The sequence below is a fragment of the Bombus huntii genome, chromosome 15 (genome assembly GCF_024542735.1).
Source record: "Bombus huntii isolate Logan2020A chromosome 15, iyBomHunt1.1, whole genome shotgun sequence".
Taxonomy (NCBI): Eukaryota; Metazoa; Arthropoda; class Insecta; order Hymenoptera; family Apidae; genus Bombus; species Bombus huntii.
In genome coordinates, this window is record NC_066252.1 from 10,224,493 (window position 1) to 11,360,000 (window position 1,135,508).

General features: G+C 38.0%; 63 protein-coding genes, 8 long non-coding RNA genes and 1 other non-coding gene across 173 annotated transcripts in view; 41 read left to right on the top strand and 31 right to left on the bottom strand.

The window, feature by feature from the left end:
* The window catches only part of LOC126873964 (protein tincar), a 37,159-nt gene extending 29,878 nt beyond the window's left edge, over nucleotides 1–7,281 (bottom strand). For all 3 annotated transcript variants that reach the window (XM_050635424.1, XM_050635422.1, XM_050635423.1), the window contains exon 1: nucleotides 6,587–7,281. The gene's annotated coding sequence lies outside the window, so the exon portion shown is untranslated. The remainder of the gene's footprint in view (nucleotides 1–6,586) is intronic.
* Nucleotides 7,282–13,530: 6,249 nt separating this feature from the next.
* On the bottom strand, nucleotides 13,531–17,268 carry LOC126874003 (nuclear envelope integral membrane protein 1). Its single transcript, XM_050635525.1, has 8 exons — nucleotides 17,120–17,268; nucleotides 16,643–16,752; nucleotides 16,337–16,559; nucleotides 16,101–16,267; nucleotides 15,800–16,015; nucleotides 15,592–15,716; nucleotides 13,972–14,133; nucleotides 13,531–13,858 (listed from the first exon to the last, which is right to left on the bottom strand). Exons 1-8 carry the CDS (start codon nucleotides 17,211–17,213, stop codon nucleotides 13,735–13,737), a joined length of 1,221 nt encoding a protein of 406 aa, XP_050491482.1. The 5' UTR covers nucleotides 17,214–17,268; the 3' UTR covers nucleotides 13,531–13,734.
* Nucleotides 17,158–19,901, top strand: LOC126874002 (tubulin epsilon chain-like). Of its 4 annotated transcripts, XM_050635522.1 has the most exons (9): nucleotides 17,319–17,534; nucleotides 17,647–17,879; nucleotides 17,973–18,088; nucleotides 18,164–18,352; nucleotides 18,496–18,747; nucleotides 18,818–18,964; nucleotides 19,031–19,180; nucleotides 19,268–19,442; nucleotides 19,665–19,901. In XM_050635522.1, exons 1-9 carry the CDS (start codon nucleotides 17,510–17,512, stop codon nucleotides 19,809–19,811), a joined length of 1,434 nt encoding a protein of 477 aa, XP_050491479.1. In that variant the 5' UTR covers nucleotides 17,319–17,509; the 3' UTR covers nucleotides 19,812–19,901. The 4 variants fall into 4 exon arrangements, with proteins under 4 accessions (XP_050491480.1, XP_050491479.1, XP_050491478.1 ...); XM_050635523.1 differs by lacking the exon at nucleotides 17,319–17,534 and adding an exon at nucleotides 17,158–17,304 and having other exon boundaries at nucleotides 17,973–18,352; XM_050635521.1 differs by having other exon boundaries at nucleotides 17,320–17,534; nucleotides 17,973–18,352.
* LOC126874008 (charged multivesicular body protein 5) lies at nucleotides 19,804–21,214 on the bottom strand. The gene is made up of 4 exons (XM_050635529.1): nucleotides 21,003–21,214; nucleotides 20,587–20,904; nucleotides 20,268–20,495; nucleotides 19,804–20,180 (listed from the first exon to the last, which is right to left on the bottom strand). The coding sequence occupies exons 1-4, from the start codon at nucleotides 21,069–21,071 to the stop codon at nucleotides 20,130–20,132; spliced, it is 666 nt and encodes a 221-aa protein (XP_050491486.1). The 5' UTR covers nucleotides 21,072–21,214; the 3' UTR covers nucleotides 19,804–20,129.
* An 834-nt stretch (nucleotides 21,215–22,048) lies between these two features.
* Nucleotides 22,049–86,488, top strand: LOC126873999 (cytoplasmic polyadenylation element-binding protein 2-like). 2 transcript variants are annotated; one of them, XM_050635513.1, is made up of 9 exons: nucleotides 22,049–23,322; nucleotides 23,864–25,041; nucleotides 33,708–33,816; nucleotides 61,475–61,525; nucleotides 72,340–72,642; nucleotides 72,765–72,877; nucleotides 73,125–73,517; nucleotides 73,596–73,706; nucleotides 73,964–86,488. In XM_050635513.1, the coding sequence occupies exons 1-9, from the start codon at nucleotides 23,199–23,201 to the stop codon at nucleotides 74,078–74,080; spliced, it is 2,499 nt and encodes an 832-aa protein (XP_050491470.1). In that variant the 5' UTR covers nucleotides 22,049–23,198; the 3' UTR covers nucleotides 74,081–86,488. The 2 variants fall into 2 exon arrangements, with proteins under 2 accessions (XP_050491470.1, XP_050491471.1); XM_050635514.1 differs by having other exon boundaries at nucleotides 22,085–22,602.
* Nucleotides 39,012–43,591, bottom strand: LOC126874012 (uncharacterized). The gene is made up of 2 exons (XR_007692608.1): nucleotides 43,443–43,591; nucleotides 39,012–42,632 (listed from the first exon to the last, which is right to left on the bottom strand). It is a non-coding gene; the product is annotated as an uncharacterized LOC126874012 (long non-coding RNA).
* LOC126874001 (apoptosis-inducing factor 3-like) lies at nucleotides 82,934–98,211 on the bottom strand. 8 transcript variants are annotated; one of them, XM_050635518.1, is made up of 9 exons: nucleotides 97,646–98,211; nucleotides 97,189–97,328; nucleotides 97,012–97,124; nucleotides 95,658–95,950; nucleotides 95,252–95,588; nucleotides 94,822–95,169; nucleotides 94,526–94,731; nucleotides 94,235–94,451; nucleotides 93,635–94,152 (listed from the first exon to the last, which is right to left on the bottom strand). In XM_050635518.1, exons 3-9 carry the CDS (start codon nucleotides 97,082–97,084, stop codon nucleotides 93,893–93,895), a joined length of 1,734 nt encoding a protein of 577 aa, XP_050491475.1. In that variant the 5' UTR covers nucleotides 97,085–97,124; nucleotides 97,189–97,328; nucleotides 97,646–98,211; the 3' UTR covers nucleotides 93,635–93,892. The 8 variants fall into 8 exon arrangements, 4 of the variants coding, with proteins under 4 accessions (XP_050491477.1, XP_050491475.1, XP_050491476.1 ...); XM_050635519.1 differs by having other exon boundaries at nucleotides 97,642–98,211; XR_007692605.1 differs by lacking the exons at nucleotides 93,635–94,152; nucleotides 94,235–94,451; nucleotides 97,012–97,124; nucleotides 97,189–97,328; nucleotides 97,646–98,211 and adding exons at nucleotides 82,934–83,665; nucleotides 83,918–86,909; nucleotides 96,221–96,950.
* On the top strand, nucleotides 92,929–93,762 carry LOC126874009 (ribosomal protein 63, mitochondrial). The gene is made up of 2 exons (XM_050635530.1): nucleotides 92,929–93,095; nucleotides 93,382–93,762. Exons 1-2 carry the CDS (start codon nucleotides 93,037–93,039, stop codon nucleotides 93,644–93,646), a joined length of 324 nt encoding a protein of 107 aa, XP_050491487.1. The 5' UTR covers nucleotides 92,929–93,036; the 3' UTR covers nucleotides 93,647–93,762.
* Nucleotides 98,212–98,468: 257 nt separating the features above from the next.
* On the top strand, nucleotides 98,469–99,853 carry LOC126874007 (ER membrane protein complex subunit 10). The gene is made up of 4 exons (XM_050635528.1): nucleotides 98,469–98,853; nucleotides 98,925–99,188; nucleotides 99,275–99,541; nucleotides 99,621–99,853. Exons 1-4 carry the CDS (start codon nucleotides 98,794–98,796, stop codon nucleotides 99,714–99,716), a joined length of 687 nt encoding a protein of 228 aa, XP_050491485.1. The 5' UTR covers nucleotides 98,469–98,793; the 3' UTR covers nucleotides 99,717–99,853.
* A 120-nt stretch (nucleotides 99,854–99,973) lies between these two features.
* LOC126874000 (Bardet-Biedl syndrome 2 protein homolog) lies at nucleotides 99,974–104,471 on the top strand. Its single transcript, XM_050635515.1, has 11 exons — nucleotides 99,974–100,351; nucleotides 100,439–100,558; nucleotides 100,795–100,983; nucleotides 101,048–101,230; nucleotides 101,328–101,550; nucleotides 101,634–101,845; nucleotides 102,079–102,249; nucleotides 102,558–102,662; nucleotides 102,787–103,099; nucleotides 103,330–103,584; nucleotides 103,660–104,471. The coding sequence occupies exons 1-11, from the start codon at nucleotides 99,989–99,991 to the stop codon at nucleotides 103,752–103,754; spliced, it is 2,229 nt and encodes a 742-aa protein (XP_050491472.1). The 5' UTR covers nucleotides 99,974–99,988; the 3' UTR covers nucleotides 103,755–104,471.
* Nucleotides 104,359–110,471, bottom strand: LOC126874004 (ras-related and estrogen-regulated growth inhibitor). The gene is made up of 5 exons (XM_050635526.1): nucleotides 109,323–110,471; nucleotides 108,959–109,229; nucleotides 108,400–108,622; nucleotides 107,719–107,905; nucleotides 104,359–105,342 (listed from the first exon to the last, which is right to left on the bottom strand). Exons 2-5 carry the CDS (start codon nucleotides 109,095–109,097, stop codon nucleotides 105,160–105,162), a joined length of 732 nt encoding a protein of 243 aa, XP_050491483.1. The 5' UTR covers nucleotides 109,098–109,229; nucleotides 109,323–110,471; the 3' UTR covers nucleotides 104,359–105,159.
* Nucleotides 110,472–133,119: 22,648 nt separating this feature from the next.
* LOC126874005 (insulin-like growth factor I, juvenile form) lies at nucleotides 133,120–143,794 on the top strand. Its single transcript, XM_050635527.1, has 3 exons — nucleotides 133,120–134,091; nucleotides 139,212–139,485; nucleotides 140,443–143,794. Exons 1-3 carry the CDS (start codon nucleotides 133,751–133,753, stop codon nucleotides 140,536–140,538), a joined length of 711 nt encoding a protein of 236 aa, XP_050491484.1. The 5' UTR covers nucleotides 133,120–133,750; the 3' UTR covers nucleotides 140,539–143,794.
* LOC126874011 (uncharacterized) lies at nucleotides 141,486–148,418 on the bottom strand. The gene is made up of 2 exons (XR_007692607.1): nucleotides 147,455–148,418; nucleotides 141,486–147,412 (listed from the first exon to the last, which is right to left on the bottom strand). It is a non-coding gene; the product is annotated as an uncharacterized LOC126874011 (long non-coding RNA).
* Nucleotides 148,419–148,774: 356 nt separating this feature from the next.
* Nucleotides 148,775–150,088, top strand: LOC126873892 (uncharacterized). Its single transcript, XM_050635226.1, has 2 exons — nucleotides 148,775–148,939; nucleotides 149,086–150,088. Exons 1-2 carry the CDS (start codon nucleotides 148,775–148,777, stop codon nucleotides 149,416–149,418), a joined length of 498 nt encoding a protein of 165 aa, XP_050491183.1. The 3' UTR covers nucleotides 149,419–150,088.
* Nucleotides 150,089–152,805: 2,717 nt separating this feature from the next.
* LOC126874095 (coatomer subunit beta) lies at nucleotides 152,806–157,290 on the top strand. Its single transcript, XM_050635728.1, has 10 exons — nucleotides 152,806–152,970; nucleotides 153,140–153,554; nucleotides 153,630–153,963; nucleotides 154,041–154,329; nucleotides 154,405–154,745; nucleotides 154,834–155,098; nucleotides 155,235–155,602; nucleotides 155,699–156,143; nucleotides 156,217–156,452; nucleotides 156,654–157,290. The coding sequence occupies exons 2-10, from the start codon at nucleotides 153,187–153,189 to the stop codon at nucleotides 156,882–156,884; spliced, it is 2,877 nt and encodes a 958-aa protein (XP_050491685.1). The 5' UTR covers nucleotides 152,806–152,970; nucleotides 153,140–153,186; the 3' UTR covers nucleotides 156,885–157,290.
* Nucleotides 157,291–157,427: 137 nt separating this feature from the next.
* LOC126874093 (transient-receptor-potential-like protein) lies at nucleotides 157,428–166,305 on the bottom strand. Of its 2 annotated transcripts, none has more exons than XM_050635726.1 (18): nucleotides 166,089–166,305; nucleotides 165,590–165,781; nucleotides 165,288–165,510; nucleotides 164,962–165,159; nucleotides 164,202–164,391; nucleotides 163,710–163,898; nucleotides 162,684–162,874; nucleotides 162,434–162,612; nucleotides 161,670–161,954; nucleotides 161,151–161,341; nucleotides 160,964–161,046; nucleotides 160,687–160,808; nucleotides 160,434–160,621; nucleotides 159,881–160,071; nucleotides 159,336–159,535; nucleotides 158,972–159,253; nucleotides 158,181–158,319; nucleotides 157,428–157,741 (listed from the first exon to the last, which is right to left on the bottom strand). In XM_050635726.1, the coding sequence occupies exons 2-18, from the start codon at nucleotides 165,767–165,769 to the stop codon at nucleotides 157,470–157,472; spliced, it is 3,303 nt and encodes a 1,100-aa protein (XP_050491683.1). In that variant the 5' UTR covers nucleotides 165,770–165,781; nucleotides 166,089–166,305; the 3' UTR covers nucleotides 157,428–157,469. The 2 variants fall into 2 exon arrangements, with proteins under 2 accessions (XP_050491683.1, XP_050491682.1); XM_050635725.1 differs by having other exon boundaries at nucleotides 165,590–165,804.
* LOC126874092 (uncharacterized) lies at nucleotides 158,249–186,399 on the top strand. 3 transcript variants are annotated; one of them, XM_050635724.1, is made up of 8 exons: nucleotides 158,249–158,388; nucleotides 173,398–173,631; nucleotides 173,862–174,005; nucleotides 174,211–174,394; nucleotides 181,222–181,561; nucleotides 182,012–184,194; nucleotides 184,936–185,169; nucleotides 185,595–186,399. In XM_050635724.1, the coding sequence occupies exons 2-8, from the start codon at nucleotides 173,414–173,416 to the stop codon at nucleotides 185,934–185,936; spliced, it is 3,645 nt and encodes a 1,214-aa protein (XP_050491681.1). In that variant the 5' UTR covers nucleotides 158,249–158,388; nucleotides 173,398–173,413; the 3' UTR covers nucleotides 185,937–186,399. The 3 variants fall into 3 exon arrangements, with proteins under 3 accessions (XP_050491681.1, XP_050491679.1, XP_050491678.1); XM_050635722.1 differs by lacking the exon at nucleotides 158,249–158,388 and adding an exon at nucleotides 166,560–171,654; XM_050635721.1 differs by lacking the exon at nucleotides 158,249–158,388 and having other exon boundaries at nucleotides 171,674–173,631.
* An 11,641-nt stretch (nucleotides 186,400–198,040) lies between these two features.
* LOC126874134 (allatostatins) lies at nucleotides 198,041–217,123 on the top strand. Its single transcript, XM_050635841.1, has 3 exons — nucleotides 198,041–198,234; nucleotides 216,143–216,433; nucleotides 216,646–217,123. Exons 2-3 carry the CDS (start codon nucleotides 216,173–216,175, stop codon nucleotides 216,973–216,975), a joined length of 591 nt encoding a protein of 196 aa, XP_050491798.1. The 5' UTR covers nucleotides 198,041–198,234; nucleotides 216,143–216,172; the 3' UTR covers nucleotides 216,976–217,123.
* A 1,704-nt stretch (nucleotides 217,124–218,827) lies between these two features.
* LOC126874118 (protein amnionless-like) lies at nucleotides 218,828–228,255 on the top strand. Of its 2 annotated transcripts, XM_050635787.1 has the most exons (7): nucleotides 218,828–219,513; nucleotides 219,619–219,916; nucleotides 221,562–221,866; nucleotides 222,330–222,453; nucleotides 222,547–222,781; nucleotides 224,756–224,909; nucleotides 227,655–228,255. In XM_050635787.1, exons 2-7 carry the CDS (start codon nucleotides 219,638–219,640, stop codon nucleotides 227,998–228,000), a joined length of 1,443 nt encoding a protein of 480 aa, XP_050491744.1. In that variant the 5' UTR covers nucleotides 218,828–219,513; nucleotides 219,619–219,637; the 3' UTR covers nucleotides 228,001–228,255. The 2 variants fall into 2 exon arrangements, with proteins under 2 accessions (XP_050491744.1, XP_050491743.1); XM_050635786.1 differs by having other exon boundaries at nucleotides 218,828–219,916.
* A 6,965-nt stretch (nucleotides 228,256–235,220) lies between these two features.
* Nucleotides 235,221–277,237, bottom strand: LOC126874122 (cyclic AMP-responsive element-binding protein 3-like protein 2). 3 transcript variants are annotated; one of them, XM_050635801.1, is made up of 7 exons: nucleotides 276,828–277,237; nucleotides 271,280–271,505; nucleotides 242,633–242,969; nucleotides 239,921–240,240; nucleotides 238,778–239,053; nucleotides 237,690–237,833; nucleotides 235,221–236,534 (listed from the first exon to the last, which is right to left on the bottom strand). In XM_050635801.1, the coding sequence occupies exons 2-7, from the start codon at nucleotides 271,343–271,345 to the stop codon at nucleotides 236,349–236,351; spliced, it is 1,329 nt and encodes a 442-aa protein (XP_050491758.1). In that variant the 5' UTR covers nucleotides 271,346–271,505; nucleotides 276,828–277,237; the 3' UTR covers nucleotides 235,221–236,348. The 3 variants fall into 3 exon arrangements, with proteins under 3 accessions (XP_050491758.1, XP_050491759.1, XP_050491760.1); XM_050635802.1 differs by lacking the exon at nucleotides 276,828–277,237 and adding an exon at nucleotides 274,718–274,879; XM_050635803.1 differs by lacking the exons at nucleotides 271,280–271,505; nucleotides 276,828–277,237 and adding an exon at nucleotides 245,784–246,857.
* A 140-nt stretch (nucleotides 277,238–277,377) lies between these two features.
* Nucleotides 277,378–416,634, top strand: LOC126874103 (neutral ceramidase). Of its 7 annotated transcripts, XM_050635748.1 has the most exons (17): nucleotides 318,500–318,777; nucleotides 319,187–319,341; nucleotides 351,812–351,899; nucleotides 381,674–381,851; nucleotides 382,259–382,402; nucleotides 383,043–383,219; nucleotides 383,503–383,630; nucleotides 383,727–383,925; nucleotides 385,176–385,382; nucleotides 410,204–410,326; nucleotides 411,098–411,292; nucleotides 411,848–412,078; nucleotides 412,553–412,648; nucleotides 412,768–412,938; nucleotides 413,779–413,894; nucleotides 415,470–415,638; nucleotides 416,328–416,634. In XM_050635748.1, the coding sequence occupies exons 4-17, from the start codon at nucleotides 381,705–381,707 to the stop codon at nucleotides 416,373–416,375; spliced, it is 2,151 nt and encodes a 716-aa protein (XP_050491705.1). In that variant the 5' UTR covers nucleotides 318,500–318,777; nucleotides 319,187–319,341; nucleotides 351,812–351,899; nucleotides 381,674–381,704; the 3' UTR covers nucleotides 416,376–416,634. The 7 variants fall into 7 exon arrangements, with proteins under 7 accessions (XP_050491704.1, XP_050491706.1, XP_050491705.1 ...); XM_050635747.1 differs by lacking the exons at nucleotides 318,500–318,777; nucleotides 319,187–319,341 and adding an exon at nucleotides 277,378–277,647; XM_050635749.1 differs by lacking the exons at nucleotides 318,500–318,777; nucleotides 319,187–319,341; nucleotides 351,812–351,899 and adding an exon at nucleotides 277,378–277,647.
* LOC126874116 (uncharacterized) lies at nucleotides 278,292–283,061 on the bottom strand. The gene is made up of 5 exons (XM_050635780.1): nucleotides 282,558–283,061; nucleotides 281,112–281,186; nucleotides 280,726–281,029; nucleotides 280,199–280,644; nucleotides 278,292–280,086 (listed from the first exon to the last, which is right to left on the bottom strand). Exons 1-5 carry the CDS (start codon nucleotides 282,702–282,704, stop codon nucleotides 279,538–279,540), a joined length of 1,521 nt encoding a protein of 506 aa, XP_050491737.1. The 5' UTR covers nucleotides 282,705–283,061; the 3' UTR covers nucleotides 278,292–279,537.
* Nucleotides 283,204–285,607, top strand: LOC126874139 (uncharacterized). The gene is made up of 3 exons (XM_050635847.1): nucleotides 283,204–284,594; nucleotides 284,653–284,689; nucleotides 284,786–285,607. The coding sequence occupies exons 1-3, from the start codon at nucleotides 284,553–284,555 to the stop codon at nucleotides 285,115–285,117; spliced, it is 411 nt and encodes a 136-aa protein (XP_050491804.1). The 5' UTR covers nucleotides 283,204–284,552; the 3' UTR covers nucleotides 285,118–285,607.
* On the bottom strand, nucleotides 285,703–336,088 carry LOC126874089 (sushi, von Willebrand factor type A, EGF and pentraxin domain-containing protein 1). 2 transcript variants are annotated; one of them, XM_050635707.1, is made up of 37 exons: nucleotides 335,736–336,088; nucleotides 315,198–315,273; nucleotides 311,170–311,203; nucleotides 307,964–308,045; nucleotides 307,232–307,398; nucleotides 305,673–305,813; nucleotides 304,969–305,198; nucleotides 304,447–304,800; nucleotides 303,974–304,348; nucleotides 303,698–303,866; nucleotides 303,115–303,477; nucleotides 302,552–302,734; nucleotides 302,305–302,481; nucleotides 301,985–302,187; nucleotides 301,115–301,738; nucleotides 300,655–300,778; nucleotides 299,052–300,374; nucleotides 298,294–298,746; nucleotides 297,995–298,212; nucleotides 297,643–297,895; nucleotides 296,522–297,363; nucleotides 295,403–296,286; nucleotides 295,025–295,272; nucleotides 294,806–294,937; nucleotides 294,574–294,739; nucleotides 294,203–294,454; nucleotides 293,555–294,096; nucleotides 293,244–293,456; nucleotides 293,001–293,156; nucleotides 292,665–292,788; nucleotides 292,332–292,394; nucleotides 290,997–291,187; nucleotides 289,698–290,335; nucleotides 288,969–289,318; nucleotides 288,293–288,495; nucleotides 288,097–288,210; nucleotides 285,703–286,650 (listed from the first exon to the last, which is right to left on the bottom strand). In XM_050635707.1, the coding sequence occupies exons 2-37, from the start codon at nucleotides 315,267–315,269 to the stop codon at nucleotides 286,619–286,621; spliced, it is 10,695 nt and encodes a 3,564-aa protein (XP_050491664.1). In that variant the 5' UTR covers nucleotides 315,270–315,273; nucleotides 335,736–336,088; the 3' UTR covers nucleotides 285,703–286,618. The 2 variants fall into 2 exon arrangements, with proteins under 2 accessions (XP_050491664.1, XP_050491666.1); XM_050635709.1 differs by lacking the exon at nucleotides 292,332–292,394.
* On the bottom strand, nucleotides 352,040–365,753 carry LOC126873893 (serine protease nudel-like). Its single transcript, XM_050635227.1, has 25 exons — nucleotides 365,657–365,753; nucleotides 364,101–364,803; nucleotides 363,531–363,814; nucleotides 362,672–363,310; nucleotides 362,188–362,394; nucleotides 361,200–361,363; nucleotides 360,929–361,056; nucleotides 360,142–360,375; nucleotides 359,845–360,039; nucleotides 359,035–359,333; nucleotides 358,632–358,776; nucleotides 358,072–358,202; nucleotides 357,619–357,873; nucleotides 357,263–357,449; nucleotides 356,991–357,160; nucleotides 356,760–356,873; nucleotides 356,427–356,613; nucleotides 355,560–355,889; nucleotides 354,832–355,020; nucleotides 354,601–354,762; nucleotides 354,306–354,451; nucleotides 353,963–354,139; nucleotides 353,385–353,622; nucleotides 353,009–353,125; nucleotides 352,040–352,799 (listed from the first exon to the last, which is right to left on the bottom strand). Exons 1-25 carry the CDS (start codon nucleotides 365,751–365,753, stop codon nucleotides 352,478–352,480), a joined length of 5,820 nt encoding a protein of 1,939 aa, XP_050491184.1. The 3' UTR covers nucleotides 352,040–352,477.
* On the bottom strand, nucleotides 386,524–394,946 carry LOC126874136 (cuticle protein 19-like). Its single transcript, XM_050635843.1, has 3 exons — nucleotides 394,845–394,946; nucleotides 390,737–391,009; nucleotides 386,524–389,172 (listed from the first exon to the last, which is right to left on the bottom strand). Exons 1-3 carry the CDS (start codon nucleotides 394,851–394,853, stop codon nucleotides 388,885–388,887), a joined length of 570 nt encoding a protein of 189 aa, XP_050491800.1. The 5' UTR covers nucleotides 394,854–394,946; the 3' UTR covers nucleotides 386,524–388,884.
* A 6,368-nt stretch (nucleotides 416,635–423,002) lies between the features above and the next one.
* On the bottom strand, nucleotides 423,003–534,789 carry LOC126874099 (zinc finger protein 724-like). Of its 6 annotated transcripts, none has more exons than XR_007692663.1 (7): nucleotides 533,829–534,789; nucleotides 533,575–533,747; nucleotides 533,358–533,507; nucleotides 533,168–533,296; nucleotides 531,764–533,092; nucleotides 531,352–531,685; nucleotides 423,003–423,012 (listed from the first exon to the last, which is right to left on the bottom strand). XR_007692663.1 is itself a non-coding variant. In XM_050635737.1 (7 exons), exons 2-7 carry the CDS (start codon nucleotides 534,349–534,351, stop codon nucleotides 531,491–531,493), a joined length of 2,499 nt encoding a protein of 832 aa, XP_050491694.1. In that variant the 5' UTR covers nucleotides 534,352–534,453; nucleotides 534,610–534,789; the 3' UTR covers nucleotides 531,286–531,490. The 6 variants fall into 6 exon arrangements, 5 of the variants coding, with proteins under 5 accessions (XP_050491694.1, XP_050491695.1, XP_050491698.1 ...); XM_050635737.1 differs by lacking the exon at nucleotides 423,003–423,012 and having other exon boundaries at nucleotides 531,286–531,685; nucleotides 533,829–534,453; nucleotides 534,610–534,789; XM_050635738.1 differs by lacking the exon at nucleotides 423,003–423,012 and having other exon boundaries at nucleotides 531,286–531,685; nucleotides 533,829–534,453; nucleotides 534,550–534,789.
* LOC126874115 (pyrokinin-1 receptor-like) lies at nucleotides 424,778–448,945 on the top strand. Its single transcript, XM_050635779.1, has 3 exons — nucleotides 424,778–428,121; nucleotides 444,528–444,754; nucleotides 445,706–448,945. The coding sequence occupies exons 1-3, from the start codon at nucleotides 427,320–427,322 to the stop codon at nucleotides 446,258–446,260; spliced, it is 1,584 nt and encodes a 527-aa protein (XP_050491736.1). The 5' UTR covers nucleotides 424,778–427,319; the 3' UTR covers nucleotides 446,261–448,945.
* Nucleotides 450,427–451,256, top strand: LOC126874137 (UPF0488 protein CG14286). The gene is made up of 2 exons (XM_050635844.1): nucleotides 450,427–450,587; nucleotides 450,724–451,256. The coding sequence occupies exons 1-2, from the start codon at nucleotides 450,567–450,569 to the stop codon at nucleotides 451,234–451,236; spliced, it is 534 nt and encodes a 177-aa protein (XP_050491801.1). The 5' UTR covers nucleotides 450,427–450,566; the 3' UTR covers nucleotides 451,237–451,256.
* Trnar-acg (transfer RNA arginine (anticodon ACG)) lies at nucleotides 451,517–451,589 on the top strand. The gene has a single exon. It is a non-coding gene; the product is annotated as a tRNA-Arg (tRNA).
* Nucleotides 451,926–508,032, bottom strand: LOC126874096 (ribosomal protein S6 kinase alpha-5-like). Of its 4 annotated transcripts, XM_050635730.1 has the most exons (8): nucleotides 507,538–507,637; nucleotides 503,738–504,077; nucleotides 494,584–495,249; nucleotides 463,818–463,892; nucleotides 462,136–462,354; nucleotides 460,064–460,179; nucleotides 459,230–459,430; nucleotides 451,926–458,437 (listed from the first exon to the last, which is right to left on the bottom strand). In XM_050635730.1, the coding sequence occupies exons 3-8, from the start codon at nucleotides 494,825–494,827 to the stop codon at nucleotides 456,479–456,481; spliced, it is 2,814 nt and encodes a 937-aa protein (XP_050491687.1). In that variant the 5' UTR covers nucleotides 494,828–495,249; nucleotides 503,738–504,077; nucleotides 507,538–507,637; the 3' UTR covers nucleotides 451,926–456,478. The 4 variants fall into 4 exon arrangements, with proteins under 4 accessions (XP_050491687.1, XP_050491686.1, XP_050491688.1 ...); XM_050635729.1 differs by lacking the exon at nucleotides 503,738–504,077 and having other exon boundaries at nucleotides 507,538–508,032; XM_050635731.1 differs by lacking the exons at nucleotides 494,584–495,249; nucleotides 503,738–504,077 and having other exon boundaries at nucleotides 507,538–508,030.
* Nucleotides 509,052–511,744, top strand: LOC126874132 (iodotyrosine deiodinase). Its single transcript, XM_050635830.1, has 4 exons — nucleotides 509,052–510,480; nucleotides 510,660–510,872; nucleotides 510,929–511,245; nucleotides 511,329–511,744. Exons 1-4 carry the CDS (start codon nucleotides 510,306–510,308, stop codon nucleotides 511,512–511,514), a joined length of 891 nt encoding a protein of 296 aa, XP_050491787.1. The 5' UTR covers nucleotides 509,052–510,305; the 3' UTR covers nucleotides 511,515–511,744.
* On the bottom strand, nucleotides 511,927–525,977 carry LOC126874113 (zinc finger protein DPF3). Of its 2 annotated transcripts, none has more exons than XM_050635776.1 (9): nucleotides 525,748–525,977; nucleotides 525,554–525,663; nucleotides 524,984–525,220; nucleotides 524,692–524,897; nucleotides 524,206–524,275; nucleotides 522,365–522,520; nucleotides 519,772–520,251; nucleotides 514,108–514,220; nucleotides 511,927–513,298 (listed from the first exon to the last, which is right to left on the bottom strand). In XM_050635776.1, the coding sequence occupies exons 1-9, from the start codon at nucleotides 525,825–525,827 to the stop codon at nucleotides 513,167–513,169; spliced, it is 1,584 nt and encodes a 527-aa protein (XP_050491733.1). In that variant the 5' UTR covers nucleotides 525,828–525,977; the 3' UTR covers nucleotides 511,927–513,166. The 2 variants fall into 2 exon arrangements, with proteins under 2 accessions (XP_050491733.1, XP_050491734.1); XM_050635777.1 differs by lacking the exon at nucleotides 525,748–525,977 and adding an exon at nucleotides 525,310–525,458.
* LOC126874105 (threonine--tRNA ligase 1, cytoplasmic) lies at nucleotides 528,069–531,158 on the bottom strand. Of its 2 annotated transcripts, none has more exons than XM_050635754.1 (5): nucleotides 530,996–531,158; nucleotides 530,508–530,588; nucleotides 528,817–530,372; nucleotides 528,438–528,727; nucleotides 528,069–528,349 (listed from the first exon to the last, which is right to left on the bottom strand). In XM_050635754.1, the coding sequence occupies exons 1-5, from the start codon at nucleotides 531,059–531,061 to the stop codon at nucleotides 528,201–528,203; spliced, it is 2,142 nt and encodes a 713-aa protein (XP_050491711.1). In that variant the 5' UTR covers nucleotides 531,062–531,158; the 3' UTR covers nucleotides 528,069–528,200. The 2 variants fall into 2 exon arrangements, with proteins under 2 accessions (XP_050491711.1, XP_050491710.1); XM_050635753.1 differs by having other exon boundaries at nucleotides 530,870–531,076.
* Nucleotides 534,790–534,836: 47 nt separating the features above from the next.
* On the top strand, nucleotides 534,837–537,472 carry LOC126874120 (uncharacterized). Of its 2 annotated transcripts, none has more exons than XM_050635796.1 (6): nucleotides 534,837–534,997; nucleotides 535,185–535,399; nucleotides 535,479–535,652; nucleotides 535,731–536,151; nucleotides 536,239–536,666; nucleotides 537,083–537,472. In XM_050635796.1, exons 2-6 carry the CDS (start codon nucleotides 535,199–535,201, stop codon nucleotides 537,278–537,280), a joined length of 1,422 nt encoding a protein of 473 aa, XP_050491753.1. In that variant the 5' UTR covers nucleotides 534,837–534,997; nucleotides 535,185–535,198; the 3' UTR covers nucleotides 537,281–537,472. The 2 variants fall into 2 exon arrangements, with proteins under 2 accessions (XP_050491753.1, XP_050491754.1); XM_050635797.1 differs by having other exon boundaries at nucleotides 534,838–534,997; nucleotides 536,254–536,666.
* On the bottom strand, nucleotides 537,319–539,250 carry LOC126874128 (uncharacterized). Of its 2 annotated transcripts, none has more exons than XM_050635825.1 (5): nucleotides 538,951–539,250; nucleotides 538,497–538,687; nucleotides 538,208–538,390; nucleotides 537,644–538,138; nucleotides 537,319–537,575 (listed from the first exon to the last, which is right to left on the bottom strand). In XM_050635825.1, exons 1-5 carry the CDS (start codon nucleotides 539,053–539,055, stop codon nucleotides 537,470–537,472), a joined length of 1,080 nt encoding a protein of 359 aa, XP_050491782.1. In that variant the 5' UTR covers nucleotides 539,056–539,250; the 3' UTR covers nucleotides 537,319–537,469. The 2 variants fall into 2 exon arrangements, with proteins under 2 accessions (XP_050491782.1, XP_050491783.1); XM_050635826.1 differs by having other exon boundaries at nucleotides 538,935–539,243.
* A 398-nt stretch (nucleotides 539,251–539,648) lies between these two features.
* Nucleotides 539,649–548,130, top strand: LOC126874094 (uncharacterized). The gene is made up of 9 exons (XM_050635727.1): nucleotides 539,649–540,284; nucleotides 540,887–541,227; nucleotides 541,303–541,572; nucleotides 541,821–541,972; nucleotides 544,169–544,266; nucleotides 544,434–544,794; nucleotides 544,872–545,083; nucleotides 545,396–545,731; nucleotides 545,821–548,130. The coding sequence occupies exons 2-9, from the start codon at nucleotides 540,904–540,906 to the stop codon at nucleotides 547,236–547,238; spliced, it is 3,171 nt and encodes a 1,056-aa protein (XP_050491684.1). The 5' UTR covers nucleotides 539,649–540,284; nucleotides 540,887–540,903; the 3' UTR covers nucleotides 547,239–548,130.
* Nucleotides 548,131–548,255: 125 nt separating this feature from the next.
* LOC126874108 (large subunit GTPase 1 homolog) lies at nucleotides 548,256–550,979 on the top strand. The gene is made up of 4 exons (XM_050635761.1): nucleotides 548,256–548,568; nucleotides 548,682–550,059; nucleotides 550,141–550,462; nucleotides 550,612–550,979. Exons 1-4 carry the CDS (start codon nucleotides 548,467–548,469, stop codon nucleotides 550,745–550,747), a joined length of 1,938 nt encoding a protein of 645 aa, XP_050491718.1. The 5' UTR covers nucleotides 548,256–548,466; the 3' UTR covers nucleotides 550,748–550,979.
* LOC126874135 (RNA polymerase II subunit A C-terminal domain phosphatase SSU72) lies at nucleotides 550,468–552,540 on the bottom strand. Its single transcript, XM_050635842.1, has 4 exons — nucleotides 552,175–552,540; nucleotides 551,949–552,092; nucleotides 551,502–551,760; nucleotides 550,468–551,410 (listed from the first exon to the last, which is right to left on the bottom strand). The coding sequence occupies exons 1-4, from the start codon at nucleotides 552,255–552,257 to the stop codon at nucleotides 551,309–551,311; spliced, it is 588 nt and encodes a 195-aa protein (XP_050491799.1). The 5' UTR covers nucleotides 552,258–552,540; the 3' UTR covers nucleotides 550,468–551,308.
* A 79-nt stretch (nucleotides 552,541–552,619) lies between these two features.
* Nucleotides 552,620–621,451, top strand: LOC126874110 (uncharacterized). Of its 4 annotated transcripts, none has more exons than XM_050635767.1 (4): nucleotides 552,620–552,762; nucleotides 553,409–553,581; nucleotides 615,974–617,506; nucleotides 618,554–621,451. In XM_050635767.1, exons 3-4 carry the CDS (start codon nucleotides 616,059–616,061, stop codon nucleotides 618,885–618,887), a joined length of 1,782 nt encoding a protein of 593 aa, XP_050491724.1. In that variant the 5' UTR covers nucleotides 552,620–552,762; nucleotides 553,409–553,581; nucleotides 615,974–616,058; the 3' UTR covers nucleotides 618,888–621,451. The 4 variants fall into 4 exon arrangements, with proteins under 4 accessions (XP_050491724.1, XP_050491723.1, XP_050491725.1 ...); XM_050635766.1 differs by lacking the exon at nucleotides 552,620–552,762 and adding an exon at nucleotides 552,773–553,038; XM_050635768.1 differs by lacking the exons at nucleotides 552,620–552,762; nucleotides 553,409–553,581 and adding an exon at nucleotides 552,773–553,038.
* A 603-nt stretch (nucleotides 621,452–622,054) lies between these two features.
* On the top strand, nucleotides 622,055–641,852 carry LOC126874109 (uncharacterized). 2 transcript variants are annotated; one of them, XM_050635762.1, is made up of 11 exons: nucleotides 622,055–626,702; nucleotides 628,074–628,193; nucleotides 628,281–628,407; nucleotides 637,216–637,342; nucleotides 637,771–637,872; nucleotides 638,106–638,228; nucleotides 638,484–638,623; nucleotides 638,702–638,860; nucleotides 639,312–639,557; nucleotides 640,037–640,312; nucleotides 641,492–641,852. In XM_050635762.1, the coding sequence occupies exons 1-11, from the start codon at nucleotides 626,505–626,507 to the stop codon at nucleotides 641,809–641,811; spliced, it is 1,938 nt and encodes a 645-aa protein (XP_050491719.1). In that variant the 5' UTR covers nucleotides 622,055–626,504; the 3' UTR covers nucleotides 641,812–641,852. The 2 variants fall into 2 exon arrangements, with proteins under 2 accessions (XP_050491719.1, XP_050491721.1); XM_050635764.1 differs by lacking the exon at nucleotides 640,037–640,312.
* On the bottom strand, nucleotides 628,630–694,382 carry LOC126874133 (uncharacterized). Of its 9 annotated transcripts, none has more exons than XM_050635834.1 (15): nucleotides 694,189–694,382; nucleotides 688,575–688,778; nucleotides 687,315–687,581; nucleotides 686,546–686,851; nucleotides 684,874–685,175; nucleotides 677,153–677,413; nucleotides 676,826–676,935; nucleotides 643,255–643,586; nucleotides 636,420–636,597; nucleotides 633,731–636,341; nucleotides 632,377–632,564; nucleotides 631,758–631,937; nucleotides 631,037–631,181; nucleotides 630,851–630,952; nucleotides 628,630–630,303 (listed from the first exon to the last, which is right to left on the bottom strand). In XM_050635834.1, exons 11-15 carry the CDS (start codon nucleotides 632,487–632,489, stop codon nucleotides 630,046–630,048), a joined length of 798 nt encoding a protein of 265 aa, XP_050491791.1. In that variant the 5' UTR covers nucleotides 632,490–632,564; nucleotides 633,731–636,341; nucleotides 636,420–636,597; nucleotides 643,255–643,586; nucleotides 676,826–676,935; nucleotides 677,153–677,413; nucleotides 684,874–685,175; nucleotides 686,546–686,851; nucleotides 687,315–687,581; nucleotides 688,575–688,778; nucleotides 694,189–694,382; the 3' UTR covers nucleotides 628,630–630,045. The 9 variants fall into 9 exon arrangements, with proteins under 9 accessions (XP_050491791.1, XP_050491792.1, XP_050491793.1 ...); XM_050635835.1 differs by having other exon boundaries at nucleotides 687,310–687,581; XM_050635836.1 differs by lacking the exon at nucleotides 687,315–687,581 and having other exon boundaries at nucleotides 688,694–688,778.
* LOC126873895 (TWiK family of potassium channels protein 18-like) lies at nucleotides 646,919–659,283 on the top strand. The gene is made up of 7 exons (XM_050635228.1): nucleotides 646,919–647,227; nucleotides 647,687–647,957; nucleotides 656,827–656,983; nucleotides 657,220–657,298; nucleotides 657,477–657,643; nucleotides 658,356–658,540; nucleotides 659,186–659,283. The coding sequence occupies exons 1-7, from the start codon at nucleotides 646,919–646,921 to the stop codon at nucleotides 659,281–659,283; spliced, it is 1,266 nt and encodes a 421-aa protein (XP_050491185.1).
* LOC126874112 (potassium channel subfamily K member 18-like) lies at nucleotides 666,048–698,432 on the top strand. Of its 4 annotated transcripts, none has more exons than XM_050635774.1 (6): nucleotides 666,048–667,458; nucleotides 688,303–688,530; nucleotides 694,389–694,809; nucleotides 695,112–695,469; nucleotides 695,871–696,262; nucleotides 696,844–698,265. In XM_050635774.1, exons 3-6 carry the CDS (start codon nucleotides 694,552–694,554, stop codon nucleotides 697,447–697,449), a joined length of 1,614 nt encoding a protein of 537 aa, XP_050491731.1. In that variant the 5' UTR covers nucleotides 666,048–667,458; nucleotides 688,303–688,530; nucleotides 694,389–694,551; the 3' UTR covers nucleotides 697,450–698,265. The 4 variants fall into 4 exon arrangements, with proteins under 4 accessions (XP_050491731.1, XP_050491730.1, XP_050491728.1 ...); XM_050635773.1 differs by having other exon boundaries at nucleotides 688,303–688,521; XM_050635775.1 differs by lacking the exon at nucleotides 688,303–688,530 and having other exon boundaries at nucleotides 666,079–667,458; nucleotides 696,844–697,291; nucleotides 698,129–698,432.
* LOC126873896 (uncharacterized) lies at nucleotides 698,242–699,102 on the top strand (the record flags this gene model as incomplete). The annotated part of the gene is made up of 1 exon (XM_050635229.1): nucleotides 698,242–699,102. A coding segment is annotated over one exon (534 nt), but the record flags the coding sequence as incomplete, so codon positions are not given.
* Nucleotides 698,713–702,163, bottom strand: LOC126874140 (uncharacterized). Its single transcript, XM_050635848.1, has 2 exons — nucleotides 701,207–702,163; nucleotides 698,713–700,749 (listed from the first exon to the last, which is right to left on the bottom strand). The coding sequence occupies exons 1-2, from the start codon at nucleotides 701,433–701,435 to the stop codon at nucleotides 700,613–700,615; spliced, it is 366 nt and encodes a 121-aa protein (XP_050491805.1). The 5' UTR covers nucleotides 701,436–702,163; the 3' UTR covers nucleotides 698,713–700,612.
* Nucleotides 702,164–702,364: 201 nt separating this feature from the next.
* On the top strand, nucleotides 702,365–703,996 carry LOC126874138 (probable 39S ribosomal protein L23, mitochondrial). 2 transcript variants are annotated; one of them, XM_050635846.1, is made up of 4 exons: nucleotides 702,365–702,739; nucleotides 702,867–703,146; nucleotides 703,219–703,364; nucleotides 703,791–703,996. In XM_050635846.1, exons 1-4 carry the CDS (start codon nucleotides 702,726–702,728, stop codon nucleotides 703,792–703,794), a joined length of 444 nt encoding a protein of 147 aa, XP_050491803.1. In that variant the 5' UTR covers nucleotides 702,365–702,725; the 3' UTR covers nucleotides 703,795–703,996. The 2 variants fall into 2 exon arrangements, with proteins under 2 accessions (XP_050491803.1, XP_050491802.1); XM_050635845.1 differs by having other exon boundaries at nucleotides 702,367–702,739; nucleotides 703,219–703,380.
* A 1,257-nt stretch (nucleotides 703,997–705,253) lies between these two features.
* Nucleotides 705,254–710,668, top strand: LOC126873897 (polyglutamylase complex subunit TTLL1-like). The gene is made up of 11 exons (XM_050635230.1): nucleotides 705,254–705,307; nucleotides 705,495–705,525; nucleotides 705,675–705,738; nucleotides 706,740–706,871; nucleotides 707,007–707,072; nucleotides 707,608–707,786; nucleotides 707,917–708,103; nucleotides 708,280–708,481; nucleotides 708,686–708,916; nucleotides 709,018–709,127; nucleotides 710,116–710,668. The coding sequence occupies exons 1-11, from the start codon at nucleotides 705,254–705,256 to the stop codon at nucleotides 710,249–710,251; spliced, it is 1,392 nt and encodes a 463-aa protein (XP_050491187.1). The 3' UTR covers nucleotides 710,252–710,668.
* Nucleotides 710,268–721,560, top strand: LOC126874141 (atrial natriuretic peptide receptor 1). The gene is made up of 19 exons (XM_050635849.1): nucleotides 710,268–710,876; nucleotides 711,785–711,953; nucleotides 714,219–714,384; nucleotides 714,695–714,769; nucleotides 715,151–715,430; nucleotides 715,510–715,619; nucleotides 716,163–716,351; nucleotides 716,625–716,845; nucleotides 717,079–717,318; nucleotides 717,491–717,611; nucleotides 717,669–717,877; nucleotides 717,971–718,121; nucleotides 718,319–718,478; nucleotides 718,547–718,707; nucleotides 719,087–719,253; nucleotides 719,347–719,493; nucleotides 719,624–719,816; nucleotides 720,127–720,400; nucleotides 720,599–721,560. Exons 1-19 carry the CDS (start codon nucleotides 710,777–710,779, stop codon nucleotides 720,892–720,894), a joined length of 3,429 nt encoding a protein of 1,142 aa, XP_050491806.1. The 5' UTR covers nucleotides 710,268–710,776; the 3' UTR covers nucleotides 720,895–721,560.
* A 714-nt stretch (nucleotides 721,561–722,274) lies between these two features.
* LOC126874130 (nucleolar protein 14 homolog) lies at nucleotides 722,275–725,253 on the top strand. The gene is made up of 5 exons (XM_050635828.1): nucleotides 722,275–722,529; nucleotides 722,658–723,048; nucleotides 723,122–723,251; nucleotides 723,335–723,499; nucleotides 723,594–725,253. The coding sequence occupies exons 2-5, from the start codon at nucleotides 722,786–722,788 to the stop codon at nucleotides 724,089–724,091; spliced, it is 1,056 nt and encodes a 351-aa protein (XP_050491785.1). The 5' UTR covers nucleotides 722,275–722,529; nucleotides 722,658–722,785; the 3' UTR covers nucleotides 724,092–725,253.
* LOC126874111 (uncharacterized) lies at nucleotides 724,148–727,089 on the bottom strand. Of its 2 annotated transcripts, XM_050635769.1 has the most exons (3): nucleotides 726,835–727,089; nucleotides 726,511–726,762; nucleotides 724,148–726,441 (listed from the first exon to the last, which is right to left on the bottom strand). In XM_050635769.1, the coding sequence occupies exons 1-3, from the start codon at nucleotides 727,087–727,089 to the stop codon at nucleotides 725,317–725,319; spliced, it is 1,632 nt and encodes a 543-aa protein (XP_050491726.1). In that variant the 3' UTR covers nucleotides 724,148–725,316. The 2 variants fall into 2 exon arrangements, with proteins under 2 accessions (XP_050491726.1, XP_050491727.1); XM_050635770.1 differs by lacking the exon at nucleotides 726,511–726,762.
* An 886-nt stretch (nucleotides 727,090–727,975) lies between these two features.
* On the top strand, nucleotides 727,976–729,548 carry LOC126874129 (uncharacterized). The gene is made up of 3 exons (XM_050635827.1): nucleotides 727,976–728,124; nucleotides 728,277–728,494; nucleotides 728,566–729,548. Exons 2-3 carry the CDS (start codon nucleotides 728,279–728,281, stop codon nucleotides 729,427–729,429), a joined length of 1,080 nt encoding a protein of 359 aa, XP_050491784.1. The 5' UTR covers nucleotides 727,976–728,124; nucleotides 728,277–728,278; the 3' UTR covers nucleotides 729,430–729,548.
* Nucleotide 729,549: 1 nt separating this feature from the next.
* On the bottom strand, nucleotides 729,550–757,291 carry LOC126874124 (transcriptional activator protein Pur-beta). 5 transcript variants are annotated; one of them, XM_050635806.1, is made up of 9 exons: nucleotides 755,334–756,647; nucleotides 755,114–755,159; nucleotides 754,220–754,270; nucleotides 744,679–744,797; nucleotides 743,946–744,048; nucleotides 741,660–741,790; nucleotides 741,160–741,387; nucleotides 740,144–740,323; nucleotides 729,550–730,946 (listed from the first exon to the last, which is right to left on the bottom strand). In XM_050635806.1, exons 1-9 carry the CDS (start codon nucleotides 755,427–755,429, stop codon nucleotides 730,635–730,637), a joined length of 1,266 nt encoding a protein of 421 aa, XP_050491763.1. In that variant the 5' UTR covers nucleotides 755,430–756,647; the 3' UTR covers nucleotides 729,550–730,634. The 5 variants fall into 5 exon arrangements, with proteins under 5 accessions (XP_050491763.1, XP_050491764.1, XP_050491766.1 ...); XM_050635807.1 differs by having other exon boundaries at nucleotides 741,672–741,790; nucleotides 755,334–756,626; XM_050635809.1 differs by lacking the exons at nucleotides 755,114–755,159; nucleotides 755,334–756,647 and adding an exon at nucleotides 756,697–757,291.
* Nucleotides 757,292–757,810: 519 nt separating this feature from the next.
* Nucleotides 757,811–810,794, bottom strand: LOC126874090 (serine-rich adhesin for platelets-like). 11 transcript variants are annotated; one of them, XM_050635718.1, is made up of 8 exons: nucleotides 781,979–782,483; nucleotides 773,924–774,168; nucleotides 770,543–770,623; nucleotides 769,013–769,369; nucleotides 767,953–768,254; nucleotides 767,085–767,490; nucleotides 763,357–763,484; nucleotides 757,811–762,759 (listed from the first exon to the last, which is right to left on the bottom strand). In XM_050635718.1, exons 4-8 carry the CDS (start codon nucleotides 769,128–769,130, stop codon nucleotides 760,204–760,206), a joined length of 3,510 nt encoding a protein of 1,169 aa, XP_050491675.1. In that variant the 5' UTR covers nucleotides 769,131–769,369; nucleotides 770,543–770,623; nucleotides 773,924–774,168; nucleotides 781,979–782,483; the 3' UTR covers nucleotides 757,811–760,203. The 11 variants fall into 11 exon arrangements, with proteins under 11 accessions (XP_050491675.1, XP_050491669.1, XP_050491667.1 ...); XM_050635712.1 differs by lacking the exons at nucleotides 770,543–770,623; nucleotides 781,979–782,483 and adding an exon at nucleotides 810,476–810,794; XM_050635710.1 differs by lacking the exon at nucleotides 770,543–770,623 and having other exon boundaries at nucleotides 781,979–782,484.
* Nucleotides 810,795–810,960: 166 nt separating this feature from the next.
* On the top strand, nucleotides 810,961–813,430 carry LOC126874114 (aladin-like). Its single transcript, XM_050635778.1, has 6 exons — nucleotides 810,961–811,204; nucleotides 811,381–811,770; nucleotides 811,842–811,959; nucleotides 812,031–812,500; nucleotides 812,581–812,911; nucleotides 812,978–813,430. Exons 2-6 carry the CDS (start codon nucleotides 811,412–811,414, stop codon nucleotides 813,284–813,286), a joined length of 1,587 nt encoding a protein of 528 aa, XP_050491735.1. The 5' UTR covers nucleotides 810,961–811,204; nucleotides 811,381–811,411; the 3' UTR covers nucleotides 813,287–813,430.
* Nucleotides 813,431–814,745: 1,315 nt separating this feature from the next.
* Nucleotides 814,746–823,669, top strand: LOC126874106 (Krueppel homolog 1-like). 6 transcript variants are annotated; one of them, XM_050635757.1, is made up of 7 exons: nucleotides 814,746–814,972; nucleotides 815,439–815,884; nucleotides 818,023–818,904; nucleotides 819,445–819,782; nucleotides 820,186–820,347; nucleotides 821,554–821,989; nucleotides 823,366–823,669. In XM_050635757.1, the coding sequence occupies exons 3-7, from the start codon at nucleotides 818,034–818,036 to the stop codon at nucleotides 823,473–823,475; spliced, it is 1,917 nt and encodes a 638-aa protein (XP_050491714.1). In that variant the 5' UTR covers nucleotides 814,746–814,972; nucleotides 815,439–815,884; nucleotides 818,023–818,033; the 3' UTR covers nucleotides 823,476–823,669. The 6 variants fall into 6 exon arrangements, with proteins under 6 accessions (XP_050491714.1, XP_050491716.1, XP_050491717.1 ...); XM_050635759.1 differs by lacking the exon at nucleotides 815,439–815,884 and having other exon boundaries at nucleotides 818,017–818,904; XM_050635760.1 differs by lacking the exon at nucleotides 815,439–815,884.
* A 190-nt stretch (nucleotides 823,670–823,859) lies between these two features.
* On the bottom strand, nucleotides 823,860–830,539 carry LOC126873898 (uncharacterized). The gene is made up of 8 exons (XM_050635232.1): nucleotides 830,323–830,539; nucleotides 830,125–830,259; nucleotides 829,443–829,905; nucleotides 828,281–828,404; nucleotides 826,284–826,442; nucleotides 825,903–826,100; nucleotides 824,906–825,061; nucleotides 823,860–824,805 (listed from the first exon to the last, which is right to left on the bottom strand). Exons 1-8 carry the CDS (start codon nucleotides 830,423–830,425, stop codon nucleotides 824,713–824,715), a joined length of 1,431 nt encoding a protein of 476 aa, XP_050491189.1. The 5' UTR covers nucleotides 830,426–830,539; the 3' UTR covers nucleotides 823,860–824,712.
* Nucleotides 830,540–830,581: 42 nt separating this feature from the next.
* Nucleotides 830,582–842,769, top strand: LOC126874098 (osmotic avoidance abnormal protein 3-like). Of its 3 annotated transcripts, none has more exons than XM_050635734.1 (7): nucleotides 830,582–830,737; nucleotides 833,262–833,333; nucleotides 836,954–837,732; nucleotides 838,293–838,988; nucleotides 839,391–839,890; nucleotides 840,323–840,822; nucleotides 842,621–842,769. In XM_050635734.1, the coding sequence occupies exons 2-6, from the start codon at nucleotides 833,262–833,264 to the stop codon at nucleotides 840,745–840,747; spliced, it is 2,472 nt and encodes an 823-aa protein (XP_050491691.1). In that variant the 5' UTR covers nucleotides 830,582–830,737; the 3' UTR covers nucleotides 840,748–840,822; nucleotides 842,621–842,769. The 3 variants fall into 3 exon arrangements, with proteins under 3 accessions (XP_050491691.1, XP_050491690.1, XP_050491692.1); XM_050635733.1 differs by having other exon boundaries at nucleotides 830,589–830,737; nucleotides 833,262–833,468; XM_050635735.1 differs by lacking the exon at nucleotides 842,621–842,769 and having other exon boundaries at nucleotides 830,589–830,737; nucleotides 833,262–833,468; nucleotides 840,453–840,650.
* LOC126874145 (uncharacterized) lies at nucleotides 835,199–837,076 on the bottom strand. The gene is made up of 2 exons (XR_007692671.1): nucleotides 836,928–837,076; nucleotides 835,199–836,807 (listed from the first exon to the last, which is right to left on the bottom strand). It is a non-coding gene; the product is annotated as an uncharacterized LOC126874145 (long non-coding RNA).
* LOC126874144 (uncharacterized) lies at nucleotides 837,493–856,442 on the bottom strand. 2 transcript variants are annotated; one of them, XR_007692670.1, is made up of 3 exons: nucleotides 855,505–856,442; nucleotides 839,514–839,674; nucleotides 837,493–837,637 (listed from the first exon to the last, which is right to left on the bottom strand). It is a non-coding gene; the product is annotated as an uncharacterized LOC126874144 (long non-coding RNA). The 2 variants fall into 2 exon arrangements; XR_007692669.1 differs by lacking the exon at nucleotides 855,505–856,442 and adding an exon at nucleotides 847,343–850,400.
* On the top strand, nucleotides 850,906–854,474 carry LOC126874101 (ATP-binding cassette sub-family D member). 2 transcript variants are annotated; one of them, XM_050635743.1, is made up of 9 exons: nucleotides 850,906–851,849; nucleotides 851,944–852,182; nucleotides 852,299–852,676; nucleotides 852,749–852,843; nucleotides 852,923–852,995; nucleotides 853,065–853,106; nucleotides 853,193–853,290; nucleotides 853,380–854,057; nucleotides 854,160–854,474. In XM_050635743.1, the coding sequence occupies exons 1-9, from the start codon at nucleotides 851,290–851,292 to the stop codon at nucleotides 854,205–854,207; spliced, it is 2,211 nt and encodes a 736-aa protein (XP_050491700.1). In that variant the 5' UTR covers nucleotides 850,906–851,289; the 3' UTR covers nucleotides 854,208–854,474. The 2 variants fall into 2 exon arrangements, with proteins under 2 accessions (XP_050491700.1, XP_050491699.1); XM_050635742.1 differs by having other exon boundaries at nucleotides 850,909–851,849; nucleotides 852,923–853,106.
* A 5,568-nt stretch (nucleotides 856,443–862,010) lies between the features above and the next one.
* On the top strand, nucleotides 862,011–872,324 carry LOC126874121 (protein glass-like). Of its 2 annotated transcripts, XM_050635798.1 has the most exons (7): nucleotides 862,035–862,990; nucleotides 863,920–864,105; nucleotides 864,951–865,281; nucleotides 867,570–867,842; nucleotides 869,387–869,722; nucleotides 870,760–870,927; nucleotides 871,219–872,324. In XM_050635798.1, the coding sequence occupies exons 2-7, from the start codon at nucleotides 864,042–864,044 to the stop codon at nucleotides 871,382–871,384; spliced, it is 1,338 nt and encodes a 445-aa protein (XP_050491755.1). In that variant the 5' UTR covers nucleotides 862,035–862,990; nucleotides 863,920–864,041; the 3' UTR covers nucleotides 871,385–872,324. The 2 variants fall into 2 exon arrangements, with proteins under 2 accessions (XP_050491756.1, XP_050491755.1); XM_050635799.1 differs by lacking the exon at nucleotides 871,219–872,324 and having other exon boundaries at nucleotides 862,011–862,990; nucleotides 869,387–869,774; nucleotides 870,760–870,921.
* LOC126874142 (uncharacterized) lies at nucleotides 871,626–896,085 on the bottom strand. Its single transcript, XR_007692668.1, has 2 exons — nucleotides 895,433–896,085; nucleotides 871,626–873,020 (listed from the first exon to the last, which is right to left on the bottom strand). It is a non-coding gene; the product is annotated as an uncharacterized LOC126874142 (long non-coding RNA).
* Nucleotides 873,757–897,855, bottom strand: LOC126874119 (C-terminal-binding protein). Of its 7 annotated transcripts, none has more exons than XM_050635793.1 (8): nucleotides 897,251–897,855; nucleotides 879,521–879,964; nucleotides 879,115–879,402; nucleotides 878,839–879,027; nucleotides 878,586–878,675; nucleotides 878,210–878,366; nucleotides 877,208–877,385; nucleotides 873,757–876,849 (listed from the first exon to the last, which is right to left on the bottom strand). In XM_050635793.1, exons 2-8 carry the CDS (start codon nucleotides 879,716–879,718, stop codon nucleotides 876,519–876,521), a joined length of 1,431 nt encoding a protein of 476 aa, XP_050491750.1. In that variant the 5' UTR covers nucleotides 879,719–879,964; nucleotides 897,251–897,855; the 3' UTR covers nucleotides 873,757–876,518. The 7 variants fall into 7 exon arrangements, with proteins under 7 accessions (XP_050491750.1, XP_050491745.1, XP_050491751.1 ...); XM_050635788.1 differs by having other exon boundaries at nucleotides 873,757–876,852; nucleotides 897,251–897,765; XM_050635794.1 differs by having other exon boundaries at nucleotides 873,757–876,852; nucleotides 878,225–878,366; nucleotides 897,251–897,752.
* LOC126874147 (uncharacterized) lies at nucleotides 881,303–881,987 on the top strand. The gene is made up of 2 exons (XR_007692673.1): nucleotides 881,303–881,581; nucleotides 881,663–881,987. It is a non-coding gene; the product is annotated as an uncharacterized LOC126874147 (long non-coding RNA).
* LOC126874148 (uncharacterized) lies at nucleotides 883,578–886,293 on the top strand. The gene is made up of 2 exons (XR_007692674.1): nucleotides 883,578–884,909; nucleotides 885,371–886,293. It is a non-coding gene; the product is annotated as an uncharacterized LOC126874148 (long non-coding RNA).
* Nucleotides 897,856–898,618: 763 nt separating the features above from the next.
* LOC126874127 (E3 ubiquitin-protein transferase MAEA) lies at nucleotides 898,619–900,729 on the top strand. Its single transcript, XM_050635824.1, has 5 exons — nucleotides 898,619–898,887; nucleotides 899,094–899,496; nucleotides 899,571–899,883; nucleotides 899,963–900,272; nucleotides 900,343–900,729. Exons 1-5 carry the CDS (start codon nucleotides 898,849–898,851, stop codon nucleotides 900,442–900,444), a joined length of 1,167 nt encoding a protein of 388 aa, XP_050491781.1. The 5' UTR covers nucleotides 898,619–898,848; the 3' UTR covers nucleotides 900,445–900,729.
* Nucleotides 900,730–901,329: 600 nt separating this feature from the next.
* On the bottom strand, nucleotides 901,330–910,737 carry LOC126874117 (NADPH-dependent diflavin oxidoreductase 1). 4 transcript variants are annotated; one of them, XM_050635785.1, is made up of 12 exons: nucleotides 910,595–910,737; nucleotides 908,954–910,417; nucleotides 908,787–908,866; nucleotides 906,027–906,147; nucleotides 905,853–905,934; nucleotides 905,624–905,763; nucleotides 905,292–905,437; nucleotides 905,009–905,094; nucleotides 904,776–904,922; nucleotides 904,391–904,699; nucleotides 904,107–904,309; nucleotides 901,330–904,014 (listed from the first exon to the last, which is right to left on the bottom strand). In XM_050635785.1, the coding sequence occupies exons 1-12, from the start codon at nucleotides 910,672–910,674 to the stop codon at nucleotides 903,879–903,881; spliced, it is 2,994 nt and encodes a 997-aa protein (XP_050491742.1). In that variant the 5' UTR covers nucleotides 910,675–910,737; the 3' UTR covers nucleotides 901,330–903,878. The 4 variants fall into 4 exon arrangements, with proteins under 4 accessions (XP_050491742.1, XP_050491739.1, XP_050491741.1 ...); XM_050635782.1 differs by lacking the exons at nucleotides 908,787–908,866; nucleotides 908,954–910,417; nucleotides 910,595–910,737 and adding exons at nucleotides 906,444–906,491; nucleotides 907,673–908,317; XM_050635784.1 differs by lacking the exons at nucleotides 908,787–908,866; nucleotides 908,954–910,417; nucleotides 910,595–910,737 and adding exons at nucleotides 906,444–906,491; nucleotides 907,433–907,454.
* A 702-nt stretch (nucleotides 910,738–911,439) lies between these two features.
* LOC126874102 (ubiquitin thioesterase trabid) lies at nucleotides 911,440–916,214 on the top strand. Of its 2 annotated transcripts, none has more exons than XM_050635745.1 (8): nucleotides 911,440–911,940; nucleotides 912,411–913,446; nucleotides 913,567–913,848; nucleotides 914,047–914,248; nucleotides 914,374–914,651; nucleotides 914,720–914,949; nucleotides 915,024–915,459; nucleotides 915,552–916,214. In XM_050635745.1, the coding sequence occupies exons 2-8, from the start codon at nucleotides 912,734–912,736 to the stop codon at nucleotides 915,628–915,630; spliced, it is 2,220 nt and encodes a 739-aa protein (XP_050491702.1). In that variant the 5' UTR covers nucleotides 911,440–911,940; nucleotides 912,411–912,733; the 3' UTR covers nucleotides 915,631–916,214. The 2 variants fall into 2 exon arrangements, with proteins under 2 accessions (XP_050491702.1, XP_050491701.1); XM_050635744.1 differs by having other exon boundaries at nucleotides 911,819–912,048.
* Nucleotides 916,215–927,391: 11,177 nt separating this feature from the next.
* Nucleotides 927,392–973,536, top strand: LOC126874123 (octopamine receptor beta-1R-like). Of its 2 annotated transcripts, XM_050635804.1 has the most exons (3): nucleotides 927,392–928,153; nucleotides 964,929–965,150; nucleotides 973,039–973,536. In XM_050635804.1, exons 1-3 carry the CDS (start codon nucleotides 927,399–927,401, stop codon nucleotides 973,343–973,345), a joined length of 1,284 nt encoding a protein of 427 aa, XP_050491761.1. In that variant the 5' UTR covers nucleotides 927,392–927,398; the 3' UTR covers nucleotides 973,346–973,536. The 2 variants fall into 2 exon arrangements, with proteins under 2 accessions (XP_050491761.1, XP_050491762.1); XM_050635805.1 differs by lacking the exon at nucleotides 964,929–965,150.
* A 19,390-nt stretch (nucleotides 973,537–992,926) lies between these two features.
* Nucleotides 992,927–1,101,006, top strand: LOC126874125 (octopamine receptor beta-3R-like). 12 transcript variants are annotated; one of them, XM_050635818.1, is made up of 6 exons: nucleotides 992,927–993,091; nucleotides 993,150–993,478; nucleotides 1,002,534–1,004,064; nucleotides 1,008,095–1,008,332; nucleotides 1,098,154–1,098,265; nucleotides 1,100,444–1,101,006. In XM_050635818.1, the coding sequence occupies exons 3-6, from the start codon at nucleotides 1,003,420–1,003,422 to the stop codon at nucleotides 1,100,652–1,100,654; spliced, it is 1,206 nt and encodes a 401-aa protein (XP_050491775.1). In that variant the 5' UTR covers nucleotides 992,927–993,091; nucleotides 993,150–993,478; nucleotides 1,002,534–1,003,419; the 3' UTR covers nucleotides 1,100,655–1,101,006. The 12 variants fall into 12 exon arrangements, with proteins under 12 accessions (XP_050491775.1, XP_050491774.1, XP_050491776.1 ...); XM_050635811.1 differs by lacking the exons at nucleotides 992,927–993,091; nucleotides 993,150–993,478; nucleotides 1,002,534–1,004,064; nucleotides 1,008,095–1,008,332 and adding exons at nucleotides 1,053,340–1,053,630; nucleotides 1,053,772–1,054,287; nucleotides 1,073,106–1,074,094; nucleotides 1,078,441–1,078,741; XM_050635816.1 differs by lacking the exons at nucleotides 992,927–993,091; nucleotides 993,150–993,478; nucleotides 1,002,534–1,004,064; nucleotides 1,008,095–1,008,332 and adding exons at nucleotides 1,053,340–1,053,630; nucleotides 1,053,772–1,053,885; nucleotides 1,073,106–1,074,094; nucleotides 1,078,441–1,078,741.
* A 6,160-nt stretch (nucleotides 1,101,007–1,107,166) lies between these two features.
* On the bottom strand, nucleotides 1,107,167–1,112,914 carry LOC126874146 (uncharacterized). Its single transcript, XR_007692672.1, has 2 exons — nucleotides 1,109,484–1,112,914; nucleotides 1,107,167–1,109,425 (listed from the first exon to the last, which is right to left on the bottom strand). It is a non-coding gene; the product is annotated as an uncharacterized LOC126874146 (long non-coding RNA).
* Between the last annotated feature and the right edge of the window lie 22,594 nt (nucleotides 1,112,915–1,135,508).

Here is a 1,135,508-nt window from a genome sequence, read left to right on the forward strand (position 1 = left end):
AATAATTTCAAGAGACATGCGAATTGCGAAGGAACAGATGTTCCGTCATTTGTCTTCAGCTTTGTTTCGATGTTTCCTTTCTTACGAGAGACTGCTCGAGTGTAATAAAAATCGCTCAACCCGTAGAAACATATACGATAATAAAATAAGGCAGATATCGTACATTTTGAAGAAAACCATCGATTGTGTTTATATCCACGAACGAAACGGAACAAAACAAAAGCCAAGTTTCCAGCGAAGTAATAACAAACGGACGATTAAAATAAGCGAAACCTTTCGATTTGTCAAGAAATAACTGCTGCATTATTTATTTATGCGCGCGAAAGAAACAGAAGACGAACGAAGTTTCGAACGAAATGCGATACGTACGTATAAAATAAATGGTCATGAAATATTCGAGCGATATAGAAATAGATTGGACTTCCATCCGCGATATAAATATAGCATATATGGATAAATGTCGATATACATATTGCACGTATATCCGGAACGTCGATTTGCCAGTGGCGTTTGCGTTCTCGTTCGAGAGCAGAACAAAAGAGCTGTCGTGCACGAGCACTTTGACGTTTGCTGGAACAGGGTAGCAACGTGTAAAGCAAAGAAGAATTACGAAAGCTTGGGACGAACGTGATATGATGAAACGTACAATGCCAGGTGGTAGCGAAAAATCGTAATCGAGTGTCTGATGGCCGCTTTGACGCAATAAAACGGCGATGAATCGGTAAACAAGTTTCGCGTAAGCCACCTTCTTCCACTTTAACTTCGTAACGAGTTATATACAGTTGCGTACAGTTATTGCGACACGTTGTATATAGCCTAGCCGAGAAATAAAATATCGTTACGAGTATTTAGCAATTACAATATGTATGAAACGCAGAAAAAGGACTAGGCAGCAAAAAAAAAACACGGTCGGTCGTTGCGACACGAATTATGTCCATAAAAATATGAATTTGCATAAATATGCAAAGTCATCGAAACTTAATAGTACGAGCGAAGACAGCGTGGCGTAAAATTAATGATAAAAAAGGAGTAGTCGAACAGTTAAAGGAGTAGTTAAAGCGAAGTTAAAACAGTTGTTCGAATCACGGCCACAACTGTACACAAGACTCAAGACTAAGACTAGTCTCGTGGTCGGATGCTTGCAGTTTTTATATGTCGCGTTTGTAGGTGTTGAAGGACAAGGGAAGGATCCTGATTGCCCTACGTAATGGAGAAAGCGTAATGTTGGGCCATGTGCAAAGGTCAAGTTGAAACCCAGCGGTCAGGTAGTATGGAATGGCGTGGATTTGGGTATGGTCGTTGTCACAACAAAGTCGATCTCCTAACGATACTACGATCTAATAAATCGTCTCTTAAATCCGTTTAATCGATTATGCCGTCGATCGTCGATTATAACAATTATTTGGGGAATTTTGGTTAGCTGTGGAAAGGGGAACGCGAGGCATTTTATATCGCGATACGTGGCATCGAACGTCGTTCTTCCTATGGCGACTGCAAAAAGGGGTAACAAAGCTCAGAAACGCGTAGAAGAAATCCGGATCGGAGAGGTAAAGCACAAAGAAGAGTGGAAAGGATCGCATACCTGTGGAACAGGTGTTCCATCGAAGACCGGCTTTTCGTTCTCTTTCCCTTCGCGCGTACACATCCACGCCTCCACCACTACAACCTTCGCCAACTACTATACTCGGTTCGAACGTTTGCCTACAAATACACACATACGTGTATAGAACATTCGTATAGAGATTTTCTCGAGGACCGTAGACGACGATGGTAGAACGTTACGACAATCACCTTTGTGCGCTGCTATTGTACCCAGCACTTGCAGCAATAGGCGTAACGATAAATCTGACACGATCGCCGAACAGAACTAAACGACCTCGATCGTTGTAACAATAATCGAAAGCGGTCGCGTGACGAATTCTTTGATCGAACTGTTGACCAATAGTATACGATAGGATACTACGATGGCTCACGGAAGTGTGTTAAGGATCGTCATAGACAACTTTTACGTTCGTACTCTACGCCTTGTACGAAACGTTATCGTATCGACGTTAGTCATGACGTTAGTCATGACGAGACTCGGTCGTCACGATTATATTGGCCAAATTCGAAAGCAATTCGAAAATTTATACGTATAAAATATATATTTGACGAAATATTAATATACACGGCACGAATAGTCGTAACTTTGAAAATGTTTCATACGACACACATAATATATTCGTAAAAGGTGTCTACAAATGATCGAATATTTTGATGAACCTGTGCGTACGGAACACGATATACGGAAGCACGATAGTCCCAGCGTGCAATTAGCGACGTGCGATCGGAAAGAAAGAGTTCGATTAGCGCGAACGTACGAGCGCACTTGGCTCGGTGCCCGCGAAAATTTACCGTGTTTTAATCGCGCTGCTTCCATTGTGTCCAGCTTGATTTTGTTTTCATGGCGGGGCGTTCTCTTCGATTCGGAGTAATTAATTGCCCGACCGATTGAAATAAAATTGATTTTCAGTTGAAACTTTCGAACGAACGAAAGATCTGGAATATTTGTTTCGAACAATTTGTTTGAAAGCATCGTTAAACGATAGTTTGAAACTTCAAAGTGGCGTATGGAGGCTGTTGCGACGTTCGGTGGTACGTGGCGATAATTCGATGAAACAGCGCTGGAACGAGCGCTCGCGTTTTTCTATAAAAGCCTATCCCGAAATTGCCACCGACACCGAGTCGTAGAGCGATAAATTTATCCGGGATGGTCTCCTTCCCGTGTGGACGAAACGACAAAAATAACCCCGTAGCCTGCTCTTTGCGCTCCAACGAATGCATAACTACGGAAGGATGCACTCGTTTCTCGAAGAACGCGTTTTGTTATCCGTTCGATCGTTTAACCACGAATCGATTTCCTTCCTTCTCCTTCAACTACTTATTACTCGTCGTCTCTACGAATGCCTCGAAATACTCGTGTTGCAGCGATTTAAAGCCGCGAGCAAATCTATCGGTAAAGAATTAATTATTTTCTTTCCGATACTCGATCGTCTTGGACATGCGGTAAAAGGCGTATAGTAATTCGTAAAAACTGGACCTGTAGGAAATCGATCGTCGAATAGTTATTCCTTCGTCAATTTTCTAACGACCTGGGCGTGCAGTAAAGAATTTATGGCAGTCTATGAAAGCTGCGGCGTTACGCGTTACTCGATATTACGCTCATAAATTACGAAGACAAGAAAAATATCGCTGTATGAGAGTAATCGTACTGCCCAGATCGTATAAGTGCCAGGATAGCCTGTTGCGTGCACAAAATATGTACGTCTCGGCGGTGCTCCTTCCAAAGAAAGTTTCATATTAAGCAAACCTCCGTATAATTATTTCAACCCTTTCGCAGTGCAACACAGGGGAGACTCGGGCAAGCCGTCAAATATAGCTCTATAAATTTCCCGTTTGTAACATCGTCCTACATAATGTATACCTGTTCGTGTTTAATATATACTTATTAGCTTTTCTTATACGAAGATGAAATATTTTTTAAATTGCATACATTTTTAATCAAATACACTTTGTATTTAAAAAGTGGGGGAAAAAGTTTCGACGAGATAAAGGGACGACTATCCTTCGAATCGTTCGTCTCGGATTCTTCGTCGAAGGGTTACCATGCCACGATACACGCTCCGCCGGAAGCATAGTCGTGAACGATTTTTAGATTGATCGGAAACCGGAAGCCGGTATACACATATACACACAAGGTTGCTTTGAAGCTCGAAACGTTTACAAAGCCCGTAACGCGATCACGTAGAACGAAGAAAAAGGATTTCGAGGTCGTTACATATACATACGAGTATATACGCTGAAAATTAGTTAGCACGAAAATTAGTCACGATACGGTCGTCCATTTGAAGCATTTCAAAATCCAATTTCGTTTCTCATCGCGTAGAGGCCAGTCGAGCTTAGCACCGACCGCGAAATAAATCGCTTTCGATAACTTTCTTCTACAAAAGATTCGTCCTTGCGCGCTCTTTCGAACGAGAATACGCTGAATAAAACTGTTCGCTATAATAAATGGTGATATTGTCCGCGAAGAAAAGTTTAACTCCGGCAGTGCAGACGGCATACGCGATGAAAGGTGCGTGAAAAAAGAACCGATGAAAAGGCTATTATATTCGATTTCGAGGGAGCCGATCGGTCCTTTTCCATCGCCGCTACGCTAGAACCTCGTAATGAGATTAATTATCAATAACGAGCCTCCTTCACCGAACGATCTATTATGCCGCGGAGTCGATATCGTTAAACTGCCTCGTCCGCGATATTAGTCGATGGTTTGACTCGCTGGCTTTCGTTGACATACTTACATGTATTATATATATTTAAGCAATCTTGCATCTTCGTGAACAGAAGTAAAACGATGGTACTAAACGCGTCAAATATTCGAACGAATATTATACTCATTCCGGGTATCTTTACACCTTTAAATATCCGAAAGTAATGGAATATTCGCGACGGAAAATTTTTACGAATACGTTACGCGCTTTCGACGGAAACTTTCGAAATCTCGCTGTCTCTGTGATATTGTTCCTCGTTACGTTCATCTCTCCAGCTGGATTTCTTAAAAAGGAGGCAAGAGAGTACTCCACTGTCATCGAGGCTAAAGCTCGATCATTTTGCAAGGCAAGAAAGCGGTAAAGTAGTCGGAGGTAAGAACAAGGCAGAACAGGGAATGTGAAAGACAGGGAGTAGCTTTTGATAAGTAACGACGTAACCTCTCGACGATCCTCTTCCGCGAGTTGCTTTAATATACACGACTTGTATAGCTGTATGCTCGGAGATAGGGAAAGAGTGGTAAACATTACCTCGAAGAGGGAAACCGGTATCGTTCTTTCTACCATCGTCTAACCCGCGTTCAACCTCGTAGACGACCTAATCCCTGATCTCGAACCAGAGTTTTACAAGAAGCGGAGTACGATCGGCGTAGCTTTTAAGAGGATCGATCTTAACTCGATCGTCTGATCGTTTGATCGCATCGTGCCGTGTCTGGGCCGCATTCCGAGCGGTTCTCCGAGAGAAACGTAGAAATACCGTTAAATGTAGACGATTTTCGGTAAATCGGCTACTGAGCGTACCGGCTAAACGACAACGCTTCCGTGAACCGGTAACGTCTGTATGTCGCACGTGGCACGTGCCAGCAACGATTATTACGCAACGTGGGAACGATGAATGAACCGAGAACTTTACGGTACGTTGACTTTCACGGGAACGACCGACGTCGATTATCAATCTTCGATGCGCGCTCGTTCCGTCGTTCATTAACGTCCAAAGTCGATCGAACGAACGTACCGTTCGATGGGAATAAATCGATCGTAAGATCGCGCGTGCGAAAGAGCAATCGAAACGACGCGTGCTGTCTTTTTCGTTGACGAGTGCAATTAGAAGAATTCACAGGCTAAACGAAAGAGAAGAAGAGAAGGAGAGAAAGGAGGATCAGAGAGGTATCAGGATCGGATACCACGGCAGACTCTTAGAAGATAAATCGATCGAAACTTCACTTCGTCCACGAAATACGCGAATTTATGAAAACAGAGTTTCTTTTCTGAGATATCACGCTATATTCGATTATATTCGAGAAACTCGACTATATCGATACGATATTTTAACGTCCTCGATACTTTGAAATTACAACGAGCGACATTTTGGAAATATCGGAGAGGACGTAAACACGCGTATTTAGCTCCAATACGAAAGAATGGGTCGCATGGTCCATTTACGTAACGTGGAATATTAGTAAACCAAGTACGGAACACGTAACTCCGACAGTAAGCCAGTTTACACGAGGAGAACTTACGACGTAACCTAATCCGATTCAAGCTGCAAGTACTGCGTGCAAAATGAAATCGTTGACGCGGAGGTAAGCATGAATTAATCATTGGGCGTACGCACGCTCGTAGGGACGGAAAGAATAAAAGTAGAGCGACGGAAAAGAAGTTGGAAACGTTCCATTAAATCTGTTAAACCCCCTTGACAGTGATAATCGTAGGTGAACGCGCGATAGTCACACTTGTATCGCATCGTTGGTATTGCAGAAACGAAACGAGCCTCGTTCCTGCACGCAACGTTCCTCCGCTCACCGCGTACGCTTGTTTCAGCGCAACCACCTTCTCTCCACCATCCTTCGATCCCGAATTCTCTCGTCTCTGCACCCCCTTTCAGCTACTCCCTTTTCCCCGGAACAATCTAATCTCCAGCTATCGATCTTAATTACACCCCGACTACTTCTCAACTACCGCTCAACAGTCACGTTTCTGGCATTTCGTTTCGTTAAGAAAAAAAAACTAACGAGGTTCGATCGGAACGTCCACCGATCTCGTCTGTTTTCACGCGAATCCACGTCGATTTTCGATACTCGATCTTCGAAAGATTCGATTTGACCCACATTTTCTATATATCGTTTTGTTCGATCGTAGACAAGACGAAACTGATAATTTTCACATATATCTGGTCGTTCCGATATCTCGTTGTTTCGTATATTGTATTTCGTGTTTCTACGTATAGTAAAGTATGCCGCAACGATCGATAAATGAAACACAATGAAACGCACACTGACCTTTCTGCTCCAATCCTGGTTCGACGTTGGCGACTTCCAGCGAGCGTAGATGCCTTTCGAAAAGTCAAATTCACCGGACACTGTAAACTACTGACACTCGCGGTTCTTCTGTCCGACCAATCTTTACATTCTTACCGGTGCTATTGGTCTACTCGTTCAAAATAGCCGCAATGCGTTCGGGTCCAAGTAAAAGCGAGTACCAAAAACGTATAGAACGAAAGACAGTGTCGCTAATATATAGCGTCACTCGAATTCTCACTCTTATGATCATCGCAGATGTTTCGTGAGCGAAACTTAGAATCCTACCAAACTCGACACGCGGTACGTCTTACGTCCAACCGAATGGACGAACGACGGAGAAATCTCGATTGATCGCTCAAAATTCGATACCAATGTCACTGCACGTGTGATTCGTCCGCACTGTGTCGATCGTCGATACTCCGGCTCGATTCACCTTCCAATCCCGGAAGTTTTCTCGATTCCCCGTAGTACGTACGTATTTCGGCGATTAAGATTCGAGAACGGCAAGAAGAACCGATCGGGTTCGAAGCACTCGCGTAACTAGGAAGCTATCGGTCCGAGTCTGGCAGTCGTGTGACTCGCAACGCGGTCGTAAGTGGAGAAACGAGCAAAGAATCGAGCGAAAAATCGAAAGGATCCGACGCGGTACACGTCCACGCTTGCTCTGACCAGCCCGGCGCATCGAATGTACCACGCATCTGCGCCGCGCACTTCCTCCCTTCATTGGCTCGTCGAGCTCTATCCTTCCCCCACTCCTTGCGCTACAGGGGTTCTCCTCACGCTCGACACCACCGCCGATTCTACTATTTTATCGACTTTCTTTTCCTTGCTCTTCTCCTTTTTTCCGGATAACAAGCGAATCTACCTGTAATCGAATTCCTTATAGAGTCCCTTTGTATTCTGTTCCCGATAGTTTTTAAGCTGTTTTCCATTTGTCATTGTTCGATATTCGTTTCAGCAAAATAGTTACATCGTTTCTAGTATCGACGTGGAAATCTTAATTACGCGTAATCGAAGTTACAGCGATTACGCCGTAGCTTACGCTCCGCGTTTTACACGCTCGAGCTGCTTGAACGCGGAATCGAAAAAAATAGGTGATATAACGATGCGATGCTTCCAATAGATTAATATATACTCTTTTCTTTTTTACAAAAAGTGAATGTATCGCATACCGATACACAAGCCACGCTTCTCGAACGAGTTATGAAATTAGCGACTCGTGAAAAGGCGCAACCACCCATACAGTCGAACTGGTCTATTCGCCAGAAGGAACTAGGCTTGTCATTGGTTAGGCTAAATTATCTTTGATGATCTTGTTTCGTGTCCAACTAGTTTTGCGTGTTTATGATAATTATGTTCGTTTGCCGAATCTAACGGTAGTTTTTTCCGTAAGACGCCCACGCCGATTAATCAACGGTGGCGGAGTTGCTTTTCTACTGTTATGTCATTACGAAGCCATTATGTCGTGTACGTTCGTTGGACAGTACCAGCTAGAACAATCGATGATATCGTATACATACACTCGCGAGTGAAACTGTACAAGTATCAGAATTGTTATATTTAACGATAGCAACGTGCTTACAATTAGTTTACTCGGTAAATTGAACCGTAATCTAAACTAGGAACGTGGGATCGTCAATTATTTGGAACGCTTGCTTCAGGGAATAGACGCAACTTTAAACGCCAAAGTCCCGCGAGTGTGCAATGCACGGACGAAACTGGAAAATGGTGTAATCCAGTCAACCAACTACTCGTCCGTGGAAAACATCGTTGAACTTTTTCAATTTTCGAGTTTCGATGTTGAAACAAATACGTGCATGCATATGTACGTTTGGTAACAAGTATGCGTGTACTACGTATGCACAGAAACGCGTTCCTTTTCTCTGTTTTCTCTATTTTTCCTTGGCGAATAGGTACTCCACAAACGTTCGTACATTCGCACAAACGAAAGAGCGTGTGTCTCGAACGATCATGTTCGACCGTTTTTTACGTTCGTCGTTGGTCCTGAAAACTCCAACGTTTTTTCAAACACCATATTTTTAGCGTGGATACGAGATGGGAGCCGGTATCCTTCTTCGCTCCTCTTTACTTTCCCTTCGCTCCTTTGCTTTCTATGAACCGGTCTTTACAGTTCTTATCGATGACGTTCATACCCGGAAATCGATCGAGATCGGTTATTCGAGAAAGAACGATAACAATGTTGCGAACGTGGCAATAATTCGTCGATCGAATCGAACAAGATGCAAGTAGATTAACGATATCTGGTTGACGATAGTTTAAACAATTCTATTCTTTCTATCGAACAATCAATCGTTCTTCCGTATTTGGAAAAGTCATTACATTCGATACGCGTACTTTGCCCCATTGTTGGATCATTTTCAGAAACGTTTATTCACCCCAGAGATATTCACCTGTAATAGCATTTGCTCTGGTTTACCCTGTCGATTCCATTTCCTCCTATCAACGAAGTCGATCCTTAACGTCCGGAACGAATTTTCATCGATAGAAATATTTCCGCCGCGAATTATCGATACCGTGTCACAGAGTCTTTTCATTTAACCTTCTGCTACGTTTTACATTTATGAATTCAACTTGTACGAATGTTTCGTCTACATCGAATAACTGCTTTCATGGTAAACGTTTAAACACGTCAATCGAGTAAATGACTAAATTGATACTTGCTACGGACATTGTTTGATTCGGAGTTGTAAAGGTCTTTTGAAAATCCCAGAATCCCGGTTGAACGACATTACGTCGAAGCAAAGAAAGTAATTGTGTGCTGATGAGGGTCGGAATCGTGAGTAACTCTTGGTTACGAGCCCGCAACGGGATTGCTAACATATTCATTCGTCTCACCTTTTGCTTTCACGCTGCTAAACCTGTCTTTCTCAATGTGCACTCTCTCTCTCTCTCTCTCTCTTTTCGTCCCCTTTTCTCTAGCGATATTGACCTTAGCGAGTAACAATCGCCGATAGCACCTATCGTTCCTATTTTATCGAACGTATCAAAAATCCTTACGTGAAAAGTCATGTGCCAAATTGTGTCACGCTTCATCCTTCTATTGTGATATCGTGGAAAAGCCACGGGAAAAATGCCGATGAACTACAGGTAGAAAATGTTGAAAGTGCTGACGGGCCGGCAAGGATGGAAAATCCCATTAGGCCATATGCCCGTGGCCTTTTGGGACAATGGGTAATTGAAAAGGTGTACGTAACCATCTTGGGCCACTAACAGCTGTAAAACACATACCGAATAATCGAATACCGAAAATCGTTGTATAAAAGGACGTTTTCGCGAAGAGTATAGTCGGTTACGAGTAAATTTCGAATTAGTCGTTACTCGTTAGTTCTCGAGTTGTTGCGAATTGTTAGCTGTGAGTTCTGAGTGGTGAGTTGTCACTCAGAAGTCGAGTAGTTGTACAAATTTAGTCGTTTTAGTTTTATCACATCGCTACATTAACACGTTGAATGCCACGCCAGTTTTGCAAGGTTTGCACCACGATGAATCTTTTATTACGCGATACGTACAACGTTGAAATATTACCACAAGAATTTATCTCACTAAGGTCACCTGTCAGCAATTTCGCTCGATTCACTTATTTTTCCCGATTATCAATTATTCTATATCGCTTCTTCGTGTTGCTAAATAACTGTTCTATATCGTTACGCGCTGACCTACCTACCATATTCTTATTCGGACCCGCAATAATCCTAAAGAACCCTCGGAAAGTTTAGCACTTTATACTTTACTGCCGGGACCCTTAATTGTTATCAAACATCTTTCGAATAGAAACCTTCCTTAGGGTTATTGTTTATTAAGGTAAAACACGGAGAAAACGGTTTTTTTCCATGTTCGACAGCCACTGCTGGGGGCTTATGCTGCGCATAATAGGTCTATATTTCGTGTATAAATAAAACTATTTTTATATGTTTTATACTGCATTAATTTCGTCACATCATTATAGTAACGATGGTAATATTAAAAAATGTATAACTATCGACATTTGTCCAAATTATGTATTTCTACTAAACTTGGTGCGCCGATCACCGGTGACCCCCATGGCATTCAACGTGTTAAGGAATAGCTCTGATTAAACAGTCATCGTTCTCTGTTTCGATCACTCTAAATAAATCACGTCCAATAAGATAAAGATCACTATACCATCGATGTTATTATATCCATTATCTTTCGAGTCCCGGATTCGGTACAAATCGACTCGCGAATCCAAGGAAATAGACAATACTTTTCGAGTTCTTCGTTCTTTAAACGCATCGTCGTCCAATATAGTTACAATGAACAAATTCAGGGAAATCGAATGCTTGGATTTAACGAATTCGACTCGCTGCAATATTCGTATTCTTCTTGAACGCTCTCTTCTAACAGTAAAAAAGACCGAAGACTAAAATATCAAGGGATATATTCGCGTGCGCGTCGAAGCGCGATCTCCACGGTTCAAGCTAAACCTCGCTGGAACTGGGGTATCCATATTTGCAGTGTAACCACAAAAAATCCAATACCCGCGAGTGAAATAATTTTACGGTTGTCGACGATTAAACCAGACGAGTTTCAAATAGATAAAAGTGCTACGGCTTCGTAACTCGTGATCCCCGAGCAATAAAAAAACATTGTACGTATTACGCGATATTTTTTCCATTATGTACCGTAAACACGCGTGTCGATTTATCAAAAAACGGAACATACAGACATTTTCAGTGCGGATCGTCTATAGCGAAAAGAAGAAAGGGTTAGAGAGGAAGAGAACAATCGCGAAGGAAGTAAGCGGAAGAATACGGAACAAGAAGAGGATGGTAAGGAAAAAGAAGCTACGGGAGAGACGCCGACTAGGCAGCTGATCGTGATTGCCAAAGTAGAGCCGATTTAAAGGGCAGCGAGCTACTTCTTGCGCGCTGGTAAACTAAAGGGCGACTGGCATCCAAAGAACTAGTTGGCAGATGGCATACGCTGGCTGGGATCTTAACCATAGTCCTTGCAGAGACTCTCGAAAGAAAACAAGCTCTTCTGTCTTACTAACTTCCTCTGCTCTCTTATAACACCGTCTTTCGAACCTTGCGCGAACACGATCGTTTCCCATTAAGCCGTGCTTACGTCCATCAATTTCACTGGAATCGGGTTTCAACGACTCTGCTACTTCCAATTGCTTTCGATCGTGATTCTTCTGTTCGATTCCTCGTTCAACGAGACGAAATACAAATCTATGAATTTCAAAAGGTCGAAGCTCAAGCGACTCGAACGATACCTATTTCGCTATATACATGCTGGGACGTCGTTGTCGCTTTCGACAATGTAACGATTCGAGATTTTTGACGAAGAATCGTGGACGAGATCGGATCCGCTCTCCTCGTGTCTCTCCGAAGAGCAGGTGCACCATGCATCACGGAGAACCAGTCTTTTTCTTATTGATCCTGCTTCTGCCCTTTGGACCGTTACCAATCCCACCTGCCGATCACGTGGCTTCCCCCGGACACTCGACCGACTACAATTTGCTTTTTGATATAGCACGTTCTATACGAAACGTCTTCTATGTCCTCCGAGCCGAGCATTCGTTCTTTACCACGAAATTTTTCCACGCAATCCAGAATCCTCTGTTCTAACAATCGCACCACGTATGAAGAGAAATTACGGTGGAAAGAAGGTTGGACCGTGCGAAAAGCAAAAGTTAATCGTGACCCTTGGCCGTTCCATGGCACTTTGTAATCCAATATGATCAACCGAGCAAACGCACCGAAGCCGCATACGTGCGCGTTCAGGTTTTTTGCAAGGTGCCCGATTGAAGACCACCTGTCGGTGTTGTTCATCGCTCGATGACAATTTGCCGTGGGTCGGAGAAAGCAACTCGTGTGCAAGTACAAGACCTACGAGAGTCTATTGTACGCCGTGAGAAGCAATTGAACGCGTACTCTCGATGAAGTGTCAAAAACCCAACGCTTATCTTCGCTTATGGCAATACGAGCAACAACGCCCTTGCAACGACAACTTTGCAACCCGTTTGTTCTCGATCGCTCTCGACTCTCGTTGATCGATTAATCAATTAATCCGTTGTTTTCGCTTGAACGTGAATATTGTATTTGCCATGTGAACGTTTTGATATATCAAATGCTATAAAAAATATGCCTGTACCAAGACTTGGATGTCGTTTCACAAAGACAAAGGCAAACGAAAGTTTCGCGTTATCGTACTCGGTAGGATTTTTTAAAGGAAGATAGCGGATCAGGAGAAACTAATGAGAAGCTGCAGAACGATGAAGCAATTCGAATCGTAAACACGTACAAACGAGTTGTCCCTGATTTATTACGATATCTACTTACATTGCTCGATCGAGCTGTTTGAAAAGGAAGCAATAACTCCGCTGTTGTGTACAATACGCGAATACCAGATTGAATAAAATGGCAAAATAATAGTAGCCCGAAGGGGAAGTAAAATTAACCGAGGATGCTTTTATGGCAATTTTACGCTTTTATCCGATGTATCGTTATGAAAAAGAAAAGAGAGAGAATAAAAATAAAAAGGAACAAGTGGAACAATTACTGCAAAAAGTTCCTTTATTTTAATAAAGCTCTCGCTGTTCCTCGTTCATCCCGCGATAGAACAGATTGCATGGTTTTTCCGAGTTTCACAGAATTTTGTTTGAAGAAAATGAGAGAGAAAGAAAAAGTATGCTTGTTGTTGTTCTCCTCTTTCTCTTCGTGCTTTTATAAATGAACCTCGTGAAATATAAAGTGACATTCGCAGAAATGTAACTGGAGCAAACAACATAACGATACATAGGGCAAATACATGCAAAGGACCGCAGTCACGCGAACCAGATAAGAATACGATCGCGATTAGGGTTGCAACGAGATTCGAAGGATCGTGGCGCGATTGAGTAAATCTGCTCGATAGAATCGCACAATGCACGTAACAAATATCATAATTAACAACTTTATTTCACAACCACGCAATCGATATAATAAAAAAATATGCAATCTCTAGTTATATAGTAAATTAGTAAGTACAATATTTCAGAGTAAAAAATTTTGTACTTGAAAAGTTTCCATAATGAACGGTGTACAAGGTTTTTGTACTCGTTGGTCGTTCTTTTACCGAAATAAATGACTCCTATGTACATTTTATAGCGTATCATCCTCATCATCCGTATATTCACATTCCTCTATAATTCTTGTGATCTCTGCGTCGTGTTCCCGAGACTCGCCTTCGGATAAATGTGATTCACCTTCCATAAACCTGGCAAACCTAGAAGCACGTGTGTTAAATTACGTTACATTCGCGAATATATTATCGCGACTGCATCACGATTAATCTTCGTAAACGCACACCAGCTTTTAACTAATACATAATATAATAACCTTATCGGATCTTTTAATATTAAAGTCGTTTTCCATGGATTACATTTAGGACTAACGCAATATTCTTTTAGCTCGTTCAACGCTTTGTTCGTTTCTCTTATTCCTTCTTCACGATACTGGTCTTCTGTCAATAACTTTCTTCTCTCAGGAAACATGTTCATCCTGATTTCGAACAGGTGTATACATGTAACATACGGTGTTGCTTTTCTAAACGATAATACTAATGCTGTCGTTATTATTACCATCGCTATCGCTACTACTATTCTTACTATTCTTGTTATGGTTACACACTACTGTCTATCGCTATTAGCAATTATCAAAGATCGCTATTCATATCAAACTCTAGCTTCGATAAGTATAATGAAAATGCATTCAAAATATTTATCGAATATTTATCAAACAATTAAAAGTGATAAAAATGGAATAGGTGAGATAGTCTAATTGACCTTTATTTTATGTGTCCTTTTAACCGAAATAACAAAATGCTACGAAGTAATATAGAACGATTTATTAACACAAATTAAAATATTAACAATAAGTAGAATATGAGCGGAATAGCAATTATAATTGATATCAACCCACAGTGGACAACCTGGGTCGTTCGTGGCTGAGGTGAAATTTCACTTTTGAATGTCTTCGACGGGAAGGGAGAATACATAAAAAAAAATAAGAAGTAAATGGGTCTTTAAAACCAACAAGAATTTGGTGCGAATCACTTTGTTCCGAAGCAGATCAATATTTTAGAAAGTAAATAATTCTTTCTTTTCTTGCTCTCCTACTACCATGGAAGCTTTCTTTTTTTTCGCCTTGTATGATTGCTGTAATACAAATGAAATTGTATATCAGAGTGTAAGTATTAGTGCTGCGTATAGCGACCGGCATCCAATGCTGACACAGACACATAATTATATTCAGAATTCACCGTAGTAGTAGTAGTAACAACAGTTTTTCACAAATATCTCGCAAACCAAGATCGACTGCCATTAATATATATAGGAAAAGGTGAGATTGCCCTCTATCAGTACATTTGCCGTAACATTTTGTAATAAATATACCGGCTTTTTTCTGCATTGTTGTTCCAAAACTCCTCCAAATTCAAGTTTTAAAGTATATTATACTTCTTAAACTCATCGCAAATGTACATATAGTTTTCTAAGAGATCACCACAAGAGGTTCAAAGTCATGCAATCACTTTTTTTTATATCTGTATATTGTACAAATATTTATTTTTTAATAAATTCCCATCTTTTTATAAACCTTTTTGCGAATTTCGATTTTTGCTAAGTAATCCTTTAAACGTTCGACTGAAAAAGCTATTATGTACTAAACTAGTGGTTTTGATAAACATCACAAAATTTTGTTCAGATTTTTTTGAAAGTCAAGAACAGTAAAACAGTAGAACAGTAAAGTTATGGACATAATGACCCAGATTGCCCATGAAAGCTGCAAAAAATATGCTTGTCCACGGGGAGTTAACAGACATTTTTAATTGTAACATTGAAAATATAGATATAAGGAACGAACGATTAGATAAAAAAGCAATATGAGTAACACTGAAAGCAAACACTGAAGCAAGCTTGCTAAAAAGCTTAATAACGCTGATATCATCGAATAACTTACCAGTAAGTTCTGCCTTTTTGAGTTAATACAGTAGGAGATTTATAAAGTAAGAGAATTAAGATACAAAAAAAGGCTGATGCTTCGCGTAAATAACTGCTATAATACATGGTAATCAATCCTATTATCTAAGTAAACGAAAAGAAGAACATTAAATGAGAACAAGCGAACTTTGAACCGTTAATTTTTTCAAACGCATTAGTCTACAAACCTGCAAGAACCACTGTATAAGTCTTTTCGTCCTAACATTCGTAATTGGACCAAACCGATAAGAAATGACGAAACTGATGACAGACGTGATTAAAATGTACCACGCCACCCATTCCCTATACTGCACGATGATTAGTTGGGTATTTTCCCATAACATTTGAAATAGATAAAAACTCATTGTCCAACCAGTGAGGACCGTGATATACATCATCTTACCCTTAAATTGTGTATAGACATTAATTTTTAAAAATGCGACGTAGCAAACTACACGTGTGAATAAAACTTGTACAAAAACTATTTACCTTTAGTAAAAATTTACTAATGAAGTACACTAAAATTATAATCGAGGTGGTGATTCCAAGCATTATACTGATCAAATAATAAAATAGAGTATTTTTACTGAGATTATAAGCGCCCAAAAATAATGCAGCGCCTGCCATCATCATTATTAATATGGAGCTATCGGTACCTGTTTATACAAGAATTTAAGCGCCTTTCATTTATACCACAAAATATTTCTTTGCTTTGACACACTCACGTGTTTCTATCATGATCACTGTATATTTGTGCAAATTGGAGGGATGCACATATATGCCAATACATACATCTTCGAAAGGATTAATTTTGAATTTTTTATTCTTCTGTATGCTAAATATATTAAAATTCCAGGACCTATGATTGTCATCGTGCATTTGCATTACTTCTTCAGGAGTTTTCCCATTGTAAAGATCATAGTTTTCTATATTTGTTCTTAAGTAGATCTATAACGTATAAAATACAACTAAATGTAACACCATAGAGATGTAGATACATGTTTTACATGAATTCCAAACTTATTTCTTACTGTTAAACTTCCCCACATATATCTCACATGTTTTGGTTTGGCACTATGACAGAAAGTTTGTAATCCAGGCTTGTTATTTTCAATAACATCTCCTGGCTTTAAAAAGTGTACTAGAAAGGTTAAATAAAGAAAATTAAACAAATAAAAGCCTAGGTATCTCTTTAGAATTTATTCTTATCGACAAAATATAAGCAAAATATGAGTAAAATAAAAGGCTTTCAAAATTAAATATTTTTTATAACGTAAAAAGCAGAACGCCAACAAATAACAATTGTTAACGTTTTCATGAGACGAATAAAACAAAATTGAATTGTTCAGTGAAAAACTGTTATAAATATACGGATGTTGCTATGACATAAAAACAGAACAAAATTAACTTTTCCCCTCAATTTTCATCCGTATCCTTTGTCATCAAAGTCAGTATATTTTATAATACACATTTTATAGGTTACGGTATTATAAGTTAATATGGCTTACTTGATTCCGTAGTTGATGGTGATTCTGTGTACACACAATGAAAAATAAGTAAAAAAATAACTGCACTTAACGGGTTTACTATTCCGTTGTCCATTTTATAATCGAGCAAAAAAATAACCAATATTTTAACCTTAATCTATAAGTACTATCTGGTTCTACAGGATGGAACAATACTGAATTTATCCGTAAGTGTTCGTTTGAAATTTCAAAATCGAAATAAGCGACTTTCGATAACACTGATTCGAATATCGATGCTATTCTTTCTAATCTAATCTTCACTTCGTCAAATTGAAAATCGCGCGAGTTTACCGTATAATTCGAAAATATCACAGTATGCCAAATACGAAGAGAATTTAACGTCCGAATTCAAGTACCTTGGACAGACTTTTAATGAGTCAATTCATTTCGGTACAAGGTATATATCGAGTGATATTACGTTTGTGATAAATTGTGAACGTCGTATAAATGGATTTCAAGAAATAGCATATATTGAAACTAAATACTATATTTATTTACATTGATTTCAGTTGGACAATGTGGAAATCAAATTGGTTCAGCGTTTTGGCCTTTGGCGTTACACGAGTACGGTATACAAACAACAAATACTGGGATGAATTTACTTAAAACGCAACGAAGACACATTAAAGATATGAGCGATTTGTCTGATGCGTTTGATAGTTTCTTTGTTATACCTGAGAATACACGCAATTTATGCTTTAAAAGTATAACCGACTTAAAACGAGCTAAAGTCAAAGCTAGGGTATAATATTTATGTTATGTTATTTCTACACAATTACAGAAAAGTCAGACGAATGGTTAAAAAGATTTACACCGTGGATTTCTTGGTATGTAGGCAATATTGATAGATATGGAGGATAGTGTCATAGGAGGGTTAAGGAGAGGACCTGTGCGTGACTTGTTTGATCAGACTTCCATTGTAACAAATTATCCAGGCTCTGCGAATAATTGGTATTTATCTTTTGCTTTCTTCGATTACCTTGGTATATTCTTGGACAAAACAAATATTACAGATATATTTTGTAGGGCTGTAGGTTATCATACCTATGGTACAGAGTATCATGATAAATTAGAAGATACTATCAGACGTATGGTAGAAGAATGTTCTAGGTTACATGGTTTTCTAATAATGCATTCTCTTGGAGGTGGTACTGGTTCTGGATTAGGAACAGCTGTTCTAAAGCTACTGGTCAATAATTATCCTACTGTAGATAGGTATAAAATATATAAATGTCTCTTTAAGATTATTTTGATTACAACGAAGAATAATATTTGACATCATCATTATCATTATGATTTTTATCATTACTAGCGTTATTTTATTAACTTTTTAGTAGTTGTTATTGTTATCATTACAGACTAGTATCTTGCGTATATCCAATTGTTATGCAAGATGTTGTTACAGCTCCATATAATGTATTGTTGTCAACTCGAGAGCTTATAGATTATGCGACTTGTGTATTTCCTATCGAAAACGAATCCCTTTTGGATATATGCAATGCACAATTGAAAATAAAAAGTAACACAGATCAGATAAACTATAATATCTCGTGTAAACCATTTCAAGATATGAACAGCATTGTTGCAAATATGCTTCTTCATTTAACAAGGTAATTGGAATAATTTCACAAATTTTTATTCATAACAAGTAAATCTTATGAAAATAGTCACGTTTTTCAGCGGATCTAGGTTCCCTGGCAATTTAAATATGGATATGAACGAAATGGCGACGAATCTTGTACCGTACCCAAAATTACATTATATATTTAGCAGCGTTAGTCCATTAGCATTATCAGCGCCGACGATGTGCAATATGCGAGAAACAAAGTACATATTAGCTTATGATATTATTGTATAAGATTATAAAAACGTAATCTATATATGTTCTTTAAGGCTAATAGATGAAATATTTACCAATGCATGGTCACGAAATAATCAATTGATTAAAATAGACCCGCTACGATCAGGTTCTATGATTTTAAGCGCTGCACATATCGCTAGAGGAAACTGCCCCGTAAACGATTTAAAACGAAACATCGAGAGGTAAATATCTCGTGTAATTTGTCGATAATGCACTTTTTTATATGCACTTGGAAATCATTGTATGCAATATTATATTTGAATTTCCAGATTTCGGAAAAAAGTTACGTTCACAGAGTGGAGCAACGAAGCTATGAAAGTAGGTTTGTGTTCTGTACCTCCAGCTGGGCACTCAACCTCTTTGTTGAGTCTTTTAAACTCTTCCTCGATGATATCGTTATTTAAAAACATAATAGGACAGTTTACTAGACTGTATAGAAGGAAGGTAACGTTAAAACGAGCACGCATACATATACAAGGTGGACCTTCGGTATCAGAAATGATTTTGAATTATAAATTGTTGAAATCTTAAAAAATTATAGCCAACCATATAACTTTTGTAAATAAAAGAAAATAATTAAGGCGGTCAAAGTTATCGGTTCACCCTGTATATACAAACACGAAACTTATAAAGTAAGCTTGTAGAGTCATACCGATTATGTTGCAGGCACATGTGTATCACTACACGCAAGTATGCGGTTTCGAAGAAACACATTTCATTGATAGTAAAGAGGTAATCTCAAACTTAATTATGCAGTACACAGAAGTGCAAAGCCAAACTCAGAAGAATATTTCTCGGTTACAGATCGTTTAAATTCTTAGATTAGACAATTTTATTTAACTTGATCTATACATTAACAACATGAACAGAAAGCAATAAAAATATATTAACATAGCATATCTATTAGCAACAACGAAATTACGTTCCGTTCATCGAAAATGTACAATTTGCGCGAGTTTATATCCATAGATTTAGAGAAATTCGGAATACTTAGTACGTTGTCTGTGTACTACATATGTACGTAGCAAAAGCTTCTGAAAGTCGAAAGTCGTTCAAGAACCAATCATCTTTGGATATACCCATATACATAATATTTACTTATATCGGTCGATGTTTTTACGAAACGACATCTTAACTAGCTGGTATCTGTGGCAAACCAAATTCGTCCACCAATACGCCATCCTGGAATGAGAAAATTCTCGTTTGATGCAATTTTTAAATAAAATGTTTCCTAATATTTCTCCGAACGATAGAATAGAGAGCACGAACCTTATTTCTGACTGAGCTGGCGCCGGGTTCTTTGTCAGGAGCGCTAGGTGCCTTGATCGCATCGTCTAAGAAACTGGTATCTTCGTCGATGGCTAAATCGTCTCCGAGAGCTTCTAATTCGGCGGCTAGTTCATCCTCGTCTATATCCGGCATGCCGTAACTGCGACCCAACGCTTCTTGGACTTCATCCGCTTGTTCCAACATATCGGACAAGTCGTCTTGGAGATCCTAAGACGTGCATTAACTTATCGTCGCAAGTTAGCGAAAAAAAAAAAAAAAGGAAAGAGATACAATAAACAGGAAGTTGTTCTGAAAATACCTCGATCTGATCTATATTGATATTTTTAAACTCTTTTTGCATTTGTTTAACTCCTTCTTTCATGGCAACTACAGTTGCCTGAGTATCTTTTAGTGTTTGGGTAGCATAATTTGCCTGTTCCATGTTAAAGGCCTGTTGACGCAAGTTGTCCACCTGTGTTTCATACATCTTACGCTGCTTCAGGATGCGTAATGCCTTAGCCTTAACCGCATTCTTCGCGGGTCCTTCTCTCATTTTAACCATTTGATCTTTGTATTTCTTCAATTCCGCGTCCAATTTTGCTATCTTCTTCTCCGCAGTATCCGCCCTGCTATCGACCTATTACAACCATAAACGTTAATTATGTGTTATAAACGTACAAATTGTGTAGATAGCAACGTAACCTCTTTAACGATGCAACGAAAACGAACACATACCCCGGCGATACAGTCGGTGAGACTCGGCGGTGGTTCTTTCGTTTTAGGTCGACCAAAAAGTCTGTTCATTTTGGCGAATAAAGTAAAGTAAAGGTAAGATACGATTATCTCTTCTTCCTTCTCTCCTCTCCTTTATTTCTCTTTCTGTTTCTCGATCGTTACTCGCCTTCAATCGAAACGTCAAGCTGACTGACTCAGCGCAGTCAGTTGCTCCATCTACTGTCACGTAGCACGTTTATCAATGTACTTTAGTTTTGAGCGGGATTTCGGTATTTCTGCTTTTAAGGTAAAATATAACAAAATTCAAACGAGTTATCGGTAAATTTTTATCCATCTATGCCGTCTCCCATCTGTCATCCAATTTTTGTGAACAGATATTATAATATAATACGTTGTCGATAGTTTGATAACAACATTATCGCCATTATCAGCGGTCTATTCCGATTGGCTGAATTCTAATCGACGAATAATAAGATCCCCGTTTCATCGATAAAGATTACAATTCGTTGGAAGAACGAAACGTTCTCGTTTTATTAGACGGAGTAAAAGAATTTCGAACGAGTCTTAGAACGCGCACTTACATCGTTCATGGTTAGACGCGCTTAACTTGAAATCAACGAACGAATGTTGCAAATGTACAGTGATATGATATGTTACAACAGTCGGGTTATTTATCTCTGTCGGTAAGTACACAGGCACGTTCCGCAACTGAAGGCGGAAAGGTAAGTTGAAGAGAAAGGTAACAGAGGAAGGGGAGGAACCAAGGCGCTCGCGTCGAGCAGGTATTTGAAAATTCAGGTGAATTCACGGGGGAGGCCGAGAAGCCTAGTGTATGGTGCGGTGGAAAGAAACGGAGGGTAGATGAAAAGGATCGGACGAACAACGACGAGGATGGTTTTCGTTGGCGACCTCGGTAGCGGTGGTGGAGTCGATGGCGACGGTAGAAACGATAGTGGAAGTGGTAGCGATGAAGGCGGTGGAAGCGGCGGCTGCGGCGGCGGCGGCGGCGGCGGCGGCGGCGGCAGCTCGAAGGCGAACGTGAACGCGCGTGCGTGAGCGACGTCGCCGCGCGACGCAGCAGCGACGTAGCGACGACGACGTCGACGAGGACGAGGACGAGGACGAAGCGGCGGCCGAAGATCGCCGAGCGGACGGCTACGCGGAGAGACTACGGCTGGCATGGTGTGGGCCGCAGCACGGCCACAGTGTTCCAAAAGTCGGCACCACGCACGAATCGTGTTACGCGCGACGCAGAGCCACCAAGCTGCGTCGTCGAATCGCGCTCGGCTGGCCTCCGATCGAGTGCTCCGTCGAGCGCAGCCAGGGAACGCGAGTAACCAACAGCTGGCTGCTGTCCGATTAGAGATCGATCGAATCGACGACGACGACGACGACGACGAGGGCCGGAAAACTCGAGGCTCTGTTTGCGTAGAATCGTCGGCTACGAAGACGACGACGACGTCTTATCGTTGTAGAAGATCGTGACACGTGAACGAACAGAAGCAGTGCCGTGGGCAAACGATAAACCGCGAGTGATCGTAGTACTCGAATTGCCAATGAGAAGCAGCGCTAGCTCGAACGAAGACAAGCCGAGACGACGGTAAGTTCGGGCCGTATCGTCGATAGGACGCGCGGAATCACGGTGAAGAAGACGAAAAGAAGAAAGGGTTGGCGAGAAGGAAACAAGTTGGTCCGATTCGGCGATAGTATTGGAGTCAAACGAGCGCGGAACCGTGGAACCGGGGAATCGTGGAACCGGGGAACCGTGGAACCGTGGAACCGGGGAATCGTGGAACCGGGGAACCGTGGAACTAGCGGAGATCTCCCTGGCGCGCGATACGCACAGTGGCCGTACGTCGTGAGTCGTGCGTCGCGAGTCGCTCGACGACTGGGTCGAGCGATCGGTAATCGGAAGAATAGTCGCGATTAACGAGGACGCGAGTGTGTCGAACAGCGATACGCGCGCTGCTTCTCGCGCGGTGAATTTCGACGCTGAACGAATCGAAACGATCGTCTATCCTTATTGCCGAGATTCTGTGTTTAGTGATAAAACGCGTATTCGCAGTGTGCCGCGTACACGATACGCAACGATCAACGACGACCACGACGACCACGACGATCACGACCACGATCCCGGCCTCGTTTCGCGTAGTACTACGGTGGAGTGTGTGTGCGTGCCTCTATGGGTGAGCGTGTATGTGTGAAACGCGGCTGAAGGAATCGACAAATAGTCGCACTGCAAGACGGAAGGTCGCGTTGCTTCGCGCGTATACTTGGGAGAATTCCAACTGGATAAATTCGTCGTACATTCGTGAAAAGGGTAAATTATGCAAGCCGGAAGCGGCTGAAAAATACCGGAAAAAGACGTTAGACACCAACGAACGAACAAACGTCGTATGGACGGTAGTTTCGCGCGAACGACGATGGTCATCTCATCGAGCGGGCGGTCGTTCGATAACTAGCAGAATGCTACGGAAGCAAAGTTGCTGGGAAATTACACGGGCGCGACGCGTCTTTGTCGTAGTTTAGCTCGGTTTCCACGTTATTTGGCGAACTGTCGTGTGCAAAAGAAAAAAAAAAAAAAAAAAGAAAAAGAGGGAAAGAGCAGGAAGGAAGGAATCGAGGAAAACGGCGAAAATAAGAGAAGCCAAATATCGGTGTAGTTCGCACAGCTTCCGGGCTTCGTGGGTGTTTTTACGCGTACGCCGTGGATCGATAGTTGTCTCGCGAGCTCTGGTCGACGGGTGGTCGACGACGTCCGTGCCGACAGCCAACGACTCGATTTATCTCGAATCACAGGGCGAATTTTCGAAAGCGAATCGGCAAACACAGATTCTAAAAGAATCCGTATTGTTCGACAGGGGGATCCAAAAGGAGTTGGTCGGCGAAAGGGACCTCGATACGATCGACAGGATACTCGTGGATCTTGGAACCCTGGCGATTTATGGGGGACTTTAGCGCGACCAGCCTCTTCTCCAATAGTTTGTCCAGCACGACGAAATCTTCGATCGGTAGCAATACCGCGAGTCCCGGTGTAACCGTAACGACATCAACGATGCAGGACGATCTGTTGATCGAGAAACAAGCCAGTGGCAAAGCAGCGCCGCTATCGCCCAGTACTGGCCTGGAGGCCGTCGCTGGACTAGAAAAGGCGAAAGACGCGGTCGAGGTCGAGAGTATCGCTATCACGCCGACGACGCCCTCCTCTACAGAGAAAGAGATCGCCTGTAGCACCAGCTCGGCGCTTCAGAGTTTCTCCGAAGCGGCCAGAGTGCCGAGCTTGTGGTCATCCGCTCCGGACGACACCGGTCTTCACGCGTTACCGGTCAACGGATCCATCGCAGCGTTTCAGAACTTTCCGACCGGTGGTCCGACCGGGTTGTTCGCTGGTACCGGTCCAACCGTTTCGGCTGGTACGCGTCGCGCTATCACAGCTAGTCACAATTTCCCGCAACAGCACGGTAACGCGACCGCTGCAACTACGAGACACGGACTTCAGGTCTCGTCCGCTCAACAACAGCAACAGCAGCAGCAACAACAGCAGCAGCAGCAGCAGCAACAACAGCAGCAACCGCCGCAACAACAACAGCAGCAGCAGCAACAGCAGCATCAACAACAACCTACAGCCACCTCGCATCCGGGAGTTTACCTACCTGGCAAAGGTTACGCGGCTTGGTCCGGTGGCCCGCAAGCGCCTCAACAATGGAGCGCTGGGCCGCAAGCTGCGGCGGTCGCGAGTCCCGGCCTTTCGCCCTGGAATCGCGGCAGATCGGTACCGAATCTTCCTCCCCTGCACTCGTCCCTGCACGCCGCTGCTGCGGTCGCGGCAGCTGCCGGGCTACAGGGCAGGAAACCGAGTCCTACGTTTCCCGGTCATCCGGGACCAGCGGCTCATCCCTCCTGCATCAGCCCCGTGAAATTTCGAAGAAGCACCTCGTATCCCGGAAAAGGCAACATGTATCCGCCTCAACCTGCGCCAACCTTCGAAGTTACCACCGCCGAGGACAGAGATTTGCTACAGCTGCCGCCGTTTCAGCAGGTTAGAATCTTTATCTTTTCCTTTGGCTTCTATTCTTTTACTTCGAATTACTCCGAATTATCCGACTTGGGATTAACCCGTAACACTCGACCTAAGAATACGCCGAACCAACGTCTCTGTCGGGATCGTCGAGCGTCTTAAGTTCGACGAAGGAGCGCGATCTTGTCGATTCCAGAGCGAATGGAGTTTTTATTCCGTTATCGATCGTTCACCACCTACGAGAAAGGTTACCGTAGCGGTATATGGTTCGCTCGAAAAAGTATATACCGGTAGCTTTGGCTTCCGCAGTTTCGTTGGTGCACGCATTCGATGCCAGGTTATGCAACCGCTTCGAGACATGCATTTAAATTTAGACGGTACAACGGCTGTTTGAACGGTTCGCTCTCTGTGAACGGTGCGACATGGTTTTTCTTAAACGGAACGTTTCGTTCCTCGAAATTCGAGAAACATTCCGAAACGTGGTTCGATCTACTTCGAAACCGACCTAAACCTCGTTTAAACCTATTCCGATTCTCGACTCTCGTCGATTTCGCCTATCAACGATCGAGAATTCGTTCTTTCTTCAGTTGTTCGATTCGTTTCGTCGTTCGTGCTGGCCCAACGTAGCTACGATGAAACGGCGAAATGTACGAAGGTGTGAGAGGTTAGAATGGCGCGTGATGCGCGAAAGCGCTCGTAAAATATCGGCTAACAACCAAACGCATCGTTGACGTAACTTTGAAATCGAATTTACGGTATTTAAAAAGAAACGGAGAGAAGAACTTTTCCGATGTACTTATTTTGTTATTGATGTCTGACCTAATTCCTTTCCTGCGTGGCAGCTCGAACAGCTCAAACAGTGTCTAGCAGAAGTTTAAGCTCAGCTATTTTAGCCACTTGTCAAAAATAGACCTGCATACTATCCGGGAGAAATGGCGGATTCTGTTATGCGAGCTATTACCCTTCGCGCATCTTCTTCGACGGTTATATTTAAATTATATGCATTATGATACTTATAAATTCTGTACTCGCGTTTTCTACATCACGTACGAACGAACGAAATGGAAAGAAAGAAACGAGAAGAACGGGCCATAGCCGAACGAAAAGCTGAAATATCGTAACGTAAGGATAGCGTGTAAGATTAATTTCGTTCGTCGTTAGGTCCGTCGTTTGGTATAGGAAGGTTCTCCTAATCTGTACCAGGCATCGTAATCCAATTACAACTTATACGAAACCTAGTTAAAATCGAGGTTCGCGGTATTGTTTCAAGTAGGTCGGAAAACGCTTTGGAATTGGTTCCTTTCTTCAAGAATATGTATAATTATCTGTATATTTGCATTCGTCACGATCGATTCGTTCATTCTTCGTGTTGGCGTATTTCGCGACATTGTTCTCGATAAGTACGCGTGACGTGCATTTGTTGTACGTAACACCGTACGTTCGTGCTGTCTGTTTTACGGCTCTGGATATCGACCGTATTCTACGTGGAAACTTCTGCTCGATCAGTTTTTAGCGATCGATCGTATCGGTATGCTGATATTTACCGAAAGGTAATAACGTCGTATTTTCATCAAAATATCATCCCTTTGCCGCGTTTATCAATTGGGCGCGTTCGAACCAACTATACCTACGCACGATGAAACGGATAGAAGACGAAATCGATGCTGAAACAAATGTCGTTCGTTAAAGGGCAAAACTAGATGCACACGCGATAATCCGATCGTCGGATATAGGAACGTACGTGGGACGTTCGGACGTCCACTTTCCTCCACTATGATCATCTCTCTTCTATCGTGACCAGCTAAGTAATTCGCTTTGTAATTCGTGAAACTAGATTACGAATTTTCCGACGACGAAATGTACCGCCGATAGTTCCACCACTATGCATACTATAGAATATAGAATATAGCATCATAGAATTTCTATTCTTCCATAATATTTTATCACAGATGTAACTTTTACTCGATAAAAGTCTGACTAACGCGTTAATATTCGTAAATGTAATTATCGTAATCCAGTAGCGCGTGTAGGTTACCGTAATTGAAACATATATTTCGTCATTAATTTTACCAGTTCTTATATAATACCTGTTCGCTAATTAAAATAACCCTAGCATAGGCTTCGTTTCGTTCTCGGATCGTTGATATTTTTTCTTCCCGAGTTCCAGATACACCACGTTTCCTCGTTCTTTCCTCGTCGCGTTAAACGCCGTAACGATGCCTCGTAATATTCAACGAGTCGAATTATTCCGTATACGATAGAATTTTAAGGCGAATTTAAGTGGAAGTTTAGAAGGTGATTGGAATAGCGCCGCTACCGTACTCCGTATCTACCAGTAAAATAGACGATAAGAAAAAAGCTGGCTGTGGGTAGTCGATCGAAAGGAGGTTGTACGCTAAACTGGCAATGTGGCAATATACGGCGATACGCGAACGAAGCGATTCGTCGAACGCAACGGAGTGAAAAAATACTCGGGCTCGAAGTCCGATAACTCGTCGGTCGTCATTCACCTTGGAAGCGAATCGGGGCACGTGCTCGTAGACCGGCTGGCCAGCCAGAGCCAGAGCAGCAAACCAATCGAAGACGAGCACCGATTACGCCTTGCGTCTCTCTATTTACGCGTGCGCCCGATTTACGCGTGCGTTTTCCCCTAAATTCTCCGCGGCTCTTTTGCTTAAAACCAGGCAGCGGATCTTGCGTTCGAGGGTCACGGGAAAACTAGGCCAAGTTCCGACCACGAGTTTGGCCAACGAGCCGATCGAAGCCAGCGTCGATTCGAAAAACGTTAAACGCGCGACAAGATAAAGTTTTTTATTGACTTTACCTTGACGCAGTGCCGTTACACAGCGGCGTCCGTGTACGTATATCGTTATATATATATATATATCGTTACGAAACACGTGTACTACTCTGACGAAACGAAAATGCAAGCAACGCCGGCCCTATCTACTTGATAATTCTTCCATAAGTACTTCCATGCTATCACGATTGTTTCGCAACCGTGTTATGCGCCAACGAAACCAAGAAATCGTGTATCAGCGTCTATTCGTGTTTTGGTATTTAACCGGTATCACGACGTAGTACGCGTATCAAAATGTAGGCGGAGACGCGTAACATCTGGTACGCCAAGTGCACGCCGATAGAACAGAGCAGGCGGGAAACTCGATAAAAGACGATTTCGGTTAATCGGTCGACGGGCTTGGGTTGATTGGGAATACGCAATCCCGTGGAATCGTCTGGTTTATAAAAATCCCGTCTATGGAATCGTACGCAGAAATGTCGATAGCTTCGATACACGCCACGTTCTAGCTAAAAGCGTTAATCGCGTCGCGTGGTGGCCGAGAGTTTTCGCCAATTCGTCCTTGAAACAAACGCTAAACCAAGAACGTTAAGGGTCGCCATATCGAAAGGCGCGATACCGATAGCCAGCGCAACGGGATGTAATCATCGCGAGTTAGGTTGGCATCCGCGAACCAAGACGCAACGACGATCTTTTTCGACTAATTCCGGTGACGCGGTAATATATCCGGACGTTAACCCAATTTAAGATCCCTCCTATTTGAATTCGGGACTGCGCCGGTGCGGAGTGACCCGACCCGGTATGAGGTTTATAGGTCAGTCCGGTTTCGCGCGATATAGATTTTTCGCGAGCCAGAGCTCGACGGTGTCCCGCCCGTTGCGACCTCCTCGGAATCCACGCGTGCACCATCGACCGACTCTCTTTGTCCACTCGCCGAATCCGAATCCACAGCCAAGTCCACTTCTTTCTTTCTTTCTGCTCGCGAGCGCGCACTTAGAGGACCGATACGATGAAAAATTATGAAGCTCGTATCGATCGGTTGCGTTACACAAGCTCGCAGCTTATGTAATAAAATACGGCAAACTGCAAGGCGCGCGACCCTGCGGCGCTGCCAGAGGGTGTGCGCGAAACTACCCGCTATCGAACGCAACGGCCGACGTTACGCCGTTACTCCTCCGTCGTTACCATCGAAAACACGGAACGCAGCTTTTTCGAATCGAAGCTTTCGCCTGTAAACCGTGTCCTCGACTCTCGACCGATCCGTAGAAACGACAACGTTATTTCGCTCGCCAAACTGACTAACGCGTCTCGTCAGCCAGCGTTCTACGTTCGTTGTTATCAAAAATTCACGGTGTTTTCGAGATAGAGAATAAATGTACATCTTAATTGCGAAAATAATGGAACGATACTCTTAAGAATAGAAACGATCGAAGATCGAATCCAAATTAGGAGTTTCTCTTCGTGCTATCTGTTTGCGACAAATACGTTTACGAAGATAAGCTCCGTATTTTGAAACGTTAATATTAATCGCGTATCTAGATATTGCGCAGAAAGTTAGCGAGTTCTCGGTTACCGAGAAGCTCGTATAAAGGTATCGGAATCGAACGATGGAGAGAAAGCGTGGTTAACCTTGCACACTTTATCGGCTAAAAACGCCATGTTCATATATATATTTATATATATATATATATATCTCGTCGATAAATGGTAATTTTGCAATTAAGCAGAAACTGGACGAGGGTGTAGATTGCCGAGGACGAGCAGACGCGCACTGAACAGAGCGAACATCGACGGCAGCGCTCTACCTTTTCCGCCCTTCTGTCGCCATCAATTTACCCTCACCATCGACTGCTTCCACCCCGTCCTTTCCCTCTTCTCTTCTCATCGCTTCTTCTTTTCTCTTCTTTACCTACCTCCACTTTTTGAATCGCCCATTTTTCTCTCTTTCTCTCTTGGAAGGCTGTGGTGTTCCTTGGCGTGTCTCGCTTCGTCTTACCGTGCCCTGCCGTGCCATGCCATGCGGTGGCGTAGCGCGCTCTGCCGCACCTCTGCTCAGCCCGTTTCCACCGACGGTGACCTAGTTCGCGACAGGCCGCTGGAATCGTTTCTTCCGCACATGCCTCGGGATCCAGGTTACACCGAGCTCGTGCCTCGCCGCCTCGCTCGCTCGCTCTGGTCTATTCGAATACGAAATTTCGATCGACAGCGTGGATTTTCAGCCAAAATTTGATCAATAGCATCGATCGCTCCAGTTCTAGCGACATCGGTTAATATTTTACGCGGAATCTTCGATTCTCAAACTTTTCCTTCGAAGCGTCGATTATCGAGATTTTACTTAAAAGCGTCGACGGCCAAATTCTGCGTAGTAGCAAGGATCCAGTTTCCTTCGCTTAACGACACAGTCTCCGAATTTCAACGTTGTTTCTGTCGATATCGGCGATATAGCAGGTGCTTGGACGCTCTGTATCGCGTTCTCATTCGTTGCGAGGATTCTCTCTCGGTTCAACACGGTCTGCGTTTCGTCTCCGACGTAACAAAGCGATAATTGTTTCTTACATGGGTGCACGCGGTCTAATGGATATCCCGAGGAAGACAGAAGCGAGGAAGGGGTTACGCGCTTTCGCGCGTCGTCCAGGTGGAATATAGTCGCGTCGCGCGCGTTCGAGAAAAAGAAGAGCGCGTTTTAGAGGATAGGAGGCGTCGGGGCGCGGCGAATTACGCGCGTCTGGTTCGTCGAGCGAAAGAAAAAGAGATTGCACGAGTACAAAACACGCGTAGAACAACGGCAGCGAGAACGGTCGCGTCTAGACCGGCGGGATGCACGGAAATGGCGGAGTCGAAGATGTATACGCGTTTGAATACGTGCACGCGCCTATACACTCGCTAACAATCCCTTTCACGCTTCTCTCCCTTTATAAAACCCACCCCCTTGCGTGATCTTTCTCTCTTCTCCCGAACGCTCCGAAATTCTCCACGCAAGAGCGTCGTCGTCGTCCTTGCCGTGCCTCTACGACGACTCTTTGTTCGTTGGCTCGCAGCATCCTTGTCTCGGAGGGAACGACGAGGCCAACTTGTACATCTTAGCAGCGATTTATATTTAAGTTACGCAGGAGATGATATCGTTCGGTCGTATTTATGGTAACGAGTAATTAAATTCGATAGGAAGGAGCTAGCGCGGCATAAGACGAAGGACGTGGCAGCATTTTGCGGGTCGTAATCATTGGAAGTAGGCCAACGTTGTCGCGAGTACACACCCTGCGATCGTATAGCGCAGAATCCTAGTTCGAATCTGCTCCGTCTGCGACAAACTGCTGCGCGGCCGTGGCGCATTCTCTTTGTTCTCTGGTTCAATCGTTAGAGCGAACTTTAAACACGAACAGATTAGAAAAATTAACGTTCCACGCTAGTCGCGAAACGATATTTGCTTTCGCTCTTCAATCGAAACGAATCGACTAACACTCCGTGTCGTTCCCTTTTTCGTTTCTTTCACGACACGCGACTCTCTCTCTCTCTCTCTCTCTCTCTCTCTCTCTCTCTTCCATTATATCGTATCTACGTTCTATTAACGTGCTAGAACTAGAACAATTCTCATAAAAATTTCATAGATTCACAGTGACGCGTTCTTATCGTAATCAGCAGGATCTACGTATTCTTAATAATCGTTATTTTTTCGGAAAATATGAAATCAGGTGTTCTATATTTCTCAAGATTTGCGTCTAGGCGATAAACTGACCGCGATATCGCGCGTTAAATAACATCTCTGTACTGGTCTCGCGAAACGTACGGAAGAAAACAAAAACATAACCTAAAAACACTAACCGATCGAAGCTAAAGTAGAGGGTAAAAAGGGAAGAAAAGGAATGTATAGGTAAATGGATAAGCAAAGTTAAGAGGAGAAGCAGAGGGGTAACAAGTGGAATAGGGGTGGTACAGTGACGGAGCCTGCACGGAGGTTGCTGTCGACGCCCTGCCGTCGCTTCCTGGTTTCCCTATATTGATTTTCCAGCGTGCCTTGCGTTAGACGGAAACGGAGCGACACGGCCAGAGGGAGAGGAAAGGTTGCTCTGCGCTTGTGCTTGCACACGGATGTGTGCGCGTGCACGGAAATCGGCTAGCAGGGTGCTCGTGCGCTCGTTCGTGATTCGCGCGTTTGGGCATGTGTGGGTGAGTGTGTGCGCGCGCACCTCAGTCACGTTTGCAGCAATGTGTGGGCGGCCTTAAAACCAAAGAAGGGGAACTAGGTTGGAACACGGCAGTGTTAGAGAGTCGGTGTTCACGTAGGAGGGTGGAGAAAATACACCTCAGAGTTCCAGGTAATACGAAGAAAACGCGAATGCGAAAAAAGTGGGGCTACCTTTGCACCTTTCGCCCTGCACCAACGAACAACGATACAGAGAGATACGTGCTATATGCACACAGCACGGTGTTCGGAAATGCGTGGACACTCGCCTATTTCTGTCAAGATGTACTTTAATTAGAATTTGACTTTTACGATCACCGTGTCTACGTTTAAGAGGATACTACGAACCGATCAAATCGATTTCTCAAAGTCGGCAAAGTCGGTTCTTTAAGCTTGTAAAATCGTTTCGTCACTCGACAAACACTTTGTCTTCGGATTCTTGGCATAACGTAACGGTGGATCGAGAGAATTAATTCGTACGCGCTGAGTTGTAACGTGTATTTGCCAGGACGAGTAAACAAAATCGGGTGAATTTACGTCGCAGCCCGATGTTCGATATTATTCGCGTGCTTTTTAGCTCGATTCTCCTTCTGCCTCGTCCATCGCTTCGCACTCCTCTCTCTTTCGCATATTTTAGGTTCTTTCTTTCCGTTCTTGAATACTTTCGCTAGCCGCGTATTACTCGCGATCGACCGATCGATCGATCGAACGAACGTTAAATACCGACGTTCGGAATAGACATTACCTTTGACTTTATAGCGATAGATGTGCGATGCGCGGTTGGTTAAAGTTTCGACTGAACGAATTCCCTATTTCGCGGAGCGGTTCGTGGAAACGAAATAAACAGCGCATTCTGCTATGAAACGAGTTCAGTAGTAAAGGACGACGCGTGGTCGGACGCTTCACGATCGATTCGCTTGCGAATGATTCTAGGACGCGTGTAATCGTTGCTTTTCCTCCGTTAATCGTTACGTCATTTTCTCAGGCGCGTCGTGCATTCACGGTCAACCAATACTCGCAATAATAAATCTCCTTCCAGACGTTTCCTCCTTTTCCGATAAATACGACTTGAACGTCGAAGCCTGTTTATTCGAATGCCGATCTTTGCCGTGACCAGCGGCCCTTTTCGACCGAAGCCTTAGGAAGGAAATCGCAGGAAGCCAGACGATACAAATCTGACGTATTCTCAATGACAAGCGGAATCTCCGAAACAAAGAATGTCCATTCTATCTAAAAGTAGGGACCTTGGACTACGGCAAGCTAAATCGTCCGTTTGCGCGTAACCTTCTCCGAGGAAACTAGACTCGAATCCATAACTTTGCTTCTTTTCTCATCTCCCTCGTCCTTCCTTTTCTTCTCGTCTTTGGTTACTCTATTCATCGGAGAGCGCGACATCGCTGCCGGGTAAGTTTTCCATCGAGGTACTCGTTCGTCCTCAAAAGCCCTTTCTCCGCGAGAGAGGCTCGTTTCGATGAAACGCGATAACGAGAGACGGTGAAAAATTAAAATTCGTTCGCTGTAGAAATTGCGAGTCGAGCGAACGCCTCGCAAGTCGAGTTCGCGAACGATCGGTTTCCCGTAGTTGGCGAAACGTTCGAAACGATTCGTCGGCCCCTTCTTACGACCTGTTACTAAATAAATGGATAAACCGCCCGATTTCCCGCCCGATGCAAGCTAAATAACGAACAAATTTCACTGTTTTTGCAGGATCGTATGACGACAAATGGCAATTCACCGTTGGACAGTATGAGAACGTTGGAGCATTACTTGAGCGACATCATGCGAGGTACAGCGGATACCTCTGAACACGTGAAAGGTAAGTCGATTTTCCAATGCTCGTAATAAAACGTAGATTCGATGTTTGCGAACTTCGCCGAATAGAAGACGCGATAATCCGCGAATACAAAGTTATCGTTCGAAGAGGTTGAAAAGTTCGTCGCAAGAATCTAACGAGAGGTTTTGTCTACGCGTACACGTACCAGATACGATCGTCTCGATGTCTCTTCGTAATTTGATCAAACTCCGTCTCAAAATCGACTACGCAAATTGACCAAATTTAGTGTTCGATGGATACAACGAAAATGTAACGGATACGGGAGAAGGAAAGAAAGTGGAGGAAATACGGGAAGATTTGGACGACGGTGCGTAACGAAACAAGTTGTCGAACGTGCATAATGCGATAAGATGGTCGATAGGCAAAGATGGTAGATCGGCGCGCGGAATGAGACAACTAGCTTTCCGAGCAACGAGAGACCAACGAAACAGCCGCCGAACCGACCACTTAACGCAGACCAACCCTTATCGGCACCCTCCACTCGACGCGACTCTACACACTTTACTCGCTCTATCCCGTACACTCTGTGCGATTCGACGCGACCGTATCTACACGTCCAGCTCGAGTTTCGCGAGCCAACATAGAGACCGAGCCGAAAGAAGTAGGAAGGAGACCGGCAAACGCTTTGCGTCTCGCGATGCTCTGCCTCTCGCTTCCCTTCTCGTTCGCGATCGCGCTTTCTTTCTCGCGCCTACTCACCCTGTCTGCGAGCTCCGACACAACCCTCAGACAAGCGGTCTCGCGCCTACAGTCAAGGGCAAGGGTGGTATCGCGAGGCCTCTTCTTCCTTAGTGGTGCGTCTACACACCGAAACCGTACGACGCCGCCAACATCGACCACCGGAAGGACCAAACGCCCGATGTCGTCGCCAACACCCGCGACGACACCGCGTTCGACATCCCACAGCCACGGAATTTGTTCGTACGTCTTAAAGTCGACTACTCTGGTCGTTCTAGCATGGAAACGCGCGCGACAAGAGGATCCTCGCCGAGAAGCTTCGTAGGATTTAGCAGCTTCTGGAGAAAGTGACTCTCTTCGTTGACTCGTGTCGCCTTGGTTCATCCAGGTCGATAAATTTGCCTTGCGACGATGCAGCGATTATTTATTCAGCACGAATTACGTCCTCCTTGTTCGATAATTTCGCAGCTAATAATATCGGCGAGTCGACGAGTCGCGAGTTACAGGTTATAGACTCGTGGAAACGACTCGTCGAGTTTTGCGAATGACGCGGGAAGCTTCGTGAAAGATGAAACGATACACGGCGTACGAACGTAGTAGCAGCAAGAACAGGCGTAGAGAAATATTTTGGCCAACCTACTTTGTTCCGATCGCGTAATTATCGGCTCCCTCGGAGACCATCGGAGACGTCCTGCCTTTCCTTTTTAACTCGCCGCAAACCCTTACATAGCCGTAATTAAAATCTCTTCACGATCGAAATACCATCGGAAATAACGATCGGCCGGGGACAAGCTCGCGGTAACGAAGAATAGATCGCGACGATAATTTCCGATAGAAATTTACGCTTCGACAGAGGGCGGAGAGAAAGAGGATGGCTGGAAGAACAGAGGAGTTATAAGGAGTAACCCTTTCGCAAAACGGCGTCTAGTCGAAGATACTCTTCGGTGAAAAACGAATAATAGGGTTGAGAGCTAGGATGGGATAGCAAATCGCCAGAGTGCGAACCCGTCTTTATTCTAGAACAAAAACCTCTCTTGAGGCATTGTAAGGCTCCGTTGAGTGGGCGTGCTTACTACGGCGCCATCTTTAAAAGTGTCAGCATGGCACTTTAAACCACACCAGTAGGTCAAGTCTCGGAAAATCCGAGTGCAACCTCGAGACGGCAACGATAGCCGGCTGTATACGCGTCGTAGCCATCTTTCGGACCAAACGAAACGCTCTTCGCGTCGTCCTTTGTTCTAACCGCGACGTGCGTGTTCCTCTTGCATCTAGCAAGATGCCGAGGAAACGCGGATGAATCACGGCTTAAACTCAAATATACGCGTATCAGCGATGGCAAATTATTCGAGCTTAAACTCGCGTGGTTCGGCTTTGCAGATTTCGTTACGAAAGCACGAAAGGAACGATCAAACGCGCGTTAGAAGCTACATCGAGAGAACGATCACGCTACTCGGACTCTAACGATCGCGTGTTCCGCGTCGATAAGATCCTTTCGAAAATAAGCGGATCGATTTTGCGTTATCGCTGCGTTTTTATACTGCATCGCGTCGCACCGTGGTTAAACACGAACAATGCTTAAGAATAATTTCCTTCCGCTCGGTATTTTTACGGACCAAGATTTCTATCCATTACGGATGAAAACTGTAACCCGTTTAAATCGGTTCGGCATCGTACGATGAAAACAATGTCCCGCGTGAGCGAACGTGTCCGATTGATAGGATCGCGTGCTCGCACTCGTCCAGATTATCTGACGGCGAGTAGCTAGCGGTTAACCAGCGGCCAACTTTCCGTCCTTGAACGACACGGGCTTTACGATTGCATTCTCTGACCTATATATCGCGCATACGTGTACCGTGTAATCGGTTAGTAACGCCGACGGGATTCATAGAGGGTGGTTTTACGCCGCGCTCCAGCCATCTAGGGTTTCATTGGATCGTGGCTTTCTACCCCTCGTTCCCTTTCTATCTTCCGCGCACCCCATCTCGCTGCTGCGAACAAACGCTACGCGTGTAATTGAAAAGGTGAATGGATAAAAAGGACACCGCGTAAATACGTAAATACTCGTGCGCTTCTACTCGAGATTCGATCTGCGAAGAAAACGAGAATTAATCTCGCGATGCAACGTTTCGTTCGTTTTTTCTTTTCTTTCTTTCTTTCTGCGTGTTTCTTTTTTTACTCTTTCCCTTTCATCCTCTTCTTTGTCAAAGACGATGCGTAATTTAGTAGCGAGTTTTTGCACACGAGGTGAACCAGTGGTGCGACGATATCGTCGAGACTTTACATATAGCAGCGACGCTGTGAGATTTGGCAGCTTCGTATTTTTGAATAGCAAGTTGACCCGGGATACAAATTTAATGACTCGAGACTCTAAATTATCTCGGAGTTACTAAACTGTTTCGTTCGTAGACCACTATGGATCCGTGTCACGAAGGATACGATCCTATCAAATCGCGAGATCGCGTCACAAGTGTGAAACAAGCCTTACGTAAAAAGCAGGCGGAATCGACGAAGAAACGAGGAGAATCGCAGAGCTTTTTCTTTACAGCTACTACGCTACGCGTTACAGCGTCGACACGAACGACGTTCTCGTATCGATCCTGCTGAATCGACTCGACTGTCTTTCCGCGATTCTCGACCTTAATCCGTCCAGAAAAACGAAAACCAATTTCTCGTCTCAGCTAGGTAATAGAATCGAGCTGCGTTCATGGCGAAGAACCAGCGACGATCCTTTTGTTGCGTCGCATCGGCCACGAAGCTTTCGTCCGTTATGAAATGGCGCCGTGTAGACGCGATATTGGCCGAGAATATGCGACGATGTCTCGAGGATGCGGCCGCAGCTATCGATCCAAGTCCAGGTAAAAAAAAAAAAGTTGCCAGGTGACCACGGCGAAGGTGAAACCTGCTCGTTCTAAATATTCCATTCGATCAAAGTTGTCCGATCGTTGGCGAGAATCGTTCGCATCTCGAGCAACGCGGGCAATTATGGTCGTGCCCGTTATCGGAGAAGTATTGCTGCCACGTGTTTATCAAAGTACCAAAAGTAGCAAACAATTTCCGAAATAGTATTCTCTCGTACGTCGCGGAGTACGATAAAGCGGTCGGGTGTGAATTAGAGATAATAATCTGAAAAATGAAGCTGACGTCCGATAAGACGGTAACGGTGCAAACAATAAGCGTATAAAGCGATAAGGTCCGACTGAAAATAGTATTCGGGTCGTGTGGAAGGAAAAATTATTTTACCAACGAACAAACCCGACGATCCTTTCTCCCTTTTCCGTCTGATACAGTTCCTACTATTCCTACAAGTTCCTGTCTCTCGGTATTCTCGTCGATAGTTTTGTATATTTAACTCGGAAAACGTGGCAAGTCCGAATACTATACCGCTGCACACGGTGTACTGTACACCCCTATATATATGCGGAGGGGCTCTAGAAGTTAAAACGAAGAAACGAAGGAGAATGTAATATATTACGAATAAGTTTCCGTTGTAAGAGAACCATACACGCTCGTCGATAAATAACGTATTCACACGGAGTCGTAAATCCCGTGAATGACTCGTGGAATTCTCGACTCATCTATACTTACCAATTTGTCAAGCAGTTTGCGTTGAATCCGTGGCGTTAATACCGACCGAGTATACGCTTGACGTGTTCTTTGAACGACGCTCAAGCTGGAAAAGACGCGTACCGCCATCTCTAGGCGGCTCGTAAAAGGAATCGTAAGCGGCTCGGCATCGCGCAAGCGTACGCTGCGTTTCAAAATTTATTTACAAAGCGAATCTTCGATAATACCGAAACGGTGCGACGATTTAATCGAAATTACGATGTTTTCGAGTTGTCGATCCGTCAACGTTGGACGAGTTTATTAATCGAGCGTATAGACGTACGCGACTCGCGTCGTGTTTGATCTTCGATCCTCGATCTTTCGATCTCGGGTCATCGATCAACGCGGCGCTGCGTCGGATCGATCGTGTGTACCGCGTAACGAGCACGCTCCGTGGACTAAGCAAAAAAAGGTTTCTTTAGAAACGTTATACTCGGAGCTGACAGTGCAAAATGGCACAAGGGCTTATTTAAATTCGATCGGAATTGGCTGGTTGCCTATTGACCAACTGCCACCATCAGCCGCATTGCAGTGACCTGCAATGTTGCTCTTCGTACGTCGTATTCGCGCGACGCAAAGGGACTTTCGGCCGTCGTTACGCGCGTGTACGCTGGCGCACGAAAACGTTCGAACGCTCGCCGTAGAAAATTAGAATTCGTCGAAATATTTGATCATTAGTCGCGTTTCGTTACAAAACTAGTAAAATTTCCAAATTTTTCGTATTTCAAACGCGCGATGTCTCTACGTTTCTACAATTGTGCGAATACTTTCGCGAGCCTCTGTACTCTCGATTACTCTTTCGATGTTTTCGTGCACGTTGCGTACTACGTACAAGCTTTTTTACCTTCTTATTTATAAAAGGACGCATTCTTTGGGTCTTTCGAGCGTGCTGCGTGTTACGTGGTGCGGCTTTATTTTATTTCCTTATTTATAAAAGATCGCATTCTTTGCATCGTTCGAGTAACTCTGTCCGCTTTGAAAGTCGATCTTTAGCTTCCACCGATTCGATCGTTCCTTTCTTGACCATGGTCAAATTATAAATAAACACGCCAGCATCCAGCAGCAGTGGCAGTAATAGTAAGAACGGTAGCAGTAGCGAGCAACCCTTTGTATCTTCGGTTCCGTGCCATTAGCGACGTATATTTAAGCCGCTGTACATACTGTCGACGAAACAAAGCTCCGCAAATATCCTGAGGGACAAAAGGCTTACGTCAAAGAATAAAAAGGGTAAAAGGGTGCAAGAACGAGAGTGGATGAAAGCGGTTGGCGGGCGAACGAACGAGCGACACGCGCGATCGCTGATGCTACTCGCTCGGGGACACCTAACAGACTCTTTTCTCGTCCTTGCACTTGTAACCTATCGAGCTTGCATTTTCCGTCTTACGTCGCTCTTTAATTCCTACGCAATTACGCGTCTATGGTATTTGACATTTTATTTCCCGATCACGTAATATCTACCATCCATCGATAGTTCTTATTTATCGAAGCGTGAATCGAAACCATCCTACTGACAGCAATTAAATATTTTTTGTCGTCTCTTGAAAATTATTCTCCGGAACGAACGTCATTATTCTCCGTCTATTCCCTCTCTCTCTCTCTCTCTCTCTATCGCGTTCGACCGCTGTCGGTCGAGCGACTCCAACTACCCCCGTGCTCCTTTCTCCATTCATAGACTCGACTGATCTCAAACGCACAGTTTTCGAAACAATTAAGCGAACAAATGCGTTCGTATTTGTAGCAACTCGCCGCTCGCAAATACTTCTCCGATGACTAGCGTCTTTCTATATTTATGCAATAGGTCGTACGGAAAAACGTAAGTCGTTCGTCGTAAGATACACGACAAGTCGACAGGGAGAACGATCGTCGGCTGTCAAAGTCAGCGACCAAAGTGGCCGCAGTTTCTACGTTTCTGTACGCTTATAATTCCGTATTGCTGTTTGGCGATGGAACTGGTCGCTCGAGCATCGTCCAATTATTTACAAAAGCGAAGAAATCCTTACGCAATCGTTTCGTGTATCGTGTAGGAAGAGTCGTGCGAGAAGTAACGAACGTATAGTAACAGATAGACGCTTAGATGGATGGATGGAGGGGAAACTAGGAGGAAGGGGGAGGGTGAAAAGGATCGACGAGCGAGGATAGAGGGGAACGAAAGAAGCCTTAACGAATAACGAAAGAATGGACATTATATAAATTCAAGGATACCGTGTACGATATCAGATATCATGTTCGTTACGATATTTCATTGAAGGCGTTATACGCGTGACGCAACCGCAATTCGTTGCAACGTGTGCGTCGTACGGAGCTCGTCTGTGGCGTTAGCTGTGATAAATCGAAAAATATAGAACGTTCAAGCGAAGGAATAGGAAACCACGAGAAACGAATCTCCTGCAAGCTGCTCGAATCGAACCACTGTTTATTAATTTTTTAATTTCGTTACATAAGCGCGCGATCGATGTTCGATTCTTGAGCGACAAACGACCTGTGCGAGATCGTTCGTGGCAACGTGACAGCAGCGATGGTAAATTCTAAGGGAAATTCGACAAACGTACTTTCGACTTATGGTATCGATCAATGTGGTTTGCGAGAGGCTCGAACGACTCTCGGGTAAATTCGTTCGAATCGTAACGCGACGAAAAAATTAACGAACCAGAGTTAGAGTATCGCGAGCACGCTCGAGCGACCGTACTTCTCCTCTAGCTATTAGTCCACCGGTGCCGGTTTTTCGGCGTTTCGCTTTATCCCATGGAACGTGATAGTTTTTATCCTCGACTCGTCTACGTTCCTCGTAACAATTTTTTCCTCGGCATCGACAGACTCCAAGCCAACGCGACAATTGGTTAATCGTAAGAAAAAGAGACGGAAAAGGCCTTTGAATTTTTTTAGCCGCCGTCAGGATTGGATAACGGTAACTTTCTATTTGGTACAACAAACGTTTTATCGCGTACAGAAAACCGAGTATCTCTTCGTCACTGCGTGACTCTGCAACACGAACGGCAATTTGTATTTTCCTTAAGGAATAATAGTTGCTTCGATACGCGTACCTTGAGAAAGAGCGATTGAAGCGTACTTCGAGATTAGCGGCAAAATCGCACGGTACGATTAACGCTGTTTGTCGCCTCGATCGTCGACCGAACATTGTTCCTTACGTAAGACGGCCAAAAATAAAACAGCTAGTTCTCGAAAGAGAGAGGCAAAGCACACCCGGTGGGTAATCAGTTCGATACATTTCAAATTCCGTTCAAATAGATCGTACGTCGATTTCTTGATTAAAGACCAAGGCGATAGCTTATTACAAATATATATCTATATATTAAATACGCGTATATTTATATTTAAATATTTATCACAAACATATACTTATACAGGGTGGTTGGTAAATGGCGGTACAAGCGGAAAGGGGGTGATTTTTTTTTTTTTTTTTTAATTTTTCCATCGACACAACGATCTGCAGTGAGATCCGTTATAACGAGACGCGATAAAGTGCAGGCGTACCGAGCGAAAATTCAACGTCGATTTTCTCGAAAACAAAGCCTCGAACGAAAAATTGTTATTCCATGTTTTCGACTTCTTTTTTCGCGTAGAATCGCCCCCTTTCCGCTTGTACCGCCAGTTACCAATCACCCTGTATATAAATTATAGTTTTATAAGCACATCGATTTCTTCGAATTTCTCCAAGTTGTAAGATTACGTTACCTTACGATCGATTGTTCGCTTTTGGATCTCTTTAGCATATACGCGTAATCGATGAAAAGAAGAAGGTCGGCTAATTACGCGGGAATTGGCTGAACGCACAGAGTCGTACGATCGAGTCGAGAGGTCGAGTCGAAGTGGAAAGGAGAAGCGGAAGAGACGACGAACCAGTGAAACGGAGCAAGCAATGATCCATCATCGCGTGTATCGCCGCAGCTGTTTTGGCAGTCAGCTGGTCCGGCCGATTCGTGTTCGCATCTTGTACTACGGACTACTTTCGTGTCAGCCATCCTTCGCGCCGAATCTACGATAAGGCTGCGTGCATACCAAATTTTCCCAGTCGTCCTCGCGACGATCCATCGTCTCTCCGTTCGGACGGATATTAAAGATTTATTCTCTTTTTTTTTTTTTTTTTATCGAAAATTGTCGAGATCGATGAACGAGGAAGGAGAAGACTACGGCGACATTGCGTTAAAAGTTGCCTCGTATCGGTAAAAGCCGCGAGAACTTGTCCACTCTACTTTCAGGCTAAACTTCTGTGTCTCTAATTACCGTTCTATCGATCCTTTCCATAGAATTTACAACGTGCTTTCCAGCGATAGTCGCGTTTTCTCGATATCCTTTCGCCGCTTCCGAGTAACCCGGGCCCTTCCGCGCGGTAATTTAGCGAGCAATAACGTTAGCGAATCGATAAGCGAGTCATTGCAGATCGCAGATTTCTCTTTTATAATTTCACGATTTTACGCGAAACAGGCTAATACGGGTCCCGTATAATACGTATCTGCCGCGTTATGGGAGGTCCCGCTTTGCATCCACGGGCTTGCCACCTGTCACAATAAACAAATACATAAATTAGGATCAAGAATATGACACGCGAGCCTTCTTTTTCTTCGATATCGCGTGTTGGTCGAAACACCGAAAGGCAGGCTTAATGGTAGGGAGATACGATGCGTCGAAATGCAAATGGGACCAGTTTTCCACAACTCGGCGGGATCTTGGATACCCATTATGCATGCAGCCTAAAATGCTCAGGCGGGATTGCGTGCACGTCAATGTCGAAGTCGGTGCTGGAATCGAAGCTTCCACGTTAACCGGAGCACGAGCCCCCATCAGCCAGATATGCAACGAGCAAGCTAGTAGCGTAATGGCCGAAAGGCCGAAAGGCCGAACGATGAGCACACGTCCACGTCTAAATTTAGATGCGCTCGTGCTGCTTACTTCCGCTTATTTTAGCTTAGGGGCCAACCGTTTCGGCCAAGGAACGTTCCATCCGTTGCTTTTCTCCTCGCCATTTCCTCTCAACGTCGATATCTCTCGACGATCGATATTTCCTACGTTCGAGATACAAAGTTGCGAACAGGAAGATCGCCAACGAATTACACGTTCGGCTTGCGGTAGCTTCTAGGTTCGTAAAACGAACCGAGAAACGTGGAAGCGCGTTGGCGTCACAAAGCTGGTCGATGAAAAGCGGATTTGCTCGTTTACGACGAGATACGTTTCGAAATTGTACGAGTGCAGTTTCTGCTTCGTGAAATTCCATCGCGCCGTTGCGCAGTTCGATCGAGTGGAGTACCGCGCAGGCGCGCGCGTGTTACCTCGTTTATGCATGCACTAATTTTCGCGATCAAGCTACGTACGCAAATTCCTTCGTCCCTCCTTTGGCCATTGTTTAGAGTTTTCATTAACGATGGTTCGATCGGTGACCGTTGCCGAGCTGTTGCCAGCTTATTGGTTACGAAATACGACGACATTGGAACGTCGCGCGATTCCAAGACGCGGAATAACGCGAACAACCGAATTGACTTTCTAATTTTTCATATGTCCCTGCATATGCACTTATTCGTTTTCTGCAATTATCCTTTAACGGCTGTGAAATAAGAGCGTTCGTGTACGAATGGAACGATTTGCCGTGTTATTCGTCGCTCCTCTTTCATTCGCTGCTTTCCGCCGTTGTTCGCCAAATCTCTTAATCGCTCGAATATTTGCCGAACAACGAACTCTTCGAATTGGATCGGCGATGATCGAGCACGAGGACCTATACCACGCGCGGCTCGTCTCGACGCTGAACGATTATGTAACGGCTATGCGTCACAAAATGCCGACACACTGTGTCTACGTATCGGCGTGGTACTGGTCGAACCGCGAGACGAGCACGAGCAACCGCGATCGTGTCGCAACGAGCGCGAGCGCTAATAATTCTGCCGTTTAACCTTGAACATCGATTAAAGTATCCTTCGTATCGGTACACCTCTCGCCGTCGGAACAGCGTTACATATAGATATTACCACATGTGCACGCTGTTTGCTATATGCCTTGAACCGTGCATAATCGCTTAGGATCGATGCAACAAATCGGAGATGTTTACTCGAACGTTTGCGATAGTTGGACGAGTGGCCGGCTTCTGCAGGCTGTATTACGCATTTGTAGGTAAATCGGCCGATGTATTTGCGTAACATTCGTCGAAAAATTATTTCCCATCGATTCCGCTCATGCACGAGACTAATCCAATCGTTCAAATACGTTTTAGGTATCGATCGAGTATTACGCCGAGTGGATACGCTTAAGTACGTCCGTACGTATTCAAGGAACGTTAGGTTACAGGCATGTTACGTAATTATTCACAATATCGTGCATCTACCAACAGAAAGAAATCGTAACGATGACGAAGCTTTATCTCGATGGAATCGCGATATGCGTTCGCCAGTCTCGAAACACTTTCGTAGACGCCTGTACGCATATATGCTTGCAAATGTTATCTTTTGGACGATTCGAAAGGAAGGGATGGATGGATCGCTTGGAATTCGGAATGCGCGAGGTAGTAGAAAAGGGACGTCAGTGGCGGACAAATTCCACTCGATTTCGAGACGAATTCGACGCGTAACCGAAGAAACCGACGAAGCGCCGAAACAACGTTCGCGTATTTCGCGATATCACGTGGATTCAGAAACGCTCGTATAAGCAGCGCACTCGTGAGCAAACAACCTTGAGCGTATTATCCAGTTCTTCCACGTCGTCGTCGTTGTCGTCGTTGTACAAGCTTGGACGAAATATTAGAACATTTTTATTATTCTCTGGTTGCCGATGCAGTCGTAATCTTCGGCGATAATGTACGCGCAATTTGTTCGTTGATTGCCAAACGACCGCAAGATCGCGGCTCGATCGGTCGATACGATATTCAGCTGCCATTCTTTCTTTCATTTGTATAATACGGTTAAGGTTACGCTCGACTGTCGCCGTATATATTATACTTAATTTCGAGATTCTTCGGATCGATTAGATCCGTTTCTTTCGACAAAGCGTTGACCGTACAGTTTCAATGGCTCAATGACTGCGAAAATTATTTCCACGCCGATATATTTGAACAGCGTACGAGAAGAGAACGCGACGAGTCCATTTTTCCGCTAATTTCTTCGTCTCGATAGGGCGCAGAAATACGTATTTCGAGGATCAATGACGCGCTTGAATTCGAACAGATGTCGAAATAAGGGGTGTAAACAGAGGATGAAACAAACGAATAAATAGAGAAACGATGCACGGCTAGATAAGAAGTTACGTATGTACATCGACGGCGATAGATGCACGCGCTATACTAATACGTTGATGCGATGTACACGCTTGTTTTTGAGTCATCGCGTCTCAATGCTGAAATATGAACGGAGGCAACGCGACTATCAAGGGGTCGTGCGCACTATATACGCACGTGTGCGTATAAGATTACCTATCTGTATATCAACACGCATACGTATACATACACGCGTACATACGCGCAACAACATATATCTGTTCCCATTTTTGCTTCCATTACATTCGTACAATATACGTCGTATAGCTTCCGCTTGTATTTTTACACGCACACGCGTGCCCCGTCCTCCGTCTTCCATTTTTATCTTTTATCAACTTCTCTACCCTCGATCGTTTTTCACACGAACTCTGTTCAAACCCCGTGGTAACCGCGAGTTCGAGATCGTATTTTGAGACGACCGAACCCGTTTTTTATTCCTAATGGCTGGATTTAGGTACAGGTGAGATAACAGATTCGGATTTATCGATAACTCGTTTTACGTTTACGATCGCGATGAAACATCGAACAAACCACAAAGCGTCAAATAGGACGACACGTAAGGTTTACATCGGGGTATTCGGGACTTTGTTTACGTCCCTGCGGTACGAGTCTCTCGCCTCTCGCTCTTCCATCCACTTGCTCATAGTACGTCATCGAGCCGTATCTCGCATACATCGTTCGAACTCGCTTTGACTCGCGCCGTTGGTTTGTCCCTGACGCACTCTCTCTCTCTCTCTCTCTCTCTCTCTCTCTCTTTCTCTCTCTCTTTCTCCGCGATCGCACGTGTACGTGCGCGAAACTGAACGTGTGCGCGTGGACGACTCCTGTATCTCCTTTGGTCGTATAGTAGCGTTTCGCTCGATGTGGCTCCGATGGAGTAGTGGTCGGGTAGCTTCGCCGCGGCGCCATCGATCCCTTTTGCGCGCGTGCTCCGACTCTGTCGCGCTCGTTCGCAGACGAACAGCGGACACGGACACCGGCGCGCGAGAACGCTACCACATACACGCGTCGACGTGTCGACACAGAACAGAGTGGAAGCGGTAGGTGCGCACACACCGCGCGCGTACATATATGTCCGCATGGACTTCGCCTCGTCTCGCCGCTCTTCGCCTCTCTTCGCCTCTCTTCGCCTCTCTTCGCCTCTCTTCGCCTGGTCTCGCTTCGTTTCGTCCCACCACGTTCGTTTCGCCGCGCCTCGCCGCACCGCACCTCCGCGCGCTACCAGCTTCCTCCCACGCCTGGGGGCCGGGGACCATCGCGGAGCGGCCATTCCTTCAGCGAACTTCAGACAGCGCGCATCATACGTCGTATTCACGCGCCGCGCAATCGCAGTCGGAAACGTAACACACAGCCGACCGTAACCGTAACCACGCCTTTTTCTAAAAACAAATAGCCGGTTGTGTCGCGTACGCTCGTTCGAAGCCGACGGAGCGAGTACCCGAGAAAGAAGCGGCAAAGTGCGAAGAGAAAGAACGACGATCTGTTTTCGAGAGATCACGGCCGAGGGACGTGTTGAATCGAAGCAAAGTGCGCGCGACAACTTTTCCGTTCGTTTAACTGCTATCGTATAAACGAACGACGTAGCAACTAATACTCTCGCCTCGTCGGCCGTGACATGTGCTTAACTCTGTGTTAATCCAGATACGCTGTTTAGAGCCATTCGTCTTTGGGATGCGATACGGCTAACATAGTAGCGACACTACGTGTACTACATACGTGTTTGATTTGGTTGCGTGTTCGGTGAAATAGGAGGAAGGATAGTGCGGAACAGCAGAAACATACACGGAGAAAGAGAAGGAATACAGAAAGAAAGGAGTGAGAAGGAAGAGGGTGGGTAGGGGAAGAAAGAAAGGAAAAATAGAAATAAGAATAAAAGTGCGCGGTGGGTAGCAGTGTGGAATCGAAGATCGCCCCAGTGTGTGCTAAGTGACTCGATAGTGGAGGAGGAAACTTTATCTAGGGTTCATCGACGAACGGTACCCCGGTACTCCGGTGCTCGGCCTGGCTGCTCGCGCCCGTTAGTGTGCCGTTCCTGTCCGTATGTGTGTTGTGCATAAACTCGAAACTTCCGATGCTCTGATCACGTCCTGTTGCGTGCAGTCGCTCCGTGTCACCCGCGTAGTGCCGAATCTATCGAAAATCAGGAGGAGTCGTTCGCCGAGGTGAGGTTCAAAGTGCGCGGCGACCATCGCGACCGGGCCGAGTGGACGGACCGGGGAACGAGTTTAACGACCAACGACAGCAGACGAAAACGGAGTCGAAAAGATTTTTGGTCTAACCTACGAATTGCCGTTAAAACATTCGCGTTAAAAGATTCAACGACTTGATTGAGCGACCGTAGTCGCACCCATAGGAATCCATATAGCGGAAGAAGATGTTTCGCGCGTTCGGCGCTGCGCCGGCTGAGACACCTTCAACCGCCGACATCTGGACTACCACGTTCCCCAATAAAGGTGCCTATATTACGTATTTGTCGAGTATACAACTTGTCGTAGGTTAGTCGCCGTGTTGAACGAACGATCGTTCGTACTCGCTCCATCCACGAGCGAGACTAGGCTCGTGCGTCGTGTCGTGCGTATGGCGTTCGAAGGTTCTCTCGAATTTCGCAAAGAGGCCGCGCGGGGTGATCACGGGTTCGGAGCACGGTGACGCAACCACACTCCGTGCAGCCTGCCCGTTTTCGGCTCGAGCCGAGAGTTCGTCGACGCGTGTCCCGCCACGTGATCGCACCTCGCACCCGCGTAGCCGCGCATCCTGCCTCTCGCTCTTCGTCGTCGCGAGCGTTACGTTTCTTTTTTTTTTTTCTTTTTTCACCGCTTTTTTTGTCTCGAGCTAGTCCCCTCAACGTTGCGTAGATCCTTTTCGGGCTACTCCCTTTCGAACAAGTTTCTTTTTAATCTCGTAACGAGTATCTATACGCGTGCTTTATTTTCTATAACTACGATAGGAGTATATAGGCAAGATAGGCAAGAGACGGTATATTACCAGAGGATATCAAACGATGGCGCGTTGGGAGTAAGGGAGGGGAAGTTGATAAACAACATCAAATATACAGACTGTATATACACATACACAGCTTTCAATGACGATTCATCGATGACTGTGCCCGTCGTAACATACAAATACTTCCCGAGCAAGGATGAAACAGCGCGTTCGAAAATTTCCATTCTGTTCTTTATTCTTTTTTCTTTCTCCTTGTTTATGTAATTTGACGTAGAACATGCGCTACTTTGCTCGTCCATCGATGCCCATGATAATCGATATTACGTTTTAATGGCAACTGCCGTGTTTTCAAGTACTTTCAAATCAGAATAACCGAAAGAGAAATCATTGCTATTTTCGAACGGCGTCGAGTCGAACAAGTCGATGATGGGTGATGACAATCGCGATACCAAACGCGCCAATGTGTAGGTATGTATTTACGCGTGCACGTGGCAAAGAGGGATGTCCGTGTCACGCACGCTTCTGGTATCGTAATGAATCGTTTCGTGTCGTATCGTGTCGAAACGTTTGAACGGTCTCCATTGTGGATTTTCGCGAAAGGACCGTCCTTTTAAAGTTTAAAAGATTCGTCCCTCAGGTACGTCAGGCACAGGTACGTGCCACGCACCTGTTTCACACTCGACCCCGCAGGAAACCACGTACGCACTCTATAATAGAAACGAATACTATTGCAGATTTTACGAGACATGTTAATCGATATTACGCTTACTTAATACGATCGTTCGTCTTTCATTTACGTCATCTCGTTTTTATTCAAATTGTGCGACTCGATGTTCGTGCTAACGCGCGTTAGAATTGTACCGTTATGCTCTATGTTCAAGATTTTGCTGGTGAATTGTTGCGCGTAAGACAGGTATTCGTGAAATCGTACAAGTACGATATCGATTCGTGGCGCGAGTCGCGATTTTTAGCTCACCCTTTATTTCGCTCGCCGATAGAGTGCCTTGACCTGGCCTGACCCGCGCAATTTCGCACTCTACCCCTCGGGAAAACCTCTCCCTGCTTGTACTTCGCGCTGGAATGCATTTTGATCCAGGTTGCTTACCCCTCCGCGCCTTCTTTCGCCCGTTTTCTTTGGTAACGCCTCACCGCGGATACATTTCGTTTCCTTTTCTCTCTACCATTTTCTATTCACGTCGTAATTATTCCAGCGTTCTACGCTATCGTCGCGCTATCGTTCAAACGTTCAGGTACAAGAAACGAAGGAAGATCGAGATCGAGATATCATCGTCGAAGAACCGTATCGTTTATCGTAAACGAGTAGATATACGGAGAGACCATAGAAAAATTCCACGTTCTTTGCGTCGAAAGATTACGTCGAAACGAACGAATGTAATCTTTCCTCGCGAGCTTTTTCCTTTGATGTTTTCTGTTTTCCAAGAAAGCGCAGCAAATCACGGAGATTTTGGAAAAAAGTTGGATCAGTTCGCGTTTCTCTGTATTATTCCGTGTGTACGCGTATCGCGATATTTGAAATGCTGAGAATTATTCTGGCGGATATTGTTCCACAGGTCAAAGCGAACGCGTTAGATTCCAAGCGTTCAAAGGTCTGGTAACAGTAGGGTAGTCGATTCGATGAGAAATATGCAGAACGAAGGGGATCGTACCGACTTTAACTGAAAGCTTTGCTGTTCTAGCTGTATATGTAATATCGGGCTATCGTAAATAGACGATCCCTTGCCCGTCGAATGTTAGACCCGATATCTGTACATTACCCACGAGCTATCGTTACACGAATGTTTGACGATTCATAGTTGGTTCTTTGGCGCTGAACAAAATGCCCCTTTCTCCTTTGCGCTGTTTCTCAATCACTTGTCCCTTGTCGCAACAGCCTCGACCGACTTTCGAAAACGAGACGGACATCGTGACCGTTCCTTGCAACGTTTTGGCTAGTTACGATCGGGTCGAATCCACTGTCGAACGTCGCGAACACGAATCTATGGAAAACGAGCCGTTGTTCGTTGACGAACTTGGTTTCGTCGATGGTTAACCGATCGATCAGAAATAAATCGTAGCAGACTGAATTTTTGCCAGATGGGATCTTTCGATTCACGCTCGTTCGCGTCTACCGATGAATCGAGTTACATCACCGAGATTTTTCCCCCTGTTTGTTCGCACGTGTGTCTTTCTCGACTCGAAGGTTACAATTTTAGAGATCCATCCGTTTCCAGAAACTTACATAGCAGGTATACTTACCTCTGACGTTGCTGTATCGCCGACTGTATTTCGCATTTCCGTTATCTCGTATTCCTTTGGTTCACTCGGCGATTACGACGTTACGTAAGTAACAATGAATAATTATATAACTCGTACGTTTTAGTGCACGTGTCGCGCATAGGCAAAAAGAATGGTAGCGTTCGAAGACTCGGACGTTTCGTCGATTACCTGTATTGCGATTATCGATGGTGTGACAATGATTTTACGTAATTTTACCAATAATAATAATAATAATAATAATAACAATATAACAAAACGATATTACAAGAATGATAGGATAATCGTCGCAAGAAAAATTAACTCGGATTTTTAGAATCTTCCGACGAACGCCTACGTCGTTTACGATTTTACGAAATACGCGTTCCTTTCGCGAGCTAACTATGGATCGTAATAAACCGTGCCATTAAACGAACTCTTGTTTCCGTCGCTACCAACGGCAGCGGCTTGTTCCGCAAGAAAGTTGGTCGTGTCATCGCGTTTCCATTGATGCGCGAACAAGCGAAATGTTTCGGTGAATTCGTGATCAGCTGGATGTATGCACCTTGCATTACCGTTGACCTCTTTTTGCGTAAACCGTAACTTGGAAATCTACGACCTACATCCCAACACACTCGTCTATACGCTTTGAAAAGAAATAAACGTTGTAGTTTGATACATAAAACGTATATATCTACGGTTTTGCGAGCAGGATATTCGATGTTATCGCGAAACACCGATAAGATATCGATTTCCTTCTTTAGCAATAACGCCGACGTTTCTGTTTCAACATCTTGATAATAAGGCCGCGCGATTCAGCGAACCGATCGTGTAATCAAAGCGTTTTACCCGACCAAGTTTTCCATAATTTCTCTGCCGTTTCGTTTCGTACAGCTTTCTTGCAATTCGTTACAATCGCATCGTACGAAACGCGCACGAAATACCTGTACGATATTTGCAACGGTAAATTACGTTTTGGATTGGCACGCACAGCGGCGTTCTTCTAACGCGATTCCCAACCTTTCTCCCCCGCGTTTTACGTGCGAGTTTTTGGAGCAAAACGAACAGATCTATGCCACACACACGCGGGCGCGCGCGCACACATATGCATCGACGAACGCTGACGTTACAGCAGCGTCATGTAAATATTAACCACGTATTAGCAGACAATATTTACTTATCAATTTACGCGATTCTTTGCTTATTTATTACCTCTGTATTTTCGCTTTTCGAGTATTTAAAACCTCTGACAAATACGAGTGGCAAACTCTAATCACCACGAATTATATAGCAGTCGAATTAACATATATGTGTGCATAACGTTGTTTGTCGTTAGAGGAGTAGATACAACGTTTCTTTCGGATCTTAACAATTCCCTTCCTCGCGCTATTTATTATCACCAAGGTAATTGTAATTCAGCGTAGCGAGGCCAATCGACGTTGAATCGTTTTATCGCGTAATTTCGCCGATTAACGTCAACCCGTGCGACCAATTGGATTTTATTTATGCGAGTAAAAGCGCGCTATTTTTCCACGAATTGTGATATATTTTTGCGTGCGCGAGTAGCATCGATCGGCCCGGCGAGAACGAAAAAATATGGAGAAGGAAGTACAAATATACGTGGAACGTGGAACAGAAGCGCGAAGCAAAGGTGAAGAGAATTCGTCTGGATGGAAATTTCCATGCGTCGAGTTGGGCGCTAGTCGACTGGTAGTTTCGCTGTCAGCGTCGATAGCGTCGACTCGTACGTTCTATGCGTTATCGAGCGATTTTTCCTCGATGGCATATTCACTCGGAGATAGAAAAAGAAAAAACGGAATCAGTTAAAAGGCAAGATAACGACAAGACCGAGAGAAAGAGGGGAAAAAGTTATCGGGGGTGAATCGTAAGCGAAGCAGGTACGGGCTACGCATGTCAACTGGAGGGCATTCAACTATCGATCGCATAGTTTCAGCCACCCTCCTGTAAGCCGGATCCGACCTTTTCTCCCGACCATCTCTCTCTCTCTCTTTCTCCTTTTCTCCCCTTCTCGCGTTGCTCACTTTTTCCTCTTTTCACGCTCTCCTGATACTCTGCTACTTTTTCCACGCAAGAAAATAGAAATTTGGAGAAACCTCTCGGCAGAACGTACCTCTCTCTCGACGATTCTCGTCTGTCGCGTTCCAGTTGACATTTGTACGAACTTGTCGGAAGTCAAATTGATCGGCACTTCGCTTTCAAAAAGTTGCCAATCTCGAGACCTGGCCGCCTAGGTTCCTACATTTAACAACATATTTATCTCGACGAATTTACTTATCGCGAATAGTCGCGAATTCCAAGATAGATTCGAAAGAGTGGAAACGTTCGTGGTGGCTGTTTCTCTTCGCGTTTCAATTTACCACTTCGATCCGCGTACCTTCCGCCAAACCATATATACGACTCGTACGAGAAATGCCAGCCTGGAACGTATGGTTGGCCGATCACAGGCGAACTCGCGTTTTCACGCGTAAAATTGAGAGTTGCCCGATCTTGCATAGAGCAGGCGATGGCACGCGTTACTTTCTGCGTAGAACAACCTGTCAAACAGCGTTGTTAATAAACTATGCGTAAACGAATCGCAGAGCGCCGGAAGTAGGAGAAAGCCGAGTCAAACGCACGGACACCCGGACGGAATCGCCGGCGGAGAGAGGGTCGTGGAAACCCTTATATGCGGGCCAGCTGATCGGCCGACTCGACGCACGTGCACGCGACGCGTACATGTCTGTATGCGTACTACGTCCTGGGGAGTAGCACGACCGGGGAACAGCGTATACGGCAGCCAAGTGCGTTTCGTTAACGACGCACGAGTAGTACCGGGCCATTTAAATTTAGCCTGGCTCCTCTCTTTCGCCCACCCCACCTCGTTCGAATCTTCCCCCGAGCCTCGTCCCCTCCGTTCGGTCCCCGGAATTACCCGCATCCCTCCGCTCTGCTACGGTTTTTCGACGGTTGCCGACCTATTACCGAATTACGATTGTTTCCTACCATTTTTTAACGCCTCCTCTCGCCGACCACGAACGTTCTTGGAATTGGAATTTTTAGACGCGCACGCTCTTGGTCGCGGATAGAAGATTCCAGCGTTGAGCGGGTAGATAGAGTCGCGTAGAGACGCGCTACTAGTCGAGCATGGTCTAGCAGTTCATCGGTTTGCTCGCGAGGACCGGAATAGAATCGTAACGGGGCGGATGCACGGGGCGCTTGCATTCCGTAGATAGCAAGTCTTTTTCTATTTCGAACGATGCCTAGCGTTTCTCAGGCGTTAACCGTTCGACGCGAACCAGATTTCGTCCAAATTTAGGATGCGAAACCGACTCGACGAAAAAAGAAAATCATCTGTCCACGTTTATACCGTTAATCGGATGTTTCTTCCATCTAAAAGCACGTCAAATCGATTTCTCTGGCGAGAGAAACCAAAGATGCTTCGGTAAATGTCTGACTCGTGCGGATTTTTTCGTCGCTGCTTTCTCATCCACTGCTTTTGCTTTCGCTGCACGACCGATTAACGAAACGGAGCTCGGTAGGCAGGAACCTGCCAAAAGTGGAAGGGATCGACCGTGGCCGGTTAACAAGGCGATAGGTAGCTTCTACGTGTATGCAACGCGTTCAAATATTTTCGTGAACCATCGTGCGTCATCGTCTTGCGACGAACGACGAGTTTCTCTTGGGGCGACTCGTATAACTCGCGTACCAACGAAATCGAGGAATTCGTGAAGAACGGAATTCGTTGGAAGCTGGCGAGCTCGGTCTCTGGAAGGCTCGTATAAAAACGGAGCAGCGTGTGACTCGAAAGAAGAAAGCAACATAAATTGGTAATATTTATAACTACGGAAGGAGTTGAAGAGCGACGAGGACAAAGCGAGAGAGAGAGAGAGAGAGAGAGAGATAACGAGGCTGTATATTTCTGCGGTATTTGAGATGCAGGGTCACAAAGATTATGTAAAGTGCACGGCGATTGTTGGGGCAAAACGCATCCAACGACGCGTATAATGTCGCGATAAACGTCTACGTAAATATCGAATTTACGTGGAATTCGCCTTTAATCTGAAATGCTCGACTGGATCGTTTCGCGTTCTACTTCTTCTGCGATTATTAATTGGTTATCTTTTCGTACTCTTCTCGCCCGTTTCGTCCTTCGTTTCGTTCGACGCTCGAAACCAGCTATTTGCGTCCGTCAATGGCGATGATAACGATATCGCGGTCGTGTAACGAAGAATCGCACGATTCCATTCGAATGGAAATTCGTGCGGAGAAAGAGAAAGAATTTTATACGAGATAGAATTTCACGCGCACGTGCGTTCGTTACATATGCGCAGATCCGATCGACGCTACTCGGGAGAACTAGGTAGTTGGGTGTTGCGTCCATCGTCTGGTACGTAATGGCGCGAGATATTCGAATTTCGTGTAATTCCATTGCACGTTCACCTTCTTCCGCGTCCATTTCGAAGTCGCTCGCATCGCGCAGAACGCGGATCATGCATTGTCCGCGTGTAACGGAGCTAAATAGGTTAATATGCACATCCGTATCGTGGCTCGCGTTATGTCACCGATGCCAGTCTAATTGAATAGGCCGTGGTCTAACCGGTGTCTCGAGATCGTTCTAAAACCATCGTCTTCGCTGTCGTGTCGCAGCTTCGAAATACGAATACGATTGTCGCGGCCAACGTACGCACGTACGTACGAGTACAGAGTGTACAGGTGCGAGAAAAACGAATAAAAATGTCGCGACTTTGCTCGCGTTTCGTCCACAGTGTGAAGCAACAGCGCGGGAGAGCGAGAGATCTCTTTTTTTAAATCGTTGGTACGATTCGAGGCCAGAGCAGCGTGCCACGAATAAAATCGTTATCTAACACTTTCACCAAGTAGACGTCGTGACAGGAACGATCGGAGATCGTGTTGCGAGACACGTCAAAGTAGAATTCCAACTCGAACCGATTCAATCCGACTCGACGATGCACCATTAACGTACGAACGCTTTTCATATCTCGCAGGAACTAGTATCGCGAGAAGCCGAGTAGGTGGGGATACAAGTAAATAACGTACGTAATGCGTGGTCGACCTTCGTCGAGCGTACCGCTGCGATCGAATCATCGAGCAACGCGTTCGCGATAGTAAAACGATCGTTGCTGCGTTACGATCGCGTTTGCCAGAGACGCAGCGTTCCGTTTCTACCAGGAAACCACGATAGCGACGATAACGCGTCGATTCGTCGATCGTATTCGTAGGAAGATCAACGAATCCATTGTTTTCGTCGTTGATCGGTAAATAGGATTTCGATCCTTTAGGCATTTCTAGATTTTCGTAAATCGTTCCTCGTAAACGGAAAGAGAGGATCAAGGTAAACGCAAGATCGGTGCACACACACACACAGAAGACGCATGTACATTGTCGTTCGTTTCATCGTTCGTTTGATCGTCCGTTGACGCGACAGCCGTACGAAAAACGTTAATTTTCCAAGGAATCTCGATTCACGAACGTTCCTGCCTGGATTTCGTCGAGGCGGAAGCAACGGTGGCGAACGTTCATTTTCGGATATCCTGGTTTTCGACGTACACGACGTATGTAACGCGAGAAGCGATCGAGCGCTCGCTTAAATTCGCCGGTCGAACCGACCGATAGTCGATTTCGATTCCATCCGAAAACCGACGTTCGTTTGCCCGTGGCTTGCGTAACGTAGCATCGATTTCATCGCGCGTTTCAGAAAGCCTCGAACAATCGATTCTTCGCATAGCGTCGTTCCGTGTCGCAATACGTTGCGTGTTATGGCTGCCACGAGCGCGCGAACGGGAAACGGACGTAGGAAGAGAGTAGTCGGTCGCCGAGTCGCCGTTACGCGGCGTAATTCTAATCTTTTCTCAAATACGACGTTGAAAAATGAAAACGCGCGCGAATAACGCGCTGACACAGATAAGCAATAATAACGAATAGAGAAATCGTCGTCTTTCGGACCTGTGACGCGATTCTTCGAATTCGACGACCGCAGAGAAACGGAAAGCGCAGTTTCCTACGATTTAACGCGGAACGAGTTTGAAAGCGTGTGAGTGACTTCCTTTAAAAAGAAAACTGTGACGCATTTCTTGGCTATATCTGTCGAAGCTGATAAGACGTTAGAATAAACGTTAATGTGCACCGGGCGGAAGGAATTCGACGCGATAACTTTTTCTCCAAGTCCTGCGCTGATTTATCGTTGGATCCGAGACGGAACCTGCGCATTCTTCGACTCGTTTTATCATCGATCGGTCGCTCGCTGCGATTATCGGAAACCTTTCGAGGATAAATCTCGACGGGAATATACGCTTTACGTAATTATCCGCGTTGGATAAACGTGTAAATACTCGACCATGTTTTATAGAAATATGACAGAAATAGATAGGCAAACGTCCAACGTTCGCGATCCTAGTTTCAACGAAACGGACGAGCCAAAGGAAACGCGAAAGGTCGATGCACGTTTAAACTTTTGCTTCCCTGACACGGTACGGATATACCGCTATTCGGTTCAAGTTGCAAGACAGCCGCTAGCTAGCCGCCAACGTTCTACTCTATAGTAGTACGTCGTAGTACAAAGTCGTCTTGAACGTTCCCGCCATTTTGAGCCGCTTGCAACTCGACGTTTTTCCTCTTCTCTCAGCGAGCAACCGTCGTTTTATAATGGCATTAACGATATAGGACCGAATTTATCGCAGCGTATCGCCAATTTTATCGCGTACGTATGTAAAAATTTAACGCGATATGAAGGAAAAAAATATTCGTCGTGGTTCGGTTTTTGCATGTTTTCCAGCATTCCTTAAGTATACGATCACCGTACGATCATCAAGGAACACCGTGTATAATCCGTGTACAAGCGAGCTTATTCGAAGGTCAAAGGTGTCGTTAAGTGCCAAGGTCATGATCAGAAAGGAACGTGGTCGAGATCCTGCGTTAGATACCCGACGTTAGGAAAAGTCAGGGAACAAGCTCCGACGTTTGTAAAATTTATCCGCGTTTCAAACGACTAACCGTACGTGTTTGTATCCCCGATCGGTAGAAATATATCCAACGCGATGTTTATTATTTAAGACGAGCGGAGAAATACGTTTGCGGGACGCCACGTTCTTTGAAAGCGAATACGCGGTTAGACTTTGAACATGCGAAACGAATAAACGACGCGATTCCTTCTTTTAATTTACTTATTTAGCACCGGAGCAAGTCGCTACCGCGTAAAAGGAACGGTATGCTGAAATTGATAAGACCGTGGATCAACGATTCGCTTAATAAAGCTTAATAAAGCGAATCGTTGCCATTAAAAAGAAATTCGATCGGCGAATTCGAACGCCAGAGGGAAGAAGCTCGGCTCGGCTCGAACCAGATGTACGTACTCGCGCTAGTTACTTGGTTCCGGTTAAGTTGGTAACTGGCAGAAATATCTGGTATGGAAAGCGAATCGTTGTACACCATCGTGCCACGGAGTCTCGTTTCGCGTTTGATTTCGCGCGGGTGACCAAACTCTGCTGGCGTTGCGCAGCGCGGCGTAGCGCGCCGCCCGGAACCGGTTTCTTCTACGAGCTAACGTCCGGTTGTCCGGTTGCATTAAACTACCGCGATTTTGAATCGGTCGCAAAAACGAAGAGAAAACCATCGGTCAGCGCAATACCGTGTGTCGTCGATTTTTGAAAATCGTAAAAACTTTGTCCGGTTACGCATATATGTATATATATTTGTCGCCTGACGCACACTTTAACTTGGGAAACTTGGAAGGGATGACGAAGATTTTCAGCCGGGGACCGCGAAGGAGAAAGCGTCGAGAAATTTGATCGGATCGACGTGTCGCAAGACCAAGTCGTTTGGCAAAAAATCAAGCCGTCGTGGTTTTGTGACGCGCCTTTTCGCGGGATGGAAAGGCGAGCCGTTCGCTCGAAACGCGACTATTGTGTTTTAGAACTGGTGTACGTAGGTCGGTAAGAAACTGAGAGATTCGCGGCGAGTGAAATTTTCTTTCTTCGCTTACGATACCTTCGATAAATTTCAGTTGGACTTTGCGTCGAACTTTTCTATATAAGTGCTTTTCTTTTCTATATAAGTTTTTACGCCGCATGAACCGCAGCTGTGCGGTTATCAGCGGCGACAATGTAGCCAGAGGGAAAGAGAGAGATGCGTCGCTTAGATTTTGCTAAATAACGATACGTCTTTCATAAAGGAGAAAACGCTCGAAACTTGATTTTTATCGCACAGGTTCTCGCTTAAGGTTCCTTTGATCCGTTATTTGATGCGAGAGTAATTGGAAAAGAAGACTCTACGGGCAGATGTTTTCGAATATTTTGCTTGTTACGCTCCGAAGGACGGCTGACTGGAGCAGGTTAATTTATGTAGCGTGCGATCGAAAGTTGGTTAATCCGCGAAGTAACTTCGATGGGGCTTGTCGAAAGACGCATACGTATACGTACGAGCCAGTCGGAAGCCGGAAACCTCGAGAATGGAAAAGCCGGTATCGAACGCTTTGTCTCTTAAGAGGCTCGAATTTCCTTACGCTTGTCGTTAGATTTCTTAAGGATTTTTGCGATACAACTACTTACGCGGTATTTGCGCGACTCGATCGTTGGGTTACGGAACGAACATCGGATACCGGAGGAAAGCGAAGAAAAGAGAAAGAGCTTTGCGCGAGAGCGGGACAGCGGTGTAGAAACGAGGAGATTATTGCCGCGGCGCCGACTGTGGCAACAGGGAAGTGTCGCTCGCGCAACGAGCGTCCCGAATATACTTGTAGTGGATATTTTCGATTCGAGCCGATTGCACAACTCTCTCGGCTCGACAAGCACGCGCGTGCTCCTCTGCGTACGGCGGTTGTTCGACGGCGTCCTGCATATACGTACAAGTGCGTACTTCGACTTGCTTCTGCGTCTTAATTAACGTTTCTGCCTTTTAGTCGGCCACTTTCGAATTACGATCGAGCCGACTAGGAGTCGCGACTCGTTTAATCAACCTCGAATCGGAAGATCCGGTAGGTGTGGAGTTGCCGCGTAAATACGCGAACGCCAATCACACCGAGCGACTTTACGATCCCTAAAGGAAACTAGATCTCGATCGGTAAGAACGGAAACTGTCGAAAGAAATTGCCCACACGTTGGTCGACTCGCGAACGTTCGGATCTTGTTCGGTTCGCGCGAGGTCGAAGGGAACGCTCGACCGCGCGCAATCTCGAAGCGACCGGCAAGAATTAGGCAATGCGGTCGATTTTTATCTTATTCGTCGTCCGAGTACGTCGCAGCGGCGCAAAGTCAAAGTCTGCGGTCGCTATTATTACCTTCTCGTCGAACAGCCCCGTGTTTTACCAGCGTAGCGCGTTTCAAGCTTCTTGTTCTTCTTCTTGTTGCTCGTTTGCTAGCGCGTTACAGCTGCGAAAGAATTATGTAACCAGCGTCCACTAGACGGAACGTCTTGACGTTCGATCGTCAGGAGGGCGGAACGAGAGTCGAGTAGACGATAGGTCGCAAAGCGGCTCTTTCTCGCGAGCTTCGCTCCCGGACTCGAGATCCATCTTCCCTCCCGACGCGTTTAAATCGATGGCGACACTCGCCAAGGAGATTGGAATTCGCGTGTTTGGTTTACGCGACCCCTTCCCTCGATTTCACGGCAGAGACGTAGCGAGTTTCGAATTATCGAAAGATCGATCGCCCGAAAGAACCTTCGATTTCGTTATCATCGATAATATTATCGATGACAAAGTTCGATTTCGTAATTAAAATTAGCTGGCCGTTGCACAATCTTGGTTATTATCATTTACGTTATATACGGTTGGTATAAAGTACGTGAAAGACGTCAACGCGGTAAAAAATAGTAGAAAGAAAAAGTAAGAAAGGACGCGTAAGAAGGACGTGAAAAATGAAGAGCGTCGTAGATGAGAAAGATAAATGAAACGCGTTTTACGAGATTTTGCGAGATTTTGCGAGATTTTGCGAGATTTTGCGAGACTTTGCGAACGCGAATCCTCTACGTAGCTATTAATAGCGCCACGTTAACGGTGCAACATCGATCTCTCGAGCCCTATCGAAGCGCGTAATACAACAGGACGTACGACTGCCGCGTAAAAGTAGTCGAATATAGCGAGACGTTAGCGGAGATTCCTTGGACGAAGACAAGAACAGCATCGACTCAGCGAACTACGCGCGTGTCGATGTTATCTGCCGGTCGAGGAGTCTGGAAAGCCGCAAAACCTCGCACAGAGGGCTTAACCGTAGATTCGAGTTGCCGGCGTTTTCTCGTTCGACTTATTTCGTTTGTGGTTAACGGTTAGCAGTGTCGCGTACTCGATAAGCCAGGCAACGCGGCGGACTTTTTCGAAACGGTGAAACCGCGTCTGATCCACGTGTCCGGCAACGGGCTTTCGTGTCGCTACTTACGACACTGTGCAACGCGATCTCCGAGAACCGCACGCGAGCGGTTCATTTTCTTTTTCTTTACCTTTATATCCTTGCGATACAATATCCCGGCTCGTAACTTCACGCGCGCGTCTAGCGTTACCGCGCGTGGATGCACGTCCAATACGCTCGCACGTCCAAGATATGGCCGATCGAGAGACGCTCGCAAAAGTAGTTTTCTAGAATCGAACGAATCGCTCGGTTTCTCCTGTTGGGGCAAGTTCTCGCCGTTTTCAGAAGCCAAATCGATCGACTCGGCTTTTTATCGATCTCGATCCATCGTTTTCGTATCTGTCGCACTTGCTTTCCTCCGTGTACGTGCCACTACGAATTGAGAAGATACTTTTCAATTTATGAAGTCGATCGATGTGGCTTCGCTTCGTTCGATCGAACCGACGAAAACCAACCGAAGATCGGCTTTTATCGTAGAATATCGATCGACACCACCAGCGATTTCATGGAAATGCAGGTTTAATCGAACCCACGGAACTTTTCTTTGTTTCAGGATACATAAGTTGCAATGCCAGCACGCTGCAATCGCTCGCGCAACTGCACGGTGAGTGAAAACTGCCAGTCCGTTCCTTTTTCTTTCCTCTTGTCTTCGTTCTTTTGTTCTGTTTCTCTTTTCGCCGTTTCTCGAACGTTTCGCTGATACTTGCGGCGTGCCGCGTCTCGCTACGCTACGCCACAGGAAGATTCCTCGAGAGAGAGAGAGACCAGAGCCCGTGGTACGCTCAATTAAAATTTACGCTTGCGCAACGCCTTTGCAACAGGCTTGTACACTTTTCTGACGGCAATCAAGGAAACGAAGCCCTCCTCCGCGACGCTCGTTTCCTCCTTCTTCGTTGCAATCGCTGGAAAAGGACTGGCTTCGAGCCTGTACTTTAGTCCGTTGGCCTCCTCTTCCACGGATATTCATAGTTTAACGTTCCGCTTCTTCTTCCCTTCGCTCCTTCATCTCCTTTGCCACCACCGTTGTCCTTTAATCGCCAATTTTCCTTCCTTTCGATATTCTTCGAAGGGAAAAACACGGAGCACTGGCTCCGTGCATTCGTCGTCGAAGCGTCCGACAAAAAAAAAAAAAAAATCGATTCTCAGCGATCTCTCGATCGAGAAGAGCGCAAAACGACCACGGGGAAAACTGGTATTTAAAGATAGGATTTCCTGCAAGTTCAGCCACACAGATTTCCTGTGTATTCCCATGGAACAGGTACGAGCGTACCGACGCATATAGAAAATCCTATCTTAACCAAGGAAGAGAGTCGTGCTCTGATTCGCGCGTCATCGAAAAGCGAAGAATTTTCTACTACGTAGCGTCGTATGGTTCTCGAGGGTTTACCAGCGGACAGGCACGAACTAAAATTACACGAACATGCACGGAATCGGCCGCGTGACAGACATGCACCGAGTCCTCCGCTGATGGGACGATTTTCTACGTGGAACTTCAAAGCGTGAAGCGCACGCGAAACGCACAAGCGAGAACCTATTTAGAGCATCGTGATGTACACGCGTGCCGATAAAAATCGATCGCCCGATCGCCCCATGAAAAAGCTAAAAAGAAACGCGCAAGAGAACTCTGCTCGACCGTTCCGCTGTTGTTATCACAGCAGCTAACGAACGTATTTTCGCCGATCTTTACGGAGGAAACCCGATAAATACGTACAAAGCAGGATCGCAAGGTGAAGGCAGCCGATTGTACGTTAAACGAATACGGCTACTGCACGAGCCATAGCTACCGAAACATTACGTAAAAGTAGATAGATCAATTATTCGGATAATCCAGAGCACGGAGTTTGCGCATGCCTGAACGGAATTAGAGTTTTGCTGGCGAAACGAACGAGGCTTTTCCCCGAACGAGGATCGCGATTTAAACGTAAAGCTTGCATCGCGCCAAGGTCACAGATATTTCATCCAGGCGTCTAATAAAGTCGACCAACCGCGAAAAAAACGATTTCAACGAGGTTCGATAGCTGCGTATTTTTTCTAGTCTCCTTGCTCGCATAATGAAACGGAACGAGTTGGTCGCTCGTTACTCGACGAGTCTACCGTACGAACCGGAAAAATTCATTTCCCGTGTACGCTCGACCTTTGTGTGCTACAACCTGTCCGATTTCTCGCTAGGAAACGTTCCGTTTCGCGGAGATACTCTGCCGAGATATTTCCTCTCGCCCCGCGACATTCCTCTCGCGTTTCTCTGTTTCTTTAATCGAGGTAAAAGAGGGCTACGCGAGATAAAAATCGTGATAAAAATTAGCGCGTCGATACTCGATATTTTCACCAGCGGAACGCTAGTCGACGCGATAAAACGCATCGAAGCCAAGGCGTAAGATTTTCCTTGTCCCACATTCCTAGCATCCTTGGCAAAGTTTCGCGTCGTTGACGTTCTTCGTTTGCAGGGTAAACCTGCTCTATACGGCTTCTCGCCGATAAACTAAGTACAAACTTTTCTTTCCTCTTTCATTTCTATACGGAACATAGCATTCGCAGAGCCCACGTATCCCCATTACCGTGCATAAATATCTCGACAGTTTCGAACGATGACAAATGGACAAAACTCGCTCCAAATACTGATTTTGACCATCTGATTTTCTCTAGTCTCCAGTCTTATCTCGGACGATCATACGTGATTAAGTCGATATCGATAATATCGCTTTATCGATAGTACCGCTTATGCACGCTAACGTACATACGTATACAGTGATACGTATGTAACGTACGCTTTCGATAAAAAAATCCGTGTCGTCGAAGGACGATATTCCTCGAATATTCGGCGAACGGATCTACGAATATCCGATGGTAATCAGATGCTCTAACAGGATTACACATGTTATTCGCCGGCATTAGTTGAATTATTCTCGCTAATGGCCAACCGAGGTTGCTCTTGAGATCGCGTATAGTCCGTTGAACGACGGAAAAAGCAATTTCTTGGTCGATTAAAAGCAACGATTATCACAAGGAAGTTTATCGCGGAGCGACGCAATTAGGGGTAATTACCGGGGAGTTGTATTCGCGTCGCGCGAATCACGCGACACCAATCACGCGAGCTACTTTTACCGGAGGAGAATAGGGACGCAACGTGTAACGCGATCATACGCCATTGCAAGAACGGGCGCACGTGCGCCGTCTTCTTCGTCCTACGATCGTTTCGGCGTGCTTCTCGTTCGAATCGGTGCGGAATGATTCGCGAGACCGTCCTTTTGCGATCGTAAACTCCATCGAACCGCGGACTCTGAAAGAGAATCGAAACAATCGTCTCCTTCGCTGCTGACGTTACACGCGGTAGCTACGTCTGCCGAGAAGTCGATAATTTTCTCGTAAAGGAGCGTCCTCCTCGGTGTACGCGAATAGTTTGTCTGTCTGCGTACTGTTACTGCGTACTGCCAACATATGGTTACATATTCGTAAAATACGGCTGTCCGAGGCGTTGCTGCAAATATTTCGAGCGCACGATAAGATATTTTTCAGGTATCGAAAACCGGCGTTTTGAGAAAAAACTGTGGTTTCGAAAACTCGCGGGTCCTTCTACGAGCGATGTCCACGCGACAATCGTAGTTATAACATACTTTCGTTTTTTACTAGATAGCTGTCCGCAGTTCGTCAAGGTTTTCACTATCCTTTGCAAGCGCGTCGCGAAGATGGATCGCTTTATTTTATAGAGTTTGAACCCTTCGATCGGAGTTTAAGCGTGTCGCGAAACACGGTGCAACAAGGAGACGGAGAAGAGAGAGAAGAACAGAGAGAGAGAGAGAGAGACCGGGGAGACCTGTTTTCAAGACCTGCCTTAACGCGTTGTAAGACGCGTCTCGTATCAAGAGCACTTTCGCGTTCGACGTTGAGAGACAACGGGTGATCAAGAACGAAAACAAGCTTTAAATATACATCGTTACGACGAAAAAAGGTTCGGAAATTCAGCTTTGGAAATTCGTAAAATTTTATCGTTCTGCCGTAACACCGGTTCCGCCATCCTGTACTGTTGCGAATCAACTGTACGACTCGAAGCATGGAACAAAATCGTTTTCAACGACGGTCGACAAACACGCGATAACTGCGTTTCCTGATCTCTTTTAGCTTTCTTCTTTGTTTGCGAGTCGAATTCTTCGCGTTGCCTCCTGGAAACGTGGCGAGACGTTCCGCAGCCTCGCTTGCACAAGACTTTGGAAAGGTCAAGAGTGCAGCAGGCGTTCCATGCGTTCCCTTTCTTTGTTGAATTATACACGGTACGATTCGCAATATCGCATCGCGCCGAGTTTCCAACGTTCGATTACGTCGCTTTTAAATCCGTATCGTCGTTAATGTCTTTGCTTTAACGCGCTTTTGAAGTATAGCTGATTAATTGAAAATTTCTCGCGCCGGTAAGCATCGTGCGTTTTACGACACGACGAATCGTCGTCTCTCGCGAAGCGATTATCCAGCGTAAAAATACGAAGAAGAAGGACGAGAGGCGTAAAACCAACGAGAGGAGAGAAACCAACATCGAAGTTCCAGATTTCTACGCTTTTGTCGTACTCGTCTATTTTACTTGCGGGACAGACCGACGATATGGAAAGAAGTTAACGCGAGATACGCGAAAAGGAGGAGAATCTTGCGATTTGTTGGCGTCGCGTGTTTCATAGAAGCAGCGATACGCGTCAAGGCTTCTCAAGCGCTACCGATAACCACGAGCTCGGGTTTGTCGACGAATTCTACACCGACGGACGTTACGTTTGTACTTTCGAGCGTCGAGAATATACTTTTATTCGATTGTTGGCCAATACGCACGGAAATACTCGCAACACGGAGAGAGCGAAGCCACTCGGACGAAATTTACGACGGATTGATTTCACCTTGCTACGCTCCATCTCAACTGAGAATCTATCATTTTTCCATTGTGCTATTATTACGCTGTTGTATCGTTGGTCGAATAATCGTCGCATCAGTGATGTTTTATATATATATATATATATATATATATATATATATATATATATATATATCTCTATGCCTTAACGTTTCCCCTAGGTGTACACGTAGCTAGACGAGGTTTCTATGTACCTCGAGCAATTTCACAGTCGGCGTGCTCACCCTCTAGCGCGTCTCTGTACTTCTCTCTTGGGATGGTTAGATCGCGGTCTATGGGGTTGACGAACGGCGACCAAGCGGTAGGAGGAAGAGGAGAAGTCGAAGGAGAGTGGGAGAGAGTGGCGGCGGAGGGCGAAGAAGCGGCGAGGGCAGAGTGGCGTACGAGGCAGAGAGACGACAAGCCGTCGAGGTCGACGGAACGAGAATGCAAGAGGGCTGTCGTAAAGTTACTGGCTCTTGAGACGCGCGCTCGTTAATTCGCAGGATTTTCTAAGTCGTTAATAAGCCCATAATTGCAAATTTTTATAAGTTGCGCTGGCAAATGGAAACCTCGAAAATGGTTATGAAGGCTGCGAGGGGGCAAGGGGCAAGGGACAGGAGAAGGGAAAGGAAAGGAAGGGTTAGCGACATAGGTAAAGGTGGTGGGGAGCAGACGAAAAAAAGGGTGGAAGAAAGGGAGACGCAGGGTAGGCTAGACAGCCGAGAGACCGCGAAAAGAGAAGTGCGAAAACGTGGCGCCCCTAGTAACGTTTTAATTGCTGCTTTCTCCCCGATTACCATTATCGCCGCGCATCGTGCGTCCGTTGCGTTACGCTCGCACGCGTTCCCATTTCCTCCAGCAGCTTCGATTCTTGTCCTTTCGCCAGACTAATCGATCGATCTCCTTCTTCCAGTAATTAATTCTCCATTTTCCTCCGATAAGATCTCATAGAATGTTCGCGTTCTATCGCTGCTTGTCTCACCGTTATCCGGAGGTCGCCGAAACGAAGGAGAATCGCCAAGAGTATATCGCGATACGAAAATTACGATATAGAGTTTTATAATCACGATACCTAGGAAATTCATCACGACGAAGAGTATCGGAGGATTTCTCGATGGATCTTTGCAGACAATACATAGCGAGTACGTATCTCTTGGCGACCCGTTTGAATCGACTTCGACCGCCGGAAGAATAAAATCCTTCCGAGCTTATCTAAAATTAAATCCATTGCCCAAATAAGAAGGGGGAGCGTATCTTTGCTAGGAATTCGACCGTAGCAGCGGCACTCCGTAGCAGGCTGGGAAGAACGCGATGAGAGAAGAATGGCCAGGCATCGTTCATGAAACAACATTCGTTATGTTCTCCCAACAATGAACGATTATTACGGTAATCCCTGCTCTTCTCGTCTATTCGACTTTTCCCCTTTCGCTCCACGAATCGAGTCAGATGCCTCGCGTGTCCGTGTCTTCGTTCTCCTACGATGCTGCCCGTTTTTGCCAATTTCACAGCGATCGTCGTTACGTCTCGATAGCTCTCCAAATAATTTCCATCGCCGAACAATTCAAATAGAAACACGGAACGACGTATGGGACGAGGATTCCAAGAAATTACGACAAAGGATATTCCCGGACGAGCCGGCTGACGTTCCGAAATTTATGAAGCTCGTATCGAAATGGAAAATCATGCTGGCAGAGGAGAGTCGTTTATCGCGCAAATGCGCTTAGAACACGTGCCGCCGTGCATTTGCATACGACTCGTAAAAAAATTCGTCACGTCGCGTGACCAACTGTCTATTTGTCAGCTCCCTCGTCGAAACGAGCAGGGTTTGGTTGCCCAATAAACGATTGCGCGTCTGTTCTTTTCCTCGCGCCTCCAAAAGTAGTTAGACCCGGAAAAGCTGGCCGAACGTACGTTGTAACGATACGAGACCGTCTCTAGCCACGCGATGTCTATCTGACAAAGCGTCGAGGTGGATTAAACGTGTCGTTGTATTTAATAATGCGACGAGTGCATGAATTTGTAATAGTCGGTGTATTAGAATTCGTACAAGTACAAGAGATAGCGTACGCCAGTTATAATCGTCACTCGCTCGATACTCTTACGCCGATCGCATATCATCGGATAACGATTCGACTGTCCACGTTCGTACATCTATATCGACGGACATTAGCATAAAAAAGTTTAAGTTCTTATGTAATTCTGGTTGAAGATTACAGATAACGGCAATAACAATCTGTCCCGCGTTCGTTTGCCTCTAGACCTTGTAAACGAAAACAACGTTGGTATTCAAAGGCAGAATAATATGGGTCTCTCAGATTCGAAATTTCCGTTGACGTTTTCTACGATCACGCGGCGCTACAGCGTTATTATAAACGCGGTCGTTGCCACGGTAGAGCCAATTGGAAACAATTCGTAGCCTGTTACCGAAACCCCTTTATCGAACGTTTATTTATACAGAATTTATAGGAAAATCCGATCTCTTTCGGTACTTGCGTTCGTCACGCATACTTGATTTATTCGCGGAAAGTATCGTGCAAACGCGCAAGCTTTATCAGCTGCGACGCATCATCGTGTCGTTGCGCTATTGGAGCGGTAGGTTAGCGCGATTCCTGCGTCTCCTCTGTACATGTTGCAGCTTACGTGCCAATGGGTGCGCGTCTCCGCGAGAAAAGTAAAGGAGAAAATGTAAAGGAGAAAAGGAAGAGGAAGAAAAAGAAGAGGAAGAGCAGGAAGGAAGGAAGGAAAAGAGAAACGCTGGCTTACGACGAGTCGACGCCGAAAGACCAGGAAAGCACGAAACAAGCATAAGGGGAACTGTTTACCGACGATGGGGTGCAGTAAAGAGGCGGTGGCTATAGAAGGTCGTTCACCTCGGCTAGCTTTCGCGCACACCCGTTTCTTTTTCACCGCGTTCTCGAATGCGGGTCGTTTCGTTAGCGACACGACCGCGAAACGCAAACAAAACGATTCGTCGACACGTCGTCGAACGTGTCCGTCGCAAGCTTGGTCACGGCGTGGAGATGTCGACGAGTTGCGCGACTTCGCCATCACTCTCCCGATTCTGAAATACGCACGCTGCGTTTGATATATTTGGCCAGGAATGTAGAACGAAGCTCGCACCTTGGTTACCTGCCAAAGCTAAGGTATCGGTGTAGCGTGTAAAGGCTGACGAATGGAAGGGAGAACGTAGGTGGAACGGGCACAGGGGGGCAGCGCTACCTGTAATATTGATCCATAGAACCTCCTAGCGTCGACGGCGTGCGTTAGAGGGATGTTCCCCATTACTGTTGCTGTACAACCGAACGAAAACATCGCCCCTTGTTTCAATTTTGCTACACGTGCTACGAGCCTCGACGTTTTCCACATCTTCTCCCCCCCCCCCCCCCCCCTCTCTAACGACCGTTCTTACGAACACGGAAAACTACGTTTCCATTATCTATTTTCTTAGCTAATTTTGAAAGCAAGAGCGGCTTCTCGCGCGTGCTTTCTAACCGACGTGTTATTTTTCCTACAGAAGACAAGTTCTCTTCTTTTTTGTTTAGACAATCGTTTAATTTCGCCATTTAATTTTCAGCCTGTCGCTTCATCGGTCGATCGATTACGGCGAGTGATCGGAATCGACGAATTACGATACATCGGAGTGAAGAAAGAATCGTTGACTCTTCGCTGTAATCGCGTACCTCGTTCTTTTACGTTGATGCGCGTGTTTCTACGCAGCACGTGGAATATTTAATAAGACACAGTGTGAGCAGCGAGTACGAGCGATCCGCTAAATATGGCAGTGTTATCGCGTTTAAACGAATCGTCACAAATTACTCGCATCGTCGAGAACGTTTTCGCCACGCTCGACCATTCTCTTTTATAGACATGGAACGTCTGTTTTCTAGGAAAGCTCTTACTCTGCGACTATCGACCAATCGAATAAATATAATTTCAGTCAATGGCCGCGTCTTGCCGTGTTTTCCGAAATAATGCGTGCCAGAGGGTGGAGCGCGAGGGTGAGAGCACGAGCACGAACACGAGCACGGCATAGGCGCAGTGCCTGGTAATAAGGCTGCGATTATCCGCACAGATTATTCTACGGCGAACCGGTCGCCATCGTTCGCCTCCCTCGATCTGGAACCCTCGCGACTCGTGTCTCGTGTTTCGTGTCTCGTGTCTCGTGTCTCGTATCTTGTGTCTATACTTCGTGCATATAGACGTATCGCGATCACACGCGTGGATCAATTTATTTCCCTTCTCCGTGGGCTACTTGAAACACCTTGCGCCGTTCTTCTCTCTCGCCATTCCCCTTTTTTTATAATACAATTTATTTGTCGAATAAAACGTCGATCTGCCGACGTTTCACCGACGCGTGAAACATTTTTTCACTGAATTTTCAAGATTGCGATGCGTCGTAAGTCACGTTTATCTTTGCGTCACGCGTTATATCTTCTTAAAAATCTGACACTTTATTTTGATAAGAATAAACTTCTTATAAAGCGTACGACGACTTTCTGGACTTGTACGTATCGTACAAGCGAGATTATGAGCTGGAGGAAGAAAGAGCGAAAGAGAGACGAAGAGACGACGAAAAGCGATAAAAAAGAAATAGGAGAAAAATGCGCGTGCAACGGAGAAGGAAACTCGGCCCTTTGCTTGGACAGAATCGATGCGTTTGCTCGCGGTTTAGCGATAAAAGCTGTTAAAAAAGATTAACCCTCGTGGCGTATACGTACGTAGGTACGTATCACTCGGAAGAAGAATAGAAGGGCAAGGGACGCGGTCCCCGGTGTTCCCCTAACTCGCGTGACATCGTTCTACGATTTGCAGGGCAGGCGAGCGTATCGCGCTCGTGTCCCGATCCCTCGAAAATGCGTCGAAAACGAAACGTTTTACCCTCCGCGATCAAACCTGCTGTCAGAGTCAACGGATGATCGACGAGGAATCGGATAAACCGGAGTTAGTAGAAAAAGGAGGACTCGCGACTTAAAATCTTCTAATCGATAGGTCGCGCCGCGTGCGCGTGTGCCGGTTACGCGATCTCGTGCTCGAAACGCGTCGATTAAATTTTACTTCCTGTTTTCGTTTCTACGAGTCGTTGAAAAATAATCGCGTACGTTTATTCGTTTTCTACGTTAGTCGCATTAAACTCGGCAATTTTAACCTAATTCCGGTAATTGGGGGATCAATCTCTCGAATATCGCTCGTCGTAATGCTGGTAGAACGTCCAAGATATTAAAAAATCATTCGTCTTATAATAATTACGCCATTGACTTCTACAAAATGTCTTTCGTCGATTCTCGTCTCTGAATTTAACCGGCTGTCTTTACTTTCGTTCCCGCCGTCTCGAACTTATCTCGTTCGATCGTAAAATCACATTGGAATCGGTAAATCCGCCGAAATATACTTAAATACACTCGCGTTCCCCTCCTTTGATCTTCGTGTCTATATGTACGATCTTGGATTCTTTAATCCGTTAATAAACAAATAAAATGGCAAGTTGCGCGTAGGATATACCGCTGTGAGCCAGGTTGATTAGGACAGGAGATCCTAAGAACCGGGTGCTGTTGGAGGCCCTTGCAGAGCTGGCTCGAGTAATCGATACTGCACCAAACCGGGAACGGGTAAAACCGAAGGGGTGGGCGAGGCAGCACGATGGACACCATGTGTCCTCTCTTATCCACCTACCGAGCAAAGAATCGTTGCGATTCTATCGGAAAGCCGATTCCTCGGACAAACGACGATCGACTTATTTTTCGAGCTATACGTCCGCCTGGAAGCGGATAGTTTGGCGTGAAACTATCGATCTTGCCGGCAAATGAAAAAGATAGATGAAGATCGAACAATAAGACTCGATTGTTCCGCTCGACTGCGCGTACGCTTTGTCCGTTTTCTGTTTTCTCTTTTCGCGACAGCAAGAAACAAGCGGTTACGTTTGCCCGACTATTTTGCATTCGTTATCGAAACGAGAATTCGCCGCTAGCAATGGCGACGTTCGTTAGAAGAGCGAGATTCCCGGTCAGAAGAAGATACAGTGAGTTTTTCTCGGATCGATCGGAAATTACGCGTGGCATCGGCCCCGATTTCTCCTAACCGTCTTGTTGCCATGTCTATGCGTAAGAATCGTCGCTATGCGATGACGCTCAATGATATCCAGGTTATGACGATCGCAAATACTCCTCGACCCTTTATATTTCACGCAGTCCAACGCGAATCCAAGAGCATCGATCTATTTTCGGAGCGAAAGCTCTACGGTTCGTATTCGCGTTTTCTCGAGATGAAAAGTTGGACGAAAGCGGCGAACGAAACGAACGTTGCAGGAAGCTTGGCTCGATCGCGCGATCGTGGTGGTCGATATCAAACGGAAAAGAGAAGAGACGCGACGTTTCAAACGAAATAGTTTTTCTCCTTTTAATTTCTAATTAGCGGGCTAATTTCTAATTAGTGGCTCGAAGATTATGTCGGTCAATACGATCGAACAGTTAAGATTCGACGTTCCTCGGCTTAAAAATAGTGGTCGAAAGAAACGAAAATAACGAGGGATAAACGTAGTGCGTCTATGGTTGCAGGCAAATCGCCGTTCTTTCCAAGTCTGGAGGATCAGAGCGGCACGCTGCTAGAAGATCCGAACGCGGCGAGTCAGCTCGATGGCGTCGGTGTTGGCGTCGGTGTCGGAGTCGGAGTTGGCGTTGGAGTTGGTGTCGGTGTCGGCGTCGGGGTTGGAGTCGGCGTCGGTAGCGGCATAACCGGCTCTCAGACCGCACCGCTTTCCTCCCCGAGTCGGAGCAGTCCTCACAGTCAAGGTAGCGAGACCGGAGAACGCTTCTCTAGGAAGGTGTTTGTCGGTGGTCTGCCACCGGACATCGACGAAGGTAAGCTTTTTGTTCCGTGATTCGCTTCTTCCATCCGTTCGTGTATATCCGTTGGCGAATCGTCGTACGGTTTAACGGGTCGACGAACGTTTTTCTAACTGCTCGTTGTCGTCCGGTTTCAGAGGAAATCAAAGCCAGTTTCCGTCGTTTCGGATCGTTGGTCGTCGACTGGCCCCACAAAGCGGAGAGCAAATCCTACTTTCCACCGAAGGGCTACGCTTTCTTGCTTTTCCAGGTAAGCGAGAAACTCTCGCTGTGTTATGCTCCGAGTAATAATAAACCGGCAGTTTGGCTACTACGAAAGATGGAATTCGATTTGCTTGTTTTACGTACGCGATACCACGAAGCAACAAAATAGTACAAAAGCAACAAAAGATCGACACGATCGTGTATCGATAGTCGAAAATCGCCGAGATGGTTAATTAGAATCTCGAGTAACGAATAAAGAGATATATTAACTGGAATGTTTTCGTTGACGATAGGACGAAGCGTCCGTGCAACAATTGATCGACGCGTGCATTCAAGACGAGGAGAAATTGTATCTATGCGTGAGCTCGCCAACGACCAAAGACAAGCCGGTGCAAATTCGACCGTGGCGACTGAGCGACGCGGATTTCGTGCTGGACGCTTCGATGCCGCTGGATCCACGAAAGACGGTGTTCGTCGGTGGTGTTCCACGGCCGTTGAAAGCCGTCGAGTTGGCGATGATCATGGATCGACTCTACGGAGGCGTGTGTTACGCCGGTATCGATACCGATCCCGAGCTCAAGTATCCGAAAGGAGCCGGCAGGGTCGCTTTCAGTAATCAACAAAGCTACATAGCTGCCATATCGGCGAGATTCGTTCAGTTACAACACGGCGACATAGACAAGAGAGTAAGTAGCCACTCCGAGCGGTATTTTCGGTCTAACCGATTCCATCGTTTACAACTATTACTCGTTTATTTTATTTAGGTCGAAGTCAAACCATACGTTCTGGACGATCAAATGTGCGACGAGTGTCAGGGACAACGTTGCGGTGGCAAATTTGCGCCGTTTTTCTGCGCAAACGTTACCTGCCTACAGGTAAATTCTTTCACTTCGTTATACGTTTTTCTTCTTTTTCCCTTTATTTTCCCTGCCGCGTATCGCGAGTCAACGACGACAACAACGACGACAACAACGACGACAACAACGACGACAGCGTCAACGACAGTGACGATGATAACGACGGCGAAAGCGAAAACTACGAACTGACGCGAGCAGCGAACTACGAAGCCCCTGACGAAAAAACTGAAAGCAACGGCGCGCGAAACGCGCATTCTCATTTGTTGTTGTTGCAGTACTATTGCGAGCACTGCTGGGCGACGATTCACTCGCGACCAGGTCGCGAGTTCCACAAGCCGTTGGTGAAGGAGGGTGCGGATCGACCTCGGGCCGTGCCGTACCGCTGGTGTTAACCCCAGCTGCGTTGTCCCTAATTATCTCGCAACCCTAGCTAATTAACTACCACTTCTACGTACCAACTTCTCCTCCCCCGCCCCCCCCCCTACGAGAACCTTCTACCGCCCGCCGCCACCCACCCTTCCATTCATTCAACCTCCCACGGCCCGTCCGACACTTCGTCTCACCCTTGCTCACATACCTACCTGCATCGAAACACAGCCCGAAAACCGTTATTATCGCTACTACCCACTGATCGTCGGTACTATGGCTATTCTACTACTATCGCTATTATCGCTATTGCTATTACCGCTCTATCGCAATCACCACCATTACTATTCCACTATGAGTTACCTTTGCTCTGCTATCCACCGCTACATGGACGTGTTTACCGGTTACACGGCGAACAAATCAGTCGCCATCACCACCGTCACGGCCATTACTACCACCACACATCCACTACCACCACCACCACCACCACCACCACCACTACCACCACCACTACCACCACCACCGCCGTCACCGCCGCCGCCGCCGCTGCCGCCGCCGCCGCCGCCATCATCGTCTTCTGCCAGCCGATGCGTCTCGACGTTACCTTTTCGCACCGACGACCACTTCGATCTTTCGTCTCCGAGTTTGTATGTGTGACACTCAGCGCACCAACGATTCACCACGAGGAAAAACGGTTTAGCAGCGGAGTAGGAAGACTCGTCGACGATTCGTCGGTGCGTCGGTAATACACGGAGTGCTGCGCGCTAGTTCCGCTTTATGACAAACGAACGAGTCGAGGCCAAGAAGGAACAACGGACCGTCGCCCTAAACGCCTTTCGTCCGACCGAGAGATGGAACATGCGTTAGTTACCGATATCGATATCGACGTATATATATATATACATACACACACATATATATATATATATATATATAAGTTACGAATGCGCGTAGGCGGCCATAATTAAAAGCTCTCTCGTACGGAGCACGCGTTGGACGCGTCCGACGAGAGGTTTCAATCGTTGTTCGCGCTCGCGGATCGTCTCTTCCCATTACCGACTGTCAAACGGGAAGATTCGTTCCAGGTGTTCCTCTTCCTCTCCTTGCCTGTTCGCTCGTTCCTTTTCTCGTAGCGCGTCGGCCGAAGACGGACGACGGATCTCCTCGTCGATCGATCGCGCGTCGGGCAGAGGCGCAGAAGCTACCACGAGGAACATCGTTCTCCGTTGTCCACCGATTGTCTATCCGTTTTTTGCGAGCCGGAATCCGGAAACTTTCGGAGGAAACCGGAATCTTTCGCGCGACGAACGTGCGCTTTCCTCCTTGTTCACTTTCTCCTTCTGCTCCTCCACCTCCTCCTCCTTCTTCTTCTTCTTCATCTTCTTCGTCTTCTACTTGCTCCACCTCCTCCTTTTGCGATCTCGCTTGTTCTTTCTCGTCGAACAGGCCAAGGCAATCAGGAAAGGAAATCGGAGAACGAGAGGAACGGAGCGCCGTACCGGGGCAATTGGTCCCTTTCTTTCGTCGAGCGTTCTGTGCCACCTCGAGAAATCGATCGAGGCAGAATCGAGCGTCGATCGAGGTAGCCAAACGGCAGTTTGCCCTCTCCTCGATGGAAGGATGCGACCGTCGCTTCGAACCTGACCCGAGAGGTGTACGAAAATATATAAGGAACGTACGAGTGTGAACGTGAATCGAAACGGTAAGAGGTGATAGCGAGTACCTGATTCGACGTGAAACCGCGAGGATTAAGATTGATGGAACGCGAGCACGAGAGAGCAAAAGATCGCGAGGGACGAAAGCGAGTAAAGGAAATGATTGGAAAGAATCGGAAGAGCGTGTATGCCTGTGTGAATGAACGACGAAGAGGAGATGCGGATGGAGAGATGAGACGGCAGAGCGACGGAAAGAGTTAAAAAATGGTCGATACTCGCGAGCTGGTAGATGAACGCGGAAGAGTGATATAAATATAAAGATGCAAACGTTTCAAAATGAGCCATTCGCGTTGGACGTTGAATAGGTAATGAAAAACCAACCACGCTTCGAATCGCTGTGTGTCAGATAATTATCTGTATCACACGGTCTTTAGCTTTTAAGAACTTATTAAATGTTACATAGGTGCGTTATATATATATATATATATGTATATATACGTTATATATCTGTATGTATATATAACATACATATATATACACATGCGTTTCCCGCGTGAAAAACGTGACGTTGCGCTCGTAGACAAAATATTTGAGTAAAATAAACGATTTTTTACTAATTAACTTATTTGAATGCAAGAAGTAAGTAGCAAAAAGTATCATGGGATAGAAAATAGTGGAATAACCGAAAGAAAGTGAGACGGAGGTGAGAAAATATGCCGAGAGTCAATGGAAGCAAGAACGAAAGTGTAAGAAAAAGAATAGAATGCGTGCGCGTTTGCCTGAGTGTGTGTGCGTGCGTGCGTGCGTGCGTGCGTGCGTGCGTGCGTGCGTGCGTGCGTGCGTGCGTGCGTGAAGGAGAGATTGCGAAAGAGACGAAACAAGAAGGAGGAGGAAGGATAAACAGGGGGCTTAGGAGATCGAAGTAGAGAAATGGAATTCGAAACGGACGTTGAAAAGACGATAGTCCAATTTACTTAACGCACGATCGCGCGTTGAGTTTGCTTAACCGTACCAGATCCTCAGCCAATACACGAAACCTTAACCGAGCGACCCTTCCAAAAATGTCTCAAACGACGGGAGGAAAGAAAACGATGGTACGAGGCTTGACCGTAACGATCGTACCGGGACAGTCGGTTACTCGTTTTCAAGAAAATAAAAGAGAGTACAAAAGGAACGGTCGCGTCGGCACTCGAAAGTCAAGGAAGGAAAAAGCACCGAGAGACCGAGAGAGCGAAGAAACGGGAGATTTCTCGCGATCGAAACCAGTCACGGGACTAATCTCGGCCGTGAATCCGGAAACGATCCTCGAACCTGGTGTTGGAACGTAAACGATTCTACGTACCTGGGCCTCCGCGTTTCTTCTTTTCGAACAACGAGCGGCGAACGTCTCTCCATTGGATCGGTGTATTTGGAGTAAGTCGATCTCGCGAATATACAGTAACGCTCCTTTGCAGGGCGGACACATACACACACACACACACACACACACACACACACACATGCACACACACACACATCCATAACACGTACGCGTTACAATTTTCTCGACGGGGAAGAGACGCAGCGATCGAGCTCCTAGCAAATTACTCTTCATACGTCCGATATATAGGAGATCCGAAGGAAACGCGTGCAAAGATTAACGTTGTTTTCGCGCGAATGAACGCTAAGTCGATAGGATAAAATACGAAGAAAACTGCACGGGTTTCTGCTGTGTAGATGACCGATCCTTCTTGTACCGATACGATCCGCGTTGAACGGCTGTCGCGATGCACGTTTTCTCGATCCTAACGAATTTCTTCGCTCGATGTATATAATCAAACGCAATGATGCAATCGACGTAGTTCAAATGAAATCTCATCTCGACGGAGACGCGTTATTATAAGTTTTATTCTTCGAAGGAGGAACAGAGGACTTTTCTCGGTGGTAATCGCCGGCGTGTCGCTTCCGACCGTGTCCAAGTTGCCACGCGTTAACTTTCGTCCGACATCCTGGCCCGCAGCTATCATCTTTCATTTTCTTCTCGATAAACGGATACGAAGCAGTCGGTAGTTGGAAAAATGTTCGCAGAGGAAACGAGAGTGGAAAGAGAGTCGACGCGAATTTCGGACAAGGATGCAACGGTGGAAACGACACGGATGGTTATCAGTATGCAACGTTATGTGTTCCGCTTAATAGATGGTCGTTTTATACGTAGCAGCACCGTCAGTTGAAACCATAAGCTCGTAGATTAACCTCGCACGACGAGTATCTTTAACGACACGTTTTCGCGTGTTACGCATTCGTAAAGAAAAAATATACACGACACACAGACACGTAGGCACATACATACGCGTACACGCATACCTACGATATCACAAATTTAGTCATCCGAGAACGAATCGATAAAAATTAATCGTGGATTAACCGATGCGTACTTTCGCGTACGTTTAGGAGGAATGAATAAACAAAAGTAATTTCCACATCTATATATACATATATATATTTACATATATATTTATTTTTTTGGTACTCTTTTTGTATATACGTGTCGCCATAGATTAGGTGACGTCTAGGATCCACACGAGGTACGAGATATCCGCGTGAGAGAACAAAGCGAAAAACAGAGGGGACGAGAAGAAGAGTGTACGAGAGAAAAGCGAGAAACAGAACGAAAAATCGATTGTCTGTACACACGTGTGTATGAATGCGTGATAGAAAGAAGAAAAGTGCATGAAAGAGAGATAGATAGAGAAAGAGAGAGAGAGAGAGAGAGAGAGAGAAAGAGAGTGGGAAAGGCTGAAGAAACGAGCCACGTTAACGACGATCATCTCCGTCCCTTCGTTCACACGAATTATTCACGATGCTCGCATACACGCAACTCAACTCAACGTCGAATCTTGTAAACCGATCGGCTATTACATTAACGTAGGAAAATATTCGTGGCGAGCATTCGTGTTTTACACGTTTATCGATCTCGTTTGGAAAAACGTTGGCGGACACAGAAGGTATTTCGACCGTGTCCTAGATCGGTCGACCGGCGAGAATAGTTGCGATGGAAGCGAATGGACGCGTTTATTTCGAGTAACGATTAACATCGTTCGTGCCACGCGGAGAACCTTGTCGAGGTCTGAAAAAACCGAGCGAGATTTTTGTGAACGAAGGGGCGCGGCGAGTGAACGGCGAGTAGGAAGGAAGGAGAGAAAATGGGGGGGAGGGGGGAGGGGAAAGGGTGAAACAAAAGGACAAAGGAAGGGAAGAGCATTAGTTAGCGTAATTTTGTCGACGCTCGGCACCGTTCTCGCGTGGACGAGGAGCGATGAAACGCGGCGACTCACGCGATTAAGAAGCAAGCGCTGCGATTCACGCGTCTCGGCAGCGTCGCTATCTCACGGATAAATTTATTAAAAACGCATATACCAAACGCAGCGTATAAGCGTGCATATATGACGCGGTGCGTCCAGATGGTTTTCCAATTGCTTCGATGATAAGAGAAACACGTTCGACTCGACGATTCGCTTGCCCCTCCGATTCCGACGCGTCTCCTCCGTTTGTTCCTTGACTTTCGGTCGCGGCGCGGTTCGAGAAAACACGCGTGCAATTCGTTTATTTTCGTCGATCGGTAACGATCGTAACGCTGCCTTTCGTTTATCACCGCGTACACCGTGCGTATCGTTTCCACGAAAGATCGCTCGGGGATGAAAGTTGGAAACGCGACATCGGCCGCGTGCGTCTCTGTACGCGTCGAGATTCGATCGGAAATCGATCGGAGAGATGGAAGAGAGGGCTGGCGAAGAATTTTCGAGGTCGAGAGACGATACCGTTAACGACGGCTTCGAAGGAATGGGAAAACCTTTGATCGCGTTGGCGCGGCTACGAAGCTACCGCGGCTCATATATATACTAGGTGAAAATTTGCATCCCGTAAACGAGCACGAAACGATACGCGTTCGAAAACGATTTCGCGCGCGACCCCGAGCTCGTACACACCGACACACGAAAACGAGACCAACTCTTAGACACACGATCTCGTTCGTGCACGGACACGTTCTCCCCACTAATCGATCGATATAATCGTAGTGAAACTTATCTAGGTACCAATTCACCTAAATCAATTGATAATTAAAACAAAGTATATATATATATATATTCATATACATATGATATATATATTAATATATATTATATAGAAAGTAGTATTGTTCCGATACTCGACAGCGAGCCGAGTATTTGGGCGAGAATCGAGATCGAGATTTTTCTAGACAAATTTTTCTAATCGTTGACGAATGCGCGGCGTTCCGTCGTTGAATCGAGCGGGACGTCTCCTTCTATCGATACACTCGCGTTATCATGCCCCGTAAAACAGAAATCTCGGCTCGTTTGCGCGTTTTCACGCCACGAACGACCGAAACGAACCCGGTATCCGTGCCAGAACTATCGCGCGATCTCGACTAAACGAATTTCTTCTTCGAGCGTTTTTTGCGTTCACCTGTGTTCTGACACGGATCGTACCGATTTCGCCGCTCGCGCGCACGCGCGCGGGCACACACACACACACAAACACACACACAAACACAAACACAGACAAAGGCATACATACACGCGAGAACGTACGTGCGCGTGTTTCGTACGCGAAACTCCAGTCGCTTTTCCTCGGATGAAAACGTTCCGGCAGAGTGTCGACGTCGGCGTAGGTTCGCGCGAAATACCAATTACTCGAGACAATGACCTTATCAGACATTTTAACGTTCGCTTATCGATCGTTCGCAAATCAATGTGCAATTTCGAAATTTCCGTGCCTAGGTAGGTGGGCAATATCGATGAAAGATTCGTTTTGTTTCGCGCTCGATCAACGAACCGCGAACGGTTGCTCTGTGCACACTCGATGCTTAGATCAATTAGAAAATTTTAGTTGACCGTTATCGGGGATATTGCCGATATACGAATTGAGCAGCGTTTAGGTAAAATTATTTCGCGAATGTTGTCGAGATTCCACGCGTAGCGGATAAGTGACATATCGCTTTCGAGCACGATCGACGGGACGGCATATTACGCGCGACTCGACGAATTTTTACATTTCTCTGCTAGTCGGCAAGTCGCGAAGAAAGAAAAGTCGACGAACCGCGAATCACGAAAATCAGATGGACTCGCTGCTTGACGTTTGATGTCGTACGAACATCGCGCGCGACTGCTGCGTTGAAAATAGGGGCTGAGGCCGCGAGGAAGTATGGATAAAGGGAATAACCGCGACTCTGTAGTCGCCTATAGCGAAACTTTATACGTACGAACGTGCACGCGTACACACGATGGAAACGCAAGTCTGCCGGCAATGGCACGCTAAGAATTTAAAGCAAAGAAGAGAAAAATAATAACGATGACGATTGATAATAATAATAATAATAATAATAAATAATAAATAATAATAATAATAATAATAATAATAACGATAATGATAAGCTACATTTCGCAGCAAAGTTATTGTTTGAGAAAATCGCCCTTAAGAAAAAAAAAGTAACAACTACAACAACTACAAGAGTAACAAACAATATGTTAGGTATGATTCTTCACCTCCTTTGTAATATGTGTGATAAAGCATAATATATAATATAATGACAATTATATATATATATACATACACATATATATGTATATACGCGTGTTTACATGTATATACATATTTGTGTGTATATATGTATATGTATATATGTGTGTGTGTGTACATGTAGGTACAGGATATAAAATACTAATATATAATTGATAATAACGATCGAAATATTTAATATATTCTGATGGACTTGAAAAAAGAAAAGATAATGGATGTAAACTTGAAATATAGATGTTGATTGCGCGACACGACAGTAGCGGGATGCAAGAGAAACGGATAGGAAAATCGTGGAGCGTGGAAACGCGTGGAAAAGCGGAGAAGCGGAAGTTTCGAATAACGAAAGATATCGCGATGCCGACCGAACGATGCTTGCATAAGCACAGGCGCGACGTAACGCGTACACTGTCGTTCGTGTAATGCGCACGAGTGACTCAAAAACGGTATGGGTTACGAAACAGCATGGGAAAAACGAAAAAAAGAAGGAGGGATGAACATTTTGGGGGAACGAGTAACAATGGTAGTCACTTACGATAGATTTGTATTTTTCAGTGTTGAAAAGTTTTTTATACCGCTGTTATATTCTTGTCTAAATATCTTAGTTCAGAGAAAATGCGAGAGACGATGGTCGCGTCTTAGCTTGCATGAAATTATATAGGTGCGTCCGAATACACCGAATACGTGCGTGTGTATGCGAGAGAGAACGAGAGAGTGAGAGAGAGAGAGAGAGAGAGAGAGAGAGAAAGGAGGGTTTAGCGAAGGAAAGGAATGAAAGAAACACGGAACGAGTGAAAATGGCTTCGATAGATGTAACGGAGAGAGGAGACGAGAGAGTGTGCGTGAGAAAGAAAAAGAGAGAAAGAGAAGCGAAAGTCGAACGAGCAATCGAAAAAGCACGAACATCGTGTACAACGTAAGCTCCAAAAGAGGAGGACACGATGTACTCGCCACGAATCGACCATCGAGATTTTATTTTCAACGCGATTTATCATGGTGCGTACAAAGTTGCACTCGATAAACGTCGAATAGAACCGGTGCAACGACGTTTCGTTGTCATCGTCGCGAACAAGCGCGGAACGATCTCTCTAGCTTGATTCGATCGTCTCAAAACGATTATTCGCGAGAGAAAAACCGACGATAAGAGAGAGAGAGAGAGAGAGAGAGAGAGAGAGAGATTGGGAAGGTAGAAGCGTCGTGGGTCTCGGTGATCCTTGGCGAGTGGTCGTTTGTCCAAGAAAGAAAAGGCGTTCACGCTTTCGAGACTCGCTCTGCGTAAACCCCGAGAACACGAGCGAACCGACGACGATTAATGGCGGAAAAGCGAGATTGTAGCGAGCGCGTGATACCAGGCACGAAACACGAAGCGCCAAACGCGATCGACCAAGTCGATCCTACCTCTAGTTAGCTCCTGATATGCTCGAGCAATCCTATTTCTATCTACCATTTTCCACGTACAATTTTATCGATCGATTTATATTTTTTTAAGCGTTACGATTTTTATCGCTCTCGTATTGTATAGATCGCGTTCGAACGACTAGCGTTCGTTTAGAGGCAATTTGCAAATCTTATTTTTCTCGTTTGATCTGTGTTCTTGCTGGACTTCCCGACCACCTTCCTGTTCATCGCGTTGTTCTTTCTACACGCGTCTTTTCTTTTCTTCTTTTTCTTTTTTTTTTCTTTTTTTTTTTTTTTTAACTCGAGCCATACCTCGCAGATAAAACGCGGACGATCGAAGGCGACGGACTGCGGAAAGTTCGCGCGCCCACGAAACGATTCCTTTCCTTCTTCGAATTTGCGAATGACCGATCAAGTACGTGGACGAAGGCGAACCTCCGTTAAACCGTTGCGCGGTCTTCTTTCGCTCCGCGCGAAAACGCATCATCTTTCGTACCTTCGTATTTTGTTCGTTTTCTCTTTTCCTTCTTTTCGAAGTCCTAGCGAAAGGCAAGCGATCGTTCAGTCGCCTTTCCTTTCATCGTTCTCCAAATTTCTCTATTTTTGTTACATACGATATACGTTCGCTACGAAACGCATTACTACTAGTTGATAATGTTTTTAACGCAATCAATATAGTCGCTGTTATTTTTGCAATTGTCATTATCGTCATTACTATTATTCGATTACTAATTATCATTACCTTTATTACTATTACTATCATTAGCACTATTACCATTATTATTATTACGATTATTATTATTACTGCTGCTAATGCCGCTACTACTACTACTATAATTATTATGATTACGAAGACGGTAATGATTATTATTATTATTACTACCATTACTATTACCATTACTGCTATTTCTATTGCTACGTCTATTACTACTACTACTATTACTACTACTACTACTGCTACTACTACTACTACTACTACTATTACTACTACTGCTGCTGCTGCTACTATTACTACTACTACTACTACTACTACTACTACTACTACTACTACTACACTACTACAACTACTACTACTACTACTACTACTACTACTACTACTACCACCACCACTTCTACTGCTACTGCTACTACTACTACTACTACTACTGCTACTACTACTACTACTACTACTACTACTACTACTACTACTACTACTACTACTACTACTACTACTACTACTACTATTACTACTACTACTGATACTACTTCTACCACTACCACTATTACTGCTACTATTACTACTACTACTACTACTACTACTACTACTACTACTAGTAGTAGTAGTAGTAATACTATTACTCTTACTATTACTATTACTACTACTACTTCTACTACCACTACTACTATTAGAGTGTCTACTGTAGATGTACGCATATATCTGCATGTACCAAAGAACAGTTGAACATATTTGTACATCTGATGTATACATGGACATGTGCACGTTAGGAAACGTACAGATCGGCACGCGTACAGAGAACAAAAGCCGGTAAGAGAGTACTTTCGATGCGAAAACCAGAGCGCAACGATAAATGAGAAACTCGAGTCTCGTTAAAGCTGGAATATCCTGTAAGCGTCAGATATAAATGCGATCCGTAGATCGTTTGGAAGTAACGTTCTTGGAATAATTGCTTGTAATATACGCAAGCATCGCGCATCGATCGAGATCTCTGTCCAAGCAAAAGTGGCCGAAACCGTTGGTCCGACGCCGATAAGGAATTACGTCTTTGCGCGTTGCCTTCGATACGTCAAATCGTATCGCGATCTCGGGTCAGCAACGCGATCGTCGATCGTCGAAGAATGTCCGCAACGCGTCGACTTGGACCGCTCGAAAGATCCTCCGAACGGACGATCATCGCTGCGATCCGTTCTTCGATCCTCGAGTTACGTTCTATGATCGATCTCGCACAGGTACGTTGTCAGCGTAGCTTCCCTTGGAAGGATGGGCAGCGTGTCTGACCCGAGGTCGAAGGATCGCATCGCGTCGACGGGCACCAGAGTGTTTGGCGTTGAAAAAGAGACGGCGTGATACAGCCTTCTTCGATAAGAAAGCCGAACATCGTATTCGTTGCCACTCTACAGTCACTCGCCTACAGAACGATTTCTGCTACCCTGTTCCTTGGCAGCCGGATCGTAGCGCGCCATCGATAGATTGTACGGGGCAAAATACGATCGCGTTCGCGGTACGCGTGAACCACGCAGCTACAAACAGTCTGGATGCGTTCAATGGAAATGCGGTACAGCGATAAGTTCAATGTATGTACGTGTATATGTTTAACGGAGACACTTAGAGCGTAAAACGTGATAAGGCTATAAGACAGTATAAGTTTGGAGCTGGGAGCCGTGCAATGTTGTTATCGGACGAATGAAAGCGGACGGGTATAACAGTAGTAAGAATGCGGAAAGAGAGAACGAGAGGGAGTGCGAGAGAAACGAGGAGAAAACAATGGACAAAATGGGAATTTGCCAGGAGCGAAAGTTATCGCGGAACCAGAGGAAAGAAGATATTTTTTTATTTTTTTAACGAGATCTTGGAGACGAGAAAGAGATAGAAAGTTTACACGCAAGAAAGAAATAGCAAAATGGAGGGACAAAGTGGCAGGCAGAAGAAAATCGAGTAACAGAGGGCTTGCGTGTGTGCGTGAGTGTGCTTTCGTGTTCTTTGTTCTGTGTGCGTGTTTATGTTCGTACGTGTGTTCGAATGGTCGAAAATGTATGGCGGAGCGTGCGAGCGAAAGAGAGAATGAGAGACGGAGCGCGGAAAATGGAAAATACAGAGCTAAGTGCATCCCAGAGGCGGGCACAGTGCATGCGTTTTTTACGTAGAAATAGAAAGTCTGACTGCTTTTAATTTGTGGAAATTTTTACGGGAAATAGTTAACGTCTCTTAGATATTAAAGAAAAGTTGTTCGAGTAAAAACAAGCTGAAAAAAAGTGAAAACGTTGAGAAAACCACAGAAAAAAAAAAAAAAGAAAGAAAGGACGAATGAAATTTACAATAGCGACGATGATGAAAAAGAAGATTGAATTTTTTAAATGTCGTTTCGCCTTTGTACGTATCTTTTTATGTACATTTACACGTCGACGTTTGTTTTTTATCGTAAAAATTTCACCATTTGTATTCGTAAGTTATCATATAGGAGACTCCTGTTACTAATACTACTGTTTACTTAAGATAGACCCTTATTTCCTAGCGTATAAAACGATGAAAACGCAAATTTCTATATAATTTTGTAATATAATCGATGCCGAGGATACGAATGAAATTAGAGGAAACTTACAAGTGCAACTTAAGTCTTAACTTGAAGTTACCAAACTGCGAGGTTTTCATACTCTCGAAAGATATAATTTTTTATTAAAGCAATTTTTTGCGGAGCTCGTTTTAATCGATCATCTTTATTTTTTTATATATACCAGTGGTAGTATTTTCTGCCCACCTCTGGGTAAAAACGGCGTACGAACGAATAACAAAAAAAAAAAAAAAAAAAATGTCACTCAACGTCTGTCGTGATGCAAGACGCGATTTTACCCCTTCTTACACTGCATTTCTATTTTTAATAATGTATGCTCTTTCATATTTCGCTGCATCGGAATACGACACGATAGCGTCGCAATAAATAAATCTTTGTCGCGTTTTGTAAATAAATCGTCGAGGGTCGCGTCTTGTATATCGACGGAGGTTTTCTTAGGAAAAATATCGAAGAAAAAGAGGAACAAAAAAAAAAAACGAAAAAGTAACCAAAAAAAAAAAAAAAAAAACGAAGAGAAAAATGATAAAAAAAAAAAGAGGAGGAGAAAAGGCGAAAGCAAGAATATTACTAGTCAATCCTCGATCCACGAAAGTTGCACGGAAATTACGAAACGAACGAGAAAACGTTTTTTATTTTCGATTCGTAAAAGGAAAAGACTTTCTTTGTATCTCGATCCCTGAATTTTTGATAAAAACCAATAGGTATTATTAACGCGATTTAAATATGTGTCCTACTGATTTAGAGACTATTTACACGATTCGAGAAATCCTTTTTGTACGTTATTTCTACGTTCACCTGTAATTTAACATTGTCCACGTTATTGTAGCGAATAGCGTATTGTATCGTTGTATGGTGATCTTTATTTTTAAACACATTTTTATTATCGTTGGTAACGTTAAGGGTACTTTAGCTCGTCTGTAACCGAGGAAAGTTTTCAAGTACTTTATTATTGTATTTGGATATAGCAACGTTGACTTGGTTTCCCTTATTTCATATTTTTCTGTTTTGTTAATGAATTTCTATTCGTACTACGGTTAAATGCAAATTATGCATACTTCAACGATATCGTTTCGTGTCTGTTTTTTTTCACATTTCACACACTTTTGCATTACGCTTGCCATACACATACGGTTAAATATACACACACACACACACAAACACACACGAATACAGACACTCTCACACAAAATACGCACATACACACGTAGCACATCCTTCTCCCTTGCTTCCTACAAACTCGTCGAACGATTCGAAGCCCGATACAACCGAAGGACCTCGATCGAGTGTACGACAGAAGGTACTCCCGTGGTTACATTCGGTGAAAGTTACGTTTATATATATATATATGTATGTGTATATATATATATATATACTCTGTCGTGTAATTTTTTTACACATATCTATATAAAGTAGTAAAGTTAGTGGCTCGGAACTGGCACGAATCAAATCCACGTTCGACTTTTACGCTACTTTTATTCTAACGAAACAATCTTTCAACGATAATAAACCGAGAGAGATCCGTAAAACACGATCGCAGGTACATCGAACACCGTGTGGTCCTTCGAGAAAAGACAAACGAGGTGGACTTGATTCACCATGCAAGTCGTACGTATACACAGGTTTCTTGTATGTTTCCATGAAAACGAAAGGAGCGAGCGGGATAGAGAGGAGGAGAGCGGAAACAATGAGAGAAAAAAAGGCATAGGAAAATAATAGTTTTATCGTTTGGTTTGTCATAGTATTAAAGTTAACGTTAATGGACGATCGATTCGATCGTGGCTCGAAAAGATCGATGTGTCCGACTGAACGAACGACGATCCAAGTGAACAGCGCCTGAGAGGAAATCGCGCTGTACGTTTTAGGATATTGTACACATTACGCTTAACGTAACTTTAAGTAAGTAACTACGCTTAAGTGAAACAAACCACTTATTACTAATTTGATGGTTGCGCTGGTTCGTCTCTCTATTTTCGCCTGTAGATTTATATAAAATAGTTACACACACTCTCTTCGTCGATAGGCAAAGCTCACGGATGAACGAAATGTATCTTCTTTGTCTTTCTATACGATACTTTCTTCCATCGAGAATCTCTTCGATAAAGACCATTCGCTCTATGCAATCACGGTCAACGATTTTTTACGCGAAAAAGTGGACGCAACGAACAATCGTCTTTTTTTATTTTTTTTTTGGAAAAATTGCCGGTCGCAGAACGTTGCACCTTCGTCGCTGGACTTGATTCGGTTCAGTTCCCCGAGACTCTGATAGATTTCGGAACGCTAGCGTTCAGGTAGAACTTCGCTTCGGAGATAATTATTTCGAGAAATCCGAGTGAAACCACACGAACGAAGCAACGATCGAAAGTTGTCGTTAGCGAGCTCGTCGCTCGACGAATTTTACCATTCGATGGAAATCCTCGGTGCAAACCGACCGCCGTGCAAACCGTTCTCGTTTCCCTTGATCGCATTCGTTCCGCGTATTCCACGTTTTCTCGGATTTTATTACGAACTAACCGATCGTTCGTTAAATATAGGTTCATCGACTTGCGTACGAGTCGACGTTTTTTTCGTAGAAATTTCGACGAAAGAGAAAGAGGCAGAACGCGTTCTCCGCGTTCGTATCCCGCCGACACCGTCTCCACAAGTTCGACTAGCATTTTTAAACGAAATTTAGTCTCTTTACCTTACTCGAATCGATTTATCGTGTAAGAACCATTCAACTACTTTTAAACGCCGCATTTGTGCGTTACGTTAGCATTTAAGTACGTCGAAGCAATACTACTATGTGTATGCGATATATTTCTTACGTCGAGACGTTTAGATCCGACTTTTTTCTCGTTATCGAAAGTGCACGAGATCGAAGTTATTCGAACGAAGAGCCAGCCAGGACTCTTGCCGCGAGACAAGGCAATTCGCGTCTTTTTCTTTTTCTTTCTCTTTGTGTTTTTTCGTTTTCTCGAACAAATCGAGGGTCGCGCGATTTTCTGCAAAATCATCGGAGACGGATATTCGGGCAGAGCGTCACTCGGCAAGATAGAGAACGAGAAGACGCGATATCCTAAAGCTTATCTCTCCTATTGCCGATCATGTGCAGATCTGTTTGTTTTTCCGCGGACACGTGATTACGCGTCGATCGATTCCGGTAAAAGTAAACTCTAGCGCAATTTCGCGTCGATCTACGCAAAGGATGTCTCGAATCGAAGCGAAGTTACAAAACTTTCTTTAACCCGATACAAGGTGGGGAGATTTCGCGAGGTGCTAAAAGACAAGATAGATCTCCGTTCTCTTTGTCGCAATTACGTTCGAATTCACGCTGTGATCAGTTCCGCGTACGATCGGATTCGAAAAATTTTCTTCGAATCGTTCGGCTCTCGTTCGAATGGCGGAAATTGGACGAGAGAGAGAGAGAGAGAGAGAGAGAGAGCGTGCGTGATATCGTGGGATCGCGATCCATCGATAGAAAGATCGCGAGAGATAATTGTAGCTTAGCCAATACAACGCACGTACACGATAGAATTTATTTTTTTGGTCACAGAGTACCGTTCTAGGTGCGTAAGTATATCGATATATGTTTAGTGCGAACGACGAATGAGGGATTCGTTGTCAGTGAGGCGAGCGAACGAAAGAAAGATGAGCGGCAAAGCCGAAAACGCGGCAAGAAAAAATCGGTTTCGAGACAGAGCGAGAGAGTGAAAGCCAGAGAGAAAGAGAGAGAGAGAGAGAGAGAGAGAGTGTGTGTGTGCGTGAAAGTGTGTAAGAAAGTTTTTTGAGCGAGCGTATAATCGCGAAGAATGGAAAAAGAAAGCTCGTGTGTCGGGGGTGCTCGGTCTGTACGTATATGCATGTATGCCTGTGTACGTGTACACGTGTGTACGTGTGAAGATGCGTGATGCGTGTATATGTGTTTGTGTGTGCGCTCGCATACGTTTAATCGCAATTGATCGCGCGACGAATCGTTGGACGCGAATAAACACGGGAACGAACGGCGAACACGCGCAACGATCGCGACGATCGCGGCCGGAAGAGGAGGAACGCGCGCGCGTCGTTGATCGGTAATAGCGACGGAGTGAGTTCGAGAGAATTGCGAATGTTTCGCGTCGATTCGAGTTAAGGCGAATTCCTTTACTCGTTAAACGATGGATGCATGGAACGACGGCCGATTCGATCGGCGAATCGGTAAAACGGCATTCTCGAATTCACCCGTGAATTTTCAATGTTACTGGCACTGGTTCGCCTTCGTTTCGCGCGATCCCCTTATTATCGTTAACTAAACTTTCTATATTTCGCGAACACGAATCAACCTTGTCGAGTACGCGGCTCTATGTTCTTTTAAAACTTTGTAGGCCAAGTTTTTAGCGATTTTTAAAGAAAGAAAAAGACGAAAAAAAAAGCGAAAAAAATATATATAAGAGAAAAGTGTTATCGCGCGAGACAACTCTTGAACCGAGATACGAGGGACCGCGTGGAACGAGAGGCAATCCTTCCTTTTCTCTTCCGATCGTATATACATGTATATTACGACCGAATCGAACGGTCGTCTAGAATCTAGAGAGTTTAGAGAGGATTTCGGCTGGCTCTCCGTAAGCTTCCTCCGTATTGTTTGGTTCAGAAGGATCGGGACTGTTTGTACTACGTCCACATCGCAAGGTACGGTGTGGTCACTACATATTGTGGCATTAGTAAAATTAAGATCACGTTTAGAGAATGAAGTGGATACACGTGTCGTGCCACGTAGCGAATATTCGATCTGTTGTACTCGTATTTTCATCGTTTGCTTCTTTTCCATCCGCGCCTCTCCTATTCCCTGCTATTCTCTATTCGTAGCGAAATCTTCCTCCTCTATACGATCCTGTCCCAACGAAAATTTCCATAGAATCGCGTAACATCCCATAGAACCGGTGAAATTAGTTCGATCGATCAAAGTTACAAATTTCCCTTCTCCTCTATTCCGATGTCGAAAATCACGATAGATTAATTTCGCGTTGATGCGGGCAAACGACGACGATAGGAGTACAGCAAAACTCACTTTGCGCTGATATACGTGTACATGTATGTAATGTGATCTTTTCGGGGAAGAAAACTTAATTAATACGTAAGAATGAAAAGTTGGAAAGATGAAAATTCGGGAAGTTATGCGAGGATCAAGCGTGTATGTACGCGTGCAACAACGTAACTAGTTTGCGAATAATGGATAATTAGCACGCGCCTAAATCATTCCACGAGGCGTTCCCCTCCTATGACTACGGAGGACGAGCGATCGACACTCGTTGGAACCGGCGGCGATTAACAAATGAAAGAAAGAAAGAAACGAAAAAAAATGGAAAAAAGTGGAAAGAAAGCGTTAAAAAAGCGACGACAAAAAAAATGGGAAACACACATACACATACACACGAATAAAAAAAAAAAAAGAAGAAAATGTAATATTAGTAGGGAACCGTAATTTTTCATGCTCGTTTCTCGATCACACTACTCTAATTACCCAGATGTAATTTGTACTGTGTAACTATTACTATTTTTATGAATTTTTGTACATTTTTCTAATTATTTTGTATGATAATCCTTAGCGGAAAGAGTGGCGAGTCTGGCACCCAGCATCCCCTAATAGAAATAAAAGTGTTCAAAACGGTGGAGACAGCGTAATCGATATGTTGGAGAGTGACGAAGAAGGGAAAGGGAGATTTCTAATACGACACGATTACGTTGCGCAATTGTACGTGTGCACGTGTGCGAAGACGTTCTTTCTTTTCTTTTTTTACGGGGTTGATTAAGGGTGTCGGAATAGAAAGGATTTCAAATTCGATTTATATAGGAAACAAGCGAAACCAACAGAGGGATTTAATGCGCGTAGATCGTTTCAAAGGAAAGCCACAGTTATTGAATAGCGTAGTCCACCATTTGTCCGTGTAGTTTATCTGCTCGCCTATCTATCTGTCTGCCTGTCTGTCCTTCTGTCTATATCTATGTCCGTCTATCTGTCTATTGTCTATTTATATCTATTTTTCCGTTTAATTTCACGCACCTTGCCATTAACGAATATCGAAAGTCAGGATATAGATATAAATTAGTCGCGAAGAACATTTATTATCGAGATATTTGAATACTGTACAATGCCGAGAGAGCGAGTGCAATTTACGAATGTAAACGTATAATTTAGGGAGAAATAGACAAGCGAGAGGAAATAAAGGGGAAGAGAGAGAAAGAAAGACAGGCAGACGACACTTACGAGAAAATAATGGTGATGAAAACCGAAAGCCTCGCGTATAAACGCGGAAACCGAATGTGTGAACCTCCTTCGTAATTTGACAACGTGTTTGTTATTAATTATAAGAATATCACCTTTTCTTTTTGTCTTAAATTTGAAATGCTATCAAATAGATCAATTCTTTCATGGAACCACGATTTCTTTAATTTCTCTCAACCCTTTCTTCCTAAACCGATCCTATCCATTAACGAAGATCGATACAAGCAGCTAAGTAAGCATTAATTTCTTACTTTATTTCTCAAACATTTTTATATTTACCTCAAAATATTATTATTTTATTTACTGTTATCATCATCATCATCGTCGTCGTTATTATTATTTTCATTTCTATTATCATTATCAGTATTATTGTTGTTGTTGTTGTTGTTATTATTATTATTATTATTATTATTATTATTATTATTATTATTATTATTATTATTATTATTATTATTATTATTATTATTATTATTGCGTTTGACTTTCACCTATTACAAGTTTTAATTGACAAGCGGGTTAGGAATATAAATAAAAAAGTAATAATATACTTGCCTTGGAATATTTACGATACGTCGGTAAGCGTAGAATATTCTGAAGTGATTCACGAAAGATTTATTGATTAAAGAATGATACATACGCTTTTTGTCGTTCTAAATTCGTATTTGAATACATATAATTCAAATCTTCGATGATTCAAAACTTCGACCGCGAATTGCGTAACATATCGAGATAGGTGTCGCTGAAGCCACTTACCACGAAAGTACATCATTAACGCAAAGTAAATAAAAATTAAGTGTTAAATATCGAAACAAAAGGGAATTGTATTCGATATGCGTATTACGAGTATACTTTTGTACAAGGTTCACAATATCCCATATAGATTTCGTGGGTATGTACAAATCACTCGTTTTGATAAAATTCTAAGGTTACCTTTTACTTATTCGATCACTATACATATTTTTTTTATTATGTCGTGACAATTCACTAATAAGTACAGCATAAAACACATAATGTAGTGTCTAATACGGTGCTGTTACCGCAAAGAAAATATCATTTAAACAAATTAATTTCTAACCTACCGTAGCACTAGGACCTAAGATTATATTTGTTGCAACTGCATTATCGTAAACACTATTATTAGCAAGAATTTCATTTAAATATTATATTTTGTACAGGAAACACGGTATACGTAAAAAACCAACATTGAGAGATATTTTTCAATTCAAACGGGATCTTGAAAGGGAAGAAGCGAATATGTTGATATTAAGGCATCCTTATCTTACTACGGAGCAATCAAATGGTCATATGAGTCATCTTAAGCAAGAGAAGATTGTAAATCTGATGACAAAATTCAGAGAAGATGTAAATGCGAAATTTAACAGAAAAGTCACTATCATGGATCGGTTAGGTCATTTGAAAGTATCCGAATCTTGGGATTAGTATTTATTTTCTAATTAGGTACAATTTGTTTGCTATTTTGTTAAAAGTAAAGAATTGTGTTAAATAAAAATATATGATGTATCTACAATATAATTGTACAAAAGCTAAACATAGTATTACGTTAGGCTCGGTTTTATTTAGAAGTTCTAAAAAAATAGATTATAGAAATACAAAATGCATTATAGAATTCAATATCAAGGTCCTGGTATGAGAATTTCATTTAAATAATTTTTATATGCTTTCGATTCATGGATCTACGATAGTTTCAGTTTTGAATCTAGTCTCTAAATCCTTCGGTTTATTTCTTATCCAAACAAATGGATCTTGATCAACCTCCGCTTCTGTTAGTATGTTTCCTTCGTGCAGGAAATTTGCAAAATCTGCTGCTACAGGATCTGCTCCGATGCTACTTACGGCGATAACTTTACCATCTTTAATGTAATATGCAAAAAATTCCAAGTTCTCTAGGGAACCATAAATTCTTACTTTCTCTGGTTTTCCGTATCCTGTGGAATTTTCAATAATTATCATGACGATATAACGTTTCATCTCTCTTTTACATGTATTATATGTAAAAGCATAACGTACCGACGTATCTATAACTCTTCCCGAATAGCGTTGTCCAGAAAAATGGTATGGCACTTACAGCGGTAGTTTTACCACATATATTTAATGCTGCTATTTTACCATGATAATGGGCCAACGAATAGTGGCCTATTGCAGCTGAAATGTCATCGGAACCAAATAGCGGTGCATACGCTATATCACCACCTGCATATATGTTTTCAACGCTTGTTTTCAAGTACTGAAATTATACATAGAATTTTATGTTTCCTAAATTCGATACTTCGATTCATTCACTGTTGAATAACAATCTACCTTATCCACTACGATACTGCCATCTTGTAACATTTTAATAGGAGTATCCTTTATCCAATCTGTATATAATTTAGATCCAATTCCAATGATCACTATATCAGCAGGAAGGGCTTCACCATTGGTAAGTACAACTGTACCTACAGCATTCTTATCATCATCTTTTGCAACAAACTGTGTGATATTACGTTCAAATATAAATTTAACACCTTGAAAAAACAATATTGATTAGTTTTTACCTAACTTGATACAAATCAGATACAGTATAGCACCTGGATATTATTGATATACTTTAGTACCTTGTTCTTCAAACTGGCGTTTGATTCTGTTACCAATTTCTGTACCAAAAACTGTTTGTAATGGAACTGTAGACCTTCCTATGATGGTGACAGATGCACATTTATTTATACAATAAGCAGCAGCTTCCATACCAATGAAACCTAATCCGAGTATTACAATATGTTTGTCTGATGATAATTTGGAGGATATAGCATGAGAGTCTGTGTAGTTTCTTAATACATAAATGTTAGATAAATTAATAGGTATATCAGGTTTTCTGGCCATACTTCCGGTACAAATAAATAGATAATTGTACGTTAATCTTTCGTTATTACTTAAATGAACAACATTGTCATTTGTATTTAATCCTGTAATGAATTTTATTATAAAATTTGATCATATTTTATGCCAAAAAAAGGATAGTTTGTATTGACTTTTTCATTTTTTTACCTGTAGCTTCTACACCCAGTTTGGTTTCAATTTTATGCTCTTTGTAAAACGAAAGTGGTCTCAAAACTGCTTTTTCAATGTCTATATCAAATGTTTTGGATACCTTTACCCTATCATATGGCACTGTGTTCTCCTTACAGACCATAATAATATTTCCTGTAAAGGCTTCCTGTCGCAAGCTTTCTGCACAAATTGCAGCTGCTGGACCACCTCCAACTATTACGACGGTAGTATTATTATTGGGATCTTGTTCACACATCTTCTTGACCCTTCTATTGAATTCTAAATCCTTACGCCTTGCTTTCACACGTACAAGACCACTATCATCCACGTTTACCTGTTTAATTAAAATTTAAATTTTATTTTATCAAGATTAAAAGTTAAACATATATGTTCACTAAATTACTTGGTAACATGGTAAAGAATCCAATCCTGGGTAATCTTCTATATCTCCTGTTTTGATGTTAAAACATGCACCATGCCATGGACACCTTATTCTTCCATCTCCTAGCGCTCCTGTATGAAGTAATGCTCCGTAATGCGTACATTTTGTACCAATAGCATGTAATTCCCCCTTTTGTTTAATCAACAAGACTTTTGCCCCACTTTCTCCAAGTGGCAATAGTTTCATTTCATTTTCTTTGATATCCGTTTTATTACACACCACATCTTCAACATAGTCATACTTCTCTGGTTTACCTAAGCAAATATGAATTATTCAAGTAAAAAATCTACTTATATCAATTTGTAACTGGAATAGATTTAATATTTTTCTTTTTTTATTTAATTTGGTAAAATATTTTGAAATATTGTAAATGTCAATATAACTGCATATTGATAAATTAATTTCATTAGATTTTTCATTAGATACGTTGGCGTGCAAATGGCAAGTCCTTAACTCACAACTGCAACAACATTTTGCTTTATTATGCGACCGCCTAATATCTTCGATTTCATTGTTACACTCACTACAAATGTGAATTTTCCTTTTCTGTAATTCTGACATTCTTCCGTTATTTATTTTCCCACTAACGTGAAATATTGAGTTAAACGATAGTTTCGTACATTGTTTCGCAATGAATAAGCGCATACTGTCAAGTCGTTCTGCTATTATTCACCGCAACTATTCGTCAATGTTACTTAAACATTTATAGATTAGTCATTAAATGAATTGTAACTTTAAAATGGACTTTTTGTCATAAAGAGAAGTATAGTGAAACTATTCGAAGGTTTCTTCAAGTACACGCACACATAAAACCATTGATGTTGCAAAACATGATATTGTAACACATGCAATGCATTCTGTCTTATTTTAATGTATTGCAACAAATTATCGTGTCTAGCTTTTTAAACATGTTAATACATACGGAAATATGATTAGATATGTTAGATGTATTATCTGATATCCGTAATCATTTATTATCGAACGTAAAAACCCATCATTAATTAGATTTATCGTATACGAGAGAAAAGTCGATATTCTGATAGCAACTACGTATATTTATTTAAATTATTTACATATATAAATCACGATTGTTAGAATTTCATATATAAATTGTTTAAATTAAATGTAGATAATAACAAAAAATTCTTTGTTAAAATATTCCAAGTTAAAATTTTCCTTGTTGCTATAAGGAAACTTTGTCTCTTGGTGTGCATCGAATAAATAAAAACACCAATATAAAATCCCACATATCATTGAATAATGTCATGTATAATTATGAATCTATAACTTAAGAAAAAAGATATGTAGTTTTCACCTGTCTTGGCGGATGTGCTTGACGTAGCATTAGAGCTCCGTGGAAGAAGTCCTTTACAATTATTTCCACCCATTTGTGCGTTCAAGTAATGCCACTCACGGACGGAATCTTAACTGCGTTATCGTGATATCTATAAATCATCTGACTACTTCGATTCCTACAATTACTCATACTTACATCGCTAAAGACAGTTTCAACTACGGCGATCGACCTTGCGCTCTACTACTGGTAAACTATTTTAGATAAACTTTCACTTATTCGTGGAACAATAGATTAGAAGTTATCAAGACACTACTTCGACGAAGTTATTTTAAAACCTGTTAAAAATTGTAGTACATTAAGACATTAGCGATAGTTCGTTCGCATAATATATTAAGTACTTAATTTAAAGAGAACTTTAGATTAAATATTATTGCTTTGATTATATTTTTAAAAAAATATTAAAAAAATATTAAAAACCAACTTTTATATTATCCGAAATATAAATATTTTATCATTAATATTATATAACAGTTTTTATTTATACAATATAGTTTAGTTTAGTATTTGTTTAATATATTTTCTGAATTCGTAAAATAAATTTAAATATTATAATATATAAGCTGTTAGTTTTAAGAGAAGAATACGAACATACTATCATTTTAACTTCATTCGACACATTATGACTAACGGCAACTTGTTGCAATGATTCAGAGAGCGTTCATTTTCGCTTTTAAAGGAAAGTTGAAATCGATTTTCGTATAAAGCGATGTTGCGCATATGCGATATGGCACGAACAAATGATATAATATAGATTAGCTTGCAACAGATGTGAAGGAGTCGGCAGCTAAAGGCGCTTTTCCGCGGAACGCCGATCGAATTTAAACGTTGATTATCAGAAACGTCACGCATGCGCAGAATAAGAACTTTCTTGTCTTCCATGTTGATTTTTCACAACTAGACACGACTTCATTTTTAGACGATATTCCCTAGGCGTTTGTATATGAATATCGAGAGCAGTTTATACGATCGTGGTTACAACTCAATTTTCGGGCGGTTTTTCCTAGGTTCCGAAATATTATATACGTGTCGAGATCATGACAGATCACAAGACTGGATTATGAGTACCGCTCATAATCTAGATGATGTGTTCGTACATGGTATTCACTATGATATGATTTTTATATTCTTTAAAATTTAGATGAACCTATCTCTTTTTAATGTATAAAAGTAATACAAACTCATGGTTTCATGGTCTTATAATTTTGTTCAAAGTATATTCTAAAAAGCAATACTGCCTGTAACATGTATTAAATCACTAATATAGTAAGTTAGAGAAAAATCACTATAGAATTATAATAGTAATACTGTACGCTATTCAGTATACATAATATGATTGGCGAGGAAAGTATAGTACCTTGTTGAAATATATAAACTTTATAAATATATACTAGAAACTAGCCAATAAAAATAGAAATAGCAGAAACAATTACGCTGTCATGTATAGCCTAATTTTAAAATCCAATGAGTTTTTAAAATAAATTTAGAGAAATAAAATCCGATAACAAATTCGAAACAATTTCAACAGAATATTCAGTAAAACTAATTACTAAATGCTAAGGTTATAAATATCTAAACCTATCAAACGGTAGTAGACTGACTGTCAAAGCACTTGCACCGTAGTGCAAAAATTCGCACATTCCATTAGTATTATTCGATAAATAAATTGTAAAATACATTAATGTTATAAAATGAGATTGATTTGATTTTCTTATACGTCGTAGAAAATAAATAATTTTAATAATGCAAACGATATATATCTTCATAAGTTTGTTAGTCAGCGTTTCATCGTTAGCTCGTGGGGTTAGTATATCTTCCAAATTTTTATAATGTTTGATATTTTATCGTGTTTTAAACAGCTACTAAAATTTTAGAGCGAACTCGATTATGACGGCTGGTTACAATTACGATTATGGCACGCATTTAACGACGAGCCAGAGCCCATTTTTATAGAACGAGGTAACGTCACAGTGTCAAGTGTTCGTAGCGGTGCTTCTGTTGTTGGACAAAATGGATTGTTACAATCTCATATAAACGAATTAAAAAACCTTGCTAAACATGATGGCAAATACAGACTTAAAGCAGTAGCTCGGACCTCTTCAGGAAATGAAATAACATTTCTAACTTCTGTACCTGCGGTAATCTTATTCCTTTGACTATGCTTTCACTTTATATATACATATATATCTATATATACGACTTATAATGTTTTCTCCACACGTAGTGTTATCTTCTCGGTTCTGATCTTGAAGATGTTATAACAATTTGGCTGGATAGCGCAGCCGAGCCAATAGTTGTGAGTGTATCGTCGCCTGGTCCTTGTAGTACAGAAAGTCCATTTACAAATATGTGGACAACCAACATTATTGTTAAGTATCCTGATGGTGGACCAGTTCCAGACACTGCTACATATATTCAAAAACTTGAACGTGAAAGAGAAGCAAGAGAAAGAGGAGATGCGAAAGATAACAGATCTTTCCTTGCAAGATATGTAGGTTTTTTGTTCTAAACAATGTTTGTATATTTAATTTTTTCAAATTCAGTTTATATATTATTGCTTTGAATTTCAGTGGATGTACATTGTCCCTGCATTAATTTTTGTTGTTCTATCATCCGCAACAAATCCAGAAGCTGGGGGTGCAGGAGGAAGTGCCCAAAGACAGTAACATAAAGTGTATTGGTGCCTCGAAGAGTGTTTGTGCGGGAACCGTTTATTTATAAACTTATAATGTACTTTCATAATTATAGTTATAAAAATTATGATTGTATCTTTTCCTGAATAAATTCTATGATTTAATTAAAATTTTTTGTTTATCTTTTGTTTTATCATTCCAACTAGTAACATGTAGAGCGAAAATTTTGTATAATGCAATATACATGCATTAGAGTGCTATAATACTTGTGAAAGTTAGCTGTTATAATCATATAATCTTCCTATATGTACAGTTTACTATATCAGGTAAAGTTCAGACAGGTAAGGCAGGGAAAGATCAATAATCTGCCACCCAATGAACAAGGCCACAAACTGTTACCATTATGCATTAGAATATGTGTAGCCACTCAAGCTGATCTTAAAATGGCAGCGTTTTCTCTAAATATTCAAAAACACGTGGAGCCTGGCCTTGTAACTTCCGGTAAATTCGATGGTTCTCATGCTTGCCTAGCGGCTGCAACTTATGGTGGAAATATTTTGGTACACAGCCCTCATAGGCAACCACAAATAACCGGCCAAGACCACGAACAATCCGACAGAAAAGTATCTTGGAGCGGAGAACTCGCGGAACTTCAGATAGGAACCGAGGTATAATTAATTAAATAATTATAAAGATACTAATAAAAACTAACTTTTACTACGAATTAATCAATATATATATATGTATATTATTAGATTACAGCATTATGCACTGGTCGACTTAGTGATGACGAGAGAGATATTCTTCTAATTGGAACTGCATCTCATATTTTGGCCTATCACATAGAAGACAACTCTGATGCTTTTTACAAAGAGGTACCGCAATTATTAGACTACAGATACTTATGCATTCACTTGAAATTTAAAGGCGCATAAAGTGTATATAATATGCAAAAATACATAAAATATACGAAGTATATTACTTGTTATAATATTTAATGGATGATCTGTACTTAGGTTTCTTAGGTTGCTTGGATATATGTAAATTTGCATAAAAATCCGAAGATCACTTATCATACTAAAACTCAAGTAAATTATATTGTTTTTATTAGATGTCTGATGGTGCAAGATGTATAATCGTTGGTAAATTAAGTTGGCTTCCAAATCAAGTTGCAATCGTTGGTGGCAATAGTTCGATAACAGTTTTAGACTCACAAGGCACAGAGATATTTTGGACAGTACTAGGAGGTATTGTAACTTCATTAGCTGTTTTTGACTTCGATGGGGATGACGAAAACGAGGTAAATTGTAATAGGAAATAAGTCTAATAAAAATCCTTCTCTAATAAATACAAACAATATTTAGTTAGTCATTGGGACCAGAGATTTCGAAATAAAGGCGTACAAGAAGGACAGTTTACTCTGGGAAGCTAAAGAAACAGCTTCAATTACCACTCTAACCGGCCTACCTAATAGAAGATTCGTTTATTCAGTAGGAAATGGGACTCTTGGTGTCTATGAAACGACTCAAAGACTATGGCGTGTCAAGGTCACTCTAAATTACAGAATACAAGTACCAAGAAAGAAATCAATATACGATGATTGAATGTAGGTCGTAGGAACGTTCGTTTTCATAAATTTTTCAGTCGAAGCATCGGGTGGTGGTCACGAGGAGCTTTGATTTGAACGGAGACGGTGCACCGGAAGTCATAACTGGTTGGAATAATGGAAAGGTAGACGCAAGGTCATCCAATAACGGCGAAGTAATTTTTAAAATTCAATTATCCGCCGGAATAGCTGGAATCGTGGAAGCTGATTACAGGAGAATCGGCAAATCTGATTTAGTCGTAGTGTCTTCTATTGGCGAAGGTAGGATAGAATGTGTATACCATATACGCATACAGTGATAGACTAAAAAGATTGACAGGAAGATTTTTCGAATTATATTTTAGTGCGCGGCTATGGTTCCGGTTCCGCGATGGATACTCCAGAACCTGGCGAGGCGATGCGCGATTTATTGGCGAAAAGGCAGATCCTCCAAATGGAGCTTAGGCAGAGGGCCGCGTCTGTTCCGAATATGTTCCATGGAACGAAATTGGCAGTGAGCTTGATGACCTGCAATGGTGCGGCTCGTGTGGCCCTCGCGTCTGGACCTGGACTTTTTGTAAGTCGATCGGTTCTTGCATGAAACTAATTTCTGTCTTTTTGAAGTGTTCTTTAACGCTTTCACGGTACAATAAAATAACGAAGAATTCGGAACGGTCGATGTAGAAAACAATTATTTCTTTATCTTTATAAAATTTCTCATATTTGTAGCATCAAACGTAAAAGATACATACATTCATCATTTTTAGACGAAATAAATTTTAATACTGTCGTACATTTACTCTGCCCAAGATGTATTGCGCGATAGTTTTCACCGAAGGAGTGTTCGAAGGCGAAACTCTCGTTGTCCATCCCAGCAGACCTAGAGGGGAGCTGGAAATAGAGCTTCGTCCTCCGAAGAATGCCCCTGTCGATATGCACGTTAAAGTATGCGTTGGTCCAGCTGCTGCAGATTTGTTACAGGTACCGTATAAAGCAAGGGGCATTTACAAAACATTTTACCGCATAGTATTCTAGTACAGCAGAATTTCATTTATCCGAACGAAATTTTAATGCCCGGTTAACTGAACTTTTGCTGGTTGAATTCATTTACCCAAACGTGAGCTCCTATTATGCGAACAAAAGATAGTTGATGAGATCCTATTATATTACACGTATAAACTGTTTATTGCCCGACAAATTCCGACGAACGAGGTTTTATTGGAAATTTTATTTCGATATATAAAACAAGTTTGTTCAATTTCTATCCTGACTTCTTTACTCCATTTAAGGTGTTCGAAATGGCACGCCAATTGCCGAGATTTTGCATGTACCAGATCATCGAACGGCCTGCGCAAATAGCGGAGGACTTCGCGAAAAATAGCGTCACAGCTGAGGTATTAGTTTTAATTTGTTGGAAATTCACATTTATTTTCATCTGCTTATTTTTCTAACTTTTCTACGCATCCTTCGAATAACTATCACCGCTGCTATACAGTATATCTATTTTTGGTTAATCAGTTTGCTGAGAGACCTCAAAGAATCGCTCTTTGGTTGAATCAGAGTCTCATCCTTCCGGAAGAGTTCGAAATTCAGGAAGACAAACCAAACAACGGAGGTATTGAAATGTGGCTTCGTGGCATGAGAGACAACAAGATTCATTGTTTCATGTCAGACGCAACGGGAAAAGTAACCGTTCAAACAGAAGATTCTACATTTGCTGGCGACATTATTCAGTCGTTAGCCTTGTACTTGGGCCTTAGAGAGCTTTCTTCCGAAGTTTCATTTCCGGCTGAAGAGAAGAAGATGTTGGACGCCTTGGAACACGTCAAAGGTGACTCAAAGTAATAATTAGATTGCGAATATATTGATACAAATTCGTATTTTCATAAATATAATTAAAAAGATGGAACATAGGCTTAGGTAATGGTTGTCCTCTTTTTGTGGATTTTCGCATCTTCAAGTTTCCCATAAATGCGTAGAAATCCGCAGTCCAACGATAAGAAAAGATATATTTTATGGTTTTCAGAGAATATCGGAGGATAATTTGTTTATTTGTTGCAGAGTTAAAGGAGATTGATACCAGACTGCAAGCAGAGGCAGCTAATGAAACAGTTTTACTGAAGAATATTATAATTCGCTTGGAGGATGCAAGAATTCTCGAGAATATCGATGAAATGAGAAAGAGGCTCGTACAGCTGAAAAATGTTAATGTCGATCTGATCAGGGAACATGAAATCAGAATGAAGAGTTATAGAGAACTCACGGCGAATTTAAAAGAATTAAATCTCGGAGTGCAACGTGCAGCTAGATTAAGAGGTGATATTTTTTATCTTACTTTTGCTTATTTTCCATTTGCTCAAAATAAAGTGTTATTAAAATTTGTATTACTAGTTGGGAAAAGTGCCTCAAACACAATAGCCCGTTGTAGAGCAGCGATCCAGGACGAGAATCCGAAGGCTCTCACGATGGCGATAAGACACGGATGAATTCAGGGGCGAATTTACCTTGACGCTAATGTCACTGTAAGCGTTGGGCGCCGGAACGCTATGAGGACCCCAAAAGAACTCTGCAGGGTTTTTACATCTTCTAGATTGCGTGAAAAACAATTGATCTCTTCAACAAACTGGCTTAAAATGGAAGTTTTCAGGACAGTTGTTTCGAGGACTGGTCATCGCATCGTGTCGTCTGTTAATTAACGAGAACCAAAGTGGAGGAACTTTAAAGCAAAGTTCTGAAGCTCGAAACTCGAAAAATAGCTCTGGTCGTGATCAAATTAGTTCGAGAAATTCGTGGGAGATAGGAAAGTCATAGGAGACGGAATCATAGGAGATAGATAGGAGACGTCTCATATTCCAGGAATTTTTCGAGGTTGCAATTTTCGAAAGTTCTAAAAAATCCCGAGAATTTGAGGTGATTTTTTAGTGTTTACATGCATTGCCTTGTTTATTTATTTTTTACGTTCGTTTATTCATATCCTCAATGATCATGAAATTTTTCTGAATTTTTGACATTTTACGTATTCTAACTGGCGAAAATTACAAGGAGAGTGAGAGGTGGACAAAGTTAAAGATGAAAGATACGACATTGGAATTTGCTTTAGAAAATCTATTTATTGATTGAATTTGAGAAATTATACAATAATCTTTACAATTAAATATACATTGTAGGATATGTATATGTTAATAAATATAACTTAATCGTAATTTGAATAATCTATAATTCATACTTATTTTTTCGAAATAATTATCGTGCAAATTTTATTTCATCGAATTTCTTAACATCAATATAATTTACAGTTAAATATATACTCGACAAATAACAGCAATAATTTAAATACATTAATATCACATGTAAGAGAAATATTTGAGGTACTACACAGAACTTATCGATCGTTTATTTACCGCTTAATCAGCAGATTTTTCTTTAAACTTTTTATTTCTATGAAACATATAACGATTCGAAACTCCATATTGGCCGATAGTGCATTTTTAATAAATTGCGTTAAACCCAAAGATAAAGCAGTCCAAAAATATCTCTCACTGACATATTTGTGGTTCTTTGGCTTTTGATCATGTTTCAATAGCGCATATTGCAGTTCACTCAGCACAGACTAGGACCACGAATATGTTATCTAATAATCTAAAAATATAGTTTAAAAGTTTAAAATCTAAAAATATATCGCAACGTGTGAAAAGATTCTAAAAATATTTCTCAAAGCGAAAAGATTCCCAAAATATTTCTAAAAATGAACAAAATACGCCTTTACAATACAATAAACGATCACGATACTACAAATTGACAACGAACAGTCGATATTTCTCAAAACTCGAAGGATTAGAACAGGAGCTTTATTAGAAAGCGCGTAGTTTTAAGCTGTAAGCTTGTGTTCGCTTAATGAAGGGTTCCTCGAACGGAGATGCTGAATCTTCGTTTGAGCGGAACTGGCGAGGGGCGTCGAAGAGCGTCCAAGGTGCCGTCAGTGGAGGCTCTCACCCTGAAGGAATTTGTTTGCTGGCCAGAATTTCCCGGCAATTCCGTCAACAGCTTGGAGATGTCGGTGAAAACGGCCATGACCTGTCGAATAAAAATAATCGAGTCAGTCCGCTGCTATCGTTACGTAACCTCGCGGGATTATCTGCTCAACCGCTATGACGATTATATTTGATATATATTTTTCTCTCATAAAGTACGTTTAAAACCAGTCTCATTATCGCTCATGCCACTTTTTCATTTGTGCTTGTGCGTAACAGTTGCGACACGTGTAGAACAAGTTATAGACCCCCTTCTTTTTACCTTTTCTTGCTCGTACATCCACCTGAAATTCTTTCAAAGAAGAACATATGGTATCGTCCATTGGATCGTAACATAATTTTGGTCTGTTTCTATATTTATTATACTAAGTGTCATAGCGTAAGGGAAGAATATTGTTGTATGGCGTTGAGATGACGCACTGTGGCAAAGCGGAAGAACCATGGAAACCATTCAGAGTGCCGAAAGGCCAGAATTAAATAAAATAAAATAAATAAATAAATAAAATATATTCGTTACAGAATAACGCGATAGTCTCGTTAGAGCGTTAACGAAATTTCGAGATGTTTCGTACAGCATACGTAATATATTTTAGACTCTAAACCGTCATGGTGATCGTTACACGACGTATTCGTGGTTCTTCGAGTCTCGATCGATTTTTAATAGCGCGTTGCGTTTCGTTCCGACGTTTCTCGAACGTTACGTTTCGCTTCTTCGGGGCTAAAACGATTTCAGGCGTGTTCCCAGCCTTGAAACGTATCAGAGTAAATTCGAAGCTCGGTCCTCGATACCACGACCGCGCCATATATCGTTTCCACCTAGTACACATAATTAATTGTGAAACAAATCTTTAATTACGATAGGCACGTTTACGATACCGATAACGCTGGAACGATCGTTTCGAGATGGCCGCCGTATCGCCCGCGTTCCGCCCGCTCCACGATACAGATTTTGTTTACCACTCTGCGATCACGCGTAAACGCCATGACCGGTTTCCCGGAGAAGTAAACAATCGTTTTAGAAAAATAACGAGGCTCGCGATTAGGCTCGACCGCGGGATCGATCGCGACAAAGCGATCGATTCGCCAACCGCTTGGTTCTCTCTTTCTCTTTCTCTCTGCGTTCTTTCGCCATTGAAATAGACGAGTAATAGCAGAACTTCAGCTGAGATTTCCGATCGACGGGGGCTTTCTTTCGCGATCGATGACGTGTAACGTTACGTCAACGATCTCAATGTCATATCGTCGCGTACGAGACTCCACGAATATTTAACTCGTCGAGATATCAAACGCTTGTCTGCCGAAGCTTTCGTGTCGGATGACGTGGTGTTGTGTCTGGCTGGCTCTCTACCAAATTTTAGAAAATGAAGCAAGTGCACGATCGTGACCCTCCATCGTTCGAGGAAGAAAAGGAATTTTTGAGGATGTTCCGAATGAATTCGTATAACAGATATGTATATCAGATTATATCGTAGATTTGGAATTTATCGAACCATTTGATCGAACGAAGATTACAGGAGAAAAACACGATAAGTACATATTTTCGTCGACTTCCTCGTCCACTAATTTCATTTTACGATTACAGGACAATTCGAATATGACATAATCGAACATGAAAGCAACACGTTGCTTCTTTTGTAATACTAGCCGATAAATTGAAGTTTATGAATTTATTTTCCAGGGTTAGTTAAATAGAATTTTAAAAATATATGCGAGCTTCTAATACGAGCGATGGTATATCGCTCGGAGGAAAGATCGTTACGAAACGAAGTGGCATTTGTGCAATGAATTTGTTATCTCGTAATTGTTTACCTTACGAATAGCATAGATAGTAATTTACAGGTCGGATGGCCTGTGTCTCAGTCCTTGCCATCTAAGGTTAAAGGTACGGCAAAAGAGTCAATGTCAGTGTTACGTCAAAAGCTCGTGGTTTTATCGTAATAGACGCAACGCCGCACCGCGCAATGCCCTGTCAACGACTACTGACTTTTCTAAACGTGCATTTACACAATTTTCAAATTTTTTTCCCCAACACGCGTTCAAATACGACAATTTTATTTTACATCGCTTTTCATTTATTTTTGCATCGTTGTTGTCGTATTATCGACTTGCAGAGTCGATATCGAGTAATGTTACACTTTGTAATTTGCATGGTTAAAGATTTAGCAGATACAAAGCAGTATTTTTGATAAAAATAATGTCGCTACAAGTTGGTTCGTAACATTTCTAACATGGAAAATGTCATCGACGTAGTACCATGTCTTTTTCGAGGTCAGGTTAAAGCGCATCGACGCAGCATTGGCAATGGATCTATTATTAATACGCATCTAATTATGGAAGGTAAAGGCCAAGACGAAGGGTGCTCGGTATACGAATAATTATTTTCATGGAAAGAAAATACAAATTTTGGTATTAACGTTACCTGTTCGACAGATTCTCTGACGGAAATTTCATGAAACGCGTGGGCCTCGATCTCTTCCGCCCTTTGACGCCCTTCTGCCGTAGAAACTACCCTTTCACCAGGAGTGTACGTTAAATCTGCTTTATTCGCTATCAGGATTACTATCGGTGGAACCTTTCTAGTTTTTCTCGCGTGCGATACTAGAAATCTGAAATAAATATCGGGTAAGAAATACTAATTGTAAATTTTTATCAGACAGAATTGTAGATATTTAAAGATATATTTATGACGCATAATGTAAACAGTGAGATGCGATTCTATGCGAATTTGTGGTAAAAACGCTTTTTTAATTCGGAACGGACGTTAATTGCGAATATTTAATAGAATATAATATCAAACGAATATTTATCGTAGAAGAAAGGTTGTAGAGAAATTTACCACGAGCATTATCTTTCAAAAATTCCGTAAGAATTTTGTAGAAAAGATATTTTTCGTGACGTATCCCGTGTAATGTAACGATCAACGATTTAAAAATAGCTAATTATGTTCATCAGTATATTCGCGCGTCACTTGACAAATTATATTCCCCTTCTTTGATTATTAATTCATTACGCTTCTTTATCAATAGAAACGTTACATAGACTAAACACTGTTATTCCAATCAGTGTTGTTCGAATCGGAGCGATTAATAAATTTTCTTACCGAAGACGAGATGTTTCGTCGAAGCTGACACGATCCGACACCGAGTAAACGAGAACGATAGCATCTGCCCACCGTAATTTCAGCTCGGACGGAGGTGGTAGATATCCTGGGGGATCAGTTATCTCCCACGCCGCATCCAGGAAACTGTCCACTTTGTAAACCCTCTCGATAGAACAATCGTACTCCCCTATATACCGTTTCGTCGCGAATCGCACTGCCAGGGCTATCGATCGTCGATATGTTAGTGTTTGCCAAAGATAGAATCATCGCGTAATATCGATCTCACGTGGAGGCCTCGAACGTTTGAAAATTTGGAAACTCGAGAAATCAGAAATGTAAAAATTCGGAAATTTAAAAATTCGGATGTCTGGCAATTCGAAAATTCGAAAAGTCGACAGTTCGATAATTTAGATTATTTGGAAATTCGAAGATGTTTAAAGATTTTGGAAAATAAAAGATTTGGGAATTTGAAAATCCGACAACTGGAATATTAAAGTCGACTGCCTGTGAAGTATCCTGAGATATTTGAAATATTATAATTCTTAAATTGGATTCTTACCGGTTTTACCAACGCCCTGATGTCCCAGTAGGATTACTTTGACAATTCTCGGATCCCTGCTAGTGAGGCCAAGATTCCAAGCTATCGGAGGGCTAATTCTCTTCCTCAACGACGTTGCTGGCGGACTGAATCTCTCCATGACTTAACTGTCACTGAATTCCCTCTGGGGTGTCTCATCGATTATGAAGCCTCTCTTTTTCCCGCTGATATTTAATAGACGTGTTTATGCACGCATTCTTCCTGCTACCTTTTCCTCCGATCGATCCGCAAACTGGTAAACGAACGATATTCGTTTTAATTTGATCGCAATTCCCTCTCTCTCTCTCTCTCTCTCTCTCTGTGTTTGATCTTGCTTTCTATTTACCTTCATCAGCTCTTCCGTTAACCGATTTCTCTCTCTTTCGTAATTGCCAATTATTTTTATATTACGTTCTGCATTCTACATTTTATTTTATTTTATTCCTTTTTCTCATATTATCTTACCGCTTCTTAAATCGCTATATCTGTGTAGATTCTTTGATTTATTTAATTGCCAATTATAATACACTGTCTTGTTTTTTACAGACGCTGATAAGCAATTTGTTTCGTAAAGGAACGAATCGCATTGATTTATCCGATGTCTGCTATTCCCAGAAGTTAGTTTCTAATTTATTACTTTTATTTTTGCTCGTAGCGAGTCCGGGACACGGACAACGTCCAAAATAGAAAGTTTATCAAATCTGGAATACCGAATTCGTTCGATAACCAATTATTTGGGTAATACGGTTATACAGGGATCGTACGATTCCGTGCGAGCACGCGGTTCGGACTCCGCTTCAAGATTATTATCCAATGCGTTGCTACGAATCTCGTATTGAGAAAGCTAAAACGTCAGTGTGCGCTTGAACGGAATACGCTTAAACGAACAAATTGTATTCCACGGTTTTCACTCGTTTTCGCACGTAGAATAATCTGCCGAGTATTGCCTGCTTCTACCTGGTCAGTAATTGGCTTCGTTCACACGTACTAAGTAAATTTTCAAATTGAATTTTATCGACGACGAAGCACCGCGTAAAAAACCTTTCATTTCACATCTTCCGTTTATTTTTTTCATGGAATCACTTTCTTGTCGATCGGGGGATCGTGATCACCGAGACAGCCTGTGTAACTCGCTAATTTACTTGTCCCTCTCACATCGATTTCCTCGTGCTCGATCATCGAAACTGTCACAAATCGATTCAGTGACATTAAATGGTCCAGGAAGTTTCGAGGGACGCACGTGAATTCCATTTTCAAACTTTCTCGGTCAGTGCGTTCACGTGGTGGCAGGATATCGGGGAATGCAAAGGTCGTTACATACTGGCTTAATCAAGATACGCGATATCAGTGTCGCTGGGTCAAACGTTCGAACAGCTGGTTTCGCAATTCGCGGCCCTCCTCCTGGATGGAATAAAACCGGACATCGCGGCGGCTGCACCCGCCTCAGCCGCACGATTCTCTACTACGACCTGGCTACTGGTCCAAGAGACCGGCACGCGTCCAACAGTTGTTATTACTTTTATGTAAGAGACGCGGGGCGGCTGGCCTTTTATCGCTCTCGTTGCGCCGTCCCGCGCCAATGTTAGAACAAGCGTACAGAATCAGTGAGTCACTGGCGTTTCGATTTCCCACCGTGGTTTCGTGCGGTAATTCCAATAGTTACCGTTTAAAACAGTCGAAACATTTACCATGCTAAAACAATTTCAGCATTTGCCATAGAAAACCGCGAAGGCACGTTCAGACTATCGATATTTATCGTCGATATTGACGAGAATGTCGAATATCTGGAAATATCGACAGTCTGAACACCGAGTCTTTGTCCTACTCGAGCAAGTAAATCGAAAATATACTTTACAATTTTTTCATATGACGCTTCGTTTCTGAGAAAATCGAGTTTGAAGATTTGTCGAGTATACCCAAACTCGGCTACGTATCGATTTGGTACGAATAAACGGTACGAACAGCGAGTAAACGATTCAGGGCCTCGTCTTCAAGAAAATAGAATTTGGTTAAGAACTGATCCAACGCACACGCACGATACGCTTTCAAATTTATTTTCCTCGGAAACAAGGCATCTTACGAAGAAATTGTATTCTACATTTTTGACTTATTTTCACGCGCAGTTTAAACTATCGTTGATCGTATTCAGTGCAGATTTAGCCAAGTTCAAGTATACTCGAGACAGTTTTAAACTCGATTTCCTCAGAAACGAAGCGTTACACGAAAAGAAATGTATTCTACGTGTTCGACTTAGTCTTTCGCGCAAAGTGATCCTCCACCCGGTTGTATCGCACGTTATCGGACACCCTGCATAAGACATGTTCAAATTTTATTAGAACTGCGACAAGATACGACTACCGCGATTATATCAGCTTCGAAGCTAATTCGACAGTGTACGAAGTTGCAACGTACTAGCTAGAAGTTTCAAGATACACGCTGGAAATGTACATTTAGTAGAAAATTAGTATGTAACACGAATAAATCGCGTTGAACGTACAATTAGAGCTATCTATCGTTAAATATCGAGGATTGTTAACCCCTTGCGGTCGGTGTATTATTCTGGTAGCACTATCAACTAGTCGAAGCAGACTGTAAATACTCGAACGAATAATTGCCGCCGTTGTAGAGACATTGGACGACAAAGGCTTAAATAGAATAGCCGATCGACTGGCTAAATATTTCGATGTACGTTAATGCATGAAACGTATGTTCGAGTTTCCTACTTTTAACCATCTTCGTTAATTACAAACTTCGCCATTCGAATCGCATCGAGCAAACACGGACTCGTGTAACATCCAAACACTGGACAATCTTTGGCACTGAACGTCCTCAGACATCGCACACTGTACATCTTGGAGCATTCACGCAGTAGATATCCCGCTAAACATCGTACAGCTTTAAACATTCAAAGTGTAAGCATCGAACAAACACTTTAACATACACACGACGCAATCAGCGTGATCATCCATTCAAGTTGTATCGAAGTTTAAATTTCATTGTCTATTAACTAAACACGATTGTTTGCTTCGGTTCCTCTCTGTTCGCGTACACCGTGGCTGAATAATATATCATACAATTACTCGGAACGCATAGCTCTCGTCGAGAACAAATAAACAACGTCAAAGGCAAATACAGATCTGTCACTGCGAATCGATTCGCCTGAACGACGTGAACGCGCCTGAATCTTCACTGGCGGCCCCGATGTCACTAGTCAGCGAAATGATTTAGGCGAGTTAGGCGGCCAGCAGTTTTCGGGCATCGTACGAAAATATACGTATCCGTAATCACGAATCCGGATTCCGATTTCCAGGAATCCCTGGTCGATTTCTTCTAAGCGTGTCCGTGTTTCCTGGTATACCCTGGCCGGCCATTGATAATCTAAATATAAACGCCACGAAGTCGGCCGTGTAGGAGGAAAGCGTGCCGCTCCCCGGCGTGACCTCATGCGCGAGTTACCACGGGGTTATCGTGCGTGTAACTCGTGTCCCTTATCGGTTATCGTTGCCACGGCGGCGCCATCACCGTCGAAAAAATGTGCCCGCCAGTTTCACCGGCTGATTCAAACACGGAGAACGCCGCTCCCTAGGGAATCGACCCTTCGAACGTGACCCGTGACCCTTCGTTCTTTCGTTTCCCCTTCGGAGATGTATTCTTATATCCGGGATAAGATAACGCGATATTTTGTACGATTGATCGATCCGAAGGGAAGTAAAGATTGGAGATTACAAAGAGGTCAGTCTTTCCTCACTGTTTTCGATTATGGCAGACGTTTTAGAATAGCCTACACGAGGCCAGAAGTTAACGATACTTGGAGGTTCTAGGGGGTTGAAGATTATGAAAAGGTTAAATTTTTTTTAACTGTTTTGAATCGTGAAAATTTGTTGACCAGATTTGTTAGCCCGTTCCCCGTTTAATCGGTTCACCAGGAGGAGACGAGCCAACTCGTTACTCAGATTGCCAATCCCGTGAGTATTTCTTTGTTTACCGATTCGCGTAGCTGTCGTTTTGCTTTATAAATAAATTATATTATATTCGTATTTAAGGGCTGCGAAGAAGTCTTTGGCTACCAGGCTGAAAGAGATTGCTGCACGAAACTGACAATCGACGATGAGATTGCGTTTACGAGTCGTAGAACAGGTGCCAATTTTTCTGCCAGATCGTGGCCAATATCGAGGGTGGGTACAGAAACTTTCTTCTACACTATCTTATGCCTGTTATAACGAAATATTTTGAGCTCTCATTAACTCCGCAATAAGACTCGATTACGATTATATCGTGAAAATGTACATAGAAGCTACGAGATAATATTTGGTGGCAGTGTATGTCACGGAGATCGTAAAAGTATTTAAAGAGTCGATTATTCGTAGTATCGACAGGCTAGGACGTTCAAAAATTCGTGCGCTGTAGAATTATTAGCTACTTTATACGTAATAGGTTAACAAAACGAAGGTGAAGATTAAAATCTGATCAAACGATGCGAGTAAATTGGTAATATCGGCTGATCGATAACGTAGAAAGCGTGGGAAAGGGCGCGAGAAATATCCGTGTATTTTGCAAAATTGTAATTTATTAATAAACTTTTGTAAAGGAAAAATCTCGATAATACATATTGTACAAAAAGATGGTAACGAAAAAAAAAAAAAAAAAATTGAAAGAAAAGAAGGAAAAGACAGATATCTGAAACTTATTTTTAGACAAAGTTACATTCCGGTAACATCGATTTCAATAGAAAACAAGTTATTTATTTTCCAGATAGACCGACTTTGATCGATATTTTTAGTAACTTTATGGTTTTCCTGCTTTAGTAGGATACTGTTATCTAGCCATACGGATGTATGTTCGGGGCCTAAAGGGATCCAATTATGCGCACATAATTTCTGGGGTCACTCGTATTTCGTGACCCCCGTTGTATTTCAGCCTGATGTTTGTTTCTTGTTTTTCACCAAACCCCATGGTGGTCTAAAAATATTGTAAACTGACCTTTGGGTGAATATCTCGAGTCATTGGCATCTACGTTTCCTCACTTGCAACCGAGCTACAAACCATAAATCAGATAACGTAGTCATTCACAAAAATGTTTTTGTGAATACAAGGACTCGATCGACAGATTAGTTGATCGCTCGATCGTATTACCCTGCTCCGATCGATGAATTATTAGTAGGACGACCGACGGATCGATAATTTCGTAAGAAACGTAATTTCTGGAACGATAGAGGACGCACGCGATTTCAGTTAATTATGCATCGCAGCGATTCTCTCATAAAAGAACCGGAAATAAACTTTATAGAGGCGTCGCGTCGCAACTGTTTTCAAAGCGGTCGTGAAGTCGGAATTTACAAGCTCGTAAATCAATGCTGTGACGAACAAGAGAGTGTTAGCAAAATAATGCCTCGTCACTGGGTGGTCCTATGATAGATACTGCTTCGTGGAAATATTAAACAGCCTTGGCGAAACACGATTCGGTAGAAACGCGGCGTGGAAGTAACGCGTACTCCGAAATAAAATTTCTCAAGAGGCATTATGGGTCGTTTATTTCGGAAATGGTGTTTCCCTTTGTTTCGAAATATCGAGGTGTTCGCGTTTCTGTCGATTGAAAAATCTTGTCGAGGTCTACGTAGTTTGTCCATTTCTCTATACGTTTAAGTAAGTGTAAATTCATTATGCGAATATACTTTTATCATTTACATTACGTTCACATAATATTTTTTGTTTAAATTAACTAGACCAATGTGTTTTTTCAGAGTCACGAATGGACCTGCGCCGCTCACGAAATAAACGATCTATTTATTTAAAAAATAGAGATAAGATACATAAAAGTTATAGTGGCTTATGAAAGTATTTGCAGACTTACGGATACTTTTTACGAACATATCATGTACGTTGTACGATATTATTTAACAATCCAACTTCTAATTTATGCTATCATTTACGAGATAACGGGGGAATGAAGATTTTTAATAGATCTTTACTAATCGTAGGTAAATCTTTCCTCTGCAAAGAAGTTCCGACAAAGCGATCACAAGATGATGGTCTGAAACAAAATTACCAACGCACGTATACCTCGTAAGTACATTCATGCCGCATGATTGCTTCTTGGCAGAGGCTTCTGCAGCGGAAAGGTTAATTTCTTGATATTAACTCAAGCAACCAGTTTAAAGTTCCGCGTGCGTCCCGCAGATTACTCAAATTTAACCCAATTAAGGTTCACCAACAGTTCACACATAAATCCAGTTATTTTAACGAAGCGTTTCCAACATTTCTATAACTCTGTCTAGTTATGATCAGACAAATTTACGTATACTTGACAAGTTATGTAACTCGAGTGTCTGGAAGACGAAACCTCCAACGTTACTTTATTATTTTTGATCTTCTTGCTCGAGCCATAGAATCTCTCTGGCTTCGATCACGTTACCACGTAACGTAAATTATTCATTCTCGTTCGTAATTACTTATTCGAGTCGCTTAAGCTTCGACATCCTAAAATTCAATCTTGCTTTGTACATTACGCGACATCGCTAGTCCTTGATATAATAACCAGAGAATGAGAAGATATCCTGTACTTCGGATCCAACGACGAAGAAATATAGAAAACGATAATATGGCTCGAATAACCCTGTGGTGGGTGATCTTAGAAAATAGGCAAGAGAAGTTTACTACTTATGTGTTGCATCTGCGAACAAACCCATTTTCACAGAAACGACGAACCATCGGTGTGATTCTAATTGCACGCGTTTCCCGAGATACTTTCCGTGACCTCGCACGAATTTCATCGGGCGATAGGGGAAGGATCGTCGATCAACGTGCATGCCGTGTACCGACAAATTTCTCTCGTGCGTCTCGTACGTAAAAAGGTCCATTACCCGTGCGAGAATAATTGCGACAATAAAGACTGCCGGTTTCAATTATAACGCAGCTGACCATTAACGGCCGGTTTCCAACGCTCGCGACCACACTCTCGCCTTCTTCGCCAACCTTTTTCTCGCCATCTCTCATTTCCAATTGATTGACCTCTGAACCGATGTGAATGTCCAAGATAGCGCGGCCCGTTCCGTTCCGTTCTCTATCTCTGTCTCTGTTTTCACCAGGGGAGAGAGCAAAGCTTGGATGTGTCATGCACCTTATTGAATATCTCTGGTGTTTGTCCGCGAGAACGGCCATTACGTATGAGCGCGTCTTTTATGTATATAATAATTGTTGCACTGGCTGCCGAGGGGTAAAGTTTCATGTTTAAATATAGAACAATAACAGAACGAGAAGCGGATGAGAACAGCGTAATATTCCGAATATTTAGTCGGCTGCCGCGGAAAAAGCTTCGATTGATAAGGAGGAAGAGCCGAGCGAGGCCGATGCTCGATTCTGACGGAACTGGCGGCGCTCGATGGAGATTTCATTGAAACGCGTTTCTTCTATTTTCCGCGAATGCTGGTTTCGGCTAAGTAAGAATAGGTCTCTTTTCCGAAATTATAACGTCCAGTTAGGCCTTCTTCAGGAATAACGCAAATCAGTGCCTAAGAGATTCTGCGAAAAGGATAAGCCGATGGTTTCAAGACCAGAAAATCAAGTTTGATAGAACTTTGTAGCGAACGAAAGTTTTGTTAAAACACTTTTTGTTTACTTTCGACGAATGCTGGTCTGCGTTAGGCTTAGGTGTGAAATTATTAGTAGCGGGGCTATAGAAAGCGCGAAGAGCTTAAGGATACAAAAATTTGAGTCGTATGGAACTTCATGGTAGCTGGAAATTCTATTACGAGTTTAAGTTCGCGTTAAGACACCCATTACGAAACGTTCCTTCTATTTTCGGTGGATATTGGCCCGTGAACCGTTTTGACCCTAGAAACGACTGTGCTCGCTTTTAATATACCAAATCGTGTAAATATAAATAGGTTCGTCGAGTAGCCGATTTTGTATGTATGGTATTTTGATGTCAATGCGATTTGCAAAGAGAGGTGCCGTGACTTTCATCGATGCATTTCACAGATTAGTTGGACAAAAAATTCGAGTGGAATTGCACAACGCGTGTAATTACACGCGAGAGGCGTATGTTCCGCGGAGCAACGTTCAGGGTGTGTTTTCTACGAACCGGTTACGACAATTGTGTAACCAATGTTTTCTCAGTCAAGCGCTGTTTAGGTTCAACTCGGCGTATTTAGCAGGCTCGGGGTCTCCGGCTCGTTAAGGATCGAGCATCGAAACGCGATTAAACGTAAACGCGTAAAAGCGCGACATCGTTGAAAAATATAAATTACAGGTGGCCGATTATTTTGTAATTCCATTAGCACTTTGGCGAGACACGTCTGTCATGATCATATAAGTATAATTTGAAACCAGTTTGAAGATGTATAGAAATTGCGAGATATTTATCGCAAAAATACATATATTTAATAAAAAGTTAGTATACAGCGTGAGTAGTTATTTTAAGTATATTATAAGTGCTAAATATGGTCTCACCGAATATCGAGGTTTAAATGGATAATCGATTACTTAAATATTTTTGCGATCTCCGCGAAATGTACATATACTTGTGCTAAATATCTTGTTATTTCTATATATGTGCCGATGATTACGAAAGTGGTCCAAGTCACGCATTTCTCATTTCGAGATATTTCAAGTCTCGCGTTTAACGCGTGAACGAAATTCTGTTTAACGACGTAACAACCAACTCGATTCTACAATTCCTAACCCCAACCTAACCTTAACCTTAACCTAACCCAAGCAACTTAATCTGACACTTCAATTTCTACTACTTTGCGAAGATGATTTCGGATGATTCAAATATAAATAGACACAGCGCAAAGTCGGCTTGCGTAAAATCGAAATGATGCGAATTGCTACTCGTGAATCGCCATTGATATTCGATCGCGTTCGTTCGAAATCGAGGGGAAGAATTAGTATTTTACTTTTTAAGATACCGATGTAAGACAAAGGAAAGAAAATTGAATTGTTTTTTATCTTTAATATCAGACGAAATAAATGTACGTTGTATGCTGGTATTTTTATGCAAGCTACATCGAAGTACTTTATTAGAAAAAAAATTCAATCGAGACGAAGAATTACGATCACACGGAGCAAATTCCTTGGTGATAAAAAAAATTATGGTCGCGCTCGTGAATGAAGTTCGTCACGACCGTGATCGTGATTCTGCGATCACTGTGATAAATCAATGTTAGCGACTTCGCGTGCCATCTTTATTTCATAATCACCGACACACGTATCTTCAAAGTGGTTTGGGCCAGATTTGTAGTTAGTTTGTCGTCAGTTCATAATCGTGATCAGACTGAGAAACGTTTATGCAGTCTCGTATCTTTACAAATTTAAAGGATGGTATTCATGTAAATTGCGTTACTTATTAAATATCACAACGAGTAGTATGCATATATTGCAACATATTTTAGATATTCGGCATATTTTCGCATATTATCTGCGACCTGTGTATTTCTTGTGTCTTCGGATTTCCCACAAGTGCGTGAAAATCCGACTTTCACCACAGTGCTAATGAAATCTGAAAATGTTTTATATTTCACACACGATGTGGACATAAAACTTTTCTATGACAAGTGTTGGAGCATTTTCGTGAACCAGTGTATGTGTCTATCGACATAGCGAGCAGATGCTATGCGACGCGAAAGTTTTCCGACCGGTATAACGATAAGGGTGTCGTCGACACCACTTCGTTCCATCGACACAGCCAGGTCGATCGTGGCGTCTGAACTTGGACCTCGACGGCGTAAATCAGCAAAACAACTATCGACAGATTGCATCCATAATTGTATTTTTATACTCGGGTGTTCACGCGCTGCTCCCCTAGACAATTTGTATCGGCTGCTCGTCGAGAAATTCCTTGATCGTACGTAGAATCGTTACCAAATAGAGAAACGGGACAGGACACGGTAAATGAAATCTTCTAAACAGATAACGAGCAATTATCGTCGCGTCTTCTGTAGCGATCGACGGAAACTCTGTCTTTGATCTTCATCTGCTCCTCACCTCCGCTATGGATGTTCCTTTTTCTGCTTTCGTCGGGGATCGATATAAAAGCGTTATCAGTGATCATTTTCGTAGATTTTTCTGAAGCCTTAGGATCCTGTTTTATAGCATGAATTTAGTAATATATTCGGTAAGATCGGTACTCGAATCGATAGAGAGACAAAGATGATTCAAAATATAAGAAACATTCATTTTTCTGCAAAGAGAATACCAGCGAGAACACAGAAAATAATAAGATCTTTCTTAACCGTTTTGCGTGGCTCACTTAGTTGCATCCTCAAAAGTAATGAAACGTGCAGATTCTGATTAGAAAAAACGAAAGCTTCGTTGGAAGCTAAGGGTAATGTTCCGATAAGTTTCATAGCCACTGTACGCTCTAAAACTGTATTCTCTTAATTCATTCACCACAGTCGACTCTGAAATGACCTAATCATACAGCTGACCGGGGGTTAAGAAACCAAAGACCTACGAAGACCCCACGTCTGAGGTGTCGCGACCGATTATTTCGGCGCAGCCTGAAAAAAAGATGGACAAGAACGAGTCAGGTCCTGGTGACAAAATTTGCTCGGTAGATTTGCGTGTCTGCCGCTTATTAACGATAATCACGATAACGTTGTGTGTCAATCGTGCAGAGGAGCAGCGTCAGTCGGCCGACGACGATAGCTTGGCCAGAGGTCAGGCCGCGTGCACTAATGCCTTGCAACACTGCGGGGGGGGCGATGTGCATGAGCAAGGTGCATGATCAGTCAACGACAATGAGGTAAGTACGGATGGTAACACAGATTAGGATGATCCTCGACGAACACTGGCGGAGACCTACTTCTTCCACGTGTCTCTTTCGCGGCTCTTTCTAGCAACGCACCCTCCCCCACCATCCTCTGCATAATGCACGCATCCGTCCAACGAGTCAATTCAGGAAGCTTAGATCGTTCAGCTGTAGATTAGTTGAACCGTGCATTTGAACCGCATATAAAGCATCGTTTGAATTACGGCATGTTACTTTTGCTAATTAGTAGACCGTGCATTTCCATCGATTTATATAGGAATTTCGAAAGTGTAAAATTGCTAAATTAAATGGGAAATAAGATAAATAGGATCTTAAAAATAATAGCATCGAATGTTAGAAAATAGCAAAATTCGACGCTAGTTTTCAATTGGTAGATGTAATTTTTTCTACACACGCATGGATCTCGAAATTAAGAAATGGAATTGTAAGAGTTTAATTCTACGATTATTCGAAGTTTAACCGTTCTTAATAATCAACTCGAGGACACGTTGAGCGGACGGATCGGTGCCAATAAATTATAGAGTCTAATTCGAAGGGTTAAGGAGCGAATGATTTATGATCGAAATGGAAACGAGAACCGGGCCACTTGTTCTTAAATTCATCGATTAAAGGCGCAGCGACAGCGGACAATTGCAATTTGGCCTGGTGTCAGCCAGAAAATTATTCCACCGCGTGCATTGAGACTAACGATCAGCTGAATTAGATAGAGTTACTGTGCAATAACAGTGCACTAGGTTAATACAACTCTAACTCAATGAAATATCACTCTGTCGGATGATTAGACCGAAAAGTGATAATACGATCGAATCACGCTTAAAAGGATATATTTCTTTTCGAAAATTTCTCAACGTAATATTTTATAGTTTTATGGAATAATTGGTAAATAGTTCTCTAAATTAGGAAAGGATCTTTCGAATTTTGAAACGTTTGGCGTTATGTTGTGTTTCGATTATATTAATCGTATGATTTAAAATATTTTCACAGAAAATATCTCGTATTTTTATCGAATAATTTGCGAATGATTCCTTGACTTGCGAAAGAATCTTTGAAATTTTTAGACATTTGAGAAACAGTTACGTTAAGGATGGATTGGAAGATTTTTAAAGAAGATATTCGATATCTTTGTCGAATAATTGTTCAAGTTGAGAAAGAATCTTGTAAATGTCGAGTCGGTTGGGAAACAATTATGCCAATTACTGTTCAGCCAGAGGCACAATCATGTTTCATCGTTTAACCAGGACCGAACGAGGCAATAGGTGAATTAGATCACTAAGCTGAATTATTTTCGCCACTCACTCTGCTCTCGGTTCGCTCGAGTTCCGTCCCATTCGATTAGTGTAAACCCTACTATTAACCTATTGAGTCTGGCCTATCGTAAATGCTGCGTGTTAGGTGCTCGCTCTGGTTCACCGTGACTGCCCTCCTAAATAAAGAAATAATATTATAGTAGTGTATGGTTGAACCGTGTCCTCGTTGCTCTTTTGACGAAATACATAAAAATACGATCTATTCGTTCCTTCGATCCCTTTCCTTTCGTTTCCTTGGAATTTTGCATTTTCATCCTTGCTCTATGTTTGACAGCGTAATTAGAGTAATTATCGTGATTCTTTAATGTCTTGAATTTCTTTAACTCTTCAAACTTTTACCACTAAAATTAAGAATATCTGGTTATTACATAGATTTCTGTAACTAAAGGAATTGTAATTAATTAAAAAGATTCATTCACGTTCAAAGAATTTGATCGTCCTTCGTTACATTTATCAACGAACGTCACAAAAATCTTGCTTTATAGACTTGCAAATTTTAACACTCTCTGAATTTCGGCTAGAGAATCATTTCTTCAATCTTTAACATTATACCCCATAATAAAGTTTGCTTTATAATTATCTAATTATATATAGACAGACTACAGATGGTCATACAAATCCATGTCTTTATAAACGTAACTAAACAAATTGAGTTTGATGTTCGCAAACGGAGATTTCTTTCGTTAAATGTTACAACGAACGCTATGCTCAGCATATTTTATATACACCTTTGCAGATTGTATACATCTTATCGTTTCTTTATATCTCTATTTACCAGATATTCGTGAGCACCTTCTATCTAATTAAATAAAACGTGTCCGAACTTCATGTTTAAACTTTTCAATATTCCAAATTTTCATCAACCTCCCTCGTATTTCAAAATACGTAAACAGGAAATGACAAGCCATTAAAATGTTTTCTTACACGTACCCATCTTGGTATTCCATTCTTGTTTTAAAAACAAAATTCCTCGATTTCCATCGTAAGCTAATTTACCGTATTCCGTGTATCGCGATTTACGTCAATGATGTGAGACACGTGTGAGCGAGGACGTGCTGACAGGTGGCTGACGACGGTTCGCAAGTTTTGTATTACGACCACGAGCATTATCATGGCGAGTATCATCGGCGAAGCATTTCCACTACAAACGTTCTTACTTACCGTGCGTTCGTTGTAGCCAACACAACCGATCTTCCGTATGATTTCTTCCAAGTTTACCCTACATGTTCAATTTAGATCGTCGGTTCGCGTTGCAGTGCGCGTTTATTGCACGCGTTACAACTTTATTACATCGGCGAGTACTTCTATGATAACGCTGTGCGCACAGGAGAATCGTCTATTCGAACTTTTGATTACGTGGAAATTAATTTCGTTAGGTTTTATCGGCATTTCGCCGCTTGGATTCTCGGTCGTTCTATCTTCGTTGGTTTGTAAACCGTACAAACCGAGTTTCAAGTTTAGGAAGTTTAATGCCATTTTGTGGATTGTAGGATTGTAGAAAGAACCAAACGTTAGTTGCTTTGTAAATAGAGTCTTCGTCGTATTATCATGAATTTGTATTCTTCGTGCCATACGAGACATACGTGGTTTGGTTAATTACATGGTTTTCTTTATTTGGAAAAGCGGAGCTGGAACAACTAAGAAGAAAGGACGGACTAGCAACGGAGCGATGAAAATAAATAGTGGCGATGATCGAGCTTGTTGATTTCGAAGCTTTTCAGAATTCGTAACTTCTTGTGGATCGAATAAGAATTGTTGTTCTGTTGCAAATACCACTTCCATAACTTTCGCAAATATCTATCTACAAAGATCCAACCGACGCGTATAATTTCGCGAGAAATTGCATACGTGTACGAAATGTCGCCGGTGACTGCAGAGGAACAACAGACGCTGTTGAAGATTCCGGTTTGACAAGAAAACTCACCAACCAACATGTTTACTTCCCCTTCGATGAAGTTCTTTTCTAGTTATACTTACTTTTTTTGCGTCTCGGCTTGTTCAGCCTTGATCCAGAGAATGTGAAAAATATCAGCGGGAAATGGGACGCAATACGATTGGAAGAATTGTAAACAAGTACAAGGTTCGTCGAACAATAATCCAGACCTGAGAAAATACCAAAATCAATACGAAATCGATAATTCTCCAAATTTATCAACTTCTGGAAATTCTACGACGATCGTCCTCGATTTATTTAAATCGTTCAGTCGAACACCATCTTTCTTCGCTGTTAAATATTGAAAACGATAATAGGTCCAGTTCTATGAATTTCACGAATTATAATATACTTTTTTCGACTTCTGCTTAAGCTTCGCTATGAATTTATCGAATAACCTAACGCTACATTTTCAAGACGAAAGGTCAATTTCATTAGATATTACGAAGGAAGACGGCTGACGGAAGAGGTAGAAGAGAAGCAAGACGCGTGCCGCGAGGTCTAAGGTCGGCTCGTGTACGACCTGGAACCGATATGACGATCGAGGAAATAACAATTGACTCGGTATTATCGTGCACAAACGTTAGCCACCGATCCCTCCATTCTGTTCCATCGACGTTTCCTTTGATCCTCGCAACTCTAACGAAGAAATATCATCCGTCGCCATACAAACTTCGCCGGTCTAGTTTCCGCGCAGCTCCGACTGCTTTCCACGCACTGCGACTACCAGAATACGGATTTTTACGCAAATTCGTACATTTGAGAGTGTAATTCAAGAAATAGAATCTCGATAGAAAATTATTTTATCTACCGTATGTTGCAGAAAGCACTGTATATCTTCTTCGTATATTTTCCATATTTCTTCATATCACGCGCATTCTGTGCAATTTGACACTTTCAAATTTCCTATGTTTGCATGAAGATCCGCAGTCTGACGATTGCTATTCGTCGAATGTATTTTCACGATTACAATTTTTCATTATACTTTGTACTTTTTCTTTTTTTTTTAATTGAATCAAGAAAGCACGACGATAAAACTTTATACGAGTATGTTATGCTGTATAGAGACATTTAAAAATTAATTAACACCGTAACGAGACTAATAGATGTCCCTTAGCGTGTTATAATCGTGTGTATAAATATAACAAAGCATAAGAAGAATTGTAGAAACTAAGACGAGAAGAAGGCAACGGTCAAGAAAAGAGATCGATCCTGATTCGAGCAATTTATGATTGTTGATTTCCATACAAATTTGAACAAAAGCTATTTGCAGAATACTTGCAATAACAACGTTATCGTTAATTAATGAAATCATAGATAATTTTAACGATTTTGCAAAACATGTGGGAGATGAAAACTAAGAATATTCCATATGCCAAGTGCAAAGTAAGTAGTATAAACCGGTTGCTGTTTTGATTGACCTTCACTGCTCTAAATCAAAGTTTATCAGAACTACAATATAAAGCATGGAAGTTCGATATGCGCAAAATATTTACATTAATAATCAATCAAGGAGCCCAGACAAGTCAGCAAATCGGAATATCACGATCTGTCAATCTTCCTCAATTTTTACATCTCGATTCTCATATTTCATCGTTATATAATTCTGACGTCTTCAAATCATAGCACAAAGGATTAATTAAATTACAATCGCTTCGATCGATCGAACGTTTCGAATAATAAAAAGCTCAAACTATATTCCAAGTCCGATTATTTTAATATCTTATTCGAGTCCTAGCTTAATCGAAGTCTCATTTCAGTCCCAATCGTCTTTGTCAGACGTAGTAGATCCAAACTTTCTACAATTTACACTAACCATATAAACCTAGAATTTACATACATATTAGAATGCATCTACGATATCTACAGCATAGAATTTACGATTCATTTGCAATTTAGAATTTATTTACAATATCTACGATCCATCACACACAGGATCCATCCACGATATGCACGATGCATAATTTTAGATCCATGAAAAATATCTACAATGTAGAATTTAGAATTTATTTATATATAAAGCGATTATAAAGCATGCTGAATTGCAATATACAGCTGTTCCGCTGTTTTAAGACACATTTTCCATTGGACTCGGAGTACTGAAGACGGGATGAAAACATAGTTCAAACGAAGCTATCAAACAGCGCACACCACATGCACGCGATTCATTCATAGACAATTATTGTAATAATTCATTGTATAATGCGGTCACGATATAGCGAGGTCGTAAATCGAACTATGGAATAACTTCTTTCTTCTGAGATTTTATATTCATTAGAAGTAGAAAACCTGCAGCTATTAATTTTTTATTTCAACCACTATTCTGATTTAAGATTCAAAATACAAGAACGAGGAAGAGGAATCGTTTATATAAATATAAACCTTTATTTATTTATATAATTTTATTTATAATATCGCATATACATGTACAAAATTGTAATATCCGAATCTAAATTAATCATTGGCTCTTTATTAGACCTACGTTAGACTGCAAATATTATAGTCCTTATCATAACTATAAACACGGGTTACATTGTGTATTTCTTACAAACAAGCATTGATTCCTAAACGATTAAAATCCATCGAAACAATTATCAACCTCTCTTTTTCATCCTCGCTCGTAAAATACCATAGCACTGTATTAAAAAAGGGGTCGTACATTACATGTTTTTTTTTTTTTAAATAAATATTGCTTTCCGAACGAACACGATTCGATAAAACGATTGGTACAGTTTTCCACTTTACGAGAAACAAACACCCTGTAATATCCCGAGTACACTGTGTATATTGATACCGTATTAATACTCTGTATATTATATATTTATTACTCTGCATATCGCATACATTGCATACATAGTTTTTCAACCAAACATCGGAAGGAAACAATATACGTAGAATGATCCGCACGTGTCGCGCCGGTATCAGTAGTATAACCCAACGCCTGGTCAGCCCGAAATTCCAAAGGCGTTTCGCGAATCTGTCTCGCGCGTAACAATTTGCACGTGTCAAAGAACTATCGCCGAGATACATAATACGTACTCGTTGGTGATCGATGCATACACAAACCGAACCTCGGCTCGTCCTCGTTCGAACGAATCTGAACGCGGAGGCGCGTGTAAGCTTTATCGCCCTTCCCCGCGAGCCACGCAGCCCCGATTTCAAAGTGCAGTCAACAGCATGTGCACGTGATTCTCAATCGAATCGGACCTAGATTCGGCACAGCTGCACGACCGCGTTTCCGCGACGCCGCCGGTCTAGCATTTCTTAGGGAAAAATCGAGCCAGTAGAAAACAGATAGCTTGAAATGATGGACAGCGAAACGATACCGCTGAAGAGCGGGCGAACTTAACCCCGTTGCCCATGGGTTCCACGGGGGGGCAGATCGAAGTCTAAACACGATTATGCAACGTTGTGTAGTCTGGTCGACAGTGTTATTATCGATTGGTAGATTGCTATTGTATTATATGTTTATGTATCTTTGACAAAATTCAGGATGTGAAAATCTATAGAGTGCACAGATGCTGCGGTATCTGTTGGCGTCGAAAATAAGTGCACAATTAATGAAATTAGATAAATAGACGATGTTTCTCCAAATACAGCTTGTTTACGCAAAAATGTAAATATTAATTTGAATTATTCGCTGCATGATCTACGTACTGTGGGACGTATAATAGATAAAACTGTAATATACAGGGTGCGGGAAAAATTGTATCGCACATTTTTTACTTATTTTCCCATATAGAATGACATCAAACAGATCGTTTGCTTGCATCCAGTCGATAATTAGGTACGTTCGAGTATACTTGATAAATTTTCAAACCCGAATTTGTCGGAAACCGAGCTTCGGAGGAAAATACCTTCTTATTTTTGCCTAAGGAATCATTTCGTTCCCGTTCCATAACTTTCGATCGTAGCTCGTATAACGCTAGTGTCGGTTCGATTAAACTTCATCGATAGCTCTACCACCTATCCGCTTATTTTTCTTCCCGATTGTATACAGAATTGTCCTAAAATGTGGGGGACAAACTTTTGGAAACGTGTAGTACTCGTCAAAATTAGCAGTAAAGTCTTAACAAACACGAGTCGAAAAACCGTTCGTGTTGGACGTACGAGACGTTTTCTACTTCAAGTAGAATTTACACGCAACGATTCGCGAAAGGTGACGTGAACGTGGTGGCCCGTGACATGGTCGTCTCGTTCACCCCATTTAAATCTCGCAGACTCTTATTTGTGGTGACATCTAAAAACTATAGTGCACGGTAATTCAGTTGCTTCGCAAACTCTATGAGAGAACTAATTCTCCATGAAAAAACATATCGAAGTGTGTGTTGAAATCAACCGGAGACATATCGAACATATGTTGTAGAGATAATGTCTTACTAACAAAAACATCTCGTAACGAGTAGTTTTTTGACCCATGTCCGTTAAGACATGTTTGCTTGTTTTGACGAGTACTACTTACACGATTCAGCTAGTTTGTCTCCAACACTATGCGCGTCTCCAAATATTTGCGGCGTTTTAGAACACGCTGAATGAAATTTTGAAAAATTGTCGCTATGTTCGAACGAAAAATTGTCTTATTTTTTACTCTACAGAAAATGTATTACTTTTATCGAACGAGATCGAAAGTTCGAAGAAAATTGAGAGCGAGGGTTTCCCAGAAAGTAAGGAGTTCCAGAGACAGACGATTCAGTCACTCTAGGACATTTTTAATCTCCACTTTAAACTAGTTTATCGAAATCTTTTGTTTAATAAATTAGTAAAAGTTGAGTAAAGTAACAAATTTTTCCTTTCTGGAGTGATAATGTACGTTATTGAAATATTAAAATGCAATTTCTACCAAAGAAACGAGGATGGAAGGTATGAAATGGAAAAAATTTATTTTTGGAATGGAAGCATTTATTCATAAAGTTTACAAGAAATCATTGGAAACACCAAAACCTGAGAACGTCTGCAACTTTCCGAAATCTCTACGGAATGGTTTTGATATTAACGATGTCTTCTACGTTTCCATTCCTGGCTCCTGCTGACTCCGCTGGAGGAGCGTTGAATAACTGTCACAGTTATTTTTAAAAAAACGATAACTGTAATAAGAGGTAGAATAAGTGGCTGTGTTACACTCTTTAGATTGAATTTTTACAAGTACGAGGATGTCGATGGATGTTTTCAAGAGTAAATGAAGTGAAAGATGGTTGATAATAAGAGTGACTCGAGTGGATATTTTCCTGGCAATTTTTACCAATGAAAAATCCGATATTCAACTAGAATAACAAGATACAAGGAAGATTCAATTAAAATATGCAAACATTTCTTAGAATTTCTGGAAAATTCATATTAATTAAAGAAATAACATATCGCTGTAAAAATGTTATCTCTTACACATGTATACAGGGTGTCTCAGCTAAATTAGATCGTCTAAATATTTGCCTTAATTACGATCGTATAAAAAATCTTTCCCGATAAAAGGAAGATTCAATTAAAATATGCAAACGTTTCTTAGAATTTCTAGAAAATCCGTATTAATTAAAGAAATAACACGTCGCTGCAAAAATGTTATTATCTTGTGTACATGTTTACGGTGAGTCTCATCTAAATGAGATCACCTAAATATCTGTCTTATTTACGATTGTATGAAAAATCTTCTCCGGGCAAATTTGTACTATTTCAAGGGATTTTTCAAGGGAAGCTTTTCTCTAGCTTTTCTCTATATAAAAATTCCTAAGTTTCGTTCCATGAAAAACATACAGATTTTAATTCAAAAAGAGTACGAATAAATAAAATGTACATTATTAATAAGATTCTGCTATTTTCGTGCTCTCAAAGTACTATTAAAAAAATTAACGCCAACGCAGCAAACGCAATAAAAATATCTACTTATCGGTGATAAAATAGACAGACAGACTGTTTTGAAAGAGCTAAAAAACTTCGCACGCACAATCGTCGTCAATCTACATTACCAAAGAAATTATCTGCTCCGGTTCTGAAGATTTCTTCATCAAAAAAATTCCATCGCTACTCAAGAGGTAACAACCCTTCTGATAACTCATAGAAATCTACAATCTCTCCTTTTTAAATCATTCTACGTTTACTTAATTTATAATTCTTGTCAAGTTTGATACGCTTCGACTTAAATCACAAAATATTTCTTAATCTTTTAAGGTTCCCAAGAATATTATCCTAGCGAGACATAATCTTTTATTTTTCAAAAAAGAAAGAAAGGAAGAAGGAATCATAAATCTTTTAAATTTATTCTTTTATCACGGTTAACGTCAAGATTGATCAAGTTCAAGCTTGGAAAGTAGAGAATAGAGAAACGTGACAATTTTGCAAGCATTATTTTTCGAAGATAGAGCATCGATCGGGTGAAATTATGAAACTTACGGAAAGTGGAGTGGATCGTTCTACCTTCTAAGTAGTTCAATTATTATTTTCACTGACATGCAATATTTTTCTATGTCTCGTTTACGATAGTTGGAGATTCTGCTTCTCCAGTTATTTTATATTACAGCCATAACGAAACTGTACAAAAACTTTCAAAATACCAAAAAAGTGGGGACTCTGATATTTCTAGCGTTAGTTACGATAATACAATATCATTAAAATTATCGTCGCACAGCCGTTCGAGTAAGTTACTTGACGATCGCGTATCAGTGCCGAGCGATAAGCGCTGACGATAAGAAGGAATGTCTTACGTCGACGAATCAGTTTACAATTATGCAAATCCTTACCTGTTTCCTCGTTAATACGATAGATCGGTACTCTATATGTCATGCGATACGTGTCTCACCTTCCTCGTCTCTTTAATCGCTTACGTAGGAATTTCAATAATCCTCTAACGCGATCACGAGCCAGAGGAAATCACTATCGTACGAGAAAATCATTATCGCTCGAATGCACGAGCTGTGCGAATGCACGTGATGACGGAGGCTTGACTATACCATTGATACACGTGGCGTACTCTAATCGCAATGGCGCCTGCAGAATCGCGATAATCAATGAACGTACAAAAATAACAACTCTCCAGTGCAACGTATACAATTTGTTTCCATAATCACACGCAGAAATTACACGTGGCAATTTTTTGCTGCGCTCGAACGATTCGCGCCAGCATGGAAGACACGTCATTGTTGTTGTACATGTTGATAGTTTCTTGTAAACTAAGATACGATACTGTGGCGCGTGGTTCTTCTTTACGATAGATTTCGAGATTTTCGTTGATTATTCAGGATTATTTGATAATTATTGGAAAACGATAAGATTAGATGGGAAAGCTTGTAACGTGAGTTTGGTTTATTCTACGCAAGATTAGGTGAATCGTATTACAAACGATGTTTCAAGCCGACTCTTGCATGATAATTTCTGTTACGCTACAGATATTTATTCATTTTGTTCATTTTCTGTCACTTTGTTTCACTGTACGACGATTTTGTTGATTCGTACGACGCTTTTTAGCTCGTTCGATTTCATTTTGAATTCGATGGTCTTTATCGTGTTTGAAGATCGTAAAGATTGTAAGAAAGCTTTAATTTTGTGTCGTCCGACGTATTTTTGTAATCGAACTCGAACAACACAACTTAATTATCGATAACACGTTATTCCTTTCGTAATCGACACGTATATCTTAATTGTGTTGAGAAGTTTCGTATTTTGATGTAGAAAAATTGTTAATCGTGGAAGGATACGAAGACCACACGAGAAAAACATCGGCCCAGTTTCATCGATTTTCGTGTCTTTCTCGCTTAATCACACAAAATGTAATATTCTAGCTATACGATAAAGGAAATTGTAGGATAATGTTGATAATATAGGAGTATTCAATGGTATCAAATGTAAGAAATGAGAAATGTAACTGTATGTCTACATGTAAGTTATTATTCCAGTAACTTCTGCGAAATGAGATTCTTCCGGAACGATTAAGAAAGCAGCTGAAAATATTGCAAGGTCGAAGCCATAGGAGCTGTAAAACTGATAGCCTGTACTATTCTGGCTATCCTGTCTGCAATACCAGTAATGCAACGAACATAGACGAAGTATCGATGTTGCGAAACCCGTTACACGAGTCTGTTTATAAATACAATATCATTTTTGCCGTTTGCATAACCAGTCGGCAAAGTGATCAGAAATAGACGAACATTAAAAAAAATCACAACTACAATCCATCAAACGATCAGTTTACTTCCTCAACGTTGCATTCGTCTTTCAGAGTTCCAAAAAAAAATTGAAAGACGAGCTTAAAATAAACGAAACAAACGTTCAACTTTTTACTTAAAGAAGAAAAAGTTTCCCGGACACGTTTCAATTACACTGTCGAGGTAAACCGATACGAATGCTGACGACCCGTAAGCCGATACCATCTACAATCACGTTCTCGTTATTTTAGATTGTAGGTCTTTACCAATCGACAAAAACCAAAAGAAAGAGAACAAAAATTGTGGAATTGCTGTATCGGCAGAGTATTACGTTGCAACGTAAGTAAACTTGCTTAAATAAAGGAAAATATTGAGTTTAACCGAACTTACTTATATTACAATGCGATATTATTGCGTATGACGAGAATCATATTCGAGGAAGGTTTGTGTAAACCATAAAAATCGGGATCGAAACAATTGCATATTTTGGTGAATGGAAAAATCTACGTAACAAAGATTAAGCGAAAGAAAGATACATACTGTTACCGTGTAAACAAAGTATTAGCTATCGCATAGCGAAGATTAAACTGGATAAAAGTAAATATTAGAAAAGAAAAATACACAAAACTGTTATACAAACAAAGTCTCCTCCATCGTATGAGACAAATTCAACCGCATTGAAATTCGAGTAGATCAGATAAACCGAAAAATAAGACTCTACCTTATTCTCATCCAACGAACAGAAAAACCTGTCCAATATTCGTATATTTCACCGGTATCGCCTAATCAAAGTTCAATGGAAGGAATCGCGTTCATAGTGGGACGTCACCTCCTAAATCTCGAGTGGAAACATCGGTCGTTATCTACCCGGCTGTTCGCACCCCCCATACGAGGTTTCTATGAATAGAAACGTCGAACAATCTCTCTGTAGCTGGACGATAATCGGAATTGGTACGATCGTCGGAAAGAAACGAGGGTAGGAGGTCGATCGAGCGTCCCCTGTTTCCCCTCGGCGTGTATCGCGAAAATACGCGGACGTATTTATCGAATTTATCGTACTCGAGACGAAATACAGCGCGATTAACCAAACCGCGACCACCGCCACCCCTTTGTCTTCCACTGACCAAGGAACAATCACATTCTTTCTAAATTATAACGCATACGAAGACCGCAGGAGAAGAACGCGATACGTTTCCTATTTTATCACGTTTCCTACCTTTTTCAGGCAAATAATTTTGAAATTCGGCACATCGTCGATCGATGCCATTATTTCACTTTGGATGCTAAAACGTACGAATTTACGTTTTTAATTTACGAGGATAAATACTATTTTCCTAAGATTTCGTTGTATTTCATGATCTTTGTCTGCGACAAATATTAGACTATCGATGTATGAACAGAATATGGAATACAATAGCGGAATATCGGAACACTAACGAAACTTCGTCGATTCATCGGCTATTTTTCAAAGACAGATCCTAACAGAGCATCTTCAACAAAGTATCTTCGTTTTGCCTCGTTTAATCGTAGAATGAAACTCGAAACTCAGTGCATCAACGAATATAAAATATCACGCTCCTTCCCTTAACCTTCGTATCTACTCACGCGTTACTTTATCCCTCCGTCTCCTGGCACAGATCTTACGTACACGTGTTCCAGGTATCTGATGAAAAATCGAGGTTGACCTCGAGGAACTAAAAACACTACAGACGTTCTATGACAGTTTCACGCGAATCAGTGATAAACTTGGTATTTTACGGTCGTACATTCAATTGGACGACGGACGTAAGAGATAACCAAGTTCACCTGGAGAATATGACTAGGCTAGCACGTTCGGTTCCTCTGTACCGGCCAAAGAAACGTGACAGAGATCGAACGATCTCGCTCCATCGACCCCTTCTCTCGATCTACTATGAAGCACACACGAGGACGCGTACCACCAGCAGTCCGACGTGACCTCCCCCTTCTCTATGATCGCGTTTGACGCTCCGCCACCTACTCCTCTGCTGATCTTTTCCCCTCCTTCGAGCTGCGCCTCCTTATTGTTCCACTCCTCTAATCCGTGAAATCTAGAACAAGAACCGCGTGGCGAGGCTAGCCGGTACCAGTGGCACCGAGGAACTCGGTACCAACGGAGGTCTCATCTTCGGGAACGAGAACCGCGCTCCCTCTCTTTCTCTTTTTCTCTCTCTTTCTCTCTTTTTCCTCTCTTTTCGTCGTCGTTTACGATACGACCACGTTGAGCACGTTCTCCGATAACGAGCCCCACGATCGGCAAAAGTGCGCGTATAAAACCGATCCTGGTCACCTGGAACACCTAGTCCACCGGTACACCGTGTCCGGAACACATCGTCTCCGTATCTCCGAAGATCCACGTTTCCAGTTTAGGATCTCCGAATCGAGCAACTCCTCGAACAATCGATCGGCCGAAGAGTATTTGTAAAAGTTTCGTACAGTTCGAAGAGTGGACGGATCAAAGGCACGTGTCGTGTTTACCAGTGAACGCGATACCTTTCGACCAGCTTTCGTGAATTAAGGGAACGACGATAATCCGTCATTGTGTCGTTCGACTGGTTACCAGTGGGAATTACACGTAGCTGTCTTTTCGAAGAAGCGAAAGTTGTACCATTCGCAATGCCACGAAGCGGTTGCCGCGCGAAAACCACCATGTTTGGAAGAAGCAGAGCGAGGACGATAGTCCTGGTCGGCCTGATGTTGCTCACGCTTCTCGACACGGTTAACAGCACTCCTTACAAGAGGTCCTTGCTCAGGCTATGCTCGAAAAGTCTCAGCGACGCTCTGTACCTCGCGTGCAAGGATCGAGGTTACAACGAGCCGTTTTCCTACAGCAGCGAGGATAGTCCTATGGATTCCGTGGGCCCGGGACTCGCGGAGGAGTGTTGCTACCATACGTGCACCTATACCCAGCTGCAACAATATTGCAAGCCGGAGAAGTCCAGTTCCGTGGACGCCGTGTGAGTGGATGTTAGTTTCTCCTGTTTTTCTTTTGGTATTTTTCTACACTGTAAGCTACGAAACTTTGTACACGCTATTTTCCTTGCTGCGCCGCTTCTGCACGACGGTTAGATAGTTATTTATCGGTTGATCGACTTTTCGACGAGTAAATTGATCCCTTCCCTCGAGTTTCTGGGTTTTAGCCGGACGAATTATTAAAAGTTTGATAGTTACCAGAGGTTTCGAAGATTTCATTTTTAGACATGGTTTTTGACAACCGTGCGTCTTTCTTTGGCGCGAACGTTTCTTCTCAGTTTAGTTTTCACGCATAAATCACTAGATTTCTCATACGCTTTATTCTTTATTCGTAATTTTGCATATTTTCATAATCTTCGATATCAGATTCTAGAAAACGAATCTTTTCGTAGAAAGTGATAGTACTTTTCAGTTACGATCTTTTGCTTTTTTCTTTGTTTGCGAAGCTTTTATCTATCTGCTGCGGCGCAGTTAATTTTCTCCTTCGACCAAATTAAAATTCAATTCAAGAGACATTCGCAAATCTTCTGGTGGTTTCATCGATGGATCGATGAAACGAAACCAGGGGATCAACGTTATTCTTGTTGTCGATTATGGTCGCTTACCTCAGACTTTGTTAACCTTTCCAATAACATTATAATTTCCAATAACACCTCGTCTTTGCCTTGAGGACCAATCTTCGCCAGACGTGTTTAAATATTCAACGCGACGATCAATTTCTTTCCTGTCTTGGCCGGAAATCATCGACTTCGCGGGATCTAGCCGATTTAACTGTTAAATTGACCCGTTCAACGTCTGAATATTCCATTATGCAAAGATTTTTGCAACAACTTCCAACCTTCGACTCGCCTTGGGTTTTTTCCAGTGATTTCGGCTGCAATTATCGGCCATGAGATTAATTTCCCAACGACCTCGTTAACATTCCAAGTTCGAAATAGCTTCTGCGACTCAATTTCTTCTTTTACTTCTGTTATTTATTCGTATATCGTGCTTCAGTTTTATTTCTCTTTCGATGCGCTCGTTTATCAATTTATTAATAACACAAGGAAGTTGTTTTTCGCAAAGATCGTCTTATACAACGAGATGAATTTAAGGGAAAGCAACGTTCAATATTTTTCGATGAAAAAATCGACTTTACGATTCCGAGTTTCTAATTCTAGTCGATGAATTACACGGGACGTAACTCGGATGTATATTTAAATCGATCTTTGATAAGCCAGATCAACGTTTCGACTTTATCTTCGAAACATTTAGCTCAGCTGTCGAAATCTCGATTCAGATATCGTCTATTCAGTTCATCGATCCACTCGTTACCAATATGAACAAATATAATATTTTATTCTTCACTGAAAGTTATTCCAAATCCTTATAAATTAGCAAAAATTTGAGACAAAAGTGTATTCACTTTCTAACGCAAGTGTGACAAATCAGAGCACCCGATCGATTTGCATTATTTAATTTTATTTCAAAGAACCATCCCGGACCAAGGAATTATCTCAAATAACTAGCAAATATTTTGAAAAATTCGTTTAAAAGATATCTGTTCGATTACCAATTGAATCTCGATAGATCAAAGCAGTATCCGAGGTAACTCTCTCTGCTTCTAAAAACACCAACGAACTATCATCGCGAATTATTATTGAAATTATACCCTTAAGAATTTATTTGACAAAAATCCATAAACCAAACGTATTAGAGGCACTCGAAGCAGCATCCATAGGTCCCAATTCGTATTCCTCGATCACGTCAAAGATTTTAATATATCTTGACGGAAATTTATGCAGAAAAATACGTATTCTGTCACTAGACCAAGATCGACAGATCAAAGCAGCGCCCATAGGCAGAATTCGTAGCTCGTAATCGGCATTCCATCAGTCATTGGCTCGAGTACGATGAGAATCGCGAAAAGCACCTATTTAACCGCCTGCCATCGGCGAGCTGTTCTTCCAATCAGCTACTTGTTATTCTTTCGTTCCTCACGATAGAAGGGAATTCATCTCGGTGGACTTTACCACGTCGATAGTAGGTGGCTTCGCGGAGCCGTGGTTATTAGCCGGTCCGGCCGGTTCAATTGTCGCAGAGAAACCGGGAGAGACGAGGACAGAAGGCTCGAGAGCGGCGATTATCAGCCGCTCCATGATAATCTCTGTCGCTTTTCCTAAAGTTCACGGTTGCGTGGAGTGGCCTCAGCCAGGAAGGTTAGTCCGAAGTACTAGGACGATCGAGCGCTATCTCTTTCGTCGCTCGATCTACAGTTTTTTTTTCGCGTCTATCTTGTTTCAACGATCGATAAAACAATCTTCTTCGCCTTTTTATTCTCATTCTTTTTCAATATCATCTCCCTCGCACTCTTCTCAGAAGATCTTACGCGCATGCGTGCAGCGTTCAAGCAGCTGGATTATCGATTTCGCGCCTATTGTTTATCGCAGATGTGACGAGGTACGCGCGAATCGAGTACTATTTCGAAACGTGAACCGCCGAGGACAATGAGTTGAAATGCAGCTATCGCTTCGATCGACCCGTTAATCGGGCGGCTGTTAAACCGTCATTTTTAGATTCTTAACAACTTGGATATAATATTCGTAGATCTTCTATCTTAGAACGCATCTCGTCGTTCTTGCTCGAAGCAAAGTCTATTGTAATTTATATTTGCAAGGTGAAATCCATTTAACTGATATTAATTTGTTATTCACTTTTAGCTCTGTTACGGTAGAAGTTCTGCTTGAGGAATTACTCGATGACAGGATTATTGATGGAAACGCAATGTTTTTATCGACATCGTTGCGTTGGTTTAGGTTCGTTTGTCAAAATTGCAACGAAGTTGCTCGCATCTTTGGTTATTCGGTAGAGTTCGATTTTTACGTTGAATTTTGTTTGACGGAATTTAGGACCGATTGGCGCTATTTCGATGGCTAAAATTTATTTCATACAGAGTGAACCGTAGTTTAGATAAAATTCTGTCTAATATATTTATTATGTAACTCTATAATTTGAAATTGTTTGCCGAGCAACTGGTTTATTTGTTAAATCTGTTAGAGCAATTACTCTTGGTTTTGACGCTCGTAAATCTACGGTTGAACTTCGCGGAGAAAGCTTCAGACAACGAGGCGATACTTTCCACCGTGATCGAGCAACGTTAGATACTTTACAGCAGCCCTAACATTCAATTTCTCATTACTAATTGATAACTATCGCAAACTGACGGACGCACTAACCAATTCTAGCGAATGTGCGATTTTTTACTTGTTATTTTATCGCGTTTATGCTTGTGACGTAACGCGCCATCGCATGATTATTATTATCTATCAGTTTAATACGAGAAAAATTATTTTATGTTGTATGAATCATATTTTAAGCGAATAAGGAAAAGGAACCGAAAAATATGCACGTAAGTTCCAGAAAATGAGAATGTTAAACCTACGAACGAAATAAATGAATTTGAAAGGTTCGGTATTTTATAAACGAAATGACGAAAATAAAACGTCTATCGCCGCACGAAGTACATCGATAATTGTTATATTTATCAGTTGTTAATAATTAAGTATCGATATGTGCCAATCTCAGTGTCTTTCATCACTGGTAACATATTTACTTACCAGCTTATATCAATAATTACACTAAAAGTTTATCTGAATATGTAAGACATTACGTTACATCACATTATAATTTTCAACTGTTTCATTTTTATATAATATCTATATCTTGCCGTAGTATCTTTTTAACGTAACTCGTTATCAGGCGTGGTTCTTAACCTCTTACATCCATTTCTATTTATTAGAAGATCGAAACGTTTATTTCTAGCTTTATAGGAAATATAAGCTTAATAATAATTATGCTATAATTTGTTTTCTCTGTTAGAACTCGAGTACCTATACATTTATGACTGCATTTAAAAGTAGAAAAATGATTATACGATATTCAAAAATACATGAAATATTACAAATAAACTACCGGTTGTGATATCTAGTCAGAGCCTAGTTCTTTAATTTATCCTTACAAGATCGTGAACCTTCCATAAGCGCTTGCAGTGTACTCATCGTTAATGCATTCATCGCGAGTACAAAGAATTTTCTTGATGTCGAATTTCTTTCTTTTTGTCGAATTTGATTTCGTGCGGTTTGCGAATAAGATTTAGTATCAAAACTCGATCGTACAATCGCTACGCCGGTGTAACCTACCTGTCTTTGAGAAAAGATTTTCTTACGTTTTATTTTCCATTGCATGGTCGACTTCATCAACGTCTTCTCAAACTTCTGACGAAGAACATTAATCGTAATTAAGAGTAACTTCGGTTGACTCCTCGTCGGACATGCACACATTGAAACACGATAATCTCTTCATGAATGATTTCTTCCACTCTAACGAGTATACTCTTTACAAGAAGTAATTACAGAATATAAAAATTCGAAACATCTCAGCGCATGAGAATAATCAGAGATTTCATGCAGCGAGTAATTTATGGTAGCTTAACAAACCTCTTTATTCATTAATCAATCATCTGTCAAATATCTCACTGACACTTTTCTATTTCCTCCTTTACAACTACGAGTATTTCGTACTTCATGTATGTCCGGCAGGTTCATTGCTCGAACGAATTAAGCGTATCGGAGAAACAAGGAAGTAAATGAATCTGCACTTTCTTGTTAATTAATCCTTCCAATATAAAGGATGGTTATAATCTTCCTTCGAATCTTGTTCTTCATAGTCGTAGATTTTATACTACATTATTTTATTACTATTTTCAAAAAAATGATCTTACGGTAGAGTTTTGTAGCTCAAGAATGTTACACGTATATAATGTTCTTTAATGTAAAACGATATAATGATATATTTTAATATCTGATTTACAATCTATGACTGATCCGGAATTTAAAAAGTAAAGAATATTACACGTAACATCGTTTAACGAATTAATAATAAAAATAAAATACTTTTTCTCAAATATATGGACATTTTTCTCGCATGCGCATCTTCGTCGCGATATTCATCGTGTTCTGCACTTATCGCGCTTTCGCTTCTAACTTTCAAGCTAAGATACGAAACAATTCAAGAAATAACGTTGCCGATTTTCATAATTCGCCACGTTTGTTTCTGTCTTTTACAGAAACAGCCCGGTCTGGATAGAAAAATACCCGTACCTGTCCACGAGGTCGGCAACCTCGTCGTCGTTGGAAGAGAGATCGAGGTCGGACATCGACTACGTCCACGGTACAATTAAATGTAAAATCCACGGGTCGAAGGGAGCACGAAGGAAGGGGGCTAACATGGACCGTGACGACGACGCCGGCGGCTGCGACAGGAAAAACCCGTTGAGGAGGCATCGCGCCGGCCATTGCGGCTGCAGGCATCGACGACAGAGGCGTCGTCGTCTTGGCAAGGTATCTACCACCGTCGCGAACTATCGTTTCCCTTCTTCCTTCGAACAGTTCTATCTGAATTTTTAAATTAATCTGTAGGAAATAAATATTTTCTCTGGATTAATACCGTTCAACGAATCAGCAGATTTACAATAAAATTTCCATAGTGTTACAGAATTATCGAATTACAACAGAAATTAAACGAGATCCAATAATAAGCAAACAAAGATGATAAGGGATTAGATCAGAGTCTCGCGCTGTGTTTGCATTTATTTCCCAGTCTGACGTTCTTATCTTCAACGTGCAATTTTTATCTTCTAAATTACTTTTCTCAATGATATTTTGCAAACGATACGACATCATTACGATATACCGTATAAATATCACGCGATAGTCTCTCGGGCAATTTTTTTTTCAAATCAATCTTACGTCCAATAAAAGAGAAAAAACACGGAAAGCCGAAATTAGATTTCTCATCATTTCCTAAAAATCTTCTCATTACCCAATACATTCTTAAAAAGCACAAATGTCGATAAAAAATTTACAACTTGATATAAATTTTTATCTTTGCGATGCTGTATCGCAGAATTTATTGAGCGATAGCTTAAAATGTTATCTAATTAATAATTGATAATCAGACAAATTCTCGAATTATAAAAAACTACGAATGTTTGAGATCTAGGATTGAATAACCGGTTCAAAGAAATTTCTACTTACATGACAGTTTGAAATATTATTCAATTAATAGATCGATAATCAAACAAATTGTCGATCATGAAAATAACGAATATCTGTGTTCTGAGATTAAATAATCGGACTGGCAGAGATGTTAGGCAAACAGTTTCGTACGTTATTTAGCTAATAATCGATAATCGAGGAAATCGCTAATCGTTCGAATTCCAGACGCCTGTATTTTAGAATCGAAGAACGAATTTAAAGGAATTCGTAACTAATAAGAGTTGTTATTTCTCGTTGCAGATGCTAGAGAAGACATCGGGCGTGAAATCGGGTGCGCCATTGAAAAAAGAGGTAGAAACGGAGACAAAAACAACGACCCGTGAGGCGCCATTTTGAAGCACCTCTTTCATCTTAGCATCGAACTCTCTGTGTTCTAACTTCTTTCCTCCTTCGTTCGTGCACCCGTCGAGACAGTCGAAGAGACCACGAACTCGAAACAATCGTAACAAACAAAGAGAGCTAAACGAGCAAAAGGAAGAAAAGCGCGAGAGGGAACAAAATATCTAAGGAAGATGAGGCCAATGGACAAGAAAGCGTGAGGAAGCTGATCCAAGAGGACAGAGGCGGACGAAAGAGAGCGTGCAGTCAGTAAGATGTCTAGTCCCATAAAATAGTGAGAAATTGGTCATTGTATTTTCTGGAGTTGCGAAGGAAAAGAGATCAGAGACGAGTAAGAGTAAGTCGTTCGATCGTCCTCCCTTCGAATCTACGGCGCGAATGGTCGACTTGGAAATTTACAATCTGATCTATTCTGCAATTTTTAACATATTAGTCGAGTAAAATTATCCAAATGGATAAAAAACAGGAAACAAAAAATATAAAAGATGGAGAAATGATAGAAAAGATGGAAATAAGATGGTCAATTTTCGTGGATTTCTCGTACATGGGCCATCGCATCGCTTGAAAAACGACGCTCGATGTCTCTGGAAGCACTGCTCGTGACGCGGAGTATCCACATTCACGAGTAATCGCGGCTGAATCCGAAAAAATGGAGAAGCTATACGTATGTAATAAATTGGGAAAACCGATCCGGGCCATCAGTCGCGCGCGATCTCCTAGAGAAAGACTTAAATCCAGTGTTGTAACACGTCTAACCTAACCCTATACAATAAGTGTATGTATATATATTTTTTTGCTCGATTTTTTCGTTTTATTTTATTTTATTATTATTATTATTATTTGTCTTCGTGTCTTTCTCGCTCTTTTTTTTTTAACGAGACGCATACACACACATACACAGAAATGTACATACGAGAGATAAGTTTAGTCGGACTCGTTCGCGATTCTTTCTTTATTTTTTTTTTTTTTTCTTTTATTTTGTTTCTCCGTTTCGTTGCTCTCGTTAAGTTGCCGGTCACTTTCAGCTCCCTTGTCGAACAATGATCTCACTAGTATTAGAGCTAAGGAATTCTACATTTAATAAATTAGTGCTGAACGAACTAGTCACTAAGGACGATGGTAAGAAATACCGAGCAACCGAGAGGCAGACGAAATATGCGAGGCGATCGGAATTTTCTCGGAGAACAAAGTCAGAATCGCGATTCCTTTTTGGATGATGAGGTTTAGGTGGAGAATTTCTCGCTTCGTCTTTATTTGAGTGTCATTTTGAATAGAAGGAAGTCAATCTGGCCTTTAATATCCCTATTGCGTTTAATCAATTTTACGTGATTTAATCGCATCCTTAAATTTTAATGCAGATGTTTCTTTTTTTTGGTTTTGTTGATCGAGATAAAGTTTTAAGATTTTGACGAATTTCCATTATTATCTGATACGATAGGAGGGTTAAACGAATCACAAGAATAATGGAATAAGTTTGGTAATAAAACAAATGAAATCTTACAATTTACGTATCCTATGATTATCCTATTCGATTCAATTCACTAACATCATTAACTAGTAAATTATTGCGAATAAGAAGATGCGATAGCGCGGTATCTTTCGCAAATCAAAGAATTCGCTTCTATAGAATGAAGCTTAGATTCTGCGTGACTCTGCGCCATTCGACAATTTCCAAAATCTTACAATTTAAATACCGTAACACGCAATTACCGCTTAACTTCACGAACAGTGGAACCAATTTTCCAATAAAATTGGTCAGATTGACTTCTGAATAGTTCGAATCGCTTAATACAATTATGTAAAAGAGCAAGAGGAAAGCTCTCTGAATTTTTCAGCCTGGACAGCGTTAATTCTTGTTCTGCATGAAAAGAAGAGAAACTGTTCCACAGCATTGGAATTATTTCGAGGCAAAATCGAACGATTTAAAAATTTGTTTAAACTGTCGAGTTTTACGAAATATCATTGCGCGAATATTGCGATCCGGCAAGAACAAACTCGACAAGATGAAAGAAGAAAGTGAAAGAGAAATGCAATTGTGTATTGCGAATTGAAAGACGAGTAAATAGGTATGTAGATATAAATAAACGGATATATATGCGATAGAAAATAGCCGTGTCGTTTAACAACGTTCAATTTTGCCTCCGTACTGTATAGTGAGATACTCGAGGCACGCTCGAACGGTGCATAATAATTCGAGGGTCGCGAACCACCAGATGTGTTTGACGTCATTCGCCACTAGTTTTCAGTTGTATTAGTTAATTTATTTAATTCGACTCTCGACTCTGAACGCTCGAGTGTGCCATTTCAAATTCTACTGTTTCAAGAGTATACCTAACGGGTAGCGTATACGGACTTAGCGAAGTATCGAAAGAAGTATAGCGAAACGTTTGAAAAATTCTATAGTTTTAATTATTTGTGTCTCTATTTTTTAATAAAAAATAGAAAAATGTGAATAATTATTATTATGGAATATATATATATTTTTAATATTAGGTGTGTAAATTAATTCGGTGTATCTAGATTTAATAACTTTTTATAGGTAATTATTTTAAATTTAAATATTTTCCTATCTTGTAAATCTCTTATAAATGTATAAATATCCTTTAAAGGAGCACCGTTCGTAACTTTGCCCGACAATCTTGAATATAGATTAGAAGATTAAAAATTAACATAGAAATTATTTTAACGATGAAATTAGTATTATATTCCTAAATAAAGCATTCAATAAACTTTCGTCAATATTTCGTCGATTTAATTTACACGCCTATGTATTAAAACGCATGAAATGCGAATAAGTTTTCTTAAATAATAAAAGTCCAGATGTAACATATAAAGCATTGATAAGTTTAGTGTAAAAATATTAGAAAATTCATTATACTTCTTCCACCAAGTATTCGTAAATATCATTTCACAAGCGCATTTATGTACATAGTTTCTCATTTTCTCGTCACTCATGTTCAACCACTGTAAATAAATCGTACATTCGCCACGGGTCCTGTATAACGAGAAACGATTTAAATATTTATATCAATCGAATAGTTACTTGTTCGCAATCTCATTCCTCCTTCCTGTTCTGTCACGTCTATCATAGAAGATTGCGATTCATACGAGACACGTGGCGAGTTCTTGCGTAACCGGCTTGCAGATAGCGATGGGATCGATTTTCGCGTGCTGTCAGAACATATTCATGGAGATTGTTGTCCAGTTCTATCTGCTAGAATTTGCATAAAAAATACACGAACGCTTAAACTGACACATTTTTGTTCGATTTTTTTTTACCCTTCGAGATTTTTCATTACTCATTATTTTACCCATTCATTTTACCTTTTCTCCTGCTCCAAAATATTTGACAATTATAATATTTACAATGAACAGAACGATGTATCTCATTCTTGCGATCTTTTAATCCGTACTCTTTCGAATCTTTAATCAAAATCCGAGGGTGCAAATCCAAAATTCAATTTGAAAACGTGGTTTCATGGTTGATAGTTTGATATCCTTCTCTTAAATATCTACAACTGGAAAAATTATTTCTAAGATTTGATGTTTCCCGGCTTTTGCATCGCACAAAGGGCGAAGAGGCTCCCTCGATGATAGATAATCCGATATAACTTTCAAGTAGGTGAAATTGGAAGGAAACGCGATACCTTTACCTGACGCTAGAACTATCAGAATGGTCAAAGTGAGAAATTTATAATTCTTCGTAGAAATTTTATACATTCCGACGATTTGAACGATTCTTTTGCAAAATATATGAATAAAAGCTTATCTTGTCCCTTGCATTATAATTTCATCGTATGCTATCCATTTTGATTTTTTTTTTTTTATTACAAATTTGTTGTACTTCATCTTTTATCAGTATTTCCAGTATAGAGTCATAATACGTTTGAAAATCTCGAAACCTATAACTTCTACGATGTTTGTTACGCAAAAATTGAAGAAAGTGGTTTTATAGTAGATAACGTTAATTAATAAATACCTTTAACGTAATATATTTGATAAAAAATAATTAGCTTTTATACAGCCTATCGCCTAATTTTGAAAAACCTAGTGGAAATTAATAGATTTCAAAGGGAACGTTCGCCAAGTGTCTTTTGTAGAAGAATTATTGTTTCTGAGAATGTATTTTGGCGCATCTTGTGGCAGATTGAACCATTAACAGGTCACGTTGATGCCAACGTGTCGAACACGCTAGTCGCGCACAAAGAGCGTGAACGAGCACAGCATCCTCGTTCTCTGGCCAGTAGAAAGATGTTCGAGAATTCGGTCTTTATTAGGCGATCTCGTGACAGATAACTCGCGGCACTCTGTGGTGCTTCTTTAAAATCAGAAATCGCTCTTGTTAGCACGCTTGTAGTTAAGAATTATTATCCACTTGTTACTCGAATCTGTAATATCTACTTTGGCCGAGAAATACGAATTCCTATAAAATAAGGAGAAAATCCTGGAATTCGTAGAATTTAATAGTCGTCAATCGTGTTCGTTCCCTAACGGAGATCAACGCTATAAAGACAAGATATTAGGCATTTAAAAAAATTGAATCTTCGTGAAATATTAATATCGCATAAACTTTTTATACAAGGGAATCGTGGTTTGGTTTGAAGTTATTGAAAATGTATCGATTGGATCAAAGAGCGACTTTGAGGAAAAGAGGAAACTTTCACATACAGATTCGCTCAAAAGTTACAAGACTATAGATATTTGTGTATTTATAGAAAATGTAAGCAAAGGATCGAAGATGCACCGAAAGAATTTTTCAATTAGTTCACGATAGAAATATCACGTTAGAAGTCGAAAATACCGAGAAAGTATTTTCATCGGTTCGATAATAAGAGAGCTTGGAAAGATTTGCAGAAACGTTAAAAATCCAATATTCTTCAAATTGCACAGCATAAGTTCCGAGAATATAGCATACTGTACACGCTCTCCTCTCTATAAAACCAGAATTTATAAAACCATAACCTTCAACAAGCAAAGGCGGTATTAATTATTACGACGTGTATAACGGCCGTTTCGAGGAGTACTGTACAGATCCAAAAATACGGTCTTTGAAAGCGCGCGAGACCACACGACACGCGTCGTTCTAGGCGCAGAAATAAACTTTACGACTACTCGCAAAATCTGTTTCTCCGCGACGTAGGGATATAAAAGAAAAAGAACAAAAGAAACGACGTCTTAGACGAATGACAGAAGTGAAAGAAACTTTTATTATCCGAAAGATTTACGTTTGCTGTATGTTCGTTTCGATCCCATCACTACCTGCACGATGCCCATTATTCCGGCAGCTATTAACCGCTGCACACGGTTCGCTTGTAAATTGGATGATAGTAGCAAACCCACTACGGGACATCGTTTCTCTCTCGCAATCCTCCGTGCGAGTGCACTTTCGGCCACAAGCACAGCGTGGAATGCAGTCGACAAAAAACGAAATAAACATTGTTCGATCTTGATCTTATTAGTCGATGAATATCATCGGTCTTTGAGTAAATAATAAATGTGAGCAACAATTCCCTCAATGATCGATAGAGGATTAGTAAGAATCATCAGGTACATCAGAATCTATCGCTCGATAGTTTTATTCTCGTTTGTCAATTCTCGTTAAATAGAAAGACGCGTATAATTTTAATTTCCAATTAAAAACTCCACTTCCCTTCTTTAAAGAATAAAAAAAGAGATGGTCCAAACCGCGACTGTAATTTTTATCGTTCCGTGTTAACAAGACGTTGTATTAGATCGCTAAGTTTTGTTCTGCTACAAACTGTTACGCTGTATGTTGTTAATTTTTTTCATGAAATTCATTCGTAACCGCGACCTGATCGAAGAGTGAATTTCTGACGTCTATCCTAAGAAAATTTTAAAAGTAACACAAACATTCTGTTCTTTGTGAAACGCCAGCACGATATCTGACGGAACGGAAGGGAAACAAAATGATTTCTGCGTGATACTTACGAATGAACGGTAAGATTGTTCCTGGCATCGGCGCTATTTACTTAAACGTCACCGCGTGTAGTTTAGACAAAGAGGTAGCCATTCAAGACATCTCAACTGAGCCAGAGAGCAGAGAAAACACCTCGGATCCTCTGATATCGAGTTTCGGGAAAGCTTTACATTGTATCCATCTTTTGATCTTTGCCCTCGATCCTCGTTGAAATGTCGCACTGCGAAACGTCAGAATGTGGCCTGCTAACATGCGAAAGTGGCCTCAGGACGTGCGAACCTGTTCCCCGAACGTTGCCCGCCAATGCGACCTCCGAACGCGCGTATCTAGTGTGCGAACATGATCTGTGAACATGGCCTACGAACCGGGTCCGCCGACGTGGCCTGCGAGCGTGCGAATGTGACTTGCGAACGTGCCAACGTGCATACCTAATCTGCGAACATGGCCTGCGAACATGGCCTGCGAACCTGATCCGCGAACGTGGTCTACCTGCGTGCGAGTACGACCTGCGAACGTTGCCAGTGAATTTTTATTTTTGTTCTCGATCGTCATTGGAATGTCGCGTTCTGCTAAGTATCTGCGAATGGAGTGCATACATGGCGAATCTCGAAACGCGCAAGATCGTTTAATTTTTCATCCAGAATCTCTTGCTTTCATAAAGAATTCGTCCTCGGATCATTTCATTGATTAATTCGAAAGTACAGATTTTTGGTCGCGAAATTGGCAAGTCAAATTTTGTATTAGCCTCGTACACACGCATTGTACATACATGGGCGATGATGTATTAATTTTGTTTAAATGTAATGATTATTTGTAAGTCGTAAGTGATGTTCTATTACTCGAATGGAGATAAGGAGAGTATGAATCAATGCTAGAGTGTCTCAACCCTTGAGATTAATGGGATATGTCTGAAGGCAATTTTCATAAGGAACGCTGAGAGCGATTATAATTTTGAAACTACGCATCGAGATACACCTGAGAGCGAAATTTGTCGTTCAATTTTATTATCCGTGTAAATGATTAGCGTGCAACTGCCCGAAAGAGCTTAGATTATCACTAAACTGTGGATTTGTGTGCAAATGAATATTTTTATGAACGTAGTTTTCAAAATGGAAAAAATAGAAAATTGAAAATCAGGACTTAACAAATGATTCTCACAAGTTCGATTATAAACTCCCAAATATTGCAGAGTAATTTTCTTTGCAAATTCACCAGTGTGTTTGCAAAGGTTAATTGCATTCTTTTTAAATGCAATTGAACGTTTATTCGATATTTATTTGTAAATATAGAGCGTGTATTTATTAAATGCAAATGAAACCTGCCTTTTAGCGAAAAGTGATAACTATTCGTATTTATATTTCGATGTCGTAATACCGTAATGCGTCTCGAGGTAAAATTATGTTATGTCTTAAAAAGTTTGAGTATTTTGCTTACTTCAGCAAGAGAATAAGTACGTAGGATGATCCGCATTGTTGCGATATTCCAGTTGCGTTCCACGATTTTACGACAAAATATTTCAAACAAGAGCTCAATTTATAATGTAAACGTGAAAGCGTTACGATGCAAATAAATGAAATATGTTTTCGAAATTTCAACTATGGTAATTCATTTTTCATTCGAAATTAATAAATTTTGTCTCAGAAGCTTCGTTATTGAACTATCAAAAACAGCCTAAACATTGTGGCGATCTACAAATAAATTACTGTAAATTGTATAAATAAATTTTTGCTTCTAGTTAATTAGTCGAGGAATCTAAAAGCTTCTAAAGTATTAACATCTGTGAATAATAAACGAAAATGAATAATACGATGGATAAATGAATAATAAACGATAATATAAAGAGAATGTATGTTGATAATAATTCAATAATAATATACGAATAATAAATACTGATAACAATAAATAATAATGGATGATAATAAATCAATAATGAACGCTCTTATCCGTAGGAACGCGTTACTTCAATTGCAATCATCCAAAACTCGAATGGCGTCATAATTAATACGTAATAATAATTCCATCTATACCCATTCTTGACCTCAATAACATTTTTAGTGACGATAAAATGATAAACCGAACACAAAATCCAACTATCCAATTAAAACAAACCCGATTGCAAAGTCGGTCTGGCGACACGTTCAAGCTGATAACTTTCTCGTTAAAAGTACGAAGGATCGTGGTTAATATATGGAGTAACCGAAAGACCGGCGAATCGACGATCTCGCGTTCTCGATCCGAGGAAACAGCTGTTTTGCTATTTGTTGGAATTTAGTCGAAACGGTATCATTGGTGGACATGTGTCAGATTCGAGTGGCGTTATTCACGACGATGTTGCTGGCAATAGTCGAGATCTCGATAGCCAACACGATAAGCCGACAGTCCTTACAGTGTAAAAACGTCGCCAGGGATGCGATTATGAATAGCTGCAAGGGAGAAAGGATAAAACGATCCATGGGGAATGTCCAGCTATTACTTCATTATCTACGTAATGGTAATGTTCCACGCGGTTGTTTATATTTATATCGGTAGGAATTTTTTAATTTTCTATCAACACAAATCTTTGAATATTCAATTTTAAATATCGAAAGTTGAATATTTAAAGCGAGTTGAAAATTATTTCTTTTCTCATGCAACAATGTATAGTGTATATATATTTTCTTCGTAATACTTCACCAGATCAGGAATGTAAAAGATTAATGAAGCGAAAATCGATTTCCTTTACAGAGAATGTCGAAGTTTCACGGCGTCCAGAAGATCTGCTCGGCTTCAGCTTAAGCTCCGACGAATTGGAAGAACTTCTGGACGAGGTCGGCTACAGAATGCCCAGAAGTTCGAAGGATCGGAGCAGGCAGATCTTCCAAAGCGTTGCCATGAAATGCTGCCCGAATCCGAAATTATGCTACGATAATCCAGGAATAATTCCTTGCATGGGATATTAACGACAACCTTGCAGTTCATTATTGAACTTTTTTAGAGTTTAGTAATGAATCGCGAGATTATCATTGATATGCCATGCGAGAAACTTTAGTAATTTTAATAATTTTAGTACGAAAGAAAGTTTAGTCATTTTTGAACAGAAAATCTGAATGACGACTGTTATACGATCGATCGTACTTAAATTTTCAGCTGTGCGTTGAGAATCTTTGAGAAAATAAAGTACTTGTTCGCTAAGATGTTGTGCTTTGTCTAAAGATTTTGCTCACTTTGTTCGAGTCAATATAAATTGTATTTAATTGGAATTTTATATTCGCATAACAGAGGAAGGTAGAATTTTGAAGAACGAATGGTTAACCGAGATAATTGCCGGCTTAATACAGTTTCTTATCATTACGTCATTAAAAAACGTAAGAAATTCAAACATATATGTATATAAGTAATCGTACACTTCTTGATCACGTATTACAGTGTTTAACTCTGTAGGAATTTGGACAAATTGATCGACCTTTATCGTCGATTTATCTTTTCACAAATTTCTCAATCTCGCTGTCAGCGTCGAACTTCTTAAAAGGTAAACCAATTTATTTCCACAAGTTTATTCATTGTGAGAAAATGGTGTAAATACGGCGAAACTGCATCTATCTGAAGGTAAACCGTAAAATCGTAGCCAATGGGAAGAATCGATTATTATTATAGAAACTATCATCTGAACTACTAGTCTTTCTATAGATGCAGTCAAATAAAATTGCAAGAAAAGCTGGACGAAAGTAACGTTTACGACATTCTCTCTCCTCTACATTTCAATTTACAGAGTTAATTGAAATTGCTTCAGGGGCATTAAATTATATGCATAGACCGTAAAACGACGAACGAAATACCAATTACCAGAGGAAACTGAATCGCTCGAAACGGGACAATAGCTCGTTCAACTATAGAAAATGATTCGGGCGATCGAAACAACAAAGGAGACGCCGACAGCGTGACGAACGCGAAGCTCTTTGTGGCAATAATGAGTGATATTCCCGACGATCGGGCTGAAACTCCGTGAAACTACGCCAATAAGAGATAAAAAAGGACGGTGCCGATTATGGCGGAGAGATGGTCAGAACGAGTTAAACGCGTGTCTGACCCCCTTCGTGCGTGCAACGCCCGGTGCAATAGAAGTTAATCGAAAAAAGTAGGTAAGACAGAGACGAGAAGCAATTGAGGATCGGCTCCGGCGTCACGTCGAGACGCTTGCAATTAGCCGGCGCGCGCGCGATCTAGCCGCTAATTTCGTCTGACGCCATAAAACCGCTTCATCGAGCTGGAATCTCGAAAAATTAACAGCGACCACCAATGGGAATTTCTCTAATCGTGTCTAACGAGATCGATTGCTTTTCGCTGGTTAATGGTTTATATTAGATTGTTCCAAAACATTCTTTCGTTTTATAAGCAAATAATAGATGATAGATTATCCATTTTTTGTTATTCACCTATTATTTCCTTATAAAACGAAAGAAACTTTTGAGACAACCTAATATCTACGCTGACTCGCAGAAATATTATGTAAATTGTCAACATTTGCCATAGAAAATTTGTATGGCTACATGTAAATGTATTATATAAGATATTTTATTGGTACCTGAAACGATGTGTAACATATGATACAGAATAACGTAACAATATAATATAAAATTATGTAATATTTAGAGTATTATGAAGTTTCATTAATGTAATGATTTCATTGAATATTGATGTTTATTGATGTAATGAATAATTGAAAAAAGTTTGCTTCATATTACACAATTTGCTGTTACGGATGTGTACTTTTAATCCGTATTGAAGATATTAGCCTGTTTCTATATAGATCATAATCCGATTACGATTGGAATTCGCCCGAGTATTTGTTTTTATTCTTCCGATAACGAAACCAGGTACTCTTATTACAATAAGGTTTGATTGATTTTTCTAAGCCTATTAGAAGCTTTTATACTTATAATTCTTCTTTCAATTTGATGCTTTTTTTTAATCTCTTCAACTTCACAAAAATAATATTCGCAGCAAAATGCGAAGAAAACATAAAACGAAACTGGTTTCACATATGTTAAATGGAAAATTTTTAAAGATATATGTCATCCTCAATAAAATTCTACATGGATGTTTATTATTCAAAGAGAAAAATACGCCTGTCAATCATAGAGATCTGATCACGTATACATATATGGTAATGTGTCATATGGTCATCTTGTTTATCAATGAAAAATGCTGTAATTATTCGAAACGCAACATAATTATTTTTTAATATCCTATATAAGTGATAACGCGATTATGCAATAGCCCCGAGCGATTCTATTTGCAACAAAATGACTCGAATACCATGAAGCAACATAATATCCATTTTTCTTACAAGAATTAGATCGCTAAATTTTTGTTTCATTTTTATTCTCTTTAATAGTGGAATTGTTCAAAGTATTTTTATCGCGTGTAATACTTCGTTGGTGAAGTTCGCGAACGGGTTATTCGCTTATTTGAACGCAGTTGCAATCTATTTAGTTCAGTTTGTTTTCTAGGTCAGTAGTGCTCCACTTGAGACAGTTCGCTAATCGAGATGGTTTATCTTTGAAGGAAATAAATTAATAATATTTAGTAACAATGTATCTCGTTCGATTAATAGGTTAAACGCTTTATTTAGTAAGTATACGCTTTACTTCTTATTTTTTTCTTCTGTACTTTCATTTCGGAATTATTTGTGGGAACAATTTTAATTGTACATTTTTTTTACGAATCTTTGCGTGAAGAGTAAACAAAAACAAGATGCAAGTGAATACCTGCTTATTAACAGAATTGTAATTTAATCAGGTGGTTCGATTAATTATGCAAGTTAAGAAATTTTCAAAAAACATTTAAATGTTTGTAATTTGTAATACATTTATTATTGGATACTTAAATTTATTATTAGATCTTTAGCAAAATTTCGACTCGTACGAATTTAAAACACACATTTTTAAATGTGCCTTGACAATATTAATAATTAAATTAACATACACTTTACTTTCATATCTATCATCTAAAACAATCGTCTCATTAAATTTAATTACAATTGAGAAAATGACGTGTTTAAATATTTTCTGTGATCAGTGACATTTAATAATTTTTTAAGAAGTACTAACAATTCAATATTACGTAAGTATAAACATTCTTTACCGTGTGATTTACATACAGATTTTATAGAAACATTTCTTCGTACATTTGTGTTAAAGCATGATCGTTCGTTGTTTTAAACTCGAAGTATTATAGAATTAAAGAAGAATGAATGACAGTAAATCTTATATTTGCACAAAAACAAGATATAAAGAATATTTTAGAAAAGAAATAAAATGACGAATTCAAAAATATGTGATCTACGTGGAAAGCGTAGACCGTGGCGCTATCTATTCCTAATTCGAATAGTCCCCTTGTGCAGGGGTTTGACACGTATGCTGTTTTCATTGTTTCGAGATTCGTATAAATGTCAGTTGACCAATTGAAAGATATTGTTGCTTTTTGTTACTGCACGATTTTCTTTTGATCAGGTATGTCAAGCTCAATAAACACAATCTATAGTATCGTCTTCAATATGGCAAAGTAGAGGTATAGTGGAGGGCAACCTAACCTCACTTTCAATGTATTTTCCGAATAATATATCACACGATCATTTTGATTATTCAGTCGCAAATTATACACAGATTTCTTAATTTGCAGGTCGTAGAAGAAAAAGTTTTCTGACATAGTGTAAAGTAACCGCAAAAATGAGTACTATTGTCGAACAACCTTGCTATACTTTGATAAACGTTCCAACCGATACCGAACCATTAAACGAACTGCAGTTAAAACAAGATCTGGAGAAAGGCGATGTTCAGACAAAGATCGATGCTCTTAAGAAAACCATTCACATGATTTTGAATGGTGAACGCTTGCCTGGACTTTTGATGACTATCATTAGATTTGTATTACCATTACAGGATCATACCATAAAGAAACTGCTTTTGATATTCTGGGAAATTGTACCCAAAACTTCTCCCGATGGAAAATTGCTTCAGGAGATGATTTTAGTTTGCGATGCTTATAGAAAGGATTTGCAGCATCCTAATGAGTTTGTTAGAGGATCGACTTTAAGGTATAAATATATCGATCGCTTTACTTTAGTTGTTGAAATGCTAGACTAATTTAAAAATATGCTTGTATATTTCAGATTCTTGTGCAAATTGAAGGAACCAGAACTTTTGGAGCCTCTGATGCCTGCGATAATTGCATGTTTAGAGCATAGACACTCTTACGTTAGACGTAATGCAGTCCTGGCTATTTTTACTATTTACAGAAACTTTGAATTTCTTATACCAGATGCTCCAGAATTAATAGCAAAATATTTAGAGGGAGAACAGGATATGTCTTGTAGGAGAAATGCATTTCTAATGTTGTTACATGCTGATCAGAGCAGAGCATTGTCTTATTTAGCAGCTTGTTTGGATCAAGTGCCCAGCTTTGGCGACATATTGCAGTTAGTTATTGTAGAATTAATTTACAAGGTGCATATATTTTAAACAAGCTCCTACTAGTAGTAAAAAATCGAATACCAAATATTAATAAACGTATATTTTTATAGGTTTGTCTTGCAAATCCGTCAGAGAGAGCTCGTTTTATCAGATGCATCTATAGTTTGTTGAATTCACCCAGTGCTGCTGTACGTTATGAAGCAGCTGGTACTTTGGTTACACTCTCCAGTGCTCCTACGGCGATCAAAGCTGCAGCTTCGTGCTACATCGAATTAGTTGTTAAAGAAAGTGATAATAATGTTAAATTGATTGTCTTGGATCGTTTGATTGCAATGAAGGATAGTCCTGTTTACGAGAGGGTCCTTCAAGATTTAGTGATGGATGTACTCAGGGTTCTAGGTAAATTTCTGAAGACGAATAAAACTAGTAACTCAAAATATAAAAAATTGATTAAGGCTTTAATTCATATTTTAGGTTCTCCAGCATTGGAAGTTAGAACAAAAACATTAGCTCTAGCGATGGATTTGGTAACAACCCGCACAGTCGAGGAAATGGTACAATTACTGAAGAAAGAAGTGCTTAGAACAGCTGGCGGAGAACACGAAGACGCTGGTCGATATCGACAATTACTCGTTAGAACACTACATGCTTGCTCTATCAAATTTTCGGACGTGGCGGCTACAGTAATTCCAGTATTAACAGATTTCTTGTCTGAGAATAACGAGGCCGCTGCTACTGATGTTCTTGTGTTTGTTCGCGAAGCTATTCAGCGATTTGAAAATCTCAGACCACTTATTGTAGAGAAACTGCTTGAGGTACGTATTAAAGAAGTAAAAATTAACAAATTTGTATTCGTTTTCATATCTCAACAAATCAATTTTTAATCTTGCGTTTTATGTATAGGTATTTCCACATATACGATCGGTAAGGGTACACAGAGCAGCGTTGTGGATTCTTGGTGAATATGCAACGTCGAAAGAAGACATAGAAGCTGTACTGAGTCGTATACGGGCTGCTTTAGGAGAATTACCATTATTGGAAGCAGAGAATAAACGTCAGTCTGGTGAGAAATCAACAGAAGATGGAAGCGCACAAGTTACACCAGCACAGTTGGTCACGTCAGATGGCACATATGCTAGTCAGAGTGCATTTAGTGCGGCGTCCTCACGTAATTATTTATTACCATTTACCTAACTACTTTAATATGTTGTTGTTTTTTTCACTAGAAAATGATTAAAATATTGATTTTCTTCAACAAAAAAGAAAATATAGCATTTATAACATTTATTTTTCTAATATTACAGGAAAGAAAGAAGAAAAACGCCCAGCATTAGTTCAATACATGATGGAAGGCGACTTCTTCATAGGCGCGTCTTTAGCTACAACCTTAGCTAAATTAGCGCTTCGTTATAAGAGTCTTGAAATAGATGTGCAAAAGAGCAATCGTATACAGGCTGAAGCGATGTTCGTGATGTCCAGCGTAATGCAGTTGGGTCGTTCGGGTCTCCCTGCTAAGGCAATAACGCACGATGATGCAGAACGTTTGTCCTTATGCTTGAGATCACTGGCTTCCCCGACGGCACTTGTGCAGAAAGTTTTCACAGAGGGATGTCGCGAAGCTCTTGGTAGAATGCTGACAGCGAAAGCCGAAGAAGATTCACAGAATCAAAAGGTTTTTTTTCAAATCTATCTAATATATTCTTCCTTAATTCTTATATAGTCTTGGTCTCAGTACTTGTGCAAATGGTACATTCTTTTGTTCACACAGGCAAAGGAGAAGCCAAGTAGCGTTGTTCAAGTAGACGACGCGATACAATTCTTACAGTTGAGCCGTGGTTCGGACTTGGCAGGTGGAGCTGGTGATGTATTCGAACAAAGTTTGAGTGCTGCTGTCGCTGGAAGACCCGGTGCTAGTGGAGATGCGCCAACTCCCAGTGCTTTGAGCAAGGTTACCCAATTAACTGGCTTCTCAGACCCTGTTTATGCAGAAGCTCTTGTTCATGTTAATCAATACGACATTGTACTCGATGTATTAATCGTTAATCAGACCGAAGATACTCTGCAGAATTGTACGTTAGAGCTTGCTACGATGGGTGACTTGAAACTCGTAGAGAGACCACAGCCTATTGTGCTTGCTCCTCGAGACTTTGCAAGCATTAAGGCAAATGTGAAAGTGGCATCCACAGAAAATGGAATAATATTTGGAAATATAGGTAATTAATAAAGATTCGTGCTGCTACTTTGTTTATCAAAGACATATAAGAACGCGAATTCATCGATTTTCAGTCTACGACGTGTCTGGCGCGGGATCTGATAGGAGCGTGGTGGTGTTGAATGACATACATATCGATATCATGGATTATATAGTGCCAGCAACGTGTACCGACTTGGAATTCAGACAAATGTGGGCAGAATTCGAATGGGAGAACAAGGTGTCTGTAAATACGACGTTATCAGACTTGAGGGAGTATCTCGCTCACTTACTAAAATCTACAAATATGCGCTGTCTCACTCCAGAAAAGGTACTGTACTTTAAATTTAATTTTTTTTTATAAATATGTATATATACATTTTTTTCGTGAAACTTTAATCAACTTTAAAAATAGTGAAAAAAATTGTAGCAAGATTCTTAAAAAAAGGAAACATTTGCATTGTCATTAACGGTGGCAAGCAAAACCTTAAATGTCAAATTTCTAAAAATAGGGGAACAAATATATTTTCAGGCCCTTTCTGGACAGTGTGGTTTCATGGCAGCGAACATGTACGCGAAATCGATATTCGGTGAGGATGCACTGGCGAATATGTCCATCGAGAAGCCACTGAATAAACCAGATGCCCCAGTGGTCGGTCATATCCGTATTAGAGCGAAAAGTCAAGGCATGGCGCTGTCGTTAGGCGACAAAATTAGCTCTACGCAGAAAGGTCCACAAAGCAAAGTGGTGCAAGCCGCTTAGAGAGTATAGTTACTTGACCTATGGTGTATCCTCAGTATTTAAGTTATTTCTAAGGTGAAAAAAACGCGTAGCCAATCGAGTTTATTCAAATGAAAGAACACGTAAAATGCTGTCAAAATGGCAGTAGCCATTTGCCTTCGTCAATTCCATGATTCAAAGTTTCTTCGAACGTCACGATGTTGAGATATATTTTATACGATTAGTGCATTAACTTATGCGTTGTTTTAGTTTTGTTTCCTCGTGTCCAGCGCCATTGAATCACAACACCGATTGTACCCGTGAGCGAAGAAATATATACATATACGATACTTCAGCTGTACAAGCTTGTATTTTATTCCGTTAAATTGACGTTTCTAATACATACACATATTTTTTAAGAAATAAAAAATGAATACTTTACACCGTCCTTTCGATGCTGATTTATTATCTCCTCTACGTATGTCGTAAAAATGTATAGTATACAATTTGTCTTTTTAAAATATTGGATTTAACAGTTTACTTTAAAGAATATAAAATGAAGTTCAGTTCATATGCCTAAATGAAATTTCATAAGCTATGTTTCTTTTATATTATTTATTCAGTGTTTCACAGCCAGCCACCTCTTCGAGGCGACCTATTATTCGATACTCGTGGTGATCGAGACGTTATGTCCACTAACTTTTCTTTATCCTCTGGCATGTTTAAATTCTTTTTCGGACTCAGCGTAGGTTTCAATCGTGACTTTATCGTTTTGCCATCCGTATGGGCAGATAACGTCGATTCTGTGTCAGTGTTAGGTTTCTTCATGGCCCTCACTGGTGAACCGTATGAAGACTGGGGATTGTTCATTGCGTGGATGGGGAGTGCCGATGATGTTTCTGTAAACACACGTATTATTAAAAGAAGAAGTTCATTTCTTCAAATGGAATCGTAACTACTAAATTAAAAAAAAATAGAGAAATTAATTTCACAAGTCGCAATAGAAGTAGCTTACAGAATTTTTATAAAATTTTCTACTCAAGTACGCACAAAGTTTAATGGAAAACAAACATGGAGACATAGAATAAAAATATATCCATTTTTTTATTTTCATTTACGAACATTATAGATATTTGACTGAATTTCTTTTTATACAGAGGATCAACGAAAATATTTATTTATATTGATTTATTATTATTATTTATTTGAATGAGAAAACAGTTCCCTTGTATTGAAAACATTTATAAGAGCTTTGTGAAAGCAAGTAGTATTGATTAATTCTGCTATGAATGTAGTAATAAAACAGCGCTCTTTAAATAAAAATAACAAAGTTCTTACCAGTCGATTGTTGGTAGGCCGTGGTCGAAGAGTTCGCGGACTTCCTTTTGACGACTCGCGGTGGCGTACGAAGCGATACTGGTGGTGCAATCTTAGCGGGCTTCTCATCGACATAGTCCATTGACATCACGGGCTTCGTCTATAAAGGAAAGCAACAACCCATTACGTGACTCCCCTTAGACGGGATCCAAACATACGCGCGTGCAAGGTACGAACAAATTACAATCTTTGAATTAAGAAACTTGTGTCTTATAATTAATTATATAGCATTTTATAAGTATTTAATTTTTTCATGATATATTAAGAAAAAATTAAGACTTATTAACAACAATCGAAGATTTTTAAAGAACTTCTTCCTTTGAATAATGAATTTGCTATTGGGAAACAATATTTTCCGGAATTTTCATAGGTTTTAGTTCGAGTTTCGATAAAAAGAATTACGGAGATCTTGAATTTGGAGAACTACTACGAATTTTCACAAAATCTTTTTTTTTTGGCTTTATATTCAAAGATTGAGGTTTAATATTTTGCAAGAAAATTTACTAAGTTAATTAAATTCCGTGAAATCCAAAATTTTCCATTGGAGGATTAACAGGATTTTGCTCAAAATCGTTTTTGATTTTGATACTCAAATATAAAGAATTATGCTTATGAAAGTTTAATTAACTATAATCGACAATTTAGATTATAAATAAATATAGAAACGGATAATAGATATATCGACATAAATAAATATGTAAGTATGTAAATTTTTATTTATCTAAAGTGTTAATACGCAAAGTGGTACTTACTTTAACAACAGCTTCATTATGGTTTGCCGTGAGAGTAAAAATCGGAGGTTCGGTCAATGTTTCATGCGGTTTCTCTTCAGTTTCGACTATATCCTGAAGAACATGAAGAATCGTCGAAGCTGTGCTTTCAGGTAGCTCTACAGGCGGCACAGGTGGCAGGGGGCTCTTATTGTTTAATCTCTGTGCTTCTTCCATGGCTGCTTTCAAATGCAATTGATTTTGAAGAGACGCTTTGCTGTTACTTTTACCAATTTGAGAGCTTTTTATCGCGCTGTCCACGACCTGCAATATTTCATTGATTGTCTCTTCGTTCACAACGAATCAAATGTTAATTTCATTACGTAAGTTCAAACACGATTTTCACCTGGCTCCAACGATGATTAGCAGATTTTAATACGGCTAATTTGGCAATCCTTTTCCATCTGGCGATGTTATCTTCGTCTTCATCCGGTTGCTGAAGAGAATCTACCTGTTCTTCGGACTCCGTACCCGAGACAGGAACTGCTACCTGGAAGTCCTTCATCAGCTGGCGTTCCCAGACCCTCATTTTTTTGCCTAGAATGGCTGATTGTTCACAGGAGTGACGAGAGTTAGTTAGTTGTAATAATTAATCGAAAAGTTGAACGAATCATTGAAGTTTTCAGTAAAGATTTTAATCGATCGTAGGAAAAGTACTTTACTTATTTCAATTCTTTTATTCTTATAAATATTCCATATTCATTCGTATTGTTTATAGATATATTCTTATTTTGTATCCTATATTTTTTATTTTTGTTCTAGAATTTCCTTATTTCCTCATTTGTCGTTTTTTTTTTGCCAATACTATATTTATTATTCAGCAATTTATCAAACATCAACATTTATCAACATTAAAATTTCTTTTCTCTTAAAATCCTTGAAATCGCTTACTTCTTTCTTTAGTATCAGCCCCAGCGATATCCATGCCGTTCCTCTGTAAGATATCCAGCAATTCGCATCTCCAAGATGACAAATCTGATTTTAATTCGTGAACATCGTCCTCGGTAACAGGATCCATTTCGTGTTCAGAATGCGAGTTCACTACGTATCGCCATATCAGAGCTCTCATCACGGCTGCGTACCTGATCAGAGCAAACAAGAACGTCGTAAAATTAGTAAAACGCCATGGTAGATATGGTAACTCTTAGCATACTAAGAACTCTTTCATCCAGGAGGATTATTAAAAGACTATAGTCTCATATTTAATATCTAACAAGGAACAATATCTTCTAGAACGTAGTATTTCGCTATTTTTCTAAATCTTGATAAATTATTCTCTTTCAATTTCGCCGAAAGCAAAACTTTATGTCGATTGTCAGAAACTGAAATATCAACTGAAATTGAACTATGAATTTTTCAAATAACCCACTGTATAGCTTGTAAGTCTTAGTATTATTATCAATTTGTATTATGCGATGAATTATTGTTAAAGCTCGATTATTACTTAGACTCGTGTGTCCGCTTGCGATCGCTCGTTTCTCTTTCGAATTTCTTCTTCTGCAGGCCGCACAGTCTGAAGAGTAATTTCGGTGGCGGAAAAATATTGAACGGAGGCGGAAGCGTGTCGCCATCCTCGAAGTAGCTCATCCATAGCTTCGTCCGCGCGAACTTCCACTCCTTGTCAGCGCGTTCCTGTTTACATGGGATTTTACGAATCGAAATTCTCTCGTTCTTTCATGTTATGAAAAGTGATTTACCTCGATGACAGCGTAGCTGTTGCTCATCATGGCGATGAGAAGATTCAGCAGAACGATCACGTTGATCACAGAATATGAACCAAACATCAACAGGCCCCAGAATCGAGTGTAAGTCTTGATTCCTCAAAACAGAAATCGACATAACGAAACCAAGAGCTTTTTTAATGCATATTAATCAAAATCGAGAAATATTATTTTACGAATTTATGATTTATTAAAAAAAGAAAACAATAAGATAGATTTATGGCATAAAAGTTGGATGATTCTCTCGGTTTACCTGCGAGTTCGAAGCTTTCTATGCCAATTCCTCCGAAACTAGCCCAGAATAAACTCTGGCACGACTCGAACAGATTGCTGAATCTATCGGAGAATATTATAAAAAGAATAATTGTTGGATTGAATTGAGAAATCGGAGAAAATAATTTTTAATAAATGATTGTTGATTACGATGCACGAATACTAGCCTTCTCCATCTTAAACAGGACTCGCTGGTAGGATCCCAAGATGGGTCCGCGATGTTATCGTAACATTTCCGTCTCTCCAATTCCGTGAAGTACCAAAGCAGTTGGTTTAGGCCACAAGCAAAGGCGAAAAGTACCAACGTGTAGATGAAGAAGAACTTTACGATGTCTATCACCATTCTACCTAAGGATATCTGGAAGAAAACGTATTTTCCAACGATGATACTGTAGATCAAGAACGATGGAGCTCTTTAAAAAAAATCAGAATTGGAAACAAAAAGAGAATTCTGTTGAGATTTTCGTTCGATCGTAGAAGTTTGTAATTTTGTAATTTTAGAAAATTTTCGGAATTTTTCCTTAACATTTTATTCATTTTACGTACCAATTCTTTTATTCATCTTTCTTTCAAATATTTCTGTTTCCTCTATCTATTTTATATATTTCCTTCTTGGCATTGTTTTTTCCAATTTTTAATCGATCTTTTTAATTAAAAAGGTTCACGATATCGGGAATAACAAGTACCTGAAGAGGCCCCAAATGAGGATTGATACTGAACAAATGAATCAGTTTCAAAGCGCTGAAGATGTTAGCGGCTGCGAACAAACCCTCCGCTATCAGCTGAGGATCGAAGTCGCTCCATGTTTCTCTCGGGACCAAAGCTGCCATAGGGTTCTGATTAATCTCCGCTCTTTGTTGAAGGTACGCGGCAGTTCTAAGAACCACAGTTGCGATGTAGAGAAAGTTTTTGGTGAAGTCGATGAAATTCCACATGTCTCGTAAATATGCCTTCAAGCCATCCACATAGGCCTTGAAATTTGTAGCGTATTAATTTGTTGTTATTCGATTCTACGACATAATGTGTTAAATCTACTATTCCAAAGTAAACTCGGTTTTATATATGTACATTAGTTTCATACGAGATCTTCGTATTCCTTTCTTTAGGATTTTCCAACTATTTCTACATCTCTTAACGAAGCTTAGCAGTATTTGACAATTCCTAACACGAACGAATTCTTTGCATTTTCGAGCTTATAATTCTATAGAATTCCACGGAATTAAAAACTAAGATGGTTAATGAAGTGTAGCTGTGGCATAATTTCCTCTGGACAGAGATTTTTCAAAGATTCCAAGATCATCTCCAATTTGTTAAACAACGTACATTCGATACATTTTATCATCGATAGAATGTATTATACATCTTTGATGCGGTATATATTTTTTTTATATGAACTCGAAGGCCTATAGTGTAGTGTAATAAACGAAATAGAGAAAAAAGTAGAAAGTACCTCTCTCATTTCTTGCCAAATAAATCCAAGAACATAGAGAACAACTACACCCTCTAGAAACGAAGGGGCTGCGCCCCTTTGTCTCGCTAGTTCCATCTCGATATCCCTTTTTGCCTTCTCGCTGCCGAATATCTTTACTATTTCCACTTCTGCGCGTTGCGACACCAGCATCAAAATAACTAAACAACGATTGTTCATCGTCTAACTTGATCGTTTCATTCCAACAATTATTAATATCGTCGAGACTTACATAGAAAGAACACGTACGAGGCAGCGTGAACGAGAAATTTGACGAATGGCTTTCGCATCATTTGACCAGTTTTCGAATTTGGCGCTAGTAAGTACATTATAGAGTAGAATGGAAACATGAGGGCAGTTTTTGCAAGAACGCCGCACTTTTGCCACGTGGTCATACGCCGAAAGCCAGGTAGACCGTCGTACCTTCGATCGACGAATAAGAAGAAGATAATTTAATTTAGAATTAATATTCTGCTCACACTCTTATGCAATTATTAAGATAATTTAATAGTTAACTACTCTCGTAAAAATATTTAATAGATAGTCTGTTGTGTTACTTAATAATTAGCTATTAATATTGTGAATTATTTTAGCGTACAGAATGTATATGATACGTAAAAATATGTAAAATACCCAAAATATAGTATATGCTGTAATATTTAGTGATCGAAATAAGTCTTTGGTTAGATTCTGCTTCTTTATGGGACCAATAATATAAATTTGTATAAACATCCACAGTCTATCCATTGTATACAGTTAGTTATTTTAACGAACCACTGACTATTCTACAATTTGTGCCATAAGGAAACGAAAAATCTGTTAAGTAACTGATTTTTAGGAAACTGAACTTTGCCTTAACTCTAAAGCTTAATTCAGTGACCTTCTCGAGGAACAAGTATCTTTATTATCTTTACTATTCCAAGATTCTTTTGCTCTAGTTGAAAAATTCTAATTAAAATAAAGCTGTAACGTTAAGAGAGATCTCCGAATATCCCTCTTAGTACGATCTCGTCATCTTAATGTCCTCTCCCTTCTCTGCTTCTTCTTTAATTTCCACCTCGCAAAATGATTTTTATGAATCGTGTTTTAATATCAGTAATCGGTTTTAATATCAGTAAAACGTAACAAGAAGGTCTAATAGTTACAGTGTAATTGAGTTCATTGTTAATATACGAAATAAAGTTTGCAAACAGCCAGTGGCAATTTCACGCGGATAATTCAGGAGCAGAAAATCGAGGGAACTTTGTAACGAACTCACCAGATCGCCGCCAACAGTTGCTGCACGTGGGAATGAGCGACGAAAGTTTTCTGCTTATATTGTATGGCCAATTCTAATCTAGCCAGCTGCTTCCTGGTGACCAAGTTCTCTTCATCCTCAGGATCATAGTTGAGGATCGTGTGCAATTCCGTGGTAGTTCGCACTTGTTGCAGCAGATCAACGGCGAATCTAATTGAAATGAAATCGACGAAAGCTTTTAAGGATATTTCCAGATCTCCAAGGTTTACATATTAGAAAGGACAATTTGTAATTTCAAGAGAAATAGCCATATTTTTTACATTTACTTTTTTATAACTGCAACATTTCTATATCGCGTTATTTTTTTAAATACAGCTTTACGTCTTTGAAAAATATACGATGCAACGTGTTTGCTAACGCGTTGTAGAAAATTAAAAATTTAAATTCATTCACGCGACAAAATGAAATATCGATGGACAAGGTAATAACTAAATGAAAGAGAATGAAATTTACCTCTCCACCTGTCGTCGAAGCTTCAGATATTCGCCCCTACTTTCCGGTTCGGCAATCGTCAGTTCGCGAAGTTCCCAGCTTAATTGAAAAGCTGTTAGCAATGGATCTGGCGAGCTGAGCGCTATTAAGCTCGGACTTGCCAATGCTTTGTACTCGGAAATCCTCGTGGACGAAAGTCTCAGTGGGTCGCCTGGCATAAAAACGAATGATAATGTCAGGGTAATATACCTGTTTTAAATCAGATTCGAGTTTCTAGATTTATATAACTTTGACATTTTTATAATAGCATTTCGAAAATTGTTAAGTAATCCTTTTACTTTCTTCTTCTTGAACCCTTAATTGCTACACTGCAATGGAAATACGTTCGTAGCAATGGAACTTAACTTGATCGAAGATTATCTATACGCTTGACGTCATGCGCTACTCGAGAACGAATTATGACAATGTTTATGACTGCTAAATTCGTTTAGAGAAACCTTTGGAAAAATTTATTCTTTTTCTCGTTCGGAGAAGTTGCACGAAAACATGAAAAATAAATCGCGTGACCAATGGAAAGAAATCGGCAATCAACAATTAGACGAAGAGTTTAATTGTAACAACTGTAGCGTTGTTTAACGATGGCTTATATTTCAACTTACGGTACTTTTATCGAAATCTTCTTTTCTTGATAGAAAAAAGACGTAGAAGTCTTTAAAGAAAGACGAACCTTTATTATTATTTATTTGGGAATTTATTTTATAGGATTGCTCGAGTGTTTTACCTGTGGTCGATCGCAGACAATCGGCACATCCACATTTAATGTCGTGTGGCATGGGCAAAGTGGCACCGCGATCCAGCAACAACTTCAAAATCTCGTAGTTGTTCCGCTGCGCGGCCAAAATCAGAGGCGTGATTTCTGGCGGATATCTCGCGGATGCTGGATCGATCTTCTGCCAACTGTGGATCACATCTTTCGTCGCTACAAATGCAGATCGCATGGATATTTTATAAGAAACGTCAGGTTCGATCGTTTGCTATTTTCTCAATTGTCCACGTGTTTCGCCGAATTAAAAGATTCGATAGCAGGATGGAACATCGATCACTCACAGTTTTCCTCGGTCAATAAATTAGCAGTCAGCAATTCTTCGTGCTCGAGCAGCAACTCTACAGCTTCCACAAATTCTTGATCGATCGCTCGGAGAAGAGCATCCTTCGTCTCCACGCCCATTACCACCAACAATTCAACCATTTCCAAATTCTCTGAATCAATGGACAATGACAAAGCGCCGCGTCCCAAACTATCCACGCAATTTATGTCCAGTGACTTCCCCTAAGATTTAAATACGTTGTACCCTTTTCACGAAATAGAAGTCGATTAAGAAAAAGCATCGATTGGAACAAAGACTCACGTTCACACTACCCTTATTGGCAAATTGAATGAATCTTTTGACGTTAACTAGATCGCCCCGTTCCACTGCTAATAGATATTTCTTTTCTTCGATGTTCAAAGGCCTTGGAAGATGAACTACGTAGCTTTCCATCTCGTTTGGGGGAGCTTCTACCTCTCTCTCTGTCCTCTCGAAGCCCATTTTCGACTACGGCTTTAAAGACAATTTTCGAGGTTCTATAAGACGAAGAAAATCTTTTATAACACGAGTCTTCAAGCGACAAATATCTTTTATATCTGCTATTGTTGTATTTTAATTAATAGGGGAATTAGATCTTTGGGAAAAGAAGAGATTTATGATATTCGACTTCTTTTACCCCCAATCGCAACACACGAATAATGCGAGCTATCTAAGAACCGAATTTCCACCGATTTTCCAATGCACACCAATCTCCACTAACACGTTTTCGTCGAACCAAAACTCTGGAAACAGCTACAACTCTATCCTTTAATTTATTCACCTCCAAACTTGCGACGATTCCACTTCAAATCCACGAACCTTCGCTCCTTGTTCTTTGTCAAAAAATCTCTCGATTAGGTTCTCCAATTTCTGCACCACACTGTCACAAAGTAGTACGAAATTTTCCACGAAATTTCTTCGTACGGAGAATCAACAACGCTCAACGATTGAAAGAATCATCGATGTATTCAAAAAGAGTCAGGTTCGTGAAGAAAGTTTTGTGAGCGAACGACACTGGCGACAGTCGATTTCGCTTATATAGGGGATGATGGAAATCGAATTACGAGTATTAACCGAGACCCTGTTTATTTGCCTAGTCGCTTAAGGCGGTGTACACACGCGGACTAATTTGCTTATCGATATCTCGTTAGCCACACGATGGCTTGTCAGAGGGTGCTCTCGAACAGTGTCATCTCTGACAGTTATGCTGTGTTTATGGACAGACTTTTGCATATAAAATAATAATAATTATAGTTACTAAATAATTAATAAGCAATAATTAACGAATAATTAGTAATACCGTATGCAATAATAACTGCAACAATTATTATTTTATATGAAAGATCCACAGAGAAAGGGGGAATGATAAGTTTTTACATTTCTCGATAAAAGAAAATTTATTTTTCCATATATTGGGTGTAACAGAACATGCGAGATCCGCTTCTTGAGCTAAAAACAATGAAAAATGTTCGTATAAACACGCTCTGGCTGTCTTTGTCTATGAGGTACAAAAATTTTGTAAATGGAACAACACCTATTGAAAATGTTGGGATACCAAGGTTCAGAATAGAACAAGCTTTGCAACACATTCGGCAAACACCAGGAACCATTCGGAGTGTAACTGGATCCATGACAGGACGTCTATAGGCTTGGGAATGGAAGGTGGTCGTTTTGAGCATCTTCTGCGAAAGTAATTAGGTAACATGAAATCAGAAGAGAAAATTCGCTACGTCTTATAAACGAAGACAGATAGGACATATGTTTTTAGATGTACAATCAGCTCTGGATGTGGACCCCACGTGTTTCATTACATTCTGTGTAATGTCGCAACTTCATATTTTCTCATAGATATCGTATCAAAGTAAAACGTTTTATTCTTTATTTTATTCTGCATCGTCTTCAATTTTTACTTAGAATTCTAAGTAATATATGATACATAAATCTGTAAGAAAATGTGATAAAGGAAAAAGGAACAGAGGAATCTTAGAAGACTTCATATAAAATGTTGGAAATTTATTAAAAAATTCTCGAGATAAATATGTAATGGATATATTTTTTTATTTCCATGCCTTGTGTGGCTTAGATATTAAGGGATGAAGTATAAAGCATCGTTAGAGTTATACGATCGGATTACTATCCAAAAAAAAATGTAATTCTTTAGACGCGTTTTAGCGTCCTCCGTCGTTATAGTCCTGCAACACGATCATCCTTGATATTCTTTTCACAGGATCTTTTTACGCGGATTGTTTGCTCGAATAGCCCCTAAAAGTTACGATACCCTTAACTCGCGAATCTTTCGAATCGATTTGTCCACCGCCGAGCATCTACTGCTCGATGAAACTTAGCACGCGATGAAAGAGAAATTGCAATATTTCAATGAAAGTATCTCTCGATGATGGACGAAATAAATAAATACGTCTCTGTACGTATAATATTTACTTCGTCCGCTTGACAAAAGCGATTTGAACGTCAGATTTTCTAGGAACTTCAAACGATCAAAATTCTCCTTCCTTCCCTTTCGTTCTCAAAGTCTTTAAGCTTTTCCCCTTTAGCGTACATAATGAATAAAGATGCATAAAATACTTAGAACGATGCACAAATCTCTTCTTAAGTTCAGTTTCTTCAATTGCACCCATAAAGATATACATTTGTGTGCAAATTCATAGTCTATCGATTAATTAATACGCGTCTTACGATATCCTCGCCAGACGTCATCCAAGTCTTCGCGACATCCTGGAAGAAAGTAGCTCAAAGCAGCGACGAAACACTCGAACGGCATTAAAGGCCGATTATCCGCGCAACCTGGCTAGTTACAAATTGCGAAATTCATTAAACTGCACTATTAAAGAGTTCCCTCTTATGGCTTAGCAGGTCGCCAGATATCAGAGGAACGAGGGATGAAAAAGAGCCAGCCAGCTCTTTTTAGCTCGGTTTGCGCTGCGGCTTCATCCACTTTTCCCCTCGTTCCAGTCGATGTTTGCTCGATGGCTAGCGTCCACGAGGGTGTTCAACGATCGTAGATCCAACGCAGATTATCCATCGGCTTCCGTTTATATGCTTCTTTCCACTTCGATCTCGTTGTTTCGAAGAACTTTCTATTGACTACCGAAGAGCTGTTCCGTTACGGATAGTTGAATATCAACGGGTATTTCGTCGAGGATATTCATTTTTGTTTCACGAGGTGATTTCTTGGGAATTTTCTACCGTAGTTGTCTTTTAGTTCTTGTCGTTACTTCGCGTTGCGGTATTAGTTTTCTCATGTTTCTCTCATTATTTTCTCATGTCTTTTCATGTTTTCAAAACTAATATTTACCGTTGTTTGACGAGGTAATTCTTTTAGAATATTTCAGTGGAATATTTTACAATTGTAGTTGTTATTTAAGGTGAAATTATTACACAGTTATTAGTCTTTTCGTTATTATCTCGTTTAGACTTTTGACTTGAAGTACTTCGAAATTATGTTATAACGTTCAAGATCTTGTTTTATTTTACGATTTTCTCGTAGTGTTCGGAATTTAATTTTCCATCGGGTTCTTTTTATTCTGAAAAAATAGAGAAGCGATAACAAAGATATTTCCGAACTGCGCGTCCTTTGACTATCTCCTTTAATTTTGTACGTAGTATACTTCGAGATTTCTGTCACATTTGACATTTGACGTCAGAGCTATCTAGCTTATCCGCGTTTTGTAGCTTTTCAGAATATTAGTTTCAACCCGAAATTTCGCCCTTAATATTAGTTATTATTAGTAGAATATTAGTTTCGCCCTTCAATCGTAATTTCAATTTCTTATCGTAATTTGTAGCGTTTTATTTACAGTGGCAGATTTGGCAATGAAACGTAACGTGTTAAGCAACTATTATTCTTAGGTTGTTAAATTTAAAAAGAAGCTTGCAACTGAAGTTGTAAAGTTATTCGAGGATTGTTGAACGCAAGGAAAATAAATGGACCAGCGGTGCTGACTCAAGAAAACTATGAAATGTCAACAGCTTGGGAACTCGTTTCTCAGGTGCAAAAATAACACGCTAGTACGAGAAGAGAAAGACTTAGAGCTTATGGCGTTCCGTGAAAACACTCTGGTAATACTTTAGACACGTGCTACGTTGCGTTAACTAAAAGAACGTCATTTCTTATTTACGTCAATTGACAATGATCGTACAAATCATAAGACATCGTTTTCTTCCACTCGTGAAAAGCTTTTTTTTTTATCATTTCGTAATTTAATTTTGTTTAATCATGTCAATAACACACTTTTCTTTTTAAACACCATGCTACATGACGTATAAATGATTACTGTATTGATTCATATCAATGGTGATATCGATAATTTTTATTCAAAAATATCGACAAACATTTTTAAGACAAAAACAGATATATGTGTAAAATGATAATACGAAAAAGTTTTATGGTTTGTTCGTGAAAAAATCCTAAAGAGATCTAAGAAGTCCTTGATCATTTTTTCTTAAACTCTTGTACCTCTTTTCAGATATTATTCATTCGTTCCTTCGTTTTCAGGATGGGTTCGAGCTTTCAAGTTCGAACTTTTCGCGTGACTTTGCGGAGGTTTTAGTTCCTTGCCCGCGTGTATTTATGTCTGTTCCATTTTCCTGAAACTCGAAGCGTGACTACTATACTTTGGCTGCTAACGAAATTCATAACTTCGTTACGTCGTGACCTATAACACGAGATATATAAAAACAAGAATACAATATAGTAAAATACGATATGCACGCGCAGATAAAAATAACAAAATTCAGAAACATTTAAATTCCAATACTCCAGCAAAGTATTAAACGACCCGTGTTGTCTTATCGATAGACTCCGGATATTTCTGCGTTTATGACAAAAAAGCACAGAGTATTCACTTTAATATTTGCTGCGTGACACAAATCTTTGTCATTGTCTAATTGTATCGTTTCGTTTGATCACGTGGCCACAATAATTTTTGTACAAAATTCGTAAAATAGAAATTATTATACAAAGCCGATATAAAAACGAGTTTGCATAAAAGTTCGCAATCTACGTATCGATCGTGTCAAAGAATAGAAAACGATAGGAAAGACAGTGTACGAAAAAATAAATAAACGCGTGGATCCTTTCGAATATCGCAAAGAAACTCTCCGATCTTCTTTCAACAACTATCTATAAGGGAAAGCGTTTGGGATTGTTAAAAGAATATCCATGTCGATGAACCTTCTGAATAGACACGGCGGATAAACGATTGCGTTTAACAAGCAATCGATGTCAAGCGATGGGAAATGTATCGTCGAGCGAATCGAGTGAAAGCATCTTTTTTCATCGTTCATTCGGAAACGAACTTTCTTCGTGTCGGAAAAACGCGATCATCGGACACAGAGCGGGAAGGAAAATAACGCGAGAGAGGAACTACGCCTCGAATAAATCTGTCGATCGAATCCAAGCGATCTTCAGTGTTTGCTTTCGTTCCCATCGTTAAATAACGAGACTTCTCTTGCGTCATTAATTTACATATTTGCTTTTAAAGTTTACGATTCTTCTTTATTTTTTATATATTTCTATACGCGATGGCAATACGTTGTGAGATATTACATTTTACAAGATTCATTCTAGTTTTGGTAATTGGTTCGATTCTGATTGGTAATTCGTTTGGCGATGAGAAGATCGAGAACGATCCTGTGAACTTCCGGCACGTGAAGGATCTCGAGGTAGCTGCTAGTGAACACGAAGGCAAGTAATAGTTTTCGAGAAGTCTGTTCGTAGTTGCTTCGATATTTGAATCGTTATTTTGTTTAGAAAATGGTAAATACGTTTATATACATACTTTTCGAAGTAGCTGGTTTAATTACTTCTTTAAGGTACGTTAAATCATCGTCTGAGAGAGATTCGCTGGTCAAAGTAAACGAATTTATTCACAATAGGCATTTATTAATTTGCAAAAGCAACTTTCTTAAAGTAAATGAAAGCAAATTGAATCTTAATCTCAAGATACGATTCAAAACTAATATTCCTCGATTTACAAAACTATTAAATTAATAATAAAAATTCGTGGCTAATGCTTCAAGCGTTCGAGAGATCAAAGGAATCATTCTTTGTAATTGTCACCTTTGTTTTATTCATTTCTCGATGCAAGAAACGGTAGACTTAATTAATACCGAAATAGAACGCCTTCAGTTACTCGGTAAACCTTAATAACTCCAATTAACACCATCCTTTCATGGAGTTCGAGAATTTCTTGAGAAATTTTCGGCAAAGGGTGAAAAGCTTTATTCGGTAATTAATTCAAACAGGTGGAGAAAGGCAAGAGGAAAAGGGCGGCGGCACCAAATACGAGGAAGATCATCATACCGTTGACGACGAGAAGGGTGACAAGGTACAGCACCATTGTTCGAACGAATTTCTCGTGCAAAATTGTTCAACAGTTTCTACGAAATGCACGTTCGTAAAAATTCTTACCAACGTGTTTCATTAAAAGAAGGATAAAAGAAAAAAGTAGAAAACACGATGTTTTAAGCGTGACGTTTTATTTTGGATTGTTTTTACGTTAAATAAATTGCAGATATTTATGCAAATTCATATCTTCATAGATGCAGATAAATAAAGTGTGTATTTTATTTTTTAAGTTTGATAATACGCGCTTTACTTTCGATATTTCATATATTTTTGCATTTGTACATTTTTTTCCAGATTTTTGCATATTTACACTTGTCAAAAACGCATAAATGTCCGCAGTGTAATAACGGGATGAGAATATTCCTTTTACATTTATCGAACGATTTCGTAGAAGCTTTCGCAGTTTTTATACAAATCGTTATTGATGAATTAATTTTATCGCTCGCTGAAAAAGCCAGAGGAAATAAATTAACACACGAACAATGCATTTAAAGTAGAAAATGATAAAAGAATGCTCGTTGAAATGGTTTAACGTTACGATAAAGGTCATAAAGATGCAGTAACAAGATCCATTATTTCTTCGATATCTTTTCTCAAGAATGATTATTAATACATAAAAAAAATACTTTATTGCGAATTATAAAAGAATACTCGTAAAATGCTTCGATACTACAGGGAAGACTTCCAATAACAACTCTCAATATCAATATCTTCGATAAACGATTGAATTTTATAATTCAATATCAATTATATTACAATATCAACTTCTCGTTAATTTACGCGTTAATGTTAATCAAAAAATCCATACACTTGCGAACAACAGTGTAAATACATTATTTTTCAATCTCCTTAAATTTCTCTCCAAATTTCTCAAATACGCCCAATATCATCGTAATTTCATCATAAACTCGGCAAACCGTAATATTTCGGCGCTAATTGATAATCTGGCTGCAATATCACAGCTGTAACAAATTTCCTTGGGAGCATGCAACACTCCTCTTCTCCTGCAGCCGTACTCGTCATCGTCGACGTCCAAGACTCTCTTCCCTTTTTATCGCCCGTAATATTAGTGTCCACCCGGTGTTCTTAAGGGATTATTTATTATACGGTCGTCGTTGCGCGAACGACATCTTTGCAGAGACCGAACGACGCTTCTTTCTTCACCGGGAAATTCTTCGTAACGACGAGACGGTATTTTCGCCCCTTTGTCCGGTACACGCACCCTTCGATATTGCTTCTCGCGCTCGTTTCATGGGCCGCTGACCACGAGACAATTAATTCGTCAACGGACTCGTTACTCGTCCAAAAAATTCTTTTCAATATGGCCATTCGGAGAAAATTCTTTGACTTCTTCCAAACCAGTCTCTTTTATGAATTATAACGTCGGTGTTTTCCGATTCTTTTCTGTGATATTTATAGCGGCGAGTAGACCGTGGATTTTTATGAAAATTCGTATCTTTTAAGAGTACGATCGACCGAGTAGACCCTTGGTAGAATACAGTTGTCTTATATTTTATAGGAAGTACTTTGGATATTTTGTATAGTTTTTCCATATTACGTGCATTCCATGCAATTTTGCGTTTTCAAATCTCCTATGAACGCATGGAAATCCGCAGTTTGTAGCAATTTCTGTAGCTGTATGGCATTTTGCCCGTATTTGTTGTACGATCGTATTTTTATAACGCGAATGCCTGTTTCATCGATCACGAATGCTTGAAAACAGGGTTACAAGGTCTTCCATGAGTTCGACAAGGGTGAGAAGGGCCACCATGACAACGAGGGCCACAAGCAAAAGTACGACGAGAAAAAGGGGAAAGAGGAAAAGGAACACGAGGAGATGGATCATTACGACGAGAGTCACCATGGCGAAGAAGGCGAGAAAACTGCGAAATTCGACGAGGAGGGCAAACACCAAAAAGGCTACAGCACCAAAGGAGAGCACAGTATTTCTAAGAAGGTTTTTATTTCAAAAATAACAAATTACGTACTTCAATCTCCGTTTAATTAATCCGACAAATTTTCGATGGAAATTCCTCTACGATTTTCCAGTAAACTTTTCAAGTAAGAAACTATACATAGGGTGGATAAAAGTTTCTGAAGTCGCTACGTGGATATCTTAAGAAACATGTAATTCTCTAAACACAAAGAGTTTTATTAAGAAATTATGATACGAGACGAGTGTTGTAGGACGAGTATGAGAAGAAGCACGATTTTTACGACGAGTATCACGAGGATGGGGAACACGAGAAACATGGAGGGTACCACCACGAACACGAAGGCAAGAAGGGTGGACACGAGAAGAAAGGACATACGGACTCTGCTCGTCGCGAGGTTTGTTAAAATGATAATTTCTTGTGCAACTTTTTACATGTAGAAATTAATTGGTTCCTTTCCTGAAAAATTTATCATTTATTTATTTGATTTGTTCGTGGATCAGTTTTAATTTGTCCAAATGGTAAGAAATTGTTACATGATTTCTAAACGTTCAAACGTTTCTAAACTTGTCAAATTTGATATTAATTGATATATCTATCAGCATCGGCATGGTAAAAAGAAGAATCACGAGGAGGGTCATCACCATCGTAAACAGAAGGGTCGCAAGCTCGCTGAAGGCCACGATAGTCATCATCAACACGATAAGAAATATGGAAAGAAGGGAGGACACGAATCAGGGAAGAAATGGTTCGCCAGCAGCGGTCATTAAATTCTCAAGAGATAAAGTATGTTTTCTAAATACGAATTTATGCTTCGAAAGATTAACTCTTCAGCTAGTCATGACAGCGAGTATCCGCGTTTTAAAACGACTCGAAGATTCGTTAAAAAATATTTAAATGATTAACGTATGACAATTTAGAAAACTCTTAATCCGTAGTATGGAATTTAGAGGAAACAGAATTGAAGATTATGGTACGTTATACATACATTATACATCCTTAGACGTAGAAATCATTATAGATAATTATTCGGTAAAATATTAAACGATCTTCAAACAAATTAGTGAAATTGAAAAATCAGTAGCGCAACAAAATATTCATCGTTAAAAATCGATCAAATTAAAGATCACAGCGTATAAAAGATACGCATAGAAATCATAATAAAGTCGCAATTTGTACGTATGAAATATTAAGTAGCTTTAGCCCTTAATCCGAACCGAAGTTTATCGATTCACTGTGCACTTTCGCCGTGATGAAATTTTCAAGGGAACCAACATGTCATCGTTCTCGGAACTCTAATGCAAATGCATAAGAACATTCGGAGGAAGTAGTCGAACGTAGAAACAGAATGCAGGCGCGTAAATAGCGAGGCAGGTGTGTGGAATCGTGTATATTCGTCGACTGTTCGAGGTGACAGCAGTAACGAGTGCAAGTTCTGTAGAAAGCAAGACTGTGCTGTTTATGAACGAGATCTTTATTCGAAAAATTACAAAACTTTATCGCCTATGCAAATGTCAGTTAATCTCTTTTTAGTAAAGTTCGTTAAATATATACGAACAGGCGTCAAGAAACTATCTTTATTAAAAAAATTCGGCTGTCAAAGCAAAGGTTGAATTTTGCCCACTGAATTTTACCGGATTTAATTAAATTCCATTGGATGTTTATAAAATTTCATTAAATTTTAGAAGAACAGTTAGAAAAATATACCAAAAACGTAGCTTCTTTATTGCTCTAGCTTATTACATAAATATTTACAAACTTGTAGCAAAAATGAACAATTCCTTTTTGAAGAAATCTATTTTCGTACTTACGACGAGAGTCTAAACATTTCAAATCAAATTATATATCGTTATACAGTAACAAACATAATATTATGGCTAAATTACGAAAATTAATGTAAATTGGTATTTTTATAAATGCAACTAGAAAAAGTAGAATCTATGCAAAGATATGTTTTACATACCGAGTATTATACCTTGGATATGTTATATATTTTCCCATATTTATGATATACGCTTTTAAATTTTCTACAAGTGCATAAAAATTATTATTATAATTGTTAAGTCATTTTTTATCGAACCTTGACTCCTTTGTCTGTCTTTGTTTACCGATACGTTTCTTTGGATATATTTAATACGTGATATATGACATTGAATATGAATATTTTGAATGATAATACATGGAACCTGCTACAGAAATCCGCATCACTTTTTGTACATGAAATTGTACGACAAGCAAGGGATGAGGAAGTAACTTTTGTAAATCCTTTATGAGCTTTAATGGGATACGCTTGAAACCAAATAATAATAATTCTGGATTATCCATGTTGATAGTATGGTGCAAAATATATCTCTCTGCGCACTCCAACGTTTTGCGATATTTCGATCGTCCAGTTGGATATTTATACATATTTAGCAGTTTTATCTCAAAGGATTCTTAGAGTTCGTTATTCCAACAAGAAGGCTATGTTGCTGTCACATTTCGAAAATTGAATTGTGAAATTAGAATTACCGAGATTATTGTCGAGGGGAATTCTCGTATAATATATTTGCAAGGAAATGAGATGCAAGGGGATTAAGGGGAATATTCTACTTTTCAATGTCATTATGTTCATTTTTGTAAATTAAATTTCATATTTCGTCGCCTGAAAACTGGCATTCTTTCCTCAGAGAATTATGAATCTACATCGCAAAGTTGCAAGGATCGTAAAAGAGTTTTTCGACCAAGATCGATCCAAGATCGATCAGTTATATATAGCGAAACATCTGGACGCGAGTAGAACAAGTCAGAAAGTCGCGTTGGCCGATCAAGCGAGAATTCGTTCTCTCCCGATCTCTCGCGACGATTATTCCGGCGTGAAAAGTGAAAATCTTGGCGTGAAATTGGCCACGGTCCGCTAAAGCGCTTCATTGTCGCGCTGTTGAATGAATACGACCGTAGTATCGACTCGAGATACCGCGATTGTTCTCGCGACAGGAAGCCAGACGCGTCCGCTTATCAAACTCTTCCGTGAGATACAACGTTGATTCACGAATTCAGCAGTTAATCAGTGTGCCCGAAAATGATTTTCTGGTTCATTTCAGGCAATCCTTATCGTATTTTTCTCATAAATTAATTTCTTCTAACGCCGTGAAAATTAACGATCCAGCTGTTTATTTGTCAAATTGGTAACAAAACGAAAAGTAGAAGAAAGTTGATGAAATTACACAAGATAAGCATCGATCAAGCGTTTAATCACTTTTGGCACGTGAATGTCTCGATAATATTAAGAAGCTGCAACAAAAATATGAGATATGAGCGATATGTCGGTAAATATTATTTTTCTTTTTTTTTTTTTTGTATATCACAATATATTAGCGTAATTATAATGGAATTAATCGTAACGAATTTGGACAGAATGGCGACGAAATTTAATAATACGATAAATACGAAATAAAAACATTGGTACTGTGTGGCCTTCACGTTCCGTAACTCTGTTAAAACTTGTTAATAAAGCACTTAAAGATTTTTTGTCGCATAAGAAAATTTCTACCTATAAAACAGCAATGTAATATTAGCCCGACAGACGGATGGACGTTTTTCGAAGTTGTAAAATCTCTGTTTATTTTAGAAATTGGTAAAAACGTTCAAACCTCTTGGATAATTTTTTCTAAGTATTTTGACAACTCTGTTTGCGCACTGCTTGAATATAACGAAGTAAAGTTGTCGTTAATTCACGCGAGTAAAGCGCCAGAGAAATAACGTGGAAATGCGAAGGGAAAAGGGTCGTTCAAAGTCAGACAGAGCGCGTGACCTGTTAAAATGACTTCCTCTGCCATTTTTCATCAATTTATTACTGAAACGTTATAGGAGCGCTATAAAAGTACTATTTATCATTTTCGATTCGCTCATTCACTTACAAAATTTCAGTGATAACACGCACTTTCTTCTTTTTCTTCAAAAAAATATCGTTCCAACCGATCCGATTATGATTGAAACTAAATTGCACTTTCTCTCCATTCTTTTTCATAGTTTTCTCTTCGTGTTGCGACGTTGTTTCTCAGCCACGGCCGAGCACGAAATAAAAACAGAAAAATGCCGCGATGCCGTTCCTTAAATACCACGCTGCAAGGACAAGAAGATGGTCGGATCGAATGGTAATTTCAAGACGGACTCGAAGCGATAGCGTTGAACGAGGCCAGTCGTTTTCCATGAATCGAATAAATTCCCCAAGATGAGCCGAAGATTGCCCCTCTGGACAGTTAACGAACACAGTTTTGCAAGCGTACGGGCGGCGCTCGTGGGAGGAACAACGTCAGAAGCTCCGACGCAGCCCTTCGTCGATCTTCGTCTTGCCACTAACGGGCGAATTAAACGTAACAAGTAATCCTGGAACCTTTTCTTTTTTCCTGTCTTTCTATTTTCGCTGCCCACGCGAAGCGTGTCTTCGCAACCCCGAAACACTTTCATCGGAGAATGAAAGCAGATGGAATGGGAAACGGCTGTTTCGCTACGAAACTTTAAAGCGTGACCGTGTCACGCACGAAAATGAAAGTCTAAAGTGCATTTCCAAGTGCGTCTGGATGGACGTCAAGGGCGGCTTTTCGAGAGGGTGTGGAATACGATGGAAGTTCTAGAGAGTTTGGTAAATAGAACATACTTGGAGATGTACATATGCCGAAGAGAAATATGTTGGACGTATTGGTGGGTGTAACTTCGTATAAAATGTTTGAGGTTCTCTTTTCTCTTCTTTTCCTATTCTACTTACTGCTTGCTCGTTCGATATTGTGCGATAAAAATGATATTATCGTGTAATTATTATTCTCGTCTTTTTTACGTCGTTATTAATTAACATGTAATTATTATGATATAAATATTTATTTCTGTAATATGGTAATATAACGAAGAACCAACTGCAATTGTTTCAACATTTCTTTACACGACATCTAGTAAACTGATTCTCTAACTGTTAAAAAAAAAAGTAGGGCCTGTTGATCGAATTTTAGAAAAGTTACTCTGTCTTGAAGAGTGTTGGCTTACGCGAACATTGCTGTACATATAGTTACATTGCGCATAACGTTTGTCAATTTGTCTAACTATTACACAGTAAATCGATAAAAATTTTGATTTTCGGTTTCGTAAGCAATTTTGCTTGCATATTGATTATTGACATGAAAATTTGACGTAATCGAAGCGAAGTATGATTTTAATTATAGGAACGAGCACACGCAGAAAGGTAATTCGTCGCGTAATTTGAATTAATAAATAATTTGTTTCGGATAATTGTTACGGACGATTGGAAGTGATAACTCGATTGAAATGAATCGCGTGATCGGTAATCGCATCGCTCAACTCGTCGACGACGGTTGTGCATAATTAATCTCGATACGTATACATTTACGCAGCGCAAATCATAACGATATCGTGTATATAATACGTTGGCAGAGTTTTAACGAAACCGTGCGGCACGACGAACATAAATTCGTCACAGGTGATTGCAAAGTAGCGATCGATTTACCGCAACAGCGATGGTTACTTCATTAATCGTTACAAAATTCCTAGCTTCTATTGAAAGACGAGGCTGCAAGATTTTTCTTTCGATCTGGAAGAAAGTTTCAGACAAATATTCGATGTAACTGTTTCACACACGTTATTAAGCGTTTGAATATAATATTTATATCGCGTATGTACGTGTAATTATAATGTAAAAAACTATGCTCCGTTTCTAAGTCATGAAAAACCAGAAGACCGTAAACAGTTTCTTTCTCTGTTTTAAGCTACACGTAACAGAAATGCCGTACGATAACTGTCCCATGTCTCTGGAACAAAACGTTGAACAAAAATCACGTGTAATAATCCTGCAACGAAATGTCGTGACAAGCGAAAAAAGTATTTCATCGGATTCTCGTACACAGTGCAATTAAACCACTTTCACGAACCGCCAGCTGCAAGCAACAAAACTAAAAATACGATTTTCCCTGTATTTTCACTGGCAAACGAGAACCAGGAGCATGTCACGTTACGATTATTCCGGTAATTAACAGTTGGCGAGGATTTTACTTGTTTTAATTGAGCAAAATCCAACTAGCGAACGACCAACTAAAAATAAAAAAAAAGAATAAAGGAAGTTTCCAAAAGAAAAATTATTACTGGGAATACGATGAACTTTAGATAAAAACGCTGAAAAAGGAAGAACGAGGGCAAAGATTTGTGCAATATCGTCGAATAAGAGATGGAAACTTTGAGATGTTTAGCACGATTCGGCCGAGCGACCATCTTGTGCAACTTTATAAACGGAGAAAGGAGGAAGCTGAAAGATTCGATCGACAAGGAGTCAGGTTTGCTGGCTCGATCGGGTAAATCGACACTTCTAATCGGTGTGAAATTGTCATATCATTCGCGAATGGTTTTCTGTGGTGAGAAATCACCCGATATAATTGCCTGGACCAGGTAGAATTGCAGCTCAGTTTACGTTCTGTGGCCAACGAGACATGGGAGCCCGCGTGTTATCGGCAGTCGTCCTGCTGCTTTTGCTGTTTTGCCTGGTAAAGTTCACCGATATTATAAATAATAGTTTAAAAACTCGAACTCTATTCCCAAAATAGTTAAATGATCAAAAATAGTCGACAATTTTTCTAGGCTGTTAAATATACGTATAGTTTGTGTTTTTAATTGGGGTGAATCTTAGAATCGATGGATAATTAACATTTTAAACGACACAAGTGAAATATAAATTGTACAAAACGGTTGTGTAGTATAAGTATTAGAAACAAAGAAAAATATTTTACGTCAATTTCAGTACGACGATTACTTATTTTGAAGGCTCCTAGGGGTTTTTCGTGGGTTTGAAGCATATACGTCAGTGTAGGTGAAATTGAGCGAGGAATGCGAATTCAATTTAAAATTGTTTGGAGAAGTTTTAAGCAATGAACGTTTTTCGAAACATCGTAGTATAAACTCGAGCGAATAAATGCATACGATTTATCTGTTAGAGCCTCGTTAAAGCTTTCGAAGGTATAATTTTAATTTATTTGAATGTATTTGAATTTTCACGTTTTTTACGTTTATCCATCTTACGAACTTTTCTGTATACTGTACATACGTATATTCTTTAGTATATCCTAATTATTATAACAGAGAACGAACGCATGATGCGTGGAAATGTACAGAAACTGACGAGTTGCAAGTTAGAACGCGTAATTTTAATTGGACCTTTTTTCCTTTATTCCTGCATGGGATTGCAACTCGTTATAGAAACTGAGCGACGCATAAATACGACTACGCGTAAACTAACAAATACACTTTATCTGTGCATTATAATAATTAATATTGCAACATTGCGATTGATAAAATTGATAAAATATAAATTCAGATAGCCACTCGTTCACGCTTTGTAGAAATTTTCGTTCGAAAAAGTTGTCAAACTTTCTAGATGAAAAAACGAGAAAAATATTCACTTTCTCGTGCTCGGTATTACATCCATATATTTTATTCGTTACGTAACAAGTAACTGTCTCGTAAGATTATACTAAAAAGTTTCACACAAAGAAGTAGCATCATGCTTCAACCGTAACCAGACACAATCGATTTTCTCGGTTGCAAATCCTTTCAATTACGAAATGTATCTTTCACAGGGCACAAGATCGTCGATACTAAATGCGAACATCACCAGAATAAGGAGAGTAATCCCTTTGAACCCAAGACAAACGGCACTTTTCGATCTTCATAATGCTACAAAAATCAACGACGAGATTTTATCGTTAGCAGAGAGCCAAAATGTGATTCCCGAGAAAAATAGCGTTAAAGGCAGGTTGGATGAACGAGTGGATCGATCGAGAATAGCGTTGGTAAACGCTGGTGATGTAAAAGGCTTGGAAAATTTAAAGCATGTTCTGTCTGTCGTTGAATACGAACCGCAGAAAATTAGTAAGATAGGGAAAAGGAAAATTGTGGACTCTTATAACATCAACCCTGGTAAGTAAACTGAAAAGTAAATTTAAACGAATTGTAGTACAAGATATTACTTTCGTATCCTTACTTTTTTAAAAGAGTTTTATGTTTGTAATCGGTAATAATTATATTTAAAAATTATGTATGCGTCTGCGCATGCAAATACACTTATCTAAGTAGAAATACATTTTCATTGAAACTTCAAATTCTCAATAAAAGGAATAACTTCGAACGAGGACGCCAGGGGAAAAATATATAACAAGTTTACTTTTATTTATTTTATATATTTTATATTGAAATTATAAATTTTACTTGAAAGAATAAATTTTTATTTATATCGAAAAATTCGCTTGTTGATTCATTCGACAAATTGGAAAAGTCAAAAGATAGAAAATTTTTCTTCCATTGAAAGATTCGTTCAACTTTCTTTAACCTTAAATGTCATTTCCGAAAAGCAAACTATTTATTTTTCAGATACCATAGTTGCCAGCCGCGAAAGCGCGAGTCCAGCAACTCCGGACGTTACGAACACATACTACGAAGTACCACGAACCGACCATCCCAAGAAACTCGTAACAATACCGCAATACTATTCCAGACCCGACCAAGGCAGCCAGAAACCGCTTAAGATCGATTCAAAATCAAAATCTCGAGACCCAGAGCACATATACCGAGTCACAGTCTCGAAAGCAATCAAAGGAAAGTATTCTAGAACTCGTTCCCCGCAAACTCTTCGATCAACTACACCAAAGGACGAAACGAACGTCGAAAATGTACCTAACCAAAAGATCGCTACTCCTTTGTACAACCCTCATACGTTGGCCGCTGCCCCACAGAAAAATTACTACACAGACTCCGTAATTACTACAACACCTTCCGGCAACGATTCTTATCCGGCAAAAGTTAGTAGACGGAAGAAAAGTCGCAAACGAGTGACGAGTAAACCTGCACAACAAGCAGAATCATCCAGCTTCACTGAAAATACCGAAAATTATCCTAAAGAATTCCTGAAGGCTCGAGAATCGGCAACGAACGAAAATAAGAATAAATCGAGGAGATTAAGTTTGCAAGCCAAGTTACCCAAGTATGATATTGCACCAAGACCATTTTCCATAAACAGATACTCTAAAGAAAGCCAGGAAGACAATTTGGAGAAAATAAATGGTAAAGGAATAGCCTCTGACGAGATCCGAAGCATCGACGATAGAAATATTCATCGAAATACTGCGAAGATAGATAGTGGCCACTCGAGTGGTTACAGAAATTCTTTGCCTGGATTAAATAAGAAATCGCACGAAAGGAAAGATAGTAAAAGCAGTTCGACGATCCGAGTGAACGTGAAAGATGGTTCTCTGTCTACTGATCTTCGAAAATCTTTGAAATCTGATGCCAATAGAGTCGGTGTTCCTTACGAGGATTCTCAGATCTCCGAAGAAAATGGTTCTTTCGAAGATAAAAGTTCTACCGATCATTCTGAATCCGGTAGGCATAGTCATAAGAATTCCCAAATCTTAGCGAGAAATGACTCGTTGGAAGACGAGGCCTCTGTCGATCATCGCGAATCTTCTAAATCTGATGCTTCCAAACAGAAACATAAAAATTCTGAAAGCAAATATTCCGACAGAGATGGTTCTTTCGAAGATGAAAGTTCTACCGATCATTCTAAATCTGATGCTGATAGACACGGTCCTTATAAGAATTCCCAAATCTTTGAGAGAGATGACTCGTTGGAAGACGAGGCCTCTGTTGACCATCACGAGTCTTCTAAATCTGATGCTTCCAGACGCACGCATAAAAATTCTGAAAGAAAATATTCCGACGGAACTGGTTCTTTCGAAGATGAAAGCTCTACCGAACGTCGACAATTTTCTAGACCCGATGCTGCCAGACTCGGACATTATAAAAGTCCTCGAAGAAAGTTCTCTGAAAAAGATGGTTCATCCGAAGATGGAAGTTCGACTAACGAACCGACAAATGGTAATAATCGATACACCAGTGGGTCGGAACTAGGTAAATCTTCCGAAGAGTCATCGGTAATCTCGTCGAAATCGAATTCTTATCAAAACATCAAAAGTCCAGCAGTTACTGTTTATTCGGTAAATCCCATAGTCTCCACTCTATCACCTTACACAGCATCCAATTTACATTCAAATAACTACGTTTACTATCCGGCATCGTTGCCCACTCTGGCACCGGTAAACCAACCTAAGCAAAATGACGCAAAGACGCAAGAAAACGATGAGAAGGATAGCAGAGAAGCTTCTGATGGTGTGGCGGAAGCTACGAATATTGCAAACGACGAAAGCGGGAATTTGAAAAAGGGCGGGAAATATGAAATACAGAGAAAGACAGACGAAGACGAGTATATTCGTGATAGTGAACGTGTATCTAAAGATGTAAAAGATGGTTGGACGAAGGACGATGGACTTACGAAGGACGAAGACAGTTATGGTCAATATGCGCAGAAGTATGACGACAGAGTGGAGGAAGATGTTGCAACCGACGGCTCGCATAATAACGAGAGTCATCAGAGTGCAAAAGAGGGTGCAGCGAGTGGCGACGCAGGTGGAAAGGGTGGTGAAGGGAAATTTGAGAAGGGTGGAGCCACGGAACGCAAGCAAGAGCATCGTGAGAGCGATGATGAAAAAGGGGAGAAGGTAGGACGTCAATGCGATTGGATGGGCTATTAATTGCTTTAACTCGTAATTAGTAATTAGCGTTTTACAGTCACTGGTAAATTTCGAAAGTTCACGTTGGATGGAGATTAGGAGGAAAAACGTGATTAGTCTTAAGTATATTTAATAAATTTTTTTTATATCAATGGCTGAATGTTTCTAACTATTTCGATTATAAAGAACAATTATACCTACGCTTTAGACGACATAAAATTACGAGTTATAAAAGTTCTGAATCGTCGAAATTAAAAAAAATTATTACACAGAATTTTCATAATTAACGATGCGCATAGTGTATCGTTCATACTATTGCATTTCCAACTAATTCGATTACGTGTAACAAAATTCTGCGAATTCCGTTATATCCTTTGTAATAAAAATTATTAATGCCTGCGAGTTCTCAGGAACGAGGATTGTTTAAAATTCCGAACAATATTTTCACACCTATCCGTACATTATCTCCTACCGTATCCGTATATTACGTTCTCATATTTTTTTTTTTTTTTTTGCTTTTTCTGTGACAATTTTACGATAAAATTTTCCCAACTTTTTCAGATTCTCGGTAATCAAATTCACAGCGACAAAAACCAATAGCGCTTCGTAGTTCTCAAAGATAGGAATATCGAAGAACTCCGAAAAAAAATTAATTAAACGGTTTCTACATCGTTAAAGCTATCACTGATACGGAAGTTAATCGTCGTGTGTCTAATTTGTTTTTCGTAGGGTTACAAAAGCTGGCACGAGGAGGAGAAAGCTGATAAGGGTCATCACGACAAGGAACGGCACAGCAATTATTTCGACGAGAAGGATGGCGAAAAGAAAGATCATAAAGAGGAGGGTGAATACCACCAGGAACACGATGAGGGCGAGAAAGGTGAAAAAAAGGCGGCATTCGACGAAAATGGGAAACATCAGAAGGGTTACAATACCAAGGGACAACACTTTGTGCACAAAAAGGTAAGTTTCATATGGGGTGAACTGATCTGTTTTGATTAAATTGAAGAAACTATTTTTTGCCTTTATTTACTTTTATCTAAATAGAATTAAAGGATCGATCAATAGTGAAAAAAGCAGAAACTACGTTTCTGCCTTTATTGTTTCTTGCCCAAATAGAATTTTCTAATTATTTGTCATAAATAATTTTAGGATTATGTTATATATTCTATTTTGATTTGAAGATTTTGCTAAATAAGGTTTGGCGATTTAGTGTTTAAATTGAAAAAATATTTTTACTAGCATTTTCTATTATCGATCGATCCTTTATTTATTTTATAGACAATTCCCAAATACACGTCGTTGGAATTCTTCAATTTCTGTTTTCACGTTACCTTATTTCCTTTCATTTTACAATTTCCTTTTTTATCTTACAATTTCTATTTCAGGATGAGTTCGAGAAACGCACCGAGTTCTTCGACGAGTTCCACGAGGACGGTGACACGGAAAACGACGGCGAACATTATCACGAGCACAAAATGTCCAAAGGCGGTCACTACAAAGAGGGTCGTCATAATAAAGACGACCACGAAGAAATGCATGGGAAGAAAGGCAAATACGAGAAAGGTGGTCATTACGATGATGACAAAGGTCATAAGGTTGAAGAGGGCAAGGATAGTCACTACGAACATGAAAATATGTATGGGAAGAAGCAAAATCATCATGATGGAAAAAAATGGACGTATAAGAAGGGCGATGGCGGAAATGGGGCTGATAAAAAGGGACACTGAGTCGATTTTCTTTAACAGCTCCAGATATTTTTGTTATTTCTTGTTGATAATTCGTTGTTTGTATAGAAATCAAATACACACATGCGTTTTTAAAAAATACTACAGGAGAATTTTAACGAAACGACACATCAAAAAGAAATGTTTTCATGTTGCAGATCTACGTTGTCTTTAGCCAGACTAGCTAAAATTTTGGTTATACAAAAAAAAAAAAATTCCTTGCGATTTTTTATAATTTTGAACTCTACACCCAAAGTTAAAACTTTCGTACAATTAATATATTTGTATGTATGATATAATATACGGTGTATATATACACTGCTCGCGAAAAAAATTGCGATACTCGTGCAATGTCGTACTTGATTCGACGAGCAACTAATAGCGTAACCATCTGGAAGACCCAAAAAGAACTGCAATGGCTCGATAACAACCTGTTACTGACAAAACGAGCCAAAAGATAATTTAGATAAATTATTATGAAACAATTATTAATTACGAGCTTAAAACATCCCTCTAAATTTCCAATTTAATCATTGCACCTATTCTACGACGTTTGTAAGTAGCATTAAGATTTAAATATTTTTACTAAATTGCATCGTACGAAGTATCCAATGTTCAACAAGTTATACCTCACCAAATTAAAGAAAAGAAGAAACGAAAGATTCCTCCGTTCTTCTAGTTGTAGAACAACATATAAAATGGTACTTACAAAAAGGTAAAAATATTTCTCGAGACAAATCAAGATTTAGAGTCAGATTTAGAATCAAACTAACACTTATCGTGAAGAAAATTGGAAATTTCGTACGTTGCAACCTAATACACGTGCAAATTGTTATACTCGTTGTTTTTATTACGCGATACTTATATGGAGATTGTTAAACTTATAATAAATCAATTAAGTCAAACTTGTAACGAAATACTCGAACGGTAGAACTTTGACATTTAGCTACTATGGCGAGACTACGAGCTCGAGGCTCAATTTCATTCACTTTAGCTGCACAGACGTGAAATTCATTTGCTCGGTTCGAGCCAGTTGCTCTTGTCACCGCCACTTCCTCTATGAGAAGAAATGCCTGGTGTCTATAAAAAAATGGCCGGTTGCGTGAAACTACACGAAGAAACGGTGTCATTCGAAACGTAGAGAGGAAAGAAACCCTGTTGGACGAAGCTTGTTGCACGGTTCTCTGAAATTGCTCGGCAAAGATGTTCCGTGGGAGGAAACGTTCCTTCTAACTGTAGATTCTCGACAGTCTGACAGGCCAGGAAACGTGGGAGTATTCCGTGCAAAGTTCCTCACTTCGCGGCAGGCTTCTAGAAGGAAATTTGGAAAGTTGAAATTTCGCTGCGTGATTTACGGGATGAATCGTTAGCAAGTGTTAAGTTCGTGTTGTGGCACGAACGATTATTATTATTTTCGAATCGTAAGGGAGAAATATCATAATTCGGAGAATATTATCAATTAACTAATACATCAATTAATAAGTGTTAATGAGTATTAAAATATATCAATACATACTGGATAAGTGTTGGCCTTTCGTGTCCAATTTGAACATAAGGAGCACCGTTATCATTAGTTTGAGAATATTTGTGGATTTTTGGGAAAATTCAAAAATTCCAAAATTCTATAGGATGCATATAATGTGAAAAAATAGGTACATAATGTACACAATACATAAAATATTCACAGTAAGATGAACTTCTTTAATTATGAAAGAAATAAGATTGCGTAAACACGTAAGCAGCCTGATCGTAATAGATCGATCGTTATGTTCAAAGATCATATTCCAAATGAGCTAAAGTTGGAAAATATAACACAAAATGTACAGTCACGAAGTAGCTTGAAGAAGTTGCACGAAATATTAAAGTAAAGCACTTTAGCGAAACATTGAAAAGAAGGGCAAGAAACTGCAAGAGATTATTAAAAATGGTCTATGATAAAAAAACTAGGCTCGTCGTAAATGGATATCAAGCAAGATAAGAGACACGTTGAAGTTAACAATAAAACGGCCGAAGGCAAGCGCTTCGTTATTTCAAAGAAACGAACAGAATATCTGTCGACTAAAATATTCTACGCGTAGAATGATAGATCGTGACGAAACTTTGGAGAAAAATTGGAAAAGTGCCTCGGTCGTGTCGATTAGCGATCGATCAAAGTTTCTCATGCGTTTTTTCAAATTCTTTTGAAACATTTTTATTATTAGATCGCGCTTGTTTTTGCAAATTGAAATGTGCAGAAACGTATAGAATACGTATAATATACAAGAATATATGAAATATTCGAAGTAAAGTATTATTCATAATGGTTGAAGCATACCAAGGATGTTCGTTTATGTTCTATTTCTTTAACGATGTACATACAAATTTAAATTCGCGTTTATGCTTACGGCTGTCCACTTATTACAAAAGTTTTCAATATTTCTTCTCGATAATTCAATTATTCGTAGTTTAAAAATATCCACATTTAATATTCATTTAACCATATATATATTCGATATATAGCTCCGTAAATCATAGATTATCTTCGAATCGGTGTTAAAAATTCGAAAGTACAAGAAAATAATTTCTTCCGCCACATCGAGCTACTTTACCATCTTTCTAAAGGACAAAACGAGTCGTCTTAAAATCCCCTCATCACCACTCTCCCTTGAATCCTGTCCTCTATCGACCCACCGGGTTATTAGTCGTCGCAGACCAAGATCGCGCGAACGATTCCAGCTGACATAGTCGCGGATGTCAGCGACAGGTGATTTACAATCTCTGATTCCGATATCGCGCTCCATCTTCGAATAAGATAAAAGGCTAGCAGGCTGTGCTCGAAAGTAACTCACGCCAACGCCAGGTCGTTGCTAATAGCGCGGATATTCGCTGGTCATTAAATAGGAGGTCTCACGCGACACGTCCGCGGATGAGCCTCGTGTGAAGAAACACCGGTTATTCCACGGTACCATCGAGCAATCGTCACGTATCGCAACGTGAACGATGCTTCGACGCGTGCCTTCCGATTAACAATAGGTAATAAAAATGATACCGTTATCGACCAATCTCTTTTGTATATTATGAGATAACTTGGATCGATGTCGCGCGATTTCTGGCCCGTTCTCACGGGGCGGGTTAACGCGAAAGCGAAATTAATACTGCGTGACGCACAATATTTTGAAGTTTGTTTCGTTAGGATGGCGAATGTATCGTTTCGGTATTTGATATAACAGAGGCTTAAACGATATGGTTATTTCACACGATTGTAGGAGAATCTGTAGAGTCACAGTGGTGGGTATCTTGCATTTTGGTATCGCGGTATTTTCCTAATTTGCTATTTAAGACGATCACAGAGAAATTTTTGATACTGTTATCGGATATTTTCTATTTTTCTATTTTTCTATCTCGTTGTTTCACCGTTATGCCATTTCGCTATTTCGTTATTTTCCCATTTTTCTATTGATCTGTTTCGTTAGTTTACTAGCTCGCTATTTTCCCATTTTCTTCTCTATCTACTTCGCTATCTTCATATATTGCCATTTCCCGACTTTTCTATTTTCGTATCTTTCTATTTTCCGAAAATTATAGACGATCGATAAAGATATCGGAGAATACAAGTTGTACGTCAAACGTGAATTAGAATTTTTTCAAACTGTACACCGGACGATCGTTGTATCTATTTAATAGATTTTATTTTGTCTGTATCTTCTCATCGCGCACAACTGTCAGTCGGTATTTGACTAGTTGAAATCCGTGACGCGGGCGAAAGTAAAAATTCCTATCGATCGATGTTTGTCCAATAGCCAGCGATAGGATTCAGAAGTATCTATGCATATTTGACTATGTTATCGTTAATAGCGTGAAAATTACAGCAGGGATTTCAATAAGGGAGTGGAAAATTAAAATATATCAGCAGTGTTTTACTTTTTTTATTTATATTTTCGTATCGCGCTATCGAACGCTGGGATTGAAGATTAAATATAGGGACACGAACAATCAAATTGTATCTTTCCCTCGTAGTTATTAATCATTTGTATTAAATCGACCAAAAGTTCTTGGATTTTTCATCGAATAAAAACTAATTCTTCGAAATTTATTATGCTTTCCTATATTTTATAGTTTCAAGAATTTTCCTGCGATCTACTTCTGAACCTTAAATACCACATTTTATAAACTACCCTAATCGAGTCAAAGAACAAAATCTTTAAAATTTTTATTCAGCGATCTTACATGTATTATCAATTTTTGAGAATTTCCTATCGTTCTTCGATTACAATCACGCTAATTTCTCCATAACCAGCCTCGCGATTCTAAATGTTCCATTAACAATAGCATTCCATAAACTGTTCTCCCAAAAACAAATGAGATTTCCTTCCCAGACGAAGAAACACAAATGAGAAGAGAAATAATCGAACGAAAGACATCTTTATTCGACGATTCTTCGTTTTTCCAACGAGTTTCTCAACCTTGCCTCCTAATGAGACGAATACATCGGCTCGTACGTTTTGTGCGCTCCTTTAATAGCTCGTACGCCTACTCGTCGGTCTGGCAAAAGTCCATTGACGTATTGTCATGTAAAAGACGTGTCCGCCGTCTCTCTTTCCGTTTTCTTCTTTCTTCGAATCGATTTACACTCAGGCTGAAAAGTTTGCAGCGTATTATGTGATCGATAATATCGCCAACTTTTGCTCTTCAATATTCTCCATATTAAATACCGAAGGGTTTAAGTGGAATATCAATGGGAATTTAGATATTTTACGATACTAAAGCCAACATAATGCACAAATTATGTGGTGAGGATATTGACAAGCGACGGGGATATTGATAATAGTATTGACTGTGAATGTTTGAAATTTAATATTTTAATCGGTATTTACATTGTGATTTGAGGTCTTCGAAATTTATGTCAATAGCGAGATACCGCAGGTTAATGGATGGAACACGATGCATATTCGTATCTAGTGTTTTTAAGAAAAATTCTATTTTTGCGAGCCATTGAAACCCGTTCTAGTTTATTTCAACGTAATTGAAATAAATAATTTCAACGCTCCGAGCAATATTTTTCATTTGCATATGTTTTGCAGCGATAGATTCACATGTACTTCAAATACAGTTGATGCACATAGCACAACACGCAGTGACGTTTCCAAGGCGAATTTGACGGTTTAATATATTGTCGACATCACCGATTGTTCGGTGCGGAACCCCTTTAAGATTTCAGAAGAAATAATTAACAGGTTGATCGTCGATGACGCTTCGTAGGCGTCACGGCTAGTTGCTCCCGAAGACGGATGAGGCCACGTTCGCGTCAAGCACAAGTAGTTTTCAAATGGCGTTGAGAGGTCGACGAGTTTTAAAAAGCAATATTTCAGTCACAATGGAAGTCATTTCGGGCCGGCAGTTAGCGTGTTAAATAAATAAATATTTTATTTAAAATATTGAAATATTTTTATCTCTCTCAAAAAAAAAAAAAAAAAAGAAAAAATAAGGATGAAAAGATATTTTTCGTCCAGAAAAGCACAAGGTTGCAGCAAACTTTTGAGCGAAAGTGTACATGGAAACGAAAACTTTATGGAAAGAAAAAAAAAAAAAAGAATATTTGGAAAATGCTGGACTGCCTCTCTGTTGTTGGCTGCAAGAGGGGATTTCCTAAATCCTGTGATGGCAGATCGATCGAATAAATTGAATAAATTGAACGTTCATATTGAATCGAGTGGAACAAATGGAATTGTTTATTTTTCATCGGATAGCCGCTTACACGTGTCGATGAAATTCGATTCATCGCGGTTGTGTGATGTCTCAATCAACGTCAGACATTTTATTCGACGAATTAAACGCTCGTTGTCACGCGACTATAACGTCCGTTACAGTGCTACGTTATACCGTAAAGTATAATTGCGATACAAAGGATTTCGTTGCGTCGGTGTTAATTAATGTTTTAACGCGTTGCCTAATTGCGATCGACTGTCCAACGTGACTAACGACCAGGTACAAAGTTTCAAAAAGTGTCGAAACAGATGGCTCATGTTCATTATGTCAATTTCGTGTACCCAGTTGCAGTTTTAGTCGTAAGCCTATTATTTCTTTCCTAGAACGTCTGGATTTTCTTTTCGAATATGACGAGTTGTAGAGGTGTTCGTTAAAAATAAAATAAGGCTGTTTCTTATTGTTACAGAAAAAGTTAATTAAAAGTTAATTGTATATACTATAACCAGAATTAAAGTGTTGGTTCATTGTCATTTAAAAAAAAAAAGAAAAAGTTACAAATTTGTTTGATCTTCCTCGTAGACGTCGCGCAAACCTAGTCGCATCTGGAAAATAAAAGTCGACCGATGTCAACTTTGAACTGACAAGCGAGTAACTGTAATGATCGCCCGTCTTATGCATAGCAATCTTACGGTGCATTAATGCATCGCAAGAAGTATATCCCACGCTGTGAAGAACTTTTTCCATAAGCTATCGCCTGCACGAACTATGATCTTCGAATAAAATCAGAAATTTTTCCAAGCGCCATCGTATTCAGAAGGTAAAAGAAAATGAGATGAAAATTGTTGTAATTTATGCACTTTATTTTTCCTGCAAATTTTCATTCATTGCGCTTGCAGCTTTCGTAACGTTTACGATTCTCTGACTTTTCCAATTATCGTTCATATTTCACAAATTTTGTTTTCTATGAGGTTGCATCTAACTCTGGTTTAAATGGTTGCATTCCAGTTGCGAAGAACGCTTAACGAAGTTCTCATCGTTAATTAGAATTATATTGTGGCTCAGGAAACGTTAGAATTCCTCCGAGTAAGATTGCAAACTATTAAGCCTTTACTTTTAATTAAGCCGATTACCAAAGGGGATTTTGTTGATCCATGCCATCCAAACTTTCGGAAATTTTTCGAAATATTTTCTAGTTTCTAGAAAACGTAACTTCCATGATTTTACTTTTAATAAGAGAAACAAATAAGCTGTAACTTCATAAATGTATACGTAATGTTTCTACTGTCATTTTTACTCAAAAGGAACTTTCTTCGTTGAATCCCAAAGAACTTGATTAGATCTAACTCGTTATTCAATCAAATAACTCTGTAAGAACGTTGGAAAGATAGCATAAAACGAATAATAAAATTACCGAATCGGATAATCTTTGTGATTGTCGTGCGGGCTAGAGAAAAGTTTGCCGTCAGCGGCGACCGAAGTTAAATACGCGAAACGTGGTGAAATGTTGCAGACAGTTCCGCCGGAAGCTCGCCGCTTTCGGACAAGTACATTAGCGCATAAAAATATTCGAACACTCGTGGAAACCTCTCGCGAATATGTTACTTGCGTTAGATGAAACATTAAAAAATTTCGTTAGTACCATCGTAGATACTCGACTGTCACGATTATACTGATAGAGTTCGAAACAAATCCCAAGATATATATATAATTACGGGATTATTTGGTGTAAATGAACATTTCGCAAAGATCTCACAAGTATTTAAACAGTCGAATTTCCATTATGTTGATGTGAACCACAATACTCAATGGGACCATTTGTAACATTTATCACACGATGAAGATGCACGCTGAAAATGTTAATTTTCAAATTCTCGCACGATGAAAATACTAATTTTCTGCCGAATATATGTTTGCGGTAAATATCTTCTAATCTATATGCATTTTTAAATTTCAGATTTTACCAACATAGATATAAAAGTCACGCGTCTCTTTGCAACGTTGATGTTTCAAAATATTTTATATAACGCGTACCATATATGCATAAAAGTTTCCTGTGGTAAATATTCAAATACCTTCGCGAGACACTGTGTGCTACGAGATTTCTCTGAGATCGTGAACTGACAGAAAAGTCGTAAATGCCTGGCCACGAGCCAACGTCGAAAGAAAAATCACGTGCATTTGCATGCTTTTTGAGACCAAAAAGGCGAGTTCGCGAACCCGCGCATCATGTAATTTATCCTTTTTTCTATCGGGTGTATTGCTGGTCGAAAATATTTTCATTTTGATGGATGAGTCGTTGAACGTTCGTAATATGAAAGAATTTTTTAATCGAGAAGTAACACCGATTTCAAACTCAATTCTCTCGAAAACAAAAATTAAATCGAACAAGTTCTATCCTACATTTTTTTACTTGTTTTTCAACGTAGAGTACCTTTCTGACCAATTGTAACACGCGTCCTGTGTTACACTGTATAAAAAAGAAAAAAGGAATATCATGGAAGAAAACTCGGCGAATTTTCGAATTGGATTTTTTGGCAAACGAAGCTTTGAATAGGAATTGTTTAATCCGTTATGGGGATAGTTTATTCTATTTTCATGTATCTTTTCATGTAGAATAAACTGTCCATTTGTGGCATATGTCCTATGTTACGTTCCGTAAAAAAGAGAAGAAAAATGTCATGGAAGAAAATTCGAAAATTTTCAGATTGGATTTTTCGAATGGGAATAGTTTATTTTACATTTTTCAACTTATTTCTGCGCGTAGAATAACTTCCTCGCCAAGCGCACCACACGTTTTGTAAAGGAGAAAAACGGAATTTCATAAAACGAAGTAAATGGATCTCCAGCTTCCGGTGAATATTATCACACGATAATGACGACACGTGCATCCGTTTCATCATTCAGGACTCTAGTGAAACTCACGTGGTTTTTGGCATTTTCTGTCAGCCTGATGTTTTGTTGCGAGCCTTTCACCGGATAACTGTTCCGCGAATACGACCTGTGTATCCGGCTACGCGACTCCTACGATATTAAGAAAATGATCCACGTTAAGTTTCCGGTTTCCTGAACAATATTTCAGATACGTGTATCAGGTATACGGAATTATATTGAAAGGATAAAGGTGAAATTCAATGTGAAATGAATCATTCGACGAACGAATTCTGGAAAGGATTGGGAAAAGGATGATCTGAATACTTGATAACTCGATTGCCAGATAGTTTAGTCCATTTACAAAGATTTACCATAAACAGTAGACAGGCGACGATTTGGATCAGTTCAAATTGTATTCTTACTTATAATTACACTTCTGTATTAAAATATATTTTCTACCTTACAATTTATCCACGAGTTTCTCTGTTTATACATCAAATAACCTCAATAATTTTTACACGTGCTTACTGTCCACCTTTCGGACATCCATTTTCACTGATTCAACTGTGTGTAGTTTCAAGCTATTTACATTTAACATTCATTTAATGCGATATTTCCAGACTCCGGTTGAGAACTGTAAATCAAGCGTACGCAAAATTTCGGATACCCTGACTAATCTAATCTCAGGCGATTATCCTATCCCTCTAGCAATTCCTGATTTCAAGTATGTATACTTCGTAACTGGATTCTTGACGCAACACTAAAACCGTCCCAATAAAGTGAGAAGCAAATATCCATTCCCCGTGGGCCGGTATCGTTTAGTCGAAACCATCCTACAATTGTGTTTTCACAACCAGCCAATTAAGCTGGACAAATCGCGGATCAAATAGCGCTACGTTTTTAGTTTGGCCGATACCTGAAATATGCGCGTTGACGTATGTCGATTTTCCATGAAAGGAACCCTGTCATCGTTCGTGTAATCCGACGAAAAAACCAATAAACTCGTCGTCGTTCTTTTGTCGACTCTCTTTTTTGCCGGCGTCGGCGTCAAAGGGAAGTGATCGACTCGGATATCCAATATTTGATGATTCCAAGAATTTGACGAAAATAAAAACATTTGGGTAAAATTAGTCATTTGTTCGCAACATCCTCCATATAGATAGTTTCTGTTTATTTACTAATTTTAATTTCATCTTATTCGTCTTAAGAATTCTAGCGATTCGAAGAAAACGAAGGGGTTTGGATAAAGACCTTTATTGTTATCGCTATGCTGATGTTAACATCTACGATCATTCGTTAAATGAAAATAGTTGCTGATGAAGAGGATCGTTGATTATTTGTTAATTTTAAGTCTTCACTGGAATATGAATATTCATCGATTTTAAGAATTCTAAATATTCGTGGAGGATAAAGGTATTTGAACAAAGATACTACAGCCAATTTATTCTGGTCTGGAATAAAGATAGTTTCTGTTAATTTATTAGTGTTAATGTTGAAACTTTATTCATTCTGGTATTAAGCAGGATATAAATGTTTCATAGTTTCAAGAATCGTAGAGATTCGCGAAAGACGAAGGTATTTAAACGAAGATAATTTTTCTTGAAATTTATCGTAGTCTTAAAAACGATGTATATGGAGATTTCGTACAATATGAATATGAATAATCTATATCTAATATAATAAATTTAGAATTATTTGTATGTATAGTATTGGATGAAATTATTTTAACATCGAAAAAAATGTCTGAACTTTCTATCTGCTTTCTTTTTCCTTTACATAAATCATAAATAAAACACATCGTTCCAAAATAACTTAAGCCATTAAGTACCAACGTTGCGTTAATGCAACATTTCATTTGCAATTTTTGTTTCCATCAATTTACGTTATAGAACTGTGTTTTTTAAAACATTGCAGTTATAAAAGAGAATTCTAAGATTCGGTTAATTCTTTTTTTTTCTTTTTCGTTACCATTCCTGTCATGTAGATGTATCTAGATATTACGATGATATTAACATGGACAATATTAAAACAAAATTTTATCTATGACAGCTTTCAAGAACTATGATATATAAAACAGTTCAATTTCAGTTTGGCTCAATCGAGCCAAATTTCCATCACGTAGGTCGAAAGCAGCTGAACTTACGTGAACCTCGCAAAGGTTGAGTGGACGAACCTGTTGCCTGTGCGAGCAACCAGAAAATAGGAAAACACTCGTTAAATAAAAAAGAGGCTATGCGTCTGATAGAGTGGGCGTCTGATGGAAGAACGAAAAGTTAAAAAAGGACGGATATCCTATATTTGAATTTCCTAACGTCATGGACGCTTGGAGGAAAATCAAAATTCCTTGGAACGCGAGATGCAAACGAGAATCTTCTTTCTTTCTTAGTTTTAGAAAATCTTGCACAAAAGTCCTCCATTCTGTCGCGAATGATTTTAGAAAATTGAAATTCCTTGCAATACAAGTTGCAAAGTCATCTCTTTTGCGCTAAATTAACTTTTCTTCGACGGTAACAAGCAATTCGAACTGGTCGTCGAATAATTATCAAACCATAAAATAGCATAAAAATGCACAGAACTGCAGCATTTCTTGAAACGCAATTTCAAATTCACAAGAAAAGGTCATTTCATTCTTAGAAAAGTAGAGAAATCGCAAAATACGACTATACGGAAGGGTAAATTCACAGATTAGGTTACGTTCACGTGCAAAACTTTGGCTTTTAACGATCCTAAGTTCACGAACTTCTCCATTTCAGCCGTCATGCGTACATGGTTGAAACATCAGCATTTAATATTCATTTAGAACATCATTAAAATCCTGCATAACCGTAATAAAGAAAGAACAAACAGAAAGATAAAATCGGATTATTCCGGCGTATTTTGCCACACTCTCTTACTTCGAAGATTCCAAAATGTATTTTATCAAAATGCCTATTCTTAATTCTCCCCTTGCATATAGATAGTTCTATTAAACTTCCATATAAAACAACAATTTCCAAAAGCGTGTTTAACCACAATGAAAAGAAGAAGAGATAAAATAAGTACGATAAATAAAAAACAAAATAAAAGAAACGAAATAGAAGCGAATTATTCACACGCGTTTTACCACGCCGAATATCGAACACAACTCACGACAACGAAAAATACTACGTTTCACCATAAATGAACCACCTCACAAAACTTTTTAAATTCGTTTGACCAGAGAAACCTATTCTCGACCCTTTCTCCGCTCAAATTTATTTATTCACTTGAAACGACATTTCCAAAGTTCTGCTTAACAGAGCAACAAAGAACAACGAGGCAATAAATTAAATATAAGGAATAAAATAGAATCGAGTTGTTCGCACGTATTTTATCAGACCGACTTCGAAGGCAGCTCGCGACGAAGAGAATTGAATGCCGATCGCGAGAAGCGCGCGTATGCGCACACGGTGTGTGCGAAAAAGACGACTATACCAGGATCAGGGTTGGACAGAGAGAGATGGAGATCGAGAAGAGCAGAGGGGTAGTCGACACGCGCGGCCCACGGCACACAGGCGGCTTACACGCGTATAAAGGGTGGCGTCGCGATGCCCTGATCGGCATATCTCGTGTAGACAGCAAACTCGCGGCGCTCGGCATCGTACACTCAACCTCGAACACCTTACCTACGATTGTGAACCACGTGAAACGGAAACGGAGCTACAGTTTCGACTCCCAAGGGAACATCCACCTCGATACATCGTCTACTTCGCTTCTATAGCAACAGGTGAGCTGATCGTTTCTTCGCGATATCGCGGCTACCGGTGTATTTTTCTTACTATTTTTCTATTTCGTTCGGTGGAAAGATTGTTTGGAGAATTCCTACGACGTATCAGCTGTGAATAGTTATAGCGGTTGAACTTTGTAAGAAAACATTGGTGTTGGGATTTCTTTTTGAAAATAACTCGTACGAGCTACGAACAGGAATATAAATATACAGGTTTGATTTTGTGACAGAAGATCGATAGGATTCTTTATGAATCGATATAATTAATAGGAATCGAAGTTTACGAGACAAGTTGGTGTTATTTCCTGAGAATTCATATAAGCTGTGCGTTAGTATATAATTGTAGGAGTTGAATTCTTCGAGAAAAAGGTGAGAAGATTGGAAAAGTTCATTCATATAAATATAGTGTTCGAATTTTATGGGAGAGAATTGGAGAGATTGGCGATGGATGGCTTTGGCTATGATGCGATGAGACAATTTTAAAAAATTAGAATTTCGTCCTATGGGTTTGGGTTGAAAATCTAAATACAAATGTGCATATAACACAATATGACAATTGAGAAATAGAAAGTATAGTTTCTATTAATAGTATTTCATTTCACCCGTAAGATGATTTTGAAGTTGTATATTAAATTTTGCTTCTTAACGCTTGATAATGACTATTTGAAGATTTATAGGGGGTGTAGTGAGGTGATTAGGTGGAAAACTGTGATAAGTGATACAATTTTCGTGTGAAGATCTCGATACAATGATATTTAAGGTAGCTCGATGCTTTCGATCTTGAAAAATAGAAATTGTCAATTCTGAAACGTTTAGAATTTTGTTTTTAGATTTAGGGATGATTTGACAAAAATTACGAACGGTTTTCTATTGATTTGGTTTGTATTTTAGTGTCGTATTTGAAATACATTTCAAACACAGAATGCAATTTTTAGATTTCTAGGATAGAATTTCGTTTCGTACATCCGAAGGAAAATGCGAGCCTTGTGAAAAATAATTACCGAGAAATAGAGATCAAGTACAGATCCAACGATGTCAATGTTAAGATAATATTTAACACGACGTGGAAAAAGTCCTTTGTGAAACGATTTAGACGAACGAAAAAGAAAAAACCACAAAAAGGAAGAATATTTCCCGCTACGAATAGAAATAACGCGAATGTAAAGAAATAGAAGGAAATTTGAATCTTCGTCCAGTTTCATCGATCAAACGTGACGTTCTATTTATCTTCGAATCTATAAGTTTGTTGCGCCAAAAATCGACGGATTCTCTCTTGAAAAAACTCGAGCGTAATTGGATTCCATGGGATGGATACTTCCATACCGTTCCACACAATTAGGATCCCCATGTAATAAAGCGAGCGCGATGTTATAAAAGGGATATTCCTTGCTTAACGCGACGTTGTTCCAGCCGAATACTAACGTTGAGATATTGGACCTGTCTAACGCAATTGCAATTGAAGCGTTCTTACAAAGTTTTTGAGACGTCCATTCAATTTGGTTAATGCAGACGTCTACTCCGCGAACGAAATCTCTTGAGAAATTTGACGATTCGTAATTTGCAAGACTACGGCGCAAAGCGGAAACTCTAATCGTTTTAAACGCAGTACAGCGCAAGAAGTGAAAGTCTCTCCCTTTTGATATTTGTAATTTCGTGTGGCATTCGCTAGAATTATCTTACTATGCCAATAGCGTGGCGAATTTATGGAAAATTTATAGAGAATTATTCAAGAACCATCAGATTTCCAATCTCTGGATAACTCGAGATATTTTATTCGAAAATTTTTGAAATTTACTACTGAAATTGTTGGTGATTTTATTTATTTACGATAGAGTAGAGCGAAGGCTTAAAGTGAAATATTGAAAATTGAAAAGCGGAATATTATAAAAATTGAAAGTCGAGATAATCGAAGTTTGAACGGATGATTTAGATTAGATTTAGTTGATTTAGATTAAATTTAGATTATGTGGTTTATCTTACTTCAATTTGCCTGTTCTACATTTTATACGATAAATGTCATTCGTGGTTTGTATCGCGAAGGACATAGATGGATACGGAAATTTAAAATACCTAGCTGTTAGTCACATCTGACTTCACAAATTAAGGGGTGAGACCGTAACATCAATCAGCCAGAGGCAGAAAAGGAGAGAAGAGGCGATTTTTTATTCATGAGACCAACAAAACGCTCACCTGTTGCTCGAAAGAGGAAACTATGTTTTAAGCACGTTCTTGAAATACTAATGAAAGCAGCGTTAGGCAGGAATTCGATAGATTGTTTATAACATTGAATTCAACTTTTCGATAATTCCTCAGTGTATTAAATTTTAATTTCTATAATGTTTACGATATTTCATTTCCCTCTTTGAACGTTCATACTTTCTTATTGAGCGAATTTTTCGTAAAATTAATTAAATTCAAATATCTAATCATCTCTTAATATATTAAGTTATAGTTCTCGATACAATTAGCGATTAAACTTTGATGGTCTCCTAAAGAAACGCGAACGAGCTTATAACACTGACATTAAAAATATTAAATTATATCGTATCGCTGTATTTTCGCTCTCTTAATCGTCACATATCTTGGAAGCAGCGTGTAGATAAAAGTCGAGTCAATTTTTACTATCCGCACCATTGGGGAAAAAGTCGTTGGAAGAAGAAAAGAAACACGAAGGAAAGTGGACAGAGAAATTAGAACTGTGGAAAAAGTTAGAAAAGATGAGGACGGAGTGCTGGAATGAGAAGCAGTGCCCGACTCGAAATGTCTCCGGTCATAGTAAACGTGACAGACAGTCCGGAAGAATTCTAAAAGTACAGTTGTAAAAAGAGACGACAGAAAAGTTTTGCGAGAACGTACCCATCGGTGACAAATCGCATGGTACAAAAGTAACGTTAGCAGTTTGCTCTTTTCGACGAAGAAATCAAAATGACAACTCGTTGTGCTTTTTATGAAAGAAACGAGTACACTCGGCGAAAACAATTAACCACTGTTTCAAAAAAAAGAAAAAAAAATTTATAAATTGTAATTTTAATCTTTCTTTTCTTTTCTCGTGAGATTGACGGCAACTGGTTCTTTTTCTCGTCGCTTGTAACTGAATCAATTATAGCTGTATGAAGTATAGCTGGTTTGATTTAACGTAGGATACTTCAAAAAAGATTATTCTTTTAATGGAAAACCGTATTATTCCGCGCGCCAAGATTCGTCAAATTACTAAATTACGATGGGGCGCGAAACTTCTGCGAAGGAATTTCTTATTAACACTGGCACTTGAAGAATTTCAATCTCCGTAGAATCCTTTCTTCAATTTACATGCGTATTCTAATAAGTATCGCATTTTCGGCCATCTAATAATTTCATTTTTGTTACTAGCTTCATAATCAGCGGATTACTTTTTATCGGACATGATCATTTTCTGGGACAGGAGTAATTAACGCGTTTTGTTTAAAATTCCACATATAGTAAAGCAATACTAAATTACGGAGAAATAATAAGTTTACATGATCATAAAGAGAATTTACCTACGAAGGCATTCAAATGAAATTTTGTTATTTTAATTGTGTCGCATTACATTCCATACAAATTATATATGTACCTTTTTCTTGTTGATTTCTTAATTTTGACATCGCTTGTTGTATAAGAAGTTAATTGTCAGATTCGGAGGTATAAGTCTCCTAAATTAGATGATAAATTTATGAACTTTCGTAAACAGTCAAGGATACATCTAATATTACGACAATCGATATTTTCTAAATGTTCAATGGATTGTAAAAACAGATATTTAATTATTTATGATGCGATAACTATTGCTTACGAAGTTATTAAGATTTATTAAAATCATTGTACACATTGTAACAGGTTTCGGAACTAGCTTATGAGATATGAACCAATTGGGGTGAAATGTCAAATGTTACTTTTCTATCTGAATAACAAAACACTTTTTTTTTCCTAAAAGATATTTCAATCGTCGCTTGAAAATGATCCCTCATTTATTATTTATCGCCAGGGCATTTTCCCGTGTTTGCGTGTTTGCCACGCGAAAACATTGTCTTCAAACATAGCAAACGTTTCTCTACCCCGTATAAAAACAGTTGACCGATCGTTGGGCAGATTGTTCGTCAACCCGAAAACGTTGGTGCTCGCGTTCGTAATTATTTCACTATTCTTTTGCATCACGCAGATAGAATTCGTTATTTCTAAACTATTTTTAGATGTATTACAAATATTTATACTTAAAAGAATATATGTATTTTTATTTTATTAATGGTTTATTAATGGAACACGACATCTCTTTGACCTGTCAGTCACGATAAAAGGTAAAAAGAGTTTCAAAATTTTTAATTATGCGAGGAATGATCGATTTGTTTGCGACGTGTCTACGAACAAAAATTTCTCATAGCCCACTTTGCGTTTGTATAACGGATGACTGACTTGGATAATAAATTTTCGCTATAGCGACAGGCTGTGGAGGCGTCAAGAACGATGCATAAGAAAATTGTATGATCCACGATGCACGAATGTTAACTAATGATCGATGTAGCCGCAAAAGACAAACGACGATACAACAAAAAAGTATCTCTTCTTTCGTGACACCCGTCAGTAACGTGTAACGACGTTAAATTCGAGCTTTGTGCCAATGTGAACAAGCATTGATGAGAGTTTGAATAAAAACGTAATAAGAAACAAGATCACCCTACTTTTTTCCAGCCAATGCCGAAGTAATTTGATTAATTGCTCAGGGAAAATAGCGAGTTTAAAAATGAGTTATTCGTTAATGAGAAGAGTCATGGACTACTGTTGATTATTCTAATGACATAAACAATCGCTTGATCTTGCTTCAATTAGTTGCGACAAATGTAAATAAAATTAACATTCGTTGTCCTGATGGATATGCTATAAAAATAAATATTTTCACGAGTGTAAGTAAAGAAATGGCATTTAAATATTTAGATTTGTTTTATCTTTTCAATAATGGAAACAATACTCATTTTTACGATTTTTTCATATTGTGTATAGATATTTTGTATATGTTCGCATATTTATTTGTATATTTAGTTACATAAACATGTAGTCTGCCAGTGGAGAATCACGTGCGTTAAGAACAGCAAGAGCACGTGTAGAATTTTGACAAAAAATACAGATTTTTTAAATCTTTTTTAAAAGAATAAATTAAAAAAAAAAGTAAAAAAGATACGAATGTCGTTGGGTGTACCTTTCGAAATCAGAGACGAAGAGCTTTTCTTTTAAAACATTATTTGGATAACGAGGATAACGTATATAACGTATTTTCACAAACGTATATAGATAAATAACAATCGTTTAGCTTTTATAATCACAGTACGTTTAAATACGAGATTTGTATCGTTCGAATAATTACTACTGAATATACACACCGTATATGGGATTATTCTCGTATACGAAAAAGGAAAACCATTTTATTTCGATGCAATTGAAATATAAATTACCATAGGAATCGGACAAAAGAGGCACATGCATTTTTTTGGAACCGTTATCGCACTTCTCGTTCTTCTCGTTTTTCATTCTCAATTACTGTATTCTCGTAGTTGTTACTATGAAATATATCTACTTATTTAATTGATTATTTATTCAAATTAATTAAATCATTTGCACAAATAAATTGATAAGTGACAATTGACCATCGGCATTCCTAAACTGCAATGATATATATAATTATTATTCTTGTACATGAGGTGTCAGAAATAATAAAATTGCTTTAAAATTTTTACGGAGAATTAGATAATTTCCCCGAAGCCATCGGATAGGTTTTTTAAATAAGTTCACAGCGTAATACTTATGGACCTACTAATACTAATACTAATAATATATGGAGGAAGAATTTCATGTTGAAAAGTTAAAGCTTGTGATTAAAAGAATTATCTAACGAATATTGTAGAATTGGAAACTACGATTTCGTTCGAATAACTATTCGAACCGTCGGAAAGTTTTACGGTGATATGTTTTTAACCGCGCTGGGTCATCGAAAGCTGTTAAATTGATTCGGAAATGTCACAAGAACGTGTCGCTTCTATTCGAACAATTTTACTGAAAACATACCACTCCTGTTACTAATTAGAAATATATATATATATATATGTCATTAAAAATCTACGAATAAATAAATAAAAAATAAATAACGATAAAAACATAGCGTAATACTACATAAGCAAAAATAGTAGATAATTCATTATTTAAAAAATAAAGGAAGATAGTCAAGAAAATTCTCTCACAGCCAGCGGCAACATTTTTATTATTCCTCCGTTATTTCCAGACACTTATGTTCCCATAAAAATGGTCCAATTAATATGCACAGGATCTTTCTTTAGTAAATATCCTCTGATAATAAATCGTTACTCCCATCAAACTTTTTAGCTCTAAGTCAATTCGATACGCCCGAAGGATGTACCTCTATTTAAAAAAATGAAACAAAATGAACGAATACATAAATTTCTAAGAATAGACTTCTAAACGTAAAATTTTTACACGAACTCTTTAGGTCTCAAAATACCATATAGATCTTGAAAATTTCACAAGATCGTTATTTAGAATGTCACTCAAACTTTCACCGTAATTCGTGTTTCAAACAGAATTTAAAACAAAAGGATCGGAAATTCATTAGCAGCGTTCAGCACGAGTATCGACTAACTCTTTGACTGAAGTAAGATTTTTTAATTATCTCGACGACAAGACTAAAACTTCGAGTTCCTCGTAATATCTTCTTTATTATTTACGGGCGTCACTGGTTCAATAAAATTGATATCGAAACTTTCGTTCCATGGATAGCAATCGCCTCTTCTTTCGAGGCCACGGAATAATCGAATGCTCCAATCGGACGCGAAGTTTTCGTGCTGTCCGAGTTGTTAAGATTCTAAGAGAATATTGGTCGAAACTTTGATCGCACGTGATAGAAGTATACAGTGAATGCCTTTTGACTCGCTACAAATTGTGTTACAGATCTAGAAAACGGATTTATTTCGTGATCCTGGCGCGAATCTTATACAAGTCCGTGCAAATTGTCACGATCGATCTGTTGTGGTGTGCGGAGAGTTTATGATACGATCGAAAAACGTTAGAGCGACGGAGAGTTTACCAGAGTCCAATTCTTTCCTTTTATTATTTTCTTCCAGATAATTTACAATTTTTTTGTGACAACATTCGATGAATTCGGGAATATTGGAACATTTAAGTAGTATAAGTCAACGATCTCAGCTAGTACAGGTCAACGTTAGTACGGGAACGCGTTTGTAGGTTGTGCAATTGTTTAAAAATGTCTTAAACCGTAAGAATATTTACTCGTTTGCTTTTTATTTTCTTCTATCAATAATTTAAATAGTTTTGGAGAATTTTCTACGAATCGTAATTTATTTAATATTTTTTATTGACTTCGTAAATTACTAGGATAGTATTAAGCAAGATAATACTTTTCTAAATGTAATTACGTGAACTGTCAACGATAAAGATATCTATACTCCAAATATTTATACTACAATTATGCATATTCGAAATATTTATATTCCAAGTATAGCATGCATCAATTATTTATAAATATTTATATACTATATCTATCTATCTATAGTATCAATTACGTATATTTTAACTATTTTGTTCCTATTAAATATGTTTACAAATTTCTAGAAATCAAACATTTTACAAGTGTCTAATTTGTATGTGCAGGATCGCTTTCATCAAAATAATACAATCACGAAGATAAGTTTTCTTTCATCGCGACAATACAACGCTTCAACAAATATCGACGACCGCACATAAACACTTATTACAAACGCTTATTATTATCATAAAATGATCGTAAACCAGAGAATAACAGAACATAAAATAGATCGTGTACAATATAAAATGATCGTATATCGGAAAAACACGTAAAATACTTTATGTCTATGCGTCGATCAATATCAATTGCTACTTGCTACTTCAATTTAGAATTTCTTTATCTCCTAATTTCTGTTATGACATCCTCGTAATACGATCGTTTTCTCGCGTTTCCATGAACATTGTGTCCCAAACGACGAGAAAACGAGAGCAGTGGGTGGAGTAGAAAGGAAAAGCACGGATCAGGCGAGGTTATTAAAACAGCGTTATTAGCGAATCTTTTGTAGCTTATAAGCAGCGTGCAGAGCACAGTTATTGCTTATCTCGCGCGTATGAAATCTGAAAGTGGGCTAATCAGCCTGCCACGACGAACCACTAGCTCACGACAACTTTTCAGTTTACTACCAGTCGTTTAATAACAATTCTCTGTTTGGTGCTGCGTGGCTTTCTGCTTTAATATGAGTCGCTCTTTGATAACCTATGTAAATTGCTCTGTTCTCGCGATCGCTTAAGTAGCAAGGATTGCTGTTCATTTCGCGATGAATAATTCGCAGATTTTGAGAATTTACTCGGTGATTTGTCAGTCTAGCCATCTTTCTACAGATTTTAGTTCAACGCTGTGAACTGATTTTATTACAAATAGAAATGATTAATCGCAACTCGAATCGATTTAGCGATATTTTGTCAATTTATGTATTTTTCAGGTGGCAGATTATAAAAATTCAATTGATTATTTTAGAATAAGCTATCGTTATATTTCTCGCGTTGATTTAATCGACGAAACAGAATTTTTACAATGATATGTAATAAATTTTTTTAATTATACCTCGTTCTACCGATTATTTCGGAAGAGATAATTCCTGGCTTCTGTTTGTATTTATTCAGCGATCTTTTAGTTCTTTAGAATAGATTAAGTAGAATTGGCTTCGTAACATTGGCTAACTTCCGTAACTCCGATCCTTGACCCATACTACTTAAACCTCGAGGTATTAGGATTGAGAAAGATTAAATAGAATTTGTTTCATGACATTGAGCAACTTCACTAGCGGCGATCGTTGACCTATATTACTTAAATCTTCCAATATTATCCAATATTATCCCCAACTTTTAAAATTTTGAATTCTCTATGTCTCAAAAAATTTAAATTTAAATGTGTTTAAATTTATCATATTCAAAATTGTACAAAAATTGTTCCTCAGTTTTCCTTTTTCTCTCGTCCAGTAAATCGTATTATCGCGTAGGATTACCAGCAATTTATTAATATTCATCGTTCTTATGGCTGATCTCTCTCTATAAATGTACGTTAAACGGAAAGCTTGACCCAATTCGATGACACGATTTATGACCACAAACACGGGTATCTAACAGTTTCGAATGCGAAACCACACTTTACCGTCTCGTCTTGTGTTCGAACTGTGCTACAACTTGGAAATTCTCTGCCATAATGTAGCGGTCCCTTGTATTGTATTTCAATCAGACGCATCAAGAAAGGAAACTAGCGAAAGGCGAAACTACTCGTAGTTTCCCCTTTTTGCAACTTTGACGAAACTTTCAATAGTAATTTCCTTTAAAATAGTATAATCTGGAACTTGGATGAAACTCTGGTTATTAGAAGCGTCCCTCTAATTATTATAATATTTACCTTGTACGTCTCCAAATATTAATACTTATAGAATCTTTGTACTATCTAAATAAAACATTAGAAAAATTATATCAACGATAGGATGTAACTGTTTCATACCATTGTCCTAAATTTTAGCATTTGTCAAAGTTTCACATGAAATTACGTTTTGTAAAAACTATATCGGTGATGATGATGTTATCACTGGAAGTTTTCCGCAATTGCCAACATTACAGAACGCAAAATTTAATGTAAGAAATTTGTTTCCCATTCTTTCAAATATTAATAATACCGTAAAATACAAATAAAAGATTAAAAATTGCTGTATCGAATACAACAATCTGTCTCTTCGACAACAACGATAAAGAACTTTAGATTCAGATACCAGGCATAAATTCGTATTTAGAAAATACAAGATTCTTTTTAGTCGATGCTTAATATCGAAATTTTCAATGTCAAATCGTCCCAATGATTGTTGGTTTTCGTCCAAAAACCATGAAATCGCCCCAAGTACGAAGAAGTTTGCCGAACCCTATTTATTTCTAGAAATGAATTAAAATGGTAATTCGTCTCTATAAATTTTAAACATTACAGTATCCCATCGCCGAGATAAAATTGGAAATCTGACATTTCGCCTCGAAGAAAGTAAAAGAACAAAAGTGCGGAAAGAAGCGATATTTGGTCCGTTAACAAGATCGCTATCACTTTCATCGACAACGTCGTCATTGATAATGATCCACCGTGCGTGAAATTCGCCTTTCGATGCAACGTGACATTACGATTTTTATGATTGCTCAGCTTCACGGTTTCATCGTCGTATCGTTCTTTTCCGTATTTCTACTTTCTCCACGTTACTTTCATGACGTGCTTCGCGTAAAATTTACTGACCGTGTCTCGATATCTACGTCAACTTGCTCCAGCTGTCCGTCTTTATTCTTTCTCGTTATCGTGCTGTACAGTGTGCTACATATACAGTGACTCGTGCAATTATGATCAAATAGTTGGAACAATCAAATTTACAAAGAGACACGATGATCGTCTGCCTTTTCTCTCTTCGATGCGCAAGTTGCATCGCATCGATTCCATCAAAATAACGTAGGTGACCTAACTATAGCATTTTTGTTTTTGCGTGCTTCAGCGAAGAATTTAGAAATTAAAAATTCAAACGATTCGACAAAGATACGAGAAACAAGAGATTCAAACAATTTACGAAGTGGAATTTCCAATCGAAAGTTCGAGGAATCGGAAATGTTGTTATAGAAAATTAAAGAAACGGAGATTGTTACGTTGTTTTGGAATTAGTTCGTGGAACTTAGTCGTCTCTGCTGTACCGGAAGCTAGTGCGATGTCGTAAAGGGCAGTGGAATATGGAAGACACGTTAACAAGGTTTAATTTCACGACATGGGGCGCGTTTCCTCTCTCTCGAGGGAGAAATATCGAGAAGCGAGGATAATCTCGTTTCCGGGACGAAGTAGCACGTATACGCATGTACCTGTTCACCAGTCTATCGATGAGATCGATGATAATCGCAACAATAACGCGTCTCAAGCTTTTCCTACTCGAGTTCTCGTATATTGTTCATGGACTAGCTACTCCTTCCGTTTATGTAGAAAGATCGTAAAAATTGCTTTTAAAGATTCAGTGGAACAAGAAAATTCTTAAAGGATCTAGCGATAGGTAAAAACGTTAATGGGATCAAGTAGGGTATATTAGAAAAATGTTGATAAAGGAATAAAAACGAAGATGCAGTTTTTATATTGTGATATAATTATATTATAGTGATTTCATCTAAACGAAATGAAATTATATTTCTCCGTAAATTAAACGATAGTTCCTAAATAATAATGACGTTATACGTATCTTCGAAACAGAAAAAGAACCACTACTCGACCATCAAAAAAGACCTACCCTATCACGTCTTGAATTCCCTCAGGAAAGTCCGTTCATTTGGTCAACGAGACCAATTTCATTAAATCGGATGAAGAGGGCGAAGGTAAGTGGGTGTCTATCAACAAGGGTCTATCGGAGGCAACTTAAAATTTCATTAACGAATCGTCGATGGGTTTGCAACGGAGCACGCGTTAATCGCATTTCCGGTTACCAAGTATATCATAGGGGGTGGCTTCCTGTCGCGAACTAAAAAGCGATCCTGCGTCCAGTCTTCCACTGTGCTTTTCCAAAGCATCCGGTTAAACTACGATTGGTGTAATACAGATGAGATCGCTAATGAATAAGCGACGAAGTAAAAAAGAGAACAAAGTAAAGTAAACGAAAGTAAATAAAACAATTATTAATCTCGTAAGTTCCATCTCCGTAATATCACGTTCGATATATTACGTAAAGCGCTTCTTTATCACGCGTTCTCCTGAAAACAGATTTTTCGTAACAGGGCAATGATCAGAGTTACGTTTCACTTACGTAAGGAAGTTGTATCCGAGAAAGAACTAAGTATGCAGAAATTTCTATAAAAAAGCACTATGCGTGAAATATAATAATTTTCTATGAAAAAGAACAGAAAAATATCGCGAAATTATTAAAAATTCGATTGAAATTAAGTTGTTATAACTGAACTGAATTAAAAGCTAGCAAAATAAAAGACAGGAAAATCGCAAGCATCGAACAGCTAACACCGTCGTTATCAGAAATAGTTCAAAGAAAGGTATTTTGGATTTAAACGAAACCTTATATTTAATTCCTTTGATTTTTATAGAGACCAAATATTTCTCATTTACTAAAAGTTCAAGTGAACAGTGAATCATAGGAATCTAACCAACCAACTAGAACACAACCACAAATTCGTAACAAAGTTCTGAAAAAGTATGTTAACTATATGGAAATGGTCAATGACCAATAATAGCAACATGTGGCGGAAACGATTAAAATTACAACTTGGCAGCGTGACGTCTCAAACCTCTGACACAGATGTCAATCAGAAACTCACGAATTTGCCAATGGTTTTCGAAACATAGTCGAATCACTGCCGTTTCAGCCCTGCCAACTGTCGTCCATCGGAAACTTTCCCAAGTGACGATTGAATTAAGCTCGTCGTCCAGTCAGACCAGTCAGACACATTCCGTATGACTCCTGCGCTATCGATCCAGCGATGCGTACTTGTTTGCATATGTCTGCATACGTTGATGATGGTCCATTTCATTCGACCAACACGTACGACCGGTATATAGTTGAACACTTACGTTGCACTGTCCGATATTTAATTGCCGGGGAAACGCGGAAATTGGTCCGGAAACGTCACACGATAGCACTCGAGAGAACTTTGGCAATTTGTTTTTGAAATTGACACGATTTCAACCGACGCGATTTTCTTACGTATCCAGTCGGTGTCTTTATTTCAGTATATTCATTTTTGATTTTTGTTCGTAATTCAAAGAAGCATCTATCGTATTTCGCGGCGATTGGAACGATGCTTGTACTTTTATTTCTAATTCCTTCAAGGAACATTTTGTCGTCGTTCTTTTTTTGATAAAAAGTTGGAATTTTTGTGATCGACTTTGGCACGATCTTGTTAAGCATATACGGTGTCTGTAAAAAGTACTTATACGCCATTGTATCTATTATAGTATTTACTTTATTATAGTACTAATTAATTAGCTGCAAGTATATCGAATTCCGTATCATTTAGCAGTACGTGAATGTACGTTGCTTTGTATAATGGAAAGCAGTTAGAAGTCTCTTTAGAAGAGAAATTACTATATTAACGATAAGTTACTACGTTATTAGGAGAGAAACCTGTCACGACGAATAACTATATTATAGCAAGAAGTCGTTTATTTTGTCATACATTATTAGAATAGTTCATTTCGGAATAAGAGATGCAGTAATGAAAAATAAATACCAGTTCGATTTTATGAAAGAAAAAATACGTTCAGAATTACGCACACGAGCGTTTAATGACACAGTCCAATATCTTTTTTCTTCTCTTTCAGATGTAATCGTACCTTTCGATAATTTAATAACGAGAGGAAACTTCTGAACTTTATTTTAAAATGTTTAAAGAAACTCTAATGCCACGGAGTATATAATTACCAAATTTTTTTTTAAGATTAAGACAGTGGCTGTAAAATTGCACTTCTATCACTTTGGAGATTACCACCTAACGACGTCGTAGCTCGTGAACTTAAAACTTGTGAGTAAGCGAGATTTACGAAAGCCTTTTAGGAGTTTCTTCACGGATTAAAGAAACGCCATAGTAGGAAGGGAAATAATTTTTCAACAAAGATCATCGGTACAGGTTTCCTCGGGAAGAAACTCCAAAGTATCCAGACACTCGCTTATTTTTGGCATTTTGTGTATTTCGAAATTACGAATAAATCAAACTGCATAATGCGAAGATTTATATTTTTGGATACGACTAGAGAATCGGTACTTAAATAGAGATTCGTTTTACCTATTAAAAGTAATTATTAAAAAAGTTAAAAACATTAAGAATTACGTAAAACAGAAATACTTATCGCTACACACAGTGTCCAAAGAGAATAGTCAGAACGTGAGAAATATTGTTCGCCTTTAAAGGAGCATTAATGGAAACGCAAATACCTGTCGTAACACAAAACATTGTTTACGGAAAGACTATTAAAAATAGGAAAAAATGAACACATAGCAGATCTCTCAAAGTACACGCAGCAAACACGTGGAACAGGCTGATTCAAAGCAGCTGGATAATCGATACGAAGCACGATACAAGACACGTGATCGATGTCCCCAAACGAATCAGATAAATCACATCTCGGCATACCCATCTTCCCGTTTCCTTTCACGCCCTCTTTTCAACGTTTTTGCCAGTCCAGTAACCCGAAATTCATCACACTCGTGTGGAAAAGCCATAGAAAAGAACTTTGATGAATCGAGACGGAATGATTATTCAAAGCAATTTGCAATTTTATGGGAACTTCCTATTCCTCTTCGTTTTTCTCGCTTCTCTTCCTCTTTACTCTCTCTCTCTCTCTTTTTTTTTTTACGTGCTAATGCATCTTCATTCAGCGAAGATCGAAAAGGCAGATTTACGCCGGCGAATTAACTCGGCGGGACGAAAGTCCGGCAAATTGATATTTCTCGTGCAATAAAAATACGAGCGTCGCTGTAATTAAAAACTAAATTCATTGGTTGAGAGAGAGTCGAGGCACCTGTTGCGATGCAGACAATTTTATAGGGTTTCTCGTTTATCAGAGTTTACTCTCGAATTTCTATGAAACTACATTGATTATACGTACCAAGTTTTCCAGAGAGTTGTATTTCTATTAATTTGTGGAAATTCTGTTCGCGAATATCGAAGTATCGAAGGATTCGGTCTTCGAATTTCTATTAAATCGAGGAAATCGTTGAAAAATTTCTTTGCCGAAATTGTTGGCAAAGTTTCCTTACGTAAATTACGAAGATCTTACCAATTAACTGTACTAATCAAAATAAATGTACCAAATCAAGCGTGTGAATGCTATTTAAATATTAATCGTAGTTATTAATACTTTATCAGGAAAAAACGAAAATCAACGAAAAATACTTTCTCTCTAAGTACTTATCCTGGGATTTTTCAAAAATAAAATTACCAATTTTATGATAGAATTCCAAGGCAGTGCACGACAATCTTAACAATATTGTAGAATATTGAATCGCGCCTCTTCAATACGAGAGATGCCACTATCGAGCTTAAGCGAATTGGAACTCAGTTAATCCGATAATCATTAGGAATTCGTGGTCGCATTTAGGATGAGCGATTACACGTGTTGTTGTACGATACTGAAACCGCGTATCATTGGTTATCTGTTCAATATTCGATACAGAAGTCCACTGGATATCGGTATTTCTTGGTCATACTTGATTACGACTAATGAAAATGATCAAACGTCAAGAATTTTCACAACAACGATGATTCTATTAAATAAATATAAATTTCTTGATCATCGTTCATCTTTATTTTGACGTTTCGTGGAATGAAAATAAAGAATATTTTATTCTTTTATTTATCATGAAGAATATAAGAATACAACTGCAAATATAATATCATGGTCCATTTCTTTTTCATCGTCATTATTGAAAAAAGCGAATATCTATAGCAAAGACTAAGTCGTTATTTCGACTAAAAACTTTTCTCTGAAACGCAACTGCAACACCGTTGATTCTCAAAATTTCGGATCACCAATTCTCCAATTTTATGGTCACGTAGCAAAATTTGAGAACCTTTCCTGTAAAGAATAGCTTTCTCCGTATTAAGAGAGACGTATCTTTAGTGAAATTTGTCGTTGTTTCGCGCAAAACAATTTTTCTCGAAGAAAGAAACACCATCCCGAAAGGGTTATTAACACCTCTGTACGTTAGAGCCAGCCGATTCGTGAGATTAGTTCTGAAAATATCGATTCGTACACCGAGAAGCAAGATTTCTCGCGAAGCTCGTGAAAATTTCAGTGGTACCTACCTAACATTTACCAGGACGTTTCATTTCTGTGAGATACCCGTGGAAATTAAATCGGCCTCGATTTAAAGTGGCAATTCCGAGTGAAACGAAAGGCCAACACCGGGAAACTAGGATACGCGTTCCCGGAGCTCATCTCGTTCAATTTACAGGATTTACAATCGTTCGTGGCTCTCGAAAGAATCGTTGGTAGCGTCGGATTTTTCGGCTGAATCGTGGATCGTAAACCTTGATCGTTTTACCATTTCTCGCGTGTTTATTGTAAAAAGAGAAAGAGAAAGAGAGGAAGACGAAACGGTCGACGTGAAAAACTGTTTTAGTATCTGCTAGCCTGTATCAATTACCCGGTTAAAATTTGATCAATCGTTAAAATATAATAGAAATTTATTGGAACTTCAATCGCGTCTCTGGTTCTTACAAGAACCAAGACAGTTCGGATTTTTTTAGTAGTAAAAATTTAAAAATGTTACTTTGTCAAATTTTAATACTACGAAAGGCACGATTCTTTGGAAATTAAGTAAGTTGAAAATACTTAAAAAATGTATTATTTTATAGATTTTACTTGACGCGGGATTCTGAAATATACGTAGAAGAATAGATCTTTGAAAATAAAGTATTTTTAAAGTACGTGATACGTGGAGTGGAATAAATATGGTGGAAGCGAAGAACGTAAAGAAATTCGCAAAGGAATATAAATGGAAATGGACTGACAGTGGTCAGAAACGCGAAACGAATATACTGGAAACTATTGTACTGTATAAATATTACGAACCAGTATAGCGCGAAAATATTTGAACTTTCTATTTCTTTAAAAAATACATCTTCTCGTGGAAAGTTAATATACCAATCTATGTAGAAAACAATTTATCCGAGGAATCTTTTTAAAAATTCCCGAATTTCTATAACCTACTGCTTCCGAGCAAAAAAACTTTGAAAGTTTAATTTAAAACAGATATAATAATTCTTCTGCTAGGTATAACAATACATTGGGAAATATATAATTGATTAAATAAATAATGACAACGACGATATCGAATATCTATGAGATCACTTAACTTTTCCGCGGTGAACTCGTTAACAGTTTCGGTTTTGCATTTTCGATGTAAATCCGCGTTGTGATTATGACGAAAAGATTTCGGATAAAATCGGGTCGGCAACGAAATTTCGGCAACTGGATTCGGACTACGAAGGTGGAAATTCTCAACAGATTAGATACACGGGAAAGCAATTTTCGAGGCAATGTGTCGTGTCACTTGCTATTCATGATTTGTGAATTTTGAAACCCAATTCGAAATTAGGAAACAGATTGCTTCCATTCCGGTAAAATATCTCCTGATTCGAATGGTTTTCGATGAAACGATATTTGGGCGACAAATATTACCATAGTTGGTTGCATACTTTTAGAAAATACATCCTACAGCTTTCGATAAAAAATTCAATCAAGCGAGATTAAATATAAAATAATAAATTGTCGATTAAACTCTATATTTATACATTATATTGTAGAAATCACGGATCAATGATCTTTATGGATTTATTTACTGTGATTTAAATGCGATATAACTAAGACAACTAAATCGATAATTCACAACTCACGAACTAACAGTTGGCAACTCGTAACAACTCGGCAATTAATGATTAACCAACTCGCAACTCGCTCTCAACTCGACTCGACTCGACTCAACTGACGACTCGCAACTTACAGCTCACAGCTCACAGTTGATTAACCCGTGACTAATCGCAGCTTCCTCGCTACTGCAACTAGTCGCAACTCAGTCGTAAATACGGTTTTGGTATTCCTAGTACGCACATGTGTTCCACAGACGTGGATGACAAGTACACCTTTTGTAATTAACCAATGTCGTAAAGGGCCACGGGTATATGTCCCATAGGAATTTCCCATCTTCTTCGGCCCGTCATCGCTTCTATTGTTTTCTACCTGTAGTTCACCGGTCTTCTCCTTTTCTCCAGGATTCTTCCCCGATACTGCAATATTTAACTGCATTTCTATCTTTTTCAGGACAGAGTTAAACGGAAAGAGAACTTTACAATGAAGATTAGGACAGGTTTGTTAACGACGAGCGTAGCTTTTCTTTATTTGATCGGGATCGTGGAAAGACCAGTTTTGGCGATGGAGGAAGCACCGCCTTATTCCACGAACCTTCATGATTATAATACTATGTTGAATTCTATGGAATTTGACGACTCCGTGCCTGACAAAAGAGCTTATACTTACGTTTCCGAATATAAGAGGCTACCAGTGTACAACTTTGGTATTGGAAAACGTTGGATAGACACAAGCGATAACAAGGTAGGAACATACCTAAGAAGAAGATTCTTTTACATATTACGAAACAATATATTTTTCTAATCAAACTTTTCCATGTTAGAAGCTTCCTTTCAAAAAGAAAGATATTATAAACGTGCGCAAATTGTACAATAGCCCTTTTTCTCTCGATATGGCCAATCCACCCATTTTTCTAAGATGCGATTCTACGAAATAATTAAATTCCATAATTGCAGAGAGGACGCGACTACTCGTTCGGTCTTGGTAAACGCAGGCAATACAGTTTCGGTCTAGGGAAACGAAACGATAACTCGGACTACCCTGTCAGATTAAACATGGACTATCTCCCCGTGGATAATCTCGCTTATCATTCGCAAGAGAATTTGGACGATCTTTTGGAGGCGAAACGTAGCAGACCCTATAGTTTTGGATTGGGTAAGAGGGCGACTCATCCGAACAACGGACAGCCGATAGGACCGAAGAGACCAAACGATTTGATGAGCCAAAGATATCACTTTGGCCTTGGCAAGAGGCTGCCCGAAGACGAGGAGAATTCGTCGCAATAGGATTCTTCGCGAAGGATGTCTTGCTCGACGATCCATTTGAATGGTGTCGCCGACGTTTATGGCAATGTAGCTCTAATTCGATGTCGCAGAGTTTTATTGTCAGACGAAGTATATCGATAACGCAACAATAAAGACGTGTTTGAAAGTTTCAACGTCTCTTACATCTTGTTCAGGCTTTGTGTTCCATTTTTATCATCTACCTATCGAATTCTCTTTCTTTACGTCTGATAATATCGGTGGTGGTTTTTAATTTGATCGATGTTATATGAGTAAAAGTAACCGCAGAGCTGGGTGGATCGTTCCATCGTTTGGACGACGGTTGAATCGAATGGAAAAGCGGCGTGTCAAAGTTGGGCAAATGTTATTTGAAACGGAAATAAAGGAGCGTAACTTGAGGCGATGCGTCGATTTTAATTAATTGTTTTCGTTCGAACTTTATTTTCGCGAGAATGAATTTTACCTTATGCCGAGATAATACTTTTTTATTTCAATTAACGCTTTGGAATGTACCAAGGAACGATTTAAATACGGTCTCTGCGTACATTTAAATTATACCTTTGCATGCATATACAAATAACAAACCCAGACTATTTTACGAAATAAACGTCATCTTGCTTTCCTCGTTTCAAGTCCTCCTTTTGATTGTATACTTGAGTAATAAACGTGTACGAGGAAGTTTGTGTCTTCGGTACAATTTGCGTAATAGAATCAGAAATCATGCGAAAAATTACTCTAGAAAATATTTACTCGAACAAATATGGAACAAGGTACGATCAAATAATTCGAAGAAGAATCATATTCATCTTTGAATACGTCGAAGCGCAATTATTTAAGAATAATTACAAAATTGATCTAAAAAGGAAAACATGTTATTTAAACGATCGATTTTCAGATATTTTATTTAAACAATACCTAAGATGTCGATGTGGTGATTATTTTTGTATGGCGATGTTTGGCTCGGCTTGGTGGTTAAGACGTTTGTACGAATAAAATGTGTTTGAAACGATCGAATTACGAGTGTTTTGAGATTTATACACATGGATTTGAAAATGCTTTATTAGAAGGTTCATATCGTGTACATTGATTTGTTCAATAAATAATATCGAAAATGCTGAGTAGCGGAGAATCGTTATTAAATAATTTCTATCGTAATAAGTAACGTTCATATAATATATTACGTAATAAATGTAAATTTCAATAACAACGACATAAACTATGTCGCATTAAAAAATAATGTTTGGTGAATAATTTATCTTTGACGATTTCAAATAACAAATGAACAGTTCTTGTGACAATTTTCCAAAATAAAGCATTTTTAGACCTACGAATGTATCGTGTATTCCTTACTTTATTTATATAAATAATTTTTATTCGTTGCACGAAGAGGAAATTCTATAAATTAACAGCAATGTCCTGGAGCTTGTTAACGTTGTTTCAAATAAACTGGTATTTTATCTAGGTTGACAAGTTATTGCGAGATGGAACGCTGAAATGGTTTGTCGTTTCGCTTTCAAATCGAATTTACCCAGCTCTGTATCCCTTTTTTTCATATCCATTTGCGACTATGAATTTAAATAAGGCTATCGTTCATACCGAAATATACAGAAACATCGATCCACTGCAATTGTATACATTCGCTGTACTTTAAAAATCCCTATGAATGTTACCGTTTTACGTAAGATCTCGATTGTCATCAGAATAAAAGATACTAGATACTTGTAGTTAAGTATTATTTTTACAGAATTAAGAATATTCTAGACGAACCTTGTTTAAACTTTTGTCCAGGTGTTTATCCAATAAATGTTCTTCAAAAAGAAAAAAGAAAAAAAAAGAGAAAAGTGATGATGCCTTAAAAATCCTTGACAAACCTTATCGAGGATAAACAAAGGACTTTGAACGTTGAAAAACGCGAATGCTTCCAGAATCATTCGAGATAGACTTCGTGTCGGCTTTGATATCGCGGCTATGCTCGCAATTAGTCTTCCTGCGTATTTCAAAGTTAGTAGCGATCGAATTTCAGTCGCCTATGAAAAGCAAAAAAAAGATAGTTAATCTTATAAAATTCAATTAAAGGATAAGAATATTACATCGAAGATCTCTGGTAATAGAAAATACGAGAAGTTGCTTTTAGACAGCAAGTAATATGAAAATTAGAAAATTAACAAACACGAAAGTAATACGTTTTCCTTTTGCAATGTCCGATTGTTACAAGACACCGTAATATTATATTAAGATTCGAAGTTTAAAAATCGAAAAATTGACCGTTCCTAATGACACAAAGTATAGAAATGTGTTTCTACATCGTCGTTGTAAAAAGATCGTCGAAACTTAAATTATCACGATAAATAGGCCGAGTCTGCAGCAGCTTGCCATAAATCTCTACGCACGCCCCCTTTCAACTCCGATTATTCGCTTCAGTTTCCGATCGTTTAACTCGACGATCGTTCGTCCCTATTCGCCTAAACTCTAACCGAACCGTTTTAATAAAAATCGTTTCTCTCTCGACTCGCACGAAGCTTCAAATATTGAAATTGAAAAGTAAAATCTTCGATTAATTAAAAGAACTTTTAACGCTACTCGTGATAAATCAGTGTCGTTAAAGGAATAACAAATTTCAGAAATCTATAAGATTTTAATTTATAGGAAACCGTTGCTCGATATCATGAAATGTGGAGTTTCTTACGAAGCTTGGACATTTCTCCAATCTTTGTTAATTATAAAAGTAGTTCTCGGTGTCGAGAAACATTGGCTTCCAAATTTAGAATGGGAAACGGCTGAAAATTGGATTGGGAAACGGATACCTGAATTAGACAGTTACGTGACATTTCCCTTGGATATGAGACACGCAGTGGGAATTGGAAAATCGATCGATTTAAGGCTGTCTGGAATCGATTTACCTAGATCTGGATCTTTGGTCTTGCCCAGAAATGGAAAATTACAGGTAGGAATTAAGAAACACGTGTGAATCAATAATTACGTAAATAACTGACTAAAGACGTATGATATTTCAATTAATCGATGATTGGCTTCGTGATATGAATATTACTAGTTGTTAGATACGTACTATAAATTCAGTTCATAGGTCACCGGATTATATATTATAAATAGTAACAAATTAACGCGACGGTACATTCACAGGTGAAATTGACATTTGCTAAGCTTCGTTTTCCAATCTTTTGATGTTATTATTTTGATAATAATTAATAATTACTATTCTAGTAATTGATATTTTGACAACATAATATTATTCTAGATGCGAGTATAGATAATTGTTTTTATATTTGACAGGTGGTAGATTTATAATAATGGTAAATTAAAGTACCAAGTTTAAAATGAAATTGATCTTACTAATTGTAAGTAGAATTTTTCCATTCCTCGTTAATTCCCCCACTAAACACTAAACACTAAACACTAAACACTAAACACTAAACACTATACACTAACAATAACAATAACGATCTTGTTGTTGTTGTTGTTCTTATTATTTATAGTATTTCACGCATGTTTATGTCCAACATAATATGAACAAAAGAAAGTAAGTAATTTCATTTACTGTTATCCCTGTTTCATAACAATCAATCTAACGTGCGTTTACTCGTTAAGTTTTTTCTTTTATACTCGGACGTACTTGAACGTTAAAACTTCTAAAGTTCCACAGCTGTGTATTAATATATTAATATATCCTCTTTGTCCTATCGATCGTAAATCTAATTCTTCTGCTTTTGAAAGCAAGATTTAACGAGCAATATCGCAGAATGGTGGAAATAAAATGAGTACGATGCTTCGCCAGTTGCTTCGGTAAACTCAAAATCAGTAAAAATGAAATGGAAACTGCGAGTGCGAGATTTAAATTACCAAGTTTACGAAATTGTTAACCTCTTTCTTCAAAATTTTAATTACGAAATTATTAACCGCGAAGGAGGATGTTAAAGATAGCCATTTTTTAACTTCGTTGCGAACGAGAAAGTCTCGCAAGACATCTAAGTGCATCTCTCGAGGAAAATTAAAAAAGAACGATGGAAAAAACGGTGATGAAAAAGTGGCAGCGATCAAACTTACCCATGCCTTAGCTTAATCTTCATCTTCTTCAGATACCGACCCGCCTATGAAATAATTCCTCGGAAATCCTGCTGGTGAATCAATTAAAGTTTGAAATCTAGCAAATCCGAAGTACTACAAGATCGCTGTTGGCTATTGCTTTCGCGTAGCAATTATCGTAGCAACAATCCGATGGTAATTCATCATCAGCAGAATTTCCGAAGAATTATTATGTCGACATGGATGAATAATTATTCTGTAGCTGGATCAGAATTTGAAGAAAATGAAGATTAAGCGCAACACAGGGGTAGGTTTGGCTGCCGCTTTTTCATCTTTACACTCGTTTTTCTTAAATTTCCGATAAAATAACGTTTCTCGTTGCTTGACAGATGCTATTAATATTCTTGACAAATTTTTCGTTCGCAATCAGATCCGCAAATTGCCATTTTTTAAGATCGTCCTTTTATTTTCGTTACAAAATTTTTTTCTAGGTAACAATTATCATGCTTAATCAGTTTATTAGCCAATTAATCGATCAATTATAATAGTTGAGTGAAGCAGGAAAATCAGCAAAGAAAATCAGCCAGTGGTCAAGGTCGGGTCACCTATTCTGGGCCGACCCTCAAAATTGGGGCGGAAGTTCAATAGCAGCGCCGCATCTCGAGCAAGTACCATGTCGCCAAGATAACATCGTACTTCCCAGAAAGAATCAAACCTTCAGCGTACTTTTGCCGATGAAGAATATCGAAGTGAAATCGGTGAGAATGATGGACGAAAAGCAACCCTATAGAGCGTGGCAATGGGCAGACATGGTTCACAGTAGAGAGTTCGAGAAAGGAATATTCACAGTAAAGTGCGTCTCGCTGAACAAGCTTTTCATGAAAAATTTACCATGTTTCGGAGTAAAAAATTTGCAAATTACAGGATTTACAATTTTTCAAATGTTCGAATTTCCAAACTTTCCAATTTTCAAGCTACCAAATTTCAACGTTCTTAAATTGCGAAACCTTCCAACCTCCGAGTTTGTCAATTTTTTAACTTTCCAGTCTTTCAGCTTTCAAATCTGCGAATCTTGGAATTTTCAAATAACCCGAGCATCTAAATATTCGAGCTTCCAGACTTTGAAATCTTTGAACTTTTAAATTCATAAACCTTGCAAGTTCAAACTTCGTTCAAAACTTCGTTCAAAACTTCAGAGACACTTCGTGTATTCACCCAAATGTTTATTTAACTTTCGAAACGCCGCATTGAATTAAACAGTCGCGACTTTTACAAACCTACGATATTCAAAGATGATGCGAGATAAAATTCTACAGATACGTGGGCTATAGTTGCAAGGAGTGTCCCTGCCAAGACGATCCAAATGGCTACTATCTGGAAGAAATTTGTGCTATTGAAAGACCAAAGTGTGGATTCACGCCTTGCGAATATCCCATATGGGTAAATTCGACCAACAATTATTATCCTTTACGCAAATTCCCATAGACGTAATAAATTCTTGAAGTTCATTTTTGAAATAACGTTCGAGTGTAGGTGGAAGGTCACTGCTGTCGATACTGTGGCGGTCGACTGTCTTTAACAAACAAAGTACCTCTATCAATGGTTCAAGTATTAACAGACGAGGCTTTAGAAAGATACGCTGAAAAGCTCGCTTGGCACGTAAGACCTACCTGGAACGGAGCTATCGAGGTTTTGATAAAGAAGAAGCTCGACTATTCGGAAATCGATATCTTGGAAGCTACAGAAGACGCAAAGAGAGCGTTGCAAAGTAAATTCTATACGTTACGTTTCTCTGGTTTAATCTTTTCATTTTCTATTCTTCTCGTTACTTCGTTATCTCCAAATATGTACGTAACTAACGATTTTTTCTTTAATTTAACGCGTCATCGATATCTATTCTCGTAGGAATATTCGCAAGGGGAAATAAGTCAAGCTTGAAAAACGCGGTACTTCGCATCGAGGATGTGAATCGAACATACTGTTAATTCTTTTTATCGTTTAATTTAATTCCGTAGAAATAAGAATTAAAAATATATGGACCGTCCTGAAAATAATCGTACAATCGGCCGGCTAGCGATTCTACGTGGAAAAATAAGTGGAAAAAGAAGAATAACGTTTTTATATTTAAGGCTACGTTTTCGAAAGGAACGAACAAGTTTAATTAAACACTCGCGAGCAAATAGCCGTGTGTTACGTGGAAGTTTCGAATTATGAAACTTTTCTTCCTGCTCGTGTTTGTATTATTAAACATGGACAATGTCACGATTTGCTTTCTGTCGTTATCGTTATCTTATCACTTATCGATTATCACTTTCCTTTATCCTGTATCGAATTTCAATTGTCTGCGACACCCTGTATATGCCCACGTATATTAGAAATAGAATTAAAAATATAAAAATTAATGTTATCGAATATCGAAGAATATTGGAATTAAAAGTATTATCTCAACATAAATTTGTGCAGCTGTGGCCATTTTTTTAGATTATTTTCTCTCGTTTTAATCGTCGTAACGTGTACTTTGAACGAAACAAATCCCCTTTTAAACATTTCGGCATATTAAAAATTGACATCGGATGTTCTCTATTTGTGTAAAAATATGCAGAGGAATATTTAGACGCGATGCAGGAAATAAATTATTTTCCGGCACTACTACGCCCCAGAAGCGACCTGGTGTCCGTGCGGATTTCTTCCACGTTAATAAAAAGAAAAAAAGGATATAAATTATTTATTTCTTTCAAAATGGTTTCTACGGATTCCATGAATAATCGTACGGTTCTTCAACGAGACACGGCCTGATAATATCAGTTACTGTATTTTCCACTACATAGAAAACGATTAACCTGATCGACTATTCTGGCTTCATCGACGACGCAACCATCACTCTTTCAAGACATTTCCCCTCGAAACACTTTCCATGTTTAACATTCCCATTATTTCTTATATTCTTTTCACAAGAAAATATTATTTTACTTATTACTTTTAATACGCTTAAATACTTTACGTTTTATCTACTTGAAATTAAGTAAAACTACTAACTTAAATTGGCGACTGTCGCAAGAAAGTTATAATAGTATAAAATATTCTTCAATTAGCGAGTCGTTAAAAAGAAACTTTCCAACAGCATTAATTTCAGTTTTCATTCATTCTAGATTAACGAAAGTTATTCTTCTTCTAGACAAGGTAAACTTTATATTTTATCAAAGAAAGTGGGAAAATTCCGTGAAACTTTTTAACAGAATATTTTCTCAATCAACAAGCGATTAAAAAGTGACTTTCAAAGCTTCCTTAGTTTCAACGTCTACCATCTTTATATCAAAGAATTCGATTTACAATAAATAAGACGAATTAACTTATTGCTCGGTTTTTATACAAACAGAGTCTAATATGAAATGGTAAATTATTATCGCGAAATATTAAATCATTCTTCGAAATTAAGCGGAAGAAGAATATTTCCCAATGAGCTAAAAATCCTGAAATTGATTACGAAATCTCATTAACTCTGCTTCCTGACCTTTGCATCGTCTTCGATTCGATCGTATTTTTCTTCTCTCGCGGATTTTTTTAATTTGAGAAAAATATGGAACGACACTCGTTGTTTATACGTCAGAGTATTTCTTAAAACATGAAAAATTTGTTTGCTTCTTGCATCAAGAATTTCCATTACAACATTGAAACGTAAAAATGGAGAACCACGACAGATTTAAATCTTCCTTATTTTATCGTGCTTTTCTTTTTTTAATAGGTATGAAAATCGAAGTTTTCTCTGCAGAAGTAACTGGCGCTGCCGTGCAAGATAATCGTATGGCTATTACGTTGGTTCCGTTTTTGGGAATGCCAATGATCGTCCTTCTTCTTCTGTTCCTCTTCTTTTTATACTTTGGCTACTCTTACAGACAGTAAGTACTTAGTATAATTAATTAATGATCAACCTAGGGAGATAATATCCTTTCTTCTAACTCTTTTTCTCATTACGAGGCACTATAACGTCACGATATACAGTCTTTTATCCTTTTTGTACCTTCTGTGAATTCTAAAGTCTCCCGCGGGATTAACTTCGGATAAAAATGGTTTAAGAAATTTATGAGCTACAGCGAGACGATACAGAGAGCAACAGAAATATGATAATCCCTCCTGCTTCTAAATTTACCATAAAAGCGCTTTACATATTTTAACGTAAAAACGATTCATTTATTGTTCAAATTCAAATTTGTAAACTGTCAGTTTCAAAACTTCAAAGTCACGAGACTTCCAAATTTGCCACGTTCTAATTTGCAAATTTTACAACTTTCGGATTCACAGGTTTGCAAATATGCGTTAACGTTAAAATTTGCAAATTTACGAATTTTCGCCTTCAAAGTTCTCACGATTCAAACCTGTAAACCTTCGGATTCTCAAATCTTCAAACTTCGAACGTGTGAATTTTCGAATCTGTGGATTCACCTTCATCGTCGTACCTTCGGACCTCTGCTTTCATATACCTGTTAATGTCCCCGCAAACTGTGAAATAGCTGCTGAAACTACGAAAACACGACCCTTTGAATTTTCATATTTTCGCGTTTTCAAAAGATTCCACGTGCAAAGCTAACTTCGCGTTCTACGCTGCCAATTAAGCAAGCAAATGAATGAAAGAGAAAAGGTCGAAGGAAAAGGGGAAAAAGAAAGGAGAAGGCGGAATTAATAAATCGTCGAAAATAGCTGGCCGATGCATGTTTTCGCGAACGACAAACGGAAGCGAGCAGCTCAACGATTACGTGCGACTCGTTGGGAAAACGGCGATGAAGCTTTCTATAAGCTCGTCCCGTTTGACCCTTATATTCCAGCGACACGTGGGTGTCGATGACGAGGATCGTCGAGAGGCAGAGACAACACGGGAAAAGAGAGGAGCAAAGGGAGAAAAAGAAGAGAAACGCGATGGAAAAAGTAATTACACGGAATATGAAACACGAGGCGCAGTTTTCAACTGACTGCGTTTCTCCTTCGCTCGCAGCCCCGTTAAACCGGATGTTTCCGAAATTAACCTCCCTTCGGCATACTTTTAAACGAGACTGAACCAAATGTTTTTGAAACATTTATATGTCTCTTGAAACGTTTGATCGTGAGAACGTTTTGGCGAATCGATCGAAATAACATTGAAAAATCTGACGCGAACCGAATAAATTTGAAAATCGAGAGGTTTGGAAATTTGCAAATTCGATAGTTTGAACATCGAAGAATTTGCAAGTATCGATAAAATTCAGCGAAAGATATTTCGTCTAACGTATTGGGAAACCAACCAACTTAATCTTTGCATTTATATTCGGCTATGCGAGAAGTCCGCTTACAAAGTTATTAGAAACGACGATTAGTTTACCCATCGTAAACAGAAGTTCATTTTATTACAAATATCTGTTATGAATTCCGTTCGAGTAGCAGAAATTCGAGTATCGATCTCGGTGATTTTGAATAACCAAATCGCCAGGGAAACAGTACTGGTTGCTTCGAATTGCAGCAATGGTATCAGTGTTTACGTACGGTAAACCGAACTGCATATTGGAACGTGTGTAACTTCAAAAGTTCTCTTTGCTGTCGATCGAATCATTGGAAAGCAGTACGCTGGTAATACACGTGTACAAAGCGAATGTAGACACCTAATCAAACAGTTTGTGAAATAACATTTTCAATCACCGAAGGAAAAACGAATCGTAGAAGAGAAGCAGAAAATAATATTTCCAAGAGAAGATTAATAAGGGAGAAAAGGAAGGATATCTCTAAGAGATGCAAAGGTCAAAGAAAATAAGCGATAGAGTGTAAATGATGACTTGTGTAAATATAATTATAAGAAAGAAAGAATATAACGAATAATAAGATGCAGATTCGTGAAGCAATCGAAGAAAAAGGAGAAGCAGGAGAAGACGTGGAAAGCGAAAGGTCGAGAAAAGGAAGAAACGGAGAAGTCTAAGCTTTATCGCGTTATTAGTTTCTCCAACTACGAATGCAAACTCGTATTCCGCGACTACAGGAACGCTACTGCTATTAAATATTTGTCCGCTCAATCAGGCAATTTATAAAATAAAGTTTCAAATTGTTAGAAGAAACGGGGAAGTGAAAAGAAAACATAAATTCGTAAAGTAACGAACGAAAGGAGAAAAGGAAGAATAAAAATGGAATATTCTTTCCTTATATGCTTAGAAACTAGAAAATAGGAACTAGAAATTTCTGTAATTTAATTAACTCTGTTTGGTCAATGAGTAGCGCTGTTTATAAGTAAAAATATCGTAAATTTGTAGCTTTAAAAGAGAACGTTTAAAGAGAATTTAATGACCCAAAGTGCTGAAAATATTATAATAATGTTTTATATCACCGGTACCTTTTCTCTCATTTGTAATGAAAAATTCTATGTTCTCTAAATAGATTTCAAAATATTCTAAGGCATAACATGTTCTTCCGACGAAAATAGTTTTCACTATTCTTTGAGATTAACAGGAAATATTTCCAAATTCAGTTATCTAAGATAGATGTTTGAAACTTCAAACTTTTTGTTTTAAATGCAAGTAAATTAATGAAAGTAGTTTTAAAATGTACTTTTTCGTGCATCTGACATAAGTCACCAGACGCATTTAAGTATCCAGAATTTTAATCAGACGTCTCGTTATTATTTGCAGTTTCCTGCTAGGCTTCTCGGAGATCTTCTCTTCGATAAGGGATGGAATTCGAGCGGACAAAACGCAGGGTAGCAAACCATTCGGTTTTGCTCGATTCGAAAATAGTGCAGAGAGTAACGTTCAAATTGCCAACGTCGCCAACGAACCAAATCTCGAAGATAACGAAGCGGAGGGAAACGATCCGTCTTCCGGTGGAAGATTCGAAAATCCTCTGTACAGATCGAGAAGAAAAGGGCGCAAGGAGGATGAGGAGGTCTTAAATATGGAAGCTCCCCTCAGTTTATCGACTCTTAAGCGTAAAGTGGATGATCAAATTGAAGAAGCGGATCTTGACACCGATCAATAAAACGATAAAAATTCTCTTGCTTTTCTCTTTTGGTAGAAATTACAGAATTTCACGGCGTAAGGTTATGTTATTTAAATTTAAATATAAAGCAGCTTTTATTACGTTGTAATATAAGAAACGATTCGCTGTATAATCATTCTTTTTCAATAAATGTTATAACCGTTGTGAACGTACGTTATTTCGTACATTTAATCATTTACATCGTTTAATTTTTTTTCAGAAATAAAAAATTGAAATATTTTTTAACGATAAAAAATTCGCTAGAGAATTCAACGACGTAAAAATTTGTTCGTTTCTAAAATTCGAAGGACGTCCAGGAAATGAAAAGAGATCGAAATAATGTTATCAGGAGGTGGAGGTCGATAATTCATTACCAGAATCTTAATTAAAACGCGAATGAACGGTCCATTCAATTGTGCAGGCCTATCAGATTGGGCTGTGAAATGTGATGCGCGAATGGTCTTATTTCGACGGCATAATTAAGTCGGCATATAAGGTAAAATACGTAATTTTTCCATTTAGAATTGCGAAGAGAATTAAACGAGCAAAAGTATTTCTTTAGTAGTTCGCTTTAATAGAATTTCGAAGTATCGGTTACTCGATATTTTGATAAAAACGCTCGATGATCCTGTGAAACCTAACAGAAGAGTAAACCCGATAAGATTGCCAATACGAACAGTGACGTCATATGAAATCTATTATTCCACGTACGTGCAAAATCAATTAGCTGGTGAAGGTTATTTTCGTTTACTATCATTCCATCTATCGCGCCATGTATTACAAGTACTAAGGAATTTGTGTAGGAAGATTAAGAAGGGATTAGAAGACCACCTAAACCCACTAGTAAACAACTTATGTTCTAAGTTAATCCCAAGGAGACTGAGCAGGAAACATCCCAATGAACTAGGACGCTCAATAATCTACGAACAAATGTATTTAACTCTAAGGCACGGACTACTGGGAATACCGTCTACGAACTATTGTTCCAGCTCGTTATATCGATTTACATAGTCGTAACAAAATTGCAAATTATCTGGAGAAGAATATAAAAATAGTTTAGGAAGATCAACTCTAAAAGTGACGTAACGAAATTTGGGAAATCAAGGACAAACTTTCTTCAACACGATGTTCGTTTAAAGGGATTAGTATGATACCGTATGGTCGACGGTTCTTATATTTTGCCAGGAAATCGAACCACGCCAGACGCGAAATTGGACGAGTGGCTAAGAATTCAAAGGTGGAAAAGAAAAAAGTTAAGTCACATGTGTTTATTCATTTGTCATACAACGTTCGAAGTTAGACGAACGACCACGTGCACCGGCGTCCACGTGGCAGCGGCACACCATAATCGCGTAAAGACATTTACTCGTCGGGATAATAGGATAAGTCGTTGCACAGCTAACACGAGGACACGTATACCGAGATATACACAGTTGGTCTCTGCGGATAAATAATATAATGCACGCGATACATCATATATTTGGTGCAGGGCACACAGATGCTGCGAATGTATTTTACGAATCGGTAATCGATCGTCGATTCGCGATAATGAAATCGAGCGAACGTTATTTGCGTGTACGTGTCTGTTTGCGTGTGATCAGCCTGCGGATCTTTAGGCATTTATATTTAAAAGTATGAAATGCGAGAAATTTGGAAGAATAGCAACTCTTAAAATGCATACAACGTGCAAAAATATACGAGATGCCCACGATAAAATTATGATATCTAGTTTCGTGGTACGAATCTCTGTTTACAGATTTCTTCATCCATTTCTTGATCGTTCGAGTGATAAAAATATGAAATTCCATAAATATCCACAGTCTATGGTATGACAATCGTTCCCTCGTTGTCTATTTTGTAGATTCGTAAATGTGTTTGTGTACGTTTTCTTTAGTGTATACATATATTATCTGTTTATATAGAAATATCTTATGTATATATATATGTATATTTATATATATATATGTATATATATAACCATTTATATAAAGCTTCGTTTATAGAATATATTAAATTCTTTCTCTCTCATTCTCTCTCTCTCTCTGTTCGTCTCTTTCTCTCATTCCCTCTGGATAAAACTGCGTTCAATTGGCATTTTGTACAAGAAATTATACACGATTCCCTGCGCGACAGGCTATGATTCTTATCTAACGATACGAGGCTTCCTCCAGCGAATTTACGTACGTACTCGTGTAATTGTATAGCAGGAATTACGGTTTCCGCGAATCATTGGATAACACCGACGCATAAATTGCGTCTGTTTCTCGCGAATAGGATTAACAGGGACTGTAACAAGTAATTCTTCACATATCTCGAGATTTATTAATTTACATAGACATTTGATCGACTTTGAAACAACCTAGAAACGCACGGATCGAAGAGCGCGAAGATATTCGAGGAGAATGCGAATGGCGTAGAAATTGGGCAAAGAGAATTTAGAAAATTTTTGAAAACGGAACGATTCACAGAATCTTGGAAATTGTGAAATTAGGAAACACTGGGAATTTAGAAACTCACAACTAGATGCTTTGAAATTTGAGCGCGTGGGATTCGATGAGCTAGAGATCTAGAGATTTCAGGATTTGAAAGCTTGAAATTTGAAGAATTTTAGATAATTGAAAAGCTTGAAGATATGAAACTGTAAAAAATGTCGAAGGAGAGTTTAAATATCCAAAATTTGAGAGTTTCAACGTGCAATTCGAAAATCAACAAATTTGCAAGTCTAGGAATTCGGAGATGCAAAGTTATGGAAACTTGAGAATTCCAAAATTTGGTCATTCGGACGTACACAGTTCCGAATAATTGAACAAATTTCCCAACTTTTAAATTTCTTTCAAATACCAAATTAACGTATCTCTAACTACGTACTGGAACTACATTTATCTGAACTTGTAACGGGACAAACAGTTTATTATAATTAGAGTTCGTATAATAGGAGTTCGCCAACTGTCCTTGCTGCCTATCGTTTCTCGTTCGCGTAATAGCAGCTCGTGTCCAGATAAACGAATTCAACCAGCAAAATTTCAATTCATCGGGCAGTCAAAATTTCGTTCGAATAAACAAAGTTCCGCTGTAATATCATCTAAACCGGAGATACTTTCCATTGGAAAATTCATCTACGTTCTTCCTATTTGCGAGACCATTGCGACCAACACCCGCTACTTAATGTAACAAACGCCCATAGGTGTCCAACTCTCAGCTTTAATCTTTAATGCATCGATATTACCCCATAAGTACAGGTGTCACGCCACAATCTCGTACCATCGATAGGGTCAACAACTGAAAGCGCGAAAAACAGTATCCCCTTTAAGAACGTTAGAGGCACATCGATCTTTAAAGTCAGTAGGATTCACGTTTGCGGATTTGCTCAGTCAGGCGTAAGTAATTGACAGACGCCGAGTTAACCTGCCTTTTTTTACACGTCTTGCCGCTTTTTTTTTTACCGTGAGTACGTAACACACGAGTGTGCGTGTCTTTCTCGTATTTTTTTTCTCCTAGCGTACTATAAACACACGTGACACTGTTTGGTAAACTCATTAATTTTTTTTTTCAATCTCTTGGGAGTTTTACGCGTATCTTTGCTACGATAGTTTTCTCGAGTTTCAATAGAGATCACGTTAATCCGATAACTTTTTTCACGGATCTTCGTTGTTGTTCGCGAAAGTCGAACAACTATATCACTTATTATTCCGGGAGCCTAAGTTGCAAATAAATTTATCGTTGATTACATTTTCGTAGATTCGAGAAACTCGAAGTTTCGGAAGTAGAGGAATAAAGTTAAGAGAAATCGAGACGTTTAAAGTTTCGGAAAGATGAAAATTTGCAAATTTCAATGTTTAGGATTTGAAAAATTGGAAATTGGCAGCTTCCCTAGATCTCGGCTTTCAATATCCGCTTAAAATATGGATCGTGTTTAAAATTCCCTGTTCCGCGGGCTTATGACGGCTAGTCAAGTTGATCGAAGTTCTCGCGAACTTCGATTGGTTGGAAGCCTGGATCTAAGCCAGGAGGAAAATTTTCCGCGACACGTGATCGCGAACGATGAGATCGCAAAATCGCGCGAGGAGCCTCGATCGTGATCGAAAATGTGTTCGATGAAGAAATCGGAGACGCGCCATCGAAATTCCATATACTGGAGCCTTGAATTATTCTGTTAAACGTTCTTCGACCATCTTTGATATTTATTAACACGTTTGATGCCATGTCAGTTAAAATTTATCCTACCCTTTGATCGATTAATCAGGTTTTCCGCAAATAGGAAAGGTCGTCCCTTTCTGATTTTTATTCTCCTTTAATTTTTTAAAATAAAACAGTGATTTTTGAAAACCCATTTTTCTTGCGATTAAATTAGCAGACTTATGGCAGAGATATTTTCTTTGTCGAGACGGATTGAAAAATTTAGTAACTTGTTTAAAAGTTTGCGATTAATTCTTTATACAAAAAGCTAACGTGTATTTAAATTAATTGTATCGTTAAAGGTACTCTATACAGAATATAAAAATTCTGAATTAAAAAGAAAAACAGAATGTCGATTGTTATTATCACAGAGAAATATGACTTTTGGCAAAAGAATATTTAATAAAATAAATCCTTCGAGTTTACCTCGACACGTGATAACAATTATCGCGTCACGATAAGTTACCAAATAGTTTATCCAATCTATCTCATAATCAATCTTTCGGACAACCTGTTTGAAATAAAAGATAGAGCTTCCAAATTGTAGACGTAATCTGAGCCTAACACATTTGTTATTGTTTAAATGACCCAGCGAATTCTGCATAAAAATAGATGTTCCAGACGCCGAAGCTCGTTCGGCTTCGAGCTTTAAATAGCCAAGTAAAACAGACAAGAACCGTTCTATCATTTCCCAGAATTTCTCAAGCGGTCCTCCACTTCAAATAAAATCGTTTTTGTTTTCAAAAACATACTCCGACATTCGTTTCTTCTTTTACTTTTTATCGATAATACACACGCTGACTTTTACGTGCGTTATGCACGTCACGTAACACAGTGCGATATGTTAGATGGTTGGAAAACTTCGCAGAGATATTACAGGAAAATTTGAAGAAAAGCAGAATGTTCCATCTAGATGTACCGATAATCAAAGTTCTGTTATAGTTTTCACATAATTTTGTAATATAATAATATTTTTAACTATCATGGCACTTGATGCGTTAATAAAATTCCTATGTATTTTAAAATTCAAGAAGATGCAATCGTTTGGAGAATTTCTTCTTCTCGTGCTTAACTGTATCAGCAAGACTTCACGTGACGAAAGTATCGTGTTTTCGAAGATCGTTATAGTAATCAATGGCAGCGCTCGTGTTCGAGACAAGTTTTCTCTTAGAACCATTCGTCGACCCTTCCTTTAACTCTAATTCACACGATCGTGAACATTATCGGTGATATTTGTACCCATTAGACAATGAAAATTTGTCGCTTTTGAAATTCGACGATACATGTGATCAGTGCGAGCATAGAATATGCAAAGTGGGGGGCGTGATTCGTTATAAAGTTAACGGATTACCGACTTTTTGTTAAAATCGAAGATTAGATTTCTTAGATATTTTTCGAAGAATTAAGTTTTATACGATTCTTTGTGCGTGTATTTGTAAACCATTGTTATCTCCTAAATTGCAAATCTCTCGAGAAATTTATTTTCGATGCCGAGTGTTTGTCTTTTTATAAAAACACTTCTTACACAGAAAATATTTTTTTCGCAGAAAACATTCTTCGACTATTCTCTGTTTTTACTTTCTTATTTTTTCTTGAATTAAACTTTTTCGATAAAGAACGCGAGAATTTTAAGAATCTCGAAGGAGTTCAAAAAACAGGAAAGAGAAAAACCCTGCTTATTACGTCTAAAATACAATTCTTCTCGAAAAATATCTGTTTCTAGAGGAAAAGATTCGAATTTCATTTTCCATTTTTCGCTGTAGTTTCTCAACTGTTTGCAATGCGAAAAATTATCTTCCATTACCGTACTACGAATCACGCCGCACGTAATATAGTATCATAGTATAACAGAACTGCGAAAAAATTACATCTATATACTGTGGCGCGTTCTTTGAAGAAATAATCAAAGTCAGCATCATTGCACACGTTCTTCTTAAAACCACAATGGTGCGAACCATCTCAACAACGTACAGATGGTTAAATAAACGTCTTCTTTTACAAATATAATATACAAATCTATATCTCGCGTGAATGGATCCTAATCTATAAATAAATTCCTAAATATATATATATATATATATATATATATATATATATATATATATATCAATCTAAGAAATTTTCTCTGAAGAAAATAGACGTACACGATCATCTCGTATTCATTCTAAATAAAATACCACATTAATTATAATCACTCATTATCCATATAATTTATATAGTTAACGCGTTGGACATTTATCGTTTTAATTGTATGTCGTCTTAATATTATATTTTAACTATTCTTCGTTCTCTATATTCGTTTTCTAATTTTATTATATTATTTGGACGAAAATCGAAGAGTCATCATCGCTGTCAAGCGAATACAAATATCAATCGACACTCGATTGAAAATGCACTTACGCTTCTAAATACTTTAGTAGTCTGCGCGAACGCTTATCTATCGCTAAATGTCTCCCTACGAGTTTAACTCTTCGTAATTAAACTGGGTCGTTACTCATCCAAGCGAAATTTTGATTTTTATCGATAGAAATTTTAAATATTTGACTTGATAAATGACTTTATTATACAGCGAAGACATCGATAAGTATCCTAGACATTTTTTACGTTTTTGAAAGTCCAAAATACTAAGGATATTTATCTTGGATGGAAATGACCCAGCGTAACCACGGAGTGTGGAAAAATATAATATACGTCTGCCTTTGGAGGGTTAATCCTTGTCGTTTAATTAAATTTCGCACGTCTTTTGAACGTTTGTTGAAATTTCGTTTGAATCAAAACTCTCTCCGTACGCTTTATCGAACTTTGTGGAATAAGTTATACGAGTCGCTATCCTTTAGAAATGTATTCTTCTTTAAGGAAACTGAAATACGATCAATTTTGAGAAATTTATTCTTTACATTTTGATTTCAATTTTCGAGGTAAATTAGACACCGCTTCTGCTACAGTCAACTTTCCGAGATAAAGTGTGAAACGAACGTTATATGTACCGAATGTTCCAAAATAGGTGGCAGAAGGTTATTGTGTAAGCAAAACTAAATTAAAAATAAAGAATAAATCTTTTTTATTTAACATTTCGTCTTCGAGATAATCGAGTTTGAAAATAGGTCGGATATGTGTATGTTCAGTTCACTCTAAATCGAAAGAAGATGGTATCATTGCTCTGAAGGTTGGGGTCTGCGTGTAAAAATAAGTCGAAAATGTAAAATAATATTCTTCCTTTAAAGTCTCGTTTTCTAAAAAATCGTCGATAGACACGTGCCCTGTCGAGAGTCAACTAAACGCACGTATATCTCGCTTCAATTTTCAAATACGATTTTCTCAACAACGAAGATTCTAACGAAAAAACTTTATTCTTGCTTTCCCGATTCATTTTTACACGTAGAATAACTTCTCTATAGTCACTTTAGAGCGTGAACTTTACGATTTTTGACTCGAATTTCAAGCTCTCGATGTATTACACATTTAGATCGTATAGCGATCGGCCTTTCTCCACATGCTTTCTATGCAATATGTTACAATTCGATGAATTCGATTCATTAGGTGCGATACAATAACAGAAACGTAACGAAACACTTTTGATAGAAGAGAAAAGAGAATAAAATTCGTTTTCGATTCGTCGTTCGCGATGGAAGAAAGATAAGCGAATCAAGGCACTCCCGGCAGAATTGCACCCTCCGCCGACTCCTGTCCACGGAAAACAGGAAGACGAGGCGTATCCAAGGAATATATTTTCATCGCGAATCGTTCTACTCGACTGACGCTCGATCCGCTACACGAGGAAGACTTTACACAGGAATGTAAAGGAAATTGCACTGTTCCCTTGGAAAATGGTCTGTTTGGGAAATAGTCCGCAAGAACATTTGATCCCATAAAAACTCGATGGATCATTCGTTGAAAGATATCCATCGAGGAAACGTAAGTTTTCTTCTCTCCCTTTTATAATCGAAGAAAATTACAAATTGTCCAAGGATCGAAGGAAACTACATAGAAGATAAAAGTAAAACACTTGTGATTCGACGATCAGGAACACGTTCTAAGGCCCTTTATCTGGCCACCAGTCTTCGCGAAATCGCCCTTCCGACCACTATGACCGCGATTATAATGTCTTCTTGATAATAAGTCAAATCGTCGGTTTGTAGTTTAACGTTCAACGTGATTTCGAAACGTTGCGCCTACGAGTTTTGTAGTTGAAGAAGGGCTTGGAGACGTTGAAGCTCTTTCAGTAGTTCGCGATTCGTGTCTTCTAAGGCTGTTAGTCGGTCCCGGTAGGAGGAGTTCTCGTTCGTGAGCATCGTCACGCGTCTTTCTAGACCGTCCATGTACTCCTTTTTCTTCCGTCGCGACTCCTGGGCTGATATCTGAAACACGAAATAGCCGATCATGCGTCGAGTTTTGTTCTTCGTTGAGCGTTGGTTGCGCTATCGACTGACTCGCTGTTCCGCGAAAATTCCTACCAAGGAATTCCTGCCAAGATTCAAGGAAACAGTTTGCATTATGAGAAAATTATATTCTGATGTCTGTAACGAATAGCTACGTCAAATTTCTGGAAACCAATGCATTTTTCCTTTGTTCCATTCTGTGTCCAATGGGAAGATATTTTCGTATAAATTTTGTTGAAATTAAAGAAAGAATTTCGTGGACAATGTGTTGTTCGTTGTACTGTATAGATAAAAAGGGAATTAAAAAGAATAGTTTCATATAAGAAACAATTACGATTTAGATATAAAATATTAAATACGTAGACAACGTTAAATTAATAGAAAACGAACATTATTAAAAATAACGTATTATATAAGTGGGGCACGTTAAAAATTGATATAGATAGGAAATATCGAAAACCAAGTAAATAGATGATATTAAAAATTAAATTAATTCATTCACACGGCACAAGAATATCAGAATATTAAGCATGAGAAATTGAAATAGAGTAAACAGTTTAAAATTTCGAAAAAGGTGGATTTGTTTGATTAAGTTTGGTTATTTCAGTGTATATTTGAAGAGTTAAGTGTTTTCTTCAGCCGTTGATTTATAAACGAAAAAAGCTGTATCGCAAAAAAATGACTAGCGACAAAGTGTTTGCTTTTACGTAATTATCGTCGTCAGATTTAACACAGACACAAGATCTTGGGCAAGTTTGTTCTCAAATGTTAATTAATTACGACACACGATTTATCATCCATCGAAATCGAAAATAAAATTAAAATGCAAGCAGAGAACAGAACCTGTCTAGAATCAAAGATTAAGAAACAAATTTTATACTAAGCAGTAATAGATAATTTCATTGAAAAAGCAGCACGAACGCGGTATAATTATTTCCAGATCGCGGATGTTTGCAGGTTTGTGGGATATACAAGTAAAAAGAACATGCGTAATATTCGAAAATACACAGAAGATTAAAAATAAAATTTACTCGTTGTAATATTTAAAAGGTAAAATACTTTGTGTCGTTAAAAATATCAACTTGCATAAACATTCGCGGCCTAATTATTTTCTAACAAATATTCGACATTCACCTTGTTCTTAATTTTCCTACGGACTTTCTTCAGGGACTTCTCTTCTTGTTTCGTCAGAGGCAGTTTCGTAGGCACTGGATATCCCTCCGCGATCAATGTCCGCTTTTCCTCTTCAGTCAACGTTAACACACCCGTCGACCCTTTCTGCAAGATGAATTTAACGCAACGTCACAACCTACGTCCATCTTTCTCTGTGTTTATGGCGTGAATTTTATTGGAATTTATTGGTCTTTTTTGCATTACAAAATATAATTTTTTAAATTGCAAGTCCGATCAAACTCAATATATTTCTTTATTCGACCGAACTTATTTGTGTTACGACCCAATATCAATTTACGTAGTGGTTAATTATATATCTTGTCAATCATATATCAGGTCTCTTTCACAAAATTTTAAAAATCATATTTCGCATAAAACATCAGATATTTGCTTAATTTTTAACAAAATTTTCTGTCAAATTTCTGTCAATTTTCTGTACCTTCCTTTTATAAAACTCTTATGAAAGCATCTGTAGAATGTAAATCACGCAATTAAGCGTAAAATACGTCACATAAAATATAATAATAATAATTTATTGGTACTTTAGGCCCATATCTTATTATATTACAAGGTGGTTATTGCATTCTCATTTCTAGTTTCCTACACAATATTATACTCTTATATCGAGTTCTTAGTTACTCCATTATATCGCTATATTATCATTTATTTCGCATAAAATATTTCGCTCATTGACAGAATGAATAACGAGGCGCCAAAAAACGAAATGTAAAGAAAAATATGATATATTATAGGCACTATTATTTACGCCATCTCCTTCCAGTAAATAAACTAGCGCTATGCATACTTTTTCTGAGAATTGAAAATTTATCGAGTATTTATACAGCGACATTGAAAAATCTGCAATGAAAATAGAAGAAATCGTTACTACCGTTCGTGACATAGACTCGCTTATAACATAAAAACATTTCGTAATTACATTATAAATTTACTTCAAGATTGTCGACTATCTTATAACTCGAAGTCGCTTATTTTACATATGCGTCTGAAAAAAAGTGGCGTTAATTAAAAAAGATTCCAGTTTGGCTCACCGGTTGACAGGAAATCAAGGGTGTGTGTATCGGCTGTCTGGTGGTGTGCGTGCCGTTTGTGATGTAAAGTCTGGGCGTGAGCAGGCCTCTGAGATTCTGTGCGTGCGCGGAGCTCTGGGAATCTCGGCGTTCCGGCGAACAGGAAGCGGAAGCGGTGCCCTCGCTGTCGGAGCTGGCGCTGCTCGGCGGCGTTGGCGGTAGGCCCTGCCTGGACGCGCGTAGATCCGCCTGTTTCTCATCGTTCGCCTCCCCGTTGTACTCTTCTACCTCCATACCCTGTGACACACAAAGTTTGTTTTCTATTAGCATCTTTATAATTCTTAGATGCATCAGGAAAAGATATTCGTAATTTAAGATCAGCGAGTAAGAGTATCCGAGCGTCGACGAAATTTTGTTTTTTGGAATAGTCGAATATTCGCTCTTCTGTTTCTTTTTAAATTGAAATTCTATCAATTAAAATCGTAATTACATAGGAAAACGAAGAATATGGCGTATCAAGAAAAAGCGAGAAATTATCGTGAAAATCTACTAAATGTTACGTTTCTTTTTGCATTTTATTTGCATTTAGATGCACTAGAGTGTAAAAAGGGAAATTCTCGAACTTTAAACACTCCATTGAGATGTAAAGAGATAAGAATATTTACAAAAACTTGCTTCGAATAAAAACGATAGAAGTTCGTTCAAACAGAATTAAGCGAAAAGTATTCATGTGAAAGTCATTCTGCTGTAACAATTACACGTGTTAAATTACGGAATACCTAACACGTGTCGTTACATCTATACTAACATCGTTCCACTCTAATAATTAGCTACGTTTCGGTATTTGACGTTATCTGTTGGAACAAGTGTTCGCATACGTTTACGAATAACTACAAGACACGAACATTCGCGCTTGAAAGTTCCTTCATCGTTTGAATAATCGTCGTATTATATATTGTTAAGACGAACGTGTATCTCAATTTTTAATAATCGTACGCTTCGATCTTTGCGTTTACAAAACTTTATCCGCCTCTCATTTAGCAACATGTAAAAGGGGATACGTAGAATCGACGAATTCCTTGAACATTTGACACATTCCCTTGCGCACTTTCACGAAAAGAATTCTATCTGTAAGAATTCTAGATAGAGAAAATATGGAAGTACCTGATAATATTCCTCGTCATCCTCCTCGCTATCACTGGTCTGCGACATGTGGTTCTTCGAAAAATGGAGACTCTGAGGAAACACCATGGTTATCGTGTTTTTGTCGTCGGTTATAGACGTTTGACAAGACTCGGAAGGACTGCTAGGCGCGCTGATCGGTTCACCTTTGATCTCTGTACACTCCACGTCTTCAGGTACTACATTGTTTCTTCTCTTTAGGATAATCGTTGAGGTAGACGACGTGGACGACGACGAAGGCAACTCGTCGCGTCCCGACGCGGTATTCATTGAGATCGCCGGGAAACACTCCTCCTCCATATCTGCAAAAACAAAAATATCATCCGTTCTTCGCTTTACTTCGCATTTTATTCACATAAGACGATCGTTTCCGACAACTTTGAACCTAAATTATCTCCATCTTCGTGTGTTCGCACGCTATTCCATACGTATTCTTCTGTACACAAATACCCAAGTATATAGGTACTATGTATCAGTTCTAAATATTTTTCTATCCGCCATTGCATTATAAGAAACTGAACAGGCAACGCCAAGGTCCGAAATTACGTGTGCAAATGTGTACAATGAAATCACAACGAGCAAACGGATTGCGACAACCGCTATCAGATCCAGTCGTTACACGTTACTGATACACCATTGAACAATATGATAATACGAACTGTGTCGTCTCGAGGAGTTAATGGATCAACGACGTACACAGGCTGCATAAACGAAACTGACGAGACACGTTGATGACGGCAGGATATTGCCAATAGTACGGGGTTCCCTGAAATTAGCAGCATTATCAGACTCCTGTTACACCTGTAACGTTATATCCTCCTCTATCGGAGATTCTGCTATAGCTTTCAAGTATATTTCAAGTGTATCGTGCATTAGCGTTACCCCGTCATTCGCGATGCACCGTAATGATGTCGAGGAAGAGGTTCTTAAAAGTCGAATGTGGGAAGGTGAGGAGGTTTCTCGCGACTGATAGATGTGCCGGTGAATGGAGGTGCAAGTATTAGTAGGATCGTAAATTGTAACGTTAGGTCTTTGCGTTGTTGAGAATCCTGGTACTGAGAATGGATAGCGTATAGTAGTTACGCTACAACCTTAATATTTGTTGGATCTGCTAATGACGACATTAGATCTTTTTATAGCACGCACTTCTTGATCGCGCGTGTTTCTGCGAATTTGCATTTTTATGAACACAACCAGAGAGATCGAACCTTAGCAGAAATGTGTCTTATCTATGGAATATCATAGGGATTACTATGCTGCGAGTCTGTATGCGTTTATGAGAAATTTGTAGATGTAAAACCGCATTGGATACGTCCAACGACTACGTTGGTAAAGAAAGGTACACGGTTGGAAATAGCAACGAAGCTGTAAATAGTATTAAGATTTTGTTAAAAATTAAAGTTGACAGTAGTGGAGACAATAATAGAATTTGCAGTTGTTTAGCTTTTCTTTTGATAATGTGACAGATGAGACAATTTTTTCTAACTGACAAGTGTGTTCGTGAAGATTCTTGGGGATATTAGTGGAATTAATATCAGTACTGTTATCATTATTGGTATTAGTATTATTAGCACCAGCGCTTTATCGAGTTAAGAATTGTAATATCAAAATTTTGCTGTTGGTGATATTAGGAGTCTTTGTGGCTTACAATTAGATTCTCGTAATTTTTTAACGATAACAACGATATTAAAATTTGTTGCAATTGACGCTGGTAGAAGTAAGATTTCTTGGATTTAATACAGTTACTAAAGTTTTCCCGATTTTGCTAAGATTACGAATTGTATTACATAAATACTCTCTGCCGATATGGTTAGAGGTCTTAAGATTTACCGATAATGATATCAGGATCTACTGTAGGATACACTCTTATATGCTATTACGATTATCTAAGATTATTTGCAGTCACGAGCATATTATTGGATTCACTGATAAAACATTAAGAAGACACGATTAAGAACCATCTATGACAATATGCTAAGAAACTAACTATCGGTGAATAAGATAAAATCACAAAGTATGTAGTATATAGATGAAAGAATTCATTAGTAAATTTACTCGATAAATCTCGACTAATATAAAAATATATGTTTTACCGAACAAAGCAAAAATCTAGCCTTCGTATCTCTCCTCACTCACGAAAAGTGAAACAATCACATCGAACGATATCTTGCAAGAAACCATTCGACTCTTATCTAATATATTTTTCGGTATCATCAACGAGATATTCGCATTTCGAAAATATTTACGAAGAATCGATTTTTCTACATCACCTTACGCAATTATCCCAAATAATGAATTTGTTCAATGAAATCTTTTCATGAAAAAATAAACGATCAACTACTTGGAAATCCAATTAATCGTTTTATGAAATCGATTTATTATCCCTTGTCTAGCGGAAGCTCGTTTTTATCAGCAGTGTTGGATATCCTATTTTCTGCATCTATGTGGCAATAAAAAATAAGATTGATAAAATAATAAGATGTAAATATTCGAAGATTAACTATCTTAAACATTGGATAAAGATATCGTAGTTACTAGATGAGGAAATGAATTCTTTCCAACTGGATTCGCATAACTTATAACTGCTATTGGTGCTATTAAAGATTTTGTAACGTTAACAGGGCTTCCTGTTGACCTATAAAAAATTTCCCAAAAGAGATTACAACTACAGTTCAAGTTTTCGTGTGCTCTTACCATCGATTCTGCTTCGAATGTCCAACGATTTATGATGATCCAGATTAGTAGAATCGATGGAGGAACTAGTGGTGGAAAGAGAAGCGCCAACCCTATCGGCGGACGATCCGGAATTAGGTGTATGGGGGTTGGCACCGGGTGTCGCGGGGCTTGGAGGAGGACTCGACGCCAACAAACTATAATTGTGCTCGGACTTGATCGGTCGTGGACCTCCGAGGGCGGCATCCGTCATCAAACGATCCCTTAACACAACTCCCAGCGAGGATTTATCTCGCACGTTTAACGCGTTGCCCCATTCTTCCTCTTTGGCTCCCATGAGAACATCCTGGCCGAGGCCCTGCAAGCAAAACATCGCTATGTCACAAGTTCGAATTTACGCAAATTCGTATCTCTATGAATATAATTGAAAAAACGAAGGCTAAGCAGAAATTCGTGTTGCCTGTTAAATAACCATAACGCAACTACGTTTTCAACACGTTATCATAGTTTTGCTTGTTACGTGTACTGTGCACATTTTTGTACCTAATAGACCGAGCAATTAGCTAACAATACGACTGACTTGGGTAACATTGTCAGAAAGAAGTGCGCAGGTATTGCATAATGTCTTCGCAAGATAAAACGTATAGAACTGGCGCGCTAGTCAACGAATCGAGTTAATTTCCGAAATATTTTTCAATGCGACTGTAATCTTTGAAATTTGGAAAACCGGTTCGAATTTACGAGGATCGATGAAAAGACTGTTTCCGTTTAGATTTTAAAGAAAATTATTAGGCGCAATTCATGGCTCGGGCTCCTCGAGCGACTGTAACGATCAATACTGGAAACGGATGGTTTGCTTTTAAGAGGATAATTAATAAAAAATCCTCTTCGATTACATCTCGATATACGCATACTTCGATTCGTTGCGGCGCGAAGGGAAAATACATAAAATTCGCGTAAAATTAACGCGTTAACGCGTCGTCGACCGACTACCTTACGCAAAAGCTAACAACTGAACTTTGTGCATAAATATACGAGTTCACTGGTGACCTGTCGACAATGCGTTAAGGTATAACCCGGTTAACAGGTTAGAGTCTCGATCCGTCTTGGAAGTCTCCGATCGCTGGAAAGGTTGCTCGTCTCTCTTGTACGCTCGCTGGTTGCCAGGCACATACGCGGCCAAGCCAAACCAACGGAGGACTCGCGGTGCGAATCAATGGACGGGGGGAGCAACGTTCGAGGCTGTCAATGGCTGCCAGTTGTCTCATTGCCGAAGGTGTCAAGGACCCCGCATCTAAAATTGTACGTGCTCGTATCCCGAAGCGGTCACGCTTGCCTCGACCAAAGAGAAGGGCGCTAGTCGGGCCGGTCAAGTTGAAGGCCGAAGCTGCCAGCCACGGGTACAGTCTCTCTTCTTCGCCCTTCTTCCCACCAGGCCAACGATCTTACAAGTGGCCCTTCCCTTGAGGCCCTTCGCGCTCCAGCAATGCGGAACTCGACAACAGTCAAGGTCAACGCGCAAGGTTCCGCACTTTTTTCCCTCTTTTACCGGAGAACCATCGAAAAAGCTAAGCCGAGCAGTGCTACGCCGTAATTTAAAAATATTTGGTTATTCGCACGGCAAAGTGTTTACTTTGACTTCGTCTTTTGACATTTTTGAGCGTGTCGAAGCGCTCGATTCGAGCTTGTCTCAGGCACTAGGTCGTCTAAAAAAATATCGTTTTATCGGTGAATATCGAAATAATAATAGGCGCGATGTTTTATGTTTTATGTCGCGTTAGGATCTACGATACATCGTGGTCTATTAGCTTTCTCCGTCTCTCCGCAAGTCGCACGTAACATAAGTAAAGGATTCGGTTCAATTTTTGACATCTTGCCAACAAACCGCAGAAGTTTTGCAAAACGCCACTGTACGACTTTCCGAGACATGGAGAAATTAATAGACCAGATGTCGTACATCACGTAAAACGTAAAATATCGCTCATCCATTGCTTGTTAACAAAGCGAAAAAACAATCTTGGAGAGAACCCAATAATTTCGTCGACATTCTATGCTCTTCGTTTTATGAAATTAATCGATTGGGCAAATAAGCGGCACGGCGCAAGGAACTGTTTCCACCGACAGCTAAGCTAAGCCGATCGAAACACGACTATCGAAACAAATATTTTGAAACTTTGTGCATAGCGTTGCATAGCTTAGCTCCGCCTTCCGGTCACTGCCCGGCTTCCCTTTCTTTCATTTTGTTTCGTTTGCAGATTCTGTTACGCATAATGGTTTATGACCGAGTCGAGGTGATGATGAGTTTTAGGTTTTATGGGAGAGGACTTTAGACGCAAGATTGTTGGGTTTATGGGATCGATCGTTAGACTTTTAGACCCAAATGTTGAGTTTTTGTGGTCGATTGTTTTTATTTGTTCTAAGGAGGTTTGAAGATTTTTGCCGACTCTTTATCTTCCAATCATGTTTGTATGTTTTGGGTTACCTTTTATTTTTGTTGAACTATCCTATATCTTATTTAAGTTTCGGCGATTGTTATCGTACGTTGCGGAGAAGGGTCGGATTTCTTTGTCAAATTTCCTGAAATTTCTACTCTCACGATACCGTCTATTTTCTCCGATCACGATAAAAGTTTCTAACGATAGCTGTTACCTTTCCTCATGAATATTAAGACGAAGCAATAGGAAAGTCGAAGCAAAGATTCTTACAGGTACTTTCTACGATACTTTTCTTCGACAGAAAACAAAAAAGAAAATAACTTCAACCTTCTAACTCCAGCTACTTTTACGAAGACATTGAATGCTAATAACTGTTGCAGAATGTGTTATACACTTGAAAAATCGGACGCTGAACCCGAAAACAATCGTTGAAAAGGAAGGACAGTTTCGCGTGAGATTCGATAACTCGGCTGTCTATACCACGGGTGAACTTCTATTATATCTTGCTGATAGGTTGCGAAAGTCTCGACACGTTTTGAGGTGGATACCGTTACACGTGATTGCGTTACATGGTTGCAAGGGGAAAGATATTCTCAGCCTCCGCTCGAAAGTTGATACAATGTGCTCTTACTAAAAGTGAACGTCCATACAGGATATTTCAGAGACAAATTATCCGGCAGTGACGAAACAGTTCCTAAATCGAATTACTCGGAGAAAAGAATTAGCTGTATAATAACCTGCAAAAGTCTTCGGCCAGATAGATCGTATTCCTACACATTCTTCGTCGCGTTCAGTGGACAATCTTTCAACGCTAGAATCGGCAAATTTGTCAGGATGATAGATTTTCGATTTTTAGCCTTTGCAATTGTGAAAAAGACGTATGTAATAAAATAAATTGCTTCGAATATAAACGAATAGACGAAAGTCATGCAAAAGTTACAAGTTTGTTAAAGTAAAGGATCTGAAACGCATTTTAATAGGTTTGATAGTCCTGGTATTAAAAAGAAGACGATTAATCCAACGAACGTTCAAACAATCGTGGCACGGACGCAATTCTATTCAAAGTTCTTCCGTATCGTAATTCATTTGAGTCGCGTCGCGGCTTTTGCTCTTTCTCCTCGCTCGTTATGGGTCGTTTCTCTAACGGACGGCAGAACAAAGCCGGTGATTTTCCAGAAACGAGACAATTATTCTGCCCTAGACAATTAGCAACCAACAATCTGGGACCGTGGCTCTAGCTTCGCGACACTTTTTCAACGTGCTCTTCCAACCACAAAGAATTCACTATATGTTCTTCACCTATGCTTCCACTTTACTTCGTTCGAAACATGGGACATCGAAGACCATAAACGAAACAGTGGGAATAAAACAAAGACGCGAACTACAAAATTTTCTTCGTCTTTTGAAGTAGCTCGTTATGGCAACGTCTTTCCGACATGCTCTTTTAAACGATATCGATCGGAAAGAAGACCCTGCTATTTTTTCTCGACCAAGAAATAGCGAAGGAAGAAAAAACAGGGAGAGAAACGAACGAAACTTTGTCTTTCAAACTATCTTCTCCCAGCTTCACGACACTTTTCCAACGTTCTTTTCTAATCGTTCCATCCGCGAAAAAATTCTATTTCATTGGATTTTACTCGATTAAGAGAGGAAAGAAAATGAAAAAGAGAAAATAAACCAAGAGACAGAGAGGAAATGAAATACGAGCGAAGAGAAATACGAAGTAGAAAATTTTCTTGGTTTTTCAAACTAGCTGTTTCCAGTTTCTAAAGGAGAAATGTTGAAGCAACCGGTCGCGTTGCCAACTGAGAACTGACACGTTCAACGACTGGATACGCGAGATCTGTTGCGCTTCAGCAATGCGGAACTCGAGCCCAAGGTCGCGACACCACTCTTCCTTTTTCATCTCCAACGATCGTCTCTTTTCAACCTGGTCTCTCTCCTCTGGTACGCGCTCCTTCTACCCCCGTCTGCTTTTCCGTTATGCTTCAGTCGCAGCATCGCCGTTTATCCAGCTCCTTACACGGTTTCACTTCCGCCGGAAGTCGCTAACGGGTCATTTTATCGCGGAACTCGGAGATAAGGGTGCTTCCGCAGATTTTTCTTCGATTTTGAACGTCGTTCGTCTCGATTCTGTCGAGTCTCTTCGGAGGAAATCGGGTTCCGGTTTGAAGTGCATCGACAGATAACATTAATTTCGTGCTAAAACACGTTTTGAGTCTGTTGAAGCGTTTTGAGTTTATAGGCTGTTACGTTGAAACGAATCGCGAACTGCAGGACGATGTAAGGGTGAAATTTGAGGAACGTACAGTGGCTTTATGAATTTTTATATCGAATTTAGTTTGTAATTATTATTTGAAATACAAATTTTCTCGAATATTTATAATATTCGATATTTATAACGCTGCAAAGTACAAAAAATAAGTTTTTGGACCATAAATTATGGAAAGGAATTTAATCGAAATAGACTGACTTGTCACGTTTCAACAATTTTCGTTAACTCAGCGTACTATTGTTCATAAACGCGTGCCTTTGATATCGTTCGCTGTTTAACATACGAAATAAATTAATCCATCGCTATTAATAAAATTATAAACTATAGTTAGTTGCAAGTACGTAGCAACTATCTTTCAAATTGAACAGAAGCTTGATTTTACTACTGACATCGACATCTTGTTATATCGCAGACCGTTCGAACTAATCCATTATCAAGCAGAAGTGCCAATTAAACATCACCTGTTCTTTTTCGAAGTCTGTTCGGTAATCCCCAATTACAGTTACCCGTTAACCAGTTGGCCAACACTTAAGAACCAATTTTAATTGTAACTTTCCATCGAAAGGCATCCTTCGCTTCCATTGAAAATCAAACTATAATACATGCGATCGTTCTAAATCAGTCTTAAATATGGTTTTAAATTTCTATTTCTATCAAAAAAATTATTCGCATTTATTAGTAAACTTTTTTCATTTCTATCAAACAACTATCAATTTTTATCGGCTCCCTATCACTTGCATAACAAAGCAATGACGTAACGAGGTAATTTTTATAACTTTTTATCTTCGATTTCTCGGATAATTTATCTTCAGCGTCACTTTGTAACCATAAACAACGTCGAGTTAGCCTCGAGAAAGTAATTGTTACGTCTATCACAGTAGTTTCGACGTCGATATTAATTCGCCATGGAGCCGTACGGGAAGTGCAAGAGCCGACGGTGTCGTAGCTCAGCAATTTTCTCCGACAGTTATTTCGCTGGTTCAGCCCGTTCGTGTCAGTGCCTTCGCGAAACCGTAGAAATCTATGGTTGCTAACTGCTAATTTCCGCTTCGACGTTGCGACAAATCATTTTTCTTCGGTCGCGGTAAAGCGATTCCTTCGCCAGCCCCTCGAACGGACGAGCGACAGTCACGTTTTCGTCCAGCCAACTGTCGTTCCGATGCTCGAAGAAGCACAGTAATAGTAAAATCGTGAGATTTTATTTGAAAAATAGAGAAACTGCAAGTTTGACGGAAATTAATTACGACAATCGCGAATAACGCGACATTGGCCCTCGATCAGATGTCAATAAGTATAATAATATGTCTGGTCACTGTTGATACTCTATTTTATTCAATTCGTCTATGGTTTCTATAGAATACATGAAATACATCAAACGAACCTCTTTTCGATCGTGACGCTGTTATTCGATTCTTAAACGAACGATTGCCAAATTTGACAAAAATACGTGAACGCAGTTATCGATTATAGAAATATGAAAAGATAGTAAATTTATAGCTTTCGAAAGTAGCCTAACGTGTATCAATATGTTATAAAAAGTCAAATTACCAACAGGTTTCTAAATTTGCTTACTGGATGCGAACAAATGTAGTTTATACATAATTAATTAGGAAAAATTCAACATACGTATATTATGCGTATATCCACTATACGCTATCAACATGTAATACGATAATATACTATACAAATCTGTACGAATGTAATATTTTTGCAAAATATCTAAAGCGAAATATCCATCTTTAATATTTAGGAAGAGTCTCTATTTCACTCCCTCGGTTATGTCTAAAAATATAAAATCGCATAAACAATGGTTGACTGCTAATGAACAATCGACGTTGTCTATCATTTTCGCAGCGATAAGAGCCAAGGATACATCAGCCATTGGAAAATTGACACGAGCTCGTCACATTTCGCGAATTCCTACGTACGTTTTTCGCAGCTAACCATCATCGTTTTCCTTCTAATGGAAGTATCGATCCACCAAGGTGTCATATGTTATACTATAGGTGACCATGGAGGGCCTAGTTCACGTAAAAAGTCGATATACGTTCGGGTCACGTTCATGGTTGCTCGAAAACCACTGCTATCTACGTTTTACGTCCGAGTTCCAAGCAATCGATACTTCCATTGCAACTTGTACATTAATTATTGTACAGATACAAATCCAGTACGACACTGGGAAATAAAGAAGAATTGTCGGAATTGTGGCGTCGCAATGAATTACGATCTTTCCAATTTCTATTAATTTATCCGATCGACGAATTTTTTAATGCGGATAATTTTAAAGATAATTTTCTAATTCTTATGGTTTTTCGCGATGTGTACGCGGTACGAATTTTGAGAAGAATTTTTAAGTCGTGTAATAATATCGCTTGACAAATTTCAAATCGTTCGTACTTAAAAGTAAATGTACACCATCGGATTAGAACAATTGAACTTGAAATATTTTTATTCGCGATTGAAAAAACAGGAGATGTACGAAGTGTATCCGTAATATCGTAATTAGTTCGTGTTATATATGTTTATATTACTGCCTCGATTTTTTATAATATTTTTTCTAACAACATATACGGCAAGATGTATTAATCGGATTAAATGTTTGTTTCCAAATTACGAAATTTAATCCTCGACTAGCGATATCCTAGAATCACAGGTGACACACGCGATAGTTCGGGCTTCGGTTTAAATTAGGTTACTTAACTTTAATCTGTATCCTGTACTTTACGCCGTATCACCAATGATAATCTTTATCGTGTAAAATGCAGAATATAATTAACAGAAGCTAATACAAGCAGCTGTGTGACACCTATGACCCCACGACACTGCTCAAGGTCGAGGATTTAAAAAAATCAGATTAAGCGTACTATATTATTAGAATATTTTTTATTCCCTTTTGTTCGTCTGGTATGCTATATCTAACTATTTCACGACGGAGCAGATTTTTAATCGAACGAACCATACGGATGAAACAGTATTTAAATCGAGCTATTCGCAGCTTTCAGTGTCCAAATTTCAAATAGAGAAACGAGAGATCACGTCGTTGAGAGGCTTGTTTTCTTCGTTTTCAATTAGAAAATTATCGAGATACGATTACTGAAAAATAGTTAGAGATATGATTACAGAATTATCGAAATACATTTATTGAAAGGTCATTTGTAAGATACGGTTACAGCACGAAACCATAACCGTGGATATTTACCATAAAATTGTCGGTAAAAAATGAAATTGTTATCTTCGTTAAGCACGTTTTGTACGTGATCGAACCTCCGAATTGAATTCCCTCTTACGAGGGCGATATTATTAAATTATTAAATCTGAAAATTAATAATTATCTATTTGCTTCGTATGCTTAAACAGATTGTTTAATTGAATATACACCGATTGTTTAATAGTCAGGCAAGAAATAAATACGCGAAGTGCCTTTGTAATAAAACAGCCGTATGAAGAATTACGTTGCGAGTAGAGAAGTTATCAATTGATTTGTATAATCATCGGGGAAATACAGAAAAACGAAAGAAATATTACACGATATCATTCTACGAAACGTTTATCATACGTTTAATTATGTATGTAACACTGCATGCACAATCGTAATATTGAATATTTCAGAGATCGATGCAATAAATATTAATATGTTTAAGTATTGTGATCGTTTAAATTCACATTTTTAAATTTAAATATTTATGAACCAATTAATCCAGAAGATCAAATATGCGATATAATTCGTTTTTTATATCTGCTGGCAAGAAGAAATATCATAATATAAACATGATTTTGTTCTGTATTAGTACTCTATTTTTATCTGGTCCTGTGAAATGAAAACCGGTTTAAAGTTCAAAACGGGCATAAAATAAAAAGCCAAAAAGTGCTGGAAAACATTTAAAAGTTGGGACTGTAAAAAAGAAGTACAACGAAAACCGGTATTTCCCGTTCAGAAACAGGAAAACAATCGCGAATTTGCAAGGAACGAGGCGACAAGGCGTGCAGTTATGCCAAGTATCCGACAGAATTGACCTTTCTGTTCGCCAACTCGCTGGCAAACTCTAGATGTATGGAAACGATCGTAAAAATCGTGGTCACCGAGCGAACATAATTTACAAACTTTTGGGGAAGACGACGCAGTTGCTAACAATGATTCTCATCGAAATCAATTAAATAAATTCTGGTTACTACTAAAATAAATTTCATGGAAAAATTGTAACTAAACTTTATTATTAAAATACTCATTGTCGAAAATTTAAAAATTCAGATCAACGAATTTAAAATTAAATAAATTTGGACCACTACCGAATTAAATTTTCAAAAAAAAAAAAAAGATTCTAAAAATGTATCGCGAAGAAGCTCGTCGTAAAAATTGAAGTCAAGGAATTTGGAATTAAACGAATATTAAATTTCATAGAAATCAAACACACGAGTACAAATTGAATTCAATCGTCGCCTTGATATCAAAGGACTGTGTTACAGACAGCCTAAATTACCTCGCAGAAACTCAGCTCTACTATGAAATCTAACTAAAGGACAACGAGCCGAATATTTAATTTCAATTACCCAGATGTGGCTATGAAATAAATTATTAATTAAATGCTAAATTCGTTCCTAAAAGATTCTACAGAACTAAAAATTAAACATTTCTTTCGTCTGACCTACATTTTGGCTTATCTGGTTTTAAGAATCCGGTTTGACAAACGAATATAAAGTTGCCGGCTGTAAATCTACCGACGTGATTATATATTCACGTGCAATAAAACGTTTCGATTAAGCCGTTACGATCTTGATTGTTAGTCCTCGATAATGTTCGCGTTCGTTCGTCACACAGAAACGACTGGTTCCCTTCTGAAGAACACCTTGCATGCGCGACCAAATATTCAGAGTTACGCAAAAGATCTTAAACCGACATTAAAGACTCGTTCGTGACGAACAGGTTTCCTTTAGGATTTAGAGATTGTATATTTACTTAGTCTTCGAAGACACGGAATTCCAAGTTCTTGGATGCTTTGGATTTGGAACTTTTATTGCATTACATTTAGAACGTTGAGAACTTAACGGATGTTGGAGTTTCAACGGAGAGAAATTAAAAAGGGGAGTTAAAGTTGGTAAACTACTGAAAGTTAAGTTCTCGGAGAAGACCGGATATTCTCAATTTGTGCGAGGAAAATTAATTTTTCAAAGTTACGAATTGAAAATTAACGAGTAATAACTTGTTCAAATCTACAAATTTAATTCCAGTGATATCTCTCAAATTTTCAACAAACTCATCGAACATTCCCAAACATCGGTGTACAACGAAATTCGCAAATCCCAATTTCCGCCCAATAATTCAGCCCAACCTCGCGCCTTCCTAATTCCATCAACACGCCCGTCTTCGACGTCTTAAATCCTAATCGCCTAAAACCTCTGGAATTCCAAAGGGTCGAGGAACTCTAGAGCAGAAAGAGAGCCAACGATTTACCAAGTAAGTAAATCTGCTGCTCCTAAGTAAACCTCTTGTAAAAGTTTCCACTCGTCCCGCAAACGTAAGTAGTATCTTTGGTTGGTCGAGAATCTACGGCGACCTATAGGATTCTAGTTGGCAGAAGTCACTTTTACCAGCGTGTACCAGCCTCGATGAAGTCACGAAAAAAGGTGAACGTCCTCGAGTCCCATCGAAACCGTCCCGTCACTTAGCTCACTTCCCCTTCTCTCCCTTTCTACGTTCGTGCAACTATCACGAGCAAACTACGACGAAGACGAAGACGACTGGATCGTTGAAGATGATGAAGACAACGATGACGACAGATCTTCTTTCCCGTGGTATGCACGACCATGTGGCTCGTTTCAAAACCCGATGCCCTCCAGTGGACAGGTACTCGACTGTGTATACCTGTTCGGATAGACAAGTAGACGATACCAGGAAAGTCGAGAAACTCTAGAAACCTTGAAATACAACCGAGCAAAGAAGGAATATGGGTATCTGGATACTGCGTGCCGGTTTGGATACCGGAAGCACGCTTCACTCTATGGATTTGGAAACGCTCGGTTTACGGTAGCTGATGATAATTTCGAGTGATCAAGAGTGGTTCGAATTTCGCGCGTTATGTTCCTCGGGTCTTTTTTCGTCGAATTTTATTTCTCTATTGTCGATAAATTTTGTGTAACTCGAGGAACGTACGAAAGTTCGCAAGTTCAAAGATCACGGCGAGATTAAAGGAGCATCGATCACTGATATCTTAACGAGCTTGTGATCGTAGAATTTTTTTTATGGAAGGATTAATTGAAAGGAAAACTGTTTGACGTTAAGCAGGGGAAAAATGCTTCTGAAAATAAATTTCAAGGATAGTTCGATCACATTTTACGTGAATCACTGTATACTTCCTGATTGATTCATTGGATTGATCATATCGAATCACTTTCAGATTACTTACAATTTAAAACACGTAAATATACTATAATACGTTCATTAAAAAACAGAAGTAGTAGAAAAGCCGACGATTGCTGGATAAAACGCGGTAAAATCAATTATCCTGCGTGAACTAAGCGACAAAAATAGTTTGTTCGAAAACAAAAATTATTATTATGATACTGTCTCTGATACACCAACAAGTATAATATTTATGAGATTAATTGGATAAAGATGAAGCTTGGATTAGCTAACGTTATATGATAATATAATTTAATATTATTAAATATTCATTAAATTATTACTGTTACGGCAACGAATATAATATATAATACGGTGCTTGTGAAATCTCAAAATGTTTTATATAACACGCACGATATAGACATAAAGATAATTTCTATGGCGAGTGTTCAAACACTTTCGTGAGCCAACGTAATATATAAATTTCGAAACGGATTGCCCAAAGAGCACACGAATCGACCATCCAATTCCTGACGTAGAAAAGATCCACAGGTTCAGTTCGTGACGAAGGAACTGGTCACGCATTCTAATATCCTCGTAACATCCTCGAGAGGTTCTCGAATGACGTAATCTCTCCCCCTGTGGGCCTCTATGAGCTTCCATAGGGCCGCGAGCCGCAGGTAGCGCCCGAAAATGCCAATGAAAGCGGCTCACATCGATGAGGTACTCGCACGATGGAATTCGGAGTCGAGTTCTCACGTAACTTGGGGAATAACGTACGCCTCGATTTCCTCTCGCGAGACTGACTCGAACACGCGGTCGATCGAGGGCATAGGATTCAACAGGTAGCCGACGCCTCTAGCCACGGGGATTACGCGATTTACACGCGGCTCAACACCCAAGGAAAACGCGCGCCGTATTCCACGAAGACGCCCCTAAGAAGATCAACTTCTCGGCGGTTTGATTTTACATTCGAACGAAAGTCGCTCATGGGCGAATGGACGAAAAAAGTAAAAATGACAACCTAGAGTCTGTCGCTGTTAGATTTGCGTTATTATCATTGTCGATATTATGTTCTTTTCTTTCTTACGATTATGTGGATGATAACCTCAAGAGTGTGGCACGGCAAGCGTCGCGTTCGACAGGAAAATTATTTTCCAATTCGTACGTATGCGTCGGTTAAACATGTCTTGATCTTATTCTAGTTACCACGGCTTGTTCTCGCGAAGTCTTTATTTTAATATTCTTGGTATTTGCCTTTTATTTTTGTATTTTCTCAAAGATGCTGTGATTTTGATAGTACGGGAATTATTAGTAAGATACAGTAAACTTTACCAGAGAAAATCTTTCGAAGGATTCTCGAAGGATGAAGGAAGAGAGGATTTTCTTCGCTACGCAAAATTCGTGGGGTCCCTCTTTTAAGAGTTGTATCATTTTGGAGACTTGTTTGAAATAGACGAGTGGATGATTGAACAGAGAAGAAGAGAAAAGAGTCTAACGGATGTCTAAAGATCTACGTAAATTTGGGGCGATTTTCAGTATTTGCATTATTCGCTTCTATCGTTCTGTTCGAGAAGTGAGAATATTTTGTTCGGTTAACGCAAAGAAGGAAAAGTTTTCACCGCTGTGAATGTTTTGTTTGCATCTGGTTTTCCGTATTTTCAGTATCTTGATAGTGTTTCGGTATTTTTATTATTTTGAGTGTAAATAAAATGAAATTGGAAAGGAGAAAACGAAACCTGGGTGAAAGGAAAAAGGGCGTTCTTTTTATCTTAACTTTATAGGGACCCTATTTTTAGAATTTTATTGCGCAAATGTATCCGACACAATAAAAAAATGTCGCACGTTGCAGGAAATGAAGAAAAGTACGACACGGTTTTATAAATATGCGCCTCTTTCAATGCATTGTTACGATCTACGACTTCCGTCTTCGTGGGCGTTGTTGTCCAGACATCTGTGCCTATGTATACACGACTTTTTAATTACACCAGCTGATGACAGCAGCGATATTCATGTAATAATTATTCGATCAACTACGCTGATAACAAGAAATTTTATCCATTCTCAGAACCAATGGAAAGACCTACAATATTATTCCCTCTTTCTATTTAAACGAACACGTTAAACGGTACTAACTGGACATTTCAAGAAATCACCGATGCTGTTCGACTCGTCTGACGAGGTTAATTAAATTTGCATACGTACGAGTATCGTTTGTTTATCGCGATGCTAAAATTAGATGCGAGAGAACGCGGTATGATTCACGAATAAAATAAATACTGGCAATATTATCATATTGCAAAAATCTAGGAAAAAATACCGTACGAATTTTTTCCAAATTAATTACGCGTGATCGAAGAAACTGAAAATGAAAAAGTGAGTTGCAAATGTGTGTTTACATTTAATTTAACATCTTAATAAAGACGTCCTATAAATAAAAGTTCGATGAACAACGTTCATTGCACGTAAAGTTTAATAAACAATATATTGAATGATATCATTTTGAAAATTTGTAAGGAAACGAGGAATTTCCAATATATATGTATATATATAGATTGGTCGTGATTCACAGACGAGAAGTGAAAAGGAACGTGCGCAATGTGGAATCGCAGGAATGTATTGTGCACGCTATTTTCTGCATAAGGAATATCGCTTTCAACGATAAAACGCCTCGAAGCGTTTCTAAATCGTCCTAGAAAAATTGTTTGGCATTTTCATGCGCGCATCGACACACTTTAGCAAACGATATATCATTTCGATAACAGTCACGCAATTATAGATATCGAGTGATAAAAACCGCCTATATGGAAGCAAAAATACAAAAGGAAAATTAACAACATCCGAAAGACATTGAATCTAATTGCAAAATGTTACTAGAATTTTAAATTTGTATCGCGAAATTAACCGAGCGAATTTATTTTGCATTTTCTCTTGAATCAGCTAGATATAATTAGTCAATCTAGCACCAGAATTTTACCCACTACGACTCCAAATTTATACTAAAACCTTAACGAAGAGAATCTAGCCTGACTTATTTGGAATTTCCTATAACGTGAACAATTTTTCGAAATTTTCACTAGCAAATAATACAGAGAGGCTCGAAAACAGGGCAAAGAATGCCAAACAGTTCAAAAACGTTATCAATGACGAAAATAAATGACATTCTACTAGCATTCGGTCGGTGTGTAGAGTTGATAATGCTAAAATAAAACGGATCGTAACTTCGGAACGAATCCAGCGAAATTATTTATGTTTGAGCGTGCGACGGGCGATAAGTTACACGCTGTAAAAATTATCTGAAAACGCATTCGTGCCTTTCGTTGCTTAGATAGCTCAGGACGGATTTAAGAAACTATCGCGACCAACGGTTCACGATTTATCGCGAGACCTCTATTCGAAACCTCTAATATCGAAAATTGCGAATAATTTTACAGCGAGAGGCATCTCGCCAGTTTCGCCATGAAATTTCAATGCTTCGTTAACTTACTTTTATTCGTTTATATTCAACTATTGTAGTTAAATGCCACTTATATTCATTTTTATTACTATATTAGCCTTTCACCCATTTCTGCTTATTTCTACTATCGATCATTATAAACATAACTTTTCTACCATATTTGTAACACAGACATAGATGTATGTAGCGTGTGTTTGAACATTCTATTCGTAGAGTAACGCAAGTTTCGCAAATCACTCTCTTAAACAGCGCCATAATGCGTTAATATTTCGTTATTCGCTAAACCAGGAAATCCACGTTTAACTATGCGTTTCGCGTTGGGATCTGGCAAATCTTCGTTAAACTGCGCTCTTATTAATTACCATTATCACGCTCGCTGCTAATTTATGATTGTTATTCATTACGGTGGAAAATAAACTGGATGTTACGGGTGGTTAAAATATGTTAAATGCAATTACGCGTATATAAGATAAAGATTATATTGTAATCTTTGATAATAAATTTTATTATCTTCTACGTTCGTAGACACTTTCTAAAAATACGAAATACGAATTCCTAATATTAAATCTCTCATCGATAGGAAAATTCGAGAGAAAATGCGTATGTATGTAATATAAAATTTCGATCATTTCTATCAACAAAAAAATAAAATACACAAAACATTATTGTCTTTTTTTTAAATATCGCGCTGACACATGCGCAGATCTTTTTCCAATCAAAAAGCAATGATCTCGAAACGACATAAAAATCGAAAAAGAGCATCGATCGTGCCGACAATTACCCTCTCGAAGCAAACTACTTTTCACTAAACGCTGGAAAACAAGAAGAAGAATGAAACAGGTTAAACGGTTTTTTCTACCCGGTGTTTCGTGTCTGCCTTTTTAGCCGTGGAGGCGCATGTTTATCGGTCGCGTGACGAAAAAAGAAAGAAGAGAAACGAACAGTTTGCATGTATACGAGGCGCGATAAAACGAACGCAAAAATTACGCACTCGCATGTACATTCGCAGATAAGGTTTTTATCACAGGTGGTCTTTCCGTCGCGTCCACTGCTCGACTTTTCCATTTTCCTCGAAATTTCGTCTAAAAGGTGTCAATAGCTCGTAACTATGATTTCAGTGATCTTATCAGCCAACTGGTTTGCCAATTATTCGCAAGAGTGGTTTCAGTTTGATGTTTGCGACGATGAATTATTTGTGGAAACTTTGGAATCGAGAATTAGTCGAAAGAATGTAACACGAACTAAATATTACGAACGAACATAATATGTAACGAACTACATAGTAGTAATAGATAATAAATAACAATAGATAAAGCGATAAGTGAGAAAGAAATAGTGTACATTGCGAGGGCAATATTATATACAGTTACGAATAGTTTTAAGAATAAAAAAATAAAGAAATCAGGGATAAGAAAATCGTGTTGGAAGCTTGGTTTTGGGGAAAACTGGCAGGAGGTTATTCCAATAAATATAAGTTGCAAACGAAGAATCGAATTTTAGCGAGCGAGAGTAATCTCCGCTTAGGTTCTATTTTATTGGTAAAGATTTGACTCTACCTAAAAAGAGCAAAACGATCCATCAAAATTACATCAAAAGATCTTATTGGAATTCTAGAAAAAGACGTTAACGTTGACGAAACTAGGCATAAAATATCACAAAAATAGTTGACCAACGCGGTATAGTAATTTGCAGTTTCTCTGCCAAGTACGTACGTATTTATGCAATTATCCTCGAGCTTTTATCATTTCGTCCTGCCTTCTCCCTTACGACACACTAGTATACATGTACATATACCTGTATATCGATGCGCGATAACGATAATGTATCAACTATATCGTGGATTAGAGTAGCGGTATCATAAAACTGTGGCGCGGTTCGTTTCGACGTTAGACGAGACTGAAAATATCAATCGTGGGATTTCTTGATATCGTAATCACGCTTGGATTCGACACATGATGCAATTCATATTTTTTATTCGTTATACATATTCGTTCGTATTACTGAGAAAATATTATTTATGCAAACCACGAGTCGAAAACACGAGTTAATCGCTAATGACAAAACATTCTGTCAGTTTTACGACGATCTTTTCACGAGAACGATGCGAATCTATAGACAGAAGTTAGATAACTTAATTTCAGAAATACCGATTTATTGATCTTCTGGCTTATGAATATTCTTCGAAATCCTATCGAACTTCGATCAGTCAACGATATAATTTCAATCGTCACGTTTATTATGAGCTGATAAAATATTTATTAAGTCGATAATAGAGAATATTTACACCAGCAAATATCCATAATTTAGCAAATATAGTACAAAGTGTATAAAATATCTAGTAAAAGCAAGTAACAAATATAATGGTACTTTAACTCGAGGACCTAAAAGGTTGATAAAAAAGTTATAGATATAATAACGCAACGTTGTAAATTTATAAAGCTAAAAATGTTATAAAATATAAAATTCTCGCAATGCTATAAAATTTCTATGAAAAATTCGCTTTGTCGATTGTACGAAACGATCGATACTACAACGACTCTACAAAATATCCGACATTTATATTAAGAAATCAAATAAAGCAGTATTCACTGGCTCGAAAATATTCCACGAGCCACGGAACGTATTTAGAAATCCCACCGTCTCTTTGCACATCTCTCTATGTGGAAATTAATGGAATCCAGCTTGTCATTTATCACGGCAATTTCACGTCAAGGTGAAAAGCGAGAAAGTAAGGTTATCATTCATTCTCCAAGGTCGTTTTACTCCGTAAACGTTTCGGCTCTTTCTCGGAATAATTTTTATCTCAAAAACATTCTAATTTACCTTATACTCATTGCGATAAAAAGCTTATTTAGCATTAAGGAGATAAATTTTCGGTATGTTCAACCGTGCGAAAATTGAAGAATATTTTGTAACATTTTTAAAGGCAATGGAACGTGGAACAACCCCTTTGACTCGTTCGATGAGAGCTGGTCTAAGTACGGCAATCGTAGATTGCTTTATCTGTTTCCTCCGATAACGCTCGAACAATGGCTGATAAAAAAAGGAGTAACAGAGGAAAATACCGTGGTTATTAAGAGAGGAAGCGCCTCTATTGAATTAGATCGCCTGTGTATTTTAAAATCGTGGAGATAAAGGGAAGCGTCGTCGCGCTTTCGTATGAAAATAAATTGAATTAAAATAGAAGGAAAAATGGAGAAAAATCGAAGAACAAACCGATTTCATATTTTCAGATTTCCAATTTAAAGGTTGCTGAATATTTCACTTTCTAAATTGTTCGGATATTATCGATCCGATGAGTTTTTGACGACATATTTGCTTCCAACATTAACGAATCTTTAATACGTGGAAGCTAAAATATGAACGAAGACATTGTCGTATTATCGAATTCCTAAGCTTCGTCTTTTTCCAATTATCGTCTCACAATTTCAGAAAATATTTAACAGAAGTTCCAACTTCTTCAAATTCTTATCTATGGAGACTCGAAAGACTAAAACTTTTCGAATCGGAACACGTTGCCTGACAAATAGCACGTATACTTTTCACTCGTGATAAATCTATTTACCTCGATGATATTAATAAATGATTGTTATAAAAAATCCATGAATCTTCCACTGAAACGTTCAGTATGAAAATTAATATGTAAATATATACATCGATTAATCGAACAAATCATTCGATCACTGATGGTAGATCGAATGTGAACGACCGAGTGACTTTACTACTCACAGTGTCAAGTTTAAAAATGTCTTTTACAATATCTAATATCGAATAATGTCATAACCGCAATTATTTATAAAAAACGAAAGAGTGGCAAACGTCGAACCTAAGCAACAGTTATCTAAATAGACAGACACAGCTATCGTAACGTCCTTGCAAAAACGTTTACGGTTAACTATCGCCTATGTAATACGAGACGCCATTTTGCAAAAAAAAAAAAAAATCGAATATTTTTAGCTGGACGGAATATAGTAATACTCTTTTTACTGCAGAAAAAACGAAGAAGATATTAGTATAGTGGAAACGTACAATTCTATCTGAATTTTCAAGTGCTCGATCTTTGAAATTCTTCAATTTTTCATTTTTTCAAATGCTCTAACTTTCCATTTTCCAAGCCCGAAAATTACCACAGTTTCGAATCTTCGAATCTACGAACTTACAAATTCCCAACCTTTCCAAGCTTCGTAACATGAAAATTCCCACTTTTATAACTTTTCGGAGCTAAAACGCGGAGCTAAACCACGTGCTGTTACCGATTCCAAACACAAAATTACCATTTTCTTCGCTTCGAGAAACCAATTTTCATCCTATCTAATATTTACCATTTAAAGCACCAATTCGTATAAACTTCCCACTCGATATTTGTCGCTAAAAAGTTCGGCAAGAATGCGAAAACGAATAAACACGATCCACGAAACGAAAGGGAGCATTACCTTTTTCTGTTTCCAAAGGAGGAAACACGAAGATACCGGACTTTCGAGAAAAAGTCGATCCACGACATCTAGATCGTAGAAGGCAGCGAACATTAGAGGCCACGGTACGGTGAACTCCTCGTGAACAACCTTCATCCTTTCCAATTTGTTCCTACGGGTTGTACTGATGCGTGACAGCGATCAAGGAAGCGAGACTTGCGTAAAAAACGCGCGTACGGCCGACGGGAATGCTGAATGAACACGCTACCTCTCAACGAAACGAGCCGGGTCCGTTTTCCATTCCAGCCTCGGTTTCAGAAATTCAAGGAGACTCCGAGTTATGGTAGTATAGTAAATGGCTAGGTATTTCGTTAGCGATTAAACCGCGGATTTTTATCCATACGTAGGAAATTTTAAAGTGTAAAAGTGCACAAAATGTACGTAATGTGTAAAAATATGAATACAAAATATCCAGAGTACAGTACTTGGTATAATATTCAGTGGATGAAGCAAATTCCTACGTACATAGTATACAATTCAATTTGTTTAATTATTACAGGTTTATGAAAATATGAATTTGCATTAAAATTCGCAGTCTAGTAATGATGATTGAGCGGTGTTGTAATATTCTGAATATCTAAGATATTTTAGTATGTAGTAGATAATTTAAAGATTAAAGTAAGCACATGATAATATCGTTAATGAGATTTGAGTATTTTCTATAGCTAAGTGAATTATTATTGAAGAAATATGATTTCATATATGTATGGAAAATGATTTTGTGCGTGCGAAACTGAGAACAATGAGTTGAGAACAACTACTGGAATATATTACAATATTCCACCTGGTTAAAATATTTCGGCAATAACGATTCTGGATCAGTAAATTCTAAGTTATGCTGATATCGTAAATGGTTGAAATATCTTGATAATAATATGATTAAAATATATTATTACGTATATTACGTATATATTAAACGTTTTGAGTTGAATCAATTATTCGAGAATTGTGAATTCTATCCTATTTCATTAACGAGGAGCACGATTTTAGATAAGGGAATCCTAAATTAGCGATACATATCGTTAAGAGTAAAAATTGATGGTTACATCGTAAGCGGTTAGGAATATTTTTCGTTGTAGGTGAATTATTAAGGAAGCGTGAGTGATCATTTTCTTGATATAATTTTAATAAAATAGCACATGGAAAGTTAAGAAAACGAGTAAAGTAAAGTTGCTAATTTAATACTTGCGATTTATCTCTTAATAATTTTATCTAAATTCAACTAGTAAATTCCGAAATATTAGATGTCACAGCGAAAACCGATTAATAAAGTCACAGCTACTTCGTAAAGTATACTAAAGATCAAGGCTACGTGCAAAAACATTTCCTTCTTTTCTTTTCTTTTTTCCTTTTTTTTTTTTTTTTTTTGCCAATGGACACATGTAGATAACGACGTAACGGAATTAATGGCAAAACATGGATTATGCACGGCCTGAATAAATAAACGATAACAAGTGGAGGATGTGCAACTTTATCGCTGGAACGATACCAGGAAATGCATTTTTTAATGATTCACGCTTCCCCTTCGACTTCTTAAGAATTATATAATTTGTCAATAAAATAGCTTGATTTGTAAACGTACAGTTATAGAATACCAGTACGGATTTATACAAACGTTTATCAGTGAAATAAATCAATTTGTGAATGTTTATCTACAGAATTCGACTTTAGATTCATACAAAAAATTTGTATATTATAATTCCTAGAATTCTGTACACTATCATAGAATTAATCGTTATTAATTTATTTCCTGAGGTCGATCGACGTTATATTAATATTTTATTACGTACGATATTACATAAACGCGGAGACACATCATACTAAGAAAATTCTTATGATTCATGACATCATTTAAATCGTTAAAGCAAAGTCCGAAGATCCAATCTCCTGGAATATTATACGCTCCATAAAATTAAAGGATCGCTAAATAATCCAACAGATATCCATTTTTGAAACGTTGCAACTTCGTGAAAAAAAGAAATTAGCAATTTAGCGATCATTCGATTTTGCGGACGAGTGTATTAATTAATAAACATTATACGTGTCAATGATACGATCTTGTTTTCTTTGTTCTTATCATCTTACGAGAGTATGATATCGGAATTCGATAGTGCATTTATTGTTAGTGTTACAAAACAATTTAAAACATGATAAATCGTGACGAACGTGTGGCATCGTCACGAAATATAAACGTTAGAAAGAGAGTGATTTCGTGGTATCGCGAGTGTAGCTTCCTTCTCAGCTACGTGTTTCCGCTCGTGAACTCGGTACACGGTTGCTTCCGGTTTGTGCACCAAAAGCCAGCGAACCACGACACTTCTAGTGGTGGTTGCCACTAACACGACGTTATGCTTCGTTCTATCGCGAGGCCTAATTAGATTAGATACTTAATCAACGGTCATTGTATAGGGAAGACACTGTTCTCAGAGTCTGGTAAACGTATGAAATCGAAATCGCTTCGATTTACGAGAATAAAATCACAAATCTATGAAAAAAAATAGCTAATAAAAATCATTTGGCGAAACGCTTTGACAAGGTATTAAATAATCATTGTCTATATTCATTTTATACAGAGTGCTCGATACAGAGTTTCTTATAGGCAAATATTTCCAAGTTTCGAAATAACTCGATTTCATAAATAAATAGAGGAAAAAAGAAAAGGAGATTTTGTGCCATTTAATGTTATTTTATATTTTGCTTTACGATTCGATATTTAATCCTTACAACACTATTTACTATTTTAGTCGCATAGCATTCAACACGGATACTGAATATTTCATTTAATCTTGTCAGAGAGTTTTACTAAACGATTTTTTTTAACAATCAATGTTTTCATAGATCTGTAGTTTTATTAACATAATAATAACACAGATAGTAAATATTTATGAAAATGGAAACAAAAACATTTTACTTTGTTACATACCGCATATCATTGACCGTTAACGAATCTAAACTATTATGTTCTACAGAATATATCCTTTGCAATATTTATAGAGTTGCACCGTTAATCGTCACAATGAGCATTCTATCAGAATGTGAGAAATACCTACTTCTACGCATTTCCTTCTTTAAAGCTTATCGTCCAACGATCGTTTTTTAAAAGCTACGTAAAGAAAAATTGGAACACGTTGATTTCATGAATAGATGTAAGCATTTTTAACTGGAATTATTATTTGCCTTTCTGATATATTTTTGCCCAAACCGCCGTGATTATCCCCACTATAGTTTTAATAAGAAATATCAATTTACAGATAGACGGTACATATTTCACACGAGTTGTGAAAACAAAATATTCCTATTACCATTCCAAAACATACATTTCCACAATATACCTATTAATCACAAGCAATTTCAGTAATTATTTTTAATTCCTCTTACACTACGTATATATTTACATCATAGCAAACGTGTATTTCATAGAGGTCAAAAAATTAATTAACCAGTCGATCGTCAATTGTACCAATAAGCTTCGATATTTAGTGAAACTATCTCTGTCGCTATTTATATGATTAAGGCAATCATCCATACCGCATACTAATTTTTTAATAAGCGTATGTCTGCGACAATCGCCTCGTAGCTCTTATGTACATTACCATAATCATTAATAACAGTCGTTAACGCTAATAAAATTTAAACAATTTCTGTATAACTCACGCCATTCCAAACAAACCATAAACTCGTAAAAATGTTCCATATAAAATGTTCAATTATCATTATTAATTTTTTCAGTCAGTACGTATATTTTATAAACTACTTAGAATAAGAAATTTTCCTGGCAGTAAATTTGAGAATCTTGCGAATAAAGAAGATGGTCAGACCAGCCAGCATTTCGCGATTCCTCGAACGAGGTCTCAACTTTGCTTTTTAAAAATTTCTTTCAGGCTAGTCGAGACCTAGTTCAGTCCCAATGGTGCTTTAAATATTATATCAGGGTGGAAGTGAACATCAGAAGTGTACGACGTTGAACTGGAGCACGACTTTCGAGGCGATTTTGTTGCCGCCATTGCTTCGGACCGTACGATCCGAGTCCTTGGCGACTCGTACCCTAGTTTTACCGCAATTTAGTACATGTGATACGTCCCACATCGTTTTAAATCGTCACGGACCAGCCGCTTGCACAACGATCGCGTTAAAAATAGCGATGTCAGAAAACGACACTGTAATTGGGAGAAATCAAAGAAACAATCTTTGATCCCGTGCAGACATAACAAATCGTCGGCACGTTAGGAGGAAGATCCCGACCAACGAGGCTGATTTATTCCAGAAAAAATTCTTCGAATCCTCACGCTTGTCACGAGTTCCAAGGAGAATTCCACTAGTCATATAGTTAACTATTATTTTTTTCTAAAAGGACCATTTGTGCTAGATACAAAGTCTGACGATGTGGCGATAAATTAGTCACGGTTCTCAACTTGGAATAATGATTTTCCTTTCACGCCTTTCGTGGAATGCTATGCGGCTCTTTGGATATATTATATTAAAAAAGAATACGTGCCACTATTATGTCTTAAAGACGATGATGTAGAAAAGAAAGTAACAGATGCTCGCTTCGGTCGTCGTTCAAAACATTAGAATTTATAAGTAACTTTTTGCAATATTCAAGCGAAATGAATTCCACAAACAGAATGATTCTACGGAATTCAAATAGGAGGAAGATAGTACTATTAGATCGCGTTTGAAATTCAAATGCATTAGTCGGTGAAAAAAAACATAATTATAATATGCACTACTAACTTATATTCCTCGTGCATTTAACGTCTTAACCGCATGCATTTTTATATAATATTAAGAATAAGATATAATAACAACGAACAATAACATTTAATAATATCAATTATCAACGATATTTAAAGATACATTCATGAGATCAACTTCTCCTAGCGTTCTTCCCACATGCAGTGCCAGAATCTCACCTTCAATGTCGCAGTGTATAAAAAGGACAAACGCAGACATAAAAAGTGATTGCAAGAAATAAACGCGCATATGGTCAAGGCGAAAAGCTTCGTATCGGCTCGGTTGCCAACCAAACCTTCTTCCTAACAAATCTCTGTCCGTAATAGAAATTGAAAGGCAATCTGTGCCTCCGCGATGGCTCGTCATATTTGGGGGAGGGGGTCAATCCCCTTTTACTCAATTACGTCATCTCTCAGACGGTACTGTAGAGGCGTATACTACTACGCTTTCCAGCGAACCGAGTCGTTAAACTTAACGGTGACCACCGCGGGGAAAACCTGCGTCTGTTGTTCCGCGCAACAAAGGAAAAGACGAGACGAAAAAACCGAGAATGGTCTGTTGGCGAAATTTAATTCATAGATAAATTCCAATGTAACTCGTACTTTATATATCGAACTTCAAAATCTCAAAATACAATAAATTCAGGAAAATTTTAGCTGCAATAGCCGGACATGGCTTTGCATCGAGTAAGTCCAATAAATGTTCTTGATCCAAATTGATCGTTACGATAAGTCCAGGCATTAATCTTCGGACAAGTTTTTATACAAGTAACAGGGAAACGATTCCTGACCTATATTAAATCAATTTACGATCGCTTGCTATGCCTTGCATTAACACGTAGAAAACAAAATTTAGACAAAATAAAGTACTTCGAATGACGGGTATTTAAATACATAAGATAAGGTCTTTGTATCAAATTCTTTCGATTTGGTTTTGCTTTCAAGTTTTTATCTCCAGTAATAATTACAAACAGAGTGGCTTTCCTACGTTTGTAATACTTCAAGCTACAAAAAGACCCAAAAACCATATATTATCGTATTTATATATAAATTCTGTAAACCGTATATCATAGAGAAAAAGAAAAGAATTAAATTAGAACTTTTCATAATAAAATTCGCTAAATATACGCCTGCTACTGTATATCTTCTTCGGTAGTAGTAATTAAACATTTTTTACTGCTTTTAATAGCTACTATATGCCTCTAAACTTCCGTTAGAACGATTCAAAACCCGTTCTTCCAACCAACTATGTACATATTATTTTATAAGAATCTATGTAAAAACAGACACTCGTTAACCCAGCGATCCAGAATTCGCAGACACGATCGGTTATTTTTACAGACATTTTTTACGACACCTTGTTCCATCGTTTCACCTAACGTTATCGCGATTTTTCTTTATTGCGTAACGAAAGACAAGAGGCAAATCTTTGTCTTTTCCGTCAGAGAGAACACGTAGATGGTGCACGGTTACGTGCAGTGCACCACACTGACAGTATCTTCGTAATCGCTCTTAATTAAACTAAACTAAGGTCTTAGTATTAAAAAAATCTTTTGCTCGTTAAAAATGGAAAGAAACATAATTCGAGGTAACAATGTGACACACTTTGGCTGTTCGATATAACGTAATATACGAATACGTAAATTCTCGTTTACCTTTCAATAAAAAAAAAAAAAAAAATATAACGAATTTGTTTTTCTTTGAGCCTGTATAATATGAAAAATATTAACTCTGTTGCAAATATTCCTTATAGTAACTCGTGCAAGTATTTGAACACTTACTATAAAAATAGTCACGTATGTCACGTATATACTCGACTGTCTGGTGTAAGCGTGTTACATAAAACATTTTGAAATTTCATTAGCGCTGCATGAGATACGACTATCGCGATTATATTCGTAAAATTTCAATTCGATCTAAAATCGTATCGTACGCAGAAGTTGGAAAACGTTTACTGCAAATGTACATATTTGATGAAAAATTAGTATACAGCACGAATAGCTGATTTTAAACGTATGATAAGTGTTAAACATCGTCCCACTGAGAATAGAGACTTACTGATACAATGTACAATCGACTGTTTCAATATTTCGATGATCTCTGAAAGATGTACGCTTGCATTAGCATTGACCACAAAAAGTATTTACACTTTGCCTTCTTCCGAATGAAATATATTTTGATCGCGTTCTACATACATTCCATTTTCATAGAATTAAATTTTTATACTCATACTCTTAAATAATACGAAATTTAATATACTTGAAGCCAATTGATCAATATATGATACACGCAATAACGAATAGCAATAATATTCAAATACTTCTCGTAACTACCGTATAGGATTATGATAAACTATAGCTTGGTTCTTGATGGGTTAATAAATTAAAAATCATTTACTACGATAGCAAATTCACGCATAACCATGTCGTTAATAAAGATTCCATGCTCGAAGGAGCATGATCGTTAAGGAAGGTTGGTAGTAAGGAGGCACCAGGTCAAGTGGAAAGGAAATTATGCGATGAATATTCGATAAGAAGGTAAATTTCATCGGATCCTGTCAAAGAGTAATTAGCAAACGATAATATAATTGGTCGGTGAGGGAAGAAGAGGCGTCGAGAAGGCGGTCAGTGACTAATATAGCTGTAAACACGATGCAAATGACGTAACTATGCGAATCAGGATGGATTGTATTGGACAAATAAACGTTCGTGTAAATATTAACTCGACGATTACCGCACGTTCCCTGATTTAATTCTCTCGATTTTGAAATATTTTCTGAATGGATTTGGAAATTAGAAACGGTGACAATTATGAATGAGGCTTTAAATTTATGACGTAAATAAATTTCTGTCTACCGTTTTCTGTTGCAAATTGTTGTTGTCCATATAATATCCAATTCTTTATTTTCGATCAACATTTTACTGTTATAGCGCTTGTTCGTGATAAATATGAATCGATAGTGTGGTAAACTTGTAGCATAAATTTCAGCTTCTTTCGAACATTCTCCTGTCGCGAACTCCTTTTTTAAGTAGATCAACGTTCAATGTTCAATGTTCCATCTACCTGGAACTGAAACTCCTTCGCTGAAATCTATACGTAAGTCATAATTTTATCAAAAACATCGATAGTTTATATAATTATAAATTTTTAAAATAACGATAAAAATGTTTAACGACGTAATCGAAATGTAATTCTTTCGCTTCCCCCGGCACTGAAAAATGTAAATGTGGGAGCGTAAGGTGCGACAAGCTGTTTATACAGGTGAATAAACTGACACTAATATGTGCAGCCTTTTACACTCCAACATTAAACATTTCTCGTTGAACGATATTATAAAATGAATACTCGATGTAGATTTAAAAATATTTTTATCATCATGTGTACGAAGAGTAACCGAACCGTAACGAAACAGCTCTTCTTTTCTTCCGTGGAAACTTGAGTTTCGTAAAATAATTACGACGAGATATTCCATTACAATTACGTAAGTTCCACTCTTGAAGGTAAAAATAGCCGGTATAAATTAATTAAGAAGCTAAACAGTTGCCGAGTTGAAACATAATATTAAAACGCTTATTGGATGGGTCTTAAACGATTTACAGGGCTTTAAATGTCAGGTTTAATTAAGAAGCGTCTAATATCGGAAAATAATTGAAAAGTTTGAAAGGCCGCAAATTCAAAAAGTTGAATATTTGAATAATTCGAAAATCATAGAATTAAAACTTTCGCGATTTCACAAAATTTGATCGAAGGCATCAAAATTTTCAAGTCCTAACATTTCGGAATTTGAATATTCATAAATTTCAATATTCCGACATTCTTATATTTCAAAACTTTTTAATTCTAAAATCCTACAGTTTTTAAATTGCGAAATTAGGGAGTTTGAAAATTTAAATACTGAAGAATTCCAAGTTTTGAGAATTAAATTAAAGAATTCAGAAATTCGCAATCTTTACCTAATACAAAATAACTGGACGTTCAAGTAACCATCGCAAAGAGTCAATATCATCCACTTTAATTTCCTCAATTGAAATTAACCAACATACTTTGCCACGGATAACCTAACCCAACGACTTCCTCTTCTAAAACGTCCATTACGCCCAACGAATCAATACCAAAGATACTTGCGACCGCCTCCAGAAAACGTAAGAAGTGAAATACCTCGATTCAATCTCTATTGTTCATCTACAGGAACCGCGGCAAACTAATTACACGTTAACAAGCTTTGGCAATGCAATCTGTCAGCAGAAGCAGGAAGCAGAAATACGAAACACTCGTCTTACCTATTTTTCTTCGACACTCGTTTCCTCTCGTTCGTTTACCTATCGAAAACTTTCTCGTATCGCGAGGATTCAACGCGTGAGAGAAATGGACTATATCCATCCTCGTGCGAGTACAGGTAACGTTCCTGGCACACATACTTTGCAAACACGGTTTTCGTACGAGAAGTATAAGAATTTTTGGTAGAACAATGTCGGAAAATTAAAGGGAAACTGCGATGTACAATAAAGCGAACTTAGTAGGAGAACGATCTTCCAAACCTAATTGTGATATACGATTTATTGACGAAAAAATATCGGTCACCAGGGCTGCCCTGTTATCAAATGAAAGAAAATCAGGACATTTTTGTATATGGCAGTGAAGACGAAAATTGGCTAACTTTAAAGTTTATACGAATTTTCTTTCATCTTCGATACAGTACAACCCCCTGCGTTCGAACCACTATTAAATAAATATATTAAAAGTTAGATACGTCATTGTATCTATTATTTTGTTGGTATTCGTCAAATAATATTTTATTGTCGTATAATCTACTCTACGTATAATACGGTACAGATTTTCGCTCTATAAGGTTGTTAGATACCTGTGTATAAATTGTATACCCGTTATGCACGCAAATTATGAATAACAATCAGAAGCAATAGAGAGAAAATGAGGCAAAATAAACGACGATGTACTTACCGGTTCGGAGAGATAGGACTCCCACAGTTCCCTGAGATCGCTGCTTCCCACGTCGTAGAATTCCATGATCCTAAGCTTGCTCGATCGTTCCTAGTGTCGTGCCGTTGCCAGTCAATGAATTGCCGTATAGTCTGCCCATGGAGGATAAAGAATATCAGAAGAATACGGACACGATCTCTCCTCGAGGATTCATTGTCTTCCAAGGATACCGGCAGACCGACACTTTCTGAAGGCAAAACGTTCGAGAAGGTTGAACGATCGGTGTACAGTAGCATTCAAAAATATTTACATGCTTTATCTTACTTTTGATCTGATATCATTTAATTAGATAGTTTAATTGAACTACTATCTTTAATTGGAGAAAATGAATTTCTTATACAGAACGTTTCAGCGATCGTGACACGATTATCGAGGAAACGATTCCACGCGAAAAAATAAGTAAAAAATGTAGAATAATAATTGTTTATTTTATTGAATAGAACTTTCTATTTGTATTAGGCATTCTTTTTTAATAAGAAGTTTCTCGGAAACGATTATTCTATATTTATTTTTTTACGTATACCTTTCTCATATAAAGTCACAGCCTTGCCAATAGTTTACACGATTACCAAGGCGCTCTATATAAATTGATTATCCTGCGCAGAATTCAGATAGTCGAAGTCCTGCTGTAGAATATTGCGACGCGAAGAAGTAGGAAAGTGAACATTTCGGAATTCTCACTTCTTGTACGGTCTGTTCTATCACATGAGAAACTCTTTATCTTTGGATTGTTTGACTTTTGATTTCTAAACTGTGACTCAGATTCTTTTAGACTGATGGAAAGATTATGATAGACGGTTACCTCAAGTTGATGAGATAAATATATAGAAATAAATATTTTATAACTTTAAAATACTATTACGATATAGTAAACCACTAAATCTTTCCGAAACTAATTCGATAATACGTCTTAAATCATTTTTCTAATATTGCTGGAACCGATAGGAATACAGAATTCTATTGAAAATGGGACTGCATTTCTCGTTTGAAAAATTATTTCACAGTTTTGCGTTATTAGATTTCCCATAAATACAAGCATTCGCGGTCTATTTATAAGCGTGTTTCTGTGATTGGCGTTATCTTGTCTTCCGCATAGTCAATATAGAATGATCGAACTATATTCGATCCCAATTAAATATGGCAAGTACCATTAGTAATTTCGAACGGTCGTTAATTTTATTCCTACGTTTTCCTCTTTTTTCCTTTACCTCTATATAGGCCAATGACAACGCGAAGAATTTCTACGCTAGCAAACAGTTTCAAAATAATGATAGTAGCTGGGAAAAATATTTGAACACTTAGCATAGAAAACTTACACTCGAAATTTTACATTTCATTGAATTTCGTTTCGTAATGAAGCGTGAAAATGTTTCGTATAATACATAATATATTCGTAAAATGTTTCTACAAATGTTCGAATATTTTCGTCAGCAGCTGCATATATCATAAATTCGAGTAGAAATAATTATATTTTTATAGCGACGTCGAAGAAAAATCAGAGAAATTGAACGAACTATTGTTTTCACTCGTGTCTCTATGACATGGAGAAGTGCAAATCGGTTGAATGTGAATCGTAACGTTTGCGAACACGATTTGGTATTTAATATATTCTATTATTCTATCAGTGCAACACGATGCAACGACTGTACCAGAGCTTGTATACTGTAACGAGATCAATGGACCTGTCTGTATGAGTTAAGTACATATGTATATATGTATAGTGTTCTCGCGGAGAGAAGGAGAATCGAACGCGTTGCGAAATGAACTGCGATGCGTTCGCTTGGAAAACAATGGAGAATTTCTTTAAAGACAAAAGAGTATCTTTGCTTTACTTTTAAAAGAGACTCGTGGAAGCTTCATTTATATATTTATTTCGAAATTTTGATTTCGATCTTGATTTCGATTTTTTAAACCTTCTTTTACCTTTCTTTTAGTCCTTCTAGCCTTCGTGATACTAATTGTCGGTTATCACATTACAAATTCGTAATTGCAGTCGTTAACAGGGTTAAGTATCGAGTTAAGTATATCGTTCTACCGAATAAAGGAGGCATGAGAACGAAAGGAATTACGGCCATGGTTGTAAAAGAAAGAAGGAAGGAAATTTCCATAGAGTTCCCACTGTAGTTTCTTTGACTCATATTCTACACAGAGTACTGTTACTCAAAATCCTGTTGAGCGATAATTTTCAATTTTAGTCAACGCTAATCAGTTTTCTTTCGTATAAGAGTTTCATAGTATAGCGATGCAAATACGATAAAAATGTATCATCCTGCATATTCTCAATTAACTATTTCATTGAAATTTTATTAATGTCATCTATGTAATATATATTCATTCATATACATTCATTATGAAGATGAAAATGTAAAAAATAAATTATCTGTAATTTAACAAAACTAACAACACAACAGAGGAAAGAAGAAGCCATGAAAACAATCGCGCTCAAAATTACACTATCGACAACAATCCAGATTTCACGAAGAAGAAGAGTTTCCAGGAAATGAAACAAAATTTCCGAACGGTAAACTCCCAACGAGTGCTCGTTGTGGCATAGCGCGCTATGTTTACACAATTCCGACAATTATCAGCAGCTGCGGGTACATTAGCGAGGTCTGTTGTTCTTCCTGAGCACACGTTACTAAATGTGCGTTAAAAAAACGATCGTATAACAAACTTTTAAACGGTATGTATGTTGGACTCTTCTTCGATCGTTCAACCGATCCGCCTTACTTTATCTCTGTCCCGCCAATAAATTTGAAACCAATCATCAGCCTCGTATTAATCGTGTCCGACCTTTTACTCAACTGGGAAGAGTTCCACATGATCACCGATATCAAACAGAACCGGTATATTTCAAGGAAACACAGTTGAACATAAAAACAGGTTCGCGAAACTTTAACGTGAAAATGTATCGAGCGATGGCTCGTAACTAGAACAGTCCAAATTTCGGTCTTTTCATATAGTGGGATCCACCCTAGTAATCGCAACATAGTGGAATCGTTAATATGCAATAAAAATACAAAAAAATATCTGTTTATATAAAAAAAAGTTACAGTAAATAAGAATTCATATGTTATAGTTAATTTACGTTACGAATATTATTGGCTATGAAAACATTTTTTGGTTATCACTAAATACCGTCGATAACGAACATTTTTTTTTGTTACTTCCGACCATCGTAGCTTTTCATTCGCATTATCGATAATTAGTATCTCTCTAAAAGGAAAGGAACCAAAGAGTTGAACTTTAGCAATTACCGCAATATAATGGTTATTTCATTTAAAATATTTAACATGTATTATTTTACTCCTGTAAAAAAGGCAAACATGGACATAAGTGGTTTTTGCTATGTACCTTTTAATTATTTTAACGAAAATAATTTATTGAACAGGTACTTACGTGTTATGTACATATGTACGTATCTTTGATCGATAGCAGGATCGAGATAACGAGCGGTAACATTTTTTCCGGAACACGAGCGTAGAGTATGATAGATACACCTTTGATTATCGTTTGAACGAAATACTATGTCGTTAAATTTTTTACTCGCGTTTTTATAACTACGAGGCAAACATAAAATCCTCATTTCTTTAGAGATTGAAACGATTCGAAACATTTAGTAAAGATTATACATTTTTGAATGTTATTGATTTTCTTCTAACAGAAAGTTCATACAATTTTTCTACTCCAACTTACACGATGGTTAATTGAAATGATAACAAAGTTTCGAGAATTAAACTTAGCCGCTCGAAGTTGTACATTTGCTAATTTTCATAATTTTCTAAGTAATCTTTATGTTTACTAATAACTAGTAATTTTTTCTGTCGAAAGCTGATAATTCTACAAACGTTCAGAACACTACCCATTACTATTTTTATTGAAAAACTCTTAGATACTTATTTAGTCTTTTACAAATAACTGAAAAACGAAAGCAATAAATAGTATTCAATTTGTAATAAATATCAACAGGTGTTCTAATACTATTGATACGTTAATGTATGTAAGTAGACGATTAAAAAATTACATAGTATGTATACATATGCAGAAAATTAACAAATGAAAGCATATATGTATCTAGAGGGTTAAAAAGTATATGTATATAATACATACGTAACTATCAATTCATATGATGTTATAGGAGGTTTATTAACGTTTAATAGCTATCCGTCTGCTACTCTCGTCTGATGAAAAGGTCATGCTCGAAGTAGAATTTGTATCATGATGAAATTGTCACGTTTCGTTTTACGATATTGCAAAACAGATTGGCATATACGTGAGAGATTCGACTGCCTCTTTGTATACAAATATTTGAGCAACATACGAGATAACGTTTTGAAAAAAGCATCGGCAACTGTTTTATCAACGTTAACGCAATGCCGGTTGTGTGAACCGCCCTTCAACGCGATACAATGCTTTTAAACCGAATCAAACGCTCCCCTCCTACCCGCATTCAGCTTCCACATAACGCACCCGGTATTATCATTAACGTTTAGTTTCACATTCCCATTAAACACCACCATGTCGTACTCTCTATCCTCTCGTGAACTCTATTTCCATTATAACCGTCCTTAACATGAGAAAATATTTCAAAGACATTAACACATGGCCGACCGTGCGAATTGGGAATAACACTTTTAAACTCAAGCACACATAAAACACACAACGCCCAAACAATAAAATAACGATCGTTTTATAACTCGTATAACTTTCACAAAATGCATGAAAATAAAAATATGTTTTAAAATTTAATATTCAATTGAAGTATGGTGCTGTTTAAAACAGAAATTTTATAATTTGACAACACGAAATTGGCAAACATATCAATTATATCCTTTTTTTTAACACTAAAGAGATTCAACTAAGGTTATGTTTGTTTTTGAAAATAATTAACTAACAAAAGATAAATTGAACAAGACATACATACGTTTCTTCCGTCATTTCAATGAAAAATGACTATCAGCATCATATTTTATTCTGAACTATATTGTTACAAATGTTAAAAATGAATCTAAACATATATTATATCGGCACAAAACGAACGCGATGTATGTATCACTAAGTAAGATGAACAAATCTTTCCAATTGGCCTTACAACAATATATTCTAAAATCAATAAATTGTCTATATGTTAACATACATAAACTCTGTTCAGGTAGTGCCATAAATAGAACGCAATTGGAAAAATAAATACGAAAGTATTAAATGAAGATAGAGTTACAGCTGGATTGGCGCGACAAGTGGTTGTTCAGACTGATATACAAACAAATTCGACGAAAATAGTACAATCGTCCTTAGTTGTGAGTAATTTCAACACAAATCGTCAAGAGGATTACCCCTTCGCCTACTAATACACCCACTCGATGCAATCGAAATGCACCAGATGGAACGAAGTACCGGCTCAATGTGACCGACTTGCACGCGCGTACACGTGCACTCGATTACAAGTATATTTGTATCTCGATAAACAATCCATTTGCAGAAGATATATAACATACGAGCTAATACTTACCGAAGAAAAGCTGGGGAACCGCGAATTCCCGTTGGTACAAGGAAAAATCACCCCGATGGAACGAGTAAAATTACACAAATATCTTGAGCGTAACAGAAAGGCCACAGCACTGATCGAACGGAACCCGCACTGTACCATACGATGCACTGTTCGCAACCAAGGCGCCAATGAACATGCAGGAAATCGGGACAGCGGGATCGATAGCCAACACCCGTACACCTATGAACGTATCGGGCCACCAATAGGTTACACGAAAGCAAGCTCTTCGCCGTAAGCTCGCCGCCAAACACGGATGACCTGACCTTCGATCGGTAAAGTCGACTTCCGTATAAACCAAAGACGGAACGATACACGCGCGTTCACGTTCTCCGCGTAAATGCGCGATCGGTCGCACGTGCTGCCCGGCCGAACCCTCGCTTGTTCTGTTCGTTAACCAATCAACGCGGACCACCTGTTAGCAGCGTACTGAACTCTCGTAGCACGCCGCACAGAGAACGATGCGCGCGCAACCGTTCCTTTTCCCGCTCCGTCATGGCGGCCAGTAGTTTGAAATCGGGTTCCACCGGCTTACGTGCGTCGCGATAATGTTTGATAATTGTGCTTTGCGTGTGCAGTGTAGTTTGGGTCAGATTCGAAACGATTCATTCGGCAGTGGAAAATTGTGTGGAGTGTTGAGTGTTTGGGAAGTGACTAATGGAAGAAAATTTTTGGAAAGGCGTGGATTGATGGAATGGCGGATAAGATCTCCTTGGACAATACTGCACCATATTTTTATAGAATTATTACAGAACAGGGATAGTTCGAGCATATTCCAGTAACTGTAAGTATATTGTTATATCTTTAAGATTAACGAGACTCGAGTATCGTGATATGTAATGTAACATTTCGAAAAGTTAAGACACGGGTAATGAAGTATCTGATCGTATTAACCTAATAAACAATGCTTAATTTTCCGGTTAATGTTTATTATCGGGAACCTGTTTAGTGGTGTATTATTAAAATTCTATTTAAAATGTAGTTAGTGATTGCAATTCATGTTGTAAAAATACTCGTATTCACGCTGGTATCGACTTCAACATGGATCCCAATGTGATGTTCACGCACATGGCGGGAACATTTAAAAATTCAAAAGTTGCAGTACACCAAAATTTACCAAGTACAACAAACAAAATTTAAGTTTCCGTTGAATGTCTAAATACTCAAATTGAAACTATGAATTTAAGAAAATATTTTTATAAAAACAAAATGAATTTATATATATATAGTAATAAATTCATGTGTATTTAATTTAGGTTAATGAAAATAGTATTATTTTTCGGAGGATATACTTACATTTATTAACAAATTCTTTACACATTTAGGATGTAGAATTCGAGTTGTATACATATTTCGTAATATAAACAATAATATACATGTTTTTCACAGCTTAATATTTAATATGTAACATGCAAACATAAAACAAAATAAGATATAAAAATATACATTTTATTAGATTTATAATATTCTGTGTAAAGATAAAATATAAGTTTAATAAAAATAAGATATCGAGAAGTACATTTCACTGGTTAGGAAAATTCCAATAACGTTCTCAATTATTTTGAAATAAGACCTTCTATATTAATATAGCTTAGATAGTAATCTAGATGCAAAAATTATTACCCGTACGATTCTTTTTTTATTTCCATATACGTACAAGAATTTTCAATATTCACTACAGCATAGTCTGAAGGAACGAAAAAACAATTCTGAGTGATTGATTTGTATTACATTGCTTAATAATAGAGTAACATCTTCGTAATATTGTGATAAGTGTATGCAATATCGCTATGGATATTAAAATTTCTTTACAAACAGAACTTACAGGAATTATTGAATTTAGATAAATGCCTTTGTTATCCGACAAGTTAAGTTAATTATACAATGAGTGTCTACAAAAATAATTCTCTTCACTACGAGGTAGATTCTGACAAGCATATTCTTTATTCGAATATCAATTGTACATCATGCTACTATTGTGCCCACGCCAGTAAAAAAATTATATTCTTACCGATCATAATTTATCTTGTTCTAACCTCCATATTTATACTTTTTATCAGGTACAATACAAGGCTGAACAAAATATGATTATGTAATTTTTTTCATTTTTTTTTTTTTTTTTTTTTTTTTTGGCAAAAGAGATACTATTTTAGATTTTACTCCACTTCTGCCTCTTTATCTTTTTTTTTTTTCGTTTGTTCATTTCAATTATATGAACGTAGATTTCGTTATAAGCATTATAAAACATTGTAAATAGGATGTCTTTGAACAAAAACAGAACAAACACAAACATATTGTGCAACAAACATTTACATAAGATGTTAATATATACACCTTTCCTTCGAGTAACGTTATATATGTATTTATATAAAGAATTCAACAACAATCTGCCTCAAACGATTGATAAGAAAAAAATAAGAGATGAATTAAATATAACAATACAATTTGAAATCATTCATTACATTAATAGTCGTAGTGATATAGATTTATATATAAATGAAAATGATGCATCGCTTTTTTCTCTTATATGACAAAATATATATATATATATATATATATATATATATATATATAGATATATATATAAAGGCAAAAATTATGATAGAAATGAAAAATTTTATGCGATACCCGCCGCATAACAACGATCATTCGAAACAAGTAGAAGAAACGCTTTTTAGAATTCTTTTTTCAAAGCGGACCTCAATAACGCACTGCGCATCGATGTTACGAGTTTTTCAAGTTCTTCAACCTTCATCTTCAATATCCTATTGTCCCGTTCCAATTCGACCGCTTTCTTCGCCATCTCAGTTTCTTTCGCTTTTTTATTCATACGTGACTTTCGCGAAGCTTCGTTGTTCTTCTCCCTGGACTCTCGATAATGCAAAACAGACGTTCGATCGTCCGAGTCTGACTCTATGTAACGTTTTCGCTCTATTCTCTCCCGTCGCGCTCGACTATAAGGTTTCTCTATTTTGTTGCTAACTGATATCCTCGTACGTTCCGCCCTCCTCGTTGATACTACTGGTGCGTCTGAAGAAGACGAAGTTATCGTTGACGATGGTGTTCGATTTCTTGTGCACTCTGGAACGATAGTCTCGTTCTTCTCCGTTTTCACTTTCACGCTAGTTTGTGGAATCGTTGTGGATAATTTGGAGGGTGACCATGATTTCGATGCTACTGAAGAATCTGTTGAAACGCTACCTTCCGGAGAATGCATTTCATCCTACAAAGCCGTATACGATATTTTATTGAACATTGTTTTACTTAGTCAGTGTTACTTTTTTACTTATATGATGTTAACTTTTTTTGGATTTGAATTACACCTGTCAACTTACATCGCAAAGGTACGACAATAAATCGAACGTATCCGATCCAGTGGTTTCCACTGTTCGTAATACATCCCACGTTTCACGTTGATTCTCGGTGGAATCGAATGAAGTCGGGCAAGCATCATTCAAATCAATTTCCTCTATATGATATCTGGATTGGAATGGTGCACTAACATCTGTATTATTCTGTTTGCTTGTATTTACATTAGTTGATCCTTTTGATATTTTTAACCACAAGTTGGATGTGTTTGATTCTGTTGGACTATTTTTCCTCTCGTATTTGCTAGTTACATTTGATGTAGATTGCAGGCTGTGACAACTGTCGTTTAAATGTTCGGTTGTCTCCGCGGTACTCATTTTCACGTTCCACTTTTCTTCGTCTGTTACACTCATCAAATCTTTCAATACCCCCTCTTCTGAAGACAAAACACTGTTACCCTCATATTTCGTACCTATAAATTGCAATGTCAGAATGAAAGGTAACATATATTTCTTTCTTAATGCAGATATTCATGTAATAGATAAATACTGACCTGATAGTTTAAAAGTAGGTGATTCACCTGCATGAAAATCGCATTGACCCTGGAATGGATCCATGTAACCGCTTAAATCTTGAAAGTTCTCCTCCCATATGGAGGATGCTTCTTTCTCGGTTTCTTTTGTTACATTCGTTTTTGGCTGTGGGAACACCCATGGCTCGTTCAACAATTCTGTCTCCATGGTCGGTGTTAACAAAGGAACTGTATCCATTTGTGAAGGCTCTTCCTCTGGTGGCCACGATCTCACGCCACGAGAAGCAAATGACAGGCACGGCTGACGATTGCATGGCTTTGTTACCTAGAATATAATTTCTTTAAAACTTTATTACCACCACTTGGTTCTTCAATGGAATCTTGTTAACACCTAAGAGGACACATACGTTAAACACGCCTCCTTTCTCAAATGAAATGTTGCTGGCTGTTGGGTGTTCGTAAACAGGAGGGATTTTGGATACCTATGAAAAAGATCAATATTTTCACATTTACGATACATTAGGACTTCCCATACAATGGAATTATGACTCTATTAGATAGAAAAATGATACTTTGAATACCTTTCTAATATTAAAACAATTTCCAAATGATTTTGCTTTTTATGCTACAAAATATACGTCATCTAAATCATATAAAACAGGCAGTACATTCTGATACCAAATTTATGAATACATAGATAAAAAATATCAACAATTCCATCTATAAAACATGATTACAAACCAACAAGGATCTAATTTATCAAGATAACAGAATTAATATTTTGCTGAAAAGATAATATTTCCTATGTGTTAAGGGGATCATACGAAATGTATTAAACACAACATTGGGTCTTAATTCACTGTGCAATCAGCAGACAGAATTTATTGAAAACACAGTTAGACATTTAAACCAAGATCTTTAAACCAGGTATACCATATTCGGGCAGGTCTGTTGGCAAAAAAATCAAAGAAGTTTAGTAGTTTAATATAATGTACAAAAACAAAACATATGAAAATATAAAATACACATTATATATATACGTAACTACAACTAAACGTTTCTTTACTCGTGCAATATAATTCGATGACTAAGTATAATAAAAGTATACACATTTCTAAAATCAATGGAGACATAGAGAATACTCTTGCTATCATTGTTTACATGCCACACGCACACAAACGTTTATGTACATGTAAAACGTGCATGTGCGATCTGATTTTTGATTTTTCAATGATTACATACTTATTAAACCACGGAGTAAACGTTTAGTGTACTGTTATTTGCGCAATATCGGAGCAAAGGGTGCGATTCGATAATCGTACATTTTCAAACGCGTTCCGACATCAAGCCAATCGCGTTTCATTTGTAGGCAACAGCCAATTTTTATCGTCGAGTCGTTATATTCTTTGATATTTGATACGTTGCTTATCGAATAGAAAAGAGATGGAAAAATATTGATAGGCATGAACATTGATAATTATCAATTATTTTATATAATTCTATGAAACTACAAGAACTATAATCGATAACTTGTAATATAGTATATAATATATATACATACAATGTAATAACATAGCCTTAAACTTCGAATAAATTTTTATTATTATTATTTTTATTAAGCATTTGTTCATTGAAAAAATATGCTCAATTAAAAATTATGAAGTAACTAACGTAACAACAGATAAAATATACAATATCGTATCTAAGAAAAGCCGAAATTTTCCAATTTTTACGAGGAATACTAAATAACATTTGTTAGTTTTGATATGAACAATATCATGTATTACTATAGATTGTCAATACTTGAATTGTGTATCAAGATACACATATATAGAATCAGAAAATAAAAATACCAAGATTATCGATTGCCATAAAAAAGCCGTCGATAAGAATCGATATGCCGTCGTTGTTTTTCTACCTCTAGGACACGCAGGGAAAGGAAACTTCCATTCTACGTTGCTAATACTAATCTCGTTACGTAACAGGCAGTCTCGACGCATGTGACTAAATTTTCGCAAACCGGCTCACGTTACGGCATTATTCGTTTGTACTACGTTGCGGTGCGAAAAGCGAATTTGCGCAGAAAATGATCGAAATCAGTCGCGTGATACACACGAGATATACAATGACTCGGGACCTTTCTGGAATACTATATTTTGCACAACAGCTAGGACGTATATAGGCGAGCGCTACGTCGTCCGATCGATTCGCACTGTTTGCTACATAGTTGCGGCGTAATTTCGTGTACTGCCAGTTCAATAAATGACAAAATTAGCTCGATCTATGGTTATATAATGCAGATAGACACGGCGGCCAGATCTAATGTATAGGCAGAACACGATAACTTGAAATATATCACTCACCCTCCTTGAAACAATAGGTGTTGTACCTTCCACTTGGAACGCGAGAACTATTTTATGTACCGACAATTCTAATTTCTTTGTGGAATACGTGTTAATTCGAGAATTCAAACGATTTCGTACGCAACTCGAGCACTGATCCTTCGCACTGACACACCTCTCCGAATCTTCTTCGCGGAATGCGAGCTGGAACGTCGGTAGTGCGGGATTAAACACGTCACGGTACCAACGCGCCGCGGATCCGGTGTCTGGTTGAACGTCAGATGCTAGAGCACGTCACTTTCGACCAATCTGAGCGTAGATGAGCACACTAGCGACCAATCGTTGCAAAGAAACGCTGCAGTGGGAAGAAATCTGACACGTAGATTCGATATGGGACCAGGGAAGTTCCAGTCGATAATCGTATTTTTCCACTTTTCGACACTCGTAACTTAAGTCGCCCTACGACTAAAATTCTCCCATATTCTATAATCATGTTAGGGAGGTTTGAGATTTATTTTTGAACGAGAAGTTTGTTTGAAGCGGAAAGTAATGTTACTGCGTATAAAGACGAGCAGAAAGCCACTACTTATGTAAATATTTGTGTCGCTCTTCTAGTGACATATAGTGTGAGGTCTGTTGCATGATGTAAAAGTATAGGTTCGTTCGAGCACATTGAAACAATGGTTACGTGACAACGTACTAGGTCAGTTACATAAAAATGTGATGTATTTGTTTTTTTGCGGTATGCGACTAATCTATTTTGGAATACGCCGCATTAATAATTCAGCAACTTTATCGTTGGAGTGAATCAGTTCCGCGAAGAACGTAACGTGTTACCAGATGGAGTTGATGGTACGTGTTACGTATCCACGTGATACGATTACGAAAATGGATAATATTTGGAACTACGCAACATTTTCATTTACGACCATGATCACTTTGTTTATTAATAATTTATTTTTTTTTATGTCATTAATTTAAAAATAAATACATTAAAAATTTGTTTAACATCATATCATAGATCGTATAATTAATATAAGATAAACGATGCGATATAATAAAATTAATTACGTGTAATTAATCACATTTAATTAATGAATCAACTGTTTCAAAACTAAATACACATAATATTCTGGACATTTTAAATACATTAGGAGTTACGTAATGATTAATCACAATGTTTAATGATAAAGCACAATTATGATGCAACCTCTTACGAACTGTCACTATAGCGAAATACCTATAACCAAATTTTACACTTTGGAACGCCTGCGTTAAACTTATATCGAAATGACTGGAATCGAAACAACGAACAACTATTCTGTCGATCAAACAGTCAATTCGTCGTTACTCCTCCATCCAACGTACTAACCCAAACCACAATGAACAAACAAGAAAAATAATATTCTCAAAAAAATAGGGAAAAATGTAGTTGAATACAAGACATCGTAATTAATCTATTAACTCGGCAATCATACAACTGGAACAAAGCAAACATAACTCGTGATGCATAAATTAGATTCCACGGATTTCGCAGACCACGTAAAGGTAACACGATAATTGTCGTAATTATGAAACAACAATAAGTGGCTTAAAATACTTTCAGTTGCTATTGGAACTGATGACAGGCAATTCTAAGCAAGGTATATGAATCACGAACCTGTTTAACTCGTATACGCGTATTAGCATCTTCCTATAATTTTGCCAGTCATATTTTGCTACGTTTTGTCCGTCGATAGAATCGGTAAACCACGAAAACAAGGACTATATTATCAGCTCCGATGAATCAGATATCGAGAACGAAGATAACGACAAGACAAATGAAAACGAACAGAATTTTGGAAATGGACGTGATTACGACACGATTTTTCGCTTAAGCAAATCCTATGAAGATCACGCGAGGAACACGCGAAAACACTTAAAACCGGACACGCGTAAAGATGCCTGGAACGATTTTGTGTTCGAGGACAAAATGTACAGAGTAATCCCTTTAAGATTGGACGAAAAAATATTCAAATCAAAATACACAACTTCCACTAATAAGAGTCGATTCAAACAAAATGATAAATAATAAAAAAAACAGAAAAAACAATATCTTATCGTAATATTTATTTATATGGCAAATTTTATTAATCGACAGACTGTAGATATTCGCGTAATTGTAGCACATTTAAAAGTGGAAAAATGTACAGTATGCAGTAACGTAATATCCAAATTAAGATATTCATTGTAACGTTTGATCAGCGAAATAAGTTTTTTCCTTAGTTTTTTATTTTTAGTTGCTTTTTTAGTTTGTTTAGCCCTCGCCGTTCCAATTACGTTCACAAAAAATTATGTTCCCGTTTATCGAGGTTTTTATGATAAAAATGAACAGTAGCTTGGATTAATTGAAATCCAACTTTGATAAATATAAATCCACCTAAATGGCGGGATAAGCAATACAGAAGAGAAAACGGTATTCTAGCAGAATATATATTTAAACTACAAAATCCAGTTTCAATCCATAAAAATTAATCCAAACGAAAGGATAAGTAGTAAAAAGGAAGCAGCATTTCTTCGTACTATATTTTATTAAAATCTTCAATTCTAAAGAGTCATCTTCGATCGACGAAAATCGATCTTCAGACGAAAGAATAAATATAATAAAACTACAGCATCTTGTAATATATTTTATTAATAAAAAAAACAACCGTTTGTTAAAGTTTTTACAATACAAGTGAAAAACAGGTTGGTAGGCATGGTTCAATGTACATTCGCGATCAGTTCTTGGGATCGTTCGTTCCATCTTTTCCATTTTTTCTTTTCTTTTTTTTTGATTGTTTTCTTTCCCCGGTTAATCTGCACGAGTCGCCTACATGCAACGTTTTTATATTACAGCGAGAGTGATACACATATTATCTATAGTAACAAAATATAAATTCGCTTAATGTATAAGAGGGACAGTGAACTTGAAAGGGGAGAGAAAGAGGGGGGGGAGTTGTATTAACATACATGCACACACTTGCTCCTCTCGTTCGCATCTCGTTATAAATCGTAGGAGACAGACAGAGAGAGAAAGACGTGGAAAGTTAATCGATAGAAAATAAAAAAGAGAATAGTCCTTAACTAGGCTAGGTGGTATTATAAATTACATAAAATTACAACCTCACGCTTAATAGTCTTTTCTTTTTCGTTGCGAACGTTTCGTTCTCTCGATTTCGTTGATCGATGTGTTAACGGGTGCCGAAACAACGATCCTACTTTAGAAAAAAAAAAGACGACGGATCGTCGTTCCAGGACTCGATCTCGTCTCTGGATAAATCGATCAACGCAACGTCACTTTGCATCGTTGTACACGTTCGACGCGAATACACGCGTTCGAGAGGTTCACGCGGGTTCGATATCGACCTCTTTTTCCACGCCGGAAACCACGAATCTCCTCGAACGCGCCACCCCGGTACGATCCTCGTCTGGGAATAATAAATAAATTGGTCTCGACGATGGGACATCCTTTATAAAATCTGCGTAACTAGGATGTACTTTTCTTTCTTCTTTGTATTCTACGATGGTAGAACGCGGGTCACTCGTCGTGGTCACTGGCCCTCGCTATCGCTGTCGCTTTTGTCTGGAAAAATATTTGCGCACCTCGTTAGAACTATTTTTTCTCATTAGTTTCCTGGATATTTCAAAGTTTTGGCTCTGAGGAAGAATAGAACGGATAAGAATTGAGCGGACCATATTGCCCGACTGTGTTTCGCTTTTTTTATTATCTTGGAGCAAATTATTTCCTAAATATCTTCGTGTCGTGATATTCTTTCATAATAGAAAAAAATGATCTGCAACCTTTCCCTTTAACATTTGTATAAGAAGGAATTTTTAAGAGGATAAAGAAAACGCACAAAGAAGTAGATTTTTTATATGTAATATTCTAGACTAATATTTAAGTAACTTAACGTTTAATATTCTATAGAGTATTCTATAAAAATAATTACAACTAATTGTAAGAATGACTGCGGTGACCATTCAGAAAACATCCTGCCACTCTCATGTGATCATGATTCACAGGATGAGAATCCTGATGGATTGGCAGAACGAACGAAAATGGCGGAAGATGCGCGGAATGTTTTTCTGTAGCGTCATTTCTATTTTAATACAGTACGGCAGATGACGCGAAGGCGAACCCAACGACCTATCGCAATTTGACCTTTAGATATAGAAAAGTTACGGTCGTAGGTACCACCGCATTATCTGGACAATTATATATATAAGTATAAATACAGGGTGTTCCAGCTGAAACAGGCTACTTTCATACCTCCGTTGTTTCTAATGATACGAGAAATGTTTATAGCACGGTATTTGGATGCTTTCAATGGAAGAATATCCTATGGAAGGAATATTTATCGAATTCTTTGCAAGGACACTAGTAGTTATCTTTTTCGTAAGAAAGTATACATATATGCTTCTCAAAAAAGTTAGAGGATTGATTTTTATTATAATTACTTACTTAGTTTTATTTTTTTTAACGATTGTGTTAGAGTCAATTTTTATTCCGGTATCGTACGAACAAAAATTGAAATTTATATTAAGCGTATAGGCCTTTTATATTTGTGCTCGCTTGATCGGTTCGGTAGAACCACTCGCGTAATAGCGAATCTACAATCATTTTGAGCAGTGTATTTCGTATCCGCCGTTAAAAAATCACTTAAAATGATAACCTTCGGGTTATCTTGATACTTATAGGTACTACAATCTAGTAAACTATAGTTACCCTTAATGTGATAACCAGACTGCGAAGTTATCTATGCAAATTGATACTTTTATAGCCACTGATAAGGAAGCGACACTCTTAAATTCTAAATCTTCTAACACGTATTTTATTTTTGATATTTTACACGTATATTTTTACGTTTGTACTTATTCTTGGTTATCTTTGTGCGTATTATGATATATTATGAATGCATAAATATCCACAGTCCAGTCACACGCTTCACGAGTATTTTTACAAATTCTTTTATTATCGAAAAAAGAAAGAAGGAGACACTGAAGGCTTATTTGGAAATGGTATGCCAACCTTTCTTGCCAGGATACGCATGACGTTTCAGTCTATCGTAAAGGTCGTCTTTCGTGCCGTAAATACTGGCGTTGGAGCGTGCAAGACTGTTCATTTTGCCATTGTGCAGACTCTCTGGAAAGAAGACGCAGAGAGAAGTCGTGAAAGTTGTGAAACTTAATGTGCACTTCTCGCAGTGTCCCGTTTTTATTCTCACCTTTCATGTAGGTCTCGTTGTAAAAGTTAGGCATTTCCCAGCCGTCTTCCTCATCGTCGTAATAGTGAGCGTAGGTACTATGGTGGGACGGCGCGATAGATTCCGCGTACGGCGTAGGCGCGCCGTAATAGAAGTTCACTTGCGAACCATTTTGGTCTGTCGCTGGTGTTAGCATCTTTTTAGGTTCCTTCTTTCTGGAAGCTCTGTAGAGAGAATTTATTTTATTTCTTACTCGATATTTCTAGAAGATTGTTCTGGTCACAGAAAATTCCTCGTTTCGTTCACCAATTTATGCTATTATTCGTATACAGCAATGATTTATATTATTATTGTATATTGTTATTATACAGATTACTATGACATAGTCATATATCGTGTATTAGTATGCAAATATTACGGTTCAGATTATTCCTACGAAAGGCAATTTATATTCTTTTTATCGTTATGTTATTATAATTATTTTCTTTACAAATATCCAACAGCAGATTTTCAAATCGCTAATTAACGTACATTTTGCGATCTTTAAATTTACCAATCGATTTCATATTATCAAAAATGATTATCTAGAAAAATTCATAGATTTCTCGCCTATTTGGCGAAGAAATGAATTTGTTAGAAATTGACGAATATATAATTCGATCTAAAGAAAGAGTTGATAATTTTGTGGCCCACTAACCTGACACAGATCATCCATACAAGAAGAACGACGAAGATGATTAAGATAACTCCACCAGCGATGCCACCTGTGATATAGAAGAACTCAGACTTTTCCGTACATCGTTTTCCGGTGAAACTTCCGCTGCATCTGCAGGATGGTTGACCTCGCGAATCTTTAAGACATACTCCTTCGTTATCGCAGTAGCCCATGCAGACATCGGTGCACTCGGTTCCGGTTCCATTATATCCTGGCTTGCACTCGCATTTAAAGTCGCTCGTTTCCGGTATCAGCAAGCAATACGCGTTCGCGTCGCAGTGCATTTCCGCGTCGCTTGTCTCGCATGGGTTAGTACAATCAGCTTTGCTGGTCTAATTTAAAAAAAAAGAAGCAAAACATTTTCATTAAAAATACCGAATTAACTCTGTCGATCAGTTATCGGGGCATGGTATTATATTTCTATCGACCGTATTTCACTCTGTACTCTACTTATTAAAAATTCTGAAACGCTTAGAAACTTAAGGGTTGAACATTCTGAAATCTTCGAAAATTCAAAATTAAGAATCTCGAGTCTTTCAAAGTCGAGAAGTTAACGATTCTGAAATACTCAGAAACTCGAATTTCTAAAAAATTTTGAAATTTGTAAAGAATAAAAATTATATTAGAATTTACGGTACTAAGAAAAGTTTGAACGAACTGAGTTCTACCGTAAATGTTGAAAGTCGCAGTTACACAGAAAACGAAACTTACCGCAGCTGTTCCTTTGGTACTAGTATTAGGAGGACAAGGTATGCAGAAGGTCTGCTGCGGCTCCGACTGATACGTTCCCTTCTTGCACTCCATACATTCGTTCAGCGTTCCGTTCAAATACGTTCCAGGTTCGCATACGGGCAGAGAACATTCTTCTATCGCCGCAGAACCCATATTCGGTGTCGTTCTGCCAACGGGACACGTCTGACAGGCAGCTTGAACTCCCTGAGTTCTGTAACTTCCTCTTGGGCAGGGTTCGCATTTTCCTTCGACAGCCAATTGCTGTCCAGAGCCACACTCGTCTCTGCATTCTTCTCGAGACACAGCTTCCGCTGTTCTGGTAGTTTTTCCCAGGCCGCACAACAAACACGAGAAACTACCCTCGTTAGGTTGATAGAAACCATGGCCACAACTTCGACAAAGACCAGCCAGGTCGTCGTAGTATTTTCCCGCGGGACATTGTTCCTTGCAATCGGCTGCGCTTCGGGCACCTGGTCCCACCGTTACGCTAGGACGTCCTGCTATCACCGGACAGGAACTGCATTTCAGTTGACCTGATTCGCTCTGGTAGCTTCCCACTGGACAGGATAGACACTGTTTCGTTTCTTCGTCGTAATACGTTCCCACGGCGCATGGCACTGTAATTAGGATGAATATGGGGTTAAATACGAAGTTTATGGTTTTTGCTTTTTGGACAATCAAGGAAGACATCCGAGGACATAGGAACTTGATGAAAATGAGATATGCGTGGGATTCGGCATATTGGAGGGGAATTTAGATGGCTGTTTGAATATTCTGCGTGGGAATGAATAGAGGAAAATTATAGAACATTTAAAATTACAGAAATTGAGAATCTCGTGTAATTCGCGTGAACGTGGGGTTGGGTTTGAAGCTTAGAACTTTTAGAGGGATTTAGGCGGGTGTTTGAATATTCTAATTGGTTATGGGCACATTTGGAACATATATAAATACGTGCGTGTTCTAGTCGATGGCGTAGGAAATTACAGTTAGTCTAATTCGACTAAAAATGGGTTATGCGGAATGCGTTTAAATGGATATTTGAATATTCCAATTAGGAACGTAGGTGTTTACGTAAGTATTTAGATATTCTAGTCGAGAACACAGCGATTCAAATGAGGCGAGCGGGAAGATATTCTGATTAGGAAGGAGGAATGTGAAAACGTGTACAGTATCCACCGATTTTATTTTTCAAAGCTCGGTCTAATCTTTTTAACTGCAAGGAATTAAATACCACGAGAATTTGCAACAACTGTTTCAAAATCTTTTAAACATACTTACCACAATCAGGTGCCATAACGACTTGTCCAACAGGACAATCATAATCAGACTCCAACATCAAAGAAGCTGGATCTGGCACGGTATTGGGCAAAATATCGTGAACGTCGAACTGATCTTCCTCCAGGATTAATCTCTCCAATAGGGTTTGAACAGTCGCTCTCTCGTTCGAGTTTGCGTTCAAAATCGGGTCGCTATAAAATATGAAATTCAATTGATAAATTGGAAATCGATGAGTGGTCTATTTTAGCGGCAGGCAGAAGGAGAGTATGCGCAAGTATGTACAGCCGTTATCTGAAGGCGGAGGTAATCAGGCAGCCTTTCCATTGGTTCCTGGCCAGTAGTGTCACCTATTATCGACACCAATTAATTTATATACCTACGTAATGTTTAATGTCCAACACATCCTGGAATTCTAACGTATTACATGCCTGAGGCAGAATGTCGTTGGGAGGTTTAATCTTCTGTTAATATGGCGAACCGAAGCTGTTTGGTATTTAAAACAATCAATAGTTTCTAACACATTACATATCCGATTTCTATGGATTTATAAATTTTGAACAAAATTCTTTGCTAAATTAAATTCATCCGATCATATAAAATAATTTTCACAAAAATATTTGCAAAAGTTTCGTTAAAAAGTTTACTGAATTGAAAAATATGGTCTGTATGGTTTCCGAACGATGAGAAATAAAATATAGTCCGTTAAAACTATTCATTGTTTAATCTAACAGCTTGGTTTCAAGTCCAGTGTTACGCGGTTCCAGTTACATTGTTATTCTACTATCGACTCGTTGGTTCCTGGTAAAGTGTCCCATTCAACTAGTCCGTCGTGTGTGAACAGTTAGTAACAACGTGCATACCAGCGTTTACTTCGTAATTGTCGGTTAGAGTCGACTTAACAGTTGTCAGAATCTCGTTCGTACCATAACTATTCCATAAATGAATAATCACATGGTCGACAGAAACAAATAAAAATAATATAAACGATATTAAAACGACAACTTATTAAAATCGACCATCGCTCGATTCTCCTCTTATAAATACATATTTGACAAGAACGGTTCCTCGTCACGTTAGAAGAGCCGACCTATTTAATTAGTCTAATTAGTTCGAGTTTAGTAACATTATGATATAGATTACGATTATTGTTTCTCCATGTACGATTCATGCATCCGTGATTTTTCTCGGAATGGTAAAATGCTTCATGTAACGTGGATCTTAATATATTTAAAAATGGTGAGATGAATGTCGGATAATACCGAGACCCGAATGACGAGAACACATGTACAATGATACGTTTCGCACGTGGCTTAAATCGAGTTGCTGTGTCCTTACTTTATCGCCGGGAACGAGATCTCCACCTCGTAGGTATCGCTTCCTTGCCGAGCTTGTCTCGTTCTACGATGCAACACAAGTAACAAATGCTAAGTACCAATCATTCTCGCACATCCTATCTGATGTTATTTTTCCATGATTTTTCGAAGCTGTATCTCGATGTTCAGTAGATTATAAATTTCATTGCTATAACTAAAGTGAACGTGATATCCGTTTCAAATAGAAATTTCAGTTCTATTTCTTTCTATTCTATAATTTTTCATTCTATTCGTTTGAACAGCGCGGAGATGTTTGACGTGGAGATACTGTTGGTTGATAGGATAAAATACTTACGGTTCAGCTGGCACTACTGCTGAGATTATGTACGTTCCACCATCTTCTTCGTTCGTTTCTCTGGTGGTGCGTATGCGATGATCGCATTGAACATCGATGTGCAAATCTTTGCATTCGCGAGTTCCTATGAAAGACAAAATACATTCGTTAAGAATTTCTTAGTACAGTACAAAGTATGATATAACGAGGTTGTGGAGGATTAAGCCATCTAAGAGTTGGATTGATTGCTATTTTAAGCTTTCTTCGGAACTTACAACGAGAGTCACAAATTTTCTTTTATGTCGACTGAAAAATAATTCTATAAATAATTCGTACGTTATACAAAATATTGCTTACCTTCGTACGAATATGAGCAGAAATTCCAATCTCTATTCAAAGAATTCACAGCATCTCGAACTTTCTTCTTGAGCACTCCCTGACCAGCTTCGTTGCATAGCACTGATGTTGGGAAGTTCATTTTGATTCTGAATACACGCTGCGCTGGTGTGGCACCTGACCAATAGATATAACAGCATGATACATAATTAGAACAGCAAATGAAAAAGAAAAACAGGAGAAGCAATTTAACGTTAAACTTACTTGTACAAGCTGGATAGATGAGAGGAAGGGACGGATCGTTGGTTGGTCTCCAGAATCCTTCAGCTCCGCAGGTGTAGAATTTCGGTACTTCTTGAGAGAATCTCAACCCGGGGTTGCAGAATATCTCACAGACCTTGAACTGGCCGCCAGAGCCCCAGTCTTTGCATTGTTGCGTGCCTCCAATTGGATCTGGTAATTCTGGGCAGAAATCGGCTGAAAGATGAAACAAATTATCCCTGAAATGTCTCTGTTTCATAAAAGTCGCGTAATACTAGAAAACACGATTCGAATTGTACATAGAGTTCACCTACATAGTACATAGACCTTGAAATTGCAGCTGGCAGAGTTTCCAGCCTGGTCATAAGCCACGTAACTAATATCGTACGTTCCCCACATTAATGTTTGTCCTGACCTATGTCCATTCTTCTCCTGGATCCTCACTATACCAACGTTATCGACGAATTTCGGTTCATCCCAGCTAACTATAGCTGATCCGTTCTTGGCGATCACCCAAAGGTCGCCTGGACAGTACTCCATTTTCGGTGGAATTTTGTCGGATTCCAATTGTTGACACTTGGTACCGCCGTATCCAGGTGGACATACTCTTTGTCCACAGTGTGAAGGCACGACTCTCTCTACTCCTCCGACTGTGTCATCGTAGCCTGCCCAAGTTAAGACCAAACCTTGGTAGAGAACAGGTTCGGTACGACAGTCACGAACTTGTTTCTGGATCTCGTTCGTGATATGTAAGGCTCGACTCCAGATTTGTACCTTGGTCAGATGTCCTTGGAAGCCTGATTCCGTGTAGCCTTTCGTATTTTCGCTCTGTGGCTTACCTAGCACTGCCCAGGCACTGAAAGATGAGGTTTTTATAAGTTCATGCGTGGTGAAGCGAAGCATAGTTAGATGAGACAAGCTAACTAAGTATGTATTGTAGATAACTAGGACAAGGTACTCACTAAGAAGGAAGAGATCTTCCGCTTCCATAACCTTCCGTCTTGCTGGCAATTAGACCCTCTGTTATTAAGACCAATTCTCCACCGTTTTCACCATTCCAAACTACAGCAACGTGATGCCACTGACCATCGTTAATCGTTGCATACTCTCTGAATGGCAGATAAACGTCTTGCAGATCGTGGAATAACGACACTTGGACTCCATTGCTGTGTGCCTGGATCATAAGTCTCCTATTCATAGGAACGTGTGGAGAGCTGAAACAGAAATGAAGCAAATAATATATTTCTATTATATTTCTGCAATAAATTATTATTATTAGGAAACTTTAATTTAAATCGATATCTAAGAAAAAAGTGTGAATATGAGCGTCTACCTGACTGAGTAGAGAGTGAAGAATATTCCAGCTTCATCTTTTTGAGTATATTGCACCCACATGGCCACTGTTAGGCTCTTTCTTCCTCCAGTAAAGAATGGAATCACTTGGGCTGCGCTACTGCGCACTGGGTCGCTGAAGTACAAATCGTAATCCACTTGGATAGCTGAAAAGATATTACCAATTATTACACGTATATTTTCATTATTACAAAAATACTATGTATACTTACACTTTCTGCAATCGTCACCAGTCAAGTTGAAAGGACATTGGCAGAAGAATTTGCCAGTAAGATCGATGCACGTCGCTGATGGTGGACATGAATTCTCTTTGCAGTCGATTATATCATCCTCGCACGTTTTGCCTGAATAATATTTATAAGATAACACTTTGTCTATGGTATTCAAATTTCTACCTAAATTATTGTTTTGTAATTTATCGAATGAAATACCTGTGTACCCTGATGGACAAATACAAGTGAATCCAGCACCTTCGTCAATACACGTAGCTCCGTTCTTACACGCGCCAGCCTGACAAGCGTCATATTCGTATTGACAACCGATTCCAGTGTAGTCATCGGGACAAGTACAGTTGAGCCCAGATCCAAAGTCTTGGCAACGTCCATTGTGCATGCAAGGATTGCCAATACAACGCTCGGGTGCTGTTTCACATTGTTTTCCATCCGTTCCTGACGGGCATCTGTTACAGAATATTTTAAATCGTTACAAACAATCCGAATCTGAACAATAACATGAAAATACTACAAATGTTCTACACTTATACATAGTACATAAACTAACAAATCACACCATTCTACCATTATACTTACACACAAAAGTAATCAATGAACAAATCAACGCAAGCCGCATCATTCTGACAAGGATGATTTTGGCACATTCCAACGTCCACCTCGCAATGAACTCCAGTCCAACCTTCAGGACACATACATTTAAACCCGCCGACCTCGTCTCTGCACGTGGCGCCATTTAGACAAGGATCGGATGCACAGTCATCGATATTGATCTCACACGCTGATCCGGTATAACCCTCGCGACAGTGACAAACAAAAGTATTATCCAAATCAACGCAACGATCTGTTCCAACAGGACTGCATGGGTCACTGAGACATTCATCCAATTCAGCTTCGCATTGAAGTCCAACGAAACCCGGTCTACATTTACAAACGAATCCTTCTAACTGATCCACGCAGGTCCCTCCGTTTTGACAAGGTTCAGAGGCACAGTCATCGATAGTGTGTTGACACTGTTTGCCTGTATAACCTGGTTCACAGGTGCAAGTGTATCCATCAACCTGATCGATACATTGGCCATTGTTCTTGCAAGGTTTGCTAGAACATTCGTTGATATTCGTTTCACAAGCTGCACCTGTCCATCCTGGATGACAGATGCACTCGTGGCTGAATAGATTATCTACGCATATTCCATTTAGACAAGGATTTCCTGAACATAAATCTATTTTCTCGTGACACCGTTTGCCGGTGAATCCTGCAGGACAGTCACAGCTGAAGTCGGCTACTAAATCTGTGCAGTTGGCACCTAGTAGGCATGGTTTTTCAGCACAATCGTCTGTGTTTATTTCACAGCTCTGACCCTCCCAACCTGGTAGACAGTCGCATTTGTAGCGACCTTGTTGCAGCGCTACGCAGGTGGCGCCGTTGTTGCAAGGATTTCCACTGGCTGTGCATGGGTTTATCTGCAAATAGACATTATTATTAGACGTTAATTGCTACTTTGAGCAGCAAGAGAAACTGTGAATTTTTCGATAACGATAGAAAATTTGTCCCACGATAATAAATAAGGGAACAGTATGAAAAAACAGATATTGAAATGTTAATTCTCAGAAATAGGAGAAGAATCTTAAACTTGGCATATCCTTGATTATTCCAACAATTACCAACTCTAAGATATAAATGGTTCTCAATACTCACAGTGATATCACAGTCGACACCAGTGTACCCAGAGCGACAAAGGCACGTGTAGTTATTAAATCCAGGTTCGTCTTTGCACATAGCTCTCTCAGGACAGGTGTCGTTCGAACAATCTGACTTCTCTTCCTGGCAATTAACTCCAGAATAACCATTAGCACACTGACACCTGTAACCCTGTGGCAAGTCTATGCACGTAGCTCCATTATAACAAGGCTGAGAGGCACATTCGTCGATATCGATTTCGCAGCGCCTTCCAGAGAATCCGGCAGGACAGAGACATTGGATACCGTGTCCCATGGGAACACATAAGCCTCCATGTTGACACACACTGTCGGTGCACTGCACCGGCTTGCATTCTTCTCGTCCAACTGCTCCTGCACCATCGGTGTACATATTTGTCGGACATTCAACGCAGGTGGTAGCTCCGTGTTGAGGTTGGAAGAAGTCCTTAGGGCACTGAGCACAGGGAGCCAGTCCTGTGTCAGAGTACATGCCAGGAGAACATTTGGCTCTGCATCGATCTCGACCTGGAGCAGCTGGTTGGTAGGTGAAGGTTCCTGCTGGGCAGGTCTGGCAATCTTTGTAGCCACCAACTGGCGGCTCTCCTGTATAGCTGTTTCTGGGACACTCCAGACATGGTACCAGACCTGTTGGAGAATAGGTACCGTATCCACAAACAGGGACACAGTCGTCTATGCTCTTGGAACCCTCTTCTCGAGTGTATGTACCGAATGGACAGCGTAAGCAGGAGCCTTGGCGGTCGCTATTTTGGTAGAAGCCTTTCGGACAGGATGTGCATTGCTTTTGCTTCTCTCCAGCGAATGTTCCGGCTGGACAATGCACTGAAAGTGACAGTAGAGAGAGTTAGAAGCTAGATTGTTTTCAGTTCTTGTATAGGCTAAAGGGGAAACAGTATTAAAGTCTAGTCCGTCTATGACTATAGTTTAATAGCAAAGTAGTAGGGCGAGAAGTGATTCTATGTAAATGTTTTCGAGAATATTTTTTTAAAAATCGAGGATAAAGTAGAGTTTTAATTTAGAAATCTGCGTCGTTTTAAAAACTGAAGCACATTACTGTGCACGCTCATAAAAGTTAGGAAATTGATATCGAAATATACTTACGACACCGTGGGACATCGTTGGTATCCATGTTCAAAACTTCGCCAATGCTACACGTGAAGCCACGAGTGATGGATGACTTTAAAGCTCTAAGAGGAGGACACTGATTTCCAATGGCGGAAACGTTTAATAATGGTTCTATAACTGCACTAGTGGAAGGAACTGATAGATCGAAGATCAAGTTCAGCGTGGAGCCACAGAGATCGTACAATTGAGGCTGACGTATAGCTGGTACGATGACGAGAATGAAGTCCATCTAAAACACACGTCCATATTAGTGATTTTTTTTATTGAAGACTTATCAAAAGCTTCTATACAATAAACAATGTATTGAATCTTGCTCCATAATAATCACCTTCAAAACATTTTCTTCAAGAAGAAACGGTACTGATCTCACAAATGACACGTTCATATTGACATTCACAGCAGAACAACGTTGCGTCAGGATATTATTCAGATTCATGTAATATTGAGACATAAGATCCTGATACTGCGGCAGGCAGGATCTCGAAACAGCGCCATTGGCTCTGTAAGTTACTGCTGCGACCACATGATAGTTCGCCTGTTGTGTATCTACAAAATACAATACATATGCATGTAAAAAGTGATTCAAAGAATGTAGCAGGATTAAGATAAAAAATTGAAGATACTTACTTTCTGAGACACAATCAGGAACAACGGAAGAAGGAGACCAGTGTTTAGCGACGTCACACGTGAACGTCTTCACAGGTGCACCATCGGTGAAACGGAAGCCATTCTTGCAAGTGGCGATACACTGAAGTCCCTTATCACCAGGAACACACTTTAGTCCTCCATTAGCCGGTGGTTTCAATTCCCAATCGACGCAAGGCGTTGCTTGAACAGACACTTGGAAGTGACAGGATGCCCTATTTCCACTAGAGTCTGTCGCGTAAACAGTAACATTCTCGAAGCCTCCAATTGGTATCACTGCTCTTTCCGGGACAAATGTAATCTTCACTGGTCCAGAAACATCTGTAGCATTGATTCTTCTGCGAGTTTCGTTGAAATTGACGGAGTAACTTTCTTGCTTGTCTATTAACTCTATGACGTAGCTTTGGGGACAGCTCAGTTTTGGCGGTGTCACGTCTGTGGATGACCAAGAAATGATTATATAAAAATATAGAACTTTCTCGAAAAATTTCCAAATTTGTTAACAAGAGAATTACTTATGATTGCTATAAATTTCACATTTTGAATGCCATCATATATAAGGGAACTTTTAAAATGTATTAATTATAAAAGCTGGGAAGTATGCGCCTTTCTTATTTGGTACCAGAAACGTAAGAAATCTTGTATGACCATAGGGAAATAATTCTCGAATAATTTCAATAATAATTCTAATGTTGAAACAGGAAATAGGCTACAAAAACGAAGATAGAATATATGCTTACCAGGTACAGTGATGTTGATCTCACAAATAGCCACATTTCCATCATAATCAAAGGCCACATATTTCACCACAGTATCCTGAAACACCTTCAGTGGTGTTCTAAAACTATGAGGTTTTACTTCCAATCGCGCAATACTTCCACTGTTATCAATAGCCGTGGGTTCAGTGAAATTCACAGGCAATAATCCTCCATCCGTTCCCTTTTGTACCACAATCGGTTGTTGAGGACAATTCTGGAACACTGGTGGTTCATTGTCCACGCAGGGAGAGAACCCATAGTCGTATCCCAACAATGGTTCCGTCACTGGTTCCTCGCAACCCATTAATTCAAACTTCAAACAAGCGTTATCCATATAACTAACAATTCCAAGAATGACAAACCGAGCTTGGACATATTTAGGCAAAGTGATCATCGCCAATTCTCCGTAATTCCCAGGATCTCTCATAGTCAGATTAAAATTAGGGAAGTAGACGACATAATTCTCAATCTCAGCCTGTTTGTAGAAGAACCTAATCTCCGTTGGCCTGCCAACGATGTCATTCGTCACCACACCTTTCACCAAAATTGCTTTTACTCTATAAACTTGACCCAAATCAACGCTGACGTAAGTGAAGGCCTCTTGTTTACCACACCAACCGGTCACTGAATTCAAACGGACGTTCTTAGCCTCGTAATTAGGCCTTTCCGAGGTTGCATTGATGGCTGAGTCTGGAATTCGTCCAGAGGCTAGACCAAGAGGCTTCACGACTTTGCATTCTGGCTCTCGAACGCAGACAATTGGTCGAGGATTAATGAGAATATATCCTGGTCTACTGCAACCGAATTGAACTTCTGATCCTTGCTCGTAGCTCCTGGCTACTTGGAAGCCATCGCTAGGTCGTCCAGGGTCTTCACAAACGGGACCTTCGCATCGGAGGTTCCCAAAGTCCCAGATTCCATTTGCTTGACACCTGACTACATTGTCATGACGATTTGTTTGTCCAGCCAGTTTGAAGGTGTCTTGACAACCGAAGAAGAAGGAAGATTGGTATTTGGTGTCCAAATATTGACCGTATTCCGCGCCAGGTGTTGGAAGAGGCTTTCCACAGTCGGCTCTTGGACAGGCTGGTTGATAACCTGATAGCCAATAATCTGGTAGACCTGGTTTCGGATCGTACACGCATTGACGGAAGCCTGAGGTAGCTGTATTGCGCAAATAACGACCGTTGCTGCCACATTTTAGGGTGACGTTTTGTTTGAATGGTACCAGGACGCTGGCTTCGTCGCTGCGGATCACCGAGAGGCCTTCGTTCTTGTCGTCTGGTAGCGACACACACTTGGCATCTGTGGAAATATTTTGTTGGAAATAATAGTTTTGGTTAATCTGTTCGCACGATTCTCAATGGTTTCTTCGGTATCTCATTCAGTGATTGTACGAGTATATGTGTGTCATTTCCTCTATATATTATACTATCTTTAGTATTGAAAAATGTAAAGGATATTATTTGAACTACTATAGAATATAGGAAACATTAAATAACACAGAAAAAAATTTTTACGTGTTCTTTCAAATTATATCTTGGATAATTTATTGTAAAACAGTATTTTCGACGATACCACTTACATTGACATTCGGGAGTGGTTCCATTCCAAGCTCCACTGGACGTGCAAATAACAGCCGAGGAACCAGACAACACATATCCGAAGTTACATTGGAATCTCACAAGATCACCAAAGTGATGTTTTTGCTATAAACAAAATACAAAATGTAACAATATATACATATAATAATGAAATTGTAGAGGACGAGTCAGAAGACGACGCGAATCGAGAGCGACTCATGTTGATGTTTTGCCTTGGGACTTTGACACCGTCTTGACATACCAAACAAACGTATCGACAAACGAACTCCGAGCAAAACAATGTCGCCGCTGCGCGCAACCGTCCTTCACAATACAATACAATAATAAAATAAAATATTTCGTGTAAAAAATAATATAGTTGTAATACATAAAATTTCATTCTAAGTGAATGTCAAAGACATTATACTACAATTATTCGAAAGGTATACATTAAATTCGAACCTTGGTCGACAATAATTTTCCATTCTCAGGCGCCGATATGGCTGGACACATAACTGGTACGCAAGTCTTATTCTTCTGAACCAAATCTCCATCTCTCTCACCAGTTTCGTGCTTCTCTATGTAAAAACCAGCAGTTCCATTGCCTTTGTACAATTCGTATCCCGTATTACACATACAAGCATAGCTTCCAGGATTGTTTATACATTTCTGGTGACAACCACCATTGTTAATGGCACATTCGTTGATATCTGTACACTCTAAACGAGTGCATCCCATGATTTCGAGTTTCATACAGGGTGCTCCAACGTAATCTTGAATTCTAAATTTGATATAACGTGCCTCGATGGGAACTGGCAAGTTTAGAACAGATAAAGTAGGTTCTAATATCCTGAACTCTACCGGTGTTCCATCAGGATTCGTGTAGTCTTTAAAGGTATCTGTTAGATCATCGGTGTATTGAATTCGCACTGCTGATGTGTAGGCTATGTTTCCATCTACTCTGGAGACTATTTGCGTACGGAAACCGCGGATGATCGTTGGAGCTTTCATATCGATCATCACCCAGTTTGCGCCTGGTTCGATGTTGTTGCCGCACCAACCATCGCCATTGTTCAGTCGAACGCCCTGAAATTTTCAAGATCTTTTTATATTTGACACAGCGGGTAGCAGTAACTGACATTAGCACATCGCCTGTTTGAGATTCGTTATAAATACTAAACAAATATAAATAAATATATTGCAAATAGTATATATGTTATTGAATTATATTCTAATTTTTCCCACATTTGTTAATTCCTTCTTCGGCAGTAATAAGCCGTGCTTGTAATAAATGTACTTCAAACATTGTACATATGTGAGAATTATACTCACAGTTCTGGTGTAACCATTCTCAGAGCTTGAAACGGTGATAGACTCATCCGGGATACCACCATTGATCAATCCAAGATCGCCTATAGGTCTGCATTCCATAGTTGGAGCGAATCCAGGTTTGCATTTGCAAGTAAACGCACCAGGATTGTTGATGCACTCTGTGGAGGCTAGGTCGCATTGGCTCGATGCACACTCGTTTATATCTGTAGAAAATACGAAAGACGATATTAACCATTAGGGTTTAGGCTTAAAAGATGCTGCTATGAAACATACATTAGTTATGAAATCTAAGTCTAAATCAAAATATTTACAATCCTTACCTTCGCAAGTGGGTACATTATCGAACAGCTGATTGGGTCCACACTGTATGATATTCGACCCGGACAGTTTATAGCCTCTGTTGCATTGAACTCTAGCTTCGTCTCCATAAAAGTAGTCCTTGGTCGTGTCGACTACGAAACCGTTCTTGATCGTGGGTAGCAACGGACACTTTGCACCTACACGAGAAAGTATGGTCAAATAGCAAAGAGATATTGTGCAATCTGTTACAAAGAATCGAATACCCACGAGAACACGTTGGTACTTCGTCGGACCAGGTTCCATTGCTCATGCAGAGAATCACAGGATGTCCGCTTCTAACGTATCCTGGCTCACACTCGAATCGTACAATTGTTCCGTAACTTCGTCCACCTCCATTTAGGATAGTTATGTTGGAGTGCGGCGCTTCCGGAAGCGGAGAACACTGAGAGGCTATAGAGGGAATTAATTAATATTTGATATTTCTTCTTCTATATATACCTAATTTTTAGACTGTTCAAAGTTAATATTTTTAATTCTCCTGTTGCTTTACGGTATTCTTCTGTTTTTAACACTCAATTTCCAAATTGTTCAAAGTTGATAATATTCGAAACTTTAATTCTTTCTTAATAAATCTCTTTATGATATCGAGTCGCAGTCGTGGCAGGAATTAAGGTTCTTATTCGACAAAAGTAGCTTGTATTTACGAAAAATTTAAAGAAATGTGATTTATCGGATACAATACGTTATAAATTCTTTGGAAGATAGATTGCAGTTTTAGACTAGACTAGATTACAATTACTTCCCTGATACAAACTCTTAAAATTATTTACCTAAACAAGATGGCTTCTTCTCCCATCTTCCATCAGCCATGCACGAAATTTTCTCGGTAGGTCTACCAGATGGGAATGCGAAACCAGCGTAACATTGATAAGTAGCCAAACCGCGATAGGTAACATTAGAGGATCCAATGGAGAAACCATTGTCAATTTGCGGTACCGGTCCACAGTAAACTTCTTGACACTTGGGAATGTAGGTAACAGACCAGTTCCCTCCAGGAAGACACTCTGTGGTAATCTTCGCTTTACCAGTGGCAAATTCCTGGCCCAGGGGACAGGAGAACGTTACTGTTGTACCGAAAGCTGTGTCCCTGCTTGATGCTAATGCTCCTTCGCCGGACTGAAGCTGAGGACAATCTAAAAAGATTCGTAGATTATCGTATCAAACAGTATCGTAACTTTTATCGATCTTATACCAGTATGTTTTATTCCTTCTTGTGTCGTGACTCTACTAGCCTAATAATAAATAGTAGAAAATTTTCGTGATAAGACGACCAATACAAATAATTACGAGTAAAAACAGCCATCGTAATTATCTAGAAAATACCGTACAACCTTCTTCTCATTCGAATGTTACCTGCTGAGAACTCTGCTTGCCAGCCAGGACTGCTATGAAGAGCATCAGAGGTGAATCTAACCAACATTTCTCCGCTCTCAGCTGTCAAAGTGATCTTTGGTCTCGTGTTCGACGTGAACCCACTTCCAGGATGCAAACGGAGGCCATTAGTATTTGGGCCATCGTATATCTATCGAAAAAGTTAATCGGTTAATTATCAAAAGGTCTATTCTTTTCGAATCTCTTAAATAAGAACGATAATAATTATTTTCTCAAAGGAAAATCATTCTTAGTTACCTGGACAAAGTCAGTCTTATGAACGTTAAAGCTGATAAACTTCAGAGACAGCGGTCCTCCCTGAGGATTCTTCACCCTGTACAAGCACTCCTGGTTGTTAGGATAATCATTCAACCCGAAAGATGGCGACTGAACCGTTCCATTCCTAGCAATTATCGTAGCTTTACAGCCTTGAGTGTATCGAATGCTGAAGCCTCTTCTTGAGTCACCAAGACTAGTCTTGAGGTAGAGGTACAAGTTACTTCCAGTTGACATGATCACCGTAGGATTGTCTTCCGATTTGCCTGTTAGTCTGGCTATCGGTCTGCTCATTGGCGAGTCACCGTCTCTAATTAGAATGTAGTCCCGATTCATCTCGAGATCCAGATCTTCGATCTAGGAAGTAGAATTAATTACCGTTAATGAAAGATCGAGATGCAAAATCGAAATTTTTCTTCTCATTAGAAACTTAATTCTTTCTTTCTATTACGTACTTCGAGCGACATTATACGACCAGGTTGAGCTTGCAGAATGTACAGACATTCCAATCCTCCAGGATAATTCTGAGGATATCCTGGAGAGGTGAGGACCTGTCCTTGAGGAGTTGCTCGAAGAATTCCGCCGCAAGTTTGCGGTTCGGTTTTCCACGAAGCTCGGAAACCTTTCCTTTCCACCGACGAATCTGTGCTAAATTTGATGATCATGAAGTTCGAGGCGGATACGAATAGTTTGTTGGTGAGTTCTTGCTTGCCGGAGAGAGTCGCCAGGTTCACGGATTTTTCTTCTGTCCTACCACCGACCAGGATCTGTACTATGTCGAAGCTCTTTTCCGTTTCGAATTCTTGGAACTGAACAAAGAAGAAAAAAAGATAACTCGTTGACGTTAATAGAGTTCTCTTACGATTCTTTGATAAAGAGCGCAACCTGTATTTTTATTTGATATTCTTTACTGGCTATCGCGAGCATCGAAATAAAAGAAGAATATCAACATGAGAGTTAAAACGGGGGTCTTGTACCTGTAACAGGATATTATGGCCTTGAGGGCCTTCCAAGGTCCACTTGCAGTTGCTGAGGGGTGCATATTTGTGCGGATAATTAGGGCTCTCGACCACGTCGCCACTGCTGGCCATATAAAACTGGCAATTAGCCGGACAATCTATTTCGTCCGAAAAATCACCGCAATCATCCTGTTTGTCACACTTAAACGCCGCGTTCACACACTTTCCGTTAGAACAGTGGAAAGAGCCTACGAAAATTCACGAATAATATTAACTATAAAGATGGATGATATCTTACGGTGATTAGTAGACCAGACCATGAATGTTTGCGCGTTTTATGGAATATTTAAATATACAAAAATATACTGAAATATACATCAAGTTCGAAACGATACGATAACATAAATCTAAGAAGTATAACGTTCGAAAATTTAAGGAATATCCAATGCAAATGATAAAATATAACATACATTTTTTTACGTTTTCCACTTTAATTTCCGTTTTCTCAATTTATATTCAATTACGTGTATTCCATTTATATAATTTCAAAACTATCGTTTGCCAAGTTAGAAATTATGAATTGGCAATTTTCATCACTGCGGTAGGTCTGGTATTAAAAGATCGAGTAAATTTCTCAATTTCTCAAAGATATGAATTTATTATATTATAAACATTCACAGTCAGGCGATTAGGGTTGTGCGAGGTCGTGGAGAAATGATTACCTGCCGGGCAGGCGTTGGCACGGCACATGAAAGGAAGCAACGATTCGCACGTGGTCAGCTCCCACGTTTGTCGGTCATCCGTCAACGCGACGTCCACGCATTCACCTGATTGCGGATTCGGCTGCTTCGACGCCCAGAAACCTGAATACCAAAGCTGTTCAGGCCCACTGTCCTTCTCGTTCGATGGAATTTCGGGGAAACGCGAGGCGCTCGATGAAATGGCCAGGAATTTAAGAAAATTGGTCTAACTTTTGCCATTTTTTTCAATTGCACTCGTGATAGTGTTATTATCTCAAGGAATTTGTTAGAGAACTTTCTACGAAAACGAAGCAAACGACTTTAAATATCGCGTCTTTTTCTATAATTCGTTGGCAAATTTACAGGGTTGTATTACATTTTAAAATAATTTTTCATTACCAAATTTTGGAATCGACCTCTGATATTATTTCAACTTGCGCGTGTATATTCGTCTAATTTATGTTTCATTTGAAAATTATTGTTTTCTAAGTCGTAGTTTCTTGGTATACTCGAAATAGAGAATTTTACAATTCTTTTGGCAGTCTACCTTCCAATGTCAAATACAATTATGTGACGCGATAATTTTCGATATCCGTGGAACATCGAAAAGAAAAATCGTGGATTTTATGGAACGTAGAAATCGAAAACCGAATTTACTGGTAAGAAGCGACAGAATTCGCGTTATATGAGGATAGTTGGAGGAACAGCTAAAGAAAAGAAAATGTTATGCAAATATATAATACGCCAGACGAGTAAATTGCAGCTTGCACCTGAGCAGACGTAAAAGCGACGGTATCTGGGCATTGTTGTGGGAAAAGTGTGTCTTCGTGTCGTATACACGATGCAGTTCCGCGTTTCCGTGACCCCGATGAAAACCGGCCTGCACGTGTGTTCGATCGTTAGAAGGACGTCAATTCCAGAGCAAACTATCGTTGCCTTGACTCGTCATATTTTCCCAGTGTGCTCTTCGATTAAGACGTACGTAAATTCACATATCAAATTTCACAATTCTTATTTTCGATACAACTAGTATTCCAAATACGTATATTTAGAAATATATGCACAATATACTAGTTGTGCCAAAAATAAGACCGCTGTAAAATTTTATACGTGTATTTACGAAGATATGAATTAAAATAATAATATTAAAAAATATATATGGTATTCTGAATATATAGAAGTATTAGATAGATCACAAGTATTAGAATCTACCGTTTAATCGTATTTATTGAAAAATTCCAACAAATTTTTCTTAATTCAACGATCTATATCGTAAGGCACACGTGATACGAATTGAGTAACAGATTTATAATGAGACAATTAGAAAACATAATGGCAATGCGAAGCGTGTAATGTGCGTGAAATACCAATAGGTGTGCTGATACTTATGGCCGCCATTGGATAACGAAAAACATTTTTTCGGTTCATCTATGATCGTACGTCTTAACGATCTCGTCTTCGAATAACGATGGCGCCAAGGAAGATTTAAGAGTCAGAGGTGGAGATGCGTGGAAAGTCGAGCGAAGCGTGATTTTACAAACCGGCGTATTGGGAGACGAGCATTCCAGCGGCCGACTCGAGCGTGTTGGTTCGTAAATCGTCGAGGGAGGCCAGGCCAAGCCAGTAACGATCCAAATGCCGGCCGATCATGCTCGCGGACATGTTGTTCTCGCTGTACGACTCCACCACCATCAGTTCGCTGCCGTACCTGTAATCGCATCAATTCGTCCATCTCTTGCTTCGTTCTAGCGTGTAATGACGCGGTTACACAGGCATTCACCGAGTTTCCTCGCGATGCTCCGTTTTATTTTCTTTCCTCTGTTCTCATTCCTCGTTTCGCAACGTCGACGCGTACGAGTACATAAATGGACATGCATCGAGTCATTCGATAGAAGATTTCGCGGCAAGTTTGATCGAGTGTCTGACGTGTTTGGTACCGAGGATTTTCATGCATTTGTTATTTATGTAAAATTTTGAGTCAATTTAAAGAAATCTCTACGTAAATTCTCGATAACTGTACACGGATCGGAGTTTTGTTACCTACGACGCTGTAGGTACAGAATCGATCAAATAATAATTGGTAATACAATAATTCGCAGATTTGTCTATCTTCGCGGATTACCAACGAATTTTCATCGATGCACGTGAGACGTTTCAATAGCGAATAAATTTTTTTATGCACAAGAAACGTAGAAATCGTTATCTTGAATTATTAAAGCCAGTAGCACCGAGAGAAATACGATGAAAAGGCTATTGACAATTGATCCACTTACCTCCTGCATAATTCCGCTGCCTTTTCCCAAGAGTGCCTGATGTTGAAGAATTTGTAACAATGTATACCTTTCAGTTCCCATCCTGTGCAAGAAAAATATCAAGTTATATTTCTCTTTACACGATCGTGCCACATGGCACACAATAACAGAACAAAATTTGTCCTACTCCGAAATTTAGTAGAATAGTGGACGAGTTCAACCTTTTTCCCCCTGTTTTCTCTATTTATCATACTCAGAGGACGTTCATAGTCAGCATCTAACGACCACGAATTTACATTACATTTATTAAATCTATCCCATATCGCAAACCTGTATATCGCGTCAAAAATATTACCTCACCATTAAACAATCAACTATTCCTATCATGGCTTCTACGATAAGCGTCCTAATATTTTCGCGAACCATTGTACCATTGTCTGATCGATTTACGAGCGAAGAGGTGAAACTTTCGGTACAGGTTCGACGCAGGAAACGCGGTTAACCGGTGACCTGTACAGACAGGGACGGACATAACGACCTCGATCGTTTTTAATGCGATTCAGCGGTGTGTGAGCACCGAGAGTCAAAGGTAGGTCGCTGGGTAAGCGGGTAACACATTACAGAAGAGATTCGCCGAGTCGGCTGAAACGTTTCTCGTGCGCTCGTGTTCTTCACCTTTCGATTCTCGAGCATCGGATTTTTTACGAATTTGAATATTTCCGATTTTCAACAAATTCAACGAGTGTTTGACTTATTAACTCGTCGATCGTTGTTCCGTGTATTTGATACGGTATCACTCTATTATTACTTTATTATTACTAAATAGCATAATTAAATATAACGAAATTTTACAACGAAGTATAATTGCACGTACAAATAGCGTGGTTGATCGAGCGATTCGAAGATATTGATTGAGATTGTCGTAGGTATTTAACGATAGTTTCTGCGTTCAAAAGATTTCTCAAAGGTTTCTCGATGCCGGCTTGCGTTAGACTCACGGAGAAATACTCGATGCCGGCCTTCCTTTCTTTTAAAAGGTCAAACGGCCATGTTTATACCGACCATGCGGTTCTCCTCGCGACTATTAGCATTTCTTGATTGAAACAAGGCATGCGATATATTTTCCCTGGTACGAACGTTCGCAAATCGTCGTGGAATGTATTAAACGAAAGATCTGTGTACGGGATTGTTAACGCTGTCTCCAAAAATATCGCAATCGATCTGTCCCTTTTTTAATCGTTGCTTTCTCTTCTCCTCCTGTTTAACGTTCTCTTTTTCTCTCTTCCTTAAGCAATATTGTAAAATGTAACGATCCATTAGGTCCAAAGATATATATGTATGACACGGCTACGAATTTTGATAAAAAAACAATATCATCCGACCATTATCAATCCAACAAACAACATTTCCGAGAAGATGACAAAAATGTACATTTAATCCCAAAAGCAAGTACGAGGATAACCATATTGAATCTTAAAATTAATCCTCTAGAGGAAGAAAAACTTTGATGGAACCGTATTTTCCTCGTTTGTTAATATTAATATCGATATTCGGCTTACTGGAATAGATTTTACATTCATACTGTCATACAGATTCTGCTAAATAACTCAACAATCTTAATCCTGAAAGGAAAAGAAGGTCCGTATCTTCGTCACGACGATGATCTTAGGCCTTCGATAAATTTTTTTCGCATCGCGATTCAAAGATCGCAGGACGAATTATTCAGGCCCTCGATGATCGAGCATGGTTCCAAGGCCTTGGAGCAGGGTCAGCGAGCTGAAATAAAGTTATTTTCGAAGCTCGAGGAATTCTTGCATCCGAAAGCGGTAGATTCGTGTTCGCCGGCACAGGTCCGGCTCGATCGAACATGAAACGTCTCGAGCTCACGCGACAGAACACGGTTAACGATCAAGTAGCTTCATACTTGTACGTGCAACCTACTTAATTGCGCTGCCAGTAACGAGGAAAAGTGGAGCAACGTTGCGAATGGCCGAACTCTTATCCTCATTGTCCCTCGCGTGATTTATTCGCCGTACGCGTCTCGCTTTCGTATTCCTCCTCAAATTTTTTTTTAAAAGAACAACCAAGTTGTGCAACGTTGTGCAGTTCGATCGTGGAAAGATTAAGGTTTCAGGAGTAAGAAAGGAGAAAGCACAAGTACGAGAAGAGCTTCAGAGTGTCGAGGCTCGGCTATTTCGAATTACGAGAACGAGAAAGATTTTGATATACGACTAGGAAAAGATATTTTGATTTATTTCATTCTTTATTGAGATCATCGAAGAAAGAAATACTTTGGTTTCTATTCGAAATGATACTGCAAGTGCATCATGCTAGGTAAAGAATGTATCTGATGGCAACCATTAGCACTAGTAGAGTTTTCCAAAAAGCAGTATGAAATTGCTACGAGAGCAAGGGGAGGAAATAAGAAGACAAGAAAGAAAGCTTGTTCGATCGAGAAATATATCTTTGTTACCTTTTTAGAAGAAAAAGGATAAATAAGAATGAAGTAAGAATTAATAGAAAAATTCTAATCGTTGAAATATTCCGTTTAATGATTGTTATAATCGTTCGCGCGTGTGCGTTTAAAACTAAAAAAGTAATACGTAAGGATATACTCTGCTATTTCAATATATCCCTGTACTGTCTTTACACGTTTCGCCTTTCTGCTTCGATCGTTTCGTTAACGTCAACTGTATCGTGATTATTGAGACAATAATTACACAAATTGCGCAAGTATTTGTTTTCACAATTTGTTACTTAATAACGCAATATTTACCGACAAATTTAAGATGACACGCTACTTCGATGTTCAAAATTCTTAACATATTCGAACGTTTCCGACTCAATTTTACAAAACCTAATAAAATAACGGAACGATATTAACGTTATAATTAACGTATAACAATATTTTATAATATTGATAAAGATAATATTAATTTATAATATAAATTACGTTAAGTTTTCTATTTTCACGAAGCCTATTTTCACCTGCCTTCCCTTTAAAATAAAAAGCGAAATTCTGGCAGATTCGTGGCCACATAATAGGGACCCTACGCCTTAAAAAATTTTGAAGCACAACCTGGTCCACGAGTTTAGTAGTCTACCTGGCCAGGTATAGGACCACCAGGTGCGACCTTTTCAAGGTGACCGATAGTCTGGCCATCAGCCAGGAATTACTTGCTTTAGAAATCGATGATATCGAGAAGTGTTTTTTTAAAGTTACTCACCGTTCGGACAGGTGAAGACATTTGTGGTAGGAACCTGTAACAAAGAAACATAGTAACGCGTTAAAAACGCTTTACGGCGTAGTAACTCAAAGCACTCGACCACTTTAGCCTCCTTTCGTCCCGATAAAGCGACAGCAATTTAAAGTGAAATAAATTTTAAGCTTTCTTATAGAAGTCGTAAGTGTAGTTTCTTGCACTTAGGCTTTCGATATAAAAGCGTATATGAATTTTTGAACGTGCATGCGTGTATGAAGGTAAAAGGATTCATCAAGGTCGTTGGTTGATTTTTTAAGCATTCAATTTATTACTAAACCATTTTGATATTGAAGTTAAGATATCTTCGGCGAATTCAGTCGATCGTTTAATATCCGAGCGGCTCGATTTTTCTTGAAATTATCTTTATATATAGTTTTATGGACAGAGTAGTTGATAAAGTATATAATGAATTCTGTAGATGTTAAATGAGAAATTTGGAGAAAAGTGAAATGCGGCTAAAATACGTCAATCGGTAATTTTTCGTTATTCCTATAAGTTTCGGCATAGTGCTAAACAAATAAATTGAATAAAGTGGATAAATAAATAAGTAAATAATTAAACATCCTATCGGTATATACACAGACATCTAAAATAGTTTATCTTCTTGTTACCTCTGTAACTTTATCGAACATAAACGCAACATAGAACTAAAATTGCAATCGTAACAGTATTTAAAACCAGGAAATCTCCACAGAATCGTCTCTTATTCACCCAATTCCCATCAATATCGATTCGATCCATCTAACGTCACACGTAACAGTATGGACGCATCCGTATCTACACCGTACAGATTTCTCTAACAGAAAAAAGCAATATTTCACACATACCGAATCTAGTAACTCGCTACAATTCCACTTGACGAATGACGAAACCCGAGGACGTTCGTGCCTGAGAACGTGGGATAAAAGTTTTGAATCGAAGCCGGAAGAGCGCGGGAAATACGAGTTACGACGTTGATTGCATAAAAGGACGAGGATGTCGCGACTATTCTACCATACACGAAGAGGAAAGTTCTTCTTATTCGTTGGATTTCTCAAAGAGAGATATTTCCATATTTACCATATATATTGTAAGTTGACAATTTAAGAGTAAAGAAAGGAGAAAAGCAGAGAAGAAAGGGGTGGAAAATAAGGAAGGGTAGAAAATGACAGGATTTCTCATTTTCCCATGCCTTTGTTTAAATTTTGTTTTGCTTAGAAGAATTAAGGCAACGTGTAGCGTTAAAAACTACTGGATGATATTTCCGAAATCTGAAAGAGTGTGTAAGAAGTTTTTGAAAGTTTTTAAAACACAGAAACCTTTAAAAAAAGAAAAAATTACGTTGACTCAGACGGCCTGGTATGCGAACGACGTCAGTAAGAATAGGGTAGCAGATGGAGGGTTTGGAGTCTCGACTTAAAACCTAATCTATTTTTGTTTCTGCTCGATCTAGAATTCGAGCAGAAATTTCTAATTACTAGACGTACTAAACTTTAATCGATTAGATAAACTATACGAACATAGATAAGATACGTCTAACAATTTCTGCAAACTTTAATTAACCCTAAGAAATTGCAATTAATCCGACAGACGCGAAATCTTTTTATAAATATTTTGAAATAGACGCATCTTAAAGCTTGTCGACAAATGGAATAAATTATCGACGTCCCTAGAATTCTTGAGAAATCGAGCCGAGGTAATACGCGAGACCCCTGTATATCTATCCGCAGTAAAAGAAAATAAGGAAAATCTTACAAAGAGAAATTTCTCGTTCTTCTTATGTTTCCTCGTTTCTCTCTTTTTTTTTTCTTTTTTATTATTTGTCTAAGGCTACATGCACGTCCTAAGGATATCAGTGACCACCCAGTGAGAAGGCTCGCTGAGACAGAACGTACTTAAACTAAGTAGTACCGAGCGCAATATCTTTCGGAGAATCAAGCGGTTCCTGTATTTTTCTTACGCGAGTCTTTCGTTATTTAAAAGTTGTACGAGTACGCATCGAATGGCGCGGATTCGCAGCAGCGAATGGAGATAGAATAGCATTGTTATTCCACTGGAGAAAGTGAAGGAGGCCAATCTAGCGGAGGATCTGTTGGTTTTGCGCTCATCTTCGCCGGAAAGCGGCACCGTGGTTCGTACGTAGAATACGACCGTGAGTTCTCGCGAGTTTTCTTCGCGTACCAGAATATCAGTGACATAACGGTGTGCTGCATTCCTTCAAGGTGCGACGCGAGGCACTCGTGAGAGGAGAAACGGAGGCCGATGGAATTCCACGCGGCCAGCCAACGATCACTGGTATTCGATGCGTCAACGGATCTTTCCATTTTTTCTTCCTCTCGTTTGTAGGATTTTGACGAAACGTTGCGTTTATTTCGGTGAATTTTATTCCTTTCTCTTTGATTTTCATCTTCATTTCGATCATCTCACGTGTAAAACTTTCTTCGACGAATAACGATCGAATTTATCGTCTCGAGCACCGAGACGATAAAAGATAATAATACAGCGATGCTCGCAGGTAGATACTAGGACACTTTGATCGATCTGCGTGGTGTTAAAAAACACGAACTAACGAGCTAATAATCGCAGACAATGAATACTTGCTATTTCCATTTAGAATCGACAGATGTGTACATACGCTATGAAATATAAAGCGATTATTTAGAATATCATCGTTGGTATGTCAAAGTTAAGAGCGTTTAGTAGTTTTCGATATCAATTCGGAAAAATCTTCTCGATCTTATCCGCACCTTCGTAATTAAACGAGCCGAAGATACTGAATTTCTCGACTAACAAAATTCTACCGTATCCGACGCTTAGAGATATCGATCTTTTCTATTTTTATTTACTTTTAAAAGAACAGCTGCGATAAAAAATAAAACTCGTAATTGTTCGAAAGAAAAGGACACTTCGTTAACGCGGAGTACGAGATCCGTTCGATAGAATTGAAAAATTAGCGCGAAAATCAGTTATCTCACGCAGTTGGAAATACACGAAACGTTTTCCTGACGCGTTGACGCTTCCTATACTCAAAATGTTGCAACTGCGCACGGTTGGTAACATTGTTTGCGCTTCGGATAGGGCACACGCGTGTACACGCGGCCTGAAATTCACTTTCACCTCGCACACACACTCCACATTCAGGTGCCGAGCAAACGGCCAGCCAACGATGCCAACTCCTGTGGGGCTCGACATGCCAATTACTTCATAATCCTCGGCTCGATTTCTCAAGAATTCTACGCGAGTCGTTGTATAGTGAAACGAGGATCCTCGATGCCCTGCTGGCACACCAAGATGCCACGTTCAAACCGACAAATCTCCATTTAATCCTCGCGTGACGCCCTCGCGTTTGCGTGTGAATGAACGGCTCGAAGATTATACCTTAGACGTATCACTTTCCGAGTAACTTTTATAATACAAACTGAAAATATCGGTGGATATTGTTTTACGATAAGACCATAATTTAGCTTTTAATTTATTACGTTCTTCGATTTGAACGTTTTCTTCGAGAAACGACAGGTCTTCCTTTTTTTTTAGAACGCGGAACTACAACTGCAACGTGCAAAAATCAAAGTGGTTCTTACTTTGATCAAAGATGATCGATTTCAAACGTCATACGTTTAATTCGAATCTTTCATCTCGAACACGTCGTATACGAGGAATTTTATTTGACGGGAAAATTTCAAAAATTTAAACGATTTACGAAACGATGTTCTCGATAATTTTGAAGATACTTTTAGAATTTGATATTCGCGATGGATACTACGATGTATCCGATAAATGAAATTTCCCTCTCGTTAAATGTATAAGCGTATCGTAGTAAGGTAAATTGACAAGAACGAGATAGGCGATGAATTAAATTGTTAAAAATCACGTTGTGACTTCTCGACCCGATTTCGATCGCTCCATTATATTCACTTCGCACGACGGAATATGTTTATACGTAAGTAAGTGTGAAACAATGTAGACCGCGATGTCATCGAAAAGCCATAGCGGAATAATAATCGAGCGCTCACCTGAGACTCCGTTAGCTGAAGATGGCACAAGAGGACGGCGACCCACACGGCCGCCAATTCTCTTATCAGCATATTCCTGTAACAGAGAAGAAAAGAGTCTCGTTTGAACAAGCTGTTCATTAGCATCGACCGTTCATTAACATCGGGGAAAGAGAAGACGAGGGAGATGTGTTTGAGCAGTAACATGACTCGAGGACTATACGCAGACCTTGACACTTTCCAAATACAGTATTTGTATTTAAACGAGGTTGATCTCTTCGTGACACAAAAACTTTATTATAATTAGAAACCATTATGTAAATTTCTTCGTCTAAAAAACATATGGTAGAGTCTCCTGAGAATAATTAGAGAAAGTGAAACTAGTTTAATTAAATGCTCGCAAAAAGGTAATTTAACCTAGCAACAGAAATGTTCAGTCTCGACCAACAGTCAATGAAATAATTTTTCTGCCATGGATGTCTCTAATAATTCGAATTATCGATACTTAATTTTAGAATGTATCGTTTTACTTGATCTTCTGCATTTTACGTGGCAAAGAGCGTTATAATCTTATAGAACGGCGAATAAAACAGACCATGCTTTGGAACGAAGTATCCCGGCTTAAAAATATCGTTTGAGAGCGAAAGATCAGGTATAAGGATGAAACGAAACTGGTCAGTGTTAAATATTTAAATACAGAGTTCAGCGAGGCTCGTCGTTCGCCTACGGAATATGCGGCACATAAAGTCGCTCTATGTATAGGATGTACGCCGGTTCCCATAAAATTCCTTACGGTTTCTGCGGCTGAATTGTGGCACAGCAGTAGCATAGCCTGCCGCGTAATCGAGAAACGTGATAAATCTCCGCAGACATCGGATTATTATTTAATGACGTTTCATTTTGCCGGCCATCCTTGGATTCGAACGGGGTTAACGTCGTGTAGTCTGACGATAAGTGCGAGTAAATGGTCCTAGTATCGAACCAGTCTTCTTTAAGAAGTCGACAAAATGAATCAACGAAACGTCGGTTCTAGAGAACGATGACTACACCAGATTCCTGGTGAATCAAATAAACGAACACGATCATTCGATGAAATAAGAGTACTAAAGTAACGAAGAGGAAGACAGGGTAGAGAATTCAAAGTAATCACATCGAAGGTTTTACCATCGACCCAAAAATCCCCACCGAAATAATTCTACAGAGCGATAACTCTGTCAGATCGCCGCCGAATGCAAACGAACGAACGAACGAACGAAGCGCAGCAGGAGGCCAACGACTTGGATTTCTCCGTTGAATCCGCCACGTGAACGGGTGCGTTCGTCGCGAAGGAAGACACACGCTCCTCGGTGAATCCCCTTGGGAACCGTTATACCGCCACCGATAATCGACAGAGTCGCGGAGAGGTGAAGGTGGCAGCGTTTGACTCGGCTCGCTCGAGTCCGGCCAGATTTCCCGCAAGCGTAATCGTAATCTCGTGGCGTGGCCAGCCTAGACGATGCAGACTTCCTGTCGATTGCAGGTAACGGGTCTTCCGGCCCGGTCGACCGATCACAGCGTTCGTTCAGAGCCTACACAATCGCAGAAATATTCGTACGCTTCGAATGGCTGAACGCGATTGACACTTTTCTACGTTAGAAATTGCAAAATTGTCATCCATGCTGACGTATGTTGGAATAATTAAGCTTGGCTAATATTCCGTACTAATATTATCGTATTATATTCGCTATTGTTATATTTACACTATATATATGTATATACTTATATATGTGCATATGTAAAACGAGCAACGTTAAAACGCCGAGTCAATCGAGGAATTCTAACAGAATAAATATATTTGACGCGCGAGAATCGACGATTAGAGGAACGACCTAATTACGCGCTTGAAGAGTGGGAATCGAGGTAGCAGCTGGTTCCTTTCGCAATGGGTACCGTTAGCGTTATCGAGTGCTCTCTGCCATTGCATTGTCCGCTTCTCTTTGATTAATTCCTTTGAGACGGACGTTGATGTTCTCCGGAGTCGTATTTTTTCACTGGATCGATGCGAAGTGTTTGTTTCTTGGGTTTAAGATCGGATATAGGGTTTCGTTATCTCATACAGCGGCTACGAAAGATATTTACACCCCATTGTGTTTATTTTATATTAATTACTACGAAATGAAATTTTGTTAGGCATCAAATATACAAAATTTCCCAAATAAAGAAATTACTTGCTCACACGTAGAAAGTTACCGAATAAAGAAACGACTGTGTCCGAAAGAAACGAAGAATACTTCTAAAATTATTATGTTCGTGTATACACTACACACACCCAACTAGAAACTCTCAAAAATTCGTGAAAGCACGTTAATTTGCCTTCGTCGCTGTCTTTTCTATTTGCCTACAGTATTAATGCTCTCATCCTCCCATCCAAAATTCTCATCCTCTAAATCGACAATAAAACGCCTCCCAAGAAGAGAAGAATTCTTCGTCGATCTCCAAGTATTTAGCATGGCGAATATTGGGAAGAAAAGAAGAAAGTAGACTGTAAACTCACTTTTACTTGAAGCCAAACCGAAAAAAGGAAACTAGGAAATAGTCGTCGAGAAGGAGTTAATTAGTAGCTCGTTGAAAAACATTTTGTCCTCTTACTTGAAGCGAGTCGTTAACACGTACGACTGACATAGTAAACTAAAATTAATACGAACCATTAAAACTAACTAAACATATCCCTTAGACGTCATTGCAAATCAGATCGTAGATCGCAGATCGTGGATTTGTTTCTTACAATTTTATGATCCATCGAATGGGATAATAATCGGATAATATATAATTTGCAAAAGCGCTAATATCCGAACTTTATAAATACCGACATTGGTACTTATTGCACCGAGTCACGGATATACGATCTAATTGAGTTTTACTACGATTTAATATCGCCAATTAAGGCTCTTATCAAACACTTTATCGGCGAAAGTTTTGAGAACGGCGTGTTACACAAGTTGCTCGGTCTCGAGGTAGCTCGAAGAGCAACAGGAGCGCCAATTGCACGTGCACCGCGCACGCACGCACTGTTCGCGCGACGAGTTGCGGCTAATTGCAGACCCACGGCTGACGTAACTGCCCGCGAGCTCGTGGGAAGCGAGTCGCACACCTACGAGCTCGTGAAAACCCACCGGGTGGTTCGCGAAAGTTTATTATTTTGTCGGCAGCAGTTCATCGCTGCGCTGTAGATGCGCTTTTATGCAACGCCCCATTGTTCGTCACGATGATTGCGCCGAAGAAACGCCTAATAGGACGACCATAGTTGTCTGCGACGGTATGTGTTAATCCTGCGGGCTTCTAGAACGAAATGAGTTAGATTCGGTGCAACGGTTAGATTTTGTGCTCTTTCAAGTTGCGGGCGATTATGGCTTCTTTGGGAATCATCGGAAGATAGTTTCGCAATTGAAAATCGTGCTGTGTACCGGCTAAGAAGATACGAATTCGAACGTAATGTTTAATCCTCGATACAATTACCTAGCTTACACGACCTGATAGAAAATACCACGCAAAATGTTTTGCCAGAGGAACTCAAATCGCGGAGATTGAACGGAAGGTTGTTTCGAAACAAACTCGAAGCTCGGTATGTCGATGTTGATCGTGGTAGATACAGCGACCCGAAAAATTGATCGCTCGTTCTCGGATTTTAAACGAAGTCATCTCTACAACGAGACAAACGAACGAGGATAGGAACGCTAGAATTATCGATCGTATCATTTATCGCACCTTTCGCGTCAAGCTGACCTAAAAATGAGAAATGTAAACGGCCCCGAAATTGAAGGGAAATCTGATACGCAGCAGACTAAATCACCGTCATTTTTCCAACAGCATCTGTTGATTTATACCGGTAACGCGTTAATAGGAGATAGGCGGCTTGGCATGCGATCAATTTTTCGAATCACTCTACATGCTGCTCTTGATAAGGGTGTTGATAAGAGGTGGCTCGTAGAAAGTCTCGCGAAAGCAAGTTGATTCAGTGCATAATTCGACAGGTTGAACTCGACGGGTAAAGCACAGGTAAAGTGTACGATGATGCAACAGAAGTTTGAATGGTAAATGATGCAAGAGCGAGAAGAATGAGTATGAGAAGAACCTGAAAACGCCGAAACTTAACTATCGCTAATTATGAGCACGAAAGGATTTTAACGTACGTATGATAAGGAGAAAATACCTTGGTTTAATTCTTTATTAAAATCATCACAAAATCTCTGTCGCTTGTTTTATCGATTCAAAATGATATTAAAAAGATCATCGTGATAACTAAAGAATATACGCGACGACAACCATCCCACGCCAATAGAAACGATAATAAAAATGTTCTTTCGAAGATTTTTACGCAAGCGTGACATTTGAATGCTTTTGATTCATAAAAAAAAAAAAAAAAAAACGTAGACGTATAGAGACATTTAGTGTGATTAACATTGTTCGTGGAAAATTTAGAGATATCTCTTGGATGCACTTGCTAAGAAATTGTAGTTTTTAGAGTAGAAAAAGAGAATACTATAGACGCGTGTTGCAAGTTGCCTTCACGCAGCAATTAGAGTATATCAAATTAGGAAGGCGTTCCTCTTCGCGTTGTTGCTACGGGGTATTTGCGTTTCTTTCAGCACGAAGCCCTCGATTTACAATGCAGCTCGTTCAATCTTTATCAACTTGCACGAAAGTTATTGAAACCATAAATCAAATAGCAAAAGGTAGTTTGGTCTCTGTGTTTGTTTGAGGCTCGGCTGAACGACAATTTTATAAACTAGACAGATTCCTTGACTAAATTCTAAATCTGGTAAAAAATTCTGAATCTGAAAAAAGAGAAGGTAGTATAAATATAATTAGACAGAAGAAAGTTTAAAATCGTTAAACTGCGTGGATTAGTTACTCTTGCGCTAAACATTTGTATCGCATTGGTAGCAGTCATCTATTCCGGAGTATATATTACATTTTCTTCTTGTCAAATATAATTTCATCTTATGATGTTATGACACTTCTTTTTTCTTGCGTTATAAATTTCCTATTTTTCCGTTCATTTAAAAAATGTCAGAAATTTTATTTTATCGTTTAACCGCTTCGCAACTGTGGACCAGATATCTCGCGACACGACATTGTTCGTGCGTCTATCTTCCTGTAATTACAACTCTCGCCCTAATAAACATACGCGCGGTATATCTCGTCCGTGATATCGTACGAGCAACATTGCGTCGCGAGATATCTCGTCTCTGATAACGGAGCGAAGAATATTCCAACAACGAAACACTTTGGCTCGGGGCTCGTTAAAACGGATTAGAACAACGTAAAGAAGTGCCCAGGGCAAAACAGACAAATGGAGGGAAATCGCGATATGCGGCTGTAGGTCAATACTAGAAAGTATCCGAATTTCCTGGTTTACCAGCACGAAACGGCGCGTGTAAAAAGCGAGCAACCGCTGCCAGACACGATTCCACCAGCCTTTGGCGTGAAACCACGCACGATTTCGTGCAAGTCGTTATTTCCTTGGATCGCATAATACGATTTATAAGTCCACCCAACGCCATGTAAGATACTAATAAAATAACACTTTATTGGAAACTAGAACAGGTGTTAGAAGGATGAGCGCCATTTTGGTGATAATTTGGTCCATAAAATCGATAAGGTCTAAGTACGATTGCTCGTTTTAGGAATTGAAAAAATAATTCATTCTTGAATTATGGTAGGAAATTTTCGAAAATAGAGTTTTCTGGGAATTAAGGCATTGTATGTATAATTTTTAAGTAGCCTTTATAGTTTTAGTAAATATAAATTTACAATTAAAGATAAGAGCATTTTGCTGGTGTTAAAACTAAAGAAACGTGGAACATAAAGATAATGATGAAAACCAGCGAAACAAATTGGCATATATTTGGATAATTTAGTGTCGTGAAATACGCAACACTACAAATCTGACAAGAAGCAACTGAAAAGTCAATACTCAAAGAAGTATACACCTGATACTCTTTTTACACTTTACAAGTTCTTACACGATTCACGTTTGCACGGTCTTTTTTACACGGATTTTAACACGTGTTAAACCAACTATAGGTACTTCTGGTCTTGTAAAAATTAATAATAACGAAAAAATGAGTGACAGCGTGTAAAACGAGTCTGAGAACTGTAATCGAAAAGTCGATCCTCAAGATCACGAAGATTTTATTCACCGATTATCGCCAAAGTATCTCGAGGAAACTGATTCCTTTGCATAGTTACCCAGCTCGTCGATCTAAGTACCGTTCTAGAAAATCTTTCGCTTATTCGGCCGAGATTGCCGTTCATTAGAGTAAAACGTCGAGACGATAGTTCTCGATGCGTTTACCGATCGAAAGGCACTCGTATCTACATCCTGCGGGGAACTTATCTCTCCACGTTCGCCGACACCATGCCAAATAACGGTTTCGACGTAACCAGGAAGTGGTGGTAAAACGGTAATTACGATGATACTGGAAACATACTTTCTAACTGGACCCCCGGCGATATAGTTTTAACAGCTGTTACATCGGCATAAATTAGCCGGGCTTGAAGTTTGCATTTGCAGCTGTGCATCGTATTTAATCGGTTCAGAAAATCAAAGTATCGTGTACTCATTTTTGTCCAATTTTTGTTCAATTGCTTGCGCAGTTCCCTGTGATTTTGCAACGTGACCGATCTTATTTCGATACGTATCTCATATTTCGAGTGATAATTTCATGGCAAATAGAACAGGCTATTATTAGCGATACAGACGGGTTTGTAAATGTAAGGTTTTCTTTAAATTGGTTATGAAAAAAATCGTGAGTATATGGCAATGGTTTAAACAAGGAAATCGGTTATTGTTATCGGAGGTAACTTTGTTGCATAATTTCCTTTCTATGCAGTTATTTCTTTATAGGATATCCATTACTAAAATAACCATTATCTCTACAATTTCTTATACTCTCAATCTATTATAACGATTTATCTAAAATCTATCTTGAAAATCATAATAAAGGATCTTAAATTATGTTAAATTTCTTCCTTATAGAAAATAAAATTTCAAAAATCTTCTGAAAAAAATGTTAACTCTAACGGGCCTCTAACGTGTGATCGAAATACCTTTTCTACAAAATCTATATCTATATGTCTATAAAATCGATGAAAAGGACTTTTAAGTCAAAAACGTTTAGTGGAAGAAGATTTCCAAGTTAAAAGTCTTCTTATGTTTCTAACCTTGTCTGTTAAAGTATTTAAAACGCATAGTTGACATAAAAATGTCGTCGAACTCTACGAACACGGCTATCACGAGACGCAGTACCGGTTGGTATTGTTCAGCGACCACTTCCGCCGCCTTAGATGGACTTTCGTCGCGACTTCCGCCCCTGAACGAAATTGGTAATCGATACCAGAAGGTTTCGCGATTCGAAGCACGAAGACGCTGACCTTCGCAGCAGGTTTTACGTAACCTCTTACGGATAATGCTAGATATTCCTGCGAACTCCTAATTGAATTATTTATAAAACGACGTTCGATGTTGTCAATCTGCATTCAGCTCTAAGTACAAGACTCGTTTGGATTCCTTTACCTCTTCGCGATTCTTTTTCTTTCAACCATTATTCTGCTTTACTTTCAAACGACGATATTATTTGTTTTATACTTCTGACTGACAGACTGTTCGAATAATTGTTGCATCTAAGGAAGAGTATCGTTTTCCTTGTCCTTTCGTTTAATCGTTCTTCTGCATCGAAGCATCGCATAATAATTCATTAACGATGGAAAAGTAAATTTTTAGTCAAACAGAAACACCGTTCTAATTATTTTTTCTTCTAACAATCTCTAATATCATAACGGGCATCTATCTTTCCCAGTAGATACTCTTTCTTATTTTCCCTAATATGTAACTGCTAGCTTTCGCAATTCTACAAATTTTTACGCGCAAAGTAGGGAACAGAATGTATTAGAGATACATAACATAAAATGAAACAATTCACTTGCATTCATAGTAGTCTTTTATTTTCCTTCGTTTCCTCTAATAATTTTCTCTCCGATAATTATAGAAATTTTCCATACATAAAGAAGAAAATACGTCTTAATAAACATACAATGAAACATTTCGCTGCAACTATATCTGTTCTACTACACTAACAATTTTAAATATTCTGCCATTATTCGAACTTTTTCCTTTCTTCTTGCTTCTTTTATCTACCTTTCCTCGCAACCAATTGCACTCCTATCGTTATATAAATAATTTCTTTTCTCCGGACCAGTAATCGCGCAGTTCTTGCTTTGCGTCGCTCGAACGACGTTAACGTATTAACGTTAAACGCATCGAATGCATTTAAACGCCGTAGAAACTCCAAGCTGTTAGGAAGTGAATTTAGCGTCCCGTTCGTACAACGGTGAATGGGTTTTAATTTCATTCTCCCATGGGTGAACGAGCAACCGACAAAAGGAAGACATTCGTTCACTTTCGTTGCGGATATTGGCGAACTTGATCAACGTCCGCTTGCATATCGATATCGTAGCTTACCGCGGATTACATCAAATAACGTCTACGTGGATAATATCCAGTAACGTTATTTCTACGTACAATTATCATTCTAACGTGTTCTCTAAACTTTCACTGTACGCAAGTTCTTTGCTTTTTAATGGAAAAATTAATTTGAAAATTCTCGTTCAAGTACTAAACTGATTCACTGTACACACCATATAGGTACGTCATACGCGTATTTCGAACTGCCTCTTATGAACACAGAATATATTAGACGCGTTAAACTTCTAGTTTTATGTTAATCCTGATATTCTGTATGGTAAATATTAAATATCGTTATATCGATTCATTATTTATCATGGACTAGTTATAGAATTACTAATACAAAACATACTGCGTACTGCGTACGCCTATTTACGTTAATCCCAATACCTGCAATTATCGGCACGTTAATCCTGATATTCCACAGACTAATTAATATTTTACGAAACAAGCCGAGCGATCTGAAAACGACCTACTAATTCATCTATAAATCTTTAAAAACATACATCAATCTTCTCAGATTTCTCATTCCACGACGATTCCATATGTTGATCTAAATTATTATTAAGAACGTATTAGTAATATTAAATTCCGCGAAAAAAAGCAGAGATCGCAGAACGTCTCGCTAATCTATCTGCGATCTATAAAAAAAATTCAGCGACTTACAGCGATGTTAAAGACGTACTAAAATTATATCCTACGATAAAAGTGGAAAGATTCCAGAACAATTGATCTTTAAATTACAAATCTCTGAAAAAGTCGTAGAAAAATGACTTGATCGGTCTAAATCGAAAATCTAATATCGAAAACGTATCGATATTAAATTCTATAATAAATAACCTACTAATCCCATACGCTATGAATTCCCAAAGACCTACATAAATATTCCAACACATTTCATCCTATAACAGAGCATACACCGTACACTGTTATAATTAAAACACGTAATTGTGAGAGAGCACTCTTGTTTCAGAGAGCGCATTGCCTCGTAATATGCAAATGGAAACTGCGATCAGTCGGCCATTTGTACAGTTCATTGTGAGTCGTTCGCGGTTCTTTGGATGAATGGGCCGACACGTGACCTAATTACCTTACGCGTTATTACCATGTGCACCATAAACGAAGCACGCGTGTCCTTTCGTGGATCACCAGCAAGATCCTTCTCGCGTCAGAGGATGTGATCTAATTTCCGGTCATCATCGATGCGCTCGTGATCGCGTTGTCCGACTTGTTACGTCCCACGGCTAACGGGAATACGGTCGACTGGCATGATTAATAAAAACGCGCTCGCGCGCGCCAGCGTTTAATAATACATCGCGAGGCTAACGTTCGCGCAATTAGAATACCATCGTCTTTTATCAACGGCTAGCGGAAACTAGAGCCGATGTACGACCATGTTCGCAGTTGTTCGATTTCACAATGAGTTTCAGCGTTCTTTAGACTTACAGCTAGTTGGAACGTTGTTGAACGCAGCGGTTCACCAAAGTCTTTGGTCTCTTATCGTAGATGACTCGTTTCATTTGGAAAAAGCGTTTCGAACGAAACTTGATTTGCCTCGGGGTGGACATCTTGCGACGGTGACAGTTCTTATATACTCGATGGCTTCGAGATTTCAAGGATTTTCTTTGCCCTTTTTAAACGGAACTATACATTTTTCTATATACCAGTCGATGTATTTCCTAATTCTGTAGAAAATAACTCGATTCGTATACTATTTACCATAGCAAACGCACGAACCGAGATTATATTCGTTCTTCCAAATAACAAACGATAATATAATAACAAACAATCATATAATATATTCTCGAACAATAGACGAACGCCTCAAAAAGGAGCATGTTTAATATATTCGTAAATAAGCTTTTCACTAATAATTCAAAATTCAGCGAACGAAGACACCATGACAATCTGACGGATGAACAGGAAGTGAGAAGTCAAAACCGAGCATCGATTACGAATTCAAGGAGCAACGTCGCCGTATTCATTGGTTGGTTGGTCGAAATTGCTTTTAACAAGAAAGTTTCGCGTGAGCGGCGAGGGTAACGCGAAATTAAACGCACGCACGTAAAAACAGCCGGCTTCGTTGTGTGCAACGCGCGTATAGCGAAGATAGAGTTAAGAAGAGGGCCCCCTCGTAACAAAGCCGGCTCTCCAACTTCCTTCAGCCGTGTTATTCCCACAAGAAAACCTGAAACCTACACCTACTACGAAAAGCTGAATCCTTGCGGTGCGCTCAACGTCTGACGCGTGCAAATTTCTTTTTTAAACGGAACGTTGTACTGTAATTCGCGGCATACATCGTGCGCATCTTGATTTAATAAAATGGTATAGAACGATTCATTTGGAAATTGAAGACTATGGTAAAAACGAAAAACTACGGTACCTTTTGCAATGGAAGATCAACGGATCGACCAATCTTCTTTTTCTTACGATTTATTTCAAGATAGCGTCGTTCAAATCTTCTCTATCCGAAGCTTTGTTTCATGAAATCCTTAGAACGATTTATCGTATCTCTTTCTTAATGCAAATATTTCTTTTTCCTAAAGTTGATTTCATAAAACCTTCGTTTCAATATCAAAGATAATTTTGATACTATTATTTATGTGTCTTTTCCACGACTCGACAATTATTCCTTTAAACTTCGTTTAATAGGATTCTTAGCTCTGCAAAAATTCTCGAATGCGATTTCAATCTTTTCCGTAACTCAAATTATTTCAGAATAATTTCATATCGAGGAATAATTTCAGATCGTAGCTTCTGCAAAAATTGTTCCCAAAACTCGAGAGTTCTCTTTCCTAAAATCATCGCCGTAGAATTTCAGCTTCCCAAAAAACTTTCAAACCTTAAACTGTCTACGTACGATTCCTCGACCGAACTCGTCACACCAATTCCCAATGCAAAGTAACTATCGACGATGAGGAGAGAGAATCGAGAGGCCAGAATCGAGCGAGCAAAGACGCAACGTTCTTCGAGCCTCTTTCGTCATCCAGAGGCAAGAATTATTGAGCAAGCGCATTCCTAGTTCCTCCAGCCTTCTAACTTAGAACCTATCCAGCAACGACAGACCAGCAACAGGTGAATTTCCCACTCGGTTATATCGAAACCAGATGTCGACACGTGTTTAATTCGATCCTCTCGTATTCTCGAAGAATTGCATAGTTAAGTAGATCGCGTAGTTAGTAGAAGACGATTCGATGGTGGTCAGATTAATTCTCGCTGAATTCCACAGCGTAATTATCGACTCTAGCAACGTTCTCTACCGGTTGCCCGGTTTTGCTTTTGCTGCGTACATATGCGCGTCGACTAGCTCTACCGTTAACGTCGTTAATATTCAACTCATTAGTACGATGAGCTCTACGAGCGCGATTATTGTCGAGTTAGTAACGAACGAGGAGCGACGATCATCGCGAGGGACACCATTAGATATTTTTATGTATGTATTATACGCAACAGAGATAACTGTTACGATTGAAGCGTATTTTTATACATTTATGGGAAAGCTGAAAGTGAAAAAGTGTGCCTAATAATAAAGAGAATAAAGGTACACGTAAAATGTACATAATAAGCAAGAATATCGAAAATACCCAAAGTATAATGCTCTGTATAATGCGTAACAGAGTAAACCATTTTCCCCAGGATCCATTTTTTTAATTATATTCATATAGATGTATGTTTTCGATCTAATCGCGATTATATCGTTGGCAGAATTCGAAACCGATCTGGAAACGTATATAAAAACCACGAGACATTTGCCATAAACATATAGTCGCATTAGATTTTCGATTACAACGTGTGTTATACGACACATACGATATATACCGTAGCTACGAAAGGTAATTGCACGTCGTTCTATTCATTACGAAGTTTACATGCTAATTAGTCAAATTTAAGTATTATAGGTTAAATTTGATACTTTCGTATAACTATGAAAATGAAAGAATGTAGAAGCTGACAAGAAAAAGAACGGTTTATTGGAAAATAAGGGTTAATGCAAATACTTCCTGTTGCCACTATACGCGAGAGCATTTTACGATATAAATGTTCCTGATCGACTCTGTATATCATGGAAAAGACCTTGCAGCGATATTTTATACACGAAGCATCAAGGTTAGTGGTTATTATGATTCGAGAATAGATAACGTCACGTTGCTGGTCGCAGCAACGAGCACGTTCGTCGTAACAGGGAAATTTGTTTACTGCTCGTTTAAAATGTCGAGAAGACATGTATAAATGTATAATAAACGTGTAAGAGGAACGCCTTAGTGAATGCCAAGCGTATTGTACGGGGTGTGTCGGTGTTGTGCCGCGATGCGGTCTGACCACATTGCAATATTATCTTGCAATGATATTTCGTAACTCTGGCTTTTGAGTTTCCGTTTCTAACGTGGTTCGAGCGAAACTTTTCTCTCTGAATACCCGTTTTCCTTGATAATTACGTGAAACCATTCGTAACCAAGGCATAAGGTAATTTAATTCGTTTCAGCCAAACGCGTGTTCCATGCTTTTACGATTAAACATCGTGTTCGGTCGAATTTGTGGCGTTTCCGTGGAATTTATCAGGTTCAATTCTTTCTTCGTCGTTAATTCTAAAGCTTGTTATTACACCATGAGTTTGAATTTTATTTTCTTATATCTCAATGTGATTTGATTATTTTCAATTTCCATCGCGGTCCCCAAAGAAAATTTGACAACAACGAAGCAAAGTGCACGAAAAGTTCGTCTAACAGAACAGGCAATCGATTTCGCCGATTTCTTGCCAATCGACCGACATACTTGAAATATCCGGGATACGGCTTTCTTGTCGGTTCACGGAGCGGACACGGCTCGCGAATTTACGACACTGTGCTCAGTGTGCGGTGCAGTTAGTCCTGATAGATAGCCTGAATAGCGCTTCGGTAGCGCGCAGGGCGTGGTCATAGTTGCTTGGTTCCATGGAACAGCTATATCCACGTTCCACCGTGTTGGAAAATGTTTAACGATCGGCCGCAAAATCGTTGCAACGAGAAAGCAACGTTGATATCGCGTGGTGGCAGGTACTTGGATTTTTGGCTTTCTTCTTTTCTCTCGCCACTAAATACCTACATACCAGTGGGACTTAACTTTTTGGTTGTGAGATATTTGAGAGTATCGTTCGATAAGTACATACGTACGAAGTAGTTCGCGAAAGTATTTAAATATTCGTGGAAACTTTTTGCGAATACGTCATCCGTGTGTTTTATGTAAAATGCTTTTTAAATTCCATTTAAACGATTATCGCGATCTCGTCGGTCAGATTTGAAACGAATTCGAGAAGTTGCAAGATATTTGTTAGAAGCATACCTACACTCTGTTAATATTACCAGAGTATTTGATTAATTATTTGCTCATCGTATTTATTCATTGCACACGTCGTATACTAAGCCACAGTTTGTATGCGACCATCTCTAACTCTGCGTGGTAAGTGAGCAAGTAATTTAGCGAATAGTTCTATGCGACATAATATTTTACGAGTACAGTGAACGTGAAGATGTAACGCAGGAATTTTTTTTATTTTATATTCTACGGCGAATGGTCCACATTCGGCTAGAATTCATCCATTTGAAATCATTATGCAATATATAGGTACTTTGAAGAGAAACTTATCCGAATAGAGATTTAAATTCGTTGGTTGCAACGAAGATAAAAATGTATGATATGCTGCCTGGAAGATATCTTGATGTCTTGTAACCCTGAGATCTTCGATATCTTTCACTCGTAAAAACGTCATTGTTAAAATATTACAGCTTCTGTACTGTGTACACGTAACTTTTATAAAGAATTTTTTAAAGATTACTCCGTTCTCGTTACCTTTTCAGAAGCCAGATCATCTCGGTTAACACGTTGACCTTCGCGCCAATTCCATGTACGTAGTTCTCTATTTTCCCACGAAAGCTGCGATAGATTAAAATATACCACAGCAATAAGATTTAATTTCACCAAAATATTATATTATATTTCCATACTTTTGTTTTTAACCGTGTTATCTAGGTCGTTCGCATTGTCCGCAACTTTTTAGTCCACGAAATTTATCTTCCTTTTATTATATTTATTTTCGTTATAAAAAATTTAACGACTTGGGTCACTGACGATCCAAGTCGTAGCAGTCAACGTGTTAAAGAATCGAGAAACATAATCGGGCGAGAAGCTGCCATCGAGTACGACGAAACGTCGTCCTGGAACGCGATTCGAAATTTGTTACGCGATTGGAATGTCTTAGGACGATGGTACCTGTCAGAAGATAACGGTACCTTAACCAAGTTACGCCTCGGTTCGCGTAAATTTGTTGTTTAAGTCACGATCCGCGCGTTACAGACCGAATTTTGTCGCGTTCTAGTTAGATTCGATTATATCTTCTTCTACCGTGCATCCTGCTAACCATCGTGGGAAGATGAAGTCGCTACTGGAATTTAACGCAGGACGTTCAAGTACCTACGTTTGTTTTATTTTATTTTACCTGAATTTAGTTTAATTTAACTTCAATTTACTTTATTTTATTTCATTCTAAATGGAATCTTGATTATTATTATTGGTCTCAGCACAGTTTATTATCATTATTATTATTATTATCTATTTTATTTAAATTCACATCTACTACCACGTTCAGTGGTACGTTGATCTCGATTAAAGTTAGCAAATAGCGATCGAGATTGAAACGCTCCATATAATTTTACGATTATTGCGTGGAATGTGTAAATAAATTTTAATCGTAGAAAAATTGCTAAGATAGAGACACGGTAATGTACTCTTCGATGTAATTATTTTGTTTAGTTGCATCTTGCAGCGTTGCAAACGTGCCTAGGTTAAATAAATTCCTTCGGTGAAGGGGTTCAGATCTCCAGTATATTTCGAACTTAATCCAAGTAGGTTTATTAGCATTATATTATCAAAATCCTGTTACATATGTCGTCACAAAGATGATCGCAAAATAATTTATATACCTATAGTATCAAATTAAACCTTAGTAGTAGATCGAAGCTAATTTTTCTTATAAATACGACACGTTTTTTTTGAATTCTATGTCGTAAATGTAACTCGATATCGCAAAAAAAAGGATTTAACGTGTTCGATCTAAATCGCTAATAGAAAAGAACATCTTTATCTATAAGTCAACGTGAAATTCTGTTCTATTATACATCTTTCTTAAAATTCACGCATTTAAAGAATAATTTAAAGAATAGTCGGGTCAATTACGCAGCGTAAAGGTTGTCGATCTTAATTTCTCCTACATGAATCCTCCGGATCTAAAAATCTAAACGTTAATCTCCGTTAATCTCCGAACAAACAGTTTCATTCTCCTACTTCTATATTTTTTTTCCTCCGTTCGATAATAAAATCAAACGCTTCAATAGCCGCGTTATTCCGTATCTAATTACAAGAAAAACAAATCCCAATTATCTATAATTACCGCGACCGATTCCTTCGACGTTCAAACTAATAAATAATTCCACGTTCAAGCAACGAATACCTAAATAAATATGAAAATGAAAGATTCAATAACCTGGCCATTATTGGTGTGGTTATTACGAAAACGCAAACTCCAGCCATGATTAGCCGAACCGATGAAAGAACTTGCTAAAAGAACAATCGAGTGGATGATTCTCTCGTTGCTTGCGATTCAATGCAAAATTATCGAGTTCCAGTCTACATGTTTTCTAACCAAGAGGAAGTCTCAAGGAAATTTCGTTGGGCGAAACAGGTCGATGTCAAACGGTCGAACGAAACCGTAACAAATAGGCTGTTGCAGAGGTTCCAAGACTCGCCTCTAACCGTCTACCCACGCATTCGTCGAGCATAACTCGCCTACCTGGCCTAACCCAAAAGCCACATAATTCCAGCCACGTTTTTTCTTACCACGTTCGTATAACGACCGGTCATGTGGCCAGGACTAATCTAAGGAAAGCAGAACCAGTTGTACCTGGTCACTGAATTCCAAAGTAATCTATAGCTAGTGTATAGGCGTTTTCACTTGTCCGCCGCTATTAGGTAGATATCTCCGATGGAAAAACGAACGAACAGCGATATCGAGGTTAAATGTGTAGTGTAAGGTGTACAGGATGTTTCACGTAGGCTGGTATGGATGCAATGCCGTGCGAAGGATATGGTAGTTGGAATATTTACCAAATGGGAATTTTGGAGTTTTTAAGCCGAGTAGAAAGATATAATTAATTTTAATTTTGTTATCATTTTTAATTACCTTTGCGTAGGTATTTTCAATTCGTTCGTTATCAAGTTAGATTTCGGATGGGAAAAGAAGAACGAACGACGATATTAAGAGTGTTCCAGATAATTAAACGATCGATGACGGATTTTTTTACAAATAAAATAAAATACAGTATGTGGAAATTACGATAAAAATAGTCTCTTATTCTTCGTCATTTTCTTTCCAATATTTCAAGCAGCTGTTTCCTATACTTTATATCCCCTTTCCTCTGTTGAATCGTTGCAAATAAAACATCCTGTACCTGGTGTGCAACATTTAGGTCAAGGTAGTAGTATTTATCGAAACATTCTTAAATAATTTGCCGAAAGAAATCATAACTATCTAGGGATTTATTTGTGTTATTGCAAAATCGGTGAGATAAATAGGCTAACAATTTTGCACGATATTTTATTATAACATATTCGTTGATTTTTATCGACTCGATCATGCTGTTGTTTCATTACCTCATCCTTTTAGTGTTTATATAAGCACATGACCCGTATACGCGGATGAAGTTAGACGATGAGAAAATATAATAATTCGACAACAAAGATTCTACATTTTTTGCTGATCTTATTATAAAAATTAAATGTCCCATGTTATCGTTCTACGAATATTTGAGAGTTATTTAAGATGAATTTACAATTAAAACTAGAACAACCAGTCTCTGTTATGGTTAAAATTATATGATACGAGAATAAAATGGATATACGTAATTATATTTTAATCTGAATAAAAGTCGACGTTAATTATAACTAGGTACGATATCCACGTGTCTTCACGTAGTAATTGTTAAATTATTATTTAAATTATTATTCAGCCAACATTCGGCGGTACTAAATCTGATTAAATAAATGTAAATAAATATACGAAAACGGATAAAACGAATGTAATATCTTAAGTTGAAATAATTTAAACGACAATGGCTAATAGCGCAGCTATAACTTTCTATCGTGCACGCGAATAGACCAACGAGCAAAGAAACGAGCGCAAATTACGAAGAAGGAAACGGTGTATTGATTCAAATAAGCTTTCCATTTGAGGAGCTAGAGATTTTTTTACGTTTTTATTAACAAAATTGTAGGCGATTTTCTTAATTCCTGTGGTGGGTCGCGGTATTAGACAGTCTATTCGCGTGGTCAAGGAACGTAGAACGCTACGGGGCACTCTCGGATTTCGTCGTTCGAGGAACGAGCTTTCTCTTCCATCAATTCAGCTCCGCCATTCTTGCGCGACTTCTAGCTCGCGAATTTTACGGTACGCGTTTTATGTTCTAGCGACGAACCGGTAGTTCCTGTTCAGGACGAAAATGGTGGCTACATTGTTCTCTTATAAGGAAGAAATCCGCGAGGAAGGCTATTTTTTTATAATTAGGAGAGATTTAAACATCTGGCTCGATAGGAACTTGGACCGATAGCAAAGCGAAAGACCAGTTTAATGGGAAAGATTTAGTTTGCTCGTTTGAGAATATAACGTAACTTTACGAATACTCTTTTCTTATTTATGCAGAATTATATTTTTTAATGGATCTTCGACGAACTAATTACAGACGGAACGAAGATTTTGGTAGGAATTGAAGATCAGTGAACAAAAGATCGAAAAATTAATTCAAAGTATTTCTACCACTGTCCTAATTTTTGCACTCGTATCCTTAAGTCTTCCCTAGCGCTTAGTTTTATTCACTTTGATGCTGTAAACAAGTTCCACCAATCAGATTCCGAATTTCACGCTTCTCGAATTTTCTGCATCGTAAAATTTTACAGCGAAGATCAAAAAATTGATAAAATCGACGCGCGATCGTCTATGCATCATTTTGCAACAACTTTTGCAAATATCTCTCGCATGCTTTTTCGGTACGTTTTGCTCGATTATTTTCCACGCGTACAAGATAATCCGATCGATCGTTTCCTTGATAATCTGTATCGATTATCGTGTCCTGTACGAGGCCACGAATTATCTCGATATTTACGTACAAGGATGCGCTATCGTCAGGTGTAGCTTTAAGGATCGCAGTGCAATGTAAAATTTTATTCGTAGCATTTTATGCTACGAATATTTTTCCAATGGTTTGAAATGAAAATTTCTGAAGTTTTCGAACTTGCGGCGCAACCGAGGCGAAAATGAAAAACGTAGCATTACGGGAGATTTAATGTACGAGCCCGAGGCTTCCGTTTCCACATTTTACATAGCCGGAGTCGATGTATGCGACAGCTCACTGAGCAGAACGAAAATCGCGCGAGTTCTGCGCTGAAACGAAGTCTAAGAGAAGAAATAAGAAGGAACATGCCGTTTCGAATGCTCGAACGCTCGGAATAGAACAAAATGAAACGTCAGAGAATGCGTATCTTGCATTTCCTATCGTTCTTTCCATCCTCTATCAACTCGCAGTAGCGATTATCCTCGTTTTGTCTTCCTCGATACATTGTAACCGAACTGCAGATGTTTATGCAAATTCGTACTTCAGATGCGGAAAAATTGCCATAGTCTTTGGAGTAATTTAATAATGGGTTGTCGCGTATTTTGCGTATCGTTTATTTATTTAAGAAGAAATGCAACAGAATGTTGTATATTGTCCTCGTCGATCGCGTTACGTTTATCGTATTCGTTTCTCAAAATTTAATCGAATGTTATTTACAGAACTCTGAAACAAGTTTATCGACAGAGAGCATATTTGAAACTAATTGATTCGATGAATCGTCTATCGATAGCTCGTGAATGTTTATGCGAATTCGTACTCACTTTCATAGACACGATGGAAAAGATCAAACGTAAACAGAGATACGTTTCAGTCTCTAAATGTTGCAACAAACAGATTACCCAGTGAAATTCTGTAGTTTCTTATAATAACAATTTCTACACCGATGTAACATTTCAAAATTGAACTTCGAAGAAGACATCAAAGAAAGCGGTGCACTTAATCTTCGGATTTAACTAACGTTAGAACCATCCTTCTTCCTGCGTTCTTCTGCCAACGTCCATCAAAACGAACCATATTGCGGTATATCGAGCTCAGGCTCGTTAGAAACTGTTTCTAATTAGCGTCTTTCTAACTCGACCAAGCCTAACCGTATTACTCGCAACATCCTCATCAGCAACCTAAGCAACATCGTTATATCCGTAACCCTAACTCTACTAAAAATTCATCAAGATTGGCAATAACTCTCAAACATTATGTATAAAAGGATAAATTGAAAGGAATGTCTCAGGATGAAAGTCTCAAGGTTTCATTCTTCGAGCTACGGTCTCAAGGCTTCCTCGAAATCAAAAATTCATCGAAAGTGTCAACAACTGAATCTCAAATCTCATACTCCGAAAGAACAAATTCAAAGAAAAGTCGCACGAAGAAGATTCTAAGTTTCCGATATTAGAACCATTTTTTTATTGAATTCACTTCAAATTGTCGGTAATTTTCAAACGTTATCTCTCTGTAAAATAAGTTGAAAGCAGACTCGAGAGAAAAGAGTCGCACGCTCCGAATCGCAGTCTTAAGGTTTCTTAAATTTATCAAAAATCTTCCTACAAACTTTCCAAAAATTCGTGAAAAGTGTCAACGATTCTCAAACTCGCGCGTCAAAGGATAAACCCGAAGCAAAGTCTCGCGACGAAAGTTTCAAGATTCCATGCTTCCAATCACAGTCTTGAAACATTCTTAAATTTCCCGTAAAATTTACCGAAAATATTTCAAAAATTCGCCAAAAACGTCAACAGCTTTGAAACCCACGCACCGAGAGACGAACTCGATGCAAAGTCTGGCGACGAAAGTACGAAGGTTGCATCCTTCGGGCGAGAGTCTCAAGGTTTCCTCGAATTTCCTGCAGTTCCCTCGTAAACTTACTTTGTTTGTTGCTCTCCTACGTTCCACGCCGCGATCCCTGTCCTGGGTACATGTACACGACACAGAAGGTCTCCGCGCGAGTCGACGACAATTCACTGCACAAAACCGAGCCTCGAGTGCACGCTTGAAGCAACGAACAGAAAACACAGTTGAACCGTTGGAAAATCCTCTTTAAAATTCTCGACGGCCACAATTTCGACGCGAATGGCAGAACGTCGATGGAAAAATCGATCTGCGATCGGTCCTCGTGAAAAAGTCTCGGATAAAAAAATGACAAAGGGAAGACGAACGAAGAGCAGTTGGATTCAGGGTCACGGAGCTCTTTCCCTCCGGCCCACCGGTTCGAAACTGAGGAACCCGGTTCTCTCTCTCTCCAGGTGAACGGCGCGAGTCACCTGAGTAAGAGGCTTCTCTCCTCGGGAAGACACGCCGATAGGTTGAACGAGGTGAAGGAGAGAGAGAAAAGGAAGCAGACGTGAACGTAGGCGAGCTGGAAAGGCGGAGGAGAAGCGGACTCGGCTTGACTCGTGGCGTCAACGGAGAAGGCCGAGCGAGACTCAGCTCCTTGTTTGTTTATCGACGATGGAATTGCACAGGGTTGAGTCTCCGATCTGTTTCCATGCGTTTCGAGTATACGGGAAACGATCGGTTTACGCAAAAACGATTGCACAGCGCGGCTGCACTTTGCACCGGTGCACCTATGAAAAAGTTGTACGGTATAACGATAGAGCGTGTTAGGCGGTGCAACATTTTCTTCTATCATTTTTTTCTAACTTTGCTGGCAACAGAATTATAACACCAGTTAGAAGCTAGAAGCAGTCTGTATGGTGGATCTTTTGGTCGAAGAAAAACGATCTAGGAATAATAATTTGAGTGGATGATAATTTGGATTTGCCAACGAGGTTACTCTCCGATCGGTTCCTGTGCGTTTCGAGTTTCGAGCGTACGAGGAATCAGTTTGCGCAACAAGAAGTTCTATCGTACCAATTAGAAAAGAGATCAAAGAAGATGAAACTGCAGCTCGCAAACCACAGCAACTACATCTGTGGAAACAGTCGTGCAAAAGTTTCAACGAGCGGCTAGTAGATGCGACCAGTATGGAAGATCGTAAAAAATTGTTTTCCCGATAGTTTTTTCATTGGTCTTCCATATTTATTATTTCTACTCTTGCACACAGATGCATTTCCTTATTCGCGTTGCATCTTGTTCGTTAACGCGTTTTCTTCGTAATATTTCCTCTCCTCGTATCCATAAAGTTGCTATATAACGTAATAAGACACAGGTACGAGACATCCGACGAGACACAAAATTCGTCTCTCGTTAACAAAACGCTATTCGCTTGTTCAGTAGATACACGAGCTGACTCGTTCACAAAATACGACTTACCACGGTGCCGACCAGACATCAAGCTTCCAAACTCTATCGATGATCAACGACCTATTCTATATTCGATCGCGTCGAAAAATCATTTGGTTCCTCCGTCGGAGACATCGACGCTCGCATAAGAAAGGTGGTTCGGTGACTCCGACGCGTGGTCGCGTTATTGACATTCTCCGTCCACGTTTCTACATATGCAGCCACTTTATAATTCGCGTCTCCTATTCGCATCCCAACGTCAACTATTCGTATCTTGTAATTTGTAACGTTTATTCCGTCTGTGTTAAGAAAACGATGCAACGTTACCGATCACCGCACGAACTTGCGTATCACCGAATCGACTGTGTCGCTACTTGGTGCTCCAATTTGGAGTTTCATTGTACTTGCTGCACTGTTTACGTTTCCCTCGTACCACGCTGATATTCGATACAGTCGGCGATCGTGACAGAGTGAAAACTGCGGACACATCGTTTCCGTGATACGGTTTCGTGGTAGAATCGCGATCGTCGTTGCACGTAGTCACGAACGACGTCATAAATAGCCGGAGGCGAGCGGCTCGTGTGCAACTTTAACCCGACCGATTAATTTCTGGCCTAACAGGATACCTAGCCGGTCACTTGAAATACCGAGATCGCGATATATACACGTAGCATCCGCCAGGACTAATTGCATAACGGGCAGCCGATTTTTTTAGCGGTCGATAAACGATGTATAGGAATACGTAAGTACACTCCTCTGCACAAATTGCTACGTGTTTCGTGGTCTTCGAGAAGTTTTATCACTCCTTTAGAAAGAGAGGATATTTTTGTAAAAGGAAGTCTTCGCTGTATCTTGTACTCGGATACTTTTTTAAATATCCGAAATTGAAATATTCGAGAAAACCGAATTGTCTTATTCGTTTTAGTAACAAATTCCCGATTTTTTGTCCAGTGAGACAGATCCATTTTTAGCAGGTTTCCTTTACGACCACTGACCGCTGAGTGAGCGACGTGTAATGCCAAATTTGGAAGAAAATATAGCAAGAAGTATAAAGATTAGAAAATACCTGTACAGGCTTCTGCGAATTAATTTGCATTACGATATTACACGTAAAAAAATCATTCTCTCCGTGGAATGGAATAAAGTAGCAAGTACGTCGCTCGATATTACTGGTATGAGAGAAAATAGCGTATTTGCACGAGTGATTAGCGAAACATCGTTAAGATCGCAATAACTTAATTTTCGGAATTGATTTCGTGGCTATAGCGCGAGAGTTTATTCCGCGCCGGTAAATCCATTAAGCGTCCAACGATTTGACCGTGGTTGTACACGTGGTTTGTACTAAGAATTCAACGTAGGTATTTAACCCTTTCGCTGGTAAGGTCGCGCGTTGTCCCAGTTAGGCCGTTACCGTTGTATTTTAGGCGGACGAATGTGCGAAACGGTATGGGAGGATTATGGCGTGGATCGACCGACTTAATTGAGATCGAGGTAAACTGGTTGAATCAGGAAAAGGGATTGGTTATGAGGAGAGTTATTTGCGGAATTGTTACTGGATCGTTATTTTTGGAGAAGTTGGTAATCGAGGTTTCTTCCTAAATCGAGGAAGCAGAAATATCTTAATCCGGATTCTTTTACAAAATATTCTGAAAAGTAAATATCGAAATTAGATTAAAAATACAATTGCCACTAAGATTTTTATATTTAACTGATTCGATTTCAGAAGATGAAACGATCGAACAACGTGATGAACTGGTCTAGCAAATATAACGCGAGTGTATTCGAGAAGTATCGTTTACTACTCTGTTGTATAATAATGGTCAAATGACTCGGCGTAGGTTTATTTTAAGCTCGAAGCGATATCTGCGATAAAATTATCGTCGAACATTGAATTAATTCCAATTTAAATTTTCCATGTAGCAAAAAGCGCATATTAATCGATTAATTTGTTTTTTTTTCTTACAAGTAAAAAGTCGCGAAACGCGAATATTTGTGCCAATAAGAAAAGAATGATTTTTTGAAAAATAACGCTTTTGCATAAAGCTTGTGCAAAAACAAGAAATTAATGAAAGAATTTTCTAAATAAACCAGTCTATTCTATCAAACTCTACTAAATAAAAATTCTGCGTTGAAACCATATGAAAAATACACTTTACATTTTTAACTTGTACTAATTACAAAAATACAGATATCTTTATAAATAAACGATACAAAAAGATCCGATTTCATTCTGCACGTCTCGAGCGATTTCTCACAGCCACGTGAACCAATTGCAACGAGTGTAACACTTTTTTCCCAAGCATTGTATTACGTAAGAGAAATGTATTATGGCGCGCTCGCGTGGTCAGTCGTTCGCGACCGGAGCGCGATCATTTTCAAGTTTCAATTAACTCGACTGTGCAAGTCGATTACTGGATGCGGATACTGGGTTCGGAAAGTCGAACATGTCGGACAATTTCGCGACAGAACGGCGAACGCGATAGAGGAGCTCCGTTACTGTTTTATCGGGTCTGTTGCACTCCGGAGGCGTTCAACCCGGCAGCTCGTTGCACGCACGCGAATCACCGTGTCCTGCCGTTTATAAATAAAACGGAACCATCGTTCTTAGGCTGCCTAGCAAGCCAGAAAAATCCGGCGAAGCAAATTGGCCGACCGATGTCACGGTTCTTCGCCTTTCGCGGATTCCGGTTTTCATCTGGGATCGCGAGATTATTGGAAAACGGAGGAACGTTATGGGGATTAAGCCATAATATGGGATGATATGGGACAAAATTCTAAGATGCTTTATACACGAGTATTTGAATATTTCGTATATTTTAAAGAGAAAATGTGACAACTTTGTATGGGTAATTAGAGGTACCACGTTACGCGTGTAGGTACTTTGACTCTGATCTTCAAATCCAAGTTCCTAGATAGATTTATCTTGATTTTTCACAACCATGGATCAACGAAAGTTTAGATGTAACTAGTACGAACTGTTCCAAGGTTCGTAGTAAAAGAGGACTAAAAATTTGTTGATAAAAACTTCGTCAAGAAGCTAACGATACGATCGATAGCAGCCGAGAAAAGACACACATACACGACGGTAGTACGGCAAGATTTTCATTTCCCCAGAAGCCTGTGCTCGCTGTGTACGCTAAAAACCTGGCAGGTCTCGCACCGATGCTCTCGTTCGACCACCAAAGGCTCTCGAACGTGCGTCGATTACGCACTTTCCCAACTTTCTTCGAACGACACGAACAGCGCAGCTGCGAATCCGAACTGGTCAACGAGCAAAAGAAACATAAGGAGCCTTGTAAATCGTTCTTTTCTTCTCTAACCGACGCATTCCGATATACTCGCTACGAATTATTCGAACAGCGACTCTAAACGATTTCCTGGCTATTCACGACCTAGGATTACGTATATTCAAGGAGAATTCATCGTAACGATTCGTGAACGGAACCTTGATCGTCGGCTAGAACGTCCAGTCGAATGTTCATCGCGTCATCTCGCGGTAGATTTAAATAAAAACCCGTGACTCATGTGTTCTGCCATTCTTCGAGACTCGGGCGTCATCTCGAAGACATCCGGCACCAAGTGGACGAGGAGATAGGCAGTTCCTCGAGATTATCGAAGCACCGAGTGTCGCGGTATAATCGGCAATGAGGTGATTCTACGCGAAACAGTTTAATCGCGTTAGTTTATCTATTTTGACGGAAAAATATTTTCTGTTTACTCGTGGTTTCTTTTATCTCTTTTCCTCGAGCTTAAATTAGTTGGATCAAAGCCAGTAGCTTTGACCGAAGAATATCTTCTATTTACTCGCTTACTTAGTTCTTTTTCATCCAAAGTTTAGATCGGTTTCAGTCGCTTCGATGAAAGATCGTTTCCTGTTCTTTTCTTTTCTTTTTTTCCTTGAAAGTTTGCCAGATTTTTGATGAAAAAATATTTTTTATATTTCTTTGCATTTTCCTTATCGCGTTTTAACGTGGCACGATAAAAGAGATAAAAACGATATGGTAGAAAAATTGTTCCATGTACTTTATCTACTTTTCTATTTATTCCGATGATTTGCTCGTTTTTGTTTGAATTCATCCTCGATTTATTTTTATTCCCACTTGTTATTTATATTTTAAAATCTTCTTTTTTTTTTACAAGATTATCGTAATAAGTAGTTGATTGTCTAATTGCATTGCATTCTTCTCTTCTTCGCGCTACGTTTTCTATTGATTCATTGACTTTCCCCAATTACATTTTCAATAGCCATAGAAGACGTGGAAAGTGGAATTTGCGTATCCTGTACAGAAGCAGCTTTGAAAAGCGAAAGAAAAAATGCAAATTTCGCATTAGAAAAATAGAACTTAAACGCTAAAGATCGTATCGACCAGGTACATATAAAAAATAACAAATTTCCCTGTCACACTGTTCGAGATTCTATTTATGACAACGCGAAATAGGCATTCAACGCGATTAGAATGCTCGATAGCCGACAGAATAGAATTTTTCAAAGTAAAACCTGCCCGAGAAATTGCAGCTGCAGAATGCTTATGGTAATTGGAAAAAGCTGTTTACCTTCTCGGCGATTTCTGTCCAGACGAATCTCGTTACACTTTCTAAATCATCGAGCCTTGTTTCGCCACGAGACACGAAGCAATTCCAATGAATTACGAATTTCGACAGACATTATCCAATAATTCGCTTCTTCGAAAGCGTTACCCACCGTTTATCGTTCTCAATCGATTTCGTGTGAATAAACGTCGCTAATTCGATTTTCCGTCCACAGAGTGGAAAGCCGCTAGAAAATGGATTTAGATAAAATGAAATAATTAAAATCAACGGATAATAATTCAGAGATTGAAAATATCTCAAGTTTTATTTATACTCGAATTTTGGCATCGTTCTATTCGCTAAAACACAAACGGTAGAAAATTATGGAAAAGAAAATCGATAGAGGCTGCGCACTTATAAAATTTCAATTTCGACGTACGTCATAGTTTCGTAGTAGAAATATATCGAGTCTGTCTGTAATCGTCTCGAGTGCAGAAAAACGTCATAATAGTTCGTTTCTTTGGTCGGTGTCCGACAACGATCGAAGACTAGCCTTTTTAGCCTCGATGGTCGATCAAAAGACGACTGCGTGGTAAGATCACTTAACGCGCCTTCAGACGAGGAAAAAGTTTTTACGTCTCCTTGACGAACATCGTCTGTCTCGTCTATTCGCAGCGCGAGCTTTTCTTCTTGGTAATTGTCTTTCATTACGAAGCATTAATAATTCATCGCCGCGCCTGGCGATATATGTACGTATTAGGCGCGGCCAGAAGTCTTAACTAGTCGCAATCGGTAATTTTTCGGGACATTGACCTGTCCAAGGCGCTTCTTCGATCGTTATACGCGGCTAAATCGAACTCTGGTTGATGCTCCGCTCTCGTAGAATATTGAAATCGAGCCTGCACTTTGCTCTCGCGAGTCAGTACGCGAAAAAGATTTCAAATATTTTTAAAAACGTGTTCGAACGAAATTCAAACGAGAAATTATATTTATGCGATAACGATTCGGTCACATTTTGTTCGAATTAATATCATATAGCTCACGAAAATATAGAATCTAAGTGAAAGTTAAGAAAGAAGAATTGGATAATGTAAATTGACAGAAAAACGTTACATAGAAAATTGCCAATACGCCAGAAAATTAAGATATTCCCGGTAAAGCCGTCAGCGAAACGAATATTATAGTCGTAATTTATTCGTTGATTTAATATTTTAGAAGTTCTTAAGATATTTCGCTTGATAAATCAGGAGGAATATCACGATTTTCCTTTTCATAGAATGCCGATTATGTTTAGACTCGTTTTCAAATTAGCATTTAAATCGCCTGCTTTAAAATTCCGATTTCTTTTTACGACAAATTATCTTTCGAGGAGATTGTTCGTATTAATCATTGGCGTAGCGATGTCGAGAGACCGATACGTTCTTGAGATTACGTTGGAAATATCGTGACTTACGAAAGCTCGCGATACAGACGATATTAAAGTTTCTGTTTAAATATCGCGAGTATGTAGTTCGCAGAAAACACCGTTTTGCGGAAATGCCACGACGGCCCTCGTGGCCACAATGACGTCTGTTTGGTCCACTTGCTCCGTGTTGCTGAGTCGCGATCGAAATGATCTCGAGACGAGATTCCATTTACCGATTTGTCCGGGTTCACCACCGTTATTAAATTCCTTAGACTGGCTTCTGACTTTTCGGAACGACCGCGTGCCATCTGCGAGCAACGAAATCGCCTTGAAATTGCCTTTTGATGGCTTCTTTAAATTTAAATAGAAAATCGTGCCGAGTCACTGGCACGTAAATGCGTGGCTAGGCTGGGTGTGAGCGAAAATTAATCGTCCGCGTAATTAAATATTGCTTATGGAGGGAAATATTATACGCGGAAACGTTTAATATAGAAATAGCAACTTGCAAGTTTAAGACGAAAAGTATTAAGAACACGAAGCAAGGAACATCGAGAATAGAAATAAGCGATAGGAAATAGAATGAGAAATATCAAAAATGTATTTGTAATCTTTTCCGAGTTTCCTTCGAACGGTTTATTAATTCCGCGTAAGATTTTCTCGCATCCCTCCCCACTAATTTTTCTTTTACAATATAAGTCTCGCCAAAGTGTAATTATCAATGAACTCGAGCGAATCAACGAGCCCATTGTGGATCTCGTCGGAATTTCTCCTAATGACCGGGAATTAGCACCTTTTCCATCTGTTCGGTACAGCAAAACTGGTTAATCGATCAAAATTAGAGAGATCGTACCCAAAAAGAAATCATTTAAGTATAATCATCGGCGATCTCGCACAGCAAACGATCTGAAGCAGCGGAGAACGTTAGCTGAAAGAATTCCGCCGATGAGCCTTCTTCTAATCTCCGGAGAACGCGACTCTTTCTACGCATAATAATCGCGAATCTACCTAACTCTGGAAAATTATAGTAAAAACGACTTTCGAGAGTAGACATCAGCGAATTCATGGTATAGATTAACGAGTGCAGAAGAAATTTATCCCCATATGCATTCCTTTAATAAATTCTTTCTCGATTAACTCATATTAGTAGAATCTGCACGATCGTTTATCAGAATTTATCAGGGTTTGAGAGATTTTTCTAAAGAAAATTACTTATGAAGGTAAATGTTTAATTTATCAAGCTACTAATAATTATCCTTCCTTAATAAATTGTTCCGCGAACGCTAGAACATGCGTCTTCTGTATATATGTTAATTGCAACTTTGCCTGGTTATCCAGCTAACTATATGTCCAAGATATCATTATAATTAGATTATGGGTGTTTATGCAAATTCAGGTGATTACGACGAACGTAATTAGAGAATGGTACTCAGGATAGAGATTTGTTTCGTCTCTTATAAATATCGTAACGAGTCATTTACTTTGAATATTTTAAATACTTTCACATGCATTCTATACGTAATATGTATACTTCTTATATATTTAAACTTTCCATGGATACACGAAGATTCGCGGTCTAATTACAAAAATGTATGTACGCTTAAAATTAAAAAAAGAAACTGAAAAGCGTCGATTATTAAAGTTACTCTATCTCCTGGGTTCTACTTGTTTACTTAAGGATCCTCTACCGGAGTTTCTAAAATTCTCCGCTATATGGATATTGCGATAATGAAATGAAAATTCGTGCTACTTTCGGATATTTGTCTTTCGTAATTATAGAAGTTGGAGGGACCACCTAATTGACAAATAAAATACGAATAACGTAGCTTCTGACTCCCCCAATAACCAAATGGAGCAATTTCGACTCTATCGGCGAACAAATTCCGCAAGAGTTTAACGTCTCAAACGTCTGTCAACGCCATCAAACTCGCTCAAACCAGATCAAACAGAGATTAAAAAGAATCTCGCTGACTAATTTCCATGGTTTCGCTGAAATAGAGGAAGTCTTCCGCGGCTGATTTCTGTTATAGTTCGGCATTCCATGGTGGAACGAGGCGCACATGCGCCAGCATGTATGAGAGAATAAAGAGGTCGTCGTAAATGCCCTGACGTTAATTTGCCAGGAGTTTTGTAGGACACGGACTGAAGGCGAGACGAGGGAAGAGACAGCTGTTGAGGCCTCGCTCTCTCATACGAGTTCGTGGCATGCGATCAGCCAACGCGCGTTACACTGCGACACGTATACGTGCAATACACCTGTACACGCCAGCCGGACAACGCGTTTCGAACGGTTTCTCGCACCGGGTCGACGTCCTGCCAAAACTGCCTAATCGTGCCGCTTGACCACGAGGTGACGTGTCGCCACGAATTCGTGACTGACTCTATCGAGAGAACAGGATAGCTTCGTGCTTCGGGCTGTCCGGGTTTTTTGCAGGTTTCATAGATCATCGAGGGATTAGATTGGATTAGGTCGAATTTGGGTACAATTTTTTGGGCAGACGACAGATTTGGATCGGTAAAAGGGATAAACGGGTACGTTTGAAAATGTTTCCTTCGATCGAAGTTCCGTTAGAAAAATGGGATCGAGTCGAGCTAAGTCGGGTGCGAGTAGAATTTTCGGAAGGCTGAGAACGTTGTCTGGTGGAAGGATGGTTGTGGTGGGTTTGAGAACGATCGAAATTTTATTAGAGAATTAGCGTTCTATTAGCATCGTATTGGATGGATTTTTTGCTTCCTTGCAATTTCTATTAATCGCTGACACAGGACTAAGACCAGACTTACCAAACGAAGAAAACCAACGATCAACGAATCACATATCCGCCACGCAGGAACGAAGGAAGCATACAGAATGACGTCAGCCTGTTGACCGCTTTCAAAAGACGCGGATAATCGTTGTAATTTGAAAGCTAACTCGCGTAGACCAGCTTGGAATGCGTGGTTTTTACTTTTCGCGAAAAGTGTGCCTTCGATCGGTTACGAATCGATCGCAATTGGAACGGAATGGTGGTAACCTTATGGCGGGAGGGAAATTCCGATTTAGGCGTGCAGCGTGAGCCGCCGTGCGTACGTAATGAAGTTTCAGCTTTTAATAACAGTGCATGGTAAGCGGTCATGCATTGCGTGTAAAATTATCGGATTTCTAGGATTTGCTTTGTGCAAACTACTAGACGATTATCATATTTTCTCCTAATTCGACTGGAGAGCCGCCTTTGTTGTTTCTAATGGGACTGAAGTCTTCTTTACACGCTGACCTTGTTTTTTTAAAACGTCGTCTGTATACGAAGAAGCATTATACGCATAGATAACGTTTCAAGGATGGATTTATAAATTTAGAAGGGTAATTGTTTAATAAAATGTACTTTGCTGCGATTCTTGGATTTACGACACCAACGTAACAATGTGTGGAATATGTTTTTCATTATCAGTCTAATGAAACATGCAGACGTTTTACTATACTGAACGATCAAGGTAATTTTTTCCGTTGGAATATCTTTCGAGGAACGAAGCTCATCTTTAATGTTTCAAAAGCCACAATGCTATTTTTAACGCGTGAAATTTTCCTCGATATGCGCTGTTACAGACTATAGTGTATGATTATATTCGTTTAAACCGTTGTACTATGACAACAACTACGACTATTACTTTCCCAACACCCGTTAGATTCGTTACTGTTTTATACATATATCATCATAGTTGTATGATTTGCCTGCCTTATTAACGGGAGAATTCATTTATCAAAGTTCAAGAAACTTTCGCGATAAAACCTACACAGTCACATAATTAATTAAGATATAATTATGTAGACTTCGTTAACAAATCGTTCCGTGATCATTGAAAAATATAATTTCTGCGAGTACTAATTGCACCTTCGCTTGCTTATCTACCTAAATCTAAGAGATCATTATAACAGTATAGCAGACAAAAGCCGTTCAAGCTAAAAGTTCATAAAACTATCAATTATCAAAGTTGCTTTATCAAAGTTCCTTCGAATCGTAAAACCTACGTGCAACGAACGTATCGCTTAATTGCTATAATTATTAAGAAGAAAACATCAATTATAATTTTATCGACAGATAAACCACATAACAGTTCTTTAAACTCCGCCAGGCATCGTCAAACTCAACGAAATCCGCAAACTGATACTAACGTGTTATGTTAATAGCTTTTAGATTTCCTTGTAACGTTCGTAACGTTAATATGATAGTAACCATCCATTTGTTTCATTCGCATAAAAAAATTTAATTACCTTGTGCGACCGATATTACTCGGAAAAATGTCATGGAAAAGAGAAAGAAGTGAGAAATATCTGGATTCGTACGCAATGCCAAGCCAATACAAAAATTGAATTTCATTCGATTGAAATCCGAAACAGAGGAGAACCGACGTTGCTTTTAAAGAACACCGCGAAAAAGAAGAATTCAAAAGTATCTAGGTTATGTATTTATATGCATACGAAAGTGAAGAATTGCAGGTTCGAGATCGTGTGGTCGCGTCGGTTCGCGATCATTTGTATTACGGTATAAGATCGAAGGCGCGCGTGCGCACCGATAGTAGGTGACAATGACGATACCAAAAAGGTAGAGCATAAGTATGCAGAAGAGAGACAAACAGGGCCGATGGAGGCCGTATTCCGAGCGGCAGGAAGCTGCCAAGTGTAACGGTATCGGTGCCTGACTGCTCGCAGCCGAGCATCGCTGCCTTCACGCGTCTTCAACGATTTCACGTGCTCGATGAATATAGGTAAGCCAGCTTTTCACGTGGACGGCATTTTTCATCGATCGCAGACACCGTTTTCCATCGCTTCGTCGTCGCAAGATTATCCATCCGGTTTATGCGCACGAATCAAATCGAAACAAATAAATATATATTTGAAATTTGATCGCAGAAATTATTCATACGCGTTATTTTCTAGCGAGGCAACTTTTCATAAGGTTTTTATTAATAATTTATACGAAATTTAATTAATACGTTTCATTAATAGGAAAATGCAAGTACTTTTTGTAATCGCTGTATATCATCGGCTAAAGTCCAGAATGATTTTCCCAATTTTGTCCACCTTCGTTCACGAAAGCTTCCGTATATCGTGTAAGAACTTTTATGCAAAATATCTTTACGAACAGAATCGAAGAATATTAAGCAGAGATCTATATTTCACCCGCTAAATGTCGCAAGTAGCAGCATACTTTGGATATTTTACGTACATATAGTTTGGGCGTACGAATCCAATTTTCGCTGAGACATTAGGGAAGCTTATGACACAGAGAAATTATTTCGCCATATCCACGGTATCTACGCTTCATTCTTATTGCTGTTTTCATAAGAATCCCTGAAGATTGCAAAAGCCATCGGCATGTCTCTCAGTTTCTCATTATGAAAGTAACAGTAGAGGAATAAAAAGGCAAAGAAATTACTTTGCCATTACATACTTCCCAACTTAGAAATCGATCTCTGTGAATTGCAAGAGTCATCGGTGCGTTCTTCAGTTTTCCATTACAACGAAAGATACGCAAGCTTAATCGTGGATTCCAAGCGAAAGCAGGTACCTGTTGATAAAAAATGCGCGTGTAGGGTACGATTAATCATCCGTGGATGTTGTTGCATCTTGTAACGCTGATCACCTTCGTCGAATGCAAACATACCGAATTATGCGAACGTCTTTATCCGAGGAAGCCTACTCGTAGCATAATTTATAGCTTGTAGGTGTCTTTGGACAAATTTATGGAAATTTGTAAATTATTTGCAATCCTGTAACGACGTAGAATCGACATTCCGTTTTATTCGATTCTCGATTCTTCTCAGTTTTAATATATACTGTGATAAAGCCAATAAAGTTAGCTTCTCTATATTATTTCTAAAATAAAAGTAACAACGTAGTCGAAATAAATAATCCATCGTTTCGAATTATTATTTTTCACCTATACTTCAAATAAAAGCTCAAGCCAATTTCTTACGAAAAACGAAGCCAAATATCAGAATATTCATAAAGTCTAAATTAATTTATTCACAATTATGCGACTAAGATTAGTTCAACAAATTTCCAAATCACTTGCGCGATCTAGATTCATCTCGAGTCTAATTTACGTCTATTCTAGAATCTTCTTAACTTCTACTCCGTCTTTGATTCGTAAAGATCACAGACTGGAAGATCGCTTTTCCAATCTTCGTAAACGAGCAACGATCCAGCAACTAACGTCCGAGTTAAATTATTCGAAAAGGAAACTTTCCTTCGGCCAGGCTCGTTGCTCAACAGCTTCCTTGCCTCGCTAATTCCTTGCAAGCGGTTTTTGCGACCAACACACGCGATTTCATTTTCTACGAGGATCCAGTGCTTCGTGCGAACGAGGGTTATTAAAATGCAACAATTTCCTCGTTCCCTGGTACAATTAACCGTATTCCGCGTATCAACTTGCGCCACTGGTATTACTATAATTTCTCTGGGATCCTTCTTTCGAGATCCTTCGAAACTGCTCATCCTTCGTAACCAGAATTTTTTTGCCAATCTTTTCACACGGCTATGCCATTTCCACCTCTTCGATACGTGTTTTACGAGCAAGTACATTAATCGTGGACAATTCCAGCGTTAGGAAAGAAATAGACAGACGACGAGGAATAAGCAACAACTGTCGCGGCGATAAAACCAGACGCGTTTCGATCGATCATCGATTATTTATCTTCGAGTTAATAGACTCCCTTAGAAATTCTTGGAAAAAAGACATTGGAACGCGTTCCTGTTGCATCCTGGCTATCCAACGTTCTTTCTGTCAGATCTCGAAGCGAAGAGACGCGCGCCGGTTAAACACGGTTGCAGAAGGAAACGAAGCACCTTAGGCGGTGAAGCGAGCAGAGTCAACGGTACTTCTTGGAACTAAATTACACGTACTCATAGTACGCGCCGCGTTGATTACATAATCGGTATGAACGCCATCGGAAGAAAAGCTAAGCGGCGATCGTCGTTCCCTGACCACAAATATGGCTGACTCACAGTACGAACAATCGACGATCTACTTACTATTAGTCGGTCAACAAAATCGTTCTGGCTACTGCATTAAAAAAATCTTCTAATTTTTACTCGTTCGATATTCGTTGGTACACTGCGAATATTTATGCGTTTGCGAAAATTTTAAAGACGCGGGAATGCAAACAGATACATATAACGCGTAAAAGTACAAAAAGTATCGAAAATATGGTATTTGTTGTAATATTTGGCGAGTGGACAAGTTTGGTGTTAAACGTAACCCACATTGGCTCTAAGAAATATGAAAAATTAATTTCCTCGTAGCTAGAAAATAGCGGCGTTTCTAATAATATCTCGTACTTTATTATCGATAAGCCCGAATACCAATATAAGTCAACGTAAATCATCGATCATTTACGCTGTACACATAGACGAACATCAGGAGCGCTTCGTAGCGGATTCAGAAACACGACCATAGACTTCATATTGTTCGACCATTTTTCGTCTCGTTCTTCTCCTTTTTACTCTTCGTTCTCCTTTCGTTCGCGCTTCTATTTTCCCCCTTCTTTTTGCCTTTCTTGCGCGCAATCGACGCTCAGGAAGCATGTAATGCAATTCCGAGATCACTGTACTCTCTGTTATTCGTCGAGCTGCAAGCTCGAACGATGGCTGAAACGCATCGGTTGAAACGTACGTACCTACGATTTTAAACGATGTCGGAACGAACAGCTTCCTTTTGATATATTTCTACGTTTGTTTTCAAGCATGCGATGCCTGATTTTCATACGGGTATATGAGATGCACGGTTAGGTGCGCGTGGTGGAGAGGAGAACACGGATGGAGGGTGGTTTTTAAGCATCCAACCGATTATCGTGGTTTTCTTCTACTTCCTTGTTCTCGTTGTTTCAGTTCCTTGTACTTTAAGGCGTCTTCTCTCAGATCGTTTCTCCGACGACCTTTTATACTTTTAATTTCTACTTTTCTCTCGCACTAGTATCTTCCAGTTTTCTCGTCGTTGATATTGTTTTTATCTATTTGGCTATCGTTACGAGTTGCTATTATTTCTTAACGTTGTAGTTATTTGCCCAATTCGTGCAACTATGTTTAAAATCTACGGATACGATGAATCGAGTTTCAAGCTTTAATATACCGTCGTTCGATATTTCGACAAATAATAAAAAGTTACTACTTGGAGATTCTATCGAATGACGACAGGTATCGCTTTTAACCGTTACTTTCTTATTACTTCATACATCTTACTGACATCCGTGTACCGTTGTTGTAAATCGACTAAAGCGTATTTGATACTCGTAACGTGATTCACGCGACACTTACGTGTGGTAGTACAATATGTGTACGTAATTATAGCAATATTCTAGGTCAATAACGTTGTGTATATATAGTTACAATTATATTTATCCACATCATGAAAGACAGTTAATTGTTACCCTCTTTATGTGCTCTGACTTCTTCACCTTTTACGTACATGGGTCAGTAGTTGTAAAAGAGTTAAACAACTATGGTTACGGTGTCATACTGACGATGTAACGTCAGATCGCAGGAATCACGGTATGGATCACGTTCCTGACAACCGTACGAATTAGTCAGCCGTAGAATGTGAATGGACAAGCGTTTTCCGTCGTCGAAGGCACTTCGCCAGGGCGCAGTCGTTTGCCTTCAACGGCTGCGACCCCATTTGTGGCATTCCATACTCCCCTTCGCACGTCCCATCCCCTCCTTGCTACAGCCAAGCTTATTCGATACTTTTGTCTTCACGCAGCGCTGCCTTCTTTCTTTTTTTTTAATTCTGCCTTTCTTCTTTCATCTCGACAGAAGACGCTTGCGTAATTGCGACCAGGCTTCGAGTTCTCTACGATCGTTGGACGAGGAATCGATGGATCATGGGACACGTAGGATGCTGGTAAGGATTTTTTTACGATAGAAAATTGGTTGGTGAATTTTCATAGTCAAAGAGATACGCTGTCATAAAAAATTTGTATTTTAAAGTCGAACGATAAAGAATCGCGTGTTATTCGTATCGAACGTTACTATAAATTGGACGATCGATAACTTAAAATCCAAGAAATTAACATAAACTCAGAAACAGGGAAATCTAACGAACCTTCGTCCCCAATTTTCTTTTCAATTATCTTTTCAAGTTTTATCCACAAATAAATTTTTTAATTCTCACAAATAAATGATACAGAGTTCTATCTTATCTACGCTATCCATTATTCAACGTCTTCGCTTTTATACACTTTAGTGCTCTAATTATAACGTAATATTTAAAAGACTCATTTACATTTACTTTTATTTAAAATAGCAAAATTTTATAACATTATCTTTTTCATTTCTATTTTACAATAAATACAATGACACTTTTAAATAAATTACGAAATAAATACGAAGTTTTACAACATTACCTAAATTATTTTGATATGTGAAGATAACGTTTGATTTATAAAAAGAATCAGGTAGTACGTTAAAGTTTGGCAAACTTTAGGAACAGGTGACAAACGTACGGTAACAGGTTTCGTTGGATTTTTCCAAAGTTATCAGTGGCTTATCGTTTCTTAAAAACATCCACGACATCTCGTTCATCTTCACTGCGTAAAATTCGTCTCTTTTGGGAACCATAATCTCGTCTGTGACCACGGTATCGTTGTTGACGATTCCCGAAGAATATCCCATCGATTTGCACAAACTCGTCAAGTCTTCTTCGTCCATGGTAGGACTTGGGAAACATTCCGTGTACCACACGCCGTAACTTCGACGAATCACTTCTCCAGAGCTATCGTTAAAATGGAAAATTGAAAATTTACTACAAGTGTAGGATTTAATGTCGGATCCTTCGTTTATGAAATAATCGCATAATTCGTAAATCGAATGCGAAGACGAATTGAATATACGAGAATTAAAGAGAAAGACATTTTTGAAGGAAAAATCAATCAGATTTAAAAATACATCTGTGAAATGGGTGAATTTTTAAAGACTAGACAATTAAAGATATTAAATAAGAATTATAAATACCTGTCGTTTGAATGTAGCTTCAACATTCTACACGTTGCTTCGTCGTCACCGTTAGGACAATCTTTCACCCCATCGCAAATAAAATCTTGTGCTATGCAGGTGTCGTTTTCGCTTGTTCTATCGACAGAGAAAACCATTATCAACTCTCTATAATTGCGTTTATTTCTAAGTGTTTATTACAGCGTTTATTGTTATCTCGTAACTGAGATTCAGAAAATATAATAGCTTTCGTGTATGGATTTCTTGGTTATATTATAGGGCTACGCTTATAAAATCTGAACAAACATACCGACGTTATTGTTACAGCTCTGCTTCGTTAGTTGTCGCTTAATAATTGAAATTTTATAAAAATGTCGAGTTGCAAAGAAATTCTTACGTTTTGCATTTGAAGCTGAAATCTTTGCAAGAACACATTTCCGGTGATTCGTCAGTTTTATCCAGACAGTGTCGTACGCCGTCACACAATCGCTCTGGCGATGTTAATTTCAGATATTCCACGCAGGTACATATCGTAGGTTCATCGGATCCATCGTAACAATCGATTTTTCCATCGCAAAACGCACTTTTGTCGACGCATTTGCCATTTCTACAGCGAAGCTGTGTCTTCATGCAGTCTTAACATTTAAAATATATACGTCTTTTAATCATTCTTTATGTAATACGAAGAAATTATTTTTTTCACGCATTGTCTTTTTGTTAATATTTGAATTTTAGTTGGATATTTTCTCTAGTTTTTGAAATCCAAGTAAAATTTCTAGCATTACAAATTTATTTGCCAGTCTTAATGCAAATTTAGAAGCGAACATGTTAATTCTACGCAAACATATAGATTCAATGAATATAAATGAATCCAAGTATCGAACAATCGACGTATATAATAGTCTAATTATTGTACAGTTAAGAGACTCAAAAATTTAAAATTCCTAGAAATATTCAAATTATCGTAGCACTTACTGCAGCTGTCCACGCTATTTTCACAATTTTCTTGAAATTCTTTGCAATATCTCGCGTCCTCGTCTTCTTCTCCACGACAATCCGGAATACCATCGCAAACCCGGTTTTGCGGAATACACTGTCCAATGTTGCATCGAAAACCCGTACAAATTGGTTCCACCGACTGTCTTGGATTATCTAATTAAATTTACATATAATTTAATATATTTAATATAAAATTTAGTACGACGCAATGTAATTTTAATACGAATTCAGTATGGATAATTTGTATAGATTTACAGGTTTATAGAGTAGAATTTTAGATTGGTAGCGTTAGTAGTATTAGAGTAGAATACACATTTACCGATTACTTCCATCAGATAGGGATTTACGTGTTCGATACTCGTCATATTTTGCGCATTTTTGAAATTACAAATTCCTCTGTTATCTTGGAAAACGGAGGCAGGATACCATCCCTTTCTGCCACGACAGAATATTATGCCACTCCACCTCGATGTCTCACTTTCCTGAAGAACGACGAATGATACTGGTACAATCGTTTTTTAATACGAATAAAACGTTATAAAATCGACAAGGATTTATTTTCAAAAATCGTTCATATTTGTTTGTTAGTGAATAAATTGATAAAATTCTTTAACAAAATAGGATTTACCGAACATTCGGAATTAGAGATATTCACGAAGCATCGTTGACAACTTGGGCAATTCTCAGAAATAATTTTCAAGAAAACAGACTTTATCTCGTAAGCTTCGTTCGTTCCAACAGCTATGCAAGTGTCCATCGCTCCTGGTAGATAAATCCTGTAGATATTCGATAAATATTTATAAACGATTCGACGAATTTTGGCAAATTTAGTTTGTTGTAATTACGTTTTGTTGACGAACAATGGTTGCACGTGACGACCGAAGTGGGCTCGATCTTTCAAGTGCAATAAAATCGACACCGAGTTATTCACATAATGCACCTCATCGATGGTCGATACCTGTTGATGAGGACCGTTTATCTGACGGAATAATCGACCATAACCGAGTACGGCTGCTACATAACTTGTATTCAACCTGGAAATAATTTGCAAATGTCGTTCGTTAAAAACCAGTATGTTAATGTTACAGTCGCAAATTTAAAGTAATATCAAACGAACAAAGCATATTTTTTAATATCTCGGAGACAAACATTTTGACATCTGTCAAAAACCCTTGGAAAGAAAAATTTCTGTGATTCTATATTATGATTCAAACATGAAAACTCAAACCAGATAGATTCCACGTAAAGTACTTTCAGGCTTCAAATTTTTCAATCTTTCCAAACCTTTCGTCGCGTAGCAAAGAATTTATCACTTTAACGAGTAAAATTTTGCGCTGGAATTATGCAAACTTCACATGAAATTCCTCGATGCAAAAAGGATTAGACGATTAAATGTTTTTCAGCGAATACCAATCGATTCAAATCCATAAAATTCACACAATTGTACGAAATTCACGTAAAATTTTTTGAAACCTGCGATTCTTCGAACCAAATAGGATCCGCTCGAAATTCTTTGAAACTTCGAATTTGTAGAGTTTTTAAACGTTTGAATAGTCGAAATAGCTTCGATTACCTGACGTTCTCGAGACATTTCGCGGCGGACAGTAACCAGTTCGAGTCCAAGAGCAGCGCCATGCAACGGTAGCGTCCGTCGACAAAGATGGCAGCCAACCAGGGCCACAGGTAGTCGCGGTTTCCGGTTCTATCGTCGATCGCCAAGTGAGCGTACATACTGCCGCTTGGTATCGCTGCACAGTGAATGTAAAGTCCCAAACATGTTTCGTCCTTTTCGTTCAGAGAGGCCGCTGATGAGTTCTTTTGGTACGTGGAGTCCCCTTTGCGCCACTCTATCCTTTCCAGTTGCGAATTTTTCACGACGATGGACTTGGACGACCGAACGTTTCTTTCAACGAAAAATAAATAACTAAATAAGTCTCGGAATCTTTACTCCTATTTCTTCCTCCTCTTTCTTCGTATCGGAAGAATTTTCATTCTTGAAGAAAGATTATTCGATTTGTTATGGAATATCAAGCATCGAACTTTAGCTGTGTCTTTAAGGATGTTGAATCAGCGAACAGCACAAGCGATGGAATTTGAAGTTGTGTATTTGAAACCTTATGGAAACCGTTTGATTCATAGGAACCTTCGGGACCGTTTAGACGATCAATATTATTGTAGATACTATTGCAGATATTAAGGGTTCTCGACATTGTATTGACAATATATATATTGTCATTATATCGACGAGGATCCTGGCTATTGACAGTAATATTGACAATAGTACTGACGATAATATCGATTATCTAAACGCTCCTTTCCACGCTATTCTGGTACTACGTTACGTAGATACCGTGTGCAGGTCTCGAGGATAATCGAAAAATCAAATTCAAGCGTGGAATATAAACTTATTAAAAATTCGTAGAGTTGAAAATATACTTACGCAAGACCAAAGTATTCGCACATATTTTGTCCAATGATCGAGGCAGTAGATTGGTTTTTGTGCATTCTGGGACGATGGCAAGTTGGTTGCCATTTTCCCTCGATGTATCTAGTCAGAATTCCTTGTACGTTTAAAAATGGTCTTCTATCACCATCGAGATATATACGTTGACCATCGGTCAACGTGACTGTAAGAAAGAAGATAAATAAAACTTTAAACTGTAGTAATATATTTTTGTATAAAAATGTATAAAACAGTGTATACGTATAAAATGTATATCGAATACACAAAGAAGTTTTATCTTAAAAATTTGGTAAATTAAAAATGACTCACAGCAGTCGAGCTCATCCTCCTTAAACATGCAATCGAAGTTTCCATCGCACTTTTTCGCCATCGAGACGCAGGTTTTACTCGTCTTGCACAAAAATTCATTCTCAGCACAAATTTCTATAGAATAAATAAAGCATTAGTTATACTTAATTGTACAATTATTCTATACTGTATAATTCTTTCCTTTTTAACGGTATAATTAAAAAGGTACAGGACAGTTGAATAATTAGTTACCGCAGTCCTGTTCGTCCGTTAAATCATCGCAATCTACGTAACCGTCGCATATAGCACTTCTTTTTAGATTCTGCAAATAGTTCTTACAAGTGCAATTCATTTCGTCGCTACTGTCTTCGCAATCCACCACTCTGTCACATCTTTTCTCAATTGGAATAGTTTGAAGCAATCTGTGAATTGTACAAATACGATAATATGTCGAAATTACTGAAATAAATATATTCGTCGACTAACGCGTTTCGTGTTGAATATTTTAATTAAAACAAAAGTACCTTGTACAAGTGAATACCGTAGGAAATGTTTTCGGTGTTAATGGCAAAACAGGTTCAGTGTAAACAATAGTAGAAGTTGTCAAAGTCGAGATATCGTCACCCTTGGATTCCGAGTCATCGTTTTCCTGCTGCGTAAACACGGATTCCTCGGTCGCATTGTTTATTGTATCGTAAGATATTGTGAACTCTAAACATAATTTACATACGAATGCTGTTAGAATGAAAAACTTGTTATTACGTTTTTAATAGAAGTGGAAATGCGTTATCAAAATTAAACCTTGAATATAATCCCGATTTATTAGAGTTAAAATTATCATGACGAAACAAATTACTATAAGAAATTGTGGAAAACCTACCAGTGGTGACGATCTCGCTAGACATCATAAAATTATCTATACTTGGCGTTGATAGTATAGGCTCGAAATCGTGAGTGGTGTTCTCCATCTGCATGTAAAGAAAAGAATGGCTACAATTGACTTCGTCTTCGCCGTTCAAACAATCGACTATTCGATTGCAACGCGCTTCGATCGGTAAACATTTGCCTCCGTCGCAACTGAATCCTGGACATCTTTCCAAAGGAGTGCGCCTTAGAGGAGGCACACCTCGACCATCTAAATATTAAGCATAAATATAATACACGAAATAAAAATACACGAAAATGTAATATTTCTTAATTTTCTATTTGTTCTACTCTTGTTCCACTGGTTCTACTTGTTCTATCGGGTTTATTTGTTCTTTGCTACTCTTCGCATGTATCTCTTTTGCATGTATTCGAACAAGAAAATAAAAATGCCAGAGATACGACTCACTGGAAATTTCTTTAATCCAACTTAGGAAATAGCTGACTCTCGCATAGGTTCCCGGTTCATTCGGTCGAGCGCAGCCTTGCCCGTGACTAACTACGCCTGCCACGTACCACTGCGATGTCGAGTACGGATTTCTACGAATGAATGACACGAATTAATCAAATTATAGACTAAACTCTGAATTACACTAGCTAGACTCTCTCGAATAACAATTTCCTAACATTATATGGTTGAATACTTCAACGATGGAGCGCAGCAATCGACGCCATGAATTCCAAAGCAATAATTAGAAACCCTTTTACGAGAAAAATGGTGATTCAACAACGTTAGAAATGTATACACAGCGAAGGTGTATACATAAGCAATCCACAAGGGAAAGATCAGTAGGACGAATAAATAGAAAAAAAATTGTATTTTTGGAAACATCGATCGGTGGATCTGTCAATTAAAAGCTACATTATCTTTAGAGAAATAATCATTTTGTTTATAGTTGGTCTCTTAATATCTTAGTTATCCTTGCCAATAGAAAAGGTGATTTTTTCATTAATTGGATAATCATATACCTGCATAATAAAGGACCACCGCTGTCTCCTTGACAAGCATCACGACCTCCGTGAAGATATCCAGCACAAATGGAAGCGTCGTTCTGGTCTTCTTCGTACTTACAACTTGCTAATATCGGAACTTCTACTTCCCTCAGATGATCGGCTGGAAAATCCAAGAATTATATCAACTTCGTTAGATTTGTCTTGTTACCAAAGCAAATTTATTAAAATTGATAGAGTCGCTAAATCAAATTCATTACATTTTTTTTTTTTTTTTTGAAAAGCTTGTCATTAACTTTGATACAGCTTATCATTGGACGAAGTTCGTTAAATTTAGTATAGTTTATTCATCAGTGAATCGTACACATTTGTACAATTTAGAGGAAATTTATGAAATTTCGACGGAAAGGAAATGTCTTACGATTTAATCCATATTCTGCAATAGTACCCCAACCAATCGCTATACAAGTTGTATTAGGTTCTGGTTTGTTTCTCCACATGGGTCCTAGGAGATTCGGGCCAGGAAGACAAACTGGTCGCACCCATCGATTGAAACGCAGAGGATCGTCCAACATAATCATACCAATGTCGTTCTGCAGATGTCTAGCGTTGTATTGCGAATACATCACCGTGTACCGTGCTTTTCTGGATTGTGACATCGGCGAGAAAGAATTTTGACGAAGTATCCCCGCTTGGACCTCGAAATATTGGCCTACGTAGCTGTTTACAAATTTAATAGTCACATCGTGAATGAATAGCTTCCTCAACTTTTTTCGAAATATTTATATCGTTTGATCGTACGCCACGTCAATTTTTGGAATGATTCGCAAATGGAAGGTACCAAATTTACGAATAAAATGATACATCGACACATACAAACGACGCTGCTAAAGAATGCAATACGTTTTTATATAATTTAATCTTAAGTAGACGAAAATAAAAACAAATTCATCGAGAAAGTCAAATATCGTGACAAAAAGCTGTTTCTCACAGACATATTCCAGACGATTACGAACTTATTCTTATAAAATGACATGTTTTTGCATCTCTACATTAAAATATATAGAAACAATATGCAGATACATGTACACAAATTACAATTGCTACTTGAATCGCGTGAATTTATTATCATATGCTGCCATACTTTTAATCATTTTTTTCGTCTACTGTCAATGATAATCATCCAAAAATTGTCAAGCATTCGTCGAAAATTTATTTTTAATGCCTGTACCCTTCGAGACAGTGAGCAGCTGTAAGCACCCAAAGTTCGTTCAGAATAGTACCGCCACAATAAAAAACGCCATCCTTGTAAATGGCCACCAGAAACGGCCAGGCTTTCGGATGACTCGCACGACCACCTACGACGCGCAATTGCGAACCAACTATATCGTCCTGCTTTCTGTCTATCTTCTTACTTTCGTTATCTCTTGGATCTATATTGTCATCGTCCGATGGCAACACAATTTTCTTATTTTCATTATGTCTTATATCCTCGTATTCGATATAAGTATCATCGTCAGATGGAAACATAATTGCATCGTACATCTGTAAAGGAGCTCGGTCCTCTTTTTCCAGTATGTGCGGTCGTAGAGAATCCTCGTGGGAAAACACGGTAGTTCCGCACGAGAATCGCGGACAACGTACGAAAATCGCTGTGTTCATGCACGAGGGAATTAATTTCGTTTGGTTGTTCACTCGTGTTAGATAGGGGCCGTGATACGCGTTGCCTGGCACGGAATGCACTTTTATTTCGGGAGCTTTCCTGTAATAAAATTTGAAAAAAAAAATCAAGATTATTAGTAACGCAATATGTCTTAAGACGAGTAACCATCTACCCGGTAAAAATGTCGTATGCAAATTAAAACGAATTGCGGTTAAGCCCAGATTCGTTCAGGGATGAATAGTTCAAATAGCCGGAGTTCGTACTAATTAAAACGTCCAGATAAACGGAATTCTACTCGACTCCAGAACCCTACGAGTTCTAGAGTTGCAGAGTTCTACGAAGTTCCGACGTTCTAAAGTTCTACAGTTCTACGATCAGAGTTCTGGAGTTTTGGAATTTCAGAGTTCTAAACTTCTCCAACCTTTAGCTTTGGCTTTCCAGTTTTACAGCTCTCGAATATTTACTTTTAGATCTTTAGAGTTCTAAAGTTTCTGAATCGTTTAGTTTTGGATTTTTAAAGTTCTAGAGATCCGAAGGCCCAGAGTTCTCGAGTTTCACAGTTTTAGAGTACTGTGGTTCTAGAATTTTACTGTTCCAAGGTGTTAGACCTCTAGAATATTATAAATTTTCGAATTCTTAAGTTTTATCCTACTTGATTTGCGTGCCAATTTCAGAGATGCAGGCATCCTTGGCCCATGCGTCGATCGGTGGGCACACGGGGTACCATTGGCCCTTGTAGTTCTTATGGAGATATCCTTCGGTGTAGCCGATCGTGAATAACTAAAGAATATGTGTGTATGTTTAACAACGTATTATAAAGCGTACCCAGTGTATGTACGCACAAAATACGATATCTAATACATAAGATAACGCGCGATTGATAATATTCGTGAATGATAGGAGAAATTGCATTCGTAATTTACATTTTTTCCTTCGATGTACGAGGGAGTGAGAATATTGCAGTCCGTTTCGTCTTTCCCGCTAGCGCATTGCCGTTTTCCGTCGCATCGTTGGGAAAGCGGTACACAAGTATCAGTGGTATATGGGTTTTGCCAATCGTTGCAGCTAAATGAATTTTTTGGACAACCTGAAAAGCGTAACAGCGTATTTAAGATAGCAGAACATAAGAATTTTACGTTACGAGTTAGTAAAACAGGATCTTCCTTCCACGGATAAAATAGTTCCAATTGGAAAATAAAATCGCAGTATCTGGTGCCATCTCGTGCAAAATATTCACGTTCGTATCGAGACTAAGATGTAAACTGATTTTATGTGAAATTTCAATATCTCGCGTTTGATATTTACATACTGACACTTCTCGTCAGTGCTTATATCGATCACACGCTACAACGAGAGATATCTTATATTTTATACCGGATAATCGACAAGAACTTCGATGTATATGTTACTCCATCGATGAAACAGAGTTCTGTTGCACGCGCATAAGAGGTATAGCATATCAACATTAGCGTCAAATTAATACGAGGATCTTCAAATTGTGGAACGATGACAAAATGATAAATAGTCTTCGAATTCTAGAATCCTAAGATTTTAGAGCGCCGAAATAGAAGTAGAACCAGAGTAGTGGAATTCCAGAGTACCAGAGCACTCGAGTTTCGGGAGTTTTAAAGTTAAAAATTAATATCTCGCAGTTCCTGAATTTCGGAGCTCTTAAATTCTAAAGATCCACATTCTTAAGTTGTAAAGTTTCAAATAAAAAATCTAGAGTACCAGATTCTTGACCTTCGAGGTTCGAAAATTGTCAAGTACCTAAGTTCTACAGTTCCAGAGAGCGAAAAGTTTTCAGTTCTAAGCTTACGGAGTTACGGACGTTTAGTTTCCAGAACCTCGGAATTTCCAGGCTAACAAATTTTCAACTTCTCGTATTAAAAAACAAAAATTTATTCTCACCGAAACATCCCAACTCGTCTTCCCCACGCGGACAATCGAAATACCCATCGCAAAGTCGCTCGAGCGATATTCGATCTCTGCAAGAACACGTCCTCTCGTCGCTAGCGTCGTAACAATCCACCACACTGTCGCACCACTGCGATCTCGATACACATCGCCTGCCATCACTGCATCGAATCGTATTGGAAGGACACTCGTCAGGATATCCTACCACATAAAATATCAAAAACAATAATCAAACAAGAAATCATTAAAGCCACGCGGTAGAACTCTATTTATTGGAATTTCATTATTTACCGCCTCCATTTATCGATTGTATCATATTCAAGAATCGTATTTATCGTATTTAACCTCATCTGTTCGTCGTTCCATCTTTCCATTCCATCTTCTAGCAAGCACATAACCCTTTCATTCTCAAATTACTTGAATTGAATTCTAGTTCTAACAAATAGAGTTCTGCTACATCTTTGAAACACGCCCTTACTATGTAGAAATTCCTTGTTGTCCTTCTCGTTAACAAAATTACCCTCCTCCTCTTCCTTGTCATACGCGACGGAAGATCTCTGATACTCGGAGACTCCAGGAATAGCCGGAAACTGGAACGTTGGTGCAGGAATATACGTGCAGTAATAAGGTGTTTTGCTGTTAGAATTGGCGGGGGCGTTGGCAGACGTTTGATGTCCAGGGATAGGTGGAAAATTCAGAATCGCAGGGCCCGATGGACCGACTCTTTGACCGCTGGATGATCCAAAATTACCAGGGCCGGGTTGCGGTGGTAATCCTTGTGCAGGAGTTTGCACTTGCACGTAACCTTGCGTTTGATCGAGATTCTGGAAACCTTGTCGTTCGGGTTGCACCGAATATGCGTACGAAACTCCCGGAGAAGATGCTGGATACATGGTTTCACCTGGACCCGATTGTTTCGTTGGATTGTTATTCGCGTTTGGATTGTAGAAACAGACTCGATGAGACACCCAGGAGATCGTTGGTGTCAGTACTAGCTGTTGACTCGATTTTATCGTTTCCGCCGTGGGGATCATTCCCGAAGGTATTTCTTTGGTTCCTTTGATGACGATTCTTCCATAGTTATCGCGGAAGACCGGTTTGCTGAAATTTTTGCCTGCTGAAATTGAAAACTTTCATCAGACACTTTTGATTCGAAGATTCTTACGTTATCGCTAGGTTTTCTAATAAATTCGTTCGTCGTTAGTGTTTGGGCCGGTAAAAGAAATAGAAAGAAAAAAGAAAAAAAGCTATTCATACGCATCAACTTGGTATAACCAAATTTGACGGGACATTTTCGTCATTCGAACATAGAATGAAGTGATAAATTATGCATCTACCGTTTTCACCTTCCCCTTCCGCTACCTTCTGCTCGTGACCTTGGTTCGGAGGATGCACCGAAGGATGCAGCGGGTTGATCGCAATTTTCCTCACGTCGCCATCGCCTAGTTTGACCACGTCCGTGGTCCGTTTAGTATCATCGTTTCCGATCGTTTGGTCGGTGATTCTGACCGTTGTTTCTTCCGCCTTCGGCGTAGTCGACATGTTGGTCGTTGCATTAATCGTATCCACTTCCGTGGACGCGCTCGTCGCTTTATATTCCGTCGTTCTAGTCGTGGATGAGCTAATGTTAAAATTACCATTTACTAAGAAATATCAGCGAAATTATCAACATTTGAAAAGAAATATTTCTACGAATATACGGAGAGATAAATTTATTCGTTTATTATGGAAATAGAGGAAATTTAATTAATACGTAAAATATTCAAGGTATAGCCCTCTGTACAACGTGCAATAGGTAAAACAATTTTCAACCTAAATTTCATCTCCTTAAGCGAAAAATTCGTAAAAATATTTGTACCGATATTCGCAAAGACATGAATTTGCATAAATAGTCGAACGATACTCACATTCTCTCAGCCGTTTCCAATTCTTTCGTCGTTCGATTCAAATCCCCTTTTCCATTACCTCCGAAACTATCCTTAAAACTTGTCGTAGTCGATTTCTGTATATTTTCTTCGACCTTGGTCGTTTTCAATGTACCAGCATCCACGAAATCGCTATTCAAATTCTGTTTATCGTCGTCGTGCTTCTCGTCGTTTAACAAATTAGTTACGATATCAACGTTGTTCTTAATCTGACTATGATCAGCGTATTCCTGCATCGTTCCTGCGTCGCTCGTACGAATATTCGGATCAGAATCTTCGATTAACGTAGTCGTGTCGTTCTTGCACTGCAGACATTCAACCAGCTCGACGAATTTCGATTTGATAGGACTCGTCTCCGTAGAAAAGTTCTTGAAAAATGCCTGCAAATGCGGCACACTGCTGTTCACGATGCTCACGATGCTCCACATCGAATCGATCACTTCCTTGCAGTGTTTCATATTCTGCTTACAGGCACTCGCATTGGCATCTTCGCGTTTCCGACGAGATTCGCGCATCAGTGCTATCGAGTGCAACTGATTTTGTTGATCAAGCTGATCCTTGTACAAGTATCGATGCAGATTTTGTAGGGCTGCATTTATCGTTTTCTGTTGTGCAGGGCAGTTGTTTCTTATGAGATTTACTTGTTCGTTAGTTTTCTGTATTTTGTGCGCCGTGTAGATGTAGCCTGTTGCGAATTAAGATATCGTCGTATTTATTTATTTATCGTAGGCGTAATACGGAAAATTTGTTTGTTCGAATTGCTGATTCGAATAATAGACCACTAAGGTCTATTATTGGCTCGTAATTGGTAATTTCAGTGAATTGCGTCAACATAGGGTACAGCGAGAGAAAGAGAGAGATTCACGATTTTTCATTGGATTTAAGTGAATATTTTTATAGGTTCTCGAATGGTAGAATATTAGAAAGTGCGAACGCGTGAAGTTTGCATCCGATTATTACCGACGCAAGGATTTCTCTTCCGCAAAATCGATATTCACGTTTCTAAATACGAAACCTCGTAATACTATAGGTTCGATTATTATAGGTTATCGATGACTCAGGATTTTTTTCTGAAAAATCGATGCTGATATTTCTCAACGGTTTATTATTCGAGAATGACTTTTAATATCGTTAATCAGACAGATGAGAAACATTTCGAGAGTTTTAATCAAGTCACAGGAACATTTCGACCTTTTGAAAAGTCATAGCATGGCGAAGCTATTCGTAATAAAAATTCATAGTGCTCTCGACTAGAGCGGTTCATTGTAAATTACGAATCTTGCGCTTCGTAACGAATTAATAACGCGATAAATGATTCGCTCCGATATCAAAGTTGTTCTTTAAATCGCATTCCTTACTCCATCATGCTCTTGCGTGAACCAGATCGTTAAAAAGAATTCCTAAAAACGCGTAGTAAGTCTATAAACTATCAACGACAAATTTATTACGATTCGTCCGTAGTTTCGATATTAAAAGCGTCCCTAATTTCGGTTACCTGGAATTCCAGCCGTGAACGAATAGAACAAAGATTTACACACCTGAAACAACAGCCAAATATATCAGAAATCCAGCAAAAGACAGAATCAGTATGAGGATTAGACTTTGCACCAGATACACTAGTCTATGGCGTCTCATAAATTTCAAATGCGTATATTTGCTCGAACTTCCACTATGTTCCGTCGCACTTGCTGAAATTGAAACGTAACATACGAGATGTAGCGATGTGACAATCGAGATCTGTATCGGATAAGCGTCTCGTATACGCGTGTCTATGTATCAGATTGAAAATAAATAGACAAACAAGACGATTGGAAAATATCAAGGTATCGGCGTACCGCTTTTCGAAGTTGTTAAGTTAATGCAACACTGGTTGTCCGTTATTGGTACATTTTCCAGCTTCGTAAGAGAGATCTTGTACTCTGTATTCATGGTGACGAGACTCGTACAAACCTGAGTGAAAAGAGAGCAAAAGGTCACGTCGAAGAATTTTCTATGTAACTCGCGCGCGATCGATGCCGACAAATAACACCGATGTTATATAATTTTGGTAATTTTCTTATTTACAAATCGGCGATTCCGTATCACGTTTATCAAGCAGTACGCAGTGGAAAGTACGTTTGAAACATTAATATCGATCGTAGATCTGGATCTAACGATTGGAAATATTCAATTAAAGATGATTATCGCGTTAAAAAAAAGATACAAATTCTTTCATAAAATTATAGAAACATTTTATTTCAGTAGAATCGTATCTCTCGATGATATTTCATAATTCAACGTTCACGTTACGAAACACTATCGATCTTTTCCATCGATCTGAAATATCGAGTATCAAGTTTCCATCGTGAAACGCGCAACATTTTGCATCGTTCGCGATTCCGGTTTCCGGTACGGTGGTTCTTTGAAAGTATACGAAATAGACGATACTCACATTCGCAAGGTCTTAGAGCGCTTCTCTTCGCCGTTTCTGTTCGATGGATCGCGGTAGGTATTCTCGCCGAAACAACCTCGAAAACGTTTCCGGAAAACTTGCTTCTTGTCAACGATCCGTGCACTCGATGCAACCGATGCACGTGAAATAACTCGATGCTCGATCCGACGAACCAACGATGGTTTGGATCGAACGTGTCAGCAATACGGCTTGGCTAAAAATCGGGCTAACGAGATTTCATCATCGTGATAAAGTGAATGACCCTTTAAATAGGACTATAAGCATCGAACGCTAAATTAGCAACACGATTGTTTTGCGTTCGAATCGATCTTTTACCTTTCTTTCCTTCTATTCTTTTTTCGACGATGGAATCGACGAACGGATAGAAAAATGAACGGATGCGTTGGCGAACGAATGAAAAAATAGACGCAAAAAATTGTAAATCGTAATTGAACGGAATATCGTAATTTACAATCAGATACAAATTGTTCCGACACAATGTTCTGTATCGATAAAGTTACGCAGATTGGTGACGTTGTTTGGTTAGTGGTATGAGAAAGGATAAACACGAATTGGGGGTGAATTTTTTGGTAGACGAAAAAGTAAATGGATGTATGAGTTGATACGAAAATCAGTGGATTTATGTGTAAATAGGGAAAGAAGGGATGTACGAATAAATGAACGAAGAAAGAGAATTTAGTATAGATACTACCGTTTTGTTCCTTGTTTATTGTGAAATCTCTAGTTTCACAAATTGAAATAAATGCTTATTAAACGATAATCCTACTTCTGTTCATTATTTTCGCCCTGTCTTGGGCGTAATAAGATCCCAGCTGTCATCAATTTTCATTAATTACTGTGTATACGTAGGCCGCTGGAATGCACGAGACTTGCAATTTTACGACGGAGAATGTTCCAAATTGTCGTTTGTTACGTCTATATATGATTGTTGCGCGGCAATAGATTTTTCAAACTACTACTAATATTCCACGAATTTTACGAACGAATAAATGTACCAAACGTCCTCACGAGAGATCGTTAACGTATTCGAATGTTCGTGATATTTCTATCCTTTCTCGTGTTACAGGTTTTGCAAGATGAAATATCTGTTTGGTAGATCGTTTTCAGACCCAAATCTTCTATAAGATAACTATTTATGGAAACTAAACAAATGCATGGATCGGCGTAGAAACATTTACCTTGGGCATCTTTCTTCTCGAAATATAGCTTTCATTTAGAGATTTATTTCACTCTTTAAACATTACAACGAGGAGGTTATTCCGGGAATTTTATATCTTCGATAATTCACTCAGTCTAGCCATTTTTCAATTTCTTTCGAACTTTGTTAATACAATTACAACAGTGTCAATGAAATTTCACAACGTTTCGCATGACGCACATAATTTACTCGTAAAGGACGTCTGCAAGTATTCCAATACTTTCGTGAGCCTTGCGTGTATGTACAGAGCAAACGTGCGAACGGTTTTATACGTTTAGCGTATCCCTGTTTATCGTAATACAGTTTAATACTTCCATCACGGAAAGTGCCATAAACATCCTCAATCTGATTCCATTTGGCTAAATCAAAATCGTCCAAATTTCATTCAAACAAATCTCCTCGAGCGTCGATCTATCCACGTTACCAGCGACTCTATCAATGCCACCAATTCCAAGGTTACCAGTGAATAACTCGCATAGTAGCTGGAGCCAGTCCGATTACGTTGGAATTATTTCAGCCAATGTAATACGAATCATTGCGCAACACGCGATGCTATTCCGTTACTTTCTCCAAGCCAGCACTCAACTAGCTGTACTGTCGATCGATGAAAGTGACAGTCTGTCCTAACACGCCAACTATACACGTTCAAATCACTCGCCGAAATCAGTAAAAAAAAAAAGCAGTATACTAAAGAATAGTGAAAAGTTACGAGAAATTTCTTACATTTCGCGCTTATGATAGATTTGAGATAAAATGGCGTACGGTGATCGAATTGTTCAAATGTAATCGTGTTATGCTAATGACGGGTGACCTAGAAACTGAAGAATTTCAAGGTTATCGAACTAATAACGCGAGATTACGCAGCAATTTTCTTTCCTGAGATTGCCTGAGAATTTTTGTGAAATGATTCGAAATGAATATCGTTGAAAAAATCAAAATTTCTTTTCGGAGTGAAAGACAGAATGACACGACGATAATACGAATTCTGAGAACTGACATCGTTGAAAGATGATAAAAACTTGTAGCGATCGGTGAAGAAAGTGACCGAGTTACGAGAACCGGTCTTTTTAATCTAAACTCGAGAGGATGAGAGAAAATAATTGAATCATATTCGCTTCTGTAGCGAAAGTGCTGATGATCTCGGTAAGCTTCCAATGTGTATATTTAAAAATGTTTTAGAACTTTTAAATAGGGAAAATGGAAGAAAGCATACGAATTTTCGGTGTTTTAATAATTTTCTCAGGAACCTAATAATCCAAGCTTTCGGTTCAGAAACTCTGAATTTGTAAGTTTTGCTTTACTGATGAAAACTAGTTTTCTCGGTTGATCCTTTTTCGATCGAAGAATGTAAAAGCAAATAATCGATTCTTAGACTGTAGTAGAAGTGTTAGTGACCTCGGTAAACTTCCTGTTTGGAAGTTGTTTAGAATTCTTAAGTAGCGTTTTACTATCGGGCTTGGTAGTCTACGGTCGATCTTGTTGATTTAAACCAGAGAAGACAGAAAATCAGTGAATTTTGGTTGCTTTTGTAACAAAAGTGCCAGCAATCCTGATAAACTTCCTACGTCTACGAAGATTAAAAAATGTTTAAACAGACTTCCGTTCTTGGATTTGATTACTTTTACTGGATCTGTTCGACTCAAATGTGGAAAACATGACAGAAAAAGATGAAAGACACGAATAATTTCTGAATACTTTCGTGACAGAGCTGCCTTAACAGATATTTCTCTATGGATGCTGATTATTTTCAATAGATCTTTCTTCGAGCGTCAGAAAGACGAAGAAACTGATCCGTTCTAATTGTTAGAACCTCGTATTCGTTCGAAGATAATCTTGGAATGATAAAATTATATTTTACGATCTTACTTCAAGAACTTCAAGTTTTTATCACGTTCCTTTAGAAAAATTAAACGCTGAATAGTCACGTAGAGTCCATAGTGCGGTTTATCCTCTTCGAGCTAGCGAACTATACACAAGAATAAAAATGATAGTTAAACAAAGTGGCACATAGCGATGTATCGAAGTCAAGGAGAACCAGAAACAGCGGAGCACGTCCTTTTTTCATTTTAGATTTTGATTCACCTCGTTTCTCTGACTTTTGACGTTAAAACTTCGCATAATTTCTTCATCGTCCTATTAAAAAACTACCCCTAGCAGAACTGTTAGATTCTTGGCACGTTAATCTCGAAAACCGCGTTTCGAGATCGTATTAAAGAACGACGTATTTATTAAAAGATAACGTTAAAGAGTGACGTAGGTATTACGAACGAAAAGAAACAAATCCTTCGTCTTACTGCCACTTTCGATGTAATCTCCATAAATCTCTCTTTTTCCGACGTGGTAAAACACGATTGTCAGTATGCTTTATATCGAAGCTTTTCTCAATTTTTTCTCCTTTCTGGAAGTTTCTTATTTTTTTAAAAGTTGCGCGCATCCGGGCATTCGTTTTTTTTTCAATTTTCTGATTATTCATAAATATAAACGAAGCAATTACAGTAGAATTCCATTTATTCGAACTTGTAGGGGACGAACAATTTATACGACTGCAGTTCGTATAACAGCGGCTTACTAAGATTTCATTGGGACAAACGAACTTGCGTAAAAATCAAGTTGCATCGAAATCAGCGAAGAGGCAACTTCGCCTGAAATTCTTTCCTGCATTCTGTACAAAGACACCGGTTACCCAATCTTTCATCTCGCGCAATTTGGCACATCTCAATTCGCTCTTAGCTTGCTTTCACGCTTCATCAATCCCACCCAACGGCCCAACATTTCCATCAGCCTCTCTAACACGCTTCTATATACCTCCACCTAAAACCATATCTACCCCTGCGTCGCACAACGTCTCCCCTCGAAACCTCGAGACACGGTCGCATAGCCAAGCAGCCTCGAAACGACCCTCGAAACCCCTGGAAACGTTCGCCACGCGCTTTTACGCCGGCCAGATAAGCAGAACACTGTAAAACGAGTGTATGAATCCCCCAACACGGTGGAAATACGCGAAGGAAAGAGAGAAACGGAGCGCGAAACGCCGCGCCGGCCGTGACGACAGGAGCGAGACGGTGAGCCATGAGAATAGCCGTGGAGAATCGTTTCCGTTTCCCCTCCTCGAACAACGTCGACCACGCTGCCTCTCAGAGTATATTTCAGAGAGAGAGCGTTTAAGAGTGTTCGCGCCAATTGTTCGCGGCGAGACTGGCCGTGCAGACCAGCTGTTATAGCCGCGTCTCCGCTCTGTCTCTGCTGATCCATCGATCACCTACGCATTCGATCCCTCGTTCGATCAACGTGGTCATGAGCTGGAGCGTTTGAGCGCGTGAGTAATACCTTTGTGTAGCTGCTAGTTTAGTTCTCTTTGTTTAGTGGATCGTGACGGTGAGTACCGATCGAAGTTGGTTTGTTTCTCCAGCGAATAGTATACGTACGAAGCTACGAAATCGGTATTACGCGATTTTCGATAATCCAGTTTTTCAGACGTACATTGCGAATAATGGATTTCGCTCGATCGAATCCGGTGCAGGTGTACTTGCGTGCTTTGTTGTTTATGACAGTGACAGGAATCGCAAAGCATTACACATAAAGTTACGTAATGAGTATTATACGTATGTGGATGATACATTTTTTGTGGCGACGATCGTGATTGGATAGTGATCTTTTTGTAGGGTAGATCGTGGATTCGGTGCAGATGCACTCCGATGGTTTATTATTTATAAGAGTGAGAAAAGTTTGAAAGCGTGTATTATCTCTGCACGCTTTTCTTTGTCACGCGTATTGCGATGAATGAATATCGTTAAAATTTGGTGCTTATCATGGAGCGAGTAGATGTTGTCTTTGTGCAGCAATTTTCTTTGCTATATGAATCGTAATGGACGAATAGCGTCTGCGTTTGCTTCACTTTTGGTAAAAGCGAGTTAAGTTACGAAGCGCTACCTTACTGAAATACCCCATTCCTTTAGGAAAAAAGGATGTTAATTTGAATTTTATGTCGAATGAAATAGAACACCGATATAATTAAAAATTTACATATGTACGATATAGTATGTATCTATATATAGTAAAATCTGCCAGTGTACCAGCATATTACAAGTTAGAAATTATAATACCAAATGGAATGAATAATACGTGTGTTTACCTCTAAAGTTGAACGAATTAACAAGAGTACTATTATCTTGTTTTTCTCAATTCGTAAGTATTTTTTTAATCTCGATCGTAGTTAATAAATTATGCTCACCGATAACGATGTTTTCATTATGCAATCGACCTGGCGAATACGAATACCTTTATTTCCGAGTACGTTGTCGATCGTATTAAGAAATATCTTTGTTGTCCTTTATCAAACATATACAATATTGTATATACATATACAATAGATTGTAGTTTGTCAAACAGGCAGCATTGCATCTGCACTCTCGTTTTTATTTACAATTCTTCGAACAGCACGCGACACGAATACTCGCTCATTTCGCTGTTTTCTTTCAATATTTTTCTTCGTTTAACTTATACTATTCCGTAACTGCCTCTAATTCTTTTTTTTTTATTCTTTTAGAAAATTATTCTTCCAGTACGTACGTAGCCCCACGAGCCTCTTTTGTTGCATATTAATATATCAAATATTTACCAAATCTCTCTCTTCTCAGTTTTATACTTAACAAATAAAACCGACACTAGAACACTCCAAACTAAAACTGAGACTGAAATATTTTTAGTTTCTTAGAACTTTCTATACTCGGTAATTATATTCAAACGATCCATATTTCGACGAAAACGTTTTACTCTCGTATTTTAAATTCAGACCGTGAGACACATAGATATGTCTCGACAAGAGATCGTCTTGTATTTATTTGCGAGCAAATAATTTCTATAATAACAGTTGAATTTTGTCAATACGTGTGTCGTCTTATCGACAAAAAAAATTGAGCAAATACAAAAGACAAACTATTAATCTTCCACTCATCGATTAATCCAATATTCTCAACTCCTTATCGGTGAAATCACGACAGACATTTAGAATAGAACATAGATCAAATCTGTACAACTACTTTCTCTTGTTATCGATTGGCAATTAGCATCGGATAAATAAGCTTTTTTCTAATCTTTTCTTATTACGCTATTGTTCTCTGATTCTATCGCAAAGAGTAGTGCGACCGTTGTCAACGAACGAAGAAAATACATCGTATATATGTATGTACGGTGCAAAAGTCTTAAACCATTTACGATGGTGATTTGGTAACGATAATTAATCATAAAATTTCGCGCTAAACATACGCTTTATCCATATAATCATTCCACCACCGATTATACAAAATTCTTGTATTTCGATCTAAAAACACTTTTGAAGAACTGTCACGACTGAAAAAATAATTAATATGGAACAAAAGCAAAACATTAAACATTCCTAAGAAATAACAATATATTTCGTGTAAGGTCTAGCATCTTTAAAAACATAACATTTCCGATTGGTAGGTGAAATAAACTTCTGCACATATTTAGAGATTATTAGAGAGTGTTTGGCTAACATTCGAGTAGCCCGGTATTTACACAATCTCGTAACATTGCGATAAGGTGACCAGAAACATCGTACGCTTCTCGATTTTACGCAAAGTGTATACATTTACTCGTTTTACACAATCCATGCGTCAGACGTTTGAAACGATCATTCAGTGTTATCGCTTTTACAGCGAGACGATAACGCTGTCGAGTATTATGCACGAATAACGACGTCGCTAATCGGTTCTGTCAACTATCGAGAGATTGGAATTGATTTTAATGGATCGACACAGATCGATAAACGGTCGACGACTAAAACACAGGCGCGAACTTTGCTTCTGAACAAAAATAACTTTTGTCTGTCGCCATTGATAATCAGAAATTGAGGATTCTATAGAGATCGATACGATGGCAAGGAGATTTCTTATCGAAAATTCGAGTATATAGAATGAATCTTGAAACTGGGACACGAAAGAAGAGCGCGTGGTTACTCAAAATCTCATCTGAATATGATCGAACTTTCTCCAACGTTTAACCGAATGTATTGTAATTTGTCCAATAACCAATTGAATTCCAGTTGAATTATGTATGAAGTGACAACTAAATTTGCGACCTTTCGAATCTGTCCGTATATTTTGAATCAAAGGAGATCCACTCCTACCGAGAAATTAAAAAATCGCCGAACGTATGGCAAAATATTACGATTCGAACTTGGAATACATATTTCAATGAAAAATTATTACTTTCATAATTCCGATAAACAATGTTACTCGAAAAAATATCAAGTTCGCAAACTTAAGTTGCCAATGTATAATTTGCTGTCAGACTTGTAACAACAACTGTAATTTCCAAGAAACGTCCACGTCACCGAACGATCTTGTGTTTACGACGTTTACATCACATCGACTCGACGAGCATTCTTCGTTCTGGAACAGGTGGCCAACAGCGGAATAGAGAATTGAGAGTAGACATAATACCTGGTTCGAAAGGTCGACTGTCGGAAAGTGAAAGCGAACGTTCGCCGTGCGATCGGTGAATATCGTCGAAATTCTGCAGCATCCACCTACCAGCGTTGTGTTCGATCTCGTCTCAGTGTTCATTCACGCGTCACGAGAAAAGGAACGAATTTGTTGGTGGGAATCCACCAGCTGACAAGTATAATCGAACCGATTTCGATGGAAGTCAGATAAGAAGCTTCCGTTCTGGTTAGTCGATCATCAGAGAAATTGGGGTGAATGAGGAAAGTTTGATCGTTCTGTGCTACGATTCGTGCGATGTTAGTAGAAATTGTTACACGGTTTTCACTTTTTCTAGATTCAATTTTAAGTTTCTTCGTGGGATGTTTTTCGAAGTTTCTGATACTTTTAGGTTATCGATATTTATGGAAAGCGACGACTTTCGAATATCGTTCTGAGAATTTTTCGAGTCGATATTCGGTTTCGAAACCGTAATAGCTTCAAACGTTTCGATAAAATCTCTACCAAGCTCGAAGTATTTGTTGGTCATCGATTGTTATCGTCGGTAAGTGATGGATATTAAATATCGTTCAGAGAGTTTGAATATTTTCTGATTCTAAGTGTTTACTATGAAGAAATTATATATCGTTGGTGATACTTTTGTAAATTACACGAAACTGTGTGTTTTATTTAAACGGAGAAGAAAGAATAGCGACGATCGTGTTGCCAAGGTACGACATAGTTGTGAATTTCGATTTAGAATTCCGAATTGACATCGTATGTCGAAAATGCAACGAACGTTCGGTAATTGGGAAATTGAAGAAAAGAATTGATTATAAAAATTATAGAACGACTGATGTAGATAAAAAGTGCATTAAAACGGCAATAATTTACAATTTCGTTACAGTTTAGAGTAGAGAAAAATTTCATTCATTTCACGATTGTTCGCGAGATGTACTCTCACTTGTATACTAATTATGAAACCAATTAGAAGCCTCGCGTCCTCATTCATGGAATAATACCATCGTTTAAATTCGTTTTCGAGCAACGATTCGTCATCACGATGCTATTAACATTAACTCTTGAAATTTATAGAAAGTCTCACAAGACTCTGTACGTTTTCATTATTGTTTATTTTCCAGTAGCCATCGTCGAGGTAAGGAACCATAAAACCTTCGAGAAATTCTTGAAATCCATCGGTCTTCGATCATAAATATTCGAAATTCTCAAAATATGTTCAAAAGTCGTTGCTTTTCTAGACTGAATCTTAACGATCTAAAAATACTAAAAATTCACTTTTTATCACACTATTACGTCGACTCTCGATCAACGCGACAAGAATAATAAAATGTTTAAAAATCAACTCGGAGTTTACCAAGCATCGATAATCTAAAACTACTAAAACTTCGCGAAAAGATCATCTCTATTCTTTACCATATTTTCGCAATCACTATCAGCAAACCAAAGGTGCGCAGAGTTTCAAGAAATATCCAAAATCCATCTTTTTCTCGTATGAACTCATCTAGTTTTTCGTACAGACGACGCAAATTAAAATATACAGGGTGTCTCAGTTTTATTCCATTGAACAATGGAAAAATGCTTTATTCTTTATTACAAATTATCCTGTTTACAAGAACGTACGATGCTTTGAACGACAATCTCAATAATCGTGACCGACAATCTTAATAATTCGTTACAGCTTGGTAACAAAGGATCACGATGCGTTCATGTAACATTTTTTCCTCGTTTCCGATCGTGGCATACGCTGACACCGTTTGACGGGATAAAAATGAGACATCCTGTACATATTTAAAATCGTCGAAAACACAGTCCGAAGAAGCGATCCGTAATTTTTCCACAAACACAGAGACGCACAAAGTAGCGCAGTGGGTCATTCACGTGCTGAACGGAGGTAAATCACCTCGCAGTCTCCTCACGATCGATCATCTCGACCAAGCGAGATTCGAATCGATTGTCTCGCGACAACGAAACGTTAGATGCACGCAGAGAAAGGCCTTAATGGCCAGATAGTAGACGTATGAACGTATATAAAGCGAATACGAATATAAAGCGTACAGTGCAGCGGTTCGAGTCTAATTAATTTGTTTTTGATGAGTCGTCGCGGCCGGGGTATGCGGCCTGAAAAGCCGACGAATTAAGTCGAAACGAAAGGATGAATCATAGAACGTAGGAAGCGAACGAGGTTTCTGGATAATCGTGCTTGTTCCCGATTAGCCTTAATCGCGTGACTGATAATAGGACTCGCGTCGAAAATTCCCACTGGAAAGTGTGCACTATCTGTTATCCGCTATCTCGTCGTTTCGCTCTTTCCCCTTGTAGACGCTCGATGCAAACACGGACGCGATCAGTTGCATGGAAAATTATTCCCGAGGTGCTACGGATCTTCGTTATCTTCTTTGTTCATTTCGCGGTCGAGCGTGTTTCTCTTCGATAGCAGAAGGAGGAAAATCGAATGGCCGATACTTTGCAGATATTTTTGTGAGTCTTTTGCAGTCAGCGAAAGAGTTGATTTTAAGAAGATCGTTTTCAGCAGTGGACTGTTTTGTTTTGCATGAATTTCTTTTGGGATCTTGCATCGAGAGTGTTGTGTATTTGTCTATTATGCGTTTCCATTTATTTTTATTATCTTCTTGCGTTCGCTCGTGCAGACTATTTTCTGTTTGTTGAAAATGTGGATGATTCCTTTTGTTATTAGAGAAAACGTTATGCAAGATTTAAGAATAGAATCTTAGAAGTGTCTTTAACGTTAGTTAGGTCGGAGCGGCTACCTTTTATTATTTGCTCACGTTATTTCTTGTTGCTAAAGCATAGATGATCTCTTTTTATCATAAGAAACGTAAATAATCTTCTTCTCATTATTTTTCCATTACTACGTCTACTAGAGTTCTTCTCGTTACTTCTTTAGATTTCTCTTATCTCTCTGTATCGTCGATTATAATCAATCAAATTATTATAGATCTTTATCGTTGTTGGGAGTATACGTGATATTTCTTCGTCATCAGGGACAGAATATACAGATACTTACATAATACATAATACTTGTTTTCTAAAAAATTTTAATACACCTTCAGCTTTTTTTTGCAAAAGTTAAAATTCCTCGTCTCTATCAGCCAGGCCTTTCTTCGTCTTTAACCATGAATAATTTTTAACATTTTCATCCTATCGACTTGCAGAACTTGGCTTGACCAAAGAATGATATTTACGGAAGAAAGGTAAAGGTCACCAAATCGTTATAATAAATGATCTTACATACTATTATAATTATAAAATTATCATTTTTCTTAAAACAGTTATAAAAAAAAAAAAAATCAAGCAACAGCAATATGAGTGAAACACGAGAAACAGTGTTATCGAACCGTGTTAAGTATACACAATAGAACTACTGTTTTACGAACACTTTAAATACTAAGATTCTATCTTTCAAACTCTGGTTTCTCCATTATGTGCTCCTAATGAACCGGGTCACGAATAAAGTATCCATATATCAACTAATAGAACTTCCCTGCCATCCTTGTCATCCGGCATAAAACTTCGTAGCGATTTCTATTGAATCTACTTCCACGATAAAAGTTATAAAAGTCTTCTAACATAAAACCTGTTTACTAGAGAAGAATAGTGAAGATTTTGCTCGTTGAATAGTGGGATTTTTTGATGTGCTTTTCAGCATCAATTTAAGGTGATGTATGATACAATAGAATTCTTACTACAGTATTTTTGAAACCTTTTGTGGAATGATATCTATTTAAAGGTTTAAGGACAATAAATTTTATTTGTCACTGCCATAAATCTTATTATTCTAGAGTGAAAATTGTATTATTCTATTTTTAAAAGCCTCTTGCGTGTTAATATTTAACAGTTTGTCGCTGTCATATTTTAAATCTTCGATAAAGCTTTTATTATTTTATCCGAAGAACCTTCTACATTAATATTTAAAAGTAATAAATTTATATTGTTATTTTTATTCTTCGAATGCTCGAAAAGAATCAAATATAGAAAAATAATCGAACAGACAACTTGACTGTATAATTAAGAGGTATGAATATTTCCTGTGAGATCGGAATAATTAAAAAGGTTATAGACATTGCAGAAATTATAATTTGTAACGCTTTTACTATCAGAAAGATAAAATCACTGCATCTTATTCCATTATGATTGGACTGCGTCCAAAGATCGAGCGTTTTCTGTCGTCTGGAATTACTCATAAGCTTCTACTTACTAAAATAGAAAAATCAACTGAAATTCGCTGAAACGATGACAAAGTTTTCTATAATTTTGAGACTAATTAATATACTGCGAACGTGTATTTATTTATGTATATAATTTCAGATAAAAGTAAATTTAAAGGCAAAAGTGCACAGAATGCGCATAATGCTATAAAACGTACGAAACATTCAAACTATTAAGTTATATTCCATACGTGAAATAAATCTTCTATAAGTTTCATCTCCATAGCTATTTTCATAGAAATACGAATTTGCACAAATATCCGCGATTAATCGATTATAATTGATCATAAAATTCCTGTTCATCGAAATGGTCACGTTAAAAATATCAGAGAAGAAACACTCTATTCTCCAAAAAAATGTTCTTACACGAATCTTTGTATTAATTCTACCGATCGAAATTCTGCTAAAAAAGTTGATCAATTTTACCATGGAAAATTATTAATAATGGAAGCATCGACGATAGAAGATTATCAATTTGACGAGAGGAAATTGTCGAGTGATTCGTGATATGCATATTTCGATAAGGGCGTTATGTCGGCTGCCTCGCGTGATAATTATTATCAAGACAAAGGATCATTCGTGTATTATATAATATGTAATTTCATGGAAACGTCCTTCGTTCGCTATGTCCTTTTGTCTCTACGAATTCTAATTTTTCCACTATTTTTTTGGTGTAATAATGTTTTATTTTGTATTTCATATGTAATTTTGCGTAACATAAAATAATCAGATCACAAGGAGCGTGATTGAAAAATATTGCTACAAAAATATCATATTATATTCATAATATATATTATGTTATATTTATCTATTAAAATTAATTTATAGGTCAGAAGAGATTATTCAATTTTCATATTCGTTATTTATTCTCATTATTATCGAAGAGATTATTTAAATTTCAATTAAATTTGCGTCAGCAAAGCGTCTGTACGCTTTGCAATCGATACATCCATTGTCCAAGATATAACTAATTTTAAATATCGTAATTAAAAATGTCGTTGCGATAGAACTTCAATATCTTATATTAACGAGTACACGCGTTTCAAACACCATTGATAAAACATCTATCAATATATTATTTTGTAAGAAGATAGGAATAATTCCAATACTTCTAATTTCTTTACGTTTCTCGTCTGCTAATATTTTTTTAAGTCTCGGTTTTATCCATTCACGTGCTCCGTTTTAAAATAATTGCACTTGAACTCTTATCTGAAGTTGTAAGATAAATGTTTCGGACTGCAAGCAAGAGGATATCTCTGACGCTTGAGAAATGAAGACTCTGGAGGGATTAGTGTGACTAAATGGTAGCGATGACTGTGTGTGTAAATGTGTTTAAGAGGGTGTCTTTCCAAGGGCGATGAACAAGAAGAGGGTGAAACCAAATGGTTTCGTATTTAAAGAGTATGCATTTAAAGAAACTACGTTATTCGTTTGCTAAACCGCAGTCTATTTGAAATACGTATAAACTACTTTATTTTATTATATTAAATTTATCACATTAAATTTATTACGTTGAATCTTTTAGTGATTAGAAACGAGTTAATTTGCTTTTCGTTAAACGATCAATATGGGAAAATTATCGTTAAATATTAGTTTAATCGCTTTTATCCGACGATTTAATCTGACGAAACCTTGTCTTCACGTGTACATGAGTTTTGTCAAAATTTCCTGGAAACGTGACAAGTTTACCATTCGGTATTTCAACTTTCACGATCCTCTTCCTCTCGGAGAAGAAGCTAAGCGTGGTTCTTGAGACAGCTAATAGGCATTCTTGCTTCGACACATTCCGGGTAGTCATGATATCTGTCGAAAGTCCTCTTATAACCTTCAACTTCTTCTGTAGAAATGGAAACCTTTCAAAGCAACAAGAAATTTCTTCAAGAGAGTTCCTCGGGACATATAAATATTCCATCTCACTCCTAAAAATTTAAACGAGTAAGGAAATGTCCTTAATGTTATCAAAGTGATAGTGTATATGTTATGAAAATTGTTTTTAGTATTTTTTACATTATTTCTTAACATTTTTATAGTACAATTTCTTCTTATAAACTTACATACATGTCGGAGATGAAAGGACATCGGGGCCTTTCTTTTGCAACGTTTGGGAAAGTCCCCGATACTTTAGTCCAGACTTTTTATTATAACTGTACTTAAATAATAAAAATGAGAAATAGTTGTTTACGATCTAATCTGAGTATGGGTGCCCTAAAGTTATGACTTGGGCTCGAAGTGACATAAAGGGTCGCTGAACGTAGCCACGGTCACGGGAGGGACATGTACCTAACAGAAGTACGGAGTAATTAAATAGCTCTCCTTAAAAACTAAGATTGACCCGAGAGGCGCACAGAGAGGTACGGAGAGGAGTATATAAGGGCAGTTCCACTTGGATTGAGATTTAATCGGATTAGTTCTACTTGTACTGTTGACGAGTACGTCGAGACACACCCGAATCTTGGATCAGTAAGTTGAGTTCGACTTAGACTGTGGCAGGAATCGTATTCGTCATCCCGTTGACCGTCGATTCGTTATCCAACCCAAATTCATTGTCATCGACATCGCGATTATCTAATCGTCGCTATTACTCGTTAAACTCTGTAATAATTATATTTGTATCAGTAAAATATCATCTATAGTATCTAACAACGATGGCCAATTCACGCAGACTCGTTGTACGCCGCTAACCCCAATGATAACCCGACATATAATGTTTATTTTACGCATTTTATGTACCATTAAAATATAACATACGTGAAATTTTCTGCGCGAGGTTTATTCGCGTAAAATGTTTTCTTACGAATTGGCGCGTAAAAAACAATTAGGCAATCGAATAATAACGTACGCGTAGAAATATCTAAAAAATCCTGCTTATGCACCTTGCGCATCTTGTTGCAACGATCGACGATCACGAGTTAATGTTATTTCGACATTCCAGTTCGCGTACGCGATACAAACAAACCATTTAAATCGAAGTTCACCTACTTTCTTTCGCGCATTTTCTTTCAAATCATTGATATCGTTACTCAGATACGACAATCTCTAATGTGCGATAATATTCTATGTTGAAACAAGATGCGTTTAACGAGTTTAGTACGACGTGGAAGCGAGGAAATGGAAAAAAATTCTGTTTTGGTGGTATGCTCGCTTATCGCTGAATGGACGATAATATTAAGTCAAGTTGAAACAGCGATCGAAAACAGTGGTTTATTTGATTTCAGCGCGATCAGACTGGCGGCAGAGAAAAACTGAATGGAGGCACCGGCAGTTGGACGCTTTAGAATCCTTGCGTTGCTGACGATATGGCTGGTCCAGCTTGCGGTGCCCGGCGCCATCGCGTCTTACAGCATCGGGGTGGGCAGAGCAGATGCTACAGGACCCGCCGCTGAAATTGTTTTTGTAAGTATCCCGCGAAAGTATCATGTTCGAACAAGTATTTAGCATAGAAATTATAATATGTTGATATTACAAGATGCTCGTTACTAGAGAGCGAATTTATATCTTTGTGCGCGTCATTAAAGAAATAGAACCTAGATAAACATCCTGTTTATCCTCCAACTATTGTCAATAGTATTTTATTTTGCATATTTCGTATATGCTTGCATTATATCTTTATATTATACGCATTATATCCTGTGCACATCCAATTCAATTGTGTAGAACGAAAAATAATTCTCATTCGACGGATATCGGTGAGTTGGAACGAATTATGCAACGGAGTTGAGCAATAAACGACCGACAGAAGCGACGCAGAGTCGTGTTCCTTGTATTTGTACAGTGTTTCACGAGGATTGTTTGTTTTCTAGATGGGCTACGCGAAGATCGATCAAAAAGGATCAGGAATCCATCTTCGAACATTCTCCCGCGCATTCATCATCGACGATGGCGAGGAGAGGTTCGTCTTCGTCAGCGTGGATAGCGCCATGATAGGAAACGGCGTTCGTCAAACGGTAATTCCACTTGCATCCTTTCATCTTCCTTCTTTGATACAAATAGAAAAATAAATAGAAATTTTCTGCCATTTTTCGAACACAAAGTTCGCAAGTCGAATCTATCGTTTCGTCTAATTAACTGTATTTATCCGCATCTTTCGTCCTTTTATCGATGATAATTAAAAAAGTTGAGATAGATAAGCAGTGAAAATGTTTTCCATCGAGACATTGTTCGATAGTAATTTAAAAATAAACTCGATTTAAAATCGATAATAATTAAAAAGTGATTTCTAAGGAGATATCAATGAATGTTCGTTTAAATCGAAATTATATATTAGAAAGAGTCACAATATTCTCGGAATCTTTCTTCGTATATTTATCTTATTTTATTATTTCTCTTTGTTCTTCATTTTCGTGTAACATACATTTGTGTTTGTACATGCAAGGTATCCTAGTAATCGTAGCATAATAAACAAGGGGAGATTCTACGTGAAAAAATAAGTGAGAAACGTAAGGTAAAATTTCTTTATGCGACGCTTCGTTTTCAATTCATTTCAAAGTGTTCTACTTGGAAATAAAGTTTCAATAATTTTTACTTATTGGATTTATACAAGTTGTAAAAGTTTGTGTTGCTGATAAAATATGTTGGTTGTTACAGGTGTTGCAGAATCTTGAAAAAGAGTTTGGCAGCCTATACACGGAGAAAAATGTGATGATCAGTGCAACTCACTCGCACTCCACACCCGGTGGATTCATGTTGCACATGTTGTTCGATATTACGACATTCGGTTTCGTTCAACAGACCTTCGATGCTATGGTCAAGGGAATCACGAAGGTAATTTCTTCGGATTAAAAATACCTACACGATTAAATCTTTATCATCATCGTATAACGTTGATAAATTTTATATATTATAGAAACACGTTAATTTTTCATTCTCCTTATACTTAACTATGAATCTTCGAATGATCAAGTTCAATTTACAATCTTGAAGAATGAAATGAGAAAATTAAAAAGCTAATGTTATAACACATATTATAATAGATTTGTGTTTCCTATATTAATAAATGTTTTATCATATGATCATCCGATCGATAAATATCGTATAAATCTTACAGAGTATTCAACGTGCTCACTATGACATAGTTCCAGGCAGAATATTCATCACCCATGGAGAAGTTCATGGTGTGAACATTAATAGAAGTCCATCCGCTTATTTAAACAATCCAAAAGCAGAGAGAGACAAGTAAATGTCCATATTTTAACGATTAAATTATTTTTTTCCTTTTCCATGCTTTTCTTTCATTTCATTAACGATTAAATTCATTTTCTAATGTAACAGATACAAGTACGATGTGGATAAGATTATGACACAAATACAATTTATCGGAGCTGACAACAAGCGATTGGGTGTAATTAATTGGTTCGCGATCCATCCAACTAGTATGAATAATACTAATCATCTATTGTCCAGTGATAACGTTGGCTATGCCTCGATTCTTTTCGAGAAAATTATGAATAACGATTCGTTGCCTGGCAAGGTAAGCATTTTGAGTATTAAAGTTAATTATTAATTTAGAAATAATTTGATGCCATATTAATTCGGTATGGAATACTATTAAGCTACTTAGGAAAATTAAGAATTCATTCGTCTACTGCTTGGCTAGTTTTTAGATAAATTTCTAAGAATACTTCGAGCCATATTTACCAATGGTTTCTCAGTTAGTTTAATTTCTCAGATATGTAGGAAGACATTAGTAAAGTGATTATTATTAACTTTTTCTCGATCCAAGTTGCATTTGGTATTTTTTAATCAATAGATCCATACTCGATAACCTTGGTTCGAGAGTTACAAATAATATATTTTCTCAATTCCTATCCTTTTATATTTTCATAATAAATTGTGTTAGAAAGCAATAACGTTCCTTCGTCATTTTTATCCAATTAAATTATAGGACGAAGAAAGATATAGTTTATACCTTAAAGCCCACAAGAAAACATAATCTCGAGGATTATAAAGGGATTATCCTCATTATCCATTGCGTTATATTCGTTGTGTATATGTACATATACACGTTGCATAATTCTATTAATCATTCAATTTATATCTACAACATTTAAATAATTTAGAGTTTATTTAAAATGTATTTCAAATTGACGATAAATATATTTTAAATAAATATTACGGATATATCTTGTTAAAAATTTCCTGATATATTGAATCCATAGAATGTCGACCTATTATATTTGCGGAATAGAGAGAAAGAAAAAAAGAATATGCAACGACGGAACAAGAAATACATACAAATATGGTGAATTCAGAGAACTTATATATTCAGAGCACAGCTATATTGTAAATAAGCATAATCACCCGTAGCGGATTTCACAGGTTATCTGTATGAAAGACACGCGGTTTATCTCGGAATGTTGGATTGTTCGTATGGTTTCCATACTATAAGCCATAAGAAAGATAAGATTTATAAAATTGAATTTTAGGATCAGTTTCATATAAAAGACATAAAAATGTGATTTATATTTTTCTATCGCGATCTTCGATTATACTATAATTACAGCTCGTACAGTTAATTACTGTTTGTAATCAGCCGCGATCAGAATACAAAATTGTATCGATCTCTAAAATTATTCTGTCCAAATCGACAATTTCCATTCTCTCTCTCTCTCTCTCTCTTTTTCTTTATGATTTCACGAGTCCAAGTAATTGTGTTAATACGAAAGAAGAATACAATTGTGGATTTTGCGAGGAGTTGTAACACAAATTCCTTGAAATCAGGGCCAATTCGTAGCAGCCTTCGCCTCCAGTAATCTTGGCGATGTTTCACCGAACACACGTGGCCCGAAATGTGAATTTTCTGGCGATAACTGTTCCGAGCAATACACTTGCCCCAGAAAAAAGGAGATGTGTTTTGCTTCTGGCCCAGGAAAGGACATGTTCGAGAGCACCAGTATCATTGCCAACAAGATCTTCAAAGAATCATGGGTAAGTCATTCTTGTTATACGCTTTTCTTATTCTATATAGGCGTAATTTTTTTATTTGATGGCATTTCACCTTCCAATATTAAAAATTTTACTACCAAGTTCTGCGAATCTTCCTCGTTTGAACTGTAAGCCCTTTTGATGTTAGGAATTTTATTATTTGAAAAAGAAATTTAGATAGAAATTTATTGTAGAAATATCGTTATAATATTCTGGGTACTTTGTCTATTTTAATTCTATCTTTTTTCTTTTATTTTTTACAAGATAAGATACGATCTTATCTACGTCATTTGTCGGTATATTTGTTAAAAGTTAATTATACAAGTATCGAAGCATTACTAGATATCGATATCGGTACATTTGATCTACAATTAAACATCACTGAAAACAGAAATAATTCGAAATCTATCTTTGTCACGTGATTATCATTCTACCACATACTGTCAGTCTAATTGTTTCGAAATTACAAGCTGAGTCTATAATGAAAAATTATGGTTCAAAGGCTGAATATTTGTTAGATATTCAGATTGCTAATATACTTGATCGTTAACCGTACATATTAAGTTTCGAGAATCATAAGCGTATCGTTAAAAAGTAAATACAATGGTACAAAATACGTGGACCTTTCGCAAGTACAAGAATTCTGGAATAAATTTCGCGCCACTTTTAACTCTCACTGTAACATAAACGTAAGTAATATAAAACGATTCTACGGAGGTGCAAAATAAATGACCAACGATAATAGAAAGAATGAGCGCAATGAGCATCGAGATTACTAATTACATCGTCGGTACGCTTCTAATTTTGTACACTTCCGTTTGAGAAAATTCGTAATTAGAATACTCGGCTGTTCGTTGATGAATAATAAAATCAACATAAATATTCGAACATAGATACGTATGTAGGAATATAATCTACAGAGGCATATACATATGCAGTAGAGGAGATCATGGGCATAGAAACGCAAGATAACTATCGAATAAACGAAGAAAATGGTGCTGCACTCGGGAGAGCGCTTAATGCGGAATATCGCGATAACGAGATTAATTAAAGATGAAATAAAGTGTCGGTGTAATAAAACACTTTTGACGTTGATGGTTTAGATGGTGTCTGAACTGCTTTTCCTCGATTACGTTTGTACCCATTCTTTCTCTTCTTTCTTTTTTTTTTTTTTTTTTTTACTTTGGTCAGTCAGGGAATATTAATTTCAAGGAAGCCTTTCTTGAGCGACGAACAGGAAAGATGTTGTTTGTCGAACAGATTCGCGGTGATTAAATCATTATTCTGTAAATAACATTCGCTGTGATTCGTATCTTCTGCTTTCTTCTTGATATTGGAACTAACAGTCTGTAATGTATATCTATGTATATATAAGTATATATCGTGCATAAGTTAACTTAAATAATCATAATTTAAATTATATGACAGAAGTAAAATAAGTACATTGCCGTCTATAAATACAAGGGTACCTACTGATTATTCTTATGGTTATATTACCTATCACCTATTGATTACTTTACCTATTACCTATATACTGGTTATATTTGTTCGGAAATTGTTCTAAGAAATTTTCTCCTCGAACATTGAAAAATTACGATCTTCCAGATTTTTTGCTCAGGTAGCGAAGCGACAGGTACAATTCTTCCTTCAGAAAACAATGATATTCTTTTCTTATTCACTTGTTCACGAACAAATACACAGCAAATAAATAAAACCATTTGCAGCATAGACGAAATGATTGGAAAACAGCAAATTTACAGGAAATAAATGAAAATATTCGAAAAAATCTAAGTAATTAACATTTTCGTCAATTGGAAATCTCGTTAATTAAATTTCCAATCACCTGGTTGTTTATTTAATAATGTAACATAATATTTATTACGAAATATTCGTAAATTTCTTCCCGGCTCTTTCTTCTTAAATAAAATTATAAAAAGTTCCTCGCCTATTAAAATTCTACATTTCTCCCGGTAGCTTCGATCAAACGTCTCTAATTTCTATGAACTACCAAAGAAAGTATAACAAAGTACGATAATTCTTTTTTTAGAGCGTTCAGCCAAATGATTATCAACTCGATTCCCTTTCTCGCGTCCCTGGTGTCTGTTATCCAATCACGAAGAATTTATTTTTCATCGAATTTCTTGGCAAAATCATCGGATAAAACAGAATGGAAAGTTGTTTCGCTACTGTTCAAGTACACGAGCAAATCGTTTTTCGCCCCGAGGCACTTTCTACCGATTAACGAACAGTAAACACTCGTTTACATATCCTCCCGATAATTCGGAGGGTCGTCAGCTGGAAACTCGTTTCTTCGAATGGAAATTTCTCCTGGGAACATGTTTTTGTTATGAGCATTTCTTCTCTTTTTTTAAGTTTCGCGAGGAAGATCAAATTCCTTCGGAGACACTCATATACCTTGGACGATGAATAATTTACAATTTCTTGGCCCGTCTTTTTGGCACGCTTTCCATCTCCAAGCATCTCTAGCGATTAAAATATAATTACACCGCGGATATTTATTCATTTATGAGAAACCTGTTTTCAGCATTTCTGCGCCATTAAATTTCCCATAAATACGCATCTGTATATTTTATGTTTTCGTACCTTATGTTTGTACTGCGATATTTTTTTTACACCTTCGAAATATCCAAAATATAATTCTCGTTATAATATCTAGCGGATGAAATATCCATTTCTTTAGTTGTGTTTACAACTAAATACCAGTCTGTACGAATATCCGCGATTTCATTATAGAAACCATTTGGAATTAATCGGAAAAGTCAACGTTCGAAAACGTGGATGACTCGAATCGGTTAACCCCTTGCCTTATGATTTAATAATTTACCTGCGATACGTTTACTCAGTTCGTAAGAAATTTCTTCCAAGGTCTGAATTTGAAACAAATTCAAAGGAAATCTTCTCGGGACATAATAAAAGACTTTTGGGAAAAAATGGCAGAAATTATAGAGAATGACGGATTATCAACGATAACGCAGCATTGATTAATTATTAATTTATTTTCGTATTATAATATACGTATTTATATAACACGCTCGGTGTTGAAAAATACTGCTCCACCTTTGGAATTACGCATCTCCTCTTTTTCATAAAAAATGTCTTTATTTCAAACAATAATATTTATCTCGATACACTTCGCCGCCTTTTCTCTATTTCTTCGATCGCTGCATCGAAATGCACGGAAAAGAACAATTACGTCGGTTAACGTTGCTTGAACGATTGAAACGACGCAACATGTGCATCGATAGCAATGAAAATGTCGGAAATCTACATATTATCTATACCATATATCCTATAGGATGTTGAAATAGTCCTTGTTTTTTAATATTTCAACCATAGTCTATCACAAATTCGATACCATAAAACGAGGGGTTAATCGTCGACACGTCTCACTTAAATAAATTCTTTCTAACCCTGTTCCTGCATTTTTTTTTTTTTTTTTTTTTTTTTTTGTTTCTTCCTCCATCACTCGAATATATTCATACGATTAATAATGATGCTTTTCGTATTCTTCGTAACTATTGTAGTACGCCGGCGAAACGTATTTTGCTACGGGAATTGGTTTAGGGTGTATCGCTGGTCCGACTTTCTTAACCACTGCGTTGAAGCCATTATGGTCGTCGGCAGTGTATTCGACGATTCTGACGCTACCGTCAGGCTCGTTGACGCTATAAGATCCGTGAACCACGTCACCATCACGAACTTCGTGCTGAGTCTTCACATCCCCTGTGTGAGGATCGTGAACGCCATAGTTGAAAGTATATTTTGGATGAGCCTATAATAGAAAAGAAGAAATTTCTATTTATATTTTGTTAATAAACAATTTATTCATAAGTAAGAGTTTCTGTCTCTAATTTTCCAATGAATTTCTATTTTTATTTCTATTTGTATTTCTATTTATAAGTTGTTGATGATTTTCCGCTTAATTTAATCAAGTTTTCTATTTATAAATTGCTGGCGTACAGTGGTACCGATACCAAGCCTAGATAAAATAAATTCTTCGAGATTGTGCCAATAGATCTCTATTTATAATTTGTTGATAAATGTCTATTTATAATTTTTTGGTAAATTTCTATTTATCATTCAACTATTTATAAATTTCTGTCGCAAAGCGATATTAAATAGCGAATCCAATACCACGAGTCAAGAAAGATTTCATACACCCCAAATTGCCATTAAATTTCTATCAATTTCGACCAAATTATATCTTTCTACGATGAAAAAAATGTCTTTTTGGACAAAGTAAGGAGAGGTCGTATTTGAGATGCGTAATTTCTCGTTTTAATTTTACGTCAAACATCTTCTTGAAACATTAGAAATTCTTTTTGTTTTCTGAAACGAGAACGATATCGAAATATAAAGACGAAATTACGTAATTTCGACATCTAAATTTCTCCAAAAGTAGCTGCCGTGTATTTTGAATGGAACGAAATTTCATAAGCGATTTTCCACGCGACGGACGTTCAAACGATCTCTAACGAGCGATCGTTACGAGAAAGCGTCGCGGAAACGTTCGCGACAATGAGATACGTCGCGGAAGAAGTTCTTATGCCAAGCACTGCTTTTCACAGGCTGGAATTTCAATTAACATAGAGGCGAGGCGAACGTCACGCTTCGTGCTCTGAACTATTTGCGATACGATACGCGATTCCAAGTACAGATGGCCGATAATTAGTATCTTATCTGGTGATCGACGATCGCTGATGGCGTAATTTACTATAACTTGTTTTCTGCATCGTTTGTAATCTGATCTTAATTGCAAGCGAATGATACGAAAGATATTAAGTTAAAATATTGGTTTGCCTGGAAAGTTCCTTTCGATTTTTAAGGAATTTGGTCGACAGGAAAAATCACGTTGAAAAGTTTTTCGCCGAAAAACCTGAGAGCTTCTGGAAGGATGGAATATTGAAATTGCGTGAAAGATGAAGAAAGGTTGTGGAACAAAATGACAGCTATATAATTCAATAAATAAATATCGAGTCGAAATGTAAATCGAAACGAACTACAAATCTTCGTTTGTTCTTCTGATTTTCTCTTCTTTTTCTCAAAAGCGGTTTTGTAGATGATTTTTTTGTTTTGTTTTAAGAACAAAATTTTCTACTTTTTCGAGGATATTGTAATTTTTATCTTGCAAAAAATGATCTTCCTTCTTTTAAGAATAAAACTTTTTGTCGCCGCAGGCAAATGGAAATTTTTCTTCCGACAAAGATTAAAGATTTTACCCGTAAAAATTTCGTTCCACGGTGATAATTATAAGGGTGGAATGAACGATGGAATATTTATTTTTAAGTAATTAGTTCGATATAAGGATAAACGTAATGAAAAATACGATTGCTTACATAGTAATCGTGTTCGTGATCAGCATGATGATCGTATCCGTGAGATCCATGATCGAGGGTCGCTGCAACTTGAACAGGCGAGGCGGAAACCGCGTGAACCGGAACCGCTACTGTTGGTAGAACAGCGTGTCCTTCGTATTGAACAGCAGATCCTGAGTATCCTTCTAGACCCTCGTAATCCGCGTATGAGATTCCATGGCCGCCGTCGTAACCGCTTAAGACCACTGCGTGGCTGACTGCAATCGTCGCGCATAAAAGACATAGAATCTGAAACTGAAATTTATATTGACTTCTTAATTAACAATACGACCGTGCTGATTAAATCCTAGTCAAAATTTTACAGAATTTTTCACACCATAGGAACAGCTGTTATAAATTCGTCCAACAATTTTACAACTATTATTTTAAAGCTTATTTTAAATTGAAATGTATAACGAAGCTTCTCTTTCTCTAGAATTCTTAAAAATCGAGGAAGAATATCTTTTTGCGCGTCATTATAAATTTTTCTTTTCTTAAATCATTGGATCAACGATGAAACATCTTTGCCTGCTTCGTGGCAATAATTTTAAAGAATCATAGTCGTTTAGAAATATAGCAAAACTCATTTTCCTTTAAAATTTCTTTAGAATTAAGTGACTTGAAATTTAGAAACGAGGCAAGGGATTTTCCTTTTCTTAAAACATTAGATTCACGAAGCGATAACCACCGTATAATTTAGGTTAGCCAATTTTCACGTTCTTCTCTACTATCTTGCGCGGCATAAAGAACAATGTACAATTGCTATCATCGTTTCTATAGAGAAGCTAACAGAGAGTAAATAGCCAATCCATTCGTTTCCAACGCATTTGCATATGTATCTTCACGTGCGACCTAATTTTTCGGATTCGGAAAGCTTTCAATAAACGTAAGAAGCTGCCTAGAGTATAGATCGTAATTTCTAAGGGATTATCGAAAGAATTCTCGAGCGTAAGCAGAAAATTTTTCCTTATACACGATTCCTTGCTATGGACGAAGTCGACAACCCATCAAATTAGATTTTTCGATCGGAGGCTCGATTCCCAGGGCACGAGCTATTACAACAATTTTTCCACGAGCACGCAGTATATCAGAAGCTCGTAAAACAAACGAGATTATGGCGGACATTTCATCGAGCTAATATAGACGATGTGAACGCAATTTTAACGATAAGGTAGCAGTATTATGCGAGTGCTGATCTATTTATATCGCTGTAGTTTGCTCGAAAAATTTCGAAGAGAAATTCGCGAATGCCGTATGACGCTAACGCAGAATCACGGGTTCGTGACCTTTCGTATCAAAATCTGGTTCAATAATTCAAGTAATAGTAAGAAGAAAATAACTCGGATATCAGCGAAAAAATTCTTGATAAACTACGGAATATTTACAAGATATCGGTACATCTTTTTGTCGATTTTTCCTTGTAAAAATGTTGGAAGAAACGACAACTATTAAATTTACACGGAAATGAATCCTCGTTGAATCTGTAGATACTTATTATGACTGATAATAAATTAAGCAAAAAAAGAGCTAAACACAAAATAAATATATAGAAAGCATGCTACTTTGCTGTATAAGTAACCAAAAGTCAAGCTTACTGTAACTTAAGATTTATCTCAAATTAAAAAATTAGTACGTTATGTGAAACTCAAAGTCCCGTCAAAAATGAATTTCTGTAGTGTCTTCCAATGCTACATAACAGCATGCTACATAGTATCGTCTAAATAATTATAGAATTTAGAGATAACGAATAAAAGGCACCCTTTAATATAAAACAAGAAAATTTTACTAACGCTATATATAAACAATTATTTTAAATCAATGATAAAACACAACCTAAAACGTTGTATCTGAAGATGGCTACGGTTCAAAATTGATAAATTAAAGTCAGCCCCTAACTTAGAACATCTTTGCCGTTACCAAAAGTGTATATTGACATTTATCCCAAATAAAAGACGATCCAACTCGATCGAAAGCAAAGCAAAGCTGATTCACAAATCACACGATCAACGAGATCAACGATATATTTAGCGACTCGATCTTCCTCGCCATAAACACCAGTTTCCGTTTATAACTCGTCGATCGTTTCGGTTTACCTCGACTATTGGCTAAACGACACTCTCGTTAAAAGTCCTTAGTCGTTAAACGTTTTTCGGCGGCAACAAGATCAACGCGAGGGGAACTTGGAAAGTCATCGTATGGCTCGAGAAAGTTTCTCGAGTTTCGTCTTTCGCGTCGCTTCACGAGCTCTTCCCTTCCCGAGAAAAGTGTCCTTTTTCACTTTCTCGCGTCGACCTTGCTCCGTAAACTAATACGAATCCACGGAAGTAGCTATACCGCTTCCGTATTTCGCCTGCGGATCGTAGACCACAAAACGTTATACAGAAACATATCGACTCCCCGACAAAAAAAAGGATCAAGCCCTTGGTACCGCGGTGAATAGATCTCTCTCGAGGTCATCGTCTTTTCAATACGCGATCAAAGAATCGTATTTTTTATAAAAATGTATAAATGGAATTCCAATATCGAGTAGAGAACTTTTGGAAAATTTTTCATCTTTTTTTTTAAAGCGAATGATTGTAAACTTTTAGTTGTTTTTTTTTTTTTTTTTTTACTGAAATGTACTTAGAACATTCTGTATTCTATCTTTTCTGGTACGAGGAAATGTACTTTTTCAATCGTTCTACGGTATAAAAAAGTATATACGTATAAAAAAGTATATAACTTTTTTTTAAAAAAGAAGAGCTTCTCGTTAAATCGTTTACCAACGGTTTAATTAAGTTTTAAACACTTCCTTACTACATAGAAACTTTCCAAAAATACTATCGAACGACTTCCATCGATGAAACACTCGTTTTCACAGAAACTTCCGTTTAAGCATAAAGAAACCTTCCAAAACCACCATAAATAGAGCTGTCACCGGACAAAATATCACCTGCAATGTACAGCACCTATTAATAACACCTGTAACTTCCTCGAAAAGCAAGTTATATATCCCACGGTTTACCCTTCTATCTTCGAATTTCTCTCAGAGGTAGAACACACATAAACATCTCTCAACTGGTCGAAGAGAACATCTTTTCTTGGCTGACCATTTGCCAACTATTATTTACCTATCCATTCAATCAATGTGCAGAGCAATAAACTGCCAGCTATAAATATTAGGACGCCTACTCGTTACATTTATCGCAAAACTCTAACAGATTTTACTTTAATTTTAATATTAAATTACTTAACATTAATATACAATTAATCGATGTTAATACTATTTTACATTGCAAGGCATGTCGTATGATACGATTCAAGTAACAGATTCACGAGGAAGTGGATAAAAGATAAAAGCAGTGGAAAGTACCTAATTTGAGTTAACGTATTATGAGCGACGTATATTCCAATTATCGAGAGGGTGCAGAAGCAGATAGTACGGAACATGAAAATTAAAGCATAAGCGAATCTTTGAAAAATACCTCTAGCTAACCTACCATCCGTACGAAATAGCACCTACACTATACGATAACTATGTAATAACATCTTTAACCAGTCATACATCTCTCACCTTACACCTTTCCATCTTGAAACTTCTCTCAGAAGAAAAATACGCACAACCGTCCCTTCGCCGTTCCAATCAAACATTATTTCCTAGCCCCTTGACAATATACAGATATTCCAACTATTCTAACTATCGATGGTGCGTAGAACTAGAAAACACGAGAATCGAAGCATCAGATGTAAAGGAATCTTCGAAAGATGCCGCAAACTAACCTATCACGTTAAAATACCATCTGTACCGAACGATATCAACTTCCTTCGAAATCCAATATATCCCTTTCCTTACTATTTCATCTTGAAACTTCTTTCAGAGGAAGAATACGCACAAGCATCCCTTAATTAATCGAACCAAACGTTAGCTCCTGGCTGACCCGATATACAACGTACATTCCAATTATTCAAAGGGTGAAGAGGTCGTAAGAAACACGAGAATTAAAGCAGGATCAACGAAAGAGGCTACATAGATGTCCGAAAGAAAAACTTGCACGGTGTCACGCGCGCACACGGTCCCGGCGGTTTCCGGTTCCCGGTTCTCCCGTCGTACCTTCGGCATTGTGGTCGATGCTGCGTGTCCCGTGTGTTGCCGTGTGATGCGAAAACAGCGCGATACTCACTGATAGCCGTTATTCCGAAACGATGCCCTTATATCTATCTCCCACCCGCGCCTCTTCTTTCGTTCCGGGCAAAAGCCCTCGTCCTCCTACTGCGTTACCCGTACGCCACGACGCTCCCACCTCGACCAAACGATCCTCTCCACGTTTTTCCTTGGAGGAGAAGAGAGGGTGGCGAGGCGATGCGTCCACGTGCCGGCGAAAGGATGCCTCGGTCTCTTGCGGACACTTCCGGTCGGCCGCGAGGACTCGCGGCTCGAGTCGCGGTTGTCGATGCATCGAGAGATTCGATTTCGTGACGCGCGGTTGCGATTGCGGTTTCGAATGATTTTGAATTTGCATTTGCTTTATTTCGTAGGAATGTTCACCTCTCCGCGTATTTTCTCCCATGCTCCTATGGACAGATCTTTTTAATTTAGTTACGGTATTTTATAGTGGAAAATGTAGCGAGAGGTTATTGAGTTATGGAGCCGTCGAGTTCGATGTGGATTCTTTAGTTTGCATTAAACTTGGCTCTCATAATTATCGCGTTTGTTAATACTTTGTATAGGTTATTAGCCGTGACGCGAATTTTACGAAGGACTAGTCCGAAGGATTTTGAATTTGGATAGCTTGTTTCTCAGGAAAGCTAACTTTTACGCAGGAAGATCATCCGATATGGATTTTTTGCTTTCGATTAGGTTCGGCTTATCGAATTTCTCGTATTTTGTACGAACAGTAAGTTGTAACGTGATTTTATCTGGAAACGTTCTCTGTTAACCTTCGAGCTTTCTGCAAGGGCCACAAATTGCGATTGGACTTCGCTAAATTGCCTCGAATTTAGGATAAATTTTAACTACTTTACGAAGCATCGACAAACGCGATATTTTTCCTCCAAATCAGATTTCGCTCGATGTCTGCATCTTCCACGCAGGTCATGGATCGTAAAGTGATTTATCTTTGTCTTAGATTTATCGACATTTGATTCTTTACACGCGATTTACGCTAGCTTTTTAATAGTCGATTGGACAATCGGACAATCAGTTACACGATATTATCTTTGTTATCCAACGATAGAACGGATAAAAGTTTGTATTTCGACTCGGTTACAAATATTTCGACACAATTCCCAAGTAGGAATTTCGACTATTCGAAACTTTCGACTATTACAGATGCATTTCCATTGCTACGATTTTCGTAATCTATTCCCCTTGAAAAACATGAAACAAAGTTTCAGACGCTTCTGCAACGCGATTCTACAGATTCGCGTTCCACGCGTAAATCCGGTAGGAAGAGAAGAAATTAATTTAGCAAGAAAACCAGCTCGTTGAGAAGGAATAGGCGTGGTCCCTGCGAATGTTACGTTAGAGAATGTCGTAATATATTAGCCGACTCGAAACAAAGCTCGCTCGAATAATAGAGCGCAGAGCGGCCAAGTTGCGCCGAAGTCGCGATGCAATCGCAAAACAATCTAAATAATCCCCCTGTTCGCGCTAACGACCCTTTATCTCATTCCACTTACTTGGCTACGTGTGAAGTTGCTCTCGCAATCGCCTCGTTTTTTGCTATTTAACGATTTACCAGGCCTGATGACTCGGAAATACCTCGAAAATCAACAGGATCTTTCGTAAATTTGCTCATTCGCTGCGATCTTAATTCGAAAGAAATTGAGCTCAAACGTGAACCCTTTAGTACTCTACTGTTGCATTAGATGGCTATTAACGTCGAGTTTTTCTACTTTGCTGACGCGATTCAGAGGAAACAGTTACTTTTAATTGTAGATTTGAGGCTAACTTTTTATGCTTCGTTGGGTTTTTGTAATGAGATTTTGTTACGAAATTTTGAAGGAAACGAAAGAAATTTTATATAAGGATATAAGGCTGAATCGTTGGTGTTATACGATAATTTCCAAGACTGAAGCTTTCGAAAACCTGCTGTCTTGGAGAGACGAGTTAACTCGCCATTCAGATTTCTAACCTCTTGGACATAATTATTTCGTTATTTATGAGAGTCTCTCATTTTGAAACGCGTTGCTTCGTTCTTGCAATATACTAGTAACGTCGTGTTTGCATTTGCGATCAAACTTGAAAAAAGTAACATTTATGAACCTTCCTATCGGACAAATACTAGGTACGTTTAATTCCGTGTAGCTGTTTATTGTAAATGACACTGTAAAAAATATTACATTCATACAAAAATTACTCTGAGTAACTTAATGAACCTTAAACGATAAACGCCGTTTATAATTTTTATTATGTAAAACGTAAAATACATGCTAAAACGAAGTACCTGAAGAGTACAATTAAATCATTTGTTCGAAACTGTCGTAGTCTATTTATAATGTAACGGTAGCAATTTACCGTTAATTTTTAAGATCTTGTTTTTTATTTTCTTCTTTCCTTTTAAAGCGACTACAATCTCCAGCGAGTTTGAGATGAAATGACTTTGTCGAGCAAAGTCTTACGCATCGCACTTGAAGTGACGCAATAGTAGAGTATCCACGACAGAGCTCGTTTGTCTACCCGAACGAATGGTACTGCTCCCTTGCACATTAAACACGCCTGTATAATCACGGAAATGCTTCGTATATGGACGTTATGCAAAGCGACGATTTCGCTCGTTTATTGCCATCAGCAAAGTCGGTCAAGTGCGAACGATACAGAAAAAAAAAAAAAAGATATCATTTCCAGTTATCGATAAAAAGAGAAATTTCTACCGGATCTTGTTACGAGCACTCATTCTTCCGGAAAACGTGTTCGCAATCTTGAATTAAATTAATTAAAATGATTTACAAGCTGCGCCATCGAATTTAATATATAAATCTTATATCAATTAAAATTAAATTTTAACAATTTTAACGCTGCTGATCGAGTCAAATTTTGGAAACTTTCAATAAAATTTTTAATTCTGAGATCAAATGAAAAATTTAGCGATTTAGTTCAAAATACAATTGAATTTAAAAATGTGTCAACTGTAATTGAATTTAATTTTTCAATGCTAAATGAAATTATGTTAAACGATTTTTATCAAAATGTTAACGTAAACATATATTTCTTCTTTCGAATGTAACGATATAAGTCATTGTCGATGTAATGCAAAAATTGAGTACAAAGAGACGATGTTGGTATTCAGTGCGTTGATTCGCGAATCGAGATAAAAATTGGCTGGAACGCGGACGAGATTTGGATCAAGCTCTGCATCCTTACCGTGAGTTGACATAAAGATACGGGTCTTTCCACCCTTACGTGATTCACGTACGTGTGTCTCATTTTCAATTCAAATATGAGCGAATACAAGATGGCCTGCCATAGGTCACGTATGTTTTAAAAAAGGAACTTGAATCTTTACAGATTCTATGCTGTAAAAATTTTGCTGTTTGAAATACGAACAAACATTACCGGCAGAATACGTTCGTTTGCGAACAAATCTGGAATTTTAATTTCGAATTTTTATTTTTTCGGAGAAATTTGTATTTTGCATTGAAATTCTGTCGTTGACATTTTTCGAAGAAACTTTTCATTCCGAATTTTAACTCGCCGGATCAAATTTCGGAAACGATGTTCGTATTTCCATCTCGACGTTTGTTTCAGGTTTGAGCTTTCCACTTCGATATTTGCAGACGAAATTGTCGTTCAATTTCAATTTATTTGATGCAAAATTTGGAAACGAAATGTTTCTTGAAAAGTTCCAATCTATAAACTGACAAACTGAAACTTTTGCAACAAAATCTAATTCGTAATACAAATTTTCGAACATAAATTTCAATTATACATCCTAACCATTTCATGCAAAAGGCAATGAAACGTTATGTACATTCGTAACACCTCAAATTCTAAATTTAAATATAAGAATGTTACATAAACGTCGAGTTTTCTCATAAGAATATCGTCGGAAAGAACGAGACGCAACGACGAAAAGGTTTCAAGCTAAAATAGGCTTAAGTGATATATAGTTGTGATTACCAAATGTTCAAGTTACCCCATTAGACGTTGAGAATACTTCGGACATTCGAGATACGGATCGATCTCTCTTTTTTTTTCTTTTTTCACTAAAACGAAACAGTTGGATGTAGTTCGAACTCGTAGAAGGACCTTGCGCGTGTGAAGACGTACTTTACGGCCAGTTAAAGCAGATAATACCCATGGTCAGGCGGCGTGAAAGGGTCATTAAAGAGGAGTACCTGTTACTCGAGCCATTCTATGAACGACGGATCTGCAAAGGCATTCTTTTAACACCTTTTGTAATCATAAACTTAGGTTTCTTCGCTTAGAGCAGTTTCCATTGAACTTCAAAATTCAGAAGAATATTAAACTACTCTAAAAACGAAAGCTACAAGATTTCTGTTTCAGTATTTAAGTGGAAAGACGGTTTCGCTTTCGAACTTTGCGTTCGAAAATGTGAAATTAAACGGAAATTTAATTTCTGAATTTGAAATCTTTATTTCCAACAGGGGCTTTCTGGGACTTTCCAAAAATCTATTATTTCGTAATTAAGATCAGGTGTAAAAATTTCTGGATTAAATTCTCTACGTTGTATAGTTGTATCGATGAAAAAAGTTTCAAAAAGTAATTAAAAAATAATTATAGACAAAAGTTTTGACTTTTCGATTAACGTATCATAACGAGATTCGAGTATTTTTCTTTGTCTTCTATCAATGCAAGTCTACTTTTTTAATTTCGCGACATTTACGTATCGTGTACATTCTTCGTGTTTCTTTATTATGTTTCTTGTATCACAGAAGACATTTATGTAATTTCACTTTCGAGACTGAAATTCGGTATTTTATTATTAAAATCACAAAGAATTGTTCGAAACTAAACTTCTTTGATTTATCGTCGATTAATGTTTTATTTGTATCTTTAATAATAATAAAATCGCGAATGAAGAAATTTGAAGAAGCGCTGCTTCGGATTAATCTCATATATATAAAAGAACTGTGAAACTGTGAACTGGGAACGTTTGAATCATTATGTAATTAAATATATAATTGTTTCACGGCACTTTTCTCCGCGCTGGACCATTTCCAAATTAGAAAATCTCCCATTCAATATCCCCACCGCAGAGATTTATTTAATATCTGTCACGTAACGTTCAACAAAAATGTGAAAGCGGTTATTTCCGATTGCAAATGAGTCCAGCGACAGTTTCGGAGCTGGAAAAAGGCTCGGGAACTCGTCCTCCCTGTTTGTTACAATTCTAACAGCCGTTAAATCGTGAAAGGTTGGTTCGTGACCGTAATGTTGAAGCAAACACACACACGTCGTTAGTGCCCTGCCACGGTTTTCACGTTTGCCACCGCGTTCACGTTGCCACGCTGTTTAGTATGACGAACAAACTCCAAATGGCAGAAGAACTATTGCGGAAAAAGATCGTCCACTCCCATGATTCCATCGTAACCGCTTTTCGCGGCCAATTTCCGGCCTACAGCGATTTCTGATACGAGATACGACCGAGTTCCTTACTTCCTGCACAAGTTTCCCGTTTTCTTGAAAAAGATCACGCGCCAAATGGTCGTTTCGTGCGACGCTTTAATACGGAACAAATGTTTTCGATTTTCTGACTGTTTAAGATTGATTGTTGCATATATAAGATATTGCATTTTCATAAATTAGCAAGAATTTAAAGCTGTAGTATCGTTAGCGCGTTCACCGTCACGCGAATTTTATTATTTTGCCTATGTCACTACGCTAGATACAAATACGTCACACCACGACAGCCGATTACCGAAAAATATTACATCGTATCTTCGCACATCCCTTTTGTCAATGTTACACGAAGAATTCACATCGTTGAAAATTGTCTAGTCTATGAAATTTATCTGATTTTAATCGTTTTACAAAATTTAATAGCAGAATCGGCGTGAGTCGCCTATGGCTATCGCGTGGCAATCAACGTGTTAAGGAAAGTCTCAATTCTCATTCCTGGGATTAGTCGCGATATCACGAAATAGTTTGCAACTGGGATATATCGTAAGATAAATATTCATGCAATATTCAAAGTACCATTATGGGGAGAGCAATGCTACGCGTGGGTCGCTGGTAACCTACCGAAACTTTAGTATAATGTAGCTGTCGAAAGGATCCAGGCAAAGTGCAACGTGAAACGCGAATACTACAAAAGAAAATCCCTTTAGATAACTACTATATTTCTTGCGAAGTTTGTTCACCGAAGAAACAACAAAGTTTTACTTTCTTCTCATTTAGAGAAATTTCTCCAATAACGCGTTTGTCTACTATCCTCGAAATATTATCGAGGTAAAGTAAACAGGGGAAAATTACGTAAACGCTTTCATAACGCATACTGACACGACTATTGCAGTCAGTATTTTATGAGTTTCGACGAAATAGAGAGGCTAACAGAACGGTGGACAGTGCGTCAGAACAAATGTTAGCAGTACGATACTTTGAAAAGTTTTAAGATTAAGAATATCCCAGTTTGGACAGCTCCTCTAGGACAATTCGTTGTTTCGTATTTAGAGTTTGCAGTTTTTAAGGATAAAGTAGTTTTATGGAACGTTGAGTGAATCGTCTAATACAACCGAAGTTAAGGAATTTAAGGTCAGTTGTACCGATTGGAAATTGTATAGGTAATAGCGTAAAAAAGAAAATTCTACGAGTCGGAAATTCGAAAAGAGCGTGAAAAAGATAAGATAATGTCGTAATATGGAGATCTATAAAAGTTTGAAAAGATCCGAGTGAATGAGTCATCATCGTTTAGTGTATACCGGAACGACCAGAAGATTTTATGAATTAACCTTAGACAGTGTTGTAGAGAATTACAATTGAATTATTCCGTGAATTATAATTACAAAGTAATTCAATTACACCATATTCCACTTACGTTATAATTCAATTACACTCGTGATTACAGTAATTAGCAATTAAATCAGCTGAAAAGTTTGAATTATGTAATTTACGTTGTTTTAATCGCTTCGTCTTGACTCACTACGTAATTGAAGTATAACGTAATTAAATTACACAGTAAATTACAGCGTAATTCGATTAGTACAACCGTGGACCTAAACTACTAACCTGTCGTCTGTGAGTTGACGACCTCTCGCCTGATATCGTAAATAACAATGTTACCAGCAATCTCCTCTCTGCTTCGCTCAGTAGCTTCTTATTAAGTTCACACCTACGCATAGTGTTTCATTTTTCTACTACCCTTATTATTTGAGAAATTATCGTGCTGCGTAGTCTATGCAACGAAGAATTAATACTTACGTAATAATAAAGTACACTGCTTTTTTTTTTTAGGATTAACGAACACTGATTATTATGCAAAGATATACGAAAAATATAAATAGGACAAATTTTGAGACAAACAAATCGATAACCACGAATCCCATCCATATCACAGCCAGTGTCCACAAAAAATTTGTATTTTGTCCATCGAAACGACGCACACGATGGCGAAACATACAGTTCCAGTTTACAATGGTTGTACTAACAGGAAGCGACATTGAGTTTCATTTTAAAATGCCTTCTGAACGTTTCTTAAAAATACATCTCGTAAAGATTTCACATATACGTAAACGAAGTTTCGATTAGAACGAAGTACGTGTTTTGTTTCGTAATCCGACAGACGGAAGGTTAGTAATCATTCTCCATTGCTTCCCCCTAATTCTTTGCGCTCCTCCGGCACTTCGCACCACCGTCGATTGGTCACCGTTGTGATGCAACTCATTGTTTACGAGCGACATTTCAATACAATCGTGTGAGAACTCGACGAAACGTGGGGAAGAAATGTCTCGGCGTATCCTTGGCACACCCCGATGCACCCAGCGTTTACAGGAGTTAGGCGCTTGCTCGAACGAGACCGCGTTTGGCTTACAGCGAACCTAATTGCTATTTGACGTACAGGCACACACAGTGCCCCGGATTTTAATAAATAAACTTCAGAATCTTCGATAGGAAAAGATTATTCCAAACAGATACTCCATGTAGCCCTAGTTTTGAGGAATTATAAACACGCTGTGGTCTAGCGTTGCTCGCTGCATATTGTTTGTAATTGCAGGTATTTTGGAGTTTTCAAAGGGTTCGTTAAAAAAGCAACTTATTGTTCAACTAGCAATTGACTGGTTTCAAAAACCGAACGTATCTGTCGAAATATAAAGTTTACTCGATAAGAAAAATTTCTAAATTATACAGGGTCGCACAAATTGCTCCCATAAAACTCGAGCAAGCCGAGGCAAAGGAGTCCATTGAACTTTCGTCGGCACATACGCCCTACCGTATGTAAACGAGCATTTTGTTCGCTGGATGAAAGAGGGAAGATCGACGATGTTAGATTAGAAGACATTACGTCGCATCGGATTGCTGTTTCGTAACGCGTAACACAGTAAGCAAGTTAAAAAGAAGGTACAGAGTATCGTCGTGCGAATTCTTCTTCCTGAAACAAAATTTGCTCGTCGGAGAGCAAAGAGCAGGTACAACGCTTGTCATTCCAGAGTAGTAGAGCGATGGAAACGGAACTTGGAATAGTTGACGCGATCGCATTTGGATTTCACACCGCGTGTTCCAGAGCGAACGAGAGTGAAACCTATTTGGTTGAATAACCGTGTCGTAACTTACGAGGAAGCTCCTATTTTCGATTTCTTTTTCCACGTTTTCCTCCGCTTCTTAATTTTTTCTTACGCTCTCAAAGGAGTGGCACACCGTCGAACAGCTAACCTGTTGTTTTTATGGCTAACATCGAAGTTAGTAAACGTCTGAAATAAATATTATTATATCGCTTTTTACGCTGAACATACAATCTTAGAAGAATGATTTTCTTGTGAGATTAGTGACTGAACTTTTTTTTATTCGTACTAATCATGAATCGTGACAAGGGATAATTTTTTACCCTCTTAAAGGAGTCAGTGTCGAAGAACTAATGATCGTTGTTGTTAGGGAAAACTAATTGCTTGAAAACAACTATTCATACACGTTATACGTCACTCTTTGCAATAAAAACACAATTCTAAAAGAGTGATTCTTCCTGAGTCATTGGCGACTACAATTTTTTCATCTGTGTTAAACTTCACCTATCGCGACGAAGGAATAATACTCTATTGTTAAAGCAAAATTGCACATTATTTTCTGCAACAAGGAAATAACAAGAAAAAAAGAAAAAAAAAAGAAAGGAAAGCGACGTTCACGAGCATTAAATTCGTCTATTTCTTTCATCTTCCCTCAAAATTATAATGTTTGCAAATTGGATGGTGAATCATCCGGAAGTTACGAGAAGCTTACGAGCGTCCACAAAATTGCTCGTAAATTCGTACGTTGCAAAATCGGTTTATCGAGTCACGCGTTGCCGGCTCGCGATCTCGTTTCTCAGTTTTGTCGGTTAATTTGCGCAACTATGGCCCCCTTTCGCCACACGTCTACGTAATCTTTTGATTATCGTTTAATCTACGTTATGTCCATCCTCCAGGTTTTTGAAAGTTTTCGGATTTTAGTCGGTGAAGAACGTGGAAACTTTTTATGAGCACATTATGTATATTATGTGAAACATTTCGTGATTTCGTTAATGTAACTGTAACGAGGCTCGACTATATCAAACTGTATTTTTTCGATATATACCACAAACGATTTCGCTACATTTTCGTTACGAGAAACCTGCGAGTAGCCGTAAAATTGTCAAAAAATATCGAATAAAGAAACGTTATATCATATATCTACGTGTATCTAAATGAAATTTCAATCGTTCAAAAAAAAAATCGACTGCACAGCTAAGTATACAATTTTGAGTAATAATCATAGTACATTTTACATTCAGAGATATTGATCCCTTGAATAATCAACATCCTGAATAAACGAACAAAGATCACGTAGAGGACAGCATGAAGCTTTTACGCAAATTCGATTCTTCCTACCTAATTCACCAAAATAATATATAATATTACGTTAGTAATATTTCACGCTAAAACCTACTGTTTAAACAACCGTAAAGAAGTTTAAATGCAATGTATTGTGCTCGCAACATTTTACATTAAAAATCCTTTGAATCCTTTGAATAATCAATACTTCCAATCAACTAATACAAGTTACGTATGACACACGAAGTTGCCATTCAAATCATTAGAAATACAAATACGTAACAGCGTGAGAATAAAAATTTCTAATACCGAGGAACGCGTGCATCGATCAATGCGTATTCCACGATGCGATAACAACCTTCCTTATCAGTAGATAAGGTAACGACCAAACGTTAGGAAAACGTCATCGTGCAAAGCTATTTCGCGGGCGAAGGATTTTCATCCGCGGAAGCAGAATCGTGTCTCTGGAGATTATAGATAAACAGAATAATAAGGTGAGATAGTAGACGATTGCAAAGTGCTGTCTCAACAGACGTGGGAACAGGAACGTGTAAACACGTGGATCTCTATGCCGGCTCTTTGCTCGTTCCATTTTTTCTCCCTACCTCTCCTTTCGGCTTCGCGTCTCTTCGTGTCTTCGTGTCTTCGTGTCTTCGTGGCTCGACAACGCCCAATCGGCAATCGAACAAGTTGCGCAACAAGAACGTTAAAACTGTGTTTCGTTATTATTTACTTGAATTAATTCCAGTTAAGAACACATATGTTCCGGCGATTATAAAAAGTGGCCTGTCAAAAATTAACTACAAAATTAATTACAATAATCTGGAACCATCTTTGCAAAGTAGTAGAAATTGTACCGTTGGATTGAGTTGGTCGTTGCGGCGTTAAAGAGAATTCGGTCCATGCGTCGAAAGCGAAACTTTAAATATCTGGGAAGGAAAAATACACGACTTAGGTCATTTACAATCATCGGTATATGTAAGGATTAGAGTGACCCAAATTGGAACTGGGGATTATTGTAACGTGGTACAAGTTGCAAATTTTTGTAAATTTATACCAAATGGAAGTTAAGCAACCAGATAGAAATTTTATATTGAAACAGAAATTAATCTCTCGTATAGAGCTCGTAAAGACAGTTGTCCATGGAAGAATCAATTTCGTAAAGAGTGTTATGAAAAAATATATGTTAAATTGTTATTTACATATTCCAGTATTACTTGTGTATTTGTAACATGTTCGTGATAACATAACTTAACACGATGACATAAGTTAACTTTGGTTGACTTTGGATTCGAGTGTTCTTTCGCATAAATATATTCGCGACCACGGCATAGTCTCTTCGCAAACGTGCAAACAGAAAACAACAGGAAGCGTACTAGTTCCATTTCCTATCAACTCCATTATTCTTCTGCGCCATTAATTTGATGGTGAAGGCGTAACAGAGGATTACGAAGGTATTGAAATCCAAAATTGGAACGACGCGATACGCAAATGATTATAGCGTAGACGTTCACATCACGAAGATTCGACGTAAGACAAATCTTAAAATTTAATGTCTTTAATTAAAATAATGTCGTTACGAACAACGATTATGAACGATTAAAATCTTTTTGATTACCAGCGATCGTTATCGACGACGAAAATTTTATTTTGGTTACGAATATTTCCATCATCGATGACGGAAATTTAATTTTTATTTGGTGTAGTTAAAAAAACATGTTGATCATCCATAATGGTTATTCGCATTCGGAACAAGTAAATATAAAAAAATACTTGCAAGTAGAAGTATATATTCAGTATATACTATGTAGTTAATATGTTTAAACGTGAACATGGTTGCAAAGATTACGGATCACGCGATACATCATGAAAACAATTTCGAGATCACACACGAGACGTAGATTCGACAAGCGGTGGGAAACTAGCAGTCTAACGAGGTCAGCTCGCATGGTGCTCCTGTGTGATCCTTCCCAGAAACCGCCACACCCTTTACGAATCACGAGATACACGATTCACGCTCGACGCTCGCAAGGACGATGTCGTCGTTCCTTCCTCGAGAGACCGAGACTTTTTTCCTTTCCACGAACTCGCGAATCACGCTACTGTCTTACCTTCTCACACGTTTATTCATAGCGAAAGGCGTTAAAAAATACCTGTTGCTCTAGTCTAAGTCTGTGAAAATTGAAATACAAATTTTCCGTTGCCAGAGCACCGTTGTATACTAATCTCAAGACAGCAAAGAAGGGATTGATCGATTTGGATTTAGAACGGTTGTGAAATTAGAGCTTGGTAATAGTATCTTTGTGGTTGAAACGAATGAAAAATTGCTGTTTTCGGACGTTGGATTCGAGACTTTTTGGATTGAGATTGAGAGAAACGGAAAAGCTCCATATTTTTTATTTTCTAAACGCCTAACGATCGCAAAGTTTCGAATTAAAAAACCCTTAATTTCAAAATCTTTAGTTAGAAAGTCATCGGCTTAAAAATCTAAGGTTGCAAAATCTCTAACGCTTAAATTTTATACAAAGCTTCAACTTCAAAGACTGAAGATTTAAAAACTTCGTATTTCAGATTTCAAATTTTTAATTTCAAATGTGATATATCGAATTCGAAAAGAATTCATCCTATTCCATACATTTATAATGCTTTCACACTTCTCAGTTTTTGTATTCCTATCTACGTTTCATCCTTCGATAACAATTCGATATTTCCTTCACGCTTCACTAGTTATAATTACAAATTAGAAACGGAACTCTTCCGCCTTCAAGGATTCGTCGTACTCGAATGAAATACTCGCGACGTTTTTCCAAGAAACATAACTGTTCATATAGCGTAACATCCTTATACGACTCTTATAGTAGAAAACACGGTAAATGGTTCAATGTCGATCGTAAGAAGGCTCAAGTCATTCAAGTATAGTGCAACTGTAACGCGTGTGAACGTAAGGCCTCCTATGCTCCCACTTCATTACGCACCTAGCGTTTCAGTGAATGTGTATGTATGCGTATAAAAAATATCGGCTGGAACGATTAATTATTTCTCGATAAGATAAATATTTTCTTTGACTACGAAATACGAATACGATGAGAATTTTCAATAGAATGCAAATGAAAATTTTCATTACGCGTGTCTGTTGTTGTTTAATTACACACTGCTTGATTATTAAGTTATTCGATAATGAGTCTATCCTGAAATGTTACGCTATTGCTTCGTAGAGTGAATGCTGAACTGAAAATCCAGTTTCACTTCCTGCTGAAATTTCAATAACAATTATATGGATTATCTTATGTCGATAGAACGGAAAATATGGTGTAATTTACAAATAAAACAAGTTGGGATCAATCACGAGCAAAATAGATATCTGTGATACCGTCCATACTAATACAAATACAAAAAGTTTCCTTCGGGAAAATCTTGCAACATTCTTATCGCAATAGTTGTTTCCATTTCATCAAGCATGAATTTTCATCCTCTTCGAATGATCTTTTCTCAAATGCACAACAAAGAATAAAGTAACACGATTTAATTCGACAAAGATGTTGTTTTGGGAAATTTTGCTATAGCGTATATAAATATTTTCACTCAAACTGATATTCTCAATACTTGGAAGCATGCAAGCCTCGCGTCGTGGATTTTTTAATCGATTAAAGAACGGCGTATCTTTGATCGAAAGCCGCTAAAAAAATCAAATTATCATATAGCTCTTCTTAAATAAATTCTTAACAGAGTTTTATTTTTCCTTGATAATGCGTAGATTAATGTTTCTTCTAATTATCGGTGACATTATCTACATAATTTTTACATTAGAAGGTAGATCAAGTATAAATTATAGTAAGAAATTACAGTAATTTTAAATTAAAATACATTTTAATATTCAGTACATTTTTTAATACTTGTTTTTGCGACATTTGAGCGAGATATCTTTATATGAATAATAAACAAGTAATAAAATATGATTTTAAATTAGTTATCTCAAGAGAGAAAAGGCGAAATTCTGTCTCGTAAGAACATATAATGACTAGATTAGTCCATATTCGAGATGAATTTCATTATATCTTTTGCGTCTACTATATAATAAGAAAATTAGAAAACCTTGAAAAATCAATACAGCTACTAATGTCAACTATGCAATATAATTACTAAATACTTATAAATTCAAGTCTACTTTAATATTTTGAATCAGGAATCTTGAAAAAATGGCCTTGCGTGTCTTGAAATTACATTTTCTATTATTTACCTTAGTTTAGCGCGAGTTTTATCCTTCTTGCAAAACGATCGTTTCGTGACTTCTTTCTACACGGCTTTCTTTACACGGCACGCATCCATCGCTCAAAAATAGTTCCAGACGTATGTACATTCCCATATAGCCCAATAAATTCGTTCGATTCGGTTAATAAAATCAATTCGATTGCTGAGTAGTACCAGCAGAAAAATATACCAACTACAAACAGTTCAGATCATTTATCAATTCAATTTCCAAGCCAAAAGTGTAATCAAACGCAGGCAGCGAAATCCGAAATTTCTGCTCGAAGATCTCTATCAGACGAAATCAAACGAAACCATATAATTCCTTGACATTAATCATCGGCCATTTCCTCGCCATTGGTTCGTCAATGGCGCGAATCGGCGTCCATCAACCAATAAACTTCCTTGGTCCTTCGTGTTCTTGACCGCGTGTACACGCGCGCAACATTGCACTAGCGTAGAACGTAGTGTTAGGTTTTACGTTGCCTGATCGAGGGAAAGTGGCGGAAGACAAGGTTGCGTGTGCACGAAGATGAGATCCCAGATATCGATCCCAGAACAACACGACGTGCATGGAATCGGCGGATATAGTGGAACTTAGAAGGGAGTCAGGATCGAAAGGGAGAGTGGATTTTCAGGGGAGAGAATCGTTAGACAGGAGGATGAAGGGACACGATGCCACTATGTTGGATTAGGTAGAGGAACCTGTAGCATCTGACAACGAATTGGACAGTGACAATTTTGATATTTGTAAATATCGGTTATGGGAGATTTTAATTATTGGGGGTTTGATTATCGGGAATTTCTAGTTTCTTTGAATTGCTTTTGAAATTTTCATAATGAGTTCATTTGGTAGAAGAGCGGGAAAGAAGCGAAATTAACTTGTCCTATCGTTAAAATCACAAGCAAAAGACGGCGATGTTGAAAATATTAGCATACTTTTGCCGTTCACCGGAGAATTGTAATTCAAATTACGTTATTGACTGTTTTCATCGAACAAACGATGAGACGTAGAAAACAGAGAAGAAAACGTTAGGCTCGTAATTAACGTACATTCGCATGCTCTTTAGCCGTGACGCGTCGAGCGAAGGGTCGGTTTCGAGAAACGGGTATTAGCATAATAAAAGCAGAAACGGGAGAACAGTTCGTAGCCAGCGAGGCGGATACGTTTCATGCGTGTTTGGCCTGTACACATTGCGTTGTGTTGCGTTACTTGTTGCTCGTATCGCGATTCTATAATCGTGTTCCGTTGCCTGGTGATTGCAGCGTTTATGGCAGTACGGGGACGCCAAGGAAGTGATCGGACCCCTCCGTGTGGTGCATCGCTACGTGAATATGGTGGAACAGACGGCAGAATACTACAATGAAACCACCAAGAGAACCGAAACTGTGAGTAGTTTTCTTCTTCTTCCCTTTATTTTAGAGTTTTACTAAATCTCATTTGTTCTTCCTTTTCTCTCTTCTTCTTCTTTTTTTTTTTTTTGGAAAAAATGAAAAAGTATCTGTACTCGAGGATTTCTATGTTTGGACAATAATCTACGAAACCTTGTTGCACACCCTGTGAGGACACTGTTTCTTGTTAAAATGAAATCTCCGCAAAATTAATATATTCTCAGAAGACGATAAGATACATTTACTTTAAATCTCATCATTCTGTGTTAAATTTCTTGAGCTTTCGTCATAAAAGGGAAATTTCTCGAAAGACAAATTTTGTTCGTAACGGTAGAACACTGTGTATCCGTACGAATATTATCAAGTCTGATAAAGTAGATGTTTCAGACCTTTAATTATCTTTGCAAAAACGTAAGTTTACATAGACATACACAATCTATTCTATTCATCCACGATATAATGTTAAATAATTTGTAACACGGTAGAAGGACTTTGAAAAATGATAATTTTCAGCCTTTAAGAACCTTCGTTCAGTCTTCAGGGTTCAGGGTCAATTAAGGTCAACAATCAAGGTCAATTAATACAATTGAAACTCTGAATGGAATTCTTGTTCGTCGTGGTTTTTTTGAAAACAATCATTACGTATCTCCTTCGTCTTTGTTTCCCCGAAAATAAAGATGCATATTTTTAGCGTAGCAACTGCATCAGAGTTCACAGGCTTGAACGATTTTTTGAACGTTATTTACGAGTTATGGAATATTACGATAGGTTCGTGGATGTGAACCAGCGATGGGATACAGTTTTGCGGCGGGAACGATCGATGGCCCTGGGTCTTTCTCGTTCGAACAAGGCACAACCACCGCGAATCCCATGTGGAATGCAGTCAGAAACCTCTTGGCAGCCCCTACGACCGACGATGTGAAATGTCACGGTGCAAAGCCAATTCTACTTGCCACTGGACGCGTAAGTTTAAATATGTGTCGAAGAATATTATTACGAGATAGTGTTACGGCGTTTAGGTAAAAAAATGATCCTTATTCGAATACGAAACTCCTTTTTAAATAAATTTCTAAAGATCGTGAAATTAAAAACAAAAATTGTCGCCGCGATTTGTAAAATACCAAAGAAATTAATTTATCGTTCGTTAAGTTCCAATCGGACACTGTTCTTTCCAAAGTTGAACTTTTTAACATTGTATCATAATATTTTTTCACGTAGAATATTCCGAAGAATTGACATATGTAAAAAAGAATACATAATTCCATTTGAAGAAACAAACATGATCTTCGTTTAGCCTCTAATATCCACCTATAAAACCATGTGCCCAACCAAACCATCCAACTTTATCTGAAACATTTTCCATTAAAAGTATTGCTTATACAGTGACCGAAGTGATTGCAGTTACGTGCCTCACCCTATACATCGATAAATCTTATTTCTTTGTCGTTCGACGATTCTAAACTTTCAAGATCTCCAAGTTCGTCTGTTTAATTTCTGAATGATTTGAACAACCTTCAGATGCGTATTCCGTACGACTGGCAACCGAAAATCGTAGCGACGCAGGTCGCGTTGATCGGTAACGTTGTCATCGCTGGCGTACCAGGAGAATTCACAACAATGTCCGGAAGAAGATTGCGAGAGGCTATCAAAACGGTCATGAACGATGCGTCCGACGACGAAACGTCCGTTATAGTCGCCGGCCTCTGCAATACTTACAGCGATTACATCACTACGCCGGAGGAATATCAAGTAACTCGTAGATCATCCTTATCGTTTCCTTCCGGTGTTTTTAGAATAATCTTCTATCTCTTATGCCATCGATATTTAATAATTTGTAGATCTTACAATTTCTAATTTAAAACCGTTTACGCTCGTAACAAATATCCGTGTCATTTATGATAAATAGATTCGAATAAAAAGGAATTATTACATGGAGGATTAGATTCGAAGCGGTGAATATTGGCATGAAATAGTATAATTTACGAGTACTCTTCAGGGATGAAACGTTGCATCAAAATGTTGAACGATATTTAAGCTTACATTAGAATCTTTACCTTTCTATAATTTTTCTTGCTTCGTGATAAATAAAATTGAATAGAAAAGTTTTTGTTAAATATATATCTAAATTAATAGAAAGTCAACTGGTATAAAAATTTATTATAGAAATTTATTGAAACATTATAATTTAAGATTTGCCAACGATTTCTTTGTTTAATCTTTTAGATCCAAAGATACGAAGGTGCGTCCACGATATTTGGGCCCCATACCCTAACCATTTACTTAAAACAATACCAAGAACTCGTCACATCCGCCATTCTTGTAAGTACACCGTAAAAATCTTCCTCCCCCCCCCCCCCAAAAAATGTTATAAATTTTATTTAAATGAATTTAGCTTATATACAAACTATTTAATAACGCTAGTTTCGATATGATCTCAGAAAAAGGATGTAGATCCTGGTCCAACTCCTCTGGATCTAAGAAAAAAGAATCTTCTCACGTTCGTCACTCCTGTTCTCTTCGACACCCCAAAATGGGGCAAAAATTTCGGTGACTGTATTAAACAACCGCCGAAACTCGCCAAACCAGGCGATATCGTCAGTGCGGTATTCGTAAGTATACTAAGTATCGATACTAATTTCGTTAAAATGACACGAACGAAATACTCCGTCATAAGCTTGGAACGCAAACTTTGAAAGGGAAAATTGAAAGAAAGATTTGGCAGCAAATAGGCATATAAACAGATTTGCAATTGACCCGAATTTCCACGCTATTAATTTTCCAGACAAGAGCGTCCAGATATGGAAACTCAACGGACATCACGTGCTGGACTTATCCCATCTTTTCCAAAACATCTAAAGACACTATCATATTTGTAGCTAAAAACTAAGGAGGAACACATTGCGTGTTACTCTGAACAAAAGATTGCACCTATAGTACATCTGCTCATGAACTGAATAAGGGAGATTGATTGCAAATGACTTAGTAGATAGTAAAAACAATTTTTGTTAGAATAAGCTTCAAATTGAAAACTTTTACAACTCGGAGTACTCAAATAAAAGATAAAACTTTGTGAGTTCAAATCTTGAACTCTAAAAATTGGTATTCCTAACTCTTTTAACTTCTACAATCTTCAGTGTAGGACGCTGCAAACGATCTAATTTTGTTACTATCATATACCTTGTTTGTTGATTTTGTACATTAATATATTTTATATTTGTTACGTTAGGATCCACATTTTATAACGTTCTAAATTTAAAGATCACTCGTAATAAGTCTAATTTAATTATTTATCTACAAAATAAATACTGTTTTCATATATTGTGTATATTGTATCTGCTAGGGCGTTGACAAATTCCATAAGCTTATTATTCATGGAGAAAAAGGAACAGATACGTGGTAAGGAATTCTGTGAATATTACGTCTCATAAATCTGGTCTTATTTTCACCAGGTTGCTGGCCACCCACGTAACAACCTGATGACAGAGAGGTCGTATCTGACGATCGAGAGGCTAAGTGACGATGAGATATGGGTGCCAGTTGCTACTGATGCCAGTTGGGAGACTAAGTATGTATATATTTTCATCGATTTTCATTTTAAATCCTCGAACTGACAAATACGAAAATTTATAACTAGGCTGCGGATTTTTATGCGGATTTTAAACAAATACGTTACATTTTAACCAAAGAATCATAAAATATTTTTTACCAAAAACAAGAAATTTTCTAATTAAATTAATTGATTTAATTCATAAGAAATTTAGCGGTCTCTGATGAATGCAGCACTTGATCGCTTCGATTTGGAATAAAATACAGGCCATATCTACTTTAGCGTAGTTTTATTTTGTATTAGGTACATGTAGACGTTATATTTAATTCATCGTTTCATTGTTAGTATACAGCTATATTGTATAGGGTGTTAAAAAGAGAGTATACATGTATCAAAATGAAAAAGAATTCAGGAGGAATATCTTGGAAAATGATGACTCTTTTATCGTTAAGATTCTCTGTATGTTAGACAGTAAACGTGCTTTCACTTATTTATAGGCAATAAATTTTAGCAGTTACGTGACATGTAATAATATTGATGATGTGAAATCAATAGTACAATAACTTTCTCGTCCTATACTATGAAAGACTCAATATCCTACACAATACGTAAGATAAGAACAAACGAATCTCGCAGAAGACGAATTGGTCAATTTCCACTTTTTACAAGTTTCTCGATTTAACATTTCATTTTTGAAAAAATGAATGACTCGTTTCTATAAAGTTTATTACAGTAGCGATAGCGTAAATAATCGCAAATTTCAAGATTAATTTTAAAAGATAATATTTTCAATCGCAACTTTTCTTTATGTTTTTGTTTATGTAGTCAATCGATATAGTCTCTGAACTACTCAGATTATTAAACGTTAGTCGTTAGTAGACTGAGAATTTTCACGCGTTTATATAGCAGATTTAATGATGTAAAGATACGCGGAACACACGAAACACAAAAAATTCTATTTAGTTCTATTTTTTAAATTGTATTCGCGAAAATGTGAACTTGCATAAGTATCCGCACGATCGATTTGAAGCATTCTTAACTAAGGCAACGTATTAAAAATCAGTACCTAAGTCGCTAAACTTCACCGATTGTCCTAGATAGTTACCTCAGCCGCAAACCTCGACCACTTTGAAATTTCTCTTTTCAAATCTTATATTAAATCTTTCTCATGCAATACTAGGAAAAAGTTAGCTCCGCCGCGATCTTCGAATTTTTACGTTCTAATCCCGCTCTCCTTCCGGAGAACGAAAGGAATTTTAATACGTCAACAAAAATCTTTGGCATAAAATTAAAGTAAAGCGTTCTCATATTTTTTCCTCCGGTATGAGAAATTTTTAACTATATAGAAGCACAATTATATCGTAAATAATTCAAAGAAAGTAACGCACTATTTTGAAACATTTCGTATAACAAAAAAAAAAAAAACATAGGAGGTCCCCCATAAATCAATGATAGCCGGAAAAATCGGTGCGAAAAATGACAAAGGGGGAGGATAAGAGTATCGATCAGCCAAGAGTATCAGGCTCTGACCATCAGACAGGCGAATAATAACGATATTTCTCCCTCCGTTTGGTTGCTGTATCATCCGTACAGGTTCCAGTGGCAGAGGACGTCGATGGTTCTCGGTTCCAGTCAAGTGACCATTACGTGGCAGGTCCCGGAGGACATCAAAGCTGGTGAATATCGTATTAGGCACAACGGATACTACCGTTATATCCTTGGTGGCATCTTCCCTTACTACGGCGTGTCCAACCACATCCAGGTAAATTAAGTACCTGTTGTGAATGTTTGATATCAGGGCTCATTCCCCCTAGTTTTTCTTTTTTTTTTTTTTTTCGTTTATCCATTTCTTATAATTGAAATAATAACGCAAACTATGCAATTTTTTTAGCATATAATTAGTTTACTATATAATTAATTAGTGGATGCATACGAAACGTTTGCTTTCTCTGTGATTTTTAATGCTTTTTTGTGGTTCTTGCAAATTTCTTTTATTTTTGTGGAAAGGGGAATTTCGTATGTTCACTTTGCTATGATTTTTAATATTCCGTTATATTTTGTCTTTTCACTGCTTTCTTTTCCTTTTTTCTTCTGACTTGGCAAGTTTGAAGCTGTCTGTCTATTGTGCGAAAGAATCAAAACCAATAAGAATAGAATTAACTTGATCGTTGAAATGAAATTAATTCAGCTAATTTATATTCATATTTGTATCTAAATTGAAGTCACTCTTACACGAAACTTAGGTTTAAACTAGGTATTTTAAAATCGAGTTACATTGAAAAACAAACGTTTCGTAACTCGCAACGAGATATAAAAGGATTCTCTCCTCACCGATAATCAACGATACCCTGTGTAATAATTCCGATAATAGATAATTTCATCCAAAATCCTATTTCACATTTGTAAACTTATTATAATCAGTTACGTGACATTTTTCATGGACCATTTCAGGTTATACCTAGTGGCTTGAGCTGTTGCAAAAGGCTGTACTACGAATAACCATGCCACGATATTTCAGCCCCAAATGAAAATGCTTACGCTTAATTCACCACTGAATTTAGGAATAATTCAGCCGTGAAGGCCATACCTATATCGTTGTTTTTAGTTTTGTACAGTGTTGTACCATAATAATATACCGACGTGTGATCTCTTTAATACATAGATACATTAATATCGGATAGAATGTAGAATTAGGTTTTAATTAAATTTAATTAATGAATCAACGTTATCGCGAATAAACGGATAATTTATACAAATATCTACGTGTAATTTATTTATTTTTACTATATTCACGGTAGAATTTCGTTTGTCTGAATGACCAATCTATGTATAATTGAATAAATGATCGAACAGTTCATATGATAAAAATTCACGCGAAAATGAAACGATTGTATTTTTTATAGTGCACTATTTTGTATTTGTTGTATTAAGCTATTCATTTCTACCAAATACTAGTTACCTAGTGATTTCTGAATCGTAAAAAAACTGTGATCAATTACAGACTGTTAATGAAAATATTATTTCAATATCTGAAGTTCAGATAAATGGAGTTCTATTGTATGTAAGAATTCCTACAGATCAAGTGGTAAAGAGATGAATGGTGAAAGAATGAATGACGAAATTAATGGTCGTAAAAGGCTGTCGCGAATACGATCTGACGAGATTTCTTCATTAATTTTTATCGATTCGATTCTCCTTTATTAATTTTAGAATATATAATACCAGCAACTGAAAATTTTAAGTCGTGGTCCGATTGAACCTGTATTGAATAGTATACTCTTGACAACTTTCATAATTTCAATTCGAAATTAAGAATCGTAAGATTGAAATTAAAATTCAGAATTCATTATTAACAACAATTGATATTCTAACATTTTTTAGATTCGAGATAACTGAATTCTACGTATATCAACATTTCTGTTAATTTTAACTCACAGTGATGTCTAATTTTTCACCTATAGCGTACGTATACTGTTATGCACTAATGATTTATTCTATAGTTTTATATCATTGGAAAATAAAATTGTATATGTATTTGTTTCCTTTTTCATTCATGGAGAAAAATAAAGAACAGGATAGAAATATCAGAATGTACTTTCACTCGATGAGTACAGAATTTAAAAAGTTTTTGCGGGAGAAGGCAGATTTACAACACGACATTTGAATTGGTAAAGTTTTCCCCGTTTTACGATATCTCCTACACATGAAAATGTTGTTACATATACATTTCCATACTGACGACGAAGGGGAAACGATGCTTTCTGCGTAGAAAGCCTAAACTCATCTTGAAGCTCCCACGAAGAATTGCTTTGTACTCCGAAGTTCAAGGTCACTATATTTCGGTAGAATTACGGTAAAACTCAAGGTTGGTGTTACATTCTGTTATTTAACGTTCCCTGTCAATTACACAGTTCGATAATCTATTATCACTATATTCGGTTCTATAAGTGGTAAATAATTCGATAATTTTCCTAGTTAAATCATAACAAGTTTCTAGCGTAATTCGTTACCATCAGAAATTTATATCGATGAAAAAACTGACTGAGAACGTCATCGAAGAAGATATTTGAAAATAGGATATAATATTACCTAGATAAAACTCCTTTTTAAGTAGAATGTACGAAAGTTTTTTAAGAAGTATTTAAGTGAATCATAATCTAAAAAGAATACTCAAAAGTAGGGCAGGAGTGTTATACGAACAAAGTTGCAATTTTGTTAGAAATTATCTTGTACGTAGTAAATACTAGATATGAAAGAAATTTAAAATTACAATTATCAAAATTAAGGTTTTTTAAGAAAAGAAGTACACTAAATGATAGTCAAGGAATATATTTAAGAGCAGGATAGACCGTTAAGTAATATTACTGTTTAAGTAATATTATTATTTCGGTATAAATTATTTCATGTTTCGTAAAAGGTACAAAAAAGACAAGAAAATGAAGCCTTTCCGGTTGTTAAAACATTATAAAAGAAATGGCCGAATATTTCCCAGTTAACTGAACTTTATCTTCATTTCTTCCAAAAGGCCACAGTTCAGTGCACATAACAACCTCGCCGATAATAACTGTGTAAGATTAGGCAAAAATAGCCAACGAAGTGGCATACGAAATATTAAGTACGCATTTCAGATATCTGCAACGTCGAGATCGATACAGAAATGTACACGTGAATTTGTAACGCGTCTCAAAGGAAGCCAACGTATGGCACGAAAGTAGAGTGCTATACATATACAAAATTTCATAAAATAAATTTCTCGAAACGAAATTCAATTCGCGAGAACGAAGGGGGAGGAAGCTCTTTCCCAGTGAACGAATTAATTAAATTCATTTGGCTGAATCTTACGTAACATTCCATATTCCAAAGAAAGCAATTTCAGCGAAACGTCGAACTTGATCCTTTCCGTTGCGAAACAGTATCAATATCTTTTACTCCGCATACAAACTAGAATTTCAATCTGTGCTTTTAAATAAATTGATTTGAGATAGCGAGAAATTACTTCGATCAACCTTTCGATAGTTTCGATCGGCTCCTCCTACAAATTGTACGAGTGAATTTGTGCATTAAAAGAATGCTATTAGCTTCTTAAGCGATCGGTATAATTGAAAAACGTGGTCCAAAAAACGCTCGCGTCTTTATATATTTATTTATTGTTTAATTAGTACTGGTTTAATTGTCAATCAAATTTTACCAATATAATCATTGTCATGATGTTTAAAAATGCCTTTGTGATATTTGTAAAATATAAGTACGTATAGTTGCGGGAAATATCTCGCAATTTCTGAATCTATTTTCAGATTTCTTTGGAACGTTGCCGATAAAGTCATTATAGGTTCGTAACAATGCTAATGGATTTTTTAAATCACTCAGAAATGTTTATGGTATCCAAGTGAAGATATTTCGAGATCAAGCGACGATAATTAAGGTCTGTAAAAATATACGATATCACCGTAAAAACGAGAAACTGTCAAAATAAAAGAAAAATCCGATATACGTAGAGTTCAAAGAACGGGAAATGGCCACACGAGTCCAGGGCACAAAAAGATTCTGAACTGAACATCAATGTGGTTCGTTAACAGGTCTCCTCGCGTGAAATGGCCGAACCGAGAAAATAACATGTGGTATAAAAGTGCGTTTAACGAGGAATGCGGTCAGCAATCTGGATTATCGAAGCATGTAAAACTGCCGAGCTTGTTTCACGAAAAGATTCAATTAAATATGCGTCCGGAATCAAGTGAGTTATTTTTCGACTGAGAAATAATAGTAATTACAGTAAAGTAATAAAATGAGACAGATTTTTCACTTTACGTTCCAAAAACGATATTTAAAAGAAGTTTAACTAACTAATACTATAAAACTGTCTTATTCGAAATCCAATTTTACTTGCAATTAAATTTGTTTTAACGCTGTCTTAATTAAATATGCCAACAGAGATTGCTTCGATCTATAAATCAACAAAATTTTCTGTCATTTGAAATTCAGTTTTCTCTTTTATATTTACGATTTCATCCGCCAGTCTATCTCACATAAGATTTAAAATCCATTAGCATACGATCTCATTTATAATTGAGTATCTACGTAAATACGTATAGTCTAATGTTTAACATCTATTATTGTAACCTGAGACGCTAAAATATACAAGGTGCCAGTTATCTACTCGAAAACCGTGGTAGTTCTAACATTGCGAAAGTGTGTCAATTACGGAGGTCCTAGGACAACACGAGCGAAGAAAATTGAAAAGTTTAGCACCACCACGAAGAACTTTACAAGCTGTTTATTACGTCCACGAACAGCTTGCACCAACCAATCAGTCAAGGCATTTTCACAGTCTCCTTCGAGAAAAAAACGTTAATATCAAGAATACATCTGGTGCCTCGTCGAACCTACATGTCCCGCATAACTAAAGAAAGAAAGAAAGAGCTAACAAGCACGCAAAACATCATAGTTGTTTTACCAGACATTATTTTATAATTCAGTAAACGAAAGGGTCGAAGATATTTGAAAATCATTTAAACTTCTTCCAGTAAGACAAACGTGAAAGCAGTTTCATATATAACTGAATTTATTTATTATTATCAAAATTTTACAAATTCCAACGTAACAGTAACGAGTTTGCTAGTAATACAAATAACATTTTACAAATTAATTTAATTAACGACGAATAACGTTAGAAAATTTTGCAAGCTATAGGCGAATAATTTTACAAACTACACGGTATACGTTTCCAAAGGGTTTCTCTGCAAAGGAACGTCAGATTATCCATAGCGATGCCATCAAAGTACTCTTGGAATACAAAGAAAAGGGTTAATTACATAAACCACTATTTACATAAGTTATTACTGCTATTTATATGTATATCTAGTTACATAAACGTCCAAGCTGATATTTGTCCATACTAACAAAGATCTCTTCGATCCGCGAAGCAACAAATATTTTCAATTTCAAAGCTACTACACCCAAACTGAAAAAGGGAACCGGAGAAAGAGTTCAATTACACGATATAAACTACAGCCAAACAACTTCCTCGACGGTAAAAATACTTGTCTCGTGCCATTTCGCCTTCTATCCCTCTACTACTTGCTAGGATCATGGCGTGAAATGCCGAGAACCCAGTAAAACTACGAATTAAACTTCAATTTACTCGAACTGAAGCTCAACGAAGCATAAATCGAGTAACCAAGAGGGACTTAGAAACAGCCACGAAGCCACTAGTATAATTCGTATCGACGAGTTCGCAGACCACTAAACAGCGTCCAAAGAGAAAAGGAAACCAGAGAAGCCAGAGAATACGGAGAGAAATGTCGCCATCAAGGTGTTAAACGACGCGTTTCGAATTCGACACTTGCGAACAGGAGCTACTTGCGTGGAGAATAGCGGAGACTCTTCTTTTTCTACGCTGAAGCAAGGTACGAAAAAAGAACGTGGAAGATAAAAGAATGGGAACAAGTGAAATAAAAAAGCGAAGAAGGATGGTAGAATGTGGGAAAGGGCTGTTTCCCGCGCGAAATGAAGCGAAGATTTAGCAGGGGTTGGAGAAAAGGATTGGTTGAGGTTGTTGTGGAATCCAAGGTCACGGGACCAACTGCTTCTAGACGACTGCCTCCGCAACGACGAAACCACGCAGCGAAATACGAAAGAACGAACAGTGGCTAGTTTGATGAATTTAGGAAATAGAGGCGCGACATTATTATTTTATCGAAGATTAAAATTTAATATCGTATTATATTAGAAATATATAAACGTTAATATATTAGCAATATTTGAGCACATTTTTCTGTTCGTGTAACGTCGTGCACTTATGCACCGATGCACGAATTTACAAATTAAGTTTAACCGGTACCAACGACGCGATGACTCTTTTCCCGAACTGTGTACTTACCTGACCATTGTCGTTTAGCCTAGAATTAGGATCAGAAGAAAGAATAGAGATAGAAAGAAGGGTATTTATTCATTGCAAATCTAAGTGCAAGCAACAGCACGCTGCTGTAGAATCCAGACGGTTAAAAATGAGAAAAATCGCAGTTTCCTACGACTTTCAGCCTATAACTGTAATAAATTTACATTTCTTAAATCTAAATCTCTATCCGATTATTAGCAGACTGCAGGTATTTCTTAACACGCGCCTGTACAAATTCATATGTTTGCAAACACGACTATGAAAATGAAATCTAAGCCGAGATTTATTCTCCCATTTATAATATGTTACAACGATATTTATTTCGCGTTAGATATTTTGATATTTCCTCATCTTACGTGCATTCTGTATGTTTTCGTACCTTTAAATTTCCGCCAGGAAAATAAGTATCCGCAACCTAGTTACATAGTCAATACATAGTTTAAGTGTATTTACTATAATTTATAATTTAAGTCTGCGTTCAAAGTAAATCCGCTGACGCACACTGTCGATTAACTCAACTTAAATAACGATCTATTTTCCTAGAAGAGTTATTAATATTTATAGGTGACTTTGTTGCATAGCGATGACCGAACAGTATCCAGACGGAAGTGTAACAATCTCATTTATTACTGTTAGACATGTGTAAATAGCGTCGGAACAGAATTAGCTAAATGTTCAGTAACGTTATTAACTATCGTTGCTAGTCAAAGTAATTAGAATCGCGGGATCTTTTTATCTCGCGCTTCTGGAAAGTGTCGTTAATTAATAAAAATAATAAGCAATGTCGCATGACGTATTTCGTTTATGACGGTTACTTTATTCATTAGTGTCATTTTACTTCACTTTCGCGTAATTGGTAGAACAGTAGTACGCCACATATCGATTTAATAGATTACGAGAAGTTTAACAATCGTATAATTATTAAAATTATGATACTACTTTTATTCTTATCTTCGCTTAGTTCAATTAGTAAAAACTTGCGGCTAAAGCAGGATTAAGATAAAGTCAAGATTTTAAGATAGTTGTAAATAAAGATAAATTGCAATAAAAAATATAGATAAATTGTTAGTCGATAAATAATTCTGAATAATTGTTGTATAAACGTTAAAATTATAGATGACAGATTACACTGAAATGAAAAAACTTGTATGCTGTCAAATATTAAAATAAATTTCCATTCGTACTCATAAAGGTTCAGTAATTCACAGCAAAATTCTTTAGATAAAAGCGAACCTTATATATCTCGACTTTTGTTTCTTTTTGTATCGTGTTTCTATTTTTTCTAAAAAGAACCTCTATGAAATTCTCATTTCATTTTTGGCTTAATTAAATTTAATTAATAAGAATTTGAATGAGAAATAAAGCGTGCGAAGATTTAATGAATTTTTTCATTTCAACTTAATTTAATAGATAAAAATTTGCGCGTACGGCAAAATTTATCAGGATTTAAGATAATTAAAATTTGTCTATATGAATTTATGGAATGTACGTCAAATTTTCATTTTTACAATATAACAATTTAATTAACTTTGTTATTTAATAATCTGGACAATTTAAAATCTCACAATTTAATTAAATCTTAATTCTTAGAAATATAAACATTGTTATCGATAAATCGTGCATAGGTAGATATCCAGATTCCTTTGGAAGACCTCTTTTTACCTAGAATTTTATTTCAACTTTTAAAAGATTTGTTAAATTTTTGGAGGATGATTCCTAAGCAACTTTCGTGCCGTGAATTTTATCTCAATTTTAAAAGATCTTTCGAGCTTCTCGGAAGACCATTGCCAAGCACATTCGCCTCGAATTTTATTTCGATCTTGAAGAATTTGAAAAACGGGAATTGTCAAAAATTCGTTTGATTCATTTCATTTTCTGAAGATTATAAATATTTTGTGGAACTTTAGAATTATTTATAGAATCCCTGAGCAATTTAGCGGAGGATTTATTTTTAAATCGCACAACAATATTACATCATATTATAAAGAAAACGACTGTCACACCTGCTGCGATCGTGAGAAGAAAAATTTTTGGTATATAAACAGAAAAATATCGAACGAAGTATCTGTTGTTATTTCTATACTCGGAGGTAAAAACGTTTATTGCCACGCGCTTACAAAAACTAGGGATAAAAACAAAAAAACATCTTAAGCCTATCGATTAAATCTATCGATCGTAAATAGGATTATCTTCTAGTTACTATTTCTTATAACTAACGCATCTGCATATGGATGACGAGCACGAACTCACGTTGTCATTTTCAACAGTATCGATGGAACAGATCAGTCAGGAGTTAATGAAACTTAAGGAAGCCTACAACTTTAGCATTGGGGTACTTAACGTGACAGTCTCCGAAAACCAAGCAATTCGATGATTTCGAGAATCGTTGCACCCTCGAATGGATCACGCCGAAAATAGAAACGTTACACAAGCAACGTTTAATCCACTGGATTAGTTGGCTCGATTTAAGAGCCGAAACATCGATCGATGTTTGCTAAACTTTAAAAAAAGCTTTTTTCTTGTTTTGCTTCTCCGAATTTCTCGCTTATCTCGTTACTCCCGGAGTATTGAACTATTTTTTTTCCCACTTATTCGTGTTATCATTTATTTAACGGAGATGAGACCGAGACGTAGCTGCAGTACATCAAATATCATCAGAACAATGTCTGACTGCAATTAGAGCGATCATTGTTAGATGTAATGCTTGTGTTGCTGCAAGAGACCAGCATTTTGAACAGTATCTTCATCTATTAAATAGACGATAATACGGACAAATAAATACAAATAAATAAGCGTAGAAACGAAAACCTTCCTGCTTCTCTTTTTGCGACTTTCTGCAAAATGAAGCAAAAACGAGCGATTCTCAAAATGATTTTCTTCTCTTATTTTATCGGCCTTCTACACGCTCACGAGATTTTACCATTCAAATTGGGAGTGTCCTGTATATTACTTGATATAAATTAAACAATACACGCATAAGTCTACACGGTATCGTGCTTTATCGAGCTGCTGATTAATTCAATCACAAAATAATACCATTTAATATATTATTCGATTTAATTATATTACCATTATCGATTAGCTCATATTACGTATCACGTGTAAACTTGTACCACACGAGAGGACTAACATTTTCTAATTTATTCGTTGGTGCCATTTGAAACACACTCGAACAGAGAGAGAGAAACAGAAAACGACGCGATCAACTCTCTCTCTCTCTCTCTCTCTCTCTCTCTCTCCCTCGTCCCTTTCCCAAATATTTTTTCAAACTTGCTCGTTCGTTCCAAACTCGTGGATGCCCTCTTAAATCCCCATCCCGTACACAAATCAATTTATCCAACAAATATATTCAGCCGAATGTTAAAGAAGAAAAGTAGAAGTTGAAAAGAAACGGACGTGAAGAAGCATGAAATTCCTGCTTCGGTCGGAGACGAAGAATAATGGCAGAGTATTTTGGAGGAAGGGGTGAATAATCGGACAAAAGAGAAGAACGTGAAACGATCAGGACGCGGAAAGAGGAACGAAGGAAGCCACGAGGACGCTTCCGCCGATCGGAGGTGCGCAGAAGCGCCGGTGCTCGGTGTCACGCGCCGCGACGAGGGCTAACGCAGTCGTGATTCGCGCGGCGTCCGTGTCAGTTCGCCGTTTTCCGCGAAACATTCAAAGTGCCACGTTTTACTCGAGCTCGAAACACAGCCGCGCCAATATTCAACTGGTTCTGTGGATCTCTTCAAAATTTCTTTCGCATAGTTGCAGTGTTGAAGGTTCGAAGAAGTCGGAAGTTGAAGGTCAAGAGCGCGACTGCTTCGCTTACGAAAGAAGAAAACGTTGGATAGTTGGAAGTTCGAAGAGGTTGGAAGCTGAAGATCACCGGTCCGAGTGATTTGGTTTTCAGAGGAGAAAACGGTAACGAGGACGAGGAAGACCAAGAAATTATTATACTGCTTTCTGCGGATTCTCCCAAAAACTTTTTAAGATGGCTGCGAATTAGAAAGTTTAAAGAAGTTGGAAATTGAAGGTCGGGGGTGCAAGAGCCTTGGTTTAGAGGGGAAAAAGTTTCGCAATCGAGGAAGTCGAGGAAATGATTACAATTCTAAAGTAATATTATTATGCTGTTTTTTCTTTTCCTTTTTTTTTTCTGTGGATTTTCATTACTTTCTTTAAGGAAGCTGAGAAGTTGAAGATTTAAGGAAGTTGGGGACTGAAGATCAATATACCTGAAATAAATATTATTCACCTGTCTTCTGCGAATTTTTACAAAGTTTCTGCAAGGAATCCGACCCTTTGCTTTAGAGGACAAGATTTATTTTATTTTATTATTATGGATTTCCCTAAAATTTCTTAATGGAAATTAGAAAATCAGTGAGCTGAAAGACTTGAAAACGGGAAGCTGATGGTAAAACTGCTTTGGTTCAGCAGGGAAAGAATTTAAAAAGTCGAGGACGTTGGAACGATCGAGATAACATCGCGCGACTGTTTCCTATGGATTCTTTTGAAATTTCCTAAAAGAAGAACGGTAAAAGCAAGTCCAAAGAAGCTTGAGAACCGACAATTAAAGAAATAGCTGCTCTAGCTTAGCAGGAAAATATCGCCAAAGTCGAGGAAGACAACAAATTGAAGAAAACGGAAAATATTTGTGAAACTATCTTATTCAAGCAGAAGTGGAAGTTTGGAAGTTAAGGAAGACTAAGAAGTTTCGTGTAACAAACGTTCCGGAAGTTAGAAAAATGAGATTGACAGTGGAAGTGCTTTCAGCAGAAAGAGGAGTTTCAACATCTAGTGATCGACAATGATTCTATCAATGATAATTAGGAGCTCGAATGTTTGGAATTAAGTTCGAGTGCCTGAGAGGAATTTGATGTGTCGTTTAATAACTCAAGGAACTTCGTATTAAAAATAAATATCTAAATAGACCATACCTTAAACAGATCGTAAATTAGGCTTCCAGATTAAAGGAAATTGAACGCTTAAAAATAAAAATGAGAAGTTGCAAATAATTATCCACGAGCCACGACTACGTATTTTGAAGCTTAATCTCCCTTAAATCAAGTTCAACGTGCTCCGAGGACCCAGCAAAGTAAATCACACGAGTAAGTTTACCCGAGAGACCACTCCATTCAAGAAAAACAACTAACCAATCTCCAACTTAGTTCGAACGAATCATTTCCATTCTTCCATCAAAACTTCAAATTCTATTAGCGATACAAAAACTCTGACAACTCTCGATTTATTTCACGATCAACTGAAAACGACGCAACCAGCTCTTCAAACAAATCCAAACCGATCTTCACTACCGTTTCTAACGAAAGAGTTTTAAAATTACGATTTAATAGGAATTGCACGATATATCGAAAATGATGCAATCGGTTCTCTGAACCACAAGCAAACTAAATTACACTCGATTTTATTTCCATTAATAACAAATCTCTAAATCTGCCAGTGAAAACGATGGAATCAAGTTTCTGAACCAAAGAAAACCAATCAGTACCAACCCACGTACTTCTATCAAAAACACACCAACGATTCGCGTGGAATGACCAGCCTTCATCATGGATCCTACAACTACCTTGGCTCCCAAAGTCATTTCCTCCGCTCTCCAAACCTATCTCCAAAACTTCACCGCTTTCACCAACACCACAAACATCGTTCTGCCTCTCAGAGACTCTTTATATATCGTAATACCAGTGACCATAATTTATCTGTCGATCTTCATAACCGGTACAATCGGAAACATCAGCACGTGCATCGTGATCGCACGCAACAAGTCGATGCACACAGCCACCAACTATTATCTATTCAGCCTGGCGGTGTCAGACCTGTTGCTGTTAGTCTCTGGTCTCCCAGCAGAGATCTATATGGTCTGGTTCAAGTATCCGTACATATTCGGTGAAGTTTTCTGCGTTCTTCGTGGCCTGGCAGCGGAAACCTCCACGAACGCTTCGGTGCTGACCATTACAGCGTTCACCATCGAAAGATATTTGGCTATTTGTCATCCGTTCTTGTCGCAAACCATATCAAAGCTGACGAGAGTGCTGAAGCAGATTCTTATAATTTGGTTAATAAGTCTGTTGTTCGCATTGCTACTGGCGTTGCAAATCGGAATTGTCCACCATTACAGCAATCCAAAGATGGTGATGTGTACCGTGAAGAAAGTTCTGATCGCGAATTCGTTCGAATTTTCCACGTTCCTCTTCTTCGTGATCCCGATGGTTCTCATTACGGTGCTGTACGCGTTGATTGGAGTGAAACTGAAGAAGTCGAATATGATGAAGAGAAGCAGAGGCAGCGGCGAGAGTGGAAGCTGTAGGCATCATCCTGGAAAATCGTCGAGGAGAGTGCTGAAGATGCTTGGTGAGTTTCATTTTTCAGTAATTCTTGCCAGTTTTACGTCGGTATGTTTGATATGACATTTTTTAAGCGATCGTTAAAACGAAGCGAAAAATGTGGTAAAGAAAACGTGGATCTTTTTACGAAGTCAACTGATTGTGAAAACAGAGAAACGAAGTAAGTGGGAAATATAGGTGAGGATGAGATTGATATAGAATAAAAAGGAAAAAACGAAAAGAAAATATACTCGATGAAATGAGATATCTTCTTTCTTTTCTAAAGTCGATAGGGATGATATTGGTATAAATATATAAGGAAAACATCAACTTTTGTATAATATCGTTGATATTAATATCGATGTAAAATGTCGATTTATAAACAGGAATTCAAGAAATGGGTTTCTGCGAATGTTTCGAACATTGATCTTAAAACTATATGCGTATAATTTTCTGGGGGGGGGGGGATTATTGATACATTATTGAGAAGCAAACGAACGAGTAAAATATTATACAAATGTATAATATAAAAGTTTACTGGAGTAGATCTCGGAATGTATCCAAATATTGAAAAATTGATTATATTATTCAGGAAGTAATTACATTACTATGTAATAAGAATTGCTAATTCTCGCCACTCTAAGTAATGGTAATTAATCTTCTAAGATCTGGTCATTGGTAGATTAAATGTTTTCGCAGCATCGTCGTATTTTAATTCACTAAAATACGTTTCCCGAATGCACATAAATAAGTTCAAAGAACATAAAATGATAACCATCGAGGTAACAATTTTGTTAAAAAAAAAAGAAAGCATAATGAATAGCTCCTTGTCCAAACCGCAAGATTATTTTTCTTAAATCTTGGATCAATTTTACCATTTAATTAAATTCTCAGATCTTATAATTCATCCACTTGTTATCAAAGGAAGCACCGATCGTTAAACAACGAAAGAAAACATTTTATATATGCTCATTCTCTTAAAATCAAGAAAGGATCAACAGGAAAAGCTTGATTCGGAAGCCATCCCTATTATTGTCCACTATAGAAAGAGTCAAACCTATCGACTATCAGGTGTCAACCAGTGAGTTGTTTAAAAAGGGGAACTGAAGGATAGCAGACGACCTGGAGTTCGATCCTTTCTCCAAGGAAACGATCGTGCAACCAGGAAAAAGGGAAGGAAACATCTTTTGCTGAAGGGTTGTCTGATTTAGATCGAAAGGTAGTAGCACTTAACTCGAATCAGCGCTTTTTCAGGAACGGGAGTTTCAGACCTATAAAAGGGATAAATAAATAAAGAAATGGAACCTCTGTCGATAATGAAATTATCATTTTTCTTAAAAATGTCATTCTCCGTTATTTTCAGTTTTCAAATTCAATAATTCCTTCGTCGTCGCCAGCTTCCAAATTCCATAATTCAGCGTGAAATAATATCTACCTTTAATATTTGGATAAATTCAACGTTAAATGTAAAAAGTCAATGTTAAGTGATTTTTAACTTCGATGTCTTCCATTTTACTTGTAGCTGATTCTTGTTTTAATTGGAATTTATTTTTAGAACAAAATGACACCTTCACGTGCGGGTATGAAAATACATGATTCCAAGAAATAATTTGTTAATATATATCTTGCTCTACGATCTACGATCTAAATTGCAGCAATTTGCGGTAATTATAAACACTTTAACTCGTAATGATTGGTATGCACTTAATCGAATATAAACGGCGTAATGTATCGAAAAATATCGTAATTCGGAGCATAAGGGTAAAACCAAATAACGCGAGAGATATTTCGTGAGGCGGAAAAGAAATAACACGAACGAAGCGTATCTCGTTTAAAAATAAAATTTTATCGAATGAAAACGTTCGAAACGTCGGAAACATCCTTTGTCTCTTTATAACGATAATAAAATTCGTATCTTATAATCAACAGTTTTCCACATTACAAGAAACATTACGTTATAAGAAAAATAGCGGAACCGTGTTCGATCTTCGCTAAACGACCTAATATTCGCTATTCCTTGTTATTCGAACCGTCACCCACAGACAACAGTCACCCACAGAGTTTTCGTTACGTTTCGAAAAAATATAGAAACGAGAATTTCTACCGTGAGACGTCCGTGAGATTAGAAATCCGAAAAACCTCATTAACGAAAAGATACTCTGGTAAACGTTTTGATATATTAGGATGTTCTTTCGATCAAGGATTAGATCGATCGTGGAGGAACGATGCTCGATTCGATTGAGAGGGTTGAAAGTATCAATCACGATCAGTCGTAGGAATCGTTATTCATTTAGGAACTGAAATATCTCCCATTGATCGTCAGTTTAGTTTCACTCGAAACTTCAGAAGGAAAAGGAAATGACGAATGGAATGGATTCGTAAGTGAATTTCGAAGATTCGATCGATGAAATTTTGTAAGTTGAGAATTTCTCAAACGATTTAAGACACTTATGATACTAAAACGCTTTGTTAGATCTTGAAATAATCTTAACGTTAACGTAAGAATGTTGATGCGTTTGTAGCATGAACATAACTCGCGTATATACCAGGTTCCATCCCGATATACAATTTTATAAATATTACGAGTTATCGGTAGCACCATGGCAAATTGAAAAAACGCCATTTACATGTTCATATTTTAATACACGACAAATAGTATAATTCATAGCGAAAGGTAGTTGCCTGAACGATTTCAATAATTGCAAAGCTTAAAATTCGTTGGAAATTATATCGGAGAACCGGCAAGTACGGAAAGTATCGTAACGTTAGAAGGCACACGTGTAACGCGCTTGTATTTTATTTAGACATCAAGCCAAATGACAAGCAAAACCGACTGTATTGACGCGGAAAATTTCAAATCGTTTTAGAAATAATAGCAGCTCCTGGTTTCACCCATATATCCAGTTTTCGTTGGGTCTCCCCTACATTTCACGACCCATTAAATTTTGAAGTGCCGAACTCGATGGAGCATTGAACTTTGAATGGGAAAAGCTATTACCTTGAAGTTCCCAAATTAGTAGGCTACTAATGTCGAAATGTCTTTATTAAATTTTGAATCGTTAAGATCTGCTCGCTTGTAAGCGGTTTAATCTCCCATCCATAAGTATCCGGACGCTGTAGAATTGCTTTGCTTCAGTTTCTTTTATGGATCTACTACGTTGTCCTACGATCAAATTATTACAAAATTATCATCAAATTATTATAAACGATAGGTGTGAGAAGACGTACACGCTTCTTTCACGCTTCCTATAAAGTTTGGTATCTCTGTCCTTTGGAGGGATATGAATCATCTAAGATCGATAAACGTTAAAACAGAGCAACGCAGACGTACCGATTCATCTTTGTGACAACTTGATCAATGTTATTTGTTAATAAATATTGCTTAATACTTTCCAAAGATAACATCGAGATCGTAAAACGACGTAGTAACCCCATAAAAGAAAGTGACGCGAGGTAATTATGTAAAGTTGGCAAATACATCAGTGTCCGGATAGTTGTGGGCGTAAGGGTGTAAGTATTAAGAGCTCGATCCATCGACTCGGTTAATGTCAAATACTCGCGAAGGATACAAATTACAAGGATCGAAATCGTTCAAAACTCGAAGAAAGAGAATTCCTTTGCATGGAGAAAAGGATCAATGTCGAAAATTTGCCTTGAATCTTAAAAACGCCAGCCAGTTACCACTATTTTCGTGAAATATCGCCAGAAAAGGAGAATTCCAGAAATTACTTTGTTTGTTATTCATTCGGTACGAGCGTCGGGGCAATTTTTAAAGAACAAAGGAGGAATATTAAATCTCTAAATACGCTGTCACCGACTGTCGACATTGGCAATTTCGCGAATTTGTTCTTCTTTATGGTAAAAGAGTCCAGGTGCATCGAAAGCACCAATAACAACTTCATAAATCGCCAACTGTTCCCACTGATATCCATTTTAACCGATTTACGTCAGCACTGTGATGATACAAAGGCCTTCTGGACCAATCCTCCGACATTTTAACGATACTAGAGCTCGTGTCGTCATAAAATATACCTATGCTCGTATACTGAAAACAGTTTTTGAATAATCAACTTTCAATTTTTAACATTCTCTGCATTACGTTACATTTAAAGAGAAACGATATGATGGAAATGAAATGTCAAGTAAATAGTGCGATAAAAATAAATGCCAAACAACGAGGATCAAGTACTAAATAAATAGTAACATAAAAATGGATAATACGTAACTGTAACAAGAGTTGAGTGAAGTTACGAAGAAATCTACCAACCCACGATAACCTAAAAGCAAGTAAATTTAGTTTGGAGATTTTAATTTTTGAAAAGGGCTAGGTCTATTTCCGTCGAGTGTATTTTATTCCTTGTCGTTGTTTCGCCGTGTTTTTTAATGGCATAATTAACAGTGACAAGTATAATTAATATGTGGGTTTGTGCGAGAATGTGAAAATATCTCTCGAGATTTAGTTTCTCTCGGGGTCGGGTCGGGCTCCCAAAAGTATCTCGTAATTCGAAAGTGTCGGGACTCCCGAGAATTTCGGGATTCTCGAGACTTATACAATTATTTAGGCCGGAATATGGAGCAAAGTAATAGCGAAATACGCGATAGATATAATATTTTATTAGGAAATATTATATCTGAAATACCTTTGCTCCGTATTCCGGTCTATGTAATTTTTAAAAAATTCCAAAAGTCTCGAGAATCTCGATAATCTCGAATTACGAGATACCTTTCGGATCGCACGTCCAGTAACTTGGAAATTCTCTGCGAAATAATTACGAGCCTAAAAATGGAACTATAGCTCGGTAATATTAATAAAGAAGCAAGGATCGTTCTATGGGTTGACATTTTTTTTTGCAAAATAAACTAATAAAAATATACAAACGAATTGATAAATTGAATAAAATCGCTATCGGCAATCATCGAGACAAACTAGAGTTATCGTATCATTAGACATATCGTTTTAATTTTAATCGCTTACGTATAATCTACGTATCTACATACATTCTTTTTTAAAGATTGATCGATGGTTCCAGCATTAATGACGATATCGACAAAAAATCCGAGACATTGCTTCATTGTAAATTTTTTACCAATTTTTTACTTCTAGAGTTAAACGATCGCTTCATGGAAACATTCACCGATCGATACAGTTGAACGGTTATTGGAAAAATAACTTGTATAAACGCAGATAATTACATATATACGTTTCGATTCTTGGAATAAATCACGAGGAACATTTATCTCGTATGACAGATTCTCCAATTTGAATACGAATCATCCTATCCTTCGATCGAACGCGTTTAAAATAGCGATCTATATACATATGAGATAATAACAATTATTTTTAGTCTCGTTGCTAAATCCGATCTGCAGTTTCTTTCTGTCTATACTATAAAAATAGAAGGGGTATCATCTTGGAATGTCGATTCCTTGATATCTGTTTTCGAATAAAAGAGAATGATTTTATGCACGCACACGAAAATGAATTACCGTTTCTTTGAGAATTTCAAGGAACGAATCTTTTATTTAATGGTATAAATTTAGCCGAGATTAAAATTACATACGCCAAGTATAAATGTAACATAAATTAAAATGTAAACATAAATTAAATTAAAATTAATAAATATAAATTAGAATTATCAATAATATCATGTTATAATCGTAGGCAAAATGCGCGCCGATCGGTCGAATATAATTCGCGGGCGAACTGTACACCCTTTTCTTCCACACTTACGTGTCTTTATCTTTTTGTATTTTTCATCGAATATTAAATCGATGAAGTAAAGAGAGAAACGAAATATGGATAACTAAACAAGTTGCTGTTTTATACATAAAAGGTTAAACTAAAAGAGTATATGCAAATAAAACTGACAAAAGCATCGTCCAATATAAATATAAATTAGTATATACATGAATATACGAATATACAAATATACAAATTAACATATAAGTTAATATATAAATTGAAATGGAGATTACTATGCAAGATATGTATATAAATTAAACATAAATGTACGTACAAAATGTAACAAACGAAAGAATTGTTAAAATTACTCAGAAATAAAAGTATTGTAAGAATCTTTCCAAATCTCAAACTGTAAAATACTCGACTGTCTCATAACGAGATATTCGAAGTGGAAATACTATAAAACGAAAATTTCGATTGGAAATTTCGATAAAGCAACGTTCGATGGAAACGTATTAAATGGGAAAGTTTGATCGAGAATTTTCTCATCGACTTCCATCTCGTAACAGGCTGGTTAATATTCGTAGTTTGCCAGGCCGATGAGAAATCAGAATCGGAATCGTGAGTTTATAATTGAGCGAGTTTATAATTTATAATTGTACGTCATATACGACATCGGCAGCACACGAAACGCAGAATTCGCATTATTTCTGTAGGTAAACTTCCGGGACGAATTCATAATTCAGCTGTAGAGTCTTTGTTGCACGCTTGCAATGAGTCGTAATAATACAATCCGTGAAACACGAACGTTTCACGAACATCTTACGGTTCAAGTTCAAGTTGAAACTTTTATTTCGATGAACCTTTCGTAATAGCGAAATTAATTGAAAAATACCATCGCGGAAAAAGACAAATATAATACTCAAACGTGCACGATTTTTCGCAGATGTAAAACATCTCGAAATTTTCCATTTTTTCGAATGTTCCATAAAATAATAGAAAAGTCGCTTGAATGGTCTTGTCCTGTTCGTATGTTTTTTCTTTTTTTTTTTTTTTTTTTTGCAAAAAGACTGGTTGCCAAAATGATTAAGTATTGTGCAAATACGATGAATTACTTACCTACTTAACCTGTGAACCCCGTCGTTCGTTAACAGGAACTTGTATAACGAAATTAAAATTTAAGAAAGACGAATCGGTTAATTGGAATACTGGCGTATCTACAAAAATCGTGTTTCCATTCAAAGTTGAAACTTTCTTTCTTTTATAGAGTTACACAAACTGTATTTTTAATATGGAATAAAACGACAGCGAAAAAGGAGGACTATTTTACTTGCGGTAAAAAATGACAATAGTTTTTTCCCGAATATCGAAAACGAAACGGAAGAACCTCGCGAGCCCCAAACTCACCTTCTTTAAAATAACACTTGACAAAGCCACTTGACAAAGGAACTACGTATCTGTCTACAAACTATGCCTACGACGTCTTTACATAACGATATCTCTGAGTCTTTTCCTTTTATCCGAAAAAAAATGGCAATCGTACGTAGCGAAGAAGCGGCATTATCCGCAGCTTTGCGTAAAATTATAATTTTAATAAAAGGCAACTGAAAAACGTTCCCTCCTATCTTTACTCCGACGTTTGAATGGCTATCGATCGATATACCGATACAACTTGCTCGGATTAATAAAGGAAGCTGCATAAAAGTACCTTCTCTGAAAAAATAGAGCAATTTTAAGGTTTTATTTGATCTTTGAACTAATGAAAAGCCAAATTGCCAATAAAAGAAGCTTCGCATAAAAGTTGCTTCTTTTAGAAAAATTACAAAAGGGGGCAAAGAAAAAAAAATAGCAGAGAAAAGATAGAACAGCGTTAGGTATTACTTAACCTTTAAATACTGTCATATCCATGTTCGATTGCGCAAATACTGAACGCGATATTACGATGCACCATGTGTCAGTGCAATATCACGACGATTAAACCTTGTACCTGTCGAATGATCCGGTCGCGGCCTGTGAATTCATTAACAGAGCTGGTTTATCGTGGACACGACGATAGGCTCGGGAGAATCGATGAACGTGACGAGAATAGCGGCTGGTGATCTGAGTTCTGCTAGAAACTGCATGCTCGTCTATGTACGAACTACCTTTTTTCGCTTTTACGGCTTAATAATGGCCACGGTAATAAGGCTATGTAGGTTCAGCTAATGGAAGCGATGCTATATAGACGTAGGAAAGTTTGATCGAGGATTCGACTCAGCCATCGCGGTATACAGGCTGATTCATTGCCTTTAATTTTGGAACTTCAATAACAGTCGCAATGCTACGATTACTTTAAAATGAACAACAATAAGATACGTATTTATCGTCGTGAATGTGTGCAATCAAATCTACCGAGTGCAAGTGATAGTAGCTGTAAGACGGTTCGACCAAAACAATTCTTACCCTCGCAAGGAAAATAGTTGGGAAATGGGACAATTCCTGGTGTAAAAGCAAGTCGAAAGTATAAAGCGTGTAACAGAACATTTTTGTTTTCGTTTATAAAGTATAGCGAACTTTGCGAACAGAGCAAACTATGTTGGAAGCGTCGAATACTAAGGTTCAGAATAGAATAGGCTTTCCAATAAACTGGGTAAACGCCAGGATCCATTCAGAGCATAGCCGGTCATTTTGAGTATCTTCTATAAAGATGGTATATAATAATAATATATTTTCATTGTTTTTAAATGTACAGCTCCCGAAGTTCTCTTGCACCCTGTAGCATGAAATCTTCTTATTCGTAAAGTACTGCTGCAGTCAACGACAATATGCTTAGTTTACCCTGTGATATTACAATTTCAACAGATTACATTTTGTTAATGTTGTTGCGTTAAAATTATTTTACAGTATGCGTGGCAAGATTACGTTTAGCGATAGGTTTAGCTGACAGAGGAAACTAAATCTGCAGAAGCTCTATCAGAGATCAACTAGATCACGAACATGCACAATGTGTCCTTTCTTTCTCGACTTTGGGGTTTTGATAGGAGATGCAACGATAGAATCGTTTTGTAACAAATAGGCGGTAAGATTGCGTAGATTTATTAAAATACTATAATGGTAAACGTAAAAAATATTTGTTCTCCGACTTAAGATTATTTTATAGCGCACAACGACAAAAATAACTTTGAAATTTTCTCTTCGAAGTAATGGAAATAATCCTAGAAAGAATCAATTTGTACAATATGTTTTTATCGTTTGAGAACTTTTATGTTTCCCAACTGTTTTGCAGCGGATAATTAACAAGCCTGTGTAACTTACTAATAACGTAGAAAAGTGCGATCAAGGATGATGATACAAGCTGATTTAAAAATAGTTAGAAAATTTTCTATATCGGCAAGCGTATTTTTTTACCAATCAAATTATGCAGAGTATCGTAACAGCAAAAAATGTGGACGATATTTGCATATAGAAGGTAATTGTAAATGACGAAAAATATCGATTGAACGTTTGTTTTCTAAGTTAGTGTACTTACACGTCTCTTCGTAAGCTATCCTCGATCTGTCGCATAATATTTTAATGATGGCCGATCTAGCCAGAGAATGACTTTACAATTTCAATCAAATTCAAAGACAATAACAAACGAACGAGTATCAACTCGATGTCTGGATATCTGCTAATTGCTGTAATTATAACGCGAGTCGGTAATTTCGATCGTTAATCCAATAAAAAAAATAACTTGCTCGACCAGAATACGTGCGACAGATGAGAATCCACGCTTTCTATGACATTTAGAGTTTACACGGATTCTGATCACGTCAATGAATAAATAAAGAAAAAATAGGTGAAATTAAATTTGGCCTTGAGTAAAGAGAGGACTACAGATAAACTGCAGATTTTTATGAGATTTTATGCGTTTGTGTGAAACTTAAAAGTGGTGAAACTTCGCAAAACGCACACAATATGGGAAAATATATAAAATATCCAAAATATAACACGATATAACTATACGATATAAAAATATATAATCGATATTCCACGGGATAAATCGACAAGGTTAGCAATGGATTAATGAACGTTATTCGATACTGAATTAAGAAAAAAGATCGATTTCCTCGATGGACCTGAGCTGTTTTGGAATTCATGGTTGTAATTAATGTCAGAATCTGTGTAATTATGTTGCAGAGTAACTCGTATCTACATAATTAAATCACGTAATTGTATCAAGTCATAGATCATTTATTATTACACTAGATTATTTTTCACAAAGCCAAGTCCATCATATCGTTGGTTTCAATTCCAATCACTACGATTATATCTTAATTATTTTTATTATTTCTTAATTATTATCTACAAAGCGAATATATACTGCTCGATATATAATACTCGATTCAACGAACAACAATACGATTTTTAAAGAACGTTCCTCCAGTCTTCGGTCTGGAAATTAGCCGTTTCGCCCGATCGACAGTTTCTAATCCTATCGTCCAATCTTTGACGAAACTTCGCCGGATCGATTCTTTTAAAGAGAGATCGTGTTTCTTAAATAGTTATCGAAATCTCCAATTTGAACGAGTTTTGAGTTTGCAACGATAAAGGGAGACTATCGAGGGAAAAATTTGGGAAGGGATAAGCAAGAAACCAAAGTGGAGAATGAGATTCAGCGTGGAACTGATAGTAATCCAGAAGATTGATGTTTTAAACAGAAGATTTATGTACGTCGCTTCGACTTTATTCGAATAGGATAATAAATAGTCCTATGCCGATTTTCGCAGCTCCAACAAATTGGTAATATATTTTTGAATAACCACGATCGTTTCTTAAATATCTCTCAATGTGGTAGAAAATAATAAAAGAAAATAGATCGTAATACGTACAATGACTACCGAAAGCGTTGACACGTTTTACCTGCCGATTAACTCGGTACGAGTATATGGAATTTCGTGTCACTTGGTAGCACCTTCGCGTGGCTATAAAAATTTAGCATTATGAAAGCGAAATATAAAACCTGATAAAGTAGCGTTTCGTTGGAAAATGAGAGTACGTGATACCTTTCGAAGCCACTGTATATCGATTATTAATAAATTAAATATTAAAATTAATTTTCATTAGAACGTATCAGCATTATTCGCAAAATTAAGAATTTTTGTCGATTAAATTTTGTTGAGATCTACGAAACGTTGAATTCTCGCGAGAACAAGATCTTTTTAAAGCGTTTTTATCGTCGATTCTCCCATCTTATTTACGTGCAATAACGCCATTTGCGATTTACAGCGAACAATCGTCAAATTACTTTAATCGGAGGAGAGCGGATATTCAAGCGTCCGCAAACAAAGAATCGAACTTAAATATCTGTTTCAGGGTTGCAGGCATACATTTTACAGAGGATTAGCAGAAATCCAATCGGAAACGACGTCGAACGTAGCAGATGCTCCTTTCAGAGGCACAGCTGCGTTGCATTAAATGCGTTTAAAGCATCGAGTGCAAGGTAGACGAGCAAAAAAGCCGAGACCGTCTTTCCGTCTTATTATCTGTTTTTTTCTTTTTTTTTTTTTTTTCCTGTGAATATCACAATGGCCGATATCGACATTTCCTGTTTTACCTTAACGGGGGCTAATTGCGGTGACTGTAGCGGGAGATTCAAAAACGTTCGAGAAACCGATTTTCGTGCATTACGCGTATCTTGAAAATTATCTCGTTTAATTCGTCGCGTTGGGTAGCAATATTGCTTTAAACTGTAAATTTGGAATAAATTACTCGAAACTACGTATGTGGACGTATTTCAATTTACGCTAAGACGAACTGATTCTGCAACGAGCAAGGTTCTAGAATGAAATTGTGGTTCCGTACGTACCTCGCTTCGCTTGAATACACGATCGATGCGTAATTTCTCGAATATAAATGATTAATCTCGAAGAAGCGAATCAATTTAGCTTCTACGTGGCTTACGCGCATATATGACAAGTTTATCTTTTATTTCGTTTCTCTTTATATCTTTCCCGGCTTCGTTTCTCAAAGGAGGAAAATTTATCGTCGTTCGAGAGTAATTGATTTCCTTCCGCTTCCGTTTTGTCGGAAAAGTAGTTTGTATTACTACTCGTTTTCTTGTCTCGTCCCGTTTCGTCGATTACGATGATCGATGACGACGACCTCGATTTTTCCCGATTCCTGTTTCCTTGTGGTCGCTTGCTCTACGGAACTCGATACATCCGATTCGACGTTAATTATTCCACCTATCGATTACAATGCAGCAGAAGTTCCCCGACCGTTTTACTCTCATTACTTTTCTTTCTTTCATATGTCATCATTTCCGTTAGTTAATGGTCGTTTATCAGACGTATATAAACAAGGCGCAAATGCGTACGCATGAATTTCTTATCTTAATCACGCAAAAACTTCGTTCAATTAATAGAGGCAAAAAGCGGCTGGTAAAAGAAAAACAAGTAATCCTCGATTAGCCAGCTTCGCCGACTAATAAGCTCGTTTTATCGATCCGATCGGAGGGGGAGAATTTAATATGTTGTATCTTTGATGGTACGCACTGTTGCGCAAAATATCCAAAGACTTCCTTATTTTTGACAGCAGGATACGGTTTAATTACAGTAGCACAAGTAAATGTTATATATCGTTGGTAACAAAATTGCTTTCAGGTAGTTAACAGGTATCCCGTGAGATACATATCGATATCTGCAGAAGTAAAACAAATTATGGGGCAACGTTTCAACAAAATTTATTTATTTACCCCCTGTCTCTAAATATCTGTACGTATAGTTTCCTCGAAAAGAAAGATTTTTTTCAAATTATACCGCGATTAATTTAAGCAGCACTGTATTATATATTTATAGTAATATCGTAAATTATATGAGAATACTTTATTGCAGTGGCGATTCCGATTTCTGACTAATCGTGAAAATGATCGTGAAAATAATTAATGGAAGATTAATTTTCAAATAGTTAATTAAAAAGTAAAATTGCATCGACTTGTACAGCCGTCGCTACAATCCAGCACAATCGTATTTTTTAGAAATGTTGAGATATCGACGTCAGATAATATTTGACTCGTACGTGTTTCGTTATTGTTCGTCCGACTTCGCTTGCAAACCTATTGGACCTGTTCCGAGCCTTTTAAGGCGAATCTTCGTGAAAAACCGCACGAAAAGTATCACAAACGAAATGTGTGCCCGAAACAGGAAGAAGCCTGAAAACACGGTTTATCTCAACGTCTCAGGAGGAATCATCCTCGGTGAATTTTTAAGCGTGGCGTGGACCGATTTAGGGGCAGAATTTACACGGGTCACGTCTCACGTTTCACAAACAGGATATCCATCCCGTTGCTCTTTGAGCTACGAGCTACGACGAGCGCCACATCCAACTTCGCCGATAGTGTTTGACTTTCGTTTCGATATTGTGGCGCGTTACCTTAGGAAAACTTCTTCCTCGACTAAATGGTATTGGGATCCTGCGAATATGCGCGAAACGTGTCCTCTTCGAGCTTCCGCGGTAAGCTGTTAGGGAACTCTTAATAACGACGGTATAACGATATTATACGATACATAATAATAGAACATATAACGAATAATAATATTTGATACTTTTACGTTTTCTCTCTGTCAATACGTTGCATTTATTCTTTCTTCGATCGTGTCTCTGATAATGGAAATTTTTTAAAAGAAAAATACTATCGGAGAAGACATTTTTTTTAACAGAATTTGCTTTGAAATATTGTACGATGTAATTAAGAGATCGTGAAACAATAATATCTATAACTTCAAGTACGTTTAGACGTCGAATATGAGCAAAAAGTTAGAACTAGATTGCATATCGGCACGCGTCTCAAAGTTCGAAGCAACAATTCTACCACGTACGTCAAAGTTTCAGGATAATTTATCTCGGCTTTTGCTAGGAATTTTCAAAATTGTTCCATGCGCTCGTTTCATACAGCTTAAAGTTGTTCGATTTATACTTCTCTCTTCTACTGTATATACAAACTTTAGTAACGAAGAGATTATACATTTTCATGGACATTATATTATAGAAGATGTTTTTTTAAGCAGAATCTGGTTGAAAATCTCATGGAATCGGATCGATAGAACGATAGAGCCGAATGCAGGAGTACTTAATGAGAAAATCTGCCATTTCCAACGTTTACCGGTAGCGATGTTCGGAATAATATCGCAGTTCGAACACGCTCCACCGATATTTCTGATCTCTAACGCTTCGCTTGATCTTAGTCGTTCACCTTTACACCTACATTACAATAACATTCGGTAAAAGGAATATGAATAAAATACTGAATAGAAATACATAGCAGACGCGTAAAGCGAGAATAATAAACTTAGAGCTATAAGAACGAAGGGACAAAACTTCAAAATAATGAAATAATGGAAAAAATGTGCGACTGGAGGAGAAAGAAAGGGCGGGGAAGCTTACTTCTGGAAAGAAAGCAAAATCAACGAGCAGAACGTACATCCAGTTTTGTGGATGAATTATTCAAAGGGAGCGTAAGCGGCACGATGCTATGAAATGCCATAACTCGACTGATCTTGACCTCAGTCGCATATCAATTCCAGTCTTTACATATTCTTTGAAAAGCGGCCCGCGCAATATCGCCTCGTAATCGCATGAACTCGTCGAGAATAACGCGCTTGGACCAAAACGTCGCGACACATTTCGATTATCTTCTTCTCCAATTTTGTTCCCCATTTTTCCTCTCCTTCCGAGGCGAAAAGCAACAGATTGAACGTAAAGTAGGAGAAAATTGCGTCGATGATAAATCGTCGCAAATTTATGTGAGTTATGTAAACTGGTTTCCATTGAAATTGAGAAAATGACCGGGATTTTCACACCAAGACTCGAATCGCACCCGTGGAAGGAAGCAGTTTAAACGAAACGGAGGGAAACTGGGTGATACTTCCTCCGACGAAAAGTTTTCTCCTCCTGGATGAACGAGATGAAAAATTTCTGATATTGCCGGACGATATCCTGGGATTTGAATTTTAGGAGATCCTGCATCAATTTTCTTAAAAGGAGAAAGAGCCACGTTCTATAAAGTAGTTGTTCCATTTTGTTTCACCAAAATCCATTTTGATCTTGCTGGATACGTCCGTTTAACGCGAAACAAACTACAAAATTACACAAATTACGCGATAGCCACGTACGTAATTAGAGAATTTACGATAACAATAAGGATCCAATTGCAAGATATAATTTTATTTAGAAAGTAAAATTATTAGTTTCCTATTACAATTTATCGCAAAAAAGAAAGAAGAAATAGATCGTTTGGTTGAACAACAACGAAAGAAAAATTTGTTACGCTATCGTAGATTTCCTCTTCTCCGACGAACGATTATTATATATAAGGAAACTTTCAATTATATAAATGTAATATTTTAAAATTAGCTGCAATGGCAGTTGTTCTGGTTTTTAATTAATAATTACGTAGATCAACTCACCTAAAAGATTAACTTCATCAATCTCCTCAGCCACCATTAATCCTACCTAACTTTTACGGTGTTTTCCCTTGCAAACGACACTCGAGTTTCGCTCTAAAAAATAGAGTACTCCCAACGCGAGGATAATTAGAACTTATAAATTCGTTCGCGTAATCCTACAGTCAAAAAGTTTTGATTCTGTCATTGGCTAAGGACCGGATCAACGTGAAATTAACTAGAACTTTGTTTCTCGGATTACGATAATATCGATCTGCCAAAAAAATCGCAAATCTTACACCCTCTGCGATCTGTTCCGGCGAACACAGGAATTATCGCAAACGACTTATCGGTGATGTGTAATCATCGGCGAGGTACGAAACAGACGTGAAATTTACGACGTTCGTCTACCAACCTCTTGCTATTCTAACCATATAAATACTCCGAATTTTTCTATCCATCGCTGCTCCGTATTTGACGCCCGAGGGGTGCGAATGCCAACCCCGATACCACCCCTGATACCAACAGTCATCAAAGGCGAAATTGTGTCTGCACGTGGGCTACTCTCTTCTCTGTGGCGAAGGCCAGTGTATAAAAAGGCTTGTACCACTGGCCTCGCGCCTTTATTTTCTTGTTACGAATGTCGTGCGTTACCATTTCCATTGCGTTATCACTTCCTATTGTTACAGTTACCATTGTATCGGTATATTGGTATATCTCGTAGCATACAAGATTGCCAGTAATTGTATCAATCTTTCAACATTCTTTATTACCGAATATAAGCTAGTTGATATTAATAAGTTCTCAATTCCGTTTCTTTCTGGCATTGAGCAAATAGAGACAAGTCGAAATTATAGATTCGATAATCGCGAGTTTGAGTTACGCAGCCCCTGAACGATGCAGCACCGAGGACATTGCGAGCTGTACGAACCCGCTGTCACAGGCGTTTGAATAACGGAGGATACTCGTGTGGTCGCGCCTGTAGTAGAGGACGTGCTACCTCTCGTTCGGAACCTAATTTTTAATTTCACTGGAAAATCTAGTTTCGAGATAGCAAGATAGACGAAACTCGCTTCTCGGTTATTGGGATAATCTTACTTCTCGATTATAAAAAGACGAGCCATGAGAAAACGATAGCCTACGAGAAACAAACCGATAACAGATAAATCTCGCATAGCTTCCGTAACGGTCTTTCTTGATACCAGTTAGAACGATCAATTTAGAACCTAATATTTCCTGTAGAATAAGAACGTTTTGTATCTTCGTCTTTTGACATTCTTTTCTCCTGTTACGAACGTACGTAGTATATTTAAAGAAATCTAATAAATAAAATGTGGAATTGTGTTACAGTTGCCGTGGTGATAGCCTTTTTTATTTGTTGGGCGCCGTTTCACATACAGCGACTGGTCGCCACACACGGGACGAACTCGGAGGACCACATGAGCTCGAACAGCAAGTTGGACGAGTTCCTTTATACCCTGGTGACCTACATATCTGGCGTACTCTATTACGTGTCCACGACGATTAACCCGATTTTATATAATATCATGTCGAACAAATTTCGAGTTGCGTTCATGGTGAGTCACAGTACCCTTCTTTAGGTGTAACAGCATGTACCGCGTAATTAGAAATTGGGTTTGGATTAATCTAGTAGAATGGTCCACTTGATTGATATCCAATTATCCTCCTTTATCTGATGAAACTTTGTTGGATTAGTCGGTCTGGGTTGATTAAGAAACCAGGTTGTATTCGATAGGGGTTAGTTCGTAGTTTGTAAATAATTCAGCTTCTTTCGATCTCTCCAAATCGTAGAGTTTAAACGAACGAATTCCCTTTCAGAGCCACGGTATTAATTAAGAAGTACGGAACTCGATAATGTAAACTGCAACTTTCTCCAATTATGTCACATAAAACGCGTCCAACCACCCGCGCACCAACTTCCACGATATTCTCCAATTCCAGCAATCAGAAACACATTCCAACTCCCACACGATCCCATTATTCCTATATTACGATCATTCGTAGCACACAATATCCTTTAATCGCCCTACCACTCTCGTTAATCAATCGACTTACACGAATCAAATTAATACAACCAACTCCACCTAATCTACCACTGTCGGCCATAATTAACAGGACACCTATTGATATTTCGTATAAATTACACGCTTCCCACGGTTTCTATCGCTTCCTTCGTATCGTTTGTTTCTTACGATGAAACTGCGAATGTTTGCGCATTTGTGGGAGATTTGAAAATGTAAAGATACAAGTTACGTGCCCTGGTACTTACGACCGGCAGTATATTCCTATCGACACCGAGTCCCGCTCAATGTCCTGCTGACAGAAAATCCACTGGAACAAATTTCGCCTTCTCCTCGATACTTTGCCCTGACGAATGTAAGAACGCGATCTGCGAACCTGGTTCTCGAACGTGGACTTCTATTTTTGTGCCGAGTCCTCGTTCAAATGCCACACTGTGCGACCGTCGCAAGCTGCTCGACTACCAAGCGTCATTCTTGTTTTCACAGGAAACATTGTCAAGGAGTTGCAGAATCCCCGGCCTGGCGATTCGCACGGAACAACGATCGTACTCGAGTCTGCCACGATCGCAGCAGCGAGCGATCGGCTCTAGAAACATGGGAACAGGCGGCACCGGAATCATCCACGACAGCACCGACTGTTCCGGCAATTCTGGCCACAACAGCCTAAAGCAGAACGCTCAGCCATTGGCTGAGCATCTTAACGCGGAGTCGACGCGGAACAACGTGGATAAGAAGGACAACGAGGACATCGGCAGACTGGAAGACTCGAAAGAGATTAAAAACAAGGACGTCGGTTGTTACAAGTGTTCGAGAAAATCGAGGCCAGCCAGATATGCCACCGTGAAGCTTTCGAACGCGAGCCAATCTGAGAAGAAATGGTGGCGTTTGTTAAAGTGGTTCCCCGGCTTAAAGTCCTTGAAACTCGCCGGAAGAAGCACGTGCACCGTCCCGGAAAATAGTCCTCTGAGAAGGTCAGAGCTTAGACGAGAGGAGATCTCGATGACTTTGTGGAATGAAACGAACGAACAAAACACCGTTTAAGTTTCCCAGGGTGCGATATCGGTTTAGGTAGAAACGTTGAAATTACGAATGATGAAAGTGGAACTTGGGTCGAAATTAGTCTGTTCTTGATGGTGATGGTGCTTGAAACTTCAAATAGATTAACCATCCTCGCTTAATTATCGTTACGATTATTACAAAGTAACTGAGAATTGCGAGATTGAACTTTGAGCGAGTGATCGCAGGTTAGACGTACGAATGAATTTTATGGGATGACGAGAGCGTACGACGATAAGCTACAAAAATATTTTAGCTCGCTAAACTGATGCCGCAAGGGAAAATGAGACTGTGTAAATGCAAGTAATCGGAGCTTTCTATCTTTTTTTCTTTTTTCTTTTTTCTTTTTTTCTACGCGAGGAGGGGAAAATGCACTTACGCATGCCCAGCAACCCGTGCGGCCGCTGGATTACGTGGAACTCGGCAAAATGATAACGCCTCTACCCACTGAAAACCTCTCCTCTTTCTGATATCGGATAGCTACACGAGGTCCAACCCCGTAACTGCCATGAGCATTACGTCGGGATTGGCCTCTTTTGTATCTCCTGGTTTATTTCATAAATAGTCAAGTAATTGGAACCTAACCTTCTGGCCTGGTGTAAATAAAGCAGGCTTCGGATCTTAGTTTTCACATTCAGGAATTAAAATCAATCTGATCTGGTATCTGATCATCTATATGGTGATATGACCTAGGTCGAGGTAAATTTAACTTCGTCCTAATCTACGTTAGATCTGAGCGATAAAATCTAACTAACTTCGAATTGCATCTAACTTAATTTACAAACGATAAAATTTCACTTCTTTTGTTCGCGCTTCAAGTATTTGAGTTTGTAGATCGTAAAAGAAGAATGCTTTAAAAATACTGTACAATTCTATGTTGCAAAGCCAACAAATAGTTTTCCTTGTCGAGTATTAAAAAGAATAAAAGACCGTACTATATAACGTATAAAAATTGAAATTCGTATAAAATTTGACAAAAACCGTTCGTTTTAAAAAGTTTATAAAGCATCACAGTTAGCTTATCTGTGCAAACTTGTATCTTTGTACATTGTAGTTCTAAAAATCATTAGTTTATTTCATCCACTTCTGCTTGCGTTTTAGACGCACTACTATCCAACTAAAAACACACACACGACTCACCTTTATTTAAAAGAAAAACTAGGTTCGTGAAAACGATTAAAAAATTCGAACTAATCGTCGAGCTAACGAGGTACAGTGTCACTGTGTCACTTTTAACGTCAAAAAGTTGGTGATGTTATTGTAACGAGACGAACTCGTTAATCCGATCGATTCAGAAGAAATCACGAATTCCACGTGGTTTACAGTATAACTTTTGCTTCAATAATTGAGAAGCTTAGCCCAAATGTTTCGAACTTCAAAAAGACTGATCCTTATTAACTAGAGTTTCTACAAGAAATCACATTTTCATCGTATTTCCCGCTGATCGATAATTTACCTATAGAAACTTTTAGGCGTTCTACAATATCGACCCGAGATAAATCTCGCTTAATTAAAAATAGACGATTTTCGTTACCGTATAAAAAACAATTAATCTATGGAGAATCAGTGAACGTTACTTATGATATTACAAATTACGATCATTTCCGTTTTCCTTCTTCCTTCGACTATTTTCTCATTAAAAAGTATCTAGTTTTTTATTTTGTTTCGTTTCTCTTTTTATGGTATCGCTGATTCTTCGAAACGATTTAGTATCTACCGATGAAAATAATAAACTTAATTTTGTCTTCTAAAAATGCATGAACATGTGTTGAGAGCGACGTTGTAAGTTTTATTTGATAAATATAAAATGATTGATTTGGTAAAAGAGTAACGCGTGCAAAAAATCACAACTTCCAAAGTATTTGAAGAAATTAACTCTAAAAGCGAACTATTTAAAAATAATAAATATCGTTTACTAGAATAGAATAATTATCCAATAACATTATACTATTTAGCAAGGACAACATCACTGTTTAAGATCAGACTTTAATCCTTCTTCTAGTAGTAAACAATACTATTAATCACATTGTAAAAAAACAAAGTTTTCTTGCTAAATAACAGAGTGATTAATTATATTCTATTTCAAACTGTTTTCCTAATGATTGTGCCAATCTTTTTGTATCACTCTTCTAATAAATCGACAACATGTGCATTTACTTATTCCGTTGTATAAACCAAGAATATATCGTGTTGCGTACGTACAAATGATTAATAAATCCAAGAAGTATAAACAAGAAGGAATTGTTGGATCGTGGTCATAAATTGTTTTTGAATAATATACGTATCGCAAAGTGCTTGTCAGATTTGCTATATCCACGATTCATGGCGGATATTTGAAAACATAGAGATTAAAGATAGAGTGCGTGACTGCGAGAGAGCTGAAAAACAGATCTAGCAATAGAAAGAGAACGCTGCATAAGGACCTCTTGCGTCCTTGTCTAATAACCTACGCACGGTCATACAGTAGGTATTTAAGTGTAATACCGATCAACGAACAGCGTCAGCGTACAATACACAAGACGAGAACAGAGGAAGCCTTTATGCAGCGTTCTCCTTCTATTCATATATAGCATTCAATTACATATGGCTCGCGTACTCTATCTTTATATCTCGATGGTTGAAAAGCATGTCGATATTACAGGTCGATATATGTGTGTGTATATATATATATATATATATATATATATATATATATATATATATATATATATATATATATATATATATATATATATATGTAATAAACTCTCGTCTCTCTTTTCTAAATCGTACAAACTCGGGATAAGAGATGTAAAAAATTTTGAAAGTTGCACATTGCCGGACGAAATAATAAAATGTCACAAATAACTTCTAGAAATTTCTACCGGTAATATCACTTCATAATATCTTTTATCATAAATACTGTTGTTTACAATTCTAGTAATATTCAAATCGAGATTTTGATAAGTTAAAATTGACATACATACTTATAACGACAATTTTCTTAATACAACTTTTAATAAATTTTATTACACATTTTTATTTATAACAATAGATATTTATATTATTCTATATATTATATATATAGTGATATTAATAGTATCAATATTAATAATAGATATTTATATTTTATCCTGCAATGATACATAATAAATAAATAAGTCTACTTAGATCGTCAAATAACACGTTACTATCGATAAATCAAATTTGTTAAAATTTGGCGCGGAGATTTAAATTAAGCGAGCCTATACTAGAGACACATTGTATATCTTTATATGTTAATGAACATAGAAGAGGCGTAAATAAGATGAATGGCAACAGAATACCGTCAATGTTGATGCCATAGACTTCGTCATCATATTAAAATAAGCTACTCGTTTAACGGTTCCGTTTGAATCTTAAGAATATTATTTATTGCATAATTACTACTATATTAGTCATTATAAGCTCCAAAATAGTTAGCACCTTAGTCCTATATACGTGTCATGTTTGTTTCGTTTGTATAAGTCAATGTATTTTCAGTAATAATATTTTGATAATAGTAGGATACAGTCGTAATTCGTTTACATAAGAATATCACCTTTAGTCTCTTTTAACTTAAATTAACTCTCATATTAAAAATCAAAATACCTAAAAACTCGATGGAAATGACACAAAATATTAACATAAATTTTAATTATAGCAAGATTTTTTAGGTTTTGTTGAACTTTAACTATTATTTGGTTATGTTAAACTTATTTTCAAGATTTCTTAAAAATTAGTTATCTATGTATAATTTATTTGAAATCCATTATGAAATTTCTAAAAAAGAGAAAACAAACTGAATATTTTAACAGGTGATCGACCTAGGTGTCACTTGGATGCAATTTTCTAAATCTATCTCTTAAACTGTGTAATATAAATCTCACAACGAGTGAATACTCATTTGCATCTATTTGAAGCGATGACAAAAGTCTACAGTATTTATGTTTCAATCTTATAAACATCTTGTTTTACGTATCATTCTATTTAACTAATTGCTTCTCAATCAAATAAAAAAGAATGTTTCGTTATATATCAGGTACCGCTATGTGCAAGAAATTTATTGAAATTCATAACTGAATTACCGTTTTTAAAAGTAATACATATTCTTTATATAAAAATTAAATTTCGCGCCATGATGCGAATGGTTTACCATCTAGTGATAATTTACTAAAACAGAGGAACAATGGCTAACAACGTCAACACAGGAATTGTACCAGAGACTACACAATCAAAAATACTTCAGTAATTAAAACAAAATACTGAACTACTCCATTTTCAATAATAAAAGATGCCTCCAAAACCTAGAACGGTATATTAATTTGATCTTCGTTTTCCATTACTATACGTTTCAAAAGAAAATATATGTTTTATTAATTCTAACCTACCAACTAAATCACGACTAACAATAACAATAATCACAACTTTACAACAAACGCTAATTTCAGAATGCTAAGAAGCCGACAGCAAATAAAAAAAACGCAGAACCACCAAAACTGACAGATTCAGCTAGTGTTGGCGTAGAAACTAATAGTGGTTTGAGCCAGGAAGCTGAAGATCAATTTGAAGTAGAATTATGCTGGTGTATTCAACAGTTAGAAATGTGTTTGGGCACTGGAAAGCTTCCTGAGAGGCAGGCACACGACTTAAATAAAAATATAAATATTCTAAAAAGTAATACTGCATCTCTGATAAGAAAGAGGCAAATAATGCGTAACACTTTAGGGAATTACAGAGAAAAAATGGCTTTGGATGAGCAAAAGTTTGGCAAAACAGCATCTTCTATCAAGTTTATGCCTCCGCCCAGTGAGAATAGGAAATATGTATTTGTAAGGAAGGCTGCTTCTGCATCTACAAAGGAAAAACAGACCGTGACACATTCTTCGAACTCTAGTGAAAAATGTATCGATATTGACAACGTACAAAATGTATTTCGATTTAATTTTGAGATTAAAGAATAAAATACGCATTTGTATATTTATTAATGCTTTTATTATTACTATCTTTTTATAATTTTGATTTCTTATTACATACCGAATTGTTTATTTAAGTATTAAAAACATTAAAGTATTAAAAATAAAGATAACATAGCATTACAAATAATTTCGTTAGCCTATGAGTTTTTACCTAATCTATCTTAAATTGGAAATTAATAATTAAAGTTAAAGAAGGAATACGCATAAAAAAATGTTTTCATAAATGATCCTTATCCTACAAATAATAGACATTGTTAGCAACTTGGGTCCTGTGGCGCAACGGATAACGCGTCTGACTACGGATCAGAAGATTCCAGGTTCGAATCCTGGCAGGATCGGTCGAGTTTTTTTTTCCATCAAACAAATTTTTATTCAACTAAAGATACTACAAATAAGATATTATCGATTCAAATTTCAAAATTATAAAACCAAAGGACCCAAGTATCTACAACGCAAGGTAGAATTTAATTTTCATAAAAAAATAAATAAAAATACAAGAACGCAGAAGTAAGAAAACTGTTCCAAGATTAAATACAATGAAATGAACAATACCAAAATTTCCCAAAACTATTGAAACGAATGAAACAATCGAGATAAAATGATATACTTGAAAACGCGTTTAATAAAGATCTTCACCGTAAAAACTGGGACATATGAAGCGAGTAAAAAATTCGTTATATAAATAAATATTATGTTATGATATATTTAACAACCAGTAGTAACAAAGGTACCTCGTCTCTCTTACATACTTATAGCGGCAGAACAGCACTCTTTATTTAAGCTATAATTATATATAATATATGTATATAGGATGCCTGAAAAGTCTATCGCACAATTTTATCTGTGGACAGAGGAAAAGTTCCGATCGAAACAACGAACAATAGAACACATGTCGCCGAAGAATACTCTCTCGGTCTTTCTCTCACAGAAAATCATAATATAATACATATACATAAAAAAAAAAAAAAAAAAAAGAAAACGAACTCTACTACGCGTGTACAAGCCATCGTTCGAATGAAATAAGAATGCTATGAGTTATTATTTCAACGAACATCGTAACGTAAACCTAACGAACGTGAACATATTGTGACATGGATGATTCAATTAACTTCGAATTATCAAAAATAATGCGCACTAGACTCTTTCGACGCCCTGTACAAATATACATATTTTTACAAATTCTCTGCTTTCTTATTTTTTATCTTCCTCACCTTCCATCTCTTTCTATTATAATTATTTTTAATAACATAACAGTGATATATTGTATCTAGAAAAGATCATTTTTTCTCCTCGACACGATCCAACTGATTGCAACTTATTAAGGACTCAATAATGACTCGTATGATCCCTAAATAGAAATATCCTCTTATTAAAGAAATATGATCTCCTAGAATATAGTCTTATATTAAATATATATAATATATATAATATTCTTTATATATCTATGCATTTCTTATTTAAATAATTATTTCTTTCCCTCTTTTTCTTCATTATCTTCTTCTATTCATATGTTTAACTGTTACACTTGGAAAATCACACTCGATTCAGCAAAAATTTACACGCCTCTCGATATTTCGAAAAGATTAAGCTTTTTCTATTCTTCTTTATATCTTTTGTTGATTTTTTCATGACTTTTCCTTGATTTATTTGGTCTTTGCAGAGCGATTTTACTTCGGTCGTCTTTGGTAGAAGCACGCGTTTCTCCATCCACGTGGAACGCTCTCATCCTTTTCATAATCGATTTTTTTTTTTTTCTTTTTAGAGGATTTATGTCCTTGGTTGTGTCTCTCTGTTCCCTGAGTCCGTGTACAACCATTTTCAGTCTTCACTATCCTTTCTTTCTCACCTATCTCGTTTTTTATTTTTAGTTTTTATTCTTATTTCTTTAACGTTGCACTTTTTCTTCACAGCAGTCAACACCCTTCTTTCCTCTTTCAGCTTACACACTAAGACGATACATCGTGACTCGCAGATCTGTTCGTATGTTTATTAAACTAACCGCAAATTAAAGTTTACTCTCTACATTAAACTAATGGATGGAAGTTACTTAAAGAGTTATACGTCATTTTTGGTATGGAAGATGCGGATGTAACAGGTTTGGAAGATATCGGGTTATAAATTTTAAAGTATAAAAGATAAAACTATAAATAGCAACGTTAAAAAGTATCACCAAATGATTCCACGTCATAAAATGAATAAACAAAGTAAGTGGATCCCCTTACTATACGAGACTTTATGAGCTTCTAGACTAACTTTTGAAAACATCATCAAAACACAAATATACATATTATTTTTAAAAAGACACTGATCTAAATGGGGTTCCCACGAACTTTCAAATTGAAATTTCTCAAAAAAGGGGGAAAAATCATAAGTGATAACTGTATTACACATTTCATTTTTTAACGTAGAATCGTCTGTCTGGAGTTTTACTCTTATAGAATTAAATTTAAAAAGCTCTGGACTCGAACATATCCATGAGTCACCGCATAACCAATTGTAATTTGTAATAAAAACCCGTGAAAACTAACACACTATCGTCACGCATGAAAGAATGAAATTTCTTTCGTGCCTCGATGATACTTATTCTCACCTCTTGCTACGACGAATCAACTAAAAGAACAAAACATTTATTTCTGTAAATTATGTGTAAAAAAAAAAAAAAAAATACGTGTCATTCAGACAATCTAAATAAATTTTTTATACGATGAATTTCTGAAGCAGCAAGAAGTTGAATCACACGAAACAGTATCGTAGACTACGAAAATAAATCTCAACTACCTTCAATTTCAACGTTTTCTAACAAAGTGCAATTCCCTCCAACTCGTCTATTTCATTACAAATAATTCGATGATCTATTCGTTAATATATCTTTCATAATACACACGATCATTTTATCATTCGAAAAGAAAAGGAAAAACTAATCAATGAAAGTAATAATACGTAAAAAACATTCGTACAAAACGAAAAAATCGTAATGTAATCGATGCATTGTACCATTAATCATTACAATACCCAATGACTTCGATCAACCCTATCTTTTAACATTCTATGTAGAATGTACACGGGTATATGATTTTGTGTGTGTACCACGTGTGTATAAGTATATATATATATATTTTTTTTTCTTCTTGTATATAATATTTTTCTTATAAAGATTCAAGGCTAAAAATTAATGTACAAGAATAGCATGTATCCGATATAATATATGCTAGTGTAAACAGAACCGTTTGGATTTGAGTCTGTGTGTATACTTTTTTTCATATATATATATATATATTATGTATATAATTAATAATAATAATCGACGCGTACAACACAATACGTTTACTTTTGCGTCGATACAATAAATAGAGAATACACGCGCCTCTATCATTCCTAACCTCTCCTAACCTCCTTTTTCATCTGAAACAAACGAAGATCCTTCTGTTTCTTCCCCCCCCCAAAAAAAAAAAAAAAAAAAAATTGAAACGCGTGTACACCATATTCATACACGCCTTATAAATCGTCTGTTTGAGGCACATTTTCTATGCGTAATTTTCACGAATCGAATTTTTTTTTTCTTTTTACATAAAGTCTTTACGCAAAGTCGTTTTTGCTCTTTCTCTTTACGCCTTCCTCTGGTTTCCTCTTCTTACTCCCTTCTTTTACCTTTTAATTTCCTCTAAGAAGGATCAGGGATAGAGCGAAGATTAAGAAAAGTCGACAAACACTTTGACGACTTTCTTGTTCTTTTGTTTCCATTTTTATACATGGTTGATCACAGACAACGCGAAGAAAGGAAATAAATCTACTGGGAATCGATCTCGAGGGACCGTTCCATTTTTCGTCGCGTTTTGAGCGGAGAATCTTGTTTTTCTTCTATTCAGTGTTTTCTGTACAAATCGACATTTCCCCGCGACGAGAACGTTTATGAATTAATTCTGACACCTTATTATACAGAGCGTCCCACTGCAAGAAGACACATGCACCGCGGATGATGCCCCGAAATCATTCAATTTTTCTAAATGAAATTTTATTCTATCTTCTATCGTTCGAACGCTACGTCTTGTTTCCATAGAACACTCTGTATACATATACACAGTATCGATAAGTTGATCAGATATTTGCCCATAGAAAATTGATAACGGTTGAAAAATCTAATACAAAAAGGATGATAATGCGTATAATCTATTACAAAATAGTTGACAAGAATAGAAATTATCTATTCGTTTGGTTTTGAAACTCCTCTAATAGGATAAATAATAATATTGTAATCTAAGAACGACGAATACTATTTTTTAGGTTAAGTTCCATCCACATTCAGAGTGGCTTCAAAAGATCAGGAACACGTATTCTCGTTATTTCCTACTTAAAATACTATCTCTCGTAGTGTCGTTCGATGATACGTAACCCTAAGCATGGCATAAAATTAAACGTATCTACAATAATTTAAAAATCACGATAAGGAACAGTGTCGTCTTGGGACACTCCATTTAGAATCCTGTACGAGTTCATCAAAGTATCTTAAATATATGTAAGGTTTACTTCAAACCTTACTTATACTGAAATGTTACTTGCTTACAACAACGCTTAATTAACATTATCATGTTAACCTATTATTGAATTCTATATTATGTTACAGAAAGGAAATTCTAAGAATCTGGGCAATATTCTTTTCGTCGTTATTTCTTCTTTCTTAAGAATCTTAAAGAAATTGAATTATTTATAACGATATGATAAACTATTCTTTTTCAATCCTGGAAATTTTTCATCTTTGATTTATGTAGTACACTTTTACAAAATACTATTTTGATACATACTTTGTATTTTAAGAAAACAGTGTATGAATCACTTTCATACGTTTTTCGATAATATTGCATTTATATAATTGCATTGCATTATTTCATTGGTCCTTATTGGGTTATACGATTTAATTCTATCGTTATATCTCATACATTCTACATAATCTTAATATGTCAATTGACATTACCTAAAATGCTAAAGAATCAAAGAATAAAACTAAATTCTTTTTTAACATACCTTATGTTAATGATAAAAATCAAAATGTCGCAAAATAACGAACTCGTATAGGATTCAAATAGTTCATAGCTGAAGTCCCGTAAATAGGAATGACGCAATGTGTGTTGCCCGAGTCGATTCGAGCTTCGAAGGCAGAAAACGACATCACATTACGTAAAATGCATACAATGTACATAGGAGAGATACGGAGAAAAGGTGGCGTGAACTTCTATTCCCCGATGACAGTGGTAAACACCTTGGGTCGTTTTCCTGTCTGCTGTTTCCGACGGATCTCCCTAAAGTCCACCTGATTTGTCTCGCAAGATTCTGTCGTAGATAAGTCGTCCTCATTTACGGTCTTCTCCTCTAGTTTTCTTTTCTTGGACCTAGTCACGGGGCCAGTACTGTTGTAATACTCATATAAATATCGCGCGTATCTCGTAAGCTTTTTCGACCTGGTCACCCCATCGTCGTCCTGTTTACGTTTGTTAGATGACTCCTGTTGCACGATCCTTGGCGAATTCGAATCGGAGGAAGAAGACAAAGAGCTGAGATATTCGTTTACTGTGTCTTTGCCAAAATCGAAGGCGCTTGGTTGCGCTGGTGAGACGGAAGTTGTTAGGTTAGTTGCGGTGCTGGGTAGTTGAACGGGCTGTACAGACTGACTGGACGAAGAGGCAGATGACGATACAGAACTAGAAGTAGAACGCTTGTGCAATTTCCGGCGCTGGGCAAGTCTGGCACCATCTACTTCCCGCAATCGGAATCCTTCTGGCTTCTCTGATAGTGTATTCGAATTGTTCGTAGTGGTTTGATCGACCGAAGTGGATACTTCGAACGAACTGGATTCGTTTAACCAAGGATGATTTACCAGGCCACTAGCTGTGAGGCGTTTGCTGGGGTCCACGGTCAACAAGCCTTTGACGACCTGTTTGGCGAGGTCAGACACGTGACTCCAGGATTCGCTATCGAAATCGATCTCGCCTGCCCTGATTCGGGTGGCCAAATCTGGGGAATCGGTCCCAAATGGCGGGTCTCCGGACAGTAGGGAATACAGTATAGCACCCAGACTCCAAAGATCACAGCTCTGGTCATAACCTTGTTCAGCTATCACTTCTGGAGCTGCATACGGAAGAGTGAAACAGGGAGTATATAGAGGCTCACAGTCACATTTTATCCTGGCGAAACCGAAATCTACTATCTTCACTGGCGAGTCTTCGCTCTCGTCTGCAAATACTATATTCTCTGGTTTGAGATCTCGATGGACCACACCTTTCGAGTGCATAAAAAGGACCGCAGAGGCAAGTTGCCGCATTATTTTACTAGCCTGTTGCTCGCTAATTGGCCTCGATCTCCTCAATAGTTCTCCTCCAGACAACAATTCCATTACCAAGTACATATGCATTTGGTCCTCGTGAACTTCGACCAGTTTAACTATATTTGGATGTCCCTGACAGGTTCTCAGTAAATTGACCTCTCCTCCACAGTCGATTCTGCGGTTGACAATCTTTACAGCGTACTCCTCCAACGTTTTCTTATGTCTGCACTTATGACAGATCGAGTAACTACCATCTCCTAAGACCTCTCGAGGGTCTAATTCGTAGGCCTGTAAGAACGGGGACTCCTCGAAACTCACTGACAGCGCGTCCGACGCTGAAGGTATTTCAGACTCTGTACTAGCCGTCGTGGCTTCTTCGATTATGTCTTTACTAACTATATTGTCTCCAACCGGTATGGATGGCGCCACGTACGAGTAACCTCTAAAAATTTTGTCATAATTGGGCGGAACCACGGCCGGACTGTCGGTTGCGATCATTTTTGTGAATTCATCCGAAAAATTGCTGGTGTCCAGCTCGTGAGTAATTGTAGGAACGAAAGGCGGACTAATTTCCCGTCTTTCTAGAGCTTCCCAGCTAAACGGTGGTGGGGCTTCCGTGAAGAAAGCATGTTCTTTCAACTCTTTGGCGTCTCCTGGACCTCCGCCGAGCCGTTGTCGCGGATCTTTCACGAGAAGACGTAGGATAAAGTCTCGAACCGTTGGACCCATGTGGCTCGGTATCGGTGGTTCTGTCTTTAATATCCGACGCGAAATGTCTTGCTGCGTGTTCTTCTCGCCATCGACCGTAAAAGGCGACGCGCCGGTTAGCAGCTCGTACGTTAGTACGCCTACGCTCCACCAGTCCACCGCCTGCAAATTGACCATCGATAGATATTTAGAATAGAAAATTTTGAACAGATTGTTCCTGGAATTTCAAAACCGAAGGGGCTACTACAGTAAGAAAACAGCACTGCTTTCCAGTAATTCGAGCGACCCGATAAAAACTAACTCGACATCGATCAAAATCAAATCACTTTCTCAAACGTTCTATAAATTCGAAGCTAATATTCGTAGTAACAAATTTGTGAACTTTTAAATACGAAACCTATTCCAATAAGTACAATCTATCATTGATGGAATCTTGTTTTCCCGTTCCCGACAATTCTTTGATTTTTAAATATACAAGATTTTCTAGTTTTCATTTCTTTTATTCGTTATTCGCGTATACATTATACTATCTTTATATTTTTTAATTAGTCTAATTGTATTAGCTTTCTCACTGTGTGCTTATACGACGCGATCTTCGCATTTTCTGATTATTATAATTATACGATTCTTCTCACGGTATTTACAAATTACATAAATTCTACTTTATTCTTTGCCTGCAGAGAATGCAAGATTTACAAATGTTTCATTCTCCTAACATTTTATACGAAATAAGAACTACCGAGTGACGATTTTCTCATTCTCCGACAATCCGATTCCATCAAATTTAACATTTCCCTTTTTCTTTTTTTTCTTCTTTTTTTTTTTTTCAAGTAACCAGGGAAGAAAGAATAACGAATCGATAAAAATGTATCTGACAGGCGGGGAGTACGGGCGCGATAACGAAGTTCCAGGAACGAAGGGAACAAATCGTGACGTAAATTCATCCTGACTTACAATATCGTGTCCCGCTGATCCCCCTCGTACCACTTCCGGTGCCATGTACTCGATAGTTCCGCAAAACGAGTAGGCTCGGGCATTGTTGTCTCTTTCGTGCGGCAGGAACTCTTTGCTCAGCCCAAAATCTGTTAACACGATATGACCTTCTCTGTCCAACAGAATGTTTTCTAGCTTAATGTCCCTGTAGATTATACCCAGCTGCAACAGAAAAGGCAACATTGTACGTTCCATCGATCAGGTTGTACGATAAGAATGGAATATTTTAATAATTTAGCATGTAACGCGCAAATATTCGCAATAGTAAGGGACTGCAAAATTCGAGACTACGTTCGCTTTCCTTTTCGTGTAATCTCGCGGGTCACGGTTGAAGTAGATATCACGTACGCAAATAAGTTCAGTATAAATGAAATTAGAAGAGCGATATAACTAGCAATAGTTCAGATATGGATAGATTAAAAATTCGATCGCTTTTAGTTCGATCGTCAAGCTATAAGAGATACGAGAAACGTATTTAATTGCCTCGTTTCTTTCGATCGACTTTAAGACGAAGCTTAAAACGAAACGTTCGTTTAAACGAATTAAATTATTAAATTAAGATTTAAATCTTTCGATTCGAAAATTGCTCCGAAATGAAATTTCAAGTAAAATCACGTATGCTTCTATTCGATTCTTATATCGGAATTTGAACTGCTCGATTTCTGACAAGCGTAGCGGAGTCTCGTCCATGCATCGAGTTTCAAAAGAAAAGATCTTTAAATAGACAAATTCTCTTAAATCGATTATTTTAAGTAGCCTAAGTTTTCCAATGTGCTAGAGAAGAACGATACTTACCTTATGTAGATGTTCCAGCGCCAAAATAACTTCACCAATATAGATTCGCACTTCGTCCTCGGTGAAATGTTCTCGCTGATAGAGATGTGTAAACAACTCTCCACCGCTCACGTAATCTGTAAAAATTGGAAATTATTATCGTTCAACGAATTAGACAACACGCCTGAGAACACGATCTTCGACTCGACCGAATCTCTTCGTGAAATATTTATTTTCCTCGATCTCCTCTCCTCGATCGGTGAATTCTTCGAAATTAAAAGATATCGCGAACGTCGAAGAGATTGAAAGGAATAGAAAAAGTAGGAAAAGATAATTGCCTGTAGAACCAGCGAAACGAATAACGATATTTTCTCTATTTATCTTCCGTAGCACTCGTCAACGAGATATTGGGCTGTAACGCTGTAAGGCATGAAATATTCATTGATAAAGCTGCCGCATGCGAGATTTGGAATTCAATCGCGTTCTCCTGACGAATAGAAAATGTCTGATACTATTTTTGGATATTTTGATAACTAGCGATAGTTCTCTTTCGTCGATTGTCCTGCTCTCTCCTTGACAAAACGGATTACCGAAGAAATACTTTGCGCGAGAAAATTAATGCTAATTCGCGTGTTCAAATATCGCTTTTTAGCTGTTTTAGATTTTTAAGAAATGTGCAAACCTGAGGAATATTTACAAATGTCCCTGTTACATCGTAGAATCGTTTCAAACGTTTTTAAAGTAAAACTGAGAATTTGTTTGAAGACGTAAGTAGATGTTCTAAAAAGTTCTACATCGTGTCTTTATACTAGAAATTACTGTTACTTCCAATGAAATATCTGCAATATTCTACGATTATTTGGAAATCCGAACAAAAAGATCTATACGAAAAATATACCGAGAACGAGATTCGTACAAAACGTACAATTTTTTCGGAAAAGTTTGCGTTTTAAATATTAATTGCAATATGAATAATTTATTTTCAATATCGGGGCTTCGCGAGACAGTCCATATTTCAAAATCGACATAAACGTTTAAATATTATCGTTAATGAATTTCCATGCATGTAAATTGGAATAAAACGACAACTGACTCGCGGAAACGTGTTACAGTAGCCGACCTACATATTGCGAAACAAAACTAATTCGTACATTGTGATGTCATCTAAAGAAAAATAATTGAGGAGAAGACGAAATCATCGAGTGATTACACGTTTCTACGAGGGAGGAAGGTTGCACAATGTTGTACGGACGACTCAACGATGATGTCAGGATAGCATCTGAAAACCTTCTCAGCTGTCCATTCTTTCGCTTTCTTAGATACTTTTTTTCGCCACATACTCGCCACTGTAACGCGTACATAAAGAATAAAAATATTTTACGTAAAGCATAGTCGTGGAAACTTTAAAAATCTTTCATGTCTGATCTGAAAATGTTTGTCCCGAAGCTGAAAAGGTTTGTTCGTTTTTTCGATAAACCGACCATTTCCTATCCTCTTGGAAGCAAATATTTTCTCATGTACTTTAACATCGCTAATTACTCGTTTTTTCACATCAAAACTTCACATCACGCTTTAAATTGACTTAAGTTATGTACGCTAAAACGCGTTCTTCTCTTTCCAATTTTCCAATATTTGCTGCTGTTAACAAGTTGTACTTAAAATTGTTTACTTGGCGTATAGTGCACTTCCTTTTACGCGTTAATTGTAATTATCGCTGTATAACTACGCTCATTACCGAGTGGCTATATATTTTTGTCGAGACTGGAAAAATTTATCAAAACGAAATACCGTATAGAGCTTTCTGCGCCACGGTCACTAAATAAGTAAGCTTTTTTTATTGTTATCTCGAGAGTAATAGATATTCTCCTATAGAGCGATATATCGCAGGCACGTGCTTTATTTTACACGAAAATAGTCCCTTTACGAAGATTAGAATAGCTATCAAACGATTATTCCAAGTAGCAACCGCAAAACTCAGTTGAATTGAGAATCTAGCGTACTCGAACTTTCCCTATTCCTAACTATATTCCCGTTGTAACTATATCTCTGGCGAATATTTCTTGAATAATTTTCCAAAAAAATAATCTACTTACCTAAAATAAGATGGAGCTTTGCGTCCGTCTGAAAGGCGTAATGCAGCGTAACCAGAAAAGGACTGTCACGAACGGCCTCCAGAACTTGTCGCTCCGTCTTCGTATGCTCGGTCGTCTTCTTCTTTTGCACGATCGACGCTTTCTGCAGGACTTTCATGGCGTAGAGTCGACCGGCATCGGCACCCGTTCTCTTACGCACCAGGAACACTTTTCCATAAGCTGTGCAAAAGGTTTTCGTTTTCACTCTTTCTATCATGACCTAATTCGTTAGTTATGTCACGATTATTCGTATTATTCGTACTCGAACGTGTTTTTATTTCTCGTCAACTGTCAAACGTTCTTTAAGCGAGAAACACGTTTGTCGATAGAACAATTACGAATCTCGTCTGGATTATTAATCGAACGAAAATTTCGCGCTCAGATCTGTTTCGATATCGTCGCTTTTTCTCTTTCTTCTTTTTAACTTTGGCGTATTGTCAGAAAATTTCGGTGGACTCGGTGTATCTTTGGTTCGGATACACGGCGTGTCGATAAGCTGTTGGTGTGAGAGAAACAAAGAAATTGAATTTGAACTTTTAGATTTTTTAGATTGACGAGTGAGATTGGTTTATCGAGTGGTTCCCACTGATACATATTTCGGACATGCGAGTTTCTGAACAGCGGAAAGATGAAAGCTAGACTGAAAGCTAGAAGGAATAGAAACGATCTTCAAAAATTTATGGAACGTGGAAAATTATAGAAATTTATTTTATTATTTGAATTTTATAAAATTCTAAGCACAGGCTCGTGATAACCATAGTGAAACCATAAACTAGTAAAAATAGCGAAGTTTCGTTAAAATCGTGCAGATGGTTTCTAACATCAGCAATTAAATAGAAACGATCTTTAACGTGGTCATAAATGACGAAACTTTGATGGGGGCCGTACAAGATGTTTCGATAACGAGGGTTTTTTAATTCGAAATGGAAAATGGAATGGTTAAATTGTTTAAACCATCGATTTTTATTAAATTATTTAAACTCCGTACTATGCGCATTTGCTAATCCGAATACAAACGCGGAAAGAAAAAAGCAAAGAAAACGACTTTTCTCCATCGTAATTCAATTCGCATGCTTTTACAACGAATACGGTACACTACGCGTCGGTTCGACTCACGCGAAGAATTTTTAAAAACTTTGAATTACATCGGAAACAAGACACTGGCATCTCTTATCATGTATTCCTCTATCGGGTAATAATATAAACATTTATCGAAACATCCTGTACAATCCCGCGTCTATTCTTCGTAACGAAATTGCCGTAATTTTCACATTTCACCAACGTCTTATCGATTCTTGCACGCCTCGCTTATCTTCCGCCCCTGAACCAGGCAAATTATACAAACCCCATACGCCGAAGAAGAAAGCGAAAGAAAAGAAAATTCACGCGGAATCGATCGAAACGATGCTTAAAACTCGTTCTATTTCGCGTGAATCGGCGGATAATAAACGTTCGATGGGTATGTTTATTGCGCTCCGAAGGGAAAATAGTCGCGTCGTCAAGACGCGAGACGTTCGCAATTAAAAATCAACCGGTTGCGAACGCTAAAATGGTAGGAGCGCGAAAAGCTACGGGGGAAAGGGACCGGTTGTACGTCCTACCGTGGACTTTAATCGCTACCATAAAGGATTTCGTTCACGTACCTCCGGTTCCAAGGACCTTCAGCAGATCAAAATGCGTCATGTCTACCCTCTGGTCTCCGCTGTCTGCCAGGTTTACTGTAACAAAGAAAAATAGTTGTTAAAAAAAAGTTTTTAACAAAACTTGTAATAAAAATTATCTTTATTATCTCTCTCTCTCTCTCTCTCTCTTTTTATCGCTTCTTAATGTAACGTTAAGGAACGACCAAGGATAGGAACGTTAGGATACGCGAAAGAGGAAATGGTAGAAGCGACACGTAGGTCGAGAATGGAAAGTGGGGTCGTTCGAATTTAACGGTATCGTAGATCGTATTGTGAATTACGCGAAGTTACGAGGTGAACAACATTCGGAAATTTGTATTTCTATTTGAATAATTTGATATGTTGTTCGAATGTTTCGCGTTTAGAGTATACACGTGTTGCGTATTGGCAATTTTGTAGAATTTTAAGTATCGTAATGATCGTGGAATCATATTTTGCAGTTTTGTTGAATTCCACTTTGCAATTTCGTGCAATTACGCGTCTTAACTTTTCTGAATTACATTCGCAACTTTGTCGAATATTTTCCAGAATTAAATAAATAAAGAATATATACGAATATATGTATACAGAAGCGAGTATCAGTTATCACTATAGTGATATAAATTGCACTGAAAAATTGATTTATAATTACATATAAATGAAGCAATATTTTATACAGGTGACAATATTTTATTATATCATGAAGTAACATATTATACAACATTTACCGCCACGCTATACATTCGCATACAGATACACACCCTGATTATTAAGAAAGAATCAAGTACTATAACAGAGCACTATAAAATAGCGAAACAATATAGCGTAAGAAACGTAAGAATAAGAGCGTAATAGCCAGCTTGTAGTATCCTAAAAGAAAAGAATAAATTATTATAATATCAAACAATATTACGTAACATTGTGTTATTCCTCTCGAGTTGACATTATCAAAACTTGGACTTTCTGATGTAACGTGTTTACAGCGACGATTTTTAACGATTAACCTTCTGTAGTTTTTATCAAATTCTTAATATCTCCATTTTCTCAAAAAATAAAACAAGCAACGAAGAATTTATCCCAAATTTTCGATCGATGCTTACAAACATTCGTCAAAGAAATACCGTATTGTACGAGTGGAATTTCGATGGTGTAATAACGTTTTTTTTAATTGTTTTCCATCGATTTCAGAAAACGGACAGCTACTTTCATCGGGGCTCGGTTATCGAAATACTGTTAACTGGACTTTCTATTTGAATGCCTCCAATCGGACTTTCGATCGTCTGAACTTTCATTCCTCGTACTTTCGAATAATCGATCGACTATCTCGATATCGATAAATAAGCATAGCTTTCCGCCTATTTAATTTTAGATCGGAAATAACAATCACGTAGACACTTTTGTGTCGATGAAAGATATGGCCGTTATTGTGATAATCCTGCGGATCTCGAACGTAATAACTAAAAAATACATTTTTCTTGGATCTAACTTGCTATAAGCTGAGTGAGAATTACGTGTTTCAGAATCTAATAAAAGTCGGGCTAAATTTGATTATCGTTAACCGAACACGGTTCTCGTAGAAAACACTGTACGTGTTAAAATTGGAAAATTTCGACTTCCTATTGGAAAATGTTGCACATATCAATGAGAATACCGTAGTATAGAATTCAAATGCAATTTCCTTTTCTAAATAGTTATCAACAACGCTAGAAAATACATGGGTTTAGGTGTCACAAAGTCGCCTCTATAGAAAAAGGATATAAACGCCAACAAACATTAGTTAATCGTTTCTCGACTTTTGCCTATGTCGTCTGTGTAAATGAACGAACAACCACTGAGTTTCTTTACCGAAGAGAAAGAGACGACACGTGCACTTTTCTTTTTCGCGAATTTAAACTACATCGACGCGTAAGTTTTCTTTTTCTCCCGAAGAACTTGCTTCTTGGCACTTACAGTCTTTTCTACAAGCACTCTTGTACCAAGATCGAAAGAATGAAAAATGTATGTAATTTGAGAAAAAAAAAAAGATATATGCGGCACGCTCAGTTGTAACGATATAAATATTTCGTAAAAATCTGATTTAGACGGGCGAAATCCGCCAGATATAAGCCCATGAATCCAGTTTCAACGACATTATCTAAATTACGATCTCTGGTCGCAGTACAGGGTCCCAGACGAGTTACAAAGGCAGCAGAAAATGATAGAAATAATAATAATTCAAGGTTCGTGAATTGTTTTTAGCGGTATATTTCCTAAAGAAAATTTGCAAATAAAAGCGAGTCCCCGTTTCTCACCCGATTAGTCTGATATTCGTCCGTTTCTCCCTTGTTCCTCTAATTTGAAAACGAGCATTTTCTTTGGAATATCAATCACAATCTACGAAATAAATAACGTTAGGAAACGTTACACGAGACTTGAAAATGCCGCAGAGTACAAGATAATAAAGATAATAATTCCCATAATTGGAAAAAATGTAGATTTCTTAGACTTCCACGATTATTCGCGCGTGCGATCGCAGGATTAGTAGAAAATATCTTTTGGCTAATGTACATCATTGTAGGAAAATAAACGATCGTGTGCTCGATAAATATCGTCCAAACTAAGCTGAAACAGATTGTATACATTATATTATATATTATGTGAAATAAGATGATATTAGATAACTATGCTTGTCTGAAAGTTTGTAAAAAGGAAAGGATACAGAATAAAGTTCTCATACGTTGAATTCTCAGTTAAATAAATTACATTATTCTCACTGCTGTGTACATTTCAAGATTAATTTCGAATTTGACGCAATTGTGACAGTCGTGTCTCGCTGCAACGCTAATGCAACTTCAATGTAACACACACACACACACAATATGAACACGTAAGTATTAAAGCTCTCCATATGCAATACTTTCGCGATCAGGTGTATAAAAATTTAATATCGTTTTAATATTCCAAATGGTGTTATCAAGTAAATTGTTCCTCCAGCAAACACGAAGCAACTCGATAAAGTTCAGATTCCGGTTACTTTATCAAAATTTTATTAAAGCAACATTTGCACTACCTTATCTCCGGCTAATGAGATTCTCTCGATCGCTTCATTTCCTAGAAAGCATTTCGTTCGATGAAAGTGATCGGTGGTCTTTGGCTGTGTAAAGAAACACGAGGTTAAAAATAAAACGTTAGCGTCGATTAGAATTAAATATCGTGGGAGAACAGTCGTCTGCAAACGATTCGATTCGAAATGGGTTCGCGCCTTATCAAATAAAATATGTTTAACAAAGACATTACGGCAGAATCTCGGAAAGTACGAAAGTTGGACAGAAGGAAACCAAAGTGTCGAAAGCGACAAAATCGAATGTTTCTTATGTGCAAGAATTTTGTCACGATTGTATTTAATATTTAATATTTAATATTCGATACGGTATTGTGCAAACTGGCTATTTGTGTAAAGTTGCCATACCATTCAAAGTCGAAAGGCAAAAATTAAATATAAAAAAAAAAAAATAAAGAGAGAAGAAACATCCAATGTTTAATAGTAGGAAAAAATTTGAGTTGGAAGAACGAAATTTATTACAAAATCAAGGATCTCTCTCTCTCTCTCTCTCTCTCTGCGATTTATTGCAGCGTTTAAAATAGTCTTTTACAGTGTCTAGCCAGATTACAGATTAAAAGATCTTTGTCGAATAAAAATACGTAGAATTTTAGAAATTCTAATTTCATGAGAGTCCATTTCGTTATTTAATCCAACAAATTTTCACAACTGTTTCCTAAATTGAACGCAATATCGCGATAAAGAAAAAGAGAGAAGGGAAAAAGACGTCCGCGCTGGCCTAGCGTTTCGTAACGGAACTAACGCATTTCATCGATTTACGCAGTAGAAAATGTGAATCAATTAGAGCAGAAAGTTAATCGTGGAAGTCAATGAAACTCGTGCCTTTCCGATTATTGGAATTATTATTTCGGCCATTCTCTGCCGTCTGTCAGATTCGTCGACGTTGCTCAAAACGGATTCCTCGATGTTGTTGTTCGTTTAATCTCCTTGAAATCGAACACTTATCGACCCGTTTCTTACGTTTTTGTAAAGAAGATACGATCCGATGAAATTGAAGATTTATCAAAGACCAATACATTTATAGCTCGATCGGTTAACGCCCCGTTAAAGTATTTGCTCGTACGTAATAATTGAAAAGTAAGTACGTACGCGTAAGAATTTATCTATTCACAAATTCCTGTATCGCATTTGTATGCAATGTATTGCAAATTCGACGCAACAGTCCATCGTCCTCGATGCAAGATATTCCCGAATTGTTTAACAAATTTTCCAACCAAGGCGGACTGAAAGAATTACTAATTACGCTTTAACAACAATTCGCGGAAAAGATTATTGAGTATTTAAATATCCCAGCATATTTTTTCCTCGTTGTACGAGCAATGCAAATTTCAGTCACCACGCAATCGCAGTTATTATTGTTCGAGGTGAACGACGGCAAAAATTTGTACGCGAATGTTCGAAAAAGCTCGAATTGGCCGCGTTTCCATCGAAGTAGAACGCAGGACGCGAATTACCAATATACAGCGAAGGCGCGATAATCAAACGAATTGTTGTATATTTTTGAAACTGCACGCGAATTAAAGATACGCAAAGATACTTTAGATATTTCGAAACGGTTTGATCGAAAATTGCTTCGACAAGAAAAGGAAGAGACAAGTGTGGAGCAATGATTTTGATTTCACGAGTTTGGCATCTGTATCTACGCTCTGATTGTCATTTCAAGAAAGCCAGACAAGGTCGACGAAGGTGATTGCAAAATGACGCTTGCCACGGTTCCCGAGTTCGGTTATCGAATCGGCTCGACTACGATCTCGGCCTTGCATGCGAAACGAGAAAAAGACGAAACAGCAGACTTTCTTCTAACGTCTTTTTCACTTGCTTCTTTTCTCCTCGTGTTAATCAACATTGACCAAGTTCTTTTTTAGTCGACGTTTCAGCAAACATGTTTAGCCAACGTTTTAGTAGAAACGTTCTTGAAAATGAATTTAAAATTCGTGATTAAAATTTGTCAGAGTTGTCAGTCTTCTTTAATACAAATACTCTAAATCGTTGGAAAATTTCGACTTTAACGTCCCATCGAAGAAACTATGAGACTTGTATCCTCGTCGTTCGCAACTCTAAAATCAACCAGTATGATATTATATACGTATAAAAATATACGTACAGTATAAACGTCCAATTCTTGGCTTTGAGGCCGAATAAACATGTATATATATATATACACACAAAACCATAAATAGTATTACATAATACCGAAGATATGGCGGTGAGAAGTGTATTTAAAAGAAGCATAATTTAACAAGATATAAAAAGAAGAAACGAGACTGCGAAGAATCGTTCAGACACTGGAAAACGCACGTTTGCGAATCTACAAAGTTTCTATGACAAATTGCGACTCGCGTATGATCGTCAAAATCGCTCCGATAGTTTTGTTTAAGAAGAATTTCAGATCTGCGCCTAGCAATATCGCATCGGCTGTACATCGACTCGATTTCCTTCGCCAGAAGCACTTGTTACTCGCAAGTAAAGCAGTTTGTAGTAAAACGATCTGCGGTGGAAACAATCTGATTCGAAGGGAGCGAGACGCAAAGATTCGTCATTCGTCTCGGTGTGGCCAGATCGTGAAATATCGTGCGCACGGTGGTCCGTACAAGATGCGGTGTGCAAAGTTGTACGCACCTGCGGCGCGGCTAATATCGGCAGGTGTGCGGGTAGGCATGTACACAAACATACGCAAATACTGGTCCGCTAGAATGCAGCTGTGTGTTTTTAAAACGAGTCCGCGAAAGGACGAACACACGCGGAGCAAAGCGCAGCCCGGAAGCGTTAGATCGGTGTTCCGTTTAAATTACTTCGAATCATGGCCGATCTCGAACGAACCGTGACTCGGTTCCGATCGAACCGTGAAATATGAAACAGCCTATTGGTACCGCAGCCTTTCCTTTGGCTCACCATGGATAAACCGTTTTCTCTGCCATGTCGCTACCTCTCCTCTCCTCTTTTTTCTTAATTCGTGTTTTTCGTTTGCCCGTGATTCGCGTTACGCGAGTCGGTTCGTTATCTAAATTTCATTGAAGACTTCTATCGATCGAATTTCACGTTCGTGACTGTGATTTGTTTATGCGAGTGAGAGTTAAAGGTATCCGAGCGAAAGTGAAGAAAATTTGAAACGACCTTTTCTTTCACTATCCGTAACCTGAAAACTAAACTACGCGAGACGCGTATTTATACGACGTTTTTTCATTGTTTTCGCGCGCAGATCTACATTCTGAAGCGGTGATATGCATTTATAAATAGCTTTGTATGATATAATGCTGGGAAAACAGTTAAAGTAAGAAAATATACATAGATATAGAGATAATAAAAATGAATATGTGCAAAGGTCAAAGAGACGTGAAAAACGATCCTCTATTTGTTTTGAGCCGTGTGTGATGGTGAAATGACAAGAAAATGAAATATGAACGTTTTTCTCATTCGTGTAATTATCAACGTAATTTTGTCATACTACAAATTATATACAAGTGTCGAAAGGTTAAGTATTCTCATTTTCTTTAAACCTTTCGCTTTGTAACAACTACTCACGCTTGTTAGGTTGTCCGAAAAGTTTCTTTCGTATTACGAGGAAACGATAGATGCACAGCATTTTTCTTTTTATATTATTTTATTGAATCGTATATGACCCGCTTTGTTCTATTACTACAAAATGGATCATACATAATTCGATAAAACAATATAAAACAAACCATGTCGTGCACCTACTAATTCCGTATAAAAAGAAAGAAACTTTTCGGATATCCTAATATAAGAGAATTTAGTTCGAAGTCTAACTCAATTATTCAAATTAAGTACTGATTGGCAAACGTAAAAATGCTATGGGATTACGTGCTTTAACGTTATGCCACGTGGCACGATGTTAAATTACCGAACAGCTACTAATTATTTAAACAGTTATTAAAGAAATCATTGGGTAACGAGTTAATAAGTTTTAACGTCGTCACTATACACTCTTAACATATAAATACACAAACATTGATCTCCTTAAGAAGAATATTTTCAGTTTTTTACTTATCATTGCCAAGTTTTTCTTTCGTTGGTTCGTTTACTTCGTCCAATATAAAACGAGACTCGATACCTATACGGCAAAGTATCGTGATTTAGAATATTATTAACGTAATAATTATTAACGCTTAGTGAGAATTTCAAGAAAGACGAGTTACGGTAGGAGAGAACAATAATCGTTGTAAAATAAAAAGATCCACGATTAAGATTAGATTAAATGTCATAAAAAGAACAGAAAGTTTTGTGTTTCTAAAGAATCTTCGAATATCACAGAATGAATTAAATAATTGATCGAAAGCGATCTTCTATGGCCATTAACACCCTTGATTATTATAAAAAAAAAAGAGACAGGAAGATCAAAGATGAAAGTAACGTAGGATTGCGCTTTAAGAAATGAAAAAATTTCCAAATCATGTCCATCGCACAATGGGCCCTTAATTCGCTTCGATTCGATCTATACAATCGATAGATCTATTTCGATCTATACAAACGAAAAATGTTTCGGATAAAAGTTGGACGATTTCGAGGGGTATATGCGACAAATTTGACGCGATTAATTTTTTCGTAGGAAAAGATCGAAAGTATCAAAGAAATCGATGATTCGTGAGATATTTTGCATTAAAGAGCGAGATACATCGTACAAAAATCTGAAATATCCCACGAATTATCGATCTTGTTGGTGTTTCACTGCTTCGTTAGACAGAATGTTTCGAAGAATCGATTTATTAAAGAAAACAACAGATGTTCGCACAAAAGAAGATATGCATTTGTTCAGACGACAGAAGCGCAGTTTCTGTTCTTTTTTTTTTCCTTACGAGAGCCTGCACAATTATATGGAAGAAAAAGAACGTCAAAACCTCGAAAATCAACGAAAAGTGAAATTTACTGCCCTTGAAGCCTCGAAATCGAGTTAAGATCCGCTATCTGTTCGCGGAACGAACGTCACCAGTGATGCTTTCACTTCTGCGCCTTTCGCGCAACGATCCTTCCTTCTTTCCTCGTCTTCTTTCTCTCTTTCCTCGTTTTCTCGATTACGTGAACGCAGTGAAATTTCGTCGAACGTAACAACGGTCCAAAGTCGCGGTGATCCCGCGACAATATCCTCTCCGCTTCTCACCTTCGAGTGAAAAATAACGTAACTTCAACGCGGAACGCGAACGAAGGTACAGAGTGCGGGTTTCGTCAATTCCGCGTAACAAATATATTACGTATCGCTTTGCTGTACGAGCTCGTGCAAATATCTCGTGAAATTTTCGTTGCGAAACGTCTAAAAAAAAAATCAGTCGAGGGAAGAAATTGAAGTTTTAATTTTTCAGGAATTGTTAAGAACTGTTCGAGAGTTTTTAAAGCCTAGATCACAGGAATCGTTAGAAAACATTTTTTCGCTTTTTTTTTTTTTTTTTTTTTTTTTTGATAGAAGAAGTTTGGTTGAGTTTTTGCTTTTAAGGAGCTTGTCATTAGATATTTGCTTGGTAAGTATAAGCGTCGTTGTAGAGTATGCAATTGTACATCTATTTATAAGTTGATTACAAAACTACTTATCCGGCGGCTTGAATATTTTGTGCAGACTAAAAATATTATCTCGAAATGTACAATCTTTGTTTTTCAATGACTAAACTCGACTAAAATAATATAATAATCAATCGATTATAATTTGAGGATGTAATAGAATAGAACGGAAACATAAATAAAGATTCATTGAAAAAGTTTTCTTCTACGTTTTCTATTTCTTCTCGCGCGTAAAATCATCCCCTAGACTCTAGACGATGCTACTGTGTTATGTTGGTTTGATCCACGCGTTATGATATACTGACAATAATAAAATAATAAAATAGATTGGCGTCCGAAGAATGTAAATACGTGCAAAAGACTGCGAGAGGTTCTTCATTTTTCGCCACTACGAAGCATCGAGTCTATTAGAATTAGGTTAGAAGAGATTGAGGTGGAATTTTTACTCAGTGTCGCTCGCCGTGTAGCAACAGGTGTTTGCTGGGGCTGTTTAAATAAAAAAGAGTTCAAGATTCTACGATAAAACGTGCAAACATTGTTCGCCAATAAGAGCCACATTTTTTCCTCTCTTTCTTAATACGATTTTACGGTAAATGAATATTTATTAACTGCTCGTTGTGCTGTTCAACGAGTTATCCATATAAATATCTTTCAATTTCGTTCGAACCCTCGCACACGCGCACACACATACTTGCATGTGCGTGTATGTGTACGCTAAACTAAATAGTTTGAACCGGTAAATATCATAATAAACACTTTGCTTTTGACATTTAACTATATTTTACTATATTTATGTACCACGTGAATTCTGCAAATTTTCGGCGGCTTAAATCCACCCTACTAGATTCATAAAGATCTGCGGTCTGTCAATCGACCATCGGTCAATGAAAGTTCTTGCACGTACGAACGTAGTGTTTTCCAAGAATTTTAGAGCTCGTCCGCGTCGTAACAAGCGAAAATCGTGTCGCGATTCGAGGACGAAAACGACGATCGAATTTTCACCTCGTAGCTAAAAGGGTTTTCGCGTGAAATTAACACGTGGGGGTCCTTCGCGAGCGTCCCCGGCCCTGACTGCCAGCCGAGAATCCATGTCAAGGTAGTAAAAGCGACCACGAGCAAGCTCGAGCACCGTCGACAAGCCTCTAACCTCCCTCTATCCGGATTACGCAAGCCTGTGGATTCGAACGTGTTGCGAACCATTTACCCCTTTGCTCGTCCCTTGTTTTCCACGCTTCTCTTCAAACGTAATTTTACGACAACGATCGTTACAAGTATAAGAGCGCTTGTTTGTGCGTCTGAAGATGCAAAAATACATGGAATACATATATAACATAGAAAGAAAGCAAAACATTCCGAGTACGAGTCCTTACGTGTAATAAGTATTAATAAGAAATCTCGTTTCTATTTCTTTAGTTATCTTCATGATATAACATACATGTTTATTCGAACTTACAGCCAAGAATTGGTTTACAAATACCTATATTTACAAAGCTATCTTATCCACGCGCTTCGTATCAGTCATTCTTTCTCTCTCTCTTTCTCTCTCTCTCTCTCTCTCTGTCCTCCCCTCTCTCTCTCTGTCTATCCCATTCATACTGCGATTTCACGTTCTGCCTGATAATTGAAAACCTTGATGCAAAAATCGGGCGAGTCTACCTTTTAGAAAAATCGCACTCGTTCAAGTTTCACGCGTGCAACGCGTTCGAAACAATTTCTCGACTTAACCAGTGCGATCTTTGGGAAGAAAACTCGACCGTGTCTAGCACTTGCCCGGCATTCGTCTCAAATGTTTGGTAAACTTGGGATGTTAGTTAGTTGCGTGCCGTTTTTATTTCATTATAATTTTTATCCTGGAAAATCGAAATTGAGTTTGAAAATTTGCCAATTATACGTGTACCGAACTAATTGACTCGACGGAATACGTTCAAACCTTCTTTCTGTAAAAGGAGACCTTTAAACGAAACAGCTTTATTTCGATGATACATTATGCAAATTCGTGTTTTCACGAATACCTTGTAACACATATTTCCCCAAATAATTGAAGCGACGCAACACATGCGTCGGTAGCGGTGAATGAGTTAAACGCGAGATTGCCGCTCTGAAAGTTAAAACTCGAAATACCCGTTTGCGCGTGAAAAGTAGACTTCTTTGCAGTTCAGCGCTTCACCTTTTACTTTTCCGAAAGCCTCTTTCTCTCGCTCTCTCTCTCATTCTCTGTTCGCGATTGTTGTTCTGCTGTGTTTCGAAAAATCCTTTCAAAACGCGGGCGAGCGAGAATCTTTTCGATGAAAAGAAAAGAAAGAGAGAGAGAGAGAGAGAGAGAGAAAACATATTTGCCATTTTTTCCGACGATAAAAGACGAGATTCTCGCGTTTGATCCTCGATGGATGAGGGAGAGAAAAAGAGGAACGCACTTTCCAGACTGTGTTAAAATCCGGCCGAGTAAACATCTCGATTTAGAAGTTTAGCAGGCGACCGCGAGTTCCTGACATTGTGAAACGATATTCCGAAATTAAAATCGAGACGCGGTTAAATATAGAAGAGACCGAGAAGTCTCGTTCCTCCCAACGGTCGGTTGAAATTTTTCCGATGCGTTGAATCTTAATTGGGCAACGCTCTTTTGTCGGAAATATCGCACAATGTGCTTCGAAGAATTTTAAGGATAAAAATTCTTGCGACATTGCCGATATCGAAATTTTCTTTGTGACAGCGTAAATATATTTTTCCGTAGAAATGTAAGCAATTAGGATGTAGCAAATAGGAAGAACTGTTTCATTAGTAAAATATTTTTATCCAATTGAATCTTATCACGAAAAAAAGTTGGTGTAATTGCAAAAAACTTGAGAAAAAATTGAGAATTTTGTTGGAAGACACTTATGGATTTAATCTCGTAGATGTTTGTCAACGGTAATTGATATAAATTTTGGAAAATAAGTATTTTACTGAACAGTATTTTACCGATTGAAAAGTATAGAAAAAAATATATCTCCGCTGAAAACGAAGAAAATGGGAAAAATGTTTTCAGTTAAACCACAGGAAAATTTGTAATAAAGAGAGTACAAACAGTCGTAAAAGATTCATGAAAGCTATAGATACGGGAAACCAACAGCACGTTGCACTTACAAAGGGTGCATGCAAGTTGAAGGTGAAGGGTAGTCGGCCAACGCAGACCCAACGCCATCACAACACTTTCACAAAGGTGATTTATGATTCCTTACAAAGTCTGTTCACCCTGTCTGCACACAAAACGGAAAGTACCATTCACCGGTAATATATGGTACACGTATGTATCATAGTTCTTTGACCACGCACATTTTCCTCAACAAATTGAAGAGCCTGCAGGAAATTTATACCACTGTCATTGGATATCTTGATAAGTACACGAGCTGACAAATTGAAATTTGAAATGTCTAACAATATTCCTGGAAAACTAAAGAAATTTTACCATTGCGACGTTTTAAACGATTTTTGTCGAATGTAAGAGTTCATCGAATTGTAACGACACCAAAGATTCAACTTATTTGGGAATTATAAAAATCTTAACTAGATCGAAATCGAAATTCTTAGAAGAACTCTTACGCAATTTATTGAACTTGAGTATTCTTATAACATCGTCGATTGTACGTATTTTTAAATTGAATAAATTAGAAAATTAGTAGAGATAAATATCCCGGAATATATGATAAACGCGAAGGGAATAATTTACACGGAGAAACGTGTGAAAATTAAAGAAACCAATTCTAGATCGAACTAACAAAATATCGACACAATTAAACTAAACGCTAAATTAAAAGTTAAAAACTAAAAGCGATCTAATTTATTTTAAAAGCAAGAACTCTTTTTCTCTCTCTCACCCCCTCCCCCTCTTATTCCTAAAAGAGAAGGAGAGTGCACGAGTAAATTGAAATGATAAAAAGAGAAATTCTATGGAATATGACAAAAGCATAAAAAATAATTTAATAAATTACCATTACGATCCTTCAAATATTTATTTTCCAGCTTAGTAACATACGATAAGGTACGATCTACCTTAAAAGTCAGGGCTCTCTCTTGTTTCCTAATTCTTAAAAAACGAAACGAAGAAAGAACGCGTAAATAGCAATAATAAAAACGAGAAATTCAAGGTACATATATGACAAAAGCATAGGGGTAAATTTGCGTAAAAATTGAACTAATGTTCCAGGTTAAACGGTTCGGCAGCCCTCGAGTATAGTCGCGGAAGTTCCGCTTTTGTCTGACCCAGATAGTCGGCATTCACTCGCTATTTCGTAACGGGACCGACTACTTTCTTTCGCCAGACGAAAGGTAACTACACGTGCACTTAATATCACGCGATATATTACCTTCTAAGATTTATTTCAAGTCCATTGTACAGAAACAACTGGACGATATAGTTCTTCTAAACAGATATTAGGCCATTAGAACAGATATCAGCCTTTCTGTTACAAAGAAGAAATGGAAATTTATTTACTTATTTAATTTCCCTAGGTATATTATGTCTTTCTACGTGTATTTACTTCTTTCTTTCAGTCTTCCTTTTGAAGCTTTCGTAACTTTCAGTTAGATTTTCATTGATTTTTGTTGCATATTTGGAACAGAGTAGAACACTTTAGGTATTTTTAAAGATTTTATATTATCGATTTAATTGATATAATTATTATATATAAGTAATATTATAAATATAAATATAGATGGAAAGGGTGTTTACGTTTCCTTGAAAATTCCTTTAAATATTTTTTTTAAGAAGGTGAATCGAAATGGTAATAGAATACCGTATGTATTAATAAGAAGAATGGAAGGCTTTAAGTATCTCTTAGATTATTTCTTTGCTAAATATGTTCGTCTGTTTCTTTTTATGACATTTTTTTTATGTTTACGTGAAGCGTGATAGGATGTTGAAACCTGTGTAGTATTATATGAAAAGGATACATATTCGAGGATACCAGGATAACATATTTCTATTTTTCTTCTTCTTCAAGCACCTGCTTTAACTATCTAAGCGGATTAAAATTTGAATAAAAAAAATAGAGCTCTTTGTAAGTTATCTTTTTCCGAGTTCGACAAATTTATCCCTAATTTTATGTTTACGAAGAAAGTGGAATTGTTTAGATATCTTAAAGCCCATAACACTTCTAATGACATTTTGAAATTTCTACGTCAATCGTATCGCTCTGCTGGTCATCGTCTCTGATTGGAAAGTAATACAGCGATTAACCGACGACTAGACCTTCTCCTCCTGACGAACGAAAGAAAAAGAAGAAAAGAAAGAAATTTCCAACACGAGAGAATCTCTATTCCCAAAAGTATCTAACGGCTACGAACGCAACAGATATAAATTAATACAAATACTTTAATACTTAGAAACATTTTGGAGATTATTTTATACGAGCGAAATAAGATTTTCTGGGACCCTTTAATCAACTTCGGATGAGAATAACATTTTACTTCATAATTCTTCCCAAACACACGTAGTCAAACCTAAGATCGTTCTATCTTCGATGATACCTACACACTTCAGAAGTTGCATCGTGAATACTAGACACGTTAAAACGTCTAAAACTGAACGCAGCTATTTCAATACGTACGAAACATGAAAATTAAATTTGAAAGAAGAAAAATGATTATCACTTCCGGCATAAGTGGTTCAGAGATAAATATACTAAATTTAGAAAAAGACATTTGTCATTTTTCTGAGATCTTGAAGATGAATTATTCGCGAAAGGGATATTCGTTCCTCTAAACTGTACCTTGAACTTTCGCCTATTCGTGTAATATTATTTCGCTGTACTTTGAATTAAAAATAATCTCTAAAGCTACGCATCTGTGCTAATATCTTTCAGAAGGTTGACTTACTTTTAACGATATTTCAGAAGTTTCACTGCGAAAATTCGTTATAGAACAAAGTCGTTATCGGTTCCTTTTGCATATTTAAAATTCTACGCCGGCTATTTGTAAATACAAGACACGATAATAACTACGATTTCGCGTGAAGTAGTTACTAAACGACAAGTAAAACAAGCAATAAGCGATATCTTTTATTTAGCGACTGACGTTAACCCGAAGAAAGGAAAAGGAAAAATCGTGATGTTTCTTTTCGCTGAACCTAAAGGAAGATCTTTCTTCCTATCTTTGTTTCCGCGCAAAGAAAAAGTCCTAACCAATTACGCTCGTTTTTCATGTTTTATTCCTATCGCAACTTTTATTTCTTAATCGCTTTTTCGTTTCGATAAACACAGAAGCCATTAACGTTTCAACGAAACGTTTAGCATAAAATTCGAACGAGTAATAATTCTTTTATGGTTTCTTCAAACTTGACGAAGTTTTTAATAATAGAAAATACAGTTCGATCGAAAGCAAAGTTTCATGCAAAGTATAATTTCAAAGAACGAAACATCTATTTAGCTGAATGATGAAATGCACGCTTAAGACCGGACTCGCGTACGATTATCGGCGAAGATTGCCATTACGATCGTTCGATTTTTTTATTGAACTGAATTTATGCGTGATAAGAGGCATATAGTAAATATCACAGAGACGCCACATTGTCCATATTTGAAAGATAAAGATATAAAATGACAGCGCTTAGTATCGTTTATTTATTTGTGTTAATCAAGCAAAAACGGGAGTATTTTTCAATATTCTACAAGCAAGCATGCAAGTATTTACCGATACACGAAACGAGATAATCGAATCACATTACCAGGAAAATGTTTAGCAGATAACGATTTTGCATTACAACGATTCAAAGAAAACCGAAATTTTCTATTTCAGCCGGAGATTTTCGATATTTGAAGAAAAACATTGGCATTTAAAATAACGAAGCAAACAACGCGACAGAGTCAATCTTATAATATTTACGTATTTAAACGCGCCCTTCTATGCACTAAGCAAAGTACGAATCGTTAAACTGGACATTTTGTATATTATTGTACTTGTACGTAACGTAGAATCCCTGTGCATAGCTAAAGATCTGTGAAATGCGAAAGACCAATTAACCCTTTGGAAACAATTATCGCGGAAACACCGTATTGTTCGATCGTTAGCCTGCGCCTGACAAGGCTTTTACGAAACAATTTCCAATTGGATCGAATAGCGATACGCCCTTCGTGAAAACGGCGAAAATGTCTGTACACGGTCGGTTTACCGTGGCACAACCGTTATTTGATACGGTACTGTGCCTTACGTTACACGCTATACGCATTCCACCGTTTGCCTCGTCGTCGCCAGGTAAATCGTGCACGTGTACCCCCACACGTGCCCGCCAGACGTTGCCCACAGGAGTTTCACCATACGCACGCAACCACCTATGTATTCTTTTGCTTAATTAAAGATGAGATAACAAAGATGTAAGTTGGATCTAAATACGCCGATGAAACAGCGGAAATGGCTTTGGAGGTGGCGTCGAGCGTTACAGTTTGGAGATCCGAAGAAGAAATTTGCATAAATTACATGGTGCCAATCACGACATTTTTTAGTACTTGTTGCGAACGTAGGCATTGATAGAGATGTCACAAAGAAATGGTTTTAAAAGTCTTGGTGATCGTTTGGAAATCGTAGGAAGAAATTCGTACAAGTTTCGTAATATCGATCGTAATGATTTTTAAATAGAGATCGTTTCTAGTAATTTTTTTCAATTCGTCGACTACCATGGTAACAAATTTTGAGATCATAAAAAGAAAATGTAAATTCCACGATACTAATCGCGATGAGTTTCGAATAGATGTGCCGATGAAACGGTAAAGAGAGCGCCAAAGTATTTTTTAATCCATTAGCTATCGCGATATCGTTCGTTCGGAGACGACAAAAAGGAATTCGATATTATAATAAATAAAAATCCGATCTAAATGAAAATCCTTTAAGTAGGTCTGATACCCACGTGGCACTAAACGTACCAGTAATATTATGAAATATTATCCGATAGTAACGGAATCCATTGTGAGTCACCAATGTCCTACGCAACGAAAACGCTTATCTCGAACAATATTTACAACTAACTAACTCTGAAACATCTTCCATTAATGCCAATAGAATTACTAAGAATAACGATATATAATAACGCTAAAAACAAACTGCACAGCAAAGATACGTCCATTTCTCATAGGCCACACTTTCGAATACTCTTACGTGATTTTATATTTTATATCCTTGCCAACAATGATAAAATAGTTAAAAAACGTATATTTTACCTTTCGATAAAACGATCTTACCAGTCTCGAATTCCTAATACGAATTGAGTTACTTTTATTCGTGTTCTCCTTCTCAACGTTGATAACGCGAATAATTGAAAGAAATAACGAAGAAATTGATACTTCACCTTTCAGCAAAACACCGAACCTTTCATCTCGAACTGCAAGTAACAATCGCGTTTTCATCGTGCATCGACAGGACCTGTTTCCCGAAGAAAAAAAGAAAAGAAAGAAACGTGGAAAACGTTACAGACTCGGAATGAACAGGCGACGTCTGATATTTTACAGAGGCCGAACGCGAGCCATCGATGAATAAACGGCACGGGCACAACTGGTACGATATGATAAAGAAGCTTTTCGACGTGTAATTCCCCGTAAGCGAGCACGCTCTCAACAGGAAAACACCGAAGGATAAATAACTTGTTCCAAGGCAAGTTCGCGTCGAGTCTAAATATAAATTCGCAACAAATCAATATCAACGCACAACGACGCCACCGTGGATTCGATGGGCATTTATCGGATATGCAGACGTTCCTCAAATGCACGTTCGATGAACGTGATCGCCGACAACCTTTTCCGCAACTATAAGCGCGACTTCTATCGAACGCTTTTTACGAAACCGCTTAGCTTATAATTAAGTACGTTTTCTGTCCTTATCTTTTAATACGCAATATTAGTTTGCAAGACAGTGGTAAGCGAACATGACGTAAACCGGAGTCTATCCTGTGCCGAATGACGAGAATTGCGATAAACAATACTAATAAAAACAATAAGTACAGGGATATTTCGAATAACAATAACGCGCAAATTTATTTCGAGTATCGCTCGTTTCCACAGACATTTTGTCTCGCTTTCTTCATTTTTTCCCTCGATCCTTTGAAATAACAGCAAAGTACTAATACCAAATATTTGAGCAGCAGTGTGAATACTGTCGCTAGTTGCGAAAACACAAAGGTACATATACACGAAAGAGTGTTCTTAAACGCGAGTCGCTAAACCGATACGGGCAGAATGATCGAAACAGAGAGCGTAACGTAAACCATAAAGAGTTGCGAAAAAAAAAAGCGAAAAGTAAAGTAGCTCGCCGATATCGGCCATTAATTCTTGCGCACGAAGAATCAAGAAGCAAATATAAGAGAATAAAAAAGAAACAACAACAAAAAAGACCAATCGCGTAGCCGTTTGTAACAATCGTCCTCGATGGTCGTTTACTATCGCCGCGTAAACATTCATGCAGATTCGCTTGCGCAAAAACGAGATTACGCAACATCGGTTGCATTAAAGAATTTATTGTTGTTCGTTTCACGCGGATGAATCGAATCGTTCCGAGAACGATCGATTGCAAGGAAGTTTTTCCATATCCTTCTTCGCGCTAATTGTCAATCTCACTCGTTAACTGTTAGCAAAAGTCTTTCTGTTATGTATTTTCACTAACGCTATCACCAGTACGATTTGATCGAATTTCTGAGTTTGATGTTATTTAATGGTGAAAAGGATGCACTTTGACACGACGTGATCGGAAAGAGGAACAACCTATTCGATCCTAAGCAATAAACGAGAAATCCATGAAGTTTATAAAAGAGTTTAAAATATAATAATCAGTGTACTTGCGATCAAGCGCGGAGAACCAAACTATCGTTGATAATAACGGCAGATATTTGTAGTAACAAGCTACGTGCGATATCGAAAAGTTTACAAAATTCGCGATCCAAATCCTATTTCAAGGCTGTCAGGCTAAAATAAAACTATCTATCTGTCTGTCCCTAATCTGTCTTTGAAATCGATATTTTTCGGAACAATTAAAATCAATATTTTGGGGCATTGCTTGGCAGCTCGGGAGAAAAATTATCTACCAAACACGTAACATTGACAATAAGGATATATTGTAAGAAACAATCGTCGAATATTATTTTTGTAATTTTCTAACAAAGGATTAAAGTATTCCAAGTCGTATCACTTTTCAGATATGTCAAACATTAATGATTCTTAATACAAACAAGCATATAGAATACGAAATATCGAATACTAATGATCTTTAATACAAATAAATATGAGAAATGCATTATAAGATTAAATAGCCACTATGGTCGTATATAATCCAAAGATTACGGTAACGAGTTAAAAGTAAAGAAAAAGTTAAATAGTCAAAGACCATAACCATCGATATTACGCTTAGCGAGCTAAATCGATTAATATTACCCGAGACTTCCGTCTTGTCCTTTTGGAAATATTCCAACGTTGCGCCAGCATTGCAGCTAAAGTTCATCGTAGATTTAAAGGAAGCATTGATACCGAACACTACGCGCTGGTATATCCTTACAAGCATACTCGACCCACCTGCAATGCTGGTGAAACGTTACATTTTTGTAACGTCAAATTTTTTTCACGACTGACAAAGCTTGAAGAGACTAATAAGATATAAAACGCAGAAGTAATTAGTAACTCTAGAACAGATTTAGTATGAAAATTCATCGTAAATTTTCAGAGTACACGTCACAGGATACTTAAAATCCCATGACGATAAAATCGAAACTATACTCTATAACTCTATAACTTTCCTAGCATAATCTGATCGAAGTAGCACACATCATAGTTGTACTCTTTCATCTATTAATTCCCGACCTGCCTATAAAGTCGCATAAAAAGCCCGAAAACTCGATGAAATAAAAACTACGATAACGATAAAACATCCGACGGAATATAAAAAAAGAGAGAATGTTTCAGATTTTCATAGAATACCAAAGTGCACAGGTCATAGTGACATTTATCTGACCTTAGGATGATCTTGAAGAGCCCTATATCGCAAACTTATCAACTCAGAATTTTTACGCCTTCCTCTCCCTCTCACCTTCGCTCTCTCTCTCTCTCTCTCTCTCTCTCTCTCTCTCTCTCTCTCTCTCTCCTCCCTCCCTCCCTCCCTCTCTCCCTCTCTCTCTTTGTCTACTTCAAACAAAGTACGAGAAACACAACGACGGACATGTACACCTGTTAAGCAATGCACGCGAGCATTATGTCACAGCATGTCTCCTAGTTGTAATTATACTTGGTAAATTATTAGTCGTTGCTCGTTTCATTGGACGAAAGATAGACGCAGGAAATGCAAGTACATATGTATGTGAAAACGACTGATAGTGGAGGTTGTATAACATCGACTAACCTTCGGCGAAAGCCGTTTTCGGTTCGATACTTTTCCATCCCCGTGGAAGGAAATTCTACTTCGACGATATCGACCGCGTGAGACCGAATATCAAGGCTGACTCCGTGTCTAGCTCTCAGATATATTTAATGAAGATCCTAGTTCTCGTTGAACGATATCTCTCTTTGAAGCTTCGGCGACCCAGTTTTGTCTGGATAGAGCCGACTGCTTCGTGATTTCTGACGAAAGTCGTGTTCTTTTCGCGGCGTTCTTACATCGAAATTGTCGCGGTTTAATTACGGGGTCTGTGCGTAGGTAGACGGTTAATACAATAGCCACGAAAGATATTTTTAGATGCCTCCGTTTTCCACCGCGACGTTCTTTTATCAGCCAGCAGACTTCGTTTTTATGGCATTACGTTTTTGCAGTCGTACGAAAGTACTACCGAATGATACGGAACCTGATATACTTGGATCTAATTTGTTGGTACATAAATGCTGTAACAAATACAATGCTGTACAAATACTTTCTATACTCGAAATTGACAAAGAATATATATATGTCGGATTAAGGTTGGAATTTTGGGCGTTCGATGAACCTTCGCTCAAATTTATCATCGCGGATATAGCTAATGTTTATTGTTACAAATGCAGGCAATACAAGAGGCTGATAATAACGATGATAGGATGACTGGGGATGTCGATGACAACGAATTCAGGTTCGATAACGAATCCACGGTCTACGGTATGACGCGTATAACTTCGCGTACAAGTAAAACTTATCTGCATGAACTCGACAAAAGGCCAAGTGGAACTGCCCTTATATATTCCTCAATCTTTGTTTTTAAGAAAAGCCATATAATCGTCCCATACCTCTGCGAGATACACGTTCCTCCCGTGATCGTGGCTACGTTCAGTGACCTGCTATGTCACTTCGAGCCCAAGCCCATCGTCGTAAAATCAGATTAGAACATTAAATCTATTGCCTATTTTTAGTACTTAAGCGTAGCTATAGTAAAAGTCTGAACTAGATTATTGAGGTTTTTCCCAACATTCCAAAAGGAAAGTTCCGATGTCCTTTCATCTTCGACATATATTTGTATATATGAAACATCGCGTAGTAGCGTCAGTTTGGTGACATTGATTCGTTCGATTTTCGCCATACCGATAAACAGCGAGAAGAGCAAGAATATCGATCGATATAAATAGAGATATTTAGAAAGATATTTAGAATCATTTTCCTTTCAGAACGTAACTCTTTAGTTACTGAATAACGAGACTGTGGATTTTTATGCATTTGCGATCGAAGATTTAAAAATACACGTAATATACAAGAGTATATAAATTATCCAAAATACGACACCTTTCACTATAGCTATTTATATCTAATTATATACAGGAAAATAAAAATTTGTACGAATATCCTATTTATAATAAACTTAACGATACTTAGAAACAAATGAATATACAAGTATTACGAAAAATATCTTGTTTCGTATCTGAGAAACAAAATAGTAAATTCCAGAAGATATACAATATTTATAAAACTAACACGATTACGATATTTATAGAAACGAGAAAGAAACGTATAAAATAAGCGTTACGAGTATCGTCGTCTATCTCGCCAAAATTAAAAATAGACGAAGAAAAGAAGACAAGAAACGAGAAGATGTAGAAAACGCGGAGTCGACAGATTCGCGATCGCTATTTCATCTTTCGAGACTCGACCATTCGATACGTTACACGTTCCAGCCCGTGGCCCGATATATTTCCACCGCAAAACAGCGGCATTGTCAGCCAGCATTACCCGGAAATATCTATAAATTTATTACGAGACCCGTGGAAATGCATCTGTGCCGGCAACGTTTGCCGAACAAAGCAGAGAGTTATTTATCACTCTCGACTCTCGATTCGAGAGAATAATGCTCGATGCTCCCTGAATTCACTTGCCACCTTTCTAACGATCGTACGATACGCGTGTTCCGATTTTATAAGATGAATAATATAAGACGCGCAGAAGGACAAAGCAGTATTTGTTTGGAACAATAGAAGGAAGAAAACAAACGAGGAAATTCATTTCCTTAACGCTTCGTACAAATAAGGTATGGGCAGAATACGTTTTTAGTCTTTAATTGCTACCGTGAATGAACGTTCGATTTGCTTTAGGGAAATTTCTGTTTAAAATCAAAGAATCGCTAGAATTACGATCGTGGAAATAATTATATGAGGTAGATGGCTTTTAAGAAGAATAAAAATAAACGTGTGCTACTATCTAAGATATTAAACAAATGGGCATTAGAATAAGATTATTGTCCGAGGCATTAAACGATAAATATAGAATGCGAAATACGATTCGCTATGGTTGATATTAAGATTTGGAAAAGTAAATCAAGCCAGATAATCTGAAAGTATATCGTCGACGAGAAGCTTGAAAGCACTTTTGCCTTCCACGTTCCTTTCTTACGATATAAATTATACCTACTACAAATTAATACAGAAATTCGTTCGATCGGTTTAAGTGCTTTCAGAATGTCCTCTTCTTTACGATAATTGTACACTGTCGGTGTTATACTTCTAATCTACGTGGTGGAAGGTTATAGATAGTCAAGGACGGTATCTTCTTAAGAAAAAATGTAGCACATTTTTTTTTAATGTAATCCTTTTAGCCCAGAATACTTTCCATCGTAAAATCTATATCGCTTTGCTTCTTCTTTGTTTTATCTTCTGGATTATCGGCAAATCGAAAAGTTTTAATATTATCATTAATAATTAAGAAAACAATGACGATTGTAGATTAGTAAAATGAACGAACCTCTACGTCGACCTGATGAATCCGCGTTTCGCAAGAAACGATGTCATAGACATCGCCGCAGACGAGTGCCGATCGATTTAATTCTTAACGAGATTTCAATCGACGAGACGTTCGAAGAAAACACAAGTGAGAGAGAAAAAAAAAAAGAAATAATTCAAGGTCACGATCTACGTTTCGCGAGCGACTTGCATTTTGGAACTGGAGTAATTAATACGTTATAATTAAAAATACAGCTAAGGCTCGTTTTATCATATTACGATTAATTAAAATACCACGAATATAATTCCACCTTAGAAATAAAAATAACTTCAAAATGCTATTTAACGCGACCTTGGCATAAATCACATTTCAACGATAGCATTCGCGTATTTTTAACTACCTTTTTGTCACTAAAAAAGAGCGCAACTATTTTAAGTTCAATGAGCCACTCTTCGTATAAAATATAAATACGTTACTGTTGGACATGGACTTTGAAACGCGGTGAACGATTTTGAACAACCTTGGACAGCCCACGTAGTAAGACCAATGAACTTCCGAAGTGTGTTAGGTGCTTTAAAAAAAAGAAAAGAAATACTATTCCGTTTGAGAACGTGCGAAGGACAGAACAAAAAAGATAAGATAATAACAACCTGTACTTGAAATATTTTCCCGTGTAACGAATGTTATACGTAATTTCAAACACAATCCGATAGAAAAACTATAATTTTATACGTAAGTAAGTGTGATAATAAATATAGTTTCGAGATAAAACGTTTCAATAGGTAACTGTATCTTATATCGAAAAGAAATGTGTCTATCGTGTTATAAAATCTCTATTATCGTAACATATAGCCATGAAAACTATTTGTTAGTTGACGCTTCCGTTGTTGTGTTTTAAAAATAGCGAAACGTTGTTGCTTCACGAAATAAAATCGAATCGCGCAAGGTTATTTATTATGGAGTAGAACCATTTGCGCGAAACGATAGACAAACGAAAAAATTAGCCGCTGAATGTTTGATGAACTCAAAATAACTGGAACAAGACCACGCGAGAAAGCGGTATTTATTATGCAACAGTCTAATAGAATTTTTGAACAGATTAGACTTTTTAAGGTCTTAACCTTTCTAAGATATAAAATTCCTGTAAAATAGTTTCGATTCTTCTGAAATCTTGATGACTTTTCGGAACGTTTCGAGCATTTATTCTAATCGTAGTATAATTTTAATGCTTATAATTTTAATGTTATAATTTTAATAATTTATAATTATTTGAAACGAATAAACGAAAGCCAGATAAGTATTATCTTTCTTACGAAGTCAAAAGCTTGGAAGTAATTCTACTTGACAGTGAAAATAATAATTTTAATATTTTTATAGTGCGCTCAACGAGCAAGTGATCAGCTGTAAACGGAAGTCTCCTGTACCGTAGCACGTGAGATAGGCCAGAGATATTGCCTGTATCTTTGTTTACTCCTTATTTTCTTCATTTATTTATATTCGCTATGTTTTTATATTAGTTCCTTCGTTGCATATTTACATTTACATTTCGATACTATTTTATTTATTATTATTATCGTTGTTATTACGAAAGTATATGTGTAGATCTATGTATAAGTAAAAATCTCCCTTTGATGCAACGTTGATTTGTACGTATCCCCCCTCAGGTCTTTCTCATTGCACTCCGTATGAAATTGCTTTGTTTGTATACACTTTTGACCCAACTACGCTAAGAGACAGTCCGTCGAAGTTACACGGCGTTGGCGATCAGACACGAATAGACCCAACTTCTCAAATTTTTGCCTTTTCTTTCGGTCATCCGCCTTTGTTCTTTCTTTATTTTTCCTTGTCCATTTCTCTTTCATAGAACGTATAAAAGGAACAGAAATCTTTCGCGGCGTAGATAATCGTCTTATCGCCATGCTGCGCGTTTGCATGCGTCCCTGTCGGCGCCACGTGCATTTGTTTACAGTTGACGATCCGACTCGTTGAACGGACTTTATTTCTTTGAAGTAAAATTCCTTTGAAAACTAGGTGAATATTTAATGTCGTTTCAACTTAACAGTCGTTAAGGAATATTTGTGCGTAATAATAATAAAAAAAATATTTCAACCATTTTATTGGAAACAAAGTTTCTCGTCAAAATGTAATTAAGAAATTTTCTAAAAGAGATAACTGTGATAAATATATAGATGCCGACAAGCGTATTCGTATAAAATTTTTGTTTATTTCGTAGATGAAGAACAAGGTTCTTTAAATGCCATAATAATTATCAATTCCAACGCAATTAATACCAGAAAACTAGAACTAAAGTTTTCAAAGCAATTTCTACGATTTGCTATCTTGTTAACGAAACATTATACGAAACAGTTCGAAACTCTTTTTATCGTCATAATCAACAAATACTCTTCGATCATTCGTAAGTTAACGCGAGATTAAACAGAGAAGAAGAAAAGCTTGGTTTTCCGTTTCCGATGTAAATTTCCTCGGATCTGCAGAACCTCTGTTTCCAGCAACGTAACTTTGGAATTCATAGCGAAGAACGTAACGAAGGAGCCCATCGATTACGCGAGAAACGGAACACTTTCAAAGCGAAACGTTTCACAACTGACCACAAATAAAACCCGTGTCATCGTGGCTGCTTTTTGAATCTATAATCAAATGCCAAAGTACGATCTTTCGAACTTTACACCATGATGCGTCTACTTTTCAAAGTTATCAGAATCGAATATTCCAGATTCAAGTAGGTAACTAGTACGAAACGCGCACGTATCAAACCAGATTAAACCGTGGAATGTGAACAGTTCGATTTTCTTTCGTATTCAACGATATCGGACGAATCACCGACGATGACCTAACGTTATCCTATAGCGCGACCCTCAACGTTGCCGCGGAAGCCTCGAAAGATCGCGAACAACGCTAACATATTGTGTATAACCAAGTTTCAGTTTGACGTATTTTGTATTTTTAAATTTCACTTTTAAATCGTCGTTTAAACCATGAAAATCATATTAAACGCGATCTATCAGATATTACACAGAGTACTATATTCCGTATCTTTAAATTTTCATAATTGCATAAAAATCCTATCAAATATCACCCATTAAGTGTTACAAAGGATATTATTCTTCGTACGTTTGAACGGATTTTTGTATCTTTAATGTCACAGTTGCGGATAAAAGTCCGAGACCTAGTCATCGACGCGTACGGATGTCAGTCGCTGCACGGGTGTCCTTCGAGAACACGATGCAGCCGCGACTGACCCGCAAGCTGGACCCAATTGCACGCATCGCCTTCTCTCTCGTCGTCTCTTTCACCGGAGCAAAACCGTTCGGGGAAGAATGCGGATGAGAAAGTGTGTAAGTACGTGCGCCGGTCACGCGTTAGCCGGATCGATGTCCAGTGTGTACGCGTGCAAACCGCGAGAAAAAGAAGGCAAAACGACAGAGGAAAAAGAAACACGAAAGAGGCGAAGGGAGAAAAAGAAAAAACGGAAGATGAACGTACACACATGGACGAGATAGGGCGGAAAACCGCATCATGCGGTTAAGAGTGTCTGCCGTCGAATTTCTTCGAGCGGTCGGGATAGAAGTTCACTGTGCGTTTCGCTCTTCGCCTTTAGCCACGAATCTTTCGCAACGAATATTAGCTTTTCTGGTTGGTGAGAAACCGTGTTTGTAAGACTAAGAGAGAGATGCGTCGATTTTAATCTGCCAATTAATAATTAAACGACCATAGTCGGTTACATGGGAAGAAGATTATCGAACTTTAACTAAACAATGAAACAACGACAACGATTTTGTCAACGAGTGGGAAAAATTCAACAACAAACGTAATATTTGCAAAGATTACTCGATTCTATGAAAATTTTATAAAAATACATTGGCTCGAAATTTTTCTCAAATTTCGCTAGGAACGTTCCGAGCGACCCGATAATTCGAAGACTCAATTATTGTTATTGCGTTGGAACCACGGTCCCACGAGTATCCCAAGCTATACGAGTATATCTCAAAGAATAGAGCTCTGCTCCCGAGCTTGCAATTACGAGAGGGTGACAAGCAGGATAAATTGCACCATCGCCTTCTAATCGGTTCACTCGACTAAGATACTAAAGGCACCATCTTGACTTTTCTCACCGTAAGAAAGTTTATTCTTAGGTTCTTTATTGCGCCGAAATAGGTTACTTTCGACCCGAAGAAAAATTAAATTTAAAACAAAACTTCACCCAAGCCTAATACCCACATCCATCCGATAGAACTCTCTCAGCCATAAGGAAATTATTTCCGAAACTTCCTAATCTTCCGAAAACCTAATTTTAAACATAATACGATTCAATTGATTTCAAATCTAGCCGATTTAGCGTGCACATAATTTGTAAATGAACTTTACCAGAAATATTTATACAGGGAGGTTGGTAACTGGTGGTACAAGCGCAAAGGGGGTGATTCTACGCGAAAAAAGAAGTCGAAAATATAGAATAAAAAAATTTTTTTTTAATTTTTTTTCTAACTTTTCCATCGAGACAACGATCTACAGTGAGATCCGTTATAGCGAAACGTGATAAAGTGCACGCGTACCGAGCGAAAATTCAAAGTCGATTTTCTCGAAAACAAAGCTTCGAACGAAAAATTTTTATTCTATATTTTCGACTTCTTTTTTCACCTAGAATCACCACCCCCCTTCAGCTTGTATCGCCAGTTACCAACCACTCTGTATAAAATAACCGCAAAATTTCTTTCGAAAATATATTTTAATCGACGAGTTAAACTTCTAACGATCTGAAATCTTTGCTCGCGTCAGTCAAGGAAAAGTACACGTCAGTTGCGGTATGATATCGTTCCTTGGCCATATATTTACTCTCCGAGGTATTCGATATCTCGAAAATTCTGTACGTTAAACGTATGTCTCGTCAACTTGTTCGAAATCGGGGTATTGAATTCGCTTAGGGGTATGTATTTTTTCGAGGTCCGGTTTTAGCTGGGAATATTCTTTACGGGGTAATTTGAGGTGTCTACGGCGTGCAACTGTACCAAAGCATTTTTGCTACGCCCTTCGGACGTTCCAGAATGCTTGGAACATGGTGTTGAGGAGTTGTAACAGGTGTTCGAGTATCGCGAGAGGTTTAAGAGAGCTTAAGATATTCATCTTCGATATAACGTTCACGTACGTTTAAAATTCACGAAAGATCGTCGTTTAACTCGTTCTTGCGTAACTATACTTTTACTCTGTCGCGCTATTAAATCGTTAACTTGTTCGACTCGATTAGTATTTATGGCAATTAAATTTATAATTCGTTTTATATAAAATAACGATCTATAATTTGAGAGACGAATGTAGTTGATCGAGCGAATATGCGTCGACACGATCGTAGAATGTTCGATTGTAAATTGATTTACAAAAATCCGAATAACAACGAATCTTTGTTGTTTTTTTATTTCGTCGTCGCGATCAGATAACATTTCGGATAATAGCGTTTCGAGTGCACTCAGTTAGCTTTGTTGCAACTAATTTCAAGTACGATCGCAGTTGGAACGAGCGTTACGCGATATAGTGGATTCTGTCTTTGAACAGTTGCAATAATAGAAGCGTTTGGCCCGCGATCAAATTCGGCAATTTCTTTCATCTTCGCGCTGTCGCGTTTTTGCTAATAAAAAATTAATACTTATCGTCCTACTGTTACAGAGAAATAAACAAGGAAAATTCCTATTGCGAAGAGACGGATAAACGAAACATCGTCTAAAATTAAGAGAAGCAAAAGGTAAGTGACTAGAAGATGAATCATCGAGGATCATTGATAATTCCTCTTTTACGAGTAGACACTCGTAAAAATCGTAACGGTGCCCACACGTGATCGTTTTACTTTCTAGGTACTAGAAGAGGGTTAAACGCGACGTTATACACGCTTACAGCGTGACTCACTGTCTCTGTGAGATAGCACGATGCTCACGAAAACGCGACACAACCTTTGGAACGAAGCTCTATGACACGTTCAACGGGACATTCAGAACTCGCCCCAACCTAAAAGTACAGTTCGAGAAAACGATCTAACGAGGCCGTAAATTAAAATATTAAGTGGTAACGCTGATTTATACAGCCACTTGTATAGCGTCTTGTAGAAACGTCTTCTTGAATCTCGAGATGTAAATGTCATTTGTAAATTAACATTTCTCGATAACATGATTTCATTTTACTAAGATATATTACATTCCACTTTCTTTTTTTCTATTTTCTATTCTTTATAACGATCGATAGTCGACACCGTACAATCCTGAACTCGTCTCTTTTCCAACAACAATGGAAAAAATGTATCAAACAACTATTATACGATTTGTAATAATTTAAACCAGCGTTAGAATGTTTATTTTATCCCAAAGTAAAAATATATTATATTTTAGCGTAGGTTTTGCTTCGAATTAATTATTCTACATTTCTCTGTAATTACAACAACTTTTTCCTGCAATTGCGTCCGAGATATTTAGCATAATTGAGTCTCGATTCGTTTAATCAACGCGAAATAATCACAGCGATTGAAAAATACAAAACGCCTTATTCTTTTTCTAACTACTATCTCGCTTTACGATCACGATATACAAACATTTTATGTTACATTTCCGAAATTACTATTTCAAGCACCGAAAGCTCAGAGACTTGAACGCTTGGCAAATCGTACGACCTCGTCGTACATCGATTCCACTAACTGTACACCATCGGTCTAGCGACTAATTGGGTCTACCTAATGCGAACACCATACGCTGAGTTTATTTACCAGGATCGTTATCAGAGTAAAGAAAGACAGCCTTTCGGACGCGAATGAGCCTATCGATGGAACGATTTTCGATCTTTAGGAGATTCGTTCGCGGATAATTTCGAAGATCGCTTCGCGAGTCGTTAATAATACTCGTAAGTGATAAGAATAGCACAGACCGACGATCGTTTTGCTAACATTTCTGACCAAGAATAGACTTGCTTCTTGGGTAGCGTTATTTCTTCCGCGGTCATGCGTTTATGGCAGCAAGGGTACGCGTTTATAGCTTTACTTAATTCAACGAACCGCTACGGGGATGAGAAAAGAGAGCGAAAGTTTGCGTCGACGTTTCTCGAATAACAAGAAGCTGGATTACCTAAATGTCGCAGCAAGCAAATTATCGACAACTGCGTGACTGTGTATAAACGTTCGCTGAGATCGAAACACGATTATACGCCACGCTGACCGTATAAAGTCATCTAGCCGTATTAGAAAAAATTTGATTTCTTCTTTACAATACAGAATTCGAAGATATACAGGGTGGTGGTACAAACGGAAAGGGGGCGATTCTACGCGAAAAAAGAAGTCGAAAATACGGAATAAAAATTTTTCGTTCGAGGCTTTGTTTTCGAGAAAATCGACTTTGAATTTTCGCTCGACACGCGTGCACTTTTTATCGCGTCTCGTTATAACGGATCTCACTGTAGATCGTTGTCCCGATGGAAAAATTAAAAAAAAAAGATTAACAAAAAAATTTTTATTCTATATTTTCGACTTTTTTCGCGTAGTATCACCCCCTTTTTCCGCTTGTACCACCAGCTACCAACCACCCTGTATTTCTTACGCTTCGAAACGCTACAAGCATAGAGCAACTTTCAAATTTTTATCTTAGATAATAATGAGGAACTCGTGAGTTGAATTAAATCGAACCTCTTTCGTTGTCTGTATCGGTGTATCCATTTATTTTTATAATACTACGTTAAAAGAAACGCATGAAACATTGATAATTCTAGCGTAAAAAATTGTCCTATATTTCGATGGTGTTATTCCATTTATCTTAGTCAAACTACGTTAAAAGATACGCTCAAAAAATATTCGATTTCAACGTAAAGAATCTTTTCTAGAATATAATAACGACCGATACTCTGATCTCTTGTCGATACGTTGACTGTCATTTCTTACTCTATTCTCTTTATACACGATCAATCGTACATCAGATCAAATAGATAAAACCATCGATAAATATAGCGAATATACTTTTCTTTGGAAAAAAAACCACGACTTACCTTTGTTCGATTTGTCCTCGTGATCGTCGGGAACCGGCTCATCCAAGTCACTGTCGTCGAGATCGTCAATGACTTCGGTCAACCCGTAACAGGTCTCCGTGCAATGCTCGATGACAACCTCCTCTCCGACATCAATCGTCTCCTCCTCGACGATCATCTCTATGTCACTTCCGTCCTCGAAAAATCCACTTTCGTGCACCGGGTTCTTCATGACGTTCATCGATGGATCACAAGTTCCTGACATAACTTTTCACACTTTTTCACACAACTTGGCACAATTTTACACTCGTACTGCACGCGCGGTCACTGCACGAAGCAAGAACCAGGAACGGGTCAGCAAAGAAGTCGTTGCATGATCCGCTTCGATGGATTTCTTCTTGTCCAGATTCTTCTTGCCACTGAATCGTAGATTCTCTTCGGCGTAATACTATGCGTCGCTGATCGAACGAAAGTTCGAATCTTTATCCTTCTTCTTTCCTCGAACGAACGTACAAACTCGAATGCCTTCTCCTTCTAAACGAACTTGGAAGCAAAGTTCCAACGATTCCTAGATGCGAGGAGAGACCGCTCGAACAACCTGCTCGGTCTGCTGTCTGTCGAAGACTGAATCATATGCGCCCCAAGAGGTTCAGTCGTTGCCTATGATTCTATTGTGAGTAGGTATACCTGCGAGGTAAATGAAGTACAGTTACAACTTTGTTTGCCTATTATCCTTTACCCGAGACAAATTGCTACCGCAGAGTACCGAAGATGGATAGTTTAACGAGGGTTCAGGGTCCCAGGTATAGAAGCAAATTACTACATTGTTTCATCTTTAAGCAAGGTGACAATTCGAATTTTAAGATCGAAATCCTAGGATCGTCTGCGACGAAGCAGGGTTTTGCACTAACGGCCCCTCATAAAGAAATAAAATAAAATAAAGGTCTTCAGGTAAGTAGGTAACTGTTTCCTTTTCTTACAAATTTTACTTGCAGCGACCTTTTCCTTTAATTTTTATTAAACAATTTCACCGAGGAGAAACGGTCAGAGTACATTTTTATGAAAACAACGTTAGACGAAAAAGTATACGAGTTTGCAATAAAAAATTTTATTTGTAAAAAAATTTATATATATATATATACTATGCTACGTACGACGAATAATCTTTGTCGAAAGAATAGCTACTTTTCTTTTTATTTCCAAGTATTTTTTCTCGTGGAAGAAGCTCTCGTAAGAATAATCGAATTCCAACGGAACAATCCATCTTCGGATCAATTCTATATATAACGCACGAGTGATGGTCGAGATAGACACGCGACTAGATTGCACCAGGTCGGCGAATAATGCGCTTTATCTAAGATAAAATTATTTTCAATGCGTCATACCGAGTGTCGCTACGATTTCGCGCTTATCGAATATACCGAAATTCGTGCTGAATAGCTTGCCGCAAAGGTCGAAGTGCGAGGCACGATATGATATATCGTTGATCAATCGCGAAAACGATGCGTAACTGGAAAAAATAAAAATGTACTTCCTTAACGCGCTAAGCTAAATCCTGTCAAAATTATCGCTAATTCTATTCTAATTATCCACGAACGAGAAGACGAGTCTATCTATAAAAAAAAACAAGCATTATCTCAAATATATCAAACTATAATTTCTTCGTATTTTCATACGTATGCTAAATTATCATTCGTTGGATTTTTAATTATTGGATAAATTTTTATTTTTACATTTAATATCCTCTCCCTTTTCGATGCTAATAATATACATATCTAATTTTCCCTCGTATCGATTTCTATATAGCAGTACACTCAATTTTTCTTCACTATTTAATACTAACAACTAGCCAGATATCACAACGTATACTTTATTTCGAATATTTCATACACTTTCGCGGTATTTAAATTTCTCCGAGATACTCGCTAATAATTAGATATTTATACAGTTACGAAAACCGTCAATACGCAAAAATGCGAAAAGATGGAAAAATATGTAAAACATCGGAAACAAAGTACATATCGCTATCCCCTTTTATCCGAGTTCCAATTTCTTTATCTCTATTTCTAAGAAAAAGAATTTGCACGAATATTCACAGCTTACTAATAACGCGTTCCCGTTTACCTAAACGATTCTCATTTTAATCGTACTCCTATGATTGACGCAACATTGCCCAAAAATCGAACGTTTCGTACGTTTGGAGAAGGAAGTTTCCCTTTGCTCGACATCGAAACTCGTATCAACCTATCGTGTTTTTCACGTGTCGTCCGTTCAACGTAAGGTAAGAATTGATCGATAGCGTTTTCTCGGAGATCCTACGGTATCAGCCAGAAACGACCGGATACCCCAGTGAGAAATCGAACGCTCGACATCCGGATGCACGGATGTAATACGGTCATCGTTATCGTAATCGTACGTTTAATCGATGAGACACGACCGATCGATCGACGCGTCCCGTGTTACGAATCGAAAGTTCGAAAGCGAGATTGACATTGAAAGGAAGGTTTAAGATCGCAAGAGAGAAAAACGGTTTGTTATACAAGAAAGAATAGTAAGATGGCTTGATCAATGACTAGTAGATTTTCTTCGAAGTGAAATTGTAGCAAGATGTTGAAAGCAAGCGTAAGAGAAAGTAATCTTGAAATACTAATTTAACCGTGGAAGATAGTTTGGTAGCATAAAATTCATTTATACTTTAACATTCGTTAGAACGGCAAATTGCAGAACGGTGATTAAAATACGTAGATATTTACAATCTGTACGACGTAAAAGAACTGAAAGTTTGAAAGCGAAATAAAAATCAAGTCTAAGGAGAACACGTGTTAAGAAATACTTAATTATCGAGAAACAGTAATTCTTGTTCGTTAAAGTGCCGAGTCATAGAATTGTTTAACGCAGGCTTAAATTATCTTAATTCCTAATTTACGATAAGAAAACTACCTGAGTGTACAGATTTAAATATTTTCAAAGCTTAATATACCAAGGGTCGACCGGATAACCAAAAGTATAGTATAATAAAGTTAGAGGCTGCACAATAAAAGTCCCACATATTGCCGTGTAAGGAAAGACATGTACATGTAAAGCGCTTTTAACTAAAATCTGTCATGGCTTATTCTCGGCAGTATTTTCGGTAATACTTTCTATAAACCCAGCACCATCGTTGTACCTTTCCCTTGCTTAGCAAAGTAATAAAGAAATAAATACTACCCCCAAGGCAATAAACGCGTCAATACAAATCTGGGTATTTCCGTTCCTAGCCATTGTACCGAGTATCCGATTTGAACTACCTGAGACAATACCAAACGTACGAAGAAACAGTTATTTAGCTGAATAGAAGGAACACGAATGCTACGATGAAGAACGTATTCGCAACATATATCTACTCGCGCATTTTTCAAATATTTATCGTATCGACGATAACACTGACGATATTTGATGCTATAATATTAAAAGAAAAATACGTAGAACGAAATATCGAAAAATATAGAATTGTTGCCATGAAAACTTTTAACACGCAAATAAAACTACTGCTAACGATAAAATAAGAAATTCACGTCTGACGTGATCGTATCAATATTATAAAGTAAATATCTAGAATTATTGCTATGGAATCTCCTTAATATACAGGGTGGTTGGTAGCTGGTGGTACAAGGTGAAAGGGGGTGATTCTACGCGAAAAAGAAATCGAAAATATAGAATAAAAATTTAAAAAAATTTTTCTTTTAATTTTTCCATCGAGACAACGATCTACAGTGAGATCCGTTATAACGAGACGTGATACAATGCACGTGTACCGAGCGAAAATTCAAAGTCGATTTTCTCGAAAACAAAGCCTCGAACGAAAAATTTTTATTCTGTATTTTCGACTTCTTTTCTCGCGTAGAATCACCCCCTTTCCGCTTGTACCACCAGCTACCAACCACCCTGTAGAACTACCGATATTAACAAATAACATTTTAACTTTTTATTCCAATGATTGATGCTAATGGTCATTAGTGCTATCACAGTATGTAAGATTTCTGCAGTTTCCTGCGATATGAAAACTCTAGTGTTCATCTATCAAAAGCCGGATTTAACGAGACAAGCAGAATGACAGACTCTACTTCGAAACATCGTTCACATTTCCTGATAATGATTCCGCGTAATTTACTTAAATTACCGTTTTATTAACAGCTATTACATTGCTACAATTAAAATGAAATTTCTCGCTGGATACATTGCTTAACCGTGTAAAATCACGATTCAATCTACCATCGAGAACCTAATAACACTGTCTGTTAATCATAATTTCGTTCGTAGCTGTTTCATTGTCTTATTAAACCGTATTTCATACGTGTAGTGAACTACTTATTACACTAATGGGTTCAAGAAAGTTTAGTACGATATAAGAGTTGGAATTAAATTTTTCCAATCACTAATTGTGAAAACTCTAATTTCACTACTATTCAGTTTCTTCTTGTAAAAATGTTCAAGTTGCCAGCATTCTATTTCATCGTATACCGTATCTCTCAATATAGTTATTGCATTAACAAAATTTTATACAACGAAATATATGTCGGAGATGAAAAGACAGCGGGATTTCCCGTCCGTAATGTTGGGAAAACCCCCAACACACTAGTCCAGACTTTTACTATAGCCGCCCTTAAGCAATAGAAATAAGAAATAGTCTTAATGTTCCAATCTGACTTTACGACGATGGGTTTGGGCTCGAAGTGACATAGCGGGTCACTAGACGTAGCCACGGTCACGCGAGGGGCATGTACCTGACAGAGGTATGAAATGATTATATGATTGCTCTCCTTAAAAGCAAAGATTAACCCGAGAAGCGGAAACAGGAGTATATAAGCCTCTTTTGGATTAAGAGAGTTAGAATGTTAGAGTCGTAGGACAAATTGTCGATTGAGCTATCCGAATCGAGTAGTACGTTGATACTTGTCCTCCCGCGGATCGTGGATTCGTTATCGAACCTGAATTCGTTGTCACCATCATCTCGACCATCCTATTGCCATTACTCATAGCCTCTTGTAGCGTCCACATTCGTACTGATAAATATTGGCTACATTCGCGACGGTAAAGTAAATAAAGGTATTTGCATCGCACGTGTATATCTCTAGATTTCTCATAAATTAATAAAAATTCACAATCGAATCGTCGATGTTACGTATTCTACGATTTTTAACGATACTTTTCGAGATAGCGTAATAAAAGCTCAGGGTTGTAACATCGATTCTCAAACGTGAAACTATCATAAAATAATGACTAGAAAGAAATGTCGTATCTCACTTATCATCGACGCCGGTTACATCACACCGCATATTCCTCGAAATTCACGTGTCACCCTATCTTTTGCTCTACCTTGACACGCTAGTTAAACGTGATTTAATCTTTCCGAGTTTTCTCTCTCGAATGAAATTTCTTAAATAGAAATTATTATCTAAGTAATAACAATCGTTTATCTCAAACATTTTGAGGTAAAGTTTCAGTAAATTTAAAGTATATACTGTTTATTAAAAACAAGGCTTGCTACGCGTGATATCATACTCTGTGCAACAGGCTCGAATCGCGAAAAATAAGTAAACATACCTGGGCAAAACGGCTAGGGAAGACAAAGTCCATTCCCAATGCTAAGATATTGCAAAACAGGTATTAGGTTTATCAGGTCAGATTGACACGTTCACGCCGGCGCGTACCACCGGTGACTCACGCTTCGACGTCCCATCAGACGGCGCGTACCACCAAAAACGTAACGTTCGTTTGGTAACTAGGAAAAACTGCCAAAACAGTTGAAAATTTAAGTAATGGAAATTTAACGTATATTAATTAAAAACAAAAAAGTAGGATTTATCTTGTTTCATCTCGATGTTATAAACATAACTTAGAAAACAAAAATTCGATAACAAAAGCATACAAATTCGATATTATAAAGTTATTATAAACATGAATACGAGCGTGGCCCCTGCGGCGAGAAACACACATGGCAACGCCGGCGTGAACGTGTTAAATATTTTCTACATAATGATAGAAAGCCATCCGTGAGCATCGTAATTCACTACTAACTAATAGCTGAAGTTACACGTGGCCAATTGTGTTTACATCTACTGACGCGACTGGGCAAAGCATTTTTGTGCGGGGGGGGCTGTGAATCTGTATGTGTGCGTGTATATATATATATATATATAGGTTATGCCATACAATTTTATATAATCATCTAATAAAAAAATTGACGCAATAAAGATATCATTGATCAAATGGTGGTCTCCTACTAAACATCAAATAAATACGCTTGAACAAACAGAATTGTCAAGAAAACATTAACGAAAGATATAAAAAAGATACGTTCACATGCAGTAATTCGGCAATATTTATTTACGAAACACCTACACTTCCAACGAAAAATTTTTACGAACACGTTACTTTATGCGAAACTTTCTTTTACCCAGATTTATATTTACAATAAATGCCTTGTTACGTCTATACAGGGTGGTTGGTAACTGGTGGTACAAGGGGGAAGGGGGTGATTCTACGCGAAAAAAGAAGTCGAAAATGCGGAATAAAAATTTTTCGTTCGAGGCTTTGTTTTCGAGAAAATCGACTTTGAATTTTCGCCCGGCACGCGTGCACTTTTTATCGCGTCTCGTTATAACGGATCTCACTGTAGATCGTTGTCCCGATGGAAAAATTAAAAAAAAAAAAAAAATTAATAAAAAAATTTTTATTCTATATTTCCGACTTCTTTTTTCGTGTAGAATCACCCCCTTTCCGCTTGTACCACCAGCTACCAACCACCCTGTATAAATTCTCAGATTCCTTGGAAATCTTACCGATAGAACGGCGGCAAGTAATCGCGTCTCGTTACCAACGCTAATGAAACTTCAAGATATTTCGTATAACTTACATAACTGTACTCGTAAAACATTTCTAGAAATGTTCAAATACATACGCGAACCATTTGTACATAGCGATATTTCTTAGCAAACGTTGAAAACTACTGGTCAGAGCGAGCGTCAAAAACAAGCTTCCTATCGGTGATCATTATGAAGTACTATACACAGCGTGCGCTAATTACACGCAAAGTTTAAACCTAACCCGAACCAGTGACCCCGATACACGTATCACGTGTTCCCTGTTCGAACCAGACACCCTGTAACAACGTATTAATATAACTGCCATTGCTCGATTGAACAGTGTATCACGCGAGTATTGGGTTAACCGTAACCGTATTATTCGCGTAGTCGGATACCACGGCCAAACAATCGGTAACTAACCTGCTTACGCGCTCGGATGTACCGTCGTATCCGCTGAAAACCGGTGTACGTCGACTCAATTTTCGCCACTCGGTACAACTTCTTCTCTTCTTTCATTTTTTTTTTTTCTCTTCCTACCGCCATCGTCATCGCCATAACCTCCCCTCGCTCTCCCGATGACGCAACACGATTCGCCAATGAGCAAAGGGAGGGGGCAAGGCATGTCAAATCCGACCGAAAGTAGCGTTTCTTCGCAACGAGGCGCGAAAATCGTATACTAAAGTAATTTCGCCACGTGGCTACGAATCGAGATATTATCGAAGTAGTTATCGAGAGAAACGCGATGTTGTATTGAAATTTGTTCATTAACGGATAAAGACATACACTGGTAGCGAAAAGTAGTTATGATTCTAAAAAAATTCAGATTTAATAACAATTTTGATTCTTTAAGGAGATCGGATAATATCTCAGGGAAATTCATTGTAACGGTGAACGAATTGAAAAACAACGATACGAACGAGTCCGAGAACAAAAGGATCGTTACCACGTGCTATAATGAAACTTCCTCTTTGTATTTCTGAGCGTTAATACTATATTTTATAACACCTTGGAGGTCCATTTAGAAATCCTAACCTTATTTAAGCATACTTGGTTTGTAGCAGTATTTTAATATAAATGCCGACGTAAATTACGATGAAAATACTATCTTGATGCGAAATAAACAAACGAGTATAGTATCGATATCTTAAAGAGTCAAAGAGATATTCGGGGTTTCCTAGAAATATATCTTGCTCGATAATCGACCAATGGTCTCGTCCAATAGTCAGTTGTCGACTTCTGAACAGCCACTAAACATGAGTGATATACGGATACTTAAACATTTGTTTATTTTAAATAGATACGTAGCACGAAAGGTTTACCGCAAGAAATCAGTTCTAAGAATTTGTGAAGATAGCGATGGACAGTCGATAGATTCGGTGCTATATCAATTTTCTAAGTTGTCATCTAAACGTGACATAAATAAACTATGTTTCGTAATAGTTGCAAAAGTTATTATTATAAAGAAAAGGGCCCGTTATATAAAATATCGCAATATAAATCTCAAGTTACGAATTATTAACAGCAGTAACGAATTTGATGATAAAAAATACAAATCTTTTCCAAATAAACTTTGCATACTATAAATTATTCGATTATTCTATTCGATGAAAAATGACAACATCTTATAGAGGGAAAGTTCATAGTCTGCAACCTGCAATTTGTCGACTTACTAATACTATTAAGTGGATCCAGGAAATATTTCGCGATACTGTTTCTTTTTATAGACGAAATATCAAATGGCTTGAACGAAAGTTCCAGCGTGGGCCACATAACCCACGCAGCATATTCGTGACGTTTATCAAATAATCTGTATTCCATGATATTACAAAATCGATTACAAAATCGAAAAGATTATCATTTTAAAGAAAATGCCCTAACGTATAAAATATAGCAATACACCACGATTAATATACTGACAGACGATACGAGGAAGTACTTTGCGATTCGGTATTCGCATTATATTCACGCGTTATATAGTATACAAAGTATTACGATATAAATAATAATTAACACGCCGATTGACGTTATGATCAAGTACCTCACGGGTCACCAACGATCCATGCAATACATTATACGAAATATTTTGATACGGGTCATCGGTGAACCATAGGTTACAACGTGAAGCGAAGCAAGATAAAAAAAAAAATTCCGGCCAGTTAACGCGGTTAACTACCGTGTATTCGAAAAAGTTCCGACCGACCATGGCGCAATCCCTTTCTCTAGTTATGCAGTCGTGTTCCAATTCCTAAGAGTCGAGTCAGGCAAAAGTGTCAGGCCGAACGAAACGGATCGGCCGTCGTTATCCTACTGACACACTTTAAGTCGCGTACCTTGTACGGAGAGCAGGCCTCGGCCTTGGCCACCTTCGCGAATATCTGCGCGATCTGCTCGAACGTAACGTTGACTCGGGAAGAGACACCGTGTGGAAAAGTGGATAAATTGATTAGCCGTGACCACTGCTGCCACGTGTTCCGCTGCTCCAATGTTTTCGATAGACACACTACACACACTCACACACCGTGACACTCGCGAGCCTCGCCCGTGTATACAGGGCACACGGGGCTTCGCGTTGGTATTTATTTTTAAATATTTACTGCGCTTCCAAGGCACGTCACAGTGTTCCCCTTCGTCGATACATGGAAGTTTCCACTAGGTGCAGTACCCGGGTACCTAGCACCACAAGAGCATATGGTTTCACGAGGCGACTGCTGCCTGTCTGGCCAATGTATCGTACGACGTAAAAAGGAACGTTGTACTTGGCGCAGCGTGTCTTTTCGCGTGTCACGTTCGATACGCGGCCCCGCAATCATGTAACACGCAGACCTCTTGACGTTTTACACCACGCAGTCGATCGCGCGAACCAACAACTGATAGTGTAACTACTATACAGCGTAGAGGTCGTAAGCGTGTAATACGAATATGATTTTGCTTTTCAAAAAGCTTCCAGTCGATATATCTCGTTTCACTTTCACTTCACCGATATGTTACAAGTACGATGGAAAAACGATATTTGACGTACACGAGGTTACGTAGACTACGTACACGTAGATACGACGGATCGTAATCCGCGGTAAACAAAACACCATACGCACCGGCTCAAGTCCGAAAGCCGACTGGCGGGCCTCCCACTACGAGACCCGCGAGTCACCCTTCACCGGCGACTAACAGCTGATTTGGAAAACACCGAGATCCGCCCAGTAACGGATCAACCGAACCCGGTTCCTTGCACAGTTGCGTAATACCAGTTAATCTTATTTCTCCATTTCAACGAAATCGAATTATCCGATTCGTCTCGTACGCAGAGAAATAATGAAAAATAAACTTAAAGATTCAGATTTTTAACCCTTGCACATATGCCACGTAAATTGAAGTCACTCGTATGGATAATGTGAGAATATGTTCTTGTTTTCAGAGTATAGAAAACAAGAGATTACATTTAAGTGAATTTTAATTCAACAAATACTTATTTTATACGAATGCTAGAAAAAAAGAAGGGTTAAATATTCTATTTTGTTATAAAGTTTCTTGGAAAAGTAAGGTTAGAGAAGGAGGATCGCCTATTGACTTTATTACCAGTTTCTCTTAGTAATTTATTTCTCAAATCGTTGACAGGCTGTTTATTGCAATAATATTTTTATCGATCAACGTTCCATTTGCGTCGCGATCGTACCAGAATTTTACATGTGAAAATGCGACTTGGTCGAAATTTCGCGTATCGAGGAGAAAATTATACGCCATGAATCGTAAATATCGTATCCCCACCACGACGCGTCTATCCCTGCCACGCGGTTGTTTAAGCGGCTAGATAATGTTGGTTTTCGTATAACCAAGATAAGGAAGGAGCATGGTTGAGGAATATACTAAAAAGAGTTGGAAACATCATGGTAGAGGCATGCGCCTTCAAGGAACACGACATTTATGATTCATGATATGTATATACTATATTATATCGTTAGGAAACATACCGCTCAAGTCCAACTGTGTAATATTTATGATTATATTAATAAACAGATAAACGTATAGCTCGTAATATGTAAGAATATAATTGACACAAATTGCCGTGCAGTTTAAATGCCCGACCTGCATCCAAAGATAAATATCGATCGTCGATAAACAAAACGTCTATCCGATCGATAAAATTATGTTGTGTATACATCTATTGAAATCTAGACACAAGCATAACTTCCTTTTATGTATTAACTTATTATTAAATACATCCGTATGACTGGTACTTTTATATTGTTACTTTATTACGAAAAGCGGATAAAACTAAATGAAACTTAATTAAATATATTTTGTATGGATAACTTAATTAACAAATTTTCGTAAAGTAGATAAGATTTTAGTTTTTGATTAAAATTGCTCTTACGAAATATCTTTTATTGTATTGAGCGTGTAGATACGATGACCTTGAACTACTGTGAATATGACCATGATGCAACATCATTGCGTGGTGTTTTCTTCAAATTTACTTTGCATGAATTATTTGGCTATGTAATTTCTTCCTGGCTTCGTTTAAATCTGTCTAATTCTCTTGGAAAAAATCGTATTAAAAGATTAAGATATTATTTCGTAACGACGTAGAAATGTTTCACTAATTTGTGTAAATTTATATGTATATTCTTTCATGAAAAATTTAAAAGAAAAAAAATAAAATATAAAGAATCATACCTGTTTCTTAATCATTTTCAAAAAATTTCGTTTGAAAAGTTCAGAATAGGTAATGTGCTTATTTTATATAAAAAATGGTCAGAAAGTACTTTTTGTTTAGGAGTTACTGTTAATCGATACAAATAGAAAGCAACCTACAACTAATACGGATCGTCCAATTTAATTAGTTATATAATAAAGTGTAATATGCATTGCAGAAAACTAATTAAGAAAGGTCAACAGGTTTATTTTAAAATCTACCATATATGTCAACAAAGGCCGATAAACATTTCACTACCATGACCACATTGTTCTGTTTCATCAACCAACAAAGAACATCCAATATTGCTCGCTTAAAAGGCTACCACCTTCTGGCTGGCAAGCCACTAAATTTAGAAGTTCACATATGTATATGTGTCATTTCTGTTCTTTGGGAATCTTGCATCCAAATGCTTCCTTTATTCTCAGAAAGAAGAGAGAATGATGGCCAGTGTGTTAATATCACAAATTTCAGGACCAATGTAGTATTCTTAGAACCTTCGAGTAATATTAAGCCTATATGCTACGGTTTACACATTATTTAAAGAAAAAAAAAAAAAAAAATGAGACGGGAAAGGCAAGGATAAGCTACATGTATAATGGCAACTTTAAACTAACCATAAAACACTTTAGATCAAATTATCTAATGTTACTTTGTTTTGTAGAAAGAAATTATAGTACATCTGAATGCATACTTTGATCTTTTTGTAATTAACTTTATATCTCTCATATTCTTCAAATCAGACAATCTTTTTGTATCGAACAACATACTGTTATACGACAAGTAGTTTTAAACTTCACACTTTTGATTATAAATTCAATTCAATTTTTTCTGTACACTGACTAACTGAGGCTTAATACAGACAAAAGAAATCCCTCGTATCATAATTTTCAAAGAAAATTCAAATCTGTCATATATATGCATTTTTTTACCTTCTTGTTATTAACTTTATCAGTCTCAATACACAGGAACCAAATATTAAATAATTAATATTTATGAGAGATCAACAAACGCTTCATATTTTGTAAATAAGAAAATATACTTTGTATCAAACAATAAACTGTTCTGTACTGTGTGTACATGACAAGTAACTTCAAACCTGATACTTTCAACTACAAATTTCATTCAATATTTTCTACAGATTATCTAACTGACATTTAAAACAGATAAAAATTTCGAATAAACCACTTTTTAAACTACCATACAATCCCCAAAAATATGAAAGACTATCATTCCTATGATAGTAAAAAGCACAACGTTTCTTTAAATATATTTACGTCAAGTGACATCAGAGGAAGTTAGTCGACGCAGACGAGTACGTCGTAAGAACGTTATCAACAATTAGTAATCAATTGCACGTTATCAAAACTGAAAGATAGGTGAGATTATGATTATACGGCACCGTGTTGAGACATAAGAAAAAATAAAAATGTTACGTACCAAATGTCAAGACGTGGGTGACCGTGTGCTCTGTGCTGGTATTCTCAAGAATTTCCGAGGGTGGGGGTGGCGGTGGCGGCTGCATGGCGTTCTCCATGTCCCTGTTGCTCGATAAAATTTCGATGTCACTCACGATACAACTCTCGATCTTCTTTAGCGAGAACACATTTCGCGAAACGATACGGGTCGATGATCTTCTGGTTCGTCGCAAAAACGTACGTGGTCTATATCTACGCGTGACACAAGATCTTTCTCTCTTTCTCTAATGTACTTACGACCGTCAAGATGGAATCGTTTTTCTGTATTACGTTACAATACCGATCGTCCTGATTGTCACGAAGAATAAATGAATCGGTCCGAGAAATGACGCATTGACACCGTGTTTTTACATGATTGCCACAACTTTCTCGCGTCCGTGTTGACGGACAACGAAGACACGCACGTTTCAATATACTGCGCATCCACAACGCGCAATGTACAACACTGAACTGGTTTCGGTTGGTGCGTCAGTACTGTCGACAGATTACCGACCGTGTGCGATATTAAATGCAAACCACGAGAGAATAGAAAAATATGATAAGTTCATTATTGATTTTTTAACTTTTGTGTTGCTTGATAGTTGAAAAGAAATACTAGGGTAAACTATGTTTTGAAGGATTTAAAATTTCTTATCTCATTTTTTATCTCTTGATAGTAAGCAATAGAATACAAAATACACAATTGTTAAGTTTAGAGGATCATATGAAGTGTTTTTTTTAATAGGTTTCACATTTCATTTGCAGAGTATCACTTTTTGTAGTCATATGAAAGTACTTGCATACTATTAATCATACGAAATTTAATATCCATAGGCCTGATTAATTAATACGTAAATGTTACAATAATAAATAAATGCTGTGCAAATACTTTTTGTAACCATTGTAATTGAGAAAGGGAATAACCTGATATGTAAATTCAAAGATACAAGTCTTTTGAAAATAAGTAATAAATCCACGATGTTTTGTAGGAAATGAATAATACTAGTTTGATTTTTATGTTAGTTTAACTTAATTAGTATTAAACTGGGTAACTAATGTTATCAACATTTTTTTAATGTTCAAGAGGATGAGAAAAACATATTTAATTCTAAATTAAACGGGAAGACAATTTTGATGGGGGATTGATCAACAATACATTGAATTTTAAAATTGCTTCTCTGTAGAAAACAAGCAGTATAACTTATGTTTCTGTGATTATCAAATGATCTTATCGATTCCAGCGGAGAAGGCATCCCGATCAATTTTCATTAATAAACCGTTTTGTTTTTATCCTTCTCTAGCAATGATAGGGACATTTTTGCACCGAATTACATATGAATGTAATAAAGGAATGCATTTCTTAAGTTCTCATGCAGGATACTCTAATGTTTCGAACAGGAATAATATGTTAATAATAAGACGCAATTTTGTAAGATTCATTAACATTAGAACTACATACATAAAATGGTAGAAGATTGATTACAATTTTAAAAAGATGCGTTTTTTTAAATATTGATATTTTTATTGAAAAAAATATGATTACATATATTTATTTATTTTCTTATTCGCCATATATTCATCATATTCTAATTATTTAATTCTAATTATGTATGTATAATATATTTAAGTATATATTAAAGTAGTTCAATAGTTCTAACGATAATGGATATAATTTCAAAAGTTTTATAATGTATATAACATGATTTCTTCATGGTTTTATAATTGTATAATTTTTTATCCCTATACAATTTTTGTAATTTTATATTTGTAATTTTTCAGTTTGTCCGTAATCTTATAATTTTCATATATTTAGAATAAAACTATAATGATAGTTTTTGAATAAAATTCATAACTATGATTTCTCGTCTTTCTATTCATATATAATAATAAAATTACTTCAAAAAATATCCTGTCTGTATTATACTTAAAGGTCAAAAATTACCAGTCATCGCTGTTTACTGGACTAATAGGATTAAAATAATAGGATTAAAATTGAAAGAAGGAAAATGTGAATATTTTACTCGATATACAACCCTTAGCAAGAAGTTTACGAAACGTAATAAAACATGGAGGCGAAACGATGTACCACGATGTTGATCGAAATGAATAAGAATTATTAAAAGTAAACAGTGACTTTATTTATAATAACAAGTCTTTAACAATAGTAGGATGTCAATAAAAGTCATTGTCTAAGCCAGCGTCTCGATGGATTTATTTTTTAAATAGCCTGAGTCTCTTTTACGCTGAATAATTAAATCGTTTCCATGTATTGCTTAAAGATGTAATTAGATGCCTCAGTAGATAATACTTTTTTTTCTCTAGACGATAGAAGGTGCAAAAGACAATTTTAAAATTTGTTAAATAATCGCTAATCGTATATAGTAAGAATTATAGTTACTCTTCGTTACACTTGGAAAATTAGAAACTTACTAAGCATAATATGTATACTTTTTTAAGACACAAATACTTGAATACTTCGTTGTATAGTAAATGATAGACGAAAAATTAATTGTTAATTAAATCTACTTTGTATCATGAGTAGTGGAGTACATAGTCGGTTTAAAAGCGATAACTTAGTTATTGTAGGTCACACGTATCTCTTCACTTGTTTCAACGCAATATCTTTATATATATATATATATATATATATATATTGCTACGTTGTTAGCCTTCAATATATTGTAATTGAAACCGTTGAGCAGTATACTCAATCTTTTAGTTCTTGAAATAAATGTAAAATTTTTATTCAAAATGTTTATTGAACTTTTACCATTTTGGACGAAATACTGGTACCATATACTGATTAGTATCATACTTTACATTTTTTTGACATTATCTTATGAAGTGTTAAAAAAGGGCACTATTTTTATTCAAAACAAAAGACATAATTTTAACATTTTGGATAATACCATGGAGCAGTTAGAAGGTAATAATACTATAATACTATTACTACCAGGTTTTAAATTTTTAAAATAATAATTATAAAAAAGTATGCTATTTAAACTGTGAAATTCATTTGTATTTTTATGTAATAAATGTAATAATGTAATAATTACTGATTAGTCATGTATTTTTTTAATAAAATAAAAAGTTATGATATTCTAGACATTAATCAGGAAACACTAGAAAATAGCGATGAACCTGTACTAACAACAAATTTAAAACATATCCCTTATGTATATAAGAGACCCTCTGAAGAAGAGATACTCTGTCGAGCTTCTGAGTTTTATAAAATAGTAGCTGCTAGGAGAAGTATAAGATTTTTCAGTCCTGACCCTGTACCAAAAGAAGTCATACATGAGATAATAAAAGCTGCAGGTACAATATCATGTTGTTACATTCACAAAACTTTTATACATCTGAATCGGTTTTAGGCACTACGCCTAGTGGTGCACATACAGAACCATGGACATTCGTAGCGGTATCAAATCAGAAGGTGAAAGAACAAATACGTCTTATCGTCGAAAGTGAAGAAGAAATAAACTATAAAAAAAGAATGGGAGTAAAATGGACAACTGATTTACTTCCATTAAGAACAAATTGGATTAAAGAATACCTGACTACCGCTCCTTATTTAATATTTGTGTTTAAGCAAATTTATGGAATTTTACCAAATGGAAATAAGAAAATTCATTACTATAATGAAATGAGCACGTCTATTGCTTGTGGTATTCTCATCACTGCTATACAGGTAATATTGTTATAATACTATAATCTCTTATACTGTATACCTATGAATAATATGAATTAATAATATATGAACTTTAAAACTAGTATGCAGGTTTGGTAACTCTGACTTCTACTCCTTTAAACTGTGGACCTGCCATCCGCAACCTTCTTGGACGTCCTCCTAATGAAAGGCTTGTTGTACTACTGCCAGTTGGTTATCCAGCAAAGGATGCTACAGTGCCTGACCTTCAGCGAAAACCTCTATCTGATATTTTAATAGAAATTGATTGACACATATGTAATGAAAAATTATGGGGAACAAAGTACCTCTGTTTAATACTTTGTCAGAATATTTGCTTACTTATGGGATGATGCAAAAATGAGTACACATAATCATAGATTTATATATATAAATCCTGTTTTTATAAAAAAACTTATATTTGTTTTGAGTATTGTTTGTTACTTATGAATATCTTACATTACACTTTCGCAAATATATATATATATATTATTCATTATAATTATAGAATATAATTTTCCTTGGTCAAAGACATGACTTTCAATCTTATAAAGTTATCCTAAAATGTTCAAAAGGGACCTAATCCCTGAAATATAGCACCCAAAGAAGTTCTATCATTATGTATTATATTCCTGCACTCAGAAAATATTCATGGCACACAATAAGACTGTCTAAAGTTAGTGGTTCAGTTGTATACTAATGTTTATTGAAATTTGCATACAGTTTGTTAAAAATAAGCAATATAAAATGTAAATTCACCATTGACTGGTTCAAACTCAAAAATCTTTATAGACTCATTTCCATGACATCTAATACACACAATTCCATGTCGTTAAGCGACCTTAAAATTACTCGAATAAAAAAGAAACGAAGAGTTACAACAATGAGTACCAAATATCACCATGGTGTCTTAAATTAAGTACATTCAATATATAAAATATAAAAATACTGAGCTAACAATAAAGGGCATATAGAATATAATTTTCTGCTGTACTGTGAGTTTTTTGTATGTCATAGCTATACTGCTAGTAATGGCTGTGTCATTAAGTGTAAAAGCTTTAATATCATGATACATACAGATAAACAGATAGTGTTCTATTTATCACTATTTATGAAACAGATGCTATTAATATCATGTTCTTCCTAGAATATCAATCTTTTTTTCCTTACGTTTGCTTCTTTCATTCACCTTGGATTGAACCAAGTTAATAGCAAGGAGCTAAAGATATTATGAAAACTTGAGATCTCCAAAGTCGTTTAAAGTGTAAGCAGTTTTTTGAAATCCTAAAAGCAACCGAACTTCGAATGTCAATGGCTAAAAATATATTGGCCAGGAGAACTAGGAGAGTATTTATCGATGTTCGCAATTGTCGAACCAACTTATTTTAATGAAAAAAGCAACGATGTTTAACGACAATCTGATGCCGAAGTCCTTGACCATTAAGGTTATGCCCATTAAACCCATTAACTTTAATGGCAAGCTTAAAGCGGCTATTCATCTGTTCTCGATAGAAACATTAAGACAGCCCTTTGACCTTATACCTTCGTACATCTAGTGATAAACGCTAGTTCGTTAGAGAATATAAATACATAATTGTGATACTTTTCATTTTCTGAGATCACCAGTGCCTGAGATAATATAACGCACCATTCATACATTACGTATACTTTGCGATATTTCATCTTATTCAATAGAAACTTAAATCGAAAAGAAAAACAAAAAGCGGAATAGTTAATGCCGCCGACGTTGTTAATTAATAGTTCCTTTTACAAAGGAAAGAAGAGTTCACTTGAAAGTACATTTGCGTTTATCGTAATACTAGAAAGAAGAGTGAGCTTATAGAATACTCTCCTAATTCGAGAACGGCCACTGCACCACAGCAAATAGATAAAATCCATCACTTATTTACGAGACAAAAGATTCTTAATCACGGCGATGAAACTCTGCTATGCACAGACGGCAAGACCAGGAGCCCTCGGGAGGAGACGCAAGAGGTGGAGACAGACAATACATATGGTATCCACGATCACAGTCGTCACAGAACAGCAGCTGATCCTAGTTTGGTTCGCGAAACAATTAATTAGCTTCCAACGATGCCTAACTAACTGGGTGTAATGATTCGCGATCGTTGCTTTATACAGTTTACTATCTCTTCCTCTTTACGATTACCCTACTACGGTATTCACTTATTCAGATGTAGTCTGATCCATTGTTAATTTTCGATAATCATAAACTTTTTCTTTTCTTTTTTTTTCTTTATAAAAGATATTAGTAACGCGTTGTAATAGTTCAAAAAATTTGATAAGATTTAGAATCGTCAATGTATTTCCGTACATCTTCCTCGAACTATTTTGATTTAAAACCAACAATTTTTTCAAATAAATGATAATCATGCGGTGACTGATCTGTTTTGTTTCGATGATCTTGATAGATTAAAATGTTTCAATATGATATACTATAATATTAATTTTGTAAAATATTATCTTGTAATACAAATAATTAATTCTTGAATAAATTTTTCATATTACAATATCAATCAACTATTTTAAATTTATTTAATCAATAAGTAAATTCATATTATTTTAATCATTCTAGAAAAATAAACATTTTTTTTTTCTGATGATCACACAATGATAGTTAACGTGTTAATAGCAACAAAAGAATGAACGTAAAGTAATCGACAAAGTAAGGTCTAAACGAAGATAACGTTAACGTATGTATAGAATAAAGGGTATTCGAACAACATTGTCCTTTCGTGACAGAGGAGGAAAATCAAAATAGTTGAAGTAGCTGCACGTGGATTGTTCTTTGTCTCGGCCACGTAAAGTGTAAGGGAAACCCGAAAAATGGTAATGAATACTCACATCGTTGTCAGAAGTACCACAAATGGAACAGCATTTGCATTCGATACACTGCCACCTGTACTTGCGAACAGAAACGATCATGTTCGCTGTGAATTGCAAACAAGTCGGATGCCCTATAACAAGAACGTAAACTAGGTCATGGAACACGCATTTGGGACGGAATAGGATAGCTTTTGGACGAGTAGAAAGGTGCTAGGACATTTATCTTGTGCCGAAGAACAGTGAACTCCAAGCTATCATCTCGTTTCTAATATCTTTTTACTCCATATTCAGAAAGATAAACGTTCATTTAAGAACTGGAACGGAAGCATTTTGTCGAAATTCCAAATTAAGTTCGATAGTTACATTCTTTTTTTTTTCGATTGCTCAAAAAACGCGTGCGATAAGATTTCTATGATTTATCACAAAGAATCATGACTTTCACCCTTCCTCAGCACTAAAAACGTCCGGAATAATGATACGTTCTGTTATGTTTCCGCACAGAATGTTTTATTTCATGATATCTGCGATTGTATTCTTTTTTATTTTTTTTTTTTTTTTTTTTTTTTGATGTTGCCTCTTGAACATATTGTTATTTTATTTGGAATAGTAAGGTGGTAAGTAATAGCGGTGCGTACCTTGGAATAGTTCACGTTCTTTCTTGCGCAGCACAATATAAACGTCGCGGACCAGCACACTCTCTCCTCTCATTAGTTTACACACACTTTTTTTTCAAATCTTCGTACTCTTTTTCACCTCTTTCACGCTATTTTTCGTTTCTTTTTCTCTCTCTCACTCACGCTTTCTCCCCTTTAGTGCGCGCGGGTGTGTGTGTGTGTGCGTGTGCTATATTTTTTTCTTGACACCCATACACTCACACTCGCGCGCACACAAAATGTACACAGACACACACGCGCACACATGTAACTCATATAACGTATCACATTTGATATATATAATATATATATAATATATATATTTATATATAACTAGCGTTACTTAAATACTAGATTTGTAAGCCTCATGGGTATTGCTTAATTAAAATTGCCTAATAACAAGTCTTCGATCTTTTTTCTTTTATATAACAAGGAGGAACTATCTCTGCATGCTTTCATACTCGTAATTACTTTTTTTTTTAATCTTTCATCCTCTCTCTTATGCTAGGTGTGTGAATCTCTCTTAATACGATAAACAGAAGGGTTCATCAAGATACGATAGTGATTCACCTTCAGATTTATTTCTCTCTCGACGCACGAGCGCTACTAAGCTATAAAGTAAACCTAAAGGATCTCGTGTTATTAACCCCTTTACCTACAATGTCGTGTGAGAGACGTGGAACGTCGATCGGGCCAAACATAAACAACACGTGTGAGACACGTGGTACACCTCGATGTTATCGATTTGTTATTCGCTTCAAGATAGTCAATCTTTCTTGTTAAACGATCAATTGGTAGTGATTATTTATCAAACATCTTGCAAAATAAAATTAGTTGTACCTTATACATGCATTTACGTATCAAGAAACATGTGCGATTTGCACAGCCAAACCGTGAAATGGCACGACGTGTGACCGACCTTATTGTTGTTTATGGCACGCACTACTGGAATTTAAATCGTAAGGTAAGGGGTTAAACACATCTCATCTTCCTTCGCTCTTTTTTTCCCTCTCTATATATATTCTTCTTTCCACTATTTTATTCCTATCTTCACTTATTTTTTTTTTTTCATTTCTTTTCTCCCATTTTTTTTTTTTTTTTTTTGGTAAGACTCGAGAAACTGGCGTCGACGACGTTTTTCAGCAGAAAGACACAAAAGAACTTGCGTGTAACACTTAAAGACGATATAAACCCTAGGTAATTCCTCTGCGTGTGTTTCTGCGCTGTGCAATTCCGGTCGGTTAATCAGACGCACCGTAGAAATTAACCATCTACCCACTGCGCTTGTTTACACGTCGGATGTAAAGGTGATAACAAGGGAAAATGTCGAGTACACGTACGTACGTTACAACTCGCTTGCATCGGTTATTCGTAAATCTATGATAATGATATAACGTTAGCGTTGGAAACCAGCTACTAGTAATGGAAAACGAACGCGCGGATTGCAGTACCGTTCGGGAGTGGTGAGTGGAGAGTTGATTAATTAAATACGAATGGTGACGGCGACGACCTCTCCGCTACGACGAGAGAAACTCGCGGAATATTGTACAAACAATAAAATGACGAATTTTTTCTGTTTTTTTTTTTTCTTTTTCTTTCCTTGTATTCTTTTCTTCTCGTTAATTCTAGCGTTCGAACGATATTTTCTTGTACGAATATCAAAGCTTGTATAAAACTAAGCTATTATCGAGTTTCTAAGATTACGTGATATATCTTTATCTCTTTTTTCTTCATCTTTTTTCATATCGTTAAAACACGACGTATGGTCGAAATGCTGCCTAAAGACTGGAGAAATTCGTTTGGAAAGAAAAGGAAGAATTATCGATAGTTTTTACAACCTTTCTCTCTCTCTCTCTCACTCTATATACGCATGTTTCGCTTGCATATGTCGTCGCTTCACTTGTTCTTTCTCCCTCAATGTATGCAATAAATATACTCGTCATTTGATGACGATTACGAATGGTAAAAAGGCGATTACTATATTATGTATTACATTTGCAACGTGAGACGGAAACGATTAATGCCCAGAACGAAACGGAAGATTTTAAGAGCAGCAGATTTATAAATATGTGGAATGTTTACGCGAAAAAAAGTGAAATTGGAAATTGAGAAATTATTTCTTTTTTTTAATTTAATCCGCGATTTTTCGTTACGATTCTCGAAAATGCTGTAAATCGATTATTTAAAACGCATGCCATCTATGATTATTGCATTAAAAGGTGACGGATAATCAATCGTGAATTTACTGACACAACTGTTTACTAAACATTGCTACGTTCGTACGAAAAATCAACTTTCCTCTTTATTGTACTTTTCAAGAAAAATGCAACGTATCGGTAGCAAAGATATTAAAAAAGAAAATAATATGATAATGAATTATGGTCGAATCGCAAAAATGAATATTCTTTTTGTGACTTTTTTAATTGAGTATTTTGAACGACAGTACTTGTTTACTAGCGTTATATGTGCTGCGCTCTTATGCTGTGGTATTCTATGGTAATATATTCTGTAAATAGAAACACTCGAAAAAACGTAAAATAAAAAAGGATATTTACAAATTTGAAAAAGTGTAGAAGTATCGAAAAAACATGGTCGATCCTGTTATTCCTTTTGTTTCGTCTTACTATATATAAATATTGTTGCTCTCGTTAAACGATTCACGACTGTGCTGGATAATATCAATAATATAAAGTATATATATAATATATATATATTGTATATCGTATCGTTTTGTTCTTTAAGCTCTCTTAAAACTTCGCGATCATATGGAACGAACAATTCTCGCGGCAAGCTTCGTTCTTTTTTATTGATCCTTTTTTTATTTTTTGATTTTTGAACGAAACAACGATAAAAAAAAACCACACGATTACACTGTAGTCAAACAGAGAACACAAACACATCTTCTTCAATATGTGCTCTAGTGATACTGTGCAACAGGAATTTTGTTATTTTTCTTCTCTTTTGTTCATTTTTCTTTTTGTTTTCTTTGTTTCTTTAAAAAACTTTCAAACACGTCGATTTCGCGATCTACAAATTTTTTTTCTCTCTTTTCATCAAAAATTTTCGCGTAAATTGTACGATTAATCTTATCGATGATTTATCTTTCTCTCTTCCTCAATCTTTTTTTTTGTTCATTCGCATTTCTTTCTTTCCTTCTTAAATATCCAGAGCGAGATTCGTGTATCTTCAACTTCAATTGATTTTTGTACATAGTTAACCTTCCTCATTTTCTATTTGTTTATCATTTTTCTTTTTGTTCCTCTTTCCTCCGTAAAAATTTTTTTATCCCTTAAAAACTAATCATTGAATTACACAATAAATCACAGTTGATCCGTGCAGTAAAGGAATTTCGTGGAAAATTCCTATTACTCAGATGCGACAAGTTGCACCATTGACAAAGTGATGTTTTTGCTTTTCGTGCCTTGACTAGTGTACGTAAAGCTCGTAACCATTCATATTCCTTTCTCTCTCTTTCTCTCTCTCTCTTTCTCTCTCTCTCTTTCTCTCTATCTCTATCTCTCTCTCTCTCTCTCTACCTTTTTATTTTTGTCCGCCTAGAAAACCGTGCAGATAATCGATATCCCTTAATTATTGCACATGAACTACGTTTTAACGATGGTTCCGAACGTATGTCACACAGCAACTAGTTTGTCAACCTAACCTCAATCCGAAAAATAGTATATTACTCTCTTACTTTTTTTTCAGCACTTTTCTCCATTTTTTTAAATTCCCTTTTTTTTTCTTTCATTACGATTCTCTCACGGACAAATCGAATTATCCTTAACGGTATGAAAAATAGCGATCGAATCGGTATGATAACCTCCGAGTCGACGATGGACAATAACAATGATTCGTCTACGAAATTCGTCTACAACGAACAGAAAAGAAAAAACGATCCTTACGATACGGATACAAAAGTCTAGTTCAACAAACGAACGGTTCAACCATAAACGATTGTTAATTAATCGACCATGATCAACACGAATGATCGAACGAACAATGAAGAAACGCGATAATTCCTCGGCTCTTATGCCTCGTATGAACACAAGTCGCGGATCGTAAGGAGACACAAGAGATGAAAACGCGCGCTGTTGACCGTGTTTTATGGGGCGATAAAAGTTTAAACTTTAAAATCACTTCCTATTGATGGACTTGACAAATTTTAATCTTGCTGTTCATTGTCGATTTTTCGTGAGAAGAGGAGGCAACAAGAAGACTGGAAAAAGGAGACACGTAAAAGTGGACTATAAAGGAGTAAGGAATATTAAATATTTTGTATATGATAATTCGTTAAGGAAAGAGGTAGACGCAACTGATTTCATACTTCCGGAAGACAATGGTCCAAATAGGCAATTGGAAAATAACACAATAACATTTATCCTCGATATATCTTCTCCGGAAAGAGATGAACAGAAGTCCATTTAAGTCCATCGAAGGGAATGACCGAGCACTATATAAAACACAACGTTCATAAAATATCTTTTTAGCCTTGTCTCGATCTCGTTTTAACGAATAGAAAGACATATAACGTTTTAAAATAATCTTTAGCATAAGATCGTTCCTTAGTATTTTTATCACATTGATATTTCACATAAACAATTCTTTTATATTCTTTTTAAACTTAAGAAAATATAAACTAAAGAAAATATAAATATTAAGAAATTGTTAAGGATCATAAATACGAACGACCTAGAGAACGTTATAAGGCTAATAAATACTCGATTCGACTAACGAAAATTAACTCTCAATTCAACGAACAACGGTATTTCACAAATACTCCAATCATGCCGAACAAAATACTCATCCCCATATACACAGCCGATAGCGCGGGGATTGATTATCGAAAAACGAGAAGAGCCACATCCCCGGCTGCGAATGTTCAATCGACGAATACGATACACGACGATTATCGTTCCCGGAAAACGCTATAGATATCGTTGCTTAAACGCAACAGACCAGGGGACAACCGTGGCTTAATTGTGATTCGTTCTCCGCGTATACTTGCGCTTGATCTTTTCCTCTGGCTTACCTGAGCGACCGCAATCACTGCAAGAGACCAACTCTTCGGAGCCGCCGGTCTTTTTATTTTCCCTAGCATCGCCCAGACAGAAGTCGCAGTATGGGGACGGTTGCGCGGACTTGCCAGCTTTTTTTTCGTTCGTCCCTGGGGTCGGTGGGCCTTCCGTCCTCACCGAGGAAGGCGAGGGGACAGCTGTACCTGGCGACGGCACCGCCGGCAGATGTTCTTCCTTCACGGCTGGTATCGTAGGCGATGCTGGCGCTACCGTTGGCGGTACCGCGGGCAATTGTTGCTGCTGCTGAGGTGGCTGCTGTTGCTGAGACGGTTGCTGTGGTTGTTGCTGCTGCGACTGTTGCGGCTGAGGCTGGGCCGGCTGAGACTGCGGTTGTGGCTGCGCCGATGCTCCCGCAGCGGACGCGGACGGCGCTGCGGGAGAGGGACTCGAAGTACTCGACGAAGTTGCATTCTGACGACCCCGACGTGTACCACCTGATCACAAACCGACCACATACCCAGTTGCGCTTTGCGTCTCAAGCTAATGACCATGCACACTGGCTTAGAAACAATGATTTAGAGTCAATTTCTGTGATGACGAACAGCGATAATCGATTCGGTTACAAGCCTTCCGGTTGTCGGATGTCGGGTCGACAGCAATATCACATTTGATAAGCATTGAGGATTCGTGGCTTTGCTTGGCGAGCGATTGCCGGTTCTGAAATAATTATCACTATCCAGGACAAGGAAATTGTGAAACAGAATCTATTTAGAATCAGTGACTTTCGGATATTTTGGCAGAGTGGTGGAAATTACTATTTTTTAGGTGAAAAAAAAAAAGAAATTGACGAGGAATCAATCGGCTGTACAATTTTAGTTGGCTAAATGTAATATTTTTCACGAAATTTTAGCCGTTGTAATTAACTTGTAATTTTTTAAAGAAATATAAGGATACAAAAATTAGACACTGTACAGATTTGAAGCGAAAGAGATTAGTGAAATAATCTTACGTTTCTGTGAAATTCAGAGAATCTTCACGACAGGCAATCACTTACCACACAAATGACGAAAATTGTTATTTCGAATAACCAGAATCGATCATTCGATGCATCACAAATGTTTTAATGAAAAGAAACTGGCACAACAATAAGGAAACAAATGAAATAATACGTATATAGATACATATAATATATATATATATGTGTGTGTATATAAATATATACATATATATATGTGTGTATATATACACACACAAATATAATAATCGTAACAGGGTGCACATATTATGTCAATCCGATATGCATTCCATCACCAAAAAAGAGCAATTCCAAGATTATATAAAGAAGTCGGGATAATTCGAAAGTGTTCCAAAGATCAGACAAAACAGCACTACACAAACGTGAAAAACAAACTACTTTGGCAAGTACACTCTCATGTAGAGAGATAGACAGAGAGAAAGAGAAGGATATAAGACAAACGTATCTCCGTGCGAATTTTTTTCTTTAGTTTTAAGCTCTGCAGGCGCTCATCAAGAGGAAAACTCGAAGCCAAAATCGCTCTAGGAAAGTAAAGCGGTAATAGAAGCAGCAAGCAAACAGAAAAATGAAAAATTAAAACAAACTGTAAAAAAAGAAATACTATATAGTAACTATTAAAGATTAGAAATGAATAAATGCGAACGCATGCTATAGAGAATTACGGAAGAGACGACTATCTCGTCGGGTGAAATAATAAGACGCACACACATACCAAACATTCAAAAATGACCGCGTCAAGGAGCACTACCGATTTCATCAAAAAGACGTCGCCTCTTTTTATTTTCCGGTTTTTACTCTTCCAACACACGAGAACATTTTTTGGAAGGAAAAAGATGCGAATTGCAGAAGCATGCTATTGCAAAACATTCGCAACGATCGCTGCATTTCTCTTTTTATAATTTCGTTTGAATCAGCCCATCTTAAATATATATAATATAGTTAAATATATATATCGACGAAACAGAGAGAAATCTGAAAAATTTTCAGCACAATAAAGGCAGACATAATTTTTGGTATACATATAAACGGTATACGTATATATATATGTGTGTCAAATATATATATATATATATTAAAAAGAAAAACAAATCGCCGTTATCATACTGACTTAGGCATATTCTTCTCCGTATGATATTTACGCGACACGTAAATTATCCGAAAAGAGATAATAAAAATGAAAAAAGATTATTGTGCATGAGAGATTCCATATGCATGAAAAACGCTATGGAAAAAAGTGGAAACACAAAAATCAATTACGGCTACGGTTATTTGCAATACATGCATTTGCAATACATGTAATTAAGAAGAGAGTAAAAACAACAGAAGAATATAAGAACAAGAAGAAGATATTATATTTAATTCCATCAAGTTAGGTAAATATTGTTCAGGGTTATATGAACAAGTAAGTAGTTGCAAAAATCGGGATCCAGAGATCAAAGATCATAAGGCATCAGGTAAAAAAAGACATCGGGAGACCAGGAACAAGTTGACGTTTGTTTCTTTGTTTCTTTCTGGGTTGGTATTTTTTCTTTAAAGGAAAGTGAGAAAATTGAGCTGATTTTGGCTCCAACCTGGCTGGTTCGAAGCAGCGGTGTCTGCAACGCTCCTAGGTTCAACTTCGGCAGGACTGGGACTTAGTTCCTTAGCAGGATCACCGGAGGAAGTAGAGTGGGAATGACCGTAATGGTAGACCAGACCAGGTCTGGTTTTATACCGTGCGCTGCATACTGCAAAAGTGCAAATACTGTTTTCCCACAAACCATCCAATGCAACGTCCATGATAAGAGAAATCTTGGTCGACGAGTTGGTTGGACGATATGGGAGGATGTACTTATTTAACCGCCGCGTTACAAATGTACTTTTAAACCTTTTATAATAACAAAGAACATCGAAAAGATTAAACTATTGTACGACGATATAAAAAAGTTCTTGGTGAATTTCAAGAAACGAGGCGGTTAAAGTAAATCTAGGATAGAAGCTTACAGGTTAGGGACAGCATTTGCACACCTTCCGCACCAGTACATATCCCTATCCACCTACGAATCTATATGTGGACAAGCAGTGAAGGAGTTCCAGCCCAAGAAGCAAAACTAATACGATGCAAGGCTTGATGCTTGTATACTCCTACAGAATGAGCTCGCTACAGTGTGAGCCAGTACATTCTTGCTCTGTTATTGGCAGGTAGTATAGAAGTCCGAAGATATTTGGCCAATTTCGTAAGCTCGACGTGATCGAGATAAAAAATTTCGAATATCGTGAGGTTTCTTCTATCGTTGCGTGATCGAAGCTTACTAGTCGAGACCAAATGTCTTTAGATTTATTTTCTGCTAATCTAACAGGAGTGGTTTCAAGAAGTAAACAGATTGCAGGCACATTCGAGTTAATTCATAGACTTCGTGTCTGGAAAAAGTTCGATCAAATTAGTAATGACTATTATACTCCTTCAAGGTTTGGACAAGCGCGACGTTACACGTTCATGAAAATTATACTTCAGCTAATTTCGATATCTCGTCTCAACGCTACTGTCATAAACATAATCTTACGTGTTATGATAAATAAAAAAAAAAAATAAAAAAATTGCATTAACCATTACACAACAAATATATAATGAATAGCATTTATCAGATTCGTAACCGTGATTGATAAATCTTCGAATGAATGTGAATTTACGAAACGCGAGTTACGTGATAAACTATAGTATAACTTTAGGGGGTAATTGTCTTTGTACAGAATCATACAATGTACTATTTCATAGAAATTTCACACAACCTGGATTAATATATCGTAGATTCTTCTATATAAAAACTTCAATTCTTTTTTATGCGGATAATCAATCTTTGCCTTTCATCCATGAATCATACCATGTCTCTTCATACTTCAACAAATAGGAAAAGAGAAATGGAGTACAAGGTTTTTGATACAAACAGAAATTATACAGTAAGGACTGGAATATGCTAAGTAATATACTGCAATTCATAAACTTGAAGGAAAACAGCAGTCAATACAATACTGATCAATTCCACTGAATGAAAGAGCACTAAAAGTCAACTGTGGAATTAATTTTACGACTAGAAGGGTACCTTCCCACGTTACACAATCAGATTATACTTAGTTCAATCACCATCCCCAAATGTAAAATTATGCGGCAACCAAGACTAAATCTTTAATAATTTATTTCGAGTTTCCAATCATCATCTTATATTAATATAGTAATCTCTGCGTATCTTGTAAAATAATACGTAGGCATCGTAAAAATATAGTTATTTAATAAAATTAACAAATCTTCTAATGCAATGCATTTCTTTTCTCTTATTTCAAAATTAACAACTGATAAAACTAATAATAATTATATTTTTAATGAAACTAGTAACAGGAAGTGGTCATTTGTAGTTGTATCTGTGATTAAACTTACGGTCACAAACGAATGGCTTATCAGTGTCAACGGCATCATAGTTGGTTTTTTTGCGCCCGCGTCCCCCACCCTATATTTAATAAAATATATGCATGACGAATTTAATATCTGCCATATGTAAAGAAACTAAATTATGAATTTAAATGAAAAACAAATTAAATATTTTTCTTTTTTTTTTTTAACTTCTTCGGTACGGCGACAGTTCGACGTATAGTGTTATTGGCGAGAGTAACATAGCGCAAGTGTATCGTATGTACATCTTCTATTATTAATTATATGTATTATTAATCTATAAACAAATGGACAGATTAAAACGATTAAATAAATAAACAAAAACACTAAAGGTAGCAACCGTATCGAAGGATATAAGCATAAACAATTGACTGTGTATTTCGTATCTGTTGATCATAACTCACGCGTATACCGAAAAAATTAAATTAATAAAATAAAATGTTTGCATAACTATGCAGCACCGATCAAATTTACCTTAGTACGTTTGCCCCCAGGACTATCTGTAGAAGATGGGTGGTTTCGTGCAGGATGATGGCCACCTCCACGTGGTTTTCTTCGTTTCCTTTTACTACTATAACTTTCCTCATAATCATAATCACTTTCAGCATCAGGTTCTTCATACGTGTCCATATCCAACATGTCTTGCTCATCATAGTACCATGCATCTTTACTATGTTCATCTGCATCAAATTATTACACGTCACATTATAACAAATGAAATTTATTTTTAACTTTATTTCACTAATAATGTAATATTATTTATTACCTTTAAGGGCCACTGAATCTTTGCTATCGTCATTTACATGTGTTACAGTTTCTACACCTTCATTACCATCTTCAGTGTCACCTCTTGGTCCTCTTTTTGGATGTAAATAATGCATCAAGTATTGTCGCCGTTTTTTCCTCCATCGTTTACTAGGATATGTATATATCTGGCCATGTAACAAACCGGGTAGTCTTTCTCTTGAAGACATAAATAGCGCAGAGTGATTCTGTGCTACACCTGTAATTTCATATAGTCAAATAACAACAGTAACAATTTTCATCTGTAAATAACTATGCTACATAATTGTATATTTGTAATACTAATACCTATCATTTTTAATTGAATAAGTATGGAGTGCAATTGCTCCAAATATCTTCTTTCAATTATATCAAAACTTTTTCAATAAAAAATAACAAATTCAACGACAGAGTCTAAATGTTTAAATCATTTTTAACAATCATTCGAACGAGGAAGCCTTAAGGATACGAACGAATCATCATTAATTACATTATAGGTATATCATGAAAAACAGATATAAAAATTTTATAGAAAAATTATGATAACTAATACCTGTTTGAGAATCGAGGAAAGGCATACGTAAACGTCGTTCTCTGCATAGTCGGCTATTATAATTTGAGGAATTTTCAATGGCTTCCCTATATGCTGTGTCATTGAGGAATCTGTGAAGAAATCAATAATAGCCATGTAAAGTCCTACATCCTACCAAGAATAAATTTATATTTTACAGTTAAAGGAACACATACCCTTCGATTTTAGACAAATTGCTTTCATTTACAACTTGAATAATTCCTTGTGCAGCCGGCGAGATTGTAATGGCTGTCATTTTATAATAATCAAACAATACGCTCCCAGGATTCTACTCGCCACTTACTGTTCTTGCCGGAAGCAGAGCTCCATATTTTCAGGCATGCGCGTCTGTTTCACTCAGAAATCAGAAATGCGTACTTAACATACCATAGACAACATATAATCAGAGAGGAAATGAAAGTGCTCACGCGTATGGTTGTTCCCGGACTAGTGCTGCATCATACGGCGAAATGCTGAGTTCAATTGACATTAGCATATACAAGAACCTAAATTGAACAAATTAAACGATCTTACATATGAGATCATTTATTGTTGTAAAGTGTTATGAATGCTTTTTGGGGATTTTCTGATAGTACTCATATGAATAGAGAAGTATAGAGACGACATATAGAAGTTTCTAATCTAGAAATCCATTGATTCAAAAGTTCTGCGTTTTCAAAGTTTGGTACTTTTAGCCTACTGCATAACTTACTTTAATCTGATAGCCATTTAAACGATAAATTTCTTATTTATTTAAACACATATTATATTCAGAATAACGGAATCTCGCTTTATTATCGATATATAAATCAATTTGTCAAATAACATTTTGAATAAATGTTATGTACGTGGTCCAACCAATATTACTTGTACTTTTCTATTTCCATAAGACAATATTCAGTTACGTTCATAGTATCAACAAAAATAAACAACGCATATGACAAAAGGGGTCATGGAGAATAAGCCAATTAATTTAATAAGAAATACCAAACTTTAACAATGTACAATTTTTGAACCAGTGCAATGGATTCCTGGACTTCAAACCGTAATTCCTAGATTCAAAATCGTTATATCTTGCTTCCATTTATCGAATTCAAGAAATACTCGATAATTGTATAAAACAAGATCTTTTGCATAATTGCACACTCGTGCTCGTCGCCGCTACGGAGAAGAGGTTCCCCGACACACAGAGAAGCTCGACGGCCCGCCGCGATCGAGTGGTGTAACATGATCTAATGTCAGATATCGTTAAGACAATGTATGTAGATACTAATTTAAAAGTGAAATATTTTTTATTTTTGACTTTTTTAAATTTGAACTTTTACTAACATATTTGTGAAATCTTTCCGACTAAAATAAGTAAGCAAATATGCTGTAAATTATATCGTGTCATTTTAATTACAAAAATGTTAGAAACATATTAGTAAAAGTTTTATTGGTAAAATTTTGAGTTAAAATTTTCATCTTATCATATACTCTATCTAACGAGACGAGGCACTGACACTCGAGTTTCACTAATCAGCAGCCAATAGTTGCAGTCGCAACAATCAAATTTTACTACGTTTATTGCCTCGTCTCATTGGATAAACTATAGCAATTTGTAGCTTGCAACATGTGAAGTTTTATTAATAACATTATTTCGATTATGTATAAAAGTTATGCAGTAAAATTTTTTTATGCTCTTTTCAGTGAATTTACAAAAGATATTGAAGCTAAGAAAACTGATACCACGATTACATAAACTTACATATATGTATATGTATAAGCTGATATCTTATATAATTGTGGCTGATATACATCTAATTAAGCGATAATACTCAATCTAATAAATATATCTGCTATTCCTAGTTAAAAGTTATTTTTTATTCAAACAGTACTTCGATTATTAGTAAAATAAGAACAACTTTAGCCGAAGATGCGACTTTATTGTGAAAGATATTATGAGAGATTTTAATGACAACTTTTCGATTTGTGTCGATGTGATTTATAATTTACAACAATAATTTATTCCCAAAAGATATTAGCGCAGTTACAGCAATATGCATATATTGACAATATCTGCAATAAATTACGGAGCACAGCCGTTGAGATGAACATTTCGTTAGTTACAATGTACACTCAATGTTTCTGCTATAATTGCGAAAAATAAAAAATTATTTGTAGCTTCCGAATAAAATTATTTATCGTAATAGCATTTACAAATCATCGAATAAAAAATAGAGTTTGGAGAAAATTAAATAAATTGACTATATATTTCGTTGTCTAATTTATCTCTATGAATAAAATATATTCATGTTTTTGCATAAAAAAAATCTATTTAATAAGAAGGAAGATTTTTATAATAAAATTACAGATTACTTCACAAGCATAAATACATGGATTATATTATACCAAAGTTTGAATACTAAATAAAATTAATTAAATGCAAAATAATCATCTTATGCTTTTATATCGTTATCTTATTAACAAGACTCTTTTTATAATAATATTCTCTTTCAATAAGTTTCTATGCATTATTCAATATATTTAAAAAATGTGATTTTAGATCCTGTCGATCTATATTACACCTGATTCTGTCAGAATTATAGTCTGGAAATAAATAAATATTCTGTCTGTATATAAAGCTTATTTAAAACTTCTCTTCGCAGTTTCTATCCTTTTTCTCTTTGAATACTTTGAATTTTGCAATTAGGTCATCTACAAGAATTTCCCCATGCACCACATTGTCCCTAGTTCGTACATTTACCGTGCCAGCATTAAGTTCTTTTTCTCCAACAACTAAAAATATATTTATATATGTATTAAACACATTAATATTGTGCTACATGATACATATAAAGCATTACTATACAAGACATTTCTTTACCGAGAATAAAGTTAAACTGTGCGAGTTGAGCATTTCGAATTTTTTTGTTCAGAGTATCACTTGAATCTGTATCAATCTCTACCATAATTCCACTATTCCAAAGTTTATCTTTTACTTGCTCCGCATACTCATCAAATTGAGAGCTTACTGGAATAACCATTACTTGTCGCGGGGACAACCAAAACGGCCATTTTCCAGCGTATGATTCTGTTAGAATTGCAATCATTCTTTCTACAGAACCCAAAATGGCTCTGTGAATAATTACTGGCCTAGTTCTTTCCCCAGATTCGCTAAAATTTTTAATTTAAATTTGCATTTAAAATTAAAATTCAAAATTTCAACTTATATCACAAAATTAGTTTAAAATCGTTCTACTTACTTAATATAAGACAAATTAAATCTAATTGGTAGTTGGAAGTCTAGTTGAATAGTAGCACACTGATGATGTCTCTTAAGTGCATCCATAATGGTTATGTCAATTTTTGGACCATAAAATGCACCATCCTCTGGATTAAGTTTCCATGGTTCTCCAAATGCATCTAAACTCTCTGCTAATGCTTTTTCAGCTTGATCCCACATTTCTATATCTCCCATGTACTTTTCGGGTCTCGTGGATAAACATAAATTAAATGTGAAACCGAACACGGAATACACGTGTCTCAAAAAGTCAAGCGCGCCAATCATTTCATCTTTAATTTGATCAACCGAACAGAATATATGCGCGTCATCTTGTTGAAAGCGCCTGACTCTAGTTAGTCCAGTTAATGCACCAGATAACTCATTTCTGTGCAATACTCCGAAATCTGCCATCCTTAATGGCAATTCGCGCCAGGACCTGATACGAACGTCGAAGATCATACAATGACCAGGACAATTCATTGGTTTAAGTGCAAAAGTTTCCTTTTCAACATCAAAGGAAAACATATTTTCCGCGTAATGCTGCCAGTGACCAGACGTTTGCCATAATTTACTGTTATAAATATTAGGTGTAACTACTTCTTGGAAACCCCGTTTTCTATATTCAGAACGAATAAATTCAACTAAAGTATTATAAATATAGGCTCCGCGTGGTTGAAAGAAACATGATCCTGGAGAAAGTTCATGGAAAAAGAATAACTCTTGTTCCTTTCCTATTTTCCTGTGATCTCGTTTTGCTGCTTCTTCCTGAAACTTTTCCCATTCTTTCAATTGTTTGGTATCTGGAAAACTGATGCCATAAATTCTCTGTAAAGATTCTGCATTGACATTTCCTTCCCAATAAGTAGATGAACCTTTTGTGATTTTAATGGCCTTAACTTTTCCAGTATGTCTAACATGTGGTCCTCTGCATAAATCAATTAATGGACCACATCTATATACTGTGGTAGTTGGAGTATGTATTTTTTCATTAATAATCCGAACTTTAAATTCGTTGTATTTAAACATCTCCAAGAGGTCTTCCTTAGTCATTTCTAATCTCTCGAATGGTTGTTTATCTTTAGCTATCTTTTTGTAAAGAGTCTCTAAGAATGGGAAGTCTAAATTGGAAATTCCTGTTTCACCTACGTACATATCATAATAAAATCCATTTTCTATTGGTGGACCATAACATAAACAACCACCATATACTCTCTCCATAGCTTCTCCTAAAATGTGTGCACTAGAGTGCCAAAACACTTGTTGGCCATCTGGATGATCAAATTTAAGGAGTTCAAGTTTGCAATCAGATTCCAAGGGTCTGTCAAGGTCCCACAGTTCATTATTAACTTTTGCAATAACAGTACTGTCCGCTAAACCTTGACTAATGTTTTTGGCAATCTCGTATGGCGTTGTACGCCAAGATTGAGCTATAACTTCCTTTCCATCAGGTAGTGTTACTTTTATGTCAGTAACCGTTTTCAAAGCTAATGATGTTTCATACTCTGCTTTAAGCTTATCCCATAATGCAATACGATCCTGAAAAAATAATTATTCAGGAACATAATCAAATAATAAGTATATTCAAAAATTGATTTCAATTAATTAAATCTATTTGTTTCAGTTGTCAGTTATTTAAACATGCAATTTTCAAATGTTAGCAAAATAACATACCTGAATATAACTTGGCCAAGGATTTAACTCAGAAACATTCCTTTCTTCGATGGCAGCAGCTTTTTTCTTTGGTTTCATTTTCTAATATTGAGTAAAATAAAATATTTAATATCACCGCAAATACTAATCATTATCTTCTAAATTAAAAAAACATGAGACTAATGCATTCGCGGACAATGCAACAATCGTTAAAAGGTATAAGGTTGGATTGCATCAGATTATCGATTTCAATGATATGGGTGGTCATTCTTAACATAGTACAAATTATATCAATGAATAGTTTAAGAACCGAAAAAAAAAAGAAAATTCAAAACGTGATATTATAACATAATGTTGTAATGATAGTATATCTTATAACCAACCCAAGCATGTGTCCGCTTGGAAACATTGTAAGTGTTTCTATAACTGCAAATACGCAAAGTCGCCAACATATTTTACCGCTAAAAATGAAAATGAAAATATTTATTAAAAAGAATCAGTATTCATGCCTTGTCTTCCTTCATATTCAGGTTTTCCATATTATTCACCACGTCTTCACACAGGTTGTCGACCATATTGAAGCTAGACTTGCTGAGTATATATATAATAATGTAACTGATTCGTTAAACTAGCTCCGATGTACCTCTACTTTCTATACGTACGTTATGATGACGTAAGAAATAGGAATAAAAATTTATTTTATTAAATATTCAATTTATATTTATAATTTAATAGTATAATTTAATTAATATTTATATTTTAATCACAATATTATAAAGAGGAAATGAAGAAATAAAACATTAATATCTTCTCTTTTATTAAAAAATAATCGTCTACAAAACCTGTTTTAAATGCCTTATAATACGTATCGATACATATTACAATGTAAATCACACGAACATAACAGAACATCATCGTCGTTAATTTTTATTCGATAAAATTTTATAACTATTTTACAATTTGTTCCCTACGCCCTTAAACAAATAACGTAAACTTATCTATTCCTAAAAATGTATGCGTTCGTGACGAACAATGTGACTTCGATGATGAAATCTTTTTCCGCAAGCGCGACAAACATATGGCCGTTCATCAGTATGAATCCTATTATGCATTTTCAAATCGTATTTTTTAAAAAATGATTTACCGCACTGAGAACAAACATGGTTCCGTTGTTTTAAATGATCTCGTTTTACATGCTCCTATATCAAAATAATCATTGTTATGTCATTTAGTATATGGTTTAATAATTAGAGAAATATCATCCGAAAAATACTCACATTTACTTGTGAAGAAGTATTATAAATTTTATTACATATATCACATGCAAACTTCTGTGGACCATCTGGTCTATGATTGTTTGCAATGTGTTTATTTAACGTTGATTTCCAAGCAAATGACATTTTACAGTCTTTGCAATGAAATTTTTGCTGGTCTGCGAAATGGGTACCGATGTGTTGTTTGTAATTGTAACTAGTTGAAAATGACTTTTCACATATTGTACATTGAAACTTTATTAAAAACGTTTTCGATTTCCTTGAGTCTTGTTCATCCTCTAATTTTTCATTACTATTTGTCACATCTTCACTTTGCTCTTGTTTTTCATCTGTTTCAACAATTTGATTATTACTATTATTGTCATCGATAATATCATCTTTTACATTCGATTCTACAGTGTCAATTTCACCAAAATTTTGAAATTGTAAGAATTCATCACTGTCTTTGTTACAATCTGAAATTTTCGAGTTTTGGTTTTCAAGTCCTGATTCCACAAATTCAAGAAATCGCTCGGGACTATCGTCGTAATTTAATCTTTCAAATACTTCGAAATTTGTTTCAACATATTTATCGAATTCACTTTGTGTGTCTAATAGAATCTGATTTGTAAAATTTTTTTCTTCGCCTTGTAATTCATATTGTGAATAATTTAAATCGTTATGTATATCATCTCGTATACTCTGCTCATGATTTTCTTCGTTCATATTTGTACTATCATCTTTACTCTCGGAGCTTTTTGTGGACTCAATAATTTGCGGATTCGGCAATTTTTCAACTAAATTATTAATTAGAAATTCATAAAATTGTTCCCCTGTTTCTGTTTGTACTAAACGCAACATTGGTTCATCATGATTTACAATATTATTTATGTCGTTCAAATCATCGGATATTTTTTCACTTTGTACTAAATTTATTTCTTCATTTTTATGTATATTTGAATCGGAATTAAGATGTTCATTGTTACTAGATTCCGAGAGATCTATCTTTTGAAACATATCGGTAACATTCAGAGGAGTATTTATTAGGGTGTTATAATTTGATATTGTTTCGGATTTTTGTAAATCCGATTCGTACGTTTGAATACATAATTTATTTTTAAGAATATTTTCATCTAATGGACCAGCATATGCTACATTTTCTCTTTCTGTAGAATCATTGGATTTACATAATAAAAGCGGACTATCATGAACAAGTTGTGTTTGTTCATCGTTAAATGCTACCTCCTCAGAAACACTTAATTCTTCAGCCCCCAAAATTTTTGTTTCACATAGATCTTCTTGTGAAATGTGATTTCTACTATCTTCAATGTTTTCCAGATTGATTTTCTTTAACTTTTTCCATGTAAAAAAGTAACTATATATAGAAATAGTTTTGAATTGTATGATTATAAATGATAAAATATTTACCTGTTCTGATGTGATATAAATAATTGCATCCAATGGTGAAGCTTTTTTCATATTTGTTTCATTTTCAAGAAAGTCAAAATTATTAGTACATTGTGTTTGTTCTTTCAGTTCTGTAGCTTTCTGAAAACTCTAAATGGAAGAAATAGGTCAAAAACATGTAGTTCTTGAATGTTACTTTCAGAATTCTTACCACCTCATTGTTTTTGCACTCCAAGGTTTGCGAATGGGATTTTTCGTGCTCCCTTAAGAGAAAAATAAAATTGAAACTTTCACCACAAATCTTACAGTAATGTTGTCTCTTAACAATCTTTTGCTGACTAGGTGCATTACCTTCAACAAACTGTACATTGACAGTAAGATATACTTATATTCAAAGGATATTACATAATATCACATTTGCTCATCACCTTATTTTTGCACATTGCATGATCTTTTTTCTGTAAATTGATATTGTTGAAATTAGTTTGCGAATGATATTTAACATCATCCTTTACCCTTTCGTGAATACGTTTATGTCTTGCAAGGGAACTAATTTGAGTAAAACGTTTTCCACAAATGGAACATGGATATAATTTTTCCCCTAAAAATTCATATCACATTTAAATTTTTATTCATTATTTGTATTTCATTTTGTGGAAAATTTGATGTACAATATAACTACCAGCATGCATTCTGCAGTGTCTGATTAAATTAGATATGTGATTAAATTTTCTCCCACAAACTTCACAAATACAAACATTTGTTCCTAAATGAATGTTTAAATGTGTTTTTAAATCTGCCTTGCGAAAGAAACCTTTGCCACAAATTTCACAGAGCTGTGACTTTTCGCCTAAATGTATACTTCGATGATGATAATCATATTGAGAAGCTCTGTCAAAAGTTAAACTGCACTGATGGCATTTGAAAGGCCTTAATGTAGTTTCATAAGGATTGTCATCAATCTTTTTAGAAGTATAGTGTTTTGACACTGTTTCTAATTCATTGTTTGCATTTTTTAACCATTGCACATGCTTTAATAATACATCTCCAGCATGGATACGTAAATGATCATAGAATTCTTTTTTATTTATGTATCCAACATCACACACCGGACAAACAAGATTGATAGACTGCATTTGTACCATATCATTCTTACAATTCTCTTCTGGATTTAAAGTGAATGACATGCTCGCATATTCAGACATGAGAATTTTTTTTACAGAGAAACTTTATTTACTTTAAATACAACAATCAAAATAGTGTTAACAATTCTAGCACTTAGGCATTTGTCTTATTAGATCAACAACCTAAAAGATGTAGTATCATTAGCTTACTACATATTTCTGTTATTTATTCCCTCATTATACATGATTTAAAACTAATTGCTCCAATTTGATATTTACGATGCGTTTAAAGTTTTAGTTCAGTGAACGATATAGATTCCATTGAATTATAATACGTACGCGTTAAGCCATAGACGTACTTATTGGTTTATTATGATTATAACAAACTAAATGAAATTCGCACGTTATTTGAAATTCTGTGTCATTATTTCAAATTTATTTAAGGAAAATATAACGTATTATTTTGCTTGTTATTTTCAGATACATGTTATTTAAGTCTGTTCAAGTATACATATACATATAATCAGATAATAAACATACAAAGATACACAGTTTGTGCATTGGTACCCCTGTTTAAAGCCACATGTTGGTAAGACTTCGTCATTCGGTTAATTTAATTTTCAAAAGGTAATTACGATTTACCATGTTTAAGATCGAAGCAGTGGCCCGTTAAGAATTTTACTGTGTTTTGTATGCATTTTTGAAGGGTTTAATTTATATATATAAAGTAAGTTCACACACAATTTTTAAGTTTTATACAATATTAAATGTACCTAAAATTACCAGTAAATACTTTTAAAATGCTAACCAAAATGTGCTACTGTTTGTTATGTATCCAAACAAATGATTTAAGTGTCGTTTATTTATGCAAGTGCAATCTAATTATATTCATAATTTATTTATTGAATTACTAGGTGAAAACGTAATAATGGGAAATTATGTTAATAAGTTTTTTCCTCATAATACTGAGGCTTATAACAATAAAATGGAAAAAGAAGAAATAAGATGTCCATTATCTACTGATGAAGTAACTCTTGAGACAGACATTATGGAAACTCCACCAATAGTTCGTAAAACATTAATTGATCCTAGATCAATAACAAGTGGAATAAATCGTACACCAATAGAAGTAATTTTAACACAAGTTAACATATATTTTCACAAGTTGTATAATAATACACAATATATAAAATTTGTAATATTTATAGGTGAATTGTACACCACTTGGAACAAATAAAAAAATGATATCAGCAATGCCAAAACATTTACAAACTAAACAGTATTTGGAAACAGATATAGATAAAATAATGCTATGTTTAACTCCAATGAAACATTGTATGCCAAAAGTAATAGATATTCCAAAAGTACAACTGCCAACAATGGTAAATTATGTATATTATAACATGGCTTAGAAATTGTATTATTATCAATAATTTATAAGGCTCACTTAACTATTTTAGGAAGATAAAGGTACAGATATTCCCTCAACACCAACAACTAGTAATTTAAATAATGAAAAGGTAATTACTGATATAGAAAAGGAACGTTTTAATATCTTGGGACTTGATCCTCGATCTCCAGCTGCGGATTTTGACAGAACGCCAATTTTAATGCCAAAATCTATAAAACGTTTAAGAGCAAGGTCTCAAGAATTTTTACATAGAGCTGGTAGTTACGATACAGATATATTTTATCCAAAATTTTCATATTGTGAAACATCATCACAATTTAATGTTACTGAAGTACAGGCTTCACATAGTTTAGCCACAACTGATGTAAATTCTTTGAATTCAGTCATTAGTGATTGCGATAACAAATCCAAATCACCTGAATCACTTTATTCTAGTCATTCATCTGGAAATAAATCTACTTCAGTGATTGGTGAGAAATTGTTCTTAATAATTCAAAGTTAATTTATATTACAATATGTAAAAAACTTATTTCAAAAATTTATTATATCTAATAAAGAAATATTTGCATCAGCGAAGGAAGAATTGGAAGATCCGAGTGAATCTCAAAGAATCTCAGGGCAAAACAAGTTCAATGATGTATGTGTGAAGGAGGATATAGAAGAAAAGAAAACATGTGTTACTAGCGATGAAATAATTAAAGTATGGAGAGATTCATTGATATTGGATGAGCCTCAAGAATTAAAAACAAGTGAATTAGACAATGTACAAATTATTGAAGAAAAAATAGCACAAGTATCTAAAGAAGAAGTAATTATAACATTTGATGATGATAATATAGCAAAACTAGCTAATTTTGAAAGTGAAAGAACTAAAATAGATACAATTAGAAAAAAGAAAAAAAATCTAAAATCAGAAGTGAAAATTCCAATAGACGAAAAGAAATTTTCTAATTCTATTAATAAAGATGGAAGTGAATCTACAAAGGTACTTAATAAATTATTTTGCAGACATGGTAGTTGCAGTATAGATATATTTTTTCTAAAATTTTCATATTATGAAACATCACAATAGAATGTTATTGAAGTACAGTTTTTAACAACAAAGTTTTAAAATTCAGTTATTAATGTTTATTATCACAAATCCAGTAAATCGGAATCACCACGATTTATTCGTTTATTTGAAAATGAGTTGGTGGATTTTGAACCAGCAGAAACCGCGCTGAAATAAGCACAATACAACTATGATTTATAATTGAGTTGTAAAGGTGCCGGCTGAGAGTCGACCGAAATTCGAAACCTGACCATACAGCCACGAGTTTGAGTCTCAGTCAATCGAGTCAGCGCGACTCTAAAATATAAATGTTTATGCTCTATTATAAAGTTTTCATATTTTATTTTCAGATTCGAACTCCTCTCGGAAATCGTTCAAATAATGGACAAGTACAAACATTATTAATAAAATCACCACAACAGGTATTTAGGAACAAAGGTATTACCTCAAAAATATTGCAAGAAAACACACCACCACACAAGAAACATACTACAAAATCGAAATTAGGTGGTATACAGTGGGATCCAGATTCAACGGTTATCATTTAGGGTTTTATTAATTTTTTATAATAGGACAAATTTAGACATAGTTTATATTTTTTATATATTTTAAACAAATTCAAATTGTAAAAATTAATTATAAACATAAGTGTTATTCGATTGGAATAGTGCGTATCTACTTGATGTAAAATAAATAATCCTTTGAATAAACTTTTTATTATTTGTCTTGATATAAAATCATGGATTTTCCTTGTTGTTCATTTGCATCGCTGCTCGTACCTGAGATTTGGCTTTTTCAATTGACAACCGCAGATTTTCGCTTGGTTGTACTAACTGGGTAACACTAAACAATATGATAATAATAATTTATTATGAAAGTACAATTAATACAAAATGCAATATGTAATATACCTTGGATCTTTTATTACAATCCTTTTTTTCTCATTTTCACTTTTTGGTATTAATTTAATAATTATATTATTCCGAGCCTTCTTTGGATTAGAAAATATATTCTTATTTGAAGTATCCCATTTTGCTATAGCACTTGTATCGACAATTTGTGGCTTGACAACTCTAACTTTGAGATTATTATTAATAGACTGTCCCTTGTAATTTTTTCTTTTCTTTCTTACACAGTCCAATTTTGATGTAGTTTCTTTAAATTCACTTGTTTGAGCAATAATAGCTTCGGTCGGATAATAGGGACTTTGCAATGAATTAGATGCGGTATCCGCTTGACATTCAGATGATGTTGATGGTAGACTAGGTTCACATATTGGCCTTGGATCTAGACTTTGTGGTATACCATCATAAATAGAAAATAATGTTTCTCCAGGATATTGTTGCCAGAGGCGCTCTTCTGTCAGTGGTAAAGCAGGTGTTCTTTTTCTTCTATTATACTGTTCTCTAAAAGTTGTTATTCCATTATAATAACAAGCCAAGTCTTTTATGCTATTGCATAATTTGTTTACATACTTTGGAACAAATTTATCAGTATTCAATATATCATGTTGATTTTTTCTTATACGTATAGCTACTTCTCTTCGACGTTGAAGGAGCTTAGCTCTAGTTTCCGAGATATTTTCAAGTTCAGGTGCATAAAAAACATGTAGTGAACCTCCATAAAAATTTTTGCCATCAATGAATCGTTTTGCTATTCTATATAATGTATAATATAAGACACAATGACATGGATTATTTTATTACCAAATCACAAAAATTCAATTATATAAAAGGTATTAGTGAAATATGAAAAGGTATGAACCTTGCATTTTGTATACGATCATATTGTATATAATATGCTTCTGTAAATTCCTCTGTGGGATAATCAGACACTACATGTATCTTTCTAATATTACCATAAGGTTCAACAAGCTTTCTCACTTCATCACCTAATTGGAGTTTTGGTACTCCACATATCATTAAGTGTTTTGATTCATCATTTATTGTATAAACCTGTTACATAGAGCTAGAGTGTCAAGGAAATATTACAAACAACCAAAAATGATAGCAAATTATGAAATAAACTACGTATTTAAAATAAAATTATTTGTAAACTTAAATTTGTTATTATTTAAAGAAATTCATTGTGTGATTTATGAAAATTGTATTCAATTTTATAATAAATGATATATACAATATGAGAAAGTAACTTATAAAATATTACTTATTATTAAGCATAATTTTATATATGATAGGATACAAGTTCACAATGCTACCTTCACAGACGTCAATCTTTTCCCTTGTCTATAAGGAGGTCGTGTATGACACAATTTTTGTTGTACGTGATGAGGAAGCTTTGTTATGACGCATTTATCATCCATGATTTATATTTTTTTTTACTATATTCTTTTACAAAATTGGAGTTTTTTAAATATATGTAGTTATAATTAATTTTCTAATAAAATTTCATATATTTAATATTTATATTTATTATTGTTGTTGCACCACTTTACATTTTTGTACGCAAGAATGCTAATTGTGCTAAAGATGCTAACTTGGCAACTTATAACAGGTGGCTCTTTTTACGATAGTAATGAAACATGAATTTTTATTCTTGTGGAATTAAATAAAATTAAATAAATATAGTAATGATAATAAAAATTTTATTAATATGTATCTTAAAAATACAGAAATCAGATAACTCAAAAAGGTAACATTCAGGTATATTAGATATGATGTATGAAATGTATTAATTTCCTAGAATCTCTAAAATATCTTAAAAATCCCTATCAATTTTTAAAATTTTTAAATTTTCATTATAAAAGTGAAACATTAGGTTAATACGAATATACTTTTATCTATTCTATATATGAAACGCTATTAGTTAATAAAATTCTATCATAATATATACATTACAGCAATTTATCAAAATCACTATCGGAAGTGGATACGAATGAAACGGATGTGATCATCCAAATGAGTAATGGCGTCCATAGTATATAGGGGACATATAATTTTCTCATTGTTTGCTCGTGTGTGTTTAAATTTACATCAATATAAAGCGTGAAACCAAAAATTGTTTCGGAAATAATATAGTCATTTCAATACATATATTTCATCATATTACTTGGAAAACATTTTTTATACAAACGGTGGAAATAACAAGTGATATTGTGTATAATATATATCAAAAACGTGTTAACGTTCGGATTCGATAGTGAATCTAAGAACGTAAGGAAGTATTAAGTTTTTAGCTTGTGTCTTATTCCCCCACCTGCAGAGTTGTAAGCTATAAAAGATACAACATTAAAGCGCGTGTCGCATCCCGAAGAACAAAAGAGAAGGATGGAACGAAAAAGAAAGGTGTGTTTCGTCTCGGAACCACCCAACCAGACTCATCAGTAGGCCTTATGCTCGCAACCCCTGCCTTAATTGCACGGGATATTAGAACATATAGAGAAGAAAGCCGGAGTGAAGGAAAGTTGTTAGACATCTAACGGCGGCGGGCTGAATTATCGCCACTCGCTCGATCCACACACGTTCGGGAGATGTGACAAGCGTTTTACAGTGCAACAGCATCAAAGAAAATTTGTTCACAATTAATGAGCAGGTTGTTTATCAGTTTTTGTAAACAAGCTTCACTTTGCATTAGAGAAATGTAGAATTTTTAATAAAGTTTGTCGAATTGGTTAGCTTCTCTCGAAAAATAATTCGTATAACCTTTAGTAACATTCCGATTCCGATAGGTTTTGTACTCGTTCTTAATTATTATATATTTCATTGCTATACTATATGATTAAAGGAAACTTGAAATTTACAATAATAAAGATAAATAATGCATGAAGTATGTTTCTACCAATAGAAATCGATATTAGATTTTCACATATTGTGAAAGTACAGTTTCTGTTCGTTTATATTTGAACGTTGTAGATCTCTAGTTCATCAGAAAATGTGTTAAAACAACCATAGTATTATTGCTACTTTATTGAAATTTAAATAGTCTTTTTAAACATTATAAATAGAGCAAATAGTTAGGTCAGACTTCTAAGTTTTTCCATTTATTGGATAACCCAATAGAGTATCATATACCATATGTGAATTGAATAAAAATAATTTGAAGAATATATAAAATATAACATTAATAAAGATTAAATAATGTTAAACTTACTTTATGGAATAATAATAAGAAACATATTTTGTGTTTATTTACAGAATTAACAACTGCTGTTATGTCTGCAAATACTCAATTTGCAAATCCTCCACCAGCTATAAGTTTACCTAATATGTCTGTTCCACCTCCTGCCACTCCAAATTTATCAGCTCCACCTCCTAATTTGACTACAATAAACACATCTGGAAGTTATCAGCACAGATACACTAATCATAGAGATGGAACAAGGGGTTTCTTTAAACCATTCAGACCTTATCATGCACCCAAAATTGTTGCGGCTGGTCAAGATACGTTACAAGATGAATTTGATGGCAAAAGACTTAGGAAATCTGTTATGCGTAAAACTGTGGATTATAATTCTGCCATTATAAAAAGCTTAGAGGTAGGATTCTTAATTTGGTTTGCAAAGTTTTGTGATATCAGTGATGAATAGTGTTATTACATATTTTATATGTAGAATCGAGTATGGCAGAGGGATTACAGAGACAGACGCGCCCTACAGCCAGATGTGATGTATTACCCTGATCTGCTTCCACCACCTAGTTATGTTGACAATCCTATAAATGCAGTCACCACAAGATTTGTGAAGACTGCAACAAATAAAATGCGCTGCCCTATTTTTTGTATGGCTTGGACACCAGAGGGAAGACGCCTTGTTACTGGTGCATCTAGTGGAGAATTTACATTGTGGAATGGTCTTACCTTTAATTTTGAAACTATTTTGCAGGTATTTTATGCCCCTTATTATAGTTTAACAGTAATTAAATATTTCTGTATATTATTAATATTGTTTTGTAATTTATTATCATCATTTGTAACTTTGTGATTTAAATAAAAGACTATATGTATAAATAGGGAACTTTGGACATAAATAGGGACCAAAACTTTAAAGCTTGAATACATTGTATTACTTTTTGTGTAGAATGTATACTAGTTTTAGATGCATTAATCAAATATTTGTTTTTGTCTGTTTAGGCACATGATAGTCCAGTGAGAACAATGGTATGGTCGCACAATGAGAGCTGGATGGTCACAGGAGATCATGCAGGCTATGTGAAGTATTGGCAGAGCAATATGAACAACGTCAAGATGTTTCAGGCGCACAAAGAAGCGATTAGAGGACTCAGGTATACCATCCACCACACTAGTCCTTACGTCTCTTGCGCCACTGTTATCGATGATCCGTCCATCCTTGCTGTAGTTAAGATATTGGACATGACTCTCATTCTCTTCCTCTTCTGGTTTTACAACATTTTTGTTTTAAAAATATTAATTCTTGTATGGGTACACAGGTGATTTCTAAAATTTTTCATAAATTGTATTTGAAAGATTTCCTGATATATTAGATGTATGGTGAAGATATTCTCAAGTTTTGAAAAATTTCTGTGATATAAAGTCTGTGATGAAAATACATTCCCTATACTACGTGATGACATCCGTGTTATTACAAATTGATTTTCTTACTTTTTTTTATTAAGGTTTCCTATATATATATATATATATATATATATTTAATTTTGATATTTAATTGTGATATAAACTATGAGGCTCTATATTTAAAAAAAATTTAATGTGCTATAATACTATTATAAATGTTGTTACAAGTAATTCCAGTTATTTTTGCTTAGTTTCCCAAAATTAATAATTTTTGAAATTTTTACATCTTCATGTATCTTAATAATATTTAAAGTTGATCAGCAAGGATAGTGTAAATTTTTCTGCCAAATATATTGTACGTGTGTTAATATGAAATTTATCAACTGTATTCATAGAGTCTTAGGGACCTAAATAAATTTACATGGTCCACTAGATTACAGTAGTATGAATTTATTATTTTTATATAGAAAGGTCTGAGACAAAAACAAAACAAATTGTAGGAAAAAAGAAATTAGGTCCTTATGGCTCATAGTTTATGGAATTTATATGGTCAGGTTATTAGGTAAAATGTGTATATTTAGAATGAAGAATAAACAAACAAGAAATATACAGCAATACCTAGTCGAGATTCCCATGGAATTAAATAAAAATAAATATCCTGTGTCCTTCTTTACATCATCCAAGTTTTCAATAAAGTTAAATAAAGGCAGTTACAGTATCATATGTTTCTGAAAATAAAAATAAAGTATTTTCTCTTTGGTCTGTGTCACTTGTGCCCTTTTGCAGATAAGAGAGAGAGTAACAGAGAGATATAACGAACTTCATGTACACTTCGGACATTTTTTTTGTGCAATAAATGTTGAACTTTTGAAAAAATATCAATCTTGGTATATCACTCGGTGGTCATGTGGCATCAAAAAGAGATTCTACTTTCATGATAATGGAACAGTTTGTTGCTTGATCAGCAGTGAATTTTGTTTGAGTGCCAGATATGACTGTCGAAGATGGTTTTTTGTTTATTTACAATATTTACACATAGATCTTCCTTTTATTACTGATGTTTGTCTATTCCGCGAGACGAATTCAGAGTAAAAGCCCACTACGCGCATTCTTAGATCACATATATTATCGTTATGTGAATAATTTTTTAAATTGTCCTGAAAATGAATTTCATTCGTGTATTTTTACGCGTTCCTATACACGTTTTTCGCACACATATAGCATATATTTAACTCAAAAAATTTCATACAATGAAGAATTTTAGCAGCCATATAATAGTCGCTTGTTATGTATCTGGTTTAAGTAATTTTTTGAAAATTATAATCCTTTATAGGTTTGTCGGTTGATTCTAACTAACTTCTACATGATATGTTTAGGATTCATCAAGGATGCATGTGTAGACATACAAATACGTAATTTATTTAGCAGATGGTACCATAAAAAAAAAGAAAAATATTTATAGTATTCTTTGCTTGTTTCTTTGCATGTGTAGTATCTATTTAATAACCAATGACAAATCAGTAATAAATGTAAGCTATTATATGCTTTAACTTCAATTTCTAATGATCATATTTTGATGTCATATCATAATAATGTCCGTAAGGTGTACCATATGCCTGAAATGTTCTATTGAATATTAATAAACTTTTCATATTCTGTCTCCTTCCACTTTGAATATATTGCAGTTGTATAAGGATAGAACTTCAATAAAAGTTAATAAAGCTCAACGTGTAATCAATCGTTCATCATACTATTCTATTATCTAATATTTTATACATGTGCCTACATGGGATAATAATTACCAAATATGTATTATACATTCCATAACGTTGTAATACTTGTTTCATTGAGAAAATTCTCATTGTGAGCATTTGCAAATAAAGAATCGCTCTATAAGTACATGACAGCGTATTGTTTGAATATAACATTTCTTTTTGGGTGGGTAGTTTCAGTCCAACGGATCACAAATTGGCAACATGCAGTGATGATGGAACAGTCAGAATTTGGGACTTTCTTCGGTGTCATGAAGAACGAATTCTCAGGGGTATATATTATATTATATTTTCTTTTATTATATTATATTTACTCTTTAACATTAGAAAAAAATATTTTTATTTACATTTTATTTATTAATTAATTGTGGTTTCAACAAACAGCTCAATCATTAATACAAACTTCAATGAATTCAATATTCATATAATTGTTGTTTAGGTCATGGTGCTGATGTGAAATGTGTGCACTGGCATCCACAAAAAAGTCTAGTCATCTCTGGAAGCAAAGATAATCAGCAACCGGTTAAATTATGGGATCCAAAGACTGGCCAGTCACTCGCAACATTACATGCACACAAGTCGACAGTAATGGATGTTAAATGGAATGAAAATGGAAATTGGCTGGTAACCGCGTCGCGGGACCATTTGCTCAAGTTGTTTGATCTTCGAAATTTAAGTCAAGAAGTTCAAACATTTCGTGGTCACAAAAAAGAAGCTTCTAGCGTCGCGTGGCACCCGAGTCACGAGGGTCTATTTTGTAGCGGTGGTAGCGATGGAGCTATTTTATTCTGGCACGTTGGGTACGCTTTCCGCAGTTCTTAATCCTATTTTTTAATCTTGTTTATTACACATCACTCACACTATGATTAATTTTTAGAGCCGACAAAGAGGTAGGTGCGATAGAACAAGCTCACGACAGTATAGTTTGGACGCTAGCTTGGCACCCGCTGGGACACATCCTGTGTTCCGGTAGTAATGATCACACTTCAAAGTTTTGGACACGAAACAGGCCTGGTGATTTAATGAGAGACAAGTATAATCTCAACACTTTACCTGCAGGATCGGCTGGCGTTGATGATCATGAAATTGGTACACAATATATTATGCGAATAATCACAATAATATTGTTATTAGTATTAAGTTACTGCACAAATTATGTCCGCTAGAGTGAATCTTCTACAAATTAGATTTACCATATCAATTTATGCGAATACTACTTTTATAAAAGTCTTTAGATTTATCATTAACAAAATAACTTGTTGCATTTTTTACCATCGGTTCGTAATTCTTTGAAAAGATGCAAATCTAATGAAAAACTCCGGACAAAATTTATGTAATAATTTCACATTTTAAAAAAAGGGAATTTTGAATTTTTTTACTATTGTTTCGATTATTTCATAGCTGATGAAGCAGCTGTAATACCTGGTATGGGGCCAGAAGATAGAATCAATGCCGATGGCGAACCAGAAGACAAAAGCGGTGGTATCCCTGGCTTGGATTTGGATCATGCAGTCGACGAAGGAAAGAAATTCGCTAACAAGAAAGTTCCATATAGCAAACCAATTCCAAGGAATTTTCAAGCTCAATGGAATGAGATGGAGGCTGAGGATATGGAGCAGGTAGAAGCTCTAAATGCATTTGTGAATCAGTTGATCGAAACCACACCAGGAGCGGTACCATTGAATGAAGTGACACCTAATGGTATTATATTGTATGGAAAAATGATTCCTGTCGAACGTAAGCATTATTTATTGTTAATGAGAACATTCAGTACTGTAATATTAAATAAAATTCTAAGATTATTAAAATCGTTGCTAATATTGCAGCCGGTTCTAAGTTAGCAGAAGCAATTAGCAAAGGAAATGATGCCATAAATAAACTAGTATTTTCCGGAGAAATAGAAGAGCTACGAGACGTTGTGGGTCCACCAGATAACATGGACGATTCCGAAGAATATTTGCAAGACGACAGCGAAATAGATTATTCCAAAGTTCCCGATATCGAACTTCCTCCACCTTTACCCAGTTCCAAATTTGCACAGAATCCTGAATTGCTGAAAGCGCTGAATCGCGGTGGAAAGCGGAAATTCGATCAACTAATCGGTTGGAGCGACGGTGGAGCCAGCGACAGAACATCAAAGATTCATCAACCGGTCTTTGGCGGAGTGATGACGGAAGACTCACAATCCAGTGATACCGACTTAAGGTACACGGGAACGAAATCAAATCAGCACTCCAACGAGACTAACTCTTTCCACAGTGGACAGGACGAGGATCTCAGGAAACTTCCTCATGGTGAAAATGCTCGAAATGCGAATCGCGATGAAGACTTACGGTTTAACATCTCTAGCGGACCTGGAAGGCCCAGTTCACGTTCCGATTACGACGTAAGGAGTAATTACGCGGATAAGGACTTTAGAAGTTCGCATGGATTCCCCTTGAAGAAGTCTTTGGATAACGACATTTACGATGACAGAGATCGGGACGGTAATTCGCGGTGGGACGATGAGAAGTCGATGAATGATGGTCCCAGAAAAGGGGATGGTGGTTTTTCAGGGAACTTTGATAAACGTGATAACATGCCGCTGGCTATAGGCTCCGGCATAAGTAACAGTATACCTCATTTAGGCAACAGTATATCTCACATGTCGAGTCACCATAATATGCAAAATATTAATCCCAACATGACCCCCCCGATCCAAAGTTTAGTACCACATCCAAATATGTCTCAGCATCCTATGCAAAATAAACCGCTGCATCCTGGTATGCAAGGAATTGACGGTCCAATGCACATGATGCACCATCCTAACATGCATCCCGGTTTTGGTCCTAACGGACCACCACCCGGAAACTTTGGCCCTAACTTTAGACCGCCAAACGGTAATTTCGGGCCCAATCAACACTTTAGGCCGAGCCCGTTGCCTCCATTCGGACCAAACCAAGGACCATTCGGTAATAACTTTCAAGGTTTGCCGAATTTCCGGGGGCCGAACTCAGGCCCGCCAAATTTTGACCGGCCGGGTTTTGGTCCTGGTTTCCGCGGTCAAAACCCCGGGCAGAACCCGCCAAATAATTTTAATTCGAATTTTGGTAATTTTGGAAATAAACTGGGACCTAATCGTGGTATGAACCGAGGTCCCAACGACAATAACATGGGAAGAATGGGAAGGAGCGGTTATAGTAATCGTGGTAGAGGACGTGACGGCGATCAACCACGAGGGATTCGAGGAAGAGACAATTATTGAAAAATAATTATTCGGGACGGAAGTATCTGTATGTTATGTGTATGTTAACATACTGCCGTTCGTTTTGCACGAATAATCCAATTGTTCCGTGCTGGATTGTACAGTTGATCAATAATGAATTCTAGACCGTAGAACGGCGGTATCCCATAAAAGTATCGCGGGTGTAAAATAACGGCCCATATCAGACATGTTGCGAGCCACTTTATACTCAGTGCTAAAAAAGGAAACTCAAAAGTAGGCGTTCGAGTACAGCATACTTGGAAGAAAGTATATTTTCTTTTTCCGATGAGACTTTATTTGAGGAGAACAATGTCCTTTTTCCAGAAAAAGCGACTGATTATCCATATTATAGATGGCTAGATTTCTAAATAATGCGAGAGATGAATTCGTGTTGGATGCAAGTGAGACTTCTCTTCTCCTCGACTTGTGATACTTGCAAGTGGTGTACAAGCGTGGTGAATCTATACGAAGTCACAGAAATTGTAATATATAAAATATAATCAATGACACACTGGTATAATTCTGATTAAAAAAAAAAAAGAAAAAATGGATTAAAAAAAGAAAAAAACAACTGTTCACAAGCTGCCTTGCGAAAGAATTTTTCTTGTTCCGATTTCGAGAATTGATGAGCGCGCGGGAGTAGGATAGAGAAGCATGTGAAGCATGTTGAACGTTTCATAATTGTTGCTGGTCGTCGAGAAAACTGTGAACCAGAACAGTCTACCTATCAATTATTAATAAAAATGAACTAAGATGCAGAAATTATTCCATGAAAGCTCTATCCCAGATTTAATTTATAGATATTAGACATAGATCTAGCTTAACTATATATACGAATATAGAGACATAGCTCAAATGTATGATGCATAAATATATATATATTTTTAAATTCTATCTGTAATATTTCACCGTGCATGAAATTATATTTGAAATATCTTTTTGCAATGATTCTTATAACTTAATTAGTTAATATACGTTACGTCTATTTCTTTAATGTTCCGTTCATGCTGCCATCACGTTACTTCTAACGTTCGATTTTTTTTTTATTTATTTATTTAAATTTTACAATTTGTCCAGTAGGACATGTGGGTGGCTACCCCTAGCGGGGTACCATCTTCGTGTTTGTTAGGTTATATCCTTTGTGAGATAACGTTCGATGGCTGTGATTTGGCTGTGATTTGGCTGTGGTTTGGCTGTTATTTCTTGAAGTCGTATAAAATCAAACGCAATGGGTAAAAAAGGAAAAGTAGAAGGCAACAATTTAGGAAAGGCTTTGATTAGGGGCCGTTTCGGTTCATCGAGAAATAAAAAAGATGTTGATTTATCTATGGTAACGTAATAATAACCTATTTCATAACCTTTTCATAACCTATTTGTTTTGGTACATACTAAAATGAATTAAACTATAAATATTCGATATTTTGACATTGCATTTTTAATTAGCTTCACACTGCCGAATTAAACGATGGCTACGACTGGGGACGTCTCAATCTTCAATCCGTCACGGAAGAAAATTCTTTTCAAGAATTTCTCTCTACTGCAGAGTTAGCAGGAACCGAGTTTCATGCAGAAAAATTAAACATTAAATTCGTTAATCCAAAAAATGGAATCGGATTACTCTCGAAAGATGAAAAAGCAAAGGTACTGGAGATGCAAAAAAAGAATAAAGCCCTTCTGAAAATACCTAGAAGGCCAAAATGGAATAGTTCAACTACAGCTCACGAATTGCAAAGCAAAGAGAGAGAAGAATTTTTAGAATGGAGACGTTCTCTTGCTATGTTGCAAGAAGTCGAAGAATTGATGTTAACTCCTTATGAAAAGAATTTGGAATTTTGGAGACAATTGTGGAGAGTAGTTGAGCGTAGTGATGTTATTGTACAGATAGTTGACGCAAGAAATCCACTGCTCTTTCGTTGTGAGGACCTAGAAGCATATGTTAAAGAAGTAGATTTTAAAAAAATGAATCTGATACTAATTAATAAAGCAGACTTTTTAACAGAGGAACAAAGACAAGCATGGGCAAAATATTTTACAGATATTAATTTGAGAGTTGCATTCTTTTCCGCGACATTGGCAGCTGAAAAACAAAAGATAAAAGATATAATTGAGGAAGAAGATTGTGAAGATGAACAAGGGAGTGAAGTGGAGGATGATGATAGTGATGGATCTTTGTATACTTCAGAATTTGCTTCAGAAAGCGAATATGAAAGTGCAGATGATGGTAGTAATAATACCATAACTGAAAATGAGGAAGTAAGTTCTAAGCAATCTAATGAATGTAATTTAAATGAATTGAATGATGTAATAGAGAAATTAAGTGAAAAAGATATAGAAGATAATACAAAGGTGAAGAATTCATCAGAATTATTAACCAGAGATCAATTAGTATCATTTTTCAAAATGATTTATAAGGGTGAGACATATACAAAAGGAATCACAACAATTGGTTTGGTAGGTTATCCAAATGTAGGTAAAAGTTCCACAATAAATGCCCTATTAATGGACAAAAAGGTATCCGTGTCTGCAACACCGGGTAAAACAAAGCATTTTCAAACACTATTCTTGGATAAGGATCTACTTCTTTGTGATTGTCCTGGATTAGTAATGCCTAGTTTCGTTTGTACAAAATCAGAAATGATATTAAATGGTATATTGCCAATTGATCAAATGAGGGATCATGTACCTCCAATTACATTACTGGGTACTTTAATACCAAGGCACATTATAGAAGATCTTTATGGAATTATGATACCTCCACCATTAGAAGGAGAAGATGCTGATCGTCCTCCAACTGCAGAAGAAATTTTAAATGCTTATGCCTGTATGTAATTATGTATTAAGCATGATAGTAATGCATGATAATTTGTATAAGTTTAATAATTTATTTTATACTTTTATTTAGATAATAGAGGTTTTATGACACAGAATGGACAACCAGATAATCCACGTGCGGCGCGATATCTTCTGAAAGATTTTGTAAACGGTAAATTGTTGTATTGCGTTGCACCCACTACAGCAGAACAAAAAACGTTTCATACATTTCCTCCGCGAAGAAGAATAATTTCGAAAAATAAGCATTTTCCACCTAGAACAGTGCGCGTGAATAAAGGGAGCAAAACTACGTCTGAAGATTTAGATAAAGTATTTTTTCAAGATAATACTTCGAATGTACATGTAAAAGGAGTAATTGGAAAAATGCACGGTTTACGTAGAATTAATTCAAAGTATGTAACATTATTGTATATTTATTAATTGATAAAGTCATTTTTGTATAATTATTGACAATAATTGTTCATATATAATAATAAGTAATGGAGCGTGTATACGAATTTCGTTTCGAATACTTTGGTAATTATTGTAATTATTTTTTTAGGGATGCAGGATCGATGACAGGTTCTACACAGAGTTTGTTGCTCGAAGGGAAACCGTGGAAAAAGATTAATAAACACTCAAATAAAAAGAAACGCGAAAAAACAAGAAGATTGTACGCTCATCTCGATCAACATTGATTTTACGAATATTTATATTGTATTATGAGAATTGAAGGCCTTTTCGCTATATAACAGCGGATCATATTTTATAATATACAAATCTCTGAATTTATAAGCATATCAGAGACTCATATTAATTCTATGTACTACAAATACATTCTAATAACGGCATACATACACATATAAGAATAGCTTGCTGTTGTACTTATATGCGTATATATTATAAAATTAAAATATTTTATAATTTGTATTCTTTGCTTTTTAATCTTTTCTAATCGTTCTGATACTGGCGTTTCAAAACCTGAACGAATCCAATAATCTTGCTTTTGCATATTTTGTCACGGATTAGAGATACAGTATGAATGTAACAGCAGATTTCTAGAACGATTTCCGTGGAAAGCAATATCTCATTAAACAGCAAGCGCGAATCGAATTCTTACTTGTTACGTAAAAACGGAATTCGCTTCACATAATCTGATTCAGATAATGTGGTGCTACATTTATAGTATATATAATTTAGTCTGCTTTTATAAGTTAAGTCGTTGATGAACACCAAGTTGTTGATATACAACAGGCTCCTTAATAAAAAAGTACCGTGTGTAAGATCGTTCTTGCAAATTTTGATTCAAATTCGTGAAGTAGTTCATCTATATCGTTATCTAAATCTTCACTATTGGCCAGCTGGAAAAAAACAATTTTTTAGTTAGAGAAATAATTACAGGAGGACTTAAATATATACAAATGCATAAATTTTAATGAATTCTGAAATTACCACAGTGACTAATTCACAAATGAGGAACGATCCAACTGTAGCTTCTTCATGATTATCCTGAATATCAATATTAATCAAATGTACTGGTTGACTATCTTCCTGAGTTCTAGATTCCATACATTCGATTACTTGATCATAAACACGTTCTTCGCATGTGATTAAAATGTCAAATTTGTCCTTGGATAACTGAAATCGTTCTGGTTTCGGTTTTATTCTACGGTTTCTATCTAACATGTGCAACAAACCATTTTGTGTATAGCTAATGTTATAGTTAAGGAATTTTAGTTTCAGTTATTTCATAAACTTTATGGTACTTATCAGAGATAATAATGCGGAAGAAATAAAAATAAAAAGATATCTATTTTGCCTCGAAGTCAATGGACTTCACGTACAGATTTTGTGAAAAGAAGAAAAAGAATTCATTCATTTATTTGATAAAAAGGATACTATTGCTTGTCTTTAGATAAAAGGTCATTGTAGATTTCATCGTACGAAGTTCCAAAGTCATAAATGTTTGGACGATCAGGTGCATTTCCAGGAAGCTTAACTTTATCGCCAGTTCCAAAGGATTTAACATTGAAACCTTTTTTACTGAAAAAGAACAATAAAGTAAGAATTCGTCTATTCAATATTTTATATAATTCATAGTTCGATTGCAATTAAGACTAATTACCTCAAGAAGGCATGAGCTTCCATGCTTCTATTCATATTGCTAGAACATATCACAGCTACGCTGATAGAGTTTGGCGTTGGCATTGTTTCGAATAGTTTAGCGATATAAAAAAAAAAGTCGGAATATAAAAAAAGCGTAATGTCACTTAACCTTAAAGATCGTTACGCTGCCTGTCACATCCGGTATATCTGTTAACGTACATAAAATTCTAGTATAGAATTGGTGGAAGTGGTTTTTTGCAACGTTAAGATTACAAAAATAATTTGAATCAGTGGTCGCGGAAAATTCTGGAGAATTATACGACTAAAATGATTCTCAAGCGTTTTCTATTTATCGCCTGCTCATAGTAAAATTTGTAATGAAAGCCCTATATACACTTTCTCACGTTAGGCAGGTTCATCGTTAAACAGTGACATCTGCGATTGTACGAGAAGTTCAGCCGTTGTAAGCATCGACAGTCAGTAATGCGACAGACGGTGCTGTTTGTGGTAAATGTTGAATTTTTATCGACCAATGCTCGATGACGTCATAAATAAGCTTCGAACCCGCCAGTTTGATGTGCTTCAAGGAAGTCGGCGCAAATTGAAGGTAGAATTAATCACGAAATATTCGGGTTATACGATGTTTGAAAGTTTTGTATAACGAATTGTATACGCAGTACTTTTTTTGTACATTCTAACCTAATTTGTATACATATACTGTGTAAAGCATACAGAACGTAGTGACATTCAAGTGACTCAAGTTAGTTAACCAAAGTGTTTACACGTGTGTAGCAGATACATTCATGCAGTTTGTATACATATGAGCACATACACGATGCTAGAAATAAATGCATACAGAGAAATGTGGAAACGTAAGATTTAGGTTAGTAATAGTTCAATATGTGTTTGCTAATTCAAGTCATTTCATGGGATTCGATTGCTATTTATTACATAAATTCGGGGAATATTTGTAGGATTTGTGTAACATTTTATTTATCGTAGAAATTTCAATATTTATATTTGTTCCGAGTGCCTTATTACAACTTTATTTCTTTCGGTATTTTACTACAGGTATATTAAAAAAATGTATCATTTTTTTGTCTGTTTTCTTTTCTGTGTATTGTATCTAATATCTAATAACATCTAATATATATATATATATAATGTTAATTGTCAATATTATTCTAATTACCGATTACATAGATTACAAGAGCGAGTTTTAAAGACATGTAATATCATTTTTTTGAAAATAGGCTTACGAAATGTGAGGCGTCACTTGTAAGCAGCCTATCGAGAAGGAAGTGTACATGCGCGCGCGCGCTCGTGTGTGTGTGTGTGTGTGTATGTGCGTGTGAAGAAGAAACGAACCTCTTTTGGACATTTTTTACTATGAAACCTGTCAGAGCAGTTTCAAGACGACGATGCGGTGAGTTCAAAATCAATAAATAAAACAGTAATTCGCCGCATAAAAACGTTATCGTGTGATATATTATAATTTTATACCTACACATATGTATAAACATATTGTATAGCCTCGGTATATTTCGTTTTGACGCGTGTGCAACTGTTCTTGCTTAATATTAATTTTTACATCGATATTTCTCGAAAGCGAAATTTTTATAATTTGGAATGGAACATTTGTTTCAAACCATAAAGTCTTTTATTGAACAGGAATAATGCGAATTTTATTGTGTATTTTAATATTTTAATAGCCTATCGTTTATTCCATTTTTTAAATTTACGGCATGATAGTAATATAAGTAATAAAGAGATAAAAATCCATGGAAAAAAAATATCGAATGAATTCGTGGTTAAATCACGCAATGTTGTACGATCGCAAATTTGTTTGCAAAATCGTGAAATAACAAGCGTCGTCGGCAATGAAAATTGTGGGTTCCGGGCTGGAATTAAGGCGGAGTTGGTATCTCGATCTCGACTAATCCTTCGATCCTTTTTCATTTCTAAACTCTTCTTTCAGTGAATTTTTTTTTTTTATTTACCAATCACTTACAATTGGAATTCAGTTCTAAAAAGTTGAAGAATCGACAGATTCGAAAAGTTGGTAGCTTGAAAGTCTGAAAATTTAGAAATTTAGAGATCCAAGAACTTTGAAATTAAAAAATCTCAAATTTATAGGTAAAGCAATCGAGTATCGAAATATGCTATAATTGAAAAGCTCCGATACTCTAAAATGCAAATATGTCTATAAATTTCAAGAACCAAAAATTCGAGTATTTAAATTAAAAATTTCAAGGATTCTGAATCTTTCAAACGTTTAAGCGTCGAAACGTCGCATGCACTTGTTGAATGTTCAAATCGTCGTATTTTAAGCTATTCAATGACGATTTGATTGAGAAATTGTCGTTTGAAAAGCGTCAATTGTTGCGACACAGAAACGATCTTCAATCTGCATTCGTCTTTAAGTTCGTTTCTTCACCGGTTAGCTCTGTTCATCCCGGGCTGGTTGCTGCAACTCTTTTCGTCGTCTCGTCGTTGAGCAAACTGGTCGACGATTGTCGAAACCAATTTAGATCCGCGACTCGTCTTTTTCTATTGTCCTCAATGGATCTCGTTACCCGCATACTTTGTGCTTTTACCATGAAAGGGAATGTGTTTCTTGATCGTTCAACGTGTGACTCGAATAAAACAAATTTCGAAGAGAGACGATTACATTACACTAGTATTACCAAACCTACCAAAACGATCGATTTAACATTTCTTTTTCTTTACAAATATTCACAAATATACATACTTTTAACAATTAATTTAATTATATATTTATCGGGGTAGAGAGGCTGTCTATTTTAACGATTATGGGCTAGATATTAAATATAATTAGACTACGGATATTTATGCGATTTCATGCCAAATTTCATGCAATTTATTCTTATGAATACAACTAAAGAAACGAAATCTAGGTAGAAATCTGTTTTACCCACTCGGTTAATACTCACCCATTGGTGAATATTCTACTTTATATTGTACACGGTTTTGCGATCTAACCGAAATCAAACCGAAACTATAGGGATACATATAAAGATAGAGCGTGTGAGTGGACTGAAAAGCGATTCTATAGGAATAGAAGGTTGAACTCTACATAGAGGCCCCTTGTGTCCTTGTCTGATGACGCATGCACATTCGTACAGTAAATATGTAAGCGTAACACCGATCAATGAGCGGCGCCAGTGTGCATGCGTTAGCGGATTAGACCAGAACAGAAGGGGTCTCTATGCAGCGTTCTCTTTCTATGCCCATGTCGCATTCAGTTACACGGTAACATATGACTCGCGTACTCTATCTTTGTATCTCTATGACCGAAATCGGACTGAAACTAAACTGAACCGAAACCGAACCATGGGTAGAATATAAAATGTCGTTTCTAAATAACATAAAATCGATTATTTTAAAGTTATAAAAAATATTGAATTTATGCTTTAACCTTTGTTTTCTGTTATTTGTTTTTATTCGGAGTCATCCATCGTACTACGGTTTTAAACGTCGATATGTAATTTTTACATGTTACACGGTGAATTTACTGAGACGACTGTCGATACTAAGATCTTTGTAACGTTTCGTTAAAACGAATTAATACCTCTTTATCCCCAACGGATGGTAAAAACCATCGTTAATGGATGTCGGACGAGGTACAAGATGTCCGCGTATATTGTACGTACATACTAGAAATATTATAAAGATGCCAGTCACGAATCTAAATTGAAAGAACCGCGCTATCGGAATGAGGGAATCTTGCGACGCGTGTTTAACGAGTCTGAACAGTTTCAAACAGCTATCTTTTTGCTTTAATAAAATCGCAATAAAAGGACACGAACTCCTTTCGTTTCCTTAAATTCACGCAAGAAGGAGAAATTCATTTTTCAATCTTGAAATACAAACGTTTCTAATTTCTATTAAAATTTAGCAGTCTCACTCGTGGCAAATCTATGCTACTAATTATTAGACGAATAACACGTCAAACTATCGACTAAAGATACAAAAAAATGCAATATTGTAGCATAAAAATAAAAATTTGGGACAGGTCGTAAGTTTTACGCAATTTTTATTCCGCGAATAGATGGTTGGATAGATAAAAAATTTCTATTTGCAACAGGAACTATTTATTCTTTCCATTTTCCATTATGATCCAATCATATCTTACCGCTCCATAAACTAGCATCGTAGATTAAGATGGTATTAATGTGCAACAAAACGTTGGACTAACTGTTGTTACGTACGCTCGTCTTTTAACTCAAGGTTGATGTAGAAGTAAAAAATTCGAAGGTTGTACGATTGCGTGCGTGACACAAGAGTGATGTAACTAAAACAAAAAAAAGAAAACAGGAAAAAGCAAATGCCTCGAGAGAGGAATTTCAACTTTGCTTAATTGTAAGCGAAATACCATCTTTCTTCTAATAGCCTCAACTCGCGTTGTTTCGCTTCGATCCTCTTCGATCTTCGTTATTTCGCTCTATTTTCCACCAATTATATTTAAGTACACTGTCGACCACAAATAACGGGACTTTGTTAACTCTAAATCTAAGCTTCGATAAAATTGTACTAAATCTGTATAGAAATTTTCAAAACACGATACAACCTAGTTTTCCCTGTAATACAAGCGGCCGATAAGTATCAAGTATATTCGGTAATTACAATACTCGTTTATGCAGTCGGGCACAAAAATAAAGGGGCAGATAGTGGAAGATGAAGTTCGATCGAGCTAATACCGGTGTTATATGCTTCAGTTTTAGTTCAGTTTGTTTATTATATATCCCTATTGTACGTAAAATATGTAGCAAACAAATTGAAATTAATACTTACTCTTTTATGTAGTTAAGCCGTTAAATCGTAGTTAACGAAACTTCGACCATACCTATTTCTACCTTACCTTTCCACTTATTTTCGTCGTCAACGGTATATGCCATCGATTACTTATCCGAATACTACACTATCATCTTTTGTATCCCTATTTTTCCCTACATTTTCTTTCTCTACATTTTTCCTATTCTAGTAGTGTACGCTACCGTGCAATCCATTAATAAATACAAGGCAGCCTTCGTTGCGCCTTATTATCGCTTCATCGAAAGGAAACAGCGTCATCTCGTTCCCGTGCATTATTACCTCGCGCACGTTGTCCGGCAACGATTCCTTCGGCTGGTTATCACGGATCCTTGTAAATTATTCCGCGTGTGTACGCAAAGACGGATGTCCTTTGACTTATGGATATTGACGAGGGACGTTCCACCGGCGTGAGCCATCTTGTCGACGTTTGACGCATGTCGTCTGCATAAAATGGTTGGCCGATCGTCATCCGCGCGTTGCAGGCACCCGTTAAATTATAATCTAAATTATGGGCCAGCTCACGACTCGAATAACAATCGTTCAACAACCTTGCGCCTCTTCTTTCATTTTTCTTCTCTACACTTTCCTCTCCTCTTCTTTTTCTTCCTCTTCTTCTTCTTCTTCTCTTTGCAATCTAAATTATGGTCCATTCCATATTTATTCTTTCCTTTTCGCCTTGTATCTTGCCTTCGTCTTCTTATAATTTAAATTACGGGGGAGCTCGGTAAACGAATGTCAATCGTTCAATAACTTGGCGTTCCCTCGTTCTTCTTTTTCCTATTTCCTTCTTGATTTTCATCGTCTTCTTCCTAGAATATAAATTATGCTCGGTAACAGCATGTCAATCTTTCAACAGCTCCGCGTCTTCCCTTTCCTTTTCCTTTTTTCTCCTTTCCTTTCTTCGATCTTCATCCTCATCTTCTCCCTCGTATAGGTACAAATCATGGATCAATTAGTATCAATAGCTCCGTATCTCTTCTTTTCCCTTTTCCCTTTTCCTTCTTCTCCTTCGTCCTTCTCCCTCTCGTCCTTTCATCGTTCCTCTCTTCCTTATCGTTCGAATCGTGGAACAGTTTGTTAAACGAACGTCGATCGTTCAATAACTACCCATCATTTCCTCCCTTATTGTTCTCTTCCTTCTTTCCTCGTCTTTCCTCTTCTCTTTTTCTTAGTTTCTTAAAGCCTATATTACAGCATAAATAAGTAGGATTTGCGAAACGGCTGTCACGCGACTCGCAGAAAATCCTTCGCACGAGCTAGTCGAATTAATGGCCATTCGCAATGAGACTTTTCGAGCGGCCAGTTGGTCAATTGCCAACATTCGGAGACACTCGCCTCGAAACGACGGAATAATTCTCATGCTATTAAGATAGATTGGCAGTGCAGGTTGTTAACTATGGTGTTCAACTGGTACTTTGAGTCGGAATCCGTTCGTCCATCAGTACGAATCCATCTTTATACGTATCTATCGATATATAGCTATCATCAGCATAGTTCTATTATCTCTATATTTTTTTTTATTTTTAGTATTTAGTATCGAATTTAGTATCGTTTGAGTCATAAATTAAGAGGCACGAAAGGACGACAGTCACAAATATTATTTTTGCAAATGTTCCTTGAAATCTAGAATCACGCGTGCTACTTTTCTTTGTTATAAATCAATTTATGAGAATAATACGTATTTCTTGTTTGGGATGTCGAATACTAATCAGGTACCTGAATAATGTGGAATTCACAGCTTTATGAAGAGCGGAGTTGATCAATTTGGCTCCTGAGAATTGAAAATCAACCACGTATCTGTATAATGAAATCGAGACGCAATTGTAAAGAGTAGAATCGATCGGAATTTGCGTTTCGAGATACGAAAAATTGATCCTTGCGATCAAAGATTCGATCTTTTTCGTAAATTCACGTTCGCGCGATAAAAGTCGCGATAATCGAGTTGATCAGTTTGGCTTTTTAGCGACTCGAATTTGATCTTCCGCTTCCTCTTCGACTGACCAAAAATCCGATCTTATTCTCGGGAATTCGCACAACCAAATACACGATAATTCGCAACGAAGCAGAAGGCACGGGAGGATAGAGATTATCTTCGAATCGAGTTTGTTTTCAGCGTATGACTCGTTTTCGATATCGAAGTATCGAGTCTGATCTTCGGCGCTCGCATACCGATCGAGGACAGATCGTGCCGCGAATCAAACAGCACGTTTAACGACATTTACTGGCTGGTTTCGCGCTTTCACGGTATACAGCCTGGCATCCTCGATCGATCGGAGAACGTGGCGCGATTCCTGCCGCGGAAACTCGCGAAAACGCGCCATCCGCGTCCGTGACTTCCGTCACTTTCATCGCGCGTGCCGGATGAACGCGCGGATATCGTCGACCTTCGAGTTATGCAAATGAATTTTTATCACGTTCGCTAGCGTACTTGTAGCGGTATAATTTTGTCATTTCGTACTACTTGATGAATTTAATATTCATAAACGCAGACCACACAAGACACGTGCAATAAAACTACCTTTGATATGCCTGAAAAGGAGGAACGATTAGTTAGATTCGAAGTTGAAAGTATTCAAAGAATGGACGATACGGAGGCTACGAAAAGTATGGGCATAACGTTGTATTTATCACAACATTTGCATCGTAATCGATCGATCCTACCAGCATCGTCGAATCTTTATATTTCGATCTTTTTCTGATCGTAGCAAGGAACAAGAATTTGTAACGTTTTAAGCCGATGTTTGTTGTCCATATTCTGTTCAAATCGAAGATGTCTTTCCTAGAAGAACGATAATTGGGTGAAAAATAAAATATCGTGTTATTTAGTTACGACTTTCGCGTGACTACAGAGATACTATGCAAATAAAATGCGTGGAATCTGGTAAAAAGACGCTTCGTTGGAAAATAAGAGCGTGCGCCGATGCCTTTTGTAGCCACCGTATGTTTCACGTTTCATTTTAAATTTCTATCGAAACGAATAAAGCGACGATTTCTTAAAATGTATAAATTCCATTCGAATCCTCCAGTTTAAATATAGGCGTATCTATTGTGTAATTAGCGCAACGACGTTTGATCTCGTTCGACTGCACGTAACAACGTTATGATCTATTTATAATGTAAACGGAACTGTCCCACTCTCGCTGGAACGTAACAGAACGGGTTTATAAAGCAACCTTAACGAAGGGAAACGCCGTGAACAAAAATGACGGTCGTGGTTTAAGGAAGTTCGTCGATACGCGCGAACATTCACAACCTTGACAGGGCATTGCCCCAGCATCTCGCGGAGACAGACGAGAACGTTGTACGTGCTCCGCTGGGATCTCCAGGAGTCACGAGAATCCTCGTTCGAACACGGCCTAGAAAGTGGAAAAATATCGTTTACAACGCGATACGCGATTCACGGTAAGCGTCTTACGAGTTGTCTGCATCAAAATTTTCATCGACATTCTCGTCGGTTTGTTGATCGTGTCGAACAACCCGTGTTTCTTTTCTTACGACCAGAGGATAACAAAGATGCGCGTGACGATAGCATCGCCGAGAAATTACACAACATCGCACGCTCTTACGTTCTTAATTGAAAACGAAGCTTTTCCTTCGTATTTTACTGTCTGGGCTGAGAACGATTTTATTAAGGGAAGATCTTGGTGTAACAACAGTAAAAGCAAGACGATTCTTATGAATCTTTTTAGGCTAATTACTAGTTATATGTGACTATACTTTCATGGCGTGTAAATTTGTCTTCGAAGTACAAGCGTGATCTTTTTTAGTTGAATCCTTCTTGTTGTTTATCAACTTTTTAAACCGACGTGCACGATAACCGAAAAACAAATCGATCGGTCGATTTTGAACGAAGCACGTTCACTTTATTGCGAAATTTTCCGGGGATTGAATTATTGCGAAATTTTCTTTCGATTATTTATTTGTATAATATCTTTTTAAAGGATATAAACTCGATTTATCCGCGGAAGAAAGCAAATTTTTCTTCTAAACGCTGCAACTTTCCAATTTTCCATGTTTTTTTTTTCAAAAATAGTTTCAATGCCAGCGTAAACTATCTTTGAGAAAATTTCCTAACTTTTGCATTCTGACGACTGTGACGAATGCCACACCGCGTGCCAACAATGGTCAGTATCGAAAGAATCGAAATGAGAGAATCACATTTGTACTTCAACGCTATTTATTCATCCCAGAAACGGCCAATTCCGTCTAACCAGCAGTCAGTGTAAAAGAAATTCATAAAAGTTGCTCTTATCGTTGTTACACGAAAATTCTTTTTTAAGAATAATTTTGGAATTTAAATCGGTGTTTACACTCGTGGATCATCGATTCTTGACGTTATTTCGCGTATTCACGAGGAAGACGTATAGCGATAAGTAAAGGTAAAGGTACACAGACCAGCTGAAATAATTTTTCATTCGATTCTTTACTGAATTCTTAAACGGGAAAAGAGTGCATGAAGATACAGTGTCGCAAATATTTTGGAATTGGACTTTGTATCGTTACAATTTGCAGTAGTCAAAGATTAAACGTTATTTAAGAAAATAAACGACTAAAAGAATATTTTTGTTTCATCGGAAAAGCGATACTTTATCGACAGAATGAAAAGAATTCACCGCTTATGAAAATATATTTACAGATGTACGATAAGAACAATAAATTTGTCGAATACCCACTAATAAACCAGCGATAGCAGAAATATCGTTCTTCTGAAATCGCATCCACGATAACATTCGACAATCGTCACTTTGCCACCTCGGAAAAGCTCTAACCCAAATTTAATATGTCGATCGAACGATTCTGTATTCAATTTCGATTTCGATTCCTTCCATCTACCAACCTCTTTTGCTTTACTCGATCCATAATAGAAATATGATATTTCTTGCTATCGCGTCGATGTCGGATCTCGATGATCGGAATCGAGAGAGGCGAGAGAGGAATCGTAAGGGCAGTCGTCGCTTTCACGCGTCGAGGAAAGGTCTTTCGGAGAAAGCAACGCGGTACAACGTTTCCTGGTTGTACATCTTCGCAGCGACCGTACTACTTCTAATATTTTTAGACTCTCTTTCTTGTTCTTCCAGCTAACGGCTGTTTAGCGATACACCAGATCGGAAAAACGACGAATAAGAAAGATAACGCTAATGCGGAACATTAGATTGCGATATATTTGTGCCGTCGTTAAATAAGCAACGTGGAAACACGCATGTTCAGATTGCTATTGCTAAATGAACAATTCTTCGAAATGTGGTTTCTCGAAAATTCTTTTAGATATTTTTCGCACCTTTCTGTTACAGAATATTTGTATAATATCGCCGAAATTCTTTTGTAGAGAACGAAATTCTACTATTTATCTTTTAAAATATTGAACCATTAGAGCAATTCCCAAATAGGAGCAATAAAAAGCTGATAAATTGCTAGTTCGAATTGCGAGTTGCATTCAAAAACTCTGAATTTGCCAAGCATCCACGATCTAATTGTTACTTAGGAAAGGAAGTTTGGCTAATTTTGTTTCTCGAAGACTGAGATGGTAATTTCATGCAATTTCCAAGATTTCCAAACAAATGATATAATTGACCCTCCTGAACCGCAAGCTGAAACTAGACGTTAGATCAATTTTCGCGACACTACAGAGGCAATTAATTTCATATATGAAGAAACATCGATTATCCTGAACATAAGGTAGAAAAATGGCACCTTTGTCTAATTACCTCCGCGTCTCTCCAAAGCATTCGAGTTTCGCTCGACCGTCCTTTATTCTTTCGCGTCTTGTCTACGACAAAAGGGGCAACGAAATGTTCCGTTTTTGGTGGAACACGTTGTATAAACGTGCATTTAGATCAAACGGGCAAGAAATACGGGGAACATCAAGGCCAAACTCATTTACGCTAAAAGAGTTTCTTCGTGAAACGGAAGCGAGCGAACGTTCGCAGAGATTGACGATTTTCAACGTTTCTTTGTCCCAGCACGCGTGTAAATTAATTACTACAACTACCAGAGAGAATAGATTCTGCCGACGACTCATCTATTGCACAAACACGTATTGACAAAAGAGGTTTACAAATTTCAATGGTTTCAAACGATGAAATAAATACCTTTTACGTTGTATTTATCTTTGTCAATGCTATTATAAAATTGGTTGCGAAACGTGCCTTTTTAGGAGTTTAACAGGACGATCGTTTTATAGATGGCAATAAAAAGGTTCTGAAAATACTTTCTTTTTTAACATAGATAGATAATATAAGATAAAAACGTATATATGACGTAAATAGAACGATATGTTTTCAACAGATTATAGGGGAATTTACGACCGATTCGAAAAGCACGTTATATAATCCTTTTATTAACTCGGTGCCAGCTTTACGATACATTTTTTCCTAACACTTGTTTAAACTTTGTATCGCCTTCCGCGATGTGACATTTTGTTCTTTCGCAGAAGATTAAGTAAATTGATATTATCAGAGTACCTGTAGTAATTCTCTCTTATCGAAATATCAGCAATTCTGAAATGTATCGAGTGATGAAACGTTATTATTTCCGCTGCTATAAATCTATTATCGAGTTGATAAAAGTATCGTGCGATGTGCTTTTTGAATTTCTCGGAAAGACCTCTACGATCTCATGGAAAAGGCAGTACATGGTCTTATTTATGTTAATCAAGCTGATCTTGGTTCCGCCATAAAAACTAAGTATTTTTGGAATACCTTTTTATCGTCGTTTGCAAAACATTTTTTGTCGCACGATCGCAAATGGCAGAAAAGTAACGAGTCGTGTCACGCGGGACACCCTGTACAATACACAAAACAGATACGATAAACGACAATATTATTTTGAAAAAATCGATAAAGTAGATATAAACGTGATTTTTATACCACATGGGGGAACAGTCAAGAATTATTTGTCGCATATAAAATCTCAAGTTTCACAAAACTGGATTGGTGGACGTTGGATATTTGTGCATCGATGTTCGGTCCAAGACAAGGCATTCACACTGGACAGCTTTTGTCGTGTTATGTTGCGTAATTTTACTAAACGTGCAGGCAGAAGGAGCATTCGCTTGGTCTAAACGCACCTTAATGGGCCACGCGAAGAACAGAGAACTCGAAACGTGCCGGTGCATTTCAATGTTCTTTCGTCTTTGTATTCTTCGTTGCTGTTTAAAGTTAAAAGATCGCTCGTTCCAGTGATTTTGCCATTCACCGAAAGCTATTCACTAACCAGCCTGTATTCTGATAACCTTTTACAAAGCTCCTTTGTAATCTTTGTCTAACGTTTCGTTATTATCTTCTGGAACAATTTACGTACGCTCTTGCGTCGTAGAATTCTTAGATTTTCCATCGTCGTGGAAAAGCGTAACGAGTTTTGATTGTTTATTATTTAAGTTTTTAATATATAATATCGTTTCAACTATGCCGACTCCTTGGATCGCAATAAGCACGTAAGCCCAATTTTAATTGCGAGATACAGTGACCGATAACAGAAAGTTAAAAATTTGTTCTTGTTTATACGAGTGTTAGCAACCTTCGTAATATTTTTTAGTTTGTAGTTTTAGATAATTTGTTGTGGTATACATATATGCTATATATACAGCATATCACAATCTGATCATTATTTCCTACCTATTTAGTTATCGTAGTTAGTAAGAATTATTTCTTCTGAAATATACAATGGCTCACAGAAGTATCCCAAAACATTTCAGAAAATTTATTTTATAAATATATTCAAATAAAAAAGCAACTCAATACGATACAGCGTAAAACATTAGAAATAAGAACCCAATAAACTTCTCGCAATAGACTATGGGCCTAATGTACAAAGAAATAAATTATTATTGTACGTTACAAAATTAAGTTAACCCTTAACCCCGATACCTTCTCAAACAGTATATTCTATCACCGGAATATCCCAAACAATCAATTCGCTCTGAAAATGGGAATTCTTTCGTAGAAGGAAGTCCAAGTCATTGCTCGCAGGTGTTTCTCGGCTTCAACGAGGTGCTGGAAAGACAAATCGATTCGTTCGTCGTACAACCATTTCTCGTGCAATTTTTTCTTCCCATTTTCAATCGATTCGATCAGAGAAACTCGTGCATGATCGTTAGTATTCACCAAAATTAGGTGGCCATCCGTCTTCGTGACACCGTAAACGTCTTTGAAACGTCTTTGATGATCATTCGTTGCGAAAGCAGAAGATGAGTAAGATTGTTCTGCGAAGCTTTTTACGGCGTTCGTCGCGAATATCAGGCCGAGTTGCGTAACGCGAGCGTCCAGAGATGCTCTGGCAAAGCAACGAGAAATCCGTCTGGCCAGCTGCCTTCGACGAGTCCAAGAATCGCGCGTGATTCGACTTTGGAACAGCTCGAACACTCGTCCTAGACATCGTTCGTGACTAAGTAGCGATGGGATCGAGTCCAATACGGGGTGTAACGTGAAAGTTTCAAGTAAACCGAACAAATTCTTCTTTAGAAATTAATCCTACATCGAGACAACGTTCTAACGTTGCATGCTAATGAACAAATCTATTACTCGTATTATAGAGGCTCGCGAAAGTATTCGAACATCTGCAAACACCTCTTATGTATTTTTTGTTACAACGAGACGTATTTTGCACGACTATTCTAATTTATAGAATCGAGCTATGTATTCTAGATCATAGAATTGTTATTTATTTTTTCATGGTCTTCCTTCTCTGGGTTAGGACAAACTATGTTCTGCTTCTAATCGTCGAGCTTAACATCTTTCGTACGTAACGTTTAAGAGCTGAAACCTAATTTAAATTTTACTTATCGATTGTACGTACATGGAAGAACATGGAACGTCAAATTGCGAATATTTATAGAAAAGTCCGTTCCTTTTTACGAATATGGAATATAATTCTAGTGGAATTTATAATAATTCTATAAATATTATTCGGTAATTTTGTATTCATTAGGTGTCGCGATGGATTTTGAAGAGAGTCCAGTTTAGTTTTGTTTCACGAGAGTTCGTAAACAGCAATTTCAGAGATTGCATCATTCTGGAGTGATTAACATAACGAATGCAAAGAAGTTTAAGGGGGTTTCAATTATACAGCAATTATCAATTTCCGGCGATTGTAACGAGATAAATCAACAGATGATCGTGCACGTGAAATTTCTGTCGTTACGAGGCACACGAAGGATGCGGAATTATATAACGGAACCACGTTATTGACTGCAATTATCGCATTACGTTGCATAACCTTGCTACTCCATTTTAAAGTAATCTTCGTGCTCGCACGCTCAGCTGATCTTCGTAAATCGTTTCTGTATGCAAAAACAGCACAATTTCCTTTTTTTCCTTTTCAAATTACTCGTAAGATCCTGGAATTCTCAAGCATTTTCTAGGAATTTCAGCTGCAATCGAGTTGCGATAATTCGAGTTGTAACGTTTGCTAAAAATTGGATACTCGAGGACAGGTCCAAAGACGCGATCCAATTTTATAGAGTCGTACATTGACAGGAGAGTTAAGTATACGGATGAACAGAAATTTTGTCACACTTGTAACGCCTATATACGTATACGCTTCGCGCAACCTATTACGAGTTAGGCAGAGTGAATGAAATTAGGCAAAAATGAAAAAATCCGAAAATATGAGAAACACTGAGAACCTAAACGTTCGAAGGTGAACGATCCACTTGTAAGTTAGACGATTCGCAAATAGAAAGATACGAAAACACGAAGGTTTGGAAGATTTGAAATCGGAAAGTCGAAAAATTCGAACATTTAGACATCTGGAGATGCGAATACTTGAAAGGTGAAAAGGAGCTTAAAAACTTCAAGTTTTAAAAACTTGAAAATCTGCGTATTTGAAAATGTACGATTCAATTACGAATTAGAAAGTTGGAAAATTATAAAATTTAGAAACCTGCGAAGATACGAGAATACGAAGACTCGAAAGTGTAGAAGCTCAAAGCCTTGGAAACCGGTATCTCGAAGGAAGAAATCTTTCTTTGCGACACAACGTTGGGCCTTAATAGGTCAACCAGGTAGGTAAAATCCGCTATCTGTATATGAAAATTTCGCGGAAGCGTAATCGAGTTAGATGGGACAGGATGCGCCGAGTCATCCATGCGTGCACCGCATTACCGGTTCTCGCGTTTGCTCCGGGATTTCGCGTACCGATGTTCGAGCCGCGTTTCCGTGGCTTTTCATACGTCTTACGGTATATTGCATGGAAATCAAAAACGTCGCCGACGATCGTCACATCCTCCCCGATACGATGCGATGCGACGTTGCATAACGGAATTGCACCGGTCTGGGATACGATTACCAGAAACAAGTAGAACATCCGGGGACGTTTTTGCCCCGTTTTGTCCTCACCGCCGTGTCCGTATCGCGGCATCTAATCTTTATTAACCCGTTATTATCGTTGACCAGTCCACGTCGAAGAATCACGTGGAACACCATCATTCTGTTATCTAATATTCGACGTTATGTTGTGGACGCGATACGCGTTAACGAGCTGGCTATATGTACTGTACACGGAACCGTTAGGAACTCGTAGGAATTTTTCGATCTTCCTCGATGTGTGGATACCTGGATACCTACCTGCTGCTAGCCGTTTCGTAATATCTTCGCTTCTGGCGATAAACGCCGATGAACACGTCGAAAACGCACGGCCAATAACGGAGGGATCGAAGATTCGTTAGAGATTGTCCGTTGGTTTACGAAGTTGTTGGACTTGAACTTTTTAATCGGTTGTGGATATCCTCGGTCGGAATTTCAGATAACCTTCGTTAGAGCGGTTTGATTATGGGCTTGCGAGGTTAAGCTTGGATTTGCGATTGAATAATTTCATTATTTTATTGACTTTGGATATGTTCAGTTATTTTCAGTAAATATATACATATTTCGCGGTCGGGGACGACTTTCGTTAAAACGTCTTTAAAATCACCGTACGTCAACGGTCAGGTTGTCGTAGCTCCAAACTTGTACGTTTTATCGTAAAACGTTGTAACGTTGCAAAATTTGTGATTGTCTTCGTCGTTCGCCATTTGTCACGGTAGGTCTTTTTCCGATCTCCTGTACGTTGTTTGGTACTCGATTTGGTACTGCCAAACTTTTAAAACTAGCGACGTATCGTGCATTTTTGAGCGAAGAAGAAATTTCCTCTAAATATATACATACTTTGTGCGATCGCCCAAGCGACGATATCGACAGTTCTTCCAAATATAGTTACGATTCGGACGATGTAAATATCAGACCAATAGAAGATCATAAAAGCGATGGATTTTAGTGACCGAAATGATATTCGCGACGTTGAAGAATGTTCGTTGTTTCAAAGAATCAACAAATACAGATTTATCATCTTTTCTTTTAGAAGATGTTAGTATCATTACACGTCGTCACAGGGTCCATGTAATCCGTATAGTATAAATTTTGTTACACCTAATTAATAATATCTAATACACCTGATTCGTTTCATCGCTTTATCGTTTCATCGCTTTTGCCGTTTTATCGCTCGCCATCCATTCCGTAAGACAACATTTTTCCCCATCTTTGTACGACACTGTAATTTCGTTATTCGTTATTTCGAGTGTAAAAAAGGGTAATAAAAGAAGTGCAGTCACGCTCATAGCGACGCGATGCTATCATTGACTCATCGTTAAGTGATTTCGATTAGGATTCGAATTCCAGGATGTGTGTTAAGCGCGAGACGAAGCGTTACGTGGCAGAAGAATCGAATTTAAGTAATTACGAGTAAATTGCGAAGAAAAAGAGGCTTCGTGTTTCGCAAGTTAAACGATATAGCGGAATCGGTATCGGCGTCGGTCTAATGCCTAACCTCCCAGGACTAAGCGTTTCGTAACGACGAAAGGTCACTATGCTGATGCACTGTGAAGAGAGACGTCGACTGCCACTCGTTCTGCTATACATCCTTTCCCATAGCCTTTCTCTTTCACCACGAGACATACTCCCCCTTGGTCTACCGTACTTTCCAGTCGTCCTCCGCGGTATCGTCGTCGTTCGTCCAGCACACCCTGTCCACATTTTCATTTTTTCTATGTACTAAGTTTAGTCGAACTTGTTAATGAACATTTTTTTTATCGTAATTCCCTCTCTTAGTACATATACGATATATACTGTTCACCTTTCTTCTTCGCTTTCTTTTCCTTTGCTTTATTCTTCTTTCTCCAGAGTTTCTGTTCTATCTTTCTTGTTTTAGGATATTTCCTTTTTTTTCAGTCTTTCCCTCAGTGTTTCACGATCTTTCCCATTTTTAGGACTTTCGTCTTCTATCTTTTCTTGGGATATTTCGTTCATTTTGTACATCGTGTCCTTCCTTCGTCTCCAGTCTTTTCCGTTCACCGTTCGATCGTCCCGCTTAAAACAATACGAATTCGTTGTACGATTCAAATCAGCCACTGACAGAATTCTAAAATATTTTCCGAATTCTTGGGTTCGTAGCGCCTGGTACGAGGTTCTTTGAATTTCATAGAAACGTATTCTCCATAGATCTTGATTCGACCTCGAGATTTCGCCACTGGTCAAGGACTCCATGACGACGATCGATTGAGAAAATCAGGACACGGTGTTTCTCGGAAGAATTTTGTCAGATTCGATAAATCCGCCAAAATACTTGTAATCGTGAAAATGTTAAAAACTCGAACCTAAAAGGAAGCTAAACGTTCTAAATATCCTACATCCTCTAAAGCAGCGCTTCTTAAACTTTCTCCTTTTGCGATCTCATTTTATTCGTGGAAATTTTACGCGATCCCAGTTATGTCGATACGTAAGAAGGTACATAAAATAACGTTACTACTTACTGTCGCTTATTAAGATGGAACCAAAACAAGTTGACGAGGTAAATGTGCTTTTGTTTATTTTTGCATAAAGAATTCAATCTTGGCTGAATATTTGGTATAACAAAGCACCTTTCAGATTTCACAGAATTAATGGATATTTTGATTTTACAATTCTCAACGATGAACACGTCGTCTCGCAATAGATACGTAGTAATAATATTTATTCCTTTCCCTACGGGATTACGATGTTCCGCTTCCTTCACGCTCCATACATCATCCACACGGATACTACACGTAATACGATATTGCAAAAATATAGCCAAATCCATACACATACACATATATATCGATAGATATGTAGCATAAAATGTCAAAAGCGTGTTCAAGGCCATTTTAGAAATCGATGGAGATTCTGTCCCAATTCGAAGCAAAAATCCATTTAAACGATTTTCTTCGAAAAGTCACTCGTACTAATTATCTTTGTCGAAAACTATCGTCATTCCTAGTCATTCCTAGTTTCCATATCAATTTGTCAGGCTGTTGCAGCCTGCTTTCTCACTCTTGCTCTTCCGATCTCTCCGAAGCTATTACCATTTCACATCCTCGAAGGCCATTGCCCTCCAAATCAATAAGCAGATTCATCAAACCGTCATCGTCGTCATGACCGTTCGATTCTCACAGGCAACGACACCGATCGGTCGATTCCGCCGGTAAATCTCGATTCTTCGGTAAAAATTCGAGAGTCAGTGTTTTCCTTCGGCTGGTCAGAACGTTTCGCCAAGGGTATACATTTCCATTTTGATGGGCGATTCGGTGCAATTGTCTGCGTATGCCACACGGAATCCGTTAGATCGTTACGTAAACGAGATCGTTCCGGACGATCGAGACTCTCGAGAGAGTTGAACGGAATTCCGAGACGGACTTCGACTTCGTAATGAACTTCACGTAAGAACGAGGATGGATGAGAGCGAATAGAACGAGATTCGTTCGTGTTTTACTGTCGCACGTTCGATTACACGTATAGCAAAGACAGAGAAAGTTTGAATTTTCCTGATATTTTTCAAATATACGTTCTCGTCCCCCTTTATTTTTCCAATTAATCAAAAACAATTCTTTGTATAAGCGTAACACTCGAAGAGAAGCGACAAATGGCGGATTTGTCGACATTTTTTCATCGAGTTTTTGAGATTTTTATCGTAGGAAGATCGTCCGATCATCTGGTGGTCGAGGTATCCATAAACTTACGCTTTCTAGAGTGAAATTTCCGTATACTACTTTCGTTTCCAATCTTTTCTTACACGGCACTCGCAATGATCTATTAGTCGTTGATAAAAAAGAGAAACAAATATTACTTGCAGTTTATATCGTGTGTAAAAGATCGCAAAAGTGTGTAAAATATAAAATTAAAGATTATAAACGAAATATCTGACTACATAACTTTCAACGAATCCTACAAATTCAAAAGTTCGTGTAACGATTGCATGTATCTAGTTTTATTTTTGTATAAATTTTACAAAATTCAATAAAATGTTCCAAGAGTTAATCGATCCTCATCCAGTACTCTGTAGACATTATATATCTATTAATCTACTTTACGATGCTGAAAACCAAAAATCTTTCACAAAAAAGAATTTCACGAAGTAACTGCCTCGTAATTTGCATTCTGCACATCGTCAGACCGAACGCGACGCCGCCGACATCAGCATTATTTTGCGAAGGTATTTTACGTTCACCTTCTGCTGCTCACGCGTGCATTTATTTATAGTAACGAAACACCGTTATTAACATTCGAATCGGTCTTGGGCTCACCCTGACGGATGATTAACGAAAGGTCGATGGATTCGACAATTAATTACATAATTCGGGTTATTCCTATTTTTTCTAATCTTTTATGGTAATCCTTCATCTTATCGAAAATGTAGAGGCTGTGCTTATATTCGAGCTGCTATATCGTTGCAACTATTATTAAAAAGGAAAGAAATTCGTCTCGATAGAAGATGAAGTAACGTAATCCGAATGGTTCTGTCCACCTACGATCGAACCATACCGTTCGAGGGTTAAAAATTCTTTGAAGATGAATGGAGAAAGCGTCACTTTCTATGCCTCGATGCACGAACATTTACAACAGAACGAGAAACGATCGCTTCCAGATCAACAGATTGCACAGCACGCTTGTTACGTGCTCAATGATAAATCAACGATTTCCTACTTGCACCGGCATCCCCGTTTGCAAATTTGGTTTTGCAAAATGTAAAGCGTTACCATAAATTGCGAATGAAATATGGAAGGTTCGGACATTAAAGTAAATAAAGATCGAAGACGATGCATTTGGCGATGTCTGTTTGGGAGAAAATTCAGGCTTTTGATAAAACCGTGAAAGTAAGGATAGTTGTGGATTGAAATAGCGGTGGGGAGAGCGGCCTTGAGCGGTCATATTTAATTCTTATTCTAGCTATAGGTGATCGGTGAATATGCGAAGATGTTGGTAAAAGTTGATTTACGAGCAATCGGCTGTGCTAAGAGGACGAATAAAGTGGAAGTAGACTCTGGTAAAAGGTTAACCGGTAAAATTGTTCGTGCTAAATGTTGTCTAACTTTCCTAGAACGAACTTTTTCTCTTTGTAAACACCCGTTAATGAAAATTATTTGCAATGAAAATTATCGCTACCTACTTAATTTACTTCTCCAATACCTGAAATATTATCGGAATAATATACATTGCAAATAGCTGTTATTTTATCGGTCTTTTAGTGAGAATGTAAGAGACGATGTTAAAATTTCCTGCTAAATGTACTTTGATTCTATGCATATAGGTACAACTCCTCGACGAAAGTAGTATTCACCGAAGCGTGTCAATGTTCGATTCTTTTTCAAAATATACGTATATATGTATCTGAAGCATTCATCAGACTTAATAATTTATTATTTAATAGTTTAGTATTCATTAAAATTACGTTCGACGTACGTTTCGATTTCGTAGACATTTTTCAATGGAAATAATTTTCGATATTGGTACTTAATTTCTTTCGCATATGCAAAATATTTAGAAAATCTGATAATCGACAAACCGTTAATTAATATTTTAATCGCGCGATAAACTTTCATTTTAGATGCATTCTAATTTTACAGATGGTTAATCGAAAGTGTGTGATAAATTATCGATCTGCGAGTGATAACTATAGCGCCAATCTTCCAACGAGAATTCGACAGGCAGGTTTTGAAAATACATGCTAAATTTTTGGTCGAATAAAATCCACGAAAGAAAATTCGTGATTAAACGATCGGGAACACGGTTTAGGACAGGTTTTAAAGGCAGGTTTACGGAAAAATCAGGGCGTTCAGGCGTCTAGGTCTCTTCATCGGCCCATGAAATCAACGGGTAGCTTAAACAAGCAATCAACAGCCTGGAAAACCCGTCGTTCCGGCGTCCTAACGAGCGGAATTTTTTATCTACTACAAGCAGATACGGTCGGTTACCTGATCGTCGTTTAAACATACGAAACAATCGAAACGAATTTGTCATGGTCGACTTACGGTCGTGTATCGATTTCCCCAGCGTTTCAAAATGTTAAATTCATCGAGACGAGAGACAGTGATGCCTGGAAGCATCAACGCGGATGATAGCTACGCCTGTCGACAATGCCGATGTTATCGGCGATGAAACAGATCGCGGTGACATAAGCTTTTGTGTTCCTAATTCTTTCTTCGTTATGGTTATTCGGCACGAGGCTGTTTAAATGTGGTACTTGGTGTCTTTTGTGTAAGGTCGATCATTCTTTCGTGAAATTTAGTTTTCAATGAAATAAAATCTTTTATCAAAGTATTTATCTATAAGAATATGAATTCCTTTATTCTTCATTATTTTATCATTGCGATTATTCGTATAAATTATTCGTATTAATGCGAGATCGATCATACCGTGACTGTATTTTAGGAATCGTTTGCAGACGATTTACATTTCTTTATTGACATTTTTATCCCTAAGAATATAAATGGAACGGAATGGATAATTTTTTTATTTTTCGTTAGGATCTCGATTTACACGGATTCCAAATTGTCGATCAGGATTTACGTTCTCGAGGATTTCACAGTGTATTCGAGTATAAGTTAATGTTTTTATTTGCAAGTTCCGTTCTTCAGACTTCAAACCACTTAAAACCCGGAGTAAGTTTTACGTAACTCGAGTATCGTTAACCGGTATACTGAAACCCCATTGTTTACATCGTTGACCATCGAACGTTCGAAATATCCATTAGTATCTCGTGGAACCCAACTTTAACGCAATTTACCGGATGGTCCACTTTAACGACATACAGTTCCATTAAAGCAAACTGAACATATTTACAGACCCTTTGCTGTAGGCTGATTAGCAGCGATAGGCTCAAGTGCGTCACAAATAGGTTCGAACATCGGTCTACTAGATTCCAACCCTTGTTTGTGTTGGTAAAAATATGAAGTTGCGTAAAAATTCGCAGTCTAGTTACGAGTGGTACTCGAACGCTATGAACATACATACGTCGAACTTGGTCCCATCGCTATATGATTAGAGATCGTTCGAAAGGAACTCGATTATTCCAGCGAAACGGAAACGATAATATTTCCAGGCTTACCGCAACAAAATCACCAGTGAACGACGTCATCGAATGGTTAAGTGGCTCTGTGTCAGGTGAGAGACCAGCTTTCCTCAGAGATCGTTTCTACCTAGCGATACTCTGTATACCGAAAAGCGGTTCTCGGACGTAGAACGACCTTGGCTCGCGTTACCTTCGACGGAGTGCACGGTTTCCTGCTCCGCCACTCGTTTCAGCTCGGCTTCCGTTCGAGAGTACGGGGTGTTATTCCGTGTTATTCGCCTTGAGAACGATCGCGATACCTCGATTTCAGAGGTAATTCACCTCGATCCTGGAACGAGTTTCTTTGGTCGTGGAACACGGCAATTTCTCGCGAGACTCGCGTTTCTTTGGAATCTGGTAGTTATTTCTGATACACTCGGTGACTGAGTAAATACGAGGTTGCCAGTGTTTGGTCTTTTTCAGATTGAAGAACTCTAAATTTACATTTGACGACCAGGTACATAGTTATTTCTGATACACTGATTACACTGTATGTGGAGCGGAGTGTGGAGCGTTCGGACATCTTGAGATTCTGGAACTCTAAATTTAAATTCGAGCATTACGTGGTTATTCCTGGCGCACCTAGTCTGTGTAGGTATATGCGAAATTCAGGACCTCCAGCTTTCTTCAGATTTTGGAACTCCAAATTAAAATTTTAGGATCAGGTATCTATTTTATTATTTCCGATTCACTTGGTGGGTCCAAAGTTTCAAGCGTACAGATTCTTAAATTTAAATTTGCCCATTTTAATACTAATTGCGGCCTTCTAAAAATTGCAAATCTTGAATATTCAAATTTTTCTCAATTCTTTATTTGCAGATGTAGTGATTTTAAATATAAAAATTTATTTTTGACTTATCACGAAGCCAAATCTCTATAAAAAGAGTTCCAAGAATCTTCTCCTATTTTATAATTCTCTTAACCGCGTTATATTACGTTCAGTTTTCTCTCCTCCAATGCTCCGTACAAGATCTGGTATATAGTTTTGCGACACTAAAATCGAATAAACCGTGCTGAATAGCAGATCGTATCGAGTACATGTCACTGCGATTATACGACTTAAATGCGAGCGTGGACGTGTAAAACGAGCTGTTCGAACACACGCAATGGCTGTCGGGGACGTGAAACGTTAATAGAAAACAATCAATGGCCGCACGTGCACCGACTTGTATCGATGCACTCGAATAGCTCTGTGTCTGCAATTTTACGCAATGACAATGGGGCCTTTACTTTCTGTATTTTATGCGCGGTTTCGTTTGATTTCGAGAAAGCTTCGTTATTGCGAGACAAATTTTTTTAATGTTTCATTTGTGTTTCGTTCGTATGAAATGGAAAGTTTGATGGAAAGTTCGATAACACAGTTTATCGAAGCATTTGTAGTCGTTTTGAGAATTTAACGTATTCGCGTAAGTTTTCATCAAATTTTGTTCAATTTTATCGCGTTATTATTGTTTCGTTCGTTTAAACAAATAGAGGCAAAAAGAGGAGAAGAAAAGTGGAATTTAATAGCTTTTCTCAACGGTTTGCTCTAATTCTCGAATCTTTTGGTATACATGTTGTATGTCTATTTTGTTATAATTCTAGTCTTTGATATTCTATTTGTCTTACTCGCGTGAAAAGATGAATAAAGAGACGAACGAAGAAGAAAAATCCTCCTGTAGGTAAAAATTCTTCTTACGTTATTTCCTTCTTACGCAAAAAGGTCGTTGTTTATTAAAAAAAGTCGATATATAAAAGTTATTTGTACCGTTGTACAATTACAGTCAGATCTCGTCACTGGCAAAAATGTTAACGCCATTTAAGCTACACTTCTTCGTCGAACAGGCGTACTTTGGCCCGTTCTCGCAATCCTCCTTAATTGCCTTCGCGTTCAGTTTCTGCTAACTATAACTTAATCGATGTTACTCAAACGGCATAAATACGTACACGAGGGTCGATCGTTTTTCTTCGTTGCACGAAGAGATCATCACGATTCACGAACTTTTTCCATCGTCAGAAAGGAAAGAACTTGTACAAAATTCTTCCTGCTATTTTAGATAGCGACGAATAATTTAGCAGTTCAGAAGAAGAATGGCGAAAAAGAATAAATCCTTTTATACCAGAGTTATTTCAACTAATTTCTCATAGAAATTTTACCATCGTTATAGATCGAAGTTCGATTTCCTATTTTCTCCCTGTATCTCTTTCACGATTAATATCTTGTTAAATAAAACATATGATCACAACGTCGTATCGATGTACTTTTCCAGATTCGAACGAGCGTTTGCGAAGTACGTGGAGAATATTTTGTTTCTTATAGGTTTTAAACGTTATCCATATAATCGTGACGGTCTTATAACAATGCCAATGAAATGTTAAAATGTTTCGTACAATACGTTCTGCACATAATATATTCATAAAATGTGTCTACAAGCGTTAGAACGTTATTATATTATAAATGTAGTTTTCTATATTTATTTTGATTCTGGAAAAAAGATTCCCTTGGACTACTTCTCTAGCGTGTCGCAATTGTCGTAAAACTTCTTTCCTGGAATTTTTCTGCACATCCGTCTGCTTGGATTACGGTCTTTGACCGGCTGCCAGATTAATGACAGAGAATATTGTCGAGCCGTGTCAATCAACGTCCGCGATAATGGCGTACAATCACGGACATTGATTCCTTTGAATGGTTAAAATTAACCGTGGTTAATCTTTGAGCCGTGAAAGTTTTTTAAATTTCCCGGGATTGTTTTTAATCTCGTCGTGGAGTTATAAATTTCTTCTACTTGCAGGAAATACGTCTGCAGGCTATGGGTAATCTTTTTATTAGTAAAAAGAGAGCAAACAGACCTTACACAAACTCGCGTAATAACTTTCGTAATGCAAGAAAGTTTCTGTAATAACTTTTTATTCGACCGATATAGTGGAAAATTCTAGAGGACGTTTGAAACGCAGAGGCCCAAATTCCGAAAGAATATTTTATTCATTAAATTGAAAAGCGCGTTCTAGAAATTTTGAAACGAGCGTTTTATCGAACCTGTGCCTTAATTTCTTAAAATTTCCATTTCAAAATTCATATAATGACCACACATTCTGCTACGCGATCTCTGACTCGTTCTGAACCCGACTATATATCCGTCGATACATTTTAAATTGGAAAATAAAGCAATTATCTTTCTCTTGATCTGAATAAATTCGTCGTTGAAGATCTTAAAATTTGAGCACGTCGAAAAATGCGTATAAAGATACAATTATCGTATTACGTATATTTATAGACGCGTTTAAAAATATTTTTCGATACGATCTCGTTCGATATTCGTAAAAATATCCACAAGATACAAGCGTACAGACTCGATGTAGTATTCTTTACGCTTATCGAAAGATAATTTTCAGCTGAAAAATGATTTTTAACGCGTAGATACATTTTCCGTGTCTACGTCTATAAAACGACTTTCATATTTATTTAGAAAAAGTCCACGTGTTATGTAGGAAGAATTTCAGTTTGCGATATATTCTCTCATAATTGTGAAACATCCTGCAGATGTTACCAGAATATGCAAATGCGCCGGAGATTATAATAATGCAAATACAGGCGAGCGTTCTCCAGCGTTCGTACTATCTAATCTGCCTTCGAAACTCGCCAATATTCTACAGCTCGAAATATCTGGAAACGGTGACTCAACATTTAACGTACATGTGAGAACAATTATCGATCGTCTGACTCTCACACAAAGAATTTACCGCTGTCAAAGGAAAACGACGAGTCTTTCTTTGAAAAATGTTTCATCTTTCACTGTGAAAGCGAGTTTAGCCGAGGAAGAAACGAACGATGCTCGTTCTCCTCTTTCTACAAGAGCACTCTCGTCTTTTTACATCGTTGAACGAAATTAACGTGGCAATTTACGTAAAGACGATGGCACACGATGGAGCTTGAAAAGAAGCGACTTTCGCTTTGCGCAATACATATGTACTCTTCGATCTAAGAGTTTAAAACGAAAATCTAATTGTTCCGGTCCTCGGCCTTAATTTTGTCCAGCGAAAGATCGCGTGTCGTTGGAATATATATATTATAATTTGTAGAAGATTTATAACGAAGGAGTTTTCAGCATAATTGCAACCTTCGAAAAGAATAAATCGAGACATATAACTAGGATTCGCGAAAAACACGTAGAATTATTTACACTTTCCCTCTAACGGGATAATCGATTAGCAAGCATTAACTTCGTTTCGACGTAATAATTACGACACAAGCTGCCCTCGTTTTAAATCCATCGTTCTAACAAATCTACTAATTTTTACTATCGAGAATATAAATTATAGCTTTGATATTTTCTAAATTAAAAATTAAACATATCGATTCGTAGGAAAGAGGAAAGGAAAATTTAAGCACGCATTCTGCTTGTTTCGACGGATTCTCTTCTCGACTTCCATTTAAATTTCAGGTCGTTGGGAGATTTTTTTAAGAAAATCCACAAATTCTCAGAACCTTTACAACGGTCCCTCGTTTCTTAACTTTACTCGATCGAACCATTCGGATTGCTCACGAGACGTCGGCGTCTCCCAAGACCACAACAGAGCTAACGAGATAATCGTATCACCCTATATGAGAGCTAGTACCGAGTCATTTAAGCTCGTTAAGGTATCTGTACATGGATCTGTACGTGGATCGACTCTCTTACAATTTCTTTGAAATTTCGACGATTCGTCATCCATAGTATATTATTTATAGCGAAAGTTCTAACGCGTAATCCCTGTAATAAACCGTTGCAAAAAATGACTTCTTTACTACCTACAAAAACCGTTCTTACAAAGCTGTTAAACGACTAACGCGTCGTATAAAACGGTTAGAAGAATTCTTTTCCGAGAGAAACTCGTCCCCCGCCTGCACCGCCTTCGGATAAAAGTAACGTGAAACGCGCCGTGTCGGTAATTTCGATGTTCAAAATGCGATATTTTACAACGTGAATCTGCTGTTATGTCTATAATTGAATTAGAATTGAATTTGGAAACGGAATTAGTAGAAAGTACGGACAACCAAGAAATCTCTCGAGGGAGAATCTCAGACGTGCGTGAAAAGTACGACTTTCGAGTCTCGGCTTATTTTACTTTTGAGGAATATTATCGCGTTACAAATACCTTCGAGCCTTTGTCACTGACGGAAGAAAGTTTCCGAACGATACGCGCCTTGCATCCAAATAGAAAACCGTACCAGACGAAGCTTCATACTCGTCGCTCGATCAGATTTTTTCCAAGTCCCAGTAACAATTACACGCTATCGTTACGCCACTATTTTCGATCTAAGATCGTGTAAATTCACAAGAGAAATGGTTCCGTGATTCCGTGGCTCGTTCGATTGGCAATCGCCGTGAATCATGGAACAATCGCGAGTCGTTAATTCTGTTTCACGCTTGGTTCGTGACTCGTTTATTATTTATAGGGACGCCAAGTCTAAGATAATATGTAAATTCGACGTTGACGTCTGTTTTTGTGCTGCTAAACGGACCGATACACGGCTGAGATCACGCGGTTCGGAGATTTATGCGTGGCCGCGTTCAAAGTCGACCGGAAGCCATTGCACGAAGCCATTCGGGTTCTCGGCCCGTATACGAATCCAGCATCTATCAACTCGGTTTCTTTGAATCCTACGATTTATCGGATCAACAGGTACTGGCGTCGATAAGGTCGATCGTTTCTCAAGTGAGAAGTTCTCGATAGAATTTTCAGAAAATTTTATATCGCTATATTTTGGATATTTATAAGATCGATATACATCGCTTCCACTAACGCGGTTTCCTTCAATCTTGCGATTTATCGGATCAGCAAACACTGTGATACTAAAATTGATCGTCTTTCAAGAGAAAAATTCCTGGTAGAATTTTTAGAGGATTTAATCCTCTAAAATCCTTTAAGAGAATCGTTATATTCTCTCAATATTTATAAGAATCAGTATCATTGATCGCTGCTTGAATTAATTGAGAAAAAAAGATTTAAGATTTCATCGATATAATACATAATATCTAATGGTGGAAAATAAACAAACGATAGAACAAACGTTCGGATAAAAGTATGAGTAGATTCAGCTTCTTGCTAAATCAATGTCGTATTAGCGAGTTTCTTCGAATCTCGCGACTTATTGAATCGCTGTTGAGCCTACTACATCCTTCCGTATACAAGACAGATCGTTTTTCAAGTCGGAAAGTTTTAGTAATTTTGTAGCTTTTCTGATATCTGCGAGTGTGCGAAATCCCGTTACGAGCAGTTCGATCTAACGCTTAAAATACTTGGGTATTTTTCAAAAGAGTAAACTACGTATCTCGCGTTAAGCGAATACATATTCTATCGACAAGTATCGCAACAAGGATCTATTCTATTGATAAGTATCACAAGGTAAACAAAGAATAAATCTGGCTTATAAGTCTGCGGATTAAAATTTCGTCGAAATAAATAGACCTGTAACGAAGAATACATATCGAGGTTGACTGCATCCAATGTAATTATCCGAACCGGTTGGAGAGGATCACCAGCGGTTTACCAAAAATGGCGGTTCTAGTCGTTACGGGAAAGTGTCCGGCCACGTAGCACGCTCTGAATCGGTTCGAACGAGTCGGGAGAAGGCTCCTCCGGTTGCAACGAAAGTGAACCAATTTCTGATCGACCGCACGTTCCGGCGTGCACGCTCGAGAAGCTGAAACGCATCTCGTATCACGGTTCATGGATCGTGCACGACGAACGAAGAAAGAAAGCAAGAGGAGAGCAGGCAAGTGGAAGAATCGGAGGCTTGCACAATGACCCTAAGTGTACGACGGAGAGCATACCGATCGGGCATCGTTTATTTTTTATACGGCTTGATATTTTTCTCATCCTTTTTCTATTTCTTCTGTGCTTCGCTTTACTACAAGCTGTCTTAAATTGCGCGTAAAAATCAAAACAGTTTGAATTATAACGATTTCGTAGCTTGTTAATTTTCCATAAGTCGACTAAAACAACGTGTCTATGCCTATGAGAGAAGAAGAAATTTCGCGAGTGGTTATTTGATTCGAGTAATTTAATGTATTCGTTGACGATCGACGATCTCTCGCAATTCATCCAAAATATTTTTCTTTGCTTACGAGGCAATAAATTCATGACTACTTATAAAAGAACCAACTGTTTTCCTTTCTTTTTATAATCTGCCATCCGGGTATTTCGCGTATCTTTTAATTTGTTTGGCGGATAAAACGATGGTAGTCCTCTGAATTAACGATCCAGCGAGTGCTACCGTGTTCCTCGTAGTTTAGTTTCTTATCTTTCTTTTATTTTAGAGCGATGTGTGTGTCGTCGATTGGATGTTTTCCGCGTCTGAGTCGTCTCGCTATATCTGTGGCATTTAAGGTTTTTTACTAGCTCGTTTGCCACTGCTTGTGCGTAATTTGACATTTCCTTGCCGTATCTTGCGGTGAATTTTTCTACTTATTCAATAACGGTTCGGATTTTCAGATCGTTTCTTAACTGTTCATTTCTGATATAGCAGTTAGCGTGGACTAGTTCTTAACGCGTTGTGCCGCAAAGTATCCAATTTAACGATTGATTTGGCAGCTAGAACAAACTCAACTTCCATTCATTTACTTGATAAAAATATCAATTTATATAAACATCCTATTCGTTACGCAAACAAATCAGTCCACTGATTAAGCCGGTTAAGTACTTGTTGAAGTAGCCGAGTTGTAAAAATAAATTCGATTTTTGTTCCGTTTCAAGGCACACGGAACGGAGAAAAATGGCGGTTCCGATGAAAGAATCTCGCGCTTTCGTTCGCGTTTCTATAGTATCGTAACGCGTAATGAACACGGAGTAGTCGATTATACTACATTGTCGCCCATTAACGTGCATCATGGCAAGCAAAGTAAGAGATCCAATCGAGGTCTACCGGATCGGCGTTCGATCCAGGCCTGTCAGAATCAAGTAGGCTAATGAAAACCGTGTATCTATATAGTTTGTCTTCTGAACCGTGAATTTTTCTCAACTTTCCACCGACCATGTACCTACTTTCTTCCGAAAATTTTTCAACAGATGAAATTTTCCATCGATTACGTGTTGCTTTTTGAGAATTTCCCGAGAAAAGAAGAGAAAAGCGCGGAGGTTTTGAAAATTATGTCATTGAAAAATAAGAATGAAATTTGCGCAAACTTTCCATCGATCGCGTATCTACGTGCTTTCAAAAATTTCCCAAGAGACCGAAAAGGCGCCAAGATTTGTAAATTATTTCATGCAAAAGTAACTGTGAATTTTTCTCCATTTCCCACCGATCCGCGCTTTCTTTCGAAAAATTAGTAAGAAAAGATGGAAACGCGAAGATTTGAAAATTATTCCACTTAAAAATAATTGTCTTTCGCTAATGTTAATATTATGTAATATTACGTAACGTAATGTTATTCTACACATGGGATAGCGTACTCCTTTTAGCGTTATGAGTTCACACGAAGAAACGATGGTAATCGTAAAACCAATTATAAAACAATCGAAAATTCGTAAAAGCGATGAAAATAATTTTCGAAACCTTTTGGCTTGCAGCGTTTAAAAAAAATTCATCCAACAAATTGAGATTTTTAATAGCTTAAGTATCGCTATAAAAGATGGCCTTTTACTATGAATAATATTTATTTAGTTATAAAGCTACCTCCATAAAAGAAGCAAAAACTTCGTTTAGTACAAGTTATGGTATAAGATCGGAATAGTGAGTGTGTCTAAAAAAAGGACGATCGTCGGAAATTTCGGCAAAAATCGATAATTAGAGCCGAATTGTAGGCAGTTACCGCGTTATCTCGATCGTAAAATAGAGTTTTAACGTTCGGGTTTCGATCGCATCTTCGGATAAGAATTTCCTCGCGATTCACGTAACCGACGAGCATTTTTAAATCGCTTCGAACTGCGGAGTAAGATTCGAGATAACGGTAGAAGTGGTATTGTATCTGCGATAATTCGCGAAGTTGGAAATTAAGGGCAAGACACTGGCTGTTTCTACGCGATTTCGCGAACAAGTTTCTTCTATCTTTTTCCACGATTGAAGACGAGAGACGCATAAAAGAACGCCGTTGAACTCTGTTGATTTAATAACTTGAGAATTTCAAAGAATACATATATATAGGATATTAAGAGATAGAACGATATTTCTATAAATAACATTTTAGTGAATTCAAATTAGACGAGCGTGGAAATCGATGAATCTACGCTCTCTGTCATAAATGCTACGACGCTTTTTAATGTTTTGCGTGCTTTCCATTGCTTTTGATTTCTAGTTACTCTATCGCAAGACTGCTTTTTCATTAGCATGATACGTACTTTGCGATCCGAAGTATCAAAGAAATTTGTTACGTCCAATGGAACGATCTAGTTAACAGGTTAAAAAGTCTAGAGAATTATGAAATCCTATAAAGAGAATTTCTAATTCGATAGAATCATTAAGTAATCGTTACGGAATTCTTAGTCCATTCTCGTTAATACAATCGGAGTCGAATGGCATTTTTCAGCAGAAGTCCAAAGAAAGGAGCCTCGTAACCGATCGAAATTCCCGATATGTATATGGACGAAACGAGATCCTATCTAGGGATCCATCGTATTTCCAAGTAAGAACGTATCCTCGGCTCGGGGAGACGCGATTACGTAGCCGGCTGTATAACCGCGGAAGTTCAATTAATTCAAATCACGCTATTCTGAAATGCTAAACAACGGCGACGTAAAAATGAGAGCGTAATAAGCGAAAGTCTCGCTTTATTCGGGTGAAAATTACAACCGTCTGAATTAATATTTCGCATCTCCAAACCCGCGACTCGATCCATCACGCGAGATAGTAATCGTTCATTAATGCAGAAAAAATCGTTGTCTGTGTTTCAAAGACATTGAACCGTACCGATCGTTTCAAAAAGATTTGGCATCACCACCGTTCAAACGTTTTAAGACAATTATTGTATTAACCTTAGAATTGGAAAGCATTAAGCATACAGTAAAAACATTGCGAAGAAATGGTATTTACGCTGAAAGAATTGGAATAGCTACGATACGAAGCTTACCATAGAAATCCTTAAAAATCCACCTGATAACAGTGCTAATGGAATCTGAAAATGTTTAGAAGTGTTTGCAAGTGTCCGAATAAATACTTTCGCGAGCCTGTGTGCTAATACGATATTAACGTTATCGCGTTGTTCCCAACGAACAGATCCAAGGACGATGAAAATGTAGGAGTAAAATATAAGAAAAATATCTGCGTCCACCGATAATAAATAAAATAAATAGGATAAGTTCGCAATAGGCGAAAGCCGACTCTACAAAAAAGTATTAACCTATTTATATCGAAAAATCATTAGTTTAGAAGATATTTTAACTTTAATTTAACGTAAATTTAACGTATGAAACGCAAAGACAACGTAAACGCAATAATACCGTCTCGCGTCTTTCCTTGTCTTCCATACGTTAAATCTTCCTACGTTAAAGTATCTTCTAAATTATATCGACGTAAATAAGTAGTCAATATCTTTATGTTTTGCATTAACATTTTCGTATGAGATATATCTCTACTCGAACAACTACAAAAAGATTAATTACACGATATTACGTCCCCTTTGATACCATACACTTGTCAGCAATATTTTTTCGTATTTTTGATACTCGGAGAAACAATCGCGTGAATGCTCTTGAAATGTTTTGCGTTAACATCTTCGTATGAGATATATCTCTACTCGAACAACTACAAAAAGATTAATTACACGATATTACGTCCCCTTTGATACCATACACTTGTCAGCAACATTTTTTCGTATTTTTGATACTCGAAGAAACAATCGCGTGTATGCTCTTGAAACGGATATACTGTATAAATTTATCATTAAATATTAATTATTGCAAGATGTCCGTGATACGATACAATAGCGCGTAATATTATTTTACGTTATGTCGATATACAAATTTATAATAATAAAATATTTGATATAATAGAAGTCATAGGTAATAATATCTCGCTAAATCAGTTACGTGCTTTTGCCAAAATACCAACCGGAAGCGAAAGAATTGAAGCTAGTGGTGACGATACTAGAACGCAGAAACTCTGTGGAATAAATTTGCGTTGGAATGGCAGCTTACGGAAGTGTATACATATATGTATATAGAGACCGACGGAACTCGATCCTCAGAAAACGTGCACGAGAATCATCGTGAAAACGAACTCTATGCTCCTCGATGCCTGGGAACTGGGACAGAATGACGTTTCCAAGGTATATATCGGCTAGATCGATTATAAAAGGCAGACCGAAAGATTTCGTAGATCGGAAAGAGTCGAATAATACGGTAGAACTTTATTTATCTGAATTTCTCTGATTGATCGTGACGAAATTTTAGTTGATACCACGTTCTACGGTTAAAGAATTATCGAAGCATATCTTATGGACAATTAATCGCGATTTTGGAGAGAGGACAGTATTTTAATCTATCTCAAAGCGATACGACAGTGTGGATACAAATTAAACGATAATTATCCGAGATTGTAAAGAAAGAAGTGTATCTTTGTCTCAAAGCGATACAATGCCAATACAACTTTTCGATTTCTTGCCAACTCTGATGCTTTTCGTTAGAAACCTTTGCGGAGGATTGGTCGAGGATAGACAATGTGAAATAACAAGAGCGAGAGGTTGCTGTCGCAACTCGTCAAATATATTTCGAATAAATTAAACAAATAAATAAATAAACAAAGTACAAACCGTCGTAGGACGCTCGTTTACTGCATTCGCACCGATAGAATATGTTCGCTCGCGGAAAACTCGACTCCAACATATTGCTCGCTAACACGTGTCACTCGGTATATTACTGCCTCTCCCGCGATCGCGTCCGTATATTTATACTGGTAGGGGGAGGGGGTCGGATAATTCGAATTTGTCTAAAATCGACGGTTGCCCATAACGATGACGCTACACCTTTTCGTAGCTTTGGACGTAAAACAGCGTCGAAGATTATACCGACAGTGAGCGTATTCGTATGGCGAATCATCAAAGTCCTCAGTGATTTATACGAATCTATATTTTTGCGTAATTCGTGTCTTACGACAGAGGAATCGCGATAGCCATTAGAAGAGGAATGATTGCGTTCAGAAAGAACGAAAGGTAAACGTAATTACGTTGTTTCGCGACAGGATGGATCGCGTGACATTTCTACGACGATGACAGGATGAAAATGAACGTAGGAAGACGATTAGGCCGTGTTTAATCTGCTGGATTAGCGGGACGAGTCCCTCTGTGGCGTTAGATAACAGTTTGGCTCGATTGATGCACCCTCGTCCTCTTTTCGGATCGTTATTTATAGAGAGAAACTCGTGAAACGACATGGTGGTCCTACTTTTCCTCGTTCTTTGTTGCTTTCAGCCATCGAGAAGCTTCTACTATAGATGAAACGAGTAATTTAACAAAAACGTGACGCGTATAAACGATGAATTTTCCACGTTTCGGAGCAACGAGAAGGTTCTGTCGCACAAGATTTGTCAGAAATCGTGATAAAATCGACGAACATCAAGCTCGCTTGTTTATTCATCGATCGTGATAAAAGCAATCTATTCGCAATCTAATCATCAAAAGTGTAGTATAAGATAGTAAACAACGTGTATAGAGTACAGAATCATGGACACTTCCGTTAAAGTTAAGAGGACAACATAAAAGTTGCAAACACTGTTGTTAAAAAAGGAGGAAACCACGGGACAAAACGATTTATAAACTTGCAGTTGACCGGAGACTTCGTAAGAAGAAGAGACGATAGGGACTCTTTATTTTCCTTGTACCGTTACCGTGGATCCATCCAGGAAGCGACATTTATCAAACGTATACGTATACAACGAGGACAAATCGTTACGGGCTAAATAATATATTCCAGGCATGTATTATCATCTTTTCTTAAAGCGTGCATCGCGCAACATCAGCCGGATGGCGAATAATTGGCGGCGGTTACTCGAATATCGTTATCGATGACATAATCCCACGATGGATCGTACCAACGCCTGTGTACACTATCGTTCAGGTGTCTTATTATATATTAACGCTTATCTATTTGTTATTTACATATTGTTTATTTATTTATATATATAGTAGTAGAGTGTATATCCACTTAAGTTCACAGCCAAGCTCTCAGCCAAGTCTTCACCCAACATTAACGTTCAGGTGAAAATTATTACGTGTCCACTTGTCTGTTTAGAAAATTATCCTAAAAATCATTTATTATATTGTATTATATTAGTTATCTTGAGATTATTTTATCAAAATTATAAAAAAAATTTATAGATCCGATATAAATATATTACTATATTTGACCTATGATATATTTTTCGAAATATTAAGTAGTTGCTCTGTTTTCAACGTTATCGAATTAAAAGTGGCTACGATGTTTCAAGTTGGATCTATGTTAAGCTACTTAATTTTACGATGTTCGATTTTCATTTGTATTCTGTCTCTTATGTAATAAATGATATTTCTCATTTATACGCGAAGCACAGAATTGAAACGAAGCAAACTCTAAAGTGTCCACATACTTACGAACGACAGTGTACATACGTTCGCGAAATACTTTGCAATCTCCGGTTTTACCAATAACAGTGCCGCATCGTTGCGATTTTCCTGTGTCGCCATAATCGCGAAACACGACTGGCGATGTTTGTTGAAATTAATTTTGATTTGTTGAAATTATTTGCTGCAACCCTGTGATGTTCTGTAGAGCGGCTACCAAGGAAATCCGTTGAAACGATTACGATTTGCAATGGCGACCAGCGAAAACCGTGTCCTGTTTTCGAAGAACAAAAAGTTTCGTTTGGAATATTTCAATGGCTCAAATGATTAAAATTATTTGCTCGCTTTCGATGAATCCGAACGTCGTTGCAAATAATAAAACGCAATTATTTAATGCAATTTTGTCCACGGACGCATAGAAGGACGAAAGATAAAAAAATAATTTATCAATTACTATTGGCCCAACCGTTTCGTGACTCGTAGTCTTTAAAACCCAACCCTTAAATCCAACCCTATCGTATCTACGAAGGAAGCAGAGGGCGTAGAGATAATTTCTTTTTTAAATTACGCGTTAAATAGAAAATTTAATCAAACTCATCCGTTTGACTACCATATATTGAAAATTTGAATTTGCTCGGCTGTTTTCCTTGTTGTAAATTTGTACACTTGACGCAACATTTTATCAATTTTCGACAACGAACGAGTCGAATATTTTTCAACCCGGATACTATACTAGAGCCACGAAGAATAGCAAAAAGTGCAAATTACGGAATTTCTAGCGTTAACGCGATATAGTTTCCTCGTCTTAATTGCTGGACGTGTAAACTTCATTGAAACAAATGGGAGGAAGATCGATTCTCGGAAGAACTAAACTTAGACTCGACTAATGGAGATCTAGATTCAAGTCAGAAGCTAGGCAGAAGCTAGACTCGACACAGACCCAATTCTAGTTAGGCTAAATCGTAATTCAGCCGTTTAACCCGGCCAAACCAGACGTAATCCAAAGTGATCCAGTCTTGAACTGAACGTGGCCTAGACCTAACGATCAGCCTACTTCCAAGACCTGTTAGGCCTAACCCAGACCTAGGCTAGCCAAAGTACGAGGGATCGTAGTACGCTATTCGCATACTGTACCGTTCGTACAGCGTTACCATCTGTTCCAAAAGTGTTACTCGCGTTTTGCGCGACAGCTGACGTGTGCCTCCTTTCGTGGCCTTAATTTTCTTTGCTCTAGCCATCGGCATTGACACAAATTTTCTGCAGTCTTCCATCTCTGCCATCGTGGTCCCGTCTGTTCTCCAGCGATTCGTTCGCGGACCAATTTTTTTTTTCAATGAGCCAATTTCCTTCATTTTTCGTTCGTTTCTGACGTTTGCGTCGTGCGGTTGAAACGGTTGAAGCGGTTTTAAGAAAATCCGTAAGATAGAATCGAGATGAGAAGTTATAGGTATTATCAGTAGCGGTTCTCTCACGCGTCTCCTAAATTAGGAAAATTTGTCAACGATAAAAAATACGATCGAATCAAAAATGGTTCAAAGAATGTTGACAATGAGAACGTTAATTTTTTAGAAAACAATCGAGATACATAATCGTTACATAATCGTTAATTATGTTAGAATCTTCGAATTTTTATATTCCAACTTTACTTTTACACTAACAAACAAAGAGACTTTTTAACGTTTCGAGAAAACAAAATTCGAGTGAGAGATTATGCGTATTAATAACGACTTGTTCGTATCTTTCGAAACTGATTTAAAGGACACAGCGGGGTAACTAACAGGGTGGACCGAGTAAAAGGGAAAAGGAAATTCTACGCTGATTAATAGTGGAGGGAAACACGACCTTGAGCAACGAAATCATCGATTCGAATTCTAGCGTCTTCGCGTCCGTAGAACCATTAACCGAAGAGAAATCCATTTGAAATCTATCGGAAGATCGAATCGCTCATTAAATTGCAGATACGTAGATCTAACGAAGCTAATCAACCTTGTTTCCTGGCCGATCCCATAATTTCTTTCAATAGATCATTGTACAAACCAGTCATGGACGATTTTCTCCACGTAAATTGGTTAATTGAATACTTTTATATTCGTACTTGTACATTTTGCTTTTTCTCCCGTATCAAACTACGTTAAGACGTTCGTTAAATAATTATGATAATTAGTCGATCAATTAATTAATGTAACCAGAATGTATCCGCTTTTTTTTTTCGAAAGCGTGTATTGTAACACGGGACTCGATGCAAGATGATTCACGACGATAAGCGAGATATATTAATCGTCCTGTTTTCGTCCTTCTTTCCCTCGAATAACTATCGATAAGCGTAATAACTCGTTTTAGGAAGTGAAAGTATATATACGTTTTTCGTGATTAAACTGTCCCTGGTTTTTTCAGTATAATAGGAACGAATAAATTATGTTGATCTTATTGTAATAAGTTGGCATGAAAACTTATTTACGAAGAATATTCTTTGCAACTTGTAAAGAATATTACTCGACCGTTTCCCAACGATTTAATGTGGAATTTAAATATAAATCCGAGGATCTTCACTGGCATATTTATTCCTACATTCGTCATGAGATACCAGCGGGTTTTCCAGGGCGTGCAATATTCCCTTTCCACATTCTAAATGAGCGAAGAGGTAGCCGAGGTGATGCTGCTTCTTTCTGAGATTCTGCCTCTTATCAAGCTGAATATCTAATACCTTTTTATATTCCATTCTTTTATGTACGTATTTCTGTAGAATAGTTACAAAGTCATTTGTGTTATCTACAGAGTTTCTTTGGCCGGAAGGCGCTTCGTAATTTATCTTATAATTTTGATTCGTATTATTAAGTAGTCCCTGATTTTTGGATTTTAAATCAAGTACCTTTTTCTTCTCTTCAAAATGATATTTTTTACGTTCTTTCAATGTCACGATAAAAATACCAAACGTGATTTCCACTTTCTGCCGTTCCTCGACGTACGTCGTACGTAACAAATAGCACGATAAAAAATATCAAAATTTCACCCATTAAATTTTAACCGAAGTAACAAGATCAAAGTTGACTATATTCCATTATTCTTCAACCACTCGCTTATCGATAATCATCGCTTAACGTTTCACTATTGAATTCCAAGCTAGAGAAAAATTCAAAAGACGACTCTCTTTCTTTCTCGAACGCCAATTTCCGCTACTCTTCAACGTTATATAACCCATAGAGTACCAAAAATTTGAAAATCTTACAGAGAAGCAAGTTTACAACCTTTAAGTTCGAAGCGAACTAAAAATAGCAAATAGGATCCTGTTTCTTTTCAAAATGTTAATATCTTGCAGTCTTCTCTTATCGATCACGACATCAAGCATTCCGTGTCTACGCGAAAAAAGCATATCGTCCGGTAAAACGTTATACTTGTGAAACCATTTGCATAATGTAGGAGCGTTTCGGGAAATAAAGAAAAAATACGAGTGGCGTGCATGCGAAGTCGCGAATCGTTTAGCCGGTATAGTTGTTGCAGACGAAACAGACCGAGTCCGCGACTCGTTATATGAATTTTTAATATTCCGCGATCTCTTATGCCGGCGAAACGCTTCCTGTTTCGAAAGTCTCTGTCGGATAAAAAGCGCGGCAGATTCGAGTTTTATGGTGCACGACGTAACGGCGGCACGGCTGGCAAGCGTCTGCGGCTCGAAAGTGTTCCGAGAAAGGCCGATTCACGCGAAAACCGAGCGCATAACGATCCATTGAGCCGCGAAAGAGGCTTCTAAGATCATCGGAAGAAACGGATGTAATACGCGGAGTAATAGGATCGTTATCTTCCGCGAAACCAACTGTTCTGTTCTCCTCGAATTCTTTTTACGGGCCGTTTCTTCGACGACGGAGGAATTGTTGGAAGATTCGAAGAAAAAAGAGAAGATATTATAAGGTGAAAAAGTATCTCCGAGGCAAAGACGACCGCTTTCAGGATGTCCTGCTCCGATTTTCGAAATTACGACCGGAACGTGTCTTTCGTTCCAATTTTCATCTATCGTTGGTTTCAGACGGGAGCGTACTTTTTCATGATTTCTAACACGATGGAACGATTTCTGGTATTTGTTGTGAAGTTACGACGATCGAAAGTCGACGAGGAAGTCTTCGATATCTGTTAGGAGTTTCCATTCTTAATCGTCAAACGGCGATATAGAAAGCCGAAACGATCGAAATCCTGTGCTCAAACTCTACGGAATCAATCTAACTGCACTTTGGTTGTCCAGGATACATTTATAACTGAACGAACAGGGTTAGAATAACAACGAGTCATGCAACAGGGCTTCTAGCGTCGCGTGTACCGCAGGACCGTTCCGTTAAGCAAAGAAACCGGCGAAATATAGCTTCTGGCGGAAAAATCGCTCAGCTATCTGCTCCGTTGGTCAATATTTGTCGTGCACCAACGTCGATACTGGCTCAAGGCAGTTTCGATGCAAGGTAGACACATCCGGGAACAACGTTTTCCCTCTCGCTTTGCACGCGAACCAAATATTTCCGAATCGATGCTGAACGAAGAGATTATAATTACTAGATCGCGGATATTTACGCAAACTCGGATCTTTCTGATCCCATCTACAAAAATGCAACCTAAACAGAGATTTATTTTACCCATTGAACATCACGATAACTATACTTTACTATACTTTTAATATTTTATATTTTATTGTTTTATATTTTCGCGTATAATATGCGTTCTATGCATCTTTGCATATTTTATCTTTCCTATTTACTATATTTGTCGATTATATAATTATAACGCAGTTACTTGGATCTTACTTTTTCTTAATTTCGACTCGTCGTCGTCATCGATACACCATTCGCTTAACCATTCGATCGTGTGCACTTGGCTCGTCTGAATCCTCGCCGGATCGCACAATCGACACCACAATGAAAATTCCATCGCATCGTAAACACTTTCGCAACTCTAAACCTTCCATATCGATGAATTTAAAAAAACGGTGCTAGTTCTAAGAAAATACGACCACTTTCGTAATTCTAGACGTTTTGTTGCAATACTTCTCATCGATGAAGATTCTATAAAAGATATTTGTTTTCTTACAACGAATCTTATCGCTTTTTATCGCTTCCGCAATTGCGACGGAAATTGCAAAGATTCTAATTTAAGATGATATTATCACTTCCGTATCTATAAACGTTTAATCGCGATGCCCTTTGTCGATACAATTTTAAAGAAGCACAGAAAAAGTTTTACAATCGCGAAAAAATGGCAAAAGTTCTAAGAGAATGACAAACGTTTACGAAAGACGCAAAGATACGTTCCTTGGAACGGAAGCCAGCTATTCGACAGATCGAAATAAAAAAAAGAGGGAGGAAATGGAGAAAGAGAGGAAGAAATGCTAATCACTGGAATAGAAAATGAATTCGTAGGATCGTTGAACGCGGCAACGCGAAACGAGATAAATTTTATTTGGCGGATTCCTTCTGGCAAACACCCGTTACTATTTCCTTCTAACTGTTCATCTCGATCCGTCTGTATTCTTTCGATCGGCGCTGCTTTCGCCGACATCCGAAGAAAACTGGCGTTATTAATATTAATTATTTGCGTTTATCTATTGCCACTCGAACGGTACTTTATCGACGTCGATTAATCGAAGGATGAATGTGTCGTCTCGATTATCCACCACGCGAATAGTAATAATTCATTACCGTTTGTTTTTCATGTGAAAATCTTTTTATCCGTAGGCCGTTCCTCTTATGTAGTTAGCAACAGAATGACAGATTATGGGCATTAACAACGTATCTTATTTATTTATCGAATTTACAGGCCGCGAAAAAGGATTTGACTTACCTATTATAAATAAATACATTTCAAACGAAAATACACAAATTTATTTCAGATTATTGCCGACTAATAGTAGGTAGTCGTTCATCTACCTTCAGGGAAATTGCTGCAAGCGTGCAGGTCTAGCTTGAATGCAACTGAAATTCGAATAGCATCGTAGATTATCGAGCTTGTTCGAACAGCTTACACGAATTTGTCGGCAATTTTGGTTGTCACGTTGACGAACAGCTTCGACGCTGTCAGCTGACGTTCCATAAACAACAGATTTTAAATATCATTATAACTAACAATTGGAACTAGCGTCAGAAAATAAGCTGCAACTCGATAACGACGCCATCCGTTTATACTTTTGTTTTTTATTTTTATTTCACCGAATCATCCCCTGCCGTACTTTCCACGCGTTCTGGCTCGATCTGCGAGCTCAGAAGTCTTTGTCCCTTTTTCGAGACTCGCACAACGTTCCAGAAAATCATTTTGCCCGTGCTTTTACTTTCATTTACGTTTTTCCGCTCGACGCTGTTCCTGTTCCACCTTTTTATCGAAAACCTGGAATCGTCCGTCGGACGACCTTCCTTTTGCTCCATCAGTCCATTCTATCCATTTTCCATCCACCCTTACTTTTTCATATTCCGCTTTAGCTTCTCTATCATTTTTCCCCGCTTCTCTCTCAACTTCTAATCTTACTCCGTATTTCTCTCTCAGCTTTCGTCAGATCGTGGTTATTACGGAAATTAATACGTATGCGATAATACGTATTTAATTTATACAACGATGAACTGCATATTTAATTTCGATGTATTTTAAATTTCTATATGTGTAATCTGTTGATTCCGTAAGAGGACGATAAATAATCCTTTAGTCATTACTTTACACATGTTACGATGTTTTACGATTTAACGATAATTTATACATATTCGTAATATTCGCGTTTTATTGATACGGCGTATAGATACTTATAGGCTGGTTAACATTATGGAAAATTATAATAACTTCTTTAATAGCCGACATGACAATATCAAGAACAACGTTCCTATATTCTTCTAATTTGTTTGATAGAAATCTTTGGAGGAGTAAAGATACGAAAGGAAAGAATTTGACGTAATTCTAATTATTAAGATATTATAAATTTAAATTAAACGTGGTCGATTACACGTAGTGACTGCTGCAGATATTAATTAACCCAAGAAATCACGATCGATCTGTCAGATATAATACACGTAAAATATTTTTATTTATTTTTTTGTTTTCATCGTAAATAGAAGGTGGTCGGAAAAGTCAAAGCGGTCCTCTTTTTACGAATATTAAAATATTACTTCCGGTTAAAACGCTATGAGCTGTACAAATATTTTTCAACTTTCGTTAAGTGGAATTAATTACATCTGTTACCATTAATGACGAATGTTAACGAAGTCTATTACGTCAAAACATTATCTCATAGTGGTATATTTTCCCTTAATATGTACATCTTCGTCTTCGTAGTGTTTGGATAGCTGGTGACTCTAATTATCGCGGTAACGCGTGTACGCGTAACGTTTAATTTCGCGTGCGCTTATTACGCCCTCGAGTTAATAAGCAGGGAAACAGTGGCAGGATTATAGTTATGAAAAATCTCTTCTTCGCTCTTCTTTATACGAGTGTCTGCTTGTGAAATTTTAATAAACCCGACTGATTTTTCGATCGATGAATCTTAACTTTCCCACCTGTTATAACCTTAACAGGTTATTTACTAATTACGTACCTACGTAATCGTGATTCTATGGTGGAATTGTGCGAAATCTGCAATTCATGAGGCGCCTCAAGTAGATTTAGAAGTGCGACGGAATTAGCCGTTGAATTTATTTAACTGCTGTTATTACGAGATTAAAATAGAACCAGTTTGACGCGTCTCTTGAGATCGTGGTCGAGTTCGTTACGGTACTTTTGCGGATTTTTTAGAGTATTTAAAAGAAGATATCAATTTATGGGATATTAATTCTGTGATACACTGTGTCGTATAAAGTTAATACTTTTCCTTGCTATTTCGAGCAAACGTAAGAGAACGTTTTATAATGGCACAATGTACTACGCGTTAAAATACCGTTTAATAGTCTGAATAATACAAATAAGTGGACAAACTAAAGTAGGACGCTTCACTCGGTGCCTTAAACTTGACTTCAAAGCTGAAACAAAGTATAACTAAAACATCATATAACTTAGTTTTAACAGTGTGCGCCTGATCCAATGTATATAAGAAAACCTACTCTACATATATAAATTTCGTTCAGTTCATCGACGCCGATCGATTTTCAGCCGGCTGTGGCGCAAGAATTGTTAAAACGCGCGATATTCGACAATTTAGTCAGCTGCGCCGATTATGTGCTCCGTCACTTTAAATAATAAACCAATTCCTTCTAACTTCTCAGGGAGAACGAGAAAATAGAGTCGTTTGGTTTTGAATTTTAAAAAAGTTATTCCTGCGTTTGAGAGTGTTTGGTCGCTTACGCGAATAACGTGTGCCATGCAGAGATTCAAAGTAACAGGTATTTTTAGCGTTTTTGGGAATAAGGTCAATGAAAAAGAGTTAATTTTTATTGAAATGGAAGTTAGTTATCGATAAATGTCAAAAAATTTTAATTTTTAATTGTTTCGGTTTTTTTGGCTACCAGTAACCATTTATCGACCGCTCGAATTTCATTTTGGCCACCGATACTCATTATCGATAGCGAAAAATTTGTTTGGTTACGACATCGGCGACAATATTTTTTCTGCCTGTATTCGACCATCTTCAATCGTTATATACGTTTTTTACGCTCGATAATGCTTATCGGCAATCAGAATAAAATTCGAATCATCGATAATAATCGCTGATATTAAAAAAAAATCCAATCGCTTATATCGATAAATTTCCATCATCGATAATGATTATCGATAATGAAATAAATTTGCAATTTCTTATAACGCTTATCCGTCGTGAAAATCTTTCGATCGATCAAACCTATTAATTCTTATATCGTAACTTTGAAAATTCGTCTCCTAAGAATTACGATATCTGACGAAGAAGAGACGAAGAAGGTCGGACGATTGCTGCGTTAGTCTATCCGAAACTCTATCTATACAGCACCAAGTCGAAATGACTCACCCTATATGACGTACGTTCCCTGCAGGTATGTTCCCATCTGTTGCCAATGTCCATGGGGTCCCGCAGGCATCTCCCACCCCGTAGCCACGTAAGTCGACCGATCGTTCCCTCCCTCTTTTCGTTTCCCCGCTGTTCCCGCGCGACGACCCTCCAACGGCCCCTATTCAAAGTCTTCGTCCGGCGTCTGTCGGCAGTTAGTCGCGGCACTTCGATCGTGAAACGCGTGTCTCCGCTTCGTTCCTAATTTCTCGTCAGCCACAGTGTCGTTAAACATCCCTCGTCGTCAACCCTGCGGTTAACGCTGCTCAAGCTATTTTTATTTTTTATTCCTTGTATCAAGGTCTCGAGTGTTGATCGTGTTCGACTAAACAATTTGGAGCATCGAAAAACTGTGCAACAGGTTTATTTCCAGTTGTTTCGCATCTTGTTGTATTTATTCGTGCTTTCTGGAGAATTGGTTGGAAGTTTTTTCGGGGCGGGGCAGGGAGAAATTATTTATTTTGTTCGTAAAATCGACCAAAGTTTTTCGAAGAAAGTGAATTTCTATCGCGCGATCGACTGTGCGGAATTTCGTCGATTCTTTTTGGCGAAGACGAATTGTTTTTGAGGGAAGATTACCACGAAGATTCTCGAGTTGTCAAGCTCTGCATTGAATATAGCGATCCAAGATCCTGGAATTACATTCTAATCGAGAGTCTAAAATCCTGACAGCTTATCGTTTTACAAGTTTAACGAGATTTTTACTAGCATTACGCTGAAATAAACATCGAACCAAAAGTTTGAGCAAGAGAGAGATACTTGGATCAAATTTTCGGTCGAATTATTCGGAAAATAAAATTCGAACCGAGGAATCTAAAATTCCGAAGCTGCAATACCGTCCCGATATTTAGAATTCTTGGAAGCTAAATCTCTAGAAATTTCCTCGCAGAATAAAGATCTGTCGAATCTGGAAAACTCGAAAGAATCTTCAAAGAAATCTGGAACTCTGCAATTTTTGGCACACGAAAATTAGAAACTAAACGTTTGAGAAGAAAATTTTTAGACGAGCGGACAATTCGCGGGCTGCGGCCGAAACCCTGGTTTTTACAAGTTGGCGAAATTTCACAGAGTTTTGAAACGGAGGAAGAACGTATTGGAAGGCGAGGGGAAAAAGTTGGAAGAATTCGAAGGAGAATTGGAAGAAACGGTTAGGAAAAAAGAAAAATCGGCGAGGTTGTCTCGAAGGCCAGCTACCTGGCACAGATAATCGGAGGAGAAGAAAGTTTCGTCTGGGTGCTGTATCCGGTTAAAGACGTCGCCCACCTTCTTCGATCGTGTGCTCATCTTCGATCAATCTCGTAATTCCTCTTTCATCGTTCGGTTTCTTTCCTCGTGGGGAATTTCTGTGAAAGGAGAAAAAAGAGGAAAGCGAAGAGAGAGGTTTGGAAGCAGGAATGCCGGCCTGTTAATGATCTTCGCGCGCTTCTTCGCCGTGGAAACGGAAGGAATGAGAGGCACCGCGGGTGAAGTTCCACGGTGCCGATTGAATGGAGCTACTTCCAAGTGGTTTTGACCGTTTCTCGTGTTGGATGACTCGTCTCTCTCTCGTGAGTAGAATAAATATCGTTGCAATCGAATATTCGATTTCAATTTTCCCAGCTTTACTTGCGAAGGTCTTTAGAAAAAGCGCGACGCATATTTGAACGAATAATTTCTAGGGAAATATTTCAAACAGCAAATCATATAGATAACACGTTATCTATTTACGAGTAAAAATATTTTAAACTAGTAGTCTAGAACGGAAAAAGGCGAAATTTATTTGAAATAATTTCCAAATAAACGATGTATGATAAACAATATGTTCCAATTGATGTTATGTTTTCCGTTTGATTAAATTTAATTGAAGAAGATCGAAACGAATAACCTGGAACAGAGCAGGGCGAAATTTATTTCCAATAACCATCTCTACGTAAATATTTTAAATAACTCGTCAACGTTACCGTATGATGTAATGTATTCCAAATTGATGTTATGTTTTTCTTTTGATCAAAAACATTTAAAACCAGGAGAATAATAAATCGCGAAACAGATTGTTTCGTTGAACATTTTCTTTCGAAATAATGTTTAAAAAAAGTAGCGAACTTCGACAGATAGTTACGAGTTACTCCAGACCTTTTTTCTTAGCTCTCTTCTGATCGCGTCGATCATGTCACTCCTCGTATATGCTTCTCTTGATATTGTTATTATATGGATATTAAACATATCCATAACCGTGTCTATCTTGAGTGAAATTCGCGTTGATTTCGCGACAGTTCTCGCATCCGTGATTTACTTGACCCAAATTAACATCGATGTCCGCCTAATTTCGTCCTGATCAGCTGTCAAATTATTATCGAGAGTCGTTCGAGGATTAAAGAAACGTGAACCGTAACAAACGACCAACGCCAATATTATCCTTGAAAGACGATAATTCTCTAGGCAAATAATTTGTCAGACCGGTTTTTCGGCGAAAGTAGGTACTGATAATCGAATATAAAACTTAAGAATCGATTTGTGATTCGATCGATTTGTATCTTTGCTCGTTGTATGCAAATCTTGTTGCAGCTTATTCAAAAGTTTACTCAAGCAGGATAGAAGAGAATTGTTTGGTCGTTTAAGAACCTCTTAACCTTGTCGTTGTATTACGGTAATACGCAAATTATCACGTATACGTCACTATGATTCATTGTCCGGTACAGAGAATTAGTAAATTAGAATGGTACTTTCGATTTCTGCCAACAGTCGCAGAATCGATTTATTCTTCGTTCTAAAATCAACCTCTGGATCTTCGATATTTTACGAAGTAACGTTTCTAACAAATTTTCAAACATGACCTTCCTTTAGCTGGTTATCGTTTTATTCCTTTTAAGTCCTCGTTATTTTGATCTCATTAGAACGCGTTACCGATCCTTTCAAAACCAACTTTCAACTCGTTTCACATTGTTCGCGAAACGTTTGTTTTTTCCAAGAAAACATCGTTCCCTTTTATTGCAGAAATTACCTTTCGTTCTTTAAATATCCAGTGGTTTTTTATTCAAAATAGAACGATCGAAAAATTGTACGAATTAATGTTAAAATTCTTAGCGTCGTATCGTCTTAATGCGTTTCATTTTTATTTCAACCAAGCAATTTTCTAATTCCAATCTGACCCGTTCCCCGACTTTCTCAACGTTTACGCCATTTTTTCATCAAAAATATTCGCCACGCCTCGCCTTTCGATATCTCGCGAAGAAAATGCCAGAGGTGTGTGCGTGAACCAAAGGAAGAAACAGAGAAAGAGGGAAAGAAATCAGGGAACGCGATAGAGAAGAATCGAATCGATTGTTTCGATTCAGCCTTTCAGAAGCTTAACGGTTAGCACGATTGGCGAGAAGACGGAATTGCATCGGACTTACGTAATTATAACGCGATATCGCGTGGTGCAAGCTTTTCGATACGGACGGTTTCACGGTTAAAAGCAATTGTCCCCCAGAAAACTACCGTTAAAGTGATCGTGACCTCGATCGAGCCTCTATAGATTCTGTATAGATCCGCTTCTGGATCGTCTATATACGCTTGAACGACCGGACCGACGACTTTTTACGAAATCGCTGAAACCCCTTATCGATCTAAAACTTGACTCGCAATCGGAAAATTCGTTCCCATTCTTTTTCAATTCCTCGTCCGATTTCGTTCTTACGATCGAAAATTTGACAACGATCGTTATCGATGTTTGCTTTTTTCGAAAGGACGGCCCTATTAAACCAGACAAGCGTATTTGGTCGTAAGATAGTTTCGAGAAAAATCAGGCAACTCTGTTCTTTAGAAATAAAATCTACCAACTAATTACCTAGTCCTCTGAGAGTCAGATCAATTCCTACGAATAGTGAACAAATAGAGGAAAGATTTTTAATATTTGCTTGGTTATACGGTTGTTAGAGATTTTTGTGATAGAATTTCTTATCGCGTTAACGAAAATAATTGGAGATCTTACCATACTTATCTATCACCGTTACCTATCGCAATCGAAATTTTTAAAATCACGTATTTTGTACTGCTTATCTTTCCATGTTCTTCTATCCATCGGTACACGTGTATTTACGTAAGTTTTTATTCGATTCAAGCATTGTAAGTTTTAATAATTCCCGATGAAAATCCCTGGAACCGACGTTTAAAAACCTCGTAAAAACGAAACTAAAAATATTTCTGCACCTTAGGTACATAATATTACGTAGTAGCTACATAGATGTATATGTATGTAAAGTGATTTAATATCATTCAACAATTTCATGCTTCTCATCACGCCCCCTGATCTTTAATTAATTTGCTTTAATCTTGATAGTAGAACCATACTCGACCATAATCAGGCTTATTACGTTTCCTGTTGTGCTCCGATTTGAAATCTTTTTCGTCTTGTTATTCCATCCACGTCTTTAACACAGGTTTCAACATTTTCTTGCTTCTCTATGTATATTTATAATATTCGTTCATTATTTGTTAACGAGTCAGGCCACAAAGTGCCTATAGACTACATTTTAGTAGCAGCTACACCATCATATCTATTATGAAATTTATTATATAAGCATGATAATAATCAGTAATCGATCATGATGATTCTATCGTTGATAAAACAGATCGAAAGTATCGGCTGGATACGAGCAAACAATCGGCAGAAAGTTATTGTACACGCGAAAATAAATAAAAGATGTGGAACAAAACTGTCCCGTTTAAAGGTTCGTTTTAAGAAAATTTCAATACGTTTACTTAAGAGTTGCACTGGTACACGCGTACTCGTTACATTTTCATATTTCATTTTGTCAGAAACAAAGTATCGTATGAAAGAATCTTGGTCCATTTTTTGTTTGCCTATTCTTAGATAAGAAAGGAAGAAGTAGATAAGAAGAAAGGAAACGATTAAGGAGAGATGATTTACCGTGGATCCGTGTAATCTCGAAGTAGCATTTCTCGTCGATTAATTTCGTGGCCATGATCGTTCATGCTGTTATTTCTTCGTTAGAACATCCGGCGGCTGTGTTTTTCAGTTCCCCCGCGAGAGGAAGTCGAGGAAAAAGCAAAGTAAACGACGAGTACAACGTGTCAAAGAGGAAGCTTGGATATTTTTCTTATCTCTTTGAGGTTGCAATGTGGTTAGAAAGGAAGAAACGCTTTCAAAGTTGGATTTTACGTTACGCATTTCTGTTTTATTCGTCTTATTCGTTTTATGTTATATCTTTTATTTTATTTTTGTTCCATTTATGTTCATTTCTATGAAGAGTGTGGCTGAATAACGCGTACGTGCGGGCGAACGAAGCGATTCTTTATGAAAAGATATAGAATAACGTTTTTTTCCTACGACGTTTCGTTTTCGAGGGAATCGAGTTTGAAAATTTATCAGCAATACTCGAACACGGCTAACTTCGAACGGCAACAAATAATCGACACGACGTTATTCTACGCGTGGAAATAAATCGCAAATGTGGAATAAAATTATTCCGCAAGACGCTCTGTTTCCGAGAAAAATAAATTTCAAAATCTATCATACGAGCGTACTAAACGAATTGTTTAACCGAGCACGTTCAGATTCTATTTCTTTGAAAACGAAGCCTTAAACGAAAATTTTATTCTACATTTTCCTCTTATTTTTTCACAAGGAACCAGTCACGATCCCTTCGTACATGTTATTCGGATATAGCCTGTACGTATCTGTTTAATGCGTAAATTTTAAATTAAACGTTATACCCTTTCGTAAAATATCTCAAATAAAAAGAAGAAATCGTAGTATCACTTTTCTAATGGCAAAGTTAGACGGACAACTTGCATTTTATTCTTCTAATCGAACAATGTATAATTGGTTTCCACTAAACGATCATTCACGCTTTAGTTAATCACACTTCGATTATCATACTGTTTTTTAAAATGCTATAAACGAAGGCAAACTGCAGTTTCGTTCTCCAAACACGGACAAACAGATATTTGCGAACCTAATATGCAAAACTGCAACGAATCAACAGTCTCTCTTCTTCCATTTACCTCGGGCAAATAGTAGCTTTCAACCTTACTCGATCGTACGTTAACCGTAATTAACATAATCTGAAAATCAACTGAGCATGTTCACCGTGCGTCATTCCAAAAGGCTAAGCATTACAATCAGATATCCTGAGAAATTTCGAAACGGGTAGAAAAGAAAACGAACTGGAACAACTGGCCGAGGTCTTTCTATTATTTCTTCACCCTTCGTTCTTTCCTCTCGTTCCAACGAGTTAAACGATTTGTAATCAAAGCGAACGAAGTTTAATCCACGGAGTATGATTTCGATTAATGACAGCGTGATTAAACGACAAAGATTCGAGAACCGACGATTTTCAAGATAATTATCCCTGTATTCTCGAGATTTCCAAAATCTTTCGCGTTGGATACAGAACACGCGTGTTTTCGACTTTTTGTAGGAAATAAAGAAACGAAATTTAGTAACAAGTAAGTGGAATCTATAGGGAAAAACACGACAAGTTACATTTTCTGCTTTTTTCTTTTTTTAGTATTTTCTTATGCCAGGTTTTATTAGCCCCCGGTTATCAAACTTGTCCATTTTTCTTTTTCTTTTTTGGAGTTATATAAACTTGTAACTATCCGTGCTTGTAACTATATTGCGCAGTTATATAAGCCTTTCTCATCCTTTTCATAATTTCAAAAATATTGCTTGTTTCGATATCAAAATATCGAAAGCTATTGAAATATTCTTCTTCCCTAACAGTTTTATCTTTGGCTTTCACAAAACTTTGGCTATTTTTCTGAGCCTCAGCGACCTTCCCTCTGTTTCATGTTAAAATATTTCTTTTTAGTCGCAACAATCAAAAATTGACGTTAAAACGAAAAAACGTATAAAGACGTATTCATCGTGTTATTTTTCTCTGCGATCGTCACGAATATTAATAATTGCCGCACGTATGGTGATATTTAGCACGTGAAATTTATAGTATCTGCTATATTTGGTCTGTCAATTTACGTCGTTAAAAGCTTAAAAATCGAGAAACCTAGAATAATTGACGAAGACTTTAACCAACACGAGGATCCTTATCCGTATACCGCGAGATACTTGATAGATATTATAAAAACAGCATTTTAAAGTGATGACGTAAGACAGATATCATCTGAATGGTATTATAATATAATGTGTAAGCAAGACACCGCGCAATCTTTCTGACTACCGTTTCACAACGTTGTCTACCATCGACGAAACGCGAATAGATCGTTGTTAATCCTTTTTCTTTTTTATCATTGATAAGAATCTAAAAAAACTTTGTAAAAACTAATAATTTTGCGAGAGTTACGAGACAAATAAGATAAGTTGTCCATTGTAATTTCATCGATTGAAAGTGTTTGAACTAATCGTCATGGATAATCACATAATCGAAGTAAAATAACAAGGAAGCGATAAAATCGTATTTAAGAAGAATACTGTTACGTTTTTCAGTTTCTCCGTTGTAAATAATACGATCGCGTTGAAGCGAAACGACGTTGTCCACTATAATCGAATAAATTGAAAACTTTTGAACAAATTGCCATAGACGATACAGTGACGTCGAAGCGAAATAACGAGCAGCTAATACGATCAGATCGATGTGAAATAACATAGTCCTCTATGATCTCCTAAATTGAAAGCTTCTCGAACAAATCGTCGTAAACGATACGACGACGTTAAAGCAAGAAAACGAGGAGATTCGTCCAAAGTCTCTGGAACGTTCGATTATCCCCCAAGAGCAGACGATGACGCGTTGGCGGACGTCGATTTAACGCGACGCGTTTTGCTTCCTGTGTGTGGAAGGGAACAACGGCCTGGTTTTCGACTCGGCCGTGTGTCGTTTAAGTATTCGCGTGTGACTGTCCTAATTGCGCGATACACGCGTGTTACGCGAGCGTATCGTGCAAGCTGATGGTCCGTTCCGAGCGTTTCGCGCGAGTTAGCCGTGCGTCCACAAACGCTCGATTATTAACGATACGTGGTCTGACTGTCATCAATGATTGAGTCGACGCAACGAGACGAATACCAAACGAGCTTTATATTCTATCCCTTTGCCGAGCAAAAGCGAAGCTTCTAACACGTACACTCCGGCCCGTAAATATTAGAAAATTTGCGGGGAAAATTTGAATAGCGTTCAAATATTTTGAAACTCTTTGCAGAAGATTTAAGAAATCGTTCTCACAGCATTTTTAACTCTTCGATCTCCCATAAGTCTACTTCCTAATTACTAAAACTATAATGCATAGATACAAATGAGAAAGTACATTTAAGGGCGATAATAAGCGATTGTAAGAATGTTTGCGCAATTCATCTTTTTATCAATATGACAAATAAATGAGAACTAAGTAACAATTTACTTCACCTTGTTAGAATGAACGTTTAATTTTGCGTACCACTTGTATTTTGTACATTTTTACGTTGCTGAATTTTCTAGAAATGCTACTATCTATCTAATATCTACGATCTAATGTGTAATCTAATCTTTCGAGTAATACGTAGAAATTATCTAACAAATTAATCTAACGCCTCTCCAAAAATACAATCTGAACGGCCATCGATCGATCAACAAGCTATAATTTGTGCGAAATTAATCTCGAAATCGTATACAGTCTGTAGATTTTTCAAGAATGCATAAATATTCGCAGTCTGGTAATAAAAGTTATTTTATCGAGTTAGAAAAAACGTTACAGTGAGAGAACAATTTTTCATTGTTTAACAAGCTTTACGCATTGATGCGCTTACAAAGCGTAATTATAATTTTTTCTCTTCAATTTAATCTTGCTTAGCTAACGAGGTATCTTGCAGGTACCGAGATGGCAATATAATCGCAGACAAAGTCGGTCGATTCGCTGCAGGCAGCTCGTTTAACTAAAACGTCTCATCGCGCTTAACCCGGTCGCTTAACTCCATCGCCCTATAAATATTGCTATGAATCGCTGCGTGGGTGCGATCCTTTTACTCTCGACCGCTTGCTTCTTTCAACCTCTACTTTATCTACTACAAGCGTTTCAATGTAGGAAATCGCGTCGATAGTTGTAATTTATTTGCTGCGATCGAGATTCATTCTATAAAAACTTTGATTAATTATGATGTATCGAGGTCGAAATCGACTTTACAAAAATTATAATCTTTTCTCTTTGTATAAATTTCAACGTCGCATCAACCTTTCTGGTTATTAGCGACGATAATGCGATAAATGCAGAGAGAGAGAGAGAGAGAGAGAGAGAGATTTTGTTAAATAACGATATATCTTCCAGAGGGGAGAGAACGCTTGAATCTTGATTTTTATCACAGAGATTTTCGCTTCAAGTTCCTTTTCAAAAGGTACTTGTCGCGAGAATAATTTTATTTAGCACGATTTAAAGGGATGTGTTTGACGATAATTTAACGATTGCAGATGTCGCAGACTGGTGGTGGGTTAGATCTTCAGATTAGGTATGCATGTTGCTAATGCAATTTGATGTCTACGATCGAGGTTCTTGGTGACTAGATCCTTGTTAAGAAATTCCTCGTTTACTTCGAGTATGTATGAGACAGCAAAGCTTTTCCGTGTGCTGTTCCACCTGAGTTGGAGATTTTTCTTGGAAAGATCTCAAAGATTACTCGTAGGAATTTTTTTTCAACCTCTTTGTTAAAGGTACAAGGTACACGCGTCCTTTGCCGCCAACACGAGATGGAATCTATGCAACAGTAATAATTTTATCTTCGTTAATTGCAGAGTACTTAATTACGCATGATTTATTTCCAATATATCAAGTGGGATTTCATCATTTTTTGGTCGATTAATGATAATTTGGATCGCTCTTTTCGAGTGGTTGGTTTCTTAGAGAATTTTGTTTAACGATTATGGTTCGCATGATTGAAGTTATGTTCCGATTTTGCAAACGATGACTTGCTCGATGCTATCTTAGTGCGGTGAGCCTTTCACCGAGTACGAAGATGATTTTAAATAGAGATAATGGTAGTGCGTCTCATTAACAGAGTCGGACTGGAGATTAACAACTTTAAAGATAAAAAAAATTACTACGAGCGATCGAAGGACATTGGGCGATAGCTATTTCCATAGCAGATACTTTGTTTTAGGAATGATTCAATTATCATTAAAATACCAATTCCATGACACAGAAACGAGTATCATCCGATACGTTCCTTCTTTCATATTTAATGATCTTCCATCGATCAATGATCGACCTCATTCATCGTCGATGCACGAATAAGGTTCAAACACAGTCGATGTCGTTTGTTATGCGGATTATTGAGGAATAAATAATGGGTCTCTGGGACTTTAGAGCCTATAGAACTTAATTTTATACTATGCAATTAATAATTGTGCTAAGTAAAAGAAAAACTATTCAGAATTTAGCTCTCAGAGAGAACGTGTATTTTCTTCGAAAGAACCGCTAAAAGCTAAAGATGCCGAGGGGAATATTATGAAATAATATTTTGAAATAGATAATTGGTTTTAAATGACTCGTTAGAGTACATTAATTAGAACGCATAAACTATCAATTTGTTATCTTGTGGCATAAATGAAAGAAGCTGTTTTTTTTATAATAGATAGATAATATCGTTACATAAAATCGTTTCATGTTACAAAATGAATAAAAGGCGATACAAATAGATGCCTATTAATACTTGTACGCATATTTTCCAAAAGTAAATCGTCATCTCGTAACCACTAAATAGCAAATTTTGATATAAGGAGTCATATTTTTCTGAATCGCAAGCATTTTTGTATCTGTAAATTCGGCATAAACGTACGCGATGCAAACACACGCAGAATAGATATTTGGTAAGTGAAATCCAAAGACTAACGCATAGAAGACATATAATAATACGCGCAGTAAATTAAGATATAGATATACAAAGACAGATAGCGAAATAAGATATGGCTTTAAGGAACGAAGAAATTAAGATACGGACGAATATAAATAAAATTAAATTAAGATATGAACAGTTTGGACAAATTAAGCGGATTAAGATTTAGTTTTAAGGTACAGACATAGAACGGAATAGTAATAAAGATAGAGAGAAAATGTATGGAGCGCGTACATATAGAAAAATATTGTAATAGGCATAAGTCTCGATACGACAAGCGAATACGATACAAACGATAGATGAAACGAAATTCTATTTAAATTCCATCCGTCTAGTTGTGTTTCTAAAAATATAAAAATGCATAAAAATTCGCAGTCTAATAATCGCCTTTTATTTCTGCACTCTCGTTACTTAACACGCTACGACGTTGAGTGGTTAGAAGCATCATAGCAAACAAGCCAAACCAACCAAGTTTGACATAACCGTAATTGTCGTTCCACGTAACCAGCGGTTTGCCAGGAGTAATACACGAGCACCGAAACACGGAACTTTCGGTGTTGAAAGAATCCAGGCATGCGTGACACGTGTATGTATACACGTATGTGTGTCTGTTTACGATCGTGGACGATACATCGCAATGGTATCTTACTCTCGAATCGCGAAGATCGACGAGAAGGATCCTCGACGAGTGAAATCGTCTCTGGTTCTCCCGCTTCTCTCCCCAGGCTGCTACAATTAGGGTTAATTAGCACGCGTAAGCGAGAAATCGCAATTGGAGCAGACACGTACAGCAACAGCATCAGTCGCTCTCTCCAGTCGACTTTCCATATGGTTGAGCTGGATGTCGTATAGCAAAACGCTTTGTCTTCGAACGCTCTGTCGAACGGCATGCTTCTTTGCTCGAGTATAATGAAACTTTCGAATGCGAATGGTAGTTTGCGCAGAGAAACGTAGAGGTCGATGGTCGTAATGGGTTTGCTTGAAATCTTTTCCACTTTTATTAGATTCTTTACATTGTAATTATAGGAATCGTGGTTATCGCGTTTTGCAGAATTTAGAGGAATTGTCGAATGTTGGGATGTTTGAAAGATCGTACAGCGGAGTTGACGAATCTGCAATTTTTTCGTTCTTGAGGTATATTCTACGTTGCAGCGGTAAAGTATATTTTTCTTGCATAGAACGATACGATACTTGAACGAAGTATAAGGAGACTTTAATACGTCGAAGAATGAGATGTAATTACGAGATACGATTACGTGGAGTACTGGGAATGGTCGACGATTGCAATTGCTTTCGTTATTGAAATCTTTGTAATCTCGCGATTGTTTTCTTATGTTATAATTATCTAATTTCACAGTTATTTTATTTTAAAGCATTACAATTTTTAAAAACCACTAAAAAGATCCAAAACGCTTGACATCCTCGATGAAATAGCAAAACGCTGTGTCTCGTGTACTAAACAGTGTGATTCTTCCATGAAATATAATGAAATTTTCGAATGTGAACGTTTTCCCTAATCCACGTAATCTACGTAAAAAATTCATTAGGTTAAGATTCGCAATTTTGATCTATCTTTCTCTACCGCGCTCGTTAAATTGCTATTGTCATGAACTAAAATTAAAATTTATTTTATAACATTTAAATATATAAAATTAAAATATAGTTTCAGATACACAGATATATACTTATACGTATATCGTAACTTAACACATGTATCTCTGTAAAAATTATAATACGATATCGCGCGTTTACATTGAATTTTTGGAATATCTCTATCTCAATACACGTCAGATATTGGGGTTCAAAATCGTTATCGTGGTCATTCTAATGTTGGGAATTTAAGCCCAGCACCCAAAGTCTAGATTCGTTACTCTCGATTCGTTATCGAGAAAGTTCCATGCTTCCAGATATTGCACAATGGTATAGGGTCCTGATCTTTCGTTCCCAATAAAGATTGACTTATCGCCAAGCTGTGTCACGACACGCCCAGTCCCTAACCTTGACGAATTTACGGCTTCTGGGTCCAGTTTCTCTCAGGGTACAGCGGACTGCAGCGTTTCGACCTGGCAAACTTACTCAACTCGTGTGCTGGCTACACGCAACAAAGCGACGCTTTCCAGCCAGGAATATTCTTGTAGTTCTTTGATTTTTCAGTAGTTTTTGAGCTAGACGAAATGTTAGATAAAATTAATAGACGTTTTAATAATTCGGATAGAAGAGTTTACAAGTTATTAATACTAATAGCGATACTACTTACCACTACTACTTATTACTAACAGTAATTTCTATATAAATTAAACGAGTTAATGAAATTGTTTCGATATTATTTCTTATATTCACGTTGTATTTTAATCGTGTAGATCAAAATCAATCGATATTCTTATCGAGTGATTTTCAAGTTGAAATCCTACGTTCTTCAAAAATAAAATTCCATCCTTCCGTACGTCACTTAACTTAAAAATAACGCAACCAATAGAAGCTATTTTGATCCACTCGTCAGAAAAATTGACTCCACTCGTCAGAAAAATTACTCTACAACGCAACAATAAACGATCAGTATTATCGAATCTTCCGTGTTTCAATTTTCCAGATAATCGACGAATTTAATTTCCTCGTGACAATTTCAACAAACATAAGAGATTCAAGCAAATAAAAATAGATACATCTGCTTACCGTACACTTTTATTTTAGGGACCGCTAGAAGGCCTAATCATCTTTCGTGATAAGTTTCGCGATAAGTTTCGAAATTATTTGTTCGAATCACTGCGATTCTAGAATACGCCCAGCGTAAGCGCGTGCCTCAAAATTTCTCTCTGTTATTTGAAATCCCATCCGATCACTGATATTATTGGATTATCATTCTTCCCGCTTAAAACAAACATATTTTTTCTTGTCTTTAAATCGAATTTAGTTAGAATTCTGTCGTGTCGCGAAGCTAGTTCGTGATGGAATTCGAGATAACTTTTTTTTTTCAAATTGCAAGGACAGTTCGCTTATTGAGAGATCTGCGTGACACTTTCCCTTGCACGCGATATCCCATTCATCGAAACGCCTAGACGACTGACTTTTCTGAATCCAGTGGCCCAAGAAGGACATTGGTACTTTCGTAGTACTTTGGTTTCCGTTTCGTTAGCAACGTTTTGGTATCTTTGGTTTTCTCTTAGATTCGTGATAGAACGAATAACGAATATTTAGATGTCCCTGTTTAAGGAAAGATTTTTACTTTGAACCTGAATTTCCGAAGAACTTAGAATCCTTCTTCCGTCTGAATATTTTACTTTTACTCAACATTTTTCAGAAATATGCTCTTGTAATGGAAGGATTACAGTTAAGCTTAATATTGGAGATCTTTCGAAAAGAAAGATTTCTATTCTTACTCCAAAGTTTCTTTTGAAGAGATTAAACGTATCTTGCGAGTGAAAATATTTGTTAAGATTAAAATTAGACCTTAATACCTATAATCCTCCCAAGACGCGTAAAACGTATAAAAACTTCCATACTCGTTAAATAGAAATATTAAATAAAATATTTTCCTCGGAGAGTCTTAAAATTTCTACAATGATCCTCCCAAAGCACTAAACTTCATCCACTCTGAAGCTTCCCTCAACTTTTAATCTCCCTACACACCAACCCTCCTCGTAAGTAACCCCTCAGAAAGTTACTCTAAAAAGGAACTTACCTATTAATCGTTAAATCTTTGATAACTCGAATGTATCTTATTTATCAAAGAAAAACGATATTTACTAGATCACTTACGATAAATTATAATATATTAAACGAATCTCAAGCCACAATAAATTATGACAGACTATCAACGAGTTGTGGCATATAACGGATAATATAGTAGATTAAGAAATAAATTGAAAATAATTACAATAAATCATCGGGGACCAGTCTTATGATATAGGAATGAAATATAGTGACATACTAATAAATAGATAAAATGAAATTTAATTCTATAAAATATACAAACTTCTTCATTCGAATAGGAGAGGGTTTACGATTAACGTTTAACTTCCTAAGAATCAATTTATCTTAATGGAATCGATCAATTTGGCTTCTCATTTGAATATGTAGTATTTAACTCGTTATAGAAGGTTAAAAACTCAATTATTCCTCCAAACTTTCCTCATCAAATCCGAGAGCCTCGTAATCTCTCTTTCTCTTTCGCTTCCTTTCTCTGCAAGAAACCAGAAATACGCAAGACGAAGAAATATATGACAATTAGCTGTTGTTGGGTCGGTAAGATGCCCACGGAGGTATTTGAATAGAAAACTTGTATATTTACATTGGTGAATGTTACGTGAAATATTTTGAAATTTCATTAACATCGTGACAAGACTCGACTATCACGATCGTCAAAATCTATAAACAAGTCAAAAGATACTTGTTGCGAAGTATATATGTAGTACATAACTAGCATACGACACGAATATCCACTTTGAGCATGTAAAAGGTGTTAAAGATGGTCCCATTAAATATTCAGGCTTACAAAAGTAGCGAATAATCGACTGTTTAAATACTTTTGTAATCTCCGTGAAATATTATACTCGTGCTAAATATCAAATAATTCCTGCATACGTTTTCAAATTCCTTTTGAACTCTATCGATATAATCACGATAATGGAGTCTGGTAATATCGTTAATGAGATTGCAAAGTGTAACGCGTACTCGAATACCTTCGTGAGTCTGTGCAAGTACACGCGTGATACGTCCTTTCTTTTATTCATTTCGTTTCTTGAGAAAACTGCATTTGTACTTCCCGAGTCTCCGAATCGAAGGTTTCATTTCGACGACGTGCCTGTTAACACGTCGTCGGACAAAAGCGAGATAGGTTCGCCAACTAAAAGCTCTGGAACTTAAGTTGGACAGCGTCGTGCTAGCTAGACGAAAGAGCATCGGCGTGTTCGCGAGCGGCTGGGCGATGGCCAGGTAGAGGGAGGTGCAAAAGGTGAAAAACACTTTGCCATCAGCATAACCGGTTCCACGTATTCCGAGCCTGCGCGTCTCACTGTTTCTCTGGCGTGGTTGGATAACAAGGATTCGACTAGCAGAGAGGGTCTCTTAACCGATCATAATCGACTTTTATCTGCTACCGGTTGTGTTATCGTCGATAGCGCAGCTTTTACGACACGTCGAAATCGTAAAATCGACCAAATTAAAATTTACGTTTAACAATCGGTTTACATTTAAATATTCGAGCTTCTGGCTAAAGGAGATTCATAGAAATATCTGAAACGGTAGAAGCTGGGAATCTCAGATAGTGTGTGTAGAATATATCTTAAACTTGTGTTTCTGGTTCTTATAAAATATCGAATATATGTGATTTTGAAATTACAGTAAATTTTTATAGTAGCTTTCGTAATATAATTGGTTCGTAAAACTGAATAAACGTCGGAGTTTACGCGTCTGTGTATAGTAAAGTTTTGCGTAATAAGAATTGATAAAAATCTGAAATATAAATTTAAGTACCCGGCCCTCTAAGATTATAATCTCTGTTAGAATCCTGCGATTATTAAATGTCCTGTAAACTTCCGATAAACTTTGAAAATCATCTAGAATAGGTATAACAACTTTAACTTCGATTAGACATTAATTGAAAAGGATGGAATGCCGTATTTCACAATCGATCAGATATTCAACGTGTTCGTCGATGCTGTTAGTCGGTGAATCAACTTAACATTTCATTAGATCCTACAGGCTATTATGCGTAATGCGTATATCTTAGCTTTGCTTCATTCCTACTGGCAAGGTCGCCACGTGACTTAGCAAGGTCGTAAAATCGGTCATGTAATCGTTTCTTTCTTTGCGAGAATATCGCAAGATTTTCCGTTGCTACTGTTCTACGCAACTTATTAGCTATTAACGTTAATAATTTACCATGTGTACGTTCGAGCCGCGAACCATTGGTTATTAGTCATGGTCTTTTATTTTATTCGATACACATTAAACGTACGATTGTACAGAGACAAGTCCAACGTCTTCAATTTCCTACGTATCTGCCTGGATCTCGAATCTCGATGTCTTTTTAAATCTTTAGCAATTATCTTGATCGTCTCTAATTTTCTGGAATTTAACGCTCATCGCACCAAACGTCCATTACGCCAATATATTTATATAAAAGACGCATTATCAATTCTTAGTTTTACGATTCTCGATTTGCCTAAATTCTAAGTACTAAATTCTTAATTCTATAATCATTTTCTGTCTTAATTTTATAAAATTTTACATTCAAATGTCTTACTTTTGCTATGACGGACGTTGCTATGATAAAATAAAACTTACAACTCAAGGTGTAATATCTTGCAAGTAATATATCGAGGAATAAGCTCAGAGTGAAAATAAAATTAGAAATATATGTACAAAAATACAGAAGTCGAAAGCCATCCCCTCCATTCCTCGCGGATTATTCACCACCTTTCGTAATTCGTATCACGCTCCGCCACTTACACCCGGTTTATAAATAAACAGACGAATAAAAGCTGTCTCCTCGGCCAGGCGTGAAAGCTACCGCAATAAGTCCAGTATCGTTCTTGATACCTTGACACGGTCGACTCGTTCCAGATAAGCCTTCCACCATACCGTTTGTCTACCAAGCTTGTTTTTCGCCTTCCATGTACACCACTGAAATTGAAAAACGATAAAATTGGAAATTATTACCATCCCAAGCGCCAAAAAGGTCAAGGATAATTTCGAAAACCAGGATCGTAATCGCTTGGAGTTCTATGTGTACACTGTTTCACGATCACAGGCAGAAAATATAACAAGTAACATCTTTTATATTTTAAATGAACGAATTGAAAATGAACAATCGAAGTTGACAATTGCGAAAGAGCCCGAGTTTACGGTTTCACGCAAATTCGTAGTCCTATAAACGCAGTTAAAAAAGCAAGTCTCAGGCAGATATTTGTTTTAATTAGCAAATATTGTCCTTTAGATATTTTATGTATTCTCGCATGCGCGTTGTATAGGGTCTTGTACCTTTTAATTTTCCACGCGTATGCATCTAAGCGCGTGAAGATCCGCGATATATTAACAACGAATTAAAGAAGATATGTAAATCGAAAGAAGCGATTTTTTCAAAGTATCATTGGTAGATTAGCGATGTCTTAGAATTCATGGTTTCAATTCGAAAACAAAATGGTCAGAAATTTCGAATGGAAATATATTTTAAGTTTAGTAATTTAGCAATGCCCGTAGAATTTAGAATGCAAGATTTTGTTTCAAGGATAATTTCACAAGAGCAGGATCGTAATAACGTGGAGTTCAACGAAGACCTCTAACTCTAACCTCGAAGTCATTTAGTTCATGGTAATATTGTTCTGGATGAGCGATCGCAAGTAATAACCCAAGCTTAATGGTATACAGGAAAAGATTTTCCTCGATGGAAGAGCAATTACGTCGAAGATCATAGTCTCGGATTATCGACGAGTAAAAACAACTGTAGGATAATCTCTTTTTGTTTCTTTCTTGTAACTCGATTTATAAGGAGGAAGAGTTTGATTACGATCCTCCAGTTTCGCCGGTTGCGTCAACTGTCGGGAAAACGCTTCCGGTTATTATCGACTTCCTCCCAAACGATAGGCGAACCGACGCGGTTCGTCCCAGGAGATGCTATTATGCTTTCTGTACTCTCAATCTTTGTATCCTTTGGAGCATCCTGTATATTTAAGTTTCACTTTGCGAAGATAGTAGTTTGCAAAATAGTTTGAACAAACCGACGGAATCATCGTCGCTAGAGCTAATATTCGTGGTAAGAAAGCTTTGCGCTTTTGAATATCGAGTCTGTACGTTCCTTTCTTTTTCAATAAATATGACTTAGACATTGGGGCCGAACGATCTAACAATTCCTACAAAGACGTGAAAAAGTCCAAGATCATTGGAAATTAATACATGTTCAAATACTCCAATACTAATTTATCTCGTTTATTATACGTAGCAAGTGATATTACCGCCGAGACAGTCTTTTTAGCATATTAGAAACAATGAGTTTAAAAGGAGCTTAATAATCGTCCTAATAAAATATGAAACAAGTATACAGAAGTAAATTTGCTCGGTAGAGTTCCGCTTATATGAATTTGTCGAGAGACGAATAGCTTATATTAGTTCGTATAATAAGAATTCACCGATTCTCTGCGCTGTCTATGATCTTTCTTCTATACGAAGAAAGTAGAAAATGCATAGTAGAAATTCAGGTTCAAATTAATAAAGTAGAAACTATAAAAATTTCATTGAAATAAATAGATAGATAGATAGAGAGAGTTCTGTTTTATGTTATTGTACTATTATAATAATTATTATAATTACAGGAAAGAAAATACTTTCTCTTAGTAACCATTATTCAATTTGATTTCAGACGCAACACGATTGGACGTCCGCGTGAGTGGAGCCGGGGCCACAGAGCCAGCGTGTCCCAATCGATACGCAGCTAGTCGATCAGCATGAAGTGGCAGAACTGTGGCGGCGTAGGGTCCAGGTGCGTCAGACGCGCTCTGTTGTTCGTGTTCGTCTGGGGCCTGGTGATGATCGCGGCGGTGCAATTCCGTCATGTGGAGAACAGCCTCAGAGAGACACCAACGGCCGAAGAGTCCGCTAACGACCTTCTCCTCGACGACATCTATCGTCGACGCGAGATAATGAAGAACCGTGGCTCTTCCAGTCTCGGTCTCTCCAGATATCTCTTGCAGAGATCCTCGGCAGACTCCAGTTTTTCGAATTCCGGTGGTTCCAGCCTCTTAACCACTTTGACCACCATATCCAACAATCCAACGAAAAATCCTTCGGAGTTGGAGCCACTGTTGGATAAAAGACCAGCGAAAACAGAGGAAGAGTTGATCGAGGAAATAGAACAGAGGATACCTAGTCTGCCTTTAGCTTACTGGAACAAGAACAGCAAATATCCTGCTGGTCAGAGCAAGACTAAAGGCAATTACAGCTGTTCCAATCTGAAATATCCGTCTATCTACGATATAGAGTTCAATAACGTTTACTGGCAAACGATGCGAACCGGTAACGGCACGTTTCAATTGTTTGGTGCTTATTACGACCGTAGAAAGCTGTCGAGAATAGGGCCAGCCGTTAGGATCGTTGGGATGATCGATAGAATCGAGCCTACTGTAAAGACTCACTGTCAATTTTGGTACGATGGGGAAAGAGATCCTGTCATTGTCGAGACCATGGAATATAAATATATCTGGTACCCTAAATGGGGTAACTACAAACAGGGAATCTATCAGCCGTACGTAATTGCCTGCAAGATTCCCCAGTCTCATTGGTCGAAGGGACCTCCGGCTTCAGTTTCTATGGTAGAAAAGAGCTGCGACACTCCCAGCAATAATCTTAGAGTCATATACAATAAGCCAGAACGTAAAAAAGATTTTGCCGTCTGCGTGAAAGGTCTAGATTTCCTTCACGAGGATTTGTCTGTCAGACTGGTCGAATGGATCGAGTTGATCAGCCTGTTAGGCGCAGACAAGATCTTCTTCTATCAGCTCCAGGTTCATCCTAACGTGACAAAGATTCTAGATCATTATCAGAAATTAGGAATGGTCCATGTGACCCCGCTGACGTTACCTGGTGGGCAACCTAACGTTCCTGCTTTTCAACACATGTATCTGACAAAGAAGACCAATCATAAGAGACAGAACGAACTGATTCCTTATAACGACTGTTTGTACAAGCATATGTACGAGTACGAATATATCGCTTTATTGGACGTGGACGAAGTGATCATGCCAGTGAAAGACGCTACGTGGCAGGATTTGATGAAGAGGGTGCTGCAGAAAGCGTTAAAGATTAGAAACGAGACTAGGGCTTCGTATAACGTGAGGAACGTGTATTTCCTCGACGATTTGCTGCACTCGCACGGGTACTTTAAGGAAATGCCAAAGTGAGTATCACACTTATTTTATTATATATTATATATTATATTATATAACTTATTTTCCTATTTGTTTCATTACATTCAACGAAATAGAACTTTTTTTTTCCTATCGATGTTTTGCGATAGTTTGACTCGAGTAATCTGTCGAATAAAAGAAAGAGCGACGATTCGTTAATCAAGAAGAAAGTCGATGGATCAGATTCGATCTTCATCGAGAAGAAGATAACTATCATAGAGAATATTTTGATCAGAATACAAAGGAAATAAATTTTTCGATCATTATATCGATCATTGTAATTTCATCCGAGATCTTAGCCTTACTGGAAATTATGTAAAATTGTGAAATTTAGGTTGAACGTAATACTAGATGGTAACGTATCGATAATAACGGTATTCTTCGTGTTGGGTAAACGATCGTTTAGTTTCGAAAGCCGAATAAATTGCACCCAAGATACTTTTACAATTTCTTCTGTGTCATTAAAGGTATTGGCAAATTTTAACGTAACTAACCAACTAAGTATCGGGACCCCTGTTTAACAAAATAACTATAGTATCGACTACGATGTAGCAACCGCTCAAACGCTGTCAGCCAATTTTGAACAACCGAAAAGAAGCAAAGCCAAGCGAAACGTAACGAAACCGTAAATGATCTAATATACATTTCACGAATTTCCTTCTACTTGATCCGTAGATCTTTGGTTTCAAACATTAGAAACATTAGAAATCGATAATGAAAAATTGGAAAGTTTTCGGGTTCAATGACCTGCAAATCTGCGAAATTTAACAAGTTAGAAAGTCAAAGATCGAAGAGTTTAGGAATTTGAAGTTTTAAGAGACGAGAAATTTGAAAATCTAGTATTTTCCAAAGTTCGAGAATTAAAAGATTCAAACGTTTGAAAATTCGAAAATTTGAAAACGTATGAATCGGAATATCGAAAAGTCTGAAAATATGGACATTCGAGTATTTGGAAATTGAAATATACAAAGATTGGAGAACAGAGCGATGCAACGTCTCCGTTAATCCTTCGTTCAAAATTTCTCATATGTTCGCAGGTACATGCATATGTTGCAACACGTCTATCGTTCGCAAAACTTCACGAAACCTAATCAGTACATCAAGTGCTTCCACAATCCGGAGAGGGTGGTGACCTTGCACAATCACTTCCCTTTGGCCTGTTTGGGCGCCGGTTGCACCAGTTACCCCATAGAGACCGAGGATGCTCAACTTCAGCATTACAGAGCCGATTGCGTGAAATCGTTGAAGAAGACTTGCGTCCAATATCGCGAGAACAGCGTGTTAGACACTACGATATGGCGATACAAGGACCAATTAATCGAAAGAGTCACCAGGACGTTGGAAACCCTTGGTTTCTTTGGACCGAGCTAGCGAGAATCAGACTTTCCGAGTTTCTATTTCGTGCGCTATCGACGACGAAGCTTGAAACCGTTTAGAATCGTTTCCTCCGTTCGTCTCGTTTCTCCTTCTATCGATTTCCTTTAAAACGGTCCAATGTGCGAAAAGTTTGCTACTCGAACGGTCGCCAGGAACGCGTTTGCTTCGATTAACAAAGAATTTTTATCGACTCCGGTGTTTAACTATACAAATTTTTTCCTATAAAACTTTCCATTCGGATCAAATATTTGTTGCGTTACGATGGTTTGCTTGAAATATTTGTTGAAACCAAAGTACGACGATGCCTTGAAATATTAACGAGCACCGTACGATATTCCAGTTTCGTGTTTCTATAAATACTTTAAACAAATTATTTCGTTAATAATTTAAAAATCACTTGTTTGTCTCTTATAGAGGTATCGCGTATTTTCTTATTGTTATCGATTCTTCGCAATTGGACAGAAACTCGATGCGCTTAGATAAGAAAAGAATCGGTGGTTATGACAACGAAGCGTCGTGATTCACCGAGACACGTTCGAGGAAGAAAAGGCTGTGTAAATCGGACAGAACGTACGGCGACGATTAGAATAATCTATAGGATAAGGATAAGAATAGCGTTAATGATTTTTCAATTTGTGCCACTGGACGAAATGTAAACTCGATTGGCGGAATCGTAGATTGGAAACATGACTTCTTTGCTCAACGTCCTTCGAGATAGCCACGAATTATTTGCTTCTCGATCAACTATGCTGTCACGTGTGTGATACGCTCTTTACGAAATCGAATATCGTCAAACGAACGCGATCGAAAGACTGGCAACTAATTACAGTTGCACTTGAAATTCGAACCGAGGGAAACCTGTTTCGTCGTGTAACGCGAAATATTTTATTTCTAATAATCGTATCATTCGATACATCGAATTTTATCAACTAGAGAAATTCCAATTTTTAACAATTTGTGCAATGTATCGCGTACCATTAAATTATATAATTCAAGTATGTGGAAATATTTGGATATTAAATTGAAACGAAAGAATTCGAATACCTTCCGAATTTGAAAATTCCGAACCTTAAAGAGATAGAGATTTTGGCTATTTTTTAATATCCGAATATTCGCAGAAATACATTAGAACGAATTAGTCGATTTCTTAAATTAGCGAACGCCAAGCGAATGTTTGATTAGGCGAATGTTTCGAGTAATTTGAAAAGTCAAATAGCATTCGACTTACTCGAAAAACTCGAGAATCGAAGAGACGAGATTGTCGCATTAAAGGGAACGTTGGCTATGTCGTATATTTCGAATTTGAAAGAGAAGAATCAAAGAAACAAACGATCGAAAACGAGAACTATAAATAGGAAATCTGTAATATATTTCGAAATTCGCAACACGACAACGTAATCTGGATACGAAACGAGTTTAAATTTATTCATTTCAACGATGAAAATCGACGAAGCTTCGTTGTATTTTTAATCGTACCGTATTCTAGCCATTTATCGTTCTCTATCGAACGATTCTCTATCGAGCGCTCTTTGTATCGATCGATTGAATTTACATAAATATATCGCGTTGTAGGTGAAAGAGATTATAGCGAGACGATATAGTTGATTATATATTAATATTTATAGGTTTCAAGATTCGAAACGTTAATTTCGATTAGATAAAGATAGATACGAGAAAGCCGAAATTTTGAGCGTCCATTCAAAATTGAAGTACGAAGAGTAAAAGCGAATTGATTTCAAACGCCACAAATTGAATAATTCGTCGTTTAAAATAGATGCGAGCATCGAATACTCGGCGCAACTAATCCTATCTGAAAATTAATTTTTCCACTTTTGCATAATTAATACAGCTTATTGGAGATGTATATAGAGCCGATAAACCTATTCAGTCCACTTTTGTTCTCGATGTTTCGATCGTTTCTTTCCTTTTTTTAACGCTCCATAATATAGAAAAAATGATGTATGGTATAAAATGTGAAAAGCAGATTTTAGAAACATGGTTGATGTATCGCTTTAAGAATGACTTTTACAATTTGATATCTACTCTTGGTTACGATCTTCTTTTCGATTAATCAAAGTAGATATCAACGAATTAAGGTTAAAGATTTAGTTTATAATCGTACTATATCTCTTCCACCAAGCCCATGTTAGTATTAATTAGATTATTATCTTGCGCGAAAACTAGGACCCGCAGTATCGGTTTCTCTTTGTCATTTTTTCCTCTTCTTTCTCTCGATTTGCTCGCGCGGAACGGAAATCCTCCGCGAAGATGAGTCGATTGCGATGTTTGTGTCGAAGCGATAACGGGAAGAAAGCTGATTATGGGTATCGATCGGCAAGTGAAACGAACGGTACTTCATCGATTAAAACAACATCGATCGCGTTCATTCGGGACCATCGTTTTCAATTTATTGTTCAGCAATTCTATGGAACGCTTTACGCAGAGTGTTTCAAAATAGATGAGTAAACTAGAATAAAGAGATGGAATCGTCAAATTCTTATATTTTATTTATAAAAGTTTTTCAACGAATTGAGTAAAAAAAAAAAAATATATATTTTTTGAATGAAGAATGACATTTAGTTCGAAACACTTTGTACACTGAGCGTCGAATCGCTCGGAGAAAGGTTTGGGGTTTCGATGCCACGATACCAGAGGATGGTCTCGAGTTCACGATCGATGCTGTAATTCGAGTTTACTGTAAACTAACGATCGTAACTCTGGTTGAATAGCGTTTCTTGCGCGTTTCAACCGAGACACAACGAGAGCCCCTTGTCCCAGGGATGTACGATCACGTTGAATTGTGAAAGACCAGATCGATCTTGAATTCTGTCACGTAAAGCGAAGACGACACGAAATAAATTGTATCGCACGATTTTCGAAACATCGCGCGATGGCCCGCCATTTTCATGTCACGCTCAAGGGTCACTCGTCTTGGGCAATAACATTTCACGTTGAAAGAGAAGAAAAGAAATCGAAACCTCGTTAAAATAGAATTTCGCCAATTTTTAATTCAAGATATCGAAGATATCGAAAGTACGGAAATTTTAGAGCGGAAAATTTCAAACTTAAAAAGTTCAGCGTCGGAGACTTTAAAACGTTGAAACGTTAAAACGTTAAAAACATGAAAAATTTGACAGTTCCGGAATACGCGAATCATACGCACAAAATTCAAAAGTTTAAACGTCGAATACTTGAAAATTCTAAACTTTAAACATTGCAATAGTGCAAAATTCAGTAACTTGGAGATTCAGACAGTTACCTTCGTAATACTCGAGATTTCAAAAATATAATAATCAAAAAAATGCAAGAGTTCGTAAAATTTGCAAATTTAAAAAATTCTAAATTCTAAAAATTTGTTAGAATTAAATTAACGCCATCGAAATTAAGGAAATTAACGAAATCGTGGTAATCGTAAATAGAAGTTGAATTATTGCACGCGATATCGCGTCAGAGTCGTCGAAGAAAAAAAAAGAATACTTGTAAGGTAAAAAATCATCGTTTTCGGAGTTTCACGAAGGAACGAAAGTACATCCCTGGAACGACCGAATGCTTTTTTCCTACGTGTATTTTCTTCGTAACTCGAAGCGGCCCCCATGGCCAAGTTTTCCTTTCCTTTTTGCATGGTGAACCTCGATCGCTTTCTACGCGACACGATTGTTTCCTTTCTTTTCTTTTTTTACGCTGTTTGGTGAGAGCGCGATTGACGTTGCACCATGAACTAACATATAGATTATTATTATTATTCCTATTATTATTATTATTATTATTATTATTATTATTATTATTACTTCTATTATCATCATTATCATTACTACTACTACTACTACTACTACTACTACTACTACTATTACTACTGCTATTACTACTACTACTACTATCATCATTATTATTATCTTTATTATTATAATGTTCTCGTGTAGCGGATCTATTCATTGAAATCTTCTCCAATGAATACGTATACTTATACACACGCAGTTACTAAGACACAGTGGTATAATCGGCGTTAACTGGTCGAAATTCATTTCTTTTTCACCATTCAACGCGATCGTAACGATCAGACTGACGATAATATTCCTGTTTAAACGACTATTTACGCTCGGTTTCGCGGTATCTTTGAACATCTGGTAACTATTTCCGGTTTGTCTGGTGATATGGATCGTTTCTGGTGGTCTAGTTCGTTTTTGGTTGACCTGGTGTTTTTAGAAAGGCGAAGTCGAGCGTCAAAGTGCCTAAACTCGCGTTGGTGGCGAATAGAATGCGATCCACGGCTCGGTCTTGACGATCGATCTCTCGTTTTTTATGTAAATACACAGAAGAGTCGGTTGGGATAATAATAAACCATTACCAGATACACGTATTTTTTTCATCTTTCACGTCTTCTTTTCCAATGGATCTTCCTAACGAAATTTCTTTCAAAGACAGAAAGATAATTGACCGCCGAAAAATAATCAGATCGCCGATATCGATATTTCGATAGTTGGTGATGATTTGGAAGAAGCTTAATTTTGAATTGCGCGCAATTCGAGTCACTAAAGATGCGTACAGTGCACGATTTCAAACGAAAAATCTGTAGTAGGTTACGAAGAGAGTATTTATCGACGTTGCCGACCCATTGTATAGTAACGATCGATAGTAAGTCGTAGGAAATGGAAGAGGGCGTACGAAACAGTGTGATTTTCCAGCAGGTCGGTATTTCACAATCTGAGACGCAAAGTTCCGTTCAACGTCATCTCTATTCTGTTCTTGGTTAATGGAAAGAGAAGGGTATAAAATTTCCTACACCGGATAAAGATTTTAACGAGCAAGCCAGACGTCGATAAGATAGATAGCTGTAGACAAATATCAAGTAGCCCTCCGAAGGAAAATTAGTTGCCTGACTCGATAGAACCATGTACGTGATATATATATTGTACAGATTATTTTGATACAACGCTACAGAAATACATGTATCGATATTTTATTTGAATTTAATATCAAACCAAAAAATTAAAAATAAAAAGATTTCGTAAATGTACGGTTCTAGTAATTCCAGTTACTTCGAGTTCAAGAGTACATATATGGTATGAATTAATCGAGATAGAAATTCTTTATAATCGATCTATACGAGCAAGATTACGAAGAAGCAGAATTTGTTATTTTAACTTCAATTTAATCGTTTAATCGTTGGTTCGATCATCCTACTAATTTACTGTCTAATTTTTCTTTACAAAGAAGCAATTTTGTAGAATATTTTGGACTTGTGACTTAGTGGGTGGACCTCTCACGACGCTTCGTCTCGAAACGAAATTTCGCCGATGGCATAGGTAGGATAAATTTGGAACAACCATCTCGAACGAAACACGCCTGTGTTTTACGTTAGTTCCGCAGTTAGTTTCGCTTCTCCAACGCCGCGATAAAGAACTCGATATACCGCGATGTTTAACAGGTGTATCTCGATAAAAACGAAGTAAAATTATCGTTTGTCGAACGACGTTTCGCGCGAATAATAATTTCTCTATGAAGTTCGCTTAGACGAATTATTATTATCTTGGTAAAATATTATAGGTGTTCCAAGTGTAAAATACTAAGATACGAAATTTAAATGTAGCGAGCGTTTTAAGCATAAATTGTTTAAATATAAAGAATGGAAAATTATAAGAACGTGCATATAGTTGAACGAATGAAAATGTTTGATACGTGTACGTAGGTTCAGGGGAATAGAACCGTTGAAATATCGGAATTACGATAGAAACGAAGTATTAAAATCACGATAAACCATAATTTTTGTATTCCTTTGTGGTTCCGTGTCTTCGTAGACGCACGAACGATTTATGATGCGATTTAAAAGAAGTTTAAAATCAACGCTTCCTATGCAAACTATAATTCTATATTTCCATAACAAATAACGCTGTGGTGTTCTTCGAAGTTAATGGCGTTCGATGTAAAATGTGATTTTCTATCTCTATACATCTATACAGACGATGCAATTGAATTTTCGAAAATTTATGCTTTCAGTATGAAATGTAATTTTTCACCTCTATCAACGGACAATGTAATGGGATTTTTTAAAACCGATGCTTTCACTATAAAATATAATTTCCAGCCTTTTTCTCAAAATCTTATCTTCATATAGACGTATCGTACCGATAGATCGAGCCATAATTTTCTATCTGTAAATAATAACGATAACTCGAACAATACTGTTATCTTTGGTTTAAGTTAATTTTTATCTTTTCGATTCATATTACATTTAATCTAATATAATTTAAGACATTTAGTTCGGTCGACGCGGTATTTTTGATAACGGTAAGATACGATATAAGAAAGATTGCATAGGCCCCTAGATTGCTTTCCTACCAATCTAACGGAACTCGAACCACAGGAAGATAAATCAAACGCACGTTGCGAAGGAGGAAATCAATTTTTATGCTCTACCATCGTCCTTCTTTTAGATTGATATCGGTAATACGCTTTCCTTGCCATCTCTCTTCTTACACCATACAAAATAGACCATTAATTAATACGCTCGTAGATATATTCATCGATTTGTTTCTTATATCTGATAATCCATTAATTTCCATTTATCGTAATTCTCGATCGATTCGATAACTCTAAATTGTCCCGTAATTTTAGATTTTTATAACGTACGTACATCGTACGTCGCTCGATAATTTTCTAATTTTTAAATACTCGAGACGCCCGTTTCAGCTTTCTTCGAACGCAACCTTACATCTTATTCCAAAGATATTAATTCTACGATTCGCGACATGGTTCGCTATCCAAAATGTACATACTCGTGTCTCTCGGTGGTCAGCAATTCCTAACAGCTATGCGTTTACTTTAGTTGTTAAAATAATCGCCGTGTATTGTACATACACTAGCCCTGAAACGTATCCGGCAAACTTGCCCGTCTTCTACAGCATGTAATTTAATTAGAAGGTCGCTAGCATACAGAAGAATTTGTTACGATTTTATTCCGTATTGTCGTCGCAGCGTGTGCGTTTACGCATTGAAAATTACCACGCGATCAAATTCGCGTTTAGAAACTAATGTACGTAATAAGATTCTCAAACTTTGTGGAATCGATTTGCTGTCTGACAAATGCTGTCCGAAGAATATTAAATAAAAGAACATTTTTTCAAAGAAATCGATCAATAGCGAATCGAAATCGATTCGATTAATTTTCGTATCTAAAATCTCGAACGATCGCAAAACGTACGTAAAATTCATCGAAAACGGTACTATGTCAAATTTGCAGCGATTATATCGATTTTCAAAATTCTATTTCAAATTTACCTAAAACAGTGACGAATGATTTAGTACGCTGTCTGTAAATACTTGAATGTTCGATTTAAAAAGCGTTTTAAACGCTCGATCCAGCTCTAGATCATCGAACATCCACGAGCGAACTGCGAATATTGCGAAACATTTTCGAAAAACGCTGTACCTTTTGTTTCTGAAAAAAGGATGTAAGAACGTTGGTTGATAAAGCGACTGGATATCGTGGAAATTCAATGGTGTGAGAGGAATATCAAGAGACGTATAGGAGAAAAGAGAGAAATTCGAAGAAAGATGAAGAAACGCGGTGAAAGCGCGTAAAGGAAGAGAACGTGCTCCGAAGCGGAAAGCACGATGCCGCGTTCGCGACCGGAAGCGTTCGAGCTGATGGTCGAGGCCGAGAAGCCCTCCAAGTGCATCAGGTTTCTACGTTTCCTGTGGAAGTTCTTCAGATGCGTTTTTTCCCACGTGTCGTTGGTTTCGTTGGTCGTGCTCTACTGTCTGATCGGCGCGTACGCGTTCGAGGCCCTCGAGGCCACCCACGAGAAAGAGGTAGATATATCGAATTTTAATTCCCTTATCTCTTTAACCCTGGTTTACGAAACCGACGGTACAACGAATAAGCCTCGGATAGCTAAAGAAAGTAGATCGTCGAATCGTTATCATCTTTTCTCTTAAATTTTTCCGTTAAGATCCGTTAAAATACGGCATTTTATTACGAGTGGGATTAAATATCTCGTTTTAGAAACTGCGTTCAATGTCTATTTTTTCAAACTTGCTTGTACATTATCGCGTATCTTATCGCCAGACCGAGCGTATTTTTACGAATGCAACCGAAGAAATGAAATCCAGAGGGTCGTTTTACCTTCTAGAGTAAACTATAACGAGAGCACTTTAAATATATTATTTTCGCGTATTATGTGAATTTTTGCATTCTGAAATTTTTCACCGGAGCATAAATATTCGTCGACTAATTATCATATGTTATATCGTTGCGTTCGTCGGTAAAATAAAAGTCGGGATTTAAACGCTATTTTTATTCTTTCTTCTCGGCGAACATTTGCAATGTTACATTTTTATGATGTTCTTTTGTAGAGGTTTCAGGGAAAAAGTAGTATCTGGTTCATGGTGAAGTTAGCCTGGCTATATTATGCCCAGTGACGTTTTTCCATTTCTTTCTCGCTAATTTTTTCATATCCGTGTTCCACGTTGTTCGCGTATTTTAATGTTTCGTGATTTTTTCTAATTTCTTTTCCTTTCTTGGCTTTCTTTCGATCAATCGCTGGTCAATCGCGTAATTTTGATCGTTTTCTTCGAACTCTGATTACGATTGCACGTCTTTTTTTTTATTCTTTCCGTCTTTAAAGTACCCCTATTCTCTCTGCATGAAAAGTCCTGGCTGACCGAAGGTTCTCCAATAAAAATTCTGTTTCTTCTTCGATTTTTTCTTCTTCGAACTCGAGATATATTTCACGCCAAAAGCTACTTTTTCACCTTTCGCCATCTCCTTTCTCCTATTTTAATCTCTTCTCTAGTACTCTATTATCATTCGTTCAGTTATACCTTCTTACATTCCTCCGCTCTTCTACGTTTCTCACTTTATTTTCTTCTCCTGTTTCCTTTAAACTTCGCTGCTCCGTCGTTTTTTTCTTCTACTATTAAATCCATTTATTTCAATAAAACCTAATGACGCGATATCTCCGCGACAAAGACATCGAATAAAACGAAAACACTTCCATTTTCATTATCATTTAACAACAGCGAAATACAGAAATAAAAATAAACGCGCAATTTGTCTCAGCCTAAATAACGACACTTTATCTTCCCCTCTTACAATTCTCATTCCAATTCCCTTTATCTCTCTCTCTCTCTTTCTCTCTCTGTTTGTCTCTCTCTCTGTCTCTCTCTCTTTCTTTTATCCAGATCAAGAAGAGCATTAAAGACATCAGAGGGAACGTAGCAGAGCAGCTATGGAAGATCACGAAGGAGGTAGAGGTTCTGATTCGTGAAAATTGGACGGACAAAGCGTTACGTGAATTAAAGGTACCGGGCCGTCTCATCCGCATTCGGTGACCAGAGATCGAACTCGAATTTCCTCCGCCATCACTTTCCCGCTACTTTTCTTCGTAGAGCTTCGAGAACAACCTCGTGTGCATGATGGAGAAGGAGGGTTGGGATGGCAGCGAGGGCGAGGATGACATCCAATGGACCTTTGCTGGCGCTCTCTTTTACTCCATCGTCGTCATTACTACCATTGGTAAGACTAATCATTTCGTCTCGCTTATCTTCAACAGACGATTATCTATCATAATCTTCTTTAATAGTTTTCACGAATCGTCTTAATTTTTTTTTAATAGTTAGCATCGATTGTAATCATTTAGTTTTTCTTATTCTCAAGAGATAATTAATTCTCATACCTTTGATAATTTTCACGAATTATCCTGATTTTCTCTAATAGTTATTTCCTTAACAACGAAGAACGTTATCGACAAGAGCGAAGGATATTAGGAGAGCGGTAGAATATTATCGAATTCGTATTTTTACAAATATAATTAGGAGAAACGAAATCTAGGTAGGTTTAATAGGAAGTCTATTTTCTACTAAAACGAGTATTATAACGAACACTATACTTTGAATATTAGCGGTTGAATAGCAGTGGCATAAGAAATCTTGATAGGTAAAAGAAGCAGAGAAAATTCATAGAAATAGAAGAAATGTTCTTAACGATAATCTTACGTGACATCAATTATCATATTTATTATACAAAGTTTATATTATAACGAATATCGAATAAGTTCAATGAAAAATCTTTGGTATCTTGTTAAAAGTGTTTGAAGTCGTCGTGGCTCTTTTAGAAACAGGAAGTTCGATAATTTTTAGATTGGAGCCACGACAGCGGGTTCTGTGGCTAAAAATAAGGAGAAATGTTTCATGAATTTTCATGCTCGTCTAAAATTACGTTCCACTGTTGTTCTTTTTTAATTTAACTGAAATATTTATATTAACTTTCTATAACCAGAATGCATTGCTCACTCGCGACACAAGAAACGTCATTGCTTTGATCAATTATTGAAAACTGAAATAAAAAATTTTGGTTTGAAAATTGGTACTGATAATTGCCATATCATTTTACGAAAAAACGTTATACCAATAAAATACTGAAGTAAAGTAGACGAATAAAATAAAATCTAAAAGTTATAAATACATACGTGAGCACTAAACGTAAATCGTGTTAGTAAATTTCGATAAAGAATTAATAAGATAAAAATAAATACAATACAGACGAGTAATGCGTGAAATACAATGTCAGATAAATCGTGTCGGATGATAGATAAATAAGAATTAAAGGCAATTGTATAGATACACGAGTATTTCCGAGTCACATAGAAGGTTAACAACTAAGTATCTACCTTGTGAATACCGTACGTACTTCTGGAAATATTTCATTTTCTTCAGAACAATCTGTTAAAGTATTTTTTCCCTTTGATATTCAACTACATCGTAAACACTCATGCGTCTTCCATTTCAACCTATAAACAAACTATCTAAAAAATATTCGAAAACAAATATCCAAAGAGTATCTATACAAATTACGAATAATATATGAAACTACGCATATATAAATATCGAGTAACGCTAGGTATCTCTCTGATTCAAGTATTCTTTCTATAAAAATTTAACGAATATCTTGGCAGTTTTAACAATTTCAGAAACATCCTACACCGCGACATTTTTTTAATAATTTCCTCTCATACGCTGTCCAACTCTTTAATCCGACTCTTCGTTCAGGCAGATCGATCTTATTAAGAATTTACAAGACGAAATACGCGAAGAACCGTCGGAAGATCGATCAGGCGAGAAAAAGTTGCCGTCGAAAGCCTCGTGTAAATGGAGCTTAAACTTTTTCATCCGCGTTAGCGTTTTGCGTCTGATTTTTCTTCAAGGACCGACTGTAAATATCAAAGTCGTTGTAATCGTAATTTTGCTCGTAAGGATTGCTATGAGGTCGTGGATAGGGCTCCGGATTTTCCCCTGGAAAATGGTAATTTCCAGGATATCTGTTAGCGCCAGTGAAACTCCCCTGGGGTCTTCGATTACCATAATTGTTCGGCGATTGCACGAAAGTCGCTGGTCCGTACTTGTTAGGACCACCCTGGAATTTGTGTAAACGTTATTAAAGTTAACCGATATGATCGAAGCTATAAATAGGCTGCAGATTTTTATGCTTTTATTGGAAAATCGCAGGTACAGAAGTCTATAGATTGCATATACTATACAAAGACATATAAAATACTCAAACTGTAATACTTGCTATAATATTCGGTAATCGAAACAATTTTTTACCGTACTTCTATTTTTTGTAATTATGTTCATAAAAATATGAATTTGCATAAGTAACCGCAGTCCAGTTACAGATTATTCTTTTGAGTACAGACGTATTTCGTTTCTTTTCTCTTTCTTCGGAAATCTAGATTTTTCGAATTTTGCTATCGTTGTATTTTGCTAGACTTCATTTGGAAACGGGGGGTTTCGTTCAATTGGCAAGTTGAAAAATTCAAACACTCGACATTAATTCTTCTAGAATTCGATTTTGCGCGATCTACGATATCAAAAACTGAGTAACATTATCAGAAAGATATCGGAAGTTATTGTAAAATTAATAGTAGTATCGGTAAATGTCAATATCAATAAAACGGTACCGGATATGAAGGATGTTGTCCTTGTCCGTATCGTCCGGAAACCAACGCTGGATACTTTCTGCTATTAAAGCAGCAATATTTTTTATCCTTGGAGCAGCTTCCCTGATTAAAAAAATGATTAGAAATATTAATGAGCATATAGTTATAAAGTTTCAAATATATCGGTCATTTTTCCATATTTCTTACAAATTTCAATCCGCTAGAGGGGCAATTGAAGCTGTATCTGCATTTGCAAGTGTCGTATTCTCTATATCGAGGATCGTCCTTCACCCACGATGGCACGAAACCGTTTTCCAACTCGCCATCGTCGATGTTTGCGGTGTAGGAAGGTCTGCACGGGTTAAAGTAAAAGTAAATATTATTCAACGGTTGCTTCTTTAAGTGATATAATGGTTTAAGCTTTTTGCAGTTTCGATCCTGCATGTAATCAGGAAACCGATAGAATTTAGTATTTCCAGAAAATATTTCTAGTTTAAAAGGAATAATATACATATATGTATGCAACAGTGATAAAGTTAGGTGGGAAACCCTGCGTATATACGTTCTTCTTTTATTTTTGCTCGAAAGTGCTTAAATCTCTATTATACGTTACTTTTCAGTTTGTCATTGGCATACTAAAAATTCAGATTCGATCGATCGCCGACAAAGCCCGATATCGAAATGTGCTCAAATATTCTCCAGCCGCCGATATTCGTAACAGAGTTGAACAATCGAACTCGAACGAAACCCAAATCCAACCTAAATCCGATCCAACCCCCGGATCGTGTAACTCCGGATGTTTGGCCGCTTTTCATAAAATCCAACGGTGGTGCAGATCATTCGATCGTGCAAAGCCAATCAACGTGGAGGACGCGAACGACGAAAACAGACTTACTGGGTTGGAAAACAGCGAGAAGATACGAAATACCTTTTTATAATGCCTGTTGGTCCACCAGGACCAACGAGAACTTCTTTGTTGCCAGGATACGACGGTGACACAATGGGTCTACTGTTAGAACCGTAAGGTCCGGTGCTCTGTGGTCTAAATCCTACCAGAGGTCTTCCGTGGCCGGGATCCTCGAGGTTCTCGTTCACCTGGTATCTATAACTGAACAAATAGCTCCGATGAACAATTTTCTTCCGATTTTCTTCTTCTTCTTCTTCTTCTTCTTCTTCTTTTGTACAGAGCAAAAGGGAGAAAAGTTTTTAAAGATATTTAAAGCCATTATCTTAATTGTTGGCTAGAGAAATTGAAATCGAAAAAGAGAAGGTAGCGGAATGATTAAGGGATGGATGTGGCGTATTTTGCTGCTGGAGCCTTTTTCACAACGCTCTTACGTTATAAGTTCCGATGAGAACGGATTTGCCACGTTAAAGTTCCACGTCGCGACATCTCGACGAATATCGAACCAAATATGAAATGTTTACATCTCATCTCTAAAAAATATCAAACTGCTGCAAATACATTAGAATCCAGGTCGAAAACCACGATTCGTCGATATCTCGCGTTCCATCGAAAAGAAAGAAAACCCAAAAATTCAACACACCTTGTTCTATCGACGTCGCTCTCCTGTTCGTCTCTGCGCTTCCATGCCCAGCCATCTTCTTCAGCGACCACCATGGCAATAGCGACGCAACAAAAGAGAAAGAAGGTCGCCATCGTTCCACGAGAAGGCGTGATTTCGTCTGGTTGTTGCTTTGGACAGCTTCACCGGCGAATATCGCCGACGGTCGACTAAAACGAGAGTGAAAGTGAATCCCGTCTTTATATATGCACCGTTGGAAGGTGAACGCACCGTGTGGCTCGTTTCGAGGTCCCTTCGATAGCGATCTCGGATCAACAGTTTTCGTCAGAGGGTGAATCACCCCTTGTGCGGCCCGTTTTAATCGCAGGTGTTCTCGTTACGCGGATTAGGATCGTTTAGAGGGCTCAGAGGTTTCAATCTGTAAATCGACGCGAGGAAATTGATGCTGGAATATTTGCTTAGCGTCGAGCGTGAGCCGAATGTTAGAAATTTGATGGGAAAATGAATAATGAGCAAGCTGAAAGGTAAAACGAGAATCGAGAAGATCGGGGATCGAACAGGGGAAGAATATTCGTTTGAAAGATTGTACGTAAGAGAAATGGATACGACGACGGTGTGCACGTTTATACATTTATGGGAAATTTAAAGACACAGAAGGAACAAGAAGTGGAAAAAGTCTATAAATATTTCAAGTAGATAGTATAAATATAATTGCAAAGAAAGAACCACGATAGACAATCGTTTTCTTACTTCCAATAGACGCATAAACATCCAAATGCACAAACCAATTACCTTCGTGAAAATATGAAACAGAATAATATCGTTTGAAAATTTGCAAGTACGATATCGAAGGGAAAATGAAAATTGAAAAATTCAAAGAGTGAGAATATTCGTCCCAAGTTCGAATAGAATTGAAAGATAAACGTATTGAAAGATTGAACGATGAAACGTATTTAAAAAAACTGTAATTAAAATGATTCCATGCAAATTTTGAGAGAAAATAAAATTGATGAACTTGGAGATTGAAAATATTGATAGTTCGGTGAATGAGAGAAAGAATTTTAAGGCAGAACGAAAACTGGGAGATACGTATATTGTATATTCGTAATAATAATTAAACTATTTTGACTTACGACGATTAAGCGATAAAAAGTAACACCGATCTTAATCGCTATTCTTCAAAATGCTACTTAAACCAAAACATACAAATGCGGCCCACCAAATGCGCGAACGTAACGTGTTAGGTAACGCGAGGTGAGCACGTGGGTGCATTGCATTGCACTGAAACCAGTGTTTCTCGTGCCTGTCCTTCGATCTGGGAAAATCCACCGATTCGAGAAGGGGAAGTCGGTTTCATTACAGGTGGTTTTCTGACCTCTTTCTTTGGACAAGATCCAGCGAAATGGCGTAACACTCCTTCACGCTACTTCGTCAGTCGTTCTTCGAAGGACGTCTGCATTGTCTCCGATTCCTGAACCTAATGACTACAGCAATTTTTTTATTCTTATATGAAAATGATGAGTCGTTACTTACGAACCGCTCGCTCGTTTTACATATATGCTAATATGTTACGTATACCGTAAATATTTACCATTATTGAATATTCAGTTTTTTCAAATTTCATTTCCTTCTGAAATTTTTGACGAATCAATAAAATTACAGCTTTACAAATACGTTTCATTATCCAACTTTCTTCGATCTTCTTTTTTGACTTTCGCTTTATCTTCGATTCTTCTATTTTTCCCCAAAAATAGATAAAAGTGTTCTTGATTTAAAACGATTCTGATAAGCATAGAGCTATTACAGTATATTAATCGTTATCGATTAATTCAAAAACGATAAGTAATGTACGAATTTTGGTATTTTTATCCTCGCAATATTGCATCGATGTGTACACGTAAATAAATGTTACTTCGTGTTTCTTTATTAAAATAGAGCTAGAGTGAAAATTAAGTAATCCATAAAATTAGACCGAAAATTAAATAATCGTTGAAATTAAAGTGGACTAGTGTCAAGATTAAGATTTCCCTGCAAAATTTAACATTGAAATTCATTTTTTAAAATATGATTTATTATAATATAGTTTGCCGAGGACTAACTATGTATCATAAATGTTAATAACGTAGCGCGTAGGAAAGTTGACGTAATATTTTTTCTTTCTGTTAGATCTACGTACCATACCTACTTATTATGGAATTATTTCTACGTGTAACGTATATATCAGTGTAACGTTTAAAATTACATAACTCTGATAAGTAGAGTTAAGTAACTTAATAAGGTAGCGTGTAAGAATTTGTAACTAGGAATACGTGAAAGTTTATAAACCCCATTGCAATGCGTCACAAGGCAAGCAATAAAATATACACTTGCAAATATTTAAGAAACCCGTAAAAAGAACGCGCCAATTATTCTTCACCAATCTTCGTCGTCGCTTTTCTTCGTTATCGATCATTTTCAAAGTTTCTGCATTTAAACAAAACTTTCGTGGAAGATACAAAACTTTTTGAACGATCGTATTTCATTTAACACCGCGTCGTTATAAAATCAGGCAACGTTAAACGTTAGAGGAAATCTTTCTAGATGAAAGAAAATGGTCGAGCTCTCGGAAGCGACGTTTCCCGCGGTCTGGTGTAACCTTGTTTTTTTGGGGGGAAAAAAGGCACGGTCGAACGAAAATCCAATGATCAAGGTCATTTTCACGAAGAACGCCGTCCCAACCACCGAGGAAATTCACTTTTCCTCCGGGACAGGAAGCCGGCAGCATCTCGTAATTCGTTTTCCTTGATTTTTGCGCCGTGTCGCCGACCAACGATCTCGTCGATTAACCGTTTCATCGTTCCACGACGAAAGGGGACGCCTAAATTTGTTAGGTTCGATGGGAAAATTCTTTGTAACACCGCCACAGTGCGGCCTGCAGCGAAGAAAAATCAAAGTAATTATCGTTCGATGATATACCATCGGTCCGTAATATAAATGTAAACGATAATTCTTTGCAATATCGGCAGAGCGTAAAAAAATATCACGCGCATTATGTACGAAATAGACATGCATTTTTGCGCGAAAGAAATATTATCGCGAATATGTAGTTCGCTTTAAACCATTCATCTTTTTCCTCTTTCGTTTTTTCCTCGTACTGATCGTTTACGAGAAAAACGCTGGCTGGTAATAAAGCGAACACCCCATATACAATATAATATATTCATCTTTTGCTGCCGGCTGCAAAAGGAGCTCGATTTACATACATTTCTCATTCACGCTCTCGTGTAACCTCGATATACCCTAGAATATCATATACGCTTAAACTTACTCTTAATAAATAACAAATTGATAAATAATAACATAGTAAATTCATTGATACGGCAAATTAGAAGTAAATATTTGTGACTGCTAAATAGCTTGAGAATTGAAAAGACTAGAAAGATTGCAGGGCATACGAAATAACAATGGCAAAGAGTGACGTTCGCAATGTCGTGAAATTTCGATCTCTCCTCGAGGAATCTGGTTATAATGCATCGCGAAAGATCGACCAACAAACAAAGGCTCATAACGCGTGACCGAGTTGCGTTCCGAAATCCAGCTGGAACATCCGCTCCTCTTTTGTGTTCGATCGATCGATCCTCGTCCCTTTCCGGCGGATGCGCTCAATCTTCTCCATCTTCCTGTTCTCATTCTTTCTCGATCGTTAATTAGAGCAATTAAAAAGTACAAGAAAAAAAAAAGAACAAGAACAGGAGAAGAAGGAATGAAAAATAGAAATCTTTCTCAGTAACATTTGACGTTAAAAACCTTATAAATTACAATATATAGGATATTTTTAAAAATTGGTCCCGTACTTCTGAAGCATGTAATACTCGCCAAAAGCAAGCAAAAAGACGTTCATATGCTTCTCTTCCAAATAATTTGTAGAAAGGTGGTTAACACCTTCTTGCTTTCCACGAGTATTATGGGAATTATGAGTAACGCTCGTGAAAGTTGACTCAAATTTTCTGAAACATTCCGAATCGATTAAAATTAAATTTATATCTCTAAAACTAAAATTCGATGATTTTTAAAGTTAAATTTACCATCAAAATTAAATAATCCTCGGATGTCGCGTATCTGCTACGGTGATTGTAAAAAATGTGTATAACGAAGCAGTGACCTTGACCCAGACTATAGGAGAGGAAGAAACATTTCTAGTTACGAAATTGGTGGAGGCTGAGACAACCTTGATGATCCTTCCGAGTATTACGTGTGTTGACCCTGGAAATATTTGAACAAGGTTGAGAACACGAGGCTCGTTCCTTGAAAAGTTTGAATAATGACATTAATTACTAGCAACCTTCGATTTGAAGCGTGTAGAAGTAAAGTAAAGGTGAATCGTGGAGATTTTTGTGTTATTGGAACCGCTGGGAATATTTTAGAAGTCGCGCGGAATTACGAGAACCAATTACAATTTTTAAAGATTTATTTAGGAACTTTTTAAGCTTATGATTGTCATTGTAAATTGGAGACATCCCAAAACTTAACTAAAATATCCGCAAGTTATCGATATTTCTAAAAAATATCGTTATCAAATGTCCCATTGTAAAATTCCAAATTTTCTAGGCTTCGAATAACAGATGAATAACGGTAATTCGGATAATAATTAATATTTTAGTATAGATCGAAATATCGCGATAAATATTCTGTATATCATAAGAAAGTGAAAATAATATTGCATAAACTATTATATTATTGTCACGTAAATTATGGGCTGTAAGAAAGGTAGGCGCAGATCAAGTGAAAATTACGGCCGTAATTTTCGACCTAACAGGATTAATTGCGCATTACGTGAGCGGGGAAATTACGCAAGGCTAATCGAGCGTTCCTCGACTCTAGGGTACGGTCACATCGCACCGAAGACTAAGAACGGGAAAGTGGTCACCATATTCTATGCTATCGTTGGGATTCCCCTCATGTTGCTTTGCCTCTCCAACATTGGCGATATTATGGCTTCGAGTTTCAGGTAATCGATTGCGTAGAACGCAGAAAAATGCGCTTCATTTATACTTTCTAATGCTTTCGGTGCTAAAACAACCAATTTCTAATGTATATTTAAATATACGCTCGTATCTCTTCGAGACAATTTTGTTCGTTTCCTTTCGTTACTATTATTTCGCATTGGATTACATAGAAATATATATATTATCGAATTCTTCTACGAATTAGCGTCACGAGAGATTTCAAAGCACGTTAACTACGAATGTAAAATGAAGAGGCGAATAAAAATGTCGAGGAAAGAGAGAAAAGCAACTAATTACGTAAATATTTCTCAAGTTATTCTATATTCCTCGGATTTTATTAAAATATACAATCACTGTGAGAAAGAGTCTTGTCTATATGGATATTTTATTATTTTAATCGTTGTTTCTTTTACCTTTATTATGTCATTAGATTTTTATACTGGAGAGTTTGCTGTTACATATGTACGAAACCACCAAGAAAAAGGCGACCAAGAAGCCACTTCGTCAGATCATATTCCATGAAACAACCAGGGTATTTATTTAACTCATGAATATTTTTTTCAGCACAATTACGGAAATAAAAACCTAAATGTATATAACCAGTGGTTTGCTTTCAACGTTCTTTTCTATACATTTTGTACTTACATTTTGCATATATTGGCATATTTAAATTCCATATAAATGTATAAACATCCGTATTTTCCTCATACCAAAACCATAATATTCTGTAACAAATACGTGCAATAAAAACATACTTTTGGAAAGGCGATATGGTGGAAGCAGGGGTGGCTTTGGAAGATCCATTAGGGTGAGCCAGAGATCTGCAGACTCAGCTCTGGGTTTGTCCGAAACCTTGACCAGATCATCGTACTTTGACGTAGATAATAAGTATGTTATGCACTTTTAATTTTCTCATTGTATTTAAAAGTAATATCCTAATCACGTAGATTCTTGAAACGTTTTTAATATGGCGATAGTGAAAAGCCGTGTCATTTATTATTTGATAAAGCGTTCGATAGAGAATTTAGATAAAAAGAAATTTTCTTTAGAGGAGATTCCTTAAATATAAACAAAGAGAAAATTATTTAATTAAAAAAAATATCTACAATAATTTCTTCTTTTGTTTTCTTTGCTTCGATCGAGGTACAATGTACGTCGATACGAAGATTCGGAACTCAAGAGACCGAGCTCTCTTTATCCATCTTCGGCAAATCCAAATTTTGGATTTAAATCCGCGACAGTGTCCAGATATTCGGATTTACCGATGGTAAAATCAAGCAGAGGTATCTGAACCACATTCCGTGAAATTATCTGTGAGAAAATGAAAGAAAGAAACATCTCTAAATGACGATTGCGTTTAGCTAGCCCCAAGATGACGACGCAATCGTTAGACAGAAGGTTGCTAATGCGTTCGCCGAATGACACTGATCGTTCTCCGGTTTTGTGCAACCAATATGCATTGGATGATTTGGAGGATGAATTACGACGCTGGCACTCTTCCGCTGAAAACAAAACTGACTGTGAGTTGTAAAAATAATCGGCCAAAAATTAAATATAAATTATAACGTAATTAATATACTTTAAGATAGTTTTATAATGTAAATATATGTAATATTTACGATATAATTTATTAATCTTGTCAACATTGAATGTACGTGATTCATAGCAAATTTCTTCTTCTTTAATGTGACTGATAATTGACGATATAAGAAAATTTAAAGGAAAATTATATCGATCAGTCAAATTCAAAATTCAACTTAATAATAATATAAATAAATATATAATTTATAATTCGGAATATTTTATTTTTCTCCAGTAGAACTTTGTCAGGACAATTCTACATTCGTATATATAATAATAAAGGAGGAAAGAAAATTTATGAAAAATTTAAAATTAAAAAGAGAATTGAAAATAGGAGGAGGGAGTGACGGTTAATTCCCTGTCTAATAAATATGATTCTTTCATTTGCAGTAGGCAATACAAGCAAATCTCGGGTGGAACCAGAAGCGGCAGAAACCCTGGAAAATGTGGAGAAACAAGCGCCATTAGTGACGAGGTCGTTGCCCAGAAGATGCTTATCCATGGAAGGTGCGACTAGCAACTACAGGACGAACCTAGCACAGCCTTTACGGCCGTCGCCCACTTACTTGGAACTAGAGAACTCCAGAAGGTCCCAGTTTTCAAGAAGTAGACGTTATAAAACTAATTATCCCACTGGTAAATAATTTCTCTTTTTCCAATTCTACTCGTTAGATTTATTTTTCTAATTCGCGTTTTCAAGTTGAAGAACTTTCAAATTTTCTAATTTATACTTCTTATACATTTTTTTTAATCTTCTTCTACTATTCAGTTACTTCTGTAATCTATCTTAATATTTCTTTTCGTTCTTAAATTCATCTTTCTATGTTACAAATTCTATTTTTCTAAATTTATATTCTAATCCATGTCACATTTATATTTACATATTTATATCTCACATTTCTTACATTATTCGCTTATTTCCATAATATATTTTATCATCTTTCTATTCACTTCGATACATTTATTTATCTTTTTGGTAAAATCATAACAATTTCTATGTAAATATTTGCAACCTCTTGTTTCTTATCTATATCTTTATTTCATCTCGAATTTGTGTTTATTTATAGCTGTTTGCTATAATAAATTTTGTTTTTCCTTCTTGTTTTTCGACGAAGCTCGCTCTTATAGAAGAGACACATTGCCATCGGATATAATGTCCTCAGCTGGATTTTCTGCGCACAGACAAGTATACATAGACGATTTTGACTCAGATTATGAGTACCACGTAAACGACGATCAGGAAAGGCAGCCAATAAAGCCGGTACCAATATGGTTATGCGTCTTCCTGGTAGTTAGTTACATTTTTGGTGGCGCTTTCTTATTTAGCGCTTGGGAACATTGGCCATTCCTCGATTCTGCATATTTTTGCTTTATTACTCTCACTACCATAGGTTAGTACAGCTTTTCTTCTTTTCCGTTTTTATTTGGTATGCTTTTAGTATTTAATTAGTTAATAATTTAATATTTTTATTAAGCCTTACTTTGTGCGCGGTATTAATTTAAAGGCTCCACAGAAGTTTATGAAACTTGATGAACATTTTCATCTCCTTCGTTCTGCCAATTTCCGCTTCATTACTCTCAGAACAACTTCTTTCTCATTTTTAATTATCTAATTAGAATTTTTGCACTGTGTGGTGTTTGAATTACATCTTGCTTGTGTCTACGGCTCCGACTTAAAGATTTTAAATAACGTTATGAAGTTTGAAGCATTTTATGAAATTGGAGAATTTCTTCTGCTTTGTTACTTCTTGCACCTTTGAAACTCAATAAAATTCTGTTCTTTTTTTTTTTAAATTAATTAGCACATTAGCAGCATTTGGTTTTTAAATTATTATGCTTATTATACGTATTAAATTATTGTTCTAATAATATTTCACAGCATTTGCTAATTTAAAAATTCTGAAACATTTGACGAAACTTCAATTAGAAAACATTTTATATTCTATTCTAATTTTAAATTCGTCTTTTCCATTCTGTTGGAATCGAATGAAAGTTGTCTCTTGATTCTGCGACATTCCCAAATCGCATCACGCATGCATTAATTATTTCTCTCTCACCTTTTCCTGCCAAAAGTTCTGCCTAATCGAACCTCTCGTCCCAAATAGCCACTCGATAACTTCCACACTTCTCTAAACACTTGTCATTCGATTCTGACGCATGAGAGGTTCATTCACCCTTTGCACACCGAAAGGTCGTTTACCTTTTCGTCATTGTACATGCATCATCCACTGGAAATTTATGAATATTGATGTTATATATAAAATTTAATAGAAATTAATATTATAGAATTATTTAAGAATTATTATACGATTATTTTCGATATTACAGAATTATTATTATTTTTAAATTAATATTATACGATCCTATATAGCAGTACAATTGCGCGTGCACTCGCTTGCACGACGCGATACGCTAAAACTACGTAGGAAGCAACGTAGGAAGTAAAAGAAAAAACTAGGAAAATAATAACGCGCCCCATCTGTTCTTCCCGACTACAACTATCATCCCGATAAAATAAAATAAAAGGAAAAAAGCGAATATGATACTGGAAGTGCACATTTGATTCGCAGGATTCGGTGACTTCGTTCCAGCGTACAAGCTGGATGCGCACAAAGGGATCGCGGTTTGCTCGTTGTACTTGTTATTTGGAATTGCTTTGCTGGCGATGAGCTTTAATCTGGTGCAAGAGGAGGTCATCAACAACGTGAAGAACGTCGCGAAGAGGCTCGGGATCATCAAAGAGAGTGACGACGAGGAAGATGCCGACGACTACGACGCGTACGACGTCGAATACAACGACGAGGTTGACAACGAGCTCGAGGGCTACGTTCTCGATACTCCTCGATGTCACTCGATGACTAGGAACGTTCGCGGAATTTCCGTCGCCTAGCCAACTTCCGACATCCGAATCTTCATTCATTCGCCAAATATACTTACCTTCCTTTCTCCAGTTTGTCCTTTCCTTCTTCATCTTTTCTCTTTCTTCTTCGTTTTCTCTATTCCCTTTCCTCTTCCTGTTTCAGTTGTTCTTCTTTTCTTCGTTCTTGGAAATTGGACGATGTCCGAACGAAACTGAAATGTCCGAACGTCTTACGATCGTACACTCTCGGTCAAAAATTTGCAGCAACTTTATTTCTGGAACGAAGCGTGTTTTTGAAAAATGTAATCGACTATTGGCTTATTATTATTTGCAGACTGTGAAAGTTCATGCAAATTCACATTTTTATGAATACAGTTACAGGAATGGAACTTAAATAGAGGTTTATTTCATTGTCTAAGTATCATAACAGGTATTTTACTTTAAATATTTCGTATGTTTTTATATCTCATACGTATTACGATACTATTTCACAACTCGAGTAACATGCAACAAACTGGAAAAACCCTTGCACTGAGTCAGGGATTCCCCGGTCTAACAATCAACGTAATCGACACTCCAATGTTCCTTTCTCTAAGGCGCTGCTTTCCCATTCACTAACTTAAAAATCATAATCACCATTCATTATCATTCGTGATATTATATTTATATATGTCAAAACGTTCTGATTACAAAATCATCTTCTACTATTTTCTCAAAGTTCCGCAATCAACTTTGTTATTATAATTTTAATTATGAATAGGACCCTAATTTATAATAACACTGTGTAAAACAAGTCACAAGAATGCAGTGAAGAATATAACAAAATTAAATATTTCTCTGGAAAATATTACTGTTCCTCTCAGAAATGTCTCCCTTTGTAAATATTCCAACGTGGATTATGATAACTTGATCCCTCTCGGCCAATGTACAAGTTACTTTATATCTGTTGAAAAAAAACATTCGTTCATTATCTCGTATGACAAGAGAACCTGTCTGCATCCACTTTCTTTCCTACTAAAACATAATTTACTTTATTAAATATTCTTCGAATAAAAGAAAAGATACTAATAATTTAAAACATCGAGGATTTATTTATATTCCGCAGCATTTTCACCGATTTAACGATTACCCGTGACTGCTGGATTACGATAATCAATGATATTTAGAAAATTCTAAAGAGGATAGAAGAAACGCGCTGTCTTTTACGTTAAATATAGCATTTACCATTAGTTAATCGTTTATATCAATTATGCGCTTTCATAAGTAACAAAATTAAGAAATCAATAAAAGGTGGAACAGGAGTTTATCCTCTCAGAGACACAAATCTTAAAACCGCTTTTGTATAAAAGAAAAGAAAAGAATAGCAAATGTAGCAAGCTCTTTTGCCGAAGTCTTCGTACATGCACAAATTCAAAATACATAAAACGAAGTCTCAGCAGGTGTTGTAATACCAACGAACGGTAGCATACTTACAAGACACAAGTACGCAAGAAATCGACGCCGGTGATAAATTTCAAAGGCGTGACGGAGACGTTCCGCGCGGTCGCATCTATAGGGTGTCCAGGAAGTTGCCAGTCGGGCAGGTCCAGCCCCGTTGAATTCGGTTATTTTTAGCGAAACGCTATTTTCAGTTCGACGTCTACGAAGCGAGTAACAAGGAATCAGTGCACGAGAGAGCCTCGTGGTGGTTTGGCTCGACTCGTTTTCACGCAATTATCCATGTGGATCGTGAAACACACGCCATTAGACCCTTCCGGGAAATCGAATGCCATCGAGTGTCACGAAACATTTTAATAAAATAAATTCTGAAATAAATTATTTAGATAAAATAATGTCAAGTAAATTATGACGTTGAATGGTTCGATATATGAAAGTTATTACATTAGTGGATTTTAAGTTACACAGTTCTTACGGCGAATAAAATTGGAGTTCGTGGATTTTGTTAACGCTTTGTGATTAGCGAATTTGTAATTGAAAATTTGTGCAAAGAAATAGATGTTTGTTTCCAGAAGAATTGACAATAGATCGTAGAACGTTGTACCTTTTGGAGATTCGTAGTTTTCTTGGAAAAGATATATTTAAATTATACGTAAAATTACACTTTAATTTTGTTTAAATTATAGAGATTCGATTTATCTTTAAGAAGAAAGCGAAGTAAAAGTGAAATAAAGAAAATTATCTTTTTTTTCTTTGGAAGAATTATTATGTTTTTCGATGAATGATTAAAGATTGATAATAACTTTGATGTAAACAGAAAGCGTGGATTTCAAGAAGAGCCGTGATTCAATTGTTCTTGACAATTATCAAAATCGGAAACATCGTGGAACATGTAAGAAGATTCACAAGGAAGAGGAATTGACGTGTCTTCTGGGAGAAAAATGATTTACAAAAAGAAACGTGCAAGTCCAAGAAGAATGGATTCACGCAGCACGTGTCAACACGTGGCGAGTCGTCTCGACAGTGTGTCTGACTCAAAGGCACAGGCTAGTCTATATTTAAAACGCCACGAGGGTATCTAAGTCACTCTGAAAATCCTAAAAACCCCAAGAAAGCGAGGAAGAAAGAAGAAGCAAGAAAGCTAAAAGGTGACGCAAAGATAAAATGCAATACGTAATTCGAATAACGCTCGAATAGCTTCGATCCATAATTTTGCTTGCAAAAGGATTTCCAAAAATCCTTCGAATCTCCAAAGAATCAGTACGACAAAGCTGATCCATTAACGCAAGAAGTAAGATGAAAAGGCCGATAACCTGGACGACTAATTTCAAGTGATCGAAAGCGAACGAAACGAAATTTTCAAAATCAAAAAAGACAGACGACGACCATCGAAATCTCTAAAATTCGGCAGAAGCCAAATAAAGCAAAGAACAGGCATAGGTGCGAATCAGAGAAAAACGATAGGAAGGGAATGGAAGTGCAAACCAAAGGGGAACAACTTGGATTAATAAGAGTGATCGAAAAATTCAAGATCGGACGATAAGATAAACGGGATTTTCGCTTCTCGAGAAATTGATCGTTCCTTCGGCGAAACGTATACTACGACCTGACAATAGATTTCGTTAAACTCGTTTTCGATTCTTGGCGGGTCGTGGACGAAGTCGATAGCAGGAGAGAGGTTGTGCATTCGAACGATATAATCCAGGAAAAGGCAGAAGGGACAGGACGACTGGCGATACTGACGTTTCCTATTAAACGGGACCGTGTAATTTTGCTATTGCGCCGGGTCAGCGATCGCGTATAATCGGCGCTCCCCTTTTTAGCATTCTACCGTGTTCCTTCTATTAATTTATCTGGAACGGATCGCGGAGGCCAGAGGTAAGGCAGACTTTTATCCGGAAACGGCCGGTCGGGGGATCGTCATGCGGGCGAACCAAGAGGAATTGAACCTTCTAACCTAAACGGGTACGTTGACGAATAGGGCGTTCGCTTTCGAATGCCTAAAAGCAATGCATGTGTACTATCCTTCGAGAGTATACGAATACACTCGCATATTCGTGATAAGATACATCTCAGTTGCCAAAGCAGGAAGTTAAGATAAATTAAGATGATAATAAATAAAAGGATAAAAAGAACAAGGAGATGACAAAGAATATCAAGTATTATATGTAAAAATTAACAGAGTGAATAAATTGCCAGTATGACTCCGAAGCGATTGCCTGTTCTTGGCAATTTACGATATAACGTACCTGTAAAATAATACAACGTGTACGATATATTGTTATATAACACAATATATGTATTTAAAATGTATTCAGATAATATCTTGCCTATTCTTGATCAGACAATCGAGGTTGTTAAAATAGGAAGCAATAAGCATGAACAATAAATAACGTTGCATGTAAAAATGATCATATAACGTTGAAAGAAATAGGGAAAACGATAGGAAACATTAGATATGTAATATTCAACGGACAGGTAGATTACGAAAATGATTTTGAAACAATGTCTGTTCTCGACAGTGCATATCATTCGGTACGATATAATAAACTATCGTTCAGAATCTAAAAGACGTTTGATACCGAAACCGACAAGATCATAATCATAAACTTCTTCTTCTAACTCGAACCAAACTTAAGAGCATAATTAACAAATTGTATAATACGTAGAGAAAAAGAGGAAGACTCTTAAACCTCGTTCCATAGAGTCGTATAGCCAACTAAAAGCCGGAAGAAGGCCAAAACTTGGAGCATACGTTTACTCCGCTCGTGTTACGGAGAAATGAAAAGGGTGGCCCCGAGCTCACGGTCGACACGGTATATGCCTGACTTCTTTTTTTATTTTACGACTGCCACCGAAATACTTTCGTAATGGTGCACGCTGGGCTAGCGTCGCGACGCGGCGTCGGATATTTCACGCATGTTAGATCTTCGTCGCGTCCAACCGCGACAAACGACCTCCGTCATTACGCAGGAAACTTCGAAATTACGTCTCTTCCCTCGCGTTTGTTACATCTACGATCGGTTCGTTAACCTGACAAACTGACCTCTTAATAATCTCGAAATGGCTACCTTTTACCTTCAACTTTCTTTATTAGATAATCTTATAAGGATTGTCGACCCTTGAAGAAATTTTCTAGTAGACGTTCGAAGAAGAGAGATAGCTTGCTTTCTCAAAGACCCTTGTACATAAAAGTTCGATGCTTTATAACGTTTAATTCTCCGTAATAAACTATTCCTGGATGAAATCGCCGTAACAAACTACCAATATCTCTATGACTTGAGCAAAGATATAAAGAAAAACAAAGAAAATCTAATAAACCCTAGTAAAATTTCCGTTGCAAATTTCAACAATTTTTCTACAGATATAAACCGCGATAAGTACAGGCAATATTGGCAGCGACCAATACATCCAACGCTTGAACCATATCTCCCTCAGAAATGCAACATTAATAAAGAAAGAAAAGAAAGTCCTTCGTAAAAACCTTCTAAATTGAAATAAGATCCGTCTTTGAAATCTCACCAATTTCTCTACAGGTACAAAACGTCATAAACAATAATACACCACCATGTACGTGGAATGCTCGTAGCGGACCGCTCTCGAACGGTTCGATAGAGTCAAAGTCAGAAGCGAGTAGAACGAGCGTAAAGTGTGAAAGAAAAGGCAACGATATCTCGAGTGGTCGGATGCCGGATGAAAGATGGAAGGGGATCGAGCATCGTATTCGACGTCCAACAGAAACTGGCAGCGTGGAAATTATCGGGTACGCGGCGGAAGGCGAAGAAAACGAAGACGGAAGCCGTGGGGCGAGAGGATCGCGGACTGGACCAGGGCTCTGATAGCCTTCCTCTTCAGCAACGTCGGTATAGTGTGCCTGGTGGTCGGATATACCATAGCCGGGGCCTTCCTCTTCACCCACATCGAGGGTAGAAACAACCTGGACATCGTCGGGAACGTGATCAGGTTGAGGAACGTGACAGCTGCCACCCTCTGGGAGCTTACGTCCAAGGTAGCCACTTTTTCTTTTATACTATTTCCGTTTCATGGTTTCGAAAGAAAATTTTACTTCAGTTGGTTTTAGTAGGTGCGAGAATTATGGTTGACAATTTTTCTTCAATCAGTGATTTATGGATTTAAAGAAAAAGGTTTGCGGAAAGGAGTAAAAGCTTCCAATATCTTTGTAAACGTCCGTACAATATTATAGCGCGTTATAATATCTCATAAATTCTTATTAACAATCTTTCTGGACTTGTCGGTAACCTTCGATTTGAGGATTTTCAACTTTTTCATTAACGTCTTTGAAACGTTTTTACGGCAATTAAATCTGGTTCATAGATTTGTGGCATAAAATGGAAGTATTTGGGTACTACGTATATAGGTAAATTTATCGTTATTAAACAAGTACAATTTCCTTGTTGCGTAGTTTAATGTAAAAAGTACGTTTTAAAAATTGGATTAAATTGAATAGACGCGTCCTGAAAATCGAATAAAAAATATGCATTTTAAAGAGAGACTTAGAACCAACGAAATTCTTATCCTCTTTATTTGCTTGGTTGGTCACGCGCAGGAGAACGTGTTTTCCGAGAGGATCTGGAAAGCGAAAGTGAAGGCGATCCTCGAGAACTATCAAAAGAAAATGGTAATGGCCATAAAGAATGGCTACGATGGCGGGGAGGAAAACAAAAGGTGGAGCTTCGCTGGAGCATTTCTCTATTCTCTTACGGTGATCACTACTATCGGTGAGTTTACCTTCTTATTACACCTATCTATAAGACATCTTATTAAGACATTTTTGTCTCGTTGCACCTCCCATTCTTATTCAGTTTTCTACAATTTAGTTGTAAGAAAGAATTGGATTCAAAGCAAATAAAAAGGAATCTTAATTTCTTTCTTCCATTAAAGAACAGAACCATCGGGCTATAAATATCCTATTTTTATCTTCATATCCTATAACCACTCCATTTTTTGCAATTTGGTTGGAAGAAAGAAGTACAAAGAATGTAGAGAAAGAGGTAAGAAGAAAAAAGCAGATAAAATCTATCGAATGGTGAAACTTCTCTTTCTCCACCGTTTTTTTGTTCAACTTGGTTGAAAGAAAGGAGTGGATCCAGAAATATTAAAAAAAAAAGTAATAGAATTTTCATTACATACGTAAAAGTTTCATTTCCATTTGTTTTTTCTTTTTTTTGTTATATGATTGAAAGAAAAAAAGAGATTAAAAAGATAGCTTTATTTTCATAACGTAGACGTTTGATTTTGATTCGGTTCTTTGGACGAAATGGATTTAAAAACGTTACGGAAAATAAGAAAATTACTGTAAGATGAATCTAAAAAAAAAAAAAAAAAAAAAAAGAAAAAAACAATACTAAATATAAATATAATATCTAAAAATCGGAAACCTTCGCTGCTACGCTGCCCCAACGCTTCTACTCTCTAGCAATGTGGATTACCATCCATTTCTGCAATTCCATTTACATGCTCATAACCACACCATAAATTACAAACACTTCTAAAAAAAAAAAAAAAAAAAAAAGAGAGAGAGAAATTACTCCGAGTGGGTTCAATTTACCCGCCTGCATAATCATCGTCCTTAACGTTACAAGAAAATTGTACCAACTACTCGAGAGAAGAAAACACCGGGAGAAAAAAAATCGAAAAAACAAAGGGGTGAAATAGACGGCAGAAAGTAGAAACATACACGAGAGAAACACGACAGTTTTTGCCGGGACAAAGTTTAATGTTTCGCGTCGGACGAGCCTCGACCTGGCTAACCAGCTTGCAAAAAGAATGGTTAATGCCGAAAAGAGGAACACACGGACGCGAGTGACCTTTAACGTTTGAAATGTAGCCGCCGACTCGAGGAACGAATGTTTTCAAAGTTCCAACGAAGGAAATTGCGATCCAGTTTACCTGTGACCCGCTGGATAAATCTGTTTGCTAGGTTTGGTCCGGCAGGGATCAAACAAAATTGGATTAAGATCTGTGTATGTAAGAGCGTAAAGGGAGATGCGTTTTATTTTATTTCTCTTTTTTTCTTTTTTTTTTATAAGCTAGAGGATATTTACGCGTGTTCTCATTAGCGTGAAAGATAGAGCCTCGGATCTCGCCCTTAAAATATGAAATTTAAATAAATTATAGCGTTCTGTGAGGCTAACGGCTTATTTTAAGCTAAGGGCGTGAGGATATTACGTTTTATATAAAATACTGTAACGCGGAAGAAGGAAAAGTTAGTTTTGTGAATGCTGAACGAATATAATTTCTTTCTCATTAATTCCTCGTTTCAAGATCATATAGTAAGATAGGTAGGTCGATTAAAAGTCGATCGAAAATTTCCTAGACATACTTTGACTCTTTTAAAAAATTATAACGCGGAGATTAGAAACATATAAAGGGCAAGAACAATTTAAAATTAAAAATATTTTCATAAGAATATGAAATTGCACAAATGTCCGTATAAACTACTTATAGCTTATCGCTGTTTGCCCTTTTTTTTATTGATTATTACAATTACGGTTTTCCTCCTGTAGTTGGTGAGTTACGTTAAAGTTTACTGATTTCTGATTTCAACGGGACACAGAGAATCAGAGGATTAATTAATCAGGAACGATACACAGTGTCGATCGGAAGATCGATTAAGATCAACGTCCCAGGGAGTAGCTTCGTTAATCTCAGGAGGTCGACCGATCGGTGACTCAGCTCGGCCGTTAATTAATTTCCGGCCTAACGAAGTCTCTCGTGTATGATTCGCAGCTTGTCGGCTGTCTTCTATGTATACCAAAATCGCTTCCCAGTAACGGCCGCGCCGATTTCTCGACATCCAGGAAATACGAAACTGTCCAACCAGTGTAATTAAGTTCTTCCACTTTTTCCTTTTTCGCGGTTGCTTTAGATATTTTCTATCTCTTGGAATACACACTTGGCTCCAAGAAGTATCGATTTAAAGGAAATCCGTTGATGGTTTATCGATAAGAAAAGATGAAATGATGCGTCTTGATTAAGTTACTTTTGAAGTTTTAATTCTGATGGGAAAAGTAGGAGTTTCGGGAGAAAAATAGCTTGTGTCTTTCGATAAAGCCTTTTTTCAACTTTGTTCGTTAAAAAATATTCAAGAGATCTCAAGAATATTCGAGAAACTAACAAAACCATCCAAATTCGTCAAATAAATTATTCATAGAGAACAGATATCTATCGCAATATTGGATACGAATCTTTTTATTCGTTCTAAGATTCTATAATCTCTCTTTATCTTAAATTTCTAATTATTATTAAATTTTTTCTCATTTTTTAATTCTCTAAAGATTTTCTCGTTTTTTGTAACGATAAAAAATGTTTCCATTCCGATGTGAATTGATCGAGAAAGAAATAACAGATGATATATCGCCTTAATAACACTTAATGCACTAAGAAAACGATAGAAAAAAGGGGTTCTAGTAGTTTGTCAAGAAAACGTGGTGATACAGTATCGGTTTAGATTGTTTGTCGAGCGAAGTACACTCAAGACAGGAGTACCAAAACGGGAATACGAAAACGCGTTAGCCGGAGGTATTAATTATACGAAAAAGCAGCGGGATTCGGCACCGATTGTCAGACGACTTAAAGGATGAAGTCGATAACGAGGCAGACTGGTTTACACGAGGGACTTCGGCTGAGTTTACCTGCAAGTTTGTTCCTCGTTACAGAAATTGCACGTCGTTCGATCATTTGGGTACACACAAACCCCGTTAAACCCCGTTAAAGTTTCGTCGGACTATTATCTTAACTGAAACTCGCTTGGTCGAAAGAGAGAGGCCCGCTAGTCGTAGTTAAAAATATTCCAAGATCACAGATCATTTACCTTCAACGTCTTCAACGCGTATAAACCAATGGTTTTACGGATGGTCCAAAAGTACAGAAATAATTTTTCTTTTTTATTTTTTTTTTTTTTTTAGAGAGAAGTTATTGTTAAATATAGAATCTAAGAATATTGGTTCTTAGATTATTTTTTGAAGGAGAAGATTTGTTACCGGCTTTTTTGGTTTCTTTATAAAAGATATTTATTCCTATAGAGAGCTTTTTATAAACTTAACGCGTGAAAGTTTGTTCCTTTAGATTTTATTTTTACAACGAAATAAATGCCTCCTTTAGATAAAAAAATTTCGTTTTTCTCGCTCGCGAAATCGAGTAGAGTTTCGAAGAAGATTTTTTGTCATTCGTAAGATTAAAATCTGTATGTTAAAGAAATACTCTAATAGCCAAATCCGACGAGCTAAACATAGCCGACGCGATGTGACGGAAATCGAGCGTAGCACGACCTTCGCTCGATGATCTTCGGAGGACGCTTCGAATATGAGTCAATTAATTTCCGATTCAGCGTCGTTGACCGCGTTTTCGAAGGACGTGTTTAGCCCAAGCCAACGACAGTCTGTTCCACGCGATAAAACCGAAAATCCACGATTAAAAACTTTCCAACGATTTTAAATCCGAATAATTTCGCTGTTCGATGTACACTGTCGCTTAAAAGTATGCGAACGATTGTTTATTTTTGACAAAATGTAATTTGGTTAGAAAGTTATAAGCAGAAAAACCCAGGATGATTTTAATCTTTATCAGAGCTATCCGCACGATATTATGACGCGATAAAGCTTGGTTTTACAGATTAGCGTACAGTAAACGAATTCACAACTATCCTCGAAGCAGTTCTTGTCAAGTAACAGATAAGATAAAAGAAGATTCACGATAAATTCCGAGAAGAATCGCGTACGAAAGCAGGCCAGATTCACGAAAGTTTGTTTCCATAGGGAGATCAAAATACGAAAAAACTACGATATCGATATAACGAACGCGACCATTCGACGCGCAAATCATTCACCAACGGAAAAATCCCCTGAAAAAGGAATAGTTAATCGATCGTTGAAACATTTATGCGAACCTCGCGAAATACCTGCTGGTATACCGAACATGCTGCACAATATCTTGCAATTACTCTAAATATTGCCAGACTCTAAATGTTGCAGACTCGACGAATCCGATCGCGATCGTCCAGTTTTCGTAATAGCGGAAAAGAAATCGTTCCATTCATCGGCATATGTAACGTATTATTACAAGCACTGCACTTACCTCTTGCATAAATACGGACATATAGCACTCACTCTGTCGTCTTGTTAATTGGCCAGCGTCCCTTCCCCCACTTCTCGAATTTTCCTGATCTAAGTAAGTCTAATTCGCCGCAGGAAGGTAAAAGGCAAAGCCTTATCTTTTAAATCACTTCGTATATTTTTGATACACCATTAAAAGAATTCCAACGCTTTGCCGAGGTTCCTCCAGAGGCAACGCAAAACAAAGTATATAAATGCTCTTTAGGAGAACGCGGTTTATTGGAAACGTCATTAGAGCCGAAAGATATATATTACATATTCATGAAGTTTAATGAAATTAGTAGCAGTGTACTTTAGGAAAGTTCATCGATGCTTATTACCTGGCTAGTTATCTTTGTTCTCGGCTCTATGCATAAGGGGCAATGCTTGGCTTGCAGTCAATGAACAAAACAGGACTTAGTAGCGAGGAAAATTGGAGGAGCGAAGGGGAGGGAGTGACGGTGGTTGATTAATAAGGCAATGGAGAGCGAGTGCCGCATCCCTGAGTGTGTGTAGGGGATAAGTGCGGCGACTGTACATAATATATCGCTAATGCCGATGAATGGAACGATTTCCTTTTCGCTATTACGAAAACTGGACTATCACGATCGTATTGGTCGAGTCTCGAACACGTGTGACAATATTTTAGCCGTAACGCTAATAAGTCTCAAGGTTCGACTGGATTATGATTCACGCTTATTATATGTACTTCGAATGGCTACTCGAAAAATCAGATGACGTAAATAATAGTACGTTCCAAGCTAAATTTAACGTCGACTATGATACTTCTTTTTTAGGCAAAAACAAAAGAAGGCCACTGGCGTTGGTAGATCGAGGGAATTAACGAGGGGAACTTTTATCGCGTTACAGGCGATACAGGTATAGGTGAGCGCGCGCGTGCACGCGACCTTTCAATTAATTCCCGGGGGCCTCTCGTCCCTTCCTCGCCCATGTCCCATCACCCTCTTCTGGGTTCGAGACGAGACCCAGCTATCCACTTTATCTCAACCGTGATTACAGGCTAGCAGCATCAGCCTAAAAGGGTAGGCTAGTCGACAGGCAGATCGATTCGCGAGCCGACCGTAGCCCGGCTAACGATAACCGCTTTCGGAACGTGTGAAAATTTTCGAGGACACGCCAATTTAATCGCTACTACAGTGGTGGACTTGCGTTGTACAGGGGATCCGGGGATCAGATAGTCGATCGATGGTAGTACCTTATATCTTGTTCGATTCGCAGGAATGTTCAGGCCAGTGGCTCTTAATCCAGCGTATGAGCAAAAACTTTCAGGCATACGCTGATTGCTTACCAAAATGTTTATAATTTTATAAAATATGTTCAATATTTATGCCACTTTTCTCTTTATCGATATATGAACAACGGTGGGAATAAAACCACGTATAAGATGTATAAAGCATAAAACCGCTGATCTATGAGATTCATAAAAATATGAATTACTATAAAAATCTATAACCTACTCATAATACCGATATATATATATATATATATATATATATATATATATATATATATATATATACTTGTAATTCATTGATAACGGCACATCGATTAAACGCAAATGGAATACGAATTAGCGTTTCGTGGTAAAATGATCAGAGTCGTCAAAGGGAGCACTCGGAAGTTCCGTGGACCGATACGAAACGCATAAATCATCGAGGATCCGCGTAATCAGCGTCGCGTGGCGCTCATTGACGGATCGAGGACATTAGTGACAGTGTAACATGACGCAAAGGAATTATTGGTGATTAACCGAAAGTACTGGGAACCGATGTGTCTTGGTAGGCCAACGGGACGTGCTCGTTACACTAGAACCGGATAATTTCACCGTGGGTCAACCAATCAATTATCAAGATTAATCGCAGCACGCCCGATAATTTGCGACAACGCTTTATTTGACCAGCGAATTTATTAATAATTCAACGTAGTCGATAGTAGTCCCTCTTGTATTTCTGACTCTTCCCGTTACGATAGAACCTTGACTATCCGAATTTAATCACGTTATATCAGATCGTCAAGCAATTTTTCAAACAATCAATTATACGTACAATCGTATAGTAATTACATCGATGCGTAAGTATAAGTAATTTTGTAACAAAGTGCAAAGTTTTTAGTTTTCGAGTCAGATACACAGAATTCGCTCGTCGATAGATCGTCTTTAGCGTTTATTTAATAAAATGTTGTAGGGTTTCCTTTTACTACGATTATTATTGATATACAATTTTGTCGAATGTATTATAATATCGTATAATAATACATAGTTTTATTACAAATTGTACTACTTCTCAAACCTAACTTAGAAACATAATCTTGCCAAAAATAACTTGGACCAAATTATAAACTCACTGCCATGTTTTCATAAAACGCTTGAATGTCGCGAAGAAAAATTCTCAAGAGGTTGGTGCTTAATAGAAAATTCAATAAACGGGAAGAAAACCGTCGATATCAGCGCATACAAAGACATAAGGTCCCTCGAAATCGCTTTACCACTGGAATTTAATCACCCAGCACCGTTCTCCAGGCCGGATACCGGAAACCCAAAGCCTCTGACGGCTCGCGCAGCGCTAAACAAATCATCGTGCCGTGAATCGCCGATAAATTATAATAAAGCGGCTTGGAACGTAAATACTCCGAGGCTGGTTTCCGGCTGTATTGGCCTCTCCGTGCTCTCCCGGTGTTTTCGAGATATCGATGTTTTCCGTTTTCACGCATACGCGTTCTCGCTACATACACAAAGTGGATCAAGTATCTATTCTATACAACGTGGGTCTAAATTCGTAGTAGCAGCGAAACTAGGAAGATTGTATGGCTCGAAACAAGACGAAAATCAAGAATAACAAAATTATGTCGAAGGTTTCATTTTTGTGAAAATGGGATTTGGAAACCTGCCAAGTATGCGTGTACATGGCTAATTCCCGATTGGGTAAGAGCGGTTCTTGGAAAATTAAAAATTCCATAACTAACAACTTTGAAAATTTGAAAATCGTTGAAACAAACAGCTCGGAAATATCGAGATTTCGAAGTTTAACGAACAAAAGATTTGAAAGGTTATAAATTTCATAGTTCAGACATTTGAAAACGTGAAAATTTTTGAATTCGAAGATTCGGGAACTTGGGGATGTAGAAACGTAACAAACGAGAGATTCGACAAACTAGAAATTCGTAAATTTAGAAGTTTTTCGATTCGGAGGTTCGGATATTTGGAAATTTAGAAATCTAACGAACAAAAGACTGGGAAAATTGGAAATTTGATAATTTAGAGAATTTGTAGTTTGAAAATTTAGAAATTTGGAAATGTAGAAATTTGAAAAATTAAAAAATTGATCGGTTTGTAGATTTAGAATACGAGAATTTTCCGAAGTTTGCAGAAGTAGACTTCGGACGCCAGAAAGCAATGTAAAAAGGGTAAACAACTTTAACGTCCACGATTCTCGGATATTCACGGCTCTTTTCGCCTTTCGTAATCCTTCGAATACGATCCATAATTTGATGGAACGAGATTCCCAGAAGGGTTGCTCGTAAAATCTCGGCTGGAAAATGATCGTGGGCGATATCGTCGGAAACTTTTGACTTCCCTTCAGCGATCTTTACGACGCTCGACAGGTGTCGAAGGGTCGACGGTAACTTATAGTCGATTAAGTAATTAATATCGTACTCTCGCGAGAACACGCTCGATCAGGCATTCCTTTCTTTTTATAGTCAACGCGCGTTCAACTTTACACTTGGTGACTGACGACCGTTGATTCTGAGAGGGGATTTTAATTAAAATACTCGCGGTTGATGCTGTTACAAAATGTTACCGAACTGTAGATAAGATCAGGTATTTTGTTTTTTTTTTTTTTTTTTTATTTGGATTTTCTAAATCGAATCTGCTTAAAGATTATAGACAGGTGCAGCAACTCGCGAAAGTATTGGAACATTTACCACGGAAAAGGATATAGTAGAACTCCATTTATCAGAACTTGTCGGAGAACAAACAGTTTATATACAATTGGAGTTCGTATAATAGGAGCTCATCAATTATCTCTACCATTTACCATTTTTCGCTCATATAATAGGAACTCAGGTTCAGATAAATGAATTCAACCAGCAAAAGTTCATTTAATCGGGCACTAACTAAAATTTTGTTCGGACAAACGGAGTTTATAATAAATAGAATTCTACTGTAAATATATCGCGCCTCTTATTACAATATCATGAATGATTCGACAGATTATAGAGATCCATAATTGAACGCAAAATCGTTATGCAATTGTGAAGATGATGAATCAAGTTCAGAGCGTAATTACGTTATTATACCATATTTGTTATAACAGTCGTTATTATAATCTGATGTTTTTAACATAACTAAGAAAAAGAGAAAGACACAGTCGATACATTTTCTTCACGAACAAGTGAAAATTTTCGTGTTCGTGGCTTTTTTCAATGAAACGAAAGGAAGGATACGGAAGAAGCGGCGACTTTTCTTGTTTCACAGGTTACGGAAACATTTGTCCAAAGACGAAATGGGGCAAAGTGGTGACCATAGTGTACGCCATAATAGGCCTGCCACTTTTCTTGCTATATCTAAGCAACATCGGTGACATTCTTGCGAAAAGCTTCAAATGGACGTACGCTCGTTGCTGTCTGTGCAAGTAAGTATTCTCCTTTTCTTCTTATTTCGTTTTATTTCATCCATTTCTACTTTTATTGGATCGTTAGCGGAAACCTTAAAATTCGATTTGTGAAACCATCGTTGTTACATCGATCTACTTAATTGTTCAAGGATTAAAGAAATTTGCTTTTTCTTTTCTTTTAGATCCAGAGAATTCTGGTACTTTTGCTTCTTTTTCCTTCGATACGGATTTTTTCTTACTTTTTTTCTTTAAAGATGTCGCAGAAGGCCATTAGAAACGATGCCAAGAGGAAATACTCGTGATGACGCGGATGTAAGGAGAAATCATTGGCAAGTAAGTTTCGTGTTAAAATTTCGTTAACGCGTACTCGTAAATCGATATGTAAGTTTCCTTTGTATTAGGAAAGTAATATTCGCGAAAAATTCTGTACTCGCGCAAAATTCTCGGACAAATAATTATAAAATCAGGAAACGGTAGAATTTTACGATAATATAGAGGCATTTGTCGATAGATGGTCGACATAGATGGAAGAGAAATTGATTCGTTCAGCGTGGACAAGAATATTTCCTTGGAAAAACACGATACGAAAGAGGAAAATGACGATGACAGTAATAGCAGTAGCTATGATCCTCAACAAGTCACTGTACCTTTGACGCTATGTGTCGCCATAATGGTCGGGTGAGTCGATAATATTTAATTAACCCGTATTTACAAGTACTTTTGACTAAGTAAATGATCGAAACATATAAATATTGATAAATATTGAAACATGTAATAAATAAAGTTCTGTATCGAGAGTTGATATCCGCTACATGTAAATTAGAAAAAGCTAAAATATAATGATAAACACTAAATGTTTATATCAAATTAGATTAACTTAAGGAACCTAAGTTATAAACTAGCTATATAAATATAAATATAAATAAGCTATAAACCTTAAATATCGTGGTGACCGAATATAAATCATACTCTGCAGCACACCATTAAGTGAAATTATTATTTTGGATATTGATGAAGTTTCTTGAAGAACAATATCTCTCCTTGGTTGAAAGAAATATAGATCTTAATATTCTTGGCAAAGAAAATTTCCTTTTCTGATAAAATACGATCTAAAAAAATTATGAATCTCTCCAATAAAAAAACGCACCAGCAAAGTATATCATACGTAATTAACCCTCTGATATATTACGATTATTAGCGTCAATTTTATAAAAATATCAAAATACAAACCGACTATAATCATAATGTCACGAAATTAATCACAGACACGAATTAACGAATTCTCAAATTATCTTATTCGTCGATTTAAAACGGAAAATTTGTTATTCGTTGATCTATCGAAGGAAAATCGCGATTACGAACGATCGTGTCATTTGGAGGGACTTTTCAGGTACATTTGGGCCGGAGCCATCTTGTTTTCCGAATGGGAAGACTGGAACATGTTGGACGGTTCTTATTTCTGCTTCGTCTCCCTGTCGACCATAGGTTTCGGCGACATCGTGCCGGGTGACAAAATCTACGCGGCCCAGGGCCTCGATTTATCCTTCATCTTCTGCTCCATGTACCTAATGCTCGGTGAGTGCAGACCGACCTCACAATTTTATCGGTTTCGACGTTTAATGCTTCCAATTCCCTACGGACATTCACTTTTTCCATCCTCGTCCACTTTTGTCTTCTTTCTCTTCTCCTTTCTATCTTTAGATAAATAAAAATCACGTACATTCGTTGAGTTTTCCAGTTACCAATTCGTAATTTGTCTTGCGAATGGATTACAAAAATTTTATTCTACATTTCCCATCTATCTGTTTTTCGTCTTTCTCGGTTTGCAGCAATCTTTAACGTATACGGATATCGCGTTTTTAATTTTTGTATAACGTTTCAGAATTTTCATACACTTAACTTGCATATCATTTAAAATATTTAAATTATATTCCAGCAAAGGAATTCTCGATATTCGCAATATCAAATGAAATATAAATAAATAAAATATCAAATATCAAATAAAAATAAAACGTGAAATTGTAAATACAATTTTATATCGTTTTTTTAAGAAATAAAATGTATGTATAGTACAGCGGATATCATATTTTTTATCTTTCGAAAATTAAAACGATCTCCCCTTTCAAATATTTAACATTTACATTTACAAGACTTCAAAATACATGAAATTCAATTTTAACCAAAATATTTTCCATTTTTTTGATTTGTTTTTTCATAAAGGTCCACCACTTTTCCTAGATACCATCTACGACAAGGGCAACCTCCCGTATAGATCTTTGAGTCCACTGGACGAGTGTTTCGTCTCGTGTCCTGTTTGAATTGATATTTGCGAAAGGGTCGAACCGTGTCACCGTGACGAAATTCTAACGGCAGTTAATGTGTGTCGCGATTTAATAGTTCTATTCAGGCCGGTTTCCAAGCACACGGACTTGACGACACGACAACGAACGTTTCGCTTAACAACGTTCTCGTTGATCCGATTCATTGAACGAATAATGTAATACAAGCTCGGAGGAACTGCGCGCTCCATTTTATCCTATAAATAAACGCATTTACGAACGATCGATTTCGATCCACGTATTGATCCCGACAGAGACGTCTGCTTCTACCGTGATTTATCACTACGTCATTCAATCGTGTTTGAAATTTGAGAACAGATTGCTATTGTTCCCCTTGTTTTATCTGTTTCTGTGATCGGCACATCGCAGAAATCAGTTTCTCGCTTATTTTTATGAAACGAATTATATTACTTTATTTCTATACCTTTTTTTTTTAGCAAAGTGCAAGGTGGATGTTGATGCAGATGCTGCTTTCAACGTTTTTTTTTCTTTTTTTCAAATATCGAATATATATTCCATATCTTGTTGTATTCACAAATATGTACAAGATGTACAGTCTCGAAGCAGCCATTTTTCCAATAATCGCACGAAATGGATCGGCCTCGACTCGGCTACAAACTGCGATAAAGGAATTTTTCAAGAATTTACTTTCTCGATAAACTAGGTCTAAGGATTGTACACGCTGTATAGGCGCATGTATATTTTCTTCGCTTCGAACGATCGAGATTCAAAAACGTCGTACGCGTAGATTCGAATGTCCGTCATCCGCCAAGCGAAGATCAAATATTTTTTTCGAGCTTTTTTTCTTACGATCGTTTCATCTTTGTTAACGAAACGCTTCGTTTACGGGTTCAGCTTTTATTAGAATATTCATTAATTGAAAGCTATCATCAGAGTAGAAACCAACGAATCTCTTTAAATCCTAAAAGCTTCGTGGAAAAAAGCCGCGGAACGAATGAAAAATAAAATCGTCCACTCCATCGATCAGAAAACTATCGATGCACGGCACACCAACACATATTTGAGCAAGTTTTCGCTGGACGAACATCGAAACCGTCGCCGTAATTGTTTCTTTGGCAACGTGACAATTGGATCGCCGCGGATTTCCGCTGGAAACACGATGTCGCGTGGCCAGACTTGGTCGTTTTCAAAGAGATCGACAGCTTTAATTTGGCCAACGGTACGAAATATTCACTTCAAACAGTATCCATTCACTGGTTAAATTTCCACAGGGGGCATATACCGATAATATCACGTATACATAGAATATTTCGTAAAAATGTTTATCGAAAAGTTCGTATTATTGTACGAATTCCGATAGTGGTATATTTTCGATTCTTTAGTTTTGTCGATTCCTGAAGTTGAAACTTGAAATCCAGAGTTTAATACGAATTTGCCCGTCTTTGTCTTTATCCAATTTTTCAAAAATTCACGAGAATTTCATATATTTTGTCCTGACAGCCGCCAAGAGGTTGAAGCACTCTAAACCATATGCTTTTTAATTTTAATCTTCGCAAAATATTATATTATATTTACGCACATTTTTCTAACCATGTTATCTGAATCGTTCACGCTGTTAAAAACGCTTTTATCCACGAGATTTATCTTGTTCCAATCGCTCTAAGAAATTTAGCGAAACGTAGGTCTTATCGATGGTCACCGTGGGCGGTCAACGTCTCGATGATAAATAAAAATCTTCCGTCGTTTAAAATTCGTCGATTGTTCGATGCTGGCACGACCGTAGGTGCACACTTACGTGGTGTCGTGGTTAATGAATCGAGGGCCAAAGTGTCGCGAAGCGTGTCAAGGGTCAGGAGGATCGATTGCTTTTTAGCCGCCCGCCACTTTGTACGTGGCCAGACAAAAGTTTGACAACTAGCCCGAATTCTTCTTTCTATTTTAGCTTTTTTGAGGTTTACCCCGTGTCGTATCACAGGTAGTAGAGAAATTCGATTTTTCGATTGGCGTTTATGCGGCAATGGGAACGAGTCTCTTTGAAGCGGAGCTTTTTTCGAGTAGCGAATCGAATCCACGGCCATTTTATAGCCGTTCCTGTCTGAGCGTTGGTTTACACCGAGTGGACGTCGATCGAGCATGGATATTATTATATTATGGTACTATAAAAAAAAAAGAAAAAAAATAGAAAATTGTGCTATCATACAAGAATCGTTCAAGAAACAAAGGAAATATAATTCTTCGTATCAAGCAGAACAAATCTTTTCGTTTATTCTCTTTTCCTTTGGAACGATGCTAGACATTGTCGTATTATAATGTTCTAAAGATTAGAAAATTACACTACAAGTACTCTTCGAGAAAACAAAGAAAGTCTCGAGTCTTTTCGTTATTATAGCACGCGGATATTATTATAGCACAATAGTTTGGCAAATAGAAAATTGCGTTATAAAAATCCTCGAAGAAACAAAGAAAGTATGATTCTTTGATCTCGACGCGTCAAGTCCATTAATTTCGAAAGAATATACGAGGACAGATTGAAAAGTTTTCGGAATAACGATAACAATAACAAATAAAGCAACTTCTAGCCGGCGATTCTGGAAACTTTTCAATCCGCTCTCGTAACGAAACAATCTACTCACCTTTTTCGCGAGAATTCTCTTTACGTGTAAATTCAAAGATTCGCGAAACTAACATAAACTGAATGTAACCTTCATTTACAGAGGTAAACATTTGTAAAGTAAAAGGTAGCACTAAAAGTAACGTCAACTTGCCAGTAGGCACAAGCATCGTTAAAAATAGACTAACAGCAAAGTAATACGTTTTAGGTATGGCATTGATCGCGATGTGCTTCAACTTGATGCAAGAGGAAGTGATCGCGAAGGTGCGCGCGTTCGTGCGTACCATTAAATACATATTCCGATGCGACAGGTGACCATAACCGGTCTCAGCCACGTTCTGCTCCTCTACGACGCTCGGTAAGTCGAAACTCGTTTCGTTTTATTCATGATACACAGTTTCGTTCGAAGCAAATCGTACTTTGAGATCGGTCCTCCAGAGAACACGCTGTCCGAACGAATCGGAAATTTAAGTAGACGCGCGTCAGGTGTCAGAAATATTTTCAAGAAAACGCGAAATATTAGAAATCGCGTGATTCTGACGGAAAGAAAAGGATATAACGCAATATTAACGCAATAATTCGCGGATTTATTTGTACGTAGCAGATAGCGACGATGTTGATTATAGCGATATAGCGAAGAAGCAACGTTTGTAACTTTATGCACAATATATAAGAAGATTAGTGAAAATATCCAATGTTCCCATGCCTTGTTTCTATGCAAAGATTTCACTTTCGATTGTTTCTTCCGTCCTAAACGTATAAACTAAAATGTCACAAAAGTAGTGTTTCCTAATTTCATTTCAAGTTTTGACGGCTTTTAGTTCGCTCGAAGCTCGCTCGTATCGAAAGCGGAACACGGGTGGACAGCTCTCTAGTAAAATTACGAAAAATAAGAAACTAAAAAAAAAAAAAAAATAACTCGGTATCGAACGGAATTTGCGTTATGCCTTAATCTCGCCTTAGAGAGAACCACAGAAATCCTTGGGACGCGATAAATGCGATATACGCGCGAGCTATTTTCGAAAAAATGTGCTGTCTTCCGGCGAAAGCACGCGGCGCGAAGAAACGAGGAGAGAAGTTGTTTCTCTCGGCGGCGAATCGCAGAATAGATAAAGAAGAGGCAAAAAGAAGATAGTAGGTGAAAAATGAAGCCTTCTTTCGAGAGGAAATATAATGGGGGCGTGAAACGATCGATCGACGGGAATTTAGCGCGCCGAAAGATCGAGCTGAAACGCTCGTTTACGCTTTCAAAGACATTGCTTTCATTTCCTCCGAGCGATGGAATATCCAGCCGGGGCAAAGAAAAGCGTTAAAAATGGAAGATTTCATTATTATGCGACACCGTCTACAGTTTCATTAAATACCCAAGTTATTAACCGGGGTTATTAATTTTGTTCCTCGCTTTTGTTCTTATTACGAGATTTATAATTGCATGGAAAATTGTGGATGGATGTGATTAAGATCTTCCTCATTTTGTTCTCGAAGAACGAGATTTAACAATCTGGCCACTCGTGCACGATAATTAACCAAATAATAATTAGATAAATTGGAAACTAGAAGCACATTGACATCGGCAGACGCGAATCGGCGTCTTGTGTTTTTCGAGCGTTACCGACGACAGACGTAAAACGACGTTTTTTATTTTTTCAAGCGTTGCCGCATATTCCATTTGCATACTTGTCTTGCAAAATTGCGCGGCATAGAAGACTAGGTGCTTGCGGCAGCGTACCGACGTCGAAGTCTTAATTAGGATCGCTTTGGCTATGATAAGTAGCAAAATAAAAAAGTCAATAAACTCTTCCGGTATTCGTCCAATTTATAAAGAAGAAATATATTTGTATATAAAATTCTAATTACAAATATTTTAGGTAATTTTACTGAAAGTGACGAAGAAGCTGGTCGTTTCCAGACGCTATCGCCTTAACACGTTCTTCTAGAGAATAGAACCCGGAAAAAATTACTTGGAAGAAAGAAAGTCATAAATCATAACGCTCGTCGTTCCGACACAACTAACTTTATCCTACAATTTTTTGTATCGGCAGAAATAATTACGGTATCTATAGGTGCAAGACAAACGACTAACGCTTCGGACAGTCGAGAAAAAAGCTGGAGAGACAATGGCTTAAAATACGTTGCCATAAGTATTCGCAAACGTTTGGAGATTGATAAAAGAAAAAGATGGTCTAAAAATTCCTCCTTCTCAAATACACTTTTATACGTGTACGTTGCTTTTTCGCTAAGCCTCTCGAGTATTCCGTCGATATATGTATACGGTATACAGTGATAGTGGAATATCCTCTTGAAACGATGGGCTGCTTTCTCTGAAAGCGAAGAAAGAAAACGCTTATGCTTATTTTTCTCGGCCAGGCTTCTGTGTGCTCGCTCCAAAGATGCACTAATGCCTGATTTCTTCGAGAAGAGTTTCGTGGTCGTCGCTAAAGCGACTTCACCCGGGGCTATGTCTCTCTAAAGCGGCCTTTAATGGCCGAAAAAGACGACACGGTCTAACGAAAGTTCGTGATATTCGCTGATTCGCTAGCAACACTCCAGACATCCTCGACACATCCTCGAAAAACCTATTCTACTCCAAATACGAAGGTTTATTTAAGTCGTAGAATTTCAGTGACCGTTCGCTTCGTGCATACTTTGAGCAAAGGAGAACGATTTTATAAGAAAATTCGAACGATTTCTTACAGGTTATCATTCAACGAAGATTATAAACTTTTATAATATTAACTTTGATTTTAGCAAAAGTCGACTGCCGCGATAATCACAAATATTTGCTTGCTTCCGAGCGAAACTGCTTTATCCTTGAATAGGATAATCGCGACATAAGTTTAATGTTGTTCGATGAACACATTTCTACGGAAAAACGAATCTTTTACGTTTTTCGCTGAGAATTATCATGTAATTCACGGTACATGACTGAAGCGCCGATTCCAAATTGCAAACATATGGATTTCCAAATACAAATTGCATTGCTTTAAACACCGTATTAAAGCATCAGGTAGCTAACGCTACGATATACGCTCACGGAAAAGATCATGAAACAAAGGATTAAAAGATTAGAGCAGAAAGTCAGTGAATGGAGAAGCGGCCATGTTCTCGTGAAGGGGTACACGCGTGAAAATTATGATTCTATCGGAATCGAAGCGACGTTTGTTGGGCAAACAGCGAAGAGGAAAAGATGATTTTCGTTTCTCCTTCTTTCCCCCTTTCCCTTCGTTTCTCTCCCTCCCTCTCTGGGGAAAATTTGAAAGAGCGGAGAGCATGAAAGGGGCAGAAAATAAAGGGACCACAATCGTCGAAGGTACAAAGACGAGTTCTTTGAAATTCCAACGCCCGGCTTGGTCGAGAGAAAAAATTAAAAAAAGACGTCGTAGGCACTTCGAACTAAAAGAGGAAAAGAGAAGAGAGAGGAGAGACGCAGCGAATTACCTTGTACGGAACGTTATATTTCGGCGGAAACTTTTCGTTTGTCCGACTTTTTGAACGATTAAATCGCCTTTCTGTTCGTCAGGCTCGATACACCGCCGGTTGTCGTCGCTCTTCTTTATCGTCTCTTTGTCTTCTCTAACCGAGTGGATAAGATTTGTTTAAAAAATCGTGGAATTTGTCCTAGTATTTAAGCAGAAGATATTACTCGTGTTAAAGCTCGGTAGCTTGAAAGTTCGAATGAGAAAATGTTTAGAAAGATATTGGAATATCGATTTAGATTAATTCAACCTTTCCATAGCGTAACGCGAGAGAGACAAATTAGAAATTTCTAGTTTACCTATAAATCAGGCCGATCGAACGATTAACTGCTTAAAACAATTCTCAGAATTCAACGTAAAAGCTTTATTTTCGAATAAAATTCATTCTTCCGACGAATCACGAAAAACCATTAATTCGTTCGTATTCCAAAAATCTCTATCGACAACCTTCGATCTCCAAACCCCTCGCCATCTTACAACCATCAAATTCCACAAAGGAAATCCTAGAAATAAAACTAACAACGTGCAAAACTCCGTATCATGTACAAAATTACTAAGCATCAAAGTAGCCAAAAAGTCTAAACGAATCATCGGCTGTAAAAGCTAATCAAGCGTCCCACACGGCGCGAGATCCTCCGGTTCCATCCACTCGAACGAAACCTAACCTGGAAAAAGCCCTAAACAGAAGAAGGCTCGTGGCCTCGGCCTTCGACGACCCATTGGCCGCGGAGGAGACGAAGAAGACAGTCTACCAGAGGAATCACGCTACGTTTACGGTGGGGGAGTAGCGTTAGAAGGGGTGGAAGCGGCAGGAGAGGCTGCTGAAACGGGGCTGCGGCGTTCCTTCATGCGGCGATCTGGCCGCACGAGGCCGCGCTGGCGCAGCAACCTTCTTCTCCACTACGTTTGCGCGTTGTGCACCCTTCTACGGGGTGCGTCCGTGCCGGCAACGCTGTTCATGGACGGCAGACAGTTTCCACGGCACTCGACGAACGCCGTTCCCCGTCCAGTCGTGACGAAGCATTCCATTCGACCCTCGAAACCGCGACGATATCGCGTCCGTGATCCAACAAGTCGACCAAATCATCTTCTCGTCCTCGTCGTCGACCCTCAATCGCTGAAAACGCGAGAATCTTTTTGAAAGAAGCATCATCGTGGGTCGAACACGCGACTAGCATACTCCGAGGATGCTGCAAGCAACGTGCAGCAACGTGGCAAGCTTCTGAAGCAAGATCTCTTCCAGTGGAACCTTCGTTGGATCATCTCGTCTCTCCCTGGATCTGCTCGTTTCTTCCTGGCTCTTGCTACTTGTACGGGCTCGCGGAGATGATTCTCCGAGAGATTTAACTTTCTCGTTGATACAGCCCGTGTATTCTACCGGGAAAACCCAGTTTGGTGAAGTAAATCGTTCGTCGGAGAAAGATTTCGATGGTCGAACCGGTTGCTTGAGACGAATAACAGATGACAGGGTCGCGGATCGATGTAAACGACGAACAGGCTCCGGGCTCCTCGATCGCATCTGAAAGGTGGTGGCGAAGGGCGAAATAGCCGAGACGTGCACGGTTGATCGACTTATCGAAACGAAGATCCCTGTGTCTCGGGAAAAATCTCGCGACAGTACGAGGTGAGAAATAAAAGAAGCTTCGGCTACTTCTAAATAAGAAGTGTACTTTGAGAGGATTCTATAAGTGTTCTCTGAGAGGACTCTATAAGCGTTCTCCGAGAGGATTCTGTAAGTGTCTCTTGCACGTCAGATTCGGATCAGACAGATTTCCAGATCCGTCCAAAAGAAGCGAGTTGCAAAAGATTTTAAGGAAACCAGGTATATAATTAAGAAGCTCCTGATGCATTTGTGAGCTCAGGTTTCTATGAGATTTTTAATTAGACGAGAAAAGGAAGGATTTTCTATGTAACGATCGCGGTCGAACGAAGTTTTACGAGATCTTTTATTTGAAGAGCAAAGAAGGAATTATCTATGTAAAGATTGGATCGGAACAATTCGAGGAGCCGAAGGAGAAGTTTGCTACGCGTCGGTGAGGCGATATGCCCGGCGATACGACTGTGGGAAGTTGAGGACTGGCTTGGTACGGGGCGATCGCTGCCAAGGTAAGTAGCAAGTTACGCGACTCGAGTTTTCAAAGAAAAGTTTTTCGAACGTTTCCGAATCGATGCGCCACGCCGGCCACCACAACCATCGGCATTTCGTACACACCTAGCACACACGAACACACGGTACGGCCTCGTGCATATCATCCCGGAACACCCAGACGATTTTTATCGCGTTGCACCAATTCCTACTCTTAACCTGTTAATTCTTAATGGGTCATCTTTTTACCAAAGATTTTCATGATGATTTGGAAAATTATGGGGAAAAATGTACTTATTATGTCGTTTTTCTGTGACGTTTAAGTGAAAATGTAAAAAAAAAAAAATGAAACGGAGCAATAAAGTATAGGATATTTATAAACAAAGAAATTATATCATATTATATTATAAAAATCCAAGTAACGAGATAATCTGTCTTTTTCGGTTAACAGATTAATACCTATACCTCAAATGCACGAGTATTTGAATATCGGATGCAATTCGATCAAGAACGAACGTTTCTCTACTATTAATTGTTTACCCCTTGCCCTAACTAGGATCGATAACTCGATATTTTTACTATTAGACGAAACGTAGTCGATAAATGAAATTAGTCGCAGTCACTGCAGTTGATGTCGGTAAACTTAATTTAGTACTATGTTTAAAGGAAATTATTTTCGTCTCACAAAGCACTTTCTTACCGACAAATCATATCGAAAAAGCTATGAAAGTGTAAATAATCATAAAACAATATACCCTAATCAATCGCATGAAACATACACATCTACCACATGACTCAGTCTATTCGGCAAAACAAATTTCGAAAATACTTTAATGTAGTGTTAAAACATTCTTTTTTTAATTTAAATCCCTGATTATCGAAAACAAGGGTTTTATTACTAATTTCATATTTCACGTTTACTCAAAAATTCCGAGGAAATTGGTCCATACTAATTAAGAAATATATTTTCAATAAATCTCACTAATTAATCCAAGTACTCGTTTACGCTTCCATACCTTCGAATAACGGACTGTGTTTATCAGTTCGGTAACTTTTTTCATTAGTCAACATATATTAAAAATTATTCCTAAAAAATTATTCCGCGGTAGCTAAAAAAGAATCTACTATTTTTTAATTTTCACCAATTAATTCAAATCCTCGTTTACCCTTTCATACTATAAAAGGACTACGTTATCGGAAATTTGCTGATTCTTTAAACATTCGAAAATACTCCAGAGAAATGATTCCAGCGAAATGATCTGTCAAGAATTATTTAAAAAACGATTCCACTTACCCAAGTTCTCGCATATAAATTTTCCAAAAAATTCCAACACTATAGTTACACCGATAGTTCTATATGTAGGATAAAATCTCATTAATCGATATTTAACTTTCATATAAAATTTAAATTTTATTAATATCTAATTTTTGTATAAAATTATAATCTAATTAATATTTAATTTTTATATAAAATTTAAATATCATTAACACGTTCAATGCAAAGTCGATACATACATGGAAGAAACGCGTGTATGTATTCGAGCGATATCCCCATCGAACGTGTTAAGTGATATTTAATTTTGGTACGAAATTTAGGTCTCATTAAGTAATATTTGATTTTTATATAAAATTAAAATCTCATTAACTAATTCAAATTTTCTCTCGGATTTTATCTTATCTGGTTCCGTGGAACATAGGACAAGATTCTATCGTTCGTAGAATATCGGGAATCGAGTAGATCGACGTTTAACTTTTCACGATGGGCGCGAGGCGAAGTAATTTCGTCCCGGTTGTCCCGTTCACCGTGTTAACAGCTTTCGATAAATGTCCCGTCTTTGTTGGCTCGTCCGGCTCGTTTTATGCCCGTCGATTCGTCAGCGAAACACGCTTTTACCCGCGAACAGATCGAAACTGCTTTTATCGAGTCACATTTTACAACCGAAAAACCGATCTGCCCAGTATCCTCGCTATCTTCTCTCTTAATACTTTCTGATCAATACCTGTCCTAAACTCTAGAACGTAGACTCTTTCGAATCTAGAATAGAATCTAGAATGGGAAATAAACAAGTTTTACGGAGTTTTCGATGAATTGTTATCAAATGTTAACGATAATGATTTTACATTGATAATATTGGTAATATTTCGACTTTTAAAGTTCAGATGTAACGATATGAAAGCCTGCAAAGTTTAAACATCGCGATATCATCATTTACGAATTCTAAGGTAAACTCTAAGCACGGTCTAACGTGATGATCTTTAAACTCTAAGGATGCGATCAAACTGCAAAGATAGTAACAAGAAACTGCTATTAAAATATTCTCGCTGGATCGCTTCTGCTATTATCTTCAAAATTTTCTGCCTTCTAATTATTTCATCAGTACCTTATTTTTGCAATATTCTTGATACAATGATACAATATATAATAATTTAGTCGAAATATCCTATTCAAATAATAATTCAAATAATACTACGATATAGTATGATATAATATAATAATAGTAAATTAAATTAAGATCTACATCAATAGGCTGAATTTCTCGTAACAACGTTAACTGTGTTTCATTAGTTCTGTGTTTCGTGTTACTCTTAATAAGTAAAAATCTAAATATAGTAGTAGAAGAATTTTCTTATGCATGACAGTACAGACAAGCGGTTCGCATAAATAAAGATGTATCCCACGAGGGTACGTTTTGTACATTCTTAGCAAGATAGCACACATATTATGCATTCAGGCAAGCAAACGGCTAAAACTATAACAACAGGCAAATCGAATTTCTTGAGCCCTAACAGCCGTAATGGGAAAAGAGCAAAGCAACAAATATAACAGAATAAAACAGAAAATAAAAGTTAAGTATTTCATCGTATATATTCCCTATATTAAAAACATTCTAGTGTTTATTTAGAGTAATAATTACAAACTAAATTTGATATGAGGACTTTTCTCATTTACACGCTCGGCTGCTGTCTCTTTTCAAGGAATTTTAACCTAACAAATAAAAGAAGAAGCTGCAAAGAATAGATAAGAAATTTTTAACCGGATGTTATCCTTAAGCAGTATAAAGTATAAAAAATGTTAATATCTTATTACATTTCTCTCACAAATTCCTAAAAACGTACATACCCACGTACCTCCTTCATATATCCCCAAAGATTTTAAGCTGGCAAGTAAAAAGGAGAAATTACGAAAATAAAAATTTCCCAACTCCTTAAATTTTATTAAAAGAGATAAGGGATAGAAAACAAAAATTTCTAAATTAAAAGCGTCTTAATCCTATGTACAGCCATTTCTCTCAGAATAAAGATCCTAAAAGATCCTAACCATATATAAAGAAAATTAGAACGGTAGAAAATTGCTACATAAGAAATTAACTAACCGCAGGTTTTTCTCATATATCTCCAAAAATCTTAATCTGGCAAGCGGAGGAGAAGAAATTATGAAAACAAAAATTTCTTGGTCCTTTAAACTTTATACATTCTACGCGTCTCTAAAAATCTCAACCGTGAAAAGAAAAGATAGAGAACTCTAAATTAGAAGCTTAAAAGCTTCCTAATCCTATATACATTTCTCTTGGCGATCCCTAAAAAAAATCCTAACCAAGCTGGAAGAAAATTAGAAAGAAAAAGGGGTGCTACGTAAGAAGGTGACCCCAGTTTTCCACAAATACTGCTACAAAATCTTCGCAAAACCAATTTCCATTTCGCCCTATCCATCAAATTCCCCCTCGTCTATAAATTCATCCTCGACTGTCTTTATCTCGCGAAACAAGGATACTCGCGTGAAAGAAGCGTCTCCGGAGTCGATCCGACGCAAAGGACGAGTCTGTCGATTCGTCAGTGAAATTCGCTTTTACTCGTCGTAAAGGCGCAGGCGTCACTCGCGCATAGATAATTCATAACGACGAAGCAGGCCTATAGTTGTCGTATTCCAGCACGCAGTTTCCTTCCAGCGACCCTTCTCCGCCTTTATTTTCCTTTTTCCTCGTTTCTTCGTCCTCTTTTCTGTTTTATTTCCCTCGCCTTCCTCCACAGTCAAGGAGAATCTCGCAGCTCTCGGATCTTTTAACGTAATTGGTTGCCGGTTTGCGCGAGAAATTATGAGTTTTCCTCCTTTCCCGCAAGAATATTGTTATTATTCCTGACTTTTGCGAGGGAAACGAGATTCCCTGGATACACGAAGCATCGCTGTCTCGAGGTTCTTTGAACGTGGACTCGATAAAAGTGGTGGTTCGAAGAAAGAGAGGAATTTCTGAAGATTCTTTAGATTTTCGTGCCAATCGCGTAGGCCATTAGCGGATAATGGTATTTTTGGGAATGCTGTCTGCGAGATTTAAGTAAAGGAGAATAATTATTTTCGAATTTTCCAAAATTTACTATTATAACGTGCTATTTTAAGCTTCCAAACTCTAGCGAACTAAAATCGTTTATTTATTTTAATATCGCTTTCCGTTCTTAACTGTTAAAGTTAGCAATTTAAACGCATTGACAGAAAAACATTTTGCTGAAAAATAAATTAAACGTTGTATAAGTTTTATAAGAATTCTATATAGTTATATAAAATATATGTGAAAATTGTAATTGTTACAATTCCCAAAAATTAAATCCTAAAAAATATTGAATATGAAGTATATTGATATCTGAAATATCGAAAAGAAGAAAGAAATACACAAGTTTCTATAAAGAAAGTTTTCAAAGGGTAGGCCAAATTTTCTATGAATATAAAGAAAAAAGAATATAAAGAACATAAAATGTAAAAAGTTCGAAGTGAGTCGAATACTTGCAGAGAATTAAATATTTTACAATACAAATAGGGTATATTTATTTTCTATGTTATTTTCAACGATACTCGAATTTTCGTAGATTGCCAATCTAATTAATCCGAACAACTTCTATTCGAAATAGTTATCGAAATAACGCATGTGTAAAGAGTTACGGAGGGAATATATAGGTCCCGGTCATAGCGGTTCGAAACGTGTCTGACAATAGACGATCCATTTTCCCTTGCACTGTTACATTTCGCTTCTCCGTCGTGCTTCTTTGTTCGGGTCAATCATTCCCTCCGCTATATTTAGCTGTATCCTCTTAATACATCGATGCATTATTTTGAAGACTGTACCGAATAAAAGTCACTTGGATTAATGAAAGCACCGTCAGCAGAGCTTCTATTTCAAATTCTCAAACGTTATCGCCCGTTTATTCCATTTCGAAGAATAACTTATTCTCCCTCTTTGTATGTAAAATCGCCGAGCTTTTTACACGATGAAACGTAAAAAACGAAGAGAAATATCATTCGTATCCTTTCACAAAAACTTCCGCAAGTATTCCTGTTTACGTGATTTATTTTATATCAACGTAGGATATATATTTTTGTAGACTAAATTATTATGCAATGATGTATAAGAAATTCTTTTCCAATTTGATATATTTCAGGAGTCCCAACTATCACTGACCGTTGTTATGTTCAATCATAGAGTTCGAGTATCGTTCCTTATTTGAAACATCTCTTAGTAATATCTAACAATTTTCTCCACAGCGGAAAATTTATAATAGAGTAGTAATTTTATGATATTCTACATACTACTTTGCGATATAAACGTGTTTTAATATTTCTTCTGATCCGGAATATTTTACAACAACAAATAGAGACTTTGCTCTGCTTCGGCTACTTTACGAGATCCAAAAATATTTCTTTCTAAACATCCATTTATTTGAACTAAACTTTCGCCAGTGTTGCGGTCAAACGAACTCTTGTCTATAAAAATTGTTATCTATCTAAACGTCAATTTCTATCGCATAAACAAAAAATTATAGCAAGCAGAAGCAAGAAATTGCCATCGTGTGAATTCCAGTTATACAAATTATTTGTCTTTCGTACTCTTTAGAATTTTTAGTCGATGAAACAAGTTTCTCTGCAGGTCGCATTTCTTCAGTTCTATCCAATCAAAATACGAAATTCCATAAAAATTCGCAGTCAAGATACGAATAGTATCCCTATAACCCTACGCAGTGGACCTTCCATGTCGGATTCGATTCGAATTTATAAGTGCATATTCAAGTTGATCCCATGGCTACATCTCACGTAAATATTGTACATATCTACGTGTCTTTTCCCTTCTTCAACACCAGTTTACCGGAAGTTCGAGGCTCTTGAAGTTTTGAAACATCTCAACTTGACCTGATTGCCTGTTGCGTGTTGCCATGCCTTATTCCATCCATCTATTTCACCAACCCTTTCTCACCCTCTCTGTCTTCCCCATCCTGCAACATTTCGAGAGACTTTTAACACTTCTCAATCCTTCTCACTCCGCGAGATCGTTAAATCTTTCAAGATGCTCCTCGATCGATCGACAACAGCGAAGAGCAAACGTTTCGATGGGCCAGGCATTAAGATTCCTCATCCACGGGATCCAGCCGTATCTTTCGTCTTATTTATTTACGCTACTCCATTAACGGTGGACGAGCTTTCCACGAGCATTCGACGTCTCATCAATTCGAAATAATCGATCGATTCCGAAGAATTCGTCGAATGGCGATGCCGGTAGGAAAAAGACGGCTAATCGGATATTTCAAATTCTCCGTTTTATTTTATTTTCTTCGATATAGGGAAGAAAGAATTTTCATGGAAGTAAGGAATGCTAGAGGAATTGTATAATAAATAGTTGGTATAGCGTGCTACGAGTTATAGAATTTTAAGAATAGTAGGAAAATAGTTTGCCAATTGTGGAAAATTCCAAAAATCGTGGATCGACCATTTAAAAGTTTAATACATGCGATAGTTATCAAAAATACTTCTACGTATTCTTATTAAGAGTTTCTTTTCATCTCGGCTTCTGCGTTTTATTTTCATAGCGTTAAATCGTTCTCGTCGTATGAAAGTACTTTAACGCTATACTATATCGATCTTTGTAGACTGCGGAATCTTTCTGCACGTAATACGATAACTAATAGCGACTAATTCCATCATCCACAAACCACCGTTTATCAGAAGAAGAAAAAAAATCCTAAAGACAAGGGTGAAACCATGGAAGAAGTAAAGCGACTCGTTTCGAAAACGAAGTTTGTCAGAAAGCCTATTTACGTTCGCGATTCTCACAGTTTCCACCTTAATTACAACCGACGTTGTTCGTCCCTTAATGAGAACAAAGAGCAGGCTGAATATTGAATTTCTGGCCAGGCATTTTTCCCGACTGAACGAAAATCCTCTTACGGCTTTCACGGGCGGGTATCGCGCGCGTAAAGCGCGGACTCTTCATTACGCCATTGTTCGTCGCGTGGTCGCTCGTTGTTTTTCTTTTTTCCACCCCTCTTTTCCCACGCTTTCATCCCTTTTTCTACCTTTTGTCCTGCCACCCTTTCTTTTCTCCCCTACTATCTCCCTCTCTCTCTTTTTTCATGACCAAAAAATCGTCGGCCGAGCCTTAACCGCTTTGAAAGTGCGACGAGAATCGCGACCGAAAGTTACGTTACAAAAATCCTGCAACCTGCGAAGAAAAATATTCTACGCCTATAATCACCTTTCTGTTTTCCTCATTTCTCAGTTTTTCCGTGGCTAGATGATTTCTATGTGGCGTTTAAATTTCCGCCGGGATAAACTAAAGAGGGTTTAGAAGAATTTAATCCTCGGTATTTAATCTTATAAAATTACGTTAAGATTAGATGGAAGATTAGATAGAAGATTAAATTGAAAAATACTCGTAGAAAGCGCTGTAAGTGCCAAAGTTGGAAAATTTTACGCCTTTACCGGGAAATGTTCTCCTTAGCGATGAGAATACAGAATGTAGTACAGAACTTAAGTGCAATTTACCTTCTTAAATATTTATTAATAATGTTAGAAGATGGTGTCGTTGGTATGTCGATCGCCAGATAGCCAAGCGCCAAGGAACATTTTTGGCGCAAAATTTTAATTCGAGAGATTTATTCGAGCTTTATATAGATTTCGTAGAAAAATGACCGTAGCGTGTATTAGTTTGCAACCAAAACTGCATATTTTGACCACGGTCACGTAATATTCAAATATTTCGAAATATTCGAACGTTGAAAATCCGTTTGTCCTATTCGTTTTAAAAATACGTGCAACGTTTAAACCAATCAGGAACCCTTAAATATTCCATTGTATGTATTTGTACTAACAATTTCAATCCCTACTAAAAAAAAAAGAATTTATTCGATCTATTTTGGTGCGTAGCTAAATAAAACAGCCTAAAAGACACATCCAAGTTTTATTTTCCATCGTTCCGAGGGCTGACGATCGCGAAACGAACCCCTCGAATCTAAGTTTCGTGTCGCAAACCTCCATCTTCGTCTCCAATATCCTTCAAGAACTTTCCTTTCGTTCTCGAAATAATCCTCTCGAAACACCTCCATAAAGAAAATTCCCAGTAAAATCAAGAAGTTAATCGACGAAGGGAACATTATTTCGAAGCGCTACCGCGAACACAGTTTCGACGACGCAAGGAAATGAGGAAAGTTACGATCCGACGGGGAGGGTGGTTCGGTTGGAATAAAGTAGGGTGGTCAGAATGGAAAACCGTGTCGTTCGAAAATATTTTCTCGCGGCGTTTTATCGAGTTTCTACCATTCTTTCCGTTCGAATGCGTTCGCCGTGAAAGGCGTCGCCAAAGGTGGATGTTACGCGAGAACCTAGCCTCGGAACGTTCAAAAGTTAAGAGCAGGTCTATATATCGCGTGATACGTTGGAAATCCTATCGTATCGCTGGGCTGTCTGCGACCGAAAACTTCCGGATGGCGCAAACTACCCCCTCCTGACCCCTCTTAATTTATTTATACAGGGCGTCCCATAAATTTTTCCGCACAAACTTTCCCGACCCTGTCTTTTACGAGTAAAAATAAAACGAACTGGTCGGATATAAATATTCGTGAATTCATTATTAAACCATTCGTCCTAATCGCTTCTATGTATAGGTACTACTCGTTTCTAGACGCGTTTTTAATTTGCTTTTTGCTTATTCTTTAGGATAAAATGTGTGGATTAGTGGCGGAAATTTGGATTTTATTGAAATGGAATAAATTTTGTTTCGGGAATATTACAGTAATGATATTGATAGTAATAATGATAGTAATAACAATGATGACGATCTGTTCAGGAGCTGTTAGATGAATAAGCCCTGTATTCTGTATTTTCAAAGACATAAATGTACGTTTTTTAAGTCGTGCCACTATCAATGCCAAATTGGTCTTTACCAATAATACTATCCAAGAAAATTGTATTCGAGATTTTAGATTACAATTTTATATACCATGCATATTCTGTTTAAATCTTAATGTTAACAGAATACCTTTCTGTATAAATAAAACTTAACTCACCTATCTACACTAAACTTGGCGAATTCAATGCACCTAGGCGAGGGAAACAAATGGGACTCGACTTACCTAGCAAAAAGATAAACCGGATAGTCTTGGGATTTAATCCTCCGTCATCTGTTACTCCGGAAGATTCAAGAAACAACTAGCCATTTTTCTTGTTAACTTCCGGCGCACCGCTACAAGTAAACAAATAAATTAATCGATTAACGAATTTAGAAAAATATTTAGTCGATCGAAGGAAAGGATATCGCAAGTAAAACGCGTATAAATATGAACGCGTGCTTCACACGTTACAAATAGATATATAACAGTTATCAGAGTGTTAAACGATATAAGAACTCTTACACTATAATATTTAATGTTTAAAAAATCTGTGAGCCGATTGAAACGAACCTGTTGAAGTCGTTCGAAAAACAGTATTCTGTCAGAAGAATTCGTTACCCAATATTTCCACGTGTCAATCTTTCCCCATCATCCATCATAAAATGAACACGAAAGACAAAAGTCGAGTATCAGTTCGCTGTAAATTCCTCTAAAGCTTCGCCAACCCTCTTCTGTCTTATCATCAACATCAACACACTAAACACCAACCAACCAAACCATTCCCACTCAGAGATGCTTCCAAACAAGAGACAATCCAAAACGACGAAGAACCTAGAACGATTAATCGTAAGAGGTGGTAACAATGGCGCTATATAACTGGCGATCGTAATCATGGAGCAATTTAATCAGTCGCGAGAGAGGAGTAAATAATAGGCGGCTACGGAAGTTCTTTCGGTTTTCAGATCGTTTATCACAGACAATAGCATTGTCTTTTTCGAGTAAATTACGATTAGACCGTGGATTTGTATACACTTTTGTTGTATAATTGTTGCATAATTGTATAATTTAAATGAAAGAAATTAAAGAAAAGAAAGAATTAAAGAATATATAAAATTTCCAAAGTACAATACATAAAAATATGTAAAACCTCCAAAGTATAAATATGCAAAAATATATAAAATTTCAAGGTAGCATGTTTCTAGCTAGAAATACGCAGAACTATGTAAACCTGCTCGCAATGCCGTAGAGCAAGCAATAAAATATACTGCTATATGAAATTTCTAAAGAATTTCTTTCTCGTTACAGTATCTGGAGGGTGAAATAAATCTCCGCCGAATTTCTATTTGTTTAGGAGAATTGTTCGATAGAATCGAGAATCAACGATTCTTTACAATAATGAAAATGTATTAATCACGTGGGAAATATATGAGAAAGAACGGTGCAATTAAATGAACAATACATATATATATATATATATCCTATATACATAAACACATTATTATTTACATAGAAAATGAATGGAAATATCGAAAACATTCTTAATCTTTTTAAATTAGCAGAGCATTTGCACCCGCAATAAATCGCTGTAGTCTCGATAAACTAAAATAATCACGTAGTATAAATAAATAAATACATTCGGTAAAAATAATAGACACCGGTGCACGCGTGGATAATTTTCTCTAGAGTAATAGCAAGATAAAACTGTTGGTATTTGTAATTATCGTTTAAGAAACGAGAAAATAAAGGATGGATAAGAGATAAGGATGAAGAGAGGAAGAGATTAGAAGAAGGAAGGCATAGAAGCAGGCTTTTTATCCTCGGAGCGGCACGCTGCAAGAGCTTCTCGTTCGCAAATGAGGTACGAGCGTCGAGATAAGGGTGGAAAAGCCGCGGGCCAACAGGGTCGAGCGTACACGCGAATAAAGGGCGATCAAACGCGATAAAAACTCGCCTCGAGAACCGATAAGCCCTAATTGAATGTTCCCTCTCGATTTTAGCCGGGCCGTAAAGCCGGAAACTTTAGGCGTGCCCGAACGATAACCCTGCCAAACCCTGTTCACCTCGACACGCGCCACCGCGACTCCCTTTTTTTCAACCGCAACTCAGTTCAATAAGAGAAGGTTAAGGGATGATCGGTAATAAACGAAAGATTAGGAACTTTCGAGAAGGCAGTGGATCCAAGGAGCGCAGTTAAGACTAAAAATAGCACGTTAGACGAAATGAATGATTTTTAAATTCCTTTGAACAGCTTCTGATTATGGAATCATTAAGACTGAAGTTAACAAATCAGACAGGACGAATGGATTGTACAATACATTCCTCTAAAACGTCTACGGTTTGCGACTTTGGAATTATTAAAACTGCAATTGACGAATAATTTTTACACTTTAAGGATACCTTTGGACTATCGATATAAGTATATCGTCGATATTTAAAGGTCTTCGATTAAAAGTACCAATATGTATTGCAAATACAATATTTATCGGTGAACTGCAATTTCGTTGAGAATTTTGAAATATCGATAATATTATTTTCCGAACGCACTCTTCAGCTTCTATAGTTTTTGGTCTTTAATATTATTCAGAATGAAATTGTCAAATCAGCCATTTTGGCTGATTTGTACATTCGTCTAAAGGTACTAGAATTTTTTATTTTGGAATTATTAAGAACGTGCAGGTGTTTTTTTAATAATATTAATGTGTACTTTTATCGAAAAATGTGTAAAAATGAATATTGACTTGTATTAAAACGGGGAACACGAATACTTATTTTCGTCGTCGTTTTAATTTTTATATAAGGAAATATGGAGATATTTAGTTGCGTTAAGTAAAACACGTAAAATATAATGCAATTGCGTAAATGCATCTTCAGAAGCACATTACTCGAAACAAGATGACTTTAGATTGCACCATCCACAATGAGAATAATCAATCTAGAGAAGTTTACGGCTTACGCTTTACACCGTATACAAATTGAGTGATATTCGCTTCATAGCGATAGAATTGCAAAACTTCGCCACGTGTATAAGTAGTATCGAGAAACTGCCTCTGGCCGCTATAATACTAGGAAATTTTTACTTATCGCTTCTTTTACATTCAACTTCATAGAAATTTAAATTTCCACTGAACTTTTACCGAATAACAAATAAGTTTTCAAATTGAATAACTTTAAGCTAGCCTGATTTTAATTCCGGTAATATTTGAAAGATATTACTCCACGTAGACGTATACGTGTGTTAAAATTTAATGTACTTTTAAAGAGATTGTTAACTTATCGATTTTGAATTTTGCATATTGATGTATCAATATCATAATCGTAAGTTTTCCGATTTATTATCTTTCTATTTCTTCAATTCCTTAGCCGAAAGTTTCGTCCTTTTCGTGATCCTATCCCCATTAGCGTAGTTCCTCAATCTCACAACACTTTCCTTCGCAACATTTATTTCCTCAAACATAAATATTATAATCTTCGTAACCACCCTCATATTTCCACTCTTTCAATTACAGAAATATCACGATTCTTTTCCTATTTCCATTTTGCTAGTCACAAATTTCATAATCACGACTCTTTCCATTACTTCATTTCCTCAATTTCAAAATTCGTTCCCTTTTTATAGCGGCTCGATGACAAACTTTGAAACAGTTTCCCTTTCCAGCTTCGCAACTACTTCATAATTTTCATAATCTTTCCCACCGTCCTACTTTGTCAATCAGAAACTTTACAATTTTTCCTCGATCAGAAACTTTCCAATTTCTTCTCAATCAGAACTTTCATAATTTTTGCAACACTCTCTATTTTCTCTTCTTTCAATGCCAAATTTCGCGATCTTTACAATCTTATCTTACCTTCTTAATCATAAATTCGTTGATTGCAATCCTTCTTCTTTTTTATCTTCAATATCAATTATAAACTTCACAATTTTTCCACCTTCTCAATCACTGAAATCAGTGCAGTTTCCCCAGCGTATCGATCATAAATTTCATAATTCACGCAATTCTGCCCATCTTGTCCACTTCCTTAATCTCTCTTGATTTAAAAATTACGTCTACGTATCATTATTTACAAAACTGCAAAACCACTACATACCATTCACAAAACTTACCCTACGTACTATTTTACACTCTCTTCGACCACTAACATCAAGGGGAATCTATAAAAAGAGACGGAAGACAGTCTGACACTCGAGTAGAACCACTCGAAACCACGAATAAGAAAAGATTGAACGTCACAAAAATATTGACAACAGTCAGAAGTAGGGATTATAGGATAATCCATGTGTAAGAATAGACGTCGACCATCAACGTCACGATGTTCCTTTAGAAACATGAAGAATCAGGGCACGGATAAAGAAAGAGGGAGACAGAAACTCGAGTGGGACGCGTATGCACGAATTAAAGAGCAACGTTCATTAGTATCGCGACGGACTGTGAAACGACCGAGCTATTAGACGCTTTTGATAATTAAGAGACCACCTCTAACATCGATAATTGCTGCCATTAGTTCCAGCAACAACAAAGAACGAAATAAATCCATTTAAATATAAAACATCTAAAACTTCATAAGACAACCCTTAACTATTATTCATGCAGCTATTGCTTCGCTATAACTTCAAAATAATATTTAATCGTTATTAGCATAGTCTTTTTTATTACAAAATTTAGCTATTAATCATTACTCCACAAAATAAAATTTAATTATTACTCGCATAGGCTACACTATTATAAAATTTAACTATATTGGCTGTTACCTCACAAAACAACCATTAACTATTACTGATACAAGTTTCGTTATTACAAGTTGTAACTATTAACTATTATTTTACAAGATAAACTTCGTCACTATCAGCTATAAAACGATCAATTTGTAATTTTTTACGGGAACTTTGTAGATTTATAACGTAGTTTGGAAATATCAATTCAATCCATTCTATTCTATTCCTATTAAAATATATATATATAAAGGTCTTGTCCCTTCCTTGCATTAAGTATTCTTTCATATATCTTTCATTTTATTTTCTCTGAAACAAATTTCATACTTTAGTGATTGATAGTTGTAACGTTAATGGATAAAGTAGTTATTATCGACAAAAAAGGAGTTAACTATGTAAATGCAATAATAAAAATAAAATAATCTACCGCATCTTTTATCGATAAAGGATACATAAATGAAAAGCTTTGATGCAAAAAGAGATTTACGGTCGAGCTAGAAATAGACGAAATCGTTCGGGAAAATCGAGTGAGGTTGCAGAGCGAATGGATAGAATTGAGACCGTGGTAAAACGTTGGAGAAGAAATGTTAGTCGGAAGAGAGAGTCCAATGGTATTTCGCCTTAACCCCGCCTCGCCGCTTTTTCTCTCGACTTCCGGCCTGTCCTCCAACTCGAAACACTTGATAAGAAAATAGAATTTCTCGGTGTAAATTGATTAAAGCGGCTTTCGCGCGGTATAGTAATGTTTTCAAATAGCTCAGATTGCTATTAACTAATTCGATCTTCATCTGAATAACTACTATTGATAGAAACGTTATAGTGAGCTTGGTATGTACAAGATTATATACTTGGTATATGCAAGATTTATCTTGCTAGGATTTTGGAATTTTTATATTTCAATTTTACTTAAAAAAAATCTTCGGCTACTTATTAATAGTAATAATTTATAGACCATGACAACTCCGATGCTCATAATCGTAATTAACAAAGCACTCTAATCTTATTCTTAAAAATCTTATAGAGTTCTCAAGATCTCTTAGAATTCTTACAAATTCGAATTGATTAATTTAAAAAGGGAGAAAAACAAAACCCCGAAGAATCTAATAATTTATATAAAAAGATCTTCAATAATTTACTAACGTATAACGATAAGTTACAAACCAATGAACTCCTGAAAACTTCCTAAACTCCCCCGAAACTAAAATAAAGAAGAAAAATTTCCACAATGCTAATAACTGAAACCACGTAGTTCAAGATATCGCGAACCGAGTAACTACTAACTATTAAGTTTCGTATTCCCGCGACATCCTCCAGCCATAGGAGCACAGAAACTCTTTCAAATTTTATTTTACGACTACCATCTGAAATTTCAACCGACTTGTAATTTGAATATTCTATCATAAGGATAGTCAAACTCGACATTGGAATGCTGGCACCTATTCATCTACAAGGAGTTTTCACTAGGATATATAAGGAGTGTGTGTGTGTGGGTGCGTGCATGTGTGTAATTGACGTTAAGAAAGCAGATTAGGTACAAGGTAAACGTAACTGTTATTCGTCTAGCAGAGATTCAGTCGACACGACAAGCAGATAGTTACGAGCTCGTTATCTCGCGCGAGCAGACGCATTTAATTCGAGACACTTGAACTTTTCTCGCGAACACGAGAATTGCCAAGCTCGTTTTTCCAACTGCACGACGAATACTCGCTCCGCCCGGTTGGAAGAAGTGGACGGTACCTCGAAACAGAAAATATGGACGAGACCTTGGCTGATGAACATACATATGTATGTGCAATGTGCATGTATGAGGTCTGATTTGCAAGGGAAATGTTGAATTGATTTGGCGAGAAGAAAGTACAAGACCGTCGCTTATTTTACATTTTGAAATTTTAAAGTGAAAAGTGACATTTACTGAAACTAATAATTCTGGAATTTTTTGATTAAAATTACTCCCAGTTCTGAGAGCTGTTCTCATTCCGTAACTATAAATGGCGATGACTAATATAAAAGAAATATAGATCAAATAGGTATTTTTTTTTAACTACTTCTTCCAAAATCCTAGAAATCCTCCCATTAAAAATTCGAAATATCCTAGGCGCTAGATTCCAAAATTCCAAGATTCCAAACCCTAAACTTTCAGCCCTAATTATTATCTACATCCAGCTAATCTTAAAAAATCCTGAATCTTAAAACACTCAGCGCTTTAAAAATCTTCTAATAGTTCTATAAATTCCAAATGTCACATTTCAAACATGTTAAATGCTAAAAGTTCCACAAATTCCAAAGATTTCAAACTCTGAACTCTCTACCAAAATACCAATCTACATGCAACTAAACCTCCAATCAAAGGTCATCGCACCTTAGTTTACGCTCTTCTAATGCGAATCTACATCCAGTACGAACAATCTGTCTAAACTGTAGCATCCACCCATCACGAACCTGGAGAAACAGAGAGAAAGAAAAAGAGAGAGAAACGAAGATGTTTCAAGTCAGGCTTGATTAAAAGGCATCTCTATAAATCTGCTGGCCGGCAAGCGGAACCGTAAAGGGTCCTTTAAACGACTTATTGGTTCTCGACCTATTTCCTTAAAGGTTTCCGTGACTTTCCGGCTCGTCCCTCTCCCATTATACGCTCGAAAAGCCTTCTCTTCTTTGCAGACCACGCCACATCGAGTCTGGACATCCTCTAATTGACGATCCAGTCCCACAAGGAACGAAAAATTTCAGCTTTTCTACGGGGATCATGCTACCTTCTCGCGTCCCAAGCTTTTCGTTAACGCGACACGTTCCTTTTCTACCCTTTTTCTAGCCTCCTCTTAGAGAGTTCTAGATCTCTCCCTTTCTCTGTCTGTCTGTCTGTCTCTCTCTTTCTCTCTTTTTCTCAGCGGAAATTCGGTCCAACGTCTCTTTGTGTCCCTCACTCTACCCCAGAGGCTGCAGACTCCCACGCCTCTAGCTGCTCGGGCTATCGATTGCGAGCTGCCAGGGCCACGAAGACCCCTGGCTTGGCTTCGTTGTGCTAACTCGTTACGCGGTGTTACCGCGTGTCCCGATTATACTCTGGCAGAACCGGAACAGACGGTGTGTCTGCACCCACAGTGCGATACGTGTATACGTATACGTAACGAGCATTCACCATCATTCTTTTGAGTTCTGTTTTTCGACGGTTTTCGACTTTTCTTTGTGGCCATATGAAGTAGATTTTTTTAGTTTGACCGTGGTGATGAGTAGACCTACAGATGTTTACGCAATTTACATTTTTTATGAAAATAATTAAAAAAATGAGATCTAAATAGAAATTTGCTTCATCTACTAAATATCATGATAAGCGATTTACTTTGAATATTTTATATAATATTTTTGCATATTATACGCATTCCGTGTTTTTCGGAAATACGTTCAGAAATATCAGAATACTTTTAGAAAATGAGGTAATAACTGTATTACAAAATTTAAAAACGTCATTATATCAGTAGGAGAATAATATATCCAAATAACGATTCAAATTCAGAGATCATGCAACAGAAAAGGAGCTAATAGATAAAGATAATTAGTCCATCTATTCTCCTTGCCATAAACCAACCTCTCGTTTGTTCCTCTGCCATCATCATCGTTTAATTTTTCCTTTCTTCCTTCCATCATCCCCGTAACACCTTATCGTGGCATCTACAGCTCATTTTGTATCTACTTTTTCATGCCAACTTCCTGCTTTCCGCGTACCGCCGCTCGTTATCTCCACCAGAGGCCCAATCCACGCAAACGTTTCTCCTCGTTGCTGGTCGATTCGTCTGTGTCCGCTCGCTTTTTCCCCTCGTACAATATCAAAACATCTTCACGAATGCATAACGCATAATCCTGATCGAACAGGTCGGCTCGCGAAATAAACTGAAACGCAGAGGGACAAAATTTAATTTTACAGGTCCGCGTAATTGAACAAAGCAGCTTTGAATTGTTTAATGTAGAAAAAGAAAGAAAAACGGGAAAGTCTGATAACATCTTCGACTGGTCAGGAAATCTTCGACTACTTACTAAAGATACTAATTTAAAAATCAATAAATTGCTAAAATTTGAATTTAACAAAATTTGTTAAAATTATCTAACGCTTCAATCAATCAAACAAAGAGACTGATAATATGTATAATTAATAATAAAATACGTATAGTAATCGGCCTAGTTGCGTGGAACATCCTGTACGATAACAGGAGAGGACGAATAAACGAAATTTCTGCATGCATCGCTGTATTCTCGGTTAGAGACCGCGAACTTTGGAAGGTGCTTTGGAAATCGGAGAATTTCGATATGAATTTCATGTTGTAACAGAATTTGAAACGAAATTTGCGAGGAAAATCCGACGTTGCTTCCAAAGTGTTCTCGTGCAAACAGTTTCGATATTTGAATAAATTACTAGTGGCTGTTCGGAAACGCGTAGAAAGGTTTCGTGAAGTTTGGCTATGCACTGCGAATACACGATTTGTCTATGCAAATTTGTATGGAATTATTGACCTGTTATAGGATGCTTACTGCAGAAAGTATAATTTCACAGAGAAATGTATAATTAATTAGACAAATTCCAATAGAGACATGGAATTTAAACAATTTTCAAAATTATATGTTATTATTAAATACAATGACTAATCTCCTCTAAAAAGATTTAATACAATTAATAGAATTTATTCTACTCAAATTACTCTACTTCGTACACTTATTATTACTGCAAGTATTTGTGTATACTGTATAGTTATATGTTCGAAGTTACGCGACTACAGTCACAGTTACAGCCATCCCTCGATTTAGATACATCTTCCCGATTTACATCGCTTGCACTAAAGACGCAAAAACCATTTGTTCTAACAATCAAATTCATATTCCCGTGCTCGATTCACTTTATGTTTTTTAAGATACGTTACATTCTCAAAGTATCGCCAAGCGTTGTCTCTTGTTGATAATCAATGAAATAATAATCAATAATGCAATTAATCTAAACCGCCGTTCACGATGTTAATATATGTGTATAAATTATAACGAAGTGTTAAGATATGTGTATACGTATATAACATATATAAGTAAATATGTATATACATATGTATGTGTATTGACTAGTCAATATCAGTTAATATCAAGTAACTATTACTTCAGACCCAATTAATATACGAGTGCGAGGAGTTACTATATTTATAATATAGAACATAGGAATGTATTAATATAGTAATATAAGAGAATTGTACAGTAGTATAAACCAATATAAAGTTCCTTACTTGGTACGTTCGATTTCTGATGCTCTCATAACCTCTATTGTGGTACGATCGACTACATCACGGGGGAGCTATTGCTTAGACGCGATTCACTTGGATTATCTCCGGCGTGTTAATTAGTTACGCGCGTTAGAGCTGTGTCGATTGTAGCGCTGGGCTTGCAGCATCAATTCCAATTAAACTGGCCTATCCCCAGAGGATTGCGATTCCTTCGCGTTTACCACCTGACAACAGATGCTCGGACCGATCGCATAGTTGCATCTTGCATCTCGAATAGCTCGAGAATGTTACAGGAAATGGTTACGCCATCTGCGATAAAGGAAATCGAGCGTAGAACGAAATATCGACTCTTATGTAGCTATGGTACAGCTATTTACTTCAATGTTGTTTACTATCTCACGTTTGAAATTTGCATAAAGTGTTAATAAAGGAGGTAGAAGAAATTCTTGGAAATAGGTAACCGATTCTATTAATTCTTATCCTTGCACAATCAAATTACAGATATAATATGAATAGTTAATGAATACTACAAGTACGGTATAATCTATATATATATCTTAAAATGATAAGAATTTAAATTTTAAACTACACTTTTGGCAAATCTCACAAAATCCTTTTACCCATTACCAATTTATTAGTTCCTTACTTAATTATTTTTCTAAGCAATATTTTAATGTAATGTTTTATATTTTCCCCGCAGTCAATCTTCTATCTTCCGTAAAAAAAAAATAATTTTTTAAGAACGTTTATTAATTTCTTAAGGATACTGCACCAAGGTAACTGCTCAAAATCTTTTCTTCGTCAGTTAACAATTTTCTTGTTTCTTTGAAAATCAATTTCTTGCTGTAATATATAATTTATCTTTTGAAAATTCTCTTTTCCTCAAAAGAGATTTTCAAATTTTTCTGAGAAATAATATCTTGACGTTTTTTATTAATTTCCTGATAACGTTATGATGTAATCTTCTATCCATCAAAATCCACCTCGAGGCACTTTTACGCTAAAATTTCTGGTGCATGAGTCCCATCGGTTAAAACATCTTATCAATCATGAAACAAAAAGGGAAGATCAATTCCTTCATCAATCAAATTTTCTTGGAGAAGGAACAGGCAGACGCCTCCACATTCGGCCGACCGATCTTTCCACGTCTCCTTTTTATTGAGTTTAGCTGAATTCGTCTCGATTCAACGTGTTCGTTGAATCGTAAATTCTCGTTCCACGTGATATACAAGGTGTTTCAGAGTTACAACTCAATCAAGCAACATTATTATATTATTCAGCCAGAACTCGAAACACAAAATATAATCTAATTCAGAATAAATGAAATACGATACAATACAATTCAAGCGAAATCAATTATAACACAATATAAACTAAAATTGAACGAAATACAATATAGTACAACTAAAATACAATGCAAATGAAAATAAATGAAGTAAAATACAACTATTGCCAATACGACCACTTGATCCTTTAAATGAGTTGCTCTTTAAACAGAAACGTAAATATGAATTTTAAACACTTTTTACATGAAACGATACCTCTAAATAAAAGAATTATTATCCGAATGACGAATCAATCGCATCTTCACCAGTTAACAGATTAATTATAATTTTTATTGTATTGTATCGTATTTCGTTTAACTTTAATACAATATAATATTATGGAAAAATACAAAAAATATGTATCTTCCGTTTATTACTTTTTTCTATTACTAATTTACAATCAATCGATCAATATTTCTGAAACACTCTGTACAGTGCAGTGGCACGATCTCGGTAACATGGTCGACGACGACGGCGACGACGACGACGACGACAACAACGACGACAACGACAACGACAACGACAACGCGGAGGACGTTGGTGTGCGCTCGCGACGTCGGCGTCGACATCGTCGTTGGCCGTAGCACAGTCGCGAAAGGAGGGATGCCACGACGACCCACATTCCGTCGAATTTAATTTCATGCCTTATCTCTGGTAACCACGGTACAATGCTTCAACTGGGGCGGCTGCGAATCCTTCTATCTTACCCTTGTACGCTCCACATACACCGCCGCACGACACTGGTCTACAACGGTTCACGGCTCTGAATCATACCCCTGTTTCGCGGCCGCAATTTCTACCTGTACTTTTCTCGCCAAATATTCACCTCGTCGTTTCTCATCTCAACTTCTTTTCTTCCTTTCCTTTTTTCTTTTTTTCTCTCTTTTTCTTAATAAAGAATGTTAATCAATCTGAAACATAAATATTTATATGCATAAAGTCACATTCTCTATCTTTTACAGAAGATTGACTGATTTTTAATACTTTGTAAACAACTTGGGTTATTTATACCCGAAATATCACTCGTTTTTTTCACAGCGAACTTTTATTTTTTCAATCAATCAAAATTTACATTCCCCTTTTCTCACGTTATCATAAAGCTATCGCAAAATTATTTTTAAATAACCATAGACATAACTTATTATCAAGTCAAAGTTATTATTAATATATTCAGGTATTAATTAAACAATGAATAGCGAAATACGTCATTTTAATTAATTGAAATAATTAGAGGAGGACGGTGCTGAAAAATTACAGCATAAATTATCTTCTTTTTTAATATTAGATGCTCATCAGATTGAATTGAGATAATGGTTTCTTCCAATGTGAATACCGAAATCTACATAAGAAAACAGGAAATATAACGAGTTACATTTAACATTAGTTTTTAATCAGTTATGAATATTGGAACTTACATAACAAATTGATGGGTTAGCCTTTTGGTTGATTTTTTCATGAATAAAGCTAAAGAATTCTTTAACATACTAAAAATTAATTATTTTTCAATCCCTAGTCAATTAATAGTAATAGATTCTTTTTCAATAATCCACTGAAATCATTCTTTTTTTTATTTTTCTTCTTTTTCTTTGATCTTGGAAGTTAATCAATTGACATCAGTTTTTATCAATTAAAAGAGAAAAAGGATTTTCTTTTTTATTTTCAATATTGGAATTTAAATGAGAAAGAAGCTTTCGTTCAATAATCCTGAGTATTAATCAGTTAAAGTAATGAATGTCCATCGAAACGTTCCTTTTCTAATGTAAATTTACGATACTATTTTAAACATCTCTTTTTAATTTTAACACTAACTGTCCATAAATCGCTATAAATTTCCATTATTTCATATAGTATTTTGGCTTATCTCTTCTTGAATATTAAAATTTAAAAAATAAGGAAAGAACCTCGATAAATTAATGTGTCGACATTTTAGGTAAATTTTCGCCTCACGATCATTCAATATTTGTAATATTTTTATTTGAAAACAGTAGCTCTTTCATCCTTTGTGAAAATCACTGATAAATGAAAATTATGTAAAATAACCCTTTTTACACCCTCCATTGGTACTTTATACGCACGTAAACAACGGGTGACACTTATTTACACATTCACCCCGTAGCAACCCCCTTTTATTTACATCCTTCCACGTTAGTTAATAGGTGATCACTTAAATACAACTTTTATCTCATTTTTTTAAAGATACAAATAACAAAACGCTACATGTTTTCAATAATTCACAGAATAAAACTTTTTTTTATCCTTTCCCCATTACGAATATGGGTTTTAAACGAAATATTCATTGTAAAATAAGTAACCACATATGTGTTTGACAACAAAGCTATACTGTTCAATATTTTCATAAATTTTGTGATATTTCAGCGAAACAGTTTAATATACCATTTTTTTTCTTATGCTAGTGCGATCATACATTTTCAATACAATTGAAGATTACAGAGAAAAAATATGATAAGCACAATTTTGTTGATTTCCTTATTTCAATATTATTTAATGATTAAAAAAATGTACTTTAATCTAACATGGTTAAAAGGAAGAACGACCTATTCGATCCAAAAATATAATCTGTTTGAAGAGAACTAAGCTCTATAACTACGTTTAATAAGAAGATAGTTCAGTTACTACGTAAGTGGTTGAAAGGATTAAAAAATCAAAATCAGTTTAGAGAAAGTTCACGAAGAATTATTCACACATCGTTAAAAATTATAAGAAAATACGATAAAATAGAAATTACACAAATACGAAGGATATATTTTACAAGCAAATATTGTCACAACCTAGTCAAAGTATATGTAATTATTCAGCAGCTGATCGCTGGAGGCCTGATTGCTTCAGGAGATGATAACTAAAGACTGATTGATAGAAGCCTGATTGCTTCTAAACTTGCTGAACGTTGATCACCGGAAACTCTATTTGTCGGAAGCCTGATTATTTAAAGAGACGCTAACTACAAGCCGGTTGATCCTACCAAATTCCAGTCTCCTTTGTACAATCTCAAATTGTTAATTCGACAACGCGTTTCGTGTACTTCGTTCTTGTTCGCTTGCAAAACTTAACTACGTACATAAAATTTAGTGAAATTCCAATTTTCTATTCAATTTGATCAGAACCTTCAATTGCCGCACTATACATCGAAGAAAAATACCATTATTATAATTTTCATTAGTTAATTTTTGATAAAAAAAAGAATAAATATTACTGGCCAACCAGTACATGAATCTAAAGAGTAAAAAAAAGAGAAGAAAGAAACTCATTTACTTGGGAACACGTGTATGTCCTCCAGTCGAAACAGAGATACGTAAGCGCGATACACATGTAGTACATAGATGGTATTCAAATGCTCGTCGAGGGACAACGAGACGACCAGTTGAACAGAGAGAGAGAAAACGGAACAGTTTACCATGTAGTCCACACCGTGATATCAACACGGAGTTGTACCACATACAATATCGCTCGCAATTATTTGAAAATGTAAAAATAATACTAAATATACATGTCCACCTACATAGTGTGTAACATTTAACATTTCGCGCTCAATATTTTGATGTATAAGTAACGTTTAATTTTAACACGAATGAAAATAATTTTCTTTTGCTTTTAGTAGATATGGAATATTTCTTATTCTATATAAAAGTGTTCAATTTCTATATTTGCTTGATACTATTAATCTATATTTATTGCTACATTTCCACCTCCAATAAGTACCATCTTTCTTAATAAAACCATATTCACGAAATCACATTGAAAAGAACAAAAATATAAAATATATTTTCGCATCATTCACATCCTAAAAACAAAAAAATTCTCCAATTACAAGTTTTTATCACTCAATAGCCAGCCAGAATAAATACAATAAATTATTTCCAATAACAATAAACAAACCCCCCCCCCACACACACGCACAAATAAAACTTTTAATTTAATTTAATTCTAAATGTACTTCATCCCTCAACTTTGTTACTCTGAAACATCAGAAACAAACAAAAAATTTATTTTTCGCCCTAAAGGGATCAACCCTTCGTACGTCTATCCACCCCATTACTGTTAAAATTAGAACGTCCCATGGTTCGAACAAGTACGACCGGTATTATAAACTATATACATCAGTTATTTGAAAGTAAGTACCCGTATAAACAGATGAAAAGTGATACATATGAGTATGCATTAGTTGGAGGAAGCTCGATCGTAGCTATTTCTGCTTGTATACACGCAACGGAACGATCGCTTTATCAGTAAACGGACTCTCCTCGCGGAGGGCCGACAGAAAGCGCGAAAAGGGGACATTTATTTCGGGAAATCGAGCAGTCCGATTATTAACTTCTCGTAATGGGTCGCAGCCCGGCAGGAAATTGAAAAATACGATTACGGAACTAGCTGGTCGCGAACCGATTCTCTTACCGGGCCAAATATCGCTTGTAGGTACCCTTTTGTCAAGCTTTTTCCAAACACTGTTTTATCAACACTGTTATTGTTTATAGAAGGAAATAGTCTGATTTTTATGTGGCGTATAACTTCGTCGGATCATGATCGTTGTCGAATCATTTCTAACCCATATATCTTCTGGATTATCTTCGTGTCACTATTTTATTGGATTATTATATTATATATAATATAACGTACATATTATTCATGTTATTACACTATATATGAAATAACATAATATGATATTTCAATAAAGTAATGATACAAACATAATCCAAAGATATGCATGTATTTAGTGTACACAAAGTTTGGAATCATCGTGTGTTCCACAGAATTCACAGAATTGAAAAAACAAAACAGCTTAGAATACTGTCATTTCAAAAAATTACTCTTTGATCGAAAATGTTATACGAGTAAAGGATATTAATTTGACTACGCAAAATAAATTCTATTCTTCATCGCAATTGAAATAAGTGGAACTTCAATCATCTCTAATAGAGGTTCTACGAATGAAGAAAGGAAGAAAAGTTCTCGTTACATGAAGAATTCGTGGATTTTAGTTTGTTATCTATTATTCAGAGCTAACGACGTCGTTTCGGCGAACGAAGATTCCTCGAACGAAATACGCGATGGAGGAATTTCTAGGATTTCATAAAAATCTCCCACCTCTTGTTACAAGAATCTGACTTCTTATGTTGCAAGAATCTGAATCCTTAACGTGGTACCAGAACAAAAAATATGTACAAAAAAATAAATGTAAAGATTTAAAATCTTAAATGAAAAAATAAACAAGTGGAGAATGTAAACAACTAAACCAAGAACGTAAGCAAACAAATACAGAATGTAAGCAAACAGAAATGTTGTATAACCTACGTGTACGAATGCATACCACTAAAACAACCAGTCTCTAATTTACGATAGATCTAAATATATTTCTATGTAAATATATTCTCTTTGGTGATACATTAGATCATGGAAAACATACTTGCCTCCAAGAAAACATCTTGAAACTTTAGACGTAATCATACATCACTCTTCCAACTTCCATAACGTAGATCAAGTCACACTCTCAAAATACATTCCTGAAATGCAAATTAATGTTCATATGCCGCTCAAAATTCAAACACATCCGTTATATCTCAAACACACTAAACATACTCGCCACCTAAATCCACCAAGATCCAATCAAGCTCTACATTCCCCTTAATTAACCACCGCAGCGTCGTCGCTCATACACCTAATCACATCCTCCTGAGCTCACACTCGTCACCCGATCGCATCTCCAGTGCCACATGACCATAGTCACCACTCATCATCGACACCTATACCAGAAGTACACTCTCTCACGCGTTCCCTGAGGTACCAATAAGAAGCAATTAAACTTGGTGCAGACGAGACATACGATATTGTGGAAATTTTACAAAAATTACGTATTATCTGCATATATTATATAGTAGATTATGTAATATGAATATTATCTTTTCCAGAGAAATGGAAAGTACTCTCGAAATTCAAATAATTTGCAAAGTTTCACTCGACAAAAAATGTCAGCACGTAAACCAGTTTTGTCAAAACCGATTCTATAATTTTCTGCCTGTACGATTTCGATAACAAAAATTCCTTTTCTAAAATATACGTAACAAGCATTTTAGAAAACAAACTGAATAATGTATGCAAGTTATAACAATAATATCGTTAGATCACAAATAATAACGAACGTTGAATAATTTTATATTACTCGAGCGTTGAAAAATTTAGTTTTGTACTAACGACCTATCGAGGGTTGAAAATTCAAGATATTAATTGAGAGTTAGTATACAAAACAATCTCCCACTTACGTTCCAATATTTTAATTATATTAATAAAAATATAAACTTTTATACTTACATATGTGTGCAGTCTAGTCAGAAGCTTTTCGATTGTACGCTCAGATTGTATCAAAAATTGAAACTTGTCGAATTGTGTAGCGTCAGCGCTATGAAATCGGAATGGCGCGAGACGTCGCATTCCTCGTCTGCACAGAGCCTTAGGGCGATATAGTTGCAAGCGACAAGATCTAATGGGATCACGGGTAATCTCTGCGACAGGCTTGCCAGCGCACCAAATGGACGAGGCTCGAGGGAGGATAGTGGAACGATAGGAGGCGACCGGTTGCGGCTGCAGCTGCGGCGTCGGTCGCTGCACCTGCAGCTGCAGCTGCGGCGACGAGGAGGCTGCCGGTAGCAGCGTGCAGACGGTGGCTAAAACATAATGCAGAGCACAGGCGACTACTATCAGAGGGCGCCGAGATGCTGTCCAGGGAGGAACGCGAACGCAAACGCGGACGCGTTGAGGATCAACGCTTCTGTCCGGGGAGCGGAGTTGCTGTGCTGTTGTTGTAGCTGCAGTACGGCAACATCTACCAAGACACCGGGATTATTGGCCAGTCTGGGTGTCTGCGTGCTCGTGCTGGGTTACACGCTGTTGGGCGCGTTCGCGTTCATGGCGCTGGAAGGTGGCCTCAAGTCGGTAGGTCATCGCTTCTTTGGTAACGTTATCTTGTCCAAAAGCTCTTTAGAAGTCTGGTATCATAATTGTATAAATTTACTCGTATTAAATAAAGTTTTTATGTTAAGGAGCGTTATACGTAATGAAAAGAATGGAAAGGAAGAGAATTGCTAAAAATCTTGTGTATAAATCATCATAAAACAAATCAAAATTAATTTGTAACCTAGTGATCCTTAAGTGATTTTGTACTTTCTTCTTTCAGAAAGGCCATATGTATGGATTATACATATATATGTGTAAAATCTATTTGTTTTCCATGGCAGGATTCAGGGAACGACCTGCTCATTCCCGGTTCCAAGAACGGAGGAGGATCGTACGTTGTGCCCAGTATCGAGGATGACACTGCGGCCATGGAACTAAGAGCGCGCACCGTTGAAAGGCTCTGGAGTATCACAGAGGACTTGAACGTGTTGTACAAGGAAAACTGGACACGATTAGCAGCCAGGGAAGTGTTCGAATTTCAGGAGAACTTGGCACGAGGTCTCAGGAGAACTTCCTCGCAGTACGAACCGATAGGATCATCCTCTCGATCCAGGGACCATTCCATGGACAGAAGATCACATAGAAAATGGACCTTTAGTGGCAGTTTATTGTATTCCCTGACGCTGATCACTACTATTGGTAAGGATTACCAATATTTACAAAATATAGAATATATTAGTATCATTATACAATATTTCATGTAACGTACCACTTATTATAAATTAATAGTTTATAACTTAAAAATATTAATGTTAACTTGTTTCTCCAGGTTAACAGGTTAATACTCATGGAATATGATCTATAATCTGATAAAAAATTGACAAAAATAAAACAGAGAACAAGCGTACCAATAAATTGTACAAAAATTGAGCTACAAAGGTAATATAACACCTAGTCGGAAGCTTCAATTTATGTGACAATTTGAATTGACTGAGAACACACTCATTACATTCTAATAAACGCTCTCATATTCAATCAATCCTCGGTTGTTCCCTCAATAACAGTCGATTGTAACACAATCGTTATCATTGGCGTTTCAGGATACGGTAGCGTGGCGCCTCGCACAGTCTGGGGTCGTTTAATCACAATAGTGTACGCTCTGGCTGGAATTCCCTTAATGCTGGTCTATTTAAGCACGGTGGGCGATGTTCTCTCAAGGAGCTTCCGTCGTTTGTACGGCAGATTGTGCAGGCCTCGAAATTGCACCAGGAAGCAACAACCGCCGCCACCGCCACCTCCTGTAGGTGGCATGATGAGCAAAACCTACAGATATGATAACCATGTCGACTCGAAATCTGGAAATTACTATTCAGCTAGCAGAGAAAGCTCCTGCGACGATCTAGGAACCAGAGGCACCAGCAGTGCCATCTTGTTGGATTGTGGAAGCGAGGGACTGCTTCATGCTACCACCAGCTCCACCGCAGCGCTTCAGGTATAACATATTTCATTCGAAAAACATGATTTCACAGTAGAAAGTAGCGGTATATTGGGGAAATATGGCCAACCTGCACTTGCGGTGAGGACACTAGATGTTGTTTGTAGAATGATCAGCCATTTTTCTGGAACAAGCAAAAATATAAGAATAAATTAGAAAAGTTACATATACGTATGATCGACGGAATTGATTACAAAAAGCAAACAAATTAAGTTTAACTGAATGTAAAGTAATACGAATAGAGGGACTTCAGTTCTATACCAAATAGAGAAAAACTATGAGACATCCCATGTGTCTTCGTTATACCTTTTCAAATCTTCAGACACACTAATAAATTTTAATCACAAGCATTCTTCTAACACAAATAACAAAACCATCAAAAAAAGATTTCAAGAACTAGGTATTAAAAAGTTACAACTAGTATTTGATCCCAATTGGTATAATCTATTCCATATAATTCCTAGCTTTTCCTGAGGAATTGGTTGAAGTTGCGACATTTTTGAAACACACATATATAATGTCCTAAAAAAATATAAAAACATATAAGATATGGTAAAAAACATTTTAATCTTTCGCAGGACGTAACATCAGGAAACAGTAAACGCCATTTTCACCCGTGCTCGCTGTCCCTGTCGACGAATTCGTCGCCAGGTTACGTAGTGGAAACGAATCCCGTGAGGATACCGATCAGTCTCTGTCTAGTAATCATGCTGATCTACATATGCGGTGGCGCAGTGATGTTCAATCGTCTGGAGGGTTGGAGTCTCTTGGAAGGTGGCTACTTCTGCTTCACCAGCCTCGGAACGATCGGTTTCGGCGACCTGATGCCCGTTGGACGAAATGCCGCGTCCGCCACCCTGGAGGAACTCAGTCTGTGCGCCTGCTCGCTCTACATACTCGCCGGGATGGGCCTGATCGCCATGTGCTTCAACCTCGTCCAGGAGGAGGTGGTACGCGTGGTCAGGGTCTTCGGTAGAACCTGCGGCATGTCGTCGGGGGTGGTGGTCGGACCTATCGGTGGTACAGGTATCCCTGATGCAGGCATTCGACGGGGAACCGCTAGATCGTTCCGGGCGAGAAACTATTTTACCCGGCCACGCTTTAAATTTCCTGAACGCTTTGAGCCTGGCGACGAAACATACTATTTCTATATACAGAACTGCGAATTTATAGTCAATTATTAAACATAGTGTTATACAGTGGCTTAATCGTAATATTATGCGTGACAGTATTGTATGAATATAGATAATACTGTTTACGAAAAACATTATTTATATGGCAGTAGTAATGTTATCGTCAGGTCTGATCCCATCACGTTTCCTGGTGTGGTAGACTTGGAGAAAGACTCATAAGAATTTTAAATATTTCAACTTCTGCTTATCACTGTAAAAGAGTTACACAGAAATTTATAGCTTACTGTGATCTTGAATCTTCTCAAAAATGCCACTATATTATCCTAAGGGAAATTCTAAGATATTTACAGCTTACAACGATCTTCGATATTTTCAAAAATATTATTAAAAAAATCGTCTAATAATATAAGCAGTTACCTTCTCTTCGCCCTCCATTTATCGAAACTCCAGTTTTCCACCCCAACAGCGAAAGCTTCGTTTCCAACCGAACCCAGGCTCAAAGTGTCAAAGGCATCACGAACAAATGAGTCGAGCTCTCAATCGTTTGCACGTAGAGCGGTTCTGATCCACTCGCGTCGGGGATTTCGATCAGGCATCTTGACCACTCTGCATAACCCCTTCGTTTAAAAAAGCCAAAATGAAATCAAAATCCATTTCAATCAAACCAAAGACCGAAAACTCTCTATCCATCGCAACCAAAAAGTTATAAAATCCTTCAATTCTTCATCAGGTGCCGGTCCTGGGCTCAAGGCCGACCTGGACGATGGAGGAGGCACCAGTGACTCGCGATTGTCCGAACAAGAAGAAGAAGCGATCGCCATGTCCATGGTGCCAACCTCCTGACAGCATCAGGCCAGGAGTCCCGGGGATGGGAAACTCCTGGCCCACACGTCCAACACTGCCATAAAACCATCGCCTGGTCATCATTCTCTACCACGAAAGAAAACGCCGTCTGAATCCAGAAACTCGTCGACTCAACAATTTCAACGCGCCCAGTCTCTGAGACGCAGTTGTTTGTCTCCAACGCAATATCATCACCAGCATCATCAACATCGTCAGCAGGAGAGTTCTCTACATTTTGAGTACTTCGTGCCTAGAAGCGTGAGCGAGTTCAACCTGGCAGCAGCGGCGGTCACGGACATGGCTGTACCACCACCGCCTCCTTCATCAGTCTTACGGCCCTCCTCGGCTCTAACACCGCCGATAGGTTCCGCATCGAATTCAGCGTCGTTGAATCAGCCCAGGTTATTAGAATGTTCCGGAACCGCGACCAGGAGTCGCGAGAAGATGGTCACCTTCGAAGACGAGGGCGTGAACTGTGCCACCTCCACGCCCACCAGGAAGAATATTTCCGGGCTGGAGAACGTTTTCATGTGACGCTGCAATCATGGGTGATTTTGTGAAAAAAAAAATCTAAGTTGGATGAAGTGTTCTGTGTTTCGATTGTGCCGGGAAAAAGGTAATTAGGTTTCTGGTGGAAATTAAATGAAAGTGGAATTATTTTGGATATTATGTAGATGCATGGGCAATGTTGATCAATGAGGCAGGCAAGGGGCAATTTAAAATTAGGAAAGAATTATGTATCTAGGAATATGTATGTTTCTCCTGTGTGATCTAGAGAAATAAAACTGATTGGAGAGACAGGACATTCGTAAATGATTATAATTATACCGTTTCATCGTATTTTGTGAGAAAAGAAAAAGAGTACGAAGAGCATAAAGTGAGAACATTTTTTAGAGAAAAATCTTAGAAACATGAGTGAAATGCTGGCGTACGGATTTACAGGCTCCAAGACACGATCTTCGAACAACGAAGGTGTCTGAAACGAAAATCCGCGAATTCTGAGGTTTTTTTAGGGTTATTCGCCATCACGAAAGACACTAGATTTCTACCATTTACATTATAACTACCGTTACTATAATACTATTTAATATTCTTATCGCTGCTGATATTCTTCTTCTTATCATTATCGTTGCTAGGTTACTCGAGACGGGCGGATTTTCTTCGTACAAGTTGTGTGAATTATCGAAATGTACATACGCCGCTGCATCGTCTCTTTCTCCCAAAGAACATTTCTTTTCTTTCCTAAATAACCACGTGTAAGACAATCGAAAATAAATTATTCGTACGAAAAAACTGAAATTTAACAAAAGTTAACTAATTATTCATCAATAAATAGTTGTATAATTAATTGAATAATATATATAATTTCGACAGGCATTTGATAATTTTATATTTGTTACAATATTTTATTTATCCTTTAGAAGACGTAGGAGAAAGAGGTAATGCGAAAAACGAAAGAAAGACACAGCCTTAAAAATATGCCTGACAGGCGGTTCAATTAATATTGTTACAAAAAGACAAATGAATATAAAATATAGAAAAAAAGACGTGCTCAGTTACGAGACAGTCTGTCCTAGTATAACTTTTAAGAGACTCATTTTAATCGAACTTCGAACACCGCTTAATTTTAATACAAAGTCGAATAAGCAAGTGTACGAATAAAACTATCATATAAGTGAGTGGTTGAACGGTGAAATTTATCATGGAAAATGAGAAAAAGAGAATGAAATGTTTCAAAGGTACATCATCGGTATCGTACTGAACCAAACCCAGTCTTGCAGATAAATTTTTTCCGTGCGAATCGCTATGCTGAGAGATATATCCCTAGATCGACAAGCTGGATCGAGGCTCAACGAGTGTTCAAATACGCTGTTTGTACGCGTGTTTCTTTCTTGACATTCACTAAATTTTCATTAAAGAGAGACAAAGTAAAAGTATCGAACAATCACAACTTGGACTTGGTTTTTTGTAGTTTTGAACCCTTGAACTGACAGGCTATCGATAATTCGACGTAATAAAATGTTAATAAAGAAAACAGTAAGCATTTCTACACAGTATAAAAAAAATATCACGTTTCTTCGTTTACATGTAACTGAGAAGTTTTATTTTTTATAAAATTATAGAATCTCTAAATTAAAAACAAGTAATCCAAAGTAAAGTTAGGAACAAGTAATAAAAATTACTTTCTGTAATTCTGATCCATTCTCGTTTCCTCTTTATTATTAATTTCATCGTATTAGTTTTCATATACCGTTTATTGAGTTTAATATAGTACCACTTCGAAATCAACGTTTTTGGGATGCATGCTTATAAAAGTTTTACTGTAGCACTTATCGATTAAGCTCGTAATTTTTCCTGCGATGCATATTTGTCACTTATCTTCGTCGTCTTCCTCGCAATAATCCCATTCCTCTTCTTGTGAGTTTGACCTAAACAACGATGCTGCTGGGTAATCATCCGGTTTCGAATCAGAATTATTAAAGCCGCAAGAAATGTCGCATAAAAACCCTACAAGAGAAGTAATTATTTTATATTAATATTTAATATACATACACAATTATAGAAATGTTACTATATATATACATACATATATATATATATATATATATATATATATATATATATATATATATATATATATATATATATATATATATATATATATAGTAATATTACACCATTATTATTTTATAGAAAATAATATTCAAATAATTTACACGGTGTATCTCAGTAGCCATGATACAATCGGTAAGGTAGTAAATTTACGTAAAGAAATAAATCGTAAATACAGAATAAAATTTCTTCGTACAATGTTTCGTTTTTGAATAAAATTGAGTTTGAATATACATTCGTTTAGTATACATGATATTAACTAATTACCAAATAGCGTGATTACTAAGCACCCTGTGTAATGTCACTCCAAAAAAAAATATTTCCAGGTCTAAGAAAAATACGAAAGTAAAACCTCTGATCTTGCTCATTAAATCTTCGCCCTTTTCTTTTCCAGCTTCCCCTGCGTCTTCATCCGACTTCTGCATTACATTTTGATAAAAGGTGAGTCCAATATCCATAGCGTGATTAATTATAAATTGAACGGTACAAAGAACCATGATGATCAATATCGGTAAACATAAAGTAGTTTCTACGTCGTCCAAGAAAAGATTCAGCCATTCTGGTAGCAAATCGCAGCTCATCTTCGATTCAAAATTTCATCAACAAAAGTCTTGAAAATCTTCGGTCTAACCCTTTACTTTCTCAAAATAATAGCAATCTTCTTAGACGCGTTTCGTTTTTAAAACACCGTTTTGTGTTTGCGAAACAATATCGTGAACCATATTCTTGTTAATTTAGCCGAAGAAAGAAGTCATTGCCGAAATACACTTGAACGTCCTTTTTATAGCACTGAATCGGTTCAAAAGCTGAATGTTTTGTACAAATCGATTATCGAATCAACTACAACTCTCGATTAGATATTAGAGCGCGAACGGATGAAAAATTTAAACGAAGAAGATTTCTATCGAAATCGATTTCAATCAGACGAGCGGATTCATTGCTTTGATCAAGAAATCAATATATTATTTTGTTATAAATATACCTACAATAGTATAAAATGAAATAAATTAATATAAACATTAAACTTGTTTTAGATCTAAAATGCAAGAGGCGCCTATATTTTGCCAAACATATTTTGAGAATGAAAAATTGAAACTTTGTGAAAATGTAGTTTTTATCATTCTGTAAAGCTATTTAACAACTGCAAAGTAATTTTCGCAGACCTTAATTTCTACAATTTTCGGAAGTCACACAACAGCCGATTGGCACTTTTTATATTCTTGAAGAATTGTATTATCGAAACCAATGTTTCTAATTGTAAATTTTTTAAAATTGGCGTCAAAAACTATATATCATTTTACTTTTTTCTACAGACTACAATGTCTATTAACATTGATAGAACACGTTTATAATATAAAGACAGTAACATTTATGGTTACTATAATATGTTAAAAATGTAAAAATTAATAAAATTCAATAATACAGATAAAAATAAATGCATAATTATAATGACAATTATTCAAAAATTCATACCTGTCTATCTGGGACAGAAAAGTAGATATGAACCTTTCCGTAGAACCGTACAATTAAATAGGTTGCAGCGGGGAATACGACAAATTCTTGTGTATATTAACGTGCAACCAAACAGGGCAGATACTTAATTTTGTAGATTCTTGTATATCTAGTGTGGGTCACCTTCGGCATTTGGCCCTATGGTGCAGCGTCTGTGCTGTGAAGCAACTAGAACTAGGAGTGTGAGCACTTTCATTCCCTCTCTGCTATGACATAACCTATATAACATAACCTCTTATGTATTGATTACAAAACATTGTTTATTTATGATATATACATATTTAAGATACAGAAGTTTGATATTATAAACAAAATTGTTACTGTTATAAATAAATTTTTGATCTTTTTAACGAGATAAAATGTCTACTCGTTGGTAAGTATATATTATTGTTATAAAGGAATGAAACGGAAATTTAAGAAGGCATTTTGAAAATTGTATGTTAAGATGAATCGTTTAACTATTTTATATTTTATTGACATGGTTTTATCTACTTTAACAGGTATCCCTTGTACCAGCAAGGTAATCCACAACTTAGAATATTTCTTCCAAACTTTTGGTTGAAGCTTGTAAAACCAGAACATAACCAACCAAAAAATGTAGTAGAGTTTCACTGTTCTATGGAGATGACAAGATTGGATGTGAAGAATTATTTAGAAAAAATTTATAACATACATCCTGTCCATGTGCGTACTAGGATTGCTCTTGGAAGAACTTATTCACCTACAGGTATTAAATTTGTTGTTAAAGAGGATGACGTGAAAATAGCTTATGTTACTCTAGTAAGTATTAAAATAAAAACTCAATTTTTAACAGAAATATATCTTCGTTATTAACATTTTCTACGATTTCAGCCTAAGACCGAAACATTTACATTTCCGGATATAGTTCCCAAAGAAACAGAAGATAAAACTGACAAAGCCATGCTCCAAGTAAAACAGAACTTTAAGAACTTTGCAGAAAAGAACAAAACACCTGGTTTTCCCAGTTGGTTCATAACGTAAAATATCAAAAACGTAAATTTGCTAGTCTGGTACAACAATAAATGAAGTCTAATGTTAACCAAATTAATCTGCATTTTCCCTTTTTTATTCTTACATCTATTACGATATCTTAATATAAATATTTGGTGATTGCATTAGAAATGATTGAAATAAATACTCAAAATAAATACAGATATACATCTAAATTTCAATAACAAATTGAAAACATAAATTAGTATCGAGATGATTGTTTATATAACAGAATATTACACATACTTCATGATTGTACTAGAAATAATTGTGGAAATAAATGTAGAATGTATACTTACATATCAATAACAAAATAAATCATTATGTATATGCATGTATATGTATAGTATAATGTATTATGTATTATTATGTAATTCATATACTATTATGCAAGGTATACATTCTGTTTTCAGATGATTCAATATTCGCTCAACATAAAACCATAAGATTTACATTGGGGACATTGTGGAATGTCAAACAAAAAAACTACCTGTAAGAAAGGATTAAATAATTAGGAGAAATTAACTAATAATTACAAAGGGTAAAATGAAAATTTAGATAGAAAGAGTAGGTGCAAATGATTTCTTTTGCTTTGTACTTTGTTTAAAAGTATGATATATCAAAGACAACATACCTGTGGATGAATTGGACAAAAGTAACGTACTCTGCCCCTTGTCCAGTAACCACAAACATTACATAACACGATAGTGTATGGTCTATGGCAAAGGCACCTATTCGCAGGTAAATTGCTTCGAGCTATCCCTCTTCCTCTGGCCACTCTTCTTTCATAATTATTGTAATTCAAATTGACGTTCATTTTGACTGTCTACTCCTAATTAAATCATACAATGTTCGCTATTTAATATTTACAATAAAAATATTTTTTAACAAAATAATAACAAATATAATACATATAGTATAATATACATATAATAAGAACAATGTGTATGTTCCTTATGAAATATGTCCAATATTATAGCAAACAGAGCACAAAAGAAAACTGGTTTCGATTTAATTAATACTTTCTAAAATGCGTTTGGTTCACATTAATAAATACAGAGTTAATGAAAGACGCATTTCGAATGGTAAATTCATGACACGAATACCTATGCGCAAATATGATTCACTCGTATAGCCACGACGCTTTTGGTGCTCTCAAGCAGCGTTTAATTTCCGGTTCGCAAGTAATAACCGTCTCTTTGTGACTCGCTTTTAACGCTTAATTCGTATCGTTTCAACAAAATAAAACGATGCTCGTATCTACGCATCTACGCATCTACGTATCTAACACGTGTAAGAGGATGTTACAAGTCCCAGAAAATGAATCTTGTCAATGATAACAACAAAAATCCAAAATAAAATAATTTATAAAACCCTTTATATTTATACTATGTCTTCTTAAATCTTAAATATCTTCATACAGTATAATAATTTGTTTTAATATACATACCCTTTTCAAGTTACCTGTTTTTTCGACGCGGCGAATAAGAAATAAACCACTATAAAATATGATCACACGGATTAAAAGGACAGTCGAAAATTTCAAAAGAATGAATTTATTTGACAACAACACAATTTGGAAGTATTGCAAATGTGAAATAACTTCTTTGTCGAATAGAAAAGCTAAACGATCAAATACGTCTTTCTTACTGTGACGCTAGCGGGTTTCTGATACATCAAACGTACAATCGAGGCAGATAGGAAAAAGAAAATAAGAGCGATGTAAACACACTTGAAATCTGCCGGTTGTCTTTTAACGCGAAGTCAAACCACTCGAGCTTGATCGAACGTGTTGATTTGTCACAGTATAACCAAATTAATCGTTTCTTCTCGCAGGGATTATTCTGTAATAAAAACGGTCAAACTTTTGAAAATTATGATCGATTTAAGATTGAGAGTATATTGTAACGCAAGTAGACATGGCGAGAAGGTAAAACGATAATCGACCCATTGATCGATTTAATTAGAAGTTTACATATATAGAGACCTTGTTAATCCCAATATGATACAATGTCTCCAAGGTTCGATGTGATTTTTCACGCGTTTACTTGTTTAAGGGATTTTGGAAAAAATCATTCAAATACTTTAAGGTATCTACTTTAAGATTCTGAAATTAGATATTCAAAAAGAAAGTTAAAGAAGCTTTGAGTAAGTTTTTCAATGATATTTATAAATGGCGGTAACCTTTACATTTTAATTCGATGATTTTTATAAATTGGCTAACAACAATAATCTATACAACAGCGTAATATTTCTTCGTTGTCTTTTTATAATTTAATTGTTTCCTATTTTGTAAGTTGTCGAATATTTAAGACGTAATATTTTACAGGTATTTTTATTGTTTTTCAAAGAAATATACAGGTATGTAGTAATCGATTAATCATTTCTGAAGTTATGAGAATCATTCGTGAACGTTTCAAAAATTGTCTTTTCTTTATTCGTTCGTTGTTCAAATTCAAATTATGTTAAATATAGCATTACTAAACAGAGTCAATTTGTATTCTTCTTGGAAAAATATTTCTCATATATTTGTGTGCCGTTTATATCTTTTACTGTTCGGAATCAAAAATGTCTCAGTGTGCCATTGCTGTCGATGCTTGCGATTATATGTAAATAATATAATTAATGTTAATGCGAGCTATGATCAAATAATATTAGCAACGCATGCTCTAAAATATTTGAATTTTAAATAAGCGTGGAGGAATTATGGAATTATGTTACGAAGAATTATGTTAAGAAGAAAATAGAGTACAAGTAGTAATATACCGTAAATTAAATGTGAAAGAGTAACCGTATCTGACCGTAAGCATAAAGCGTATCTGACTCAAATTTTATTCCGGATTCATTTTTATCGCTTGTTTATCACATTCCTGATGCGCGGGGACTGGATGCATTCAAAATTCGCGTATCCACGGTGAATCGATCTAACTTTTCTCATCGAAAACCATGGCGTCCGGTACAATAGCTGAAAATAAACGTGTCACAAATTTAAGCGTATCTAACAATCACGGCAGGTAAACAAGAACGAAAACGAATGTGATACAACATTAAGAAAAAGACTTAACCCATCAAGGATGGTGTCTGTACAATGTGCACGGACTGTTTGGCTATTTTCGGGCCCCAGCCTATTGTATCCTTGGACTATGCGTTTATCTCTGTTGCTTATCTCTGTTGTAGTTCTCCGTTTGTAAAACGTATCGTATATCGTATTTTCGATGGTGTTTATACCTTCGGTTGTTTATCTTATATATTCGGTCCTACGAAAAGAATCGCGTGCTATCCCTGAAGGGTTAAACAATACGGAATAAAGCAAATGATTAGCTATCTTTTTCTTCTTCTAGAAAAGTTCTAAACATTTACAGAGTATCGGCAAGTGGAACGGACAAAACGAAAGTGACGTTTTGCACGGACGTGGATAAATCTGTAATAGTACATAATTTCGAGAAGAGGGGATGGGTTCAAGTTGGTCCGGAGGATGACTGGAATTTTTATTGGTAATAATTACTTTTTATTTTGCCGAAGGAAAAGAAGTATTATCCAAATGTTTTTATACTGATTTGTATTATTTGAAAATTCTACAAAAGGAATGAATTAAGAAAAAGTAACGCAAGCTTTTAAAATTATTTTAGGGCAGTCACGCAATCGTGCAGGAATATATTCAGTGTAGAAACAGGATATAGGATGGACGACAAACAGTTAAATATCCATTTTGTTAAAACATAATACAATTTTTAAATATTCATCGTTCATTTTATATTTAGTGACGCACGAAAGTATCTAACACTCGTATAAGACTTTTATGAACATCCTGAATTATGTGTATCATACAAAACTTTCCCTTCATTAATTTTCATTAATAATATAATAGGATACGACACTATCGTGATTTAATTGATGAAATTTCAAACGAAGTTGAACATGTATATGCAGTTATTTGTTACATGAATAATAATATTTAATGACATCATCTTTACCACTAATTCTACCTTTAAAACTATTGTTCATGTTTTATTCTAATTTTTTATCAAGTATAAGTTTGTAGCAAATAATTTACAACTTTTAAGTACGTTTTCATACTTGTTCCAAACTTTAAACAATATAATCGTCATAGTCGTATCTTATTATTATAACGCTAATCAGATCTAAAAAAGAAATCTGTATGATACACACAATATATTCGTACAATTTTCTTATAAGTAAGTACTTATTAAGTAGTATCTCAACTTGTAGAATAATTAATCATTTCCCGAATCATTACGAATTAACTCGAAAAGACTTGTTGGTGAAAAATATAAAACGCTACCGGAAAGAATTGGAACGCGAGGGAAATCCTTTAGCGGAAAGAGGAGATGGCCCGGGAAAATACCTTTATCTCGATTTCATACCTATCACGTTTGTTTTACCGGCAGGTAAAATATTGTTGTAATATTGCATAATGTATTATAAATATATATGGCTTCCGAATATTAATATCGGTGCCATTGTATATAATAAGTTATTATTATAGTTGAAATACTTAGTAAGATAAATTTATTTTAGACTACAATATGTTCGTTGAGGAGTACCGAAAATCACCACAAAGCACGTGGATTATGAAACCGTGCGGCAAATCACAAGGCGCTGGAATATTTCTAATCAATAAATTAAGTAAACTGAAGAAATGGTCTCGAGAAGCAAAAAACCCATTCAATCCAAATTTAACGAAAGAATCGTATGTAATATCCAGGTACAAGATGATCCTCTACAATTCATCTAATTTATGTTAAAACTGAGGGGCTTTTTGAAAAAAATCTACAGTTTTATTATAAATATATAGACGCTAAATTAGTAATATTAAAACATAACTTAAATGAAGAATGTTGAAATGAAAAATATTTTCCTATTTTCAAAATAAATACATAGGTACATTGACAATCCGCTTCTAATAGGAGGAAAAAAGTTTGATCTGAGGCTATACGTTCTTATTACGTCTTTTCGACCATTAAAAGCGTATCTCTTCAAACTAGGATTTTGCCGATTTTGTACAGTCAAGTACGACACTAGTATTCAAGAATTAGATAATATGTATGTTCATCTCACGAACGTGTCTGTGCAAAAGCATGGTGTAAGTGAATTTTTTCTGTTTTTACAAAGAAAGGAAACATATATATAAATATAAATAGACTGCGGATTTTAATGCAAATTCATATCTTTATAAACACTTTTACACAATTTAAATTTTGCATAAATGTATAAAAATTCGAGAACGAAATATAAGAAAAACTAAACGAGAACAACATAGAGTTGTGAAAACATGCGAATATTCCAGGAAGAATATAATAGCAAGCATGGTGGTAAATTAAGCGTGCACAATTTGAGATTATACTTGGAAAGCACGCGTGGGAAAGCGGTCACGGAAAAGCTATTCGCAAACATCACTTGGTGCATCGTGCATTCTTTGAAAGCTGTCGCTCCAGTTATGGCAAACGATCGACACTGCTTCGAGTGCTACGGCTATGACATCATCATCGATAATGATCTTAAACCGTGGCTTATCGAGGTTTTTCAATTTCTTAATAATCCTTTCACTATTTAACTGTATTTAGTATCATTTACCTTATTTCTTCTTCTGGTAACCAATCTTTCCTACATTTCCTACAGGTGAACGCATCTCCGTCGTTGACATCCACCACAGTAAACGATCGAATCTTAAAATACAAATTAATCGACAACATAATTTCAATCGTCGTACCACCTGAGGGTGTCCCAGAGTAAGTGTCACATTTGAAGAAAATTCCTTTACGGGATAAAGAAAAAAGTAGTTGTAAAAATTGGAAACAAATTTGATAAATTTGAAGATATAAACCTTTTGAAAGTAGAAGATAGGTTTATGATATTTTGTAAGAAACGAATACTAGATTAGTTGTTACACTAGTTTAAATTAATTAGTATTACTACTAGTGCTATAAGTATTTTTCGAAACGTTCAATGAAGATCAGAAAAATATGTAATATCGAAAAATAAGGATAGAAATTTTTTTCCGATTACTTACAATTTATTAATATTAAACTGAATATACAGATATAAATTGGACAGAGAACGATATTTATTTAACGGAAACTAAATGCAATACTCGTATCTGTATCAAATAACTTTACAGTTATTTGACCACTCTCGTCACAACGAATCTAACACACACACTCTCTCTCTCTAGCAACTCTATCAATTTTCACGACTCTACTCTTCGACGACTCGAAACCTCTAACGATTCTACTCTTCGACAACTCGAAACCTCTAACGACTCTACTCTTCAACGACTCAATTAGCTCTGACTCTCGCAACACACTCGCTTTTCGACTCGCATACTCTGACCTCTCGGTCGTCCGCCCTTGAAACACGAAACCGTCCTTCTGCTCTAACGTTGTTTCTTGTTTTTCTCATATCTCTGTAAGAACTAGGTGACTTTAGTCACATAGGCGCTCTTAAATGTAAACGAACCACAGAAGGACGACGTACACGGTTTTTTCTATTTTCAACCGATCTCTAATTCAAATCTATTCTACGATATTACAAATATATATTTAATTGCAAAATCAAATAAAACGATAGTAACGTGGATTTGGTTGACAATATATCGAATTTAAAAATTGGTCTTCTATGGAAGATGGAAAATATGAGTTATCATGTTTCTCCTGTAATCTTCATTTATTTTTAAAAACTCGATTTTTCCTATTTCAATCAAAACACGATTGTACACAGCGTAAGATGGAACAAGTGTCCACCACCGGAAGCATTGGGGAATTTCGAGCTCCTCCTGGACGAAGAACTCGTCGCTCAAGAGGAGAAAGAATATTCGTCTGGGAAATATCGAAGTTCCTCCAGCAAATGGAAATAAATATTCCACTATTCCTAAACAACGAGAAAAAGTGTCCTTTGGATAAAATATCGAAAGGTGGGATCACGAGGCATGCGTAGAAGCAACAGGCATAGCCTGCTTTAATCGTCAAGGCGCATGTACCAAATCTTCGAAATGCATATATTCCAGTTTATTTTGCTCGCGTACAACACAATTTATCGTAACTTGCCGTGATTCCCTGAGAAAAGAGACACACGTGTGCTAACATCCAAGGCATTAAATCTTCTAACAAATGTTTGACGAAGTGACACGAACGCGTTATATCAATCGGTATATAAGGGTGAATCTTCTTCGGGGGTGGTTTAGATATGTTCTAACCGGTGTTCCGTCACGCGATACGCTACGCGAAAGTTATGATAGAATTATACTAATCCAATAAAAGAGAAGTTTCTCGAATTTGTTAATAATAATTATTTAATTTCAACCTTTTCTGCTATAAATATAATAATTCTTATTAACCGAATGTAACGATTTGTACTATTGAAATAATCGCAACAGAGAAGAATGGAGAATAGTTTATGCAAACAGGTGTTGTCCGTGAGTACGAAGTTTTTGGTAATCGCAGTGATTTCTCAGACTATGGGTTTTGTCAACGTTACTCCAGGTAAGATTAAAATATTCTATTAAATTTTTTAAATAATATTCGTATTAATTAAATAGACGATCGAATAAATATATTCTAGCACGTAAGTCTTCTCTTTTTTTTTTTTTTTTTTAATGAATGGTAGGTCAACAGTTTGTTTTTAACGGTTAAAGTATTTTTATCAAATGCTATAATTTTATTAAAAATATTTTAACTACTAAAAATATCGTTGATCCATCGATAACTATACGTACAAGAGTGGAAAAGGATCGTGGAAGGATAAAATATTAAAAAGTATAAAAATTAGTATTAGTAGAAACATACAACCTTTGGCGACCCTCGTTTTTCTGATGTAGCAAGCAGTTGTGCGTATGAATGAAATAAACATACTTTCTGTGCAATTTGTTTCGATGGCTGACACAACAACGACTTCTTCTACTTGTTTGGGTCTCGATCCAGTTTCTGTTGAGCGCGATGGCGTTTGATAAACATCACGTTTAAATACATGTCCATAAACCACTTTTTTTTTAATACGAGTTTATATCGTTAATTTATTCCAACAAGCTGTATTAATTATGAAAAAGTGTACAAATTTGTCCTTATCAAATCAAATTCAAATAATGTAAGCAAGTTGGTTGCTTCGTTAAATATTTTGTACTCGTATCTATATCAGCAATCGAGAGATTGTTCCTTTTTCAAGATGTAACTTAATTACAGAGTCGCTGATAAAGATTATTACGTGCTTTATTATTAGAGCGTAACAAAATTGATTTTAAAAAGACCAATAGATATGCAACGAAATATTGATATTTGCAAGAGCGAAGATGCTGCTTTTTTATCTTAAAGCGACATTAAAATAAAAGAGAACAATAATGTACAACAACTGCGATCTTCAAATGATATAAATTCAGTTTTATTTGTTTGTTCAGCGTATGATGAACATTCCCCAAGAGTGTACAACGTAGGCGTTCTTATGGCTTCTCGCTTGAATAGTCCTTTCGATCTGGAGAGATGCGGTCCAGCCGTCGACTTGGCTTTGGCCGAAGTAAATGACTTCTTAAGCGTGCACAACGTAAAGTTGCGCAAGGTTCAAGGAAGGTAAGACGAATGTAAAAAATATCCCATCGATACGTTTCCTAGCCTCCGTTTCCTGACCCTTGGACGACCGATCGTTTAGGTATGTCTATGCGTAGTAGAGTCGTTGGTTTTACGTCGTATTTTTGTTTGCCGACAATTCGCTCGTAATTCTTCTGGTACTTGTTTGCGCGTTCTACCGATTGACCTTCTGTTTACGTAAAATGAAAGAAAAATAAGGGAAGTAGAATAAAGTGTCTGTGCCCTAGATTGCGTGTATTACGCACGACCCTGTGCTGTGTAAACTGATTCACTTTTGACCACGCGTTCTCATCGCTTCCATGTCATTACATTGATCCAATTGGACAGACGTTTGCCGTTTGCACAAAAGACAGGCCTTCGATGCCGTGACTCGTTGATCGTGACCACTGTTTGGTGAAACGAGATTAGTCGTCTGAAATTTGAATAAAATTGGAGAATGTAGTAAATTTTGAAAAGTTAAAAATAATATCAACGTTTTCAATTTTTTATAAAAGAGTATCAGAGTTATAGTTGTATATTTGGCTACTACAAAATGTTGTCACCTTAAGAGCTATTTTTAAAAAGCTTATGTCGTTGGATCTAACAGATTGTTTTCATTTTCTACCTTCAGTGTAAGAACGTGAGCTGCAAACATGCGAACGTGCGTATCTGGTCTGCGAGCATGTATATCTGGTGTGCAAACGTGACCTACGAACGTGCAAACGTAGCCTGCAGACGTGGCCAGCGAATTTTCATTTTTGTCCCGAAGGCTCGTTCGAATTTCGCATTGTGCGTCATATTAAAATACTATTATTTAGTCATAAAATAACTTTTAAACCGGGAAACGAACAGAAATGTATTTATCGCGTTCTTCCCCTATCATATTCCATTAAAATATCAAAAACTATATACAAAGACCGGCAAATGCCAAACAAGTACCGATTACTAAAATATCGATGCCAAATATCAGATATAGAATATGAAACTTTCGCTGTAAATCTAAAACTAATAAAAGCCCAACGAATGCCAGGTTTCCCCTGTGCGATCGAACGACGTAGAATTAGACTAATCCGACAGAACGAATTAATCCACGTCACAATCGGTTAACGAAGGTAGCGAAGGGCAAGGATGACCGAGCGTGATAATATCCCTAGGATCAACCGGTATATCCAATCATTGGCCATTCAACGGTGCGATTTAAATCTATCATTATTTCCGAGTGGTACTTTACACTTGAAATGACGCTGCATTCTGCCAGCCCCCCCCCCCCAACAATTATCGATCATTCGAGTCGTAGGTGCGTTACGAACGTTCCACGGGTTCTCCGGGGATATCTCTCGTATACAACACCCTGTTTCGATCGTTTCCTCTTTTCCCTTGGACCGGTAATTCGATCGCAACCTGTTTGCACGACGAAACACCATCATCCATCAACTCGTTTGCCCTCTGTTCCTTTTCCCGGTATTGTTTGATTCCTACAACCCATTGTCCCACGCTTCCTTTTTGTTCCGTCGTCGACTCGAATGGGATCGTGTTGCGGAGAAAACGGCGCACAGGAAAACACGTGATCCTGAAAGATTGCCGACAAATAGTAGACCGGGAGGTCACGTTAAAGCGGACCTTCTTCCTTTCGATCGATCCAAAGAGGTATATAGAACGACGAAGAAACAAGCTTCGCAACTTTTGTAATAGATAATGTTTGACAAACGAAGAAGAAAAGATTTTTAATGTTATATCAAACTTTTTCTTCGTGTCTTTTCGTTGTCAAGGAATTTCTCAATTTTCAGAGAAATACGAGAAAATCGTTGTTTGCCGCGTACAGTGGTTGGCGAAAATATTTCAGCACTCGTAACGGAAGACTTTTATATCCACATCCGAATCGATACTCAATTATATTAGAAACCCGAGAATATCGATATACATATGAAATCGTTATACGAAAATATTTACGAAACATTGAAAAGAAATGCAAAGTTTGTTTTTTATTCTAATATTCGATACATTTCCATTTTGAATTCTTTTTCGTCGTAATTTCTAGTAGAATTATGAATGTAAAAATAGAATTATAAATTGGCCAGGTACAATACAATTCTACAACTATTCGTTAATCTTGTTTCGTTTCGTAGATTTTTTTTATAAACTTCATACTTTATTCAACGGGATTGTGAATTTTAAAAGACAGTTATACGGTATATTATACGGTTAATACGGTTATATATTAACGATTAATTAATGTAATTTTAAAAACTGCAACTCTATGATTCGCAGCTATCCATCGTGTAGTGGATCCGCTGCACCAGGTTTAGCCGCTGACATGCACTTCCGGGCGAACGTGATCGCGTTTATCGGTCCAGCCTGTGCTTTCGCTCTGGAACCCGTGGCAAAACTCGCCGCCTATTGGAACACTCCCATAATCACTGGAATGGGTGACCAAGTATCGATCATTCTAATTCGATGTAGCTCGTCAAAGACAAACAGAAAACGAACCTTTACGCTTTTAGAAGATATTTGTATCTATTGTTAAAAATCCAATCTCTCCACATTCCTAACGATAACTCAGACATTTTCTTAGGGATATATCGGCTGCTAAATTATAGAAAGTTAATAGAAAGTTCAAAGAAGATAATATATATAGCATAAATTACACGAATGAAATTATATAATTATATCCGTGGTCTACTCGTTAACAATTATTTACATAACGCTGTTCGTTTTCATATTACGACATTTTCAACTCAATGAAGCCGCCATCGGAGGAAGAACTGTCCGTAACATCGGGTATCCTTGGGAGAATCAATAAATGGAAGAACGAAAGCTCGGTAAGGAGAGTGTAATTATGCTTCTATGTTCGTTAAGTTAATTGATCGCGTTTTTCGCTTAATTATCGCATGTAACGGAAGTATTTAGGTGGAAGAGAACATGAGATATTTCTCCTGATACCGCATCTCTATTTACGACTTCGTTAGTATTCTTAATTAGTCGCGCGCTTGTTAACGCGACTAATATAAAACTAAAACGTATATCATACGCGCGAATAAAATAACTGAAAGTCACAGGTAAAAGAGGCGACAAGTGCATTTTTGTATTTCGTAATTTCAATTTCATTTAATCTGTCAAGTTTCATTTAATCTGCAATTTATAAATCATATTTCAAAAGTTGCTTAGAATGTATCATTCGATCCTGAATTCTTGCTTTCAAGGGAATCTTCAAAGACAAAAGCAAATATCCAACTCTAACAAGGATGTCTTATTGCCAGTGTCGACTTCGACTGGTATTCTCTAGTATATTTAAAGAATTTGGATGGTCCCACGTAGCACTGATATTGGACAGATCCGATCTGTTCTCGTGGACTGTCGGGAAAAATTTGGAATACGGTTTAAGAAAAGAAGGGCTGTTGAAGTTCGTGAGAGAACTGGATGGAAATTCCGAGGACGAATCGTACCATTATTATTTGCGCGATGCTAGTATGTATGCACGAGGTAAACGTCACATATATATCTGGATTTCTTTCAAATTAACATTTCCAACGAAATTAACACGTCATTCGTTTTCCGACAGTGCTGATCCTTAGCGTTCGAGGAACTCTGGTTAGAAAGTTCATGTTGGCTGCTCACGACTTGGAAATGACGAGGGGAGATTGGGCGTTCCTCGATGTTGAAATATTTCAAGTAAAACGAAAGTTTCTCTTCTAAACATAGGGTGGTTAATAAGCTACCAATCGACAAGAGATTTAATAACTCGATACTTTTCTGAAAATTACGAAAATCTTTTTTCTATGTTACGAAAAAATGGTTTAAAGCGTCCATTATTCTTTAACTTGGCGAAAGTAGACCGATTTTTCGAACTAAAATAGGTAAATCAACGATAGATGAAATAAAAGTAGCGTGCAACAATGTCACAATTAAGCGATGCAGAAGAATCTTCAAAGCTTCCTTTACAGATGCGAAACTATTAAAATCAGTCGGCACTCAGCCGACCAGTCATATCAGATATAAATAAATATGCGATTAATTTCATTAAATACGTGTAGGAAGAAATTTATATGGATGAATAAAATTAGCGTGTTAGAAATGTTCAATTCGAATTCAAATTTAAAATCCAAGTCAGAACGCTTTAATTGGAATTGAAATTGAAATTCGAAAACTTACATATACGGAAGTGTTATACAAGACGGACAAACAAATTTCTTTCCCTTTTTAATAAAAATTCAGGGAGCCTATTGGGGTGACCACGATTGGCAGGTTGACGACGAGGATGATGCCATTGCTAGAAAAGCGTACGAGGCACTGCTCAGAGTATCTCTTTTACAACCAACCAGTCCGAGATTTCAAGATTTTGCTGACACTGTTCGCCAAAGAGCTCAAACCGACTACAATTATTCTTTCTCGGAAGGAGAAGAGGTATTGGTATTCCTATTAGCCTATAAATACCGGATAAAGATAACTAAACTAATAAATATTTAACGAGTGTTCGCGGACGATAGTGTTGTACTTTCAAGCTGCCAAAAAACCAATATCCATCGAATAACATAAGAAACGTAATAAAACTTTTACTATATTTTAAAAGAATTCCTTTTTTATTTTAAAAGAATCCATCGAGTAAAATGAAATAATAATACTAGATAATAATCGAATAAACGACAAGCATAATGAACAGGTCTTATGGCGTTCCAGGTGAATTTCTTTATCGGAGCTTTCTACGATGGCGTATATTTGCTCGGAATGGCATTGAACGAAACTCTGTCCGAGGATGGAGATATCACAGACGGCATATCGATAACGAGGAGAATGTGGGACCGAGACTTCATTGGTATTACGGGGCACGTGAGGATCGACGACAATGGAGATCGCGACGCGGACTACAGTATCCTGGATTTAGATCCTATCACGGGAAGGTCAGCGTCAATTAAGCCAGCCATTCCTCCGATCCGTTTGCTAATCAACCGCCATTCTATCAGTCAACCGAGTACATTCGAACCAAAACCGCCGCCACTGTGAAACCCTCGAATTTACTTTGAATACCAAGCAGAATTTTGACGAAGCATATATACATATGTATCGCGTATACCGCAATTAGACATTGTTCTGTAAATTTATGCAGAGCTAATATTCCTTCGAAATTTTCTAGGTTTGAAGTCGTTGCGCACTATTTAGGATTAAATCGAGAATATAGTCCCGTGGCTGGGAAGAAGATTCATTGGCCCGGAGGAAGAGAAGGTCCTCCTGCCGATGTTCCGGAGTGTGGATTTCTAGGAAACGATCCTTCTTGCACGTCCAGGACTGAAGCGTATACTTTTGTCGCTTATAGCAGTTTGGCCCTCGTTGTGTTCCTACTCGTTGCTGTTACCGCAATATATGTGTTGTACAGGCTAGTAATATTTCCATTTTACAGACATTATACATATTATTTATACATATTATATATAATATTATACGATTTTGTATAGAATTTTTTGCCAAGAGTGTTGAAATTTGTGTTAAATATACACTTTTGTCCAGAATAATTGTACAGAATAACATTTATGCACGTATATTTGCAGACATTTAAGGGTGTCGGCTGATCTGAACAACATGTCCTGGAGAATCAGACCTGAAGAACTGCTTCTAGAAATAGGGAAACCGTTCTCTTCGAAAATTAATCTACACCAAGCGATAGCTGAGGTGAATACTGACGAGTCGAACGAAGAAAACATAATAAAATCAACTCTGTTTTTACAGAATTTTGGATTGGAGCAGCGTATTCGTCGTGGATCGCAATTCAGCTGCGAATCCTTACCTCCAACTACGGTATTCACCACCGTTGGAATTTACAAAGGAGAAAGAGTGGCTATTAAAAAAGTCACTAAAAAGAAAGTAGTTGACGTCACCAAGAAATTATTATGGGAGATTAAACAAGTTCGAGACGTTACATCGGAAAATACTGTCAGGTATGTTAATAATATGATCGTGTAGCAACATAACGTTATAATATTGAAAACAAACTATCATTCGCTAGATGAAATGTTACAAACGAATTTCAGATTTATCGGCGCTTGTCTCTGTTCTCCATCACCGACCGTGTTAATCTTGACAGAGTATTGTCCTCGAGGTTCCTTGAAAGACGTCCTAGAGAACGAAGCTATTAAATTGGATTGGAATTTTCGAATGTCTCTAATCCACGACATCGTTAAGGTACAGCAGGTGCACGTGTTGCGTCACAGGTTCATTTCATCCAACTATGCAGAATTTCAATTCTATATTAAACAACACAGATAATAATATATTTCAAATTTACCTAAAAGTTCTTTTATTTATATTTACCTCAAATTTCGTTATTTGCATAATATTACTAGAATTTTATAAATACAAAAAAAGTTTCATTTTTTCAGGGAATGTCTTATCTTCACGCCAGCGAGGTATCAGCACATGGAAAGCTTCGATCCTGCAACTGCTTAATCGATGGCCGTTTCGTCTTAAAAATTTCAGACTTTGGTCTCAAAACACTCACTACCCCGTCTGACTTAATAATGGATGATAATTATTATACCAGTACGTAAGACCGGTTTATGAAAAATGAATGGAACGTTATTGACCATTATGCGATTATTGTTTGATAGAATTGCTCTGGATCGCCCCGGAACTGTTGTCATTAACCGTGACACCAGGCAGTGCAGCAACTCAGAAAGGGGATGTTTACAGTTTCGCGATCATCCTAGAGGAAATCGTGGTTCGTGGTGGCCCATACGAATCTGTGAAATCGTTTATGACTTCCCAAGAGGTACGATAGAAATTTTGACATAATTTTTAGAATGTCGTATGATATCCAATTACAGTAAGAATTATAGAAAATAACTATAAAATTGATAACAGAAAAAAAAATAATTGCAAAGATAATTACAGAAAAATAAAAAAAATTAATGACTATTAATCACTATTATTATTTGCAGAACAACGATAAAGATTAATCTTTTAATGCGATTTACCGCGATTTGCTATGATTTACTGTAATCATGTTCAAGTATCATGCCACATCCTGACATTTCTATTAATGCTATACATTTCTATTAATATTGTTAAGTATTGAAATATTTATATCGTGTTAGATTAGCTTTTCCCGCTTACATATTGTCAATAATTCCTGTACAAATTGCCCAAAGATCGTCGGCCGGGTTGCAGCATCAGAAACGCCATCATTCAGACCGGAAGTGACACCAAAAGACTGCCCACCCGATATCTTATCCCTTATGGAGAAATGCTGGAACGAAATCCCAGAAGAACGACCAACATTTCATGCAATTCGCGAAACAATACGTGGCATTATGAAGTAAGTCTTGTATTTCTCCGTAAAAAGAAATACAAATTTCTTTTCTTCGACAAAGCGTCTTTATCTAAAACTGAAAATGACGTAACATTGCAGAGGCTACTGTGAAAATTTAATGGACGATCTATTAAGACGTATGGAACAGTATGCGAATAATTTAGAAGCCCTTGTAGAGGAGAAAACGGAACAGTTAAGTCTAGAAAAACGACGTAGCGAAGAACTTCTGTATCAAGTGCTTCCAAGGTAACGATATATTTCAAATATTTCTAAATCCGAAATTTCTTAAGATTTCTACGTTTCTTAATATTTCTAAACGCTGTTTCTTTCGCGAATAAAAGAATTTCTATGTTTATTTATAATTAAAATATCACAGGCAAGTGGCGTGTCAGTTAATGGCTGGAGAGCTGGTTCAACCAGAACAATTCGAGTGCGTGACAATTTATTTCAGTGACATAGTTGGTTTCACAGCTCTCTGTGCACAAAGTACACCAATGGAAGTGGTGGATTTTTTAAACGACCTCTACAGTACTTTCGATCGCATCATCGAATTCTACGATGTTTACAAGGTACTTCGCGATATCAATTACCAAAACTAAATCCAAAGCTGTTGCTCAACTACGGATATTTATGAACTTATGAAAAATTTAAAGATGATAAATGTGTAAAACATCCGAAGTAAAGTACTCGCTATATTTAGATTTTACTTTTTTTAGTTATATCCAGAAAAATATGAAAATATGAAAAATTCTAATTAAATATGGATTAAAATCCATTTTATTCAATTTATTTTCATAAATATCCGTAACTTATTGCAGTTATTAGAATTTTGAATAAGATGCTCGCATTGCTACTAACATGTAATATAATTAAACTAAGGTGGAAACAATAGGAGATGCATACATGGTAGTGTCTGGCTTGCCAGAAAGAAACGGCAATGAACACGTGAGAGAAATTGCCCTGATGGCTCTAGCGATTCTCGATTCTGTACGTTCCTTCACTATAATGCATAAACAGAACGCACAGCTCAGTGTTAGAATCGGTGTACACAGTGGACCTGTTTGCGCGGGTGTAGTTGGTCAAAAGATGCCACATTATTGTCTTTTTGGTGATACAGTAAATACCGCATCAAGGATGGAGTCTTCGGGACTACGTAAGTCATTTTAAATCATTTCCGGAAAACCTCGTGATATTAGTATTTCTATATAACTATATATCATTAAATTTTAATTCTAATTCCAAATTTATTTAAAAAAAAAAAAAAAAGAAACTTTGAATCACTTTGGATCACTGATATTCCCTTTTGTTTTTTTTCATTCCAATCCTTTTCTTAAATATATTTTTGATATAGCGCTACGCATACACATTTCTGAAGCAACAAAATGTATATTGGATAAGTTTGGAACATTCGATTTGGAGCTCAGAGGTGAAGTGGAATTAAAGGGGAAGGGGCGAGTAACTTCTTACTGGTTAAGGGGTTGCTCCGAACCAGATCTAAGGCCACCAACACCGAAATACCGGAAACACAGCGTTAGTACGCCGGACAATAATTTAAATCCTCTAATCTTCCCGCCTAATAATACAAATGGTTCAAAAGCCAACAACAATACTTTCATTAATTTATCCGAATTACAGCAGACCGTGTAATCTTCGTAAATTTAAAGATAAAGTGTAAAAAGAATCAATGTTCCATGGTAGATGTTCTTACGATTTAAAATTAAAGCTAGGACTCGTAATTATGATAAATTTATTTTATTTTTTCCTATTACAATATGTCGATTCGGGATGTTTACATCAATAACATCTAATTTATACGTAAAGAATACGAAGAATCTATAATAGGCTTTTGTCGTCAGGCGTGTATATTAAATTGTTCATTTCGATCGACATGACTGTTCGAAAAATTGGTAATATCATTTTTATTCTGTTTGTGAAACAGTTCTATTTACCAATACCAGCGCAATTTAATATACTTGTCTAACAACAATGATCTACGTAAAGCTCCAGTAAATTGGAAGAGTCAACGAAAAAAATAAGAATTTCCTAAAAGAAATGGAAAAACACACTTTATTTTTTCTACTTCCACTGTGTCAAACTATTCGCGGTTTCAACGTAGTGTAACTTCTTTCTGAATGTTTCCTGCTGAATAGACTACACCAGAATCACCATCTTTATCTTTATTATCGTTTCCGTTAAACACTACTAGTAATCGGTCACAAACCTCTGTATTTTGTATTGGTGTGAAACAAAAAAAATGTAATAGCAAATGTTTTCTTTTTCTTTTGAACTTCCTAATAAAAGATATATCATGTAGATGTATGCATTATTTTCTTATCTGAAACAAATAGCTCTCACAGAAAGAAGCCTATTGCAATCTGCCTTATCAGGTAAAGGTAAAGACAGGTGAGAAGTTTCGTTTTCTTCGTCGATAAACTCGAATTCGTGTATTCTTGATTGTACTTTCATGTCCCTGAAAAGTCCATTTAATATCAAATAACGAAGCTGTAGCGCATACTTTGTCTTTTTTTATAAAATCAACTGTAGTACATTCGAAAGCATATTTAACAAATTAACTAAAAAAACAATCGTTGGTTATTACTATTACAGTTACAATTATTATTTGAGGATATCTGTGCGTTCCGCTGCTTAGGCTGACCTACTTTCGTTCATGTAAGGAGGTTTGCTCACGTGCAGGGATATTTTGACCGATTTTTAATTGTCAATAACTAAAACACAAATCCGAAAACGCTGAGAGGAAATTTCCTCTCTATAAAAAATATAGTAAACGATTAATTTCTCTTTCTTAGGCAACCTATAATTAGTTTCATTATTTTGTCATGTTGCCATTTTGTCATTCTCACACTTGTCCATTTTGGGTAGAAAAGTAGATATAAACTTTTCCATAAAACCGTACAATGAAATAGGTTCTTGTCTATGCTAGTGTACAAACAAACGCGGCAGATCCTTAATTTTATAGGTTCTTGTACATGCTAACGTCAATTAAACTCAGCACTTAGCCGCATGGTGCAGCACTACTAGTCCAGAGACAACCATTTTCCATAAGCGTGAGCACTGACATTTTCTCTCCGTTAAGGTATACGTATACATGTTGGTAGCGGTACACGTTTAGTCCTAAAGAGAAGCTTATCGAATACAATCTTTAACAACATTGTAATTGAATAACGACGTCTTATTTTAATTTGCAATATCAGGAACATACTGTATCCTGCTTTTAAAGCTTTATATTCATTGGATAATCTAACACGTCGTTCTTTTAACGGGGTAAGTTTTGAATTCATGATTATACTATATATTTATAAATGTATATGTTTATAATAATTAAAGAAATATACCTTGTTTAAAAAACGACGTTAATTATGATCGGAATGAGATTAAACACAAACCTGCAGATGATCTTGATGATGGTTTTATGTCAGAAATTGTAAATAACAAAGTCCCAGCAGATGATAACTGTTAAGAACTGATGATAACTGATAAGAAACCATAAATACCCAGATCTTTTAAAAAGGGAAAGGTCATGGAAAATATAAGGAAGGAATTACCTTACACCTATAAAGTACCAGAAAAGTTTGAAGAGTTACAAGAATATTTGCAAAATTATAATGCTGATTACCAATCGATTATCGTAGATCGTATAATTAAATGTAATCATTGCCCAACGAATAATACAGACGAAGGAAAGTTGTCAAATTTATTTTTATTTTTGTTACAACATGTAAATAATCATGTTATAGGAAATGATGTTGGAAGCATAGTTAATGGTTTCCAAATTATTGACAGGTAATATATAAATTTCTAATAAAATTTATTTACTTGTATTATATCTATATTATATTACACATATTTATTTCAGATTGTCTCCTTTCTTATACGATCTTGCTCGTCTAAATCCACAAAATGCCAAATCTGTTATACAAAGAATAATCAAAGAAAAGCACGACGACTTTGAGGAAGATAAGAAGAAATACCCTGGCCTAGATACAGTATGTTTAACGTGTAATTATATTAGAAATATATTTTCAACAGTAATTAATTATAATCTTCTAATAAAAATCTTTTTTTTCAGCTTATTTTCTTCAAATTGGCTTCTTTGATATTTCCAACGTCTGATTTTAGACATCCTGTAACTACTGCCTGTGCAATATTTATGTCTGAAATACTATTTAGATGTCGTATTAAAAATAAAATAGATATTTCAAAGGGTCTTTTTATATGTACACTTATATTAGAGGTAATTGTTACTACTGCTATTATATTTTTATACACAAACATATTATGTGGAAATGCAATACACTACATTAATAATATTTCATCCACATTCACAGTATACGGTATTAAGTAAACGATTTGCTCCATGTGTGATAAATTTCTTACACGCAATAATTTACGTATCCAGCCCTAAACATCTAATTCAAGATATAAAAACGATACCAATCTCTAAAGGAATCAAACACTCAGAAAATTTATTAATACTAGACGAAGATCGATCTAAGTTAGATGTTAATCCAAGTAGTAGCTATATGAAAGCGTCCGATCTGATAGACGGACCCTTAGACGATGATTTCAAAATAAGGGTATTATTAATAGCTGTAAATTTATTGGGAGAATTTAAAAATCATCTAGAAGAACTGGAAGCTGTGTATTCGATATTCGAACCAATTTTAAAATTGCTTAAATCAAATTCTTTTGATAAATATCCACCAAAAGTGAAGAAACATATTATGCAATTACGAAAAGATTTGGAAAAACTAAAGAATAAAAAATTAAAATATATTATGGTTGAAAAGAAGAAACCAAAACCATTAAGACTATATGGACCGTGAATTGAACCAATGTATGTAAAAATTGAACTTACAATTTCAAAACACATCGTTTTATAAATTCAAGAATGTTATTAAGTTTCGTATATTTTTTACAGATATGACGGTAAGAAACATAAGATTATGTCCAAGGAGAAAGCTGAAAGAGAAAAGTTGTTGCACAGTATAAAAGTAAATGAGACAAGTATAAAAAATAAATGAGAGGTGAAATACGAAGAGCTTTCTTAACGAAACTACAAATAAAACAACAGATTAAGAGCGATGAAGAACGTAAACGCAAGGTAAAAGAAATCTTTGGAGAAGCTTCGGTGCAACAGAGTGAATTAAAGAAATTAAAACGGAAGAAATAATAGTAAGAGAATAAACGGCGCATTCTGGAGTTTGTATATATTATCTCTCTTAGACGATATTGCTATTTTGAATGATTTTGTGTAAGATTGTATTAACGATGACTTCGGATATAACGAATCGTGATCGCTATAATAGCGTTTCTTAAGATTCTTATAATTTCATTAATTATAGTAAATGTAAATAAGCATTTTCATAAGAAAATCTTTTAATGCATTTCGTTTATGAAAATAATACTGTAATTGTATTATACGGAGATAATTCACAACACAAAATAAAACTCTCTCATCCAAGGCTTAGTTTTCAAGAAAAGCGAATTCGAAAATTTGTCGAGTGTACTTGAATTTGGCTAATTACTCCTTGGAATAAACAGTCAGAAAAAGGTTATTCTGCATACGAAAATAGATAGAAAGTGTGATATAAAATTTTCCAATTCATTTTTCCTCTTAATTTTCAAGAAAATAGAATTTGAACGTGTTTAGTTAAGAATTGTCCTAGTGTACATGTATAATTTTTCAAACTTATTTTTCTCGGAAACAAAGTATCTTGTGAATAAATTTTATTCTACATTTCTGACTTATTTTCATATGTAAAATAATCTGATTATTTATTTCTATCTAATCTGGAATTAGCAATGTTCAAATATACTTGACAAATTTCCAAACTCGATTTTCGCAAAAACGAAGTGTTATACGAAAAAATGTTATTTTATATTTTCTTACTTTCTCATAAGGAATCACCTTACGCCTGCTTGTATTATATGTACATATTCTTCGGCAACACACTGTATATATATAATAAATGGTTTCTAGAGATATATTTCTTACTATTTATACTGTACTTTTTTAATTAAGATATTGTTATTCTAAAGTGATTAAAATTAATCAAATAACCAGCTTTTCCGCGAAAACTTGTGAAATGAATTATATGCATTTAAAATTGTATCTTTTTTCATCATATATTCTGGTAAAACTAAGCAAGTTTCAAAATTATTATATATATTATTACATGGAATTTGAATACGCTTAAACTGAAATTCATCACTATCTGTAATTTTGCAGACAGATACTGATTTCTTTTTTATATAAACGAATGAGTGCCATTTATCGAAGTATTCTTTTAAAATTTCAAAATTTTGAAATGATCTCATTACTGCATTTCCTAATTGTAAATCACGTTGGTAATCGATATTATAAAGGGAATTTCTTAAAATTTCTTTAAGTCCTTCTCGTAACAAGAGCTGTTTATGTAATTTCATTGCCACTTTCACATCATCGTTCATTTTCACTTTTTGTGCAATATACTGTTCCCAAAGCAGAAAGTACTTTCTCAAAATTTTGTGTTCCATCATGGAAATTGCAAGAAATTCTTTTTTACGTATATAGAGAACATCTTGTAACTTGAAGTGCCAATGTAAAATAAATCTTTTCAATAAGAAACCAATGGCAATCTCATTTAATTCTTGTTTACGAACCATTTTTATTTTGTACTGCCGAGAAAATTCTATCCAATTGAAAAAGTATTTACGAGTTACATTCAATTCCCAAAATTGAATCGCTTGATATAACTTTTGTTTCTCTTGTATAACACTGCAAAGCGCATTTCTCCATTTTTCTATGTAAATATATTGCAATCGTCGCATAATTTCCTTACTTTTATCGTTTAAATAAGATAATCTAATTCTTTTCTCTTTTCTATAAGCAGCATAATTATAAAACTTCTTTAAAGTTTTAATTGTCAACTTTTTTTCATAAAAATTGCCCGCTGTAAGTATCTTTCTTCTGTTGCATTTTTTTTTAATTATATATAAACGCCAATTATTGAACATTATACTCTTTTTTCTCTTTTCAAATATGTTTCTAATTTCATGACTTTTTATTGAATTTTGTAGACTCATATTATACCAGTCTTGCCATGCAAAGAATGTCTTTTGTACAAGTTTGAAGTTGTAAAACATTTCGATATTTTCATTCATTGTCTTCTCTGTGATGGATTCCTTTACACACTACATGGAAAAATAAAATTTAATAAGAACAATGGTAAATGCAATTCATGGATCAATTAAAAATCCTACCGATATAAAATGTTCAAAATATCGTTTTAACAATTTTGTTCTATTGTATACAGAAACACGTTCTTCTATATTTAACTTTTTTAGTTTGTATTCATGATATATTTTCCAAGCATTAAAATATTTTATTAACAATTTACTTTTATAATGCATAATTGCATGTGCTATTTTACTTCTTTGTAATATAAATTCACAACTATTAATCCAAATTCTTATGAAAGTTTGTAAAACTTTCTTTGCATAAAATTTACGTGCCTAAATTGAAAGTTATTTACAAATTAGAACTTAATTACACGAGTCAAGTGTTAATTATTAAATTAACATTACCTTATCAATTTTATCTTTTATGATTTTTTTCTCCTTTTGTAATGCTACATATAATTTCCAATTTGTAATACAGTTTTTCAAACAATATATATTGTAGAAAGCTACAGATTTTTCTAATAAGTCTCTTTTCTTATTTATCATTGAAACACAATTATTCCAATATTTAAAATAATTTCTTAATAAAGATTTAGAATAATGTGCCTCTGCTTTTTTATAATTGACAGAAACTATAGGGTCATTAGTGCACTTATCCATAAATGAAACAATATTTTTCCATTTTAATAATACATTTTTTGATAACGCATTCAAAACCTTTTTCTGTAATTTTTTGTGATAAAAATAATCTGCTTTATATTTAGCTCTTCTTGTATGTAATTTGTGTATAACATAGATCTTCCAGTATCCAAAAACATTTCTTAATATTGCTTTATTATAAAAATTATCATGTGATTTCTGAGTAAAACTAAATAAAGATAATCAATTTTATATCGTTATACTATTAAGTTGATTTTTGATATCTTACTTTCGAAATTGTTGAATATCAGTATTTATATTTGACATTTCAGTCTTATGTATTGTATTTTGCATAATCTTAAATATATTACCATATCTAATTGTGGGATTTTGTGACAGAGTGCTTTTAAACCAATAATGTAGTGATTTCAATTCTAAATTATGCATATAATTATTATGAACTATCTTTTTCATTATTATATCAGTATTTCGTTAACATTCTTCTTATTTTATAGGTATTTTGTATTGCTAACTTCATTGCATTACTTAACTGAATTATGACCAATATTAAAATTATGAAAGTGATTCATTGTTTTCAGTGTATCATTTTAATTGACAGAAGAAACAAATTTTTTTAGATATTAAAATACATTTTTATGCAATACATAAAATAACATTTATCATCACAGTTTGCAAAATTCAATTCTCTCTGTTTCTGTAAATATTAAACTTGTAGGCATTAAACTTTTAGATCCTAAAATAAATATTAAAAATCAAAGGAGGAAAAGAAAAATTTAAGAAATATGATTAATAAAATTTAACAAGCTAAACGAATCAGTTCTGGACCTTGGAACATTATAATGAAAAAGTAATTGAGGAACTCTTGTCATCCACGAAAAATTTCAATGTTGATCGAATATTTATTTCAATAAAATAAAACGTATTGTATTCGTCGTAGTATTTATAATGAATTTAACATTTTGTATTGGTAAAATTAATTGTGTTTGTATAGAAATGCGACAGGATTTGTATATAATATTTAATAATATAACCTCAGTAAGTATATTGACAGATAGATATGTATTTTACCTGTTAAGAAAATTATTATTTTGCATGGCTCATGATTATATATATTTCTTTTATTTTATCTTTATTACTTCTTTTTCATCTTTATCGACACCACCCTTCTATTTAATAATGTGAATAAGATATGGCTGAAAAGATCCTGAAAGCAATATTATATAGTTGTGAAAGTGCTAATAAGAATCTAGAAAATTCAAAGGAATATAAGAAACTACTAGAAGAGAATAAATTCCTACCATCTAACGATATATTGAATGCACTATGTTTATCTTTAACAAAACTATTGACATATAAGGTATCAAAGGAGGCATATCAACGTTATACTGTGAGACTTCATGTAATCGTGGGTATCTTGTATTTAAAAGTATATACAAAAAGTTTATTGTATTATTTCATAATTTATTGTTATTTCAGGAAGTTCTACGAGAATGGTGTAAAATCAATGACAATCTTCAAAATTTCGAAGTACTCAGAGATGAAAAGCAAAGCTTAACATTACTAAAAAGCTTGTTAAAGAAATATTTAACAGATGATACCTTAGACAGCTGTGACTCAAGCGACGATCTATTATCCTTAATCAGTGCTTTAATATGCTTGGCATCCACAGATTCATACTATAAGTGTTACGTAGAAAAGTCGATACTAAAACTAGCAGAATTAGAAACCTGCGATGAAAGTGAATATTTGTTATGTTATGCTGTACAAGAAAATTCCAATTTAGACCTCAAACTTTCAACCATAGAAACCATATATAAGTCACAGAAATGCAAATTAATAGAGCAACCGTTATTAAATAATTTCATATCATCGTGTATCGATTTAAATAAAGATGACAATATAGATGATTTAGAGAATATAAATTTGATAGATCAATTATTCAGATTTGCCACTAAATCTTCATGTATCTTCTTATTAATATGTGCATTCCTAAAGGAATTATTAGTACAGTTAGATCATGCTCCTACAGTTGTGAATTTTATACAGTCAATTCTAAAAAGCATTAAGAAACATTGTGAAAAACAAAATAAAGATATTGTAGACCTTTACCCAAGAAACATGCAATCCCTTGTAATTTTACTACAAATAGAACCTACACATCACACAGATGATTCTAAAAATGGAACATTAAGGATGCTAAAGGATATTTATATGGAAGATGAAGATACTGTAATAACTCTGTTGTCGCATTACCCGCTGTGGTTAACGTTATTTGGACAACTTTTGAGTCCAAGTGACGAGATGATGTGTTCATATAACGAGGAATTGAGTTGTTTATAGTAATAAATTATAATAAATATTGAATTGCACAGATCTGTTTTTATAATTTGTTTTAAGCAATGACAAATGTATTTATGTATTTATAATATAAGACAATAAAAGAAAATCGAGATTTGAAAGTTGTAGTATCAAAAGAAAGTACCTTTATTAAATCACTGTCTAGCTGCATAATATAAATTTAATAGTTTTGAACAGAATGTAATAATTAACTTAAATAGTTCGCATACAACAGGTGGTTTTTATTTCGTATGTTTGTTGTAGTACGCGAATCTCAAGTCATATCCAACCATTAATCAGACGTCTTTATTATAAAACTTATCGTCTCGTGTTAAAACAAGCAAAGTATTTAACGATACCGATCCATCTCTGCTTAAACAATTGAGAAAAAAAGAACAGAAACTCAGATCAAGTTATTCGATACTTCTTTTCTCTGCTCAACAACACTTACGTAGGATTCCCTTGTTTTGTCAAGTTGTGGAAAGAATGGTGCATTATGCAATTTCGATAGATTGATATTAAGAATAAGAATTACCGTTTCCCGAATATATTAACGAATACGCATATAAATGTTTCCCCTACTTCAATTTTTTCGAAGTTTTAAAAACAAAGAAACTTTTAACAACACGATATAATCACGTCAACCTGAAAGAAATGAACTAAATTTGTGTGGAGAATGTAATTAAATCAATTTTAAATTTGAATAATGGCGCCGAAAATTCAAATTACAATTTATCAATATATTTTCTTCTAGCGGTTGATAAAATTCGCATGCAGAAAGTTTTCGACAACAATAGAAAAATTAGAACATGAAAAAACATAAAAAAATTTAGTAATAAAAAATTTAGCAGAAAACTCCATTGATACAGTAGAAGTGTTGGAATACACGCGCACGTACCACCATTCGCTCTATTAACTAGAAACCCGTGTTCGTTTGCAATGAATCTAAACGTTTCGACAATCAAACAAGTGAACTATTCCCGTAAGATTTGAATGAATCTGTATGTTTACAAGGAAATGAAGCTACGCGTGAAACGCGATACATGAAGTATGGAACACAAAACAACAAATTAAACGATACTACACTCGAGCTGTGCATTCTGAATTGGATCGCGCCGACTTTTGTCGGTTCCTTACGCGCCCATCGCTCGCGCTTGCACGCGATCAGCACGCATGCGTGCTCGTACAGAACGCCATCGTACAGATATTTAAACTTGGACAGTTTCTAAGCGCGGCACGCCTTGAATCTCCTGTGATGCTGTAGAACCGCTAGAAACATTCTCTTCGGACATCGTGCTTTTGCTCGTGCTTGACGTGGTTATAGCAGAACCAGAAGACAACGGGATATCGGTGGTTGTCGGGACTTGAGAGGCAGGAGCGGACATGGATTTTTCAGGACTGATGGTGGACGGTTCTGCTTGGCGTGGCAGGGATTTGCGTCGTTTCAAGGACTCGCGTTGCCGTTGATCGGCCTGCCGCTTTTCCGTTTTGTTCTTTACGCCAGCAGGTTTCTGTGTTACCTGTCGAAGCCAATATATGAATGCAGGAGCTTCTGATGGCTAGATGAATAGTATATACCTTAAAAGAGTCGTTTGTAAAGAGGAATGACGACAGAGTGCCGGGAAGAACATACACTGAATTTAAATAAAACCTTTATAGCGGGAACAGTTCGACCGTTTACAATCATATCGAAAATAACTTTTTCATAATTCGCTCTATTTCTTCCGGGAACTCTAATCATTCTATAGGGTGACTCGCATAGTCGCGACCAACTATAGCTATTTGCAAAGTGGAAGAAGTTACAAATGGATATATTTTAAGCGAGATATTTTAGACAAAGATTTATAACAAATTAGATTTCGTTTGAATCGTAGATATAGTCTTCTCTTACATTTTTCATTGGATTTCACTCTACAAATAGCAATAGATTGTCTTCGAAGCACGAATCACCTTGCGCATAAATAACATGATCAAAAATAGGCACTCATCACGAAATTCTAAGTAACAGTACTCTTTTGATTTAATCATAATCTTTGTCAAGTACGATTTTGAAATATGTCTCTCTCTCTCTCTCTCTCTCCCCCTCTCTTTCTCTCTCTCTCTTTCTCTCTTCTTCCTCTAACAGAAGCGATTAAAATCGTTTAATACCAACATTTATCTCCTACATGTTTTTATGCACGTAATGATCCATATAGTTTCTTCGTGGTACATCTTAAGGATATAAAATATTCCTTTTCTAACACAATTCACTGGATTCACGTTTAAAAGCGGTCTCGAAGTATCAACGAGACCTCTGAAACGATAAATCTCTTTTAGAATATCGAAAGCGAATGTCGAAAAAGCATTGACCTCTCTTATTGCAACTTCCATGAAATAAAGAAATAAGGAAATAAGAGATAAAAAATAAAAGATCGAGCTACGGTTTATTCTCGTGACACGTGTTTGCAATAAACATGAAACTGTTTCTTTTCAATGTTTTCAACGAGGAATTAATTTTAAAAACACGATATTATCTAAGAACTTAAAAATATCTTTTTAATTATTTTTCATATACATGTTAGATGAATAGCTTTATAGAATATAAAGATTTCTATATTTTAAGCTAAAAGCACAATTAACGTATTTGTTGCAAAATCTAAAGAAATTTCGTGGTTCTATGGAACCATGCGTAATTCGTCTGTTGTGAATCATATTCTGTTTTAACAATCGCATATAACGTGTTTTCTCCATAAAGATAGGAAATGTAAAATAATTTGTAAATACGAAGAATCCTCGTTGAAAGAGAGGTTTGCGGCAAAAACGTGTCTCCACGCGCGATTTACGTGCACAATCGTTATTTGCTCTATCGACGGAAAAAGGAGATGCAGAGGGTGGGGATTGGTTTTGGATTATATGGAACGCTTCGCTCTTTTTTCGTCCACGGTGAAAATGTCCAGGTAAAAGTATAGACAGTAGAAATGTTATAAAATGAAATACTCTGTTACCTTGTAAAACGTGTTACATTTAACATCGAGGCGATGAATTTTTTTTTTATCGTTTAATGTTTTTGTTTTCAAACGTGTTGTGAGCCGTAATATTAGTGTTTCTATTTTTTTTTTCTTAATTGTTTTTTGTTTTTTTCAGTTCCTTTTTGTTTTCATCGAAGTTGTTTCGTCAAAGACACAAGTCAAATAGACGGACAGCTGTGTTCATTTTAAGCCGTTATGCTTAAAATGAATGTTGATTTCTCTTATCGTTAGTGTTTCTTCTAGCTTTTCCTTTCTCCCCCTCTCTCCCTCTCTCTCTCTCTCTCTCTCTTTCTCCTTTTATCTCCCCCCAAATTTTTTGTCTCTTTTTTTTGACTTTCTCGTCTTTTTTAATCATACAATTATTTAACCCCAACAAATATACGCGTACACGATCGTACACGCATATTATAGTGTCTAACGTGTACACGTGTACGCCAAGTGGTTCGTTTTCGTTTTTATTCTATTTTTGCTGGGTTTTTTTTTTTTTCTATAGTAACACTCTTTCTGCATCGTTCCTTATATATATATGCGGGCGAAAGATCGTCTACAACCGTTATTTACAATATGGTCGACCAATGGCGACAGTATCGCCATCGCGTGTGATCCACTCGTACCGTACGAGCACGCGTCGATCGATCTTTCGCCCTTTTCCAACTCGAACTTACTCTCCATCATTTCGCCTTATTCATTTTTCATTTTCATTTTTTTTTTTTTAATAGTTAATATATTAAAATATTACAAACTATGGCGAAAAACGTTGATTCGAAGAAATAATTAGTATGAACCATATATCCACAGCAGATCATTCTCGTGCTCGTAACATTTTGAAAACGACTCGATTAGTTCTTTTTCTTTTTTTTATATAACAATTAATATTATGCTGATATCGATCCTCGAAATAAATAACGTTTAAGAGCAGCGGACTTTTAAACGTTCCTAGCGTTCTTAACGTCTCTTGTAACATCACACCGATGCTGGGGACGATGCACCTTGAAGATAAACGGGTACGATTTCACTTTTCCGTTGCGTTCCTTCGGAACACTTAGATAAATTTCGATTTAGATTACAATGAATTCTCAGGGTTTGTATCGTATCGAACAGACGGATCAAAGTTTTAGAATTGTACATTTCAAGTATCACATAAGGAATGGGTGGTTAGTAGTAGTTACAAACGAATATTACTGACTGGTCAATTAGAACGTTAGGTGAAGATTCGGCTTTGGCACCGTAATCTATCGGCTCGTTGCATTCTTCGATTGTTCGAATGCAGAGTGCTAAAGTGCTATGGACATTAAGGCGAAATATACGGAACTGGGAAATAGATCTACTATTACTCCTTATAACTATTTACAAAGTTCATTAACCAAAGCTTATCAAGAGAAATAATACAATACAACGTGATGAAAAAGGCACAACAGTTGCATTTGTAATAAATCTTTTTTTTTTTAACTATGTTCAATGAAAAATAGTATGCACCATTTGCCAAAAATATTTGAACCCTTTATGGATGAAGGCCGTGATATTTCAGGCAGTGATTCATCGTCATTATCATGTCTTTGTGCACGACTTTCTTCAAACGAAATATATATGTATGTATTTATATGTGTATATATATATATATATATGTGTGTATGCACTAGAAGCAGGCTAACAGTTTATTAACCCTTTGCATTGTCCAACTTTTCTCGTATGTCAGTCGGCCAGCAACTTTACAAAACCATCCCAACTAACATTTAATACGTGATTGACGATAACGAAGGGGCGATTGTAAAAGCTATTGCGTTCCTTTGAAGTGTTACACCATTTCGTGCCATTATTTGAAAAATACAAGATTAAATCTATTAAAATCCGATCGGCGTGTTTAATCTTAGATCGTTCAAGAAATGCGTGCTTAGTGGACATCGTACACCGAATGCAAAGGGTTAACAGAACATTTGTAGCATTTACGCAATTAGTCGCAGTAAAATAAATCGTCCGAAATTTATAATGTTACTCCGAAAAGTATGTTTATCCGCAAAATGGGTTGAACTGTCCAATTGCACCCAGCACCTTTAAATACGATCTTATTAGAGTGCTACGGCTAACATGTTTCGTCATAGTTATACATTTATAAATTAAGGAAATTTGATATTCTTTTCGTTTTTATCCTGTGAGCGATAAAAATTGGTCTACCGAACTCGTCTCCGAGGTTGCATCGTCCCCGCGATCAGTACTTGTGTTATTTTTTATCTTTTTGCTTTTTCCTTCCCTTTTTGTAAATAGATAGCTCGCTTCATCGATTATCTCGAGTATACACGCACATGAACACATACACGCACGCATGCACACACGCGAGAGCGCGCTATAAGAGGAAGAAAAGAAAACGCCATGCTTAAAAGATGATTCTCCCTTTTGTTTCTTTTTTCTCTTTTCTTAAATAGTAGAAGAAGGGAAAAAAGAAACAAAAAAGAAATAAAAAAAAAGACGATTCGTCGATTCGCGAGAATTCACGGAAAAAATGTCTAACGTCGTCGATCGAAGTCACGAGTTGGCGCCACTTTTCGATCTTCCGGCTCGATCCTTGTTCTCCGCTTCTTTTTCTTTCCCTTTTTTTTTTTTATCTTGCCATTTCTCTTGCATAGCGTTTGCTTTGCGCGTACGGTCTACACACCGGTTTTATGCCAGAGCTGAGTGGGCCGATTAACGAAACGATTAAGAAACGAGAAACCGATAGGAAAATCGAATAATAAAAACAGATAAGTAAACAGAGAAAGGACGAGATATGACTTTGTTTAAAATTTATAGAAAGAAGTGAAACGAGATTGAAGGATAAATAGACGCGTGAGAAAAAAACGTGAGATCGACGGTGCGTGTTAAAAATGCGTGTAAAGGGTAAAAATAATAAGAAAGACGAATATGTGGGAGCAAAAGAGAAACAAAATTAAAAAATCAGCCCGCTCGAAGCTAGTCCTGACTGGTCGATAATCAGGACACGAACTGATGATGGTGGTTCTTTCCTTTTTTCTCTGGTAATAATGGTACTAATAGTAATAATAGTAATAATAAGGAGAGTAATCGTAATAATAAGTATAATGACAATATAATCGTAATAATAATAATAATGATAATAAGAATAATCGCAGCGAGCGCAGGGTTTTCATACCGTGGCGTCGTTCAATCTCCTGTTACAAACCGCGAGAATAAAACAGCGCTTTACAATGCGAGAAAAACATCGGCGCGAATTAGTTTTATAGGAATTTGATGCGTGTGAAGGGGATGGATTAAATTATCTAAAACGCTTTCGTCTTTGGACGACGAGAGCCATACCAGCGAACGGGTGTAGCGTAATTACTGAAAGTTTACATGCACATTCTCTCTCTCTCTCTCTCTCTGTTTGTCTCCTATCGGGAGATTGATTATCGCATATTTAGTTATTAACAGGGTATTTTATCATTGGTTCTCTACGCGTTATAACAGTTTGCGAAACACGGCTCTGGTATGGAAACCCTACGTGATAATAGCAGTGATAATGATAACAGTAGTGGTCAAAAGCCCCACCAAATATAAACGTAGGTGTGGATCTTCGGCTACCTTTTTCTTGTTACTCTCTCTCTCTCTTTCTCTCTCTCTTTCTCTCGATCGCTCTCTCCCTCTCGTTCATATCAACATTTGGTAAAAAGGTTCGCCGATTACCAACCGCGCAACGTTTTTTTTTCTTTTTTTTTTTTCTTTTCGTGTAAAACAGCAAACGAAACACCAAGCTATTCTCTAACAATCACCTTCTCCGCTATATGAAAAAAGAACATTCGATAGACAACTAATGATCAATTATAAACTGTGTTAATCCGTGTGTGGCGATAGTAGACTTTTTTTTTGCTTTACTTCAATAGAGTACCTCTCACTAGACACGATTCAACATATAGAAAGTTTATCGTTATTATTTAATAATAATTATTATTTATCATTTATAATTATTATCTTAAAGCTGTCTAAAGACTCGCTGCGTGGCAGGAGTGTCGTGTTTTTTTTTCATTCTTCGTTTTTCCCTTCTTCCTTTATATTACTTTGCTTATTATTTTTACTGTGTCAAACGATTTTTCTTTTGTGTTATCTTTTTTCTCTTTTACTTTATACTGTCTCTCTCTCCCTTTCTCCCCTTCTCTCTCTCTCTCTCTCTCTCTCTCTTTCTGACTCTTCGTGTTTCTTTGTTTTTTCTTTTCTTTTTCTTTTTTTTTTATTAGTTAGGTACGCTGTAGTCGTCCTCATTTTAATAACATGTTATGTTTGTTTATTTTTTTTTAAATGTTTTTAATGTATGTGTACTATACACGCGATCGCGTACATCAGTTAGACAGTGTTGTGTCTAGATCACCGTAGGTGTACGTGTGTTGTGTATATTTTATATCTTAAATATCTACTACTTGTTGATGCTTTGTAATTTGTAACTTTTTTATAGATCACAATATGTCACACCATCTGCATCGGTTGAACAATTTTCCTTTATGCCTTTTCTTTGCCGTTTCCATCAGAACGCTCGGTTTGGACAATTTTATATTTCTTGTGCACAGATTGCGGGTTCACCGACCCCCTTGAACTCGACGAAACAGTTTGACGAAGCATAAAAAGAAGATTAAAAAAAGTTGGTAAAAAAGGAAAGAACACGACATACGTGCGAAAAATAATTTCATTCGAAGGATATTTTTTTTTGGCTAATTTCTTTAATCTAGACCAATAAGTAATAATCGTACGGTACGTTAAAAAAATGAACAGAAATTAAAACGGCGATAATATCACAAGATGATGATTACGACAAAGTAGAAGAAGGGATGCGTGCATCGATCTAGTTCAAACTATCCTTAAATTGAAGAGGATCGGGATATAATATCTTTCTCGTTGATTCACCCACTCGTGCGTATTCGAATTTGTTATTGTGATTTATATTTCATATTTATATCATCAAAACCTACGTGCTAAGTAAATTCAGACCAGCCGAAATTGTTGATTTCGAAGGAAATGCAATCAAAGAAATATCTTATCGAAATAGATAATAGGTTCATTGCTAAAAAATAAATAAAATTTTACTCATCTCTTCAAACGTAAACGCGCCGATAACGCACGAATCGGAACGCGTCCTCCATTAATTAAATAGCACTTTATGCGTTTAATGCATCTATGCCGCTCCGCTGCTTTCGAACTCTCTTATTCCGCACCAGTGCGAAATATATTTAGATTATTATTTCGGTTAATCGTTTTTCGATCACGAAGAAACGCAAGAGAACGGATAGATATTTATCTTCATCTTATTATTTTTTTTTTTTTTAAATCTTTCTTTCATTATCATTGTTGATATTAACACAGCGTTGCAGAATCAAAGCGTATTAAGATTTTCCTTTTCCATTGAGAGAAATAACTAGACTGCGTTAATTCTCCTTCCGACACGGTCGTTCGTTTTTGAATATTATCTCTCTCTATCTTCCGCTAGCCTTCTCTTTTCCGTTCGTATCATATATACCTTTTTCTCCCCACCTTTCTTTCCTTTTTCCCCATTTTTGTTCCTGTTCTTGTCACGTGTTTCTTTTTCTTTTTTCTCTTCCTGTGTCCAAGGGCTGGACCTAAGCGACTGCAAGCCCGCAACACCTTCAATTCGATTGATCGCGCGTTGTCAGGTGATACAGTTGCCTGGGTCCACGGACATTGGCATTTCGTTACAATTATACAGTTATATAGATTCTATATAAATACCTAATATGCATTCGTATAATACATACCTAATATGCAATTGTGTTAGAACTCGGCCGTCACTCAAACGTAACGTAATTACGTACGCGTGCACACCGTCTCTTGTACCGTTCGTCTTTCATGATGGAATATTTCTATGTGTATGTAGAAATGAATGCATGTGTGTGTTGTGTGTGTGAATCTGTAGCGCGAGACAGATACTGGGAGCTATCATATTCCGTATATTTTCCGTGTGTTCTATATCTTTTCCTTCAACTGCGTGTATGCGTATGTTTATGTTATCTAATGTCTCGACATGTGTGTGTGTTCTGTATGATTTATGCGTGTACCGTTGTATGTCTGCACTGGAGTCTGTATAATCCGGACACCAGACTTGTATCTGCGTCTGCGTGCGCACTTTCCCGTACGAATCGATGAAACAAAACATTAACATAATTAACTTTTTATAATATACATGTCATAGGGATTCGTATTCGGCTAGAATCTTTTTTTCTTTTCACCTATATTATATATTATTTCATTAATTACTTTTTTTTTTTAATAGAGACGTCGTTCAGTTTGTAAACGAGTGTATATATGGCGTCGCGATTGCTAGATCGTGATTCGACGTTCACGCGTCAAGCGAGCGAACCACTTCTTTCCCATTCTCTCTTTTGACTCAACCGTAACGAGCACCATAAGTGGCGAGCACGTTATACGCGCGCAAAGAAAAACACGGGACGAATTTCGTGAAAGGAGCACGTATAAACAAAGTTTCGTTTACTCTGTGTACGAAGAACACTTCACAGTCGAGATCCGTTCGACGAGATTTTCGCGAGATTTTCATGCTCACGTTCATTTATCTCGTTTTCTCGGTTAAGTCAACAAATGATTGGCCCGCTTTCCGCGATCAACGGGATTTTAGTCTAACAACGCGACTACCCACACCACGCTCTCCTTTCTCCCTGCGATATAATCGTTAATATAACAACTATTCATTTATTCATAAATTCTGAACGATCAAATTCAATTGTAACGTGATCTCCACTACGGTTCATTTCCCGCTGACTGATCGTATTTCTTTCTTTCGTTTTTTTCGTTGGAATTAATGAGTGTAACCAGAGCGAAATTATAAATCAACCCGACAGCCGATCTTTCGTAAGAAATTTCACAGAAGCGAGAAGAAACAAGCAAAATTAACGAATTAAGATGAATTCGATGGTGGTAGAGAGGAATAGCTCAGGAAATGAACGGTAGTACTCATAACGTTAATCGATGGCAACTCGTATCCACCTAAGGACATCGCGCAATAATTCTATATATCCACGATCCCGTCGTTGCGTACTTCCGTGGAATCGCACGAGCAGCAGACTCGTTTACTTTTTTTTTTCTTTTTTGTTTCGCGCACACACACACATCATCTATTCTCCTTTAATCTACTATCTTTCATCGTTTATTTTTCCTTTCCTTCCTCCAGTTTGTTCTGCCCCCTCCCCCCTTTTTTCCCACGATTGGCGGTGGCCGATAGATCGAAAGTCGACGCGCGACCTATGGATCGTTCGCGTCAGGCACCCTTCTCTATCGGATCTGCGTGCAATTTCGAATTTCTATGCTGAACAATCGGCACTGGCCGGTCGTATGAATTCTCCGCGACGATATATATATTTCTTTATATATAGAACCCATTCCAGGCGAGTTTTGGTGTTTTTAGTTGACGACGAGTGACGGTGATAGTGACGGTGGCGATAACGATGACGGTGACGGTGACGGTGACAATGACGATGACGATGTCGATGTCGATGTCGATGTCGATGTCGATGTCGATGTCGATGAAAATGGCGATGACGATGGCATAGACTCTGACAAGTTCCTTTAGTTCGCTTAATGACTTGAAAACGAGTTACGGTTATAATTCCAATGTTCGAGTTAAGTTAAAGCCTTTTTCACTTCATTAAGGGAGAGTCTAAATTTGGATTGGGGTTAGGCTGTTGTGAGGTCGATGGTGATGGTACCTGTGCCACCACCGAGCCCCTCCCCTCAGGCAAGACATTTCCTCCACCGCCGCTGTTCATGCCGACGTTGCTTCCAGCGCCTCTTTCTCTCATTCTTTCGCAGTAATCTGCGAATATATCACGGAAACGCTCCCAGGATTTCTCTGGTACGGTGATTGCTGTTCTAAAGTGTGTCTTCACCTGTAAAAATGTATTCTTACTTTTATCGTGCCTTTTTTCATTTTTTTATTAAACAGTTTAGCTTATTATACTTCAAACTATAGGATACGTTCATTTCGTTACGGTATCTTGAATTGTTGCCCTGTACTGATGTACCTACAACTACTTTATACAATCAATTAATTAATTAGTAGGCAAGAAATTATTTCATAGTAAAATGCTTTCATAAACGCGTGTCTCATTAGTACTGGCTTTCGACTAGTAATTACGTTTCTGTTCTAATAACGATGTAGGTTAACGAAATTCTTATTATATTCTTACACTATTATAGTTTAGGAAATGTAGTAGTATTAAGAAGTGGACAAATATAACGTATTTTACATGAAACGAAATGATTTTGAATCTTGCCGATCTAAAATCTTGCTTGAACTTGGACGCTATACATAGGAAATTTGAGAATTCTGTAGAAAAATACACAGAATGCGCATAATATCGAACAATATATAAATAAACCTAGAATTTAGTACTCATCGTGTTATTTCGTAAGTAAAATAATGGTCTACTTTGGTTCCATATTCTTAATTGTATTTATAAAAATATAAATTTCCGTAAATACCCATCTATTCGTCCTAAGTTTTATAATGTTACAATCAATTTGTATATCGAAATTTTATTATCGTGATATAATAATTATTTGATGTAAAGAATGATTTAAATGCGGTTCCTATTCGAGACCACTTATTAAATAGGCCGTACGTTCACAGGAACTCTTTTTTCTCCCTGAATTCACCCCTACGACAATGTGTCCAACCATGTCAAGACACACCCCGTATTTTTAGCCAGCGATACGCACGTACCTCGGAAATTCTCATGTAGATACCACGGTTATTCTGGCCGATATCAAAATAGAAATTCTTGCTATCCACGCGCATGTACCGTCCTTCTGGTAAGTCACCCTTGAAACCGCCATCGTCCGTACCGTATTCTTCGAGGAGGTCCGTCAAAGCGTCACGGAATTCGATCATACCCTGTGCTGGTATTGCGATCTGTGTCCTAGGTCCTCCTCGTGTTATCGTCTGCGACACCTGTGCAACGAATAGAATCGTTTTAACGAATATTTCACTATAGATTTTCTTTGGAATTGAAGCAGGTGCGCGGTGGAAGCGATTTGTTCGAACAAATCATTTCTTTTTTTTTTCGACACGTTTCTTCAGAGTTTTCATTTCTTAAATGCTTTTTACCATCTGAAAAGGTTGACCCTTTCACCTCAAGACGATATCCACAAGGGACAGACTCTCTCTCTCTCTCTCTTCCTTATCACTTAGTGTAGAAAGTAAATGCATTGGCTGGTACATACAGGGTGACTCACCCGCAGGAAACGGCCGCGAGTATTTTCCTTGAGGTCCAAGTAATACCGCCTGTTATCCTTCGTCATTACTTCCGACTTCAGTTTCCCATCATCTGGCACGTTCTCCGAGTTTGGTGGACCTGCAGATTTGACGGTTCGAACAGGAAAGAAGTACATATTAAATTTTAGTCATCTGTGTCCTTTTAGTTCCCTATTCTCATTTATCGTAACAAATTATTTATCCTTAATACGATGATATATAGCACTCGACAGTTTTAGATTCAGATAGTCGTATCTCTTGAAGTAAAAAAAGAACCTTAAATATTAAAATATTTAAAATTATTATTAATATATCTTAATTTATTAATACAGATACTAGTAAGTTGAGATTAAACATTGAAATATTTAAGATTCTTTGAGCTTTCATGGCCCATTCTGTATCAATATTAATTTATCGTTAACGAATTAACATTGTTTGAAATTCTCAGATACAGATTGAGCTCGAATGTTTGTTAATTTATGAAACTTCTTCGATAATAAATAGTTTCTCTTCGTTAAAATTAGATATTATCTTAAAACAAAAGCCGTAACAGGTTCACTGTCCGTTCTGACCTACATGTGAATCAGAATAATTTTAAATTACAAATTTATACGCTGGACTAAATAAAGTGTTACACGCTGCTTCCTCTGAGATTATTGCAGATATTATGTTAAACTGTTTCGAATAATAAAATTTTTCTGGAACGGCCAATAAAGGACAACGCATCGCATTTGTTTGTTAACATAGAATGGTATATTAATATTTACATCCTTCCTATCCTATCGAATTTAATTACTTAAAATAATTTAATCGCTCAATTTCTGTCGAAAGTATTCATATTTCGTTTTATATAATTAAAAATATGTTTTTCAATAGAAACTTTACAGAGACATCGCAAAATATAAAAGTGAACATATTCTGTGCCGGGAAGCGTTTTATGGAATGTTCTTGAAGCAATCTAGCCACTAGATCTCTTTGTAGGTCTATATAAATATATCGAGCCTGAGCGATGGCCATTCTTCCTATATTAAAGGAAAATACGAAAATTAGAATATACCTGTACATTGTCTATGTATCGTGGCTTCAATCGTTTCGTTATTATTATCAAGTATTTGAAACAATATTCATGAAATATTTAATAAAGTTAAAAGTGTTCAAAGTGCTCAGACATTACACTTGAATACACATGTAATACAACTTTTAAAGCACGAAACATTTATTTAGACATTTTTTATGACTTTTCCAGGTATTTCAGGAAAGTTTATACAAAAAAATGTCATGTTATAAAAAAAGAAAATGAATAAAAAAAATTAATATTTAGTTTTATAAAAAATAAATAAAGAGAATCTCCTTTGCTCTCTTAACAGTAGTTTTAAGGTAATGTGTGGTATATTAAATGATTGGGCCCTATGTCCTATTCAATTGCAGGAAAAGTCATTGCATATTCAAGTTGGCATCTGTAATGGTTTTGAAAGAAAAGCTTGTAATCCATACTGCATATATCTCAACATGCGTAATTCACTTGTCACGACTTTGAGTCAACAATTCGTGATTCATGCTAATGTTGACTCACAACCAGCATATCAAGATACTTTTGACTCAGAGACATATATATGTTCATCTTTCGAAATCTTTATACTTGATGTTGTATCTATTATAAATATATATTACACAGAGGAAAGTTATGTATAAAAAAAAATAATACAAATTCAAACAACAGTAGTTAAACTAATTTTAATTTCTAAAAATTTATACTTTCAAGTATACTAACAGTAAAAATGACATATGCATATTTACTAAGAGGAAATTTCTTTTATAGGACCAAGCTGTTCTTAATTCTGTCTCATTATTAATAACTTTTAACAACAAAAAATACAATTTTAATATTCTTCGCCTAAAGCAAGAGGAAAAGGAATACTTGTTTGCTGGAAAAAGCCTACACCAAACATCAAAAAAAGAAGAAAATTATAAAAATATTAACAATTAACGATTATCACTAGTTAAAGAGCTTCCAATTCAATTTTACACACAAGTTTTTCCTGCTAAATCGATCCAACATATTTCATAGAAAATAAAAATCCATCTTTATGTATAGCGAACGTGAACGTGCCAACACACAAATTACGATTTAAAGCAAATCTTTTCTAACCGTGTACAAGCCAATTTTATTTGACAAAATATGACATTCTCTCTTGAGGCACGTATCAGTGATCGCATCGAACGAAATCTCATAACAATTAGAGATTGCAGTTTACCTAGAGATGCGTAAAAGTCACTAAACGTCGAAAGGTAGTTCCGAAACTCGGATGCTGTGCTAAGTGCCAGGTAGATTTGGCTTCTCCTCCCATCCGCGCCGATCTACAAAACACAAGCATACTTTACTTCCTTCTTTCTTTGCATTAAATTAACAAACAAAAATTAAGAAAGAAGAGAGGGGAAAAAACGTATCTCGCTGCCTTTAACCCTCAATTGGTATTGTTGAGCGGTGACTAAGTCACAAGAATTTGGATCTCTATCTAAAGACTGCTTCATTTTTGACCACCTTATTTCAATTGATATTTTGTGTTTTAACTGATAGAAATTATCGTTTGATATACAGAATATAAATTAAAATTAGATAGCCTAAAATATAGTAATTATTAATTAATTTTTAATTATAACATCTCAAACTTAATTCAAGCAGTTGTAATTTGCCTATAATCTACAATACCTAGAATGTTAGTAATTACATTACGGATGTTTATGTAAATTCATATTTTTGTAAACGCGATAAACGAAATAGAATCATCTAATTTAATTCGTCTATTATAAAATTGTTTAAAATACCCCACTTTGGGCATTTTATGTACGCATTATGTACACTTAATACTCACATAAATGCATAAAATAAATATCTATAATCCAAAATACTAGTTGAGGGTTACATGGTTAAATGGATGGTTAAACGTGGTTAACCGAGGATCCCGCTAGCGATAATTTCAGAAATACCTCGGCTACTTTGATAAACCTTCCGCGTCTGTTCTGTTTTACATCAAGATAGAATCTTTTGCTCTGTATTTGCAGCATCTTCGTTGCCAACTCCTGTTCACCCTGCTGACCTTGCTGGCCTAAAACCATCAAAGAAATCTAATTAACTCCACCTTTAATATTCATCGATACTTTACGCCTCACAGCTACCGTTTCCGTAAAACCGTCTCGTATTACCATTTATAATATATTCATACAACCCCTTTGACGTAATAAAGGACTCCATATCCATCAACGGAAGGGAAAAAGGAGCAGTTCCTATAAACGAGAAAACAATACCCTGCCACCCATTCAATTCACCCTTCTCTTATCCTCCAATTTCCCCACATTCCCTCTTACATCTACCGACTGACTCCCAGCACCTAAATCACCCCCTATTCAATGAGACCCATTCAGAACAGGGAACATAGCATTCAACGTATATAAATAACGTTTAAAGAATTCCCCGCTGGTTGAAAAAAGGGACCAAGGGTCTTGGTCGTTGCAGCGATTGCTATGACTGTTTTATGCTTGTTGAAGGGCAGACAGAAGAGGAGGAGGAAGAAGAAGAAGAAAGAAGAAGAAGAAGAAGAAGAAGAAGAAGAAGAAGAGTAAGAGGAAGAGTAAGAAAAAGAAAATGACGATGAAGAAGGAGAAGAAGAGAAGGAGGAGGAGAAAGAAGAACAGAGGGGAGAAGAGTGGCAGGTTAGAGTGACAAGGATGAGGGGTGGTAGTCCGGAAAGAGGTCACCCAGTGTTTATTGGGTCAGCTCTTTGCCGGATCCCCTGAAGCTACGGAGAGAATTTCTGGGTCGAAGTGACGTCGGAAATTCGCCGATCGCTAGCCGAGGACAAGGTGAAACGGCGATGGCTCGTTTCTAACGAAGCTTCGTCGATAAATAAGGCTGGAATCCTGCGGGAATCAAGAAGGATCAGAATGCAGGAGAGAGAGAGAGAGAGAGAGAGAGTTGGATGAAACGGTCGACCGATGTTGCTCGTCCTCCTCTCTCGTTCTCGTCGATCAATAACAGCTGCACTAAACGGGTCGTTGACCTGTTTGGCCCCACTCGGCCCACCGGATACACCTCTACCTAGTTTTTCGCGCCATTAGCTTCGTCTTAACCTTTCCTACGAAAGACGAAGGCTTTTGAACCATGAACAAGTGGCTCGGTCCCATCGGCCACGGTCGAACCGTGCAAGTGTTACATCGGGGTAGAAAGTGTTTCGAGAAGCGTAGAAGATACATGCATACAGGTTTTGAGAAATAAATTGTTGGATTTAAGAAAATTGACCATACGGATAAAGATAACGGGGTTTCTGAGGCAATAAGAGAGCTTTAAACTTTACATCGAACGTGATATTGACAAAACTAGCGACATACACGGAGAACATTTTCTTGTGTACGAACAACTTGGTATTCAAAAAACGTTGATTTGTAGGTATTTTGATTTTTATAGAGCAGAATTAACAACAAAAATAATATGGTAGTAGAGAAATTTATACGAAGAATGAAATTGTGGTCTTCCAAAATCTAAAGACTTCGTTTGGTTAAATAGAGAATAATGACGATAATTATTTTCTGACGGTAAATGATCAGGAATAAAAGAGTAATGGAGTAGCAAAAAAAATAACATAACACAGTTACTACAATCACATCACATATAGAATGACGGTAATCTGACCAAACGCAATATTTTATCATAAATTCATGTCAAACGTAAATAATATTAATTGCGTTTGAATTAATCATTTAAAAGTGGTAACAAAAAATAGAGTAAAATTTTTAAATCGATAACATATGTCTTTGTGTAAAAAATGAGTATATAATATCGAGTATATAATATCGAATTTCTTACAATTAATACTATAAAAATATCCTACGAGATTATCATTAAATTTGAATAATCATTTAAAGAAGAAAAAGTACGATACACGATTCGAGGCACGTAGCCATCCATGCTGATAAGTCAGAAAGCCCGAAGGATCGATCCCCTGCGCGAAACGTGCGTCGAACGATCGATCTAACTGTAAAGGGTTTCCCTCGTTATTACGTACTGGACTGTTGCAGGCTGCCCGGAATTGGGACAGGGCTGAGATCGCCCTGAAAGATCCTGCTCTTGAACATTCTGCTTGCTTATAGACACGCTACCGATAGTTCATGCATCCGAACCCTGTTGTATTCCTATCCTTCTGCTCGTCACCCCTTTCGTGTATTAATATTTATTATCTGTTCCGCTTCCTCCCTTTTATTTTCTCTTTTCCTTTCTTTCAACCTCTCCTCGATCGATTACTGTACTCGATAACTCCCTTCTACCGTGAACGAGCTTATAACGTCTTCTTTCGTCGACTATGAGCCGCTCGGTGTGCATCATCTCGCAACCGTTTGATCCGTAGCATCGCGCCTTCGAGTCCGCCTCTATCGCGAGACTGGAAATTGGGACAGGGTCGAGAACACTCCACGAAGAAAGGGCCTCTCTGTCCTCGACATCCCTCTCTCTACGTGTTCGTCGATACGTCTTGTTCTCTCGCGCACTCTCTTTCTTTCCTTTTCTCCACCCTTCCTTCCCCTCGTCGTTCTCTCTTCGTCGTCTTCTTCTCACCCTCCACACCCTTTTCCACCCATCACAGTCTCTTTAATCTCTGTCCAACGACGAAAACGACAGTTGGAAAAACGTCTTCCGTCTGGTCGATGGACTTCGCATGATCGCATCAGCGGCCAGCCGTTCCTCTTCTTCGCACCCACACCCCCACAGTTCCTCCACCCCTTCTCCCACGCTCCTCCGATTTACAGTCCCTTGGAGAGAGCATAGACACGTACGTTTACCGCTTCTTCTCTTTCCTTTCGTTTGCTGCGCTTTTTTCCATGGTAAATTCATTATAATACGTTCAGGAAATTTTGACGCGTTGACCGTCGTCTTCGTCAGCCTCGAGCTGCGTCTCCGCGCAGCTTGTCTCACCAGTACGCTCGTCCGTCATTTTCCACTTCTCTCGCAACGATTCTCGCCCGTTCTCAACTCCAGCCTCGCCTCCGCTACTTTGCTAGGTCACCATTTATTATCAGGAGACGAGGAACCCGGTCGAGTTCGGCTTTATCATGAACCGGTGGAAACTAGCAGTTGTAGATCGACGCGATCAAACCTCACGAACATGGGGATACTCCAGATTCCATTTCTGTAGGATCCATTTCTTCGTTAATATCGCCACTTTCAGGTTCTAAGACAAAAAGAAAAGAATCTTCGAAAGATTCTCCCGATCCTAGATTTACAACTTTTCCATTCTCTAGAAGAATTCCTTAAGTTCTCTCGATTTCCAGCATTTCTCCAACGTTCCTGATCTTCGACGAGACTCGGTCATTATCCTCGAAGCTTCCAACTAACACCGAATCACGCTATTGCTTTCTTTCTTCGCTAACGAGGGTCATGGACAACCGCAATTTCCAGTATCCTCGTAAAAAATTCTTTCCACGCTTTTGCAAATCCTTACGGCATTCTATACAGAACTCGTTCACTCTTAACCAAGCATCTTCGTTGAGATGTTTTCACGCGTTGACGAGATCCTCGTCGTTGATGGCACACCTCTCTTTCGCGCGAATCCTTACGTAACCGGCACGTCTTCTCCCATTCTTTCTGCATGCACCTTTAGATGAAAATTCTACGGAGGACTCTCTTCGCGATCCCGTACCCGTCGACGCATCCCGGTCGCTCGCGGATTTACGAGGCTGACTCGACGTGGACGTCGACGTCGGCGAAGCACGAAGGGGGCGGGTGCATTGATCTCTGCGCCTGGAACGCGACTCGTGGCGCTGCACCGACCTGCCTCAATACGAACTGCATATTTCCGTCCTCCCTTCTACGCTCGACCCTCCGCCGCCTCCGTCTCCGCAGCAGCAGCAGCAGCAGCAGCAGCCGCCGTCGCCGCCGCCGCCGCCGCCGCCGCCACCACCGCCGCCGCTGGGACGTCGTTTCCATGAACGGTCGCGTCCAACGACGGCTGCTCCGCCTTCGATACGTCGACTCTGCCCTCCTCTGCTTTTCCCATGTTTTAATAACAAATCTCTCTCGTAATTCGTGTTATCTTACGCGAGCTGCTCACATATTCTTTAGCGATTACACATTTAGGTAAAGAGTAAGCTGATCAGTTCTTATCAGAAGTCATTACGAGCGGATACTATTGGTTAACGGATTGTTTTGGAAGTTGTTAACGAATATCAGCTTACTGATTCTCTCGGTGTTTTGGTGATTTTAATAAGGAATTGGATAAATCAAAATGTCTTTCTCTTACTATATATTAACATTTTTCTTGTGTTCATACTTCGAGGTAGTCGAGTCTTAAGCAAGTGTCCAAATACTTTTGTAACCCACTATAGTTAACCACATAGGTATTTCACCATGTCTTTTGATCGACCCATCTTTCTTGCGCATTACGCATCAATGATCGCCGAAGATAGACAGAGAAGATGGTTCGTGCGCTATGAACGGGTCGTAACGCATGCATGATTCATGATGAACACGAGCTTGTTGAAATTTTGTACCGTTAGGAACGAGTTACAGGTTTCCTCGCGATACTTCACGTTACGATCCTTTAGATTCAATATATTCCTCAATGTTTGTTCACTGTTTACGTGGGAAACGCTCTGTATAATCGTGTTTCCATCTGAATAAAAGTCGATACTAATTCGATGTCTAAAACATCTGTTTTTTTCACAATCCTAGACGCAACGAAAAAACTTGTCATATCTTCAGCACATGTTATAATTTTCGTCAATTTTTTATTTAAAGAAACAAAACTCAAGGTTGAAAATAATCGAGGAATTGCCGTCGTAAATGACGCACGTGACACAACTGAAAATTTTCGGTACAAGAACAATTAATTATTAAAAGTTTATCAAGTGTACCATTGCATCCAACATGAAACTTACGTTATATTCCGGTAAAAACATAAGTTTTTTACTTTTTAATAAAATTTTTAACTATTTTTTGTCGATATTTCGATTGTTTTATTAAACTTTTGCCATTATTGATGTATTTCTGTTAAACTTTTATTAAGCCGGCACCGGTAGTTGGAGGAATCTTTTATTTTCAGAACAGACAGAGTTCGTTTCGATCTTTGGTATTTTTAGTTCAATTTTTGGAATACGTATTTTTGTTGATCTAAAAATAAATATTCAAGTTTCAACATTTGTGAGTTAATCAAATGTAAATGTATACGTATATGCATATTACAATATTTATTGCGATCATACTTATGGTCTAGGCTTAGTACAATCTTTGTTTACATACACGTATTGTGCATAGTGTATATTAGATATTACATATATGCGTCAAATTTCCATTGCTTCTTATTATTATCATATTATCGTATTTGAATAATCAATATTATTCAAAGATATACAAATGAAAAAAATAAAGTTCTAATCTCCTTATTTTACTTTAAGAGTAAATTATCGTATTGTAACATTTACGATAGGAGTAAATTAGACATTTTCGTCTTCCTATTTTACTTTTACCGTATAATTGAGCAATAAAAATAAAATTTTTATTTCATTTCGATCGATTAACTGAATTTAAAATGCATGTTTCGTGCTGTAACTATTCAGAATATTATAATAAGTTGCAGTTTAGTTTGATTTTTTATGTCTACTCTGTTTGTTTATTCAAGTGTTTCAGAAATACAGATAAACATATTACGCATATACCTCATCAATGTTTTTATATGTTTTATCAAAAAATGTCTAACATTACTCTTCAGAGAAATTTATAAAATAAATTATAGAAACATAATTGATTTTAAGGAAAATAAATCATAGCTACTTAAATAACGAATAATTCCGAATACAATTGAAATTGGCCGTTTGATCATTATAAAGGACGCTTATTTTAACATTTCATTATTATCTCAAAGGCATTTGTTTCATTAAATAAGAAAGATATTATCTAATAATTAGTTTATGTAATAAAAAATAAAACAAAAGGGAGGAAACGTAAGTTTATGGATCGATACTATGTATAAGATTATAACGAGAGATGTATAAGATTATAACGTATAAGAGCATAACCAACTGGTGATCAACTTATGCATCACATTAAATTTCCTATAAAAACCGTATGGACAAACTTAACAATATTAAAAGATGTCATGTTTATCGTTTGAACTCGACTATTTTCTCTGTTCAAAGTCTAACTGCAGTCGATCTAAAACGTCATAATATATTCGAGCAGAATCGAGAAGCAAACTCATTGACGTAGCAAGCAATAATTAGGGCCAGATTTCAATGAACCTCGGGAGCTGAAGCGAATGTGAGGTTAGATCGGACTCGATTTCCAATTTCGCCGACTTATCTACGAATCGACGAGTTTCTATGGTGCGAAACGAATTGTGCACGCGTTCCAGCGTGAAACACGCTGGCTACGGAACCGTTTGATTTCGTTACAATATTCGTCGGAACGAGTGACGAAAGCGCCAATGGATTTCTGCGAATTCCGCGTTCGTCTGTTTCTCACGGTCGGTAAATTATCTTCGTGAGAGACACGGCGGCCGATAAAGACCAAGATTCGTCAAGTTGCACATAATTTTCTAATCTCTAAAAAAATAAAAAAAAAGAAAATATTAAATATTTTTTGTTTTTTCTTTTTGTTACATTTTTTTCCCTAAGATTCCAAGTATCATTTTTTGAAGCATGCAAATAATAGCTTCACCAACTTTAAGTATTGAGCGAAGGGCGCGAGTTTTTTATTTCGTCCGGGCCCGCTATTTTTAATCACAGGTTTCTTAACATTTAGCACGGTTACTGAATCATCGAGCAAATATTTCAGTAGCGTATACACACGCGACGCATCGTTCGCGTTCCAGCTCCTAGAACCTTTTTTCCTTCTAGTCGGAGCTAAAATGCCAACGTTTAAGAAAACAAGGCTTGTCGTCTCGTGTCAGGTCTTGCGTCACGCAACCTAACCTAGACAAGCGTACAAAATTCCTAGGGATGTTTTCAGAATAGACACCACGGTTAAATTAGAGAATCAAGTTTCGCGATTTTTATCGCGTTTACTACGGGTTTTGAAACCTTAAATTTGAGTAAATTATGCATGCTTTCAATAATGTAAAGTTTTATAATATTATCTAGGGATGGAATGACGATGAAATGAGTTGAATATACTGTAAGATGCACAAATTATAAGAGATATTTAACTTCGATGTTAAGAAGAAACATATTTAAAATATTTTTAAATTACTTACTAAGACATATTTAAACTAATATCTACAATACTCAATCCAATTTTAAGATTCGATCAAAATAGTATAATCTACAGGTCTGATTTTAAAAACCGTAAATGTGCTATTTAATTAAATGTCAGAAACGTTAAAAAATTAATGATTTGTTCTTATACAAGCTACACTAATTGTAAGTCATGTTAGCAACAATAGACGGTCAATATCATTTAGTAATTCTGACAAATGGTATGCTACGAATCTCAAACTATCAAGATTATTGAGTAACAGCTACCTTCAGGGCACCAGTACTGTATTTTGCCCATAGTGTCGCCCCAACCATTCACTGCATTTTGTTGAGCATCGCCCTGCGAAATTTCTAGGATTTCTCCCATTGTGCCAATTATTGAAACACTTGTGAAGAAAGTACAAGATATCCTATTCCCGCTACGTCAACAAATTATACTGCAAAACCTTCGTATAATCATCTTTGTAAATTTCACCCAAAACTGACGTGACATCATTTCAAAGGACTTTAATGAAACCACTCGACAAGCACCAAGTTCAATGTACTTTTAAAATCAAGGGCATTGGTGAAGTTGAAACCTCACAAAACTTCCACATTAATCACTTTTTTACGCGATAGAAACAAAAAATACACGATAAACATTCGTCTGAAAGTAGCAGTACGGACCACTTTGAAAAACTGTTACACGTTCACCGATGTAATAAAACACTCGCGAGGCTTGTTCGAGAAAATCAGTCACAGATTTCACGCGTGTCGCGGCCAACTCGATTGATCGCACGAGTGACTCGTAGTCGGTCGACCGATCGCGAACTCGCGCTATCTTCACGGTACAACGGACTTCAAGCCGGCTTTACCGCTAAAAGATTAAAGCAGGATTTCCAATCGCTGTCGGAGAAGACGGTTTGACGAATGAAGAAACACCGTGTGCATAGTCAGTTCGAAACTTTCACAACCACTCATGGACATCGCGACCAGGAACCAGAGGGACGAACGAAATAAAGAAAAAGAAGCGTTGCGCAGAGAAATCGCCGTCAATGTGTCATAACGAGAACGGGGTGAAAAAACTATCAACGTAACAATGCCGTCATCTCGCGATGACGCATCGCGTTTGGCTGACTGATTGTCGTCGTCATCGCGATTCCTTGCACTCAATACCACATAGATTGTTGCACGACCACGCGAAACATGATGTTTAGCAGGGAACTGAACAACAGAGCAATGATATTCAAGGAACAACGACAACGCGTCGTCGAACACGAAATCGTACACGAATGACGTGCCGGTCATTCATGGAGCCCGCCGTCATGCTGATGGAATGCGCACATCATGATGGTGAAATCGTGGCGACCAATCGGCGTTCACCTCGCACCGGCTTCTGCGTTCGCGAACCACGCGCGCCACGTGACTTCACCGCTCGACCACGTGACAGCGTTGCACCTCCCACCACCAGGCTCAGCTCCACGACATGATCGCGTGACGTCACGACCAGCTGACTGCGCTAGTACGGTTCCCTACTCCTCTTACTCGTCCTGCTGCCTGCTACTGCTGCTACTTCTCTACTCCTCTTTCTCCTCGACTTCCATTTTTCGATGAATCCGTTTCCGAACGGTCCGAAATTGACGCGATGCAACGCGACTCTCGATCGTCCACCGAAAATAGACACGGAAGGCGGTTTCGATGCGATGCCGACGATTTTCGAGCAGTTGGAAAATCATGGAAGCACAGGTGTTAAACGAGAATCGTTCGAAGGAGATTCTAAAAAGAAATCTGCAATTTTGAGTGTAGATAGTGCAGGAAAAGACTAAAAAAAAGTCTCTGTGATATGTTTCCTAACTTGTCGCAATTATTTTGGGATTTTTATGGTATCGGACAAATTGTAAATGTAACGAATATCTCTGGCAAGTCGGAGATATTTGGCAAGACGATATTTCTCAGTCAAGAAATAAAACATGGCCATGTTCCGTCGAGAAGATTAATGTTTATCTTTATGTTTAAATTTACGTTAAGATTTATGACCCTAGTCTTCTGGTATCGCTCGATAAATTCGGGGTCAATATTGTTAACTAAAATATTGGCGAAATTGGTTACATAATTTTTCAAGGATATTGTTCGATTCGTATTAGAATTACATAATCGTAAATATAAATCATAAATGTTAACGAGACTGTTTCGCAGGTAGTAAAAATAACACAAATTATCACTTAGAAAAAAGTCTAACATTCTTTGATTGTAATAAGAAATATCTTTTCTGTCTTTGTGTATATTTCTGACTTTTATATTTTTGTTTACTCACCAGGGTCGAAGTCAGCCCCCCCAGCATCCATGCTACCTGGATTTCCATATCCTAAAAGATAAAAATTATCATCGTTGATAACAGCCACAAACGAAACTATTACTAGAGTAACATTTGCATAAAATAAATTCAATAAAATATGTCCTGATTATCAACCATAGATACCAAAAATATATGCTTTACAAATTGCAGAACGTACACTAGATAGCGTTTACATCGTAATAACCTATTCGATGCAGCCCGTTCTATAATTCTAACAGATAATCCGAATTACACATTGAATGTCTATCTTGAATCGCATGAATGTAGCTCATCGAAACGTAATAACGCATTAGTACCGGAACGCACCAAAATCACAACAAACTTAAACTAACCAAACTTCATGCTACATTAATAAAACAAATGGAATATGAAAGCAGGTCGACGCCGTATTCGCGACATTTTGAAATCTTACATTTGGGAGACCAAAATGAAAAATATAACCACGAATCATGTTGATACATTTAATGAAAATCCGGGTTATTCACAATTTTCTATACGCATCATGAATGATACTATTTAACAATGGAAATAATATTGTTTTCTAATATTACAAAAGAAAAAAAGAATATATATATATATATATTCTTATATATATTAAGAATATATCACTACACGCTAAAATCAAGGTTAGAATGGCATCATTGTTATGACAGTCAATGTTACCTGGAAGCATTACTGCCGTAACACTATTTAATTATTGACAAACATTCATACCGTCTCACGTGCCGTCCATGAAAACTATTATATAATTTTACACGGTATCAACGACGGTTACATCGATCAAGTTTACTGCTTTTTCGAAACTACGCGTGTATATATGCTCCGTTTCAACAAGTATACTTATAAGAGCACCTGTGTCGAGATACATGTCCAAATATTGATTGACGCCCCGTGTCACCTATGGAATATTTGTATTTTGTAATCAGTGTTTGTTCAGACGTGGAATGCAACACGCTTAATTTCGATTCTCGCTGGAATATCGACAACCAAGCGATGATCGAGGTATGCATCGGTCGAGCATTTTTCGATTATAATCGAATTACTCCCATCACTAGTCGAGATAGATACACACCGTGGCCGTTCTGTTTCGAGGCCAAGAGCCAGCTACTTCTGGGGTGGGGATGCGCTTATGGCACGTGTGAAATTTACGCGAATCGTGGCTAGACATGGTTCCTTCGCTTTGCGTGTGCGCGTCTGTCAACGCGCGCGCGCGCGCACCATGTACGTGTACGTGTATGTGTGTGTGCGTGCGCGCGTGTGCGATGGTTAGCTTTCCTGGTGTAACGCTGCGTGTGTCGCATACGTGTGTGCCAGATAGAGGGATCAGCGAGTTACATCACGCGTGTTCACCCGGGACTATTCCGGTTGTCTGGCTGAGCGCGGTCAGGGTGCCTGTCACACACAATTGACACAACAGAGGACGGTTCGTCGTGAGCGCGACTTTCAAACGAAACACCAGGGAGAAACAACCGTCGTGATACACGGAAAGCAACGCACGAGCCGCTTTGAAGTTACATCGATCAACTCCATAAATCGAGAAGCACAGAAATGCGATAATATCGCAAACATTGTTTTTGAAAATTCACTCAGACTTTACTTTTTTTATTCGTGTTATATTATAAGTAAAATAAATGTATGAAAGCAGTTTATGGGTCTTTTGAGAAATTGGATACTGGTTCTCATCCAAGTAAGAAAATTATGGAATTTAGAAAAAATGGAGTTGACCATTTTGGCTGTCGAGAGGCTCGCATATCGGAAGTTGCGAATGTTCAACTCGTGAGGGCCGCGGACGTGGAAGAAAAAGAGGAAGGGAGGAAAGAAACAGAAAAGGAGAAAAAAGAGGAGAGAAAAAATTAAAAGCACGGAGCAGAGAGAGAGAGAAGAGGGAATATGTGTATGCGTATGTGTACACGCATAAACGTATAGGCGTACGTGTGTTCATATGACGGAAAGAGAGAAACATAGCGAAAAGGAGAGAGAGAGAGAAATAGTGAGGGTACGGGGCGCGAGGTAAAGAGGGAGCCAGAGGGAAAGAGAGAGTAAGCCGAAGGAGGAAAGAGGACAGGGTTTGTCTCTCGGCCGATACGCGACCGGCCATCTTGAATCCTGGGTATCGTTGAAAAATAGCAATTCTTTTCGGCGGTTGACAGAACGCCACGAGGGCTGAAAGGAACGATCGGACGTAAACGAGTCCGCGATGCTCGGAGACCGTGCGCGAAGTAACGGATCAGGTCAACCGCGACCCGGAGGTCGTTGCGTTTGCTCATGGAAAAGAGACGGTCCTGGTAACCGGAGGCGCAGCACACGGTGCTACAGGCACGGAAAGATGTCGACGGTCGCGCACATTTGCAACACGTTATTAGAAAATCGTAACCGATACGGAACATGTTAAACACTCGTGCACTCAGGATCGTACGATCCTTCTTCACCCTTACTTTGCGGTTGATCGTCCAGACTTTCCCGGTCAGACATTGCTCTTTAACGCGGTCTCTCTCTCTTCGGTTCCACGCGTCGTCCCTCGACGTCTCGGCAACAGGCCCCAAGACGACCAAAAATCCCCGACACTGTCCGTGGCGCGACCCCGATATATCACCACTAACCAGCCAGCTCACCAACCCAGCACACCACTTACGAATTTTTCACTTCTTCACACACCACGGTCCGACCGCCGACCGACCGTCCGTCCACGGCACCAGTCGTCACCACCACCACCACACGCTCGCTCGCTCGCTCTACACCGTTCCACGCTCGCTGGCCCGACTCGCGCTCGCCCTCGCTCGCTCGCTTCTTCGTCTTTCACTCTCGCTCCACCTCCGAACCCCGTCGCGGTGCGAGAGAGTGAGATACCGCTACACTTACTCTATGCGAACGCACACACTCCTGACATTTCGTCGTGTAGCCTGCGCGTGTCCATCTATATAAGACAGTTTCATAGCCACGGCACAATCCGTTGTATCTCTCTCTCTTTGATCAACGACAACTTTACTCTGTCTCGCTCTTTCCCTCCTTCGCTCTTTTTAGCGGTTCCTATCGCGTTATCTTTGTTTGACCAACTGCGCGACCTACTCGTGCGAGCGAATGGTGGCAGCACTCGCTCGTATCTCGCTTCACGTCGTATCGTATCGCGTTTATGTCCATCTTGCGTTCGAGCTATCGAACCAACTTGGTGGCGCTACTGTCAATTGACTTTTAGTTGATTGGTTTGTTACGCGCATGCGAATTTGGATATTATTTTTTGAAATTAAATATTGCGTTTGCGTGATGTAAAAGTCGTTTTTATACATATTTATATAACTGTCATATATAAAAATATAGTACACCTCGAGTTTATATAAATCTTGTTTTTCAATATATTTTAACGTACTGATATAAGCTGCCTTCGTTGAAATAAGCTGTGTATATGTATAAATTATGTATATGTATACCATGAAATTCTATCTCGTCCTTTAAGAATACATTGTATTTAAATTACAGTAATCGTCTTACAAAAATATATTTTTCCTTACATTAAACATACGATCACGTGTGGTGAATCAAAAATGCCGGAAGTTAATTGAAACATTTTATTCATTATTTTTTAAGCGAAAACAAACAGCAAAATTCAAGTACATTTGTTCCTTACACGTTTGCTTTAATTCGCCTAAAATGTAAGTATGCGATAACATGTCTCGTGTAAGATGCAATGTTAATGCTTTCATGCTTATGAATGTATGCACATCAGTTGTAAATACTTGATGAACATGTTAGTTGATGTATGAAAAAATCAATATATCCGTTTTGTATGCATGCCTAGATAAAACGATCATCATCATCATCAGCATCATCATCATAATTGTTATGGAACTTAACAACAGCTCCGCATCGTCATTTTACGATTTCACAAAATTTTACATCTGTTACATAAATCACTCGATAGCCGTTACTCTCTCATCGAAGAGAATACTGTGAAATGCTTACAAAAATGATAGCCGCGGAATAAGGCACACAATTGATGCAACGCGTATTTAATATAGCGATATATCTATCTTTAAGTGCCACTGGATGTCAATGAATTTCTATCAATGTATGAATCGTCCTGGATATTGTGTTTACGTATATAATGCCTATGGAATCTAAAGCTTCGCAGGAACTATTGTGCCTATATTGCTGTTGTGATAATAGTTTTATTATTATTATTATCAGTATTATTAATAATTAATATTATTATTATCATACTTGGTGTTACTAATAATGACTGGATGATGAGTAGTTTTGTATATACAGGTATCTTATGATATGGGGTGTGTGTGTGTGCGCGCGTGTGTGTGTGTATGTGTGTGTATGTATGTCTATGTATGTATATATATATATGTATACATATATATATATGATTTTTTTCACGAACCACGTCTATCGAACAACTTACATAATATGCAAACTGAGGTATTCGATCTACTTGACACAACTCAACTAAAGCATGAACTATGTCGTAACAAGTGCAATTTCTGTACTGTGTACATTTATGTGTATGAGTAAAATCTGTTCTATTTCAAATTCAAAATATCTATTACGAAACAACATGCTCCACCTTATATTTCTTTTACCCGTTCAATGAAAACCAATAGAGTTTAATAATTCTTCTCGTTAAGTTTACCTATATACATCTTACATTACCTCGTAACAGCTACGGTACAGTTAAATAGTTTCCTTCTTTTACCAATCCATTTCCTCTCGAACAACTATATCCTTTGCCTAGCTCGTTATTACTGTATTCTGTATGACTGTCGTAATATTTACGTAAAGCGTAGCTCGATTACTGAATCGTTCTCGACATTCCCCAAAGGGTAGTACGACTTTTGCTTACTTAGGAATCTTTTGAAATGATCGGTGCACATCATGGTTTTAGAAGCAGCTGTAACTTTTCTATGCGAAAGGCTATTTAAGGCTACGTGGTGCGTGGAACGATATACTGGTGTGCTTCTTTTTCTCTTTTTTTTTAAGTTTTCGTTCATTAAAACTTACGTTTTAAACTTTACGGAATTAGTTTTGTAAAAATATGCCTTAGTCATTTTGATGTAATATACTTCGTGTGTGTACGTGTATGTGCGCGGGTGCGTAATATCTATAAAGTATTAGACCGAGAACAGAAACGACAATGTAACGTAGTATGTTTTGATCATATTTCTGTTGTTGCCGTATGTTTGTTTTCTTTATTTCGTAGAGTTCAGACCTGACCATTCGTTCCAAAGCAGCTATTATACTCTTTGAATCTTAATAAGCTCGATTTCTTTGAAACGATATACCATATTGTATAACGAACCTCTTCATTTGGTAAAATTTAAAGAACAGAAGAAAAGAAGATGAGAAATGAAGAAGAGAACGAACATGAGAAAGAAAGGAAAAGAAGAATATGTGCACCGATTTACGTATTGACGATAATGTCAACAATATCATATGTATAAGTAATATACGCTCTCTCATGCATATAACATCTCAACGAAAATCATCCATGAAACACGATTTGCGAGAGCGACCTCTTAAAAGCTATTTACAAAAACGAATAGCGATACGTAGGCTTTTCATTATATTATTATCCGCTGCCTTTGAGCATGCCTCTAACTTTCAACAAACTTGCGCACTCGATGTCGATCCACAGGGTTAATTTCCTTTCGTATCTCTTATCTTTCGATAGTTCCCTCGACGCAACTACCGAGCGCGTATTAATAATAATAATGGTAATAATAATAATAATAATAATATTAATATTAATGAAAAATATAACGACAGTACGATGGATACACACGTTCTCCGTGAAAACGTGCACGCGATATATGTATATAAATCAGCGAAGAGTACAATGTCAGAGGCTTACGATACTTAGAAGAGGACGGCCTTGACATCGGTACTTAAAAAAATGTCCCTGTGGAGGTTTATATGTTTGTAAACGAGGCTGTCAGTAAAAATTATTGAATCTGGCAACAGACCGTCTTGCATGGTATTGGAGTCTCGCCTTCCTGACCGTATAACGTTCGTAATTTAAAAACTTTCGAATCCATTGCTAGAAACGGTGAGTTGCCGGTGTAACAGCTTTCATATACTTCAAAAGCTTCGTCGATTGGCATGTCGCCTTTGTCTTTAACGGGCTCCTTCCGCGCTGGAATCTCTTCCTTCCGCTCAGACATATTTGGCACTGATTTCGACGAAGTTGGCGGATCTGCTTTCAAACTGATCTCCTCTATGCTGGTAGCGCTCTCGCGTGCCAATCGATAATATTTCTGCACGTAGTCCACGTTAACCTGTTCAACCTCGATGGTATCGTCCTCCGCAGCTTCTCCTTCGCATACTATTCCCTCGCTTTGTAACATTCTCTTGGGAGTTACCAGAGGCTCGATGATCTCAGTTTCCCAGCATTCTAACACGTCAGGCTCTTCTATGCTGTCCAAGGAATCTATTCCGCTACCACTCTTTTCGTCCTCGATGCTACTGCTCCTCTTTCGCTCTTCCTCCATCTTCCTCTCCGTTGTTTGTTTACCCGTTTCACTCTTGTCCGGGGCTTTGATCGTCGCGGCAGCATCGTGACATCGTCGTAGGCTCGGTTCGTACGTGGAAGACGTTAACAGCTTACCATCTTCCGAGACTATGATCTCTCCTTTTTCAAAGGTCCTCACGTTCATCGTGTCCTCGACAATCCCATCGTCGTCCTCGTCATCCACATCCTCTGTACGTCGAATCTTCGTATCGATGTTATTGGAGGGATTCCGCGCGTGCGATTTCCCTTGTCTTTTCGTTCGCCTTGCATTGACTCTCTTCGAGTCTATCCGAGAACTTGAAGCAACCCTCACACCCGCAACGCTATCCTTCTCAGTAAATTCGCAAATATCATCGACAACATCCTGTTGCTGTTGTTTAGCCAGATTCTTCCTCCTCGTGATGTTCGCTAAGTCCTCCCGCTGGCCGCAAGAATCCGACGAGGACACCATCTCGTGGTCCACTTTGCCAATCACCACGTGCCTTGCCACTCGTCTCCGTTCCTCCGACCTCCTCTTCGCGTCCTTCTTCCTTCTCGAAGCACCGCTGTTGTTGTTGCTACCATCCGGCTGCTGTTGCTCTTGTCCACTCTTGATGTTACCGAGCCCTGCGAATTCCCCGCAGATAGCTGTGCGCGACAATGCCGTATTGTCCGCACCGCTACTAGCAGATAGTGCAAGTATGGGGTTGCCTTGCAAGTTTTTTGGCGGCTCTTGGTCCATATCGTCCTCGTCCTCCTCGCAGTCCATCGAAATGGCCGACGCAATGAACAAATCCGGCGACTTCTCTTTGCGTAGCCACTCCGTCACCGCCTGCGTGATTGGATAATCGGATAGTTGCGTCTGGCTCTCGAAACCAGAGTCCTCGTTCGTCGCCTCGATAGTCTCCTTATTTAAGAGACTGCACACTGCTGCTGTCTTTGTTCCAAACTTACCCGATACCTGATCGACTTTCATCGCTTTGTTATCCTGAGATTCGAACTTTGAGTCTAGCTTTGTATCGTTCGACAGATCGATCTTTTGCAGATTCTCAGTCAGATCGTGTGTCTTGGTTTCGTTCTCTGGCTCCGTGGTGCTGTTTAGGTCCGGACCAGGCGTCGGTTCCCTCACGAACTTGTTACCCTTCGCGCTGTACTTCCTCTTGGATAGACTAGTCGACAACGATGATTTGCTGCTCGATAAAGATTCGTGATTCTGATCGTCGCGAAACGCCGCGTTCTCCACGCTCTTCGGCGTGATCGATCCGGATCTCGAGTTTTCGTCGTTAGATACAGGAGACAACGGCCTCGACGTGGTCATCGACGCGTTCTTGCTGCTCGAGTCGGAGTCCAGGTTTCCGTTCGTTAAGGTCTCTCCGTTCATTTCGTTGCTCGGTCGTTCGCATAGCTCGTTGGCACTCGGACAATCGTTATTCGCTGCTTCGGTAATGCTTGGCAGTTTGTCGACGTCAGTCGCTTCGTTCACGACCTCGTCCGTCGAAAGAGCTGCCTCCTCGTCCCTGGGGAGGCAGTTGGTCAGTCTATTTGATTCGTTATCTGAACTGGTAAACGTATCTAGCGACTTGGATCGACTGTTTTCTAACGAAGTTGATGTCGGTTCTGGTTGCTGGTCAGACTTGCCGTTATCGGACAATTCGTCGCTTTGGTTCTTCGAGTCGTCCGATATGACACCGTTGCATACCGCGTTCGACTCGTTGTCTACCAACAGGTTAGTGTCCGACGATAACGCACTCGGTTGATTTATCGTCGTGCCGGTCTCGGACGTAGGTGTGTTGTTAGCGGATGATGGGACAATGGGTAGCGGAGTGCGTGGTTCGACGGTACGTCGCAGCTGAAACTCCTGACACTCGGGGTTCAGCGGCCGATTGCTGGTCGTGGTCGTGGTCGTGGTCGTGACCGTGCTTGAACACACTGTCCAGGGCAGTTCGGAAGACGGTAGGCCGGTATCACATTCGGAACTGTACTCTCCTTCCTCCTCGTCTTCCGTGTTACCCTGTATTTTCACAACAATTTTTCCATTAGTTTTTAATAAACGAAAATTAATTACGTAAAACAGTCTGTCAACGAACAGTGTCTTGTTCCATTGCGGTGAAACGAAATTTCAAAAACGAACTTTCGTATAACGCGCATAACGCAAAACGATCTCCTCTCTATATCTATAGTTAACGCGGACAGCGCGCATCTTTCCGCCAATTATATCGCGGTCCACGATCTGGCACATATATTTCAAAAGCGACATAACTCGACCAAGTTTTTCCACTTTTAGCCCTTGAAACCTTCTTTCGATAGCTTTGGCGTTCTCCCGATACAGGACGAAATTATTTTTAGTTGTGACGGCTTTCGAGCAGAAACGCAATACGTGCGCACACATAGTCGTCGCTGTCCTAGCATCTAGAGTGCACGACCGATATCGATTTCCGGAGACAGATCTCGCCTCGCCTACATATACCGACACGATTTTAGACTTTATCGTCTTTCGATTAACTAACGAAACCCCATCATTAACCAGCGAAACCCTGTATATTCGTAACAATTTTCCAGAAAACTTTGTACAATCTAAAAAATTCGTCCAACTGTGTCACCCACTCACCGTAGTAAATCTTCTCTGCCTCCTTCTCTTTTTTTTCTTCTTTCGCTTGGCACAGGCCGCTGACATGGCCGCTGACATGGTCGCAAAGTCCGTAGTTCTGATCATTAGCCCGCTCTGTATCGTTACACCTTGGACAGCAGAAATATCGCGAATTAAAACTCTTTCATACACCAGCAAGCATCGTTCGTCGGTTAAAAGTTGGACGAAACGCGCGTCTTTCCAAGACTTTTGCTCCTAAGAACTCCAGCTGAAAATCAACAGGTGGAGAACTCGAGGAGGAAGTGATTACTAACGCGTGTCGAAGGGCGCGAGTATCGAACTTGGCTTCTCCGTCGTTTCCACGCGATTCCTTTCGTTTTCCGCGTGGAACCGAGCACCAGTTATTTTAAATCGCGTCTATTTGAGACGCAGCGATGGTCAGATCCTTTGCCGAAGTCGAGAGATCTCGCGATGCTCCATAGCGGGCGACGATGCTGTAGAAAAGTGGAAAACAAACGAAAATTCACATTATCGTCACATTTATTCTACCACGATAAACTGCGGATTCTTCCGCAATTCTAATAAATTGAAACATACAAAAATGTATAGAATGCGCGGCACGACACGAACGGCTTACTTGCCAAATTTCTTAACTCCGCGAAACAAAAACTAGAGAAAATTCCTGAAATTATACGAAACAACAGAGCTTTGTCGCCAAAAAATGTCTAAATAGATCTCTATCGGATTTCATCGTTTCAAGACTGAATACTCCGATTATTTCGATCAATAACGTGCGTATATATCGTTCGAAAACGAAATTTCGGAAAGCTCGACGAACTTCTTCCTCTGTGTACCCTCGTTATTAGCAATGTTATTAGCAATGAAAAATAATATTCACGCAGATACGAGAAGAAACAAGGACAATATAAATTTTCACATTTTTCTATCGCATCGTCTCACTCGGCACCCCTCGCGCGGTCCAATTACGGACAAAGATCGGTGGCTCGTGTACACGGTTGTGCCATCCCTTTCGTGACAATGAGACAATTTTCTTACGAGTCACTTGCGATATACGTGTAATGTCCGTTTGTCACGTGCAACGTGCGAAGCAGCGTGTCGATGCAGGCGATGATTTGACGAGATAACGATGACGAAAGCGAGATATGTTACGGTGAGAGAAGACGCGGATAACGAGAATCGTGACGATTAGGAAAACGTAATATATGCGAGAGAACACACACATACGAGCGTGTTAGAGAGTCTTGGGCTTTAGCTACGATCGCCGGATCATCGACGCGGCGGACATTGTCACCGGGCCACGGCACGCACACGCGGTGGATCGCATGACGCGACTGGCTTATGCGGACGCTGTCCAAGCTTCTTAAGCAGCTTTCTCTGTTTTCGTGGCAGCGAGAACTCGGCACATGCACACGATGTTGTACAACGGCTACAAAGAGTATCGCTACGGTATTCTTTTTATTATAACGTTTAATTAGGCTAACGAATCGGTCTAATTAATCAAGTACAAATATATCGTTTAAATCTTGTATCATCTGCAAACGCGACTTTTGTGCCGCTACAAAGATGCCATACTTTAGAAATGAAACATAGAACCTGGTTAAAAAGTGCTTGAAACGCGTGAAATAGGGATACGCGTGCCAATACTTTTTGTAGTCGCAATGGAATGTAAATCGGTAGGCTAATAAGATCGCACGGTCTTTGCTCGATTTACTCATATTCGCGTAAACGTTTTCTCTCAGTTTCTGTACTTCTATATTACCCAAAAATACATAAACGTGCGTACTTTGAGTTTTCTATCGTTCTTCGACTTAATATGGAGATTTGGAAGTTAGTAAGAAACGGATAGAAGGTGCTTTATCCGTAATTGTAATTCTTCATTGAATTCCAAATTTAGTTACCATCGTGGTTTGAATTCGAAGCAATATGTAAATGTCGATCTGACAATTTAATAAATACGTAGGTATTTGTTATATCGGTCAATAGAATATAATGTAAATATATCGATTTGATCGAACTGATAATTTAAACGATTAATTTCTTAAACGAGTAATAACTCGATAATTGCTATTTCTCAATTATTACAGATACGTAAACTACGAATTGCATAGATTTTTAAATAATTTGTAGATGAATAACTTGGCATGCATAAATATACGCGTATATAACGGTAAAGGAGAAAGCAGCTAGAGAAGAATAATTAATTGATGATTTCTTTTCGTTTTTTTCTATGCAGTTTCGATAGCGGTATAATTGCTATCGTATTGCGCTTTGACGTATCACTTTGAATTAATCGATTCGTATTTGTTTGAAAATATCGTTATAAATCGTACAGGGTACCCTGTAAGGAGCATATAAGAAAAATCTATGCGATACCATTATCGGTGGAACAGCGTCGCTCGATGGTTTCTATAAACTCTGTTCTTCCGCTAGATTACCATCGAAAGGGTATGAAAAGCTCGATTCTTGGACAGCGACGTTATCAACGAGGCAACAAAGTAGCGATCATCATTCCGCGTATTTCCGCGATCGTATCTAAAGAGTAGCGGCTCTCTTTGCGAATTATTACCTTTTACCTTGAATGTGGTAGAGGCACGGCGGTAATAAAACAGCAATGATGCCGATGGACGGGACAGCAGTCATGAATCTGGCTATATCCCTTTCTCCTGGCCGCGCATCCAACCGACACTGTTCTCGTTTAACATTAGAAACAGGAACGATCAAACGTACTAACGCCTAAGCCGAGACATCGCGGGGAAGGAGCAGCCGGGTACAAAACAGCGGCTTCTCGTTCGATAGTCGTGATCTTTCTTTCCTCTCGTGTTACACGTCGCTTACATATATATGCTTTTTCATCCGACCTCTCTCTCTCTTGTGGCAGCGACAATTAAGTTAACGTTAAGCGTAATGCACTTCCGACGTTTAAACGTTCGTAGAATTTGACGATTATACGCGTTAGACGGTAGATTTCTTGTCCAAAATTAAGTTAAAAAGGTGGCGGAGTACGAATCTTTGTTCGAGAGAATCGATTAACGCGTTAAACGCATCTCAATGATGGAACAAAAATACGATAGAAATTAATCGGATATAACGCGTAGCAATAAGATGATAGATAATAATAAAATAGTACTATAAACTAAATAAATTAAAAATATAAATAGAATATAGAGTAAAGAAATCGAAATGTTTATCGGATCGTAATAAATAAAAATATGTAATACGATGTGATCCGGAGAAGATCAAGACTAGAATTTTCGAGTCTCGCGAGATTCTTCGAAGCTAGAATCGTTTCTTTCAAGAATACAAATTTGTAGGATCGCGAGAGTGGAGAGACGGCCAGAACGAAACGTCGACCGCAAAACGATTTGCGCGACGTAGCGCTGCTCCCTCCCCCGAAGTGCGTAAAGTTTCTCTTGGTCGCAAGAAAGACAACCTCCGCATGTTCGTCCGTTCTCATGTTGTTCCGTCCATCTGTCCATGAACAGAACCAAAGCTACGAGAGAGGGACAGAGAGCGAGAGAGAAAGGTCCGCGTCTAGAGTCATGCGATAGCAAGGGCAGAAAAAGTAAGTAACTCTCTTTCGAGAATCTACTGCCAATGACAGAGAAGGAATGGAAGAAGAAGGAGAAGAAGAAGAAGAAGAAGAAGAAGAAGAAAAGAATAGAGGAGAGCCGAGAAAGACCGATACTCTCTCTACGGCCTCCGGTTCTGACACGCCGCTATCAACTAACCATTTACGTTGACCAAAGGAGGACCAAACATGTAGTGGCCAGGATACATGTAAGGTTGAGGAACCGCTGGTATCACGTGCGGAACGTGTACCGGATCCTGCATCATCATCGGATCAAAGTAGGCACCACCGTTCATCCCGTTCTCCAAAGGTTGTTCTTCCGCCTGTTGTTCATCCTCGTATTGTTCCTCCAGTCTTTCCTCCTCTCGTTCGTCGACCTGCTGCCCCTCCTTCGCGTCGATAAAAATTATAGATTGCTCGTCGTCCATTTCCCCACCTACGCTATCACCGTAACCGATGCTTCTTGTCCCATTCTCGTTCCACATCCTGCTGGTACTCTCCATTGGTAGAATCGCATCTTCTTGCTCTTCCACTACCACCGTACTCTCTTCCACGCATTGGTTATTCTGAAAGAGGAATTTTTGCGCATTAGATATTTGGTGATTATTTTTGTTTGTGAACGACGGGGTTGAAGAAAAGTTCCGAAAGAAACGCGAAGCGATCGTCGAGTAGTGGTTTTTGTTAGACGAATGGACGTAATCCGAGAATGGCGGTCGACGAGTAAAACTGTCGCAACGAACGCGCGAATTATTCTCGTATTGGGGTGTTTAACCCGACTCATTTGTGCGAGATCTACGAGCCGAGACGCACAGCGCAGAGCAGAGCTGAAAAGACGATCGGCGGAACGATACAGGAGCAACGAAACCACGCGTATACCGTGTTGTTTGTACGCGTAACACTTTCACGCGATACCCGCGATTACGTTTACGATCGCGTTGGATCTATCAAAAAATAACCAATCGGTCTCGTATTCCTTCCTCTGATCGTCTTTTCGGCTCTCCGTTATACGTTGTCTATTTTCTCTATACCTCGTAATTCATAATACAGTAGGGTTCACCAGGCAGTTTTGGTACGATCGTCGAATTGACCCAATCGATCGGCCTGAGAGGTACCGGTGCACAAGGCATGGCCGCCAGGACGCTGGGCGCAGCCTGCGCTGCCATCGGCGCAGGACCGACCAGCATCACAGGATACTCGTAATAGTAACCACCCACGTGGTCGTAAAACGTCCCATATCCTAATTGCGCGTTCGAGTCCATCGCTGGAGCATACTCACCGGTACCACAGTCCCTGTCTAACAGTTGCTGATCCTCCGTCGTTTCACTACCATCTGTAATCAACGTAAGAGGATAAGACGAGAGTACGGACCGCGAACTCGCAAGAACTAACATTTATGTTACGTGAAAACACCGAGAGAACAGGTTCGTGCATGCAGTTTCAGTGATTTACATTTTTAACCGTGGGACGTAACTCGCTAACCGGGGACGACGGGTTAACTCGGATCGCAACGTATCTTCTTACCTACGATTTCCTCTTTGCTAAAAATTCCGTTAAACGTACAGGTATGATAATTTCTTTATTTTCGAATTCCAAGTATTTTTCATCTACACCCCCAATTTTCATTCTTCGCTACCGGTTCGAGCGGAAACAAAGTTCGACGACTAAGTTTCAGCCCTGTAGATACTCTTCAAACCGAAGAAAATCACAGGTTCGAGATTAGAAAGTTGGAAATAAGCTCAACGTGTAACGCTTCGATATCTCAAAAGCAAACAGCCACGAATTTTATGATTTATCTTTCTGCCAATTGTACAGAAAAATTCAACTACGAAACAACTTTTTACCAAACATCGTCCAGAAAATCTTTCGAATGCACGGCGAGTTGAAAGAAGGGGGTGGGACGATACCGTACTTCTGTCTGTCGGCAACGTTCTCCAACGAGATACGATGGAGTAACGCGGAAAGTCGTACAAACTTGAAGAGAATGGTAGGGGTAACTCCAAGCAGCTTTGCCGGATACCACGCGGCGATCGGGAAGGCGGACGAGACAAGCCAGAAACTCGATGAAATACGTCACGTTTCTATCTATACCTCTACCTGCGGTGGAATGCGACGCCGATTGGCTCTCGGTGGTCGAGGATGTCGCGCTGGTGTTCGCGTTCCTAGCCCACGGCTTCTTCTTCGACAGATAACCCTTTTTGAACAGCATATCCTGCCTCGGTGTCGTGATCCTCGTGTACTCATCCTCGTTGAAGATAATCTTGGGTTGGGACGTCGAGCCGGACGAATTGTGTCGAGACGCGGCACCCGCGTACGCTCCACCGTTGCTACTTCCGGCTCTAAGCGGCTTGTACCCGCTCTGTCCGAACCTACTGTGCGTGTCATTTTCCTGTCTCTTCGCGTAACCGTTTCGCAATCCCTCTTCTTCGTCCTCTTCGCCGGGTGGAGCTGAAAATTAAATCGCAAAATATGCTTCATCGGATCCAAGTAATTTCGTTTTCTTTTTTCTTTTTCCCTTTTTCTTTTCTCTTGTCTCCTTTTCCTTTTTCCCCGTTAAATGCATGCTGTTGTCGATACATTATCACAGCGACTATCCCAATTTATAAGCGTAACGAAGAATATAAATTCTTCTCACCCTGTCTTTCATTAGGCTATTATTTTACCTATTATAGCGTTAGAATTTATAATTTTGCAGTTTACGAGTTTTATTTTCTTTTACAGTACTCCGTAAAACCGGATTACTTTCTAGAGTGTGAGAAAAATTCTTTTCTTCTTCTCGCTAGTTTGCTCAACGCTGCGCAATCTTTATCTACTTGTAACTGGACGTTTCACGATTCTTTACCGAATCTTTACCGAAATAATTTCCACGGTATCTCTGTTATAAAATTTACTTGTACAGGCGTAATTAATTACGAGTAATCGAACAACGAGATATAAACCTCTTTCGCATCGATGCAACAATGAATAATCTATCTTCGATCGATCGATCGTTTTACCTATTTGCAACGCGTCTGATGGAACGAGAAGCGTCCGTCGAAGGAAGTTTATCGTTTTCGGTGCTTCGATACAACGTAAGAGTCATTGGAACGGTAACGATTTCACGAACAGAAAGAACACCGATTCGAATTACGGAGGAATTTGTCACCCGAGCGCAACGGCGTTCGCTAGCCACAAACAGGTCCGTTTGCTCGATACGTACAACGACGTGTCTCACACGCGGTAGCAAAGTCTCGAGAGGAAATCCCACTCGGTGTTCCTCGATCAGGTAAACACACCACTGTTCGAAAGTTTGCGTCCACGAAGTGAAACGTATTCTACCGGTAGAAGGTCTACCGAGAGAATCTCGTTGAGCATCGATCGATCGATCTTCGTATCCTCCGCAAAAAGGGTATTAAGAATCAAGCACTTGGATTTGCGAATCGATCGGTTTAAAAGTACGCGAGTACTTAAAGTGTGTGCATTGCCGGATACGAACGAGTACGCCAATAATTTTCCACGGAGAATTAAAAAGACTCGTCGATCGACGCATACAAGAATTTCCGTAAATCTATTTAAAAAGAACCGAGACGACCTTAAAACGTTTAAAACGACATTACTCGCAGGATCGATATACATACGTACTGGATCGTGTATTATTCGACACTGTGTAACTTTTCTCGACGAAGAGTCATATCATCCACCATTTTAGAGTTACAGCTTCTCCTGGTCATATACAGTTACGTACGATACAACGAAGAAAAAAGATGCAAAAGCTTTTTATTTTCTTACGCAGGTTTTCCTAAAATTTGGTGAACTCTCAACGTGCACAATACGCGTTAATAAGTCGGCGTGAGAAACGCGCGAACGTCGATCATTTTCATCGTCGTTTAAAATTGCAACTAGCGACAATTAGTCACGATGTTTCTGCAAGTATCGTACTTGGTATTATTCTCGATCGAAAGATTGTTACTTAAGAATAAAACGAGATATTTATAAACGACTAATAATGTAACCTACGTTTATAATACAAAGTATGCTGCTTTCATCATCCATCATGCTGTGCTGTTGTAAACGGCGTATGCGTATAATTAGGATCAAAGAAGTTAATGGTTCGCGACTCGAGAAAAGAAATCGTACCGATTAAAGTATCTCGATCAAAGATCGGGACGTAGGAACTCGAACGCTACGGGAATAAAAAATTAAACGAAAAAAACGAGAATGAAATCGACGACTCTAGCGAAATATAAGCACATTGTACGTATAAATATCTCGCGTTAAATGCTACAAAACTTCGAATAGATCGCCAGTTGGATCGATCGCCACTTGAGAAAAAGAAATACGTTCTACGACAAATCTCTACGACGATTCTACTTTTTTAGCTACGTCCGTAAAAATACGAGATCGAATAAAAATTCCTGGTCCGGTAATAGTACTTCGTTTAAGAGAAAGAAACGCGATATCGTAAAAATGAGAATTATTATTAGCGTAAGAGTTCGGTCAAATTTTTAGAATATCGTACTTTGAGTAGAACGAATTGCCGTATCGGATACTGACACGTGTAGGGTGAAAGAAAACAATCGTCGGTGCCGTGCATTTTTCTTGCATAGTGACAAGCGTAATTAACTGCTCGAAGATCAGAAGATTATCGTTATAAAGATAGATACAGTATTATGCAACCGTTATTACGGAAACATATTTATACGACGTTTCGCGTCCCAACACCTTACAAGCAAATATACAATTTGAAACTTTCTTTTTCAAAAAAAAAGAAAGCTTTCGGCGTTCTTTCTTCAACTTTAATTCACCTTTTTCTAATTCAGCGATAAATCGATTATTCCGTATAAAACAGATTCGTAAACAAATATATACGTAGAAATAATTAGAAGATCTAGATAGAAACTAGGTAAGATCCGATCTACGAGGAAATTTACGGTAATCCATTTATCGAAATTCCATTTATTATCGATGCATTTAGATGGTGGCGGATCAAACGAATTCCTATCGATCGAGTAAATCTGGCTGAACGGGAACCTCGAATGTTTCAACCAGACATCACGGATAATAAGGAGAATCAGCGATTTCTCTTTTTTATCGGATAAGTCGAGCGGATATTTCTCGGTCGGTGCTATTTCGTTACAGCGATCCCGTTCAAACGCCCATATCAATTTCATACGAAACTCGCGCAAAACTTCTACGAAAATCAACATGTTAATCTTGTCTCTCGAGAACAATCATTTTTCCGTCCTTCTTTTACGTTCCACGATCCGTCTTTTCTCGGCTCGTAAGAAAAAAAGGTATTACGATTGAAATCGTTACACCAGTACCAGATTTTATCTCTACAGTAAATTTTCCAGTTCTACGTGACGATTTATTAGCAACACGGACGACGATATAGCGATTGTTTTTCACCGACAAAAACGAAAAAAGAGAGAAGGCTATCGCATAAGTAATTTTAGACATTTACGTATAATATTTACCTTGTAAATATTTCGGACACTTTTAAACGCGTGATCCATCTTTTTTTCGGCGTTAATCTATCAACCCTGTATACCGTACGTTCGGATAAATGGATTTTTACCGTAAACGAATTATACCGTCCGACGATCGGTCGTATCGAACGAAATAGAAGAACACTTGCATAAGACTGTATCTTTATCTAACGTCGCCGACATGTGAGAAACGCAAGGTCCATTCGAGATACGGAGGTCGTAGCGAAGGAGTTGAAAAGAAAAACGAAAATAGAAAAAGAAACCATTACGGATGTACATACGCGCGTAATATTCCAGAGTCTAGTTTCTAATCTACGATATAATTTTATATCGACAGCTTCGAGCTTCTAAAAGCTAACTTTTAACAGGCGAAACGAAGGGTAAACTAGTCGCACGAGCTATCGACCTTCGTTACATCGATCGTACTAAACCTCCGATTCTCCTAAGTATATTGCGCGTAATTTTGCTCCATTACGCCAACCAACAAAATTCGTTTCTATCTACTCTATGATATTAATTTTAGAAAATCGTGACTGGTCATGGGTCAAACGAAACGTGTTTTGCGAAATTCAAAAGTAATTTCGAAAGTGATTCTTCGTCGTTAAATACGACGTTCTCTCTAGTTCGACTACGAGGATAAAGCAGAAAAAAAAGAAACTGGCGTTAAAAAAAACGGTAGAAAAAGCAGATTATAATATTACCAGTAACGTCTGTTCTTTTAATTGGTATCGACAAGATGTTGGTCGTTTAATACGAAGATAAACTAACATCTTCGTCGACGAGAAATTTGTTGACAAGAAATGGACATGAATGGAAATACGCTACTACGTCTGCTCGTGCTTAGACATAACAAATGAATTAGAATAAAAGAAGGCGGGATTAAAATCGGACAAGCGGATCGAGAGCCAGATTTTAAGATATTCGGAACAGCGACCACGTTATCGGTCGTCTCGCAGTTAGAGCAACGCGTATCTCGTATAAAAGTGTTTCTTTCCAGTCACTTTGTTTCACGGTGTGCTACGATACTTGCTATTTCGCGAAACGAAAACAGAGTAAAAGATAGACGAGGACCCGTTGCGCAATAATTTGCCGACTAATAATATCGGTGAATCGACGAGCGACAAGTTAATCGGATCGAAACATCCGTTAATTTCGCGCCACTCTACGCCTAACGCGTGGACTACGGATTTTTACGCGTTTATAGGAAGTCCGGAACAGCGTCGAATCGCGTAAGATGCGAAGCATAGTGCTTTCTATAGGTAATACCTACGTAATAGGTAGAAAAAGTGCCAACTAAACCTGCAGCTACGTATCGCGCGATAGAATTTATCACGTATCACGGCGATAACTCGTAAACTCGTGGCATACGAATTATCGGCAAGTTTCACCAACCACGTAGGTCGAACGAACGCGTTTCATCGAATTTGATTCGCTTTTAAAAAGGTGCAGAAAATAATAATAATAAAAAAAAAAAGCTAGAGTGAAAACCGTCCGCTAAGAACCATGATCAGTCTGTTCGACAGGGTTTCCGTACCGTCTTGGTACCTCGCTAAAAGTAGAACGTGTTTGGAGGAGCCGATCACGTGGATAACCTTTCGCTGTCGACGCCACTGCATCTCTCCCTGGCCGTCTCCTTCCTCGCGAAATTCTCCTTTCCTTCGACCCTTGTTTTCCAGCGTATATACACCACCGGTCGGTCACTCGCTGCTCTCTCGCTCCAATTTACACACTCCTTTGCATTTTTTCTCCCCTTCACCTTCTTTAACTCCTTCTCTTCTTCTTGACGACAGAAAAAAGTGGCAAAAGCTTAAAGATTCGTCTATCGTTCGATCCTCTTAACTTTTACGGTGCCTAATCGATCTCTTTGATTATTTTTTACAAATTTTCATTTTAGCACAAGCAGAGAAAAACTTTTCGGAATTTTACGTTTCTTTGCGTTCATTTTGTTATATATTATATCGCGTGTCTCTTTCTCTCTATCTCTCCATATACATATATATGTCACTATCGGACAAAGATTTCCAATTACTCGTCTAATTTTACTCGGATTATATATCTCGTTAATTTCGTTATCGATTCGAAATTAACGACGTTACACATCGACGGCAATTTCCTTCGTCTCGACAGGCTTTCGACGAAGAAGGATTCTAAGAAGTCCGAACTGAATTCGAGTCTAGGCTGATATTTTTAACCCTTTAGATACCGCTGGCGCCTCTTTAGGCGACATTGATAAAGCGCAAACTTTCGTTTAATTTGTTTTTTAGCAATAAAAAAATAAAAGATGGAAGAGAACTCCGGTCTAGAAATAAAACTTTGTTACTTTCCAAAAATAATTCTTGTTTGCAAAAAATTTCGCCGCGAGATAGCGCTCGAGCGGTCGATAAATCGTATTAAAAAAAAGGTTCGGAAAAGCGCAAAGAATAAGAAATTCCTAGATCTCTATAGCGTATGTACGTATATATAATCCATATCAACGTCGATGCTCACAGAGGGAGAAGAAAAAGAAGAAGAAGAAGAAGAAGAAGAAGAAGAAGAAGAAGAAGAAATCGAACAGCACGTGGCACGCAAAGTCGAATCTGACAGCGACAGCTCGATTATAATCGAATGTCGCAGCGTAAAAGGTTTAAGGGTGTCTATACGACGATTCACGATAACGGTGTGATCGGTGTGATTTCTTCTCTATCGGACGTTATCGGTTTAGAAACGGCTTTACAAACGAGCTTAGAAACGTGAACGGCACTGATAAAACGCGCCAAATAAAAGGAGGATGCAACTGAATAATCTGGTGCACGCGATGCCTCGAGAACGACTGCGGTTGAAGCGAGGAACGAGGGGTACAGAGGGATCAGGGGACGAACGAGAGAGAAAAAGAGCGAGAAAGAGGAGAGAGAGAGAGAGAGAGAGAAAGAGAGAATGGTTTACCAGCTGGCGGACGTAGCTCATTGGCCGACGGTCGTGGATTAGAATAGCAACAGAATTAGAATAGAAAACGGGCGAGAACCAACGTTCACCGTCCATGTTGCTGATCGTGCCGCTCAACGTCGATTCTCTGTCTCTCTGTCCGTCTGTGGTACGCCGTATCGTCGGAGAAATAGGATGGGCATCGTTAACGGAGAAATCAGTGGTGCAGGGTGTTCGGAGGGAGAGGTATTCCAGAATTTCGAGACTTTGCTTCGGAAGACGAACGGTTTCTATCTTTAACCTTCTTATCGAAGGTGCTATTTGTCCGAGAGATCTCTGCCATCCTATTTACGGCTACGTCCCTCCTCTCCGTTGTAATAGAAAAACGGAAAGTAATCCGCGACAGCGACGTTAATTTATTAGTGGAATTTTTGAACCTGCCGCGATCGTCGCGCGCTTTATGCCTCGATCCCGCGTTAGCTTTCAGTCGGATTAAAAAAGTAGAACTCGAATAGAAAGAAATTCGCTTCGCCTATGAAAAATGAAATTTTCTACGTTACACGTCGTGTAAATCATGGTCATACATCTTTGCGTCTTCGAACAACGCGCAAATGCGTAAAAATCCGCAGTCCGATCGTCGGCATACGATTAAAAACGAAAAATTACACGTATCGATAACAACGAGATGTTCGACGCGTATTTCCTTATTATGCGCGTATTTTCGAATACTCTTGAAAGACGATCGACACCTTTTCTACGACCTCCTTTTGCCAGCCTTTTGTCGCGCCTTTTCGAAATACCTGGTCCTCCGATATTTTCTACGATATCGCCTCGTCGTCGTCGTCCTCGAAGAACCAAACTATCGCCAACGTAAAACTTGGCCAAAGTTTCCGCATCTTACGGTTTAAGTCGAAGGGAATAAATCTACAAAATTGTATTCCTTGCCCTCCTTTTGTACAAATCGTGACACACTCGCGACTATTACGTAGATACCGTTGTAACGTTTACGAGTTGCGCGCCGTGCCAGTTTGGAAATCGTATCGAAGAAAAAAAGTATCTGCTCGATCGGAGCAAGTTTTCTAATTACCGATATTCTAATTCCTATTTTTCTCTAGAGCATCTAATTATAAAATATCGCAGAAGCCGTGGCCTACTTTCGCCATACGAGATGCAGATGTTTCGTAATTTCTGATTTTACGGTAAAACCAGCTACTACGTACGTACTTCGCTGTTAATCAGATTTGTAGGTTCAACGTACCGGGGTCACTCGGCGTATTTTAAGCAACAAATAGAAAGCACTTCGAACGTCTAGCTTCGTCCGCTTATACGCATTGTGACAACCATTTTCTTGCACGCTCGACAACCATCGCGAACTAAATTAAATTAATTCGTCGTGTGAAACTTCGATATCCCGAAGCTGTACGCGTACTCGTTTTCCTAACGGAAACGTTAAAAAGATCAGTTACGTTTTGTTGATGCCTTCGACCCCGCACGATCTCCAAGGCGAGATAATTCTCGGCTAAAGTTTCGACGTACCTATGTTTATCGTCGATCGAAAACAAAACAAAGTATCGAACGTATAGGTGAAAACGGTTACAAAGTTTAAACGGTCGATCGTAAGACAGATTATACACCGGAAACGATAGGTTTCGAGTAAAAATAAAGCTGTGAAATTCGGAAATTTATAGTACGATCCGATACAGATGCCAAGTAGGTTGTTGCGTCATTACATTGTCGCGTTATATAAAACACCCTTGCGTTTGTCAGTTGTACTCGACAAATGCTCGACTTTATTAACGGTGAAATAGAAGCTGTGGGTGTACGTAAATTGTACATTAAGATCGTTTATATTTAAACGGTCTATCATCTAGGTACATGGTAGGGGAATAGCGATATTCTTTTACAGGAATCGTGCGTTCCGATCTCCTTAAATCTGTGTAGCGTCAGGACGCGATTCGCAAATTAAGTACGTAAGCGAGAGTGGGCGTATCCGTGTTACTTCGACTATTATTTCATCCGTCTGGATCTCTTAAAACGTCGGTGGGCACGCGAATTTTGCCGAATTTTGCCGCATTTTGCCCAGGGAGCCGCGATAATTTCATTCCTAGGCGAAATATCGTATCGTCGAAATCACTCACGCCGTTGAAGACCGTTTAATTTTAAAGTTTAAAGTTTAAACCGAAATTTAACTTTATTACATCTATTTTGTAAAACGTGCGTTATCGATGATCACCGTGGCGGTTAAGACGCGAAGGATATTTTACCAACAGGCAAATTTCTATATTTAGAATGTTCTAGCAAAGATGCTAATGCCATTTCGTATTGAAACGGGGAACTCTTGCCGATGTACGTTTAATTTATTTACTTTTTTTCTTTATTTATTATTTATTTCTCCGTTTCTCCGAATGAATTCAAATTATAATTCGTTTAACGGTACAATTTCCATAACGAGAATATATTTGAATATATCCGAATAAAGCGAGAAAAACAAGATAGAGGACACTCGAGGCGAGCGACGTTTTAAAGAAACTCGAGTTACGATACAATTAACGATACAATTTCGAAATAGCATATTCGAACCGTCTCCGTCGTCGATCGAACAAAATCAGCGATCTATCAAAATCAAAACTAACTAAGCGATGTAATTCTTACAACGAAGAGATCTCGATCAGCGATCGAAATCTGCGAGGAAAACACTCGATTCGCCGCAATTACGGCATCGTCGCTAAACGATTTCTTTACGGTCATTTTTACGGTCATTTTTACGGTCATTTCTACGGAATGGACCAACCAGATAAACTTAATTTATATTGCGAGTTGTATTATCAGAATTATTTATTAAAAAACGCAGCAGCGATAATATATTTGCCGCGTACACGATGTATACGCGCGTTTGCCACTTAAGCGTCGTCGATCGTACGATATTCACGCCACGAATCTTTTTATCGATTTAGACCTGGCGATCTTTTTAATCCGTCTTGCGACTCAAAAATTAAACATCACGGAGACAAAGATTCCGTTAAGCGATAAAACGAAGCGAGCACGGTCGAGCAGCTAAAAAATACTATTCGAAAAGTCAAGACGAACGTACCTTCCGGAATGAACAATTGTATCATTGCATTTTATCGATAAGTTAACGAGGATAGTCGCGTTAAACTCGCACGATAGTTCCGCACACACTGTCACTTACGAATACACAGAATAACAAACAGTCGTATATTTGGGCGAGTTTCGTCAACCGTACGCGTTTCCAATAAATATTTCGTAACCGTTTCGAAATCCGTTAAAAATTTTACCGATATAGCGACGATAGCGCCGTTGTAAATACTCATTGGACGATAGCGTAAGTACATCCTGTCAAAAATAATCGATTCGTCGTTAGTTTCGCCGCTTCGATCAAATTCGGATACCGTTTATTACGAACGAACCAAAGTGTCTATTTATAAATAGATAGCAGCGTAGAACGGTTCTTGGAAATTTCGCGATCCTTGCTGCGAACTTTGGGCGCTACGAACCCGCGCTAGTCCATAAACGTGTCACAACATAGAAACATCGAAAGGCAACGAAGAACGAAACGTCTTTCAGAGGAAGAACAAACAAGCCGACAGGCGATATATACGTCGTTATACCGTGCCTTAGCACTAGCAACGATCGTATTGTGGAAAGTACGCGCGAACGACGCTATCGACGGTAACGACGATCGTTCGAGTACGCGGGAGAATCGCGCAAATAGGTCGATTACTGAACGGACGGGCGAGCCGATATCCGCGCGAATAAAGTTGCAAAAGAGAGAACACGTGGATGGGAATCGACGAGCCAAGTGTCGAAAGCCCGAAACGCCTGCCAGAAATTACTATACTCAGGGATGAATCGGTGATTGACCGCGTCCATTGCTACATTCCGTGCCTTGTTCTTTTTCGTATGGAAATACGCGCGTGTATTTGGAACGCACCGTTGATTTATTTTAATATCGTTGATATTTATAGATCGATTATTCGATAAATCGTTTCGTCCGATATTATTATCGTACTTTTCTTTGATCGTTCCTTAAATATATCCAACGATAAGAGGCAATCAGTTTGTTTTTTTGCTTAAGCTTTATTGGAACAACCGCGAAAACGATCTCTTTCGCGGATCCTTGTGTCCAGAGTTTGCGGATAAATCGAATCCTTTCTACGAACCTTTTTATTACTTTTTTTTTTTTTTTTATGGAAATCGTTCCTCGAATTCGCGCCCATCGAAGCTTAGACGCTAATTAAGAAAATAGGCAGCTAAGAAAGAAGCTGATCTTAACGGGTAAGGGGAACGATAGATCGTCGAAAATCGATAACGAAGAAAAACGACTCTGTGTGTAACAATAGGACTCCGCTTATCTCAACTTCGTTTATTCCAACGATCGAATTCGCTTATCTCGACGCGAAATTCCGTCGTTACATTACGTTATGTTGTATCGTACGAACGAAAAGTGATGGATGGTGCAGAGAGTCGGACAAATTCGAAATACTACGCGATAGAAGTTACGGCGTTACACGGAACCAACGCTTCGATATATTGGAACGAACGGAAATTCCAGAATTAATTACACTTCAGTCTCTTCTTACACGGTTTCTTAACGAGTCTCACGTACGTTTACGCGGTTTATCAAACGCGTTTTACGCACTGCCTCGAATGAAATCCTAACGAAAACCTTGCATAGGCTTGCCGCGCCTACTATAAAACAATTTTCCCTTAATCCTTTCGAAGCGAAACCGCGACACGGCGAGATCTATACCCACGCCACATTTTCGCGCAGCCTGCGTAAAATGCCTTCGTCTCGGTTCGTACGTTCGTTTTCTTCGCATCGAAGAGCGTACGGAACGGCTCGCCCGTCTTCCCCCGTTCTTTCGTTCGCGAGAAAACACGTTTTTTCTATTTCGATCGAGTATAGAAATACTCGGAAAGACTCGGAGACTCTGTCACCTCTGTGCGCGCGTGTACGTTACTTTGAAAAATCCCTCTGATAATAAACTTTATCGTCAAAATCTTCGATCGAAATGGTCGAGCTTCGCGATAATTTACCGCTGTTCTCGCAAGAAAAATCATCGGTTTTAAACTGCACGAATCGACGTTAAGCTGTTCCGAATGTTATATAACCTTCTACAAATGCTACCATACTTTTAGCTGTTTCCGCAATATATTCTCTAATTTTAAACTCGTAAAGTAGTCACGCAAATACCACGGTGGTCGATGATTCGCGACGTCGAGTAACAAAGTTTGAAGAAAAAAAAGATTGAAAAAAAAATTGAAAGATTTTTTTTTAATAAAACGCAAAATCAAGAGATCTTACGCCCGAATTTAGTTAATAGGTAGGTTTGACGCGTGGAAAAGTAAAAACGAGATGTAACGGGTGAAAAGAGATAGGAAAAGGATAGCGACCTCTTACGTAGCCGGAGATAACGAACAACGTTCGTTCCCAGTAGCGTGCTATCTTGAAACGTAGGGCTTAAATTCTACGCGGGTCACCGAATCACTGGAACGTGGGACATAACGGAATCCTCTTACGCAAACCTACGAACGATTATCACGGGATTATCTGTTTTTCATATTTTGAATCTCGGATTCGATATCGGGCTGGATATGGATAATCTTTCGAAAGAAAACTAACGATGGTATCGACGATTTATTCAGCGCGTTATAGATACGTAAATGGTACAAAGCGGAATAAGGTTAATTTTCACGTCGCATAAATAATCGGGAGCCTTTGATTCGCAACGTGGCTGCATTTAACGTAGGAAAGACAGAAGACAAACGAGTACGTACGTGTATAGATTCGACGCATCGATCGAGACAACGACGCGGTTAAAACGAACCGGTCGATGGTACGTGTTACGGTCGTAAAAACGTACAAGTCGCGCAAAAGCATGCAAACGACGAAGAATAATTTCCTCGCTACTTATTTGGTAGAAAGTTTGAAAAAAAAAGGCTCGAGAGAAATGCATCGGCTTCGATTTCTTTCGCAAGTTCGATTTCTTTGCCAAATCGGTGGAAATAGGATCGTCTGTCATTCGCTGGACAGCTTGTAACTCTACCGAGGATTCCACTCGCGATAATTAGTCTTTGCCGACACGCCTCTTGTCAGGTCTGTGCGGACATTGCGTCGCGTAATGCAATCGCGCGAAACACGTTTCGCCTACCTCCTCCACGCCGTGCCTCGCGAGACACCGAGGCAACGAACGACAGTATCGGTTCGTCGCTTCGCGAGCTAACTTCTCCGTTTCCTCGTTAATTCCGACCGACGCGTCTCCATCGAACGACTCGTTTTCGCAAAATTCCAACTCATTTTCTACCGAAATTACCGTAAGGCGTTCAACGTACAACGAAATTATTACGCGGAATGTTTTAAAGCGACTTTGAAAACAAAGACGCCGCGACGAGATAATTTACGAGAATATAAGTCGAAAATAAAAAGGGTTGCCGATCGTTGTAGCTGCCGTAGACGAACGCGTGTGAATCCTGAATCTTTAAAAAACGAAAAATTGCAAAGAACGACTTGCGACTAAATAGAACCTACCTATGGCCAACTTTGTATACGTCGATTCGTGTATAGATGGAATTCGTGTACGGACGGAAAAACCGTGGCACCACGCAGAAATAAAAAGAGGAATCGAAATTTCGCACTATCGAACTTTGGTACGTCTTGATTCTTTACCTGTATCTAAGTCAAAGTTTCTTCCGAGCGTGGCAAAGATTCTTTAAAGAGCATCGTACCCGATATACAAATCGCGAATAATCGTTACAAAGCTACTCGTTCGAACTTCCTTCTGCCTTGCTCCGTCCTAGGGATTCAGCCTTATACGTCTTAAAATGTCGATCGACCAAAGGAAAGTAAAGAGATTCTCGAACGCGGAAGAATTCCCTGTGACGAGAGCTCGTCGAACACCATCGTTCACCCTTTCTCTAGACCATCTTTCAAAGACTCGGAATACATATTTCCGTGGAACGGGTATATCGATCGTTTTCCCCACGACCACGGATTATTAAGAAAACACAGTGTCCGCGTATAAACGACTTTGTCGACTGATATTTTTCCGCACGACTCGATGGAGATCGCGGCTCAACCAGCGTCTAGCAGCATGGCTCCGCGTGCTCGTTCCTCTCAAGACGAAAACACGCGAGCGAGATGAAAGAAACGAGAGCGTACGCCGAACTGGTGTGCGACACACTGGCGGCTAGCTTCGATTTTCCTGCGACTGTGCAGTCGGAACGATTTTGCATCGCCCTCTGCCAGCCACCCTTGTGCGCACGCTTTCCAGTCTACCCCACCATCAACCCCTTTCTCTCTTCGTCGTTTCGTCGATGTTCGATTCCTCGCTTCCGTCTTGTTACCACTTTCCATTTCCTCGTTCCTCGCGCTACCACGCAACCTTCTACTATTCGTCTTCGTCGCGTAACGTTTCGTCGCTTTTTACGCGCTCTCGACCTCGCTTCTATCTTCTTTCCAAACGTTCGTTCCATGCGAATTTATATATTTTTATCAACGGGACGGAGATTCGTCTCGTTCCTCGAGTCTATAGAAGCTTATGGTCGTTTTAATCGCGTTGATCCGCTTTCTTTCTCTCTCGCCGATACTCGTCATTGTTCGTAATTTCGATGGAACGTCTTCCTTTTCCGATCTAAAGGAACCACGGATTCACCTTTTTCACTCTATACGATTCCGCTTCTTTCACCGTCCGTCCGTTTTCACTTTCAGCAAAATATCTTCCTCTGGAAACTCGAATCCATCAAAAATTGCCCCTTTCGTCCTTCCTTTCCTCGCCTACGCCTTATCGTTCTGCTTTTCTCGCAATTTCTATCGTTCGTATCTTTAGCGAAACGCCATCCTCTTTCCGTCCGGACGATATCAAAATTTCTGCAATTTCATTTACGATCTACCTTCCCCCCTCCCTCCCCCCTCCCGTCATTTATATTCGTACGTTTCAGCAAAATTTCTTCCCTTCCCAATCCAAAGCGACGAAAGAAAGTACCTCCGTTTCCGTTACCAACTATCTTCTTCGCCTTTGCACCTTGTTATTTCACTTATCATTTCTTTCTCGTTTATTTTCATTCGGCATCCTTCCTATTCTCCTTCGTTTTCCTTTTCTCGCCTCTTGCGGGTTACGTCGTTCCAGCTGCTCGGGCAACACCCTCGCTGCATACGCGATTCCAGTTGAGCACTCGTGCTTTTCGCTCGTGGATCTGCGCAAGTCGCCGCCTGTCGCCAGGCGAACTTCGTGTCTATGACCGAGAGTCGACGTACAGGGTAGCTCGAGAGCCACGGCTCCTCTTCAATCCCTTAGCCGTGTAATTATTTTCTTAGCAGTGGAATACGCGATTGTCACGAATAGTCGATAACGATACCACGCATCGTGAATCGGGTGGACGAGTCCTGACTGCGTGATTATTTACATAATAGGAATAGATAGATAGAAAGATAGATAGCTATAACGCGATCGTTAGATCGTAAATTTTACGTAATTACGCAAAATATCCACGTCCACGGTAGAATATATCTTTGCTCGTTAATTTTTATCGATAAAATTTACCGCCAACGAAATGCCAAGAAATTTATCGAAAAAATTAGCAGTTTACATTAGCAAACGAAGGAGCTTTCGCTTTATAATTAACGCAAAGGATAGAACCGTGAAATATAATTCCCCCTCGTTGCACATGCACGCAAATCGCCTGTTTCGTGTCGCAACCAAGATTTCACGGGGTAAAGGAACAATAATCCGTTTAACTTGATCCCCGTGGACGCGTTATTCGATTATAACGTTACGGTGAAACTTCGATGTCAACGAGCAGCCTCTACCTCCAGCCTCTTTGATCAGTTGCAACACTTTTTTTTAGACCAGACCATTCTTTTTTCCTTTGCCTCTTCTTGTCTTCTTCCTTTGCAATTCCGTAACGCGTTTCGTACAATACGGTAGCAAAGGTATCAAAAGTAAAAGTTTCAGCTCACTAAAAAACGAAAATATTTTGCTCTTGCGTTTGCGCGGGTGTTACCCGACCGTTACCTTCCATCGTTCTTTTCATTTCCAAGAAATTACGTATTTACTAGAAAAAATCTTCCGTCCTTTCCATAATAATCCGAACCATCGTCGTTTTAGTAAACTCGTTTCGTACCAGTTGCGACTCTGTTTGCGGTATTAAGCGAATCAATTCATCTACGAAGGATTTTATAAACGCGTGGCATCGTTATCGATTAACGATGTAATACGTCGTAACGAACGGAATTGTCGTGGACGGTATACTTGTTACGACCCATTGTAGTTTGCTAATAATGGTTCTCGAAGGGCTTTCGTCGGGCTCGCCATTAAAAGCCAGAGATATACCTCGCAAATATTATAAAATATTTGCTTTGTAATTGCTACATTGTTAACGGAAATCGTCTGTAATTCATTAACGCGGTATTATTATATAGTAAAAAGATATCAAATTACGACTAACGAATAAAACCAAGTTCATCGATTGGAAAAAGGGAGACGACGATCGATTTTGTAAAACTCGTACTTTCTTTCTCTGATTATCGCTCGATGAAAACCACGACTAATAAATCAGAAATAAATCAGAGCGAGTCTTTTCGCGTTGTAACGTTCGGCTAATCGGGAATGACGCGGCAGACGCCGTAACGAACTCGATGAAAAAATAACGAGAGAATATCGTCGGGGCTGAAGGAATTTTGCACGGTCGAAACGAATGCCCAATTAAAATTTCACTGACCTAAGCGAAGGGTGGTCGTTGGAGAATATAGCAGTCGCGATGTCGGCGCTGAGACGCGGATTGAACGCGCTATACTGGAACGAAAGTGCGGCTGCGCACCCGAACCGATCGACGAGCGAACAACGAGTCCAGTTGCCTCATACTCTACGACGTATTCTGCACCGTGTACTATATACCGTATATACCGTATATACACTGTACGCTATATCCCTTTCCAATTATCCACACACTAACTTATTTTCATAGCTACGAAGCTAACTCTCGCGAAAGTATTCCAACGACTATCGCGGACAAATTTTGCGTAACTTTACTCGCACCTTAACGCGTTAGGACGCGGTTCTATCTGTGCGTTGCGCGAGCCATATATCGCAGCTCGAAAATACGTAAACCAGTCCCTTCCAACGATAAGGTTTAATCGCGAGTAAGACAGACTTTTAACGAAATTCCCAGCTCCGATGAAATTTCCAAACGTTACGCGTCCGTCCTAAATTTAGCTTTGATCTCGAACTAAAAAATCGAAAACCCGATGATATTACTTGGCAACCTCGATCCATCAAATCCGTACAACGGCGCGAGACTACAGGATCAACAAAGTTGGCGCGTACGTCCTACTCCGTTTAAAAAGTTCTTAGAATCGCATCGACAAACCGCGCTATCGCCAAGCTTTTACATTTCCGAATAATTTTTTCGAATCGAACGAGCGCTTCCCAAGGCGATACCAGATCGTTGTTCGGCGATCACTGCTAGGGGTGGACGAACTCTTACGAGCTTCGTCTTTCGCGCGTTCTCTTTCTTCCTCAAACCTTTTCATCCATTTGCAAATGGTTACTGGCTTTACGGCGCTCTCTCCATACGCTTCTTTCAGCGTATCAGTCGCCTCGGTCACCCCTTTTTTCCCCGAGTTTCGTCTCGTTCCTTCGTAAGATCGGTCGACGTTTCAAAAGACGTTTTAAAAGACGCTTTAAAAACAACGATACGGGCATACCAAAGATGTTGCCGCAAGTTGCCAAACGGCTTATCGTAGGCTCACGAAATTTAATCCGTTTATAGATAAGGCTATAAACTGCGCTCCTCGCCCGACCAGTTCGCCGCAGCGTTGCCGAGACGACGGTAAAAAAATCGTACCACCAACTTTTTCAACACCGACGACCCGCCTTTTACGTTCGAAAGGTTGCAGTTTCCAGCTAAACTTTCCTTCGCGATAACCGTCGACGAATCGCATCCTTTTCTCTTAAGGCGATCGGATCGTACGTCGACTTATTCGGATGCGGAATCTCGGGAAATCGATACGCGTCAATTTCTCCTTGCTGTAAACCCAGCAACGTTACAATACCAGAGGTAAATATGTGGTCATAAGACCACACGGTAAATAGAAAAAAGTATGAATAATTTCCTTCTATCGGGCGATGTCGCGGGTAACAGCCATTACAATCGCAAAGAATATCTACGAGCGTTGGAATACTTTCGCGAGAAACCTTATACGTACACCAGGCACCGGTACTAGTACGTACGCGTAGTAAATAGCGAAATATATTAAGGTCGTCCGAAAAGTTTCTTTCGCTTTATAAGGAAACAATGGACGCACGACATTTTCCGTATGATTTTGTCCGTAATTACGTACGATCCATTTTGTTCTATTAAAAACAAAGATCACAACGTTCGACGGATTAGGTAAAGGACGGTAAAGGTCTGTAAAAGAAAGTCACTTTTCGGACAACCTAATATTATTGCCGCGATCGTCGGTCGATCGAGTTTGACAGAACGTAACGTACGTTTTATAAGTTTTTCTAACGACTAACAGGTATAGCGATAACGTCAAGATTCGCATGCACTCGCAACGAACATCCTTCTACGAGCGTTTAAGAGCTTCCTACAATCGCTGATCCGTGTAACGTCCACTCGTTCGCTTATCGACACTCGTATTAGAAAATATTTAATCGGTTTATGGACGCGTGTCAAAAACGACGCTATAAAAGCGTGCCTCTAAGCGAAAAGTGGGTAGTAAAATGCTTCCACTCCGGAAACTAAATATCCCGTGAATTAAGCGCTACGCGTTTTAAACAACAGCGCGATAAAAATAATGGAAACGTTGATTTTATTATCTAGAAAGCACGGAGTAACTCGTCGCGAGAGATCACCGATATTTTGTACACCGTAATTTATTCTCTCCAGGATTCTTTGCTTCTTCGTGCGTTTCTATAAAAAAGAAAAAAATACGTTATACCGTAGTTACATACCGCTCTCGTCCATAAGCCGTACAGCGAAACTACGGATCGTTATGCAATCGTATCTAATATCGATCTTATTGATAATACAAAATAATAAAATAATACAAAAAAATTGGACTTTGAATTCTTCCATACCAAAATTTCATTTTAGACGTAGCTCGATTACTCTTTCAACGTGATATTAAGATCCAGTCTTATTTCTGAAATTGTGAAAATATCGACGGATTAGTGCTATCGTTGAGCTTAAGCAGCGGTAGTTATAACGACACGGTGGTGTTATTCGCTATTAAGATATTTGAAACTATTTCGAAAAATATTCGGTCGAGCTTCGTTGAACGACGAATCAAGAGTCTATATCTATACAACGGCAATTATCGGATTACAGCTAAGAGCCGTAACACGGTTACACGTTTAATCGACCAAATGAGACGAAAAATCGTTTCTCAATCGCTCGTCCAAACTGCCAGAGTTATTTCTCGTTTGGAAAAATAGGAAACCGCGCGCGATTAGCCAGCTAGCGAAATAAATTATTGGTCGATAAAACGTGACAAATAGAGCCGGTCGAAATCTGTTGCCGGGTGCAGTGCTTCGAATTCGTGTCTACGGCCTAGAACCGTATCATCGATGGAAAATGGAAAAGCGATTGCGCGGTTAAAAAGAAAGAGAAAAAAGAAAAAAAAAGAGAAAAAGATAGAGAGAGAATCTATATTTTCTTTTCTCCGTCGCTTATTGCTTTCTCGCTAATTTTCTTTCGTCTCCGTAACGTCGCATCCTCTATCCGTTAATTAGAGAATGAAAAATTTGATTCGGTCGTTTCGCAAAGAGAGAAAGGTCGTCGAATCCTTTGCTTCTTCTTTTCGATCGCTAAACTCGTATCGCGTCGGTACCGTCGTCTTTATTTTCATCGTTCGACGTAGTTTTTCTCATTTTATTCTATATACGCCGAATATACACTTCGATGCCCAATCTCTCTACCAATCCGTTACTAAATAACAACTTTTTCAAACAGCCAACGATAGTAACTCTGTGCGAGCAAGATAACCGTGCCGACCGCTATCGTCGAATAATTTTATTTATTCTCGTTGAAACGCGCACGCGACTCGTCAACGATAATCCGACGAAATAATTTCAAGGAACGCGTAAACAGCTTTCCAACTTCTGACGCTTGACACGAATAATTTAACTCGTGATATTTTACAGAAAACACGCGCTACGTTCTAGAACAAACGTCGCGTTGCAACAATTTACTTCGCAACAGCTACCGTGCTTTATCCAACGAGATCTCAAACCACGTTTCCTCTCTGTAAGTTATATCTTGTTCGAATGCGGCTGAAATCTATAAAATTTAGCAAAATAACTCGTACCACGGGACCACAAGGATCCAACGATTTATCCACGGTACAAGCGATGGACAGAGCAGGCAGATATTGCGGCGCTAGAGGCGATAAGCTCGATAAATATAGATAAAGCGGCGTTCCTTTCGGTACATTTGGATGCGTGGGCACGTTACGTAAACGCTAACCCTGGCACGGGAACCCGAACTCGATATTCGGCCTCCTCGTATAAACGCCTCGTCAAATGCAATTGTCACCGCGGACGACCAGGGAAACCGTAGACTCGACGCATCGTTCTCGATCTAACGACGAAACTCTGCTACGATGGAATTTCCTTCCCTCCCCTCCCCCTCGCTCTTCGTCTTTCCTTTCCTTCTCGTTATATTTACGCGTTTGCGTGCCACCATGCGTTATATAGGAAATTTAATCGTTACCTATATCACCTATATCGTATCGTCAGGATACGTTTATTATACATCGTCCCTGCTGGATAAATCGTTTACTTCGCGTGGTTGTCGTTCGATCGAACGTCGAAATGCGAATCTAACGTAACGGATCTTCGAATCGATGCAACGCTTCCCTCGGCTTAAATATCGTATCGCGATATTAAATATACGCCAACCATTTCGTTTATCGTAATTTACGTAAAATCGAATATTTCTCGAATGTCTTATTTCGTTAGAAAGCAGGATAAAATTTGACGAGAAAATGAAATTTAACGGTTATTAGAAATTGCCAGTTCGACGATTATTCGTTCAAATATTAATTAATTTATCGATTATCGATATCATTAACTTTAACGGAAAATGTACAATTACACCGTCACTTTATCTATGCATCTTTCCATGAAAATCAAACAGATTTCCGTAATGGAAGCTCCGCGTGCGATGTGATATCGATTCTTAAACTACTTTTATCGTCGTTTTCATTCTCACTTATATAATCAGATTAGCCGAAGTCAACGAGTCCCGATGAAAAACGACGAAGAACGTCTTTCCCGTACGCGTAGTGCGAATCGAATTAACGCGTGCATAGATATTAACTTGTTTACACGATGTTACGCAACGCAACGAGACCAACGTTTTATTAAAAACTCCGTTCGCGGGCGATTCATAGATTTTATTACTTGGAAAAATCAGCATTTGCAATTTCTTTCGTCAAATATTAAATACCACTTCGATTGTATCTTTTTCAGGACGTGAATCGTTTAAAATAGATCACAACGAAGATGAATTTATAACGTCAGTGTGATTGTTTGCATTGCCTTGACTCAGCTCTCTCTCTCTCTCTCTCATATCTAATTGTAAGCGAAGGCATTTTCGTGCTACATTTTTCAAAGAGATAAACTCGTCTGTCTCGCGTACGTCTTACGAGTGAAAAATTCAAATTCGCCAAGTGCAAAGATTATTTTAGTTTCGATTCGTGTCAAAATTCCGATTGTTTTCCAATGAAATTCCGAACGTTTGGTACTGCACGTGTTTAAATCGCCGCCACATATTTTCTATAGTAAAACAGATCGCGATATATCGATGCAATTGTTATTAAAACTCGATAAGAGAAAACCGTTGGAGAAAACTGATCGCTTAAACGCTTTTGCGTAACGAACGAATACAGAATTTGGAAACGGCGGAACGCGAGGTAAAAATACCGTTAAAAAAATATAGGTATTCTTTGAAAATTCTGCAACCGGTTAAAAATATCTTATAAGAAATAAGTCCGGAAGGCGATAGGAGATAAAGCGAAAATATTTCTAGAAAAATATAAAATACTCGACGATCGATAGTAGACAGATAGAACGTTTTAAAAATTAGAAATAGAAACTAGGAAAAAGTAAATTCAGAGAAATGGCGGAGGCAACGAGCAGCGAGGCTATGAGATATACGTAGCTCGTGAAGTTGAAAGTTTGTTCAAGTTATATCGACTTGGAGAAATTTAAAACTACAGAAACGCAAGTTCGAAGATCTTTAGGAGCAGTGAGCGATTACGAAACTCGCGAAGGCTAATGAAACGCGAAAAGAAGTACGATACGAAACAGAGAACTAATCGAAGTCTCGAGTAATACACGGTTCGGAAATTATCGTACCTGTACGGTGTATAGAATCTTTCGAAGGATAAACGAGACTTGGAAATGTACAGAGATGCGATATAAGAATACAATGGATATCACGACGGGATATCACGGACGAATGGCAATCTAAAATGGTATGGAACGCGTAAAACTACCGCGCAGAGTATTACAAAAATTTTGGGGCTGATTGCATCGTGTTTTTGTGGGCGCGTGTGCGTCAATATCTCTGAAAAAGTCGAAATATCGACTGTCAGGGAATGCTGTTCTTTTTTCGGCATGATATATCGCGATATATCGTATATGGCACAGCGAAAGCGTAAAATTTGATAAACGTACAGGTACGTTAACTAGCAAGAGTATGCGTTTATGTAAGATTTTCGCGGAAGCATATACGAAAATGTCTACTGTTCCTAATAGATATATTCGCTTTGCTAGACGAGATGTACGTCTCTATCAAGTAGTAAAAGTTTCGATTTCTTTGCTCGCGAATATATAAATTATACAAATCGTACAAATCAATTACCACGTGCATATATCGACTGGCGAGCTTATCGAATTAACGTGTAACGCACCGTGATACGTTTGTGTCTCTGGCTGTCTTAGATCTCGTTTCACAAACGCAGTTAACGCGTACTCTGCGCAAACAAGACCGCGGATATCCATGGAATTTCACATTTTTATGAATCTAACTAAAGCGATAAAATCGAAACAGAAATCTTTCTTACTTGTCGAATACTATCGCCAGTACATACATGCATACACGTTTGTTTATCGTGCAAATCGATATGCGATCATAGACGCCCTTTCTTTCTTTAGATGTCAAATTCTGCGCTTTTCCCTCGATACCAGACACAACGGCCAATATAGAACATTTAGTGAAAAATGTTCGAACAATACCCACGATCGGCATTACTTTTTCTCACCCTACTTCTTTCCGTTACTTTCTTCTTAAATGCCACATTCTGGCCGGTGTTCCTCGAAAAACGAACACGATATAGGGCATTCGTTGTACGACTTAGACGCGATCGTAGCCGCAAACATAGATAGAAGCTAGCCTTTGATAAACGCTCGGAGGATATACGACATAGAGCGGGTAGAAAGACGATGGTCGCGTATTCGCAGATGGAAAAAGGTCGACGAGAAGGGACGAAAGCTTGGCATAGCCGTGGTCCCCGCGAGGCGGATGATCTTATAAGGTGGCTCGCAGGCAGATAGGACAGCCAGACATAAGCGATTTGGAACGTGGGACCATTATAGAACCGGCTAGCAACATCGTAGAAAACATAGGACCGCCTGTTCTTCCGCTCCTTGTATGCTAGGAGGCAACTAGATTCCAATTCGTCACACCATCGGCACGATTGTCGTACAATCACTTTGCCAAGTCAGTTTCCTCTTCGTCATCCCTCCGTTTCATCGACATCCTCCTCTCGATCGATTCGAGTGAGAAAACGAATTTATGTACGAGCTGGATTTATACGGCCCGTTAGACACTCGGTTAAGCGACGATCAGCTGTGAATCAACACGACACACGAGCTCTTCCTACGCCAACGATATTTACAAGGGTGTAATATATATGCTAACAAGCAGTTAACGTCGATCAATTTGTTTCTTTGACGAAACCGACGGATAGGCTAATATCCGCGATGTCGCGACGAAATTTATATTTGTCGTTAATGTTCGCGAATCATCGACGTTCGGTGCGACATAAGGGACGATGGTTGCTTCTCACGATCGAAAAGGGTAATTATTGCATCCAAGAAATAGCACGGTTTATGGTTTATATCTTGCCAGAAATTTCATTACAGTGGCCACAAAAACATATTTATATAGGTATTAGCTATTTAGATCCAAGTGTATCAAATATTGTGTCGTACTGAAAAATAGGCGGTCGCAGCCTTTGAACATTTAAGTAGTAGAAAATGATTAGAGAAGGAAAGTATCGGAAAGCATAGGAAAAGATCGCTACGGAACGATAATTAACAGAGTTTCCAATTTTCTTATTCGTTTATTTAGCGTCGTTCGCGCGATGAAAAAATAATTACAAGTACTATTAGATGTACGTGACGCCGCAAAAGTGCAAGGAAGCCACGAAACAACGTCTCGTATCTTTTCCACTTGTACCATTTCGAAATGATTTTCAACTTTTACATCACAGTCTAACATATTTTTACTCTGTGACACAACGTTCGAATAAAACGACGTCGGTAATGACCACCTAATTTTTCGTTTCAACGAATAAAAATAATTTTTAATTAAACGTTCGATCGATTCGTGGACAAAATATGCACGAAGAATAATTACGAACAAAATAGAATTTCTTCGCTACTTTTCACAACGCTAGATTTTCACTTATCTCTTCAACCGTAAAAAAAAAAAAAAAAAAAAAACGGAGATGTTAGCAGCAAATTATTCCACAAAACGTTGGTTCCAGCTTTCCTCGTGCCACTTATTTACTACATTGTAAAATTAAATCCCACTGGGAGAAAGCTGCGGAATCTGATCGCGTTTATTAGCTGCGAGAGTAATCGCATTCGTTAAGTCCAGTTAACCCTAACCTTGCTTAATTTAATATATCCTGGTGAAATAGCTACGAGGACCAACATTTGTATCTTTCGATAACCATCAGAATATATAGAGTTATTTCATTACGCATATCCTGTTCTTTCTTTATTATCGAATATACTACTTTTTTCGTTATACGAATTTAATTGGCTTGTTTTTATAAATTATCAGCAAATTCTAAAATTCTATACATACGTGTTACTTTCTTCCGCAATTTATTTTATCGACGTAGAAAAATTCCCGCCGCGAAACAGGAACGATGTAACGTCGACGTGCATATTCTGAATATTTTATGCAAATCCGTAGCTTTACAAATACCTGAAAATCCATAATCGAACGATTGACACGAATTAAGGTACGCCTTCTATATTTCCCCCCTTTTATATTACAATTTTTCCGTTTCATTTTCACGAGCAAGTCTCCGGTGACGCGTACTCTCCGACGAACTTGTAAGGCGCAAAATTCAAACCATTTTTCACCGGAGCAACGTCGATTCGTACAGCAGATTCTTGCGACGGTTAACGATCACAGAGTTTATAGGTTTGATCGAAGCTTGCCTGTGTTTCCGGGCTCCAAGAATAAATCAACGAATCGATAATGTATCTGGGCGTGCAGCGGTCGCTTCATCGATTTACGTGCACGTGAAAAATTAAAGAAGATGCACGCTTTTCTCGATCGCCTGACGGCAACGAAGATTCCTACGTGTTTCGATCGAGAAAGAGAACATCTTTGCAACGACGAAGCTTTCTCCGCTTCGTACGTAAGGAATATTTAAGTATTACGTAAACGCGGTGATTCTGCGAAAAAACGCTTTAAACGAGCTATGTAAATCGTAAGAACGAAATCACGCGTGTATACATACACGTATATATGCGAAAAAAGTTGGAAATATCACGCGTTTATTTTCGACGATCTTTCGACTAATTTTAGACTATCGGAAAATTACGTGTACAAAATTACGTATGGTGCGTAATGATAACTAATCTTTGATTAATCAGCGACATTACGCGTCGTTACATAACATCTTTAACGGATTGAAAAGTAAGTAATTGAAAAAATAATATCCTGTTATATTACGATATTACAAGTTACGATGGTACGAGTTAAAGATAACGCGCATAGCGAGTAAAAAAGGTTTAAAACTCTGCGGGTACTATCGCCAAATGGAGGAAAAAGGTGCTGCGAAAAAATGCTTTCCACGATAAACACGCATTCTCGTATTTTGAATACATTTCTTTCTGCATTTGGCAAGCACCGCCTAACCGCCCTCTTCGTGTTACAAAGGTTTTTAATCCCGGTTAGTCGTACGCGTAACGAGATTTCATGAATTTCCAAATCTTTTCGAGCAGCTGCGTAACGACGCATCGTACCCTACCGTTCTCCCTTCGAATCTTTAAATTCGACTCGAGCGTTAAACGAAACAGGGAACGTGAAAATAAAATTCGAGTCAGAATTAGCCCGAACTATGGATTGCGTATCGAAATCTCGTTTCCGTGCTCGTAACTTCGACTCGCTTTTCTAATTTATTAAAGTGCATACTGTGATACGAGGCCATCGCAGCGCCGTATGCACTATCACGATGCTCTACGTACGAACCTAAGTAAGCCGCCAGACGAACATATTGATTTACACGAGCGAATGGCCTAAGCAAGCAACTGGATTTCGTGTTTGAGAAACATCGCGAATTAATCCGCCTTTAATGCGAAACGATCGATCGATAAAACGATACAATTTAAACGCCGCGTCGGATCGTAAATATATATATATATATATATATATATATATATATATATATATATATATATATATATATATATGAAATCGCGTAATGACCAAACGAGCATACCGATGCTACTGTCGCACGCTCAGAAACGGTAATAAGGTAGACAAAACATCCCGTGCCGTGACAGCGTGTCACAGCTATCGAAGCAATAAGCAGATAGTAACGGAATAGCGGCGTCTGATAAATAGCCGACGATAACCCAACCAGCGACCGAGCCTTAGTAAATATAAGAACTCTCTCGAATCAGCACTCGATACTTTTTCGTTACAACACTCCGAATCGTCGCTCTGTTGGATTCGTACAATAAACTTTACCATCGTTTCTAAATTCCAAATTTTTTACCTTACTTGTTCCGTGAATTTCGCGATTTCTTGTGTCATTTCCTACGCGACGTTATCGCGCGCTTCGATCGTCTTTTAAAATTTCTTCGCTCGTAATATCGACATTTCGAACAAAAGTCACGGTCGAACTGAATTTTTACTTTGATCTTAAACTTCGTTTCAGTTTATACGAAATTGGAACGCGTTAGACTCGAGTCGGAACGAAAACTCTGATTTTAAAAAGGAATACGCTGGAATACGTCCTTTGCCGTTATACGGCTATCATTCCTAGAATTTCGATATCTTTCCTGTTACTTTAGCACGAAACTAATATTGCGCGCGTTAATATCTCGCGTACAATAACGTCAAAGAAGAAACGCGTTGTGTCGAACGACACAAATTCGAAGGGAAATGAAAGATACTTCGAAGGCGAGAAAAAAATGTGGAAGTGGTGGAAAAATTGGAAAAAATTACTACGTTGGACGGTCTGCGTTCGACGATCTCGATACCGAAAAAAGAAGCTTACGGTAAAAGTGGTGGTGAATATATGGCTTCTTCTTCCGAAGCGTTTATGACACTAGGGGATTCGCAGAATGTAAATAATTTAGGAAATATTACATTCGTTTCATTGTTTTCGAAACATGGAATAATAATCCAGGAAGAGGAAGTAGGAAAAGGAGCGTGTTTTATCGTCGAAAAATTCCTTCGTTCGAACGATCGTGTCCCCCCCGTTTGATTCCGATAATTCTGCGCATTCTATTTTTATAAGAAAGAATGCGAATTACGGAGAATTAACGCAACGAGCGATCCACGATCGGAGAAATGGAAGCTCGATAAACAGGCTTGACTTCTGACCATCGATAGCAAAAAATTCTCCTCGGTGTAGAGACGATAAATCAGACCATGAACCTCTTTTTTCTTTTCTCCGTCTTTTCTATCTTTTCACGCGGTTGGACAAAGCGAGAGCGACGTGTTTTCTCAGAAACGAGTATCTTTTTGGCCGAGGTTCACACACCAGTATTATCGAGAGGGGTAGTTTCGACCGAAACAACAAATAATCACGAAACGTACGCGGGGACATTCGATACCAAGAGATTTCAATCTGTTTCGGAAAACGTGGAAACGCGTCGGTGCTCGAAGACGTAACTCGATTCCAGCAGGCTCGCACATGGTCGAGGAAAAAACGTGTTGTGACATGGTCCACCATCGAGGATGCGGAGAACCGACAGTGGAAAAAAGGCGCGGTATCCGATTTCCTAATGGTACAAACCACCAATAACGACGTTCATTACGCTTATTACGGGCTAGGACCGTATTTTTTCTCCTTTCGCGGAGAACTGCATAGGATAAGGTGGGAGTTGCTCGAATCGATTAAGTTTCAAGGTTGTAAAATTTAACATCGAGCTTCGCGCAGATTAATCGAACGACGATAACGAAGAAACGACGCGTTCGTAGCCCTTCGGACAGCTAGAATTCCGATAAGGTAGCATTCACCGAGTCCCGAGGTATAAAGTACGATCACTGGTGGCAAACGCGACGAGAAAGCCGCAGAAAACGTAGACGAAATCGACAAAGTCCCGAAATACGTTCCATCGCCTTAAGTTTCCAGTTGTTTCGTCGTCGTTAATTAACGATTCGGGCAATACGTTTTTAAATGCTACGCAAATATCGACTTTCCTTTACGAAATACCGTTTCAGACGTACGAAGTGACGTTTTAAATCGCGCTACGTACCTATTACCGTCGTAAATGGCCGCGATAAAGGGAATAAGGTAATTGGTATAGGCGTTAAAACGGTCAATACAAAATGTATCGATACGCTACTTACAATAGCTGTACACATAGTCGTCCGCTGTGTTTCGGTGTCAATTCGCGTCGTCGCGGAACTCGTTACTTTCCACAGTCGCCGTCAATTCACTTTCAGGTTAATAACACGAATATCACGCTACTCCGATGCGATATAACGCGCGTGACAATTAACGGTTTTCATCGTTTAAGAAGGAATAATTTGCGTAGAATACGAGTGAAAGAAGGAAACGGTGGAAAATATCGAATGCCTGAAATTACGTTTTATAACGGCAATGTTAAAAGATAGAAGTCGATCGTGTGGATGGATTTAAGAAAATTACAAATGAGACGTTGCCTAATTTAGTCCGATCGAAATCGCGTCAAATTATATCGAAACTATTCCTTTAAAGTACGCCATCGAGCTTATCGATGTTTTTTCGAGATTACGTTTACGTAGGAATTAGATAGGGACGGCTAGGAAGTATCTTAAACGTATTTCGATTCGCGATTTAAAATCGTAAAATGCTAGAGAAACGTTCGAGTTTAAAACAGATTGGCGACTGAAATTAATTAACACGCTCGATGCTTGTAGGATGACTCGATGTACTATCGTTCGAAACGTTTCGTCTGTCGATTCAAGGAGGCGAATAAAGCTACAGAATGGCACGAACATGTCCCATATTGCGCATTTATACAGGTGCCAAGAATCACAACAACACGAACGGTCCAATAATAGTTAGAAGGGCGTGTCACCTTACGATTGCGAATCTGGTAATTTCGGTCTTTCTATATAAGTAGCATGCTCGTTTAGGTTTCCACGCGTACGTTGACAGACGATACCATTTTACAATTATTCGATAGCTGCTTCGTCAAGGTACGACGAAACGATCGAGACAGTTTTGCCGGTTTGTCAGCGAAATCTTGCGACGACGAGTAAATAATCTGGTAACTAGAATCCATCGAAGCGACAGAATTTCTCAAAGCGATAGTTCCTTGAGAAAACTAGCCGAGTAGCTGATCGAAGGAACCAAGAGTCGCGATAAAATTGCAAATCACTGTCGTTCTAGAATTCTATTTCCGTTGTGGCAGATGCATAGTCGCCGTTACGTTATCATTCCATGATAGTTACGAATTAAACAACGGAGATAACGTTCGATACAAAGCTGTTAATCTCGATCTAATCCGAAGATCCGCATAAGTAGCGAGAAACGTGAATGACACTATTTATAACGATCTAAAACAAGAGCAAGTGTATCGGTATTTTAAGCATTAACCTAGTTCGTATATTTTCAGCGTAAAAGCAATTTAATCGTCGCGGCAGTAATCTCGCGCGAAGACGTAAATAGGCAACAATTAAAACGCGTAATATTCGCGAAGCCTCGCTTCGGTAAGGTATGGTGGTTTCGTAAACGCGCGACGGCATTCTCGAAACGTCCTCTAATTCCAATAACGCAGAAACCTAATTCTCGAAATATTTACGTAATTAGACGATCAACTGGATGCATACGAATAAACGAGAATAAAGAGAGAAACGAATAACCGTAACTGATTAACTGCTCCTCTTTTCCGCCGACACCGTTGTTAGCCGTGAACGAAGCGCCATTCACCATCGGAGAGGCGCCTATAAATCCATCCAGCCGAGGAATCGGCATTCGTACGGGAGATTTTCTAAGGCCAGAAAATCACGCGGCTATTTCTGCTCGCGGTGACCAAGCGTCGCCGAAATATTTCAACGAGTATTGCTAAATTGTGCTCAATGAACTCGATGAACCAACCCTTCCGCTGGCAGATGTACAGAACAACGACCGGGCATTTGCCAACCGAACGCGCGCCATCGTAGGTTACCGATTCCTCGGTAACCGGGTTACACCATCGAATAATTGCAGGGATCGCAACCGAACGCCACAGGTGGGAAACGCGATAGCCCAGGTTTTCCGACTTTTACAACGAAGACAACCTTACAGTCGGATACGAAGCTCGCGAGAGAAAAGCACGATAAATATATCTTCGTCGATCTCGAAACCAACGATGGAAAGAACTTGCCAGATCCGAGATAAGACAGGATACCGAAGAACTTTGATACCGTTTTCGTTTCGACGAAAAATTAACTTCCCTTCGATCATTTTCTCCGCGGAAATTTAAAGAATCGCCGTTACTTTTCGCATCTTCCTCGTCGTTTCGGCCGAGAAACTTATCACTGGACAACGACCAATACCGTCGCGACGTGGAACATGCGACGAATAAGAAGGAAGAGCGAAAAAAAAAGGGAGTTACGCGTGACGATAACGCGTAACGTAACGTAACGTAACGTAACGTAACGTAACGTAACGTAACGTAACGGTGTGAAGAAAAAAAGAAAAATGAAATATAAATGCGATGGCTCGTTATGTATTTTGCGGACGATTCTTCCGTGAATCACTTTCGCGTTCACGTAACGCTTCTAAGAAATCGCGTACCAGGAATAAAGTCCTAAAGGAATGTTGCGAACGGTGTGCTATGGCGAAAGACTCGATGTGCTGTTATGGTACAGCGAATGTGGAATATCTGGTGTTTAACGCATTTGGTATTTGTGGATAGAACAGTCACCCATAAAACTATCAGAGCTTAGAACTGCAAGATTTCGTATCGAAAATACTCGTAATTAGCTCGACATCGGCTAAGCGATACAACGGATCGGAAAACTAGTAGCACTGGAAATACAAGGATACGCTTGTTTCGTACGAGCGAACACCTTTTTACCCACAACGAGCTTCGTATTTAAAATACTTTATCCGATTTTAAACACCGTATCGTATGTCGCACACGTTCGATCACTCGAGGCAGCGATATTCGAAATAATTAATTATTATTATTATTATTCGAATATACCCTTCTCCGCTGTCCATCGTTAATGCCAAGTTATTGGCCAATTTAGGATCTCGATTCAGCGACTGAAATTGGACAAAGATCTACGAACGTAGTAAATATAATGGCGAACGTGATCGTTCAAAGTCGAAAGTGTGAACGCGCGAGTGGTAATGGACGAGCAATTTGTGAATCGAAATTAGACAGCGAAGCAATGCAAACAGAAAAGCACGAAAGACAGGTGCCGAGAAAAGCGGCAAATCGGACGGCTACTGCATTTGGCAAATCGTCAAAAGTTCTTTAACCTTTCGGGGCAAGGTGGAGGAGACGGCTTCGTACGAGGAACAAAGCAGCGACGGTGTTACACGCGATTAACGCTGCGAGTACGCACAGTGACCATATATGTGTGTACGTGCGTGCGTGTGTGTGTGTGTGTGTGTACTTACAACACGTACAATATACGCGTAATAGCGATAGTAAATATACAAATACTTTTGCCAGTCATTGTATTCCGAGAAACCGCGAAACGCGACGTACCAGGATACGTTTAATCGACGAAAGACGCCGGAGAACGATCTCGCAAGCGGAGTGTCACAGAGACGACGGTAAGAATTTGGCGTGAAACGTTTGGTTCGTCCACCCCCGCGCGCGCGATTGCCCCGTTCGCGTGTCGCTCAAAGTTAAGTATAACGTCTCGTGACGGCCCAACGATTCGAAAGCGGGATGGCGGACCGCGTGACGAAGACCTCGTGGTCACTCACGTGCTATTCATAACCTGAACTCGAAGCGGCTCGTTCCGCACGCACTTTTCGTCGACGTTGCGTCGAACGAGGAACGCGTTATAACGCGTTTCGCGACCAACGCGCGCATTCCCACGTGCACGGCGATTTTAACCTCCGCTGACGCGACGCGTTACAGGACACGGTGACGCGTAAAAATCACAACGAATTAATAATATAACGAAAACTTATATAGAGAAAAACTTATCCGTTACGGGGTTAAACGACGATCGCGCGAACACCACGGTGTAACACGACACCGACGACTTACGTTAGACATTGGGTTTTTCTTGCACGTTAACGAAGAAAGATCTATCATGAATAAACAGTAGGTACATAGAGCGATTTACGTAACTGGAACAAATTATGTGCAACGAGATGCACGTGTGTGTGTGTATGCGCGCGTGTGCGTATAACGTAGAAACAAAATTGGAGCAAAAAGTATATCTTGCGAGTATACGGAACAAAGTATATCTTGCGAGAAAATCTTACGTTTCTTAAGACTGTGCGATGACAAAGATACGCGTATCGCTTCGAGTCGATGCAGCAACGTTCCGCATCTTTCGACGAAAGTTAACGAGAGAAACGGGATAAAGAAGCACGTAGAGACACGGATAGCGAAGTTTTCCTTGTTACAAATGTGCCTATATACGTTTGCGGTCACGTAACAAAGCATCGGCAAATCGTTTCGGCCGACGAATTTTCTAACACGTTTCTCACGTTTTTCGTATTCTTGCTATCGTCGAATCGATTAAAAGATAATAGTAAACTAAATGAAATCTTATCGAGTTACTTCGGCTTTACCGAAGCGGGCCAACACCGTTCGGCGTTCGTTCGTAGTGAAAAGGTGTCCTCGTAATAAAAGCTCGAAATCGCGACGCGCTAAATCTTCTTTGCACGTCCATACAGCGAAGCGCGTGCGGCTATGCATACGATACGCACACTTTTGTCACATGCCGTCGCGCGTAACGCGCGCAAAGCCACGCTTTATCACCGACGGCCTCCGAGCCTGTTACGTAATTCACCGGAACGTCGGGAAGGTCTACGATCTGCAACACGTGCAACGTTCACGCAGAGACATCGTAATCACCGCTGACACCAAGTACCGTCTTTTTCTATTTATTCGACGAAGGAATCTCGCCCCTCGAGATATTTTAGTTGCGTGGAATTCTTCGTCCTACTACTTCGCGCTAGCTTCGACTCGATCAGCTTCGGCCCGATCAAAATTTCTTTTTTCTATTTCCCTTTTAGTAAATGCATACGCGTAACGTACTTGCATATCGCGATTACATATCAACGCGTCATATAAAAAGAAAAGTATCGAGATAAAGAGCAGAGTTGCAAACTGCGCAAAATACACACTATATGTAAAAGTATATAAAATACGTAAAGTAGAAAAAATGTGTACAACGTACGGCGAAGATGACGCGAGTAATCGCATTGTAGTTTGCAATGGGGAAAAATTTGGAAATTTAAAAGACCGTAAACGCGTCTGTAGGAGGTTTTCGAAGATAAAAGTGAAAAACTCGCCTGAAACTGAAAGGTGGCAGAAGATAGTGGAATACAACGACCAATGCATCGCATAGTTACAGTTTCAGTTAACAAATATAACATTTACGTTTGAATGTTCTATAAGAAATAAATAAATATATATATATATATACGTATATGGGAAGTCCTCTTGGTCAATCCGATAGAACCAGCGATTACGCGAGTCAGCGTAAAATATTACTGCAATTACGAAATCATTACGCGTGCTAGATTCGCGTAAGAAAGAACGAGGAAGTTTTGTTTTCCAACTAGGAAGTTTAGTCGGTAAGGAATAATTATGTGCGATTGTTCGGAGTAGTAATCGTATCGTGATTACGGTAAGTATGTTTAGTATTTGCGATATCGGATCGTCGGATGGATCGATATTTTGAATACAGTTATAGTCGAGGCTCGATCGATCGAAATATCGATAATTTGAAAGGTAAATGTTTAAAATAGTTGAATATCAAAGTGTTTGGTTCTGAGAATATCGGTATTCGATGTTTGATATGACCGATATTCAGAGCCTTCGTCGATACGATATGTAATTATCGGAGCGTTGTTCGCACTAAATGCTACGCTAACGCGTAGCATCGAGTATCGAAATTAGTAATAGCTATTTACTACGACTGAATTAAACACTGGAACGTAAGTATCTCTTTCCTAAAATAATTGGAATACTTTGATCGGATAATATAGTACTATCGAAATACTATATCCATGTAGTATCTATGCATGGCTAAAATATAAGTACTCGACGCGTTATTTCTGCATCGAATACCGTCGCGTGATTCTACGAACGAAAAAACGTAGATAATCGAAAATGATTCGAACGTTGACAAGCGCTCTTCTCTTCCACCCAAACGACCGTGTCCCAAATCGCTCGAAAAGCTGAAAATCTCTGCTTCGACGTGTTCGAACGATCGATGAATTATTTAGATAGCAGATGCAGTTCGCGATATAGTCCGCAACACGAATGCCGGTACGTAACTTCTTTGGGACGAGGCTGAATGAATCTTTTCTCGTTGCATATAATACTCGTTCCTGCGTTTGCAGAATCTAAAAGTAGCTGCAGCTTCTTGAGATTTACTCGGTTATACGAACCGAAAGTCGTAAACAAGCTCGAGCGTCGACGAAAATTTATAGGCTTCCTATTTTTTGAAGAGCGATATCAAGTGGCTACACGATACCTGCGGTACAATTTGAAAAGTTAAATTCGTTACACAAAGATATCGTGCTCGATAATGACGTTAAATCGTTACTCGACGAGAACGATACGGCGATTACGATACGATTTTACTTACAACGATCGTCCGCTGTACGATAGCGAGGTGCGAGACGAGACTCGGCCAGGTTACGTAACAAACAACGTGCCCAACTTTCAGGGCACATGCGTTCACGCATAACCAATCCTTATTCCTTCTCGGCTCTCTCTCTCTCTCTCTCTCTCTCTCTCTCTCTCTCTCTCTCTGTTTGCACGCACCATCGTTCGCGTGCATATCCAAGCTTCATAACCGATCGCTTATATTTAGATACAACCCATTTAGTATCTATTAGACGTATCACAGCGATACAACGCTGCTGATTTCTTCTATCGAATCTTACAAGTATTCGATACGGTAGCACTTACTTATTACGGTAGGAGTTAACGTCGAGCCTCTATTATCCGAACTACGATCGAGTATAGTTTCGTAATCCGAGTGACGTGATTCGAAGATTACGACAAGAAAGAATACGGTACCCGTTAGATTATATTCGCTTCGATATAAGCGGTTAAAAAATGAAATTGCACGTGAATTTGCGCGATATTGGTAGATGCCCGATAGAGGTAAAGCACGGTAAGGTTGGATCGGGCTAGATGCCACGCATCGAACAAAGTTACTCAGGACCTTTTCTCTTCGACGTATCTGATGGTCAAGGTCATCGGAGTCAAGACCCCCCCCCCCTTTTCGCGCATAATTAGCATCCCCGTATACCGCGATTCTCCTCTCATTCTCGTATATATTTTGAAATTTCAATATCGTCGTCACGATAGTCTCTCGATAGCGACTCGTTGCGATGCTAACGCTAAGAAATTTCAAAAGGTTGCGTACAATGCGCGTAATACGTTCGTAAAAGAAAAATATTCTGTAAATCACTGTACGTGATCATTTATTTCGTCCGCCATCTACCGAATCTCTCTTACCGAAACTGCCTTGTCCCCGACCTGTCCCGATAAACGAGATAAACGAAACGTGTATTTTTGCACTTTTCAATTTCGCGCAAATGCATAAAAGTCGACCGTCTAGCGATAACGGCGCTGCTTCTAATCGCTAAACGATACGATACGACGAAAGAAGAAAACGTAATCCCTGCTCGCAGTAGTACGAGTCGATTATTGAGCCCACTCATGGAGTTGGCAAGAAACACCATGAACCACGTATCTATCAAGATTCGCGCATGTCGACAACATCCCTGATACGATCGTTTATCAGCGAGGAACAGACCGCGCTATACGAATACGTGTTTCGATACACGGCAGACATTTAGTCGATGTCTTTACAATCGTGAACGATCGAATAATTTATCGAACTCAGATTGAAAGAAAGTAGGACTGATTTACGACCGATTTATACTCTATTCGATACTTGGATCGTAGAAACGATATTATTGGTAAGAAGTAGTTGTATTTCTGCAATTGAGACACACGATGAAGGATAACGAACAAAAAGCTGTGAACCAGCGTACGCTATACGAATCGACTAAACTCTCCACATTCTACTTACCTACGAGCAGTACACCAAACGTTACACGTAGTGAGAGTATACTATTACTCGAGATATAAAAATTCCGAATTATTTTAACACACGTACTCCCCGTAGTAATGTTATTCCCGTATCTTTACCCGCCGATCTATCCTTGCCGATCTTTACTAATTACAATAGCCATAATCAAAAGATCCGCTTCCTTTCGCAAACACGGCCTCGTTATTTCCTTAGGATACTCGCAAAGGATCGATGTAGTCTGGGGTAAGCACGCGTTTCTATCTTTGCTCTTTCGTTACAGTTCGTTCGTTCGTACGTCCGAGCAGGACGACGATCAAGGCGCAACGGCTGCTCCTATTGATTCGCTCTATCTTAACCTCCTCTGCCCCTCTCCCTCACTCGCACTCGCACTCGCACTCGCACTCTCTCTCTCTCTCTCTCCCTCTCTCTCTCTCTCTCCGAAGATCTTTGAAGAAAGAGTGTGTCGTGGAGAAAGGGAGTGAATATCAAGGGTTGCGGATCGTGAATTCTTGGCGAGCGCGCATTCTTTTTGGAAGGGAAGGAAAGGACGATCGAGTCTCAACCCCGATCGTTTAACCGAGACGACTAAAAAAATCCATTTATGCCGCGTGTAAGGGCGCGGTCGAACACCAGGAAATAAGAAAGAGAACTTTGTTCGTATATTCGTAGTTTATATTTAAAAGATCAAATTATTTTCGATCGTGCTGCGTTTTTTTCTTTTTTTTTTTTTTTTCTTTTCTCATTTTCGACCCAATTAGACGGTAACTTTAATTAACGTTCGATCGATTAAATTAATTCAACATCTTGTTACGACGTTGCGAATTCTCTCCATTTGCTAGAACGAGAACAGGGTTAATCGCAAAAAGAGGTAAGGGTAGGAGAGAAGGTTAGAAGAGAAAGATTATTTAGAAAAGATCTTAAGAAAAAATCTTATTTTACGCTTTTTGAGAGGGGACAGGAAATCCTTTCGTATTTCAAATCTTGGAAAAGGGCATAACGCTTAAAGTTTGTTAATCTTTCTCAAACCTGTATCTTCAGAATCGAATAATACGAGGGTTTAGAAATAAATACCGCATATATCGTAATAACTGTTCCAATCATGGTTTAGAATATAATGTTAATTTATACGTATTTATATGTCGTATTTAAAGATTTAAATTCTATTTATCAAAGTGCAAAATTTGTCGAAAATTATACTCGATTAAGAAAGTGACAAAGAAACCTTCCACCTTCTGGACAATGATGCATTCTAACGAACAAAAGCTAGACTCACGACGTAGCCAAGCCTTTCGTAAAAATATAATAAATATTTCGTCTGGAAAATTGAAATATATCGAACATTAAAATATATCGAAAATTAAATTGCTATTTATATAGATTCTCCTCTTCTGACCATGTTCGAAGCGAAAAATTGCAACGCGCGCGCAGGCCTTATACATGCATACGTATAGGTACAGCGTGAGAAGTACATAGGTACATATCATGCTATATAAGATGATTCATGCAATTGAGATAAATCGTTTTCCTGTCTGGTTCAAGGGGCAGGGAAGTAATAAAAGAAAATAAAAGCGATACGGGCGATACGATCTACGTTGAAAATGGAAACAATTTGGAACTTTCCTGCTGTTAATTCCGCAACGAACCACCAAACAGTCCTATATATATGTATATAACAGAAGACAGCACAGAAGAGATTTTTCAAGGAATTTCAAGTATATATGTACTCTATGAAATATTCGTACTTTAGTTGCTTTCTCTAATATCGGTACGAGTAAAGCGTTCGTCAGAATCGATTCTACTAGGGGAAAAAAAAATAGGAACAAAGATGATAAACATTGACATTTCATTCAACCTATTCTTCAAAACACTAAACAACTAACTTTACGTAAATATAGCAACTGATCTCGTATCACAGCTACTAATTTTTCCGAGTCATTCTAATAGTAAAAAAAGCCTAGCAATAACATCTGTTTTATGCCAAAGCTATATTTTGTATCGGATGTAAGAGATGAAAAGAAAAGAAATACATTTAGTTTTATAGCTTATACAGAATATTGGATGTGTAGATTATTATTATTATTATTATAATTAATGTTATATTTTACACTAAAAAAAAAAAAAATTGAAGAAGAAGGAAACATTCTCAACGAATCGATATAAACTACTATAATTTATATATCATTTTAATTTTGAGTTTGCACATTGAACTATCTGACGATAAGATATAAAACTTAAATCTCCTCTTATTTCCAGCAAACGTTTGAAATTATCATATATATTATGATATTAATTTGAAATGGTTGTAAGTATCGTAAAAACCATCCAATGACGTAACCGACAGCTCTTGAAAAAAATACTTTTACTCCAACAAAATACTCTGATCTTTCAAGTATGTAAATGCAAAACGTTTTTAAACGAGAATACGTCCATCTTTTTTCATGTCCAACGCGATATTTCTCGCTATGTAGTAAAACGAAAACGTGACGTTAATTTTCCAATCATTTCACCCGATAGTTAATGTCTTTTATAGCGATAAAACGCGCATGCGCCAACTATCTCGAACTCGCACGCAACGCAGAAAATTATTCATTGGTTTAATAACCGCAGGAGAACGATAATTGGTAACGTACCAAGCAGAACAAATATTAAAAGCTTAACTAGCGTCTTAACCAAATAAAATAGAAACCGAGACCAGCGTCTTTTTAACATATCTAAAGTGCGAAAGTTTCTTTTCACGTGACGTCTATGCACGCAACTTCTTTCTACCTTACGACGGCATACAAAAGATCTGTTACGCAATTTCAAAAATAAATTACCGCTAGCACGAACATGAAGGCACAGGAGAAAAAATATTCAATTCGCTCCACCTCGTTCACGGAAAACACAACGAGCCGACTTTCATCGCTAAACTAGTGCATCGCTAGAAACACTAGCCAAACATTAGACGATTTGACACGCGATCCACGTTGCGAACTACACGCTGCTCCGCCTATGTTTATATTTTCGTGAACATCGATTACCTAACTGCGATTCTCGTTTTAAATCGATGATATAATTCATCCATTCACGGTATTGAAATGAAATAAAAGCATACATCAGACTAGATACACGTATCAATGAATGAAAAAGAAAGTTGTAAATAATTCTAAATAAAACATGCATTTACAGAACTAAAGAAGAAATTCATTTTGTAAAAACAAATTCGTATACGGTCAAATTTATAACTTGTCAAAAATAAAAGAACATTTAATATTATTTAATATTATGGAAGAAGCAAATTTTTATATGCGAAGGAATTTATTTTCCTCTATATTTTATTATATTTATTTAGCTAATATCATTCGTGTTTTGAAAGCTTCCAACAAAATATATAACGTTCACTTGTATCGCTTACAACTTAAGCAACAGTTAAAACACTGCTTAGAATTGCGACACTGATACCAAATTTTATTAGGTAATTTTGATACACCCATTCTAATAAGTAATTCACATTTACAGTTGCTTTCTGCAAATATCACGACATTAACGATTTTTAAAATATGACGATGTTATAACGTTATAATACAAACGATCAGAGAAAACAACCCCAGAGAAACTAAGTTAATGATATCAAAGAACAAAAAAAAAAAAAAAAAAGGAAAGAAATTAAGAAATTAGTGATCAAAAATTTCATTTTACAAAATATAGGAAACCGTGCGGGTACAAGAAAATTTCTTAGCTAATATGTATACGGTACCGCCGTCTATGGTAACTCTTCGGCATAATCCACATAACCTTATCGGGCGAAGATAACGCCAACGGGTTTGATAAACGCGAAACGAAACGTGATGTACAAGCAATATTCCAGACAAATAGAAGATGGGGGGGTGGGATCGACGAAAGATGTATACAAAAACGTTATGAAATACAACTAGCGATGTACATACATAGGTATATTTGGCAATCGTTGAGGTTTATTATCGTTCCAACCTAACATGTTCACGTGCGTGTTTGTGCTATTCGACGTTGACCGTGGAAGAAACCGAACATCAAAATAAATACACTTTACTATAACCAAAATTGTCAACACAATAAATCTGTGTTTATAAGCCTGATTATAGCTAAGAACCGTATATCGGCAAAAGAGTAATTGAACAAGCATGTTTCGACACATGATACAAGAATGAATTACAGCAGTGACAGAATATTGAATTTTCTTTTCTTTCCTTTCCTTTCCTTACTTTTTGTTTCATACATACGTCGTTTCATTTGCTAATCGTAATGGAATATGTATACTTATTTACACAAGAAACAAGTCGAACGAGAGACACGACTTTCTTTCACCTTCTGATGACATCCTATATATATATATATATATAAATGTATATACTACCACCATCTTTGCACCCCGTTTTCTTCTCGACGACACGCGGTTGGAATGGAACTAACCAACCTGATTTTTTCAGATGCCTTAAAAATTCCACATTTTTACATTGCCTGTGACATTTTTGTGGCGCATTTCCACGGTATCTATCATCGTGTGCAATTCTAATGTCTGAACACACGACTTTCGTGGGGCAAACCCTTCAACGACGAGAACGCACCTCGCGTCAGAGTTCGAAACATCGCAGCGACAAACGCACAAGTCTCAACCGGAAAATAAAAGACATAGGTTATAGAAGAGCACGCGGTAGGATACAGACGAAACTGCGTACTTTGTTTTTGCACTACAGTTTACGCTGGACATATTACCGGGTTGGGTATAGAATAAAAGCAGCGTATATTAGAACGGGTCGTTGACGACGGAGATATAGCTCGGGCAATCGAGGAACAGAGACGCTTAAAATACGAGAAGACAGGCATTGACGTACCGTAAAGTTGCGTGTAGAGCGTAGTAGTAGACACATTTCCACGAAGGAGGAAAGTCATGGAGGGTGTACGGATCGATGCCTGGCTAGGAAATGGTCCCGAGCAGAATGGCAAAATTTCCTCGTAATATCGCGCATTGCCACCGGATGAAACTGACTCGCTGTACACTCGTTCATCTACGCGACGATCGTCCCATGTCGTTGTTTATCGCGAACGCGTTTTTTCCGTTGCCGGGCAAAAAAAACAGCGTGTCTCGGCACACGACGTGTCGTATAAATGCAACCACCCTTATTTCACAATCTCCTCGAAAATGATTTGAGATTATACAGAAATTGGTGAGAACAGATCGGGTGTCACGGCCACAACGGTGACCAGTAGAGCGCACACGTTCAATACCACGCAGCATGCAAAATAGCAATTCACATAACCGGGCTGCGTTTTACGATAAATGTCTATATGTGATCAATGATCAATAACTAGACCGAGAACATGCGGCCACGAGATACACTCGCAAGTTTCGAAAGCATGCATCATAACCTCGGACATAAGCGACGTTCGCGTGTCTCGCAATAAATTTCATTGATAAGAAAACACTCACTGCCAATGCTGAGAGTTCTCCATCGAGTTTTCCGCTTAGAACCCTTGCCCATCTTTCGCGAAGACCGAGCTGGTCCTCCTCCCTTCTGTCTCTCGTCTTCTCAGCGATCTCGGCCAACTTTCTACAGCGACAGCTCCACCAAAACCATGTTGATCGCGATTGATCTTGCTACTACCTTGGCGGTAGCATTTTAACAACTGTCCGCCGACCAGTGTGTCTCACGTTGCTACTCTTATCGAGAGAAAAAGCTTTGGAACGATACGAACCGATAAACGAGACCTATCCGTAGCAGAAGACAACTCTAATACGTAATCCGCGCCGCACGAATAGCGACCACATACTGCTGTCCCCACCTCACCCCTCCCTTTTGGTCCCCACCCTGCTCCAATGGAACCCCTACTTCTAGCTGTGTCACGTTCGACGTAACTCGCTGAATGTTCAACCTCTAATCACGTTTCCACAACTTCGAAAAGATCTTTTTACAGAAAATGTATGTTTGCGAGATTTTTGGACTAAATCGTAATACACGAATGCACACACGTAGAATGTCATGCGAATTTCTAGTAGCAAACTTGACTAAAAGTTTGTCTTCGTGATTGAAACGTTTTGAATAGGAGCCAATTGCCACATGCGCAATAGTATTACGTTTCTGTGTCACGATTGGATGTTGCCATGGTAACCGATGTAAACTTTCGTTCGCCATTTTATCCGGCTTTAGATGTAACAAAGGTATAAGATTCGTTTCATCTCAAAGTATTTTAACTGGTCTTTCTTTTTCAAATCTACTCGTTCCAATAATTGTCTTTCATTTTTCCAAGAGAATAGCTATCTTGTGGTTATTCGTTATTTATTTCCTGCTCATAAATATCTGTAGAATTTTATTCTTTCGTATCTTATTTTTATAGGTTAGACAAGTACGTATCTAAACGAGTAATTATGATAAAAATATTGTCTCTGCGTGAATTTGATTGCCCTTCTGCCGATGACTTGGCTACTGTTGCACTTATAGAGGACGTTTTACATTACTGTGATTGTGATAACCTGACCAATGAATTACGACCTTTTGCCAAATATCTGCGAGACTATCCAGAAGTTTCTATTACTTCTGATATTCTTGCTACACGCGAAACGGCACGCACAGCTTGTGCCGGTGATTTGTTTTTACCAGTTTACGATAGCATCTTTAGAAGGCTGGCTAGCGTATGCAGAGAGAAAGGATTAATCGATGCTGTTTGTCTGGCTGCGTCCGCAGAACCGCAAGAAATTACACCAATCTTGCATTTGATAGCTACAAGGTATTAATAACAGCTGGTACAGAAATATTTGTTTAATTTTAATATCTGATTTTCCATTATTTTAATTTTAGGCTCAAGTGGATGTTAGATTTAGTAGACAAAGGAATATATCAGAAAGAAACTTTACCTACTTCTGGATCTGGATCAGTTGCGGACGTTGTTCACACAAGGGACTGGGAAACATCTTTGGTACGGTATTAACATAAACCGCAGTATACGTTTCTCGCGGTATATGTTATATTCGCAGTATTAATTTGTAGGCCAGGTGTATCTCATGGCATCCACACTGCGCGCGACTAGCAGTGGTTACATGGGACGATCGTATACGTATATTTACTCATGGAGCACCGATAATACCGATTTTAAGACACGGCGCTCAAAAGTCTGTTTGTTGTATAAATTGGAGACCATTCGCTGGCAAAGAACTGGCAGTAGCGTGTCACACAGGTGTCTTAGTTTGGACGATAGAATTAGGGGCAGCCAGTAATATTCTCAGTCACGCGGTGTTGCTAAAACAAAGAAATCATGCTCCTGTAACAAGCGTTAGATGGCATCCGCAGGGTGATCTATTGGTATCTTGTTCTCCAGCTGATACACGTATGATTATCTGGGATACTTCTAAAAAAGAAGGTGTTCCATTGAGACGAGTCGGAGGTGACGGCCTATGTTTCGCTCGTTGGTCGTCTTGCGGTTCTCATTTGTTTTCAGCCTCGTGTAGAAATATATTTAGGTATACCGTATTATTGGTTTTGTATTCTTATCTCTTACGTCGCATAAAATTTTATTTCACGTATTAACAACTATGCATAGAATTTGGAACACAGGAGTAGCAACGTTATGGCACGCAGATAAATGGACAGTGCCTAATGGTCGTGTGGCTGTTGCGTGTTTCGGTCCTAATTTGACTCTATTGTTTGCATCGAACGAAGACCCTGCCACAATCTTTTCTTTACCTCTGCAAGAAAATATTTTCGATGTTAAGAAGCCTTCTCTCGACGACGTCAAACTGGCCGTGCCTCTGATGGATTTAACAAGAGTTAACTTTTCGTTGGATGACAGTGGCAGTTACGTTACTGTCGGTGGAAGAATAACTGCAATGGAGTGGGACCCTACAGGAAGATATCTTGCTATCCTCTTCCAGGTATGTTCCTTCTCGAAATTTAATTCAAAAGATAATAGTCTAACGATAGATCTGTTAATTACTTAGGACAGCCCATACATCGCATTGATTAAAACCAAACTAGGAAATCTGTCACGTGTGATTGACGTTAAACCGAGTTGTCTTATAAAGGGATTTCCGGGCGAAGTTCCTAATTGCATGGACTTTTATCAAAAGTGTCAAAAAGGATCGGGCAATGTAATTTGTTTAACAATTGTATGGAGTAGTGGTCGTATCCAACACTTTCCAATAATCGAGAAGAAAATTGCTCCTGTTACGAATACGAGTACTTCAGTTTCATCGCACTCGTTGTTAAGGCACGATACATACAATTTCGATTTGACTGCCATTTACTGATTATATCGATTGTTATCTTGTCGAGCAAGAGCTACGAAAATTCTATCTTTAGTTTTTTTTTTTATCTGTTAATTTTTATACAAGGGTCCAAATATTTTTGTTAAACGGAGTATGAAAGAGCAACAAATCGTTCGTTCGTATAGATCAGGCACGACGTTCTCGCATGCCACATCACGTCCCGTCAGAAATTATATAATGTTTCATAACCGATCCGTCAACGTGCCTAGGGGAAAAAACATCGTTCAGCCCCGTGTTAAGTTCTAATGTGCTATCTTTCTAACGTATGGGATATACTACGAGACGGCTCTCGGGTTCGGTACCTAATTATACGAAGTCACATGCAGAGCGCACGTCTTTCTATTTTTACGTCGCTTGACCGAATGCTAAACGTCGACACGTACTTATGTATATATGCGATGCGTCCCGCACTATTTTCAATATATTCTACGGCGTTATTTATCCACCGTTCTAGAAACTCCATCGTCCTAAATATAAGTTTCTCAAACGCAGTTTTTTCTTACGATTTACAAGATATAGATTTCATAGACTGCATAGGAAAACTCATTGAGGAGTATACTCACACTATAATGTTCAATTACTTCATTATACTTTACTTTCTATTTTTTTCTATTAATCATCGTCATATCGGTTACCATAGAAGACGTTTCTTCGAGAGATCAATGCGTATTTCTAGTAAACGTAAAAATCAGATATTAAAAAAATAAAATTCTAAAAATTCTAATTTCTAATAGTAAGTACACTTACAATTGTGCCGACCATAATTAGGATATCTGTTGACATTTGGTACAAGTTGAAAGTTCTTCCCTATTCTTATATCTTGTAGTTACTTTATTGTAAATTTGTTTAATAGTTCGTATCATATAAATGCGAAACAGCGAATAAAATAAAATCGTTTGGTTTTCCAATAAATGTAATAACTAAATAGAATAACGTTTTTGATGGTCGATGTATATAACTAAAATTCAAACTAAGGACATTTTCAACTTCGTTTCTAATCAGAGAAACAGTTGTCAATTGTCATCGTGGTACTGATCAAATGGACGGAACATGGAAACTCAATCTCACTTACGTAGATAGCCTTTTGGAAATCGCGAAGGGACGAGTCGCGTTGAATCCCCTTCGATTAAACGTTCGTTAAGGCACCTTTTTTTTCCCTCCCTTCTTCATTCTTTCTCTGTTATTGCATCCGTATGGGGTGTACGATCGAAATCCTTTTTCCAGTATATTTATTTTAATGGCAGTCGTACACATGCGGTGACTATGGTACGAACGGAGTTGACAGGTGCCTGGACAAAAAAGCGTGGTCGAGAGCTGGCATAGTATGTATAATGTAAGCATAGAGGGCTGGCAGGCCACATGTGCCACTCTATCACTTATCTACCCGTAATATGACGTATAACCCGACCATAAGATGCAACTGTGAACGCATGCGTGCATATATGTATGCGTGCGTATGCGTGAGTGCAGCAGTCAAGATGTACAGTACATACTATATACACGCATTTATACATACACAAGGGTTGAATAGAAGGATGCACGATCGCGCTTCTGTGTGCGTTTGCTTGGAAGAAACAGAGGACATTCCGACTTTCGAGGATCACGATGTCGCCAGAATCGCTATGGAATCATAACAACGCGTTTTGGACTGGCCAGTCAATGAACCAAGTACGATAGTCTACCATTTTTCTTATTCTTCCTTGGCTCGTTCTAACTTACTCGGATTCTTTAATGCGACTATACATGACAAGCCACATACGCCAATTAGAAAGTATCGCGCATTTTGTTTTATCGTACTTAAAAGAATGCGATACATAAGAAAAGTTGGGTAATGCAATAAGAATAATATATAATTTTCTACGAATTTTCGTGCTGTCCTCCATTTGTACTTTTATATTTAGATATTAGTCGTAGGTTAGTACATTTGAGAAGAAATTCAACAGTCGAGCATATTCAATCTACTAATTTTTAATGTTCCTTGTACCTTTAAATTCCTCGTATTCCTTGCTATACTTTCAAACCGTTTCTCTAAGCAATCCAAATTCCTATATAGCTTTACACGACACGAAAATCATTTACACGAAACCACGAAATGACAAATCTTTTCTCAAGTCTGCTTCCTCGTCCCTTTCAGAACCGAGCTTCAAGTTGTTTCCACAGCTTCAAATACAGACAGCTGTTATCTTAAATTGAGCAAAGAGAAGCAAACTCGACACAAAGCAAACGAAACTTGAATTTTGTTCAGTTCCAGAATGGTAGGGCATTTTTGAACTAACGAGACCAATACAGCGTATAGTATACGAAACATGGAGCGCGAGAGGGTTAACATAATGGAAATAATTTCCAAAACTTTAGGTACATCCAGCATGCGGTATTCCATCGACACGCCCCTAAACTTACCAAAAACTTGAAACAACTAGCGACGGTTGCCCTAATGCGGCGTAAAGTATTCGAAACATAAGCAACGCAATACCGAATGAACAACGCAACGATATCAACCGCATTTATGCGAAAGTCCGAGATGCGAGGAAGGAGAAGGAGGAGGAGGAGGAGGAGGAGGAGGAGGAGGAGAACGGGGAGGTCAGTGAAATAATAGTAGGCTGTAATAGGAGGAAGGAGTGAACGACTTGCCCTCATGTGTGCGCGCGAAGAAGCTGTTGTTAATAAGTGACGCGTGTGCGGCAGCTGGTTTTACGTTTTTTGCCTTGCACCCGATTCTCGGGGTTCGAGCGACGAAAGATCGGTCTAAGCACCCCTTCTCCCGCCACTTTCACCGCTTCCATCTCTCGCCCGAGGCCCGATGCACCTCGACTTTGAATATTCCTTAACAGATTTTCAAAGAGATACCGATCGCCACGCGACGTCCAACTACCGAATCGCTTCTCGGCGTCAATGACCGGTTAAAAATAAATCCTGCACTCTGGATAACCGTAAGAATACTTTGAGAAAGGAAATTAAAACTCGTATACGTTCGATTAATTTTCAGCGATCCTTTGGTAATTTATAAAAGTACGATGTACAAAGTAATCCATATGTACACGCGTACGGACACGCGTGCACGCATAAGTCAGGCATAACGTAATCTATGCTTTGGTAGAGAGTTAATTTGTAAACCGCGACCAACTCGCCGATTCTCATTCGCAACAACCCCGTAGCTCCATGCACCGCCTTCTCGATTCTTGGATTCTGGATCCGTCAAACAACGACCATCACCACCACCACCACCGCCACCTCCGCGATTCCACGCCCTCCCATACAACGTCCGCTTCTTTAACCACGAAGGCAATACCGATCGATCCTGTTCAGCAGCCAATCAAGGGAATGCCGGTCGATTAATCGCACGAATCAAAAGGCATTCGGGCAACGCTAAACAACGGATGACGCAATCTGGTAGCAGTTCGTCAGCCTCGAAGACAATCCATCGGGTATGACGATCGGTTCGAACGATCTAAGAAGAGGCAAAAACGTGCCGTGGAAGACGAATTCGAAGGAGCAGCAGCGAGGGAAAAGGGAGACGACAGACGCGCACGCAGATGTGTCGTGCCACCCTGAAACCGACGAGGTCGAGGCAAGTGCAGAGAAATGCACAAGTGCCGGACGATCTTCTCTTCTCCTCTTCTTATTTTTCTTCTTCTTCTTCTTCTTCTTCTTTGCTTGCACGAGGGAAACGAAGCACGGCCACGCGAGTGGGCGGCGCGTACCCTTCTCGAAGATTTCTTTCCTTGCTTCTGGCGCAGGGATGGAGGGGATCCTCCGTGTCGTCCGCTGGAAGAGCACTACGATGTCTTGTCCTGGCTGATAGTCGTCGCAGTGACGCGGGAACGGGTGTAGCCGAGCTGTATCTTCAGGATCGGATAGGCGCAAAGTGTCCAGGCGTTCGTTCGGCCACCCTGTAGCCGCTCGATTCTTCCTCGTCGCGATCAAGATCGCGCCATCGCGCGTGACGCGTAGACCTTGACAAGTGATAAGCTTATCACGTTCGAAGAGTCGTCGACGATCTATCGAAGAAGAAATTTTCTGCGACACGCTCGGTGTCCGCGGAGTTTGTTTGGGGAGTCTGATCGATCGGGCGGATCTCGTAAGTGGACAGTGTGAAGTTTTCTCGGACGGAGGTTATTAAGTTGGTTGCAGCATCGTGATGTCGTTGGTCGGTTGGTGATTCGATAGCACCGATTTCTTAAGTTGGTTCGATTTGTGATCGATGGTCGTGGCATTCGCAAGAAGGAGAATAAGTAAATACGTCGTTAACGAATGGAACGAGAAACGAATTCCGCGTCGAACGTTGTTTTCGAGCGTGGATATCGCGACGAGCATCGAGAGTTCAAAGTCAAACTATCGGAACTAAAATTAGTAAACGGTAGTTGAAAATAACGGCAACTGAATTTTATTAAAGGTCCATGAACCTATGCGAGCTCCATTTATCGTCGAACATACGGTTCATTCATGGATGCTATCGCACGTTAGTTGGAGGCTCGGTAATTCCAGAAATTCCTGCAATACCGTTTCACTCACGTGCTACTCGCGATTACTCGACCCACTATCGCTTTCTATCACGCGTCACTCGTTGCAACATCCCGACTCGTCTTCTTAAAGCCTCTGTAACTTTCCGTTATACGCCAGCCTGCCACGTATAATTTTGCCAATGAATGCCAACCTTCCGTTCCGTATCGCCAAGTCAATTTTATATCGGAAAATTTACGGAAAAACGAAAGTTTCAGGTTGCGGCGACATGCATCTCGAAGATTACCACGCGAACAGAAACGAAGAGGACGTGCAACGGGCGGTTTCCAAGAACACGAAACAGGAGGCTTTCAACGGTTTGCACCTGGCACCTGTCGCGACCATAAACACCAGCGATCAATCCTGTTGGATCGCTTCTCACGCAGACAGCGTCTCCTCTCCCGTTTTGCCAAACAATTTCAGCCCCAGAGAGTACACGGACTGGGAGCAACTCACCACCGTCTTTCAGTATCCCTGTCAACCGTATTCGTCCACAGACAGGTCGCCAGTAAGCACAAGTAGCGAAGCTACCACGCCAACCTGGAACAATGTCGTTCGCAGCGAAGCATCGGACTGTTCCAATAGCCAAAGATTACCATCCGTTGGTTCTGCATTCTCTTTCTCGAGAACTTTCTGTAATACGATCTATCCAGAGTACCAGGGATATCAGGATTACCAAGAGTATCAGGACGACGTATCCTTGACCTCTTTGCCCCTCGTCCTTCATAATCAAACGGACGATCAGGCGTTCAACGGTTGCATGCAGGCAGCCACGGACGAATTCGATCTTAGTTTAATCAGAGGCGATCCTACGTCGTTGTTAAGCAACGTGGAGTCTCCTTCTTCCCCGTCGTCCACGTACCTGGAAGAGCTTCAGGATCCGTTTTCCAACCTGAACGGATCTTGCTACGCGGTTGGACACTTGGTATCCGGCCAGCAAACCTGCGTGTCCACGATGAATTTCGTCAACGATACTGGATTGAACGACGGATTTGCGAATCAAGTTGTTCTACCCAGGAACGAAGGATTGTTGCTGACCGACAGAAGAGTGCCGGTGTCCAAGCCTGCGAGCGACACGGACACCCGAAGCAAATCTTTCGGTGAGTCTAAAGCTGTTTTTAGTTAATATCCGTCGACCATTAGTATATATGTATGCGTATCGATTTACGCGATTCTTAAAGTATAATTCGGTAAGCTGTCGTTATGGTCATTGGTTTGTTTCTCACTTTTTTTTTCACTTTTTTACGCTATTTATGCGTTTGATTAAATTATAGTATATTACGCCGAAGTGTAGCAGCATATTTTCAATCGTAAATTTCATATTTCAAAGGAAATAACCTTAAATCGTATCTTGCTATAGCACTCTGTAGTATACTTAGTAAGGCGTAAGGTACTTTCGGGAGCCACCGATCTCGCACCGTTCAACGATTAATCGTTCTCTTTCTCGTTACCCGATGTACGCAGGAAGTGGCGGTAAGAATCGTGCTTGTTTTAAGAACGTGACAAATAAATAGAAATACGAAAAAGTAGCACTCGACTGCCACTCTCGAGTGCAGCGAGTAGTTTCGAGTAGTTTCCTTAACGAGTCTCGAGATCTACGGCTTGTTTACACGCTGATGACATGTTTGTTTCCGTTTCAGACTGTTCAACGACAGACGACAACTTGACGTCGACGTATCAGTGCCGATGGATAGACTGTGGCTGCGCTTTCGCCGAACAAGAGGGTCTGGTTCGACATATCGAAAGAAGACACGTGGAATCCTCGTCGTCGAACGCGCATGGACACGGAAGACGGGTTCAAAGGGACAGGGACAAGGATAAAGACAAAGAGGGAGAGGGTTACGCTGGTTCCGTAAGCGGCCAAGATGAATTCGCTTGCCTTTGGCAAGGATGTCCGCGTGTTCGACCTTTTAACGCCAGATACAAGCTACTGATTCATATGAGGGTCCATAGCGGAGAAAAGCCTAATAAGTGTCCGGTATGGGTTCTTTTATATCTCGTTATATCAAGTGGTATACTTTGTTACAGCGGTTAGTTCGAAATATTCGTCAAACTCTCAAATACACAATATGCTAGAAGATTCACGCGTTTAAGTATCATCGATATTTATTGTCCGTAAAAAGTTGAAAGTACGTATTTTATGCGACAGCGGAAACGCAAGGAGAAATAATTATTCTTCGAATCGTTTATTCGAGATTAAGAAGTCGTTCTTCGTTCTTACTCAAAAACCCTCTTCTGTTGAACTCTTCTCGAACATGTTGGTCGAAGCGAATATGTTTCTTCTGTGGTTTTGCTTCAAACTTTCTCTAAGCTGTTGCATTTTAATCGAAACCACCATAAATAGAGCTATGGTGTAATTAATTGTACTTTCATTTTTACAGTTCACCGGATGCAAGAAGGCGTTTTCACGATTGGAGAACCTGAAGATTCACCAAAGATCTCATACGGGAGAAAGACCGTACGCCTGTCAGCATCGCGGTTGCTCCAAAGCGTTCAGTAACAGCAGTGATCGTGCAAAACATCAGAGGACTCATTACGACACGGTGAGTTTGTTATTTTATTTAGTTATCCAGATTGAAACCTGCTTGAACTACGATATCCGGATTATCATAAATGTGTGTATGTATATTTAAAAGGAGGAAGGAGCAAAATCGGTCGTTTTAACAAGTCAGCTATTTGCATAACTTAAAAACATATTTATGGTTTGATTTCAATCGCCTGCGCGCGTCTGATTTAGCTATCTTGGGATAAATATCGATACAGCGTTCTTACGTTACGTAAGACGATCGCAATTAAAGAACGATATTTCATCATGTGGTATTCGCATTTGCGTACAGTTGGTTTTCAATTATGATTATTCGAACAGGTGACGAAAGACGAGTAAAAAGTTGTCGCATAATTGCGTATTAATCGCTCGATCATTTTTATTAGCAATTTATTTTCGTACAGCGATCCTTTGATATTTACGCGATCGAACCTCTTCGATATTCTTTCGTATCTTTCAACTGCAAGCGCGTGAAAACTCGAGCTATCGTTGTATCGAAGTATTTTGAAATTTGGATAAATGGATATTTTTTGTAATTAAAATTACGTAAAACGTATCGCGCGCGATATTACTCGATCGTAGAGTAACTTTAAGAAAGAGAAGCGCTTATCGCCAGTGTTGAAATTTTGTAGCACGAAAGGTCAGTGAACATAAGCTGACTCGATAACTCGAAAAGCTTGCGAATTACGATACGCGAAACGTAACATTTTGCTATTGTAACAATAAAAAAATGTATTATCGCTTTAAAAAGACGCGGACACGATAATTTTGTCGCTCAACGAATAACGACTACTTAACGCAATTATCGCTCGACAATTACCTTTTGTCCAGCGGCTTTCCAACCAATAATTACCATTACCGCCTAAATCGTTTCACCGCCGTGTAGTATCATCTGTTTACACGTACCAGGCAATACTAGCGTACACGAATAGAGCCGCTTGTACAGTTCCGTTCTTTTAAATATCCATCTAGATATCCGCGACTTTTATCGAACAAAAACAAGAATCTCAAAAGAGACGAATAAATCTGCTACGAATATTTCGCGTTATCGAATTACCGTAGCGAATACTTGCCTGTACGATACGTTCGTGTTCGTGTTCGAACTATAGCGAACAGCTATAGCAAAGTCAGATCAGCGCTAGACAGGAAAATAAACTTAGTTTATAAAAAATATTTTTAACAAAATGCTTGCGCAAATTTTCAGAAACCGTACGCGTGTCAGGTTAGCGGATGCGGAAAAAGGTACACAGACCCGTCGAGTCTCAGGAAACACGTGAAAAATCACTCGGAACCAACGACGCCGCTGTCCAACTTGTCATTGACATCGGACGGCAAGGCTTCGGCTAACCTGACTAAAAGTTCAAGCAACTCGCGGCACGATCCGATTTCTACTAGTTCGAGGCAACAGCAACAACAAGCGCGAACGGCGATCGTTTACACCACGGAATCGAATTATCGAACGTATAAGACTTCGGAGTCTTACGCGGACGAGGACGCGGACCTGTTCCAGACGAATCTGTGTCAGGTCGATCGGATTTCCATGAACCTTGACAGCAATCAAGAGTACGTGCCGATCGAATCTGTGAAACGCTTTCTCATCGACGATGTCAGTGCGTCAGGATCGCACGTGGAAGGTACAGGTAAGGGGAACGATTCACGATTAACGTTAGAAAGATCGGTCGCGTCGCTTCGACCGATCAACGAATCATCGATAGGAGATTCTCTGCGATTTCTAAGAAATCATCGACGCATTCATACTTTACGCATTCGTATCGACGGATCATACTTTACAGGGGTATCGTTAAAATTTGCCAAGAATGGAACTTGTACGATCGTTTCTTTCGTACACTTTACAGCAATAACCATATTATCTTCGATCTTTTATTCATCGGGCACGTTTTATCTACTTTTATTCGTCGGCTGACCAAGAAACGTTGCAACTAATCCGATTTTGTTGCCCGCTAGAGATTTAACCTACGGCAGAGTCTATGCATCGATCTTTCGTAAAATTCGCGGAGCGTCGAACACCTTCTCGCCTATGTTCGAAGTAAATGGATGGCAAGCTCGAGAAAAATTCCGAGAACGCGCGATAAAACAGACGCGACTCCTACCGTTTCGAACAAAAAGTCGAGCAGCGTTGTTCGAGCGACCCGTACGAATCTTCATTGTACTGGTCCGCGCGTGCTGCCTTTTTCTGTCCCGGTAAATAGTAACGGCGCCGCCGATGACAGTGCGCGTTTCGCTTCCACCATGCTTAATCTCAGAGGAGGTTCAAACACGCTTTACGCGTTTACCCCACACCGAGTCTTAAAATAATATTCCCGACTTTTTTGGCCGGGAGCACACGCACGTAACGCACGCGCCAAAACAGACGACGCGGCTGCCACGTGCGACACACGCGTGCCCTTTTAAATTCCAGCCCTCGAGCCCGCGATTTTCTACCAAATAATACAGCCACATCATCGATCCCCACTCTACTCCTTTCTAAAATCGTTCTCTTCGCTGTTTATCAGCGATAGGCTCTAGGCTAGGTACGGCTCGAGTGCATCGTCGTGCATACCGTATATGCGGGCGTTTCATTTTTCCAACCGTTAAGTTTCGTACCATTTATGATCGACGATAATCGCTCGTTCGTATCGATACGTACGATTTCGCGCGTATTTCCATTATCGCATACTCCCTGTGGTATTTTGAACGGCGTGCGGCGAGCAATTTAAAAGATATTTTAAAACAACGGATCAGCAGCCGGAAGCAGTATCTCGATATGAATTTATCGAGAGAAATTCATCGATATCGCGTTTCGTTCGGATTTATGTTTATTCATAGAATTATAAATACGCGTACGTGTATGTATATCGAAGCTAGTCTCGTCGTTGTACGTGCGTAATAATAAAATTTCGATCACCGAGCTAATGGAGTTTGATCGACTTAAGGGTCGAGTCTAGGTCTAGGTCTTTAAACTAGATTCGCGAAACTAGCGCACGGTGGTCGTTCAAATCTGTTTTCTACTTTACAGGGTACCAGGTCGAGGATGAAGTGCCTGACTTCCAAGAGCTCGGTTCCGATATCGAACAACAGTTTCTCGAACTAAGCAGCCTCGATGACGCGGTTTTCATCGACGGTTGAGAAACATGTTTATCATAGGAGGAGGATCGAAGAAGACTTCGCGGTGAACGCGCCATATTTCCAAAGACTCGTTTCCATTTCTTTTTGTATTCGATTTTTATACGCTTTCGCTCGATTAGATAAATTTCATCGACAGATATATTTTTGTACATAGACCGTTGTATATATCATTAAATACACGATTTTGACTATTACGTCCGATGTTATCTTATTTTTGACTTTTTAAGAAAAAGTGGCGTTTGCTATCTGAATATTATCGATAACGTTACCGATTTTGCGAACGAACTGATTTATTTCACGATATAATTTTGTTATTATCGCGTTACCGTTAATAAGAAAATTTACGAAATTAATACGAAGATATAGAAATTAAGAAACCTTGGCTATGCTTATAAAACGTGGACTTTTTATTTATTCGTCGTACATCGAGTCAGAGACAGCGACAATTTTTCTACGATACGATGTAATCCTCAAACGCAGAACGCAGTTTCGTCGAAAGGGCGTTCGAATCCTGACTTCTTTCTCCGAATCGTTGCACATCCTTAAGAAAACGACTCACTGTACAAGTATTTTTGTACAAAATACATCGCGATATTTTCGTTCGTAGAAAGCGTTACGAACAACGAGTCCTCGGTCCTATTAATTTAATTCGAATTACTTGAATTCGAAGCATTCCAATAAGTTTGAAGAATAATAAGAATAACAATAATAAGAAGAATAATAAACTCGTGATTTGTAAAATTTTTAACGATCTAGACTTCACGAGTCACGAGTTATCGATATTAATAAGTACCCCGTTGCTTATGTTAACAAAACTTACGTGCTAGTAAAACCGATGAAATTCCGCAAATTGTACATTATTCGGTTATTCCGTTTGAGGAAAAATGACAAAATTGTAAAAAGGAAATACTTGATTCGTTGTTTGTCGATCGACTAACTGCGTTCCAGTTGATCGATAGATCTGGTGTAAAAACTTGGAAGGATATATTTCGAGTCAACTAAATTAGATAAATCTGTGGCGGCACTCGACAAGCATCCGAGCTAATCGGATTAGTCTAACAGCTTAAGTACCGCCTTCTCTTTTTTTTTTTCCTATATCGAGCTTGTCGTTAACCTACTGTAATGGCCCCTCGCGCGGATCGTAACGATGACATGCTGCAGCAAGCTTTGTATAAAAAGCAATCTGACCCACTACAGAGATGTTTTAGTGGCGATAGGGTTAAGCAACGGTTTATTTTCAAGCTGTGCTGCACCGAGACGGTTTCGCCCCCTCCGCCAGTTTGTCGCAAATTAGTTTAAAGAAATTGTTCAGCGCCTTGCTTTGTATCTCCTGCAACAGACGGAAAACACGACGAATTAACGTTTGAAACGTGATTCGCTATTAATCGAGCTCTTATAGAAGAAACGTGCTCGTAATGCCGAGTACTCACCCCGTTGATCGTGATCGTTGGAACGAAAGAGAGTCTCGCGGCCAACTCTTTCGTTTTCTCGCCATACGCGACCAACAGATCGTCCGACAGAGAACTCTTGATGCACTCGTTCATCTTCTCTTGGATCTGCTCGCTCAATCCTACGTTCTTGGCACACTGGAAAATCGTTAACAGGTTTGCTTTAATCCCGTCGCGAACCTTCGATTTTTATATTTTAAGTTTGTTCTTATTTCGACGAAGCAGCAAAATTCGTCGTATTTTTAGGCGATCGTTTAACGTAAAGTTCAAGCTAAAGGATTATTAATCATACGACGTTAACATTAATTGTTACGTTAGAACGGTGTAAACGATTAATGAAAAATTTGTGTAGCGCGAGTTTCTTTATCGACGAACTTGTCAGCTTTTAATCCATCGATATTTGCTCTTCTCTTTAACATGCTTAAAAATCAATACGAAAATACACAAACACTTGGCTAAAAACTTGGCCACTGATTATCTTCCTTTTCTATCAGCCGACTATCTATCAAAATTTTAATTGTTTTCCAAATTACCGATCGATCTTTGATTAAACGCGTTTCAAGAACAGATATCAACGGATCCGAGATAGCGTCAAATATCTTCGCACTGATTCGTAGAAACGAAACATTTCCATTTGGCGAGAAAGGCCTTTCCTCTTCTGTTCTCCTCCTCTTTTATCCTTTCGGGCTAATCGACTTTCGGGAATCGGTCAACCAAACGATTTTCCAACAATTTACCTACGATCTCCGATTCCTTTTGTTCTCACAGGGCAATTATAAATAAACGATTCTAAACAATTCTACGCGCGTTTTAAAACATTTGATATAGGGCACTGTATATCGAAGAATTTCTAAAAAGTTTGCACAGTAGTATCTAACAACGTGTGAAAATTCAATGTTTTTTATTGGTTTAATTATATTCGGTTAAATTTCTAGTTTCGAGAAAGATGGCAGAAAAGGTAAATAAAAATAACGAGTACCTGTGAAAGAGAGGATGGCGGAAACTGCGAGGTCATTGCGCAACCAACTAGCGCCACGGTATGTTGTTGAACCTTATCAGCCGTTTCTCCGTTCTGAATCGCGTGAATACCGCACGCCTGAGCCTTGTTCCCATTGCACTCAGCTTCTCCGTGCTGACACGCGAAGCGCCATTTTTGCGTGATTGGATCTTGCCAATGCTATTCATTTAGATGTAAATAAGTATATAAGAATAAATGACATACGGCTCGATTCGTACGATACGTTGTATTTGCCGACGTTATTCTATTTCTTATTTATCTATCGCGTTTAGCGTAAAACGTATTAGTTGCGCGTCCGATATAGTAGGTAATGACATAGCAAAGTGCGATAGGACCACTCACCGATGCTTTCCCGTACGGAACGAAAGTGACTCTGATGTAATCTTTCAATACATCGTATTGCGGCAATAGTTGCTGCTTGATCCACCGTATGCTATCTGGGCATAGCGATTCGTAATAAACTCCCACATCTATCGCTGCATTCGACTCGCCGCCGGCCACCTACACAGTTATCACAGAACGATCACGAGTCTACGATATGGTTGTCGATCATCTTACGCTTAATTATATTTTAACCGACGAATTAGGTTCAAGTTAGTTTAAGCGAGCGTAAATTAGTACAAGTTATCGTAAGAGACTGTTGTTTGGCGTAGTTTGCAAGAGAGGTAATCGGAAGCCTCGTAACCCCATAGGGGAGTCGATAAAATTCGACTATTGCTATCCTACGTTTACATAAATTATGCGAACGATAGGTATATATTATTTAATATTTCGTTGATATAAATTACAAATAGATTAGAAATAAAAAATGTGTGTGCGATTACATTTCGATACAAAGGTACCTGAAAGCAGATTTTCACGCAACTTTATATTTTTATTTCGACTTGTAATAAAACGTTCTTCGTCCTTCCAAACATTACAACGTATGACAAACTAGAATAAAATTCTCTGTTATATAGATATCGTGTGTATCCCGTCTTCCGTTCTCTATACTTATCACTTATCGAATTGGTATTTTTACAATTAAACTAAAGGAATGGAGTTTCGATAAGAATATGCTTTAGCTATTAAACGTTATAACAAATATCTTTTATGTTCGATATTTTATATACGATATGTATGTTTCTCGATATGTATATCTATAGATATAACCATGATCTAACGATAATTACTACAAATAGTCGGCGTGTTATAAAGAATTGTATAATGTTATTTATTTGCTCTGTGATTAATTAATCACTCAATGTCAATTTGACAATTCGATCAGTGATTAATTTAATGACATTATAACGAATATTTTCGTAATAAATTTCTATAAGTAACCTCTCGTAGCTTTTGGAACAAAGAAACAGGATCATCGCGAATAATCGATAAACAGGTTTCAATGTTGTACGATACTCGAGGGGAAAAACTTCTTGAAAACCGGCTTTCGTCTTGATAGCTTTTTTCATCGATGTGTCAAAATAAGAACTTTCAGATTAGATTTACCACGAATATCAATTATTATTTCATGTTATATATTTGTTATTTTAAAAGTCGGCAACGATATTAAAACAAAGATACGATCAACAGATCAGACTTTTTGATAATTTGAAATTTGAAATTTTATTTCTGTCTCTTCATTATCTAGTAAAAGGAATCATAAAACGTAAGCAAACTTCAACAGCGAATTCAACGTAAGTTGCGACAAAAATCTGTTGGAAACAATAGGTAATTATAATTTAAAGACAATTTACCCATTGTAATACTGTCGTCGTATAACCAGTTATCTTAACCATGATGGGAAGGAACGAGTCAACACATTCATGGTAATAATTCATTTATCGAGCGATTTCCTCTTTCTTTGTTTCTAATACATCGTTTTATTTACATTCGAAATACATGTCACATTTAGTGCAAAAAATACGATATAAATAGTTTTACTTACTATATTTAAAAATTCTACATTTTAAATGGAAATAGAAAGAGAGAGAGAGAGAGAGAGATTCTACGTTTTAAATGGGAACAAATACAAGGTCTACATGTCTATAGAAATAAATAAAACTTTTATAACCTAAATAAGCGGAAATTTCACATTCCAAATGGGAATAATAAAACATCCTATATTCCAGATCTCTTTCAAATAAAAACATATGGAAATTCTACATTGAAAACTACAATAAAAAGACATCCCACGTTCTATGTGGAAATGTACAGAAACTCGACATTCTAAATGGAGAATCTTACATTTTAAGTGGAAAATAAATAAAAATTTCACACGTGAGATAGAATCTCTTATGAACACATATTTATCGAAAATACAAACTATGAAAAGTGAAATTAAAGGAATTCTCACTTACCAAAGCACTATGGCCGAGGAACGCGACAGCGAGTATGGCCGTGATCGAGCTGCTCGCACTGAACAGGTAGCACCGCATGGTCTTTCTGGTATACCGACAAACTGGCCAACAGCTTTTAAACCAGCTTTATCTATAATCTATAGTCCACAGTCTATAGCGACGTCGAACCTGTGCCAAGGAGGGAGACTTTGAAAATGTAGGAGGGGCCGATAGAAAGAGCGATACGAGAGAGGCAGGGAAGAGAAGAGAGACGGGAAATCGTACATAGTAGACGGTACTTCATACGGTACTACAGACAGTAATTCACATGTAACTTCACTTTCACTACTAAAGAATACAATGATGTAGTAATGGGTTTGCGAATTAATCGATTAAATTAATAACGAAGCAATTAACAGTAACTTTTAATGTAAAAACCATGTGAATTGCGTAGATATACAGTCTTTGTCATTCATTATGTTATAAAAAGTAACATAATAAGGAACAATATTTATATATTCGATTTTCATACATATCCATCTATTTTGATATTTGATAAATTATTGCAAGAATATTTTCGGTTCATTCGTTTTTAAATAATTAATCAACAATTAACACTTTACCGATCGATAGCCGATTAGTTGGTTTTTCGTCGCCGACGCCTACCGACCGATAACCTATTAATCGGCTTTTTGTCGTCGACAATCTTTCTCATTATTTGAGCAGTAATATGTTATTTGGTACTAAGGTACTTTGTTCAGTTGCGTTGCTTCGTAAGCTCCCACAGTTTTATACCAATTTGAAAGACGTACCACTCGCGATGAACAAAAAGAATGGTATTGGAGAGTCTAAACCGAAACAGAACCGGCGCCAGGGAGAATCTGCGCCCGAACTGCCGGTCGGACGTGCGTATGCTGTTGAACTGCTAGCGGTCGGTAAAGTGTTAATACTACACAGAGATAAAAAACACTGTTGATCGTAGAACTGAAAATATCATAACACTTTAACATTTACAATATCGATATCCCTTGACATTGTACAAAGCGACGAATGCAAATGTCGAAATTAGTATTTCACATTGTTTGCACGATAAAAGAACACATAATTTAATCGATCTACCATATTCGCTACAAAATTTCATCTGTATAGCTACTATATGTAACAATCTTATACAAAATAAGATTAAGGATCGATTCCCTGATGAAATTTCAATGGTCTCTTATTTTCTTTTAGATCCCTTAATATTTCGTTAGCTCGTGTCCTGAAAGTTTCTGCTAGCTCTGCACTTTGCTGCACACCATCGCCCCTCTTGTGCATTATAGACAAATTAGCACAAGCATATGGGTTATTTAATTCGCAACATTTTAACGACAGTTTGTAGGCCTCTTTTAAATTCTTTTCTACGTATCCTTCGATACCGCTTAAGTAAATGCCTGACAAAAAGAAGCAAGCTTTCTCTTGGTTTAAATCGCAAGCTTTTTTTAATAGTTTCATTCCAAGCAAGACCTGAGTACCCCTGACTGGCTCAAGTTTTTCTTGAGATATCGCAAGAGCGCCTGCGTGAAGGCAGCCTCTTGCATCGTCCTTATCACAACCTTTTTGCATGTATTTGAATGCTTCTTTGGAATCTTTCTCACACTCTGTACCTATAAAAATTCAATTTGCAAATTTATAAATAGCAAATAACAGTTTCGGTAAATACTAGTTACCATTAAATATTAGTTAATTACGTAAGATATTAAACGAACGATATAAATTTGAAAAAGATAAAACATGATATAAATAACATATTTGGCGAAGAGACGAAAATACCGTGGGCAACATTTTGATTTTCCCGGTACGAGGCACGCGCCATTTTTACTCACCCATTACTCTGTAATCGCCGTATTTTGTGCAACTTTTCCCATAACCGCGTTCGTCACAATTTTTCTTATACAGATTTAGCGCCTCCTTGGGATTTTGCTTAATAGATTCATGATAATCACCCAAAAGATGGCAAACTATCGAAAAATGTCAAACATTTGAGATACGAGGTTAGAATCACCAACAGCCTCGGTGCTTACCTTCAGCTTTCTTCTCACTTAAACATCCAAATTGATATTCTATATAAAGATTCTTTAAATATTCTTCTACCTCTTCTTTCTTTTTAAAATCGTATGCCGCCATATTAAGTGATTACTTTTGAGTTACTAGCATCGGGCAAACTTATCAGAAAAATAAGCACATGGTTTCTATTTTAAAGACCAATCAAACGATGAAACGGTATGCGTGCGCATCTTGTGATTTTTCGAACGAGCGCAAGTCGACAACCAAGGTACTAGCAATTCACAACATTAGAGCTGCTTGTCAGTTCAGGTGTGCTTGTCATGCAGTACGCTGTAAGTACATATCAAATTATTTCTACGGGGCACATGAGGACATATATCTTCACAATTATAGGATAATTCATATGTCGAAGAGGAAAATACGCTTATTGAAGTGAGTAATTTTGATTTAATTTGATTAATACTTTCTGTTAAACTATCGACGAAGTTATTATAAACTGTTTATAATCGTTTGCAAATTTATTTCTTCGGTCTTTTTTACATTTTTCATGATCCTTGTTTTCAATCACACATACTAATATTTCAAATAACTTGCTTTGCTATAATTTTAAGGTTACCGAACTACATATATTGTTTTGCACTAAAAACAATAGCATATCGTTTTAAAACATAAGTAGTTATAATTACGTCTACAACAAAAGCTTTAGAATCGTTCGTCCAATTAAAAGAATGTATATATTTTTGTTGAAAGATTCGGTAATCACTTTCGAATAGTTTTCGTATAATGGGATATTTGGTCGGTTTACAATTTTATAATCTGATGAAATATAAAGTGACAATTAAATGCAATGTTAATATCATATTTATATTCTCATTTCTCTTGTTGTTTAATAAAAACAAACAATTATATAATTAAATAATTATAATATATTATATAATTAAATGCTTTTTTTTTATTTACCATACAAATTGCTTTGAAAAAAAACTAAATTCACACGATTATTTGTTAATTAATATTAAGATTGATTAACATAATTATCTTAAAGCAACTGTATACAATGTTTCGTAAACTGAGGGAAAACGATAAACTAGACTAAAAAAGTCCAAAATGTATTCAAAATTGAAAACACGTGTGTATATATATATATATATGTACGTAGACAATATTGTATCAAATACAGTTGTATATTTAACTAAATGTGACAAAGGAAAACATATTTTGTATAAAATAGAGAATATTCGACAAACCGATACAAATCGATCTAGTCTAGTCGATTTAAACTTTCCTTACTACTAGGTCAATTCGTAGAGTTCATTCGGTTAGGGGGCCGTCTCTTTATCTACCCTTCGTAATCAGAATTCATCTACATAGCAAGTGCAAATGTAAATGTAAAATACACCGAATGAATTGTACGCGGGCTTAACTTATGTCGCTTTCGTATTTACCCCAATCTAATATAATCTTTTTTTACTCGAGTACATGAGCGACACCTGCGTATGATTTATGCCACTTACCACACATCCATTAACCTTCTGCACTTGACCTATTTGTATTTCTTGCATGTTTAATCCGATCGATATTTCCATCCAATTGATATCGATATTTGATAGTGCTTGACATGAAATTTTACAGGTATCCTTTAAAAGTTCATAACATAAAAATTTGTTAATTATATATACGCTCAAAATTATACAAATCAATTAATTCATGCAAAATATTCTACCCGTAACTCATTCAGTATACTCTATGCATAATCACGTTAGTTGTATTAACTGGTATTTATGAATATTTGAAACATTCTATTTCTAGTTTATTTATTATTCGTTTTATCTGTCATACGGAATAACGTGAATCTTGACAGCCTGATTGATACTTCAAAGTTGAAGGTCATAGTTAAATTCTCAGAATCAATTCAGTTTCAGTCGACTCCTTGAACTTGAAGAAAGTTAAAATTAGTTTATTAGTTTTTATATTTGATGTTTTTAGAATGTGGTACATGTAAATAAAAATATTATTAAACAAAGGAGAGATACTATCATATGCAAAAATATTTTTTTAAAATATTTTTTTAGTTTCTATACTCGATCTATAGGAATGAGAAATTTTTTGGTTAATCAATAATAACTCATTTGTTCTAAGAATTTAATTTTCATACAATTCGTTACTACTAGGTCTTATAGTTGCCATATTTTTCAAACTATCGATCCCAACATTTCACTTTGTAATGTAGTTTATGGTCGTAATTGCGAAATTTTTATTATCAGGTGTTCTTGTCGTATTATGCATTGTTAAATGGCACATTTGGTCATTTTACGTTCAAATACGATTTTATGAATGCTGGTCGCATACATAGAGGTGGGTTGTACGGCTTAGACACACTATAATTCGGGGTGATTCAACGCGTAACTGAGTTCAAGGACAACACACACACACACACACACACACACACACACACACACACACACACACACACACACACACACACACACACACACACACACACATTTCGTCGGCAAACGAATGAAATACTTAACGAGCAAAAAGCAATATGTTCCTGAGAAACACAATATCAAGTAATGTCGGCGAAATAATGGCGTCGAAAATTGCACGATATACTTATTAAAATGACGAAAATTCAATCCAATTAGCGATAACATTTTTCGTGACTTTTGATATTCTCATTTAATTTATCGATAAGTTAATTCGGGAAACATAATTTATTAATATATTCGACCGTTCAAATAGTGCAAAAGATACACAGAACTATGCTTTACAACAAAATAAAATGCATACTTAATTGCCCGTCGGTCACCAACTTTTCAACCAAGTATACTATCATCTTCTAATAGCGATCTAACAGTCAAGGTGTAACGACTCTTCTACAATTGTTACGCGTAACGACAATCCTCAAGGCAAAATCTCTTTCTCTGCCTAATCTAGTGTCTTTCGTTTTTAGATGAGCGAGTCTGTGAAGGTGGCTGTGAGATGTCGCCCAATGAACGCTCGGGAGCTCCAGCAGGGATGCAGGGTACGTTCATAGAGGCGGACAATGAACAGCCAGGAGATCGTCGACGCTTCTGAGTTCGTGTCACATGCACCCGCGCCACCAACGTGCGCTATGCACGCTTCCGCTTCTGTTTCTTGTTTTGTTTATTCGTGGAAAGTATATGGATAACTCGTCATTGTTCTATCGAACGCGTTGTAGCCTAGCGACCGTATCAAAACACGCGAGCAACATGCATGGACACTGTAATTTTTCCGCTAGGAAATTTTTTACGAGATCATCCTCTCTGAATCTTCGAATCTTTGACTCAAGTTCGTTGGATGAATGAATTTCGTCCGATTAAGGCTGGTTTTAGTTTTATTAAGTAAGTAAAGTCACCACGAAGATTCTGATTGATGTCTTTTTTCTTTTTTTTTTTTTTTTTTTTGTTTCAGATCTTTTACCCTCTATATGCAATGTGGGACGTGTAAGCCTTCAACGATTTTTCGATCGCGTATTTAAATAATTTTGTTTAAATGTCGATATCTTTTTAAACAAATTTTTAAATATGTCACTTTGAAACCTGTTGGATATCGTGGCAGAGATGCTAATAAATAGCCACGAATTTTTCTAGATCTTTTCGAATATCCCCCAACAAGCTAAAAACTCGGCTCAGCCTTAAGCTCTCGTCCCACATTACACAACGCGTTAGTAAAAAGAGAACTGCATTTTTTATTTATTTAAACTGAATAGTTCTTTTTAATATTTTTAACGTCTTGTGGCTGTTAGCAACATGACGTGGCATTGAATGTAAGAATTTTTTAACAAATAGAAACTGTCTGTCTTTAGTGTCGCACAGTGTTTAAATTTTGCTTATAACTGTTATAGCTATTATAATTCTGCAGTAAACCGTAAAGAGCTTGAATTTCTTTCACACCGTAAAGAAGAACAAAAAATTGATCGTATAATATAGGTTATGAATTCGACAATTTACATCGGAAATAAAATAAAGAAATCCCCTTTATCCCATACAAACCAAACGTAATTTTTTAACAATAAAAGAAATTGAAAGAACGGCGAAATAATTAGTTTACCGTAACGTGTATCAACGAGTATATTTCGTTTTTCTACGTATCTAGAAATCCTACACCATCGTCGAAAAGTATCCCTACAGTTGCTTATTACTTGAAATGTAACTTAATTATAACATTATGGAGCTATCTGTTATAAAATATTATGACACGATATTCAACTATTCACATCAATAAAACTGTAAATTTCTTTTGCACAAATGCTATGTAATATAACGGAAGAGTTTCGCTATTTGAGAAATTCTCGATTTCAAAATTGTTTAATTTTTAAGATATAGATTAAATAAAAGCAGATCTTCTAACCTCACAGATAAATCGCACATCATGCTTACTTCAAGTACCTAGTACATACTATTCCAAAGTTATAATTATACGGAAGAATATAGAAAAATAACAAATATGACAGTTAACTATTAGTTTGTATACTACGTTTGTAACTTTTATACTTTAATAAAAAAATCATTTTATCGAGATATTCATAATTTTTCAGGTTTCGATCGACAAGTTTTTAATTATGCGTTGAACGTTTCATGAATATGCATCGCAATTCGTGTGAACCTCGTGTGAACCGAAACCCAGACCAGGTCAAAACACAAGAAACTATAAATATATCGTTTAATAATTAGCGCGGAACTTTTGAAAATCTGAAAATCATTATACCGTTGTTACAAATCATACGCAATATGTGCGTGTATTTATCGCGAATCATACGATCGCACCTACGCAAAGTCTTGTGGCAGTGTGTCAACCACGTGTGTCGCCGTACATGAACGTAAAAGAGGGAAAAACAAGGAGGATATAAAATTGGTAGCACGACTGTGGCTTTCCATCGATTTGGCATATATTCCGCTTCATCGATAAGCATGTGAATACGTATGTAAACTATATACATATATATAGGCATGTAAAATGATGTGTGCAACGACGCGGTTCGATACCACTATCTATGCATCGTGTATGCACCGATCAGCTTAGCGTGCCTACGTTACCTTCTGAATATCTTATGGAATAGTAAATTTAATGACGACTCACTGTACACGATGGCCCGTGATACATAGCTGCGAGCTACGTTGATCGACGTACGATGAAAGTGGAAAGGGACTTCGAGTCAACACGTGACAGATAGAATAAAAGTTTTCTGTTCTTTTAATTGTATTTACGTTTGTTTTTCATTACTTAAGAAGTGTAGAATGTTTTTCTTTGTTGAAAGAATTCGTGCGCTGTATTCGTTCAATTTTATTAAGTTTGATAATGCATATAGAAAGGTAAAATGATTTAAGATACAGGAATTATCAGGAAAAATATTCGTTATTTCATATTTTGCTGTTCGATGCATTCAGAGTATTTATTATGTCAAGTGTTAATTGTTAATTAATATTTTGTTGGATCGTATCCCGCTCTACAATTTTAATTTAATTTTAAGGTAATTTAGTTTCACTTTGTTATATCAGGTTTAACTCTCGACCAACGTTGTTGAATCACGTGTCACTACGGAAATTTTAATCAGAGTACTTGGTTTGAAACTAATCTACATTTGAAATTAACAGGCAGCTGGCTTTTAATTATATCTGCGAAACTTATTTACTCGACGTATCGGACGAAAAATGGGAAAAGAAGCTCGAATCGATAATTTAGTTACAATACTGAAACAGAAAGAAGCGACAATCGCGTTTTATTATTATTTCCGCGAAATTCAATCGATACGAGTACGAACTACGAACTATCGCTAAACCGACGTTGCAAATAATAGCCACATTACACAGATAGTTTTTGCATAACGAGTATAGAAGTGTCGCGATATAACGTGATTGATAAATCACGTCGATCGATTAGTTTTATAAAAAAAATTAAATAACTTTAATCGTTGTTGCACGCGTTGCTTGTAAATTACGGGAGTGCAGTTATAGGTTTTAATTTGAAAGGCAAAGTCTTTTGCTCGATCGATATTCCGCTCAGATGAAATTTACAAAAACCCTGTTATTAATAAAGGCAGGAACATTTGTGAATATTTATCCTCCTTTATACGCGTAGTTCGCTTTTAAGAATGGACTAAACAGAAAAATATTTGCACAACGGAAACCTACATGCATGCACACTACGAACTTAAGAAAACATATTTTTCCAAGTGACGGTGTTTCGTAAATGTACAGTGACCTTAATTCATGCTGCAGTATATCGCGCTATATCTGTACTTCGATCTTACATTATTACACATGATATGATGTGATATTACACGCCATTGCGCTCTTCTTTCTTGGTTCTAGCCTCTTATTTCTTTTCCGTTCTTCCTCCGATCCTCGTTACTTTTCGCGTCTCTATCCTTTTTCTTTTTCTATTCCCTCTGCGTCTTCGCGTTCTCTCGTTATATACTGCAAACGGTATACTTTGCGGTATACTGGAAACAGCAACTTTGACAGCTATTAAAGAGCTACAAGCAACAAAGCTATTAAATCGATTACTAATCATTAGATATTATTAAACTTATATTATTAATGATAACGAAATTTCATCAAGCTTTACACATCTATCGGTAAACTCGAAAATTCACCTATCGTATTTTTTTCACCTGCGCAGAACGTGGTAACGATCGATTCTGCGTCAAAATGCTGCACCCTCGAGTGTCCAGCAGCCGCAGGCCCCGGAAACGGCAAGGTGTACCAATTCGACGCCGCCTTCGGTCCGGAAGCAACTACAGAATTTGTCTACGAAAACGTTGGTTCGGTCATCGTGGAAGCTGTACTGGACGGCTACAATGGCACCGTGTTTGCATACGGACAAACAGGCTGCGGGAAATCGCACACAATGCGTGGATTCATCGAACGTACTTTAGACCACATCTTCGAGGCCACGTCGACGGCCAGCGCGGAAATGAGATACTTGGCCCTGCTCAGTTACCTGGAAATTTACAACGAACGATTAAGGGATCTATTGCAAGACGGTGGGAGCGATCTGTTGACCTTGAAAGAGGATCCCAATCGCGGGACTTACGTGGCTGGAGGTTTGAGAGAGGTGACGGTGAAAGATGCGGCGGAATGCGCACGACTGGTCGAACAAGGTGATCGAAGAAGAGCCGCTGCAGCTACGAAAATGAACGCAGCTAGTTCCAGGAGTCACGCTGTGTTGACGTTGTCCTTGGAAACGCTGGCCATTAACGAAGAGAGCAGTAAGACTGAGAATCCGGTAAAGAGAGGAAGGCTTCACCTGGTGGATCTTGCCGGGTCCGAGAGGCAAGCGAGAACTGGTGCTACCGGAGATAGACTGAAAGAGGCAGCTAGCATCAATTTAAGCCTTTCGGCGCTGGGAAACGTGATCAGTGCGTTGGCTGCTGGTCATGGCAGACACGTGCCGTATAGGTATGTTGGTAGACTGTTAGACGAAATTTTAGAATCGTTAGGATAACGTACTTGTGCGAAGAAAAGTAGAGGAGAAAAGTCAGTTAGTTTCTAATTTGTACGCCACTTGACGGCCAAAAAGGAATACTTCGATATCAAACGATTGTAAAAAGGGTGAACTCGTTAAGTCCAGAGATAAAGTCTCCGGAAAAGGTATCATAGGTGACGCAACGCGGCATAGTAGAATCATATTGTTTTTCAAAAACTACATCAGACGTAAGTTTCGTTAAAATCGTCGATTCATAGCCGATGATTGGTTCCTTCCTTCGTTAGTTATGCCGAGAATAACATCGCAACATTAGATAAGATGGTGTAAAAATTTTAGTCGTTGAATAAATTCTTTCTTACAACGCTTCGCGGATGTATCGGCTGTTCTTTAAAGGCCTATACTAAAGGGATTGATCGTTGTTTAAATCGACGCTCGAAGAAACTCGTATACTTGAGACGATATGAAACATCGCGTAACGAACGCGATCGATCACAAAGTCACTAAACGTTTCCTTTGAAAATTCCCTATCCAGAGACAGCAAGCTAACCAGGCTACTAAGAGACAGCCTCGGTGGAAACGCAAGAACTCTGATGATAGCTTGTATAAGTGGCAGCGACGTGGACGCCGAAGAAACTCTGAGTACCTTGCGATACGCAGCCAGAGCTCGATGTATCAAGAACAAACCTGTCGTCAACGAGGATCCGAAAGATGCTTTACTGAGGCAATATCAATTAGAACTGCAACGTCTAAGGAAGTTGATCGAGTCGAACGATCAGTCGCTCGTAAAAGAGATAGCCGCGAAGGCAGAAATCGAAGACGAAGAGAGTATCGAGCAACGAGAATACAGCGAACATGTGAAAAGATTGAAGGAGGAGTGCGAACACTCCAATCTGTCTGCTCAGAAGCTTCGAGAGGAATTGCAGGCTATGAAGATTCGCTACGAAGCTGGTACTATTGGCGATACGAGGCCCAAGCCTGTTTCTCAGCAGCCGATGGACGAACAGGACGTGGAACGGGAGGAAAGGCGAAGAAAGAAGCGAGAGGCGGCCATGCAAGAGGTATTGAAGAGACTGGAGAAGCTAACTATCGGAGGAGAGGAGCAAGGAAATGCCGAATTGAGGAGACGACGAGAAAAAAGAAGAAAGAGGCTGGAGGCTCTCGCTTCGGCTCTGGAGACTAGCGCTCAGGAAGGAAACGGAAGCGTGTTCCAGGTGTATGGTCAACTCCGGTTAGTAGTTTGAACGTGCGAAAGCTGCGTCGAATATGTACGCACGAAACGGTTCGTGCAATTGAAACGTACGGCGTATACCTCTTTGTTCGTCGAAGTTAGAGTGAAACGTTAGCGGGAAGAGACGAATAAATTTCGTTCGGTCGATTTACGCTATTGGATTCTATCCTTTGAACAATTCGTACGACGAAATCTAGATTCTAGATTTTCTGATTCTACCGAGAATTTCGACAAACTCAAGTATTTACACGGAGTATTGATAGTATAATTGAAAATAAAATATACGATAGAACGTAGTTTAACGGGTTGCCTGGTATTATTACGAAGAGTACGTTTAATACGTTTCGAGATCATACATTATATGTATCTTTCTATTCGACTAAAATTATATTCCCAACGTAGATCGACGGAAGATGCGCTAAAACGAATGGCGAAACGAGCGAAGCAACTCGAAGCGGAAGCAGCCGATCTCCAAGCTTGCTGGGACGCGGAGCGACGCGATCTTTTGCGCAGAGAACTGCTTACCTCGCAAATATGCGACGCGATGGTTCCTCATCTTCGACCCGGATGTCCGTTTCGCGATGTCGCTGCCGTCAGATCCACGGCCACTTGGAGCGACGAGCTGGGTCGTTGGAGATTACCGGACGCGACGCCACGTATTTCCCTTCCTCCAGCGTCGTTGGTGCCTAAAGACAATATACAGTACAACGTAATGCCTTCCAAACCGGATCTTAACAATAATAGCAATAACGAGGATAACGCGGACGAGATGGACGTGGAAGCTGAGAACGAGGAGAGCAGCGAACAGGAACAAGCGAAGAAACTCGATATCGTTGACACGTACTTCCGACGAAATAGGATCGACAAGCTCCTAGCTCACGCGAGAGAAGCAAAAACTTTTGGTAAGCAGCGATGTAAAAGCGATGAAAATTTATCGGTCGTTGCAACCGATATCGGTCGTTGTAACGTAAAACCGTAAAAACTTACTTTGTAAAACCGTTGAATCCGTCGATGCGTGACGATTCCGACCGGTCGAGCAAAATCGGAAAATACACGGTATTTTATCGTTTTGAAGATCGTCTAGGTGCGAACGCCGGCTTTCCTTATTTTTCTCGTTACTATACGCCGCACGCCACGACAACGTGAACGATAGAGTCTCGCGAACGATCCGTAAGGGCATACATCGACGGATCGACGGATCGACCTAAGAAGCTCGTTGCTTCAAATCTAGAAATCTATTTCCTCTTGCAAACTTGCGTACGCGACTAGCAAATCCGGAAAACAGAAATCCTACATAACAAACGACGAGATAAACGATCATAACCGCGTTGTAGAACCGGGCAGCCGACTCAGCAGATCAGTTGGTTCCGAGGAAAGCGTTCCTTTTGGAGGCAATCGTCTTCAACTGAACGCCTTAAATCTGCAAAGTAGCGCGCCAGTGATCGGCGACTTGGATGGTTACAGGCCAACGCAACGTCTACCGACCGGACGAACGAGCCGACCAGGTTGCACGTTGGAAGAAAATTCGATAAATAACAAAAGTTGTCTCGTTAATCAAGCGATAAAGCGGAATCCTCCTCGAATCTTGGAGGCGTTGCCCTCGCAGCGCAATCTCCATGGTACGAACGTTGCCTTCAAGTTTGGAAATAAAGCCACGTCGGACAGAATATCCGATAAACTATCGTCGGCATTCGTTCGCGACCAAGCGGATGACGATCGTTCGACGCTGGTCGAACACGCTCGTTCCCCCACGTATTGAGATCGAAGGTACAAAGCCACCGCGACCAGTTGGCAACTGCGGACTAGGACGACATCGGTGGGAGACGCGGATGAGGTACTCCTACTAATAGTAGTTACACGAGTAGGTGCTTTAGAATCAGTCGATTTTTCTTATCAGATTCTACGTATATACGTATTTCATCTTTCTAGCGTCAAATTCGTATAATCGTACTAATGCGCGTACCACGCGTACGCGATACGAGATTCGATAGGCTTCGACTTAATTAATTAGAACGTAAATACCGTAATGAATACATTTTGCCGCCACTATGCACGTACTATTTATCGTATATCCGATATGCGATATACTTTAAATTGAAATTATCAGCACAAAGAAAGAGGTAGAATCTAATTAGAAATTTATCGTACGTAGTAAAAAATTCTTTATCTCGGATATTTACGCTATCCTATACATTTTTTATTATCCTATACATTTTTCTAGTTTCGATACGTAGATACACGGAAAACAGACATCTACGCTTTATTTCGAAATAATTTTAATCTTAAACTTTCCTTGCACTTTTTAGCATTTTTATCTTCGTTTTGTTTATATTCTCTTGAACGATTATTCGAATATCGCCTCTGTCTCGTATCGTAGTTTTAAAATTTTCGTTGCCGTTTTACATGTACGCGTTTGAAATTTATACACCGTAACGCTCATAACTCTATTCCGTTATCCAATTATTCGACAGAAGTAAAAGTTTCCTTTACGCGAAATACGCGCATACGTGGTTCTCATGAGAAACGATGTAAGAATAAACGAGATAAGGTGTACGTAATATTACGAGTCACTGTCGTTCTCTTTCACGATGAAAGAGACCTTGATCCGTCCACTGATCTTACATAGGTTTTAATTTGAACATTTTGCGAACAGGCTCGGGTGAGTGACATTTGTATAAGAGCCGTCCCGCTGTAACTTTGTCGCTTGGAATGTCTTCTGGCACGCCTTTTATACATACGTCGTAACAAATTACGTTGGCATGTGTCAAGAAATTCTGAAATTTGAGAAGACGTTCGTAATAGACGAAACAAAGCAGACGATTCACACGTGGTGGATAATAATTCGAATTCTAACGATACTCGGACGTAAACCGACCTCGTTAGACTCGGGATTTTGCTGACAAATTACTATCGTATCCTACGAATCGTTTCGCTTTTCGTAATACGAACCAGTCGTTATACAACGTATATAAGGTATATAGCGATAAGATTTGTTTTGCAAATCAACGAGGACGACGACACGAGAGTCACCACTGGGCCAAGGTTACACAGTCGGAGTGCTTTCGTTTCGATATAAAATATATTAAAATTTCTAAATACATGTGCGAACGTTCTGCTATGTAAAAATGTCGTTAATCGCGAGTATCGACGGATCGAGGAGTTACCGAATAAAAAAAAAACTGTTTAACCGTCCCCTTCGTATTCCGTAGCAATCTGCGAGATATGTTTTACAGAAATCAAAATAAAAATTCGCGATTAATAAAAGAAAAAGTATTTCGATCGCTTTCGGCTCTTTCGCTTTCCCTTCTTTCCTATTTTCGCCATTGTCTTCTAATTTCGCAATGATTTACGATCACGTAGATATATTTATTTGACAAGTTCATCTAGATCTCGTGGCATTCGTCCCCGTTAGAGCTCTAAAAGTAACGTCATAAAGGTTACACGCACACACACACACACACACACACACACACACACACACACACACAGTGTTACGCAACATCTTGGCCCGTGGAATATATCGACAAAACCAGTCTCGTACAAAACATTCAAATTAACGAATTTCTATCTACGAACGTCTAATCAATCTCTCCAAAGATGGTAGAAACGAATTTTCTTAATGCTTGTTACAGGAAGTAGCGTTTGCAGCGTGTATCCTACGAATAGCGATAGCAAGAAATGCCCTTGTGCAACCGGTTTCCATACCTATTTGGTCGGGGATGACGGAGGCCACGCGTCGACTTTACCTTTCGTTGTGGGAAGATAGCGATTTAACGAACGGACCCTCTGCCTTCCACTCCTCTGGTTTTTAACTCGTTAAGGACGAAGCAGCGAAATATCGTGTAAAAGTTGCGTAATTGCGGCAGTATTAAAAAGAGGTAAATAAAGTAAGTTATTATTTTGTCAAGTTAGAAAAAAGAAAAAAGAAAAAAAAATCCATCGAAACGATCGTCTCTTGGAGAATGACGGATTTCTCGATGTAAATACATTATACGTAATACGTACAAGACAGATACTGCAATTTCTTCGAGTTGCGCGTTTATTTCGATCCATCGTGTCGCCGCTGTTTTCCGATATTTTTTTTCCTATCCGGTTGCTTTTTCCGGTATCTACGATTTCTACTAAAATTAGTCGCTTCAAAAATATAAGTTACACGATCTTTAAACGATCTTTTTACGATCTCTGATACGATCTTCGACCAACGTACGATAGGATTAAGGCGTCGTTATCGATCTACCATCCAAGACACGTATGCAGATGTAAGCAGAGAATATTCGATCCAATATTCGATTTCGTTACGTTGTCTTTTAGCTTTCGTTTGGAAAGATTAATCTCTTCGCTTTTGTACGCCGACGCCGCTACTTGTTGCTATAAATAGATCGAATAGAATTTAAATCACCGATAATCTCAATTTCTCTCGTTCCTCGCGAAAGATCGTCGAGAACGTTACGCAATCGTCGAATGCTAACAAAACTCGTCAGAAACGAACTTGTCTCTAACGTAATCGTACAAAAGATTTCGTTATCCGTTTTTACATCCAATCTATGTCGATCTATGTCGAACTGCGACTTTAATTGCAAACGACCATCGAGCTGGAACCAACTAGTACTTTCTGTGAAATCCATCGGGCCCAGGGATCGTTGCGCGATTCGACACACTTTTCGAGGAAATCTCGACGCTGGTCGATAATAGAGAAAAGGAAAATGAAAATGAAAATGAAAAAAAAAAAAAAGGAAAGAAAGAGAGAAAATTCCGAAATCGGTCGAAACCCGAAGGAGCTGTGATTCGATTCGGATTCGAGTAAACTAACGGAAACCAATCTCGAAAATCGACTAAAATGAAATCGGCTTTCGAACCGTGCTTTTAATAAATTTAGAGACAATTAACATCCACAGTGACAAACGTTTGCAGTTTTAAATACGAAATCCATAGCTTTCGGTGCTATATATTTCGGACAAGGATCGTAGGACTATGCTTCGGTAGTGCATACTATAGATCGTTGTCCGAGCTTTCTATACGTACGTTTCCATACGTAGGTTCAAAGAAACGACGTTGCTTCGATCTCTACTCCGTGGGAGCGACGCAACTTTTGCACGCGCAAAGTAAAAATGGAGAAACTTCGACGGTAGTCGTTGTAATTACACGATGACGGAAAACTCTGTACAGTCGCGGTTATCTAGCGTTCGCAGCAACGCTTTTCCGATTAGATACTGACTTATCGTTCCTCGATAAAGATCGTTGCGAAATATCCGCCTTAGAAGAGAGATTTCAGGTGTACCAGGCGGCGGTTTTCACCTGACACGCGCGCGCCGCTAAAAAGTGCCAGAGAAAGAATCAAAGTTGCTAAAGTCTGTCTGCGATCCATCTACGACAATGCTATGAAATTTTTGTACGCGAAGCTTTGTTCGAGCGTTACGCGATCGTAAGTAGAAAAAGAGGCGAAATAAAAGGAAAAGTTTGCAAACGAAAGTGTATTATGGTTTCCGTCGTTCGCTTTAGAAATTAATTGCCTCTTTCTTACAGGGCACCGTAACGGAATAACTTTTTTATTTTTTTCTTATTTTCATTATTGGAAAGTGCATTATTGGAAAGACGTGAGAATCGATACCAATTCGCGATACGCAGCCCCGTTATCAAAACGAACCGAAGCGAAAGACGAGAACGGTGTCAAAGATCGTATCCCCTCGAAGCTTTTAGAGAAATTTCACAGCCAGCCACGCGAACTGATCGAGCAACCAGTGACTCTCTCCTAAAACCTTTACTTTCCATTGAATCTCCGGAAAGAGGAAACACGGAATAGAGGCGAAATTATAAAAAGTCTATTATAAAAACATTCAAAAATACCTATGACGATTTTTTTCTGAAAAAAACCTAACAAACGCGGTTTACTCGTTATATGCGTGTAAATAACCAGCATTTCCAGTTAATTTTCTTTCAAAATACGTTTGTCAACGTTAATCGGAAATTAATTGCCGTTCTCGAGTCAACGTAACGACGATAATCTATAATTTCGCAACACGCTCTTGTATCGCGGTAACATTAACGTGCCTCGTACGAAATACGCCTTTTTAAACGAACGAACATCGTTATTCCAAGTGAAAGACGATTTAGTTGGTCGTGTTCGAAACGTCGTAGTACGTTTCGTGTAATAAAACCGACACGTAAGTATTTTCGTTGAAGAAAATAAAAGTGGCCTTGAATACTGTAAAACTGACGATCCGAAAAAAGAATACAATTTCTCCAGCTTTCTTCAACGTCGAACGCAACTTTTTCCCCCCATTCCCTCTAGATAACTCAAGAAACGAAGAAACATTCGTACGTTCGATTATCATCGAGTCAAGATCAAATATAAATTAACTTTAAACCGTTTCACAGCGTGAATAGTAGCTGTTAGATATACGATAATTAGTTCTACGATATTGTGTATCTTCCATCTGTATAACTTCTCTAATTTTTATATGCTTTGCCAGACACGTTTCAAACTTTGTCGCTATAATCACGATACGCCTGGATACGCAACGGATGCCTCGTTAGTGCGCTAATGGGATTTCAAAATATTTCGTATAACGCGTATATATGCAACAAGTTTCTAAGAGCGTTCGAATACTTTCGCGAGCGTACTCTACGTACGATTAGGTTTCTTGGGATGTCATTAACGTTCGGTGCTCGTTATATCCTTTGTATAATATTTTATCTCGCGCTCTACTAGGAATCCGTAACGCGCAAAACAAACACGATCCTTCCTACGATCGTTTCCCGCGATACTCGGTGTCGTAGAACCGATAAAACATGCTGCGAGACTCGGAACAACCGTATTATTTATTGGCTAACGAAATCGATCCGAAATTACTCGTAATCGAGTGAAACGGTCGTAAAGATTGGAAAAAAGTGTGGCGAATGTGCTCGCCCGTTCGAACATTCGGAGAGAACGAAAGCGAATGAGCTCGCCCGTTCGAACATTCGGAGAGAAAGAAAGCCAATGATGGAAAAAGCCAGCTTACCGTACACATGTGTACAACGGCGATGGCTCACTTTTACTTTCTCTGTTTTGCACGAAACGCAAAATAGCGGCCGCGAGGCTGGTAAATGCCGCTTCAAAAAGCAGTCCGCTTTCCCTCTCGTCCTGTCTCCGGATATCGAAACACGGTCGCCTCTCTTAAAATCCTTTGTCGTTTCTTATCCTTTCGATCAACGTTTCGCGACACTCGTCGTCCGTAGATCAGCCATTCGAACCGATTCTTTCGATTTGCATTATTTTTCAAAACCACTGATTACATCGGCGATTAGTAGATTACGATAGTAATCGAAAGTTCCATATAGACTCGAGAAGGTAAGATAGAGGCGAGCAGCGAGCATATTTAACGTAGGATTTTTCCTTTTCCCTTTAAATTTTCCCTTTAAATTTTCATTTATTTCCTGTTGTCCATTGTTTATCGTTTGTCATATTCGCTACTAATAATCGATGTTTCGAAATTTTAAATATAGGTATTTATCTTTGAAAATAGGAAGCAACTTTAAAACCCCTAAAAAATTCGAAACACTGACATTCGCGATTTACCAAATTAGACAAAATTTCCAATTTCTATCAAACTTGGAAACCCATTACCCTTAATAGAGTCGGCGTCGTACTTTCCACCGTTCAATTCTGTTTCGACGAATTGCAAAACGTATAATGAACTAAATCACTCTAATAAGCGTACTTGATTTGTTACCGTCGTGAGATTGCAAAATACGCAACTACAACGTTCCCTTATCCCATTAATTGCGCTACATACATGTACATATATCGTGATAAAAAAACTACATTTTATCATATACTTTCCTATTTCTCTTTGTAAATATTTAATTACCAAATTTCTTAAGATCGACGTTTCAACGACAGCAGTACTTGAGTAAAATGAAAATGTTTTCTGGCATTTTTGTTACAAAATTATCGTATTGTCGTTTAAATATTAGACAATTAAATGCATTTAAGATGAAATCTAATAGTTGTTTAAGCAGTGGTTTAACATATTTAAGATGAGACTCGATAAATTTAACAAATCGACGAGATCGACGTTTTTATCTGCGGTTTCACAAACGATTTTTGCTAAATAAATGTACGTGCATATCTGGTCAAATCTATTATACGTAGATAAAACAATTCGAAAAGAAATAAGCAATGAAAGTGGATGTGATACGTCTTTTACGAAATAGCTATATCTTTACCTAGCTATACTATATACCACGGTAGAAGCTCGTAAATATAAATGGCTAAAATAAGCAAATTGTCAAGGCTATATAGGCATTTGTCACGGATACATTCGTTAACTGGTTAATAAACTCGCTCTGGCGAAAAGCGATAGTATATTTACCTTAACCGAAGAAAACAGACGTTTCTCGTGTTACCATCGTATGTATCCCTAGTACACAGTATCCCTTACTTTCCACGCGTGGTGTTATTTCGAGGTTATGTCGTCGTTTAAAGGTTAAAAATATTAACTTGGCATAGATAAACGTAGAGAAAAATCGGTCCCATCGTGAATTCTCGTATATCGTCGCGATTATGTCACGCATCCTGCATCGGTCTCGAGTTCAACTGGCGTGTTTCATCGCCTTTCGTTCGACGTCTCTCCCCTTTCCTCTATAATCGCGGAAAACAACATTTCCCGGAGCAGGGAATATCGGCATCGTGCAACGCGAATCAGAACAAAGTAGAGCACCGATCTTGTTACTCGCCGTAATTCACGCGAAACCGTTGCTACGCGAGCCTCTTCCACGAGAAGCACGATTTGAAATTGACATTGTGATCGTTGCAACTGCATTAAACAAGTTTTTCCTTCGCTCGGAATGGACTTTCTACGACACATGATTCACTACGCACGTAAATATTCAGCTTCGGAACGAGTATATTCGCACGAATATGACAAATTCTTAGCGAGAAAACTGACAAATGATTACAATTACGTAATTATTTAGCATCGGTAACGAATAATTATAATCAACGAAGAATGTAAAATAATAATCATAGGATAAACTAAAACGATCGATTGAAAATTTACGAGGATAATTAATTATAATTCGCAATTATAGTTCGCGATGTAACCTTTTAACCACATTAAATTAACCACATTATATTGGATAAATAAAATCAATTATGGATTCGTATGAATTGTAAGGTATTTTTCCATTAGACTCTTTCTTGTAGCAGCATATATCAAAAACGAAGAGAATGGCAAACCGGAAATCTGTAGATATAGCTATAGACTGTTGTGTTAGGCTAACGTCGTAATTAACTTCCGCAGAGGTTAAACGACTAGTTGATAGACGTCTATCGAATCATGATAAAAATACAGTTGCAGGATTCGCTTGTTTTCTTAAATAAAACATACTAATTAAATTAATTCTCGTATTCTTACAATAAATGATTCAAAGTATGCATACATGTCTAATTCCCAACACCTCTAAATAATAATTTTCGCCTTTCTTTTCTAAATTATACTTCCCAACAACACTGTACAATCATATAAAAATATCCACGCTTTATCTAATCGTAATGTCCAAATAATGCCTGTATATATATAGAAAGATATTTCTGAATACAGCGATCTCAGGGTATCAGATGACCTCTAAAACGTTTTTCTCTTTAATTCGCAATAATATCGTGTACTATTCGCTAATGCAAATAAATACGAACTCTCAGATTACGTATATCGAACTCTCGTGTAACAATTTTTCCTCCTCGATATTGAACATCTACAAGCTATAATATATGTCTCTATAGAGTCATTTGTATTTAAAATATCTGTTAACATTATCGACAACATCGATGTTATTGCTGATTGAGAAAAATATTTTCAAAGATATACATCAAAGTCGCTTGATCGTTCGACCACGAATTCCAAGCGTCGTACGATCACGAAGTTTTAAGGAGACAAAGTCGACAAAGTCGACACGGAGAATGCCGCCGAGGTCACTGTACGCTACGTCCGTTTATGTGCACCATAGCCTGTATACTATATGATCATAAGAAAAACAGAAACGCCAAGAAGTATAGATCTATGTTCTATTTCAAATATGACCAACGGTCAATTATCGCGACTTGTTACAGTTACAAGTGGCAACGATCTTACTCCATGCCCCCCCCCCTCTCGCTACTTATTTATCTGTTGTATCTAAATATCTGCTATTATATACTTCGTTCTTTAAAGCAGCCATTACGAGACGTCGCGCCGCATACAACGCTTGTGCCTAAAATAAGAATTAGTCAGAAGCTAACAGCTAACCGAAAGGTCCAAAGAATTAGCGGCGTAACTGGTACTGATATTTCGCTCTTAACTATACGAGTTCCAACCAACGATTCGTAGCATAACTAATAGGGGAGACGGGTGAAAGAAGCGGAGAGGCCAGAAAAAGATTACGGGGAAAGAAGACAAAGAATATAAGTATTTATATACATATGGGAGACGTGTGTTTAATATATGTATATACGCACACATCAACGTTATCTTTAGAGGGAAAGAGAGGAAGACAAATACAGTTAAGTAGCGGCACTTTGATCCACAAATGTACCGCGTGTTCAAGTTTCAAGCAAGTCGCAATACGGTCAATGATTCATACTTGCCATTAATTAATTGACGACATAATAAAATTTCCTATATGCAATATCGACAAACTAAAAAGAAGTTTTGTAATCTCAAACTAAAATATCGAACAATATCGATATACAAATTCTTATTCGTTGGAAATATTTGACAATAAAATTATGAAGTAAAAATACAAATTATACGCATTTAAATTAATACGAGCGTAATCTTTCTAGCAAAAACTATTTTCTTTCCAACTCACTAATGTTTCTCTGGAATAACCGTTACGTAAGAAACGTTTGTAATTGTACTCAAAATTTAGGATAAAATATATCGTATTTTCCTTAGTCAGTACCCCCATATTGCACAATTTACATTACATACATTTGCTTACGAAAGGTATTTGAATACGTACAAAATTTGTACGTCCATATTATATATGCGTTATATAAAAGATTTTGAAACTTCATTAGCACTGTACGAGATGAAACACGGCTGTCACAACAAATTTCTCGACAACGAGTCAACTACAAGTTTCTCGACAAAAATCTTCGAATTCGCTAAATCTTTCATAGAATTCGTTATATAAAAAATGTCAACATTTTGAGAAAATTTATAGATCGACTCGAGATTACATTAAATTAAAATATAGTCGGGAAAGATCAATAATAGTTTGTAAATAATTTACGGAGAGAACAGAATGTTCCTTAATCGGAATTTCATATTCCATTCGAATTGCAGAACGATACGTTTATAGTGCATGCTTATAGTAGCTCACAAGCCACGTTGATCACTTCCATAAATTAATATGTAAGAGAAAATAACAATAGCGTGCATTGTTTTTTAAAATTTGCCTTGAAATTTATGGTTATGTTATGTTCTTACTCTTGCGATAAATAAACTCATGAAGATAGGCCCTTTGCTGTCTGAAATGTTGAACACTAATTACGTCCCTAGGAAATGAAATTAAAAATTTCATAAAAAATGGTCTCGGTTATTCTAGCGGCCGAGAGGCTCGCACGCGATTATCGATATCACAGATATCCGTCAAGCAATAATGGCAATGTCAACAACATAATATAGATAATATTATCGTACTTTATCGTACGGTACGGTCTGCTCGCCTAAGCGCTGCGCACAAAGGGATCTATGTTAGAGTTGGTCCGGAACGAGCGTGGCGGAACTAGCGTACCAGGAGAGCGCATTTTGGTATCTGAGATCGGCGGCTCGAAAAAATGAGTGACGCACGGTCGCAGTCGACGAGCTCGGATCCAAGTCCAGCGATAGACACAAGCACAGGCGATCTACCAGTCACGGGTTCTAGTTGCCGCCGCGGAGAGGGTCCAAAAGAGAACGGAACGGCAAACTGCGTGCGAGAGACGTGACGAACAGTCGCCAGCTGGTAGCCGGTCTACGTGGATCGAGCAATCGCGAGCCGGAAAGAGAGAGTGTGCGTATGCGTGTGTGTGTGTTTCTTTTTCTCTTTTATGCGCACGTAGCAGAATACACACGTTTATCGCGCGAATCGCTCTTACCGTGTATATTTAACGTTCACACTTGTGAATAGCTGTGAAGAGAAACGAAGCGGAAGTGGTTGCCACTAATAGTAGCACAATGAGTGACGATCGTCGTTGACGAACCATTCAGCATCGAAACGAGCCGTTTCGATTAAAACGACGTTCGAAACGAGTTTTCTACGCCGCGATACGCTCCCATGAGAGCGTGCCTCCGGCAGGATGTCGTCGGTGTTTTCGAAATTAATCGACAAGACGTCTACCAAATACGGTATTAGGCAAGAGCAGCTGATTCGTGGTATAGTCGGGGTAGCGACCACTCTCTATTTCATCAAGATCGGTTATCCGTTGGTGACTTTTGCTATAAAGCAGTACCAAAAGGGGAAAAAGCAAACTCGGAATAGCGTCCAAGTGCCGAGCAGGGATAAGAATGACATTAATAATGCTAATAATAGCAAGTTGAACAGCAAGGCAGGGAAAGCAAACGTGGGTTTGGACCGAAAATTCATTAAACAGCTGATCGCGTTGCTGAAGATCATGGTTCCTGGATGGAAGACGCGCGAAGCCGGATTACTCACTTGTGCCACTCTGACGTTACTAGCTAGGACGTTTTTGTCGATCTATGTAGCCACTTTAGAAGGTCAAATCGTGAAGAGAATCGTGCTTCGAGACGTTCAAGGGTTTTCTTTGATGCTCGCGAGATGGTTCGCTATAGCTTTCCCCGCGACGTTCGTTAACTCGGCTATTCGATATCTAGAGGGACGATTGGCTCTTAGTTTTAGGTATTTACACGAACAATGTATTGATTTGTAGTTTGCTACAAATGGCTTTAACGGTTCACAAACAAGTGTCAAGTTCTGTTTTCTGTTTTTAAAGAGGACGCCTGGTAGAGCATGCTTACAAAATGTATCTGAGTCAACAGACCTACTATAGAGTGGCTGCACTGGACACTAGACTTGGAGGTGCTGAACAAAGACTGACGGATGATTTGTCCGAATTGGCTAGTTCTGTGGCACATTTGTATTCCAGTTTAACCAAGCCATTGTTAGATTGTGCATTGGTGTGCATCGCGCTTATTTCTTTCTCTTCAAAAATGGGAGCAAGAAGGATACACGGTAATACGATTAGCAAGTTATAGAGAGTGTACGAATAACCAGAGTCTAATCATTTGAAAGGCAAATTAAGCGACGTATTAATAAGCATAGTAAATTTCCTTTGTATTGTTTTACAGGGCCATTGTTATCGTGCGTGGTAATTGGTCTGACCGGACAGATTCTACGTCTAGCTTCTCCTAAATTTGGCCAGTTAGTGGCCGAAGAAGCATCAAAACGTGGAATATTAAGAGAGGCACATGCTCGCATCAGTGCTCATGCAGAAGAGATAGCATTCTACGGAGGTCACTGTACAGAGCACCGATACTTGATTACCGCTTATAAATCTCTTGTTTCGCACTTAAGGAGAGTGTTAGCCCTAAAATTTTGGTACGTGATGTTGGAACAACTGCTCATGAAATACGTATGGTCCGGCACTGGTCTTTTAGTTATTGCCATGCCCCTTCTTTATACCACAGTGACATCAGGAAACGTGGCTTTAAAAGATGACGGCGATGGTACGTACGTGCTAAATATAAAGTTAGTTTATAGTATGCGAAATACTAACGGATTTATTTCCTTGTAAATAGGCGGAGTGAGCGAAAGAACTAGATACTTGACAACTTCTAAAAATCTTTTGAGTTCTGGGGCAGATGCCGTCGAGAGACTGATGTTGTCTTACAAAGTAAGATTTAGAATAACGGAGAGAGCGTATTAGCTAGTTCTAAGAGTAAGACGTTTATAACGAATTTCATGTATTATAGGAATTGGTGGCGCTAGCTGGATACGCAGCACGGGTCAGCGAAATGTTGGATGTATTTAAAGATGCTGCGCTATGTAAATATAGAAGAAATATCGTTGGTAGTTCATCGAGAACAACAAATAGTACAACCAATTTTGCTTTAGATAGTATAATCGAATTGAAAGACGGAGCACCGGTGATAAAAGGTAATCTTCTACGAGCGTACAGGTTAGCAGTATTCTTGAAGTATACTTGATCGGATATGATAAGACGCAGAGGACATTTGTTATAGGAATCGTACGTGAAAGTACAGATGGCAGTATAAGCTTGATCGACGTGCCAATAGTTACACCAAACTGTGAAATTATTGTACCTAGATTGACTATTTGTGTAAGCTTCGTTATATTTTTAAACTATCACAAACTATCGGAAAAAAAAAAAAAAAAAAGGAAAATTATCGTACGCTTTTACTTTTGTAGATAAGACCAGGGGACCATATATTAATTACTGGGCCCAATGGCTGTGGAAAGAGTTCCCTGTTCCGCATAATTTCTGGCTTATGGCCAGTGTATGGAGGCACTTTGATAAGACCGGCAGAAAATTACTCTGCTAAACGAGAAAGACCCGCCTTATTTTATATTCCCCAAAAACCTTACATGACCGTCGGTTGCTTGCGCGATCAGATCATATATCCCTCGGAATCACAAACGGAAGACTGTTGCGACGAAGAACTGCTGAAATTGTTGGAAGAAGTGGATCTACGAAGTCTGGCAGAGAGAGAGCCGAATGGACTGGATTCTTTTGGTGACTGGGACTCTACGTTGTCTGGTGGTGAAAAACAAAGACTCGCGATGACGCGTTTGTTTTACCATGCGCCTCAGTATGCGCTGTTAGACGAGTGTACCAGTGCCGTGAGCCTCGAGGCTGAAGCAGTGATTTACGAAACTGCCAAAAGGAAAGGCATAACGTTGTTAACTATCACGCATCGCGTGGCTTCCCTCGCGAAATATCATAAACTACTGTTACGCTTCGACGGAGAAGGTGGTTGGACTTTCGGCCCGTTAGAGGCGGAAAGTGCAACGCGTCTAACGACTCAAGCAACTTACGAACAAACCGAGCAACACGAAGTGAAAGGAGGCCACTATCGAATGTTACACGTACGTTCGCGTGTTTTTTTTCCCCATTTTAATACGAAACGAACGACCATGTTGCAACGAGCATGTACCAAATGTATTTCGATATTTTGTTTCTGTTTACAGGAACTCCGTGACATTCATAAGGAGGATGCGAAAATTGGAATTAGCTGAAAAGAACGAGACGAATCATTTTGTATTATTCTAGCGAATTCATGTAGAAACTCGTGCGGCTGTAAATAGATACTAATTTCTAAACAAATAGTTTAGTTTCTAAACAATTAATCTATTTTTGTATGAATAAATATCGCTATTTAATGTCACGAAGTAGGAACATTGTTCGACGTTGTTTGAGCATCTGTATCCTAACGCTTCTTTTCTATCGCTTATCTAAATTAAGGATATTGTAACGAAATAAAAATGGCACTTTCGTCAACCCGATCAACGCGTTGATTTTATGAAACGTACTCGTTGCTACGAAGTGATTTTTACCTGTTTATATCGTATAATGGTAAAACTATCGTCTTTTATTTATCGTTCGATATTCTTCGAACTTTGCAAATATATCCGAAGAAGGTTAAAGGCGATAAACGTAATTCTGATTTGCAATGTAGCCATCGAAATGTTAACGAGAGGACCGAATCGTAAATCACGAATAATTTTCTACTTACTAAAAAAGTATTCCTAACGACGAAATCCTTTCCTTTTCCCAACCATAAGAGGATTATCTACAGTTAATAAGAACAAAAACTGTCGTAAAATAAAAAGATATTTGTTGTCCATGTGTCATTACGTGGTAGGTATTTCCAAGATGCGATAAACAAGATAGAACGATCGGAATGGGAAAGGAACAAAGTACAAAAACAGAAGAAAAACAGATTTTTTTACTTTTATCGATGATTGACAATCAGCGGACAATCTCACGCGAATATCAGCTTGGATCGGTAGAGAAATTGCCGTGTTCATCGATCCGTGGAAAATAACTCGATGAACGCGAAATTATCAAAGCCAATGACGATGAATCTTTGTTGAACTCGATCTTTGCTCCTATCACAAGTGTCTTAACGTTTCTTAAAAGTAAACAAGAGGAGTCCAAAGATATAAATCTAATTAGGTGAAAATGTTCGATGGCTGGAGAAACGGTTAAAATAAAAGTGAGGAGAGTGAGTAAGCAAGGAAGGAAGGGTGAGAGCGAATCTTGCAAAGATAGGAGAAAAGGAGGGAAGAGATGGAAGGAAAGTGGCGAGAATGGGATAGGTTGGATGTCGATTAGAAGGCGGATCGCGGATTAAAGTTCCTTTGGCGATGGTGTAGCTGCCAGGCCATGGCGTGCAGTAGCGTGCCGTGTCGCGTACATTAATTTGTGCCGGACAAAAATTTAATTACGTGTGTTTCTTTGTTTTGAAGGGCCAGCAAAGGCGGCGGGGGCGATGCCAGGGGAGGGAAGACCCACAATTTCCGATGAGCTTACCTCTGGGAAACCCTGCAAACGCCAAACGTCGATACGCCCGGGAGCAGCCATCTTGGGGGGTTGTATACCTCTCTGCGACGTTCCAGCTAATGCTTTAAAGCAATTCCGGAATACCGGCGCGGCGCAATTAGTCGCGTCTCTTCTTCCTCGTCGATCTTCCAGGGATGCGGAACGACTTACTAATACATCGATGCCTTATAGTACAAATGTTGTACCCTGATATTCCTTTTTATTTCTTCATTTCTAGCGTGCATTTCACGTTTGGTGTTTTCAAAAAATTCAATCGTATTTTACGATTAAATAAATATTTGTCGCATTTGTATCTATCTTTACGTCTAACGCCGCTACAAAATTGGTGGCAGATCGCGCGTCGATCGCACCGCTTTACGACAGATCATGAGAATGAGAATGAGAAATAATATAGTCGGCTACTTTGTACGTTTAAAAGATGTTCCTTACCGTACTTTTATAAACGGTATTTTTCCATTATAGAATTGTTTAATCCGACCTTATTTCAATACACCGTAAGCATCGTAACAGGTATTTCGTTTTATCTGGATATCACAGTCTCTTGCACGCTAACGATAATCTGCCAGCTAACGATATTACTAATATTATAGATTTCTCTTTCATAATTTTACAAGGTTATGTAATTGCAGCGTGTCGTGTACGATTTCGCAACGAAAGCGGACCTATAACAACGTTTTCCGCGGCGGAAACACGAGTCGAAGCCTACGTATCGAGGAACGTAATTTCAAAGCGCTTGTCCAGGCTGTTGCTTTGAAATCGTTTCAAGAATCGGTGCAAGAATCGGAAATTCTTTGCGACAACGACAGTCGACTGTTTGTCGATAGTTAATAGAACCGAAGAAATTTTGCAAACGGCACCGATCGCTGCGTTATTATCTCTAGAGACTCGATCGAGACTCGATCGAGACTCGAGCGAGTAAAAATATACACATATCGTTGACACGACACTCGGACGCCGAAGTAAATCTCCAGCTAGTTTCTGTTTGTTTAATTACGTTTATAAACGTACGTAAAGATATAAATTTGCTTGGCATTTTAGTCGACATTTCCATTCGGCAATTCGGTTCGAAGACGATTTAAAAAAGACGAGATTGGCAATAGGAATGAAAATAAAGGAGAACTCGACTTACTTCGACAGTGGAATAACTCAAACGCCGCTATCTTTCTTCGCGCTGTTTATCCAAGAACCAACGACCACGGACGGCTATTTTTAGTTAAGAGGAGAGTCGCAGGCGGCAATTTGGCTACAACATTCACGGCTGGTGTCGAGTTTCGTATTTTGAGAAAGGGTTGAAGGAAGACGCGAGGCAGAGACCACGGCCTAGCATCTGTCCTAGCAGATAGCCGACTAAGAAAATAAGGCGAGACTCGCGAGGCGCGATTAGCGAGCACGCCCCGTGTTCGTAACAGTTTTCTCGAGGATTAAAACCTTGTCGACTTTCCGGGCCGCTCGGTTCCGCCGTTGCTGGTCGTCGAAATAGCCGATTGAATTACACGTGGCGCGTGCCAGCCGGCCGCCACCGTCACCGCATACGCCAAAGATCTTTGCTCGAACAAAGAACGCAATAAGCCATCGTCCGATCGCTATCTCGTCATCCGATGGGATTTCCAACGACCAAAGAGGCGGCCGCGTTTGCAAATCTTCTGGCAACGATCGTATATGTGGGGTTATCGGTGATCGTGGAATGACTGGAATCGAAGAAACACAGACAACATAGACACTTTGGCAAAGCGTGTGCAAAGCGTATATGCTTGCAACAAGTATCTGGTAATTGCTATGCACGCTTTCGGATGCGTTTAAAATTTCACCGATGTAATGTCGTCGATGCAAGCGACGTCTCGTTACGGTGCCGATGAAACTTGGAAATTGATTTTCCACGATATACGCGCATCGAATGCGAAAAATGTGTAAAAACGTGGCGATACGTCGTCTTGGAATACCGCGTTCTTCCAGTTACACGGTATCTGGAAGCTGGTGCAGCCGCGAGAGGTGGTTCGCCGCAAATGTAATTAAGCAGCCGTGACGTATTTAGTAACATCTCGATCGTCGAAAGCAGGCTCTATCCCAACGGTGGAGATTATCCGATGCGCAATCACTTTAGCAAAGGGAGATGGGCACCAGTGGGAGGAACTTTTGATCGCGAACAATACCGTCACTGTCATCTCGTCACGAGGGTTAATCATTCAACTTTGAATGGACGGCCGGTTTCCTGCTCTTCTATCGACCTACACCGCTGGTTACTGTACGCCGTAGTTCGCCGTAGACGCGCCACGCGTTACACGATAGCACAGAAAAGAAAACAGAAAATAGAAAATCGAACATAAATCGAATTTCGAGGAACTTTTGCTCGGAAAACGCGAATTCGGATACGTTTAACCCTGCTATGATCGAATAATCGAGTAACTAGCGGCGAGTTAAGAGCAAATTTCAGGTAAAAGAAGCTAGTTTTCCGTATCCGTATCGCTTCATTTTGCAGACGAAAAGGGAGAAACCGAGCGCGAACGAGATGCGTTTCTACGAAAACGAACGTACCTACGAATCCCTGCGTACACCCTACGTACACTTTACGTACACCCCACGTACTGCGATTATATTTGTCGAAAGTATTTAAGAAACGAGCACCCGGCGAGACAAGCGGCGCGACAACGGATGCAACCCGGCTCGCGTAGTCGCTTAACGCGCGCACGCGATTAAGGCGGATCGGCATACGTACGACGCGTGTCTGTTTCTTTCGATATCGCCGGTAGAACGATCGCGGGAATGTAATCGTCCGTTTGATTTCAGGTGCGAGCAAACACAGGTGTGTGGTTGGCTGCGATGCTCCCTCGAAGAGGGTTGGAAGACCGACCGATTCTCGTTGCCATAGACGCTACGCGCCACGGGCTATCTCTGCCTCTGAATCGATGATTCGAGATCGGGAAATCGAGCGTAAACGTTTCGTGCAAATTTTGTGGTCGCTCTATCGATACGATCAAATTTTTACCTGCGAAACAACGATTCGACGATGTGAACGAAAATGAATCTGCCTCGAACGCCGTCGTTTTGGCGCTGTCTTCCTTCGTTTATCTTTCGTTTTCTAGATTCGAGCTACGATCCGAAAATTAGCGAACTTTGTCACGAAAACCAAGTTCTTCCGGTCTCGATATAAGCGGCAACTAGTTGGTCGAACGATTAAATCCGTACGATCGTTTCGCGCGACTCGCGCGGTCACTCGATGGTCATCGTGGTGGTCGCGCACCACCCTGTCGGGTCTAACCCGACCCTTACAGCGACCGCTCGAACTCGTTGGAAACGTTACAGTTGCGTGGAATCGCGCGTTACCATCGACAGAGACGAAGGCGGGGTCCGGTTTTCTACGGGGTCCTGCGTAAATACCACGGGCCCGATCGGTTGGAAGCGTAAGCCAATACCCAGGGTGTTGTGCACTCGGCGTACTGCGAGTTCTTCTACGCGACCCTCTACTCCCATCCTTCTTACACCCTCTGGCCGCTTTTTTTCTTTCTCGCTTTCCCCTCTTCCCCCTCTTCTCTGTTACGCCTGTATCGAGGTTCTCGCGTGTTTTTCGTGTTTTTCGTGTTTTTCAATTTTATAAATCCTTCCTCCGTGTCCTTTCGCCTTCTCCTTCGCGAAAGGTTTCATCGTACAAACCGTTTCGTACATTTATACCGTTAGTACGCGTTAGCAATCGAGAAGCGGAGAAGCGTCGCTTTTAACCAGTTTTCCAGCGTCGGACGCGAAACTTTTCGAACGAATAAACGTTGATAGCGTTACGCTCTTATTTCGTTCGTCGTTCTTTCGCGCGTCTTTCCGCGTGCGTACGACACGCAGCTAGGTGTATTTTTTCCTCCATACGGATCAATCTCTTTTCGATAAAAGCGTATTCGCTGTAAACGGTAAGCGACACGGAGCCACGTAGGTAGAGTTATAACGAATCGAAAAATACGCAGAGCTCGGACGGACTGGACGGTTCGCGTCGACGACACACGGTGGACGCCGGAACGATCGGTGCCATGCGGTCGACTTCCTCTTCCTGCGTGCACATCGGAACTACAGTAGTCAGGTGTCCGGCCTGACGGTCGCGATTACGTCGAGACATTCGATAGTCGGATGCGCCCGGCCTCGTGAGAGACCGCGTTTCCAGCCATCGGCCACTTTACGTTTTTTCCGATCTCCATCGTCTACCGTCTAACTATCGCCTAACCAACTTCCATCCAACTTGCAGCGTCGCTCGCCCGGAAAACAAATCACTCGTCTCGTCGCAAAGAAACTTTCTATACGTTTATTCCTATCTTTCGCATCGGAGACTTTGCGTTTGACATTGTAAAAAACATAGCTTAAGATATTCTCATCTCGTCGAAGAAAAAAGTTTGACAGCGCTTCTTCTTTCCTTCCAACTTGAAAACGATTAATCTAGTTACGGTAGCAACGGCGAATCGAAAGGTGGTCGCGATGCGACTATTACAGTTTCTTTTCAAGGTAATTTACGGATTAACAGATGCTTCGGATAGAACGGAATGTAACCTCTGTTACCCCTTCCTAACCTTTAGCTTAGTTTACCTTCCTATCGTGGCGGTTTTATATTTAGTAACGATAGAATTACAAGAATTACAGAAATACGATATTAAATTTGAAAGAAATATCACAAACGCTAGGAAAAAGCATTAGTTTGTTCGTTGCTCGCAACCATACGATCGTGCGTTGTAACGCGTTTAGACGAATCGACGAGAGTGACGCGATTTGATAACGATATACAGAGGCTTGGTATTTAAACCGGACGTTAACGCTGGTATCGAGTTACGTGAATTTAACGTGCAAATAAACGGGCACGGCTAAACGCGTACGCCTAATTAAACCGCGGGTTTCGCACTCGCGTTGTCCCGATCTGCAAGGCCCGACGGACTTTTCGCAAAAACGGAGCAACGATCTCGACGAAGCGCGTAAAGCGCGCCGAACGACGAGCTGGCAAATCTCGCTCGTTCGTCGAGCTTGCTCGATAGGTTAATAAACAAAGTAGTACACTCTTCGCGAGTGTAGGATTTAAGCGAGATACCGGAAGGAAGACGGAAAAGTTGCCGTTTGCAGAAACGATATACAAGGTAAGGGAAACTTTTGACTTTTGACGGGCTTGCGAAACAGGCTCGCCGTTAAAAGGCCGGAGTACGAGGAGACACGGTTTGAGAAAACGGGCATGGGAGCGCGCGGTCGCGAAGGGTGGCCGTAGATGGGTCACAAGTGGAATAGGTAGCCTCGGAGTGTTTGGCAGCCGGGCTCACCGTTCACTGGTCAATAATCGACGAAAGGGAAGGCATTACAAGCGAGTGATCTCGAGGGTATCGAGGCCACTCGTCTGCGAGGCAGGACCACCGTGATCGGCGTGGTAATGGTATCTGAAGAAAATAATATCCTAGTTGCCCGTCCCGGCCTGGCAACGGGGATACCGGTGTAGTAGAGGCGAAGCAGACAGGCGAAGGAGGGCCCCGATCGCCGATCACCGATCACCGATCGCCGATCGCCCAACGAACCATTAGTATCCCGTGTCGTCGACATCGACGACGGCCAACCCGTGTATTCCAACCAGACGTCTCGCGTTTTACACGCCCGTGGACATGGATATCGTTCAAACGGTTCTTCCTCGCGTCCTCTCGCGTCCACCTTGCCCCTATTCTTTCCGCGCATCCTTCTTCTACCTTGTAACGGATATCGCTGGCAGTGCGATAGGTCGCGCATGGGAATTTTCTTTCTTCGCTCTTGAAAATCGGTGAATAGTCGAATCTTACAATTTTATCGCTCGTTTCTTTTCTACCATTCCGTGTAGCCGCTTCGACGCCTCTACCACCGAATAACGAATCGAAGGAAAATTCGACAGACCGTTCGAATTCTCCGCAAATATTACAGGTAAAAATTCGCCTTGACAAGATGAATCAGCGAGCGAAGCGAGAGCTCGACGATCGTAGCCGACGATGTACATAGAAACAGACTGAATGTATAGAAATTAAGGCGCATCGTTTGGCAATGGAAACGATGAAAATTCCGTTCAGCAGCGAACTCGAACGTTGCGCTGCACGGGCAAACATCGTGGAACAGAAAACGCGTGGATCCGCGGTTTAAACGGGAGCGAAATTGAAAAGTGCTGCGAATCTCGTTGGCAAACGCGTTGCCGAATGCGAGCGTAGACGAAAGGTTAACGTTGCTCGAGGGTAGGGGTAGACACACGTGGAAGAGCAGTACGTTAGGTGCGTGGAAGAAAGTGAGGCGTGGTGGAGGAAAAAAGAGAGCGACGAAAAGGCCGGCCCATGATGGAGTGGGGTCAAAGTGGTAGTCGCAGTGAATAAGGGGTGAGAGTGGGTGATAGTAGGTGGTAGATCCCTAGTTAGCCAAGACACGTTGACGAGCCATCGTGGCAGCATGGCAGCAGCGCACGATACCATCCCTCGACGCTTCTCCCTCTTTTTCTTTTTCCTCGTCTTCCTCTACTTCTTCTTCCTCTTCTCCTCCTTCTCGCTACCTCGAGATTCACGCTGGCTGCAACTTTAATACACATCGTTGTAAACTCCGATATACATCGACGACCGAGTTCGAACGCGATTTCAGTCAACTTACGATGTAGTTTGCAATTCGTTTCGTCAACGTTGCCAGTGCGCTCTTACGCGATACGGGAAGAACGGAACAGTGCGTACAGTGCGCGGCTATGTGTTGTCTGTGTTTCAAGATCAGACTGAAAATTCGATCACGAGGGGATCGAGGTGACTAACGATTCGAGAGATCGCGTACGGTTCCGCCGAGACAGAAGAGACTCTCGACGCACGCGTTTCACAAGAGAACATTGTACAGCGATGGAAGGATCCGCGTTGTTTACCATCGAGCAACTGTGCGAGACGACCGCGTTTGCGTTGATTTTGCGTTGATTTTGCGTTGATTTTGCGTTGATTTTGCGTTGATTTTGCCTTGATTTTGCGTTCCGTGTGCGAATCGTGCGAAAGCGATGACTCGGATCCAGACGATCGCGTCGAACGAACGGCGCAAATACAGTACACCTGTTAGGCTTTTTGGAAATTGTTAACCGTGCAGGCGAGTTTCAGTTTCAAAGTCGGAGGCAGTGTTTCGAACGAAGAGTTTTAAAGCCGAGTCTTTCCGTCGATCTGAAATACACGGTGTAACGAATACCAGATACTTGTCGTAGTTTGTAGTCGGTAATCGTTAGTCGTGCAAGGGGAAGCGGGTAAAAGGATAAGTTTCGAAGGGAAGAAAGCGGAAGGCCATTTTCTCGCGCCAAGAGAATCGACGAAACGCAAATTTCCCGCATCGATCGACGATCGATGATCGTTCGAATCGCTGGATATGGAGAACCGAATCACGTGGCAACATGCACATGGTTTTCAGGCTATGAATGAAAATATCTGGCAGATTTTCTGCAGAAGCCTTTAGAGGAAACCGGCAGGTCTTCCAAGCCATAAAGGTACTCTTCTATAAGCTCGGTCCATATGCACGTGCATTTTCCTTTCAGCCATTCATAAAAAGTCATTCATGAATTTTCGCTCATTTTTTCGCTCATCTCCTTTGCTCTCTCAAACAATCGCGTTATAAAGTTACGTTACCGAGTACTACGATCTCTCGAATAACTTTTCGAACGAATTCAAAGAAACTGGAAAAACGCTGGAAACGCGATCGATGCGATCGCTAAAAAATGAACGTTCGTACGTAACGATATATATGGTAAAACTATTTAGTCGTCTGTTTGTAGTTTGACCAGTAGTCGGTTTATCAAGCTTCTTATATCTTTCGTTTCCTAGCTTTATTTTATTTTCCCATCTTCGAAAAAAATATATTCGATCGTCGAATTCGCGATTTCTAAAGCATCGAGCCTCGAATACGCCTGTAACGCGTAAACAGGCAATTTTCGAAAATCGCCTTCAAATATTTCGTCTATCGTTCCATGCCGTTGCTCTCGATATACCGTGTCAACGATATCGTCGACGTCGTATCGTTTCGAAACTGACGATCGTTCGAAAGAAAAGCGACTCGCCGTTCTCCGACTTGTCTCGCGGTACGCGTTATCTCCAACAAACTGGATGAGAATTTTCTAAAATATAAAAGGAAAGAAAGAAAATACGGAAATAAGGAAGGAACGTTCGAAAGCGAACGACAGAACGAACGACAGAACGAACGACAGAACGAACGACAGAACGAACGATAGAGCGAATTATAGAGACGACTATCGAAAAGAAAATATCGACGAATATTTTTTCGCGATATTTTATCGGCAATCAAGAAAGTGGCGGTGGCGGTGGCGGTGGTAGTGGCGACGGCGGCGGCAACGGTGGAAATATCGCGAAAAATATTGATAAAGAAATCGGTCATACTCATGGAGCAATGTGCGGTTGCTAGGGAGACCAGAGGGGCTGGACCACGTCTCTACAGAGAGGAGGCAATCCGTCCGTGTATTTTGTCGAGAGAGGCGGGGGAAGGGGGTGTCTCTAAGGGCGGCTACGACCAGAAATTTCGCAGAGATGGAGTTTCTGCAGAATCATCACACGGTGAACACCTCCGAACCGCCGTACACCCTTGGCACAGGTGAGCCACAGTGTCCCTGACTGCGAATATAATTTTCACTGCTATATATCGTATACGAGACGCGAGAATCGAGACTCGAAGGAACCGATGTAACCTTTCTTTTCTTATTCTTACGAAACACGACATATCTTAGCGGTTATCTACGATTTTACCAAGTGACTTTGCCTCCTTCCGCCAAGTGACGTCCTCCTTCTTCGCGTATTCTTTATTTTCGTTCATGCGACCAGCATTCCGCGTTTTCCTTCCATGTTCCACCTTGCGTCGGACTTTTACATATTCTTTCTCGCACGTTGCAGGATAACGCGTTACAGAACGATACAGATGCTCGTAAACTCGTCGTTTATCTTTCTGCCAATCGTCCGTGAATCTCGAACGAAGATTTCAGCAGAAGAATCTTTACGATCAACGGTTACTCGATATATCTCGCGTTCTCTCTCACCATCTCTCCCATAATCTCTCTTCAAACTGCAAAATAATCAAGTTAGACGATTTTCTATTAGCCATATTTTCCAACATCGATACACTTGCGTTTCGAATAAAACGACAGATAAAACGATATCGCTAGATCGTTTCTCGATAAACTCCGTCTATAGTTGAACTTTATCTAAATTTCGATCTTACAATTTTACGTTTAACGATACACAAAGTTGAAATTTCACGATCCGAAAGCATCGTAATTTTCCATTTCGATTTTAGCAGCAAGCGAGTTTGCTTGATTTTGCAAAAATTAGCTTGCCATTTCGCTTAAATCCGAATCACCGGACAATCTACGAGATTCGGACTTATTTTTTCAAATAGCGTCGTCTTCCTAATTCGATTTGATCGAACGTCTCTTCTATCCGTAGGTTCGGTAGGAAGTATCGAGGCCACCATACCTTCCGGCCTGTGCACCGGGTCTCTCGGTGTCCTGTCCACCGAAGACACCTTAACGGATAATCAAAACGAAGAGACTCTGGGTGCACTGCAGGGCACGCTTCGTCTACAGGATCTGCAAAATTCTCCGCAAGACATTGGCGCTGATCAAACGCAACACATCCAAAATTCCGGACAGAGCCAAGTGGTCAGCGAGTTTGGGGCGAGCTTCTGGGTCGACGATATGGCTGGTTTTCCATTGCCACCGCTGGATTTGGACCCGTTACCTCCTGGTCTCTTCAGCCCATGCTCGGCAACCTACAAGTAAGTGGCACGAAAATCTCTCTCTCCTCGTTCCATTCGTTGTTCCACCTTTTTCGCTCCAATCTCTAGAAATTTGTCCACTCGTCGTCGTCTCTTCGTTTGTTTCCTTTCGTGCATACTTTTCGCTCTATTATAAACATACCGCTACTTCTATTACAAATATGAATACGCTAAAATAGCGTATCAAATAGCGTAACAAGTTTGGTAAAAAATTTGCCGCCACCTTCTTTCCTTCCTTATATTCTTATATCTTTAATTCCTTATGTCTGAAAAAAAAAAAAAGAAACGAAACGATGATTCTTCGTTTTAACCTTTTCTTTTTTTTTTTTTTTTTTTTTTTGTTAGTTCTTTGGTCTTTTAAACATCCGTCGAAGCGAGAGTAACGAGGAGAACGAGATTCAGCACAAGTAATGTTCTTACACGTTATGTGCATGCTGCGTGTTTTTCCCCCATAAATGTACAAAAATCTGCAGTTTAATCGCCACGATAGGCATTTTTCAAGTATTTCAAAACATATATTCAACCGCGAATCCAAACGGAAGGATACTTTCGACTATTTAGGCTTGATTTACAACGTGCGACGAGTTTCAAAATTGCCTGCGTGTAAGAAACGTAAAATACGATTTATTATGATTTTCCTCTGCGGCCTTTGTATAGTTCTCTACTCTTCGTTACGATCGAATTGAATTCGCGACGATTCAAATCCTGCTGTTGTTTTGCCTCCGAGTATCAAGACCCGTTAGGTGGACAAGCAATGTAAGAACTCGAATTTTCCGGTTCTCCCCCGACCAGTATAAATAAACGGACGCGATCGCCACCGAGAGAGTATCGCGAACAGTATCGAAGAGCATCAACGAGTATTTATTCCGCCACTTGTGTTTGTACCAACGATTCGCGAATTCGGCTGTAAATAATTTGTTTATTTATTCATTTATTCAAAATATATTGGACGGACCGCGACAGAAATATTTCGCTCGACCTATCAACGACCAATCCTCCACAATCTTTACGATTATTTCCTAAAATATCAGTTATTTCGCCCGTACGTGAACCGCCATGCGTCCTGGTCTGACTAATGTTACGCGTTTCCACTTGGAATCGATCGTTGCATACACGGGACTAAAGAGTGAACCGGTTTACCGGATCGGTAAAAATAAACAAACGGATAGAATATATCTGACGATATATTTCAATTCAACGCTGATACGTCCGAATATTTCGTTCGAAACAGATTTGATATTAACAAACAACGAAGCACGCAAACGTTTCGACTAAAAAAGAAAAGAAGAAAAAAAAGGAAAAAAGGAAAAAAGAAAAAAAGAAAAAATAATGGAAATATCAAATTGTTTGGATAGTTTGTAGCCAAGTTTAAGAAAATTTCAAATCCTATGTATACGTTTTTATTTTAATAGAGTCTTTTCTTCGATAATATCTTAATTTAATTATCTTTCTCGAAGAACTTGCCATCTTATGTAGTAATAAATTGTTCCTAGTTTCCGTAAACTTTTCCTATATCTCATTTGATGCCATTAGAAGAAGTCGGTAAGTAAAATGATAAAAATCGGAATAAATAATGATCGTTCTGCGAATGTAGATATGTAACGTAAGTGATGCCAGGTAAGGTTCACCTACTTTTTATCGATGCGTGAAATTTAATATTGCCTTTTTCAAAAACGACAGCTTTCTCACTCTCCTCGTTCTTCGATATGTACAGCGTTTGACATCGAATAGGCAACAAATTTTATCTGAATTCGTTGTCTGGCAGACGCTCGTAAAAAATTATACCCTTGTTTCCCAACCGGGTTGCACAACGACCATAATAGTTGCAAAAATTTCGTGCACCTCCTCGTCTATCCAACACGTTTTCTATTATATATTTCATATTAGACAAACATTTCGATTTCTCTAAAAGCGAATAATTGGAGCCACTTGTTAACCAGGATAATCGACTTTAGCGACCTTAGGTTTTCCATACGTTCGATTCGTTCTCCTCTGTTCGAAAAATATTATACAGTGGCTACAGAAACTATTAGTACGCTGGTACGTTTATCGATGGATTTATATACTAGCTAGTTAGATGCAACTGTAACAATTAACGTATCATATAGTACTTTTATATGATTAGAAAATAAGCGTACGAGCAAGTAATTTTTGTAGCCACTACATTAGCGGGATTAACGATGGACGCGAGACAAGAAGCAGAAAAAGGAATATGGAGTGGCATGTAGCGTAAAAATGACTGTAACGTTGTATTCGATATACCTTGTAATCTTTAAGCGTCCTTGCAGTTGGGGTTGCACCAGAGGAGAATGTGCGCCGAGAACGAGCAACGCGAACGGGGAAGGTGTGGCGGACGTGTTACTATCGTTAAAACATGCGGTGGTCCATCCTGCAAGTCCTACCGGCGGATACTACTCCACGGCAGGATCGAGTCATCATTATTCTCAAGATTATACTCAAAATCTTGGCCCACCTGTTCCACCCACGCATTACGCGTCTACACCAGCCATGTCTGTGAACGTTTCTATGAATATGACCATGAACATGAACATGCACTCTGGGTGAGTATCGTTTTATTTGTATTTATTTCAACGAGCGAGTAGAAAATGATCAAACTTTTATTTTCAACGCTAACGCTTATCCTCCATTTGTATCTTTAACGATCCGTGTCTTTACGACTGATAAAAACATTGCTCTTCGGTTTCAAAATAGATTTTCAATTTCTACCTTTCCAAATCATCGAAACCAATCCTCCAATCGCTTTCTCCTTACACGCTGCCGCTCCAACCATTAACACATCCGCCAACATTCACTACAAATTCAACGTATTTCGCTATAATATTAATATAAAACTGTTATTTCATTCGCATCATCTGTACGTCGTAATGTAAGATATAAAATACAATTACAATTAATTACGATAGAAGATTATTTATTTAATTAAAAATTAAAACTTCTAGTATCGGAAGGACCTCGATTTCCACAATTTTTTATCATTCTCCTTTGTTTAATATTTCATATAAAATTTAAATGTCGTTTATAGGTTTATCTAAAATCCTTAAAACATGTAATATCGGTCTCTATTAATTTTCAATATCCTTAGGAAAATAAGTTTCAAAATTCGTTTCGTAGTATTTTAAATACTTGTTTCAATCGTGAAATTAGACTTTATAAAATATTGCTATTTTTTCATATGAAAGGGGTCGTAGAATTTAGAGAATAATCGTTATGAAATAATATACGTTATCATTTTATTTTCTTGGAATCTTTTTCGTTGCCTAGAAATAGAGAGCGGCGAGTACGAACATTTTCTGAATCGAACCATATTCGTAGCGGCACTGTTTCACAGAAATCGACACTTTATTGGAAGCCATAAGAATCGTAAGGTGAACCGATACTCTATTCTTCTAAATTACGTGAATTTGTTGAAATTGTTGCGATACAAAGAATCTGATTGTTTTATAAAGCTTTTTACTATTTGCTTAGAAAAACACAAACACAGAAACTCGCATAACACAACGATTTAAACAATTCAACAAGTTTTATTATATAGCAATTCTGTTGTCTTTCCTTTTACGATATAAAAATTTCCTAAAATACCATGCGTTTGCTTCATCAATTATCGAAATACGTAGCTAAAAACTATATAGACAAAAAGAGAAACCACAATTTTTAAGACGATCAAACTATTAAAAATAACAAAATAAATATATACAAATAAATAGGAAATATATACAAATAAATGTCTTATTAAACATCTAGTTCGTATGATTATCGTGCAATTCGTATTATTACCTAAATACCTGAAAAATTCCTACAACGTAGAAAAGTTTTTATAATAAGAATTTGATACGCGAGAATCTCTTAAACACCTTATACCACAACAAAATTCACTTGACCAAGGCAGCCTTTCGATTATTTCCGACAGCATTTTTTCAAAAATACAATTTCATCTCACCATTTCCAAATATACTTTTTGTGAAGTAGCTCGTAATATTTCTCTTCGAAGCCAGACAACCCTTCGCCATTTTGCTCGACGGAGAGGGTGCGCATCTAAGAGGGTGTAAAAGCCGAGCTATTCTGAAATTCACGGTTGTGTGCGTAGGTACGAGCAAAGCTATTCGTCGGCATGGGGCGTGGAACCCCTGTTAAGTCCCGCCCAGCAGTATAATCCTGTGGAGCAGCAGGCAAGGGTGAATCAACCCCCGGCCAATAGTCTGATCGGCACCAGTACCCATCCTCATTCTCATCCCCCGGCGCACGGCCATTCCAGGCTGCAATTGTCCAGTGAGCATGCTCTGTGCATAGGCGCCACCGGAAACCCAGTCACACCCGACGACAATGGCAGACCTAACCTATGCCGAATTTGCGGCAAGTCGTATGCGCGACCCAGCACCCTCAAGACGCATCTTAGAACGCACTCTGGGGAGAAACCGTTTAGGTTAGTGGTGAATCCGCTTCGCTTATCGCTCGATAACATTCGATCGATAAAGGTTGGTCGTTTTATTCCGTTCACCGATTTACAGTAGTAATTAGAAATTTATTATAAGAGAACCTCTCGAAACGATACCGATTCACAGATATATATCAAACGAGATATTCTACACGTTGGCAATTTTACTTATCATTGTACAAAGATTTATTATTGTCACTATGCTGGCATTATACTGTTCTTTATAGATTTCATCGATCATGAATGCACAATCACAGATGGAACAATTTAAATCCACTAAATATTACATCGAAAAGCATCTGAAAGTGTATAATATTATGTTATTATCTTGTTGCAGGGTTAATAGAGTCGATATGAAAGTTCAATTAAATTCTATAACTTCGTAGATACTTTCAAATATTGATAAAAGATTTATTCTAATCGATGTTATCAAAAATACTTTAGACCATAAATATTTACTTCTGTTGTTCGAACAGTATTCGCGACAGTACCCCATCGTTCCCGTCGTTACTTTAGGTTAGGTTCAAAACTTTCATCGTATCAAAATCGAACCTTCGAAAACGACACATACTTAACGAGATTACCATCTTTCTTCTTCTTTCTTTTAAATTTAAATACAATTAGTTCACAAATTCTTTAGACAAAATACTTACAGTCGTTCTTCCTATAAATCGTTCGTCGCAATTCCAGTACTTCAATTTTCAATAGAACGGTGGAATTACAAACTGACAAAAACTCGTTACTGCTACCAATAACCACTATATTGGCATAATAACATGGTTCTCCTACAACCAAAATTTACTGCTCCGTATGAAAAATAAAAATATTTTTCCCACTATAATAAATTTTCCACTTGAAAATGATGTCACAGTGACGAAATAATCGTTTCAATTACATATGTATATAATAGATCGATATATCAAAATTATCTTCCTATGAAACCATAGAATTCGGATTCTTTTATGCGATAATTTTACTAATATTATTTTATATTTACAAAATGTCTCAAGATTTACATTTTTTAGGTGTCACGCGTGCTCCAAGGCATTTAGTCAGGCCGCGAATTTAACTGCCCATGCAAGAACTCATTCGGGAGAAAAACCATTTCGATGTCCAGTGTGTGATCGGAGATTTTCGCAAAGCAGTTCCGTAACCACACATATGAGAACGCACTCGGGAGAACGTCCGTATAGGTGTGTTGCACCACGTTATATGGATTATTTGTTCACCCGTGGCACAACGCGTGCCGCTTAAAACCGGCACATATCATTACTTGGAAGTATTTGTATCTTATCGCATGCAGAAAAGTATAAAAATCTGAAATGACATCTCTTATATTATACAAAATTATTTCTTCTAAATTCATATAAATTACTTCCAAGTCGACGATTATCGGCATAATTACGTTAAACAATGTTGTATTACGTTTTGCAATCCAATTGATCGATTTACCTTTTATAATCGCCAATTCTCTTTTATTCCAGATGTCGATTCTGCAAAAAGGCATTCTCGGATAGTTCTACATTAACCAAACATCTTCGTATTCACTCTGGCGAGAAACCATATCAGTGTAAGTTGTGCTTGCTGAGGTTCAGCCAAAGCGGTAATCTGAACAGGCATATGAGAGTCCATGGCGGTTCTCTAACGTGACACAGCTCAATATCGATTATCGATAACAATCGTGTTCTACCGCGATGTTGTCGAATACCTGTGATTCAACTTGGCTCGAGCTTACCGGCGAAAATGTAAAATAAAATAACTGCGACGAATGTTGATACTCTCAATAGAGTTCTGCTTCCTGACTGACTCAAATTTGCAAAGCGTTCGTGCGAACACTTGGTTATTTAAGGGCTTACATTTGAATATTTTTTTAAACGATACACAAGACAAGTAATAATCACAATATGTGTTATATTTGGCATTAGGAACTCATCAAGAATTCATTATATATATATATACATATATGCATATATATATATATGTGTGTGTGTGTGTGTATGTGTGTGTATGTGTGAGTATATATATATGTATATATATCATATATACATATATATACACATCATCATCATTACCATTATCATCATCATCAATCATCATCATCATCATCAATCATCATCATCATCATTATCATCATCCTCGCCAACATCATCATCATCATCATCATCATCATCATCATCATCATCATCATCATCATCATCATCATCACCTCCTGAATCGGAACATTAAATCGAAGGAAATAAAAAACGAAATGTATCGGCATCGTTATAATTTTAGAAAGTATGCACCCGCGAAATTTCTTGTTCGTTCACTTATACGTTCAGGAATTGTTTACAAATAGGTCAGGGATAGGTTAACAGGGTATCGCAGATTTAGACCTACAGCATCCACCACAGCACCGTTGATTATTGTACAAATATTGTATTTATTATAATTATTATTAATTATAATATTAATGTTGCTGTTTTCACCATCTTCAATTTTCATTATGTGGCTTTTTCTTTCTCAGTTTGCTTCTTTTTCGTCATTGTAAAACGAAGGTATTTTGGCGCCATTTCCATCGGACAAAAAAAAAAAAAAAAAGAAAAAAGAACGACCTCTCTCTATATATAATATATATATATATAATGTATTTATACATATATATATATATTATATATATTAATATATAATATATATAGAATATTCGTATGAGAACGACTAATTAAAAACGGATGAATGAATATGTGAGTTCTTTTTTGTTTGTAATCCCACAGCATCAGGACCCACATACTTTCTCGTAGACAGAAGGGGGGAAAAGGAGGCTTCATATTCGCCGGCTAGTTGGTAATTAAGTGCGTAGATATTGGTTCATGAATCCTCGCATTAATTTACCTCTCTTCACAATTAAAACTATATAAAAACAGCTCTCTCCATCATTTAGAGTAGTATCTCCTATTCATTCGTCAAAATTCTCTCGCTCACGCTCTCGTTCTTTCTTCATATATATATAATGATGTATTTATAAGTAATAATATTCTTGAAAAAGAAAAGAAAGAAAACGTATGTATAATGTTCCTACGTTATGTACCGGTACGACTTGTTGCAGGGACGAGCTGACCCCCGATTCTCTATATCGAAGTCCTCTAAACAAACCTGCAGCTTTTTGGACCATCTCGTCACGCGACAAACGTACCACGTGTAGCGTGTACGTAGCGTATCTCTATTTAGAACTGTATAATGTCATCTCTGTCACACTGTATGTGTCTCTGTGATGCTTTATGTTTTCATTTCTTCTTTCTTTCTCTCTCTCTCTCTCTCTCTCTCTCTCTCTCGCTTGCTCGCTCGCTCGCTCGCTCTCTCACTCCTACATCGTCTCATATTTATCGATCAAGTGTTGTTCGGTAATTTGATCTTTACAACAGTTGGAATGGTTCGTCATTCGCTTGTGAAAGCTTCGAAGCAAAAGCTCGTGTAAGGTGCATATTCAACCCAAAAGCGTCGATGAATAATACCAAACAACTCAGTCTATTTTTGTCTTCCGAACGACTAAATAATATTAAGAAAAAAAAAAAAAAAAGAAGAAAAGAAAAAATCCTTTCATCCGACGTAATATACATATGTATCGATCACTGAGAAACTGAAGAACTAATCGTCTATACCTATATATGATATATATATATATAAGTGATATATATATATATATATATATATATATATATATATATCACTTTTCTTCTCACAATATTTGCACTCCTCTTGAAATACGGACACGCAGTGTGTTGGAGAGTTGAACGCTCTTTACAACCGCACGACAATTCCGAAATGGCGTCTAAAATTAATAACCAACGCCATTACGACGATCCGCAATTATACATGACGACGATTAACCATCGCGATAAATTTTACTTTCTCTCCGATAAACGAAATGATACAAAAAAAACAACCGAATAGATATGTGTGTCTCTAAAATAGATTTTTCATATTCTTCATTTTTTTTCTCTTTTTTCTTTTTTATTTAATTATTATCATCGTTTTTAATAATCTTTTTCTCAAAAAATTGTCCATTTTGTCCTTTCTTTCATCTTTTTTTTCGTTTTTTTTTTCTTTTAATGATTCATCTTTCGATAATATATTCAAGTTTTCGTAACATCGCATTTTTACTTTACTTAATACAATAATTAATCATATTATAATTATCAATTAATAAAACTTGTCTCTGTTCGTACTACCTTTCGCTCGTGTGTTCTTTCGTTCTCTCTTTCTTCCGTACACAATCTCACTCACTTAAAGAACGCTAATCGATAGGTGTTTATCTTCTCTGAAACAATAAGTGGTTTTTTGTTCCTTTCAGAAAACACAAAAATACTCTGTATCAAAATGCCACTTATCGATGTTACCTATTATTATTATTATCGTTATTTACGAATTTAAACACTTCGGATGAAGATGCTGCATTCAATTACGGAACGTTAAGGCATTCATGAGTGTAACTCGAAAAAAGTACAAAAATAGATGCCACAAAAATTAAAGACGACACGTTTTTCTCAGTTTATTGAAGCAATTCGTTTTACTATACACCCGCGCTGATCCTATCGTCACCAATAAGTTTTTTTTAGCAGTAAATAGCATTCGTGAAAAGGAGGAAACTAATTTTATATCTACAAAAGTCATATATCATGTCCCATTCAAAAATATATCTTCCATTCGCTATCATTCTTAATGTACAATACAAAAATCATATTTAACCCTAAAGTTCATATTTCTGCAACTTAAACAATCTTGCACTTATATGCGCACTTCAAAATTTTCGCATGTAAAATAAAAAGAAAACTTACAAAATTGGGAGATTTAGAACAATCGGAATTTATAAAATTTCAATTATCAAGAACAGTTTCTTCCCTTCTCACGAATACCATTCTCCTTTTACTGAGTTTCTCAATACATTTTTAACTTGTTTTACCGATCGGTGCGTGAAGACAAACAAACCTTACTTTGATCATACATATATATCGTAAGGCAATTGAAATACGTCTGTTTGTATCGGTAATCGACATTTAAAAATATGAATAAATCAGGCATTCGATTTTACCAAGTTCTATTTAGTACTATCAACAACATAGTGATGTACCACACGCTTGAGAATGCCCCAACGGTTACATATTTCTTTACAATTTCCTTCGTTACTTTTAGCCACTTTTACCACAGGTAAGATATACTACTGACTTCGTATTCTCTTTTTTTTTTTCTTTTCCTTTTATCACGCAGCATTTTCATGATCTTTAAGTGAAACATAAAAATGTATCTGTGAGCAACTACATTTTCCATTTTAATATAATATACTAACACTGAGAGTCACAACGTCCACGAAAGAAATAAAGTTTGTAAAAATTATTCAAGTTGCCAAATTATATATTTATATATATGCTCTTGGGAGTATGGTTCTCATTTAGAAACAAAAACTAAAGAGCATGCGCGAACCCAAATACAGTGTGGCAAAATAATGCATGACTTCGCTAAAAACATGTTTCATGTTTGAAATGAAAGAATATGAAGGATTAAAACATATAGTATATATATATATATATATGCGGTGTGTGTTTATGTGTTTTTTTTTGTGTATATATATATATATATATATATGTATGTATGTATGTATGTATATATATATATATATATATATATGTATATATATTTATATCGAACAGGGAGGTTTTTCTTTTATTTATAGTATTAGATGTTTTCATGGAATACTAAACTATTATGTAGCGCAAAAATTACAAATGGAACTAATGCAAATACGAAATAAGAAATTCTGAAATTGTTTATTCCCTACGTCTCGTTAAACCTATTTAACTGGAAGCGAAATATCATTGATAAAACTTATACAGGATATTTAGGCTAAACTCATTAATATGCTTTTCAACTGTGTGCCAGATGTAATGTTCACCCATGTTTGATTTGTACTCTATGACTAGCCAATGTACTTCTCGATGCTGCAGGTATCTATTATAAAAGGAAGAACTGATCATGGGCCTGAGGAACTAATTACCAATCTTGATCGACCAAAGTTTGATTAAACTTTGATAAAAACAGAATACAAAACACAAAAACAAAAAATCAATGAAACTTCATTTTCCTTGTATTTGCTTTTTCTTTATGTCATCATTTGTGTTGTCTAAAGTCACGTACGGTTAAGTATGAAGTGAATTATACAAAATTACGACACAGAGAATTCTTACCCACCGTTTGTTATTTCCTCCTTTAGCCACGACATCTTATAAACTGTCATCATTACTGCCCAACTGTATTTGGTTTGGTCACAATGTTACATCAAATGCACTATTCCAGGAGTCCACCAAACGCAGACTCAAGCTCATCATACATGCGCGCGCCATTCACACATGCCATGCATACTCTACGTCGATACGTACGTAAAACACGTGTACACTCCGGAGAACACACGTTTTAAACGCACGCACAGTAGCAATTCAAAGCAAGGCAAACCTCGATCTTTCTCTCCTACTCATTCACTCTCTCCATTGCGTTTTCTTCTTCTTCATTTTGTTCTTTCTTTCTCTCGCTCTTTCTCTCGCTCTTTCTTCCCGCCTACCCCCCGTTCTCTCATTTCACTCTTTCTCAAGGATGGATTCCCTCGAGTTCGTCGGAAGCAGCGGACAGATTTCTGGGGCACATCGTGCACGACACACGTTAGTCAATCGGCCATTTGTCGTCGGAGGTCGTGTGTGAATGGCTAAGGGAAATTAGATCGGAGGGTGGTGCTGGAGTGGACGTCGGGGGTTCAAGGTCAACGAGGGCTCGGTGCAGGTGGGCTTGGCCGGGGGTCAGGCTCGCTCACTATGCTGTGTGGTATACCGGTTAATCCAGCAGTAGGAGGAGCTGAAGTAGGGCCTCCAGCCCCACCGCCGCCTACCGTTGGACCCGTGGGGCCTGTAGGACCCCCGGCGCCTGCACCGCCTGCAGAGGAGTTCGGTCCGCCACCACCCCCACCACCACCGCCGCCGACGACGGAATGCCCACCAGGAGGTGGGGGTGCAGAATCGTGAGGAGTCGTTGAATGCGCCTGTTGAACGGGCAGCCCCCCGGAATAGTATCCGCCGTTGATCCCCTCAGGGTAGCTGCTGGAGAAAGCGAAAAGAAATTGGCCACTTCGATAAATGCCTTTTACAAAGTGCCCAATCGATCTTAGGAAATCCAAAGGTTCGAACGCTTCTAACCACGTTACTTTACACACTCGATTCTCTTTCCATGTAATACGAGTTAACATCTGCTTGAAAATCTGTTTCTGTAAAAATTACGATATCTTTTTCCCCGGTGTAAGAGAAACAAATGCAACGATACTAAAAAAAAGTAATACCCTACGCTGATTTCTTTTTTTATTGATGTCTTTTTCTTTTTCTTTTTTTTTTTTTTTTTTTTTTTTTCTTTTTTAAGTTAAGCTGAACTTTCTTTATTTAACATACGAACGAAGCTTACCCGGTCGAAGAAAGGAAGTATTCCTTGTTCACACAGTTTCGCAAGCAGTCGGGTATGCGACCAACGATAGCTCTTCGTATTTCACTGGCTGCCATCTCACGCAGTTCGGTGCAGCTTGCATCGCTGTAGAACGCAGCATGTGGTGTACACAATAGATTGGGTGCGTCTTTCAAAGGACCTATAGAACACATACAGAAATACGCTACTTTACTAACCCTTCAATATTCATGAATCAATTTTCACGCGCGCGCTTCACATTAAGCAAATCCAATAATAGCGAAATCAAATTTGTATATATAAGCAATGTACAGTAATATACATGATTGATTAATGAACTCATTAATATTGAATACACTATAGTACTATGTTAATAAATCATTAAGATATCGTCATGTAATTAACATTTCAGAGCATTGGATTATAAGAATGTTTCAAAAAATCATTTTTGCAGACGATATCTTAAAACGTACAATAATATATTCAATATTATACTAATATAATAATTATCCGATTTGTTCGGTATTGTGCTTTATATCAATACTTGTCTGCTATCAATTTTCTCTCTGTAATCATATTCTTGCACACATATGTTTTGTTGTTGGTTATGTTGGATGTTGCATCAACTGCTCACAGTTATCAGCGATTATATTTAATTTTTAAAACTCCTTTCGTTTCTTCTGTATATCAAGAGTGCAATGAAACAAAAATACCTGATTCTACACCTGATTTTTCTACACCTTGCAATAATTTATATTTATGATATGAGTAAAAATATATTCTTTCTATACTATCTATACATAAGAAAATTTGAAATTTCACATTTTGCATATCTTAAATATTTCCCTTTTTCTTTCTCTTTCTTTTTCTTTTTTCTTCTTCTGAGCGTTACCTTAGTTGCATGAGCTTACATTATCCAATAGCGAAGAAGGAGGATCAAGATGATGAAGGAAAACGTTAGTTACGTGAGAGAGGGGTTAGGTGGTATGGATAGATAAAACTCACACTGCGATGACTGACCCTGAAAAACATTGTATGGCTCATTTTCGTGTACATCAAGTGCTGCTGCGCGAATTCTGCCTTGTTTCAACGCTGCGGCCAAAGCGTCATCATCAACCAGACCACCCCTTGCTGTATTGACTAAGAAAGCGCCAGGTCTCATCTACGATACAAGAAGTTAATGTGAATAAAATACAAAAAAAAATACAGAATTTATCGCAGATAATTAATAATCTTTAACAAGGTTGTTTATCTGTATCATTATATATTGCATTGTTATTGCAAGACACATTTACAAAAAGGAAAGAAATTTTCCTATAAAAAAACAAAAAAAAAAAAAAAAAAAAAAAAAAAAAAAAACTTCAAATTTGGCCTGTAATACCTGTTTGATGGTGAATTCATTAATAAGATGATGATTGTGCTCGTTCAAGGTACAATGCAAGGATACACAGTCTGACTGGAATAGCAAATCCTGTAATAAATCATATAATTATAAGTTTTATAGAATATAACTGAGATTGCTACGCTATTACCTTAAAAAAAAGAAAAAAAAAAAAAAAGAAAAAAAAAGGAACAAACGAAAAAAAGAAAAAAAAAGAAAAGAAAGAAAAACAACAACAACATTGATATCAAACCTGTAATGTGTAGACCCTGTTAAGACCAAGAGATTTTTCAATTCCGTCTGGTAGGTAGGGATCATAAAAAATGACAGTGAAACCGAAGGCTTTGGCACGCAGGGCAACTGCAGAACCAATCCTGCCTAACCCAACTATACCAAGTGTGTCACCCCGTATCCTTGCACATCCTGTTGCAGCTTCCCTAACCTAGGAGACATCAAATATCAAATTGGACTTTTAATACTTTTGCTATGTAGCACAATAAATATACTATGCACATTTCAAAATTCTTACCTGTTCTGGACCTGTGAATTTCTTTCCTTCGCGTACCATGTTTGCCAACCAATATGTACGTCGATATAAATTTAGAATAAGACAAAGAGTAGTGTCAGCTACTTCTTCAACACCATATCCAGGCACATTGCACACAGCGATACCAAGTTCCCCTGCTGCCTTGACATCTATATTATCCACCCCAGATCCAATTCTAACAATGATTCTTAATGTTTTAAATTTCTCGAGATCCTCCTTTGTCAGAATTATAGTGTGCCACATTAGTGCACCTACTGCCTCATTTAATACCTACAGGAAGGTTATAGTAACATCTCGATGAATTATTATAAATAATAAAATAAAAGATGTTTCTTAATCAAAAGAAATTTTAATAACACAGAATACACATTATAGATAGATAACATACCTTTTCATGAATTTCTGATGTCGACTGTGCATCACAGAAGGCTACTGTTGCAACATCTTTGAGAATCGGCATTTCAATAGAACAGTCTCGACCATCTAACAAAGCCACTAATGGTCGTGTCTGAATGGGTCCATTTGCAATGGGACCCCTCAGGCTATCCATTCGAGGGCGTTTGGGCATCATCTTCCGTTTGTCCATCGGTCAAACAGCCCCCCCAATTTTTATATTTTTCACTTGTACTTTCAGTGTCACTAAGAATGTCTGCTTTCTTCCAAGGAAGTCCTACAGTCCACTGACAAGGAAGCCTCTGAGTATATCTTAAAATACAGTTTTGCACTTTTATGCTTTGTCACACAAATTGCTTCTCTAACACTGATCTCTGGTCGGTTTTTGGACAAGGACCGCCGAACCCCCAACGCATCACGACTTGTTGAACACCGTCTCCTGAAAATTTCAAATAAAATATCATTTAAGATATAAATCATTTGAAACCTGCCATACTTATATACATAACATAATAATATGTCTATTAATGTATGATGTTGCAATACAGTAATTAAAATATCGCTTATACAAAGTCCACTAAGTAATAATAATGAATTAAAATTATTTATCATTTCGTAGTAATCAACTATACGTACATATTTTGCAGTTAACGTAAACAAAACTAAATTGTATTAGAATTTATTTTATAATATTTGATGTATAAATTATACATAATAAAAAGATAAAATTTAGGGTAAAATTTCTAAAAAAAAAAAAAAAAAATGTTGCCAATTACATTTATACCTTCAATAATTAAAATATTAAGAAAGAAAGCGCAATACGTATGAAGTACGAACTTCGGTCAATAAACATACATTTCGACGCCTTCATGAATTTCTTCGTAGAAAAGAAATCCATGTGATACGTATGGTTGCGAATATTTCACTCACGGATGTAATATCATGCAATGAATAGTTCGGCAAGATATTGGTACTCAGTTAAGTGAGAAAATTTAGCATTACTTTATTTTACAGAAAGCGAAACACTTAACAGCGTGTACGAAACCGAATGTTTTAGGTTACCTTGAAACGCGCCGGCTTAACCTGCGCAGTACGCGTGTCCAGAACAGTGATAGAAGCGCTTGGAAAATATAAGAAGTTTCAAGAATATAACGTCGGTGTTATGTCAAACAAAAATGCGTATGAACTTTCTACACTTCGGTGTGAGACAGCGGTAAAAATTATTGCACAGGACACACCATGTATCGAGAACGAAATTACTAGCTGGGGCAAATGTTTTTGGAACTGATAATAGAATGCCTGGCTTTGGTTAGTGGGTCGACGTTTTCAGCCCATTTTCGGCAGCAATTGTAAACCAATCATGATGCATTTGCACGCTTAATGTCCGATTAACTGCTTAGTAACTCATAAATTCCAGTTCTCAGAATCTTGGTATCTACTAATATGATCAATACGCAAGCAACTATACGAAAACAGAAAATATGTTCGATAAGAGTCGATTTAGTACCCGGTGCTTTTATATGGCGGAACGGAAAAATGCTGAACCAGCGAAGTTCCATAAGAAAGTAGAGAAACTGACACGTGGCGCCCTCGTCAGACGCCGTCACCACACGACAATTAACCAAGATCATCAAAAATGAATCAAACTTTCTTCAAAGTACTTCAATATGGTATTCTTGACAATTGGTATAACCTAGACTAGTACTACTTCCGTGTAGTACTATAGAATATTCTCTGATGAACTACAATTCAAACAACCTTCTCTTCTCTGTTCGGAAATAGAAAATTCTACATTACTTTAACTGCTTTATACTAAAGAAATTGCGAACAATCATACACTTATCGTCATACCCTACAATTAATTTTCAGAGCGCGTTAATAAATATAAATCCATAATGCTAATTTTCTAGCCTGTTATGTCAACTATTTTTCTCATTCAGCTTTTTCATTGACACTCAACGACACAGATTGAGATCTCGTTTGTTACAAGTGCTCGCAGAGATTTGTTCAGTGAGTTTATAGTAGTTGGCCCGCCGTAGCAGAAACATTCTATGTGGTAAGGTTAATATAAGATAAATGATACACATTAAGAATGTTTAATCTGTGGGTCAATACACACAAGCAATCGGAAACACAGTCCGCAGAGAAGGCTACAAAATGAGATCGCTGCTGGCCTCAGCGAAAGCGAGGATGCGATACTAACGTAGAGTGCAAACCCAAGCACTTTGACTTGGGCACATGTTGTGCCAACTCAGCGAAAATGCAAGCTCATATCATCAAAAGGAGGAGAGGCAAGGAAGCGAGATTAAGCCCTTGTTCGACAGCTGGCAACGTATATCATACGTAATACACGTACAGTTCGTAACATGGAGGAGCAATGTATCGAGGAAGTGCGCTCCGAAAGAACATTTTTATTTATTATACAGTTCCGCGCATGAATAAATGATTACGATGATGAAATATACCCAATGTTACTATGTTAGTTATAATCTTTACTTCCTCCTCGCATTTACGAGTAAGCAAATAAACAAATATTACAAGACCTAACATTCAAATCTATCTTTTTCTTTTTTTTTTTTTATTTTTATTGTTTTCTAGATGATTTTTATGATATAAATTTGTATTATAAAATGAAGTTTTGTTAAAATTTTATCAATTAACAAAGTACTTAGAGGAGCCACGCATCACCTTGTATGTAATGTTTACAACTTATAAGGTTCGCTTGTCAATGTTCCTTAGAGCAATGAAAGCTTCTCAAAAGTTATCGAAAGATATTCCAGAACGAGTTAAAAATTCATCGAGCTTTTAGAACGAACGTTTCGACTAAGCGGTCGAATTCAACCCTTTAGCTTAATCTCAGTGTGCAACAGAGTTTTTCGAGTTACAGATACAACGATGAAGGGTGACGGAGAGGAAGGGGGATGGTGAGGGAGGTGAGGGAGATGAGGGAGATGAGGGAGGAGAGGGGAAAAGCAGAGCAAGGGTGGGGCAACGAAGCTGCCGGTGGGATGGGGAGCTATGAGGGCGAAGTTATCCAATTATTGTCTAACCTGGGAGCAACTTTACTTGGCGGAGAACCGTTGGTGGGAGGGAAGCTCGTCCTGCCAACTCTCTCCCTTCCTACAATCGAGCCACGATAAAGTAAAGTTTGTTTCAAAACTTACCGCGCGGAGAGGTGACTAGGTTTTTGCTAGTGACACGTGAAATTCAAACGACTTCAATGCGATAATAATCGCGGCAAATTTTTTTATATCGACCGGCAAGGAGAGGAGGTGTATTCAGATTCAAGAAGGATCCCATAAATTAAGTCAAAGGTTCATTAATAATACGATCGCTACGAAACTTTTTCAGCGTGAACGTTCAAGAATACGGCCACGTCTTATGAATATGTAATTAGACAAAAGGAGATATAGCTATTAATTAATTAAGAATTGCATTATCCTTAAGTTTAAATTTAACTAATCGCAAGTCAAGCTAAGTTACATTATATGTTTACTTTGAGCACAGATTTCTGTTATTATATAATAAGAGTGTTAATATATTTGTAAAAGATACGTGCATGCATCTTTTATTCTTGTTTCTTGAAGTCATACAATATAACGATATTATAAAGGACGGATGTGTTAAATATTCCGTGATAAATATTTCTATTAATATGCATAAGGAGTTAATTAGAATCAAACCATTTCGGTATAACAAAATCTTTATTATTTGAAATTCGGTGTTAGGAATGCTCATTGATAGCGAGCTAAAAATAAACAAGTCTATTAGGAAAGTGCACTAGCGATAACATTCGTTATAATGACGCATATGGCATCGTGGAAACCTTCTTAAAGCGATGTATTGTTAGCACCAATAGATACGTATTTTAGGTCAGTTTTAAACACAAATCACGTCATTATTTTAATTACTGTTCTAAATGAAGGAATATATATATATATATATATATATATATATATATATATATATATATATATATATATTTTAACTTCTCTCATGTCTCTTGGATATATCCGGTATATTATGCACACGTAAATTTATCAGTTACAAATCAATATCAATTTTTAAAAAATTCCTCTACATGCTCAGAAATTTCATTTAATTAACCAAAAACCAAAGTCAATCTTCACGTTGCAAAGAATAAATTTTCCTTGTAACAATATATGTTTATCGATAAATGCAAACGAAACAAGGAATTCGTTCAAATGACGAAATAAGAATAAAGAACACGAAAGAAGATACTCGTCCAATTACGATGATAAAAATCGACGCGCCATCTGCGAGCCATCGTGAAACAGGACAACGCGGCCTCCTCTTTGTAGAAACAAAAATCGGTTGTACTCTGCGCAACGAACAACAGACGCTTAAATAAATACCCGTGCCTGAAAAGAGAGCGAGAGTTTGTTCTAAGTTGTAAATGTAAAAAACGAACGAAAACGAAAAAGAGCAAAGCAAACGGGGTGGTGTGCGTGTGCGTGTGTGTGTGTGTGTGTGTGTGTGTGTGTGTGTGTGTGTGTGTGTGTGTGTGTGTGAAAGAGAGAACAGTAAAAAATCTGTCGAGTACTAGAATGGAGAAAGGAGCAGAAGAAACTTGTCCAATTATGATGACGAGTATCGGTGTCGGCGTTCGGGCATTCTCATCCTTGGGCACAACGAAATGGTCGGCAAAGGGGTAAAGAGAGGGGCTGTTGCTCTGGTACCTTCCGCCTCCACGTTCGTCTCTCCAGCGGGCAACGAGCGAACGGCCATGAGTGTAGAAAGGCAGGAAGGGAAGGAGGAAAGGGAGAAGGAGAAGAGGAGAGGCGACTACTTAAAGTTGGCGGAAAGTTTGGTTCGGCAGCAAAGTTAACTCAGTTAAGTTCTCCGCTCCTAAAGCGAAACTTCGGTTCTCCAACGCCTGCCCTGCCAGCCTGGTTGCCTGCCTGCCTCTGCCTGGCTTGCTCTCCATCCTCTCTCCTCTCTCCTTTTCCTGCCGTGTGCCTTCTCCCTTTCTCTGTCTCTCCCTTCGTCTCGCGCCCGTGCTTCCTACTGTCTTGGCCATTCTTCCTTCCTTCCTTCTATATCCATTCCTACGGTGCTGCTCCACGAATAAGCAATGTGTTTTGGAATTATCATTTTCCCGCAAACTTTCGTCACGATGTTTCGCCGTGACGATCGATTGACATCGACCCGCGCGCGACCGGTGTCACTCTCGTTTGCCTTCTGTGCTACTCTCTCTCTCTCTCTCTCCGTGCACCGGTCGCGTCAATCTGCGGCCTAACCATTTAGGCCCAGACCCAGGCCATCCATTTTGCAGCTGGAACGAGACGTTTTCACGTATGTACACGCGGATGCGGATACGAGGGGCAAGACTTCTTTTTTCAGAGCTTATATTCCCTCGAGCTGTGAGTGTTTGAAGAAAATTTAGCAGTTTCATGTGCCCGTTCTTAAGAGTGTCGCTCTTAAGATGATTTGCATAAATTGTTGAGCTTTCGCATGGATATAAAGTTTGAGCTGTTAAATTTAAATGACGTAATTAAGACATCCTTTTCGTACGACTATTATCAATACGATCGATACATGAGATTCATATGTATGGTGTATATATAAAATTAAGATTATTATATGAATCGTTAAAAGATTAAACATTTTGAAAAGATACACTTTATTAGATATAAGTCTTTGTGATTATTTCTTGTAATATTTCTGCATAAGAGTTCAAGGTCAGTAATTTATAAATTGAATTCCTTTGCTACCGGTTAAAGATTTCAAAACACAGTATAAAATTTCACGTGAAAATGGTCAAAAGTAAAAGTGACTTGGAAACAGCTAGGTAAAGCCCGTAAACTTCGACGAAACGTTTCAGGAAGAAAGATGTTTCTCCCACTTCCCTGAGAACTCTGCCCCCTCCCGCGGCCAGAGTGGCAGGCAACGATCGAAATTCCAAGACGAAGTTTACGAGATTCCAAGGAAAGCGCGAGTTTCGCTTGCGTTCATCGTTGCCTTTCTTCGCGTACGTACGTGTATAGGAGCTTGTAAGCATCGTTTTGTAACAGACACCAGTCAGCATCAACCGCGTACTGTCCCTCCTTTGATGGTACGCCAGAGCAAAAAAGAAACCGGTCGAGTCGGTACTTACGAAGAGGTTTAGCTTTCAGGGTTCATGTATGTATGTACATAGTTTGAAAAGAAGTTACGACCGTTCTCCTGGCCAAACGGAGGGAAAGAACTTTCCTGCGCCAATAATTTTTTGGAGCAAAAAATTATTCAGACGTGGAAAACAAGCAGTTTCGTATTTAGGCGTTTTAACTAAATTGTAAATGATTTCGACGTTACGCAAACGTTATTTCCTGGTACTTCTTGCACTACTGAACTAACATTATCAGCAAAATTTTACCAATCGCGACTTGCAAGTTATCAATGCTCTCACTAATAAATTCTCTTGGATAACAAGTCTAATAAAATAGTAAAACAAGCAAAATTCTACAAACGAACTTAGCAAATTATTCGACATAGAATTGTAAAAATTGTTTGTGCAGTGAAAGCTTGTAACAAACAACTCATTACTTGTCAATATACTAATATTAACAATTAGTAGTTTATTAGTATTATTAACTAGTAAATTATATCGATCTTTGACATTACATATATTAAGTATATCATTACTAAATTATTGTAATAGCAAGAGAAGGCACTTGCTATTCATTTGAATGTAGAATGCGAAATTATTAGAGAACGCTATACAATTGTACGCTATTACATGGATTAAAATTTCTTTTATCTTTTTAATTTAAATTTTTTACAAATTTCGAAAATGCAACTGGAAATGCGCAAGAACCGTCTCTTATTTAAAGTAGTAGAAGTGAGATAATTTATTTATAATAATTTGATAACGAGATTATGTAGGTAGAAATCTTTAAGTAAACAGATAATATATTTGAAGATCATAAGATACGTATGATGATTCATAGAAATGAAAGATAATACTTCGTAGGACATACATATCTACGCGTTAAATCGAATGTAGTATGTATATATTTATGTGGAAAATTTTTGAAATGGTTTTTGCTCCATCATATTGAATTAACTGATTCTTCGTCAAAGAGAATAGATTAAATCCTTATTTATTAAATAATTTATGATAATACCAATAAATCAGTTGATAATTTGTTTGAAAGAAAATACGGTAGCATATTAATTACTCCTAACGTTTTTCTTAATAACGACAGCTTATAAATTATTGTATATACCGCTTATGTTCACGCGATATTTTTTTACATACTTATTTAGTATGTAAATTCAATTCATGAAGTATTACTATATATCTATGAATCATCTCGAATTATTTCGAAGATAAGACTAATTTTTCCGTACCGTTAATTCATTTAATATTTGCTCTTGTAACATACTAAAACGATTATTTTCTTCCTTCTCTTCGTAAAACTAAAAGGATTTGTAAATTAGCCCTAATATGACTTTTCGAAAATTTCAGCAAAATAAAAAAGATCGAGAGAAAGCAGAATAACTAAGGAAAGGAAAAAGCAATAAGAAAACAAGATAAGGAAACAAGAAATGGTTGAACTCTGTAAATTCATTCGCCGCGTCGGCCTTGAGATCGCACTCGGTTCTGCAAATGTCGATGCACATGCAAAGTGCGCTCGAAGCACGAACCTCCGTGTCTGCCTCCTCTTTTACAACACTGATCGATATAGGTGCACGCATTAATAACTTGCTGCCTTTGCACCGTGACAGTCAAATCGGCTCACCCAGTGACTCATCCCGGCTCGCGCGAGTAGTATTCGAGTTTGTGCGAGTCAACTTGGAAAACATTTGGCTCGCTACGTTTCAGCATCGTCCCTGGGCGTTTACCTTGGCAAACTATTCCTCGGCAGGAGTTACGGATCCATTCAAGCGCCGCGCGGTTCGTGTTCGCGCAAAAGGAACAACGGCGATAGCAGAAAAATTCAGCGTTAAAGATTCCCAAGTTGGTGGAAACTTTTAATTAGCCACTGACAAAAGGCGTCGCCAGTTACGTTCGTTGAACAAAAGCGATAATAGGAGCAACGACGGTAAACTGACGGTACAATCGTTCGTCGCTTCAAACTTTCAACCAGTAATAACCTACAGAGCAAAAGCGTGCAACAGAGTGTACGTGGGAGAAAGTACAAGAGCACGGACTCGTGTCGAGTCACTACACACATTCGTTGCATTCATATCTGAAACCTTGAAGACAGAGAGAGGCCGACAGGTGGCGAGTGGAACGACTCGTGGAAGCACACGGAACGCTTCTCAAAACCGTTTAACATCCGTTTAACATCCCTTTAAGCGTCTCCATGCCGGCCGACGAGTGACGTTAAATCAGATCTGACCGTGCGCGCGCGCGGTCGCGGTCCGTTCGAGTATTACGATGCAAAGAATTGTTACGGCATCTCTTGTACGAGAGATCCATCCATTCGCATAACTCTGCCTCACCACTGCACCGCGCGGTCGGGTTAAGAAGGACTCGATCAAGAAGCATACATAAAAAGAACAATGCCAGTGCGGCTGAAGACATGTGCCAGCTCGTGTCTCCTTCTATTCATGGGTAGGGGAACGCGATGAATATACCCTTGTTGAGTTTCAAAGTTACATACACTCCGTCGACTTCGCCAACCCCTCCTTCTTCACGGTTCCCTATATCCTCTTCCGCTCTGAATCAGAATTTTCCACATAAACCGCGACAACTTTTCTTATTGTTTCCGCGCCCATTCTAGACGCGCTTCACGGAATAAATCACTTCCAAAGAAACAAAGAAAGTTGTTCGTAAAACCTTCCATACGCTGCTACTACATACTATGCTTCACTGGATATATTAAAAATACAAGAGAAAAAATGAAGAGGAACAGGCTCAGTAGTAATCATTATTATTGTAAATACGTTGAAGAAAATCCAGCAAAGTTCAACGAATCGACGACAAGATTTCCAAAGAAACCGGTTCGGGCTGAGAACCTCGTAGTTCTAATTCTAGTTAAGAAGAAACTTAGCGAGATATTAAATTAATTTGAGCGCGAACGCAGTCAGGACAAAATTTTCCCATGCGAGATCTATCCAGCGAAACGAATGATTTCTAGAGGCACGATAATCTAAAGAACACATCGTTCGGAGAAATACACAAATACTTACACACATATATCTATGTATATTGTACGCGCTCGACGCGTTGATTAGCACAATATCTCAAATCAATCGAGCAAGGAAGGACTAATAACTCCTAGAGAAATGATAATCCATTAGCGAAGCGTAATGACCTATAACCCATTAGGCGCAACGGTTACATGGAGAACAAGTTCGTCCACGTATTAGAGCGGCCAATTTATAACTTACTTCACGCTCGCTGGCGTCCCCGCGTAAGAACGTCCGAGAACGGCTCAAGTATGTGAGAGAGTACGCGTATAAAAGCGACCTCACGGGGCCGCAAGTATATACAAACGATTTTCTCTCTCTCCTCTATGCGCGCGATTCACCAGCATGGAAGCAGCAGCAGCAGCAGCAGCGGCAGCAGCAGCACCGATGAGTGAGTCCCGCGTACACTTATTTTCTCGTGGATGTGCCCATGTACACCTACGTGCGTGCTTGCTACGTAATACGTACGCAGAGGACATAAAACTTGCTTCTCGTGTCTTCCCCGTCGCTCTTTTGCCTCCTTTCCCGTTGTCTCTCTCTCTCTCTCTCTCTCTCTCTCTCTCTGCCCTCCCTACCCCTTTCTCTTTCTGCTGTGTGATCGTCCCCAACGTTCGTCGCGTCAGCTCGACCTATGCGCGCGCGGCGCACACCTATACAGAGTTACAGCGGGTTAGGACAAGTGCGTAGAGAGCGGCAGAGAGTAGTTTCATGGAGTTTAGTTCCTCGTAGTGGATATGGCATCTTGACTCCTAGTAGTGGAGTGTGGCAAGCAATGGCCGGCCCGATCGATGTCTCGGCAACTTCCCACCCTCGACAGTCTGCCCCTCTCTTCACGACACGTCCCCTCTCACCCTCGCCCCGCTTTGGCACCCTACTCTCCGGCTTTCCTCATCCCAACCGTCAGACTCCCCGTCTCGCCCAACCACCTCCCGCTGTCCCCATCCTCCGACACATCGAACTAAATCCCGGAGCTGCTTACTGCTTCCAAGTCTGTTTACAATGGCGATGTGCTACCCCCATTATCCTAGGGTCGTACTTCACGTTCGGACTACATCACCTCAATGACGACAACGACGAGTTTCGTTTTCTTAACTTTGTATATTTCTTTCGAACGATCCACACCTTTTCTCTCCCCCCCCCCCCCCCCCCCCACTATCCAATATTCACGTAGCAGCCGTATCTCTATTTGTTTTATCTCGTTTATAGCGCGATTCCTGTAATCTGAAGTATTTCAGACATTTCCAGGTATATACGCGTATAGTATATTTAGCTTGGTCAATTTACTGGAAGATATTCCAACGACCGTAGTTATGTACAGCGTACTGTGGGGACCTTCTTTGACTGAGCAATGAATACGGAGATACATGATACGCGTCCGTTACTATCTAACCAATTACATCTCGATATCTGAGTGATCTAAATGATTAAATACTAAAGCATAGTCGATAATTTGAAGAAGAAACATTGGTAATAATCCTTAAATGCGTATTAGAATATATGGGACGTATTTGCACGATTACAAATAACCAATTTGTTGCAAGTATGATCAATGACGTCGTTTCTTTTGCGTGTTCCAGACGCATTGTTCCACGTTATTTACGTAATACATGTGCATTTATCTATTATTATAGCTATCCATGTCCGTTTTCCGCAAGACTGGCAGAAACGAATAGCAATATCTATATTTTCATTCCATTGTACAGGCACTGTAGAAATCGATTGCCTGTAGCCTGAATAGCATAGCAGTAATTACGCTTTTCCCTATTCTCGATTATTTGTACAAGAAGAAGCGGCCCATGACGAAAAGAAATCAGGGTGCATACGAAACAGTTTCCAACGTTCCGCTGGCTGCTCGCATAGAAATTGTCATATATCTTTTTCTCGAATCTGTACGACACGCTCTAGTATCTATCGAATACCATTTGCGAGCGATACCGGGGCACTTAGTAGTGGAGAAAAAAATGCCATTGGGTCCAATCTCGGATTTATAAACGTTTCTCTTTCTGTAGGTTTCTGCGCTCTAATATCCTAAATGAAAATACCTCTTTTAATCGACTAATTTATAAATAGTATTTCTATGTTCTTTTCAATCGTACTGAAATTAAGAAAACACTCGTATATTCAATGCATATGATACTATGAGACAAGTTATCATCCTTCTACATGAATACAATTGTAATGAAAAGCTTCAAGTCAACATATCCGGTAAAATTACTATCTGTCCGAATCGCATACAACTGGCAGCAAACGGCGAAAAACGTGCCCTCTATCGTGCAGATTTTTGATTACACGACATCTAACGGAAAGCCTCGTCCTCATGCTCGACGAAACTTGAGCGACGAAACCGAAAAGAGGAGGAGAAACCTATAGCTCGTCTCTCTCCCCTGAGAGAAGTATAGCATACCCAATAGTTGAGTCAGGTCAGTTTGCTAGCCTTACATAAAAGAGGCTAAGTAACGACGAAGAGAAAGAAGATAGGAAACGTTATAAGATATACACACAGGATGAACAGGGCAAACCTGAAGAGAACAGTGCTGCGGGAGAAGAGAGGCATCGAGGCAAGGAGAGTAAGGGCAACAAGAGAACGGGTGGGGGCACCTGTTACAACCGACCAGACCGTTCTTTCGCTCTCCCTTTCCCTCTTTGTCGTGCACTCATCCACATGCCACTTAGGCTGTTACATTGAAATTTCTACGGAACGATCGGATATATACAGCGCTTCTAAAATGAGCGAACAAATTTTGGATGTGTATACTACTACACTACCATAAACGTTTCGTCCATAACGGGACAAGATGAACTGTTCGTGCTTACTATAGAACAGAGACTACTACGCTAATCGTTTAAACGATACGTACGTGTTTTGACTTGACGATACATTTATGTATATAGGGTGTTCTAAAAGAGAGAAAAGCATTTCGGATCTAATAGGATAATCTGATTACTTCTAATAAAATTTCTAAAATTTTATGATTAAAAAATAGAATAAATATCCATTGTCATTTTTGTTAACGTAAAATAGTTCGTCGAGCTTTATTTTTAAATTCATATTAAGGTAAGTTTCCATATAAAAAATATAATCTGTATTTTTCAATTTTATTAAACCGATGCAATGCTAATTTAACGTTACATGCACACTCTATGATTTTTACAGTTACCTCACTTCCTTACATAAGTAGTATCTCTTAGAAGACAACTTGGAGGAAAGTTTGAATGACAATATATAAATAGGTATGCCCATAAGCTTTGTGTAATTGTAGTCATCCGATAAGTTGTATTTCTCGTTTAAGCCAATTCCTGGGGGCCTTAACGATGTTCACCTTGAGGATGGGAAAAGATCCCATGGACACGGAGGGGAAATACTCCCTTTCGAGCTATGGCTATCTTTTGTTTGCGACAGAGGTTTGCAAGGATAGCTGGCTAGTTTGCAAGCGTTTAAAATTGAAATAAGTATTCACCGTTAACGGTTAGAAATGGTTTTCTTTCCTAACAGAAAACTTCTCGCACGTTCTCAAGCTACTTTGAATTCTGTCACGCGAAACTAGGATGTAATTTGAACATTGGCGACGATAGCAGTGTAAACGAACAACTTTAACTACCTTCGTGAATGAGACTACAAATAATATATTCACATAATTGGATCTTAACCAGCACCCGTTAATAATCTAATCGGAGTAACTATAATGCAGATAAGTTATGTATGATTAGGTGTGGTAGGCCAGATTAAAGTTATTTGAGATTTTTCAAGGACTATTAATCACAGATATTTCAAGGTCAGTTTCACCTTGTCAACTGAGGTCACATATTCCTATCATGTCCATGTAATATAGGTAACCCCAAAATACATTCTGTAAGATAAGGTAAATTGTCCTTAATTGTTTGTAAACCACTTTCATAAATATCAACAAATATTTTGTTGTTATAAACGAGTATTTAGTAAACGACTAGCTAAAATTATACTCTATTCAACTCGTTAAACGAATTCGGGACATACATTCGGGAATACAAGTAAGTATTCACAGTGATTTTATAAAAAGAAATTCAGTATGTTTTTCTTCTAAATCAGAAAAATCCCTGTAACGAACAAAAAATGACTGCGACCTATAAAAAAAAAAAAAGTCACTTCCGCGGCTGTGAACGTGGGATCTGTCCCCCATCGTGAAGGTAAACAAAACGCACTCGAAAAGCTTTGGTCGTTTATTTTAGAAACAGCCTGTAGAGCGCCGCTTCTCTCTGCAGCCCGTGGACAATCGACGTAACCACTCTCTCGTGCCTTTTACCGCACTTGTACGGATCCCGGACGAAGTGTAACGATGCCGAGAGATCGATAATAACCGCCGCGGTTTGGTTCCACCCGAGCCTCGTACGAGACAGGGACACTTTTTTCCTCCCCCCTCTCGACGATCCTGCTATCTCTCTCTTTATCTGGCCAGCTTTCGTCATCTCTCCTCCCGTTCCTCGTCGTGGCGATTTCACGCTTTAATTACGCGACAAAAAATGACGGAAGAGCGACGACAGAGAACAAAGCCTACACAAACTTCGCTCGTGCATCCTTGTTTATACTTGTCCGCACGTTTTATTTTTTTGAAACTTTTATTTTCCAAATAAATGTTTATCCTTCGATGAAAATAATAGCCATCGCTGCGTTAAAAAGGAAAAAAATCGGAAATCGATTATCCGTAATGGTACTTCTGATTTAACTACAAACGTTCGAGCAATTTAAGATTCGAAAATACGACACTCGTTCATTTTTCGCATTATCGCGTCATTATCAGTGCAGGCGATAACATTTCTGAAGAGGTACATAGGTACGTGTTCCTGCGACGCATCTGTATCCCATCGAAGACCATGCAAGTCGTGTAACGAACTGATTCAGCTGAGCGCGCGCGTTATACGACACGCCAATACGACAAACAGGCAACAATAATCAAACAAATTTCACAAACGCTTGAAACGTTGCTCTTATTTCGGATGCTTAATAATAGGTAACTATAGCTAGATAGTTTTGTAAAAAGAAAGCGACAGCGTCGCACATTTAACCGGATAGTTTCGTGTTTAGGAGATAACATGACGTTGCTTTCGAGCGATACATAATCGCAACATACGTATCTTTCTGTGCGACCCGAGTCTGGAACAAACAATAACAAATTCATTCTTCCGACGACCTCGTGGTTCACTATGAACCATGAATCATCGATAAATAGTAAACCAAATGGCAAGAAAAATTCTAAGCCACGCACCGTCCCACGACCCGTAACGCGCGACATATTCCTTAACCGAATTGAACGCGATATATGACCCGATTATGTCCAACCGTCGGTTAACAAGCACTAAGAAGAAGACTACTATCGATCTACTACTTGACGAAACCAAACAACCGAATTATAGTCGATATTTACAAAGTAACATTCTGTCATAATAAATACTATATATATTAGAATAAATATATATCGTGAGGTACCAATTGTCAGGCAATTAGCAAAGAGAACGCAGAAAAAGAAAGGGAGACGTTAGGCGGACAGCAAAGATATTCTTGGGAACCGAGAGGGCCTAAATAAAGGAAAAACGCGATTGGTCAGTGACGGTGGCGCGAAAACCGACCTCCTTCGTTAAACTGAGAACGACTTAACTTTCTCGAAGGATAACGCCTTCCCGTTTCCTTTCTCCTGGACGATTGCAGGAGATGGATTTACGCGGCGCCAACGAGGAAAACGTAAATATACGCGCGATGCCGCGCGCATACACACGGCCAGCCGTGAGTGGGTTTCTAGTAAAAAGAAACAGAAGTGTCGCGACGTGAATACAGGTCACAACATCGCTGAATAAGCAACCGAGCGCGTGTATACCCGCTGCTCTCCGCGTTCAGCAAATTACGTAAGGCCAGAACAGGAGCTCGTTTAAATACCGACACAATCAACGATGAATAAGTTACCCGTGCATGTGGCGCGCGCACCGGCGCGGTGAAACGAAATAAGGGAAACGTACGCGACGCGTTCGTTCCATATTCGCGTTAAATTCGGCGAAAGTTACGCAATCCAACATACCGTTTGGCGCCGACGTCCTGTAAGACTTGCTATTAGCCATCGAACTATGCGTACATACCGAAATTTTCCACTACTTTCGCATTCTACATTTCATTTCTACATTTTGTATTTCACATTACAGTACACACAAACACCAAAAAGTATTTCTTTCATTCCCCATCATTCTCTTCCCTTTTTCTTCTTTCATCGTGTTCATTTTGTTTGTATAATATTATTATTACACTGTTAGGTGTTGTTTCTCATCGGAAAACGCGATGTCACGCTTCTAATATTTTGCAGTCGTTCGAACCCTACGCATTTCAGATTAGTAGGTCGTTAGCATGCTTTATCGTTTCGAACGGAAGCTTGTTAACCAAGTCCAGACAAGAACATCGAACTCGTGGAAAAACCAAACCAGTGCGTGTGTTGAAGTTGAAGTGTAAGTGGCATTTTGATTATGTTACAAAATATTTTTCAACTTCACTTATGCATGCACGAAAATCCAATTATGTAAACTTCGTGGTTATGTCATTTTTAATTTATAAATATCCCTTTTGTATATTATTTTTTAATAAATAATAATTGCAAAAATTTTATCAAGTTATTAAACCACGGAAGGACCAATATAATTAATACTTAATTGGTGTTCGTATTATAATCTTTCTCAAAAAAAGAAATAAAATAACACGATTATTCTTTTTTATCGTATCTACTTTCCGTTACTTCACAAAATTAAGAAAAACTTTTTTTTTTTTTTTTTTTTTTTTTTTTTTTTTTTTTTTTTTTTTTTTTTTTTTTTTTTTTTTTAATTAGAAAATGGTAAAAGAAACGACTAAAACTAATTAAAAAATTGAGGATAGATGGAAAAGATCGACAAACTTTTAAAATTAATCAAGTTCGTTATATTAGTTGTGAACACTAAAACATTGTATTGTAAGAGAAGCAAGCGATATATCAAATCAATCAAAGGATGCGGGTTGCACGAACACGTATAAAAGATTCACGCGACAACAGCGGGACACCAGGAAACAGGACGGAAAAAGTTGAGAACCACTAAGTGCGTTCGCGGTGTCACCCACAAGCACGAATGATAATCGTTTTCGCAAAAGTTCGCTCGAACTCTGAGGAGGATGCTAATTTGTAGCACGAACGTGGTGCGGTAATTAGCGACGCGTGTAAACGCGTTCCTAAATTATGTTCTCGCTTAAGAAAATTCTCTGGGATAGCGAGCGTGTGCGTATGTAAGTCTCTCGCGTGAAAAACGCAAAACACATTAATATGGTGTATATCACGAGATAAATAGATATGGAGAAGACAGGCTGTCGACGGAAGGAGCGAGAGATACAAATGAATGATATTCTAGAACCGTCTATCCAAATGGCGGTCAGTCGCATGATACGTACACTTAGCAGAATAAATGATTTACATCAGACTGTACTGCACCATAGGCATTTCGCTCCTCCGACATGCTCTTCGAACGGCAAATCAAACATTTCCAGTAACGTGATTTATTAAAATGTAAAGAGGGAACATCACGCGAACTTGATTCGACCGAGTTCTCAGATACGTGTAAGTACCTGTGCATACACAGATGGACGAAGATTGAAAATTCCCTGCGAATGTTTCTTTTCATAAATGAAATTTCAAAGCATACAGCGCAAAGTGCTGCCACCTAGTAATAATTCATAACAATTTTCATACTCGTCTGATATGTCAGAAAATTCGCCTGGTTCGCACGTGCGTTTTATAGCGTAACCATAAATCGAAGGAAAATCGTACGATTCGTTCCACGCGGTAATTTAACCGGTGCAGATTTATTTCGAACAAGCACCGTTATTATACTCCTTACGTGCCGTGATAAAACAGATAAGACGTTTAATTACCCATTGGAATCCTACTCGAAAAATTAACATATTGTAATGAACTTGCATATTATAGTAAAGGATGTTACGCGTCTATACATACAAATAAGTATACCGAGGGAAATGTGAGAAGCACGAACATGTAACGTTTCATCGGAAAGGTTGAAGCGTTGCCGAAGGTCAACGTCAAGATACGATTACACACAATTCAGTGGAAAAGAAAGTATTTAAGTGTCGAATAGTTCGGGTCTTGCGAGGCACGAGTCGAAAACTCTGTATAAGTTTTTAAGAGTCGAAAAGTATGGGTACAAAGAGGAGAAAAGATAGAATAATCGGGCCAGTGGCGAGAGCGGAGGGCTGAATAAAAAGAAAGGCGCGTGGCCGTTGCTGGCGCGGCGTCTCCCGCCATATCACACTACTCCAGCACACTCGCACACTAAGTGTCATACATTCGCCATATACATATAGAGAGACGGTGGGACGGTTAAACGAAGAACTATGTATGCACTGTATTGGTACGTTCAGAGTAGAGACGGAAGATAGAAACGCATACAAATACACACGCACGAACCCGCGGAATTTTCTCCGGTGCGTGTGTGCACGCATGCACCGTGCACACCAGGGGCCGCGCGAGCGACGCACACGGCGTATACTGAGCCTCTCGGCGGCGCGATCTACGTGAGAAAAACACTGACTAACCTGTCGGAGGCGATTCTCCCAGTATTCCTTGGTCCACGGTACTCCTGGGTACTCGTGTATTTTCACCGGCTACACTGCGAACACCAAACTATTCACTCTCTCACACGGCGTTCTTACGATTGTGTCTCGATCGGGGGTATAAGCGCGGCGCCTTGACTCTGTATTACAATTCACACGGTTCTCGCGGCGTCCACGGGTGACTTCGAGCCTCCCGTGGAACGATACTCGCTCGGATACGGGCTCTGGGGTCACACGCGCCCGCCCGACGCCCCAGTTCTTACCGAAAATCTCTCGATTCGACGAAAAAATTGGTCGACAATGCGCGGAACTACGTTCGCGACTGTCTCCCTCGCTGGAGGAAAATGGCGGCCCCCGGCCATCCGAGTGACTCGCGCGCGCCACCGATGCTCTCCGTCACCGGCCGAACATACCCGAATATCGCCGATCCTTTTCGAAGCCTCTACCGAACGGTTAAGTTAAATATCCGCCGAATTTTTCCAACAATTTCCAAAAATCTTTTATTCAAAATAATCTGATTTTCAAAATTTTACTTATCGTTATATCTAATCACAGATGAAAAATGTGTTGATTTTATATTTATAAGCAGAATTAGTTTTGTTACAGGGCCATTAGCTTCTTCATCCTGATATCATGCATTTGAATTATTTAATGTTTACGAGAAATTTATACGCTTTTGTAATGGAAAGAATCCATAAAAATTTTCTATTTAATTAGCATTTAAAATTAAAAAGTATGGAAATAACATGTTAATATTAGCGAATAATCGAAATAAATTTTTTTTATGAGGGATGCACATGTGATTGTTTAAGATTACGATTATTTAACTGAAACCGGAGATCGTAATAAAGAATTTTTCAAAAGCTCACCTTTGTATAAAATCTTGTACACTTTGCGAGGGAAAAGCTGCACATCACATTTCCAAAACATTCAATTACGCGTACGTTATTAGCATTTTCTATTCAGTTACGTTGCACTCGGGTTACACGTTCAAATTTCGCGATTGGTCAAAACCAAAAATTAATCCGCTCCAGTGACCAATCAAAAACGCCAAGAATCATTGGCAAGAATAAGATATAATACATACGTTAAATAAGATTATTAACGTAAAGATAAATGGCAAGATCTTTTGCACTGGTATTACGGGTACCGTAATTTCCTTCGCCGCTATAAAAAAATCGCAAAATAAATCCTACTTTGATAGAAACAACAATAAATTCTTTAATTGGTAACAAATAGTTGAGTCAGGTTCAGTCACATGATTTAGTCTGAGGATCATCCCTTATTTCTATCGTTAATAGAGCCATCTATTGTAACGTTATAATACTAACGTTTTTATCATGCGTAAACAAAATGATAATTATCTCTATTAAAATAGAGCAAGAGCTTTCACCATTCTTGAAAATAGTAGAGTGTCAAATTAGTTGTATTCATCATTCTGTGCTTATATCCGCAATTTGTACAAAAAGAGATGAATAACTATGATACATAATAGTAAAGTGTATTAGCTCTGACATAATAAATATAATTTTCTTCCAATTTTTAAGTATAACATTTCGCGTTGTTTGAGCATAACCAATATGTCAGACGTTAAAAGCCTCGAATACCCAACGTTAAAGGTACTTAATACTTTTGTAATTGTGTTATGATCTTTTTGTTCATCTACATAAATTCCTTAGAAACGTTCGAGATCTTTGACAGTTCTTTATCATTTACGAGACTTGCGCTATTTTGTACTAACTTCATGAGCTTTATTATATTTAAATATACGGAGATCCTGTTACCATTTATATTAATAAATTAATGCGCAATATCGTGTTCTTAGGTTCCTTATGAACTCCTCAACAAAAAATTTCGGTTAGCACAAAAGGTCATAGATAGGGAAGCTTCATACGTACAAACAGCAGCTAATGAATTAATAAAGGATAATAAAACCTCTGTTCCTGCTGGGGAGATGAGCCTATTATTAGGTGGAGTTGTGGAGAAACTTCAAACCTTAAAGAGAAAGGCGCACGAATCTATTACAGAAGAGTTGCAAGCAAGCATGGTTTGCAAAAGACGTCTAGAACATTTAAAAGAACACGCCAATACCGCACCGAGTGTTGTGAATCAGTGGCGGAGACAAAGGCTTGATAGAATGCTGATAGAATATTTCCTTCGGAAAGGCTATTATACAACTGCAACTAAATTAGCAGATAGTAGCGAGCTTAGAGATTTAACAAACATAGGTATGTTCGATATTAACGCTGCTCAGTATTTTGTGAATATGAATAATATTGTTTGTTTCGTTTCATATTTTTAGATGTTTTTATGGTATCCAGGGAAGTAGAAACGTCTTTAGCAAATCATGAAACTGCAAGGTGTGTTGGATGGTGCTATGACAATCGATCTAAGTTAAGGAAATTAGGAAGTACTATGGAATTTAATTTGCGCGTGCAAGAGTTTATAGAGTTAGTAAGGCAGGATAGGAGGCTTGATGCTGTCAAGCATGCTAGAAAATGTTTTACCAATTACGATGATTACCAATTGCAAGAAATACAATGCTGTATGGGACAATTAGCATTTCCAGCAAATACGTCTCTTAGTCCATATAAAGATTTGTTAGATGAAAAGAGGTAAGTATATTTATTAAGTTATATGTTATTAATTCTTATAATATATGGCATGTATATTTATAAAATATAATATTTACAGATGGGATAGATTAATTGAGCAATTCAGGCATGAAAATTATAGACTTTTCCAATTAGCAACTCAAAGTGTTTTTACAGTAGCATTACAGGCAGGTTTATCGGCATTAAAAACACCTCAATGTTATAGTGCAAACAAAGAAGGAAGAAATCCAAATTGTCCAGTATGCAATGAAGCTCTTAACGAATTAGCTGTTCCATTGCCTTTTGCTCATTGTTCACAGTCTAGACTTGTCTGTAGTATTAGTGGAAAACCATTAAATGAATATAATCAACCAATGATGATGCCAAATGGATATGTATATGGAGAACAAGTAGATAAGCTTGTTTCTTATAAAACATAATTATTAATTTACTAAATTAACTTACTATATTTTATTTTAGGCATTGGAAAAGATGGCTCAAGAAAACAATGGTACTGTAATTTGTCCAAAAACCAAAGAAGTGTTTCCGTATAAAAAGATAGAAAAAGTGTATGTTATGTAAAAATTACTGACTCAAACACACAATTTGTATTATATACAATGCATCTTTCATATTCTAACTTGGAATATTTACTGTTTAATACTGTATAACGATATTAACAAAGGGAATAACTTCTATTTTTAAGGAAATATTTTTTTGCAAATTAATTAATTTGTGATCATCTACTAGAATAAAATGTGATACATATGAATAATGTGTGTTATGGAAAACGTTCTAATTTTTTTGATATAAAAAGATATAAAAATTACTATGATAATGTAAGTGGTTATTAAACATGAAATCAGATTTTTGTCCTTACTCATTTATTTAACATCATTTCTACAATAAATTGAACAATTAAAACAATTCCATAAATCTACGTTTCAAGACGCATTTTTTGTAATGTTTGAACTTTGTAAGTATATTACAGTGATTCGTATTTATATTTATACTTTGCATGCCCAAAAATTTTACCATAATAATGGTAAGATTTATGTTGTAACATTGATGTATTCTGGCTCCTATTTTGCTATACAATTTTTTGTTGTTTTTTTTTCATGTAAAAAACAGATGTACCACCATTCAAATACTTTTTAAAGTGAATAATTGTATTGTATATGTCAACGAAGAAAGTCTAATCTACCTAATGATATGCATTAAGCAATTTTAGATGACATATGTCCACAAGTTAATTGATATAAAAATATCCTTTCTACGCTCTACCAGCTTTAAGTTCAATGATTTTCCAATCATTGGTTTTATTGAATTTTATCTATAATTTATTGTCTGAATTGCTTTATGCAGAGGATTGTCCTTCTAGGAATTCGGATTCTATATTTTAGAATAAAATTTGTGGTCAACCTGGGGTACAATATTTGAGGTAATTTATGGTTTACCATTAGCAAGATTTGTTTATATATATATATATATATATATATATATATATATATATATATATATATATATGGTTCTGATAATTTAGCTGAGCATAATTTGAAAGTGTATAGGAATATTAGTTATAATTGTATGTGTGAATTGATAGAAATAGAGCATAAACAGTATTATAAACAGTAAAACAGTATAGCTTACGAGATGGTGTATACAATAAAAATGCAGATTTATAATCGCCACATGTTATTACATGTAGAAGCACTTAGACAGTATTTACAGATTTTACTAACTGTACCAAGACAGAAGTTCATACTTAATGATGTATACTTTTCTCTCTCTTTTTTCTTTTTTTTTTTTTGTTATAGTGAAAATAACATGTGTACACATATGTACATATGAGTTAATACATGTAATAAAATCTATTAAAAGTAACTATATTTTTAATTTTGTCAAATAATAACTTCACATTTATTATAAATAAGGATAAGCAATAAATAATAAAATAGTACACATTATAAAGTAATAATAAGAGAACGCGTCTTTCCACTCAATGTAAAATATGCGGCACTTCGTTTAGATGTAAACAAATAGTAGGTCATGTCATAAGTAATATCGTTTCTTATCTTACTTTAGATAAACTTACGTATCATGTTTCGCTGACATGTTTTTATAGGAACTTCTCCCTTTGTTTTTCTCTAATTATTGAAACAATTAGATCGGTATTTTTCACATTAAAGGAAGTTATAAGATGAGTGTCAGCGAAAACTATTTGCAGCATTACATACTATACAAACTTAAAAAAGGCAGTGCAACTAAGGATACTGTTAAAAATGTTTGTAAAGTATACGGTGAACACGTTTTAAATGTGAGAAAATGTCAAAAAATGGTTTCCGAAATTTCCGTATGACGTTTTTGAATTTTCTAATGAACACAGGTCCGGCCGAAGTGTAACGTTCGATGTCGACGCATTAAAGGCTGTGATTGAAGTAGAATCTTCTTAGACTGCTAAGGAAAAAGTAGGTAAATGCATACATGGATGATTAAAAGTAAACGGAAGTATTAATTTTACTCATTGAAAGTTCGAGTCAAAACGCGGCGTTACTTATGCTATGACCTATTTCTTTTTTTCGTAAGTATATGAAATAAATATTATATTAGAGTCTTAGTAAACTTGTTAAACATTATGATATTTCAATTTTACATATTACCTTAGCCTTCTTTTTAATATACAATATGTTGATTGAACAGAAAGCATAGCAAACACATGATATTACATTATAACATGGTAAACATATAGAAATATGTCTAAATGGAAAAAAAAGAGTAATAATTAGAAATACAAAACAAAGTAAATGAAACAAACACATATTATTGTCTTGAATTTTATCGAGATTAACATTGATCATATCATTTCCAAATTACTTCCGTTTTGTAGAACATTTTGAATTATTTGAAAAGACAAACACTAATTATCTAATATTTTAATAAAAAAAGAGTTGATATATAAAACTAATACTAAAATCATACAAAACACAAAATGTGTTTGTAATACAAATATACTTACAAATGTACCTTGTAATAACAAAGGGTAAAGATATATTATAAAAAAACCTATTACTGAAAATCAGAATACAAACATACAAAATATAATAAAACAATTGAAAATGGATGATTAAAAATTATGAAAAGCTACCCTGTGCAAAATATTTATGTACCTTGGAAAAAATATTTGAATATGCTCTTATATGCACATGTGTGTGTTTCAACATGGTAAATATTTTTAATTGTTCGCTATAATCAGCACATTACTAAACATTTAACAAAGAAGAAAATCATTTTCCATTTTAACATCTTTGTTTTCTAAATAGGATACAGCTCAGTCCTAAATTTTGTTAAATTGTTAGTATGAAAAGTTTACAAACCACAGTCTTATTATAAATTTGGTCTATGTAAATAACAATTATTAATTGTACAGATCTTTTATGTGCTTATTTTAGCGGCTTCGAGTAAACTGATGCATGTGAAAAACTTAATAATATATGGATATTAAGGCTTATTGGTCCAATTTAGTATTAATAGTTGCATTAGGGCAGTGATTAAATATTAATCTCACAACTATGAACTTGATGTAATAACAGAGATCTCTATCATTTTTTTTTCAGATTTTAAATATTCCATTATGAAATATTTGTTCTCAACAATACAAATTCGATTCTTTGAGGTATTGTTTAATGTTTGTATTTCTTTTTCTTTTTTTTTTTTATATTGTAACAAAAAGATTCATAGCATTTTAAAGAAGTATGAGACAAACAAATAAAAATTATTAACATTTTACTTTGTCAGATCATCTTATAACATCAAAATTTTCAGCTTCATCATTAAGTGCAGAGAAATCTATTAAATTCGTTTAATATCATAAATAGAGTAATGTCAAAATTAAATTGAACTTTATATTGATGAACTTTCATCTTATTCTTTTCCTTGCGCTCATCTTCTTTTGATTTTCCTATCAAGTGAATGTCTTTAAACATGGATTAATATTTTATTATTGAATGTTGTATGTATTAAGATAATTCAAATGATATATTTGCTACCAAGATGGGCATAACCATAGAAAATAATATTCCAGTAAAGAGCCCTGTGATTAATGATGCTGCCCCAAACATACCAGCTGTTGCCATATATTCAGAATCTACCATTCTAAAATAAAAATTCGCTCTCTAATATGTTTCAATATTAAAAATAAAAAAAAAAGGGAAAGATTTTATTTTTTCTTATCGTATAAATCTCACCTCGGACAATACATCATGGATAAAGAGGAAAAATAGCCACTACTTATTCCCATTGTAACAGCGATTAGAAAATAAATCCAGTCATTACTAATGTACACTGGTAATATTCTTGAAACACCACTTGGTTTGTAATTACAGAATAAAAACAATGGTATATAGAAAACACGTAAAAGAACTGGTATTATTAAGTACTTTTTACTAGGCTGCAAAGAAAAAAGATAATGATTTAAAAATTAGTTTCTGCATTTATTACTTAACGGATTTCGATTAAAAAATTTACTCACCCACTGAACCAACGATGCGATTGAACTACCAATGAGAGCAGTGACGTTGAACGTGAGAAAACACATAACAGTACTGTAATAATTTGATGAAACTATAAAATTAGGATCCGAACGAACTATGTCAGATTGAACAGATGGAAATAGAGAAAGAGTTACGAAAAATATGAAAAATGTGTTGAAGCACTGAGGAAAACATTGTTTAAATATTTTCCAGTATGGCGGTGTGTTATGTTTGTCTCTTGCATTATTTTCTAATTGCCTTTTATTTATTCCTTTCTGATGTAATAATTCGCGGTATCGGTAAAATCTCTACAATCAATAACAATTCATGTAAAACATTATACTTAATCTATAATAAAATTGATAAGAAAATTATAAATCTTACATTTATCGGTAGTGCAAAATAAGTATCAAAGCATGCAAGAAGAATAAACAGAGCAGTTATAAAGTAATATATTGCCGCAGTCCGAGGATTTGGTGCCATATACTGAGCAAGAAAGTTAATCATCGCTGTAAATGTTCCACTTATATTCTGAAAGTAACATAAGAGTAATATAGTTGAATATGTACATATTACATGAAGTTTTATATCACAAAACTGTACAAGTCGGTGTTTACCGAGCCTAAGATAACAGCTCCTGTGTACTTTGTTGGTAACTTTGCCACCATACCAAACACAGAGTTTTGGTAAATTCCATTAGCAGCTGAAAGGTGTTTCATAAACAAAAATTAGTACTATGTGGATGTGAATGTTCTTAGAAAGTACATTTGACACTAAGTAAAAAAGTGGATTATAATTTAAAATCAATGTACTCTCTAATTGCAAAATATAAATATAATTTATTTAAAACACATAAATGACTGTTATTTTGGAATTTCTGCAAAAATAATTTTATCTTACTGTTTAATATAATAACAGAAATCATGGTAATCCAGAAAAAGACACCTGGCCAACCAGAGCTATCAGTCATTGCCAAAATAACGGTACATACAAATATTAAAACTTGTATGAAGATGCCCCATACTATACGTGTTGTCAAATTGCCACTAAAAGAATTAAAAAATTGTCTTTAAATACAGATACTTGATTCTTATTAAGTATCTGTAGATTATCACATGATGATAAAGACTATCATATACAATGAAAGTGCTCTAGAGAATATGTTTTTCAGAAATATTAAAAGATAACACGTATATAAGACATTAATTTGAAATTATACAGAATATACACACCCAAATTGCATAAATACATTTAACCAATTAAATAGTAGATTTGGTATTTGTGCTGCAAATCCTAAGTATGCAAGAAAATTTGTGGCATAGTTTGATTGAATTCCTGTATATTCTTCAGATAATTTGTAATTAACAAAATACTAGAAGAATAATAAATTTCATTAAAAATGTATAACCTATGTAAAATTAGTGATAAAAAAGTGAAAAAATATGCTTTAAAGAGTCATACATTTTTTGCTGTTATGAACATATTCCATGGCATTAAGATACCAATTCCATGTAGTACCATTATGCAGAATACTATGTTTAATCTAAAATTACATAAATAAGCTATTAGAATTAAAATTTTTAGTAAATTATAATAAATAGCATTGAAAGTATGACATCTTATTTATATACATACCTATCTTTAGGAGGATTTAATTCAAGGTCTGCTTGATCCATTGTAACTCCTCTAAAATTTAATTCATCATCAGGTCTGCCTGTACCTTCCCAACCAGGAGAAAGACGAACAGGCTCAGTGCCTACAATAAAAGATCTAGATTCACAATATGATTTGGGCAACACATATACATACAAATTTAATGATACTGCAGTTAAAGCTATCTTTAGAACACTTTACTAATGCTCCAATTTAAAGCAATTTATTAATTTAGCGATCATGATACAAACACTTGATATGTACATTACACACTCATATGATTTTATATTTGTATCTTAGATTTATATAGCACAGAGGATAAAAAGAATATATCACAGCACTAATCTTAATCGCATAAATATTATGTTTATATTTTGCAAAAAATAAAATATTATTTACCAGCTGGTACACGATCTTTAAAAGTGTTATAAGAAGATTTAATATAACCTGGGAACATTGATATAAAGTTTATTTTACTTGTATTCCATATCTGCTTAAATTATACCCCTCTATAACATACATAAGATCATGCTATAAGCACACTATAGGATAGCAGAAAATGCCACAAAATTATGGAATTGAATAGCTAATTTAAACATATCAGGCACATGGTATCAATTATTAAAATATAATTATAATATTAATTGATTAACCGATGATAATTATGATAATAACACAATATATATATATATATATATATATACACATACATACAGACACATGTTATTTTATAATATTCATAACATATTCATTTCTGTTTCTTGGATCTAAGATATATTCATATTTAGTTCACATCAACTCTGTGTCAGCAAAAAAATAATGTTCTATATAAAACATGACACCTTTGTACATATAATATGCATACAATATACTTCTTCCATAATGAAATTCTAATAATATATATTTTAAAGCATCGTAAAATTTATTGTAGAGAATTATTTAGAACATAGGAATTTGTATTATTTCATTTCACTCATCTCAATATGCATGTACAAAGTTTTGTTTACGATAGAAAGATAATTAGGAAGTAACACGCCTTTATGTTTATTTTCAGTCACTTTTTCCTAAATTTTTTTTTTCAAAGTTAGTTATCTATGCAAAGCACAATAGTAAAAAAGTCAAAAGCTAAAGATAACTAGATAATATTCCAAGATGAAATTTTAACAGAAAATCACATATAAACTTCAGATGCTGTATATATTTAGAAAAATGAACGTTTTTGTATTACTCTCTTAATAAAATTGATAAATTAAATTAAACATATCAGTTAAATATGTAAAAGAATAAAAAAGATACAGTATCAAATGATTCTAATGTAATCGTCATATAACAATATTCGATAATAATTAATATTTAAACATATATAACATGTAAAAATAATACTTAACATTTCATAATATACTGCTCTTTTTAAGAATGAATCTAAAATCACAGTGAATTTTATGAATCTTCACCGGTGAGAGACCGGTTTGGTGGAATATTTGCGATAAAAATAAAAAGAAAGGAAGGTGCACGTTTGTAAGTAGGGTAAAGCTGTAAGTATTCAAAATATAGTAGTAAGGCTGAAACGATTAACGTTCGAAAGTATGGAGAAAGACGATGCGATAAAGAAGGGCATTAGTATATACCTTTCGCGGGCACAATGCGTGTTCCATTCGAATCTTTTAACAAAGTTTGTTCCTCGGGGCCCACACTAAATTCCTTCTTCGTGTAACTACCCGCCATTTTTTCACAGTTTGTAAGATTAAGTCAAATTAAGAGCTGTTGCAATATTGAGGGTTAATATACTTCTCACGTGTTAGTGAAGGGTGTTAGGGTGGAGATGAATCTGCGATAATTGTTTCGTCTGAATACAGTTTCGTTTTTGCCAGGTAGACGGATATTCAGAATTCAAATAATCATTGGAAAACTTGAATTACGAGAAAGTATTTAATTGACATTTGCAGAGTTCTCCCAATTTCTGTGGAATTCCGTGTCTGGCGAAAATACTTTACGAGTTTAGTGTCGGGATCACTGCATATTCGATAGTTAAGGCTTCAAAGTTATGAATAGAACTGCTCCCCAATGTGCAAGACATACCATCTTTCTGCTTTATTTTTTATAGGTTAAGATAAGATAGGGGTTAGAGTTCGTCGAGCGAGCTCCACGCTGCGCGGAGATTCAGGAATAACCACGAACTAGTTCAAGATATTGTGATACGCGCGCACATCTATAATATTCAAATCAACAAACAAAAAAAATCTAACATGATGGACGCAATTGGCAAGACTAATGTAAGACAATTAGTTCTCCTTGACTGATACATGTACATTATTGTACATATTTATATCGGTATTTCATTGGATAATTTTGTATGTGAGATACCTCTTTCTCTTAAATATTGCTGATCTATTCTATATCCAAAATTAAAAAGTTTTTATATTTACATGAATAAAAAGGAACAAAATGATATTGAAAAACATAGTTCCCATTTTACATATCCAAACATAAAGTTATAAAGTTTTATTTTTAAATGCTTTCGATACATACTATCGCATTCTTGTATGTGTAATTTTTAAAATTGGCAGCCATGACTAATTTTTTTTTAAATCTTTTATTAACCCCAAGTTTCAACTTGATACCGATCTTCATTTTCTAAACGTTTAACAAAATTTTCTGCTTCTTCTTCAGTTGATCTTGTCATTTGTTTGATTAAATCAACAAATTCTTCACGAACACAATTTGGCATATTTTTAGAATTACCTGCTAGGTAAATGTTACCATTTCTGTTAAGAAATTCCCAACAAAGTTGCTTTTGACTATGTATAACATGTTGTACATATCTAAAATGTTAACAAAAATTTAGTTACATAAGATGCAAGTGGCACATTTAAGTGAATAATTTACATATTTAAGGAGTATTTACTTACATTTTATGCTCTTGATCTCGGGAAAACGCACAGAATAAATTTAAACCTTTTTGCAGCGACAAATATTCAAAATCATCTTTACAATGGTAATCTTTTTTCTTGTTTCTACAGCCAAAAAAGAGGACACAATCATTTAAATTATCATCCAATGCACATTTATCTAATATAGCCGAACGAAACGGTGCAATTCCTGTTCCAGGTCCGATGAATATCATTGGCTTATTGTACTCAAATTTAAATGTTCCTTTCTGTATCCAAAATATTATCTTGTCTTCCTTTTTCAAACTCGCCAACCAATTAGAACACAGTCCATATCTTGGCTCTAGTAGTTTTGTTTTATACTTTACTACTGCTACTAAGAGATGAATTTCATTTTCAGTAATCCTTAAACTTGAAGCTATGCTAAATGCACGAGGCTTTATAGGAGACATAATTTCAAATAATAATTTTACATTTAATTTACTAGTTGTATGTGGAAAGTCTGCTAGTAACTCTAAAATAGTTCTTCTTGGCCTATTGATGTAATTATATAGTTCTTCTTGACCACTTGCTGTTGTAAATTCATCTAACTTGCCCTTCTCTAATTCATTTTCACTGATAAGAGATAACAGTTGCATCGTAGATCTGCGTGGCTTAAAGCTCAAATCCCAATACTGCTCTACAATTTGGTATAAAGTTAGAATTTGTTTTAGAACATTAGGTACTTTAATTTCTTTTTCAGTTACTTGAATTAACATATCCGGATTTAATTGCACATTATTGTCATTTAATATATTAAAAAATTTTTCAATTTGTTTTTGAGAATTCTTGGGTCTAACATACACTATGTCTCCAGGTTGGTAATTAATGTTATCTGATCTAAATTTAATTAATCTAACATCCTGGAAATGATCTTGTGCAGTAGTTCTTATATTTTCAATTATTGTACCCACTTTCACTTCATTATTTGTAAATACTTCTTTCATGAAAATATCATGAACTGAACAATATTCATTATTCATGGAATTTCTGTCTCTTTCTGATATATGAAATCTCTCAATTATGTTATTTTCATTATTAATCAAATCTATTATGGAAATATTAAATGTATCGCCAACTTTCATCCACATTTCTTCTAGCCAAGAATCAACAACAGCATCAATTCCTAAATCATGTTGATCATCTGCTAGCCCAATAGGTAACAGTTCCTTTGCACCTAGTTGCATTAATCTTCTGTTTAACTTTTTTGCTGCGAAATTAAATTTTTGATAGGAACTGTCACCTAAGCCTAATATTCCATACTTTATATTAGAAAGCAATGTTGTTGGGAGATTTTTTCGTAATAGAAGTCTCCAGAATTGCCTCATATTATTAGGAGGATCTCCTTGGCCTGTGGTTGCGACCACAAACACTATCATTTTTTCTGTATCAAGATTTTGAACGTTATAATCATTCATTGCAAAGACATTGCTTTCCAGGCCTTTTCTGAAATAAAATCGAAGAGACTTTTGTAAAAGACATTGTATATTAGCATCAGTAATTATATTATAAAATAACATTGATAAAGTTCTTAATGCTAATTAATGATTTCAAACTTTCTAATTGCGAAACAATATACATATATTTCTATCTATACAATAGAGGGAAGGACAATAACAAAACCTTTTGGCAGTTTTCCAAATTTGTTCAGCCACATCTTGTGCAGTACCTGTCTCACTACCGTACAATATCGTGATTCTCATAATGTTCTTTGTCGTAAAAAAATTTCGAGCGTAAGTCTTTTGATAGAAAAAGAATTGTATCGCGTCACGAGATACCGCTATGTTACCAATTTTCAGCTGTTACACCGTGACGTCATTGGTCGTTTAGCAGACGATATCTGGAGAAACGTAAGTTTCACGAACGGGGTATGTAAACTGTAAAAAGCAAATATAATTGTTTTTTTTCCGTGTTAAATGTATTTCGCATATGGTAATGGTCTTACTTAATCAAATGTCAAGGATAGGTGTCTAGGCTAAGCCCCATTTGGCGCTTAGCCCAGGATATTTATAAATAAAAAATAGCTTCCCGTGTGCATTGCGTGAACGAATGGTTTATTATGACTATTATATACCATAATTATGCCACTCAGCGATTGCTTCTACAATATTTATATCCCGGCGAATTTACATATTTTTATACGTCAGAAGAGTAATAGAACGCTTTGAAATCGGTACAAAATCCAAAAACGAAAGAAAGAAAGAATCGTAGCGCATCTTAAAAACCGGAAGCTGACATGATATTATCAGTATAACCATAATAGAAAATATTCAGAACTATTTGTGATATTTTACGAGGAAATTATTCGCGTACATGTGTTAATCACCTTCGCGAATGGGTTAATTTGAGAGAAATGAACGGGTTGTGGTTAGAATGCCCGTGGATGAACCGCGTGACGTAACTACGTGAAATGTCGAGTTTTTGCAGATGAAGTGACGTTGGTAGTACTGACATCTGTTTGCGAATGATTGTCAAAACCTATTTTCTCAACGAAGTCCGCAATTTTGCATGCCAGTATCGTAGGAAAACATCATGACTGCGTTCGATTTGTAAAAAGAAAAGAGGCGCAAAGTGCAACCGCGAGAAAGATAGCGCATCTGTTTTGGAGGAGTGAGTGAGTGCAGAGAAAGGTTTCTCGTTTCGTTTCACTCGTCGCGTTTCACCCGTTCGACGAGTGACGTGCCTCGGGTCTTCGTCGGTGGGGAAGAGGATTGTTCTTGGATTTTAGCGCAAATAGAGAAGACGCGGGCTTTCGTCCTCGCGAAAAATTTATCACGCGACTGTGCGTCTTAACCTTTTCTATTGTTTAAATGCAATTAAAGTGGGCTGCTGGCCGCAGTGTGTGATTCCTGCGGATCGACGACTATCCTCACGTCAATTTCGCAGCGATCGACCGATGCATAGTACTTCGATGGAGCTTATTCGCGCGTGACACCAACTTTCGGGACACCAGGCTCGACTTTCGCCAGGTAGCCCCAATTCCGATCTACCACGTGTTATAAGCTTTACTTTGTTCCGGATATTGTATTCATATTTATCCTTGCCGCGACGCTTGCACGACATAAAAGCTCACAGAGGTCAGTCACATTTTAAACCTCGATTACAGTTTACCGCGTTTTGGTTTTGAAATGTTTAGCTTCGCCAACGAATTCAATGTCACGCTTCCCTAGAGGCCTTCGTTCGCACACTGTCATTATTCTCATCATATATATTATTTGCATGTGATTAATGTCCATCGAATGTAAATAAAGGAGCTCTTAATGAGTTTTTTCTTACCTTCTATTTTATTTTGCGGATGTGTATCCTTTTGTTAAGGTTACGAAATTATCTTTGTTAATAAAGTTGACAATGCTTGCTTTCGTTTAATGTTATATACATTTGTTTATACACGTCATGTTCTTTTCTTCATTAGTCATACCTTTTCTTTTTTTCTTTGCAGATTTTGGTAGCTGTCTACATTTACGTTACTGTGGCAGCTTTTATTTTCCTACATACGATCAACATGTTTACCACATGACATGAATTTCATTTTATGACAAGTACATAATATCACTAATATTTATGGAAATTATCTTTGCGTCACATTTTATGACACAAAATATGAAAAATTTTATTACATGCAATAACGGTTTAACAAGTATTTAATGCAACTTTTGACACCACATTTATGCTTTATAAATATTTTTAAGTAGTGTATGAACGTCACATTGTCTACGCATTAAAGACAATAATATTCACACAATAAAGGGCCATATAGAGAAAATGAATAGCAGGCTTGAAGAACAGGAGTCAAAATGGACATGTGAATATTGTACATACGAGAATTGGCCTTCATCGTTGAAATGCACAATGTGCAGAGGTGCCAAGCCTTTATTAGGGGAGGATATTTACCGCCTACGAGATCCAAGCCCACAAAGGTCTGGATCAAATGTCGCATCTGGTCCAGTAACTCATTTAAGTCCAACAGATTCTTACAATGTTAGTTGTCAAAATGTACCATTGGGAAAGTGGTCTTGTGCAATGTGTACCTATCTTAATTATCAAAATACCACACGTTGTGTTCAGTGTGGAAATAAGAAACCTACAGGTCTCAATCAGTCGATACACTCGACTGTAGCCTCGAATTTGCATGAACACCTAGCACCTCTTAGGCTAGGAGATCCACCACCAAACTCAGGATCGAATCCTCCTCCAATAAACTTACACCCAGAAAGATATTATAACTTACAAGCAAATTTACATCCCGAGAAATGGTCTTGCCTTGTGTGTACTTATGAAAATTGGCCAAAAGCCACAAAGTGTGTGATGTGTGGTAATCCTAAAGAAAAAGATAGAAGAGACAGAACAGCCAATAACATGGGTGTTATTTTACCAAGCCCAGAAAGAGATCATAGCCAGCGTAACTTACCTTCTCCGCCTCATACACCTTATATTCATCAAACCCAGAGGGATGAGAATTTGGCTGTGGGACGAAGGTAAATTTATTTTTTACATTTGTCGAGAATGATTGACTATTAATCAGAATTTGATTGGTAGAATTAGCGAGATAATAGCGACGAATATTCGAGTTTATTATAAGTTTTCTTATATTGTAGGAATTCACATAGATATCCTGATAGCAGAAATGACAATTTGTCAACTCCTCAATCCCCTAATAATTGTGACTATGAGCGTAGACTAAAACAGTTGAGGCGTCATACTGATTGGTGCTGGTTAAATGCGTGTCTTGGCATTGTGGAAGGTGACAATGCTCCTGTTGAAGCTTATTTGGCAAGTGGTGGTGATCCTGCTCGTCAATTGACGCATTCAGAAGTTCTGCTTCTAAATAGAAGTAGTGCTTTTGATGTTGGACATACCTTAGTACATTTAGCTATTAGGTCTGTGGGAAGTAATTTTTGACAAAGGATTTCTTTATGAAGCTATTTTAGCTTATTTTATATAATTACATGAGTGTATATATTCTTTGGCGATGTTTCAACTTGTTCATTACACGTGTAGAAAAGTAAATCAACTATCATTGAGAAAGACACAGTTTCCAAATTGTTCTTTACACAATTTTATTATACTTTTGACAGATTTCAAAGAGAGGATATACTAGCGACATTATTATCACAAATCGAGGGTTCTGGATCTGGAGTAAAAAGAGTACCAAGTTATGTTGCACCAGATTTGGCTGCTCAAATTCGCAGACATGTCACTAATAGTATCCGGTTACGCAAGGGTTCTTTCCCATGTTATTTTGTCACTGATATAGCTACATTTGCTTTGCCTGCTGAGGTTACTATAACATTATAATTCTTTCTTTGGGATATTATGGGATATTAGAGATATTAGTCCGTTAAAGATCCCTAGATGTAACGTAGGTTATATAAATAATATTTAAGCAGAAAATTACTTATTAGGTTGAAGATTTACCAAGTATAGTGCAAGAACAGATGTTGGAAGAGTTATTAGATAAAGAAGCTCAACAACAATTAGAAGGTGGCGGCGGAGAACCACCAGCACTGAATTGGTCTTTAGAAATTACCGAACGTTTAGGAAGTCGTTTACATGCACTTTGGAATAGATCTGCTGGCGATTGTTTATTAGATTCTGCTATGCAAGCTACTTGGGGTGTTTTTGATCGAGATAATGCTTTAAGAAGAGCTCTTGCTGACACTTTACAACAAGCTGGTCAATTGTAAGCAATTCTTACGTCAATTTTTATTATAATATTGTTTTACAACACATCTATTTTTCTTAATTTAGTTTTTATCCTCGATGGAGAGAATACGAAGCGTCTCAAGCATCTAGAATGTTGGATTTTACATTAGAAGAGACTCAATGGCAAGAAGATTGGGAAAGCTTATTAGCAACAGCTGCTCAACCAGGAAGTGCTCTAGAGCAGCTACACGTATTTGCCCTAGCCCATATTTTAAGGCGACCTATTATTGTTTATGGCGTTAAATATGTTAAAAGTTTTAGAGGGGAAGATATAGGTAAGTATTGATCGCGACGAAGGTAACATTATTCATAAGATTTATACATAATTAAATAAAATATTTTCATACAGGTTATGCAAGATTCGAAGGTGTTTATCTTCCACTTTTATGGGAACCTTCATTTTGTATTCGCTCACCTATCGCTTTGGGTTATACACGCGGTCATTTCACGGCTTTAGTTCCCATCGAGCCATACACATCGTCTAGAATACCACCTCTTTCGTCTCATGGTGGTGTAGGCTTGGGTGGCGGTAATGGTCCACTTCAACAGCTGCAAATACAGATGCAGACTACATTCATGCCTTTAATGGACCGAGAACATAAACTCTTACCAATACATTTTTTGAGTCTAGAAGAAGTAGGCCGCGAAGAATCTATTTTAAAGGAATGGCTGGATGTATGCAGGACCGAAGGTGGTATTCTTGTTGCGCAACAAAAACTACACAAAAGACCCTTATTAGTAGCACAAATGCTAGAAGAATGGCTAAATCATTATCGGAGACTCGCGTGAGTGATTTTATTCCTTTCTTTAAATTTCGTTCGTTCGATTTAGATTTCGGTCTATATATATAGATGTAAATTAATTTTTGTCGTTACAGTCAAACTAACAACGCACCCTTTTTGAGACCAGCAGTTTTACAAGATTACAGTAGCGATGGAGACACAGAAGATGAATAACAAGGCGGAATGCTTTAAGTTATCGAAGTTCAACCGAGAAGACTTTTTCTATGATTTGTCCAAAACTAATTGTAACGCAAGATCTCAGAGATTCGCAACTTTCTGCTGAATACAGCAGAAAGAAGTGTATGAATGTTATAACACACACACACACACACACACGCGCGCGCGCGCGCGCGCACACACACACACACACACACACACACACACATTGGCAATGTATCATTTTTAAATGATCTTTGTACATTAATATCGGTCACTGAACCACTAAACCACTGAACGTCTAAAATTTCATCGATTCGTATTACTTAATTATATCGGATGTTTATTCGTCATTACAAATAGTTGCTGTATTATTTTATTGTTATTTAATCAAGAGACTGCGTAATAAGTAGTTTCGTTGCCAAAGTGCGATTCTGGGTATCAAAGTAGTAAGTTAATAAGTGAAATTTTTGTTACAGCTAATATCGTTTCTGTTAGAGTTAGTTTTCCCTCTTGATAAGTTGACTATTACTGAAAATATGTAATATTAATCTTCACAATATGTTTATAGCTAGAAAGTTATTAAACTGTTGTGTCCCTGACATTAATAAGAGTTCCTTCAACGTGCGGCGACCAAACGAAGGGTCATAACTTACCTTCCAAAACATCAAGTCTACCTTAATCTCCATTCGATTGCACTCATGTTCACGAATAGCGAAGCCTGCATAATGCCGGATATAATCACAGATACACGTCTTAACGTCATTCGATAAACACCAATAGCGTTAAAGTCATCTGTAAGTAATTATATTAACCTGAAGACAGAGTTTTTAGTTTCTGACGCTTATATAATATAATCAGCTTAAGTTTATTTTCATTATTTAAAGGGGAAAATGCAACAGTCAGCATGCCACTTAACATTAGCAATTCCATTGTAATTTCTCTGAGTTTCTTGGAGTTAAGAATTGGTAGTAGGCTGGAAGTTGGAAAGCGATAAAGGTTCGAAATATGTATGGTAGATATTCTTCCGCTTCTGCGTGTCAGTTTCGATAGATCTGGACCCAATTTCTGATCTCGTTAAACACTTTGAGAGATAAAGATTTGGTTTCTATCTCGATGTTAAAATACGTACGAATAATTGTATGTTTTGGATTTAAAATCCATAAATCCAAAATGGGATAAAAAGGAAGTCACGTTTAGGTTGTAATTAAGCAGACTCGATGTAGAGAAGATTGATAATTTGTTTCTTGGTTGTTTTGACGAAACGCGTCACATAAATTGTGCAAAATACATCGGTGTTATTATATTTATAAGAAGTAAAGGAACGAAGGATAAAAGGATCTTGTCGTTTGTTAGTTGTACAAAAAAGAGAAAAAAAGAAAAAAAAAAGAGGAGGGAGAAAAAGAAAAAAGATATTCGACGAAGAATATACAGTAGATATTTGTAAAGGTCATTGGTCTTTGTCTGATCATACGTGTGAAAGTAGTCGAAGATTGTGGCACGGATCATGTGATTTTTAAAGATAAGTAAACCTAAGGGCGGGAAAAATAATTCTGTAATCGTCTTTCGATCATTTGTTAACTCTGAGCTGTGTTAATATTAATGTAAAAGTGAGACGGCGAAGTCGAATTACAACGACACTTTTGTCCGACTAGAGGCAGAGCGGAGCGTTGTAGTTTTTTCGTGGCCGGTTCCGATATGTGTAAACGTAAACAAAAAAGTACCGATTAGGCTGTACTTTCTTCTGCGCGAACGGAATTTATTTAGAGCGGAAGTACGAGGGAAGTAAGAGAAGAAGGAAACGTAGGAGAAAACGAAGACGAGAATGAAGAATGCGAAGAAGGAAATAAAAGTATAATAAGAGAAGAGCGACATTGTGCGAGTGGATCGATCGAACGGATGGTGTGTAGTCACCACGAACGTAGCAGTAAAATAGTACTTTTATAAAACAAGGTAAAAAGAAAAAGGCGAATATGAGAAGAGAGAAACAAGTAGTAGTACTATTTAAGTACCAAATTATATGCCTGGCGTGTGTGAGTGTATATGATACACAATTGTATACACTGTATATGTATATGTATATGTGTAGACGCATATACCGTAATACGAGGTATTCGCGAATGGACAAAGATTTAATGGTAACTAGCTCGGCCAAATAACGAACCCTAATCAAAAAAGTACAAAAAATCGTAAGAGGGAAATGATAACGTTTCTTTATGAAAACGTGTTATTATTACACATGTGGTATCCGCTTAAAGTTTAGTCTCGTTTTTACTAATTCTAACGTAGTCTCTAGTCCTTTTTAGCACCGTCGTTTTTTCTAATCACACGCTCAGCATGTGATTTAATCATCGCGCGATTATCCGAAGGGCAGCATACGAACGTTCGGATAGAAAGAAGAATATTTCACAAGTCAATTGCAAAAAAAGAAAGAAAAAAGAAAAAAAAAAAAATTAGAAGAGGAAGCAAACGTTTAACGAAGTAACACCGTGTCGAATGAGTAACGATTTTGTCGTCTTTGTTGTACTTTTTCTTCCGTTCGTTCTTTATTTTTTTTTTTTTTTTTCTATTTCCTCTTTCTCATCGCGGTTTCTCATTTGCGCGAATTTAAGCGATAAGAGTACGCGATTACTTTTGATCTATCTAAGTGAGAAGACATTCTCGTGACACGGCGTTACGTACGGTGGAATTACGATGTAAAAAGGAGATCAACAAGAAGAGAAAAAAAAGACGCTCTGGTGGTATTTTCTTTCCCCTCGTTAACATGTAAGTGTTTTTCGCTCGTGTTGCCAGAATTTACTCTTGGCAGGTGATAAAAGAAAAAAAAAATGAATATAAAGATTTAAGAATTTAATCGAGATGAGATAGAAGTTTATATTAATATAGAATATATCAAATAGATTATATTAAATATATAATATATCGATGTACAATAATTCTAAATGACGATTTATTATTATAATTGCTACGATTATCATATTATATTATATTATATATTATGTTATTATTATTATCATTATTACTTACTACTACTACTACTATTATCATTATCATTATCATTATCATTATTATTATTATTATTATTATTACTACTATTATTGCTATTATTAAATCCGTAATAAGAATTATCGAGGTGGATTAATCAAATTTACGTTGCTTTATGCCCTTGGATCCCGACGATCACACGCGCGAAGCGTTTTCGATTAACGATCTGACTTGGAAATCTCTGGTACATATATGGTAAATCATGTTTTCAAGTCGATCCTTGGACGCGACAAAAACGTCTGCATCTTTAAAGTTGCAATTATCCGTTAAAAATTGACAGTACGGTTAATGACATTTCTTTTCTCTCTTTCATTATTTCTTTTTCTTTTCTTTTCTTTTCCTTTTTCTTTTTTTTTTTTTGCAAAAAAAACACGCGATTTCATATTAAAACTGTTTCGTCACGAAAACCGTTCACTGTGACTTTATTACAGTACTACCGTCTGTAAGCACGTTCGCTGACCAAAACGATCTTTCGATGTTGTACATTTTGTTACTCGTGCTTAACCGTTCTAGCGAAAAATTATTCGATTAACTGCGTGTAATCACCGCGAAGAAAGACAATCTCACGATACATGCTCGTTGTAATCTAATCGATGTAAGTACTTACGTAAGACGATGAAAGACTTACGCAAAGCCAAATATCAAATGCAGCGAATCGTTGCCCTGTCGTTGTTGTTGTAAAACGTTCGCCGGCTGTTTCGATATTTTACTTTCCTTTCTTATTTTTCCATCGTTCTACCTCTTTTTATCGTACAGCCATTAGCGAAGCCACGACTGTGTGTCGTTTGGTTCGTTTCATTAGTATTTTATAAGAAACGACTAATGGGACGATCGGAAGCTGTATCGTTGGCAACTTATTAACGGCGAAAACCACGTTAATATTGCGAATCGCGTTTCACGTACTTTCAAAGGCCAAGTTTACGAATCGTTTAAACTTTCGAAAGTCTTCCTAAATTGTGTACAGGACTTTAAAATCGATTTCTCTTCGGAATTACGCATCGATTCGATTCAGGAGAATAGCCTCTGTTGGAAATGAACTTAGCGTTTGATATCGCTGCAAAGATGTATCTGTGTACACACGCGCACACACATAGTATTACAGTTTAAAAGATCGAAATCCTTCAACCGAACCTGTAAGCGGTTAGACACTTTTTTAAGAATCGGACTCTACCTTACATCGACTCTATCTTCGGTTCGATGCTTGCGCCGCTTTGTCATACTCGTAATTGGCAATAGTATATTGTATCGATATCGTGACGTTGTAACAGAGCGAGCTTCGCAAGTGTCATGGCCCTTAATTATCCTTATCGAGCGGTTAATTACCAAATTACGACAAATGACAAGCGCCTCGTCGCTGTAATAGGAAAAAGGAAGAAAAATGTGGTCGCTCGACGAGATTTTCAATTTGAATTTCTATGGAATAAGCTCGTCGCGGATTCCTTTCTGTCGTATTTCCGTACAAGTATGCATGTAAATAGAGTTTATATAATGGTAATATGCGCGAATACAGGAGCACTTAATAAACTGGATTATGATAAAGCTTAAAGAAGAGGAATCTGTCATTCTAACGATCCATCGATTTAACTTCTTCGTTTTATATATTTTTTACTTTCCGACGAAAATATTTTTTATTTTCTCTCTCTCTCTCTCTCATCTATCTATCTATCTATCTATCTATCTATCTATCTATATATATATATATATATATATATATGTTTATATATTAATTCAAGTTTGATTAAAATAAAACTTGGCAAAAGTGTCGTCAACGACCTAGTTTGCCTACGTAGCATCAAATTCCACTACTTATTGCTAGTAACGGATATTCGATATGCGCCATCTAACTCTCATTGTCGATAGTGGCCGGCGAAACAACCGGAACGACGATTCTTTCGTTCAGCTCGAAACATCGCTTCGGTTTAATTAAAGCCGCAACGTTACGTAAGCTTTGAGAATCAGTGGATCTTTGCATGCTCGTCGATCGTTGGTCCACTCCTCGAACGCTGTTTCCTAGCGATCCTCAGACCTTCGTAATTACTGTCGTTTTAACGATGGCCCATCCTTCACACCGGCGCGGCGACCTAATTCCCGAGTGCTTTTCCCACTCGATCCTCCAACCCATCGCGTCGTTTCACGTTCTCTCTTCTTTTTCGCTAATAGAACGATTTACTTTGTTTTTCGATCGGCCAGCACAGGATGATTCTTTTTAAAAGCTCTCGATCAACCGGTGCTCGAGACTGTTCAATTAGCGCGATAATTAAGTCCTTGCCCTCGGCCCACTTTTTACTTTTTCAAACACTTTTTAAAAGATGGCCCGTTGTTCGTCGATATTTATTAAATACCGTGGCACACAGAGTTATTTTGGAAAATAAACGAGGTCGCGTCGATACGTCCTCCCTACAATTATACAGATTCACCAATTACAGAGATATGCAAATTCTTTATAAACTACGATTAATAATAATAATAATTTGTTCGATTTCGATCTGGATCTCGCGGCCAACAAATCCCATACTTCACGATCGTTACAGTTACGTTTTTTCGATACGCTACCCTTTTAGCATTATACGCTATTTATTGTTATACGTTAATAGCCTACGTCGGAAGTTACGTTTGTTCCTCGTAAACGCTGATCGATTATTCGGTGATCGTTTAGAAGACGTTAATCGACGAATTGGGTGGATGCGTTGGAGCGAAGGCTGGTAGATTCTATGCGCTTTAAGATAAGAGGGGAATGAAATGAAAAGGAAATGAAAGAGGAAATAAGAAAGCCACTTGGTGTTTGAAAACTTGTCGCACGTATCTGGCAAAGTTTCGTCGAAATATTTCAAAGCGAAACAACGTTGCCGACTTTTCACGGTCGTTGTTCGTTTTGTTCCACCGATATGCCTATATTTGGAAGGAAATCGATGTCCAAGTTGCGACAAATTCACCAGATTCGCTCGAAACTCTGCGAGTAATTCGAATTGATAAATGACTCGTGATACGACTGTACGCCCGCATACATCCATTTTGCATCGAGCTTTTGTCGGAGTTTAACGAGCCTCCATTCGATCTAGCCTGGCAGGAGAAATTGCGACGGGAGTCGATGAATTAGGAATTACGAACCGTGTAATAATTTTCCAACTCGCCGTCCATTTCCTCTCTCCTGCGTATTCCTGCTTATTCGTTGTTACCGCGGTATCGCCATATCTTTCATATCTCGTCTGTTGGCTGCGTTTCAGTTTTTTCGCTGTGTTACGATCGTACCGTAACGATTGCCGCGTGTCTCCTATTGTATCGTAGAATGTCTAATCAAGTTATAACGTGACGGATCCCGGAACGATCGACGTTGTCGTAGAAACGATCGCTTCTTACCGATTAAATTGCACAGCACGCGTTCGAAAGCAATAACGAGCGATCGGGCGAGAAAACATCGGCCATAAAAGGCTGACCGTAACGGACCGATAGCTAATAAGCCGGAAGAGCGAGCAGCGAGCAGCGAGTTTCGGCGTCGTCCTTTGCGAAAGCGAATAGCGCGTCATTTCCATTCCTACGGTAGATATCTAGTTTCCTTCGGCTTCTCGCAAATCGATCGAAGCATCGAAGCGAGTATCGAAGCGAATTCACGACGAAAGAAACAATCTTTCTTTCGATAAATAGATTTTTCCGAATCACGGTTGTCCTCTATCCCCTTAGCGACTGGAAACGTTCGTGAAGATTTCGACGCAACGTATTTCGTTAGCGGAGAACGATACTTTTTCTGGCAAATAAAATACCGCCGCATACATCAGAAAAATTGTTCGCGAAGAGTCGTTGAGACTGTTAAACCCTCGGATATAACGAAAGCTTACCGATTTCATATTTACATATTATTGGATACTCTGTATTAGAGAGAATGCTCTTTTACGATCGGCGCATGTCCAGATGGAGTTGTAAATCATTTCGATGATCGTTAAGAGCCACTAGCGTAGCTTTTCCCAACTCGCTGGTTGCCAAAATCGCCGCTTTCCCAAGCGATCGTATAAAAAGTCAACCAGATCCGCGCGATAATCAGATCAGGCTCGCAGAACTGGAACTCGACTAATTTCCAACTTGGTTGTCCCCCTTCTTCTACGAAATTCCCGGGGAATTATCGGACGTGGCTGTTGGAAGCAGAGGGAAGCGCGCAGGGTAGAATGGCAAAGTCGGTCGGTTCGCGTCCCAGAAGCCGTCCCGTAGCGATCGTGCCAGCCGAAAACCCGGCGCGAGCGTGTCGCGTTCCGTGTGGCTAGGGGGTGGCGTCCGCGCAGGGGATGCCAAGGTGCAGACGCCCCCGGTGCTGCCGCCAGCTTAGCGGAGACTGGCGGAAAGCGGGAAACCTGTTCGTCCACAGTTCATCACGGCCTCGCAAGCCGTTCGAACGGACACACGGCCTCGTCGCGTTCCGCCATCGCCGATCCATCTCGTCGTGTAAACAAAATCCACGGCCTCGCGTATCGCCAACTATTCTCTCGTCGTCGAACCGCCATCTCCTCCAACCTCGTGTTTGTCGAATCGATCGCGTCCAACGAGCACCGCGTCCGATCGTTAGCGTCACGTGTCCTGCCAATCTTCTCCTTCCTCGAATCAAACGAATCGAAAGGACTAAACGGTTGTCTTTTATTATCGATCGGCAGGTTCGACCGATCGATCTAATTTTCGACAGCGACAGCGACAGCGACAGAGAATTCTTTTCGATGAAAAATTCTCGTTCGGCGGTAGAGACCGGTCGATCTTTGGTCGGACCCGCGGCGGATAATTTCGATGACTCGTTGAAACGAGCTGTGACAAGGGTGCCGAGCGGATTCGAAACACGTGGCCTGAGTTTAGCCGCGATTGTTGCGCGATTCGCTAAATCCCGAGCGTACAAGCGCCGCTACGTTATGTCAGCGAGTTGTATGGTAAATTGTTTTCGTCCGACGTGAGTCGGACAAATAAAGAGTATGTAAACGGAGACGTTTTAAAAACAGGCGTTTAAAGTTTACAGGAAAGAACGCTTTTTAAAAAATATCGTACGAACAAAAGCATCGTGGTTCGTTCTAGCAATCGACAAACGTCAGACCAAATCGATTGGAATCTAGATTAGAATTTAAGATCAAAGAGACTGGTCCGAGAAACATCGTCAAAGTTGCCCTCTTGCGTGGGCTCTCTTGCGTTAAGATCGATCGTGTTAGAAAGTGCGATAGAACAAAGTGTTTCGTAGAGAACTGCCCCCGTGTTGATCGAAAGTGAAACAGAAACGAGTTCGACGAGTGTTTGCGCGATATTTTGCCAACGATATGGGCGATCGAAGAATCGGTTAACGAAACGTTGACCGGAAATAGAAGGACGTTGCAAGAGCGAATCGAAACGAGAGCTTGCCGTCGGATACGATGACGTGCGATACACGTCGGGAATCACAGCACCTGTGGAACCTCGAGGTAAACCGTTTACCTTTCTACATACCTATCCGTTATCCGATTTACCTTGAATATCGCATTCCCTCGAGCATCCGTCGAATCGAATAGTTTCATTGCTCACGGGGATACTGGTGGAAATCCGCAATTACTCTTTCTATCCTATCTCTATCCGATACCAAAGTATCTTTTACTCATTTTTAACCGCACTATCATTCTTTACAATCGCTATAGTTTCGTATGCAGGTCAACGATGCGAGTACATCGCGAATGTTTACGCGTTTAAAGAAAATTTCAATTTGCGAAAATCTACAGTATACACACACACACACACACACACACACACACACACACACACACACACACACACACACACACACACATCTCCGGTACTCGTTTCTCCATTTTCGGTACAAACTCCTGGCGGTTCCATTCCTCTTCGTAGAAAGGTGTACGTAGCGAAAGTAATCAAGCAGAGCCGAGCCGAGCCGAGACGAGACGAGACGAGACGGAAAATTGCAGCCAATCAAGATTGTCGGAAAAGCACGATTCGAAATTTCTATATTCTTGGCGATGCGAACAAGGCGAACAAAGGGAAGAAAGGGTAAGAGGTGTCGTAAAAGCGTTACGAGACCAACGGACGAACGTTTCGACGTCTTAGTCTCAGTCTGCTCGATTTACCAACGTTTCACGCCAGTAGTACAAGCGCAGCATACGCCCGGCATTGTAGGGCTTCCTCGCTACTGCATACTTGCAGTAACGAAGCGAAATTTGATAAAACCGAGCCGATCCGAGACTACATTTTTCCAAGATGAACACTTTGTCGATGTACCAGATGTTCGAAAGATGATTACCAGTCATCACTTGGACGTAGCTGTTGTTTTATCATCGTCGCATGAATTACCTCGATGACGTTATTATCGTCGTATGATTTTATCGATCGTACGATTAGCGGTAAACTTTCGGTAAATACAGGATTATCCGAAAGAATGTATTACGCGTTTAAAATACTTGCACGATGGAATATAGTATCGCGTCAGAGCATAAACCGTCGTGCTTGTTAAAAAGTACGTTGAAAAACGCGTAGAAATTTTACAGCGATAAAGTTAGGAAAATATAAAAGTATCTTTGGCAATTTTTCTCAAACAAACAATACGAATAAATCGATTTATCGGTTACCACACGCTTAACGTGTATGCATATGTAGAGATGTGCATGTAATCGTGCATAATCGTGCATAATCGTGCATAAATCGCGATCCTACGTAGAAGGGGGTCGCAGCTTCGCACCCTTGGCCAAGTGCAGAGGACCAGAGTAGATCTAGTTCCAGGTTGTTTACACTGTGCCGTTACTAACGCGCTTAACGAGTTAGACCGCGAGTTGGTCGATTAAGTTAATCTACGGTAGCTGTACCGTTAACTGTAACGACGATTTAATAATTCTTTGCCTGTAATTGCTCTCGCTAATAACATCGAACGCAATTAACGCCGAAACGCAATTTACGAATAAATTTCCCGCTGTGATTATATCGCCAGATTAGTGGCACGCCGTTGCGAACGGTGGTTCTCAGATTGTGCTTCGTTTCCGGAAACTCGATGTCGATCGCCGGTCAAAAGTGACGTTGAAATTGTGCGGCAGATTCGCGTGATTTTGAAATATCCAACGGGATAGAGTTAATGTAGTTTTATTTGAAATAAGGTATCGAGAGGGAAAGTGAAAAACGAACGAGTTTAATCGACCGAGCGAACGATCGATCAATTACCGATGAGAAGCTGGAACCTGACGTTGAGGAAAATATAGTTGGCGATAATTAAATCGTAGTGGGATTTAATTCGGATGGAAGGAAAAGGGACGACGGTATTTTATGACGCGAATCAACCGTGTGGCTAAATTAAAGTAGTAAATTAGCTTTTCGATTACTTCGATCCAAGGAAACAAACAGCCACGGAAGAATAAAACGACTGACAAGATTGGACAGTGTCTACATATGTATAGCTACCGTTAATAGCCGTAGACAATAATTAGACCAAATAATTAGATTACCGGTCTGTAATAAACGAACAATTTTTATATTGTAATTTCGGAGGAACCGTTCAACGAACCGCGACCAACGATATTTGCTTTACGCTGCATATATCGGTCATCTTTCGATCAGCGTTCGTCATTTATATTTCGCCAAGGTATTGTTTCAGCCAATTCCCTCGTCGTAATCCCGTTTCGTTCGAAATTTAATTTTCTCTACGACGAGAAAGCACGTACGAATTTTGTAAAACCAGCGGATACGCACGTTTTACCGGTTCGATAATTTTTCGTTATTTTTCACATTGTGCGATCGCGAATAAGAGGAATCGACGCGAAATACGATCGTTTCTTTGAAAGTAGCCGAATGAAATTTACCGATTATCTTCCATCTATCTATTACGTACGCAAATTATAACTATCTTCGATTATATATCTATAAAAACGGAAATATCGATAATTGCAATTACGTATGATGATATTTATTCATCTTGGTTGAAAGGCTCAAGTTAATATTATTACGAACCGTGCAAAAATCTTACTCTTGGGCGCACAAATACGGGATACGTAGGATATAAATCCAAGACTTTGCACATTTTGTCCACGTTATAAGCTGAATAATACGCGTAGAAAAAGTAGTTTGTATTTCTAATGCACCATTTCGAATGCGTCCGATTCGTATCAACGACGAAACAAAGTTTCTGCAAGATTTCGCACAGCTTCGATTCTCTTTTCCAATTTCAGACTCCGAAGATGTGGAAGAATCGCACGGAGCCGTGCCTCGTCTCGTCCTCGTTCGAGCAGCCTGAGTCACAGAATGGAAATGCAACCGTGCAACGTGCCGCCTGCAACTCGTCCAACGAATCGCCTCGAGAGTCTCTCGGTTCAGTCCCGAGCACGTATAAGACGATCGTTGCTCGAACCAACGGCGTTCACCGATGAATCCGACTCTGTCCTTACGACTCGCGTTATCCCAGGAAAATGGCTGGCTGGGAACGGTGAAACGTGCAACGCAACTCGCATCCATATCCTAACTTTTCGATATCATCCGTTAGCCAGCTAAAGCAAAGTGGATTTCCCTGCTCCTTCGATGGCCCGGCGGAATCTGCGACGGAATCTGCGACGGAACCTGCGACGGAACCTGCGACGGAACCTGCGACGGAACCTGCGACGGAACCTGCGACGGAACCTGCGGCGTAACCTCGTCGACGAGGTCGTCGAAGTAGCGGACGAGGACGTCGAGCAGCGGCGCGGATCACGGTAACGGGACGGGAAGGGAAAAAGTGCTGGAAAACGCAGCGAAAGGGAGGAGCTGCGGCGAGAAAGATGGAACTAAACGAAACGATGGAAGAGGATTCGAACAACAACACCGATCTATCGAGTCTGTCGAACGTGCTGGTCGATACTGGTCCATCGAATCGTTCCACGAATCCCTACGAACAGCAAAATGGCCACGAATTGGAACACGCGATTCTTCTAACGGTAAAAGCCATGGTAATGGGTTTCATCATTCTGTGCGCTCTGTTCGGCAATCTATTGGTGATCGTGTCGGTAATGAGGCACAGGAAGCTTCGCGTAATTACCAATTACTTCGTGGTCTCGTTGGCGTTGGCCGACATGTTGGTGGCCATTTTCGCCATGACGTTCAACGCGTCGGTCGAACTGTCCGGAAGATGGCTGTTCGGCTATTTCATGTGCGACGTGTGGAACTCGCTGGACGTGTTCTTCAGCACCGTTTCGATACTTCATCTGTGCTGCATCAGCGTGGATCGATATTACGCGATCGTGCAACCGTTGGACTATCCATTGATCATGACGAATCTTCGACTGAGCACCATGCTGAGCGTGGTTTGGTGCTCGCCGACGGTGATGAGCTTCCTGCCCATCTTCGCCGGCTGGTACACCACCGAAAAGCATCTCGAGTTCAGAAGGAATTTTCCGGACGTGTGCGTGTTCCAAGTGAACAAACTCTATGCCGTGATTAGCTCCAGTGTCAGTTTCTGGCTGCCTGGAATCATCATGATCGCCATGTATTACAAGATTTACCGGGAGGCTGATCGTCAAGAGCGGATGCTCTATCGGTAAGTCTTTTCTTTCTCGTTCGTTTAACGCTCTAGGGCAAACAGCCACGCAAAATTATAGTTTACAGCGGCGCTACGAGTAACATTACGATGGTATCGTTAGAGCAAGATAATCGTTTAATTCTCCCTTTTTATTCTTTAATCGCGCTACGTTTGCAAAGGTAAACCCAGACGGTGCGTCTTTATCCGTTTACGAGTATCTTAAACATGTTGTATCGTTCGCCGTTCAACCATTTCTTTGCACTTTGCCAGCCAGCGGTGTGTAATAATTGGCCAGGCGATCATCGCCGCTCTCGACTACGTACGCCGTATAGACGGCGAAGATTTCGATCGTATAAAAGATATTCGATGAGAATTTTAAATCCTAATTTTCGAGGAATTTCGGCTAAATCGAATCATTCGATGGAACAACTCGATCCTGATCTTTCCTTCCTCTCGTCTTTCGCCTTATCTCGTTGTACGTTTCGCCGTTATTTACAACTTTACTTCGCCGTTTGATATCTTCGAATCTGAAATTTGTTCGGCCTCTACCTACCAACTACGTTATGAATTCTTCGAATTGAACGAAATCTTTAGTTTTCAAAGTAAACTTTAACGCTTTGTAACGCGTGTTCGATTTTCATAAAATTCGCGAAATTCGTAATTGGATGAAATTTTTCATCGCAGCTATTCGTACGTACGAGACGAGATTAAACTCGACTCTTTGGTATCGAGTGACGCGAAACACCGTCGACTTCTCCACTCGTCCTTCTCTCCACCTTCTAATCGATATTCCAACGTGCTCTCGATCTCTTTCGAATCTCGCGTATTTTCAGTTCTGTTCAGTCGCCACTACGTTAAATCCATTTCTAGATTGAAACGGCTCATCCTGCGTGCAAACCGGCTTCGACCGTGCTCAATATGTCAATTTCGAAGATAGTTGCACCAACAAAGTCCACTAACAAAGGACTTGTTCTACCGCTGAAACGCGTATTTCATCCGTTCTTTCGTCGTTTCGTCGTATTCTCATAGCAACTAATTCGAATCGTCTCTTAGCACGGTACGTCAAATTTACGAAATGAGAAATATTTTGCATTCTAGGAACAATTGCTTACTTCCGCGCTCCTTACAGATATCGGTAGCAGCTGCAGTGATCAAATTTTCCGATTTGATTTTTCTCGGTAATGGGCGAAGGACCGCGTTGTTTCTCCGCGAAACCGTTCGGCCGAGACGATCGTTTCCTGACGCTCGACGACACTTTCCGCGTCGGTGGCATCGGAAATATCGGAACGCGGTGGTTTCTCTCTTTTTCTCGTCGATCGGCAGTCGTCGGAAATTGGATACGTCGACGCGAATGTACCAGTTATCTCTAGCTGAGAACATTTATGCATCTTGCAAGAGTTGCTTGATTCGTCGACGCGCGGAATTGACGTCGCGTTGCTTCTTCGATATGTGTACGTGCTGCTATGTACACCGAGACACGAAAGTCTACGCAGCTAGTGGTGGTTAACGAACGCGTTCGAACGGTCTTTGTTATATCGGCAAAATTTCAATTGCAATCTCTCTCTCTCTTTTTTAAAGAAAATATATTTTATAGTCATTTATGTACTAGTACTACTTATGTATAGTCATTTATATATATAGAGTAGAGAATTAAACAAGAAATAGGAGTATGACGTTTGCTCGGAGAAATAAAATTAAGCGATCCACGTATAAGAGACAGAGCGAACCGCGGTTTCGATTAAAAATTATTTCCAATCACGATCGTTATTTCTCTGTCTACTCGCGACGCAGAACCTCGTTCGCGTGTATTTTACGTCTGTGTCTTTTTGGCAAACGATTTCACCGTCGAGATACGGAACAAGTAAAGAATGAAAATCGTAATTAAGGATCGCGAGGACCGAGCGATTACCGGGACGACACGATCGCTGTACGAGACGTCCATTTGCTCCGTCCAAGTAGAGTAACTTACGAGAAAGGAAGAGAAAAAAGAAAAAGAAAAAGAAACAAAGAGAGGAAAAGTATCTCTTAAATTTTGTTGCTTAAAGGAACGCAGATGTTGCCGGAACCGCGTTTCCTTTATCGCAGACAAATGGCGGGCAAAAGTTAATTCAACGAATTCGACGTGCTTTTAAAAGCTTACACCACACGATCGATATAGCTTACGGTGGTTTACGAAGTAAATTAACGCTGTAAATGCTGACATTCCGAAAAATTTGACAGTCCATTTATCAACTCTGTTTGACGAGAATTTCACGAATAAAATACAGATTCTAAAAGAAATAATTTATCATTATGATAAAAATGCGATACGATAGAAAGCACCGTAAATCCTTCGTTTCTCACGGCGAACAATTATCGTATAATCGGGAATACCTTTACGCTTTCACGTTTCTATCAAGCGTTCTTTCAGAGATTTACGTCCCGCCGTTGTTCAGCGTAATCGTTCTAGCAACGAAACCACCACTACCATCGCGTCGAAGATGAGACGGAGCGGTCGGAGCTTGCAAATGGGAAGGTTAGCACGTCATCCACGAGGAGGGACGAGGGTCGGACGGTGTTTATGAATCGATCCTGGAATTTTTATATTCTATTCTATATGGCAATGTCAAACACGTTCTTCGAACTCGTCGACTTTTCTTCGACGAAACGAGAAAATCGACCATACCTGTGTTTGTTTAATCATCGATCGGATGAAAACCGACCATTGACAGCGTTCTTCGTCGAGGTCCTACACGCGACGATACAAAACACGATCCGATACTCTGATCTTCGACTAATTTTTAAACTCAACTTTCTCGAAAGTCAGACTCGGAGCGAAAACATTGTGTTCTACGTTTTCGACGCAATAATAATAACTTCCTGTCATCTGTCCCTGTATCCTTGATTTTCGTCTTATCTCGAATCACGAAATCTTCCCCGCTTCGTTCGTACCACGAATTTACTTGTTAACAATTGAATATGCGTATATCGATCGAGGGATAAAAAGACCAAGTTAAGCTAAGTTATATCTAAGGCTTTAGAATAAAGTTTTTGTTTTTCGAGTGCAACGCAGAGTGCGAATTTTTTCTAGATCTCCAAGCTTGTTCACAGCCAGAATGGGTTAATGTAACTGCATTACGCTTTTTGTTCTACGACCGTGGTAATCGATCAACGTTCTCGAAAACAACTGTTTTTTTTCGGATAGTGTACAAAAATTGAGGTAAAACCGCTGTGTCGTGTGCTACCATCCGCTCTTTTCCAACCTACTATATACGTATATTCAACGATATCTGTGCAATCTATCGTTTCTGTTATGAAATGTCCAAAAATTTCAAGGGCAAAGGACCGAAAGGTTTCATTTATGTCGCGATTTAGATAGTTGCCTTTTTATATCCTGTTACGTTAATATTTTTCAAAGTGAAAGTTTCGTTCCATCGAACCGCAACTCGAGAAACATTTGAAACATTTTCAAAGTTTATAACGCGTTTTACGATATCCGATCGAATATCCATTGATTTCGAATTGCAGGAAGAGCTCTCATCTTATAATTATTCTACTTTTCGTCAATCGGTGTTCCGATAATCGAGCTTCCACTTTCAGCTTCCTGTTACAAATCGATCCGCCGAAGCTAGAAGCTTCTAGAAATCAATTTCCCGTGAATACGTAAAAATTTCGCGATCTAAATACAAATGGAAGGTCGGGTAAATGCTTAAATGCATGCGCATAGATAATAATCGAACGACTATTGAACGTATTCTTCGCAGGTTTTCCATTTTCCAGACGCTCTCGAAAATTCAGCGTCTCAGCGGTTCTCGAGCTTCGATACCGGGGGGAGTCGAGCCAAAGTACTGTTTTACGTCGTGGCTACGAAATTGCCGTCGATGAAATTTTTAAAGGGTCACACGTCATCGATTCATAGGCATTCACGGCCATTCATGGGCATGCCAGGACGTGAAAGTGGTGCGTCGTAATAACTCGATTCGATCTAGGGGTGGAGGTCATTCGTCTGGCTAGTCTGGAAAGCAACTATTCGCCAGCGGGGCAGGCGCTGAACTTTGTCGGGAGAAGGAATCTGTACAGGAATCTGTAATTCGTTTCTTCTTCCCTTTCTGATCCGCAAAATCTTCTATCTTGTAATATGTAATTCTCGATATATGTCATTTTGTTTTCACATTATTCTACTACTTGACCTTATTTTAAGGAATTAACGATTATTACCAATACTATCAGATGTCTCGGACAATTATTAGAAATTATTACGAATATCGCCAAGTTTAACAAATTAAGAAGTTTATTGCGAATATTATTAGATATAAAAACGATTTAACGAATTAATTCGATCAATTATCGCGAACATCGCGTTCATACACCCTCTGTAAATTCCTTCATTTTATACGAAGCGAATGGAAAATTGTATAGTTGGACAATCGCATCGCATCGTTATTTTTAGCAACTTTGCTAACCACGGCCGAGTTATACGTTTCTACAACGTACTCGTTATTTTAACAGCGGTGTTAGCAGAGATGTTTAAACAAGTTTTAGATAAAAAAAACTTGTGTGGTAACACGGCTAGCAGCTCTACAATTTGAAGAAGTTTGTTTCGATGAAACGTACTCTCGCAAATATTTAAATAATTTCAATACCGTAAATTGCTGTTCAACGCGTACGTAATAAACGAGTTAAATTCTATCGAAAGACCAGTTGAAACAAATGAAAGAGCAACGTTACAGAGATTGAACTAATAAAAAGCTATAAACTGTAGAGATTAAACAATTTTATGAAATGTAGATCTTTATAGGGAAGAATAGTATGCTCGCGTGCCTGCGTCCAAAAAATCGTTAATCTTCTACAGCAACGATATCGTATTTCGATTTTCTTCAAGTTTACGACAACCTGTAAAAATATCACGTCCACCTGTCTTTCGAATTCCTAAAAATTCTTAATCTGCTACAAATACTGTATCGTCCTAGTTTCTAAAAATGTTCACAACCCAGCGAAACAACGTGCTACGCATCCTGCAACTTTGACAAATTTCCATCCTCGCTGAAACGGCACCCCGTCTTTGCTCTCAATTTCGAAAAATTCCCAAATAAAGCACATAGAAAAATTGCAACGGTTAATTAGCATATATTTTTCGACGAAAGTAACGATAATTCGATCTCGTTTGATACGACGCTTTCTAAACGACTGTTCTCGATCTGGCTTTCGTAACGTCTGACCGATATCTACCTCTCTGGTTCGTATCGTCTCGCTTGCTCAGTAACGATCCATCTTTGAATCGTCTTCAACTTGGAAACGCTTCGAATCAAACGACGTATCCAACATCGCAAGTATATACTTAACGCGCGATAATAAATGCAGCGATGTAAAAATACTCTTTTCGTAGCCGGTGTACATGAAACGTTTTCACTGGAAATTTGAAACTTCATCTTTTCCACCCTCTACGAACATCACGATCTCCTTGCTTGCCCTGCAATACCCAAAACCGCTCATCCACTCCTAAATCATAATCTCTTTAGAAACTCGTCCCTTAGAAAAGCCATCCCTCTTATCCTTCTACCCTAATAAAAGTGATCTACATCTCAGATTTTCCAAGATCCACGAACGAGTTTCGTTGAAACGCCGTCCGAAATTTCACGAAGCCTCTCGACGGTATTCTCTCTCGGCTGCAAGTCTCTTCGTGACCTTATATATATGATATATATATAGAAAGAGAGAGAAAGAGAGAGAGAGAGAGAGAGAAAGAAGGAAGATCGGCTCGGTATCGATGCAAAAGTCTATGGCTAAGTGGCTTGACTCGAAGAGGAGCGCTCTTTAAATTCCGTTCGAGGTTCGAGCGCGTTGTCCCGTGGCCTTTTTGGGTCAGCGCAAAATTTATCGAGCCGTGCCGTCGTTGAATAACAAACGCCGGTGGAAACGGTTGCTCTTGAATCTATTATTTCCCGTTTGTTCTCTCTCTCTCTCTCTCTCTCTCTCTGTCGATTAGCGACTCTCGATCAGCGATGGCTGGTTGGAGTCTCAATTTCGAAACGATCTCAAGATTCTGATAATTCGAGTCCTTTCGGACCAGTAAACTCTTGCGGAAATTGAAGCCAGCAGGCTGAAGAATAAACTATTACGTATCTTACGTTATTACTCGAAACTGTCGCAAGATTCGCTTTCGAGTTTCGTTAAGCGAGTCTGAATGGAATCGTGTACGTACTCGAAGCGATTGCAAGCGTTTCTGTGCGCATGATCCGATCGCCTGCAGTTCGTAAACGGGGTTAGGCCGTCGTTGGCTACGTCCTACTCCCTTCCATGAAACTTTTATCGTTGACAAAAGCAGGAACGAAGGGAGAATTGCGACGAAGCGAAACGTTTTGTGCAAGTTTTTTTTTCACGTCGCCGTTGGGCTATTATTAATGAGATCTTTACGCTCCGCGTGAGTCGATTCCACGTGTTTCTCGCTTCAAATCTAAATCAAGGATAGGCTGATACGCCGATTTTTCCCAACAAAACGAAGAAATTCGATAAATTCGAGTAAAAAAAAAAAAAAAAAAAAAATAAAGAAAAAATGCGCTCGTTAGGAGAAATCGGTAGAAACTATTCTCTCTCGAACGAGATGATGTCAATGAAAAGTGTCATTCTATATTTCCAACATACTCGTTAAAGAGAATTCATCCCTGACTCGTACTATTATACGTATATATACTCGGTAGTTTTCGTTGTTTTATCTAACGTTTCACGAACCTTGTCTGCGACTCGACGTTCCTGCACTGCTGACACTTTGCAAAAACCAGAGATCTGAATTAGGGGGATACGCAATTGTAACGAGTCCCGGAAAACCGGAAAATATACGTCCGTGTGAGATGGGCGATCGATGCAGCACAATGGAAAAGCACTTATCGCGAGTGAAGACGAGGACCAAGACGCCTTCCGACGCTTTCTTTCGTTTCTCAAGCTGATTCCAAGATCCTATCCATAATTTACGGACACATTTGCTCCCCGGTGTTTCGTATTTCGGAATGCTTTCGAGCAGCCTTGACGCGTCTCCTTCGGGCTTAACGAAAATCTTGGATTTATAGCTTTAGCGAGAGAGCCTATGCCCGCTTCTATGTCGCTGTCAGATTTACTTTTCAAGCTTTCAGCCGCGGAACCGCGATGTCTCGAGCGATACTCGCGACACGCTAGTTCGGTTACGCTTCTCCTCAAACTCTCTCGAAAGAATGCTTCCTTCATCGATCCCTTCCTTCTCCTGACGATTCTTCCGCTTCCCGTGTTTCTTTTTTTTTTTTTTTTTTTTTTTTCTTTAATTTACGTTCGCGGAGAACCTTACGAATACCGGACTCTGTTTTCTCGACGTCTCGCGTGGATTAGCTTCGTCGGGCGATTCGTCGATTCGAAGGATTCGAGAAATACGAAAGGAAAATGTGTCTATCTCTGTCTCGTATCAGAGGGAACGATTGAAATATCGCGTTGCTTATTCTACGAGAACATCGATCATCTACGGTACACGTTAGACATTACGCCAAATTTTACGATTACGTATAACCTGTAACCGGTAACCGGTAATCTGGTCGAACAATCTGCGCTTGGTGTAAAATTGCATTTTTTAATCGCATCCTGCGTGAAACAGTGTAATTTGGTTGCGTTTATTAACGGATTAATCGGCCTATTTTGCGCGTGCACCCATAGATTTAGTATCACGGTTATTACATTCGACTCGCTGTAACGCTGTCACTTCAAACAGCACACCATTAACCAGCAAAGTAATTACTCCACTCGGAACGTTATTAAGCGAATCACGTTTCCACTATACCATGTTTATTAATATCATTTCGTCCGTACGTAGACGATTTGCTCGACCGATTAAACGTGGAATGCTTAAATTCCACGATTCCGTAGAAACACGATTATTCAGTTTAAAGTTAAAAACAACGTCCCTCGAATCGTTATTTAAATATAGTATTCGATAAAGTATCGTGCGTATTATTCGAAAGTATCGTCTTTTTGCGTCGTAGAAACGAGAATTGACGGACCAAAGAATAGCTTTCGTCCGATTAGCAACGAATTCGTTTATTACCATGACCGTGAGTTATCGCATTTAGCATATAATTCGGCCCTAACATTTGCGAACCTTGGAGAATCTGCGATCTACGTATGCGTCTACTATTCTAATAAATTTACATTTCAATACGAACAGAATTTAATACAAAGTTGAATTTTATTCGACCCTGTTTTAAAATGGAAGCAAAAGGTAGGATTTGGAAGCGAAAGAACTTTTTCTCAGCCATCATCTACAAGATGTCATCATTCTACAAGATTTAGCAAGGTGGATCACCTGGTGGCAACGAACGCGTAAACCTTTCCGTTTTCGCGAAAACACGACGGCAATGAAAATCGCGAGACCACGACGAAGAGATCTAAAGCGACGAGACGAGAACGTGACTGTAAATCCTTGAAAATCCCTGGGTAGAAAAGGCTGGAACGAAAGTAATCGGAATACTGGCGAATGCCAGCCATGTATTTCGTTGAATCGCCAGTACCGTCCCTGTAGTTGGAATCGTTCCTACGGCGGACCAATCGACGGACGAATCGTCCGACACGAGGAAAAAATCCTGCCGAATGAATCGCCACATTTCTACACGGTTCCCGGTTGATGCATCCACAGAAGCAGCCAACATCGTTGAAAAGCTTTAAAAGTGTTTGGATGCGTGTGCTTATTTCTAACGAGATGCGTTCGCACAAAGATACTTCTGTAGTTACAATATTCATTGACTTTCCACGATTTTCCACCATTTTCCACGCTTTTAAACATTTGCCACTCGAATGGAGTTACCGATCCAAGTAGCACAAAGCACTTTCTTCGCAGACGGTGCAACGAGATTATACGAGGACGAGACGAGATTTCCGTCGTTCGTTGAAAACTTGGATATGCGTGTAAAACTAGAGGGAAAATAACGAGGAGCCGTGGCGCTAATTCGAATTCTCGTGGCGCGTTTCCCCTTGCTGTCGAGGGAAAGAGCAATTTTCCAGATCTGTTCCCTCGTATAGCTGACGCGCTACAAATTTCCCTTTGGCGTAGCGAGGCAGGCGAAAGTTTGACTTTGCAGCGCGAACCAGCGAATTTTCGCGGATTTTTGTCGATTCGCCGGGAAATTGAATCGTCGCGACTAAATAAATAAGATCTCGCGATTATCGCGCGTTATCCTCGCCGCTGGATATCTTCGCGCCGCATCAGAGCGGTGTACTCGATCCCAGAGCGTTTCGTTCCAGTAAATCGTTGAAAAAACGTTTCGACGAAAGCAAAAATATCGCAAGTATTTCGGGAAATTTCGAGAAAGGAACAGACATTTTGCACGTTACGTTTCCAGTCTCTTGATAAATTCGAATACGCGAAATTAGGTGGACTGACTGCTTTATAAGTCGTTACGTTATCGCACGGAATGTAAAAAATGAAGATACGCTATGAGAAAAATGAGAAAAAAGAAAGAAAAGAAAGAAGGTATGAGATACACGGTGGCGGATCTAAACGGTGGAGAACTTTTTTTCAACGTTGCTCGTTCCAAGCGAATCGAACGTGTCGCGCGGCCCTTGAAATAGGACGGAGGACTGCCTTGCCTTCCTCTTTTTAATAGATATCGGCGAGAACTTTCCTCGCAAACCGATTACTTACTTTTCTCTCCCCTTCCAACCGAGATCGATGGCAAACTTTTCACCGACGGCCTTCTCCACTGCCACTCGCATCGCCATAATTTATGAAATTTCCCTTCACTTTCCTACTTTTTATAGCTCGAAAGGACGGAATAGATCGCAAACGCCATTATTCCCAGCATATTATCAAAGAAATAACGTTGGTCATCGAGGAAATCGAATTTTCGTTCCGTCGCCGATTTAAGCGCTCTTCCGTGAATCACGAACGTTCATTTAACGTAGCGTCTCTGTTTTATCGTTAAATTTAATTAGTCGAGTTAAACGTTTGTCTAGAATCATCTGCACATTATTTTCTTCGTTCTCCTGCTTGTCGATTGGATGTCAGCCTCTTGTTCCACATATCTATCATCTTGTCTATCATATTTATCTTCTCCGCTTTCACAGACGTATTTACCGTATATACACGGAATGCTTAAATCGCGATGCGTTCTAAGCTTTGGATCTGCGTTGAAACTCGAAACTAAATCCAGCAAAGTTCACAGTTCGCGCACCATCGATATTCGCGGCAAACTGCTATTTCCCTACTTCCCCGATGAAGATTTCGGTTATCGGTATATCTGCGCGGAAATTTATATGAAAATGGAAAAACGTTCTGCCGAATCCTGTCGAAAGGGGACAAACACGTTGTTCACGCCGTTAGCGAGCACTTGTCCTTTACAGCTCTCTTGCTGATTAATCCGACACTTTCACGAGAATCGATGTAAATGTAACTGGAAGCAGTGGCGATTGTAGTGGTGGTAGTAGTAGTAATATCGGAGCGATTGACGGAGAAACGTTTTACGATAGAGCGCAAACAAAAAGATAGGTGAGAAAAGAGAGTCGATGCAAAAAGCTTTTTGCTGCTATCTTAGTTCTATCATGCTGTGAAATATCCATTAAATGGCACTTTAAACGTCTTTCCTTATAAAATAGAATACGTATACGTATGTATTATACGATTTTGTTAGCAAATATACGAAGGCGAAACAGCGGGAATATAAATGAAAGAAGGATGATCGTTCGGTACGTAGTTTAAACTACGAAATCGTGGAGAACGTTGTACCGAAGGGAAAGGTTCGTGACGGCAAAGGAAGGAAGTTCACGCTTCACGGCGGGGGAGCACGACATCGAACTTGCTGATCAAACTGGCCAATGAAAGCTAATGGAGCTTTTGATCAAGGCCCATAGATACCGATAGCTTAGTCTGCCTTTTCACGTTTAAAACCGTGTAACTGCACACGGTGCGAGAGTATAGTACCCTGGTCGAAAGAAACGATTCTATCGAAATATAATAAAATAATCGATTATATAAGCAACGTCTGTAAAACGTTTTTCTTTTACAGAGAAAATCGTCCTGTACTTGCGTAGGTGGTCGTCCTCTATGAAAGAACCGTACAAGCTGCTCACTGGTTAGTACGCGGTAGTCCATTCCGTTATTTACATCGAATCGAGCGCATTTCCACACTACCTGTCATTCCATGTAGTACTATACAGTGTGAGTGGAGTTTTATTAATATAAAAATATCGAGTAACATTCGGTACTACAATGTCATACCTCGAGTTAGACGTACGGCACGTACGCTCGAAGTAACCACGACGAAGCAACATTTTACAAAGAAGAGCAAAATTTCAAACTTCAAAATTCCAGTATTACGTATTATTCGGTATTCGTTCTTTTATTTTTCAACACGCCCAGGCACTGACCTACTTTCCTTCTACTTTTCCAACTGCCTGACTTTTTTAATATCCTTTAATAACGCGATTCGTTCGGCAGTTCAGCTTGATCGATTCGAGACAGCAATCGTGAAACAGTGTAGCGAACGTAAATACATAGCGTTTGTAACGACGAATGAAAAATTTAGTTGGAGCCTGGTTTATGGTCGCGGTGGGCAAGGAATATCGGAATGATTCGTCTATGACCTGGTTGTGGTTGCGCGAGAGAAACGAGGTCGCTCGTTTCCTGTAAGCTAAGCCGATGAAACAATTGAATCGGCGATCGAATCTCACGAGAAAAGGATAGCGGGAGACGGACAAAGCGTCGACACGATCCGATCGATCCAAGTAGCTGCTAATTATCTCAAGCTATTAAATTTGCACGGCAGACTAATTGCTTCGAGGACGAACGCGTTTATCTTTGATTAATCAACGCCTAATAATCTATCACCTTACGGAAATCGAGATCGGATCTTGCCTTCCATAATCACCGTGTATGTATAATCGTCCAACGGACAAGCTCCAACGGAAAAGGGGAGAACGGAATCGTTGGCTGACACGCCATTAAGCGAGATCTCAAACCTTACGGATCTTTTTATAGGGGTTCGGTTGCGGTTAGGTTGCGGTTGGACTCGCTTCGGATCGAACGTGTTCTCTCGGACAGACAGTTTCATTCGGTGGAGAGGAACGAAGAGAAATCGTTTCGAAGGGACGCGAAAATAAAAGCGAAACAAAGCGAACGAATTAGGCAAACGGAGAAATTAAATGGAAGAGGAGATCGTTCTTTCGCCTTTTTTGCTTTCTCTGCGTTTTCTTAAACAGCTTTCTCGCAGATTTATCTCGGCAGTCTCGTTGGTATTTCGCCAAGGAAAACAGAATGATAACGACGTGGCCGATTTTAACAAGCTTCGTTCTCTGGTCATGTCGTTGCTCGCCAAGTTTCCGGCCGTCGAACACGAAACATCGGACTCGTGACTCGATTGGAAAATTTTATCGGTTAACGAACAGAACTCGTGTTCCTTGAAACAACCAGATCGTTGTTCGAGTCGTTGTCTTACAAAGGTCTGGGTATTTGAAGGTTTCAAATTGCGTTTCCTTCAAATAATCTTTGGCACGAAACGACTGAAATTCGACGTAGGATCGTAATCGTATTTAACATATTTTCTGGGATTATTCCGTACACATGCGGCGACAGCAAATCGGTCCACATCGCAGATGTTATTGATTTCGCAGCGTTCACACACGGCACATCGAAGGAGCGGTCGCTCTTCCAAAGGGATTAATTTCCCGTGAAATTTTATTAACCATTGCCGAAACTGGTGCTAATACTCGTGTGGTCGACCGAGTGTTGTAACGATCGTATTAGGATTAAAAGATTACCAAAATGAACCGTTTTACGATATCGATGTACAAGATAACTTTTATAATTTCATACGGGTGATTTCAAATAGTATAGCTAGTCAAATTATAGCGTCAGTATATGTGTTAAAACGTGGTCGCACCGACCATACATCACCAAAAAAGCGTTGATGCGCTATCACTATTATTTATTTTTTATTAAAGAAATCCAACGATAACGATAACACATCGCAACCAACTAACGCTGTTCATCGAATCTAAATTTCTCCGCTCTAGATCGTGATACAATAGATTAAAAAATCAAGCTGATCGACTCGTCCTGAAACGTAGAATTTTTAATATCCAGCTGTGCGAAAGATGGAAGATCGATCGGAAACGTTTCTTTGGCAGACTATCGGAAATGCTACGTACGAGGTACATACATACGTATGCGACCGTGTCTTATAATCGGCGAGTCTCGTAACGTAATTTCTAAGGAAGTTTCAGGATGTTTTCTACGTAACGAACGTATTATTAAATTGCATTAAATATCGCATATTTCTATAGAAGGTGTACGAATACGTTTGGCAGTCTGTGCATAAATATGCACGTTGTAGAACGTCTTTTGCTCGAGTATACTTGGTTCGCCTGACAGAGTATACCGACAAAGTTTGGCTATTAAACTCTGCGCATAAATCCTGCATACATATTATACGGGCATAAACCGCTCGTCTCCCAAGTTCGAGTAAAAGGAGTTGTACCATAAAAAAAAACTTTGAGCTAGGTTAGTCCTCTAACCTCTAGGTTAGTCGCTGTCCTCTCTCTTAGATCAGCTTCCGTGTTATCAACGTTTACCACTTTGTAAAACCATCGTGCTACATAAAAAAATTTCATCTTCTGTTACCAGTTTCCAGCAGAAGGAAACAAACTCCCTGCAAAGGGAGATAGGGAACGAGGACCGAAGGATCGGAGGGAGTAAAACCGCGCGAGTCGATACGTAATTCGATAACTCTCGGCTTCGAATTTTATCACGATCTCGTGTTCCATTCTAGTTCCATTCTACTTCTATTCCCCTGTGTCAGTCTACTTGGTTCGAGTAGCTAATAACGCGCGCCAGAGTAGCTCTATTTACACGAGATTTTTCGATAGCTTCGGTTTTCGTGCTTCCGTCGTCAGCCTGTTCGATTCTCGCGGCTGGTGGTTGACAGAACGGATAATCGTCTGTTTCGCCCCGTTCCAGTTCAAGGTCCCTTCGCGAGAACCAGAGAAACGCTCGTCAAGGTCTGTCGCTTCTTTCGCACGTATCATCGAGGACGTGGTGTAACCACGTGGCCAACTGTTACGTTCGCGCAATCTCATATTTCCACGAATATCATATAAAGAAATTTTTCGTTTCACCTTCTAAACACGAAGATAGGAAAGAATTTCCTACACCGAGAGATGTACATCTACTCCGTAGCGTGGCATTTACGACAGCGAGTATAAAAGTAGCATGTCCGCACAAGCGAAACACTCGACAAGCGGAAGAAAATATTGCCACGGTGGTACATCCAAACGGAAACAAGTAGAAGGTGAATTCTCGAACGGAAGAACGTCCCTTTATCCGTTCGCTTTATGGTTGCTTCCATTGCAAATCTTACTTTCATACGGGGGACCATGGGAACGCTATGTTCGCGTTAAGGAAACTACGTAGACGATGTAAGAGGACGCGAACGATCCCGGAGAAGCGGCAAAGACGTTTTCTTACAAGAAAGTATAGTATATTCAGTTTCGAATCGACGATGTCTCTCTTTTCCTCGTCTTTTTTGTTCTTGTAAATATCACCAGATACAAAACAGCCAGAGAGCAATGTGAAATCGAAAGAGAAAAGAGAACGTCTTCGAACGACGGACTCGTCTCAACGATAAACACACAAAGTATCTACGTACTCGTTTGCATACTTACTCTCGTTGTATACGCGTTGATGTTGACCCGTTAAAATGATCTATATTTAAGATCATCGATAGAAACAGCTTTTCTGTAAAATAATTTGTATATATAGGAAAGCGGGGAAGGATTAAACGTCGATACAATCGGCTGAAATTAGCCCGAATGCAACAGAATGCGTTTCAATTCGCTCGAGATCTCTGGTAAGGGAAATTAGAGCGGCGATGCGAAAGATAAGGGAATGGGACGCGATTGTTCGCAGTTGCCCGACCAATTCCGAAGAAAACGAAGCGCCAAGTCAGTTTCCCATTCCCGTAACGAAGTGCTTTCCGCGCATTTGGTTGGAAACGCGGAAACCCCCGCCGGTTTCAAAGTTAAACGCGCCCGAGATCCTAGGAAAGGAGCAAAACGGTCGAAAGGAGGCGCGGCAACGCCAGGCTCGATAAATCGTCGGTTAATCGCCAGTTCGTCGATGTCTTCACGGTGTATCGGGCCTTGAAGCTTCTTCCAACGATTTATGGTCGCGTTCTGAGAGCTTTAACGAGGAGAAATTGAAAGATCTCCGCCGGATGGCGGACCAACGCTCGTTCCGGTCGCTTATCGCGACGCTGAAACGACTGCCGACAACTGATTGCGAAACAAATTGCCAGGAACGAAGTCGCGATTTACGAGAAACGGTGAGATTATTCCACGCTGCTTGCTAAACTCGTCGCGCGTTTCTTCTTTTTCTCTTTCTCTTCTCTTCCATTGCCCCTCTTTTTCCAGCGTAAATAGAGTTCGGGAGCGGAGAAAAATGGCCTTCGACGTTGAAATAGCGCTAGTGAATGAAATGGCGAAGCGCAGCGAGACTTCTCGTTGATTCGAGCCAAGTTAACGACGATAAAACGAGACGGAAACGAAGATAAGGAGGTTCTTTGGAAAAAGCGCAGTCTACGATTTCTCATCGTTCTTCCGCATTTTCAGCCGCCTGATCTTTCCTACTTGTATCTAAACGGTGTATGGCTATCTTAACGTTATCTACGAATAAGATTCGTAAAATACCGGATACATTAACTTATATATTTAGTAAATATATATTTAGCTTTTGAAGAGAATTAACGATATTCTCTATCGCAGCTAAACAATCGTTTAATTTACAAGCTATCTCGAAACAGTCGTAAACGATCAAGTTCTAACATACGAACAGAAATGAAATTAGTTTAGAACGAGGAAACGTTATTGCACGCACGTGCAAGATGGCAGAATTTCTTCTTTAATTTTCGCTTTAATCGCGATGTTTTCGAGAAACGTTAGTTACCCGAGTTAAAATTTCCCTCGAAACGAATAAAGCAGATAGATCGTTATAAAGCAATATGGCCGAAAAATTGTTTCTTGTAAAACTGGCCGATCGTTTTAATACTACGCGTAACATTTCGATGACATCATCGTACGATTATGAATTACACAAGTAACTTCTAATGATTGAAACGTGACGGTAGAAGCCTACAGATATTAAAATAGCGGACAAAGTTACGTAATTATTACGATATGCGACACAAAGTAGTTTAATTAAATCAAGCGCGCGGCAACGTTTCGTTCGTACGAAAGCAGACGAGAAAGATAATATCTTCCGTAATATCGATATTTCGTTGAAACGAATGCCTGTCACACAGCTTGGTCGTAATTATTTAACGGAAGAATTGCAAACAACAAACGTCTAAAACGAGAAAAACTATGTAACGTGGTATTGAAATAACTAGTATTCTCATAGATTAATTAATAATTTGTTAAATTATCACTAGCGTCGTGACCATTGATGCTTCGCACGTGTTCCAGAAGTAGAACGGTCGAACGTTATTTCGTTCAATTTTTCAATCGATTCGGATTTTCAGATTCTAGAGCGAAACGAACACACCGATAGAATGCGAGTGTTGTAAATCGATCGATAGATATTCAGGTTTTTTATGCAAGTCGGTTATACATATATCGCCTACGAAATTGGAAATATTGATCTCTAGCAGATATATCGGAAGATACGTCGATACGAAGTGAGCGATTCAAAATTGCGAGAACTCTCAAGAGGATCTAATAAACAAGGCGTCTCGAACAGCAACTATATAGGGTAGAACTGATTCCGTTTCAATCGTCACGCGAGTCCGATACACGTTTAGAACAAAAATAACGCAGACGCATGCCAGAGAGAAGCCGTACACGGAACACGGAAGTACAGTGTCATTGTGTCAGTTCAGACACGAAGCTTAACGAAGCTTAACGAAGCTTAACGAAGCTCAACGAAGCTTAACATTCGCAAAGATTTTCACGAAACCCTAGAAAATATGTTCTTACGTTCTATACCATTTCGAATCTATCAAACCTTTTTCTACATCTTTTACGAATACGAGCAAAGAAATCAAATTTAAGCAACTTCGGTATTCGAATCGTTATTCTTCGGTATTCTTATCGTTAGCTATAAAACAGGAGCGTCTGACCCGATATTAACGTCTTTCACTAGCCGCCAAATCGATTCCCTTGTCTAAAACAAAAGTTCCGTAGGATCTCGATTTTTCCAACACATTTTATCCGAACGTTCGAATATCCCGGCATCTCGTATTTCAACGTACGACTATCCGAATAGTATCCGCGGCCAGTACACGAACAGAAATATTCTCAACTAAACATGTATAATACACATGTACTGTCTGTATATTTGGCAATTCACGATTCTTCGTTAGACAAGTAAGCGTCGAAGAAATTATCGAGAGAATCGAGAGGGAAATTTAATAGTAGCGAAAACAGCGACGAGTCGCGAATCGGAAGCATCGGTAGTAGCAGGTAAGTAACAGAAACAACCGATAAACGCTACGTCGTACACGGAGGACAAAGAGAACTGCTAATTTCGTACTTTGTCACTTTGATAAGATAATTAGTTCACACTGTCCTTACTTGAAACTCGTTTCGTACGAAAAAGGGGGAAAACAAGAAGAAAGAAAAGAAAGAAACTCGCATAGAAACGATTTTCCCGATCGATAAATGCTCGACTCAGTTTCCAGGACGTCTTTTCGCCAAACGATGCAACAGTTTGCATTTGATTTGCATAATGGCGGTAGGATTCTGTTGGCGATTCGCCAAAAATTCGAACGACGATCCGAGTCCGTGTGTTGGAGAACGAAGATAGCGAGGATGGCGAGCCAGGGCATAGTTTGCACGGTGAAATTTGCACGCTCTCAGCGTAGATTGGTCGGTTCGACATCGGCAAATACCGATCTCTGTTTGTTGCGCGTTCGTTTCGTTCACAGTTCATCAGGACTCGTATATCTCGTTTGCCGATCATATTTCTTTTGGTTGTTTCTTTTGGCTGTTTAATACGCTACAACTGCGATTTTCCATTCCATTTAATCTATCTTTGTGACTTTCGGTGTTACATTTTGCGAAATATTATACATGGACAGCCGAGTGATATCGATAAATATCGTTCGTAATTGTGCGATTTAGCGATCGAAACGGAAAAAACGCCAATTAACCATTTTCAACCAATTAACTTTGTCCCGACACAATTACACGTCATGCTACCACGACGATAAACGCCAACTATTTGTAAAAAAAACGTCTCCTTAGGCGTCCGTTGTCTTTGAAGATTTTTACGTTAGAAACTTATCGAAATAAAGAAATTTAATCGATAGCCGGATAACACAATTTTCCAGAAATGCCGCAATACAGATATAGACGACATATAGAGCGACATAAGCTGGTGATAGAGGAATTTACTTTAGTACGATAATACGAGGAGATTCGTCGAAGCTGCGAATACGTGTAGCGCGCAAGTTTCGAATTTCAAATTTCGCTGTGTCAATGCGTGTTCTGTATAGATATGTAAAAATAATTTTGGATCAAAAGGTTCTTTACGATTTCGAGTCGAAGTAAATTTGAGAATGTACAAATGTCGTTATCTATTTGTTTAATTGTCGTCTATAAACTCTGCAGTTTCAACGAACTTGAAATAGTATTCTCGGGAAAGAAATTTTCGAATTGCAAGAGTTTTCATACTAGATTGCAGAGAACGCTCCAGTGCGAAAGTAAAGAGTATTCGAAAGAAACGCGAAACGATCGAGTTCTAAACATTTTTCAATACCGAACGTTATACGTTTGTACAGCGTGTACAGCGTGTGTTCGAGCATCATGGAATTTATTCATCGCTAGTTTTTGCCTTCTAATCGAACAAATGGTCGATTCGCTTCGTGTTTCCAATCGCTGATCCCCGCTTTTCTCTTGCTTTTTCCCTTTCTCATCAAACAGGATACGCGCGAACGATCGACAAAAGCGAATTAGATAGAAACAGTCGGATAACATCGGGGTACTTTCGTTTTACCCTTATCGATCAGACTGTAAGAAGAAAAACGCGTTTCGGTTGTTCAACGATTGAAAAACCTGTAGAAATAGTAGAGAGTAGAAGAGCGTCGGGCAACCGTAAACTTGCGAAAATGCCGGTCACTTAACTATTTATTTCGAGTCGTAAAGGGGAAAACAGATCCGAGTAGACGTGCTTCGAGAGGTAATTGCTCGGCCAAAGTAAAATATCGAGACGCGCAGGATGGTGAAATACGACGGAATCGTATTGCGTTTAATATCTAAAAAATACCGCTATAAAGTGACCAATTAATAAGAACAAATTGCTGGCCTACGAATAATAGAAATAACGCAGAGGGAGGAAAAACGCAACTACTTGCCTCGAAGCGATTCGATCCCGTTACAACTTTAAAACGTTCACGACAGCGTAGTTTCGCGATTATGCCCGTTAACGAAATTAATAACGGCCATGATCCGGATATTGCGCAAATTTTCCGCAAGAATTCACCCTCGCCCCGCTCGATTAATCCGTCCGACACGTTGTCAGGTGAAAGGTAATTGCTTATCTAGTATACCTGGCTTTCACATGCTTCGATCGTCTCTCCCTCTTCCATATTTGTTTATCGATTAAAGCTTAACGCGTCGTTACAGCACGCTCTCCATTAGCTATACTTTCGTGTCATGCGATTGCACATAATGGAGCGTTTACATAGCGGAGGAAGCGGCCACGGTCAGACCTTTGGCAAGGTTTACCACGCTATCGTGCTCCATTCTATCAATTATGCGAAAATTTACAACCTTCGGGGGAACAAAGTTTCGCGTTCGTTAAAACTCTAAGATTGAAAAACGCTCCACTACCGACGTTTAGTGAAATATCGCTGGTCCGCTACGAAACGATCCTTTACCGAGTTCCTCCTTCCTCTCCAGTCTTTTGCTTTCACTTTCTTCCAATGCAGTTTTTACAGCTTTTACTCGAGCGGCAAGTTGCAGGTGTATAGAAATCTGGAGAAGCGACTTTTAGAGAGAGAGAGAGAGAGAGAGAGAGAGAGAGAAATGCGATATCTTAGATTTCTAGGATATCAAGAGTACGTGGAATTTATTCCTTATTGTGTATATATACATATATACAATTTGCGTTTTTACTCATCGGCAAGCAATTAGTCGTTCCGAATGAGCGTTAATTATTAACTCGAGAATTTCGCTACGGCCCGGTCGTAACCGCGTTTCCTCCGGCATATTTTCGGGACAATTTTGTTGTCGCGCCCCAGTTCCCCATTTCCGCTCGTGTAAATGTAATTACGCGATGCGGAGGATGTGCAAACAGGAAAAGCTGATGTGCTTCCTACCCTAGCTGTGGAATTCCCGTAAGCGGTTATTACCTTTTAGACTGGCGATATTTATTTCTGAGCAACGTGGTTGGCGGTGAGCGCCGATTCATTGACCAGAACGAAATCACACGCCAGACGTTGACAATTAAGACAACGATTCATCGACAAATTATTTTCTATATTACTTTACCTATGGTACTTACGCGGCGAATCTAAATTCGTGAAATCGAAGTAATCGAATACAAGCGAAGCCGATAAGACTCTGCGACCGAAAATCAAACTCTAAGATGGAAATCGGCAGTGACGAGATCACTCCGCAACTTTCATTTTCGAGAAAGTCGAGATTGAAAACTCGCACGAGAATGTCTTTGACTAATCTTGGTCGTAGAAAAGTTTCTTGCCGATTAAAACGAAATATTTCTCTGTCCGACTATCGACAGTGCGACCGAAGACCGAAAGATCTGTAGCGGCACGCGAGCAGGATAAATTCAAATCTTATTGTTGTTTTGTTTCGGAGTATCATGACCGTTAGGTCACAGGTATTGCAAGGAGTAATAAACTCCGAGCAAAACAATGTCGCTTTTCAACTTTCAACCGTCAAACGCAGTCGAGTTCAAACTTTCCGACTGTCCCCCGACCAGTATAAATAAACAAACGAATTGACGAGCGAGAGAGTTCAGCGATCGCAGCCTAAGCATACCGACGCATCATAGTGTACGCGGAGTTTCTTAACACGCGCGTATTTATTTCGATAAATTATTATACCAGGATTTGCGCTTTGTATCAAAGCTTATCTGTAATAAAGCGCTCACGACTTCTAGACTGTAACAGTGATATTCGAACTGATCCATCCTCTACAGATCGTGCGGACTGACGTTTAGATCAGCCTCTATATAAATTTGAAGGTGCGAATGTGCATAGAATGTACGCAATAATAAATAGGTCTCGATCCAGATTTTCCTTTATAAAAGTGTGAATAATTTCGCGAATCTAGCAGGCAATAACTTACTACGACGTTCTTCTAAAATGGGATATAGCAAAGGAGGTAAAACAAAGTCGGACCATCTCGTCGGGAAGTGATTTAAAGAAAACCGTGTTTCTCCCTCGTTCGAATACTTGGGATAAACGAACCGAGAAAGCGCAATTCGTGCGAAATCGTGAGACGAATTCAAGCTTCTAGAACGCACTCGTCACTTACATATCCACAGCTTGCTCTCTGTATAAGGATTCGATCCTCTTACAAGGTTTCTACGCCATCGACCATCTGCCGTTTTAGAAACCGCGATTCAAGTGGATCAAAGAATTAACAACGGAGAGAAGACATCGTCGCTGTCGTCCGATCCACGATATTAATCGTACAATCTCGACGAAGGAAAGTTCAAATCGCTTCGGAAGGATTTTCTTCTCACCCTCGTTCGTCATTGCGTTTCGTTAAAATGGCAATTCTCGATCAGGCGATCGACGATGGAGCGAACCTACAACTTTGAATTTAGAATTTATCCGATTCCTCTTTTACGTTTATAGATCTAGAATAATTATCGAGAGGACAAAATTTCTAATCCTCGTGTTACGCTTCGTGTTACGTATACGCGGCATTGTATTTTGATAAATTTTTTAAAAATTATAACTATATATGTGTTCGAGTTTCGAATTTAGAATATATCGCGTAGCCTTTGTACTCTTATAAAAATTCTTCCAGCGGAAGAACGTTTTTTATCCTGTTAAAATCAAAATAGCGCATTAGCAGCTCGATGATCGATCTCGTTTCAAGACTATCGGTCGACGGAAACTTGTCACGCAATTGCCCGGTTGACACGTCTCCATTAATCGTTGAAGTTTCGCATGTGGCCGAAGATTACCAGCGCAGACACTAAAACCAACCTTTCCTTGCATCACAGTGATGCACGAACTTTTGAATAAACATTCACCCGCACTTCCGAAATTGCTTCTTCGCTTCCCACGAGATTCCTCGAAAATACACATACGGGTTTCCCTCCGAAAATCGATTTTATACCACGAATTTGTTACTTGCTCGAAGAACGATTTTTTCGTACTTTATATTTTTCCTTACTCACGCGTATATTTGCTGTTTATTATTTTTATATTTCGGTGCTTTTAACGTTAAATTTGTTAAGTAATATCCTAAAGCTTTATGTATTGCACAGGTATTACGTAGTACACTTTTACTTCTGTTAAAAGATCGCAGATAGGTCTTCGATTGCCAATACAAACAAAAGTCGTAATAATCCTGCAGTCCTTGCAAAAGTAGTTTTAAAACGTATTGTCGCGTCAGTTTAGATCGTCAGTTTAGAGACACGCATCTCTGTCCTTAAATATTAATAATAGGGGCATTTCTTTATTTCGCAAAACATTTTGTACAACAAGTCTCTGTAAACAAACAAAGTATCTTTAGCTCTAGTTAGCTTTAGTTAGCTTTAGTTAGCTTTAGTTAGCTTTAGTTAGCTTTAGTTAGCTTTAGTTAGTGAAAAAGATATGCAGCGATCGAATTCATTTCGATATATCGTCTCTCGATAGTCGTTACGTCAATGCCCAGATTATTATGCAATTTTGAATTTTGAATTCGATGCCATCTCGTATTGACAGGACGAGAACTATGATATAGTGGGAATCGTGGTTTTGATAGATCATTCGATATCGACGATTGAATTGAAATGAATTTTTTCTTGCAATAACGAACGATCGCTGTGCATAAATGATTTCGTACTTTGCCTTAGCAACAGCAAATTTCGTTCGCGTTTTATCCATTTCCTGTCTTTCCTATTGATCTGTTACAAGATATTGGAATTCATTTTTGTAGTTGCTATTAATTTACATCTATTTATTTATTCAATTCGTACGGTGGCGATTTATTCGCTCGTTACATCGCTATGAATTACCTCGTTTACTTCGATTCCGTGTATTTTTGTATTTCTACAATAATTTTGTATTTTTGTAAATTTCTAATAAATCCATGTACGTGCACACATCTGCAGCTTGTTAACGATACATTTCGGACGTACAACGTACGCGATATGTCGATATTTAGTAAACGATGTTGAACGAAAAAAATCAAAAGTTCAAAAAAGTTTTAAATAGTTACGGTTATTCTCGTATAATAATTAATAATAATAATGTTAATAATTTCATCGTCGTAAGAAACGATCAATTTTCATATAAAGGCGATAATTAATAGGTTAGTGGAGAGAGGCGAACGTGGACGGACAGATATCCTCTTTCGTGATACACGAGTCCTGATTCCAGCGAAAATTATCAACATAATCGTTATCAAGCTGCTCGAGTTTCAGTAACGCGTACTCGTTATTACTTTGACGAGTAACATCGCCAGCGAAGATTAACGTTACCCTCGAACGAGTCTACCTTCGCCTTTCACAGTCTGCGAACCTGGCGCGCCTCGTAATCGACACCGTGTCTCTCGGCAAACCGAACCACTCGTTCTCACCTTCGAAAAGAACAAGCCGTTTATTTATTTTCTCGCTATAAACAATCACGATCATCGTGCAATCTCTTGTCGATTTTCATCGTTCGCAGTCAATGTCGCGTATATCGCGTGCATCTGTCTTATGCCGGAAACTTGACTCCTAATATAGGTGATAACTTAAACCGAACAGAGTTTTGCGGTATAAAGTTCAAATGTCGGCGAACGAGAATCTATTCGTTTCGCTAAATTTTCCTAATATTTTCATCTCGTTTCAAATTTAATCTTCGATTAAATGATATTTTCTTCTCTATGTCTGATTATTTCGAGGTAAAAGTTAAGCATCGAATATAAAACGAGATTCCATGAAAAATAATTTCATCGCGGAAAGAAATGCAAGTGTCGTTGAAAAATGTACGTCGGTTCATCGATATCGATCAAATCTGTTAACGGCACAATTTTTTGCTACTTCCTTAAAAAATGTGCAATGTGGGTTAACGACGAGCGTGATATAGCACGACGAAAATATCAGCGAGTAAATACATTCATGTATTCGACACGCTCTTCTTTCGTTCCACCATTCCTTTCTCCTGCCGTTCTTATCTATCGATACGACATGACATTTTTCCTGGCCCTTTCCGTCATCCGATAATTAGACCCGTTTTATTTCTCTTACTCGTTTCCTATATACATATACGCTATACCAATATCATTATTGTTCGTTTAAGAGCAATCGCTTGATTTTCGAATTATACGACTTGTTACGTTTGTCTATCAATTACAACTTTGCTTCGATAGATAAGTAAAAAGTCTAAATATTTTCCCCTCGATTTGACAGCCTCTAAGTGGTATAAATAATTTAAGAATGAAAAATGGATATAACGACGTTTAAAGCGATTACGCGTATGTCGGAATCATCGAAACGAAACTTTCAGGACATCTCCTCGCCTCATCTTCCATCGTTATCGGTAAAATAGTACCAAATATAAAATTAAACGACGATATAGTTTAAAAAAGAAATTTTTTTAAATTTGCTAGTACGTTTACGTTAACGACGTTTTATACGTACGTTCTTTGCAAAAAAGTAAAATTATATACAAATTCTTATTCCCTCGGAAGGATTTCTCTCGGCGAAAAACCCGATTCTTGTCTTTTAAGCAGAAATGAATTTTTTTCCCTATAAGATAAACGTTATTCTTCGGAAGAATCGTGACTTTAAAAAAAGTTTAACACAGTTTCTCATTTCCATATCGCATTACGAAATCGAGTGTAATAAAGGCGAGTCAGTATATTTACGCTTCGAAATGTATTCCACGCTACGATCTTTTAGGTCTTTTCCACTTGGCAATTCGTAAATCAAGGAAGCAGAAATACTGCATTATCTTTCGGGACACAGTCTACGATGACTTCATTATGTAAATCCCAGTCCGCGTTCCTACTTCCAATCCAATCCTAACACAGCTATTATTCCGTTTTACTTTACTTGCTTTATCGGATACTGCTTCGATGCGATCGTTCCACTAGGCACCTGAATGGAATGGCCTGACCAAACGCTATCCATATCTACTTATTGGTCCCACGAGTCGGAATATCGTTTCAAACACTGGTTCTTCCGTATTCCACAGTTTCACTGACATTTAGTCGATCGTTCAATGCTATTCGATACGTTTCATATGCTGTAAGAGTTTGAAATTATCGTACGTGTCATAGAAGTAAACGATTTAAAAGAGTTCTATCGTCTATCGAAGTAAAAATATTTATAATCGACATACATAGCATCGATCTGAAATATCGCGAAAATACCTGCGATAATATAGTATCTTTGTAATGAAATTTCTAAAAGAAACAAAAGACTTTGCGAGATGATTCGACCTTCTTTCGATGGAAGTAAATCTACAACGTGTCGCGTCATAAAATAATAGAAAGTCATCGAGTCTATAAAGGTGTCAGTTCGGCTGCTATCCTTCCCCGTGAATTGTTGTGCGAATCGATCGTTTTCATCGGTCAGAAAGTTTATCGAATCGGCGTGAACGAAGCACGCGAAAATAGTCGATAGTGGGATAAATATATCGGGTAACTGTGGTGTCCTTGTTATCAACGGCGTTACACGCGAGCAATTGCGCTCTCGATGATGGCAACGATCGCGCCCGAGCCGTCGATTCGCGATATCGCTGCAACGCTCGAAACGTGTTCGCGCACCACTTTTAAAACGATTTTTGCATATTTCTTCCATCTACTTGCGTCTATCTATTTCGAGTAAAAGCGTATAACAATTTTTTATGCCAAGTTTCTTCTCGCGAATCTGTTCTTCTCTGGAACGAGATCGAGATACGCCAACACCACGCCACAACCGCATCTTCGCTCTTCGAAATTTCAAAGAATCACGTTCGAACGAACGATTCGACCAAAAGTTTTCCCACTCGGTAAACGGAACAGCTTGAAACTCTGAAAGCGATAGACTCGCGGATGGTGGATTCACCGTCCTTTGGTCGTTCGAGCTTCGCCACCGTTTCCGTTTTCCAGTCTCACGACCTCGATCAGACTTCAACGAGCAACTTCCACCGGCGCTAGTGAGAATATTTACCTTGCGAAGGAATCGCTTCGGTAACCAAGGAAGGCCGCTGTGTGGGATTCGCTGGCAAATCGAATAACGAGGAATTGTTGGATCCGTTTGCTCGTTCCAACGATATTCCGTCGACGTACCTTCGCGTTCTTGCGACGCTCGCGAGAGACGCGTCTTGTCGTTCTTCTAATTTTCGCGAAACTCCGCGTACAGTCGAGAGAACTTGATCGCGTCCAAGGTAATAAACGTTTCAAAGTCAACCGAAAATTGAACCAACGTCCGATCGGTTCGTCTACGATCGTCGATTTTCTGACGCGAAGTCGATACGGGAATTAGCAAACTGTCTTCTAAACGACGATACGACTATAAACAGCGGAAAACTTGTACGCTTTTTCGCCCTACGTTCCACATTCTAGGGACAAATATATTTAAATATTTCAATGAAATTTCAATTCAGCGAGGATTCTAAAACTTTTTTTAGAAGATTGGAAGATCAGTATGTTGAAACGTCGAAATTTGCTCGTTTGCTAGAAAATTTTCGCACCAGATTCTTATCTCATCCCATTATCTAATAGCGATGACAAAAATTACGTTTTCTCCTTGCCGATTAAGCGACGAAAGAAATAACATTCTCTTTGCCATTCTTCGTCTTTGTAGAAAACGATGCGAAGAACTCTAGGCAGAGAGAGAGAGACGCGAGCTTTTTCGCGCACGAGAATAACGAGCGGCATCGATATGTAGGTTAATTAAAAGTCGCTATTGCGAGACCCGACTCGGTAAACAGAGGTCGTCGCCGAACAAAGCACGATGCTTGTCAAATAGTTTCCAAGGAGTACCTTAATTTCTCTCCTCTCTCTCTCTAATGCTCGCTTTATCAGCCCTTGTATCGACATTGTTGTCGTTGTTTAGCTCGTTGCCTTCGACCGGTTGTTATCGTAACACCTAACTGTGAGATATTCGGACGAAAATTGGGCAACGCCTGTTGGTACGAATAGCGTGTACCCGTTGCGAGTGGATAAACGTGTTGGAACAAAATGAACGTAATGTGGTGGATGTTCCGTTTCATTCGAATTTTTTTATTCGGAATAAACAAAAAAAGAAAAGAAACAATTTCATCAATTTAATCAAATAATGTCGCATTCGAATCAACAAAGTCGTTTAAATAAAACAGCTAGACAGCGGATTTTTATGCAATTAGATAATAGAAAATTTGAAAGTGTAAAAAATGCGTAAAATGCAGGTAATACGCAAAACACTGCATGTAATATATGTGAAACATGTAAAATACGAGAAATATAGTACTCGTCGTCCTGTTTAAGCATCTTCGTAAAAATATGAATTTCCGTAAATATTCGCAGTTTACTTAGGAGCTTAGTTACTACCTTAAACTTTCGAAACGTCCTCGGCCGGATATTTTGCGAACAAGCTCGACGATATTGCTTAGAAATTCCTGACAAAATCAATGCGATCCTTCGACGAGTTAATGGAAAGCCGTTTAATCCTCCGTTCGGTACCAGCATCTTGCACGATTCATCGGGCTCGATACTATTTCCCCGGAGCATCGACGAGCAAATAACGAATTTTTAGATAAGCACAGTTCCGCTGGTATCGAACTGATGGAGCGTGTGCTGTGTGCACGCGACCAAACGCTCTTAACAACGTCGACGGAAGGGGTAGGGGCGATTTAATCCGTAATAAAAATGCAATTCGATTTCTTTCTCGATAGCTGGACTAAAACGATAACGAACACCGGGGAAGATCCGAGCGTTTCCACCTCGATCGTAATATTTTTGTCCGGTACGGTGACCGACGATTCACGATCCCCGTGATGAAACAGGAAAACGCTTTCAGCTTGAGCCAATCGGAGGATACGAACCGTGCATACGTTTCGACGCCTTCTTACACAATAGAATTCATCGCAAAGCGGTTGCTCGATCGGACTGTTTCTTTCTTTTTGGCTCGTATTAGATTACCTATCGAAAAATCGAATGCCTTTTTTTTAACGGTGTCGGCTATGTTTATGGAGGATGGATACAACAGGGCAGAGGTTAGATTCGTATTTCGGAATCTTATTACGTATTAGTTTGGGGCGCGAAGGATCCAAGTTGAATATTTTCAAATTCCTATGAGATGCGTATACGATAAGGGATAAGGGTTCACGCAGAACGAGTATAACGGAACGGGCGTTCGAATCAGTCTGCGAATAGCGTAGAAAATTTATGTTTTAGAACGTAAGAGTGCGTGGGAAAAAGGAAAAGCACAGCGAGAAAGACTCGAGTTGAATATTCTTCGATTTTTATGAGAGAGAGAGAGAGGCGCGTGTAACAACAAGCGGATAACGGATGTTATCTTTGTATCGCGGATTTGCAAGTCACCATAACTTATTACCATAAAAGAGCTGAAATTAATGCAACTTCTGGTTCAACATCCGAACGAATCGACCGAATTTATTTTTTATCCGACCAGAAACGTATGCCTGTGACGACGTAGTGTTTCTCTGTTACGCTATAGTACGTCAAACTTATATTACATGTATCAAGTTTCTTCGACGAGCGAAAGAAAGTGTTTCATAGAGAATGAAGGATAAAGTCGCATATATAAACATTTCGTTCGTCTTAGAATCTTACGAATGAAAAAATAGACGCGACAGGGATCCTATCGAGTAGATATATGGTAGTCGAACAGTTCTGCACGATTTCAAACAGTTCCTACCGTTAATGTACACGCATAATAACTAACACGATAAGAAAAGAAACCGCAGTAGGAAAAGATTCAAACTTAAAAACCTGTTTACGTATACGCGACATTTCCTAGAGCTTCGATCGTGAATATTCGACTAAAAGAAAGCGGAAAGTAAATGAAAAGTTGGAAAGCCTTGTCAAAAAGGATGCTTTTATTACCCCGTTACTTCAGGATACTAATCAGAAGCAGGAAAACCCGGTATTCAAAGCAATTACCCTAGTGGGCTATATTCTTAAGCTGACCGAATGTCGGGGCAGCTCTCTTACTCTCAACTTTGGCTATCCAATTGTGGCCTCGATCCAAAGGATTATTACTTACTTCGTTGCTCTCGTTTCTCCGCCTTTTCCACTACCTTCGCTGCCTCCACTGCCTCCATTGCCTCCATTGCCTCCGATGATCGTCCTAGTTTGCAAAGACGTATGCAGCAGACACTCGCAGATCGAATAAATTGCGTTTCCGTAACGCTTGAGTATCGATGGATCGGCCGCTGGCTGTACCTTCCCAGTCCATTGGGAATCCGTTGCGACATCGATCAACTCGGAGATATTTGCAAATTGTTTCTTTCAAGCGTATATCTTTCGTAAGCGTAATTAAAAGTGTTTAAACGAACTTTATACCGACCAATTTCCTTCGTATAAGAGAATTTCTTCAGAACAATAAGAATGTCGTTGGATCGGAGAAAATATAGAGCGACGGTACATTTCTACCAGTATAATTGACACGTCGTGGATAGGACAATTATTTCGAATTTACGAGTTTGTTTCTTCGAACGGCAGGTGCTTTGCTCGGAACATTCTGCAGGGAAACGAGGCAATAATAGGATAGGTCGTAGGATATGTTGCGTAGAGAGCAAGTCTCCGGCAGATTTCTGTTGGATTTTTTATGTTTCTACCTACGGTTGCCCGTCGTCTGAAAGCATCTGCGATGGGTAAGGGATTCCGTGCAGCATTCGCGCGGTAAATCTATCTATAAACTTGGTACATCGTAAAATACAGACATCATAAAATCTTAAACCGTTAACGCATTTTTAGAAGATTTATGGATATCGCATTTCAAGCGTGACACATTGGAAATTTTAATTCTACTGTTTGCACCTTGAATATTTTGAATTGATTTATCGTAATCATAGATTAGAGTGGCTCGAAGGGACGATAGCGATAAAAATTGGGAATCAGGGAAAAAGCTTGGGTCTATCTTCGAAGCTTCGAAACTCCCAACTTCTCGATCACAGTATCTAGCTTTCGTTTGAAAAATTCGAAAAGTTAATCTTTTCTTATCAAAATTTCGAATCGACGCAGCTCCATGCTACGATATAAAGTATAATCAGTCGGACTTTACGAGAGCTACCAAAGCCCTGCGGATCTTTCGTAGCCGAGGTGCTAATTGAGTTTGAAAGTACCAACCGTTCGAAAGCTTCCAGGCAACGTGCTCAACCGACTTGGAAACTTTTCCCTCTTGGCTATCGATCGACCCTGCTTCGAAAATTCATCGAAGCTTACGCGTAGAACGCTAATCAAACTGCCCTTAAAAATGTCGAGTGTACCCGGGAACTTGGGCAGTTGGTTTAACTTTGGAAAGTTAGTAGTTATATGGCACCCTTGGGCTTTCTGGTAATCGGTAGACCACGGATATTTATCGCGAATTTTTTATCTTATTTAAATCTAGTTAAAATATTTCCATCAGATATCGTAATAAGTCTTGCAAATATTTCTTCTATATTTTGCCGATATTCTTTTGCAAGCAACAAGGATACTACTATATAACCTGAGATTGCTCAGATTCGTTTCGTGGAAACAAGCCGTACACGTATATTTCGAAGGAAATATTCCTGTATTTCATTGCTTCGGAACAAGGTTAAGACTGCGATGGTGGCACGTAAAGTATGAGAAAAAGTTTGCTCAAAGAATTCAACGTTTCTGCTCGACCTGTTAATTAATTTCGATTAACGCAGAAAAGTAGCAACTCGTAGCGATTCGTAACGTTGATGGAATTAGTTTGAAAAGTTTCGCCGGTAATTTAACGAGTTTTACCATAGCGAGCATCAAAAATTCACCAGGTAACTTGTTTGACTTGAAAAGTTCAAGAGTGCTTCTCTCGAGGCAAACGATTCTTTCCTCTTTTTCCTCTTGGCTTTCCTGATACAAGGCACTGCTGTCGTTTTTACTTTCGTCCTCCACGAACATCGATCGGCATCCGTTTCTTTTCAGAGAAAATCCTGAAAAACCAGCGACATTGCCATTACATTGCCGATATAGTAACCACATTATCATTCTCACGATCTGTCTTAATCTTGTAATGTTATAACCGAAAATCACGAAACTATGTATAATCTTACGATAATCGTACGAAAGAAAACTGCATTTACCACCTTATATAAAGTATCATTGTTCCGAGCAAAATGTTTAAAGGTTAAAAACATCGAAACGTTAAAAATATATATTCCTTGAAATTGTTTCTCCGTTTTCCGGCTTACGTGTTTACGCTTAACTCGGACGTAAGGAAGAGGATGGTCGATGAGTTGATCCGGATCGTGAACCGTCGTTACGTTTCAGCAAGCCGAAAATTCTATCTTCAAGCGATTCTTCGTGTCGTCGGATCTTATTTCTTTCACGAAAGTACGATAATATTCCCGTCGCGTCGCCAAGATTTCGTCAAAGTCTAACTCGCAAAGTCTAAACTCGCAAAATAGTTTTCTAGCCTATCGTACGAAAAGACGTTTTAAAGAATTTTTATACTTTTTTTTTTTTATCAATCCACGATGTGCAAATCTCGCAGTTAGCTACATCGCTCGAATTTAACAACGATTCGCTTTGTTTCACTGTATTTTACTTACGATTTCGTTTCGAAGGTTTGAAATAAAATAGCAAATAATCTTAGACTTTATAAAGTTTTAATTAGTTTATAAAGGCTTAATTAGTCTCGAATAATAAACGTATTATAGGCCTCAAATATGTACTGAAATAATTCCCGAAGAAAGCATTTTCTTGTTTGAATAAACTAACACACATCCTTCTTTATATGGTTCACTTTATTAAATAACGCCCACGCCTGCATGATTATTAATTGGACGATGATTGGTCGGTATTACACGATCCACTCCACGAAATAAAGTTAATTGCTCGTTAGATGGAGAAAAGTCCGATCGAATCGAACAACTGGAAATTCCTCTGGAAAATATATGGACCGACGGAAGCGTAAAATTCCAAACGTATCGACGTTTATTATACAGAAAGCTAATACCAATGCAAAGAAATTACTCGCAGATTCCAACGACTCTTACTTTGATCGAGATTCTTCGCTTTCAAGCATTCGCTACGACAATTCGTCGTAGCAGGAAATTTTCAAAATGTCCTCAAGTAAAAGATAGAGGATAAGAACCATCGCATTCTATCGATCGGTGAACTGTGTAACTTTCATATAATAATTACGCCGGTACTCGTTTCGCACGATCGAAATCGAGTGGAAAACACGATCGAGTTTTCAACGTTTAACTCGAGACAGAGAAGACAGTGGGTTATCGATTTGAAAATGAATATCAGCTGTTCGCTATGATAACGAATAATTGGCGAAGTCAAGGTTGCGCTATATAAAGGACGGATCCGTGCATTTATAGGATAATCGAGAATACTTGAGTAAAAATGCATTGTGCCGGCATAGTGGTCGATATACGCCACTCGAACGGTTTCTCGGATAACGTTGGAAATTCACCGCATTCTGTAAATTTTCGATAGGATCGGCGAACTGGGTAACCGTAAGCTCTCCAGACATTTTATTTATGCATTCGGGCATTAATTCGACTTCGTTCGTTAGAACCGAAGTGGTTATTCCTCTGAACACTGTCGCGCTAGCGTCATTAAAATTAATCTTATCTACTTGTAATAGCGTGTCATATAATTTTCACATATACTTAAACTCGACACTAATTTTCTGCCATTACATTTTCGCATAAATAAATTCACCTATGTCCATCGATACGTCTAAATCAATTACTTCAATTGCATTAAAAAATATTTAAACGTTCCAATGTTTTGACCACGAATAAAATCGAGGAGAAAAGTTTTCAACGAGATCCAAGTACTCGAACGTTTTGAAAAACAGTTTTCTCGAAACTATCTTTACGTTTTGCTGGGCGTTGCGCGTTCTTTTCTAAAAGAATGCTTCGATTTAAAAACCTAGAACCCTAAACAGATAAAAAGGTATCTCGGAATCACGTTGTTTCTATCGTCATTTTATGCCATTCATTCGGCAGAAGTGTTTGCGAATGATTCGATCGCAGCTATATCTATGCGACGCGAGTGCAGGGGGAAAGAATGGACCAGAGATCGATCGGCGCGTAAACATCGAGTAGTACGAGCCAGTTTATAGTCGGACGGTACGGCCATGATTTGTAAATTAAACGCGAGAATTTTCTATCCTATTTCCGATTTTCCTTCCTATCCTTTCCTTTCCTTTCCTTCCTTTCGACGATCGTCGAATCGTTTTACGTATAAACGAGAAGAAACTTTCGATATTTTTCATGGAATCACTCGTGATATTATAGATTTGGTTGCCTAATAAAACGTATCTGATCGTGAGCGACGATAAAAGATTCGTCTCGACCTTTTTATCCCAAAACTTAACATAAAAGCATAAATACCTAATAAGTGCGATACAGTCTATCGACTATCGACGAAACGATGATACGCACGCTCCAGATTATTACAACTATGTAATCACGCTTGGTTTTCTATAACGCAACGGTATTCTATAAATTGTATAAACGAGCTAAGACTTTTATTTTACCATCTCGATGCACGGCCGACACGATGCAAGAGAAAGCAATTTTTCCATCTTCGTGGAACACTTTGCGTTTTTAACGCAGTAACTCGATTATTTCCGCCACGAGGCGACGGAGGCAGCCCTTATCTACGGGAAAAATGGAGAATAACGCAATTAAGAACGAACCTACTTCCTCTGCCATGCTAAATCCATAAAAATGCAAATATTTACATTTTCATTCTGTCATCAAATGAAATTAATCATAAAATACGAACGAAATAGAGAGAAGAAAGTTTTTTGGCCTATTTTTATCTAAATTATAATGCGCACCGTGTAATACGTATACCGTGTCATCTACGTTGTCGCTTCGAATTGATAACGAACGAAGGAAGAGGAATAATCTAATTGCAGATCTATCAACGTTAAATAACGAACGTTATATTAACGATTAATAACATCGATTGACCTATTTCACACGAATAACTCGATATAATTACTACCGTCGTTATTACGTTTGATTCGCGATGCTGCCACTTCAAACAGGATACGATTCACCGGCAAACTAATTACTCCACTGTTTCCTATACCTTGTAAAAAGAAGAAGGTGATGAAAGAAAAAGGAGGAAGAAAAAAAGAGAAACTCATTGCGTTATGTCACCTTTGACGAAGAAAAACGAGATGAAACGCCAAGAACCATCGAGAACGCAATCATGGCAACTTTTATTAGGATCTTGGAAGATTACTTTCAGATCTCGATTGGAAACTTTCGCCTTTCATCCGAATCTTTTCTCGATTTCCCTTGCCACGTGGATTGGCTCGCCAGCAACACGCTTTTCCATAGATGCTCTTGGAAAAAAGTTTCAAGCCGGAGAAACAGTATCGAATTAACTGGCGATTCCTGGACCATCGACCGACGTCTTTCCAACGAGGATCGGAACTATGCTTCGAAGTTGATCGGATCGGCGTTCGATCGAATCGCGATTATTCGAATTTTTAGTACGCCGATGAAACTTTTATCGTTTTGGTATCAGCTATCGAAACTAGCACGAAGGAGAACTTGCGAACGAAAAATTCTTCCAAGACGTTCGACGGTATCTCTCGACGAATAACAATGTCAGCAACAACGTTACCAGCTCGATTTGCTCGAAACAAGCTGTGCCGGGTAGTTGAAAAAAATAAGCGTAAAGATGAGAAAGCGACAGTGGTCGAGCTTATCGAAATTCTTGGAATTCTTCGAACAAACGTCCGTGAATATATCCGCTAGGAAAATGTTAGCTTACTTTAAGAAGCCTTCTTATCCGATTAAGCGCCGATTACTTAAAATAATATCTTATTACAAATACTACAAATTTTATTACAAATTTTTCCAACAAATGTTTCCAGCGCAAGAGTAACTAAGCTTTTGCTAATTGCCACTGTACGTCAAATTCGGATTTTATCCGAAAACTAAATCATCGACCATTGTACTCGAGTCCTAACGTTTTAGTCTGTCGTCGGAACGAGGTCCATCGGTCGAACGACTCGAAATACGATCGAAAGATTCGTCCTCGACTTTAACGACGTTAAAGTTTACCAGGATCTGCGGTAGCTCAGCCAGGACACAGAGGGCTCTTTGCCGATTGCAATTCCGATTTGCACGCGCCTTTGGCTCTGCATGTTCGAGGATTTCCACGCAGAGCAAAATCAGATCTGTTTGCAAGGCGTAGCGAGTGCTTTGCCGGTCAAAGGAAAAATTAAATCTGCAGCCAGCCTCTCCGACGTCTCTGCTTTCTAATTCCACTTCAAAGGAGCGCCGACCATGTTACTCGAACGAAAAAGCTTTCAGATCGATAGGACGACTTTTATTGTACAAAAGCAAACGCTGTTCTATCGTGTCCGGCCGATCTGATCCCTCGAGATCGCAGATGCGAAGGAAAGATCTTATTTATTCGCGGATGTTCGAGTTTCAGGGGAGAAACGATAATAAAAGTTTCCAGGATTTGCTTTAACGCGATATTCGGGGGTCGCATCTTCCAGCGGCTTTAGTTTTATTGAAAATCATCGATAATCGATCGAATTTTCAGTATTCGCGAATTTTCCAGCAACGTTCGCTTACCAATCAAATCTTCTGATCGAAACTGCACAAAGCTCTAGGAAACTCGTCGTCTTTTCAATATTTTTCTCTCGACTTTGCAAACGTAACGTACAGCGAACTAGCATCGAATTACAACGAAACGATAATTTTATTTATTCGCTTAGAGAAATATTCGTTTAAGAGTATCGTGCGAAAGATCGGTATAAAGTTACCGCGAGTATCTGAATTTTCACTTTGAATATCTGACAGATTTGCGCGCATCGAGCAAGCTTTCGTTTTTCGTTGTGGAAATAATTGTCGAAACGCGTTAGAATGTTAGAGGAAGATCGATCGAGGAAGAAGCGCGATCGAGAAACGATGGCGCGGAGAGAAAAAGTAGTGGAGCAGCGGAAACAATGCGCGTCAGTGACAATGGAACGTCTATAGACGGACGCGCTTCGTATCAGCTGTAACGGTGCCTATTCTTCTCGGCAACTTCAGATACGCGTATTATCTGGAAAATAGCCCGGCGAAAGTCGCTCGGCCGAGATAATGCCTCAAAAGGACAACACTCGGACGTTTAGCGATATTTTATTTAACGTCTTTTGCCAACAAAATACCATATTCGTAGCTAGGAAATTGCAAATACGTACAATTACGTTTTCGATGTACGGTAGACGACGAAGGTGTTTGAACACTTGTGCAAACCATTCACGAATATTAGGAATATTACGCGTGTTATATAAAACACGTTTGAAAATTTCATCAGGATTATAGCGATTATATGAGTAAGCCTTGAAACGAGTCTAAAGATGTATACATAAGCTACGAGGAGTCTATTTTTATTCAGAGGGAATACTTTTAACGCTTAAAATAGCTACGCATTGTTCCCTTATTTTATTTTCCAGAATTGCGATACTTGCGTATCAACAGAAATATGAAGTTGGGACGTTTGGTTGCAGGAGCAAAGTGGCGGCAGCGCTCTTAAACAAACATCTGCAGATCAATGGGATTTCGGCCGGTTTGACCACGCTGCCAACTGTGGATCAATCGTCGCCGGATCCACAACCAGAAGATCCACCGATCACCAGCAGCAGCAAAATGAGAAGGGAACGAAAGGCAGCGAGAACGTTGGGAATCATCGTGTCAGCGTTTCTGGCTTGTTGGCTTCCCTTCTTCCTCTGGTAAATTTCTCGTTCTTCCCTCGCGCCATTGTCGAAAATTATATTCGCGTCGTTACAAGCGTTACGATCGAGTTACATTCTTACCAAAGACGTGTTACGATGAAACGCCAGACACCCATATCCCATCCAACAACACCTTCTCTAACTTTTCCATACTTTTCAAGCGGCAGAAACCCTGATTCTGTCCACCAGCGGTTTCCTTGCTATTCCTTACTATTCCTTATTATTCCTTATTATTCCTTATTATTCCTGATCCAGTCAAGTTCGTTTTAACGAGATCCAAGGAAACACGATCCAAGTTAAGCCGACTTCCTGCTAATTGGCAAAACTCATTCGAATATATTAAGACGAGCATTAAACGTCCGCGTGGTCTAAAAGGACTTTGAAACTACGATAGCTCCATCGAATTAACCGGAATACGATTACGATCGCGATCAATTATATCTTTTCCCTTTTTCCTTCCTACGGTTCTAAATTTTTCTTCGATCGAGCAAACGAAAAAAAAAAAAAGGAAGGAGAAGAAGAAGAAGAAGAAGAAGAAGAGTATGAAGAGGAAGAAGAAAAAGAAAAGGAAGAAGAAGAAGAAGAAGAAGAAGGAGAAGAAGAAGGAGAAAAGAAAGAAAAATCACGATACGATAAGAAAAGTAGGGTACGATGAAAAAATATTCCATTTGAAAGCCGTACGTACCTTCTGAATATAGATGATAAATTCGCGATATCTTGCATAAATCAAATGACATTGCGTTGATTTAACTTAATCGATATTAGTCGACATAATTAACGTTATTAATATTTTTAAATAATCATAAGGCATGATAACGCGACGTCAAGTTTGACGCGTGATCGGTCGACGATGTACCGAACTTTAAATTTATAAAACTCTCGTAAAAGACGCGAAACGTGACTTGTCGCGTTTTTCGTTTACGGCCTTGTGGTTACTGTATAACCTGACGGTTACGTCATTAAAACTATTCCCAGTAAAAGAATATCGAATTAAAAATACGCGGAACACGACCACCGATTGGGGATTTTTCCTCACATCGATTGTACATTTTTGTCTGTAAAAATGAATTTTCCAACTCGCTTGATCAAGATAAATGTTTTTTAAGCGGATGTACCGGATATTTTCTTTTATTTTTATTCGATATTCGAACGACTATGCGTTTTACGATATGAAAATAAAATAATGACTCGTTAAATGGTTAAAAACGAGCGTGTTTCACCGTGTTTCAATAGAATTTTGCAAAAGGTGATATTCATTTAACTTTATTCACAGTCGACTGCGGATGTGCGTGAAATCTTTTGCGCGACAAATTCAGTCTTTGCCCCTTTAATATCACGGTAAAGCTAATCGATATTACGCCCCTCTAATATCGATCGAACAAAATTGGTCTTCGTTAATTTGGAAATGCATTTTTACGCTTGCCAATGCAACACTACTCGAAATACCACAGCTCTCTTACATAACTGAATTAATATTGCTGCTTCAACTTGACAAGTCACACGCGAATTCCACGATACTGAAAGTAAATTCATTGTTAAATTTATTTCTTATATAGACTGGTAATAAACTAAGTACAGTTGCCCGAGTAAATCGTACGAATCTCGTCTCGTTTCACGGATTTTAAAATTCAACATTTTCAAAGAAAGTGCATATAAAGTGTCTGTAATTTACAACTGCCAACTTGCCAATTCGCTGATTTTAATTGATTTTTAATGATTGTAGTATTTAGACAACTCGATAGTTAATTTGCAACTCTCGTCACCACGGATTCAACACTCTCTCTCTCTCTCTCTCTGACGCGGACCACACTCTCTGATTTCTCGATTCACACTCTTTGGCTTCTCCACTGACACTGACTGTTCTAGCATCCCATTGTCTTTTCTCAGGCCTACCACGCACGTGTTCCGCAACCGTTCGTGGCCAGGGTTACGTAGGCCTTTTCTACGAAACTATTCGATCGAAGGATCGACGACGCCTCGGCTCTCGCGACATTGTTTATAGTTTATATATATCTGTTAGGCCTTTTGTCCACGATACTAAACGATGATTGATTGTACGAGAGAACCCAGGCGAAATAAACAAAGCGGATTTTTTCTATATCTAAAGTACAGTATCTTCAATTATATGCATGAAAACACGAATTTGGACATTACTATAACCGTACAAAATGTTTGTGTCCTTTTCCTCCATTTATTTATAATATATTCCAGTAACATCGCGAGACTTTATCATTTCGACTCGTCACCCGCGATAGAAACCTGGATTTCTTTTCTATTTCGCATTGCGCTAGATCGAGTATATTACGAATATTAAATTATTCCAATACTCGTAAACTCTAATATTCTAATATTAACTAACATCTGCATAGTCGCAAGGCGTAATATTCACCGTTTACCCATATTTGATCTGCAATAAACTCGGCGATTAAAAACCGGAAACGATCACCAAAATCGTTTTTACAAGCCAAACTTTCCCGTCTTCTCCTACCCGAAGAATACTGAAGAATCGCGTTTCCTCGGAAATTCTATTCCACCCCTGAACTTTCGCTCGAACGCCCTGAAAACGCTACTTTAAAATAGACCAAGGTAAAAAGTAGGTGCTTGCGATTCAGTGGAATTTCGATGGGCTTGGCCCTCGTTTGCTCGAACGCTTTCGATATTGCGGTGCATCCCAAAATTCCTAAAAGCTTGGTGACGCGACCGCCAGCCGGGGCTTGAGAAAGGCACTGGCAGCACCCGATCGATAACGTCTCCAGCGTAAAAGAATCTCAATTAGTTCGCACACGGCGTTTCCTACTCGTTCCTAAACCGAGAACGAACACTTTCGAGTAGATTCGAACTTGTGTTCTACGAGTACTCGAAGAAACGAAGAAAGTACTGCCAAATACTTCTATACTTGACGCGTTAATTTAACTATTTACAGTAAAACTGGACGGAATCGAATTACATCGGATAGTCGAACGACTAAAACTGTGCGTCTCGATCTTCTTCTTCGTCTTCTCATCTATCCTCCCAATCCTCCCGAAGTGACGAATTACCAAATTTCTTTTTCCAATTACCAATTCACCGGTCGTTTCCGTTGTTACGAACGCTTCTGATTCGCCACCTATCGCTGTTTTCGCTGCTCTTCCATTTCCCTTTAATTCTTTCGATAATTTCTTCCTTACTTACGTGTATATATATATCTATATATATACACACACAGAGAGCATAATACGGTTAAGTAGGTATATCTGGAATATTTGGTTTTTTTTCGCTCTCGGATATCGCTGGAATAAGAGGTGTCCGAAATGGCAAAGTTTCGCGGTAACGTTTTTACCTCGCTGGTAATTAGGAAACTAATTTACGCAACGAAGATTCTAATGTCCAGTAGTCCAGGTAGTGTTTCTCACGACCACTTTGCCAGCCTGACTACGACGCTATCCTCTCATCGCCTAGAACGGTCAGTATCCTAGACCACGTACGATACACGCACGTATATCGCCGTCGAATTCTCGGCCCAAGAACCGTCGCGTCAACCGCCGTGCGTACGTCACGAATAATTTCTCCAGCACGCATACCGGCCACGTTTCGACACAACGCCGGAAATGTCGCAGCGATGCTGACAAATGTATTCTGGCCTGTTATCCACGGCACGTACCAGCCGCCAGATCTGCCGGTCCCTTTGTTTATCGAATTTTCATTCGAAAGCTCTATTGTTATGCGCGTTCCCGTTCTTCGTGCCACTGTTCGAGCTCTCTTCGGATTTGTCAGAGTGTAGCTTTCAACCGGAGAGAGGCGGTTTTTATCCCGTCGTTGTTTTTGCGTGATCTCGACGCAACGGCTTGTACTTTGTCTTTTTCCCTGTGTAATTGAAAAACAAACGTCAGAAAGAAAAAGACGATACGTAGCACAATTGGCAATAAATATTCACGATAGACTCAGCTTCCAAGTGGCAGCTACTTCAGCTCGGATAATGTGTTTTTAACCTTTCTATCGGTTTCGCGAGTTATTCTTACATTCTGCGATCAAAGTGGTAATTCGTGTTCTCGAATTGTTCCCAATGAATACTCGATTTCAGATTCGATCGGTTCGATGTCCTCGACAAATTCGCCAGATCTAATACGGTCGTATCACTGGCAACCTCTTAAAAATACTATAGTACCATATACCATGATACTTAGTTTTAGCGCACTTGCTGGTCACATTACATTGGCGAGTTAACAGTAGCTATTTACTACGAGCAATCGTATATTACTATTTAAGGAAACACATACGAACTGCTTCTTTTTCTTCCAAATAAAAACATATATCGAAATACTAATAATAATCACTTCCTCGATCTTCCTTAATCAAGATAAATCGATCACTCGGATACGAAATGAAAGCGACATATCGTCCCGTCGCTAATTGTTCGATGAATCATGCGGATCTTACTTGATTATCGAGAAACGCTATAGCAGGTATCGCACCTATCGAAAGAAATAATAGAAACGACTCGAGCAACGCAACAAGTGACTGCGATAAAATTAGATAAAGTTCATTCGATCGCAAGAAAAAGTATTGGGTTGACGACTAAGTGATTTTGTCAATACCAATTAATAACAAAAGCCGCGATCGCTTAGTTGCCAGCCCAATAAAATTCCTATTTTCACCAACTTTGCCAAATGGACGATAAATTGGCAAATACTCGAAGACGTAGACGAAGAAGTTAATTATATCAAATAATTGTACAGAATAAATCTATTCCGCGGTTTCAACTATTTCCAAGAATTGCTGGAATCGCAAACAAGCGATTTTCCGGCCCATGCGACCATTTTCTTCCTACGAATCGCAATTTCCACGGCAAACGTTCATTTCCCCGGTGTTTTCAGCTGTCTCGTCGAATCGACGAAAGTTATCGCGTTGGTTTCTTGTCTGCTTGCCTCCGGCTACGCTCGTCTCGACCCTCTCCGTCCGATTTGTCTCCTACCTATGCAACGTTTTTCTTCGCGCCACTTTGTTTCCAGTTTCTCGCTTCGCCTAATGGAAAACGTTCGTTCTCGTTTCGTGGAAACGACGAAACTTTTTCGTAATCGTCGCCGATAGAAATCAAACGAGATTTAAGCCTGTCTTTTTCGAGAAGAAAATCCACTGCGACGTTCCGCTGGTTTTACACCGTCTTTCGACAAAGAAAACTGTGAATTCGTTTCGAGCGACAATTTCGTATTTCGCGAACGATGCGGCTAGTTTCATCGGCGGTGGAAAGACGCACTCGTGCTCTTTCAGCGTGAATCGTATTTCTACGAATCGTATATTAGCTTAAGGAAAGACGAAAATCGATAATTGCATGCTTTTAGTCAGCCAAGTTAGTTGAAGCTGTTTATCGAGCAGGAAACGAAATTCTTCGATTCTTTTTTATCGATTTTATCGCACACGCGGATTTCATCGACTGCTGCGAAAAATGGAGAAAAGAAAAAATGGAGCAGCTGCGAGTCGATGTTGCAGCAACTGGAGCGCCAAACTCCGGACATTCGACTCGGGTCCGTTGATTCCTCGACGGTGTCGGGGTAAACGGGTGAAAAGCGTACAGCGGCTGGACGAGTTAATAAAGCGAAACGTACACGGTCTGACAAGTTGGCCGAGTGTTGGCGAAAGTTGGCGAAATCGCGGCATTTTCCCGTCGACCCCGTTCCACGGCAGCAGCGTTCTTTCAGCCTTCTCTCATCCGCGTCCTTTCTCCGCTTCTTTCATCCATCCGCTCCGCTCCACGTCTGCAACCGCGAAATAATTCCGTGCCGCGCCTTTCTTTCCAAAGCTCGACGAGCCCCACGGATTTCTCAGCTGCTCCTCTACGGCCTTTTCATCGGATTTTTACAACTCGACGATTCTTCGTTATCGATCATCAGCGTGCCACGGTTGCGATCGAACGATTCGACGACTCGAATCGCTAAAAATACGATACAACGTAGATAAACGTAATAGTTTGTAATTTATTTACGCGTATTAATTATATCGTGTTTGCGCGTGGTTGAAGCCCTCGATCAAAAACCCTAAGCCGTCGTTTCGAAATCAGAAGGCTTTCGATACAGTTCTTCCTTTTTTACAGCACGATGACTTAAACGTGGATGCTCGCGTAGATTTAGACTTTTAAGGCAATAAAGAAGTATATAAACGAATACAAATACTTTGCTTTAAATATCATTTGCAGAGTAATAAATAATCCATCTTCTTGCCACATATGCAGATCGATAAGGCGGCGATTTCGTCGAAGCATCGAACAAGGTGCTCGAAGATCTTGTTACTGGGGCTACGAAGGCTTGTTACTGAGAAAGCGAGCACTCGACGAATAGAATCGAAAGAAAAAGGAAGAAAGGGGATGAAAAGCTGACGATTCCGAGAGATTGGAAAAGTTCTTGAAGCTCTCTCTCTCGTAGAGCCTCATTGGGTGTCACGGAGAAGAAGTCGTTTAACGAGCAAATCTTTTTTTCTTCGCTGACTAAAAGAAACCCCGAAGCATAAAAGCCATCCCCCTCGAATGTGCATCGAGATCGCTAGAAGTATCTCACTTTGAATTCAAATTACGGCTGATATCGAACGCGCTCGAAAATTCCCAGCCGAAATCGATATGCCAGTTTATCCGTATTTCCTATAATTTTGCTTATATTTTGTAAACAAGCGAAAATGCTTACGCGACTAAACTACGTCTCCAACCAAGCCAAGCAGATTCGATCGGTCGTAACATTTCCATGCGCGCTTGGTTGCTCTTGCACTCGTAAGATCGATACATCAATCGTGTGCACCACCTTAGCTACAGTCCGAGTTAAAATTAAACAACAAAGGGTGAAGGTCAATTGTTTTTCCAAGCAACTGGTCGGACTTTTCCCTAGGAGAGAATCGAACCGAGCTCGCGTTCACTGTCTGTGCATGTTAACGGTCTAATCGTCTGGAAACTTTTCCTTTCTCTACGCTTTCTCGTCATAGCCGTTGTTATTGGCTCTTTCTCTCCCCTTATCATCACGTAATCTATGACATAACGCCGACTGAAAGCCAAGGATGGTTACGTATGTACGCCTATTGTGTCTATTCGTCATATTCATTCAAACAAGATAAACGCAGAAACGTTCGTTTATTTTACTAACCCTTACGAGTTCCAATATCCTATAGATTACCATGTTCATTGTGTTTCTTACTTTGCGTTGCTCGTTTTACGAAAGTGTAAACAATTTCTTCCTAACGATAACGCTTAACCGTGCGACAGATTTTTAACCAAAAACAGGGTCATCCTTTTTCTTTTCTAAATTCCATGCCGTTTTCTCTCTCTCTCTCTCTCTCTCTCTCTCTTTATGAAACAGAAAATTATATCGATACGCGACAAAAGCAAAGATACTGCAGAAAATGACACGTTCGTCCCACTCGTCGATATAATTCAAAAGTAACAAACGAACGAAAAGAAGGAAGAAAATAACATCAACACGAATTTACAGAAGATTGCACCGAGGTGCGATTCAACGAGGACGAATGAAACGTAGCTTCTCGTAAATTTTAACTTGGTTGAGTAATCAAAACCCTCTGCCGAGTCTGTGCAGACACACTCGTGTGTGGCACGTTTAAAAAGAACGCGACTGTGACGAGCGACTACGCCCGAGAGAAAAACTTTCGCGAACATGCAAACCGTCTCGGCTCTTATATTCCGGCTATTCCATCGATCTAGACGTCTGGCGAATTCGCAAGAAGATCGAGACAATAAAGTCACAGGGACGACGAATTTCGAAAAAATGAGAAAGAAAATTCCACGTTTTGCCTCTTTTCCATCTTCCTCGTATTTGTAAAGATACAACATTACCCTCCGTATCTCGTATTTCGTTTCTCGGCAAGTAAAACTCTGCAAAAACGCGTAATTATTCGTTTTTTCTTTTGTTAACAGGTACGTCATCACGTCTCTGTGCGACAGCTGCGAAAGCAGCGATTCGGTGGTTGCAGCGGTGTTTTGGGTGGGTTACTTTAACAGCGCGCTGAATCCGCTCATCTACGCCTACTTCAACCGGGATTTCCGGGCCGCCTTCAGGAAGACCCTCGAAAGCTGTTGCGTGGCGATCGGGCCGGTTCGCGATCTGCGCCAAGCCCATCGGAAGCAGGATCTGGTGCACAGTAACGCGTCTTCGGAACTACACGTTAACAATCAGCTGAGAGCCAGCGAGATGACCAATGTGCACATCGAGGCGTGCATTTGATTTTCCAACCGTTCCTCCAACGTTCGTGTCTCAACGATCTCCTGAACTGGAAAAAATCGTTTCGAATCCGACCTATTTTCGACTGAAACGCCGATCGTGCCAATCACCAGCCACGACAGCCGAGTAGCAGCATCTCGCTGGCCAATTAACACGACCAGCACGCGACGCTCGTTCGCCGATTAAACGATGGAAGAACGGTCGGCGAAGCTCGAGCGCGTACCTTGATCCGCCGATCGATAGAGAAGCGCCAGTCTAGAGATAACTTTTTAGCGTAAATCTGGGAAATTCGGTGTATCGTAGTGGATTTTGAAAACGTTTCTATGTTACGAGCCTATTTTCAAGAACGGAAAAGGCTACTAGGAGATTTATACCGTCGATACGTCGTGATCAAAGTTTCCACTCCGATCAAAGATCGCTCGAACACCGTGTTAGACATACTGCTACGTTTTCTTCGCGTTTTAGTTGGGCTTCAGGGTGCCGTGGACACGAGTAAAACCGAACGCTATTATGCCAGAGTACGAAAGACGGAATATTTGAAATAAATCTATTTCTAACCTGGAAACGGCACGTAAAGGTGCAAGTGGTGGAAATGGTTTGCCAATCTGTTCGATTTTCTATCGTTATTCGCAGTAATAAGTGAAATATCGTTATCGAGAAGTTAACTACGAACGAAGAAGCGTCCTGAAAGGAAATCTTCAATGCGGTCAACCTATTTTAACCTATTTTAAGACACACTGTCGTCTATTTCCACCGTGTGGCGGTTTATCAAGTCCATAAATAAGGCTGCTGCCCCCGAGCAGATGGATGATCTGATTTCAGTAATACTTTAAGATTGGCCCGATAGATAGAGGCCGTGCGAGTTCGTTCTCGCTTCGTTCCACTTTCTCCGACGAATTTTATCGAGTCACTTGCTTCTTTTCAGCCAGAGTTTCCTACTTCTAGATGTGAAATTTCGACGAAAAATCAAAGTTCTTGTACAAAAGTTTTTGTTCACAGACGAGCGACCGATGTCGAGTCAGCCAGCGATCGTTAATGGCGCGTGCAAACTACGTTTTAATCTATCGACGAATGTGTGTAAACGGGCATCGTCTTTTTCTGCTTTTAAGCTAAACAACTTTTTCAACCTAAACGAGTAAGTGGTAAAGTTGACGAGTCAATAGGTTGTTTTTGCTTACGGTGAAAAGCATATTTTAATTTATGAAAGAATGGACATGTATGCTGTCGGTCGCGCGATGAATTTCTTAAAGCCAGGCGGAAGCTGGGAATGTCGTCGATGAACGTCGCGTTCGAGCATGAAAATTACCTCGATGCTGACGCCGGCGATCAAAGGATAAACAACGCGCGAGGAACGCGACCAAACTTGAAAGAAACAAAGGTTATTTCGTTCTCCAACGTGGATAAAGATCGGAAAATGACGTTCAATCGTCGTAAATAGCGACTACGTTCGATAAACGATACGTTAATCGTTCAAGTTGGAAAATTTGAGCGTTCTTATCTCTTATAAAAGAAAAAGCTGTTTCTCTTTTTAGTTCCAAGTTCATACCCCAAACTCGAGTCTTGCATATTTTCATTTCTGGCACAAAAGTAATACTACGATGAATTTCTAATAAAAAAAAAAAAAAAAAAAAAAAATGTCCGATATAAGGAAATTCCAAAATTACGTAGTTTGATAAATGTTTAAGTTGTATAAAATTTGCAATGGTTTGAAATAGTCCGTGAGTAGCGTAAATATCTGCTATGAGAACGATTAGACTGTCAACGTAGTACGAATGCATACAGCTGTTACGATCAAATCAGTGTACACTGTGTATACCGTTTCTGTTTCAAAGGAAATAGGACAGAATAGATAGAACGTTCGGATAATCGAATGTTCGAACTGTGCTGTATTCGGATAACAGAGGTTTTACTGGCGTGCGAAGGTGTGCGCGAAATCCAAATTGTTTGGACCCGAATGAAGTCGAGTAGACACTGTTGGTTTCGTCGAAAATTGAGAGTATCCGAATCGAGGCCGATAACCGACTCCTTTAACGACGAGAGAAGCGATATCTCGTGTTACTATATGTTACTGGAATTAGTCACCAGCTGTTTATGACGAAAGAGAATTTAGTAGCGTTTCTGCGAGCGAAAACACGAAAAAGCGTAGCGAGGAAAAAACAGATAAAGTATATTTCTCGAGGTTGTTTCTTCTCTAGTTTCGACGTCGCTTCGGCGTCAAAGGCCAATTAGCAACGCTATTTAAAAGTACGATTTCTGGCAGAACTTTGTTTTGGATATAAATCGAGCGAGGTTTATTAAATTCTCGTCCGAATTGAACGCACTGTTCGAATCGAGAGGCAAGAAAGTTAAAAGCGGGACACGGTTCGTTGAGATACGGAAAACGGAACAGCGAAAAGTATAAAACGAACTCTTATTAACAAATTATTTCACGAAATAAATGGAAATAAATCGAAATAAATTTGAAAGTTCGTGCGAAATCACGAATAGAAATGTCTTACGTAAATCAGGTTTCTTTAAACGGTACTTGCAACAAGTACGCGTGTACGGATTTTCATTTCGAATTCGAGATTAAAATATGTCAAAACTACGATTGCTAATTGCTACGATTACTAACCCATCAAGGACCATCGTTGCTTTAACGCGATACGTTGATAAATTTGCCATCTTTCTTCCGTTCGTCTAAATTACCGAATTCTACGTTTCGACGTTGTACGTAGGAAAGAACAGCAGATTAGACAATTAGGGCAATTAGGTGGGCAATTTCGTTGAAATAGGATCGTTAGTTTGTAGAATTTTTTCGAACATTTTCTTATCTCATTCTCAGTACGATATTATGGATCTTTGCGGACGACAAAAAATATCTTTACATGGTATTTGTCGCGGGGCAGGGAGATTGGATGAACAAACGACCTGTATATTATCGATCGTGCGAATGGTATTCACGAGCTTTCATTTCATTGCGTTCTATTCAAACAAATTTAGGAAATTAATGGAGTGCAACGCTCGTTCAGGGAGAATACGATTCCGAACTTTGACATTTGGAGCGGATATCCGTTTCGTTCTGGCCATCATTTTACAATCAACAGAGTTTTCTCGACTTTCGTTCGTTCACGGTTTAATTAAACGGTAGTCACTGGTAATTTTCACGATAATATCAGTCTCGATTGGTTTTCCGAAAGGATCTATTTCCAATCTAGCGTTTCTATTAATTTTCATTTTCTCCGCGTTGCACCATTCTAATTATTTGGAAAAAGAGTTGTTTTCCAGGCAAATTTTCATTTATTCCGACTTTCGTTTAAACCTCGAACCTCAATATTTCCATCTTGCCTTTATTTTAGCAAGCAAGAAAGATTTGCAAGATTTTAAGAAGCCTATAAAGCCTATAAAATCGAAAAGATAAAAAGAAGAAGATCGAAATCGTCGAACTTGCTTCTTTTCCATTTCATTTTTAATTCGATAAAACGCTTCTCTGTAACCACGAGCTAACGTTAAAATGCAACAAATTTCGAAAATACGAAGAAATTTCGTGTCCACGAGATCCTAGGCCACTCGCGTTTAAACCGATTTCGATACCATGTAAATCGTTACGTACAATATCTGACAGACGAAGCGACGTCCGATTACTTCGATTGGTCGAAATTTCGATTCCCAAGGAAGCCTGAGAAGCCCGTAAAGCACGTACTTGCTTCCTCTTTTTCTATTTTCACACTGGAAATCTAATGTAGCGTGTTAGATTGAGTAATAGGTAAAATCTATGCAAGTCGTCAACGATATATCGTTTTACCTTGTAGAATTCTTGTATTCGTGCTATTCTTTTATTACCAATTTTCCACGTATCCTCTGTTACTACTATTTAACAATTTCGCACGAAAAATTGGCAAATTTTGAAACAGCTAATGATCAGCTGATGCAAAAGCCAACATATAGAGGATGTCTTCAATGTTTCCACGACAATCGCGGTATCGTAAGCTACACGTGTAAATAAGGAAAATTTCCTATAAATGGTTAATCACCTCGTATCGCGTTGATCGAAATATATACGAAAATTTGTTTTCAGGCTCACGGATATTAATAACATGAAATATGGTAGATTGCTTAAAACGTATATTTACCTTTCTGTCACAAAGGACGACGCGCAACTGCAAATATCAAATTACTTTACATGGCGAGGTCGCGATGCGCAGACCTATTTGGAAATTTATATAACAATTCGTAACATTCGCATATTCTAAATGTATATATTGCCAAGACCATTGAAATCGTGGAAATCAGCGAGCTTAGCGACGCAATCTCGATCGCGGAACAATCATTAACCTGTAAGTGTGGCGCGGCGATTTCATCATTTCGGCTAACGTAGCTCGAAGCAATCGACGAAGCAATCGATAAATCAAACGGTAGAGTATGTGACCCTTGAACCGTGTACGACAAACAAATCCCTGTCTCGTGATAAATATTTCGAGAGAGAACTCTGGTACTTTTGTTAGAACGGTAGCGTTTCCGGCGATCGTTTACCCATGTGTGTCGAGATTCGCCGCTTCCAATCCCTTCGAATTTCATCGTACAGCGTTTCGATGTACCTAGCTGTTAGTCGACGCGAAACAAATTCGCAAACTGTCGTCGCAAAATTACGATGAGCTTGTTTTGCTTAATTTTGTAATTTCAAATAAATGGTAAATGGAAATGATCTTTCGTTGCTGGAATGGTATATGGTATATTGGAATATTTCATCGACTCACCGATCTCGTTTACTCTGTCGTTACGATACTTTGGCGCTGCAAAATTATCGCAGGTAAAAAGATCGAACAATCTTTCTCGAACGTTTGAATTTTATGGCCAATTTCTATGCATTTTCGCGGCACAAAATATCCCATAAATCCATAAAACTTCGCCGTCTATTTATACTTTTAAGCTGCATACTTGAAAGCGTTTTGATGAATTTTTGCAGAATTTTTTACACGTTTAAAGCACGCGCAAGTCATGCGAAATCTAAACGGTATACTAACCGCTACTTTTAGTAGGTTTAATATTAGCAAGGCGTATCTGAAAACAAGAATTGCTTCGGTCTAAAGATATAATATCGAAAACCCGATAATTAAACAGTCGGCTTTGCGCGATATAAGATTCGTTTACCGTAAGTATTGCGGTAATATAGTCGTCTCGGAAAGTAAGGTAACGCTCGCGCTAAAAGCTTAAACCTTTTTTACTTCACAGCACACTGAATTAACGAACTCGATCGATCGATTAGCTGTCCTATCGCGTAAGAAAAACCGAAACGACGTGATCTTCGTAGCACAGTGAAATCAACCTAAACTCTCTTTCTTCGACATTGTATATTATCAACATATCGTTATTCGGACGCTATTTATTTGGCCGTAAGTAATATTAGGACATCGGCAGATATTTCTTTCACTTTCTAGTTTAGATAACCTAGACCTACCTACCTATTACGATTAATCCAATGTAAAATACTCGATAAAATAGAATTTGTTAGAGTTGTTCGATAAATGTAGCGAATAGATGTCCCAAAATCTATAGCCAACGGCGTACGTAATTTCCTATTTAAAGGATGATTAAACCGGCTGTGCTACGTTCCACCATACGTAATCTGTGATATTTATTTGAAGAATTTAATCCCTTGTTTTGTATGTAATATCGGTATATGTACATATATCAGGAGGCACGTTCGTCCGCACGAATCATGCTTTCGATTTAACAAAGGCAGATTATATTTGTAGATTAGTAGACTAGTCTGAATTTTCAATTCACTTTTCATTCCTCCCACCGAGGATCATCGAGTACAAATCGCCCATGGTATTACAATATTTGACATCCAACAACCTGTTACAGTAGTCCGATTACCCAAATTCGTAAATTGGCCGAATCTTCGAATAAAGAAATATTTATTTTTCTAAGAACTAATCGGCGTATTAATAACCGAATTAATCTCCATATTCGTTTCTCGTATCGCTGCGCATATGCAATATTTTCCGCAATCGATACTAGCTATTTCCTATCGGTACGTTTAAGAAAATCAAAATTCAACGATCTTTTATTTGTCAGAAAATTTGTTTCTCTCGCTAATTTTCAACTTGTTGCCGTTGTTGCATAATAAATTACGCCGTTTTCCGTTGGAACTTTGTCTCATTCGGTTTAAAAGTCACGCAAAGTTTCTCTCGTAAAGTTCTGTTCTCGTAAAATTCTCGTAAAACACCATGTTGTTTAGCTTCAACCTGTTGTTCGCGTCAGCGATTTGCTAATATTCCTAATATCGACTCTATCTTGTATCGCTTTTATCTTTTATCTTTCGCTATGAATACGAACTTGGTCAAACTATGCAAAATAGCAACAGCACCGGAATTTTATAGAACCAAAATCGACCAACGTGGAACAATTCCAAAAAAATTTATTATGCAACAGCATAACGTTTATACGAAAACATTCGTTTTAAAGCGTATCCTCTATTTCGTATTTCTATCAGTAAACAGCCACATGGTTAAAGGGTCGAAACACGGTCAATTCGTTTTACAGTATCGCGTTATCCACCGATCAATCGAGATGTAACGCGATTGCGACTTGTCAAGTATCGATATTACCAGAAAATTCCTCGCAGAAATCGATGAATCGTCGCTTAAACGTTAATCAAATGAAACCAAGACTCGGTAAATAACGATCGGAAACGGAGGAAAAACACAGAAAAGAAAGAAAGAAAAAGAACAGGATGTTCGAGTATGCAAACGACAATAGCGGTCAAGAACGATTATTTTATTAGTTCGATTCGATTAATTAGATAATTGTTAATCGTAATTGGTACTCGTGCGGTGTTAAGGTGAGACGCGGTGAATGACGATGGTGACGATGAAAGTACGAAAGAGCATGTGACGTTGTTTCATCCTGTTTTCTTGTAGCGGCGGATGATGTTATGTACGCGTGTGTATGCGTGTGTGTGCGTGTGTATATACACGTATATATAGGAGAAAAATATGTATACAAATATATGTACGTATAAATATATCAGATGGTCGTTTGAAACAGAATATGCCGAGCTACGAGCTTAGGGCATTGATAATAAAATTTTAAGAAAAGTTATCCGTGGCTTTGTTTATTCGTTCATATGCGAATAATAAGAAGAAAACGACGAGCGTTAACGATCTTAATATAGCACGTTTTATAATCAGAAAGCAAGACGGTAAAACTTTCATATCGTAGAAAGTTCGAGAGTAAAATTTCCACGTCGAATGTACAACACGTAGGTAGGTATAATTTTCTCGTTACTTACGAATGATTTCGATCGAAGTAATACATATTTATATTTATAAACGAGTATTGACAGACTGTTTCGTTTATCTTGAATTGGCGGTGTAAAAAGTTGCATCAGAATAAACTAGAAAAAAAAAAAAAGAAAAAAGAAGAAAAAATGGATCCGGTTAAAAGATCGATGATAGGGGAAACCAAGTATTATACTCGCTGTTTCCTTACTTCCATTATCTTTCGTTAGTATAACGGTATACAACTGGAAAGAAAATTAAAATATCGTGAAATCAAATCTCTCTTTTTTCTTCTTGCGCGTGTTATTTTTACGAGCGTACGATTTTAATTAAGGCATAAACTTCGTATTACGAACGTTGCGATTCGATTCACCGAGCTTGTTTCTTCACGCTGATCCACTCTTCGACGTTTAATTATAATTTCAAATAGTCACCGGCATTCGCTGCGATTCATAGCTGTTACATACGTCTACCGCACCAAAATCCTAATCTTTCTACCCAATTTTCCATTCGTTCGAAAGCATCGATATTTATCTATCTAGATACGATCTAGCTTACTTATTTTGCTTTCTGTAGCTGACATCTTTCGAACTTCGAACCTCTGATACGTACAAACGATTCGAATACACGGAAACTGTTATTACACCCGTTTCAAGCAGTTCAAGCTGTCCGGCGTCCAATTTTCATGGGATTCTACGGGAATTTGGGTCGCGTTTCACCCAAATGTCACGCAGCACCGCCGCGTAAGAACACCTCGTCCGGCCAAGCCAGCTATCGACTCGCAGCCGAATAACCAACGGAGCATATTCTCGATCGGTTTGTACGCGTCGACGTGACACATGGCGCCAGTGACAGAAAGCGGCGGAATTTCGCCTCTAGTCGAATCGTCTCTGGAGGCAACCCTTCTTTTGCATGCAAACAACGGGCGGCTCGCACCTGGCATTGTTGCGCGCGTTGCAACACGTCGCACCGCTAGTCCATTCTAACGGTGAGTATTAAGTTGCTTTACCGTTAGTTTACCGAGGCGAATTTCGAGGCTACGCAACGATCGAGACACGATATCTACCGATATAGCTGATTTACAGCACGACGAAAGCGTATTTAAACAAAATTTCACTTTGGCCAATTTACCTAGCAATGTCAGAGAAACGACGCAAGAAGAGAGAGAGAGAGAGAGAGAGAGAGAGAGAGAGAGAGGCGGACATAATATCTCCACTTGGCAAACTCTGATCGCTCGATAAACGTTTAGAACGAAGTAGAGAACCGAAGCATACGCGAAAACGGCGACGAATAAATCGGTCGAATGGATTGGCCGCCGCGCCCCTTGTTTCGCCCCGTAATCAAAATAAACGTTGGAATGTGCAGCCTGTTTCGCGCGCACGTTACTCACGATCGACAAAAACGCGAGCAATTTCTGGCCGAAAGGTGGAAAAAATTCATACGAGAGGAGCACGTGGTTGGGAATTCGGGTCGAAAGCTGTTACGAATCGATCTCGAAAGAACTCACGCAGATCCCTGCGCGGGTTAACCGAATCTCTGTCTCAACGACTAGGTTAACGAGCTCGTAACCCACATACCGCATCTGATGCCGCAGTAAATTAAAGCGATTATCGTAATATCGCATCGAACTACATTTTAGGGTGTCGAATGGTCTGCGACCACCCCGTGGTTCACCGAGATATCGTTCGTCCACAAAATTCTTTCCACCGAAAGACGATCGCCGTAGAACCGATACCATCTTGAGCCACGTTACCGCTAACGAATATTTCATCGGCCCTGCGAAACAACGATACAGCGTATTTGAAAAACAAGAATAAAGAATAGACGCGAGTTTCGCAAAGAAGCTTCGTTACACACGCCATATGGGTCAGCGAGGTCACGACCCAAATTGCATTTTCACGTTAGCAAGGAAAATTCGCGCGATTAATTCGCGCAAACGGCCACCACGAGGTCGTGTAATTTCTGTTTCACGAATCACCGAAAATTTCACGATGCAACGAAAGAATCGCTGCTGCGATACTCGCTCGTCTGGAAATCTTTCGAACCGATAACCGCGCGTCAACGATATTTCTTCGACGTGCCTTTCAAAGCCGCTTCACACCATTGAAATGTGTAAAACGATTCTTAAGAATCGTCGATTCCATTTTATCTATTTACGTTTGTTCGATTTACCACTCTTTCGCGTCCAACGATATTTCCTCTTCCTCCAACCAATCTTACATTTTTCAAACGCTATTTTTAACGATATTTCATTTTATTTTATTTTATTTTATTCTCCATCTCCGCTTTTAAAGGCGTTACGGCTCAACCTTTAAAATTATATAAAATGCCGGAGGCGATGCAAGCGAGATAATTTCCTTCGACGTTATTAGCTACGTTCGCGAACAATTTGCCTGATTTGGCATAAAATGTTTCTGCCACGGTCCTTCAACTTTTTTGTCAAACGGACTGCTGCTTGTATAAGAAATACCTAACGAATATTTTACTTAGTATTTTACGTTATAAGTCGCTCGCATCCATGTGTTCGTATTGATACGAAGGGAACGGTGAATTTATTATAAAATAGGTAGAAGATAAAAGCGTTCGATTTCTACTAATAAATACCAATATAGATATCCTGATATCAATGGTCAACGGTGTACCTTTCATATTGATTTCTTTCGTACGTACATACGTGTAGTATCGGGGAGAAGGGCCTAAGAAACGTCGAGCCAACTATAGACAATGCCGCGAGAGCCGAGGCGCTGTCGGCTCCATCAATGCGTTATCGGGTCCTTCGAATAAATAGCTTCGCCGAAAAGGCCTACGTGACCCTGGCTACGAGCGTCCGCGGAACACGTGTGCGGTGGGCCTAGCAAAAGACAAAAGAATGCTACAACGGCCAGAGAGTTGAGAAGCAGAGTGCGAGTTGAGCGGATCGACAGAGTGCGAATCGACGTGCGACGATATCGTAGTCGGTCCTTTTGTTATTGAATATCACTTATTAAAATACATTAAACTTTAAACCTACCATCATTACTTGTCCTTACTCTAAGAATCCATCAGTTACTACATACGTAATACGTTTCTAATATCAATTACTTATTAATTACTCATTTCTGTTAAAAACAAATTATATTATATTTATATCTTCAACCTTTCCGATCGTCTCTTCGATCGAACAGATTAGATTAAATAGGAGAAACTACACGCAAATTGAGAAAACTTCGGAAGAGAGAGAAACGAAAACCTAAAGAAATATTCCAACTTTGACAAACTATCGTACTTATCATCTTTGCAACTACAATATTCCAACGTTATAACTCTGACGCCTGTGTTCGATCTGTCAAACTCCAACTTCCACCAACTTGACGATTCGATGAACTTACAGTCGTGCCATACGCTTCGACTTTCCTTCGCGAATTACCTTTAAATCTTTGATATAAAAAGTATTCGTTTCTATTTCAACCGTCGATCCGTCCATATCCATTGTAATTTTCATTCTCCGAATTGCTAAAAAGAATTATCAAATTATTCGATTTCTCCTGACAGATGACAACGAAACGAATATTTTATCAATATCGTTTTTATTACGCTGTTAGCGATTCTCTGTGCTCGAAATATGCTCGATTAAAATATCGGTCGTAGTTACAAATATTATACGCGGTGAAGATTGTCAATATAGGTAAACGAGTGGATAAATCAAAATTAGAATCGCCACTTTGAAAGAAACTATTCTTATCGACTGAGGACTAAATGGAATTCCGCGAAGAAGGTTATCAAACTGTTATCACCGACCAAACGTTCTTGGTAATCGATAAAACCTAATATTATCTAATATGGAAAATTTCACGTTTCTTGCTTGTCGGTAAGTGGTAAATTACCAACGATTATATAGCCATCGTTGATTATTGACCGAGGATAAGACATATCATAGGAGAATTCAGTACAAACTAAATTACTTAACATTTTTGCTTTCAATTTTCCTACTTCTGCCTAAAAAGATACAAATGATTCTCTATTTCTCCAAAAATTTATCGACAGTACTTTTTTTCCCCCTCCAAATCCAACTCTAATCCAGTAGACGAGTTTCTTTCAAATTTACCAATTTACAGAAAACACATTCCAGTTACACGTTTGAATATCTCATAGCATCTTATATATGTATGCCAAAGGCTGAAAAAACGAACGAAAGGAGGAACGATTCTGACGATCAGACTCAGGTGTACGTTAAAAGGGAACGACCGTGCGGAATTACCTAATACGCGAAATTAGCAAGAAGCATTGTCAGAGATCTAATTTCGTAATTAGAAAAACTATTTTTATTATACGAAAATAGTCCCTATTCTTGTGTTCAGCAAGTGTCGCACAATGTTCGCTTCGATGAACTGCGTGAGAGACTGTGATTTCGATTGACACGACGCAGAAAACGACGTGACTGGCAAGCGTCATCTTAACTCTCACGATTATGTTTATATTTCAGGGAGACCTAAGCATTCTAAAAAATATACAACACTAAAAATTTTCTATGTAACTTTTGACAAATGCGGCATCGTACTCTAGCAACGTTATCGTAGATTGTAGATTATTCGATACGTTTCGCGTATGTTGGACATTTTTATTTTATAACTCAGTGTTAAAACTTTAAAATTTCGTTTCGCAATTTCTCAACATTGTTTCGATAGAAAATTGGTTTGGCAACGAAGCTTCAAAGTTTCTTTACTTATCGATTGTCTTTATCTTTTATTTAATTAACAATTTATATAATGTATCAAATACAGAGACACTTACATTCTTGAATTTTTGGAGAAGCTGGATCCTCTTGACACAAACTGACTCTAATATCGTATATTTAAATGAAATTTGAGCATCTAAGCAGAAATAAATACATACAAAAAGAAAAAAGATTAACACGTCTGTTGAACGATCGACTAGCAAACACTCACTCTAATTTCACGTATGGGATTAATTTGAGTTAAAGAATATCGTAAATTTCAAATGCATGTGTACGTAAAGTCAAAACAAGCACCTAATTGTATACCACTAAAATGAAACAGTAACTGATCTTAGATCTCAATTTTGAAAGTAGCCAGTATAAGATATCGATAACTCTAACCTCTAAATACACGATCAAAACAGAAAAAACAGAAAATAATGGAAAAAGCTACTTAATTCCGAAATATAATGTTCGACGAGTTATTAGATATATAAATAGAATTAATAATAACAATATTAACAATGTAACTAGTACCAACAGTAACGAAATAGTAACGGAAATATTACATAGTCAATACGTCACGCACCTCGGTAACCACTAATCTCTACCGCTATACCGATATAACGCATTCTTACTTTTGCGACTCTAACCTGTTCCAGCAAATTCGTAAGATCTTGTAACATCGAAACTATATCGAAAGAACCTTTGAATCTATATTATAGAAATCTTATAAATGGATGAGAACAGGAATAAAGGATTTTAATTATTTGAAAAGTTCAATCCGTTCATGTCAGACTTTATTCGTGTATCTTTAAAATTCCAAAGGGAACGCGTTTGTTATGACGCGTTTGTAGTGGCGCTGCACTTCTGCAATGCCAAAACTACGATTACATAATTCAAATTCAAGTTCGACGCGTTATAAATAAATATACCATGAATATTCCAAATTTATTATAAACACAGCATAACTGAACAATGTGTACCGATAAATTGAATAAAACGAAAACCATATAACTATCAATCCGTGGTTGTAACGTTTAGGGACATCTATCACAATCGATAAATTACCAGCCTATCCATTACTTTAAGCCATTTTTGGCAGCCATTATTACGTCACGAAATCCAAGAGTCTAGTTTCCGGTTGTGAATGTACATGTTGGGCACGCGCGACGCGTAATTTCGTGAAATTTGACAAAAACTATGACAAATTCGGTAATTAATAATCCGTACTTCTATGAAAGCTCGTGCATCATAATGCATGCTGCACCATGTATTCCATACGATAGACTTGTGACGCGATGATCGTTAAAAATACGAATTTAAACGGGTAGGAAGTGATTATGTGAGAACGGTGGTTCGACGCCATATGCGCAATTAACGTTTTAAGCTGGTTACGTGACTTTTACCGAAGATGGAAGGAAAATTTTAGGTAAGCTCGTTTCATATTTGCCATTCGGAACATTCAATTTAAGCGGAAACAGTGACAACAAAGCAGCACAGAAACTCGAATAATATTTGTTTTACTTTGCGAAGAATGTAAAATATTGAAAAATGTAATTCGTGTTACGTCACTCGATGAACTTGTCGAAAGACTATTCCCCTATCGATTTCGATGATTTTTCAATATATTATCGGGGCGAGACTGTGAGAAACGCCTGTTATAAGTATTATAAACTCGGTAAAAAATGAATATGACCAATGTATTTTGCATTTAGGTTAGGTTTTGTCAATCTAGAAGTTTCCGTAAAGTACGTTACAAAGATAAAGAGATCAATGGCTGATGAATGTAAACAGATGGTCGAGCGGCGAACGTATCGGCTATGCTTGGGTTATGTCGCAGATGCACATATATTGGCAGGATTCGGTGTCCAATACCGACAGCTTTTGGCGAATATGTTGGAAACTAGAGCCGACAAACGGTTACGTGTATAGCAAAAGGTTGTTCAGAAACACGCCTCTGTCGACAAGTTAAGAAATCATCGAGATCGTCGAGGGAGTAGTCTTTCGACGAGTTGACCCATCATTTTGGTAGACGTTTCACAGATTACAAAAAATTTGTTGCTATAGAAATCGTATTCCGATTGTCAGTATGCGATATTATATAAGTGCGTGCGCGCGTGTGTGTGCGTCTATCGTCACGATTTTTCAAAGATACCCGCTAATAAGAAGCTGACAAAGAAACGTTTCGTTCATGCGTCAACTATGTTACGTCATGTATGATTTTATTTAAATGTTGAAACATTCAAAGGCAATGATTATCTTGATTATCAAGAAAGTAGCCCCTAGGAACGGTACGGTTGAATTAGTCTTCGTTTATATATATAAGATAGCGATAAAGTATATATATATATATATATATATAAGTGAGAATTTTGTATATTTGTTATATAAATCTTTTCATTTATTTTAAAAGTTGACAATATTTTAATCTTACATCGTAATATGAAACATCGTTAAAACTTTCGCATAGATCTAATTTGGAACTTGTTAATTTCATTAAAACTATTCTGAATGCTAATTAAAGTTTAAAAATCAAATTTCCCCCTGGATCATAAACCACTGCATTGTTACAACGAATTAAGATTTCGAATATTTTCGTTGAAACTTGGATTCAGTTCAAACCGAATGTTTTTAGAGAGAGTTAATATTGAAAGTTTGGTAAAACTATGTCGAATTTTAAAGGATCGTCATCAAACGCTAGAGTTTACACATTTTCAATGTCTGTTCTTCGCATGTTATTACTGTGTCGACGAAGCGTATTCGATCCTTGACACAGAAACACTTTACATTTCGAATTCGTTACATTAGATACATACTTAGCATCGATCTTCCGTTAAAATGCGTTTGCATCTTGAATGATCAGCGACCGCTAACTTCAGCCATGTATCTTAAAAAGTCAGGTACATATTAGCCCTTTCGGGAAATAATGATTCGATATTTGAATTATTTGAAACGAAACGTATCTATAGGAAAGTTTAACGAAACTGTATTTATGTTTGTTAAATTTGTACATCTTGTTTCATTGTACGTCAACATTGTTCATCTTAGTGATGTTAAGCAACGGTAGATTTTTTTTAGACGCAAAAATACTAAAATAGCAGTAAAATACGTAGCATCTATATAAAATTTCCAAATATATTAAAACATTAAGAAAGCCAACGAGATCAATAATCCAATGATTAATCTATACATTATGTATATGTATGTATATGTATGCATAAGGGTACAAAATTAGAAAAAAATCAGAACAAAATCAAATAAAAAATGTCCAATGTTAAATTAAACGAACTTTTCGGAATACGTCGATAGATTCATTTCGTGGCAGTTGGTCTCTCGATTCGAGTTGACAAGGTCAACGTTGCAGGCGGGGGTTGACGATGGCATCGATTATGCACTGGTGACCCTGATTCTGCACGAAGCAGCGCCGACTTTGCCAATGACGAGGCTAATCGAGAAGAGGGTTAGGTCCATTGCCAGCGAGCCGGCTCGTTCTCGCGCAGCAACTGCATCCAACTTCTCTCGTATTCGTATTCCAGGCTTGCGGTCGTTCAACGCGCAGTTCCGCACGTTTCCGGTTTATCGACGAGTCCTTGCAGCGAATATCAAGGATTTCGCGTGGGATAGATGTTAATAAGTTTCCGAGGAATGCCGGAATACCGGGAGTGATATTTTTAGATATCTAAAGAGATGGATTTTTCTCGCGTTTAAAGACGATTCTGGTCAATTTTCTCCCGTTAAATGTCATTTCTTTCTGCGATTACTGCGATTTCTGCGGATACTCGCAGAATGGGGTTCCGTTTTGTGATATTCTTCAGTTTGAAAAGAGTAGATAAGTTTAACGTTTCCAACGGGTATATGTACGCATTTTTGTATTTCGTATTTTGTAGTTCTTGGGATTCTCGTAAAGAAACACGATACTTGCGATATAGTATGTTTTACGATTCTTGTCATCTTTTTATCGAAATATCATTAGTTAATCCCTGTTTCGATATATCTATATTCGATATAGATATCCTCGTCCTTTATTTTAGAATTTTACGCGTGATTAATTTCACTATTATCCACGTTATCATAGATGAAAGTAGCGAAATAACGAGTCATTTATTATCTAGATTATAACGGAAAAAATAACAGCATCGTTTTAATGACACTGCTGATAGTGCAGTTGACCGGCGTTAAGGGGATTATTACTGGCGAGCACAACATTTCAACTGAAAATTATCGTCGCCTCTGTTTGCACGTGAATCTGAGCGCTATTTTAACAGGACTTTGTCTGTTTGTGTGGCGAACCTTTGTTAAGCGTGAAATAGACACTACTGGTACGTGCCTGCTCGGACTGGATGCCACGATGCATCCTCTGTTCTGCTTGCTTCTCTCGTTATCACACTTAAGGGACGCTCCTGATTCTTCTCCCGATTCTTGCTTAATTGACACTTTTCCTATATTTTGAACAATATCCTCGCTTTTCTTAGAATTTCTAAATATATTCGCTGCTACGAGAACTTGCATCATTTCCCTCGAACGTTGAAAGATCATTTTGACCTGTAAAAAGATTTCTCAATTCTCCTCGATATACAACGCCCGATATTCTCAAAGAAATTCACGCTTATTACTCAATGAATCGTATAATTATTACTGCATTACTAACGAACTCGATTAACTTATCCCCGAGGCAGAAGATATTTTCTACTAAACTAAACTAAACTAAACTAGACTAAACTAAACGAGTTTTATTTATCGAAACTTCTCGGCTCTTTTACGCAGACTCTCTATCTATTCTTCGTAATAATTTTTGGCACACTTTTTTGTTAGTACAACGTGTTACTACAAAATTGCTGGTTTATCTTCTATCTTTATCTCATTTGCTTATTCAAAGTGTAAGCTTTTTTGAAATGTGCAGCCTCGAAATAATATTGTACAGTATCCTCCACATATATATGCTAGGTTTTTGCGATGCAGATTCACAAGGATAATTCGATATTTCGTTGGGAAACATTATCGATCATTTTGAGTCACGCACAAGCATATTTCTCTCGAGTAACGTCGATTCAGTGGATCACCGACATAGTTCATTTCCACAAATCGATTCATCAAATATCATATTACTAGATTTTAACGTATCGGAGGATTTATAGATCGAAACGATAAAATTACGTACCGTATCGTACATACGTCGAAGGTTTAAGAAACACAGGCAGTGCACTGATTTCAAATACACGATACATATTTTCAGCTATGATTACAATAAAATTACGTATTGCGGAAGAGATTGTACGAAAGCGTCACTCGTGCTCGTACAAGCGAAATTTCATGAAACGCGGTATTTTCTCTGTAATTCTATTATATATTCGGCAAACTGGCCAATCTTTATCGCCAAGGGGAAATGCATACGGTATTTTCAAAACAAAATTAACCTTAGCATTTGAATTATTTTCGAGACAATTTTGGAAATTATCAAACGTAAAGTAAGAAACGTTCTATCGTTATTGCTATACTTTCTTGCCTATAGTAAATATCTAAATTACGTTACATGTACATACACGTGTACCTATGTATATTTATGTAGTAACTTATGGATCTTAGAGTAAGGACAAATAATGATGTTTTATTTAGAGTTTAGTGTAGTTTAATAAGCGATACTCAATAACAAAAGGACCGATTACAATATCGTCGTACGTCTTATTATCATACTATCCCGTTTCTCCACTCGCGCTCTCTCACTTCTCGATTCACACTCTGTGACCTCTCAACTCGCATTCTGGCCGTTCTAGCATCTCTTTGTCTTTTGCTAGGCCCACCACGCGCGTGTTCCGCAGACGCTCCAGGGCAGACGTGGCCAGGGTCACGTAGGCCCTTTCTACGAAACTATGCACTTGAAAAGACCGATGACACATTGATAGACCCGACGGCACCTCGGCTTTCGCGACATTCTTCATGGTTAACTCGATGTCTCTTTCCCCGATACTACATTTATATCTTTTTTATTTCTTATTTCTATTAAAAATATCGCATCAATGTCTTTGGTCGAACGACTCGGATGTCTCATCTTTTTATATCGTGTTTCGTGTTGTTTCATTGCACGTGCAAGTGGCGAAGATTCTGCGGGCCAACGGGATTTCTACTGGCGGAAGGAAAAAAGATCGCGGTAAAAGTTTGATGAGTTTGCAACGAAGGTAACTCATTGTTAGCCCGAGGCGGTGGAAAAATAAGCGACAAACGTAGCACACGATTTTCACCCGACGACAACTCGTTCAACTGGCAGCGAAACTTTCTCGTGAAATTGAACACTCGCGAAACCGTAGATCGGTGTAGGCGATTTCTTGTAATAATATCGCGCAAGTTACCTTCCGACGATAGAAAATAAGAAAACTGGAAAATGCTGGAGATCGATTCTTCGCACGCTGAAGATTCTGGAATAAATTCTACATATATTTCAGTCGATATTTGCCATCTATATTTCGCATATAAACAACTGACTTTTTCTACCTTTCTCGTATATTATGTTTGTAGGAAATATCAGAGATATTTTTTAATCGTTACCTATTAATCGTTATTTTTGTCGTTTTGTCGAAGAAAGAAATTAAATTAACGGAGATGTAAATAAATTCTTACGTGTTGTATCGTTAAGAAATGTACTTGACAAATTAAGTTCGAAGTAAACGTGTAAAGTTATTCGAAAAGCGTCGAAAATATTTCTGCTTGTTAAAACAAAGATCTGTTCGATTATGTAGAGATTGTCGAGTTTAGGTATGTGAAATAGATGTAAAATACGCGAGGAAATCAAACAGATGGATAAAAACTTACACAGCCTCGTCTTTTTCCTTATATCTAGCACAAGTTGGCCAGTTTCAGTAGTACAAGTCTGCGATTAGTCGGATCAGCCGGTTTTTCAGGGAAAGAAGCGAGACGTAAAAGAACGAAGCAGGTAGTTTTAATTTCTGTACGCGTTCGTCGGCCACTAAAGTCTGCAGAATGAAAAGCAACGGGGCGATTTCAAATCGATTTCAAACATCGAATACGCGTGGGATCAGGGAGATTGGAAAAATTGACGGTAGGCAGCGATCAGTCCCTACCGATTCCTATTTCAGGCCGCTTTATATAGAATTCTATAAATTAAGTAAAAATGAAGGGCCCGTGTTATCGGTAATCTGTCGATAAAAGTTCAAGGTCCATTAAATACGCTCCAACTTTATCTTCTTTAAAACGAGGCCTTGAACGAAACAGTTTTATTCTATGTTTTCGGTATATTTTCGCTAATCGTTATCAATCGAATGTCTCCGTAAGCCATCGCGTACAAAGAAACACCGTTGAAAAACGCCTCTCCTCTTGGACGGCATCCAGTTAAACTCGATCGCCGAAGAAAAATCATCTCGCTCGCTTTTGCCAATTAACCTTGCACTTGCCAACGCGACGCTTATCGCCGTGAAGAGGGTGCCAGAATCCCTCTACCACGGTCTCCGGCCGCCGCCCCTCTTTTTCACCAACGGAATGACTTGGTGCATCGCACCTGAAACCTGAAACTCGCGGGAGGGGGTGGGTGGGTTGTTTTCGACGTCGGTGGCGCCTTCCACGGCCACTGCTCGAAGCGATCGGTGTCTTCCCGAAGCGGACAGTGCGCCCTGACCCGTTGAAACAAGCGGTTGGCCTCGTGGTACTATCCGTGATCGCGTTTCTACACAGTGTGCTCGAAACGATGAATGAAAATGTACCGTCGCCCCTACTCTTAGTGCTGCAACGGTTCAACTTTAACGCGACCCGTTCACACACCCGATGACCTCGTGTTTACGCGTGAGTTTCAAATCCCAAGTGGAAAGGTTCCACGTTTATGTTTATATATCGTTCGTAGATACACGGTGGTTCACGGCCAAACAGAACTAACAAAGTCTAAATGGCCGCTTTTCTGCTCGAGTATTCGTTCTTCGTCGTTCCGGTCGAAGAGGATGACCGTGCGGTTGGCCAATGTCGAAGCGAACGACAAACGTCGGCGGGAAGGTCAGTTTCCGGTTGAAACGCGGTAAAAGTGTTTGGGGGATGTTCATCTCGGGAAGGTGGCTTTCGAAGAGTGTTCTTATCGGTATTTGGATCTCGGTATCGTTTCTGTGGCGTTGAAAAGCTGACGACTTTGACGTTGGACGTTCCTCTGCAGAGGTAACGCCGGTGTATATCGTCGAGAGGGTGAGTTTTCCAGGTTGCTTCGAGTCTTAAGCGATGTTCGCAAGAGGCTTTGGGCTTATGATTTTTATTCGTTATCGACTAGCGGGTTCTTCGCGAGATAAAGACGCGAGAGAAATATTTTCTCGCCGGGATCGATAATATATTTATTATACAGGGATTGTTTATCAGGGATCGTTTCAACGATTATTTGGCAAAGTGTCGGAACGATCATTTTTATTTGGGTCGCCGTTGTAACGGAAATATTTTCTTCCAAACGTAACTAACGCGTTCCTCGCGAAGGGGATGGATTTCGCAAGTTGCTCCATAAATTATTCTTCTCCTTCCTCTTACTTTTTTCCCTTTTTTTTCTTTTTCACGGGCTGCAGAAGTTAGTGGATTGCTCGTTCTAACGTGAATATTTTTCTACGCAGGTGAATACACTGATTTAAAAATTGATGGAGAAAATAACGGCTCCGAGTCCTAACACGAACATTCTTGCACAGATAAATTAAATAATCATCTCGTTAAATTACAAACTTTCGAAATTGTCGACAAATTCCAATTGATAATCAGTTTAATTTACCATCTTTCCGAGATTTATTGATAATAAATGGATAAACGCGGACGTTTGTACTCTGGCGTGTAATACCAGCATTGAAGGATTTGCCGGTCGTGTACTTAAGGGTTTATCGTGTCTTAATCCTTCGAGGCTACTTCAGGTTGGTGCCGTATCCCTTGGTAGATAAGGACCGAACCAATCTCCTGGCTACTTTTTCTTTCGTCTTCTTCAAATCTGACGATGTCTCTTATAAAATTTTCAAGTCGAGAATATATAAAGTTGGCAAAATAAAACACATTAATTAATTTCTCGAATTATTCCAATTTATACGGTATGTCTTGCCGTTTGACAGCCAGATTCTCCGTCAGCGTATTTTACAGGCATGATCAAGTAAAAATGTTGTATAATCATAGTTTGTCTGTAATTGTATTAAACGATTATAATTAAAATAGGAAATAAGAAATGGGTACAAAAAGGACCATATGTACTTTGACCTGCAATATTATTTCTATTTTATTTAAGCCGTAGAACTTTTATCGGTGGATAACTTTATAAAAGAGTATTAACACGTGTGGTTAAATAACGCGAGGATTTGATCGGATCATCCAGATATAATAAAACGAAAACCTTCGTTTTATTATATTAACAAATTTAATTAACAAATTTTAGGAATAAAATCATAGGACGATAAGTTCAATCTCGCATCGCTGTCGCCTTTCTATCGATAGAAACGGTGAACATTTTCAAACATGCTATTAACGATTATGCTTACAATGTAATTGTAAAGCTATCGCCACCTTGCAAGCATAGTAACCGCGAGTCTATTATCGTATACCTTTGAATTTCGGCAATTTTAATTAATACATGCAACATCTAATAATATAATATAATATAATTCTAACGTGCTTCTTCTTCGTAATACATATTTCGCAGGCGATGAATTATGGGACGCTTGTTTTATAGATTTCTGTTGGCCGGTATAAGCGGGACAAAGTTGGTTCAGTTGCTTTGCCACCGATACTCGTAAAACACGATATGTCTTTCCTTTCTGAATGCCTTCGTGTCGCAGTCGGATAAAATATGAAAGGTTTATAATTTTTAGATGCTCGACCTTCCAAGTACACAAACGGAGAAACGCAAACGCTGTTCGAAAATTCTACGTTCAAAGTTTTACGTTCAAAGGGGAAACTTCTTATTTTTTGCACGTGTAAAACACCACGATTCTCCACTCCACTCGGGGATTGTCATTTCGAAAAACATGTGAAACACGCGGCGATGATTTTACAGGTTGTCCGGTTATTTTATTTTATCGCCTATCGTGTATTACCTTTGCGTATAAAGCACGAAATAAATACTTGCTGCACTTTCGTTCGATAACGCAAACGGAGCAACAAATTTTCTAGTGCTAAGTTAGTTTTCGCAGTGCTTTGAAACGCGAATAAACCTTGTTTATTAACGGCGCGGCTGTTAACTTTATACTTTAACCGCTAGTTGGAAATTTGAATCGGCTTTGTACCATTCCCTTTATCCGTTTCTGAATGCGACTTTAGTCTCGTGTCAATGCCGCGTCGATGCTTTCCCAATTTTTTGAAAAATACTAAATAAAGCGGACGAAAAGAATTAAAACGTACGAAATAGGCAAAAACAAAAGGCTAATAAAGTAACGCGAAATTAACGATAAACAAAACATGCAAAAATATTTCGGATAAGTTATTTTAATAGAAGAAAAATTTGCTTACATTTCCATGTATCCGAGTGTACGAGATCCATGTATGAGAAAATACAATATGTACCTTTTGTTTTTCTTTTCTTCGCGCTTGACAGATAACGTTAAAGATCAAGTGTATACAACATTTCATAGTATATGATCGGTATATAATTAGTTTAATTAATATTAATTTAATATAATTAAGGAATATACAGATAAGATTCCATTAATATAATTTTCCATTGATAAATGTTAGGGCGTTGATGATCGATAACCCAAGATAACATAAAATATCGTACGAAACTTGTTAATTTAAGAAAAATTTACCATATTTATGTGTGTTTATTTCGGTGAAACGCGTTATTTTCAGTCACACTCGCCTTTCTAATTAGCGCATAAGATATAAAATAAAATTGGTGGAACGTAACAATGCTTTTCAGCATCGAGCAAACGCCTATGATAGATACACGATACTTTGATTAATTCTTCATTGCCGAATATTAAAGTAGAAATTATCAGCGATATTAAACAATGAAATGAACGAATAACGTATCGTATAAAGCGCTTGAATTCAAGAGAAACTTGCGTTATTTATACGTATAACTGAAACGTGATATTTGCAATTATTTGTCCGTCTAATCGACAAATAGAGTAAAATGAAAAATTTACACGATACGATATGTAACGATACGTTTTCGTATGAAATTAGTGCACGGATTTAATCAAAGTACACGGGTCTGTACTTGGATTAAATTTCCAAATTTAATAAACGATAAATCGTCAAATTACTATTTTGCCAAAAGCAAATATATTTATTTTTTAGTTAATTAGTTCAGTTAGTTTAGAAAGGGATTAGCTGTTCGATGTTTTTTCTTTCTTCCGCCGAGATTCTGTCGAGAATGTGCCTCGCTTGAACAGCGATCTATGCACAAAACGACTGTGCTCGCCGTTTTAAGAAGACCTTTCGTTGCTAATGGCTGTCAATAGTTTGTGGCGGGTGTATAGGTTTCCAGGTTAAGTGTCATTGATCCTCGATTTTTCCTCCTATGTATTTATGCGCTACGAACGAGATGAAGATGTCTTTAGTTGCTTGGAAGAAATGCACGTGTTACTTCTAGCTTTTTAATAAGTCTCCAAGACTTTGTAGATAAGAGTAAGAATACACGCTCGTTTCCAAATTAACGTTCTTTTTACTACTATAGCGAAAGGATAGCGAAAGGATAGCGAAAGGATAGGAAAGGAACCTGCGTTCTTTCGACGACTAAATTACTCTATGGCTGATTATGTTAATTATCTTACACAGCTAACTAATCCTTTTACAAAGGTGGAAGAAGTACAAATAACGATAAGTACAGACAAATAAGACATAAATGTATCGTAAGTCTTCTGCAGAGTACCGAAAACTTTTTAAAGCGTAACTTGCATAAAAATGCTGGGTATAATTGCACGCTATTCTACTAACATTATAGGACTTGCTAATACTGCCAAATACTTCTAAGGGATCCGCCGATATTACCGGTATCCGACACACAATGACAAATTTGACAAACCCGTTGTTCGAAGATTTTATTTTACTTTATTCGTAGGAGCAAATGTGTCTGTGAATGAACGCCAGCGTCACGCTTACCGCACCTACGCGGTATATACAAACATTTGTTCGAAACTTTGTTCTAATAACTCTAAAATAACTAAACGAAAACTAAAATAACTAAAGTATTTCTTTACAACGCACATTTTCATATGTACAACATTTTTACGAAGGATTAAGAATCGATCGTGTCGATCACTTTGGTAGTTGTAGCGATACGAGGTTTGAAAAAAATTGGAACGAAGAGAAAATAACGCTTTAATCTCCGTGATGGTCCAATTTTAAATCGCTAGACATTTATCAAAGTACTGCAATTAATATGCGCGATGAATAGGGATGAGATGAATTTCAATCTCGATCGAGTCAATTCCAATACAGAGGTTACGTTTCACGGAAACTCGATTGCTATTTAGTAGAGATGGTAATATTCGTTTCTGTATTTACAAAACATTCGTATTACGAATTCTCCTTCTGCTTTCAAATCTCCTAACGAGCGTCCGCAACCTTCGAATACCCCGCATTTACGTGTTTTAACATTTGAAAGTAAGATCATAGATGTTCGACTAGATCGATCCATCCAAGTAACAATCCAATCCGTCTCTATACTTTATTATTCGTTTCGTTCATTTATATACACTTTTATTTGGCGTACCATTCGTTCGAAATAGTACTGGAAGATTTGTGGCATTCTTTCTGCAATCGTATAACGAATATGCGCGATTTGCGAAATTTAATATTATTTCATCATTCTCTTTTACGATCCGGCATACGTAACGTACGCAACAGATTAAAATCAGTTGCCGCATCGGTCGAATATCTACGTTAGTGTGCGTCTTCGCGCGCATACATCTGCTTCGCATAACAAATTATTCAACAAACTAACGTATGTTGGAATTATATGCGAATGTAACGTAACTGTAACGTAAATAACTCTTCTTTCCATTGCGGCATCGGTTGCCAGAACACCTTACACGTATAACAGACTTTTCTTGCTTACGTCTATACGGTGGAACACGTCATCCGATGGAAAAGCCAGTGTACACGTTGTACGTAGAAACGTTCTACTTTGCTTTTTTCGCAAGATTCAAAGTTGTACGGTTGTAATCGTACGAAAAGGAAAATGGAAAAGAACTGGAACGTCTATCTTGGATTAAAACGGAACGGAGTGAAATGCTGTTTCGCCCCGCGTCGTTTTCACTCGCAGAAGTAAATTCAAGCCTTGGGCTCGAATGCTTTAAAATTGAAATTGAATTTTCGCTAGGTCGACGTTAATTAACATCCTGTTCATTTCGTCTAACCAGCAGCCACCCTATTTTTCGCGCAAGAAAGAAAAAAAATGGATTTGGAGTAAATTGTGCCGTTTGCTATATATATACGTATGCCCGCTGAATCCGGAAGAAGCATACGACGATTATGTTCCGTTTCCGCAGTTTACTCTATTTTTTCATTTTCCCTGTCTTTCCAAGAAAAGCAGATCCACCTGTACTTTCTAATTTCACGCTTTTCTCTCATTTTTCCCGTTGTTTCGTCGTCAGTTTGGTTTCAGTCAATTTAGACGTTCTTCTTTTCGCTGAAAATATTTTACTAAGAAAATTGCAATATCTTATCGTACTTTCCAGTTTATTGTAATTACTACTGTAATTACTATATTTAACTTGGCTAACTGTATCTAATTTGGCTAATTACACTAGCTAGTAAAACTCGAGGAATTTAAGAATTAATTATATTATACGACGAAAGCGCCACGAATGCGTATCGCATCAAGAGTAGTCTCTCGAAATTTCTCCAACATCGCACGAGAATGATCTAGTAATTCTAATTGTACGTTCCATTCTCTAGCCCGAAATTTGGCCTGTATCTACATATCCATTTAACCCATTAATTTTACTCATCTCCATATCCCATCTATCAGAAGCAATCGCGCTTTATCTGAAAATCAATTCATCACATTCTACGTACCGTGCCATACCGTGTATCGTGTACCATCATCCAGCTTTACGAGTCAATCGAGCAGCAGGTGATAGTGGATGATGAAAGAAACTCTAGATTTTTTTAATTAGAAAACTTTGTAAACAAGTTTCGAACGCCTCGCAACCAACAAATTGGATTACATTGACTATTTTTGAATAACGTGCCGCGATTTCTCTCTATACTTGCAGGAATAGTATAGGGACAGGTATAAAGTAATCGAATTATTATCCATTAAAACAAGATGTGCAAATTCTGCGAAGAAAAATAATTCAATATATATGTTATTAGAAGACGGTTATGGCAATTTCTCTATCGGATAACCTATAATTTCTCTATACAAATTAGGGTAAAAATTATTTCTAGATACTCTAATTCTAGATTTCTAGATTTCGAAATACCGTTCATATCGTTCAGATCGGGAATTTAATTTTTCTTCAAAGTATTTGCTCGTGTAAAGACAAACGTTGATTTATTCGCGTGGTCGTTGGGAAAAATAACGAATCGAACCTCGAAACGATTAAACCGACGATCACAAGCTCTCTGACGAGAAGAACTCTGATCCTCTATATGCCGGTCGATGCTTCGAGGATCAGGCGCAACCACGTCTAGCGTAAAACGCGTAAAGGTCGCGAATCTAGACGAGGGCTTCGGCATTGGCCATCGTGGAACGTGGTCATCGGTGAAATTGTTCCACGATCTAACCCTTCTATATCGCGAATAACTTTTATCGATCGGCACACATTTCGTCTCGTTTCTTTTCTCGTGCCCTCGTGTCCTCGTGTCCACGCGTCGTGTGAGTGACGCGTTTCGTTCAGTTTCCACGTTCCATCTCTGTTCGCTTCGACCCCTCTTCGCCCGCCGGACAACGGTCCGATCCTACGGTCGCGAGATTGCATTTTTCACGATTTATAACCGCATCGATTAAAAGTTTGACCGAGTTTGAGTCCACGAGCGGGCTTTTGAACGTCGTCGAAGACCATTGGAATCGTTTACAGCCATGGTTTCCGATATAAGCCAAATTTCACGCAATTCTTGATACTCGTTGATATCAGTTTCGCAATTGAAAGGGATTTATATCTTCTAATAGAGATGCTGTTCCACGCGCTGTATCGCGCGTGGATACGCGTCGATGTACAGTTCGTGTACACATCGGTCTCTCGATCTATGTAGTTTTCGATACACGGATCCACGTGTATCAAAATATGCAGCTATCGATCTGTTCGTATTCTACGTATGTCGTGTGATTATTAACGCGTAACAAGATAATCGAATATTTAAATGCATTTGCGGTAGTAATTTGCGTGGATGGTTATCGATGAACTTTGATCGAACTAGTAGCGATATTCTATACTCGAGTTTTACTTCTTATATATCCTTATAGTACAGCGACTACTCGCTAAGTAATTGAAATCGATATTTAGATTTTTGCGCGAACGAGCCGTGTTCAACGAAACTTGGTGCAAATCCAAAGTGTGCAATCGTCGCACGACGAAAGAATTCCTCTCGACGTCGAAAACTTTTCGTACAACGTAATTTCTCGCCGTTAACTGTTGTTTGGAGGACGTTAACCCGGTTCCCAGCTTAACTCGAGCCTATGGATGGATGGTCCATGGCCATGTCGTTTGTAATTAAAGGGCAGCGGCCCGGAATTCGCCTCTCTCCTTCGTTATATCCGCTGACACGCGGAACGAAGCGCCTCCTCGTCCCACTGCGACGAGGAAAAGTATTTCATCGCCATGCCGGGCGTCACGTAATTTCGACGGCCCTCTCGTAATCTTCTTCGCAAATAGCTCCATCTTGGCGCAATCGCTTTTTAACTAGAAGCTACGGCTCGACCAGATATCAAACCGACTTTTCCTCGGCTATAGCGTCTCCGTTTCGCAGCTAAATCCTCGAGATAGGGCGATTTCTCATCGATGCAATCTGTAACCGAGAGTCCAGGAACGGTGAACTTGTCGTTTACATGGAGTTGGCAGCTGTTGCACCGTGCAACTCGGCATTCATACCTTGGATTGCTTTCTCACACCTAAAGGGGCCGATACGTCTTTGTTCCGACGTAAATAGGACGATTCATCTTACCATACGTTGCCACGACGTTAGGAAATTAAACGTTAGAACGACGAAGATTTTGCCTGGCAGTGGGTCAACGTTTATCCATCCGGAAATATCGCGATTCTTCTGCAAACTGGATACGGTCTAAGGGTTCGGATCAAAATCAGATAAATACACGATACACGTGGTAACATATTTTCACGTTTACACGCATTTGCTTTGTTCTATCGAATTAAAGGTTTCGTCGAATTATCGTGTTTTGAAATTAGATTTTTCGAACTTATTTACTTCTATGATATTTTCCATAGAAAAAAAAAAAAACGTAAAAACATACGTTGAATAAACTGGTTTATAGAAATTGAACGTGAATCGTTTCTATTATGACTTTTCATGTCGGATTTACGTTAAAAGCGTCATTCTTTTTCATAAAAATGTACAAGTCCACGGAACAAATTTTCACGCTATAGTTTCATAGAGTCAAAGTAACCGATCGATATTGCTACTCGTTTCGAATTTTGCGTCAGTTTTCTTCGTTCGATAGAACGAGAAAATAAGTAGGTTCTTTTTATTTAGAAAAGTCATCAAATAAGATGCGATTCTTTTGCTGTTGGACAATTTCGATCAAATTGAAAAATATTTCCCGCTTTCCTTCGATCTAGACAGAATTCTGTGAAATTCCGTTTTCCAGGCATTACTTCGTCAAATTAATTTATCAAACATTGAAAACACCGAAATATCACTCGCTTCGTCCAGTTTATAAAATCAATTAACGTTATTAATAAAATAGAAAAAAAAGCTGAGATATTTATATACAATATATGATGTGGAAGACAGTAGCTTTTCTACAAATTCACCGCAAACGTATATCCCTCTATTGTTAATTCGAATAAATGTCGATTAACGCAACAAGTATTTGTTTCTAGATTTTGATTTCGAAACAGCCAACAACGATCGAAAGAAAGTCTTTATCGTAAAATCCTAAAATCGCTATGCCCGTAATAACAGTGGAACCTTCGTGAGTGGAAATTTTATTTTGTCTGAAACTTGTAGCCTGAAACCTCGTATAATTTATTCGGAATTTTATCCAAAACTTTTCATCGTTCTAGACTTCGCTAGACATAGACGAAACAATTAGCAAACTAGTCGAAATCATAACTGTTCGACTGTAATTTATCGATCGTATATCTCTGAATTGCAGGAACTAGGCTGCGAATCAGGATAAAACCTTGTTGCAGCCATCGTTTAACTCGACAAGTTGTCACGACCTGTGTAACGCGAATTCTAACGTTGTACAATGGACCGCGTGTGATCGTCGTGAAATTAAACGTCGACGAAATCGAACTCGACGAGAAAATGACGCTTCGCTAAGGAAACGGAGACGTTCGAACGAAACTCTTGCAACGAAGAACGCTGGAGAACACTTTGGTCAACGATGGACTGGATTCAACGATCGTGGTCGATCGGCACGAGTACACAGCCATTGAGCAGGATCCTCTGTCGTACTGGTAATCGTATAAAAACACCTGCTGCCCAAAGAAGATCTCACTCGAGGGCCCAGAAGGTGCGTCTACTATCCATCGAGGAGTATCCCGAATAACGAAATCGATATCGACGCTCTTAAACGCTCCATGATAAAACGAGCGTTGTACGCTTAACCAAGGGAAGAGAAAGAAAGCCGAGAAAATTCACGTACCGTTGATCGATTCGCCGAAAGCGCAGAATCGATACGAACACTCTCTTCTATACTGTCTATGTATCCATCGGCCTCAGATCGAAGTAGAGAAAGGCAGGGCCAGTTTAATCGACGGTAGCAAAAGCGGAAGCAAAAGCGGAAGCAAAAGCGGAAACAAAAGCGGAAACAGAAACAGAAACAGAAGCAGAAGCAGAAGCAAAAGCAGCCGAACAGCTCGACGGAATACACGGTATCTCTGTCCTAAGTTGACAGATTATAGGCTATATTGCGATAAGGTATCGTAAGGCTAAATTCGGATAAGAGGCTAGCATGATCCGCGTATGTACAGGCGGCATTCTCCACGGCCATGACCGAGTGAAGTAGCCGGGGATCGTCAGACGCGTGGTCCACCATGTTGAACGTAATGGCAGCGGTGACGACGAGTCTACCTAGCCGAGTAGATCCGACACCGACATCTTCCAGCAACACCAGCGCTGCATCGGGCACCGCGCCGAATAACGTGACGTCAGTTCCTGTTGAGAATCCAACGGTTGAAAATCTACCCGAGAACGTGAACGTGTTCGTAGTTGTGATCAAGGGTATCATTATGGGCAGCATCATCACGACGGCAGTGCTAGGTAACGCTTTGGTGATCGCCAGCGTGAGAAGGCACAGAAGATTGCGCGTGGTAACAAACTGTTACGTGGTGAGCTTGGCAGCGGCTGACCTCTTGGTGGCCATGTGCGCGATGACGTTTAACGCCTCGGCTGAATTGTCCGGAGGCAAATGGTTGTTCGGTCGGTTCATGTGCGACGTGTGGAACTCGTTGGACGTTTACTTCTCCACGGCCTCGATACTTCACCTGTGCTGCATCAGCGTGGATAGATATTACGCTATTGTCAGCCCGCTCGAGTATACAGTGATCATGAGACAAGGGACGGTGGGATGTATGCTGGGTAGTGCATGGATTTTACCGGCTTTGATCAGCTTCATACCGATCTTCATGGGTTGGTACACCACGCAGGAACATTTGGATTATATGGTGAAGAATCCGCAGGTAAGCTCGATATTCTTAACGATCCCTCGATTCTTCCATTACTATGCTACGAACATCGTTCTTTCGGATTCTCATATTTTTCAATCCTTTCTCGTATATTTCAATGCGATTGATATATTTCATTTTTTACTTTTCAAAAAGAAAAAAAAAAAAGAAAAAATCACATTATCCGTTCGAGATATTTCTCGATTAAGATCTTTATACTCTCTACGACTAGGAAATTTTTCGTGTTTTCTAAACTCTTGAACAATCGTTAGACGCGATAAACTTAATAAGTTTGCGAAACATCAACAACGACGAGTTTTGTATAAGGATAATGCGCGAAAGTAATACATTTTCTACAACGATCGTTCATTCGCATAATGCAAGATGAATGTTCCGGTCAACAACTAGATTCCGTAACGTGTCTAATAAGCGTTCTAACCTCCATAGGAAATTGTGAATACCGACTATAATTCCTCGGGGATAAGAGGATTTGCGCAAGAGGCTTTTCCCCAATTTGCATACGCATACGTTACGATCAAATAGACCAATCACGTCCTTGACGTGGTCCTCCACGTAACTTGCACTATTGTTTCCTTGATTGGCTAATTTGGTTATGTATAGCGGTCGATGCATCATGGGAACACCGTCGTGAACGGCCATTGTAAATTCAAAAGTTGCGGCGATTCAATGCCGGAATATCGAATTTACAGCACGAAGGATCAATCGTCGTTTGCTCGCAGCTCGTTTATTCGTGGCTTTGCCAACAAGTTTACAAACCGTATATTCTTCCATCGGTCACAGGTTATCGAAAACGATGCTGTTTAGATCTTTTTAGATCGAACGATGCTTTTTAGATCGTCAGCAGCTATATCTAACGCAATTTCTAACATTAGATTACAATCTAAGATTACAGTCGAAACGATTGTACGATCGTTAGTCGTGATTGACAATTACGAAAAGTTTGTAGGTGGAAAAAACGCACAGAACTAAAAGTATCCAACGCAACAACCGATTATACAATGTCTTACGTTAACTAGGTGCGTGTCGTTGCAAAAAGGAATCGCTCCATTTTTAAACTCTCGTATGACTGATTGTCTCGTTTGTTATCTTTCATTTTCTCGAAGCGTAACCGTTTTCTTACGCGATCGTTATAAATGGAAATCTCTACTCGCTATTATTCGAACGATCGTATCGCGTTTAAGGTTGAGATTATTCGGGTAAAGTAACGCTTCTCGGATGGAAATTGCATTATAAAAATAGAATCGTTCGTTAATCTAATGCAATGATTCCCGTATTCGTGATAAAAATGTCGAGTGTCCATGCCTGTTTCGCTAGCTGACTGGCTGGCTGGCTGGCTGGTTGGCTGGACAAATCCAATTTAAGAGTATCTTCAGCCGGCTGTAATAAAAATAAACCACCGTGATATCGAGGAGTCGATGCTCCATTTGCAGTTGTAGTATAATTGGACGGGAGAATTCCTACCGCCAGTATTAAATTGCAGTTTCCGGTTTCGTGGAGCGCTAAACTTTTCAATGCTACGCACTCAAACATTTCTGATTACATGACAGAATCGATACGTATACCGGATTCCTTGTTATCGTTATCGTCTTTAAACAGTAATACCTCTAACGTTCTCTACACAATTATTAAAATCTCGATTCAATCAGAGAATCGCGCATGATCGCTCGATAACTCTGTGCACGATTATTTAAGGAACCGAACAGTTGGAAATCTGTAAGATCGCTGTTTCTCGAAATTAATTCAGGAATTGGCGGGTCAGTGCGCATGGAGAATCGCGGAAACGGAGTTTGGTTTCACATAGTTATTTAACTATTCGATTGCTTATTTAACGAATAAATAAATATTTACAAACGAAATTGTATCGTGCGATTATATATCCTTCAATTATGCATCCATCAATTTCCTTCCTGCATTATAAACATCTCTATTAGCTGAAACTGTTAATACTGTTCAAATTGTGCGAGCAAAATGGAACCATCGAGCTGTTGTGCGAAAAATCAAATTTTTAAATAATTACAATTTATTTTTCAACCAGTTGCAATTATTCCGGGCTGCAACGATTCATAATTCCGAGTAACAACGTTGTTTAATAAGGTTAGCGCAAATACGATCCCTCTCGTTAATCGTCTACCCAAAGATTAAAATAGCGTATTTTCTTTAATTAACGCTAACTCGAAGCGCGATTAGTCGGAGATTGGCTTCGTTATTACACGATTTTAATGCAACTTAAGAATAATACGATACATTGTTTCAAAATGAAGTTTACGTAAGCGCGGGGAAAGGTTTCATCTCGTTATACCGCAGGTTTTAGCATAAATTCTGTCATGCACGACGGAAACTGCCATCGTCAGGCAAAATTGAATCGAAAATGTCGCTTTAGCTCTTGGTAAAAAAATCAAAACTAAGCGATCGAATAGTCTTTCTCCACCATTATGTTTCGCGCGTTGCCATACATTTTTCATTGATAACCGCTTGCCAATGTTTCCGATATGCCAATACCGAAAAGACGATCTAAGGTTCAGCTTACCTTCAAATGGGGAAATTTTACTTTTCTTTGCTTCCCTGATACACGTCATAACGTAAATTGCAAACTTTCGTTTATGCGTATGTATTATAAAACGCGCGCTATGACTCGCACAGAAGTATTTTACCGATCTTTTGTTAGCTGTTAAATCATGTTTCAAAGTATTAAGAAAACACGGAAACGTTTGTTGAAATATTGCGAAACGCTAAATCCAATTGGTTTCAAAATGTACGATTCAAACTGTATTTTGTTCGTTCGAATTTTGCGAAAGTCAAATGTTCTCCTTGTTTCACGCTAATTTGGTCAAGCTAATACGTACGAAGAAAAATGTTGCACTTTGGCACGTTAGACGTTGCCTCGAGAATAGTTATCGTGCCGATTAAGAGAAAAATAAGTTGCAGCTCTTTGAATAAAATAATACGCGACAACCAGCTATCTCCGATAAAGACGAACGAGAAGTTGTAATGCTAAACGATACTGGTGTTAAAAGAATAGAAAAATAATTGTTTCAACGAGAAAGTAACTATAAAGAAAATACAACGATACTTTTGTCGAGAAGCATATAAATTCTATGCTAAATATAATTTTCTACGACTGGTTACATTATACAAGCGTGTAAGACTGTTGCAAGATAGAACTACGATTGTCGGTGGCAGCTGCTGCTGCTGCTCTCGTTCAACTGTCGTTGAGCAAGCTGAAAACATGTTGCATCGATCGATACATTTAACTAATCTAATACAGCTTTTTACAACAAACTCTCAGAAAATTATTCATTCCTCGTTTCTATCGGAAAATCTTCGCTCCTAGCACTTACATCGTTTAAGTTTCGCTTTAACTCGTCGAGTTCTAACTTCAGGATATTGGTAAGCCGGATAACGAGTTCACTCGTCTTTCCTAGATAACGAGTTAATAGGCCACCGTGTAATTTATCCTGTTCGTCAATCCCGTCGTCCCACGGGAGCTGCAACCTCTGGATGCTGTAGTTTGTAGGCTCTAGCGTTGATTACATAGACGACATAGGCGAAAGCCTCGGGAGTCATAAGTGTTCTGACTCCAGGGAATAGTCACTGCTGAGAACACGCGAATCGTTGCAGCATTTCCGTATAAAGTCCACTTGTGCATAAAACTGTGTGACAGCATACGTCGTTTCGCTTAAAGAAAACCGCGATATTTCTGTCGTTCGGTTAGCAACTTTAACCGGATTCGCGAACGGATTTAACGAATAATTGATTTTGTTACAAGAGTAGTATCACTTTCCGCTTCGCTCCTTAAAAAATCGAGCTTTCATTCGCTGTACTAGCGAAAGACGCGATGAAAATTTCTTCGAAAGTTCGCTCGTCCTCGCTCGTCGAGCCTCGGATAACACAGTTCGTGGTCGGCTCTGCACCTTGAAACGATCGTTTCGTTGTCAGGCGTGGTCAGGACAAAATCGCGTATCGATCAGGGTAAAATCGCGAGGGATCGTAGAGCGGCCGATACAGCGTATCCGTGTCGTTGCAGGTCTGCTCGTTTGTGGTGAACCGGCCGTACGCTGTGATCAGCTCGTGCGTCTCCTTCTGGATCCCTGGCTTGGTGATGATAGTGATGTACTGTAAGATCTACAAGGAGGCTGTCAGACAGAGAAAGGCGCTCAGCAGGACGTCCAGCAACATCGTGCTAAACAGCGTGCATCATCACAGGTCCTCGACCAGACAACACCATCATCAGCAGATGCTGCTTCAAGCGGCGGCCGAAACCGGTGAGTTTGCACTATTACACGTATAACGTTTTAGCGTAGATGACGTTAGTTCCGCTTCCGCTTCCGCTTCCGCTTCCTGTTCCCGTTTCCATCGCTAAAATGGAAACATTTGCTTGTCATCTCAGAGAAATCATTCGCTTCGTAACAATCATGGTTTCTTCGGTTCTTTCTTTTTCACCATCCGCGTTACCCTAGAAGATAGCACGAAATATATAACAGGTTTCTTCGGGCATAGTCTGCGTGAAAACGTTTCAAACGAATCGAACCTTTGTAACGATTAGAAAAATTAACCCATGATATCGAATCCATTATAGCGGTTCGTACGACGATCAACCAAAGTGGTTAATCGAAAGAAGAAATATTTCAATAGTATAATAACGTGATAATGGATCTAAGAAAGGCGAGCTCCAAACATTTTCGCGAAAATTATGGCATAATCTTGCGGTGGTGTATGCGTGAACGAGTTTCTCAAAGAGCGTGGTTTCCAGTTGTCGAACAACACTGACGCGACACGACATAGAGTGAGATCGCGGGGATCGGGGAAGGCGCGGTTACCCGGAAACTGGATTTTCTTTCTTCGACATCCGCCATTTCTGGCACGAACCGCAGTAACTCTGCGCGCGGCGTTACAGCTTAAAATCCGTTGCTTGCTTTCTCGTTCTTGCAAAGCTTTGCAATGGCGATGCAAAGACACGGTCGAAAAGAATCGCCAGCAATGCATTGAATATCGACATAGCTGTAACATAGATAGAAACTGAAGGAGCGACATGGGAATAGGAAGTCTAACGACGTAGAGTAAATAAAGTAGAAGGCTCGTAGAGTAACTACGCGAGTATAATTGTACGCGTCGGAACACTGGCGGCTGTGGGCAGATTGACGGAGGAAAGGAGTTGCAGACCAGACAGACAGATCGCAAAGTGCGTGACTATCGAGGGACTGTCCCTCGTAGATATGATAGAATATCGCGATTTTATGTCGTCCCCGGCATAATAAAGGTCGGACCACGATCTTTGAACTTCGTAAGACGGTAGACGGCCTGTACGCTACTAAAGCACGATCCTTGCTTCTCGTAAGACGGAAGACAACAGCTATCGACGAGTGATTCTTCGCATCTGCCCCGCGGTTGATCGCTCGACATGGGGGTGAAGGTTAAGAGCAAAAAGTTTGCTTCTCTTATCGAATAATTTATGACTTTGTTGATCGTTGGAGAGTTTGTCGGGCCTAGGCAGCCCTCTTGGGGCCCGCTCGGCGGCAATGTCGTAAATCCTTGCCCGTTTCGACCCGTTACAGGTCTCGAACGATAACACGGATCAACGAACGGCGCGCGAGTATCGTGCATGGCTGGTTAGAGAAGGACAGAGCGGCCTCGATACAGCCTTCTCTCGCTATTTCCATGCCGCATCCACTTACACGCTAACATGTGACTACGTGTGGCGTACTCTATCTTTGTTGCTTATTTTGAATTCTTCGTTATTTTATTACACTATCGAAGAATCAACAACGTTCGTATCATTTTTATCATTAATCGTTTGTCATTTATCGAGGAAAAGAAAAGCAAATAACGATATCCGCAGTACGAACGCCCCGAAATTGGCGGCAATCGACTGGAAAGAACGCAGAAATCCAGCAACTTTATGGTTGTATTAGCGTCTTTGATCTTCTTCGTTTGAACATGTAACGCGCAAATTGTTACGAAGCAGAATCGATCGAAAGGATGAAGCCAGAGATATGCCGATTTTGGAATGAGCGCGAGCCCTCGAGATCGATGAAAAACACCTAAACGTTGAAGTTTGCAATCGCATTTTGATCGACAGGCATTGTGGTTTATAGAATTAAGGTCGTCGATTGAAAGCGGTCGAAACGGTTGAACCGATTAAATGGGATTTTGCGGTCTCCTAATAAAATCGTGGTTTTCCGCTATTTTCGTTTATATGCTGGACGATGACAATCGGCTTCGTACGGCTTCCGGCTATTATAGACGAATGAAAAGACTGACCGATTTCGAGAATCCTACAGAAATGAGATATTTAAACGCGGTAAAGACATTCTTGAAATTTCGTATCCAGTTGGCAAAGAGTCTATAGGAAAGTGGAAGGTGCAAAGACGCGCACATTGCACGTAATTAATATCTATGCAAGAATATATAAAATATCCATGTAGTATAGTATATTACCCGATAGCCTAACAGCATACTATGGTTGCATTGTCTGGTACGTAGAACAATGTTCTACTTAGATTCCAATGTTAATCATCGTCAGAAAAATATACTCGAGTCGAAATAAAATTCAGTCTAATTAAAATAAAATTCAGTGGAATTAAATTCGTACGTTATAAGATTCGATATCGTAGAGGAAATGTCTCAATTATATACAAATTGATGATTTCTCCACTTACGACTTCCATTTACCGTCCAATTTACGTAAATAATCGACGATAATCAGTGCATATTCCTATAATAAGCACCGTAAGTCCTCTGGAACAAAATTGTGCGAATCGTATTCGCGCACGATGAAACGGGTGTTTTGTTTCTGGCTGACAATGAGTCGAAAAGCGCTGTAAACGCGAGCGATGAGGCATATGTGCTATTCACTGATCCAAACATGGTTGTTGTTCGTGGGTGTCGAAAGGTCGGTCACTCGAAAAAAGCATTAGCGTAAACTGAAGCGTGCGGTCGTCGCAAACGAGTCCGTAAAAAGTCGCCGTCGAAAAGTTGGTTTATTTCTAAAATAGTTTTATTGTCTGTTTCTACCGAAAAATTCTGATCGACGAATCGCTCTTACATATATACATATGGTGTATCAGTTGTTGAAATGAATTCATCGATCTGCTGATCCCTTGGCGTACTACCCCTTTCCCGCTTGTTTTTCCAGCAGTTTGTTTTTATTGCGCTTTACGCGTGAAAGGTTTCGTCGTTATTCATCGCCTTTATATTTACCAGTTATCTTTTCCAAAGTGGCGTAAATGCAAGTTTCTATTCATCCTTTTCCTTATTTTGAAAAGACGTTGAAAAGGATCGATCGGTACATCGGTAGTTGGACAAATTTCTTTTTTCCCATCAAAAATAGGAATAAGTACAATATTTTGTTCATCGTAATTTTACTTAATAATAACTTAATAATTTTGTAATACAGCGGATATAACGAGAAAATCGAGGCGATAATCGAGCAAAACGTAACGTAGATATTGAAATAACGATGTTGGCAATTTTCCTCCATTTAGCAAGTTCTGCTCTATCTTTTATTTCATTATTCTCGCAACAGAGGAACATTCGTCCCATTTGATAATAATTGTACATCCCTCGCTATTGCATTTCCTTTTCGTACCACGATTTTCAAAATTTACCATTTCCGCTTCGTTCTACGTTATCACATACAGCGTAAGTTGAGTTGGAACTTTTGCGTTTCCGAAAAAATTCATTTTATCCTGGTTTCTCATTTTTCTCGTTTCAACTAACACTGTACGACGAATAAACGATTAAAAAGAAATGGAAAACGAATCCTAATTCGATTCGCTGTTGGAAATCTTAATTAGATAAGAAATTAGATAGAAAGTTTCCTACATCGGTACATAGGTACATAGATCGGCATATACCTTCTGTGCCTTATAGATTCTTATAGTTCTTCTACAATTATTATATATGAATTAGAATGTTCTTGTTATTAGGCTAATTTGCATAATACCGAACGAGTGCTTATTAAAAATCTCATACATTTTTAAATTTATAAAAAGTTCGCGTCTCGGAAAATGTATAATTTCGAATACGTTTTGGTAGTTGGTGGAATAATGACATGTACGGGCTTGATGGAACGGATCGGTAAAAGTTCTATCGCGTTGTAGTGGAGTTGGAAGCTACCGAAGAATGTTCGCGCTATCGATTACACAATCGAGAAGTACGAGTTTACAAAGCTGTTGGAAATGACTGCAGATTCCACTGAAACTAACACTTGTCGGGTTACGAGCCGCCAAATGGATAACTCTGTGACTGTACGTAGTTGCAGGACATGTACGACACGCTGTAAGTAAAATTGAATTCGACAAGACCAGACAGCAATTGTCATCTAAACCCGAATATCATTCGATGAATTTTCACACCTACTGTAAAATCAACTTTCCTATTACTGTTCAATTCAAGAGCTAATTAACGAGATTTTACGCGATCTGTAAAATTCATTATCTATAAAAATTCAAAAATTTATGATTATCGAGAGTGCGCAATAAGGGTGTTTAGACATCTGGTGACCATCTTTAGACATCTTTTGCCCGAGGAATAGAGTCTGGTTTAGGTAAAGAGTCGTTAGGTTAGGTAAACACCAAATCCCCAACAATCGTAATTACGTGCAATTAAACGAATAAACGATCGAAATGAATAACAAGCGAAACAAACTACAAACAAAATAAATTAATAAACGTAACGAGTATCTTCTTTTTATCTACGTTAAAAATGCATTAATATCACGCATAAAACATAAAATACTTAAAACACTAACTAAATTTTGTTTATCGAAAAAACAAACGCAAAGAAAAGCGTTACCTGTGCGTGCGTGCGTGCGTGCGTGTGTATATGTGTCTATATGTTTATAGATCATCCTTTAAATGTTTTCAACAATTGTTTGAAGAAAAAAGAAAAGAAGGAAGACAGAAAGAAAGAAAGAAAGAAAGAAAGAAAGAACGAACGTATAATATTTTAATTAAAACAGCTTTATTTTCTAATTTCGAATCGTTGTTTCTTTCTAATCGTAAGATGCAAATCGAAAATCGTTAGAAACCACCGATAAACAACATACTGATACAGCACTGGTACGCTTTGAACCACCGTTCACAGAAATAATCGAACGAAACTAAAAGGGGATGAAGCGGTTGAAAAGCACAAACGGTAAAGGAGCCGTGCTCGATTCTGCGTCGCCTTTAATGACCAGTCATTAATAACGGCACAGTACGTGCGGGAAATTTACGAGCGCGTCTGTTCAACTGCAGTTGCAACGAAATTACGGATCCGCTACAAGCCGCCCCTTCTCCGTTCTTGATGCGCAGAGGACTCGCCGGCCAGCTGACCTTGACCCTTAAACGTATCCTGTCATCGTTGGAATTTTGTTCTGGTAAAAGTTTGGAGGAGTCACGATCGAGGAGAGGCCAGCGGCGTTCGTTATAATTTTCGCTTTTGTCTCGTCCATGTTTCAACAATTTTCCATCTTCACGGTCTATACCTTCGCAATGTTTACCGTATAACATAGTTAGGATTGTTTGCGTTTCGATCGTTTTTTTCCGATGCCAACAATCACGTTCTATATACGTTTCGATAGGATTTCTTGCGTCTCGACCAGTGGCCTTGACCTCGCACGATTCCACATCATCGGCAACGTTCGAGCTGAATGGTGGTTAACAGATCGAAAACGAAGGGATGGGTGGGTAGCCGTGGAAGGTCAGGGTGACAGTTACCGACCGGGTATTTTTATTCTTGGAATGTTGCGAATGCAGTTTTATCGCGGAGAGACAAGTTGTTTTTGGTTACGTAAACAAGGAAATTTCCGGACTTCATGACGAAGGAAAAGTGGCTCGTTACATTCTTGTCACGAAAGCTGCAATTATCCTCCCAATGTTAACTCTGAAGAGCACGCAAAGATTAACGCAGCTACTTTCTTTATCTTCAGATTGTTATTTGTTCCGTTTTGCTTTTCTTACGAAAAATGTTTCATAACTTCCACGAAATTTCTTCGATGAAAGAAAGTGTCGAGTTTCATAAAAATTGTCTAAATAAGTAAGATCGACGATACTAGGGTTGAACGATAAGAAACGAACTAATTGGCAAATGTCCTTTTATTTCGGTATTATTATTATTTATTATCTTTTACTTCTGCTTTGAAATACGCTGGTAAAATTATCGTAAGCCGCTTATTACTTAACCTCCTTTTAACAATTTCGTTTCTATTATTTTATTTTCTATTTTATTATTTTTTTGTTATTTTTTTTTTTTTTTTTTTTTTTTTATTAGAGAAATCTCACGCGTGGATATCGTTCGTTCGCGTATCATTCATCGACACGTCCTCCGGCCTTCCATCCGTTTGGCTAACAACGGAACATTTAACGGGACGTATTACTTTACATATTTAATATTATGGTTATTCGCGATAGACTAGCTAGTTTCCTCTTTTAATCCGTTATCTTGGCTTTTCTATGACCAAAATTAACGATTTATTTCGTTGTACATATATTATTAAGAATTATCAGTTATAACATTATAAAATACCGAAATACGACAGTTTCGTAAAAGTTACTCGTAACGAAATAAAACTGGAAATACGTCATGATCGTTATTCTCATTCTCCGAGCCGTGCAATCTCAAGAGTTGACATTTACGTCAAGCAACGTTGCTTTTATGACGTAAATACAAAATGGTACGATATTAACTTGACGTTTAAATAAGATTTAAATTAGCTTTAATATCATTGTTGTTAATCCGATCTCTTGAAAGTTTACCTGACGTTATTTATTAGAAACATTAATTTTATATCGGTAAAATTATAAAAGACGATTAGCAACGCCTGAAAGATTATATTTCTACGAGTGAAAAATTAGCAAACATCGGTGTAGAGGATCGTAGGCAAGCGCAGTCGCTACCGTTCCAACGATTCCATCTTAAAGCGTTCGTTCTGTTACGTAACGATCAGCGTTACAATCAGCCTAATAAGCATAATTTCCATGTTACGTTCTCGTTACAGTATTTTTTTTTTTTTTTTTTTTTTTAAGAATATTTCGTAGCAACACTGTCTTTCGGTTGCACGAGTCGACATCGACGCAGTGAACACGGTTCAAGATACTATCGATGTAATTAGCAACATTGGACACACGTATTATTACAAAACAGCGTGCGGATACAACACCGTTATTTTCATAATTGCACAACTAAATAATTACTCGTGCTGGTGTTGTTGCATAAAAAACTGAGACATATTATAAAAAGCACGTAAAAAGGCCGCGGAGCATACCGTCGGGGCAAAGGTCACGGTTTGCCGTGGCTAATTCGTGCTCACGCAAACCCTTTGGCCGGCAGCGTATCTACGAACGCAAGGCGCTCTGTCTTACCAGTGATGGATGTTGCGAGGGCCCCGACTGGTAGCGACGATAGTTGCGTTACTATTCCATCAACGAGTCTCCTAATCCCGGCCCCTTGTTCTTCCTTCTTGCACGAGTGCAGACAGTGCAAGTTAACACGTTGACCGTTTTCAGTGGTCATCGGTGACAACGTTGACAAATTTTTTGGGATCATTCAGTGTCGTATTACACTTCCGTAATAGGCCCTTTACACCGCAAATTTACACCGTGACCTCGGGAGACATTTAAGCCAGTAGTTTTCACACTCTGATTTTAGTCACGGCGTATTCTAGAAAATGTACAGATATCTCGACCCACTCTTTATACAAATTTGAAAGTTTAGCGAAATGTCGAATTTATAGATACGAAGGTCGATAGACGATAAGTCGTTTGATGATAACGCTAGACTACCTGTAGTTAGGTAAAAATAAGATAAATTTCGTGGACTAACGAACGTTTCAACAATGCGAATAACTTGGACAGAGTCGGAGAAGAAACGCGCGAATGCGATATAATGTATCAATTTATCCCAGAGCAACATATACGTGTAAAAGTCGCGTACCGTTCTACGTGTTAATAGCGCTAAATGCCGGCTAAATTGCCCGGGGAGTTAAATTGATTTTGTCAAGAGCCGCTGGATGCTGGCCTAGGCCTCCCCAGGGTGATGTTGGCGTACCGAGCAACGTTCCTATCCGTTCTTGCACCGTCTCTAGGATAAACGGTACGATTTATGAAAAGTGGTCCCGTTCTATGGGTGAATGGGTGAAGATGTTGCAGCCGGACCGAGTTACTTCGCGCCAGGTATAGGCGTGTTAATCAAGTATGAGAAGAGTTTCAGAACGTTGAAACTTAACCGCGAATTACGAACGCAACAAGGAGTTTGATACGTAATAAAGAAAAAAGAAGATAAGTCGATATCGTTCGTTTCTTGTTTCGATACGATACGAAAAACTGCGAACAACATGAAGAAACAGTATACGTCTATATTTGCATATCGCCTTTATCTCCTATTTCTCCGAACAATACGATGATATATGCGTATTGTAGTATCGTGGACAAAAAGGTCTAAGGAGATATCGGGCAAACCATAAACAATGTCGCGAGAGCCGAGGCGTCGTCGGCTCCATCAATGTGTGTCGTCGGTCCTTCGATCGAATGGTTTCGTAGAAAAGGCCTGCGTGACCCTGGCCACGAGTATTTGCGGAACACGTGCGTGGTGGGCCTAAGAAAAGTCAAAGAGATGCTAGAACTGGCGGTGTCAGCGAAAAAGCCAGAGAGTAAAATTTCGAATGCCGCGAGACAAATTGAATCGGGAATAAAAGTGACGGACGAGCATTGACAAATATCGCCTTGTCATTAGAAAAATTTGACCGGCCAAACGTCAAAGTACAGATACCGAAAGTCTAACGAAAAGAAGAGAAAGAACTGGAAATCTGGAAAATAAATTTAATAAATAAACGAAAGATATAGGAAGAACGTAGGAGACGAATATCGGAAGATGTATATTAAACATTACATTTTTTAAAGCAAATTGTAAATCCAGCTGCAAATCCAGCAAATCTCAGCTTCGTTAAAAAGTAGTCGACGCCATCCTCGCACTGCCTGGTTCCTGAAAACGATTTTACCTCGTCGACCACTTGAATTTTCTCACCGCGACAACCATCAACCTTTCGACATCGAATCGAACTTGGAGACCGAGGCTTTTTCGATGCGATCAAGACCAGGTTTCTTACTTTGCCCCCGTTCGCCTCTATCCTCCACGGTTGCGTAAGCAGAGAGGAGGGGTGACATAGGCCGACAGGAGGCGCTCTCGATATTTACAGCGGACTGTTTTCAAATATGTATATCGCTTTCTACTCGAATTGACAAGTGGGACGATCGATATTCGGCGCTGGTGCCGCGGAATCCCTCTTGCCCCGTCTGTCGCACCGATGCCAGGTTCCTGCAATCGCCAAGCTTTTACAAGTACCTCGCGAGCCTACGGAAATCAGACCGGCTCGAATCGAACATCTGCATTGACTTACGAAAGTACTCGAATACTTTTCACAGGAAGAAACTTGTCACGAATATATCGCGTACGCTGCACGAAAGTTGTTGAAATTTCGTTAACGTTGTAATCGAAACAGTGGCTGGCGAAAGCGCTCGATCGCCTGGAAAAACTTTTCACGATAACTTCAAAGCTTTAGGTAATGCACGCGAAGCAGAGAAAAAAGATTCTAATATTATATTCCTTATTTAGAATGTTTTGCGATTTGCTTGAAAAATATGACCAAATTTATAGACGATGAAATACTTGGACGTGTATAATAAGTTTCTTAAACAAAAATTACTGTTAAATCAAGTGAAAGACAAACACGTGTAAACGCAGAACGTAAAACGCAAAGAAACGCAAAGAAATGCAAAAAAAAAAAAAAATAAAAAACGTAAAAAAGACGTAAAAAAAAAAAGAAAAAAGAAAAAAGAAGAGAACTCGAGCGTATCAGAGAATTGCGTTGTACGTGCGTGTTGCTCGATCCTTGGATATCGAAAGGCTAGAACTTGCGCGATCGAAAAATGTTTAAATAACTGAAGACTGTCAGAAATTATGTTTAGCGGAGTCGATTTACCGATTTTAATAAGCGGACGTTTCATCGCAAACCAGATGCGTACTCGATTTCGGGCTCGTTTTGGTCGCTGAATCGCTCGATACTTTCGATATTTGTACTCTTTGAATCGATAATATCGATTGCATGGAAACAGCGATGGAATATAATCAGCGCTACTACGATCAGCTGAAATTCCGAACTTATGAATTTTTCAACAAGTAGAGTCACGTGAGAGGATCGCACGATTTGTCGTAGATTTGTTGAGCCATGGCATTCTGAAAAATTGACGGATATATAATATATGTGTCGGTATTTGAAAAATTATATCGAGCTATTTACGCGAATTAAAAATGTTCTTTAAGAGAATAGACGAAGGAAAGGAGGAAGTGTAGCAAGAGGGGGAAGGGAAATAGGAAGAAACAGAAAAGACTAACCAAAGTGGGGTTAAGGATGGCTTATATATTTAATTTTCGCAAATATTCCTCACCTATTCGATCGAATGCGATCGATCGGTTGCAATTGTTATCGATATTTGCTTCTACAAAGCGACAAAGTGACGGATAAATGAAACTTTGCAAGTCAATTTTCCACTGTTATTTTAATTGAAAAAGATATTTTAGATTGGGCCGTTCATCCGCAACGTTGGGCCGCAACCGGAATCCGGCCAAGCGGCGTAAATACTTTCATCCTTGGCCTTTTTCACTGTGCAGGAATCATCAATCGGGTCGTGCACTCTCGAGATTAATCCGCACCTTACGCGCTTCAGCTTGAAATAGATGCTCGTTAATACGTGAGTTTTCTTAACGAATATTTCGCGTTACATTTCCATCGGTTTTATCATTGACTGGTTTTCCTAAAATATAGTCTGTAAACGATATATCGACGAAGGAAAGACGGTAGAACCGATTATCAAACACAAACGCGAAATACCATATTCAATTCGTCGAATAATCGTCAATGACTCTTACATTTCTTTTCACTTTCGATTTTTATTTCGCTCTGTTTCTCCATCGTTCCGTGAATCGATGTTCCGATAATTGGAACTCTAATATAATACAAAATAACTCGATTGAGAATTGAGAAAACGTTCTCGCAATAAAATTAATGCATCGTTTATTAGGTTCAATCTGGAAGGAAATCGGATCGCCAGATGGTGCGAAAAGAGTCGAAAATAAGTAGCAATGGTGCGCGCAACACGGTTCACAAGCTATAGGAAAAGCTTAAAACCGCTTTCGTTCCTTTTATCGGCTATCTAGAACGTTTCTTCGTGCTGCAATGTCATTATTGTTATCGTCGGAACGTCGGCCGAGTAGCCGTCCAGTTTTCCGAGACAATCGAACCGGACATTGGTAAATGAATTATTAGCAAAGCGTTCCGTAAGTGGATTAAACGTTGTTCCACGAGACGCTTTAATCAGATTAAAATCTTAAAAGCACGGGTAAACGTTTTTAAGCGAAACCGGGGGAAAAGTAGCTAGCGCTTTATCGGTTCAGCGTGACAATCTCTATCGAACACCATGTACAGAAGATCCGTTCTTGTTTGCTCACGGTTTTTACAAAGCATTTTTGGCCGAATTACGCGAAAACTTTCGACAAATATTTATTAATTCGTAAACCCAAAGAATTTGGAGAATTTGATAGCGGAAAAATTGAATAATGCAAAATAAACGAACAAACGAAACAAATAAATGCGATATCGAGCCTCTGTGGATTAATTTCGGAATTAGAGAAGCTGCAATCGCGAATAACTAAATGTAATTGTGCGAGATGGACCGGTCTATAGAGTACGTGATCGCTGTATCCAAGCCAATCGTCGCTACCTTATTCGTTGGCAGAATAAGCGAACAAACACTGGCGGGAAGATGGTTTGATATTCTCCTTTAACCTTTAAAATTCTCTGGTAGATCAGCATCGGCACTACCGGCGAAGACGAAGAGGAAAACGAGAGGTCTCGGTCGCGGCCGTTTTCGACCTTATTACAGCGAATACGTACACGACTTTGGACCTTGCCACCACTTTTCCCATCGACATCGAGATTCCTATCTTAATCGTCGTTTTTACGAGCATGCAACGTCGGTCGCGAGCTCGACCTTAAGCTCTTGTTAAGTTAGCGGCGTACTCGCACGAACGAGGATCGGGGCTCTCGAATTGCGGATAATTCGAAGCGGAAATAACGCGTACGTGGATCGAAGCTGCTTTTCCATCGAGAAAACGTGTTGCCCGAATCGAATCGAGCGAAAGAAACCGAGTAATTTTTATTTGCAGCGTGATCGTGTACGGTTAATCGAATAGCGTTTCTTGTCGAATCATCACGCACACAAACGCTGCAAACGAAACAAACGAAGTATCCAATCATCCAATACACTTTTTTATCCGCTGAAAGAATAAGACACGAACTGGGTTCGCGAATCGAAGCAAATCCGATCGAATCGAACGTCTTCCGACGTTGTTTAGTTGTAAAGTTAAACGACTGTGTTTAAGCACGGTACGGTCAGGTTGGGTGATGTACGTTTGAAGCCGGCATTTGACAACTTTTTTACCAACGTTCCTATGCACGTTTCCATACATTGGATCGGTTTAGCTCGACCTCCAGACTCCTTGGCGCTATCGTGCCTCGATACAAGCTTCATAAATAATCAACTTTCTACACACGAGTCTATACCGCCATGTCGGAGGTAAAATTCTGACACTGTGTGTGGAATTTTCAGCAACCATTTCGCTTTCGTAACATTACCGAACGTTCATTTATTCTAATTCAGCGAAGAATTTAGCGACCATCGTGTACCGTCGAATTCTTAACTCTCGTCGAGGAGAATTTTCGAATTTTTAAGCTTCTCGGTCTTTCCACTTTCATATCGTTCTGAATTTCTGAATACTCGGATTTTGGAATATCCGTGTTTCCCAAATCGAAATCCCAGCACTCTGGTTTTTTGCATTTTTATTTGGATATTCAAAGTTTTACGCTGTGCAGCTCCTGGAAACTTGCCCTCGTACACATCTGCCGCTATCCACGGAGTCGTTCAAACGTTTCGCTTGTATGCTTCGAAACGTTTGTAAGATAGCGTTTTGGAGCTAACTGCACGAGTTGGAAAAATTCAAGGTTGCCTCATTGAAGAGAACAGCGTTGTTCCATCGGTTCGACCTCGTAGGTTACGTAACTCGGATGAAAGAAAAAGTCTGCTTACGTGTGGCGACGCTGAGCGATCTTAAAGGCGATCCGCATTAGCGACGTTCTCCGCATTAGCGAGCCACGCGATCGTTCGATCGATCGGATCGACTGGCGGTGGACAAGGCCGGCTCCGTATCGTTTCGACCGAAACTGGAAGAACAACGCGGCTGTTGTTTTCCATTTCGTGGAATTATCGTCGCGTTGCATCGATTTCGCAGTTGGAAAACCAAACGACGTTAACGCGAGCCGTTTAACGTTCAATAGCATTGAACAAGTCGCAGTTACTAATCTTTTCGTGCTTCATGCCACGTGGCAATAGCACCACGATTATTCCATCTAATCACTTACGAAGAAATCGGTTAATCGGTTAATCGAATTGTCGTTGGGTTTCATGCGAAAAGTCATAGATCATTTATTGCACGTTGTTACGTATGCACGAGTTGATCGTTTATTTTCTTCTTTCTTTTCTAAGAAATGCTTGTTACAAACTTATAAATTCCTGCAGATTTCTCGTATATATGGATGTAGTTGACTTTTCGAATAGGAAAGCCAGCTGCAATAGTCGAATAGGAAAATAATTGTAATCGTTGTGCATTTACCGTGTACGTCAAGTAACAATTTTCGTATGGGTAGATTCGATGGCTGTAGATATTATACATTTGATTTACGCGAACAGCAACACTCGCCAAGCAACTAGTTGTTGTACCGTACATGTATTCTACATGGATTCAATGGCTTCCTGTATAGGAAAAACAATAGCCATTTTACTAGTTTCCTGTACAATTCCATGTATAAATAGATTTCCATAGGATTAACGACTATGAACAGGTTATACTTACTCTACATGAATAAGAATAGCTATTGTTTCCTATATAGGATGAATAGCGACGACGTACATGTATGACTGTCGTTGATAACCATTCGGCTACTTCTAGTCTATTTCTGCCATTTCACTGGCGATAGTACATGAATTTTGCCAAAATATACGATTTCGTCGTAAACTAATAATTCCAACCTTACTGTCTATCTTTATTTTATCAATTAATAAATAACTACTAATTAACGAACTATACAACAATTGAGTTAGCCGACTCGGTTTACTCTAATACATCCTAGTCTACACCAGACCCGATTTACAATCGTTTCGTCGAACAACTTGGTCAAGAAGCGGAATCGTTTATCGCAACGAGCGATCCAACAAGAGGATGGGGCATCGTTATTCTTTTCTGAAAGGATAATCGTTTTCCTTGTTTTGAACGTCATCGGTATTCCATCTTGCGCAATTTCAGTCTGCTCCGTTACGTTTCTACGCTCATGTGTGATTCCAACGCACGTAGAACCATCGAAACTGTGCTTGTAATCGTTTTATCGTTTCAAACGAGATGCCGGTCGTGCTGGAAAAAGAGAAGATCGGCTGATCCCGGTGAACATCGATCCTCCGCGAACGAATAAAAATTTCATAGCGAAAAGAGCTTCGTTGGTCAGTTGATCGGAAAATTCGATTCTTTCGATTCGAAATTGGACTACGCTTCGACTATGGAATTGGTTCTTTCGGACATGGCTCGTTTCAAATACCAAGATGGCAACTTCGAAGGAAACTTTCTCAATAGGGAGTTGTTGATCACCCACCACCAGTGTCCCTCCACTCTCTGGTAACTCTGTTTGTTTGTGACTTTTTCGAGGACAGTTGCTCGGTATATGAACGAACCGACCGGCACGACTCTTGATTTCGCAAAAGTTCGCTGCTTTGCGAGGGATGGCGTCTTCCAACGATACGCATCTCTGTACATCGAGGCTTGTCCACCGGGACGGTCTATTCCGATTATTCGACGATTCTATTCATTCAACGAAGGATAAACGCGTTCAAGTAGTAGGAGTTTAAAACGCGTTTAAAATATAAAAAGCTTCGTACATATTTGGCAATAGAGAGAGAGGTATGAATTAAAAGGAGAAGCGCGTACGAGTTGGAGAATAAGCAAGCGTACGTGCCGATACTTTTTGTCGCCGCCTGTGGTATTTTCGACGCCTGAAAATATCAAACAAACGATACGATGCCGTGAAAGCGATAAAAATCGCAGGTCTATTATACATCCTCTTGGAGCCTTGTCGCGTCACGGGCGATATTTTTTCTCCGCGGCTATTTCGCAGACCCTGAAAGGAAATCGAGAGCTCGGGTCTTCGTAGGTCACCGTTCAAAGGCAACCCTGAACAAGAGAGACGCGAACGTCGAGGGCAACGCAGATAATATCGCGTCGGCGATCGATCGTTGGAACGCGAAAGTCATACGCGGTGACTAGAACGTGGAACGAGCGAGAAATATGAAGATAGGGCACTCTAGAAGATTATTCCGTGATAACATACGTCTTTCTAATCGCTACGAGCTTCGAGATTTACGACATGCCGCCCCGGCGCGCCGCGGCGGCAGCAGTCACGTTCCGCTGTAAGATCAATTTTCGTCGAATTCCAGCGAAACCTGGGTGGAAAAACATTCCGCAAGTTTACCGCTCGTTTTCGATCGCGGACTGATCGCTTGAAATTCAGTATTCATGATTAATAAACGAATCGTATGGAATATTTTGGCCCCTATCTTTCGCCTAATTGATACAAAAGAGACGTTTCCCTTTTCTTCGAACGAGTATCATCCTTCAATGGAATTTGTTAAACATTCAAACGATATTCAGATATAACGATATAACGAGATAATGGAATGAAATAATAAAATGATATTTATCATAGTAAGATGTGGCGCATATAAGCGAGAAATTTTTTCTAACAGTTTTAATAACCGTTGTTCTATTATATTATATCGTATTATATTATCACATCGTATCCTATATAATATACGTTTAATATATGTATAGTAGTAATTGATACGTGATGTTACGTAACGTAAAATTTGACCGTAAAAGTTTCGCATTATTTATTCGTTCAAACTTTTTGCGGTTTTCCATTTTTCTATTCGATTTTTGCGAGGATATCCGTCAGTTTCAGGAGAAAGGCGTGGAGCCGCGAATTTCACGACACAAAGCGATTAACTCGTAGCATGTCGCTAGTATTTTCCGCGTGCCGAGTGTCACGATGCGGAAGAATTGAGTGCTTTCGCTGTCGACAGGTGGTCAGACAGACAGTTTCGTGCGTCGCGGGCATCCACCATGTGTAACGCAAGGTGGCTAGCGTTCTGGACAAACGTCGTTTTTTTGTCGTTTCCTACAAAACGGAAAAGCAGAGATCGTAACTTTTGCGAACGTTGGTTCGGTCGTATCGATAAAGAAATCGAGGCATTTATTTTTTCTAATTACGATAACAAATTGCGGGGAAGATTCTCCGACAAAATGTAATTTACGCGGTAAAAATTGCAAGAGAAAATTGAAATAAAACGTGCAAAATTTGCAAGCTGAATATCAAACTGAGTAGCAGATGGATGGAGATCTCCAAATATGTATTCCTCTTCGAATCAGAAATACAAATATGAATAGAAGAGAATTCAATAATATTAATACAGATATTTGTGCAATATCGGGGTTGTATTAAAATTAGATTTGTCGATTTTTATAAAAGTCTCGAAAGCGTTCGACGACGAAACGTACAATTAAATAAAGTGGCCTGCTATCGTACACGTATCGGACAAATAAATGGCGGTGAAACTTGGTGAACAATTTCATCAAATAGCAACGGTTAATCGTGCAGAAATTTGGCGATGCAAAGCGCCGTACACAATTATGGTGGAACCGTTCGCACCGTACGGCCGATGGCAATTCAATTAATTTAAAAGGCCGTCATTGTCACAAGGTGGCTTTGAAAGCGACCACGTCGTTTCCGACCACATCGTAATGCCGGTTTTATTAAATGTCTAGCTGCTTCGGTGCATTTTGTTTAATTGAGAATTACGTGATTGGGGATGGGAGACTCGTCGATCGATTATTATTTGAAGGCACGATCGATGATCCTAACGATCGGAACGATCAAACAAACTGACTGTACCGCTCGATTCTTCGCCTTCCTTCTAGCCGGTTTCTACTTAATTTTTCGTTTTATCTTCTCTCTCTCTTTCTCTCTCGTTATTATTCTCTCGTTATATTTCAAATTATGTTACTTAAGATACAACGGAGGCATAGCATCGTAAATGAAAACGACCAATTTCCGAAAAATTGAGCAATTATTTTTATACATTTTAAAAATAAATGAAAAACAACAACTCTTTGCACGCAAACATATTGCGTGAAAATACGTAATATTTAGCGGTATTCCAATTTGTACAGACGTATTTTAACTGCATCCTGATCAATAAATTCTTCGACAACCAAATATTCTGCATTTTCTTTTCTCACCGTCCATTTTTTTTCTTTTCGATCGGAGGAACGGGATTTGAACAGGTCGATGCTCGAAACGAAAATACCCGAACGGGCTGGTTGGTGGCCCTCCGCCGTTCCTATTGCATGCAACTGGCGTACGCGAGGCTCGTAGCGTCGCGCGGACCGTGAAAAGCATTCTTCCGGCGAAAGTGATGCGAAAAGTTGGAGGAAACGGAGCGTATCGTGACAAATCAAATTGATTGTTCGACCGTCGGTGCCGCATTCCGCTGGATGTAATTGGCCTCGAAATCTATTTTCCAACATTCGTATTTAATGCCCATCTCTGCGACAACACGGAACTGACGCGTCGCTGTAAAAGATGAAAAAGGAAGCGCAAGATTTCGATTTTGCCTGCGGATCATCGAAACGCCACCGCTGTGCATTTCCTTTCTCTTTTTCGTTTACTCCCTTTATTATTGCACGTAAGCATGCTACTTGGGATTAACTCGACGGCAGCATCGGTGTTTCATAGTTTGTTGTTGCTTTCGCCCTTATGAAAAACCGCTTTCTCGTACGAACGAGTTGTTATCGGCGGGTTTATTCTTTATTTTTGCAGTTACGCCTGAAAGAAGAGACGCCTTTTTTAAAGTGGAAACGCTTGGCTCTACCGGTCATTTTTAGTATTCCATTAGTAAATTGGTGTGTATTATTTTTGTTAATTACGCGGCTTTCTTACTTATATGGTTTAGTTGGGTCATGTAAATGGAAATGTCTAAATAGAAAGCGCACTATACGAATTAAATAATCCTGTTAGACGGCTAATTATCGTTGAATATCAGTCAGTTACGCGCAAAACGATCGAGAAGAGATCGAACGCAGGGATATAAATGAAAGGGTTGCGATGCGCAAATCTTAAACCTTAATTAATTATTTTGTCTGCACCTGGAAATACGAAATCTCGAAATCTCGAAGAAATACAAACAGAAGTAATAATCGATACAGGGTGCGCAATATCTTTCCATTTTAAAAGCTGTTCTCGCGTGTCGCGCGTACGGAAGCCACACGATAGACTATTTTTCAAGCGGACGAATCAATCAGTTTCATTGTTTTTACGGCAAATAGCCTGTCAACGTTGGATGCGGTTAATAATGGATTTCCAATTTTTCGACTAGGTAGGTTGAACCAGCTTCTGCTGCCAGCCAGCCCAGCCGTCTCACCCGTCCTTTCTCCTCTTCGTCGAGCTCGCCGATGTTACGGAAACGATTGAAAATCAAAATATCGCTGACCGCAGACATCCGCGGCCCGCGGTCAATCTCGCTGATTAATCATTCGGGACAGACCCAGCGTTTTCGTCATCATCGTCGAATCGCGGAGAATCTTTACCTCTTTCCTATTGTCTTTCTCCTTCTTCTGGTTAGCGAAACTTGATCGACCGACTAAAACCGATCAACTCGATCCCGTTGTTTTCCTCGCTTCTTCTTCTTCTTCGCACTTTCATATCCTCTTTCCATATTTTTCTTCGAATTTTCAAAATCAACCAGCAAATTTCAAGCTTAAAGATTACCGTGTTTGAATAATATCCGTCGATGTATAATATTCACGGCGGATCATACGTATAAAGTTGAAAAGAAGAACAGGATTAAACGAGTTAGTAAAATTGTTGATGCGTAGGGGTAACGGTTTATGCAAAATATTTTCCCGGTTAAAACGAAGGAAATGCGTTCTATCTAAATAGAAATTTCTTTCGTTCTCTACGTGTTTGTTTAACGGGCGATAGAAATGAAACGAGACCAGGAGAAAAAGTAAAAACAAGCGGAACATGGTTTCGAAGAACTGTTATCGTACGACGAGTAAAACAGTCTATATAACTGATTCAGAGATGCAAAGACATTCTTGACGATGACATTTTTAACGACCAAGTAGATCGAGTCAGGTTCAGCGTTAAAGCAAATATCAATTCACAGAGTTAGATAACCGTTTAAACGACTTTCCTTGCCGCCCCTCCCCCCCCCCCCCTTTGACGAGTATAGACGCGTAATAATCCTATTTTTATTACACGTTTACTGCTTTCAACTGCATTTAGGATGATGGTCGTAAATTGCCTTTACTGTAACGCGTTATTTTTACTAGCAATTTGTCGTTTTATGGTAGCGAATTATTATCTGGCATTTGCTGATTTACCACTGGCGTAATCTACTAACAGCCAGCCCTTTTTCTCTCTTATAACTTTTCCTATTCGCCGTGATTGTTTAAAAGAAATCTGACAAAGTGCCTGTTGCACGATTTTTCTCCTTCCCATTCTCACATGAAATATCATAGGGGCAAAAGAAGCCTGCAACTAAGCTTCTCGAATGTTTCAGCATAGTTTTTTCCAGTTTTCTTAGTTGAAATTACACGTTAACTTGAAGGCTAGTTAAACGTTTGAAAGAGAGAGGAAAGGCGAGAATTTTACGAGCAATAGAATTACCTTTGCAGGTTATTTTGTCAAAATTATGATATCGAAATGAATATGGTATCGAAAAGAAAGGAAACAGAGGCGGAGGAGGGGAAGAGGAGAGTCAACATTTTCTCACGATTTCACGTTGCAGCAACGCGCAGCGATGGAACAGAGGAGTCGGTTCCATTGCTAATGGAGCTGTTACGTCGCGAATTCGAAACACGAAACGCGTACTGCGGCGTTCGCTTATCGAAAAAAAAAGCGTCGATACGAATTTCGGTCGCGTACAGCCGATGGAGACGTTCCGCTTTACGGCGCGTGACCATCCAACTTTAATGTATCGACAGCGGTGACGATACGGAACACCGGGAGCCTCGATAAACGTCGTTTAAATCGAGCACACCGATTTTCCTTTGTCTTCGAGAACATGCTCCTTCTTACGACAGCTGCACGCGTGTCATGCTCGACATGCTCGGTTCTCACAAATCTCGATACTATCGTGTGTTACGTTCAGAAAAATCGCTACGGTCGAAGGTGATATTCGATAGAACCGACCAGCGAACATGGCGACGTTAGATCTTAATTGTACAAAGACGTCGCGGATCTCGCTTCTTCCCACATACTCGTTCACTGTATGATTTTGAAAATATGATAAAAGCATAAATATTTCGATCAAAATCCAATCTCTCTTGAATATCGATCAAAAATATCGAGACGAAAGCCCTGTACGATTTCGGGATCGAATACACCATGTCTAAACTATATCCGATTATAGATGCTTACCTGGAAAAACGACGTTTCATACGCATCGACCTAATATTACGCGTGGAAACGTTTAGTGTAATAAAAATTCGTACCAATAAATTATCAAACACGAAGTGAAAATGCCGATGGGCGAACAAATACGAGCACTTTATTTAACAAATACCTCGAACAGCGTTGTCCAGTCCCAATAAAGCAGTACGTTTCTATTCGCCAATCTGATTAACCCCTCGTATTTCGTTCCATCTGCGTATCTTTTTCCTCCCCTCCTCTTCTTTTTTATACTTTGTCTCGCGGCTTAATGGCAACTGGGTCACGGGCCGAAAATATCGATGTTCCATAATCTCGTCGGTGAAAAGGCTTCGCGTTAGCGAGCCAGCCCAGCCCCTGTGCACACGACCGAAAGCTCTCTCCGCGACTTTTGCTGAAACTCGACCGTCCTTGACTGAATCGAGCCGCCTCTGGTATTCGTCGTTTCGCGTTCACGGCCAAAGATCGCCGACTCTCGAGTGCATCCCGCTGCTCGAAAATATTCGCCCCTCCAACTCATCGGCGGCCCCTTCGTCCCCTTTTTCCTCGCTAGATATCACGAATGGCTCGCGAAAATATTTCGAAGCTCTTGGAAAATTTTTACGTTTATATCAGCTACGGAAAATATCTTGAAATCTCGTTAGAGACACGACTATCGCGACTACGTTCGTAAAATTCGACACGGATCTGAAATTATATATACGAGTTACAGGACGTTCGACGTTTATCGCAAACGTACGTACACCTGCGATTAGCAAAAGTGTACGTCAGCGTCAACTTTTCTACAGAGGATGTGTAGAACCATCTATTTCCAAAGTTATTGTCTCGCCGATAGCCGCAACTATAAACGCGTCATCGGGCTTTAGGCTCGATATTTTATTAGGCTCGATACGAGCGCGGTTCTAAGAATCCGGCCACCGACAAGGGGCCCGACGCTCTCTGTTGTCGTTGTCTGCCGCCGAGGAACGCGTAACATCAACCATATCTCGATTCGCGTCATAGACCAGGCAGCCAGGCCGCGCTTCGGAACAGATGGGCTGATGACGGAAATAAAGACGTGGACGGCACACGACGACAATGTATATCGCCAAAGCGAAGTGCCTAACGAACCATCGATATCTCGACGGTCCTTTCGCCGAATGTTCGAGAAGAAGGCGTGCGTGACAAAGGTGGCGGACACCTAACAAACGCGTGGATAGTGGGGATATTGAGGGGTGACAAAGAAAAAGAATCGGATCCCATCGAAAGTGGTAAGTCGTAAGAGCCTTTTCAGCCTTGGAAAGTCACGGCTGGAGTTCGGAAGTACATTGTAATCAGTGTAAACAAAGTGTTAAGATATAAATTCTCTCATTTTATTATTATTATTATTTTTTTTCATCTTCGATTTCCTTCTTTTTTTTTTTTTTGTTTTACGTGACAAACGCGTGCGCGGGGCGCCCACGACTCGACAACACTTTCTCACGGAGCTACGCAATATGCAAACTGACAAAACCTTCCCACGTAGCTGGTAACTGGTAGCTTCTAACACGTAGCTGGTGGTCTACAGCGTCGACAGCAATACTTGACATACGGTGTATCGAGTAGCGTGTAACGTCAATTCACATCAGAGACCAGGTCACACACCGCGTACCCTCAATAGTCCTAAGTACCCACCGGAGGTCTTGGAATTTTCATAGTTAAGTTGGTCCTTCGGACCAAGCGAGTATCTCTTGTCTTAGGTTTCCTTTTACGTTTATCGTTTACTATGGGTTAACAGGGAAAGTTAGTTTTTCCTCACGTCTGGTATGTTCCGTTAGCAACTTTCTCACGAGGGCGGCTAAAACCCTTCCTGGTCCACCAACCGTCGTATTATCCAATCGGTGACGGCGTCTATTGCCCTCACTTCCCTAACCAAAATTGTCATCAACAAATCCGATAGTCCCGTGTCCTTAGACACACCCACCCCTAGCTTTCCTCAGACACGGTATCGTCGGTAAAACTCACTTATTCCGTATCCTTAGAATAGTCAACGTATATTTACCTGTCTCTACCCTTATAACAGTCACGTACTTAACGTATCGGTGTGACTAGGTTTTACGTAACGTGGTTGGAGTGAATTGTGATTTATGTTAATTCAGTGTGTATTCCAGTTTGATCGCTGAATTTCTAATAAAGTTTAATTAAAACAAAATTAATAGTTGTTTTACGACTCAACTATTTTTATTTTATCACCCAACCCTCAAGTTTACGTGACGAGCGCTTAGTTGTTTATTATCGCTAAAGTATTTCAACGCTTGTAGAAACATTTTATAGAAACCATAATCAGACTCGACTATCGCGATTATATTAGTTACGTTGGTAACTTGCAATATGGTATACAATCGGTGTAAAATTTATTACGTGGCTATCAACGGCTATTAACGACGATATAACGACGATATAACGTTATAAATAGAGAAAGAAACTCGATCATACATATATCGCATACATATGTTTATGCCTCTTTAAAATCACATCGTTTATGATAGATTATTGATTACAATTTACTAATGTTTCATCAAAATTTCATTTACTCCGATCCGAAAAACCATTTCAAAAAACCAGAAAACCGTTAGGGAAATAAGATTTCTCACCATCTCTTTCCATCGTTTTCCTTTTCGTTCGAACATCGAGCGATCAAAGGTGGCGATCGAACGAATGAATTCAAGTATGTTCGCCAGTTATACGCCGAACAGTCATTGCCGAAATTGTTTGGGGCGAACCGTGAAACGCCGCTAGGATTGATCCTCGACGCGACTTTGGCCCATCTTCAGAGAGATCTTATCCAAAGTCCGGAAAAAGCTTCGCCCTCGACGTAGCTAAGCTGCAAAGAGGGTAGAAATCTCGGAGTATGCGAACGGCCAGATAGCATTTTGAGTGGAATCGGGACCACCCGTTTCTATGTCCGATATCGTCGAACAGCAGTTACTGGAATGACCAGAATACAAGGTGAGGATGTTCATGCAGGCTCGAAAGCCGATTGTAAAACGCCCGTAAAGACCGTAACATCCTCGTCGTTTTACGGGGCTCGTTTCTTCACCGAGCTTGTTCGCGTCGAACGTGATTGCAATATAGAATTTCTGATCTTTTATTCAAATTTTTTCCTTATTTCACATGTAATAAGGGTGAAAGTGCGACTCTGTTTTATGCGTTATACACGTGGCTTATACGGTGTTTCACCATCCCATGGAAACATTTCGAAGGAAACCACTGGAAAAGACGATGATAGTCTTTGGTTATGATTCGTAGCAAATGCTTCTTTATTCCGTGAATTATTCTCCATCAAACTTACGTCTTCTATTTCTACGTTTGCTTCATTCTAATTTTCGAACTAATTTTATACGCGATAATTCGATCAAACGAAACGAAGGAAAAATGGAGGAACTACCGTTCGTCGACGCGTTCGATCGATTCGCTTTTCGACCTCACTACCGGCAGAAAAATTGGGAAATGGCGAAGGGACTCGAATCCATTTGCATGACGTCGTGAACGCCCACCGTTTGACCTCGAGCGTGTTGCCATCTTTTAGAATAACGAGCAGCTTTTGGCTCGCGGATTATGACGGGTCACGCGTGCGTCCCAAACAGTAATAGACAGCCACGCGTGTAATTGTAAGACCGCCCTTTCGTAGGGTGTCGCTTTTCGGGGCCAATCTGAAAACAACTGCCGGCCTTGAATTGATCTTCGGCAACAAACGCTTCTAAATCATAATGCACTCTTCGCTCTTCGTACGATCCTATCTTTATGCTCGACTACGGCAATTATTATTTGCGTAATCTGTGTCACGCTATCACGTTATTTGGCTACAGATTCCAGATACAATGGCTCGCGAAACTATTTTAATATTTATACAAATTTTTTACCAATATATTATATACGGCAAATAAAACATTTTTTCAAACTTTCTTAGCGTTGTAACGAGATTTGAAACTAATCGGAAAATGTGATAATATTTATTGCGAGTATGCGCTTAACAGAGATTACGAAAGCGTTTGAACAGTTAATCATCGACAAGCCATTAAGCGTATAATTTTAACGATACTGTAAATCGTTATAGATAACTGTGAGTGATTTAATCTTAACTGTGAGCCTATTTAATCTTACTTTCCACTTAATCTTATTTTATCATACATTGCTGATTCTACTAATTCTACCGATTCTCTTCTTCTTCTTCTTTGCGGTAAATAACTTGCGAGTTGTCTACATATTTCCACATTGGTTCTAAATTTTATACTAATATAATCACGATAGTCGTATCTGGTCGCAGTGGCAATGAAATTTCCACGCTGTTGGCAACGGAAACTATCGAGAATATAGAGGCGACGACGTGCGTCACGATATCCACATATCCACGATCATTGTCACGCGGGGGTGTACGCGTTGCACAATCTTCGCAACAACTATTTGAACGTTGGCGCGTTAATCGTTCGGCTGCGACGAGTGTGCTCGCTGTATGACCCAATTTCCAACACGTTCGACTCGACCTAGAGTTCTCCGTCGGCGATCCTCTTGCACTCTGCATTGCCGTTGGATTCTGGAGCTCTGGCGGCTCTGGCACGGCCACGAGATCGTGCACTTTGGACCGATGCCAATGGCCCTATTACACAATCCGCTTGCGCCCTCTCCCCCTTCCCTGTAAAGTTCTAGGTTTTCCGCTGAACTTGATCCATCTCCTTGTTCCTCCCTTGCCCTCGCCCTCGCCCTCGCCCTCTCGCTGCACCTGTCATCTCAAATCCCATTGCAATCACGCTTCCTCAATACCAGCGAGGTCTTTTATCTCGACTATAGTTGACGGATGAATTATTCGTTACGCTTTTCTTATCGTTTTTCTAAACTTTCTGGCTATATTATATTCCGTATTCTATGGGTATAATTAAAGAAAAAATTGTTATATAAACGTTAGGGGGGTTCAACGCTAGCATGCTAAACAGTCATAAGAGAGAGAGAGAGAGAGAGAGAGAGAGACAGAAACTACAAAGTACGAAGAGGAAGAACGTCCGTTAATCGCTGGCAAATTTTAGACGAATTTCTTAAAGTTTTCCAAATTTGAACAGACATTCTTTTAGGAACAAATATCCATTTCATCGAATATATCTAAAATGTTTCCGTCAATTATCGTATCGCGATAATAATAAATAATATATTTACCACTGCTTTGGATATTATCGTAACTGTGTTATGCAGATATTGCTTCAATAATTCAATAATTCGATGATTCAAGGAACACAACATTCTAATTGTACTAAATATTCAGTGTTGAAATATTTTAGCTTCGATCGTTTAGAAAAAACCAACGCTACTTTACTTCGCCTAATGAATTCTAGATAATTAATCCTAAATACTCTAACCGATTCTAATAAACCGCAAGTAATTTCCTGTACGTGTCACGATCGATATTTCTTTCAACCATGAGAGAATATCGCGGCAATTGCGAATCAACGAAGAAGAAACCGAATGAAATTCAGCGACTCGACAACACGTTTCAATGAATTAACCGTGTGCATTAACAAAATCTCATTCACCATGTAGCAAAAACACTGGCGATATTGATTTTATTCGTTGGACGAGCGCCAAGATATTTTCATTTTCGTCTGCATTTGCCCTCAACCGTCTGGCACGGACGTTGTAATCCAAATAACGAGTGGAAAGCTTCTCGAGGAAGGTAGGTGTATTTACACGCGTGTCTAGCATTTCGAGAGATCCGTCGGAAGGAATATTCTTAATAAATAAAAATTTCTTGGGCGGGAGTCTGCCCTGGCCAGGAGAGCTAGAAAAGAAAACCGATATATACAGCGAAAGGAGAAAATGGAAAAGTTTCCAAAGAAAGAGGAAATTGCCTGCAGACTTTGTCGTCCCTTTCGCGTTCTTAGAGAGGCTGGTTCTTGTACTCTCGCCACGAGTACACGTGTGCAAAATTCTCTGGTTGAACGTGAATCGATGCGCTTGATCAAAGAGTGGATTTGCGTTTGAGTATTTCTTCTTTATCGTCGGACTGGAGTTATGGTTAGTCGAGTATAGAGTTGAAACAAAGGACCGGTAATACGGAACGAGAAAATCAGTTTTTCTCTCTTTGCTTCTCACATAATTTTCTATATGAACGCTAGTTCATATTGTTCCATAGAGTTCCATGAGTTTTCTTTCGCGCGACTCCGATGTTGGAACGTTGATAATTAAAACGGACGAATAATAATTGAGAACGAAGAAACGTGTTATTTCGAACATTTGTATTCCAAATTGGAAACTCGATGACCAAAGTGTCAATGTGATCAAAGTACGTAACAAGAGTCGAGGATTACTTGGGTTACTTTTCTTTTTATTTAGTTTATACCATCGATATTATCGTAATTATTCTATATTTCTCCGTTCCAGCTGTTCCAAGGTAGAAGGTGTAGAAAGTCCATAGTCTAAATACGGTAAACACCGGAGGGCGAAGAAAATAATCATTTTCTCATCTTATTCGCGTTTTAATGTTACCCATTAATGTTACCAATTCGACTATTTTCTTTTCAATTATTCCCAAGCTAAAGATTAAAATGTATTTGCTCGATCGAAGAAGAGGATCGACAACGAAAGCGAGCATTTAGAAAAATTAGTATCTTTTAAAAATTATATTACGTTTCTGGTCTATTAGTTTGTGATGTTAATGTTATTCTAACTCGAGTATGTCTTCTTCCCGGTTACTTTGGAGTTAGTCCAGTGGGACCGGACGGCTAGAAGCGAAGAAACGATAACAGAGTATGGTGAATATCGTTGTCACATTCATTCCGAGTCGACGATTAAAGCGAGAAACTGATAGAGAAGCCACAGATATCAATTTCTCTTCTTTCTTTCGTATCGCGAAGTAACTTTATATCTTATTCGACCGAGTTAGAAAATCGACGACAGAAGCGAAAGAATAATAATAGATTTGAAACGTGAAACGATCAATTTTGCCTTTCTTTCGTTTTATTGGTCTTTGCTTCAAATGGAAATATGTGTATAATAGCAAAAAGTGGAGCGGTACTGCGACAAGAGATGAACGAATCGGCTACTCTTCTTTAGTCGCTCTATCTACACTGTCCAATTTTCTTTTTTTTTTTTCTTTCTCTCTTTGTAACGTTAATACCATTGCAACGCGAACATTCTTTCTCTTTAAATATTCTGATATTACAAAGTGAAGAAATGGCAAAGAGATTGGACAAATCATTTTTTTTTCGCTTTTTATTTTTCTTTGTAGTATTAGTATTATCGTAATTCTGGTATTTCTTCCTTTCGGTTGATCTAGAGTTACAAAGCGAATGGCCGAATCCGAGCAGCGATAACGAGAAACGTCACACTGATGAAAATATATATCGCGGTCAATGATCGCGAAAAAGCGTTTTTTGTGTAATTTTCAAGAACTTCGAGGAGCAAAGAATGTTTCGGGCATATTACTCTTTTATACCGGCTGAAAAAGCAAAAATGTCACGTAAAATTGTCAGAAAAATGTCAGAAAAAGCGGATGAGTAGTAGTGGCGCATGAAAATTGCAAATTGGCAAAATTATTTTAGTTTTATTGAAAAATTGGCACGACGAAGGTTAACATATACAATATATTGTTACAAGTCTTGAAAATTATCACCACGATTTACCAGCGATCCAATGAACGAGAAACGAATCCTGAAAGCGAAACATTTATGATAATGGTGAGAAAGACGTTCTTTTATTCGCTAGAAAGTACCGTAGGCCTAAGACCGAAGAAAATCATCCGAAGAAACCACCGCTTTGTTGGAAAGCCGTTGGTTGGTTGGTTGGTTGGTTGGTTCGATGACAAACGGCGTCAGTGCGAAATTGGAAACCGCGACTCACTGGCAGTGCTCGCAAATTTTCAGCGATTATTTATTGTTATTACCGCGGTTTCGTCCGCGCACAGTTGTCGCCAAGCGTGCTCGAGACCGTGAGATTCACGATGAAACGAACGACTTTAGCCTTGAACCCCACGGGACTTTCGAACGAAATTCTGCTCGTAGCGCCGTCTACATCGGTGAAATTACCACTGTGTAATCGAGGAAGAAACGGAATTAGTTTGCAAGAAGATATTGTATTTGCGTTTGTCGACGCAAATTGCGAGTGTTTGAACTTTGGAACGAACAGCCGTTGAAACTACTATTGTCGGTTCATGGCCAGATTGGAAGTAGCTTTCCTTGTAAAAGCTACTACTGCTATAATTTCTAACCTTGATCTATTTACTCTTTCATATACTGACCTTTATCATGTAAAGTGATATTTAATGGAAACATTATTAGCGATTGAAACAAATTAAAACGTATTCGGAGGATTATATTAATACGAGGATGCTGCAGTGAATACAGTTTTTAGTCAGGCAGCAAGTTTTAATAGAATATCAATGTTCTCTTCTTTTCCTTTTTTCTTTTTCTTCTTCTTTTTTTCTTTTTTTCTTTTTTTTAATATAGCGAATTTTTAATCGGCGAATTAACAAACGGAATTAATAAAAACCAAGACTCGGACTATTTCGAAATTTTAAAGTCCGATATTATAAATAGATGCGATCGAATTTCTTAGTTAACGTTAAACATATATTGCTTCACTAAGGAGAACACAAAAATCTCACAAATTAATAATTTGCCTTGTTATAACTATAATTTTCAGTGTAAAATTTCGTTATTGGATGTGTTTCGCATGTGTTTCAATGTATATAGATGCGTACGGGCTATGTAACTTACGTAGATGTTGAAGATGATACCAGGAGAAGGAGAGTGAAAAGTAAGAGGTGTGAAGTAATAGGACCAAAGAAAGTACCGCACTGTGTGCGATACTTAGATCAGAAGGCGGTGTGGTTATGGTGTGGAGGGACGAGTGTTTATAAGAAATATTATAAACCAAGTCCGTTCTATGATCTCTCGAGGACTGGAATTGCGATATCTATCCATCTATCTATCTATCTATCTATCTATCTACCTACCTACCTACCTACCTATTTCTTATACACGAACAAAATATGTTACATATAAAGAAAGATTTAAGGTAAAAGATTTATAATCTAATGATAGAACCTAGCAATGTAAAAGTTTGTGTTAAAGGTACTCTATAAATAAGAACTTGATATTCAAATGGCTATATTCGTGTATGATTATGCACCTATTTCGCTAAAGATTAAAATTCGTTGTTAGAATGTTGAAAGGTTGAAGAATGTTGAATGTTGAGCGAGTAAGCACCGTATTTAAAACATAAACGAATTTTCCTGAATAAAAAGCAGAAATAACGCAAAGTGCGTTGATCGTAGCACAGTCTGTTGTATTACGATTATTACTATCGGTACCAAGTCATATACGTATATCGTTGATCGCGCAATTGTAGTAATACCGCAGATGCATCGATACCGGAATGAATAACGTTCAATTAGCAATGAGCCAAACGATTATCTTCTGATGTCCAATAATAACCATATCGTATTACCAGTTACTCAAACGAACAAGTTTACCAGAAATGCGAAACACGAATATACGGAACAATGGCGCAGAGTTACCATCCGATGCCTTCGCGTCGCGATTTGCTTAGTATCTGTAATTACGTGACGCGACTACGCTAATGCGTTGCCTGGATACTCCGTCTAACGGTGACGTATCTACAATGCAATCCTAATAATATACATACAATCGAATTATTACTATGCGCTAAGTGCGTTGCTCGCTGATTCGGCCGCCGTGTTTCGTCCTAAATATCAGACAAGGTCGCTGTTCGATAAACCGATGTGTCGATCGCGCGACTTCCATCCGTCTACGGCCGAGGTTTCTCACGATGACGAACTTTCCAGATTTCGTGATCTTCTGCCGCGTAAAGCAGCACAGATCTCTGCATCTCAGTCCTGTATCAGTCCTGCTGTTAATCTAAAAACGAAAACCTAATCATTATCGCAACTTGACTACTATTTGGAAACGGTTACAATAACGAAATATAATATTACGCTGATAGCTAAGTAAAATAAACAAGAGCTCGGACAAGCAGTACTCTGTTTAACTGAAATCCCAACTTAAAATTAACTGCTACGAATCCCCTTGAATCTTTATATTTCGATCTTGTTCATTCGAAACGAAAAATCATGCATATCGATAAGAATTTTAGATAACGTTAGAAAATTGAGCGAAGAAGATAAGCGAAAGAACAGAGCAGGACTAATTTATGGTCCCTGAACCTACATCCGTAAGTATCGCGTCACGCAACGTCCGTTGTACTTGATTCCATTCCCAAACGATCAACACACCAATTAAAAATCCATCATCCCCTGACGGAAGAATTCAAAGTCAGTACGATCACATTTGCCACGCTCCATTCCCATCCCCATCGCGAAAGAGACGGCTCAATCTCTAGATATCATTACGGTGAAAACAGGCTCGTTACTACGGCATTCTGTCTCGACAAAGCAAAGATCCCTACGGTTGGCATCGTCATTGCGCGGACAAATTCTTCGTTCAACGGCAAATCAAAGAGGCATAGAAAGGGAAAAGGTGCGATAAAGCAGTTAGAAATAGGATGTATTATATATTACGCGGTGGCGCAGAGCTGGCGTTACATGGTAAGAGAGCTGCACGAGTAGTTTTCTTGGTTTTCTTTCATCCCTGCGCGTTGGATCCACCCAGCCGTCAGGAACTCTTCTACTTTGGTTTCATCGTGATTTCATCGTCGGTCGCTTCTCTCTCCGTCCTCTCCACGAAAAATATTCTTCCTCTCCACGAGGAAATAAACGTTTCAGGAAAACCTATTGTATGTTATTTATATCGAGGATCGTTTAAATAGTGTCTGTCGAAACGAACATTTATGTGTTGTTAACGTCTAATCTGGAAATTGTTATTTATTAAATGTACAACAGCGTTCTTGTACGCGTAAAAAGACGTTTCATTCATAAATTCGATTAAACCTGATCCGGAGTATATTCTTATCTGTAACACATTATTTCAACGTACCGCATATAAAGGATTGCAATGATTAAATGAATATTATGTTTCGATTTCGTGTACAATTATCATCAGAGATTAAAGCTCTTGGAGATAATTATCGCTCTAATAATGATAAGGATAAGCTGTTGCAGGAATTAAACTACAAAGGTATCGTATAATTGGAACGTTTATCGAAAATGAATTTGAACCTACTTCAACTGTCTCTTTCCTATCGCCATTTCCGTTAATAATTATCTAACCTATATGGTCGTCTTTCTGTTTCTGTACTTTTCTACTAAATATTCCGGTTTCATGCCTTTAATTTGACTATAATAACTTTGTTCAAGTTTTTCCACCTTTCTATTCCAATATTATTCTCGTTGCAACAAGCGGTTAGTAAAAAATTAGCAAAAAATTAGCAAAAAGTTGGCAAAAAATTGCTTGGGAAATTATTATAAATAAGGCAATTAATAATAATACAATGGATAATATTGTGGTAAATATAAACGGTAAAATGTCACCAAATAAATTAAAGTACAAACTCCTCCTCCAATGATCTACTTATGAATTTATCTTTATCCAGTCTCTTTGTCTCGCATGTCTCTTTCCACAGTCGTTTTCACAAATTACAGGAAATTTTCCTCGAGATCGTTACAGACTCTTTACCCTTGTTGTTAGGAATATACGAGTTGCAGGGACCAAGTTACATTTTTATCAGCCACATGGAAGAACCATTAGAATATCAACTACGTAGTTCTTCTTTCAGTTGCGTTGTTTTCGGATTAAAAGAAAGCAATTTAAAGTTGAAACACTGCATACAATATGCAATAGCCGGGGTGCGCCTTTGCCGTACTTTTCTTGGAGAATTCCTCCGCGAAACGATCGCGGCTGTAGAATGGACAAAGAGACATTTTTATGTCTTAAAGCTGCGGATATACGCTTACTGTTAACGATCGGTCGCTTTTTAAAACTCGCTGAAAATTCGACGATTTCCTCGGGCAACTTCTCCGGCTAAACTTCTCTGTCTAACAACAGCTCATCGTTTCCAGCTCAGGTTTTCCTCGTTCGCCCTGGATATTTAGGTTTTCTTAGCTGAACTCATCTATATCGTGTTTCTTGGAAATAGACTAGAAATTGGCATTTACAGTCGATCAGGCTTCGACTAACCAACGAAGGATAGGTGACTACCTACAAGGGTAGCCATCGCACGTATAAGTAAGATAACAAAACCATCGAATAAAATTACGCCTACAAGCTATCTTTACACGTTCTTGAAAATCGATACTCCTCGTAGATCTTTTTACGAATGGTGTATAAAACTATCGTTGCAAAAGGCTGTCTGAACAAAAGGATTAACGAGAATTCGAGAGAATCCCGGTCCCTTTCGAGATATGTGCACGTGCACGCCGATCGATGGAAATGAGTCAGCCGAGCTCTTTCCTACATAGGTAAATAGGTTAGTGGCATTGAGCGTGCGCCTTTAAGGCTGCTTTGCTCTTCCTTACGAGCCGCTTAGTGAATCGATAGCGGGAGAAAACGGAACGTCTCCTCTAACGAAAACGGTGAATCCGTACGCGTGCACAACTGCAACGGGCCATCCCCCTTCGTTCTTTTACACAACCGTCGTTGCCAACCTCTTATCATTCGGTAACGAACTCGTTAGAACGTAATTTCAGAAACAAGCTTTGTACTTGCGGTCAGAAAAGGCCAGGGTTTTCTGTTTCTATATCATCGACTCTGTTGTTGCTCGGCACGTCCATCATTCACACTTAATTATACGGCTATGGAAATGATAGCATTCACGAGCACAGCCGTGTATCGACGATGAAAGTAACGTTAAGTTTGTGATTATTAGGCGGAGCGCGCGTTTTAGCGTACTAGGAGTTGCCGGTAGGAATAACGAAATATCGAATCGTCGCCCTATGAAGTCGACTGCGTAAACGCACTTTCATTATATAGGATACGCACATATATAGGATACTATGATAAAATTGTAACGCGCGTTGTGTGAACAACTTGTAAGATAAGTTTGTTAACGAAGTGAGAAATTACAAGTGAATGTAAGGTCGAACGTGACGTATCTTTCATTGTGTTTATTTAAAATGTAGACATAAACATAATTTCCTTGCTTTTTAATGGAGTAACAAATAAGCGTAATACATATATCCTGAATACGAGGAATATCGGCTTCATTGGTATTAATATCTTAGATGCTTCCTGCAAGTTTATTCGATTGCGTTCATCTTGTTAGAAAGATCTACTTCTCCACAGCGTAATTTATCATAAATGCAATAATTTATCGTACTTGCAACGATACATTTATCAATGAGATATAATTTAATATCATATAATTTATCAATGAGAGGTGACCCCAGTTTAACCGAGCTTCCACCAATTTATTAGTCTCATTCGAACGCACCTACAACGCTTTCTTTAATTCTTTAATTTAGGTACGATACGCATCTATCGACAAGGACGCACTTCCGCTCTCCACCTCTAACTTGACAACTTATTACCGTAGATTAGATACAGAAATATAATACGATATAACACATTGTTCGATCGTACTTTTCTAGATTTGCATTACGATGGGGATACTAAATCATCGATGAAAACCACTAATACCATCGAGTACGTTTAAACGACGAACTTTGCTTTTCGTTCTTTCTTTCTCTCTTACGACTATCTCCTTTTCAAATAGAAATCGAGACACGCAGCAGCTTTCGCCTAATTAATCAGCATAGACTTTTAGTAAGATCGAAACGTTTTCGCTCGAAGCTGTTTCAAAACAATTCGAGGATTGTTCTCCGTGCCAGTTTTATTTCTATATCCATTACCTATATCTGTGCAAATTGTTTCATTGATAATCTTAAAGTTAATTTTTATTACGATATCGGTACATATTACGTATGTGTGTATGTATGTAGTAGATTTTACGGCACAATGAACGATTAGTTGTTGTAACGTTAACGTCAGTAACGTTGTTAAAAACGTAATATTATGGAACGTGATTGGTATTCGCTTTCAAGATAAGAGATGCGAATGGACGCGATCGATTCAGACAGCAACGATATTAGAATGCTCGTATAAACGACAAAAGCGATATATTTTTAGAAACAGGCAACACAACGATCAGATACATAAAAGTATTCGCTTCGTAATTCAAAGATTTTCTCTCAAGTTGTTTTACATTCGGTTATTGACAATAATGATATTTAACATTGAATATTCGAAATAACGTTTGTTAAAAATTTCAAGTATTTATTAATAGTAATGTTAAATTTATAGAAATTTAGATAGTAGTGAAATGGAAAGATCGACATTACACATATCACAGTATCGGTAAAATCACTTTATACGAAAAGCATAATATATTCGTATCCGTAATAGATGTCCCTTTCACTCGTACTCCTGAAAATTACGCTAAAAATTACGCTAAAAATTACGCTGCGAAATATTCCCTTCGAAAGATGTTCCATTTCTATAAAACAATTATGTGGCAAAGGTAGTTTAACATCTGCAAACAGTGCAAAGTAACGAAACATACAAGTAGTAGGAGCCAGCTTTACTGGAATAGAATTGTAGCAATTTGACAGGTCGATGAAGGAATTTCAGGTGAAAAATGCAGAATTTCGGGGGAACGACAAAAGGGGGCGCGAGATGGTTGAACGAATTAGCTGGCGCGGAACACGAAGGGAATGGAAAGCGGTGTGCACAGCCTTGCCAGTTTATAATTAGAAATTCTCGACACGATTGCAAATCGTGCACCGTTACAATCCATTCGAGCCCAGGGTGTATCATCGGCTGAGCGGAAGTTGGCTGAAATTAGCCAAACGGCACGATAAATTACGTAACGTCGCGCCTATTATTAGACGCTTCGACGTTTAATTAAAGGTTTAAAGGGGGCTGCGTTCTTACGCGTTAATGAATTTAACCGGTGAAAATCAATTACTAAGTAAGTAGTAGATACTTTAACGAGTTACGAAACTTTTCGCTAAGTGGCTATTTAAGTTTCGTAACCGTGCCGGCGATATCACTACCACCATACGATTTTCCATTCTACGTCGTGGAAATCTTCATTGATTTTTGCTTCTTCCATTTCTTTGAACGTACCCCGTTCCCCTCCTTTCGCCAGCCATTTCGTTCGTAGCTTGATTTACAGTCCCTCGCCAAAGTATTCCCACTCTTGTAAACGTCTTTTACGAATATATTATCGATTTTATAGGTTGTGCGAAACACGTTGTAATTAGAGAAGCGTCAGTCTGATTTGGCGATTCATTCACCCGCTTTGTTCATTCCATTGGCCAATCTAATCAAAGAACAACTTGCGCTTTGTTCGAAACCTGCCAACTATAACGTAAACACGTTATAACAACGATCACGTTGATGAAAAATCTTTAATCTTGGAATTCCATTAGCACGGTCCCGATCGATACCGTCCATATCAGAGTTTACACACTATCCATTACCTTCGTACAAGATCAGATCTCATTTTCACGTAATTTTCGTTTAATTCGCGCAAAAAATACAATTCTACCTTCTAAATATAATTGCCAAGAGCAACCTTTTTAAATACTTTTAAATAATTCTCTATAATTATCGTATTAATAATTACGTAAGGAATAACTGTGTATAAATAGTTTATTTGTTAGTGGATTCGTCGAACCATCTTTCCGCTAACTTTCTAGATCCATCTTTATCATCGACCGTCACGAGTAGTAGTAGATCGTTGCACGGTGTCTCGCTAACGCAGTCCTTTCGTTCCCCTCTTGCATCGTGGATAGACGTTACGATAGAAATGGCGAAACTAGGCGAAACTAGGCGAAACTAGCAATTCGTTCCGTTGATTAGGCGAATAATGCCTTTGTCGCTGCTGTTAATCGGGAAAGATTACGGCCCGTGCTGGACCTAATGAGCGTAATCCTCACGACGACGTATTATCCCTGGATGTTGATTCTGTCGCTCATCGATTGCTTCCTAATTACGTGTTTCGCTGATTCGGTCAATCCTGATCTAATTGGACAGAGGGAAGCTGCGCGATCGAACGATGCATCGCCAGTTTCAATTTCGAATCATCGTCTACGATGCACGATCGTTACGGTTATAAAGCTGCCACCGGTCACCGTTAGGTCATATGTATGTAAGTAATTCGAGACGACACGCACAATGCGCTTTAGGTTAGCTCTATTTTACGTACGAGAATGCCATTTTTTTCTTTTATCGAGTTTTCTATTCTAATTCTGGACTAAAGAGGGGAGTAGACGATCGACAGAAAGTTATTTTCATAAGTGGAAATAAGTGGAAAACGCGTACGTTTGTTCTATCGCTGTATATCTTGTCGAAACGAGTGCTCGAACGAGAAGCGTTATTCTCCCCTTATTATCGCATCTCTTCTTTCGCTAATCGGTTGACCACGTTATGCACGACATGTCCTATACAAATATAACTCGAAGCGATATTCCCCTTATAACACGGTTTCCGCATAGCACGACTCGATAAACTCGGGTAATCCTCGTGTAACGCGAATCTTTCCATCACTGGTGTTTTCGTTTTGATCGAAACAGCGAATTCCCCTTGTATACAATTGCAATTACAAGAGTTGATTGTACTTTGTTCCATGCTTGGATGAATGATAACCAAATCACTGGAAATCACAAAAACTGTTAAAAATTTATTTAAACCATCTTTAAAAGCACAAAGAAAGTAATTAAAAAGGATTACACCTATAAAGGTAAGGCGAAAATGGAAGCGAGAATGGAATTTTCTCGATCGCGTGATGATTGCTTTCCGCCTATCTCGCTTCCCCTTGTTTCATCTATTCTCTCGGTTCGTCGAACTGTGCTGCTTACGAGGATTTAACCGCTGGGTCCCGAATTTCGTTGGATTAAAACGAGCGTTACCGCAACATTCGTTATTCGGATTTAACGTTTACTCGTGAAAGCAGAAACGCAACTATAACCGGCAGCGTTCCACGGTCATCCCAAGTATTATGGATTAGGCAGGATTCGTAAGATCCGGTGTCATCGATCGTCTATCCGTCGTTAACCTTCGCCGGTCCACAGCCAGCCGAAAACGGTATCGTGTATCGAGCGCGATTGCAACCCGAAGTCAAGTCCATCAACGCGGGCGGCATATTAACGCGATTTATCGGATCATCGTTACCCAGTGATATCGCAGCCACAAGCCCGCTAATACCCAATTGTCCTGTCAAAGTTGCGATAACCCGCCGCGACTACCGACTCTACTCCGTAAAGATACGAATCGACCCTGCACCGTTAAAAAGGATTATCGATCGTTCGATCGCAACGTCTCCGGCTTTTCGCCTACCTTGACCTTTTACCTTATTTACCATATAGAACTTACAGTTCCATATAGAACTTATTTCGGACACGTCGTTGCAAAAATGACAATTTCGAGATCGTTATTCCGTCCGGCACGCGCAACACAACGCGCAACGAGGTGTTGATTACACCTCGGAATTGAAGATTACAGCACCAGCGTGAACAATGCTACTTTTCGTTTGAAACTTTGCGAAGCGCTAACATTTTGCGTTCTAAACTTTCACCATGTTTATTAGATAGCATATTCTTCGTACAAAAGTGTGTTCCTTTTAGTCGCGTTCCCGATAGTACGTTGCGCTTTGTTCACCAACGTTTCGCCAACGCCAACGCCAACGCCAACGCCAATGTGTTTGCTAAAATATCAAAACTTTCTATCGATCAAGCCAAGTGGATTTTGTTAAATACATTCGTTGATAGCAAACAACTACGAACTTTGTCTCTCAATCTTAACATACTTGCTGAAAACTAAATTTCGATTTGACTTTGCGTAACTCTATCGACCGAAGAGCATTTGTTCATACGGCTTAGATCGATCAGTTTCAGTCTTGGTTTTAGCCTCCGTTCGCATAGGATAGTTTTAGAGATGTTCGCATTTCTACATTTTGCTTCTACAGATTTCTCTGGCTAAAGTTGTGCGATTCATTTTTTAATATTAACATAGTAAATCGGGAAGGAAAATTATCGTTTCACGAGTTTAGTCATTTCTTTAAATACGTTTACAGAGATCAATTTGATATAGAAATGTCAAAATACAAAATACAAAAGCATTTAAGTATTTAAGAATTATTAGTCGTAGAATCTATCTCGACAAATCAACAATTTTTATTCCTCCAGACGAATACCAGATGCCCTAAAATCGTAGACATTCCCTTTTATTATCACGTTGCATTACGCGGAAGGCATTCACAAAAGCTTTTCATAACCAGCATTACGTTGATCTGCGTCGCTGAAGCGTCGTACAAGATTTTCATATTCTCTATGAAAGGGTTACATTGTTAACAAGAATACGGCTGGCGATACAAAAGTGAAAGAAAAGTCTAGCTTGTGGCTGCTGTTCTACTTTCGAAATTTGTCGTTTATACGTGACTGTTTATCTTGGTGCATTGTTACGAGGCTTATTCACGAGGCTTATTCACGATCCCGTCGTTATTGCGTGGCTGGATGAGGGAAATTCACGGAAATCCGTTCGTGAGAAATACGCGATGAAGCTCTCTAACGAGAAGTACAATGGACGCGTGCAATACATTTTTTCGGTAGTCTGCGTCTACGAGTGTCTGCACGTGGGAACGTTGTACATGTATAATGCATATAATGTCGCGTCTGCTGGAAGCGCGTTTATATTTTGTGCAAACTGCATTTCTCCTTCCTTCTTCCGATATCGCTATCGTTATCGCCATTTTAATCAGCTATGTAAGAGAACTGGAGGAATTTCTTGAAATCTTTCCGGTTCTCTTACTACTTTTCAGATTTCGAAAGTTCGATTCGAGCCCGTTGAAAAGCGAGACTCTTTAGAGTTGTACAAATTCTTAGATTTTAAAGAACGTTCGAACGTTTGGTGACTATATCGGTCAAGTTTTCCAAATTTCAAAACTTTTTAGAAATCTTCTATGAAAGAATGCTTCTTCGCTTTCATTCCGCCAATCTTTGCCAGAATTAATTAAGATTTTTCGATTAATTTTGTTTCTTTTTGCAACCTATCGTTTAATTAATTAATCCGTAATCGATACCCGTTTTCAACCCCTGAAAGTTACATTTTATTAAAAGAATCGAAGAAATCGATAAAAACGAATATTTGACGAAATACTAAGCAAGAATCAGAGCATCGAATCGAACGATGAAATCTGAGTTAAAATCCGTATTAGCAACGAACTAACGATACGAACAATGAAAATTCCATCTTCAAAACGAACCGAGATACTTAATTAAAGCAACCTGGTGCTTAAAAATAGCTCGGAGAAAATCGATATTTCATGCATATTGCAAACCTCGTGCAATACTACATTTACACTTTGTCCGTAACAAACGTTTTATCACGTACGTATTAATTCTGGTTCCGCTTTAAAAGAATCTCGATGAAACCTCCTTCGATCGATTCGTTCAATTCTCTTTTTATTCTGAAACAGAGTAATCCACAACATCCGGTTCGTTTGATCTGCACAGAGGTAGGTCTTGTTCCACTTGCAATCGTAAACCATTCGAATCGATCGTTCTCATTGTCAGCGTTATCGTGGCCATTAATCAAGGATGCCTTCGCGAATCTTGTCGCATTCATTGTTCCTGCGAGAGTGACATCGTTATCTCATGGTCGCGCCCTGGTCGCGCCCTGGTCGCCAATCATGCTCCACTTTCGCGCTTTTGTCTAGAAGAAATCGTTAAACGCGGATGTATCGTGTTCGTGCGACGTTAATTTGCGCTGACGAATCTCTCTCTCTCTCTCTCTTTCTCTCTCTCTCTCTCTCTGCGTTGATCGTTTGCCTCGTTATCCTCGGCCGGACGACGAAAGACTCTTCTTCTTTCTCCAAGAGTTACGTAGATTTTTCCCCTGATCTATTCGCGGATTCGCAGAATCAAGTTCTTCAAAAACTAATAGGAACAAAGTGCGTGTTTAAAGGATTTCATTCGCTTCTGAAAATTTGGCAAACAGACATAGCTTAATCGTGCTTTGATTACCTATTTTATTCGTATTAAACACCGTCATTATTTATATGATTATCGTATCGTCATTATTTATATGATTTATCGTCGTATTATTTTCTTAAATCTTTTCGTTTCCAGTGCAACGTTCGCCTTAACGAAACCGAGCAGGAAACAAAAACTACAGTGTCATTGGTACCAATTTCACTCTCCAATTTATACTCGAACGAAACGAAAAAACGAAAGAACGACAAGAGGGATAGAGAGTTGCCCTGTCGCGAGAAGGTTGTTACCGAGGAAAGTATCGTCGCCAACAATGGTTGCAATTAAAAACTTCCTTCTCTGAACTTTGTAGCAGTCTTTACGTGTGGTCTGTTACGCAATCGGGTTATGCTACTTAGGAAAAAGTTTCCGCTCGTGCAAGCAGCGCATCTCCAAGACTTTTCCTTCCGGTTGGTCCCGCCGAGAGTTACGACACTTCCGATGCATTCGACGATCCCAAGGCAACTTGTACTACTTGAGCCAACTTCCGCTAGCTAGGAGAGCGTTCGCAACTTTCTTTTGCCGGCTGATTCCAGCCCGGTGAGTTACAACATTGCACTGTCCGCTCCGCTATCGAATTTTCACGTTTAAGTAACGTTTCTTTCTTCTTTGGTACACGGGAAACGTTTTTGCATCGGCAACTTGACTGGAAACTGAACTTTCCTTCTGCTGGTTACGAGTGCCATCGAGTTACACCACTCGATTAAAGTTCTCTTTATCGTCGCAGAGTTATTCGAAGATCACCGGTGAAAAATATCGAATCGCGTCTCTTGTCTCGTATAGAAAAGCGAGTTTAAGATACGATATGAAAAGCACAGAAGGAAAATGTACATTCCCGTCGATCTTTTGATTATAATTAAACAGCAAGATCGTAACGTGGCAAAATTGGAAAGACAAACGATCCGTCAGGTTCAAATAAAATAGTTAGCTATAAATAGAAAGACAATTTTGATATCGTCGCATCGATCGACAACTTGCTGAATTTTCACGCCGCTTTCCTCCAAACAATAGGAAATTTCACTTATCGTTCCTCTGCTTGTAATCTTTGCGCGTCGTCGATTCTTCAAGAATTTATACAGCATTCTCTCAGTTTTCGATCATACTGCGATCTTAAAGACCTCTCGTACGCGTAACAGACACATTCTTGCCACATTCTCCGAATCGATTCTCACATGTTACCTATGCTCAAGCATAAATCAAGCATTCGCTCGCTCCTAAATCACAACCAATCCTCACACTCGTAGTATGTACAATTCAAATTTGCTATTTTCTAGAAATCCTCGATGAGGTTCCATTGTCAGGTGACCGTTGAAACGATAGGTCATACTACTTGAGAAACGTCTGTCCCTAATGATATAATACGTGTATGAAACGTGTATGATACACGTGTATGAAAACCACATATTCAGTGCAAAATACAATTACTCGGTGTTTCACCTGTTAATCGTGTCGAAAATCTCTTAACGTTGAATACAGAAAATATAATTTTATTATATTTCAAGGAGGTATAGAACTTATTTGTAATCAGAGAAGCAGATTTGATAGTCTTATTTCAATGCCAAGTTCTTCATTTTGATACAGTTCTAGCACTTTTAACGATGAATTTTACAATCCCCACCTCTCCCACCACCACTCTCCTATAGCACGGTTAACACGTTTCGCGTTGTATCGAGACCGTATTACACAATTCCCCGCCGTGTTATGTGTATGTACGTATGTGCATCGAAATCGTATTTTCAGAGTACCGAAACCCGCTAAGAAAGGCTACAGTGTATTATTATTTATCAAATGTTAGCGGACGTTGCGTTTGTAAGTACGCAGCGTGAAAACTACAAAGGATTACAGCCGCAGACGTTAGTTTCCTTGATTATAAGCATTATTATTCGTCAAATTGGCAAACACTCCCCGTTTCCGATAATACGTTTACGAAACTTTTTTTTATCTTCTCGATTGAGAGACACAGCAGCTTGGACTCGCTATCCGACCTAATATCCAGTTATGTTCGTTGAACAAAGTTCTCTTCGTGGCTAATACATTTAGAAGACGCTGCTGATCGATCCAACTGTGATTTACTACTTGGATACAGTCTATCCAAAGTCTTCTCCGCTGTAGAAAACCAATCTAGAAAGCTTTTCCATTGAATATTGCGAAATCGTCGATACCGTGTCCGCCAACATATAGGGTTATACTACTTGAACGCTGTTTTATTCAACAGTAATACATTTTAAAATTGCTTGTATCTATCTATGCCTGTGGCTCTCTGTCAGAATTTCCAACTATGCCGTAGTTTCTAAACATGAAATCAAAGAGAATCTAACATGTAAATGAATGCACATACTCTATACAGTTTATTTTTAATTCTTAAATATTTTCCCTCGATTTGTTACGCGAACGTTTCAAAGTATCGCGCGATATTTTACACGTAGAAGGGAAGAACGAAATCGTATCAGTCCAGAATTGAAAAAATGATTGAATTGAAAATTCAAGAAATCCTGGAAAATGCAGAAAGCTTGTTTTACCGCTTCCGAATTCGATCGATTCCGCCAACAAAGTCTTTGGTATAGCCAGAGACGCAATTATCTTTCATCTCTCGACAGAAGATAGATTGCTCGTTGTAACGAATTCGTAAGAAGCTCGAACAAGCATCTCCTAATTAAAATTATTTAACATTTAACTCGATGTCTCGAAGTTGCGTCGAAATTAAAAATAATTTTCCATTATTACTTTTAATTTTAAAGCCCTTTGTGTTTGAAAATTATTTCGTTAAAAAGAATCCTATTACAGCTATATTTAAATTTAGATGTTGCGCGTTCAAAATATCATAATATCATTATATTTTTTAAATCGATAATAAACGTCTGAATTACGCATCTTTTTCGCGCAACTATTCATAATTACCATATTTTTCGTATTCGTATGAAATACGTTAATTATATAAATCTGCAGTCGGTGAGAAAAATAAAGCAGCGAATGCGCGATGTTCACAATCATTTTAGTGAAATGTAATTGTTCGATTTCGCTGTTAAATGTTATGTGGCGACAGACATCAAAGATATCTCCAGATAAAGCATAGACGTACCCTATAGCTAGACGCGGCCACAAGAAGCCGACCGTAGCAGCAAGAGTAAACGAGGGAAAACTGTGCGCTAAGCTGGTGGTTTATGACACCCGATGACTGTATGCAAATAGACATTCTTCTCTACAAACCGTGACCCTGTCACGAACTCATCAAGCATAAAATAGAGGGCAATTGTCCAACGATTCTCGACAAAACTTCAACTTCGACCAAACTACTTCGTACCAAGATGTTATTATTATATCGGGTTAAAACAAGGTTAATTAAATTAAATCGACGTGGACATGAAACGACAACAACCAACGTGTGCCACGCTCTCGTGGAACGAAAGGGAGCAATACCCGGACAAACGGTGAACCAAGCAGACTAACTACCGTCTCTCAATTCCGTCGCAACGATGCCAGTGACGGGACAATTTGTTCGATAAGTGTCGCTGCGACTGACAGCCGTGAAATAGGCCGATAGCTTGGCTCTTCTTTTTAACCTTTCCTCCCTTTATTTCGTTTTCTTACAGCGAAATACGAGGGATGCTGTGTAAATGAAAACCGTACCAGCGCACTTTTACAATATAATTACGAGACACGGTATATATTTCCTTCGTAATTGATCGAAAATCGAGTCTCCTCGACGATGAATTACCTGCTGTATAGGATTCCACTCGTATATATGTAACAGATACGACAGGCTATTTTGCCGAACTTGAAGATAGCGCGAGCGAAAGAGAAAGAGGTCCGGGAGTCGGCTTAACGGAAGGAAACACGTCGGTTAGAATATGTTTGACGCAGCGACGGAACTTTTTTACTTTCAAACTTTATCGAATAAATGAAAAAAACTATTACCGATGTAATTCTAATTCCTCTATCTGATTGGAACAACACGAAACACGATATAATTTGCAGCATATTGGCTTATTTGACGACATTCGTTTATTTTCTTTCGCCTATCGAATATACGTACATGTGATTGTATGTGATTTAAAGTATATCGCGTTTCGTCTTATTTCATTCACAGGAATTATTTCCGATTACTGTTATTTAATATCCACCTCCTTTTTACAAATACGTACATACGTACAATCATATCGATGTATTTCTAAAAAGAATTTGAAAGACCGAAACATTTATCTGACAAAAATTTCGGAATAAATTTAATTGGGTCTTTTTTTGGATCAATGCCAAGGAAACGACAGACCATTATTTGCGTTTACGTAGAGGAAGCGGAACGATGCTAATACACGGTATATATAATTTTTGTAATAATGTATTACATATATATATATATATAATCTTTTTTCTTTTTGTTTGTTTCTTTTTCCTTAACAAAGGCGAAAGTGAATAAGTTATTGCGTTACATTTTATTGACATTTTACAATATTTAAGGCTAAAAAGAGAAGCAGAAATTTCTAAAGGAATGAGAGCTTAAAGGAAGTTTATAACAGCGCTGATAGATGAATATCGTTGACAAGTCATTGCGTGGCAGTTGGAAAAAGAGGGACTCGGAGAAAGAGAGCGGTACCACACGAGATAGAGAGAGAGAGAGAGAGAGAGAGAGAGAGAGAGAGAGAGAGAGGAAGACTGAGACGTCGCGAGCGCGAGGGGGAGAGGCCCGGCGCCGCGGCACGTCGCGACGCTCAGTCTACCGGCGTCGCCCGTGCAACATGAACGCTTCGTGCTGCTACTTTGCCGGTTAAAGTCGCGTGGAACCTCGATCTCTCACGGTCTCGCTGTCGACACGCGGCCTTATAAAATACAGCTGAATATTTTGTGCGTTATTTTGTGAATATTTTGTGAAATGCGGTTGTGCCGAGAACACAATTTGGTTCGTTCCGATACGACGAAGAATCGTGTATTTTCAGTTTACGCTTCGTTGTGGCGTTTTGACACAATCTCGAAATGATCTGCCCCCTCACTGGTAATTTGAAGCGTGAATTTTTGGTGAACAGTTATATATAGTATAGAGGGAGATTTAATAAACGTTGAATTTCACTTTTCTCTACATCGAGCGAAATAATTATAATCACCTAAGAATCCGGAGTCTTGAAAATATTTTTAGAAAGCCCAACATTTTCCTGTTCTTTGGCACGTTGCTCGGAATAATTGCGGACGATTTTTAAGAACGAATCAACTTGGCTTTCCTGGCTCGTGCTACGCATCGTCGTCTATGAAAGTACAACAATTTTATTGAAATAAGAACAAGATATACTCGAAAGAGTCGCGCGAATCTTCTTAGAAAGATTTAATCGATCAATTTCTATCGATAAAATGGGATTATCGAAAATGTTTCAGCGCGGAATCCTGCGATCAAAATGAATATATGATCTCTGTTGTGGTTGCAGTTTTCTAGTGTTAAACTCGATATATGTAAATTGCCAGTACAGCGAGGATTGTAAAATTTATGCTTTTAAAAACTGGGACAATGGTTTTTTAATGATCGTATTTTGATTCGTTGTAATTCGAAGATGGAATTTTATCGCAAGTGGAAGAAAACCCCCTCTTTCGAGGGGAGAATTTTTCACGAAGAAACCAAGTTATCGAAGTAACGAAGAATTTACGAAAAGTGGACGAAGCGGTAAAAGCTCTGGAAATATTTTCACCGACGCGGATTTCACGTTGCTTCTAGCTTCTTTACTTTTCTTTCAAACGACATCGATTCGTGTCGGAACACTTTGCTTCGAAAATTCGTCTGGGACGTCTCATTGTCAGATAAATATCCAAAATCGCTTGAAATGCGATCTCGTTAAGTTACTCGTTATTTCTAAATTCTCGTGAATCAACTATATCATATATTTGTCAACGACTATTCCTGTAACCCGTTCCTTTATTTAGAAATCTTTCCCACGTTGCTATATCGCGCAACTTTAGTTTACATCTCCAATTCATACGTGTGTATGTTGATCACAGAAGGTGACATTTATCCCGCTTTTATTTTAGTTTACAAGATTCTCTCTCTCTCTCTCTCTCTTCCTCTTTCATAAAATTATGGATCAAATCGTGGATCATTAATAATGTCTGATTCATCGAATAGATAATATTTATGGCATATTTCCAAATTAAATATAAATGAGCTTTTAAAACTTTTCTTTTTTATTCGTTATAAATACGGATCATGATTCTTTCTCTCTCGTTCACATTTACTCCGTAAGAGAAAGAAGGAAAGGGAAGAGATACGTATACTCTTCCTCTATCACGTATATATGAATAGCGCGACATTTTAAAATTGCATCGTCACTTTTATTAAAATTCTACTATTCATTGGTCAGTTCGTCAGTTCATTGGTGTTCGTTTTCCCAAAATCATTATATACAAACAGAAGAGAACTCGTTCATTATCTGTCTGTAAAATTAGAAGCACGTTTTCTGGAATATAAATAAACCATTCCGTAATACTTGAACGACTTTTTTCTCTCATTGTCTAAATTTACTATCGTGGCCAATGAAAAAAGAGACAAGATTCTGAATTTTTAATTTTTTACTACTATTTACTTGCAACAAGGTTATTCTGCATAAATTTGATATTTTCATCAATATTTTAGAAAATGCAATACATTTTAATTTCCAATGCTTCATTGACACGCCAGTGCCACTTTTTTCTGAAATCACTAAATATAAATTAACGTTGCTGTTCGTACGTGTGCAAATATTTTCCTCCACTTTTATCAACACGAATGCTACTACAATAGTATTACACATGCTATTAATATATATGAATTAGCGGTATAATAACGATATAATGATGAGTGTAATGATTAAAACGATCAAAAGAAAGACTTGGCATCATCTTACGTCGTGCGAAATTTAAATAGTTTACTTGAAACTTCAAATCTATGATATATGAAAATTAAATACACGGTTCGTGCAAGTGTCAACCAGTTTGAAATATTATTGCTAGAATTAATTGATAGTAGTCTTTCTATCTATGCTGCATCGTCTTAAACAGAGTGTGACAATCAGACGAGTCGAGGATAACGAATTTCTTAAATAAGAAAATTCTTTCATAACGTTTGACACTTACAAATGTCAACTTTTAAATTGCATATTAACATTTTAGAAGGAAATGTTATCGCGTCGCCGTATTCTAGGACAATTTTAATAAAAGATAGAGATTAATAAAAGAGACGGAGTTTCCTATTTGGAGGCCATCGGTCAGGAACACGATAAACACGACACGTTTACCGTCTTTTACACATAAGAGAGTAATTATCCTTACGTTTCAGCAGTCAATCAATATACGTTATCGTCAGCCTCTTCAACGTTTACATATTTGAACATTAAAGTATTAGTCGGATCGAGCAAAAAGTGTTAGAATTACGGGGGCCGATGTTAATTAAGTCAAGCTAACATAACAGTTAAATTGACATTACTCGCAGCTTACAAAACGTTATACATTGCCTTCTTCAAGCGTTTCGTATTAAGATGCTTCCTCTTTGCCACCAAGTGACATAAAATAAGTCGGAAAATCAACAAATACGTTATATCTTGGTTTTATTGTCATCTTCGTTTGGAATTTCGTATCTATATGACATTCTATTAAACGAGTGTCCACGTATCTTACAACGATGATGTACACGGGATACTATTTGTCCATTAAAATAACGTTCGCGTTGAAGTTTTTCATTCAGGAAAAATGGACGCGTTCAAAACTCTAAGGTTAAAAATCTACAGACGCGTTAAAAGAAGCAAGTTTCTTTAATTTCTGACATTATCGATGAAAAATATACAAGAATTTATTAGGAAATGTTTTACCGTTGCCGAAATGCAAACAAAAAATAGATTTTAATGCGACTCGGGAGAGGTCGTTCCAGTTTTACTACGTTTACGAGAGAAACATAAACATTTCGTAGCACTTTGTAGCATTTCGTAGCACTTTGCAGCATTTCGTAGCACTTTGTAGCATTTCGTGGCATTTCTTAGCATTTCGTGGCATTTTGTGGCATTTCGTGGCATTTCGTGGCATTTCGTAGCATTTCGTAGCATTTCGTAGCATTTCGTGGCATTTCGTAGCATTTCGTGGCATTTCATGGCATTTCGTAGCATTTCGTGGCATTTCGTGGAATTTCGTGGAATTTCGTGGCATTTCGTGGCATTTCGTAGCATTTCGTGGAATTTCGTGGAATTTCGTGGTATTTCGTGGCATTTCGTGGCATTTCATGGCATTTCGTGGCATTTCGTGGAATTTCGTGGCATTTCGTAGCATTTCGTGGCATTTCGTAGCATTTCGTGGCATTTCGTAGCATTTCGTGGCATTTCGTGGCATTTCGTGGCATTTCGTGGCATTTCGTAGCATTTCGTGGCATTTCTTAGCATTTCGTAGCATTTCGTGACATTTCGTAGCATTTCGTGGCATTTCGTAGCATTTCGTGGCATTTCGTGGCATTTCGTGGCATTTCGTAGCATTTCGTAGCATTTCGTGGAATTTCGTGGAATTTCGTGGCATTTCTTAGCATTTCGTAGCATTTCGTGACATTTCGTAGCATTTCGTGGCATTTCGTAGCATTTCGTGGCATTTCGTAGCATTTCGTGGCATTTCGTGGCATTTCGTGGCATTTCGTGGCATTTCGTAGCATTTCGTGGCATTTCTTAGCATTTCGTAGCATTTCGTGACATTTCGTAGCATTTCGTGGCATTTCGTAGCATTTCGTGGCATTTCGTGGCATTTCGTGGCATTTCGTAGCATTTCGTAGCATTTCGTGGAATTTCGTGGAATTTCGTGGCATTTCGTAGCATTTCGTGGAATTTCGTGGAATTTCGTGGAATTTCGTGGCATTTCGTGGCATTTCATGGTATTTCGTAGCATTTCGTGGCATTTCGTGGCATTTCGTGGGATTTCGTGGCATTTCATGGCATTTCGTAGCATTTCGTAGCATTTCGTGGCATTTGATAGGATTTCGTGCGTTTCATTTGAGAGACGAGTTCATTTCACGCGTTACGCGAAAGACAAAACATATGCAAACGCGGAAGTTGTGACGCGTTATATCCGGGAATCCAGGCAGACGGAAAGTCCAATAAACGTTATAACGTTATAAGGAAGGACAGAGGACAACCGAATGCAATATTTCGTGGCGTCAAAAGGACGTGTCTCGTATCTTTTATCTATGTAAGATTGCAAACTTCCCGTCACACGAGTTTCATACAAACAATGACTGTTACTGCTACTGTTTCACCGAGAAACGAAGGAATTTATTTAAATGTACCCTTTATAATTTTCTATTCAGCGCGAAGATGAATATTTTCAGATAAACCCACGTTATGTAACATAATATTACGACGTGAACAGGAATATAATGTCTTATTACTAAAATAGTATGTACCGAGAATATTTTATTTTCCACAAAGAGAATGTAAACAGACTCGAGGTTTTTCCCTGAAACGCTTAAACACCCGATTGTCAAAGCGAGTCCGCCTTTCTTACTTGCAGTTTTCGTTGCAATAAATAGTAAGTAATCGCGTTACAAGAGTTTCTTTCATCGCGTCAACATTCGTTGATTGTACACGCAATAAAGAAAAATATTATTATTGACAGAAGAATTTATGAATTTATGAAACAAGTAGAAATGCTCTTTTTATGCAGCATACACAGACACAGTCAACAACTACTTGTTACGTATAAAAAATGAAATTTCATCAAAAATGGGTATACAATGTTTGTGCGAATAGCCATCGATAAACGCGTACACTATACACGTTTCGTGCCCAACACAAGATACTGTATTCACATGCCAACGAACGTCTTTCTTCCATACGAGTTACACGAGCTCGGTTTCCCAGTTTTAAACATACATCATGCTTCACGATTACGCAAACCGTTCTTTATTTTTCCGCAAGTTCGTCGTTTGATCGTGAGCAAGGACGTGTGCATACGATTGCGAAAGTACGTAATTCATTGACAGAACGACAAGGACTGGCACGCGTACGTAAGAGGCTTTATCGAGAAAATAGATCCGTGTCGGTCGATGGTTAACCTCTTTATTGGTGAACCGACTGGCGTTCGTTCCGCGAGTGCGTTTCATTACGAACGCTCGCACCGGAATCGCCTTGGAAATCGTTGCTGTAATTCGAGCCTTCCGGATACAAGTCGTGTTATTAGAAATTATAGCCCGACATCATATATACATATATACATATATACATATATACACAGTTCGGCGACATTGCTAGCCAATTTCTTCAGAATGTAAATAATATACCGCTATCGAAACGCGTTTCACGATCGCTAGATGATACGTTCAAGGTACGATCTGTACAAGGTAATTCACGTTATTGCTAGACAACGTGTACAAACCTTTTCTCATAAATATGTATCCGATAAGTATTAGAAAATGACTTTTTCTCCTTTCGATCGATTCATACTACGCTGTAATCATCCATTACACCTTCCTGAATATTTTTCATTGCACGATACAATTGTTCTTTGTTTAATTTACTTATATCGTATAGATACCAAGGCAGTTGCTTAGAATAATTAATCGAACAAACGTTAGTCAGGCTTCGATAAATCTTCTAATAAGAAAAGAGAAGGAAGAAACAAAGTGCGTGGATACACTTGCGAAAAGAATTGTGTCACGCAACGATAAATCTTTTTCAAATATTTGTGGCTTAGCACGCTATCGTAAACGCTGCGTAGACCCTACGTAGACGCTACGTAAACGCTGTGTAAATACGTAGCACATAGGTAGTAGGTATGTATGTATGTAGAAATTTCTTCTTGCAGTTGTTCTATGCAATTGACGCTTTGCTCGTTGTTCTATGATTTCGGAATCGCTCTGTACACGTACTGCTTTCGCCTCGTCATCGATCATCGATAATTCACCGATCATACGTATCGAAAACAACTTGGAAAATATCAGTGTACAAAGGGGAGTCCCAGATCCTAGTAAAGTAAATTACGATCGCAATATATAACGTAAAATTCTACTAAAATCCTTGATTCGCGTTCGAAATTGCTGATTCGTTTATCCGCTTGGAAATTGCCGTCCGTTTTGGTCCGAACATTGAGGACCGACCGTGACAAATAACAGCGCTTTATAGGTCTTTAAGATTGGTGTTCGTGTTAAGGGCAAGGGCCTTTCGATGGGACAACGTGTTTGAGTGAACGAGCAGTTTGTGCTTGCGTTTGGAGGCCTCCGGACATTGGGCAGGCTAATTTCAACGACAACGCTGCAAGCTTAATCGAGCTTTGGCGAAACGAAAAACTCGTTCATAGTGCTTCGCGTAATAACGACAACGAACCTCGATCTTGCCGATTTTTCAGATTCTGCGTTCTTCTTACTTTATTTTGAATTAATTTGCGCGTGATTTTTCCATCAGCCAACAAATTTCCAATTCTTAGTAATTCTTCGATAAATGGAAGATATGTAGTAGGAGGAGTGCGTTTTCTCCACTATTTCGTAAATTATTAGTTACAACTATGAGTATAAATTAACGATTCGACAAAATCTTTCTTAAAGCGGAGAACATTATTGAAGAAATAACGACAATGGACTCGTTGCTATTTAAATATCAGGTTTCTTTCAGGCCACGTTAAGTCTTTAGCAGGCAAACGAATATTCTCTTTGAGTTGTTCGTAACGTGAAATGTCATTTTAATATAGGCAGAAGTAGAAAAATCACACCTCACGTTTACACGACTCGCCTGAAAAATCAATTAGTCATTATTCTAAGAAGGCATGAGTTCACTCTTCCGAAGAATGCACGTTCTTACGATTACGTAAATGTTTCTACGTTTGCAACTTAAGTATTATCATTTCGTTGAATATTCAAATTATACGAATCGTTTGTTGTTCTTCAGCTTTTAAGGATACCTCCTGATTCAAATCATTTACATTCTCTTTTAAATGACTCGTGACAGATTATTTCGAGGTTATTTGATTATTTTGATGAAATAAAAACTCATAGATCTCTTTCATTCGCCTATGTATAGACAGGATGCAACGTAGCAGTACTAATATATCTTTCTTAATACGTATGTCGAAAGCTAACAGTTTGCCGCGCTTTCGAAATCGTAATCCTCGAGGCACGTAAGCTTTCGATCACAAGGTATTTCAATTTTCGCACGCCACCCTGCTCCTTGTCCCAATAGCTTTCTTTCGTCCGTTACCGTAGAAAGTAATGCCGACGAGGACAGCACTCGTGCGGATAAAAACAACACGAGAAAGAACGAAATAAATAAGTTAATGTGATATCATACGTTCCAAAAACATTATACTTGTATGGATAAAGCTTAGCGTGGAAAATCACGAAGAAGCCGAAATCAAGAAGAATGTCGATGAAAATCGATCAAACAGACGGAAATACGCGGATTTTGCGGCGGTTGCACGTCGCGTCGTATTCTACGGTTATCCGGCCCGATTCAGCCTTATCGTCGCGAGCGATTTGCATACGCAAACGTCTGTCGGCATCCAATCGCGGCCACCGTGTCGTCTCTATGAATATTGCAGTATGTAGATCCAGCCCTCTTGAACTTGCTCTACCGTCGCTATTATTTTCTCTTTTTGCCAAGTCACCGTGTGCCTTTTTCACCCGAAGGTCGCTCTTCCAATCCCTCGAACGCGTTACTCGTTCCTACGTCGTACGAAGCGAATGCACGATCGCCGGTCCCTCCAATTTTTCTCCCTTCGAAGCAACTTAATGGGAATTTCACGAAACTTTTCACCTGCACGATAAGTGATTTTTAAGAAGAGGCCGTCGAATGCGTTTTGTTGCTTCGCGTTGTGCGTTTGCCAAGCTGAACAACGAACAGGAGAACTTATTATTTCTTATTATGTTAATAACAACTTATTATATTAATACCACAAAACGAACAATTCTGAACGTTCACGTTTTCCAGGATCGAACGGAGTATGCACACTGTGTGGGAATAAATCTTCTTTCGTTATTTCATAAGCGTTTGTGGTTCGAGTTGCGTTCAATATTTTCTCGTAGCTGGGTCCTGCTTAAACCCCTTTAAGCATCGAGCAGTTCAAGTATTTCGGCATTATCGAAAAATGATAATGCAACTTATTAAAGACTTATTTCGGTTATTCGAAAACATTGTTGCTACGTTGCGGTCGGCGCAATAACCAATAAGCTTTGTCGAAAAGGCCAATCTTATGTCGTATTCCTATCAAATCGATTTTCGATAGAAGAAGAGTAAACCTTCTGTACTAAAAGTAAATGGAGTGTAATTTCACATTCGGTAAGGCATAAGACCGAAGATGGTTGACAATAGAGATTTTCATTGAAACGGTTGTCTCGTGTTTTTGTAAAGAAGACGCGACCCACTAAAATTAGGACCAGTTTCATAAAAAGCAAATACACGTTTATAGCTTAATTAGTCGATATTTTGCTAACGCAATTGTTGCACATTTTTACAGCGAATCTTCCTGAAGTCGAAAATTTCACCTTGAACGGAATAGTTTTCCTTTTTCCATCTTGCACCGGTCAAAATAATACAAGAGAGGAAAGAGGTGGAAATCAGTAAAGATAGGACGTGCATATTGGAAATTGGAAATTGCAAGCACGTTTTATTGGCTTTTGGAAAGTGAGACGTTGGGAAACGTCTGCGTAAAAGGGGTGAGAGTAAAATAGACAACAAACAAAGATAATACAATGGCTGGCGATAGTATTCGCTGCATTCTATATCGAAACGAAGAAATTGAAACGACGGATGAGTCTATTCTGCAAGTGGTGTTTGCGAATCATCTGGTCGACATTTGCTCGTCTGATCGCTCGATACTTGGCTCCCGATAGGACTATACGTTCCATCAGGAAATTATCCGTCTGCACTGAATTAGTCGCTCGCGTATTTCACTCTGACCGAAGACACGCCGGTAGAAATTTTGCTCCTGCATTTAGCTTATATTATATTATACATACGTATATCGCGTTGATTTGTGGCTCGATACTTGAAATATCTTTGCTGTCTATCGCGTAATCGTTCTTTCTTTTTTCTCTCTTTTTTGATGTATTTGAAAAGCGTCACGAAATTTCTGAATTCAACCGTCATCGCTTTTCCGAAAGCACGATAAGCGTATCTAGGTTCGTATTTTATACGAAGATGTAATGTTTTCATTATTTCCAATCTAAATCAGATTGGTCAATCAAGCGTTCAATTATTGTCTGTCTACTTCGAGTACGGGATTGCCAATCGTGGTTAGATAAGAACAGAATTTTCTCTGCGATTTATTTCCACGTCATTAAAACAGATATATCGAAAATGTTGCCTTAAATTCGAAAAATAGAAATTACTCCTACATATTCTACATGTCCACTCTTTCATAATCAGTGATCTAATCTTATTGAATAATGCATTTGATACTAGCATTGCGTTCATCATGCCTGATGATAAAAGTTCTCTTCGTATTCACAAGCTTCGTCAAGCATCGACGCGACACTCGAGTTTCATTGACTGATGAGAACAGGCGAAAATTGATTTATTAACGTCGAATGACAGCAACTATTCGCTTCGTTCGTTCGTTCCATCTTCATCGTTTATATGCAATGCTCCGCGTTTCACAGTGAAGTTGACTTTCATTGACGTTTCAGATCGTCGCGCTTTGATATCGTCAAACTCCTACAATTCTTCTACAGTTCGAAAGACTTTTAAATCTTCTAAAGACTTTTAGATAAAGCTAAAAGACACGATCTTCGAAATTCATTACGGTAATGGTAACGGAACACATCGCTATCGCGATGATCAACACATTTTTGGCCACGCATTTCCAGCATATCCCGGAATTTCTTTCCCTCCTACTTTCTTCGTTTTCCGCTTTTCCCTTTCCCCTTTTAAGTTAGCTTCATCCAAGCTGCGTGATCTGTCGTCGAAGCGAACCAACATTTTACGGCTCTTCTCCCGGCTCACCGAGTTCTGGAACAAGCGATTCAGCAAATGTGGATTGTTTACTTGAACTTTATTCGACCACGCATTCGCGTCACTCATCCTCCGTGCCAGTTGCAATCTCATCACGGTCTCGTTTCGCCGGTTTCGATCGTGTTTTAAACTGGTTGCTGACTCAAGCCCTAAATCGATAAGTTGCCGATCAACTTATCGCCGGTTAATCGAGTAGATTAAACTAGGCTTCGCTACTTTCCGCTGGCCAACAAGAGACGCGGTGGTTATGCGATTTGGTTTGTCAGTATTGTACGTTTAGTATTAGTACGATGAAAATAATCTGAATTCAGGATCATTGTGAACCTGTTATTCAATCATCAATCAAGAATCAAATTAATTTATTGGAACAATTCTATCTGTACAATAAAGTAACGGAATTGCAGTATCGCTATGCAGTTATTAAGAGTGCTAGATATGGAAAGGTGTACAGAATGCACGCAATGTATGTTATACACGAGCGTGCAAAATGTCTGAAATGCCTGAAATGTCAGAAATATCGGAAATGTCTGCAGTAAAATGCTTGTTGTAATATTCAAAGCGTGAAAATCGAATCTCTCGAGGGGTTCTGTTTCTCTAGCTGTGGTCATAGAAACGTGCATAAAAAACATCGGTAAAATAGTTGATTAACGAAGATAATAATATTTCCGTTTCCAATTCTAATTAGCATACGATACGTTTAAAACGATAATCAATATCGATCATCAATATCGATAAAAGAAGGAGCTTCTTTGCAAGATTCTGCTAAATGAATGACGCTTTATATAACGGAACAAGGTTAACAAATTCTCAGACAACATTGCAATGTCCTTTTTACGTGAAAACGGAGGGCCGTTTCTTTGAAAACAGAAAAATCACGGCACGATGGAATTGAAAAAAAAAAAAAAAATGGAAAATGGAATGGGCACAATGGAAAAGATGTATAGAAATTTTCAAGCGTAGTTTAACGCGTGTCGCGTGATCCTAGCCTTGTCGCGCATCTGTCCTCATCGAGGAAAGTGTGTCTTACGCAAACCGATGTCCCTGAGACGATGTTAATCCCTATTTATACCTATAGCGGCTACCAAAGGTATTGTCACGCTTACTGGCTTTGTTATAACGTTCGCGTACTGATTAATTAAATCCAATTTAATTTTCTGTCATTCATTTATATATAGTATCATTTATATATAGTATCATTTATATATAGTATCATTTATATATAGTATCATTTATATATAGTATCATTTATATATAGTATCATTTATATATAGTATCATTTATATATGGTATCATTTATATATAGTAGCACGTTTATATAACTACAGAAATTTGATACTGAAAATGAAGTAGAAAACCTGACGAAAATCTACGATCTACAATTTCAATACATATATAGCATAATGCATGTTTGTTTTCTAATTCGTTTCAACGTTACTCCGTAACGCTACTCAATATCGATTGTCATTAGCGACACTGTAAATTTCACTTTAAAATGTAGTAGTAGTAAAATATACTGGAATAGAGAGAGGAAGCGAAGAGAGATTCATCGTATACATATGTTTATCCCTATCAGTTCTCCGCTATTATTCCAATCTATTCCATACATTTGTCATCTTGCTTTCGCCCTTGTCCTCGCAACATGTGTTAACGATATTCGGTAATGTAGACTCGTGACAATGTTGAACAGACAGTTCGTGATTTCAATGGAATTGCGCTCATCAGCCGCCGCAAGTCAGACTCACGAGGATCGTTCGAGTTTTGTCCAAGCTTAGGCGGCAAGCGATCGATCTTCGATGAACGTCAAAGGAATTCCTTCGAACGCACCAAGTCCACTTTTCACTTTCCACTTGGTTGTTTGATCGTATTAGCATCGATTACAACTCGTTCGGCCAACTCGTTCTATTAACGTATAAAATAAATCTATAACGTAGAAAATAAATCTTCCTTCTTATATTTCGCATCTTTTGCTCAGCTCACGCGCAATATTGCCCCTTTTACCTTCGCTCTACATATTTATTGCGTAGCTTTTTTAAGCTCAGCTGTGTAGCTTTGCTTTATACTTATTCCGTATACCCCTGCTCCCTGCTCTATACTTATTCCGTATTTATTTCACTCTGTTTAGTGTTTTCGTTCCGCGATATGTATATTGCTTTCCCTATATTTCGTATATCTTGTTCCGTTTAGCTCGTGCAATATGTTTCTCTCATTCCTATTCTTCCTTTATTCTTTTCCCACGTTATATATACGTACATACTTCACTTTTCTTTTACCTTTTTATTTTACTTTCAAAGCCAATTTCCGCCGTCTGTCTATTTTCACTCATTATTTCAACTTCATTTTTAGATTAAAAATACAGTTGTTCAACTTTTCTTTCAGTATTTAATTTAATCCCATTTTTTTCACTTTATCTTCATTGTCTATCACTGATTTTTATCCCAAATAGAGGCTGAAAATCAAAGATCATAAATGCACGTTCACACTTGAGCGTTTGAACCTACACAGTAGAATAGGTAGAATAGATAGAATAGATAGAATAGCTAGAATAGGTAGAATAGACAGAATAGGTAGAATAGGTAGAATAGGCAGAATAGGTGGAAAATATCTCACGAACATGTATCGTATACCCTACATAGCTTACCAAGATGCGAAAAGATCGTAGCAAGGATATGAAATTTACACTGTACTCTGTTCCAATCGGCAAAATCTTATCATTCTCGCAATATACGATATTCCGAAAATTTATCCAGTGGCGAATTACAAGTGAATGTAACTATGCATTAAGCAGCAAAGACTCCGCATTTCATCGTAATTTAACCGGGGAGTTAACCCGTCTTTCTCAGTTAATAGGTTCGAAGGGAAGCGAAAAACGAGATAGGAACGTTGAACCTTGGGTGGTGACGGCAGCCAGTGGCCTTTAAATTATAGCCGCGATCATGAATATAAACCGAGCTGATTCCACGAACGTGAGGGTGGAATCGTTGATGGGGTACATCTTAACGTAACGATCGGTTGCTTGATGAAACGTTAATAACAACTACATAGATTCCAAGTAACGAGCGCCTCGTTTCTCTGCCTCGTTGAGCCAGCTAAATAAAAAGCGTACGCTTGAAAAGCAGATGTAAATGTAGCAGTAGTTGAAAGCTTCGCATAGCTTTTAATTACCTGAAAGACAACGAACGTTCAGCCGTTTAATTTTCTATTTTCTTAATTCTCCTCGTTCGGATTTCCTTTTTTCTTCTTGTTACTTTCAAATTCAAATATTATTTAGCTACTTCGAGGTCGTTAATTCTGCATTTCGAATGACTCGATTAGTCGCGATTCGTCGATGTGGCAATTTTACATAAACACCTCCTTGGTCTTTTCGATTCGATAACGAATTTGACCAATACTGCCGAATCGGTAACGACACGAAGCAGCATTCGCGCGATTCCTTCCACGTATCTTCATCGAAAAATCAACTCTACGCTTATTTCCTTCGTTTATTCGTCTATTCGTTTATTCTGCTATTCGTGGAATCTGGCGAGCTGCACACGAATACGTTTCCCACATTGTGTTTTGGTATTGCACGTCGTCGTAAAGAAAGTATGAATTACCTTCCTATCAGATTCTCGTGTCTCGATTCAGAAGAGGTGAAATAACATTCTTTCACTTTACTATACTCAGCATGTACTTTTGACCATCTGCTACAAAGAATGCAACGAGATCCAACAAAATAAAACACAATCAAGAGGCTAATACTTGTATATACAATCGTTACATTATATACATTATATACAATTCAAGTAGCTACAATTCAATTTTGAAAATTACACGGAACGCTAACCTTAGATTTTAAATTTTCACGATGGTTGGAGATGCCATGATATTCGCTTCTCGGAAGCAATCGTGTTTGCATTTTACATTTGCACTTTGCAATTGAACTTTGCGCCAACGTTTCGTAGGCATTGCTGTCTCCTATCATACCGAGCGATGTTTCGGTTTCGATGTTGCCTGATCAAACTGATGACTCACTCAACTCGGAAGTTTCAACCGGATGCTCGACCATCCGCTAGATTTAACCGGAAATCGTTTCATTTGATTGGCCAATCGGATTAAAAAAACCGAGAGGGTGGGTTGTCAAATCGAGTTGATGTTACACCCGTTCTTCCTATTCCAGTTGTTTGGACGTTATTAGTCGTTGTGCTATTAGTCCTTGTGCTATTACACGAACAAACGATCGAACGAGGGAAAAATTTTGCTCACCTGTCAAATCGGATAATGTAAAACGTCACTAGCGTGTACTAGAGTAACAGGCAATAATGTTCAAAATCTGTAATATTCCTATAACGATTATCGCAATTGCCAGGAGAACAAATAAAATTCACGACGAGAGACATTTATACTCGTCCAGTGTAGTCGGCAAATTAGTACATTTATTAAAGTAATGGCAACTGCAATTAAATTAGCGCGTTCAAAGCAACAGTGTTGATAAAACCTTCTACCTCTTTCCAGGAAATGGCTAGAATTAGAACAGGCTAACGGGACCAAACTAAACAGACAGAAAGAGGCAAAAGAATTTTTATGTTCTTTAGAGTTATCATGTAAATTGATTTTGTCTGCTTTATTACGAGCATCCGAACGATCTATATCTGCTTATAATAATATTATTATATCGCTATCAGCTCACGTTCTTAATATAATGCTACAATGTATCGTATCTCTCTTCGTATTGCCGTGTTACGTACGGTATGATATCACGTTGATAACGTCATACTATTATTAACATGTCAATTATCTCGTATTTTATATTATTACATAAAGCACTTAAAGTACGTAATTATTTTGTACAGAATCTATTTCAACGTAAGTAACTATACCGTGTACATATATAATGTTTATGTATTTTTCTTCACGATCACGCGCAAACTAGTTGCTATAAGTACCTACTTTCCTGTATCAGCAACATAGTAATACATTCGTCGTTAAAAGTATTCCAACCTATTTGCCTAACCCCCGTCTGAAACAAATCGCTATATACAGATATATATAAGTCTTCGTAAAGAAGTTGAAAAAAAAAAGAAAATTATCGAGGAAGACGAATTAAACGACCCGTTTAAACGAATTCTTCTTGCTGATTGCAAAGGAAAGAAATTAGTCTGTTTGTTAATGTATAATAAATGCTACAAACAACACGAAACCAAGAAAAGTTAACTTTGATTAATTCGACGTAGACTAATCAGATTACAGGCGTAGATCATAGATAGCACGATCATAGCACGATCATAGCGAGTGTAGCGAAGATTCAAGGTCTAGATCACTTGACAGCATAGCAGATACCACGTGAGAAATGCGCGTTCGAAAATGGAGATGCGAAGCTTCAATGGGCGTAATTAATGGCACACGAAATGCCGTAGTTCCGGCGGAAATGTGAATAGGCACACGGGCGACGTGGATATCGGGTGGGGGGGGGGGGACTGGCTCGATTTCCTGCGTAATATGCATGTTCGATGGAGGTTTATCGACGACCGAGGACCGATGGCCGTTTTCTATCATTTTTTCCCTGGAAATTGACGATTCTTTGAAAATATCAGCGAAAATTTGGTGTAATGGGAGTGGTTACCTTGAGTAACGAGAAGGTATTCCAACGGTCTATATTATATATACATATAAATTATTTATTATTTGGTTTGCCATTCGTTGAAAGTGGCTCGCCAAAGCTTATATTATTATAACTCGCCGAAACTTTTCGACACTTTGTTAGCATTGCAACGAGTTAAAAAATTACAAGCTACTTATTTTTCCTATTACTCAATTTTTCTGTCGTTTTGGCAACGGTTATACGCCTTGATAAAATTTACTTCTTTATCTTCTACAGTTAAAGACGGTTATACGACGAACAATTTTCTTGCGTGACGTCGGTAATAGGGAAGATTCGAGCACTCGCTCGTTCTTAACTGCGTTACACCAGCAAGCTTACTAGGCTTTGTCTTCACACTGTACTTGTTGACATTCCTGTAACCGCGATGAATTCGAAGGAAGCAGATTATAAGGTTCGTTGCGTGTGGCCGTCGTGAGAAATTTGATCATCCCGAATGAAACTTTTAAGATGAGACGATAAAAAACGATAAAAGACGACGAAATCTATAGCGTAGCGAATTTTGCGTTAGTAAATTTTACTGACAGGTATATCAGACCACGAGAGGACGAATACGAAAGATTCGTTTGTGATCCTTCTGTTAGTACATGGCCGATTAAATTAAAAGGATTTTATTAATAATCAGCATTGACTAACCGATTTATTAACTATTGCCAGGAGGAGTAACACCAGTGGCTTTCGACTCAGCATTGTCCGACTCTTTCATTAGAACCGGGCCTTACATTTCTTATTACTCGTTTCTTATCGATACGGCTAGCAGGTTGCATCTGCCTCCAGCTGACAAGTTCTAAATGTCCGATTTTCCGTTTGACACCTGGCAACCTGGGATTATGAAGTTCGCTCGGAGAATACGGTTCTAGGTCGGGGCGAAGGATTCTGCCTTTTCCCAGTTATGGCACGTGGTTTCAGGCAATGCTGTTTCGGATGAACTACGTCAGACCGGCCGGATGACGAGAAGCCGGATTGTTTGCGGATAGAATGTTCGCGTGGTTAGACTTACGGTAAACGGAGCGAGCGATAAGTTGCGAAACTCGGCGAGTTCATTTGGAACAGAAGCAGAAGTTAGATCGTTTGGGGCATAGATCGCAGTGGAGAAATTTCAGCTGCTACTGTATTCCAATTATTACTCGTTGTTATTACTCGTTATTATTCTTTCGTATATTTTCCATGAAAATGTTAGCCAAATTCTTCTTCTACAACTTGAATGCTATAAAAAGCGATTCTATCGTAGTAACTGACTACAGGTTGCTGGTATCGCTGGCAAAGTTGAAAAGAGTAAGTTGATTTTGAAAAGGGTAAGCCCATCGTAATCAACGTTCATTAATTATCCATTAATTCGTTATTAAAATATTTCTGTCGTCTCTCAATTTCTTCGATAACATATAGATACAACACCGGACGTTGTTAAGCTAATAACGATAGTACGAAAAGTACTCTGTTACCCGAAATTTCCATCTCGGAAAACCTAATCGTTATCGCGTTATTGCCTTTCCCACACACATACACATATACACATATACACATGAAGTATCAAATATTCATGGAAGAGACCGAAGAGAACGCTGCTTCCTCCGCGTAATTCCACTTCAGACGAGTATAATATACATTATTGGAAGCCAGGTCGTTGGCTGTTTGCGTTTTGCTTCGAATACCCGGAGAGAAAGACGTTTTTCGGCCAAGCTAAATATGCGTACAACTTGTCTCGCCCGGTGCTCCAACCACCGTTGTTTGCTTTAACGTTAAAAGCGTACCCTCTCGCTCCGAACAGGAGGAACGTTTATGCGAAAAGTTTGCACGTGCGTATCCGCCTATCGTACATCCAACCATCTTTCTTCTCTTTTCTTCGCGTGCAATTATCTTCCAACATAGGTTCGCAGACGTTCATATTGCCGAAAGCACGGAATTCACGTTCCTAGAAGTTTGGTTGTAGAAATTAAGACGTGTTTCCCTTCGTCGCGAACGGATAGTTCTAATAACGTCGCGCACGAATATCGAGCAAAGTATCTGACAAAACGAATGCATGTCGTATATTAGTCGATCCACGAGTACAAAAATTGGCATTGTCCTTGTCTTTTCTTTCCATTAATTACGAACTGTTTGAATATTGAAAGACAATGCTATCTGGAGTTTTGTTCAAAACGCTTCTATCGCTGTTAAGAATATTAAAATTGTGTTATTTTTCTTAAATATTAATATACAACATTGAGATCGATCCGATTGGAATTGTGATTTGTATGTATATCATTAATACGCGCGGCAAATGTGCAGAATATTTCACGTAACTAATATCTCATGGAGCGGTCATAACTTTGAAACGATTAAACATAGAAGAATCTTTTTTTTCTAAACATAAAATATCTATTTACATTAATTTTTAGATTAATTTTTCAAGCTAATTTTTCAAACTAAAGAAACTAAAGAGAGAGAGAGAGAGAGAGAGAGAGAGAGAGAGAGAGAGAGAAAAGACTTGGACTGCTCCATTTAAAACAGAAAGGTGGTTTACGGTTTATCGTATCTTTTTTTATTTTGTGTCGTTTCAAAGAGATAAACCGTTCCAATTAGTTAAGATATTCGTTATGCTAAGTAGATAGTCGTAGAAAGAGCGCAAACGAATTTAAAAGATCGTTTAAGAGATCACTTTGCATAAAAGAACATCGTATAAACAGAGTGATTTTATTCCTATTCGGTATTCGTGTAGTTATAATAGTTTCAAGTTTTATCGGGGTAGTATCGAGGTCTTCAGATACGTATACTTTTCTTTCTTTTTAATTAATCATACATTAATCGTTAAAACGAAATATCTATTATACGAGTTTTCTATTATACGGATTTCTGTAAAATCCCGTCGTACTAATCTCGTAACTTTATCACGTGATAGTAACATTTGTTAAGTGTTATTACGTCTGTCGGAAAATTCTTGCCATTTCTCATGTTCATAGACTTTATACGTACGCGTGTATACATTACCAGGTGTTTCCTTCGTTAACTTGAGATTTAATAACCGCTATTATATACGACCATGCCTCATGGTCTCGGCAATTTAAACATAGTCGTAAGATATTTAAGAATAGAATCTATGTTCGCACGACGCTTTTTACTCGGAATTACCTTGCAAACGATCTCTTAACTTTTCCATTCGTTCAGAGGCGCTCGATACGCACGATCGGCCAAATATATTCGGAATCATATATTTCGTGGAATCTAAGAGCCTAATGGTCCGCGTCCGTGCGATCAAATAACGGAGGATCTAAAGAGAATGATTCAGAAAATAGAGATTCATCGTCTTTCCGGTATCAGACAGGAAACATTTTGTAATCGACAAATATTAATAATTGTTTTAGATTTTAAACTTGTTGTTGATGTTCGTTCCACAACAATTGATTCGCGGCTTCTTTCGGATTTCGACGGTGTTTTTAACAGTATTTAACAATACAGTTTCAGATTTGCCCTGAAAAAGTGAACTGGAATGTTTGCAACGTACTATTACAGACGTACTATTACGATTGTAACTCGAAGAACCATAAATACACGTTTATCATTGATAATTGTGTTACACGTAATGTTATTTAAAACGCGTGTGAAATTTTTAGTGCGATATTTGACAGGTTATCCTAGTTACTTTCACGTTACCCTCTCAAAGAGTTAAAAGAGCCAGCTTAGAATTCTGCCATCTCGCAGAGAAAAAAACATCTTTGTTCGATGACGCAATGGCGAGCGAAACTGATTTTCGAAACTCCGTGGATATAAAAAAGAGTTACAATCGATATCGATAACATTGATTTTGATTTCAAGAGAACGATTCCAAATTTTTGACTTTGTCTCGTATAGAATAAGCAAAGCTTGAACAAAACAGTCCATACCCGCGGTTCTTTGATCCGTCACTCAAACTAATAAAAATCTCTTATTTAGTTTATTCAAAGATATACCGCGGTGCCCTAAAACAACATCCCAAAGACCAGAGAACAGAGAAACCAGACAGAGGCATCAGCTGGAACAAACTCTATCCACCAACTTGCCCAGCGAATCAGATCAGCGAACCTAAAATCTCCGTAAGCATCCGTGAAAGCTCACGGATAGCCTGACTTTGGCTTTTCACTCGAGAGCACGATGCACGTCGATACTCGGGTCCGTCGATACCTCTTCCGCCAGCTGTCTTCCACCTTGGAAAGCTCGAAGGCCGTGCTCGTGTTCGAACACTTGAAACAGACTGTACCCGAACGGTTTCCAGGCGTGTAGCATGCTCATAGGCAGCGAGCGCTGGAATGGAAGTCGGTGAGCCAGCGGACGAGGACGTGGACCGATCGATAGGCAGGCTCAGCACGACTTGCGGCATCGGCCGCCTTTCAGAATCGCTCAACTCGAGCGTTCGCGACACGTTCGAAGCGACCACTGCTTCTGCAGACATTTACCAGCTATCAAACGTCATCTGGACGGCGATCAAGGGCGTAGCGATCGTCAGCATTATCGTCACCGCTCTGGTAGGGAACGCGTTGGTGATCGCCAGCGTTAGAAGGCATCGGAAGCTCCGAGTGCCAACCAATCGATACGTGGTCAGCCTAGCAGCGGCCGACTTCCTCGTCGCGGTCTGCGCCATGTCTTTCAACGCATCTGTCGAGCTGACTGGTCGATGGATGTTCGGAAGGATCATGTGCGATGTGTGGAGCTCGTTGGACGTTTATTTCTCCACTGCCTCTATCCTTCATCTATGTTGCATCAGCGTGGATAGATATTATGCTATAGTCAGGCCGCTCGAGTATCCTGCCATCATGAGGAGGCTCACAGTGACTTGTATGCTGGGCAGTGCCTGGCTGCTGCCTGCTTTGATCAGTTTCATCCCTATATTTATGGGATGGTACACTACCGAAGAACATTTGGAAGAGTTGAGGAAGAATCCTCAGGTAGAGATATTGGATAGTTTTTTCGGCATCTTTATTTCGGCTTTTGAAAAATGTAATCCTTTTATCCGGTAGCGAAGGTTGGATACAGACAAATTTTCCCTAATTATCTAGAAAGCTGTCGCCATCTTGAACTTTGATGATTTTTTTAATACGCGCTGTTTGGGGGCACGATTGTGAACAACTTTCTTCCAATCTTTATGCAATCGCTGCTATTAAATACCGCCAGCGCACAATTTCCGTACATAGTATTACTATAATGCTGTACACGGTATGCTCGCGTAACAGGTCGGTACGATAGTGCGATCCGATAGCCTAATAATTTTCATCCTGCGTTGATGTTAAATAGCGCGTATATCGAGTTTACGTGTTTGGTCCAAGTACTACGTTTAGGTATTATCCAAGTTTTGAAATCGTACGCTTTAAAATTCGTTCCTCGCTTCGCTTGAAATATGACAGTTTCGGTCAGTACTATAATAACTAATTATACGACAGTCAACAACGGTAGAATACGGTATCGGTACTCATCCACGAACATACTACCGATTTCTCACCATCACCTGTACTAGTAACTCTGTAACAACTGTACTATAGATCAGAGATTGGTTGTTACCTTTCCTTTCCTTTCCTTTCCTTTCCTTATTTTTTCGAGGAATGGAAACGCATTTATACCCACCAAGATGATATTGAGCAACGTGAGTTCATAATGTGTGCGTAACATTCACTAAACACATTATTTCTTTGCTTTATCGTTATTTTGGAAGAAAAGAGGATGGCTTAGGACAGCCTGGAACAATTTACACATCCCTAAATGCATTCTGTATACATAACGATCTCTGTATAACGGACAACTGAAAAGATGATTAGGCGAAGGAATGGGGGACTGATTGCTTATTTCTGATAGACCTAACACAATCATAAGTGACGGACAGATGGCAGTACCGTGCATCTACTAGAAGAAGGTAAGACAAGGTAAAGGAATGTGGGCCTGATTGGTTATTTTTGAGAAACCCAATAAAATCACGCGGATAAGCACGCATATTGGCCGAAAAAAAAAGATTTTTCTTCTTAGAAATGGGATTGTTCCTTAAGAATTTGTATGTATCCGTAGGATTGGTTAAACGGGGGAGGAAATTGATTATAATACAGAAGATTAATGACGATGAAACGCCAAGAAAGAGTCGTTCGTCGAAGTTTGTTAATTTTTACGATGGATTCTTTCACGTGATTTTTACCGCTTTGTTAGTTCGATGCTGCACGATTGCGGTTCTCTGGTTCGTCTTATCCTCCTCTGTTTCTCCTTCAAGTAAGTTGCACCGCTTACGTTCCGAAATATTTTCAAGATGAAAAGCGGTCTTGTCGCTTTTGTCAATATAATATTTTTCTGCTCATTTGTATTCTACGATTTCCTTCCTCGATTTATTCTTTCCGTTCCCAATGTTTAATCTTAACTTTTAACGTTCGTCAACGTGGTAAGTTGTCTCATCTCCAACTTGTACTTTAAATATCTTCTCGCGTCTATAAATTCTCTTGTTCTCCCCATTTTTATCCCTCTTAACTTTACTCAGAACCTCTCAGCTCTCCGTTCTTAAATCAATTCCGTCCAACGTCTATTTTCGATTTCATCGTTCTCGGTACTGTCAACTTCCTGTTCCTTTACTTTCAATTTCATTACTTCAATTTCATTACTTCAATAATGAATTACTTCCTTACCATTAATTCCTTTCTTTCCATTTCCAATTTCCTCTTTCTCATTTTCAATCTTCTTATTCCCCCTTAATCTTATTTATATTGTGATTTCTCCCAATGTTACGAGTATCTCTTTTTTCCCAACGCCGACTTGCTACCTGCTGTCAACCTTCGTTTTATCGTTTCTCGTGTATTAATTTTCGTTTCCTTCTCACGATATCCCATGAAAGGTAGAGAGAAAAGGAAAACGATAAGAACACAGAATACAGAATTCTATTTAAACGTTCAATTAGTACCTATATCAAAGATTCAATTCTTTAAACGAATATCTTAGTAATAATAACTATACAAAATGTTCTGCATCTTTTAAAGTAGATTTTATACAATTTCGTTAACAGAGAATAGTTATCACAGCTATTTTTGTACAACCATTCCAGTTTCTTTACAGTACATTGTATTAAAATTCCTCTTTTAACACATTTCGCACCGGTCACATAACAATAGTTCCTTTTCATGTTATCGTTCAACCGCTGCGCTGCTCGTATAAAAGTATATGTACAATCTCTTTTTTCATATTTAATACTTGGAAAGTTACAGCAATTCTTTTACCGGCTACAATTTTTAATTGGAGTAGAAGAATTTTATAGAGAACGACGACGAGAGAAATCTTTTGCTAACACGTATTCGCGTTTACTAGCACGGAACGATTAAAGATGTTTAAAATAAGTCGTACGTTATTTACTTTTCCAGCGCGTATTTAAAAGAAAACTAAAAAAAAAAATTAAAAGATCCCTTTACCAATACTTGAAACGAAAACAAGTATTCTAGTAGATGGAAATATTATAAACTAAACATATTTATCTGAAATATGTTATAGTTAAATCTAAATGTCGGGCATAAACCGCCATCAGGTCTCCAACTATGAAATCACCCAGTTTTTACATTTCAATCATCTTCTTATCCTTAGAATAATGAGCTGTACCTTCCTATATCCTTAGAATATGAGCATTTTTCACAATCAATAAAATATCCAAATACATATTTTCTACTATTTTTACGTTCAACGAAATGTATCTGCTCCTATTTATTTATTTTTCTTATAGTTTTATTATTAGATGTAAAGATTACAATAGCATTGGATCATGGTCCTTTCTTAACTGTAGTTAACAACAACACGGTAGTAAAAGTAACGTGGGTAGTAAAAAAAAAAAAACAAAAACAAAAAAATAGCATGGTTTATACATCATTTTCCAATAATCGAAGCTGCGGTTAATAAGTTTCTGATTAATCGAGGTTTTACCGCAAAATACCGTCGTAGAAAGGAGCTGAATGGCAGGTCGAAATATATTGCTCCGATAATACAGCAGGTACAATGAACCGTTCGCACAATAGACGTTCCGTTAATCGAAATTCTCCCAGTGGTTTCGACTTTCATATTTCTCTGTCCTTCGAACAGTAGCTCTTCCATAGTCTATGTGCTTACAGCGGTTTCTACATACTTTATCGATTAAAATATCGTTACATCGTTCGGTTTCAGTTTCTTTTCGTACTATTTTTCGTACTGTTTTTCGCACTGTTTTCGATGAAATATCGAGTATATCGACTAAAATTGAAAGAAATTCTTGAAAGAATTAATAATACGAATTAACGCATCTCAAGTTCGCTGATGGTTCAAAATAGAGCTAACCTCTAAGCTAATCGTCACTAAAATTTGTTTAAATACTACTATTCCAAGCTATTTCTGCTCTTTCGAAGCCAGGACACAGATAGATATGTACGGACCAACTTGAAACATCGGAACGTTTTAATGAAATTACGTGACCGATTCGTCTCGCTATTAAAAAGAAAAATGTTTGAAGATTAAAGAAAAGAAGCAGAGAAAAGAATTCGATCAGACTCTGCTTCTTTCAAAGAGATGCCATACTTTCTCGAATACGTTCCAAATAGAAAGAAACTTGTTAGAAAATCCACTACGAGTTACTCGAATAAATTTATATTTAAAAATATCTTTCATTTACGATTACGACATTTTCATAATTACTTATTACAAATTAAATTATATAGAATAGGACCGAAGGGTGTTCTAGTTTAGCCACAATCAATATTAACCGCGAATATATCTAAACACGCGGACAAAATATATTTCCATCCAATTAGTCAAAGATTCGACTTCACCACCAGAAACGAAACAAAAGATTGCATTAAAGAATCTGTCACTTTCAAAGTTCTCGTACAAACTCCAAGCAAAATAGTTTATTTATTTCTTTAAAAAACACGCTGATATACAAATATTCTTTGCTTACTACAATCAGACCTATCCTTGAGCTCCTATGTGACCGACTCGATCCTGCGATCCTGCGATCCTGCGATCCTGCGATCCTGCGATCCTGCGATCCTGCGATCCGGCGATCCGGCGATCCGGCGATCCGGCGATCCGGCGATCCGGCGACCCGCGATGAAAATAACAACGACCTATAACAATAACGTCCAACCTTCGATTAAGTGCTTCGTAAAATACAACGCGAATTCTTGAAAAGAAGAAAAAGAAAAAAAGAAAAGGAAAAAAAAAGAAAAACGTAATAGAAAGTAAACCACGAATTCCTCGCAATTCCCTTTATTAAAAGAAAGATTGACACTTTGTGCGTGTGTCGATGAATCAGGTGTGCAAGTTCGAGGTGAATCGACCGTACGCGGTGATTAGTTCCTCGGTTTCCTTCTGGATCCCCGGTCTCGTGATGATCGTGATGTACTGCAAGATCTACAAGGAGGCTGTTCGTCAAAGGGAGGCGCTCAGTCGTGCCTCGAGCAATACCGTCCTAAACAGCGTTCACTTGCATCGGGCGTCCACCTCGAGACATCATTCCAGGGCGTCCCATCAGTTGTTGCTGCATCCGAGCGACGCCAGTGACTTTGGCAGACCTGTGTCTTACAGAACCGCCGCGGAGTTGAACGTGGAGAACGGTGAGTGAACACGCGGCTAGTGAAACATCAAAGGTTTCCCCTCTGTATATAAGTACTACGTCTTTGAATACGGACGGTATGTTTGACAGGTTTAAGGACAGCCTCGGTTTAAGGACTGCACCGAGCTTACAGTACGGACGAAACGTGTTATTAGTGTTGCAATCAGCACGAGTGCTGAAAATTGGCTAATTTAGAATATAACAGAGAATATACAACAGAGCTTGCACTATCCGAACTAATTGCGCAGAAAAAAGTCGGATTGCGGAATTTTTCGGATAATAGAACGAGTAAAATTGCGACTGCGTTTTATACGAAAAGTGATATAAATCACCTACGTCTTTACGTTACAATACACTATTAATAAGTAAGTATTAGGACTTGCACTTTTGTGCATCATACCGTCTGTACCACACACGGTCGTTCCTATTGCTAATTGTTGCGAATGCTATCGATTCGTTATTACTCGTCGCTGTTTTCGCTGCTGTTAAATCTCCTTTCGATTCGTTCGATAATTCATATCACTCGCATGTTGAATTAAAAACGATAACCTGATCGAGGAATACACAGAGGGTATGATATAGTTAACTATGTATATTTAAAATATTCGTTTCCTTTTACCGTTCGATGTTGTTCGATTGTTGTTAATAATCGAACGTTCGAATAGATTCCGAATATACCGTATCAGTTTCAAGTTTAAACCTTGGCATTTGCTGTACGACGGCGATGGACTAACGGACTGACTAATGTAATGGACCACCAAGTAATGAATCGAAACATTCGTCACTGAGTATACAGGGTGAAATAACTTTAATATAAATAACACATGATATAAATTGAATTGATTGAATTGAATTGAATTGAATTGATATAAATAATAAATAAACGTACATTTGTACTCCTAGCATATTGCGATGCATTCTGCACATTCTAGATAGATCCCTTCGTAAATAAATAATGAATAATTATTAAATATACCGAGTTTGTTCTAAACTAAACTAATTAAATTATAATTTTTATAGAAACAGAAACAGAAGTACTAAACATGTACGAGTTCGTTCGTTATTAAGATGACACGATTACCATAGAAACACGATATTACTACAAATAATACATGGATTTAGGTTTTTACACAGGAATAAACAATATACAAATAATAAGAGTTTCTCTCGCATTGTTTCGTACGTTTTCGAAAACTCGATCATTCTTCCCAGAACCTTGTTAATAAAAGCAGCTTATTCTAGCTTTAGCTGCCAAAACAGTGTCACGTCACACCACCAGCGTCAACAATAGCCGATCGTCTATTTCCACTGCCGGTGTCTTTCCTTATTTTTATTCAATAAGCTCTCTTTCTATTCCTACTTCTGGCGAAACCCAATATTCTTGTCGTCTTGCACGCAGGATCCTGAATTCGCGTTATTTATCGAGGATCGTGAATAACGCCATCGTTCTTCACCCCCATCTTGTCACTATTGCTGATCGTACGAAACAAAATCGTAAATCTGTAGTTTCGACGTTCAACATGTCGTACATTATAACGTGAGATTGCCATTCTGTCCGTTTCTCAATTGTTTGTTAGCGTAGGTAGAAGGTAGATACGATAGGCATCAAAGAGCTTGCTTGTTTGAGAGAGAGAGAGAGAGAGAGAGAGAGAGAGAGAGAGAGAGAGAGAGAGAGTATGTCAGCAGACACGCGTGTAAACCATGGTTTCTCGAGTCTCAGCGCGTTTTACTTTTCAGGGATATCGTCGTGCTACAAACATCTCGAGGAAATAGGATCTAAGAATAGATTTCCTTTTCACTTAGTAATTATCCGTTCTAACGAATACTCAACTTTGGACATTTTACATTCTTCTGCATATTATATACCACGTTTTGTGTATTTGTATATCTTTAAATTCCCCAAAGTGTAATCACTGTAGCAACAAAAATCCTTTTGCCGACGATTGAATTCGAGCGTTTCCTTTCGTTTCCCTTCGAATCTGCAATTTCACTCTTGACGGAACGTTCTTCGGAACGAAGATGGCATGCACGTGGTCGGGCAAACGTTTTGGGTCGCTTTTAATATCGGATGGAAATCGCAGTCAAAGCGAAGGGGAACGAGAATAATCGTGGAACGCGTCGCTGAAAAAGCGTGGGGCCGCAACTTTCGCCGCGATTTACCACTCGTGCCGTAATAATACATTCCAACGGTACCAATTATGTATTGCTCGATCAGAAATGACGTACGATTGATGTCGAAATTACCCGCGACTGATACCACGTGCAATTTTTCCATCCTTCCATATCCTTTTTTTCTCCGCTGCTTCGTCGATGGTTATGCCACTTTGTTTGGAATAAAAATCAGAACGATCGGATCTTGTTCCAGGCATATTGCTACCATTTATATCGAACGGTAGAGGACAGAAAATTAAGTAAAACTGAATTAAAAATTAAAAATTAAAACTGATTTCGGATGTATGACCCAGTGCGATTCGCGCGTTACGTGCCTACTGTAGCCTGCTGGCAGCCTGCTGTATCGTCAGCGTATTGTTATCGTTAATTTAAGATAAATTCCTATTATTACTTGGAAGCTGGTATTGGCATGTAAAAATTCATCACATACTACATACGAAAAAGTATTAACCTATTTATGTGGATAATTAGTTTGTGGAAGATGTTTGAAATTGTAAAACTCGTCGTACGTCGATGTCAGTTTTCTTTCGAAACTGTAATCGTTACTACAATCAGTCTGCGATACATACTGAGATTAAAATATTTTCTAAACTAACGATTTCGAAACCGTTCGCTTTTCACGCGAACCAATTTTTTATACACTGCCTATACAATGGTTTATCAATAATACGCATGCTCTGTTCATAATTCTGTATCTACCTGCATATACGTATATCAGAATATGAGAATTTTCATTTCTTACATATTTTAAGTTGCTTGACACGTTTTATTACTTTATGTTAAAATATTAGAATTTTCATTTATTTTCTCCTTTTCTTTTTCTTTTTTTATCGTAAGCCGTCTCCAAATTTCCCGATATATATTTCTCAAAATATGAGAAATTTCATTTTAAGATCCGCTGTCCGCTTTTACTTATCGCTAGTATAATTAATTATAAGACGATCAAAATAAGAACGAACGCCTTGTTTATCGACCCTCGAATCGAGTACATTACCGTTTTAAGTCATTTGCACAGACGTGTATGTGATCGGCTTAATGCGCCGTGTCGCGACGTTTCGTGAACGTAATTCGACGGGCAGACGGGTAAAAACGTTTTCTCGGTACCGACACCGACCGCATTCAAGGAGAAACTCGAGCCCGATGGGAACCAAGTCGCCTCGCAAGGTGCCAATCATTGTAATGGAAATAAATATCCCCTTCAGCGTGTATGTGCAGCAGTTGGATAGTTTTTGGACGAGCTGTGCAGTTTCCATGACAGTGTCTGGCAGGCGAGAAATTTTGTCTCGGCCGTCGCGTCGATGTATTTACATCTAAATTTATTTCGCCTAAATTAACACCGCTGGGAGATTCGCCGCTCGTAATAAACGCACCTTTTGTTATCCTTGCCGAAAACGCGTATCCGAGCACAGGAAAGGCCGACCAAAAGAAAAAGAAAAAAAAAAAAGAAAAAAACGAACGACAGAAGGCGATTTAGTTTTCGCTTTATATTTTCGCTGATTTATCAGCGTTTGCGTTTCTAACGACAGGGAAAGAATGGGAATTACGGTATACGATATTAAAGAATACAATAAAAATGTTTCCTGTCATTTCGATATTATCATTTAATCACTGCTTGTGTGAATCTCAGTGCGCCTTTCACCTATCGGTATCTAGTCCATTTTCAATTACAACGATTTTCCAAAATATCAAAAATAATTATAACTACCATATATATATATATATATATTATGTAAGTAATTATGTTTTAGTAATGCAGGGTAATAGAAAGAATTTTAGGTAATGAAACAAATGTAGACTGCAAACACATGGCGGAATATCCGAAGAACGATCACGACACAATACATTCTTAAACAGGAATGAAAGTATTCTTAAAAGAAGAAAAGAAATACTGTTTTCCTCTAAATGAAATAGCTCGTAAACAGGGTAGAAAAAATTGCGACTAAAGGATCGTTCTTAAACGTCAGAGTAGCCGCTATCATCTGCCCATTATCCGATAAATGCGGCTGTTTGTCCCTTGCTCGCCGTCCCATGCTAGATTATGTTACAGTTTCAGCCACCATACGCGACAGCGGCAACCTGTTCCGCCATCGCTACTACGATATTTTACGCGGCCGGGGGTCTCATTATCTCGGCAATATTTAAACCGGTGATGTCGTCCCCGCCGCGCGATAAATCGAAAACACTGCAAGTTATATAAATACAGCGACGTCGACTGGTGACAGCGATGCATGAATCTTCCACGAATGATCGTCACGATGGAGAACAGCCAGACGGAAATGTTGCCAAGACTTTGCGATCTCACAGTTACTATTGCCTTTTACACTTTCGATCTCACGGTTTATAAAGCGGTGGTGCTACTTAACGGTACTTCCAGTGAAATATATTCGCATGATTGTGTAAAAATATTTCTCACTGTCGTTTTCGACGTTGAACGTACAGTGACGTCGTTTAGCAGAGGCTTTCGAGACAAAGCCAAGCCGCGTAGTGTTGCTCGTCTCGAAGGAAAACTGCGTTTAATACGATTATTAACAGATAGCTGGACATTACCGATGTCTATTTACGTAAGGCAGGTGGGGCTAATTTTCGCCAACAAATTGCACATACGAGGTTCAACCATAAGTTACAGTGTGGGTATTTTAACGATACCGGAGGTCGTGTTTACTTGGTCGTTCGATCGTGTACGCGTATCGTACACCTCGCATCACAGGACGTTTTATGGACCACGATAAACGTCGTATCACTCAAAACCGAAATTGTTATTTGTTTAGATATTATTGCCTGAGAACATTTATTCTCGCGCTTGCACGTAAACTTGTTGTTCTCTAGTATGCTCTTGCTCACTGGAATTTATGATATATCGAGTGTATAGTAGACATCAGAGTTATTGACATTACTCGGATTAAGTACTATGTATAATAAATTTAGGCACATTTTTGGTCGCAATTGCCGTCGTGCTTGCTGGCAATTGATAATTTACTCGTGCAACTATACAGCCTTCGCGTTTCTATGATCTCGATGAACCCTGCCACCGGATCCACAATCCGTATTTCCAGGATAGTAGCAATCGGTATGTTTAAAGTTTGCTTAAGAATATATATACTACGTTATACGTATACATACACTGACTACAGAAAGCATCGGCACATTATTTTATTTATTATATAACTTACATACTAATTTAATTACACTCGCATGTATCAAGTCTCGTGTCATTTAGCAGTATTTTCGCTCTATGATTACACAAATTTAATATTATGAAGATGAAACGTAGAACCGGATTAAAGAACGTTTTACTGAAAAAATTCTATTTATCGAATAACATAACCAACTAGCCGATCTACCGTACAGTTTTGTACTTTGTAAATTTAATACCTGTTCTTCGCGTAGGTACTTCAATTCCAATCAAAGAGTAACATTCTTTCGAATCTCTAAAAGTAACTGTAAAAGTAATTCGATGACTTTTAACGACTGACGATCAATTGGATGGAAAGAGGGATTAAGAACTCAGGTTGAAAAACTCGATGCTTTCGCTTGTATAACGATGATCGATAGAATTCAAGTTACGCTGTTATAGCTATACTGGCACGACTGACCAAAGCATCGATAATGACCTAAATACGGCAGAGGCGCGCTGAATAATTGAGATCCGGGCAAAAGTAAGTTTTACGTCGCTGCGGAATTATGTAGTTGGTACTTGATGCTGCGTGTTCCGTAACGAGAACTTTCTTTTTCTGTTATATCGATCGATATAGTTGCTCTCTACCATATATATTTCCCTGTTTCCTGTCGAAAGTTTGAGGAACGAATATAGGAGAAACATACGTGTACATTTTTCTCTCGTATTTAAATGACACTGATTAATTTACAAGAATAGTTTAACACATTGGCTTTAACGTCATAAGTATTGTAATAGAAGTAATAGAAGAGAAACGCGTTTTATACATGTTTAACTCGTCTGTTGCGAAATTGGACTTGTGCCATTTTCAGAGAACAGTAGAAAAACAAGGGGAAAGAGAACAGCAGTTCGACTGTTTCTGGTTGTCAACTGTTAGATATTAATAATGATTATTTTATAGATATAGTTAGATGCTAATAACGTTATTGGAACAAACTTTCCTTCAAAAATATTCAATGACACGTACGAGACGTCGTTCGATACAAAAGGACCAAAAAACAAATGTATGTCCAAAAAGTACACGATAATCGTGAATCGGTACAAGTTGTTTCACCTTTTAAATACCTCTGTACATGTTGAAGTTTGAACGAAATAATACTCGAATGGGAGATTTCATTCGATTTATTCGTGCACCGTTGTTTCACGACGCAACTTCTATCAAACGTCTTTCATCATGTATCTCGTCTTCTTTGTGAACTAGGAGAATTTCTTTCGATATAAACGTTCGTTCGACGCCCATAAGTAACGAGATCGCCTTAACGTGGATCATCCCTCCCACAGATACATTTCTCATCGATCATACCGAAGAAACGAAAACCGAAAACCGAAAACCGAAAACCAAAAACCGCAATATTTTACATCGAAAACATCCCATATACGTATATATGTACATATAGGTATATGGGATATAAACCCCTCGGACTGTAACCATAAACATGAGCACTTTGTACGAGTGGTTCCAATATTGAAAGACCTTATTCTTAGTTTGCACGATATCGAACAATATCGTACAATACCTAATGATAATTAGATCCAAGTACATTAAATTTCGTATCATTTGCAATTAGCAGTACTGTCATATGGCTACTAACTACGAAGAGCTTGATTCTGTGAAAATAACGATATATAGAACTTGATTAAAAATCAGCGTTTCATCGAAGCATAAGGATGCGTGCTAATACTTTTTCTAGACACTTAATTAAGCGAGTAATTTTTGTTAATAATGTCAGATAATTAATTAATATAGCCTTAACGCCTTTACGTTACATTAATTAACATAGCCTTAATCGAAACAAGCCGAGAATCCTGTTCAAACAGCATCGTCGTGATTCGTCGATCCTTCCCGCAGGAGTTCCTTTTTCACGTAAACGTAAACGTCGCAGATTTTTATGAGCCGAGAAGCCTATTTAGAAACTGACCCAGAAAGCAGGCGCACAAAGGCGACTAGCCGTACACACGCGAGACCTTCGCGAAACTTCCCAGATGGAAGCGAAGAGAAAAAACAGATATAGTTGAAAAGGAGAGGAACGAAGAAAGTCGCAGCGAAATCCTTGACGGTTCGGTGTGAACGTTGTGCGATACACGGGCGGCACGTTTGCGAAAATACGCTGCGAACCTTTCAATTCTTCGTACGCTGCATCTTACAAGTATGTATTTGGACGCACTAGCCAATTTCTAGCAATAGCACATGAATATTAACGGGATATACACGTATTCCTTCTATAAAAAAGAAAAAAAATAGCTACAGGAAAGAACAACATTTTTTTGTCCAAGATTTAGTTCTCTGCGAGAAGAACGAGTTTGAACATTTGTCCGAAACTATACTTAAACTTGGCTAATTACCATGGCATTGCTAAATAATCGACAGAAAATTATGCTGTATGCGAAAATAAGAAAAGTTGGAAACGAGTATAAAATAACGTAATATAACTTTCTGTATCCATTCGCATCGATGATTAACGTAGCCCGGCACATCGCAGTCCGAAGAACCATTTTTACCGATTCCCTCGCGTAGAACGATATAAGCCATACTGCACCGACCCATTCCCCAGGATCAACTTCGAAGCACACCCGTTTTACTTCTTCGTTGTGGTTCCAGTGTCGCTCACACCGTCGTCGACGAGAGCTCCGACACCGCAAGAAAAATATTTCCTTTCCCGCCTTCCTTTGTTTTCCCATCACCGATTGATTCTCCGATCTCCGCTCTTTTATTCCATCAGCTCTTTTGCTTTAGAAACGAACTTGTCAAGTTGCTGGAATAGCGGTAGTGTTTTAATTTTAGGTTTCAAGTTTTAATTTGTGCCGAGCAAACGGTGGGCAAATTGGGGATAATTACCACAACTTTCGGGGATGTAGCGAGGATGAGTCGGGAATTATCACATTCGCGAATATTTGGATTGAATATCTGAAATCGATGTGGAAATTTATCTTGGTAGTTATTGCAGGAAATCGAGCAATTTGTCGACTTTTATGAACACGTTTATAAACGTTGAAAAGATTTCTTTCTATTTGCTTCATCCTTTTCCATCTTGCTGAAAGAAACTGTAGAATTATTTATAATGATAACTGTAGAATTACTATTTTAAATGCATACAGGAACGCTAAAACGTATAAAACATCCCAAATGTAATATTCCGTATAATATTTAGGGAGCAAAATGTATCTCTTGTTAGAACTTGTTTCTTTATTCGTAGCCAGAAAAAAGAAAAGAAAAAGAAGAAAAAGAAAAATAGGAAAAAAGCTAGGTTCTTACTTATTTTCCATTAATTACGAATATTTTTCTCACAAATAAGGAAAACGACACAACAAATAAGAAAAAGAAAGCGAATAAATTTATTTCAAATAAATATCCTATTACTTTGAAAGGTATCACAGAGATTTATAGGCATAGATAACGAGCAATTAATCAAACAAATATTATCGTTACATGGTAGCTTATTATAAATACAAATAATATATATCACTCGCAGATATTTTGCGTTTTCATATATGCTTTAGTTACATATTATATCATTAGCCTATAATATACATCGCCGAATTAATTGCATTAAAGTATTACTTAATATAGAAAGTTAAGAAGCCTTGTACAAATAAATATGCCAAGTCATCATACAATTTCCAAACTTCTAGCCAAATATTATATAAGAACGACTCCTACCATTCGATTCTAAAACACAAACACAAATATAAGAGTAACATCAACGTTTCAACATTCACGCCTGCAATTCCCTCAAAAAGGGTATCGTATTCCAAAAACGTACGATCCAATTACCAGCTACCCATCAATCCACGAACAACAAGTCACTGCCATAAAACAACCACAAAAAACTGTACCTAATCCGTTTCAATTCTCGTTATACGAGTAATACGACCATCAACTGAAATCGATCCTCGAAACAAGCCTGCCCATTTCCAACCTTCGTCCGTAAGCAGAAAACGACGATTGCTCGAATAATTAAAACATTTTCCATCCATATGTAACACCGTGACAAAGAAGTCGGAAACGACGAAGACGAAGAATTGCCGGTTCTCTCGGTTTGAAACACGGCGTCTGACAGAGCGGACACGAAAGATGATTCTGAAAAACCAGCTGCGAACGGCAAAAGGACGGGGGGGGGGGAGGGCGGGAGAAGTGGCATGAACAGGAGAAACGCGAGAAAGAAGGAGAACAGGGGTTGCACGGGGATGCGCGGCGGTGGCAGGGATTTGATCTCTCGCAGGCTGCGGTGTGGGGCAGGTCAGTGAACGCGGTTCCAGCAGGCAGCTCCAACGGGAACACCCCGGGACACCCTCGCCCTCTTCGCTCGCTCACTCGCTCGATATCTGGAAACGACGCCTGCAAGCTCCACAGGAAAGAGGGGAGGAACGCTAGAAGCCATGGATATGGTAGAAATAGGCTTCTAATCGTTTCTACGACGTTGCGTGCAATTAGAATGTGTTAATTAGATGTTTAGGGATGAAGAATGGAGGAAGAATGGACGAAGAATGGACGAGAAATGAACGAAGAACCGGACGAGTGGAAACGATTAGGATTTGGTTTGCATTAGCCTCGGAGTGGTTTAAATATGTGTCGAAATTTTGCGAGAGCGCCAAGTACCGGTGTTCTTTAAGCTAATTAACTCGCTTTAATGTACATGCATTGAAGCGATTATTTAGATAATTGGATTTTCTTTCGTTCGCCTTGTGTAACTTTTTAATGCTACTGAAAACGTATTTTCTTCAGAATTGGCAAGGGTTCTTCTTAATCCTGCGACGGGATATTATCCATCTCCTCGAATTCTAACAAAAATAGAAACAAAATTTATATAATATCATTGTAATATTTTTTCTATGCAGTATTAATTTTCATTATGGTATTTAGCGAATTCCCTTTCGCTATTTTTATAGTATATTACGGTATTGTACGATATACTTTTTTTTATTACCGATGCATTGAGATGATGAAAAGTATCGATATCAATGTCAATGTCTTCTACCTTGCGTCGCCTCGTGAATACTGTGCAAACCATTCTTCGTCGAAGCTTTGTCGTCAACGTTATTTGGTATTCGATATTTGTAGTATTCAAAATTTCGAAAATTAGTGTTGGTTTATAAATCTAGCGTAAATCTAGGCAATAAAGCGTCGTCGGAAATCTGACCTCGCGTGAACGAGACCTATTCACGATGGCAACAGTATAAATCTCTGAAATCTTTCAAAGGCAGACTCATCGCATTTTACTAGAAGTATGAAGGCCATCGTGATAAAGGAACACGGCTAGAAATGGAGAAATAACGGCGGTCGCCGCTTTTGATCCCACCGGATCATTTATGAATTGGGAGTTGAGCGAAGAAATCGTAGGCGAGATAAGATCTTCTTTTGAAGAACACGTACGCTGATTCTATCGACGAATCCTGACGTAAAGAACATCGGTGAAAGGACGAGTAGCAGGCTATCTATGAACGATAGGCTGAATACAGAATAGGCTTTTGGAAAAAAAAAGACCAGCCGACGAACGCACGGGATTTTATAGAAACAGAGCTGGATGAAGCGACGACGAAGGTACAAGATCTACTCCATCTAGCTAGATTGAATTTACATAAAGAATAAGACATCCTTCGAAGAAGCTTCGTTTCCGGCTGCAGATTTGCCATGCAGATTGAATAGTCTGTTAGTCAGGATTTCGATGAATTTGAGAATTGGGTCGTTACAGGGTATGCTGCGAGAGAAGATGTTTAAATGTTTTACCAACGAACGACGGATGACATTACGTTGAAAAGATGCGACTTCGAGGTCGAGCCAACGGAAATTTTTATGTAATCTCTTGATTGTTGCCATATTATATGCCATGTATATATATTATTCATGTGTGTTATTCAATGTTTCAGTAGGGTAAACTAGTATCAAAACTAAAGAGGAGCGAGGGTAGTGAGTTAAATGTTTCAAAATCTGTTACATTGATGCAAATACTAGTTACATATATGGCGAAAATTATCATTGAACGCACGTTCATATTTCCGCAGATTAGATACGCAGTACATATAATAACGGTAAAATATAACTTTTCAATCAAATAAAATTCCTTTATCTTAATACATCATTTTTTGTTAAAACAGACTTTTCTAGTCCGAGTAACGATCCCTTTATTCATTTTCTGCCTATTTAATCTGTAAATTACACGAATTATAATCTTTACAACGAATCAAATGCTTCATCAGCTAATCACGAACGTCGTTGATTGCTAATCGATGACAATTTAAGGCATACGGTTATTCATAGTTGTGCGTGGTAGCGAAACAAACGATAGGTAATTCAGCAAGCAGTTCCAGCTGTCGGAATCGTAATTCACCGTCGTATTCTACACACACACACACACTATAATACAATATGATAGACGACACCATGGAAAATGTTCGAACAAAACGACTGCGATTTCCATTTACATCGACGCTTCTATCGACTGAATATTCAGCGTAGCTTTAAATGACGCGATAAATATCGTAACGATAAAAATGACACTCGCTGTTACAACCAAGTTACAGTGTGTCTCTACAATCTTGGATGCCAACAGATATTTCTTTTACATTTAAACCTTGAGTGCCTATCGTGGAGTTAATTGTCAAGAAACCAGCCTAAATTTAAAATTAAAACTGATAATGGTCGTAACGTTTTTCCTCGTAATACCAATAACGATCAATTAAGAGAACGGCGAACGATTTCTCACGATCGACTTTACATTTTCTCGCGATAGTCACAGCAGACAGTGTCGGATTTTCCTTTCGGTCGAAGATCGACAGGAGATGGACGGTTTCCGTCTGGAGCGTCGACGTGACCGGTGAAGACAGATCGCTCGATTTCTTCCAGACCACCTCTGAGTCGCGTCGTGTCTTTAATAACAAAAGCGGTGAGAAAGAATGACATTAATTCGCAGCATCTAATGCAATTTGTTATGCGACAAACTACGCGTAGGAAAAGGATTGGGTTTCAAACTCTTTTTCTTCTTCTTCGCTGCTAGCCAATCTTTCCTTGGTCCTTCGTCGTCGTCGTCGAGAAGATTGATTCGATATACGACTCCGTAAAAAGTATCTACCCGGTTTTACTTTTCTTTAAAGGAAGACGAAGGGGAAACGGCAGCCAAGGAAGAGGAGGAAGGGGCAAAGACGAGGATGAGAATAAAAGTGGAAGACGAATCTCATTAAGCTCGCGACTGAAAGCTCTGAAACAGAATCACCAGAGACTTTATTAGCTCAGATTTTACGAATCGGCATTGTCGATGTACGCTGATGCGATATTCTTTTCTTTTCCTTTTTTGTTCTTTCTCTTTTCTCATGAACATTCACGAGGATTCGCAGGTTTGAATTCCTTGGTGAAGCTGAACAGCGAATTTTGAGAAAGAAAAAAATCTTGTTCGTAAAGTCTTAGCTAACATGAGAGATAAAAGGAGTTTCTGAAAGGTACTTATTACTTCTTGATAATTCGTGGCTGGGTTTATTTAGACTTGTATTTCTTTAAGGCGTTCGTCTTGGTCTACGATGACTGTGTTTATCTAGTAAATTGGTTGAATCAAGCAACAGAATATTATAGATTCTGAAAGTAGAAAGTTCATAGAATAAGAAGTATAATTAGTGAAATTGCAATCTTCCACCGCAAATCCAATCAACTACCAACCAAATAGAACGTAACTCGCACGGACGTTCGTTTTTCGCATGAATTTAATCGGTCGAGTTTCTAAAACAGGACGTGTCCGTTGAAAGTCGTCCTAAAGTGTCGCCTACCTCTAAGAACCTCTTACTGCTTAATCGACTCGCAGCAAACACGAAGTTCCTGCAGCTTTCGAGGCTCATTCGATCTTGAATAACATTTCGACAATGGCGGCGGGCGCATTAGACATGTTTTGAATTCGACAGCCATCGTTGTGTTTTGTGTTTGCCCCCACCTAACTACTCGAACAATAAGAATCTTGATGGTAATATCAAATAGCTACACGTTTCGAATGTACGACGTGTCGAGAAAGTGAGAAATGAATAAGTATTCCACTTACTTGCAGTTCTTTTCGACTGTACTCTTATACGATCGATATCATTCTTTAAATTAGTGTACCACATTTCTAATAATAAGATATCGGTAAGAAATCGTTCTGGCTCTCTCTCTCTCTCTCTCCCTCCCTCCCTCCCTCCCTCCCTCCCTCCCTTCCTCCCTCTCTATCTATCTATCTATCTATCCATCTATCTATCCATCTATCTATCTATCTATCTATCTAATCTAAAAAGCTCGAATGTGCCAAACGGTGGAGACTAGGTGTGGACGATACTTCCGATTACTTCCTAATACATGTATAATGCTATGACTTGTAATATTTCTAATACAAATAATTAATTATATAATTGACTATATGATTTTATTCGCCTTCTTCAGCAAAAATTTTTTTGTTTAGTAGCTTAATAATTTACTAATAGTACTAATAGTTTTCCCACAACGAATAATAGGTTCATAACTTTTTACAAGTCGATGTATGTCTCGAAAAATGTCCATTCTCACAACATATTCACAAAGATTCAAATTGAAAGTGACGCGAAATTTGCGACAGTCTACGGTCAGAGATGATTGCCATGTTTGAGCGAATGATTTAATTTTCCACCGTTTGGGTATCAAATAACAATGATACTTTTTAGATCTTAGGGGATTTTTAGGGTAGAAAATTTCAATCCACCTGTTGATGTGTAACGCTCTCCTGGCTTTTGACGATACTTCTTTTAAAAATCGATATGCTTAAGCTACTGGTATGTTCGTTATTATGCATGCATTTGAATCGTGGATATCGGATTAGGTTTTGGTCATTTTTTATTTTCCGTTCACGACGCCGTAAGGTGGTGGCCAGTCAGATGACGATCTTTTACAGAAAACGGCAGGCGGTAAACGGAGTAATTGGCATTTGGAGCAAACTCAATACATCAATGGTATTCATTTTTAATCGAGTTATAACTAACAGACATTTCTTACAGCCTGGCGTGCGTGCATTTGCGCCTCAGGGCTTTCATCGGATGGATCGGCAGAACATCCAAGCTTGTCCAATTGTCGTTTATGATATGCATACTATACGCTATAGATAAAATATAAGAGTTCCGCTTGGGTAAGATCGTTATATTCGGCAGTTGCGACGCTTCTTAAGCTGCTTGGCAACCAATACTAACGCATACGCTGCTATCGGCGCAAAATTATTATTAAGGCTGTGTTATACATGTAGGAAAAAAGTGTTGAAAACGTTAAAAATTATAGAAATCAGAGAGGTGACAATACCTCTAACTAATTTGTCACATTTCCACTTAGGTTCCATTTCTTTTCAGTTATGTTCATAAAAATATATAGAAACGCGACAAAATCCGCAATCCGTTTAACAATTATAATTATATCGAAAAAATCTATATAATATAGGTATACGTAAGTAAATAAGTCAAAACTGCATTAGTCCTCGACCCAACGGAAATTGCAAAATAACAATTACATCGCAACTAACAATTACCTTACACCACGATTACTTTGCAAAAGTAACAAGATAAACGTCCCACGATCGATATTTCTAATTAAAACAATTTACGAATGCCTGTGCGATTCACTGCAGTGGGACAAAAGCGACGTGGTAATCCTCGTTCAACTAGAACCGCATATTGTCCGAAAGTGGGACAATGTCGTTTCCTTAAAGTCACGTGCGTCGTGTATCCGTCGTGTCTTCACTCTCCAACTCTCCATGCGTAATTTCGCAGAGGCATACGCGCCTCCACTCGCCAATTACACCACGTTACCAGCACGATTACGAGGACAACCGGACGATCGAATGGTTTTTGCACCGGTCCGCAATGCTTACAATCACCTGACGTCTTGCGATGCACTCGAGATACGTGGTAATTGAATCAAAGATGGAGGTCATTTAGGTTCTCATGTAAATTCGCAGGATTATTTTTTCTTTCTTTTCTCTCTTTCTTTCTCTTTTTGTTTATTTGGAGATTGAGAACTCTGACATTGCAGTGGCTCGTCGGGTTTTGCTTCTTGGAGAATGGTGAACGTATTATATCAGGTTGTGTAGTAAGTAGACTACGGATATTTGTACAAATTCCTAGTTCTACTAATATATTTTACTATTACTGTTACTATTACATTTTACTATTTTATTCTTATTATTCTTGTTATATTCTTGGCATGTATTGCAAGCATAGGTAATACTAAGGTTACAAATATAGGTAAGGAAGTAATAACGTTACAAAAGTACACGAGGAGATATATACGTGTAGAAGCATTAAATAACGATCTTTCTTTGATACAGCGTTCATTTGCTACTGCTAATAGTAACTAATATCGCACTGTCCTAACCGAAGGTATGCTGTTTAGAGTTCGAGGAAAATTGCTCTAATTCTCGTTGCACTCTGCATCTAGTAGCGTTAATTCTAAGCTATGAAGTAAACGAATATACGATATGTCTGACGTGTTAGATTAAAGAAAGAAACAAATATCAAATAATTATTACTTATTATACGATTTTCTTCTATAAAATTGCAAGAAACAACTGCAAAACACGGTCTATAGTGGACGTTTTATATCAATCCACTATAATAACGAACGTGTTGGTTTTCAATTAATTTCACCATATCGTTATACATTGTTCGCAATACATTGTTCACACAGTAAGAAAAAGTATAAAAGGTGTGCAAAGTTTTAACGTAGCCATAGTCTCCGAAATAAGAGGTTACGGTTACTAATGGTTAGAAATGAACGAGAATCTGGATAGGTACCTTCAAGTTTTAGCGCTTTCATCATTCACTGTAGCATGAATATACACATATATGGAAGAATCAAACTATATAAAATATAATTGACTATGTTGTACTACAAATGTTATATCGTACTTATGAGGGGACTATCGATTAATTAGCATTAATTATCGATGATTGATTAATATTTTTGTTATTAGCCATTTCAAATATCGCGCAAGATTTATTTCAGTCATAGTCAAATGTTTAGATGTGAATATCTGTATAAGCAAGAAGTACACCAAATTTCTCGATAACGTTTCAAATGTTTAAATCGCAACTATTTAAAAAGTAATAAATATATATGAGTAATGTATTTTATATTTTAATGGGGCGATTATAATCTCTATATCTCGGAATCAAAGGAGATCTACTTCCTTGGAGTTATATTTTTAAAGACGATAGTCACACATTTGCTAGATATGTCAAATAATATCTTTCAAACGCAATTCTTCTCGAAATTCTGTATCCATCACACCGCGTATAAAATCAATCCTATCTGCTCACGACCGGAATTACGAGCCAAGAATCTCCATATCTGTTGTCACTCGATGTTCCACTATTCGAATCCGAAGATGCTACACATTTTTCGAACCGTATGAATTCGTCGGCGTGCTTGATAGACCGACGAGTAATTGCGTGTGTACACTTAAATCGGCCGTGTCGCTGCACGGGGTTGAAGCTTCCTGCATTCTAATAGATGGGCGGCGCATCGATCGTACGAAAGCGAAGAAGCCGGTGAGCATCGACCAACCAACCTAAATCTGGCTGACCGGGTTCGAGCATGCGAACCCGTCGGCTTTCGGCTTTCGGCTTTCGGCTTTCGGATACAACCGTTTTCTCATTCTGCAGCTGTGCATTATCTAAACACTGCTTGGACATCACCCCGTCGAAACTGATTCGCTATCTTTCGTAGAAAGAAGAGATATCAACGACGCAAACCCACAGTGGCTGTAAAAAGTTTCTGTACACCGCTGCATTTATCATTGTATTTTTATGCTAATTGTGCAATTAGATCGAACTATATTAACCCTTCAACCGCGTTATAATTAACGATCGGACAAACAAACAGTAGCTTCGTTGCTTCGATATGCCAGCGTATTGATTCGATCGACGCCCACGAAAAACCTTCTCGAGTACGTATCAATGCAACTCTCTCTATCAATAATACTAAAGTGGGATATTAGATAACAACGTTGTAGTAAACGCGAGTGATTTTATCATCCTAAATTCTTAGAGATGCGATATTTATTTTCTTGTTCGTTCGAAAATTATTCCCTATTAATCGAAGACGAATCGCAGATTAGATGAGTGCGAAGTAAAGATTTCCAAATTTATCTGTATTCGTTCAACATTTTTCTCATTGAAATTTATAATTAGATAAGATTAACAAAAAGAGTCATAAACCTTGTATATTCCTTCGAAACGAAGTTTTTCAATATTACTGGCATTTCTACGAAATACTATTAATTTATTTCAATTCATTTGGAAAATGTTTCGTATATCTTAGAAACAATATTTTGGAATGTAATTGAGATCAAAATCAACGCAAGAAAACGTTCAAATTTACTAACATTCGATAATCGCGGTTGATATCCAATCGAAATAAAATAAAATTTCATTCATTCTGCTATTCACTCAGCTTAGATCTCTTTGAATTTATTAGGAAACCGATTTCTAGTTTTTATAAATTATTCAAAATTAAATGTCAATCCCATCCTTTTCATTAAGATTGCTACTGCCAAACTCTTCTTTTATTCAAAACGTGACTACAGAACATATTCGAATTCGTTCGACGATTCCAACATATTTTTTTTACTGTCCAAACAGGCGATCGAGATGTTAGTGCTAGAATTCAAATTAATTCTCAATGAGGTTCGTCAACGTGCGCAACGCACAATCGCGCGTCGTTTTTGCGATATTAAATAATACCATGGACGTGAGGTCGTTCCGATAGAACAATGGACGATAATACAAAGATCCAGTTAAAAGTTGAAAACGATCGAACGTGGGAGGACTTGAATACTATGCGAAGGAAATTGATGGTTGCGCGGGGAAAATTTCTTCCGACAATAGAGTGTTTCCGTTTTATTCGATTGAACAAATATTTTCCTAAACCAAGGTAAAAATGAAAAACAGTAAGAGATTCGTATAACCTGTTTTAGAAATAGAAACATCGTTAGAAAATTAAAATTATTCTCTATTTTTAAACAGAATAATGAAGAGAAAACATTTAAATGAAGAAAAAGAAGAGAAATCGTTGTTATCCTGCAATAAAATATCGCGAAACAAACGAATAATGCACAATGATGGAAATATTGTGTTGAAATATGGAAACGCGATGGAATATTTCACCGCCATATAAAAAATTTAAACGGTTCGTTGTATTAAATTATAATTAACGAGCGCTTTAAGATCCCGGTGAATTTTTGAACAAAAAATGGCAAATTTTCACTTCATTCGTTTCATTGTTATAACATTCATTCTCTATCAACCGTGATATTTATAAAAGTGCCGGCTTCATGCTTTAATTATATCACAATCGTGCATTAATCCATAACTGAACAATTCATTGTTCTTCATATTTTGATACTCAAATCGACAACCTTTAAGTATCATAACTTCGTTAATAGATAATTTTCGTTGGGGAGTAAAATATAATCTAAGTCTAAATATAATCTAAGTAAATATCATCTAAGTCTGTAGTACGTCTACGATCTAACATCTAAAGTTGAAAGTTAAGTGCCTTTGAAATAGTACTATGCCTTCTTATCAATCAAAATTACCAGTCTTTAATACATGTGTAACATTCAGTCTTTCCTCGCACATTTTCTTTCTTTGAAACTCTTCAAAACGCACTACAATTTTTCTGATTAATCTGACGCTAGAGACAATTTTGTCAGTTCTGTCATCTTATTCAGCTGTTAGTCCGGAATTTTTCAATTAATTTCCTGTTCTTTTTGCGAATATTTCGGAAACCGAGCGAATCCACCCCTTACATGTATAGGAAGAAGGTTATTCGAAATAGTAAGTGTCGTTGACTTTTACAACATACTCAAAAATCATCGAAATCAGAGACCATTCAGCTTTTCCATAGTTTCACCCAATCATAAAATTAAAAATCATTGTAACGTTAATGATTTTCTACTTTAGCTATGAAAAGTTGTCGCTTACCGTACTATCTTTAACTTTAACTGTACCCTTTAACTTCAGCCGCGAAACTAAACGGCACTACGTTATTCGATACGTTAAGAGCTATGTATTAATATAAATTTATATTTTTTCAGGCACTTCGATACGACAGCAAACGAAGAGCTGGAGAGCCGAGCATAAAGCTGCGAGGACACTTGGAATAATAATGGGAGCGTTTCTCCTTTGCTGGCTACCATTTTTCCTTTGGTAGGTAGAGACTACGTTACGATCCAAGTAATTCAAATTAACCGAATTGTAAGATACTTGCCGCACTTTCCCTTAAAACAAATGTGCCTTATTGGTCGGCAATATTCCGGTCATTTCGCTTGTCTGAATCGATAAGTCTAAAGATCCTAAATTAATATTGTGAATATTATGATTGTGAATTAGAATGGAAAAAATATAGAAAATGTGTTCTTTTTGTGTTCTTTTCGTGTTCTTTTTGTGAGCTAAACGAATGGAGGAAAAGATTGTTTTATTAGTTTTGCTTTTTGTGGCATGTGTGTTGAAGTCATATATGGAAAATTTCGAATCAATCGGTCAACTGGGACTTTGATCTCCTGTTTGATGTCGTGTCGACCATCTCAGGAAATACAGCTCTGCAAACCTCTCTGATTCTTCTAACTTTACGAATGCGAAAACATCCGTTTCCACCCGTAGTTTCAAACACCTAATGCCAAAAGAATCGTTTCTTTTCTTCCTTTTTGGAAGGTTTAGATTAGAAAATCTCTTTAACGCTCGAGTATATACATATTTATATGTTTACTTCATATGTTATTACGTTTATATGAATTTTTCTTGCGCTATCGATAAAACGTATTTTTTTCCAAGTCATTCATTGTATGTGATACATATATTGAGTAACTACATTTCCTTTCACATATCCTCGTTTTCAAACGAAGCCATTCTTCATTAGATTTTACGCTTCACTCACACATTATATATCAAGTTGTCATAGTTAGATGAAAGTACTATTACATGATACGAAATTTACTATACCTGAATTTAATTAATTAGTATTTAAATGCTGTATTGGATGCAAAAATGTACAATCACTTTTTATATTTACATATTTATATGAATGTTTTTCCTTGTGCTAGCACCAAGTAAAACCAAGGTTTTAACTAAACCTTCGTACTAACCTCTTTCGTTCTATATTCTGTATATTACAATACGTACTAGACTACGTACTATATATATATTCTTCTATATATATATTCTATACGTATATTCTTTTCGTATAAAACACTTGGATACTTTCCTATTTGTGTCGACTCGCGCATCTATCTACTCATAAATCTCGCGACCAGAAAAGCGAGACCCTGTTCCACATCAACGGCTCAAGACTAGACAGAAACTCCGATTCGTATCGGTCGCGTATAAGCACGGACGAGGTTCGCTAGAAGCTAGAAGCTTCTTCTGTTCAGCAGGATTTCGTTCCGACGGCCAAGTTTCACTACAGTCGGTGAATACTCACGAAAGTTGAGCCACGCGCATGTTTTATTAATGCAAAGCCGATCTGTGTGCATCTCGAGTCGAGTTTACCGAGAGTTTACTCCTCTTTTCGCATGCGATCTAACTGTTTTCCTGACTAAGCGAGGCGGCCACGGTGTTCCATAGGAAATGGCACTAGCTTCTTACCGCTGGGAATAATACGGCGACCAGCAGTCGCAGGATATTTCAGATTTAATGAAAATCGTCCGTGTCAAACCGCACTTCGAACGTTGCAGCACTTGCGGCACAGCTTTACGATACGACTCTTGAATACGTTGCGCGAAACTTTGATTTATCAGTTAAATTAATCGAGTTAACTGTCGTTGATAAAGATCCCGCTTTTGTTGGCGTGGAAATTTCGAGTTGGCGAAAGTTTCGGAATCTTCGATTCTAAAGCGAGAGTTCAGGCCAATAGTAGTTTTCGTTAAGAACTACCACGTGCTTAGATTTACATTCTACGAAAATTTCTTGTACTAATGAAGTTTATAGCGATATTTGTCTTGGTGGAGAACATCTTTCTGAGATGAGGAAAGTTTAAGAATTCAAAGATTTCGAAGCTTTCTTCGGAGAAATTAGGCACTTATTATCATTATCATCATCATCATCATCATCATCATCAAATTCTTCTCTCAAAGCTTAAATAAAAAGCCAGAACCTAATAAAAGTTTTCCATTGAACATTTGATACGGTGTAACTGTTAGTTCCATCCCTTTAGCAAATCTGCTTCCTTTCTCCTTTCCTTCGTGCCCCATTTTGTTTTTCTCTCTCTTCTTCTTTTTCTTTTTTTTTTTTTATTTTTTTTTATTTGGAGCTCATAGTAATCCAATCTCACCACGAACGATACTTTGTAGAAGAACATCCAACCGACGTATAAATATTCTTCTTTTCTAGGTATCTAACGACGACTCTATGCGGCGAGGCCTGCTACTGTCCAGACACGGTGGTATCCGTCCTCTTCTGGATAGGTTACTTCAACAGCGCTCTGAACCCGCTTATTTATGCGTACTTCAACCGCGACTTCCGCGAGGCCTTCAAGGACACGCTGATGAGCGCCCTGCCGTGTTGTGCGAGCTGCTGGAAAACCCCGTCAGAGTTCGTCTAGCGAAAGAAACCCCCGTGAACAGTCGCGTCGAGCAAGCTGTGTTTTGCGATCCACAGAAGAAATCGGTATCGATTCATTCGTCGAGCGATCGTCCAACTTGCCGTGTTAGGAAACATTACAATAATGGACCTCGTTATCTGTCGATAATGTAACCAATCCAATCTACTGACTTGATTAATTCGAGAGTGATCGAAGGAATAACGAAAGACGGCGGTACTACGATAAAGAATAATATATGTAATATTACTTGAAATTCATAAAGATATCGCTTTTGGAATATAAAGTGAAAAAACTATCTGACTGGACACTTTTGTACATCTATTAAAAAAAAAAAAAAAAAAAATGAAAAAAATAGTTTTGAATCGTATTGAATCATAATTGCAGTTTATTTATTTATTTATGAATCATAAATTGTGTAGATTATTTTGTAGAATTATTAAAGAAAATGAGAAAACGATCAAATGACAAAACGATTCTGCGATGCAATTTATAAAATATAATAAATAATTCATAAAATATAAAGCTTAAACTCTAATTAAAAAATACGTCTATTATGAGGAATATTGCCCCGAATATCATCAACAAGAAGCAATAGCTTGCACAACAGTTGTCTTAATAAATAAATTTGTTATTTAAAACTATTTTTCTTTTATTGTTAGTAGACTCAAAGGATAGTAGTTCGTGCACGTGTACATTGACTGATTAGAAGATGAATTTAGATTTTTAGTTTATTAAATTATCACATAAGCTTAGTTAGAAGAAGAAACAAAATTTAAAGAGAAAGAAATGTCAGCCTAAATAATTTCCCATTGTGTGTATAATTTCTTGTTTTCTGTGATTTTTTACCGCGGAAGAATACACTTAATTAAAAGAAAAAAGAAAACAACGAAAAGAGTGTTTCCTTTTCGTGAAAAACAAGATATTAACCAAAAGTTCATTACCGGTGAAATTAATGATCAGTGGATTTATTTCTTTAATTGGTCCGTCGCGACAGAGAACTTGATTCATATCTTAATTAAAGGCAAGCGGTCTCCTGCAAAAATAGAAGTTTCGATTAGTACCGCCGTTTCTTTCATTCGTTTGATTTATCATTTGCAAATTTGAGTAAGTAGAATTCGTAAGACAAATTCGTGTTACACGAATAAATGGGAGACTGTGTTTTTAGTTTTCTATTAATTACCTGGAAAATATATGTTACGAAAATGGTCTGTTTTCTGTTATCTTTTCAAAATCCGTTAGTTTTATTTTACGCGTTTGTTTCACTCTGTTAGGAAGCGTATTTCAAGAAGAACGAAGGTACGAACTCGACACATTCGCAATGGTCACAAAGTACAAAAGTTTCAGTGATTTCAAGCAGGTGGATGAAAGTGGATTGTTGTTTCTATGAAATCGATACATTTAGAAATTGGACAGTTTACTTAACTTAACTTTATGAACAAAACATTTTTCTTATTTCTATTTCATTAAAGGAAGGTCATGTAATAAAATCTGTTAACTTGCACGCATTGTTGGAACGTATAATAGCCATCGATGGGACAATGGGAATGTCCGTGTGATAAAACCAGCTCATATTCATGGAGCCTAAGCGAGATTCGTGGTACGCGTTGTCTTTGCCAATAAAATCGATCACGCTCGAACGGCCGTCACGCTTGGACGATTTATCAGCACGTTAATTAATCGTCGTCAGAAATCTGCGGCCGAGTCACGCGAATTTTGTCAAATTCTAAAACATTCAACGCGGAGAACGAATTTCACGCCATTTTAGACTGATCTTCAGGCAACTCTAATCTCGAATCAAGCCCATTCTAGAAACTTCTTGCCCGTGGATCGCAGTTAGTGGACCGTTGCGGTCACTTTCCTCGAATCGCTAAACTCTGCGCGTCTAATATCGCGTAGAAATTACGATTCGCCGAACCCACAAGATGGAGTTGAGATTAAATCTATTTGAACGGTTTGATTTCGATTTTAACACTTCGGCGTAGTAAACAATTCAATGTGATATGGATGCGTAAATGTAAATGACGTACATGTTTTACATGTTACATCATTTACATGCACATGCTACATCAAGCCTCAAAAGAAAATAGATTTCCGGAACTTTTTAATTTAATATTTGTAAGAGAGAATCTGGTTGATTGATGTAGTTTCACTTCTCAGGATAAACGAACGAGGATTGAACATCCTTAAAAATGCAATGGAATTACGAAACTTTTCTTCGTCTATAAACATACTCTTACCGATACTATCGCATCTCGTTTTCTGTTCCATACTTTCTGACTGCCAAAAGAAAACTTTACGTTTTAAAGCGTGAAACGTTCAGCAAAATTTTCATGCCAAGTAAAGAAATTATGTAAAAAAATATCGAGCAGAAGAATTGAACAGACGCTGAAATAAAAATTAAGAAAACGTGTCAAAGAATATTAAAAATTCCGTGCTATTGTTCGAAAAAGAATATGGAAAGGAACTAGAATCACAATTGAAAAGAATATTACCGTTTAGTTTCGTTTGAAATAATAATTCACAAGTATCTTGTTTGATTTGATTTATTTGATTTCACCATTTTCTACTATCTTCTAAACAATCAACATACTCTGCCTTAAAATTCTCTTGCAATTAATTTTCTTTCGCGATAAGTGCGAGGTCGATATACCTATCGAGCAGAAATTGCTCCTGCATGACGAAGTGCGTGTCAGGCTGCCTTTGGACAGGCGTCGCTGCGGTCACTTAACACCGGCTTCGGACGAGCTGTTTGTGGCAAATTGCCGCAGCGGCGACTGCTTGGAAGAACGTATCTATCCTTTTTTCGTTAGACGGAACAACTTTGTATCCCTGTTCTTGCAACGTCGCCGCCGCCGCTGTCGCAATTTGTCGCAAATCGTTCGTCTGAAACCGATCTTTTCGGCCCGGTATAGACGAACGACTTTTGTCCGAGCGATATCGCTGTGACCATGTCTTCCTTTCTTTCACGCAGTTAAGAACAACGAAGGCAGACATATTGTCGGAGCGATATCGCAATTGTTCCTCTACACCGGGCTTTAGATCTCCATGCTCGATGATCTCCTATCGCTGTAACGCTATACTGTATACTGTGTCCATCTTTTTAACTCATTCTTTCCCGGTAGCCAACTCGATAGATGTATCGACATCGTCATTTTTTAATATTTCCGTTTAAATTAACGATTTCAACATTAAATAGTACATTTCGTCACTGGAGTTGTTAAATATTTGCGAAGATGAGGCTAAAAGCCGAATTCCGTCTCTTGGGTTCGATGACACTCGACAAAGTCGATTCGAAGGATTTGACGTGCAACCGGAAGCTCGTAAATGAATTGGCTGGTCAGTCGAACGAAAGATTGAGACTCGACGCGAGCATTAATAACAACCGGAAACGGGGGGAGAACGACAAGTGAATTCTTCTATGTGTTTCGTCGGCACGCAACGAAATTGCAAATTTCGACAGAGGTTCACGTGCCGGAAACACGTCGCCCTGTAAACGTTTTAAGACTTTATAGATGGGGCTCGTTAAATCGGTATCTTGCGCGCTTTTCGTTCGCCAGCCGTACTTTATGACATCTGCTTGCTGGAATGGCACATTCTACGAATCTTTGTTTTATTTTTAGACACGACTACACAGTACAGCTACCTTTTAGATCAAAGGCAAATGTATTATGTGAAAATGTTTTCAGTGTTTAACAATGTCGTTCGAGTTTTTACTGAATTTTTTGTCCTTCCTCTAGTTCATCGAAGCGGAAAGATTTAAAATATGTTCGGAAATATTTTTTCTGTAATTTCCCTGAAGCGGGACTGGAGCCAGGATGGAGATATTTCTCGGATACTTAGTAACATGAGAAACAAAGCGACATTCTCATCGATGTTGTTAAAAGGTTATCTTTTGTGTTATGCTTTGTGAATGTTATATTCTGAAGAAAAATCGGCGACTCGTTTCGCTTCCAATATGACATAATTATTAAATTTATAATACATTATGTACATTGTAATACAATCATCGTTGTGTTTCGAAACCTTCTTCTTCCAAAATGCAGTTCTTAAGAAATGATAAAGCAACTTGTAAGATATAATTATAATACTTTCTCCAATAATTTAGAAGTTACGTAGAAATTCTGTAAGTGTAATAAATATACATAATAGGTTCCTTAATGTCGTTGAAAATATATTTCAACGATCAGATTATGTTTAAAAAATCATGCTATTTGTATATACAAATGTATGTATGTATGTATGTATGTATGTTCATTGAATAAATGACTGGCTTGGAATTAGCTCGCAAGATGTTTGAAGTCGCGTTTAATTTGTAAATAAGTTGTCAAACGTAAACGAAACGTAGGTTAAAGACAAACAGTGCTACCTAGCTGTAATTAGAGAAGAACAAATGCTGTATTACCTGTAACGCGATACTTATTAAAAATGAGATTGTTGCGAGGAAAGAGCGTCGAGCTACGTTTAATAAAAACTGAAAATAGACAAGGTGAACGTTCATCCGTTGAGTCTGAAGTATGTACATAGTTTTTAATCAGTATAACGTAGGCCACGCAAAGTCTACATCGTAGAACAAATTGTATAAGCAGAATTCATTAATACCGGATCCTGATATAGCTTATAAATCGATTAAAATTGACATGCTATTATATTAAGATTATTACTATCATTGAATTATACTCGTTTATACACATATAGAATTTACGTTTCTCTTTAGAAAGTTATCGCTTGAAGAAATGACAAAATTGACCGATACTCGATATGGTTATAAGAAAAGATGCTAAATTCCTTCATCTATTTACCATCTTCGTATTAGATGATTCAAAAATCAATCCTACATCTTTTATTTTAAAGATTACAAAATTCGTTCCCATTATAAATGAAAATTTATGCATCTAAAATACATTTCTGTCCGCTTACTTTAAACATAATGTTTATTAAGATAGCCCTACGATAAAATCATGCAAACATTGTTATAATTCTCTGGATTGCAAACGATTAATAAATGTAAACCTTGTTTTGTAAGCGTAACGTCCATATTTTCTCTTATTATAAATAGAGTTACATATGTATGTATACTTACGGGCAATGTATATCGGACTAAAATTCCCAAATTCAATTAACCGTAAGATTTTCGCAATTTCTTTGCAATTTCTTCGTAATTTCTTCGCAATTTCTTTCTTGATGATAAGCCTTTCATTAAGAGTTTGTATTTACATCTATTTGATGCTCCTGCAAGATCCGGTAGTAAAAAAGCTCAGCTTATACAAGCTTACGAAACCTTCTGAAGCGATAAAAAGAGTAGAAAAGAAACGTACGTATTGCATGGAAAAACAAAGAAACTACGAGTGCACAATGGACGGTTGAATTTTACTGAACATTCTCTCCATCTATCTACGTACGATATGCAGGGCCAAGTTTCCGCTTGGTTCCACGTACCACGTCGCGTCGCGCTCGCCATTTTATTCCCGCTGCAAGTAGCGAGTCGAGTTTTTCTTCTAGAACAAGAAAAAGAAAAGAAGCGAAAAAGGAAGAAAACCGGAAAAAAACGTCGCGAACGCTTCATTTTTCATTCGTATGGCCTATTGTACGCGTCTAGACTGTATAAATGTACTATAGCAATAATTAATCGAGCACTGTACATACATTGACGAAGAACAATTTTTCTCGTGAATGCAAGAATGCGTGTCGTAAGCTTGCGTGACGTGTGATCGTCGTTTTTGTAAATTGGTAAGTCGCGAATGATCACGGCCAGAGCGTGCCGTGCGCAGCGTTGACATGTATTTTACGTGTTGCTTATGTGTACACAATTCACACCCCTTTAATCCATACGCTCAGCGTCCCCCAAGTGCGATTCGTTAGTTATGATTGTTAGTATTATTATTATTATTATTATTATTATTGTTATTGTTATTGTTACTATTGTTATTATTATCACTATTATCATTATTACTACTGCTATGGTATGATTTGCATCGTTCAGCAGCCGAGCGGATCGAGTAGGTTCCCGATGGGTTAACTGGCGAAAATAATAGAAGTAATTTTTTATCGGTACAAAAACAGTCGAGAGGGTAACCGGACCGCTTTTCCAATGTCAGTGACAGCTGTCCGAACGAGTTTAGCAAACTATGGCCAATTTTGCTCGCGTGAAACTAGTGCATGCGTGATTAATCGATAGTAGGTAGATAGTAGTTCGTAGTTTCGATGAACGATACGATGCAGGCTCGTAATTTGAGAAATATCGTAACACGCTTTCTTATACGTAACTCTCGGATGTCTAATTTTGTTCTCTTGTTTTCATGCATTTGTTTTATTTGTTTGCGGGGTGGGATTAATCGTTAATATGATTTACGATATCTATTGCATTAACTTCTTTACTGTGTTTCATAGGGATAATTTATTACTTTGAGAAAATTAACTCTGTCATATAATAATCTTCGTTATTATGTTTCACAGAAAGTTTATTATCTTAGAAATCGAATATTTGAGAATCCTAAACGATGCGGTTTTGTCTGTTCTACTGTTTTTAATTCTAGCCGCGTGTTAAACCTAAAAAGAAAAAAACAAACAAAAACGACACTATTTTGAGTTTTTAGATATTAAACTTGACAAAATTGTGTATCATTTTAATTTATCAGTAACATATATCTACATGTAGTGTACAATAACATATTTATATTACTATATAGAGAAATATAATCACAAGTAATAATACGCAAAAAAGTTCAATCATATTTCCTTCCTTTTGTTTCACAAACATGTCTACGCGTCTAAAGAGGGATAAAAGTCGCCGGCTTTGTTCGCTCGAACGCTGTCACTGACCCACGTATACGTCACCGGCAGTCTCCTCGATTCGCTCGAATTTCCGATTAATTCTATTCGTTACATTCGAATTGTTCGACGATAATGACAATCGCCTAAAACGTTGCGCGTCTGTCGATTCGACGTCGATATGCCGACAGAGAACCGTGATATCGGAAAGGGAATTATATTTCGAGCAATTAGGCAGCGCTGATGGTATTGTTACACGTGACAATACAAACTGATGTGCTAGATTTTTCGATAGCATCCGGACGGACATTTTGACAAATACCTATAATTTTGACTTCTTATCGATTCTGCTACATCCATATCACCTTTCACAATTGAACTAATATTATTTATGAAATTTTATAGGTTATAATTTACAAGTTATCGATATTAATTTAATAAAATACATTTAATAAAATACTCGCTCGTCAATAAATTAGAGGAAGCGCGGAAACGTATGAACACCTAAGTAAAGTGATAAAAAGTCATTTGTAAGATGTAATAATTTAGTTAAAAGAAAGTGCGAAAAATAACATCAAACAGGAAATTTATTACTTTGAAAAAGAACTTTAATCGATCGAGAGATTATATTATATGAAATCGCTTTATCTTTTTATGCAGGCCATACTAATCTTTAAGCGATATTAAATTTCCGATGGAAACCGTAATTTATGAAATTATAAACTGAGTTTGCAAGATTACAGAAATTTTCACGGAGAGAATTTTATTTTCCATTATAGATCCAACTTCGTCGTCCGAACTAGAATTCTTAACAAATCCGCTTTTAGAGATTTCAAGAATTTCAAAGCTGCTATAAATTTACACTTCCTACAAATATATACTTTGCGGTTCAGTTCTTAGCTTCAAAGAAGCCATTCCCCTCAGTCTTTGCTTTTCATCTTCCTACGAATTAGTAGCTACACCTGTCAATCTTAAATATTCATTTCTCTTTGCATTCTACCTGAACATTTTCAAACAACATATTATCCTAATCAAATTTGATGAAATTGCTACTAAATACGATTTTTAGGCAATAATCTACTGTACTTATTACATGATAAATATAATTACAAGTAAATTGTAAATAAATTTTTAAAAATATTAAATTTAATGTTTGTTAAACAATCTCCATTTTTCTCTTTTAGTATAAACAGGCATTATTTTGATTAATAGACACAATGGAAATCGTTAGTTTAAAATTTATTAAGCAGTCACATCGGCGCAAACAGATAAACTTTAAAATAAAATTCTTTTGAAAGAACTTCCAGATAATGGATAGTTGAGGCAAGAATCGAACGAATTCGAGGAATTTGGAATGGAATTTAGCTTGCTAACATCTAAGAATCAAGTGACAAGCATTTAAAGTGCCGCTTTCGACGCACCGAACTGATCTTTATTTCTCTATGTAGAATACACGGAGTTACATTGGCCGTCACGTTCATAGCGTTCCCGTTCGTAGCGTCACTGTGTAATCGTTATCAAACAGTACGCAGAGTTAACGTCGCAAACTGTAGCTTTCATGTAAAACGAATCGAGGGGAAGAAGGAAAGGTATGTGATCTTGTCATTGAGCGACACACCAACATTCTGAGAAATCAAATTGATCGACTTAATTCTGTATCAAGTTTTCAATTTCATTAGCCAAGTATACAGTGAATATTCAATATTTCGAAGAGCAAAGGACTTTCTTTCATGAATTTATTCATTATGGGTAGATAATCACGAACTTTCGAGAAAATTTCGAAAAATAATGTTTACAATTATCATGTCATTTTTCTCTACATTTCAGTTTATCGAGTTGATCAATGTGACTTTTGAGGAACTCGTATGATGCAGAAGTAAGGCATGTAAACACTTTGATCGTTCTCGATCTACATACTCGTATATATATTATTTTTTCTTCCCTCTCTCTCTCTCCCTCCCTCCCTCTCTCTCTCTCTCTCCCCCTCCCTCTCCCTCTCCCCCCTCTCTCTCCATCCCTCTCCCCCCTCTCTCTCCCTCCCACTCTCTCTCTCTCACACACACACACGCATACACACATACATATGCGCCCTCACTCAGTCACTCAGTCACTCACTCACTCACTCACTGTGTCCAACTGCACAGTGCATGTTAGGAATTCGTTTCCCTTTGTAATGTCACAACAACCACTTGGTTTACCTTAACTCTCTACAATGTTGTACAATTTGTTTGTTTATGACCGCATTATTCTATTTACTATTATAATGTTTATTAACTTTAATACTTTATAGATTTCAAACGAAAACGAGGAGCTATAATCTACTATAATCTCCAACAAAATTTCAATCGTAGGGGGTAATTTTAGATCAGATTAATTATAGTTTTACTAAATTATACTTGTATCGATTACTTAATTTTTGTATAGCTGCCTGCTAATCTTCGGAATATCGACTGATATTAATATGTTTTTGAAAAGTATTTACATACATATAGCGTCAGCATCGACTATGTTAAAGTAATGTAAGAGAAATGTGACAGAATGTCTTTAAATAAGTAAAGCTTGGCACTTGTTTCGTAAAAAGGATAGAAAGAATAAGAGCACGTACAAATTAACAAGAAGTAATTTCAGAGAGTAAGAGTTTTGGTGTTTCAAGGAGTTTATCTTACCAAATTATTGGACATTTAACTCGAAAACAATACATCCACCGAGAAAGAAGTTTGAGTGGGCAAATGTGAGAAAAAGTACCGTGGAATTTCGCTAATGCAACACGAATAAAGATCGATGGTATCGAACTAATGGAACTTTAACAAGTTTCCCATGCAGAAATTGTTCGTATTATTAAAGCATGTAACATTATCGAGCAGATGAAAAGGAGGGCGAAGGAAACAAATATCTGCCAATTATCGTTCAATAACGATGAAAATCCGTTCGTGAAACGAGTAATAAAATTTTTCCACGGCGATAATGTTAGGACAACCACCTTGGATAGCCAAGATTCTTAAGAACTCTATTCTACAGTCAGAAGACGTTAAACATACAATAGAATTTTGATTATCCAAACTAACTATTCGAATAATCAAGTAATTTTGTTTGTATACGAAATAAGATAATTTATTTTAAACTATTTTATAAAATTTCATACTAAACAAACAAGAACAAAAAATTTTGAATAGAAATATAACAAAAAATACTTTCATTTCTATTCTTTCTTAGAGGTATTATCCACAAAATTTTTGGTTCATTGGTGTTCTGATAATCAGATTCTGTTTTATCTACATACGTACATGCTTGTAAGAAATATAACTTTTGTTTTACGAGAAAGAAACAGAAGAAAAGATATTTCTACTTATATGTACTGTGAAGTTACTACTCGTGTTTCGTTTACGTATTCCGAGGCGATTAATGTTAAGGGAAACGTGAAATACGATGTAACGCTGTTCCGTGTGATGCCGTGCGAGGAACATTCGTTCGGAACGGGGTTCAATGTTTCGTAAATAGCGAGCGAACCTATTATTCGACGAAAGTATCAAGAGAAATAAAAGAAAATTGCGCCAATGTGCAGCACACGAGTTATCAAAGAACTTTCTTTCTTTCTCGTTCTCTCGTTTGTCGAGTTTCCAGCAACCCTGATAAAATAAACGGGTAACAACGACGACCTATATTCGACCTATATTCGTTCTTTCAAGCAGCTTTCCATCTGACATCGTTCAACGAGACACCGCTGAACGTAGTGTAAACTCGATGAAAAGCTTTCAAGATTTTCATAAATTTTCGTGGCTGGCAGAAATACCGATTGCGCAACAATCGCCGAGTAAGATGAAAAGATCGAGGTCAACCGACAACAACTCACATCAAACATCGTACCAAGGATATTAATAAAACTTTGAAGATATTTAAAAGGGACTTTCTCCTCTCAGTTTCCTACGAAAGGAAATACATATATGTGATCTTTCATTGACTTAAATGCACTATTGTTTAATAATACTGCAAGGATACAATATTACTAGATTAAGATATAACATATAAGGTATGATATTTTATATACTACATATGTATATTTCAATGCACTTATACTAAAACTAATTTATACTAAAACCTTTTATTGAAATGAATCAGTCTTTCTGCTTAGATTCCAAATCGTCATTCTGATAAGAATTTATTTTTATGAGAAGAATTTAGTTGGTTATCTTAACACAATGGCATCCGATTATTTGTAAGCCAGTCGGATCGATGCTGGGACCGGGGAAACTTGGTGAAATTTGGCTAAATTATGTTAGATAGAAGAAAAACTGCTATATCTCAACTTTTTATTTATAAAATAAAAAATTCGACATTTTAGTCAAATTTCACCATATTTCATGGCATGTACATTCTAGTATCATATCTTATCGCAGGTACGTATGACAAGTATTAAATATATCAATTTCATTTGGTAACAAGAATAATAACGTTTACTTACGATTTTGCATACTTTTACACGCGCGCGCTTTCACGATTCACGGCGATAACGATTCTATCGTTGCGTCGCAAACAAAGAAAATGAGGTATGAGAAACAGGCGAAAGAGATTTTAAAAAATCCTATTTTTCACTTTTATACACGATATTATTCTCCGCAAAAATTACGAAAAATTACCAGAGCATTGAAAAGCTTATTTCTTCTCGTACAAATCCATCAGTGTGTCCAATTTTTCTTCCAAATACCTTCAACACAAAGCGGAATATAAAACATTTCAGGAAATGTTATTCACGCTATGTCGACAAACTGACAACTTGTTGGAGTTTTCTATTGTTGCGCGCAAGAACTGTTTTCCGGGCGCAAATAACAGGGCGAACAATTCGTTGTTGATTTCCACGTAAAAAAAGCAAACTGACAAATATAAAAGAGTAAATAAAGAACAGAAGAAACGACGAGGTTAGAACAGTCTCTATCGTCGTACCACTGCGTATCAAGAGCTTGATAAACACGTCGAGGCCTGCTGTTATTTCAATCAAGAAACAGAAAACCGATATGTTGGTCGTGTTAGAAAAGCCAACTGCTTCCTACTTCAGCGATTGCTAAATTCTTTTTTATTTGTAGCTTGTTAACGCGACAGGTCGATGAGGTGAATTAATATCAAGGCGGTAGAATGTCGGGACAAGATCAGATGAAACAGAGGCCGTTTGTACAATGGGAGGAGAATGGGAAGAAAATTGATTGATCGATAGTTGACCGACCTTGACCACTACTTTCGCCATCATTTCCATTAGATTAACCAGTCTCTCCTTCGACCCTCCTCTATATATCGTACACAATTATGTACAATATTTTGCATCTAATAAGAAGTAGTTAATCAAATCAATTACGTAACTCGAAAACTTCTTTTCGACTGTGACTTCTCACACCTAACCTAAAAAAAGTTCCACTTTTCTCCACTTTTAGACGTGTTTGCGATACCAAAGAGTATGTTCGTAGGGACAGAGGCGGCGAAGTAGTAAATAAGGCAGCAGCAGCAGCAGCCCTGTGCGTTGGTGAATCGAAGCAGAAACAGAGGCGGAGAAGTTTCGCTGAATCGAGACACGGTTTTGCTTGTACATTCGGAATAGTCGAAGAATAATATTCAGACCGACTCGAAACCGACTCGAAACCGATTGTTACAAAAGCATTATCGCGATGGTTCATTTACAAGTCTCTCGAGACGGGCTCTCTCTTAAAATAGAGACATCCAAGTTTACAGCGGAATAAATTGTTACCCCGGGCACGAAAAATTTATCTGCTGCTTGACATTCAAGCCATACCTATTTAAATTTTGTATCTTCGTTATGCGACAATGAAATAATTCACTCTAGCATAGTTTTACTGTTGTTACCCCCATTTTCAGGATTATATTCATTGAAAGGTCATATTTTTGTAACGAAGAAAGGGAAAAGTTCGATACGTGACGTTTATGTATTACCGAGACATGGAAACTTTCTCCGCTTTCTCCAAGAAGCTTTACATCTTTTTATATCTCTTCTGAGGTGACACAGAAATATATCTACATTTCTTTCGCTAAATTGCCGTATCTTCTACCGTTAACATTCTTCTAATGTTATTTGTATCAGTGAGTCGATAATAAATTGAAATCCGTGATTTTGAAAATGTTGGTTTTGCGAAAATTGGGGAATTTGATGACGGTAAAATGACAAATATCACTAAATCATTGTTGACAAATGGTCGATGTGTGAATCGTTATATGTTCCTATATAATAATATCACAGTAATATGTTAATTTTATCTCGCTCTATTTATTTCTTCTTCCCCTTGTTTTATGTTTTAATCTTCGAAATACAGAAACTGATTGTCAAATAACCAGCTTTATTTACTTATTTACTGGCAATTGTATTTAATGTGGAAGAGATTTTCGAAAACGCGCTTAAGTAACTCGTGTTGTACACATTCTCTGGCTTTATTAAATTATAGACGTTACGTCTTGTCGTACGCTTAATATCTCTCGGCTGCTTGTTCGAAGCTCGATTCATGGAGCAAGGGAGTTCACGTCACCCTAGGGAAATTTCTCTTAGGAGTAACTCTTTTTCCCAGAAAACGTCCGTGTTTCGTTCCTATTTCGTTCTCGCAACGAAAATTATCACTTCGTAGACCCTCCGAGTGAAATGTGGTGGGAATGTCTCAGTTTGCGGCTAGATTTTCATAATTTTACAAACATATTATATTTTTGCATAAACAATTTTTTGTTTATTACATTACATTAGAATTAGGGTTAGGGGCGTGAAACGAATCTTCGTTTGGATTACACGTTGTCGTTATGCAATAGAGAAGACATTGACTAGTGTAAATACGATTATTATAGAACCGGACAAGTAACCGTGGTAGTTAGGTACTCGAGAAACTAATGACAATGATCCTAGGTTCAATAACGAATCCGCGGTCGACGGGATGATAGATGAACGTGCTCACAAAATCTAAGTCGGACGCGTAATATGCACTGGTCGTAAGGTGTTACTTTTTTCGTCGATGAGATCGCAAGAAGGAATGAATTTCCGTCCCGATGATGCCACAGAGGAAAACTACGATGGGGTGTGTCTAAGGACGCGAGATCATCGGATTCGTCGAGGACAGCCTTCGTTCAGAAAGTAAGGGAAATTGGCGTTGCTGCTAATTGGTCAATCTCCAAATCGGTGGTTGGAAAAAGATGCTAGCCGCCCTCGAGGGAAAGTTGCTAGTGGGAGACGTCGTACGTTGAAAAATAGGTCTCCTCTATCTTCTCGTAGTTGGGACAAAGACTGTTTGTTTGAAGGACTTTAGTTAGCTAAATCTTAAGATTTATAACGGGCCCTCAGACTAGCTGAACATATACTGCGGAGACGCTTACATTTGGCAATCATCTTACTCGAAGAATAGAGTCTGCATGTGGCGAGCTACGGGACAGAGACCGTTGCAATGTTTACTGTCGAGTGTTACAACTATTTCCCTTTTAAGGAGAGCTATAGAATTACTCCATGCCTTTGTTAGACAAAGAGTTCATCCCGTGACCGCGGCTACGTTCGGTGACCGGCTGTCGCCCCGAGCCCAAGTTTATTATCACAAATCGCAAATAAGTACAATTGGGTAGAATGACGGCAAATCGTTTAATTACAACTGTAAACTTTAATTACAATTTTGCGGATTTTCCCGAAGTTCCAGAGGGAAGGTCTCCGGTGTCCTCTTATCTTCGACAAATAAGACTCACACCATTCTTCAAGGAATCAATAAGAAATACCTAACCGTGATTACAGCCAATTAGATCATATTGTTCGCTACATAATTAATAACTGTATCACGTACAGCGATGCAGGCGGCATTGAAGAAATAAAGCCATTTTATGTTACAATTACAACGAGTAAATTTACTCGTTTAACTTGAGAAGAATTAAAAAGGTACCTAACTTTTAAATAAGCATTAAATAAGAATTTTAAATATCGCAAACAGTGATGTAGGTGTTATTAAAGAAAAAGGAACATTTTAGTTTTTAAGTAGCACGAGTAAATGAACGAATATCGATAATACAATATAACGCTTGATATGAATGTTATCCGTCTGATTATTTAATACCTTAACTAATTTCACAGTAACGTTATCGACTGCCGTTAGGCTTTTTTTCTCCTTTTTGTTCAAACTAATTGATAGTCGAAAACTAGTATTAAACGAAGTGTGAATTTAGTCTTAGTTTGCAGAAACCATTAAAATGATAAAAATGGATATCGTATTAAATCGTTAAAGATGCCAATTTACGATAAAAATTAAGAAATCGATCAATTTGATTTTGTTATAATGGAAAAACCGTCTCCTGCTATGTCAAAAATTCGTTACCGTTTGATTAACAAACCGGCATCTTGTCAAGGTATATAAGGAACACGGAAGTCGCGCGCGAGCTCCTTTGTGCCTGAAATTCCGGAGAGTGAACATCGAAGAAGAATTTAAATATAAGGTAAATAAAAAAAGAATCAAATAACAACATTGCAACCAGTAATTTATAACGTCTAAACCATTAATTTGCAACACTTAAGCTATTAATTTATAACATTTATGCTATTAATTTATAACATTTATACTATTAATTTATAACATTTAAGCAATTAATTTATAACATTTATGCTATTAATTTACAACATCTAAGCCATTAATTTACAACATTTAAACTGTTATTTTATACATTTAAGCCATTAATTTATAACATTTAAGGAATTATTTTATAACGTCAAAGCTATTAATTTATAACATTAATGCTATTAATTTATAACATTTATGCTATTAATTTATAACATTTATACTATTAATTTATAACATTTAAGCAATTAATTTATAACATTTATGCTATTAATTTACAACATCTAAGCCATTAATTTACAACATTTAAACTGTTATTTTATACATTTAAGCCATTAATTTATAACATTTAAGGAATTATTTTATAACGTCAAAGCTATTAATTTATAACATTAATGCTATTGATTTATAACATTTAAGGAATTAATTTATAACATTTAAGCCATTAATTTATAATTTTTAAACTACTAATTTATAACATTTAAGCTATTAATTTACAACATCTAAGCCATTAATTTACAACATTTAAACTGTTAGTTTATACATTTAAGCCATTAATTTATAACATTTAAGCCGTTAATTTCTAACATTTAAACTATTAATTTCTAATATTTAAGCAATTAATTTCTAACATTTAAACTATTAATCTATATCATCTGGGTCATTAATTTGTAACATTTAAGCCATTAATTTATAACACACAAACTATTAATTTATAACATTTAAACTACCAATTTCTAACATTTAAGCTATTAATTTATAACGTCTAAGCCATTAATTTATAACATTTAAGCAAATAATTAGCAACGATTAAACTATTAATTTATAGCAACTAAAACATTAATTGACAACATGTAAAACATTAATTTATAAGAATCACACCATTCTTCAAGGAATCAATAAGAAATACCTAACCGTGATTACAGCCAATTAGATCATATTGTTCGCTACATAATTAATAACTGTATCACGTACAGCGATGCAGGCGGTATTGAAGAAATAAAGCCATTTTATGTTACAATTATAACGAGTAAATTTACTCGTTTAACTTCAGAAGAATTAAAAAGGTACCTGCCTTTTAAATAAGCATTAAATAAGAATTTTAAATATCGCAAACAGTGATGTAGGTGTTATTGAAGAAAAAGGAACATTTTAGTTTTTAAGTAGCACGAGTAAATGAACGAATATCGATAATACAATATAACGCTTGATATGAATGTTATCCGTCTGATTATTTAATACCTTAACTAATTTCACAGTAACGTTATCGACTGCCGTTAGGCTTTTTTTCTCCTTTTTGTTCAAACTAATTGATAGTCGAAAACTAGTATTAAAGAAGTGTGAATTTAGTCTTAGTTTGCAGAAACCATTAAAATGATAAAAATGGATATCGTATTAAATCGTTAAAGATGCCAATTTACGATAAAAATTAAGAAATCGATCAATTTGATTTTGTTATAATGGAAAAACCGTCTCCTGCTATGTCAAAAATTCGTTACCGTTTGATTAACAAACCGGCATCTTGTCAAGGTATATAAGGAACACGGAAGTCGCGCGCGAGCTCCTTTGTGCCTGAAATTCCGGAGAGTGAACATCGAAGAAGAATTTAAATATAAGGTAAATAAAAAAAGAATCAAATAACAACATTGCAACCAGTAATTTATAACGTCTAAACCATTAATTTGCAACACTTAAGCTATTAATTTATAACATTTATGCTATTAATTTATAACATTTATACTATTAATTTATAACATTTAAGCAATTAATTTATAACATTTATGCTATTAATTTACAACATCTAAGCCATTAATTTACAACATTTAAACTGTTATTTTATACATTTAAGCCATTAATTTATAACATTTAAGGAATTATTTTATAACGTCAAAGCTATTAATTTATAACATTAATGCTATTAATTTATAACATTTATGCTATTAATTTATAACATTTATACTATTAATTTATAACATTTAAGCAATTAATTTATAACATTTATGCTATTAATTTACAACATCTAAGCCATTAATTTACAACATTTAAACTGTTATTTTATACATTTAAGCCATTAATTTATAACATTTAAGGAATTATTTTATAACGTCAAAGCTATTAATTTATAACATTAATGCTATTGATTTATAACATTTAAGGAATTACTTTATAACATTTAAGCCATTAATTTATAATTTTTAAACTACTAATTTATAACATTTAAGCTATTAATTTACAACATCTAAGCCATTAATTTACAACATTTAAACTGTTAGTTTATACATTTAAGCCATTAATTTATAACATTTAAGCCGTTAATTTCTAACATTTAAACTATTAATTTCTAATATTTAAGCAATTAATTTCTAACATTTAAACTATTAATCTATATCATCTGGGTCATTAATTTGTAACATTTAAGCCATTAATTTATAACACACAAACTATTAATTTATAACATTTAAACTACCAATTTCTAACATTTAAGCTATTAATTTATAACGTCTAAGCCATTAATTTATAACATTTAAGCAAATAATTAGCAACGATTAAACTATTAATTTATAGCAACTAAAACATTAATTGACAACATGTAAAACATTAATTTATAAGAATCACACCATTCTTCAAGGAATCAATAAGAAATACCTAACCGTGATTACAGCCAATTAGATCATATTGTTCGCTACATAATTAATAACTGTATCACGTACAGCGATGCAGGCGGCATTGAAGAAATAAAGCCATTTTATGTTACAATTACAACGAGTAAATTTACTCGTTTAACTTGAGAAGAATTAAAAAGGTACCTAACTTTTAAATAAGCATTAAATAAGAATTTTAAATATCGCAAACAGTGATGTAGGTGTTATTAAAGAAAAAGGAACATTTTAGTTTTTAAGTAGCACGAGTAAATGAACGAATATCGATAATACAATATAACGCTTGATATGAATGTTATCCGTCTGATTATTTAATACCTTAACTAATTTCACAGTAACGTTATCGACTGCCGTTAGGCTTTTTTTCTCCTTTTTGTTCAAACTAATTGATAGTCGAAAACTAGTATTAAACGAAGTGTGAATTTAGTCTTAGTTTGCAGAAACCATTAAAATGATAAAAATGGATATCGTATTAAATCGTTAAAGATGCCAATTTACGATAAAAATTAAGAAATCGATCAATTTGATTTTGTTATAATGGAAAAACCGTCTCCTGCTATGTCAAAAATTCGTTACCGTTTGATTAACAAACCGGCATCTTGTCAAGGTATATAAGGAACACGGAAGTCGCGCGCGAGCTCCTTTGTGCCTGAAATTCCGGAGAGTGAACATCGAAGAAGAATTTAAATATAAGGTAAATAAAAAAAGAATCAAATAACAACATTGCAACCAGTAATTTATAACGTCTAAACCATTAATTTGCAACACTTAAGCTATTAATTTATAACATTTATGCTATTAATTTATAACATTTATACTATTAATTTATAACATTTAAGCAATTAATTTATAACATTTATGCTATTAATTTACAACATCTAAGCCATTAATTTACAACATTTAAACTGTTATTTTATACATTTAAGCCATTAATTTATAACATTTAAGGAATTATTTTATAACGTCAAAGCTATTAATTTATAACATTAATGCTATTAATTTATAACATTTATGCTATTAATTTATAACATTTATACTATTAATTTATAACATTTAAGCAATTAATTTATAACATTTATGCTATTAATTTACAACATCTAAGCCATTAATTTACAACATTTAAACTGTTATTTTATACATTTAAGCCATTAATTTATAACATTTAAGGAATTATTTTATAACGTCAAAGCTATTAATTTATAACATTAATGCTATTGATTTATAACATTTAAGGAATTAATTTATAACATTTAAGCCATTAATTTATAATTTTTAAACTACTAATTTATAACATTTAAGCTATTAATTTACAACATCTAAGCCATTAATTTACAACATTTAAACTGTTAGTTTATACATTTAAGCCATTAATTTATAACATTTAAGCCGTTAATTTCTAACATTTAAACTATTAATTTCTAATATTTAAGCAATTAATTTCTAACATTTAAACTATTAATCTATATCATCTGGGTCATTAATTTGTAACATTTAAGCCATTAATTTATAACACACAAACTATTAATTTATAACATTTAAACTACCAATTTCTAACATTTAAGCTATTAATTTATAACGTCTAAGCCATTAATTTATAACATTTAAGCAAATAATTAGCAACGATTAAACTATTAATTTATAGCAACTAAAACATTAATTGACAACATGTAAAACATTAATTTATAAGAATCACACCATTCTTCAAGGAATCAATAAGAAATACCTAACCGTGATTACAGCCAATTAGATCATATTGTTCGCTACATAATTAATAACTGTATCACGTACAGCGATGCAGGCGGTATTGAAGAAATAAAGCCATTTTATGTTACAATTATAACGAGTAAATTTACTCGTTTAACTTCAGAAGAATTAAAAAGGTACCTGCCTTTTAAATAAGCATTAAATAAGAATTTTAAATATCGCAAACAGTGATGTAGGTGTTATTCAAGAAAAAGGAACATTTCATTTTGTAATTAGAACGAGTAAATGAACGAATATCGATAATATAATATAATGCTTAATATGAATTTTATCTGTCTGATTATTTAATACCTTAACTTATTTCACAGTAACGGCATCGATTGCCGTTAGGCTTTTTTCCCCTTTTTGTTCAAACTAATTGATAGTCGAAAACTAGTATTAAACGAAGTGTGAATTTAGTCTTAGTTTGCAGAAACCATTAAAATGATAAAAATGGATATCGTATTAAATCGTTAAAGATGCCAATTTACGATAAAAATTAAGAAATCGATCAATTTGATTTTGTTATAATGGAAAAACCGTCTCCTGCTATGTCAAAAATTCGTTACCGTTTGATTAACAAACCGGCATCTTGTCAAGGTATATAAGGAACACGGAAGTCGCGCGCGAGCTCCTTTGTGCCTGAAATTCCGGAGAGTGAACATCGAAGAAGAATTTAAATATAAGATAAATAAAAAAAGAATCAAATAACAACATTGCAACCAGTAATTTATAACGTCTAAACCATTAATTTACAACACTTAAGCTATTAATTTATAACATTTATGCTATTAATTTATAACATTTATGCTATTGATTTATAACATTTAAGCTATTAATTTATAACATTTAAGCCATTAATTTGTAATTTTTAAACTATTAATTTATAACATTTAAGCTATTAATTTACAACATCTAAGCCATTAATTTACAACATTTAAACTGTTAGTTTATACATTTAAGCCATTAATTTATATCATTTAAGCCGTTAATTTCTAACATTTAAACTATTAATTTATAACATTCAAGCCATTAATTTATAAAGTTGAAGCTATTAATTTATAACATTTAAGCCATTAGTTTGTAATTTCTAAACTATTAATTTATAACATTTAAGCTATTAATTTACAACATCTAAGCCATTAATTTACAACATTTAAACTGTTAGTTTATACATTTAAGCCATTAATTTATAACATTTAAGCCGTTAATTTCTAACATTTAAACTATTAATTTATAACATTTATGCTGTTGATTTATAACATTTAAGCTATTAATTTATAACATTTATGCTATTGATTTATAACATTTAAGCTATTAATTTATAACATTTAAGCCATTAATTTGTAATTTTTAAACTATTAATTTATAACATTTAAGCTATTAATTTACAACATCTAAGCCATTAATTTACAACATTTAAACTGTTAGTTTATACATTTAAGCCATTAATTTATATCATTTAAGCCGTTAATTTCTAACATTTAAACTATTAATTTATAACATTCAAGCCATTAATTTATAAAGTTGAAGCTATTAATTTATAACATTTAAGCCATTAGTTTGTAATTTCTAAACTATTAATTTATAACATTTAAGCTATTAATTTACAACATCTAAGCCATTAATTTACAACATTTAAACTGTTAGTTTATACATTTAAGCCATTAATTTATAACATTTAAGCCGTTAATTTCTAACATTTAAACTATTAATTTATAACATTTATGCTGTTGATTTATAACATTTAAGCTATTAATTTATAACATTTATGCTATTGATTTATAACATTTAAGCTATTAATTTATAACATTTAAGCCATTAATTTGTAATTTTTAAACTATTAATTTATAACATTTAAGCTATTAATTTACAACATCTAAGCCATTAATTTACAACATTTAAACTGTTAGTTTATACATTTAAGCCATTAATTTATATCATTTAAGCCGTTAATTTCTAACATTTAAACTATTAATTTATAACATTCAAGCCATTAATTTATAAAGTTGAAGCTATTAATTTATAACATTTAAGCCATTAGTTTGTAATTTCTAAACTATTAATTTATAACATTTAAGCTATTAATTTACAACATCTAAGCCATTAATTTACAACATTTAAACTGTTAGTTTATACATTTAAGCCATTAATTTATAACATTTAAGCCGTTAATTTCTAACATTTAAACTATTAATTTATAACATTCAAGCCATTAATTTATAAAGTTTAAGCCATTAATTTACAACATCTAAGCCATTAATTTACAACATTTAAACTATTAATTTATAACATTTATGCTGTTGATTTATAACATTTAAGCTATTAATTTATAACATTTAAGCCGTTAATTTCTAACATTTAAACTATTAATTTATAACATTCAAGCCATTAATTTATAAAGTTTAAGCTATTAATTTACAACATCTAAGCCATTAATTTACAACATTTGAACTATTAATTTCTAATATTTAAGCCATTAATTTACAACATCTAAGCCATTAATTTACAACATTTAAACTATTAATTTATAACATTTATGCTGTTGATTTATAACATTTAAGCTATTAATTTATAACATTTAAGCCATTAATTTGTAATTTTTAAACTATTAATTTATAACATTTAAGCTATTAATTTATAACATTTAAGCTATTAATTTAGAACACTTAAGCTATTAATTTACAACATTTAAACTATTAATTTATAACATTAGCCATTAATTTGTAACATTTGAGTCATTAATCTAAAACAATTACTCCATCAATTCTTAACAACTATACCAATAATGTATAACCATATTCTCCCATTAATTCAAAGCAATTATGCTCTTAATTTATAACAGTTGTTCCGTTAATCGGAAGTAACTCTACATTCATTGATTTAAATCAATACCATCAATTCGTAGTGAGTGAATTAACGATTTATTTTGTTTTATTTTATTAACGAAATCTTTCAAGTCCCTGAAGTGCTATTTTATTTCTATATAGCATTATTTTTTAATTTTAAATACAGTATTTAATTTCTCGTTTCACTGTTTCGTATAAAACTAGTGGTAACACAGAGTGTAATTTTAAGATGTAATTTTCCATGTCTGCTCAAAACCAAGGAAATAACACCATATTCATAGAATCAAGGATGCAAGTGCAATTTAACCGAAGGCAACGACATTATCATTCATCCATACTCGCTACAATGGGTATCTTGCATGGTTTCGTTTTTTCGATGATAAATTCAATATTCAAGTATGATTATGCATATCCACGTACTACAGCTATTCTAATTAATAAATTTCAATACACTACTACTTCTATATACTACTACTATACTACTATTACTATATGCTACTTCCTTATTATAAAATAATTTTACATCTCTGCTCCCAATGCTTAAAAACTGTTTATATAAATGGGACCCGAGCGTAGTTACCTCCTCGTGGTGGGTCCCGGTAATTGGTATCGTTTCCCAAATAATAATACACCAAGTACTATTTTGAATATTAGTATTATTATTTGAGAAACGATATCAAGCTAAAAACTACTTCAATATAGTCTGGTCTTGATCATCCAAAATAGTTTTGGTGATCTAGATCGGACTAAGACCCCCCCGCGGGGGCGCCGTGGGACATCGTGGGACATCGCGGGACACCGTGGGATGCGAGCGTTTTAGCCTTAATTAATCTTAAGATAGATACCTATGTTATGTGCATTGTAAGCTCATTCTGTACAAAGATACCTATCTATCTTGGAACGAAAAATAAAAATCTCGCCTCTCGTGATGCCCTCGCTTACCATGTTGGAAAAATTGTTCCCACGATTTATCGGTTCACGGTCGCTCAGTTCTTTCAAACCGTAGCGTGACGTACTCGCTCGCGCGTATTCCGGGTACGTGCGGGTCAACGTGCACTGGACAACTCTTTGGATTCGTAAGTCGCCCCAAGCACACCTCTGTCTTGAGGACTACTCGACGACTGCTCGTCGTTTGCCTCGAATCACGGGAGCTGTCATCGCACTGGTGATGCCTGCGATCCGCAATACTGTCCGATTGGTACTTCGGTACTCGGGCAGAGAACTGCATTTCACGTCCTCCGTAATTCTGTTCGGGTCCGCGGGAGTGGACCCCACTGTTCAGTTGAGGTCAATGCCTTCGTAATCCTGTTCAGCGGTCCCTCCTCGTGAGTGGACCCCACTGTTCAGTTGAGGCCTCTTGCCTTCGTAATCCTGTTCAGCGGTCTCTCCCCGGGTTCCACATGTTCAGTTGGAGTGTGTTAAATCGCAGGCCTATTTGCTGGATCGCTAGTATCATCGGTTGGTGCCATCGACCGTGATAAGATCCAGACGACGTGACAGGAATCGGGCGAAGGTCAATGCTTGGGCTTTCCGCTGAACCTTAGGGTTATCCGGTGCACGGGGGTACGTCATGTAGGTTTGTTAGTTCTTTCGAGAGATCGTGATTTCGTTCGTTCCGGGCGCGCCGCGGTTTTTCTTTCACCGTCTGATTGTTGGGGCTCCTTTTCCGTAGTAGCCCCATATTGTTTCTTTCGTTCCAAGTTAGACAAATGTGTCTTTGATACCGAATGCGGCCAGTAGGGTTGCGAATTATTGTACTGATCGATGTAATCGTTGTGTGGGAGATAGATGTGTGTTATGTATGTTGTTTTACGTTTGTAAGGATTTATGTAACTGCTGCGTAGGAGATAGGTGTTTCGCGGTTAGGCTACGAAATAACTATCTCTTTACGCAGGCCCATGAAGTAGAGTCAGAACTCGACATTCTTGCCAGTAGGTTGAATGTCGAGACCGATGCATAATGTTAAATAACTCATGGGCGGGTCTCGTGCGTAGTCACCTCCTCGTGGTGAGACCTGGTAATTGGCATCCTTTTCCAAAAATTAATCAGTTGATTAATCTTTGGAAAACGATGCCAAGCCAAGAACTACGCAACAGTCCAGTTTGGATCACCAAAAGCCTCTAAGAGAATTTTGGATGATCTAGACTGGACTGCACCGTGGGACATCGTTGGACACCGTGGGACGTCGTTGGTCCAGTATGGATCACCAAAAGCCACGAAAAGAATTTTGGATGATCTATGCTGGACTGCAACGTGGGACATCGTCGGTCCAGTGTAGGTCACCAAATGCCGCGAAAAGAATTTTGGATGATCTACACTGGACTGCAACGTTGGACGCCGTGGGACAACGTTGGACACCGTGGGACACCGTGGGACACCGTTGGACAACGTGGGACATCGTTGGACATCGTTGGACATCGTTGGACATCGTTGGACATCGTTGTACTTCGTTGGACATCGTTGGACATCGTTGGACATCGTTGGACATCGTTGGACATCGTTGGACATCGTTGGACATCGTTGGACATCGTTGGACATCGTTGGACATCGTTGGACATCGTTGGACATCGTTGGACACCGTTGGATACCGTTGGACACCGTGGGACACCGTGGGACACCGTGGGACACCGTGGGACACCGTGGGATATGTCTTGGCTATGTCGAGTCCATTCTGAGCCCATTCTGTACAATGATACTTATCTGACTTGGAACGAGATATAAAAATCTATTCTTTTTTCCACTGAATCTTGCGGTTATTTTGTGCACAGAAGTGCGTCGCGTGAGTCCATTGATTCTTCTGAAAGATCCCGATGTATGAAATCATTCTCTTAGCTCAAACCAATTTTTAACGAATTATCTTATTGCTTCAAATTGAGTTATAACGTCATAAACTTGCAAATTAGTAACAGGTAGATTCAAATAACTCGAAACAAGGTTTCGCGCGCGTTTGCACAGTATTCTTTCAATATATTTAGTGGCGAACTTTTGCATTCTTGCAAATATTTTCCATTATTTAAAACACGCGACTGTAGTGTATTATTGGAATGTATATTTCGTATTCTAATAACGAAAATTCACAGTATATATTCTAATTGCGAACAATATAATTCTTGCAAACGATTGCATTGCATTCACGTTATTCACGAGCATTTGTTTACTATCGAAAAATATCTCACAATTTTCAACTAAATAATATTTTTCAAACTTGTTCCAATTTCTTAATAATAATTTTTAAGCGTAAAAAAATAGCAGTATTTTCTAAATAAACGTTCGATAGGAAAAAGAAGAAAATTGTCGAAACGACGTTTCGCTTCTTTCTCACCCCCCTCCCCTCACCCGCCCATAAACAACCACCATTTTCACCACTGGACTTTACACGGTTCCTGCCTGATGTTAGTCTCCCTGATGATATTCGCTGGGATACCGCAGCATCCAGGGTAACGTCCTCTGTTTCTCCGCATCGAACGGTGAGTCGCATGCATTTTTGTTCCTCCGGTCACTCAATCATGTCGTAGGATGAAAGGTCCGAATCGGCACGGGTGACTGGTTGTATTACGTAGAATTTTCTGAGCATAGTGACCGCGGGTATTTTTTATACCCGCGAGTAGTAACGTTCTTTTTTTAAATTTATTAGTTTAGGATAGGTCTTCTTTCACAGCGCGATTATAATAATTAGTTTAAATACATACACTTGAGAATATATTCGTGTTATTTATAACCATGCATGTTAACATTCCGTATGAATATTTGCAAATGGCAAATATATACACGAATATACTTGTTTGACATAAACATACTTGATTTTAAACAATGAATTAATCGTAACAATATCAAGTCACGTTCGTTTATTTCATTTCGGTTAGAATTTAAAATATGAGTCAAAATTCATTTTTTCCCGTACAAGAATGTGTGAAATTTTACGTGCAAGAAGACACTTCGTGACAGGCAGATTTTTTAATCAAAGCAATAATTTTGAACACTGCTTCTGCACTTTCGAGTATGTGCTTTGATAAAGAGATCGCCTGAGAATATTTCTTTCTTAGCAATATATTTAGAGTCAATTATTCCATTTGATCGAGTCTCAGTCTTTTTCAATTAACGCTACCTTTTTTGCAATATTAAAATTTTGTTCTGATTTATTAAATTAATAAAGTAGAGTTACTTAATTACTATTAAATTAATAAAGTAAATTTAATCAGATACGAGGTAGTCAGATATAAAATCAAAGAACGTTAGTCCGTTAAATAAAAATTACACAAACTAATTATATTTTTAGATCAGGATTTTCAGGTTTAACCCTTTCCGTGCCCATTGTCAGGATCTCATTCACGTGCCCAGGTGCTACTTGAATGGGAGAGAGACATTGGGCACGATGATCTAGAATTAAGTAATGTAATAATTTGTCAGCGACTGACGATGTGTTAGTGTATCGTGCACGACGTATTTTCCACATTATGTGTGTGTGTTGTTAGGCCGTGGAACTGCGTCGCTTTTTCTCATTCGTTAAAACTTCAAATATTAAAAATGTCGAGACATATATCGATTCAATTTACGTCTCGATAGAATCACAATTTGTGGTAATACCGTCCACGCGATTAAGTGTAATCACGCTTTTAATATTGCCGTCAATTACAATTATAATTCCAAGTTTACTTACATTTATTTTAACGATATCATTTCCTCAGACGTGTTTTATCACGTTTTACGCAATGGTCGCTAGCCTTCGTCAGTCGATTTCAGGAAAACGGTACGTACCTTAGAGTGTGCATGCTGTGTGTTAAGCTCGGGTGTCGGAGGCGTCCCGGGACGTCCTCTCTAGTGTAGGACCTTTGCGCCCGAGCGTTTGTGTGAGAACCGTGGAGCGAGTGTGTTGGTGTGCCTGTTTTGCACATATTTTTAAATATAGCGCTAGGTAGGATAGGTAGTATACTTTCTGGTATGTCTGTTAATTATAAGTAGGTAGGGCCGGGCAGGTTGGCACAGTCTCTGGTCGGGTAGGCGCGTTTTCGTGTAGCCAACCTGTTTCTGGACATATTTGGAAAATCGACGGTGAAACTGGCATGAGTAGAGCATGCACTCGTCTCTGGTTTTGCCTTTCGATTTTTCGAATTTCGCGGTCGCGGTCGCGAGTGGGCTCGAAACGAACGTATATTGCTCGAGCACGCACATGCGAGTGGGCAACGATCACTGCTGTGATCGTTGGTCAGTCCATGTGCACTTCAATCAGCTTCCGCGGTTTATATTTTTATTTTACCTTGGTAAGTTTTTTTTTTTGTTTGCGATTTAGAAGTCTCGAGCTTAGATTTAAGTTTCAGCGGGCATTGCGCCCGAAGAAAGAAGGGGCTATAAGCCGAAGAGGCCCGGCAAACTGCCACTCAAGAGGGCAACTACTAATGGCTCCCCATCCTCTGGGTCATCCAGAGCATGGGAAGTCATTATTGTTACTACTTTGTCACTATGCTCGATTTTAGTACTTGTAGTAGTAGTAGTAGCAGTAGTAGTAGTAGTAGTTTGCTTTTTTGACCGATGTATATATCGGTCCATCGTCCCATTGGGCAAATCGCGATTTTTCTTATTAGTGTTGCGACAAATTAATTACGGGTTGTATTAGAGTTGCGAAATAACATCGCGGCTTTCCATTAGTGCGGCGAGAAAATGATTACGGTTTGAATTAGAGTTGCGATAAAATGATAATCGCGTTTGCTTTAGAGTTGCGAATTACGATATCGCGATTGTCTTTTGCAAATTTTATTATGAATATTTAGAATTTATCCTATTTTCTATTGCTTAAAATTAGATTATAGAAATGTTAATTTTCAATTAATTTTATAGTATTACAAGTAGCAATATCAGAATATTTAAAGTAGCTTTTTCATATAGTAAATAGTAATTTTTATTTGAATTCACTATAAGAATTAGCGTTGCGATAATGAATGATCGCGTTTTGTTAAGTAGAGTTGCGTTTACAAAATGCCCAAATCCCCCGACTGCATTGGTCGGACACTGTTCCTGGATCACACGATACAGCTGCAAGAGTTGTACAAGTGTGATCGTTCATCGGCAACCTCCTAAATGGTTGCACTGCGATATGTCAGCCCCCCACTCGCGATTTTTCTTATTAGTGTTGCGATAAATTAATTACGGGTTGTATTAGAGTTGCGAGATGACATCGCGGCTTTTTATTAGTGTGACGAGAAAATGATTACGGTTTGAGTTAGAGTTGCGATAAAATGATAATCGCGTTTGCTTCAGAGTTGCGAATTACGATATCGCGATTGTCTTTTGCAAATTTTATTATGAATATTTAGAATTTATCCTATTTTCTATTGCTTAAAATTAGATTATAGAAATGTTAATTTTCAATTAATTTTATAGTATTGCAAGTAGCAATATCAGAATATTTAAAGTAGCTTTTTCATATAGTAAATAGTAATTTTTATTTGAATTCACTATAAGAATTAGCGTTGCGATAATGAATGATCGCGTTTTGTTAAGTAGAGTTGCGTTTACAAAATGCCCAAACCCCCGACTGCATTGGTCGGACACTGTTCCTGGATCACACGTACAGCTGCAAGAGTTGTACAAGTGTGATCGTTCATCAGCAACCTCTTAAATGGTTGCACTTTGATCTCTCGCTATTAGTGTTGCGTATTGCTTAAATACGAGTGCGTAGATTTATACTTATTAGCGTTGCGTATCAAATATCGGAAATTTTCAGGCTTAATTTTTTTTAATGGTAGATTAATTGATATCGCAGATATAACGAAGCACTCATCGCGTTTGATTTTGAAAATTTTCTGCTTCATAAATATTTGTAGTAAATTAGTGTTGCGAAACAAGAATATTCAGTTCCACTCTCGGCGTGTTGATCGGGTTTATATAGAGTGGAATACGATTGAATTTTAGTAGCCCTTCTGGCTACTGCTTTGTTTCCTTTTCAGCGCCCCTTATTACCACGTTTATTACTGAAAATACTGCTATAAGACATATTTCTCTGTCAGCGTTAACGTTACCATAACTGCTAAAATACAGAAATTTATTACGAATGTATATTATATATAGATTTACATATTTGAAACTGTGAGCGATTTCATGCGCAACAAAGTATTATAATGAAATATCTTAAAGTTGCTATGAAGGCTTCAAATATTTTTTAAAATTTAATTCATTGCAATTGGAATTTCCGCTGGTGATTGTTCGTTCTTAGAACCATAACTTTTAACATTTCTTCGACCGCGATATTTTCAATCTTTTAACAGTAATGTAGAATTTTATAAATATTCGAATTTCATAGTGAATTTTTAATTCAGATTAAATTCAATTACTTAAAATTCTTGTTTTCAACGTAACCCTAGTTTCGATTAAAAAGATACAAATGATTCTCTATATTTGCTAAAATTTAATCAATAGTAATTTGATCTATAATTAACCATTATTAGTAGTTTATTTTTCATGTATAAAATGTTCTCGTTTTAAAAATACCTGTTTCTTTCATATACCACATCAAGTAAATGAGTTTGCTTCAAATTTATCAATTAGCAGAAAGTAGATTTCAATTACATATATGAACATTTCATAGCATATTAAATATGTATGCTAGATACCCAAATGATTTTTCTTCCATTGTCTAATTGTTCAGGCTTCTTCCCGTTTCCCCATTTCTAAAAGAAGCATATTACGGTAACGTTGGAGTATATAATTTTTCGATATTTTCATAAGTTTAGTACAAGGAGTCGTACTAAACTTATAAACTAAACGGAGGTGTCTCTTCTGCAAGACTCTAAATTGTATATGCAGTGTCAATAGTTTCATTTCCATTCTTTCGTTCCAAGTTAGACAAATGTATCTTTGATACAGAATGTTGCCAGTATGGTACCGAATTATTGTACAATGTTTGTGCTGATAGATGTAATCGTTTTCGCAGATTAATCAGTTGATTAACGTTTGGAAAACCACAACATCCATAAATACAAGCATTGCACAATAATTCAATACCAAGCTAAGAACCACGCTAATACAGTCCAGTTTGGATTACGAAAAGCCACGAAGAGAATTTTGGATAATCTAAACTGGACTGCAACGTGGGACGCCGTTGGACGCCGTTGGACGCCGTTGGACACCGTTGGACGCCGTGGGATACCGTCGGTCCAGTTTGGGTCTCCAAAAGCCTCCAACAGAATTTTGGATGATCTAGACTGGACAGCACCGTGGGACACCGCGGGATACCGTCGGTCCAGTTTGGGTCTCCAAAAGCCTCCAACAGAATTTTGGATGATCTAGACTGGACTGCAACGTGGGACACCGTGGGATACCGTCGGTCCAGTTTGGGTCTCCAAAAGCCTCCAACAGAATTTTGGATGATCTAGACTGGACAGCACCGTGGGACACCGCGGGATACCGTCGGTCCAGTTTGGGTCTCCAAAAGCCTCCAACAGAATTTTGGATGATCTAGACTGGACTGCAACGTGGGACACCGTGGGATACCGTCGGTCCAGTTTGGGTCTCCAAAAGCCTCCAACAGAATTTTGGATGATCTAGACTGGACTGCAACGTGGGACACCGCGGGATACCGTCGGTCCAGTTTGGGTCTCCAAAAGCCTCCAACAGAATTTTGGATGATCTAGACTGGACTGCAACGTGGGACACCGTGGGATACCGTCGGTCCAGTTTGGGTCTCCAAAAGCCTCCAACAGAATTTTGGATGATCTAGACTGGACTGCAACGTGGGACACCGTGGGATACCGTCGGTCCAGTTTGGGTCTCCAAAAGCCTCCAACAGAATTTTGGATGATCTAGACTGGACTGCAACGTGGGACACCGTGGGATACCGTCGGTCCAGTTTGGGTCTCCAAAAGCCTCCAACAGAATTTTGGATGATCTAGACTGGACTGCAACGTGGGACATCGTGGGATACCGTCGGTCCAGTTTGGGTCTCCAAAAGCCTCCAACAGAATTTTGGATGATCTAGACTGGACTGCAACGTGGGACACCGTGGGATACCGTCGGTCCAGTTTGGGTCTCCAAAAGCCTCCAACAGAATTTTGGATGATCTAGACTGGACTGCAACGTGGGACACCGTGGGATACCGTCGGTCCAGTTTGGGTCTCCAAAAGCCTCCAACAGAATTTTGGATGATCTAGACTGGACTGCAACGTGGGACACCGTGGGATACCGTCGGTCCAGTTTGGGTCTCCAAAAGCCTCCAACAGAATTTTGGATGATCTAGACTGGACTGCAACGTGGGACATCGTGGGATACCGTCGGTCCAGTTATGGTCTCCAAAAGCCTCCAACAGAATTTTGGATGATCTAGACTGGACTGCATCGTGGGACACCGCGGGATACCGTCGGTCCAGTTTGGGTCTCCAAAAGCCTCCAACAGAATTTTGGATGATCTAGACTGGACTGCAACGTGGGACACCGTGGGATACCGTCGGTCCAGTTTGGGTCTCCAAAAGCCTCCAACAGAATTTTGGATGATCTAGACTGGACTGCAACGTGGGACATCGTGGGATACCGTCGGTCCAGTTTGGGTCTCCAAAAGCCTCCAACAGAATTTTGGATGATCTAGACTGGACTGCAACGTGGGACACCGTGGGATACCGTCGGTCCAGTTTGGGTCTCCAAAAGCCTTCAACAGAATTTTGGATGATCTAGACTGGACTGCAACGTGGGACACCGTGGGATACCGTCGGTCCAGTTTGGGTCTCCAAAAGCCTCCAACAGAATTTTGGATGATCTAGACTGGACTGCAACGTGGGACATCGTGGGATACCGTCGGTCCAGTTATGGTCTCCAAAAGCCTCCAACAGAATTTTGGATGATCTAGACTGGACTGCAACGTGGGACACCGAGGGATACCGTCGGTCCAGTTTGGGTCTCCAAAAGCCTCCAACAGAATTTTGGATGATCTAGACTGGACTGCAACGTGGGACATCGTTGAACAGCGTTGGACACCGTTGGACGTCGTTGGACATCGTTGGACACCGTTGGACACCGTTGGACATCGTTGGACGTCGTTGGACGTCGTTGGACGTCGTTGGACAGCGTTGGACACCGTTGGACATCGTGGGACGCCGTGGGACATCGTGGGACACCGTGGGACATCGTGGAACACCGTGGGACATCGTGGAACACCGTGGGACACCGTTGGACATCGTGGGATGCGTACGTTTTAGTCTTAATTAATCGTAAGGTAGATACCTATGTTAAGTGCATTGTGAGCTCATTCTGTACAACGACATTTATCCACCTTAGAACGAAAAAAAGAAAAATCATGTCTCCCTTCACTCGCTTACCACACAGTACTTATTGTACTCGCGATTTATCGGTTCGCGATCACTCAGTTCTTTCAAACCGTAGCGTGACGTACTCGCTCGCGCGTATTCCGCGTACGTGCGGGTCAACGTGCACTGGACAACTCTTTGGATTCGTAAGTCGCCCCAAGGACACCTCTGTCTTGGTGACTGCTCGACGACTGCTCGACGTTCGCATCGGATCGCGGGAGTTGTCGTCGCCCCGGTGATGCTAGCGAATCTGTTGGGGATTCAGTCGTGGATCTGCAGTCCTGTCCGATGGGTACTTTGGTACTCGGTCAGGGACCTGCAATTTCACGTCCTCCGTAATTCTGTTCGGGCCCGCGGGAGTGGACCCCACTGTTCAGTTGAGGTCAATGCCTTCGTAATCCTGTTCAGCGGTCCCTCCTCGTGAGTGGACCCCACTGTTCAGTTGAGGCCTCTTGCCTTCGTAATCCTGTTCAGCGGTCCATCCCCGGGTTCCACATGTTCAGTTGGAGTGTGTTAAGTTGCTGGCCTATGTGCAGGATCCACGGCTGAATTACCCGTGGATCACTAGCATCATCGGTCGGCGCCATCGACCGCGACTCGTGTAAGTTTCGAACGGCGAAACAGGAATCGAGTTACGGTCAATGCTTGGGCTTTCCGCTGAACCTCGGGGTTATCTCGTGTACGGGGGTACGTCGCGTAGGTTTGTTAGTTCTTTCGGGAGATCGCGATCTCGTTCGTTTCGGGCGCGGCGCGATTGTTTCCTTTATCATTTGATTCATCGGGCATCTTCTTGCTTTCCCATTTTTAAGGGAAGCTTATTGAGATCACATTAGAGCTTATAACTTTTCAATATCTTCAATATCTTACAGTGTCGGAAAAGTAGAACGTTAAGCAGTTTAGTACAGCGACTCGTATGTCCCTTCTGCAAGACACGAAATGGTATATACAGTGTCAGTAGCTACATTTTCTTCTTTTCGTTCCTAGTTAGATAAATGTGTGTTTGATACCGAATGCTGCCAGTAGGGATGCGAATTATTGTAGGATATTTGTACTGATCGATGTAATCGTTGTGTGGGAGATGGATGTTGCGTTACGTAGGCTTTGTTCTACGTTTGTAAAGATTCATGTAAGCGCTGCGTTGGAGATATGTGATTCGCAGTTAGGCTACGAAGCAACTATTTTCATACGCAGGCCCATGGTTAAGTAGAGTCAAAACTCGACATTCTGCCATCAGGTTGAATGTCGAGATCGATGTTTAATGTTACATAACCCATGGGCGGGTCTCGTGCGTAGTCACCTCCTCGTGGTGAGACCTGGTAATTGGTATCCTTTTTCCAAAAATTAATCAGTCGATCAATCTTTGGAAAACGATGCCAAGCTAAGAACTACGCACCAGTCCAGTTTGGCTCTCTCCAAAAGCCGCCAAAAGAATTTTGGATGATCTTGACTGGACTGCCCCGTGGGATACCGTCGGTCCAGTTTGGGTCTCCAAAAGCCCCCAACAGAATTTTGGATGATGATGATCTAGACTGGACTGGAATGCAACGTGGGACAACGTTGGACAGCGTCGGACACCGTTGAACGTCGTGGGACATCGTTGGACATTGTGGGACATCGTTGGACAGCGTTGGACACCGTTGGACGTCGTAGGACATGGTCGGACACCGTTGGACATCGTTGGACAACGTTGGACACCGTTGGACATCGTAGGGCGCCGTGGGACATCGTGGGACACCGTGGGACATCGTTGGACACCGTGGGACACTGTCGGACAACGTTGGGCATCGTGGGACATCGTGGGACACCGTGGGACATTGTGGGACTCCGTGGGACATCGTTGGACACCGTGGGACACTGTCGGACAACGTTGGGCATCGTGGGACATCGTGGGACACCGTGGGACATTGTGGGACTCCGTGGGACATTGTGGGACTCCGTGGGACATCGTGGGACACTGCGGGACATCGTGGGACACCGTTGGACGC

What these genes read in the sequence shown, in the direction of transcription:
- LOC126874003 (XM_050635525.1), bottom strand. Translation starts at nt 17,213, where the DNA reads ATGGACAACGGAATAGTAAACCCGTTAAGTGCAGTTATTTTTTTACTT. An exon ending in ACCATCAACTACGGAATCAA is followed by an intron (nt 16,753 to 17,119) that starts GTAAGCCATATT and finishes TAACCTTTCTAG; the next exon opens with TACACTTTTTAAAGCCAGGA. An exon ending in TTAGTAAATTTTTACTAAAG is followed by an intron (nt 16,016 to 16,100) that starts GTAAATAGTTTT and finishes ACACAATTTAAG; the next exon opens with GGTAAGATGATGTATATCAC.
- LOC126874002 (XM_050635521.1), top strand. Translation starts at nt 17,510, where the DNA reads ATGAGTCAATTCATTTCGGTACAAG. An exon ending in TCAATTCATTTCGGTACAAG is followed by an intron (nt 17,535 to 17,646) that starts GTATATATCGAG and finishes CATTGATTTCAG; the next exon opens with TTGGACAATGTGGAAATCAA. An exon ending in ATGCTTCTTCATTTAACAAG is followed by an intron (nt 18,748 to 18,817) that starts GTAATTGGAATA and finishes CACGTTTTTCAG; the next exon opens with CGGATCTAGGTTCCCTGGCA.
- LOC126874008 (XM_050635529.1), bottom strand. Translation starts at nt 21,071, where the DNA reads ATGAACAGACTTTTTGGTCGACCTAAAACGAAAGAACCACCGCCGAGT. An exon ending in TCACCGACTGTATCGCCGGG is followed by an intron (nt 20,905 to 21,002) that starts GTATGTGTTCGT and finishes TGGTTGTAATAG; the next exon opens with GTCGATAGCAGGGCGGATAC. An exon ending in CCAGCTCAGTCAGAAATAAG is followed by an intron (nt 20,181 to 20,267) that starts GTTCGTGCTCTC and finishes TTCTCATTCCAG; the next exon opens with GATGGCGTATTGGTGGACGA.
- LOC126873999 (XM_050635513.1), top strand. Translation starts at nt 23,199, where the DNA reads ATGTGTGAAACGCGGCTGAAGGAATCGACAAATAGTCGCACTGCAAGA. An exon ending in GTCGTACATTCGTGAAAAGG is followed by an intron (nt 23,323 to 23,863) that starts GTAAATTATGCA and finishes ATTGTTCGACAG; the next exon opens with GGGGATCCAAAAGGAGTTGG. An exon ending in CAAACGTTACCTGCCTACAG is followed by an intron (nt 73,707 to 73,963) that starts GTAAATTCTTTC and finishes TTGTTGTTGCAG; the next exon opens with TACTATTGCGAGCACTGCTG.
- LOC126874009 (XM_050635530.1), top strand. Translation starts at nt 93,037, where the DNA reads ATGCGTATTACGAGTATACTTTTGTACAAGGTTCACAATATCCCATAT. An exon ending in ATCCCATATAGATTTCGTGG is followed by an intron (nt 93,096 to 93,381) that starts GTATGTACAAAT and finishes TATTTTGTACAG; the next exon opens with GAAACACGGTATACGTAAAA.
- LOC126874001 (XM_050635517.1), bottom strand. Translation starts at nt 96,341, where the DNA reads ATGCGCTTATTCATTGCGAAACAATGTACGAAACTATCGTTTAACTCA. An exon ending in AAGGAAAATTCACATTTGTA is followed by an intron (nt 95,951 to 96,220) that starts GTGAGTGTAACA and finishes ATATTTGCTTAG; the next exon opens with GTAAACCAGAGAAGTATGAC. An exon ending in ATTCTTTACCATGTTACCAA is followed by an intron (nt 95,589 to 95,657) that starts GTAATTTAGTGA and finishes TTAATTAAACAG; the next exon opens with GTAAACGTGGATGATAGTGG.
- LOC126874007 (XM_050635528.1), top strand. Translation starts at nt 98,794, where the DNA reads ATGCAAACGATATATATCTTCATAAGTTTGTTAGTCAGCGTTTCATCG. An exon ending in TTCTAACTTCTGTACCTGCG is followed by an intron (nt 99,189 to 99,274) that starts GTAATCTTATTC and finishes CTCCACACGTAG; the next exon opens with TGTTATCTTCTCGGTTCTGA. An exon ending in GATCTTTCCTTGCAAGATAT is followed by an intron (nt 99,542 to 99,620) that starts GTAGGTTTTTTG and finishes TTTGAATTTCAG; the next exon opens with TGGATGTACATTGTCCCTGC.
- LOC126874000 (XM_050635515.1), top strand. Translation starts at nt 99,989, where the DNA reads ATGTACAGTTTACTATATCAGGTAAAGTTCAGACAGGTAAGGCAGGGA. An exon ending in ATGGGGATGACGAAAACGAG is followed by an intron (nt 100,984 to 101,047) that starts GTAAATTGTAAT and finishes AACAATATTTAG; the next exon opens with TTAGTCATTGGGACCAGAGA. An exon ending in AAAGACTATGGCGTGTCAAG is followed by an intron (nt 101,231 to 101,327) that starts GTCACTCTAAAT and finishes TAAATTTTTCAG; the next exon opens with TCGAAGCATCGGGTGGTGGT.
- LOC126874004 (XM_050635526.1), bottom strand. Translation starts at nt 109,097, where the DNA reads ATGGAGAGATTCAGTCCGCCAGCAACGTCGTTGAGGAAGAGAATTAGC. An exon ending in TCAGGGCGTTGGTAAAACCG is followed by an intron (nt 108,623 to 108,958) that starts GTAAGAATCCAA and finishes GACGATCGATAG; the next exon opens with CCCTGGCAGTGCGATTCGCG. An exon ending in GACGAAACATCTCGTCTTCG is followed by an intron (nt 107,906 to 108,399) that starts GTAAGAAAATTT and finishes TATTTATTTCAG; the next exon opens with ATTTCTAGTATCGCACGCGA.
- LOC126874005 (XM_050635527.1), top strand. Translation starts at nt 133,751, where the DNA reads ATGCCACGAAGCGGTTGCCGCGCGAAAACCACCATGTTTGGAAGAAGC. An exon ending in TCCAGTTCCGTGGACGCCGT is followed by an intron (nt 134,092 to 139,211) that starts GTGAGTGGATGT and finishes TGTCTTTTACAG; the next exon opens with AAACAGCCCGGTCTGGATAG. An exon ending in GGCGTCGTCGTCTTGGCAAG is followed by an intron (nt 139,486 to 140,442) that starts GTATCTACCACC and finishes TTCTCGTTGCAG; the next exon opens with ATGCTAGAGAAGACATCGGG.
- LOC126873892 (XM_050635226.1), top strand. Translation starts at nt 148,775, where the DNA reads ATGTGTCAGATTCGAGTGGCGTTATTCACGACGATGTTGCTGGCAATA. An exon ending in TAAAACGATCCATGGGGAAT is followed by an intron (nt 148,940 to 149,085) that starts GTCCAGCTATTA and finishes ATTTAAAGCGAG; the next exon opens with TTGAAAATTATTTCTTTTCT.
- LOC126874095 (XM_050635728.1), top strand. Translation starts at nt 153,187, where the DNA reads ATGAGTACTATTGTCGAACAACCTTGCTATACTTTGATAAACGTTCCA. An exon ending in ATTTAGTGCGGCGTCCTCAC is followed by an intron (nt 155,099 to 155,234) that starts GTAATTATTTAT and finishes CTAATATTACAG; the next exon opens with GAAAGAAAGAAGAAAAACGC. An exon ending in AATAATATTTGGAAATATAG is followed by an intron (nt 156,144 to 156,216) that starts GTAATTAATAAA and finishes ATCGATTTTCAG; the next exon opens with TCTACGACGTGTCTGGCGCG.
- LOC126874093 (XM_050635726.1), bottom strand. Translation starts at nt 165,769, where the DNA reads ATGGGCTTCGAGAGGACAGAGAGAGAGGTAGAAGCTCCCCCAAACGAG. An exon ending in CTCATTTGGGGCCTCTTCAG is followed by an intron (nt 161,342 to 161,669) that starts GTACTTGTTATT and finishes GTTTTCTTCCAG; the next exon opens with ATATCCTTAGGTAGAATGGT. An exon ending in CTAATCATCGTTGGAGCCAG is followed by an intron (nt 159,254 to 159,335) that starts GTGAAAATCGTG and finishes GAAATATTGCAG; the next exon opens with GTCGTGGACAGCGCGATAAA.
- LOC126874092 (XM_050635721.1), top strand. Translation starts at nt 173,384, where the DNA reads ATGCTTGAAAACAGGGTTACAAGGTCTTCCATGAGTTCGACAAGGGTG. An exon ending in AGCACAGTATTTCTAAGAAG is followed by an intron (nt 173,632 to 173,861) that starts GTTTTTATTTCA and finishes CGAGTGTTGTAG; the next exon opens with GACGAGTATGAGAAGAAGCA. An exon ending in CGGACTCTGCTCGTCGCGAG is followed by an intron (nt 174,006 to 174,210) that starts GTTTGTTAAAAT and finishes TATATCTATCAG; the next exon opens with CATCGGCATGGTAAAAAGAA.
- LOC126874134 (XM_050635841.1), top strand. Translation starts at nt 216,173, where the DNA reads ATGAAGATTAGGACAGGTTTGTTAACGACGAGCGTAGCTTTTCTTTAT. An exon ending in TAGACACAAGCGATAACAAG is followed by an intron (nt 216,434 to 216,645) that starts GTAGGAACATAC and finishes CCATAATTGCAG; the next exon opens with AGAGGACGCGACTACTCGTT.
- LOC126874118 (XM_050635786.1), top strand. Translation starts at nt 219,638, where the DNA reads ATGAAATGTGGAGTTTCTTACGAAGCTTGGACATTTCTCCAATCTTTG. An exon ending in CTTGCGAATATCCCATATGG is followed by an intron (nt 222,454 to 222,546) that starts GTAAATTCGACC and finishes GTTCGAGTGTAG; the next exon opens with GTGGAAGGTCACTGCTGTCG. An exon ending in CGCAAAGAGAGCGTTGCAAA is followed by an intron (nt 222,782 to 224,755) that starts GTAAATTCTATA and finishes TTTTTTTAATAG; the next exon opens with GTATGAAAATCGAAGTTTTC.
- LOC126874122 (XM_050635801.1), bottom strand. Translation starts at nt 271,345, where the DNA reads ATGGAATTCTACGACGTGGGAAGCAGCGATCTCAGGGAACTGTGGGAG. An exon ending in AGTCCTATCTCTCCGAACCG is followed by an intron (nt 242,970 to 271,279) that starts GTAAGTACATCG and finishes TTTTGCTTGCAG; the next exon opens with GGCCTCGGCCAGGATGTTCT. An exon ending in CCTTGATTTCCTGTCAACCG is followed by an intron (nt 237,834 to 238,777) that starts GTGAGCCAAACT and finishes TTCATCTTGCAG; the next exon opens with AAAGGGTCGACGGGTGTGTT.
- LOC126874116 (XM_050635780.1), bottom strand. Translation starts at nt 282,704, where the DNA reads ATGCGTCGAGACTGCCTGTTACGTAACGAGATTAGTATTAGCAACGTA. An exon ending in ACCTACTTTTAAACTATCAG is followed by an intron (nt 280,645 to 280,725) that starts GTCAGTATTTAT and finishes TGCAATTTATAG; the next exon opens with GTACGAAATATGAGGGTAAC. An exon ending in TATTGTCGTACCTTTGCGAT is followed by an intron (nt 280,087 to 280,198) that starts GTAAGTTGACAG and finishes ACGGCTTTGTAG; the next exon opens with GATGAAATGCATTCTCCGGA.
- LOC126874139 (XM_050635847.1), top strand. Translation starts at nt 284,553, where the DNA reads ATGCATAAATTAGATTCCACGGATTTCGCAGACCACGTAAAG. An exon ending in ATTTCGCAGACCACGTAAAG is followed by an intron (nt 284,595 to 284,652) that starts GTAACACGATAA and finishes AAATACTTTCAG; the next exon opens with TTGCTATTGGAACTGATGAC. An exon ending in GACAGGCAATTCTAAGCAAG is followed by an intron (nt 284,690 to 284,785) that starts GTATATGAATCA and finishes GTCCGTCGATAG; the next exon opens with AATCGGTAAACCACGAAAAC.
- LOC126874089 (XM_050635707.1), bottom strand. Translation starts at nt 315,269, where the DNA reads ATGCTGATAAGAGAATTGGCGGCCGTGTGGGTCGCCGTCCTCTTGTGC. An exon ending in GAAGAAGCCATCTTGTTTAG is followed by an intron (nt 302,735 to 303,114) that starts GTAAATAATTTT and finishes TTCCCTCTATAG; the next exon opens with CCTCTCAGTGTTCTCCGCTT. An exon ending in TGGTGACGATTGCAGAAAGT is followed by an intron (nt 294,740 to 294,805) that starts GTAAGTATACAT and finishes ATATCTTTTCAG; the next exon opens with CTATCCAAGTGGATTACGAT.
- LOC126873893 (XM_050635227.1), bottom strand. Translation starts at nt 365,753, where the DNA reads ATGAGACGCCATAGACTAGTGTATCTGGTGCAAAGTCTAATCCTCATA. An exon ending in GGAAGGGGAAGGTGAAAACG is followed by an intron (nt 363,311 to 363,530) that starts GTAGATGCATAA and finishes TTTCAATTTCAG; the next exon opens with CAGGCAAAAATTTCAGCAAA. An exon ending in TTCAGCTTCAAATGCAAAAC is followed by an intron (nt 353,126 to 353,384) that starts GTAAGAATTTCT and finishes CTCTGTCGATAG; the next exon opens with AACAAGCGAAAACGACACCT.
- LOC126874103 (XM_050635747.1), top strand. Translation starts at nt 381,705, where the DNA reads ATGGAGGCACCGGCAGTTGGACGCTTTAGAATCCTTGCGTTGCTGACG. An exon ending in CCACCAAGAGAACCGAAACT is followed by an intron (nt 410,327 to 411,097) that starts GTGAGTAGTTTT and finishes ATATTACGATAG; the next exon opens with GTTCGTGGATGTGAACCAGC. An exon ending in GATGCCAGTTGGGAGACTAA is followed by an intron (nt 413,895 to 415,469) that starts GTATGTATATAT and finishes TCATCCGTACAG; the next exon opens with GTTCCAGTGGCAGAGGACGT.
- LOC126874136 (XM_050635843.1), bottom strand. An exon ending in ATCACGAACACGATTACTAT is followed by an intron (nt 389,173 to 390,736) that starts GTAAGCAATCGT and finishes TTTCTATTATAG; the next exon opens with GCTCATCCAAAATATACTTT.
- LOC126874115 (XM_050635779.1), top strand. Translation starts at nt 427,320, where the DNA reads ATGGATCCTACAACTACCTTGGCTCCCAAAGTCATTTCCTCCGCTCTC. An exon ending in GAGAGTGCTGAAGATGCTTG is followed by an intron (nt 428,122 to 444,527) that starts GTGAGTTTCATT and finishes ATTGTGTTACAG; the next exon opens with TTGCCGTGGTGATAGCCTTT. An exon ending in AATTTCGAGTTGCGTTCATG is followed by an intron (nt 444,755 to 445,705) that starts GTGAGTCACAGT and finishes TTGTTTTCACAG; the next exon opens with GAAACATTGTCAAGGAGTTG.
- LOC126874137 (XM_050635844.1), top strand. Translation starts at nt 450,567, where the DNA reads ATGCCTCCAAAACCTAGAACG. An exon ending in TGCCTCCAAAACCTAGAACG is followed by an intron (nt 450,588 to 450,723) that starts GTATATTAATTT and finishes CGCTAATTTCAG; the next exon opens with AATGCTAAGAAGCCGACAGC.
- LOC126874096 (XM_050635729.1), bottom strand. Translation starts at nt 494,827, where the DNA reads ATGTCAGGAACTTGTGATCCATCGATGAACGTCATGAAGAACCCGGTG. An exon ending in CGAGGACAAATCGAACAAAG is followed by an intron (nt 463,893 to 494,583) that starts GTAAGTCGTGGT and finishes TCTTTGTTACAG; the next exon opens with TAAACCTGGCAGACAGCGGA. An exon ending in CGCTGGAACATCTACATAAG is followed by an intron (nt 459,431 to 460,063) that starts GTAAGTATCGTT and finishes TTTCTGTTGCAG; the next exon opens with CTGGGTATAATCTACAGGGA.
- LOC126874132 (XM_050635830.1), top strand. Translation starts at nt 510,306, where the DNA reads ATGTTTATTGAACTTTTACCATTTTGGACGAAATACTGGTACCATATA. An exon ending in TACCATGGAGCAGTTAGAAG is followed by an intron (nt 510,481 to 510,659) that starts GTAATAATACTA and finishes ATGATATTCTAG; the next exon opens with ACATTAATCAGGAAACACTA. An exon ending in TGAGATAATAAAAGCTGCAG is followed by an intron (nt 510,873 to 510,928) that starts GTACAATATCAT and finishes AATCGGTTTTAG; the next exon opens with GCACTACGCCTAGTGGTGCA.
- LOC126874113 (XM_050635776.1), bottom strand. Translation starts at nt 525,827, where the DNA reads ATGACAGCCATTACAATCTCGCCGGCTGCACAAGGAATTATTCAAGTT. An exon ending in AGATTCAGTGGCCCTTAAAG is followed by an intron (nt 524,898 to 524,983) that starts GTAATAAATAAT and finishes AATTTGATGCAG; the next exon opens with ATGAACATAGTAAAGATGCA. An exon ending in TAAGCCATTCGTTTGTGACC is followed by an intron (nt 522,521 to 524,205) that starts GTAAGTTTAATC and finishes GCACTTTTGCAG; the next exon opens with TATGCAGCGCACGGTATAAA.
- LOC126874105 (XM_050635753.1), bottom strand. Translation starts at nt 530,938, where the DNA reads ATGTTGGCGACTTTGCGTATTTGCAGTTATAGAAACACTTACAATGTT. An exon ending in CTTGGCCAAGTTATATTCAG is followed by an intron (nt 530,373 to 530,507) that starts GTATGTTATTTT and finishes TTATTTTTTCAG; the next exon opens with GATCGTATTGCATTATGGGA. An exon ending in ACAGTTTAACTTTATTCTCG is followed by an intron (nt 528,350 to 528,437) that starts GTAAAGAAATGT and finishes ATATATTTTTAG; the next exon opens with TTGTTGGAGAAAAAGAACTT.
- LOC126874099 (XM_050635737.1), bottom strand. Translation starts at nt 534,351, where the DNA reads ATGTCTGAATATGCGAGCATGTCATTCACTTTAAATCCAGAAGAGAAT. An exon ending in ACACTGCAGAATGCATGCTG is followed by an intron (nt 533,748 to 533,828) that starts GTAGTTATATTG and finishes ATGAATTTTTAG; the next exon opens with GGGAAAAATTATATCCATGT. An exon ending in TTTATATCACATCAGAACAG is followed by an intron (nt 533,093 to 533,167) that starts GTAAATATTTTA and finishes ACATGGAAAAAG; the next exon opens with TTAAAGAAAATCAATCTGGA.
- LOC126874120 (XM_050635796.1), top strand. Translation starts at nt 535,199, where the DNA reads ATGGGAAATTATGTTAATAAGTTTTTTCCTCATAATACTGAGGCTTAT. An exon ending in AAGTACAACTGCCAACAATG is followed by an intron (nt 535,653 to 535,730) that starts GTAAATTATGTA and finishes TAACTATTTTAG; the next exon opens with GAAGATAAAGGTACAGATAT. An exon ending in TAAATCTACTTCAGTGATTG is followed by an intron (nt 536,152 to 536,238) that starts GTGAGAAATTGT and finishes TATCTAATAAAG; the next exon opens with AAATATTTGCATCAGCGAAG.
- LOC126874128 (XM_050635825.1), bottom strand. Translation starts at nt 539,055, where the DNA reads ATGGATGATAAATGCGTCATAACAAAGCTTCCTCATCACGTACAACAA. An exon ending in AAAGATTGACGTCTGTGAAG is followed by an intron (nt 538,688 to 538,950) that starts GTAGCATTGTGA and finishes TCTATGTAACAG; the next exon opens with GTTTATACAATAAATGATGA. An exon ending in ACTGATAAATTTGTTCCAAA is followed by an intron (nt 538,139 to 538,207) that starts GTATGTAAACAA and finishes AACAACTTTTAG; the next exon opens with AGAACAGTATAATAGAAGAA.
- LOC126874094 (XM_050635727.1), top strand. Translation starts at nt 540,904, where the DNA reads ATGTCTGCAAATACTCAATTTGCAAATCCTCCACCAGCTATAAGTTTA. An exon ending in ATTTTGAAACTATTTTGCAG is followed by an intron (nt 541,573 to 541,820) that starts GTATTTTATGCC and finishes TTGTCTGTTTAG; the next exon opens with GCACATGATAGTCCAGTGAG. An exon ending in ATTTTATTCTGGCACGTTGG is followed by an intron (nt 544,795 to 544,871) that starts GTACGCTTTCCG and finishes ATTAATTTTTAG; the next exon opens with AGCCGACAAAGAGGTAGGTG.
- LOC126874108 (XM_050635761.1), top strand. Translation starts at nt 548,467, where the DNA reads ATGGGTAAAAAAGGAAAAGTAGAAGGCAACAATTTAGGAAAGGCTTTG. An exon ending in AATTTTAAATGCTTATGCCT is followed by an intron (nt 550,060 to 550,140) that starts GTATGTAATTAT and finishes ACTTTTATTTAG; the next exon opens with ATAATAGAGGTTTTATGACA. An exon ending in TTACGTAGAATTAATTCAAA is followed by an intron (nt 550,463 to 550,611) that starts GTATGTAACATT and finishes TTATTTTTTTAG; the next exon opens with GGATGCAGGATCGATGACAG.
- LOC126874135 (XM_050635842.1), bottom strand. Translation starts at nt 552,257, where the DNA reads ATGCCAACGCCAAACTCTATCAGCGTAGCTGTGATATGTTCTAGCAAT. An exon ending in TTATCTAAAGACAAGCAATA is followed by an intron (nt 551,761 to 551,948) that starts GTATCCTTTTTA and finishes CTATAACATTAG; the next exon opens with CTATACACAAAATGGTTTGT. An exon ending in TTTGTGAATTAGTCACTGTG is followed by an intron (nt 551,411 to 551,501) that starts GTAATTTCAGAA and finishes GTTTTTTTCCAG; the next exon opens with CTGGCCAATAGTGAAGATTT.
- LOC126874110 (XM_050635767.1), top strand. Translation starts at nt 616,059, where the DNA reads ATGAAGTGGCAGAACTGTGGCGGCGTAGGGTCCAGGTGCGTCAGACGC. An exon ending in TACTTTAAGGAAATGCCAAA is followed by an intron (nt 617,507 to 618,553) that starts GTGAGTATCACA and finishes ATATGTTCGCAG; the next exon opens with GTACATGCATATGTTGCAAC.
- LOC126874109 (XM_050635762.1), top strand. Translation starts at nt 626,505, where the DNA reads ATGCCGCGTTCGCGACCGGAAGCGTTCGAGCTGATGGTCGAGGCCGAG. An exon ending in AAGCGTTACGTGAATTAAAG is followed by an intron (nt 628,194 to 628,280) that starts GTACCGGGCCGT and finishes TTTTCTTCGTAG; the next exon opens with AGCTTCGAGAACAACCTCGT. An exon ending in TACTTTGACGTAGATAATAA is followed by an intron (nt 638,229 to 638,483) that starts GTATGTTATGCA and finishes GCTTCGATCGAG; the next exon opens with GTACAATGTACGTCGATACG.
- LOC126874133 (XM_050635836.1), bottom strand. Translation starts at nt 632,489, where the DNA reads ATGGCGACCTTCTTTCTCTTTTGTTGCGTCGCTATTGCCATGGTGGTC. An exon ending in AGCGACGTCGATAGAACAAG is followed by an intron (nt 631,938 to 632,376) that starts GTGTGTTGAATT and finishes CTATTTGTTCAG; the next exon opens with TTATAGATACCAGGTGAACG. An exon ending in CCTCTAGCGGATTGAAATTT is followed by an intron (nt 630,953 to 631,036) that starts GTAAGAAATATG and finishes TTTTTTAATCAG; the next exon opens with GGAAGCTGCTCCAAGGATAA.
- LOC126873895 (XM_050635228.1), top strand. Translation starts at nt 646,919, where the DNA reads ATGGAAGGGGATCGAGCATCGTATTCGACGTCCAACAGAAACTGGCAG. An exon ending in TAAGGAGAAATCATTGGCAA is followed by an intron (nt 657,299 to 657,476) that starts GTAAGTTTCGTG and finishes ATTTGTCGATAG; the next exon opens with ATGGTCGACATAGATGGAAG. An exon ending in CTCCATGTACCTAATGCTCG is followed by an intron (nt 658,541 to 659,185) that starts GTGAGTGCAGAC and finishes TTTTTCATAAAG; the next exon opens with GTCCACCACTTTTCCTAGAT.
- LOC126874112 (XM_050635774.1), top strand. Translation starts at nt 694,552, where the DNA reads ATGCAGAGCACAGGCGACTACTATCAGAGGGCGCCGAGATGCTGTCCA. An exon ending in TGGAAGGTGGCCTCAAGTCG is followed by an intron (nt 694,810 to 695,111) that starts GTAGGTCATCGC and finishes TTTCCATGGCAG; the next exon opens with GATTCAGGGAACGACCTGCT. An exon ending in GACGCTGATCACTACTATTG is followed by an intron (nt 695,470 to 695,870) that starts GTAAGGATTACC and finishes TTGGCGTTTCAG; the next exon opens with GATACGGTAGCGTGGCGCCT.
- LOC126874140 (XM_050635848.1), bottom strand. Translation starts at nt 701,435, where the DNA reads ATGAGCTGCGATTTGCTACCAGAATGGCTGAATCTTTTCTTGGACGAC. An exon ending in TTTAATGAGCAAGATCAGAG is followed by an intron (nt 700,750 to 701,206) that starts GTTTTACTTTCG and finishes CTTCTCTTGTAG; the next exon opens with GGTTTTTATGCGACATTTCT.
- LOC126874138 (XM_050635846.1), top strand. An exon ending in AAATAGCTTATGTTACTCTA is followed by an intron (nt 703,147 to 703,218) that starts GTAAGTATTAAA and finishes CTACGATTTCAG; the next exon opens with CCTAAGACCGAAACATTTAC.
- LOC126873897 (XM_050635230.1), top strand. Translation starts at nt 705,254, where the DNA reads ATGATCGATTTAAGATTGAGAGTATATTGTAACGCAAGTAGACATGGC. An exon ending in CACGTTTGTTTTACCGGCAG is followed by an intron (nt 707,787 to 707,916) that starts GTAAAATATTGT and finishes AATTTATTTTAG; the next exon opens with ACTACAATATGTTCGTTGAG. An exon ending in TTAAACCGTGGCTTATCGAG is followed by an intron (nt 708,917 to 709,017) that starts GTTTTTCAATTT and finishes CATTTCCTACAG; the next exon opens with GTGAACGCATCTCCGTCGTT.
- LOC126874141 (XM_050635849.1), top strand. Translation starts at nt 710,777, where the DNA reads ATGGAGAATAGTTTATGCAAACAGGTGTTGTCCGTGAGTACGAAGTTT. An exon ending in AATGGAAGAACGAAAGCTCG is followed by an intron (nt 714,770 to 715,150) that starts GTAAGGAGAGTG and finishes CTTGCTTTCAAG; the next exon opens with GGAATCTTCAAAGACAAAAG. An exon ending in TACACCAAGCGATAGCTGAG is followed by an intron (nt 717,612 to 717,668) that starts GTGAATACTGAC and finishes CTGTTTTTACAG; the next exon opens with AATTTTGGATTGGAGCAGCG.
- LOC126874130 (XM_050635828.1), top strand. Translation starts at nt 722,786, where the DNA reads ATGGAAAATATAAGGAAGGAATTACCTTACACCTATAAAGTACCAGAA. An exon ending in GGTTTCCAAATTATTGACAG is followed by an intron (nt 723,049 to 723,121) that starts GTAATATATAAA and finishes TATTTATTTCAG; the next exon opens with ATTGTCTCCTTTCTTATACG. An exon ending in AATACCCTGGCCTAGATACA is followed by an intron (nt 723,252 to 723,334) that starts GTATGTTTAACG and finishes CTTTTTTTTCAG; the next exon opens with CTTATTTTCTTCAAATTGGC.
- LOC126874111 (XM_050635769.1), bottom strand. Translation starts at nt 727,089, where the DNA reads ATGGATAAGTGCACTAATGACCCTATAGTTTCTGTCAATTATAAAAAA. An exon ending in TAAAAGATAAAATTGATAAG is followed by an intron (nt 726,763 to 726,834) that starts GTAATGTTAATT and finishes CTTTCAATTTAG; the next exon opens with GCACGTAAATTTTATGCAAA. An exon ending in ATTTTGAACATTTTATATCG is followed by an intron (nt 726,442 to 726,510) that starts GTAGGATTTTTA and finishes TTTTCCATGTAG; the next exon opens with TGTGTAAAGGAATCCATCAC.
- LOC126874129 (XM_050635827.1), top strand. Translation starts at nt 728,279, where the DNA reads ATGGCTGAAAAGATCCTGAAAGCAATATTATATAGTTGTGAAAGTGCT. An exon ending in CTGTGAGACTTCATGTAATC is followed by an intron (nt 728,495 to 728,565) that starts GTGGGTATCTTG and finishes TTGTTATTTCAG; the next exon opens with GAAGTTCTACGAGAATGGTG.
- LOC126874124 (XM_050635806.1), bottom strand. Translation starts at nt 755,429, where the DNA reads ATGTCTAGCCACGATTCGCGTAAATTTCACACGTGCCATAAGCGCATC. An exon ending in CTCGAAACAGAACGGCCACG is followed by an intron (nt 755,160 to 755,333) that starts GTGTGTATCTAT and finishes AATATTCCATAG; the next exon opens with GTGACACGGGGCGTCAATCA. An exon ending in TGACTTTTACGCATCTCTAG is followed by an intron (nt 741,791 to 743,945) that starts GTAAACTGCAAT and finishes TCAAATCTGCAG; the next exon opens with GTCCACCAAACTCGGAGAAC.
- LOC126874090 (XM_050635712.1), bottom strand. Translation starts at nt 774,005, where the DNA reads ATGCAGTGGCGTCGACAGCGAAAGGTTATCCACGTGATCGGCTCCTCC. An exon ending in TTTAGCGAGGTACCAAGACG is followed by an intron (nt 769,370 to 773,923) that starts GTACGGAAACCC and finishes TTTAATTTTCAG; the next exon opens with CTCCACCCGGCGAAGAGGAC. An exon ending in ACTGTATTATGAATTACGAG is followed by an intron (nt 767,491 to 767,952) that starts GTATAGAGAAAA and finishes TTCCTCTTTCAG; the next exon opens with AATAACCAATGCGTGGAAGA.
- LOC126874114 (XM_050635778.1), top strand. Translation starts at nt 811,412, where the DNA reads ATGATAAAAATATTGTCTCTGCGTGAATTTGATTGCCCTTCTGCCGAT. An exon ending in TTGCATTTGATAGCTACAAG is followed by an intron (nt 811,771 to 811,841) that starts GTATTAATAACA and finishes TTTTAATTTTAG; the next exon opens with GCTCAAGTGGATGTTAGATT. An exon ending in GGGACTGGGAAACATCTTTG is followed by an intron (nt 811,960 to 812,030) that starts GTACGGTATTAA and finishes ATTAATTTGTAG; the next exon opens with GCCAGGTGTATCTCATGGCA.
- LOC126874106 (XM_050635755.1), top strand. Translation starts at nt 817,947, where the DNA reads ATGAATGCCAACCTTCCGTTCCGTATCGCCAAGTCAATTTTATATCGG. An exon ending in AAAAGCCTAATAAGTGTCCG is followed by an intron (nt 819,783 to 820,185) that starts GTATGGGTTCTT and finishes TCATTTTTACAG; the next exon opens with TTCACCGGATGCAAGAAGGC. An exon ending in AGAGGACTCATTACGACACG is followed by an intron (nt 820,348 to 821,553) that starts GTGAGTTTGTTA and finishes GCAAATTTTCAG; the next exon opens with AAACCGTACGCGTGTCAGGT.
- LOC126873898 (XM_050635232.1), bottom strand. Translation starts at nt 830,425, where the DNA reads ATGGCGGCATACGATTTTAAAAAGAAAGAAGAGGTAGAAGAATATTTA. An exon ending in CGGCGATTACAGAGTAATGG is followed by an intron (nt 829,906 to 830,124) that starts GTGAGTAAAAAT and finishes GAATTTTTATAG; the next exon opens with GTACAGAGTGTGAGAAAGAT. An exon ending in TCCTCGGCCATAGTGCTTTG is followed by an intron (nt 826,443 to 828,280) that starts GTAAGTGAGAAT and finishes ATAACTGTGTAG; the next exon opens with GTGGCCGGCGGCGAGTCGAA.
- LOC126874098 (XM_050635733.1), top strand. Translation starts at nt 833,355, where the DNA reads ATGAACAGCCAGGAGATCGTCGACGCTTCTGAGTTCGTGTCACATGCA. An exon ending in CAGGTGTATGGTCAACTCCG is followed by an intron (nt 838,989 to 839,390) that starts GTTAGTAGTTTG and finishes TTCCCAACGTAG; the next exon opens with ATCGACGGAAGATGCGCTAA. An exon ending in GAGAGAAGCAAAAACTTTTG is followed by an intron (nt 839,891 to 840,322) that starts GTAAGCAGCGAT and finishes ACCGCGTTGTAG; the next exon opens with AACCGGGCAGCCGACTCAGC.
- LOC126874101 (XM_050635742.1), top strand. Translation starts at nt 851,290, where the DNA reads ATGTCGTCGGTGTTTTCGAAATTAATCGACAAGACGTCTACCAAATAC. An exon ending in GGGAGCAAGAAGGATACACG is followed by an intron (nt 852,183 to 852,298) that starts GTAATACGATTA and finishes ATTGTTTTACAG; the next exon opens with GGCCATTGTTATCGTGCGTG. An exon ending in CGGAGCACCGGTGATAAAAG is followed by an intron (nt 853,107 to 853,192) that starts GTAATCTTCTAC and finishes CATTTGTTATAG; the next exon opens with GAATCGTACGTGAAAGTACA.
- LOC126874121 (XM_050635798.1), top strand. Translation starts at nt 864,042, where the DNA reads ATGGAGTTTCTGCAGAATCATCACACGGTGAACACCTCCGAACCGCCG. An exon ending in GCCGTACACCCTTGGCACAG is followed by an intron (nt 864,106 to 864,950) that starts GTGAGCCACAGT and finishes TTCTATCCGTAG; the next exon opens with GTTCGGTAGGAAGTATCGAG. An exon ending in TCGGGAGAACGTCCGTATAG is followed by an intron (nt 870,928 to 871,218) that starts GTGTGTTGCACC and finishes CTTTTATTCCAG; the next exon opens with ATGTCGATTCTGCAAAAAGG.
- LOC126874119 (XM_050635788.1), bottom strand. Translation starts at nt 879,718, where the DNA reads ATGGACAAACGGAAGATGATGCCCAAACGCCCTCGAATGGATAGCCTG. An exon ending in CATCAGAAATTCATGAAAAG is followed by an intron (nt 879,403 to 879,520) that starts GTATGTTATCTA and finishes ACCTTCCTGTAG; the next exon opens with GTATTAAATGAGGCAGTAGG. An exon ending in ATGAATTCACCATCAAACAG is followed by an intron (nt 878,367 to 878,585) that starts GTATTACAGGCC and finishes CTTGTATCGTAG; the next exon opens with ATGAGACCTGGCGCTTTCTT.
- LOC126874127 (XM_050635824.1), top strand. Translation starts at nt 898,849, where the DNA reads ATGTCAGACGTTAAAAGCCTCGAATACCCAACGTTAAAG. An exon ending in GATTTGTTAGATGAAAAGAG is followed by an intron (nt 899,884 to 899,962) that starts GTAAGTATATTT and finishes TAATATTTACAG; the next exon opens with ATGGGATAGATTAATTGAGC. An exon ending in GATATGTATATGGAGAACAA is followed by an intron (nt 900,273 to 900,342) that starts GTAGATAAGCTT and finishes ATTTTATTTTAG; the next exon opens with GCATTGGAAAAGATGGCTCA.
- LOC126874117 (XM_050635785.1), bottom strand. Translation starts at nt 910,674, where the DNA reads ATGAGAATCACGATATTGTACGGTAGTGAGACAGGTACTGCACAAGAT. An exon ending in ATTTGGAAAACTGCCAAAAG is followed by an intron (nt 910,418 to 910,594) that starts GTTTTGTTATTG and finishes ATTTTATTTCAG; the next exon opens with AAAAGGCCTGGAAAGCAATG. An exon ending in CGAGATCAAGAGCATAAAAT is followed by an intron (nt 908,867 to 908,953) that starts GTAAGTAAATAC and finishes TTAACATTTTAG; the next exon opens with ATATGTACAACATGTTATAC.
- LOC126874102 (XM_050635745.1), top strand. Translation starts at nt 912,734, where the DNA reads ATGAATAGCAGGCTTGAAGAACAGGAGTCAAAATGGACATGTGAATAT. An exon ending in AATTTGGCTGTGGGACGAAG is followed by an intron (nt 913,447 to 913,566) that starts GTAAATTTATTT and finishes CTTATATTGTAG; the next exon opens with GAATTCACATAGATATCCTG. An exon ending in TTAGTACATTTAGCTATTAG is followed by an intron (nt 913,849 to 914,046) that starts GTCTGTGGGAAG and finishes TACTTTTGACAG; the next exon opens with ATTTCAAAGAGAGGATATAC.
- LOC126874123 (XM_050635804.1), top strand. Translation starts at nt 927,399, where the DNA reads ATGGAACTAAACGAAACGATGGAAGAGGATTCGAACAACAACACCGAT. An exon ending in CAAGAGCGGATGCTCTATCG is followed by an intron (nt 928,154 to 964,928) that starts GTAAGTCTTTTC and finishes GTTTGGTTGCAG; the next exon opens with GAGCAAAGTGGCGGCAGCGC. An exon ending in TGGCTTCCCTTCTTCCTCTG is followed by an intron (nt 965,151 to 973,038) that starts GTAAATTTCTCG and finishes TTTTGTTAACAG; the next exon opens with GTACGTCATCACGTCTCTGT.
- LOC126874125 (XM_050635812.1), top strand. Translation starts at nt 1,073,459, where the DNA reads ATGGAAGTCGGTGAGCCAGCGGACGAGGACGTGGACCGATCGATAGGC. An exon ending in AGTTGAGGAAGAATCCTCAG is followed by an intron (nt 1,074,095 to 1,078,440) that starts GTAGAGATATTG and finishes TCGATGAATCAG; the next exon opens with GTGTGCAAGTTCGAGGTGAA. An exon ending in GGAGTTGAACGTGGAGAACG is followed by an intron (nt 1,078,742 to 1,098,153) that starts GTGAGTGAACAC and finishes ATATTTTTTCAG; the next exon opens with GCACTTCGATACGACAGCAA.